This window comes from Giraffa tippelskirchi, chromosome 8 (assembly GCF_054371585.1).
Source record: "Giraffa tippelskirchi isolate mGirTip1 chromosome 8, T2T-mGirTip1v1.2.pri, whole genome shotgun sequence".
Taxonomy (NCBI): Eukaryota; Metazoa; Chordata; class Mammalia; order Artiodactyla; family Giraffidae; genus Giraffa; species Giraffa tippelskirchi.
This window is the reverse complement of record NC_137282.1, coordinates 152,072,874-152,935,260: the sequence shown is the minus strand read 5'-3', so window position 1 is coordinate 152,935,260 and position 862,387 is coordinate 152,072,874. Positions and strand designations below refer to the sequence as shown.

General features: G+C 41.2%; 10 protein-coding genes, 10 long non-coding RNA genes and 1 other non-coding gene across 84 annotated transcripts in view; 10 read left to right on the top strand and 11 right to left on the bottom strand.

Annotated features, from left to right (window-relative positions):
• The window catches only part of LOC145516702 (uncharacterized), a 19,252-nt gene extending 7,363 nt beyond the window's left edge, over positions 1-11,889 (bottom strand). The window contains exons 1-5 of the long non-coding RNA XR_014061682.1: positions 11,572-11,889; positions 10,401-10,465; positions 7,722-7,966; positions 5,223-5,383; positions 3,812-3,905 (exon numbers count right to left, since the gene is read on the bottom strand). This is a non-coding gene — a long non-coding RNA (uncharacterized LOC145516702). The remainder of the gene's footprint in view (positions 1-3,811; positions 3,906-5,222; positions 5,384-7,721; positions 7,967-10,400; positions 10,466-11,571) is intronic.
• A 25,109-nt stretch (positions 11,890-36,998) lies between these two features.
• RBM24 (RNA binding motif protein 24) lies at positions 36,999-49,543 on the top strand. Of its 3 annotated transcripts, none has more exons than XM_081518150.1 (4): positions 36,999-37,814; positions 38,985-39,108; positions 40,531-40,585; positions 47,392-49,543. In XM_081518150.1, the coding sequence occupies exons 1-4, from the start codon at positions 37,647-37,649 to the stop codon at positions 47,753-47,755; spliced, it is 711 nt and encodes a 236-aa protein (XP_081374276.1). In that variant the 5' UTR covers positions 36,999-37,646; the 3' UTR covers positions 47,756-49,543. The 3 variants fall into 3 exon arrangements, with proteins under 3 accessions (XP_081374276.1, XP_081374274.1, XP_081374275.1); XM_081518148.1 differs by having other exon boundaries at positions 36,999-37,885; positions 38,963-39,108; XM_081518149.1 differs by lacking the exon at positions 40,531-40,585.
• A 48,707-nt stretch (positions 49,544-98,250) lies between these two features.
• CAP2 (cyclase associated actin cytoskeleton regulatory protein 2) lies at positions 98,251-226,433 on the top strand. 2 transcript variants are annotated; one of them, XM_081518146.1, is made up of 13 exons: positions 98,251-98,299; positions 119,818-119,939; positions 123,857-123,957; positions 146,887-146,964; positions 183,909-184,052; positions 184,386-184,471; positions 189,067-189,172; positions 211,198-211,387; positions 213,391-213,566; positions 215,078-215,201; positions 215,308-215,390; positions 220,262-220,402; positions 224,626-226,433. In XM_081518146.1, the coding sequence occupies exons 2-13, from the start codon at positions 119,819-119,821 to the stop codon at positions 224,734-224,736; spliced, it is 1,461 nt and encodes a 486-aa protein (XP_081374272.1). In that variant the 5' UTR covers positions 98,251-98,299; position 119,818; the 3' UTR covers positions 224,737-226,433. The 2 variants fall into 2 exon arrangements, with proteins under 2 accessions (XP_081374272.1, XP_081374273.1); XM_081518147.1 differs by lacking the exon at positions 146,887-146,964.
• A 14,076-nt stretch (positions 226,434-240,509) lies between these two features.
• On the bottom strand, positions 240,510-249,183 carry LOC145516698 (uncharacterized). Its single transcript, XR_014061680.1, has 3 exons — positions 248,773-249,183; positions 241,918-243,475; positions 240,510-241,458 (listed from the first exon to the last, which is right to left on the bottom strand). It is a non-coding gene; the product is annotated as an uncharacterized LOC145516698 (long non-coding RNA).
• On the top strand, positions 242,120-249,084 carry LOC145516699 (uncharacterized). Its single transcript, XR_014061681.1, has 3 exons — positions 242,120-244,024; positions 245,082-245,340; positions 248,992-249,084. It is a non-coding gene; the product is annotated as an uncharacterized LOC145516699 (long non-coding RNA).
• Positions 249,184-249,345: 162 nt separating the features above from the next.
• On the top strand, positions 249,346-259,274 carry FAM8A1 (family with sequence similarity 8 member A1). The gene is made up of 5 exons (XM_081518144.1): positions 249,346-250,122; positions 251,121-251,241; positions 253,136-253,259; positions 253,670-253,809; positions 255,876-259,274. The coding sequence occupies exons 1-5, from the start codon at positions 249,399-249,401 to the stop codon at positions 256,018-256,020; spliced, it is 1,254 nt and encodes a 417-aa protein (XP_081374270.1). The 5' UTR covers positions 249,346-249,398; the 3' UTR covers positions 256,021-259,274.
• A 3,480-nt stretch (positions 259,275-262,754) lies between these two features.
• NUP153 (nucleoporin 153) lies at positions 262,755-321,478 on the bottom strand. 8 transcript variants are annotated; one of them, XM_081518141.1, is made up of 24 exons: positions 320,791-321,478; positions 317,784-317,908; positions 317,027-317,204; positions 308,829-309,051; positions 302,662-302,910; positions 302,365-302,504; positions 302,157-302,285; positions 300,006-300,122; positions 299,871-299,915; positions 299,714-299,770; positions 297,184-297,330; positions 294,344-294,396; positions 293,924-294,050; positions 288,578-288,715; positions 287,860-287,958; positions 286,580-286,667; positions 282,070-282,195; positions 279,301-279,921; positions 276,309-276,506; positions 273,775-274,662; positions 271,094-271,450; positions 270,175-270,447; positions 263,163-263,334; positions 262,755-262,856 (listed from the first exon to the last, which is right to left on the bottom strand). In XM_081518141.1, the coding sequence occupies exons 5-24, from the start codon at positions 302,825-302,827 to the stop codon at positions 262,775-262,777; spliced, it is 4,023 nt and encodes a 1,340-aa protein (XP_081374267.1). In that variant the 5' UTR covers positions 302,828-302,910; positions 308,829-309,051; positions 317,027-317,204; positions 317,784-317,908; positions 320,791-321,478; the 3' UTR covers positions 262,755-262,774. The 8 variants fall into 8 exon arrangements, 7 of the variants coding, with proteins under 7 accessions (XP_081374267.1, XP_081374266.1, XP_081374263.1 ...); XM_081518140.1 differs by lacking the exon at positions 317,027-317,204; XR_014061679.1 differs by lacking the exons at positions 317,027-317,204; positions 317,784-317,908 and having other exon boundaries at positions 272,623-274,662.
• A 26,964-nt stretch (positions 321,479-348,442) lies between these two features.
• On the bottom strand, positions 348,443-546,885 carry KIF13A (kinesin family member 13A). Of its 25 annotated transcripts, XM_081518112.1 has the most exons (42): positions 546,678-546,885; positions 546,284-546,374; positions 465,477-465,489; positions 449,382-449,442; positions 432,751-432,843; positions 431,544-431,724; positions 428,862-428,949; positions 426,808-426,942; positions 425,781-425,893; positions 414,379-414,490; positions 413,782-413,994; positions 411,223-411,333; positions 409,169-409,303; positions 407,112-407,242; positions 402,898-402,984; positions 402,635-402,801; positions 401,030-401,149; positions 396,656-396,869; positions 394,303-394,465; positions 392,959-393,099; positions 391,884-392,033; positions 388,513-388,674; positions 387,589-387,762; positions 383,530-383,681; positions 381,891-382,023; positions 381,557-381,703; positions 377,456-377,494; positions 375,765-375,864; positions 373,819-373,945; positions 372,333-372,388; positions 370,906-371,030; positions 370,468-370,644; positions 368,399-368,491; positions 368,096-368,248; positions 366,742-366,819; positions 364,396-364,443; positions 363,261-363,372; positions 361,720-361,871; positions 361,102-361,206; positions 360,721-360,762; positions 352,744-353,535; positions 348,443-350,001 (listed from the first exon to the last, which is right to left on the bottom strand). In XM_081518112.1, the coding sequence occupies exons 1-42, from the start codon at positions 546,730-546,732 to the stop codon at positions 349,981-349,983; spliced, it is 5,562 nt and encodes a 1,853-aa protein (XP_081374238.1). In that variant the 5' UTR covers positions 546,733-546,885; the 3' UTR covers positions 348,443-349,980. The 25 variants fall into 25 exon arrangements, with proteins under 25 accessions (XP_081374238.1, XP_081374250.1, XP_081374248.1 ...); XM_081518124.1 differs by lacking the exon at positions 361,102-361,206; XM_081518122.1 differs by lacking the exon at positions 361,102-361,206 and having other exon boundaries at positions 360,721-360,780; positions 363,267-363,372.
• Positions 482,077-487,294, bottom strand: LOC145516695 (uncharacterized). Its single transcript, XR_014061678.1, has 2 exons — positions 484,865-487,294; positions 482,077-484,720 (listed from the first exon to the last, which is right to left on the bottom strand). It is a non-coding gene; the product is annotated as an uncharacterized LOC145516695 (long non-coding RNA).
• Positions 539,444-545,445, bottom strand: LOC145516694 (uncharacterized). The gene is made up of 2 exons (XR_014061677.1): positions 544,166-545,445; positions 539,444-542,536 (listed from the first exon to the last, which is right to left on the bottom strand). It is a non-coding gene; the product is annotated as an uncharacterized LOC145516694 (long non-coding RNA).
• Positions 546,886-550,048: 3,163 nt separating the features above from the next.
• On the top strand, positions 550,049-553,182 carry LOC145516691 (uncharacterized). The gene is made up of 2 exons (XR_014061676.1): positions 550,049-550,208; positions 552,095-553,182. It is a non-coding gene; the product is annotated as an uncharacterized LOC145516691 (long non-coding RNA).
• A 1,375-nt stretch (positions 553,183-554,557) lies between these two features.
• Positions 554,558-604,370, bottom strand: LOC145516690 (uncharacterized). Its single transcript, XR_014061675.1, has 3 exons — positions 602,913-604,370; positions 601,616-601,716; positions 554,558-555,965 (listed from the first exon to the last, which is right to left on the bottom strand). It is a non-coding gene; the product is annotated as an uncharacterized LOC145516690 (long non-coding RNA).
• Positions 592,572-597,758, top strand: LOC145516689 (uncharacterized). Its single transcript, XR_014061674.1, has 3 exons — positions 592,572-592,642; positions 593,301-593,534; positions 596,053-597,758. It is a non-coding gene; the product is annotated as an uncharacterized LOC145516689 (long non-coding RNA).
• LOC145519249 (U6 spliceosomal RNA) lies at positions 598,314-598,420 on the top strand. Its single transcript, XR_014063666.1, has one exon. It is a non-coding gene; the product is annotated as a U6 spliceosomal RNA (small nuclear RNA).
• Positions 604,371-605,268: 898 nt separating the features above from the next.
• Positions 605,269-607,819, bottom strand: NHLRC1 (NHL repeat containing E3 ubiquitin protein ligase 1). Its single transcript, XM_081518107.1, has one exon. The coding sequence runs from the start codon at positions 607,751-607,753 to the stop codon at positions 606,569-606,571; it is 1,185 nt and encodes a 394-aa protein (XP_081374233.1). The 5' UTR covers positions 607,754-607,819; the 3' UTR covers positions 605,269-606,568.
• Positions 607,820-613,459: 5,640 nt separating this feature from the next.
• On the bottom strand, positions 613,460-639,218 carry TPMT (thiopurine S-methyltransferase). Of its 8 annotated transcripts, none has more exons than XM_081518101.1 (10): positions 638,085-638,191; positions 634,457-635,413; positions 632,885-633,068; positions 631,636-631,728; positions 625,736-625,868; positions 622,044-622,096; positions 621,314-621,388; positions 616,208-616,293; positions 614,584-614,628; positions 613,460-614,169 (listed from the first exon to the last, which is right to left on the bottom strand). In XM_081518101.1, exons 3-10 carry the CDS (start codon positions 633,022-633,024, stop codon positions 614,057-614,059), a joined length of 738 nt encoding a protein of 245 aa, XP_081374227.1. In that variant the 5' UTR covers positions 633,025-633,068; positions 634,457-635,413; positions 638,085-638,191; the 3' UTR covers positions 613,460-614,056. The 8 variants fall into 8 exon arrangements, with proteins under 8 accessions (XP_081374227.1, XP_081374226.1, XP_081374228.1 ...); XM_081518100.1 differs by having other exon boundaries at positions 634,457-635,266; XM_081518102.1 differs by lacking the exons at positions 634,457-635,413; positions 638,085-638,191 and adding an exon at positions 639,041-639,218.
• Positions 638,325-680,875, top strand: KDM1B (lysine demethylase 1B). Of its 14 annotated transcripts, none has more exons than XR_014061668.1 (23): positions 638,325-638,478; positions 638,831-638,874; positions 642,207-642,306; positions 643,197-643,324; positions 644,617-644,706; positions 645,251-645,362; positions 646,684-646,800; positions 652,237-652,275; positions 654,791-654,995; positions 657,155-657,339; positions 660,611-660,787; positions 661,144-661,218; positions 663,441-663,578; positions 664,477-664,648; positions 667,648-667,775; positions 668,904-669,035; positions 669,614-669,688; positions 671,497-671,613; positions 672,565-672,690; positions 673,688-673,810; positions 675,793-675,945; positions 678,949-680,764; positions 680,803-680,875. XR_014061668.1 is itself a non-coding variant. In XM_081518089.1 (22 exons), the coding sequence occupies exons 3-22, from the start codon at positions 642,220-642,222 to the stop codon at positions 679,030-679,032; spliced, it is 2,463 nt and encodes an 820-aa protein (XP_081374215.1). In that variant the 5' UTR covers positions 638,325-638,478; positions 638,831-638,874; positions 642,207-642,219; the 3' UTR covers positions 679,033-680,875. The 14 variants fall into 14 exon arrangements, 9 of the variants coding, with proteins under 9 accessions (XP_081374215.1, XP_081374214.1, XP_081374213.1 ...); XR_014061667.1 differs by having other exon boundaries at positions 638,325-638,568; XR_014061671.1 differs by lacking the exon at positions 638,831-638,874.
• Positions 680,876-681,239: 364 nt separating this feature from the next.
• On the bottom strand, positions 681,240-709,374 carry DEK (DEK proto-oncogene). Of its 4 annotated transcripts, none has more exons than XR_014061672.1 (12): positions 709,238-709,374; positions 708,706-708,859; positions 705,604-705,705; positions 705,262-705,371; positions 703,763-703,857; positions 702,744-702,864; positions 697,659-697,847; positions 691,785-691,881; positions 686,762-686,897; positions 686,285-686,433; positions 683,237-683,305; positions 681,240-682,771 (listed from the first exon to the last, which is right to left on the bottom strand). XR_014061672.1 is itself a non-coding variant. In XM_081518096.1 (11 exons), the coding sequence occupies exons 2-11, from the start codon at positions 708,848-708,850 to the stop codon at positions 682,760-682,762; spliced, it is 1,128 nt and encodes a 375-aa protein (XP_081374222.1). In that variant the 5' UTR covers positions 708,851-708,859; positions 709,238-709,374; the 3' UTR covers positions 681,240-682,759. The 4 variants fall into 4 exon arrangements, 2 of the variants coding, with proteins under 2 accessions (XP_081374222.1, XP_081374223.1); XR_014061673.1 differs by lacking the exon at positions 709,238-709,374 and adding an exon at positions 708,971-709,090; XM_081518096.1 differs by lacking the exon at positions 691,785-691,881.
• An 11,026-nt stretch (positions 709,375-720,400) lies between these two features.
• RNF144B (ring finger protein 144B) lies at positions 720,401-861,870 on the top strand. 6 transcript variants are annotated; one of them, XM_081518081.1, is made up of 10 exons: positions 720,401-720,510; positions 739,491-739,766; positions 761,472-761,856; positions 796,341-796,544; positions 825,210-825,314; positions 837,090-837,150; positions 850,314-850,518; positions 852,847-852,991; positions 857,092-857,181; positions 858,346-861,870. In XM_081518081.1, exons 3-10 carry the CDS (start codon positions 761,821-761,823, stop codon positions 858,484-858,486), a joined length of 987 nt encoding a protein of 328 aa, XP_081374207.1. In that variant the 5' UTR covers positions 720,401-720,510; positions 739,491-739,766; positions 761,472-761,820; the 3' UTR covers positions 858,487-861,870. The 6 variants fall into 6 exon arrangements, 5 of the variants coding, with proteins under 5 accessions (XP_081374207.1, XP_081374206.1, XP_081374211.1 ...); XM_081518080.1 differs by lacking the exon at positions 739,491-739,766; XM_081518085.1 differs by lacking the exons at positions 739,491-739,766; positions 761,472-761,856.
• LOC145516683 (uncharacterized) lies at positions 760,446-771,140 on the bottom strand. Its single transcript, XR_014061664.1, has 4 exons — positions 770,948-771,140; positions 768,450-768,538; positions 761,398-761,534; positions 760,446-760,765 (listed from the first exon to the last, which is right to left on the bottom strand). It is a non-coding gene; the product is annotated as an uncharacterized LOC145516683 (long non-coding RNA).
• LOC145516684 (uncharacterized) lies at positions 771,231-774,570 on the top strand. Of its 2 annotated transcripts, none has more exons than XR_014061666.1 (4): positions 771,231-771,449; positions 772,132-772,228; positions 773,012-773,167; positions 774,379-774,570. It is a non-coding gene; the product is annotated as an uncharacterized LOC145516684 (long non-coding RNA). The 2 variants fall into 2 exon arrangements; XR_014061665.1 differs by having other exon boundaries at positions 771,238-771,449; positions 772,912-773,167; positions 774,379-774,539.
• Positions 861,871-862,387: the final 517 nt, after the last annotated feature.

Genomic DNA, 862,387 nt, shown 5'->3' with positions numbered 1-862,387 from the left:
CAATCTTCCATGTCAATGAATGTAATATTTAGTTGTTTCTCTTTGTGTGATGTTTGCAGTCACTGATGATTAATACATAGATCCATTAATTCATTAAGGGATGTAAAATGATAATATTCTGTTGATCCTTCATTTATTCAGTTCAGTCACTCAGTCATGTCCAACTCTTTGCAACCCCATGGACTGCAGCACGCCAGGCCTCCCTGTCCATCACCAACTCCAGGAGTTTACTCAAACTCATGTCCATTGAGTCGGTGATGCCATCCAACCATCTCATCCTCTGTTGTCCTCTTCTCCTCCTGCCTTCAATCTTTCCTGGCATCAGGGTCTTTTCAAATAGTCAGTTCTTCACATCAGGTGGCCAAAATATTGCAGTTTCAGCTTCAGCATCAGTCCTTCTAATGAACACCCAGGACTGATCTCCTTTAGGATGGACTGGTTGGATCTCCTTGCAGTCCAAGGGACTCTCAAGAGTTTTCTCCAACACCACAGTTCAAAATCATCCATTCTTTGGCACTCAGCTTTATAGTCCAACTCTCACATCCATACTTGACTACTGGAAAAACCATAGCTTTGACTAGATGGACCTCTATTGGCAAAGTAATGTGTCTGCTTTTGAAAATGCTGTGTAGGTTGGTCATAACTTTTCTTCCAAGGAGCAGGCATCTCTTAATTTCATGGTTGTAGTCACCATCTGCAGTGATTCATTAGCTGAAAAAATTCTATGAAGAGAAATTTTCCCTTTTCTATTATTTAATTTATCCAGTATAGTGCATAGAATAACATCAGGATAAATGCCTGATATTTCCCTTTGTTTATTGGCTTTAAATTAATGTGTTGGATCACCAGCATTCTCCAAAGGGGACCAACTGGTAATTAGCCCAAGTTATTTTGTTTTTAACTTGTTTTTTGTACCATTATGAACTCATGGATTTTAACATATGTGTTTCAATCCACTGCAATTATTATCCTTATTAATGTTAAAATATCTCAATCTTTAGCCAAGGAAAGCTTCTTAGGTTGGCCCCTAAGTCCTTTTGACATGCCTTAGTAAGACGTCTTTGCCATTGTCCTTTCTGCCTTGATTTCTGATTCAAAAAGATATTGCAGGTTTTTCCTGTGCATTTCCTGACCCAGACCTAGAAGTCCTCTCTCCAAGGAGTTCCTTCCTAATATTGGGAAATGTAATTGTACAATCACAATCTGGCCACTCGGGTTATACATTGTTATGAAGTTGGTCATTATTTTCTTGATTATTTCTATGCATGCATGCACACTAAATCGCTTCAGTCATGTCCAACTCTTTGCTACCTCACAGATTGTAGCCCACCAGGCTCCTCTGTCCAGGGAATTCTCCAGGCAAGAATTCTGGAGTGGGTTGCCATGCCTTCCTCCAGGGGATCTTCCCATTCCAGGGGTCAAATCTGCGTCTCTTATATTTCCTGTGTTAGCAGGCAGGTTCTTTACCACTAGCACCACGTGGGAAGCCCAGTTTTTTCTCTAGATAGAACTAAAGAAATATTTTGAAATTTTTTTTTAATTTTTAAAAGTTAAAATATATCATGAAAGCATATTGATACTTTTTCCAATTCAAATTCAAGAAGTAAAGGTTTTATTTCCTTTTTTGATCTTAAATATATCCTTTCTCCTGTACCAATAAAATTTGTTGTCAATGACACTAATCATTGATAATGATCAGTCATTGAAATGATCAAATTAGAATATGCCACTTTTCATTTCTTTTACTTTGCAATATATTCACAACACTCTCAGAGAAATAAGGCTTCCCTGTCCTTCACTATCTCCCAGTTTGCTCAAACTCATGTCCATTGAGTCAGTGATGCCATCCAACCATCTCATCCTCTGTCGTCCCCTTCTCCTGCCTTCAATCTTTCCCAGCATCAGGGTCTCTTCCAATGAGTCAGCTCTTCGCATCAGGTGGCCAAAGTATTGGAGCTTCAGCTTCAGCATCAGTCCTTCCAATGAATATTCAGGGTTAATTTCCTTTAGGTTTGACTGGTTTGATCCTTGCAGTCCAAGGGATTTTCAAGAGTCTTCCCCAGTACCACAGTTCTAAAGCATCAGTTCTTTGGTGCTCAGTCTTCTTTATGATCCAACTCTCACATCTGCACATGACTACTGGAAAAGCCATAGGTTTGACTATATAGACCTTTGTTGGCAAAATGATGTCTCTATTTTTTAATGCGCTGTCTAGGTTTGTCATAGCTTTCCTTTCAAGGAGCAACTGCCTTTTAATTTTAGGGTTGCAGTCACCATCCAGAGTGATTTTGGAGCCCAAGAAAATAAAATCTGTCACTGTTTCCATTTCTTCCCCTTTTATTTGCCGTGAAGTGATGAGTCCAGATACCATGATCTTAGTTTTTTGAATGTTCAGTTTAAGCCAGTTTTTCACTCTCCTCTTTCACTTTCATCAAGAGGCTCTTTAGTTCCTCTTCACATTCTGTCCCATTAGCATCAGGAAACTGTCAAAATGTAAGCCTACATTTACCTGGCTGAGAAAATACCCTCATGGCACAGGAGTTTTAAGAGCTCAGGTCCCCATTTAGTCCTCTTCGGCCTCATTTCCATTTGGATTTTTAACCTGTTAATTTCTTATTATTGTCTCAGTTTTTTCATGTTTTAATAACCTCTTCTGGAATAGTATTAGTATCGCAAATTATATTCTACTGAACTTCAGTAAGGGCTTCCCTGATAGCTGAGTTTGTAAAGAATCCACCTGCAATGCAGGAGACCTGGGTTCAATTCCTGGGTTCGGAATATCCCCTGGAGAAAAGAAAGACTACCCACTCCAGTAGCCTGGCCTGGAGAATTCCACAGACTGTATAGTCCATGGGGTCGCAGAGAGTTCGGACACAAATTTCACTTTCACTTTTCATTTAACTTCAGTAAATAGAAGAGCAATTCATCAATTTCATGGAAATATTTTCCTACTACATTTGTATTGTGTTTTTATTTTATTTTTCAGTGTACAAAGATGGAATTACTAAGCCTAGCAAGGCCTCAAGCCCTAAGCACAAAGCTAGTCACAAAATGAGAGTTCATTAAATATTTGTTGAATAAATTAATAAATAAATGTTCTTTATAACTATGTGGTCAAATACACTACTCTTTTCCACTGTGAATTTTCCTGTTTGCAGGCTCCAAAGTTTAAAAAGCTATTTCTATTATTCATACATTAAATGAAAGATATATTCTGAAGAAAGAAAAATTAATCAGTGTTTCTGAAATATATGGGAGTTACAGGAACTTCCCTGGCAGTCCAGTGGTTAAGACTTTATGCTTCCAATGCAGGGGATGTGGGTTCAATCCCTGGTCAGGGAACTAAGATCCCACATGCCATGTGGCCAAAAAATAAAAGTAAAATAAAATATATGGCAGTTACAAATACAGGTGAAATTAATACAGACCTTAACTTTAGCCAACCTGACCACATGCCAGGCCTCTGAAGACACTCTGTGATTAAAGACTTCATCCCGGGTGATTAACACCTTGGTTTATGTTTTTCTTTTCTCCTAAAGTTAGTTAATCATATTAGGAGATGGGCCTGAAAACCACCAAGGGGGCATTACACCAGTTTACTCACTGAGAACTTTTTTCCAAGCCATTTTCAAGGACCTGAACCTTGGAAACACCAAACTAGTTTGACACAACTTGGCAAAGGAATTCACTTCTCACGGTCCTCTCCCCACTTCCCCTCAACTCTTAATCCCTTTCACCTTTCCCATCTGCAATGACTATGAAGCAAGAGGAACAGTAAATCTGCATCTTAGTGATGGTGATTAGTACTCACTGCATGAGATCCCTCACTTCCAAAAGTCCTGGGAGCATGTGGTGAGGTGTCCTATTTATACCAATGGCCTTCTCCATGTCCAGAACTTGAACAGCTGCACAATATATATAATGGAATGGAAAGTAACATGACACACATTTCGAAGAGAAAACTGGAAAGGTATATATATCCAACCTTCCTTTTGGCTCTATGAGAATATGTTTCTTTGCATCTGTGTCATAAAAATAACAAAGGGGCCAGCATGGGGCATGAAGGGGGAGACTGTTTTAGGGGAAATTATTTTGACTCCCAAAAATGAAAGCCTGAAATAAAGAAGAAAATGTTTGAGAAAAAAATGGATTACTGATAAAGACTCTTAAAGAATGATATCATCATTCTCTGAATTGGAACGGTACATTTTGAAAGGTACCAATCATTCCACTTAATAGATTTTAAAATGACTATAGATTTTTTTATTGGAATCCTTGAGCTCCAGGATCCTATGTGCATGACTCTGTATCTTCAGGGCGTATCTACAATAGTCCTACACATATAATAGTCACTCAATCCATGTGCTGTAATTAATAAATTGTGAAAATCTCAAGAGTGATGGAGGATATGTGTGTGTTGTGTACACACAACTGTAACCATAGGAAATTATTAGATTTTATGGAGTACCTATTGTATATATCATACTGCTCAAGGGGAGGAGATAACCCAGGTCTCAAGTAGCATGAAAACACTAAGCTTTATAAAAAGGAATAGAACTGGGTCATTAATAGACATGTGGATGGATCTAGAGTATGTCATATTCAGTAAAGTAATTCAGAAAGAGAAAAACAAATATCGTATACTAACATACATAAATGGAATCTAGCAAAATGGTACAGATGAACCTATTTGCTGGGAAGGAATAGAGACACAGATGTAGAGAACAGACATGTGGACATGGGGTGGGTGGAAGGGGAGGATGAGTCGAATTGGAAGAGTAACATTGACATATATACACTGCCATGGGTAAAATAGCTAGCTAGTGGGAAGCTGCTGTATAGCACAGGGAGCTCAGCTCAGTCCTCTGTGATGACCTAGATGGGTGGGATGGGGAGGTGGGAGGGAGGTCCAAGAGGGAGGGGATATATATACATATAGCTGATTCACTTCTTGTGCAGCAGAAACTAATGCAACATTGTAAAGCAATTACATTCCACTTTAAAAACAAAAAACAAAAAAGACCCTGGGCTTTGTGGCAAGATAATGACAAAGTATAAAACCATTTTAAATCATCATTTTTAAAGTCAAATAAACTCTCTTCTCCATCAACAAAAGAACTCCCCTGTCTGTCCATTTACAAAAATCAATGAACCCACCTCTGGCTTCCTGAGTTAGAAAATCAAGGTTAAAGGCAAGGACCCCTTGTCCGCCTGGCACTCACCTCCTTCCTCACCCCCATGACCCATCTTCCGGTTTACACACTTCCATCAGTCTGGAAGCAAGTGTGCTGCTTGCTCAGATTGCTGCGATTGCTAGAAGAGACTCTGGAAGACGCACTCCCACACTTGTATCATTCTTGGCTCTGAAACACGCTCCTTCTTTCTAATAGTGTCGCAGGAAAACAGTTAATGTTGTTTTGCCATCATTAAACTGTCAGTGCTGCTCAGTTGAAAGCACAAATAGCATACACACACATAAAAATACTCAAAAAGCTTGGAAATAGGATTATTTTTCTCTGAACACAGGAAGAACATAGGGACTTATTTCTGTTACACCTCACCCCGTTTTATCCCCTAACCAATTTCTGGGCTGTTGTTGTTGCTGTTAGTCTTCTCAGAGAAAGTATATGGTGGATAAAAACATGGGAATGTCACTTTACCGATGTGAAGGAAAATCTTGTTTCCAGAATTCAAATAAGCACCAAGGTGGAAATATGGCAAAAATACAGAGATGCGCTTGTCAATACAGTTTGAGGATGGGAGTGGCTCTAGACGGCCTGTGTCTCCCCTTCCTGCTCTAGACCTCTAAAGGTCTGTGATCTGAAAGAAGGAACATGGTAACGAGGGGAGACAGGTGAGCAAATCGCTTGGAGCTACACCAAGAGATGACTTTCTGGGACTTATCCTGATGGTCCAGCAGCTAAGACTCCTTGATCCCAATTCAGGGGGTCTGGGGTTCAATCCCTGATCTGGGAACTAGATCCCACATGCCGCCATGCTGCAACTAAATACTCTGCATGCTACCACGAAGGTCAAAAATCTCGGGTGCTGCAATGAAGACCTGGTGCAGCCAAATAAATAAAATATTGAAAGAGAGAGAGAAAGATGACTTTCATTCTCTGTCTTAGCTACAGCAGGACAAGGCTGATCAGGAGGAACCAAGACCTAAAAGTAGAGCTAGCTTCTGCCTATTTGTTGGAAAGGCCTTCGGAGAACATGCCTAGCTTTGGAAGCCAGGAGGAGGTCGAGACTGGAATCACACTAGTCAGACAATACAAAGTGGATCTCACAGGGGTCAACAACAGAATTAGTGAGTCTCAGATGGCACAGGAAGAACAGGGACTTTCTGCTCCCCTTGTACATGAGATGCAAGGTCCTGGGGCCAACACTCCATTTATTCAGCATTTACATCTACTTCTAATAGTAAAGCTGTTACCATGACTAGTCAATTTTTCAGCATCATGAGAGAAAGGCAAAGCAAAACATATTCTTGGGTTTTTTACTTGCTGTACTGTGTTTTTTACAAATTGAAATCTCATGGCAACCCTGCATTGAACAAGTCTATTGGTGCCATGATTTTCCAACAGCCTTTGTTCACTTCCTGTCTTTGTATTGCAATTTGGTAATACTGAAATGGTCAAATGTTTTTGTTAGTGATCTTTGTTGTCACTACTACAACTAGCTCAAGGCTCAGGTGATGCTTAACATTTTTAGCAATAACGTATTTTTAAATTAAAGTAGGTACATTGTTTTTTAGACATCATGCTATTGTACATTTTATAGCCTACAGTATAATGTAAACATTACTTTTATATGCACTGGGAGACCAAAAAATCTGTGAGACTCGTTTTATTGTGATTTTATCTTTATTGTGATGGTCTGGAATCAAACCACAATATCTCCAAGGTTATGCCTGTGCTCTATTAGAGATGTAATCTAAACTTTAAAATATTTTGTAGACAGTCATAATAGAGAAGAAAGGAAAACGTTCTCTCAGTAGTAATGCAGACCACCATCTATCTTGTATAAACCTGATTGCTCAAGTGGAAAAACTTCTTTACATTTGGTTCACAATAACTGGACAAGGGCATTGGTGGGAAATGGTGCTGAATACAGTCCTTAGGGACAGAGCTAGTTAACATCCCCCAAGTATGGGTGGGCATCCCTACATTTCCCTAACTTCTTACAGCTGGGTTAGGTATCTAATGACTAGATCAGTACAATGAACTTCAAGCGGAAGTGACGTTTATTACTTCCAAGCCTGGATATATCAACGCCAAGCGCTTCCTCCCTTCCCCTCTCCACAGTGATTTGGAAGTATGATGCAGATGGCACAGCAATAATATGGAAGCCCAGCCTCCAAAGTCTCTGCTTGGATGAGAGCTGCCAAGGAAAGCCTGCATCAACCTGTTACAAGCACAAATACCTTTTTGTTACTGAAGCATAACCTAGCATTATGCTGACTCACGTGGTCCCTGGGGAAAAGGGGGAAGCGATTTTGCTCTCCTTCTTACTGGAAAACTATGGACCAAAGAAAGACAATGACTGTTCCTTCAGAAAGGCTACCTTCCCACTTGATGAGAGCTGCAAAGACAGATGACACAGAAACACGGTGAAGCAAGATAGTTTTGTATCTGTTTGCCCAGTTCTCTGAGGTCCCCACCGATCTCCTGACCAATGCCGTTTGTGACCAACTTTTCAGTAAACCTTACTGCATTTACCTGGAATTGAGCCTGGACAGAATTCTGTGCTGACTTGGAAGATGTGGCAATACCTTTGATGAAGCCATGGGTCTTAATCTGCTTGATGATTTCAAGACTGCCTTCTCATTTATTCAATTGATGTTGATGAAGACTTTCTATAGCAGTAGACTGCCTCCAGGTTTGCAGGATCTTTTCGTCCAGGCCAGGTGCTTCAGAGAAATACTTACCTCTTGCCTCTAGGTCTCCAGGGTTTCAAAGCAGCGCTACAGAACAAAGCATTTAGTCAAAAGGACATTTCACTGTTACACAAATGAAAGCCCGTGGTAAACTAAAAGAAATGAGATCTCAAAATCAATCCTTTTTATTTAAAACTAGAACTTTAAGGACCTGATGATCAAGATGATGTTTTTGAACATCCAATTGGGTAATGTACTTGAAAGTGCTTTTAGAAAAATAAAAATTTGTTTTTGCTACAGTGCACAGAAATGCTCTGTTCCTTGGCTTTAGAGAAATGGTGAATACTCACCTTATTTTTTTGAGACTACTTAACCCCAATAACAATTTAGAATTACTGTCATGCAGCCGGCTGTCTCATAGTCGCCTTTGTCTTTATCTGCTAGAGCTGTGGTGTCTCCTCACTGCCTGCCTCTGTTTCAATAGTGTACAATCTGGTTATTATGTGAGTTTTATTTTTTTAAGCACCAAAACCCAGCTTTTAGCCCATGGGTTTCTTTATTACCATCTAAGGAGCCCTGGCAGACTGGAGCCATTTTTCCCTTCGACAGACCTTTAAATGATTCTTCATGCTTTTGTCACATAATTAAAATTAGATTACTTTAACTCCCTGCTGGCTGGCCTGAGTGGGGGCCCTTGTAAAGCCTCCAGCTGGCGGAGGGGCCATTGAAAGGTGGAATATGGTCCAAACACACTCAGCCACTGCCTTCCCCCACCCCCAGCCAGGAGGCCATTGTGTGCCTTGCCAGTTAGACAAGATTTACCCCGAGTTTATCAATGGCTGCTTATTTTCTAAGGGCTGGATTTTCTTTTCAAAAGACTTGGAGTCAGGGATTGGTATGTTTGTTTCTAAGGAGCTCGAGCCCTTCTAGTCCCTATTTTCCAGCACCCAGAGAGCTCACCTCTAGTGCTTTGCCTGTTGGCTCAGCCAAAATGGACCAGAAAGACCAAGCACCTGAGCGCATATACTGTCATACACGTTGGTGTCCAAATATTTGCTTGGTTTCTCCACCAAGGCCGAATGCAAAAATCCCTTCTCTCTTCTCTGGGCTGTTCTCCTTTAAACCTCCCCTGTCCCCTCTGTGACCAGGACACTCCTTGGCTGCATTTCTAAGCACAGCCTCAATTGGGTTTCCACTTGGAGCAGCCGGAGAGCTCCCATCACGATAGATCTACAAAACAACTCTTCACAACACACCTACTTCTGCTGAATTTTTAACACCTGCGTCTTCTCACTGCTTCTCCATTTCCTTCCCAAAACAGAGAGAGGCAGGACAAGTGAAGTCCAGTGTTACTCTCCATCAAGGAATCTCAGCTCTGTCTGCAAAAAGAACAGCTCTGGGTCACTCTTGGCATTTTTTGTAGCCAAAGACCTCCTCACAGCCTTTCCCTGGATCATTTCATCCATCCATCTCTCTGCCTGCCTTTCACTCGTCCACTTTCTATTATACAGCTCAGCCAAGAGAGAGGGTTTGAACTTGATCAGATGTGGACTAGACTCCTGTGTTAAAGACTTATTAGGGCTGTGACCTAGAGTGAGTGATTTAATGTCTCTGAATTTTATTTTCTTATGACAAAATTAGGGTTAATAATACCGCCACCTTATTACTGGAATTAATAGAATTTCTTCTTCCAAGCTAAGCTCTGATTAAAATGTGTGGTGCTCTTAAGGAAGAACCTTCAATTCAATTCCCAGAATTTCATTTCTTAGTGGAAAACTACCTATACTTCGCATAAAGTCATCTGCTAACATTCACACAAGTGTGCTTGTAGGAATGTCTTGAGATCACAAGGAACCAGTTTTGTTCTGGTCATTGCGTCCTCATTTTATATCATTCAAGAAAATAACTATGATAATTAGAGGGAGTATGACAAAAACACCCAGCAGAAACCAATATTCCTACTTTTAAGTGGTACATTTGTGGTCCAGTTCCTGTTTTCAGTTGTTATCAGGGTTGCTACAGAAATTTCTTTAAAGACAGACATGCTAAGAGAATGTCAAGAACTTATTTTTAAGTACTTTAAGGTTTTGATTAAAAAAGAAATGAATACATCAAAGGCAAGAAGGTGATAAGAACAATGACAGCAATAGAAAGAGTTCTAAATGGTCAATGAACAGCTCTGAAACATAGGAAAAATCGAAGGGGGAGAATTTAAGTCTAATTTATAACTTTCCTAATTTATAACTACTGAGGAAGCACAGTAAAGCACTGTTTCTGTGATATAAAACAATACAATCTAAAAATCCGACCTGTTCTAGAGTTTCTTATTCCTTTCAACTACTTCTTTGTTTTGAGGCATTATTTAAAACCAAACAGGGAATTTCCTGGCAGCCCAGTGGTTGGGACTCATAGCCAAGGCCCAGGGTTCAATCCTTTATCAGGGAACTAAAATCCCACAAGCCTTGCAGTCTGGACAAAAACAAAAGGAAAGAAAGGAAAAAACATGAAACAAAACATTCACCTGTAAATGCTGGGAAGCCTTTATCCTGCATTTCCTTATCAGATGGGTTGTCACCTATAGGAATTCTGATGGAATGGGATACAAGACAATAAATTTTGATCATTTTATTTATCATTTGGAAGCTAGAAGCACAGCCCTGGGTGAACATATTCAGCCATTCAGTAGAGAATCTTGGTTAGTCAAAAAGTGGCATTATACAATAAGTAATTGATGGAAAGTTCACATAGGATAATTTAGTGTATGCTAAAGGTGATATTTCAAATAAATGGGGAAATTTCAAGATATTCAATAAATGGTATTAGGACAAGAAGGTAGCCACCTGGGAAAAATTAAATAAACCCACATCACATTTCTTGAACCAAAATAAATTCCAGATAGAAAACATGTTTAAATAAAACCATAGAGTATTAAAAAAACAAAAATGTTTTAAATAATTATGCAGTGGCAAAAGCTTTTCTGACTCAGAACACAGAAACTATAAAAAAGATAAATTTAACCATGTAAAAATTTTAAATTCTGCTCATCAAAGAAAAAACAAAAAATGCAAAGACAACCACCACACGGAAAAGTAACTGCAACCCATATCACAGATGTGGAGATAACTTCTTTCTTACAGAAAGACTTTAAAAATGGCTCTTAAGTACATAAAAATAGTCTTAACCTTACTCATATTAAACAAAATGCAAAATAAAACCATAAAGAGACACAGAATGACATGTCAATGAAAAGTCAAAAGTACTTCTTAATTCTTACACTCAGAGGAACCAACTGGAGATGGGCTTAACCTGCAGAATATGATGGATCAAGTCTGGAGTGAGATCTTCGAGTTTGCATTTCTAACAGGCTCCCTCCTGCCAGGGGCTCACTGACCACACCCTGCACAGCATACATTGCTGATGGGCATGTATATTTATATTAGCAGGCTGGAAGCAACTTGGTAACAGCTTTCAAAATAAAAAGTGCACAGGCTGTCAGCAATCCCACTTTAGTCATTCACAGAGGAGCCTTGGATACAATTGAATATGCAGATGGAAGAAAACCACACAAACCAGATACAAACCATGCAATTGAATATGCAAATGAAAAAAAGAATAAGGCTGATACTGATGCAGAGAAATCTCCAAGATACTTTAACTTGATAAAGAAGTTTCAGAAAAGAAAGACCACCTACATTTGTCTGTGTGTGTGTGTTATTGAATGGGCGGAAGATATCTCTTGAGTGTTTTTTCCATCCTCACCACCTGTCCAAAAGCTCTCTGTGATCTAGTTCTTCTGTCTCAGATAGTTTCCATAACTTTTTCAAACTTGCTTGGTAATACACAAGGTGCTGTTTGCTTTCCATGGAATTCTCTGCTCCACCTCTGTGGGCAGACTTCCTGCTTTTTGATTGTCCAAATACGAATCATCAGACATGCATTATTTTCCCTCCAGCTCCAGGAGACACACTTCAAGCTCTCCAAGTAGACTCCTTGAAGTCCCTCTCAGGTTTAAGGGGTGGTAAGGCAGAATCTTGTATCTTGTTTAAACTGCTATTTCTGGAGCCTCTGTCACTTGCTTCACTGAAATAGATGTAGCTAGAGATCCTATTGCTGTTGTTGTTATTTAGTTGCTAAGTCCAGTTGTACTCTTTGGTAACTCCATGGATTGTAGCCCGCCAGGCTCCTCTGTCCATGGGGATTCTCCAGGCAAGAATACTAGAGTGGGTTGCCATTTCTTTCTCCAGGGGATCTTCCTGACCCAGGGATTGAACCCAGGTCTTCTGCATTGGCAGGTAGATTCTTTACCATCTGAGCCACCAGGGAAGCCCCTAGGGATCCTATTACATAGACTCTAATCATGTTAAAGACCACAAATCTGTAACCTAGGCCATGTCTGGCAGTGGAGATATTTGGATTCTTTTTGTTTTTATTTTGTTTTGTTAAAAAATTTCCCCAACTTTATTGAGAGAAATTGACACATAATACTGTGTAAATTTAAGGTGTACAACATGTTGAGTTGATACAGTTATAAATTGCAAATGATGGCCACAGTAGTATTGGCTACCTCCTCCAACCCATCATAGCATTACACTTCTTTTTCATGTTAAGGATATTTAATATGTACTCTCAGTGACATGCAAGTATAGGATACAGAATTATTACCTACAATCACCATGCTGTCCATTAGATCCCCAAATTGTTAATCTTCTAACTCCAAGTTCACACCATTTGAGCAATGTATCCCCATCTCTCCCACCCCCTCACTTCCTAGTGATCACCACTCGACTAGGCGGTGATAACTCTTTTTCTCTAAATTCGCCTTTTTTGAGATTTCACAAGACATGTGAAATTTTGTTTGACTCTCAGAGTCTTGGCCATTATTCTCTAACCAGAAGATTTTACATGAACTTCCAGATTTCTGAAAATTTGAAAGATCTGCCAATAAATGGCCTGGATTCCTCCTTTGCAAGATTTGGCTGGAGCTAAGCTATGGCTGGGGCTTCCCTGGTGGCTCAGATGGTAAAGAATCTGCCTGCAATGCAGAGACTCAGGTTTCACTCCTGAGTCAGGAAGATCCCTAGGAAAGGAAATGGCTATCCCCTCCTACCCACTCCATTATTCTTGCCTGGAGAATTCCATGGACAAAGGAGCCTGGCAGGCTACAGTCCGTGAGGTCACAAAGAGTCGGGCACAACTGAGCAACTTTCACTTCACTTCAAGCTGTGGCCATTCCTTTAGTGGGACCCAGAGGGTGCCATGTTCCAACCATGCCCTTGTCTTGGGTTCACCCATTATTATGCTGGCAGTGTAGTCTTTCTTCTACCCTCCTGTTTCTTTCCCGGGTAGACAATTCAGTGTGTGACACCCCCCACCCCATGCCACAGAGCACATTCCCAGTGGAGCAGGGCTGGCCCAAAGCAAACCTGCAAAGCTCTGGAGCATCCTATCACTTCTTTCTAAAACACTTCCCCACACTGAATGCCTTTTCCCTCCCTCCACATCCACCAAGTTAGTGCTTTCTTATTGCCCCAAATTCTCTTTTCTGAAAGAACTAGATCATCTCATTCATTCACACTAAATTGTTAGTGATTTAATACATCTTTGTGGGGGAGGTAGTAGTAGTTTAGTTGCTAAGTCGTGTCCGACTCTTACAACCCCATGGACTGTAGCCTTCCAGGCTCCTCTGTTCATGGGATTCTCTAGGCAAGAATACTGGAGTGGGTTGCCATTTCCTTCTCCAGGAGATCTTCCTGACCCAGGAATCGAACCCAGGTCTCCTGCATTGCAGGCAGATTCTTTACCAACTGAGCTACAAGGGAAGCCTCTTGTGGGGGAGGGGGGATGTCTAAAAATGCTTAGCATTTCCAAAGGGTGAAATTCCAGCCAACCAGACACTTTGGATGAATGAGGCATTTGGGGGCAGGAGACTAAGATCCTCCAAACCACACCTAGTGGACAGTTACTTCTCCACTTTACATCAGCCAGCTAAAATATTTGCCAACACCATCAGAAGGGCTGTTCCTTTTTGTTTCACTGCCTAGGGGTTTGCCAAGGAATCCCTACCCTAGTTGGTTCTTCCTGGGAGAAATATTTATATAATTCATTCCTGTTCTAAGATGGGGCGCCCTGTGTGTTTTAGCCTACCAGAAGCTTAATATATGCCAACAGTGCAGTATGGCTCTAGACAGACACACACACACGCATGCATGCGTACACACATAGACACACACACTTGAACATAAACTTAGCCACGTTATCCACAGATAAAACATAAGAAGTAGCTTCACTGAAATCTTAACCCACCCTGGGGATTTGTACAGCTCATTCTGAGAGTCCACATTTTGAGAAGAATGCTGATAGGTTATGAGCTTTCTGATGAAAGAAACCAGGAGGGGGCTAATGTTGGAACCACACCAGTAATAAGAGAAGGTTTAAAGAAAAACTCAGTGGCTGCCTTCAAAGGTTTGAAGGGCTGTCACCGACAGGGGACCAGATGGATTAGGTTTTTGTTGTGCCAAGGAACAAGCTAAGACCAGTGGAGAGATGGTAAGGATGAGAGTGGGAGGCGATTTTGGCTCTGGAAAGAAATTTTAACAGCTACTAGATAGAGATTACAGGAAAATGACTTTCCCTTTCACTAAAAATATCCCAAGAGAGGCTGTCTGACCATCTGTTTGGAATGCTATAGAAAGAAACCTTACAATAGTTGGTGGCCTGACTTCAGTTTGCTGGGACTTTTGATACCAAATTCCACATTTTGTATGATTCTGCTTGCATTTCGCAGAGAACATATCATCCACAAATGCAGGATAATGTCTCTACCTATTCCGTTGGAATTTCAGTATAGTCATTCAGGTCCAATTACATCAATGTTCTCTTTCAGACCCAGCATCTGGGATTTCTATAATTTCATCTTCATGGCCCTTGGATGTGTATCCTTTGTATTCTTGTTGTCAGTAAGCATGCGAAATAGATTTTCACTCAGTGGGTCTTTCCTAAGCACTCTTGCAAAGCAAATGATGTGGCCAATTGTTTATTTTATGGATAGCCTTTTTTCTGTCCCCAGAACATGGCTAACATATCTATGATTCACATTTACAGGACAGAAGGATTGTTCTGGCTTGTGCTTTTACTTCTTTTGGCCAATTGGAGAGATATTTATAAACATTTATTGATTTGGATTCATAAGCCAAAGGAGGGGGGGGGCCGCATCTTGCTGGGCTGGTTGCTATGGTAACTAGCATTTCACACGTGTACTCACCAGCCAGCAGTGAGGGCTCAGAACAAAACCCAAAGCCTACCTGTAGCTTTAAACTGTGTATTTGCTCCTTTTACATTTCTCACACTACTGATAGGATGTATAAAACAGATGACTAAGGAGAACATACTGTATAGCACAGGGGAACTCTGCTTAGCGCTATGTGGTGACCTAAATGGGAAGAAAATTCAAAATATGTGTAAGCTGATTCATTTCACTGTACAGAAGAAACTAAAACAACATTATAAAGCAACTATACATCAATAAAAATTAATAAAAATTTTATGTAGTAAGGTTACATTTTTAATTCTGTCTACTAAAATATTCACCATCTCTTCATAGATGTACAGGGACACTTCTGTCATATATCAAGTCTCCTTACATCTGTGTTGTTTCAATGCTGTATTTGTTGGTTCCCACTCAAATACCATGGGGCTTCCCAGGTGGCTCAGTGCTCAAGAACCCGCCTGCCAATGCAGGAGACTCAGGAGATAGGGATTTGACCCCTGGGTCAGGAAGATCCCTTGAAAGAGGAAATGGCAACCCATTTTAGTATTCTTGCCTGGAAAACTCCATGGACAGAGGAGCCTGGCAGATTGCAGTCCATGGGGTCGCAAAGAGTTGGACACAACTGAGCGACTGAGCTCACTTGCTTGCACACAGATACCTTTCTTTAAAAACTGTTGATAGAAATGTTCTCTTAAATCAAATACTTTTTAATCAAAAAAGAAAGAAAATCAGTTTTTTTCTTCCACAGTGCCATGTGATAGCATATTGCATTGAAATAGAAAAAAATTTGTTTTTATTTATCTCTGAGAATAATAATTGATTCTGTACCTCTCTTGGGGACATTTTCCAGATTTATGACTTCTAATCAATTTGATTGTCAAGAATTTAAAAGATTCTACCTCAGTTCTCTGCCCCGTGTTGCAGTTGATTTGGAAGGAGTTTGGGTCGTATTTTTTATCAAGGAACTTACAGCTGGAATCAAGGACCACAGATATAAAGCAACAGACAGACAATTCAAGAAAAACACAATTAAATATCAGGGAACACAGAGGGTGACAGAAGCAAAGCATGCTGGGTGGAGCACAAAAGCTGCGGAATCAGACAAAACTAATTTGACCCAAGTGTCGCCTTGAGTAAATAAGTTCATTTTTCTGGAACCCTATGAAATGAGAATCGTATCTTCTCATAGGGTTGTCTTAAGGATCAAATGCCAGATTTACATAAAGTGCCTAAAATAATGTCAGACCCATAGCAAGCACCCAAGTAATAAGAAGCATTATTTTTGTGTTGGGCTGATTTATTGAGATAATAAATTATGTTTTGTTTTTGCCAGAAAAGATCCAGGTTTTATGATGCAGTGGAGCTTATACAATTTTTAAGTCCTGTTTTAAAAACATGATGAAAACTTATGAATATAGAATCAGGTATAAGGAAGAACTATAAATGTAAATGCAAGCAGACAAAAGCCCCCAAAATGACACATTTTATTATTTAATCACCTGACACAAGTCTGTAATATTTCTTCCTACACTTTCTGACTATATACTCTTTGATTGCCTCTTCATACAACATTAGTTTTGTAACACATTCTACAAAGCAAATACCGAGATAATTCAGTCATTCTTCCAACAGGGTTAATTGAAATTCGCTTTTGTTATTGGTAGCTGGGATACATAAAACATGTGACTTCACATTGGTTATACTTGCTGTTTGTACTACTGCCACAGGCTTATGTCTTATGTCTTACAAACACAGGGATTATGATGAATTTTATTTTATGTGATTGCCATAAAATAGGAAGAAAATAAAAGAAAAATAGAAAGAAAATATAGTGCATGTATAACGGTATGTATTAGCATCGCAGGGTATATTCTAGAAAGCTCCTGTTTTGACTAGGCATTCATGAGAACGGAATAGTTGGTGTATGTTTTTCTACTTAACATTTTTCTCCTTAACATTCAGTTCCAATACTCTCTGTTGTCAGCACCATGAAGAGGTAACCTATCATAGCTTCTCAGGTCGGGGTAGGAACGCATGAGCTAAGTCACTTCAGTTGTGTCCAACTCTTTGCGACTCTGTAGACTCTAGCCCACTGGGCTCCTCTGTCCATGGGATTCTCCAGGCAAGAATACTGGAGTGGGGTGCCATGACTTCTTGGTTAAGAGCAGATGGGGAGACTAGTCTTTCCTCTGTGGGATTTTCTTCTATCCTTCTTAAAACCTGATCATTTCTTCCTACTGACAAGAAAAGAAGAAAATGGCTCTATGACAGAATTGACTTTATACCATGACAAAATGCATATATGTCCATATAAATGCTTTCCAAATGGAATGTGCCCATGTGCAACCACACTGAGTCATATTTAAGTAGATGAGACAATAACAAGACAGGTTTCGTAGGCATATGTGCAGGTATGTAAAAATCCTATTCAGGATTCATTAGAGATAGTGAAATACAACTGTTCCATGAGATCACAGCAGAGACAAGGTGATCTTCGTTTAAAAGATGCTAATCAAGGTTGCATGAGAACTGCTGAAGGCTTTTTAGGGGATAATAGGAGAAACCAGAGATAGATGAGACCATTTAGGTGATTCAGCATTTCAAGCTCTTGACAGAGACTTGCCCGGTGCGCTATGTTCACTTATGTAACTGATAAGTGTAACTTATGTAACTGATAAGTGTAATCTGATGTAACTACTAGGTAAGTTACATCAGATTCAAGAAACCAGGCTGCCATCAGCTCCTCAGGAGTTTCTCCTTTGTGGAGTTAAGACCTCTGGCCTTGTTCCACTCTGGTTTGATTCTGTTCTTGCCTCCTGAATATACAGTGAAATTCCTGAGCCTTATGTTCTGCTCATCCCAAGTCCCTTCAGAATGTCTTCAAGGAAAGAGGGAGGGGGACTTCCCTGGAGATCCAGTGGCTAAGACTCCACGCTCCCAATGCAGAAGACCTGAGTTCAATCCCTGGTCAGGGAACTAGATCCCACAGGCTGCAACTAAGACTGGTGCAGCCAAATAAATACATATATAATATGTATATATATATATAGTTTTTTTTTTTTAAAGGAAAGAACAGAGGGAGAGAGTGTGAGTTTCTTTATAAGGAAGCTTTGGACCAAATGACACTCCCCCACACACAACCAGCTCACTGTTGACCTAAACCACAGACTATCACAGAGCCCTTCCCACTTGCCATAAGGACCAATAAAGAGAGCATGCCGGGTCTTATAAGAGGATAGTCAGCTTGACAGGAGAGGCCATAAATAAGTAATTCACTCCCAGGTCCGATTTCTTTTGTTTAGTTTAAGTGTCCCAATGCTACCTTGTTGTTTTATTAATGCAAGTGTCTTATTTCCATTCTCAGTTTCAAAGCCGATGGAATTGAAAATAAAAAACAAACCCAAAACCAGACCCCTATATCTGTTAGCAGGCCAGTCCATCAATCTCCCCATGAAAAGTATGTTAATTTGGTATACTAAAGACAAAAATTCTATCAGCATTGTCTCTAGTTTGATTGTTTAGGACTCATACTTCCTATCCTATCTTGGTTTGCTACATCAGTGTTGCCATACAATGAGAAACCATACCTGGCTGGCTGTAAAGTGGACTCTACCAATCTGTGTGATCAGCTGGTAAAGGAAAATTGGCTCTCATTCTCTAGGATGGATCGTGAAAATGAACTCCAGACATGCCTGAGTGATGGTAGAGGAACTCGGGAGAATATTGCCCACAGGCAAATGCCAAGATTGAACTGAGTAAGCTAAGGACCTGGAAGAGATCCACAGAGGCTCAGAACTGGAAGGAGCTATAGAGATGGTCTAGTCCAACCTCCTACAGGCAAGAAAACAGAGGTCTAGGCAATTCAAATAAGTTCTCTGACACTAGCATGAACTGGGAGCAAAGACAAGAATAAAATCTGGTCCTTCTGACCCCCAAGCCAACACTATAACCTGAGGTTCTTAAACAGAATGACTTAGCCTGGGAATATAAATTCACCTTCTGGGGACTTCTCTGCTGGTCCAGTGGTTAGGACTTTGCCTTCCCATACAGGGGGTACAGGTTTGATCCCTGGTTGCGAAGCTAGCACCCCACATGCCCCATGGCCAAGAAAAAACCCAAAGCATAAACATTGTAGTAAATTCAATAAAGAATTTGAAAATGATCCACATCAAAAAATAAATTCACATGCTAAGAAATACCCAAAGCTGTATAGCATAACTATGCCACTTCTTTTAAATCTTAAATATTACCTTAAGATGGGCTTTCCTGGTAGCTCATATGGTACAGAATCTGTCTGCAATGCAGGAAACCTGAGTTCAGTTCCTAGGTAGGGAAGATCCCCTGGAGAAGGGAATGAATACCCACTCCGGTATTCTTGCCTGGAGAATTTCATGCACAGGGGAGCTTAGTTGGCTGCAGTCCCTGGGATTGCAAAGAGTTAGACACGACTGAGTGACTAACACACTTAAGATAGGTAACTTAATATTTATTTTTAAATGAGCATGTATTTATTTTGCAGAAAAAGAGGGAGGAGAACGCAAAATTTCCATGAATTTTTAAAAAGAACCCAAATATCACAGGATGTTTACGCTTGGGGTAGCTAAGCATAGATTCTCAGAAGGTATGTGTTTCTACTGCTTAGGGAACATAGCAGGCTGGTCTAATAAGCATTGCTTTGCCTCTCACTGGCTCAAACACCCAGGAAGTCCCTTCAAGAACCACTTTGGCTAATTTTTCATTCTGTCCATGTTCCCCTTCTCTGCCTCTACATAAGCAAGTACAAGTGACTCAAGCCCATATATAATAATAGATTCTGGTTGGTTTCTTTCTTCTTGGATGGGGAGAGGGGATGGCATCAATGTCTTATGTTGAAACTTCAATCATTTTAAAGCTTCTCTGCCATATTCTTTTTGGACTATAGGTTCAATTTAGCATGGCTAAGTTTGGGAAGGAAGAATTTTATATATTTTTAATCTTCTCAATTTTGCATAGTCCTTTTTCTTAGTTTGGATAACAAAGCTATTACTCAAATTCATATCTACTTGTTTTCCTTTATTCCAATTTACTATCACTCCTATGTTTCAAAGAGTAAACACAAATTTTCCCCTTCATTGAGTTTACCTCCTGTCCTGCTGAAGTTGCTGTTACATGAATAGTTAAAGCACCTGTGGTATGAAGCATCTACTTTCTGAAAGTATAAACTGAAAGAGAGAACATTCTTTACACCTCTCACCAAACCTCTTGAGATTTGTTCAGAACAATGGCTAGGTTTAGTTAGGTAGGTATTCCTGATTTGTGTCTGTCCAGAGAAAGAGGCGACAAGCCTTATCACCTATATAGCTCTTCACACTGATGTCTCCAGTTCGTCACCACTTATTTTATCCATGTGTTATACTTTCCCACGTGCCTTTAGACCACTTCCTATGAAGCGGCAGAACATACTTCCGTGTTATTTGATAAGAAGTTTAGTCAGGTGAATGGCTTCGGCCAGTGGTATCTAACAGATGTGATATTGGCAGAAGCTTAAAATGTGATTTCATATATCTGCTTGCTCTCTTATGCCTCAGCGATAACATAAGATCATTCTCAAAGCCTGCTATACCCAGGAGGAGGATGAAAGACAGATGGAGCAGAGTCACCTCTGGTCAGCTCCAGATGTCTCGGTGGGTCCAGCCAAAGCCAGTATTTGGTTATTGCATTTGAGAACTTCAAAGATATCATCCTTCTGGCTTCCATTTTTTTTGCTGAAATATCAACTGTTACTCTTATTGTTCGTCACCTGGTTATTGCAAGATTTTTTTCTCTCTTATTTTTCATACGTAACTGTGATGTGCTTAGACATGATTTTCTTTATATTTATTTTTCCTGAGGGTTTCTTAAATCTGTGGCTTGATGTCTTTCAGGGTTCTTGGTTTCTTGTTGTTCGTTTTTATTCTCAGCCACTGTCTTTTCATGTATTGCTTCTGCCCCATTAACTCTTTCCTCTTCTTGTAGAACTGCAACAATATACGTACTAATGTTTTCACTATATGTCCTGTCTTTTATATTCTTATGGGTATTTTCCACTTTTTGTTATTATGCTGTTGCTCTGGGATTTGGCATGGATATTTCTTGTGATTTATCTTCCACTTATTAAGTCTCTTTTCATCTGACTCTAGTGATGCTGGGCTGGAAGAAACACAGGCTGGAATCAAGATTGCCGGGAGAAATATCAATAACCTCAGATATGCAGATGACACCACCCTTATGGCAGAAAGCGAAGAAGAACTAAAGAGCCTCTTGATGAAAGTGAAAGGAGAGTGAAAAAGTTGGCTTAAAGCTCAACATTCAGAAAACTAAGATCATGGCATCTGGTCCCATCACTTCATGGGAAATAGATGGGGAAACAGTGGAAACAGTGTCAGACTTGATTTTTTTGGGCTCCAAAATCACTGCTGATGGTGATTGCAGCCATGAAATTAAAAGATGCTTACTCCTTGGAAGGAAAGTTATGATCAACCTAGATAGCACATTTAAAAGCAGAGACATTACTTTGTCAACAAAGGTCTATCTAGTCAAGGCTATGGTTTTTTGAGTAGTCATGTATGGATGTGAGAGTTGGACGGTGAAGAAAGCTGAGCGCCGCAGAATTGATGCTTTTGAACTGTGGTGTTGGAGAAGACTCTTGAAGGTCCCTTGGACTGCAAGGAGATCCAACCAGTCCATTCTAAAGGAGATCAGTCCTGGGTGTTCATTGGAAGGATTGATGTTGAAGCTGAAACTCCAATACTTTGGCCACCTCATGCGAAGAGTTGACTCATTGGAAAAGACCCTAATGCTAGGAAGGATTGGGGGCAGGAGGAGAAGGGGACGACAGAGGATGAGATGGTTGGATGGCATCACTAACTCGATGGACGTGAGTTTGGGTAAACTCCGGGAGTTGGTGATGGACAGGGAGGCCTGGCATGCTGCGATTCATGGGGTCGCAAAGAGTCGACTGAACTGAACTGAACTAGTGAGTGACGTCACTCAGTTGTGTCTGACTCTTTGCGACCCCATGGACGGTAGCCTACCAGGCTCCTCCTTCCATGGGATTTTCCAGGCAAGAATACTGGAGTGGGTTGCCATTTCCCACTTTAATCTGCTAATAAACTCATCCACTGAGTTCTTAATTTCAGCTATTGTATTTTTTTACTTCTAAAGTTATCATTTGATTCTTTTTATGTTTTCTATTCATCTGTCAAAATTCTCATCTGATTTTTTAAAATGTTCTGAACTTGCTAAACCTCATTTGATACTCCATTTTCTATAGATTTGTTTCTATTTAAAATTATTTCTTTTGTGGTTTTTCCATATTATGTTGTATCTTCGTGTGACTGGTTAGTCTTTATTGAGTGTGGACATCAGTTGATCTCACATGATATTATTTTCCTCTAGAGACATATTTGCTTCTAACAGGCTAAGGCACTTGCGATCCCAGATCACCTGAATCCAACCAAAGATTGAGATTACTCAAAACTGGTCCATTTCTGGTTTACCTTACTCTAAAGATATAGTTCTTCTGGGTCCCAAAGCTTAGGTGAGGGTTCCTGAGGTATTCCTCATCCATTGCAGACCAGGATCTTCATTTTTTGTCCTCCTAGATTTGTGAGTCAATGGAGAGCTTTTCTTTTTTAATTTTATTTATTTATTTTGTTTTGGGGTCTTGTTGCTGTACATGGGCTTTCTCTGTTTGTGGCGCGCAGGGTCTACTTTCTAGTTGTGGTGCACGGGCTCCTCATTGCAGCGGTTTGTCTTTGTTGACGAGCATGGACTCTAGGCATGCAGGCTTCAGTGGTTGCCGTGTGGGAGCTCCAGAGCATGGGCTCAGTAGTTGCGGTGCATGGACTTAGTTGCTCCCTGGCATGTGAGATCTTCCTAGACCAGGATTGAACCCGGTGTCCCCTGCATTGCAAGGCAGATTCTTAACCACTGGACCACTAGGGAAGCCCTTGAGAGATTTTCTTAAACTCTCAGCTGCCTTTTCTGAAATTAACAGCTGCCTCCAAGAGAAGGTAATTACAAATACTGAGCTTAGTTCTTTGAGTTTCCTTTTTTTTTTCTTGTCATGACTCTAACTTTGAGTTTCTTGTTCATGACACCTAGGCATTTCCCTTTCTATCAAGCAATATGATGTATTATATTTTATTGTTGGTATTTTCTTATGATTTAACTTCATTCAGTGATTAAAAGTGTGAAACCAAACCATCTGGATTCTAATCCCAGCTCTGCCATTTATTGGCTATGTGACCAGGAGCAAGCTACCTATGTTCTTTGAACATCAGTTCCCTCATTTGTAAAATATGAGTAATAATAATACAGACCTCATATGAGGATTAAGAGGATTAATAGAAGTGGAGTGTCTACAGCAGTATGTGGCACATATTAAAAGTTCAATAAGTTATTAGCTGTTATTGTTCTCGCTATTATTCTCATGATCATCACCACCATTATCATCCCATGCATTCCCATGTGTTTATACCAAAAACAAAGCCCCTTTTTAATGGAAATGCAATATATTTTCTTTTTAATCCCCAAACAGTATCACCCTGCCATCTGCCATACAAAATAAGATTCTCTCCTCTCTAAGCTCAAGTAGTCTCAGAAGATGCAAATCAACTTTAAATTTAGTCTGTGTAAACTATAATCAGCAAGTGCAAAGTGTTTCAAGGGCGATTTATATATTTTCAAACTAATTATAAATAATTTTTATTATCTTCTTTCTCTTTCTTTCTTTGAATCGTCTGAATCATGGCTTCTCTTCATCAGGGCAAATAATTGAAAGGAGGGACTTGCAGATTAGTGATTCCACCAACGGCTCAACTATCAAAACATGCTTTGAATTGAATACCCGGTTGTGAATCCCCTCGAGTCAGAGGTCCCCAGACCTGTGAAGGCGTAGCAAGAATGAATGAAGTGGAGGATAATGAGGGAGGCTTTGTAGCAAAGTCTAATGAGTGACTCCTTGACATTCTCTGAACTCTGACATGACAGACATATGGTGTTTATCAATAAATAAAAAGGATATAATTACGTTGAGGCTGAAGCATTCAGGGCTTGGTAACATTTGGTAAGCTGGAAGGCTGTCTGACCCGCTCTTTATCCTGACAGGTAGAATAAAATAAAGTGTCTCCATAAAAATCTATTCATAGTACACAACAATCTTTGGTTGTCTTTCGCTTCTTCAAAGAAGCAGTGGGTCATGCTCTAATTTGTATCCATGAATGTATGTTAATATATTATTTAAATGACACTCCAAGGTAATCACAATGAGTCTTTACAGCTTTCAATGCACAGCTCCTTAAAAATATCCCCAGTCTGAAGGTCAGGGCTTTTCATGGAGTGTGTTTAAGGTAAGATCTTTGCTATCATCCATAATTTCTTTTTATAGTCGCAACGCCTATTCGGTCTTTCAGTTCAGTTCAGTCGCTCAGTTGTGTCCGACTCTTTGCGACCCCATGAACTGCAGCATGCCAGGCCTCCCTGTCCATCACCAACTCCCGGAGTCTACCCAAACCCATGTCCATTGAGTCGGTGATGCCATCCAACCATCTCATCCTCTGTCGTCCCCTTCTCCTCCCACCCCCAATCCTACCCAGCATTAGGGTCTTTTCCAATGAGTCAACCCTGCGCATGAGATGGCCAAAGTATTGGAGTTTCAGCTTCAACATCAGACCTTCCAATGAACACCCAGGATTGATCTCTTTTAGGATGGATTGATTGGATCTCCTTGCAGTCCAAGGGACCCTCAAGAGTCTTCTCCAACACCACAGTTCAAAAGCATCAATTCTGCGGCGCTTAGCTTTCTTCACCGTCCAACTCTCACATCCATACATGACCACTGGAAAAACCATAGCCTTGACTAGACGGACTTTTGTTGGCAAAGTAATGTCTCTGCGTTTAAATATGCTATCTAGGTTGGCCATAACCTTCCTTCCAAGGAGTAAGCGTCTTTTAATTTCATGGCTGCAGTCACCATCAGCAGTGATTCTGGAGCCCAAAAAAATCAAGTCTGACACTGTTTCCACTGTTTCCCCATCTATTTCCCATGAAGTGATGGGACCAGATGCCATGATCTTAGTTTTCTGAACGTTGAGCTTCAAGCCAACTTTTTCACTCTCCTCTTTCACCTTCATCAAGAGGCTCTTTAGTTCTTCTTCACTTTCTGCCATAAGGGTGGTGTCATCCGCATATCTGAGGTTATTGATATTTCTCCCGGCAATCTTGATTCCAGCTTGTGTTTCTTCTAGCCCAGCGTTTCTCATGATGTACTCTGCATATAAGTTAAATAAGCAGGGTGACAATATACAGCCTTGACGTACTCCTTTTCCTATTTGGAACCAGTCTGTTGTTCCATGTCCAGTTCAAACTGTTGCTTCCTGACCTGCATACAGGTTTCTCAAGAGACAGGTCAGATGCTCTAGTATTCCCATCTCTTTCAGAATTTTCCACAGTTTATTGTGATCCACACAGTCAAAGGCTTTGGCATAGTCAATAAAGCAGAAATAGATGTTTTTCTGGAACTCTCTTGCTTATTCGATGATCCAGCGGATATTAGCAATTTGATCTCTGGTTCCTCTGCCTTTTCTAAAACCAGCTTGAACATTTGGAAGTTCACGGTTCACGTATTGTTGAAGCCTGGCTTGGAGAATTTTGAGCATTACTTTACTAGCATGTGAGATGAGTGCAATTGTGCGGTAGTTTGAGCATTCTTTGGCATTGCCTTTCTTTGGTATTGGAACGAAAACTGATCTTTTCCAGTCCTGTGGCCACTGCTGAGTTTTCCAAATTTGCTGGCATATCGAGTGCAGCACTTTCACAGCATCACCTTTGAGGATTTGAAATAGCTCAACTGGAATTCCATCACCTCCACTAGCTTTGTTCGTATTGATGCTTTCTAACGCCCACTTGACTTCACATTCCAGGATGTCTGGCTCTAGGTGAGTGATCACACCATCGTGATTATCTGGGTCGTGAAGATCTTTTTTGTACAGTTCTTCTGTGTATTCTTGCCACCTCTTCAGTCTTTAGGATATCTCATTGGTTCAACCTTCCATCTGTCTCTGGAATCTCGCCCTTTTCCCTACTTCTTTATTTTTTTATTTGGCTGCACCCGGTCTTAGTTGCAGCACACAGGATCTAGTTCCCTGACCAGGGCTCAAACCCTGGTCCCCTGCATTGGGAGCGTGGAGTCTTAACCACTGGACCACCAGGGAAGTCCCCCATTTCCCCCAGTTCTGCCACCACCATAGTCTGTGCCCCTCCACCTCTCACCTTGATGATTATGGAGAAAAAAAAAATGTGAAAGTGAAGTCGCTCAGTTCTGTCCTACTCTTTGTGACCCCCATGGACTGTGGCCTGCCAGGCTCCTCCATCCATGGGATTTTCCAGGTAAAAATACTGGAGTGGGTTGCCATTTCCTTCCCCAGGGGATCTTCCTGACCCAGGGATTGAATCTGGGTCTCCCTCAATGCAGGCAGACTATTTACCATCTGAGCCACCGGGGAATCACTTGAATGATTATGATCACCTCTCAATAGTCTCCAGCTAACATCTAGAGTGATATCACATCATACCCCCACACAAAATCCTGCAATGACTCCAAAGTCCTTACAAATGGCTTCCCAGGCCCTGTGATCTGGACCCCTATTTTTATTCTACCACTTCCTTTACTCCAGCTGATTGGTCCCTTGGTGTTCCCCAATATTTTAGACACTGTCCCTCAGCCTGGAATACTCTTACCCTAAATTCTAGAAAAATGCTTCAAGTCCTTGTTCAAATCTTGCCTCTCAATGAGGCTTAACTCAACAACCCCACTGAAAATGAGAACATGCCCTCATATAAGTATAGCCTTAGTAATATTAGTAAAAGGGTAGCAGAGAAATCAGGATACTGACGACATCATACACACCAAACACTTTTCAGAAAAGTGCTTCTCTGCCTTATACCGGTAAGAAATAACACACAGGGGACATATGTATATCTGTGACTGATTCATGTTGGTTGATGTATGGCAGAAATCAACACAATACTGTAAAACTATTATCCTTCAATTAAAAATAAATGCATTTTAAAAAAGGAATAACATAGAGCAATTCATCTTCTTAACTCATCTTGTCTGTGGATCTGTATGATCTGGGGAGAATGCTGGAAATCCCTAACCAGTGTATTTTGGCATTTAGACTTTCGTGATAGAAGTATCCAAAATGGTTCCAGGAAAACAGAGGGAGATTTGTGTTTTCAGCTTCAATGGTGGCTCAGATGGTAAAGAGTCCACCTGCAACACAGGAGATCTGGGTTGGATCCCTGGATCAGGAAGATCACTTGGAGAAGGGAATGGCTACCCACTCCAGTATTCTTACCTGGACAGAGGAGCCTGGTGGGCTACAGTCTGTAGGTTGCAAAGAGTCAGACATGACTGAGCGACTGACACTTCCACTTTACTTCACTTTTCAATATTTAAAAAACCTCCAAACCTACAATATTTATCAGTCATAATTGTTTTATTCTTCCCAAGCTTACCAATATGACTGAAATAATCAATGTGAGTAGGAGGGAAATAGATATGTATTATAGTCACATATATATATATATATTCACTAAGGAACATATTTTTAAGAAAAGTTAAATATTTAAAGGCCATATATGTATACAATATTTGGACCTAAGCTAATTTATTTTAGTACACAGTACTATGATATTTCTTATAAAATACAAAGCAGCCTAAGAAAATGTTTGTTTTTTTGATGTAAAATTGCTTGTTGGTCTTCTCTTCCTAAGAAAAAAATAATGACGGTTTTTCACCCATAAGAGTGCAAGAAAAAGAAAAGGTAAGTTGAAATTGGAAGAAAAATACAATTAGGAAAAAAAATCTGTTTTTAAATCTGTGAGGGAAAATATTTTATAAACATCTTTCTAAGATTAGAAAAATTACCAACTGTGCCGCCTGTTACTTAAGTTAAATAACTTTTGTATCAGTGATTCATCTCTTGAATTATCCTTTTAAACTAAAAGACAAAGGATTTAATTGTGATAGCCTATATTGACACGGAATCTCAGTGCACATTGAAAATGACATTGTTCCATATCCAAATAGGGGCTGAGTACTTTCACGCAGTGTAACATAAATAGAAATAGGACAGATAAGCCAAAATAAATTGTTTTCATAAAATGTTTGGGTTGTTTCACTGTGTTTTTATGGGTATAATTAGACGAATTGCTTTGCTTTGTAAACAGAAAGAAATGGGTATCGTAACCATAATTATACATATATACATGGCATATTAATCTTTATATCTTTATTTTCACTGTTTATGTGATTAAAACACAGTACAGAAAGGTTTCTTTATTTGCACAAGATCGCCTCAGAATCATTGCCAGAATCTGACAGAAACTCGGATTGTGTTTGACTCTTCAGTGTGTTTTTTGGCTCATTTATCGGTACTTGTCTCTTTGGCAGAGCCTAATATAAGAATAAGCTTCCCAGGTGGCTCAGTGGTAAAGAATCCGCCTGCCAATGCAGGAGACCTGGGTTCGATGCCTGGGTTGAAAATCCCACATGCCGACGATCCCACACACCTGCGACTAAAAAAAAGAAAGATCCCTCCTACTGCAATGAAGACGCAGTGCCACCACATAAATTTTTTAAAAATTTTTTTTAAATTTAAAAAGACAGTCCTCAAAAACAGTCTATAGAAAAACAAGCAACGAGAAAAACTTTTAGCCCAGAAAATAAATATATTTTAAAAAATAAATGCTAATACTTACTGTAATCTTTTATTGCTCCCAAAACATTCACTCCAGTGTATCTTCTTCCCAAAACAACCCAGAATATTACAACCATTCTGTTGTAATATTCAGCTCAGTAGGTTTCCTCAGTTCTGGGCCATCCTGTGTGCTGTGCTCAGTAGCTCAGTTGTGTCTGATTCTTTGAGACCCCACAGACTGTAGTGTGCCATGCTCCTCTGTCCATGGAATTCTCCACGCAAGGATACTGAAGTAGGTAGTCATTCCCTTTTCCAGGGGATCTTCCCAACCCAGGGATCGAACCCAGGTTTCCCGCATTGCCAGATTCTTTACTGTCTGAATCACCAGGGAAGGCCATCCTGAGTCTGAGCAAATCAATGTCATCCATCTTGGTGCCTGAGGCATGAGTCCCATGATGGGAAAACAGAATGGAAGCCAGGCCTAAGAAAAGCAGCAAATCAGAGTCCTTGGCCTAAGTTTGGTTCAAAGGTGAAACTGCAACCTAAAATGGTACAATCAAAAGGAAGATCAGACTTTGGTTTGAAAATTGGGCAATAAGAAGCTCTGTTTCCCCCTGCCTATGACCAAGGAGGCTCCTGGCTCCGAGAGCTGCCAGCAGTCAACTTTCCATCTTGAGGGAATGGGCTCAGGAGCAAAGCCAAACAGCAGAGGATGGATGATGAAGACAGGAGGATCTCATCGTCTCGTGGACAACATGACCCTTAGGGCTGAGTCACATCTCAAGCCTGCCCTGCCTCTGGACTTTCCAGTTACAGGAGACAAAAAACTCCTTTAGATTACTTGCGTCAATGTGAGTTAGGATTTTTCTCACTTACAAACAAAATTATTCTATTTTATACAGCAACGTCAGTGAGGATTCTAGAAACTGACATTAACATGCTCCTGCTAGAAGTAAAATCTGCCTTACCTTTTGAAGGGTGATTTGGCAATATATATCAAAATATCTAAATATGGGCTTCCCTAGTAGCTCAGATGGTAAAGCATCCACCTGCAATGCAGAAGACCCGGGTTCAATCCCTGGGTAGGGAAAGTCCCCTGGAGAAGGAAATGGCAACCCACTCCGGTATTCTTGCCTGGAGAATTTCATGGACAGACGAGCCTGGCGGGCTACAGTCTACGAGGTCACAAAGAGTCAGACCGACTGAGCAACTAACAAACACTTCAATCTAATATATAAACTTAAAAGAATTTATTCATTCATTCCACAAGTATTTAAGCACTTCTTAAGTGCCAAGCACTATTCTAGGAGTTGTGGGTTCAGCCATGGAGAAAATAAATTCCCTTATGGAACCAGCCTTATGAAATAATAAATAATGTGTAAAAAGATTTATCAACAAGGATGTTCATTTCAGAGCTCTTTATAATAGGGAATAGTTGGAAACAATAAAAATGTCCAACAAAAGTGGATTGCTTAAATAAATTTGGGGGCATTGACATGATAAAATGCTATTCAGAAATTTTAAATAAACTGTAGAAACTAACAGACAAAACTATTTACCATGTACTATTGGTGAAAAAGACCCTGGTGCTGGAAAAGAGTGAAGGCAGGAGGAGAAAGGGATGACAGAAAATTAGATGGTTGGATGGCATCACAGACTCGATGGACATGAGTTTTGAGCAAACTCTGGGAGCTGGTGATGGACAGGGAAGCCTGGTGTGCTGCAGTCCATGGGGTTGCAAAGAGTCGGACAAGACTGAGCAACTGAAGTGAACTGATTAGATTACAAAAGCTGATAGTAAAACAGAATGTAGGGGTAACTTATGTTAGCACATTTATAAATGTGTATTTATGTACACTTGGAAGGAAGGTTATGGCCAACCTAGATAGCATGTTTAAAAGCAGAGACATTACTTTGCCAACAAAAGTCCGTCTAGTCAAGGCTATGGTTTTTCCAGTGGTCATGTATGGATGTGAGAGTTGGAAGGTGAAGAAAGCTGAGCACCGCAGAATTGATGCTTTTGAACTGTGGTGTTGGAGAAGACTCTTGAGAGTTTCTTGGACTGCAAGGAGATCCAATCAATCCATCCTGAAGGAGGTCAATCCTGGGTGTTCATTGGAAGGTCTGATGTTGAAGCTGAAACTCCAATACTTTGGCCACCTCATGCGAAGGGTTGACTCATTGGAAAAGACCCTAATGCTGGGTAGGATTGGGGGTGGGAGGAGAAGGGGACGACAGAGGATGAGATGGTTGGATGGCATCACCGACTCGATGGACATGGGTTTGGGTAGACTCCGGGAGTTGGTGATGGACAGAGAGGCCTGGCGTGCTGCAATTCATGGGGTCGCAGAGAGTCGGACACGACTGAGCGACTGAACTGAACTGAACTGAACTGATTTATGTACAAGAAAAACCTGATATTAGGCATTCTAAAATATTATGTTATTTTGAGTAGAATTGTGAGTGATTTGGATTTTCTGTGTACATCTTTGTGCTTTTTCATAATTTTCTGCCATAAATATGCCTTTCCTTCATTAGCAGGGAAAATAGCAATCTTACCGAATAACCTCAAGTAGTTTACATTAAAAAGTAAATAAGTAACACTTGAGTGCCAACATGGGGCTGTCTCATAAATCCGAGGTGACCCTCTAAACATCTATAAGGAAAGGGTCAGACTAGTGTTCTCCGTTCTAGGGCATATTTGCTTAGGAAGCACTGTCAACCGTTTTTCCAATGACATTTGTACTTTATATATATATGTGTGTGTATATATATATATATATATATATATATCGGAGAAGGCAATGGCACCCCACTCCAGTACTCTTGCCTGGAAAATCCCATGGACGGAGGGGCCTTGTAGGCTACAGTCCATGGGGTCGCTAAGAGTCGGACACGACTGAGCGACTTCACTTTCACTTTTCCCTTTCATGCACTGGAGAAAGAAATGGCAACCCACTCCAGTATTCTTGCCTGGAGAATCCTAGGGACGGCAGAGCCTGGTGAGCTGCCGTCTATGGGGTCGCACAGAGTCGGACACGACTGAAGCGACTTAGCATAGCATAGCATAGCATAGCATATATATATATAATTTTATTTATTTTTATTTTTTGCTGTACTGTGTCTTTGTTGCTGCATTTGCTTTTCTCTAGTTGTGGCAAGTGCGGGCTGCTCTTCGTTGCAGTGTGCGGGCTTCTCACCATGGGAGCTTCTCTTGTTGCAGAGCACAGGCTCTAGGGCGCGTGGACTTCAGTCGTTGCAGCACATGGGCTCAGTAGTTGCGGCTCCCAGGCTCCAGAGCACAGGCTCAACAGTTGCGGTCCACAGGCTTAGTTGCTCGGAAGCATGTGGGATCTTCCCAGATTAGGGATCGAACCTGTGTCTCCTGCACTGGATTCTTTACCACTGAGCCGCCAGGGAAGCCCCCACATTTGTACTTTGTAACAGAGTAAACCAAACCAGGTCTTAGAGTTGGTTAATGACTGCTTGGACTAGGCCCTAGGTCTCCTGTTCTTGGGATCCACGGCTATTTCCACCACACTGTCCTCCGCCTCCCAGCAGCATCATTACAATGAATCTGTCATCAAGAGAAAGTCATTCAAACCATTCGGAGTGTTCATCAGCTCCTTAAAATAACTTGGCAGCTCCAAGGCTCACTGTTTAAAGACTTAAAACCAAAGCAGCACCCTGAATTTAAGATGTGAAGAAACACACAGGGGATTTAACATGTTTGCACTCTCATCATTCCCTTTCAGGTTTATGTAACAGAATTCAAAGCGTGCGAACACTTGGAGCCACTTCTACACATAAGGCAGAGTGAAACTATCCCAAAGGCGAGGTTGGCAGTGCACACTCCCTCCACTTTCAATTTTGCCCTATTCTCATCCTCCAAAGTGACCTTGTTCTTTCTATTTTCCGGATGCTTGATGTAAAAGAGGCATTATGACTTTCATGACTGAAATAACAGTTACGAATTTCCATTTCACTTTCCTTACCAGCTTAGATGTGGCTTAATGCAGCATGCTAGAATTCTCCCAGAGGTGGATCTGAGCTGAACTGACTAGGTTTCTGACTGCCAACTCTTCTGCACACAAAAATAGCAGCATAACCTATTACACACATTTGTTATCTGTTACTAAGAGAAAATTACCAACCTACCCAGAGAAACAGAAATACATCTGATCATGGGACTTCTCCAAAGGGCAGAAAACCTGTTAGTTTTACATCAGAGGGCTCACACAGACTCTCAGAAAAAGGTAAATGCTTCCAAACAATCAAAACAAAAGACTTCAAGGAGGCCATATTTTTGTTTTCCAAATTAAAAAAAAAAAAGTGCCTGGCCTAAATATTTTACTAGTGGTTAGTGCTAACTAAGAATACATTTTCTTTCACGAAGCTTGCAAGTAGATGTCTTTAAGATAGCAATTCTCTTTGGTAGATATTTCTTCAGTGTTTATGTAAGTCGAACCCTGGGGATGGACGTGATTGTGGATGTACTGTCATGTCTTGATTCTCTGCGACCCCATGGACAGTAGCCCGTCAGGCTCCTCTATCCATGGGATTCTCCAGGCAAGAATTTTGGAGTGGGTTGCCATTTCCTTCTCCAGGGTATACTCCTGACCCAGGGATCACACTGGCAGGTGGATTTTTTACCATTGCACTACCTGGGAAGCCCCATGTAGAACCCTGCAGAGGACTTAATTGACCAACAGGAGATCCAGTAACATTTAAGTGACCAATCCTGCCTGGAGAAGACTTACGGTCCAGAGAAATACTACTTCTAAAGTAGGCATCTCCTTAAACCAGAATAGTATAATACTTCTCTCCCTTCATGAAATATTATTACTCTCTTTTCTCAACATGGGAGTTGATTTCTGTGATTAATTTAAGAGGCAGAGGGAGCGAGTGGGGTGGGGGCTGAAATAGATAAATGAATGTGAAACTTGTAACTTTGATTTTGGCCTTTAATAGTCAAATAAAGATTTTGAACAAAGTGGACAATAATTCATTGTAAGTAATAAAGTCATATCGATCTTGCCATGGAGTAGGAATCAAGAATACAGGGCCATACACATGTAGTCACTGGGATATGACAAGCTTGGAACCTATTTATAACTTTTAAAGTATTTTATGACTCTTTCTTTCCAAAGAAGCACACATCACATTGCATGAGGCCTGTGAATATACAAGTGTTCTTCTCTGCCAAAGGCAGCTGAGAAAGCAAAAGGATTATCCAAGTATTGTTTTTCAAACCTGAATCTATGAAGGGTAATTATACAGAAATATTTGGTACTTAATAACCTTGAAACTTTGAATTCAGAAAGATTTTATGTCCCCAGGGCTACATAGTCTGATGGCTCAGGTTCATAAATCCAACGAGAATGGATCTGGCTATTGTAACTCTACCCACCTTTGTGCAGTTGTCAAACAAACCCAGAGTCCGTAAAGCCTCACCCTAGTACAGTGCCTGCCTTTGGGGGGCGCTTGATGGTTTGACAAGCAGAACACAGTATGAGTTATGGCTTCTTTTTAAATTGGTTGGGAATACATGTATATGTATGGCTGAGTCCCTTTGCTGTTCACCTGAAACTATCACAACCTTGTTAATTGGCTATATCCCAGTACAAAAAAAATTTTTTTTTTTAATAAACTGGTTTGGAAAATAAGGAATCTCCATTCTGCTTAATCTTTGTTTTCAGTAAATCACATAACACTAGATTATTAGTAATGCTTTCATTATCTCTGGAGTTCAAAATCAGAGATATCCAGGTAATATTTACTACAAAATGAAGGAAGTTTCAAACCAAACTATCAAATACTGTTGGACTGAAAAAATAAAAGCAACACCAGGCAGGGGTTACATGGGATAGGAAGAGGGTGGCTGAATTATTTTCTTTGGGACAACTGCAAGGGAAGCATCTTATTTCCAGAAGCAGAGTTCTCTGACACAGTTATCCCATTGTAGGATCGAAATCTTGTAGACTTCACCACTTTACCTAGTGAACATCAGAGCTGCTGGCTACCCTCCCAGACGTACTTCTTCCCTTATCACAGTCCCTCTGGGATAAGTTCCCTGTCTGGGTAGGAAGAAAAGTGAGACAGACAAAGTCAGTTTGTTCTGTAAGTAACTTCCCTTCACAAAAGATGTCTTGCCTGAGCCTCTGCACTTCTCTGGTGGCTCAGACCATATAGAATCTGCCTGCAACATAGGAGACCCAGGTTCGATCCCTGGATGGGGACGATCCCCTGGAGAGGGGAATGGCTACTCACTCCAGTATTCTTGCCTGGAGAATTCCACGGACAGAGGAGCCTGGTGGGCTACAGTTCATGGGGTTGCAAAGAGTCAGACTTGACTAAGCGGCTAACACATGGAAGTACAGTAATTCTTAAGTGGCACCACAAGATAGATGTCCTATATTTAAAAACATGCCTCTTCTGTTTCACAGCCTGCTTTGTTTTTATAATTTTTAAAACTCATCTTTATTGTACCAGTACACACAGTTCCTTTTAAACCTGTATTTTACTTCAGCAATGAGGAGAGGATGTTGTTTACAATTTCACTTTCTGGTTCTCAAGCGCCTGTAAAATATTTTTCTTCAATTGGTTTTAAAAGCATTTTTTTTCCCCAAGAAACTTTGGATTTCTTTCTTTTTATCTTTTACTGGGGGTTCAAACTTAAAGAAACTGATGACCTCCAAAGGCCAACCTCATGCAGATGTCAGCAAGATGAAAAACAGAACTTAACATTTTGCACAACAATATTTGCATTCCTATTAACTTTTGCAAATGCAGTACATCTCATCCTCTTGGGCCAGCTGCAAAGGTGCCCTGGCAAGAGGAACAGGACTATGTGACTCTAATAGGTTAACATACTGAACTGAGCTGCTTTAAAGGGAATAAATGCTGTGGCCCAGGGGCAATTACTGGGTGGACTTCAGTGAACACTTTTGGAAATAACTTAACAGCAAACTGTGTGTCAAGAGGGGGCAGGGAGACATATTCTGCTCCCGTTAAATATCTTCATCGAAACCTCAAATACGATCATGATTTTACAGCCTAATTGAATGTAATCTTGATTTTAAAAAGAAGCTGCAAAGAGTCGATATAAAAAAATAAATATACATGAGCTGCACTCAAGTCTGTATTTCCACAAATGCTTTAAAGGTTTGCTGTGTAGAAACCAGTGATTATATAACAAGTCGATTTCAAAGATTACATCTCTTACAATTACATCCTGATAAAACAGTTGAGATCAAGTCACTAAACATTCTTGCAATTCAAATAGAAGAAAATAGATTAACTCTTTGCTTGGGAGGGTGGGGGAGAGGATATATGATGAGAAATCTGTACCAGTCTTGCCGAACAGTTAGGGAGGAATAAGTTAAGGAGGGAGCACACATTTGGTGACTGGGAGGTGAAGCACTAATTTATGGTCCTTTGAAAGAGAAGGCGGTGTCTGACAGACAGATGTCTACCGTTGCTTAGCTCGGCTGGGCGGTGAGCAATGAAAGCTAGTGGCTCCCCCGGCACACCCGAGGGCCAGAGCTTTTTTCCTCCTGGCTCTATCTCGCTGATTGTTCCCAGCACCGGCTCTTTGGGGTCAAGGGAAGTTGGGGGCCCTCCTTGCCGCCCTCCAGACCCCAGAGCATCCAATTCCGGGTATCGGAGGAGGAGCTCGCGGGGCCCCCGCGCCCAGGGTGGGGGAACTGGCCTTCCAGCGAAACCGCCCCAGGCCTCCGGCCCCCCAGCTCGTCTGTCCGGGTCTCCGGCCCTGTCGCCGAGGCCGAGCGCACAGGGCCCGCGTCGCCGTTTTGGAAAGAGGCGCAGCTCCCTGCTCCGGCGCTCTCCCCGCGCCCCGGGTCCCGGCTGAGGCCGCGCCGAGTCCCTGGGACTTTGACGGGTCAGGACAGGCGACGCCGAGGGCCAGGCGGCCTCCAGCCGTCCCCAGCCCTGCCCCAGCGCCGGTTCCAGCGCAGCGCCGCGCCGCGCCGGCAGAGAAGCAGCTGTTCCCAACAGCTGGGGGGCGGCGGCGCCGGGCGCCCCAGGTGCGGCCGCGGCCAATCGCAGGCGTCCGGCCCGCCCCCTCCCCAGCCGGGCGCCGACCCCCGGCCCGCAGGGGGAAGGGAGCAGAGAGGTGGAGAGCCGTCCTCGCCACTTGTCTTCCAGCTTCCGCGGCGGGAGGGACAGGACTCGGAGCCGAAGCCGCGCGGAATCTCCCTCACATCGCCCCCCTCCCCACGCACCCCGCTACCCCGGGCCCGGCTACCGCCGCCGCCGCGCCCCCCGCCCGCCCACCTCCGCGCCTGGACGCTCTCACTGCCAACCCTTCCCAGGCCCCACCCGAGACACCTACCTAATTTCTGGGAAAGAAAAAAAATCTACCTCTAAACGCACCCCGATCTTCGCTTGAGGACCACCCCTCTCATTTCACATTTTGGCCTCCCCGCTGGGTGAGTGGAAAGCGTTTGCACATCCTTCAGAACCGGAGCCTCAGCCAGACGATCCGGAGGATTTGTACCGTGACCGGCAGGGGGGGCGGGAGGAGAAAGCGAAGTCAGGTCTCCCCGGGCGGCTGCTGGCGACTTCGGCAGCCGCACGCCCCGCGCCCTCGGTCGCCCCCGCCGCCGCGCCGCCACCCTCGCCCCCGGGCTCGCCCGTTGCCTCCGGCGGCCGTGAGAGGGTGCGGGAGACGCGGAGCCGGAGGAGGACGCGCAGCCGCTGCCCGAGCCGCAGCCGCAGCCGCAGCCGGAGCCCCAGCCGCGGGGCGGGCGCGAAGATGCACACCACCCAGAAGGACACGACGTACACCAAGATCTTCGTCGGGGGGCTGCCCTACCACACCACGGACGCCAGCCTGCGCAAGTACTTCGAGGTCTTCGGCGAGATCGAGGAGGCGGTGGTCATCACCGACCGGCAGACGGGCAAGTCCCGGGGCTATGGATTTGTAAGTTGCGCGGATGGGGGGGTGGGGGAGCGGGGTGGCGTGTATGGAGGGGGCGACCGAGAGCCTGGCGGGGAAACTGAGGACCGCGGGGGCGGGGAGAGAACAGAGTGGCGCTGGGTCGGAGCGGTTGGAGTTCGGAGTGAGGGGCTCTGCGCGCCCGTGCGAGGACCCCTGAGAACTGGAGCGGCGCTGCCCCTTCGCTTCCCCGGGTGAACTGAAAGTTTGCGCGCCGTGGCGCTGGGGACGGAGGGCCGGCGCCTGCCTCGCGGGGTTCCGGGGGGACCGAGAGCGCGGCGGCGGGGTCGGGGGGCAGGCGGAGCAGGGGTGGAGGGGAGGGAGAGAACTGTGATGTCTGCGGGATTTAGGGGGTGCGGAGATCTGGGAGGGAGGGGCCGCAACCCCTGGGAATAATTGAACTCCAGGGTTGGAGGCTGGTGGTTAAGCGCGCTGTTTGCTTTGTAAAAATGCGTGTGTCTTCCTGGCTTTCCGCCTAGGGCTGGGAGGGGACACTCCAGGAGGTCTGGGGCTCTTCTTCTAGGCCACCCCTCTCACCACCGCCATCCACCCACCCCCTTTTTTTTTTCGTAATTTCAAAGATGACTTCTTTTAAAAGATGAGCCTCTGGCTTTTTGCCGAATTGAAAGAAAGCATAGTTAAGCTTCCCGGATATTTCTGCTTGCAAATTCAGCTGCCGAGGAGCAGGGAGCCCCATCGCAGGACAATAGCTATTGTGGTTGAGGAGTATTTGCGGGGTTGAGAACGCCAGGCGGACGCGAGGCTAGTCTTTCTTGAAAGCAAACCGTGGCTCTCCGGGCCGGTTAGGGACACGGGGATTGGTCGGGGAAGGGGGAATCTGGAGGAGTTCTGAGACGGAATTTTGGCTTCCGAATCTCTGCTAGGCCCTACCAGCACCCTTAGAACTTTAGAGATGGGGCGGGGGGAGGGGGGCCTTTCTTTGCGCCTTTCTGTATTCTTATTTTTGTGTGTTTTGGATGGAGGGTCAAGGATAATTGTAGTTTCCTCTCCCCCCACTGCCAGAAAAAAAAAAATAGAAAAAGTTAAAGAACCATCGCAGTTTTCCTAACACGAATAACTTCTCCAGTGCTACTCTTGGTTTCTTCAGAGGTTGATTTAGAGCTCTGTGTGTATGTCTGTGTGTATGTTGCTAAGGTCACCATGGCTGACCGGGCTGCTGCCGAAAGAGCCTGCAAGGATCCCAACCCCATCATTGATGGCAGGAAGGCCAACGTGAACCTGGCATACTTGGGAGCAAAACCAAGGATCATGCAACCAGGTGAGAAAGATCCTGGAACCACCTCCACCGCCCCCCCCCCCATAGAGATCCCCACTTCTGAACAGGATGAATCCCTGATTGAGAAGACCCTAGTTCCCTGAGCACCTGTAGATGTGTTGAGTAAAGTTGAACTGTGGCTGATTATTCTACCAAGACATGAAAGATAGATGAGAGTTGAAAAGACTCCTTTCTTGACTTGAAATGTACCTATGGGCAAAAAATAGATCTTGGGGTTGGGTTCAGTTTGTACACACCCAGACTGGGGCTTGACTCGTCTCTTTTCTGTATACATAGTTCAGTCTCCATTTTCCTCTTCTTGGCCACTTGTTGACCATTCCCGTGTGGACGATATGGGCCAGACTTGTCAACTTCAGCTGGTTATATTTCTCTATTAGTGGTGTTTCTTCTTTTGCCACCAGTTGCCCAGTGCTCAGAGTGGGCAGTTCAATCAGAACACTGACCCAAAAGAAACATAGGGGTGGTGGTAGTGCCCAGATGGTAAATGTTCAAAATGAATTCACAGCATATTTGTAATGACAGAAAATAAAAAGAGTTTCCATGTACTTCAGGACCCTTACTTTACAGATGAAGAAACTGATGCAGAGATGAGAAATGGTTTACTCCAAAGTCATACAGCTATTAGTCACCAAAAGGGAGAGAATTTCGTGTATGTGAAAACATGACCTTTTGGATTACTTACCACACTGTCTTTTGCATTCGCACAAGTAATTGTGAATCGACTATTGAACAAACGTAATCTTTTTCTTGGGCATGCAATTTTAACTCGTATACTCTTCATTCTTAGTCTGTCCATCTGAAATTTTGGAAAGAGGTAGACATTTCAATCCAAACAGATTTGCTAGGAAAGTAGGTTGTCAAGAAAGGGTGTGCATGTGCAAATATTCATGAGCATTAAAAAACATGTATTTGTCTAATAACAGTGTGTATGTGTTGCTGTCCAGAAAAGAGTTTGTTTTGTAAATGTTTAATACTATAATCTGTAAAAGCCATAATCTTCCAAAGCATTGTCCAAAACATTTAAGAGTGTTCCAAATTAAAAAGGCTTTTTTATAGATCATGATTCAGAATTGTTGGAAGATTTGCCACGTGTAACTTCATTATCAAGTCCTGTTGTTCTTGGTTTCATTCCACAAGAACTTTATGTCTGATTTTCTAAGGTCTTACTCTGTGTCTGTCAACTAAACTTTGAGGATCATTTCTAGTTTCCACTTGAAGCCTATTGAAAATTTTATTTAAATTAACAATAACAGTAAAATGACTTTTAAAAACCTATTTATAATATTTTCTCTGAAGTATTAAAAGAATACCTTTTCTAAGTGAAAAGTGTGATTGCATTTTATTTGTAGAAGTAATGAATGCCTAACATGCACAAATAGAGAATGTGGTATGTTTTATCGTTAGGTTTTGCCTTTGGTGTTCAACAGCTTCATCCAGCCCTTATACAAAGACCTTTTGGGTAAGTCAATGAATCAGGCCTTCCTAAGTTTCAGTATGATTACCATTTGTTAACCTGCCTTTTTGTTATATCCAGACCAGACCATCATGTCATAGACTGTTCCTGGTTCACATATTTATATATGTTTGTGTATTTTGAGTGCTGATAATGTAAATATTTTTAGATGAGTCAAGTTATCTGACCAAGTATGCAGCCTCCCAACCAGACCCATTTTGAGCTTATGATTAACAAAACAAAACAAAAATACCAGGTATGACTTGTGTACAGACGATTGTGTCCCAACACCATTACTGCTGTTCAACTTGACTCAATTGTATTTATCTCTTTCTAACCTGACAGGGCTCGTATACTGTTAAGCTAACTGATCAGAAGGATACCATGATAAAAGGTGGAATAGTTCTGTTTGGAATTAAACTCTGTAACCAGTAGACTCAGACACACAAGCTCAGATGGTGATTAACGATGCATGGATGTTGGTGTTGTTTTATTTTTTCACCATAGTCAATAGACCTCCGTGTGCTTTATTTTATTACAGTCATGAAGTGGTGTTGATAGCTAAACTGTGTGCTTTTTTTACTTAATTGAAAAGAGCTGTAGTGAAAGTGTTTTCTTTTCCTCGGGGAAGGGGCTCTTTGTGTTTTTGGTTTTGGTGGTGGTGTTGACGGGTGTTGACTTTTGACTTTGCCATGGGAAGCAAAGGGCCTTTTTTTATTTCCTTGCTTTTAAGCTGTAGCCTGTAACTTCCACTTAACCATATTTTTGTAGTGAGTGCTAAATGGTGTGATTTCCCTCTGTAAGAACACAGATTCATCGCTTGCATGTCCTAAGTTTCTGTTTTACTGGGGCATTTTTCTGGGAATGGGGTTCTTTCTTTGGCAGTGTATATCCACTTTTAGGCCTTCTAATTTAAAGGTTCAACAACTCTCATCAGATTTCATTAACACTGGCCAGTTTTTTTTGAGCAGAGTAGCACTAACCTTCACCTTTCAGACCTGATTTGGGTGAACAGCCGGCTTGTATTTGTGTTCTCTGGGTTCTGTGATTACGAGCCTTCCCTGTCCAAGCTCCCCAACTTCCCTTCCATTCAGACACTATATGGAAAAAAATTCTCAAGCACCTCAATTTATTCTGAACACCTAGGGTCTGTTTTGGCTGTTTTCTACCTGATCCACTTGGCTGTAACTAATGCCAGAAATTTACACTCTCCTTTTGAATATTCTAACTGTTTAGAAGTGTTTCATCCTCAACAATATTAATAGTTTCTTCTGCATCTTAGCACCTGAACATCTACATGTATAACCTGAAAGGTTAGATTCTATCTGCGAAGATAGATATCTACCAAGAGTAGATCCAAAGAAGCAATAATAATTTGACTTGGAAGATTCAAGTTATATTTTCCATGAATACCTTCTTTATAACCTTCCCTTAACCATATCAAGATTCTCACTCTTACTGCCAACCCTTACTTGTTTTTTTAAACCATAGAAGAATTTTCTGTCCAATAAGATTAGAAAGGGCCTTCGTGTATTCGTGTATCCATAATGATGCCCCATCCAAACCATTCTGGATATTGACAACAAATAGTAGTTGATGGGTCCAACTACTTCTGGGGATACCCCTCTCTCATTGGTCTAGACTATGTTCAAGGTAGAACTGGGGTGAACATACATCTTAAGAAGTGACGGTGAACTTAATCATGGTCTCACGTTACTAATCCCAAGACAGCTGTTATACAGCTAAATCAATCAACTGGTGTTAGCATGTGTGTATTTTTCCTGGTGCTAGTGGATGGTACAAAATAAGGAGACTGCGTTTTGGTTTGGGAAACAAAACTAATACAAACCCATCAGGAGCTATTCATTTTGCTAAATCACTGGTATTGCTTGAAGTACAAGAGGAATTCTGAATAGCAAGAAAATAGATGAGTTGGAGGAGTTGGACAAAGCTTTGTAGGGACTGGAACAAGACTTGGACCAGTGGTATATCTGGGCAGGTGAAAGGAAGAAAGGGACCTGTCTCAAGGGTATAGGATAGGGGAATATCAGCAAAGGCACAGAGGAGAAAAGACTCAGGGCGCGGAGAAATGAGACTTTTATGGAGGGTCTTGAGAGGTAGACGTGGAAATTTGAACTGGCTGTGATAGTCCTTATGGATCCATGAGAAAGAAAGTAGTATAAAGGAAATAAGAACAAACAGAATGTGTCATGTGAAAGTTATTAAATCAAGTGTATTTGGATAGGAACCTTTAGTTGTTCATCCCTTCTAATAGCAGCTGTCTTTATTGAGGATGGTGATTATTACTGTTTGGATACATTGAACTTGAGGTTCTTATTAGAAATAGATAGCATTCCAGATAGACCAAGCAAGGCTTCTCTTTCTTTTTAGGGGTTCTTAACACTGCTCTAATTCCCAGAGTCTGTACCTAACAAATCACACCTGGTCATCCTCAATTCTATTTGAATGCCACATGTTCTTATTTTTAGGCCTGGAAAGAAGTTTGAGAATTTTTAATCCTGACTTGTTTGAAATTCTAGAACTATTTTTTATATGGTCTTTAAATGGCCCCTACATTACTCTAGGCTTTTAAAGAAAAAATCTTGGCCTGAAGGAAATTTCCAATGTAACACAGTGGGCAGATGTATAGAAATTGGTGAATTTGCCAAACTACATCTTATAAATATTTTATATTTGAAAGAATCATTTTCATACTGAAATCTTAGAGAGGAAAGATTATGAATCTGTGAGTAGAAAATTCCAGGCTAGTTTAGAGCAGGTTGAAATACACTTAAATATTTACTCAGTACTCCTTTAAGTTCTAAGTTTTATTCTAGTTGTGTTAATGCATAATAAGTATTATACTGTCCACTAAGTGGGGCAGGAGGGACAGTTAACCAAACATCTGCTACTTGCCTGGTACTGATAAAGGATTTACATAAATTATGTAATTTAATTATCACAGTAATTATCTGATAAAGACACTGTTAATGTCCTTTCCATGGGTGAAAAACTGAGATGCAGAGAGGTTAATTAACTTCCCACAATGGCTACTAAGTGCTAAAGTCTGATTCTAGGTTCAGAATCACGGTTTGCATGACTTCCAAAGCCATATTCTTTCCTCTGTGTCAGTCGGTAGCCCCAAAGACACAACTGTGCTTGCTCTTATAAGCTAGTAAGAAAACTGAGAAGCAAGCGGAAGGGCTGTCCATATGGTTTCAGATAAGGCAGAGCAACATCAGGTCGGTGGGATCCAGGAAGTCTTCACGAAAGAGGTAGAATCTGAAATAGATTTTAAAACATGATGGAGGCTAGGGAACTCTTGCAGTGAGTATATTTCTCATTGTAGGCTCTTCACATTGATAGTTTTATTTAATGCACAGCAGTTCAGGGTTGGAACTATTAGGTTCATTTCACTTATCAGAAATACGTGAGGCTAAAAAGGTGAAGCAAGTTCTCGAAGGCTTTAGACATGGTGAGTGATAGAGCTAGGGTGAGTAGGATTGGGACTGTAACAGGCAGAGATGGAGTGAGAGCTGGCGTCCCTGGCCAAGGGATGTCATGAGCCAAGGCGAAGCTCGAGGTGTCTGTGGTGTGTCCAGGAAACCTTGAGGTGACCTGATTCAAGGAAAGGTGGGAAGAAATACTGGAAGAAGTATTTTGGAGCCAGAGTATCAAAGGCCTGTCATGCCAAAGTTTAATTAAGAAGTTTGCACTTAGCTTGGTAGGATGTTAGGGACCTAGGTGAATGAGATGCAGACTGTGTCAGCAGTGTATGTGATAGGTTGGAAGAAGAAACCCCTTAGGATGTCCAAAGTCACAGAGAGACACACCAGAGGGACTTGAAGAGATAGGAAGAAAAGGAGAACATAGTAAATTTTCTTTGAAAATTGTCCAAGGTGTCAGCTTCGCTCTTCGCTTTTATTACTACTGTGGTGTGCTGAGTCGCTCAGTTGTGTCCGACTCTTTGCGACCCCATGAACTGTAGCCCGCCAGGCTCCTCTGTCCACAAGGATTCTCCAGGCAAGCATATTGGAGTGAGTTGCCATGCCCTACTCCAACGGATCTTCCCAACCCAGGGATCAAACCCAGGTCTCCCTCATTGCAGCAGATTCTTTACCATCTGAGCCACCAGGGAAACCCCTTATTGCTAGTAGGCATGTACATTCTATGATTCATTGAGGGAAAGGATATTGGTAGATCTCTAGTGGGAAGGAGATTTCCAAACTGCCTTAATGGGTTCCGCAGACTCTTAATACAAACAGGAACTGCTTGGGAAGCGCCACCTCCCGCTTTGGTCCGATTCTGCTTCCCTTCCTGAATTGAGATATTTCAGTCTCTCCATGGTCTTCTGGATTCTCCTTTCCCTAAAGCCTTAAAAAAAAAAAAAAACCTCCATGGTTTCATTTGCATTCCAGATGGCTTCCTAACCCTTGCCAGACTTTGTGTAGGTTTCTGATATTCCTGGGAACTTTATACTCATTGGTTGGCAGCATCAAATGAAAGCTATTAATGTGAAATCAAATGCAGACAAAAGTCCTATAAGAAACCCTGTCTATCTTATCAGTTGAAACATTCTACACACACACACACACACACACTGATCCTGCCTTTTTGTAGGCTAAACTTATTTTTAGTTGCCATCTTTATTCAGAGATAGAAGCCTAGCAACCCTCCTGTTGTCTCTGGAACTTTGGGAGCACGTGGGTTAATGTTTCAGTATCAGTGAGATTCATACTGGCTGGCCTTTGCAGCTGATAGATGTTTTACTTTGGCCTTATAAAGACATTTTACCCGCTGGAAACCCTTGTCGCATGACAGGATCAAAAATAGCCCGGCTGCAGCCCCTGCTGTCCATCACCACATGTAAACTGGCATGAGTGAGGCTCTCTTATCCGTGTCTGCACATCGTGGACACGGCAGCCTCCAGGGACAGTGTTTCATAAAGCCACACCTGTCGCTGTGAGCCAGTCAGTCACCTGGCCTGAAGAGAAGTTCTGAGTGTGTGCATGACCACGCGTTTGGTTTCTGACAAGCAATTAAGAACATCTCTAAGTGTCCTCAGAAACACTTGATGACGTTGTTTCTCCTGGCACTGGGAAAGATCTACAAGTCTAGTAAAATCGAGTGTATTTTTATCATTGGGGTCAAAGTTCATTACCCTCTGTGATAAAGTCATCTTTTCCATGGATGTTCCTTAATGAGTGCTTTCAGTAAAACTCTGAAAGGGCAAAGCAAAGTTTGTTTTAAAAATCTTTAATATGCAGTTTTCTGTTTTGAGTTCTTTAAAATTCGAAAATTGTTACTTGTGCTTGTACTTCTTATATGTTGCTTTTGGCAACAAGCAGATGACATTATGGTGTCATATTTTTAGAAATACAGGGGGTTTTGATGGAGATTATTCTAAAGAAAGATGAAAATAAATCAGGTATTCATAGTAGCGTTTTAACTGAGCCATTATGAATGGCAAGAGTGAGAATTGAGATGCATGGGTTTCAAAAATACCTCTTGTGAATTTTTTTAACAACATTAACTTTTAAGTAAGGCCATTGGAGTGTGTTTTGTATGTGACCTCTGAATGTGTAATTTTAAAAGGTACAAAATTAAATTTTGTTTCATGTTACCTTTTATAGGATAATATACCATAATAGAATTGATTTGTATAAAATATCTACCAGTAGGGAAGATTTAAAACAGATATGCTAAGAAATCTGTTTCTGTTGAGTTTGAGGGTGAAACAAGAGTTATTAGATGCCAAAAAAAAAATGTTTCCTTAGTCTTACTATTGTAACCCTATTAAGTTGATATTAATGAGAAATATTTAGCTTGTGTTTCCCTGTCCCTACCTTTTCCTTCAACCTCATCATTTCCCCCAAAACCCCTTCTGTCTGTCTTGCATAGAGATAAACAAGCTGGCTGACCTTCGGTTGCCTGATAGTCAAACAGGTTTGATTGACCCTTGTGTCTTTATGAATTTAATGGAGAAAAAGAGAGAAAGAAAGACCAAAAGCGTGCTGCACATTCTCTTTGGGAATCACTGCCATGAATGTTAATAGCATTTCTGTAGCTTCCCACAACAGCCTCTTGTGATAGTGAGCTGCACTACAGTTCGTTTGAAAAGGTGTGATTCTGCTGTGTTTACCACACTTGTGAACTTTTAAACTCCTTTTTTTTTATTTTGTCGCCTGCTTTTTTTTATTATCATTATCTTTAATAAGGGTGACTGAGGTTGCAGAGAGATTAATGTGTGCTGAGTCTGCATAGCAATTTCCAGTAGGGTTGCCATGATAATAAACAGACAGATTCTGTGGAAATTGTCGTTTTGAGAAACCGGCCATCACGCTTACGGAACTGAACAATCACGGATTCCCTTCGGAGTCCTCGGTTCACGCTTAAGAAACTTTCCATTGGCTGAACCGTTTTTGTTGTACGAAGTCATCACAAAATTTTCTGAAGTCGTAATTCAGCACTTAGGAAATAACCTCCTCTGTGCGAGGCCCTCCTGAACCGTGATTTCTTTTTTTTCCAAAACTTTGGTTCCATGGTTAGTTCTTGGTTCCAAAATGAGCCTGAGTAAAAAGTTCCAGCAGGGAGGGTATCCTATTTTCCTTGTTGAATTCCTTCTGGGGCACTCCATGATCTGGGCTCCGGCCAGACTCCTTTCGCCGATGACTGGCAAGTCGATATTGTGGCAACCCTATGCTCATAATAACCACTAAATTGGAGTTTGTCTGATCTCGGAAGAAGCCAGGCTCCAGCCAGGAGGCCACGCCTGCCTGACTTTTTTTTCTTTTTTTTCCATTTCTCAACAGGATACCTGCCCACTATGTCTATCCGCAGGCTTTTGTGCAGCCTGGAGTGGTCATCCCCCACGTCCAGCCCACCGCCGCGGCCGCCTCCACCGCACCTTACATCGACTACACCGGAGCCGCGTACGCACAGTACTCGGCGGCCGCCGCTGCCGCTGCCGCCGCGGCCGCCTACGATCAGTACCCGTACGCAGCCTCCCCGGCCGCCGCGGGCTACGTCACGGCCGGGGGCTACGGCTACGCGGTGCAGCAGCCAATCACCGCCGCCGCACCTGGGACCGCGGCCGCCGCCGCTGCGGCCGCTGCGGCCGCCGCCGCCTTCGGCCAGTACCAGCCTCAGCAGCTGCAAACAGACCGGATGCAATAGGCCCGCAGCCCCTGATCAAAGTCGAGTTGCTTTCTCTTCCCAAAATGTCCCAGTTTTCAGTAGCTAATGAGAGTTAATATTGACTTAACAGCTTAAAAAAAAAAAGCTATGCTATTGTGAAGCAGAATTATGATTTTTTTTTTATACTCCAGTAGTCATTCTAGACGTGCAAGAGATAAGAAGGAAGGGGAGTGGGCGCAGTTTTTGAAAATCAATCCCAAAGAGCCTGAGTAAATACAAGGCCACGACGAAATGGTGGCAGGAGGAAACCATGGAACTTCACTTTTATAACGGGATTTTTACTTTTGCTCTTTTTATAGTATCAGGGAAGCAAACTGCCTTTTACCAGTTAGAAAATGCTATTTGAATCTAGTTGAACCAGGGAATACAGAGTGAGCAATATGTAGCTTGAATTACATTTAAAAGCAGATTTAAAAAAAAAAAAATGGTGAAAGCACTGATTGTCATTTTTAGCCGTCACTATGGCCTAGAGAACTTTTCTCAAGTAAGAAGGTGATGTTCTTACTCTCTCAAAAAAAAACAAATGGGCATCGAACAATCAATCTAGGAGCGTGGCAGTGGGTGAAGTGGTGGACAGGCACCAAAGCTATTTTCTCATCCACCTGGTGGATGAGGGGGACTGTGAAACAGGTGATGTGGGACGAACGGTGCAACAGCTGTACAGACAATCAATAACACACACAGTTCTGGAAAGAACACGTCACTTGTGCTTGTTTGATGAGCTTGTCACATTCTAATCCCTCTCCCCATCCTGTTTCAATTTTGGGAAACTTGTATCTGCTGGTGTCAGCAATTCTGATTCTGAAATAGGATCAGGCTTTTACTACATACAACCGCCTTCTCTTTCTATTTATTGTGTCGACTCGTGGCTTATGATTAAAGGCAGGCAAAGTTTGCAGACTCTAAACCCTTAAGAGCTGTCTTAAGGACATTTATTTTTTTCCCTTTTTAAGTAATTTTACACTTTTTAGTATCTATTTCAGAGTCATATTTAAAGCTATTTATTAGTGAATACCATACATGAGACACCAAGGTGACTGAGATGACAATTCTTCAACGGTTAATGATAATGTGGTTTATACTGTGCCTTAATAGTAATGCTATTTAAGATATTTATTTTTAAGTTTTACTATGCTGCACTCTAAAGAAAGGAACTTTAGATGTGACACTGTAAAATTATGTATTCATCTCATGGCATAAATTATTTAGTAGGTCTAGATGTAGCATATTAAATATTAACCTATTCAACTAAAGATGTTGACTTGGATTTATTTAAATTCATATGTGCACTGTATAAGAGAATACTCTTACATTAACACATTTTAGTTTATTTTAGTTTTTAGGTTTTTTTTTTTAACAGGATCTATTGCTAGTTTCATGCTTCCTTCTCTGATTTTTGCTCATGCAGCTCTCATTTACTGGTACTTCATTAGTTTAACACTTCTTGTGTAGTTTTTAAATGCTGCTTTACGTTTTTCTTCTGAAACTGCAATACTTGCAATTTTTATTCTTAAACTAAATTGAATACTATTTTACACTGTATTGGATTTTTATACTTGAACAATTTCATACAAGGGAAGACAGGTTAGCATTTTTATGGACTTTCTCCATTATCACTGGATTTACTTTAAGTATTCCCATACTAGACAGTGTTATGTAATGTAGACATGACTCTCCTGTGCAAATTATTTATTCATTGTGTATATTGCTTTATAACATTTCAGATCTTCTAATCTATTCACTTGTATTAAATATAATTTTTAACAACTTCTGGTGCATTGATTGTTTCTCCTTTTGTGGTAAGAGTGGAATGGTGTCTCCCTTTAATTAGAACTAATTGTGTGATATACAGGTAGCATTTTCAGTGAGCAGAAAGCTTCCCAGATGCCTTCTTTTTATACTTTTTAAGTAAATTTCATTAACTCAGTATCTGCCTTACATGTAGCACATGATATACATCCTTCCCCAATAGTGAATCCTAAAGGACGATTCATGGCACTGGAACTTGGTTACTGGAAGGCTGTTTGAAAGGAGAGGGTTCTAGGGGGAACGGTCAGCTCACAGCTGGAGTGATGCTGGGCTCAGATAAACAGGTTTGGTACTAACCTCTAACTGTGTACTAGCAATGTGACCAAAACACATTGCTTTTTGTAGTCCACTTTTGGGGTGAGGTTTTTATTGATTTCTCATCTATAATTTTAGGACAGAAATACCTATCTTACATGGTTATTTTAAGTATTAAAGTATATCAACTATTGGGTAAAAAGTTCGTTTGGGTTTTTCTATAAGATGTTATGGAAAAACCCAAACAAACTTTTTGGCAAACTCTATACTTAGCACAGAGTCAAATGTATTACTATTTATCTAGATAAATGATTACTGGCAGCAGTTTCTGTAATGTCCTATAGCAAAAGCTAACCAAAGAGGAAATCACTTCTTGGAATGTTTATATTTTTAAATTTTTGTCCACAGTGATGTGGCCATGACTGTCATATTGATTGTCTTAAAGTGTACATGTTACGTTAATTATGGAATGGATTGTCTGCTGGTCCCTAGGTCTTAATGTTTTCCAAATCTATGATATAATATCTTTTATTGAATTCCATTAGTTTTTGAAAATTATAAAGTTATAACAGATTCCAGCATGCTTTCTACTTGATGATAACTATCATCCTATTTAGAGCCACCACGATCTTCAACCTTAATTGCCTTTAATTTTCCAAAGAAAATTAGACACCACCAAATACCTTGGGAGAGATTGTATTGCACCTCAAGGTATTATCTTGGATCAGTAAAATAATTTCTAAACTACTTAATTCAGTCTGTGCATCAGTGATCATTTTACTCCAAAAGACAAGCTCTACATTTAATGTTTCAGATTTATGAAAAGTCACTTGTGCCCTCTGTAAGTCATGTGTTGATTGCTGAGCTTTAAAATGAAATGTTTGATTTATCAATTAAAAATAGGTCAGATGATTCTGGGAAAAGCTTGTCAGAAATAGCCACACTCAGGGAAGCCAGAAGTTCATGTACACCTGACTACACCTTGGAGGTATTTACTGATCTATATGAATATCAATATTAGCAGTTACAGAGAGGACAAGATTTTTACTTAATAATATTAGAGCATATATTTCTAAAAGTAAGTAAAAGTTCTTAATTTCTAATAAAGAGGGGGGCATACCCATGACACAAGGTCTCCATTGGTCAGGAAGCTAGTTATATTTGTAGAGTTGGAGAACACGATGGTCTGAGGTTCAAAGAGCTGGATGAGTCCTCGTTTCTTTACTTTCCAGCAGGGTGATCTTGTACCCCTCTATGCAGGTAACCTGTAAGCTGATAGTACCTAACATGTTGCTTTGTTTATCTCTCAGGTTGTACTGATCAAATGAGTTAACTGATACGAGAGCATTTTAGAAATTTTGAATGTTAGGCAAATGGAAGTTATACTGTGGCAATATACACAATATTAATTTGGAAATAGACCTCTGTTGTCTTCTATGAAATGACCCTTCCAAAAGAGGGCAAAATCATTATTTCATGATGTCATCTTTCCTCTTCCTGACCAAGTCACAGCTAAACTTGCTGTGCAGTGTGATTGGCACAAAAATCACACTGAAAGATGGAGGGATTGCTCAAGGGAAGGAAGGGGAGATGAAAAGATTATGGAATGTATTTCTCTCACAGAGAACTATATTTTTAGCTTCTTCCTCACTCCTGTCAAATATTGTTCTTAATTCCCTCTGAGGCTTGAAAGCGTTTATTAAGATGACAGTCTGAAGTTTACAGGGGCAGAGGTGAAGAGGAACCAAAAAAATAAGTAAATGCATTTTTATGCTTTTGTGCCCTTTTTTTCCTTCTAGAGTTCCAAGCTGTTTCCATGGAAATTCTAACTTTGCTTAAGCACTTCACACAGAACAGGTTTCATTTTGGATATCTGGTCCAAGTTGAATTTTATAAGTTCAATAATGACTTTAGCTAAATCATTGATATTCCAGATTTTGAAATACCAATCACAAATCAAAATGAGGAAGAAATTAGACAATATATGTATAAGCACTTTAGAAATTTTAAATACAAAGGATTTTTAGCTTTGATATCATGTATTAATTCTGTCTCAAAATTGCACAGTATCTGGTAATTCTTGACCAACTTCAGAAAGAAAGTCTATAAAGTACCCTTCTTAGACTTCTCTGGTGGTCCATTGGTTAATGGACCAATGCAAGAATCCAGCTGCCAAAGCAAGGGACACAGGTTTTATTCCTGGCCCAGGAAGATTCCATATGCCCCAGGATAACTAAGCCCAAGCACCACAACCACTGAAGCCTGCAGGCCTCAGAGGCTGTGCTCTGCAATAAGGGAAGCCACGGCAATGAGAAGCCCACGCATTGCAACTAGAGCGTAGCTCAGTCTCCCTGTAACTAGAGAAACCCCACAGGCAGTAATGAAGACCCAGCACAGCCAAACATTAGATACAGTACCCTTCTTTCCAGTCACTTGTCTCTTGGAGATGAATGTCATAGCTTTTTTAAATCCAAAATACTACCTCTAAGCCATCAGTATGCTATCAATATACTTCAAGTGAGTTGGAGTGTGTGCATTGTTTATCTTGTTTCCACTCTCAGAGGTCATTCTGATTACATTCTAACAGGGATTGAGAAGCAATCTTAATTTCCTTTCATTTAATAGCTCAGATAATACGTTCATAAAAGGGCAAATATTTCAAACCGACTTCCAGAGTGAGCATGAAACACAAAAACGTGTTTTTGCCGAGTCGAGTATGTGCGTTTGTGCTCAGTCCCTCAATCAGGTCCTACTCTTTGTGACCCCATGGACTGTCCTCCACCAGGCTCCTCTGTCCGTGGGATTTTCCAGGCAAGAATACTGAAATGGGTTGCCAGTTCCTCCTCCAGGGGGATCTTCCCAACCCAGGAGTCGAACCCGTGTCTCCTGAATTGCAGGCGGGTTCTTTATCCGCTGAGCCACCAGGGAAGCCCAGAAATAATGAGGCTTATCTCTTATCTCTCAACTAGGTTCACCTGACAGTCGCAACCAGGTATGAACATGTTTACTTTCTGAAACTCTCTAAGCCGCACCACGTGTGCTCAAGGTGCCTCAGGTGAGGTGAAGAAGATAGAAAAGATTCTTCGGAGCATCTTAACGAGTACGCACTTCCATTCTGCGTTGTCTTGTGTCCATTTTGAAATTTGAGAAAGGAGGGGTGTGAAAAGGAAGTAGAAGAAAATAATGAAGTAAAGAAAAAAAGCGTGCCCTAAAGCCAGGTGGAAGGGGGTGAGATGGAGGAGTGGGAGTCAGGTGGATCACGTGTGTCGAGGACCTGCCTGTGGGCGGGTCACGTGTGGTGAGGACCTGCCTGTAAGCGGGCCGTGTGATCAGGAGCCGCGAGGCAAGGGGGCTCGGCGGCAGGAGACTTCGTCTGGGGGTGAGGAGCAGCAGCTAATTTATTTACACTGATCAGCTATCTAGTTTTCTAATTCAATACAGAACAACAGCTGAATTTTTGAACTATGCTCCGAAAGGTTTAGACATTTTAAAAAAGGTATATTCTTGGTAATTGAAAGTTTAAAAGCAGACACAAGTGCCTCCGGTAGTCCCAGACAGAGCTTCGTCATGGCCCTTGGACCTCCAGGGATAGGACAGCAGCCTTGCGTCCTGCGTCACTTTCCATTTTAAGCAGACAAGCTGGGGGGTGGCGGGGGGCGGGGGTGGGGAGTGGGGGTGGCACGGGACTTCCCTGGCAGTCTTAGCTGTTAAGCCACCTCCCTTCTAATGCAAAGGGCACCAGTTTGATCCCTGGTAGTGGGAGACTAATATCCCACATGCCAAGGGGCTTTAAAAAAGAGAGAGAAGGGGGCGGGGGAAGATTAAAGAAACATTTACTTACCTTGCTAACCAGTATAGTTTCCTTCAACACAGGAACAGATCATGTGTGGCGGAGAAAGGTGAGCTCTGCACGTCTCTTCTTGCACATGCTTCTGCCTCAATGCAGGTCACTCCTACTGATGGGTCTTTGGGAGAAGTAAGAAAATTGAAGAAGGGGTGCGGCCTGCACCGCTAACCACACGCCGGGTACCAGGTACTTAAATATGAAGTAAGTAATGGTATCCCCGGTTTGATTCCTGGCTCGGGAAGATCCGCTGGAGAAGGGATAGGCTACCCACCCCAATATTCTTGGGCTTCCCTTGTGGCTCAGCTGGTAAAGAATCCGCCCGCAATGCGGGAGACCTGGGTTCGATCCCTGGGTTGGGAAGATCCCCTGGAGAAGGGAAAGGCAGCCCACTCCAGTATTCTGGCCTGGAAAATTCCATGGACTGTATAGTCCATGGGGTGGCAAAGAGTCGGACACGACTGAGCGACTTTCACTTTCAATGGTATCCCCAACTGCCCAGTGAGCAGCCTGCCCCAAGCCACAGCTTCAGCGTGGCGCAGAAAACCTGGTTTCAAGGTGGGGTGGCCTGAAACCACCTCCTCTGTGCCGGCTACCTCACCACCTGCTTCCAGACTTGTTCTTTCTAGTGAACCCTAGATGCTTCCCCTGGGTTCCTCAGACAGCCATTTGGCAGTGGGTTGCCATTTCTTTCTCCAGGGGATCTTCCTGACCCAGGGATGGAACCCGGGTCTCCCACGTTACAGGCAGACTCCTTACCATCTGAGCCACTAGGGAATCCCTCAGATAGGGCCACTGGTCCTCAATCCTCCTATGACATATGAGCAAGTGACCACTGAATTAGTGGAGGCCAAATTCCTGCCCATAGATATGAATGCCTGGAAAGAACGGAGTGGAAGATTCCAGGGGGCTGAGGAAGCTTTCAGTGTTGCTCTGAATAAGTCCAATTCATTCCCAGTTACAAGTAAATCCACTCTTTCATCCTTTCACTTGACATCTAACTGTAGTTTGTGTACCTGCTTGTCAGTGGGGACCCATATTACAAAATCTGATGCCAATTTTCTGTACTCTGCCTACTTCATCAATCAATAATACTTATACAGAGTGAAGTAAGCCAGAAAGAAAAACAACAATACAGTATACTAATGCATATATATGGAATTTGAAAGATGGTAATGATAACCCTATATGCGAGACAGAATAAGAGACACAGATGCATAGAACAATTTTATGGACTCTGAGGGAGAAGGTGAGGGTGGGACGTTCTGGGAGAATAGCATTGAAACATGTATATTATCATATGTGAAACAGAACACCATTCCATGTTCGATGCATGAGACAAGGGCTCAGGGCCGGGGCAATGGGATGACCCAGAGGGATGGGATGGGGAGGGAGGTGGGTGGGGGGTCCAGGAAGGGGAACACATGTAAACCCATGGCTGATTCATGTCAATGTATGGCAAAAACTATTACAATATTGTAAAGTAATTAGCCCCCAACTAAAATAAATAAATTTATAAAAAAACAAAACAAAACACTCCACATGGGACTTCCCTGTGGTCTAGTGGCTAAGACTCTTCCAGGCTCCCAACACATTGGATCCCTGGGTTAGATCCCTGGTCAAGGAACTAGATCCCACATGCCGCAGCTAAAGATCCTGTCTGCTTGCAGTAACTAAGACCAGGAGCATCCAAATAAGTAAATATTAAAACAGAAAACAAAAAAACAAGCACTCCGTGTAGAGAAGAGTCTAGTGGCTACCAGTGAGGAGAAAGGAAGGAGGAGGGGCAGCATAGGAGTAAGGGATTTAAGAGGTACAAACCATTATGTGTAAAATAAATAAGCTACAAGGATATATTGTACAGCACAGAAAATATAGCCAATATTTTATAACTATAAATGAACATGATCTTTAAAAATTGTAAATCACTTATATACCTGAAAATACGAAAGTGTTAGTCACTCAGTTGTGTCCTACTCTTTGCATTCCCTGGTGGCTCAGTGGCTAAGATTCTGTGCTCCAAATGCAGGGTGCCTGGGTTCTATCCTTTGGTAAAGAATCTGCCTGCAATACAGGAGACCTAGGTTCAATACCTGGGTCAGGAAGATCTTCTAGAGAAGGGAATGGCAATCCACTCCAGTATTCTTGCCTGGAGAACCCCATGGACAGAGGAGCTTGGTGGGCTATAGTCCATGGGGTTGCGAAGAGTTGGACAAGACTGAGTAGCTAACACTACTACTCTATTTATAGTTATCATATATAAAATATTGAATATATTGCCTGTGTTATACAATATATCTTTGTAGCCTATTTTATGCCTAGTAGTTTGTACCTCTCACTCTCCTTACTCTGCCCTATCTTGCCTCTCCCTTATTCAATCTCCCCATTGGTAAACACTAGTTTGTTCTCTTAAGTCTGCTTCTTTTTTGTTTTATTGACTAGTTTGTTGTATTTTTCAGAGCCCAGATGTAAGTGATATCACACAATATTTGTCTTTCTGATTTATTTCACTTAGCATGATGCCCTCCAAGTCCATCCATGTTGCTGCAAATGGCACTATTGCATTCTTTTTTATGACTGAGTAGTATTCCAGTGTGTATATATACACCACATCTTCTTTGTCCATTTCTCTATTGATGGACTTAGGTTGCTTCCATATCTTGGCTAATATAAATAACTGCATACATTATCTTAAATCCTCACAGTCTCACTATAGACTTGGCGTTATTATCTTCACTTGTTTTGGAGGTTAATATAATTTCCTTAAAGTTGTAACTGAAAGTGATAGAACTGTGAGTTGAAACCCAGGTCTGGGTGATGCCAAAGACTAACTGCCACAGGATTATTTTAGCAATCTCTTTCTGTGTCACTAGGAATTGTCTCAGAAATTCTAAGGCAAGTTTAACAAACATGCTTTCAATCTATAGACCCTTCAAAACCAAATCTAAGGACCCTGAGGCAAGTTATTTACATGATTAAAACCCTTTAAAATATATAAAGATACATATAAAGATAGCATAGCACAAATGCCTCTGTGCTCATTCTCTGAATTTAATTTCTGTGGTCAACTTTATGTAGTCACTATACTAAGGGTTATAATGACTATTTAGTCATCTTGACCTGCATCCATTTGTGCTTTTGGGGGAAATGTATTATACTGTGATTTATTATTAGAAGTGACCATGAAATTGAGTGAATATATGTCAAAGAATGTCAAATAGTTATACACTTTTAATAAATATTGCCAACTTTAATAATAACAACATGGAGTTTAAGTGGAGAATATGGATATTAAAGGTATATGGTTCAAGTCATCTGCCATGCATGAGGTAGAGTAGTGAGCTTGACTGTCTCCATGCCAGTTAAGAAAAGACAAACGAGGAAAGGAGAACTTGATGAAGAAATAGTGCCCAAACCAGGAGCCATAGCAGCTTGGGAATGGCTGAGCAGGAGGTACATACTTGCAGAGTTTGAGGACTGAGACTCACCGGTGAAAGAAGTCTCTGTGCTCGCCCCTCAAGCACGCATGGGGAATGGCTTTCCGTCCAGGGCATACCAGGAATCTTGATAATTCACACTTTCCTAACAGCTGCATTTCTTATCATCTTTGGCATATTTCTCCAGATTGCACAAAGCCTCTTATCTTGCAAACATTCTCTCTCTGGACTCCTGTCTCTTTCAGCTGCTTAGAAGCCACGTCTCTTAAATCTCCCAGCTGTCTTTCTTACCTTTCAGCCCTTGTTTCCTTTATCTGTACATTTTTTTTTTTAATCTTCCCCAGCTGCCACTTTTGGCACAGTAGTTGTCTCTCTGTTCTCTCAGAGTGAGACATTTCAGCACGCTGATGTGGGGAGGGAACATAACCATTATAACAATGCATTTGCAAAATTAGCCCTGAAATCTAGCAAGAAAAAAATTCATCTCAGCATTCCTCCAACCTGGTGCACTGCATGAATCAACTCACGAAATTCTGAAAAGATGAGACATCTACGAGACTTGCACAGAGAAATGCCAAAGAGAACCACAGGGCACTTAATTGTCCAAAACAAGAGTTTTCTCCCCTTAGAAATGCAGAATCTCTGCGGCAGCAGCCTCACCAAGTTTATGTAACACCTTCTCAGTGGCATAAAATGTTAACTGGCATCCCAACTGTGTACAGAAAGGTGAATGCCAGAAGCTGGTGACAAATTTCACTTCGTATTGGAAACTCCTTGGTTTTACTTGCCTATCACCAATATTATAGCTGATTCTAAGTTTTTGTAATCAATGTAATTGTCACACCTCATGGTAATTCTCTTGAGAGAATACTAGTGGTTCTGTGGGGTTATCAGATTTTCTTCCCATGATGGATTCTGAGGGATTGAGAGAAATAATATAATTTTAGTTTGAGGGATTTTTATTTTTTTTAATTACATAATAAGGGCTTGAGGACCTCTGAAAAAGAGGGAAAACTTTTGGGATGCTGCACTGGTAGGCAGCTAGGAGTTTCTGGTTTGGCCGCAATCATTCATTTATTCCCACTCAAGAAATGCTCCAGGACTTCCCTTGAGGTCCAGTGCTTTAGACTCCCACGTTTCCAATGCACAGGAGGCACGTTCAATTCCTGGTCAGAGAACTAAGATCCCACATGCCGCACAGCATGGCCAAACACATATTAAAAACAAAACAACACCTGAAAAAAATAACCTAAAGAAATACTCCAAAAGTAAAACATCCTGGGTAATCCCTAGGTTCTCTTTGGAGCTGGCCAATAACCTCAGAAATTTGAACAAATCTGTTAAACTATCTTTGTGTTGCTAGTATGCTAATAAGAGTGTCATTCCAAAGAATGATATCAACCAGTATTGAAGGTAAATCTCTTGATTGTCTGAAATACATACCCACTATGCTTTGAAGTAAATGGGAACTTTTTATATACTTGATTAAGTCCAGGTTCTTGAGACGAGGGGAAAATCAACAAGCAAGGTCCATTTGAACTGGATTTACTCACTCTGATTGTCATCTCAATCAGATCAATTGCCATATCCGATTATATTCTATAAAAAGCTGCATTGATTATAATATGCCAGAATGAATAGTTGAACACACGCACACATATCTCCAAGTTACGAAAGGCAAACTCTTTCTGGCTATTGCTAATTAGATAACAATATGGATCCTGGGAAAAATAGTTTGTATTAGAAGGGTAGAAGCTCATAGCTTGGTGCTCTGTGATGACCCAGAGGGGTGGGATGGAAAGCATGGGAGGGAGGTTCAAGAGGGAAGGGTTAGATGTATATATATGGCCAATTCACTTTGTTGACAGCAGAAACTAACACAACATTGTAAAGCGATGGTACTAAACTAAAAACAAATATTTAAAAAAAGGATAGAAGCTCTGAAACTCTAAATGATGAATTGATATCATATTTGAGATCCTGAAGTTCCAAACATTATCAACTCAGCGCTTCATAGCTCCGGGGAAGACAGGTCATACAGCCAGTGGATTCTATAAATTACAATTTAAATACTAAAGTCATAATTATTTTTCAGAATCATTCGTATTCTTTTTTGTCTTGACAGTGTTCCACTTTCCTTTTCTGTTACAATGATATCAACACTGAAGTCTCATCTTCCTTGGGTATTACTGGGCATTTCCTGTGTATGCACGCATGTGTGCTAAGTCACTTCAGTCATGTCCAACTCACTGTGACCCCGTGGACTGTAACCTGCCAGGCTCCTCTGTCCGTGGGATTCTCCAGGCAAGAATACTGGAGTGGGTTACTGTGCCTTCCTCCAGGGGAATCTTCTGGACCCAGGGATCGAAATGCATCTCTTACATTGCCTGCATTGGCAGACAGGTTCTTTACTACTAACACCACCTGGGAAGCTTCTTTCCAGCATGTTAAATATACTATTAATGCATCGTTCTGGGATTTGGCTTCTTTGAAATAACCAATGTATGACAGCTAACATTATTCATTTTTATGAGATCTTTGAATAAATGACTTTTAAAAATCTCTGATAGAATAAGGTAGGAGTAACTAAAGTGGTGGAAACTAGTTTATTAAAACTAAAATATTCACTGTTTTATAGATCAGTTATCTTTCTTAGAATTATTCCAGAGGAATTATTTGCAGTGGTGACCATAAAATTGTAATCATTTTTGTGATTTCGGTTATGTTGAGTTAGATAGCTAGTATGTGTTTACAGATTCTAAAGACACAGGAGATGTCAGTGCGGACATGAACGCAAGCATAAAGGCTATAAAAAGACTATGGGAACATGCAAGTGCATTGAAGAATGATGCAACCTGTTCTCTAAGGGTGGGAAAATAAAACTAATGTACACCATAGTGTGAAGAATCGTAAATGTGAACAAAGAAACAGTGAGCTGTTGAACTGTTCAGTGTCTATTGCAGTGTTACACACCACCCCAAAACTTAGGCATGCAAAATAGAAAACATCCATTTGTTCATATTTGCTGTCCTGTGGGTCAGAAATTCAGAGGGGACAGCCCTTCTCTGCTATACAGTGTCTGCCCTAGACCAGCAGTCATGGCTAGAGTGGCCAAGGTGTCTGGAATGCATAGTGACCCAAACAGCTGGGCCTTGGAGGATCACTTCCAGGATGAGCTTGAGCATGGCAGTCTCAGGGCTGTCTGACTTCCTGCACAACACTTCAGACTCCACTGAACAAAGTGAAGGTTGGGTGACCTCTCTTGGCCCAGCCTGAGAAGTTACGTAGCACTGCTTATGCTGTGTTCTGTGGATTCCAGGTGAGGCACGAAAACTATGCTGCACTTAGTAGACAGAGGACTTAGACCCTACCTCTTGATGGGAGGAATAAAAAATACCTGGTGCCATCTTTAAAACTGCCGTCTTAGGGACTTCCCTGGCAGTCAAGTAGTTAAGGCTTCGCCTTCCAGTGCCAGGGGATGTGGGTTTGATCCCTGGTTAGGAAGCTAAGATCCCCCTATGCCTCATGGCGAAAAAAAAAAAAAAAATATATATATATATATATACATATATATATAACAGAATCAATATTATAACAAATTATAACTTTAAAAATAGTCCACATTAAAAAATTTTTTAAAAACCCATATTAATAAAGTTTTTTTTTTTAGTGTAAATTCCCTTACCTTGAATGCCTTTTTCATTCTAATACCTAATTTGTAAGTAATAAGTTCTCTTCCCCTTTCTGTGGCTGTGTTTGCTCATTTTTGAAATGTAGAGTTGGTGTGCTGAGTTATGAGTAGTACAGCCCTGGGATATAGCTGTATAAAAGCTTACTTCTGATATAAACTAGTTTTAATAATAATCAAATACTTTAATAACCAATACTTTGGCCACCTGATGCAAAGAACTGACTCATTGGAAGAGACCCTGATCCTGGGAAAGAATGAAGGCGGGAGGAAAAGGGGACAATAGAGGATGATGGATGGCATCACCGACTCAATGGACATGAGTCTGAGCAAGCTCCGGGAGTTGGTGATGGACAGGGAAGCTATGAGGTCGCAAAGAGTCGGACACGACTGAGCGACTGAACTGAACTGAATCATCAAATAGAAACTCAGATGTCAGCAGGGTATAGTAGTTATCAGATATAATTTATCACAACTGTTTAGGAGACTGACAGTTTTTCTAAATCTGATAACCAACTAACCAGATGTTAGGATATGAGTCCAAATTCCTAGAGCTGGGATATGCAGTGGAGGAAAATTAGCCAGATCTATGGATCACAGAGTGACCGTGACACTAACAGCAGGAAGCAACATCCTGAGGAAGCCAGCAGCCTATACAGTTAGAAGGACACTGAAGGGGGGAGGTCAGAGGCTCCCAGTTAAGTCCCTGCCCCACTAGTAATCGCCATTCTGCGCCTGGGTACGTCTCTTCTATCTTTGTCTCTGTTTCTGCATCTGTAAAGGATTTGACTAGGGAACCTCAGGATTTCCTTTCTTCCAGTTACAGTGATTTTCATGCAGGTCCCTCCTACTGTGCTCCCAATAGGGCAGCTCTTAAAGCATGTGTGAAAAGAAGGTAGGAAAAAAACCTGAAAAGCATTTTTTGGTGACTACTTTATCTTACCGTAGAGCTTCCAGCCCTTGGCATGTTTCAGTGCATTCTTGCCTGTATTAAAACACCTACATGAGGAAAAGAAAGACATGAGAAAGAGCTTGAAGAGAAGGTATTTGGTGCCAATAGGCCATAATTAGGATAATGGGCCCCTATGACTCATGCAGTAAAGAATCTGCCTGCAATGCAGGAGACCGAGGTTCGATCTCTGGGTGGGGAAGATCTCCTGGAGAAGGAAATGGCAACCCACACCAGTATATTTGCCTGGAGAATTCCATGGACAGAGGAGTGTACGGGGTCACAAAGAGTCAGACACAACTGAGCGACTAACACTACCTCAATTTAAAAATTAAAATGACAGATTAAATATATTAAAACTGAAAAAAAAAAAATATTTGAGTCTAAAGAGAGCTTCCTGGTCAACCTGAGAGGTACCCAAGAGTGATGTTTATCCAGAGCAATGAGGGCAACGGCCAGGTCCCTCCTCAACCACTCTACACACTCAGCCAGAGAAAAGCTGCTCTTCCTCTGAGATGTACCTTAAACAACAGCCATCCTCACATTGCCTGGTGCAAGTATGCAAGTAGGCTGCTGGAGGGGACACATGGGCCTGCTGAAGTGAGGCTGAAAAGCTGTGTCATATTTGTCTAAGGCAACAGGGGCCTCGCTTAACAGTGAGATCCATCAATAATCCATGGCCCTGTGGAGAAAGAACCCTATTAATAAGATATGTCCCTGTTTGTGGAAGACAGAGCCAATGAGGCCCTTGTTCCAGGGAAACTGAATACGCTCAGAGTGACGCAGCACTCTCTGAACTTTCCAGTGACACCACCAGGTAGCTTAGATCAGAAGCAATTTTAGAAGATGCGTTCAACACACAGCAGTCCTTTCTGCCAGCCTCATTTGTTGGGGTCAAAGGCTGGTCAGAAACACACTTGACCAATGTGTCAATTATACCTCAATAGAAGGAGAAAAGGGAACTTCCCTGTAGCTCATGGGGTAAGGAATCTGCTTGCAATGCAGGAGACCTGGGTTTGATCCCTGGATCAGGAAGATCCTCTGGAGAAGGGAATGGCAACCCACTCTAGTACTGTGCCTGGAGAATCCCATGGACACAGGAGCCTGGTGGGCTACAGTCAGTGGGCTCCCAAAGAGTCAGACACGACTGAGCGACTAAGCACACAGAAAGAGAAAAAGCGGGGTGGGGTGGGGGGATGGGGGGAGAGGGAGAGAAAAAGAAAGAAAAGGAAAGGGGGAGGGGACAGGGGAGGAAGAAAAGAAATTTGACCAGAGCTTTGCATGCTTGTTTGTCTTTAAGAACGGTCAAAGGCACTGAGTATTTGGGGGCCTTAGGCTTTATATTAGATCACTGTTTAAGCATAAAAATGTTGTCTGCCTGGTTTTAGACCCAATATGGAAGACTGAAAATCAACAGAATTCCCAAATCTATTTTTCATTCCATTTAGAGCTCATCATCTTCTAGATCTGTCTAGTTCTTCTTTATGGTAACATTTAATTATTAATTCTTCCTTACTTTTAGCTTCTAATTTAAGAATGCATTAATAGATTGCTCACTAGGGAGTTTGCCAGAATCATGGCAGGACAAGGTCATTAGTGTATGATGGCTAGGAGCTCGGACTTGGAGGCAGATGGATCTGGGACTGAGACTGGGCTCCACCATGCACCAGCGAGTGACTTTAGGCAAGTTCTATACCCTCTCTAAGTCTCTGTTTCCTCCTCTGTAAGAGGGGGATGATGCCTTCCTCATAAAGTATGACACTGTAAAGCATTAGTAAAGGCAAGGAGTAAGCACTCAATAAAGGTTTTATATTTTGTTTTTCTTAATTATTCATCTGACAAATATTAAGTGTTTAATATGTGCTGGATATTGTCTTAGGCATTGGGGACGTAGGAGTAGAAAAACTTACAGCCTTGGTGCTCATGGAACTTATATTCTTAGAGGAGAGGAGACCAAAAATAAACAAACAAGTAAATAAAAGAGGTGAAAAAGTAATGATAGAGAATAAAAAAGGAAAAGGAATTGAGGGTGATAGAGGTGGGAAGGAGGGTAGTGGTATCTTATTAGTTTCTCTGATAAGATAACATTTAAACCAGGAATAAGAGTATATAAGAAGTAAGCCATGTGGGCATTTGTAGGAAGATCATTCGAGGTACAGGGCATTGCATGTTCAAAGGCCCTGAGGCAGGAGTATGCTTGATGTGTTCAAGGAAGGGCAAGGAAGACAGTGCAGCTAGAGCAGAGAAAGTAAGGGGGAGAAGTGGTAGGAGATGAGGTCAGGGAGATGGAAGGGAGAAGCCAGAACATGATACAACTTTATAGACCATGATGACTTAGGATTTTACTGTGGATGAGGTAGGGAGCCACCGACAGGTAGAATAGTGTCGATGTCATTGACACACAGAGGGGGTGAGCTAGCCTTCAAGAGGTGAGGCTGGAGTGTGGGCAGTCCTCCATGGTCAGAGGAGAGAAGACAAATTGTAAGGGCACAGATACAGAGAGGGTAGTAGGTGGGATGCTGAGGGACAAGTTCACTTGTGATTGATTCAGTTTTTTTCAGTGCAGTAAGTAAATAGTAAGGTCATTATCTAAGAGCAAGGGCGGCAAATGAATGTTCTGCAAGGTTCTGTGTGTTCTGGCTGCTCCCTGCCACCTCCCTGACCTCATCTCCTGCCACTCCCACCCATTACTTTCTCCACTCCAGCTTCACTGTCTTCCTTGAACACACCAGGCATACTCCTGCCTCAGGGCCTTTGCACGTGTAGTTCCCTGTGCCTGGAATGATCTTCTACAGGTGCCCACGTGGCTTACCTATCCTATTCTTGTTCTGTGTTTAAATGTCATCTTATCAGAAAAGCTTCCCAGACTTGCCCACTTCCTATCTCTGTCTCTCCTTTTCTACCCCCTTTCCTTCTTTATTCCTTGTTATTATCTTTATCACCTATCTGAAAAGTATATTTTCTTGCTCATTTATTTTTGGTCTTCCATGCCCCCAGAATTTAAGCAGCACAAGTACCAAAATTTTGTGTTTTGAGAAGGGAGGTGAAAAAGTCTAGGAGAGTGGGCTTGTGGTGAGACACAGAATAGGATCAACAAGCAGTTGTTCTAGTAAGGTTAATGGCCATGAATTTAAAGCACTGTATCTTTTTTAAAAAATATGCCAATATTTGGAAGTATCTTGTTTTCTATCTGAAAAAAATATATGTACAGTTTCATGAACAAACAGGAGAAGTTAAAAAAAAAAAGTCATGAGATCCTAATGAAACGTTTTGGTTGTCATTCAGATGATGCTGCCAAAAAGTATTCCAAGAGTATTCCAAAGTATTCCAAGAACCTGATATCTTAGTTTACGTCTTTGCTCCCAGGATGCTTTTCCACTCCACTTCATCTACCTCCCATTAGACACTATCTTTTTAGGAGGCTCAGAAAAGCCATCTGGACCAAGGAACAGACTTTCCGACTCTCACTACAAAAAGCTGAACGATAGAAAGGAACTGCCTTTACTTAGAGCTTTTCAGGTCTGTATGTATAAAGTTGAGTGTTTGATTTGCCCCTTTTAGGATAGAGCAAGGGACAGTCTTTGTTTATAATATGGCTAATTTATACCTAAGTGTAGATTTGCAATTGTGTCAACTTTTCCCTGGTGGCTCAGACGGCAAAGAGTCTGCCCGCAATGTGGGAGACTTGAGTTCAATCTCTGGGTCGGGAAGATCCCCTGGAGAAGGAAATGGCAACCCACTCCAGTATTCCTGCCTGCATAATCCCATGGACGGAGGAGCCTGGCGGGCAACAGTCCATAGGGTCACAAAGAGTCAGACATGACTGAGCGACTTCACTTTCACTTTCAACTAAACTAAAAGGATAATATGACAGAAATTGTTTCCTCATCACTCGCTGAGAGAGAAATGTGTTTCTCTCTGGAACGAAGGTGAACTACATCAAGATAATGTGCTCTCCTTCCTAGGACCTATCTTGGCTTGCCTTGTTCATGAATGGTATGGTTTGGGTGCTGCTGATCCCTGATATTTTAGTAAATTATGGCCTTGAATTTCTTCCAAGGGAAGATGGAAAAAAATGATAGGAAGACTCAGCCCATCATTGATCAGCCCCCAAAGGTGTGCAGTGTGAATAGATTCCCAAATCTCAGTGGCTTATGATAGCAAAGTTGAATCTCAGTCAAGCTACACGTCCATTGTGTCTGCCATGCCGTTTCATGTCATCTTCACACCACGGCCAAGGATAACCTGGCAGAGACTATTTGGAATGGTGACTATTGGCTGGTGACAGGGCGAAAAGATGCAGCAAAGCACAAACTCCTCAGGAATTCCCTGACGGTCCAGTGATTAAGCCATGGACTTTCAGTGTTGTGGGCCCAGGTTTGATCTCCAGTCAGGAACTAGGATCCTCACAAACCGTGCAGTGTGGCCAAAAATAAGTTAAAAAGTACAAACTCCTCTTTAACTTTTGAATGAATGTGATACATGTCACTTCTCATATTCCATTGGCCAGGCATGATTTCAGAGGGTCGAGAAAGTAGAATCTTCTCCCAGAAAGGACAAACAGATATTGGTAAACTGTAGTACAATCTACAATAGATGCTTTATTGAATTAAGTAGTACTGGATGGATTGATTAAGATTGGATGAACTGAATAGATTTGGATTGGATCAGACTGATGTAAAGCAGAGTATTTGAATCAATGTGTTGGTGTGTAGTGTCAATAATTAAGCCTGAATTGAATATAGCATAAGACAAAATTGACTTAGATGGGGCTTTGAATGCAGAGAACTGTTTGCTTAATGATGATGCTTTACTGATGAGAAAATTAAAGCCTACATAGAAGAGTTGACTGGTCCCACATCACACAGAGTCAGTGAAGAAACCAGATTTTCACTTTTCCTAGTTTGGTTCTCATTCTGTCATAAATGGAAGCCCCTCTGGAAAAACAACAATACCACCACGGCCTCCACCTAGGTGTTTACCTGATATTTATTTATAAAATGCACATTTGAGGTAAAATTTGCAGAGAAGGAAATGGCACCCCACTCCAGTACTCTTGCCTGGAGAATCCCATGGACGGAGGAGCCTGGTGGGCTGCAGTCCATGGGGTCTCAAAGAGTCGGACATGACTGAGTGACTTCACTTTCACTTTTCACTTTCATGCATTGGAGAAGGAAATGGCAACCCACTCCAGTGTTCTTGCCTGGAGAATCCCAGGGACAGGGGAGCTGGTGGGCTGCCATCTATGGTGCCGCACAGAGTCGGACACGACTGAAGCGACTTAGCAGCAGCAGCAGAGGTAAAATTTGAAATAATAAAAAGAGATAAGCAAAATCCACCCTCCTTACATTGTACCTCAGCTTTACCTCTAGACAGCTAACAACCATTGACATCTGTTTTATATCTTCCAGAAGCTTTCTGTCCATGCACAAGCATGCATGTGATGTTTTTACACAAATTATATGATACATGTGCTGTTTAATTTTAAAATTTAACAGTATGGAAAGCAGAAATTAACACAATATTGTAAAATCAGCTATACTTCAATAAATAGATAATTAATTTAACAATTATCCTGAACATATTTAGTCTCTGTCTCTGTGAATCTAACCTTTGTTTAATGGCTGTGTGATATTCTCGTGTGAATACCACTATGTAGTGAAGTTGCCCAGTCATGTCCGACACTTTGCAACCCCATGGACTGTAGCCTACCAGGTTCCTCCGTCCATGGGATTTTCCAGGCAAGAATACTGGAGTGGGTTGCCATTTCCTTCTCCAGGAGATCTTCCTGACCCAGGGATTGAATCTGGATCTCCCGCATTGTAGGCAGACGCTTTACCATCTGAGCCACCAGGGAAGCTCTCTGTAACCAGCTAGCTATTATACGCATTTAAACATTTCATGTATTTTCATATTACAAATGATGAAATACATCACCTATATGCTCAGACTTTGTAATTTATGTCTCAAGCCTTGACCTTTCCTCTGGATTATTACACTACTTATCTACTATGTATACTACTTATACTACTTTGTATTGTCACTTTTTTTTTTTTTTAGTTTTTATAAAAAATGTGGATCATGTTTAAAGTCTTTATTGAATTTTTAAATTCACTGGACTTTATTGAATTTTTAAAGTCTTTGATGAATCCCCAACCAGGGATTAATCCCACATGCTTTGTGGCCAAAAAGTCAAAACATAAAAAAAAGGAAGCAGTACTGTAACAAATTCAGTAAAGACTTTAAACATGATCCACATTTAAAAAGAAAAAAAAGTGAAGATACAAAGTAGATAAGTAGTATAATAATCCAGAGGAAAGGTCAAGTGGGAGTTTAGCTCCCCAACCAGGCATTGAGGGCTTCCCTGGTGGCTCAACTGGTAAAGAATGCATCTACCTGCAACGCAGCAGACCTGGGTTCAGTCCCTGGGTTGGGAAGATCCCCTGGAGAAGAGAATGGCTACCCACTCTAGTATTCTGGCCTGGAGAATTCCGTGGACTTTATAGTCCATGAGGTTGCAAAGAGTTGGACACGACTGAGCGACTTTCACTTTCAACTAGGGATTGAACTCACACCCCCTGCATTGGAAAGTGAAGTCTTAACCACTGGACTGCCAGGGAAGTCCTTGTATCTTCACTTTGAATATCTAATAGCTATCAAAACTGAGATGGTCAGAAAAGAGAATTTTTGTGCGTCCCAATCAAATTTTTCCTTTCCTAATCTTCTTCTTCACAGTTAATGACATTTCTATCCACCCAATAATATAGGCTAAAATATTAGCAGTCATTCTTATTTCCTATCTTTCTTCAGTTCTTATATCCAATTTCTTGTTGGCTCCCGCTCCAAATTAAATCATGACTTCAACCACTTTCCCTGATCTCCATTGCTGTTATTCCAGCTAAGTTCTCATCACGCTTCACTTAGTTCACTGCAATTGCCTGCTTGCTGGATTCCCTTGACACTTTTGGTCCGGTCACATTCACCACAAAGTAGCTGGAGTGATCTGTTATTTTTATTGTCAAACAGCAATGTATTGGGTTGGCCAAAATGTTCATCTGGATTTTTCCAACCCAAACGAACATTTTGGTCAACCCAATATATAAAAATGTATATATGGATATATAGATCCATAAAATTTAAGTGAAGTGAAACATACAAATTTTAATTCTTCTGTTTTATAAGTTTTAATCCTATCATAATATATTGATAGAACACTAACATAACATCAGAACATTTTCTCATGCCTCTTTTTAGTCAGTCCATGTCCCCTATCTCCATCCATAGCGATATAAAAAAATTTGTTCAGATTTTTTCCTCCTTAGATAAATTTAGCTTGTTGTAGAATTTCATATACATAGACTCAATTGTGTTCTTTTGTGTGAATCTTTTTTCACGTAGCATACTGTTTTTGAGATTTATTCACGTTGTTAGACATATCAATAGTTTGTTTCTTTTTATTGCTATCTAGTATTCTATCATATACATATACCACAATTTGCTTATCCATTCTTGGGTTAATGAACACTTGGGCTGTTTCCAGTTTAGGGTTATTAGAAATAAAGCTTCTGTGAACATTTCCATAGAAATCAATTTTCGGACATATATTTTCATTACTGTTGGGTAAAGACCTCAGGAGTAGAATTGCTGGGTTATAGGGTAGGATTATGCTAGGTTTTATAAGGAACAGTCAGATCATCTTTCAAAATAGTTATACTGTTTTATACTCCCAGCAACAAAGTATGGGAGTGCCTGCTTTCTCTTTCTGCACTGTGGTTTTATTTCTTGTTCACTCTTTAACATCCAACATTTGGGGATGTGAGCTTTATACAGGCATTCCCTACAATATTCCCAGGGCTTCCCTGGTGGCTCAGTGGTAAAGAACTGCCTGCCTGCCAAGCAGGAGATGTGGGTTCGATCCCTGGGTGGGGAAAAATCCCCTGGAGAAGGAAATGGCAACCCACTCCAGTATTCTTATCTGAGAAATCCCATGGACAGAGAAGCCTGGTGGGCTACAGTCCATGGGGTCACAAAAGAGTTGGACATGACTTAGTGGCTAAATAACAACACTCCTGCCTTGACTGGACAGTAGACTTTATCTCCTCTGTGTCCTGAACATCAATCAAATTAGAGATTAAATTCACCAAAGTTAAGCACACACCCTTAGGATAAAAGCCAGTTTCAGGGATGTACCAACTAGGATTCTGGTGTTATTTCATTTTGGCATCTGCAAATCCCTTACTTATTTGCTAGATCTTGAAAGCATTAAACATATAAAATTATCCAGAATTTGTAGTTGTTTTTAATTAGAGAGAGATTCATTTCACATTTTAATTGGACTAGATTTCATTCAGGACATCTAGTCTGCCTTGCTGTCATAATTGGAAGTCTCCAGAATGTACTTTAAAAACTCTAAACGTGGGTTATATCACATCTCTGATTAAAATTTTCCAACGGTTTCTTATGGCCCTTATAACAAAACTGCAACTTCCTATTTGACCAAGGCCCTGTGTTGTATGACCTGTGCTTACTCCTGTGATTTCATCTTAAAACATTACACTTCTGCTACGTGGGCTTTCTTTCTGGTCCTGAGACACAGCCAACTTTCTCCATCTTAGGATATTGCTGATTCTTCCACCTGGCTTCCTCTTTCTTATCTTTAATATCTTTTCCTAACTTGGGCATCCGAAGTAGCCTTCCTCCCTCCCAATCACTCTTTATCCCAATAGTCTTTTATTTTCTCTTAGCTCTTACCACGGTAAGGAATTATAATATTCATTTGCTTGTTGTCTGTCTAGCCTTGTGTGTGCATGCTAAGTCGCGTCAGTCATGTCCAATTCTGTGCAACCCCCATGGACTGTAGCCCACCAGGCTCCTCTGTCCGTGGGATTCTCCAGGCAAGACTACTGGAGTGGGGTACTCTTGCTATGCCCTCCTCCAGGCGAGCTTCTCGACCCAGGGATCAATCCCATGTCTCTTATGTCTAACCTGCATTGGCAGACGGGTTCTTTATCACTAGCACCACCTGGGAAGCCCTAGCCCAGTAAGAGAATGTAGATTCCATGAGCACAGAGACTGTGTCTCTTTTGTTTTCCTGCTGTTTCCCCAGTGCCTAAAATCGTACTGATAACCTGGAAGTGCTCAGTGAGGACTTGTTAAATGGTAGCACAAATAAACACATTCTGCAAGGACTAACCTCTGTTTATAATAAATGTAGCCATGCTGTAAATATTAAATTTCCATTTAAAAATGAAGCTGACTTTCTTTTATTTCTCCTTTACCTAGTGTTATCTGGATTCTTAAGAAATTTACTAGGGAATTCCTGGTGGTCCAGTGGTTAAGAATCTGCCTTCCAAGGCAGGGGACACAGGTTCGATCCCTGGTTCAGGGAACTAAGATCCCACATGCCGTGGGGCAACTAGGCCACTGCACTGCAACTGCTGAACACTTGAGTTCATTGGCCACAACTAGAGAGAAGCCCATGTGCTGCAACTAACCCCCAATGCAGCCAAATAAACAATTTTTTTCAAACATTTACTATATGTGGGTATTATCTATGATTTACAGGAGCATTATTCTTTGTTGTATAAAGAGGATGCTAAAAAAAAAAAAAAAAGAATTTCCTGGCAGTCTGGTGGTTAGAACTCTATGCTTCCACTGCTGGAGGCCTGGGTTCAATCCCTGGTTGGGGAACTAAGGTCCCACAAGCCTTGTGGTGTGGAAGAAAAAAAAAAAAAAAAACACTGGTTTTCAAAGGGTTGAGAACCATTGTGTTAAGTTCTCATGTGCTGTGCTTAGTTGCTCAGTCATGTCTCTTTGCAACTGCCACACTCCTCTGTCCATGGGGATTCTCCAGGCAATAATCTGGAGTCGGTTGCCATGCCCTCCTCCAGGGGATCTTTCCAACCCAGGGGTTGAACCCAGGTCTCCTGCATTTTGGGTGGATTCTTTACCATCTGAGTCACCAGAGAAGCCCTAAGTGCTCATGATCGCCTATAATCTAAGCACCAGGCCCATATTTGTCTATATTCTACTGAACAGCTTACCCTTAGACACGGCATGGCATTCTAGATGTGTCCAAAGCAAATTTCATCATCTGGCTTCACAAAACTTTCTCTTTGTGCTTGTTTCCTGAGTGTATCACTCTTGGTCACCATGTCCCTAGCCCCACCATCATTTAATCAGTCATCTAGTATTATCTTTGTACCTTTTCAAATTACTTATGACTATTCTTTTCCATCCCCATTTCTATGACTTAGTTCAAATGCTCATCATCTTACCTGTAGAACCTTGAAACATTCTTCTTTTGCGTCTTCTCACCACCCTCTATCTCTGTTATTCATAGCCTATATAAATATCAGTCATATTATGGGGATGGAATAACAAAGAGGCTACTGTGTATGACATTGACCATATTATAAAATTCACATTACACAGTGATCTTTCTAAAGTTTCAAATCTGGTCATGTTCCTGGTACCACATTGCCTGACAAAGTAAATCCGTTCCCCTCAGCATGGTTATACCACCCAGGCTCCATCTTAGTTCTTTGGCTTCTTCCCCACTCCATCCATGCCCTATACTTCAGCCATACAGACCAGATCTGCAGTTCTCAAGACAAGTTCTTATGTTGCCTGAACGGACTTGGACATATTTGCTCAGCCAGAGTCATTCCCGCCCCGTCTCCTCTATCTTGCTTCCAGAATCTATAAACATCCTCCAAAACTTAGCTTAGCCGTCACTTCCACCGTAGAGTTTTTCATCTCACCAGACTGGATTGCCTGGGTCTGAAAAAGCCTGAAATCTTCTCTCATAAGTCCTTGAAGCATTACACTTCTGTACTGTCCTGTAACTCCTCATATATATCCCCCAACTGTAATGCCAACTCCTCATAAAATCACGACCAGCCCCGTGTTTATAAGAGACTAGACAATAAGAGATATATAACAAGCATTCCTTGAGTAGATTAATGAATCTTGCACTTGTATGGTATATTTCTTCTCAGGAATATCATTTTCAATCTCTAGTTTATGAGCTTGAATTAATATTTCCCCATGGTACTTGAGACTTCTTTTATACGTCCTTAGAGTGGAATTTAATTAAACCATACTTAATATAATTACTGCATATCTGCCACAGGCAAAGCAATCTGGGCTTGAAAACAAACAAAAGACAGAATCCATAGTGTTGTGAAACTCACAGTTGTGAGGACATGGTGGCATCATAGACTTTTGAACTTTAATCAAAGTTCATTTTACAGGAGTGGAAAGTAAGTAAGGTGAAGTCTCAAAGACAGCTTGTAGTAGAATTAGACTTCACCTTACTTACTTTCCACTCCTGCACGCAGGAGTGGAAAGTCTTTTTTGGTTGCTGCACACAGGCTTTCTCTAGTAGCCATGATTGAGGGCTACTCTCCGGTTGCGGTGCACAGGCTTCTCTTGTCGTGGAGCATAGGCTCTCGAGTGCTCGAGCTTCAGAAATTGCAGCACGTGGGCTCTAGAGCACAGGCTCAATAGTTGTGGTGCATGGGCTCAGTTGCTCCCCAGGGGTCAAACCCGTGTCCCTTGCTTTGGCTGGCGGACTCCCAAAGCACTGAACCACCAGAGAAGTCCTGTTTTTATTTTTTTTAATTAATTAATTATTATTATTATTATTTTGCCACACTGTGTGGCATGTGGGATCTTAGTTCCCTGGCCAAGGATTGAACCTGCACCCCCTGCATTGGAAGTGCAGAGTCTTAACCACTGGACTGCCAAGGAAGCCCCATGATACCTTTTTAAAAATAGAAAACACTAGTAAAGTGATGAGATTGTTTGCAGCCTCAGACAAGTCAGTTAGGCTCTGCACCTCACTTTCCCTCATTTATAAAGCAGGGGTAATAATGGCTGCCATCTGCAGTGTTGAGGGAATTATAAATGTTGCAGTTGAAACACTCTATCAGCTAGGCATGCTTTGGCTGTGAGCAGCATAAAACCCAGTAATACCTGAAGAGGGAAATAGCAACCCACTCCAGTATTCTTGCCTGGGAAATTCCATGGACAGAGGAGCCTGGTGGGCTAGAGTCCATGGGGTCGCAAAGAGTCAGACCTGACTGAGTGACTGAATAATTGAGGACTAAGAAATACAAGATACATCATTAATATAACGCTAATTTGTACATATTATCACTTACGAGAACATCTGTAGGATATGTCAGCTATCACTTTGGAGAATCATGTTATTATACTGAAATCATACTCAAAGAAGCCTAGGAAAAACAGTGGAAATGTTAAAGTATATTTTCCCTATGAAAGAGTCTTCATAAATCTTACAGATTTCACAGAATATAAAACATGAACTGGAAAACCCATGAAAAATATTTAAAGTCTTTGAGTGTCATAATTATATCTCTCAATTAATTAATGTATTATAGGTTGTATCACATGCTTTTCACAAAATAAAACATGAGATTTAATTAATGTTCTTATTGTGAAAAAAAACAATCGTAGCATCTTAAGCAAATAAGCATTTTTTATAATATATATTAAAAGTCTACATGGAGGAAGTTGCTGGCCTTAATCCAGCAGCATCAGTCTTTGAAAGTTTCTTGGCCTTTTCTTTATGTTGGTGGCCTCCTGCTGGTCACATAAGGGTTAAAGGGCCTGCCATCATGCCTGCATTCCAGACTGGAATGACGGGGAAGGAGAAAGGTCCTGCTGGAACACCTGTCCCTTGTTATGGGGGACAGCAAGTTCATCTAGAAACGCCTAGCAGAATTCTGCTTATAACAGTGCTATCCTGTCACCATCCACAGCTAGACAAAAAGCTACAAAAGCTGCGGTTTGACTTTTAAGCGTCTGGAGTAGAAATGTCAGGAGAAAGGGGATGGGGAGTAGCTTTAAATTTTTTTTTTATTTATTTGGCTCTGCTGGGTCTCAGTTGTGGCATGCAGAATCTTTTAGTTGTGGCTTCTTGTAGGATCTAGTTCCCTGACCAGGGATAGAACCCAGGCCCCTGCATTGGGAGCATGCAGTGTTAGCCTCTGGACCAATAGACAGGTCCTGGGAATAGCTTTTCAGTAGCCAGCGAACAAGGTCTTTCACAGGAACCTACTGTAAGAGGCTTAATTTTTGTTCTTGTTGTTTAGTTGCTAAATCATATCTGACTCTTTGTGACCCCATGGACTGTAGCCTGCCAGGCTCCTCCATCCATGGGATTTCCCAGGCAAGGACACTGGAGTGGATTGCCATTTCCTTCTCCAGGGTATTCTTCCCCACCCAGAGATCAAACCCACATCTTCTGCATTGGCAGGTGGATTCTTTACCGTTGAGCCACGCGGGAAGCCCCAAGAGGGTTAATGATGAGCAGTAGTTGAAATTTTAAATAAATCTTTGAGGTTTGCTATGAATTTTGCAGTCATCTTGATCTCTGCACTCTTAAACAATGAACTTCTCATTACAAAGAGTAGACAAAGTATTGGCTCATTTTGGTGTGTGGTCTGTGGCTTCACCACGTATCTTACACATTTCTTGAGACGGCCTAGGATGGTGGGGATTTGGTGACTTGGGTCGTGAACACCATTAGTTTGTCATTAGCCTTCACGGTAAAGATCTAGTATGAAGCTGGTCTTTATATCTATTTTTAATACCTTGGATTTGGAGGTAGAGGAAATTAGATGAAACCCCCAAACACACTGAAGATCATGACATAATGAAAATGTAAGTGGAAACATGCAGAATCAATGCATCCTTTATCATTCTTAACAGCTTAAATAAAATGACTGACTATTTCCAGAGTCAAAAATAATTCGGAATTTAATTGGTAAGGGTATTTTAAGGTTCTGTCTTTTTCTATTTTTCTCCTGCTTTGGTGAAGCTATGAATTATGTTGCAGGCACTGAGCATCTTGAAATAGTAGTTACTAAGACAACGTCTTGAATTAAGAATTAATTGAATCTTTAAAAATTCTCCTATATGCGCATACAAACATACTGATATTGTGCTTCTCATCTTGCCTTGGCACAACATCTTCCTAAGAGGAGATTGTATTCTTTAAATTTTGAAAGTTAACATTTTCACACCTCCATAAGTAAGTAGAATCCTTTCCACATGATAGAGAATCTTCTTCCAAAAGGAAAGCTACTTGCTACACATAATGGAGTCATATTATATGACTCAACTTCCACCAAATTATGGTAAATAGCTGCTATTATCTGAAAGTTGATTCCAGAGTTCTCATGATTATTTGTAAACGATACCTGGGCTTGTTGACTGTTTGATTTTCTTAATTTCTTGTTGTGAGCATGAGGTTCCTCTAATGCGGTAAATTATGGACATTGAATTTGAGCTATGTAAGAGCTGGAAGACGCTCCTCATGATATGAGCTAAGTCTTCCAGCAGAATATTTCTGTTTTTTAGGGAAACATAAGTCTTCTATAGACACAGAAGTTTAGAGGTGAAAGATACTGTCAAGGACACACTTACTGTTATTCATAGAGAATCAAAGCACAGATTAGCTAAGTCACTTTCCCAGCACTGTAAACTAGTGGCAGAGGGAAAACAAAATCCCAGGTCTTCATAAGCTTGAACTCCTTCACACCGTTTGATGGAAATAATAATGGTCCTCTACCCATCTGCTTCATTCTCTACCTCCAGGTTATGTGTCAACCACCGTACTAGGTGCTGTGGATACAAAAGGGGTTGAGATGTGATCTTGCCCTTAAAGAGCTCATAATATTTAGAATCTTTGAGAGTAATGAGAAAAATGGGAAGGCCCTGATCTAAGTAAAGGCATCTCTGCCCATATGAGAGGGAACAGTCGCAGTGGTAGTGATTTAAATTAAATGAAGGCTTTTCTCTTACTAATTCTGTCTGCTCTACAAAATCTGTCTTAAAAGGTTGTATAATGGCTTTGTATCCAGCAGAATGAGAGAACAAATCTTGGCTCAGCCTTTTGTCTTTCTACATCTCAATGTCTTTGTCAATAAATATGGATGATGACAGTGCTTAACCCCTAGACTTGTGACAGTTATAACACAGAACCTCTAATGTGTGCATTACAGGAAGAACTTACTATAGACCAGGTGGTCTTCAGAGTACTGATTTTCTTCTTATATTTATGCAGTCCAGTTTTCATCTCTCAAACCATTTGCCCTTCAAGACTACAAGGAAAGTTTTCTCAATACCCTTCCTTTTATGCCTTCAGGATCTGGTGACTCCTGAAGCTGTTGGCAATGCAAAGCTCTTAGAAATTTACAGGAGTGACTGTGGATTAGGGGTGGGGGTGGGAAGAGTTGAGTAGGATGTGTGGAGTGGGAAAATGGGAAGAAAGTTGTAGCCAGCAGCCACAGCAGGCTCCCCTGCCAGATAGAAGTGTGGCTGCCAGTCTTCCAATCCAGGCCAACTCGAGGACAGCCAACTGAACTAAGAGCCTTCACCCCCAGTGTTCAGGATTTCCACTCCACCCTCATTTCTCACCCACTTACCATGTGAGTATCAACAGGGGCTAGTTTAGCATGATTTAGGCAAATGTCATTCTCTACGGAGAAGGCAATGGCACCCCACTCCAGTACTCTTGCCTGGAAAATCCCATGGACGGAGGAGCCTGGTGGGCTACAGTCCATGGGGTTGTTAGGAGTCGGACACGACTGAGCGACTTCACTTCCACTTTTCCCTTTCATGCACTGGAGAAGGAAATGGCAACCCACTCCAGTATTCTTGCCTGGAGAATCCCAGGGACGGCGGAGCCTGGTGGGCTGCCGTCTATGGGGTCGCACAGAGTCGGACACGACTGAAGCGACTTAGCAGCAGCAGCAGCAGCAGCAGCAGCATTCTCTATGCTGGGAATAGTTAAAACTTTCTGAGGGTTTTTTTTATTATTATTATTATTATTATAAAATAATGATGGTTTTCTTCATTGTAAAAAGAATATGTCATTTTTAAAAATTGGAAAGAAAAATGTTCAAATATAAACACTTAGTATTTTGAAATGTCACCATCTTCTAAACACAAGCGTGGCAGTGAATTGTTGAGAAAAGATTTGATATTTGAATAATCAGCATTTCACCAGGGCTTCGCTGGTGGCTCAGTGGCAAAGAACCCGCTTGCCAATGCAGAAGACATGAGTTCGATCCCTGGGTAGGGAAGATCCCCTGGAGAACGCAACCCACTCCAGTATTCTTGCCCTCAGAAATCCCACGGACAGAGGAGACTGCTGGGCTGCAGTCCATGAGGTGGCAAAAGAGTTGGACATGACTTAGCAACTAAACAACAACATTTCACCACTGTTTCAGGAAAAAAATGGTTTTCTTGGCTTAAGCTTTAAAGTGTCACAATCAGTCGGTCAGTTCAGTCGCTCAGTCGTGTCCGACTCGTTGCAACCCCATGGACTGCAGCACGCCAGGCTTCCCTGTCCATCACCAACTCCTGGAGCTTGCTCAAACAATAATAAATATATTCAGAGAATTTATTTGCAGCATTTCAGGTATCTTGATTGGTATGTATATTAGTATAGTATGTATATTTTGTTCCCATAAATTTGGGAAATGTAAGTGAACATGTGTATGTCAAGGACACCTTTGATCTGTAATCGTAATGAATTAATATCTAGTACTCTGTGCTTTCTGTTCATTATGAAATACAAAAATGAATGCCCTGAAAATGCTCAGAGTCTAGTTGGGGAAACAACCATTTCATTGCTGCCAGAAACTGACCTCATTGTCTTGCTAGCAGCTACTGACTGTGGTCCAAGATTCTAAAAAAAGACATCCCAACTCACAAGTCAACTCCAAATTGCAGAAGAAATATAGTTGCACATTTACCACCAGTTCCCTTGTCTTCCTTTTCTATCTCCCGGTGCTACCTCATCTACTGTCTATTCAAGGAGAAATGTGTTGCTGAGCCTTTGTTCTACTTACACATTAAAGTGTAGGATTGAGGACATCCATTCACATGGGTCAGGACACTGGGCTTTAAAAATTTTAGATTATTTGTAGAATTTTTTGCTCTGAGTTACCTAAATATCTGCCTTAGTATACTCGTAGGATAAGATTGAGTCATAGTCAAAAGAATGTTTGTTTATCCACTTATCTGGTACACCAGAAAAGGGAGCCATATTTATCCAAATCTGAGTTGCTTGGCAACCGCATCAGCTTTCCATTCTAGTTAACCAGCTGTGGATGGAGCTGATAGAGTCCGAGGACTGAGCTAACACTCACACATTCACAGAAGGCCTAGAGCTACAGCCAACCTGGTTTACGATCTCAATAGAATCAATGCTTCTGGCATTTATAAGATAATAAGCTCCCAGATTTGAAAGGGACCCAAAATGTTATTTAATCTAAGTGCCATCCTGCCTATAACTTCACTGCTGAGCACTGGACCAACCGCTGCATAAACATCTGCCAAATTCAGTGAACTATTAAACTCAAAACTTTTTCAACAGTGCATTAGCATGCTTGAGTTTAAACAGATGGTGAGATTTCCAAATAATAACAGTGTTTATGTTTCAACATTTTTTGTTCTCCGATTTTCTTAAAAGGACACATATTCTTTTTACCGTGAAGAAAACCATTGTTGTTTATCCCATCTTTGGACAGTTTTTACCCTTAAAAATTCTTCCTTAGACTGAGACAAAAATCTCTCTTTTAATTCTCCCCATTAAAGATAGTTTACCTCTTGTTGCCTTATAGATCAAAGCTAATTTCTTTCCCATATGACAACCTAGCAACATTTTATCTTCATCTAAGTTTTTCTTCCAGGCTAAATTCTCCTTTTCTTTAATCAAACCTCTCATACATAGTGCTGAGTCCTTCATGATCTTGATTACTTGCCTCTAAATTTAAACTAGTTTTCATATATTGTTTTGAAACTGCTACTCTGAGAGTAGATCATAGCCTTCCAAGGGTCACAGAATAAGTTGGGAAGTGAAGTGAAAGTGCAAGTCACTCAGTCGAGTCCGACTCTTTGCGACCCCCTGGACTATACAGTCTGTGGAATTCTTCAGGCCAGAATACTGGAGCGGGTAGCCTTTCCCTTCTCCAGGGGATCTTCCCAACCCAGGGATCGAACCCAGGTCTCCTGCACTGCAGGCGGATTCTTTACTAGCTGAGCCACAAGGGAAGCCCAAGAATACTGGAGTGGGTAGCCTATCCCTTCTCCAGTGGATCTTCCCAATCCAAGAATCGAACTGGGGTCTCCTGCAGAGCAGGCGGATTCTTTACCAACTGAGCTATCAGGGAAGCCCAGTAAGTTGGGACTATGCCTTAACTTGAATTGATGCTTCACTTCTAGTAAGGTAACTCAAAATTGCATGACCTGATTGATACACACAATATTTGAACTTGATACATTTTGAGTTATTGAAGACAAAAACTTCTGTGGCTTGTCCACATACATAACTATTAAAGTCTCCTCCATCATGTTCATATATTTTAGAGTTTTGGGGCCCAAATGTAAGACCTTAAATTTACCCTGCTAAATCTCATCTCATTTAATTCTGTCCCTCAGGTTAATCAGTCAACGTCTCTTGATTCTTCTCTCCAGTATATCCTTTCTTTCAGCTTAGGGTCATATAAATATGTGATGAACCACATTGTTTATACTCTTCCCCAAGTAGATGACAAAAACGTTTAATGGATGCAAAGGACAGAATCCCATTGTAAATCTTGAAACTCATCCCCAGACTGACAGTGATCCATTAATCCACCTTTGATTACAGTCATTGAAGCACTTACTAATCTTTGCCTCTAGCCCATAATCCACTCTTCATGAGGGATATATGTATCAGGAAGAACCTTGTCAAATGCCTTCCAGGAGCCAGAAGAAGAGAACTGAGATATAGTGGCCACCTCTTGCCTTCAAGTAATGTATATTACCTCATTTAATTCATTTGGTTAATTAACAAATATTTATTGATCATGTATTATATTCCAGGTGCTATTCTAGGCTTTGGGGCTACGTAACAGAACAAGATTTTTAAAAATTCCCATACATACAAGTATTATCCTCATTTTGCAGAGTAGGAAAATGAGGCCTAGAGATGTGAACCAGTTTCCAAAGTGAACATATAATCATATAATCCCTACCACTACACACACACAATGAGGTGTGGAAGAACACAGAGTTAATTACAATCAGCAGTTGTTTCTAAGTGACACAGCGACTTGGGGCTTTGGGAGCCTTCTTCTTTTTATTATTATTATACCCTTCTTTTCTGCTAAAAAAATAAATCCAGTTTCAGTTATTACTTTTTCAATATGGTTTTATTAGTGGCGGGGTGGGGGAAGGGGGAAGCGTAATGGTGAAAGATTAAGGACATGAACTTAAATTCATTATCGAGAAGAATAAAGACAAATATAAGATATTCTAAATTACTCTGCTGATATCTTCTGAATTGAATGTAGTATTAGTGTTCTCTTTGGGAACTGAGAGCACTAAACATCCTCAATCCTCATCCTCTTTTCTAAGCCACAACTTGGGACCATGGTACAGTATATATAGGGCTTCCCTGATAGCTCAGTTGGTAAAGAATCCACCTGCAATGCGGGAGACCCTGGTTCGATTCCTGGGTCGGGAAGATCCCCTGGAGAAGGGATAGGCTACCCACTCCAGTATTCTTGGGCTTCCCTTGTGGCTCAGCTGCTAAAGAATCCGCCTGCAATGCAGGAGACCTGGATTTGATCCCTGGGTTGGGAAGATCCCCTGGAGAAGGGAAAGGCTACCCACTCCAGTATTCTGGCCTGGAGAATTCCATGGTCTGTATAGTCCATGGGGTTGCAAAGAGTCAGACATGATGGAACGACTTTCATTTTCACAGTATATATAAAAGCATATGTGTATCTTTTTTCTTGAATCTCTTCCCATGTAAGATAGGGGAACTTGCCACATTCTTTTTAACACTTGCATTGTATAATCCTGCAGGAATGTACTATATCTGATTTAATACCAGCCTCCTATTGATGGACAGTTGCCTTGTTTCTAGCCTTCACAATTGAGAGCAATTAATTTAGTTACTTCAAAATATATAACATATACCAAGTGCCAAGCTGTATTCCAAGCAGTTTACAAAAGTGAGCTCATTTAATCTCTAAAATAACCCTTTATGGTAGGCACTGATAGTATCATGTCTGCTCTACAGATGAGGAAACTGAGAAGAGAGCAATGTAGTGATTTGTCCCTGGTCACACAGCTTAAAAGCAAGAGTTGGCATTCAAATCCAGGCTGTTCTGGCTAAGAATTCATCTTAACCTTTGATGGGCTTTGATTCCTCTTCATTGCTGCAACACAATGGTCTATTCCTGAAGTAGATCGGTTGCTAGGCATAAGGAATGAAGCATGCTTTTAGTAGCCAGCATTAGCATGTGGGAAAAAACTGAGAAGAGAAAAAATAGATGACACAATGCATCTAGAGCCACTTTCATTCCACTCTACTGTGCTTACTCCCAACAGCCTCTGCAAAGCATTTTGAAAGGCGGGCAGACCAAACCCTCCTGAGTGCTAAGTTTCCCTACAAGTCTCTTCAACCAGGCACACTGAAGTAGAAATGACAGCCCAACAAAGATCATCAGCTTTTAAATCTTGCAGGAAAATAATACAGACACTAAGGTAATTTTGTATAAAGTTTCATTAGGGTGCATAATTTTAAGTTGAGGGTAAACAATCTAAGTTTTCTAAGGGAAGAATTTGTTTCAAGAAATGTTTTGTTTTTTTTTTTTTCCCCCAGAACTACAATTATAGCTTCTTAGTCAGAAGAGAAGTAATTTTGTTGTGATGAAAAACTCAAAAGCCAAAATGCACTCAATTCTTTTTCCCAGATGTAGTGCCATTGGTTTTCTGGTGCCAGTTTTTATATTTCTTAAAAATGACATTGCGTGCTGCCAGTAGTAATACTGTTTGAATCTCATAAGTCTTCAGGGGAACCTTGTCAACGCTTTGGGTTTTAAACTTGACAAGCTCCACTCTCCCATGCTCAAGCGGTAAATACAAAAAATAACTTCCAGTTTCTTTTAGTACATACAACGCTAATTTAGTTCACTGCTCTAATTTTACATCTGGCCTTTGGTACAGCTGAAGCTTTGCCTGTATATTAGTAATGACATAAATGTTTGCACATCTTTGAAAGTCTGAGTATATGAATCACCTTAAGAGAAACAGATTTGATTGGAACACAAGAGCTACATCTGAACAATTTCTTTACTGTTGTTAATGGTGGTAGAAATGCAATTTGAACTTCAAGATGAAAAAAAAATTATGGAGAATAAATGAAGAGAGGGAGTTACTGCAAAGTATATGCAACTCTTGGCAGTCAAAAGAGAAAAATTCAGAAAATTAATGGCTCATCTGGGAGACGTGAATTGATTTGGTGTTCTAAGCAAAAAGATAACATTTCCCAAGTATAAAAGAATTTACAAATTCTGCTGTTTTGAATCAAGATGTGGTGTCTGCACACAGCCGACAGAGCTGTGCTGCCAGATATAGCCATGTCACACTAGGAACTCTGGCCTGAAGTGGTGGGTGCAAGGCCTCTGCACACAGCACCCTGTGAGTAAGCAAAATGACTAAGAACAAAGGAAAGAGAAGGGGAAAAAAGATTTTATTTTATTACCCAGATTCTGCTTTTATTTACCAGGAATTGTTAGTGGGCTTTGCTGATGATACTTTCCCGAGTGAAAAATGAATCTTCACCCTCCAAAACATAGATGTAATTCATTGCTCTGTGTATTTGGAAAGAAATCAAATCTGATAAGGCTTCATATTCATCAGAAATGCTAAGAACTTTAGATAGTCATGGGAATAATTCTGCCTGATCTCATATCACCTCTGTAGGAAAAAATTGTGATGGCCTTTGAAATGTACTGAAAGGTTCAGTTCAGTTCATTCCAGTTGCTCAGTCGTGTCCGACTCTTTGCGACCCCATGGACTACAGCACGCCAGGCTTCCCTGTCCCTCACCAACTCCTGGAGCTTCCTCAAACTCATGTTACTGGTGGTTTTCATGGAAAACTATGTTCAGTTTAGAGCACATTCTTTTGGACTATTTCATTCTAGGGGGCTTGTGTCCTTCATTGCCTTTGAGCTATTTTACAGCTCTGTAATTTGTAGGTAATGAATGCAATGCAAATATTTTTTGTCAGTAGTCCCACAAATAAATTTTGGAGCATCAAGAGACAATTGCTTTCTCTCTCTTACTCTGCAGACATAGCCAATTTTTGCATCTATTTGCATATTTATTTCATGATTTTCCTATAACTCCACCTTTGAAATTCTCCTAGAAACCAGCTGTAACATCTTATTGGTTCCTTTATTAATTAATGAGTTAAATGTCTTGGTATTTATTAATTTTAGATGTACTATATAAAAGTCACGATTTTCTCTTGTGTGAAAATTATTTTTAATGATTTAAAAAATTGCTATATATTCCAACTTAATTAACTTTTAAAATTACTCAAGCCATCACTTCATTTTGCAAGAGAACCTCTAGGTTCCATTTCCAAAGAACAGAATATGGAAATATGGCTATTCCCCCCAGCTCTGCTCATCATCCTTATCTTGCAAGTAAATTTTTTCTCATAATTTAATAAGATCTTTTGTTTCCCTTATAAATGTTTCATTCATCAACTTCCTTGGGGCTTTAAGCCAAGAAAACTCATCAAAGAGACACAGCCATTTTGTGAGTGAATAGGTTTTCTTTTTCTTCCCCCTTTCCTTGCTTTTGGTACTTTTTAATATATGCTTTTAATATCAGTGCTATCCTTCTTTTTTTCTTTTTATTTTATAATTTCTAAGCTGATTGATATTATATATAGTCTAATATTTATGTAGAAAGTATACTTGTGGTGGGGCCCAAATTCAAGAAATGCCCCCCAAGGAGGTCTTTAAATTATATAGGTCTTGCATAATCTGTTCAGATTCTCCTGGTGCATAAATTAATGCTGAGAGTATTGAATATTTGAGAAAATAGAATCTCTAGCTTCCAGGAAATCTTTTAATAAATGAGTATCACAGATCTTTCATCAATTATTACTAAGGTCTTATGTATTAGATAACCACACACACATATGCCTTCACCCCAAAATACTGAAAAGAAAACGTATATTTTTCATTGAACTTGATTTTAGTTTGAGACTTCCTTTAAATCTGCAATCAGTATGCCTTTGAAATAATGGGCTTCCCTGGTGGCTCAGACAGTGAAGAATCTTCCTGCAATGCAAGAGACCCAGGTTCGGTCCCTGGGTTGGGAAGATCCCTTGGAGAAGAAAATGGCAACCCGCTCCAGTATTCTTGCCTGGAGAATTCTATGGACAGAGAATAGAATATAGCCTGGTGGGCTATATTCCATGGGGTCACAAAGAGTTGGACATGACTGAGTGACTAACATACACACACACACACACACACATATATACCTTTGAAATAAGTGGAAATATTTGGAGTGTTCCAATATTATTCTGATTATCAGGAGCAAATAGGAACCAGCGGTTTGTAGTAACAGAATTTTATTAACAGCTTAAAACTGTTCTTATGGAATCTACAGCTCGAGGGTCATAGAAGACTCAAGGAGGACTAGGAAGGTTAGGTTAGTTAACCCTCATAGTGAACCATGGTACTTCTTGCATCCACAACAATCTTTTCAAGGATTGAGAGTCATGTTTAGTTTTTTTTCTTTAACTTACTCTTTTTAAAAATCTAGAAATAGGAACTGTTGTCAACTCTGTTCACTAAGCTCAACAGGAAACAGTATATTTGTAAGAATAAATAGACCTAAGAATGCTACTTACATTTATAGCTAAAGCAGTTTTGTTTTAATTTTATATTTCCTAATGCTATAAATGATAACACTTTCTATAATACAGTTTACTTAACAGCAGAGTCATCCTTCGAATTAAAATTCCTCAGTCTTGCTGAGTCCCTTTCTGATCCTCCCAGTAGTCCTACTGGTCACCTGGGGGAACTATAAGGTGGTATCCAGATCCCACCATTTACTTAATCACTTATTTCAATCCCTATTCTGGAAAATGACTAACAATGGTGTCTGTCTTAGAGGGCTGGTGTGAAGATTAAGAAAATCAATGTGGGGACTTCTCCGGGGTCCAGTGGCTAGGACTCTGAGCTCCCAATGCAGGAGGCCCAAGTTCTATCCCTGGTTGGGGAACTGGATTCCATATGTAACTGGGAGTTTGTGTGCTGCAACTAAAGAAAGAAAAAGAAAAAAGATCCTGCCTGCCACAACTAAAGATCTTGTGTCCCACTACAATGATCTAAGATCCCATGTGTCACAGTAAGACCCAGCATAGCCAAATAAATAAATAAAAATAAATATTTTAAAAGGAAAATTGCTGTGTGTAAAGCGTGGTATCTGGAATGCAGTAGGCACTCAATAAACATTAGCATGTGCAGGTCAAAGATTGACTCAAAAACTGTTATGTACCAAGGCAAATAATCCAGGAACAACCCACTCCACATAACAATCCACTCCACTTAGACTCTGCTTTCCTCCCCCTGAGACAAGTAGCAGAAATGAGCTCTCTTTGCCTTGAGACCTGGAAGTAGAAGACAGAGGAGGCAAAATTTTAATTTTTTTAATTTTAATTTTTAAAATTAATTTTTAATTTTTTAAAATTTTAATGTTTTAAAATTTCTCTCTATATAAAATCATCTCTGTGCTTTATTCATCCTGTAATGGCACTTCACATGTAAAATATAAAGATATTTTTCTTCAATATCCTACAGGACAGCCAAACGCTATACTGTCCAAAATAGTAGCCACTAGCTCATGTGGCTATTGAGCCCTTGTAATGTGTCCAGTGAGGAGCTGAATTTTTCACTTAAGTCAATAAAAATGTATAATAGCCACCTGTGACTAGAAGCTACCATATTGGGCAGAACAACTCTAGAACCCTTGTTACCAGAAATCTGTTTCATCGTCATTCTTTCCCTGTCTGGTTGCTATTTTAACTTTTCAGCCCTCACCAAAGGGCGACTGACAAAGATGATTCCTGGCAGCAGTGGTGGACATTTCAGCTCCAGGAGGTGAAGTGTGTGGGATGGGGTAGGGAAGCACACCTGAACTTTTCAAATCACACTTAGATGAACACCTCCATCATTACAGAAAGTTCTTTTGGACAGCACTGCTCTCTAGAGGGTGGCTGAAGGTGTTTGAACATGACAGGTTTGAACTAATGGACAAAATGAAATGTGCTGTCTTCACACTTCCAAAGCCAGGACCAGGAAGAATTATTGAATTATACTGGCTGCCTGTCTTAAAATACACAGAGCAAATGCTAGAGTGAATCAGCCATCCTCAAGCAGGCTCGAAACACAACCTGGTCATCATTGCTCTGGACACCAGGGAAAGATGAGCTCTGAGACCTTGGCACTCAGGCTGGATTTTATGTAGATAGTTGAAAAACTATCTACAGAATGTACTCTTACATAATGAATAAGCTTCCCTCACTGATAAATGCCAATTTTCCAGTGGACCATGGAAAATTGGCTATTTTTGGCCATTCAGTGGGAGGCAATGGAGCTCTTACTTGTGCTTTGACGAACCCTGGAAAATGCAAATCTGTGTCAGCATTTGCTCCAATTTGCAACCAGTGCCGTGTTTTTGGGTGGGTGTGTTAATCGCGCAGTCGTGTCCAACTCTTTGAGACCCCGTGGACAGGGGCTCACCAGGCTCTTCTGTCCATGGGATTCTCCAGGCAAGGATACTGCCATTTGGGTGGGTTGGGAGGGAAAGAATCTCTCAATGGACATTTGAAATCAGACTGAAATAGTTGAAAAGCTTATGTCGCTGCTGTTCTTCGTAAGTTTTATTCAAGTTCTTGTTAGACATGATCAAGGAGACAATGACTAAACATTTCAGCCACACAGCTACTTCCTGTAAACTTCCTGACCATTAGTTTACAAGAGGGTTATGATTATAGTTACTTTTTTTAATGACCACATCAGTATTTAAGCAGTATTCCCAAATTCAGGAAAAATCAGGCACTAGAATCTTTTTTGAGGTGTAGAAGTTGAAATAAAGAAAAATACAGTTAATTTGATTTTAAAATATGAGTTTTCAAGACACTAAAAGAGTTTGTATAGTTGAGTGCTCCAGTCATGTCCAACTCTGCAATACTATGGATTATAGCCCTCCAGACTCCTCTGTCCAGGGGATCCTCCAGGCAAGAATACTGGAGTGGGTTGCCATTTCCTTCTCCAAAGGGATCTTCCTGATCCAGGAATCGAACTTATGACTCCTGGATTGGCAGGTGGGTTCTTTACCATTAGCACCACCTGGGAAGCATCTAAATACAAGAAAATACATAAGACAGGAAAAGTCCAAGTGCATACGTATGATTGTAGAAGGCTTATCAAACGTGTTTGAATGGTACCACACAATCATTCAGACTTTTATATAGTTACTTTTTTAAAGAATGTGGGTCAGCTGGTCTTATTTTACAGATCTCTTTGACACTTTTTATGAGGTTGTAGTAAATCATTCAAGACTTGTCTGAAGATCAAGTTTCATTTGAGTGAAGAATGAATTTTCATTGCTGCATCTGTGAGAAGTAAGAAATTAATCACTTTTTTCTCCCCAAAGTCAATGTAGAATTAAGCCTCGCATCTTCTCCTTCTTCCTCATCATGTTAGAAACTGGAATTATAAACTATACTCCATTCTGGGCTGTAGAATCCTCCCTTCCATGGGTCTTTCCTGGTGGTCCAGTGGCTAAGGCTCAGCATTCCCAATGCAGGGGGCCCAGGTTCCATCCCCGGTCAGAGAACTAGATCCCACGTGCCACAACTAAAGATCCCAAATGCCACCCCTAAAAAAAAAGATCCTGCATGACACAACAACGATTGAAGACCCCCAAGTGCCACAACTACGACCTGGCACAGCCAAAGAAAGAATCCTTCTTCTTGTCCATCAACCTTTCCCACAGTTATTTGCAGAGGTTACATTGATTTTATTTCATCCACTATTATTTCATCAACACTGACAGAAATTCATGAAAGTATAGATACTTATTAAAGCTTCAGAAATGCAGAATTTCACCCATTCACGCTTTCATTATCCTTAAAACAGGGAATGGAAAATGTAGCTCTTCTAAATCCCTTCCAGTTAGATTTAGGACTGCATAGGGAGACTTGCCACATGGCCACAGGTGGTGAACTTGGAGGTTTTTATACCAGGCCTTGGTTCACCCCCACCCAAGACACCCACAGCCATGCCAGCCAACACTGGCACCACAGGCTGGTCCTGGCTCTGGCTCCATCCATCCTGTCTGCCCTGTACAGAGTCCCAAGCCTTTTCTGCTGCCCACTCCAGGCCTCCCTCCATGCATGCACTGCCAAATGGATCTAAAATATTTTCACCTTTTTCCTCACTGTCACATACCTCCATTTCTCCAGCCTGCAGCCCTATTGATCCTTGAAAAGTAGAAGTGTGGTCCATCCTAGAAGCATGGTCCAAGGGCCAACACTGAGCCAGATCCCAGCTCCTCAGTCAGAGCCTCCTCCCTTCCTCCCACCACTGCTCCACTAACTATTAACAGGTCCAACAGGACCCAGAGAATTTCTGAAATGGCATAAAGTGAACAGTATGTTCTCTCTGTTTCATATAAAATCTAGCTGCCAGTGGTCCATGGGGCTATTCAAAAGGACAGTTATGCAAAAGCTAAAAGAATAATAACAACAACAAAAAGCTGACTATTTACTGTAGCTTCAGACATGCTTCAGGGAACACTGGCAGATGTAGGCAGAGGTAGCCACCATGATCACCAGCAGAAGCCCATGTGGTATCAGCAGAAATGTGCATGTTGACTCTCTGTCCTTAATTCCTCTGTATGCTCAGGTTCTTGTGTTGGCAGCTGAGAAAGCCACTGACAGCTGGGGAGTTATTTTCTCCTTTGGTCACAAGATGATGGAGATGATCTAGGGTGGAAAGTGAGGGGGAGAGAAGGAGGAGACAAATGCTTACTGCTCTGACCAGAACTGGTAAGAAGGCTCATAGGTCTTCCTTTCACGTAGGTCGGACACCTAAATAACTCGAGTCTATCCCTCGCATTAGACTAGAAACAGCAGGAACACACCAACAAAACTCTTGAGGTGTCATAAAGAAGGATCAGGTTTAAATCAGCCTTTTTAAAAATTTTTTTCCCCTTGGATCATTACAAAATACTTAATCCAGATTGTGTTATTTCCAAAAAACCTGAGGAATCCACAAAACTCAATAGAATACCAGTTGCCAAGTATGAGAGCTAGCCAGGAAAATTATTAAAAGTTAATCTTTCCTGTTTTGTTGATGACTGTTGAACTAAAACAGGCAGAAACTTGGATATCTAGAGTCGTCCACTGTAAAATGTTTTCAGGCACCCTGGCTAGAAATATACCTGATGAGAAGAAGCTATTGTTTTGGAATTTTCCACTTGCTGTCTTAGTGAGTCCATGAATTTGCAGATCAACCCACTCTTTATTTTACATGTGTTAAACATACTCTGTATTTAATACATGCTGCATATATAGTACATCTGTACAATGTTAAATTCATAATGGACCACTGATTATTATATTTACTGCTTAGAATTATCTTGAACAATGAAAGTTTCTTCCAGACAATGCATATTTTTTAGATTGTTCCCTAACTGAATGTTGTTGTTGTGGATAGCTATTTTGGCATTTCCATCACTTAAAAGAGGGTTGTTAATTCTGGCCACATTCTAGGTAGACTTCTCCACATCCTTCGGTCTTTCTTCCCCATCATTAGCTATTCCTCTTATAGCAGTACTATGTAAACATTACTTCTGCTGTGATCAAATTAGAGAGGCAAGTGTGTTCTACTTAATAAACATAATCTTATTTTTTAAAGTAAAATATAATTCTCTATTTTAGCTATACATTTTGACTTCACCTTTAAACTTACAGCAACAAAGTATATCACGTAAAAAATATGAGAAGTGGAAGAACATACAAATACTAGTGTGTCGTGTTAAGATGATATGATTATTTTTGTTGTATATTTTCGTTATTTTTTGTTTGGTCGGTTGGGTTTTTTGTTTGTTTTTGGCTGCACCGTGCAGCTTGTGGGATTTTAGTTCCCCCACCAGTGATTGAACCTGGGCCCACAGCACTGAAAGCATCAAGTCTTAACAACTGGACTGCCAGGGAATTTCCTGTTTTCTTTAGTTTTAAGATGTTCCATTAAGAAGGAAGCAAATGGCACCCCACTCCAGTACTCTTGCCGGGAAACTCCCATGGACGGAGGAGCCTGGTAGGCTGCAGTCCATGGGGTCGCTAAGGGTCGGACATGACTGAGCGACTTCACTTTCACGCATTGGAGAAGGAAATGGCAACCCACTCCAGTGTTCTTGCCTGGAGAATCCCGGGGACGGGGGAGCCTGGTGGGCTACCGTCTATGGGGTCGCACAGAGTCGGACACGACTGAAGCGACTTAGCAGCAGCATTCCATTAAAATGAAAGATAAACTTACCTTCTTACTAATAAAACCTTGTATAACTATCGATCTCAGGCAATTCAATTTCTCAAGCCTTCTTTATTCTCAGAATTAAATACTGTGTTGGCACCTTTCTCTATCCTCTTTATGGATTCATATTGAGACCACTAGGTCTCTTAAATTCTCTTGGATAATCTCTCTCCCTTAGGCTGCCTCTAAACTTTTTAATCTGGCTCTTATTAATACTGTTTTATTACTGTGATTTATTTTTATAATTACCGATCGAGTGTTAGTCACTCAGTCATGTCCGACTCTTTGCGACCCCAATGGACTGTAGCCCACCAAGCTCCTCTGTCCATGGGATTCTCCAGGCAAGCATACTGGAGTGGGTTGCCATTCCTACTCCAGTAATTATAACAAATTATAATTAATTCTGTTACTTCTCAGATTCATCATATTTTCAAATGCATTATCTTATTTCTTCATTAGAATATTAAAAAATATATTAAACGTCATGGACAACAGTTTTATTTTCTGTACTATCTCAAATGCACTGGTCTATTTCTCTGAGCTCTTGACTAAATCTGGATTTGTTTCTGTAAGCAAACCAATGAAAACTGCTTACTGACCATGGATTGCATGTCATGTTCTCCTTGGTTAGGACCACTGTGTACAGCTCTGCAGGTGTGCCCTACACAAGGGCACCTGGCCAACGGATGAATGGAGGCTATTTGTTAACAACTGTCAAGAGGAGAAGGCTATGGGCAGCCCTTTCTTTAGCATTACATAATGACTACCAGTAAATTTGAACTGTGTATGGTTCTGCTTTTAGGCACTTAAATGTAGATAGATGAGACCTGGAAAAAATTTTAAGAGAGTGATTTCTATATACTGTAATGAATAAACTGTAAATGTATTCAATTTCAAAGGTATTCAATGACAGAAGAGATGAATGTGGACTGGAGTATTTAGGTATTACTCAAACAAATCAGTTCAGTTCAGTTCAGTTCAGTCGCTCAGTCGTGTCCGACTCTTTGCGACCCCATGAATTGCAGTACGCCAGGCCTCCCTGTCCATCACCTACTCCTGGAGTCTACCCAAACCCATGACCATCGAGTCGGTGATGCCATCCAACCATCTCATCCTCTGTCGTCCCCTTCTCCTCCCACCCACAATCCTACCCAGCATTAGGGTCTTTTCCAATGAGTCAACCCTTCGCATGAGGTGGCCAAAGTATTGGAGTTTCAGCTTCAACATCAGACCCTCCAATGAATACCCAGGATTGATCTCTTTTAGGATGGACTGGTTGGATCTCCTTGCAGTCCAAGGGACTCTCAAGAGTCTTCTCCAACACCACAGTTCAAAAGCATCAATTCTGTGGCGCTCAGCTTTCTTCACCATCCAACTCTCACATCCATACATGACCACTGGAAAAACCATAGCCTTGACTAGACGGACTTTTGTTGGCAAAGTAATGTCTCTGTTTTTAAATATGCCATCTAGGTTGGCCATAACCTTCCTTCCAAGGAGTAAGCATCTTTTAACTTCATGGCTGCAGTCACCATCAGCGGTGATTCTGGAGCCCAAAAAAATAAAGTCTGACACTGTTTCCACTGTTTCCCCATCTATTTCCCATGAAGCGATGGGACCAGATGCCATGATCTTAGTTTTCTGAACGTTGAGCTTTAAGCCAACTTTTTCACTCTCCTCCTTCACCTTCATCAAGAGGCTCTTTAGTTCTTCTTCACTTTCTGCCATAAGGGTGGTGTCATCCGCATATCTGAGGTTATTGATATTTCTCCCGGCAATCTTGATTCCAGCTTGTGTTTCTTCCAGCCCAGCGTTTCTCATGATGTACTCTGCATATAAGTTAAATAAGCAGGGTGACAATATACAGCCTTGACGTACTCCTTTTCCTATTTGGAACCAGTCTGTTGTTCCATGTCCAGTTCGAACTGTTGCTTCCTGACCTGCATACAGGTTTCTCAAGAGACAGGTCAGATGGTCTGGTATTCCCATCTCTTTCAGAATTTTCCACAGTTTATTGTGATCCACACAGTCAAAGGCTTTGGCATAGTCAATAAAGCAGAAATAGATGTTTTTCTGGAGCTCTCTTGCTTTTTTGATGATCCAGCGGATATTGGCAATTTGATCTCTGATTCCTCTGCCTTTTCTAAAACCAGCTTGAACATCTGGAAGTTCATGGTTCACAAATCAGTGGAATATAAAAAGAATCCTTAGGTTTAAGCCCAGCAGTCTTATCTATTTCTAACTACATAAAATTTTCATGCAGGCACAGGCTTATCAGCAAAGTGGATTAATAGAGACGTGACCGGTGGTCTGAGTGCTGTCCCCAGCCCTCTTCATCATCTCAAATGCCGCTGAACCTTTCCCCATGCTCTCCTTGATGCCTGCAATTAGTGAGTTAAGGTATACCTTTAAGTTATATGGTTAAGTTATAGCCATCACAAGATGCCCTTTAAATAAAGAAGATATTCCCCAAAGATTGAACATACCAAACATGGTCGGCCAGGATGATTCTGATCAGCAAGGCTGATCACACCTTTGTTCTGGAGAGCCAGAGCCTCTGTTCACCTAAGCCTGAGATGCTGACTTTGTGGAGGGACTTGGAAAGAAAAAGCAGGAAGGAAACTCTTCTCTGCACTTCTGTAAAATCATTGCTACCTTGATCAATTTTTAGACATAGATGACTCTGAAAAACATGATGAAAGCTGTAGATTATCTTCTCAGATAAATGCATAAAACCTAAAACATTGCACACGACCTATGGAGCTCACAGATTCCTGAAGCCTGTCTAGGGATCTCAGGTTAAGAATCTCTCTTCACTGAACGAATAAAAAGTGCTATTTTTATTGTCTATATTGCTGTGGAAACTGGCATTGCTCCCCTTCATTTTCTTCCATTTATGGTTCATCCACTCACCTTTCATGCTCGTCTTTCCCACCCCCTACCCCCATCCCCACCCTCATTGGTGGGTGGACGGAATCATCAAAGTAATGACTGAGAATCCTCACCTTGGGAAGAAGAGGTATTCTTCTGCATTGGAGGTATGCTGCTACCTCCAATTCATTTCCATGTGCTAGTGTGTGGTGGTGGAGGGGAAGGTGGGCGATGGAGGTGATGATGCAAAGGTTATATGGTGTGGCCAGCTCTGCCATACACTGTAACTGCTCCATCCAGTGAAAGCTCAGTTTAACTCCTCCACACCAGGGAATAATCAGACCACAAAACGTAGCCATTAAGGAGTCTTAAAGATGCTGGATCAGGACAGACGGAAGTAAATTAGATAGAAATCTTTACTAAGGACCTTCACATGGCAAAAGTTTGGACTATTTTAAATTTGTTTTTAGAGTCTTTGACTTCTGGAACACAGGCTTCCAATGGAGAGGAGAGGGTCAGGATGCAAGAGCTGAGCTCTCCTGGTTCCCTATTTGAGAAGAAACGATGTAAAGAACTCATTCACATGGTAAGTGCTCAGTAAGTTTTCTCTATGATTATCAGGCTCTGTTTGCTTGGAGTGTGGTATTCTCAGTACCCACAATGTGTGGATCAGCTGCTGGTAAATTACCATTGACAACTTTCCACTTAGGAGTTATTAAAATGAAATGCAATGTTTCATTGGACATTGGTAACGTTTTTTCTTCAAAACTCTTGAGAAGGAGTGTTTGTGAAGACCTGTCATCATTATTCTTTCTTCCTTATGGGCTGGGAAAAGCTCCAAAAAAGCTGTGAAGACTTCCCTGGTGGTCCAGTGGCTAAGACTCTGTGCTCCCAATGAAGGGGTTCAGGGTTTGATCCCTGCTCAGGGAACTAGATCCCATGAGCCACAACTAAGTGTTTGCGTGCTGCAACTGAAAGATCTCAACTGCTGCCACTAAGACATGGTGGGTGCAGCCAAAGAGATATTTTTTTTAAAAAAAAAGGCAATCGTGGCCATTCACTCATTAAAAATCTGCATTAAAAACTAAACATTAAAAAAAAAAGAACCCTGTGTTCATTAGCTGTTTTCCACTTACCGGTATGATCTCTTCCTGGAAAACAGGAAAGGGGATTCAGGTAAAATAGCAAAGGAACTATCATCTCGTCTCAGTATGTCAGCAGCCGTGAGGGTGGGAGATCCTAGCAAAGCCCCTTCATATAAAATTGTCAGTTTAAACGTTTTACACTATATAAAGAAACGTAGAACAGCAGAACCATTCCAGTGATGGGTCCCCCTCTTCCCCATGTGTCTGCCATGTTATCAGCTTTCTGGTACAGCCTGGCCGGTAGCAACTGGAATGTTATCCAGAGAGACAAAATCAGTGGGGAGGAGGAGTCTCAGATGCAATGTGGAGGTGGAATAAAACAAGAATATTGTTAGCTTAGGCAATGAAGGGGACCTTAATACAAATAAATGTAATGTAAGGAAAAGGTGTAGACGTTAACATGGCACCAGCCTCCTTGTAAAGCAGATAATAAGATCATCTGTTAAGGAGAAAGGCAAGGGTTTGGGTTGGAATCTCAAGATCCAAAAAGATTTAGAAGAACCCAGTGTCTGCCCTGTTCTTTCCAACTCTACCACCTTCAGAACTAATTCTGTAAAAGAAAAATGTATCAATAAATATGTACTCAATGATTTTTTAAGTGTCAGGCTTGAGAGAATAGCCTTGAACCTTTAAACAGACATGATCCTTGCTTTCTTGAAACTTTCGAATCTAGTTGGAAAATATGGACAGTAAGTGTTAGAGAGCTGTGAGGAAGAAGAGGTCACTGGGGGGTCCTCCCCGTGCAGGCATTCGTCACATAGCAGCCAGATGCTATGCCAGGTGCAATTAGTGAAGGGAAGAATTCAAACTAGTGAATTACTTCTTAGAAACTTCTCTGTCTCCTATCTCTTTCCAGTCCTGGATGGCACCACCAAATTAACTGTGTCATGATTCTGGTCCAAAACTGTCAATAATACCCCAGTGCCTGCCCCTTACGGTTCAGAGAACTTAGGCTAAGATTGAAGGTCTCCGCCTGCTGGAGCCTAACCTTTTTTTCCCAGATCTGGGTCCCACAACTCTGCTTTCAGCTAAGTTCACTGACTCTCCTTTATACATGTCCCAGCCTTCATCACCTCTCCACTTTTGTCCCTGTTGTCCTTTCGTCTTGAGTGCCCCTCCCCCCACTGCCCTTTCTTTCTGTCCTATTTCTGCTTGAAAGATCAACTCTTACTTCCACCAGAATGCATTCTCTGGTTCCCGGAACTAGAAAACACCTCCCTCCCCTGAATATCTACAAACTTTGTTTGTACTTCTCTTGGGCCCTGTTTTAGTCTTCCTTACATTGTGGTTATTTTTATACTCTCTTCATCTTCTTACTAGCTTATAAACCCAAGGGGAGGATTTGTGCCTCATTCATTCACCTTTATACTCTTTATACTCCATAATACTTTATACTCCAGTGCAAAATGCACTCAGCCAGAAGAAATGCTCCATTAATGCTTGCTGAAGTTAATGCTAGAGGAAAAAAAAGTCATGTTAAACTGGAAGCTCAGAAGTTTCCTGTGAACCTGTAAAAATTGGTTCTTAAGGATATAATATTCTTTGTATTCCTGGAACATATATATATATGTTTTAAAAGATTCATCTGTTCATTCATTCTTCAGTAAAAGTGTATTGAATACCTGTCAAATGCAAGGCATGTGCATGGCAGGGACAGCACTGATCCTGGATATGTGTAATGTATGCATTCACTTAGCGATGTGATCAATGACATAAACAGTGTCGTTCTGTTTCCCTTCTTTCCACACAATCGGGAGCAAGGAGGCACCCCTCATCACCAATGCTGGACAAAGAGCAGTATGTGATAGGAAAAAACATTAAGCTGTGACCTATGGGGTCAGAATAGCCTCATCATGCACAGAACCAAATTAAATGCAGTTTTAACACTGACAGAAAATACTGGCTTTTTAGATACTCATCCTAGTGTCTGCTTAGAAATTTTGCTTTAAGAAATATCGACACAACCCCACCTTCTTTCTTCTCTGTAATTATTTTCCTAGCGTCATTCAATGAAGAGCTTCAAGTCTACTTTTTCAGACTAAAATAAACTAGTGAAAATAGAAAATCAATGTTTTCTTTCTAACAGCATTAACAAAAAAAGTAAAAATCTCCAGTTGTGTAATTGTAGTCAACATACCAAGAGGAAGGGCCACAAATACAATAAAAGTAAATTGGTTTAGGGTACCAAGAAGTGGGCTTTCCTGGTGGCTCAGTCGGTGAAGAACCTGCCTGCAATGTGGGAGAGCTGGGTTCGATCCCTGGGTAGGAAAGATTACCCTGGCGGAGGGCATGGCAACCCACTCCAGTATTTTTGCCTGGAGAATCCCCATGGACAGAGGAGCCTGGCGGGTTACAGTCCATGAGGTCACAAAGAGTCGGGCACGACCGAGCGACTAAGCACAGTACCTTTATTCTTAAACAGTCAGGCAGTTTTTTTTTCAAAAAGATGTTGTATGTAAAGTACATTTTAAAATACATTGTTAAAATGTTGTTACAAAATATGAATGCATCTGAACTTGGTGTCTAGCTGAAGTGTTGCTTCTCCACCTCCTTCTCCAGCCAGGAACTTGATCCCTCTACTGGGGTTGGGGAGAACACTGGCCGGTCTGTAGCTCTCCAAGGACCCATCCTTTCTCTGCACAAGCCTTTGAGGATCCAGTCTTTGGCTCCTTCAGCCAGGAGCCTCCCGGATCTTTCCAGACTTCTTTGCAAGGCTGCCTGATGCAGCGAATTCATTTCTGTCTGAGCCTGTCGCCCTGTGCCTTCCTCCTCTCGCTCTCTTTTCTCCCACGGCCCATCTGCCCCTCCTCTCCTCCATCCCCCCTCTCCCCTCCGCTCCCCTTTATTTCCACTCCCCACCGGCGGAGCTTGGCTCCCCTCCCTTCCCCCCTCTCCCTCTCTCTCCCTCTCCGCGAGTCAGTATTTGGAGCTCCCGGAAGCCGCTAGCCACTCTCTCCCCGGGAGCAGCGTGACCGACACCGACTCCTGCTGGGGCGGGGGGAGGAGGAGGAGGGGAGGAGGGCGCGCGAGTGGCCGAGCGCGGATTGGCATCGCCCAGCACCGGACCGCAGAACCCGAGGGCAGGTAATCCAGAGCTGCCGGGCCGGGCCGGGCCGGGCCGGGCGGGGAGGGGCGCGGGGTGGAGTGGCGGGAGCACCCCGCGGCCGCGCTCGGAAGTTGCGCTCCATGGGTGGGGTGCAGAGGGGCCCGGGCCGAGGCGCGCGGGGAATAAAGGCGCTTGCTGGCCCGCATGCGGTGGAAGCGGGCGGCCGCGGGGCCTAGGTGCAGGGCCCGGACTTCGGGGTGCGGGCGTGAGGGGGGCGCCCCATCTGGGTCAGCGCAGCGGCGCTCCCCGCCCCCGCCGCCTGCCCGGTGCGCGCCGCGCAGGCCGGGCTGGAAGGCGGGTGCGGGTGTGGAGAGGGCTCGGGGCTGGACCAGTGGCCGAGGCCTCGCAGCCTCGTTCCAGGCGGGTCTAACTTTGGGGGTGCTCGCCCCCTCTGCTCTAAGCCTCAGGGGAAGTGGGGTATTGGGGAGGAGGTAATTGTCATTGGACTGAATTTGATCCTAGCCTGGCTTCTCTGCAGAACCTGACCTGAGGTCTTGAGTCACTTTTAAAAAAATGCACTGGCCACTGAGGCATTGAGGGACAGCTCCGAAGAGGTCACCTCGCCACCACTGGGTCTTTCCTTGGGTAGAGGGGTTTGGTGGAAGCAGCTTCGTTATCTTCGCTTTGGGGACTAATAATCACATATGCAAATAGTCTTGCCTTTATTACCATCAGAGGGGTGTCGGACATCACAAATAGGCTGCAGGGTTTAGCGATATTTGAATTATTGCATTCTCTAAAAGGAATGAATGTGGATATTGAACTAGAATTAGGTCCAAACAGCCAAAGCAGAGATGAACACAGCAGAAAAGATCAAGAACCTCTGGTTATATAGTCAGAGGAATGCAGAAGTCTATGGAACTTAAACCACAAAAGTTAACCAGAATTGTTTGCAGAGTACTATTTCTTTACTGCTTATATAAGACTTTTTTTATTTAAGGAACATGGCTTAGAATTCTTGGCAAAATATCTAAGCCTGTTTAATGTAAGGTTACAGCTGTGGAGTGATCTTTGGGGGAATTGTTCTTATAATTATTAAAGTCCAGTTAGACTGTAAGCCTCCTGAGGGCAAGGGTGGGGGGTTTTTAGCAGTTTTTACTGCACCAAGCAGTATTTGACTCACAGCCTGTAATGAGCAAGCAGTAAAAGTTTGTTGAAATGATTAACCCAACAGTTTGAGTGTGGTTGTGACTTTTTGAAGACACTACATTATTTTTCAAGGAAACACTACTCTTTGATCTCCAAATCTAAAAGTCCTTAATAAATTAGAACTGAGGTATCATAAATATTTATTAAAATTAAAGAGGAAAAATTGACTGAGAAATCATGAAGGTAAATGTCAAGGCAGCCTTGGCTAGTAGGAAATAGGTTTTTGCTGCTCATTGTAGAAGTGAAAAGTATTTTAACTTGTTGATATAAGGTAAAGTTTGGCAAACTTTTAGAGTAAAGGGCTGGATAGTAAACTTGTAGCCTTTCTTGGTTCTGTGGTCTCTTTAGTAACTACTCATCTGTGCTGTTGTTGCTTAAAACCAGTCACAGAAAATGACTAAAGAAATGATGTGGCTGTATTTCACTTTATTTATGGACACTAAAATTTGAAGTTCATATAATTTTCATCAGTATTGAAATTTGTTATCCAACTCTGTGACCCAGTGTACTGTAGCATCTGCCAGGCTCCCCTGTCCTTGAAATAATAATGAAATAGTCTTTTTTTCAGGCAGTAAAAAATGTAGAATTCATTTTTAGCTTGGGAGAGAATGGGGAGACACAAAAGCAGTGGAGAAAGGGGGCAGATTTGTCATGTTGGCAGTAGTTTACTATTCCCCCCTACCATGTGTAGAGTTTGGAGGGGAACCTGTTTTTTTTTTTTAAAGATTTTTTTCTTTTTTTGATGTGGACCATTTTTAAAGTCTTTATTGAATTTGTTACAATATTGCTTCTGTTTTATAGTTTGGTTTCTTGGCCACAAGGCATGTGGGATCTTAGCTCCCTAACGAGGGATTGAACCCTCATCCCCTGCATTGGAAGGCAAAATGTTAACCACTGACCTCCAGGGAAGTGCCTGCAGAGGCACCTTTCAAAAGGGTCAATGGGCCAGATTAACAAGGGGGGGGGCTTAAGTGATACTCAAGAGTTACATTAATGCCTTCAAGAGTAGCATTAACCTATTTGGGGCATTGCAGTGTTTTGTTTTGTGTCAAATATTTCCTAACAGACAACTTTATGTATGAGGTTTCCTTTTTAATTCATCAATTATGTGATATACATAAAAATAATTGGGTAAGTTTATGTTAACTGTAAACATAATATTCAAATAACTGCCTGTAGCCCTGTCACGGGCTTCCGAGGTGGTGCTAGTGGTAAAGAAGCCGCCTGCCAGTGCAGGAGACTTAAGAGATGCAGGTTTGATCCCTGGGTCAGGAAGATCCCCTGGAGGACAGCATGGCAACTCACTCCAGTATTCTTGTCTGGAGAATCCCATGAACAGAGGAGCCTGCCAGGCTCCAGTCCACGGAGTCTCAAAGAGTCAGACATGACTGAAGCGACTTAACATGGCAGCCCTTTCACAGCGTTAAAAACTAGGGCTTATGAACTAGATAATTGTGAAAATATAACCCACAGAATGGGAGAAAATATTTTAAAATCCTATATTTGATAAGGAACTTGTATCCAAATATATAGAGTTCTTACAACTCAATAATAAAAAGTAACCCAATATAGAAATAGTCAAGATATCTGAATGAATATTTCTCCCAAGAAAATATACAAATGGCCATAAGCACATGAAAAGATGGCTGAACATCATTATTTGTCAGAAAATGCATATCAAAACTACAGTGAGATACCACTTGACACCCATTAGGATGGCTAGAGTCAAAAAGTCAGATAAGTGTTGGTGAAGGAGTTGGAACACTTGACACCTTTATATGTTGCTGGTAGAAATATTTCTTGTACAGTTGCTTTGGAAAACAATTGGGCAGTTCCTCAAAAATTAAACAGAGTTACCATGTGAAACAACAATTTCACTCTTAAGTATATATACCCAAGAAAAATGAAAGCACATGTTGGCACAAAAACCTGTACATAAATGTTTATACCAGCACCATTCATAACAACCAAATTAAAAATAACTGAGATGTCCATCGACTGAGGAATGGATAAATAAAATATGGTATATCCATACAATGGGATTTTATTTGGCCATAAAAAAGAATGAAATACTGATTACATGTACCTTGAAACCATTATTCTAAGTGAAAGAATTTAATCACAAAAGACCACACATTGTATGGTTCTATTCATATGGAAATGTTCAGAACAGGGCAATGTATGGAGACAAAAAAGTAGGTTAGTGGTTTCTTTGGTATGGGGATTGATGCTGGGGGTGGGTGTGATAGTGAAGGGTACAGGGTTTCTTTTTGAGCTGCAAAATGTTCTAAAATTAGTGATGGTTGTGAACATCATCAGATGGTACACTTCAGATGGGTGAATTGTACAGTAAGTCCCCTACATACAAACCTTCAAGTTGCAACCTTTCAAAGATGCATATGTATTATAAACCTATTATAGTACTATAATCATATGTGAGCCATATCTCAATAAAGTTGTTAAACGGAAGGCTAGAAAAAGAGAACTAGATTACTACCTATACTGTTGTATATTTCTTTATGCCCTTCTCCTGTGACATTCATTGTACCCATCCTTACACTGGATTTTGTGTTGACCGTTCCCGATTTTATTGTAAAATAGTTTTGTGACGTGTATGTGTTACTAATCAATTTTGTCTGCATTTGCTTGTTTTTCTAAAACCGTATCTTCTATTTTACATTTCTTTAGGAGGGACCTTTTATTTTGTTTCTGTAACTGGAGGGGTTTTTTGGCTGTGCTGGGTCTTTATTGCGGTACTCAGTCTTTCTCCAGTTGCAGCCCGCAGTCTCTGGAGCGCGGGCTCAGCAGTTGTGACAAGTGAGCTTAGTTTCCCCTTGGCAGTCGTGACCTTAGTCGTCAGACCACAGACCGAACCTGTGTCCACCACATTGGAAGGAGGAGTCTTAACCACTGGACCACCAAGCAAGTCCCTTTGGGTTTTTTTTGTGTGTTTTTTCAATTTATCTAAAGGGTATATGTATATTATAACCTCACTTTAAAAAAATTTTTTTTTTAATAAATTTATTTATTTTAGTTGGGGGCTAATTACTTTACAATATTGTAATAGTTTTTGCCATACATTGACATGAATCAGCCATGGGTTTACATGTGTTCCCCTCCCTGGACACCCCACCCACCTCCCTCCCCATCCCATCCCTCTGGGTCATCCCATTGCCCCGGCCCTGAGCCCTTGTCTCATGCATCGAACATGGAATGGTGTTCTGTTTCACATATGATAATATACATGTTTCAATGCTATTCTCCCAGAACGTCCCACCGAAACCTCACTTTTAAAAAGCTCAAAACTAAAATTTCAAGGATTATCCATGTTGTTACATGTAACTGTCAGGCGAGGGTATGCTCCTCGGTTCTGTCTCGTCACAAGAAAGATTTGAAGTGATGGACATTAAAGCCCTCGGCGCGTCACAGCTCTCGGGTCTTGGAAAGACCATGTTATAGCTCTCAGGTCTCGAACAGACCGTGTTATAGCTTTTAGACAAATCAGTGTTACAGCTCCGTGTTACAGCTCTATTTTATTTAGAAAATAGCAGGAGAATCCATCCTCCAGGCGTGAGAGCATGCCGACCCAAAGACACGCATGCCGACCCAAAGACACGAATGAGCGCGTGGGAGAAAGAGAGAGAGAGTGCGAGAGCCCTTTGGCTCCTCTTTTTATGTTTTTTCCTCCCCCGGGCCTCCCCTGTGTAAATTGGGCTTAGCCAGGAGTGCTGTTTGTTCTACCTGTGGTCCTCACTCAGGTCCTCAGACCTTCCTTTGACCTTCCTTTGTTCTATTTTCGCGGGCTTTTCCCTTGCTTGTCTTTTAGCCACCACCATTTTAGACTCCTGTTTCCTATTCTAACTAACTAATGTAACTATGTGTTATATTATTGTTGGCAAATATTCCACAGTTTATCGTTTCTCTTATTGATGGGCATTAGGGTTGGTTCCCATGTTTTGTTGCTTTGGAGACTTTTATTCCATGTGTCTTGGCACACATGTGTTTTCTGTGTGAATGTAAATGTGCCATGTATTTTAATTACCAAAAAGAGAGTTGATTGACGTATACAATAGTGGTAACCCCAGCTTATTCATTCCCCTAAACCAAGTGGTTTAATCTGATACCCTATTATAAATCTCATCCCATTTAAATTCTAGTTGTAATATCTGGTTTCTCATCACCTAAGAAGTATGGAAAAACACTGTTCTAAAATGCTAAAATGAATTTGCTTAATAGATATAAGCAAGCTTCTTCCACTGTGGAAGAGGGAAGTCCAGTGAAATTCCACAGGATAAATGTTCAGTTCAGTTCAGTTCAGTCACGCAGTCGTGTCCAACTCTTTGCGACCCCATGAATCCCAGCACGCCAGGCCTCCCTGTCTATCACCAACTCCTGGAGTCTACCCAAACCCATGTCCATCGAGTCAGTGATGCCATCCAGCCATCTCATCCTCTGTCGTCCCCTTCTCCTCCCGCCCCCAATCCTTCCCAGCATCAGGGTCTTTTCCAATGAGTCAGTTCTTCGCATCACGTGGCCAAAGAATTGGAGTTTCAGCTTCAGCATCAGTCCTTCCAGTGAATATTCAGGACTGATTTCCTTTAGGATGGACTGGTTGAATCTCCTTGCAGTGCAAGGGACTCTCAAGAGTCTTCTCCAACACCACAGTTCAAAAGCATCAATTCTTCGGCGCTCAGCTTTCTTCACCGTCCAACTCTCACATCCATACATGACCACTGGAAAAACCATAGCCTTACTTGCTTGAAAAAAATGTTGGTTGCTCAGTCATATCTGACTCTTTGCAACCCATGGACTGTAGCTGTCCAAGCTCCCCTGTCCATAGAATTCTTCAGGCAGGAATACTGGAGTGGGTAGCCATTTCCTTCTCCAGGGAATCTTCTCAACATTTGCATGCCAATACACAATTATTACTTGCTTTATTATCAATTTTGTGCAAGTTAACTTTTAACTACAACAGCAGAGTCGTGGACCACAAATGACTAAAATAACCCAGAAGGATGAGTAGTTACACTACTCAACTAAATTTCAGTCTCCCTAAATTTTTCCTTACATTGATAATTTAAATAATTTTAATATTTCATCACCATGTGATGTTAAGTATATAACTCAAGGAGTTCAAAAAAATTGAGTGACATTTCTATTACAAAATTTCATCCGTTTGCATCTCATTATATGAATAGTTTGCCAGGATTTTACATTGATAAAAACAAAAATTGAGAATCAAATTGATTTTCAACCTTGACTCTTTCTAGCAATAAATATACTGATCCCATATGCATAAGACAATTGAAAAATAAGAGCTCTAAAGATAGAGGTTTTCAATTAAAAAAATACCTTTTATCCACATTTACTAATATTTGTCAACATTTGTAGTATTTGTTTTGTTTTGGTGAGTTCATTCTAGTAAGAGTTACAGTGTTAACAACCAGGAGAGCACTCTTTACCATTGAATTTAAATACATACATACATATATATATATATGCATATACATATATATATACTTTTATATATATATATATACTTTTGATACAGAAAAGTATGATAGAGTAATGAATAAAAGACATTAAAGCATAAAATATGTAAATCTAGGATAAACTCTTATAGAGTGAGAAGAATGGAAATGTAAATTAACAGAGAAATATAATCATGCAAGATTTTTGACTGTCAAGGAACAACCTCTTTATGTATTCTTTTAAAGTAAATGATGATGAGTTTCAATGGATGTATTTCAGCAAGTGATAAAATAGTTTTAGTTTTACATGTCAATATTTACAGAATACTGGCAGCTACATTCTTCACAACAGTTCACATTTTGGTGAAAGTTTTTACATGTCAACCTAAAAATGTAAGAGGGATTTACAAAATTCTTTTAGGTTATATACACGTAAGAATTAGAAAATCCCTTTGAAACTCATCCTGCTTCTGTTTTCTGACCGAAAATAAGAGTCTGTGATGTGGCAAACCATTTCTTCAGGTTTAGTGTTGATAAATTAACCAATTCATTGATTGATAGTGACTCCTTGTTCTACTAGATTCAGAGAAGATTTTTGAAAACTAAAGTTCTTGATACTTGTGACACCTCTCCAAAGTGCATGATAGCCTACCACATTTTATTTATTTCTTTTCAGACAGTTATGTTAATATCTATGTTAATATGTTCATTTTTCTTGTTCTTCCCTTGCAGGCGTTCGTTGTAATGCATTGCATTTGTGTATATGCGTGTGTATGATAACCAGACAGGTAGCACTCTGGATCTGTAAATGTATAGCTTTCGGCAAGTTTGGGAAGTTTTTGGCTGTTATTTTTTCAAGTATGTTTCCTACCTCAGTCTCTTTATCCTCTCCTGAAATTCCAATGACACTAATATCAAACCTTTTAGTATTACCCCACAGGCTTTTTAGGCTCATTTCACTTTTTTGTTTAACTTTTTTCTCCTCTTTAGATTGGATAGTATCTACATCAAGTTTATTGACATTTTCCTTTGTCATCTCTGTGCTGCTTTTGATCCCATCCCATGCATTTTGTACTTGTTATTGTATATTTCAGTTCTGAAATTTTCACTTCTTTTTTGTAGGTTCTGTGTCTCTGTTGAGAACTCTGATCTTTCCATTTATTTTGAGAGTGTTTACCTTTATTTCTTAGAGCATAGTTAAAAACAGCACCGGTAAATCTGTCTGATAATTTCAACATCTGTATCATCTTGGAGTTGGCATGTGATAATTGTCTTTTCTTTTAAGGGTTGACCATGTTCTCTTGGTCTCCTGCCTGTTACTGATTTTTTTTTTTTAACTGAATTCTAAACATTTTAAGTATTATGTTGTGAGACCTCTGGGTCCTTTTGAAATGCTCCATCTTTTCTTTTACCAAGCAGTCAACACAATTCTGTCTTGCATCCTGTGGGAATGGTTCCAGTATCAGTTCAGTTTTCAAAGCCTTTGCCCTGTTGTGTTGGATCCCATGGAAGCACTGTTTAGGGGTTAGTCTGTGGGATTTGAGCAGAAAGCGTAAATCATAGTTTTAGTTCTCAGAGCCTTTGGATCCATCCTACACATACATAGCTCAGGGGTGAGACTGAGGGGTGTCCACTGGTTCATGTACAACGTCAGGGGACCCCCTTCTTCAGCTGTCTCCATTCTGAGATTGCTCCCACACCCTCCTGCCCCTAGGAGCCTTTTACTGCTCTTCTGGCCAGAAGGACTGGGTTTCTCTTGAGGTGTTTGCTGCTTCTGCTGGTGCAGTTCTGTTTCCTCAAACAGGGGCCATCCTTAGGACAAAGCAGTAGCAGAAAATAAGAGGGAAAAATGACAGGGATTCTGCCTACACTCTTTGGATCACAAAGGGCCCTTTCCCTGCTCCTCTGGCAATACGATTAGGATTTTTTGGAGATATTTTAGCTGTCTGTGCTGCTGCTTGCTCTTCTACCGTGCAGTTCTCTGATGGGCAGCCACTCTTGGAAAAGAAAAAAGGAAAAAAAACCCAAACAATCCAGACTTTCCCTCACATTCTTCCATTTATATGGGCCTCCGTTTCAAGGAGGAGGGTTGAAAAGAGGAGGGTTCTCTCAGAGATTTTTTGTTTTTTTATTGGCCACACCATGCAGCATGGATAATTATCCCAACCAGGGATCGAACCCACACTCCCTGCATTGGCAACGCAGAGTCTTAATCACTGGACCACCAGGGAAGCCCTCTCTCAGAGTTTTTGTTGCTTGTATCCTGTGTGCAGTTCCAACCTCAAGTCACCTCTGAAGAGAAAAGAGGAACAAGCCTGGAAATGCACTCCCAAATGGATTGCTTTTCCCAGTTTTGATTGCCCTTCTCAATACTCCTCCTGTTGTTTATGCTTCAGGGTCAGGAGTTGCCTCTTGCATTTTGAACACAGTTTAGAGATAGGCTGTAGTGAGCATATTCTCTCTGACTTGCCTCTGGGAGCCCCTACTCCCTTTTTCCTCTTTTTCCCCATCCCTCACCATTCTTTCCTTTCTGCGTCTCCCTCCTTCTCTCTTTTCCCTTTACTCTAAGCTCCCAGGTCCAAAGAGCAAAAAGGAACTTCGTGTCTTCTGGTGGTCCACAGCTCTATTTAAAAACATCTTGTCATAAGTAGTAAATCAAAGTCAAGTATGGAAGTGGTCAGGTATTTTGAAAGTCAAGTATTTTGGCCCCTACAACTAGTTCCAGGAGCAAGGGGTGTGGCCATTCAGAGCAACCTCTGGTCAAGTTTAATTACTACCTATGACTTCATAGGGAGATGAGAGCGGCAGAATCACTCAGATTTAACCAGTGTTCAACCACCTCTTTAGAGGTGGTTATTTTTTGTTTTGTTTTTCGTAGCTTTGGTGGTGGTGATGGTTTAGTCGCTAAGTTGTGTACGACTCTTGCCACCCCATGACTGTAGCCTACCAGGCTCCTCCGCCCATGGGATACTCCAGGCAAGAATACTGGAGTGGGTTGCCATTTCCTTCTCCATTTCGCAGCTCTATTGAGGTATAATTTTGCAGACTGTAAAATTACCCACTTAAAGTGCACAATTCAATGATTATTAGTGCATTATGCAACAGCCACCACAATCCTGGCTTAGATCATTTCTATCTTTTCAAATAGAAATTTTGTACCCATTTGCAGTCACTCCCCATTTCTCTCCCCAGCCCAAAACTGAAAGTGAAAGTCACTCAGTCGTGTCCAACTCTTTGCAACCTCATGGACTGTAGCCTGTCAGGCTCCCCTGTCCATGGAGTTCTCCAGGCCAGAATACTGGAGTGGGTAGCCGTTCCCTTCTCCAGGGATCTTCCCAACCTAGGGTGTGAACCCAGGTCTCCCACATTGCAGGTGGATTTTTTACCTTCTGAGCAACCAGGGAAGCCCCTCCCCAACCCAAGGCACCCACTAATCTACTTTCTGTCTCTACAGATTTGCTTTTTCTGGAATGTCTTATAAATGGAATTATACAATACATGGTCTCTGTGTCTGCTTCTTTCACCAAGCATAGTGTTCTTGAGGTTTGTTTATGTTGTAGTATATGTCCATACTTCACTCCTTTTTATTGTTGAATAATACTCCATTGTATGGATAGACCACATTTTGTTCATTCATCCATCAGTTGATGGACATTTGTGTTGTTTCCATCTTGTGTGTGTGTGTGTGTGTGTGTGTGGCCATTGTGAATGATGTTGTCATAAACATTTGAGTACAAGTCTTTGTGTGTGTGGACACATTTTTCTTTTTTTTAATGTTTATTTATTTGGCTGGGTCTTAGTTATGGCATGTCAGATCTAGTTCCCTGACCGGTGATGAAACCGAGGCCCCCTGCATTAGGAGCAGGGAGTCTTTGCCTCTAGACCACCAGGGCCATCTCTGGATATATGTTTTCATCCCTTTTAAGTAGGTAAATATGAGTGGAATGGCTGAACAGTACAGTAAAAATGTGCTTAACTTTTTAGGAAACTTCCAGCCTTTTTCCACAGCAGCTGCACTGTTTTACATTCCCACAAGCAATGTAGGAAGGTTCCAATTTCTTCACAACCTTACCAGCACTTGATATTATTTGTCTCTTTGATTGTAGCCATCCTAGTGGGTATTTTCACTTGCCCTAGTGAAGGTATAACCTGGTGGTTACAGATAGAAAAGATAACCTAGTGTCATTGTGGTTTTGATTAGGAGTTTCCTGGTGACTTGATGTTGAGTGTCTTTATAGGCATTGTTGGCTATTTGCATATCTTCTCTGGAAAAATGTCTCTTCAAATATTTTGCTCACTTTTAAGTTGGTGTACTTGTCTTTTTCTCATTGAGTTTTAGGTGTTCTTTATGTATTCTGGGTACAAGGCGAACAATACATTTACTTTGCTGCTAAGTCGCTTCAGTTGTGTCCAACTCTGTGTGACCCCATAGACAGCAGCCCACCAGGCTCCGCCGTCCCTGGGATTTTCCAGGCAAGAATGCTGGAGTGGGTTGCCATTTCCTTCTCCAGTGCATGAAAGGGAAAAGTGAAAGTGAAGTCATTCTGTCGTGTCCGACTCCTAGCGACCCCATGGACTGTAGCCTACCAGGCTCCTCCATCCATGGAATTTTCCAGGCAAGAGTACTGGAATCATTTACTTTAAGGAGGAACAAAAGGTCCATGGAACCCCTGCCCGGGCCCTGGTAGCCTGGCCAGTGGGGACTCCATGGTTCTTCTTTTCCCAGTGCCAGAATGTGGCCCTGGGGGGAACTCCTAGAAGCATCTCTTTGACCTCTACCTCCTCCATGGCCTCAGCAGAGCAAAACGACAGCAAACAGAAAAGCTCAGAAATAGAAAGAATCCTTAATAGCATAGGAGTGCAGAAAGTGGGTGGGAAGGGAAAGGAGATAGAGCTCCTTCCCAGCAAAAGGTCCTTACTTCGTTTGGCTAAAAGAGTACCTGCTTCAGAAAGGGAGTGTATTAGTGGTCTGTTCTGGTCCCAGTCAGCATTCAGAGTCTGTGATTTTATGTCTCTGTCCTTACCCAGCCCCACCACCCCAAGTCAGGGCACAGCACCAGCCTTCAGGATATAGTTAGACGTCCCACATGGTTTCTGATTCCCCTGGACTCTATTCTGCTGAAATAGCCCAGTGCCCTGTGTCCTGGTGTCCTTCAGGGCCAGCTGTCCTTAACAGCCAAACCGTCTGCTCCCCAGGGAAATCATGGTGCCTTGAAAATAGAATCCGTGTGTCATCCATATATGTAGCCCCACAAACTCTGCTCAAGACACATACAAGTATCATAAGTCAGAATGAAGAGGAAGGAATGAGTTCATGTATTGGAAGTGAGAAAACTGAGGCTCCGGTTAAGCAGTCAATCTGCCCAGAGTCACACTGGTTGTCAGTGAAGGGATCGGGTCTCAAGATTCTCTGATGCCAAAAATACTTTTTCCACTGTGTCGAGTTATGAGTCCTAGCCTCTCATCTTCAGAGAGTCCCACTTAGAGGAGAAGTATTTATGCTAATAGACTGAACAGGGATGGTTCTGGGGAGTGATGCTGCAATGTGGAGAGAGGGCAGACGGGCTGGAGAGGTCATTTCTCTGTGTGGTTTGTTTACGGAGTCCTTCTGTACCCCACTCTGGATTTGGTGGACACGACAGGAAGTACTTCAAGGGAGGTTGTCTCTGATGTGTAGGATGAGGAATGCCCTCTCAGAGGGTTGGGATTCGACGATTAGGTGCAGCAGGGCCTGAAGGGGCCCTGGAGGAAGTTTAAATGGCAGGACTGTGGTATAGAAGAAGGGTTGGGGGCTATGTTTGGGAAGGGGTGAGTTGTCTCGCTGATGGACTCTTAGGAACCTGATGACGTATAGAGGTAGGGTGAGGGCCTTTTGAAACTCAAGCTGAAGATTGCTTGTTTGCTTTTTTCTCTGCAGTGGAACACTGTGAGAGGCTTTATAGGAATCAGTTGGCTAATCAGGATCGTATATATGTATTTTATCCAGTTCTGTGAAAAATTTAAAGTGTTCTTTTATTCATGTAACTCTCTGATCTCTCCTCTTCTGATTCCACTGTTTCAGAGCTTAGAGACTCTTGAAACTTCTTTGCAGTAAAAAGAAAATAGTGGCTTTGAGACCTCCTTGGTGGTCCAGTAGCTAAGACTCCCACTCCCAATGCAGGGGACCTGGGTTCAAACCCTGGTTGGGAAACTAGATCCCACATGCTTCAACTGAAAGATCCCACATGCTACAACTAAGGCCCGGCGCAGCCAAATAAAAAATATAAGTACATATTTAAAAAATAATAAAAATGGTGACCGTTTTGCTGTTTGGTGAGAAACTGGCTCCAGGAGGTCCCTTTGGAGATTAAGGGAAAGATGAAGGTAGGTACCTTGACAATGTGAGTGTGTCTCATAGTGGAACAACTCCCTGACTTGACTGAGCAGTGTCTGCTTGCAGCCTCCTACCATTACAGCTGGCAGTATATGTATTTTGATCGCTCTTGATTTTCTAGGTATGAGTATTTTCATAGCAGATAGTGGGGACTATCTTAATGAATGACACAGCGTATTCAATGAGCCAGTCAATGAACGGATGAATAATACCATGGTTTGTTTCTTCTATACATACCAATACCGTAATTAGTAATAGTGAACCACAGGATCACTTCCCCCAGTGACTGGTAGTTTACAGAGGAAAGAACAAAGATAATTGTCTCAATAGTCTCAGTAAAGAGAAACCACAATCTAGGAAAGTCTGGTGTGATGATAGTTAAACAAATATTTTTGAATTTGGGTGGACTTTTAGAGAAAGTAGTCCATTGTGACTTTATACTGTTTGCAAAGAGCTCACATAAAAGCCAACTGCCCACCCTTACCATAAGAAAAAGTTTGAAAGCCTTCAATTTCCTGTCACTTCAAGTCTATTTTCTATTTAATCTTAGGCTCATGATCTTTAAAATCCCTTGGACCTGGGTTTCTCTTACAGAGGAGAACTCCCCATGATTATTTCTGCATCTTTGGCCTAGTGAGAAGTTTAACAGCAACCTGGAAGACTTGGCTCTTTTATTAACCTGAAAATATTACCAAGGGAGTATTTATTTGTTTATGAACTTGCTGTGGGAAATTTATAAAACTGTATAGACAATGTGGAGTTTTTTTAAAAAAAAAAATTGAAAACCTAAAGAAAAAGAGCTATGGAGAGACTTCCCCAGTGGTCCAGTGGTTAAGACTCTCCCTTCCAATGCAGGGGGCATGGGTTTGGTCCCTGGTCAGGGAATTAAGATCTCACATCCCACAGGGTGCAGCCAAAAATTAAAAAGCAAACAAAACAACAACAGCAAAAAGAACTGTGGGAAACCCAAAGGTTCACACTGGAGGGAGCAGGTGTGCTCTTTGACATCACGGGAGGAAGCCACTGCAGGTCTCCGTAGGAAAAACTAATCTTGTGTCTCCTTTTAAATGGAAATTTCTCCTGTGAAAATCGGGCTTTCCGCCTGATCTAGGATTATTCCAGTGAGTGGGCAGGCGAGGGAAAGGCAGTGAGGGGTAGCCAATTAATTAATCAATCAAAAAGTATTTATAGAATTCTCCATGCACACAGCAGCATGCAGACTCAGTGGGAGATACAAAGAAAGTGAGATACAACCTCAGCCTATGGGAAGTTTGGACTGGTTTCCTTTTGAGGCAAGGTATACATGTGCTAGCAGAAAAGATGGCACGAGGCAGCATTTGCATTCGGCAGTCTGTCTCGTAGGTACCAAGTGTGTAATGCAGACAAATAGGCTGCTATTCTGGGCTTATCACTACTTCCTCTGTGCCACGGGTGTCAGTGTTCAAGGTAGCTACGGAAGCTGCTTGTCATAACTGGCTGGACTGAGCAGCCAGGAACTTAGCAGACCCCTTGCCACCGAACATAAGATAGTTTGAGAAAATAGGAGGGATGAAAGAGGGTTTTTTCCCCCCCAAAATAGTTCCACAGAGATTGTGCTTATGTCCTCAGAGGACTAATTAAAAGCAAAAGTCATATAAAAATGTTTGGGGTGGGGGGAAGCTTTGTGACTACAAAATTACTAATTACGCAGCAAAATTTTTGTTTTTATAGTAACCATTACACATAGACTTGAGGAAACCCCTTTTAGAAATGTTGAAGGAATAAGTACATGGACAGAGGAAGGTGAAATGTTGAAAAAAAAATGATAAAGGTGTACTGACCTGAAGTTTTCAGCTAGTCATTTCCATTGATTAGACCTTCTAAATGATTGCTCAGTGTTTCAAGTTCATGACAGCTTGACGTAGCAGTATGTAGGCTACCTATTCCCATGAGAGCAAGGTGAGATGGGAGATTTTCATGACAGTAGCTGACATGTCTGTCACTGACCTCGTGCTAGCCTTTTTATGTTTTGGCATGCATGTTTATAGCAATCCTATGTACAGGTGGTAACTAAAGTAAAACAAAATTAAGCTCTTTTCCCAAAGTCCTCCAGCTAATAATTCCAAAGCCAGGCCCCCTCTATACTACCCCAGTTAAAGATGAGCAAAACAATTGAGACTTTATAAAAAGGTTAAAAAGTGTAGGGAACTCTCCCTTTCTGGAAACCATTATGAAAAAAGGATAGGAATACTGTTTCTCCTAGTGTTTTAAGTGTAGTCATTGTACTATTGGCATAACATTGGACACTGGACATAAAATTGAACAGTGTGTGTGTGTGTGTTAAGTCGCTTCAGTCATGTTGGACTCTTTGCTACCCTATGGACCATAGCCCACCAGGCTCCTCTGTCCATGGGATTTTAAATACTGGAGTGGGTTGCCATGCCCTCTTCCAGGGGATCTTCCCAACCCAGGGATCAAAACTATGTCTCTTGCATCTCCCTGCACTGGCAGGCGGGTTCTTTACCACTAGCACCACCTGGGAAGCCCTAAAGTTAGACAATATTAGGAACTAAATATCTGCAGTTTAACAATGGGTTTTGTAAGATGACCAATGAGGAAAAAAAAATAGTATTTTTAAACAATAACAGCTGGATTTCCCTGGGGGCTCAGTGGTAAAGAATCCACCTGTCAGTGCAGGACACACAAATTCGATCCCTGGTCTGGGAAGATCCCACATGCCTCAGAGTGACTAAGCCTGTGCTCCAGAGCACAAGAGCCACAACTAGTGAGCCCGTGTATCCTAGAGCCCGTGCTCTGCAACAAGAGTAGCCGCCACAATGGGAAGCTCGCACACTGCAACTGTCAAGTAACCCCTGCTCACCACAACGAGACAAAAGACCACACAGCAGCGAAGACCCAACACATCCAAAAATAAACAATTAAGTAGATAAAAACAACGAAAGCTACCTTTCCTCCTAGGAAACTGTCTCCAGAACACCTTATTTTTCCAAGACAGTATATGAGAAAATACTGATGAGCTGTATTCTTACTGAAGTGCATGAAGTTTTTGTAAATGTATGCAGTTGATGCAAGAGAAGTTTGAATTGTTTAAATATTTAGAATGCTAACTTCTTTATTTGAAAACAAATAGACTTGTTTTATTAACTCACCCAGAGACAAACTATATGCATTGTTCATTCTCCAATCTTTTCTATATTCCTGAAAATCATTGATAAGAAAATATTGGGGAAAAAAAGTGTTTGATCAACAACAGAGCACATCATCATGAAAGTTCAGATCACTGGAGATAAAGAGAAGATCCCATAAACTTCCTCCAGAAAGGAAAACACAGATTACATCCAAAGGAAGAAGGATCAGAATGGCTTGGGACTTCTCAGCAGCTGCCTAGGAAGCTAGAAGAGAATGAATTGAGAACTTTAAAATTGCAAGGAAAATTTCTAGCCTAGAATTCTACACTCTACCAAACCAGCAGTCACATGTGAGGGCAGAGTATAGATATTATCAGACTGGCAAGGTCTCAAAAAAATTGCCCTTTCACGTACATGTTTTCGAGGGTAATACTCGTCCCAGTTAAGAAAGTATCTCAAGAAAGAGGAAGATGTAAAATTCAAGAAACAGGTGATACTGCACTGGAGGGGGAGTAGGGAGAGTGAAGGTAGAGGCAGACCCCAGGTGACAGGTGTGTAGCAGGCCTGCAGAACGGTCTTGCAGTTGGAGTGATTCTCCAGAAGAGATGCCTCTGAAAAGAAAAAGCTAAGACAATTCCTAGTGTGTTTGGCCCTATGAAAAGGAGACTTAATTCAACTCTGGGAAGAGCTTGGAGATGAGTGATTAAGTATAAAGAAAACTGAGAAGTTGAACATCATGGCTGTAGGAAAACAGGTTGTGCAAAAAATGAAACACGATCTTAGCATACCTCATGACTCAGCTGTGAATAGTCCTAATTGTTTTAACACTGATGACGAGTCACAGAAAAATTGTGATATCATACTGTTGGGAGGGTGGGACAAGAGGAAATGTGCATTGATGTGCTGGTGGAGATTAAGCAAGAGAAAAGTAAACCCTCATGTTTCTGGAGGGAACTCAATGGATAAAGCCTAAAACTGAAGAAAATAAACAAGACATAGAGATAGAACCATGCTACTTAGAGATAAGGAGGTAATTACTAAAAGAAACAGCTGGAATAATTGAACATGGTTGACTCTTAAGGCAAAGAATGGAAGAAGGCATTCAGGGGACTGTTGTGGTTTTTGTGATAAGCCTTGTGGAACTATTGACTCTTTACGTTCTGTGCGTTCTTTGATAAAAATAAAAACCTTTTTTTAAAAGTAAGGTGTAATTCAGGCAAGAAAAAATGACAAGGATGAGTTACCATTACCATTATAAAGAAACTCAAAATAAAATACTTAAAAATTAATACAAAATAAGAAATTAAGATTCATCTCAAGTATAATTTCCTAAACATTCAAAAGAGACAGTCATGAAATTCCATGTTCCTCTCCCTTTTTTTCCCCACCCATCCTCACTCTCTGGTCAAATGTTTGTGCTTCTTCTCTGTAAGCTGTGGGTTATAGGGGAACCTCAACTTAGAGTTGGCTTCTACTTGAATAGAATGACTAGAAAATATGGAGGCCATGTTAGAGCTGTATTGTCTAAGCCAGTCTCTTGGTTGTCCAGCTGTGTATCTGGTTTCTCTTTGCTTCTCTTCAGATTCTTAGAATATCTTAGGTTCAGCCGTTCTGCCCTGTCCCCCTCCTCTGCTGGCTTCCTGATCCAGGCTCATCTGTCTGTCCACCTGGCCCTGACACATTCCTTCCTCTGACCTTGCTGGCTACATTCGCTTTGACCATCCTCTCCACTTCCTCAGCCTAATTCTTAATTCCTGGCTCCCCACCTCCTCATCTGAACGTGGCTAAACCCACTTTGGAGAACCAAGGCGAATGGAACTGCCTGGGAGGAATGTGGAGAATCTGTAGCTCTGTCCTTTCTTCATTCTTGAGAGCCCAGCTGCCAGCTGAAGGCACATGTGGGGGAAGTGTGTGTGTGCGTGCGTGTGTGTGTGTGTGGTGTGGTGTGGTGTGAGGCGGTGCGGGGGTGGGGGGGAGTGGGGAGGAGAAGAGAGCACAGCCGTCTTGGACTCCGTCATTTGCCCTGGAATGCTCATGTGTATTTTTGATATCCTGGTGTCATCTTTCTTTTATTTGTTCTGCATGTCTCTTAGATACCGCTCTAAAATTTAAAACCCAGAGGCATCTTTCCAGCTTCCTTGCATGAGCAGTGTTTTGACCTCTTAAGAGGCCGTGGCCAGACTTTAGCTCCTGGTGATCTTACATGAAGTGACATCTGATTTGCTTTTAGACTGCATTCCACACCAATCTGCCCGGCCCTGCAGTTTATGGGCTCACTCCTGTTGTCTTTCAACATACGGAGCACTGTGAGATAGTGTGAGTTTGCATCTTGTCAGGGAGGCTGATTAAGCCACCGTCAGGGGCAGCAGTCCTACGTGTGACATGTCCCAGGCCTTCCCGAACAGCTCTGGGAGCGGCTGGGGCTGGTTGGTGCTTCTCCATTGGGGGGCAGAGAGACCTTGCTAACAAAGCAAACACATTGTATCACGGGCTAGGTCCATGGTGGTAACATTTGGCACGTTGAGTAACAGGGAGCATAGATAACTGTGAACAGATGGGCAACTATTAAAAGATCCAGGGGCTTTTATCATTTCTCAGTTGGCCTTCACCCACCTACAGGATACCCAGTTCCTTTGTTAGATTACGTAAATAGTGCAATTAAATTTCTTCTCCCTCCTCTTTTTTTTTTTTTTTTCAATTGCGATGGAAGCAAAAGCTCTGACGTTGAAGAGAATAGATGAGAAACTTCTAATTTTGAATCCCCTTGGGATTAGATGCTGATTTCAGCTGCACAGAGAACACTGCCCCATATTTTGAAAGAGTAGCTGCTGGCAGTTTCAGAGATGACTTTCCAAAATAGACAGTGAACTCCCCCATCCGTATCTGATGACCATCTGACATTTGGGACACAGAATGACAGAGCCATCCACGTGTTTTGATACGTATAACCTTGCTGTTAAAAAATGGCAATGGCATGTCATTATTTTATGCTTACGCTCAGAACTAGTGGAATACAAAATACAAAAGAGAAATGACTTACCTGGTTCCCAGAAGCAGTGGAAAGTATTTACACATCTTAGAGCAATAAAATTTCTCCACACTCTGGGGAAGTGTTGTCTCTGGTATAGGAGCATGCTAGTCCTCTTTGGCTCAGAATGTTACTTGGAGAGTTTATAAGAGTAGAAGTGGGACTTCCCTGGTGGTCCAGTGATTAAGACTTCACCTTCCAATGCGGCGGGTGTGGGTTTGATCTCTGGAAGCTAAGATCCCACATGCCTCATGGCCAAAAAGCCAAAACATGAAACAGAAGCAATATTGTAACAGACTCAATGTAGACTTAAAAAGAAAGAGTAAGAAGTCCGGACACTGATTGAGATGAGACATGTTTCCCTCTGTCTGCCACAGCAGCCTGATTTTGCCCAAAGCAGTCATAGGGTTGGTACGGTCAGAGTTATGGTACATATACCTGCATCTGATGAACCTGGCCAAATTAGATTGGGTTCATCAGAGGTGGCCTTAATAACATTACATTCCAGGGCCAGTAATTTTGAAGTATATCCTGTGTGGGCCTCCTGGTGGTGAAGTGGGAAAAGAATCTGCCCGCCTGTGTAGGAGACCCAGATTGGATTCCTGGGTCAGGAAGATCCCCTGGAGAAGGAAATGGCTACCCACTCCAGTATTCTTGCCTGGGAAGTTCCATAGACAGAGGAGCCTGGACGGGCTACAGTCCATGGGGTTGCAAAGACTCAGACACAACTGAGTGACTGGGTACGCACACGCACGTACCCTAAGTGTAGCTATTGAAGATCTGTTTGGAAGCAGGAAGGGTAGATACCTAGCCCCTTTTATTCTCAGTCCCTTAGCTTCGAAACCAATTTATCCTAGCCAGGAGTGCTGGGTAGCTAAAGATCCATGTGTCCAAAAACAACCCCAACAAAATCTAAATTTTTTTCTAAAAATAACCAGCAGAAAATGGAAATAACCATTTTTATTATTTTATTTATTTCTTCATGTATTTTTTATTGTTATTTTTGGCTCTGCTGGGTCTTCGTTGCTGTGCATGGGCTTTTTCTAGTTGCAGCGCACAGACTTAGTTGCCCTATGGTACGTGGAATCCTCCTGGAACAAATATTGAACCTGTGTCCCCTGCATTGGGCAGGCAGACTCCCAATCACTGGACCACCAGGGATGTTCTCTCATTCTTATTATTTTAAACTAAAACCTACACTATTAAAAAAAATTTAATTTAAAACAATTCATCTACAAAAACACTGAAACCAATGATAATAAGTAGAAGACAGTTAGCTCTTGGAGGGAATGGCATCTGTTGCCAAATGATATAGTTTGATAAACGCATACTTCTGTGCTGGGCTCTTTGGGTTAAGATAATTGAGTAAGCAAGGGTTATCACTGGGTTTAGTGTCCCCTGTAGAATTATACTTTAACAGAATTATTGGAAATAGGTAAAACATGCTGACACCATTTAACAGGAACGTTGGTAATGTTAATTATGAGATATATGTTCATGGGATTTTTTCTCTTCCTTATTTTTTAAATTATGAAAGTATGATAGCACATTTACAGGAGACTTGGAAAATACAGAACACAGTTACATATAGTTCCTATATATTACAATTATTTTTTAAGTAGATAAATTGAGATTTTTAGTTGGAGTTTGAATATCAAACTCTCAAAAGTTAACAGAACGAATATACAGAAAAGTAGAAGGATATAACAGACCCGAAAAGCACCATGAACCAATTCAACATAATTAAGATTTATACAATTTTCACACAATAGTAGGATATAAATTCTATTCAAGTTCCCATAGACTGTAAACTAGGAGACACTGGAACATATCCAGGGACATAAAACAAGGCACAAAATTTTCGTGGTCTGAAGGTATTGAAATCATACAGAGTCTGTTCTCTTATCACTATGGAATTATGTTAGAAATCAATATCAAAAGATATTTGAAAATAACCCACATATTTTCAAGTGCAATGGTTCACAGGCTTTTAAGTATATGTTATACATCAATTTATCACGGAATAAAGAAGCATCCATGGAGACATATGATAATGGTTTAAAGAGTGAATATTTGTGTATTGCAATATGATTCTTATAAACATTCCTGAATTGAATAGAAAATAAAATAAACTCAATATAATTGGTTTTTATTCTACTATAAGTTTTATGTTTTATTGAATTTCACCTATTTCCCTGACATGTAAAAATACTCTCTAGGTAATTAAAGCCATAGCCATTCCGAATAATTTTTATTTTCCTTCTCACTGCTGTTAAGTTTAATGGTGTCAGCTTGCTAATCCTCCCTGATGCTCACATGGCCTCTATTTGTGCTGGCATTTTCCTAGGATGGCAGAAATGCAGGGGCTCATGGAAAGACTGGAGCGGGCTGTCGGCCGACTGGAGTTGTTGTCTGCAGGGTCACACAGGCCTCCTGGGGACTGCGGGGAAATTAACGGTGTCAACGGAGGTAGGACTACAGAGTTGTCATTACTAGTCTCTTTGTGGGTCACTTAACTTTGTTCCCATCATTGACTTCTCATGAAACATTTCTATGAACTTTAACTCCTCCACTTCTTCCTTTCTGTGTGACCATGACATTAACCATATGCAAGCGATCCCCAAAAAAGAGAAAGAGAAAGTCTCAATCCACAGTCCACAAAAATTGCCTCTATCTGTGCCTGTTAACAGCACAATCCATGAGCCGAATGTCATTATTCTTTCATTTCAGTGTTTATACTGCTCTTCCACATTCAGTGACTAAATATATTATCTAAGTCATTATCAAAAAGAAGCTAATGTTCTCAATTAGACTGTAAATTGAAAGAAATTATCATTCTGTACATTTTAATTTTAAAGAGAACAAGTCATTAAGTGTAAGAACTGCAGTTTTGAAGGAAGAGAATCTGATGTGAAACCAAATATTATTTCAAGGTAGCATGATCACATCACATTGCTTTACGTTTGCTATTCCTCACCAAATGTTTTTAAAATTATATGCTAATGCCACACATTTTTAAAAAGAGTTTAAAAATTGTGTGATCAAACATATAAAAAGTCAACTACTTCTTTAAAAAGATACTGTGCGTGGCCAACTCTGTTATCTACAGTAATTTTTCCAACATTCTTTTTGTCTAAGGTTGCAGATTTAGCAAATAAGAATACAAGACACCCAGTTAAATTGGCATTTCAGACAAACTACCTTTTTTTGATGGAAGTGTGTTCTGAATACTGCATGGGGTATACTGCATGATACATACTTCCTCTAAAAATTTAGTCAGTGTTTATTTGAAATTCAAATTTAAATGGACAATCTGTATTTAATCTGGCAACTCTCTTCTTGTCTCACACCCATTTCCTCCTTATCTGACCCATTTTGAATTTTGCCAGTCTTTTGGGGCTTGAAGAAAAGCCTTGGGGAAGAAGGGGCTTCAAAAAAAAAAGCTTTCACTGGGCAAGATCCACATTGGTGCTTCTAAAATTTCAGGCGTATTTGGAACTATACCTTGTATTACATCCCCTGGGACAGAAATTACTGTGTGAACACAAATGCACAGGCTGGGTTTTTGTCCCCCTCCCTACCCTTCAAACATAATGAAAATTAAAATGCTTTGAATGAATTGAAAGGGGATGTTGTTTAAAGGAAGGCTGCCAGGGGCCTGTAAGTTTTTTCCACGTCAAATGAGACATATCTATGATTTCATTTTAAGCTTCTTTTTGTTAACTATACAGTTGGTATATGAGATTCAATAGACTTTATTTATAAGGAAATATTTTCATGTTCTCTTCAGTAACTTTGTTTCCTTATGCCTTTGGTATCAGGTCATCAAAAGACATTTCTGAGATTGCTGCCCACAAATATAAAGCCTGTGAATACATAAAAAAAACTCCAACTCCCAGGAGGCTATGTAGTGTTACTGAGTTATGGAAAAAAGAAACTCCAATAATTCAAACCTCACTTACACAAAGAGGTACTAGACTGCTCTTTGCACTTTCTTCATAGAAAAAGAATTTCCTGGGAAAATTAATAAGCTAAGCATATTTGGAAGGCATCTATTTAAATTAAATTACTTAAATATTTAAACACAGTTTCTAGTATAACAAATCATTCCAAACCAGTTATTCAAGTTCTCTTAAAACAACTTAGCCAGCAATTTACTATCCTATTGATAGTATGAAATGAAGACAGGTACTTAGTTAGTAGGATAATTAGTAAAAGGTCTGAATGATGTCCATCCTTAAAATCTTTTCTTATCCTAAACAACATCACTTCCGCTCCTTCTGAATTAGTCAGTTTGGTAATTTTCTAAATTTTATTTTTAACAAATCCTTAAGGACAATCTTCTCACCTTAAATGTAAACACCATCATTACAATGATGTTATAACTAAAGTTAATTTTTTTAATTTAAAAAGAAACTTGTAGAAGGAACCAGTTCATTACAGATCCATAGTATGCACAGATCAAAGAACTGCCCTATGAGACTGGTGTTATGTTGTGTTTTATGATGTTTTTTTTGCTTACTTTGACAATCAGGTAAGTTAGGCTCAATACTTGAAATATTTTCATGCCTGCCAATTGACAAGTAATGTGGTAGATGCAGGGGAATCTAAGATGAATTATACGTAGTCCTAAATCTTCCAAAATCTCTGGTCTCAATGCATTACTATTCTGGGCCTCAAATGCTTTGATTAAGAGATTTTGAAAGGATGCAGACTGGGGAGAAAGACAGGTCATTAAAGGCTGCCCGGAGGAGGTGTGAGCAGAGCTGAGTGATGAAAGGAAATTGAAAAATATTCCCTTTTATCAGTGTCCCTTCTGCTATGTAGAGGCTTCCATCACATTTTAAAACCTTTTCCCACTTTAAACACTAGGCAGGGACTCCTCAGACCTCTTCTACGGCAACAACAAGTTTATCTGTTTCCAAATGGATCCATAAGGAATCTTTGGGTTTGCACCTCTTATATGTTATAGAAGTTGGTACATACTACATTTTGAACTTAGAATGATAACTCAGCTTCAATAACCTGCTTAGAAGTGAGACTTAGAAGTAGGTGCAGAGAACTGTGAACAACTGTTTCCATCACTTTCTGGGCCTGTGGAAAGGGCAACTGGGAATCAGGGAAAAGGAAAAAAGTTTATCCTATGCATTTATGAGCTTGGATATTTCTGTCCAGTGTAAGAAAGGGACTCTTAAGTTTGATCTTAAATCTTAATAGGCTGTACTGCTGAATTTGTTAGTTTTTTTCTTGATCAATATTAGAGATGCAGTCAGGGACTTAGAGAAAAGTTTTTTTAATGAAAAGTCAGGGAAAGAAATGCAGAGCACCCCAGGTTGGGCCATTGCCACTTCAGCTTTTATAGTAATTTAGCAGATCAGAATTCACTGTGGATTAGCGCACCAGTCATTTTTACACCCACCCTCCTCCCCTGGGAAGTGAAGGAGGAAGTAAATGTGTGAAATCAACTTTCTTTTCCTACTTTGCCCAGAGTTCGTTATTCCCTTTTAATTGTCCTGAATAATCTTGGTAACTACTTGCAAGGTCATTATAGAACTTAGACAGGTCGGTGTAGAAGTAAGTACACTGGCTTTGGATTCAGAAGGTGTGATCAGTTTTTGGATCTGCCACTTACTTGGTGTATAGCTCTTAGCAAGTCATACGCTCTGTTTGCATCTTCATTTCTTCATCAGTCAGAGTGTGACAATGCTACCTACCTCATGGGTTTGGGGGAGAATCAAATGAAAGTATGTAGGTGAAAGTAACTACTCACCGAAGAATGTCAGAAAGAGATAAATGAATATCATATATTAATGCATATGTATGAAATCTAGAAAGATGGTACAGATGAACCTGTTTCCAGGGCAGGAATAGAGGCGCAGATGTAGAGAATGAACATGTGGCTCCAGGAGCCAGGGAGGGAGGGTGGGACAAACTGGGAGATTGGGATTGATGTATATACACTACCATGTGTAAAATAGTTAGCTGGCGGGAACCGGCTGAATAGCACAGAGAGCTCAGCTCTGTGATGACCTAGAAGGGTGAGATGGGGTGGGTGAGAGGGAGGCTCAAGAGGGGGATATATGTATACATATAGCTGATTTATACTTCATTGTACAACAGAAACCAACACAACATTGTAAAGCAATTATATTCCAATTAAAAGATTTTTTTAAAAGAAAGTACTTATTCAGGAGGACGAAAAAATAGGAAAAAACTGCTTTCTTGAGCCATTGAGAAGTGTTTAATAAGTACTGATTGGGTGAATGAATGACTTAGGGAATAGAAAGAAAATGATGTGAATGACATGAGACTTCCCTATTACCTATGGCAAAACAGTTCCAGCTTTCAAAAACTACCAGGGAATAACACAATGTTCTTTTCTAAAGGTGTGGCACCCTCTGTGGAGGCCTTTGACAAGCTGATGAACAGCATGGTGGCTGAGTTTTTAAAGAAGAGTAGGATCCTGGCTGGTGACGTGGAGACCCATGTGAGTACTTTCCTCTGTTGTACTCTGTGGAAAGGTTGACTGCTATTAAAATATTTTTAAAATAATGGTCACAACCAGGGCTGGCGAAGGATGGAGGGATTGAGACCCTTGTGTACTGCTGGTGGGAATGTAAAACATGCAGCCCATATGGAAAAGAATATGGCAGTCCTGCAGAATATTAACAACAGAATTATCATATGATCCAGCCATTTTACTTCTGGATATAGACTCCAAAGAATTGAAAGCAATATCTCAAAGACATATTTGTATACCTGTGTTCATAGCAGCATTATTCACGGTAGCCAGAATGTGGAAGCAACCCAAGTTTCTGTTGACAGATGAATGGATAAACAAAATGTGGTCTGTGCATACGATGGAGTATTATTATTTCATAAAAGAGGAAATTCGCACACAATGAAAACATGGATGAACCTTGAGGATGTCATGCTAAGTAAAATAAGCCAGGTCACAAAACGATACTGTATTGGGGAGTTCTGATGGTCCAGTGGTTAGGAGTTGGCACTTTCACTGATTGGGGAACTATGATCCCACAAGCCACCTGACATGGCTGGAAAAAGAAAAAAAGGTACTTATAATTTCATTTATATGAGGTATTTAGAGTGGTCATACTCATAGAAACAAAAAGTAGAATGGTGGCTGCCAGGGGCTGGAGAGAAGGATAAAAACAGGAACTTGTTTAATGGGTATCGTTTTACTTCTGCGAGGCAGACTAAACTCCAGAAGAAATTCTGGCAGTCTGATGCATAACAATGTGAATATACTTAATGCTACTGAACTGTATACTTTAGAAATGGTTAATGTGATACATTTTACATTATGTATATTTTACCACAATTTCTTTTAAACTGCAGCCTGAGGAAAAGCAGAGTTGTAGAATTTGATAATCTCTGGATTGGTAGAGACTTTTAATGATATCTAGGCCAGCCTCCCAGTTTAGACACTTTCTATACGTTTTAAAAATCTTTAGCATTTTTCCTGAGGCTAGACATTGTTTACGTCCTTTTAATGAAAGTAAAAGCCAAACCAATTAACAACCTAAAAGAAAAAAAATTATATTCAAGTTCTTTTTATTCATTTGCCTTTGTTTCTTGCAGAGGATTGAATTCAAAAATCCATCTGCTTATAGATTTCTCAGCAAGAGAGCATCCCGGCAAAACCATTTTCAGTATAGACTCACAGAAAATCTGATTCTTGAATAAAGTTGTGACTTGCGGTTTTAAAAAAAAAACTCTTTTTGCTCCTTCTTCAATTAGACATTATACGCAACACTCAACACCAGTTTTCCAGGGAATCTGGCAACTCAGATTATACCCTTGGTTCCAGAATTGTAATTAAATAGGCGTTTATCTCATCACATTTGCAATGTATTTGCTCATCACATCTAAGAAAAATGAAGATCAGTCTCATGGACCTTTTTATTAAATATTCCTGTTGAAATCCTCACTGGCAAAAGAAAGGAAGCTCTGATATGCAGGAGTCCTAGAAAAGTCTGCGTAGTAAGACCTACTTGAGATGTATCACAGAACTCTAGAATTGCTCTGGTTTGTTCTTGAGCTTGACATCTATGTTTACAGAAATCTGGTGTGCAGTAACCTGGTGGCTGAGCTTCTGATATCTTGACTCATGATTGTACTTGAAATCTAACATATAGAATGGAGTATCAGCCCCAAGACACTAAAAGAGATCCTTAAATAATTGAAGAACATTGTACTCTCTTGAAAACTATTATAATAATTATTATATCAGTATTGTTGCCATTAATATTGACATTATATTATATATAATGTGTACTTCTGAGGTACACAGTACATTATAATTCTTATTAGTAATGTCACAAAATTCTGTATAGTGTTCTTTTACTGGGGAAAAATGAAGCCTGTAAATATGTATATTTAACTTTGCATTTTAAGAAATGTAGGGTTTGCATACTAAATAATTCTCTTCAAGCTGCATAGTAAACAGTTCCTTTAAATTCTTTGTAGAATGAAGTGAGTTATCAATCAAGTGTAGCTTGATTTATATGAAGTTTTTTCTTCTCCCTGCTCATCAGCCTGAGAACAGCATGACTCGAAGGAATATTCTCAATAATGAATAGATAATGCTTAAAGAAATTTGTGTTTTTCACTAATTAGTTTTTTAACAAGGAAGGAAGGTGGGGAAAGAAGGAAAGAAGGGAAGAAAGAGAAGAGAAAGAGAGAAAAACACTTGTCATCTGAAAATGTAGACTCGGGTTCTATAACACAAAGAAAAGCGCAGGCAGCTTTTGTCCATCTGCCCATGACTTTAATACGTTGAACAAGCAGTTTATTTTTTCTCTCTTATAGAACCATGTGTCACTGACATTAAGCTTGCAGCTGCTGCCTCTCCCATAAGCCAGAAGTGGGGGGTTGAACTTTGTTCCAAGAACACACCTGTTGCTTAGGGGAAAAAAAACCCCACATACCTGATTGTACAGTATGGAAATTTGAGAATGACACAAATGTGCATCATGTTAACTCCTGTCCCTGTGTGTAAAAACTATTTCACAGACACTAACAATGAAAAAGGGCAGCCGAGCTATGATTTAACGTCTGTCTTGATGTGTTGGCTGCTGGTGGGGCTTAATTTACTGAACACTCAATAGTCTATTGACAGAACAGACCACAAAAAAAGGGAACTAATAGCTACAATTAGGAAGCTCTGTTGAACTGAAGAACATAGCAGGTTTAGAAAAGATTAGATCTTGTAAAGCCGCCTTGTATGCAGTATAAACTGAAGGGCTTATTTAAATTACCCTTCAACCCAGGAACGCTGACACAGCTTGCACCCTTTTTAAGAAATAAACAAACAATGCACAGTTTTATAATAGATGTTTAGGGTAAATATAGTCCTCAATGTCAAAGAAAAGGATCCCCCAGAAACTGGGCCTACAGAATTGTAAGCCTTTGGTCAACAATCATTTATCCTTAAATGGATGAATGTGTTTTGTTTTTTTTTTAACAAAGCTGTCCTGTTGTTATTCATGGTATATGGAACTAATCTTGGGTCTGTTTCTAAATGATTTGCCCATCATGAAACAACTGCAAATCATATAGCTCTTCCTAACTCAAGCCCTTTTTGGAGATTTATAGAATTTACATATTAATGTTTGTAAATGTCTGAAATATTTATTTCTTATCATGATTAAGATGGATACAAAAGAAATATTCTTTTATTAATTGTTCAGTAAAAATGAGAGACCCACAATTTGAACAAAAAGGCAATAAAATTCAGCAAAAAAGTATAATACACTACACATGGTAAGATTAAATGGTATTAAACAATTTTATAGCTTTGCGTTCCTGGACTTTATAAAGGATGGACCTATTTAGACAGTTATTATAGCCCTACTTTTAGGACCTTGGTTACTCTTGTAGATGTTCCTAGAACTTGTTACTTACTTAAATCATCTACAGAATGTCTTGTTCATTTTATGCCTTGCTGGTTAGGTAACATGTCCAAAGAGTGTGTAAGTTAAAGATGATCTCTTGTTTGTATTTGGATTTCAAAGCTGGCTCTTACTTTTTATAGCATGACCTTGAGCCAGTCCTTACCCTTCTCAGTAATGAGACTGGACCACATCACTTCCAAGGGCTCTCAGAGCCCCTTTGAGTGACTCACCCATTGTCTCAGTGTAAAAGCATGAGAGAGTTACTCAGTTGCCAAATGAAGAGCTTGAGACAAAACAGCTTCATCACCAATAAAAAGAAAAAAAAAATCTTGAGCCATGCCAGGGAAAGAACCTCAAACAAGCAAAACAAGCAGAAGGAAACATGTCAGAAAAAAGGATACACAGAACACTAAAGATAACATATCATCCTGCTTTATGATAATATAGAAAAAAAATCAGACTCCTTCATTTAAAAAGACCTTGAGGGACTTCCTTGTCAGTCCAGTGGCTAAGAAGACTCCATGCTCCGAATGTAGGAGCCTAGGTTCCATCCCTAGTCAGCGAATTAGATCCCACATGCCACAACTAAAGGTCCTGCATGCCACAGCTAAGACCTGGTGTGGCCAAATAAATAAATACAAAAAAATAAAAAATACAAATAAAAAGAGCTCGCAGCCTCCATGAGTCTGTCCTTCTTGGTCTTACTGGTTCTCACTTCTTCCTTGACATGGACCTATCCCTAGAATAAATAACATAAAAATGGCCACATATTTATTTTACTAATTGTATCCATATTCTTTCTTCAATTTTAGAAAACCTTTATGGGTAGTTTGTACTCAAGAAAAAAATGACCATTTGCATTTTTGGTGCTTTATAATCTGGGTCTATGTAGAAACACCCCTGCCCCCACCAAAAAACAAAAAATTATCAGAAGTACAAGTTTGGTGCCTCCTGAGAAACCTGTATGCAGGTCAAGAAGCAACAGTTAGAACCTGACATGAAACAATGGACTGGATCCAAATTGGGAAAGGAATATGTCAAGGCTGTATATTGTCACCTGCTTATTTAACTTAAGGGCTTCCCTGGTAGCTCAGCTGGTAAGGAATCTGCCTGCAGTGCAGGATACCCTGATTCTATTCCTGGGTTGGAAGATCCGCTGGCGAAGGGATAGGCTACCCACTGCAGTATTCTTGGGCTTCCCTGGTGGCTCAACTGGTAAAGAATCTGCCTGGATTGTGGGAGACCTGGGTTCAATCCCTGGGTTGGGAATATCCCCTGGAGAAGGGAACAGCTACCCACTCCAGTATTCTGGCCTGGAGAATTATTTATAAGCAGAATGTTTTTGGTTTAGATGCTAAGTCGTGTCCGATTCTTGTGACCCCATGGACTGTAGCCTGCCAGGCTCCTCTGTCCATGGGATTCTCCAGGCAGGAAGAATACTGGAGTGGGTTGCCATTTCCTTCTCCAGAGGATCTTCCCAACCCAGGGATCAAACCAGGTCTCCTGCATTGGAGGCAGATTCTTTACCAACTTAGCTACAAGGGAGATGCGAAGTGCCAGGCTGGATGAATCACAAGCTGGAATCAAGACTGATGGGAGAAATATCAACAACCTCAGAATGCAGATGACACCACCCTTATGGCAGAAAGTTAGGAGGAACTAAAGAGCCTGTTGATGAAGGTGAAAGAGGAGAGTGAAAAAGTTGGCTTTGAACTCAACATTCAGAAAACTAAGATCATGGCATCTAGTCCTATCACTTCATGGCAAATAGATGGGGAAACAATGGAAACAGTGACAGACTTTATTTTTTTTGGCTCCAAAATCACTGCGGATGGTGACTGCAGCCATGAAATTAAAAGACACTTGCTACTTGGAAGAAAAGCTGTGACAAACCTAGACAGTGTATTAAAAAGCAGAGATATCACTTTGCCAACAAAGTTCCATTTAGTGAAAAACCAAAGCTATGGTTCTCCAGTAGTCATGTTGGATTTGAGAGTTGGACCATAAAGAAGGCTCAGCGCCTTTGAATTGTGGTGCTGGAGAAGGCTCCTTGAGAGTCCCTAGGACTGCAAGGAGATCAAACCAGTCACTCCTAAAGGAAATCAACCTTGAATATTCATTGGAAGGACTGATGCTGAAGCTCGCAATACTTTGGCTCCTTGATGTGAAGAGCCCACTCGTTGGAAAAGACCCTGGGGAAAGATTAAGGGCAGGAGGAGAAGGGGGCGACAGAGGATGAGATGGTTGGATGGCATCACTGACTCAATAGACTACTTTGTGCTAGCTCTGAGAGAGAGTGGAGGACAGAGGAGCCTGGCCTGCTGCAGTCCGTGGGGTCGCCAAGAGTCAGACACGACTGAGCGACTGAACAACAACAGCAGTGAAACAGCCCATTCCACACAGATCCATCCTCCTCAATCTCCTGCTTGCCTTCAGTCAAGTTGGCCCTCCCATTGACTAGTTTCTTGCTAATAGTTTTAATCTGAGCATTTATTTTTATTATAATTAAACATAAATATACCTTGGCAATCTCAAGCTCAAAGGATCTGTACATCTGTCACATTCTCCAGATGGCAGAGACAAAAAAAAAAATTACTTATACAAAGAATTTTGCATCTAGGTTTCAAACAGGCTTTATATCAAAGATCTTCTGTCTTACAGTCTTAGCCAGTTATGATAGAATTATTCGAGAAGAAAATACCTTGGAAATCATCCATTCCAATACACATCCTCATTTCTTTTTCTTTGTCTTTCTGCCTCCCTCCCTCTCTCCATCCTTCCCTCTCTCCCTTCTCTTCCTTCTTTTCTTCTTTATCTCCTAACACCCAGGGACAACTCTCGGAAAGAGAATGTACCTGAAGGTGTTAGTCATTCTGTCGTGTCTGACTCTTTGGGATTCCATGGACTGCAGTCCTCTAGGCTCCTTTGTCCATGGGATTTCTTAGGCAAGAATACTGGAGTGGATTGCCATTTCCTTCTTTAGGGAATCTTCCTGACCCAGGGATCGAACCTGGGTCTCCTGCATTGCAGGTAGACTACCATCTGAGCCATCAGGGAAGCCCTCCAATATATATCCTCATTTCTCTTTGTCTTTCTGCTTCCCTCTCTCTCTCCATCCCTCCCTCTCTCCCTTCTCTTCCTTCTTTTCTTCCTCTCTTCCTCTCTTTTTCTCTTCCTTTTTTCAAAGACAGAAACTGTAACCTAGAGAGGTTGGTGATATAGGTGCCACGTTGTATACAGAACCATGACCCCATGGCAGAGGAGGAATCTGGTCTCCAACATCTCCATCCATGGTTTGGGAGATGCCTGGCTTAGACCCCCCAGGTCAGCTGTTTCTCACTGCCTTTGCAGGCAACTGAATCACTAGTAAGATGCCACGGCATGTATCTGCCACCCCTTCTTGTCCTCTGCACTCAACAGCTGGCACCGTTCCCCCTATCAGATTTCCACAATAGGTCAATAAAAGAGTGGACTTGGGCGCAACAGGTGAGGAGAGGAGTTACGGTGAACATCACCATAACTGCTGTCTTTCATGTGTCTCCTCAGAGCAGCGCTGAGTGAGGCAGCAGAACAGTGCAGATGAACTGTGTCCCTCACGGGTCTTTGCTTCTCCCCAGTCACTAAATCAGCCTGCTTTCAGCCTGGTCATCACTCACTGTGTGGTTGACACCAGATCGGCCGAATTCAGAAAGGTCAGAGATGGATCCACCTCTGTTATGGTTTCTTCCCAAGAAGATGGAGAATTTTTACTCTCAGCACTGACCACATACTTTGTTTTTAACTTAAGGATATTTGCTTTTAGAACATCTAATTCCCGTCTCTGTCCTTGAACATCCTAGCTTCATAGCACATTTTAAGCCTAGAGAAGGCTCTTTATCAGGAACTGGACTTGGAATGTCAGCATCTCTTGAAGAGACACCAGGCATCACTAACCACCAGAATCTCCCTGTTTACTCCACCAAAAAGAAATAAGTCTCCAGAATATTTTGCTGAAACAGTGAGTTGGGTTCCATGAATCTCTCAGGTCAAGATGAGACCTGTGCCTTTCTTTTGCTTCTTAAAGGAAACCTGAGGAAACCCGTGAAACACCAGCCCTGATTGTTCTCTTCCGGTCTGTGTTCACCGGTGTAAGCAAAATGGAAGAACCGGAAGATGCAGAGATGTGTTCTGAACGTGCTCAGACTTCTGTGTGCACACTGCTGTATTTAAAATGGATGGCCCGCAAGGTCCTACTGTGTAGCACAGGGAACTCGACTCAATGTTATATGGCAGCCGGGATGGGAGGGGAGCTTGGGGGAGGATGGATACATGTATGTGTGTGGCTGAGTTGCTCTGTTGTGCACCTGAAACTATCACAACGTTGTTAAGCGGCTGTACTCCAATATAGAGTAAAAAGTTAAAAAAAAAATGGAATACCCTTTCAGAAGATTGTTTCCCATGTGAGAATTTAATCATGTTACTTAGTACTGCACAACAGAGGGCCTTTTCCTTTCTCTTGCCTTTTTCTCCCCCCCCCCCCCGTCTTTCCTTCTTCCTAAAACTATGCCAATAATGTGAACATTTGTTGTTGTTTTCTATCTAGACTTCAGGATAATTTAATTGTTTGCCTGGAGGCTGCTTCAGCATCTGAAAATTAATACTTTGTCTAAAAGTAATGACTTGATCTCATTTAGATTATCTTATTATTTCTATTCAAGCAATTATACCCACAAAACACACCACACACACAGACACACACAGAGACATGCCCCTCCACACGTGGATATCTACTGTTCACCTAAGAATTCCTTATAATGCTGTATTAGCTACATATAAGAAAAAACAGCCTTGATCAAATAGATGGGCATTCTGACCTGAGTCACTCTAATCGTAGGATATGTGTTTACAGATTCCTTAGTGTGCATAAGGCAGCTACAAAATATGCTTTTTAACCTGTAGTATATTTTTCCCTTTCCAGTTGTATTTACAATATGGTTGAAAATTGTAAGTTTTGAAACATGGCAGTTTACACTTTCATAGTACATTACAAGCCAATTCTTTTTAATTTATCAAGTGTAAGATGTTTTAGTGCTGTGAAAAAAAACAAACCAGGGTATTCAGCAAATTAATAATTTATCACTCTATGTATGTGTTTGCAAGAGAAATCCTTTCCTTTTCAGAAAACACTTTGCAAAATAAATATTTTAAATGGCAAGGTACTTGGAATGCTGATAGTTGACTTTCAATGGCTTTGGTTAAAACAGCTCAACATACAGAAAAGATGGTATGATTTATCCCTTCAGGCCCACCTGTTGAGTGTTGGGAACTAGTTCAAGGTTCCAGAAGTATGCTGTTCTCCTCTTGCCTTCTTAGTGTCCAACACTTATCCATAGTAAGTGGTTAATAAATGTTTGCCAAATAAATGAATGAATGAAACTGAGTGTGTAAAAGAATCAAATTACTGAATCAGTGGATGCATGAATGTTCTATGGCTGACAATTTGGATGAAGCAGTATTGTAGATGAGTTAAAAGAAAATCAAGGCCAGGTTGTATGTCATGAATTAGCAAGAGAAACATAGATTCTATAGATTTTTATCGTGCATGCATACACATGCACACACAAGTCCCGGTTTTATCATAGCCCTGACAATGTATCTAGTACCCTCTTCATTCCCTTTATTCTCATTCCTTTTTTATAGTTGAGGAAAATGAGCCATTGAAAGACTAGAGCTCTAAGGTAGTTTAAGAAAGCTATGGAATTTAGAAAGATGGTAATGTTAACCTTATGCAAGACAGCTAAAGAGACACAGATGTAAAAAAGAGACTTTTGGACTATGTGGGAGAAGGTGGAACGATATGAGAGAATAGCATTGAAACATGTGTATTACTATATGTAAAATAGATGACCAGTGCAAATTCGATGCATGAAGCAGGGCACCCAAAGCTGGTACTCTGGGACAACTCAGAGGGATGGGGTGGAGAAGGAGGTGGTGGGGGTTCAGGATGGTGAGACACATGTACACTCATGGCTGATTCATGTCAATATATGGCAAAAACCACCGTAATATTATAAAGTAGTTAACCCCCAATTAAAATAAATTAATTAATTTTTAATAAACTAAAAAAAAGAAAGCTAGGTGGGAAGTCATAAGTAATAGGAAAATCCATCAATATATTGACTTTTGATATCCCATGAGCTCTATCTATGACAGTATATTTTTGTGAGCCTTACTGTAAGTATTTTAAACTGAAGGTCAGAGTTAGAAAAAGGATAACTCTGGATTTTGTTTGATTTTTATGTTTGGATTGGGTTTTAGCATGTTGCTTTCCCCTCTGATCATTAAAGTGATAGCGATCAGGCAAGAAATAACTTGGGGGGTCAAAAGTGCCAGTTGAGAAATTGAATTTTTGTCCAGGATTTCGTGGCATTATATTTCTAATAATTAGTTCTTCCTGGTTTCAAGAGTCTTTAGTTGTATTTATATAATTTTAAATATCTGGATGAAAAGTGAAAAATTCAGTTGTTGTTTAGTAGCTAAGTCGTGTCCAACTCTTTCTCAACCCCACGGACTGTAACCCACCAGGCTGCTCTTTCCATGGGATTTCCCAGGCAAGAATACTGGAGTATTACTCTGTGTGTGGTACACAAACCACTGCCATCCACAGACTCTGCTAATGGTCTGCCATGAAATGAGTACAGACATTGTGAGTAAGACATTGAGAACTTTTATAACAATCCAACAGAGTAATTTTAAAGGCTGCTAAATCTGATAATTTAAGAAACTTGAACTTGTGCTTTGTGTCTTTATTTCATTTTTCTAGTAAGGTTCTTTTATTAATATTTCTTTTACAAAACTATCAGTCTGTGAGAGATGAGAAATAAAAAGAAAGTCTTCACCAAAGGTTTTTTGAGTAGCTCCATGTAATGCAAAATATTGGGGAAGAAACTCTTCCACCATAATTTTAGTTTTAGTTAAATGAAGCAGGAAAACAATAATATTAAATGAAAAACACTCATTTATTATGAATGCTGATACCTGGGGGAGTGCACATATAATTAGAGAAGGACTTAGCACCAGATAAGGATTTCTGTGCAGATTCTGTGTACTTCTAGCTGATGATGGGCCTGGTTCCTTTCTACTTTTGCTACCACGCATAGGATTTTTCTTTTTCTTTGTATGAGCATATAATTACTCTCCTTTGATTATCAGAATAAATTCAGAATAGACATGTGGGACGAAAAAAAGAAGGAAAGAAGAAATTTTTCCAAGGATAACAGAGCAGGAATTGATAGGTAGAGAGGTGATGTATACACTTACCAAAAGATTTGCCTTATTGAAAAGTGAAAAGTCTGCTGGCTTCCCGGATGGGTCAGTGGCTAAGACTCCAGGTGCCCAATACCAGGAACCTGGGTATAATCCCTGGTCAGGGAACTAGATCCCATATGCCAAAATGAAGAGTTTGCATGGCTCAAATAAAGATCCCACATGCTGCAACTAAGACCCAGTGCAGCCAAATTCATAATAAATAAATAAAAATAAATATTTTAAAAAATATTATAATTATATAGTTTGCTTTAAAAATGATGAAATGTTTATATATATATATATATGTATTTTTTTTTAAAGAAAGTCTGGAAGGATACTTATTAAATTGCTGAGAGTGGTCATTTTTTGGGGTCAGAGTTACCAAAATCTTTACATCCTAAACATCCATGTCTTTTCATCTTTTGTAACAAGCATGTGTAAATTATTATCAGAAGAAAAGGAAAGGAAGATTTGGTATTTTAAGAAAAAGATCTCGGAATCGAGGTATTGCCTGGAAGGAGTTCACTGAGCAGCAAAAGACAAGTGAGAAAACATGGATACCAAGTAGCGTTGGTCCCACACAGCTTGGCTGCATGGTGGTCAGGAGTGGTCAGGAACCCAAGATGCCGCGGAATCCATGGGAACCTGGGGAACCAGTGTTCAGCAGGACTTTCATGGGTCAGTGTTCCAGCATAAGATCTCAGTTGTTGTCAGGTCTGTACGGTTGATGAATGAACAAAATCTGGTTTGAGATAAATTCTGTGATCACCGGAGATCTGTTTCATTTCCCTGCCTTATTTAAATTTTCTGGGTTAGTAAGAGAGGCGAAGGGGAAAGAGAACTAGCATTTATTGAGGACCTGCTATGTTAAGCACTTCGTACAGCTGCCAACGCATAGCTTTACTTGATCATCAGAACACTTTAGGGCAGATAAATTCGAGATAAAGAAGCCAGGCGTCAGGAAGGTTGGATAACTTGCTTATGGCCATACATCAATGGGTAGAGTTGGATTGTATCTCAGGCCTATCTGAAGATCTGAAGCTCACAGATTCTCTGCTGTGCCACACTATTTTCCAAGAATTTCAGATCATTCATTATTTATTGGTAATTATTGAGCTTCTGGTGTAATAAAGGCCCTTCTGTGTAGGCACTGGGCTTCCCAAGTGGCTCAGTGGTTAAGAATCCCCCTGCTAATGTAGGAGACATGGATTTAATCACTGGGTTGGGAAGATTCCCTCAAGAAGGAAATGGCAACTTGATCTGGTATTCTCGCCTGGGAAATCCCATGGACAGAGGAACCTGGTGGGCTACAGTCCATGGGGTTGCGTAGTTGGGCATGACTTAGCGACTAAACAACATGTAGGCACCCAGGGGCCTAGTCTTCAAGAGCTTATTACCTACTTGGAGACCCAAGGCATACACACATGCATGAAACTTAAATAAGCATACGACGTAAAGGACAGTGCTTAGCATTACAGTGCGTTCTAGAATAAGGAGTACTTGCTGCCTCTAATTTTTCTGATTCATTGTAGCAGCCAAGTATCCTTTACTTGTATAGACCCCAAAATTCATCAACCATGCAGTGCTTCTGGCTTTGAGAGTCAAAGGATTTAGTTTAAACATGTTGGTAAAATGCTTTTGATTCCTTAAGTATTAGAAAGCAAGTTTGAGAATTTTGAGAGGGGCCAATTTGCCAAGTGTTTTGTCACTATGCATTGACTAACTTTGAAAATGAAATTAATTTCAGAGCAGAGTTTTGTTCAGATTACAAACTTATTCTGCCTGTCAGAAAAGCAAACAGATTTAAATATACAATAGTGTTTTCTTTTTTTCTATTCTGATCTCTTAAGAAACACTCACTGGTTTTAATTATTTCAAACAGTTGGTTTTTTAAAAGGTCATCTGCTACAATTAATTGTTTAGAAAAGTTTTATATTGGGTTTTTTAAATTACAGTGATTAGTTTTATACTGTAGATTTTACAGACTTTTCTACACATTCTATTGTTTGTGACCTGTTTGTTTCGACCATGTGTTCTGGCCCTCTTCCCATGTCAGTAAGTTGAGGTCTATACTATCGCTTTTAATGACTGCATAGTATTTCATTGCATGGTTATACCATCATTGATGTAAACAAACAAAATCATAGGTGGGGGAAAAAATATGTACAAGGATGCAGAGCCCAGATGAAGGTGAGACGAGTACGGCCTTAAGGTGTGACTCTGGAAGGACGTACACCTGGGCTCCACGACCGCCTCACCTGGTCTCTTCCCTGAAAGGATAGGCATCTAGTGGTATTTCAGTTCAGTTCAATCGCTCAGTCATGTCCAACTCTTTGCAACCCCATGGACGCCAGGCTTCCCTGTTGATCACCAACTCCCAGAGCTGCTTAAACTCATGTCCATCCAGTCGGTGGTATTTATAATCATTTAAAAAATTACTGACATTTGACTTTTTTTGTTTTTTCCCTATTATAAATGAAGTTACAGTGCATATCCTTATACAAATACTATTCTATAATTGTACAATTATTTTCTCAAGGGAAAGTCCGAGGATTGGTAGTGCTAGGTCAGTGGTAAATACTCCCTAACACTTACTGTTGTCCCCCTCACCCCATCCTGCCCTTCCTGCCCACCACACACATTGTACTGATTCATACTCTCAGTGTCTAAAAGTGCATTAGGCTGTTGGGTGATAATTACAAACTAGCAAAATAAGAATTTTAGGGACACAATGCATGATTTGAATGCACATTATTATCCATGGAATTAATTGTTTAAAAATACTTTGCTCTCTGTTACACTAGCAAGAAGATAAAAACAAAGCTATATGTCCTCCTGTAAATCTTTTTTTTTTGTCAGAGAAGATCGTTTATCAGTTCTGCCTTTTATTTATTTGACATGAGAGGAAGTTTGTTTAAATTGGTTCTATGGGGCTGGATGTGACATGTTCTGGATGGGGGTATTACTTTAATGGAAACTGATAATGCAGTTGAGCTATGTAATAGAAGATTTCAGGCCTGAATGTAGAAAGGACATGTTGGAGCTGTTCCTTAGTGTCAGAACTGTGCACTGTGGCTGATGTAAACTACTTATGTGAGCTGGAAGTTGCCAAGGCAACAGTCCTATTAATGAAGAATGAACCTCTCTTATTATCTGTGCCTGGATGAGTTGTTTTTTTTTTTATAAAATGTGCCTAGTAGTCTCACATTGACATTTTCAATCTACCTACTCATCTTTCCTTTCTAGGCTGCAAAATTATTTAGCTCTATTCAATAAAGATGCATTCTTTCTCTGCTAATGAAAGTGGAACCATTGGGAAAAAAAAAACAGTCAACTGTAAGGGCAGTAAAAATACTAATTTATAACAATTACCTAATATAAAATTATTGTCCTTTTGATATATGCTTTGGCTAAGGCAGAGCCTGAAATTGGGACTTGGGAGGTATTTGAGCAGGCCAGAGTCTTTAAATTAACTTGTCTTTATGATTTAATGGAGCGTTGCCAACATATTTATAAATAAGTGGAGTGTGACATTGCTCCTTCCTTCTCCTGGTCAGACAGTAAATTTAGACTCCATTTTATTGTGTGCACACTAGAAATTTAAAAAAAAGCTGTGGTTGAATTGTAGGCTTTAGGGAACCCTGTTGTCTTGAAGAGCCAGAGAGCCATGTTAAGGGGAACGATGGTTAGAATGACTAGGTACCAAGCATTGTGCTTCCTGGGGTCTAGAAAGAAGGAAATCACTTCTTCAAAAAAGAATACATTCCTGGGACTTCCGTGGCCATCCAGTGGTTAAGATTCCACGCAGGGAATGTGGGTTCAATCCCTATTCAGGGAACTAAGATCCCACGTGCGTGGCCAAAATAAAAAAAAAGAATACATGCCCTTTTTTAATGAAAATACTTCTTGTATTTTGTCAGGCTAACCAGATGAGGAACTTACATTTCAGTTATGGTTATCAGCAACCCATTCCTTTCAAAATGGAATGTTTGCTGTCTGTTCCACCTAACTGGCACCTTGTCGCCTGTTACAGTCATTAGTCATTCTTGACTTGTTTCCCCTGAGAAGGTACTCAGAACTTTCTGATTATGAAATTAAATAATAAACTTCGACTGTGTTCTCATCACATCTTTTTAATAATTTTTTTCTGATAATAAAATTTAAATGTTTGAGGTAGAAAATTTGACAATAAATGTATGAAGAAGAAAGTTTTAAAAACCACTCATAATCCCACTACTTAGTTAACTACCACTGATATCGTGGCATATTTACTTCACCAGGACATTGTTCAAAGTCCTCCTCGGTAAGAAAGAATCAACACTGATCTGTGAGGGCCATATGTATACGGCAAGTGACACATGCCAAGGGAGATACAAAGATGCGGCTGAAATTAAGGGGACAGTTGTAGTCCAAGCAAAACTTGGCCCTTCTATGTCACTGAGGCAGTTCCAGGGTCAACAGCAGGTAGCAGTCAATCTGATTTCTCATTTCTTAATTTACATCTTTAGACTACATGGCTGAAAAAACAGATTTTGCCATCAGAACAAGTTTTAGCACAAGCGTGCGTCCAATTTTCTTTGTTAATAGTAATCCTGGCTTGCTTCTTGATGCCTTTCCTATTGGCATGTAGGAAAGAGAGAGCTGTTTCCCAAACATATGCAAAATAGGCAAAAGTTCACGGGAACTAAAGATGTCATAGTGAAGAGACATTGTGTACTTGCATGTTGTATTATTGGCAGTGATGGCATAAAGAGGCAGTTTGGGTGTTGCTTTAGTCCCCTCCAAGCATCCCCAGATAAATATGATAAAAATAACAATAATAAGCACAAAGAATAAAAGTCTCATGCACTGAGGATAAGGGCTTCTTTAGAGAACTTTGCTATTTTTAGCAAACTGAAACAATCCAAGTAAAAATAGAGTGTTTAGCATTGAGTCTCTTAGTGACCCCGTCAGCACAGTCCCACCATCCTTTCCACCAGATAATGCCCCTAAGCCCCTCTCACATAGCTGTTCATAACCACCCCCAACTCCGATTCCATAATCCAATATACATATATCACAAGGCAGGTGATGGGGAAATGCTCTGTCATCAGAAGGCTGAAGCTGGGATGGAAGTTCCAAAATGTCTGAAAATGGAAACAGAATACGTTTTTTCTCGTTTGAAAAAGAAGCGGAAAGTTCACACTAATGTCAGTTTCCTGGTTTGTTTTTTTTTTTTTATAAATTTATTTATTTTAGTTGGGGGCTAATTACTTTACAATATTGTAATAGTTTTTGCCATACATTGACATGAATCAGCCATGGGTTTACATGTGTTCCCCTTCCCGGACCCCCCACCCACCTCCCTCCCCATCCCATCCTTCTGGATCATCCCATTGCCCCGGCCCTGAGCCCCAGTTTCCTGGTTTTGATGTTGCACTATATTTAAGTAAGATATAACTAATGAATAAACTAATGCTTTCCTGGTGGCTCAGAAGGTAAAGAATCCGCCTGCAATGCGGAGACCCAGGTTCAATTCCTGGGTGGGGAAATCTCCCCGGAGAAAAGAACAGCAACCCACTCCAGTATTCTTCCCTGGAGAATCCCATGGACAGAGGAACCTGGAGGGCTACAGTCTATGGGGTTGCAAAGAGTCAGACACGACTGAGTGACTAACAACAATAACAAATTCTTTGTCAGAAAGATTCACTGGAGAAGGGGTAGGCTACCTACTCCAGTATTCTTGGGCTTCCCTTGTGGCTCAGCTGGTAAAGAATCCACCTGCAATGAGAGACCTAGGTTTGATCCCTGGGTTGGGAAGATCCGCTGGAGAAGGGAAAGGCTACGCACTCCAGTATTCTGGCCTGGAGAATTCCATAGACTGTATAGACTATGGGGTCACAAAGAGTCAGACATGACTGAGTGACTTTCACATTCACTTTCAACACCTAGTCATGATAAAAACTCCATAAACTAGGACTAGAGGGAAACTTTCTCAATTTATAAAGACATCTACAAGAAACTGTCGTTATAAATTGAGAAAGTTTCCCTCTAGTCCTAGTTTATGGAGTTTTCTTACAATGACAAGAAACTGACAACTAACATCATATTTAATGGTGAGAAGGTCAGAGATCAGGTGCGAGGCAAGGATGTCCCCGCTCACCAATCATTTTCAACATCAAATTAGAAATTTTTGCTAATGCAAATAGATGAGAATAGGAATTAAAATGCACCCCGATTGGGAAGGAAGATATAAAACTGTCTTTTATCACAGATGACATGACCTTCATCTATGTAGAAAGTCCAAAAGAATCAACAGAAATGCTCCTGAAACTAATTAAGTGGTTACAGCATACAATATTTGTTAGAGAATTCATTAGAAATGTGAATTCTTGGGCCCACCCAAAGCTACTGAATCTGAAACCCTGGGGGTGAAGCATGACAATCTGTTTTAACAGAGCCTCCAGGTGACTATGTGACTCAGCTGGTAAAGAATCTGCCTGCAATGCGGGAGGCCTCGGTTCAATCCCTGGGTTGGGAAGATCCCCTGGAGAAGGGAAAGGCTACCCACTCCAGTATTCTTGCCTGGAGAATCCCCATGGACAGAGGAGTCTGATGGGCTACAGTCCATGGGGTCGCAAAGAGTCGGACATGACTGAGCGACTTTCACTTTCACATTCTTTCACCAGGTGACTATAATGCAAACTTAATGCAAACCGGTTGAGAACTGCTGGTGTCAGCCTCCTTCATGGCTCTTTATGTCAACCCAGATGGCTTTGATAACCTGACTTTGTAGGGTTGGTGCTTATGTTCATGTCTATAAAATTAAGCATCTTCAATATTGTTTTAAGCAAAATCGTGAAGTGAGTGAAACTTGTCTTTGGCATCCTATCACCTCTTTTTGTCGGCTCATTTTCCTGCCTTGCTTTCATCTGTCAGGTTCTCTTTTACCTTTTTTTTTGGATGAAACTCAAAAGACATCACCTTTAGGATAGATTAAAGGGTCCTAAGGAATCAGATCTAAAAACACAGCACCTCTAATGATAAAATATGGGACTTTGGCAGACTCATTGGGGAGGAATGTGAAGGTGGTGTTGACGGTGACCTTCCCAGAGCCCCCAAGTTGCACCTGATGAGCAGATGCCCATTCCCTTGACCTTCAGTCAGAGAAAGAGGACCCCCTTCCCTTTGCTGTCTGGTTCCCAAGAAGAGGGCTGATACAGTCATAAGATCTGGAAATATCTTCAGCACAGGCATCCTGGCTGGATGCTTTTTGTATCTCCTCCAAGTCTTACCTGTGCCCTTTCTCCCAGTTGCACCTTGCTCATTTTATCATCCACGTGGTGCTTTGTGGCCTATAGATTTCCCAATGAAATAATGCAAAGCTTTGATGGGTGTACAGAGACCAACTGGGCTTCCCCAGGGAGCCAGTTCTCTCTCAGGGGGATTAGATGAAAATAAGTCATATTAACTGGTGTCTGTTTATCCCGAGGTTTGCTTTGAACGGATGACTGAAATTCATTCTCCTACTCTTTCCCCTCAGACCACAGGTCAAGATCGTACCCCAACCTGTCTGTCCAAGAACTCCAGTCACCTAAGTGAAAATTGATAGAATTCAAGCAAAATGCACAGCTTTGCCTCTTACCAACACTGTCCCTTTCCTCTCTGCACACACGTGCTCACAGGCAGATAGATGTGCATGTATACCCACAAAGGTCACTGAGGCGCTCTGGCACACGTGTGATGAACAAACTCAGCAAAAACCCTCAATTATTTGTCGTTACTGAAAATCCCTACGTTGGACTTTTTCTTTCACAATGTTTTGAACGGCCTGAGTGAGCCAAATTCTCCCTTTCAAGTTATCAGAACTCAGCAGGTTCAGAGGAATTGTTACTGATGCTGTCTGGTTGAGGGGACTCGTGGAACTTTCCAAAAGTAAGAAGCAGGTGGATCAGAATGCCTCAAAGATGGAATAAAAATTTTTTGAAATGTGGATGGATCAGGTTAAAAATGAATGTAGTTTAGAGTCTGCTAGTCACGCCCAGAGTTCCAGGAAGCCAGAAGAGGTACACAGCTGAATCCTCAGAAGGATTTGTCTACATAAGCCTATCGAAAGGGGAGAGTGGAAGCAGATAGCTAGATATTCAGCCCTTCTGTGCTCTGACCTCCACTGCTGTTGTTGAGTGAAAGGCCATGTTGGGGGAGAGACTAATTAATGAAATTGGCCATCTTCACCTAATCAGACCCGCACGAAAACTGTTCTGTTAACAAAGGGCTAAATGTTGTTGCTCAGGAAAGTTAAAAAGGGCAATGATAGTGTTCATCTTGGAATAACTACAAAAATATTGTTAATGCCACCTCTGAGTTGCAGTTTTAACTGTAGAAGTCAGGCAATCCCAAATTACTGTTCCCACAGCAACTATAATTCAGCTGACTCCACAAGGCTTGTCATAGATGAGGACCATACTTCTGTATCATCATTGTGGGAGCAGTGCAGTTCTTTTATTTATGTCTAAGCTATGGAAAGTTTTATTTCATGAGCTTCTATTTGGAAATGTGGTTATTAGAGACTGACAAAAGTCCTTCTGAACCACTGAAAATAAATGTTTTCATGTATGGATAAGCATTCATGCCACTCTTGAGCTTCATATTCAGGAGGTCATAATGGTCTCCAAGACAGTAAAATTTGAAAATCCTCTATTTCCCTAAGGAATATCCAAACTTGGAGATTTTTGAGCAACATAATCCCAGCACTCAGGCTGCCAGGACAAAGAGGAGATGGTGTATTCCAAAAAGGAAAATATACCCTCATTTAAATATTCATAAGACCTAATCTGTTATGTTTATGATGATGAATTTGTCATTCTAAGTGTAAATGATCTACAAATCTTGGTTTTATTTTAAGCATTTTCTTGTCAGTAAGGGGAAAAAAAAACCCTTGGATGAGAAATGAGAAAAGTTAAGCACTCCCTTTTCCCGTCTCCTATTCCATCAGGCCCTAGAAGATTAGGAAGAACACTCTTGCTTGAAATGGAAAATAAACCAGTCTCCAGTAAGGTGGCAAAATGCTCAAGGAATCACCCACAGGGTTACTAGAAATAGTGTGTCAGAGAGGAACAGAACATGCAAAGGAAAGTCATGGGCTTGCCCTCAGAGAAAATAAGACAGTGAGCAGAAACAGATTCCTGGCTTAATTAGAGTGTAATTTAGACTCTTAAAACTTAATAAGAGTATTAGCATATTTTTAAAATATTTTTCGGGGGCTTTCCAGATGGTGCAGTGGTAAAGAATCCACCTGCTAGTGCAGGAGATGCAAGAGACACAGGTTCAATCCGTAGGTCGGGAAGATCCCCTGGAGAAGGAAATAGCAACCTGCTGCAGTTTTCTTGCCTGGAAAATTCCATGGACCGAGGAGTCAGGTGGGTAACAGTCAAAAGGGAAATTGAAGTCTAATGAATAAAAATCAAAAACAACGTTAATACAGAAATGAAATATAAATTAGCAGTGTTAATGTATATGAGACCCTACTGAATATCCGTTTATCAGCACTAGAGAAAAGTGTTGATATAATCACAGTAATTACAGATGACAGATAAGGAAATGAGAGGCAGAGAGAATGTAAAAGGTATGAAATCATTCAAATATTATACAGTATGAGGATAATTGTTGGAACCCCTGAGTAGAGAATCTAACAAATGGAAGTAAACATATTTTGAAAGACAAAGTTATGTAAGAAAATTTACCATAAATGAAAGGACCAAATCTCTTCCAAGAAATAAAACACAGAATGCTCAATCAAAATCCAGAGATAACTTAGTTAAGCTGTTAAGCTTCAAGGATAAAGAAATAATTCTTCAGGTGTCAGAATAGAAAAGTCAGTTTCCTACAAAGGAGAAAAAGGCCAGCTGGCTTAGATTTGTGCATTGATTGCCACCTTCACTGCTATCCTTTCTGCTCATGGTGAGAGAGAGAGACCCAAGGATGTTATATCCAGGCAAGATATTGTTAAAATATATAGACAACAGGGAGACATGCTTCAGACTGGAGAACTTAAGCAACTTTGAGACCTTTTTGAGGAACATACTTGATAATGGGAGTCTAGCCAGAAAAAAAAAAAAAATCGAAACTCAGAAATGGAGAAGTCATGGTAAAACAACTGGTGAGAACCACTAGGTATGTCTACATGTGGAACTAATTCTCAATAGCTATGGGATTAGCATTACAGTAAGAATAATAACTAAAACAAAATGAAAAATGGAGACCAGAGATAGAAAGAAGTGGGAAAGGCCTGTGTTCTTTTCTTTCCCAACAGGAGTCAGTTAGTATTGTCTAAAATTACACTATGTCATTTAAAATATAAATACATAAGTATTCCAGTCTATTAATTTTTTTTTTAACTTAAGCAAAGAAGGGTATTTATTGATTCAGTCTCTTAATATTTTATATTTTTATCTTAGAATGATCATTTGTGTGCATGCTCAGTTGCTAAGTTGTGTCCAACTCTTTGCAACTCCATGGACTGTGCCTCCAGGCTCCTCTGTCCATGGAATTCTCCAGGCAAGAATACTGGAGTGGGTTGCCGTTTCCTTCTCCAGGGGATCTTTCCAACCCAGGGATCAAACCTGCATCTCCCACATTGACAGTCAGGTTCTTTATCACTGAGCCACCAGGGAAGTCCAGAATGATCATTTAGATGATTTAGAATGATGCATAATAATTACAGTGCAGAAACTTTTATTTGAAGCTTATCAGTTCTTTCTCTTTCATCTTTAGTATTCAATCATAATGAAAATTTATACTTTCATTTTAAAAAATAGTACTTAAGGTATGGTCCCATTTTACCAATGTCTGTCTGCATATGGATTTTAAAAGGTGGATGCTGTGATGTTCATCTTGTATTAATAATGATTATTTCTAGGTTACGAGGTATTTTTTAAAAATTTTTAATCTTCGTAACTTATGGCATTTAAACAAATATTCTGAATCATTGTGCTTTGTCTTATGAAAACAATTGTATGACTTTTCTTAAAAACTAATTGTGTGTGATATAAACATTTGGAATTATTTTCTTCTTGATACTCTTCTGTAACTTTTTGAATTTAAAAAAATTAAAGAATTAATCAATTAGTTAAGAGTGAGTAGATGGTAAGGATAAGAGAATATGGTACCATGTATTTGAAGACATTCCCACCTGCTCAACTCCTTTTGGGGTGTTGAGTCCAGGTAGATCTGAAGTCTCCTCCAGAGCCATCTAACTGAACAGTTGTAGCAACTACTATTTCTCTGTGAGCATATCTTAAATATTTATTTTTGTTTATTTATTTGGCTGTACCAGGTCTTAGTTGCGACGTGCAAATCTTTAGTTGCAGTGTGGGAACTAGATGTGGGATCTAGTTCCCCAGCTAGGGATCAAACCTGGATCCTCTGCATTGGGAGCACAGATTCTTAGCCACTGGGCTATCAGGAAAGTCCCAGGTGACCATATCTTTATGGGGATGGCTTAAGGGACAATTTTCTTTCCACTATCAAGTGTAGAACAAATTGGGGTGTGAAAGAGGATAGTAGAGACACCCTTTGGAAAACAGTTACACTTTGGGGCTCAAAGATTTTTTTAATAGCTTCGTTGAGATATACTTCACATATCATAACATTCACTCTTTTAAAGTATATGATTCGGTGATCCTCAGTATATTTGCCACATTGTGAAACCATCACTACTGTCTAATTCTGGAACATTTTCATCGTCCCCGAAAGAAGCTCCATACTCATTAGCAGTCACTGCCCATTCCTCCCTCTTGCCAGCCCCTGACAACCACTAATCTACTTTCTCTCTGTAGATGTGCTTATTCTGGACATTTCATATAAACGGAATCATACAAATGTGGTCTTTTGTGACTGGCTTCATTCACTCAGCATAATGTTTTCAAGGTTCCCCCCATGTTGTAGCATGGATCAGCACTTCATTTCTTTCTATTGCAGAGTAATATTCCATTGTTATGGATATATCACATTTTGTTTATCCATTCATCAGTTGATGGACATTCTGGTTCTTTCTGCTCTCTGGCTATTATGAATAATGATGCTGTGAGCATTTGTTTACAAGGTTTTTGTGTGGACAGGCATTTTCATTTTTCTTGGATATATACCTAGAGATGGGACTGCTGGATCATATGGTAAATATCTGTGCAGGCACTCACACAATTAAACTGTTCCCTTTTTGTTTTTGTTCCCAGGCAGAAATGGTGCATAGTGCTTTCCAGGCCCAGCGAGCTTTCCTTCTGATGGCCTCTCAGTACCAGCAACCCCAAGAGGTAAGAGTGTATCCTGAGAATCGAGGGTGTCCAGGGAATGGGCAGTGTAAGATAGAAAACAGGTAAGCAGCAGAACCAGTTACTCTGAGACACATCCCGAAAATGAGATGTATAGCAATGAAAGTTCGGTCTCTAATCCAGATTACAGTACAAAACATTTCTAAGGTCTTTACAGTCTTATTATGACCAAATTTATACTGTGACATTCGACATCACCTATTTAAAGGGTCAGTTTATCTATGTCACCTGTATTCTATTCGTTTTTACTAGTCTCACAACCAGTTTGTAATTAAGGGAGTATTTACTACTAACTTTTAGTCCATACTTTGTGCTTCTTTGTTATCAAAAACTGCTGGATTGCTGCTTCTCAAACTCTAATCTTCATCTGAGACACTCTGGATTCAGTGATTTGTTAAAGTGCAGAGTCTGGTTCATAGGTCTAGAACAGAGCCCAGGAGTCTGTAGTTCTAACAGGCTCTAGGTGATGTTGATGCTGCTGGTCTCTTGCTACATTTTGAGCAGCAAGACTCATGCATCCCCACCTGAAATGCCCACTAGCACAAAATCCTTTTGTAGATAAATACCAAGCTCGTGTTCTTTTTTCCTATCGTGTCTATATCAAAGCAGGCTGTTATGCTGCATTAACAAACATTTGCAAAATCTTAGTAATTTACAGTCCTGATTGACAGTGATGATCCAACTCCAAATTTCCTGTCTCATTTTGGACTAAGAACCACGGTTCTTAGATTCTCTATTACAAAGGTTTTCAAATTTTTCAACCTTGATCTATACGAAAAAGTGTATTTTATTTCACCATCCAATTGCACAGAACAACAGTTGTAATGTGCATTTCATTATGATATATTTCAAATAGTCCATTCTATTGCTCTGTTCTTTACTTCTTTTTCAAAGATTGTTACCCACTGAATTGATTTCATGATGTGCTAATGAGTCATCCCATCTTGCACCTTGCAAGCACCCCTCTCATCTTACAGACATATTACAGTGATCCTGATATAGAACAACTTGTGAAATATGTGCAGAACATCTCATGCTTTTCTTTTCTCCCCTTGTTGTAATTTATGAAAATGATCTTTGGGCAAAAGATTGTTCTAATCCTTACAGTATTGTTGTTAAGAATTCTAGTGACACAGAAGAGCAAATACTGTACAATCCCACTTATGTGAAGGATCTAAAGTAGTCATATTCGCAGAGACAGAAAGTAGAATGGTGATTACCAGGAGCTGTGGGGAGAAATAGATTGTTGTTGAATGCATAGACGATTTCCCTTTTGCAAGATGAGAAAGTTCTGGAGATCTGTTTCATAACAGTGTGCATATACTGAACACTGCTGAACTGTGCACTTAAAAAAAGGCATATGTAGGAAGCCTTTTTGGGTATTACAGACCAGGTGCTGCCAAACTATGGCCCATGGCTCAGATGCCTGCTTTTTTGAATTAAATGTTATTAGAACCTGAAAAAAAAAGAACTCTAGTGACAATTTATCAAGCCCATCTTTTCCCAGTTGATAGAAGGAGTCTCACATAAAAAATGGCCAAGAAACCCCTTTTCTATATGTGTAGAATTTTGGTGCATTCAACTCTTCACTGGGTCCAGGGAAAATAGGATATTTCTAATTTCCAAGCATGAAAAATGAAGTTCAGTGATACATTTTAATGCCCTGGCCATGGGATCTAGACCTGGGCCCATTATTTTACTCACCATCCAAAGTTCTCTTCATGGACGCTACACATAAAAAGAGCCTCAATGCATAGTCATTTATAAGAGTTATGTGGCAAAATAAAACTGTAGAAAATGTTTATAGTTAATAGGGAGAGGTGAAACAAGTGCTGTTGGCATGGAGACATCTCCCGTCACCTGGGAGAGATGTGGAAGATGATCTTTAATCATCTCTACCGTTCGTTGTTGTTCAGTTGCTCAGTTGTTTCTTACTCTTTGCGGTTCCATCCACTGCGGCATGCCAAGCTTCCCCGTCCTTCACTATCTGCCGGAGTTTGCTCCAATTCATGTCCATTGAGTTGATGATGCCATCCAACCATCTCACCCTCTGTCACCCCCTTCTCCTCCTACCATCAATCTTTCCCAGCATCAGGGCCTTTTCTAATGAGTTGGCCCTTCGCATCAGGTGGCCAAAGTATTGGAGCTGCTGTATCAGTTCTTCCAATGAATGTTCAGGGTTGATTTCCTTTAGGATTGATTGGTTTGATCTTGCAGTCCAAGGGTCTCTCAACAGGTCTCCAGCCCCACAATTCGAAAGCATCAATTCTTCAGCTCAGCCTTCTTTATGGTCTAACTCTTACATCCGTACATGACTACTGGAAAAACCATAGCTTTGATTATATGGATCTTTGTCAGCAAAGTGATGTCTCTGCTTTTGAATATGCTGTCTAGGTTTGTCATAGCTTTTCTTCCAAGAAGCAAGCGTCTTCTAATTTGTTGGCTGCAGTCACCATCTGCAGTGATTTTGGAGCCCAAGAAAATAAAATCTGTCACTGCTTCCACTTTTCCCCCTTCTATTTGCCATGAGGTGATAGGACTGGATGCCATGACCTTTTTTTCTTAATGTTGAGTTTCATGCCAGCTTTTTTTACTCTCCTCTTTCACCCCTATCAAGAGGCTATTTAGTTCCTCTTCACTTTCTAAGTTAAATAAGCAGGAAAGAAACAATATACAGTCTCATCATACTCCTTTCCCATTTGAACCAGTCCATTGTTCCATGTTCAGTTCTAACTGTTGCTTCTTGACCCACATATGTGTTTCTCAGGAGGCAGGTAAGGGGGTCTGGTATTCCCATCTTTTTAAGAATTTTCCACAGTTTGTTGTGATCCACACAGTCAAAGGCTTTAGCAGAGTCAATGAAGCAGAAGTAGATGTTCTTCTGTAATTCCCTTGTTTTCTCTATGATCCAACGAATGTTGGCAGTTTGATCTCTCATCTCTACCATGAGTGACCCCAAAACTTTGGCCACAGCTGAAAATGTAACTTCTGCTAGCCCAGTGCCTCGAAAGTCCTGCATGGGCACCACTCAGAAGGAAGGCTTGTCACAGGGGTTTTGGGGAGGTCTTCTACCTGCGCCCCCCACCTTAGTTTCGAACAGAAGGACAGCACCTTTGTGGTAAAGGACCATATCTGCTGTGCTGTAACTACAGCAGGGAGTGCCTTCCCACCTACAGACACTTCCATATTTTCTTCAACACGTCTTATGCTGCTGAGGACCTGACAATGAAACTGTGTGTGAGTGTGTGTTTGCATGAAATTAGTGTGTACCAGTACACAGTGGAGGAAATTAACCCTAAGTTTCCAGCTAAAGGGAAGATGATTTATGGCCATTGACTGGCCTGTTGATTTTATTCTATTAAAAAGACTAGGAAATCTGAGTTTTTTTAATCCTCCATAAGTAAGAAAGAGTTTCTTCCACCTGCCCTCTCTTTTTCTGTCTTTATTTGACTTGCATTTTAAAAGGAAATATTGGTCACAGCACTGCTTACAATACCTAGGACATGTAAGCAACCTAGATTTCCATTGGCAGATGAATGGATAAGAAAGTTGTGGTACAAATACACAGTGGAATATTACTCAGCTGTTAAAAAGAGCACATTTGAATCAGTTCTAATGAGGTGGATGAAACTGGAGCCTATTATACAGAGTGAAGTAAGTCAGAAAGAAAAACACCAATACAGTATATTAATGCATATATATGGAATTTAGAAAGATGGTAACGATGACCCTATATGCGAGACAGGAAAAGAGACACAGATATAAAGAAGAGACTTTTGGACTCTGTGGGAGAAGGTGAGGGTGGGATGATTTGAGAGAATAGCATTGAAACATGTATAGTACCACATGTGAAATAGATGATCAGTCCAAGTTCTGTGCATGAAACGGAACCCAAAGCTGGTGCACTGAGACAATCCAGAGGGATGGGATGGGAAGAGAGGTGGGAGAGGGGTACAGAATGGGGGACACATGTACACCTGTGGCTGATTCATGTCAGTGTATGGCAAAAACCACCACAATATTGTAATGTAATTAGCCTCCAAATTAAAATAAATAAATTAGTTTAAAAAAATAAATAAATGAAATTTGGGACTTCCCTGATGGCCTCGTGGTTAAGAGTCCACCTTGCTATGCAGGGGCCACAGGTTCAATCCCTGATTGGGGAACTCAAGTCCCACATGCTGTGCAATTACTGAGCCCATGTACTCAGGAGCCCGCACTCACCACAGCTAGAAAATCTGTGCCCCTCAATGAAATATCCCACATGATGCAACAAAGATCCTGTGTACTGCAACTAAGACTTGAGGCAGCCAAATAAATAAATAATTATTAAAAAAAAAATAAAAAAGAGGAGATAGTGCCTTCCTGTGCACTGAACAGGGATCTAAAACTAATTTTTTGTCCTTTTATTGTTTAAAGAGTCTGAGAAATTAGAAGAGAAAGAAGGATAAGAGGCCCCTTCTGTCCATTCCTCCATCTAGTGATATGCATGGCCCAGCAGAGTGCTCTGCCAGAGCACTCACTCAGTAAGGATTTTCTAAGCTGTGGGGCAGAGTAATCCAATTTGTTGATAATTTATTAATCTTAAACCAACCAAAAAAGCCTAGTAGTTAACCTTAGGACTTGAGCTAATTACTTAGGTACATTGAGAGATTCTGATTATTTATGGGTTTATGCCCATAGGTTTGAGATTTAGAAAAAAACATACTAATTTGTGAGGGTGGTCAAGGGTAGAATCTTTGGACTTGGGCCTACCTGGATTTGAATCCCAGATCTTATACTCTTTAGCTTTGTGAATCCAAATGCAAGAAAAACAAAAAGGATCATCTTTTATCTTTTTTCTGGATGGCTACTGGCAAATTAATCTGGTAAAGTCCACAAGAAACTCCCACTGAACTGAGCCACTCTAACCAAACCAACTTGTCAAGTTACCCACTTAAGAAAGCAGTTAAATTCTCTTAGCCCGTGTTTCCTTATTTTTAATAGGGATAATAGTTCTTATCTCATAGAGTTATTGTGAGGATTGAATGAGAAAAAATATGCAAGGATCAAGTGATTGAATAGGAGACTTTAGTACTAGTTAGGTTAGTCCAACTGCTTTAAGCAGAAGTCCCTAATTCTCATTTTTCTTGCTTACCTGAGGTCTGCTGTGGTGTTTTTGATTGACAGTCTTCCATATGGTCATTCAGGGAGCAAGCATCTTCCATCTTTTAGCCCCTTCCTGACTCCAAGTCCTTAGCCACTGACTTGGGAAAGACAATGCAGGATCATTCCTGGAAAGCTTTTATGGGTTAGACCTGGAAGTGGCATATGTCACATCTGCCTTCATTCAGTCTCCTGGACACTTGTAGTTGCAAGGGTGGCTGGGAAGTTTAATCAGCCTGTATGCCAGGAAGGAGGAATTCATGGATTTGGTGAGCATTTAACCAGTCTGCCAGAGTGGGTAAGTTGGCTTGACTAAAATGAGGTCTGTCTCAGTGGAAATATCTTTCTAAACTCTCAAGTGGTTTTTCTGGGCTAATCCCTCAGGAGGCATCCAGAGAAAGACAAGAAAACTTTCAAATCTAACCACTGAATTTGTTTTCACTGTGCTTGAGTATAGAGAGATCTGGAGATGTAAATACATGTATATAGAGATCTCAGTGTTTCTTTTAATTAGAGTGAGTTCATCCCCCCCCTTTTTTTTTGCCTCTGTAATGTTTGCCACAAGGTGTCAAATTATTGTCCAATATTTTAAAATGCCAAGCAAAGTAGTTATGTGACTTTGATCTCAGAACATGGCTTGAGTAAATTAGGTGGGGCTAGTGGCAGGTCTGGAAATTGTAAAGAAAAGCAAACGAATGAACAAAGACAAACTCCCAAGTGTTCCTTAAGTCCCTGCCCAGAAAATGTCACAGCATAGCTCAGGCACGATTGCTGAATCTTGAAAGATTTGGCCACAATGAGTGCTGCCAAGTTCTATTGTTAGGGGGCATATGACAGGTAACATAATGCAATAGAGCGATTCTGGCCCTAATACAAAGTGAAATGCCTACTTTAAAATATTGCCTTAAAGCTTTCTGTCTTCATGTAAAGGTATCAAGAAAATATTCTGTTGAGTAACTGCTGTTATTTATATGTGTTGAACAAGTCTTTTTAATGGTTTTTTAAATATGTAATTCTACATTTATCTGGAAAACAGGAAAATAAAACTACAAGAGAAATAAAAGGTAATAAGTTTTCATCTTTTGTGTCATGGTCATTTATGTTTTTATTTGACAGTGTATTTCCCAGTGTTCAGAGTTTCAAAAAGGAGTAGCATCTTAGAACCTAATCAGTGACTCACTTTATGGCCTTTTCCAAATTAACTCTATAGTCTCACTTCATAAATATGCAGAAGTTTGGACTCATTGATATTGCTAAATGGGTGGTTCTCTTCACTATCAACTCAAAAGCACTCAAAAGCAATGCATGCTTTGAATTTCTGAAGAGATAGGCTTAAACCTAACTGAAATGTCTGCCCAAGTACAATCTATGATGAGCAGGTAAAAACAGGTTACAAACAGAGACCTACAGGATTGAATCTTTTGTAACCAGCAGCTGTCTGAATAGCATTTTGTGTTGTATTTGGAGAAGTGAGGCAAAAAGAAGGCTTTGCTTTTCACATGAGCCTTTCCAGGGCCAGAAAATTGCCTTGGTAATTACACCCGGGCTCCATGTGTAGGCTGGATGTTGATGCTGGTTCATGAAGAATGAAGCACCCGGGAAGGAAGGAGAGGAAGAGGTTTGTGTGATATCATCAGGGTCTGCTTGAGTTGACAGCTTGAAACTACCCAGTCGGGGCTGAATCCCAACAGGAAAGCGAATCATTAGTTTATCAGGATGCAGAGAGGAGGATAATCAGAAAGGAGGGTAATGCTGTCATTCTTCTGCCCAGACTGTTTGCTTTAGCAACATAAAGCTGTGAATGAGCCTGTGAGCTGTGACCGTGGGTTAGTAGCTTTATAGGTATTTAGAAACTCAGGACTATGGAGGCAGAAGGGATTTGCTAAGATCCTGTCCTGTTGGACATCACTCATGGTGACTATTTTTTTTTTTTAATCTGATAAGGCACATTAGCTCATTTCTCTTTGTGTAAGACATGAATTAGATAATGAATGGCTGCCCAAAGGAAGTGAGGTGGTTATCACACACAGGGGATTTGGGGGATTACGCAAGGGGGTAAAGGTTAATAAAGGAGGATAATATCCTTTGTTTTATCCACTATTTCATACTAAGTTTGTTACAATTCCAGACTGCCTCAATGGCAAATTCTGCATGAAGGTTAGGGCTATGTATATGGCTAGGGAATTTTTCATCCTCCCTTTAGTCAAGTTTTGGGATCACATTGCATTTTTCATAACATGATTATCAACTATTTTTCATTCTCCACTGTGAAGCTTCCTATCTGTTTGCTAGACCCCATAAATCTGATATTTCAAAATTGGTAGGGTTACACAAGTTTTTCTCTTACAGCTTGATTCAAAAATTAATTTTAAAAGAGGTTATTGACGTTGTTCAACAAATCTTTTTAAAAGCCAAACGTGTTTTAGCCTTTGGATTTGCTACTTATTCATCATTTCAGCAGCCTTAACATGAGTCCTCTCTGCAAGACGTAGCTTCTGTCATCTGTACAAAGCTGTATATGCGAAAATAGCAGACGGGGAGAAGGTAATTCCAGCTGGCATTCCAGTCTGGATCCGCTGTCATAAATTACTTAGCAGAGGGCATAGTCCGTTACTTTTTATGGTCATGTTCTATATTTGTATGTGCTGTGGGTTGGATCACATGACAAAACCATCATTTGATATTAGTGTTTATGTGCACCAGCCAGTGAGGGCTGGATTAAGCTACACTGTGCAGCACTTTTAATTTGTATACTTAGCTCTTAATTGAAAATGCAGACACTTCCCTAAGTACTAAAATTACAAATAACTCAGAATAAATTTTACATAATTATTTTTGGGAGAAGACAAACTGCTGTATAGTCTCACTAATTGAAATGCACTCTGCCTTCCAGAGATTTTAAAACATAAATTTTGAACATGAACAGGCCAACATTGCCAGAATAATAAAGACCCATATTCACCACTTAATATCTTCTAACCCCTCTCCTAAGCTGAACAAGAGAGCGTCTTACTGATGGCAATTTTTTTTAGTGAAGATGCATTTCCCAAACTAATGGAGAGAAGAAAACACACACATGCTTTCCCCCTTCTGTTTCCCACATTGCTTCCCCCCAACTGCAGCTGAAAATTGAGGTTCCTGGCAGCAATCACCTAGAGAATGTACTTCTTCCTGGACGATTACATCTTTTCATAAACTGAACAGGAAAAAAGAATGTTCTTGTCAGGTTTTTGGTAGATTAACTGCTGCCAGGATTAGTGTTTCTATATCTGGAATCACTTATTAGGTAAATTTGCCTGTTAAGTAGTTACTTCAGATCTTTGTTAAACCCTGTTTACCTTACATATTCCAGTGCTCTTTAATTTCCTCCACTCTATTAATTTATTTCTCGGGGCTTTTTTTTTTTTTTAACCAAACATTTGCTGGATCCCCTGCTATATAGCAGTCACAACATTTGGCATTTCTGCATCTATCATTAGCTCATTTGTAGGAGAAAATACTTTGGAAAAATAAGGTCTGGGTGATGTTATTTATCATGATTCTATATTTCTGTACTTTGCACTTATCTTTGTAATTACTGCCCTCATTGCCACCATGACCACTATTTGAACTTTCCCACCCACTCTCCTCTATTAAGGAACACATTCAACATGCCTTCTGATGGTCTCTTTATAGCTTTGAACTTCCCAGCACCTTTATAGTAGTTTCTGCCAACACAGAAGTAACTTGTGTACATGTCGTTTTAGAAACATCACACCGTTACTTTTTGTGCATGTTTTCCATTCCCTCCACAAGGTTCTAAGAGCTTCAGGGAGCTCAAGAGTTGATGTGTCTTTGCTTTTATGACATGTTGTGGTCTTAACGATATTTTATTTGATGTCAAGTTTGGTTAAAAAAGACCAGCTCTAGCTTCTGACACTTTGGATTGGTTTGAGGAATAAAAGCTAGGTTAATAGATTTCAGTAGTAGAGGAAGGGAATGGAAGAACAGAGTGAAATGACATTTTTATTTAATGGTACTGTTACCTTACAAAAAAGAACTTGATATTTGGAGATTTATATGGTATGGGTTGAGATATCAATTGAGAGTATAACTGCTAAAATGTAAACTGTGCATCAGCCACATCAGATTCGCCTTGAAAAAGTATTCTTCAGGGGAATTTGGAAAAGGAAAAGTTAGAGGAAGAACAAGGGGCCCGGGGTTAGGAAGGCATTTCATTTCAAGGATGCTGTTTCACTGCTGCACGCTTTCACAAAACGAGTGCCTCTGAGGCTCCCACCGAATGTTTTGTTTCTGGATGTTCAGAGCGAATGACAAGGAATGAGCACGGCCAGATTTGGGTGACAGATGTAGCTCAAGCATTCAGTGATGATAGAATATAGGTTCTGAGAAGTGTGCTGATTCAATTCACATGGGCTGTGGAGATCCAGCTGGCCTGGTATTTAAATGCTGTTGAAAAATATTCCAATTAGATTTCCCTATATAGAGTTTTCATGTAAATTGTGAAGAGTGGTACTTTCTTGAGGCGGTGACATTGTTGTGAGCGTCCAGCATCAGTCCTCTAAAACTGGTGATTTCACAGTGAGAACCAAAGTGACTGCAGTGCAGAAGAACTTCAGGCTTGATCCCATCTTCGTCCATCTGGATTCTCTATATAGGATAATGGGCAGTGCCTCACCCAAATTGGATTTCAGTGGTTCAAACAACAGGAGTTCCATCATTTTCTTTGGCTGGATAGCTTACGGTTGAATGTGTTGAGTATTCCTTTTGGAAAGTCATAAATTGGAATAGGAACAAGGATATAATTTGAAACTTCACATGTTACCAACCTGACAGCAAAGGAGCACAGAGAGGGCAAACTACACATAATAAAAACCAAGCTACAGCTAAAACATTATCATTATTTAAAACGGGGGGATGTAGCTCCACGTCCTATAAAGAGGTTATAAATATATTGTTAACTTTGAGTCCCTAATGAATTTTAGAGCTTCCCTGATGGCTCAGTGATAAAGAATACACCTGCAATGCAGGAGACGCAGGAGATATGGGTTCGATCCTTCCCAAGTCAGGAAGATCCCCTGGAGAAGGAAACGGCAACCCACTCTTAATATTCTTGCCTGGAAATCCCATGGATAGAGGAGCCTGGCAGGCTACAGTCCATGGGTTGCAAAAGAGTTGGACATGACTGTGCAGCTGAGCAAAAACTACAAATGAATTTTAACAGCATATGCCAGTCATTAAAATATATATATATATATATAATATATACATATATTATATATATATATATCATAGCTTACCTATCTGAAATTGATAATGGCTATAGTAAATAGTCATCAATAAAAATTTTACTTGACATTTTTAGAATTTGAAGGATCTTTTTGTAGAGATATACTGGATAATTCATTATCATTAAAATATGTTTTGTGGGAAAATGAGAACTCTTGCCTTTCCTTTTTCTCTTTTGACAGGATTCCTCTGGTCTGGGATAGAGACATTCAGAATCATTCTGTAATTCTCTAATACTGTACCTGAGACTGAATCATCTTTTTTTGAAAATGTTGTTCAGTTGCTAAGTCATGTCAGACTCTTTGCAACCCCATAGACTGTAGCCCACCAGGCTCCTCTGTCCATGGGATTTCCCAGGCAAGAATACCAGAGTGAGTTGCCATTTCCTTTCCCAGGGGATCTTCCTGGATCAGGGATTGAACCTGCGTCTCCTCCATTGGCAGGCAGATTCGTTACTGCTGAGCCACCAGGGAAGCCCAAGCAACCAAATAGTCACAGCATTCAGTGATCTGTGTTTGAAACAGGACTTTTGTTTCTGATCGTTCCAGTCAACTTTCCTTTGTTGATATCTGGAGATGTATTTGATATGGATTGGAGTACCCTCTTGGTTGAGTCACAGAAGAGCAAAGGAAAAGAGAGCCGAGAAGGATCAGCATATCTCCTTTTTTATGTCAGTCAGGAGGGAGAGAAGAGGTTGTCAGCCAGGCACGTGGACTTTTTAGCACATGACTCCCCTGAACCACTCCGTGCTTATTTTCTTCTTCGTGTTTTTGTCCATCATTTGTAGCCCCAAGGCCTGGAAAGTTTAGAAGTTCAGTTCAGTCGCTCAGTCGTGTCCAACTCTTTGTGACCCCATGAACTGCAGCATGCCAGGCCTCCCTGTCCATCACCAACTCCTGGAGTCCACCCAAACCCATGTCCATTGAGTCGGTGATGCCATCTAACTGTCATCCTCTGTCATCCCCTTCTCCTCCTACCCTCAATCTTTCCCAGCATCAGGGTCTTTTCAAATGAGTCAGCTCTTTGCATCAGGTGGCCAAAATACTGGAGTTTCAGCTTCAACATCAGTCCTTCCAATGAACACCCAGGATTGATCTCCTTTAGGATGGACTGGTTGGATCTCCTTGCAGTCCAAGGGACTCTCAAGAGTCTTCTCCAACACCACAGTTCAAAAGCATCAATTCTTTGGCACTCAGCTTTCTTTATAGTCCAAGTCTCACATCCATACATGACCACTGGAAAAACCAGTGTTAGAAAGTAGGTGTTAATTATTAAGAAGGCAGCAGTAAAGGAGTGAAACTGTGAAATACAGGGCCGTCTGTAGTGTTACAACATGTTGTGAAACCACCTTCATTTCCTTTGACTTGTTATTAATATCTTTATTTCCAGTCAGGTTACCCTAAACTTCGTTGTTTTCCCTAGATTGATTGACTCATCATGTTCTTAGGTTGCCCCTGGCACCACAACAGTTTGTTGACTTAGGTTGTGAGTAATGCCTTCAATGACTGCCAGTCAGTACCAGGGAGGGATTAATATAATAGAATGTGATTATTCAGTACTGGGTGAGTGATGAACACCCAGCCCTGTGTCCAGTGGCGATAGTAGGTGCTCAGTAAGAGACTGAGTGGGTTAACCATCTAAAGCCAACAGAACCCTAGACATTCAAGATGATTAAGACCTTCTCCCCAGATCACTTATTAAATGAATATCTGGGAACCTTCTTTTATCTTTGTGTTTGTGGAAACAAACAGTACATGGAAAATCAACCCCAGTTGCTTTTTAAATGAGAGAATCTCAGTGCGATTGGAAGAGGAGAATCTTCTTTCTGTACTTATTGGATAGATATTCTCTGGCAAAAAGTAGATTCATACTCAACAAGACCATGGGAAGACCTTAGCATAATCATCTCCTGTCCTATAAAATAAGTATTATTATTTCCATATAGATAAGGAATAAAGCACAGAGAGATTACTTGTCTGGTATCCCTCAGTAAAGCAAAAAAAAAAATTGAACACCAGGTTTTTCTAATTCTATTTATGAATGTATCACCTCAGTCTGTCTTTCGTTTGGCTTTTTGGTTCCTTTTAATTTTCTTTAAAATGCTAATTAAATTGTGTTCTTCCTACCTGAACATCAAGATAATTGGCTTATAAGATCTCCCAATGTGTGAGTGTCACCACAAATTTCACGCCTGATCTTTTTTTTTTGCTCTGAAAGGTTTTATGTGGTTTTAATCTTGTTTGGTTTTTTTCCTATGTGGAACATTTATTTCACTAATAGTGGGACTTCAAGATAGATTTAGCTCATTTAAAAAGAGTACATTTGCTGGAATTTCCATGACCTTCTCATTTTCTTGACCTCAAAGAGGATGAACATCATTCCGTTTTGTCCCTGATTTTTTTTTTTGTTTTTAAAAAAGTGAATTTAAGAAATTCTAACGGTAATAAACACTATGCTCAAATGACTTACATTACTTCACACCCTCCTCAGTTCTATGTGGAAGCATTTTTTCTGCTTTTCCCATAGAACATAATTAAATATTCACATGTTCTCATATCAAGCAAATTTTAATAGATACTATAATTTTAAGGGACATATACTGTATCCAATAATTATATATGACACTATTTAATTGGGCATTCTTCTGTTTTTGAGTTACTTTTGGTTGATCATAGATTCTTATGATCCATATCTTAACTTTTTATTCTATTCTCCAATAAATGTTAGCCCATACATATAAAACATTTTTTGTATTTATAAAGCAGAATGAGTAGAGAAGATCATCAAATAATAATCAGTCTTTATGAAGAACAAACACCCTCCAATGTCCTCAGCTAAGCTTAGGGAGAAATCCTGAAGAGTTAGGATTGAAAGGATTGTTTCAAGAGGTGAAATTCTAAAAGAAATTTAACCCACAGGGGTTGGGTCATGGCTTGCCTCTTTTATTGATACTGTTTATAAGAAAAAATTTTTACCCATATAATATTGCTTAAATAGAATTAAGTTGATATTGTTTTCATAATATTTATGAGTATTGTTGGGCTTCCCTAGTGGATCAGTGGTAAAGAATCCATCTGCCAATGTAGGAGACATGGGTTCGATCCCTGGGTTGTGAAGATTCCCCGGAGAAAGAAATGGCAACCCACTCCAGTATTCTTGCCTAGGAAATCCTAAGAACCTGGTGGGCTATAGTACATGGGGTCTCAAAAGAGCTGGACATGACTTAACAACTAAACAACAACATGAATGCTATGAGTATATGTTTATTAAATATGACTTTGTCTCCCATATGTGATAGATATTGGTGCGAGACCTATTTCTATTGAAAAGAAAATATTTTGAGTTCTGCCATTCAGGTTGTCTCACATACAAGTTATTGAAATTTTCATTTTTGTTTCTCTTCTTTGTTCAGCTTTATTTCTGTTCTTTATTCAGGCATGTCTTGAGCAGAGTTTGATATGCAATTACTAGCTTTATTTCTTCTTGCAGTTTCCTCACTGTTATCGTATATATTTTTTATGTTGCTTGGGACATAAATATTTACTATTTTAGATATGTTGTGTCTTTTGCAATTCTATAATGATCCTTCATGGAGTTTTATTCAGGATACTGTTTTTAATCTGATAGCATGATAAGTTTTCTTATTTATTTGACCTCCTTCTAATTTCTTTGGAAACTTATCTAATCAGTCTTTCCCTTCTTTCTCTCCCTACTGACTCCTTCTGTTTAATCTGCAAACCAAATCAAGTTTCTCTCTCCTTTAAAAAAATAAAAGCAGCTTCCTTGACCACCTGCACCATCTCTTTCCTCCCTTTGCTAGCAAATGTCTTAGGAAGACTCTGTCCTCCCTCTCTGTCACTTCTCTGTCACTGTTCAGTCTCCTGTCATCTGTCCTCTCCTTATCATTTTACCAGAAAAGCCTTTCTCGTTGGTGTGGTATCTTCCTAATTGTCCTCATTCCATTCACCGTCTTTAAAGAATTTTTATCAATGACCGTCCCTCTCCTCAAAAGTTTTTCCTTCCCTTGGGAGTGAACTTTATTCTTTCTTAGTTGTCTGTTTCATTTAATTTCTTTGTCTGACTTCTCTTCCTTCCTCTGCCCTTTAAATGTATATATTCCTTCAAAATTTCATTCTTTGTCAGCCAAAGAGGATTTTCTTGAGTATAGTCTGCCCCTGGTCCATTTCAGCCACGTCCCTGATAGTATCTGTCACCCCTGCACTAGTGGTGCCCTGTCCATCTCCAGACTCCAGGCCTTCCTCCTTAATCCTGGGTCTGGATTAACCCTGCATGAGCTGCAAATGCACTTTTTTCAGAGCCACACACAGAAACTGTGTTCTCCCTTCTGGTTCTTTGTCTCAGGTGTTGGAACTCCAAACACTCTGCCCCATCACCTGACTTCTTTTCCTTCACCCCCTCATGTCTAACCCTGAGTCCTGACAACACTCTGACCACAAGAATCTATGGGATCTAAAACCTTTGCTCCATTCCCAGGGCCCTAGTGCAGGAAAAAAAGAGGGGAGGGGGATGAGAAAGAGGGAAGGAAGTAAAAAAGAAAGAAGAGAGAGAAGAAAGGAGAGGAGGGGGAAGAAGGAATAAAGGACGGTGAGAAAAAGAAAAAAAGTTGAAAAGAGAAAATAGAAGAGAGAAAGAAGGGGGAAGATAGAAAAAGATCACTTGCTTTTTAAGTTTTTTAATTAAAATATTACAAGCATGCCTTTTAAAAAACTAAAAAGAAGATGTAAGAAGAAAAAAAATGCCACCACTCACTGACAAACATTATTAGTTTAGCCCCTTAAAACTGATTTCTCTGCCTCAAAACTTCTCCTCCAACCTGTTCCCCATTCTCTCATCATAGGTACTGTTACAAAACAAAGTGAACAAATAGAAAACAAAATTAGTCTGAAATCCTGCCATTGTTTCCCATGACCTGTGCAATCAAGCCTCTAGGCTCCGTAGGATGGCATTCAAGGCACTTTGCAGTCCTCTCCCCAAAACTCCTCTCCCCAACAAATCCAATATCCCAGTCACACTGGAGGACCAAATTCTGGGAAAAGGAATGATGGACCTGAAATGTCCTCTTCCTCATCCATACCTTTGTCATTATAATAGATATATCATATTCCATAATTTGATTAGCTGTGCTTGAAAACACCAAGAGCTGCTTTCTTCAAGAGTTTGAGGTCTCATGAGGGCAAAAGATCAATCTAAAGGGGGTACATTGTAATCTCGGCTCAGCTGATGGGCGCTCGTAGGTGGCAATCTTGAACACTGCCTGAAGGTTGGAGAAGTTGGAGACAGAGTCACAGAGAAGGGGCCTCTCAAACCAAGTCTTGCAAGATAAGTAGGATTCAAGTCTGTGAAATTGCATCTAACACAGGAAGAAGCCCAGGTATCTCTGCTCTTGTCTCTAAGTGGGTTAAATCTTAGACAGCCCTCTCCCATCCTACCTATCATAATCGACATGGTGCTAAATGTGTTTTATTTAAACAACAGATTGTTGAGTTTTATTTTTTAATTCAGTCAATAACTTCTTCTTTTGTTTTAATAATAAGCAAGTTTAGTCTGTTCACATTTATTCTTTGATGCATTATTTGTCCTTTAGTCCAAGTAATTTTACCTTTAGTGTAGACATTTGCTGAATTTTTTTTTCATTTCAGTGTTTTCTGTGGTGGATTTTAAACTCTTTTATTTCTTTTTAAGCTAGGCCAAAAGGTAAGCTTAAGTGGTCTACTTCTTAACACTTTTAACATTAATGTATAAAAGCATTTTAATTGCTCCTATTTATTTTTATTATTAACTAGATAAACTTTCATCCCCTTTCAGGAAATAAAAGGAGTCTTTCATTTCCCTCATTCAAATGTGTTTGTATGAATAGTCCCAGGTCCACGGGGCTTTTGCTCATTCCTTTTGAAGTTGCAAAACTATTACATAGAGCTCAGTCTGTTAACTGGGGATTTTGACTTATTTATTCTTTATGAAATTCATCATACGTATTTGTTGTATCTTTTTAAAATTTATTTAAATATGTATTTATTTATTTTTAGCTGCATCGGGTCTTTGTTGCAGCACGTGGGTCTTCACTGTGGTGTGGGTCTTCTCTCTAGTTGTGGCTCATGGGTTCCAGAGCACATGGGCTCTGTTGTTGCAACATGCAGGCTCTCTAGTTGTGGCACATGTGCTTAGTTGGGGAATCCTAGTTCCCTGACCAGGGAGTGAACCTGCGTCCCTGAATTGGAAGGCAGATTCCTAACCACTGGACCACCAGAAAAGTCCCCATTTTTATATCCTGTTGTTTCTCTTTTTCAGATCATTTTATTGGCAGGGGGGTTACTATCCCCCAGGAGAAAAATCTGCGTACCCCAGGGTACACAGCATACAGCTCTTTTATTTAATTCTTCCTTTCCCTCCTTTGTTTGTTTTCCAGTTCTTATAGACAATTCTGTGAGAATCTTTGTGGCTTCCTAAGATGTCATGTGTATACATGTCAGTGTAAAGGACTTAGCTGGTATGCAAGTGGCCACACTCCAGGGAGACATAACCAACAGTTGACTCGCCCTATTGGGTGCAGATAAGGTGATGACAAAGCATCCAGTTTAACTGGAATTCATTATTACAATGGGATGAGATGGGCTTGGGCACCTGGGCCAGAGAACCAAATACTAGCCCATAAAGGGAAGGTGTGAAAGGATGGAAATTCAAAGCTGCATGGAGCCCCAGGACCCCTCAAAGTAACATTCTCAGATATCCAGCCTCCATCGCTGGACCACAGAGTCCTTAGAGAGGCTAGCCTTATAGACAGTTTAGAGATCTTTTTCTGGGATTGCCAGCAGTATTGTTTTCACATCAGGAACGACCAGCTCCTTAAGAAAAGTGGACTATCCTAATAAATTATATATGAGAGGAGCCTGAGTAAAACCAGAAGAGCACACCCTAGAAAGAGCCCCATAAGTGCTCTGCTGTGTCTCTCCTGTATGTCTCCCAGACACATGCAGGCCACTTCTGTTTGGAGTTATGGAAGTCCAGTGGGAAGACGAGTCCAGCGAGCATAGTGGGAAACTCAGAACCATTCCCACGCCTATGTCCGTGGAAGCACGTTGTCTGCTAGTCTGAATTGAGAACCATTTTCGCAGACCAAAATTGAAGGTGATTGATTCCATTTGTTTTCCTTCCAGAACGCTCCCCTGACAGTGAGTATGTTTGTGGGTCGGGAAAGGTAGAAAAGATTCTACCTTCTGTACCACTTTCCATGAGTCTGCTTCTGTGTATTCGATACTTGACGCCCCTCCCCTTAGGCAAGCCCTTGTAATGAGCTCCCCTGTCATGAATTGTTGGAACCCACAGCCTGGCTCAAATGACCAAGGGGTGCTTCTTTGTCAGACACGCTGTGCATCTGGCAGCATCGACAGGGGTAACCTGATAGGGCTCACGATTTTAATTTTAACCAAAAATACATCTGCTGGGTTCTTTTCAACTGACAGGATAAATATCGTATTTCTTTACCAGTTTGTAAACACCTTGCTTTTCATCTCCATCTAACATGTTTCCCTGGTGTTTTACAAATAGAAAAATCAAGTTGGAGCCATATGGGACTGAGCATACGTGTTGTGAGTGTCGGTCAAGTGTGGGGGTAGCTTTATGTGGAATTGGGTGCAGTGTGAGCCACTCATGTGCACCTGACCAAGAGGAGTGATGTAACAGCACCATAGAATTGTCTGAGCGAAAATGAGTCTCTCAGTCGTGTCTGACTCTTTGCGACCCCAAGGACTGTCCTCCACCAGGCTCCTCTGCCCATGGGATTCTCCAGGCAAGAATACTGGAGTGGGTTGCCGTTTCCTCCTCCAGGTGATCTTCCCAACCCAGGGAAGAATTGTCTAAGAAAACCCCATAGACAGTGTGGTGTTGGGACCACCAGCAGCTGCCTGTGGACAGCTGGCGTTGTCCCTGTTACAGATGAAGGATGGAGCGTGTTATTCTTAGGGTCCACATCTCGTTGTTTCTTTGAACCCAAACTGTTCTTAACTGAAGGTGATTTTCTTTCACTGCCTTTGAAAATCATCCTTTATGATATTCTACTGTGAAGATTCTTCTGAATGAATCTAAAATATGTGTGCTGTGCTCAGTCATATCCAGTTCTTTGCGACCCCGTGGACTGTGGCCCACCAGGCTTCTCTGTCCATGGGATTCTCTAGGCAAGAATACTGGAGTGGGTTGCCATGCCCTCCTCCAAGGGATCTTCCAATCCAGGGATCAAACCTGTGTCTTCTGCATCTCCTGTGCAGCAGATAGATTCTTTACCTCTGAGCCACCAAGGAAGCCCCTGAATGCAAAATGCAAGGCATGAATGCTGTTTTTGATTTCTCTGTTCACAATGAGACAGCCGATAAGGAAAGACAGTACTTATTTTGTGAAGTCGGGAAAATAATTTGACATGAGTAAAATGGCATATAGAAATAATAAACAGATTTCCCAGTTCTGAGCCTGCCCTCCCCCCGCAATCCTAACATAAATGGCATAAGTACTGATGGCATTTTGTGTGAATATTTATGAGGGACCTTTTAATTCAAGAATCTCAAAATTCTTTTATCGCCTATTAATTTTCATAGTGTCACGCTAGAGCACAAGGGTAGTAATGTTATACTCCATCTACAGATGGAGAGATCAAAGCTCACAGATGTTCATTTTCAGAACTTGCCAGAGACCCAGAGTGATCACCTGGGCTCTTCCCAGCCCAGAGCACAAGCCTCTGGTTCCCACCCAGCTTTGCCCCACCAGACTTGGTAGCCCGGGGTACTCTGACCCGATACAAGGCTGGTTCTGTGAATCAGGTCTAGGATTAGCCTTGGGATCCCGTGGGCATGCCGGATTCGGACCTCACCTTCTCAGCATCCTTTTCCTGCAGGACAAGCTCCTCCCTCCCCTCCATTCCTTCTTTTGTATTCAGTGCTTTCTTGCTCTTGGTTGATTTCCACTGACCCCGGAAAAGGGTCAAATGATAACTAAGGAGTTATTAATTATTAATAAGGTCACAGTTTTCCAAAAAAGTATCGGCATTTTGAAAGGAAAATCTGGATGGCATGTCTTTTCAACCTTACTTTCTTTTCCCTGTTTCATTTGCTCTTTCCCTTTATTATCAGAAACCAGAGGTTCATAGAACTTTATATGGAAGTCCCCTTGAAACTACACCTCCATGCAGGCTCTGCCAGGCCCTCACATAGTGCAGGGACTTCTGACGGAAGAACGAGGCAAGGAGGAATTGAAGGAGGACATGCATGTTCCCACCATCCACAGCGCCATCATGCTGTGAAAGCTTAAAAAACTAAACATCCCTCGTATCCATCAATGTCCTATGCGTGTATGCATGCTGATTCACTTCAGTGGTGTCCAACTCTTTGCAGCCCTATGGAACATAGCCCACCAGGCTCCTCTGTCCATGGAATTCTCTAGGCAAGAATACTGTAGTGGTTGTCCTTGCCCTTCTCCAGGGGATCTTCCTGACTCAAGAGTTGAACCCCATCTCACGTCTCCTGCATTGGCAGGTGGGTTCTTTTTTTTTTTTTAATTTATTCATTTTAATGGGAGGTTAATTACTTTACAGTATTGTAGTGGTTTTTGCCATACATTAACATGAATCAGCCATGGGTTTACATGTGTTCCCCATCCTGAACCCCCCTCCCTCCTCCCTCCCCATCCCATCCCTCTGGGTCATCCCAGTGCACCAGCCCCAAGCACCCTGTCTCATGCATCGAACCTGGACTGGCGATCTGTTTCACATATGATAATATACATGTTTCAATGCTATTCTCTCAGATCATCCCACCCTCGCCTTCTCCCACAGAGTCCAAAAGACTGTATACATCTGTGTCCCTTTTGCTGTCTCGCATATAGGGTTATCATTACCATCTTTCTAAATTCCATATATATGCATTAGTATACTATATTGGTGTTTTTCTTTCTGGCTTACTTCGCTCTGTAAATAGGCTCCAGCTTCATCCACCTCATTAGAACTGATTCAAATGTATTCTTTTTAATGGCTGAGTAATATTCCATTGTGTATATGTACCACAGCTGCTTTCTTATCCATTCATCTGCTGATGGACCTCTAGGTTGCTTCCATGTCCTGGCTATTATAAACAGCGCTTCAATGAACATTGGGGTACATGTGTCTCTTTCAGTTTTCTGGTTTCCTCGGTGTGTATGCCCACCTGGGAAGCCCATGTTTGTGGCCAGATAGGTTCTGAGGACCAATATGATAGAAAAATCCTACAAAATGGTATGAAGTAAAACTCTGGGAATTTGTGACTGTTGATCATTTACATTTCTTCAAGAGAAAAATACCTAGGTAAATAATTTTTAAGCATGGCCAGGATATCATAAAAAGACCGTAGGAGTGCTTCCTTAAAAAGAGTTCCTAATACCATCATATGGGATCATTAAAGGCTAGGGATCTCAAAACGTTCCCTCTTATTGACTCTGTGACCATAACTGTGACCATAGTCCAAAGGTCAGCTGAAGAATTAGCAGCTATGGAGGTGGAGACCATCATATCAGTCCCATTGTGGCATCTCACCGAATAGTCACTGATATGCATCACTCAAGTGTGCGCTTTGAGTGACCGCAGTTAACCTCAAATTATACCCTGCAGAAGTGCAGGGAGGAAGGGCATTAGCGACTATGGAGCACCTGTTGCTTGACACCTGTTCTGTGAGGTGGATATTATTCTCTTGGTTAATAAGGGGTGGAATCAAGACCAGAACCCAGGGCTGACCTGTGCCCAGCTGTGCAGGTCCTCTGCTGTGCTGCCCCTTATGCCAGAGCGTTGACCCCCAACAAACAGGACCTTCTACCACTAGAGGGTAACATGTGTTTTATGCTTGTGGTCCACTCCTGCAAACATAAAGTCTGGAAACTGATATTAAATAATTAATTCCAGAATTTATGACACTGATGGCTGCCATGAGCCACAAGAGAAATGGCTTTTGAACAAGTCAACAACACAGTATCTAGTATTTAGTACTGGTTCCCTCTGGAAAGGCTTGTACAAACTTGTGGGGTTCCTAACATGGCCTCCTGTTGAGGACCAAAACCCATGGCTCAGCTCCAGCCTGTCTTTATGTTTATCCTGGGAGGAACATTCTGTGTACCAGGAGGAAGGAAAGAGTTTGATCTTTTGGCCTGGCCTTTGCGAAATTGTATTTTGTACTTGGCAGTGCTGATGCTTGAGAGGTACCTCTTAGATATTCAGAGAAATCTTCTTAAACCGGCTGTGGAAAATGTTTATATATTTTGCCTCTCTGAAACTTATCAGCTTCTCTTATGATGTTGGCCAGTGTATTCATATTTTAATTTTTTATTTTGGGGTCACCATAAAAAAACAAGGAACAGATGATATTTCATAAAGTAGCTTTGTGGGCTGGAAAACAGAAGGACCCAGAGCTGACAAAAGATAACCTAAAATAAAAAACTAAGATTGGTAAGACAGCACAATGATCAAATGGGGACTTGAGAGTGCAGCTGGTGGATTTTATTCTATAATTCTAATCAGCAGCAAGCATCTTATCCGCTACCATGTGCCAAGGTCAAGAGTGTCTGGAATTGAAAGTGAACTATATAGCCTGTGAGTGGCGGAATTCAAGTTAGACAGTTAGGGGGAAAAGCAGTGTTTATCCCCTTCTAGTTTCTGTTTTGCCCTCATGGATGCTCCATATTCCACTCTGATCAGCTGCTAGCATGTGACAGATGGGCTAGATCAAATAGAATTAACCAAATAATCTGTCAAATATTTCAACCAGCCAAAAGTTCTACTTAAGTCTTTTTACATTAATTAAAAACTCCCAGCACCCGATCCCTTTTTACTGAGCTGCTCCTTTTTTATAGTGTGATGTATTTATTACGTGTATTGTGTGCTCTCTGTTCACTACTTATAAACCCTGGAGGAGAGGTCTTTCTTTTCTCACTGGTGTATTCCAAATACCTCAGATTATACCTGGTACTTAATAGGTACTCAATAAACATTTTAACAGATAATAGGAACAAAAAAGGGCTTCCCCAATGGCTCAACGGCAAAGAATTTGCCTGCAATGCAGGAATCTCAGGAAATGCAGGTTCGGTCCCTAGGTAGGGAAGATCCCCTGGAGGAGGGCATGGCAACCCACTCCAGTATTCTTGCCTGGAGAATCCCATGGACAGAGGAGCCTGGCGGGCTATAGTCCATAGGGTCACAAAGAATCATACACGACTGAAGCAACTTAGCACGCATGCCAGGAACAAAAAAGGCATGATGAGGTCAGGGAAGTGGACACCAAGCCCCCCCAAAAAAAGCTTATGAAGGAAAAAAGAAGATGATGTAAAAGAAAATGTCTGATAATTTTGTTCACTTAAGAATAAGAAATACACGTATCAAAACAAGATAAACTATTGACATCTTAGATAGGTAAATTTATTTCTGATACCCAGATTATCTCAGAAGGTTCATTTTTATTTATCACTTCAACATTAGTTTGCTTATTCATTCACTCACCTCTTACGTGACAAGCACTGTCTTTGGCATCAAAAGGCAAAGTAGATCTCCAACGTACTCTCATATGAGTGGATCTATCCCAGATCAGCCATCTTAAACAGTGTGTCCCCATCCATTAGACCAATTTGATAAAATATGGCACAGATAAAGCCAGGTCCAAAGATGGGATAGCTCTGTGGGCCAGCTTGTTTCAGGATAGAATGAGCAATTAGCTTGGGAAATTAACAAGCATAATTTTACTGCCAGCCACAGAACAAACTCATAATCCATGGTGACTGTCTTCACAAACGTTTGCTGCTGGCCAGAGTGGATGACTCAGCACAGGCCGTCACCAGGAGAGAAACAGCACAGAGCTCACCCCTCGCTGCCTGGGGTTCAAAAGCACCATCCTCATATGTGAGAACCAGCTCACTTATCCAATAGGTTGTACTGAACTGAGAGTGTGTGTAGATGCTCCCAAGCAAAGGCACACTGAAGAGTGGACAGCAGAAAAAGACTCAGCTTGTGGAGGGAGGAGGGAAAACTAAGGACATCAACAGCTGCATCACAGATCATATAGTAATGAATTGTAGCCCCTGGGAAAGGTTGGTTAAGGATAAACAATGTGTCTAAATTGGTGCTCCTGGCCTTCCTGCCAAATCCTGTCCCTTCTGCAGTGTCTCCTTGTCCCGATGACAGCATCTCCATCCTTATAATTTGCTGAAGTCCAGAACCAAGGAGTTATTCTGGACTCCTCCTCTGCTCAGTCACCCACCTCCAATCCAGAATCTACTTCTCAGAATCTCCACTACTGTCACTTTGGTCGCAGCTGTCCTCGTCTCTCATCCAAATTACTGAAGTCTCTGGGACTTGGTAGTGCAGTGGTTAAGACTCTGCCCTTACTATGCAGGGGGTGCGGGTTCAGTCCGTGGTGGGGGAGCTAGGATCCCACATAACCATGCATCATGGCCAAAATAAATTTTTTTAATAAATAAATAAAACAGCAAATTATTGCATAGTCTCAAATATGACTTTCCTGCTTCCACCTTATCCCACCCTCTGACAGTCTAGTCTCAGTATCGCACCCAGAGTGATTCTCATAAAGGAAGACCACATCATGTCATTGCTCTGCTCAAAACTCTCTGGTGATTTCCATTTCATTTAGGACAAAAGCCAGAGTCCTCTCAACAGTCTTTGTGATTCCTGCCCCTCTCGCTGCCGCTTCCCCTCCCACCTGGTCCCCCACCACTTTCCCCACACTCATCCGGCTCCTCTGTCCTGCCTGGAGGTCCTTGAGCTCTGGAGACACATTCCAGCCTTAGGACCTTTGCATTGGTTCTTTCCTCTTATGGTGGTTGTATCTACCTCCCCCAGATACCTACATGGCTAAAGCCTTGTCCAACTATGCAAATGTCAGTCGGCAACCCACTCCAGTGTTCTTGCCTGGAGAATTCCAGGGACGGGGGAGCCTGGTGGGCTGCCGTCTATGGGGTTGCACAGAGTCGGACACGACTGAAGCGACTTAGCAGCAGCAGCAGTCTGTGAGACTGACTCTGGCCCTATTGTAAACTGAAACCCATCCCTGACATATATCTGATTCCCTTCTTTTGACTCTATTTTCTTCCCTATGGCTTTTAACAGCTAACATACCATATAATTTAATTATTCATTACATTTACTGTCTTATCTTCCCCCAGTGATGCATTTTATACATCAGCTTGACCAGGCCATGGGATGCCCAGATATTTGGTCAGACATTATTCTGGACTTTTCTGTGAGGATGCCTTTTGGATGAGATTAACATTTAAATCAGTATACTAGACAAAGCACACTCGTGCGTGGGCCCCATCTGACGGGCTGAGGGCCTGAATAGAACAAAAAGGCTGAGCCTCCCCTGAGTAAGGGAGAATTCCTCCTGCCTGACTGCCTTCAAACTGGGGTTATCAGCTTTTTCTGTGTTTGGACTCAAACTGAACATCAGTTTGCTGGGTCTCAAGCCTGCTTCAGATGGGAAAACTTAAGCCATCATGCTTCCTTGGTCTCTAGTTTGCTGACTCACTCTGCAGATCTTGGGACTTGACAGCCTCCATAATCCCATGAGCCAGTTTCTTATAAAACTCTGTGTGTAGTCACATCCTACTGGTGCTACTTCTATGGAAAATTCTGACTAATCCACTCCCCACCCTACTTGGACAAAAGAAGACAGGGACATAGGAGACCTTATCTTGTTACCACTCTGTTCCTTCCACCTCTTCTCTCCAGCCCCGGCACATAGATATGGTGCTTAGTGTATATTTGTTGAATAAATGAAGAAATAAATGGACGAACAGGTAGCAGTCTTTAAATATATCTTTAGAGGTGTGAACACAATCATCTCCACTGTATTACATAGACAAGAGCTGTAGGCTTTCTATCTGAATAGCTGAGCCGAAGATCAAAAATGGTCTTCTTGCATGTGCCTCATAGAAAGGAATTCTGGATGTACATCACATTTTTTGCTTTTTGGGGGTGGGGGTTGGTACCTTCCCACATGGCGTTAGCACACTTTCCCTTCAAGCCAGTGTGAAAAATCAGGCACGGCCATCCTTCAGCACCGATAGGGTTTCGAGTGCATGTGATCTGTGGCATGAGGGAGACTTAATGTCAGGAGAAGCTATGGGAGTCCTCTGGACTTGGAAGGAGCCAGAAATCCCTCTTGGGTAACAAAAAAGCATGCCATGGCCATGGGGCAGCACATAGGAAAAGACAGCTCAAGGCTTAAAGACGAAAGGCAGACAGATGTCATTAGCCCTCAGTTTGCTCTGTAGAAGGAATACTGTGATGCAGGGGCATTGTTTCTAGATGGTCTGCCTTTCCAAACCAAGGTTCAATGTGTGCAAGAAGAAAGAAAAAAGACAAGGAAAAAGGAGAGGAAAGAGATTCTGACTGCCAGTGGTGATTGGAAGTGGGGGCGGGGCTGACCGAAAAACGACTGACTGTGAAGCAGCAAGAGAAGACAGACTCTCAGTGCGGGGTGGGGAGGGTCATGCCAACAGTCCTCTCAGAGATGAGCGTAGCTCCTGAAAACAGCCTGTGTGTGTGTGTGTGTTAGAAATGCGAGAGAAGAGACTTCTTTGCCTCCATTAAATGCCCGTGAAAGTGTTTCCATGGTGATGAACACACGGTGAGCAGCCCAGCGGATCCCGGTGACTCTCTGAAGCCACTTCACAAGCTTCCGCTGCCAACCTTTCCTGGAGTCTGTTCTACAGAAAACCAGTTCCCTACAAAACTGAGGGAGACGGGTGGGTGTAATAAAACGTTCTGTGGGCCAAAAAACTTGAGAAACATCAAGGTAAACAAGATAAATGGACTTCTTTAGTGACTCCTTTCGTGTTCTGAGGTCGGTCCTGACTCGCCAAAAGGGAGATGCTGTGTGCAGTGTCCCCTCAAACTCCATTGACCAGGACGCCCTGTTTGTGTTGAGCTGTTCACCAAACTGGAACTGGAGCTTTGTTGGATGCACTGTGGGAAGCATGGCTCTTGAGAACAGCAATCAGTAGAATCTGACAAAGATTCTACAAACCTTAACAGAAAGTCGAGGGACTTCCCTAGTGGACCCGTGGTTAAGACTTTGTGCTTCCAGTGCAAGAGGTGCAGTTTCAATCCTTGGTCGGGGAACTAAGATCCTACACACCACATGCCCAAAAAATTAAAAATAAATTAAGTGTACAACTTGAACAGTTTCAACAGACATTTTTTAAAAGGAGAGAGAAAGCTGATTTCCAATTAAGGACGATTAGAGCGCTGTATCAGTGCATGGTAAATCACTTCAGTCAGGTCCGACTTGGTGTGACCCTGTGGACTGTAGCCCACCAGGCTCCTGTGTTTATGGGATTCTCCAGGCAAGAATACTGGAGTGGGTTGCCCTTCCTTCTCCAGGGGCTCTTCCTTACCCAGGGATCGAACCCTCATCTTTAATATCTCCTACATTGGCAGATGGGTTCTTTACCACTAGTGCCACCTCGCAAGTCCTGTATCTGTATTAGTAGCTTGGTACAATTATTGGTAAATCCACCTTGTGAGATGTCTTAAGACATAGAGCAGCTATTGCAGTTTTTTGCACCTCCTGCGACTGGGCTGGAAACTAAAGATTTACATCATCTCAGCCATGTCCTGCACAAATGAATCTCAAAGAAAAGATCTAACTATCCCTTTACCATGGGCCCATTTATCCAGGGAAACAACAATGACCCAGTAAATGCAGTTGACTGCACAGGGATCCTTCAGATGATGACATTGGTGGTTTAAACTGAGATTTATCATTAGAAAGCATACAGAACTAGGGAAAAACAACCAATATGATGAATGGCATACAGTCCATACTCGACAAACATTGGTAGAAAAAAAATATATAGTACTTTGGGAAAGAGGGGAGATAAATTAAGAGTTTGGGATTAGCAGACATAAACTACTATATATAAAATAGATAAACAACAAGGTCTTACTGTATAGTACAGGGAACTATACTCAATATCTTAAAATAGCCTACAATGAAAAAATATGAAAACTAATATATATGTATAACTGAATCACTTTGCTGTATACCACGAACTAACCCAACATTGTAAATCAAATATACTTCAATTTTAAAAATGTATAGCAATTTGGATTTTTTTCCATCTCAGAGAACTAGTTTCTGATATATTATTTTAGATTTTATAAGGCTGGTAAATTTGAATGCTTTTGGCAATTCTCTCCAATTTTAGAAATTGTTAGGTAGTGAAGTTCTGTGTGTTCAAGTAAAGCACAGTGAGATTGCTGTTCAGCTTTAATGTTCAGAATCCCGTCAAGTAAAATTATAGGTGATTATAAAATTCATCATTGTCAGAAGCCAGACAGTACCTACCCAGAGAGGGAGAATGTTGATGTCTTTTCGGCTAGGTCCATAAAATAAGTTGAAACAATGACAAAGTACAAGATGAGATTCTTCTCGACCATCCAGTCTACTCTGTTATGCTTATTGTAGGTAACCAGGTTAAGCTTTTGATTTTCAACTTAATTTTCGCTTCTGGTTTCTCTCTGCAATGATTTCATATGTCTTTATTCATCATTGCCCGTTATTGACCACTGCTTCCTTCCTGGATCTCAAATAATCTAGCTAATCCCATGTACCTGCCATGAACCCAGCATTTTCTCGGAACGCATTTTGTCAAGTCCAGTTATACAGAAGAGAGGCGCTAGAGGTTTGTATGTGCCTCACACACAGTTGTTAGCAGCACGACAATCCATGAATGGAAAAGACGTGTTTTCTGTGACTAGACTATCATCTTTCTGTAGTATCAGGGAAAGCCTCTTCCTATCAAAACCTATATAATGAAAATTATAAATCTCAATATGAAGAGCAGCTAATGTTAAGTTTGTTCGTTTTTATTGTCTTCTGACCCCTGTTGTTGCAGCAAGATTCAGGAGATGAGATATTACAAGGACACAAATTATTGTGAATCACTGTGTAAACTTTTAGATTTCCATCGAACTTCACTTTTCGTATCACATACCTACCCTTCTGAGACAGGTGACACATTGAGAGCTTGGAGAAAATAGTGGCCTATGTATCATGTCAGCAAAACTGTGTTCTTGTTCTGATAATAAAATGTAAGTTTTAGAGTGAGGGCTTCCCATGATAGTGTAGGACAAAAATTTAAAATGATGAGAAATCAGGCTCACACTTGTGAACAGTGGCAAAGAAAAAAAAAAACAGAAGTGGGAACTGACAAACATCCATTTTTCATTGGGTCAGTGTCTCCAAAATCCTAAAAAAGACTTTGAATAATTCTGATAAGTTAAAGTATATTGATAAGCAACAGTGTAAGTTCTTATCTGAAGAGTAAAAAAATTACTTTAGAAAAGGCTCTTTAGCCTGTGGTTTGCTAAATGCTTTGGCAGAAAAAAATTTACACTAAAAATGCCTGATTTGCCAACTATTCTACCTTTATAAGAAAAATACAATTTGGCATCAAGCGTCAGTGCTACCCCTGAGATTCTTTCTGAAGAGGTATCTGTCCTGGGCTCCAGACCTCTGCATTTCCAGCTGTTTTTTGGAAATGTCTGTGAAGGGATATCAGAGATGATCCTTGGCCGCAATGAAATAGTAAATCATGTTTCATATGCAGAGGTGCCTATCATTATTTTCTATGTTTTCCTATATGTCTGAAATAGTTTATTTCTCAGATATTATTACTGGGGAATGTGCCGATGAGTATAATGGGTTGTTGATAGATTTGTATTAAAAATTTAAGTAGGAGTTTATGCATTTTGGAAGCCTCTCTCATAGGTATCAGGGCAATGCAATTCATTCTCAAACACAGTTCATTCGTTTTACTCTTTAAGAAGACTAATTTTTAACTGAAGTATAGTTAGGGACTTCCCCAGCGTCCAGGGGTTAAGACTCCCCCTTCCAATGCAGGGGGTGTGGGTTCAGTACCTAGTCAAGGAACTAAAATCCCACATGCCACAGAGTGCAGCAAAAAAATTTTTTTTATTTGAATTATAATTGATTTACAGTGTTATATTCAGTATTCAATATAGTGATTCAATATTTTTATAGATTAAAATCCATTTAAAGTTATTTTAAAATACTGGCTATACTCCCTGTGCTATACATTACGTGTGTGTATCCTGTTTATTTTAAACCTAATAGTTTGTACTTCTTAATTCCCTTCCCCATCTTGCTCTTTCTCCCACCTCTCTTCCCCCTGATAACCAATTTGTTCTCTGTGTCTATGAGTCTGTTTTTGTTTTGTTATATGCATTTATTTTTAAATTTTTTAGATTCCATATATATGTGAAAACATATAGTATTTGTCTTTCTCTGTCTGAATTATTTCTCTAAGCATAATACCCTCCAGGTCCATTCATTGTTGCAAATGGCAGAATTTGATTCTTTAAGAAGGATTTTTAAGGAATAAAAGCAAAAAAGCCTTTGGAATTCTTGAGTATATTTTTAAGTGTTTTGTTGTTGTGGTTGTTCAGTTGCTAAGTTGTGTCCGACTCTGCGACCCCAAGGACGGCAGCACGCCAGGCTCTCCTATCCTTCACTATCTCCTGAAGTTTGCTCAAATTCATGTCCATTGAGTCGGTGATGCTATATAACCACTTCGTCCTCTGCTGCTCCCTTCTCCTTTTGCCCTCAATCTTTCCCAGCATCATGGCCTTTTCCAATGAGTTGGCTCTTCCCATCAGGTGGCCAAAGAATTGGGGCTTCAGCTTCAGCATCAGTCCTTCCAATGAATATTCAGGACTGATTTCCTTTAGGATGAACTGGTTTGATCTCTTTGCAGTCTAAGGGACTCTGAAGAGTCTTCTTCAGCTCCACAATTCTAAAACATCAATTCTTCAGTGCTCAGCCTTCTTTTTGGTCCAACTCACACATCTGTACATGACTACTGGAAAAACCATAGCTTTGACTATACGCACCTCTGTTAGCAAAGTGATGTCTCTACTTTTTAATACACTGTCTAGGTTTGTCATAGCTTTCCTCCCAAGGAATAAACGTCTTTTAATTTCATGGCTGTAGTCACCATCTGCAGTGATTTTGGAGCCCAAGAAAATAAAATCCCTCATTGCTTCCACTTTTTCCCTTTCTAGTTGCCATGAAGTGATGGGATCGGATGCCATGATCTTAGTTTTTTTAATGTTTAATTTTAAGCCAGCTTTTTCGCTTTTCCTCTTTCACCCTCACCAGGAGGCTCTTTAGGTCCTCTTCACTTTCTGCCTTTTGAGTGGTATCATCTGCATATCTGAAGTTGATATATCTGCTGGCAATCTTGATTCCAGTGTGTGATTGATCCAGTCTGGCATTTCACATGATATACTCTGCATATAAGTTAAATAAGCAGAGTGACAATATGGCTTGTCATACTCCTTTCCCAACTTTGAACCAGTCAGTTTAAGAGTTTAACAGTCATAAAATAAGACATATATGGAATATAAAGTCTTAAGGACATATAAAAATATTTTCCAAGGGATTTGTCATAATGCAATATAATGGCAGCTACCATAGTATCATGTACATCCATGGAACTCAGTTGGTTTAATTTATTTAGATTGACTTCTGTGATGTTTTTGCAGATGTCTTAAATTTTCAGGTTGTCTTAAATGTGCAGATGTTTCTGAAAGTATGATCATGAGGATATTCTGAAACCCCCAAAATATTCCTGGACAGTGGAAATTTCTAAATTAGAGGAACAATGAAGGGAAATTAGTCTAGAGAATATCTATAAAGCAAGTTAACGCAAATTAACACTTCTGACAAAAAAAAAAACAACTTGCTTTTGACTTAAAATGGTAAAAACAATTGCTCCATTTATTAGGATGTGCCCAAATGATATATTTTAGATGCAAACACTGTTGCTGATTTGGATAACCTTTGCCTGAGAAAATTTTAACTGTTCTTCTTCATCTGAATAATTTATTCTAATAATTTCTGAACATATTTTCCTGAAGCTACTTCCCTAATGGTGAGAGTCTTAATATTTTTATATCTATAAATTTAATAGCACCTGTATAAATTATTTTCCACCATTGAAGGTACAAAACTGGTTAGTATGCTTTAAAACTTTTCCATTCATTACAAAAGAAGTGCGTGTACTTATTAGAAAATTTAGAATATACGGATTAGGCAATACAATTGAATGAAAATCCTGGGTTAACACTTTGATGAGTATCTTTCTATATGTTTTCTGCGCTATATACTCATGTGTACTCAAGTGGAATCAACTGGTAAAATTTGTTGATACAAAAACACCTAAGTCAAAGAAATAGTGATTGATATTTGGTAGTATGGTTGGCTAAGATGTACTGCTTGATATGAGCTTTCTTAGGATTTTTTAACATTTGTGGGATTCAAATATTAAAAAAGTCCAATTTTTACTTTAATGGTGTTAAGTTTGTCTGAGTTGTAACAGTAATGTCTTTGTAGCATTTATATTTAAAACATCCTTTCTAAAAATGAGAGTTTAACAGAACTTGCCAATATATGGGTGGGTTTTTATCTGTTTTTTGTGCTTGCTTGTTTTAATTAAACCTCTTAAATTCAACTCAAGACTATTCCTTATGGTCTTAATAGCCATTATTTATAAAGAAAGCATTGGTATTTTTGAAGATATCTCTAGTAATTATATCTACAAGAAAGAAAAATAAACATTTAGCAGTGTTTTTCTCCTTGTGGTGGATTTAGGGATGTTTATTGTTTACTTAGAGGAAGGAGAAGAGGACGTCAGTGATGCAATGGACATGAACTTGGGGCAAACTTTGGGAGATGGTGAGGGATAGGGAGGCCTGGTGTGCTGCAGTCCATGGGGTTGCAAAGAGTCGGACATGACTGGGTGGCTGAACAGCAACAACATTGTTTACTTATGTTTATCCATCTTTATTCCCCAATTTTCACATAAAGAGGATAATCAAGAAAAGAAATTATTTTAAAAGAAATAACAGCAGATTGATCCATTTTCTACCTGACATAGAACTCATAAGAACCATGGATTCCAGAAACAACAAGCTTACTTTGTTTTACTCAATGGCACATCTTTAAGGTCAAACTCCCAGAGTTTGTTCCCTCCCTTACAAAACAGCATGAGTGGGAATCTGGTTTTCCTTTTTGGGTAAAGTTTCTACAAAGCTCGCTGATAAAGCTCTTTAGTTTTACTTTCCTCAAAACAATTATTTCTGGAGCTAAACTGAGATGAATCTGATAATGGGTCTCAATTCTTCAACTTTAAAGCATTTAGAAACTAGGGTCATAAAGACATGGAGTCCTGAAATCCTCTCCCAAGTTCAGTCCCATCAAGCTGAGACAGCCCTTGGAAACACACCCGCTGAAACTCGCAGTCTGCACGTGCAGCTTCTCCAGTTTGGCCGTTTTGACCTTCTGTTCAAACCACAGAAACCTGGAGAAGGGAAAGGGAGATTTTTTGGCTAATTTTCACAAGTCTTGAAAAATTATTTTCTTTCAGGAAAGTGTCTCTTGGAATAAAAAAAAAACAAAAACTTGATTGGTAAGTTTTTTAGAAAGTAATCTGGGTGAGACATGTAAAACTGGCCAATTTAAAGTCATTCCAGGCACTTCCCTGCTGGTCCAAAGGTTCAATTCCTGGTGTGGGAACCAAGATCCCACACTCCACAGAGCAACTGAGCCCGCATGCCACCAACTAGAGAATCCGTGCACCACCACGAAAGATCCTGTGTGATGTGACAAAGATCTCAAGTGCTGTGGCTAAGGCCTATGGCTACTTGTCTAACTAAGTAGATAAAAATAAAGTCATTCCAAAGCACACTAGCTTCTAGCTCTGTCTGAAAAGCCAGCACCAATGCATTCCATTGGGGAAAAAAAAAGCCAGGATGCCTCTAAAATAATCTATCAGTGGAAAGCCTTGATGTAGAGGCAATTGACCTCAGTGCAATTCAAAGTCTAAGTATTGAGTATGCTTGTGTGTGTGCTCAGTCATGTCCAGCTCTTTGTGCCCCTATGGACTGTAGCCCAACTACCGTCCATGGAATTTTCCAGGCAAGAATACCAGAGTGGGTTGCCATTTCTTACTCCAGGGGATCCTTCCAACCTAGGGCTTGAACCCACATCTCTTGAGTCTCCTGCATTGGCAGGTGGATTCTTTACCACTGCGCCACCTGGGAAGCTCATGTGCTTGATGCATAAACAGGTGGGAGTTTGTCTAACAGCTCCCCTCCCTCTCCCCCGCCACCATTCGCTTTCCCCCTGATATCCCACAGGATCAGCCTTGATGGAAATCACACCATAACTCATATGTTCTCTCTGTGTTTTCGATTCCAGCTGTGAAAGTTCAGGATGAGCTGGAAAATGTAAGCCTCCTTTAAAGCGCACGAGAAATCTATTGGCACAGAATAAAAGCTGTACTGTTTATTAGGGTTTTGCAAGTAGCCGTTGTACTTAGTTCTCTCAGCATTGCTTTTTTTTTTTTTATTTTAATGAGGACAATTCTTCATGCAATTGCCAAACTAAGGCAAAAGAAAACTTTCTCAATCTTTATGGTGCTTTCATCAGATAACCAATATAAAATATCTTCCAGAATACTCTGTCTCCTCAGACTTTAGAGTTTGTTCTTGGGAAGTTAGAGATAAACAAAGATGGCCTTAATAAATCTAGCTAACATTGTAAATATACAGTTTCTGGTTCTTTTTCCTCTTGGGGCAATAGGCCAGATATCACTAACAATTCAAATATTCTGGCCTTTCTCAAAAATGTCATTGCATCAAGAGCATCATGGCTGAGCAAAATTAGGATGCTCTTTACTGGTGTTCCCATAATTAAAAATCAACTGCCTTCTGGGGAAACCTGTATAACACATCTTTGATTGGGTGTTGAATTTGGACTAAAAGAAAAAAAAAAGTCAAAGAGGGAAATGTTCGCCTTCTAAAGAGTGAAATTCCAGGGAGGGCATTTCAACCTGACTTTGGCCGTCATTAACCAAGAAACGTGGAAGAGCTGTGTTTGGGGCAGGGACTGTGTAGAGAGGTTTCATCTGTCTGTTTATTGAGGCTTTGGGGGTGTTTGTTTGCTTTTCTGCACTGTCACTGTGTGTATGTGCTCAGTCGCTCAGTCGTACCCCATGGACTGTAGACCTTCAGATTCTTCTGTCCATGGGATTCTCCAGGCAGGAATACTAGAGAGGGTTGCAATTTCCTCCTCCAGGAGATCTTCCTGGCCCGGGGATTGAACCCAAGTGTCCTGCATTGGCAGGGGGTTTCTTTCACTGACCACCTGGAAGGCCATACTGTCATTACATCCTTACATTAGTTTGCCAGTGTTGCCAGAACAAAGTACCGTGGACTGGATGGCTTAAACAAATAAAGGTGTGTTCTCACAATTCTGGAGATTCGTAGTCCAAGATCAAGGTGTCAGCAGGGTTGGTTTCTTCTGAAGCCTCTCTCCTTGACGTGTGGTCTGCTGTCTTCTCTCTGTGTCCTCACATGGTCTTCCCTTATGAGTCTCTGCATCCTCATCTCCTCTTGTTACAAGGACACCTGTCAGAGTGGTTTAGGGTCCACACTAATGACCTCAGTTTTAACTTAAGTACCTCTTTAAAGATCCTGCCTCCTCATACAGTCACATTCTGAGGTACCAGGGATGAGGACTTCAACATTTGAATTTGGGAAGGACACAATACAGCTCATAACAACCCTGGTTCAGGGTCTTCCTGTCAAATCTCTAAGACCTTTCCTTCATAATGGCCAGGAAGGGAAAGTAAGAAAGTAGGAAGGTATTCATGAGTTTTCCACAAGACCTGGCTTGCTTCTGAAGCAAGGGGTTTTTTTCCACCTTCTTCAAGATGGAAGAATTTTAAAAGTCTACTGACTTTGACGGCATCATGTTAAGTGAAATACGTCTGAGAAAGAAATTCTTTGTGATCTCACTTACGTGTGGAATCTAAACAAACAAACAAAAACCCACCAGACTCACAGAACAAAAAAAAAGAGTAGATTTGTGGTTACCAGAAGTAGGGGCTGTGGGGAGGGGGGGTCAGAGGAAGATAGTCATAAGGTATAAACCTCCAGTTACAAATAAACACTAGGATGAAGTACAACATGATGACTGTAGTAACACTGCTGTGTGGTCTGTAGGAAAGCTGTTAACAGAACAGACCCTTGGAGTTCTCATCGCAGGGATAAATGTTTTTTCTTCCTTTTCTCTTTATTGTATCTGTATCAGACGGTGGATATTAACTAAACCTATTGTAGTAATCACTTCACAGTATATGTAAATCAAACCATTACACTGGTTTTATTTGCATGTATTTACACCCTCACCCTAAAGAAAATCAGTCCTGGGTGTTCACTGGAAGGACTGATGTTGAAGCTGAAGCTCCAATATTTTGGCCACCTGATGTGAAGAGCTGACTCATTTGAAAAGACCCTGATGCTGGGAAAGACTGAAGGCAGGAGGAGAAGGGGACGACAGAGGATGAGATGATTAGATGGCGTCACCGACTCAATGGACATGAGTTTGGGTAAACTTGGGGAGTTGGTGATGGACAGGGAGGTCTGGTGTGCTGCGGTTCATGGGGTCGCAAAGAGTCGGACACGACTGAGCGACTGAACTGAACTGAACACCTTAAACTTATACAGTGATATAGGTCAATTATTTCTCAATATAACAGAAAAAATGAAAGCCCACTGAGAATTTAAGAACACTTTGCTTTCTTTCCCTGTACTTCTGTTTCTCCCAAAGGAAAACATTCCTCTGTCTACCTGCAGATCTCAATTAGAAAGTGTTTTGCTTGCGTTTGTGTATCAGTGATAGGAAAGAGCTGGTCAGTGAATCTTGTCAATCAGAGACTTTTAAACTGGCAGAAACCTGGAGATCACTTACTGGGTTGGCCAAAAAGTTCCTTTGGGCTTTTCCCATAACATCTTACAGTCTTTTGGGCCAGCCCACATAAATATTGTAAGCCATCATCTTCTTACAAAGAACCTCAGTGAAAGAGTTCCATTTTTTTGCATGGATTATTGTAATTATGATAAAAACCAAGGACTCTCCCTCATGTCCTTTCATTTCAAGGACTCTCCCTCCCTCATGTCACAGAAATAGGAAGATATCCATTTACTAACCTCTACCTATGCCGATTTTAGGTGTATGTTATTCTGATCATTCCATTAGATGATATATTTATGTGTTCCATTAGAAAATATAACTTGATCTGCACTCAATTTCACTGTGCTGCATTCAGAAGTCTTCAAAACAGGGCCCATACTGTACTGCTGGATTTTTTTCCATGCCTACGGAAGCAGCATTAATAATGTAAGAAATCCATGCAATTTTCATACTTCAGAGAGTGAAAATACAGTATGACCATAAGGAAAAAAAAAAATCCACTCTATGCTGAAAGCCCCTGACAAGTGCTGGGTCCTCCTGCTTAGGTCAGCGTGAATGGAGGTACTATGTTCCTGTCTGTCCTCAGTAACAGTGCTCCATGTTTGCTTACAGAACGACGTGGCTGCACTTCTGAAACCAATATCGGAAAAGATTCAGGAGATCCAGACTTTCAGAGAGAGGAACCGGGGGAGTACGATGTTTAATCATCTCTCAGCCGTCAGCGAAAGCATTCCCGCCCTTGGATGGATAGCCGTGGTGAGTCCGGCTGGAATGTCACCCCTGTGCCTCGTTGCGTTTTTGGAGTGTTTGGGAGAACTCGTGGCCACCTCCAGCCTCCTTCATCCTTCATCCTTCATGAAAGGAAGGTTCCTTTCAGGCTGAACACAGCAGTTCTTTCTTACCCCCACTTGAAGTTCAGGGCTTTGTGTTCTGAGATGCAGGAAGCGTTTCACCGATCCTTACAGAACAAAATTTGCCTCTAGTTTTCCAGTTGACATCTCCATTGCTTCTCTTCTTCTTTAAGGCATTTTCTTTCTTATCCTATATTTTTTTTCTTTCTATGCTTGGGTGATGGCCCTCCTCTCTCAGTCCCCCAAACCTGGTCCTTATGTCAAGGAGATGAACGACGCGGCCACCTTTTACACTAACAGGGTCTTAAAGGACTACAAACACAGGTATGTACCTTCTTTTACTGACCAAATCTTCAGTTGATTGTTGGTTAAACATTTGTCCCCAGACTTCATACAGTTCATTACTGATTCCTTTCAAAGGCTGGTTGACTATAAACATTAAGGGAAAATCCCATCTTTGTAGGTAAAGCAAAGTAGAAAGTGAAATCAATGATCCAGATAACATGTGTGTTTTAGAAAGTCTGCCTCAGTTCTCTGGTAATGAATAAATTCTCCCCAAAGTAATGCATGTCACTCTGTTACCTATCCCCCTAAGGAGGGGTCTGTGATGATTTGTGATGGACCAGCCCTAAATGGACAAAACTTGAGTGAGTGTTAGTCACCCAGTAGTGTCTGACTCTTTGCAACCTCACGGACTGTAGCCCGCCAGGCTCCTCTGTCCATGAGATTTTTGAAGCAAGAATGCTGGAGTGGGTTGCCATTTCCTCTTCCAGGGGATCTTCCCAACCTAGGGATCAAACCCTGATCTCCTGCATTGCAGGTGGATTCTTTCACCGTCTGAGCCACCAGGGAAGCCCATTGATCAAAATAGAGTTGGTGAATGAGCAGAGAGAAGACAGGGGATTTCGTGAAAGGAAGTAGAAGTGAGGAACAGAAATGAGATGAGACAATAAACCAGGTCAGTGAGAGGGAGACCAGAGCTTGCATTCAGATGAAGTGCAGTTGGGTGGACAGAGACGTGAGTTAAGAACGGCCACCATTCAGAGAGCTGTTGAAAGTTCACAGATGGGGCTGAATCAGCAGGTTTTGCCTGGAGAGTGAGCTTAAAAGGACATGCAGTCTCCAGCACAAATAACAGGTCCTAGAGAGCCTCAGACTAGGGCTAGAATCGGAAATGGGACTGAATGAGGAGAAATATAAAGAAATATCAACTGGGATTTCCCTGGTGGTCCAGTGGCTAAGATTCTCTTCTCCCAGTGCAGGAGGCCTGGGTTCAATCCCTGGTCAGGGAACTAGATCCAACACGCTGCAGTTAAGACCTGGCGTGGCCACAATAAATAAGTAAATCATTTTTTTAAAAAAAGAAATATGTACCAATACATTTTTTAGTACCAAAAAAAAAAAAAAAAAAAACAGTCGCACTCAGCAATCCCACTTCTAGATGTATTTCCAAAAGAAATGAAAACATAGGTCCACACAAAAGCATGTACATGATTTCATAGCAGCATTATTTATAGTAGGCAAAATGTGGATACAATCCAAACGTCCATCAACTGATGAATAGATAAGTAAAATGTATATCCATACAAGATTATATTATTCAGCCATTTAAAAAAATCAGTAGCAGTATGGATGAGCCTTGAAAACATTATGCTGAGTGAAAGAAGTCAGACACAAAAGACCACATATTGCGTGATTCCATTTATATAAAATTCCAGAATTGGCAAATCCATAAAGACCGAAAGTAGATTAGCAGTTGTCTAGGGCTGGGGAAATTGGGTAGAAATGTGGAGTAACTGCTAATGAGTATCAGGTTTCTTTGGGGGGGTGATGAAAATGTTTTAAAACTGACTGTGGTAATGATTGCACAATTCAAACTGAGCTATTGAATTGTATGCGTTGAATGGATGAATTGCCTAGGATATGAGTTATATCCCAGTAAAGCTATTATAATAAACAGAATAAGACAAAAAGCAACTGCAGTATTCTCCTCCTCTCATAGAGTTTTGTTATTCTGTGTTAGCTCTTCTAGGAAGAGCAGCTCTAGAGACTTCTGACTTCCACACACCTTTTTCCCTCCTGAGATCTCTCCCACCCTAAGGAAGCTTCACTTAAGCTCTGATACTCAGTAACAGACTCCCTGCACCCGTAGAACTGTGGTTGAGGCACTCTTGCCCAGTGATACAACTCCAAATGCTGCCACTTTGTGTTAGAGCCTACAGAACTGTGCAGTATGAATGAGAACAGGCATCAGAAATGCAAGACAATCTGCCCACGTAAAAATAGCAGTTCAGGAAAGAACAAGTTTAAGTTACAAAAGTATGTCAGCATTAACAGCCCACAGTGACTTCCACATCATAGAAGACCTCTTTACCTAGTCCCTTCTTGGGATGTACAGACACACACCTGTACCTGCCTATTCGGGACACCTTAGCCACCTCCTGAGCCTCTGCCTTTTTGCACATCAACCTTGGAAGCCACTTGTGTTTTTATCTCAGTTCATCAGCTCCTGTCCTCCCAGTCCCTACTTAAGTGTGCCTTGGGGGCCATGGTGTGAGTGATTCTCTCCAGGTGTTGTACAGCCAAGAGAATTAAGAGTTTGTACTTTTTTGTGCACACACAAAGAAAGTCTAGTATTTGTTCCTCTTGGTCAGCTATTAGGTAGAAAAACTACTTCTGACAGCATCAAGGACAATCCATTTAAACTTAATGGACCACCTGAAGACTGTGTAGTGTGCTGGGGAAATGCATTCGGTCCTAAGTCACCATGGAGCTTCCAGGAGCGCCAACCTGAACAAAGCAGAATACTCCACAACCGCTTACTCACACCCAAGCCAGCCATGCCTGCACTTTGTGTGGGCTCAGTGAGGGCTGCGGGGTGTTGCGGACTCATTGATGAGGTATCACCAGTGTGGCAGGCTCACTGCTGCCTGCCTGACAGACAAGCCGTGGGTGGAGGAGTAGAAAGGCAGGCCTCCTTGTGGTTTACACAGAAGGGCTGTGGGCAGTGGAGTCTGCATCTGTGCAGCCTTTTCAGCTGGCTTGACTGGCTGCTCAGCTCTTTTGTCAATAAATGAAAAGAGCAAGTTAATTATTTTGACTTTCCAGAGGTAAGACTTCTCTGAATCATAGTCATTAAAAGTCACCCATCCCTCCCATAGCTTCTTCCAGGGGAAGTGGAACTGAGGCTGAGTTGTCAGCTCCAGAAGTATAGTTAAGTCCTCCTCCTCAATTTGTTGTCTCTTAGACACGGGTTTCCCTGGTGGCAAGATGGTAGAGAATCCGCCTACAATGTGAGAGACCTGGGTTCAATCCCTGGTTTGGGAAGATCCCCTGGAGAAGGGAAAGGCTACCCACTCCAGTATTCTTGCCTGGAGAATCCCCATGGACAGAGGAGTCTGGTGGGCTGCAGTCCACAGGGTCACAAGGAGTCAGACACGACTGAGCAACTTTACTTTCACTTTCACTTTCACTTTCAAGCACAGTCGGCCTTTGGGTTAAAAGGGACCATGTTGTTATTCCTTACTACACGTTTAGCTAGAACTTTCTTCAAGTTAAAATGGTACTATAATAGTTAAAAGAAAAATAATTTGCCTGTGCAGGTTTGGACTTCATGCGTTAAGCTTTTTAATAGAAATATATTGAATGTGCAACCTACTTTTTCTAGAATGCCTACAGACTGTATGGTGCATACATATGTACATATACACATGTATGAATTAAATGACCATATAATAGATAAATATGTGGATTTGGGGTTTTGACTGTAAAATTGAGAGCAAGTGACAATGAAATGTTTCATAGATTTGATTAATGTAGTCAGTAAATCTAAAAATGTAGAACAAAATCACTCATGTTTTTCCTTTTTGAGGGGCAGATAGTTATGAGTTCAATTCCCCTTTTTCCTTTTCTTAAATGGCTTGACTTAATACGCTGGAGTTCTAAACATGCTCATGTTACTTAGAACTTTTCAAGGAAAGCAAAACATATCCAGAGACAAGTCATTATTGACAAAGGTGAAATAATAGAGATTTCCTTCCGATATTGTCTTCAGATTAATGGCCCAGGTTTGTGATTAAATTTTTGGTAACTGAGATTTCATCATTTTCTCATTTACCACTACTTTATTCAAAGTAGAAAAAAAATGTGTGGTTGGAAATTATCCAAAGGAAATGCAACTATTTTTGCCTGATTATATCATAAGTTTAATGTTTCTAACAGTTCTCCCAATCCTATATGTTAATCTGTTTTAAGTATTTTACCACTTCTTGGTTGAGTAAAATAGGAATAAAACTACTGGCTGTACCCTGCCTTGCTTTCATTGTCATTATGAGTATCAACTTAAGGTAATCTAAGTGATCGTCCCTTTAAACTATTGAGTGTTACCTATTTGTAGGAAATCACTTTTCTTAGTATAGCAACTTTCCTTATCAGTCCAGAATTCTCCAATTTGGTTACACTTTCAGTTGAATAATTCCACAAATTATTAGAAAACAAGCCAAAGGACCTTTTTTCTTTTTAGTACCATTTTCCTGCCTGAAAGCACATTGTTTTTCATTTTGCATCAGAAGCGGTACAGAAAGAAATGATCTCCCCTCCGTGTTCATCTCCCGGGGAGAGATGATGTGAGGATGAACTGACTGGGTGCGGTGGGTGCTCTCTCCGTGGGCCTCTCTGCTCCATACCAGACCTCAGGGCACTCAGCTCCTCTCAGGGCAGACCTGGACCATATCCTTTCGAGGTTCTTTTCAGACTCAGTTCACAGTTACTGGACTAGAAAGACTAGACTAGTTTCTGGACTAGAAAGTTCCAGAGTCATCTGGAGCTTTAGTTATTGGATTGCCATGTGCCTTCCAGTGTTGTTAAATTTTTATTTTAGATCCTAATTCCCCTCTCTTCCACTCTCTTTTATGACAAAGTGATCTACGTCATGTGGATTGGGTGAAGTCATATCTGAACATTTGGAGCGAGCTTCAGGCGTACATCAAGGAACACCACACCACAGGCCTTACTTGGAGCAAAACAGTAAGTACTCAGCCCTGTTCCCCATGGGGGAACAAAAGGTTATGAAGATACTCATTCTCAGTAGCCTGGTAATTTTAGAATTTACCTCAAGGGAAACATAAGATAAAATACACATGTAGAAGCTGCTTATAAAAATGCCATTGGCATAGGAAAGTCTGGAAACTGCCTGCATGGCAGACAAAAAGAAAATGGTTGAGTTGTCAGTGGTAAAAACCTAGTGGAATGCTCTGCAGCCATCAAAATAACAGATATGGTGATTACAGGTGATGAGATGTACCAGTCAATGTTAAGTAATAAAGTGGAGTGCAAAAGTTAATGAGCTCTAAGATGACATGTTTATTAAGAAACTGTGTAAGTAAAATTGAAGGAAACAAGATTTTAAAAGTTATAATTTTAAGAAGATAGAATTATGAATATAATTTTTTAATGTTTTAAATTTCCTTTTGGCATTTTAAAGTTTACTAAGTAGTATTTTTCAATACTTAGGCAATCCTAGCGATTTCAGTGGTATCCTACTCCTAGGATAAAACCCCAACCTGAGTCTGTTCCAGCTTGAATTCCCACAGAAGATTCTGATTTGATATTTGCCCTCTTCACCTTATCTCTCTTGTCTTCCCCTCTCACTGATCCAGCACTACCAAACTACCTGCAGAATTCTGAACATGTACAGTGCTTAGGTTGAAACAAATCACACTGTTGTTTTTCAAATTTTGCAAGTCTCATATTTAACCTTATTTGCAATGTCCTGAACATCTATTGTATAAGCATTAGTGGTTCAGTGGTAGAATTCTCGCCTGCCATGGGGGAGGCCTGGTGCAATTCCCAGCCAATGCAAGAGCACACAAGTTTTAGATCTTCCCAGGTAGCACCAGAGGTAAAGAACCCACCTGCCGATGCAGGAGACATAAGAGACATGGGTTCAATCCCTGGATTGGGAAGGTCCCCTGGAGGAGAGCACAGCAACCCACTCCAGTATTCTTGCCTGGAGAATCCCGTAGACAGAGGAGGCCTACTGTCTGTAGGGTCGCAAAGAGTCGAACACAACTGTAGCAACTTAGCATGAACATATATCATGCTCTATGACCTAAGTTCCCCGAGGAACTCTTTTCTCTAAGACTGAGTTCCAGCATCACCTCTTTAAGAAACTTCATTGATCTCCATTGGCACCCTGTCTGGGTTGGTGATCTTCCTCTATGCTTCCTTCACATCTTGAATATACCTCAGGCATAGTCTGTAGCGTATAGAATTGTAAAGGTTTATGTTTTTAGATCTCTCCCACTGGATTGGAAACACCTGTGTCTCCAGGTCCTGACATAGTGCCTGGCATGGAGTAGGTACTCAGTAAATAGTTTGAACTAAATTGTGACTTAGGAGACTCTTAAGATCTTCCCTGCTCTTTAAAATCTCTGCACTTGTTATGAAAAGGCTTCCTGTGGGAACTTCCTTCCATTTGAAATGAATGTTAGGGATTTCCATGGTGGTCCAGTGGGTAAGACTCTGCACTCCTAATGAAATGGGCCCGGGTTCGATCCCTGGTCAGGGAATTAGATCCCACATAATACAACTAAGAGTTCACATGCCACAACTAAGACCTGGTGCAGATAAAAAATAATAAATATATAATGTTTTTAATTTTTAGAAAAAGAGAAAATGAATGTTAGCTTTCAGTTGTCACAGTGGATGGTCTAATCAGAATAAATGTTGAGAATTCACATTTGTGAATTCAGTTTAGAGGTAGAATGCTCACTCTCCCCACAGTCATAACCAGCAACTAACCCTCGTGCTGAATGTTGATGTCAGTAGCACAGGATTAATACCAAGACAGAGAAGTAAGCCAGAAAGAAAAACAACAATACAGTATACTAATGCATATATATGGAATTTGAAAGATGGTAACGATAACCCTATATGCGAGTCAGAATAAGAGACACAGATGCATGGAACAATTTTATGGACTCTGAGGGAGAAGGTGAGGGTGGGACGTTCTGGGAGAATAGCATTGAAACATGTATATTATCATATGTGAAACAGAACACCATTCCATGTTCGATGCATGAGACAAGGGCTCAGGGCCGGGGCAATGGGATGACCCAGAGGGATGGGATGGGGAGGGAGGTGGGTGGAGGGTCCAGGAAGGGGAACACATGTAAACCCATGGCTGATTCATGTCAATGTATGGCAAAAACTATTACAATATTGTAAAGTAATTAGCCCCCAACTAAAATAAATAAATTTATTAAAAAAAAAAAAAAAGAAAAAGAAAAGAAAAAAAAAAAAAATACCAAGACAGAGTTTGTGATTTTTCAAGAGAGTATGGAACTCCTGTATTTGTTCCCCAACACTTGACCTCTAATGACTGATGCTTTTTTTTATATTCTACTTGGCTGTTTTCTCCATAAGGAATGGAAAATATTGCATATTGGTTATTTTTCTTCTGCCCACAATATCATGATTTCTGTGAAGAGAGTTCAAAAACATTTGAAGGGTTTTAATATGGATGAGTATATGTGGTAGGTAGGTCTTTGTGTAGATTAATTAGAATTATTTTTCATAATTTCCAATGAAATGCTGTTTGGCTATAGATCAGTTTGTCATAAAAGGGAATTGTCACATGTTTGCCATGGAGATAGGACATCATGAGAGAACAGAAAACTAAATATCAAGAGTCTTTGGATGTCTTATTATTTCATAGTTAGATAAATGGAAAAGGAATGAGAATCCATTTGTGGAAAATAATTGTGTCAGCAAATGCTGGCCTATTAATTCTCTAATAGTGCTCATGGAAAATGAATGGAAAATTACTTTTTAAATGGTTTGAATACCTCTAATGCAATGTAAAAAGCTGAGTAATTGTGCTTTGAATATAAAAGAGAAGGATCGACTACTACAGAAAAATAAATGTGGTTGTTTTCCTTTGTTCCAGAGTAAATACCTATCTTTTCATTATGTTCTTTAGAAATATATACTTTGTAATAATGAGCTTGAAACTTGTAAAGGCAACCCATAGTAAGAAGTACCTTTTAGACACACACACCCCTCTCTCCTTACAATACTACAAGTTTCACAAAATACTTTGTCTTACCATGTGGAATGCATTCAGATATTTTCTTTTGTGTTTTACTTTCTTTTTTAAATAAAATACTGGCTGAGACCCACAAATTGACATCATGGTCAATTTGAAAAACATGTTATAAAACAAAATGTTATGTAAGTATAAATGTTTATTTTGTTGTTGTTCAGTCACTCAGTCCTGTCCATCTCTTTGCAACCCCATGAACTGCAGAATGCCAGGCTTCCCTGTCCCTCACTGTCTCCTGGAGTTTGCTTAGACTCATGTCCATTGACTTGGTGATGCCATCCAACCATCTCCTTCTCATCCTGCTTTCAGCCTTTCCCAGCATCAGGGCTTTTCCAATGAGTTGGCTCTTTGCATCAGGTGGCCAAAGTATTGGAGCTTCAGGTTCAGCATCAGTCCTTCCAATGAATATTCAGGGTTGATTGCCTATAGGGCTGACTGGTTTGATCTCCTTGCTATCCAAGGGGATCTCAAGAGTCTTCTCTAGCACCACAGTTCAAAAGCATCAATTCTTTGGTACTCAGCCTTCTTTATGGTCCAGCTCTCACATCCAGATGTTTATTTATATAAAACATAATCCTTCGAGCATACATTAGGAGACATGGATTGCCATAATAAGAGTGACAGCTGTTATTTATTGAGCATAAATTATGATTTGGGCAAATCCTATTTAAAATGTGAACTGTTACAAACCAGAGCAGCTGCTTCACTTCTTTCATGGAAACATTATATGATAAAGTTTTGATGAGATACTAAAGGAAAGAATATATAAGAGAATGTTGGCTCAGCAATCACATATGTGCAAAATCTTTAGACAAGCTTTAAGATATTGCATAGAAATATATTTCCTATTATTTTTGCCCTCTTCTAAAAGTTGAGGTTAAAAGAACTATGACAAAGTATATTATAAAAATTATAGTTTTTAATTTTAAATCTAAATTATTAAAAACCACATAAAAGATTCCAAAACATAATCCCTAGCATAGATCAAACTAATTTCTTCTCATTTGCTATGGCCTGGTGACTTACCAGAAAAGTAAATCATAAACAATTACAGCCAGTATCACAACATTCTTTTTCTTTTTCTTTTTTTGTCTTTTTCGGTTATCTGTTTTAAATGTAGCAGTGTGTATGTGTCAATACCAAACTCCCAGTCTACCTCTTTCCCTCTGCTGTTCCTCCCTGGTCACCAACAGTGAGTTCATTCTCTGAGTATCACAGCATTCTTGCAAAGAAGAAGGAAAAAGGCTATTAGAATTATCTGATAAAACAGCCTGTGGGAGGAAAAAATGAATAAAAATAATTTCATTTATTTGTCCACTGATCACAACTCTGCAAAAAGTATGTATTTCTAAAATGATAAGGATCAGAGAGAATGCAGAATGGTGGGGTGTTGGCCTTCATTGACACTACAATATTCAGAAGTTTTAAGGAATCCATTCCATCTCAATGGGCAAAGTCGAAAGGCTTATGGTTATGAACATCTCAGGTATTTTGAGGAACCGCCCGTTTCTTCTGTTTTCAGATTAGCCCTTGAGATTTGAGCTCTGTGGGGTTTGAGTGACCAGCAACATGCTGCTCTGGGCTGAGTTTCCAAGCTTCCATTACTCTGAGAAGTCTTCTTTCCCTTGAGTTAACAGTTGGAACTGAACTTACTGCCCCCACCACCCCGCCTTTGCATTCAGACTGCAGCTGTGCCAGGCAACTGTTCCTCCCTTCAGTTGTCCCACGAAATATAAATCTTTGAGGCCAGCGATCTTTCTGGACGGTGATTGGAGAGAAGGTCCATGTGTGTGTGCATGAGTGTGTTGGCGTCGGGATGGGTGTGTTTGGGGGGAAGAAGCAGCTGTTTAGTAATGTGTCTGGAATTTCTTGTTATATTTACTGTGGTAAATGGAATCTTCTCGTTCTGTAAGCGTTTCTTCACATGACCATGGATTAGAAAGACTCTACATCAGAAACGACTTGCAGTTTTCAGTTAGTTTAATTATTGGGAACTCTTTCTCCATATTCATTTAGTCTCCTCAGCACTGGGTTTCAAATGCACTTTGTTGAATAAATTGATCTTTTGGCAGGAACCCCGTAGAGACACTGTTATATATTGTTCTTGCAGTTGGTCAGATTTGTAATATTTGTTGGCAGTTCCTGCAAACCAGATAACTTAAGCTAAAGGAAGGGAGACCTAATCTTTACCCTTATAATGACCGAAATAACTGATTCTTTCCATGAATTGTCCAGATCAGCATTCCAACTTTTATTCTGTTCTCTGTAGATCTAGCCAGGAAAAGGTCATGAAAGGAATTCTATGAATAGGATACAGCATGGTTGTTTTCTTAACTTTCTGGTGTGAAATTTGTTGACATATTTTTGTCCTTTTATGTGTCTATCCAAATTAGTTTTGAGAACAGCCAGGGTGTAATTATTTATAGAATAGAATAAAACTACACATAGATGAATGTGTCTGAAGCCTTGTGTTGTGGTGATTTAATTCTTTCTATTAATAATGTGGATTTTTAAAATCTATCCTCAGGGACTTCCACTGGCAGTCCAGTGGTTAAGACTTCAGCTTCCAATGCAGGGGGTGTGGGTTCGATCCCTAGACAGAGAGCTATGATCTCAAGTGCCTCATGGCCACAAAACCAAAACGTAAAACAGTAGCAATATTGTAGAAAATTCAATGAAGACTTTAGAAATGGTCCACATTGGAAAAAATCTAAATAAAGAAAGAAATAGTAAAGTCTATCCAGTACACCAGGTGTCAACCATCCTAACCTCCCCTGAACCTCCAGTGAATGAAATCACTGGCAGTAGTCACAGTTAGACAAGGTGGGGTTTGATTTTTCATGATAGTCTGATCACTTCTTTTCCTCCAGGTAGATATTTCTTTTCAGCCTATTTCTCAATGTAAAGGCCAGATGTCCATTAACAGAGCAAAAGTTTAACAGTTAGCTGGTGATCAAATTAAAACACAGCCAGAGGGTAGCCTGACTCATAAATAATGTAGACTCTGTAGCACATCATTAAATATGTATGTCTCGTAAATTTTCAAGTCTTCTGGCCTCTCTGGTTTCTTCTTGATTTTTACAAGCAAAAATTGTCCTCAATCTTTTATATCAAAATTTTCATTTAGAACTTGTACCAAACCTGTGCCTTAGATTTAATAATCAAAGTAAATATGTGATACCTCAGCCAGTGTGTTGTTTGTCTGGACCACAAGCTCATTGATTTCCTCTATGGGTCTATGGAGAGTGGCTCTCTCCAGTCCCCCTGACCACAGTGGTGGTCAGTCTAGTTATTACTCCTGGGTTTTTAGCTCCTTTGGGTGGCTTTGGGTAGCCAGTTCCTTTCATTCTCCTGTGGAAGAGATCTAGACTGCTCAGAAGGAGTTATGTGTGTTCTTGATTGAAAATTAGAGATGCCAAGGGAACATTTCATGCAAAGATAGGCACAATAAAGGACAGAAGCAGTATGGACCTAACAAGATATTAAGAAGAGGTGGCAAGAATACATAGAAGAATTATACAAAAAAATATCTTAATGACCCAGATAACCACAATGGTGTGATCACTCACCTAGAGCCAAAAATCCTGGAGTGTGAAGTGAAATGGGCCTTAGGAAGCATCACTACGAACAAAGCTAGTGGAGGTGATAGAATTCCAGCTGAGCTATTTCAAATCCTAAAAGATGATGCTGTGAAAGTGCTACACTCAATATGCCAGCAAATTTGGAAAACTCAGCAGTGGCCACAGGACTGGAAAAGGTCAGTTTTCATTTCAATCCCAAAGAAAAGCAATGCCGAAGAATGTTCAAACTACCACACAATTGCACTCATCTCACATGCTAGCAAAGTAATGCTCAAAATTCTCCAAGCCAGGCTTCAACAGTATGTAAACCAAGAACTTCCATATGTTCAAGCTGGATTTAGAAAAGGCAGAGGAATTAGAGATCAAATTGCTAGCATCCAGTGGATCATAGAAAAAGCAAGAGAATTCCAGAAAAACATTTACTTCTGCTTCATTGACTATGCCAAAACCTTTGATTGTGTGGATCACAATGGACTGTGGAAAATTCTTCAAGAGATTGGAATACCAGACCACCTGACCTGCCTCCTGAGAAATATGTATGCAGGTCAAGAAGCAACACTTAGAACTGGACATGGAACAACAGACTGGTTCCAAATTGCGAAAGGAGTACGTCAAGGCTATATACTGTCATCCTGCTTATTTAACTTATATGCAGAGTACATCTTGCAAAATGCTGGGCTGGATAAAGCACAAGCTGGAATCAAGATTGCTAGGAGAAATATCAATAACCTCAGATATGCAAATGACACTACCCTTATGGCAGAAAGCAAAGAGGAACTGAAGAGCCTCTTGATGAAAGTGAAAAGGAGAGTGAAAAAGTTGGCTTAAAACTCAGCATTCAGAAAACTAAGATCATGGCATCCAGTCCCATCACTTCATGGCAAATAGAATGGAAACAGAGAGAGACTTTATTTTCTTGGGCTCCAAAGGAGAAGACTCTTGAGAGTCCCTTGGACTGCAAGGAGATCCAACCGGTCCATCCTAAGGGAGATCAGTCCTGGGTGTTCATTGGAAGGACTGATGTTGAAGCTGAAACTCCAATACTTTGGCCACCTGATTCGAGGAGCTGACTCATTTGAAAAGACCCTGATGCTGGGAAAGATTGAGGGCAGGAGGAGAAGGGGACGACATAGGATGAGGTGGTTGGATGGGATCATCGACTCGACGGACATGGGTTTGGGTGGACTGTGGGAGTTGGTGATGGACAGGGAGGCCTGGCGTGCTGCGGTTCATGGGGTCACAAAGAGTTGGACGCGACTCAGTGACTGAACTGAACTGAAAATCACTGCAGATGGTGACTGCAGCCATGAAATTAAAAGACACTTGCTCCTTGAAAGAAAAGCTGTGACCAACCTAGACAGCATATTAAAAAGCAGAGACATTACTTTGCTGACAAAGGTCCGTCTAGTCAAAGCTATGGTTTTTCCAGTAGTCATGTATGGATGTGAGAGTTGGATTCTAAAGAAAGCGGAGCACTGAAGAATTGATGCTTTTGAACTGTGGTGTTGGAGAAGATTCTTGAGAGTCCCTTGGACTGCAAGTAGATCAAGCCAGTCCATCCTAAGGAAATCAGTCCTGAATATTCATTGGAGGACCGATGCTGAAGCTGAAGCTCCAGTACTTTGACCACCTGATTCGAAGAACTGATTCACTAGAAAAGACCCCAATTCTGGGAAAGATTGAAGGCAGGAGGAGAAGGGGATGACAGAGGATGAGATAGTTGGATGGCATCACTGACTCGATGGACATGAGTTTGAGGAAGCTCCGGGAGTTGGTGATGGATCAGGAAACCTGGTGTGCTGCAGTCCATGGGGATGCAAAGAGTCGGACACAACTGAGCAATTGAACTGAACTGACTAACAAAGGAACTGTAAATGCACTGATAATGAAGTTAAGTTGGAAAGGGCTCTGAGTTCAGCTTGAAAGAGCCTGCAGAAAGTAGGGGACTTCCCTGAGTCATGGCAACCCACTCCAGTATTCTTGCCTGGAGAACCTGTACTCCCTGCATTGAAAGGTGAAGTCTTAACCTCTAGATCACCATTTGTGTGTGTGTGCTAAGTCGCTTCAGTCATATCCAACTCTTTGCGACCCTATGGATTGTAGCCCACCAGGCTTCTCTGTCTATGGAGATTCTCCAGGCAAGAATACTGGAGTGGGTTGCAATGCTCTCCTCCAGGGGATCTCCCCAACCCAGGGATCAAACCCAAGTCTCTCACATCTCCTGCATTAGCAGGCAGTTTCTTTACCACTAGCGCCACCCGGAAACCCCATGTTGGACAGTAAACCTTGTTCATTAGACTTCTTGGTGGGAGGCAGGGCGACAGAGGGCTACATTTGATTTGAGTCTTGTGTTTTGTTTGTTTAGGAGGGGTTGTTGTGGTTGTTGTTCTATTCTGTTTTCATTGAAGTGTAGTTGACTTATAATATTATATTAGTTTCAGGTATACTGATTTGGGTCCTGAAGGATGAGTAGGAGTTCCCTAATTGACAGTAAAGGAAAGGGCTGTTCTTAGCAGAGAATGCAGCACGTGCCCATAGGACACGAACTAAGTACTTTGAGAGCAAGAAAAATGTTCACCTGAGTTTTCACCATGTTGCATTTGAGGCACAGGTGAGATGTCCATCTCGATGGGGAGGTGAAGCAGGCAGGTAAAATGCAGGTCTGAAAATCAGTGAAAGGGGAGACTTAGAGATGATAGTTAAATATTTCAAAGAGAAGACAGAAAAAAAAGAGAATATGATGAAGAATAAATGTGGTACACTGTTACTTAGAGAATGGAATAAAGCAATCAAAGAAGCAGAGAAGAGGAGGAGAGCTAAGAGTCCAGGGTCTAAAGCTCTAAGAACAATAGGCTGGCCTATCAACTGTGACAGCTGGGGGAGGGTAAGGATGAAAAAAAGACTTTGTGTAATGATCTCATTATTTATAGACCAGGTGTCTGATTTGAAGGATTATTGCTTATAGCTTCAATCTCTACCTTTTGAAATTTGGGGATTATTTGTGGATTTTATTTTTACCTTCACTGTATCTTTAGCAGAATAAGTGTAAGTCAGAAATAAAATATCTACAATTTCATAAACAGTAGTTTAGAGTTAGCTGTACTATGAAGCTGTACGCAAGCTTTTTATATTTAGGACTTTTTTATTATCTCATAAATACCTTTGAGTTTTGTTAGTCAATCAGAATGCATAAATATTTTTAGAATATTTAAATGTTTATCTCCCTAAATCAACCCAGTAGTGACTTTTGAAACTGCCTAGTTTAATGATGAAGATTATTTTATTAACTAGGACTTTTTCATAACCAAGAATTCAAACTCTCTAAACTCTGGGGCCAGCAAGTTAATAAATGTTCTCAATTTATTGAAATCATTACCTCGGAAATATTTTAATTAAGATGTGTGCATTTCAGATTCTTTAAGATGTTAATGTTGAAGGCAGTGGTGTAATTGAGGGTGTCCTATTGACTACTGTGTCCTCCAGCCCTTCACAGTCAGGAGGTTGTGGCTTACAGGTGCAGGCAGAAGTGCTTCCTGGAGCAGAGCTAGGGTGTGCCTGGATAGGAGGAGACTTTGAGTGAACTTGGCTTTCAGTCCCAGCCTAGAGCAAGCTATTATACAATACCCTCCACTCGCTGCGCCCCAAGTTTTCATTCACCCCTGAGGTGCCACACCTCTGGGTCCAACCTCTTAGCCTTCACTTCCAGGGGAACGCCGCTACTTCCTAATAATTGCTGCCAGAGCTGAACGGCTTTATCCACCTCCTTGTCCCTCCCCACCTCCAATGAGAAAGGCAATGGCAGATGAAGTTTTTGGCCCATCCTTCTTGGGATACTAAGTGGTAGCAATTTTTCCTTCTTTACAAGTGAATTTTATCTTTTCAAATGACCAAAAGCAATTGAGACCCTCTTTGGAAAGGGGTTAATTCAGGTAATACTCTTCAGTCAAAAGGAGCAGAATACAAAGGCCTAAGTGATTATTTGGTGTGTGTGTGTGTGTTTCTGCAAACGATCTGAAGGCAGTCCTAAAATAAAGTTTTGAGTACTGGTAGTTTCATCAAACAGGTGTGTCGCCTCAGAAGCTAGTGCTTTGAAAGACAGTGCTTAAATGGATCTGTAAGTTCTTGGGTGATTAGTAACAGTTCAGTTGCATTTGTTCATTGTAATGACAGTGCTCATGTACCCTCCTCCTGGAATCCCCTTCCTCTTGCTTCCCTCTGTCAAATCTGATCCAACTATCTTTCAGGGTCTATTTCGAACAATCTTCCCTCCAAGAAGCCTCTCTGACCTTCCCCCGCCTATCATTTTGCCCTTCCTAGCTGGAACAGAACTTCTGTAGTACTTCTTAAAATCTGTACTTCTTTTGAGATGTTCAGCGCTTTCTACCTTATAAAGCAGTTACTTGTTCACTTTAGTAAATATTTATGAAGCACCTACCGTGTTTCAGGCACTGGGCGCATTACTGGTGACATTAAGATGAATAATGAGTGGTTTTTCAGAGCTCTGGCTCAAGAGATGACCAAACCTGAACTCACAGACAAATAATTTCACTCTTAATGTGAAGTCTTATAATAAGGGTGTTCCTAACGGGTCCTTGCAATAGAGAAAGAGAAAACTTCCTTTTAGAAGAGTTCCAGAAAACCTACAAAAAGAAGAGAACTTTGAGTTGAGCCTTGAAGGGTTTGTAAGAATTTTCCAGATAGTAAATTGGGCGAGAGCCTTCCAAACAAAGGCACAGGCTGAGCAGAGACGCAAAGACTAAGAGCCAGGTTCCTGTTGTCAGGGAGCACAGACGTGTCTTCTCTCTCCTCCGAGGTTGTGAGCTGTTTGAAAGCACTGTCCTTCTCCACTCTGCCTGAGATCTGCAGCAGTGACTAGTACAGGGCCTTAAACACAGACAATGTCCAAAAGCTTTTGCTAAATTGAACACAGTAATTGGTAATCATATTTCTTCACAGTGAAATTTCCAGAGGGTTATTCACCTTATGGCAGAAAGTGAAGAAGAACTAAAGAGCCTCTTGATGAAAGTGAAAGAGGAGAGTGAAAGAGTTGGCTTGAAGCTCAATGTTCAGAAAACTAAGATCATGGCATCTGGTCCCATCACTTCATGGGAAATAGATGGGGAAACAGGGGAAATAGTGTCAGACTTTATTTTTTTGGGCTCCAAAATCACTGCTGATGGTGATTGCAGCCATGAAATTAAAAGATGCTTACTCCTTGGAAGGAGGGTTATGGCCAACCTAGATAGCATATTTAAAAGCAGAGACATTACTTTGCCAACAAAAGTCCGTCTAGTTAAGGCTATGGTTTTTCCAGTGGTCATGTATGGATGTGAGAGTTGGACGGTGAAGAAAGCTGAGCGCCACAGAATTGATGCTTTTGAACTGTGGTGTTGGAGAAGACTCTTGAGAGTCCCTTGGACAGCAAGGAGATCCAACCAGTCCATCCTAAAGGAGATCAGTCCTGGGTGTTCATTGGAAGGACTGATGTTGAAGCTGAAACTCCAATACTTTGGCCACCTCATGCGAAGAGTTGACTCATTGGAAAAGACCCTGATGCTGGGTAGGATTGGGAGCAAGAGGAGAAGGGGACGACAGAGGATGAGATGGTTGGATGGCATCACCGACTCGATGGACATGGGTTTGGGTAGACTCCGGGAGTTGGTGATGGACAGAGAGGCCTGGCATGCTGCAATTCATGGGGTCGCAAAGAGTCGGACACGACTGAGCGACTGAACTGAACTGATTCCACTAACTACAGATTGTGTTCATTGTTTAAGAGCCATGTAAATACTATTCCTTTATTTCTTTTATCAAGCGATGGCAATGGAAATCGGCAGTGCCTTTTCTCATCAATCAGTTCAGTCACTAAGGCGTATCCAACTCTTTGAAACCTCAAAAGAACTGCAGTATGCCAGGCTTCCCTGTCCATCACCAACTCCCAGAGCTTGCTCAAACTCATGTCCATCGAATTGGCAATGCCATCCAACCATCTCATCCTCTGTCATTCCCTTCTCCTCCTGCCTTCAATCTTTCCCAGCATCAGGGTCTTTTCCAAGGAGTCAGTTCTTGCCTTTTCTTATAGGCAGCAGCAAACGCCTTCCCTGCACCTGTCTCTGTCCCTTGCCATCTGCATGCTCCTAATTCTCGGTTGGTATAAATTCAGGAAATGCAAGCTAATATTAGATTAGGCAAAAAGCTTTTCTTATGAAGAGATGGAGGAAAGGTACAGATTGTCTTCTAAAGGTAGAACAAACCCTTCATAGAATATAACCTAGAGCTAAGCCCAGACTTATTGGTCCAGGTTGCATCCTTGATTTAAGCAGAGCTAATCACAGACACTTTCCCAGACCTTTCCTGTGAAATTTAGAACTGAAATTGAGACAAAAGTTACTTTATCTTAGTGTGCCTCAACTATAAACCTCAGAAGATGTTGATGCTTCTATTTACTTTTCCTAAGTAAATAATGTAAATAATACAGTGTGTGCATTCTCAATCATGTCCGACTCTTTGCAACCCTATGGACTGTAGCCGGCCAGGCTCCTCCCATCCGTGGAATCGTCCAGGCAAGAATACTAGAGTGAGTTGCCATTCCCTTCTCCAGGGGATCTTCTCGAACCAGGGATTGAACCTGAGTGTCTTGAGTCTTCTGCATTGGGAGGCAGATTATTTATCACTGCACTACCTGGGAAGGAAATAATACAGAGTCAAATGGAAATCATATCTCATGACCAAAAAACTAACGCATGAAACAAACAGAAGCAATATTGTAACAAATTCAGTAAAGACTTTGAAAATGGTCCATATTGAAAAAAATCTTTAGAAAAAGATGATTTATAAATAATACAGAGCCAAATATAAATCATCTTCTTTTAAAGATTTTTTTTTTTGATGTGGACCATTTTCAAAGTCTGTGTTGAATTTGTTACAATATTGCTTCTGTTTCATGTTTTGGTTTTTTGGCCACAAGATATATGGGATTTTAGAGATCGGAGAAGGCAATGGCAGCCCACTCCAGTACTCTTGCCTGGAAAATCCTATGGATGGAGGAGCCTGGTAGACTGCAGTCCATGGGATCGCTCAGAGTCGGACACGACTGAGTGACTTCACTTTCACTTTTCACTTTCATGCATTGAAGAAGGAAATGGCAACCCACTCCAGTGTTCATGCCTGGAGAATCCCAGGGACGGGGGAGCCTAGTGGGCTACCATCTATGGGGTCGCACAGAGTCGGACATGACTGATGCGACTTAGCAGCAGCAGACCAGGGATAGAACCTGCGCCCTCTGCACTGGAAGGTGAAGTCTTAACCCCTAGACCTCCAGGGCAGTCCCATAAGTCATCTGCATAACAGCTTTCATTTTTCCTCAGCTCCCATCCCAACCTCTGCCATTTACCAAGTACAGATAACCTAAGAAATACAATTATTTCTCTATGACCCTAAAATCCAAAAGCAAAACAAAAATTTTAAAGCAGTGATAATTCAGACCTAGGCTTTTCTGACCGAATGAAGTCATTGTCCAGATAATTCAAGCTCCATGTCACTCTTGGTCTTACAACTGCTGGCTATCTGTAGTGTGTGTCTTTGATGGGCATACTCTGCTATCTTTAACTCTGGAAATTTTTCCCATAGAAAATTTAATTTTATCTTTCCTTTTTTATGATAAATTGTATTTTCAAGCTGCCACGGCTGGCAGACAAGAAGAAAAGACAATCTGGGAACCTCAGATTTGGTCCACAGAGCAATAGGAAAAAAAAAAAAAGGCCAAACTAATCGTTAAAGCTACTTATGAAGACAATGTATGCAAAAGAGCTGAGTCACTTGAGCAATTAGATTGTGTTCCATATATTCTTCTGGAATCCGCTTTGAGGGTTTGGTCAGCTTTTGTCAGACTTCCCTGCTTTGGGCATTGTAAAACAGAAATCACCAGCTATGTTTTTGAAGGTTCACATCCAGATCTATCAATTAGGAAACAATAAGCGTAAAGATAAGCTTCCCTGGTGGCTCAGTTGGTAAAGAACCCACCTGCAATGCAGGAGACCTGGGTTCGATCCCTGGGTTGGAAAGAACCCCTGGAGGAGGGCATGGCAACCCACTCCAGTATTCTTGCCTGGAGAATCCCATGGACAGAGCAGCCTGGTGAGCTACAGTCCATATGATCACAAAGAGTCAGACATGACAGCGATTAAGCACACACAAGCCTAAAGACACTAAATGACTGGTTTGTGGACTGTGTAAGGTATTCACAGGCTGTTTTCCAGTTTACAGCTGTTTTTCCTTCTATGAAGGGACGTTGTTTCTTGTTCGTTTTTCATCTGCTGTCATATTTCACATCTTTCCAGGTCACCAAAGTAACATACAGAGAGTCCAGGGAGGGTGGGAAGAATGGAGATGAAGAAACCATCAGAGATCATTGGCGAAACCATGAGATCTAGGTTCTCGTTATCTTTCCTCTTGTACGTCTGTCTTAGTTAGGGAGGTTAGCCTCTCAAGAAATGTGATCAAAATGTGCCCTACATTTCCTTCATAATTGTGAAAACATCTTTTTATTTTGATGGTATATAAGTACCCTTGGTATTTTTACGGAAACTTGAAATTCAAGTAGTGTTCTGTTAGCATAGGTGAAATAGAAAATATTTCCTAAATTGACTTTAAAAATTATTAACAAATATATGCTTAAAATATTATGTAGCTCCTCATTGTAATATTTTTTTTTAACAATTCTGTTTTCTTGGAAAAGCCCCCAGAAATTTTGTTTTCCTTGGCAGAAGTCTCAAAATTATAGGAAGTGATAAGAATAGGAGATTAGAGACTAAAATCACAAATTCGCTTTGGTTTATAGTCATGTTGCAGAGGATGATCATCCGTTAGTTTATGTGCAATCTTTTTTCTTGAATATGGTTGTCTGCCAATAAAAGTGTGATATAAATATGAATGTAAAATTTGTAAGTACTTATGGAAATTGAAAAATTTGGAAATGTATCAATTTCACCAAGTTCTTAATCAAAGTACATCTTGCAGAAAATAGAAAGAAACTAATTTTAACATCTAAAATATAAACAACCCTAAATCATGAATTCATGAAGTATTTTTTTACTGCTATGAAAGCTAGTTATGTATATGGAAAGTCAGTCTTTAGTTATGAAACTGTAGTTCTTTCTTTTAATCCCTCCCTTTTATTGTGGTGTGTGAGAGGCTTATCCTATTTATGTGCCATGTTGCACAAGATCATTTGAGACTCTTTTTCTTTGGAAAAACTAATAGACAGCATTGGCCAAAAAGTTCCATTATAAAATACTGTGAATTCCTGTAGTTTTAGCAGGTTAATGCAAGCGCATTTGTGACTGAAATGGCTTTATGATTTTTAAATGCTTTTTTTAGTGTGTAATTGGGCACATGTACCTGGAGAGCATTACCTGTAAGCCAGGTGATTAATGGGCCAGGCTGGCTCTGAGATGGACAGCCAAAGGGAGACCCTGACCAAGAAACTGAAGTCATCTGTGTGGGCGTGAAGGGGAATTGGAGGTGGTGGCCGTAAGGAAAGGGTGTGGGGTGGGCAGGAAAACCCATCAACAGTGCCACTGTGTGTCAGCTGTTCCATTTTCTAGCTTTATCTGTGAGCTCCACAAATATCTGAAGGCAGGTGGCTCAAAATATTACTATCACTAAGCTGGTTTTATAGAAGAAACATGGTAACTAAAGCTCTGTTGTGAGGGCCAGAATCCACCTGTTCCAAGAGACTGTCACAGGATATTTTGATTTTCTTGGTCTCTAGCTTTTAAGAAGTCAGTGAAAACACAGACCAAGATGTGGGTTGCCAGGACTGTTCATGAAGTTGGAGATTACTGTTACCTGTATATACATCTGTCCCTCAGTATCTCTCCTTACAGGACCTCTGTGCTCTGTAGAGCATTCGATGCTGTGGCCCCAGCTTAAGCCACCCCAGCAATTCTCTGGCTCTCTTGACCCCACTGTCCTGAGACCAGCCGGCCACAGCCCCCTTTGGGCTGCCAGGGACTCCTGTTCATGTGAGTCACAACACATCAGACTTCATCTGCAACTACTATTTTGTGCACTCAGCATTCCCACTAGATTATGACTTTCTTAACAAATAAGAAGTATGCCTACTTCTTCACATCCACCCATTTCCTTTCAAGGTTGCTCTTGGCAAATGTTGAATGGACAAATGAGTCTATTCTAATTCACTTTCAATCTATTGAAGAGTTAGGTTCTATTTAGATCAGATCATTTGCTATTGCTATCATTGAATTTGAAAAATCTTAGACTTTAAAAAGTGAAAGTTGAAAATTTCCCCAAAAGGGTAATTATTAAGTAGAATATCTTCAATGGAAAATTTTTCTTTGAAGCTGAATTTTTTTTTTTGCTTAAACAGCTATATTTCACTTTTTGCTCAATTTTTGTCACAAAGACATAAAACCTCCATAAAAAGCACCCTATTAGTCCTACTTTCAACAAACTCAACAAAATGGATAATTGGAGTCCTGTTTGTAGATTATTTAAATCCAAAGCTAGACTATTCCCGAATTAACTAAATAACTAAGACAATGGTGTGTGTTGTGGGAGGTAGAAGTGGTTGTTTAATTACACCAGCAAAACAATGTGGAGATTTCTTCTAAGAACTAGAAGTAGTTTCCCTCTCAGAATAAAACCTAAATTCCAAAGTAATAAAATAAGTAATTATTTCAAGTAACATTTAATGAAAAAAATTCTGATTCACTTTAGTATATAAATATATTACATGTAATATAATTATACAGAAAGTATGCATAACCAAAACTTTACAAGCTTTCCACATGCCCACATACAATGGTTTCATTATTTCATAGTTATCATTCATATATTTAAAGTCAGAGGAAGCAGCTGTTCCCAAGACAGTTGAAATTAATTTAGAGAAAGGGATTTGCAGACGTTTTTAAAAGTCTTTGTGCCTCCCTTCCCTGACTCAAAAGTAAATAATCAAGCATCTGCTCTCAAAATTAATCTTAATAGAGCTTTCAAAAGCAGCATTTTTAGGTTATGTGCTGTGTTCTTACAACATAAGTTAACTTTTGTTCCCTGAATATAGCCATTTAAAATCATAAATTTGAGAGCAAGTACCCCATTACTGGCACCAGTGGGTACTCAGGAAAAGTGGATGAGCAAGAGTCTAACTGCTAGAACGAGGGCACAGAGTCTGAACAAACCAGCGTCGAGGGTGACTTGCTGCTGAGATGCCAGTACTAAAGACTTCTTTATCCCATGGGATAAAGCCTGGCTCCAGAGTTGGCTGTAGGAGCCTGGTCAACTGCTGAGGCATTGGAGGGATGGAGCAAGTAGTGGAGATAAAAATTAAATTATTACACCACCGCCCAGTACTTCATGTATATTTAAGCCAGAGGCCCATGAGCAACACTACGTACATGTTAGTAGCAGTAGTGTTAGTTGCTCAATCGTGTCCGACTTTTTTGCGACCCCACGGACTGTAGCCTGCTAGGCTTCTTTGTCCATGGACTTCTCCAGGCAAGAATACTGGAGTGGGTAGCCATTCGCTTCTCTAGGGGATCCTCCCAACCTAGAGATCGAACCTAGGTCTCTCACATTGCAGGCAGATTCTTTACCGTTTGAGCCACCCAGGAAGCCCACGTATATGTTCGTTAACCCATACCTCTGATTTTTTAATTGATTGACTACTTTTTTTTTACACCTGAATTTACTGGCCATTGAATATTTGGTCAGCCTTTCTGACTTCCTGCTTTATTTTCTGTTAGAGGGGGAATTTCTTTTATTTATTTATATATATATATATATATAAATTTATTTATTTTAATTGGAGGCTAATTACTTTACAATATTGTAGTGGTTTTGCCATACATTGACATGAATCTGCACAGGTGTACATGTGTTCCCCATCCTGAAAATTCCAGAAAAATAAACGACCCAATCAAAAAATGGACCAAAGAACTAAACAGACATTTCTCCAAAGAAGACATACAGATGGCTAACAGACACATGAAAAGATGCTCAACATCACTCATTATCAGAAAAATGCAAATCAAAACCACAATGAGGTACCATCTCACACTGGTCAGAATGGCTGCTATCCAAAAGTCTATAAACAATAAATGCTGGAGAGGGTGTGGAGAAAAGGGAACCCTCTTACACTGTTGGTGGGAATGCAAACTAGTACAGCCACTATGGAGAACAGAGTGGAGATTCCTTAAAAAACTGGAAATAGAACTGCCATATGACCCAGCAATCCCACTGCTGGACATACACACCAAGGAAGCCAGAATTGAAAGAGACACGTGTATCTCAATGTTCATCGCAGCACTGTTTATAATAGCCAGGACATGGAAGCAACCTAAATGTCCATCAGCAGACAAATGGATAAGAAAGCTGTGGTACATATACACAATGGAATATTACTCAGCTATTAAAAAGAATACATTTGAATCAGTTCTAATGAGGTGGATGAAACTGGAGCCTATTATACAGAGTGAAGTAAGCCAGATAGGAAAACACCAATACAGTATACTAATGCATATATATAGAATTTAGAAAGATGGTAATGATAACCCTATATGTGAGACAGCAAAAGAGACACAGATGTATAGAATAGTCTTTTGGACTCTGTGGGAGAGGGCGAGGGTGGGATAATTTGGGAGAGTGGCATAGAGGGGGAATTTCAATCTTACTAACATTGTGATGACTAAGATTAATCTCAGCACAAAGCATAGAGTGTTTCTTTCCAAACTTGTCTGCATGCTGGAATCACCTAGGGAGCTTCAGAAAGTACAGAGACAGAGGCCCATGTTCCACCTCCCCAGAGTGTTCCTGCTTGGGAATTTCTAACAGATCGCCAGATGATTCCAAAGTTCAGATAAATTTGGGGACCTTTGGCATTGAGCCTGTCCTACACTGAGCATTAAGTATCTGTTAAATGAGTGGAAACACCAGTGCCTGGCGAGTGTGAGATTTTCCAGAATTCTTGGCTCCCTTCCCTTCCCTGACCATCTCCCCTGTGTTAAGGGAACACCTGAAGACAGTGTCAGGCTGTGATTCCAGTCAACGTAGCTGCCACTCATGCCAGGCACAGGAGAGCGCAGAGAGCTCTGGTCCCACATGCTTGCAGGAGAAGAGCAGGAGGCAAAGATAAATTCATTGTATGGCACAGCCCAAGGCGAGCCTGCTAAGGGAATGCCTGATTTGCCTTCGAGATGACTGTACATGGAAAGCTCCTGAGCGCTGCTTGTCATATCACCCTGGAAACTATAGAGCCTGGGCTGCACTCTCATTGGAGCCAGAAATGAGCCAGAACGCACAAAGGATAAACCGAAGGCAGAGTTTCAACTAGTCCTGAGTTCTCTTATTTTTTTGGCTTTTATAGTCAACATTTGTTGCAGTAAATCCTTTGTTTGGTGTTCCCGGGTCAGCCATCCGAATGTATCATAGTTCCAAGAAGTTGAATATGTGGCTTAATTGGTTTCAGTGTCCTTTAATGGCTCTTGGAGAGAGGCTGTGAATTCTGAGAGCGAGGGAACCATCTAAGTCATTCTAAGATTTAGAAGCCGGTCTCCCCTTTCCACAAAATAAGAGATCTTTAAAGCTGCAGTGTTTCAGATGTGGGGGAAGGGCCTGGCCCTTCACTGACTGACTGAGTTACGATGTGCTTGTGAGTAAAAGTAATACATTGTGGCTCTGAGTGTCTGAAACTGAGGACTGAAATAGTGTTAGGTGTGCAAAGCTTGTATTTTATGCCGTGTATGATTCAGAGCAAATTCTCAAATTTCACCCAGTAACAAAATAGGGAATATTTCAGATACTGAAAAAAAAATTGGTCTGTCTCAAGAACTGTGCGGTTATTTTCTGCTTGACCCAAGAATCCCAATGGAGTCAAGACTGTTCTTCCTGATAAACAAACAAACAAGAAAACCACAAATTACAGTTTCAAGAGATGAGAACTCCCAGCCTCTTCAGTTTTAGCGATATTCATTCTCAATAAGAGAAGAATCTCATATTTTCAGGATAATTCTACACTTAATAGTGATTATATAAGTACTTTGAAAATAGTGTGGATTTTTCAACTGAAAACTACCACAGATAAGAAGTTCCTGATATTGACACTTCGTGATACTGCCATGTTTATGAAAATAAGGATCTGCTGTCTTATGTTACTATTTAGCAGTTATGTTAATGTTTTACATATTGTATTTGGTATTGAAAACATATTAATATAAGCCTCAACCACATTTTCATCACTCTCAATTTTTAAAGTTTCTGATCTTTTAATTGAACTAACTTACCGTTCTTTATCATAGGCATACAGCTTTACTCCAGGTTTAAAAATAAAATGGTATATAACACAAGGTTATAGTATATGTGTGTTTCTATCCTACTAGTTTTAAACTCTGTGACAACTTTGTCTATGGGGTCCTCTCAAAACATTGAGACAAATCCCTCTATTTTCTATCAATCACCTGTTAGTGACATCTGAATTTGTTAGAACTTCATATTGAAAACAAAGATTGAACTTTGCATAGCAGAGAAAAGAAGAAGCTTGAGCCTTGATCAGGCAAAAATACAGTTTTCTCTGGTTTACTAACAGTTAGCATTAGACGAACCAAATCATCAGAGGGATCCTGGACCGTGATCACTTGCGTGTTTGACAGTCATGCCGGTCACATGTGGTCCTCACTTGGGGTTCAGTTTGATGCTTGCATACTTGAAAAACGAGACCTGGAGAATGTTTCAGTATTTTTTAAGCTGCTCAAAAAGCTAACCACTGAAAAATTTTCACCTCTCTCTCTCTCATTGGGTGGTTGCAATTCCCAGTGTCCCCAAAAGAATCCTCTTACCAGTTGCACCACTTTTTTCTTATGATTATCAGTTGGCCAAAGCCCAGTTTCATTCATATCCCGAGCTTTGGACATGAACCTGTGGCTTTGTTTTCCTGATGCTGGGAAAGATTGAAGGCAGGAGGAGAGGATGAGATGGTTGGATGGCATCACCGACTAAATGGACGTGAGTTTGAGCAAGCTCGGGAAGTTGATGATGGACAGGGAAGCCTGGCGTGCTGTAGTCCTAGGGGTCGCAGAGTAGGATACTACTGAGCAACTAAACTGAACTGAGCTGGCACGATCCTGCACATGCAGTTTCTACGTCATGCTCTGTGTTCCCAAGACAAACCCCCACTCGGTCCCAGGTCTTCCGAAACAGACCCATGATGCACAGGTGTATTCCTAGGTGCCCTCTGAATCTCGAACCCCGATCTCTCACTGATAACAGGTTCTCAGTGATGCTGGCAGAATCTCAGCTCTCAGCAAGGACATCATTTCAGTAACATGCTTTCCATCTTCTCTCTCCTGCAGGGTCCAGTTGCATCAACTACATCAGCATTGTCTGTCCTCTCCCTTGGGCCTGGCCTCCCTCCACCCCCGCCTCCCCTGCCTCCTCCAGGGCCATCTCTGCTTTTTGAGAGTGAGAGCATAAAAGAAGCATCCTCTCCTTCACGCTCAGCTTTATTTGCACAACTTAACCAGGGGGAGGCAATTACGAAAGGTGAGAAAACCAGGCCTTGAGGCTGTCTCCCTCTGGCTCCAGGCACACAGATGCCCTGGAGCCCACAGTGATGGATACATCATTCCATCTCAGCCTCCAGTACACAGGGAACTGTGAGATGAGGGGCTCAGTGGACTTCTGGGTAGATCAAAAAGAACTCAAGAGATTCTAGTTTCAAATTGACCAATGCACTGTATCACCACTTCAGCCCCTGATGCTCCAACCAAGGCATCAAGATCAAGTATTTAGAACCTCTGTCCTCAAGCAGTGTATGGCCTTGTCAAAGAATTATATCATTGAACTACCTTTGTCTTCACAGTGAATGGTTACTTTTTTTTAATCATACACTTAATAAAGTCACTATTGACTATGCCAAAGCCTTTGACTGTGTGGATCACAATAAACTGTGGAAAATTCTGAAAGAGATGGGAATACCAGACCACCTGACCTGTCTCTTGAGAAACCTGTATGCAGGTCAGGAAGCAACAGTTAGAACTGGACATGGAACAACAGACTGGTTCCGAATAGGAAAAGGAGTATGTCAAGGCTGTATATTGTCACTCTGCTTATTTAACTTGTATGCAGAGTACATCATGGGAAATACTGGGCTGGAAGAAGCACAAGCTGGAATCAAGATTGCCGGGAGAAATATCAATAACCTCAGATATGCAGATGACACCACCCTTATGGCAGAAAGTGAAGAAGAACTAAAGAGCCTCTTGATAAAAGTGAAAGAGGAGATTGAAAAAGTTGGCTGAAAGCTCAACATTCAGAAAACTAAGATCATGGCATCTGGTCCCATCACTTCATGGCAAATAGATAGGGAAACAGTGGAAACAGTAGCAGACTTTACTTTTTGGGGCTCCAAAATCACTGCAGATGGTGATTGCAGCCATGAAATTAAAAGACACTTACTCCTTGGAAGGAAAGTTCTGACCAACCTAGACAGCATATTAAAAAGCAGAGATATTACTTTGTCAACAAAGGCCCGTCTAGTCAAAGCTATGGTTTTTCCAGTAGTCATGTATGGATGTGAGAATTGGACTATAAAGAAAGCTGAGCGCCAAAGAATTGATGCTTTTGAACTGTGGTGTTGGAGAAGACTCTTGAGAGTCCCTTGGACTGCAAGGAGATCCAACCAGTCCATCCTAAAGGAGATCAGTCCTGGGTGTTCATTGGAAGGACTGATGTTGAAGCCGAAACTCTACTACTTTGGCCACCTCGTGCGAAGAGTTGACTCATTGGAAAAGACCCTGATGCTGGGAAAGATTGAGGGCAGGAGGAGAAGGGGACGACAGAGGATAAAATGATTGGATGGCATCACCGACTCAATGGACATGGGTTTAGCTGGACTCTGGGAGTTGGTGATGGACAGGCAGGCCTGGCGTGCTGCAGTTCATGGGGTCGCAAAGAATCGGACACAACTGAGCGACTGAACTGAACTGAATAAAGTCATGTTGCCAAAACCTTATGCAAATATATTTTTGTTTTGTATGGGCAATAAGAATTATGGTATAAGTGTTCCTATGCGCTGGGCTAGGAGCTAAGGACCAAAAAATGGAACTGTTTTTCTGGCTCCAACTGGCTGCATTGTCCCCTCATCTGTAAAGGAAGAGAATGAACTTATAACCGTTAAATCGATTCTGACCTATGTTTGCTGAAATGCCCTAACTTTTTAGACTATATCTAGGGAATGATTTGGCCACAACAGAAGTAAATCATCTAATTCTTTCTGGTGAGGTAGCTTTTTGCATAATTTTATCTATCATCTTATCTCCTTCAAAAAGAAGTTCCTCCAATTAAAAACTACTTAACAGTGCTTGTATCAACTCTAAACATACGCAGGTCTCAGACTCTGCATACTAACCTTGAGAAAACACTCAACTGTTAAAATAGCATTACCAAAAATTCTTAGGCCGTTTACATCATGTTGATCCAAAAAGTCAGGGACATTTCCCTTTGCATACAATGTAAAGAAATGTGTCTCTGTGTTACCTTCCCAGGACTCCGGCATGTTGCAGATGACCAGAAGACATACAAGAATCCCAACCTACGGGCTCATGGAGGACAATCTCCCTCTCCTACCAAAAGCCACTCTCCAGGCCCCAAGTCTCCCCAGTCTTATCCTCCTAAGAAACATGCTCCTGTGTTAGAGCTGGAAGGGAAGAAATGGAGAGTGGTGAGTGAACTCTTTAACTTTATTCCTGATACACTCCAATGAAAGGAGCAATGGCTAAACTGTTTGCCAAGGTCTAAGGATTTCTAAGGCTTCCCAGGTGGTGCTAGTATTAAAGAATCTGCTTGCCAATGCAGGCAGTGTAAGAGACACAGGTTTGATCCCTGAGTCGAAAAGATCCCTTGGAGGAAGACATGGCAACTCACTCCAGTATTCTTGCCTGGAGAATCCCATGGACAGAGGAGGTTGGCAGGCTACAGTCCATGGGGTCAGAGTCGGACATGACTGAAGCGATTTAGCAGCAGCACTAAGGATTTCTAAGTGAAAAGACAGAGACACAAGTCACTGTCTAGAATAGAAACCAGAGCCTTTCTGAATGCTCCCATAAGTGTTTTTTTGGTTTTCATTATTCTCATGCATTTTTTTTCTTCAACTTCTTCAAAATTATTCTTTAAACTGTGGTAAAGTACACATGACACAAAATGTACCGTCTTAACATTGAAGTGTACAGTTCAGTGGCATTAAGTCCATCAGACTGTTGTGCGGCCACCACCACCATCCATCCACAGAACTCTTTTCATCTGTTAGAACTGAAGCTCTGTACACCTTCAACAGTAATTCTCCCCTCCTCCTCTCTTCAGCCCCTGGCAACCACCTTTCTACTTTCTGTCTCTTTGAATCTGACTCCTCCGTCAGTGAACTTTTAATCTGTGCCCCATCTACTGTAGGATCTACTGTAGGATGTTTCATTCTGTTCCACTGACCAAGGCGCTGATATAACCTACTGAGTCACCCACCACTTTCACTGTTGTCTGAGCAAGACAGGACACTTTGTATGTGGATGGAAGCTGGTACCCCCTGTCAATCCAGTGTGAAAATGTTAGTTACTCAGTCATGTCGGACTCTTTGCAGCCCATGGACTATAGCCCATGGAAGGAATTCTCCAGGCAAGAATGCTAGAGTGGGCAGCCATTCCCTTCTCTAGGAGATCTTCCCAACCCAGGGATCGAACCCGGGTCTTCTATATTGCAAGTGAATTCTTTACCATCTGAGCCATCAGGGAAACCCTGCCAATCCAGGGGGCTTCCCTAAAGGTGGAGGAACAAAGTCCCCAGAAAGGTTGTTGTGGCCTGAGAATACACTGGGACTTGGACCGTTGCTAGTCGATTTACCCAACTCCTATTTGCAGATTTTGTTACAGCATCAAGTCCAGACTCAGCATCTGGACTTAACCAAAAGCTCTCACATTCCTGGTCCAGCCCCCACCCACTAGCCAGGGTGCCTGACGCCTGACTGTTCGCAAATGGACCCTGACACCCTCTTCCAAGTAACCATTCCCAACATCACAGAGACAAAGGCAGACCTGTGGTTTGGTCTGTAAGAAAATGGTTCCTAAAGAAAAAACATATTGAGAAGCTCTAATTGGTGAATACTCCACAGTAATTTCAGTATGCAGTAGACTTCATTTATCTATCTGTCCTTATATTTAATATTTGCCTGTGTTTTAATTTTAGGAATACCAAGAGGACAGGAATGACCTTGTGATTTCAGAGACTGAACTGAGACAGGTGGCTTACATTTTCAAGTGCAGCAAGTCTACTCTACAGATAAAAGGGAAAATAAATTCCATTATAATTGGTAGGGCAGAACTATGGATCTGTACTCATTATGATAAATTGCTTTGTATAAATATGCTGTCTGTGTTTAGGAGATTGTTTTGTTTTGTTTTGTTTTGTTTTCCTAGACAACTGTAAGAAGTTTGGCCTGGTGTTTGACAATGTGGTGGGCATTGTGGAAGTGATCAACTCCAAGGACATTCAAATGCAGGTAAGTGGTCCTTTCAACCTTGCCCAGCCACCACCAGACCACCCTTCTGTTTACAAGGGGCCCTCCATGTCCAACTAGAAAACTCTTACTGTCCTTTCTCTAGACACAGCTGTCTTCACCTCCTCTCTGAAGCCCTCTCTTACTTCTTGGACAGTGTTAATTTCCCCTTTTCACCCTCTTATAACCCACCCTGTTTTGCACAGCAAGTACAAGTTTACCACTTCTATTTCAGGAACAGCTAATTAATCTTTACAGCTCCAAAAATTTGCACAATACCTGTACACAGTAGGTGTTCAGTAAATGTTTGATGAGTGAGTGATTGGAATGAATCAACTAATGAATGAACCAAAATAGTAAGAGATTCTCTTTGCATAATAGTACCCTGCCAAAGAGAATGTTTTTCCCTCAGGAAAAAAGTGATTCTGGATAAAGTTTTTCTGAAGAGGCAACGAGATTATCAGCAAAACAACCTGGAAAGTAGGATTGGAATTGAATTTGCAAAACAGAAAAAAATCTGCACTGTTTAAGCAATTTTAATTTAGCCAAATGGGATTTTATAATATGCCCAAAGCTAAATGACTTCTTACTTTGGCCAACTATAACTACTATCTTTGATTATGCCCTTTTCATATTGTTAATCACCCCTTATTATCTGATGTTTCCTGATAATGTTTGTTAAACTTGGCTTTCAGTTTTATAGGTTGTTCTCTTTGACTTTACTAGGCTTTTCACCACTGCTTCTTTTAACTGGAGTAGTACATTCAATAGTTGGCACATACATGGAGATATATTTTAGGATCCTCCATGCAGAGAAAAAATATCTAATCTCTACCTCATACCATACATGAAAAGTGAAGTCCTAATTGTGAAAAGAAATACTTTTAAACTTTGAGAATAAAATACAGAAGAAAAGGACAAATAAATTTAACCTCATTAAAATATATGTGTTCAACAGAAGACATCAGATGCAAAGCTAAAAGACAAGGCATGGATTGAAGAAAGATACTTGCAATGCAGATTATCTAAAAGGATTTATAACCAGAATTTATAAAGTTAACACAAATCACATAGAAGAAGACTAACAACCCAATAGAAAAATCGGCAAAGAATATTAAGGCAATTCAGAGGAGGAAAAACTGAAGTGTTTGATAAATACAGGAAAATATGCATAACCTGCCTAATAGAAGAAGAAATACAGATTAATTGGGTATGTCCTCTTATACTCATCAGTTTTGAATTCAGGCTGTGCTTACTTTGCAAAGGGCTTGTGAGCTGAAACTCATGAATATCGGAACTGCAATTTGAGGACTGCCTATATGTTAAAAAGTCTCCTGGTATAAAAGTTGTTATGAGAATCCTGATACATCAGTGATGAGAGAGCAAAGCTATTACGCTTACCATGCAGAGAAATTGGCACCATCTAATAAAGTCAAAGACAGTCATAGCCTGTAACTGAGCAATTCCACTCTTGGGCGTGTGCACCTAAGAAGCTCCAATACTTATGTTGATGAGACGTGTAAAACTGTTTATTGCAGTATTATTCATAATGGCAATAAAACCCAGAACAATTTAAATGTCCAACAGCTGGTAAATGAACAAATAAATCCACCTAGTAGAATACTGTACAATAGTTAAAATAATTGAATACACTTACATGTTTAAAAACAGGGAAATCTCAAAAGCAACCTTGAGTGATAAAGGCAAATTACAGAACAACAGGCACTGTATAATGTGTCCCTTTATATAAAGATCAAAAACATGCAAAACAGTATGCACATGTTAAATATACTAATGCAGGCTTGAGTTCACCTCAAGAGACAAACCTGCTGTGAACTGTAAACACAAAATTCAGAAGAGTAGTTAAGTCTGTGGAGGGTAGATGGGAGGACAGGGAGATGGTGGATGGTATAGAGGGGGTTTCAACTATAGTATAAGATTATAGCCCTAAAAATAAGGCAAATAAGCCAAAAAGTTAAATTCTGATAAAGCTGTTTAACAGGTAGATATATATATACACACATATTTGTTTTATTACTCTTTGTGTGCTCCCATGTTTGAAATATATCCTAGTTTTTTTGAGGCTATGAGCCTTAAAATAATCTGGAAGGATGAATCATGGTTATCTGTCCAAGAGGGATAGAAACTTGGCAGCCTGGCTCAGGAACAAGAGAGAGACATTTTACTGAACACTTCTCAAACTTCTGGATGTTCAAACCAAGTGAATTTCATTACCTATTTAAAACATTTAATAAAGTATTTTAAAAGGGCCTGGACACAATGAAGATGGAAAGCAGATTAGTGCAGGCTGCCTGGCAATGAGGACAGATTGACTATAAATGGGCATTGGAGATATTTGGGGGATGATGGAAATATTCTAAAACTGAACTGAAGTGACGGTTGCACAAATTTACTGAGTACCATTAAACTGTACACTGAAAGCAGGTGAATTTTATGTTTGCACATTTTACTTCGATAATACTGTTTAAAAGGTTCCAAGGGGATTTCCCTGGTGGTCCAGTGGCTAAGACTCCGTGCTCCCAATGCAGGGGGCTCAGGTTCAATCCCTGGTCAGGGAACTAGATCCCACATGCTGCAACCAAGAATTCACATGATGCAATTAAAGATCCTGAGTGCCAGGCTTCCATGGTGGCTTAGTGGTGAAGAATCTGCCTGCTAATGCAGGAGACATGGGTTTGATCCCTGATCTGGAAAGATACCACATGCCGGGGAGCAACTGAGTCCAGGTGCCAGAACTTTTGAACCTGTGCTCTAGAGACCAGGACCCACCACTACTGAGCCCTCGTGCTGCAACTGCTGACGCTTACGCATCCTAGAGCCCGTGCTCTGCAACAAGTGAAGCCACCGCCACGAGAAGCCTGAGCATTACAGCTGGAGAGCAGCCCCTCCTCGCTGCAACCAGAGAGAGCTTGCGGACAGCAACGGAGACCCCGCACAGTCAACAAGTACATAAATAACCCCTTTAAAAAAGATCCTGAGTGCCACAACTAAGCCCCGGCGCGGCCACATTAATTAATTTAAAAAGATCGAAAGGAAGAAAAGGACATGGATTCATGTGATTTAGTTCAGTAATTCTGGCTTTTTTTTGGCAAACTATCTCATAAAAAAAATAGTATAAATTGTGGGAGAGAGAAGAGACTAAGATATGTGGAAATTTTTTTAAAAATTTTATAGAGAAATAAATTTAAGAAAAAGAAAGTTGATGCAGATACATGCATTAAATGCTGCAGCATTGGCCTGGGCAAGGTCACATATCACCTGTCACTCAACAGAGAAGCTACTTGTTAGCCCAGTTCTCCTGATAAGAAACAATCTCTGTTCTCAAAATGTTTACAGACTACAAGGGATAAAAGGCATATATGGTATGTAATTTACTCTAAGGAAATATTGACTCAAGTGCTGTGGAAATGACAGTTCTTATCCTATCAGGACTATTTTTTAAAAATTGTACTGTTTTTCAGATTTTTCATAGATATTCTAGCACTTTTAAGGTAATACAGTGATACATAAACAAAAATAAAATGTCTTAGCGTACTGTGCTATCCTCATGTGACCCCACTGTCTCATAAACGAATTGCCTAAGACACACTGACAAATGACTTGCATTCCCTTTGCTTGCGAGGTATTCATACAGTTCTGGGCAGTATGGAAATGTGCTCCATCATTACAAAAGACATCTGGAAATTGTCAAAACATTAGTGCTGACACATTCTTGATATATAGATATAGGTATTATTTTATTTAATTTATGGCAAAGCCTTGTTGCTTAGCTGACCTTAAACTACCTCTGCCTTTTTTTTTTCCCTCACTGTGGCTCAGTTCCAGCTCAGTGTCCAGTTTCTACAGGGAGAGGAGAAAGCAGAGCTGTGTGGTGAGCTGGCTAGGCTCCCCCAAGGAATTCTTTACATCACCTGCACCATCACAAGCCTTGCTCTTTAATTTGCAACCCAGTCTTTTCTTCGGGGTGAAAGAGGAGATGTTTTTATCGCTTCAATTACCATTACAAGAAGGAAAATTATAGAGTTGTAATATGGTCGTTGGGGGAACAGTCTGTCCCTTTAGAGATTTGGGTGCAGGGGGGAGGTGGCGATGTCTGAAAACGGGACTATAAAAAAGAAATTTTAAACTGATCAAAACTTTTATGGCACTTGATATTTGTAATAATACAAAGAACCACCTTCTCTTATGTATGATACTATTTACCCATACAGTGAGTGGCCTGAACCAAGTCTCCAGTTTGGGCTCCGGAAATGAAAACATTTCAAAATACCTAGACACTCATTATCTCATTTAAGCTTCGCATTCAGCCAGTGAGATTTTTATCTAGGAAAGGGCTTATGTGAGAAAAATTGTAGTGATTTTTATTTATCCTTACTTAGATTCAGGAAAAAAAATCTACTCATTTACAGAATAATTTGCCATAAAGGACAGTATTCGTGCGTGTTTTCATCCAAGTTTCCTAGAGATTTGTCAAAACTAAAGTTTTAAGCACATAAAAGCAAAAGCATCTTGTTTCTTTTATCACGAAATCAAATATATGCTTCATTTCCACTAATAGGGTTGTGAAACTTCTTCTGAACATTTAACTGCTGTTTTCAAATTAGTCCCTTTGTTTTGTGTCAGGAAAGAGACCTTGAGGTTTGAGAATCCCCTTGTGTGGTCCTTTCATTCTGTCCCCAAATGACACCTACTAATTCACCTTGGAGACACTGTCATCAACCAGCCTCCCCAGCCCTGACCTAGCTATTCCTAACGCTTGCTTAGGCCCGTGGACTGCACTTATTTGGGGATATTGGAATTTCTATTTATTTGCTTTGGCCCTAGATTTTTTTTTTTTTTTTTTTCTATTTCAGGTAATGGGGAAAGTGCCAACAATTTCCATTAATAAGACAGAAGGCTGCCACATATACCTCAGTGAAGATGCGTTAGACTGTGAGATTGTGAGTGCCAAGTCATCTGAAATGAATATACTTATCCCTCAGGATGGTGATTATGTAAGTACCTTTTAGAAGACTGTAAAGAATTTTTCATGATTAACATTCTTAGAGACTGATTAGTCACCTACCAACCTTTGAGCTTCCTTTGTAGAAAAGTTTGCAGGCAAGAGAGGAACTCAGAAAATGGCCTTTGACATGTCAGCTCCCCTGTTAGTTTCTTGACTGCCCAATCCTGGATTTGTGGTTCTCAAAGTGGTTTCCTAATAATTACCTTAATGAGCTAGCTTTCATCAAATAGTAAGGGCCCTCGTGGCTCAGACGGTAAGAATCTGCCTGCAATGCAGGAGACCCAGACTCAATCCCTGAGTTGGGAAGATCCCCTGGAAAAGGAAATGGCAACTCACTCCCATATTCCTGCCTGGAGAATCCCATGGACAGAGGAGCCTGGCAAGCCACAGTCCATGAAGTTGCAAAGAGTCAGACACAACTGATCAACTAACACATCATCATCATCATCAAATAGTATACCAGGTGTCTGAGCTCATTTTACTAGGACTATTTTCCTTTGGTATGGTGGGGGCATGGGCTTCCTGGTGGCTCAGATGGTAAAGAATCTGCCTGCAATGCAGGAAACTTGGGTTCAGTCCCTGGGTCGGGAAGATCTCCTGGAGAAGGGAATGGCAGTGCACTCCAGTATTCTTGCCTGGAGAGTTCCATGGACAGAGGAGCCTGGTGGGCTACAGTTCATGGGGTCACAAAGAGTCGGACACGACTGAGGGACCGACACAGGTGGGGGCAAAAGGAAAGAAGGAGAAATGCTTTGGGGGCAAGCAGAGGGAAAGGAGGTAATAATAAGTGAACCTATTTGTACAGTGGTTCTCAAACCCAGCATGAGAACCAGCTAGTGGACTTCTCTGGCCATCGAGTGGTTAAGACACAGTGCTTCCAAAGCAGATTGATCTTTGGTTGGGGAACTAAGATTCCACTTGCCACGTGGCACAGTCAAAAAATTAAAAAAAAAAAAAAAATCAGCTGGGAAACGTGATGAAAATACCAGGTCCCAAACTTTGCACCCAGAGGTTAGAATCAGGAGGCTTGGAATGGGGTCCAGGAATCCGTGGTTTTAATATATCCCAGATAATTCTGATGCCATCAGCCTATCCAATGGCCTCTGAGAGACACTCGCCTAAGCCACCAGGTATTTTATTTGTCTCGTCTCCCCAGCAAAGCAGTTTCTAAAAGATGCGAGCATATAGTCTCACGTTGAAAAGGAAGTATAAACAAATGCGCTTTTTGCGTCACACAGTGTGGTGGACTTGCTGGTTGTTGCCATTTGGTAGCAAGTTATTAATATTTCTTCCTACTAGTCTTTGCTTCTTGAAAGAGAAATAAATCCAGAGATCATTCCCTCTGGTTCTGACTGTACAAGGAAGCAGTGAACCACGGAAGGATGGGATAAAACGTAACTTAGCCCGGCACATCTTTGAAAGGGGAGCCCCCACAACCCCGTCAGCCTGTGGGTCAGTCACTGGTGATCCACACAGCAGTCAGGGCTTGGGTTAATGTCTAAGCGGACAATGGCATTGCTGCCACGTTTTCAGTAAGCCCTTCTCAGGCACACACCACATACTGCCTCCCAGAATTCATTATTTAACTCTGAAAAGCAAAACTGCAAGCATTGGGCCATGCTGCATGAGGTATTCAGACCGCCTAACCCTGAGCTAGAAGGCATCTCGTCTCGGGCTCTCCACCTGAAAAAGCTACCGTAGAGCTGAAGCCAATACAGAGCAGCTTCAGAAGAAGGAAGCCGAAATTAGGGAGACTCCTGGCCTTTGCAGCTGCAGGAGAACTGGATCTGCTAAGAAAAGCAGTGAGGGTTTGCACGAGCACTCTGGGCTAATTAGACTAGAACCCCTGGATGTGGTACCCTGACACCTGTCTTGGTTAAAGCTTCCTCGGTGATTCCAGTGTGGAGCCAAGATTGCGATCCAGTCACATAAAGGATGAGTAGAGGTCAAAACCTGAACTTTCATGCTGAAAATGTAGTCTCCCCTCAATAGGTGACTTATCTGTGCCCTCAGTGCATGGGCCCTCAGTGCATTTTCCCGTTGGAGGTATCAGGGAGCAATAGAGAGATCCTGCCGTGGGCATGGTAATCTGGGAGTGGATGGTGGGGATGACTTATCCGAAAGAAATCAGTCTCCCAGAGAAGATCTGTCCTCCCGTTGCCATCATGGCACTGCCAAGAAAGATCGGGAACAGCTGTAGTACAGTTAGGATCAGAGGTTCCTTCACTCTGGAGCATTCTCCACCTGTCTTGGTGCTTAAGAGCAAACACCAAGCCTGGTTTACTCATGAAGAAGAGCCCCAGAAGGGATGTTGGAGACACACACACACACACACATTCAGACCGTGGCTTCTTCGCTTCACGGTAAGACTCCACTGCAGGGAATTCCCTGGTGGTCCTGTGCTTAAGACTTCGTGCGTTCACTGCCATGGGTTCACTTTCCATCCCTGGCCAGGGAACTAAGATCCCACAAGCTAAGGAGTTGTTGTTGTGGAGTCACTAAGTCCTGTCTGACTCTTTGCAACCCCATGAACTGCAAGCACACCAGGCTTCCCTGTCCTTCACTATCTCCTGGAGTTTGCTCAAATTCATGTCCAAGGAGAGCAGCCAAAAAAGAAAAGACACCATTCCAAATTTCACTTGAGAATTCACCGATCATGACAGAAAGGGCTTTCCCTTTAAAGTAAATAAAAATAGCTTCTTACAAAAGAAACAGCTGGATCCTACGTCAAGGAAGCTATGTGTCCATGTGTGTTTTCCACTGAAACATCACATCCCACCAACAGAGGAGCGCAGGCACCAGCCCTTCAGACTGTGGTTTGTACAGGAAGTCCAGGGAGGCCACAAAACCAGAAGCAAGGAGACTGCTCCTCACCTTCCTTTTCTGCTCTCTTCTGTAACAACTGGGGACTCACTCTCTGTGGAAAGGAGAGACCCCAAGCTAATTTTATTTTGTCTATTCTGCAAGTTTTAATGCTTTTTTAAAAAAATCGTGGTTTTTTTGGCTCACGAAGCTTGAGGGATCTTAGTTCCCCGACCAGGGGTCAAACCAACACCCCCTGCAATGGAAGCTCAGAATCCTAACCACTGGCATGCTGATTCGCTTCAGTCATGTCCAACACTGTGACCCTATGGACTGTAGCCCACCAGGCTCCTCTGTCCATGGGATTCTCCAGGCAAGAATACTGGAGTGGGTTGCCATGCCCTTCTCCAGGGGATCTTCCCTACCTAGAGATCAAAACTGTGTCTCTTATGTCTCCTGCATTGGCAGGCAGGTTGTTTACCACTAGCGCCACCTGAGAAGCCCCCTAACCACTGGACCACCAGGGCACTCCCTATTCTGCGTTTTTCTTTGTGTGGGGCGGGGGGTATGGTGTGTAGTGTGTCCGGGTGGCATGTGTACGTGTATTTCCCAATGGAAAGAGTAGGAAACCAGGATGTATAACAAACGTATATGCAACTTGCAGCACATTTTTATATTTCATCAAAGAGTACATAGACATAATGCCAGGACAAAGCCCTTGTCAGTGTGACTGGGGACCAGCAGCCTCAGCATCCCCTGGGGACTTGTTGGAAATGTAGATTGTCATCCTATGTCCCAGATCTACCGAATCAGAATTTGCCTTTCAACAAGGTCCCCAGCTGATGGCTGTGCATGTTTGAGTCTGGTGCAGAGTCGTGGGTAAGAGAGGATGTCTAAGGTTTGAACTCTGGCTGCTCAGAGGCTTGACCTCTCAGGCCTCTGTTTCCTGTAGGTGGCATTTCAATAATACCTAGTTCTTAGTGTTCTTGTGGAGATTAACTTGAGTTCACTCATACCTCGTGTTCCACAGAACACCTGGTTCTTGGTAAGTTCTGGCATTAATGAGGATGCTGGTGGGCAGTCACAGAGCTGTCATATGACCAGGCAGGTTTGGGTTCTCTAAAATGTCTTTGTCCATCATGTAACAGGGCTTCCCTGGGGACTCCTGCCAATGCAGGAGACGCAGGTTTGATCTTTGGGTCGGAAAGATTGCCTGGAGAAGGAAATGGCAACCTAGTCCGGTATTCTGGCCTGGGAGATCCCATGAACAGAAGAACGACTGGCGGGCTCCAGTCCATGGGGTTGCAGAGAGTCAGACACACCTGAGTGAGTGAGCATGCCACTAATCAGCCATCCATCATTTTGCAAAGCCTTGGTTTAAATAATCTTGCTTTTATTGCTTTTTTCCAGAGAGAATTTCCTGTTCCTGAACAGTTCAAGACAGCCTGGGATGGAGCCAAGCTAATCACTGAACCTACAGAAATTATGGTTTCCGAGAGACCACCAAAGCCCCTGACCTGAATCCCCACCCCAACATGAAAAAAAACAAAACAAAACAGCAGCATTAAGGACCTAGAAGTTGCAGTAGCACCTACTGCTTTAGTTTTGGCCTCCAACAATTCTGTGCTGTAGAAACAGCATCATTTCTAGCACACCTCTGAGGGCTTTTTAAAATATTTAACATTTTTCATGATTTGCCTTTGTGTGTGATTTGAGTTCCACATGACTTGTGAGCATTGCATATTTAAAGAGAAAAAAAAGAGAATTCCGTTCCCCTCTTATCATTTTCACAGTAGCTGAGAGGTAAAGATACTGCATGATTCCCTTTTACACTTATGTTTAATTGCTAGTTGAAAAATAAAACCTTCGAGAATCTAAAATGTACATTTTTATCTTTTAGACAGTTTCCATATATATAGTAATAGTATGCTCTAAAAAGGTACGATTTCTGTTTTCTTATTTTTACCACCTTTATCAGCATGAATACACTTTCAGCCTGAATACATATTTGTTTTAAAAACATAAAGTTCCATACTAAGAACCATATCCAGTTTCTTGGTCCTTGAAAAGACCTGTATTATTTACAGTTACCAAAAACCTAAAGTAAACTCTAATGATTCATCTTAAATATTTTTCTGCCATGTCACTTGGGAAACTTTTACTTCTCTGCATAAAGATTTTTATGCCAAAACATTGATAGGAAGAAGCAGGGTTTTTTGTTTTTTTTTTTTTTTTGCTCTCTAATACCTCAGAATTTTGCTCTAGGAACAAGCTCAGTGGTTGTTTTCCAATTTTGAACCTGTGAAATATCAGATGCCTTGTAAGTGATGTCTTTAACGTTTTATTATAGACTTTCTTCTTTTCACTTGCCAGACTTGCTAACCAGTCTCAAAAATGAAAATAAAAAGCCATAGTTATATTACAACTTCTAAAACCTAAAGAATTGTTTGTTGGCTTGGCTTGCTGCTCCTGTTTTGTGTTATTGATAGTACTTGCTTTTTCCATAGAAGAGTAACTCTGATAATGCTTTTTATCTTTTTAGTACCTAACGCTGAAAGCCTGCAAATTCTTGGATCACTTGTAGTGAATTCTAGTATAATGCTTGCAGACCCAATACAAGCATATATATTGTGCCTATTACAGCCTTTGGAATACATCATTTCTGTTTTTTAAATATCTTCTATAACCATATAGTATTCAAATTACTAATGCTCATGTACCACAGTTTTGCTATAAAAGTTTTTGTCCATATGAATAATGTTGTGGCTTTAGTAAATATCTTTTTTTCAACAGTAAACTTATTCTGAAATAAAGTAAAATTCTAATTGTTTAAATACTGTGATGAATTCAGGGTGTTAAAATTTTTTTCCTCTTTGGTTTACCCTTTGCTCATATGTCAGCTTTAGGAAAGAGAACTGAGTCTTTCTAGTTGAATTAGAGAATTTATCCAGCATGCCATCAGCTTCCCTGAAGAACAGCTTCTTCTAGATAAACATCAGATAAAGCCAAATGTGGTGGGAAGGACTGTCAGAAAATTTTAGAATCAAGTTTTTTTTTTTTTAAATTGAAGTATAGTTGATTTACACTACTGCCTTAGTTTCAGGTATACAGCGTAGTGATTGTTATATTTTTTGAAGATTATATTCCATTACAGATTATTATAAAATATTGACTATAATTCCCTATCCTATACAATAAATCCTCATTGCTTACCTGTTTTTCATATTGTAGTTTGTTGTTGTTGAGTCGCTAAGTCGTGTTCAACTCTTTTGCCACCCCATGGACTGTTGCCCCCCAGGCTCGTCTGTCCATGAGAAGAAACTCTCAAAGGTCATTAACTTCAGTGGCTTTATCTCATTTCTCATCCACTGAGAAGTTTTTCCCAATAATTTTATGTATTTATTTGTAGCTGTGCTGGGTCTCCACTGTTGCATGGGCTTTTCTGTAGTTCTGTGAGCAGCGGCTACTCTCTAGTTGCCACGCGCAGGCTTCTCATTGTGGCGCCTTCTCCTGTTTCTGAGCACAGGCTCCAGAGCGCACAGGCTTCAGAAGCTGTGCATGTGGGCTCGGTAGTTGTGGCTCCCGGGCTCTGCAGCACGGGCTGTAGTTGTGGCATATGGGCTTAGCTGCCCCCCAGCATGTGGGATCTTCCTGGATCAGGGATCCAACCTCTGTCTCCTGCATTGGCAGGCAGACTCTTTACCACTGAGCCATCAGGGAAGCCCTGAGATTCTTGATGCTGCCCTTTTCTCATTCAACTTCCCTTGATTTGGTGATACAAAATATACTTCTCAGACTCTTGCCCCTTTTATCTTCCGCTTCCTCTCAAGCGCTCATCCATCTCCCTTAACTTCATCTATTACCTCTATGTAGATGGCTCCTCCAGATTCTCAACTCTAAGTATACAGAGAGTATTTCAGTCTGCCTGTTCCAACTCCATTCAATATGATAAGATGAATGCACATTGCCCACACATACCATCTTTTCCTCATCTGCATTTCTAGTTTCAGTCATAGTCTCCTCATACCTTTCATCATAGATGTAAAATCAGCCATTTCCTGTGATAGGAAACACTGAAAGAGAACCATGAGCTGGAGAAAACCACGGTTCAATCTTGAACACGTTTAACTCAGGGCATCTTTGTGATGCTTAATTGGAAGTGGAGAATAGATGGTTGAATATGGGTTTGGAATCTTTTCATTGTGTCTGATACCAAATCTTTAAGGATCATTTCAGAAGTAAAATATATTTTAAAATGACTTTTATGAAACATGTTCTTTTCCAAAGAATTATTTTAAACCATTGGCACTCTCTGTACCGCTTGATATACAGATATAATTTTAAACGCTTTAATTGCCTCAGCCGAGACAAGTTGATTTTATAGTCTTTCACAGATTTCTTTTGCAAGTTTAACTATTTTAATGTTTCTATATGTGATGAAGCTTATATCTATGTTACGAGTGGAAAGGAAACCAACTCAGATTAGCCCTCAATAATTCAGCCATATTTCACCAAATGATTTTTTATTCCTGTGCTGTTTAGTAACTTGGCACAGAATATGTAACTAATGAAGGGTACTGTTTGCTTATTGGTAGAGAATTTTTTCCAGGTTTCCCTCCAGAACAAGGTATTTATATTTAAAGATAATTTTTGCCTAAAACTACAACTTTGAATGTTTGGGTTCTAAGTCTACTTTTAATTTAATATCTTGTTTTTTAGGATCATCATAGTTTAAAAAAAAAAAAGATACCTCTTGCTGACATGAAGATCCAGATGAAACACATCATCAACCATGCTTACTTAGCCATGATACTGATTATTAAGTCTCACTCACCAATATGACAAGGGTTTTTTCATTAAAATTCAATTAGTAATTTCCCATGGTGTCAGTATTTCATCTTGGAAGCTAATCAGAAGATATACATTTAAACTTTTATGTTATTTTAAATAATAACTCTACAGCCTCATTTCAGCTCCTAAGTCAATAAACTTACAATAGGAAGTCTTCCCATGAACATAACAGTTCTATAGATTTATTTGGTAAGAGTGAGATTCATTTGGGAAGACTGTACTTTCCTGCTCATGCTCGCTATGGGGCATAGTCATGCCCACACCTAATGAATGTCACACATCCCTAGCAGGGGTGAGCTAATGGCACACGTTCCCCAGCAGCCTGCCCTGCATACTGCCAATATTCCTCTTTAGCTTTAAAGCTATAGAGAAAAGATCAGAGTTAGTTAGGTGCAGACAGTCAGTTCCAGGGCAGTGGATGCCTTCTGCAATAAAGCATGATAAAATCTATAATCCTTTATGGATATTTGAAGACATTGTCCTGTAGCATTATAAAAGATGTATAGAGGTCCAGAGAAATATTTTACAAGAGCCATGTAATATATATCTTCAGGAAAATGATACAAGTTTATGGAAACATGATATTTAAAGGGGTTGTAAGTTTTATATATATATATATATATTCTCCATATCCTGAGATAGAGAAAAGTTGGATAAAATAACCAGGAGTTTCCTCCACCATTATGCATCTCACTTTTTTAGCTCTAACTGTAATGGCAAATCAAAACAGATTTTTATATTTGTCTGACTAACATAAGCAAAAAGAAAGTAATTGTATATGCCTATTGGAAAAGAAATAGTATTTGAAAACCTCAGGTATCCAAATTACCCAGGCAAATTACCTGAGTAAGTAAGGGGTCACTACTTTACCCATGAATATGCTCATTCATGGGTCACTTGTAATTATCTGAAGCCTTTAAGAAGAATGTTAATATAAGCCCATCCACTGGATGTGGAATTCCGGGGGTGATGTCCCAAGATTAACAATTAAAATCCGTTTCTCTAGAGAGTTATCAAAATGTTCCTTTGTTAGCATCTAAAATAATTACACCAGCAATATGGTCTACATTCTGCAGGCTGTTTCTACCAACTGGCTAGACAACTATTTTCTCAAATTAATTCCATACTCTATAGTTTACAGAAATAAGTCTCTCTTCGACATCTAGTAGACAGACATATTTCCAATAAAACTTATCTTCAGGGGAAAAAAAAGCTCAAGCTTCATTAACTCTTCATAAAAGGTAAGTGTTGCATTAATCACAAAGAGCTTTGGCATGGATCAGAAAATACAACTTTCATTCTCAATCTGCCACTAACCAGAGATGTGCCCACTTGACAAATACCTGTGACACCTTTAAAGACGTGATTCTTTTAATATGAGATCAGTGTGTCAAAATGTTTTTAAAATATAATTAAACAAATATACAACAAACTATGTCAGAATCACTAAGTTGTCCACCAAAATCTATCCCTCTTTCCTTACTAGGCTACATTTCCCAGTCTCCACTGCAGTCTGATGGCCATGAGAATAGATGCTCCTTGAGGGAATGTGAGTATTAAGTAACGCAAATCCCACTTCAGGATTTAATTTTTTAAGAGCACATATTTTCTCGTGCTCCGTTTCCCTTCTGCCAGTCATATCCTGGATGTGGCAACCAGCCTTAATCATGCAGATAACAATATGCTCCTGTTATGCAAGAATAACAAGTTAGAAGGAGCCTGGGTCCTTGAGTCACAATGTGGAAGACAGCCAATCACTGACCTGAACCTGCTTTAAGCAATTACATGGGAGACAAACTTAGCTTGTGCTTAAGCTATTACATGGTTGGATTTATTTGTCAGAGAACATTAACCTACCAAAACTAATATGCCAGCCAAGAAAGCCCATGTTTTTACTGATTCAGTTATTAGAAATATCTTTAAGAATTTGAAAGGTGTACAGAATACGTTAAGTAAAATGAGCATGTAAAACATTATAAGAATATTTTTATTAAAATGTATGTCAATTAAAAGAACTGTATTTGCATAAGTGTACTCAGTCGCTCAGTCATATCTGACTCTTTGTGATGCCATGAACTGAAGCCCACCAGGCTCCTCTGTCCTTGGGATTTCCCAGGCAAGAATACTGGAGTGGGTTGTCATTTCCTTCTCCCGGGGATCTCCCCACCCCAGGGTTTGAACTTGAGTCTCTTGTGTCTCCTGCATTGGCAGGTGGATTCTTTACCACTGTGCCACCTGGGAAACCCTATATTTGTACATAAAAGTATGTAAATATATATTGAATACTAAATTTAGTATTGTTGTTACTGTTCAGTTGCTAAGTTGCGTCCAACTCTTTGCAACCCCGTAGACTGCAGCCCACCAGGCTTCCCTGTCCTTCACTATCTCCCAGAGTTTGCTCAAACTCATGTCCATTGAGTCAGTGATGCCATCCAACCATCTCATCCTCTGTTGCCCCCTTCTTCTCCTGCCCTCAATCTTTCCCAGCATCAGAGTCTTTTCCAATGAGTCAATTTAGTGTGGTTTAGTGGTTGAGAGTATGGATCCTAGTTTTATCATTTACTGGCTGTATGATTTTGAGGAAAAAAATTGCTTAACTTCTCTACATTGTGATTTGTTTATCTTTAATGTAGCAATGATGATAATAGTATTTACCTTCCCTTTGGGTTGTTTTTGGGAGTAAATGAATTAATATATGTATACCACATAGTAAAAATTCTAGACGTTTTAGTCAATATTATTTTCATCATCATTATAACAGAAAAATATAGAAAGGCTATCTTTGGAGTATGGGGTTAGAGGAAAAAATCTTCACTCTTTCTATTCTTACTATTGTTTGAATTTATCAGACTAAACATGAGCACTTGATTATTAAATTTCTCATAGTTCTTAGTGATTACTAAACATCCAATAATTTTAAAAACATATTCAAAACATACACCTTTTAATAATTTGTTTTAGTTGTCATTTCTTCTTTTTTCTTAATTAGCATTGCCAGAATTTTATGTATTGTTTTTTCCCTTCAGAAAACTAGTTATTGGATTTGTTGACAAGTTATACTATCATTCTGCTTTCTGATCTTTTAATTTTGATGACTAGCTCATTTTTTATTGTTTTAATATTATAATAATACTACAGGAAATATGCTTGACTTGCATCTTTATACCCTAGTGCTTATATTTCTATAAGGTAGATTTCTAAAAGGGGGATTAGTGAGTCACAAGTCTAGTTTTTTTTTTAATGTTAATGGATACTGCCAAATTGTCCTTTTAAAAAATTGTGCAATCTTACGGTTCCACAAACTATGAGTAAACCTGTTTCTCCATACCTCATCAACACTGGGTACCATCAATCTTAGTGATGTTCCCAGTCTGATAGGTAAAAATATGATATGGCCTATTTATGCACAAAGCTGACAGAGTGGAGGTGGGGCAGCCTACTGTATAAAAAGCACATTCGTTATCATGGTTAGCAAATGAGAGTCAAATGAGCCAGGATATTAAATTTAGAAGAGTATACAAGTCAACAAAACTCTCTGACAAGGGAGAAAATGGAGAAGAAACCAGCAGAATTATGAAATTTTTCATTCTTTAACAAGAGTGAGGGGGGCCAAGAACAGAGCTGACATTGGACCAAGTTGATTTGATGTTCCAGTTAATGTCCTACATGTTATGACTCCAAACTGGCCTTCAGGGGGATCCTGCTTTATCATAATGATAAGAAAAACCATGTAAAAGAAGTAATAATGGGGCTGTGGAGGGAACTCAGGAAAAAGTTGGGCAGCAGGTGCCCAAGGTCAAGGGGGAAATTTCAAGGGAAGAATCTGAGTTAGCGAGATGAGGGCTAAATTGACCTGGATGGTCAAAAGCTTCTGTGGTTTTTCCCCTTGGGTTGGTTGCTTCCAGTGTTAATAAACAAAAAAGCAGCTGCTGCTGCTAAGTCACATCAGTCGTGTCCGACTCAGTGCGACCCCACAGACGGCAGCCCACCAGGCTCGTCTGTCCCTGGGATTCTCCAGGCAAGAACACCGGAGTGGGTTGCCATTTCCTCCCCCAGTGCATGAAAGTGAAAAGTGAAAGTGCCGACTCTTCACGACCCCATGGGCTCCGGCCTACCAGGCTCCTCCATCCGTGGGGTTTCCCAGGCAAGAGTACTGGAGTGGGGTGCCATTGCCTTCTCCAAAAGAGCAGCAGACAGAGGCAAATCAATGATTTTCATGTATATCATGATGTATCAACATTTGATAGTTTATAAATATTTTTTCTTTGTGTTTCATAACAGTGTTCCATTGCTGACTGGACCAAAGCCAAACTCAGCCCCCTTTCTTGACCCTTCTGTACATCCTAACACTTTCCAACATCTCACCAGGGCTCTCTCTTTCTGGCTTCTTTCCTCCCTTACATCATAGTCACCCTACTTATTTTCAGCTTTTTATCTCATGCTTGAAAGTGAAAGTCATTCAGTCATGTCTGACTCTTTGCAACCCCATAGACTGTAACCTGTATCCATGGAATTCTCCAGGCATGAACACTGGAGTGGGTAGCCATTCCCTTCTCAAGGGGAATCCTCCCAACCCAGGGATCAAACCATTCATACCTAAAAAGCTTTCATCTCACCCCCAATTCTCATATTTCACAAGTAAAATCTAATCCTAACCTAAAATAGTCTTTCCTTTTACTGGAATTTCCTGGGCACTATGTATATGTATGGGCTTCCCATGTGGCACAATGGTAAACAATATGCCTGTCAAGCAGGAGACATGGGTTCAATCCTTGGGTCAGGAAGATAACCTGGAGAAGGAACTGGCAACCCACTCCAGTTTTCTTGCCTGGAGAATCCCATGGACAGAAAAGCCTGGCAGGCTACGGTCCATGGGGCTGCAAAAGAGTCGCAGTCCATGGGGCTGCAAAAAGAATCGCACATGACTTAGCAACTCAACAACAACAATGTATATGTATACAAGACTCAGAGCTACTCAACAGTTCTTGGTTTCTGTCAGTATAAAATGGACAACACTGGATGGATGATTTTTAAGATCTCAGGTTCTGAAATCGGGTTTGGAGAGTGTGGTGGTTCTTAGCTTTGGAAATTCCTCCACCTACTGGTTGTCTGAAGTCAGTTTGCACTGAGATCGATGTTGCTTTATGAGTCTGCCCATTTTCAAGAATATTGTGTGCCTCTATGAATGCTGACACATTTATAAATCACTTTGAATTCCTAAAATTCTGTTATGAAGAAAATGTATTCTTAAACAATATGATAAAGCAGATGATAAATTTCTTAATGCTGTTTGACAACCACTGGAGGGCAGAAAAGCATCATATAGTGACTTGCTCCAAGTTTGGCTAGAGAAGGAAAAGATACCTTGTTTTATGTGTATTTCTAAAAGTTAGAAGTCAAACTATCTTAATAGTTGATCTTTTATTTGGTGCATGGAACATCTTTTCAGATGAAACTTCTGGTAGTGGTTATATATTTTTTTTCAAATTGTTTTCCATCAGTGTATCAGATCAGACAAAAGCAATTTGCCATCAGGCAGTGGATTTGTCAATATTACTAACAATAGTTGAAATATGTTGATAAACTAAATATCACTAAAGATTAGAGAAATCAATTCTAAAACAACAGCTCCATGGGTGCCCAATTTTTAGGAACTCTTCAGTTATCCTAGCACAGAAAAAGTGAAAATGTTAGTTGCTCAGTCATGTCGTTATAACCCCATGGACTAGCCCACCAGGCTCCTCTGTCCATGGAATTCTCCAGGCAAGAATACTGGAGTGGGTTGCCATTTCCTTCATGGATTCAAACACAGCTTACAATCATTAGCTACTTTCCTAATGCCTTCTCTTCCAAAATAAACTCCTGGAAGATTAGAATGCAAGTACTATATCTGCTTCCTTGCCTTCCATTATGTCTTCAATCAGCCTTTCACCCTTCACCCCAAGGAACTACTCAGGTAAAGCCGTCGATGACTTTAATGGCTGAATCCAATTAAGTTTCTTTAGTTAAAAGGATCATAAACCAGCCTTTGCTAACTTACATGTGAGAGGAATTTACTGGAAGAACATCAGTCTCTGAACTTAAAGGAAGACGTACAGGTAGCAAGAGCTAATCAAAAGCCTTATCAGGGATCCCTGCTGGCATTACATTTGTGCCATCCCTGGATCACTTGCTTCAAGTTTCCAGTTGCCAGGTGAGCCTGTCCAGTTTGCTGAGCTCAGGTCGTTCGCTCATCCCATGACTCAGAGTGACAGAACAGAAGTCCCAGTTTGAGATGTCAACGACTGACTACTTAATGAGATCAGCTCTGAGCTGACATCTCTTCCCCCACGTCCTCTATTTCCCATTCTCTCGTAGTAAATACATCACAAATTTTGGTTAAAATAATCATATTGATATTATTATGACTCTGTACATATTATTCAGTGATGAGCTGAGTAGTCATTGTGATTAATGTTTCCTGTCCTGGGTCTTTTTTTTTTCTTGATATTTTTTTCACTGCTTCTTTTCCGTCATCCTTATTTCCTTTCTCTGTTGAAGAGTCTGTAGGAGAACAGCTTAAGCCCTACTCAGAGGTGGCTCTTCCTCATTCAGGGTCCTGAGTGGTGGAAGCTGCAGATGAGACTCCAGTGGCCAGATGAGCATCCAGTCCTCAGTAGGGAACTCCTGGACCGTGTCTACAGGAGGCACCTGTGCCCTTAGGCTCAGTAGCTGTCAGCCCAGGAGCTGGAGCAGTCCATTCACCCCGAAATTCTCCCTAGGTCACAGCCTTTTTCAGCAGCAGCCTGCTCTTTCTTTTCAGCCTCCTCAGGATCTTTTTTAGAAGTAGAGCTCAGTCTTCCCTGGTGGTACAGACAGTACTAAATCCACCTGCGATGCACGAGACCCAGGTTCCTATGTCTCCTTCATTGGCAGCTGCGTTCTTTACCCCTAGTGCCACCTGGGGAGCCCCTAGGTTTTCTGTATATCTATCCAATTATCTTTTTAATTGTCAAATACTCATCAATTATTATTCTCCACAACTCATAGATTGAGATCTATAGATTTCACTTTTGTGTAGGGGACTTCTTTCCATAAGCTTTTCTACTCTTATTTTTATATACTAATAGGTTTCGAGGTGGAGTGATAAGCTGGTAAACCAAACTTTTGCTCTTGGAACTCCAAATGGCAACATATAGAAGGCTTTCTCTGCAACCATTTGGTTTCTCCAAAGAACACTCCAATATTCAGTTTGGGAGGCATGGGTTTGGCTGATGGGATTTCAAAAAAAGAAATAGGACAAAATTGGTATGTGAGGAGTCACATAATCAGCTTCCCAGGTGGTGCAGTGGTAAAGAATCCGCCTGCCAATGCAGGAGATGCAAGAGACGGGGCTTTGATCCCTGAGTCGGGAAGATTGCCTGGAGTAGGAAATGGCAACCTACTCCAGTATTCTTGCCTGGAAAATTCCGTGGACAGAGGAGCCTGTCGGGCTAAAGCCCATATAGTCCCAGTCCATGGGGTCACAAAGTGTCAGATACAATTGGGCGAATGAACACACAAATTCACACATTCAGCATACAGACTCACTTATCATCTCCCTGTGAGCACTGGACTCCACTTCCAGTTCCCAAAGAACCCATATGTACCTTCAAGTTCTGAGCCTGTCCTCAAGTCAATGACCTTCTGTCTTGCAAAACTGCAGCCACCTTGTTAATTCTATAACTTTATTCCTCTGTTTCATTTCAGTGGGTATTTTGGAAAGAAAACGAGTGAATGTGGTCAATTCACCATGCTTTTCCAGACTCCCAAATTCATTTAACTCAGAAATTAGATACTTAGGATATGATTTTTCTCAAAGTCATTTCTTTTTTGTCTCTCATCCCTTGCTTTTGAGTTCCATTTCCCTCTTACTAAAGTATGTCCTTTAGATTTTAGGTATGTGAGTGAAAAATCTCCATCTTTTATCACTTTCATTAACAGTTTGATGGGTTTTTACCAGGTGAACATACTTGTATTCACTTCCCAGATCAGAGTTTTGTCAGCCACACCGTAAGCCTTTGTTCTCCATTCCAATCACAAACCCCTCAGTGCCCCAAAAGTAGTCACTATCCTAACTATGATAGTCACAATTTTTAAAAGTCTTTAAGTAGATATTTAGACTCTATCCTCTTACTCTTATTTTTTAATTTGATGTCTTTAAAAAATATTTTATTGAAGTATAGTTGATTTACAGTGTTGTCTTAATTTCTACTGTACCGCAAAGTGATTCAGTTAGACATATATATTCTTTTTCATATTCTTTTCCATTATAGTTTATCACAGTGTATCTGCTAATCCCAAGCTCCCAATCCTTACCTCTCCCACCCCTTCACCCCTTGGGAGTGCACAAAGGAAAACAGTATTTCATTGTATGTATATATGTATGTTTGATAATGAAGATGTATATATATCACATCTTCTTTGTCCATTCATCTCTCGATGGACATTTAGGTTGTTTCCATGTCTTGGCTGTTGTGAATACTGCTGCTATGAACACTGGGGATGCATGTTTCTTTTTGAATTATAATTTTGTCCAGATACATACCCAGGGGTGGAATTGCCAGGTCATAAGGTAGCTCTATTTTTAGCTTTTCAAGAAAGCTTCGTACTGTTTTCCATAATGACTGTGCCAATTTACATTCCTCCCAACAGTGTAAGAGGGTTTCCTTTTCTCTGCACCCTCTCTAGAATTTCTTATATGTACACTTTTTAAAGGTGGCTATTCTGACTGGTGTGAGGTGGTACCTCCTTGTAGTTTTGACTTGCGTTTCTCAAATAGTTATGTTGAGCATCTTTTCCTGTGTCTTTTGGGCATCTGTGTGTCTTCTTTGGAAAAATGTCTATGTCTTCTGCCCACTTTTTGATTGGGTTGTTTGTTTTTTAATATTGAGTTGTATGAGCTGTTTTAATATTTTGGAAATTAAGCCCTTGTCAGTCATGTCATTTGCAAATGTGATCTCCCAGTCTGTAGGTTTTCTTTTCATTTTGTTTATGGTTTCTTTTGCTCATAAGTTTGATGAGGTCCCATTTTAAAATTTTGTCTCTATTTCTGTTGCCTTGGGAGTTAGATCATATCAATGTTTTCTTAGGTCTGTGTCAGAGAATGATTTGCCTATGTTCTCTTCTAGGAGTTCTATGGTGTCGTGTCTTATATTTAAGTCTTTAAGCTATTTTGAGTTTATTTTTGTGTATGGTAGTGTTACGGAAAGAGTGTGGTGCGTCCAGCTGCTTGTTGCTCAAAAATCAGTAAACAGGCCAAGTTGGTGGAAAGGAAAATTTGCTTTATTTCAGATGCCAGCAACTGGGGGTGGGGGAGGGTGGTGGACATCGGTCCAAAAGCCAACTCCTCCCTCCCCGACAAGCAGTGGGCCAAGAAATTTTATAAACAGAAGTGGGAGGTGGCCACATGCAGAATAGCACGGTCATCTCTAACATCTTCAAATTGGTCATCAGTGGTCTGACCAGCATCATCTTGGTGGTTTTAGGTACAGTTAATCTTCAGTTCTCGGGTTCATTTGTTCCCGTTTCTTTGTGGCCAGTTCTCGGAATTGTAGCAGCTCATGTCCTGGGTACAGGCTGGTCATCATGTAGTTAGCTTTTCCACCTGATGTTTTAGTATCTATAAGACAGCTCACAGGCTATGGCTCAGAATATTATCTATAGCCCTTGAGAAAGAACTAAAAGTCCTTGACTGTGCTTAATGACTACATTATTGTTATTTAGTCTCCTTGGACTGTTTCCCTTTGTTTCCACATTTCTCTCTTCTCTGATTAAACTTCTTTGACTAAAGTTTCCCACAGACAAAAGGCAGGCAGAGGACATGGATGGGGCAGGGGGATGGCAGGCAAGGACCATATGGTCCTGCTCCATTTCAGTCCCCACTTTTCTTTGACCCTCCCCAATCTTGAGGAGGGACAGATACAGAACAAGACAGGGAATAAACTTTCATAGTACCTGGACAAACTCTTGAAAATCACTAGACACATTACAATGAGGATAATAATAAAAATGCATCTTTGTATTTTTCTCTGAATATATTTTTCTCAATGGTTAAAGCAGATGTACATATATATTTCATAGGCCACAAACAGGCTGCTTTGGCTAGCCTGTAGTTCAAAGTAAAGGTCAGAATGACTTCCCCACACCTCAATCTGTGAAAATTTCTTCCATCATTTTCCCCTTTTAACTGTAACTCCTTTCATAGGAAGCATTGATAATCAATATATTTTTCCAATGTTGCCAGAGTGGTTCTTTTGCTTGTTCTGGTCCATCCATGTCCCTCATTGCTAGGCCTTCTTTTTATTTATATGTTTGCCTAGTTGTCCATGTTGGGGGGAAACTAATCAGATACCATGAACAGGCTCAGAGGTTAATAGGGAAATGCTTTATAGGCCACGCATTTTATCATCTATACCCAATTGTCACACAAACATTGCACATATGCTTTAAGCAGTAAATTAAAGACAGCAGTGCTACAGATCATGCGTAGTTATACTCTGTAACATCTTTACCGGACAATTTTTCCATCTTGAACATTAGGGTCAAAAGTATGGTTAGACACAAGCAATTATTTTCCATTAGAAGTCTCTGTTAACCAAAATCAGATCAATATTCCAGGAGAACTTTGCTTTCTTAACAGAGACAAAACAATATTCAGTCTTGCATTAGTTTACTGTTAATAACAAAATTCATTTACCTAATTAAATTCAGTCTAATCTTAATCCTGACAACATACTAAATTCTTTTCTCAGAGTTCCTTTTTAATAAACCTTTTATCATCTTCTGGATCCAAACAAATTTGTCCTGTATTTCCTCATCCAGAAACAAACAACCATAGGACAAAATTATTATCATTTTTTTCTAACCAAAAATATCTCCATTTTTTATACCTTTTCTTCACACACAACATATATCCGACTTGCTTTACATACTAAAATGGTTCCCTTATCATTTTGATATATCACAATTTTTAATCCTTGAATACATTTACAAAACCAAGAAACAAGTGATTAAAATGTTACAGCAACATTTTCTATTTGGCAAACTTAAGAATATATTCTATAACCTTAAAAAAAAAAAAACTTTTTTTCATAGCATAATTTTTCTTCAGTGTTACAACATGCATGTTTAATAAACCAAAACATCTTTAGTTTCCCTCTTGGTCTTACAAGAAGACAAAAGCAAGTAAATTTAGATTTGTTTGATTTATAAGTGTTTATTTCTGTTTAAGGCCAATTAAATAGAGCTCTTTTACAAATAAACCTCAGCAATATTATCCAAAGACAAAAACACATATTGAGACATACAAACATCCAGATAAACAGAGATCTCATTGTTTCATTTTTTTACAATTCATGAATTAGACATGGCAATTAAACTTATCAGTCAGAATAGCCAAATTTACACATTCAATTTTAAAAGGCTTCCCTCCTTTCCTTTTTTCTTTTTGATTTGAATTTTTGCTATTAACCCAAGGCTGAAGATCCAGGCAAAGTGGACTGTGTTTGTATTTCAAGCACATGATAAGTGTTAACTTCAGATTTTCTGCTATGCATATTTTTGTTTCCTCAGGGTCTGAAAAAAGTGTTTTATCAAGCTGGCTTTCCCTAACAGCATATGCAAAATGTACCGTTTTTTTTAAATTTCAAGAGTTTCATCTTAACCTATCTTCTCCAGACTCTAAAGAATACTGTTGCCAAACATACATTGTCCAAAAAAAAATCATTTCTTTTTAGTCATAATTTCACGGCTAAAAGTTTTCTTAATGAATTGAACCTGAATGGACCATTTTATATAAGTCAATAAGAGTACCAATCATATAAATGGAATACACACTCACACAGCTGTTACAAACGCTGTTTGAGGGTGACTGGTATGAAATCCCAAACAAACACTTCCCCAACACACGGTCCTCAACAGAAGTCAGATGTCAGAATCAATTGGCAAGAATGTCCAAATAGCAGTCAGTGCTCACAGTCAACGGCAGTCAGAACCAATTGGCAAGAATGCCCAAAGGGCACTAGTACTGACAAACGGGAAGGTTGCCCGTGTGCACACCGGTGGTTTTACCTGGTTTTGGAGCTCGTCCGTCCCAAATGCAAGTTTCCATTCCACCAAAGAAAAGCATAAGTTGGCAACCAGTGCCGAGCAAGGGAGAAACAGGGAGGATCCTCAAAACAAATGGTTTTGGCAGCAGCTAGGAACGTCCCCCAAATTCCCTATTTGGGGCTGGCTAGCCACAAACAACAGGCTAATACACTGTCACGGCCACAGTTCTCCCCTGAAAAACCCAGGACAGTCAGGTGCCCTTAAAGCAGGAGCCAGCCATGGCCAGCCCCACAATGGGCCACCAAAATCTGTTAGCGACAGACTGTGTGTGGGGTCCGACTGATCACTGCTCAAAAGCCAATAAAGAGGCTAGGTTGGTGGCAGGGAAAGTATGCTTTATTTCAGATGCCAGTCACGGGGGGGACGAGAGGAGAATGGCAGACATCTGTCCAAAAGCCAACTCCCTCCGCCCCCCGACAAGCAGCGGGGCAAGAGATTTTATGGATAGAAGAGGGGGCGGCTACATGCAGAAATAGCACACTCATCTCTAACAGTCATCTTCAAATTGGTCATCAGTGGTCTGACCAGCATCATCTTGGTGGTTTTAGGTACAGTTAATCTTCAGTTCCAGGGTTCACTTGTTCCCGTTTCTTTGTAGTCAGTTCTCGGAATTGTGGCAGCTTACGTCTGGATGCAGTCTGGTCATCATGCAGTTAACTTCTGCACCTGATGTTTTAGCATCTATAAGACAGGTCACAAGATATGGTTCAGAATTTTATCTATAGCCCTTGAGAAAAAACTAAAGGTCCTTGACTGTGCTTAATGACTGCATTATTATTATTTAGTCTCCTTGGACTGTTTTCCTTTGTTTCCACATTTCTCTCTTATGTGATGAAACGTATTCTTTGACTAAAGTTTTCCACGGACAAAAGGCAGGCAGAGGACATGGTGGGGGAGGGGGCAAGGCCCCAGTGTCTCTGTTTCAGTGGGAGGGTGTGCTCTTCACTGATTTACATGCAGCTGTCCAACTTTTCCAACACCATTTGCTGAAGAGACTGTCTTTTCTCCATTGTGTATTTTGCCTCGTTTGTTGAAGATTAATTGACTATAGGTGTGTGGGTTAATTTCTGGGCTCTCTCTTCTGTTCCATTTATCCCTATGTCTGTTTTTGTGCCGATACAAAATCTGTTTTGATTACCGTAGCTTTGTAGCATTGGCTGAATTCTGGGAGGGTTATGCTTCCTGCTTTGTTCTTTTTCCTCAGGATTGCTTTGGCAAACTTGAGTCTTTTACAGTTCCATGTAAGTTTTAGGATTATTTGTTCTAGTTAAGTGAAAAATGTTGTGAGTAATTTGATAGGGAGCACGTTAAATCTATAGATTGCTTTGGATAGTATGGCCACATCAACAATATTAATTCTTCCAGTCCCAGAGCATAGGATATCTTTCTAATTCTTTTGTTAATGAATTTTGTAATGAATTTTATAAATGAGTTTCCTTTATTAATGTTTTATAATTCTCAGCATATAGGTCTTTCACCTCCTTGGTCAGGTTTACTCCTAAATATTTTATTGTTTTGACATGATTTTAAAAGGTTTTGTTTTTCAACATTCCCTTTCTGATATTTCATTGTTAGTGTAAGGAAATGCAACCGATTTCCATATGTTAATCTTGTATTCAGCTACCTTGCTGAATTTGCTTATCAGTTCTGGTAGTTTTGTGTGGAGTCTTTAGGGTTTTCTATATATAGTATTGTGTTATCTGCATATAATGACAATTTTACCTCTTCCCTTCCAATTTGGATACCTTTCATTTCTTGTCTGATTGCTATGACTATGATTTCCAATACTATGTTGAATAAAGTGATGCGAGTGGGCATTCATATCTTGTTCAGGATTCTAGCAGAAAGGCTTTCAGCTCTTCACCATTGGGTATTATATTGACTGTGTGTTTGTCATAAATAGCTTTTATGATGAGACGTGGTCCCTCTATACCCACTTTGGCAAAAGTTTTTATCATGAATGGATGTTGAATTTTAGCAAATTCTTTTCCTGCATCTATTGAGATGATCATTGGTTTTTATCTTTTCTTTTGTTGACGTGGTGTATCACACTGATTGATTTGTGTGTGTTGAACCATCCTGTGACACTGGGATGAATCCAATTTGGTCATGGGGTATGATCTTTTTTATGTGTTGTTGGATTTGGTTTGCTAATATTTTGTTGAGAATTTTTGCATCTTTATTCATCAAGGATATTGGTTTGTAACTTTCTTTTTTGGTAGTGTCTTTGTCTAGTTTTGGTATCAGGATGATGGAGGCTTCATAGAATGTCTTTGGGAGTATTTGCTCCTCTTCAGTCTTTTAGAAGAGTTTGAGAAGGTATTTTTGGTAGAATTAGCCTGTGAAGTCATCTGGTCTTGGACTTTTGTTTGTGGAGAGGTTTGTTTTTTGTAATTACAGATTCCATTTCACTTTCAGTCTGTTAAAATTATCTCTTTCTTCTTGGTTCAGTTTTGGTGGGCTGTATGTTTCTAGAAACTGGTGCATTTCTTCTGGGTTGTCAGATTTGTTGACATACAATTGTTCATAGTATTCGATTAGGGTTTTTTGTATTTCTGCAGTATTGGTTGTTACCTCTCCTTTCTCATTTATTTTGTTTAGTTGGGTCCTCTCTTCACTGTGAGCCTGGCCTCTGTTTGTCAATCTTGTTTACCCTTTTAAAGAACCAGCTCTTGGTTTTATTGATTTTTTTCTATTGCTTTTTAATCTCTATTTTATTTATTTCATCTCTGATCTTTATTATTTCCTCTCTTCTGTTGACTTTAGTCTGTGTTTGTTCTACTTTCTGTAATTCTTTTAGGTAGTAGGTAAGGTTGTTTATTTGAGATCTTTCTTATTTTATGAGGAAGGCCTATATTGCTATGAATTTCCCTCCAAGAACTGCTTTTGCTACATCCCATAGGTTTTGTATGGTTGTGTTTTCATTGTCATTTGTCTCAAGGTATTTTTAAATTTCCTCTTTGATTTCATCGTTGACCCATTGGGTTTTTAGTAGTATGTTGTTTAGTCTCAATATAATCATTTTCTTCTCATTTCTTTTTCTGTGGTTGATTTCTAGTTTCATGCTGTTTAATGCTGTTGTGGTCAGAAAAGATGACTGAAATAATTCCTATACTCTTAAATTTGCTGAAGCTTGCTTTGTGTCTTAGCATGTGATATGAGGATATTCCACAGATGCAATGCACATGAACTTGGGCAAACTCTGGGAGATGGTGAGGGACAGGGCGGCCTGGTGTGCTGCAATCCATGGAGTCACGAAGAGTTGGACACGACTTGGCAACTGAGCAACAACAACATGAGGATATTCCATGTGCACTTGAAAAACATGTGTATTCTAGGTTTTGTTAATATAATGTCCTGAAACTATCAATTAGTCTAACTGTTTTAATGTATCATTTAGGATAATTTGATGCCTTTTAATCTAATGTCTTTTATTTCCTTTAATCTAATGGTTCTCCTCACTCTTTCATATAATTTATCTACTGAACTCAGCTGTCTGACTTGGGTTCCCCACAGTCTGGATTTTGCAGATTGTACACTAATGGTACTTCCCTTGTGGCTCAGCTGGTAAAGAATCAGCCTGCAATGCAGGAGACCTGGGTTCAATCCCTGGGTTGGAAAGATCCCCTGGAGATGGGAAAGGCTACACACTCCAGTATTATGGTCTGGAGAATTCCATGGACTGTATAGTCCACAGAGTTGCAAACAGCTGGACATGACCAAGCAACTTTCACACTAATGGTGTATTTCAGTATGTCTTTGTCCTCTATCTCCTGTAAATTGGCAGTTGAATCCAGAGGCTTGATCAGATTCAGGTTTAATCTCTTTGGTAAGACTACACATTATTATGAATTTATGTATGTAAACTTATTTATAAGATGTCAATCTATTCTAATTATTACCCTTATTGAAACTCAAATTGTTCTGTCTTTGACCAATGGAGAACTTCTTCAAGTTAGCCTTCCTGGGTCCTCTGGACATGACCCTAGAAGTCTTTAATAGTTCCTCTGCTCTCTAGTATGACAAGATATATTATGTTCATTTTATACATTTCCTGCCCCAGATCTAGAATCATCCAATTCTCCAAGTAGTCTTTGCTTCTTTAAGTGGGAGTTCTATTTCAAAACTTCAGTCCCACTGGTAAGAATGAGCACTGCTAGTGAAAACAATGCAGGAAACTAGATATTTGACACTAATGATAATTATTCATTTCACCTCATATCACATACATATGTATATATATATATATGTGTGTGTATGTGCTCAGTCGTGTCCGACTCTTTGCAACCCCATGGACTGTAGTCTGCCAGGCTCCTCTGTCCATGGGATTTCCCAGGCAAGAATACTGGAGTGGGTTGCCTTCTCCTCTAATATTGCCATCATCAATACACTGAAAAGTTAAATTTTTGCTAATGCTCTTCCCAAACTCCTCCCCAGTTTTACAGTAATTTTGTACCAATATTTCAGATTATAAATCCATCTCAGATTATATTCTTTGTGGCTCTCAGTTCCAAATCTTTGTTTGCTATGCAATAATGGAGCTGAACTCTGCAAATACTTTTCCAATATCAGCTGGTTTAACATTGGGCTTTGTTAGTGGAGGGTACTCTTGGGAGTGGAGGTGTGGAGGTATTGGAGAAGGAAGAAGCTTCTGTTTCTGATTCTTGTGTGCTTATCCCTTTGGGCTCCCCTGCAGAGCCTGTGGTTCCTTCCAGCAGTGCCCACTAGCTAACAACAAGCAGCAGCTTCCCAGGGCAATTTCCCCCAAAACACGGTTTTTTAGATGGCTTCATGGAGTGGTATGGTGCTGGTATATTGTCTTCCTGTAAGTGGCTGCTCTGGGCACTTTGCAGTGAACTCTGATAAAGTCACTTCTCTGTGGATAGCTTCTCCAAGAACTCCAGGGAGGATTTAATGGGTTCCATGGGGGCCACCGAAGAATTGATGCTTTTGAACTGTGATATTGGAGAAGACTCTTGAGAGTTCCTTGGACTGCAAGGAGATCCAACCAGTCCATCCTAAAGGAGATCAGTCCTGAGTGTTCATTGGAAGGACTGATGTTGAAGCTGCAACTCCAATACTTTGGCCACCTGATGAGAAGAACTGACTCATTTGAAAAGACCCTGATGCTGGGAAAGATTGAAGGTGGGAGGAGAAGGGGATGACAGAGGACGAGATGGTTGGATGGCATCACTGACTCAATGGACATGAGTTTGGGTAAACTCTGGGAGTTGCTGATGGACAGGGAGGCCTAGCGTGCTGCAGTCCATGGGGTCACAAAGAGTCGGACACAACAGAGCAACTGAACTGACCGACTGACTGACTGACTGATGGGGGCCACAGCAGTGAGCCACAATCATGCCCTCTTCAAGTAGGAGGTAGCTGGGGTGTGGGGTCGGAGGGGAGAGCCAGGGTGTTTCTTGGCCACTTTATTTCAGTTTAGGAGTGATGACTTCTCTCTCTATCCACTGTTCCTCCTATATGGTAAGCGTTCTCTTTGCCTGTTAGTAGTCAGCCTCCTTTTATTCCAGTTCTATTAATAAGTCTTCACAGTATTGAACATAGCCCTCTGTTCAAATTACTGTGTAGTTTCTATCTCTTGACTAGACCCTGACTGAGACAAACCTTCTTTTAGTCTTGGTTCTAAATGTAGTATTTCAAGTCACTGTGAGTAATTTTGGTTACTGAGCTTCACTCCTCAGGAAAAACTCAAATAAATGATATTCTGCGTTCTTTCATTTTGATAACAAATACACTTTTATATTTGAAAGTCAGTTTTGCTGGACACAGAGCTCTTAGTTCTCGTTTTCTTTCTTTAAGTATTTTAAATATTTCACCATTTTCTCCTCACATGAAGTAGTAATTTTGAAGTCTTATGATAATCCAATTTTCTTTCACAAATATTTTTTTACCTAAATGACCATTTTAAGAAATGTATAGTAATTTTATTACTTAGAATATATCTTGTTTATTCTCAGTGTTTTCAGGTACACAGTATACTCTTTCAGCATGAGATTTCAAATACACATATGAATATACATATGAATATATATGTGAATACATATATAAATAGAATATATGTACATATGTTCTACTTCAGGGGAGGTTCTCTTGAATTATAATGTGTTGTGTTCTGTTAGCTAGCTATGGTTTTATCAAGAACTTTTAATCCATATGTTGGATTTTCTTTACTTGTCCTCAATGTTTATTTTTTCTCTAAAATCATTTCTACCTGTTTCATTTATTTAAAAATTCAAATTCTAGTTCTCTTGAGCACCATCTGTATTTACTTCTGTGTTCCTTCTAGTTCAGTATTTATCTGAAATGACTTTTTCCTCTTATGGGTAATTCTTTCCCCAATTGTTACTTTCTGAAGGTTTTTAAATTCCAATTTCTCTTTCACGTTTTATATAATTTTCTTAGTATCTTCACAGTTTTCATCTGATTATTTCTGGCATTGACACTATGCAATTTTGCATTTGTGGCTTGCTCCCATGCTCCTGTATTTGGGGGTCTGTGGCGTTATCTATTATCTAGTTTCGTTGTAAACATTGCCCCATGCATTTTTGGTTTCACTATACAGTCTGTTTTGATGTGGTGATTCGTGGAAATTTGAGATTCCTGTACTGCCTTCTTCCCAGAATCTGTTTATATTTTATCAACTCATGAATACTTCCTTTTTTATGTCCCTGAGACATCAGTCCTTAGCTGAGTATGATGGGAAGGTACTAAGGTTGTTCAGGGTGTTGTCTGGATTGGCAATGGTGCGTTACATTACATCCTCATTCTTGAGTGATGACTTACTTGGTTATAACATTCTAGGTTGTCCACAGTTTCCCTCTGTACTATAAACATTCCACTATCTTAAGGATATTTTTACTTTTGACAATATGGCTTCCATTGTAAATGCCATTTCTTTCTAGTTATATATTTTCACTGCTCTTATTTAAGATCATTATTTTTCTCTTTGTTTAAATTCATCATCTATGTGTTATATGTATATGTTATTTTCCCAAGACTTGATGTGCTGCTTCAAGGTAAAGAGTCATCTTTGTTCGATTCTAGAAAATTACTGGCCATTATTGCTTTTTCCCTCTTTTGGAATGCCTATTAGATGTTCTGTTGAACCTTCTTATAATATATAGAACCTCTGAATTTGTTGGTTACAAAAGGCAATAATTTTACTCTTGGCTTAAGCCAATTAGAGTTAGGTTTATTCCTGAAACAGGAATACTCTTACTTTCTCAAAAGCAAAGAAAGAGAGAAAAAGGTGATCCCTGAAGCTATCTGATTAACTGTAACTAGATATCCTTGAAACCTAAACTATTTCTGTACTTTCTATGCAAGTTAATAAATTCATTTACTTTTTCTACCTTAAATCAATTACAGTTGGGATTCCTGACAACTGCAGCAGAGTCCTGATTAATATAAATGTCTATGTGAGCAGCACTATGCCAGGTGCTACTTAATCAGTGGTATTCAAAACAAAGTCAGTGTCTCCAGTAATCACAATATTTACACTCATTCCATATTCTCTTCATTTATTTGTTCTTGCTTCCCTTTCCTCCCCTACCCAAACTTGGAATGCATGTTTAAACGTTACAATTTCTTCACAGTTGACTTTTTAAAAATTGTTTACTTATTATTTAATTTTTGGCTGCACTGTTTCTTCATTGCTACACTTGGGTTTTCTCTAGCTGCGGCCAACACCGGGGGAGCAGGGGCTCCTCTTCCTTGCAGTGCATGGCCTCCTCATCGCGGTGGCTTCTCTTGTTGTGGAGCACCAGCTCTAGGCGTAGGCCTCGGCATTTGGGGTTTACAGGCATAGTTGCCCCAAGGCATGGCGGATCTTCCCAGAGCAGGGATCAAATCTGTGTCCTCTCCATTGGCAGGTGGATTCTTAACCACTGGACCACCAGAAAAGTTGATTTTTAAAACCACATTTGTAAGAGTAAACCTAGCTATAGGCCACCACGATCTTTCCCTTGTTTTGGATACATACTATATTGGTATTGTCTTAAATAGGTCTTCTGGTGCTTCATGAAAGTCTTTCCCTTTAACTTATCCATTAGCTTCTCAAGGTCAAAAGTTAAGCCTTTTACTTTCATTTCCCAGAGCAGAGTCAAGAATGATTCTGGGATTCATCATGTTTATAACCATACCCACAGTACCTGGCCCCTGTGGGTCTCCTTCCTGTGTGGGACAGGGGATACAAAGATAACCAACTTAAGGACTTCGGAAGGCATACTAAAATATAAATACGTTAAGGTGCCATATATAGTTCAGAGGAAGGGGAAATCATGCCTGGGCTACGGCACTCAGGGGAGCTTCCAAAGCCCTGAGATATGAATGAACAAGGCCTTTCCTGAACAGAAAATAAAAGGCAGGCGCCAAAGGTTGAGACGAGTCTGAGGAAAGGCACAATTTTGCTGAAGCAGGCTTGTCTCTGCAGCAGTGGAAAGTAAGATATTGCAGACACAGGTTAGCTCCAGGACAAGGACAGAATCTAGCTCTTAAACCAACATAACCCCTTTTTTCTTACAATCAAGATCGCTGCAGCTGACTGAGCCATACTACCTTGATAGGTCCCAGTTTGGTTATTAACTTCTTAACCTCTGAGGATATGCCTTGTATCACCTTGAGTACAACTGGGTGAGGGGACCAGTTAACCGGAATGAATGCAGGCGGAAATAAGTAACAGGGTCTGTGCTTAGAGACCAAAACTGTCGCGGCTCCAAACATTAAAAGCAGCGCTGACTCCCGGGACCTCTCTCTGAAATCCTCTTCCTCCATCAGCTGTTCCTCCAGGAGCAGCCGGAGTCTATCTACAACCCGTCAGACTATCTGGAGAAGCTTGCGCCTTCAACTTCGTTAAAAACCGCAAGAGGTGTGTGAGGGGTGGGTGGGGGGAGTGGGGGGCCCGGAGGGGTGATAGATGGGCGGAACTAGCGATAAGCCAAGCACGCCCAGCCATGTAGCTCTCTGACAGCCATAACCGGCTGGGGAGTCCCAAGGCCTATTGGACGCCCCGCCTCCTTGCTCCGCTCCGCCCCGGCGACGTCCACGGGGGGCGGGGGTTTCCGCTTCCGGTGGCGGATTGTTGACGCCTGCGGCTGCTGCGGTGGCCACCGGGCCGTTGTGGGGTGGGCCAGTGAGGGAGACGGCGCAGTGACAGGACCGCCGAGGGTGCCGCTGAGGCGACGATGGCGGAGGGGCCAGAGGAAGCCAGAGGCCGCCCTCCCCGGCAGGACGACGGCGGAGGGAACCACGAGTCCGTTCCTTGCCTAAGAGGCCTTCCTGCCGCCGCCGCCTCACTGTCCCGGGACGGTCCGCAGGCCGAACCCCAGGCCCCGGGCCGGCCCTCAGCCTCGGGCCTCGCGGCCGCGGCTGAGGAATCGGAGCCGCCGCGCGAGCTCGAGAATCGCGGGGAGGCGGCCTCCGGCTCCGACTCTGGCTCCGGCGCGGGGCTGCAGGAGCCGACAAGCTGTGAGGCGTCCGAGGCCGCGGCCCCGCCGGAGAAGCCGGCGCGGCTGAGCGCCCGCGAGTACTCCCGGCAGGTGCACGAGTGGCTGTGGCAGTCCTACTGCGGCTACCTCACCTGGCACAGCGGCCTGGCCGCCTTCCCCGCCTACTGCAGCCCCCAGGCGCCCGCGCCCAGCTACCTCCCGGCCGCCGGAGCCGCCGCCGCTCCCCCGGCAGCCGCCCCGCCGCCCCTCCAGCTGGGCTATTACAACCCCTTCTACTTTCTAAGCGCCGCGGCGGCCGGGCCCGAGCCGGGGGCGCCCGCCGGCATCACCACCCCTGCTCCGGTCGCTGGCTCGGCTGCCCGCGCCCCTCACGTGCAGCCGCCTGTCCGCGCAGCCGCGGCCACGAGGGTGGGACCCGCCGCCGCTTCGCGAGCCCCGAGCGAGACCGGGCGGCAGGCAGGTGAGAGGCTCTTCGCGGCACGTTGCTGGGGTGGCGGGTGGCGTGGGGCGCGGGAGCCCGCAGGCTCTGCCCTGCGCTCGTCGCTGCTGCTGCCATTCGCCGTTGTTTCTCCGCGTCTCTCAGTTCCCAGGGTGTCCAGCGAGGCCCCAGTTTCCTCTTCCTTTAGACCTGGCGCTCCGGATCCATTCCCTTACTCCCCGGACTAGTCGCTTCCACATGTAAAGAAATCTTTGCACCTTAAACCACTTGTTGTTACTTTGCTCTCCACGTTCTGGAGTGAGACCCAGAGCAGCAAAGCCGGTTTGGGGGGAGGGGAAGTGTTGGCCGGTAATGCTGGTAATAATCCAGACGTGAGTTTATAATTTATATGATAACTTTTATGAATTAGCGACAATGGAACTGACGGATATTAGAGATTTTCATGAATTCAAATGGAATTATGAACCTTGGCTTAATCCTGTATATTGTCTGTATTGTCTCTTTTGTATGGATATTAGAATGTTTTGAATAATTGACACCTTTTAGTTTATTACTTATTTTATTCAGATAATATGGGACAAGACCTAGTTGCCTGAATTTGACCCAGAATTTAGGATGGCAGCTTAATAATCACTGAATTTGTTAAATACATAGAAAGCCAGACAAAGGAATAGGGGTAAAATGAGCCGCACAGGGTTTAATTTTCTGTCATAGGTTTGTAATTACCCGGGTTCTCATTTGAATCCCTGGTGAAATGTACCGAGTACTTTAAATAATGAAATTTACCTGTGAAATAATTTTTAAACTTTAAGGGGGTAAACACAGTTTAAAATTGCTATGAAGTAGCATTGCTCTGTTATAATAACATGCCCTGTTGAAGTCAATACCAGTAATTGTTTCAAGGTTATAAAAATTTTTTATCAGTAAATTGTACCTTGACTTGACATTCCCCATTCATTGCCTAGCTTGGGTTCCAAGGGAACGATTAGTTTTCCTAACTTTTTTTTTTTAATTTACAGGCAGAGAGTATGTTATTCCATCCTTGGCCCACAGATTTATGGCAGAGATGGTGGATTTCTTTATTCTCTTCTTTATAAAAGCGACCATTGTCTTAAGCATTATGCACCTCAGTGGAATAAAGTAAGTTAAGGCCATTTGCAGAAAGGTTTTAATGTCTACTATCTAGAGGTCTTGCTTTAAGTTTTTTTCCATGCTTGCCAGTGATTGTATGGATAATTTGTTTGCCAGGGTCAACAATTTCTTTATAGGAACTTTGTCAGATTTACTTTCTTGTTGGTTTTAAGAAATAACTACAAAAGAGAGAAAAACAACAAATTCTGCAAGATGTGGAAGAATTTCACCTATAAAAGTAGGTAAAAGCTATCTCCAACCCTGGTTTGATTTTATTCACTATTTTCTTACGCTAGGTACAAATTTTTCTCTTACAATTGTTTTCAGAGTGGAGTACCTAAAGACAAAGGCATAAACTGTTAATAATCAGCTAGATGCCATTTCCAAATGGGGCTGCCTATATACATCAGGCAAGTTCTAAATGAATTGCAAAGAGAGCCATTTATTTGGATAGTCTTCCTTTCAGAATAATAGTCATAATAGCAGTTATCACTTGGTAAGCACTTTCTAAGTGCTGGGCTTTGTATGGATTTTTTTTTTTTTTTTGCCACACCACGCAGCATGTAGGGGAACCCACACCACCTGGAGTGAAAGCGTGGACTCCACTGGACACAAGGGGAGTCCCTGTATGGATTCATAATCTTGCTACCACTATTCAATAGAGATTAATACCTCCATTTTATAGAGATTGAAATTTGGACTTACAAAAACTTAAGCCCAGAATTTACAAAGGTAAATTTATAAAACTAAAGAGAGTCAAGTTTAGACCCTGGTGGTTCAATTTCAGGCCCTTTGTCAGGAACCTGAATGGTTACTCTATCTCTCCCACCGTTAGCCCCTAAACATCCAGTCAGGTACCACCTCCTTTGTGTCAGAATTTCCGTTTTCATCATTACTGCTTCTCCCTAGTCCCAGTCACATCATCACTTGCTTGGATTGTAACACAAGTCTTCTAACCAATATCTCAGTTTACCATCTCGTGTCTTATATCCAATCTCATAAATTCTGATTCTGCCACTCTGCTGCCTTCAAATCTTTCAGTAGTTTCTCACTGCCATTATAAGTGTTAATGTCTTCATATGTTTTAACAGATACCCTTGTTGCTTAAACTCCCTTCCCCGATGGCTCAGCAGTAAAGAATCTGCCTGTAATGCAGGACACGCGGGTTCAGTCCCTGGGTCGGGAAGATCCCCTGGAGGAGGACATGGCAGCCCACTCCAGTATTCTTGCCTAAAAAATCCCATGGACAGAGGAGCCTGATGGGCTACAGTCTGAAGGGTCAGAGTCTCACATGACTGAGCATGTGAGACTCTCAGGGCTTTGGAAGCTCCCCTGAGTGCCGTAGCCCAGGCATGAGACTGAAGCTTCCTTTGGTAACACTTGTCAGTACCCCATGCCTTATTTCCTAATCACTCACTTCTCACACAGTATTTGAGCCACACTGAACTGCCTACAGCTTCCATCATACTCTTACTTCAAGTCTCTCTCTCGTTAGTCCCGCTCTCTCAAATGTTTCCCTTAGGCAGGCCAACTTCTCTTCATCTTTCAGATCTCAACTTAAATGTCACTTTTTTGAAGCCTCCACTAAGATGTGTTCCTGGTATGTGTTTCCAAGTACCCAGTGGTTCTCTATTATACCCTTTTCCCACTTCATTCACTTGCCATTTTATCCCCAGAGCTAGCACTATTCATGGTAGTGCTACTTATTTGTTGAATAAGATAATGTTTTGTGAAACTAGATAATTAGAAACCTAAAGACTAGTTTATGATTTCAATTAGAGTTTATGGCTTACATTGATTAGTTCGTGATTTCAATTAGAGTTTATGGCTTACACTGATGAAAAAATACCAATGCAACTGCTCTGGTAACTAATTCTCTATAACCCAAAACTGTTTTTTGTAGGGATATCTCTAAGTTTGCTATGCATTATATAATAGAAGAAATAGATGAAGACACATCAATGGAAGACTTGCAGAAAATGATGGTTGTGGCACTTATATACAGATTATTAGTTTGTTTCTATGAGGTAAGCTACTGACTTCAGCAAATATTTAACAATATAATTTTAGATTATCAGCCCAAGACAGAAATATTGTAATGGAGATTTTTAATCATGTATTTGTCAGATGTCTTTTTTCTAAAGTTTAACATAGTACCTTTCAAGTTAAAATTTTCTGAGCGGAGAAATTTTACAATTTCTTGGTAATACATTTCAGTCGTTTGTCCAAAAATATTGTTAAGTTGGTTGTGGAACGTGTGATGTGTTTTTCCATAGAACCAACTTGCTAAAAACTATAATGGCTCACAGAGAAAGGGCTCACAGTATTTCTGTGAAATTCTTCCAACTTGAAAATGTTAAAACATGAATCATATGGCAGGAAAATATTGGTATAGTTGAGCCAGTAAATTATTTTACAATTATCCTTCTTTCCTTAGATAATTTGCATTTGGGGAGCAGGTGGAGCTACCCCAGGGAAGTTCCTGCTAGGACTTCGAGTTGTGACATGTGATACATCAGTGCTTATTGCACCAAGTCGGGTTTTAGTGATTCCTTCCTCAAATGTTAGCATTACAACGTAAGTTCTTTTCTTAATCTACTATGTACTTATGAATTTTGTTGATTACTGTACTTAAACGTTATCAAATGATGTTACTTACGAAAAAGTGTTTTTAGGATGTTGGTTCTTCGTGGCATATGACTAGGCTTACATTTAATAAGTTTAAAACAAAGTTTGATTGTTTTCCAATAACATTGACTCATTTACACATCTTCAAGGGTAAGCATTTTATGAACTGGAGGCTACAATAATGAGAGGATTGAGGTGTGGTGCTCTCTGTATCCGGAGAAGGCAATGGCAACCCACTCCAGTACTCTGCCTGGTAAATCCCATGGATGGAGGAGCCTGGTAGGCTGCAGTCCATGGGGTCGCTAAGAGTCGGACACGTCTGAGCGACTTCACTTTCACTTGTCACCTTCATGCATTGGAGAAGGAAATGGCGACCCACTCCAGTGTTCTTGCCTGAAGAATCCCAGGGACGGAGGAGCCTGGTGGGCTGCAGTCCATGGGGTCGCTAAGAGTCAGACACGACTGAGCAACTTCATTTTCACTTTTCACTTTCATGCACTGGAGAAGGAAATGGCAATCTACTCCAGTGTTCTTGCCTGGAGAATCCCAGGGACGGGGGAGCCTGGTGGGCTGCCGTCGATGGGGTCGCACAGAGTCGGACACGACTGAAGCGACTTAGCAGCAGCAGTAGCTCTCTGTATCAGTGCTCCAGGCCTAGCTTCATTTATATTCTCTAGATCTGTAGTTATGGAGTTTAGTTACTGCTTTGCCTTGAAGCTTCCTTTGGTAACACTTGTCAGTACCCCATCTTAAATAGGCAATAGGAGTTTTGACATACTCCTGCTCTTAAGTGAAAGAGGTTGTTGTACTCACGGTATTCATGGCTAGCTGTTGGCATCTGGCTCTGGGGTAAGGTATAGATAGTAATAATAGAAGTTGTAGAGGTGAGTAGATGGTAATCAGCTGAGTAAAATAAGGTTCTGACTGGAATTGCTGCCAGAATGGTTCAGAGTTGGATGGTTATATAAAGAAGTATAAACAAGAGACTTTAGAAGAAGCCTGGATTTGCTGACATCTTCAAATTTTCCTTATTTTTGTGATTCTAATAATCTTGGCTACTACTTGTACTGAAATTCAATATTGGCTAGTATTTGTTGAACACCTTGTAAACCAGGCACTGTTTTTAAAAACTGCGTATGTATTCACTAACTTAATCCTAACAGCCTTATAAGATATATATTACAGGTACTATTATATTATCCTCTTATTACAGCTGTGGACACAACTAATAGTTGGTAGAAAATGAACCTAAGACCAAGTCAGTCTGGATTCAGAGCCCACCTTCAGCTGCTGTGCTCTTCTGTACCGGTTCAGTGCGCTAAAAGGCAAAAACCTAATGACAGCAGAATAATTCCCCATGCTGAGCTCCTGTTGAAAGCTTTTTAAAGCTTTCCTTAATCACAGACGACAGGGACTTCTGTGGTGGTCCAGTGGTTGTGGTTGAGACTTCTCACTTCCACTGCAGGGGGTGGGTGCAGGTAGAATTCCTGGTCAGGGAACTAAGATCCCACAGCACAGCCAAAAATAAACCCGAGGACCCCACAAAGAAAGAAGAGAGCTGATAGCACCAGCATTTCAGATGACTGCACTGGTTTCTTCACAGAAGGTAGAAAATGGGACTGTGCTAAACCTACTCAGTTTAGAAGACAGTGAAAACACACAGAAAATAAAGATATTAAAAGTAGTGAGTGACCATAGAAAAGGTAAGTAAAGGGAAGTTACTCTGTTCTTTTGGCAAAATACTAGAAAATACTGTAAACTTTTAGTTCACATTCTAAGGCATTATTGCTTTTCATGGTGAAAGTTCTCAAGTCTATTTTTATGTTATGAAGTCTTTAGAACTGGCCCAGGTGGTTTGATCATAATATAATGCTACTTGAAAGTAATTTAGATATAAAAGGTTAAAACTCTCAATTATACTTTGAACGTTTTAAATACATTTTGAACTTGATAGTCTACTAATCTATATGTAGTTGGTATATAACTTATCTTTTTTTTTTTTGCTTTAATTTTAGGTCCACTATACGAGCTCTGATCAAGAATTTTTCTATTGCTTCTTTTTTCCCTGCTTTCATCACACTGCTGTTTTTTCAGCATAATCGAACAGCCTATGACATTGTAGCAGGAACCATCGTAGTAAAAAGGAATGGGGTCAGATGATGCCCCCAAAAGCCGTGAATTCCGTATTCTCTGGAATAATGACAGGACTAAATTATGTGTCAAGGCCATCAGTGTCCCTGTGTCACATTAACTGATCTACAAATTAAAGCAGTTGGTCCAGTGTGATGCAGGTGACTGTGCTGAAAGTGTTGATGTTACTTGAATGCCAAAGAACTTTTCCAGAAGAAAAACGTGTTAAGTCCAAGTGTTAAAATTTTTGTATCATCAGACAGAAGGCAAGTGGTGTCATCATCAACAACAGACAGTATATACTTAAGCTCTAAGGTATTAGAATTTGCTGAATGCACTTTCAGCTTTGAAATCTCCAAATGAAACTTTAAAAAGTTATTTTGGTTTATCCCAAAATGATGGAAAACGTCCAGTTGTGTTTTGTAAACACATTCATCTTTTAGTTAACACATCTTGAGGAAATTTTCATCTTTGCTTTTTAGGGGGAGGGAGTGGGGACACACACTTCATAATCTACTTAGCTCCCATCCCAGGAGGTGGTGAGTTAGCTACAAGAGAAGGGGAAGGTTGAGGCCAGCCAAGCAGTTCCCTGATCTGAAATGTTAACACCTGTACTGTAGTTTACCGCAGGAGTGATGACTTCACAGCTATTCTTAATGCCTACACATGTATTTCAGGATAAGTATTGCATGATGAAGAAGTATTAAGTCATATTGCTATCTTATTTTTTAAGAGAAAGGTAAGTTAGTGATTGCTTTTAATGGGGTGGGGTGTGTATGGGGGGCAAATTTTCACTGTAAATTTAAATTGAAATTCATGTACAATGTTTTCAGTGCCCTAAATCAAACTATAAATATGTGGAGAAAAGTTAATCCTATCAAACTGTGGCATATTTACTGTAAAACAATATTCCCAGTATGTGCGCAGCATGAAGTTATTAGTGCTTTTCAGTGTTCTGAGTTGTAACTTTCTCTATACAGGATATTCACATACTAGTTTTATTATACTCCATAACTTTTGAAACATCACGGAGTTAAATAATCCTAGCATTTCATGATTAAATAGTAGTAGCCTATGAAATACTTAGCAATTTTCCCATTAGGGACTATTCTCTTAACAAGGAAGAGTAGCATGTCCAGACATTGTTCTAAGTTCTTTGGTTCTGTGGGCCACCAGCTCATTTGGAGCCTGTCAAGGATGATGTTTTGAAGGAAATGTGTAACACTGTGTGTGTTGCTGTTTTATTCTTCTGTCGCTGAATTGTAGTGTGTGTGGTGTGCTTTTGTTAGATGGCCCAGTTAGCTGTGCTGAGATACATCTGAACTAAAAGTTTTCTTCCTTAGGCATTTTCTGCATTTTCTCTTATTTTTTTCCCCCCAAAACACTAAGCTGTACTGAACAATTCATAACTCAGGTGCTTACAGGATCAATCTAGGCTTTATTTTAGTCATAATAAATACATTGCTGTATTACTGTATCAATTTTTAAAGTGGGTCTTTTTGACATTCAAAATGTATTTTCAATTTGTTTATAGAAACCTTAACAATGTCCTTAATACTTTTGATTGTAAAATTTCATAAACCATGGATTTAATATAAAATTATTTTGAAAAAATTACAGAAAGCCTATTAGTTAAATGTTAAAATACTAAGCAGATCATTCACTTGTCATTCCTGGGAAAATAAAGTGCTATGGCCCTTCACGGTAAACAAACCAAAACCATCCACTAACTTTTTTAGAATAGATAATTAGGAAATGTTACATAGATGGTTACATACTTCACCTATTAGTAGTGTATACATTATTGACATATACACACCTCTTTGCCCTGGATTGTTGAAATGTGCCCTTACATATAGCTGTGGAATTCATCTTTAATGTATACTTTCCTCTCAGATAGTTGGATGGTTAACTACCTGGGCTATTTTTACTTATACGGTAAAACAAAAGTAAATACATAGTCCAGTTTGATTTATACATTGAAATATTGCACATCTGCTATACACAAGCGATTCAGATTAATAGCTATATAGATTCATTTAGAGCTATCTCAGGATTCAAGTTAAAACTATGTAGCCCTATAAAACAAAACATTATTATTACTTTGTCTGCCTTTACATCAAAATCCAAGTCTGATTATGAATGCAGCACTTAGGGAGATTTTGGATTCCCAGATTTGAGGGGAAATAAATGACAAAATGGGGAAGGTGTTTTAGGGTGGAGCCCTCTTTATTTTCAGTATACTTTATTATATTTCATTTACAGAAGTGCTGACTTTTCTGTGTAGAGCCTCATACGGAAGCTCTACAGCCTAAAAAGGCAAAAAGAAAGCTGTCTTCATAGTATAAATATTATTCATCACTTTTACAAGATAATAAAGGGACAAAAATTAGAAGTCATGCTGAGAAAACTATTTCAATGAACATACCATACATAAAGCCACAAAACAGGCAGATAATTTAGGCATCTAGAAAATCTACCCATTACTATAAGCAGCCTGAGTGGCCCCAGCACCTTGAGAAAAGTCTGACACTCTAAGTGCATGCTGGGCTGAGGCAGGCGAGAGTGAGTGGCGGCAAGCAAGTTGTGCTTTTAAATCGGTGACTAGAGAGAAAGCCAATACTTTGTGATACTCGTGTGGCACTGGTTCAGAAGCTACTGCTTTCTACCTAAATACTCACCTCATTTCTCCCAAATATTTAGGATTGAAAAAAAAAAATGCATTAGAGAGTTTTGTTTAAATTTATAAAAGTCTTCCGTGTTTGTTTCAAATGACAATAAAAATTGTTTCAACTCTTAAAAAAGGATTTTTTCCCTTAAGTAACTTGTTTGGATGTTTCATGGAGGTGTAAATAGTTCCAGCAAAACAAAGACAGGAGTTAAAAATTAAGCTGCTTGTTGCTACTTGGGGATAAAGGGCTTTTTGATGGGAGCATGGGTATTAAATATTTTCCTTCCATACTTAACCTCTATGAAAATAGGCTGTTCTTCCTTTTAAAGAATATTCCTCAATAATGGCAGTATTCCTAAAATCTGGCAAGTATTTCAATTACTTGCCACTTCTCACCCCTCTATGCCAAAGGCCAAAATTTTTCAGTATGTACTTGCCTGGGTAAAATTCATCTCCAACTGTATGCATATTTCCTTGCAGTTTCATCTATAGTATGGTGTGACCCACAAACAGTAATCTGATGGCCTGCCAACTAAATAAAAATTCAGCATTCTATTTTTAATAATTTATATGCCACCACTTTGTATTGTCTCAATAAATACTTGGTCACCAATGCTTTTGTGTTTTGCCTGTTTCTTTGAGGTTTGCTCTAGAATCACTTGCTTCCAAATACAGCTGCTCTAGCATTCTCTGCCTTGAGGAGATGAGTGCTTTCAGAAATAGAAGTCTATCCCCCCCCAAAATTAATCATCCACTTTGAGGTATATTCTTTTAGCAAGTCACTCAAGTTAGCTGTAGGTGACTAAGCTTTTGATGTTAAACTAATCCTGTCCATTTTGTAAAAGCTGTCAGCCATTCCAGCCACAGTGCAATGCAAGATATTAAAGACCCATGTGACACATGAGGAACAAGAATTCAGTCACAGCTAGTCAAAGAGCTGGGCAATTTAATCTTATTCCAGTCTTAGGAGCATTCCCTATTCATACATTTACAACAAAACTAGATTGACAGGATACAAAACAGGTTCCTCAAGAAATAAAAAGATGATAAAGGATAAACTTAAATGGAGTTAAAACTACAGTGTGGTCTGGGTCCTGTAGACAATGTGCTGTTAGGCACCCAGCCACTCCACTCTGAACTATAGTGGATGTCAGGTAAGTTTCTAAAAGTCTCCCCACTTGAAATGAAAGCTCTGACATAAAGCTGTTGTGTGTAGCTAGATCCAACACACTCCATTTTTCTCCATTTTACTATACCAAGTTTGTCAGTTTCCATTAGACAGGGCCAGCACCTGACATACTAATGAAAGAAACCATAAATTCTTCCCCAGGTTAAACCAGGAAGTTCATGGACTGGTTATAAATTGCTAACACTAGTCCCAACACTTTTTATCTCAATAAAATCCTAATTACATGAATAATTCTAAGAGAAATTCATATTAGCTGAAGACTTACACTTGAGCTGTCTGAACTATACTTAACGCCTCAAACTGTAAATTATTAAACAAAAAACAAAAAAACCTACCACTTAGAAGTGGCATGCCTGGACGTCAGGCATCGCAAGTCTTCCAGGCACTTAGTTAATGATTTTTGGACACTATCTGAACCTAGTGAGTAATGAATCTCTGTTGCATAGGTCCAAAAATACACATTTGCTACACCCCACCAAACATACTGATACACATTCAGTTGAGAACTGACTCTTGCAAATCAACTGAATTATATAAACATACCTGATTATTCAATCTTTCTGCATATGGCTTTCTTACCATCAGATTATTTTCAGTTAAAAACAGTTCCTCATTGATCCAGCATGAAAAGCGGGCTATTTATTTTCTTTCCAAAACGTTTCCCCATCTTCCACAAATAGCACTTGACTTTCATCTGTGTATGGAGCATGGAACCCAAGACTGCTATTACAGCCACAGGGAGTGGGTCTGCAGCCTGCACCAGTCTGATGAAGAGACACGTCTGCTGGGCTTCAGCAGGGAAAGATTTGTGGTTGGAACTGCTACCAGGAGTGTATTCTATAGCTGCCACGTGCAGCCTGAAAGTTAAAGCAGTCGAGATGAAAAAACTCCCAAGTCCCAAACAACTCTAGCCCTAGAGATCTTAGTTCTGGGGGGATAGGAGACTTCATTTTTATAAGATAACTCACCCTATTTGGTTTTTGGTTACTAGCTTTAAAAAAAAAAATAATGAAATATTTCTAGTACATTTTTAATGAAAAATCTTTCCCAGAATAGACAGCTGAATATTCCCATCCGCATGGGTCTAAAACCATGACTAGGACTGAGTGAGCATGCAGGTCAGTTAAGCACCAACACCCCACACATTTCCAACTTACTCCATAGTGTCCACCATCATCTTCCCCCCCAAACAGGTTCACATCAAATATTATTTAATAAGTTGAGAATTATAAATACAAAATTTCTACTCCCAAGCTAGCACTTGATGATGGCCTAAGACATTTCAATAACAGAAATCATTTCACTGGAAACACAGAAAAGGTCAAACTAATTTAAAGTACTGAATTTAGACTCTAACCACAAGTTCAGTAAAATAAAAGTTACCAGAAAATTGTATGTTCAAATTGAAGAATAAAGTTATCAAACACTCTCCCAAGAGCTCTTTTATGGGCCATTTAACAAAGAAATCTACTTCTTAAAAAAAAAAACAAAACATAAAACAATCCAAAAGAAATTGCACAAAAGGACCACTGAAGTTTTTGTGGGCTACTTTGAGGTAAGTATCTCCAAACAATCAATAAACATTGTCTAGTCATCTATGAAGGAAGATAGAAGTACAAACAGAAATGGTTGTTTGCATTTATTTTCTACTTTAAAAAGGTATGTCAATTTATACGCAAAGTAGGCGTGATTCCTAGCACCAGACAAAAATGCAGCGAGCGTACCTTCAGACATTTCCCTTTCACTTAGGAGCTGTCCAAATCACTTAAATGTATTCTTTGGAATTTCTCTTCTAACTGACCACTGTTAACCTCTATAAAAAGATTCCCTTCCACTAACACTTTTACCTTCACTATAATTTAACACTAGAACAAAAAGTATTTCATAATTTTTTATTGATGGCATTTATCCCATGGTTTAACATGTTAATTATACTGTAATAAACATGGCTTTAATATTAAACTTTTCCTTATTATCCAAAGTCACCACAGTCCATTTCAGTAAATATAAAAATATATGCTTAATACTTTGTACAATACTGGTTTTTGGTCCAAACAAAAACTGGATCAGAAAAGCCAATAAACTCACTTTAAGAATCCCCAATTTTTTTTTTTTTTTTAAAGATTTCTAAATGGATTTAGGCAACTTTGAATAATGGGATTTACATAATAAAATCTGAGACGAGACTAAACAACAAAAAAAATTTCTAACACAAAATTAAAATTTCAAGTTCACAGATTTATGTTATGCCAAAAAAGTACAGAAACAAGATTGTATTTACACAAGTTTCATAATAAAATAATGAAAAAGGCAAGACAGGTGATAGTCAGAAGAATGACAATATAGAAATAGCATATAATTATTAAATGGAGAACGAACTAGATCTAACAAGTCCTTAGCATGGACCATTCTTTAATCAGGCTTCCTCTATCAGAAAATTTTAGTGCACGATACACCCAACTCACTCACTTCACACATACACCAGCACAAACTCAGCATAGAAATCATTCATTTCAACATCCTCTAATCTATACAGAATTCCTCAGATATAATTACAATTTCAATGCGTTCCATAAACGCATATCAACGCACATGGTGATGCAGACGAAGAGGTTCTACACAGAGCCATTCTCCAAGCAGGCTCGATTCCTGGGTTCTGCCAGCCTATGCCAAATCAGTGAATAATTTGCTGGATCATAAAATAATTTTGCTGAAGAATCAGTCACCAGTCTAGCTATTATTTTTTTAAAAAGGGGGTGGGGGAGGTGAAGTTGGGCTTCTATAAAGAAAAAAGGAGGAAAATTCCCAAATTAAAGAAGTCCTTAGGCAGATCTGACTTCAGATAACCCAGTATTATAGTACAATCCAGTATCTGAAAGCAGTGCACCAGCTGTTAAAACAGTGTGTGTAACACATCATGACCTTTATTTCCTGCGTCTAACAGCAGTCTTTATCTTTCGACCAGGAACTGAAGTTCCAGAAGAGAGCATGTTTTTCCCATTTGACCTGTGAAAAATAAAAACTCTGTAACGTGACATGATGCTCACATAAAATTTCACAATCATAACACTGTGTGAATGGTGACGGGGGGTGGGGAGACAGCGTTAAAGAAAGCACACTCTGTTACACCCCATACCTACACACATATGCGCGCTCACACACACACACACCCCATGCTACTTTTCCCAGCTTATGATCCTCCAAAACTGTAATACGGTAAATTGATGGAGAACATACTTGATTTTACTTCAACTATACTGCACCTTGTTGATTCTCAACACACACACACATCCCAACAAAAAATTCTCTTACCCCACAGTAAACGCTGCTGCAGACTGGCTAAACTGAAAGCCCCCTGAGCCAGAGGGCTGGGCTGAGACTGCGGGTGCGCTGGAACTTGCACTGAACGTGAACACTCCTGGTGGGTTGTTGTTGGTGAAATTGAAATTGGTGGTAGTGCTGCTGCCAAACTGGAAAACGGGACCTGAAACAGTCGAAGCAGAAAAGCTTCATTAAGGTAAAAATGACAGTTTTTCTAGTAAAGACTCTGACTTTTACACAGAAAAACACGTGAAGGGTTAAGTTCTCGTATGGTCACTTAAAGAAAATTAAGTAGTTTCTCTATTGACAAAATATATACCTGACACCCTCCAACAAGTGACCCAACTCACCCATGACCAAGGGGAAAAAGGGCAGAGTGGACTTCTGACTGAGGTTGTGGAATCAACATATTGAGCTCTATCTTCTTCAAAAATTATGTTAAAATCACAGCAGGGGAATTTTACAAAGATAGGGAGAGAAAGAGACGACAGAACAAAATTTAGAAGCTGGAAGTACGGCTGGAGCCAAATACTAAACTGGTAGAAAGAGAAAGCACAGAAGTCATTCTATTAACACTAACCACACCCATAAGGTTTAGGTTCTGGAAGTGAGAATGAAGACTGACTGGATGGTAGAGAGTACCTGTTTAAGAAGCAGATACCCAGATCAATCCCTCCGCAACAAACAGGATGAGAACTCTCCTCCTCTACCTAGCAGAAGTACAGACTTTCAGTCTCTGGAGAGGCCTCTGGACCGGGGCACATCACACATAAAGGCAAAGATGCCTACTGAAAATAGAAGGACTAGGAGTAGGTTGAGTACAATGAATACTGAGAACTGCAGCCTTCTGCCCTGACTCAGCTCCCAAAACACTGGCAATCAGGAGTATTTATGCCCTTCAGACAGGAGACTTGAAGAATCTTCTCTGGGGAATGTGACAGCCTAAAAGGAGAAACCTAAAGATACTAACATTCAGCTTTTGGCAAGAGGACAAGCCAATTAGATAAACCTACATGATATTAAAATTAAACCTTTTGCCCAATGAGCAGAGAACTGAACAGACATTTCTCCAAAGACGACATATGGGTATATATAAAAAAGATGCTCAACCTCACTAATCATCAGGGAGAATGCAAATCAAAACCACTAGGAGATATCATCTCTCAGAATGGCTATTGATAAGAAATAGGAAGTGTTGGCAAGGATGTGGAGAAAAGTGAACCCCTGTGAACAGTTGGTGGAAATGTAAATTGCTGCAGGCGCTAAGGCAAACAGTATGGAAGCTCCTCAAAAAGTTAGAGAGAGAACTACAATCCCATTCTGGGTATTTACCCAAAAGACTTGAAACCAGGATCTTAAAAAGATATCTGGACTCTCTTATTCACTGCAGCATTATTCACAATAGCCTAAATAGAAACAACCCAAATATACCCAGACAGACACACAAATAAAGGAAATGGTGTGTCCACATAAAATGGAATATTAATCTTGCAATTTGAAAAAAACATGGACACATCTGGAGGACGTAAGTGAAATAATGCATGAGTTCACATCTATGAGGAATCTGAAATAACCAAATTCACACAAGCTAAAAGAACAGAGGCTGCAGGGAGAGGTAGGGGTGGGAAGAGATGAGGAGCTGCTATTCAGAGCAGGTATAAAGTGTCAGTTACGCAAGACACTCAGCTTCTAGAGCTCTGTCGCACAACACTGCCTACAGTTAACAATACTGCACTGTGCCTTTGTTGAGTAGATATCACTCATGTGAAACATTCTTATTACAATTAAAAAAAAAACAAAACCCAAACACTATGAGTAAGAGGCAAGAAGCACCAGACATTTCAGGAAAGTATTTCGTAAGAAACACTAAGACTGGAGCAATAAGAAAGAAAAGCAATTTGGAGAAAACTAAGCAAAAGCTATCAGACGAAAAACCAAACAAAAACCTCATTGTTAATATCCTCGAGAGATCAATAGATAACACTTATAAAACAAAAGCAGAAGGATATAAAAAAGAACATCCATGGAACAATTTCCACTAAGAAAATTAGCAATACATGCAGAAGTAAAATCTCAACAGGTGTGTATCAAGATAAAATTGAGGAAATCTTCCCAGGAAATACAACAAAAAGTGGGAGAAAAAGGGAAAAAACAGAAGATAAAAACGAATGAGACACAAAATCTCCAAAGAAATAATTCAAGAAAATTCCCATGAAAGAAGCTCATAATAAATAGGACACACTGCCTTCTGAACATCATCCAAGGATAAAAATGGATCCAGACCAAGGAACATCCTCATAAGCAGAACACTGGAGGCAAAAAAATACTCTAATGATACTCCAGAAAGAAAAACAGATCAAAAGCAAAAATAAAGAGACTTCAAGAGCAACTCTGGGAGCTAGAACATCCACAATGGGAAAATGCCCTCAAAATCATTAAAAAAAAAAAAAAAAAGTAATTTCCATTCTAAATATATATTCAACCAAAATCTTACCCAACATAGGGGAAGAATAAAGATCCTTCCAGAAATATAAGCTCTCAAACTTTTCTTCCCTGTGTCCTTAAGAAACCATGGGAAGATGTATTCTCCCAAAACAAGGGCGTAAGAAGGAAAAAGATATGACACTCAGGAAACAAGATTCCTTTAAGAGGAAGCTAAAGGGAATCTCCGTTAGAATGGTTAAAAAGAGACCCCCAGTGGGACTTCCCTGGTGGTCCAGTAGTTAAGAATCCACTTGCCAATGCAGGGGAGGCAGGTTCAATCCCTGGTTTGGGAACGAAGACCCCACTATGCCATGGGGCCACTAAGCCCACACACCACAACTAGAAAGAAGTCCATACACAGAAGAGATCCCTTGTGCCACAGTGAAGATCCTGATGCAGCCAAATAAATAGATAAAATTTAAAAAGAGAGAGAGGCCCTCAAGACCACAGTTAGGGAGAGCTAGAATGTCTGCTGGAAGGAGTAGGTTAAAAGATATATGAAGACTGGCATCATCTTGACATCAAAATCAGACAAAGGTATCACAGGAAAAGAAAATTACAAGTCAGTTATCAATGATGAACATCAATGCAAAAATCCTCAACAAAGTATTAGCAAACTGAATCCAACAATACATTAAAAGAAGTATATACCATGAGACCCAGAGATGCAGTAATTTTTCAATATCCACAAATCAATGTGATACACATCAAGAGACTGAAGAATAAAATAGTATGATCATCTCAATAGAAAATATTTTTGACAAAATTCAACATCCATTTATGTTAAAAACTCTCCAGAAAGTGGGCATAGATGGAACATACCTTGACATAATAAAGGCCTTTGTGACAAGCCCATTGCGAACATGTTCCACAGAAAGTATTTTCCTCTAAGAGCAGGAAGTGGACAATGATGCCCACTCTCAACACGTTTATTCAACATAGTTTTGGAAGTCAATCAGAGAAGAAAAGGAAATAAAAGGAATCCAAATTATAAAGGAAGAAGTGAAACTGGCATTGTTTGCAGATGCCATATATACAGAGAAAACCCTCAAGACACCACCAGAAAACTACTAGAGCTCATCAATAAATTAAGTAAAGTTGCAGAATAAAAATTAACAGACAGAAATCTGCTGCATTTGTATACGCTAATAATAAACTATCAGAAAGAAAAATTAAGGAAACAATCCCATTCATCATCACATCAAAAAGAATAAAATACCTAAGAATAAACCTACCTAAGGAGGTAAAACATCTGTACTCAGGAAAACCATAAGATACTGATGAAAGAAATTGAAGACAACACAGAGGGAAAGATATGCCAAGTCTGTGGACTGGAAGAACCAATATTGTTAAAAGGGCCATACTACACACAGCAATCTACAGATTCAATGCAATCCCTATCAAAATACCCACAGCCATGACATTTTTCACAGAACTAATATTTTTTTTAAGATTTTTTTTTAATATGGACCATTTTTAAAGTTTCTATCAAATTTGTTACAATATTGCTGTTGCTTCTTTTTTTTTTAATGCTTTGTTTTTTAGCTGCAAGGAATATGGGATTTAAGCTCCCCAACCAGGGATGGAACCCACACCCCTTGCATTGGAAAGTGAAGTCTTAACCATTGGACTGCCAGGGAAGTCCCTAATAATAATTTTTAAATGTGTATGGAAACACACACACAAAAAAACATAGCCAAAACCACCTTGCAAAAAGAACCGAGCTAGAGGAGTCACACTTCCTGGCTTCAGACTATACTACAAAGGTACAGTGATCAACAGTACAGTAAAGGCACAAAAAACAGACACGCAGATCAAGGGAACACAATAGAGAGCCCAGAAATAAACCCATACACTAACGGTCATTAGCATATGACAAATGAGGCAAGAATATATAATGGAGAAAAGACAGTCACTGCAATAACTGGTGCTGGGAAAACTAGACAGCTACATGTAAGACTGAAACCAGAATGTTTTCTCACATACAAAAACATAAAGACCTAGATGTAAGACCAAAAACAATAAAACTCCTTGAAGAAAAACAAAGGCAGAAAACTCTGACATAAATTGCAGCAATATTTTTTTGGATCAGTCTCCTAAAGCAAAAATAAATAAATGGAACCTAATTAGACTTCAAAGCTTTTGCACAGCAAAGGAGACTATCAAAATGGGAAAAAAAATCTGCTAATGATATGATAAATAAGGGGTTAATATCCAAAACATAACAACAGCTCATATAACTCAACATCAATAAAACAATCCAGTAAAAACTGAGAGGACTTGAATAAACATTTTTTCTGAAGAAGATATCCAGATGGTCAACAGGAACATGAAAAGATGCTGAACATCAGAGGAATGCAAATTAAAACCACAATGAGATATCACCTTACAACTGGAAGAATAGCTATCAACAAAAAGAACACAGGTAACAAATGTTGGCAAGATGTAGAGAAAAGAAAACCCTCATACACTGTCAGTGGGAATGTAATTTGGTGCAGCCACTAATTATTGCAAAACAGTAAGGCAGTTTCTCAAAAAACTAAACACAGAGCTAGCTTATGACCCAGCAATTTCACTCCTGGGCACATAAATGAAAAAAACCCAAAACATTAATTCCAAATACATTCATCCCAATCAATGTTTATAGCAAGATAAGGAAACAACTCAAGTGTCCATCAACAAATGAATAAAGAAGATGTAGTGTGTATGTGTGTGTGCTTTCTCGTGGCCAAGTAGTATCCCACCGTACACACAAAAAGAATGAAATTTTGCTATTATTTTGCTATTATGTTATTTACAACAACATATACAGGCTTGAAGGTGAGTATGCAAAATGAAATAAGTCAGAGAAAGACAAATACTGTATGATATCATTTATCTGAGGAATCCAAACAATGTAACAAACTAGTGAATATAACAAAAAGGCAACAGACTCACAGACGCACAGAAAAAATTTCTGGTTGTTAGTGGTGAGAAGAAAGGGGTAAGAGGCAAGACAGGGGAGAGGTTAAGGGGTACAAACTATTCTGTACAAAGTAAGCTATAAGGATATATTATACAACATGGGGAACGTGGCCAATATTTTACAGTAACTATAAATGGAGTATAACTTTTAAAAACTGTGGATCACTATGTTGTACACTTACATAATACTGCTCATCAACAAGATCAATAAAAAAGCAAAAATAAAAGCCAAAACAAAAATTTAAAAAAATTATGTGGTAAAATTTCAGATACTGAGAAATAGCCAAAGTATTTGAAAAAAACTGAAAATAGTTATACACAAACGGGAGAAGAAAATATTAACCATGAGAAGAAATCACTAATGCTAGGAAAAACAAAACTTTGTATACGAAAGTAAATCACAGTACATTATACAATGTTTGCATATTCAGCATAGTGATCTAACCACACACTATCACTCTATTAGGACTGAAGGCATTGTTAGCTGTGTGAAAGCTAAAGTCTTCAATTTTGTATTGAGGGGTTGGGAATCATTAAATCCTGATTAAAATGATTATCATGTATCACAGAATAGGAGAAATTTTGCTACATGTACTAGCTAACAAAATACTAACATTCAAAATACATAAAGAATTTCTACAAATCAATAAGCAAAGCAAAACAACCAATTAGTATCAGGGCCCAAAAAAATTACAAAAAGAATTCACAAAAAATGAAATCAAGTAGGATCCAAATATGAGAATCCTCATTTAATGCTGTAAGGATGTGAACTGGCACAATCCATCAGAAAGAGTGTGTATGATCTTTTGATGTACTAAGATGCATGCCTTTCAATTTGCAACCCCTTTTCCAGGTATAAACCTTAGGAAAACATGCATGTGTGTCCCAGGGCACATAAACATGACTGTGCAGAGCTGCATATCCTGATAGCTAAGAACAACTCAAACTTTCATCAACAGGATACGGATCAACTGGTACATTCATACAGTGATTTCCTCTACAGGGATGAAAATGAACAAACTACTGCCTTAAAAATGCTTAACTGGGGACTTCCCTGGTGGTCCAGTGGTTAAGAATCCACCTGCCAAGGCAGGGGACACGATTCCTGGTCCGGGAAGATACGATGTGCTGTGGAGCAACTAAGCCCGCACCCTAGAGCCTGAGCTCCACAGCACGAGAAGCTACTGCAGTGAGAAAGCCACGCACTGCAGAGGAGCCTCTGTCCACTGCAACTAGAGAAAGCCGAACGCAGCAACGAAGACGCAGCACAGCCAAACTTAAGTGAATGAATACATAATTACATGATAAATAATTTTTTAAAAAACTGCACCTACTTTGTCTTTTTTTAAAAAAAAAAGGGTGCTTAACTGTGTTGGGAAAAGAGTTGGAAATGCTATTTATAGGTAAATCCAAACATGCACGTCTCTATTCTGCCAAGTACAAGATACCAAAGAAGAGACAGGCGCGGTTTCAAAATTCGAAGGAAAAAAAAATTATACTGAAGACATACAAAACTCAAGTAGGGATACAAACTACACCATTACTACACACTTACTGGAATTAGGAGTTGTTCCAGAGCCAAATGCAGACTGACTAGGCTGCTGTCCAAACACAGGAGGCTGTCCGCTGCTTGACACTGTCCCAAAAGTAGGTGGTGCAGGCTGAGAACCAGCAGAAAATAATGCCCCTGAAGATGATATAGATCCAAAGCCTGGGGGGTTAGGCTGGCTGGCACCTTGACTTTGTCCAAATGTTGGGGTCTGGTTAGCACCAAACGCTGGACTGGCAGATGGTGCTGAAGGTCCAGTGCCAAACACAAAGGAGGATCCTAGAGACCCAGAGAAACACTTAAATCACCACGGATGGCTAAACAGGAGATAATCCTCAAGAAATGTCTATAAACTGAAAAGCACATATCAAGATTATTTGCAGACGCTTACCTTGCTGAACAGATCTTATCAGGACAAGTTTTGAATTACTGATGAAAAAAATACAATGCTTGCTACCATTATTTAGTAAAATCACACAGAATCCATAAACAAAAACTTCAATTAACAAGACTCCTATCTTGCAGTCAAAAATGTTTAGGTCTTTAAATACCTAAGAAGACAACTGATCTCCTATCAGAAAAGCAACATATTACAGATACTATTATGTGATCATGTATTCACTGCATAAAGAAGACTAACGTCTAATAAAATAATCTTCAGTGTCTGGTTATTTACAACATTAAAAAAAAACCACTTGAATAAACTAAAGATTACACTCCTAATGAGATTAGGAAAACTGCTTCCAAGAGTTAATTACATTAAAACTCAAAAGGTACATCATTCCACGTTGAATAATTACAACATCCCAGCTAGAGATGACCTAAATGCAGCCATGCTTTCTTGTGATATTATATGCTAAGAATTCATCTACTTATGATGAAAGCCAATCCAACTACAACATGGTTTTGTCTTTTTAAAACGTACCTGCAGAGCTAGATGTGGTTGTAGCTCCAAAGTTGAAGCCAGAGGTTGCAGTATTATTACTGCTGGCTCCTGGACCAAAGACAAACGGGGCGACAGCTGTACCCGTGCTTGACGTGGTTGCTGGTTTGCTCTCTTGAGAAAACAGCAAAGACTGAGATGTGCTAGATTCGGCAGCGTTTCCAAACGCAGAGCTGCTCACGGGATTGCTGGCCTGTCCAAACACAAAGGCAGTCACAGGCGCACTGGAGGATGAGGTGGAACTACCAAATATGCCACCACCAGCTGAAGTGGCTGGTACACTTGAATTAGAGGAACTGCTGTTCAAGAAACTAAAAACAGGCTTGGCCGCACCTTGATCTGTAAGATAGAAATTAAGGAATAAAATTCTTTAAGAACAAGTAATACCAGAAGGCATTTTTTCCTACCCCAAAATCTTAAGAGTCCACTAGAAAATAAAATCATTAAGATTTTAATATAGATTAGTCCATCAAATGGAAGTTTGCTGAATTTTGATGTAGTCAAATACATAAAAATATTCATATATGTATATGTGTATTTGCAAAATATACATATATTTTAAAATACTCCTTAAATCCAAATCTCACTGGACACCAGGTCTGGACAGCAAATTCAGATAGTGGGAGATAGTTACACTTTCCTAAATTTGATTTTGCAGATTTATGTTAGCAGGACTGTAACTTCAATCTGAATAAATGCCAATTCTCTTTGTAATCTTTGCTGACCAGAGCACCCTCTGCTCACTAATTTGTAACTCTACAACATACTAAACTTCCAAACCTCCACAGCTACTGTAGCTAGACTGTTTCAAATATTGTAGCTTTATAGTATCACTCGGTATTAGTAGGGCAAACCTGACGGCATGTCAGCCTTTCTCTCCACAATTTCTTGTAAGATTTCCCTTCCATATGAATTTTTAGAATTATTTTCACTTGTTAAGCTCACAAAAATGCCTCTAAGAACTGAAATTCTATTGGGGGTGAGGTGGAGAGGAAAGGATATTCACTTAGGAACAAGTAAAAATATCTCTTTTATGTTCTCTTATTTATCATGTTGTAGGTTCTGCTGATATTATAAAACACAAATTGGAACTGTTAGAAAATATAAATGGGATATGCTACCAAAGGAGGAAAGCTACTGATTTGGAGGAAAGCTACTGATTTCTTAAATGGTGACCCTGAATCCAGCTATCTTTAGTAGAAGACTTTTTTAAAAAACTTGTTCCAATATCTCAATTCCAACACTATCTACCAGACAGGGCTGGTCACACTGCAGTAGGGGCACCAGTATAATTGACAGTAAATGTAATAATAGGTCACTTTCAAATTGCTTAATAGGATGTTTAAAATGTATATTTCAGTGGAAATAGTATAGTGATACTAGGATTAAATTTGATTAGACCCTATGTCCTTTTTATTCCTTCTAAATAATAATGGACAATTTAGTTTTTGCTTTCTTTGAAGGGTGTTTTTCAATTTAAGTAAAATTTTATAGATAAAAACTGCTCATACCTAAGTGCTGAATTCCATACAAATTTTTTCAGGTTAATTTTTCATTTTCTTGTGTTTCCAATTTATTATTCAAAAGTGCTCATAGGTATTCAACTTTTGATTCTTTGCTCGTCTGAAAAACATCTGTATGTTGCTCTTACAGTCTGATATTTGACTGGTTAACAGAATTCTCAACTCAAGACCATTTTTTCACTTTGAGGTCAGTGCCTTACTGTTTTTAGCATTCCATGTTACAAGTGAGAAGTCTGATGCTAATCTGATCATCTATTTGTGGCAAACTCTTTTCTCTGAAAGCATTCAGGATTTTGGCCCCGGTGTCCTAAAATTTCACTGGTCCTTCGCAGCGAACACGTCATTTTTGTTTTTAAGACCAGTGTCTTTCTTTACATGTGGGAAATTTTCTCCTGTTGCTTCTCTGGTATTTCCTTCATACTATCCTCATCTTCTAAGCACTCCTATTCCAATGGAACTTGTGGATATGGCTTAGATCAATCTCTCTGTTCTTTTACATTGTGTTCTGGGAAATTCCAGTTCACTAATCCGATTATCAGCTGGTTTTTTCTTTTTCCTTCCTGCTACTCAGTCCATGCAGTGATTTTATTTCACCAATTGTGTTTTTGCTTTTTTAACTTTTAAAAATGCTATTTCATTCTTTTCTTCGGGATTTTAGTTTTCATATCCACCTCTATTTCTCAGGGATTTACTGTATATTTGTTGTCTATGTTCCTTGAATGCCAGCTGAGGACTGGCTATTGCTATTTGTATATGAAGGCCTGTACGTAAAGATTTTATTAGAAAGTATTTCCTGAGCTTAAGGAAAAAAATGCTTATCTTCCTAAATAGTGTGTGTCAATTCTGATTTTAAAAGCTCAAACAGAGGGGAAAAAGTCACAGACAAATGTGCAAATATTGTGGGCTTTCCACTAGAGCTACATTTCTCAAAATCGGACCTGCAGATAACTTCGTCAGAATCACGGAGGGTGGAGGAGGGATGGCGGGGGTGGTATGGAGCAGTTAAAACTGAAAGTCCTCTACTCCTCCCCAGAGTTCTGTGACTGGTACTCTCTCAACTATGTCCAGTATAAACCATCCCTTGACTTGCTGCATTTGTCGACACCTTGTAAAAAAAAAAAAAAAAAGTTTAATGCTTACCAGCTGCAGTACTGGTTTGAGCGCCAAAAGCAAAAGCGGGCTTTGCTGGCTGCTCGGATTCCTTTTCAGATGGTTTCACCATGCTGAAACTAAAGGTCGACTTGGAAGAGCCCTCGTCTTTGGTTTGCTCTGAATTCCCAAAGGAAAACATCGGTGGGCACTTCGGCTCTTCACTGTCAGCTTTCTTCCCAAACACGAGAGATGTAGAAGTGACAGGCTCTTGCTGTTTCTCTTCTGTCCTTCCCAAAACAAATAATGAGGCTGATGGCAGAGGGGCAGGGTCCACGCTGCCAAAAGCGAACCCTCCTTTGGTGGCAGGTGTTTCTTCCTTTTTCGCTTCTGAAGACTGACACGTGAAAGGAGCCACAGAAGCACTCTTGGTGTCTGTGGTTCCAAAACTGAAGCCGCTCTTACTCTCAGAGGTCACCACGGTGTCAGCAGCAGCAGGAGGGGGAGGGTTAATGACACCTGAACCAAAGCTAAAGCCTGTTGATGAAGATTTAGGCAGTTCTTCTTTCTTTTCTTGCTGCCCGAGACTAGACACCCCGAACTGAAATGGAGCTAAAGGAGCTGGATTGCTTAAACCAGAAGAAAGTCCAAACTTAAAATTATTGTCATTTTTACTGTCTTTTTTGACTTCTTCAGGTTTAGAATCAGATGAAACTCCAAATTTAAAATCTCCTATGGGTTTAGGAAATTTGAAGCCTTCACTCAAGGGGTTTGCAGACCCCGAATCTGATGACACACCGATTTTGAAGCCTCCTTGATCTCCAAATTTAAAGTTCCCAGTGTTGGCTAACGTCTGAGAGGGCCCAGAAGAGGGTGATGGGATGCCAAACTTGAAGGATGAGGTTGCTGTGTTCGAAGATGAGGAAGATGTGCCGAAGCCTTCAAAAACATAAAGATACCACACACTGGATGAACATTACTAAATACCACTCAGTCAAACAAAATGTCCACCTTGAAAAGTAGGAGGAGACAGGAACAGATCAGACCAGGCCTACTTTGAAGAGCATTAGTTTAACAATGACAGTGAACACAAACCAAGCTGCCCCCTCCTTCAGCGTAAGAAGTGCATCTCGATCCTCACAGCCACATTTCATCTATCAGACTGACAGAGATCAAACAAGTTTGACAAATCAGTGCTGGTGATGAGACTAGGAGTAACAGACAGTCTTGATATGGCAGGTGGATGTGTAAATCAGCACAAAGTTGGTGGGAGGCAACCTGTCAACATTTACCCTAAGTTACAAACACAGGTACCTTTGACCCAGCAAATCGACAGCTGAGTCTATCTGAATGATAAACTCACAGTATATAAAATGCAATACGCCACCCAGGCAGCTGTATTAAAGGAAGAACTAAGACACATCTGAGCTAATCTGTGGTAATGGCAAGGGTGTAGAAAGGTGATGGTACCTACAACCTTTCCTAACAAGGTAGAGAGAAGTAAGAATACAGAGAAGAGAAGTACATTTGCTTGTGATGGGCATAAAGAAACACTGAAAGAGATACAAGAAACCAACCACAGATGGCTACTGCCGTTGGTGGGGCAGGAAGGATGGAAAACAAGCCAATGAGGACAAAAGATAGACCTTTCACTGTGAGTCCTGTCATAACTTGCTTCTTAAGTCTTGTGAGTAAACGTGTTATTTACTTAAGAATTCAAGTATTTAGCATGAAAGAACCAGAATCATATGAGTGGAAGCAGTATTTTAAAAGACAAAAATACTGTAATGACAAGATCAAAGTCTTGGTTTCAGAATGTTTTTCTGTAGCAGAATAAACTAGAAATTAAGCACCAAACTGATTGGCTCCACACACAGATCAATGAATGGTACCAAAGTATTTATCCACTGTTCCCACTTACCCACATGTAAATTAACAAGTGACAGCCAAGCACTTGTAAAAAGCACTTGTCTTCAGATTTCCTTCCCTTTAATGGTTACCCATCCAACTTTCTTTCCCTAAGAAACTCACTTGGAAAATTACATCAGCATCTCAAGAGCAAATGGCTACTATCCATATGGGCTTTAAGATGCCTTACGTGACACTGGACAGAAAGCGAAAAAATAAAGGGGTCAAAGACAATAATTAACTAATTATCACCTCTGTCTCAAAGAAGCTCACAGGCGCTTCTGCCTCAGAAAGAAGGTTTAAGGTATGGTGATTACTACTGGTGGGGAAAATGGGAAGGAGACCAAGAGGCAACAGCTACACAGTGAGTTTTAGTGACCTCCTAACATCCAAGCGCAAGGTTCTTCAAACCGGCTGTAACTCTTAGGCACGTCATTACTTTAGTGGGCTGCAACAAGCATTTTCCTTCTCAAAGGAAAACTAGTAAAATAGCAAACGTATATCCTCACTCCTGACCACCAAATAATTCAACTACACGGTAATTCAGAGATAGATTATCAGCTAAAAGTCCAGGGAAACACTTCATTTTACAAGAATTTTCAAGAAAGAATGGTTTTAAAAACAAAACTGTGTGCAAACATTTCACTTTATAAGGAGGCACTTTACCAACACCTCACCTGTAAACTCGGGCTTTGTGTGTGGCTTTACAGTTTCACACGCTATACATTTGGTAGAATCTGCTTTATTTTCCACTAGGCACACTTCACAGTTCCAGCTTCCCTCAGGTTTCTTGAACTTGTCCAATCCTAGGCAGCCTCCAGATGACAGGGAGACCGGGGGGACTGTGCTGCTGCTTGAAACAGGTACTGAACTTCCTAAAAAACAAAGCAAAAATACAAAATTCTAATTTACATTATGTCACGATCTCCATGACACCACTAAGTCCAAACGAACAATTTTTATCAGTGTTTCCTATTAAGATAAAGAAAATGCCAGAAGTATAATCATCACATTGTTAAAAACGGTCCAGACATCTCAGATTTCTTTTAGTCTTATAAATAAGCAACTCACACTCACCTTGCTCACTGATGAGTGTCCTCTTAACCCCAAGGTTGAATAGCCATGTTTTTTTTTTTTCAAATGATGCTCACAGATCAGAGCATAAAAGACTAAATTTTCCTTAATGTTTGTCAAATATTGTTAAGCATCACAGATTATAAAACATAAGTTATAAATCATAGGCAACAGCCTAACACATAAAATACACAGCCATGGCCATATTAATTTCAAGATTTCAAAGCACAGATCTCTACTGTGAAATGACTATTTTTGCACAGAAGTGTTCTATTATCCACTTTGCAATTCAAGTCGACATGACCTACTATGTTCAAGGCATTTCTGTTAAAAGGTAGCCATTTAACAGACATTGATTAAGCACTGTAATGTTTTTAGGTTCTGGGAATATCAAGATGAATCAAGTGTCGATTCTAAAGGTGCTTCTGGTCTAAAAAGGGGAAAGTAAAACAAACATAAATGCATAGTACCACCATCGCCAAGACGGAGTGACAGATGATCTAAACAAGCGCACAGAGAAGACATTACTACGAGACAGGAGGAGGATTCACAGAGGTCATATTTACACTTTTAAGCAGATTAGCAATTTCGTGGGGAGAGGCAGCAGCATAGGAGGGATGGCTCAGTAAGGCAGTTGCGTAAACAAATGCAGGGTTGCAAGTAAAGCTGTTCACTCTGGTACCCCCACTTCTCTCAATGTCCTCCAAGTGCTGTCACTTCTCCCAGTTACCTGCTCTGTGGTTTACCAGTATGTTCTCTTCCACTTTGCCAATAAAATCCTGCCGTCTTTGGTCCACTGCCCTCTCACAAGCTCTCCTCTACCCTCATGATTTTAATCACCAACAAAATCTTTCCCATTCGCACCCAAGACCCATACTTCCGGGCGTCAGTTCTGTACTGTCTCTTTGTTGGTAGTTCCACTATGCACCTCGCTGGCCTGGTGAGATGGCAACTCTTCCCTGATGTATCTCGGCAATCTGTTTCATTCTCTTCCTCTGACCCTTCTACTGCTCTTCTAGTGGACAGCCTTATTGAGACTTCTGGTTTGGTTCCCTTGAAACTCATCCTCCTAAGAAGCAACCAGTATCACATGGTTCTTGTTTGGTTCGTGTCTTTCCTCTCTCGTTACTCCTTTAAAAGATTAACTGTTTTCAAAGTTCTATTCCTGTTATTCTCTTAAGCTAAGCAGAGTTCAGTTTTAGGCGAGCCTCTCTGTTTGCTCCATTCACTCACCTTACATCACCCCTACTCTCATCATTTATTTGAAAATTATGAGCAAATGATTCCCAAATCTGTGTCTCCAGTCCAGAGGGTCTATAATCAGTTTTATATCTTAAAAAGTCTCACAAGTATCTGTCAACTTCAGCAGTTTGAACTTAATGTATCTTCAACTAAATACCTTATTCTATACCCCTCCATTTGATTTCATTAGTACATATCACCACTATCTTTACCTATATGATTGATCAACTTCCTAATCTGTGCTCTGGTCTTCAAATTTTGTTGCCTTCAAATCCATCCTTCAAAAAGCCACTGGGTGATTGAACAAAAGTACAAGTTTGACCCATCAACTCAATTAATTTTGCTCTCAGACATGCATCAACAGCTTTCTTTTTTTGTTAAGGGGACAACGAGGAATGCCAGATGGGAAGAGAAAGATATTTCAGAATAAAGACTCTGAAATCTTATTCCTGTAGAGATGTCAAGCAGGAATCAGAAATATAGCTCACCCTTTGTGTTAGGACAGGGTTTTAGGCTATTAAGAGCTTTTCATTGTAGACACAAAACCACGCATCCATCAATAATGCAATAAAAATAGGAAGTATAATTCCCAGGACACTCATGTTTTATTCAGTATCTATGTTACCATGTATCTGTACCAAATAATTATATAATAGCATTACAATCAAAGAGTCAAATGAATTAATTCCAAATGAATTAAAGATCAGTGTAAGTCTTCAGTAACTCTTTCAAAATTGAACAGAGAAACAGGAAAAATTCAACTCTAACTCCATTTTTCTGTCTGCCCAATAGTATTTTTTCATTAACAATTTAATAATTTATGATCATTGCAAGATCTCTGGCAGATAGCACATACAGGTACAGGTATCATCATTAGTACTCAGCCACACTCTTCTGATAACACAATACTGTCTACTCCTTAATGAAACTAGCTGTGGAAATGACCACTAGCCATCCTCACTTCCTCTTTGAGAAAAAGAGACACAGTAGTATTTTATTCTGTGTAAAGGTCTGAGAAAGAGTGCTCCGTTACAAGACCTTTGCATCTGTATCAGCCAACTTTGAAAACGATCATGAAGAGCCAGAAGTCTCTAATAAAAGTGCACACAAAGAAGAGGTCAAAGCAAATGCTGGACTGATTAACACACAGCCTAGCCTAAGAGAACATGCAGTGCCAGTTCCAAGCAAGTCATTTTCATCTCAAGACAGTTTGGAAAATTACGACATATGAGGAAATGCTCATCCTAAAACATCTAAAATACTGAGGTTGTTCTTAGCTGTTTTACAGAAAATAGAATTAAAATGTTCTATTAAAGTAATGAACAAAGTTATTCCAAACAGCCATAAACGTACCTGGTTTGTCAGACATACAGGACACACACTTATTGTCTTCTGCATTATTAGAAACACAGCACACTGGACACTCCCAAGATCCCACGGGCCTTTTGAATTTATCTGCAAATCCTAAGGCACCAGTGGTCACAGTGCAGCTGGAGGAGGAAGCAGCCACAGTTACAGCACTTTCTGAAGCCACTGGCAACGTAAGGACTCGCTTAACACCAGTTCCCGGTTTCGGTGTCTCACAAGCTACACATTTTATCGCTTCAGGTTTATTCTGCACTAAACAGGTATCACAATCCCAAGTTCCTACTGCTGGTTTAAATTTGTCTCCGAAGCCTGTCGTCCCTGGTGCGGAAAGAGTCAGTTTGCCGCTTTTACTTGGTGTCCCAGTTCCAGTCTGTTTAGCGGTATCTTTTGGTAGCAATTTTGTTGCTTGGCAGGCTACGCATTTGTTGTCTGTGACTTTGTTCTGGAGTAGACAAGTATCGCACTGCCACAACGACCCAGCTTTTAAACCTTCCCCAAACCCAGTTCCACTAGAAGAAAAGCTACTTATTGCTGGTCTTGGGTAAACTATCGGGCTTGTGGTGGTAGGTTGAGCAGCAAGAGAATCTGCCTTTGGTGATGTGAAACCTACAACCGGGGGGAAGAGGGGAGTGGGAGGGAAAAAATTAGTTAATGTTTTGATAGAATGTCTCCCTGTTTATTGGTAATAAATATTAATAACATTAATTAATATTGGGCTGGCCAAAAAGTTCATTTGGGTTTTTTCCGTAAGATCTTACAGAAAAACCCGGAACAAACTTTTCAGCCGACCCAATGTGATACATTTATAGTTGTTAGTAATATTATTCCTGGGAGAAAACATTTTTCACCTTAATTACAGAGTTATTACAATCCAAGAAGGACTACTTATGAGTTTTCACCTAAGCTGTATTTCTAGCACTAATTACATAGTTAATAACTGACAACCCAGTTAAAATTCTACAGAAGGTGTTTTGTTTATAGTGTATCATCATCCTCTAGGAATTCTAATTTACTGTAGTTCAGTCATTATCTAATTTATGATTTGGGGCTTCCCAGGTGGCTCTGACGGTAAAGAATCTGCCTGCCAATGCAGGAGACCCAGGTTCGATCCCTGGGTCAGGAAGATCCAGGAAGGGAATGGCTACCCACTCCAGCATTCTCGCCTGGAGAATCCCATGGACAGAGGAGCTTGGCAGGCTACAGTCCATGGGGTTGCAAAGAGTCAGACATGACTGAGCGACTGAACTGAACTGAAGGTATACACGCAGAATCATGAAATAATGAGGAAAGGTTTTGTGTGACAAAACTGGTATCGTTTAATTGATTCATTCAAGCTATACTTCATTTGGAGAAACAACCTTTCAATCCTTTTACTTTGGACCAACTAACTCTTATTCTACATACACCAAAAAAACACTCATCTCTCTAGACTGTAGCATCAAAGGAAAGAAAATCAGAGGGAAAGATGATACAGAGGTTGTTAGAGGTTTCTAGTGACACCAAGAAATAATCCAGCCTAGAGCTATTTTTCCCGGAAAGACAAAGCAGTTCCACATACTTCAGTTACTCCCAACAGACAACAGTGTACTGTTTTGTTAATGATTAACCTGAGTCTCGAAAGTTGGCAAAATTTTAACAGCAACTACTTCAAGGTGTTACAGTTTTTTTCTTTTTTGGATTTTTAAAATTTCCCTCATGAGAACATATAACTACTCCAAATTTTTGCTTTCTGAAACACTTTAAAAGAGGAAGTGGGCATTATGGATCCAGGCAAAGTGAAACTTCTATGATAACAGACTATAATACATGCATTTGATGCTGACTACCACTTGGTTCATCTCAGCACAGGATTCTGGAGCTCTGCCCATAACTGCATAAAATCGTCTATACCAAGACTCCAGTAAGCAGTATACTAATCTATAAAATGGGAGCTACACACAAAACAAACAAACAAAACCCCTGATCTCTCTCTATATCTTGTAGCAGGCCAACCTTATTACTAAAACTCCTATTCACCTATACATGAACACAAGTGCTGGATAAATATAAACTCTTTTGGAGCCACTATATTATCTTATAAATCCTTTTATATTCTTACTGTATACATCCCAGTTGGAATTATGCTATCCTCTGATTTTCAAACTGAAAACTCATTCCTATTTGAGGACTTACTTCTATTCACCACCTTCAAATATTACACACCGGCATTCATATCTTACTTTCTTTCCAGTGCTACCCCCTCCCTGCCCCCACACACCCTGTGTGTGTTACAATTAGCAAATGTTTTCTTTCCACTTGGCTTTGTTATATATATATATATATACTACAACTGGGGAATAATCTGAGAAGAACAAGGCAGTTCAATGCTCTCAGAGAGAGACAAGTTCAGGTATATCATCCAGTTTATTTACTTTTTCTGATTATTGGCCCATCTCTATTAACATGCAATTCACATTTTTTTCTTCTATACTTGCCTCTTAGAGATTGCATTTTAGTGCAGTCTTTGAATTCTAAAAGAATAGTGTCTAAGCTCTCTCACCTAAAAAATTTACACCTGAACTATCGCTACATTCAAAAGACAATCTCACCCCCAACTAAAATAAATAAATTTATTAAAAAAAAAAAAAGACAATCTCCAATTAAACTAGACACCATTTTTGAAAAGCCCGAAGTACAACAAAGTGTAACAAACGATACTGAGATGAGATCATGATTTTGTAGTTAAGATTTCTGACTATCTCAAGGGCATCTCACCAGGGCTCTTCAGAACATCTAAGACACTTCCTTCTTTCAGGGTTTTCGCCACTCTGAAAGGGCTCTCGCAATCTTCATCTTGCTTCTTCTTACAGCTTGTACTGTTCACTGCAGTGGTCTCTTGAGCTGTAATTTTTTAATTGTAAAAGATATTATGACAAGAAAAAGCAAGTTACATGCATTAGAAAGATCTTTCAATAAACTTCTAAAAAAAAAAAAGTACCATAATCCAAAGATAATGAACAAAAAAGGACTGTACATCTCTCCTCCAAATGAGTAAAAATATATATAAACTATATATAACCTATCAATGAGTCAGTTACAGATCCACTATAATGATAAGTCAGTGAGTTAAAAAAAAAAAAGAGTCAATGAGTTCACCAGTAATCAAGAAAATCAAACAAATCTTACAGAGGATATGGCAACTGGGACAAGCTCAAACACTGTATGAAATATGTCTTGATTATACAGAAACTTATAACAACTGATTTAAAAAAAACGTTCAGACTTTCCTGGTGGTCCAGTGGTTAGCAATCAGCCTGCCAGTGCAGGGAACATGGGTTCCATTCCTTGGTCCAGGAAGATTCCACATGCCCTGGGGTAAGTAAGCCCATGAACCACAACTACTGAGCCTTGTGCTGCAACTACTGAAGCCTGCACCCCCAGAGCCTGTGCTCCCCCGACAAAGAGGGGCCACCAAGACGAGAAGCAGAGAGTAGCCCCTGCTTGCCGGAACTACAGACAGTCCATGTGCAGCAAAGACGACCCAGTGCAGCCAAAAATGAAGTTTTTAAAATGTTTTAAAGTTTTTAACAATGATTGTTTAAGTCAGATATTTCTTCTAAAAATTCACCCTATGATTGAAAATACCTGTCAGTTATTATGTTGAAAACCTGGATGCTAAATACTCAACAAAAGGGGCTAGCTACATAAATTACACAACACTGACATGATGGAATGCTATGCAGCCACAAAAATCATTCTCAGAAGAACAGTTACGGGAAAGAGTAGGTTAGAAAGTCCAGAAGATTGTGCCTGTTTACATCTAGAGTAATGCTGTAACTTTTTCTATTTCCCAAACTTGCTAAAATGAACATATTCTTCTACTTAAAATAAGTATAATATTCTTATACTTAAAATACTCTACATTGTGAGTATGATAATCATTTTGTCATCACATTTTTAAGGGGGAGTGTTTCTGTTTACAGATGAAGTATTGTTTGAAAATTACCTGACAGTTGCATCTGTGTGTGTGAGAGAAGGACTGAACGTGGGAGAAACAAGACTGGTCACAAAATGACAAAGGCTGAAGCTCAGTAAAGTGTATCTGGGGATTCAGGCTACTATTTCTGAGAATGCCTGAAATTTTCAAAAATACAAATAACCAGGTTTTTTTTAAGTGTTCACCAATTTAGAAGTAGTGGGTAAAGCAGTTTGAGAGAACCTATCTACCCTCACTTCACATCATGAGCAAAAATTAATTCAAAATGGATTTATGATCTAAACAAGAGAACTAAAACCATGAAACTCTTGAAAAGAAAACCTAGGAGGTGCATCTTCATGAGCATGACAATGACTTCTTAGGACACCAAAGCACAAGAAAAAAAACTGACCTTCACTAAAATTAGAAATCTCTATGCATCCAAGGATATAATCAAGAAAGTGACAAAACCATCAACTGAACAGGAAAAAATACTTGCAAATCACGTATCTGATAAAGATCTAGTATCCAGACTATACAAAAAGGCAGATAACTCAGCAACACAAAGAGAAACCAATTTAAAAAATGGGCAAAGGACTTAAACAGACATCTCCCTCAAGAAGATATGTAAAAGGCCAGAAGCACATGAGAAGATGCTAAACACGAGTTCAAGCTTTTTAAAGCACAAGCCATCCATCGTCCTTGCTTGGTCCTGCAATAAATCTTTCTCTGTTAAAAAGAAAAAAGAAAGCTAAACATAGTCCTCAGGGAAATAAATGCAAATCAAAACCACAATGAAGCATCGCTCCATACCCACTAGGATGGCTATCTATCAAAAAATGGAAAAGAGTAAGCATGGTGAGAACGTGGAGAATCCTGCTGGTGGGAATGTGAAATAGGCTGGCTGCTGAGAAGAAGTTTTATCAATTCCTCAAAAAGTTAAATGTAGGACTACCATTTAACCTATCAACTCCATTCCTAGGTACATCCTCTGAAGTACTGAAGCCAGTATTGAAACAAATAAAAGTACATGTACATTTATTAGCAACACTATTCACAATAGTCAAAAGGTAGAATGACCCAGATGTCCACCAACAAATAAACAGATAAGTTATGCTATATCCAAAGAGCGGAGAGTCATTCAGCCACAAAAGGAATCATGTAACAGTACACATTACGACACAGATGAACCTTGAAAACGTGAGAGAAACCAGATGCAAAAAGTCACACTGTATGACTCCAGAATAGGTGAATACACAGAAATAGAACATGGATTACTAGTTGCCAGTAGTTAGGGGGAACGGGAAATGGAGAAAAACTGCTTAATGGGTACAGACTTCCTTTTAGGAGTGATAAACATGTTTTGTACTAGTTAAAGGTGGTGACTGCACAACGCTGTGCATGTAGTTAACACCACTGAATTTTTCCTTTTAAATGATGAACTTCGTTCCTGTCATTGTTTAGTCACTAAGTCACGTCCAACTCTTTGCAACCCCATGCATGGACTGTAGCCTGCCAGGCTCCTCTGTCCATGGGGTTTACCAGGCAAGCGTACTGGAGTGGGTTGCCATTTCCTTCTCCAGGGAATCTTCTCAATTCAAGGATCGAACCTGTGTCTGCTGCATTGGCAGGCAGGTTCTTTACCACTGAGCCACTAGAGAAGCTCAATTTCACCTCAACAATAAAAATGTGCAAAAACAAAACACCATACCTACCTCTTACAACTGTGTCAAAACAAAGAAAAATTGGCTTTTATTCAGTATCACATTCTATATTCCTTTACAGTCAAAACTGAATTGCTTTTAGAATTTAAGGTAAATTTTAAGGATTTCTTCAATTGTACTCAGAGATGGAAAACGATGATAATGTGAAAATTAGTGCCTATCATACAGTAATTAACCATGACTTCCACATTTTCAATCAGCTTTTCAATTACCAAAGTGGTAAGAAACAGAGGTGTCAATGTAAGAACAATTCTATATATACTACTTATAATACAGGTCTTAAAAACTCGAGTAATTTTCCCACATGTAATGAAACACAAAAGTTGTTTTAACAAATTGTTACTCATTCAAGGACCATTAGTAAAGCATTAGTAAAAATGGAAGCATTTTAATGCCTTTCCCTCATAACCGGGCATGAAAATGAAATTTGAATAGGTTTATTCCTTCTTGAATTCACAGTAACATTAAGGGAAAAAAAGTCATATGTTAAGTACACCTGAAATATACTGGTTACTTTCTCTTACACAGGGATGTTTTATTCAACATAAGTTAGGACTGCAAACATACCAGTCAAATTCTTATTCTGCGCTACTTGCAGAACCTATACTCTTGTCTTCCAGATCATACAAAACCAAACACCTTCTTAGCTTATGGGTCCTGGTTCTTTGATATTCTGATTTTTTTTTTTTTTTTTTAAATCTGTGAGGAAAGATCTAGTTTTTTAAGATTCCCAAACTCAGCAGATAGTCAAAGAAACACTTCTCAATAAGGCAACAAACCCCATAACTGATATCTCAGTCCATAATACCCCTCTCCCAACCACATCCCCTCAACACACTGCTGTTACTCCAAGGAACGATCTCACACCCTGCCCCCAAAGTATAAAAATCATGCAATGTTTTCCTATCATTCAAATTAAAACTCAATTATTGAGCATAGCACTCAAGAATCTTTAGAACTTAAAGCTACCTCTCAATCTCATGACAAATTATTTGCTATTTTCGAAGTGCAACAGGCTTTTCCTCTTGTTCTCTTGTATTTGCTATTTGTTGCGGGGAAAGCCCTTCTTCTCAATTCTTTTTTTTTTTTCCCCTCTCAATTCTTGACCTGAGTAGTTTAGCCCAGATGATTCTTCATTTCCCAAGCACCCAATACTTGAAAGCACACATCATGACCACCACAGCAAATTTCTACGGTCTAATTATCTATTCAGATAATTACTCCCATTTTTTGAGAAATTATGTACTACTTGCAGAGGCTGGTATAATTCTTATGCATAAAAATGCTTGTGAACTCAAGAGAGACCCAGCGATGGAATCCACTGTAATTACAATGTGGAATACCCTTGAATTTCTTATATTGAGATTTCATTTATAATAAACTGTCGCTTTTTTTTGATTAAACAAAGACTGGATAAATTTGCTATTGTGACCATCCCCTTCACAAGCTGTAACTTATTCACATTTAGGGAGCTAATTATATTCACATAAAAGCATTTACAAGAATGGCCAAAGGTAAAAGAAGTAATCTGAAATATTAACCTAACATTATTTTTATGTAAAATATTATGAGAAAAGTTTCTTACCTGAACTACTTGTAATTGGTTCTGAAACACTACTAAAGCCAGAAAGTTCTGTTGTTTTTGCCACAGGCACACTAAATGTAAATCCAATCTGTAGAGAGAGAAGGTGCCCTTTAACTGTCCATTTAGCTGTAAACAATCCATCAAATATAAAGCTCTATTTTATTTCAAGTCAAAAAAGTATACTGGATTTCACATATTCTAAGATTCACGGTTTTTCCTATTTTAAATTTCTAAAATTGGTGTGCTTCTTATAATGAATGGTGTGTCACAGTTTAACAACAGCATTTTAAATTTCTGAAGCATTTTTTCATTCAAAGCATTACATAAAATAATAATGTGCTCCTGATGCCCACTTTTGGGTTTCTAAATGCCATTTCCTAATAAAAAGTATGAGACTTCATGGACATCGAATAGATTTCAGGCATTTGGCAGGGAAATTACAAAATGATCTGGAACAACTAGTTGTAACAGAAAACAAGGACATAGTAAAAAACAGAAGGTAACATGTTAAAATGATACACATGCCAAATACAGATGGGGCAACTAGAACATCAAACTTATGTACTTCTTTTTTTAAAAAATATTTATGTATTTAGCTGTACCAGGTCTCAGTTGTGATATGTGGGATCCAGTTCTCCAACCAGGGACCGAACCTGGGCCCTCTGCACTGGGTGGAGGGGCCGCAGGCTGGCAGGCGGAGTCCCAGCCACTGACCACCAGGGAGTCTCCAACTTATGTACCATTCTTACTCAAAATATTTATTATGAAGAAACAAATATATAGTGGCACATAAAAACTTCCAACTTTTCTAGATTAAAGCCAATCCAAGAGACATGCTAACTAAATGCAATATGACTTAGTTGATCAGTCTTAATTGTAACTGGATCTGGTACCAAGAGAAACAAAACAGCAATTAAATGAGAGTCTGAGACTGATGGGTAAATCTGAATGTGCACACTATGTTACTATTAACATCATGTTACATTTTTTGGGTATGACAACTGTATTATGGGTATGCAAATAAATATCTTTTTTCTTAGGAGATACAAAGAAAATTAAGGGTACCAAAATATCTCCATCCTAACTTTCAAATGGTACATAAGAAGGTGCATACATACATACACATATATTTTGTGTATAGTTGTTCAAAGTTTTCTGTACATTGGAATTTTTTTGGTAAGAAAAATGGCATTTCTTACTACCAATGGCATCTAAGAGCTTAAAAACACAGTATGCCTTTGGAATCAATCAGTATGAAATACTCTTTGCTTGCTACTTACAGATGACGGAGGTAGTACATCTGACTCAGTAGATTTTACAATCGGAGATGAAAATCTAAACAAGGGGCTGCCAGTGCTGTTTGGAGAGGTCACTTGTACCTGGTTTTTCAAATTATTAAAGAAATGACACAAAAAGCTTTTTAGAAAAAGAAATTGGCAGTGAAACAGACCTTAAGAAAATTAATCACAAAGAAGCGAAAAGCATTTTTTTCCTGTTAAATTTAAAAAATCACTTTTAACTTCTGAAAACTACTCAACATGTAACTGTTATAAGATTTGGCTTCCTCTTCAAAGAGGAATATACATGATCTTGGAAGGAGATAATTACTTAAGGGAGAAAAATAACATCTATAAGAAAATGTTCAGAAAAAGTAAAAGTCAGGAAAAAAGCATACAAATTTTAGAAGCAGATTAAAGATGTTAATCCTACTTGAGAAATTTTTAAAAAAAAGCATAAATTCATTATTAACCAAAAATAAATAAAATATTTTAAATGGAAATATTGTTTGAAAACAGACTTACAATACACTCTATAAGAACTGAAGAATGCTCCCATTATGATGTACATTTTTTCAAAAAGCAAACGCTATTTCCGTTTTTCTCAAATTTCTGAGTTGTTAATTCCCATAGTGAAAAATCAATCACTGATTTAATGCGATTATCATTTTAAAAATAAAGGAAAACAAAAAGCACCTCTATGGTACAATGTTTTTTTTACCTTATTTGTTAATGATTGTGAAGGACTAATGGGTGATGGAGAGGAAGTTGTGATCACAGAAGAACTAAAATTGAAGGTAGGCAGTGAAGAACTGGTGATGGGTAGAGAGATTTTCGGTAATACTGGTACTTCCATTTCCTAAAACACAACATTATTTTATGATGACAAATTTCATCTTTCGTGTCATCCTGTTGTATCAACGTATTTTCAGGTTGAACTGATACAGTTACATGTAGACTGAGGACAAACAGGGATGAGGCAGCACTAGCAGTGTTAACAACGCAGGCTCTCGAATAAGAAAAAACTAGACAAGATTTGAATCCCAGCTGTGCCACCAGCCAGAAACGTGACTTTGTGAACCTGACTGTCCTCAGTACCAATTTCCTAACTGGTGAAAATGGAAAAAAAAAAAAAAATTAACATATCAGAGTTGTGGTTTAAATATGAAACAAAGTCACTTTTGGTCTTGGCATGTAAAACAAGCATTCGATAAACATCAGTACTAATCAGTTTGGTGAACTGCTTCAGTTTTTAATTCAGTGTAAGCAAAGATCTGCACTAGCCTCAAATGACCCAGATTAGAACAGACAAAAACTGAGTTCCACTTCAGCTAATGGTGGAAGACCTTGTATTTAACCAACGCTCTGACAAGCAACAATTACAGAAGCTGGACAAGATGTTAAAAACCACCACCTGAAAACAACCAAAAGCAAGTAGATATTGGAGGGAAGAAGGGAGGAGCTTCTTGTCCTGTTTGAGTTGGTGCCAGTTGGATAGTTGAAATTCAGAGAAAATTGCAAATCTGTTGATCGAGGCATTCAAAGGACAGACTAGGGTGACCACAGTAGCTAGAAAATAAGGGGAGATGTAGCAATGAAGCACCACAGAAGGGGAGTCCAAAGTCTGCAAATAAACTCTCCAAATCTCTGGCAGAGCAAATCTGTGTAAACTGCTGCTGCTAAGTCGCTTCAGTCGTGTCCAACTCTGTGCAACCCCATAGACGGCAGCCCACCAGGCTCCGCCGCCCCCAGGATTCTCCAGGCAAGAACACTGGAGTGGGTTGCCATTTCTTTCTCCGATGCATGAAAGGGAAAAGTGAAAGTGAAGTCGCTCAGTCGTGTCCGACTCTTAGCGACCCCATGGGCTGTAGCCTACCAGGCTCCTCCATCCATGGGATTTTCCAGGCAAGAGTACTGGAGTGGGGTGCCACTGCCTTCTCCACTGTGTAAACTACAGGTGTGTAATAAAGGCACTTGGATGAAACAAAACTAAAACCTGCTTTACAGGTTCTTCAGGGTGAAGGGAAATGACACCAAATGGAAATTCAGATTTCTGGAAGAAGTAGAGAATATGTGAGTAAACATCTCTTCCTCTTAGTTTCTTTAAAATACACATTAAGTACGGAAAGCAAAAATGTATTGTGGATTTACAGCATATCCAAATGTAACATAAATGATATATAGCATAAAATACCAAGGAAAAGGGGGTGGTGAATCAAACTATAAAGTTACAAGATTCTTAAATCTTATAGGAAATGATACAATATTAACACAAAGTAGAACTTAAAAAGTTAAAAGACACCATAATCCCAAGAGGACTATGTAAATTATGAGAAGGGTCAGAGTTATAAAACCAACAAATAATTAAAATGGAATGCTAAGAAATATCCAATTAACCCAAAAGAAGGAAGCTTTCAAAAAGAACAAGAGAGAAATAAAAAACAAATGGGGAAAATAGAAAATAAAAAAAGGTAAACCTTAATCCAACCATAGCAGTAATTATGTCATTTATAAGTAAACATGTCAAATTAGAAAATAAAAAAAGGGCAAGACTCAGACTCAATTACATGCTGCTTGTAAGAGATTTACTTACATTAATCATAAAGACAGATAAATAGATTGGAAGTTAATGGATGGACAAAAATTTAACTTGCAAGTAGTAACCCTAAGAAGGCATATTTTAGTATTCGAGTTGTTGGCTATATTAAATACCAGATAAAGTAGATTTCAAGACAAAGAATATTTCCAAAGACTTTTTTGAAGGACATTTAGTAATATTAAAAGGGGCAAATTATTGAGAGGCCACCATAGATAAGGTGTACGCACCAATGAGGGCCCCCAAGATACACAAGCAAAAACTGATATAATTAACAGGAAAAAGACAAATTCACCAAGTAAAAGCTGACAACTTTTAACTCATATCTCACTAATTCACTAGACACATACCTCCCTTCCCCACTCCCCGCAAAATTCAGTAAGAACAAAGATGATGTTAGAATTATTATCAGTCATCTTATCTGACGCTCAACAACCACAGAACACACAATGGTCAAGACTCAACAAGCAGACCACGTGCTAGGCTACAAAACAAGTCTCAAAACATGAAAATCATGACTAAATCCACTTCTAAATAATCTATGGATCATATACAAAATCAAAAAGAAAGCTAGGAAAAACTTCTCAACATAAATCTTCTAGAAGAAAACACAGGAAGACTTTTTTTGTAGACAGGGATAGGTTTCTTAGGATACAAACAGTAAATATAATGGAAAAATGTTTAAGTTCAGACTTCATTAAAGTTAGAACATCTGTTAATCAGAAAATACTGAGGAAAAGGAATAGGCAAGTCAGACTGGGAGAAAATATTTGTAAGACACGTATCTTGACAAAGTACTTGGCTCTAGAATTTAAAGAGTTCCTACAACTCAATAATAGTAAGACAATCCAATTTTTAAAACAGCAAAAGATCTAAACTAGCAATTCTCAAAAGAAGATATTATGGCCAATAAACACAGAAATAAGAACAAAATATTAAGCAAGAGAGAAAGGCAAATTAAAATTACAATGAGACATCGTCATACACAAAGCAGAATGGCTAAAATTTAAAAGATGACAATCAACTATTGATAAAGATGTAGAGTAACAAAAGCTGCTGTTACAATTACTTTGGGGAAAACAGTTATCAGTTACTTAAAAAATTAAACACGTACCATATACCCTCAGAACTTCATGTCTACTTTTGCTGAGACTATCCCAACATTATGTAAATCAGCAGTATTCCAATATAAAATGAAAAACTTGTGGGGAAAAAAAACCCCACCGGCTAGGCAGACAATTTTGGGCAGCCACTCATTATTAGTATCTCTTTCCTTAGAGATGTGGAGACTGTAACTTGAGAGTGGAACAAAGCAGGGACAGACAGGTTAGGGGAGGCATTCTGGGGTGCAAAACTAGCAGTTGGCAGGAATGGAGAGGGGGGTCCAGAGAAGGGAGAAGGTGATAAAGGGGGTTCGATTTTCATAAAGCTCCTCACAGTTAGTAGACCAGATAGTAAAAGTCAACAAATTTTCACCCTCCCTGCAAATGTCTCAAAACAGCCAAGTTACATTAAACACATTATCTATCTGCAAGACAGCTAAAACTGAGCTATATAGATCAGTCTAAGCTACAGCTGAAGATCTTAGAAACTGTATCTTTAAAAACAGAAACTAAAGGGAAATACAACTTACAATCTGTCACCTGGTAAACACTGAACCATGCTAATGCTTTCCTCTTACCAGGACAAACTTTTAAGAAGGTGGGGCCACACATTTTACTAAGAAATATAAAAGCTTTTCTAAAGAACTAGCTAATCCTTTATTAATCAGATACCTGCTTTGTTATGTATACACGGCAAGGCAAATAACTCACCTTTTAAATGTAATGAATCAAATCTATATCAAGAGTTTTAAGCAGAAAAGAAAAATTTGCTAAGTACAAAATTTTATATGCTACATGATCAACTTTATTTTTAAGATGTTGTAATGCAGTAATACATTCCCTCCCTTCCCCAAACTCGAGCGGAGCAACAAGTAGAACCTAAGGGCAAAGAGTCTCAAGACTCGTAACTGAGCCAAGGTCCCCAGCATGATCTCAGATATCAGAACCAAACAGGCATATGGCAGAAAGCCCAAACTGCCAAAGTCAAGCTTCTGATAAGTCAGAGAGGCACAAGCGCAGGACTCCTATACTGGAAAAGGGGAGATTAAAAACAAAAAAAAATCATGAAAAACACAGACCTCTCACTCTAAGCAAGGCTGCAAAACAAAATACCAATAGATATGAAGGAAACACACACACAAAGAGCAATTTCAATCAAAACATTAATTTCACAGTCAACAGAAACTGTTACAAAAGACCTCCTATTTAAAAACCTAAAAACATACTCCTAATTCCTCATGGGTCAGTGAGAAAGTCACAAATACAATTTCAATTAGAAAAAAAGCACAAATGAAAGTACGATGTAAATAACTTCAATGATTCACAGCTAGGCTGAAACTGATTTACAGAAGACTGAAATGGACCCAGATGCAACTCAATGTAGTTAGAAAATATACAGTGCAACCTAGACAGAAAAGTTAATTTAACCGATCTTCAGTTAGTCCTCATCGTTTTCAAACTTTCATGTTCAGAATACGTAAAGAATTCTTCCCAGTAAAAGAAATAACCCAAAAGAAAAACAAAAATGGATCAAGAGAAAATGCAAAATGGCCAAGAAACTCACAAAAAGATGTCTCCTCACCCTGGTAAAGAAGGAAATGCAAACTAAAAATCCAATGGCACACCACTTCACATTCATAACATTAATAAAAATTAAAAAGAAAAAAAAAATCAAGTACTGGTAAAAATAAAGGAAAACCAGATCTACCTACTGTTATGTAGAAGTATTAAACTGTAAAACTACCCTGAAGAGCAATAAGGCAAGATGTGTATCATCCCCTGCAATCCAACAATTCCATTCCTAGATAAGTAGCCTGGAGAAAAGTACTGCATGTGTGCTGGGGGAGATGTGCACAGATACTCACACTGGTGTGTATAGGAATCAACCCAAATGCACCCTGCAGAATGGGCTGTGGTGAGTCTTCATACTGGATAAATATGTAACAGTGAAAACCTGCTATTTTTCGCAAGACTGATAAATTTCACAAATAATAAGGAAAAGGCCCATGAGACAAGCACATCATGGTTCAGAAATGGGCAAAACCTAACTACATAATAGTATTTCAGGGGTCAAATAATTTCAATTGCAATAGTTTTATTTGAAAAATTATGGCTTTAGACTAGTAATACCCATGAAATTTAAGGTATTAGATTAGGTCACAGTGAAGATGGGTTTAAAAAGCCTGATAGTTTAAAACACCCTTTTAAGGAACTGTTTCAATGGTAGATGATTCCTGTGCTGGGTCTTCCCTAACCCCACCCCCCAAGGGACCTCCAGGTATCCCCTCATCGCCACATTGAAACTTTTCATAATAAACTTCAAGGTATTAAGTTACTTCAAAATACATGTTAAAGAGTATAACCTTACCTCCTTCTCTTGAGGTTTAGATGCCACAACACGTGTTCTCTCTCGCCTCATCTTGCCACCTCCACTACCTACTCCAGGAGATAAACCATTGGCTGCAGACATACTGAAATTTGGATAAGAAAAGCCACTAGGCAAAGAAAAAGAAAATTAAAACAAATGATATATTACTCCGGTCCATAACTTGTTAATTAGTTAATACTAAAAAAAAAAAAAATAGATCTGCCAAAAATTAAAAAAATAAATGTTCAGCTGAATGTGATTTTAAAAGCTCACAGATTTCTATGTGTAGTTGTCTACGTGTGTATAATTCTATGTGTAGTTTCTATTTCTTTAAACTTCTTAATCTTCAAAAAGGCAGATACAAATCAAATGTAGGCCTTACAAAAATATAAAGAAGCTTCACTATAAAGATGACATTACCTTTCTTGTTGCTCTCTATTTTGTCCTGGTGTTGTATTTTTTTCATAATCAGTCTAAAAAAAAAGAACATAACATATTTACATAGCTGCTTATTTAATTTTAACACCACCCTACTATCTGTGAACTTTAATATTTGGAGTCAGGAATTTGACAGTTGTTTAGTTAATGAATTTTAAAATCTACAACTCATACCCTGTCACCTGAATGATGACCAAGAGTTACAGTGTGATTATATACAAACTGATAATAAGCACAACCATCTTTTAAACAAAATAGTAGTATACAAATTTAATACACGTATCAACCACACAAATACTGTTACTTATGGCCTATTAAATGTGTAATCAAATTTACATTGATGGTCCTTTTGAAATGATTCTCTGCAACTGAAGAGTTCTTCTATCTAAAGGAATCAGGGTTCCTTGGAGAAATGGCTGATTTCAGGGCTGGGGCTGAAAACTCATAAGAAGAACCTGGGTTGATTTATAATATCAAAAAGCAACTAAGTACTTGAAAAATGATCTGAAAATATTAAAAGGACATGAGCCGGTTCAAAGGCCAAATATGGAACAGTGAGCATCAAAATAAATAATGCTAGTAAAAGATTACAATCTTATCAAATTTAAGAATTTACACTGACTGAAACAAATAAATACATAGAGAAATACATACATAGAGAAAACTTCCTACAGTAGAAAACCAACTTCATAAAGGTAGAAGAAATAGTAGAATTAGAAAACCACCATTTGGCATCTACAAATAAAAGATTCAGGCAAATATCATCAAAACTGCTAACAGTGTTGGGCAAAAAGGATATTTATACTCTCAAAGTTATCTTATTAGTTATAAAAGGTACAATACTAGCAACTTCACAGTGAAGAAATCCCATTGACACCACCTAAACTGCTGATCACAGCATCAGTGTGTGACAAACTGGCAGAAAGTGCCCTGTAATATGATACTGAGGAGAGTTCAGAATCTGTTCTGTGGTATTACTACCAAAAGTGCCTAACCAGAATCTAATTGTGAGCTAACAAACATCCTTGTACCCCTTCAGAAATATCAATGTTATGAAATATCAAAAAACAAACCCCCCACAAAAACCAAAAAACTTGTTCTAGACTAAAGGAGATAAAGAGATTTGACAAACCTAAGACATGATCTTTCATTTTCGTTCTTTTGGGACAAATGGCATCTTAACAAAATTTGCAATTAACGGTATTGTACTGATGATAAGTTTCTATATGGTTTGGGTAACTGTTCTCCAGGTATGTGAGTGAATTTCTTGTTTGTAGAAACACAGAAAAAGGTAAGGGAAATGTAGTAAAATGTAGAATTCTTAAGATTTTTCCTGCAAGTCCAAAATTATGTTCAAATTATTTTTTTAAAGTCTGATAAAGCAAATAGGACAAAATGTTAAACACTGCTGAGTCAAGTTAAAGGAAATGGGTAAATATGGTACTATTCTCTCAATTTCAGTTTGAAATTTTTCAAGAAATTGAGTTATCATGAAGATTCAATGAGTGTAAATCAACAAAGGCACAAAGAGGAAGATGTTTTATAAATGGAAAAAGAACACACTTTAGTTAAAGGACACAGGAAAACAGACAGACCCAGGATATGAGACAAAGCAGAAGACAAACGATCTGCCCTTTTCAAATACCAATGTGCCTAGCAATTCTACTCCAAGGTATAAGACCCAAGAGAAATGAATATAGATGTCCACAAAAAAACTGGCACTTGTGTAAAAGTTCATTGCAGTATTATTCATTACAGTGAAAAAGTGAAAAGAACCCAAATATCCCTCAACTGATGAATGGATAAACAAAACCAGTACATCTAAACAATGAAATATTATTCACCAATAAAAAGGACTGATGTTCTGATATGAGGTAAACCTAAAAACATTATGCTAAGTGAAATAAGCCAAACACTGAGAACTACTTATTTTAAGATTTCATGTATATCAAATGTCCAGATAAGTAAATCTAAAGAGAAAGATAAGTGGCTGCCTTGGGCTAGAGGTGGAAAGAAAGGTGGGAAGTGACTACTAATGGATATGAGATGTGGGGGAGGGGACGATGAGAATGTTCTAAAACTGACTACTGACACAGATGAACAACTGTAAGTACACTGTATCCACTGTATAAACTTTAAGGTGAATGGCAAGGTATGAGAATTATATCTCAATAAAGTTATATAAAAATAAAAACAGTGTGGTGAGGGAAAAGATTTGAGGTCTAGAAAAACAAAACCAAAAGTAATACACTTGTTTGGATACCAGCTCAAAAAAGCAGCTATAGGGAAAATTCCCTGGCTGTCCGGTGGTTAGGACTCGGTACTTTAATTGCCAGAGCCTCAGGGTTCAATCCCTGGTTGGGGAATTAAGATCACACAAGCTGAGCAGTGGCAAAAAAGCAGCAGCTATAAACAACATATGAACTAGATTATTAGGCAGTATTAGGAAGGAACTGACATTAACTTCTTAAACATGGTAACATAGGAGATATTAGTGTATCATATAGTATACCAAAGTACTCTAGGTGAACAGTCGTGACATCTGAAATTTTCAAATAGTTCAACAACACAGACAAAACACACAAATAAAGCTAGTGTGGTAAAATTATTTAATATAAACAATGCTTGCTAGTAAACACTAATTCAGGATATGACCAAGGTGCCAACCATTAAAAGCCATACCAATTCATAATCACTAATTCACAAACTTTACGCATTATCTAGTTGTTAGACTACAATACTAAATTATTGTACTTTACATTATGTGTTCTTATTCATTTTAATCAATACTCAAAGACTAGTGAAAATAAACACATACTCACACTGTACTTTTTATCTAGTCTTTGATTAGTCTTCCTTAATTCACCAGATGGGGTCAAAGATGGTTTAAAATAAACAGTTCGATTTGCTGCTATGGAAACTGGCTTTGGGATCATGAGTCTCTGAACAGGGGGGTACTGAGAGTCCACCTTACAGAGAGGCAGAAATCAAAGACAAACTTTTATTTTCATATGCCAGCCATGCATATCTAAAAATTATTTGACAAGAGCTAATATAACCTAGAGACTGTAAGTACCTTCTAGAGAAATATCCAGTGGGTGCAAACAAACACTAAGAGGAAAAACTAAAAGTAAACGAATGTGTATTAACATTTATATTATTAATTTATGTAAGTACTAATTTATTTAGACATATACCTATATATACATATACTTTCAAAATGGTTTCACTATTTTATTCTAGACTTAATGACTTTTCACACACATGTGACATACACAAGGAAACTTCTGCAGAGCATTTTGAATAATCTAAGCTTTTACAGGATGAATTTCAAATATATGAACCAAAATTGATTTTGCCACATTTTCCCCAAATTACTATCTATATTTTCTTCAGTTATACATTTAACTAGCTATGAAAACTTTAATTGCTTAAAATGTGAGCAAATTTCTCCAAGTAAAATTTCCTCCATTGTTATTTAAAAACCAAATCTTTACAATTTAAGTCTAATTAGTAAAGCACAGTGAAGAATTCCAAATCTTAAGATGAACTGGCTTTGTTATCGAAGAACACAAGTGTTATGTTAACATCTTTTGCTACATTGAAACACAGCAAAACTCCAGTTGGTGAGGTGACTATAAAGCCAAGAGCTTCTACTTTGTCCAAAGATTATAATACTATGAATACAGTCCTTTCACCCAGCAGCAGCTGTGAACAACGTTGGTTTCCAGGGCAAAGCCTACATCTAGTCACTAGCTCTTCCCTAAATCCTCATCACAAATGTGATCCTGTAATTCAATGAGAAAGTCTATTTTGTAGACTGTTCTGATTGCAACTGTGAAACCTGAACAACAATACTGTATCCTGGCCTTTATATTTCCTAGCATTTGCTACCAAAATTTTACTGAAACTATTGTTGTTGTTGTTCACCTGTTAAGTTGTGTCAGACTCTTGCAACCCCATCAAATGATACTATACTCAATCACTAATAAAATTTTTGTTGATGAGAACTTCTCTTATGACACAATTTTTAAATTTTACTTCTTTTTAAACAATCTGAAATAAATGAGTCACAGAAAAGCAGATAATAGCTTAACTTAACCCCATCACAGCAGCCAATAATGAATTCCCTCTTGCCTTATTACAAATGTCTGAAAGGGAAAGTCTCAGTCGTGTCCACCTCTTTGCAACCCCATGGACTATACAGTCTATAGAATTCTCCAGGCCAGAATACTGGAGTGGGTAGCCTTTCCCTTTTCCAGGGATCTTCCCAACACAGGGATCGAACCCAGATCTCCCACACTGCAGGAGGATTCTTGACCAGCTGAGCCATAAGGTAATACTAAAAATTGAGAAACAATGCTATCCCAAGAAAAAATGCAACTATGCTTTCTTTTCTGCATCAGAATTGCAGTAAAATAATTGTCATTTACCAATATCTTGAACACAGTTCCTACAATTAATTCAGAGATTTATGATAATTTTAATCAATTACTCCTGAGGGAACTTGGTGGTGTAATAAATGCTTTACAAGGAATGATGTGGGAATCTGCTTTCCCTTAAGGGCACTTAGCCATAAATATAACTGACAAAAATTAAACCTCTTTAACCTTAACTATCAAGCATTTTTATTTCCCACAGTAAAACCCCAACCTAATTTTAACCAAATAGAATGTGATAAAAAGAGTTATCAAGATATAACTGTATTATATTTTTCATTAGCTCTGCTGTCTTGGCTGACTGATGGAAGACAGGCAAACTGGAAATCCTATCACACATAAGTGATTTGACATAATGTTTATGAGGAAAATTTACAAAGTAACTATGTTCAATGAGAACTTTAGTTCACTGAACTGCTAATTAAACATGTCAAACTTTGTTCACATCTGTCTTCATTTATCAAAAGGTAAGAGTTACTCATAAAGACTGCCAGAAATATACAAAATAGTTAACTAATAAGAACCTACTGTACAGCACAGGGAACTCAAGACTCTGTAACAACCTATATGGGAAAAGAACCTAAAAAAAGAGTGGATACATGTATATGCATAACTGATTCACTTTGCTGTATACCTGAAACTAACACAATATTGTAAATCAACTATAAAAAAAAAGACTGCCAGGATACTGAAAATGGAAATGCCAACACATAACCAATATATACTATATACTACATATACAGCATGGGCTAAGGCCCTCACAAGAAATCGCAAAATCCAAGTTAAAAAAAAAAGTCCATTTTCTCAAACATGTTCCCTAATGACCATCAACTAAAGCCAATTTGTGTATTTGCAAACTTAAAAATAAATACAAAACTGCCAGTACCTTAGATAAATGTTAAAGAAGGCTTACCTTTTCCCTTTTGGCCTGAAAGTCTGCGGTGGTACCCATCCCACTCCTATCAAGAGGCTAAAGAAATAAAATACCATTAGAATGGAGGGAAACTGAAAAATATGACATCACCAACACGTGAAAATATATCTCTTTAAAGATTTAAAAGTCAACTCACAGAATTCAGAGGAGAAGAAAAAACAGATGGAATTCTTTTTGCATCCTGTTAATGTTGAAAGAGTGAAATTAAGATTTCTCACTAAGCTTAAATTTTGCTATACTCCTGAATTTAATTGTGATTTAAAAAACTTACCGCTAGGGGACTTGACATCTTCTCTAAGGACTGCAATATCCTCCGAGCTGTTGAACTAGTCACACCATAGGACTGTGCGTTGGGTTGCTTAGCTTTCATCTGTCTTCTGACTGGTGCCTATAATGTAAACCTTGAGTTATTTGCTGGAACTTTATACTCTAAAGAACAAATTTCAGACAGTGAAAATACCTACGAAACAGAATTTTATGTGCAAAGTGAAAAAGAATTTACTGTTAACAGCAACTTGTCTTTGGGTGGTGTCATTAAGCTCACATTCAACTTTTTTTTCTTTATGCCTTAATTGAAAAATTCAATTCTCTGAATCCTGTGAGGGGCAAGGGAGATTTGGAGGATTCAGAGTACCTGATTTCAGGACTTACTATTAAGATATAGTAATCAAGACAAAAGCACAGTGTTGACAAAAGGATACACACACACACACACACACACGTCAAAAGAATAGAAAGTCCAGAAATAGAGCCACATATATGGTCAATGCATTTTCAAAAAAGCTGCAAAGACAATTCAATGGATAAAGTACAATCTTATCAACAAACAGTATGTACCAGAAAAAATGGACATTCATTTGTTTAAAAGAATGAATCTTGATCCACACTTCATACTATACATAAAAATTTTAACTCAAAATGAATCAAAGGTCTAAATTAAAACCTAAAACTATAAAGCTTTTAAAAGAAAACAGAATAAAATCTCTGTGACCTTGGGTTGGGTAAAAATTTCTAGACATGACACCAAAGGCATGAACCATAAAAGGAAAAAAAAAAAAAAAAAAGAACCTGATATGCTGAATGCCATCAAAAGTAAAAACTTCTCTTGGCAAGGTATTGTTAAGACAAGCCAGAGAATGGGAGAAAATATCTGCAAAACATATATCTAATAAAGGACATACACCCTGAATAATGAATTCTCAAAACTCATTAATAAGAAAAAAAAAATCTTATTTAAAAATGAGCAAAAGGGACAGACTAAATTGCCAGAGGGGATTAACAGGTGTATACTTCCAGATATAAAATAAGTCACAAGGATGTAATGTACACATAGGGAATATAGTCAACAATATTTTAACGACTTTGTATGGCAATGGATAGTAACTGGTCTTGTGGTTATTTCATAATGTATAAAAATATCAAATCACTATGTTGCATACCTAAAACTAATATTTCATATTGTAACTCAATAAAAACTTTAGATTTTTCTTAATGGGCAATAACATTTGTACACATACTTCACCCCAGATATACTGACGGTAAAAAGTACCAACATCATGGTCATTAGGGAAATGCAAAACCACAGTAACTTGGAATTATCACTACATGCCAATAAACTGATGACAAGTGCTGACTGTATGGTGAGAACGCAAAGGGGTAGCACCCACTTTGGAGATTCATTATAAAATCAATGTATATACCATGTGACTCAGCAGTCCAACTTCTAGGAATAGACCCAAGGGAAATGAAAATTAATGTTCATAGCAGTTTTATTCACAATGGACAAAAATTAGAAATAATCCAAGCATCCTTTTACTCGTGAGCAGATAAGCACATTGTATTATAATCTGCAATAAAAAGGAATTAACTATTGATACATGCAAATACAGACTGATCTGCATAATGCGTAAGTGCATTATGCTAAGTAGAATAAGCCACATTCAAAAAAACACACAGTATATGATTAAATTTATGACATCCTGGGGAAAAAAAACAAAACTACAGGAAAAGAAAACAGATACTGGTTGCCAAGAGGTGGAAGTACAAAGAAGGGTTGACTACAGAGTTGCACAAGGTAATGTTTTGGTATGATGGAAATGTTTATTCAGTATTTTGATTGCAGAAGTGGTTATTCAACTGTATATCACAAATACTGTGATAAGGGTAAATTTTACTATATGTTACTTACACCTCAATTTTTTAAAAAAGGAATTAACTACCATACTTTCTAAAACACACAAATAATGGATAAAATGTTCACTTTGGTCCAAAATAATATTAACATAGTTCCTAAATGAAAAGAATGTAATCCACAGTTTTATCATTTCACCAAAGAATAAATGGACCAAAACTTTTTCTGAGTGACAACAGTTACTTATTATTTAAAACAAAAAAAGGTACAAGCCCTTCTATTCAAACCGACCTGATACGGTGTGTTTCGTAGTTTAGACTGTCTTACAGCGGCTGCTGCCCCACCATATGTTGTTTTTCCAGGGTAAAAAGGAGAATCTCCAAGTTGACTTGTTTTAAAAATTGAAGAGTTCCCAAGTGACTGCACAGAAACATAATGATAAATTATAAGACAAGCACTCAAAACTAATGTGGTTAAATCTAATCAAATTAGGACTCACAGGAGAAAGTGCTCCAAAGGCAGACAAGTTGAATGCTGGTTTTTTTGAGCTGGTGGCAGTGTGCTGTGAGAGTGAATGAGAACGTTCAGCCTCTGGGGACCACAGAGGTGGCACCGAAGTGTTCTTTGAAACAGCTATATCTGAAATAAAAATATGCAATGCACAGTAATAACACTGATAACAAGGCCTATGTTTTTATAAATAGAAAATGAAAGTGACAGCCAAGTTAGAAAAAAATTATCCCATGAAATTTACTTTCAACTAACAAAATTATATACTTCCAAATGCTAAGAATACCTTTATCAGAAGCTCTTGAAGAAAAACCACTGGTGGTTGAGATGTTATCATCATCATGCTGAGAGGTAGAATCTTTAATTTCCTTTACGAGGGAAAATCCAGAACTGCCGATAGGGAATGCCGAAGATGTGGAGGGCTGACAGTGTAACGCAGGAGAGTCCAACATGGAGAAATTCAGATGGCTCCGATGAAGAGAAGGCCTTGTTAATACATCTGGATAATTTGAAGCAGTACTAGTTGTTGAGGGTTCTAAAGAGAATAGCAATAACATTATTAACACTCAGTTTAGAAAATGCAATATACTATCAAAGTAAAAGTGTTTGTTTCAAGAAAATATAGTATATAATACATATAACTTCAGTTCAGAACACTGAAGCCTCCTGTGATAAGCCCAATTTAAGATATTCTTTAGCCAAACAAGGTTTCAACTAACTAAAATTAACTTGCCTAACCTACTGTCAAAATACACTTTAGTGATCAAATATACTTGTAAACAAATTTGGCAAAGTAGCAAAATACAAAATCAACATGCAAAAATCAGTTTTGTTTCTATACACTAACAATGAAAAATAAAAAAATTATTCCATTAACAGTAGCATCAAAAAGAAAACACTCAGGAATTGACTAAGGAAGTGAAAGAACTTGCATGATGGAAACTACAAAACAAGGATGAAAGAAATTTAAGATGTAAATAAATGGAAAAACATCCCATGTTCTTAGATTGAAAGACCTAAAATTGTTAAAATGTCAATACTACCCAAAGTGATCTGCAGAGTCAATGTAATTCCTTTAAAGTACCCAATGACCCTTTTTTGATGAAATAGAAAAATCTGTCCTAAAATTCCTATCACATCTCAGTGGACCCCTAATAACCAAAATAATCCTGAAAAAGAACAAGAATGGAGATGTCACACTTCCTGATTTCAAAAAATTATTACAAAACAGCAATCAATGGCATGGTGCTGGCATAAAGACAGACATGTAGACCAATAGGATAGAACAGAAAGCCCAGAAATACACGGTCAAATGATCCCTGACAGAGCGCCAACACCAGTCAATGGAAAGAATCATTTCTTCAATAAATATTTTTGGGAAAACTGGATATCCACAGGCAAAAGAAGGAAACTGAACCCTTTCCTACACCATACACAAAAATAAACACTAAATGGATTAAAGATCTAAACATAAGACTCCAAAATATAAAGTTTATAGAAAAAAACAGAAAAGCTTTAAGATGCTGATCTTGGCAATGATTTCTCACATATGACAGGCAACAACAGAAAAAAGACATGTGGGACTGTATCAAACTAAAAAACTTCTGTGCACTAAGACAAGATAATCAAGAGTGAAAAGGCAACTTAAGAAATAATAGAAAAAAGAAATAAAATAAAAATAGAAAATGTTTGCAAATCATATACATGATAAGGTGTTAATACCCAGAACATATAAAGGATTCCTAAAACAATAAATCAAATTATCTGATTAAAAATTGGGCAAAGGACTTAAACAGACTCTTGTCCAAAGATGATACACCGTCAACCAGCATATGGAAAGATTCTCAACATTTCTAAACAGAGAAATGCATATCAAAACCAGTGAGGTACCACTTCACACTCCTAAGGACAGCTACTATCAAAAAATTAAAAACAGAATAACCACATGACCCAACAACTCCACTTCTGGGTATATATCCAAAAGAACTGAAAGCAGAGTCTCAAAGGCATGCGTACAACCATGTTCCTAACAGCATTACTCACAAGAGCCAAAGTTGGAAGAAAACTACGTGTCCATCAACAGATGAACGAATAATGTGGTAAATACATACAATGAATATTACTGTCATAAAAAGGAAATAAATTCAGATACATACAACGATGTGAATGAACTCTGAAGACATTCTGCTAAGTGAAATAAGTCAGTCACTGAAGGAGAAATATTTATGATTCTACTCATTTGAAGTATGTAGTCAAAGTCATAGCAAAAGTACAATGGTGTTTGCCAGGGGCTGAGGGGAAGGGAATGGGAAATTAGTGTTTAATGTAATAATTTCTTACCAAGTTGGCACAAGTTAAGGAAGAAACTGGCAGGAGCTTCGAAATCTACTGGTATTGGCACTTACACCTGCTGGTATCTAAAGATTATCATATTTCAATTTCTCCACAGTCAGGATTCATATATACATAGGCTGAAATGTTTCTTATAGCATGAAGTATTCTAACTTTGTAGTAGATCCTAAAAGTGCTTTCTCCTGACCCATTCTCTCACCCCCGCAGCAGTTTATCCCAAAGGATATTTTCTAGATATTGGCACACATCTACTCAACCTAGTATATACAGAAGCCAGAGAGCAAAAGCAATCTAGTATAATACACTTCTCCTGGAAGGTATGCTGCTAACAGCAATGCCAGTTTTTTAGGTTTATATAGCTTCCTTATCCTCTAAACCAGGCCCAGTAAAGGACACATTTGGGGATAGTAAGACTAAATTAGGTCATGTCATCTACAGATTCACATCAGCCATAAATGCTCAGGTTCTAAGAGTACACCTATGATATCACAGTATTAATCAGCCAGTATAGTCTACAACTTCAATCCACGGCCAACCAGCACGTTAAATGCACCATTGTGGGCATCCCTCTCAGAGGTCTGAACTCTTACTGAATCAATAATAATCTATCCCGTACATTATTTGAGGTTCCTCACTGATTAATGCCATTAACCGAGTAAAAGAAATCTAGACACCTAATGCCTCACCATCATTAAAACAGGCAATACAAGGAGGTACATAAAAGCAGAAAGCTGCAGACAACAGATATGAAACAGGCTGCAGATTCTGTAACTGTTCGTACTGCACTGTGCTATTTGAAGGATGTACGATACTCTCCTGCTCCAGTTACTATTTATATGAGTTACACTGGTAATTAGTAAGCAACATGCAGGACTATTACATCTAAATTATTTTAAACTTTCAACACTTTTACACTACTTTAAGAGCAAGTATGTCTAAGTTGTTTTGAGAATGCACTGTCAAATTTAAGAATAATGTTTCACAGAGTAAACAAAGTGATTTAAATCGTTATCTAATAAGATCTACATTCATCACACAGGAGCGTTATCAACTGATACTGTAGTCACACATTATGTGACTGCAAGTACTGAATACATTGAGAAAGACGAAGGCAGACTGTCAGAAGAGAACTGCCTAGAACTTACAGATTTTAAGATAGGAGCAGGAGTCAGCTCTAAGACAAGACAGAGGGAAAATGCCACCAAGTTTTTGAAGTTAGTATCAAAAAGCTGCTCTGAGTTTGCTTCTACATCAGAAGAGTTTGAGTGAGAAGGTGGGTGAACAGATGTGGGAACAAGGAAAACAAAGTCAGCCATAAGCTGGTTGTCTTTGAAGCTGGCTAACAGGTCCGAGGGGTTTACTGTACTATCCTCTTCCTTCCTTTTGTAGTTTGAAAATTTCCACAATAATTTAAATTTAGAAATTATTCACAAAGGTGTGTGTATTACATATATATATATATACACATATATACATATATATATATAAAATAGAAAGCTACCGTGTGAGAAGGCAATGGCACCCCACTCCAGTACTCTTGCCTGGAAAATCCCATGGACGGAGGAGCCTGGTAGGCTGCAGTCCATGGGGTGGCTAAGAGTGGGACACAACTGAGCGACTCCACTTTCCCTTTTCCCTTTCATGCACTGGAGAAGGAAACGGCAACCCACTCCAGTGTTCTTGCCTGGAGAATCCCAGGGATAGCGGAGCCTGGTGGGCTGCCGTCTATGGGGTCGCAGAGAGTCAGACATGACTGAAGTGACTTAGCAGTAGCAGTGTAAACTTAATAATATAATGAATAAAATCCAAGCGGGAATGAACCTTGGCAGACCACTGCCATCATTTCAAAAGCACAAACACACAAACAAAAAGGAACCTCACAGCTGTACAACGAGATACTCCATTTATCCCACACCTAAACTGAATTCTTCAAGTTAGTTAATCCCCACAAGCATTAGATGGAAAAAGCTTGTCACTGTAGATATATGCTGGTGCACACTACAAGTCTCTCGTCAAAAGAGAGAAGTTGGGGTCCCATTCGATGACAGAAAGGAGAATGACACAGAAGCAGTCACCCTAGAGACCTACCAAGTAAAACCTCCAGATGGTTGCTGGTAATATATTAGAAAGAGAGCCTGAAAAGTACAGATACTAAAACTCCCTAGGTTACTCTAATAAAAAAGACTAAGCCAAACTGAGTATCACTAGGAAAACTTAGATTTGCCATTTCTCCAAAATAAAATCCCTCTTTCAGCCCATTTCACTCTCACTAGTTCTCATTAAAAGCAAATCAGGCAGGAAAATAAGTTACTAAGTATATCAAAATTAATAGGCACATATTCACATAAATTATTGAGGCAAGACAGGATTTAAGTTATCAAAAAAATTGCTGTAACTGGAAATCAAAACATGCAGTGAAAGAAAAAATATATAAACTGAAAAGAAATATATACTTGAGAGATAAAGTGGACCTCAAAATTTAAAACTATTGTGCTTCAAAGATACCATCAAGAAGCTAAAATGGGAGAAAAATGTTTGCAAATCATATAGAGATAATAGACATATCCAGAATGCGCCAAGACCTCTTTCAATTAAATTATAAAAGGAAAAATAACCTGGTGAAAAATGGAAAAGGGGGATATGAATAGCCCATTTCTCTAAAGATATATAAATGGTCAGTAAGCGCGTGAAAAGATGCTCATTATTAGTGATCAGAGAGATGCAAATCAAAATCACGATGAGATACCACTTCACATATACCAGAAGAGCTATATTTAAAAAAATGAAAAAGTATTTGTAAAGATATTGCATTCTTCACACAGTCTGGGTAAAGAAATTGCATTCCTCACACACCACTGGTGGGAAGGTAAGATGGTGTAGTCATTTTAGAAAAACAGTTTTTTCCTCAAAATGTTAAATTACCTGATGACCCCGCAATTCTACTTCTAGGTACCCACCCAGGAGAAAACACATCCACATAACAACTTGCACAGTAATACTCAAAAAAGCAGTGTTCTCAATACTCCAAAAGTAGAAACCACCCAAATGTTCAGCAACTGGTAAATGGATAAATAAAATGTAGTTTATCCAAGTTTACCCAATATTCATATCCATGAAATATTATCTGGCAATAAAAAGTTCTGATACATGCTATGACATGGATGAACCTTGAAACCATCATGTTAAGTGCAAGAAGCCAGTTACAATAGATCACATATTTTACGATTCCATCTATATCAACTGTCAGTCTAGACAAATCTATAGATACAGATTGGTGGTTGCCTGGGGCTGGAGGGGTAGGGATGGGTAGTGACTACTAATGGGTATAGGATTTTAGGGGAATGGGGTGGGGAAGGATGGTAATTAAAGTGTTCTAAAATTGGTGACTGAACAACTCTGTATATACTAAAAATCAATGAACTAAAAAAAAAAAAATCACTGAACTATACACTTTAAATGGGTGAACCCTTTGTTACGTGAAGTACATCTCACTAAAGCTATAAAAAAATACATCAAGTGCAATGACAGAGTAACATTCTCAAATATGTCACATTCATGGGTTACCAGAAGCTATTAAATATTTACAAACCCCACAAAAACGCCTTAAGTAAATCCAAAACGCACTTAAAACAGGGCCGCCCAGTGTAAGATTAATGAAACAGCCCAGCTGAGCGGGCTGCAGAGGATGGGAGCCAGCTGCAATCACACCACGCCCAAATCCACGTGCTATGGGGGGCCTCACCACACTGCTCCCTTAGCTCCAGGACCCATTCACATTCACTCTCTCCAAAACCACTTATGAGGGTACAGGGGAGAACAGATTATCTTGACCAAAATCACATGACTAACAATTGGTGGTATGAAAATTCAAACCCAATGTCTATCAGCAGAGCTGGCGCTCAACTGATACAGTATTTCAACCTCCCTTAATACACAAAAAGCTAAATTAAAAAGATACCAATTTGAAGGTGATCATCACCCTCCTCCAACATGGTTTCTGTACTACACAATTAGATTTACCACAGCTAGACGTTATAAAAATATTTTAGATTAAGGCATGAAGACCTATCATTCAAAACAAAATATTCACATTCTATTTACCTTCTGTATTACTGCCTGTTGGCTCAGGAGTGATTCTCCCATCGTGAATGTTCGCGCTCTCCTCATCAGAGTATATATGGTCATCTTCCCTATTTTCTGGCCACTGTGGCACCTCTCTTGTGTCTGTTGAGCAGCTACATACATCTTCATTCTTGCTGAAGTATCGCTGTAGCCATCCAGGCACAATATTCTTAACAGATTCTGTAACCCTGCTAAGAATGCCCTGTTGAAGAGAAAAACATGGAAGGCAGTTTAGAAACTTATCTTTTAAATTAAGTACCTATATATAGAAAGGCATACCGAGCAAAACATTACTATTTCTAACAAAGTTTCCTAAATTTAGTTACTTGAGTTAACACTGACATAATGCATTTTACAAATTCTATAGACTTTATGAAATTCCTACTTTTTTCTTTCTTCTATATGCACGTGTCCATGAGCCAATAACTACCGCAAATGGCCATATGACTCTAATCCTAAAAATCTCCAACAGGCTTTCAACTAAACAATATAAATTTTAGATTTAGTAGTAAGATATGCACTAAAATGCTATAATCCCAGACAAAAGGTAGCCATCTTGATCCCAGCATATTAAAGCAATATAAATGCCTTCAACAGCTTCCTCAAGCAAATATTTTCTGTACATTCTTTAACAACAAAAACTTAAGACAAATAAAAAGGCAGTAAGACAACAAATTCAGCATAAAAAAACCCAAGACTTTCATTGATGGTAAAAGTTTGTTATAGTAAATGTTGCCTAAAAACCAAGAATTTTATTACAGTAACTTTTAAAGGGAGAAAAAGATGTGATACAACTATCAGCGTTATTAATGTTCATTATAGCTTTGCTACATGTCAGACACTGTACTCAGCAGTTTATACATATTATTGAATTTACTCCTCGCAACAATTTTATAAAACTGCTTTTAACAGTGCCACTTGACAATGAAGAGGAATAATGAAGTAATGTGCCCAAGGTACAAACACAACTGCTGCGGAATATCTAGCATGGACTTTGGGGTCAGCAGGCTGTACTCTGATTTACTCTAGGTAAAATAATAATAACAACCTTTCCTACTATTACTTGACAGGAATTATAATGAAGATCAAATGAAATAATGTGAAAGCACTTCACAATTTACTAAATATTAACAGAAACATACACTGACAATTTTATTGCTGCTGCTGCTAGGTCGCTTCAGTCGTGTCTGACTCTGTGCGACCCCATAGACGGCAGCCCACCAGGCTCCCCCGTCCCTGGGATTCTTTAGGCAAGAACACTGGAGTGGGTTGCCATTGCCTTCTCCAGTGCATGAGAGTGAAAAGTGAAAGTGATGTCGCTCAGTCGTGTCTGACTCTTCGAGACCCCATGGACTGCAGCCTAGCAGGCTCCTCTGTCAATGGGATTTTCCAGGCAAGAGTACTGGAGTGGGGTGCCATTTCCTTCTCTTGCGGAGCACTAGTCAGACACTAATTAAAATATATCAAAATACTATGTAACCAATCAGAAAAACAAAGCTTAGAGTAGACAGTGCTGAATACAATGTAGCTTACATGACTACTTCCTGAGCATTTCCCAACTGTAGCCATGATTTTTACCTGTACTGTTTTCTATCTGTGTGTGTGTGTGTGTTAGTCGCTCAGTCACGTCCAACTCTTTGCGACCTATTGGACTGTAGCCCGCCAGGCTCCTCTGTCCATGGAATTCTCCAGCGGAGAGTACTGGAGTGAGTGCCATTTCCTTCTCCAGCGGATCTTCCCAACCTAGGGATCGAACGCGAGTCTCCAACATTGCAGGCGGATTCTTTACTCTCTGAGCCGCCAGGAAAGCCACCAGGATGTATATTTGTCTTAATAAACAGCTCTTTCTACACAATAAAACCTACCAAATCACAGATTTGATTCTGTACCAGTCCTCACTTGCCCTTCCCTGACACCATCTCCGATGACTGTCTCAACAAAGTGGCTCGTGAGAGATTCTGGAGGTCATTAGCTATCAGAGGATGGAAGGAAAGTGAAGTCTCTCTTCCTGGGTTCTCTCTGCTCAAACACTCCATCTTTAAAACTACAGCTCCAGCCAGTCAGCCCTTGCTCCACACCAGTTACATGGTTTCTTCCCCTTATCTGTCCAGTCCTAGGGGTGGCAGCAGCTTCCCACTACTGCTAGTCTCTGAGCATCCTGCTATCCTCTATGTATTCCTTTAACCACCAGCATTTATCTCTGAGCAGACTCTTAAAAGAAATTTCAGCTGGAGCTAACTGTTTCTTGCTGGATCCTTAACTGATACAGCAGTGTACTTTCGTTAAATTCGTTTAACATGAAAATTAAAGTCAGCCCGTTCACTGGATTCATCATCTTAAGCAACAATGGAACACGTGTACCACATTCAGGGAAACATATTTTTTTGGCCGTATGTTGGTATCTTAGTTCCCAGTGAAAGTGAAAGTCGCTCAGTCCTATCCAGCTCTTTGTGACCCCATGGACTATACAGTCCATGGAATTCTCCAGGCCAGAATACTGGAATGGGTAGCCTTTCCCTTCTCCAGGGGAATCTTCCCAACCCAGGGATCGAACCAAGGTCTCCCACACTGCAGGCAGATTGTTTACCAGCTGAGCCACAAGGGTAGCCCTTAGTCCCCAGATCAGGGATCAAACTTGGAGCACCGGGAGTGAAAGCGCCAAGTCCTAACCAGCAGGCCACCAGGAAATTCCCCAGGAAGCACTTATTACCCAAAAGTTACATCCAACTTTTATCTCTGTAAAACAGTACATAAATGGACCAGGAAAAGAGGCTTATCCTGATGAATATTTTAAAATCTTATCTAACCCACAGAGGTAAAAGCAAACATTGTTTTACTTCATTCAATTAATTTAATCAATACTTACTGATCATACACTACATCAGGCAAGAACACTGGGGATAAAGCAGGGAACAAGTTCCTGCCCTCTTGGAGCTTAGATGCTAAGTTAGGGAGACAAACAAGTGCAACATGTAATGCATGATGCGGTGATCCGGTGCCACGGACAACAGAGCAGGAGAGCAAAACCGGGCCGCTGCTTCATACAGGCAAGGACCTGAGAAAAAGTGAGGAAGGTGCCTTGCACATTTCTAGCAGAGAAGTATTATAGACTGAGGAAGCAAAAAGTGCAAAGACTCAAATGTAGAAGTGTCCTTGGCACATGCTGTCCAAGCTTCTAGTAACCTTGTTAATAAATGCTTTATCTAATGGACTTGAAATAACTACTTATATCCTTAAAAATTCCCCTTTGATCATATGGGTGTGTGTGTGCATGCATATGTGTGTGTGTGAGAGAGAAAATATCCGTGTGTAATCCTTCTGTTCCAAAACCTAAAACAGTGGTCCTCAAACTGGAAGTCTTCAGACCAGCAGCCTTGTGTCACCTAAGATCATGTTAGAAATGGAAATCTGTTTTAACAAGCTCTTGAGGTGATTTTTATGTAAATTAAAGTTTGAAGAACACTGTACTAAAATCATCTAAAAACTCAATTACAGGTTTCCCAGCTAAGGCCATGATAAACATAACCGTGAGAATAAGCTTAACAACAAAATTAACTATTTCTGACATTATCTCAAATGCCATGCCACTTATACCAATTTTCAAAACTATCTACTTTATAGTATGAATCCTGAAAATCAAACATAGAAGAGAAGTAAAACATAAAAAAGCATACTTCTGAATCTATTTTATTCCCAGTTAAAGACAACTTCTGCTTTGTTGACTATGCCAAAGCCTTTGACCGTGTGGATCACGACAAACTGCAGAAAATTCTTAAAGAGATGGGAACACCAGACCACCTTAGTTGCCTCCGGAGAAATCTGTATGCAGGTCAAGAAGCAACAGTTAAAACCAGAAATGGAACAACCGCCTGGTTCCAAATCAGAAAAGGACTATGCCAAAGCTGTATACTGTCACCCTACTTATTTAACTTATATGCAGAGTACATCATGAGAAATGCCAGGCTGGATGAAGCACAAGCTGTAATCAAGATTACCAGGAGAAATATCAATAACCTCAAATATGCAGATGATACCACCCTTATAGCAGAAAGCAAGAGGAACTGAAGAGCCTCTTGATGAAAGTGAAAGAAGAGAGTGAAAAAGCTGGCTTAAAACTCAACATTCAAAAAATTAAGGTCACGGCATCTGGTCCCATCACTTCATGGCAAATAGAGGCAGAAACAATGGAAACAGTGAGAGACTTTATTTTTGGGGGCTCCAAAATCACTACAGGTGGTGACTGCAGCCATGGAATCAAAATAACGCCTGCTCCTTGAAGAAAAGCTATGATCAATCTAGACATCATATTAAAAGAGACATTACTTTGCCAACAAAGGTCCATCTAGTCAAAACTATGGTTTTTCCAGTAGTCACATATGGATGTGAGAGCTGAACCATAAAGAAGGCTGAGCGCTGAAGAAGTAATGCTTTTGAACTGTGGTGTTGGAGAAGACTCTTGAGAGTCCCTTGGACTGCAAGTAAAGCAAACCAGTCAATCCTAAAGGAAATCAGTCCTGAATATTGGAAGGACTGATGCTGAAGCTTCAACACTTTGGCCAACTGATGAGAAGAACTGACTCACTGGAAAAGACCCTGATGCTGGGAAAGATTGAAAGCAGGAGAAGGGGATGACAGAAGATGAAATGGTTGGATGGCATCACCAACTCAATGGACATGAGTCTGAGCAAGCTCCAGGAGTTGGTGATGGACAGCGAGGCCTGGCATGCTGCAGTCCATGGGGTCGCAAAGAGTCGGACTCGACTGAGTGACTGAACTGAACTGAAAGACTTAACACATTTATTTATAGTAAATAATCAACTACCAGATACTAAAAGTTTAAAGAACAGCTCCTGCATTGCTGGTGGTTTCTTCACTGTCTGAGCCACCAAGGAAGCCCTAAAGAACTGCTAGGGAAAAGACATCTTCTGATCACGCAGAGAACAAGGCAGACAGAGTAAGAAACCCTATCTACCATACAGATTTGGAGAAGCACTTCCTTGGCTGGCAATTTTTATGAATTTCAGCCACTAACGGAAAGCAGCAAAAAAAAGAAGAGCTAGAAAAGGGGAAAAATCGTTTTCTTACCAAAGGTTTCTTTGACTCTATTACCAAATAAGGGCCTTTTTATTGAGATAAAGGTTATTATTTCAATAACCTTTTCAAGAGTTATTCAGATAAGACATTCCAGGTCTTCCCAGGAATGGGGCAAATCAGCTTCCTGTATGGAGCCAGGAGAAAGAACGTTTTGTGATACATTGTTTTTTTTTTTGGGGGGGGGGCCATGCAGCCTGGGTTCTTAGTTCCCTGACCAGGGATCAAATCTATGACCTCTTCAGTGAAAGCTCAGAATCCTAACCACTGGACAGCTAGCAAATTCCCTGTCTTGTGATATTAAATACGAACAACCTAACCTTGAGGGGGAAATAGAGGTACATGGAGTAAAGGTCTGCTAAGCAGTGAATACTCAAGCCCAACTTTACCAGAGTAGCTCTCTCTCCGCTTTCAGAGGCTTCACTGTAACTTGATGTAGTTTTCCTAAAGAAAAGCTTCTCTCATCCTCCAAATCTAGGACTGCCACTCACTTACATGCACCAACAGTGCCCTGTACTTCCTACGTGGAGGTGATCTGTCAAATGGGATGGCAATGACAATCTCTCACCTCCACTAGAGGATCAGCTCTGTGAAGGCAGCAACAGGTCTGTACAGTGCAGATTAGCTGCTGCATGATTTTAGTTTATCTACAGACGCACTACTCAACCAGCTTCTTATTCCCACACGTGATACGCCATGGCAAGTTTCAAAAAAAAAAGGACATCAGTAATCCTAGAATTCAAAAAATAAATAATACATTTGCTTGGTATAACAGTTTCAGTTTAAATATTTTGTTGCCACACTAATAGCCCTTCCTCCAAAAAACAATTTGTAAAACTATCCAAGAGCACAGGAAAATCAAACCATCCTTTGGAATGATAAATAACACAAAGTCATTTAGTTATTTGTAATGAAAAAGAAATTCTTTGCCTATACATCTTCTCATCAGTTTACAATCTCAGAACAAGCAGAGACACTACACAGCCTTCCTTCTTACCTCGAGCTCTGTTCCTGCTAGTTTTCTTGATTTCAGTTCTATTCAACTCTTTTCTTCACATTATCCTCTATTAAACAGTAGTATTCAGATTATAAAATCTCTTTTCTCACATCAACTTTACTGGGTCTCTCTCTATAAATATCAAACATAATCTTCAGTTTGAAGGTTCTGGGGCCCTATTCTCGCAGAAAACACTGTTGTTTTGATTTTTATCTGCTCTTTGGGCTAGATTTTGCTCAAGTTTGTCAATGACCCTTAGTTTTCTCCCAGGGTTCTGTAAATTCTCTCCTCACTCCCTCAACTCCCATGTCACTAGTTTTCCCTCTTCACTCTTTTTGGAAGTCTCATTTCAACTAAACTCCCTAATCAGTTTTCCCCCTGCTCCATCCAACCCCAAGTGAAGAACAAGGGGTAAGAACCAAAGACTTCACGTGGACTTGAATATCTAATTATAAAATATCTTTAACACTAAATAGTAAAAACCTAGATGCCACTCTAATCTTTCAGTTATTTCCAGTTTTTAATACATCCATTCGTACATTACTTACTTTAAAAATGTATCTATTACAAAGTTTTCAAATTCTAATGCAGTAAGATTGAATCTGATTTCAATAATCTGAATTTAACCCAAGCTGTTGTCACATTTTACAACCCATAGTTAAGCTTTCCCTATCCAACAAGTCTAGATCTTTCCAGCCACGTAAATGGATATCCATCCATTCTTTATATGTTTCATTTCTCTTTTCAATGTCAAGAGATTAAGCCAAAAAACATGAGCATACAAGTTATTCTAGTTAAAAACAATTTTAAACTATAACTGGCCACAATTTTCAACCTCCTTTAAGGCTCTTTAACACTAATTCAGGTAGGAGAAACATGACCTGGCTTAATCTCTTATTTTTAGAGATTTGTATTACAGAGGTAGAATTAATAGATAATTAACAGTGATCAAACAACAAGGGCAAGAAAAGGATTCCCTAAAAGACCTTCCAAACTAGCAACAGGAGACCCAATAAAAGCCTAAGGCAATTTAACCCACTGAAAGTTATTAAAAAAGATACTGTCACTTTCCTTTCACAATCTATTTGGAAACTGGATGTTAAAGTGTATTAAGTCACAAGCAAATGGGCAGGGAAACTGAAGTATCTTTAGACAGAAGAGGCATTCTATCACTCTGTTTCAGACAGTAAATACGTTAAATTGTATCTGGTGGAAAGACTTTTCAACTGGGCTTCCCAACACAGAAGAATCGTTCAAAAATATATTACAACCATGACCATAAGCTAAGTAGCTACAAGTAAAACGTTTTTGAAAATACAAGGTCATTAACATTACATCTTTCCAGTAATATTCTGTGCCTAATGAAATGGTTTTAATTAGTGACATCAGACCATTTTATTTCAAACTAATAGGTAATTGCCTCAAATGGCTTTCCAGGAAATGGAGACATCTGGGCTTTTTTTGTCATGAGAAAAATCGGTGAGTAAATTGATAAACTATTACACAAGGGCTTCTCATCACAAACAAAATTTTCTACTATACATTAAACAATATGTGGATTTATCTTCCTATACACTTATATGACTGGCTGCTGCTAAGTTGCTTCAGTTGTGTCCGACTCTGCCACCCCATAGACGGCAGCCCACCAGGCTCCGCCATCCCTGGGATTCTCCAGGCAAGAACACTGGAGTGGGTTGCCATTTCCTTCTTCAATGCATGAAGGTGAAAAGTGAAAGTGAAGTCGCTCAGTCCTGTCCGACTCTTCGAGACCCTATGGACTGCAGCCTACCAGGCTCTCGGTCCATGGGATTTTCCAGGCAAGAGTACTGAGTGGGTTGCCATTGGCATCTATGAGGAAAATGTTTTTTTAAATAGTTTAAGACTGTTTAAAGGTTTGGCCTCATCACTCAGAAAACAAGTTGTAAAATCCAATACAAGCCTATAAAAGATTGAAGTTGGGTATATAAAAGAAAGATATCTCTACTAATCAGAGACTAAACATCTAAATCAAAAGGTTCTATTTAACCACAACAGTTTCCAGTGAGTCCTTACTATATATGCCAGGCACAGTTCTAAGAGCTTTACTTACATTATCTCACTCAACCCCTCACAACAGATTTCCACTTTACAGATGAGTAAATTAAGCAGAGAGAACTTTCCAAGTCCAGGCAGAACAAGGATTCAAACCCAGATGCTCTGAGTGGATTACAGCACTTTTTTCTAACAACTATGTCCATTTGTTTTCGCTGACAGTATTAATTAAACATCTAGGATAAAGCAAATAAAGATAAAAGTCAAAACAACTCAGGGACTTCTGGGATGAATTATGTATTCAATCTTTAAATATCCCTCCTTTTCAAAACTGAGAATTCTCTTCAGCCATCCAATAACAAGCAGTACATACTTTTCTGGGACAAAGTTATCACACAGAAGCTACCCAAACAGCAAAAAAACACACAATCTTATACACCAGTATTAGGCGAACCATCGTCTGTGGCCCAAATTCAGCCCTCAGCCTGTTTTCATACAGGCCTCAAGCTAAGAACGATTTTTACATTTCTTAGAGTTATAAAAACAAAGAACGTGCAGGAACAAAACCTAAAGTATTTACTATCTGGCCCTTTACAAAAGAAGTTTATAGACTCCTGATCTAAGCTACTGAATAGATAAAGGCGCTTTCACCGCCCCCTCCCTCCAAAAAAACAGCTAAATGCAGAAACTGACTTGAAGGACAAACTGCCTCTAGTAAGATAAAATGAGTGGATTCCCTTAGCTCCAAACCAGAAGACAAAACCAATGAAGCACACCCCCCAAAAAAGGGCAAAAATAAGTAGTTCCCCTCTCACCAGGAGGTGGCAGTAGATTCTTCAAGAGGCAAGGTTCTGATTTGCCCATGGGCTCAAGGTTTTTGTGGCGGCTATTAAGAAAAGCAGCTTGACCTCTCCAGAGCTCACTTTCTGGGCCTGACAATCTGCACAAAAAGGAAATGGGAAAGGAGACTGAACAGGCAACAAGAACTAACCACATACTCTTTAGGGACCTGTTCACTCCCACAGAAAAATGATACCACTTCCTAAATGCATCTGGGCTAAGAGTTAAGGGGCAGGGAAGAAGGCAGGTGAAAATGATCAACTTAATCATTCAGTGCTGTTCTTTACCTTCGCTTCTACGATTCTTAAGTTACCAGCCTTCAGTTAGTTAAGACAATGAATTTTTCTCTCCACAACTTCAAGCAAGATGCCATTTTAAAGATCAGAAGTTAAAAGGAAAAAACGTGAACTTTAGATATACCTCAGCAGAGCTAAGCCAGAAGTCAAAACAGGAAACTGCAAGTCAGTGGAACACATGCACAAGTCACAGGCACTGTGTGACTATACAAGCCAGTTATCCTGACAAGCGATGGCAAAGGCCCACTAACTAACAGAGCCAGATCTCTCTTTCAGTCCTCAACCGCACAACCAAAAAACTTTGTTTTTGCCCAGAAACCAGTGGACGTTTAATCAAAATACATAAGTATAAAACATGCCATGTCATGAAGCTCCATGCTATTCATGATGACTCAGCAGCTGCTGCTAAACACAGAGGTGACAGCCTAGGATAGCTGACAGCAAGCAGGTAGTCTACAAGTTCACAGAAGTTTTGGTAAGGAACATCCTTATTTTAACATTTAAAAAAAATCCTCAAATTAAATATTTTTTTGTATATGCCTGGATACTTTTCTTTGATAGTAATGGCCAATACTAATTGTTGTTGTTCAGTGGCAAGTCGTGTCCGACTCTGAGACTCCATGGACTGCATCCTGCCAGGCTCCCCTGTCCTTCATTACCTCCCGAAGTTTGCTCAAACTCAAGTCCATTGAGTCAGTGAGTCATGATAGCCAACCATATTAGCCAATATTAATACCTGCAGAGTTGATTAAGAAACTCCCAAACAATTTTAATCCCAATTCAAAAGCTACAAATGTACTTTTTCAATTAAATGGCTTTGGCAAAAAGCTGAATACTTTAGACAGGGGGAAATGATAAACTACCAAACTTTAAAACAAAACTGCACAGTCTGAAATCATATCAGCTCTAAGACAATTTGGATCACAAGTGTTATGCTGTTAAGGCATCATCTCCCTCAAACTAGGTTTTTATCCAAGTATATTTAAAAATAAAGTGGGACTTTGGCTTTTGCCACCTGGAATATACCAACTCCTTTCTAAACTCTGTCCAGACCATCCAATGATCTGTATTTACGTTTCATTCTTTATGTAGTAACTTTCTCCTAAGGAAAGCACTCAGACATTTATTTTTTGGAAAAACCAGAAAGCACATGTGTCAAACTTCCTCGAAACAGAAGGATTAGGTTAAAGGGCCAGGCTTGTGACCTGAATTCTAATCTCGCTCCTCAAAGAAAATGTGAAAACCAAGCCTATCTGGGGGAACACTGGTGGGAGGTGATAGTAATGCCAAGACTTGTAACCATTAGTAGAGAGCTACCTAATATTCTAAACTACAAATTTCACTACTAAGAAACTTCTCCCAAATCTTTCCTTTTAAAATTCTGTTTTTAATGATACAATTTAACAACAGCAAACATGTTTAAGTGTTAAATATTTATCATCATCCGGAATAAAGCAATCTAGAAGTCTACCTTTAACAGTACACAAGTTATCAGACCCTTTTGCTACTCTTATAGGTTTAAGGCCCACAGTTACTTCCTATCTTAGCATCAGTGAAAAGGTTTATTAGAAGGTTTTCAACATTTTCCCACTCAATCCCCCATAACAAGCAAAACTTAAAATACTGAACTTTCTCAGAATCAAATGTCTGAAGATAAACTCATTTTTTTATAATTTCAAACACCCACGAGTGCACAAGGTGGTTAAATTTCAAGACCACCAACATTCCTGTAGTGTCGAAAGTACCTAAACTTCTAGAATACCCACTGCAATATTAAAATATTTTGTGCATGAGATCAGAACTGGAGTCCCGGTCAACTGTGCATAATGGCCAATTCTAGCCTCCAAAATAAAACGCGCGGGTATGTAGGCGGGGGGGGGGGGGAAGAAAGCTTGGACAAAAGTGGGGAGGGAAGAGTCTCGCGACGGGAAAAAAAAGACGTAAGTGCGGAGAGGGACTTTCAAAAATGCCCCAGTGCCACTAACCATAACCCGGTTAAAGAAAAAAATAAAAATAAAAAATAAGCCAGAGCTCTTAGATCGGGGAGGGACACGGGGAGATGGAGAATTTAAAGGATGGAGAATAAGTTATTCCACTTTCCCTGTAAGAGCGCCCCCGCCAAGCCCCAGGTAGGTGCCCCGGCGGTGGAGGGGGGGCGGTGTCAGAGTCCTCAGGGCAGGCCCCCTCCCCGCACGCGCTGAAACGCGGGAGACTAGAAATCTGCAGGCGTGGGGGGGGGGGGCTCCCAGCCACAGCTTTTCCCTTTTCCCTCGAGGGACATGAGTAATGACCCCCTCCCCAAGCTCCTAATCCCCGCCAAAAAAAAAAAAAGGAAGAATTCCGGGCCACCGTGGGCCTCGGATTTGTGTTCCCGCCCTGCGCCCCGGCCAGGGGAAAGCCCCGGGGCGGAGAAGGCCGGGGTGCGGGGCGGGAGTTGGGGGGGGGGGATGGAGAGAGGCGGCCGAGCCACACGTGTGCGCCGCAGGGCTGGCCGGCCTCAAGCCCACTTCCCGTCGCCGCCCCGGCGGCCTCGGCTCCCGCCGCCTAGCCCGGGGCCTCCCGGACGCTCCACGTGGGGTGGCAGGGCCGCCCCCCCCTGCCCACTCCGTCGCCGCCCGCCCAATCCCACCCCCACCCGGGGGCCCACGAAGGGCCCCCCTCACACACGGCGCCGGGGCTCCCGTACCTGGTGCTGCGGTCGCCCCTGCTGGTAAGGCTTCAGCGGGCCCTGGTGGCAACGCCGCGTCCGGATCTTGCCGCCGCCGAGGCCGCCCCCTCCTCCTCTGCCTCCGGCTTCCGAGGCCATGGCGGAGCCTCCGCGGCTTCCCTCTCCGGGGCGGGAGAGGCAGAGGCGGCCTCAGAGGACCCCCGCCCCCCGCCTCGCCTCGCCCGGCCCCAGGCCCCAAGAGTCCGCCCGCGCTGCCCTCACAGCGGGGGCCCAGGCCCACCGGGAACCGCGGGGCGGCGAGCAGGAGCGGAGAAGAGAATGCGCGCCGGCGGCAGCGAGGTTGGAGAGGGGTGGCGGGGGGCGGCCCCAGAGGCCGAGGAGCGGGCGCTCCGGTCCCGCAGGCTCCCGCGGACCCCCGCCTCTGTATGTGTCACCGTCTCTATGGAGATCCCCCCGCAGAGAACAACGCGAGCGGCCCCCGGCGCTGCTGGGGCCTAACTCGGCCGCCGGCAGATGGGGATTCTTCTTCCGCACGCCCCAGCCGGGTAGCTGCCGCAGTTGAGGCCGCCGGCGCCGCCCGCCTACCCCTCCCCTTTGCGCACAGCGCCCGCCCCGCCGCCACCGCCGCCGCCGTCGCCGTCGCCGTCGTCCCTGCAGTCGCCGCTGTTGCGTCTATTGCCGCTGCTAAGGCCGCCGCTGCGGTCGCGAGCCAGAGTACCGTCACTCGTCAGCGACCGGCGAGCTTGCGTCATCACGCTGCGACTGGCTGATAGGGGAGGAAGGAAGGAAGGGCTGGTCGAGCCCGCGCTCTCGGCCGCGCGGGCCGCTGGGAAATGTAGTTCAGGGCGGGGGGAGAAGGCGAATTCTCGGAAAGGACGCGGAAGGAGAGCCACGGTTTGCCGCAGAGGCACAAAGCCAGGGGAGTTCCGTTCCTTTTCCTGTGCTCGGCTATAAACGTAGACTTTGAAAGAGGGATTTAACACAGAAGCAGTAACCTCCTTCTTACTCTCCTCCTTCCTCGTGGTTTGTAAAGAGAACAGAAAGTGAGCAGACAGTTAAATTAGACAGGAGCGAATATTATCTTATAAAAAGAAAAAAACTGGTTGAAAAAAACAATGTTCATGATCTTTAAGCCTAAAGCAGAATTAGAAAAACATACAGTGTCATTAATGTTCCATTGTTGCATAAGAGCTGTTGTCAAAGAAGCGAATTCTGGTTCCACCACTCTAGTTTGACCTTGGATAAGTCAAAACCTTCCTCCCCCCTATAAAATGGGAACTTGAATATCCACCTTATAGAGCTGTTGTGATCATCCGAGTGGAGCACTTAGTATATTTCCTGGTATATGGGAAATGGAGTAAATGAGTACAATGACTACCTACAGCAGTCAGTTCACGTTAGAGGTAAAGGGTATATTAGCAATAATAAAACTGTACACATACTTGCCCCAAATAGAAGACATATTTAGGAAAGGGAGTAAGTGAGCTAGGCTCAAACACTGAATCCACAAAGTATAGATATTTTAAGAGCTGACAGTTAAAAAGATCTTGATGATCAGGTGGTCTAGCCCTCATTCCATGGACAAGACAGGGGTCCAGAGAATTCAGGTGGCATATTGGAGGACCCTTAGCTGGGCAGACAAAGCCAAGACTATAACTCAACTTTTCTGTACGAGTTCAAACAGAGTAACCAAATGATTAGGAAGAAAATCTGCTACTGTGAAAACAACAGGCTTAATGGTCCATTTGGCTTCCCTGGTGGCTCAGATGGTAAAGGATCTGCCTGCAATGCAGATGACCAGGGTTTGATCCCTGGTTGGGGAAGATCCCCTGGAGAAGGAAATGGCTACCCACTTCAGTGTTCTTGCCTGAAGAATTTCATGGACAGGAACTGGGAGGGCTATAGTCAAGGGGGTCTCCAAGAGCCGGACATGACTATGCACACAGATACACGCTTAATTTTAAATCTATCACTTAGTAGTTATGAAGCCTTGGGGAAGTTATCAGTCTCCTAAGTTTCAGTTTCCTCATCTGCAAATAGAATGAGTGAGGTTGGTGGTTCTGATGAAAGGATTTGTATATATAGTTCATAATACCTGCTTAGAAAGCATCTAATAGCATCCAGTTATCAGATATAAATAATTAACTGTAAGACTGTTAAACCGTCTCTACCACCAAACCGCATGATTCCAATCACTATATAAATCATAGAAGTCAAAATGTGAAGCTGAACCTACACTACCTTGAAATTTGTAGTACCTTCCAGGACCTAAGGAACCATGCCATTTCAAGAATATGTTTACAGAACAGATGGCATCTCTGACTAAAACCACCAAGACTATAAAAATTTCCCAAATATGATGGACAAAAATTAATCTACCTCCTTTTTGTGCAAATAGTGTCTTCCCCCTAAAGCACTCTCTTCCCCCTAAAGCACTTCATCTTTCTTCAATACAATCGTTTGTCTTCAAGATTCTTAGCTAGGAATGTGACAAGCAGAGTAAAGTAATTCATCATAAGCTAACTTCCAGGAAAGATTTGTTCAGTTCAGTTCAGTTGCTCAGTCGTGTCAGACTCTTTGCGACCCCATGGACTGCAGCACGCCAGGCCTCCCTGTCCATCACCAGCTCCCGGAGTTTACTCAAATTCTTCTCCATTGAGTCGGTGATGCCATTCAACCATCTCATCCTTTGTCGTCCCCTTCTCCTCCTGCCTTCAATCTTTCCCAGCATCAGGGTCTTTTCAAATGAGTCAGTTCTTCTCATCAGGTAGCCAAAGTATTGGAGTTTCAGCTTCAACATCAGTCCTTCCAATGAAAGATATGTACCCAAATCTTTAATTGCACTACACATATAAGAGATTGAACGTAGCCACATCCCATTTACCCTTTTCACCCTACCAAACTCAAGATTTCTAGCACAGGAGATTGGCTGGGACTCAACAATCATTCCTTTGTTCGGGGCTTGTTATTTGGTGTATGGGACAGCATTCCTGAGTTTTCCCAAATGGTGAAGTGGTAAAGAATCTGCCTGCTAATGCAGGAGACACAAGAGACGTGGGTTTGATCCCTGGGTTGGGAAGATCCCCTGGAGTAGGAAATGGCAACCCGCTCCAGTATTCTTGCCTGGAAAATTCCATGGGCAGAGGAACCTGGCAGGCTACAGCTCACCAGATCTCAAAGAGTCAGACATGACTGAGCAAACACACACACATGTGCACACAGCATTCCTATCCCAGCTCTGAAAGGAAAGGACATGCAAAGAATGGGGCTAAATTCAGATAAAACTTCAGGATGTAACATTAGCAGGATTTAGGAAGATAAATCCATATTCCTCTTTAGCCTTGATCTCAATTGTTGACCTCATTTTATGATAATTTTTTGAAGTTAAGCAAATGTGAGGGAACGATAATGCATTAGTCCCAGATTCAGGTAACTGACTTATTGGCAACTTTTCCAAGCTTGAGAAGGAATAAGAAACAAAAGAAATCTGCATTTTAAACTTCCCATTGCCTGATTTTACCCTGAAATAGTATCAGCCTCAACTATGAGATGAAATAATTTCTTACCCATAATTTGAGATTCTAAACTGACATTGTTTCTGTGCTGAAATTCAGTTTGGAGTTACAAATCAACAAATCTAGAATTCTTCACATATTTTTTGTACAGAACTCATTGTTCAGTTAGGAATTACTAGAAGTAGAATGAGTTATAACAAATTATTCTGATTATGAAACAAAAAAACTGCCCACCTTCAAACATTCAGATAATTATTGAACATTTCTCTAAGAGATACTATATGTAAATTGGGGAAAATATCAAATATCATGGAATAATAATAGGGATTCCTGAATTCCTTCCAGTTATATTAGGAGTTAAGGTTGGGGGAAAGGAATAATTATTATTTCATACTTTCAATTAAGCAATTTCTAGAAATGATAAAATTTAATCTCTACAAAACCTATGATATTCTATAGTTCACAGAATTGGAAGCTATCACTTGTAGATTTTCTGTTTTAAAGTAGCTGTGTTCTTTAATCATCCTTTATTCGTAACTTCCATTCTCATCAGTCTTTTGGGCTAGATAAAACTGAAATGGCTCTGGGAAGTGATCTTATGTTTTGTGTTGTTTCACTGGGTGTATTTTAATAGAAACTAATTTCTCCCCTACTAGGTTTTAGACTTCAGATTTTTTTCCCTCACTGCTATAATCTGAACACATAGAACAGTGTTGACACACACCAGCAACTCTACATATAGGCTCATTTGCCCAAAATCCGATTACGACCAATGCCAGCTGTTTCCATCTTATTGTAATAAATACAATGATGAATACAGCTAAACTACTTTCTATAACCTTCCCTAGCTTGCATACATTCTTTTTCAGTACACCATAACACATTAATATTTCTCAAATTCATTCATTTACTCATGATAAAGTATTCATGAGCATTATGAACAGATCCCTATGAAAAAGTTATGCAGGAATTATTATCCTCTTACCTTTGCCAGCACTCTGCCATTTTTGTAGCCAGTTAAGGAACCTACCTGCTACTTAAGTTTTGGGGGGTTTTTTTAAGTTTTTTTTTTTTTTTCCAGTTCAGTGGAGAATTCCACACTTTAGAAATTTCTATCTCTGATGGCCTTCACATTGACTAAAATGTTTAGCTCCTAGTACTGTCTTACTGCATAATGAGAATAGATATTTCCCAAGTGTATGATATGATAGCCGTTGGAAAGACAGGACTCAAATAGCTGGCTTAGGATCATCTGGAAATTACAGGATTCCTATCATGACATGGGGATATGAGGATATATTGAAGGAAGGGAGTGAAGAGTACATCAACAGGGGCATTTGACTGTGAAGGGCATTGTACAACAGACCTCCAAACCACAGAGAGAAGCCACATTAGGAATATCAGTAGAATTCAATGTATTTGTTTCTATGAAGGATAAAGGGGGGAACAAACTGCTATTCATATTCAGATCAAGTGGCATAAACTGAAACAAAACACAGTTCAGTTCAGTCGCTCAGTCGTGTCCAACTCTTTGCGACCCCATGAACCGCAGCACACCAGGCCTCCCTGTCCATCACCAGCTCCCGGAGTCTACCCAAACTCATGTCCATGGAGTCGGTGATGCCATCCAACCATCTCATCCTCTGTCGTCCCCTTCTCCTCCTGCCTTCAATCTTTCCAGAAGGATAGGAATTTCTTCTCAATTAGTTGAAAACAAAAATTAGAACAACTTTACTTTTCTTAAATCTGGATCCAGTTTTTTTCAGCCAAAACAGATGGTGTATTGGAAGAAATCTTAATTTATGACAAGCCTATTACTACAAGGATCCTTCTCCCCCAAGAAACGTCTTCATTTTTCCTCATAGAATATGGTATCCGTCTGCCAATTATAAATTAGCAAATAGATTGCTGACCTTTCTTTAGAGATAAGGAATATCCACCAATTATAAATGAAATACAGTTCGGTCTACACCCAACGAGGATTTAAAAAACAAACAAACAGCATTTCTCTCTCCTTCAAAAGGCAAGAAAATTCTAGCCAAAGGAGTATTTAGAAATGACAATTACAAGAAGTTAGAAAGGTATGTATTTAGCCTACTTATACAAAATGTGGTATTTGCTATGACATGTATTGAAGCAAATTATTTTATTGAGAGTAATTTTAGATATATCTCTATGACATTCCGCAGATATTTCTATATGATAACTATTACCAAACATTTTATTAGAAGAATAAGGTTAAACAAGTGGGGATTTTTTCCAAATGTATTATAATGATTATAATGAACTTCAATCTCAGAGGGAGAAACTCAAAAAAGGGGTTGAAATTCTACAAAGATATTGGAGTTTCTGTCTGTATCTTAGGGACAGAGAGGTCACAGCATCAGGAAGATATTTAAAGATGTACATTATTATACTCTCATTAACTTACCGTGTTCTCTGGCTTTTGGGAATAAAGTAATACTTAAGACTAAACGAATTAACTAATATAATCAAATGTTGATTAACTATATCACTTAATTCCAACATGCCATTTAAGATATTTCCTTCTTCCAGAAAAACATCTATTTCTGCTTTATTGACTATGCCAAAGCCTTTGACTGTGTGGATCATAATAAACTGTGGAAAATTCTGAAAGAGATGGGAATACCAGACCATCTGACCTATCTCTTGAGAAACCTGTATGCAGGTCAGGAAGCAACAGTTAGAACTGGACATGGAACAACAGACTGGTTCCAAATAGGAAAAGGAGTACGTCAAGGCTGTATACTGTCACCCTGCTTATTTAACTTATATGCAGAGTACATCATGAGAAACGCTGGGCTGGAAGAAACACAAGCTAGAATCAAGATTGCCGGGAGAAATATCAATAACCTCAGATATGCAGATGACACCACCCTTATGGCAGAGAGTGAAGAAGAACTAAAGAGCCTCTTGATGAAGGTGAAGGAGGAGAGTGAAAAAGTTGGCTTAAAGCTCAACGTTCAGAAAACTAAGATTATGGCATCTGGTCCCATCACTTCATGGGAAATAGATGGGGAAACAGTGGAAACAGTGTCAGACTTGATTTTTTTGGGCTCCAGAATCACTGCTGATGGTGACTGCAGCCATGAAATTAAAAGACGCTTACTCCTTGGAAGGAAGGTTATGGCCAACCTAGATAGCATATTTAAAAGCAGAGACATTACTTTGCCAACAAAAGTCCGTCTAGTCAAGGCTATGGTTTTTCCAGTGGTCATGTATGGATGTGAGAGTTGGACGGTGAAGAAAGCTGAGCGCAGCAGAATTGATGCTTTTGAACTGTGGTGTTGGAGAAGACTCTTGAGAGTCCCTTGGACTGCAAGGAGATCCAATCAATCCATCCTAAAAGAGATCAATCCTGGGTGTTCACTGGAATGTCTGATGTTGAAGCTGAAACTCCAATACTTTGGCCACCTCATGTGAAGGATTGACTCATTGGAAAAGACCCTAATGCTGGGTAGGCTTGGGGGCGGGAGGAGAAGGGGACGACAGAGGATGAGATGGTTGGATGGCATCACCAACTCGATGAACATGGGTTTGGGTAGACTCCGGGAGTTGGTGATGGACAGAGAGGCCTGGCGTGCTGCAATTCATGGGGTCGCAGAGAGTCGGACACGACTGAGCGACTGAACTGAACTGAACTTCTTCCTGACTGCGTATGTCAACGTATAATAGTCTTTAGCATATACGTGTTAATCTTCCATTAAAGTTGAAGCCACATTTAAAATTCATCAATACTAAATGGAAATCCAGTTTTACTGAATGAAATAACCAAACTCAGGAAGACCAGTCCCATCCTAATATTTAAGACAGTTAATGAATCAACAAAGATTAAACGTACATTGACCTATAGGCAAAAAGTAAACTAGGACAAACAACTGAAATCAAGGCTAAAGGAGGATACAGATATGTATAAACAACTTATAAACACAATCTACACATTAACACTTACTAAGAACCTATAATAACCCACTCCAGTATTCTTGCCTGGATAATCCCATGGACAGAGGAGCCCGGCCAACTGCAGTCCATGGAGTTGCAAAGAGTTGCACACAACCAAGCATGCATGCACTATGTGTTCATTTTGAATCTGAGCGTTTAGTATATATGTTCGTGTACAAAACATTAAAACCACCTCTGTCCATGTAGTACATTATACTTTAACATCTTAATGAATTCCCTTAAAATTTACTGTATTGTGCTCTTTTAACCTCCAGTACGTAACACTAATAATTTACCCTCAAATTCTACATTCTAAATTCTAAACACCTGCTACTGAATTCATCCAATACAACAAACCTAATGGCTTAATTTTTTAAATATAATTCCTTAGTTACATTAGAAAACTGGATTCATTATTAAAGTTGCAATCCATGTAAAACTATAATGCTTGCGAAATTCAGTTTGCTCACACTGAGACCAAGCTTTTTTTATTTTTTAAAAGCATTTGTAGAGGATGCTGGAATTTAACAGATTTGTTAAGACCACTTTTCAAGAACAGTGTACTAATTATTGTGTTAACAACCCTACTATACACATCATCCCCCCATCACCAGAAAGGTACAACCTACCCATTTTAAGAGTGTCTCTGGCTACTGAGGGGCTAACAACACCGTTCCTTGGGAGCTTGTTAAGAATAAAGGATCATCCCAGGCCTGCTTAATCAGAATCTGCCTTTCAACAAGGTCACCAGGTGATTCGTATGCACAGAACATCTGAGAAGCAGCACTGTTTTAAGAATTAACCATAAAAAAAAAAAAAAAAAAAGAATTAACCATGCTGCGGAAGTCATAAAGCCCATCTGAAATGTTAGCAGTCTGAAACTAAACATTATATATAAAATATACTTGAGCACTTTAAAGGGCACCTTGCTAATTCCTAACTATCCTTCTTCATTTGTACAAATTTTCTTTTAGAATTAATTCATGAAAAACAAAAGACATGGACAGAGAGTAAACTATCTTAAAATTCAAGAAGCTGTGAGCAGAGGAAACTCTGAAAAATATCAGACTACTTCCTCAGAATTGCTGTGGCTTTTCTCTTTTCCAAGCACTCACAAAACTAATTTTAAGGTAAAACTCTAAGAGGGAATATTCTTGGTACTAGGTGAGCGTCTAATATCTGAAATGCTGTGTAAAAAGTCAAGCAATCTGAAGTAAAGTCTTTATAGATGTCACTTTCCTAAACTGTTGGGACAGGAATGATGGATGGCAGCTTTCTGCTTAACAAATCGTAAAAGCAATTAAATAATTACCTACTAGCAGCCTGTTCTCTTACATAGGTGCTCTGGAGTCAAAACAAAATTCAGATACAGTGTTTTCTCCAAAAATTACTTCTGGGGAAAAAAAAAAACTAATAGTGGATTTTTAGACTAAATATTCCTTCCCTGACATTAGTCATCAAAAGTATTCTTTCCACAACATACCTATAGCTCTTAACTCTCACAACAGGCAAGGCCTAAAAAGTTGTGAAATACAAGAAATGAAAAATCAATTTTTAAAGGGCCTCCCCTCCTATAGGCCAAACGTAAATACATTTGTTCATAGGAACACTTACACCTCAAAACATCAACATAATGGAGTTAACCAAAGTTTCTGCGAAGAGCAGGCTGAGGAATCTCTGCTTGTCATTAGTCTCCAGCCAGCTATTTAAGTAAGAGTTGATGAACCAGCAGCTTGAAGCACATGTAGATTTTTTTTTCCCCTCTTATTTAACATTTGGTACATTTCATCTTTACCACAAGGTGGGCAGAAGTGAAATTAAGCACTTTTAATTTTCATTAGCAGCTTTTTTCCAAAGGAAGCTAGACTATTAGCTGAAATGAAATTCTGGTACATTCTTACTGTCTATAATACTACCATAAGTAGCAGAGCTGATTCAACTGACCAAACATAATGGTTAACAAGATGATTTTAAATCCAGTACCTATAACCTGCGGCCTGTCTTCAACTTATGTCACCCTGTTTGGGTCCATTATAAGAACAACAGGATACCATGAGTCAGCACAAATGTGGTTCTTCAAAATCAAAAATCAAAAAGAACTCATCCAACATTCTCCAGAGCAAACATGAGTGGAGTTATACTATTCTACATTCAATATTAAAACGGCAGTATTGCTAAACAAACAAAAGGCAACTTTGCAGCCATGGAGTAAAGCTGGTTAAACAGACCCACCTCTGGTTTGAGAAAGGTAAGGCCTACGAAGGTCTGGATTCAGAATTAGAACATCAAAGTACACCAAAAGTCTCCACAGAGTCCTTCACCAAGCCAACGCACAGCTTCTACCAGCCATGATGAGATCCAAGCCACAACTTGACACTTTAGCGCTTTTTCACTTGTGTGGTCTTCACATCTTACCCTTTCTGTGAGTCAGCACGTAACTCCTAAGCACTTAGTATTAGAAGCACCTGTTTTTAGGCTCATGGCTTTCCGCTGAGGTGCTGGGATCAATGCGTGGTCTTAGCTTCCTGCCTGCTGATGTGAGAGTATAACCCCTTTTTCTTTCTGATGAGGTAGTGCCATGCTGAACGGCAGTTACTTTGTAAACAGGTAGAGAGGACACACATCTACAAAAGGCCACTAGGAGCAGACAGTTGGGAAGGAAAAGCCATTTTTCTGTTTTCCCTGCCGGCCCTTGGGCGCAGGCCTCACCTTTGCCTCACTTCCTCAGATAACAGCTTCTTTTTCTCAAGGCTTGCTTTGAGTTTACAAACAAACCGACTTTTCCCCTTCCTTTGCTCTATCATTAACTTTGAGACAGCATTTTTAGAAAAGTCAAGAAGACGGAGATAGAGAAAAAGATACAAGAGTTCTTAAAAGTTTTCTAAGTTCAACCTAAGGAAAACTACAGTGGCCAGTTCTACATCAGGTCGAAACAAGACAAGTCAGATCCTTTGTTTAGATTTTTTTTCAGCAACTTTCACTGACAACTTCCTACCTGTGCAATGTAGAAAAAGAAAGGGGGGAAATGTTTAAGGCGTGATGTAAGAGAGCACAAGAGAGGGCTGAGGAGAGAAAGGGGAGAGGAAATTGTGAATCCTGAGAGTCACCACAAGCAATTTCTGAAAACTCGCCGTCAAAAGTTCTGCCAGGTCCGAGGCTGACCTGAACTCACCTTTGGTGGATTGACCCTCTTCAAATCAGTCTTCTGAATCTACATTGACTCCTCATTGACCCAAATTCAAACGCTATAAAATAAATGAAGGAGAGATGAGGGGTACCCTGCAAGAATGGTGCTTCGGACGTGCAGAGGATCACTTACTAGTGTTGTAAATAATGAAGGACTGATAAATAATACATTAGAAAGAAAAGACCCTCCGTATTGCCACATCCTAAGTTCCATATCCAGAGTACCAGGTGCAAATTTGCTGCATGTTTACTAGAAGGCTAAATGCATATTCACAGAGGTTTTGCAGTTCGTTATTTCCCTCAGCCACTTTTATATCGTGGAATTTTTTTCAGTGTATTTCAAAAATACTTTACAATCTGTTAAAATAATTTTTTATTTTTAAAACAACTCTAACCTCCCCTTTCTTTTTGTTTACTTCCCTGGTGGCTCAGACGGTAAAGAATCCACCTGCATTGCGGAAGACCTGGGTTTGAGCCCTGGGTGGGGAAGATCCCCCAGAGGAGGGCATGGCACCCCACTTCAGTATTCTTGCCTGGAGAATCCTCACGGACAGAGGAGCCTGGCAGGCTACAGTCCATGGGGTTGCAAAGAGTTGGACACAACTGAGCGACTCAGCTCACTTTTTTTTTTCTCTTTTAAAAATTTATTTATTTTATAATTTATTGTTAAATTAAATTTATTATTTAATTATTATTATTTTATTTTATAATTTATTTATTTTAATTGGAGGCTAATTACTTTACAATATTGTGGTGGTTTTTGCCACACATTGACATGAATCAGCCACGGGTGTACATGTGTCCCCATCCCGAACCCCTCTCCCTCTTCCCTCCCCATCCCATCCCTCTGCTTTGTCCCCAGTGCACCGTCTTTGAGTGCCCTGTTTCATGCGTCGAACTTGGACTGGTCATATATTTCACACATGGTGATATACATGTTTCAATGCTATTCTCTCAAATCATCCCACCCTCGCCTTCTCCCACAAAGTCCAAAAGTCTGTTCTTTATATCTGTAAGTACAAATTTTTTGGCTTGGAGAATCTTAGTTCCTCGACCAGGGATCCAAGTGGGGGCCCCCAGGGATCAAACTGGGAAGTGCAGAGTCCCAACCACTAGACCGCCAGTGAGCAACCCCCCTTTCTTTTTAAACACAGCTTACCTCAGACCATGTACTACTTGCTGTGTTGGAGGTAAACAGAAAAAAAAAATCACTTTTATGTAATCAGATGAAGATAGTACTTTCCCTCAGGGATTATACCAAAATAGGGACTGTGAATGACAAGAGAAGAGTATAGCCTTTAAAACTAGACTTTCAGAATACTGTGCGACAAATATTTACTATATTCTGAGCCATATGTTCTGCAGGTAGAAACATGATGATGATATAGGTCCTGCCATTTAGGGACAAGTAGAAATGGCTCTACTTTTACTTTATTTTTAAGTGTTTTGAATAAATACTTATGCATATAAGTTTCCCTTTGGAAATACATATTACATAAATGGCTGTAAGTTTACATTCTTTATTTTAAACAATTTTTAGTCAGAAAAAAAGCTACACTTAAACCAGCATTGGATGGCATCATCGACTCAATGGACATGAGTTTGAGCAAGCTCTGGGAGTTGGTGATGGACAGGGAGGCCTGGTATGCTGCAGTCCATGGAGTCACAAAGAGTCAGACACAACTGAGTGACTGAACAACAAAACCAGTATTGTCCTCACTCCCTGGGCTTGGTAGAATTGTGATCAGGACACTGAACTAGGGAATGTGTTAAGAGTGCTATTCATTTATTTATTTTTCAAATTAACCATTTTAGGTATTTATGGCTGCTCAGCTTCTGGGATCTTAGTTCCCATACCAGGGATGGAACCTAGCCCTGCTCCAGTGGAAGCACAAAGTTCTAACCAAAGGCCACCAAGGAATGCCTTATTCCTTTATTTAGATATAGATAAATTCTTTAGTATAAAAGACAAGGGTAAAAGAAAATACTATAGAATGTAAACTGTAGACAGATACTGAGGTTGCAATGGGACAAACTGTGTCCCTGAATAATTGCAATATCCAAGTAGGATATTCCAGAGGGGAGGCAGAGACCAAGGAATGTGATTTAAAGTTTCCTACACTCTTATTTAGACTTCCCTGGTGGCTCAGTGGTAAAGAATCCACCTGCCAATGCAGGAGATGTGAGTTCAATCCCTGGGTCAGGAAGATCCCCTGGAGAAGGAAATGGCAACCCACTCCAGTGTTCTTGCCTGGGGAATCCCATGGACAGAGGAACCTGTTGGGCTACATTCCATAGGGTTGCAGAGTCAGACACCACTTAGCAATTAAACAGCAACACACTCTTACTTAGTAACTAAGTGTGTGAAATAATAGCACTGAGGTGAATCCAGTGCCATGCACCTCACTGGATGCTTTACGTGCGTTCTTTTTCATCCTTACAGCATCTTGTAGCTGCTGCTGCTGCTGCTAAGTTGCTTCAGTCGTGTCCGACTCTTTGCGACCCCATAGACGGCAGCCCACCAGGCTCCCCCGTCCCTGGGATTCTCCAGGCAAGAACACTGGAGTGGGTTGCCATTTCCTTCTCCAATGCGTGAAAGTGAAGTCGCTCAGTCGTGTCCGACTCTTAGCGACCCCATGGACTTCAGCCTACCAGGCTCCTCCGTCCATGGGATTTTCCAGGCAAGAGTACTGGAGTGGGGTGCCATTGCCTTCTCTGGCGTCTTGTAGGGAGTTGGCTAAAAGAGGAGGGTTAAAGTAGTTCAGTCAAAGTCATATACTTGGTAGTTGACAAGATGGGCTCTGAACTCAGGTCTGACTGATTTCAAAACCTACATTCCTTTCTTTAATCCAGGCAGCATTCTAGAACTTCCCACTGCCAATGGGCAGGTGCAGGGAGTCAAGCCTGAGATGTTTACGGAAGCTGCTCAGCCCACTGACATTCCTGCCTCTTCTCACCAAGGTTTGTCCAGCTGCTGCTTCTCAGCCAGGGCCTTGGCAGGGCTCCTGGAGTGAAGTGAGACCTTGGGTAGCCAGGTCAGGGGGACAATGTCAGATGTCTTTGTGGGCCCCCTCACCTGTGAGTTCCCTTCTTTGTAGGGTTGCCTGACAACTTAGAAGATGCCCAGCTAAATATGCATTTTAGAACAGCAATGAATATCTTTTTTTAGTATAAGACTGTCCTCAGTCATGCAAATATTGCATAGGACAACTTCTTTGCTAAATCTGGCCACCCTGATTCTTGACCCTATTTGAAATGTCTTGAATTAGAATTAGAAAGAGTTGCATGCAGGCTGGAGTGACTTACAACTCTAAAGATTACAACAGGTGATCTTCAGCTTAGAATGAAGATATCCTGTCTATGGACTGGAATTGTAGGAAACTCAACTACAACACTTCATACCTGCCTAATACCTACCCAGGCTGTTCAGTGGTTCATCACAGGATGCTGCTGTTACTCATGTGATTAGCTTCTGGTGCAGCAGATATGTCTTGACATGAGCGTGTCCATGACTCAGGTATTTGAGACATGTAAATTCCTATTTCTTTAACTCAACAGGATTCTGTTCCAAAACCCCATTTTTTTAGAGGTAGCACAAACATAAACTCTCAAGTCAGGACTCCACTCACTGCCTTTTCCTAGAGTTGCTCCTAGGGTTCATGTCCTGCTGTAGGGTCAGGGCACCTGTTTCTTAATGTCCTCTGTCCCTGCAAATTGTTGCCAAGGCACCTTGCCTTCCTGGCCTTCTGCCCTCTTTGCACTCCTTCCTACTGGGCTGAGATGCACAGGGTCACCCGTCCCTCTCCAGGGGCTCCTTGCACTCCAGGGCATCTGCTTTGGGGAGTGAAGCCTGATGCTCTTTGCCATCAAATCCTTCTATCTCAGGTTTTGCCTTCTCCCCAGGGATCTTCCTCTAGGGAAGGGCACATCTTTTCTCTGGAGGACTCCAGGCATTCCTTCTTGTTTCCCTTCCACCTTCTGAATACCCTCTGCCTAGACCATCTTTTTCTGGGCATGGTCCATCCCTCCAGCTCTCAATATTTTTCCTGCGTATTTGATTCCCCTACGGATCTTAGGTTTTTGGAAGGAGTTGGAAGCTTATTCCTTTTCACCCTTACTTATTGCCACCACCACACCAACAATGAATACAAAAGCTTTTGCTTGAAAGGGAGAGACAGGATAAGGCTAGAATAGAGGGAAGTATTTTAACCGACTGACTTTAAACATCCTCAGGCCCCATTCCTCCTTTTGTTTCCCCCTGAAGTCAGACCTTAAGAATTAGGTCCTGATTTGTTTGGACACAAACTTTGCTTTTCCACAGGAGTCCCCAGATCTTGCATCAGCATCAGATGGGAGGCATTTAAAACATGGATTGTCAGGATCCCGCTCAGATGCATAGCATCTCTAGGGTTGAATCTAGGAAGGTATATTTTTAAAAACTCTGGACATTTTTCTTACATGCTCAGTCACTCTTGTCTTCTGGTCTGCTTCTGGGAACAACTCCCCTTTCTTTCCCACATCTTCTGCCTTCTCTCCCTTTCTTTCTTATCCCTGGTGTGGCAACTTCCAGTTAAAAGTTCCTTGCATAAAACCAAAATCTAGTGTGGAGTTCTGTATCCATCTTTCAAAGAGAAGATAACCTAGGGCAAGAGGATGTTCAAGAGTCTTATCTCCTCTTATTTATCTCTTATCCCAGTTTTCTCATCCTTCAGAGTCCTGTCCATGCTCCAAGAAGGAAATCTTAGTCTAACCCACCAAACAGGACCATCCAACAACATGTTCCCCCTATCTCAAAAGCAAAACTGATAGGGGCAGAATAAAGGGGAAAAGTAGATGATTAAATCGTTAATCCCACTAGGGGATTGTAGGTGGAAAAAACATGGGAGACCCCTGTAAGTTAATAATTACTCAAGAGAGCAGTTTTGCTTAACCACAAAACCAAGCAGGCTTGCCTAGCAACAAAACCATGCAACAGAAGCACAAGACGTGCCCCCAAACAATAAAACCCTGGTGACATGAGACCCACAACTTCACAGTGAGCTCAGTAACTTAATGACCCCTAGGATATAGTGTCTAGGGATGTTTGTTGTTGTTTAGTCGCTAAGTCATGTCTGACTCTTTTGCAACCCCATGGTCTTATAGCCCCCCAGACTCCTCTGTCCATGGGATTTCCCAGGCAAGAATACTGGAGTGGGTTACCATTTCCTTCTCCAGGGAATCTTCCTGACCCAGGGATCGAATCTGCATCTCCTGCATTGGCAGGCAGATTTTTTTTTTTACCACTGAGCCACCAGGGAAGCCCAGGACATGCTGTCTGCACACATGAAAAGCATTAATTTGTGGATCTAGCTTGACCATGAAGGGACAAGAAGACTCCCCTGCTCAACCTGGAGGAGGAACTGATGATGGAAGCATGATGTCTACTCAAGAAAAATAAGGACGTTCTTCTCCCGCTCCCCACATTTTTTATTGTAAAACTGTAGCCCAGTAAGTTCTTGGGATGCAACATTTCTCACCCACCCACTTGTCAGCCTCACAAACGTCCTATTCTAATCAAACACTTCTTATCCACTGCTTTGCTCTTGCTGAATTCTCTTCTGCGCTGAGACATAAAGGACTGTGGTACCAGAGCTCTTTGGAGCCCAGTTTCAAACCTATTTCCCAGAGACCTAGATGCTGCTTGGTTCTTAGGAAGAATCATCAGCATATCTAAGCATCCCAGTTTTTAATAGCTTGGGGATACTTCCAGAAGAAAGGCTTATACGATTAAGATGTATTCCCAACATATGTAAATTACAAAGGAAGGTTCTTAAAATTGCTTGTATTTATTTGTTTAAATTATTGTTAAACAACCTCAATTTATTTGGAGAGACCAGTTCACCTTTCTAAAAAGTGAAGATGGCTAGGTAGGACATGTCATGTTGGCAATATCAATGGTCTATTTTTTTCTACAATGAAGTTAGGAGTACTGGGCTAAATTGTGGCTTTTATAGGATTACATCCTAGGGAGTGATAATAGACACACTAACTGAAAATCGTTCACAAGTAATGATTGGAAGCACTCACTCCCTGGGATGGTAGCTGATATTTGTAAAAGTCAGCTATGATTATTGACTTGACTCAACAAAAAGTCATGTATTGTTATTATGACATCAGAATATCATTCCACATTAAATAACAGGGCAAAGGTTCTGAATAATGAGGAGGGTGGGCAGACTGAGCAGAAGCAGAGACGTGAATGCAGTCTAAGCAAATTCTCACGATTCCTTTTTCTTAGGAAAGTAAATTTACACTGAATATCTCATCCCAGGTTTAAATTATTGAGAAATGTATCCTTCCCTTTAACGTTGATTAAGCAGAGCCTTCCCTGGTGGTGGTCCAGTGGCTAAGACACCACGCTCCCAAGGCAGGGGGCCCAGATTCAAACACTGATCTGGGAACTAGATCCCACAGGCCGCAACTAAAGACCCCACATGTTGCACAGCCAAAAAAAAAAAAAATAATTAATTAAAATAAATAAAAAAGATTAAGAAATGATGGAAAAACACAACTATTGTATGATTTCAATTATAAGTGGAATCTAAAAAATAAATGAATGTAACAAAATAGAAACAGAGTTATGTACAACAGAGAACAGTCAGTGGTCCCTGGAGGGGAGGGAGGAAGGGGGAATAAAAAAATAGGAGAAGGAGATTAAGAGGGACAAACTTCCAGTTGCAAAATAAGTGAGTCCTTGGTATGAAATGTACAGTATGGAGAATATGGTCATTCCCCAGAGGATGAGATGGTTATATAGCATCACTAACTCAATGGAGATGAATTTGAGTGAATTCCTGGAAACAGTGGAGGAGAGAGGAGCCTGGCGTGCTACAGTCCACGGCGTTGTGAAGAGTCAGACACGACTTAGTGACTGAACAACAACATCTTGGTATGGTGACATATTGTAACCAGAGTTATGATGGTGAACGTTTTGAAATATCTAGAAAAAAATCACTATGTTGTGTAACAGGAAATAACATAGTGTTGTAGGTCAATTATACTTCAAAAACAAATACATATACAAACTCAAAGGGATCAGATTTGTGGTTACTAGAGGTGGGGATAGGAGTATGGAGAGAGGTGGAATTGGATGCAGGTGGTCAAAAGATACCCCAAACTTCCAGTTACAAGATACATAAGGCCTAGGGATATAATGTACAACATGATATATATATAGATAACACTGCAGGTGGCACTAGTGGTAAAGAACCCCCCTGCCATTTCAGATTAGACATAGAGATGCTAGTGCATCCCTGGGTCAGGAAGATCCCTGGAGGAGGGGACAGCAACCCACTCCAGTAATTCTTGCCTGGAAAATCCCATGGACTGAGGAGCCTGTTGGGCTGCAGTCCATGAGGTTGCACAGAGTTGGACACAACTGAAGTGACCTAGCACACATGTTATACAGGACAGTTGTTAAGAGGATAAATCCTAAGAGTTGTCATCAGACACACACACACACACACACACACTTTTTTCTGTTTCTTAACTTTTGTATCTATATGAGATGATGGATGTTCACCTAAACTTTCTGTGATAATCCCTTCATGATTTTAGTCAAATCATGGTGTACACTTTAAATTTACACAGTGCTATGTATCAATCACATCTTGATAAAATTGGGGGGAAAAAAGTCAATTAAGTAGCAGTATCTGTTCAAAGCTGATTGACCAGGAAACATTATAACAGATACCAACAGTCTACAGAGCATGCTGCTAGATGCGGTAAATAAAGGAAGCTAGCTTTCCTGCATAGAGTATCCAATTCTTTCCTAAAAGGTCGACACAGACATGGAATTAGGAACCAAAGAAATCAGACTTCACAGGTTGAAAACAACCATCAAGTTTTGCTTAAGCCAGTCGCACAGTCGCACGAGTGGACTTTGTAAGTGTCCATTGTATTGGGGCTTCATTGTTTACAGAAATGAAGATCAGTGCTTCCTGAGGGGTGGAGAGTGGCCCTGGCTGGTGACAGCTGTTATCTCTAGTGGGAGTTGGGAGGAAGAGGGCCACTTGCTGCCCCTTGATGAGCTCTGGACCTGCTCTGGGGACTCCACCTGGATGGACCTAATCCCCAGGGAGACTTCATCCACAAGTCTTGCCAACAAGTGCGCTCTTGACCGAAAACTGACTTTCTCTCAATACTTGTGTTATTTTATGTATTTACACTCAAATTCCAGTGAGTTTTACACTATTTGGGATGTGTTCTTACTTTGTTTTCATTGAATAATTAAAAAAATCTTACTATTCCTTTTTTATAAAATTTATTTAATTGGAGAATACTTACTTTACAGTATTGTGATGGTTTTTGCCATACACCAATATGATTTGAGAGAATAGCACTGAAACATATACATTACTGTTTCTTCTTAATGTTCATCTCTTATTTCTCATCAGTGCAACAAAGGATTGACAGAACTGGTAAGTTTAATACTTGTGCAATCCATAGGGTTGCAAAGAGTCAGACATGACTGGGCGACTGAAAGAACGAACAAATACTGTGATTATGGATTTATTTAGATTTACTCTTACCATTTTGTTTTGTTAATTATATACCCTGTTTTTTTCTATGTTGCCTTTCCCTTCCTTTCTTGCCTACTAATGGATTAATGGCTTTGTTGTCTCTGCCTTTCCTCCCATCTGTTGGGTGGAAAGCTGTAATATTTCCTTCCTTCCATTTTAACACAAATCATATGAAATCAATCAGTCTTTCCTCTTCCAGGACATATAAGCATTATAGAATGCTTTCACTCTAATCACTCCTCTCAACTGTTAACGATATTTTTATCCCACATCATTTTCACACTTCCACACAAGTTTTGTTCTGTTGATGCTTTGTTTTTTCTTTTGCTTGTCTTGTTTTTCAGCCACACCATGCAGCTTGTGGAATCTTTGTTCCCTGACTAGAGATCAAACCTGGGCCTCCTACAGGGGAAGCAGGAGTCCTAATCACTGGACCACCAGGGAATTCCTTGTTGATGCTTCTTTAGATTTAACCATATATCAGCCAGTTCCTTTGCCCGTCACTTTCTTGGCTTTTATGCCTTCCTCCCAGGTTTAATTTTCTTCTTCTTGAAGTTCTTCCTTTAATCGACTTTCAGTGGGATTCTCTATAGGTGGTAAATTCTGTGTCTCAGCCTAAAATGTTACTAATTTGCCCTTGTTCTTGAATTATTAATGAACCAGAAACTGAAGTACAGATTGACTTTCTCTCAGAATTTTGAAGCTATTCCACTGCTCTCTTCATGAAAGAGCATGAGTCTTGGAGATCCAGTTAAGTGTGGTTTGGATAGTCAGACACAGCACAGAGACCCTGGGTATGGCCAGTGAGCAGTAGACCTGAAAATGTGCCTGGGGTCCGATCAGACAGCATTAACCTAAATCCACAGAAAGATCTGGGCTTTTTTTTTGGGTGGGGTTGCCCCCCACTGAGAATATAACTCACCTCTTGAAGTGAAGTATTAGTCGTTCAGGTGTGTCTGACTCTTTGCAACCCCATGGACTGTAGCCCACCAGGCTCCTCTGCCCATGGAATTCTCCAGACAAGAATACTGGAGTGGTTAGCCATGCCCTCCTCCAGGGGATCTTCCCAACCCAGAGATCGAATTCAGGTCTCCTGCACTGCAAGTGGATTCTTTACCATCTGAGCCACCAGGGAAGTCCAGAGCTGGGCTTTAACATCAAACAGACATCAGGTCTGGAGCTGCCATTCACCTGCTATCTGACCTTGAGTGATTTTAAACTAGAATAAGCTTGATTATTTCAAGTTTTTTAAGTTGTTGTTATTTTTTGATGAATGATCCAACCTATCCCTTTACAGAATCATCAGGGATGTCCCAACCTTTAGTTAAGAGCTCTGTTTCATTTTCTTAGAGACTGGAGATCACCAATGATGGTGGTACAGACAGCAAAGTCTCTGACTAGGAGAAAGAAGGAATGCCACACCCCCTGTAGTTTTCCCATTTCCGCTGGAAAGTCAAAAAACTGGGAGTCAGATATATCACGGAGAAGGCGATGGCACCCCACTCCAGTACTCTTGCATGGAAAATCCCATGGACGGAGGAGCCTGCTAGGCTGCAGTCCATGCGGTCGCGAGGAGTCGGACACGACTGAGCAATGTCACTTTCACTTTTCACTTTCATGCATCGAAGAAGGAAATGGCAACCCACTCCAGTGTTCTTGCCTGGAGAATCCCAGGGACGGGGGAGCCTAGTGGGCTGCCATCTATGGGGTCACACAGAGTCGGACACGATTGAAGCAACTTAGCAGCAGCAGCAGCAAATATATCAGGGCAACCACTATACAGTTCTTCTGGACAGGATTTGAGGACTGACAGCCTGATTATGACCATCTTGCTGGATCTGAAGCTCAGCTCCATCATTTTCTGGCCCTTATGATCTTGACAAATCCTTAACCTAAGACTATGTTTTTTCATCTACAAAGTAGGGGGTGATGACAGTATCTACCTCACAGGGTTGTTAAAATGATTTCAGGAGACACTGCATATGAAGTCCTTTATGCTCAGTAATGATGCAATGGGGATGTTTGTTAATATTAAACAGAGGCATCATTTTGCCTACAAATCATGGTGCCCTCCAGTTCTCACTCTCCGTCAGTGCCATGCCTTCCTCCAGAGTGGTGGGTACTATCCTGAACACAGCGTGGCTTTTAGACCTCACCCAGGTAATAAGTAACCTTGAGAGCCAAGTTTCACTGAATGAGGAAAGAGTTGTTTGAATTCCAAGAGCCTTCCTTTATGTATTCAGGCAAAGCTAGGAGGTCTGAGCATTTTGTTATGAGTCCGAGTGTAGAGAGAATGGCTCTGTGGTATAAAGGCGGTGCCTGTGAGACAGGAAGGGAAGGAGAAAGGAGGAATTAAGAAAGGGGACGAGAGAGGAGACAAGAGACAATCAAATGTTGAGAGCACTGTGGCAATGACTCTTGGTCTGTGAGAAGAAACCCCGTTCTCCAAGCCTTCGGGATAAGATGTTAGGAAAACCATTAGAAGTTACCACCGCATGAGAGGGAGTTTGAGACTGGTGAGGCTGATGTCTGCTTCTCCCTGTTGGTGCCCTCCCAGCCTTGCTTGGGATGGAGGGAAGTGATGGGCTCCAGAAAGCACCCTGCTGGTCTTTCTTGCAGCACAGGTGGTTCCTGAAAGACACCACGAGTGATGCAGAAGCATTAAGTCACTGTGACTGTCCAGGGCTCACCCGCCATGTGTGGGCATGGCACGGGAGTGCCAGGGCAGGGGCTGTGCGGTACGACAGCCCAGCCCTGGAGCAGGGAGAGGTGCCTCACATGTTCCAGGGCAAGGCCAGTGGGGGAAGCAGGCCAGTAGAGGACATTTGCCAGGTTTCCTGCGAACAACCGTCCTGCAGAAAGTCTCTTAGAGGACAGAACATCGCTGACAACAGTGGTGGATGAAGACAGAAGTCTGTGCCTCAAAATTAAGATGATAAAAGCTATTCTTCAGCTGGGGTCTGGTAGCCCAGACTGTAAAGAATCTGCCTGCAACATGGGAGACCTGGGTTTGATCCCTAGGTTGGGAAGATCCCCTGGAGGAGGGCATGGCTACCCACTCCAGTATTCTTGCCTGGAGAATTCCATGGGCAGAGGAGCCTGGCAGGCTACAGTCCACGGGGTCGCAGAGTCAGACACGACTGAGCAACACACACACACACCCCTACACACACACACACACACCCCTACACACACACACACACACACCCCTACACACACCCCTACACACACACACACACCCCTACACACACCCCTACACACACACACACACACACCCCTACACACACACACCCCTACACACACACACACACACACCCCTACTCACACACACACCCCTACACACACACCCCTACACACACACCCCTACACACACACACACCCCTACACACACACACCCCTACTCACACCCCTACACACACACACACCCCTACACACACACCCCTACTCACACACACACCCCTACACACACACACACCCCTACTCACACACACACCCCTACACACACACACCCCTACTCACACACACACCCCTACTCACACACCCCTACACACACACACCCACACACCCCTACACACACACCCCACACACACACACACACACACACACACACACACACACACACACACACACACACACACACACACACACACACACACACACACACACACACACACACACACACACACACACACACACACACACACACACACACCCTGGATCCAGCAGGAGGCAGCAGAGAGCAACAGATTACAGGCACCTGTCCTGGGTGACCGGCAACTCAAGGTGCTTCTAGACCCACGTGGAAGGCAGGGAGGGTCTGGGGACAGAGAGAGGGAGAAACAGCCCTAAAGCAGTGTTTGAGCTGATTGAATATTTACACTACTCTAATTTTACATTGGAGAGGGAAATGGCAAACCACTTGTTTTCTTGCCTGAAAAAATCCCATGGACAGAGGAGCCTGGTGGGCTACATTACAGTTCATGGGGTCACAGAGTTGGACACAACTGAGCACACAATTTTAAACAGGAAGAAACCACTCACAATTCTTTTCTACATATCTGTACCACTTTTTGCTCACCTACTTTTACTTTTCTGTTTTTTCTTTAAATGATTTTTAAAAGTCCCTTTATTTAAAAGTTGTTTTTTTTCCCCCTATCCTCTTTTGGATTTAAAGTTTTATTTTACAAGCTTCAAGAGCCTTGAACCAACCCCTTTGCATATTTCCAACCATTTGGATATGTGTGACATTTTCATAGTAAAATAATCCTACCTTTCTCAGTATCTTCACCAAAAAAAAAAAAAAAAAATCCTAGATTCATAAACTCTTCTTTTGCTGGCAGTTTGATTTCTAAAGCTAATCACTAATACTGCTTGCCTTCATAAGTAATGTATTTGAATTTCCCAAGATTCATTTTCTATTTTGAGCAAAGCCATCAAATTTATCCATTGTTTCCTCTAATGAAGCAAATCTGAAAAGAATCAAAGGTGAAAATATAATTATAAATAGAAACATAACTAATAGTTCCTGATCATTTGCCAGGAACTATCTACCAGAAGCATTGGTGCAGGATGATTACTGGCTATAACAGACATATTCAGATAATTCTAGTATTTTCCCTTTTTATTCCACGTGACCTCATTGTTTATAAATGAGCTGGGTTCCCACATTCATTTATAGGTTCCAGTTAGCTTCGCTTTGGCCCCAAGGCCTCAGCCATATAACTTGGAACAAATTACGGCCGTTTTAAAATACGCCTACAAATTCTTAGACGTTCTCCTTTCAAAAGGGAGAGTCTAGGAATTCTCTGGTAGTCCAGTGGTTAGGACTCCATGCTTTCACCGCAGAGGGACACAGGTTCTATCTCTGGTCGGGGAACTAAGATCCTATAAGCTACACGGTGCAGTCAAAAAAAAAGATGAAAAGACATGAAACAGCCCAATTCCCTACTCTGGATTCCTGACTCATTTCAAATGAATAGAACATGGTACGATTGACAAGACGTGATGCCTGAGGTTCTGCGGCTCGTGTTTGCTCTCTAGAACCGCTCACTGTGGGGAAGCCAACCACCATGTGGTGAGGACACTCAAGCAACACAGAGAAGCCTGTGTGGTGAGGAAGACCAGCTCACAGGCTATGTGACTGAATCAGCAGAAAAGCGAGTCCTCCCAGCTCCAGTTGAGCCTTCAGATAACTGCGGCTCTGGCTTGACATGTTGACGGCAACCTCATGAGCAGGTAGAGGCAGAACCACCTGCAAGGCCCACGCCTGAATTCTAGACCTGCAGAAATCGGGAGGTAAGAAATTTGTATTGTTTTAAGGCTGCTGAGTTTAAGGGTAATTCATTTTGCACTAGACATTAATGCACTGGCTTTCTAAAACATATATACCACTACACATAGAAGAACTGGAAAAAAATGTTGGTAACTTGGGATTCTCATACCATTATTAAGACGGCCTTGGATACAAGTGGTACTGAGGTTAGATCTTAAATCATTCTTGGTGAAATGCTCTCTTCTTGGCTGTGGCTATGGCTAAGTACTTTAACTCCAGTGTTTCTAAGTAGCTTGGATTACTTGTGGTTAACCATACACTTGGTAAAGATTATGCTGATTCAACAAGTGTAACTAATCAATCACATGAAGGTGGGGCTTTTGGCTCAGATTCACTCTCCAAGGACCTTCAAAGAAAATTACATCTACTCTGCTGTGACAGTCCTCCAAACACATGCTAGATTAAGAAAAGACAAACAATAACAAACCTAAGAACATCCCTATATGATTTGCTTCAGGTATACAAAGTTGTTATAAACACCAATGTTCTCTGGGTTTAAAACATAAACAATTACAAGTGTTTTAGGTATCATGAAGGGTCAAGTTAGTTTGTGCTACTCTTAATTCTAAACCAAACTGGACTTCCCCCCACCTGCTTCAAGTTGATCTTCTTCCCCAGACTCCAGTTCTAACTTACCTTTTGTTGTGTGTGAAACATTTATTGTTCTATCAATCAGCATCTCAATGTCTTCTTCATAAATAGGGTCCCACAACGATTTGAGAGTTCCTTTCTCGGAAAGGCCACCTGGCGATGAGATACCCACAGTAATAAGCTCCAACATGGTGGCCCTGGCCGGCTGGGCTCAGATTCCACAGACTGAGCCATCCCAAGCATTTTCTTGAGCTCCAGTCTTAGAACCGAACACAACGAACCAGGCACCCCTCACAAAAGGGAGAATAACTTGTCTTTCCAAAAATACACAGAGGTGAGTGTGTGCCTGAGAACATCAGGAAGAGGAAGACTAAGTTTTATTTCAACTTAAATTAACTCACAGTGTCCGCAAGAAAAAAAAAAAAAGGCTATTAAGTGGCACTCAAGCCTACAATTATATTTCCCCTCAGCTCAGGGGATTAGAAACAAAGGACAAGCAGGTTGATTGGAAGATTTTGGGATTTTTCCACTCCTGTTAGCTCCAGTTCATCCTGTATTAAAGGGCAGAACTTGCCTCCTGGCATTTTCGTGGTATCTGCCACAGTCCAGGTTCCCCCGCCAGCAGGATGCTGTCCACCCTCAGATGTCTGGGCATGAGAATAGACTGTTGTCTTTCCTCCAGGTTAGGAGAAACCCTGAGACAAACTGCTATACATTACAGACTGACTTCCTGTTTTGTTTTCTTTTTAAATTCAGTAAGTAGGCTCAACATTAGAGAAAGACACTTGTGCTAATGCAGTAACTTCAAGGCTTAATACAAAAATCTCTATGTGGTTGTGTACTGGTAGCATCCTTTTCTACTTTTATCTCTTGGTCTAGAAAAAAAAGCAAGAACTCTTATTCAATTACATCTTCTTTTAAGACTTTTCAAATGCACATGACCAGAAAGCTTTACTTCTAAAAAATAAAGAGTAATCATGTAATTAGTTGCCTTTTCCCTCCAACACAGTTCTAAAGCTGAATATTTTAATTTTCAAAATAAGTATTGGCTAGAAAAGGTAATTTTTAGAAGGCTGTATCTAGCCCTTAGCTACCCTAAAGGTATTTTTTTCTTTATGAACAGTTTTTCTTCCCACAAGTTGGTACCCTAGAAACACAAAGCTAAATTTTTGCTATGATAAAACGTGTGTCCAAATAATGATAAACAAATGTGATGACAGCAGTAATACTGTACTTTGGAAATGAACTGGTAAACATATGCCTATATTTAACTATCCAATACATCTTAAAACCAGTGTGCCTTCCCATCAGTTCAGTTCAGTCGCTCAGTCGTGTCCGACTCTTTGCAACCCCATGAACCGTAGCACGCCAGGCCTCCCTGTCCATTACCAATTCTCGGAGTCCACCCAAACCCATGTCCATAGAGTGGGTGATGCCATCTAACCATCTCATCCTCTGTCGTCCCCTTCTCCTCCTGCCCTTAATCTTTCCCAGCATCAGGGACTTTTCAAATGAGTCAGCTCTTTGCATCAGGTAGCCAAAGTATTGGAGTTTCAGCTTCAACATCAGTCTTTCCAATGAACACCCAGGACTGATCTCCTTTAGGATGGACTGGTGGGATCTCCTTGCAGTCCAAGGGACTCTCAAGAGTCTTCTCCAACACCACATAGCCAATGAGAAATGACAACGCCCGTGACCAAATACCACTTATCTCCTACTAGTAAAGGCAGTGACAATTTGCTTATTTTGTCTTAAACTGTATTTGTGGTTGTTATGATTTAAACATTAAATAGCTGCTTCCCTCCCCCAACTCCCATTCTATAAAATTAAAATAATTTGAATTTTCTTCCCCGTCTACTTTCTCTTGCAAATCTACGAAAGTCACTCTCTGTCCAGAACAGGCCAGAACTAGTTTCTGATCATATCGGAAAGGCTCTTGTGAATGGAATTTTTCCTGAAAGGATTCTGGAAAACCATTTTTAGATAACACTTTCAGATTAAGTGATCCTGTGCCACTGCTTCCGGGGTGGCAGGCCCTGCTACTTTCTCTAAAGAAGTGCTGGAGTGTCGTGACCTCGTGTAACCCACCTTGGCCTGTCTGCCGCAGGGGCTCCTTGCTAATGTCGCTCAGTCCAGACCTGGGACTCTTACCACAGCCCTCCTGCTCTCTCCTCCCTTCAGAGGCCTGTCCCTCCACGCCACGTCACCAGACAGAGCACCAGGAGATGCTGATGCAAGCGTGGGTTGAATCCTAGCTTTGCTGCTTGCTCCCTGTTGCCAACCACTCCACTTCTGTTTTCCTTTGTCCGATACTTAATAACAGCAGAACCCATGGCATCCACGGCTGCGAGGATTAAGCGAGATAAACATCAAAAGGTGGGAATAGTGCCTAGTACATGGTAAACCCTCAATGAATGTTTGCTGTTGCTATTATTATTTAAGCTACAGGGACTTGCATACAAACAAATTTGGAAAATTGATCTGAAACTAGTGGCAGTGTTATTAAAGACAAACAATGGATGTTTTAAAATCGGAATTAGACAGTCTGTATTCTAAAACACACACACACACACACATACACAATCTGTACCAATTAAATACAATAAAGTTGAAAGGGGATATAAATTACAGTCTTTCTCTTTTTAAACAGTCAATAGTAAAATACTACAGTCAGCTCACTATACACAAAAATCATGAACAGCAGCTTCGCATTAAAATCTCCAATATCTTACTCATTTATGGATGCTAAGGACTTCAAGGGAAAAGGTACAGCAGGCTGTACACCTCTCTTGCTCCCACGACACATTTATTGCTGTACATCTGGACCAACTATACAAGCATCTACACAATAGGTACAGAAAGTACTTTTGTAAAAACTTCCGCACACATAATTCTTCAGAGCCTCCATTGGTAAAAGAATTTTACCAGTGAAGACACACAGCAGGGTCATCTGTTTTCAACCATCTCCTGCGAACACTGTGAAGTGGACACCTGTGGACTTCACAGCTCGTGTCATCCCTTCAGCGCTTTCCAGAAATGAAATAAAACAACGGCAGAACCACACCACAACAAAAACCTACCAACCCCCAACGAAACCACAGAGAGACAAAAATCAACACCCATCCCCCCAATCCCACTCTGGGTTTGTCCCTGTTTTCTGACAGTAATACTCTCTGCATCCCACCTGCCTGGCTGGGCTGGACAGAGGGACAGGGAAGGCTGGGATCAGAGCCCCAGTCACCGTCAACGGTTCCCGAACCGCATCAAGTCAGCAGGCGGCGGACCAGGTGGAAGACCAAAGAACGGAGCCGTGAGATTTTTCAGTGTGCTTAGGAAATGACAGAACGGCAGCACGTGGCCTGGGAGCCACAGGGCATATGGCACCGAACTCGCAGTCAAACATGTATGTACACATAAAACAAGAGTGGACAGCAAAAAACATTCAGTCTTAGGTAAGTTCTTTGGTTATAAAGAACCTCTGCTGCAAAGAGGGATTTGCAACCTCATTCTCAGGCAAGACCATCTCTTTCATCTGCTGTGTTCTGAGAGATCGCCCGAGCTGCTTTGTAAGAAAGTCCAATACCTTATGATTTTCTACAAACCACTTTTATCCATTTCAGTGTGCAGTCCTGTCTCTCCAGCCATACTATATAGATATACATTTCATATACATAATATATATTATTTATAAAAAAAAATTAGAGCATTGACTCCACTACAGTAAGAACTGATTAAAATTGTACAAGAATAAAGTCTGTTTGAATCTGTGGAGGTTTCTACACCGTGGGGGTGTGTAGTGAGTGCAAACAAAAATACTGCCACTTTGCGAAGCCAGGATTTTCGGTTCTCTGGAAGGAAGCAGAGGCTGCCGAGTCACCTGAGTGACAGAGTACTGCTTCTCCTGGCTCGGGAAGGGAGAGGCGAGGAGGTGGCCCCGGAAGCTTCTCCGCGCTGGTGTGAGGTCCGGCCGGGCCGCAGCGTGTTTGATAGACGGGCTGGCACTCTGGGAGGCGACCGGAGCAGAGATGCTGCGGCCTTCGGAAGAAGTGCTCACTGCCTCTCACCGAGCAGTGGTGCTCCCCTGGAATGCAAAGGCGGGTGAGTGCAAGCTCTGGTCCCCACCTGCCCTCCCCACTCATGGGGACCACCCCCCATGCGGGGCTCTTCCTAGAGGAAACCACAGGATCCAGTTTACTGTGGAATCCAGTTCTGGAGCTTACACTGTTCAGGGAAGAATCAAGCTCCAAGGTGAAGCTTCTAGGAAAAGTAATGATAGCAAGCCCCGAAGTGCGAGTGAAAAACACATCACTCCTGGGTCCACACTTGAAGTCAGACCAGGGTGAGAACAAAAGTCAAACCTGAGGACTTCAACAGTCCTCAGGTTTTAACGCAGTTGAAAAAACTGATTAAAACCAAGATAACAAAAATACTAAAGCAATTTTTTTAAAAAAGAAAACTCACCATAGTTCCAACATTACCCTGACACAATAAATATTTTTGTAAGTTTCACTTTTAAACCAAGACCTTTGGCAGGGACACGCTATTCTGGAGCAGAATTCAGGTACTGCTCCCGTTACTGCTTTCTAAATAACCGAGGCGACAAAACAAGGAGTGGGGGGTGAGGGGGTTGCTGTACCCTTCCCTCCTCTCTGGGCCGTGCCTCAAACAGTGCGGCCCTCAGCCTACCCACCCCATATTCCTCCAGCAGAGGGTTTGTGAAAATCTTATCCCTCCCCCAACCTGGTACTGAAGCACAACCTGAGGTGTGCAGGACAGCCACGACTGGGAATCTGTACTTTTTTTTTTTGCTGCTGTTATAATTTTATTCATGTATTTATTTTTGGCTGTGCTGGGTCTTCATTGCTGTGCGGGCTTTTCTCTAGTTGCAGCAAGTGAGGGCCACTCTCCAGTTGTGGCGTCTGGGCTTCTCGTGGTGGTGGCTTCTCTTCTTGCAGAGCACGGGCTCTAGCACACTCGGGCTGCAGCGGTCTTGGCTCCTGGGCTCTAGAGCACAGGCTCAATAGTTGTGACACATGAGCTTAGCTGCTCCGTGGCATGCGGCATCTTTCGGGGCCAGGAATCAAACCCGTGTCCCCTGCACTGGTAGGCGGACTCTACCACTAAGTCACCAGGGAATAGTTAGTCGCACAGTCGTGTCCGACTCTGCAATTCCATGGACTGTAGCCTGCCTGGCTCCTCTGTCCATGGAATTCTCCGGGCAAGAGTACTAGAGTGGGTTGCCATTCTCTTCTCCAGGGCATCTTCCCGACCCAGGGATCAAACTCGGGTCTCTCGCATTGTGGGCAGATTCTTTACCAACCGAGCCACCAGGGAAGCCCCTGGGAATCTGTATTTTTAAGAAGTATCTTCTCCTCACACCCCTCAGTGGGTCTATTGCACATTTAGGTTTGAGAAGCACTGTTCCAGACTGAAGAATTAACCCCTGGACCACATTCTTCCTGGATTTCTTAGAAAAAGGACTGGAAAGCTGATGTACCAGCAAAGCAGATTCTGCTTAAGATCAGCGTAAAAGGAAGCTGAAGACTTTGAAACAAATGAATGTTTAGCTTGTTAGAAAAGTAATGAGTGACTTTATGCTTATGTTGGGCAAAGAAGTCTTTTGAGTTGTAAAAGAGACCACTGTTTGGTATTTGTAGTTTATTTTTGAATATGCTATATACATGACCACATACTGAAATTTTAAGGGCTAATACGGAAAACTTGGGGGGGGGGGAGGGGTGGGGAATAGTGCCAAACTGGGTTGTTTTGCTTCCTCAGCAAAACAGAGAGACTGAAAGGCACCCCAATCATCTTTACCTTCACCCAGCGGCATTCTAGTTCTGTCAGTTCTTTGTTTTGCTAAGCCTGGTGCTCCAATACCCTTTACACAGCTCTGGCTGGGGTCTGGGACCAAAACACTGGTCCCAGATGAGAAGGGATGGTGGTACTCAGAAGCACATCACCTCTTATTTATATAATTCGCTAGTTTCCTTGGGAATATTAGCAAGACCCCATTTTTTGTTCCACTATTAAAATTAAATACTGCAAAAAACCAGCCTGGGTAACCTCCAAAGCCCAAACTTTAATTGCTCAGGGAACCCACCTCTGCATCCCCAAAGCGTTTTTTATCCTATGGACATCAAATGTCTGTATTTTACCAAATCTGTGAGGCATACCTTCCCTCTGCCTGCGCTTTGTAACTCTCTGAAAGTGCTGATATGGTTGATTTTAATTGGAAGTATTTTTTTTTCTTAATGATACATAAAATAATGGTGTATCTTGGGACTTCCCTGGCAGTCCAGTGGATAAGACTCTGTGCTTCCAATGCAAGGGGTATGGGTTCGATCCCTGGTTGAGAAACTAAAATACCACATGTCTCATGGTTTGGCAAAAAGAAAAAAAAAGGTGCATCTAATAAAAGAAATCACTGATTTGATGAAATCTACCATATTTCATATCAGAATCCTTTGAGATAGCCAGGAATTAAACATCTCAGGGAATGAATACAAGATCGATCCTTATCCATGTGAATGCTTAATTCAACAGGAACCTATAGGCCAGGTAAAAAAGGCCATGGGTCCTATGTAAGTCATAGTTCTCCTCTGAAACTAAGAAAGGAGACTTACAGACTTGTTCCCCCATAGCCAGCTAGCGGGCAGCATGTGGGCATGGTTCCCAAGAGGGCTCATCTACCCTGCCAGAAACACCTGGATCAACCTCTCCTACTAAGTCACCGTGAGGAAGGGCCTCTGGGGGTTGGGGCATAATTAGCAGCCATCTCTGATACCACTGGACCCAAAGGACCACCCCTCGAATTTATCACCTGGTCATTCTCTGCCGAGGAACATAGCTGGCCAGGGTCCTGTGGCCCACGTGAGACACTCCTACCGTCCGTTGTATTTGGTAGGTTCCTCCTACTCGAAAGTTCTCCAGTGGAAGAATCCGTCAAACCATCAAAATCTTTCCCATCTGATACACCCATAAACTCTGTGAAAGAGTGATCCTCAAGGACGTTTGTGGTGTGCTCCACAGTCACCTCCCTGGGGCAGAATCCCCTAGCCGGCTGGCCGTTTTTGCTGGAGCAGGCACCCTGCTCTGAACACGAGCTGGTCCTACAGAGGGTTCTGGAGTTTTTCTCCAGGATGCTGGGGGACAGTGGGCTCCCTTTGGCTAAGGCACTGTTTTCCTTGAGTGGCACCACGGTCATCTTATCCTTTCCCAAGCCTCTTTCTAGTTCTGTCAACTCTTTGTTTGAGGGTGGTCTGAAATCCTGCACGAGGGACGGCCCGGGATGCTCGCTAGAGTCGGTGTCCTTCGTCGGAAGGGCCAGCTGATCTGAGCTGTCGCTGGAAGGGACCGCCATGTCGGACAGGGTGGCGTTGGAGGCACTGTGGGAAAAGTAGCCACTGGTGATGCTGCTGGCGGTGGGGCTGCGAGACACCTCCTTCTCTAGGACCTTTGAGTTCGTCAGATCGCCTTTAGAAGAAAACCACTCCCTGTTCTCCAAGCTGGCATTGTAAACGCTGAAGTCAGCGAACTCCACAGGTACATAAGGCTGTGAACTTATCAGCTTCCGGCTGAGACCTTCTAGATCATTTTCCTCCTCATCAGAGTCCTAGAGAAACAAAGCAAAAGTCAGCCATGAGCTCCTTATAGCGATTGGATGGTTGAGACAAGTTTTAAATACTTTACTGTTAAAGACATTGGCCTTCACACGTTTAGGATTTTTTTCTTTTTCCTTTCTGAGTTTGGTTAAATCCTGTCACCTGTTGTGGACACAGGTACCTTATCCTCAGAGATCTATGAGCACGAAACTCTTACCATTCAGGATGAAGGAGATTTATTTCTTCGGTGCTCACTCAGTGCTAATAATTAGAAACCTTTCCTGCTTTAAGGGCAAGGATGGAAGGAAGTGCAGTGGACTTCTGATTAGTTCCTCATGATTAGTTTCCAGTTGGAGGTTTTCCCTTTTCTAATTAAATGAGTAGAGGGACTGCCAGAGGCAGGGAAGACCTACTGTTTTATTCTTACAATCCTCACCTTGGGGAGCAAAGTACAGAAAAATAAGATGATTTGCAAACAGTTTCTGGGCTATATTATGAGAAGGAAAAGCAGGAAATAAAGGCCCCCACAATAGCAAAAGGGCAAAGAACACAATTTCAACAGCCATTCTCAGTATTCCACCAAACACTGTAAGTCTGTAAAATACTAAATCTGACAATGACTGTTTTCCAGGGTTTTTGAGAAGCAGGGGTAGAGCCTTTGACTACAAGGTGAGAAAGATAGTATGAATTACGTGAAAATCTCCTTTGTCAAATAGCTTTAGGATTCTGTTTATAAAGGTTGGTAAATGTGCAAGAGTGGGTGTTATCAACTTCCAGTCTCTCTTCCCAAAGTGAATGATTCTTTTATATTTGGGGGAAAACAATGTAGAACACTCTTCAAATAAAAATAATATTACTATCTAGTTCAGTCGCTAAGTCGTGTCCAACTCTTTGCGACCCCATGGACTGCATGCAGCATGTCAGGCTTTCCTCTGCTCTACCATCTCCTGGAGTTTGCTCAAGTTCACATTCATTGAGTCAGTGATGTCATCTAACCATCTCCTCCTCTGTCAGCATTTTCTCCTTTTGCCTATTACTATCTAGTCATTTCTAATTAACCATATAAACATCTGATGACATGGCAAGTATTCCTTTTCTCTTCTAAAATGTGACTTTCATTCAACAAATATTCATTTAAGCATCCTATATGACAGTCATTATATGACAGTCATTAGTTCTATGACAGGCTTCAGCAATACGTGAACCGTGAACTTCCAGATGTTCAAGCTGGTTTTAGAAAAGGCAGAGGAACCAGAGATCAAATTGGCAACATCCACTGGATCATCGAAAAAGCAAGAGAGTTCCAGGAAAACATCTATTTCTGCTTTATTGACTATGCCAAAGCCTTTGACTGTGTGGATCATAATAAACTGTGGAAAATTCTGAAAGAGATGGGAATACCAGACCACCTGACCTGCCTCTTGAGAAATCTGTATGCAGGCCGGGAAGCAACAGTTAGAACTGGACATGGAACAACAGACTGGTTCAAAATAGGAAAAGGAGTACGTCAAGGCTGTATATTGTCACCCTGCTTATTTAACTTATATGCAGAGCACATCATGAGAAACGCTGGGCTGGAGGGAGCACAAGCTAGAATCAAGATTGCCGGGAGAAATATCACTAACCTCAGATATGCAGATGACACCACCCTTATGGCAGAAAGTGAAGAAGAACTAAAGAGTCTCTTGATGAAAGTAAAGAGGAGAGTGAAAAAGTTGGCTTAAAGCTCAACATTCAGAACACTAAGATCATGGCATCCAGTCCCATCACTTCATGGCAAATAGATGGGGAAACAGTGGCTGACTTTATTTTTCTGGGCTCCAAAATCACTGCAGATGGTGATTGCAGCCATGAAATTAAAAGATTCTTACTTCTTGGAAGGAAAGTTATGACCAACCTAGACGGCACCTCACTCCAGTACTCTTGCCTGGAAAATCCCACGGATGGAGGAACCTGGTAGGCTGCAGTCCATGGGGTCGCTAAGAGTCAGACACAACTGAGCAACTTCACTTTCACTTTTCACTTTCATACATTGGAGAAGGAAATGGCAACCCACTCCAGTGTTCTTGCCTGGAGAATCCCAGGGACGGCGGAGCCTGCTGGGCTGCCGTCTATGGGGTCGCACAGAGTCGGACACGACTGAGGTGACTTAGCAGTAGCAGTAGCAGTAGACAGCATATTAAGAAGCAGAGACATTACTTTGCCAACAAAGGTCCGTCTAGTCAAAGCTGTGGTTTTTCCAGCAGTCATGTATACATGTGAGAGTTGGACCATAAAAAAAGCTAAGCACCAAAGAATTGATGCTTTTGAACTGTGGTGTTGGAGAAGACTCTTGAGAATCCCTCGGACTGCAAGGAGATCAAACCAGTCCATCCTAAAGGAGATCAGTCCTGGGTGTTCATTGGAAGGACTGATGTTGAAGCTGAAACTTCAATCCTTTGGCCACCTAATGCTAAGAGCTGACTCATCTGAAAAGACCCTGATGCTGGGAAAGATTGAGGTCAGGAGGAGAAGGGGACGACAGGATGAATGGCATCACCGACTCAATGGACATGAGTTTGGGTGGACTCTGGGAGTTGGTGATGGACTGGGAGGCCTGGCGTGCTGTGGTTCATGGGGTCGCAAAGAGTCGGACATGACTGAGCGACTGAACTGAACTGAACTGAATGAGAGTCATTGTCCTAAGAACCAGGAATACCAATGCTGAACAAAGACAGGTATGGCCCCTGCCCTCGGGGAGTTACAACAGTGGGTCCTTGCTCTTAGGACATTCCTGGACATTGCTGGGTGGATGACTTTTCACTCAGTATAACAACAGGGTGACTATAAAGACCTGAAAACATTACCCTTATTCATTTCAAGAGAGTGAAGAGCTTGGGGAGAGAGAAAGATGGGGAAGGGAGGAAGAATACACTCCACAGATAACGGCAGATGGAATTCACAAATGAACATAAATTTCATCCACTGAATTTCACAGCAACATTCCCTACCTCACAAGATGCTAAATACCTAAAAAACAGCTTACTGTGTTTCCATACTTCTTAGATTTTAAAACAGCCTGAATATAAATGATTTAAAAGCATCACTAGTCTTCATTCTTTGGCTGTTAATCAGAAGTGACTATTAAATATCAGTGATAAAATTCCAGAAATTAGCAAACCAAATTTTTGGCAATACTAACCTTGTTATCTTGTCTTTAACTACATTTTAATCAAGTATTAACAGCACTGTTTCAGTGGGGGTGGGGTAGAGCGTTCTCTCCCCGGGGGCTAAGGGAAAACACTTGTGAAAAAGGGCACAAATTGGATAGAACTGACTGAATCTGTAACCTTCGCTGTATTTTCTAGATTCTCTACATGACTTGATTCCCAGATGGCTCAGTGGTAAAGAATCTGCCTGTCAATGCAGGAGACACAAGAGATGAGGGTTCCACGCCTGGGTTGGGAAGATCCTCTGGGATAGTAAATGGCAACCCACTCCGGTATTCTTGGCTGGAAAATCCCATGGACAGAGGAACCTGCAGGGCTAGAGTCCATGGGGCCACAAAGAGTGGGACGCGACTGAGCAACTGAGCACACACACTACTAGACTTGTTTAGATTCCAAGTTGGATTTCAAGTGTTTGTTTCTCTTATAATTGTAATTCCTTCTAATTGAAGCTGGCAAAGAAGCGTAATCCCCAAGCCCAAGAGTACATGATGCAGTTGATTACTAAAAAGTTAGTTGTTGCAAGGAAAACCAAATTTGAAGATGAGAATTAAATAATCTGGGTCCCTCTTTATGCTTGAAGCTATTTCTTCTGAACAGTGAGGAAAGGTCAACCTAAAATATAACTTTGCTGAGTGAAACATTCAATCACAAATTTAATGTGTAGAAATAGGTATACATATATTGAAATCAGAAAGATAAACAATTTAGAACGACCTTAGTAAGACTGAAGGGTCTACAAAAACAAATAGGGATCAGGACAAAGTTAGGCACTTGGGCTGGGGTTGGGAGTGGGGGAGTGACCTAAAGAGAAAGGCTAAAGGAATAGGAACAACTAGTCCCAGAAAAAATAAAACTGAGTAGAGATTAATCATTTTCCAACATGAAAAAGGAGACAGAAAGTTTATGAAGTTATGGCTTCTAAGGAGAAAAGAGGACTTAAGTGGCTTAAACTGCATTTTAAAGGAATTTGGTTAGACAGACTGTTTTTTTTTTTTTGGCAGTATCTCTTCACTCTGTATATTTTATTAAACTTTAAATGGAAGCATAGTTGATTTATAATGTTGTGGTAGTTTCTGTTGTACAACAGAGTGAATCAGTTATACATACATACATATATATATATACACACTTTTTTATATTCTTTTCTGTGATAGGTTATCACAAGGTACTGAATATATTCCCTGTGCTATATAGTAGAACCTTGTTGCTTATCCATTTTACATATTAGAAACATTTTATGCCAGAGATATTATTTATCATTTTATCTTAAAGGAGACTAAACTAAGCACCTCCTTACTATGTCTTAAGGACAGAGTGAAAACTTGTCCTAAAAGTAGGACACAGAATCAAGTTCTCCAGCTTCTCTATGGCTACAATGTTCATCATTTGATTTTTTGAGATTCAGTTTATGCAGCTGATATTTACCTCTAGACAAAACCCCTTGGTTTTAAGGAGGAATCAAAACTCACAGTAAAGCAGTGACCTTCTGTAAGGACCTTCCCATTAAAGTCATTTTCACTCCCTTTCTCATCAGTTATCCATCAGAGAGATGGTCTCTGTTTTCAGAAAGACTCCATCAGCCAAGGGTCCCTAGTACTTGGTACTAAGGGGAGGGCGGACCCTTTGAAGAAACAGCAGCAGCAGGGCGATGAAACTGCCCTGTGACTGGGAGCCCCGGGAACCACTGGGGTCAGCCCATCCTACTAATGGATGGGGCTTTTGTTCCCATGTTCTCGTTTACTGTGAGACCTTGGGCAAATCAGTCAACAAGTCTCGCGTTTCTTCCTCTGCAAAATGAGAGACAAAAACCATATGCTGTCTGTGCAGAATTCAAGAGAGGGAGAATTGACTTTCTTTCTGCTCTTCTGTCTGCTTCACGGCTTTAAAAGAGAGCCTGCAAAGGCGTCCTGTTACTTTTATCTTAGTCTGGAAGACACAAAGTGCATTTGTCTATCTTCCCAAGTTGATGAGACAACAAAATATTGCTTGAAGGATCAAGCACAGCTATATTTACTATATTTTATGTGAAATGACAGGTTACTTTGGTAATTGGATGGGCTGAAAAATAAAAGGAACAATGTCTCGATATTGCTTCTCAAACATGATTTCAAACTCCTTTGATCAGACTGAACCACTGATTTGCCCTCTACTTTTCCAAGAGTGGAAAAGGAAAGAAAGTGAATAGGAACTCAGGAATAAAGCAGTTTATATCCATTTATAAGAGGAGAAATAAAATGAAAGCTTCCCAAACAGAAACTAGAACCTCAGTTCAAGCAAGTAATACCCTTAAAATCTACCAAAACATCCCGGAAAAGCTGCTATCTGAAATAAATCAAACGGTTCAATAATTTCAGAGATGAAGAGTGTGTAGCGAGCCAGATTTCTAAGAAAGTGGATGCAAGTCTTTCAAGTAAGACCCCAGCAAGAAAAATGGCTCCATCAAACCCTGATTAGTAGGTTTCATGGTGTGTCTGATCACAGAGAATCTAACTGCTGATCAGAACTTCTTGGATCAATAGAATCTGGTTCTATCCTACTCTCTGCTAGCTAACAGTCCTGAGATGGGTTTTATTTTAAAATAATAAAAGGAAAGTGAAGAAAATAACTATGAAGCAGACTGTGAACTGTGAGACTATCTGCGGGGCAGCCCTGAAGGGCCATCCAGCAATCTCTTGATGGTGTGTTCTACCAAAACGTATGGTTCAAATAGGTTACAATGTAGTACCCATGCACCGTGTAGATAGGTGCCATGTCAATAAACAGATAGTCAGCCAGCCAGAGAACTGAAGGAGTAACAACATTAGACCCTGGCTCCTTTAACCTGGGCCCTCCCAGGTGGCACAGTGGTAAAGAATCCACCTGCCAATGCAGGAGATGCAGGCATGATCCCTGAGTCGGGAAGATCCCCTGGAGAAGGAAATGGCAACCCGCTCCAGTATTCTTGCCTGGAGAATCCCATGGGCAGAGAAACCCGTCGGGCTACAGTCCATGGGGTAGCAAAGAGTCAGACACAACTGAACAACTAAGCACACACACAGACACACACTCTTTGGCCCATGCTGCAGCCCTTATCAATTAAGCAGGGGGAGGTCAAGTGTGTGACTAGAGAGCTAACATTGGAGGAGCCGAGGAGCAGCTGTTGGTGTGCACGCTCTTCTCCAGCAGGGATTAGGGAGGGGACTAGAGAGAACACAAAGTGGGGAAGAGAGAGAGAGACGGAAGGGGACAATGGTGCCTTTTCTTCTTTCCTCAATGGACATGCGGAATGAGAAGCTCATTTCTTATGATCTCCTAGCGCTCCAAGCATGCAGGAGCCTGGCTTGCTGCACATCCAGGGGGGAGGTTCTAGTTAGCATCACACCGTGTGCATCAGCAGCATCTTCTAGAATCTAGAGGTTCAAACAAAAGACCCTGTGCTGATGACACTCTGGAATGAATCTGACATGGTGTAGCCGGGGAAGGCAAGGGCCCATGCTCTGCCCGCAGAGCCGATTGCGTGCAGACGAGAGCGGCAAGCAGACCTCTCTGCTCCAAGCTGCCTCCTGTTTTCAAAGCCTGGGAAACCACAGGAGAATGAAAGCTGAGACACAGAATTTGAGAATTCTCTCCAGGCCCCAGAACATACACTTCCGTTTTTAAATTGAGGTGGCACTTATGATCCCCAGTGCCTAGTATGTAGTGTCTTAAAAAACATTTCTCAAATTTGAAATGTGAAAATCGAGTGCTAGGGAATGAGGTTTTTCAGGTAGAGTTTCAACCTACCCGTGGTAAAAACAGAGAAGCCATCCTGAAAGCAAGACTGACACCTAGGGAGCTGGAATCTATTTTGCCAGCAAATGTAAAGAGGCTACCTGGGAGGTCCAGATGACGAGGATGGCCAGCGATGGATGGCGGAGCAGCTACAAACTACAGCATAATCTTGGCAACAGCATCAGGCAACACAAGAAAAGCTATCACACACCCACACCTAAATGCATGATTACTTACTCCAAGTAAGTGCAATTCCTCAAGGTAGATTAACTTCAGAATCTGGGCAACGTGTACAGGCTCATTAGAAAGATTCAATATTAGTTCAAGTGATTGTTATACATTTGAAACACTAGAATCATTAAAGGTGCCTTTTTCTTTCTAAGCAAATTTATACTAAGCAAAATAATAATAAATCAGTAAATGGAACACAGAAAAATCACAGATCATGGCCACATTCATGCAAAATTTCATTACTGATGGTCACATGTGTAAGAAGAAAAAAAAAAGGCCAAGACTCAATACATCTCTTAATTTCTTCTAAAGTATTTGGATGATTGTCTGTGAAAGGGCCTTAAACCCACCACCAGGCAATAGGACAGAAATGGTTCCAGGACTTACAATCTTCTTCTCACGTTTGCTATTGAGTTCTACTGGCATGCTGCTGCCATTGCTTCCCGAGGGCACAATGCAGCCAGGGTTATGTGCCTGAGATGGAGACATGCTCTGCAAAGGTTAAGACACACAGATGCATCACACAGGAGACGGCGATGGCCGAGATACACCTTAAGTATGTACGTGCATGTTAGAAAAGCAACGCAAGCACTTGTATTACGTGTGAATAGTGCAGCCAACAGTTCTGCAGGCCTGAGTTCAGCTACTGATGAAATCTCACAAGACTACACAGATTCTATGTAAACAGTGTAACTGGATTTATCACATAAAAAAAAAAAAGCCTTTTCTATCTGCAAAACACTGGGGGAACATCTCTTTCTCATTTGAAATACTCTGAAAAAAGCCATAAGCACAAGGAAAATAATAGCAATAACAAAAAACAAGAAATTCTACCATGACCCTGTGTGTTTGAGAAAGTTTATTTATTCCTGAACAGGATCCATGGGGTGATAACCCATACATGCCAACCTGCGGCATCTGATTGTGTTAATGCAAAGCGTTACTTCTGCAGGGGCACAGCGTGTCCATTTTATTGTACATGGTACAGACAAGTCAAGCATTTACCTCCTGGCTTAGAAGAGGCCTTGCTTCAAGCGCTATCCTTTTCTTATGCTCCTCTTTTACAGGCATTAGGGGCTTGAAAAACTTTGGTGGCTGAGGAGAGAATGCTTTGAAAGGGCTGACTGTTAAGGCATGAGGATTCTCTGATGTACAACCTGGGAAAGACAAAAGGCACGGGTTTACAGGCACAGAGCACTTTCAACAACCCACAGGGAGCGAGGCAGGGACAGAGCCAGAAGGAATATCTGGCGGAACAAAAGAATTAATGTGTGAATACAGGTGACCTTGAACATCACGGGTCTGAACTGCATGGGTCCACTCACACATGGATTTTTTTTCATTAAACGTACAGTCAGCCCTCAATAGCCTCAGGGTTTTGCCTCCGAGGATTATGGAGGACTGACTATGGGACTTGTTGTATGCAAGGGCTCCAGGAACCAGTGGCCCTCGGATACTGAGCGATGGCTATATTTGGTTGAGCATTAAAACAGGTCAGCAAGAATGGAGATGTATCTACAAAGTTAAAAAGAATCGTCTAAGGCCTGGACTGCAGCAGAGAAATCAGAAACCAAATTTTCTACCTTCTTGTCAAGATCCAGCTTGAGCATCACTTCTCAGACCAATTTCAACTCACGCTGATTTTCTATTTCTCTGAATTCTCAGAGCCCGTATTATCTGTAGATGCATTTTGACACTTTCTGATTTACTGGCTTATTTTCTACATATCTCATTTTCACAGCTGGATTTTAAGATCTTGGCATCTTTTGGTTTCTGTCCCTGCATAAGGCAAGGAGAGGCTCAATCTTAACTCAGTGACTGAGTACTGTGTAAGTTCTTTCGCAAGCCACTGTTCCCTCAAGCCACCTTGCTCCATATGACCAAGGAAGGACAATTCCTTTTTTCTTGCTTTTACTCATTTTTTACTTTTTCGGGCCTCTATTTCTCCTTCTACATTTTTTCTCTTCAATTCACTGGTACAAAGGAACATAGTAGGTAAAATATAAGGTGTAGGTAAGGTAACAGAGCTGACTGACAAATTCTAAGAATGCTATTCCTTTCAGGGCACTAGGAAATTACATATTTAGGCAATAATGTTGTCACTGACCAAATTCATTTCTGGTATTTTCAAAATTTCCTTAGGAGTCAGAGACATATTCTCTTAAAAAACACACTTTGATTTGAGCACAAAACCATGATGGAGGTGGATATGCTTTTGGTAAAGAATGAAATCTAACCATAATGTAATAATAAGATTTGTATGTGTCTCAAAACTGATTTCAAAATCAGGAAATGATACATGAAATGTGATTTGAAAATTACAAGTGCTGCACAAAAAGCCTATTATTAATTGGATGATATAATGGATACAAAGAAAAGAAAATCAAATAAGTGAACAGGATGTTCTATTCAAGAAGACACTTTTGGATCATCTAGCAAACTAGAATTTCAGCTTTCTATCTTGGTAAATGCCAACTAGAAAAGAATTCCCCCTCACGCCTTTCCTAAGAAATTATAAAGAGATAACGCAGAAAAAAATATCTCACCACTACCTTCTTTACTCCTCCGAGGTGAATCCCTAGGCAAAGTTCCATAACATGATACATCCTGGTAACTCGGGCTGTAGTCAGACATGTCTAACTGGTTCTCTGGCCAACCCTACAAGGTAGAAACACAGGTTAACTGTAATTACGTTCCTCTAAAATGAGAAAAGAAGCCTGATTGGAGTTTTTTCCTATTTCTTTTTACGGCAGTATGTGCTCTTCTTTTTTTAAATTATAAAATAGATCTAACATGCAGAAAAGTACTGAACAATGTGACAAGTGCTATCATAACCAAGGTTATACCTGGAGTGAAGAAATGTTGATAGTTTATTCTATTCCTTCAAGATTTAATAAAACCATTACAGATATAGTGAAATCCTCTTTTGGACCCCTACAGGACTCATTAAAGCTCCACTTTTATAAATTTGTTATGTACCTAAGATGACCAGATAATTTAAAGATCAACCTACAACACTTGAGAGTGAAACAGTTCCACTGATAATTTTTCCTAAGTAGTCCAGCATAAGCTTGGACTGCCCCCGACAAATTAGGTGGTATGATTACTCTATATATACTTGATATGTAAAACTTCCAGGCTGGCAAAGATATTGGTATACTAAAGGGGGAAACTTCCCTTTTATCATATACTCTTAGCTAACCTTATTTCAGCTTCTCTGGAAATATCATCTCTAATGACTAGATTTTAAAATACTTGAAGGCATTTTTGCCTGTTTTGATATTTTCTGAATCATCTATAGTCCCCAGAATAATAATTTACATATGAATAAGATAATGCTGTACAATATCCTTAATTTCAAGTTCCTAATCTTCCCCATTTGAAATAATTTTGATTTTGCTATGGTGGATGTAGTCATTTAGAGTTAGACCCATAAATGCATATTTATTTGATTATGTATGCAATGATCCTGATATGGAACATGTCAAGCTAAGTAACAATGTAATACTCAGAGTGCATAGCAATTTCACATCAAGTACTTGAACCTGGAAATGGACACGTGGAGACAATGATCTGCACCAGGTTAAGGTGGGAAGTTCAGAGATTTTAAAAACACCAAGATAACCTAAATTTCCAGACTTAGATCCCACTAATAATCTGGCCATACCCACAGGCACACACCTTATCATCATCATCAAAGCCAGAAAGGTCTGGTCGACTGGAAGAGACCTGTAAGAGATGAATGGCTTCATCAGTGTGGTTCATACATTTAACGTAACTAACTAGATAAAATATCACACATACAGCTGAAGGTTGTATGACCTTCTCCTTCCCCTCATTCTTTCTCCTAATATTTATTATTTCCTTATTTATTTGAAAGAAAGTGAAAGTGAAGTTGCTCAGTCATGGCCAACTTTTTGCGACCCCATGGACTGTAGCCCACCAGGCCCCTCTGTCCATGGAATTTTTCAGGCAAGAATAGTGGAGTGGGTTGCCATTTCCTTCTCCAGGGGATCTTAACCCAGGGATTGAACCTGGGTCTCCTGCATTGCGGGCAGACGCTTTACCATCTTAGCCACCATGGAAACCCCATTTATTTGAATTTATCATAATTTTGCTGTAATATTTATCATTATCTTTTAAAAAGTATTCAGGTTTTCTTTTTCTAACTTAAAATTTTTTATCCATAAATATTTCTCTATGACTCTCTAAGAGATAAGGAATTCCTATTCTCTTTGTAAAACCATAATACCAATATTGCATCTTAAAGGATTAAGCAATTCCTAAGTAGTATCAGATATCCCAGTAGTGGTTAAATGTCTATAAACACTATCACAGCTAATTCTGAGTCAGGATCAAAGCAGATCATCCATTGCAACTGGATGATATATATCATACTTCTTTTTTAATTTATGAGTTTTCCTTTCTTTTTTCCTAACAATAGCTCTAGTGCTTTCATTTTCTCTACCATCTGGCATTCTGCAGTACAAATGAAATAACAGGAAAATTAGGGTTAAGGATGGAGAAGGAAATGGCAACCCACTTCGGTATTCTTGCCTAGAGAATCCCGTGAATAGAGGAGCCAGGTGGGCTGCTGTCTATGGGATTGCACAGAGTCGGACACGACTGAAGCGACTTAGCAGCAGCAGCAGGGCTAAGGAACTCCCTCTTTAACTGCATCCCTCAAGTATTGGTATATGTATCATTTTTTTTTTTATCATTCAGTTCTAAATACATCCTAATTTCCATTATGATCTCTTCTTTGATGTCTAAATTAATTAGAAACTGTTTTTTTCCCGCCAATTTACAACTTCATGAGTCTCATCAATTAAAAGAACTGAAATGTGGTCAGAAAAAGTGATCTGCATGAAAGTGATTATAGGGATTTGCTTTTCGGACTACTGTTAAGACAAGTTTCATGAATGTTCACCAAGGGGACTTCCCTGGAGGTCCAGTGGTGAAGACTCCAAGCTGCCAAAGCAAGGGCACATGTCCAATCACTGGTCAGGGAACTAAGATCCTACATGTCATGCAGGATCAAAAAATATTAAATAAATGTTCATCGTGTTTGTAACCATTATCTGGCAATTCTTGAGAAGGGGAAAGCAAATCACAGTTTTCCCTGAGAGGATCTGCCTTTCACTCTGCTGCTTTGAGAAAGAGGCTACTTTGAAGTGGTCCATGCACTCCTCTGTCCTTTCTTCTATGACAGTGTTGCCTCCCACTAGATGCTGTGTCTGTCAACTGGGTTTCCTCACTGAAATGGTTTGTTGAGGAAGGTCATCAACATAAACAGCAGGCACCACAGGAGGGTCTACATGAAGGTGCCTGGCACCCTATCACACCGACAGTGAGATCCCTGGGGCAGCTAGAAGGGGGCACAGAAACAGACTGGAGAGCAGTACTCAGAAGCGCTGGCACAGGACCTCTGACCCCACCATCTCTAAACCAACATGCAATTCACATCCCAAGAAACTTCTTCCAAGGATATGCAACTCTATGTGGAGAAATTTGCAAGATTCCACTAAAAGCTTGGGGCTTCCCTGGTGGCTCAGATGGTAAAGAATCTGCTTGCAATGCAGGAAACCTGGGCTGGATCCCTGGGTTGGGAAGATCCCCTGGAGAGGGAATGGCAACTCATTCCAGCATTCTTGTCTGGAGAATTCCCATGGGCAGTGGAGCCTGGCAGGCTACAGTCCATGGGGTCCCAAAATGGTCAGACATGACTGAGCAACATACATACACACACACACACACACACACACACACACACACACACACACACACACACACACACACACACACACACACACACACACACACACACAGCTCAGTCCTGTTACTTGTAAAGGCTCTCTGGTGGGCATCTCTAGAACAGAGGAGCAGGCTTGGCACCCTGGAATGCCCACACCTGGGCCAAATGTAATTCTCCCCGCCAATAAACCCTGATCTGATTCCCCTGACTTGCTGCACCCCAAACCCTGAGATGAGTCACTTGGACGACAGCCCCACCGAGCGTGAGCTCACATTGTGAACGTTGGGTGTGCTGAGGCTTCGCCGCAGGTGCCGGGCTTTGGTGGAAAGCGCTTCTTTGACCGTGACCGCCTGCAAATTTGAAAATGACATTGATTTTTCTTCTTCCAATGACAAAAGGAATATATGTTTATTGTGAAAGATTTCAAAAGTATAGAAATAAACATCATTTCAAGCTTATACTACCAGCCTTCCCCACCTTGTATTTACAAAACTATAATCTTATTGTTTTCAATTTTTTTTTGCTTAATTTATGAAAAATATTTTTCACAAATAAAACCAGGAAGACTGATGAACTTGAGGTATTTAATGTTGTAGATTTACATACGGATGAAATACCACTAACTATATATGTCACTTGTGAAACTACAATCAACTTTTATGCTGCTTGTGTTTCACTCTGCCACAGTTTAGGTGGGACTTTCACTAAAGGAAGATTTTTCTGACAGATGCCAATCTTGGTCCTCTTTTTGCTCAAAGCACACTTTTCATAACTTCTACTACCTCTATCGAGTGACACTTCCTCTGGAGTTTCACGACCTAGTGGATTATTTTCACCTGGCAATATCTTGCCACAGAGGTTAACCTTGGTCCAAAAACTAGGGAGACAGAGAGAATGTGGTTAAGTGTGTGGACTTCAGAGTCAAGCGTTCTGGGTTTATATCTGACTTTGTACCAATTCTTAGCTGGGTGCCCTTGGGCGGGGTGGCTAACTGCTGTCAGCCTCAATTTGCTCATTTACAAATGGAAATGATGACAGTATTTACCTCGCAGGGTTATTTATTTTTTAAAATGTTTTATGGTGGTTAAAGTCACATCATATAAAACATACTATTTTCCCCATATTTAACTGTACAGTTCCATGGCACAAAGTACATTCACTTTGTTGTGCAACTCCCACCATCATCCATCTTGGAGATGAAATAATGGGGCTTCCCTAGAAGGGGTTTAGTAAAATGCACTCATCTTAATTTGCGTCACTCTTTTGTCAAAGTACCTATTTTGTCTAATGAGATGGCTACTCAAGTCTTCCTTCTCTGACAGGTCGAGAAAGAAGGTGTTTTGATAAATAAATTCATCTTTATCCATTTGGGGTGAAGGCTGGTGATCTCTCAGATGGTACAGAATCTGCCTGCAAGCAGGAGACCGGGGTTTGATCCCTGGGTTGGGAAGGTCCCCTGGAGGAGGGCATGGCAACCCACTGCAGTATTCTTGCCTGGAGAATCCCACGGACAGAGAAGCCTGGTCCATGGGGCCGCAAAGAGTCAGACGCGACCGAGCAACTACCACTTTCAGTTTTCACTTGCTGGTGACCTCACCCTCCGGTCCAGACCCTGCAGTTACTTGCCTGCCGGAGTCGTTCCAGGCTCAGAATGTTCTCCACCTGCAGCACGCCCCGCGTGTACTTCTCGATGTACGTCTCCCCATCCGACGTGCCTTCGTTCTCACTCCTCGCGGCCATGAGAGCCAGCGTCTCCCGGTCCTCAATCTCCTCTGTTGCCTAAGGAGACAAGCAGGCACTTAGATTACCATTACGTGAACAGTATTTCTCTCAAAATTGTGGTGAGAAAATGGTTTAAAAGTTTTGAGACCTAACTTGTTCTCCAATACTCAGATTCTGACATTTCAAAAAAGTAATACGTGCTTTTACCTTTGGTATGTTGGATACTATTTCATAGGTTACACCACAGGAATAAAATATATTCTTCAGCGATATTCTCCTCTTCAAACTCTGGGTGAAACTCTGGTAGAAAAGGAAAGCTGAATTAAGCAATGTGGAAAATATAAGCTATTGAGTATTTTATAAATTATATAAAAAAATCAATGACTATGTTTTTGATACACACACAATACACAGTAAAACAGAAGAACATTGAATGGAAAAATCTTTGTCTTCAATCCTGAAGGACAGTAACATCCGGCTATTAAATTTCGGGATTAGATGACAGAATTTGCAGTCCAGCCAGGGCTTTCTGAGGAGAAGGCAATGGCAACCCACCCCAGTACTCTTGCCTGGAAAATCCCATGGACGGAGGAGCCTGGTAGGCTGCAGTCCATGGGGTTGCGAAGAGTCAGACACGACTGAGCGACTTCACTTTCACTTTTCACTTTCATGCATTGGGGAAGGCAATGGCAACCCACTCCAGTGTTCTTGCCTGGAGAATCCCAGGGACGGGGGAGCCTGGTGGGCTGCCGTCGATGGGGTTGCACAGAGTCGGACAGGACTGAAGCGACTTAGCAGCAGCAGCAGCAGGGCTTTCTGTGGTTGCTTCTCTTTACTGTGTGCATGTTTACTTGCTCAGTCGTGTCCAACTCTTTGCGACCCAAAGGACTTTAGCCCGCCAGGCTCCTCTGTCCATGCGATTCTCTAGGCAAGAATACTGGAGTGGGTTGCCATTTCCTACTCCAGGGGATCTTCCCCACCCAGGGATGGAATCCAGGTCTTCTGTGTCTCCTGCACTGGCAGGCCAAGTCTTTACCACTGAGCCACCTGGGAAGCCCATATTATACATTAACATACTATATATCATTATGATATATAATTATTATTGCCTATCAAAAAGTTTTATCACTGTTTAAAAAAAAAAAAACCTGAAAGTGATTTTTAAGCTGTACATTTTCTTCAAGAAAAGAGATTCCTAGCTTTTACTCCAGAGGAAAAAGTACATTTGGAAAAGTTTCTCTCTTAGGAGAAATCTGGGATTCACTGATTCTCTTTCCCATCCCATCTGCTATCTTTCTTCTTGACGCTGTCCAGGTTTAATCAGTCTATCCTGGCAGCATCAGAAGTCAGCTCAGAGCATCAGTTCTGCTGACAGTGCCTCTGAGATGAGATCTGGGGAGACGTTAGGAGACGGACTTATATGCAGCCTATCTTTGTCCGTTGTCCTGGTTTTGTCATTAACCTGCTTGAGCCAGGCACTTAACCTTTTTCAAACAGAGAAATGTCATAACTTCACTGCCTCCTAGGATTATGGGTCTCAAATTGGTCAAGGTGGAAAAGTTCTTTGCTGGATGACATTTAGTTCTGCTATCCTCAGACCCTGTCATCTTAGATAAATGAGAATCAGATTATAACCTGGTAGCGATTTGCACAGCCACTGTATTAACACCCCCGAACACCACCTTGTGATAGCGAGGAGCAAGAAACAGTGCTCATACAAAGGTGGCACTAGTGGTAAAGTGAAGTCAAAGTCGCTCAGTCGTGTCCGACTCTTTGTGACCCCATGGACTATACAGTCCCTGGAATTCTCCAGGTCAGAATACTGGAGTGGGTAGCCTTTCCCTTCTCCAGGGGATCTTCCCATCCTAGGGATCGAACCTAGGTCTCCCACATTGCAGGCGGATTCTTTACCAGCTGAGCCACCAGGGAATCCCAAGAATACTGGAGTGTAGCCTTTCCCTTCTCCAGCAGATCTTCCCGATCCAGGAATCGAACCGGGCCTCCTGCACTGCAGGCAGATTCTTTACCAGCTAAGCTACCAGGGAGCTGTCAGTAAAGAATCTGCCTGCAATGCAGGAGACGTAAGAGATGCCGCTCCATCCCTGGGTCGGGAGGATCCCCTGAAAGAGGAAATGGCAACCCCCTCCAGTAATTCTTGCCTGGAAAATCCCATGGACAGAGGAGCCTGGCAGGCTACAGTCCATGGGCTCGCAAAGAGTCGGACATGGCTGAGCAACTAAACAACATGCAACAGCAGAATCAGGCCCCGTTACTACCTGTTTGTTGTAAATGTTGGCTGCAATCCGTTTTCGTAAGACCAGCTCCATAGCCGCCGGGTGGCTGAGCTGGACCGTGGTCTTCACTATCAGGTAGATCCTCTCATTCTGTGGGGTGACCCTGTTCAAGTGAATGGAATCATGCACCGAGGAGTCCCAGGAGGCTGTGGCTGAGACCTAGGGACCCAGGAAGGAGGGGGACATGGAAGTAAGACAGCTGAGCTGTAGCAGTTTTACATCATGAGCTAGAAAACCACGTGCAACTCTACTGAATCACAGATGCTTTCCCTCACCTTTTGGACAACACATCTATTCTGTTGTTTAACGTTCCCAGTCCACTTCCCCAAAGCCCAGACCACAGGAGTTTAATGGGCAGATGGGCCCACAGGCATGTGCATTAATCTGAAGCCCTTTAAGAGACTCTTAAAGGTCCATTACCTCCTCGTCACTGTGCTTTATGATGGGCAGGTAGAAAAACTGGCTGCCGTGCTCCTTGGGGAGGATGGAGTTCACACCTGATGCGTGGGGGCCCACAAGCTGCTCATTGGCACTGAGGTCATCCGCTGACGAAGTCCAGGGCACAGATACAAAAGTGCGGGAAACATCAGATTTTTTTTTAAGCAAGCACCCCAAAATTTTAAATATGCTTTTTACAGATGAAGTTTACATGTAATGCAATTTATTTATCTTTTTCATTCCTTATTCTGCAGTTAAAACAGTGATTCCAGTGCCCACAACAGCTTCTATCCTTTACAGAAACAACTCCAGGAGCCAAAAAGGTGTCTTTGCGACTCTCCTATAAAATGGACTGAATATATTCCATATGTAGTCCCGGGAGCAAACATTTTCATTATGTAAACATACCTTACCATTGTGCTGCTTTCTGATGTCAATTCCTCTTATAACCTAGTGTTAAGTTTACGGTCCTACTTATATAACTTACACTAAATTAGAGATTTGTTTGGTTAAATTACCAACTTAGAAACAAAGTTCTGTGCATTTGGGAGAAATTTGAAGGCCATCCTCTCCAATGCTCTACCCAATGTAGGATTCACTCTTTACAGATCTCTGGATATAGTTATTCATCCTTTTCTTGTATAATGGGGAACCTCCAATAATGGGGAACTCATTGCTTCATGAAGTAACGGTCTACTGCTAGGCTTTTAAAAAAATCGCCCATATGAAGAGTCAAAGCCAACCTCCCACGTCTTAATCGGTTACTGGTCTTCCTTCCAGAAGAGAGGTTTTTAGGCTGTGCTTTGAGAATCCCAAGGGCCCCGCAGAAGGGCCTGCCCATCCCTAAACTCAGCAGGTCTACTCTCATATTCCACACGTGGGGTTCCATTTACAAGTTTATATTGAAACTAGATTTTGCTGCTAAAACACATTGAAGACACTTGTCCTTGGTTCACCCAGGTTCAATCTAGTTGCTATAATAACAGACAACCCTTCATGTAAGGTTACAAGTCATCATGGTCTAAAAACACCACCACTGGCGGTGGGGAGCAAAGGGCACCAGTCAGAAATGCAGATTCCTGAGCACCCTCAACACAGAAGGATTCAGAACTCTAAGGGTGATGACTTTCTCATGTAATTTCCATGTCTGTTGTTGTTTCCAAGCAATAACTGAACTACAGTTTTTGTATGCAGCTCTCAATCTCTCGAGTGCTTTGTTTTTGAAGAATAAATTTCTACATCTGTCTTTTAGTGACTCTATATATCATGGTTTTATACATTTGGTTGTTACCTCGATAAGGCATGTGAGTGATCAGACAAGTTATTTAAGGGCTAAAATGCTGCGGGTTTGACTATATAGCAAACCTCATTCAGGGTGACAAGCCTTGGAACAACAGGTGTCTACTTACCATTCAAATCAAGGAAGAGAACTGGTATGTGGGTTTCCATTCCAGGTGGTGGGATCCTAAATTTAATAACAATGTTTCGTCATAACAAAATACGTGTTTTGCCCCTTGTTAAATAACTAAACATCACAGAGGCAAGGAAGCAGAAGAGAACCATTGTGGAGATAGATACAGCTCTTACAAATGAAACATTCTCACAATTCTTATCATCCTTATTTAACACAAATCATGGGATTTGTGTGATTTCTATAAAGAACTACCAGTTATATGAATTACATGTAATTAATTGAAACAAAGATTATCTGAAGTCTTTCTGAGAATAATTCTAGTGATGGGAAGAAGAGAAGTGACTATTTTAGAGGCGGTACAGAAAGCTGGATTGATTTGCCTAGCCTCTTTTGAGCATCAGGACTGATCGCAAATCAACTGACTGATGGATCATTGTTGATGTAGTACTTAAGTGTTGACTCTATGCTGGTGACCAAACTAAACAGGCATGAAGACAAATAAGAAGACATTTCTGCCCTTTTCAAGTATGCTCTAGAAGCACCCTTCTTTTAAGTCAAGATATGAGAATTTCTTGACTGCAGCCGTGAAATTACAAGACACTTGCTCCTTGGAAGAAAAGCTAAGACAAACCTAGACAGTGTATTAAAAACCAGAGACATTACTTTGTTGACAAAGGTCCATCTAGTCAAAGCTATGGTTGTTCCAGCAATCATGTACAGATATGAGAGCTGGACCATTACTTTGTTGACAAAGGTCCATCTAGTCCAAGTTATGGTTGTTCCAGCAATCACGTACAGATATGAGAGCTGGACCATAAAGAAGGCTGAGTGCTGAAGAATTGATGCTTTTGAACTGTGGTGTTGGAGAAGGCTCTTGAAGAGTCCCTTGCACTGCAAGGAGATCCAACCTGTCTATCCTAAAGGAAATCAGTCCTGAATATTCAATGGAAGGACTGATGCTGAAGCTGAAGCTCCAATACTTTGGCCACCTAATGTGAAGAACTGACTCATTGGAAAAGACCTTGCTTCTGGGAAAGATCGAAGGCAGGAGGAGAAGGGGATGACAGAGGTTGGACGGCATCACTGACTCAATGGACACGAGTTTGAGCAAGCTCCGGGAGATGGTGAAGGACAGGGAAGCCTGGTGTGCTGCCACAGTCCATGGGGTCGCAAAGAGTTGGACATGACTGAGCGACGGAACAACAACAGTGAGAATTTCTGGAGATCGGAATGTCATGTCTGAGGTGCTCATTCCGGGGAACCAAGGAGCACAGTATCTGATTCCTGGCCAGTGATAAATGATCTCTGGCTTCCTGAGAGAGGACGGTGGTTGCAGAGGGCAAGGACAAGAGGGACGGGAGTGCTGGGGCGGGGTGGCCCTTCCCTGGGCAGCTTGTGGTACTTAACATTTTCTGTGACCATCCGGGTAGGTCACTCGCCTGACCCGCTCCAGGACACCATAGAAGGAAAGGGGGACTCACCAGTCGGCAGGCGCCCCGGGGATCCCGCTGCCTGGCGCAGGCACCAGCACGGCATTCCTCTCCTCTGTCAGCCCCACCCACTGCTCCACCAGCCGAGCCTCCCGCTCCACGTCATCCTCCGTCTTCTCTGGGGGCAAAATGGGGGCATGAGGACCAAGGGGGAGGAGGAGGGATGATTTCTAAATTTAAATCAGTTTGCACCAGGTGGTATCCACAAGTGGCTTAACCATTCATGATCCCCCCCTCCAATAAAAAAAAAGGATTTGAAGCTCTGAAGTTTAAGCCTCAGCAGCTCATGGAGGCTAGAACACCGGCCTAGCAGAGCCTAAGCCAGGAAGAGTGGAAAAAGCAGTGGAACAGGAATGATAAGACTCGGGTCATTTCAAGAGTTCTGTCATTTGGGAAAGTTATTCCACAGATGGGTCTTCATGTCCTACTTTGTCAAACAGGGATCCTACAAGTCATGTCGACTTCATGCACCTGTCAGAAGGATCCAGTGCAATAATGGACAGGGCACTGCTTTATGAAACCACACATCATTTTACAGAGGATTAAACACGGTCTCCTGCACTCTGCAAAACGGACTTATTCTCCTTCACACTTGTAATGCAAGAGATTTTATTTGATCTATTTTGCAATCCTCTTAGCCTAATTTAACTCTGGAGTTACCTGGGCAGAGGCAAAGTGAGTTTGTTTGTTTTTTTAAAGATATGTTGAAGTTCGAACTGCCAGCACTTTATTATTTTTTGAAAAAATTATTTATATTTGGTTGTGATGCGTCTTCATTGCTGTGCCCGGGCTCTCTCTAGTTGCGGAGAGCAGGGGGTACTCTAGTTGCAGTACGCGGGCTTCTCATGCAGTGGCTTCTCTTGGTGTGGAGCACGGGCTCTAGGGTGCACGGGTTTCAGTACTTGTGGCTCCCGGGCTCTAGGGTGCAGGCTCTGTAGTTGTGGTGCACGGGCTTAATTGCTCCATGGTATGTGGGATCTTCCCAGACCAGGGACTGAACTGGCGTCCCCTGCATTGGTAGGCACACTCTTAACCACTGGACCACCAGCGAAATCCAAAGTGGGCTTTCATTAGCAGGCTGAGCACATACAAAAACTGACACCAAGATATTTTACTGAGAGAGGATTTTCGCTGACTTCTATGTGAAGTGGACTCACATTCAGAACATGTCCTTTGGTGGAGAAACTTACTACTTTCAAACTCAAGCACAGAATCTGGATGAGAAACTGGGGTTTTAAGAGCATATTTCTGCTCTAGAATCCAAATGGCTGTTGCCACTGGAAGCAAATGGAATCCTTGAAGTTGGGTTGTTGGTGAGCAGAGCCGCAGGCTGGCTTCTGGCCGTCCTCAACAAGCCGAGCACATGGTTACCGGCCAGTGGTAACCGGGGCCCACCTGCCATGTGTTGTGGGTTCAAAAGTGACCCTTTTGCTGTTGTCTGAGCCTGGAATATCTCATATGGACATGTTGATATTGATGGCATTTGCATTCATCAAAATGAAAATTGAATTTAACATTTAATGTCATAGTTCCTGGTGGCTCAGAGGTTAAAGCGTCTGCCTCCAATGCGGGAGACCTGGGTTCGATCCCTGGGTCGGGAAGATCCCCTGGAGAAGGAAATGGCAAACCACTCCAGTATTCTTGCCTGGAGAATCCCATGGACGGAGGAGCCTGGTAGGCTACAGTCCACGGGGTCGCAAAGAGTCGGACACGACTGAGCGACTTCCCTTTCCTTTCCCTTTCACTCAAGTAATGAAACTAACTACTTTCAAATTCAAGGCCTGTTTAAACCAACCTTGAACAACGATTCACTAATATCTATAATTGTGACAGGGTCAAAAATCTGAGAAACTGTTGTATAGCTAAGGGCGGAAAACAGCCTACCCCCACTGTCGAGTGAAAAGGCAACTCCCGGCCAAGAGTTACATCTCATGTACCTTTTTTGTTGCTGACTTTTTTAATCTGTTCATCTAGGTATTCTCGCCGTTTAATGAGGGCATCCGACCACCTCTCTCTCACACAGTTTAAGTCTTCTTCCTGGCATCAGGAAGGGAAAACATTTTCCTGTAAAGTGCACAGATAACTCTTTTTTTTAAAAAAAAGATGTTTCAATTGATTAGGAAACTTTTCATTAGGAAAGCCCATTAAATGTTGCTGTGTGATTAATATGCAAGAAAGCACAGAAGCCTTAGGAACCCTGCATGCTGATTGAGGATCCTGATTTTCAGAAAATCAGAGCCCCTGGACTTCCGAAAGGGTAATTATACTTAAAAGCAAGAGAAGCTCCAACTACACCAGCTGTTACACAATATGTGCATCTATGTATTTAAGTTGTAGCTGTTCATTTGAAGAGGTTTGTGATTCTAAGAGGAAGGGCACCAGAAACAGACCCCCAATTCCAAAATAGCAAATGGAATGGAGAATCACATTTTCTCCATTCATAGCTCAGTGGCCGGGTAACATGTATTTTCTGAAAGGCAGAGAATAGATCAGCGGAGAACCTCTCGGGCTTGCTGCAAAGATCTTACCTCTAACCGCTACCATGAGGCTAACCAAAAATGCCCCATGCAAAAAGCCAACATGCAGTCAGCCATGCTGAGAAATCCCGGAAGCGGATGCTGGACCTGACTGTGAACCACGGGGCAGAAAGTGCACAGCCAGCCACAGGACGTTAGTTAATGGCGTCGCTGAGATTCAAGGGGATCCTGGTATTTACCCTAAGATTTGTTTTTACTTGTTTGTTTTCTTTCTCAGCAAAATTATGAGGCAAGAAAGACACCTACCAACCCTATTCAGAAGGCTTTGACTGCTTAATTCCAGTCTAACCCGTCAGATGTTCCATTAAGAGCAGACACCTGAGGACTTCTGAGGTGTCCCCTATGACGGACCCGCACTTTACTTAGAGGAAGGCACACCAGAAAACATGCTTTTGACATTTATGTAGAGAATCAGTACAGAGACTGGGAACCAACCCAGAAAACTTCATTTTGGTTTGTCACCTTGACCATTACTGTAATCCCACATTCCATTGACTGCAGGCTGGTCAGCACTAAGTAAAATTTCATCTGTGTATTTTTTCCTCTAGATTTCCAGAAATATTTAAGGCTGAGAGTTAAATTCTCCAGGTTATGAATAACTAAGGTTGGCCTTACAGAAAGCAGAAAACTGGCTAAACAAAACTATATGCTTAAAATGTCTCCAGTTTTCCTATCAGGCAAAAATCTTTAAAAATCAAATGGCATGTTAGAACAATGTGACTCACTCGGATGTAAGGTGCCAACTGCAGGTTCACATAGGAAACACAGGTCTATTTAAAGATTATGGATGGATAACAACAATTCTTAAGATCAATTTAATACAGCAATAGTGGTCTTGTTTAAAGGCTTTACAAGCTAGCAGTTCGAGATGGCATGGCAAAATGAAGTATCTGCATATACATTTTGAACTGATGGGGAAATCTGTAGAAAAAGGATTGTGTCCCTGATTATGCTGAAAGCAAATCAAAAGCGAGTGAAAATGGCATATTCTTGCTCTTCGGTCCTTCCTCCTCCCTGCCCTTGGCTTTGCGGATGCTGGCAATTAGCAGCAGCTGTGCCCCATGCCACAGGATTGACAGCAGCAGTAATACCTGATAACTATCCATATCATCACCATCCTCATCATCTCTCTGGTAGGAAAAAAATAAACACAAAGGACATGCATTTTGGTTCTCAAACAGCACACAAGGAAAACAGGTCTTTAAGCTTAACACACACATTACAAAGGACAGCACACACAAACAGCACTGGCATAATAAAACATTGAACTGAATCTCAAAAACTGGATTGAATTCACTTGCCTATAGTTAACTTAGAGAATTTGAGACTTTATTTTTTTTCTTTCATCAAGAAAGCAGTCTTTTAAAAATAGGAACTGTCTTAGATTCTCTTAGCTGGGGAGAGGAACCAACCCCACTGAGTCAAGACTTACCCCCACTGTTATGCAAAGTTGCTATTAGTTTCTGGGTGAGCTGTCAATTGAGATTTAGAGTGGGCAAAGTTAGAAAGGACTTTGGGGAGTTGCTTGCTCAGTCTCTTGGTTTTAGCCATGAGACAGCTGAGGCCTGAAGGATAAAATGATTGGACCCAAGGTTCACACGGATAGTAGCAGGGTCAGGACTGAGGCCAGGTCTGTGCCCTTGTCCTGGCACCACACCTCAGTTCCTGTGACATGATCCCAGGGGAAAACCAGTGGGAAGCTAAGACTCCACGTACAGTCAGTGCTCTGTATCCACAAGTCCCCCATCTGCAGATTCAACCAACCGCAGAAGCTTCCTGATATAGAGGGCGGAGTGTACTGGGCCATTTTATGTAAGAGACTTGAGCATTCTAGGATTTTGGTATGCAAAGTGGGGTTCTGGAACCAATGCCTCCCAGATACCAAGGGAAGAATGTAGAGGTTCTGTATACTAAACCACTACAGTAAGAGTTTATGACTATGTGGGACTTCCCTGGTGGCTCAGATGGTAAAGAATCTGCCTGCAATGCAGGAGACCCAGGTTAGATCCCGGGTGGGGAAGATCCCCTGGAGAAGGAAATGGCAACCCACTCCAGTATTATTGTCTGGAGAATTCGATGGACAGGGGAGCCTGGCAGGCTAAACTCCATGGGGTCGAAAAGAGTCGGACGCGACTGAGCGACTATCACTCACTCATGGTAAGAACACAGCCCATGATTTTGGATACACGGCTCTATCATCCACCACCGTAGGAGAGACCAGTATTCATTTATCAGTCAGGTGAGAAAAACCAAAACTGTCCTAAACCCATGACAACACTTTACAGTAACTACATAAAATAAGCATTTTGGCAAAAACATTTGCCAAACAAAATGATTGTGTTGAAAATAAAAGGGTTTTAGTTGAGACGATTTTCCTTAGAAACAAGAATAAGGAGGGAAAAGGAATTCGCTGGTGGTTCAGTGGTTAGGACTCTTGGGCTTTCACTTCCGAGGGTCTGGGTTTGATCCCGGGTCAGGGAACTAACATCCCAGAAGCTACGAGGCCAAAAAAAAGAGAGAAACAAAAATAAAGAAATCCCCATTTGTAGAGAATATCCATCTCTATGGAGGCAAGTTCTACTTAAAATGAAACATCCTTCTTTCATTTTTCTGTGATTATTAGAAGGTTAATATTAAAAAGGAAGTGGAGTGGCCTGGTCATATAAAAGACTAATTTTTCCAAGCACTTTAAAAAAATATGATTACATTGTTTTCATATTGAAGTATACTTCAAAATATACTGCTTTTCAAAAATGCTTTAAAAAGTACTGTTAAAATTATTATCTGTGTAGACTTTAAAATAAACTTCAGCTTTAGTTTGGTAACCATCATTTTCATTTGGATAACTAACTTATTAAATGCAAGCCCAATACTGAAATAACTTTGCTCGAATTAATTCCCCATACTAATGAATAAAGTACAAACAGCCCTAATTTATCATTATTTCTTAGACCAAGAATATACTTCTATTCACTGAAAACCAGCATGAGCTTTCATGGTGTAGAACTATTGTGAAATCAGCTTTTTCTGGACTGGCTCAAGCTATCACATCAAAATAATTCTAACGTCCTATTCCACCAACAAAAATGGTACTGGAAATGACCTGCAGCATGGTGCAAAGAAAAACAAAAGCTTTAAAACAGTCACTGCTTAAATTTGCATGGCAGGTACTATATTCTTTGAGGTTTTAACTCAAGAGGTATAGCTGCTTTAAAAAGTGCAAATAATCAACCCTTATAGTGTTCCTTTGGGCTTCCCTTGTGGCTCAGCTGGTAAAGAATCTGCCTGAAATTCTGGAGACATGGGTTCAATCCCTGGATTGGGAAGATCCCCTGGAGAAGGGAAAGGCTACCCACTCCAGTATTCTGGCCTGGAGAATTCCATGGATTGTATAGTCCATAGGGTCGCAAACAGTCGGGACACAACTGAGCCGACTTCCACTTTCACAGTGTTCCTCAAATGGGAATAATCAATCAGTTAACGATATCAATCAGTTAATGATCCACTGTAGTCATGGTTCAGGACACAGAGATTCAAGGTTTTATCTAAGATCAGAGATTCATTAAGCCACAAAATTTTATGGCAGAAAGGGACCTCAGAGAATTATTATATCTACCTCATAGTTTGGAGGAAAGGAAAAGGGAACTCAAAATCTTTTTTTCTTTTTTTTTTTAATATTTATCTATTTGGCTGCATTGGGTCTTAGTTGCAGCATGTGGGATCTTGGTTGCATCATATGGGATCTTCCGTTGCAGCACCAAGGGATATGGGATCTTGGTTCCCCGACCAGGGACCAAAACCCATGTCCACTGAATTGTAAGGCAGATTCTTAACCAGTCCACCACCAGGGAAGTCCCAGAACTCAAAGTTTAAATGACTCGGTTAAATCAAACAAAACTAGGTATCCTCTCACTCCAAGTCTGAGCTCTTTCTACCAGGCCCTGTAGCTGCCCTCAAAGTTGATGGCTCAGCGAGGGACAGCCTATTAATAATATCTCCTCCACACACAAGGCAAAGTCTAGTGGAGAAGCCTCCCCGGAGACAATAGGCTCCAGCCTCACAGCTCCATTTACACTCTTCCCAGGCTTTGAGTCTGAGGCAGTTTTGGCCTGGCGTGAGTCTCACAAAGTTGTGCCTTCCTTTTGGCCCAACGGTCCAAGCTAATGTCCTTTTTAGCTTTCAGGAAAGTCTTTGCTGCCATGAAGCCAAAAGGAAACTGCGTTGGAAGATGACTCATTCTCAGGATATTCTGGGCTTCTGCCCAGACTCTACAGAGAAATGTTTTCTCCCCATCATGACATGGAGCTTGTTGCCTTCATGTGTGGCAGTGAGGGAGCCAGGATTCAATGATCTGATTCCTCCAAGTCTCTAATTAAGTTGCTGTTGTTTAGTTGCTAAGTCGTGTCTGACTTTGTGACCCCATGGACTATAGCCTGCCAGGCTCCTCTGTCCGTGGAAATCTCTAGGCAAGAATACTGGAGTGGGTTGCCATTTCCTTCTCCAGGGGATCTTCCCCAACCAGGGATGGAACCCAGGTCTTCAGCATGGGCAGGTGGATTCTATACCACTGAGCCATCAGGGAAGCTCGTTTCTCATGACATCTGAGAGTAAACCATGGATTCAGTGAAGCAGGTGAGTTCTTTCAGGCCCCTGGGGACAAGTCCCTGATCTCAAAGTTTATTGTGGTTGGTAAATGTGACGAATTCTTAGATGGTTCCACCTTTTAATTAAAAAAAAAAAAATGAAAACAGAAGATTTAGCAAAAGGAGATTTACTGAACATAAACGATCATGAGGACAACTTTCAATTTAAAAAAAGTAAAGCCTTCAGAGACCTGGTTAATTATGGCAGCATCTGGGGGCAATTTTATATTAATAAAAGTGGATCAGGCCAAAGCCAGCAATGTCACATACCCAACATAATTTGGGCCTGATGTAAAATAAAACCTGCCTACAGTAAATGAGCACAATTAGCGTCAATATGTGTTTATATATAACTTATTACTATGCAGCACTAAGCCAATATGGTATTTTAAACCTAGTAAAAAGGCAACGGATGGAAATCTGAACAAGGTCGGGGTGGGGCAGATACATGGTTAAGGCCAAGAGTTTAGTTACATTCCTAAAGAGGACTGCCTTAGTTCTGTATTAACCAATCTTTGTTAAACACTATTTCAAACCTGTTGGTCTCACCTGGTAACTGTCCAACCCTCTCTGGAGCTTGGTGGACCTGGCAGTGATGCAGCCAATGGAGATGGACAAGATGGCTTCGACCATGAGTGGCAGTGTCCCAGAATGCTGGACAGGCTTCACTGTGACTTGGACTCTTCGGGAATGACCCTGCAGAGGTGGGGGTGCAATGTGGAAATGGGTGCCAGGAACGGGAGCCGGGAGGGACAGGCGAAGAGGGTAAAGGAAAGGGGGAAGAATGAGGGAACAGAGAGGCAAACAACTAGAGGGTTCCAGAAACTGTCTGTGACGGTGGGCCAGGAAGAAAGCATGAAGCAAGCCGAGGCAAACCGAGTACCTGTCTGAGCTGAAAGACGCCTCCTGTGTTGACGTCCTTGGCCTGGTGAAGCTCCACGGCGGCGTACTCTCCCAGCTCGTTCAGCTCTAGGATGGAGATCCACATCTCTATTCTGCGAGTAACTTCGTTCCACCTGCAAAAACATGTCCCAGCAAACAACCAAGTCATTATTCTTTTAACGTTTATTCTTACTTATTTGACTTTATTGGGTCTTAGTTGCAGCATGCATGCGTGCTCAATCTCGTCCAACTCTTTGTGACCCCATGGATTGTATAGCCTGCCAGGCTCCTCTGTCCATGGGATGATCCTGGCAAGAATACTGGAGTAGGTTGCCATTTCCTCTTCCAGGGGATCTTCCTGACCCAGGGATCGAACCTGCATCTCCTGCATTGGCAGGTGAATTCTTTACCATGGCACCACCTGGGAAGCTCCTTAGTTGCAGCACCTGGGCTCAACAGTTGCACAGAGTTTCTACTTGTGGCTCATGGGTTTAGTTGCCTCTCAACAAGTAAGAGTCTTACTTCCCCAACTACGGATTGAATCCATGTCCTCTGCACTGCAAGATGGGATTCTTAACCACCGGAGCCTCAGCAAAGTCCCATCCATGTCATTATTAACCAAACACATGATTAGTAATAGGAAGAAGCCCCTAGTCACTGAGCATTTATTATGTGTAAGGCACTGTCCATGTGTATCACATAGATTATTTTCTTATTTAATTCTCAAAACAACCTCTTATGGTATAGTTTCTTTTTATGTATTTTATTGAGTGAATAAAATTTATTGAGTGAATAAAATAGACAGTTCACATATTCAGTGAACTGTCTAGCTCTCAAGCACAGAGCTGCATGAGTCGTGACAGATGCGCACATCTGTGCCCCTTGTCTGGCCGTGACCACAGCAGGGCTGTGGCCCCTTCCCCCTTAACTCCCACACCATTCGCAGTAGCTGTATAACCTCAGATTAGTTTTATCCGCTCAAGAACTTCATACAAAGGGAATCATGTAGTAGTGTGCTCTTCTGGCTATGGCTTCTGATTCAGAACAATGCTTGTAAGATTCGTCCAAATGGGTGAGAGTGGGACAGAGTCCTTTTCCTTTTTTTTTGTTGAGTAATATTCTATTGTGTGACTAATAACACAGTTTATCATTCTCACACTGAAGGACATCTGGGTTATTTATAGTTTTGGGGACATTATGAATAGAACTGCTATAAACATTTATGTACCAGGCTGCTTATGGACTTGCATTTTCATTTTTCTTGGGTAAATACCTAGAAGGATGATTGCTGGGTCATGGGAGAGGCAAATGACCAACTTTAAAAGAAGATACCCTCTTGTTTTCTTCTATAAGCTATATAGTTTTATCTTTTACATTTAAAGTCATGCTCCATCTCAAATTAAGTTTTGTGGAATCATGTGAATTAAGATCAAGGTTATTTCTTTTCAAATAGATACCCAGATGTTTCAGTCTCGTTGAAAAGATGTTGCTTTCCCCATTGAATTTTTCCAAAACCTGGTAGTTCCTTTCATCATTCCCATTTCACAAAGGAAGGAACAGGCTCAGAGAGTCCTAATTCCCAACTGCTGTCCGAGCGTGACCCTTGACCCCGTGTCTGAAGCCCTCCGTCAAGCACACACCTGTCATGCAGCGTTCTCGTCTTAGCATGAAGGGAATCGACTTCCCAGATGGAGCTGCCGTTCCCGGTACACCGGTGGCCCCACACTTCGATGGCCAGTGCTCCATCTGAAATGAACTCCAGGAATTCTTCCGTCACGTTGACCACGTAGTCCTGGAAAGGAAACAGGACAGGAATTATGCAGAAAGGAATCTGTGAAATTTCCTCGTTACCTTTCAACTGTACACAGATTCACTTCAGAGTACGTTAGCCTGATCCCAACCTTAAACCCATCGCTGCTGCTGGACAGAAAATGACAAAGAAACTAGCATATTAGATGAGAAGGGATACTCCGAGATAACTGAATTGAGTTCCTTTCTTTAATATAAGAGGACTCTGAGAAAAGCAGCCGCCCCACGTCACACCACCAGCTGTTGTCCTCCCTTCCTTGTGGTTCGGTCTCTTTCCCCCACACCACTCCGATTTTCAGCTGGAACAGACCAATCAGCACAGCAAACAAACAAACAAACAAAAAGGAATTTATGATTGTTCCTTGCTATGGCTTAGGAGACTAAAACCAGAATTAAATTTTATATGATTATTTCCACCAATTTGCACGCTTGCTCTTAAACTCTCCCAACCCAACTTTTCAAAAAATGTTTATTCCTTTATTTATGTCAGTGCTCGGGCTTCTCACGGGTGGCTTCTCTTGTTGCAGAGCACAGGCTCTAGGGTGCACGAGCTTCCGTAGTTGCGGCTCCCACAGTCTGGAGCACAGGCCTGGCAGTTGTGGTACACTGGCTTAGTTGCTCCTCGGCATGTGGGATCTTCCTGGATCACGGATTGAACCCACGTCTCCTGCACTGGTAGGCGGATTCTTTAACATTGAGACACCAGGGAGGGCCCTCCCGCTCCAACTTTTCACAGAGATGAGTGAAGAAATAGACACTGAATGGACGGAGCAATAAAGAAAATCACCCAGAATTTGCTCAAACTCATGTCCATCAAGTCGGTGATGCCATCCAACCATCTCATCCTCTGTCATCTCCTTCTCCTGCCTTCAATCTTTCCCACATCAAGGTCTTTTCCAATGAGTCAGTTCTTCACATCAGGTGGCCAAAGTATTGGAGCTTCGGCTTTAGCATCAGTCCTTCCAATGAATATTCAGGGTTTATTTCCTTTAGGATTGACTGGTTGGATCTCCTTGCAGTCCAAGGGACTCTCAAGAGTCTTCTCCAACACCACAGTTCAAAAGCATCAATTCTTTGGTGCTTAGCTTTTTCTATGGTCCAACTCTCACATGTATACATGACTGGTGGAAAAACCACAGCTTTGACTAGACGGACCTTTGCTGGCAAAGTAATGTCTCTGCTTTTTAGTATGCTGTCTAGGTTAGTCATAGATTTTCTTCCAAGGAGCAAGTGTCTTTTAATTTCATGGCTGCAGTCATCATCTGCAGCAATTTTGGAGCCCACGAAAATAAAGTCTGTCACTGCTTCCATTGTTTCCCCATCTATTTGCATGAAGTGATGGGACCGGATGCCATGATCTTAGTTTTCTGAATGTTCAGTTTTAAGCCAGCCTTTTCACTCTCCTCTTTCACTTTCATCAAGAGGCTCTTCAGTTCCTCTTCACTTTCTGGTATCATCTGCCTCTCTGAGGTTATTGATATTTCTCCCGGCAATCTTGATTCCAGCTTGTGCTTCATCCAGCCCGGCATTTCATATGATGTACTCTGCATATAAGTCAAATAAGCAGGGTGACAATATACAGCCTTGACGTACTCCCTTCCCAATTTGGAACCGGTCTGTTGTTTCATGTCTGGTTCTAACTGTTGCTTCTTGATCTGCATACAGATTTCTTGGGAGGCAGGTAAGGTGGTCTGGTATTCCCATCTCTTGAAGAATTTTCCACAGTTTGTTGTGATCTACACAGTCAAAGCCTTTAGCATAGTCAATGAAGCAGAAGTAGATGTTTTTTGAAATTCTCTTGCTTTTTCAATGATCCAGTGGCTTTGGCCATTTGATCTCTGGTTCCTCTGCCTTTTCTAAATCCAGCTTGAATACCTGGAGGTTCTTGGTTCACATACTGTTGAAGCCTAGCTTGGAGAATTTTGAGCATTACTTTGCTAGTATGTGCGATGAGTGCAATTGTGTGGTAGTTTGAACATTCTTTGGCAATGCGTTTCCTTGGGATTGGAATATTTGAAAATAGAGCCAGAATTTTAAAAGGAAAATAAACCTAATGACCAATTAGCACAAACTGCACATTTTAGGGGTGAACAAACCTCCAAGGTCACATAGTTAGTCTAAGGCCTCTGAGACTAGTATTTATTAAGCCAGCTGTTAACTAGGATGCACTTTAAATCCAGGTTTCACCCTTCTAAAAGAGCAGCTTTTTGGCTCTAAAGAAATATGAGGAATATTTAAGAGAATATTCAGAGAACAACAACAGCAACAAAAGATTAATAAAGAATTGAGAAGTAGACTTGGTGAACACAGCTTAAAAAAGTGGGCTACTTGTTTTCATAAAAATAATGACTTGACAACTGATGAATTCATTTGCAAGGCAGCAATGGAGAAACAGACATAGAGAACAGACTTATGTACACGGGGAGAGGGGAAGAGAGGGTGAGATGTATGGAGAGTAATGGAAACTTACATTACCATGTGTAAAATAGACAGCCAGCAGGAATTTGCTGTATGTCTCAGGGTACTCAAACAGGGGCTCTGTATCAACTTAGAGGCGTAGGATTGGGAGGGAGGTGGGAGGGAGGTTCGAAAGAGAGAGGACATATATACACCTATGGCTGATTCATGTGGAGGTTTGACAGAAAACAACAAAATTCTGTAAAGCAATTATCCTTCAATTAAATATTCAATTAAAAAATAAATTTTTTTAAAAGAAAAAAATGAGTTGACAGACTTTACATATGTGAAATTTTATAAGTATTGATATGGGTGTGTTTTCTAAGTGTAGAACCAGAAAAAAAATGGGCACAATTTCAAAAAAAGTAGTCTTGAGTATCTATTATGAATTGTCCATGGAAAAACAAAATTAAACAGAGGCTAGAGTCTGGCTGTCAGAAACGACTAGTTGGCAGTCTGATGTGATAAACCAGGAAGGGTAGCTGATGCCACAAAACGGGCCCAACCAATATTCACTAAAATTTTGCCTTTCTCATCTTATATGTTCTTTAAAAGCTCATATAAGACATTAGAATACTACGATTAGAATTCAAAAGAAGGAAAAATATCTACAAAAATGTATATGGTTTAGGTGGTCACATATATTAAAATAATAAAATGCAACTCTGCAACCTGTATAATGTGATCACATTTTGGTAAAAAACTTTTTAAAGGAGTTACACATGCATGATGGTAAGAGCCTGTGTCTCTGCCCATTTATGCGTGTGAATATATGTCTGCATGTATGTGTATGAACACACACAACTTGCTGCAAACTGTCCCTGGTCATCACACTTCTGAGGACTAAGCTTTCAAGGAGAGGTCTTTCAGATTTCCTTTAAAGCTTTCAAAAGATTTGAACTTACATTAAAATACATTTGAATTGTTTGATATTGATTTCTAACATATTTCCACAGTGATAAGAGAACAGACTCTGTATGATTTCAATACCTTTAGACCAAGACATTTTTGCACCTTGCTTTATGCTCCTGGATATGTTTCAGTGTCTCCCAGTTTATAGTCTGTGGGAACCTGAATAGAATTTGTTATCCTATTGTTATGTGAAAATTGTATAAATCTTAACTTCATGTTGAACTGGTTCACAGTGCTTTACACGTCTACTGTATCCTTCTGCTTCTCTGTATATTCATTCTATTAATTTTTGAGAGTTTGATACTGAAATTACAACTAAAAATCTTAATTTATCTACTTAAAAAATAATTATAATGTATAGTGGAAATATATGTAAAAAATAAAGTACATTTGGAGGTTAAAAAGCCTAATAAGCATATTATGTTTCATAATGGGGAAAACCTCTAAGTTACAAGTAGACTTCTGAACTGAGCCGCAGCCGGCAGCCTCCCAAGTAGTTCATTTCGCAACGGCGTTTGTACCTTACAGTGAGAGAAGGTCACAGTGTACTGGGCATCCTTGGACTGTGGGGGAGGCACCTCAGGGTCCACGACAGGGGCGGCCACCGTGGATTCACACTGGTCCCAGAACGTGTATTGACAGAAGACGAAATTTGAGAGGTTTAAGGGCAGCCCAGTTGCTTCTTTAATTTTTACCTGAAGAGAGGGAAAAGAAATGCAAATATAACTCTCATAAAGAAAACAAACCATGCATGCTTTTCATATCCATCTACCTCAAACTTAAGAGTAAGTGATGAAATAAATCAGTCATCCATTTGACATCTGAAAATATTTCATTAAGGATTACCCATCTGTAATGATGGGCTTCCCTGGTAGCTCAGCTGGTAAAGAATCTGCCTGCGATTGAGGAGACCTCAGTTTGATCCCGGGGTTGGGAAGACTCCCCTGGAGGAGGGCATGGCAACCCACTCCAGTATTCTTGCCTGGGAGATTCCATGGACAGAGGAGCCTGGCAGGCTACAGTCCATGGGGTCGAAAAGAGTTGTACACAGCTGGGTATACACGCATACATGAGCATCTGCAATGAAATCTGTACCACAGTTTTGTAACTACAGTATATGAGCATGGTGACAGACACACACACATCCCTCGCAAACTTTCCTAATGACTGAGTTTTGGATACAGCTGCAACCTTTACTAGACAAGCATGATTCCTTAAACAATATACACTCCTTGCAGCTCACATACAAAGAAACTTTTGAAACTTCACCCAACTGTCATCATAAAGTATGCTGTACTTCTGCAAAAAGTACTGTCCATTACAGTGTTTGCTGCCAGAAAGTTTAACTTGTACCGTGTTCTATGCAAAATGCCCAAGATTTTCCATCAAATTGTTTTGAATGGAGAAGATCACTTATCCGAGCCTCCGCAGTCCCGCCCTCTCACCCGGCATGTCAGTTTCTTGACTCGGTGAATGATTTCCCCGGTGCTGTCTACGACTTCAAGACTCCCGCTTTCGCTGGAGTTCTCCGAGGAGTCGTCCTCCACCATGCGCTCCGGGACGGCGCCTGTAACTCGCATCACTTCCACGTGGAGACGCCCTGCAACCTGGGTCAAAGAACCAGAGCACTGTGGGGTTAAAAGGCAGCCTGTGGACACAACCAACCTGAGATGGAAAGCATGCAACCATAACCCACAATGAGCAGCCCCACCGTGACTACTAGGCCACCTCCAGCAACAGGAAACTTCCAGAGCTAGTCCACTCCATCACCTGCTCTGTAATCACCAGGCTTTACTTGGAGCGAAATCTGCCTCCTGAAATCATCTTCACTCTTACCCTTCTTTTCCAGGACAGTTCGTGAACAGCACAATGGCAGCTATCACATGCTACCTGGAGTCATCTATTTCCCACATTCATATATTCAATCACGTACTCATCTGAACAGATACCTGGAATCGTGGGGAACACCAAAATAAAGACACAGGCTCTGCTGTCTGGATGCTCACAGTCAATCGAGGAGACAGAGAATTAAAAACCCAAGAATAATAGTAGAGACTAACTGCTCTAACAGAGATATGTGCGGGTTGTCACGGGATAAATTTATCCCATCGACAAATATTTACGGAGAAGTGACTGGGTGACAGGGAAGGTACTAAGCGCTGCGTTTACAACAGAAAATCAAACAGTCACAGCCACTGGGCTCATACAGCCTCTTTTCTCTTGGGAGCAGAGAATGAGACCAGATCTCACATGGTAGCTGGAAGCAGGGTGATGGGTGAGACCTACTCCAGGAGGGAAGACAAATACAAAACCACTAAGTTAAAAGGAAACAGTTCCTTTAAGGTGGTTTTTCTTAAAAAAAGGGGGGGAGGGATGGGGCTTGAAGTCTCCAGCCCTTTAGTGGTTCTCTGGATTGGTAGGAGTTTAGCAGCGTCTCTCTTGTAACTGCTGGCACAGAACTGAATTTAATGGGAGGAATCCCCACTCAGTCTTGGAGTGTGGTAATCGGCCAGGTTTATCTTTGATACCACACTTTAAGGTTGTAATGACAAGTTGTGAAGGGGACACACGCGCTGGCAGTGCTGCTGTCATCTTAACCAGTGAGCCTCATTTTCAGAGATAGTTCAGATCACCTTCTGCAGAGCAACTGGCCCTGGCACTTAGGAACCTGAGAGAAATTAGTTGATGGTATCTGACAAGTGAGACAAATGTGGAGGAAGGAATATGAGAAAGGGAAGAAAGGAAATATGAGAAATCAGTTAGAAGATGGTACTTCTTAAGCTTTTTTCCCCTAATGTTTTTTTTGAGAACCTAATACATTTTTAGTAAAATTTTAGGGGTATCAATGGGACACTCAAGGCCACCATGGACCCTAGCTCAAGGAACCCTGACTAGGGACTCAGCTACTAGGTCTCTTTGCCATAGGAGTTGTGCCTATTTTTAACATGGGAAAAAGTCACTTAGCTCACTAGTCTCCCACACTATAGTGTTCACAGGGGGGTTACACATGTGGGAATACGAGACATGTACTTACATATCACAGCTGGGAACCTAGGGTTTTTTTTCTGGGTTCACTTCAGGCAGAGTGGAGCCCTATTCTCAGCCTGCTCTAAGAACCACGAACCATATGTAAATTACATAGTCAGTGGGAATTTGCTGTATGATGCAGGGAGCTCAAACTGGTGCTCTGTGACAACTTAGAGGGGTGGGATGGGCTGGGAGGGAGGTTCAAGAGGGAGGGGACATATATATACCTATGGCTGACTCATGCTGATGTATGGCAGAAACAGCACAACATTGTACAATTATCCTCCAATTAAAAATAAATTTTAAAAATAAAAATGTAACTTAAAAAAAAGAATCATGAAAAACAACTTAGTATTTCCAAGTTTGCATGTTATTAAAGGACAAATTACTTTAAAATTTGGTAGCATCATGAAATATTGATGCTGCTGCTGCTGCGTCACTTCAGTCGTGTCCGACTCTGTGCGACCCCATAGACGGCAGCCCACCAGGCTCCGCCGTCCCTGGGATTCTCCAGGCAAGAACACTGGAGTGGGTTGCCAATGCCTTCTCCAATGTATGAAAGTGAAAAATGAAAGTGAAGTCGCTTAGTCGTGTCCGACTCTTCGAGACCCCATGGACTGCAGCCTACCAGGCTCCTCCATCCATGGGATTTTCCAGGCAAGAGTACTGGAGTGGGTTGCCATTGCCTTCTCCGAATATTGATGCTACTAAATTTAAAATGAAGACATTCACTGATGAACTGGGTAATAAAAAAAAAAGTCTGAACTTGAACATTTTCTGAAATGTTTCAGGCTGACATAAGGCCAATATAATGAAATAATTGAAATATAAGAGGCATTTTTTTTTTTAAAGAAGTGGTAACAATAGGATGGTTAAGCTTGTTTGCTTTGAATATTTCAAATTTCAAAATAATCCTCTCAAGTTATATCTTATAAGGGTTTCCCTTGTGGCTCAGATGGTAAAGAATCTGCCTGTAATGCCGGAGACCTGGGTTCAATCCCTCGGTTGGGAAGATCCCCTGAAGAAGGGAACGGCTACCCACTCCAGTATTCTAGTCTGGAGAATTCCATGGCCAGAGGAGCCTGCCAGGCTATACAGTCCATGGGGTCGCAAAGAGCTGGACATAACTCAGTGACTTTCACTTTCACTTTTATATCTTATAAAGATCACTTAGGGGCCAGGAAGGAGCTAAAGGGTATTATGGAGGTAAGAGCTTAAAAGAGAAGTCAATATCGGGCACAGAGCCAAATCTGGTTTCCAAAAGATTTCTAATTTAATTAAAACAAAGAAAATCCTTGTGAACCACAAACAAATAACTTGTTCTAATAATCTTGTAAAGCCATGAGTTAATGTTGATAGCTTCTACTGATATTAGTAGAGAAAATGTGATCCTGAGGCTTCACCCTATTTTCTGGATCTAAATCAAGAACATAACTTGCTGCTACTGCTAAGTCGCTTCAGTCGTGTCCGACTCTGTGCGACCCCATAGACGGCAGCCCACCAGGCTCCGCCGTCCCTGGGATTCTCCAGGCAAGAATACTGGAGTGGGTTGCCATTGCCTTCAGTGCACGAACAGGAAAAGTGAAAGTGAAGTCTCTCAGTCATGTCTGACTCTTGGCGACCCCATGGACTACAGCCCACCAGGCTCCTCCGTCCATGGGATTTTCCAGGCAAGAGTACTGGAGTGGGGTGCCATTGCCTTCTCCGAGAACATAACTTAAATCGAGTTAAAACAACAAAAACCACACTTGAGCCATGGTCATTTTCTCCCAGCCTGGCTTGTTCTTACCTCCCCCTGCTGGCTGATGATAGGAACTGCATACTGAAGCTTCACATCACAGAAGAGACACTCCAGGAACACGTTAGCGACGCCAATCAGGTTGTGATTCTCTTGGGCTTCATAGAAAGGGTCACCTCGTTTCCCGCAGAGTCGCTTAGCCTGAGTGGCAGGACAGGATGGGGGGTTGGGGGTAGGGGGTGAGTAGGAAAGAAAACATCAACCTAATACTATTTAAAACCAGCTATTTTAAAATGTTTCAAAAAGAAAGCATTTATTCACATCAATTAAAAGTAAAATCAGAATCATGTCATACAAATAAAACAAAACTAGCACACGGGAGGGGCTTGTTAGGGTGATAACTGATGACAAGGTGTGGAAGGCCTTTCTTCAGTTACAGCCCCACTTACCACACAGCCCACCCCAACCCTCACTGTCTTCCCTGGCACGCCCTACCCGCATGGTTCTACTCCCCGAGCTTTGCTTCATGTCCTTTGTCGAATCCTTTTTCCCATCACTAATGTCCGAACAACAGACCCTGCTCTCTAAAATGATTTCTTAGCATGTACCCAGCCATGAACACTGCTAGGGCAGCACGAGCATGTGCTAATTAACACAAAATCCATGCTGGCCCATCTAAGCTGATTTTTAACACCACCGACAAAACAGCACAAATTCACTTTGCTCCACTTCATTTCACTTGAAATGTACGAAAGATGCAGAAGGTGCCAGGTGTTCTCTTCACTTAGTTCCTATCTGTGTGAGGATCACATATTTTATGACCCATCCAACTGACCTGTCAAGATCACTTTCACTTTACATTTCTAATATAAATGTCCCAAGCATCACTACAGATATTCAGTGATGCACATGTGTGTGTTCTGACGACTGTGTGTTAGTCACTCAATTGTGTCCGACTCCTTGTGACTCCACGGACTGTAGCCCGCCAGGCTCCCCCGTCTGTGAGATTCTCCAGACAAGGACAGTGGAGTGGGCTGTCATTTCCTTCTCCAGTTCTGCTGGTTAAATCACTTATATCCTGTCCTTTTAATGCAACCAAAGCTCCTTGACGTTTTGTCCCTTTTACCTCAGGAATCTTTTCCTTCCATTCTTGATAAAGGTCTCTCATATCAATTAATTTATTCTCCAGCTTCTCAATGGTCCACACTTGGGTGCTCTTTCCTTTCCTCCTCACTTGAATAGCTGGCTCACTCACTATTGCTCCTCTCTGAGGAATGTAGGAAAACAAAGGCAAAAAAACAAATACAGCAAATCTTGTTATAATGTTTTTAGATTTCTGAAGCAATATGCATTATCACAAAGCAGAAAGTTTTAAAAAGATACATAATGTATACAAAGAAAGATGAAATCTACCATCTACGGAATATTCTAGTTCATTTCCAATCTTCTTTGTGGGGCTGTGCACACACGTTTTATTTTTAATCACAATCACAACCAAGTAAAAATATGAATTTCCCATCCCAATTCTTTCTCTACAGTTAACCTTTTTGTGTTGTTAAATATGTGTCAGAAACATAATGTTTAATAGCAACAAAGTGATCTGTTATGGGGGTGTATCACTCATTTGACTAATTAGTCCACTGTCCAACGTCATGGCTGTTTCAAATGTTTGCTATTACAAAGGTAACTATGATAATCATCCTTATATAAAAGTACATAAATCTTTACAAACACTTCTATGAGTATGGATTTAGAGTAAATTTCTCAAAGGAGAACTACTTGGTCAAAAGACTAAAATGCAAGAAGACTGAGGAGATACCCTCCTATTCATTTCTTGCTCACTTATCAGAGTGAAAAATGGAGGAAAAATTATTTTTCAAAGTTTCTCCCTAAAGAAAAAAATCTTGAAGTTTTAATGATGGAAACTTCCCAGTGGCTGCAAAGAATCCTTCTGTGCACATAAAACAGGGATCGTAATAGGATTTTTCCTTTCCTGTCACTCTCTCAGGATGGTACTATTATAAGACATTTACACATCCCCCATTTCAGGAGGCATTTATATGAAAGACAAAAGCAAGAGGAGTTAGTTATATCCATTTCTAGTTTCAATGTTTTATTATTTCTGGCTGCACTGTGTAGCTTTTGGGATCTTAGTTCCCCAACTAGGGAGTGAGCCCTGGACCACAGCAGTGAAAGCACCAAGTCCTAGCCACTGGACCACCAGGGAAGTCCCAAGTCTCCATGTTTTAAAGAAAGTATTTAAACTAACAAGTCTTTTAGCCCTCCAGATTCTCATACTCTGATCATATGTACCCAAAGAGGTTTCTGGAGGGGGGTCTTTAAAAGAACAAACTTTCCAGCTCGCATCAGGGTCTCTTCACAGATGTTCTGCGGATGTCAAGGTCATGTTCTACTTCTCAGAAGCTACTGCTGCACCTCCTGCCCTTCTCTTCTCTGAGAGCATTCTTACCTTCCTGTTGGCACTGAGGTTCGCAGCAGGGATCTGCAGAGTCACCTGGTAGTCGGTGAGCTTGCTCATCTCCTCGGCTAAGAAGTTTGCCTCTCTCACCAGGGTGTTGGCTTTCACCAGTTGCTCCCGCAGTTTTGCCAGGCTTTGGCGAAAGAGTTCGTCCCTGCGAGCAGCAGAAAAGGAAATGAGAACATCTGGAAGAAAACTGCAAACCCATTTTCCAAGTGAGTCAGATTATTAGAAAGTAGGAGGAATCTCCTCTCAGACAATTATCTTTCAACCTATTTTTGCCAATTCACCTCTTATCCTTCCCTCTTCACACCCGGGTTCCATGGGCTATCCACTGGTAACCAGGCATGAGGAGCAAACGTGTGGGGTAACTTAACCTTCAACCATGTTTTAAATTATATAATATTTGAAAAAGAATAGATTTTGATATGATAATGGCAAAAAAAAAAAAGCCCAATAAAGCATTGCTTTAGGAAAAAGAAATGATTATTATGACTTTTGTGAGCTTTGGGGTGGAGATCTAGAATAAGAAGAAAGGGTTTTACATGATTTCTTCAGTTGGTAAAATGCAAGAAGTAGGTACTTTTGTGGCAGCAGAAATCTGCTTTTCAACTCTAAACGATATTGCCTCTTGATAAATGTGTCTCTAACATCCTGACTAGATCCAAACCCTATTACATGTTTTCCCAGCACCACATCTTTTGCCTCAGTAGTCTTCGTCATGTAGCTCAGATAGTAAAGAATCTGCCTGCAGTGCAGGAGACCCCAGTTCGATTCCTGGGATGGGAAGATCCGCTGGAGAAGGGATAGGCTACCCACTCCAGTATTCTTGGGCTTCCCTTGTGGCTCAGCTGGTAAAGAATCCGCCTGCAATGAGGGAGACCTGGCTTCGATCCCTGGGTTAGGAAGATCCCCCGGAGAAGGGAACAGCTACCCATGCCAGTATTCTGGCCTGGAGAATTCCATGGTCTATTCCATGGGGTCGCAAAGAGTCAGACACGACTGAGTGACTTTCACTTTCAGTCTTCGTCATAGTTACAATTTTTCACTTATTTGTATAACTATTTGACTAATAACATCCATCTCCCCTGTGAAGCTGTAAGTGCTCCTAGGGCAGGGACCATGTCTTTTTTGCTTGTCATTACACCTAATTCCTGGCCAAGTACATGGCCCATCGTAGAATGTGCAAAAATTACCCACTGAATGAAAGAAAGAGTATAGCTGACCCTTGAACAACATGGGTTTGGACTGCACAGGTCCGCTTAGATATGGAATTTTTTCTCTGTGATGCATGATTGTTTGAATCTATGGATGTGGAATGCAGACATTAAGGACCAATTGCAAAGTTACACTCGGATTTTCTGTGGCATGGAGTGTCCACATGTGATAGATGGTTAAGAAATGTCCAGTGCTATTATTATTACAACATAGGAGTTATTAATGGACTATCGACAAAGCCTGGCCTTTTCATTTACTGAATGCATGACTGAGGAAGGATATTTCAATTGATTGAAATAATATTTTCCATGGCTTGGTGCTGTTGGGATCGTAAATAAGCACCATTCCTAGACTGTGGCAAGAACACAAAAGAGCTTTGCAATAATTTGTTGTCTTTACTGTTGTTACCATTTCCTCCACCACTGCCTCAGTTCTGATACAAATATTTTAAAGTCATAAATTCAAAAAATTCACAGATTTCTTCACATTAAAACTGTATTTAAATTGATTCCAAAGTAAGAGAAATAACAGAACAAGAAATGTTTTTTATGCTTTGAATGAGTGAGTAAAAGTCGCTCAGTTGTGTCCAATTCTTCGGCACCCCATGGACTGTAGCCCGCCAGGCTCCTCTGTCCATGGATTTCTCAGGCAAGAATACTGGAGTGGGTCGCCATTTCCTTCTCCAGAGGATCTTCTGGACCCAGGGATCAAACCCAGGTCTCTTGCATTGCAGGCAGATTCTTTACCATCAAAGACACGACGGAAGCCCGCTTTTATGCTTTAGAACTATTCAATTGTTCTTTACTTCAAAACCAAACAGTGGTATTCTAACTTGGAACCATTTTTACTGAAGGGTAAGGGGGCAGGTGTAATCTTTAACAACTGACATCACAGTAAACATACTTGAAAGTGAAAAACTGAAGTCTCTCAGTCATGTGTGACTGGAGTGGGTTGCCATTGCCTCCTCCAGGGGGATCTTCCTTGAAAGAAAAGGCGACTGCTAACAATTCAGATGTGGAAGTAAGATTTCCCTCTTTGCTAGGTTTGTCCTGCTTTGACGTGCCTTACAACGGCCTCCCCCGAGGCCCGGAGGCCTTGCCCCCGGGCCCCTGGATCCCCTTCCTACCTCTCCTCGGCCCACTGGGTCACCTTCTGCTGCGCTGTCTGGCTGCTGTAGGCCAGGCGGTCGGGGCCGCTGCTCGGGGGCTGCCTCTCCGGGGATAGCTGCTGGCGGAGTTGCTCCAGCTCCCGCTCGTACATGAGCCGCTGCTCCTCGAGGGCGCTTCGCTTTTCTTCCAGGTACTGTTTCTCCAGGACCTGCACCACGTTCTGAACTGGGTCTGGTGAGCCAAGAGACAAGGCAAGGGGGTTTTTCAGCGGTGGCTCGGACAGGCAGCGCCCCCCCTCTGGCCCCCAGCGAGGCTTCTAACAAGAACCGTCTCCTCCCCCAGATTGAGCGGCCGGCCAGGCCCGGTCAGGTGGAATTCTCTCCATTTCCTTTTTCTTAACATTTCAGATTCAACACCTTGTATGGAAACATTCCTCACATCTATTATTACCTTCTTCAATTTGATGAGCTTGCCCTGATGTATACATAGGTGGCTCAACTACAAAAAGAAGAGTGTAGAGGAAAAAGGGATGGTATTCTATCCACTGAGAAGAAAGACTCAATGAAATGTAAGGTGATTTCAAAGACAGAGCCACACAAGATTTGATTTTATGTCATCGTCACTTTTTAGGTGCATTTAGCATTGGCTTTAGTATAGGGCAAAGGGTGTATGGTTCCAATTTGGCTAAAAATTTGTTTCTCCTGAATTTCTCTAATGTGGGAGGACTTACAGATCACAGCATGTTTGAAAATATGAATTGAGTATATGGTCTGGCAATTTCTTAGGTGTTAATAGCCAAGTAAACAATTCACTTGCCAAAACAAAAGTCTGCTTCTGCTTTTTGCTTTTGCAGCTTGAGAGATGACCAACATACATGTAGGTGAACAGGTATTAGAAATACTAACAGATCTTGTTTAAAGGGGCCCTGACTATGACTAGGGGTGGTTATGGTGTAGGTAGGACTCAATCCTAAAGAGCTAATTGGCTGTGCCAGGACATTAGCTTGGTAACAGCCAATGACCTGGATGCAGTGCACAAAGATTAAGGAAAGCACGGACCACATGTACAAAAGAGAAAGCTATAACACATCTAAGTGAGGAGGCCATAATAGGGAAAGAGTATGTTAGACAATCTGGGGGGTAAACAAAGAAATTTACCATAAGGGTAAGTATTTCCTTGAAGTACATAGGACCTAGGAGATTTACTTGTATTCTCAGACTAGCCTGCGATTCACACACTTGCCTATTATTCAGTGCAGTGTCCTATTTCTACAAATTGACTCTCATTTTAATTTCTGTGATAAGAGAAGGAAATTAAGAGGAATCTTCACATCACCTGATGATGGATACTGACTGACTTGACCAGAAGACCCTATCAAGTTGTGAAATAAGCATTTATATTTTACTAGTTTTCTATATGAGAAGAGGGAAAAAAAAACAGCACTTTAGCTTAAAAAAGGTTAAATAATACAAAACAGAGTGAAAAGTAATTTTAAAAATCACTAGATATGCACAGTATAGGTGAGTTGTTTTAATAAAAACGATGACCACAACAGCAATAATAATTCTACTATCTGTTGGCTTACGTCTCAGGGTAGAGGCACCATATGCTTTGCATGCATCATCTCATGAAAGCCTTGCAACAAACCTAGGGGTGAAGAGCATTCCTACTTTAAAGAGGAGACAACTGGAGCTCAGAAAAGTTAAGTGGCCAACATAAGACGGCACAGCTAATAAGCAAAGCAACAGAGCCGAGTTTTGAACTCAGACCAGAGTTAATTATCTGGGGTAGGAAACAAACTTAATCATAAATTATACTCTTACCTCCAATGTTTTCCTCAGAATTAGTACTCTGTTAAAGGATAGATGTTTAAAAAATACTGTTCTTTGCTGATGTAAAATCTGAAAATTCATTTTTTTTTTTTCCAAAGCAAAATACTTTCCTTCATAGCGTCCTGACGTAAGAGTCCCTGAAATGCATTACCTGAAAGGCCGATGGAAAATGGACTCCTAAAAAAAAACCCCTCTTACACAGAGACAGACCATGGCTGGGTAAGACCTTTCCCATAGTGAAAACTGACATACTCCAAAGGATTAGAACTTCTGATACAGCCTTATAACCTCTGGAAGAAAAATTGTGAATAATATGGTGATGTTTTTTGAAAGAGTTTTATAAAATTTTACGTTTAAGAGCTAGAGAAGAAAAGTTCTCTCAGAATTTTATATATATATACATGTATTTCTCAAACAGTATATATATATTTTTCTCTATTTAGGCTCTAGGTGTCAAAAAGAAAGGACAGGGTCCTCACCATCCATTTATAGGGCCCTAACTTAGTGTGTATAAACCTTTTTTCAGAGAAAGAAAACTGGAAAACACACCAATTTTTAATAAAATCATACTCCAGGGCTTTGGCTAAAAGGCACTGAATAAGATGTTTAATTCTTATTTCTCCTTGCTGGTCAATGATGTGTAGAAACACACATATCCCAAGTGGCTGAGAAGGGGGCTCCACACCAACGTGCAGGTGATGTGACTGGTGATGACACAGGCCTTCTCAGGAGCCACAGATCGACACACAGATGCACAAGAGAGCGACTCCCAGCATCCTTCCCCTCGCCTGCCATGGACCAGCCCAGGAAGCCCTGCTCGGGGACTCCAGGTGTGGCCGGGATATAGAGTCCAGGAGAGGTACAAAGGCTGAAGTTTCTTTCTTTTTTCCTCTGATCCCAACAAAAGTCTGGAAACATTTTTCTCTTAGACATATTTGATAACATTTTCTTTCTGAATTAATTAACCTGTTTATCACTATACAGCATATTCTTTTTTTTATTTTGGCCACACGTCGCGGCTTGTGGGATCTTAGTTGCCTGACCAGGGATCGAACCCAGGCCCTTGGAGGTAAAAGCATAGAATCCTAACCGCTGGGAATTCCCTATGCAGCATATTCTTTTTTGTTTGTTTGTTTTTAAATTTAAACTTTTTATTTTGTATGGGGGTATAGTCAATTAACAATGTTGTGACAGTTTCAGGTGAATAGCGAAGGGACTCAGCCATACCTGTACATGCATCTGTTCTCCTTATATAGCATACTCTTAAAAAGATCATCCCAATCAGCATGTCAGTCTGACTCTGTGATATGGGCAAGGACAGAAACCAAAGATGATCTGGCCTGTCCTCAAATCACTAGTCCACTATCAAGAAAGTGTTAACAGTTTCCTTCATTTCCCTATCACTTTCTTCCTCTTGAATGAACTGTTTTAAAACTCAGTGAGCCTGATGCCTCAGGCCAAGAAGCCAAAGGGGTAAGTGTTTTAGAAGAGAAAGGACCTCTTTTCCTTTGGGCATAACATACTCTCTTCTTCCTTACTTTATTCTCTGCCTGGTACATAACTACGCAATGAGCGCAAACTTCCTTGTTTATCCCGAGTATGAGAAAGAGAGAGGGTGATGGTGTAAAGGCTGAAGGGCATTTACGTGACCCAGAGGAAAGTGAAAGTGAAAGTCGCTCAGTGTGTCCGACCCTACCCTTTGCGACCCCATGGTCTCTACAGCCCATGGAATTCTCCAGGCCAGAATACTGGGGTGGGTAGCCTTTCCCTTCTCCAGGGGATCTTCCCAACCCAGGGATCGAACCCAGGTCTCTTGCATTGCGGGCAGCTTCTTTACCAGCTGAGCCACAAGGGAAGCCCCATGACCCAGAAAATTAAAAAAAAAAAAAAAAAAAAAAAGTGCCCCAGAGAATTAGAATTAATTCATATCAAGATGCCTAAGGCACTGAATCAAAGAGCAGAATAGATCCTTCTAGGGAAAAAAAAAAACCTTTTAATCCCAGATGGAATAAGCTCTGGGACCCTTTAGCAGCCCTTCAGTTCTTTACTTTAGAGCTGCCACTGACTCTGTGAAAACAGTTGTTGTCGAGAAAAACATATTATGGTCTAAAAATACTAGGTTTGCTTTTACTCTTAATTCAAATGAATTTGGTTTTAGACCATTAATTATTCTAGAGATTTGAAGATACGCTATTTTAGTTTATCACTGGGATAATGCAGGCGCCTATTTACCCAGAAGTACCATATCCTGAACTGCTATGCTGTCAACAGAAATAAAAATACCAGAGACACTTCTTGCTGTGGAATACATGAGGAAGAGAACAGCCACCAGGTTCTAACCATTAGGAAGGCCGTGGGGAAAGGAAATGGGGAGGAAGGGGTCATAACTGAAAAGGGAACATTCCTCCAGCAAGAATTCAGAGCGCCTCCGCCAGGCAGAAGACGGCAGTGTCTTCCCCGTCAAGTTAGATCTGGCCAGAGCATGAAGCACAAGCACCAACAAGCAGCCCTGCTAAAAACCAGTCAGCCTCCCTCAAGCTAAAGCCAATCAGTTAAAACCTTTATCCCAGTGTTTGTGGAGGAGCTTCGTCTGAAACCACATGAGAGGGAAGAGAATCTTCAAATAGGACCACCAAGGGGACGACCACCAGGCAGACAGGCTTATGATCGGGAAGCCACCTAAGCAGTAGAGGTGAAGAGTATGAACTCTGTCCGGCCACCAGCATTTCAGCATCGTATCGGAGCACATCGGTGTGCCCTACAGGGGAGCTCCACTTAGCAAGGGGAGCGGGTAATGCATAGTGACGGGGAAATATTACTTTTAAAAGAATGAAATCAACACTAGAGATCAAAGTCTGATCTAGAACACAAACGGATACTCACGTTAACACCACGAGCCAGGCCACGGATGACTAATTGCTCTGGCTAAGAAGACTGGAGGGATTAACAAGTACTACACATTCACTGGTTATTCAAGGGGATTTTATATGTGTGTGTGTGTGTGTGTGTGTGTGTGTGTGTATGAGATAAGCAGGCAGTGATTGGAGAAATTAGAAATGTGTGACATGGGATGACAGATGATTACATGGATACCACTTCGATACTTCGCAGAGCTGGAGAACGGAGACATCCAGAAGTCTGTAACTGCATCTAAAGAAATAAGCTCTCTTCTAATGGGCGTTCCCTCACCTGGAGTTTGGAACTGCACTCTCCTGTCACACCCTGCACCCACTGGGGCTTCCAAACAACCACTCACAGGAGACTTGCTGTCCAGCATGTTGTTAAATGACCCACTGATGCGATTTTGTCTGAGCGTGAAATGCCGGTGGGGACTCCCCCCAACTTGGTGAACAAGTGGCAGAGTGGAGCTTGAGTCCCGGCTGTGGTCCTCTCTGTGCTGCACTGTCAGAAGCCCCCGTAGTTAATCTTAATCTCTAATCCTTTTTTCTTTTTAAATTTGTGGCCGCACCGTGGCACATGGGACCTTAGTTCCCCAGCCAGGGACTGAACCTGGCCCTCTGCACTGGAAGGCAGAGTCTTAACCACCGCCACGGAAGTCCCTTCATCCCTAGTCTTAATGAGGCTTAATCCCTAATCTTAACGATGCTCTTTTCTGTTATTCTATACTCTACAGAGTAATATATCACACTTGCTTTTTCATCTGGCCTTTTCTTGACACCTCATTTTTATATTGAAACATGTACATTGTCATATGTGAAACAGATCGCCAGTCCAGATTCAATGCATGAGACAAATGCTCAGGGCTGGTGCACTGGGATGACCCAGAGGGATGGGATGGGGAGGGAGGTGGGAGGGGGGTTTAGGATGGGGAACACGTGTACACCCATGGCCGATTCATGTCAATGAATGGCAAAAACCACTACAATGTTGTAAAGTAATTAGCCTCCAACTAAAATCAATAAATAAATTTAAACAAACAAACAAACAAAGTATTAACACAGAAAACAGAAAAAAAAAAAAATTAAAAAGAGGGGTCCTTGAAGCTAAAAATCCAGAAATAAACAAAAAAGGTCAAAATCTTTATTCCTGCAACAAAATACCCAATTGGATATGCCAGAAATCTGACAATTCTCTAACCACACTCAAGTTCCTCTCAGAGTCATTTAAAGAGGAGAGAGAGACAGTAACTGTTTAGGGTCTCACCATTACTATTCAGCGTTTTCATGATAACCTCCATCTGCGCAAATTCGTAGTTATAGTCTGGTTCTGAGGAAGCTTCACTGGCTGCGTCCAGGTCGTGCTCCGGTGGGCCTGTCTCTTTTTCAAAGTCTTTCAACCAATCTCGCCGTTTCCTCTTAGGCAAATTAATTCTGTGGGGTTTTTTGACCATTAGAGAAAATCAACGTGTTTCACACTCGGGTAACAGAAAAGATGTGTCAGTGAACATAACAGCACAGAGTGGTTACCTGAAGAAGTGGTTGTTTCCCCACAGGATTCGGTCCCCGTGCCACAGCTGGGTGGTGCTGCACACGAGGGCGCCGTTGACACAGGACCTGGGGGGACACGGAAGCGGGGGGTACATCAGCTAAAGAGTAAAGGGCAGAAAACTCTGACCCAGGGGCTCAAGAGGTAAGCAGGGGAACTCTCTCTTAAGAGACGTAATGTGTCACGCAGTGTCCTTTATTACTTTAAACGCCGAATGATCCTTCTACAAATTCAGTTTCTCATTCTCACCAGCCACATGCTAATTCTCAAGAGCCGCACCTCCGTGTGTGTGCGCGCCTGCTCACTTGCTAAGTCATGTTTAACTCTTTGCCACCCCGTGGACTATAGCCCCACCAGGCTCCTCTGTCCGTGGGATTTCCCAGGCAAGAATAACGGAGTGGGTTGCCATGCCCTCCTCCAGGGGATCTTCCCGACTCAGAGACTGAACCCGTGTCTCCTGCATTGGCGGGTGAATTCTTTACCGCTGGGCCACCAGGAAAGCCCACACCACCTCGATAGTGGCTACCAAAATGGTCTCAGCGGAGAGAACTTTTCCACGGTCTCAGAAAGTTCTACTGAGCAGCGTTCTTCTAGAATAAAACTAAAAACAGTTCCAGAGTAAATCAGAGAGAAATATAATAAGCTTTACTTCTTTTACTTATTACTTCTGTGATCATCTGTGTCTTTAGAGGATCCCTATTCCAGGTGCTTGCTTATACACACACATACACACACACACATGAGCATACACATGAACATATCATGCTCTTACTACAATAATATAAAAAAGAAAAAGCTACGGAAACTGCCTGGTTTGGCAATGTACCCAAGCCAAGAAATTAGCACAGAAGTAATTTCCACTTGGACACAGGCCAGGGGTACATGGAGGAAGCAAATATAAAATCTCTTCACAGGAAATTATGTAGCCTCATCCAGGCCACAAGACTCCTACAAACCACTGAAGAGGAACAAATCTAAAAAATCATGAACTGCTTTAGGAAGCAAAGTTATCAGCAGATACAACAAACAGTTGGATTTGACGCTCCAACAAAACCAAAGAAGAGCATTTCCAATAAAGGCAATGAAATAAGTAAAAATAAAATTACTAAAGCACACAATGGAGTAAAAACAAAATTCTACTAATAGAGATCAGGTATATCTTAAAAAAGACTTCTGAGACTTCTACAAATGAAAAACAGAGACACTGAAATTAACACTCAATAGAATGTAGTTAAGCAGCAGGTAAGACATGTGAAGAGAGAACCAGTGGACTTGGGGAAGATCCAAGGCAATAACGACTATTGCTTCACCTCATGTCCTTCTCTTGCTGTGTCTCCATCCCATTCCCATCTTCACAACCAAGATTCTCCGCCCACTTCCCCACCTCCTATTCTTCCTTCTTTGTATTTTTTCATTCCATACCTACAACTGCCTGGTACTCAAACATCCCCTGGTTGTTAATGTCTTCCTAACTGCTATGTCCCACAAAAGCTCTTTAACCTCTATACTGACCTCTTCTTTAAATGTTCTCTTTCCTTGGATTCCATCATTGTACCTTGCCTCTCTGACTCCCTGTCTCAGCCCCCTTCATGGATTATCTTCAGATTATCCCACAGACATTGGTTTAACACTTGCACTATTCATTCTAGGTCCACTTTCAAAACAGGTAACACATAACACCCAGCTCTGTCTCTTTAGTGTAGTGTCTACAGCCCTAAATCCAATGTGCACCTGGAAATCTTCACACTGATATCCCAAGGACAGCTCAAACTCAAAATATCCCAAACTGAACTCAGTACTACTTATTACCTATCATCCTGCAAGCATGTTCCTCCTCTAATATACCTTATCTTAATTTAGTAGCACCCCTGTTTATCTCATTTCTAAGACAGAAATTTAATATTGCTGACTTCTTTTCCTTTACTGAGTTCCTATGCTGTCCCTGAGCACATCACTAAATCTCGCCAACTCTTACATAATTCTAAAATATATCTTGTTCTTCACTTCTTTTGCTATTGTGCATTCCCACGACAATAGCATATCCTAAGTCCTGCAAACTCCACACACTTTTATAGTGATCAGACTTGCAGGTTATAAAGATCACTTTAGAAGGAGCACTTAGCTTCCTGTAAAATAACTGTTGTTTCTGTACATCCTCCTCCACAAGGCTTTGAGTCACTATACTTGGGCATTCCCAGCACAGAGCCTGGAGCAAGTATACTGAATGAATGAACCACTGCCCTCAGGTTATAGGAAAGGAGGAGACTGGGCATGGTGGGGACGGAAGAAGAGTAGGGTAAACAGACTCGGAGGTAAAATAAAATCAGGTACAAGGAAATCTCCTGAATAAGATCATGTTCAGATATAGAGTTGAAAGAGAAAATGATTAAATTGTTACATTGAGTGTGTGTGTGTGTGTGTGTGTGTGTATGAAAGTGAAAGTGAAGCCACTCAGTTGTGTCTGACTCTTTGCGACCCCATGGACTGTAGTCTACCAGGCTCCTCCGTCCATGGGATTTTCCAGGCAAGAGTACTGGAGTGGGGTGCCATTTCCTTCTCCAGGGGATCTTCCCGATCCAGGGGTCGAACCCGGGTCTCCCGCTTTGTAGGCAGACGCTTTTACTGTCTAAGCCACCAGGGAAGTCATGTGTATGTATATACACACATAATTTTGTCAGTTAAAAATGTAGGAAAAAAACTCCAGAGCTTCTAATGGGGGAGTACAGCACAAAGCTAAATTTTATTTGAACTTGGAATAAATAAAATTTAAGGGATAGTATCATTTTATCATTAAATATGTTAACAATATATCACTTTAACACAAGACCTACAAATTTCATGAATTTTGCATGCTAGTAGTTTTAGTCTCAGGTTTTCATCACTTGGAAATGTATATGGCTGATATTAACAGAATAATTTGACGTGAATGTAGTGTTCTTCATAAAAATATGTTCTGAATTGCAATGTTCTGCATTAATGAATATTGTTTTAAGACTTCATTTTATACGTGCTTATAAAATAATTGAAGACATCATTTAGTAGAAATTAAAAAGTAAATATATTACCCTGTTAATTCTCAAATTTTTACATATTATAGCTTAGCTTAGGAAGTCTTCATATAATGGGGTTATCTGATTAATAACTGCTTTTCATATAATGCATTATATGGGTAACAACTAACTTTATTCAATATTTATGTGTGTCAGGGGCTTCCCTGGTGGCTCAGATGGTAAAGCGACTGCCTGCAACGCAGGAGATCCAGGTTCGATCCCTGGGTCGGGAAGATCCCCTGGAGAAGGAAATGGCAACCCACTCCAGTACTCTTGCCTGGAAAATTCCATGAACGGAGGAGCCTGGTAGGCTACAGTCCATGGGGTCGCAAAGAGTCGGACACGACTGAGCAACTTCACTTTTCATGTGTGTCAGGCACTGAGGGAAGTGCTTTATATGTTTTGTCTACCGTTAGCCTTATTTATCACATGAGGGAATTGAAGATTAGATAAAAGAGGTATCTTATCTAAGATCACCCAGCTAGTGAAGGCAGAATCCGCCACGCCGAAGCTGGTGCTCTAAATTTTGCTTACACAGCTCTCTATAAGCAGAAGGCAAAAGCTAGTGTGGCCTTAACTTTGATAACTGAAGAAACAGAAAGCGGCAGTCTACTCCTGAAAATGAGGCACTTAAGCTATGTTAAGGTACTTTTTTCTTTTCTTTTTGTTCTTCCCTACCATCTCTTTATTTTTATTATTTTAAAATTATTTTTTATTGGAGTCTAGGGCTTCCCAGGTGGCTCAGCAGTAAAGAACCCGCCCGCCAATGCAGGAGACATGAGTTTCATCCCTGAGTCTGGAAGATCCCCTGGAGAAGGAAGTGGCAACCAAACACCCCAGGATTCTTGCCTGGAAAACGCCATGGACAGAGGCGCCTGGTGGGCTGCAGAGGCGCCTGGTGGGCTACAGTCCATGGGGTTTAAAGAGCTGGACAGGACTTGGCTACTCAACAACGATGACGACAATAGCTGCTTTACAATGTTCTGTTAGTTTCTGCTGTGCAGCAAGGTAAATCAGCCACGTGGACACACATATCCCCTCTTCCTTGGATTTCCTTCCCATTTAGGTCCTCAGAGAGCAGTAAGTAGAGCTCCCTGCACTACGCAGTAGGTTCTCATTAGTTACCTATATGGTACTTTTCTTACCGTGCATTTTCTTTTGGTGTGAGGCTGACCTCTCCATCAGAGCCAATGTCGATCTCACAGTGCTCAGGCTGAATTCCTATCCCAAAGAGCTGGATGTCCTGAGAGGTATCGGCACCTACCCTGGTGTGGTCCTGGTAACAGATCGTTCAAGAAAGAAATACCTACATTTGCAGGTAACTCAGTAAAAGTTTATCACAGTCAATTTGAATAAGCTAACAGACCACGCATGACAATATTAGGTGAACCAGACGGGAGATGCGAGATCTGGTGCATCGTAGGTCAAAAGCTTACCTTAACACACAAATTTAAAATATGTTTAAACACTACAGAAAAAAAAAAAACAAAAAAAACCTAATCAACCATAATTAGCTATTATTTTAGAACATAAAGAAGTCAGATTTGACAGTAGAATACCTTGAGCTCCAATTTTAACTTGATGACTATTTATGTGACCATGGCCAAGCCATTTCATTCTAAGCCTGTTGTTTTTTTTTTCTCCCGCAAACCCAAAACAGTATTATTATGATCTAATGAATAGGAATTCTTTCTCAAGAATCACCTGAATTAACAGTGAAATTCTTTGAGAAAAGCTATATAAATTCAAGAATCACTTAAAATAGTTTCATGGAAAATCATATTTTCAAGTATACAACTTATAAAATGATAACAGTTGAGTTGCTAATACTAAATTACAGAGTATTCATGCCTGTGGGTTATACAGTGTACACATTAGCATGATTCTTAAGTACTTCAAAACTCAGCCATGTGAGGACTGTGATTCCTGGTGATTGGGCCCAGTGTGCAGCCCCTTTGCTTGTTTTGTTGCTCTAAAAATCATGCAGTCTCTGTGATAATGCTGCTGCTGCTAAGTCGCTTCAGTCGTGTCCGACTCTGTGCGACCCCATAGACGGCAGCCCACCAGGCTCCGCCATCCCTGGGATTCTCCAGGCAAGAATACTGGAGTGGGTTGCCATTTCCTTCTCCAGTGCATGAAAGGGAAAAGTGAAAGTGAAGTCGCTCAGTCGTGTCCGACTCTCAGCGACCCCATGGACTGTAGCCTACCAGGCTCCTCCATCCATGGGATTTTCCAGGCAAGAGTACTGGAGTGGGGTGCCATCGCCTTCTCCGTCTGTGATAATAATACTTCCCTATTCAACAGAGAAAGTGCAATGCATGGTCTTTCAAAATTAAGATTTCAGAAACAATCCCTTACCCTTTCATCCTTTCCTAAATGAATAGATTTTAAGTCTACAAGTGGACTCTCAATAAGTCAGGGGCTATTTGTGTCATATTTGTTTCTGGAAAAAGTAGAAGAACAAGGATTCTAGAAGACTGAGGCTCCTTTCTTCATTCCAAGCTTATTCTCCACTGCATTCTGCATATTCATGAGGCAGCTCAGAATCCCTAACGAAGGAGTTTGACAACCACTGCAGCGACCCCTGCAGTGTGGTCAGTGACATGACCCTGACGTCCCAGGGCCAAACCCAAGAGCCCACACCCATCTCCACACTTCAGGGTGATCATGGGACCAAGAGTTACTTCCTGAGGATGCAGGTTCAGAAGGGATGGATATGGAAGAACCCTAGGGAAAAACCCTAGCTGTGTAATCTCCCGTCAGAGTCTGCTTTAGCTTGTGCTGACCTCAAGATCCCCTTAGGATTCCTCAGAAGCATAATGGTGACTTTCCAGAGCTTCTCAGGATCCCGTCGCCATAGCCAGAGATCACCCTGACACCCTCGGTGGCTCCCTCTGCCCCTCTGAAATCAGCCCAGCTAGGTAGCGCCAGTATAATATTGATTGGTCCAGAAGTTTGTTGGGGGTCTTTCCATAACATCTTATGGAAAAGATGCTTGGCCAACACAAACTTTTTGGCCAACCCAATACAAAACAGCTAGTTCTCGCTCAGTGGTAACTTGACTGAACTACCATTTCTCTTACTATTAATGAGAGCTAAGCTGGATACAAAAAGCAAAATCATGGGGACAGTTACCCAGACCCAAGTGGGATTGTACGTGACGGAATCAGGGTGGCCACTATCTATTAATTTACTCTCTTACCTTTAAATAATAAACCAGAAGCTCGTTGAGAGCAGGGTCTGCGTTCAGGTTGACCAAGTAGCATTTGTCATCTCCCACCTTGATACCAGAAGTCTCCAGGGAAATCCCCATGCTTTCAAGTTGCCGCTGCCTCTCCTGTGCAGAGACAGACAAAAGCAGACAAGCTCTGTTAGTTGCTCAAGTCAGGAGATGTACCTATGGAAAGCCTAAGTCACTATTTCTGGGGACAATGCCAGTGAAATGACACATTCTACTCAGCTCAACCAAGTTTCTGAGCATCTAAGACATGTGACATCTTGTGTCGGTGTCATAGGAGCATGAGGGCGAACCAGGTGCCATCCTGCCCTTAAGGGGCTTCCAGTCCAGTGGAGGGGATAAGACCACACGGCTAGAAATGAAAGACGAGAGCCCCGAGCCTCTGAAGAGGAACAATGTGCTGCAGGGCTTCAGAGGAGGGAGACTGGGATGGGTTAAGAGTCCAGGAAAGGCTTTAGGAAGAGAATACATTTGAGACGGTTCTGGAGGCACAAGAAGAATTTCAAGAGGAAGAAACAGGGGAGTAGCAGGGTTAAGGGCAGAGCAAAGTATGGAAAGGACTCAGGATGCACCAGGTGAATGCAGGTGTCAAGAACCCCTAGTCCAAGGACCCAAGCATAACACAGGGAGCTCTGCTCAATGTTATGGGCAGCCTGGATAGGAGGGGAGTTTAGGGGGAAATGGATACATGCGTAAGTATGGCTGAGTCGCTGTGCTGTGCACCTGAAACTGTCGCAACATTGTTAATCAGCTATACTTCAAAGTAAAATAAAAAGTTAAAAAAAGAAAAAGAATCCCTAGTCAATGTGGGAAAGTAGTGGGAGATGGGGCTGGAAGAGCAGGCCTCTCCTTTTTGCAGAGGGCCTTGAATTCATTCAAGTTATTCATGAAATGTTTTTTGTGTTAGGTACTAACCCTAGGGCTGGGAATACAAACAAATACCCTAGAGCAAACAAAACAAAGTTACTTCTTTCACAAAAAAATTATATTCTAGTGGAAGGACACAGTCCATAACAGAATAGACAAGTAAAATACAGAATTTCCTAAGGTGATATGCGTTATGAAGAAAAATAAAGCAAAGTAGGAGTTACAGAAAGTTAGGTGTGTGCTTGTGATATCTACAAAAAACATATAAGCAGAAGGCTGGCCTAGGTTCCGGGTTACTGACTTCCAGCTACCTGACTGGGGTGGTCCAATGCTTAGGAGTAGTCAATGAGATGAAAATGATATGAAATGCACAGTGTAGAATTCATATCTCACACACACAGACACTCAAACACATGTGCATGCTCAGTCCTTGCTTTTTATCTCAAATAAAGTTCATAACAGCATTTTCTAATGAGCCAAAGAATCAAACACATTGAAAAGCCTATGATGTGCTGTATATTATAAATTCTCTGCCAATGCTTTGCCAGGTGATCTGAAATCACAGATTTTTGTTTAAAATGTGAAAAGCAGGACACATTAAAGATGATTCCTGTAGCATGCCTGCACAAATTCTGAACTCTCCAACACTTCTAGCAAACACAGGGACCAAGCAGCAGTTGATACAAGACAATGAAGTCAGTGTCTAAAAATGGATTTTTATAGGCTCTAGTTCAGCAGAAAAAGCTCCTTAAGGCTTTTTTTCGGCTGTCTCGGGTCTTAGTTACAGCATGCAGGATTTTCAAATGCAGTACATAGGGTCTAGTTCCCTGACCAGGAATTGAATCCATGTCCCTGCACTGGGAGCAGGGAGTCTTACTCAATGGACCACTAGGGAAATCTCCTTAAGACTCTTTGAGGATGTCAAGTAGTTTTACAGAAAAGATGGCAAATGAAGAAGAATCACTATAGCACAGGGAACGATACTTAATATCCTATGTGATAAGCCATAATGGAAGAGAATATTTTTAAAAAGAATGTCTATATGTGTACAACTGAGTCACTTTGCTGTATGGCACAACACTCTATGTCAACTGTACTTCAATTAAAAAAAAAAAGAATCATAATATTTTAGGCCTGGGTTATTAAGCTACCTGTGCAATTTCTTCTGTTTTCCTGAGCTTCTCTTCCCAAGTCACTGTTAGTTCTTTTATCAGCTTTTCAGACTCTTCGAGCTTCTCTTTCAGTTCAGGGGCCTTCATAGCCTTTAAAATGAAAGCAGAGATATCTGATTTTCTCATTTTTTCCACCATTATGTATAAGACAATCCCTTATTGTCCTTTTTAAGAGGTTATCAACTGTCTGTTGGAAGCAATTAAGCCACACACTGTCAGGGGGGCTTTTAGACCTTTATTAATCAAATGAAATGAAAGAATAAATGGCTGCTCCTCTTAAAACGAGAAAAAAGAAATTCCAGTGCCCTGAATTAAATTGATATAAATCATCCCAGAGTAATTTTATTCATCATACTTAAATTTCACATTTAAAGACCTCAAAGATGCTAAAGTTCATCTTCAAAATAGAAAAGTATGAGAACAAATTATTTGAGTAGATTTCTTTTTCAATAAAACAAAGACCAACACACATCACTAATAAACACATCCCAGTTATATTAACCTACCAGGAAAGGTAGAGTCTCTTCTCAACTATTTTAAAATTTGAGTCTGGGCCATTTGAACTACTTTTCTTACTGATGGTAATAAATTTACCATGTTTATTACTCAATTGGAAATAGGACATCTGGTTAAAAGAGCAGTAATTTCCCTCTGAGTTTGCTCAGTGAGAATAATTAAGAAGTCTAAGTATAGACATGCAGCTTAAGAAATCTCAGGGGGCCTTTCCTTGGGCCCCATCTGCTTTTATGACACTCTATAGTAACATGAGGCTCTGCAAAGGATAACCCTACAAACAAGAAAGATGGCAGAGCTCAGACTAGAAGCTGAAGTGGCAATGATGTGGGTCTGGCTGAGGATGTGTTAACTGTGTCTCACTGTGTTAACAGAACCTGCGAGTGACATTTAGTGCTGGGTCCAAGGGGACATACATGAAAATTCCATGTGAAGGCTGAGCATTGAAGAATTGATGCTTTTGAACCGTGGTGGAGAAGACTCTTGAGAGTCCCTTGGACAGCAGGGAGATCAAACCAGTCAATCCTAAAGGAAATCAACCCTAATATTCATTGGAAGGACTCAAGCTGAAGCTGAAGCTCCAATACTTTGGCCACTTAATGCAAAGAGCCAACTCGTTAGAAAAGATCCTGATGCTGGGAAAGATTGAAGACAGGAGGAAACGGGGACAACAGAGGATGAGATGGTTGGAGGGCATCACTGACTCAATGGATATGAGTTTGAGCAAACTCCAGGAGATAGTGAAGGACAGGGAAGCCTGGCTTGCTGCAGTCCATGGAGTTGTAAAGAGTCAGACACGACTGAACTACAACGTGAACCTGTTGTGGTTCCTCTGGTCTACCCTTTGGCCAGGCATTGTTCTGGCTACCAGGTCTGGATTACAGGGTCACAGTAGAAATACAGATTCAGAGACAAGAGGGAGGACAGAGATGATAACCTCCAGACAAACTCCAGAGTCATCACGCTCCTCCTAGGAACGACTCTCATCACAGTTTATCAGCATTTTAATTTTCCAGGTGTTCTGGTACCCTTCTTGGCTTCAATGAAAAACAAATTAAGCTTGATGCACTCAGTGATGATTAGAATGATAATAAAAAAGAGCACCATTTATTGAGCACTTCCCATGGGCAACTCATTGTGCTAAGTGCTTTCCAGTATTGCTGTTGTACTAGGGATAAACACAATTAATAAAACATGCTTCCTGAACTTGAGGAACCCGTAGCCCAGAAGAGGAGAAAGACATGTAAACAGTTATAATGCAACCCCATGATCACCAGTAGATAGAATCTTCAGGTCCCTATCTCTAACCTCCCTTTGTTTGTGGGGTCAGAAAACAGCAGTATGAAGGAAGGTAAACTCAGAAGCCTTAGGTACACAGCTGAGTCCTGGCAGGTAGAAGCATTTAACTGAAGTTGAGGCACTTGGCATCCATCTCAGTGCTGTTACTAGTGCAGTGAGACAGTGCCTCCCCTGGCAACAGCTATTAGGAAGTGAGTATGGTTATGAAGTCTGGGTAAAGCCAAGGAAAGATGGTAACGATGCAAAGTGATTTGGTTCCCTGTCAGGAGTTGATACAAATGAACAAAATACAAAATGAATTACTCCTAATGCTAATTATTCTTGACCATCTTGTCTGCCACGACTTAATAAGGAGATGATACAGAGCTAACGTCTCTGAAAATAGCAAGGCCACGTGGAAGTTGTCATATACACTGTTAATCAAAGCAGCACCTTTGGGTCTTAGGATTTCACACTGGAAGGGTGAAGGGCCAACTGACTGCCTGAAACAGTTAGGCAGTGGCAGCAACTCTCTTAACTGTCCGCTTCCTCAACCGTCAGTGCCTGGGATGCAGCCTTGCATTTCATGCTTGTTGTCTTCACAGTGCTTAGCACAGGGAAGATGCTCATCAGCTCAGCACTGCTGAACAACACGAGGTGAGCTGAGCTGTGAGCGAGTTCATCTCGGACACTCAGACGCCAGGAGCCAGGGAGCCTGGATCACAGGGAGCGCCGGGCTCACCGTACCTCAGCCTGCGAGAGCTGCTCCCTCAGTTTCTCCACCTCCTCCCGCAGTTCTCGGATGACCTTCGCGTTCGGATCCTCATTCACGACGGCGTGGTTAACGATCCTTTTGGCCCGATCTGCGTATCTCAGTGTGGAGAGGGTCTCTTCGTAGTTGTCTGCTGCTGGGCTAATGGTGGCGATCATGGAGGTCTGGCTGTTGCCCCCCAGATTGTCCTGCAACATATTTCAAATAGCATCTTAGGAAACAGGGCCCGTTCTAGGCACAATGCAAGAGGGAAGCAGCTAACGTGCGCGGATGACCTTCTCTGTGACGAGAATTTGATGTGGAAATGGGCTTGTATTTCACACAAAATTTTGTGACAAGAGGAACAGTGATCTCTCTCTATTCACATCAATGCACAATGCCTGTGGAACAGCATTATAATGGAAAAATGGCAACGGGAATGAGTCTCCGTCCTTGCGTGTTTAGGAATCATAGTAACACTACTGTCAGAAGTTCGCTGTGCTGTCTTTGGTTAGCTTTGCACACATCTCTCAGCTGTCACCACTGAAACAGCCAGTTTCTAGTTGGAAAAGAACACGAGGGCAATGAATTACCTTAAGCAGCCAAGTGAGGACTGAGTCGCGATAAGGCACAAATTTGTTTTTACCCTTGCCAGCTGCCTGGTCAGCCAGCGATGAGATAACCAACCCCAAGGTTGTAAGTGATCTGCCAAGAGAAAAAGAAAAAAATTAGTTTTATGGAGCATTTATTTTGTTTACATAATATAATAATCCTTCCGGGTACTAAGTATAAAATTATGCAAAACAGTAAGTCCCTAAAGTTGATCTCATTAAGTCTACATTCGTGGAGAAGCTGAGGAAATGGAAAACAAAAAGTAACTCCCTTAGTTTAAAAGAATGAATTTAGAATCCCTGTAGAATCTATTTTGTTCAAGAGACAGGGGCTGTGAAACATTTCAGAACCTGGAAACATACATTTAAAAGGTTCCTTGAGAGAATTATAATTTACTCTGAATATTATGTTTAAAGTCTCAGCCAGCTGCTCTTTGAGTCTAACCAGTACTACTCTGGCCTCTGATTTTCTAGGAGTAACCATGTAACATGTAAAGCATACTTCCACCACACATTACAAGGTATATCCTGTTCATCTGCTTAAAGCTGGCAAGCTTTTTTCAATGTTGAGTTACCACAGTTGAACAAAAACAAAGAACCACCCAAACAGAATCCTGGAAGCCTTTCCAGGCCTACTGAGTCAGACCCAGTTAAAGGTATCTCCAGGTGATTCACACCCACATTAAATTTTGAGAAGTGCTGGCTGAACAATACCCAAAGTGATATGTCCATTCAGGTGCCAGGCCTGGGAGTCTCAAAATGGTGCTGGGACCAGCAGCATCAACATGACCTGAGACCTTGTTTCTAACATTTCAAATGCACTATCTCCGGACCCATGCTGACCTACTGAGTCAGGAAGCTGAGTTTCAACAAGGCTTCCAGAAGATTCTAACGCAAGAAGAGTCCGAGAACCACTGGTCTAGGCTAATGAGCTTCCCCTGGTGGAAGTGAAAGTGTTACTCAGTCGTGTCTAACTCTCTGTGACCGCATGGACGGTAGCCCGCCAAGATCCTCTATCCATGGGATTCTCCAGGCAAGAATACTGGAGTGGGTTGCCATGCCCTCCTCCAGGGGATCTTCCTGACCCAGGGCTCGAACCCACATCTCTTATGTCTCCTGCATTGGCAGCGGGTTCTCTACCACCTGCACCACCTGGGAACCTCCACTGGTGGTTAATACATATTCTTTATACTTGGAAAAAAGATCACCATAGAAACAACAGATTTGTGGTGTTGAAGAATGAAGGACATCCTCATATCATAGTTAAGTACCAACTGTTCTTTTAAAAGAAATCAACTGGATTCCAAGTTTAGCAGCCAGAAAAGATCAGTCTCAGGACATCTCTTGGGAATGCTAGGAAGGTAACATGATACCACAAAGACAAAAGGCTTTGTAAATGATGAAAAAATTAAATGCTATTACTTATTTATAAAAACCAGGAAGATCACAAATCAGCAGGGGACTAGAGGTTAGCAAGTGAAAGACAACATGGCTTTCTTCCTAACGTTAACAGTAGATTTCCATTAAATAAGCCGAAAGGAGTAAAACCATATTTCCCACAAAATACAATTCTCCAAAGGTGAGTCACTGAGAAGTCACTGAAATACAAAGCAATGCCAAGAGGCAGAAAATGAGCCAGAATTTTAATAACTAAGAGCCATTACTGCCAAGTGACATAAAGATGTACATCATAATTGACAAATTTAAAAGTTAAACAAATCCACCCCAAGAGAAACGAAAACATATGTCCATACGAAAATTTGCATGAGAATTTCATAGCAGCGATAGTCATAACAGCCAAAAGTGTGGAAGCAGCTCAAATGTCCACTGAATAATGAAGGTAAGAATAAAATGCAATATGTCCTTGCAGTGGAGTAGTATTTAGCCATATCAGAGGAATGAAGTTCTGACACGTGCGACAACATAAAGAACCTTGAAAATGATAAGAGAAAGAAGCCAAACACAAAAAGCCACTGTCCTGGGTTATATAGTGCCCCCCACCATCCAATTCATGTCCACCAGAGCCTCAGGTATGTCCTCTTTTGAAAATAAGGTCTTTGCATAGGTATTGGGTTAGCCAGAAAGTTCATCCAATTAGTGACTATGTTGTTAAATAAAGTTCTTGGTGAAAACGTCTTTTATTTTTCTTAAAGCTGAATGAGGTACCGTAGTACAGTGGATGAGAATCTGCCTGCCAGTGCAGGGGACATGGGTTCAATCCCTGGTCCAGGAAGGGAGGACCCCAACCAATGGTTAACGATTTTAAGAAAGAAAAATGTGCATGACCTATATGAAATAGAGGAAAAAGAGTTCAATATAAGGAAAAAACACAGTTCTGCCTAGATAAAGAATATAGGGCATTTTTCACATTTTGCAACTATTGAAATGGAATTCTCATTTGGAAGCAATCCTTTGGGCTATTCCTGATTTTTAATACCCAAATGCAGCAGAAATTAATTTAATTCATACCATCCATAAAGAGCTCAGTGACTCAAGGGTCAATATCAGCAACTCTGAGGTTAACAGTGGTCCTACAGCTCTATATAACTGAACAAGTTTATATACAAGCTCTATATAACTGCACAAGCCAACAAAGGTCCATCTAGTCAAAGTTATGGTTTTTCCAGTAGTCATGTATGGATGTGAGAGTTGGATTATAAAGAAAGCTGAGTGCCGAAGAATTGATGCTTTTGAACTGTGGTGTTGGAGAAGACTCTTGAGAGTCCCTTGGACTGCAAGGAGATCCCACCAGTCCATCCTAAAGGAAATCAGTCCTGAATATTCATTGGCATATGAACACACACTAAGGTTAGTACAGCTGTGTGCCTCATGGCATTTCTGAGGTGCTGGACCGACCTCTGGACTTCTTTTTAAGTGACAAGGATGAACTCATCACTTGGTTGTCACTGGAGTGGTTTCAGTTGCCTGCTGCTGCTAAGTCGCTTCAGTCATGTCCGATTCTGTGCGACCCCATAGATGGCAGCCCACCAGGCTCCACTGTCCCTGGGATTCTCCAGGCAAGAACACTGGAGTGGGTTGCCATTTCCTTCTCCAGTGATTGAAAGGGAAAAGTAAAAGTGAAGTCGCTCGGTCGTCTCCGACTCCTAGTGACCCCATGGACTGTAGCCTACCAGGCTCCTCCATCAATGGGATTTTCCAGGCAAGAGTACTAGAGTGGGTTGACATTGTCTTCTCCTTCTGTTGCTTGCAGCAGAATGTAATCCTTGGCTTTTACAGAATTAGTTGAAAGGTGATCAAGTTAGTGGCACTGAGTTTAGCACTCCTCCCCAGAAAGTCCCCACTCCTTACGGGAAAGGAGAAATGAAAAATGTGGCAAATTATGGGGAAAGGACAGCACCATCATATGACAGGAGAGGAAAGAAAACAGTGATATCTAGAGTATGGGCCTCATTTCCACTCACCACTGTTATCTAGTGACTGATGAAATCATTAAATTCAACGTTCATCCAATGAGTGTCATTCCCAATCTCATTTCCATGCCAATGATTGCGGTATAATTAAAAAGCCTGTCCTAACGTTTCCAAAAACAGGGTCTTTTGCACATTTGTTCTGGACACATTAAAATGTTATACCTAGAATTCCGACATCAAGTAAAATCAAGAATGATAGAGTTATATGAGATTCACTGCAGGTTCTCAGAGGTTTTAGCACTGGGAATCTCCAAAGGAAGATTTGTTGTTGTTTTTTAAATATTTTTAAAAATAAATTTATGTATTTATTTTTGGCTGTGCTGGGTCTTCGTTGCTGGGCAGGCTTTTCTCTAGTTTTGGAGAGTGGCAGCTCCTCTCTAATTGTGGTGCGTGGGCTTCTCATTACCGTGGCTTCTCCTGCTGTGGACCACGGGCTCCAGGGCGTGTGGGCTCAGTAGTTCTGGCTCACTCAGGAGCTTAGTTGCCCCACGGCATGTGGGATCCTCCAAGACCAAGGATCAAACTCGTGTCTCCTGCATTGGCAGGCAGGTTCTTTACCACTGAGCCATCAGGGAAGCCCTGAAATATTTTTTAATTTATTTGGCCATGCTGAGTCTTAACTGTGGTGTGTGGGACCTTTAGTTGCAGCATATGGGATCCAGTTCCCTGACCAGGGGTCAAACCCATGCCCCCAGCATTGGGAGCAGAGTCTTAGCCACTGGACCACCAGGGAAGTTCCTCTGAAGGAAGGTTTTACAAGTAATCTTTCTCAAAATTATTTACCTAGGAGTCATTTTCTCCCCAGAGCCACCTGAGGAACTAGTATTTCTCAAGAATGCTTTGAGGAAGCCTAAAGTGACAATGGCCCATGCCTCAAAGATACGGCTACTACCTTCCCAGGAGCAGATTTTTGCTATGTCCTTCGTGGGTCTCTTGTGTTAAGATATGTGGATATCTTTCTTCACATATGTGTACCATGTGATGTACAAGTAGTAAATTAACAAGTACCACCACCCGCCCTCGAACAATGGACAGAAGGCAGGCCACTTTTACTCTTCGGAGATACAAGCTCATGTCGTGTTATGCAGGCAAAACCCACTGATGTGAGGTTTCCAAGAAGAAATGAACAAGCGTCATGGAGGGTACTCAGGAAGAGAAAAAGGAAGACTGAGTCACATGAAAGATTAGAAACACTGTGCTTAAAAGTTATGACAATATAAATTATAAGACAGAATCCTAGGGATAACATATATTAATATCCCTCGAACAAGTGTTCAGAAGAACCCATTTTTTAGAAATGTTTGGTACATACTCTATTAACCGCAGTAACTGAAATAGAAAAAAGACTGGGAAAGATATTCATTCGATGAATACTGTTGGCATCTAAAGGTTGGCTGTTGCTGAGGATAAAACAGAACCATCTTTGGTGACATCCCTCGGGGTATGAGAGTGTCCCATGATATAAGTGAATTCTCTGAGAAGCTGAACCAGCCGGGCTCCAGCAGCAGGGAAAGACTTCATCCTTCCACCCTCAGTAGAAGGGCGAACAGCAGACGGAGTCCCAGGTGCATCCTCTGTGAAGACGGTCTACAGACGACCCATCCCTCCCCAGCCCTGAACCGGCCACGGTGGAGCAGCCACACAGTGCCTTGGCGCTCCACGTGAAGGAATAACGTGTGCTGTAAAGCTCTTAAGAGCTTAAGGAGAGATGAAGCTCTTAAATCCACAGCCCATTAAGCAGACACTAATGTCTGTGTGAAGTCCCCGCCAGGTCTGCTTAAGAGGATTATTTGTGTTTCATCCAAAGAAACCCCAATAGGCGGCTGAGAGAAAGCTTAGGAAACATGTCAGAGAGTTCCTTCATTTCAGCCCTCCACTGGGCACTGATGTTAAGGCTTAAAAAGCCATTTGTGGAACGAATGGGCAGCAGTTTTGATACATTATTTATTTTCGTTACTAGGACATACAGAGAGCTCCCTACGGGTAGGCCTGTTCTAAGTGGGTGACAAGTCGTCACTAATTTAATCCCCACAACAGCCCTACTCAGAGTGTTTCCTCATCCACATTGTACAGGTGAGGAAACTGAGGCACAAAAGGGTCACACCCTTAGTTTCTGTAACTCAGAAACTCCCATGTCTCCTCTGGGAAGCCTCCCAAATCTTCCGGCTGTGTTGTCATTCATGGCCCCACCTCACGTTGTGTGTTAAGTTTTATGGTACTTAATGTATTAATATCACTCCCTCCTTCTCCTCCTCCACTCCCCCACCAAAGACCTCCTTCCCCACTGGACCCTGAACTTCCCAAGGCCAGGGTCCCATCTTAGTCACCCCTTTCTTCTTATGCCCAGTCAGTGTTTGACACTTATTTGCTCAATGGAGCAAAACAGTACAGGTCCATTTATCTCTTATCTGATAGCCTTAGGGCCACGTTTGTTTTGAAATTCAGAATGTTTTTGGATTTTAGGAAGTTCAGTGCATACACTTTTACATATGACCACTGGGGGGATCTGGGACAGCAGCCCATAGTAAAATTCATTAACATTTCTACAGCTAAACCTATGAATGGCCACACTAAATGAGTAAATAAAGACCGTAAGTGAAGATAAAGACATCATCTGAGTTCAGGTGAGGGTTCACCAACAAGTGAACTATGAAGGAAACAGGAAAAGCATTTGGTTTTCAGAGCACTTTGGCTTCCCTGGTGGCTCAGATGGTAGTCTGCCTGCAGTGTGGGAGACTGGAGTTCGATCCCTGGGATGGGAAGATCCCTTGGAGAAGGAAATGGCAACCTACTCCAGTATTCTTCCCTGGAGAATTCCATGGACAGAGGAGCCTGGTGGGCTACAGTCCATGGGGTCACAAAGAGTCAGACACAACTGAGTGACTTCACTAAGGATTTTGGAACTGCAGGTAAAGACTTGTGGGCCTGTCTTTATAGAAAGGTCTCTAAGACAGCTGTGCAGACCTCATGGCATGGTCATACTGTGAGATGTCCCATTAAACCAGTGACCACGTGGAGAGTTGGAGGACACCTGGTGGAGACCTGGATCCATGGTGGGCGCCTGGCATACTGTACCCACTCAGGGAGCTGAGAGAGACAGGTGGGGGGATGAAAACAGCCCTGGTCTGAGGTTCAAGGGAAAGGGTTCAGAAGCAGCTCCACTCCCTTCAAGCCAGCTATTTTGGGAAAAGCATAAGACCAACTTGGCAGACACCCATGGACTGGTAAATGTGTCCTAAAAAAAAAAACAGTTCCATGCTTCACTGCTGGGTGATGTTGCACTTCTAATGTGCCTTTTGCTTTTTCAGATAAAGTATTAGTAACTTACTGTATCTCAACCTATGTGTTCCTCTTCAAGGGCAGCGATGATGCTGTAACAAATAATCACAGGAGTAGTGGCTCAAAACCACACAAATCATCTTATAGTTCTGGAGGCTGGAAGTCCAGAATGGGTTTCTCTGGGCTAAAGGTTTCCTTGCTTTTTCCAGCTTCCACGGGTGCCCCCATCTTTTGGCTCATGGCCCCTCCCTCTTTCTGCATGTGAGCCATGAGCAAGGTCTTTCTCACCCCATGTCACTCTGGCTCTCCAACTCCTTTCACTTGTAAAGAGCTCTGTGATTACAACAGACCCACTCATCTCACATGCTAGCAAAGTAATGCTGAAAATTCTCCAAGCAAGGCTTCAACAGTATGTGAACTGAGAACTTCCAGATGTTCAAGCTGGTTTTAGAAAAGGCAGAGGAACTAGAGATCAAATTGCCAACATCCAATGGATCACAGAAAAAGCAAGAGAATTCCAGAAAAACATCTACTTCTGCTTCATTGACTACACTAAAGCTTTTGACTGTGTGGATCACAACAAATTGTGGAAAATTCTTCAAGAGATGGGAATACCAGACCACCACACCTACCTCCTGAGAAATCTGTATGCAGGTCAAGAAGCAACAGTTAAAACCAGACATGGAAAGATAGACTGGTTCCAAATTGGGAAAGAAGTATGTCAAGGCTGTATATTGTCACCCTGCTTATTTAACTTACATGCAGAGTACATCACGCGAAATGCCGGGCTGGATGAAGCACAAGCTAGAATCAAGATTTCCTGGGAGAAATATCAATAACCTCAGATATGCAGAGGACACCACCCTTATAGCAGAAAGTGAAGAATAACTAAGAGTCTCTTGATGAAGATGAAAGAGGAGAGTGAAAAGACTGGCTTAAAACTCAACATTCAGAAAACTAAGATCATGGCATCCAGTCCCATTACTTCATGGCAAATAAATGGGCAAACAATGGAAACAGTGAGAGATTTTATTTTCTTAGGCTCCAAAATCACTGCAGATGATGACTGCAGCCATGAAATTAAAAGACACTTGCTCCTTGGAAGAAAAGTTATGACCAACCTAGACAGCATATTAAAAAGCAGAGACATTACTTTGCCAAGAAAGGTCCATCTAGTCAAAGCTATGGTTTTTCCAGTAGTCATGTATGGATGTGAGAGCTGGACCATAAAGAAACCTGAGCACTGAAAAATTGGTGCTTTTGAACTGTGGTGTTGGGAAAGACTCTTGAGAGTCCCTTGGACTGCAAGGAGATCCAACCAGTCCATCCTAAAGGAAATCAGTCCTGAATATTTATTGGAAGGACTGATGCTGAAGCTGAAGCTCCAGTACTCTGGCCACCTGATGTGAAGAACTGACTCACTGGAAAAGACCCTGATGCTGGGAAAGATTGAAGGCTGGAGAAGAAGGGGATGACAGAGGATGAGATGGTTAGATGGCATCACTGACTCGATGGACATGAGTTTGAACAAGCTCCTGGAGTTGGTGATGGACAGGGAGGCCTGATGTGCTGCAGTCCATGGGGTCACAAAGAGCTGGTCATGACTGAGCGACTGAACTGCATTGAACTGACCCAAATAATCTTCTCGTGGTAACATCTTTAACTTAATGACACCTGCGAAATCCCTTTGTGAGGTAACATATGCACCTGTTTTGGGAATTAGAGGACTTGGATGTATTTGGGGGGCAGGGAGGCAATATTCTCTCAACAACAAAGTTCCTCTCGCATTCCCACATCTAATGTGCCAGACACATGGTAGAGGCCTGCTCAGCTTTTATTCATTTATATAAACGTATATGTCCAACCATCCGTTTCCTCATCTTTAAAGAGACATAAATACATATAGTGAACCTCACATGAAATAACGCATACGAAAGTGGCCCCAAACTAAAAGGAACCCTAAAAATGTAGGTATCTTAGAGACTAATAGTAGGGAATACATACATCTATTTGTGAAAGAGCCAGGATATAAGGAAGAACAGCAAGATGCTAAGAGATAGCCATTCAATTCATTAAATCATAATGGAAAAGAGCCAGTAGCTGGAATATCTAAATCATGTCGTCTGTGGCCTTGAGGTAGTCCAGTTTGTGACACTATATAATTTAGTGTCCAAATTGTGGGGGGGGGGGCACCATTAATATTTCCTCTGGGACAAATGTATCCATCAAGACTCTTCCAGGCCAACACAACACTTGGGCAGCTCAGTGCGTGAGCCTTGGCTCTGGAGCCAAACTACCTACAACCAAGTCTAAGATCCACACTCAGAGCCCTGTGACCTTGGATGTATTATTTAACAGCTCTCTGCCTTGATTTCCTCGTCTGTAAAATGGTGACGAGAGGCTCAGATGAATTATTACATAAAGAGTACTCAGTGCCTAGGATACAGTAAGAGGTCAACAGAAGTTGGTGATCCTTACACGTCAAGGCCAGCCATACTCTAAATTTCCATGAATTTAGAGAACTCCTGGTGTGTTCCCATAAGTGCAGCCATAGGCCAACAGCTGGCATGGCTGAGCACCAGGAAACAAACCTCGAGGAGGGGTGACAATCTTTTCTTCGGTGCCTGCTTCCTCACACCCCCATTTCTGTTTCTCCATACTGGTTCCTGCACTCATTTTTTTTTTCCTGCATTTTTTAAACTTTTTATTTTATATTGGAGTATAGCCGATGAACAATGTTGCGATAGTTTCAGGTGGAGAGCAAAGGGACTCAGCCATAACCCTATACATGTATCCATTCTTCCCTACGCTCCCCTCCCATCCAGGCTGGCACATAACACTGAACAGAATTCCCCGTCTTGCAGCCGTTTTAGAATGCAGAGCTGTATGCCAGTCTGGGCTCCTACAATGCTTTGTCATGAAACAGAGCAAAATCCTTTGTTATCAGAGCAAGAGACAGAATGCCTGGGAGCTGACCCCCTCAAGCAGCAGCCTGAGCAGTGAGCGCGGCTATGTCCATTTGATAGAGGGGGTGATATTTCACCGCTAAGTCTAAACTTCTGCAGACTTTTCTGAGATTTCATTGTGCTAGTGCCATTTTGCAATGCAAGCTGCACAAAGATGTTCCCGAATCTATTACTTCTTGTCCCCTTCTGTCCTAAACAAAACCTCAACTTATTTCTTTTTCATTAATTTTTTCTTGGAGGATAGCCGCTTTACAACATTGCGCCAGTTTCTGCTGTACAGAAAAGTGAATCAGCTGTATGGTATACATATAAACCCCAAGTTATTATGTCTCAAAAGAAACATACTGCAAGTACAAACCACGTTTCTTTCTGCTGAACCTGAAATAATGATTACGCTGTTTACACAAGCTATAAAAATAATAGCCAGAGCCATTAATATTTCTTCAGTGCATACTATGTGTCAGGCATTGTTCTAAGCACATTCCGGGCACTTAATCCCCAACAACTCAGTGAAGCAGATGCTATTATTGTTCTCATTATACAGATGAGAAAAATCAAGCACACAGAAGTACATTCACTCCCCCCAGGATTCACATGCGTCTAGTAAGTGGAGGAGAGGCAGAAATGAACTCAGGCAGTCCTGCTCAAGCATACACCCCTAAAAGGGCAAACTCTGCTCCCTCTCATGCTGGGGAAGACAGACTTCTCTGGCTTGTCAGGGGCATCCTTGGATAGCACATCCCAAAGAACCAGCCCTTTGGGACTTCCCTAGTGGTCCAGAGGCTAAGAGTCAGTCCACTTTCCAAAGCAGGGGACACGGGTTCGATCCCTGGTTGGGGGAACTGCGATCCTACATGCTACAGCTAAGACCAATGTAGACAAATAAATAATTAGAAAATGAAAGAACTAATCCTTCATCTGTGTCTTTGCTATACCCTCCACATGGAAAGCCTTCACCTCCTTGTCCAGCGGGCCAGCTCCTACACACCCTGCACCCCTCAGCTCTCCTTCAGCCTTTGCCGCATCCCTGGGCACGCTACAGGTACTCAAGGCAGAGAATGAGATTTCAGGATGGCAGTTATCCCATAACTGTTACTTTTGGGGGGAGGTTGTTGTTTTTGTTGTTTAGTTGCTAAGTCGTGTCTGACTCTTTTGGGATCCCACAGACTGTAGCCCACCAGGCTCCTCTATCCATGGGATTTCCCAGGCAAGAATACTGGAGTGGGTTGCCTTTCCTTCTTCAGGGGATTTTCCCAATCAGGGATTGAACCTGCATCTCCTGCATTGGAAGGTGGATTTTTTACCACCGAACCACCAGGGAAGACAAGTATTAGCCTTACAAAGGGATTTTAAGTCGATTTTCTCTTTAGAATAAGCTCCTAGAGTTAGATCTAAGATATGATTTGATTTATAAAACTGCTACTTGCATTTACCTAAGATTAATTACATTATACAATGATATTCTGGGTGTTTGTGTGGACAATGTTGGAGCCCGGCTGCCTCATGCTGTTTCACTTAAATAAACCTCATGCATCTCAACAGAGGCAGGCTGATGTTTTCTTCAATCCAGTTCACTAAAGCTACACAGACTCTGAACCACCTGTGATCAGAGCCATCTGACCCTTTGATAAGGGGACCAGTTGCCCCAGACACACAGGAAGCTGGTGGGACATTGGGGTTTACCGTGGGAATTGCACAGGCCCCTTACTTGTTAATGTTGCTGCCTTCTTTCAGGCGCTCTCCCGCAGCTCCGGTTTTAGACACTCTCTCGCTGCCCGCCAGGTCCACCAAGCTCACCTTGCTCACCTTCTCCCCTGAGTTCTAGTTGTGGGAGACGAGAGAGAAACGATAGACACAGTGAGTGTAGAAACCACACAGATACCTACGTAGATGTCAGCACCACCACTGAAGCCATCTTGCTTCCAGGAGGCAAACTTGAGAAGATTTTAAATGGTAAGAAGAGTTCTTTGGACTAGCAGTTTTACGGTAAAAATTAAAGTTGGTGTGGTAGTATGGGACTGTGTTTTGTGGCTGGGTACCATGTGTACTGGGCTTTCCAGAATATATTCAGAAAGCTGGAGCTTTTATGCATCCATGAGAACATTCCAGGACATGAGGATTCCTGCACATTCAGGTCAAATCCTTCACTTTTTTTTTTTTAAAGTTATCTTTAGGTTGAATGTCGTGGTTTCCTCTTTCATATTCTTTAATGACTATGAGGTAAACCAGTTGTTTCTAGGGGAATTTCACTATGGAAGGATACATATTAAAAGTGGTATGGTGACAGCATCATGGTCTTTAGAGAGTTTATACAAGGATTCCAGTTTTTTAATGTTATGTATAAAGTTGTTGCTTTGTTTAGTCGCTAAGTCGAGTCCGACCCTGTTGCAACCCCATGGACTACAGCCAACCAGGCTCCTCTGTCCATGGGATTTCCCAGGCAAGAATACTTGAATGGGTCACCATTTCTTTCTCCAGGACATCTTCCTGACCCAGGGATCGAAGCCATGTCTCCTGCATTGGCAGGTGGGATCCTTAACATACAGCCACTAGGGAAGCCCTACATATATGAAGTAAGACCTAACAAATTACATGATATAAGTAGAGTAGCTGATCCAGTAAGCAGAAGAGCTGGCCTAACGTTCTCGGGAACCAAATCCAGCCACGGAACGGTTCACCCAGGCAGGTACTCTGAGTCCCTTCACTGTCACCCAAAGTTCTTCCCGATCGCTCACCCCAGACTGCAGGTCGTACAGCGTCTGTGTGATGACGATGTTGAACACGGCGTGGGAGCGGCTGCTTTCTTCATTCATGTTGGTTGCAGCTACTGTCCGAGACTTGTTTCCCTCAGACATCAATGACTCAATGTCCTAGAGGCAGGCACAAGAAAAACATTATGAGCAAAAAACCCCAAAGAACAGCGCCCTGCCCATTCGTTGGATGTATTAATTATGATGTATTCCATCACCACCCTTGCACGTAAACCTCTCTTCCACAGAGCCTGGTTCAAACTTCCACTCCCTCAGTGCTTTCTAGTGGATGAAATGTTTCGCCCATTCCTTTCAAATTGCAATTGTCTTCTTTCTCTGTTGAGTACCTATTTCTCCCTCTGCAAGTTCCTAAGGAGAAAAGAGCTAATATTTACTGTGTTCAGATACTCAATAGCGATGATGACCTTATTTTATTATGACTCTCTTGCACAGCTCTCTTCTGTATGATTATTAGCCTCCCTTTTCCAACAAGGGGCTTCCGTCGTGGCTCAGATGGTAAAGAATCTGCCTGCAATGCAGGAGACTTGGGTTCAATCCCTGGGTTGGGAAGATCCCCTAGAGGAGGGAATAGCTACCCACTCCAGTATTCTTGCCTAGAGAATCTCATGAACAGAGGAACCTGGTGGGCTACAGTCCATGGGGCTGCAAATAGTTGGACATGATTGAATGACTAACACTTTCATTCAGTGAATTTCCAACACTGTGGCTCTCCCAGGACAGGGAATTTTCCTTATTCAACTCTATACAACTTGCTTTAGAACAGCCGGAACCTAGGACTCTTAAACAATGTTTGATGAATATTACAAAAGAAGTATTTACCTGATCATACACACAGGACACTGAAGTTCATGGAGGTCAAATAACTCTTCCCACATCTAATAGGAGGCAGTTGTTTGCTTTTTAGTTGCTAAGGCATGTCCAACTCTTTTGCGACCCTATGGACTGTAGCCCACCAGGCTCCTCAGTCTATAGGATTTCCCAAGTAAGAACACTGGAGTAGGTTGCCGTCTCCTTCTCCAGGGGATCTTCCTGACCCAGGCATCGAACCCACATCTTCTGCTTAGCAGGCGGATCCTTTACCACTCAGCCACTTGGAGAGCCCAATAAGAGGCAGAATTGGATACAAATCACGGACGCCCCAGCTCTTACTAATAAGTGACAGGAGGAGACGGCCACTGGCCCCAGTGACGCTGAGCCAGGTGCCTAAGCAAAAGTGCTGACTTCGCACTTTCCCGCCAGAGGGGTCTCCGTTCATTTCCGGATCTCACTGATGACTGAGTGATGACTGCCCTTTATTTCTGATTTAAGCAGTACTAAAACTACCTACGTTTAAATGGCTGAAGAGAGTTACCTCGCAGATTAATTTTAGTTCTACTGAGTCTGAAGCGATGCAGGGACAAAGAACACTGAGATGGCGCTTCTGAGTAGGCGGATGTGTTTACTCATTTATTTATTGGCATTCTTTGGTAACAGCAGTTCCTTTCATGAGATTCCCACAGCAATGACAATAAAAGTACAGGCAAAATATCAAGCCAGGATGTGAGCAAGCATAGAAGTCAAGGAGTAGGAAAAAGAAACAGATCGGTCAACGGAGGGAGATCAATTCAGAAAAACAGAAGCATCAGAAGAGTGAAAGGTAACGCAAACTAAGATCGGAGACCCTGTCAAAGAGAAAGGGTTGAAATAACTACCAAATAGTGTTTACATCTGTCCAGAAGGACATCACTGGCAACCTCAGGCAGAAGAGTTTCAATAGAGTGTTATTCATGAAAATATTCAGCAACCTCAGGATGCTGGGCCTCCCAGCAACACTGCAAACCCTTCAAAACCAAGCAGCTTGAAGAGTGTGATTAAAAGCCTTTATTTTCTGTTTGGGGTGGTTGATACTGGGTTTCTGAGACCATGGATTGTAACAATATGCTATTAAGCATTCACATAAATATATATTCAACATGATCTATACACTTCAATTTACTGTCAGCTTTTAATGTCTTTTTATTTTTTTTAATGACACTTACCTCAAAACTAGTGACAGCCAGTTGGGATAAACCATCTACATATGGTCCCAAAACTTTATGCTCTCGAACTTTCAGAGACTGTCTACTCCTTCAAGAGAAAGGAAAAAGGAATGAATGAATCATACCCAACTTGGAGCTTTTCTCTCTAAAAAAAAGTACTTGCAAAAGTACTCAGAAATTAAGATTGCAATTTCAAAAGAATTTTTAATGATCAAAAACTATCTAAAAGCTACTTTACTTGGATTAGAAAAACAGCATGCCTTATGAGGAATGTCTTTTATACTCTGATTTCTATTTAAAGTAACACACTATTTTAAAAATTCCATCTCTACTCCCAAACTAAACAACCAGCACACAGAATACTAGGTTAGGCTAACTTGTTTCAGTAGATGAACTTTAATTTCACATGGGGTGGGGAGAGGGGAGCGAAGCAAAGAACAAACAGTACTGAATTTAACCTTTAGGCTATTTTATAAGTAAGCATATTCTCAATTAAGTAATGTCTTACAGTTTTAAGCAAGAATTGAACAATATTAAAATGTTTTACTTTTAATTTACCTTTTCAGATTAGGAGCACTGATTTATGCTGATCTGTGCTGACCATTTTATACAAAGAATGATGTTACAGGATAGCAGTTGTCTGTAGTTGCTGATATTTATCTTATATTGAGAACTGGCTCTGCTGGTCAAGATTTCAGGACTCTTGAATTTTTAAATGGCAAACCTGGTTTGGGACCCACTTGAAGAGCTTATCAACAGATAACTGAGACGAAAAGTAAAACTATATAATATATATTATGGCCATATTGCATTATGTCACATATTTCATGGCATCAGATACTGATCACTTTTCAGATCAAGAGTCCACGCCCAGCATCACTCCAGTGTGGCAAGAAGAAACTAAGGGTGAGCACATCCTAAATCTAGACCTCGGTCCCTAAAAACCTCTCAGTATCTTGATCTTAATCTCACAACTCCATAAAGCTGGTTTTACTAACTTTATTTTAAGCTTGAAGAAGGCAACATGACAATGAGCAATTCTGTTGTATTTGAAACAAGGGCAGACCGAGTACACAATTTCAAGAGAGCTGCCTAGCTGCCCATGCCTCCAGAACCTGACTCACTCCGTTTGCATAATCAGAGATTACTGCTACTCGTGGGCAAGAAAAAGTAAATCAAGCACAGTATCAAGTCCTTCTGATGGTGTCTAACATTTGGGATTCTTGTACACCACTGGGGGGAGTGTAAACTAGTACAACTATTTTGGGGAACAGTTTTGCAATACCAAGGCTGAAGGTTCCACAGCTTGTGACCCATAATTCCACTCCTGGATGCATTCCCTAGAAACTCCTGCATTTGTACACCAGGAGGAATGTATAGGAACGCTCAGGGAAGGACAGTCGTGGTAAAAAGTGGAAACCACAGGAACGAGAGGGGATAGAATAAATAAATTATGGTATCTCGTACAATGGAATACCAAAGAGCAGTAAAAATTAATGAATTATTACTTCATACATCAGAACAAACAAATCATTGAGGGGAAAAGTAGCAAGTTATCAAAGGACACATGTATTATGAAGCCAAGTAAAAACTGTGCAAAATTACGCATAGACTCTTAAAGAGAAGGAAGATAATGAGCAACATAAAAACGTTCCATTTATTAAGCCAAATGGTGAGCAGAATAGTCATTGATTTTTATTATTCTTTATATCTTACATGTATTATAAATGTTCTTTCATATGCATTACATAGTTATTAGCTAAAAGTAAAAACATTTCCAATGACTGGGTCACTTCCTTGCTATCCATAATTTTTATCTTATACTTCTGATTATACTCTTGATTATACAGGTGCTGAAAGCATTTTAAAAATATTTTTAATAACATGAGAAAGTATTCATCATATTATATAAAAAATTCAGGATACTGAATTGTATTCAGAGAAGAACCTCAACACACACACTACATATCCACTCCATAGATCTGAGACACCAAAATGCATAAAGTGTTAATAGCAGTTATTTTTGAGTGATGGCATTATAGGGCATTTTTATTTCTTCTTACACTTTACCTACTTTCTAAATTTTTATATATATTATTCTTAAATCAATAAAAATTTTAATTAAAAGGTAAATGGCCCTTTCCTTCCTCTGTGAATCAAACTCATCTGGTTTTTATCAACTAGTTTTTAAAAAATACAGATGCCTGGCTTCCTCCTGGGTCTGCTGAATCATCAGCCCTAAGCGAGGGGCTCAGGCCAGTGCCGCATTAAAAAGCCTCTGAGTGATTCCAATGTACACCCCCGGAAGAGAACGGCTTGTCTAGGCCGGGTTGCTTGAAACCTTCGACCGCTTTACCTCCAATTTAGAGCAGATGGAAAGACCCCTGTGTCATTCTTAACTCAAGGAATAAATATGAATAAACCATAGTGGCAAAAATACCAAAACAGTAAAAACAGTCGTCTAAATGGCATAGGTAAGCAACTTTATACATGAGCGTAGGATAAACTATGAATCCTGGGTACACCCACAGGCTTTGAGAAGCTGATGATCTCTCAGTAAACGAACTGAAACGGCAGTGGTGACCAAGGGCTTCAAACACATACACTCACTTGCAACTTTAACTTCAGAATCATTTAAAATTACTACCCCCGTTACAAGGTTCGTGTCAACCACTAACTTACCCTTTGGGGTCTAAAAGATCCCGGACTTTCTCATTATAAATTTCCATATAGGATACTTCCACTTTAAAGGTCTGTGACTCATTCTGCTCCAGAGAGATCCTTTGAAATAAAGCACAGCAGAGCCTTGGGATGAGGCCTCGCTGCTCAGCATTGCCCATCATGGAGAAGGATTTTCCTGAGCCTGGAAAAAGGTGAGCAGAAAGAGAGGAGGATGGAAGAGGAGGCAACGTATAATGCTTCAACCGTACAAGTGTGTCCTACACATCGGCCAAGGTCACACAGCAGAAGGAGACAGACAATCTGGCCCCCAGAGCCAGGCCCTCGGACACCAGAGTTACTATTCTTTCTATTACACTCCTGACCGCCAGTCTGACTTTCACTGTGAGACTCGGAGGGTATCTCCTTTACAGATGGATGTGTACTAATATAGGTGCTACAAATAACGTAATCTTTAAAAGTATATATAGTAAAAAGGAACTACTGTATAGTACAGGGAACTCTGTTCGAGATTATGTAACAGCCTAAATATGTATAACAATCATTTGGCTGGACACGTGAAACTAACACAACACTGTTAATCAACTATACTCCAATATACGACAGAAAGTTTTAAAAAGTGCGTAAATATCAATTATACATCAAGTAACATTAACATATTTTACCCACAAATTATGTCACACTTTTGAAAGTGCTTTGCTATATATTCTCCTTGATGTCCTGTGATGTGACAATAGGCAGTATTGTTATCATTTAATTAATTTATTCCAACTTTATAGTTGAAATAATGGGTTGCTCACAGTGTTAACTGCTGACCCACTAGTTTAGTTTTGTTTAATAACCTATCATCACTTCTATATCCTAGTGAAGTCCTCTGTATAGGATGATAGATACTAAGAGTTTTTCTACAGTTTTTCACTATAACATTTGTACTAAGAAACTGGTAATTATTTTCCTAGCTGAAATACAGGTTAAAACTATAATTTAGGAAAATGACACTTAATAGTTTGAAACTAGCATGCTCATTAACACTTAAATTACTTCATTCCACAACTGTTGAACCTCCAAAAAGATTACTTTTGATAATTTAATTCAGCTAAACCTGTGAAGTCAAAGCATTTTTCTATGGCTTCCAAAAGTGTTTTCTATTTCTATATTTTAAGAAATGCACATTTAATATCACTGACTGTAAAGAAGAGCAGCTACTCACCTGTCTGTCCATATGCAAAAATGCAAGCATTATACCCCTGAAAGGCTTTCTCAAGAATTCCTTCCCCAAGGCACTTGAAAACCACTTCTTGACCTAAAAAAACAAAAATAAAAAGACTGATTTTTCTTGACATATTTGTATTAGTAACTGAACCCCAGTCACTAATAACATTCTCTCAATCCAAAAAAGATGCTGAATGTATTGCATACCTACTATGTGTAGGGCTGTGGATTAAGAGCACAATGAATGCAATTTTATTATTTATTCTTCTTCACTATAACTCAGCACCTGGGACAACTTATCAATCTACCCACTGCTTCCCTCTAAGACATTTCTCTAGGTGTTCAAGGTTCCTGTCCATTGTCTGTGGGTCATATGGAAGCATCATTTGAATTCGGTTTAGTTCCTTTTCCTGAGTTAGTATGAAAGTGTCATTCAATATAAACTGCCTTGTCTCCCCACCTGGATTCTGAGCTTCTGATGAACAGGAACCATGTCGCCCACATCTTGATATGTGTGTGCACCTCTGCACCTAGCGTGGTGCTAAGTACATGCCACATGCTGAGAAAATGCTCATTGCTGGTAGAGGGGGTGTGCTGAGCACAGGTACCTCTTAACTGTGTTCCCATGGGGGTTAGGGAACAAGTTCTCATCTGTGAGTCTTTCTACAGCTCATTGCGACTCCTAGGGGTGTTCTGTCATGGACTATTTATGTCATGTAGTGCCCAGCTGAAGAGTAAAGGTGTGAAAATCTTTTTAAACATTTAATGAGGCATTTACTGCCTTTTATTTATTTATTTTTTTATTTACCGCCTTTTAAAATTGATGTCTTTCTAACACACAATCCCCACCATCAAGATAATTAAAATGATTTTCTCCTTCCTTTGTGCAGAAATTACTGGTTGAAGTACCTCTTTCCTCTCCTAGAGCCCCTGATTGATGTCAGTCTATGTAATCCTAGTGCCTAGTATGAAATGCTTAATAAATGTTTGTCCAGAGAATGTCATTTAATCTTTTTATCCAAATGACAATTCCTTTTACATTTGGAAATAATGCAATATAACATAAGCTCTTGGGTATATGTTTTTCTTTCATGCATCTGATTTTAGCAGTCTCATTATATTATGACATATCACAGCTGCAGAATGGGACTCAAACTAAGTGTAAACATAAAACAATATCTTCAATCATTAGGTTGGAAAAAAAAATCAACAGATGACAATATCCAATATAGCTGGACTGAAGAAATAGGTATTTTCATAAACTGTTGGTGGCAGAATGAATGAATGCAGTCATTCTAAGGAAAACCTCACAGGACCAAGAAAAAGGAATATCTCCTAGCTCTCTGGCCCACTATGGGGCATCTGCCCTAGAGACCCACTCCCCAAGAGACCCCAGTAAAAGGATGTTCACGCAGCGTTATTTATAATACTGAAAGTTGGAAACAAGTTAAATGCCAATTAGTAAGGGAGTAGTAGATACATAAAATGTATTTTATATGATGTAATATTTAAACACACCTCTTAAAAAAAACAAGCAAAACAAATCTATGTGTTTAAGCAATACTAGAATTCAAAAACATTGTTGAGTTTTTTAAAAAGTCGTGTTCAGACTGTACATATAATGTAAAAATTTATGTCCAATAGTATGTATGTGTGTTCTCTATGTGTGCTAAAGTAAAAGAAAAAATTGGATCAGAAGAAAATACACCAAATTTATATAAACTTATTCCTCAACTTCTGACTTCTACCAAAGAGGCATTTAAAACATGTTGGTGGAATACGTGGATTATTTTTTTTTTTTAGAAGACTATAACTGTAAGAGACTTCCTAAAAATAAGGGTTAGGAAGACTACCTAAAGACTATGTGTATGCACATATACACAAGTACATGGAGAAGAATAAAGTACTGTCAAAATCTTATCCACTAAAGACACATTTCCAAAATTGTCTTTATGCTATAGTTAAGTATAAGAGTCTTGTGCTCATTAAGAAAATATCTGGAAACTGGAGCCTATTATACAGAGTGAAGTAAGTCAGAAAGAAAAACACCAATACAGTATATTAATGCATATATATGGAATTTAGAAAGATGGTAATGATGACCCTACATGCGAGACAGCAAAAGAGACACAGATATAAAGAACAGACTTTTGGACTCTGTGGGAGAAGGTGAGGGTGGGATCATTTGGGAGAATAGCATTGAAACATGTATATTAGCATGTATGAAATAGATCACCAGTCCAAGTTTGACGCATGAAACAGGGCACTCAAAGCTGGTGCTCTGGGACAACCCTGAGGGATGGGATGGGAGGGAGGTGGGAGGGGGCTCAGGATGGGAGACACATGTAAACCCATGGCTGATTCATGTCAATGTATGGCAAAAACCACTACAATATTGTAACATAATTAGCCTCCAATTAAAATAATTAATTTTTTGAAAAAGAAAATATCTTACCCACCCTGTTGCCAATCTTTCATATCCATTGATATTTTTTACTCATACATTTGCTCAAAGGACTTTCCTTATTCCACATGTATTCCCAAGGCCCATGCCAAAACACAGGCTTAAATCTGGACCTGAGCCCTGTAGTGCCGAACATAGGGGAACGAAACACAGCTTCTGCTCAGGCTTGTGCAAACTGATGGTGGTTCCTCGCCAGGACCCAAGTGCCATCGAAAGCCTTCAAAAAGCACTGCTTTCCTGGCACAAACAGATGAATGAAGCAATCTTGTTTGATCTTCCACACTGGCTAGCCAGCCCCCAGAAAGGGAGTGGGGTGAGGGTGGGGACAAGATGCTTTAAGACTTGGCTGGATCAAACATCCTGACCGTAATTCATGATTTTGACTCATATTTAGTAACTTGAAAAAATAAAATTAAAAAAGCAAGAACGTGACTTGATGAAAAGGACTTAACTGTGGAGAAGCCCTGTGGTCAAAGAGCTTTTACTCTGGTTTCACAGAGTTTAAAGTCATTAACTCATCAAGGATTTATATCTGTTCTTTTATCAGGGAGTGAGATGGAATACTTTCTGGTTTCTGCTCTGATGCTGCTGCTGCTAAGTCGTTTCAGTCGTGCCCGACTCTGTGCGACCCCATAGACGGCAGCCCGTCAGGCTCTGTCAGGATTCTCCAGGCAAGAACACTGGAGTGGGTTGCCATTTCCTTCTCCAATGCATGAAAGTGATAAGTGAAAGTGAAGTTGCTCAGTCGTGTCCGACTCTTAGCGACCCCATGGACTACAGCCTACCAGGCTCCTCCATCCATGGGAGTTCCCAGGCAAGAGTACTGGAGTGGGGTGCCATTGCCTGCTCTGATGCTGAGTAGGCTGGAATTATGAGGGATTATTTTTTCAATGTTTTTTTCAAGGCCAGGTCACGAGGTTTCATTTACCTTTTTAAACCTTTTTAAAAGGCCTTTTTAAACCAAAGATCATTAACAGAAAAAAAAAAACAAACCCAAACCCAAGAATGAATGCTATAGAGCTATATGAAACAGGTTTATGATGAGTCAATTGATAAAACAACAACTCAGGGTATGTAAACTAAAATTGCACTAAAAATAACAAATGATACAAGAATGTTCCAGTAAAAATACAAGAATAAATTTCAGCTTGACCTATTTTCAAATTATCAAAAATATTAAACAGGATATGAATTAACCTATTTAACCTGTATTATTGCTGTTGTTTAGTCGCTAAGTTGTCTGACTCTGTCGGCCAGTCTCCTCTGTCCATGGGATTTCCCAGGCAAGAATACTGGAGTGGGTTGCCATTCCTTCTCCAGGGGGAAGAGGTCTTCCCCACCAACGGATTGAATTCATCTCCTGCTTAGCAGGTGGATTCTTTACCACTGAGCTGCCAGGGAAGCCCATTTAACCTATATACCTTTATTATTTATGTTAAGAAGAAAAACTAATTGTTTTGTCAACTGCTCTGTTTGCAATACGATTTACATATTCTATCTATATCATTGAATCTGTGCAATACCCAGATATGGTAGGTATAGACTGTGATCAATAAGGAGATAAGGGGGCCACTAAGAAAGAGTAAGTCATTTGCCCAAGACATGGCCACCAGAGAGAGACAGGACTTGGGTCTATGGGTGATGACTCCCAGATGGACTCCCATCCATCAGTGACTCAGGCTGCAATGACACTGGAAATCAGTTACTCCCATCTCTGGTTTCCATGGTAATTTTTTTTTTTTTAAAAAAAACAAACTCTCAGAACTCATTACACTCCAGTACTTTTTTCTCCCATATCTTCCTACACCATTGAATTATGAGCTCCTTTGAAAACAAGAGCTGTTTTATCTTAGCAGAGTACCTGGCACACAGTGTGCACTCTTCTTTACGGAACTGTCCCCGGTGACACTGCTGTTCTCAGATTAATGTGTATTTTCTTTTTCAGAGGAAACTTTTATTTAAATACATTATAAACATAGCATGAGTAGACTGTACATGGAAGCTGAAAAGCCCTCGGTGCTACCCAGATCCTTCATCATCTGTCTAATGTGTATTTAATTGGGGGCCCCTTTTCTCGTTAGTGATGACAAAGGTTTCAAAATACTGTTTCTTGAACTTAAAAAAGTTAATTGTAGGATTTACACTTTGATCAAAGTACAGCTGTTTCTGAAATTCCAATGAGCCCCAAAGGCCACAATAGTCTTTGTTGAACAAGGCGCTAGGGTGTGAACACACATGTCAACATCATCTGTAACTACTAATTGAATAATTTTGATAACAGATTTTACTGATACCCACATTACCTCCTAGTCATTAAAACAAAATCTATGTGACTGAAAAAATAAATCAGTCTCTTTGATGTCCACTAAATGTATACGTAAGTTTTCCAAGAAGTCAACGTCTTTCAGTTAAGCACTTAGTTACATTTGACAGACAGAATGTAATTCAGACTTACTGTATTTAATAAAGTTTTGGTTATAACTAGGAAAGGAAAAAAACTGGAAACACAAAATGGAATATGAAAACGTAGAAAACAATTATACTCTGTTTCTGAAAAGAATCTTTCTTCTTTCTGCCTTTAAATAGCTACCCCAAAACACAATTTATAAAAGGGTAAGTACAAAGAACCATATTGTCAAGTTCATGGACTTTTACAAATCTAAGCAAGGCTGGATTCTAGTGAGACTAGAATCCATTTTATCACTATGGCTTCATGTCTCGAGGGAAATTTACTCTTAAGACAAGAAATAATGAACACTTTCCCTGTTCTACAAAAATACATCAACATTACATTTTTTAATAGCCCCGCTTAGTTTCCACTGTATGCTATACTGAGGCAGTTTCCTATTAGAGATACCCAGATTGTTTCCTTTTTCTTTTTTTCTGCAATATTTATCCTTACATATCTTTATTTATCCTTACATATTTATACTTACATATCCTATTTATCCTTACATATTTATCTATGTACACTTTTCTATTAATTTTACCAGGCAAAACTCCAAAAACATTAGAGCAATGCAAGAGTCTTTTTTTCTACAACTTCAACAATTCTATTATCATTCTTTCTGGTTTTGATTAACAGAAAAAGCAAGCTCCTTGCTTTGTTAAATTAAAATTTTCCTTTCCTTAGTTTATTGTCCATTTGTATTTACTCTTTAGTAAATTGACTGAGTCCTATGTTTACTTGTATAAATCAATTGGTTTTTCATTTAAAAATGCCCATCATATATTAAGGATATTAACCTTTGGTCTGTCACATGTTGTACATATTTCTCCCAGTCTGTCATTTACCTTTCAGTCTTGTGTTGTTCTTTGTCATATAAAAGCGTTTGGTCTTTCATATTCAAATCTCTTATCTTTTCCTTTATGATTTTCATTTATGGTATACGTTACACTTTCAAAATCCTTCTGGATTATCATTACCCCAAATTACACAGCTATTCATGCATCTCTTCTTCTAGTCTTATTTTGGTTTTCCCAGTTTTATTTCCAAACTTGAATGCTACTTCTTATCAGCTGTGTAACCTTGGGCAAGATCTCCTTTAGTAATAAAACAGGAATAATACTTGCTCTCTTACTGAATTACTGGTGTGATTTAATAAGGCAGTACAGTAAAGCACTTACCATAGTGTCTGGCCATTGTAAGTCCAGAATATATTTTAGCTAATATCCATAATTAATATCATCTCTTAAATTTTTAACCAACTAAAACTAATTTTGGTATAAAGATGGAGGTGCTCATCTAATTATTTTTCCTTAAATAGCTCCTCCATCTTTGCAACAAATCTGTGAGACAATCCAATCCCATTTTAAAGATAAAAGACACTTATTCTTAGAAAAAAAAAAAATTAAAGGAATCATTTGTTGCTATTTCTCTAACGCCTCTAGAGGTCCCACTTTCAAAGTTTTATGATGGTGTACTCACATGTGAGAGAAAAAAGGGGGCATGTGAACAAGCAGGTGTGTGTGTTCTGGTTCACTATGAGAAGAGGAAGAAGGAACAGTATCATTAATTATTCAGAGAGGGCTATGCCAACCCAGGTTGTCCAGTGGAGGAAAGATACTTGCTATTTTTTAATAACATTAAGATATCTCAGAAAGGTACAGGGAAAAAAGCAACTTAGTAAATCATATCAATAAAACTAAACAAATATTCTCTACAGAGCTCCTCTTATTTTTTTTTTTTTTATTCTGGTGCCTTTGTAGCTCTATGAATCCCTGGCAGGGGTTATACTTAATCAATTCTTCCGTTTGGTGACTTTCAGTCACCACTGGTACAATAAACAATTATTTCAAAAAAGCCAAGACTGTCTCCCAGAGCCTAAAAATTCCATGTAGGTGCTACACACTCCTCTGCCCTCCTCAGCATAATTAGTTTTCCATGACACATGAACAGTGGCTACACATCACTCTGTGATGGACAGAAAATATTAACCATCAAAGACCCTTACACAGTCGAGTAAGGAGAGTCTGGTTTATCCAAAAGACTGAAGGTGTTTGTTTTTACTTTGTTCCATTCTAAACACAGGAATTCCTTTTTTTCAGTACAGGGAAAGGCAACTTGCCCACTGCTTTTAGAAGCTTAGTTAACTAACAACAACAACAAAAAAAGGAGCTGCTTATGCTGGATGGTGGGAATCGGGGGATCCATAAAAGATGCTCTACTTCAATCCTTAACATTTCCTAACTCCAGTTCACAAATGGAATGAAGTGCCCTTGTCTAGGAGAATGAGTGTCAACCCAGAAGGGAAAAGCCAGAAGTCCCAAGGGAAGCAGAAGGATCTATGAGAATTTCTTTCTATCCCAGACAAGCCACACGTAGGCACAACTTGGTCCAACCCAAGAGCCTGCGGCTTTTCCGCAGGACCCCTGCCCAACAGGAGACAGTTACTCTGCCGATGCCAGCTCCATGCGCCTGGCACGGGGAGTCCACGGGGCAAACCTGACCTCACTTGTTCGGAACCATGACCAAGATGCCAATTTCCTCTGTGGGGCTTGTGATTAGACGCCTATAACCATGTGGACAAGTCTTAAAACACAGGCATGCCCGCAGCAACCCACAACACAATGTCAGAACGGTAGAGAGGGCTCCTGATTGGAATTTCTGCAAGCCAAGTCACAGAAGACCTGACCCACCCAGCTGTGAGTCACACATGATACAGAGCTCTACGATGTTAACACCCTGAGTCTCCACACTTGTGCATAACCTGTCCCTCTTGGGAATAGCAGCAATGGCCTCAGAGCTACCAGGCATGTGCACTGGGAGCTAAGGAACCAAGGGAATTCTCTCTATAGCAGGGCCCTGGTACCAAAGGATAGAGGAAGAGAAACCAGGGTGGGAGGGAAAGTGCATAGCACGCATACCCCAACTCTTCACAGTGGCTATACTCTGGGAAAAGGGAGAACAAAATAAGAAGGCATAACCTTGGGACTTTCTAGTGGTCCAGTGGGTAAGACTCTGAACTTCCAATGCAGGCTGCAGGTGTTCGATCCCTGGTCAGGGAGCTAAGATTTCACATGCCAGGCGGCGTGGCCAAAAAAACCCCCAGAAACTCAAAAAGGGCATGTGCATGCATGCCTAGTCACTTCAGTTGTGTCTAACTCTTTTGCGACCCCATGGACTGTAACCCACCAGGCTCCTCTGTCCATGGAGTTCTCCAGGCAAGAATACTGGAGTGGGTTGCCACATTCTCCTCCAGGGGATCTTCCCAACTCAGGGATCGAACCCGTATCTTCTGTGTCTCCTGCACTGCAGGTGGATTCTTTACCACTGAGCCACCAGGGAAGCCCCAAAGAGGGCACAACCTTGTCTCATTCACAATCTGCATGAATCAAGCCAGCCTCACACAAATCAGGGCTGACTAAAGCACTCAGTCTGGAGATCCAGGGCTGGACACAACATAAGCACAGAATATTTCTAAAGTAGTGAAGTGGAAGAGCAGTCAGAATTTTAACACCATTTTATCACTTTAAACAGAGCCTCCAGTCTTCCTTCTTTCTCCCGTCTCTTTTCTCACTGGAGTTAGAGTGAAAAATATATATATATATTTATGACCTGGAATTCCTGGGCCTGCGCGTTTGGGAGGGTGTTTTTCCACTCCTAACTAAGGCTGACGGCCCTAGAGGCTGTGACGAGTCTGGACTTGGCAGGTGGCACGGCTCCCAAGCCAAGCACCTGGATAGGGTGAGAGCCGTCAGGCTCCACACACAAACCTGAAGGGGCGAGGGTTACGTTTCAGTAAATCTCTCCCTCAATTAGTGCAACTGTCAGAAATGGTCACGTGTAGAGGCCTTAAACCTGGTTTACATTAAATGACCAAAAACTACAGACTTTAGACAGAGGAACTAGGGCTTTCAAGGCTTGACTCAGTGACACGAGATTTAAATTTTAAGCAACTATAGAAGGTTGCCCTCAAGGGGCTGGGTAGGAACCAGGACCCCGAGAACCTAGGCCTGGAGGGTAAAGGTCGACACAGGCTGTTTTCCACAGTGGCCGCTGGGAGCGGCCAGCCCCGCAGTCAGCAGCAGCCTTCCTCACAGCCCGGCCTGGGTGACTCACCAAGACAGACGTGCCCAGCCCAGTGACAGCGCTGGGGCCAGTCACGAGCTGGCGGTGAACTTCAGCGCCTTTTTCTGTTGCCTGATAAAGTGGCTGAGTCATGGCGGGGAGAAGGGTCAGGCGTCGGGGCCCCGGAGGAAAGACCTGTGAGGCCTGCCTCAGCAGAAAATGCATTTTGGAGTCATTTTCAGGAGGGTGCTTTCACATTCAACAGCTGCTGAAAAAGTCGCTGTGTTTCATCTCCACCTGCTCGACGGTCTGCCACTGTCTCTGACACAGAGGCAGGCCTGACTCGGTATCTCCTCTGGACTGTGGGGTGCACGGGACTGACAGCACTTGAGGGGAGGGGAGAACAAAGCCAAACCAAACACAGGCAATCAGGATTCCAGAGAACTTCCGACAGGAGGGAGAAGGCGAACAGTGTTATTCCTGGCTAGGCGCCAAGCCAGAACACTCCAACAGTATGATTTCCTAAGCACAGCCTCTTGCTGGGATGAGAGAAAAGAGAGGAGGGCCCAGGATTGCAGCAGAATCATAAAGTCCTCACGCGTACTTGTCATGGACCCAAATCTACCTTTACCACTCCTTTCAGCTCTCCTACAAGTAGCAGGGCCTCTCTGAACCTCAGTTTCCTCTTTTGTAAAATGGGGCCAATATTAGATTCTACTGATTGGGCGTTTAGACAATTAAATGATCTGCTGCAGGTAAAGGAATAAGCACAGTGCTGGGAACCTAGTGCTCAGGATTCTATTGTCTACTGTTGTTATTATTATCCACCCCTATAAACGCACTCAGCTAAGTTAAGCGATGTCTCTGGGTGCCACGAAATAACTCTAAGGCAGGGTTCCCCAACCTCCAGGATCTAATGCCTAATGATCTGAAGTGGAGCTGATGTAACAATAATAGAAATAAGGCACACAATAAATGTAATGTGCTTGAATCATCCCGAACTCCCTCGCCCAGTCCATGGAAAAACTGTCTTCCGTGAAACCAGTCCCTGGTGTCAAAAAGCTTGGGGACCGTGGCCCTAAGGAATGTGTGTGTGTGCTCCGTCGCTCAGTCGTGTCTGACTCTTTGCGACTCCAGGAACTGCAGCCCACCAGGCTCCTCCGTCCATGGAATTATCCAGGCAGGAATACTAGAGTGGGTTGCCATTTTCTCCTCCAGGGGATCTTCCCAACCCAGGGATCGAACCCACATCTCCTGCATTGCAGGCGGATTCTCTACCTCTGAGCCACCAGGGAAGCCCCAAGGAATAGATGTGGACAAAGAAAGGAAAGCGGAAGAAGGTAGGGTTGGGTGGGATTAAAAAATCTGGGAGTAGAGATGAGAAAAAAGAACACACATACACTCTTTTAAAAAATTTAACAGTATCAGCCTAGCCTACGCAGAGAAATTTTTCTAACTGACCTTCACATACCCAATTTTCTGAATTAACGAACATTCTCTCTTCACCAGTAAAATACACTGGGGCGTGCCCGCTGCATACTAAATCATCCAGCTGGTAGACAACTCTCTAGACTCCCACCAGATGAGTTATGTTCTTAGAAAGGGTCAGTTGTGTTTGCTCCTAGACTGGCTTATATCAGTTGCACTTCTCCACAATTACATAATTAACACATGCAAAAACGGAGTTGCTAGTTTTAAGAAAACTAGGTTGGATGCTTAGGGACAACTTGATAAAGGTGAATCACTAAAAGAACTGTCAAATTAGGAATGGGTGAGAATTTGGAAAAGACAAAGAAAAATCTAGAAGGATTCCGCAGTCAGATTGTTTCATAAATGTCTTTTAAGATGGCATGCTTCACTTCTAGTGAATCTCTAACTTTTCACATAGTCAAGTACTATTGCTTCTCATAACCACAGGGAAAATTTCCACAGTTTTGACAAACTTAACAGCTAACAATTATTGAGTATTAATTCTACTCAAGGTACTTGCTGAGGATTTATATACACTTGAATATTTTTTAAAAAAGAATATAATATGCTAAAATGAATTTTTTGGAACTCTGCTTAAAAAATTGGTTTTATTTTGGTTACTGTCACTTTTTAGAATGTAAATTTTGAGGCACAGTTAAATAATATGAAACAGAAATCGTTTCTACCTCTGAGCACATAAACTCTCCCATCAAGAGAACAGACTCAGACATGGCTACTCCCCGCAAAGAGATTGCCCATGGCTAGGGGGCACTCAGCTGGCCCCTCATGGTACAAAGAAACATTAGCAGAACAAGAATCAGATGAAAAACATTTGTCCTGAATTGCAGGGTATTACAATAACTGAAAACACAGGCTTCAGCAAATCTGAGCAACATACCATATGGTGGGAACTGTTATATAATTTCTAAGTCAACAGTTTAGACTCTCAGGTCAGGAAACGTTCATGTCCACATAGATTCCCCAGAAATGCCATCACAGACCAATTTCTATCTGGTATGAAGATTTATAGAAAGACAGGTTTATGAAAAATACTGTCCTAATAGGAAGAAAAGTGAAACCAAAGTTACTGGAAGTCATTGTTATTTACCAACCTGACACATTTTAGGCACATGATAAAAAATGTAAGAAGCCCTTAAATGAAATTAGTAGTGATTTAAACATTTACAAAGACCTATTATCTGTTATGGTGCTCTAAAATTTCACTATAATAACCCTTTTTTTAATTATTGAAAATAATGGAGAAGTAATGGTTTTCTTAACAATGAGCCTTCAGCAGGATCACTTGACTTATACCGACTTTTTAATTCCGAGTGTGGATCTATATTTATGTATATGTATTTATGGGCTTGGGAAGGGGAGGAGAATGGGTTTACGTAGAAACGCCATGTTTTGAATGCCTAATTCTGCAGGGTACTTGTTTTTTTTTAAGCCCTGTCACAAAGGTTTTTGCTTAAAGATTCAGAACAATGCACAGACAAGCATTATTATGACTCACTAACCAAAACATAGTAATAAGCGATAATATAATTAAAATGTGCAATGTCTCAAAGCATGATTCAATGCAATTCAAACGGCTTAACAAACAAGCCTTTGATTTGCCTCTGAAAAGTCCACTGCAACAGCTGTGCGGCCAGCATAAAATGTCTGATTCATGTTTAATCTGAGAGCCGGAGGAGCTCTGAGACCATTCTAGGCCATAGATCCTCCCTCTACAGATGAAGAAACAGACACTCCCAAAGTTTAGCAGTTTGTGGCAAAACCAGGTCTCATAGATACCAGCACGTACAATGCATCTTCTCTCCAAAGGACTGATGCTACTATCTTTACTACTGCTTTAGCGAGACAGTGATAAAGATGATGATAAATATTAAGTGAGCTTTTCCTATGGTTTAAAGTACTTTACATGAACAGGTCATTCAGTTCTCAAATCAACCTATGAGAGCAGGATTAATATAATTACGTAACCTAAGAGGAAACAGAACTTGCCTGACCTGACACAGATAAAAAGGTGCTGGAGGCGGGACTGGAACCCAGGCAGTTTGATTTAAAAGCCCACATGCTTCCACCACTCCACCTAACCCAGTGCTGTGCCCTTAAACCTACTACAGAATCACAGATTTCTACATCAGCCTGAGAGTGGAAGCTCTTGCTTTCTGTAGTAGCCTTTAAGTGCTGCTGCTGCTGCTGCTGCTAAGTCGCTTCAGTCGTGTCCGACTCTGTGCGACCCCATAGACAGCAGCCCATCAGGCTCCGCTGTCCCTGGGATTCTCCAGGCAAGAATACTGGAGTGGGTTGCCATTTCCTTCTCCAGTGCATGAAAGGGAAAAGTGAAAGTGAAGTCGCTCAGTCGTGTCCGACTCTTAGCGACCCCATGGACTGTAGCCTACCCGGCTCCTCCATCCATGGGATTTTCCAGGCAAGAGTACTGGAGTGGGGTGCCATTGCCTTCTCCAGCCTTTAAGTAGAGTAACATAAAACATAACTTAGAATTGAACATTGACACACCCCGTGAAATCGAGAGCCTCCCTTTGCTCTTTCAGTCCAGGCACTCATCTCTCTCCCTCCCACCTCCTCTCTGCCCCCCGAGTTTTGAGAGCTGCCTCAAGAGCTCTGATTCAGTATCAATGATGCCATTCTTTATTGAGCCTGACAAATAGGTCGGTTTCAGGAACTATGTGCTTCCCCTTCTCTGTTTCCTCTATGCCCGATCAAAGAATGAGTGCTCTATCTTAATGTTTCCATTCACAATTAAGAAGGAATCACTTTTTTTTTTTTTTTACTAAAGAGAAAAGAAATCAAACTATAATTCTGTATAAAATAAAAGTTGACTATATGGAAGAAACCAATACGATATTGTAAAGCAATATCTTCCAATTAAAAATAAATAAATTTTAAAAATAAAAATTGAATTAAAAAAAGTAAATCAAATTAGTACAGAAACCACTCAACTAATCTACTAGCAATATATTTACTAGGCAGATTGTTTGCAATGAGTGCCAAAAAGCCTGAGAGAGTGGTAAGCAAGAATTTTCCTGCTGAGGTGGTCACAGCATTTGTACAATAACAGAAATGTCTAAAGAATAAGAAACTTTCTCCCCACACTTTGTAAATAGATGCTATTCTATCAATCAAGAAAATCCTGTTTCAGGCTAATTGGAACATGGAATTTGCTGTGATCATGCAAACAAAGATTTAGTAAAGTTTAGGCTATCAGTATGTTAGGCTATCAGTATGTTTAGAGAGCATTTTTATCTATTTATATATTCATCAACATACTATATGTAGTGAAAAGCTACAGAAATCCTGACTTTCACATTTGAATTTTATCATCTGTACTTAATAAAGTTATTTCCAGTAGGAAAAAAGTTTACATTCAGAGGTATGAGTGATACATGGCAGAATGCTAGGATGGTCTCTATGGGCAGTTAATGGAGGACATGATTGTAGAGATGTGGAAAAGAAAGAGAAAAACAATCTTCCTAAAACATTCTATTAACCACATCATTCCAACAGCCTCTTTTTTTTTTTTAACAGTTCTTACCCTAGATTCTAAAATTTCCTGTTATCTGGCTTCACTGAACATGTACAAGTGATTCCCCATAAGATGCATCTTCTGCTTGGACCAGTGTTACACACCATGCTCACTTCCACTTCTGCACCCTCACTTATGAAAAAGCCAAATGAAGTATTTATGGGCACCTTCCACTGTTCAGCCCGTGAAGTTACCTACTGAACCCTTATAACAACATCTAAGTACTACATTGACATGCTTCCCATTTTACAGAAAAGAAATTATAGCTCAGAGATTAAATTGTCTAAGAGAATCAAAGCATCCTGAGACTTAAACCAGAGTTGGCTTCGGAGTCCACATGCTTCCCTTGACACCATACTCTTCCTCTCGTCTGGATGCCCTCCATACTGTACATGTGCTCAGTCCTGTCCGACTCTTTGTGACCCCATGAACTGTAGCCCGCCAGCCTCCTCTGTCCATGGAATTCTCCAGGCAAGAATACTGGAGTGGGTGGCCATTTCCTCCTCCAGGGGATCTTCCCCACCCAGTGATCGAACTCACCTCTCCTGCATCTCTTGCACTGGCAGGTGGATTCTTTACTACTGAGCCACCTGGGAAGCCTGCCTTCCATACTGCCCTTTGGTTAAATCTATGCTAAACTTTTATGTCCAGTTACAGTCCCACTTCCTCTATGATTTCTTCCCAGGCAACTTCAGTCTTTGCAGATTTTGCCTCTCCTCAGGTTTTCTATAGTACTTAAAACCTGTAAAATTTTGAGCTTAAATATTATCTCCAAATGCTTACTGTTGTTTGTTTGCATTCTTTTGCTTTCCAACTTAGGTTTTAATTTCTCAAGGGCTTCCTTGGCTGCACACACAGTAGGGGTTTAATGAATATTTAAGGAACTATTCTGAATCTTTCTGGCTTCCTGGGTTAAATAAGAACAAACAATCACATTGGGCTGGAGCACAGAATGGATGGTAGGGAGACAGGGAGCAGTGGGTAGAGAAGGTAGATAGGGTTATATATTAATAATAAAGGACCTTAAATGTCATCCAAGGAGTATAGATTTTATCTATAAGTGATGAGGAGTCCTCTAAAGTATTTGAGAATTTTGTAAGAGTTTTAATCCAGGGAGCTATATCTGACTACATCCTGAATAATATCAATTGAACAGAACGAGAGACTGTGCTTTGTATAGCCATAGCATTTGTCCTCATCTGTTTCTGTCACAGTATGAAGTGTTTTATTTAAATCCAAAAGCACACATCCAGAATGAAAATACACACAGTGCTAACAGTCAAGGCAGACTCTGTAGAATACATTATCTAGCATCCCAAAGGACTAATAAAAAGACAAATTAATTACGGCCAACATTAAAAATTATTTATTCACATTAATAAAATACACTGCTGAAGTTGCAGGAGTGATGTTTGGAAAGAAAGCTTATTTACCCAATGTGAGCCCCGGAAGGAATTTTCCAACTTCAAGATTAACTTTTGAAAAAGCTATATATCAAATAACTTCTCAGCAAATTTTCTTTACATGGTGAGGAAAAGGTTATCAAGAAACAAAATTTCCTACAAGCAGATGACTTCCTTTGCCTTCTAATCTTTTAAGATCTACAGGCTCTCCATCATCCTCTTGCCCTTTCGTTCAGTAAATGGAAAAGTCATTCAACTGAGATTCTTTTTTTTTTTTTAATATTTATGTATGTATGTATTTATTTAGCTGCACCAGGTCTTAGTTAGTCGTGTGGACTCTTAGTTACGGCATGTGGGATCTAGTTTCCTGACCAGGGATGGAACCTGGGCCCCCTGCATTGGGAGCTTGGAGTCTTAGCCACTGGACCACCAGGGAAGTCCCAGCTGCGATTCTCATGAGTAGAAGTAAGGAGAAAATACTCATTCAGACAATGTATTTAAGAAAAGGGGTCACAGTCAGAAGGAAAGGAATGAAGACCTCCTGCACCAAAACAAGTGCTTCCCTCTTGAGCTTATTTTAACTCCTAGGAAAAGTGAAGATTCACCTGTGATCACAAATAATAAAATTATTAATAGCAGTCATTTGTATTTAACGAAATAGGGATAAAATGCCTCAAAAGGAAGGAACAGTAGCAAAATGTGGGGCCAGGAGGCCGTGTTTCCCTGAAGAATGAAGAGCTCTGGTTCACATCACGACTGACCACTCTAGAACACTCAGGACGTGAGAGGGTCCTGAAAACCAACAGCATCCGGGCTTTGGTTGTTTGAGCGGAGCATCCCCTACAAGCCAGAGATGAGGGAAGACAGGACACATTCAACCTCCTCTTCGTGTGATAACCGCAATACAGCTTGAGGTGGTTCCTCGTTGTTTCTAATCCTTGGAACACCTCTAAAGACACTTCATACTCCCTTTACAGGTGAAGAACCTGAAGTTTAAGAGGCTTGGGGGCAGGGAGGGGGAACCTGTCTTTAGTTTCTTAGCAAGTACGCGGCTGAGCCAGATCCTGAAACCAAATCTTACTGGCTTCAAAGCCCACATGCAAGAATTGGAAAGAATGAGTGCAAATTTTATGGAAAAAGCAGAACTCCGGAATAATTAAAGAAAACAGACGTAACGTAAGAAGAGGCCAGAGGCCCCAAATCAAGTACAGAGAGGCAATCAACTTACCAGCATATTTTGTAGCGTTAGACTCATCCATGGACCAAAAGCAATAATCAAATGCAAATACCTGGATGAAAGAACAGAATGTTAAACTTAAAACCTTGTTAACTTCCATGAGTAAATCAGAGTGAAAAAAAATTCACTGATGAGGATGCCTGCTTCTGTCTGATTTAAAAGTAAAACAAAAACCAGAAGTCTGACGCTTTATTAACCCTGAAGTTTCTTGCAGACTAAATTGGCTATTTTCTTGTATTATAAGAAATACAAGGTTATTTTCTTGCATTAGAGTAAATTGTATATGAAAAATTGCTACTTACTCCACATTCAAACAAGGAGACCTCCTAGCCAAAATATTTTAAATTATACATTTAGTGAGAAAAGACAATGACTTCTCTCCCAAGTCTGCAGTTTCAGCAGATGCTGAAATGGTGGACCAGGCAGACCTTCCATGGTGGATCTTCCATGGCTTCACAAGAAATATTAAAGTGATCAACTTTCATTGAAATCAGTCCCACCTAACTTTCCATGACCCTATCATTTCTAGCATAGCCAAAGGTTTGTCAAAACTTTCCACATTCCCAGAAATCTTAGACTCCCAATCCTGGGCCAAGTATTGTTAATATATCAATTCACTCTTGCATGCTTTAGCTTTTTGTATAGTTACTGAATGCCTACTATGTACTAGGAATGGTTGATGCTACTATATCAGTTCAGTTCAGTTCAGTCGCTCGGTCATGTCCAACTCTTTGGGACCCTATGGATTGCAGCACTCTAGGCTTCCCTGCTCCAAAAGGACACACATCTAATCACTGTTTTTCATGCATATGACCACCACTCATGTTACAGCCATCTTTACTACATGCATAGGGCGACGCTCCCCAAAGTGCGCACCAAGGAACAGCAGTTTCATGAGATAGTCCATGAAATAAAGATTACACCATATTGGAAATGGTACATATTTTACCCTGTTTAAGATTTTCCATGCAATTCTCAACATTAAAGGCACTGAAAAGTCTTCAGCTAATAAACCCATTTTTTAAAAATTCATTTTTATTGGAGTATAGTTGCTCTCCCACGTTGTGTTTCTACTGTACAGCAAAATGAATGAGCCATACATATACATATATCCCTTCCCTTCTGGACTGTCCTTCCCATTCAGGTCACCACACCTCATTAGGTAGAATTTCCTGTCCTATACAGTACATTCTCATTAGTTATCTATTTTTCAGATAGTTATCAACAGCGTATATGTATTAAATATCAATCCCGATCTCCCAGTTTTTCCCATCTCCCCTTTCCCCCTTGTATTCATACATAAACCCATCTGGTTGTGTAACTTTATTTTTCCAATTTCTTTTGATGAGGAGACCCTTTCTTGTCGTTTAGTCGCTAAGTCATGTCCGACTCTTTGCGACCCCATGGACTATAGCCTGCCAGGTTCCTCTGTCCATGGGATTTCCCAGGCAAGAATCCTGGAGTGAGTTGCCATTTCCTTCTCCAGGGGACCTTTCTGACCTATTCTTTACCACTGAGCTACCTGGGAAGCCCAGAGACCCTTTCTTGAGTAACACCTATTAACGTGCCCTGAAGCTAGTGTTTCTCAGCATCACCCTCCTACTCCTCAAGCTAACTGACTCAGGTGACTCAGCAGCTATTTTCTTGGCTCCTTGTCCCAGCCTTCACCGCTCCCCCATGCAACTCCAATAGTAAAATGCAATCCTCCTGTGGACAGAGACTCTTGAATGTTTAATCATTTCCAAGGGATTGTAAACACTGGGCAGTCAGAAACAAACACTCTGACCTGGCCCTAGAAACTGGCCCTAAGGGAACTTTCCAGCCTAAGTCTCCCAACAGCTATATGCTTCAGCTGAACTTGTCTGTACCTCGGAGTTACTAGGTACAATTCCACCCCTGTCATTTGCTTCATTTCCACCCTTCAAAATGCTTCATGCTCCTTAAGGCCCATGCCAATATATTTTTCATCCAGGAAGCAGTCTTTGGTTAAACCCAAAGGGATTAGCTTTCTCTTCTCTGAATTCTCACAACACTGTTAAATCCTATTTTTGTAACTCCTATCACAATTATTTTTTCACTTACCATGTATATGGTCTGTGCATAGGTTTTACCTCCACTGCTAGACAAAGGTCCTTGAAAGCAAGAACCATACCTAATTCTTATTTGTATCATGCAGTGTCCACAGTAGTTGCTTTATAATTGTTCATTAAATGATTACTGGCATTGAGACCTTAGAAGAAAGCAGGTACCTTCCACGTCATTAAAAGACTAACTTACACTCTGAATAGTTTCAGCACCACCTGTACTTCAGTGCTTGTAAATGGATTCAGGTCCACACACAACTTATATCATCAACCTCAAATCCAAATTCAATTTTGTGATGTATACAAACATTCACTCTGGTCTCATATAACCAAGGTTAAAATGAACGGCTATGAAACAACTGTTCCAGCCAACAGAGTGTGAAATATTTACTGCATTCTAGGGCTCTTCCAAAGACTTGAGAGACCACACAGGCATAATCCAGTTAATCTTCCTGCCTCAAGGCAGGACAGAATTTCAACACTTCTCCTGAGAGATGAAGATCTGGCTTGTTTTTAAACATTTCCAGAAAAGGAGATTCCACAACCTCCCTTTGATGGCATCTTTATAACACTTAACTTTCAAGTCCAGGGTATTTTCCTTCCCTTTTGACTTAAGTCGACTCTCCTGACTTTAAACGGCCAACAGAGGCTCCTTTCCAATTTTTAAGTACTGTTTCCCTCTCGACTCCAAAGAATTCCTCTTAGTAGTTGCTACATACAGTGAAATCATAATTTATCTCCTGTATGTTAATTTTTCACACCTACCTGAAACTTACTGATAACAGTTTGCTATTCTGCATACAAGATTAGAAAGTTATAGATCTATATTCACAGTAATGACACTTGAAATAAAATGAAATCCACTCCAAAACTGGGGGTCTACCCTTAATAATAATCATTCCAAATTCTGTGCCAATTTTCATTTCTAACAAACTAGTTAATAGTCTAAAGTTGGCTTTGATCATAAAAAGAAAGATAAAATTTTCATTTTAGGCACTTGCCCCCATTTCCAAATTCAGACAAATGTTAAAAACATTTTCTCAAAGGGCTGTGATAGTACTGGCAGACACACTTGTTCTTTGCCTGCCAAATACTGGCCTCTCCCTGGACTGAATTATATCTCAAATTTCAAAACCTGCGATCACAAGCATTTTAGAATGGGCACGCCTCAAGCCAGTCACGGAGTGCGGGTTATGATTTTACTCAACATTTATCATAAGAAAGTTAAGCCCAGAAATCTGAAGGAGTTCCCTAAAAGCTCAAAGCAACTGGGAAGATTTTTGCTGTCATTTTTTTCTTTAACAAAGGCTGCCAGTGATTCCTCGCCACTTCTGCTATGAAATTCCATAGCACTCTACATCTCCCACGGCACTAGTTCACACGTGGTCCTGTTTCACGGCTTAGTCCTTCTTGGGTGGGTCTCAGCTCCACTTAAAGGCGAACCTGTTGGGGGCAAGGGCTTTGTCTTATGCTAGTGTCTGGCTCATATCTCATACAGAGCAGTCACTGTACATAATATTTTCTCAATAAATAAACATAATACTAGGAGAAGAAGTTGAAATGCAGACGAGAGCATGGAATGGACATGAGGAACTGTTAGGAAAAAGTAGAAGTTCAAACTGCAAGACAGATTTTTAGATGATTCATTACTTTCAGATGTAGGTGGTCACTAAAAGAGTCCTCTTCGGCACCATCATTCCAGGGTTCACGTGCATAAACTAGTATGACCACATCAAGTATAATTATTTACTGTGAGAATAATTATTTGGTATGACTTATGAAAATAGTGTGTAAAAGTTTAAAATAATTTATCTTAGGTAGCATGATCATTTCCCCTCCAATCTTGTTAGTACTATAAATAAACTAGTGTTCACAAACAATTATCTTTCTTTTCCTGGCTAAAAAAAAAAATTAATTATTTAACTTAATCACAAAGGTTTGTAACAAAAGAGGACATGGCTTTCTTAAGTCTTAGAGAAATTTTTATTTTCTAATACAGAAATCATTGACATTTCCAGTTGCCAATGGGAAGGGATAGTTAGGGAGTTTGGGATGGTCATATACACACTGCTATATTTAAAATGGATAACCAACAAGGTCCTACTGTATAGCACAAGGAACTCTGCTCAACGTTATGTGGCAGCCTGGATGGGAGAGGGGTTTAGAGGAGAATGGATAGATATGCATGTATGGCTGAGTCCCTTCACTGTTCACCTGAAACTATCACAGTGTTGTTAATCGACTATACCCCAGAACAAAATAAAAAGTTCAAAAAAAATCATTGACATTTCAAAAGAGATAACTATTTTCCTGAGAGTTATTCTTTGGAAACTAACCACTTCAAATAAAAAGGAAATCATTTTTTTTGAAGCCAGCACATTATACTAGAGAAATGCACTTATTCAAGACTTCTAACTAATTTCATCAGAATTCCTAAATGTTTATTTTACCTATTCATTATGAAGTCACTGGTATCTTGAGTATAGGAGATGGGGGACTTTTTAATGCATACAACTGACCTTCCCCCCAAAAAATCAAATCTGGAAACCAAGTATAATTTTCATATTTCACCAATGCCAATCAACATTGTGAACTTTTTTGGTAAAGCAACCCACGTTTTCCAAGAACCTTCAACTAGAAAAAGAACCAAAGGTATAGATGCTCATCAGTTGTTTTAAAATCTGAAAACCATTGTCTTCAATGAAATGTGACTCTAAATCTCAGAACATTTAATTCCCTGAAGCTTGTTGGACACATTGGTCCCACCTTCAGCACACTCCTAAAAATGTTCACTTTGTATCTCTGTGAACCACTGATCATCCTGTAAAATGATCACAAGCTGTTTTCAATAAGGCAGATGTGTTGGGGGATATACACTCTGAGGCAAACATGCTTTACAACGCAGAGGCAGGATGTACCACAGAGAAACTCCACTCTTATCGAAAAGTCTCATTTCACTGGTATGTCAGCAAAATTCAAGTTGCCATTTTAAAAAAAGAAAAACAGCATCTTTTATGTTCCTTGAAGAAACAGAGGACATCAGGGTTCTAAGAAATGTGACCTGTAATCATTTTTCTGATCCATAAATACCAAATGTAAAAGGTACTTTCATCTGCATACCTTTCTGCTTGCACACTTTCACTAATTGCACACTTTCTGCAATTATAAAACAGTTGATCCAGAAAGCATTCAACCAATGGCTAATTGCCACTGCTCTCAGTTTGAGGTACTATAGGGAACTCAAATACACATTAGGCATGTGTTTCTGTCCTCTAGTCTCTTTTGGTCTAGTTATAAAGACAAAATAATTCTTGAAAATTAAAAAGCATGGGTTTTTTTTTTCCCCAAAATAATTTTTGTACTTTTCAACTCCTCTCCAGGCAGAAAGTGATTAATCCAATACTTTTCTCAAGATAATTTAATTTTAGGCAAAGAAACACCTCCAAACATACACATCAGAGTTTTTGCAAAATGCATCAAAGCATACTCCCTTTCTAATTTCTCCTTATTAAATTATTTTAGCATCATCTCAAATGTCACTCCCTTATGAAACCTTTCTTAAGGACACTACTTCTTCTTACTCTGAATTTCATACCTCTCTGACCAGATTGTATGTGTTAACGTATATAAGAGAGTCCCTTTGTTCTACATTACTAGTTCTGAGAGGTCAAGACCTTGGTTTTGCTAATGATTTTATTGCCCATAATTCCACCAAACAAAAATACTCTGAGAATTTACTTTTTAAAGCAACTTCACAGTGAATGACCATTCACTTAAAAACGATCTTGTAAATCTGTGTTCTCACACATGACTGCTGCTTAAATAAAACAGCCCACACTGGTGAGTAGGGTAGTAGATTACCCAACAGTACTTGGTCGAAGTCTGTTCCCACTCCACTGTGAAAGTGACAAGACCAATGTCACCCTACAGACATGATCTGCATGTTTACTGGATTCCCACTCCTTTCCCAAAAGACAGGAGCGAGTTCCCCTATTCACCTACAGATTATGTCAAGAGTCAGGCATCTCTCCAGCTCTGAGAGCTTCCACCAATGACCAAGAAATCCTCTGGGTGGATGAGCACAGTGGGAAGTCCAGGGGGAAAAAAGGAGAAGAGAAAATGTAGAAGTCTAAGAAAATCCCTCCTCTGACAACTCTGCCTCTCTTCACCCCCTGGCCATTCTTCAAGACCTGCCCAAAGGTCACCTCCTCCAGTGCTTCCTCGACTTCCCTCCTCTGTGCTCTTTCAGTCAATAGCTTCACTTCTCGAATACACAGTCTATCAAAGTAAGCACACATTTTATATTAAATGAGGGCTGTGGGCATTTAGCAAAGTGTCTACCAATATAATGCATGGTGCACAGTAAAACTCAGTCTAAGGCAGCTACTGCTATCCGTTTTGACAGTCTCTATGGATGGGCTCCTCTCCCAGTTAACAGTACAGCACAGTTTCCATTTAGAGAGTGTTTATTATGTAGCAGGCACCATCCTAAGCATGCTACTTTCTCATCAGGCTTGGAAGTCTCCTGGGCCAGGGCTTGTGCTAATTCATTTCTTTAATCCTTACAGCCACAGACACGGTAGATAGGTGCTCTGTATCTGCTGAGTCAAATAAAGAAAGAAAAATGAAAAGGCAAAGAAGGTTCATACGGCCATGAGAAGAGAGCTGCTACAGTTCACCGAGTTCCTCGTCAAAAGGATCAACACAAGCCTCACTGTGTACTTCCTAGCCCCCAAGTCCAGAATGAAAAGGGCTTCCCATGGGGGGAGAAAAGTCCACTCTATGCAGGCTGGCTGGGCTTTGCATGAAGGAGTGTGTCTCTCTGTGCTCACACGATCCTGCCATCCTCCTCTCCGGGTACAATTCACCCACTGTTCACATCTGCGGACTGAGCTGCTTGCTACTCATAGCTTGTTCTGGCCGCTGTCGACTCTGGAGCTGCACCTGAGATCTCTCCACAAACCCCAGTTCTCCGGTTTTATAAATATCCGCGAGCCCCTGTCCTGCTGGTGTTTTTCAACTCTGCTCATTTGAAAGAGTACAAGGGTTATGAGAGACGTGGTGTGTCAAACGTGTTCACGTCTCACCACACTGCCAGAGAACCGAACCAGACCCAAGAGTTCAAGCCCTACATTCATGTCATGTCGAAATGATGATGTTCAGCATGATCTGTTTTCCACCACTTACAACGCTGTACATGTTTAATCTTCCTCACCGTACTGTGAGTTCCAGAGAGCAGGAACCTCCAGTTAAATCGCCTCTTGAGCCCCACAAATTCTTCATACTGTACTTTCCACAAACGTTCTCAATTATAGTCATCTAATAAATGACATTTGAATGAATAAAGTAAAAATGCCTCCTAGGAAAAAACGCAGAGGGGTAGGGCTATGCTGCTATTCAATTCATGCAGCTGCAACACTCATGGGGTCAGATATAAAGGCAGAAATGTAAGGGGTGAGAGCAGAGTGGCTGCATTTAACAGGGTAAGAGAAACTGAGCGAAAACCTCAGGATGGATGCTAAAAAGAAGTTCCATATTCAGCTATATGTTTGGTCTGAAACAGAAACATGATCCAAGCTACGTATGCAATTTAAATTGCGTCTGTAGGCACATTCAAAAGTCAAGAGATTAAAACAATTTAAATAATGTTTTTATTTAACCTAATACACTTTTTAAAATATTTACTTTTTTCCTCATACCACGTCTTTGATGTCTGGGGTGTATTTTTACACTCACAAAAACCTCAGTCTTGGGACTTCCCTGGTGGTCCAGTGGCTAAGACTCTGTGCTCCCAATGCAGGGGCCCTGGGTTCAATCCCTGGTCAGGGAACTAGATCCCATATGCTTCAACGAATACCTGGTGCAGTCAAATAAATAAATAATTTAAAAAAAAAATAAATTGCTAAAAGCCAGAACTGTTTAAAAAAGTTAATTAAAAAAAAAACAAAAACCTCAGTCTTGACTAGTCACATAGCACATGTTCAAATGCTATGTGTGGCTAAGTGGCTGCTGTACTGGACAGAACAGGTTTAGAATTCATCTCATTTCAGGCTGCCACTCAGTCTTCAGAAATGCACAAAGTGAATGATGAAAATGATGGCGGTCACAGAACGTAAGATGAGTCTGAATGAAACTGCACTTCAGGTGGCCTAAGTTGTATACAGTGACTTCTTCCTCCTTATTTCTGAGCTTTTTTCTGTAAAGTCAGGTTTTTTGGTACGGCAGTATGACCCTTTAAAGGATACTGCCTCCAAAAAGTAACAATTTTATTTTGTTATGCTGTCATTTTCTCCTGTTTAAGATTTTGCCAACACACTTATGTAACTAGAAGAGGGATTAACACCCTTAAGTTCAATAGTTCTAAACAGGGCTTGTAAATAAAAAACAGGAAGGTCCCCTGGAGAAGGGCATGGCAACCCGCTCCAGTATTCTCGCCTGGAGAATCCCACGGAGAGAGGAGTCTGGCGGGATATAGTCACACAGAGTCAGACACAACTGAGCTACTAAGACTTTCACCTCAAAGTGAGTTTAATTAACAAGATCAAATTGTTCAAATGACTCTTACACTAACTTACAGAGATCTTAAAATGATAATCGTGTCTTTAAAAATGAGCAAACGGGGTACAGAAGAATGTGATTGCAAACAAAGTGATCTTGCAGATGTTTATTTTTGCTTCAGGCTCTTCCTTACTCTTTTCTGCTTCTTTTACTCCATAAAACCCAAAAAACAGAAAAACCACTTTATAAGCACATGGTATAACAGACAGTAGCAGCAATCAGAAGGCCTAGAATTGCAGCCCAAAGCTCTCTCACTGAATGGTCTGGGCCGATTTACTCCTTAAGCCTCCATCTCCTTAGTCGCAGACCCTGAATGGTCTGAGTTCAGAAATTTCTTCCAGCTCCAAAGTGCTCACTTGGCACATGGACGGTACTCAACAAATACTGAAGGGTGAAGAAGAAAACAGAAAAAGCAGGAAGAATTCACTTGTTTTTCTCTGCATGTGTTTCAGTGTAGCTCCCTGGGAAGGTAAGATACCTGTGCCAGAGATGACAGAAGCATGAAAAGTGAAGTGTCCTAGAACATGCCTGACATTCTGAGGGCCAGCAGGGAGACCTGGAACTGGGCTTCTAAAGGCAAAGCTCCTGTGACTGGGACACTTTCCTGGTTTCCATCAACAGAGCGTGCGTAACACATAATCAGACAGAGATCTTCACACACACACAATAAGGAAAAACACACCTATCTCAACTCTGAACATTCTGAGACAAAGGCTCTTTATTTTAAACTAACAAGGAGGCAAAAAGCAGGTGTCTCTATGTTTGTCTAAAAGCTTATTTTTCTTTTTAAGGGAAGTAGAACACGCTCCAATAAACATTGCATGATATGCTACTGGTGAAAGGATTAAATGGTATGCACTAGGCCCAGGCCGAAATAAATGTTTCTCTACTCTAGAGTACAAATTTACAAAATGTAAGACCAAAGAGAAAATCCAAATATATAGTACAAAACAATTTCTACAAGGATACATTTGTGGAAATTTCTCTTTCTATTGTACATGCACGTGCAATATAAAAAAAAAAGTTCAATCTTCCTCTCAAGTTCAACCAGAAGAATATTTTTTTCTTGAGCTAATACAACACTAGAAAAAATAACTTTTAAGAAAAAAAGAAACACAATTCGGCAAGAACTAGTGTAGGTGCCCTCAGTGTCATGAGCAGCAGCACCACAAGGGTATCTGGTTTCTCTCCTGAGTTTTCACAGGCTCTTCCCCACCCATTCCCGAAAACAGGATGGGTCCCTGCTCACCCCTATTCTCTCACGTCTTCTATCCTACTTAATCCTTTCTTCTTTGACAACATAATCAATACCTCTTCCTTTGCCTCCTATCTCCTTCCCATCTAGGGCAGACTACAAACTGTATATTACCTGCTAGGCGTCTCTCAGATGCTTTGCCATCATTTCTAATTCAATTCATTCTAAAACTGAACTCTTTCCCTTTGCCATGCACCAAATCAGGTCTTTCTTCTTCAGTTCCTGCTGAATTTTCAGTTACTCAGCTTCAAACTCCAGATTCATCTCTGCCTCCTCTTGTGGCGCTGCCTTCTCCCACATGCTATCAGCATCCAAGTCCTGGATACTTTAGTTCTGCAATGTTTTGATCATTCTTCCCTTCCTCTTCTCTCATGCCACCACACCAATGCAGGCCATCATTATCTCTCATTTTATTGAAATGAATTTACCTCATTCCTGGCTCATTTTATTGAATACCATCCTGTTCCCACCCACTGACCAAACCCAATTTATTTTATGCTCTGCTTTCAGATTAACCTGAAAAGGAATTTGAATCAGGCCACTGCTTTGGTCAAAACAGAGACATGGAATAAATCGAGATGCAACCCTGGTATCCAGGCCCTCCACAGCAGGATTTGGTTTCAATCCCCTCCTTTTTTTTTTTTGACCATGTCACGCAGCTCATGGGATCTTAGTTCCCTGACTGACCAGGGATTGAAACCATGCCCTCGGCAGTGAAAGCTCAGAGTCCTAACCAGTGGACCATCAGAGAAGTTCCTCAACCTCCTTCTAAATATGTCACCCAAGATTCCCTTCCATGGACCAGCAGTCCAACTCTATGCTATGTCATGCTCTGAATACAGTCTATATTTTCTCCATCTCTTGGCACATCTGCCTACAATTCAATGGTCAACTATATTTGAGATGTTAACAAAAAGGTATTGTGCATTTTCGGAGAAGGCAATGGCACCCCACTCCAGTACTCTTGCCTGGAAAATCCCATGGATGGAGGAGCCTGGTAGGCTGCAGTCCATGGGGTCACTAAGTCAGACACGACTGAGCGACTTCACTTTCACTTTTCACTTTTCACTTTCATGCACTGGAGAAGGAAATGGCAACCCACTCCAATGTTCTTGCCTGGAGAATCTCAGGGATGGCGGAGCCTGCTGGGCTGCCATCTACTGGGTTGCACAGAGTCGGACACGACTGAGGTGACTTAGCAGTAGCAGCATTGTGCATTTTCAACTAAGTATATCCCTAAATATCTAATGTTTTTGAAGCTACTGTAAATTATTGGGTTGCTGTTAATTTTTATTTTCTAATTGCTCATGCTATCTTAAAGAGGTATAATTTTTATTTTGACCTTTTTCTTGCCACCCTGCCACTTGTAAGTTCTAGAAGCTTATTTGGAGATTCTCTAATGTTTATCAAATATATGACCTTATTATCTACAAACAAAGATGCTTTTACTTCCTCCATTCCGATCTGAATTTCTTTTCTCTTTCTTGCCTAATTACACTGGTTAAGAAGTCCAGCCAATGCTGAATAGAAGTGGCTAAATCCTCACCTATTTTGCATCTTAGATGGAAAGTGTTCAGTCTTTTACTGTTAAATATGATGACAGCTGTATATGTTTAACGCATGCCCATTACCACCTTGAGGAGGTTTCTGTCTACTACAATCGCTGCAAGTTTATATCATAAACAAGTGTTGAACTTTGTCAAACGCTTTTCACATAGTTTTTGCTATTTTATTCTGTGAATATGAAGTACATCTATTTTTTCATAATTAATACTTTATTTTTTAAAGCAGTTTTAGGTTTACAGAAAAACTGATCAGCTAGTGCAAAGAGTTCCCATATACCCCCCCTTTACAAACACCCCCTCAGCAGTTTCTGTTGTTACTAATAACTTGTATTAGTTATGCTAGATCTATTATAATCGATAAACCAATATCAATACATTATTAACAACTAAATTCCATACATCAAGGTTCACTCTTTTGAGCTATACAGTCCTATATGTTTTGATAAATGCATAATGTCATATATCTACCCTTACAGTATCATACAGAATAGTTTTACTGCTCTAAAAATCCTGTCCTTCATTTATTTATTCATCTCCCCTCTCCTCTCACTCCTCCTGGCAACCAGTGATTTTGCCCCTATTTCTCTGAAGGCATCCAAGTTTGCATTAAATTTTAATTTGGATTTAAAGTGGATCTGGCATATTGTAAGTGCTGAATTAAAGATAGCTATTATTAATACAAACAATGAAAATAGCATAGCATTCTAAGAGTACAGTTTCAAGGATAGATAAAAAGACTGTGAGACTTCTCTCCTCTCTAACAGTTGGGTAGGAACAGTGATAACTCAACCAAATATTTTAAGAGACAGCCCCTCCTTTCTCCTAATCAGCACCTCTACCTTAGAATATTTTTAAGTAAAATGTGCAAAATCCTCACACATAATAGAAACAGAGAATACTATCAGGAGGTGATTATTATTTACCAACATCTTTAGGCATAATTTCAATAATTGTCCAAACACAGTCTACAAGAAAAGGCAGATATTCCTCAGGAAAACACAAATTAATGACAAGAGAATCCAAATTGCTGGTGAGATTTGTAAGGTTCAATGGGCACTTTCCCTTTGGGGACAGGCCACAGAAGAGGATCAGGATTATGACCCAGCCGGGCATTTGGGTCTCCTTGAGAATGGAATTAGGACAGAGTGTTTTCTCTGGCTCAGTTCAGTTCAGTTGTTCAGTTGTGCCCGACTCTGTGCGACCCCATGGACTGCAGCACGCCAGGCCTCCCTGTCCATCGCCAACTCCCGGAGTTTACTCAAACTCAGGTCCATTGAGTCAGTGATGCCATCCAACCATCTCATCCTCTGTCTTCCCCTTCTCCTCCTGCCCTCAATCTTTCCTAACATCAGGGTCTTTTCCAATGAGTCAGTTCTTCGCATCAGGTGGCCAAAGTACTGGAGTTTCAGCTTCCACATCAGTCCTTCCAATGAATGTTCAGGACTGATTTCCTTAGGATGGACTGGTTAGATGTCCTTGCAGTCCAAGGGACTCTCAAGAGTCTTCTCCAACACCACAGTTCTAAAGCACCAGTTCTTCGGCACTCAGCTTTCTTTATAGTCCAACTCTCACATCCATACATGACTACTGGAGAAAACCATAGCTTTGACTAGATGGACCTTTGTTGGCAAAGTAACGTCCCTGGCTTTTTAATATGATGTCTAGGTTGGTCATAACTTTTCTTCCAAGGAGCAAGCGTCTTTTAATTTCATGGCTGCAGTCACCATCTGCAGTGATTTTGGAGCCCAAGAAAATAAAGTCTGTCACTGTTTCCAGTGTTTCCCCACCTATTCTCTGGCTCAGTCTTTAGCAAAGTGGTTCTGTCCACCAGTAAAGGGAACACATAATTTAGCTACACTTGAACCTTCTTTCTACTAAACTGGTGAAGTGTCCTTCTGGTACAACAGGTCTTTTTTTCCTTCATTCATTCAACAGTCATTGTGTAGATGCCATCTAAAGGTTCAAGTATAGGTTTTTAATATTTTGTCTGGTCTTAGCTGTGAGTTCTGCAGAAGTCAGAATAGGACTTTCTTCCATCCAATGAGTTTCACAGGTATTTTCCTCCTGTGGCCTTCAGCACACTTGATTTTATATTACACTGTGCACATGTTCTGTACTCCAACCCCATTAGAATGCTAGGATCTGGTCTGATCCATGTAGCACTTGGCCCCTGCCCAGAATATTTGTTAAATGAAACCAACTTGTCTTCTTTGATGCTTTTACTAATTAAGCATGTCAAAATCTCATTGTCTGAAATAAATAAAAGTTCATGTTTATATAGTCATCATTAAAAATATGTTTCCCATTTGCTTTCAATAGTCACAGTTTCTGCAAGAAAAGACCTTATCTATCTTAGCATCTTTTTAAAAAATTTCACTTTGCTATGTCATTTATTTGAATCTAAGATGATCTTCATACTTTCCAGATGTGCCTTACAGCATGCACACACATACACACACACTCACACATATGTGCGTGTGTGTGTGCATGTGCATATTTATTTATATTTAACATCGTTCATTTTATCTTGGAAATTTCATGATACTTCATGAAACTATTAATAGGATACTTAGTGAAACCACAAAACTATTGTATACCAGGTAGAAAGTAACCAGAACATTTCTGTATATAAAGCAATTAGTGGTTTTTTAAAATTGTGATTTTGTGTCTCTCTTTCATTTCACTGCTTCTCCTTCATTAAGTAACCCTACGTGGAACTGTTTAGGATTTTAGTGCCTTTTTCTGTAGGGAGAGAATTAAATACATCACAAGGTTGGTTGTCTGTTCTGAAACCTTTAGGAACCAACAGCAAGGGAAGAAAGCTACTTAAGGGGAGCTCATATCTTTCTGAGTAGCAGAGACATTTTTGGTTACACATTTCCACATCAATGGGGCTTCCCAGGTGGCGCTAGTGGTAAAGTACCCACCTGCCAATGCAAGAGATGTGGGTTCAATCCCTGGGTTGGAAAAGATCCCCTGGAGTAGGAAATAGCAATGCACTTCAGCATTCTTGCCTGGGAAATCTCATGACAGAGGAGCCTGGAGGGCTACAGTCCATGGTGTCGCAAAAGACTCAGAAACGACTGAGCACACACACCACGTCAATGATTGCTCAGGAATAACCTTCTAATCCCTCAGATTTGGCCAGGATGCCAGTGCTTATATTTCTAAACATCATACACTGCCTCTTTCTTAAAAGAGTTCATATTATCTGTTCAGTGCACGCCTTCCTTACTGGAGCTGGAACTCTTAATGTCAAGGACAATTCCTATACTGCCTTCAATAAACATAAAGGATAACACTTAGCATTTTAGGGAGGTCTCAATACTCCAAAAGTTAAGTTAGATTTTCCTTCATAATCCCAGAGATAAGTAAGTCTAATCTATCCTGGAATTCTTCCCCTTACCCAATGTAACTTAGATTCTGACCATATAATATATGTGGGTATAGCCTGACTTGATCCCATCTCAAAAACCAAAGCTATAACCAGCATCACTGGTCAGAGGCTGTTTGCATTTCTCCTTCCTTTTGGTACTAAGTGTCCCTTGGATAACCAATAAAATACTCACCGGTAATAAAAATCAGCCTTCATTCATTCAAGAGTTGACCATTCAGATGATGTCGTGCTTCTCATTGTCTTCTTTTTCTACCTACTCTTTAATTTTTAGGCTTCTCACTGGCACACATGCCAACAAAGGCTGGCCGGGGCATGGGGGCTAGCTCTAATTAGTGGACTTTGCAATTGGCTAGAAACTCCAAAGGAGCACATAAAGTTGGCAGATGGCTGAAACTCTAAAAGTTTGGAGAATTTTTCTGATGATATCAATGATTCTTAGTAGGACACAGAAAAGATAATTTGTCCAGTCAATAACCCAGTTACCAACCTACCATGATGTTACCATTTTTGTCTTCCCATATTCTAGGTGGTGATATTATCTAGTTTTGCATTACCCTATGGGGGCTTCCTTCATAGCTCAGTTGGTAAAGAATCCGCCTGCAATGCAGGAGACCCCAGTTCGATTCCTGGGTCGGGAAGATCCGCTGGAGAAGGGCTAGGCTACCCACTCCAGTATTCTTGGGCTTCACTTGTGGCTCAGCTGGTAAAGAATCTGCCTGCAATGCAGGAGACCTGGGTTCGATCCCTGGGTTGGGAAGATTTCCCTTGGAGAAGGGAAAGGCTACCCACTCCAGTATTCTGGCCTGGAGAATTCCATGGACTATAGTCCATGGGGTGGCAAAGAGTTGGACACGACTGAGCAACTTTCACTTTCACTCTCCATTACCTTATCCATGAATTATTATTATTATCATGTTATTTCCTCTCTCTGGGCCTCATTTCATCATCAACAAAATATAAACAACAGCCAGATAGGTTTGTTCTGAAAACCCACACATTAGTTCCAAGGATGAAATAATGTATGAAAGTGCTTTATAAGATGTAGAGGTTCATTCACATTTAAAATCATTACCAACATTAACTGTTCATGGTTTAAGTTTTACATTAGAATGCTGAGCTGTCTTCTCAAAACCACAGGTGTTTCACATGGGTCATTGTGATGGATGAAATTCGAAATTTTGGCACACTCAGCCAGCATGCATACCAAATTCCGTATCTGGTGCTTACCTTGGGAGGTTTCCTGAATGATGGAAACAAAAATTTCAGCAGCAGAAGTAGAGAGGGTTGTCCACACAGCAGCGATACATCATAAGGAAGCAATGAAAGAAAAAAAAACAAGGCAAACTCAGCATCTTGATTACATGATCTAATATATGCTCTACTTCACAAAGATCAGAAGCCAAATTTACTCCACTGCCTGAAGCAATAAACTCTTGTATTTGCTCAAAAACACAGTGTGGGCATAATAAGTTTCTTCCTTGGCTTAACAGAATCTATCCAGTCATTCAGAGGTATTTTTAATGATTATAATAAAATAGCCAACAAAGAGAGCATCAGAAAAAAAAAAAAGAAACACGCTGCAATCATATTGCTTTTGGTCAAATACTTCAAAATCAGTTTTCATATTTGAATTTTTCTTAAACTGGCATATATATACATATTTCCTTTGAAAAATACTCTAATCAATATGGGATTTCTCCCCCACTTAGAAAGCATTGTTTAGATGACAATTTTCACATATTTCAACCCTGAGTATAAATTTAAAAGCAAATTGCATCCTTACCATCAACCATACATGAATTTTTTTATCATTCAATTTTGCATTAAAAAAAAAAACTTTGCATCCAGTAAAATCTCTGAAAAGGAAATAGTTTCCAAAGTAACAAACCATTAGACTAATTTCCTCAGTAAATGTTTTAATTGTGTACAAAGTTAAGGAGCTGAACTATGATTTATATGGCATGTAATCCTATCACAGGGGCTTGGCCTTCCAGATGTGGTTATTCTTAACCAGTCTCCAATACCATCGATTCAGAAACTCCAAAATGATTGTTAAAAAGAAATGAGGGGGTTTTCTTATGGCTATAATCTTTCTTCATAGGGAATAGAACCATGAGAATTAAAAAAACAAAACAAAACAGGATTTTCCAGGGCAGACAGCATGGGAACTAAAAGGTATAGGCACGAACAGCACGGTGCCCTTTCTCAGTCACTGTGTTCAATGATGAAGCACAAACTGCAATCAAGGTTGCTGGCAGAAACATCAATAACCTCAGATATGCAGATACCACTCTTATGGCAACAGCAAAGAAGAACTAAAGAGCCTCTTGATGAAAGTGAAAGAGGAGAGTGAAAAAGTTGGCTTAAAGCTCAACATTCAGAAAACTAAGATCATGGCATCTGGTCCCGTCACTTCATGGCAAATAGGTGGGGAAACAGTGGAAACAGTGACAGACTTTATTTTGGGGGGCTCCAAAATCACTGCAGATGGTGACTGCAGCAATGAAATTAAAAGACGCTTGCTCCTCGGAGGAAAAGTTATGACCAACCTAGACAGCATATTAAAAAGCAGAGGCATTACTTTGCCAACAAAGATCCAAATAGTCACAGCTATGGTTTTTCCAGTAATCATGTATGGATGTGAGAGTTGGACTATAAAGAAAGCTGAGTGCCAAAGAACTGATGCTTTAGAACTGTGGTGCTGGAGAAGACTCTTGAGAGTCCCTTGGACTGCAAGGACATCAAACCAGTCAATCGTAAAGGAAATCAGTCCTGAATATTCATTGGAAGGACTGATGCTGAAGCTGAAACTCCAGTACTTTGGCCACCTGATGCGAAGAACTGACTCATTGGAAAAGACCCTGATGCTGGGAAAGATTGAAGGCAGGAGGAGAAGGGGACGACAGAGGATGAGATGGTTGGATGGCATCACCGACTCAATGCACATGAATTTGAGTAAATTCTGGGAGTGGAAATGGACAGGGAGGCCTGGCATGCTGCAGTCCATGGGGTTGCAAAGATTTGGACAAGTGAGCGACTGAACTGAACTGTGTACAATATCCCTCCCGGAACTATGAAGCCCCCAACTCTGGCCCCAGAGTTCAATATCAAGAAAAGAAACTCCACGGATTCCACAATTAGGTAGATAACCATAAACTTTAAATCTACGGAAAGAAAATCATGACATTTCTTATAATGATGAAGATAAAGAATTATCTTTTTGAAATTCCATGAATTAGCTAAAAAGAAATGAATCCTTATGTCATGACCCCAGGCGGGGACAAGAGGAATGTGATTTTTGTCCCCAGCTTTCAGAGGGAAACTACCTAGAAAAACTGGTATTTCAAGCTGCTATTAAGAAGTCTCAACATTCTGTGCATCTATCCTTTTAAACAAGACAAACATTTATGGATGTCGTTGTAAAAATGCACGCATGTTTTTAAATCTAAGAGAGCCAGGGATCTTTGCTCTGTACATAAAGCTTGAGGTTTCTTCCAAGAAAATTTCTTTAAGTGGAACAACTGCTCTAGAAGGTATCTGTTCTGAACAGATAGAACAATAATAATAATAATAAAAACCTCACTCACAGTACTTTTGATAAAGCCTTCTCTTATATTGCCTGCCTTATTTTTTAAAAGCCATTTAAATCACAGCTTTATTTATCAGGGTAAAGAAAAGCCAATTGACTTGGCCTACAATAAAGCAACCATATGAAACAACATGGGACAAATTAGTAAAATACATGTTTCACATTAAGGCTACAATGAACCAAAGAATCTAATGGGGATGGAACATGCTAACATGAAAAGATGCTCAACATCACTCATTATCAGAGAAATGCAAATCAAAACCACAATGAGGTACCATTTCATGCCCGTCAGAATGGCTGCTATCCAAAAGTCTACAAGCAATAAATGCTGGAGAGGCTGTGGAGAAAAGGGAACCCTCTTACACTGTTGGTGGGAATGCAAACTAGTACAGCCACTATGGAGAACAGTGTGGAGATTCCTCAAAAAACTGGAAATAGAACTGCCATATAACCCAGCAATCCCACTGCTGGGCATACACACTGAGGAAACCAGAATTGAAAGAGTCATGTGCACCCCAATGTTCATCGCAGCACTGTTTATAATAGCCAGGACATGGAAGCAGCCTAGATGTCCGTCAGCACACAAATGGATAAGGAAGCTGTGGTACATATACACAATGGAATATTACTCAGCTATTAAAAAGAATACATTCGAATCAGTTCTAATGAGGTGGATGAACTGGAGCCTATTATACAGAGTGCCTGGAAAATTCCATGGATGGAGGAACCTGGTAGGCTACAGTCCATGAGGTCGCTAAGAGTCGGACATGACAGAGTGACTTCACTTTCACTTTTCCCTTTCATGCACTGGAGAAGGAAATGGCAATCCACTCCAGTATTCTTGCCTGGAGGATCCCAGGGATGGTGGAGCCTGGTGGGCTGCTGTCTATGGGGTCGCACAGAGTTGGACACAACTGACCTCCTTTGCCATCCAATAATAGACGGATCCTTTCCTTATTGACATTTCAACACAGTTTTCTTTATTCCTATTAGGAAACCAATCATTTGGTTTATCACAACTGCACTTCATTAACTGATAAACATTTCTTGAGGTTTGAATTAGCTGATAAGAAATTAAGCATCCTTATCCAGAACCATAGTTTACTGCCCCAATTCCCAGAGGCTCTGTATCATTTTCTGGTAATTGTGAAGAAAAAGTTTTCCAACATGAGTAATACTGATACTATAACCAAATGCAGCATGCTATCCTTTGGGGGGAAAAAAGGAAAAACTAATGTGATGTTGCAATGTAAAGATAAAAGTTTTCTCTCATGTATCTATGAAAAAAGATGAATATAAACATCTATTGTGAACATAATCAATATTAAAAGTATATTTTTTTAAGAACTCACTGACCTGCAGACACAGGCTTAGAGAGAGAATAAGAATGTGTGGTCCTACACTGATTGATGCTAACTCTACTTTGTAAAACACCGAAAGTTCTTTCCTCTCTCAGGACAAAAAAGCTGATGGGTCTCTTCAAGGTCACCCACACTTCACACACTCCCCACACAACTCTTATAACTTCCATGCCTTTCACCCACTTGGTCTCGCCCTTCTGCCTGATCAAATCGCCCCTCTCCAAAACCCAGCTCAAGGCTCCACTCTCAATTCCTCTCCAATTGTTTGAGACCACATTGACCTTTGCCAGCTCTGATAGCTGAGGATTCCCATGGTCAACAAAACAGCCTAACATCACTGCCATACATATAGTCCTGTGGCCTTCAGTGATCCTGTCTGAATTTGAGTCTTGGGTATCCTTAAGACTTAAACCCTTGAAAGCAGAGGCCATGCCATGTACTACTTGCATGATATCGCAGTCCCCAATCCTACACAGTTATGTAGTACTGAAATCCTGAAAGATGATTCTGTGAAAGTGCTGCACTCGATATGACAGCAAATTTGGAAAACTCAGCAGTGGCCACAGGACTGGAAAAGGTCAGTTTTCGTTCCAATCCCAAAGAATGCTCAAACTACCACACAATTGCACTCATCTCACACGCTAGTAAAGTAATGCTCAAAATTCTCCAAGCCAGGCTTCAGCAATGCATGAACCGTGAACTTCCAGATGTTCAAGCTGGTTTTAGAAAAGGCAGAGGAACCAGAGATCAAATTGCCAATATCCGCTGGATCATCGAAAAAGCAAGAGAGTTCCAGAAAAACATCTATTTCTGCTTTATTGACTATGCCAAAGCCTTTGACTGTGTGGATCACAATAAACTGTGGAAAATTCTGAAAGAGATGGGAATACCAGACCATCTGACCTGTCTCTTGAGAAACCTGTATGCAGGTCAGGAAGCAACAGTTAGAACTGGACATGGAACAACAGACTGGTTCCAAATAGGAAAAGGAGTACATCAAGGCTGCATATTGTCACCCTGCTTATTTAACTTATATGCAGAGTACATCATGAGAAACGCTGGGCTGGAAGAAACACAAGCTGGAATCAAGATTGCCGGGAGAAATATCAATAACCTCAGATATGCAGATGACACCACCCTTATGGCAGAAAGTGAAGAAGAACTAAAGAGCCTCTTGATGAAAGTGAGAGAGGAGAGTGAAAAAGTTGGCTTAAAGCTCAACATTCAGAAAACTAAGATCATGGCATCTGGTCCCATCACTTCATGGGAAATAGATGGGGAAACAGTGGAAACAGTGTCAGACTTTATTTTTTTGGGCTCCAAAATCACTGCTGAGGGTGATTGCAGCCATGAAATTAAAAGACGCTTACTCCTTGGAAGGAAGGTTATGGCCAACCTAGATAGCATATTTAAAAGCAGAGACATTACTTTGCCAACAAAGGTCCATCTAGTCAAGGCTATGGTTTTTCCAGTGGTCATGTATGGATGTGAGAGTTGGATGGTGAAGAAAGCTGAGCGCCGCAGAATTGATGCTTTTGAACTGTGGTGTTGGAGAAGACTCTTGAGAGTCCCTTGGACTGCAAGGAGATCCAATCAATCCATCCTAAAGGAGATCAATCCTGGGTGTTCATTGGAAGGACTGATGTTGAAGCTGAAACTCCAATACTTTGGCCACCTCGTGCGAAGAGCTGACTCATTGGAAAAGACCCTGATGCTGGGTAGGATTGGGGGCAGGAGGAGAAGGGGACAACAGAGGATGAGATGGTTGGATGGCATCACTGACTCGATGGACATAGGTTTGGGTGGACTCCAGGAGTTAGTGATGGACAGAGAGGCCTGGCGTGCTGCAGTTCATGGGGTCGCAAAGAGTCGGACACGACTGAGCGACTGAACTGAACTGCAATCACAGGAAGAACTCAGAGGTAAGTTTGTACACTTGTGGGTTAAATGTAATCTAGATGTGAAGACTTTCTTGCATCACCACCACAATCTCATAACTCCAGAGTATGGGAGCTAGATTTTTTGCCTTTAATATCAGTGAAGGTGTCAAGAACTGTCAGAAAATGGAGACCATTTCCTATGTCTTATTTAAATTATTTCTCTAGATCAGCATTTCATACAGAGAAGTTCGATGGGATGCTAGCTAGGGTCAAGTCCTCAAGAGCTTCAGAGGTCAACTAGACTCAGTTTGATGACACAAGACACACACACACACACACACACACACACACACACACACATAGATATAGAACTGTAAAGATAAGCTGGACCTGTATCTGGCCAGCTACAGAAAACTCCTCTTGAAATGAGGAGTAGGTACTGAATTTAGTAGGCTATATAAGAGTTTAACAAGAGAGTGAAATCAATAAGGCAGTATAAATAGCATATTACAATGACAACAATCCTATGTAGCTGTCATTCTCTCTTCACACCTTACACCAAAAGATGATGCTCTGGGCAAGGAGTCTTTTGTCCAGTATTTACAGCCCATCAACTACAGAGTGAGCTACTTACAAGTCAGATGGCCCCAAACTCCGATATCTGCAAGCCCTAACCCCAGCTGGCGCTTCAAGAGACACGAATGATGAGTGCCTTCTTCTGAAACAGAAAACTCTCTTCCGTGTGCTAAGAAATGTTTTGATTAATTGTTGGAAATTGCCAACCTACATCAGAAAGATACAGAATTAAATGATATTTGACTCTTAGAGACTATACTCTAAGGACTTATACTTTATAAAGCCCTTGACTTTCACCTTCCTCTTGGAGAACTAAATATCAGAGGCCAAGTAACCCTGTTAAACAGGCAAGCATTGACTGAGTACTGATCACTACACTGAACATCATAGGCGCTTTGAGGGACAAGAGAGGAATGAGGCATAGTCTCTGACCTCAACACCTTGTGAGAGAGACAGACACATTCATGAAGAACTAATATCAAGTAGACTGGGATGTGTGGGATGGAGCACAGACAGAAACAAAGAGCTATATTCCAGTCCACAAATACCTAACATATACTGTGCGCTTTGTTGAGAAATAAAATCAGTTAGACATGCTGCCTTTCAGACAACAAGAAATGCAACTTACACACACAATTATGATACAGTGTGATGTGCACAGCAGCTCCAGAGGGAAAGATCACCTGGGAAAGAAGGGAAGTTTCTCAGAGAAGGAAACCCCGGCGCCGTGTCTAAGAGGTGAAGAGAGTCACCCAGCTGACAGGGTAAAGAAATGGCCCTTCAATAGGGAGAACTGTGAGTGCAAAAATGTGCTGGAGCACACAGCCTGCTTGAGGACCACCGCATCGTATGAGCTCAGTAGTCTGTCCGCAGAAAGAGACAGTAGGACACAGGGCTGGGACTGTGTTTGATGGGCGGCTATAAAGGCTCATCTTCCACCAGGATTTATTAAGTGTAGTTTGAAGATAAGTTCATATACTTGCATACCAACAAATGAACATATTCATATATACAAAACTATACAGCAAGAACTTCTATGAGTTATAAAAAGCAGATCCAGTGAAGCTGCTCAGTTGTGTCCGACTCTGCGATCCCATGGACTGTAGCCTACCAGGCTCCTCCATCCATGGAATTTTCCAGGCAAGAGTACTGGAGTGGGTTGCCATTTCCTTCTCCAGGGGATCTTCCTGATCTGAGGATCGAACCCAGGTCTCCCGTATTGCAGGCAGATGCTTTACCGTCTGAGCTACCAGGGAAGCCCAAAAAGCAGATGGGGTTACATTCACATTTTGAAGAGCCCTTGACACCCACCACAAGAAGAATACAAATGGCAAAAACATTAATGAACTGGTTAATTCAAACAGACTGCTATAATAAAATGCAAAACTTGATGGGAATACACGAGCATATCCACAGAAACTATTGATTCAACCTAATGATGTTCATTCAATATATGTGTATGTGTGTGTGCGTGTTTCCAAAATTAAAATGGATACACAAAGCAAATGGAAAGGTTAGCAAGTTACAGGGCATTATTTGATGGAATTGCTATCCACTGATAACAGCCTTCCTGCCTTTTTTCTCCTGATATTTGTCAAGGAAAATGCCTGAATTATTCCCCCTGACTAACGAAACACAGCCAGCTACCGCTGTAGGTGACAGGCCTCTGAGAAGCCCCTGGCTGTCTCTGTGGAGAGTTCTCCAAGCCCAAGGAGCTCCAGCTTCTCATCACCATGGACGCAACTCCCAGAGGGGGGAGCCTGGCAAGAACTCACACTAGATTAACCAAAACAAAGTTGAGCAGAGAAAACATGGCTCTTGTGCAATTTTCTTGCTCTGTCTTCAAAAGGACCATGCAGCGAAGCTTAAAAAAAAAAAGCAGCAGTAAGCACCAATTCTTGATTTAAAATCAAGAATCAGGCCCCTCTGTGAGGCCATTCTCAGGCTAGTTCTCAGCTGCTACTGCTAGACAGGACCTCAATTAACATGCTGTTTGGAAGGAACATACATCTTATCAGTTTTACTCATCCTTCCAGGATTAATTTTCCACTTATGTGAGAATTTGTACCTAGATAGCATATACTTCCTGGAGGAGGGCATGGCAACCCACTCCAGGATTCTTGCCTGGAGAATCCCCATGGACAGAACAGCCTGGCAGGCTACAGCCATGGGGTCACAAAGAGTCGGATATAACTGGGCGACTAAGCACAGCACAGCATATACTTATGATATCAAGCTTATAACTGCATGAACAATATTTACATTTCCTACATTAGGGAGTTTGAACCAAACCTCACACTCCATGCAACAGCCTCATGAAAGCAGAGATGTTAGCTGAGTAGCAGAGACAAGTATCAGCCTGTTCTGAGAGCCAGCTGAGCATGGTGGCTAAGAGCAGGGATGCAGAAACCAGATGCCGGGGTTCTGTTCTTGCCACCACCACTTTCCAGTGATGGAATTCTCCCACTTCCAGCCATTTATTTTACCTATTTAGCCATTTATTTTATATAATCTCCTTCCTTCCACCTGCCATAGCAATAGCTGCACTACTTGCCAGATGCTTGTGGACTTTGAGAGCCTGCAGGACCCACCTCCTTGAGGGCTGTGGGACCAAGACACCTCTGACTCAGCAGCCCACACATGCTGAAAGATGTCTGTGCAGAACCATTAAGTTTCAAGGTCACACTGAGTTGAATCATGAAGATAGGAAAATTACAATTCAGCCTCCACTGTGGACAGCCCACTAGGAACAGTTTGATTCCAGAGCCCAGGTATATCTAAAAACATTCAAGGTAGGATGCATGGATCGATATTAAATGATATCCAACCTCAGCACTAAAAAGAAATAAACTATCAAGCCAAGAAGAGACATGGAGGATCCCTAAATGCATAGTACTAAGTGAACGCCAATCTGAAAAGGCTACATACTGTATAAATTCAACTGCATGACATTCTGGAAAATGCAAAACTACGGACACGGTAAAAAGATGGGTGGTTGCTTGGGTTTGGGAGGGTAGGAAGAGATGAACAGGCAGAGTACAGAGGATTTTTAGGGCAATGAAAATATTCTGTGTGATCTAATGGTGGATATATCTCATTATACATTTGTCCAAACCCATAGAACGTACAACACCAAGAGTGAACCCTTCCTGATGACTATGACATGTCAGTGTAGGTTCATCAGCTGTAACAAATGTACCATTGTAGAGCACAGTGTTGATGATGGAAAAGGCTATGTATGAGTGGAGGCAGGGGGTACACAGGAAACCTCTACCTTCCTCTGAATTTTGCTGTGAACCTCAAATGGCTCTAATAAAAGTTTTTACTCAAGAAGATTTTTTTAAGCTAAGCTGAAAATAAACAAATAAACCCTCCCCAAACATAACAAAAACAAAATAACAACAACAAAAACAACACCATCTAACCAGCACTGCATGTGTAAACCTCCTTACAATGCCTATCCATCCCAGGGCAGAACTGAATACGGGCAAGTCTAATGCTGATTCATGAAGGTTCAGGATTCCTAACACAGGCTGCCATCATACTATAGGCACCTCGAGTGCAGCTGCTACTCTCCCGGGTCATCTTTATTATCCTCACACCACTGAACAGCATTTTCTTCACATGTTTTATTTACATCATTAAAAACAAATAAACCTTGCACCCACGACACAAACTTGTAACATGAATCCAATGAACACTATTATGGAATTCGTGAGAATTAAATGCTCCCTCAAAAGTGTATAAGAAACTGATTATTTACGGAAGACATTTAGAGATTCAAAACAACAAGAAAGTCCATGTAAATCAAGCAAAGAACATGTCTTTAGTCTAAATGAGAGTCTCAGAAATGAACAAGAAGCATGAAGGTTTGTAGATCCTCCTAAGAACTTAGAATTATCAGTGAAAGAGCAACAGTGGTGCTCCATTTGCAAGTTCGTTTTTTCCTTCAAGAGGCATCAAGAAAAAAGGAGAAACTCTGTGAGACTAAACTAATCATCTCAATTGGAAAAAGCCATTAATAAAGCCACCATTACTAATCCAGTTCTTGAATGGGCCAGATCAACCCTGAACTTGTTGTTCAATCACTAAGTCATGTCTGACTCTTTGTGACCCCATGGACTGCAGCACTCCAGGCTTCCCTGTCCTTCACCGTCTCCCAGAGTTTGCTCCAACTCATGTCCATTGAGTCAGTGATGCCATCCAACCATCTCATCCTCTGTTGTTCTCTTCTCTTCCTGCTTTCAATCTTTCCCAGCATCAGGGTCTTTTTCAGTGAGTTGGCTCTTCGCATCAGGTGGCCAAAGTATTGGAGCATCAGCATCAGTCCTTCCAATGAATATTCAGGGTTGATTTCCTTTAGGATTGACTGGCTTGATCTTCTTGCAGTCCTAGGGATTCTCAAGAGTCTTCTCCAACACCACAGTTCAAAAGCACCCATTCTTCAGCACTCAGCCCCACAGCTGGACATGGTGGCCATCACCTCATGGAGCTGCCACTGGGTTCAGTGATGCTGGCCCCAAGGCCACCAGAGACTGACCCCAGAACACTTTGCTCCTAGATTTTACTCCATGGGAAGGAGGGACAACGAGGAGGGCACTGATGTTATTGAGTGCATTCTGCCCATTGCACACGGTTCTTGACACCTTATCTTATTTACTCAATCCTTACCACAACAGGAGGTGGACTTCTCAGATGAATAAACAGCCTACACAGCTAAGCAAATGGCGTGGCTAGGATAAAGACCAGGCAAAAACTAGGATTAGGATCTTTTGATGAATCCCTTTAACCCTACATCTAACCTTGTGACTAAAATGATATGTTGAAAACAAATTTCCTACCATTCTCCTTGTTTAACACCGGAAATAAGTTCCAATTGCACTTAGAATAATGTCAATGAGTTCTTTAATGTCATTGATAGGATCTGGCCTCTGTTCACCTTTCTGTCTTTCGTCTCCTCCTTTCTACCCACCGTGAACTCATAAAACTCTTCTCTGACTCAGAGCCATCACCCACGCCACTCTCTCTGCCAGGAACGTCCTCTCCCTTGATTCTTTTTTCACACTAGGTGTGACCGTCACCTCCCCAGAGAGCCCTTCCCTGACCATCCTATCTGGAATTCCCCATCAATTTTCTTCATGGCATCCATTGTACTTTGTCAACGTCATAATTTGTTGTCTGTCTCGTCCACTTGAAGCTGAGCTGCACTAGGACTGTGCCCAGGTCTGCTCTGCTCACGACCACTGACCCTGCGCCTGGCACGTGGTAAGCATCTGGCCTGGTCACAGACCCCTGCGTCTTCCCACACTGGGTGCCCCCCAGGCAGAGGCTGAGTCACGATCGTCCTGGCCCTGTCCTGTCCAGTCTCCACGGTGCTTGCTGCACAGGACGGAACATGCGTTTACCAAAGACACACACACAGGCATTAAAAAATAACCTCAGAACCACATTCAGAAAGTAGGCAGGTATCCCACAAGGCCATTTATGATGGTCATACTTGAAAGGCAGCTTATTTTTATGCAAATAACTGGGTAGGTTTATTTTACTACTGCAGAAAAGTGACTGTTTTGGTTAACCACTAATTTGAAAGCCCTCTTAATAAGGATATGTTTACTGGCTTATTTACTGGCTCAATCGATAGCTCTTAAAGCAGCAGGTATTGGGCAGGAGGCTAATTTCTGACTCTGGGTATCGGGAGGTAAGTATGTTGGATGAATTGGCTGGACTGCACGTTCTCTGGGGCCGCCTTTCTAAAAGTGAGAGGCACCACCCCAGAGAATTCGCATCCCAGGACGCCTGCACAGAAGCTCTCCCTGCCTGGGGACCCCTCCCTCCTCACGACTCTGCTCCCCTTCTTGGGGAAGACTTCTTTAACTTTCATGTTAGCTGTCTGCACCAAATCACTGCCACTGTCTCACAGTACTTGGTTCTGTTTTCCTCAGCACCTTTCACCACCTAAAACCATCTTGTTTATTTACCTACTTACCTATCTACAGACCTTCTCCCCTGGACTTAATGGTTATAAGAGTCACAGAAATAGGGGCTTCCCTCTAGCTTGTCCCCAGTGCCTAGAATACTGTCAGGCACCATAAATATAAGTGAATGAATGAATATATGGAGACACATCACCAGGTCACTATTAATATTAATAGTACCATTTGAGACAATGGCAATGTTTCCCTGAGTAACTCCATTCTTTCAGGTTTGTCTGTAGACCAATCAAATATATATGCAGCGTTGCATTTTCACAAAAGCTTTACTGGGGGAAATTTCAAACATGCATGAATGGAAAGGGATAATATAGCATCACGGAACATCACACCACATCCACCATATAACAACAGAGCATAACAAACCCATCCGTAAGACATATGCATACACAGCCAGGCTTGTGTAGATAAGGAATAGCTGATGCTCCTGAGATAAGGCTATTAGAGAATTTTCAAAGTTCTATTAATGTCTGAGTCACGGTGGCTGCACACGCAGTCTGGAGAAACAAGTAGATCGCAAATTTCCAAAGGTTTTACAGGCAACTGAGAACAGTAGGCACTCCCTTCCCAGGGACCTCAGTCCTCCTGTGTCCAAAGGAAAGCGTAAGAGCCCCAGAAATAGATGTCTGACAGCCCCAAGGGTCAGCCATGCCTCCACTCCCAACTCATCCATCCTGAAGCTGCGGTACTCACTCCCGTCTGTTATCTGGCTTTCCAGCACGCAGCAGATACGACAGCCACTTTACACAGGGTGAAAGGGAGGCGACAGTGGGATGAGTCTCCTGACAGCCCATCACTGTGACAAGAGATGGGGAGTTGAGAGCAAGCCAAGCTCACTTCACCGCATAGACAGTAACAGCTGCTCATGATCACATCCAGTGACCTCTGGCCTCTGCTTAGGACAGAGCAGAAAATAGGGCAAAATGGTTAAGGTCTGGTGTTTGAAGGAAGAGGAGCCAGTTAGCTGGAAATTTTACTCACATTAAAATACTTATGGGTAAGAAAATCTGAGCAGCAGGAAGAGCTGAAAAAAAATTATTTTAATCAGGATAAAAAAATATTTTAAATAAGGATTATACCCAATTTTCAGTTATTCAGAATTGAGCTTCTCTGCTTTGGAGTTTAGTATTTTGGTGGAAAAGGTGTAATTAGATGCAGTTTTCATTTCAGTCTCCATCTCCTGTATACATTCAAAGTCAAGAGGATATAGAAAAGTAATCGACAGAAGAAAACATAGGACAAAGCCCCCAATAAAATTTATCTAATATACCCCAATCAGCAGAGCGTGCACCTGTCATAAAACAAAGTCTTTTAACAAAGGATAAATCAGTGTCCTTGATTTCTTCACCTTCACTTCTGCCCCCTCACCAAAAAGGAAGGGAGAGAGGGAGGGAGGGTGGGAGGGAAGGAGTGGAAAGAGGGCAGAATTTTTGATTTACCACATTGGGAAGATCAATCCTTTCATAGTGTTTTTACATACAAAATCTTTCTCTGCCTGGAGACATTTACAAAAAGATAATTTTGGTTTGGGCCCTTTCTGTTACTCTCCTACTTTCATAGAATATAATTTCAAGGGCAATGAATATCCTTTAAAATGTGAGACTGTATTCTTCTTGTCAACTTACAAAATTCCTTCTTTGCCCTACTGTCATTCACACACACACACACACACAAAATCGTTTGGCCTATACATTCTAAATCAAACGTGAACTGAAAATTAGTTTGCCCTTAACGGTTCACATTCTCCCTCAAGATAAATGGACTTATCTTAAGGTACTAGAAGATTCCACTGCAATTCTGAGATCTAGGTAAAAGGAGCCAATGTAAACAAACGGAAAATATATTAACGATGCCTTTCCCAAAGAGTATTCAGGGGAGGGTTACTACTGCAAGATACACTAAGACAGGGGTGGAACAGAACATCTGCCAATTTCTGATGAGAAACAAGGTGGTGATGGACCGGAAGGAAGGAGAAGGCCCTTAGAAAGCCAAGTGCAGGAAGAAGAAAGTCTCAGTATCTTCCTGTGCTCTGAAGACTAGCCTCCTTCCAGCTACAGCATCTGGTTTCCTAGCTGTTCCCAACCCCCAAAACAGATCAGCCCTTAAAAGGAGTGTGGTGAACATGAGGAAGGACTCAGACACAGGGAAGAAAGCCTTGGGAAGATCCTGCAGAAACAGGGCTGTGATTCCAGATGGAGAAGAATCAGGTCAAGAGCTAACAGCCCCTGGAGAAGGCAAAGCAAGTCCATTCTCTAGAAAGTCTCCAGAAATGTGGGCCTTCACCATTCCCACAAATGAAAGCAAACCACTTGGGAATCTGACTAGAAAGGGGTCAATCTTTGAAGCTTTCAATGGCTAGCCGACTTGCTGAATTTGGGATCCATACTGCTTTCCAGGGGGCTTCCCAGGTGATACTAGTGGTAAAGAGCCTGCCTGCCAATGCAGGAGACTTTAGAGACGCAGGTTCAATCCCTGGGTGGGGAAGATCCCCTGGAGCAGGGCACGGCAACCCACCCCAGTATTCTTGCCAGGAGAATCCCCATAGACAGAGGACCCTGGTGAGCTACAGTCGATAGGGTTGCACAGAGTTGGACGTGACTAAAGTGACTTAGCACAGCACAGCACATTGCTTTCCAAACCCCAGTAAAGAAAGAAACCTGGAGAATGGAAAAATACACAGTGGTGATCCATGCAATGTGATCCTTTGCAGCAGTGCAAGAACATGAACTACAGTCACTACACATCAATCTGAATGAATCTCAAAACAAATGCTGAGAGAAAGAAAAAAGCCCCCCAAAATATTCAGCATGATTCCATTTCTATAAAGTTTTCCAAGAAGGACAAAACTAAACAAAGTATTATCCGGGGGATACAGAGCTAAAAGTAAAACTGTTTGAAAAAAATGAAAGAAAAGAGCTTAAGGAATAATGAACACAAAAATCAGGAATGTGGTTATTTTGAAAGCAATACTGCTTTGTGTCTACTCGCCTTTTCTTAAGCACAGGTAATCTGTTTCTTCAGATGAATAGAGCATATGGATGTTCATTTTTATTATTATTAGTCATTATGTGTGTTTTATATGTTTGGTGGATCAGGCAGTAAAGAATTTGCCTATAATGCAGGAGACCCAGGCTTGATCCGCGGGTCGAGAAGATCCCCTGGAGGAAGAAATGGCTACCTCCTCCAGTATTCTTGCCTGGAGAATTCCATGGACACAGGAGCCTGGTAGGCTACAGTCCATGGGGCTGCAAACAGTCGACACAACTGAGCAACTAAGACACACACACACAAAACTTAAAATAATTGACTTTCCTTAAGTTTTTTTCTTAAAAAAAAAATAGTTTTTTTGTTTTTTAAATAAAGTGGATGAGTCAGGAGACTCATCAACCAAGGTGAGGTCAAAAACGCCCCAGGAATTCGATTGGTCTTTGCAATTAAAACAGGAAATTCCATGACATCTTTCCTGTACCAGAGACTTGGAGGCTGCCAGATGCAAATCCCTGTGGTTTTTTCAGTAGTTGGCAGTCTAGATTTTTTTCATGCTTGTGGAAAGACAATATATGGTGATTAGGAGCAACCCTCTTTGCATAATTACTGCATTAATAGACAACTTTTCAAATGAACCACACAAATGACAAGGGACACCATAAAGGCAAGGGACCAAAACCTTCCACCAGTTGCACTTGAAGGTTCACATAAAAGCTCTTTAACTCTTTCCCAACATATCTCAATTCTCCATTCACCTTTCACCAGCATCTCAGCCGGGAATATGCCAGCAGTCTTGGTGTCTGATCTCAGATGGGCGGGGGGGGGCAAAACCCTCAAGAATGTTTCCCTGAGATTCATTCAGCGTAGCAGCCCCAGGAAGACAGTCACCGGTATGCACACACACACAGTAAGCGCGTTACACACAGTACCGTGTGTACACACACAGTAAGCACGTTAGGTCAGCCATGTCTCAGTCCTACAGCATCTTCAGCAGCTTCTTCAATAGCTGATACATGGAGGTGCTCAAAAATCTTTTACGTTAAAATAAGATTCTAGGATTTTTAAATTAACTCTATTTAAAACTTTCAAAAAAAACTCAGGATTATTGAATAAATGTTTGTTAAAACTACAAGATGCTATCGTGAGCAGAGATTATATTTCTAGTTACATAATATCTGAGATACAGTTTACTAACATTTTAGAAAAGTCACACCCATAGGTTCCAGCAGGACCTGTATTTGGTCTGGAATATTCTCCTGCCATTAATTACAAAACTTGTTAGAACTGCTTACAATAGACATTTTAGGGATTTTCTGCACGACTTTCAGTCTTGGACTTGAAGTAAGTTATGCTATGGGTCCACAGGATGCAAGCCATGCTGTTAATTTACAGTTCAGTGTATTAGTGTGCCTCGTTCTTCTTTTGTCTGATCTAAAAGCTTAATTTTCTCCTTGTGTTAATCAATAAAAGTACTTTTATAAGATTTTTTTTTTTAGTTCTTCAAGTAATAGGACTTGGCAGGTAAAATGAAAAGTCTATAAGCAATAAACACATTTCTACTGAGGAGAGCCTCCCTTAAATAAAGCTTGCATTTCAGGGGACTAAATATTCTTTCTTTGCCCAAAGGAAAAATTTGTCTCCCTTAGAGACAACAGAACAAGGACACAGAGTTATAGGAAGGGCAGCACTGTGATCTGAGACAACGTGGATTAGAAAGGGCAAGACGGAGAAAAAGACCCTTCAAAGGAGACTATTAAACAGCAAAGTCTCCCTGTGCAGATGGAAATATACGTAGCATAATTATTATTATATTTTGTGTACAATTTTTTCTCATATTATTGATTGTAGGTGGGTATGATATGAACATTTAGCAACATTTAGTTGGTTCAGAAGTGACAGCAACAGGAGACTTCCCTGGTAGTCCAGCGGTCAAGACTGTAAGCTTCCAAGGCAAAAGGTGTGGGTTCGATCCCTGGTCAGAGAACTAAGATCCCACATGCCATGTGGCATGGACCAAAAAATAAATAAAAACAGAAGTGACAGCAACAAATGCCTAAAACCTGGGTTAACTGACCTCCCCTACACCTTGTGATGTACGATATCTAAGACTATATAAGATAGTCTTATAGTCTTAAGAAAATGTATTATCTCTACACAGGATCTCCATATAAGAATCAAATTAAATTCACTCCTCCAAAAACTTGCCTTCCAAAGGAAAAAAAAAAAATCAACAAATGCTTCAAGTCCATCGACCAGATACCAGGAAGGAGGAGATTCCAGCTAGACGGACTTAACAAGAGCGAAAACAGTGGCAAGTCCACACTTGGGGACCAAGATGTTAAGTGTCACCTTCAGGACATATTCTGAAGTTAGAGCAGAGGGATGTGCTGATGAACCAACGTGCAGTGTCCGGTAAGAAAGGAACTGATGAGACTTGTGCCTCCACGTGTTAGACCTGTGCAAGAGGAAGCCTGGGATTGTCTTCTACTAAAATGGGAAGACTGTGAGAAGAGTGAGTTTGGTAGGTAAAGCAGGAGTCTGAAATGCCAATTAGACATCTAAGTGGAGAAGGCAGATGGGCAGTCTAGATATACAAGAGGTCAGAATAAAGACGATACTCCAAGCTTCGTACTTGGATGACGTCATATTCTGTCTTGTGTAGATGGTTTCTCCATCACTACAGAGAGACAGTCTAGCGGGTGTTTCACATCAGGGAGCAGAAGAACGTTCCAGACACTGAACTTAGGAGAACATCTAAACAACACATCCCTGGTGGCAGGGGCAGATCTCAGATAGTGTGCGCATATGTGCCCACGGCATTCAAGCAGAGTTCATCATCTCAGTGCCCCATTAAGAAACAGGTTCAACTGACTGCAGTCATTCATGGAGGGTGGCCATAGAATGACAAAAGCAAACAGTGTTACCTCTTAGGAGGACAGGGGACACTTAGTAAAGAGATACTTAGATGTCAGTTTGCTCTGGAAATTACTTACTTAAAGCGACTACTTGGCAAGGAGAGAGGCAAATCAGAAGGAAACCTGTTTGCTAGTACAAACAGTGACATTTACTAACGCTGTCAGTTATTTCTACTTGCCCCTAATCCAACTCTTATGAGAATCTGCTGTGCCCATCACACCAGGAGATGCAGGCCTGTTTATTTCATCCTTGGGTAACCTACTCATCTTACAATGAAGATGTCAGACAAACATGGAATGGAAGTGGTGATTATGTCCAAGTTTCTGTTAAAGAAAAGGAAGACATTATCTTTTGTTAAACTATAAGCCTGCCAAGAAATTCAGTTCTTAAATAGTTCTGTGAGCTCCTAAAACTTGTCTGTCTCCTGGTGCATTTCTGAGAACACAGTTAGACATTTTTTCTGGTATTCAAAAGAAAGTTTAGCTAGCTGCTTCTTAACTAGACCATATTCCTAATTACTCACTGAGAAAGCGGAGGACTAATAAGAATGAAGCTGATAGTTTCTGTGATGTAAAAATTACTTATAATTTAAATGCATAATAACTAGAGAATGCTTAAGTAAACTAGGGAATATTCAGATGAAGACTACCTTGTGGTCAGATCTGAAAATGGTGTCTTAAAATGTATTCAGAATCCAACAATCTCACTTCTGGGTATGAACCCCAAAGAACTGAAAGTAAGGACCCAAAGAGATATTTACATGCCCATGTGCATAACAGCGTTATTGGCAAGAGCCAAAACATGGAAGCAACCCAAATGACCATCAGCCAAAGAATGGATAAACCAAATAAGATGTCTACACATAAGGAAAGATTATTCAGCCTAAAAAGGAAATTCTGATACATGCCACAACATGGATGAACCATTGAAGGCCTTATGCTAAGTGAAATACACCAGAAACAAAAAGACAAATACTGAAAAGATTCCACTTCTATCAGGGACTTGCAATACTCAAGTTGACGCAGACAGAAAGTAGACTAGCAGCTGCCAGCGTCTGAGAGAGGAGGCTGCTGTTGCTGCTAAGTCGCTTCAGTCGTGTCCGACTCTCTGCGACCCCATAGACGGCAGCCCACCAGGCTCCGCCATCCCTGGGATTCTCCAGGCAAGAATACTGGAGTGGGTTGCCATTTCCTTCTCCAGTGCATGAAAGTGAAAAGTGAAAGTGAAGTCGCTCAGTCATGTCCGACTCTCAGTGACCCCATGGACTGTAGCCTACCAGGCTCCTCCGTCCATGGGATTTTCCAGGCAAGAGTACTGGAGTGGGGTGCCATTGCCTTCTCCGAGAGAGGAGGAATGGGAAGCTATTGATTAATGGGGACTAAGCTTCTGCATGGGATGATGAAAACGTTCTGAAAATGGTGATGGCTGCACAGCGGTGTGAACGAACTGAAAACCACCCAAATCCACACTGAAACAGTTCAAATGACAAACTGCATGTCATGAATATTTCACCACAACAAGCAATCTAACCAGAGCATAGATAATTCCTTACTTTCATAATCACTGAGTTCAGAGACGGATAAGAGAGCAAGATTTCTCCTAGAAGGAACAGGAAGGCGCCAATCCAGAGGAGTCTGGCCCAGGCAAGAAGACTCCTGGTATAAACAAGCCACGTGTACCCCTGAAGCACTGGAGCCCCAACCTCCGAACACCCCAGGGACAGACGCTGGCGAGCAGTGACAACATTTGAACTGTTCACCATCAGTAGCCAGGTGATAAGTGAAGACAGAAGAGAAAAGCCGCTCGGAATCATCCTATTAGGTACACTGGGTAAAAGTGCAAGCTATGAGAAAACATAATACGTGAAAGCTATAAACCTTCTGCAGAATTTGAGGCTTCTACTTCCCAGGCTGGTTTGAGCATGAAAATAAGTCAGAGTCAGGGAGCTGTTGACAGTAAGCTGAACCATCACATCTCACTTTCAGATTTTGCCAAATACGGTTTGATGAACCAAAATGAACAACACTTATGTACATATATGCTTCTCTACAGCCTGAGTATTTTGTGTAAATGTACTCTTGGAGCTTCATTTTTATTTGAAATGAAGTAGAGCTGATGTAAAATATCATGTAAGTTACAGGTATACAATATGTGCTATTGCGTGCTCTGTCACTAAGTCATGTCCAACTCTATGCGACCCCCTGGACTGCAGCCTGCTAGGCTCCTCTGTCCATGGAATTTTCTAGGCAAGAATACTGGAGTGGGTTGCCATTCCCTTCTCCATGGGCTCTTCCCAACCCAGGATCAAACCTGCATCTCCTGCATTGGCAGGCAGATTCTTTACCACTGAGCCACCTGGGAAGCCCATACTACATTTACAGTTATTATGAAATACTGGCTGTATTCCCTGTGTTGTACAATACATCCTTGTAGGTTATTTTATACACAATAGTTTGTACCTCTTAATCCCCTACCCCTACACTGGCCTTGCTGTCTTCAAGTCTCTTATTCTTCAAAATGTTTGAAGTGCTCCAAATCAGTCTTGGATGGAGCTCAAAGGAATCTTTTCACACCAGTTAGCACAGCTAACAAGAATCAGGATGGTCTCAGGAAGCCTAGGGTGGTGGTGGCAGTAGGGCCAGGGAGCTAAAAACCTGGGGATTCGGTGAAACAAATTAGAAGCTGGCAAAACCAGTTTGCTTGCTACACATCAGAGGCCACCACCAAAGGACACTTTGGGAAACAAGCTACAGTGAATTCTACTTCACTGACCATAGTGCTACTCAGGAAGCAAAGGAAAAGATAGTCCAGAGTTCATTTTATTCAGCTATAGACAGTCATCCCTTGGTATATGCAGGGGATTGGTTCCAGGACACCCTCCAAATACCAAAATCTGCAGGTGCTCAAGTCCATCCCTTATATAAAATGGCCAAGTACAGTCGGGCCTCCACATCTGTATGCTTCAAGTAGATGGCAAAGCAACAAGAGCCTCCCTATAAATACCTTCTCTTTGCTGCTCTGTATCATGCAGTCTAAGACATGTTACTATTGCAACAGTATGAAGCAAGAACCACTTCCCTGCTCCAAGTAAGGCCATGTGTGCTGAAGGGCAGCAGATCGTGCCACCCCAAAACTTGTTTCTTTGGCATAAGGATTATTTTGAGAAATAGCAGATGTAGGGAAAGCTCAGAAAACAGAGACATTCCTCTTTTTTAAGGGACATCTACGTTTATAAAGGAAATAACCATTGTTTACGATTACCTCTTTCACTGTACCAGGAAGAGAAGGACGACTTTAAATCACAAGAAACTCAATGGAGATGGCACGGTCTTCAGCCTAACAAACCTTACCCTCTCTTGTTTATACTGTTCTTTTCCTGGTAACTTCACGTAACCGCCCCATCACACACACACACACAAACATATACACCCTTTTCTTTTGTCTTTAGTGGAAGATGGTATTTAAGGTATGTAACTCAGGGAGTTACTCATTTTTCCATGGGTCTTCCCACATATGCGTGCGTGTGCTAAGTCACTTCAGTCACGTCTGACTCTTTGTGACCCCATTGACTGTAGCCCACCAGGCTCCTCCGTTCATGGGATTTCCCAGGCAAGAATACTGGAGTGGGTTGCCATACTCTCCTCCAGGGGATCTTTCCAACCCAGGGATCGAACCCACACCTCCTGTGCTTCTGCATTGCAGGTGGATTCCCACCAAGCCACCCGGGGAAGCCCCTTCTCAAGTATACACGTTCATAAATTTGTGTTTTTCTCTTGTTAATCTTTTATTACAGGAGGTTTCAACCATGAACATGAGAGGATAGAGGGAAAATGATCTTTCCTCCCCTACTGGGTTAAATACCATCATAAGATAACCAAAAAAGTGATGATATTTAAAAAGACATTAGCAAAAACACCTAACAGAGGTCACATCAAATCCTAAACTTCAACTTCAGAACAATTTGAGTCATGCTAATATTTTAAAGGTGAACTTATTAATAGAAAGACCAGTATGCAATGGAAATGCTGAGGAAGAATTTAAGGTAAGATCACAGACCCTATAAATAACATAAAAGCTAAACACAAGATGACAAACAGTGCGGGAGCATTCCAGAACAAGCTCATGTCATAAGCAACAACTCCAACAAGAATTTCTCCAACAAGTAGAGGAGCTCTTCAAGAAAAAGGGGTAAGACTCCCATAATTAATGTTCTAAATCATTAACTGCTGTGTAGAGGTCAGCATAATGTGTTTTAGACTAAAAACCATACTGCAGTCGCCTGGTTTTACCTTTCTGACCTCCTTTTCCAGCAGGAATGAAGCACTGGCATGTGCTTGTCTCAACAGCCTTCATGACAGCAACAACCCCATGACCACAGACCACACACAGTCAACAGAATACAACTGAAGGACAGCTGATGAGCAGGAGGACAGTCACCTGAGACTCACTAGCCCTTAAGACAAAGAAAAGGAACCACACACGGTGCCACCGTCTGCTGGCAATGCTTAAAAAGATGGCACCGCTCTTGAAGTGCATTACCCTTCTGCTCTGGAGGATAGAGTAAATTAAGAGGTACCCCCAAACTTGGCCAGGTGCTATGGGAACAGGAAGCAGAGCAAAACCACCCCTTCCTTAAGAATTCACAATTCTGACATTTTCATCAATGCACATCGAACCATTCTGGAACATTTATTAATACTTAGGAAGTGGATGGATGAAGTGTCAGCTTAGCTGGAACTGGGAAGAACAGCAAGAACTTATAAGGGAGGGTTCACAGAGGCCTAGTTCCCTAGCTTCCTAAGACAGGGAGTGAGCAATGAAGGGACAAATTCCTCAGGTGAGAGATCATTTCTTTTTTATATAACAGATTTATGGATTTCCATAGAGACTGTAACTACTTTAACTTCCTGGAGACATCATAATTGGAAAGGAACTTAATAGTGTTATCAGGAAAAACACCCTTCAGAAAAGATCTTGCTTGTTCTAAAGCTGTCTGACTTCAGAGGTCACCCAGAGGTCAATCAGTGTTTCTGCCAGAAGGGCCGGGCAGGACGGAGGGTGGACAAGGACCTGGATCTGCCAAGCTGAGCCACAACCTTCTCTCAGGCACAAAGACCCCAAGCTACATCAACTTCCACAAGAGACCCCCGGGCTGGGGAAGAGAAAGGGCAGTGCTGGTCTCTCTGTTCAGACCACGCCACTGCCTTAAGCTGTAAAGCATTTTTAACCAGCTTTCCCGACAGCTGACTCATTTGATCATGGTAACTGCCCAGGGCGTTCACAGGGCTGATATACCCACTGACCCACTAGGGTTTAATCCAAGGGGCTCAGTAATGTGCCTACAGTTTGACAGAGTTGGACACAGAAATTAGTTCTCTAGATTCTAAGTCCTATGTTTTCTCAACGAGTCAACATCTAAATATATTTTCAATTAAGGAGGTCCATTCTAAAACATCAATGGAACTCATACATATGCATAATACCCTTGCTATTCTTTTGTGGCAAAGCACTGCATTTTTGAGGCTTTGTTTTTCATGTCTACTGTTATGCACATATTATTTTTAAAACTGTAACGGGTGAACTAGGGAGAGCCTTTTACATAATGAAGTGATAGTTCAGTTCCGGGGTTTTTTGGTAGGTGGCTGGTTGATTTATTCTGAGGTCAAGGGAGTTAACACCATCATTTCGGTCTCGACTTATTTTGGTTGTCTTAGACAAATTTCTTACTCTTTTTTTCAGATTCTGAGGAGACCTTCCTCTTCCAAAGGCATGTCAAATACAATCTGGATTCATGAAATAGGATCCCATGGCGTCTCAAGAGAATTGACGTGGCATAAAAGAATCTGATATTCTAACTGATTGAGCCATTGAGAACCTACTGAACATGTCAAGTTTAGCACCATGACTGGGAAGAAGAACTCCTTGTGACAAAAACGCCCCTCTAAACAATCACATCTTGGGAAGACAAAATAAAAACAAAGGACACGAAACACTGAGTTCCTGAAACTTTTAAACAGTACTGGCGTGGTGTAATAGAGAATAGACTCTGTGTGTGCCCATCAGCTTAGAAATACTAGAACTTTTAAGAAAACTGTAAATACTGTTTCTTCTGATGATAACAGTAATAGTCACGGGGGGGGAATACAGAAAAGCATAACGATAAAAATGAAAAGCCCTTGCAATCCCATTACCCAGAAATGAGGTTAACTATTGTCAACATTATCGTGAGCATCCTTGAAGACTTTTTTCTACGCTTCTCTTTCCCACAGCAGTTCTCAAAATGTGGTCCCCAACTAAGAGCATCAGTATGTGAAAACCTGTTAGAAAAGCAAATTCTCCCAACCCAGACCTACAGAATAAGAAACCCTACGTATAGATAATTCTGACGTGCGCCAAGGTTTGAGAACCTCTAACACAGGCCACAGACAGACACACACAACACACAGACACCTTTGTCTCCCCAAAATGGGGTTATGATATACACATTATTTAAAACTTTAAGCCCATATTAAACTTCTACTTTGTAAGCTACCTAAATATTGCATACTCTATTGTATGCCTGAATGTCTTCTGCCTCAGTGAAAAATATCACAAAATGCAATTAAACATCAGAGTCAGCCAGCCTAAAACACTGATGGCTGAACAATAAGTCAGTTAGCAACATGGGGATCTAACAAACTCTACTTTTAAAAAATCCCTAAACAGTTTCATAAGGTTTTTAGATCTTATCTTTTTTTTTTTTTAAACGAAATAAGGAACATGTGTAATAGCTTCTCTATCCTGTCCGTGACTCTATTTTGGGGTTACTTGGAAACTTGCTTTTGTTTTCCAACATCCCAGGGCTAGAAGCAGCTCCCTGACCCGCCAGTCTGCACACACCGGAACTGTCACCCAAATATTGCTTGTGTCGCTTCTGCCCACCAGAGCAGACCACCACAGCACAAATTCCAGAAAAGCACCGCAAGCTCTGGAAGCTTGTGTTCAGGCTAGGGTCCGTGAGTGAGAAAACCAGGTGAGGATCAAAGCAAGAAGGAAGTCTGTGAGAACAGGAAGAAAAGAAAACCAGAGTGAGCGGCACCAACATCCAAAGAAGATTTTGCTCAATTTCGCCAAGCTGTTTCTCGAGTCCTGGAACACATAACTTTTGAAAATCTCTGCCAGCCCCTGGGAAACCACAATAGAGGAAAGCAGAGGAAAAAGGCAAGCTTTTTATTTGCTCAAGGTTATCCAAAAAGCCTAACTGGGGAAAAAAAAAGAATGCATGGTAAGATAAGAATATCTGTACTCTGTCCTTATTACTTTATAAAACACATAAGCTCAGTGACCTTGGGCGTGTTGTTAAATATCTCTGGGCCTCAGTTTCCTCTTCTGAAAGAGTCATACGATTGGAGAAGGTGACCTGAAGAGCTGACAAGTGATGGCCACAAAGGAAACTCAAGACAGGGCTATGAGTATAAAGATTTGCAGCCATCTGTAAAAGACTTACTGGCTCGCACTCTCTCCCCTCAACAACAAAGAAAAGAATCCATTCCGAGTACATTCTTCTTTGTTAGAAACTTCACAAGTAGAGCTCGACAAGGTATTGCAGGCACAGGATGAAAGGCATGGTGGAGAACAGCTAACAAGCAGACTGGAGCCAGAATGCCCAGACCGGAGAGCAGGATTTACCCCTTACCAACTGGGTGAACTGCCCAAGTCACCCATCACTGAACCTCAGTTCTCTCATTTAGAAAATGGGATTGACAGAGTTTTGTGAGGATTAAGTGACTGTGAAAAGTACATAAGACGACTTCTTATCTATATGTTTTAGCTATTAGAATGATCAATAATATTGTTAGTAATACTACTGGTTGTTCTTAAGAGGGAGAAACTATGAAGCAGCTATGGCCTGCAAGCACCACTAAAATGTAGCTTGTGCCAGAAACCATATAATACGTACTCAGATGACCTGGGACCACCAACAAGGACCAACAAGGCAGACGATGGATTGGGTCAGTTAGTCCTAAATCCTACTGGAGACTACCTACTCCGTTTACGACAGCACTATTTTTCAAAGGGCAACTTGTCCACCCACATCTAGAGATCAAAGTGGTTCAGAGATTTGGGGGAGAATGGCTACATGTGAATGGATGGCTTAGTCCTCTTGCTGTCCACCTGAAACTATCACAGCATTGTTAATCGGCCATTCTCCAACACAAAATAAAAGGTTAAAAAACAAAAACAAAGGAGCTCAAGAAAAGACTCAAGGCTACAGGTCAGAAGAGAAACTGAGTTAAAAACCCACCACCTCCAGTTCTGAGCTGTGTGGCTTCCAACAAGTTGCTTAAACTGAGAGTTATGGCCCACACCAGGAAGGTGAAAGCAGTCTGCATTAGGCAGAGATGACCCAAAGGGAGTGGAGAGGTACTAACTAGACCCAGGCCAAACCACAGAATCCACCAATTCGCTCAGAAGTCACCCTCCTTGAAAACCAAAACCACGCACCGAAATATTTTTTTGTCTTTGGGTTACAAAAATAGCTATGCTTCTTCTGTCTTAAACGTTTTATTTTGCTTTAAATGCATACTTTGTTTCTTTAAAAATTAACCACGTCACCTGTATTAATAATAATGGCAATTTGTATTGGGTTGGCCAAAAGATGTTATGGAAAACCTGAACCAACGTTTTGGCCGATCCAGTAGTATCATAATCCACAGGCCGGGGCCAAAGTGAATAGAGCCATCACTTTCCATATCAAGTAACTAGGAACAAAAGACAGGACACAACTTTCCTCGTGAATGTCTGCCCCGTGCATAATCGGGTTGGCTCTTCTTATCAGGCAGTGATATGACATGATGAAGAATTTCATTCATAGAAAGCTATCTTGTTTGATTCTGCAATAAAATCATTTTATTAATGGCTATTTTTCAGGCAGTAGGCAAATGTCATGCACCATTTATGAGACGAAGGCTCCTGAAAACAACTTCCAGCAGCAATCGCTGGTAATACAAGCACAATATAAGGGTAGAAAATGAATGAAACTGGCCACAGGGAGAATCTCTTTGAAAGAGTGACAGTTAAAAGAAGGAGCTGTAAAAAATAACTGAAACCAATACTAAATAAATTGGAACCAAAAAAATAATTAGGCCCTTGCCCTGAAAATAAAACCATGTTTATAATACATTTTGTGTGAAAAGTATGAAAAGTTCTGTGCAGCTACTTCCTGAAATTAATCACAGAAAAAAAAGCAGAGGGGGGGAATGGAAGAAATTTTATACTTTTCTTCTTAAGAGAGTAATTCAATCAGGTTTTCCAACCTCATTTTTTACCCTTAGACATTTTATGCTATTAAAATGTCCTTTTAACTTAATGCCATGGATAATAAATGGTACACTTCCCCTGCTTAGGGGAGAGGATGCTTTAAAAAAGCAGGGAATACCTTCCATTTTCTTGTAAATTAGAATAACTATTATCCTACAAAGTAGAATTTTAAGGAAATGATCATCCATGGGATTAGTAACTTTGTAAATGATAAAATCCCACTCATGGCCTGTCTAAAGTTCCTGCTTCAAGTTCCAAAAACATCTTCAGAGTTAGCTGTTTATGTTCTCATACACAAAACACATCAGGCTAAATTGTGATATGTCAAAAAGAAAGAGCATCTATGAATCTCCGAAAATAGCATAAATTAATCTATACAACTATGGACAGCTGTGCAAACAAGGACCATTACCAACCCTCAGAGCAGCATATTTGCACTGGTCCAGTATGGAGGGAGTTAAAGGTTGGGGCTTCCCTGGTGGCTCAATGGTAAAGAACCCACCTGCCAGTGCAGGAGATGTGGGTTCAAGCCTTGGTGTGGGAAGATCCCTCATGCCATGCAGCAACTAAGCCGATGCACCACATCTATCGAGCCTGTGTTCTAGAATCCGGGAATCGCAACTACTGAACCCACACGCTGCAACTACTGAAGCCCTTGCACCCTAGAGCCGGTGCTCTGCAACAAGAGAAGCCACTGCAGTGAGAAGCCTGTGAACCGCAACTAGAGAGTAACCCTCGCAGCAACAGAGACCCAGTACAGCCAAAATTAAACTATTAAAAAAAAAAAAAGACTGAGTTAAAGGTAATTTATGAGGGCTTCCCTGGTGGCTCAGATGGTAAAGAATCTGCCTGCAATGCAGGATACCCAGGTTCAATCCCTGGGTCAGGAAGATCCCCTGGAGAAGGAAATGGCAATCCACTCCCTTATTCGTGCCTGGAGAATCCCATGTACAGAGAAGCTTGGCGGGCTACAGTCCATGGGGTCACAAACAGTCAGACATGACTGAGTGATGAACACTTTTATTACAACTCGATAGTGGAGACTAGTAATCACTGTTGAAATCTTTATACCAAATCTTGAATCTATCCTTTATGAGTTCCTATTAAGCTTAGAAAATGAAACAAAAATCAAACAACTTGGACGACTTCACACTAGTTTTACTGTGAAAAACAATAATAAATGCTTCAAATAGAAACTATTACTGTTGAATTTTTTGATCATGTGCCATTTCCTCATCACTCTCCCACTCCAGGTCTCATCAAGAAATCTAATCACAAAAGCACATTAAATAACTTTTTAAAATTAATGCCATTTACTTTTCAATCTTTATGAAATAGTGTTTATTTATAATATTGTATTAGTTTCAGGTTTATGGCACAGTGATTTAGTTATATATATATGTATGTACATACATTATATTCTTTTTATAGATTCTTTTCCATTATAGGTTATTACAAGATATTGAGTATAGTTCCCTGTTCTATACACTAGGTTCTTGTTGGTAATGCTATTTGAATAAGCAGAATAAAAGAAACAAGAAATTTGGGTCCAGTAAAGTAGGAAATGGCGACCCACGCCACTATTCTTGCCTGGACTATTCCGTGGGCAGAGGAGCCTGGTGGGCAACAGTCCATGGGGTCAAAAAGCGTTGGACATGACTGAGTAACTGAGCACACACATGCATACAAAGGATATGCTTAGCCTGAAGTCTGCAGGACTCATGGAATAAAGACAATAACGAAAGGAATGGGAGCTGAAAAGGAGTAGAAATTAGAATGATCAAGCTGGCAATTTAGATTTTAATTTTATTTATTTCCCACACGGGGGAAGAATACTGTGTACATTTCCAAAATGAACAATATTAGCATATTGTGTTTCTAAGTATTGGTAAAATACAAATTTCCAACACAGAAGTAATGGCCCAAGTTTTCTTGATCCATTTTTACCTTAAACACAAAGCATCAGAAAGAAACGCCTTTCTTCCAATGCGAAGTTTCAACCAGTTCAGTCTGCCCGCCGAATGCCTGACTAAAATCCTGGCACTGCGGCTTTCTAACCACATTGATCTCGGTCAGCTCGTGGAGTGCCTTTCCAATCTTTCAGCCTGACTTTTATCTTATTACAATGCAATGTAACTATGGAAACATAGGACTTAAGAGTTGTATTTTCTCATACAAACAAAAAGAGCTGCTTTTTTGTCACTGAGTTCCATGGAAATTGTGTCATTTAGGGCCAATTTCCTTTTTTTAAAAAATGGAGGCAATAAGCATTTAGGTGGAAAAAAATTTAAAAGGGAAAAAAATTTTAAATAAAATCTAGGGCAGATTTTCATTGTAATTACAAAGGAGGCTATATCTTGGTCACTCCTGCCTCATGGCCAGAGGGTGCTGCCTTCTTCAAATCCTTAAGTGACCCCAGTGGGGTCAGAGCAGAGTCCAGACTGCAGCTCTTACTCCCTGGCAGGTGGTCACGCGAGAAACCTCAGCCAGTTGCTTACTAAAGACAACGAGGCTGAATATCACCCCATTCCTAATTTAGGAACTCTGAACTCTCCCCATGGTACATGCTTCCACAGCTAGAATGTCAAATGAGATATTCTGGCAATATTCTAATATTATAAACACAGACTCCCCTATAATGTCATAATAGAAAGACAACATCTAAAAATAATACTCTTGGGCTAACTGCTGCACGTCATAGATACGGCCAATGTCCAATAGAATTGTGACCCAATTTTTTTTTTTTTTAAGCAATACACAAATATAAATATATCCATCTCCCAGGGATTAGAAGTGCTCACCTCGCAACCAGGTAGATCCTGTGTTGGCTTATCAGCTGCAACATATGAAGCCAGTTCCTTTACACCTTGAACTTCAGGCTTCTTACCACTCTAAGGGTAACAGCACCTTCACTTGTTGGCCCCAAATGAGTACTCAATAAATGAAAGGTTAGTTTTGCCTGTTTTTGTCATTTTCCTCATTTACTTGGGCAAGATGAAGGGGCATTAAAAGGCCAAAATGCTAATGGTGGTTCTCCTTCATGGAAGGGGGACTGCAGATACTTTTTCCTTTTCTTGTCTCTGCTTTTCCACGATTCTCAAATTCTCTACAATGAGCATTTTAATGTCTTAGTATTCTTTTCTTTTAAGACTGTTACTCTCCTGAGTAAATTTCACAAGCAGATGCTAAAGAAACATGTATACTCTTCAGGAGAAAAAAACTCCTGCTTAGCCACCTCCTGTCCTTAGCAGATAATTCCTGCTAAGTATAGCCAGCTTGAGACCCAGAAGAGTCTCTTTGCCTCTCTGCAGGAGGAAGCAGAAAAACCCTGAGTCCCCAGGGGCTCAGGGAAGGGAATTCAGTGCCCCTGACCCCTGGCTCAGGGGTGTGGAATACCTGGGCATACGATCCTCCCAACCGCCAGACAAAAGCAATTCATCTCGTATCTTTCTGTCCTCATGAAGTGATCAGAAGCTCAGAAGCTCTGAGGATGGGCTATGCAGAATATGTTTTTAAAAGCACCCAAGTGATTTTAACATGTAGCCAGGTATGGAGAATTAACACCTTAGTAGGTCCATGAAGCTGCAAGCACCAAGCCCCCAAGAGAGAAGAAATTGCAGTTCTTTCAAAATCCAGGACTCCTGCCCTAATCTACAGAAGAGGGGAAGGGGGAAGGGTGGAAGAATACCCCCGACAGTTTCATAAGATTATCTTGTAAATAAAATTTTGTTATCTTCTTCAATTTATACAGGTATAACAAATACTGGCTCATTTAGAAATTCAAGAGTTAACTTCTACTACACCCGTTAGTATAAATGAGGCTTTTAAAAAGAGAAATTACTCATTTCCAACCCAATTTCTCAGTTAAGACAGAATCTGGTGGTTCACTTGGCTTTAGAGAGATCTTAAAACCACATGAGCTCTACTTTTTAAACCCCACCTCCTTTCCTCTTAGTGCATGGACTGTGCGGAGGTCATTCTTAAATGAAAACAGAAATTTCCTCCAACGAGAGTAACACAGAAGCCCCTACACAACCAACACAAATGAAGACAAATAACTAATCGTGACTTCTTATCACTTACGTAAAAGTCAATGGTAAACTGACACTATTAGAACAGTTGATCAGACATCACAGGAGAGAGTGGGCCGCCTCTTCATTGCCTGTCTAGAAAAACACCACTGTTGGCCCTTTACTCTCACACTCGCGGCAGTTCCGACACTAGGTCTATGGGTTTCCTCACCACACAGTTCTGACACTGTCTGCCTGGAGTGAGCATCAGACCCTGCGGTTCAGGGCTCAGTCAGGTCCACATGACTGCCCTCCACCCCCCACCACTGCTTCAGACGCCAGAAGCAAGTCCAGGTTATCGCCTGTGCTTCTGAACAACCAGCTCTAAACCAGGGGTCCCCAACACCCCTCCTCAGGCTCAGTCATTTGCCAGAACAGCTCACAGAACTCAGGGGAAAACACATACTGGTTCATTAGGTAATAAAGGGTATAATAAAAAAATCACTGCAGATGGCGACTGCAGCCATAAAATTAAAAGACGCTTGCTCCTTGGAAGAAAAGTTATGACCAACCTAGACAGCATATTAAAAAGCAGAGACATTACTTTGCCAACAAAGGTCCGTCTAATCAAAGCTATGGTTTTTCCAGTGGTCATGGATAGATGTGAGAATTGGACAATGAAGAAAGCTGAGTGCCGAAGAATTGATGCTTTTGAAATGTGGTGTTGGAGAAGACTCTTGAGAGTTCCTTGGACTGCAAGGAGATCCAACCAGTCCATCCCGAAGGAAATCAGTCCTGAATATTCGTTGGAAGGACTGATGCGGAAGCTGAAACTCCAGTACTTTGGCCACCTGTTGTGAAGAGATGACACATTTGAAAAGACCCTGATGCTGGGAAAGATTGAGGGCAGGAGGAGAAGGGGATGACAGAGGATGAGATGGTTGGATGGCATCACCAACTCAACGGACATGAGTTTGAGTAAACTCCAAGAGTTGGTGATGGACAGGGAGGCCTGGCATGCTACAGTCCGTGGGGTTGCAAAGAGTTGGACACGACTGAGCGACTGAACTGAACTGAAAAGATATGGATGACAAGCAGATGAAGAGGTACGTAGACAGAGATCCACAAAAGTCCCGAGTGTGGGAGCTTCTGTTCCCTGTAGAGTGGGGATGGGCCACTCTCCTGGCACATGGATGTTTGTTCACCAAGCTGGGAGCCCTTTGAATCCCAAACTTTTGGGTTTTTAATGGAGGCTTCATTGCATAGGCATGATAGATTATTAACTACATTTCCAATCACCTTTCAGAAGGGGGGAAAGGTGCTGAAGGGTCCAAGTTTCTATTCATGGTTTGGTCTTTCTTGTGAACAGTCCTCAACCAGAAGCCCACCAAGAGTCCCTTCATTAGAACAAAAGGTGTCCTCATCACCCAAAAAGCTCCAATGGATTTAAGGAGTTCTGTGTCAGGAACATAGGCAAAGGCCAATATATTTACACAGTTCTTATTTCACATTGCCCTACATTTTCAGTAAGGCAGTGAGATGTCTCTGGACCCCACCCACTCCCCAAACACGAGCCTCACGTCTTTGAGAGGCTTAACTGTAAGCACTGCCCTAGGCTTCACAGTCATGAGCAATGTTGTAAGAAGAGAAAGGAGATTAAAAAAATTGAAGATGGCACAGAAAACCCTGAACAAACTTTTTGGCCAACCCAATACAATGTGCCAGGCCTGGTGCCAAGTATCATTTCATTTGAGCACCATAATCCCATGATATTGCTACTACTACCCTAGTTCACAGAGGAGGTTCATGAAAATTAACAAACCTCCTGAAAATCAGCAAGGCAACAGTCTCATCTATATTCACAAGTAAAATTAATGAGCAACACTAACTAGCATATTAAAAAGCAGAGACATCACTTTGCTGACAAAGGTCCATATAGTCAAAGCTCTGGTTTTTCCAGTAGTCATGGATGGATGTGAGAGTTGGACCATGAAGAAGGCAGTGTCAAAAAACTGATGCTTCCCAACTGTGGTGTTGGAGAAGATGTTGAGAGTCCCTTGGACAGCAAGGAGATCAAACCAGTCAATCCTAAAGGAAATCAACCCTGAATATTCATTGGAAGGATTGATGCTGAAGCTGAAGCTCCAATACTTTGGCCACCTGATGCAAAGAGCCCACTCACTGCAAAAGACATTGATACTGGGAAAGACTGAAGGCAAAAGGAGAAGGGGACAGCAGAAGATGAGATGGTTAGATAGCATCACTGACTTAATGGACATGAGTTTGAGCAAACTCCGGGAGAGAGTGAAGGACAGAGGAGTCTGGCACACTGCAGTCCATGGGGTCACAAAGAGTTGACATGACTTAGCAACTGAACAACAACAACACTAACATACTATTTTTAAAAACATCCATTTTTAAATGCATAGGAGGGTTTCTATGAAGCAGATTTACGTATTACATTTAAATGTGTTTTCATTTCCTTAGGGGTAAAAGGAAAACTGAAGAGGGACAATTGGAAAGTTTGTTAGGGGGAAAAAAAGGGAGTCGGGATTTCACATAGGCCACCAACAATCCAAAGCCAAGAACAGCAATTTGATGTCTCTGGTAATTTCAAGAGTCGTTACTGCTGGCTGGTCCTAAATTCTAGTGAAAGCACACCCTCAGTATGGATTACATTCTGACGTATTAATAGCAGCGATCTGTGTTTGCTTTACTCTGTCACCCTTGTAGACGTTTCTTGCAACTGCTGAGCGTAGCCTGCAAGAGTTTATTCCATAGCCCTGAAGATAGTGTGTCTAACTGCATCGTTTGGAAAAATGACAGAAGGTCTCTTCGTGTAGTTATGGGAAGCAAAGATGACTTTTAAGTGCAGAACTAGGGTGATTTATTCAGGCCTTTGACAAGTGAAATTAGAGAATTCTAGAGATAGACTCAGCACCTCAAGCATCAATGTTCCTTAATTATTAGTTGTATGATGTAAGAATGGTCAAGAACCTATCTTGCTTTTAAACAGATAATAATCCAATTAGGAAGCAGGGTGCCTGACACACAGTAGGTGCTCAACAAAGATCTGTGGAAGGAAGGAAGGGGTGAGGGAGAGACGGAGATAAAACAAACATATGGAAAAAATGGTAGAATAACATAAAATGTGAATAATGCGATAAGAAAGGTATGACGTGTTCCTGAAGTTTGGGGGGTGGAGACATAGATGACAGCAGAAGAAATCATGAATGTCTTTAGGAGGATGGACTATATACCCTGGCCCTGAAAGATGAGGGAATTTGTCAGTCTACTCTTTCACCTAAGGAAGAATAGGGCTTATTCTATTCTGGCAGCCTTGAAACACACACTTATGACTTGATCTAAAACTAAGTTCATTCAAAGAATAAAGAAGCACTAATTGAAATATCTTTCCCTTGAATCCTGGCAACTAAGTCTCACCGAAATGTCAGAAATTAGTACCTTAGTTTTCTGAACTATAATGGATTCAATATGGTACTTTCAAAAAAAAAAAAATCTTTCCTCTATCTCCTTGCCATATGTACGTTTTCCTTGAACCATTCTCTGGGAACCGAAAGTCTTTAGAATCTAACTCCTGAAGCAGCTACATCTTTAACCAGTAAAAGCACTGTTTTAATATGTAGGATGTATTCAGTTAATTTTTATTCTCATTCTGTAAAATCAGTTCAATTTAGTCAACCAATCACATTCAATTTGATAGTCTTTACAGGTCAAAAACCCCATGATGCTGAAGACCAGGGTCATTTCACCCTAATACATATGCAGCTGCTATGCAGGCAAGTGCGGACAAATCTCTTCTTTAATATCTCCGTTATTTGTTCCTATAGAATAAAAATTCAAAGAGAAACAAATTTAAATCTTGAAACAATTCTAAGGTGCTTAAGGCTGCATCCCTCTCCTCGCCTGCCCCTCCCCTCGCCACCCCATGCATCTGCTACATATTAACAATACTAAAACAACAGAAGATGTCTATAAACAACATTTCCTGTGAGGAAGACATAAGGCATTCTGGTGCATATCCTAGTAACAGATGTTTTAGTACATCTGAAATCCAGTATCATCCAAATCGGGGATGATAAACCTCACTGTGACATAACAAAGAAACAGAAGTTATACTTGATGTGTTTTGATTTACAATTACTCCTCGAACAGAAGCTTATCGTTCAAGTCTTCTGCTGTCTATGTCTGAGAGTCTAACCATTTGAAATGGAAATGAGGCTCACGGGGGTTGTACTGGCTAGAATGCTACTGACACCCAGAATCAGAACCATAGCGATGATGGAGTCCAGTCTCATTTCACATGTGGGTAAATTCGCTCAGGTCAGCATGGCTGGTCAATGACACACAGGAGCAGAGGTTTCTGGACTGCCAGTTGTACCAAATACATGTGCATGGTACTGTTGCAGCCAGAACTTTTCTGGTTAAGGATACAACAGTTTCTGTTAAAGAAATCCTGACTGAACACAGAGCTTGCGTTTCTTCATGGGAGACAGGCAAGGGAAAAATGGATGGTTTCATGCACACTTTTTCTCCACTAAGCTTTTAAATATTTTGTTATAATTTGGTGTTTCTTTCAAAAAGGGGTTTAAAAGCCTGGGTGAATTATCTGATAGGTTGGTATGACATCTGTATTCATGGTAGGAATTGCTCTTCATAAAGTAATCGTGACATTTATCACTCACTTCTGTAGTAGGCATTTTACTAGACTAAGTAATTGGTGTTTGATTTGGTTATGGTAGCAGTAGTTGGTGACTGGTAGGAATAATTAATGAGGATAATAATGACGACAAAGTCAACGTGACTGAACTCACCGTGCCCTGCCCTGTTCTAAGAACGCTATGTACATTTACTCCTTTAATCTTCCCTAAGATCTTATCTTCTTTTATAAGTGAGGAAAAGATGAAAAGGAAAACAAAGTTATATAGTTGGTAAGTGAATCCTTAGCAACAAGCCACAACTTGCAAGCCACAGAGTCCTCCAGAATTCTGCTGAGACCCACTGGCTATAACATTGGGACAGAAAACAGAGACAAAGCACACGGTAGGACATTTTTTATTTTTAAAAAATTCCATAAGGTCCTGCCGCTATCATCATTCAAAGTGGTGCTTCTTACACGTGACTGTGCAATGGTCAGTTCAGTTCAGTTCAGTTGCTCAGTCATGTCTGACTCTTTCTGATCCCATGAATCGCAGCGCACCAGGCCTCCCTGTCCATCACCAACTCCCGGAGTTTACCCAAACCCATGAACATCGAGTCGGTGATGCCATCCAACCATCTCATCCTCTGTCGACCCCTGTCCCCCTGCCCCCAATCCTTCCCAGCATTAGGGTCTTTTCCAATGAGTCAACTCTTCGCATCAGGTGGCCAAAGTATTGGAGTTTCAGCTTCAACATCAGTCCTTCCAATGAACACCCAGGACTGATCACCTTTAGGATGGACTGGCTGGATCTTCTTGCAGTCCGAGGGACTCGCAAGAGTCTTCTCCAACACCACAGTTCAAAAGCATCAATTCTGCGGCGCTCAGCTTTCTTCACCGTCCAACTCTCACATCCATACATGACCACTGGAAAAACCATAGCCTTGACTAGATGGACCTTTGTTGGCAAAGTAATGTCTCTGCTTTTAAATATGTTATCTAGGTTGGTCATAACCTTCCTTCCAAGGAGTAAGTGTCTTTTAATTTCATGGCTGCAATCACCATCAGCAGTGATTTTGGAGCCCCAAAAAAATAAAGTCTGACACTGTTTCCACTGTTTCCCCATCTATTTCCCATGAAGTGATGGGACCAGATGCCATGATGTTAGTTTTCTGAACGCTGAGCTTTAAGCCAACTTTTTCACTCTCCTCTTTCACTTTCATCACAGGTTTCGGCTCATGAAACCTGGGACTGGTGGCTGAGATTCTACATTTCTCACACGTGTCACACTGAGTAATGAGAGATGAGGGCACAGGAATTATTTGCCAAGAAGAAAGCTTTACTGTTAATGGATTTTACACATGGGAAGAAAACACTGTGAGTGAACCTAAGACTCAACCTAACTAGCAGTCAAAAATCAATCGTATACAGCGTGTACTTTGTCCTGCCAATGACTGTTTCCCCTCTTCCAAGATGCACCAGCAGAGTGAAGGGAGAAATCCCATTTCTCCTCAGCAGACACAGTTGACATGTTTTCAGAAGCTGCTCTCACAGGAGGGACGTATGTAGAATACAGCTGAAGGCATGACTTGGAGTAATGACTGAATAATTAACCTGATGTAAAACAGGATTATTTACATTTCAAATCCCACAAGTTTGTTCCCTCTATAACACGAATTCCTGTAGTTGGCAGTTTTTATGATGAAATTTTAATTGGTTAGGATTAACGCATGTGATTCTAAATCATCAGAGTCTTTAATTTGTTTTTGAAGGATGGAATCCATTCTGCTACCCAGATATATGACTCTCCTAAAACCCATTAAGAAGCTGGTTTGCTCTTACCTGGATTTCGAATTAGCCTGGTTCCACGAACTCTTGTCTAATTGTGTTGAAAAAAAGAGGGAAGGACATTCAAACCTCAAATAATGGATCCTGACCTTCTGGAAAAACTCTAATTTACCAAAAGCATCTTAGTTGTTGTTATGGCTTAACTGGGTCTCTGCAAAATTCTTATGTTGAAGTTCTAATCTCCAGTACCTCAGAACATGACTAGATTTGGAGGTGGGGAGGTCTTTAAGTTAAATGAAATCGTCAGAGTGAGCCCTAAACCAGTATGGCCGGTGTCCTCATAAGAAAAGGAGATGAGGATACAGGCACATACAGAGGGGTGACCACATGAAGACAGGGACCAGACAGCGGCCATCTATAAGCCAAGGAGAGCCGTTTCAGAGGAAACCAACTTGACCCGCACCTTAATTTTAGAGTTCTAGCCTCCAGGACTACAACAAAATAAAGTTCTGTTATTTAAGCCACCCAGTCTATGGCACTTTATTACAGCAGCACCAGCAAACTAATACATTTGCTTTTTGCTTTCATTCTCAAAGTGAAAGTGAAGTCGCTCAGTCGTTACGTATCTGACTTTTTGCAACCCCACGGACTGTAGCCCACCAGGCTCCTCCATCCATGGAATTTTCTAGGCAAGGGTACTGGAGTGGGTTGCCATTTCCTTCTCCAGGGGATCTTCCTGACCCAGGGATCTAACCTGGGTCTCCTGCATTGCAGGTAGATGCTTTACCGTCTGAGCCACCAGGGAATCCATTCTCAATTCAGAGTGAAATATAGCAGAAATTCACTATACTCCTATATGTATGATTCAGAGAATACTATTCACTTTCTTATTATGAAATCCTGTAAGTTAACCATGTTAAGATTTAGGGCTTTCCAGGTGGCACTAGTGGTAAGGAATCTTCCTGCCAGTGAAGGAGACAGACACGGGTTTGATCCCTGGGTCGGGAAGATGCCCTGGAGAAGGAAATAGCAACCCACTCCAGTATTTTTACCTGGAGAATCCCAAGGAATCCGGCAATTTACAGTCCATAGGAATGCAAAGACTCAGACATGCCTGAAGCAATTTTGCACAGCACATGAACGTAACCCTAGGGCACAGGGAGCCCCTAGTGGGAATTAGAAGGCCTTGTCACAGATACCGAATTATTTGTTCTCTTTCTACCTAACGATGCTAGGTATTCTATATCGGTATATATACTTCTGTTCACCAACATTTACACAAAGCCACCAGCAGAACAACCTGCAGCTCACCTAGATTTAAATTTTGGTGCTGACATTTAATTAGCTGTACAGTCTTCAAATTTGAGCCCTATCCACCTCTAAAATGGGTACCTACTTCATAAAGGTATGATATGGATTAAACTACACAACAGATTTCAGAACAGATGTTGGCTGACCAGCTCTTCCAGTATGTACTGGATGGCTATCAGCCCTGGTTATTAGATTTATCAAACACAGTCAAAGCTTTCCTCACTTACAGACTCACTTCAGCAGCTGCACAGTCAGTGGGAAAAAAAGATTAAAGCGGAGAATCATAAAAACTGATACTAGCACTTCTAAACACGTTTATGTCAATTGATGTCATATGTTCATTCATTCCTCAACCTTAAGTTGTGAGGTGAAGGCCATTTCTTTGAAAATGGTCTGCTGAATGAAGTTCTGGTGGTTTTTTCTATGTAAACTACACCTGATTCGTAATCAATTTTTGGCTTGTGTTTCTTTAAAGACACTCAAAAACTAAAAGATCTTTGAAACACAATCCGAGTGCAGAAGCTTCCTATATTTTTATAATCCCTCTTCCTTCCTGTACTTAGTTCACCTGCAACATTTTTGGCCACACCATGCAGTCTGCAGGATCTCAGTTCCCCAATCAGGGATTGAACCTCTGCCCTGGGCAGTGAAAGCCGAGAGTCCTAACCACTGGACCCCCAGGGAATCCCCCAGCTGCCGTATTTCTCAGCACAGTGGTTCTCAAACATTAGCATGCTTCACAATCAGCTGGAGGGTCTGGTAAAACAGAGATTCCTGGGCCTTTCTCTCAGAGTTTCTGATTCATCAGGTCTGTGATGAGGCCCAAGAATTTACATTTTTAACAATTCCCAGAAGATGCTGATGCTGCCAATTTGGGATTTCCATCTTTCACAGAATAGGAATCTTTCTGCATTCATATTTCATTGACCTACGTAATATTTTCTTAAATTCCACAACTTGGGGACAAATGCTTGGTAGCTTCCACTGGGAGGGGTGGAAATGCTTGGGGGGTCCAACTGGAATGTCCATTAACATTATACCTACCATGGACATCAGTTGATTTGTGGTACAGAAAGAGCAGGGAACACGAGTCAATGCTGCAAGTTGGGCAAATGAAGATCAGTTAAGAAAACTTCAATTGTACTAAGATGATGCCTAACACTTTGCCACGTCCACTTTCAACACACAGGGGGAAAGAATCATGACTTAGAAATATGCTTTTCTAATCATCACATGCTTATTTAAGACTTTGCTCACTACTCAGCATCTCAAGCTATAATTACATTACTATACAGGATGATCGATCCAGCTTTCATTTGTAGGTATAAAAATTCCCTGTTGAGACTTCACAGGTGAGCCTTACTGTCTTTATCAGTGTCATCATCTGAGAAATCACATGGTAACTTGTGATTCAAGATTTTGTGTGACTCTAAGTTTCTTTTAAAACTTCACCTTGTTTTCTAGGAGTTTTGACTAATTCATATGCACTGGCGGAGAAGGCAGTGGCAACCCACTCCAGTACTCTTGCCTGGAAAATCCCATGGATGGAGGAGCCTGGTAGGCTGCAGTCCATGGGGTCGCTAAGAGTCGGACACGACCGAGCGACTTCACTTTCACTTTTCACTTTCATGCAATCGAGAAGGAAATGGCAACCCACTCCAGTGTTCTTGCCTGGAGAATCCCAGGATGGAGGAACCTGGTAGGCTGTCGTCTATGGGGTCGCACAGAGTCGGACACAACTGAAGCGACTTGGCAACAGCAGCAGCATATGCACTGGAGTGCTTCAGATGCAGATCCAGGAGACTGGAACTTCCTTGTGCCTTTCTGGGTTCAGTGCATCCCAAATCTATTTTCATTCAATTAAACAACAAACATATGCTAGAACACAGATGACCTCCACATCCTTTGGCTCTCCAACTGTACTGGTAAACCAAGAACAGAGTAACCAATTATGACAGCCTGGCAAGAACCCCAGGAAAAAGACTCATTTCCGGTCACACACATGTGAACCAGAGGCCACAGGCAAAGGAGCTACTGCCCTTGGTCTCACCGACTACAAGACTCCCCTGTCCAAACTGAACAGGCACTGGAAGGGAGCACAACTCAGGGCCGGAAAAAAAAAAAATTCCAGCCCACTTTCTGTTCCAAGATCTAAGGAAAACCTGTTTAATTTATTCAGAAAATATATATCCCATGATTTTCACATCTGGCTTCTCTTATGCTAGTTTCTTATCTTAATCGAAAGAAATGAAAGATATAAGGACTAAGGGGAAAAAATAAAACCCAAAATAGAAAATCATTATTAACAAACAATATGACCAACTGTAAAGAAAGCCTCAAACCATCTACCAAGAGATATTAGAATTAATGAGAATTTAGCAAGCTTACAGCCTACAAAAATCAGTATATGCTACAGTCATTAGCATAACAAAAAGACTCAGAAAATGCAACTTAAAATGACCACTTGTGGTACAGGCACACAGCTGAATACTACACATTGAGAATCTATTGTACATCTACAACTAGACGAACACAAATAAAACACTGAGCAAAAGAAGCCAGTCAGAGAAGAACATAAACCCTCTGATTCATCTACATCAAGTCTACAAACAGACTGAACTGACCCACGCTTTTGGAAGTCAGGACAGTGGGCAGCCCTTGCGGGCTGGCAGTTAAAGGAATACGAGCAGAGCTGCTGCAGAATCTTCTGGTTCTTGACCAGGGCGCTGCTGATTAGTTCTAAAATTCAGCAAACTGTGCATTTATACACACAGAAAAAAAATTGCACATCATATTACATACTGCAATAAAAGTTTTTAAAAGATACCATTTATAATAGCAAAATAATAACTTTAAGGACCTATGTGCAAATCTAAGAAAATCTGTGTAAGAACTTTAGGAAGACTTTTTTAACTTAAAATCTATTGTTAAAGAAGAAATTGAGAGAGACACCATATTCTCGGGTTAGAAAACTGCATACCATAAAGATGTCAGTTCCTTCCACCTTGAGCTATATACCCAAAGCCATCACGACATAATTTCTTGTTGTGTATTTTGGAAAGACAGACCTTGGTCATTTGCAAATATCTTCTCCTAGTCCCTAGGCTGCCTTTTTGTTTTCTTTATGGTTTCCTTTGTTGTACAAAAGCTTGTAAGTGTGGTTAGGTCTCATTTGTTAATTTTTGCTTTTATTTCTATTGCCTTGGGAGACAGACCTACAACATAATTTCTTAATGGAAATCTATAAGGACCAATCTACCCATGAAGCAGAACAAAGAGGGGAAGCTGGCCCATGGTTATCAGTATTGCAGAGGATGGAGTATTCAGGGAAAAATACAAAGGGCTCTGAAACAGAATCAAGAGCTCAGAAAATGATCCTTGGTTATCTGGAAACCTGATATGACAGAATTAGTAGAACAGATGAGTGGGAAAGGCTGGGCTATTCAATAAACAGTGCTGGGCAACAGGTTATCTACATAGAGGGATAACGAATCCTTACCTCATATCATATTTTAAAAAATCAATTTCAAGGATTTCAAAGATTCACATGTGAAATGTGAAACTTCAAAATTTATGGAAGAAAATTCAAGGATATTTTATAGCCCTCAGGCAGTAAAGGACTTTTAAAAACAAGACACACAAGATATTAATCTCAAATAAAGATAAACAGTAGATTTGAGTTTTTTTAAAACTAGAGCTTCTGATGATCAAAAGCAATTAAAACCAAGTGAAAAGAGAAACCACAAGCTGGGGAAAAGATGTTTGTATATGACAGAAGAGTAATATGAATAGTCTGTCTAGGACTCGATTAGAAAAAAGGCAAAATATAAGGAAAGTGGGCAAAATAATAAGCAAGCACTTTAAAAAGAAAGCTAATTAACAGCCAATAAATACTTGAAAAGATGTTCATCCTATCAGTCATGAAAGAAAGTGAAAGTGCTAGTTGCTCAGTCTGACTCTTTGCAACCCCATGGACTGTAGCCCTCCAGGCTCCTCTTTCCATGGGCTTTTCCAGGCAAGAATACTGGAGTGGGTTGCCATTTCCTTCTCCAGGGGATCTTCTCAAGCCAGGGAAAACACCCGGGTCTCCTGCACTGTGGGCAGATTCTTAACCGTATGTGTGAGCCACCAGGGAAGCCATTCGTCATGAAGGACATGCACATTAAAACCACAACTGAGATAGTATTTCACATGCTCCAAACTGATAAAAATTTTAAAGTTGCATAATATCAAGTACTATCATTGGCACAAGTAGTATCCTTATCTCATACTACTGATGGTGATATAACCACTTTGGAAAAAATGTTACACACACACACACATACATATCCCACAGTCCAGCAATAATGTCCATAGCAGCACTGTTAATAAAAGCCCAAACCTGGCAACTACCCAAATGTCCATCAACAACAAAAGGATAAACTGTAGTATATTCGTACAATGGAATACCACACAACAGCGGAAGTGAATAAACCGCAGCTACTTGCATCCACATGAACAAATGAATCTTCAAAACAAAGTTGACTGTGGAGATGGCTGCACAATGGTGTACACTTACCAACACTCCCCAAACAGTACATTATGTGGATAAATTTCACCACATGCAAATTATGCCTTATAAAGCTCTCCCCCACGAAAGTTAAGCAAAGAAAGTGGGGAGGAAAGTGCAAAGAGTATCAGTCCATTTAGAAAAAGATTTAATTTCATGATTATCCGGCAAACAGAAAATTAAGTCTAGTTACGTCATAAAGAAAATGAAGAGACAGAAGTACACGAAAGTCAGAGAGTAGTTTCCTTTTGGGGCCATGGAGAAGAACGGAGTGAGGAAAAGTCATTACAGGGGACTTCAAAAGTACAAACTGGGTGGTGATACCGGGTACTTCAACATTTTTCTTTACTGTTAAAACCCAACATATAAATGATGCACTCCTTTATTATACATACAATGCTTCAAAAACTTTTTAATAAAGGAAATTTACATAGTTCTGTTTTAGGGAGGTCGACTATAAAAGAACAAATTTATCTTAGCAAAATGTGATAACAAATAATAATTAAGGCTAGCTACTTTATTTTGTTTCCAGGCTTTTCTGGTAGCTCAGCTATTAAAGAATCTGCCTGCAATGCAGGAGACCTGGGCTTGATTCCTATTTTATTTCCAGATTCCCCCTTAATGTCAAAATTTGATTGTTAAATTTTCTAATTTTGGTTATCTTCTTAGAAAATACACCCTGAAATATTCAGGGCTACTGATCATCCTGCTCCTCTCTAATGATGGAGAAATGAATTAAACGAATTCATATATGCAAAAAAAAAAAAAGAAATATTCAGGGCTAAAGGGCTAAGATGTATGCAACCTATTCTCAAACAGTTTAAAAAATAAATTATATATATGTTTGACATATATATATGTATCATATACACAAAAAGATATCATAAAGCAAAAGCAACAAAGGCTTAAAAGGTGGAAGTCTGCAACCTGACATATTTTCAAAATTAAAAAAAAAAATTTTAATTGATGCCCAAGGAGAGACTGGGCTTCCCTTGTGGCTCAGCTGATAAAAAATCCATTCGCAATGCGGGAGACCTGGGTTCGATCCCTGGGTTGGGAAGATCCCTCGGAGCAGGGAAAGGCTCTAGTATTTTGGCCTGGAGAATTCCATGGACAGTCCATGGGGTCACAAAGAGCCGGACACGACTGAGCAGAAAAAAAAAAGGAGAGACTAAAAACTCAGCATAGGAAATGTCACTGGATACTGAGGATGCTTTTTTTATGCCTGGATCCTATTCTAATCGTGCTGGATTGTAAAGAATCGCAGAACTATGTTACCTGCTCCCTCCCACTGGTCTCGGATGAAGAGACTCTGGAATGACCAGACTGAAGCACCCCACAGGACGTTATTAAGGGGTCCTGGCCTAAAACTGTCATCCAATAGTGAAGGGCTTTCTTATGACACCACAAGTGCTGGTGCTTTGGATGAGGACACTGCTGCTGCTGCTGCTAAGTCACTTCAGTCGTGTCTGACTCTATGCGACCCCATAGATGGCAGCCCACCAGGCTCCCCTGTCCCTGGGATTCTCCAGGCAAGAACATTGGAGTAGGTTGCCATGTCCTTCTCCAGTGCATGAAAGTGAAAAGTGAAAGTGAAGTGCTCAGTCATGTCCGATTCTTAGCGACCCCATGGACTGCAGCCCACCAGGCTCCTCTGTCCATGGGATTTTCCAGGCAAGAGTACTGGAGTGGGGTGCCATTGCCTTCTCTGGGATGAGGACACTGTGGATTCACAAACGTCTGTTTACAAAGAGCACTGCTTTCTTTGCAGACTACAAATTACAAAGAGACAAATGTCTGCCAACTTCTGAAAACAGTGACAGGAATCAATTCACTCTCTCCAGCACTGTGGGTTTTCTAGAGAAAAAATAAGTTATGCTGCCTGAACACTGAAGGGAAATGTTTTTGTTCCCCAACTTGACACACAGTCGATCACAGGTCCACTTCACAGCACAGAAGGGCTATGCAGGAGATGACCAGCTCTTTGAAAGCAAAAGCTAACCATAAATAGCTTCTTGCTTTAGAATATTACATTCACTATGAATACCCAAGTCAAATGTACACTATACAACACAGCCTAAGGAAAAACAGGACCAGATGAGATGGGGGTGTGTACCATCTCAAAGGGAAGTGCTGAAACTCACCTACCACGATACATCATAGCTCATTAGAAATTTACATTAGCCTCCTCTGGGTCAAAAAGGCACTTTGCATAGGAAAATTTATCATGCTCTGGTTTGCCTTAAATATAAATCTTTTAGGGAAACGTCACCAGAGTGTGCCATAGCTCACTGATAAGTTAATTACTAGTGAGACAAAGCATGTGACCAATGGCTTTTGGGGAAGTTCTGATTAATATTTATTATAGTGACCACAAAGGCCTTTCTGCAATGAATGAAAGCCAGCCACAACATTTTAATTCTGGCTACTGAGTGATTAGAGAAATAACAGGCAGCTGCTGCTATATTTCAGCACTTTGGTAAAAACAACAATGTGACTAAAGTCTAGAGACCTTGGCTCTCTAAATGTATTCTGTTGTTAGTGAAGTTGGAATAAGAAACCAGCTAGGATAGGAAAAGAAAAACACATGTCTAAGCACAATCATAAAATACATCTGACACTAGTGTTCTTAATTTTCTGGAGTTGTGGAGATCTTTGATATTTTGATGAAAGATATGGACTTTCACCCTTAGAAATTACACATGCATCCACAGACACATCTGTGTATGTGTGTTTTCAGTAGTGTCTGGCTCTTTGCGACCGTGTGTGTGTGTGTGCATGCATGCCACAGACTATAGCCCACCAGGCTCCTCAGTCCATGGGCATTTCCTAGGCAAGAATACTGGAGTGAGCCATTTCCTTCTCCAGGGGATCTTCCTGACCCAGAGATCGAACCCTGCATCTCTTGTATTATTAGCAGGTGGATTCTTTACCATGGAGCCACCAGGGAAGCCCTAAGCACAGTTAAGAGATGACAAACATTAAAAGTAAACATTATAATGGTTGTTAGATTAATAAAATTCTCTGATTAACCAAGATGATACAAAATCCAGTCACAAACTTCTTTTAGTTAGCTCCCTTCTTCCTGAACAAAGAATAGCACTAAGACCATTATTAATTACAACCAATTTACTGGGCACTCACAATGCAAGAGCCTCTTGAAAACAAAAACTATTGACCCAAATAGTTTTCCTAGGATATAGTCTGTAGCATACTGCTCTAATTGTTTAACTTAATCCTTGTTCTTTTGTAAATCCTTGTTCAAATGTAAATTACATTTGGCAGAGTCTCAGAGTGTGGGGCAAATGATCTTTTCTGTTGATCTCCGTAAATACAAAATTACAAATCTCTGCTTCCTAAAGTACAAGGAAGAGAGGAGCTATGAGCGAGCTCATTCAATCCTAACAAACTAGAGGGATTTGAACAAATCTGACTGCAAACTTTATTTCTGATTAGAGAAACAGAAGATTTAAAATATAATTACTCAAATACATGTGATGTTACAAAATAATTCATTAATGGATTACCAAATAAAGCACTGTAATTATGAATTTCACTGGTCAAACTTACTTTCTTACGTTCTTTAGGACCAACAGATATTAGAACACATGCACACAAACACACATTCCTTTCTTATACCCTATTTTCCGGATGAGTGCCCCATGGAATTTTAACAAAAGCATTATTTATTCAACAGTTGAGCATCTGCAAAACCACAAAGCAATAACTATCTCTCAATCTTAGGAATTTATCCTTATTCCTCTAATAATTCTCAAGTATACTTTAATCATACCTAACCAAATCCAAATAAAACATTTTAAAAAATACTTATAAAGATCAGAAATATCCCTTAACCATCCACCTAGAAAAGCCTCTAATTACTAAAGGACTTCATTTTTTTTTCTTAATTTTAAATATCTTGAAAGAATACTATGGGCTGTGAATGACTAAATATGTGGGCTATTACTAACCCATGCCTAAGGAGCTCCATGCTACCAACATCCACTTTCCATGTCTGTTCTGATGCAATTCTCCATACACTTCATTTTTAAAATAACAGCTTTATTGAGATATAATCCATATACCATACAATTCACCAATTCAAAGTATACAATTCTTTGAAAAGTGTTAGTCATTCAGTCGTGTCCGACTCTTTGCTACCCCATGGACTGTAGCCCACCAGGTCCCCTGCCCATGGAACTCTCCAGGCAAGAAATCTGGAGTGGGTGGCCATTCCCTTTTCCAAGGCATCTTCCCGACCTAGGGATCAAACCCAGTTCTCTTGCACTGCTGGCAGATTCTTTACCGTCTGAGCCCCCAGAGAAGCCCTGGGTTTTGCTTAGAGTCACAGAGTTGCATAGTCATTACCTCAATTAATTGTAGAACATTCTCAACACCATCAAAGAAAATTCTACACCTGTTTGCAGTCTCATTTCCTCTCAACTCCCTCCCTCCACCAGGCTTAGACAATCACCAAGCATACTTTGTCTCTATGAATTTCCCTGTATGGACACTTCATATAAATGGAATCATATAATATGTGGTCCTTTATGACTGGCTTCTTTCATTAGCATAATGTTTTAAAAGCTCATGTGTGTTGTAGTACACATCAGTTCTTCATTCCTTTTCATTACCAAGTAATATTCCACTGTAGGGACAGATCATATTTTATTATCTAGTCATCAGCTGTAAGACATTCAAGGCCTCATATTCATCAAATCTTTTCCTGTTGAAAAATTTAAAAAAAATTTTTATTGAAACATAGTTGATTTCCAAGGTTGTGTTAGTTTCCGGTGTACAGCAAAAAGATTCAGTTATATATATATATATATATATATATATATATATATGCACACACATATATATAGAAATATAGTTGATTTATAATATATTAGTTTCCAGTATAAAACACAGTGATTTAAAAATTTATAGATTATACTTCATTCAGTTATTTTAAAATATTGGCTATAATTCCCTGTGCTTCAAATTTTTTAAACTTATTTACATATATATTAATTTAAAAATTAAAAATGAACTTTTGAAACAAATTTTAAACTTTCAAAAATATTTTATATACAACTTTTCTGCAAGCAGTTTGATGGCTTGTATTTAGGTTGTAAATGCTCATAACCTTTTACTCAGGTTTCTACATCAAAAAATTTGTTCTAAGGAAATAATTAAGAAGGTAAAGATAAACATACAATGATGCTCACTGGAATAAACATGACCCATTTTGTACTTTGGTGCAACACAATTCAAGTGCTTCTTGGGTCTGTGTCTCCTGGGCTGCAGTCCTAACAAACCCCAAATAAACTCATTCTTTGGCTTCAAGAGGAAAAATGATGCTCATTCAAGTACTGTTTATAGTGAAAGTCATCCATGTGTATCCATCAATAGGAGAATGAGTAAATAAATGATCATTCTTCCATAAAATGAAACAGTTAAACAGACTGAGGTAGCTGCATATGCATTCACAGCAACTTAAAGAACAGCAACTTAGAGAACAGTTCATATAGTTGATCTTATTTAGGTAAAAGGGCTTCCCAGGTGGCACAGTGGTAAAGAATCCACTTGCCAATGGAGGAGATGCAAGAGATGAGGGTTCGATCCCTGGGTCGGGAAGAGGACCTGGAGAAGGGAATGGCAAGCCACTCCAGTATTCTTGCCTGGAAAATCCCATGGACAGAGGAGTCTGGAGGGCTACAAAGAGTCGGACACGTCTGAGTGACTGAGCACACACACATATACATGTAAACACACGTGCCTGAATACACATCCATAGTCCCTCTCTTTCTCAAAGGATACACTCCAAACTTTTAAAATCGACTGCCCTTAAGGAATAAAAGGGAAAGCAGAGGTTTCTTGTTTATCATTTATTCTCTTAACAACCAGAAGGCAAGGAAAAAAAAAGTTTAAGCCCTTGTGAGAGGTATCACTTAACTGAAACTGCAAAAATTCTTTGGAAACTAGACAATTAGATCAGCAATTCTGAACAGATAATAAACTCCTATGGTTCAAAGACAACATCTTCCCCTGCTTTTTGAGGGGAGGAGGACTATAGTATTCACAAACTTCATCCTTCCTTAGGTTTGGAACAGCTGCTCAATAAACACAGCTTACTAAACATGCTACCAGTATTACATTTTAAAGTATAATATATAGCATAATTTAAAATACAGTATGGAAGAAGGGAATGGCAACCCACTCCAGCATCCTTGCCTGGAGAATCCTCATGGACAGAGCAGCCTGGCAGGCTACAGAACCTGGGTTTCCATTTGTTTTTATTTAAACATAACAAAGCAACAACAACAAATCTATTCTACCAAGTCATTGAGCAGCCACTCTGCTTTCTTTCACCTCTGAACCACTCAGGTAAAGAACCGACTAGACAAAGTTTCATGTGAATTTCTCTCCCTGCACACCAATCTGGATACCTGGCTAACAAATCACATGGTGGTTTGGTAGCTAAGTCATGTCCGACTCTTGCGACCCCATGGACTGTAGCCTGCCAGGCTCCTCTGTCCATGGGATTCTCCAGGCAAGAATACTAGAGTGGGTTGCCATTTCCTTCTCCACGGGATCTTCCCGACCCAGGAATCGAACCAGGGTAACCCGCACTGCAGGCAGATTCTTTACCAACTGAGCTAGGAGGGATAGACACTAAGTAAAATCTTCCCTATAATTTCAAAATACTCTTGAACAAGTGCCTTTCTTAAGCAAACAACAATACGCATTTGATCAGTGTTTGGAACACAGGAAGTATCCATTTCTGGGTCAAAATTTATCTTACTTCAATACACCAATGGAACTAATCTTTAATGATTTGGCCATTTGGATGTGGTAACAGCTAAAAGGAATGTCATGGTTTATTACACCAAAGAGGCTGTGGGCTGTGTGCAAGGTAGCAAGCCCCCATTTACTATGACTCCTTGCAAAGTCCCAGGAAGAGGTTGTACCAAATCAACTGGTTTATTTCCATGTATTAACCTGTGAGTTAATTTATACCAACTTGGTGTTCACACATCCATATAATTGCTTAAATACATGCAAATTTATTCATCACACCAGTCAACCACTGTCTTTTATATTTAAGATGATGCCACTGACAGTGACTGTTATCCCTTGCACAAGTTTCTCTGAAATGACTTCCATCTGTTTCAGATCATAAATACAATTTTTAAAAGTAAATATCACTTTAAATCTTATTGGCTAACAATTTGAGGGTGAACAGCAAGCTGATAGATAGATTCAGTGCCAGGTGCTGTGTTGTTTTTTTTTTTTTTTCTTCTAACTGCTCTGGGTCCTCACTGCTTTGTGCGGGCTTTCCTCAGTTGCAAAAATCAGGGGCTACTCTTGGCTGCTCATTGCGATGGCTTCTCTTGTTGTGGAGCACAGGCTCTAGATATGCGGGCTTCCGCGGTTGCAGCATGCTGGCTCAGTAGTTGTGGCGCACGGGTTTAGTTATTCTGTGGCACGTGGGATCTTCCCAGACCAGGGATCAAACCCATGGTCTGCACTGGCAGGCAGATTCTTATCCACTGCACCACCAGCGAAGTCCCAGCAGGCACTGTTCTAAGCACTCTTCAAGTGTTAACTCTTGTAATCCTTACATCTACCCCAAGTAGGTCCTGTCATCCAACCATGCAGCTATGAGTGTCCCCTGCTTATGGCCCAACCTTTCCAAATGAATTAGCACAGTCTTATTGATCATCTACCTCTTGCCTAGCACTGTAAGAACAACCAACATAGAAACATGGAATCCAAGACAGGATCTCAATATACCAGAAATTAATCATCTAATTTAGGGAGACAAGTTAGGCCTAAATGAAATAATTAGTGAAAGCAGTGCTGGGGTTCTCACAACATTTGAAGACATGATATGTATGGAGCATCTAACAGCCTGATAGAGGTTTGTTCCCTCCCGTTCACACTGTCACGAAACTGGCTACCACAATGGCTCCCACAGTTTTTCAAAAAGCTTTAAAGGAGCACTCTAAAGTCTTGCACTGGTCTTCTTCCAGGAAACAATCACAGAGAGACATTTCAACTATGAAATGTCTCTAAAAACTATCCCCAAGCCCTGCTATTGAAGCAGCCTTCTGTCCGAAACCTGACACAGAAATAGAAAACTCTTTATATAACAGACACCCGCCTCTACAAGCCGCTGCATTTTCATCTAGTTACAATTATACCTTATTGCACAATGAGGGATTTAACCAAAGCACAGTCACCATCCGTTTTAATCAACTGTAATTTATCTTCATGAAATTGATTTCATCTTCTATGTCCAGATGACCCCTCACATCAACCTAAACTCCTCAAAACCCACCAAAGTGGCTTGCAAAAACTCTTCCTTGGAAAATGTCATCTCTGGCCCCTCTCAGCAGAAAAACTTATTGCAATTGTTCTTCTAGAAAATGTTGTTTTGCATAGAGGGTTCTGCACAGCACACGTCTAACTCTAAAACTGGTGAAAACTAGATACATCAGACTTCCGAGCATCTAAAATTGTGAACTAAAATCTCTATAAATATCTTAATACATAGTTTCTTGCTTATAACATTGGTTCTCAAGCTATAAATAGTGAAGACTATTCTCTATAAATGTAGTACAGCTGTTATTTGAATTTTGAAAGGCAAAGACCACAACAATTGGATATTCTAACAACAACTTACTTTTTTCCAATCTACTATCCTTATAGCATTTCATATTTCAAACTTCTATTCAATTGCTTCATCATCACCTTGAATGTATAATGTGATACTTCAAATTAATTCTTGATGTATGACTTATTCTTGAATTTTAATTTCATTTACTCCATCTAACCCATCATCATGGTTTTAGTCACCCCAGCACTAAACTGATTTTCATCTCCTACTTATTTTTTTGAATGTATAAAAATCCAACTATGAACTTCCTTTGGCAATGCGAACATTTCATGTATTTATTTCCAAGTAAAAAATGAATAGGCTCGTAAGCCACATACAAGTCATGTTTAGGAACTATACACATCTTACCATTCATTCAAGGTTTACTATAAGTCTTTATGCTAAGTATACAATGACAAGTAAAACTGACATGATGCCAGAAGCTCATGAGTGCTTCTAGAGAGAAATTCTCATTTATGCTCATGAGAATAAATGAGCTTATTCTCATTAGCCTCATGAAACATTCAATCATACTCATACAAAATCACGTGTGTTATGTACCTTTGCAAATTGCTCTTTATTAATCGTGCTCCATTATGTTTGGGAGCTACAATACAAACAGAGTGTTATAAAAATATTCAGTTGCCACCAAAAATAAAATTCTCAGAATACCAGATGTTTCTCTGTATGGACACATACAAGTCAAGAGTTGGAAAGCAGGAGAGGAAAGAATGTATTCTTAGAAAAATAAACCAGCTGGAAACAGGCCGTCACTAAACAATCCCAAAATAAGATGATTCCAACCCCTTTGTATTAGTAGTTTCCTCCCCAACAAGTAGAGATGTGCGCTGTGTGTGCGTGCTCAGTCCCTTCAGTTGTGTCTGACTCTTTGTGACCCCATGGACCATGGGCTGCCAGGCTCCTCCATCCATGGGGTTTTCCCGGCAAGAACACTGGGGTGTGTTGCCATTTCTTCTTCCAGGGGATCTTCCCAACCCAGAGATCAAACCCACGTCTTCTGCATTGCAGGCAGATTCTTTACTGCTGAGACACCATTCTGCCTGAAGTAAAGAGGACTCCTCTTTAGGCAAGACAGGTATTTTCAATGTACACTTATTAAACCACTGCATTCACCCCCAAAATGACTATGAATGTTGGAGACATCTAATGGTAGGTCTCTTCATGCAGTTAATAGGTCTCAGTTTCCACCAATCAGCATGACCCCTTCACGAGCACTTATGGTCACCGTCTGGGAAAAGTTGCATTGCGCATTCATTTTGGATGGCATTTGTGAAATGTTAGGAGTTAAAAGTTGCCAACAGCAGAATCATAAGAAAAGAGTATGAGTCAATGGAAATCAAAAATAAAAAATTCTTCAGAGCAAAGGAAACATTCAACAAAATGAAAAGGATGAAAATAGAGTGGGAGAAAATATTTGCAAACCATATATGGGATAAGGAGTTAATATCCAAAATTCATAAAGAACTCATATAACTCAGTAATAAAAACCAAACATCCGATTTAAAAACTAGCTGAGGAACAAGAGACATTTTCCCAAAGAATATAGCCCAGTGGCCAACAGGTACACAGACAGGTACCAACATCACTAACCGTTAGGGAAACGCAAGTCAAAACTACAATGAAATATCATCTCACATCTGTTAGAATGGCTACCATCAAGCAGAAAAGAGATAACAAGCATTGCCAAGAATGTGGAGAAAGAGGAACCCTTGTACACTGTTAGTGGGAAGGTAAACTGCTGCAGTCACTAAGGAAAACAACATGCAGGTTTCTCAAAAAAATTAAAAACAGAACTATCATGTGATCAGACCAGTTCCACTTCTGAGTATATACCCAAAGGAAATAAAAACAAGATAGCAAAGAGACATAGGCATTCACTGTGATTATTGCAACATTGTTGACAATAGCAAAGATATGCAAATGGAGGCAACCTAAGTGCCAGTCAATGGATGAATGGATCAAGATGATCGTGTGTGTGTGTGTGTGTGTGTGTGTGTGTGTGTGTAATATTAGTCAGCCATGAGAAAGAACGAAATGCTCCCATTTGCAACAACGTGGGTGGCCTTGAAGACATTATGTTAAATGCAATAAGCAGACAGACAAATAGTGCGTGCTATCATACATGCAGAATCTAAGAAAAGCCAAATTCATAAAAAGAGAGAATAAAATGGTAGTTATCAGGGTTGGGGAAGGATGTTGTTTCAGGATACAAACTTACAACCAGCAGATAAATAAATCCTGGCGATCTAATGCACAGTACAGCAATTACAGACAACATTGAGTTATAAACATCAAACTTGCTAAGAGACTAGATCTTAATTTTTCTACCACAAAAGAGCAATGATAATTATATGGTATGATAGAGACAGTGGCTAACACTACAATGTCAGTCATACTGCAATACATAAAGCTATCAAATCAACATGTTGTACACTTTAAACTCACACAATGTTATATGACAAATATATTTCAGTTTGAAAACTTTTGGGGACAGAGGGTCATGAAAAATAATTTTAGATTTTACTTTGACTGGAAATACTTTCCTAGCATCAGAATCTTTTCCAATGAGTCAGCTCTTCACATTAGGTGGCCAAAGTATTGGAGCTTCAGTATCAGTCCTTCCAATGAATATTCAGGGTTGATTTCCTTTAGGATTGACTGGTTTGATCTCCTTGCTGTCCAAGGGACTCTCCAGCACCACAGTTCAAAAGCATCAATTCTTCAGCACTCAGTCCTTTTATGGTCCAACTCTCACATCCATACATGACTACTGGAAAAACCATAGCTTTGACTAGATGGAGCTTGTTGGCAAAGTGATGTTTCTGCTTTTTAAAACGCAATCTATGTTTGTCATAGCTTTTCTTCCAAAGAGTCAGCATCTATTAATTTCATGGCTGCAGTCACCATCTGCAGTGATTTTGGAGCCCAAGAAAATAAGGTCTGTCACTCTTTCCATTTTGTCCCCATTTATTTGCCATGAAGTGATGGGACCAGATGCCATGATCTTAGTTTTCTGAATGTTGAGTTTTAAACCAGCTTTTTCACTCTTCTCTTTCACCTTCATCAAGAGGCTCTTTAGTTCCTCTTCACTTTCTGCCATTACGAGTGGTATCACCTGCATATCTGAGTCTGTTGATATTTCTCCCGGCAACCTTGATTCTAGCTTGTGATTCATCCAGCCCAGCATCTCACACGATGTACACATAAGTTAAATAAGCAGGGTGACAATATACAGCCTTGTCATACTCCTTTCACAATTTGGAACCAGTCAGTTGTTCCATGTCCAGTTCTAACTGTTGCTTCTTGATGTGCATACAGGTTTCTCAGGAGACAGGTAAGGTGGCCTAGTATTCTTATCTCTTTAACAATCTCCCAGTTTGCTGTGGACTTAACAAATGAATATAACTAAAAACAACCATGATGAACTTCAAAACCAAGACCTCTTCGTTTAGCAAAACTTTCTCCACAAATACAATTTTTCCTTCCATACCCTAAATATACATTTATTAATGTAATCAGATTGGCCTAAAAAGTAGCCATTATTTTAGAGTAATAACCTTCAACATCAGTAAGAGGAGAGTCATATCAATTATAATTGGGAGAAAATTACAAGGATTCCCCCTTCCTTTTCTCAGAGGATATATGAGAATATTGTATCTTGGGGGGATGTGAGGGTTTCAGGGTGATCCAAAGGGGCCATGGTTGTAAATGTTTGAGAAATACTTTTTATGTCATTGCTCAGGAGAAAAATGCTATCTGCAGAAAAATACAGGTAAGAATTCCCTGGCAAATACAGGTAAGGAGACTCGTGATGTACTGTCCATCATAGAGCCATGCATGAGAAACAGCAAAGCAAAAGTGAAGGGAGCTGGAAAGAAGGCTCTACTGACTCCACCACTAAAAAGAGTTCTGAGCACCACAAACCACCAATTCCCCCACTATGTTGTTGAGTGCCCTCTGTCACACTAGACACCTTTGATGCATCAGAGTAAAGGCAACTGATAAGCTTTCTTTCAAGAAGCTTATAATTTGGGGGGTTTTTTAAATTATAAAAAGGTAAGTGAACAAATTCATGATAACATGGCTAAAACTATCTAAATAACATTAAGAGGATTTGAAGTTAAAACAAGGGTCATAGAAAAGAGGATGGATTTTGAAAGAAATGAATTTTGAATGAATGATCTAGATGATGATCTAGGAGCTAATGAACATGAATGGACAGGAGGCTAAAAGGACATTTCAGACTGGAGAAAATAAGAACGTAAGAACTTGAATGTGTAATTTAATAAGATGTGGGCATGGTAAGGGGAGAGAGTTGCTGGGGGAGAGAGTTCGAAACCCAACAAGGAGCTGAGATGACCAAGGTGGGAAGTAGCAATTGATGTGGAAATAATCAAGCAAGTTATTAAGATATAAGCTAAACCAAATCCTAGCAAGCAAGTCAGAGACCTGAGATCACCACAAAATTGGCCCAAAAAGCACCAAACATATTTTAAGCCCTTTATATTATCCTTTAATTAGGCCAAACCAAGAGAGGCAAACTGCACTTATTACCAACTATTACACATGAAACAGACAAAAACAGTCCAGTCAAAGAGACTATATTTAAAGTTTGGGAATCTACTGCATGGCAATGATAGTTAATAATACTCTTATCACATACTTGAAAGTTGCTAAGAGACCACAACTTAAATGCTCTCACCACAAAATAGAATTATGTGGCATGATGGAGCTGTGAGCTAAGTTAAGGTGGTGATCATTTTGCAATATGCAAATGTATCAGATCAATACCCCAAATCAAATACATTTGAAAAATAGGCAAAATGCAAATAATATTCGAGGAAGTCCATTCGCCTACTTCTTGGAAGCTATGATCATTCATTGGCCTAAAAGGACGTTTTAATAAATCTGTCTGTGGTTCTCATAAGTTAACATCAGGAAACTGTACCTTATTCCCTATTGCCCTCAAATGTAGAAAAAGCAAAGATAATAAGTATTGAACCCCATCACTAATAAAGTGGAAGTAAATAAAATTCATCAAAATAGTTACTGAATTACACGGAGAAAGAAAACAAAAGTAGAATGCTGTCAAACTGAGTGTACACTGATGCTACTTTCACGAAAAGAAACACAGAAGTTTCAAGTTTGTTTGTTCGGGTATTTTTTGGTTTGGGTTTTTGTTTTGTTTTGTTTCCGGTATTAATTAGACAAAAATGATACTAATCTGACAAATTTTTCACAGGCTAAGGTGATCACCACCTGAAGATCTTCATAGCTTACTTGATTTTGTCCCAGATAAATGTTTTTAGAATTTTGAAAGGTATATTAAAAAAAAAAAAAATCAAACGAAACTAAAGCATCCTAACTGAAAAGGCTGGATTAGTTTTCTCTGCTAGTTCTTAGTTTTGGTCAATCTCTAGATATAGTCTGTCCACATATTTAATTTGGTGATAAAGAAATGCTTCCAGCAATGCTAAACATGTTAAAACTTGACTATCTGAGAACAGTATTCAAATATTAAAAATCATAGGTGGGGAAGAATAAGGCGTTTGTTCTATTTGATTCAAGTCTCCTAAAGGCCATTTTATTGGCCAGTATTTCAACAATTATTAAGAGAAACTCTGTTCAGACAGAGAAACTCTCTCCCTAGCCCTTACAAAATTTCACATAGCTTTTACTAAGTCAAAAGTTCCATTCTTTTTTTAGAAGCAGGAAGGGAAAAAAATTATTATAAGTGACTCAAAGCAAAGTAATTTAACTTTGCTTCATTAGTGAGATGTTTTCCAAGCACAACCATCGAAGACATCTGTGATGTTAAATCTTATAACTTATTCAGTAGTTTTATTATCAGTGTTGATGTTGACCTTACTGCTTTATTTTAAATTCACCTTTGTGGTGATAAAGCACACATTAGCTTTTGTCACAGTTTTAGATTAAGGAATAATCACAAGCTCATCAAATAAAAAAGAAATACAACAGTAGGGCTAAAAACTTCCAGATAGGTGAATAGTATGATCATGGCAGTTCAGTCTCCCAGTCGTGTCTGACTCTTTGCAACCCCATGGACTGAAGCACGCCAGGCTTCCCTGTCCACCACCAACTCCTGGAGCTTACTCAAACTCATGTCCATCAAGTCAGCTATGCCATCCAATTATCTTATCCTCTGTCATCCCCTTCTCCTCCAACCTTCAATCTTCCCAGCACCAGGGTCTTTTCCACTGAGTCATTTCTTCGCATCAGGTGCCCAAAGTACTACAGTTTCAGCTTCGGCATCAGTCCTTCCAATGAATATTCAGGACTGATTTCCTTTAGGATTGATTGGTTTAATGTCCTTGCAGTCCAAGGGACTCTCAAGAGTCTTCCCCAACACCACAGTTCAAAAGCATCAATTCTTGGGCGCTCAGCTTTCTTTATAGTCCAACGCTCACATCCATACAGCAGTTCAGTTCAGTCGCTCAGTCATGTCCAACTCTTTGTGACCCCATGGACTACAGCATGCCAGGCCTCCCCGTCCATCACCAACTTCTGGAGTTTACACAAACTCATGTCCATCAAGCCGGTGATGCCATCCAACCGTCTCATCCTCTGTGGTCCCCTTCTCCTCCTGCCCTCAATCTTTCCCAGCATCAGGGTCTTTTCTAATGAGCCAGTTCTTCGCATCAGGTGGCCAAAGTATTGGAGTTTTAGCTTTAGAATCAGTTCTTCCAGTGAATATTCAGGACTGATTTCCTTTAGGATGGACTGGCTGGATCTCCTAGCTGTCCAAGGGACTCTCAAGAGTCTTCTCCAACATTACCATTCAAAAGCAACAATTCTTCAGCACTCAGCTTTCTTTATAGTCCAACTCTCACATCCATACATGACTACTGGAAAAACCATAGTTTTGACTAGATGGACCTTTGTTGGCAAAGTAATGTCTCTGCTTTTTAATATGTTGTCTAGGTTGGTCATAGCTTTTTATCCAAGGAGCAAACGAACCTCCATCCATAGTTCTTTCATGCAAAGATGATCATGGCAAAGTTAAAATTAAAATTATCAATGTCAACTCAAAAAAGTTAAACAATCTGCACGTGTATATTTTTAATTCTATCTCTGAAGTGACCTAACATAGCAACTTTAATACTTACGAGACATCACCTGGTACATCCACTGGAATTTGTTTCTAATGTTCTTTTCCACTAAACGAGTTCATAGCTTGACACAGTAAGTATTCAAGATTCTGAAACATACTTTTGCCAGTAAGCAAAGCACACTTTCAAAAGTTCTGAAGTGTAGCTGAAAGAACACAATTCAGAAGATTCTTATTGGTGACCATTTGAGCATTTACAAGAAGGAGGGTATGAATAAAACCAGATCTAATCCAAATACGGTACAATGTTTGACTGTTTCAACATAGATCAGGCACAGACAACCGCATCCTCTCATCAAATAACTGAGAAATTATCTCAAAGTACTTTTGTTCTTCTCATCATTACTCATCATACTACACCAGCATCATCCCTCTCACAGTTCTCACTATATTGCATTAGTGACAGTGCACCGATAAAAAGAGCTAACACAATATTTTCCAGGTGCTAGAAACTGTTTAAGTGCTTTACCTATTTTAAACAAAGTTGGGGATTAAAGCTGGGTGAGGTTAAGCAGATGCTGAGTTTGACACCCAGGGAGCCCACATTCCAGAACTAGTGTCACTAATGCTGCTTCATCAGTGACGGAGGGAACATTCCAAATGTTCCACAGAGCATGCTTGGCTGACTGAGTAGACATTCTATTCCCTTTGGTGCTGAGCACTTTCTCGAGGAAAAAGTAGTCTGAGGAGGGGAAGGCTTTGATGAAGGGAGATATTAAAGCAACACACACATAAAATGCCAGTGAGAACTCATTTAGACTATTACTGAGCTGAAGTTAGTATTCTGAAATTTTAGATAGCATCAGAGCCTAGAGGCAGTGTGCAACTGCTGTGTTTTCATAACCCCAAGAAGTAAGTTCTTCATTCAGCAGTGTAAAATATCACATGCAGGAAAAAGGAATTGCATCAAACATTAACAGGATGAGGAGCAAATTTTAGTTACATCTCTCTAATAGTCTATCTTTTCTAAGCTTTTTAACAGTGAATGTGCATCGTTTTTATAATTAGAAGAAAAATGATATTAAAAAGGTTACTGGAGATTCCAAAAAGAGAAGGAAGGATATATGCCTCCTACTTTCCTGCATTTGGAAGCCCTAAGCCATGCAAAAGTCAGCTGAGAGCTCCCAAGAGGTCAGCCACACAGCCCCTTGGGTTAAAAAAACTAATAATAAAAGTAGAACAGATTTATTTGTTACTCTGTCATTTCAAAAGTGCTATGAAGAAGCAAAGACAGCAGGAGCCCATCTCACACTTGATTGTTCAAGGATTGGAAAAACTTGCCTAAAGCAGAGAAAATTATCTGAATTCCAAAGCTTTCCAGAAGCCTGTGTGTTCTGAGGGCCTGGATGCCTGGATCTCTCCAGAGTCAAGAAATACCTGACCATACAGACTGCTGTTGGCAACGACGCCCAGTAACCGCCCTGCCTCTTTCACTGGTAAGACCTGGAGCCAGGGTTCTCTGTTGCTCTCAGCTAGCTTGCCTCTGAGCCTTCTGCCTTCCTGCTCTGATTTCTGAAGCAGCAAGGCTCATCCATGGGATTATTACCAGTGACTGTTTGGTAATCACGGTGAGATGTATCAAAAGTAACTTGTCAATAAAGTGCTTATGTAATCAAGTCTGTATTGGCTTCAGAGAGGCAATAAAGTCTGTAATAGCTTACTTAAACTACAAATAAAAACAGACTGGCTATCCCTACAGAGGCCCATTCTCACAAGCCTTCCACTCCCAAGTGCATTCTGGGACAATATGGTACAAATTGCCTACCACCCTCAAAGAACCCCTGGGGGAGTGATAATCTTAGGAGCATCCTTTGGTATGTGTGCTTCAGAGTAAACAACAGAAACACTGCCTTGAGGACAAGCAGAAGATGTGGTTATCAACCCAACTGCCTAGAGACCAGAGGATGAGAGGCGCCCCTAATCCACCAGGAGAAAAAAGAGGATGTGGGCCAGCAGCCCCTGCCACCCAGGGAGCTGACCCAGGTTACCCGGCACCGGACTCCAGGTAAAGCTGGAAGAAGGTGCATGGGCAACTCCCCCCACCCAGTATCATTCCTTCTTCTCATTCTGTCTCCCCACCCCTCTCTCCCCATAACACTTCCTCTCTTCCCATATTGACTCACACCAGTGCCAAGTCAGCCTGCTATGGGATCCACCCAAGTCTGGGACCACATACCGCCTCTGGGGCAGATAACAGCTCTAGCGCTACAGGAAGTGAAACGTACCTAGCCTCATGACTTTGCCCAGAACAGGATTCTCTTCTGCTAGTTACCTGTACAAAGCTCACTGCCGAGGCTGCCACGTACATTGTGCTGCTGACATTAAATACGCAAACTCTGTCAAAGTCTGGGTGACACCTTGGCCGGATTGACCTTTACTTAAGTGACACTAAGCAGCTATGGGCTTCCCTTGTGGCTCAGTCGGTAAAGAATCTGCCTGCAGTGCAGAAGACCCGGGTTCGATCCCTGGGTTGGGAAGATCCCCTGGAGAAGGAAATGGCAACCCACTCCAGTATCCTTGCCTGGAGAATCTCATGGACAGAGAGGAGCCTGGTGGGCTGCAGTTCATGGGGTCACAAAGAGTCGGGCATGATTGAGCAACTAACACTTACTTACTCAAGCAGCTATAGTCTCTGCTTGTCAGCCCCAGGCAGTGTTAGTCAAAGTTGTAAGACTTAGGAGACGTATTTGTACTGCCATTATCAGAAACAAACCAACAAATCACAAAACAGTGCAGAACCTATGATTATGTAATGATAGAAGGCAAAGATTACAGATCTCGTAGAGCCCAACTAGAAGCAGCAGAACCACTAGTGACATGACAGACACATCCTGAGGATCAAATAAAAACCCTCCACCACAGACTCACCAGGCACAGCTCTTCTTGTAAAATGCACATCCATACCTTTCACATGTCTGATCATAAACATCTAGAGAGCACCTACTATGTACAAGGCATGTGCTGGCTGCTAAGGGAAAGGTACAAAGGAAAACTCGAAGATAAATAAGACCAAGGGTTCTTCTCTAAGCTTACATCTAGCAGGGGCAGTAAACTGTTTGCACAAATTCTCCAGGGCCATGGAATTGGTTATTAGTCTCTTACACTCAAGTATTTCAAAATATTGACTCAGGACTCCGTGACAGAACTCACAGAGCTATAATGAACTGTCAGCAAGTGAACAGAAGGCACTAGACAAGTATCATTCTGCTTGTAAATAAGCTAAACAAACAAATAATCAAGCAAGTACAGAAGCACGCACGCATGAGCTAACAGAATGTTCACAGTAAGCCAGGTCTCAAATCTGTAGAACACTCTAGAAACTAGTGGGGAAGGATCGGAAGCCTGGAATAGCTCTTCATAGACCTACGGTTCCTGAGCCATGTAACCCGAACGCCCTGGGTGCCCTCTTCAGAACAAGTCTGTCCAGATGTGCCCACCCTCCCAAGGGATGGAGGTGGCAAGTGGTCAGTGTACTTGGACCAAGGTACCCACGCGACTCCTAGATGTGCTCTGTCTCTTCTCTACCACCCACAGAGCTTCCCGGCCGCCAACAAAGAAGACTGGACGGTCTATTCAAGGTAAAAATGCCACACTCCCTCCCAGAAGTCCAGCCCACTGTCAAGGGGATACAGCCTGCCAAAATGAGAAACAGGGGCTTCAAGTTCGGAAGATTGCACACCCCAAAGATCACGCGCTAAGCCGTGCAGGGCAGCAAGGTGCCCTGTTAGCATCTATGTACCGCCCACGTCAGAGCGAGTATAGAATTTTCTAGGCAGCTTCCATCTGACTGGCCTCCACGCTACAGCCCCCGGAGCAGGTGGCATCAGACACTGATTGGGGCTTCTGCCCCCACTGACAATTTTCACGCAGGGACATTCACAGTCAGGATGCCAGTGCCACGTGGCTGTGTGTGCTGATGGAACAACCTGCTATCAATGCAGACGTCTTCTTTCAAAAATTAATTTTCTATTTCTTTCTTTATTTACTGTTGGCTCTGCTGGGTCTTCGTCGCTGCGTGCGGGCTTCCTCGAGCTGTGACGAGCAGGGACTGCTCTCTAGTTGTCTTGCACGGGCTTCTCATTGCAGTGGCTTCTCTAGAGCACGGGCTCTCGGCACACGGGCTCAAGAGTTGCAGCTCTTGGGCTCTAGAGTGTGGGCTCAGTAGTTGTGGTCCAGGGACTTAGTCTGGAATATCCCCAGACCAGGGATAGAACCCATGTCCCCAGCATTCACTGGCGGATTCTTAACCACTAGACCAGCAGGGAAGTCCCAGAACTCTTCATTAAAGGGCTACATTCTACAAGTGAGAAGCCACAAGCAACTAAAGAGTTCTCATGAAAGACAGCGTTTCAGAAAACTAGAAACATGAATAAGAGCTTCCCAGGTGGCTAGTGGTAAAGAATCCGCCTGCCGATGCTGGTGACGCAAGAGACCTGGACTTGCCCCTGGGTCAGGAAGATACCCCGGAGGAGGAAATGGCACCCCACTCTAGTACTCTTGCCTGGGAAATCCCAAGGACAGAGGAGCCTGGCGTGCTGCAGTCCATGGGGTCGCAAAGAGTCAGACATGACTGACAGACTAAACTGAGTGTGCACACACAAACACATACACAGAAACATGAATGGCATCTTTTTCCCCCAATGTACTGGCCTCAAAATGTACATCAATCCCTAATCTACAGCTTCACTCAACTCCATGCTGCTCATAGAAAGGGCAGCCTTCGACATCCTAATGACACGGGGCACCTGTGCGAGGAGCAGGGCTGAGGGAGGCTTCAAGTGTTGGACCAAGGGGCTCCCGCAGTAAGCACCTTCACTGCACACATTACATGTAGGATGAGCTTACCTCATTCTACCCAGAGGCCTGGTGAAATAAAGGAAGAGATTCCAGAAAGAGGTAGCTTTGGTCTGGTTAAGTTTCTACATGTCCAAATACTAACAGGAGTTTTCAGTCCCCTCACAAATGCCACCTGACTCCTACTTAACCAAACCTTGAAACACATCAAGGATCAATCTGCTTGCATGTTCACAGCAGCCCATGTTGGCAAACACTGTGAACAAGCTGGCCTTCTGCAATGCTTATTTCTGTCTTTACTCAGGGCCACGGGTTTTGACCACATGGACGGAGGAAGGGCAGAGTGATCAGAACAGATTCAGGGCTTTTAAAGCACTGTACCCTATTTCCGCTCAGCACTCCTACAAGGGCCTATCAATGACATCCCTAGAAAGAATTCACTACATCAGAGGGTTAGGGAGGAGTTTTCTCCCTAACACTCAGAGCCAGGTTTGTCCAGGATCCAGACCTTGCAAAGGCTGCGCTGAAACTGATCAAAATCAAACCACACTGGCAAATGAAGCAGGCCAACTGCTGTAAGCATGGAACTGACCTGAAATCTATTCACTTTCATGTTGTCATTAGATCTCCTGTTTCAGAATCCTGAAAATTAAAATGTTCCTCTGCATCCAGGGACCCACCTGGAATGATACCCTCTGACTGGCTCTGACTCATGCCGATCAACAGCTGTTTAATCACAAAGGCTGACTAATCAAGTAAAGGGCTTTATCTTCCCAGCTGAAAGCTCAAGATATCTAATACATACCTCTGATATTTTAAAAATCATCCCAGCTATGGAATGGAGCACGTGAAGTCTGAGCCTGTACCCCCCAATCTTGGCCTAATGCTGACCCCAGAAACCGAGAAGGCTTTGGGAAGGGCCTGGAAGGCTTGGGGCCAGGCTGATCAAATTCTTTAATTCCTCCCCATCGCCCCCACCAAACTCTCTGCTTCCAGGGGTGGAACAAGGGCAGCAGCCGTGAACTCGGGAGAGCCTGGAAGACATCAGACAGCACAGCTGAGAGCAGGGCGAGGCACATGGGAGCAACACGCCTGTTTTCCCCACTGAACAAAGAGACGGACTGGGGATGTCGGCTGAGATGTTTTACACGCAGAGGGAGAAAGGAGAAGAGAGAAGCACGTACTTGCTGCTCATTCATGTAAAGGCACAAAGTATTTACTACATCAAAACTTTTCTTCATCTTTCTCTTTAGTTTTCGTGTATTTCTGCACACAGGAAATTAGACAACCTGATCAAAATTTCTGAGATGGCGTACATCTCTCCCTTATTAAAAAAAAAAAAAACCAACCAAACACCTGCATGTATTCAGGTTTCCATATTCGTACATCTTTTTGGAAAAATGTTGAAGACAATGACTAGCAAGTTCAAAGGAAATGCGAATGTTTCTATGAATTAGCCTAAATATATTTTCTGAATTTTAGAGTGCCAGTAAAAGGCTATTAAAAACCAAAAGATCACACCAAACAGATAAATAAGAGAGTTCACAATAAAATATACTCACTTAAGGGGTGCCAGAGAACCAGATATACAACTATTTCTCCACTTTGAATTTTTAATAGAGAGGCCCTGAGTCTATGTCTCCAGTATGGTAAACAATGGTATGAGAGTCACCAGCCTACCGACTGGGATAATAAAGTCAGTTTCCTCAGGGAAAAAAAATTAAAAAGTATAGAAACCCAAGATTATTGAACACAATGTTTTGTTAGTTTCAGATATTCATTTCCTCAGAAGTCAGTTTATGACTAGGTAGTATTAACCATCGGAGAAGGCAATGGCACCGCACTCCAGTACTCTTGCCTGGAAAATCCCATGGACGGCGGAGCCTGATAGGCTGCAGTCTATGGGGTCGCTAAGAGTCGGACACGACTGAGCGACTTCACTTTCACTTTTCACTTTCATGCACTGGAGAAGGAAATGGCAACCCACTCCAGTGTTCTTCCCTGGAGAATCCCAGGGACAGGGGAGCCTAGTGGGCTGCCGTCTATGGGGTCGCGCAGAGTCGGACACAACTGAAGCGACTTAGCAGCAGCAGCAGCAGTACTAACCATCTACAAATCTCCTATACTAACCACAGCCTGGTAACATATATCCAATTAATAGGTATGATCAAATACAACAGATATTTACTGAGAACACATTATGTCTAAGGGAACAATGAACTACCTAGAACACAGAGTTGAAGCTGCAGGATTAGAGCTACAGTCTCATCCCTAGGGCCCAGGGCAGGTCTCCAAACAGCCTCTCCTTTTACTCAGATAGTTTGGTGATGGGTCAAATTCCAGGGCAGGCTCTTTGCCATGAGGTTTCCCCCTCAGATCTTATTCCAGGGCTCCGATGCCCTCCCATCGCCAGCCCCTCATTCTTCCCGAACACACTTTTACAGAAGTGTCAAAACAGTGTCAGGCTTCCCAGGTAGTTCAGTGGTAAAGAATCCACCTTCCAATGCAGGAGACACAAGAGATACATTTGATCCCTGGGTGCGGAAGTTGCCCTGGAGAAGGAAACGGCAACCCACTCCAGTACTCTTGCCTGGAAAATTCCGTGGACAGAGGAGCCTGGTGGGCTACAGTCCATTGGGTTGCAAAGAGTCGGACACAACTGAGCACACACACACACACATACTTGGGTCAAGAACATTTTACTTTTCAATGTATTCACATACGATTTCTGGACATACACTCTTTACTCAAATGAATGACTGCCAAATGACCAGACTGGTGAACGCCTGTTATAGAAGGAATTTCCCTTTCAAGAAAATTTAACACACCTGTCCCCACAGAGCAGTGGTCTGTCAGCTGAGACATGGCAAATGGCTGATTTGATACCACAAAGGTGGTCTTTCAAACATACACTGCATGAAGTGTTCACATTTAAATCAAGTGTTTGACTCTGCGACCCCATGGACTGTAGCACGCCAGGCCCTTCTGTCCTCCACTCTCTCCCGGAGTTTGCGCCAATTCACGTCCATTGAGTCAGTGATGCTATCTATTTCATCCTCTGTCACTCCCTTCTCCTTTTGCCTTCATTCCTTCCCAGCATCAAGGTCTTTTCCAATGAGCTGGCTCCTAGCATCAAGTGGCCAAAGTATTAGAGCTTGCAGGCATATTTTTGAGTCCACCCACCCAGGTGGAGGATGGAAATGATGTTGACCCTTGCCCCAATTCTGTGCTGAGTTCTCCTGGCTCAAGCCCCTTCGTGAACATGCATACACTACCCAAGCCCCCTTAACCTGGGCTTAAAAATTCCCCAATTCTGCTACGGGGGAGCCACAGCTTTGGGAAAGATCCCTGATGTTCTTAACTGGCTGCAAGTAATAAATCCTCCTTCTCCTGCTCTCTCTTGATCATGTCTTTTGGTTTAATACCCACCAACAGGAGAACCCAGTCTTTTGGGTAACTAATTTTCAGAATCTCTATGGGTCTGTAATTTTATTACTCCCATTTTACTGGTGAGGAAACTCAAGCATAGAGGGTTAAAGGACTTGCCAAACATTTCCCAGCCAGTAAGTTGCACAGTCAGTTTCAAATATAAGCAGTTTGTCCTCCCGAGTCTTCTGAGTGTCTGTTGACCACTACATCACTCTGTCACAGTACTTGACAGTGTTTTACAAAATTAGTTATTTACACCCAGTGGATGGCCACAGAAACACACAAAAGGTGACCACAAGATTTCCTCTCACCGAGTAAAAGCTCTGGCTCAAATACAAAGTAATTCACATGCTTATGAATATTTCAACTTTAGGCTAATTTTTAAATAGACAGGTGAGGTTAATTCAATGTATCAAACTACAAAAGCAAAGATGTACCCTGTCATTCAAAAAGTTCAATTATACACACAAATAGGGAAGAGTCTTTGTTCAACATTTAAAAGGAAAATGGGGGGAATTATTTCCACTGCCTAATTCGTCACCAAAAAAAAAAAAAAAAAAAAGAGCGTACTAAGCTGTCATTGTAGAGAAGGAAATACTATTCTCTCCAAGTCTGTAATACTTAAAGGCTTCAAAAAAAAGAAAAAAAAAAAAAAAAACTTAGTTACCTTACCATGCTAATGTTACCTATTTGTTACAGTAACTCTAGATCAAAAAAAGCAAATGTTTAAAACTGGATAAGGCTGCTCAAATTTAACACCATTCTCTTGATAAGCTTTCCCCACCACTCTCCTCCCTCCTTACTCAAAACATTGCTCTTGAAACAAGTAATTTTAAGGATCTTTCTCGAGGCAATAAAGTAACCATCCCCACTACAATTTGGATAGTGACTACTAAACTTTAATTAACTATATAAATAGAAGTCGTTAAGGATAGAGAACAAAAGACAAAACAAAACAAGAACCCTAACAGTTTGTTATCCAATTTAAAAAAAGGGCAGTTACAAGTTTAGCTCTGTGACACATTCTCTACTGAGCTGGGATTAGAGATTGGTGGGGACACAAAGCATCGATTCTGAGGACCTGTTTTATTAAACTACAAAACGTTAAGTATACTAAAGGCTTGTTAATCTGCTCAACGAACCACATGAGGGTTTACTGCATGGCCCTTCCAAAACTGGGGACGAATCGACTCAGGACTTGCTGCAGAACGCCCGAGCAGTTCAGCATGGTTTGCCCTTTCTGATTTTCCCCACACGAATAGTTGTGGTCATTCCTGGTGGGTGGACAACCTAGGGAGTGTTTTTTTTTTTCTTTCAAGACAGCACAAAGAGCCCACAGCAAGGCTTCCCTTTCCTCAAAGCCTCCCTTCCTGTTCCCTGTCTTTTTTTAAAAAAAAAAAAAAAGAACTTCTTCCCTCAAGGGAACTGCACAGCTGCTTTCCTCGGTCTCTTCTAACAGCAGCAGAGCTCATCACACCTCCAGACCCGACTCTAAAGGGCCAGACAGAATCAGTAACTCCACTCTGCTTTCAAAAGAATGGCTAAGAGGACACAAACCAGAAGGGAAACACACGCCCACTCTCCCTTCCTCTCTCTCTCTCTCCCTCACCCCATCTTTCTATCACCTGTTGACCAGAATTCATCTCACAAAGGAAGGTAAGAAATATAAGGGATTAACCATACTTTTGGTAGGGTGACAACAGAACCCTCAGACACAAAACAAGCTGCCCAAGGAAGTGGTAGGCTAACAGGCTTTGGAAATGTCATTTCTCCACCCCCATATACATACATACTTGTCACATAAAACAGCTGTATGCCTGCAAGAATAGCTTTAAAATCACTGGTTTCCCCCAACAAAACACAACTGTACCAGATGAAAACTAACTGAAAGGTTCAAGTCAGAAGATTTATAACGCTCCATAGGCACACAGAAAAGCTGCTATCTGAGCTGAGACAAGAGGCTCGGAGAATGTCTGCAAGGAGCCCACTCTCCCCGGCTGGCTGATACTGGCTTCCACTATCTGGAGCTCGTGGCTGCCTTCCTTCACTTGACACCTTCCACTCTCCCATCAGCTACTGCAGGCTAACTCAGCCTCCCAAGAACAGTGACCTTTTCTCCCTGGTTTTCCTAACACTCTGACAAGAAATAAATTACAACCCAACCCATTTCAGCCGCTGTAAATGTTACCTATGACTCTATGTGACTCAACTCTACATATAGGTACAGTTGAGATAAATCTGAATTTCAAAGCTAAAAAGACCTTACAGGACTTCCCTGGTGGTACAGTGGATAAGAATCTGCCTGGCAATGCAGGAGACATGGGTTCAATCCCTGGTCCTGGAAGATCTCACATGCCATGGAGCAACTAAGCCCATGTGCTACAACTACTGACCCCAAACACCCTAGAGCCAGCAAGCTGAAAATACTGAGCCCATGTGTCGCAACGACTGAATCCCGTGTGCCTAGAGCCTATGCTAGGCAACAAGAGGAGCCACTGCAATGAGAAGCCCACACACCACAACTAGAGAGTAGCCCCCCGCTCTCTGCTACAAGAGAAAGCCCGCGTGCAGCAACGAAGACCCAGCGCAACCAAAAACAAAAACAAAAACCTTACAGATTACCTAGTTTAGCCTGCAGTTTGACAGATGAAGACTCAGATGGAAAGGATTAATTACTAGCTCAAAGGATACAGACCATGTTAGTGGCAGGACCAGGCAGCATCCAGACTTCCCATCCAGCTCTCACGCCATCCTGACCCTCCACATAGAAGGGGTGCCTGGGATCCTGCAGTGGTACAGGAGCTAAGGCTAGGAATGACATACAGTTCCAGGGCCTGAAGCAGGGAACCCTGGTCCACAGGACGTTCAGTTCAGTTCAGTTGCTCAGTCGTGTCTGACTCTTTGCAATCCCATGAACTGCAGCACACCAGGCCTCCCTGTCCATCACCAACTCCCAGAGCCTACCCAAACTAGTATCCATTGAGTCGGTGATGCCATCCAACCATCTCATCCTCTGTCATCCCCTTCTCCTCCTGCTCTCAATCTTTCCCAGCATCAGGGTCTTTTCCAATAAGTCAGCTCTTCGCATCAGGTGGCCAAAGTATTGGAGCTTCAGCTTCAACATCAGTCCTTCCAATGAACACTCAGGACTGATCTCCTTTAGGATGGACTGGTTGGATCTCCTTGCAGTCCAAGGGACTCTCAAGAGTCTTCTCCAACACCACAGTTCAAAAACATCAATTCTTCGGCACTCAGCTTTCTTTATAGTCCAACTCTCACATCCATACATGACTACTGGAAAAACCAAAGCCTTGACTAGACAGACCTTTGTTGGCAAAGTAATGTCTCTGCCCTTTAATATGCTGTCTAGGTTGGTCATAACTTTCCTTCCAAGGAGTCAGCATCTTTTAATTTCATGGCTTCAATCACCATCTGCAGCAATTTTGGACTCCCCAAAAATAATGTCAGCCACTGTTTCCACTGTTTCTCCATCCATTTGCCATGAAGTGATGGGACTGGATGCCATGATCTTAATCTTCTGAATGTTGAGCTTTAATCCAACTTTTTCACTCTCCTCTTTCTTGTTCATCAAGAGGTTCTTGCTGCGAAAGATGAAAAACCTGTGCCTCCCAAGCAGGCAGGTGAAGGGGTTGATTGAAGGATAAGCAAGTACCCTGCATCTAGATAACTGAGGTAATTCCTTCCCTCTCTGCCACAATTCCAAGTAAAAACAAATAAAAAGAGGCATTTTGATGAAATACACCTGGCTTGAGAATAGGAGGCTTTTTTTCTTAATAGGACAGAATTTCATTTTGTGAGGCTTCACTTTCACAATCATACATACCCTTGGCACAGGAAGACTCTAGTAAATTTCCATAAGTTGCCTTAATAGGGAAAACACTTAACTTAGTAAGGTAAATAAGGTAAAATAAGGCTTACTGTCTGAGGCTTTTCAGATTTTAGTTTTGAGAACATTAATGGTTCTGAGAATGTACATACATGATCACAATCAAAATAGGAAAATAAACCAACAGACAACAACTTGTGAAAGTGGGCTTTAAAACCTAATTTATTAAACTAGAATAGCATTTATCAACCTTGGCTACACATGAGACTCAACTGCCAACCATGTGAGTTAATCATCTTGGATATTCCACCAGCTCAAGCCCTCTGATGACTACACCTGCAGATTTCTAGTCTTCAGGATGAGACCCCTACACTCTGGAGCAGAGACAAGTCATGTCTACTTTGTCCAATTTCCTGACCCACAGAATTCAGGGGCATTAAAAAAATAATGTTTTCAGACCACTAACTTTGGGGCTGATTTGTAAACAATAATAGTAACTGGGACACCTGGCAAGTGTTTAAAAATCCCAATGCCTAAGGTGCACCTCAGCCCGATGAAGCCAGAAATGCTAGGGGTAGGAGTCAGGCATCCATTTTTAAAGCACGCCAGATGATTCTAATGTGGAACCAAGGTTTAGAACCATGTCCAGACCTGTACTGTCCAACACAGTAGCCACCTGCTGTTTAAATTTAAACTAATGGGCTTCCCTGATGGCTCAGTAGTGAAGAATCCGCCTGCCAATGCAGGAGACAAGGGTTCGATCCCTGATCCAGGAAGATCCCACATGCCCCAGAGCAACTGGGCCCCTGTGCCACAACTATTGAGCCTGCACTCTGGAGCCTGGGAGCCACAAGTACTGAGCCCATGGGCTGCAACTACAGAAGCCCGCAAGCCCTAGAGCCCGTGCTCTGCAAAAAGAGAGGCCACTGCAATGAGAAACCCACACACTGCAACTGGATACTGGCCCCTGTTTGCTGCAACAAGAGAAAGCTCTTGCAATGAAGACCCAGTGCAGCCATAAATAAATAAATAAAATTTTAAAAGTAAAATAAATTTAAACTAATGAAAATGAAATAAAATTTAAAATTCAGTTCTTTGGTTGCACTAGCCACATTTCAAGTGCTCAGTCATCATACACAGCTAGCGATTACCACAGTGGACAGCAAATGTGTAGAATATTCCCATCATCACAGAAAATTCTAATGGACCAGTCCTGGTCTAGAGCAGTGATTCTCAAAGCTTGGTCCTGAGCTAAGAGCATCAGCATCACCTAGGGACTTGTTACAAGTGCAAGATCTCAGGCCAAGCTATGGCTCAGAACTTTTTGGAGCAAGGCTCTCCAAATGAGTCTAATGCACTCTCAAGTGTGAGAACCCCTGGGCTGTTACTGTCCACACAAAATCATTTTTTCCATGGCCTAGCTCATACCTACATATGAAAGCTATCAACTTTTAACTCCATAGTAATGTAAGGGAATGGTTCATGTTGTCATACAATTTCAGAGATGCATTTTTGTGTTGAGTAAGTTCACTTGGGAAGAAACGCCTTGCAATTGGCAAAGGATTCTTAAAAAGTTCCAGTTATTTTTATGCTCTCAGTTACTTATAATTGTTAAGAGAAGCAACTTTCAGGTCCAGAAATACAGAAATATGGTTTTAAAGTTATGAAACTCAACAGACTATAGTCCTCAACTATTAAAATTATAATTATGAAACCCATGTTGCATGACAAAATATAAATGGGACGAAAGCAAAACGCAAAATTTTAACTACAAATATTTATATTTATGGACAAGGACAAGATGAAGGAAAGGGAAAAATAAGAATAATGGATTTGTTAGGTTTGGTTGAATAATGACACTTTCCCCCTGCCCCTGCTTTTAAATTTCTGCCATGCTTCTTATAAAACACTTTAGACTATCTAAGGAAACAATCTTAAAAAGATTTAAATTGTGCTTTGATGTGAAAAGTTCATTTCAAGAACAATTTGGTAAGATAGTTCTAGCACTTTATCCATGACTCACCGAACTGTGCACCTCATAGTAAAATGAAATCAACAGCAGAAACTAACACAACAGTGTAAAGCAATTATACTCCAGTGAAAAAAATAAAGTAGGGGGCTTCCCTGGTGGCTTAGCTGGTAAAACATAAAATCAAGAGAAGCAAATGATGAGGCTTGGACTGTTTATCCTCCTAATTCTGAGGGTCTATGAGGGCCTGTAAGAAAAAAAAAAACTTTCCTTTTTTTTTTAACCTTAGATCTTACAATCAAATAAACAAATTACTCATTTTTACAATAAAATTTTAGAGATATGAAAACTTGACATTTTTCCATGCTTATTTAGTTTCCATATCATTGTTGGATGGTAAAACGCCAAATAAACTAATTTCCAAGGAAGAATTTCTGATATTTTCTTCTTATATTTGCAAAGCTAAATTCCCAGAAATATAATATTTTGTAGAGTGATCTCGAAAAGATAGCTCTTGAATTCCATATAAATCAACTCTTGATTGTTTTCATGTGAATTTTAGCATACTTCCTTTACTGATAGCTCTGCTGTTAGTAAATTTCATTTTTGTTGTTAAGGTACAAAATTCTCTTTGAGTGTTTCTATACGTCTTGGTTTCTCTGCCATTCTGTTTCCTCTGCCAGTAATGTTCTCCAAAGTCCTTTCAATTCTAAATGCACAAACACCTTCTCTGTTCTAGCTCCAGGGAAGATTTGAGAAAGGGTAACTGTGGCTGAATAACTGAGAAACCTTGATGTCTTCAGAAAGCCTACTATTTGGGGAAGATGTTTTCTTATAAATGTTTTTAAAATATGAGTGCATAGCATATGTTTCAATTTTATTGAAAACTGGAAACAATTCAAGTTATCCACTTGTCTCTAACTAGATTTCGCCAGAAGAATCCAAGTGGTAGAATGATAAACTGGCTAGTTTGGTATCATTTTGAAAAATCTCCCCAGCCTAACAAGCATATATATTTTAAACTTAACAATAACCAAAAAAAAAAGGAAAAGAAAAGAAAAAAATTCAACTAACATTTTTGCAATAGTAATACAAAATTAGGATTTTCTAATTTTTTTCAACTTTTGTACTGATTACAACTAATTATCTTCATGAATGTTAGTAACTAAGAGTTGCATAAGGCAACTACTACCTTTAATTATAGCATTTATATGTGCTCTTAAGAAAAAAGCAATTTTATTTCTATTGTTGAAAGTTAAAAAGAAAAGGGATTTGACAGAACATTTAATAATAATTTTTTAAAAAACAACAAAGAATTTACAAAATGCTTTCAGTCCACTGGATACTCTTGAATCTAGGCCCTGAGAATAGAAAGATAAATCATACATAGTCCTTGTCCTGGAGAAAGCCCAAAATCTATATATTTGAGAAAAGCCTTTAACATAAAAGACAGATAGCAACACTAACAAAACTATGCACTTTAAAAAGAAGAAGAAAGAAAAGGCCTACTATATAGAGAAAAGTATCATCAGTGTCCTCAGAAAGACAAAAAATGCCACAATTAGAAAATAAGCACAGGATGCTATTTTTTTTTTTTAAGTCTAGAAGAGTTCTTGAAAATTAAAAACATGATATCAGGGGAAAAAAATTAAACATAAAGTTTGGAAGATAAAGTGGATGAAATCTCCCAGAAGGCAGAACAAAAACAATAGATGAAAAGCAGAAAGGAAAATGAAGTAATCAGATGACCAGTTCAGGAAACCCCATGTCTAAATAAGTGCTCCAGAAAAGAATAAATAAAAAGAGAGCATTTGCTAATGAATTAATTCAATCAGTTTTTTCAGAACTGAAGGATACAAGTTTCCAGGTCCAAAAGGCCCACTACTGTGATTTCACAAAAAAGAAGAATGAATATTCTATAGGATTCCAGAAAGGGAAAATCTAGGTCATGTCTTAAGGGCTGGAAATCCAAATAGCTTCAGACTTCTCAACAGAAATACTGGAAGCTAGAAGACATTAAAGCAACCAACATCTTTAAAATAGAATTTGTTACCCATCCAAACTATTAATGAGGGTAAGTGGGTGGAATGAAGATATTTTCATGGTTTGAAAAACTTTACCTCCCAAAATTCTTTCTGGGGAAACAACCAAAGGATATGCTCTACAAAACTGAGGCAGCAAAGAAACAAAGAAAAGAGAAACAGAAAAACAAGAGATTCCACACAGAAAAGAGTCTGTAAAAGGAATTTTCAGAATGATGTGGCAGGAACCCCCAGGATGACAGCGACATCAGGCATAGCCTTTATAAATTATAAAACTACTCCACACTTCAAAGTATTCACACCGATTTAAAATATTTATACATATGTATGTATGCAGAACCCAACTTCTTACCCACTAAACTTGTATTTTTCAAATTATAAACGTGTGACCCTTTAGCAGGTTTTGAAGTTGATTTGGTAAGTCACAACCAACATTTCTAAAATGAATGAGAACAGAAAGGGTAGAAAAACAACAGAGATATTGCACATAGTAAACTTTTTCATGAACCTTTATATAGGTGCACACAACAGTGCATAATGCAAAATACATTTTTAACTGTGAACAAAATAATTTTAAGTCACTAATCTTTAGTACATTATAATTACTTTTAGGCTTGACTTTTAAAGTGAGAGATGACAATCTATTTTAAAACAAAAATGGAAAACGTGGACATCTAATGAAAATATTCCATTATAACATTCTTCAAAATACCACCGATATCATGCATGAAAAATGCTCACTCCTATATCAGTGAAATCTAAATACTCTGCTTTCTTACAATCAACTTTATAATACTGAGCCAGAGAGAAGAGTAACAACACAGAAAATATGATAAAACTCAAAGTCACCTAGATAATGTAGAATATTACTGCTTCTTTGGTGATGGATCTTTTTCATTTGATATGATTTCAACTACTTTTTCAATTTTCACTCTACAGTTTTACTTGAGGAGAAGAAACCATCCTAGAAACCATTGTAATAGCAGGGGAAACCAGTCTAGGGGAATAAACAATCAAAAACTTGCAACATATAATCCATAAACTGGAAAACATAGATGCAGTCGAATCGACCAAGTCGCAGCTTTCTTCCACTGACCGACCTTCGTGTACCTTGTAAGCTACACTGCCCACCTTACAGTATGGAAAAACTGGGCAAGAAGTTAAAACTTTTATGCTCTTTTACTAAGAGCCTAAATTTATCCAATTTTTCTTTTAACTTAGCTAGATTATATACGCACATTGCTTCAGTTGCTTACCCTACAATTTACTTACTTTAAAATGGTTTAAAACAATCAAAGAACAAAAATTTCTGTACAAAGCAAGTTCTATTGCATTCTGATGATAAAGCTTCACTTCCTAAAAGCTACAAAGATCAGATTGATATATACATGGGTATATATATATTTTTTACGGGCTTCCACAGTGGCTCAGCAGTAAAGACTCCACCTGCAATGCAGGAAATGCATTAGATCCCTAGGTTGGGAAGATCCCCTGGAGGAGGGCATGGCAGCCCACTTCAGTATTTCTTGCCAGGAAAATGGGGGACAGAGGAGCCTGGTGGGCTACGGTTCATGGGGTTGCAGAGTCGGACACGACTGAGCACACACGAACATGTGTATTTTTAAAACCACAACTACCACCCATACTGGATTTTTTTCAAGGAGTCAACATACTGTTATTAAAGGATAGAAAAGGTATTTGTGGAAAACACATATATTTGTGTATGTATTTGAAAATATGCATGGGAAATCAGTAACTGAGGTCACCTTTTTTGTTTCTGGAGAGGTGACAGGATATTAAGTGTAAGGATGACAGCAGGAATGAGAGGAAGACTTTCCAATGCACACCTGGTTATACTTTGATTTTTAAATTCTTACGTATTTTGGCAAGTTAGAGGTTCTCATTCTGCCCTCGTTTCTGAATTGCCTGGCCTCTGCACCCTGCTTCACATTCTGCACGCACGCACACACAATCAGCCAGAAGTAATCTGTGGCAGGTATGCTTTCAGTTTCTTTGACAAAGCACTTTCTACCGATCTTGAAAAAGTGAACCTGCACTCTTTAGCACCCTCCATGACCAGCACAAATGCCACCTGTCTTTACAGGATGCCAAGATCCCGGGTCACATCCACAGCCCCTTCTCAGCGTTCCCATCACAGTGCAAACCATCACCACGCAGACATTTGCTGAGGGTCTGCTACGTACCAGGTGCTGTTTATAGATATGGAAGACAAAAGTCAGTAGGACAAGGTTCCTGACTTCCCAGAGCTCACAGCCGAAAGGAGAGGAGATGGAAGAGGAAACAGGCAATTTTCAAGGGAAATGGTATATATAATGGTAAAAGTATAATCTAAATAATCTATTGCACTATATTTTAACTATTTTTACTTCCCTCTTCTCACATCTCTCAAAGGTGTGAGCCTCTGACATAGGCTCTGGGTCCACAGTGGTCTTTGGATCCCCTGTTTAGCATGGTACCTGCATGATCTGAACTTCATAATGAATTTCATACATGTCTCCTGCATCGTAATGCAATGGTATGTTAAGAAACCCATTCATGTAACTCTTAATGTTTCAGAATGGTTTATTAACTATCAACCATTAATCTAGACTTCTGTGGTACATTATAATCTCAGAATTTTAGGACCAAAACAAACATCTTTAACCTCAGAAGCCCTGTGATCTTTTAGACCTTAACATGTAGCCTTGGCTTTGATTCCATAAAGGGGGAAATCATGAAGGCTAAGCCTGTCTATTTCTTTTCCTGGAAACCAATGTACTCTTGCTTGTTTTTACTAGTAGGACTGAAAACTTGGACCTAGTAACTTAAAATTCCAATCACCATTAATACATTAGTAATTTCCTGCAATATTTGGAAAAACAGCTATTTCAACTTGATAAGGTTTACCAAGATTCATTTAAAAACTTCTTACACTTCAAGCCTTGGACTTCTAAGTAAGAAAAATACTAGTCTCACCTTGCTCTGAGCTCTATTCCAAAACAAATGAAAAAATGAATTGCAAACATAACATGAAGCATCGTTGCAATTAATCAACCTAGAAACCCAAGGGAGAAACTGTTTCTATTTTTAAATGCACTGTTGCTTTAAGGGAAAATCCACTGGAGAAAGATGAAACCAAGCTGCATAATGAAAATCAAAATGCATTTGGTGTCTCCATCCTTGAAAAGACAGTAATCCTAATGTGCAAGCAGTACTGCTGGGTTGACTCCTCCCAGTTTGTCTATAAACTGAATGACAGGTACCTAAGCAAAACCCACAGAAAGAGCCCATCCACCACTCAAAGAATTCTGTCAGGAGGTCAGAACATGTTTCAGTGCTATTCTTATAGCTCCAGATAATGGGCTATTCCAAGAAGCAAGCAGATGGAGAAATGCCCAAATCACCCTTCAAATAATTACTTAAAAGATCCTGATTAGTAATGACGGTGGCGGCGGTAAAAATGATCAACTGATTATTTAGCCTCTCCAGCCAAGTATCTGCAGTTGTAAAGTCTATCCACATTCCACAAAATTAAATCCCTGTCTGTCCACAATGGACAAAGCTTCATAACATTAAATAGTAGCTAACAGTAACAATCTTTATGGTTAAGAGTGGCCAGAAGCAGATGCCAAACCAGCAAGGAAAACAGAAGCCACAGAAACATACCAGTTGACAATTCTACCTGTTTCCTAGATTGCTTTGAAGAATCTCATCCAGTAGAATTTTTTTCTGAAACATGTGAAAATATTCAGTTTGGGGGTGGGGGAAATGGGGGAAATGTACTGGTGATCTAGGCAGCCAATGTATTCTGTAAATATTTTAATTTACTCAATGAATTTACTTGCTATTAACATGAAATATACAACTATATTGCTATAAATGGATCTAAAATACTATAAATATTTAAAATGTATTTATGCATTTTAAAACATAAAAATATTATCCAAGGAAACAACCATTACTGTTAAAAAGCATTTAACACATTTTAAATATAACTTAGCTATTTACTATCACTATAACAATCTGCTATAGGAAGCAGAATGTTTGCACCCTGGATAAAAATTTCTAGCCTCAGCACAAAAAGCAAAAAATTCTCAAATTTACCTCCTGATAATTTCTTCCCCCAAATTTAGTAAACTATGCCTGGACACTGCATGCATGATTATAGAATGAAGGCAGTTGCTTCCTTTAGCAATAAAGTAACAAACCCTACTTCAGAGTTGCTGTTCAGTGAAAAAAAAAAAAAATCTCCAAAGAGCAATAAAATCACTAAATTGTATCACATCAATCAACAGGTAACAGGTGACTTTTAGAAACACAAAGTCACTCCGGAGGAGTTAATTTTTCAAATCTCCCTGGTTTCTCTTTCCTATTTTTCCAAGCTACTGCACTGCTATACTGAACGAATTCCAACCGTTTTCTTCTCAGGGGCTTACCAGAAAAATGCCAAATATTCAAATTATTTTAGGGCATTTTCCCATACCGTTGCGTGGAATAGAACAGAATTAATAAGGATCCAACAGTTACCACTTTTCAAATGCAAATATGCTGCCATCTAGTAAATGCAGCCCCTCTTAAATATCCCCCCAGTGTCTACACAGCGCCGGGCACTACTTTCGTTTCCCTGAAAATCAAAATTCGCGCATTACATTCAGGCATTATGTCAACCCAGCACCAACAAAATAATAGATCTTAAATGGTCTAGGCCTGAGCCTGCATCGTACAAAACTGTTTTGCTTTACTGCGGGGGGGCGGGGGGGAGTTCCCTCCCACTCCCTATTTTACACAAAGTTCCTTAACAAGTCTGCCAAATAAAGCCAACAGTGCAGGGGTGGAAAGAACCAGGGGCACCGGGTTCTACTGAGCCGGCCTTGGGTGGTCACTTCCTCGCCTCAGGCCTCAGTTTGCTCATCTGTAAAATGTGGCCACGGGACCAACCATCTCGAGGGTCCCAGCCGGCCCTCTCGGGGTGTCTCACCGCGGGCCGAGGACACAGGACTGGTCCCAGCTCTGGCCCGGGGTGTCCTGCCTGACGCCGCTCTAGATAGGAGGGGACAAGGGGGAGGGGGGCAGAGGGAGGAGAGAGAGGAACTTGGACTTGCAACAGCTTCAGACGGGAGCGTGCGACAAACTTGAAGCCGTCCTCCTAACAATAGGAAAGAGCACTCCCATTTTCCTGGCTCAAACTTGCAGGAGGCGGCGGGGCTGCACCCGCCCGCCCTCGGTACCCGCGTTTACCTTTCTCCCTGTTTGGTGTTAGAAGGAGGAGGGTGCAGGACCGTTTGATTCCCTTCCATCTCCACCACGCACTTGGTGTTGAGTTCCAGTTCTGAAAGCAAAAGGGGAGGAACAGGGTCGCAGAGCCGAGCATCCGCGCCCGCAGCCCGCCTCTGCGCGCCCGCGCGGGGCTCTCCCCGGGGAGGCGGCCCGAGCCGGGAGCCGGCGCACCGGGTCCCCGCGGCCGCGGCGGGCGCCGCCTCCTCCCCGGAGCGACCCCGGCCCCGGCTCGCCTCCCCGCTCCCGCCGCCCCCAGCCCCCGCGGCCCCGCAGTTTTCCAAAGTTGCCTCCCAGCCTCCCACCCCCCGCCCTCAGCCCCGATCGCGAAGCGCAAAGGAGCGGAAAGCTTGCTCACCTCGTCGGTTCAGGGGCCGGACCCGGACGGCAACTTTTACCTTGGTGTCCGACATGTTGGCGGCGCCCGCTCGGCCCCCAGGCGGCCCCTTCACGCGCGCCCCCCGAGCGCGGCCGCCGCCGCTCCGCCGTGAGCTCCGCGAGGCAGCGCCGAGGCGCGCGGGCCATCCCGGGGGAGCGCGACGCGGGGCACGGCCGGGCCCGGGGAGGGGCGGGGGCGCGGGCGGGCGGGCGCGCGGGGCGGGGCGCGGCGGCCGCGGCGGCCGGCGGGGAGGAGGCCGCGCCGCCCGGGCCCAGGCGCCGCTCTAGCCGCGCCGGCCCAGCCGAGCGCACAGCGCCGCCGCCCCTCGCGGCCGCCCCGGGCCGGGCCGCGCCGCCATCTTCCCCGCCTCGCGGCGCCCGGAGGCCCGGCCGGCCTGCACCAGGGGCAAGAGCGGGGGACGGCGGGCGGCGCGCGGGGCTAGGAGGTGCCGTGCGATCCGGAGCGAGACGCTCGCTCTTCCCCGGGGCCCGGCCTGTCCCCCGCGCCCCTGGCGCCGGCGGGGACCCCACCGGCACAGCCTGGAACTCAAGTCACCTTCTCGGGCCGCTGTCACCGCAGCCCCCGGGAGCCCCTGGGCGTGCCGGGTGGGCAGGCCTTACCCACGGGGTGAAATGCGCCTCCACCGGCCGGCCGCCCCCTCCGCCCGCCCCGCACCGCGCCTAGCGCGCAGCGGCGTTGTCCGATGCTGAGCCGAGGCTGAAAGTCAATCCGTGACTCCGCCACCAAATGAGCGTGTCTGCAAAGATTGCTCTTGCTTCCTTCCCGGCCCTAGCGCTTCTCCGGCGGCAGAGATGTCCAGTGTGGGCTGGGAGGGTCATTAACTCTTACATAAGAATTTAAGAGCCATGGATTTTGGTCGCGTTTGCCAAAGACCGACCTCGCTGCCAGGGCGGGACTAGGGGGGGATCTGATCTATTCTATGTGGTTCAACAAGTGCTTCTTGGGCGTGCACGAGGTGCCGGGCCTGTTGAAGTGTACACGGTCTATAATCCCGAGTTGAGATCAGGGGAAGTCTTTCCAGCTCGCTTAAATGTAGAAATTCAATCTTTCATAAGGTCATTCGAAGTTGTCTTGGGGGCCAACTGTGTGCCAAGTGCTGTGGAGGACACACAAAAACGTGAATAAAGTCATGCATCCAGTACTGCAGACACACACTCTGTGGCGGGAAAAATAGCACCGAGTCAGGTGTGACGCCAGACTGTTGGCAGATGCTCCAAGAGATTCAATTCTGTCTTCAACAGGTGCCAAGTAGGGGCTTGAGCCTCTCCCCACCCCACCCCCATCCTCTGTCATATCATGAAAGCCTGGGATACCTAAGAAGTTTCAACTTTATTCTAAAGGGGAAACTGAATGGAGATTTTAGGTTTAGAGCCGGGGACGGACCCTAAGACTATCATCAAGATAAGAGGTGATGATGGCTAGAGCAAAGGCAGCAGTGGTAAAGATGCAGGAAGCAGGACTTACTGTGGAGATAAGAGTGAAATAACTCAGCAGCCACTGGGATGTGAGAATTGAGGGTCTGGGAGGATGCTGGCACACGTGTGAGTGTGTGTGTGTGTGTGTTGCTCAGTCATGTCTCTCTGTGTACCCATGGACTGTAGCCCGCCCACCAGGCTCCACTATCCATGGGATTCTCCAGGCAAGAATACTGGAGTGAGTTGCCATGCCCTCCTCCAGGGGATCTTGCCAACCCAGGGATTGAACTTGGGTCTCTTGCATTGCAGGCGGATTCTTTATCCTCTGAGCCACCAGGGAAGCCCATGCTGGCCCATAACACACCATAAATAGACAAGAGGTCTTAAGGTGAGGGAGGTGTGGTTAATTTGCTATTGCTGGTAAAATAGTTTCCTCTTGGGTTTTTTTGGTTGGTTGATTGGCTGGGGTTTTGTTTGTTTGTTTCTGTTTTTCCACCTTTCCCAACCCTCTCCAACTTGAAAGTCCCAAATCAATCCTCACCTCCTCTGAGAAAGAGTTTACCAAATGTTTCTTCTTCAAAACAGTTTTAACCCTAACTCATGTGAGATTGGGCTTCCCTGGTGGCTCCGTCCATAAGGAGTCCACCTGCATGCAATGCAGGTTCGATCCCTGGGTTGGGAAGATCCCCTGGAGAAGGAAATGGCAACCCACTCCAGTATTCTTGCCTGGAAAATCCCATGGACAGTGGAGCCTAGTGCGCTGTAGTCCATGGGGTTGCAAAAGAGTTGGACATGACTTAGCATGTCCCTACAATGCTTCTACAACCCTCCTCCCAAAAGGTCATCCCTCTGCTTGAGTTTGTTTGCTGGCAGAGTGTTCTCTCATGGGTAACTCTAACATTCTACTGTTAGAGAAGGGCCCTGTACAAGGGCTTCCCTCCTAGCTCAGTTGGTAAAGAATCTGCCTGCAATGCAAGAGACCAGGGTTCGATTCCTGGGTCGGGAAGATCCCCTGGAAAAGAAAATGGCAACCCACTCCAGTATTCTTGCCTGGAGAATCTCATGGACAGAGGAGCCTGGCAAGCTACAGTCCACGGGGTTGCACAAGTCGGACTTGCCTTAGCAACTAAACCACCATGAAGAATCAAATTTGCCTCCTTGTAAATTGCAACTGTTGATTTCAGCGCTGCCTCCTGGAGCTTCCTCCACTGCAAATTAAACTCCTCTTCTATACCAACAGTCCTTCAGACACTTGAAAATGGCTCTCATGTTCTTCTGAAGACCTCTGTTCTTCAGAATATGCTGTACTAGGGGCTTCCCTGGTGGTCCAAAGGCTAAGACTCCACACTCCCAACGCAGAAGGCCTGGGTTCCATCCCAGGTCAGGGAACTAGAGCCCACATGCCAAAACTGAGTTTGCAGGCCACGACTAAAGATCCCGCATGTTGCAATGAAGATAGAAGATCCCGCATGCCACGACCAAGACCTGGCACAGCCAAATAGATAAATAAAAACAAATTTTTTAAAAAAAAAGAATATGCTGTTCTAGTTACTGTGGTTATATAACACATCCTCCTGGCAGATTAGCAGCTTAAAACCATTTGAGAAGGGCTCATCTGGTTCAATCATGAGATAGCAGAGATGGCAGTCAGGTGGTAGCTGGGGCTGGAACGAGGGAGGTGGGTGGAGTTGGAGCAGCTGGAGCAGGACAGACATTCTTCTTTCTCTAGGTACTTTCAAGGTTTCTCCGTATGGTCTTTCTGCATGGGTGGCTTGAGCTTCCTCACAGCATGGTGGCTAGGTTCTAAGTGTGAGCATTTTAAGAGTCCCAGTGTAAGCTCTTCCAGCTTTTATGACCTCACATTAGAAGTTCTGTAGTGCCACTCCTGTAGTCTCACAAGCCCTCCCCAATCCCAGGAGAGAACTACAGTCCCCTTATCTCAGTGGGGGAAATGTCAGAGTAAATCTTTCAAGATCATGTGATGTGGGAGACATTTGTTGCAGCCCTTTTCGGAAAATGCCGTTTGCCACATATTGCATTCTCTCAACTGTCGTGGGCATCCTCCTCTGAAACGGTATTATAACAAAGTGAGGGGACTTCCCTGGTGGTCCAGTGGTTAAGACTCCCTGGTCTCAAACCAGGGGGCATGGATTTGATCCCACATGCCACTCCGTGTGGCCAAAAAAAAAAGAAAGAAAGAAAGTTAAGGCTTAGGAATGAGATAGACTGTATTTGAATCTTGTCTCACATGTAGACTGAAACAAATTTTGAACTCCCCACAACAAATTTTCAACTGGTTCATGAGTAAAGAAGAACTAGGAACTTCTCTCCCGCAAGATGTACTGAACACCTTTTTGAGTAAATGCCTGGCATACAATGTTCACTTTTTCTGAAAACAGCTGTTCCCTCTCCCTCCAACACCCCCTTGACTTCTGGACCTCAGCTACCATGTTTGTACTATATAACCCCACATTCCTGGTAAAATTCAGTGGACCCCCAGGGGCCATTCCTGCCACAAGCTGAGTCTATCAGTTTCATCCCTCTGGAAATCTAGGCTTGAGATTCAGAGAGTTGTGAGTGAGAATATGACTCTTGGAATCAAATTGTCTGGTTTGAATCCTGAAACTTCCTTTTCTGAGCAAGAAAATCTGTATTAACTATTCTGGGCCTCAATTTCCTTATTTGGATGATGTTGTGGTTGTTTAGTCTCTCAGTTATGTCCAACTCTTTTGCGATCCCCTGGACTGTAGCCTGCCAAGCTCCTCTGTTCATGGCATTTTCTGGGCAAGATTACTGGAATGGGTTGCCATTTCCTTCTCCAGGGGATCTTCCCAATCCAGGGATTGAACCCATATCTCCACATCTCCTGCATTGCAGGTGGATTCTTTACCAGGCTGTGCCACCAGGGAAGCCCATAAAACCCAGTGTCTACTTATAAAGATTAGATGCATTCATGGAGAAAAAATTTGCATGATGGTAACTGATGATGGAAAAAGTCCCTACTACATAGGGTTGTTATGACGATAAAAGGAGTTCATATCTGTGTCAATCTCATCCCAGCATTGTAAGTAGAAGCTGGAACCTCCCTGAAGTCAGCCTGAGGGCTCTGGAAAGACTATTCTTCATGATCACAGGGAGGTCCACACTGAAAAAGAGTTAAGAAGCCACTGTGCAGGACATTTAGGGAAGTGAGAACTGTTTAGGTTTCCAGGTTTCTAAAAACCTTCCAGGTTCTTCCTCTAGGCTCTGTTAAGGCTGAGCTCCATTCCTGCTCCTTGAATCTACACTGAGCATAGGATTAACCTGGGAAAAAGTGCGATGGGCCTGAGAAGACAGAAGATGTTCATGGAACAGTAGCAATGGTTTTTTGTCCTCTTGGAGAATGTCAATAAGTGACGCAAAATATTGTTGGCATTGACTTGTGTCCAGAGAAGGGGAATATGTGGAGGAAAGACACAGATGATAAACATGATGAAGAATGAAAGGCAGCACAGGGCAGGCAGTAAAGGCATTCTCTCTGGGGTCATGCAGCCGGGGTTCTGATTCCAGCTCTGACATGTCCAAGTGGCAACACCTCAAATGTGCATACTGCCCACTCAAGGCCACAAAGGAACCTGTTGTCCTGCCACAGTTGGCTCTTCAGGCCAATTTGCTATGAGGGGATGAGGTGGGGGCCATTCCCAGGGCCCTTAGAAGTTCCCAAGGGTGTGAGGGGCGCTTATGGGAACCCCAACCTCAGGCATTTGGCAGGCGGAAATCCCAGTGTTTATCCACCTAAGAAGGTGTTGGAGGCTTGTAGACCAGGGATTTTAACTGGATGGGCTTATTCAAACGAATCTGGACTCTTCTATTGCATAAGGCTTTGTTGGATTTTGGTGTTGTTTATTCTTATCTTTGTTTAATTGAAATAAGCAGAAAAAAAAAAAAAGCTGATAAAAGAATGGATGTGCTTTTCTCTAGTGGCATCAAGGCGAGTTCTGGACCAGGCAGTGTCACACTCTGGAGTCGGTCTGAGGACAAAGCAGCTCAGCGAACAGCAAGGCAGCATCCTTCTTAGATGGATAACCACTGGGATTTCTGCAGTCACGAGACTGGCGTACAGAATTAAAGGTTCATCAGAGAGCTGGTCTAGACTGAGAAGATCCTGGTTGTGGGTCCGAGCTATGCACAGGCTTTGGGGAGCTTTGCTGATAGCATAGCCTGGCCCGGACTTTCTTTTCAAGCATCTCTACAATCCCCAAAGTCCGGCATAACCAATGAATACAGCTACTGCGTCCACTAGACACACCCCCATCCACCCAGTCTATGCACTTTACACATTTGCTCTTTGTTAGGAAGAGCTTGTTAGTAGGGCTTTACTTTAGAAACCGGAAACACCCTGGGGTCTGAAGAACCCGACAGACACCTGATCACAAACATCCCGAGGACTCTGGAATCATCTGATTTCAAGCTATTCCAGCCAGAAGGGGGCTGCCAGGCTGATGTCAAAACTGCTAATGGCTTAAGTCTACAGAGGATCAAAGAGTAATGATGGCATAGGCAAATACTTAAATAAGAGGCTTTCCATAAATCTACTTTAACAACAGTATCCGTCAGCCTAGGCTAAGTCATGCCATGGTAACCCCACAACCTTTGAATCTCAGTGGCTTATGTAAACAAGGCTTTATGCCCAACTCAGGTGACTTGTCCACCAAAGCTCGGTTGTGGCTCTGCTCCTTTCATTTTCAAGCTCCAGGCCAATGAAACAGCCTCCACCTGGGACAATGCCAGTTTTGTGGCAGAAGGGGAAGAAAAAGATGGCAGGCCACACAATGGCTCTTCAAGATTTTGCTCAGAAATGATGCATATCGTTTCTCAGTTTCCACTGGACCAAGGAACATCTCCATTCGTGCATCTTCGGCATTTTGGATTATTAAAGCCAGGAAAGATGCCCAGAATGCTGAGAACCAGATAGGAATGTATTTATACCTGGTGACAAATTGCTTCCCAAGAGAAATTGCTAGAAAAAATTACTGCCATCAAAATAAAAGTGTGGCCAGTCTAGTGCACCTCTTGTGTTATCATTTTCTATCCAAGATGCAAAATGTTTTTTCAAAGAAATATATATTTTGGGGTTCATCATGGGTCCTGGCTCACGGCTCCTGTAACTCTTGTAATTAACTAAGTGATTAGAGCATAGGAGCATCTTTCCTTATGATATTTGGGTTTAATCCTTCATTCTTGAAATGGCTCCAGAGCACTAAAGGGGAAAGGAGGTGATTTTTGGAAAGATAACCACAGGATGAAGGCTGGTTGCCATGGAAACTGACCATGGGATTAAAAGGCTGGAAATTAAAAGCTCACCTACCCTCTCTACCTCTATCTCAGAGGCAGGGAGGTTGACTCAAATACCAGTGGTCAGTGATTGAATCAACCATCTATATACAAGGAGTTCAGTTCAGTTCAGTTGCTCAGTCGTGTCCAACTCTTTGCAACCCCATGGACTGCAGCACACCAGGCCTCTCTGTCCATCACCAACTCCCGGAGTTTACTCAAACTCATGTCCATTGAGTCAGGGATGCCATTCAACCATTTCATCCTCTGTCGTCCCCTTCTCCTCCCACCTTCAATCTTTCCCAGCATCAGGGTCTTTTCAAATGAGTCATATACAAGGAAGCCTCCATTAAAAAAAAAATGATGGTGGTTGGGAATCTTCCAGGTTGGTGAGCACGTGGAGGGGCTGGGAAGGTTGCTTGCTATGGAGAACATGGAAGGTCCATGCCACTTCCCACACAACTTGCTCTTGTGTGTCTTCCATCTGGCTGTTCCAGAGTTGTATCCTTTTATAATCAACCAGTGATCTAGTAAGTAAGCTTTTTCCCTGAGTTCTGTGAGCTGCTCTAGCAAATTACTGAGCAGAGAAGATGGTCATAGGAATGTATAGGATGACCTGGACTTGGTATTAATGTCTGAAGTAGGAAGGGAGAACAGTCTTGAGGGACTGAGCGCTTAACCGTGGGATCTGATGCTACGTCCAGGTGGATGCTTTCAGAATTGAATTAAATTGGGTTTCCTTGGTGGCTCAGACAGTAAAGAATCTGCTGGTAATGTAGGAGAGCCGGGTTCAGTCCCTGGGTCGGCAAGATCCCCTGGGGAAGTGAATGGCAACCCAGTATTCTTGCCTGGAGAATTCCATGGACAGAAGAGCCTGGTGGGCTACAGACTATGGGGTCGCAAAGAGACAGACATGATTGAGTGACTGACACTTCTGCAGGGCACTAGTTGGAATCTCCTGAAAACTGGAGAACTGCTTAGTACAGGGAAAAACCCTACCCATTTGGAGTACAGACGTATTCAGTGAGTAGATGGAAAACAAAGAGGGTTTTTTCCTTTGGAGAAGGGCTCCAAACCATCTACCACAATAATATTTATATCTCACAATGGTTCACAGTAGCAAATATTTATTCAACATTGACTACCTCCCAAACACAGGTTCATTATTTAATTCTCACAGTACCCTCTGAGACACACACTATTATTATCCTTCATTATATGATAGGTTAAAAAATAAAGAGAAAATTTAGGTAAGCTGTTCAAGGAAGGGAAGTGGCAGCCTTGGGGTTTCAACGCACATACAAATTGAAACATGCATGTGAGTGATTTTTGTAAGAAGGATAATAGATTTCCCCTGACTCGCCTATATTTTTCTGGTGCAAAAAAATGAAATAGGCAATATAAATAATAGCCTGTTACTATTATGATTTACAGTTTAATGCACTATGTAGCTTCCATAAAAGGGTCATAAAACACTATGGGAGACAGACGAGAAAAATGGGTGATGACAGGGCATCATTACTAACATCATTACTAATGATGTTCAGTCTGGATGATGCTTCTGTCAGTGAACAAGCACTGATACTTTTTTTTTTTTAAAAAAGCAACAGTTTACTTTTAGTCAAATTAGTATCAAGACAGACTCAAGACAATGAGAATTCCATGGGAAATTAGTAAACTTACTTGGAGTTAAAGGCAGCTGTGATCCATTGGTTTGATTGTCTGCCTCTTGCACTGTGAACTCCTTAAAGAATTAGAATCTACGAAGTGACAGGCACTTTGAAGGACCCCAGTAAAAGGTAGTTATTTTTATTCTTACTATTGTTGAGTATGGGCGAAACACCCTGCCCGTCTGATTATGGCCCATCCATGGCACAGAACCTGACATCCAGTATCTTCTCAGGTTATCCATTGAATGAATGAATGGAGTAGTAGGGTCTCTGTCCTTTGCAAAATAGCATGGAAGTAAACACACAGGTCGGAGAAGGCAATGGCAACACACTCCAGTACTCTTGCCTGGAAAATTCCATGGATGGAGGAGCCTGGTGGGCTGCAGTCCATGGGGTCGCGAAGAGTCGGACACAACTAAGCGACTTCACTTTCACTTTTCACTTTCATGCATTGGAGAAGGAAATGGCAACCTATTCCAGTGTTCTTGCCTGGAGAATCCCAGGGACGGCGGAGCCTGGTGGGCTGCCATCTATGGGGTCGCACAGAGTCGAACACGACTGACGCGACTTAGCAGCAGCAGCAGCAGCAAACACACAGGTTATTGTGATGTTTTCAAATTCTTTTCCCTTCAGAGCCTGTGATAACTTCTTTTGAACATTCTCAGCGTTGTCAGATCTTCACTGGTTACCTGGTCCTGGGATTTTCCAGCTGGAAGGAATCTTAAGAGATCTTTTAATCCAGCCACTGTCTTAGAAAAAGTGGCCCCTGAGACATTAGGTGGTGAGACTGAAGTTAAACAGCCCATCAGTAACAAGGCCAGGAAGATGGGCGTGAATTTTTTCCAGTTCTGTTGAGAAATAATTGACATACATCACTGTAAGTTTAAGATGCACAGCATGATGGTTTGGTTTACATATATTATGAAATGATTACCAAAATAGGTTCAGCAAACATCCATCTTCTCCTGTGTATCATCTGGCAGTGTTCACTATAGTACATAATTTTGCATTCCTGGTACTGATTTAGCTTATAAGTGGAAATCTGGATGTTCTAACCACCTTCCTCCATTTCTGCCCCCCTCCACCTCACCCCCTGCCTCTGGTAACCACAAGTCTGATCTCTTTTACTATGAGTTTGTTGTTTTTTGGTTTAGGTTTTTAAGTCCCACATATAAGTGAGATCATATAGTATTTGTTTTTCTCTGAGTTATTTCACTTAGCATAATGCATGTTATCACAAATGGAAGGATTTCCTCATTTTTATGACTAAATAATATTCCCTCATATATATATATACACATACACACATACATACATACATACAATTTCTCCATTCATCCATTGATGGACACTTAGGTTGTTTCCATGGCTTGCTTGGCTATTATAAATAATGCTATGAACATAGTGGTGCAGGTATCTTTTTGAATTAGTGTTTTAGTTACTTTTGGTTATATTCCCAGCTGGATCACACAGTAGCCCAATTTTCAATTTTTTGAGGAATCTTCATACTGTTTCTCATAAGGGTTGCATCAATTTACAGTTCCAACAACAGTGCACAAGGGTTCCCTTTGCTCCAGATCCACGCTAGCATTTGTTATCTCTTGTCTGATATTGATTGATGATAGCCATTCCAACAGGGGTGAAGTGATAACCCACTGTAGTTTTAATTTGCATTTCCTTAATGACTAGTGACCCTTGAGCAGCTTTTCATGTACCTGTTGGCCTTTCTTACATCTTCTTCGGAGAAATATCTCTTTAGGTTCTTGGCCCATTTTTAAATTGTGTTATTTGGCTTTTTGCTATTGAGTTATATGAGTTCTTTATATGTTTTGAATATTAACCTCTTACCAAATAGATTTGCAGTTTTTTCCACCCATTCCATGGACTGTCTTCTCACTTTGTTCATAAACAGCCTAAAGTTATTTGTAGTTTAAGTCTGGAGGTAAAATGGGTGAATCCTCTGGTAATATTGGTTGGTTCAAAACCAGGGTATAAGTGAAAATAAACTAGTCTGCCTTGTTCACATAAGAGTGATGGCAATTCCAAAAGAGGAGTCCCCAAAGTGCTAAGATGTCATCAATGGAACGTGTGAACTGGCTTTGAAGAGGGCTGTCCACACCAGCCCCCACAATCCCTAACATCTTTCAGGATGTCAACCCGTGGCCAGGTCACAGGTTTTTCATCTCAAACCCCTTTTCTGTGAAGTTGCAGGCCTGGAGAGCCTCAGCATCTTACTTGACCTCAACTCTGAATATTGTTTCAGGGCCTCCACCTGGTGCTCTGCCCAAGCCTTCTACCTCGATGCTTTGTAGGCTTGCATTAAACCCAAGTTCCTCCTCTGAACCACAAAACTAAGAAAATGATTCCAGTGACACTTTAATCATTTCTCCCAAGGTTAACACCTAACTAGCCCCATTCTAGATGCCTGGGAGAAAAGTTAGCTCAGTACACACAATGGATACTTTGGAGCACTGGAGCTTAATTCTCTTGCATAACTCAGTGAAGAAAGCTTCCTGTTGGCTTTTCCTGTAATTCCTAATTTGTCAGATTCTGAGATCTGATACAACCAAAGATACAAATTTACCTTGCCCCCACCCCTAGCTCCCACAAACCCCTGCCTACTTGGATGTTCAGTAAAGACCACGCTCTTGGTAATGAACAAGCACTGACACATTTGCTTAAAGAGAACAGCTTTCTTTTAGTCATGTTACTATCAAGACAGATAACTAATTGTTAGCTATGTGATTGTGGATAATTTAGTTACATTCTCTGAACCATTGTTACTTCAGTTGATTGAGATAGATGTAATATGCCCTTTGTAGCAGTCTGAGTATTAAGTGTTACAATCCATTTAAAACACTTAGCATTGTGCCTAATACATAGTAAATATTAAAACATAAAGTATTGATAGTGATTTAAAATAATAAATTAAGATTTACTACAATAGTAATTACTTAAAATATGTATTATAAATTCAATAAATAATGTACTTTGAAATGAGTAGAACAGGAAAAACAGATCAGAACAGAAATGCAAGAAAGAGTGAAATACAAACTAAAATATGTATAATAAGGGGTTTTATAGATCAATAAAGTAATCGTTACTAGAATTGTGACAATTAGATACTTGAGTAAATTACTAAAAGTTTTTCATATTAAAAGAAAAAAAGACAGGGATTTCCCTGGTGGCCCAGGGGCTAAGACTTCGCCTTTCAGTGCAGGGGGTTCAGGTTTGATCCCTGGTCAGGGAGCTATGATCCCACATGCCTCGTGGCCAAAAAACCAAAACATAAAACAGAAGCAGTACTGTAACAAATTCAATAAAGACTTTTAAAAAATGGTCCACATTAAAAAAAAAATCTTAAAACAAATAAAAATAAATTTAAAAGACAGACTAGTGAAAATTTCATGGGAAAGTCACACACTAACCTTGTTTGGATTCAATGAAAGGCAGCTGTAAATGAGACGGTTGGATGGCATCACCGACTCAATGGACATGAGTTTGAGCAAATTCTGGGAGATGGTGAAGGACAGGGAAGCCTGGCATGCTGCAGTCCATGGGGTCGCAAAGAGTCGAACACGACTTAGTGTCTGAACACCAAAATGAAATAATATTTCCCTCCCCATGGGAGTGAAAGATCCCTTTTCCTTCACAAAGATTCAGGATGTGTGCCTGTCTCTTGAACTAGGATTCCTAACCTCCAAGAGCCTCCTTAAACACTTCTACACATCTTTGCTGGTAGGGACTGTGGTTGTCTTCAGAAGGTGTTTAAGATGGAAGGAAAAGAATAACCTGCAAGATCTTTGAGGAGTTCAGGTTTCCATATGAAGCATTTGCTCAGGGATGGTTAATTTCCCTTCTCACTTGCTCTGCTTTCCAGGTAGCACTGCTGGTACAGCTTTGTAATTTTAGAAAGCATTTCCTAAAGACTTTGGCAAAATTCTGATACAAGTGGAAGAAATACAGCTCTAAAAATGACTGTTCCCTTTGGAATTAAAAAACCCCACATTTTTGTGGAGGGAGTAATGCACTGTGGTGGCCGCGGACAGATGTGTTTCCAAAAATAGATTGTAAGGCAACACTTGTGAGGCTATTGAGACCCTGGCTGTTTATCTGAATGCTTTCTCCACAGAGCTCCGCGAAGTTCAAGCATCTATTGACCTTGAAAAGGCTCTAGCTGCATATGTATGTATTGACTCCATAGTCCATGAAATCATTATTATAAAAGGTCAAATATCTTCATATATTTGACAAAGGGAGAAAGGATTGACAATAAATTTTCTTATAAAAGCCTTTCATACAAAACTTAACCAAATCCAGAGTATGGAGCATTTGATCCCAGTTCAAACAAATTGACTATGAACAGGTATTCTGGGGCCAGTCAGAGAAATCTCAATATGGATTGGGTATTAGAAGATAATTAAGTAAAATGTTTTTAAAATTGTTACTTTTGTGAAGTGATAATAATGTTTTGGTTATGTAAATTATGTCATTTTTAAAAAAGATATACACTGAAATAGTTAAAGGCAAATATGTCTGGGATTTGCTTTGAATTCTTTATCAAATATGTATCACAGATGATACAAAAGTGACTTAATGTCAGTTAATATAGGTGACTGTTATGCTAGGGTTTATTATAATATTCTCTTGATTCATAATGTTTAAGAAGATTTCATAATGAAGTGTTCTTAAAATAAAAATACAAATTAAAAATTTCTAAAGAAAGACTCTAATACTAAAAACAGATCATTACTCACAAAACAAGTAGATGCATTTTGCAATTGGATATAATGATGAACCAAAAATAGGTCATTTGCAAACCTAGTGCAAACCAAATTAGGTTTTTCCATGAACTTCATCAATAATTCACGATCAGACACAATGACAATATTGAACACAGGAGCATGACCGTGATAAAGAAATCGGAAGGTTAAAGTAATAGAAAATGTCTCACAATCTCCCTGACCATCTGTCTTAAAAGCTGCCTTTCTCCAGGGACCTTCTGTCCTCTTAACCTGGGCTGTTTTCTTATTCCTGGGCACCTGAGAACCCTGACCTGGGTGCCCTGCTTTAGAGGACTGCCCTGCTCCAGCCAGACCTTCTCATGGGGCAAGAAGTCTGCAGGGCCAAGGGTATATGTTCATCAGAGCCTACACCTTTGCATTAGGGCTCAATTTAGGTTCTTACCAGTCTTTTGCTATTGTGAATGCTCTCAAACATATAAAGATCTCTAGGAAAAATTCATAGAAGTGGGGTTGCTGGTTCAAATGACCTTTTTGAGAGGTGTTGCTCATTGCCGTCTAGAGAGCTTATACCAAGTTACAGTCCCTTCAGCAGTGCAGGATGCCTGTTCTCCTCTACCTTTGCTACCAAAGCATGCATGATACGGCCTTGAAAATGCACCACTCAGACTTTGTGCTGCAGAAAATGTACTCTCTCAAGGATTGGAATCCACCACTGCCCACGCACCGAGGCCAGGCTTCCCAGAGGCTCTTCCCAGTCGGGGGCTCAGTGCAGCCAGGACCCTAAGGAAGGCCCAGTCCCGAAAGATGTGGGATTGTTCTGCAGGTGACTTCAGCTCAAGGACTCTCCATCAGCCTGGCCAAACTCTCTTAGAAGTGCTGAACCCTAAGACTCTCCCTATCCCATCCTCCTTCCTCTTTCCCTCTTGCCTTCCCAAGGGTCAGGTTAGCCTCATGGGCTAAAAGGCTCTCTTCTGCCTTCACTGGAGTTCCCCTAGTCCATCTCTTGCATGTCTAATCCCATCTTGATCCCTAGAAACCAGAGTTACAACAGCATGTTGGTCATCTCTGCTGGTATGATAGGTAAAAATCTAGCATCTCAAAAAATTATGCTTTTTCACTTTTTAGCATAACTTTAACTTGTATTTTTCTTATGAGTGAAGCTGTATGTTTATACTGAAGAACCATTTATATATATTTTTTTCATAAGATAGCTCTTTATCTCTTTGCCCATTTTTTTTATTGGGTTGATGGTCTTTCTTACAGACTTATAGGGTCTCTTTATATTTTAGGGAATTTGGGCCTTTGAAATACAAATTGCAAAAATATTTTTATAGGTTATGTCTTCTGTTTTTAAGGATTTTTTCCCCATGCAAAAACTACTTGTTATCAAATTAATGTTTCTATTTTTTTCACGGTGTCTGGGTTTTGTTTCACATTTTGAAAGTCCTTTGCCACTGAGAAAGGATTTTAAAATTCTACCATCAGTACTTTTATTTTATTTTTAATATTTAAATCTTTAATCCTTTTTGAATTTATTCTGGCATAATGTATTAGATAAGTATCCAAAAATTTTTTTCCAGATTGGCTACCAATTGTTTCAATACAATATAATCATATTAGCTTTTGCCTATTAATTAGAAATGCCAGCTTTATCATATAGTACATTTTCATTTGCACATGGGTCTTTTTCCATATGTTTCATTTGATTCGACTGATCTGTCTCAGGGTGATGCTTTGGCCTGTATGTTATTAGTCTGGTATTATTCAAAATAAACAGGCAGATAGCCAAGATTCTGGTAGAAATTTATTCCAACTCCATCCAGAGCAATATATCCAACAGGTCAGTTGTTCTTCGGGGAAAATATACTAAAATCTTCCATTTCCTTAAATCCAATCTTCTTCATCTTTTGAGACTGAAGTCCAAACCACAACAATCAGTAGTCACTGAATGTGGACTTTTCTACAGCAAAATAGCTGGCTAGTGTCAGTTTGTTTGTTTTTGTGGATTAATTTAGCAGGTTAGTGGGCTACACTCAAAGTTAAGATAAGAAATTGATCCTGCCATTTCTCTTTTCACCTTCTTGGAAACGAAAAGGAAAGTTAGTTGCACAGTTATGTCTGACTCTTTGCAATCCCTTGGACTGTAGCCTGGCAGGTCCTCTGTCCATGGAATTTTCCAGGTAAGAGTACTAGAGTGGGTTGCCATGCCCTTCTCCAGGGGATCTTCCCGACCCAGGGATCAAACCCAGGTCTCCTGCATTGCAGACAGATTCTTTACCAACTGAGCTACTAGGGAAGTCCCAGTAGCTTCTTACTTTCTCCTTCACCTTCTTACTTCTTACTTTCACCTTCTTACTTTCTCCCAAAGCTTGGTTCTTGGTTTTCCTGTTTTGTTTTCCATCAGTTGCCTATATTAACTTAATCTAGGGACTTCCCTGGTGGTCCAGTGGCTAAGACTCTGCGCTCCCAACACAGGGGACTCAGACTGCAAGGAGATTAAACCAGTCAATGCTAAAGGAAATCAACCATGAATATTCATGGAAAGGACTGATGCTGAAGCTTAAGCTCCAGTACTTTGGTCACCTGATGTGAAAAGCCAACTCATTAGAAAAGATCCTGATGCTGGGAAAGACTGAGGGCTAGATAAGGCAGCAGCAGGCAATGAGATGATTAGATAGCATCACTGAGTCAATAGACATGACTTTGAGCAAACTCCAGGAGATAGTGAAGAACAGGGAAGCCTGGCGTGCTGCAGTTCATGGGCTCTCAAAGAGTCAGATGCAACTTAGCAATTGAACGACAACAGGGAACTAGACCCCAGATGCCACAACTTAAGATCCACATGCCACAGCTAAGACCTGGCACAGCCAAATATATAGATTAATTTTTAAAAAAAGAAAAAGGAATAAAACAATCTATATCCTAACTCAAAGCACTCTTTTTGCCAATACTAGTGGGATTTTCGGTTGTAGGCAACTTAGAGACAGCCCTGAGACTATGCTTTACAGACCTTCAATTCTGGAGAATGTATCTGACCAAGGACCCCAGCCCTGCACTCTGAAACCCATTAAAGTATGTAAGGTTAAGGGGATGTCCCCCCCACGGGCTGCTGGGGACTGTGGGAAGCAAAGATGCTAAGGTGGGCCATTCAGCAAGACAGGGGATGCCTCTCCAGCTGACGACTGTGGTTTGGGGGCTACCCAATGGTTTGCTGAGCCTTCCTTTGACTGCATGGCAGTTGAGGACACTTCCACCCAATCTTCCTTCCCTCTCACCTTCACTTAGAACCAGATTGGCATGATGGTCTGATGGTCCTCCTAGCATCACATGGCTTTCTCTTCATTTTCTCTTACACAGGGGTTTTTCCTGCTAAATTTATCTCACTTTAATCCCAATTTGACATCTGACTCTTGGAGGACCTGCGCTAACACAAGCTTCTTGTTCTTGTAGCCACTAAATGTGTGTATTGATACTTTCCCTCCATATCCATCATAACTTGAGTTGTATGTTGAATCCTTGGCTCCTGACCACCTGCTCCAGTCTCTAGTAGTGCAATAGGAATCGCTCCTTTTCTCAGCTGAGCACAGCATCTTGCCTCTGAACTATAGAGATAACAGTCAGAGAACATTCAATCTGTAGGGCCGTGAGTCAGGGCCTTCAGACTCCAGTGGTCACACAGCAAGGATGAATGGAGTATTCATCTTAAAAACAACTGACTAATAATACAAAGAAGCTATTTCAACCTGGGCTTCACAGGGGCTGTACCTGGAGAACAGAGCTGTTCCTCGGGGCTGAGATCACCCTGTTGTCTGTAGGTGAAGCAGAACTAATGCATCATCCTGATCCACCCCATGATGAACAGACACACCTTTGAATTTAGTTCAACATCCACCCATCCTGCCTTTTTGAAGGAAGTTCAGTGTTTCCAGAGCTATGATGTGATTGTAAACATCCTTCCTCTTTTTCCAGCTTCAAGGATTCTGATATTCTGGGGAAACCAAGTGTGATCTGAAGGTTGAAGCTTAACTGTTCATTTTTTCTCCAAGTTCTGGGATAATGTTATTAGTTTTTAAGCATGAGGTGCTTCCCAGGAGAGCTGCTGAGTCCCAACCTGACCAAACCCTTTCACGTCGTGGCCTGTACGATGCACCATCGTTGTGGAATGTCTCTGAGATGACTTCTGCAGGTAAGTCTGCCCTCTGAGTGTCTCTGGGGCTAGATCGGTCATGTCTGTTTCATTGCTGATGAAGTACTGGTATGACAGAGGATTTTTTTAATGGTTTACTTAACTTCTCTGATTAACATTTTACTATCTGGATCCTAGTGGGTCAGTGATAGACATTTAATTTATCACCATTAAAAATTCCCGCTTTTTTTACTGTGCAAAGAAGAATGTGTTTGAGCAACATATGGGGTGCGGTTAATCTAAGAAAGAATTTAGGGAGGAGAAAATTAAACAATCTCTGATTTGGGGGAGAGCCTGAATTTTTACTAGGTTACCTTGTTCATTTTTACTGAGTTTGCCTCAGAGGTTCCTATCTGTTTACAGACCAGCCTGATTTGGTATTCTAGCTGAAATGATGTGCAAATCAATCCCATTTTCTTGTTTCCTGGCCCTTCACACTCCAATGTCAATGGGATGCGTTCCTCCCAAATTGAATTCTCTAGCAGGTTACTCTTGATATGAGACCTGTTGAGAAGCCAGAGCTGTCATGCCTGGGACTGGCACCGTTCACTGGCACGAAGAGCCATTGCCACCTATAGATGAACTTGAGTATTGATTAAGAGACCCCCCTCCTGAAACTGGTCTAGAACTTAAACAATCCACCATTCCATCAATTTTAAAACATTGCAAAGAAGAAATTCTAATTAAAAAAGAGAATAAAATCTCCACCCATTCTCACACCACTTTAACTGTACATCTATTTTCTAATTATCAAATTCATTCCAACCTGTATTGATATATGCATGTTGCTTTCACATAGTTAGATCATAGCTTCTTTCACTGGTTTCAATGTTAGGACAACTATCACATTTATTCTTTTCAGTAGCTATATAATATCTCAGCATTCATGTGTAATTTACTTCATCACTCTGAACTGTTAAACACCTATGGTTTGAGGGAGTCTTTGATTTTTAAAATATCCTATAAATGCCACTATAAGCATCATGACCTGTCACTTTTTCAAAATGTATTTTCCTTGTGATTGAGTCCTAGGAATAGTACTAGTGAGTCAAAGAATATGAATATTTTAATGACTTTTGACAGGTAGCCAAACTGTCCTCCGAAAAATACAACAGGTTTACCAATCTATGGAGAAGGCGATGGCAACCCACTCCAGTGTTCTTGCCTAGAGAATCCCAGGGACAGCGAAGCCTGGTGGGCTGCCGTCTATGGAGTCGCACAGAGTTGGACACGACTGAAGCGACTTAGCAGCAGCAGCAGCAGTTACCAGTCTACTGGTGTGAATAGCATATGACATATATTTAAAAAGATAAATCAGTATGTGTTGCTATCAGATATAAAGATGAATATTATCAAGTGCCAATAAACAGTTTAGATTAGCAAGACTGAAGAAGGAGCTACACAAAGGACAGGCAAAAGGCTTAGAGGGGCTGTTCTACCCTGCGCTGACTGAGCAAGCTCTGAGGGTAAGAATGTCACGTGTGAGGCTTCCTGTCAGTTTCTTTTTGAAAAAGTTCAGGGTTCCATTGGAATTAGGAGAAGACTATGGTAGCAGTAGCAAAGAAACTCCTACCAGGGGAATTAGAGCAGTGAAATGTAACAGGGATGGATTTTAGATCCAGACAGACATGGGTTGAAATCCCAGATCCAGTTTTTTAATTGTATGGCCTTGGGCAAGATATACATCCTTTCTCAGGCTCACAGAGAGCTTTGTAAGGATGACAGATGGTACATGTGAAGAGAAACACATGATAACTGTCATCATCATCATCAAGAACAGCCCGACCTTACTAGTGGCAGAGGATGGAACAGTCTAGAGATTGTCGCAACTTTCAGTTAGAAGGTCATAAAGCATACAAAAGGCTGTGCATGTTTGTACCCATCCTGTAGGTCTAATGCTCTGAGGAAAAGTTTGGGAAATGATAACCTAGTCCATCTTCTTTATTCTACACACCAGTCACAGAAGGCCAGATACGGAATTTTAAACCAGCCCAACCAGAGTGACGGGCTTCCCCAGTGGCTTAGCGGTAAAGAAGTGTTAGTTACTCAGTTGTGTCTGACTCTCTGGGACCTCATGGACTGTAGCCCGCCAGGCTCCTCTGTCCATGGGATTTCTCAGGCAAGAATACTAGAGTGGGTTACCATTCCCTTCTCCAGGAGATCTTCCCCCCGAGGATCGAACCTGAGTCTCCTGCATTGCAGGCGGATTCTTTATCTTCTGAGTCACTAGCGGTAAAGAATCTGCTTGCAATGCAGGAGACGCATGCTCAATCCCTGAGTCAGGAAGATCCCCTGGAGGACGGCATGGCAACCCACTCCAGTATTCTGGTCTGGAGAAACCCATGGACAGAGGAGCCCCAGCCTACAGTCCATGGGGTTGCAAAGAGTTGGACACAACTGAAGCGATTGAGCACATTCAACCACAGTGAAAGTCAGAAATATCTGAATTGCAAGGACCAAAACCCCATGGAAAGTAAGACCGAAGATGTGATAAATGTTTTGAGGAGCAAACTGTCCCCTGGTTTGGATGGAAGCAGAGATGTCTGGGCAGCCTCTTGTTTTTCCTGCCAGCAGGATCTGAGCTGTGCCTTGGCTGAGGAAGAGCAGTTTCCACTTGGATTCCCTCTGGTCCTTGATTATACTTCCCTGGATTGACAAGTAGTGGAATGCTGAACCCAAATCAGACATCGATTCACAGAGTATCAATTTTTCATATCTGTAAAACTGAGATATTGTTGTTGTTTAGTGCTCAATTGTGCCTGACTCTTGGCGATCCCATGAACTGTAGCCCACCAGGCTCCTCTGTCCATGGGATTTCCCAGGCAAAAATACTGGAGTGGGTTCATGTCCTTCTCCAGGGGATCTTCCCTAACCAGGGATCGAAACTGTGTCTCCTGAATTGCAAGTGGATTCCTTACCACTGAGCCACCAGGGAAGCCCCAAACTGAGAAAAGATACACCCAACTTCCCACCAGAGGACTCACCATGAAACATTTGAGCCTTAAGGCTTATTAGATAGGTCTTTCACTCAGATGGGCCTCTCTTACAAATTTTTGTTAATTTCTATATTCATTCTAAATAAATAGTTGGCATAGTAAATTTATATTTTCTTTCTTTCTTTTTTGGCCACACTGTCCAGCTTTTGGAATCTTAGTTTCCCGGACCAGGGATTGAACCCAGGCCATAGCCATGAAAGCATGGAGTCCTAACCCCTGGACCACCAGGGAATTCCCCAGTACTATTTTTCTTAAAGAGCCGCTCCTCCCACTTCTGACCCCAAGCAACCTGGATTCCACAATCAGGAGACATGTTAAATGATCCAACTGGAAGCTCCACAAGGGCTAGAATCCCCTGCACCTAGCATTCAGGGCTTATCAGAAAGATTTGTTGAGGTTCACTATTTAGAGATCATGTACATTATGCCCTAGGCAACTGGTCCTCATTACATGTTTTTTTGTTTGTTTAATGAGTGTCAAACAGAGGCAGAAAGGAAAATTGTATCCAAAGGTATTTATATGGAGAACTATGTAAATGTCATTGGTTTTGAACCAGCCCACAATATTTATGAAGAATATTCACCATCACTGGAAAAAATTGCAGGTTTGGAAACGTACCCTGATCCCTTTGCTCCAGAACAAATTGGCTCTTTCCATCGCTGACTGTCACATAGCCTATCCCTTCTGCTTTGGAAGGTAGCTGCTGCAGTCTGCCCTTATTTGCAGGAGCGTGACAATGGGGAGTTTGATGCCATGTTAATCATATTCTAAGCTCCATCCAATGCAGGTGAAATCATTAGAACAGCAAACACTCTAGTCTGATGTTCCTTAAGAGATGGGTGATTTTCTCACTCAGTGATGACTGACATTCTTTTTCGTAATGATGGTGAGTCTGGGGGCCTCCAGTGAAAACCATCAGGAGACAACTGGAAGAATAGGAATAGTAGCATGTGTGTATTGTGTGTGTGTGTGTGTGTGTAGCATGCATGTGTGTGTACCCTCTTTGTTAGAACTGCCTCTGTAAATGGAAACCCAGCTGAACCCTCTGGGAATAGCAATTCACAGCAGCAGTCAGTGCCCGAGCTATTAATATAGCGAGCACTAAAGCAGTGCGGGCGTGAGAGGCTGTGCTCTTTCCTCCTCCGCACCTCCCACTCTCTCCAGAATCCTTCCTAGAAGGCACTCACCCCACTCATCATTATCCTAAAGAATGGCTGGAATGCGGGGAGGGCTGGAACGAACCCCTGCCGTTTATGAGTTGTTAAGGAAATGAAGGCAGTGGACAGCCCAGCTTATAAACACTGGGGACAAGATGTCAGTGCCATCCCCTGCTGGACTGGACCACTGGGCCATTTATCACATAGAGCCCCATCTGTTCAAGGCGGAGGAATGCTATTTGCTTGGGGAGGAAAGGAAGAATTGATAGCAATATTCCCTAGCTTTTTCATTAGAGAGTTTGAAAAATAGCCTTTCAAGAGAAGGACACCTTTATGTTCCAATTGAGTTATGAATTTAAAAGCATCACTTGGCTGAGGTTCGTTACCTGCTTTAGCCAACCCTAACATGCAACAGGACTCCAGACCTTTCCTTTGAGACTTCTGCTCTGGGAATGAGTCCCCTGAATATTTGACAATTTTCTGCTGGCAAAAGAAAAGAGATTTGGCTTATTATTTTATGGTGGGCAGAATTTAAAGGGCAAAAGGAAGGAAAATAATAGTGGCTTTCAGTAAGAGAAGAGAACATTTGCAGAAAACATAGCATTTGCAGGAAACATACACACAATCATCTCAGTCCTCAGCAAGGAGTATTTTTGATGACGATTATCCAAAATTGGGCTTCCCAGGTGGTGCTAGCGGTAAAGAACCCGCTTCCCAATGCAGAAGACATAAGTAACTGGGGCTCGATCCCTCAATTGAGAAGATCCCCTGGAGAAGGACATGGCAATGCATTCCAGTATTCTTGTCTGGAGAATCCCATGGACAGAGGAGCCTGGCGGGCTACGGTCCATAGGATCACAGAGTCAGACATAACTGAAGCGACAGCACGTAAACATTCAAAATTAACTAAATCCTCCCTTTATCCCTAGTTTTCAGAAAACTTATAATTAAATGCCTTGGTGTAGGTCTTATTATTATCATCACTCTCTTCATCTTCATTGTTTTAGGAAGCAAGTTTTTTACCAGTATCTTTCCTTGAAGAAAATCATCTTACTCTATGTAGTACCCGTGGGGATGTCGATAGAAGTGTCCCCTCTTCCCTGACTCTAAGGGTATATGGACTCCAGCCAGCCAAAGTGATCGTCTCAGGGATGGTTTGTGACTTGTGACCCCAGCTTCACTACTCAGAGTCGCTCCTGGAGACAGAAGCTTGTTTTCCTTTGGAGTTGTTAAGCTAGAAAGATGTGAGCTTAGAGTGACTATATAAGATATTTTCTGTTGTGTTTCTGACAACACCACCAAAATCTCTGACAAATACAGTCCATTTGATAGATTCAGAAACAATGTTCAGAGACACTAAAGGATTTTACTAAGGTCTTATAATGAAGCAAGTATTTATTTATTTCTTATTGTTAAACCAAGATATTTCATAACTGAGCAAGCTAGCACCCACTGTCTTACTCTATAAGCAGATTTTCTTGGAAGCGTTGGGAACAGACCACAGTTCACCAGATTTTTAGTCCATGTTGACCTCAAGGGATAGTTCTTGGATCTTTGCATGAATGGTCAAGGCCAAGGATATTTTATGCTCTGGTGTGAGGGAGTGGAAATTTGATGTGACAGACAGTAGAGCTGTTGAAAATAAGAGACAGGTCCTCTTGTCGGGCTGACCCACTTGGATTGGCTTCCCCTAAATAGCTGACTGGCTCAGGGCTGTTTCCCACTTAGGGGACCCATGGATAATTGGAGGAAAACATTTTAGATTGGCTTTGCTCAAGCTAAATTCAAGTAGCCTTCTTCTTTCCTTGATGCACTTTCCTTAGGCTTATCTCTCCTTGTCTCTTCCTGCCACTAGAACACTAAGGTTTAGAGAACTGATATTTAAAACAAAAAAAAAAGAAGAAGTGATATTAAAGTGAGGGCTTGGAGCAGGGATGATAAATGGGTTTGAACTTGTTTATCACTGCAGGGTTTTTTTTTTGTAATTATATAGAAGGCTATTTTGAAGACCCTTAAGATTTAATCTTGCTCAGCGAAAGAAAGCAAGCAACATGATTAATTAGCAATATATTCCAAAATGCCTACTGTTTTACGGGGATTCCACAAAAACTGACTCTGAGATTTAGAGACTTGCTTGCAGGAAGTATCCCTAAGAACAACACTTGTAAGGAAACGAGGGAAGTAATAGGAGACATTGCAGTGGCAATGAAGGCCTTAGCCAATTTCATGGGGGAATCTGGAACTGGGCTGTCCCAAATCAGGCAAAGTGCCAGGCCTGAACACTAACCCCTTTCCCCAACTCTCCCCAACACTGACCCTGGAGGGCTGTAACCTTGGAGAAGGATGCAACTATAAGCCATCAGCGGCCAACACTCCTAGCACTTGGGGGAATGCATGTGTGGGTCCTGAAGGGAGGTCTGGGTAGCATACCCTGGTATCCACTACAGTCACAGAAGTGGGAGTGGCCATGTATGTGTGAGATATTGGTTATTCTGACCTAGGGAAGAAGCACAAAGGGCTTGTTCTGCACTTAAAGTATAAGCCTTAGCCGGAGGAGCAAGTTAAGGTGACTCAACCAATAAGATCCAGCCTAGCTCACTAGAGAACAATACTGAGGTTCGGGATCCAAAGTCATTTTCATCAAGTGCTCCTGAGCCTATGCACGTATGTCTCTTGAAAAACTCATATGGGAGGACACCTGTTTCATTAGCAACTGGAGAGGGGTTAGGAATCTGGGGCCCTGAATTCTGGGGGTCATTTGAAGCCTAGTTGTTCTCTACAATTCTATTTATTCTCAATCCCCTCAACATTCCTTATAGCCTCTCCCAAACTTTTAACTAAAAGAAACTCTGGGCATAGCCTGTCTATGGGGCCAATGTTAGAATGAGAATGTGCTATAGACTCGCAAGTCAAACAAAATAAAGAACACTGTGCTTGTAACATAATATTTTTAAAGGAATAAGGAAGCAGTTTCTAAAACAAGTGAAAATATACTCTTTCTTCAAACAGGAGTACATCTCTAGATTGTTTTTAACATTTAAGTAATTGTATTCAGTGTTTGCTACCAACAGTCTAATAAAAGCAAAGGTGCTTGACTGAGCTCAGTTGCTCAGTCATGTTCAACTCTTTATGACCCCATGGACTGTAGCCCACCAGCCTCCTCTGTCCATGGGATTTTCCAGGCAAGAAAATTACAGCTAGTCCATTCTTAACATTTATGTTTCTACGAGTTAGGGATATTAACAGGAGTAAGAGTAACTGGCATAAACCAAAATTATACACATCCCTGGGAGTTAGCTTTGACTCCTCTCTCTCCTACCCTCTTCTTTCTCATTCCAAAGGAGGTTGGGTGGGAGAAAGTCCTGATTGGCAGCATTCGCTTATATTCATGGTATAAACACTCTCACCAACATGACTGATTCCAAGTAACAGAACAGAGTTGGGAAGTGATGTGACTTGGATATTTTGGATGTAAGAAAGATCTGATAAAATTATCCTGAGAAAAATGGGATTTATGATAACAATTCATAGGCACTGACCCTCAACCTGGAAAGGAGCCAGGAATGGGGCTGCTCCAGGGATCTGAGCCTTCTTGTCGTCTCTCAGGGAACACTGGGTCCCTCTGTTTCTCTCTTTGTCACTTCTCTTCTCCCTTCTGGGAGTTTCTTCTGCTTAGTCATAGTTTCTACTCCTTCTGTCTGGCTTGGTCTCATGGCCACAAAGCTACCTTGGGCATCACTCTCTGCATCCTTTTGGCTTCTGTCCTTCCAGCCGCCAACTCCTCTTCTGGCTGCTTTTCCATTCAAATCGGGGGCAGAGAGTAGCTGCCTGGCCATGTTCAGGTTGCAAGTCATGGGCAGCTCAGGAACAGCCCATACTTGTTTGGCTCGGGCACTTCTTCCTGGTCCAACCAGCCATGTTCAGGAGAGGCCAGTGGAAAATACGGCTGCCTGGTTCCATTTGGGGTGCCCCCACCTCCCCAAAAGTATGCGTGCATGCGTGCTAAGTTGCTTCAGTTGTGTCCGACTCAGTGCGATCCCATGGACTTTAGCCTGCCAGGCTCCTCTGTCCACGGGGATTCTCCAGGCAAGAATACTGGAGTGGGTTGCCATGCCCTCCTCCAGGGGATCTTCCTGACCCAGGGATTGAACCTGTGGCTCTTATGTCTTCTGCATTGGCAGGTGGGTTCTTTACCACCAGTGCCACCTGGGAAGCCTCCCCAAAGGTATGTCTAAGCTGTAACCCTGGCTATTTTATGAATGTGATCTTATTCAGAAAAAAGATCTTAGCAGATGTAATTAAGGATCTTGAGAGGAGATCATCCTGGATTATCCAGCAGGTCTTATATCAAATGACAAGTATTCTCATAAGAGACAGAAGAGAAGACAGAGACATGGGAATGAGACCATGTAACCATGGAAACAGAGATCAGGGTGAGGCAGCCACAAGCCAAGGAATGCCTCGAGCCAGCGGAAGCTGGAAGCAGTGAGGAAAGACCTTCTCCTAGAGCTTACGAAGGGAATACGGGCCTGCTGACACCTTGGTTTCAAACTTCAGGTCTCCAGAGTTGCAATAGAATAAGTTTCTATTGTTTCAAGCCCCCAAGGTTAGAGTGACTTTTTTACGACAGCCTCAGGAAACAAGTACACCCCATATACCCATCATGCAGATTCAAAACCACAATTTTGCCATATTTGCTTTACCTAGTCTTTTCCCTTTCCTTCATACTCTCTCTCTTCTGAAATGTTTTAAAGCAAATTCCAAATATCATGTTTTTTCACCCCTATATACTTTAGAATACCTCTCAAAATTTATGGATATTTTAAAATTTCACTGCAGTGCATTGTAACAACTAACTTAAATAGCAATTAGATAACTAAAAAAAAGTACATGTTATCCAAAAGGTCTTTTTATTTTCTTTTAACTCAATCACTAAAATACTGTTAGATATTACTCCTCTTTGAATTACTGTTTGTTTTCTATCTATCTTTCTAGAAAAGAAATGCCTAGGATTAAATGCAAGAGAGTTCCAGAAAAACATCTATTTCTGCTTTATTGACTATGCCAAAGCCTTGGACTGTGTGGATCACAATAAACTGTGGAAAATTCTGAAAGAGATGGGGATACCAGACCATCTGACCTGTCTCTTGAGAAACCTGTATGCAGGTCAGGAAGCAACAGTTAGAACTGGACATGGAACAACAGACTGGTTCCAAATAGGAAAAGGAGTATGTCAAGGCTGTATATTGTCACCCCGCTTATTTAACTTATATGCAGAGTACATCATGAGAAACGCTGGGCTGGAAGAAACACAAGCTGGAATCAAGATTGCCGGGAGAAATATCAATAACCTCAGATAAGCAGATGACACCACCCTTATGGCAGAAAGTGAAGAAGAACTAAAGAGTCTCTTGATGAAAGTGAAAGAGGAGAGTGAAAAAGTTGGCTTAAAGCTCAACGTTCAGAAAACTAATATCATGGCATCTGGTCCCATCACTTCATGGGAAATAGATGGAGAAACAGTGGAAATAGTGTCAGACTTTATTTTTGGGGGCTCCAAAATCACTGCTGATGGTGACTGCAGCCATGAAATTAAAAGACGCTTACTCCTTGGAAGGAAGGTAATGACCAACCTAGACAGCATATTTAAAAGCAGAGACATTACTTTGCCAACAAAGGTCCATCTATTCAAGGCTATGGTTTTTCCAGTGGTCATGTATGGATGTGAGAGTTGGACTATAAAGAAAGCTGAGCGCCGAAGAATTGATGCTTTTGAACTGTGGTGTTGGAGAAGACTCTTGAGAGTCCCTTGGACTGCAAGGAGATCCAACCAGTCCATCCTAAAGGAGATCAATCCTGGTTGTTCATTGGAAGGACTGATTTTGAAGCTGAAACTCCAATACTTTGGCCACCTCATGCGAAGAGTTGACTCATTGGAAAAGACCCTAATGCTAGGAAGGATTGGGGGCAGGAGGAGAAGGGGATGACAGAGGATGAGATAGTTGGATGGCATCACCGACTCGATGGACATGGGTTTGGGTAGGCTCCGGGAGTTGGTGATGGACAGGGAGGCCTGGCGTGCTGCGATTCATGGGGTCGCAAAGTGTCAGACACGACTGAGCGACTGAACTGAACTGAACTGAAATGCATTTTACAGGTTTGGGCTGGTAGATGTATCGGTGTTCTTCCCCACTCAATGATGAAAAATTCTTGGAATTTTTTTCTCTAGTTAAAAATAAAGATTTCTTTCTTCTTTTACAATATGAGCTTTTGTCCAGGACTGACATTCATGAGTTCCACTTCAAAGTCATACTGGAGGTGGACAAGAATAAAGTCATGATAGAGAAAAGTAATCTGGATTCTAACATCTTTCCCCAAAATGTAGAAGATATTTGCTTTGAAAAATGAAACAGGGGCAAAAGAAAAAGGTGAAAACCAGGAAGTTACTCTACATTGGATTTTAAATAGCTCTTTCACAAGTTTCTCTTTTCTCTGAAAAACTTCTCCACCAGTTTCAAATGAAAATTATATGCTGTGAATAATGGCATTTGGCTATCTTTTCAAGGAGAAGTAGGGTACCCATGGGCTGTATTCCAGAGTCTCTTCCTTTGGCACTTTTCCTGTGGTTCTAAAATTACTTTTTTCTTCTAAAGAGATTAATATTAAACTTTTCCTCTGCCCACTAATGAAAGGGATTAAGAGTAAATCATTTCTATGAAAAGAGAGGATCTATAACCATTGAGAGGATATGGTGTCAGAGGTCAGGTAGGATCCTCTGCCTGAGAAACATAGTCTATATATCCTTGGTGACTATCTTAGGAGTTTCTTCATGCTCAGGGACCCCTTGTCAGGATTTACATACTCTTTGGGAAGGTTATGCCTTCGCATGTTCTAGGATGTGCTGGTCATGCAAGCAAGAAGGTCATTACTGTAGCTGATGACTACCTGAGAATCAGACTTTCAAAAACTAGGTACTGGATATTTTCAGGAAGACAGGAGAGAGGATTGTGCCATAAGAACTAGAGAAAGGCAGCCTAGATAACAGAAAACTGTGAGGATTCCAAAGATGAACCCCTCCAGATTCTTCTCCCATTGTTTTCCCTTCAAACCCCATGTCTTGGGCTCACAGCTGACTTGGCCATCATGGCAATTGTTGAGTTTCACTTTTCCTGTCTGGAAACAGTGGAACCTCATCATCTGAAGTGGGTTTAGTCAGATCTTGAGATCTAGCCAAGTGACTCCGCCCCCCCCTTGTCTTCACTCACATATATTCCATGAATGGCTTTCTTTCAACAAGGCAACTACAACTCCCTCCTTTAGACTTTGAAGCCCTTGATTTATGTGACCTATTTGTGCATGCTTAAATGAAACCCTTGGCAGAGTAGAAAAGCTTGTTCAAATCTCTTCTCCTGGTAGTATTTTCTTCTATCATAACCCAGTCAAGAGGAAGGAGGAGTGTACCTGATAAGCACACAGTTTATAGCATCAAGGGTTAGGAACTAAGAATGATGTGGCTTGAGTATTATCACTTTGCCTCCCTTCCTTGGTAACTTTCTGCTTTAGTGTTCTCAGCTCTCGACCAGAAGGAAGGGTAAATAGAGAGTAGGCATCTTTCTAAGTATAGAGGTCCAGTTTCAGTGACAACATGTAAAATGCTTAGAAGTCATCCCTCTTGTTCTTACAATAAGAAAAAAATGAAGCCAGCATGGGAAAAAAATAGTCTTACTCATACAGGAGCAAAGATAGGAATTTTATCTGACTTAGAAACCATGCAAGCAAGGAAAGAGTGGAGTGAAATATGTAAAGCATTTAAAGGAAAAAACCCCACCAACCTACAGTTCCATAGCCAGTGAAATTATCCTTCAAAAGTGACAGAGAAAAACAACTTATTCAGACAAACAAAAAATTCATCACAGTAGACTTGCCTATGAGAGACATTAAAAGTAGTTCTTCAGAGAGAAGGAAAATGATATAGGTCAGAAACTCAGATCTACGTAAAGAAATGAAGAATGTTGGAGAGGAATAAATGAAAATAGAATAAGATCTTTTATTTTCCTATTCTTTTTTACAGAGTTGTTTTCATTTTTATTTTATTTTATTTATTATGTATTATTTTTGGCTGTGCCACATGGCATGTAGGATCTTTGTTTCCTGACCAGGGTTGAACCCATGTCCCCTGTAGTGGGAGCTTGGAGTCTTAACCCCCTAGACTGCCAGGGAAATCCCTATTTTTCTTATTCTTAATTTATCTACTAGATAACTGAGCAAAGTAATAGTAATAACAATGTATTAGATGATTATAGCATATAGGTCAGTGAAATCAATGACAGCAATGTTATAAGGGATGGGAGGAAGAAATCAGAAACACTCTATGAAAAGCTGTCTGCACTTTCCATGAATCTGTACAGCATTATTTGAAAGTAGACTTAAGTTAGTTGCAAATATGTACTGCAAATTCTAGGGCGTCCACCAAGAAAATTTTTTTTGAAAGATGTATAGTTGATAAGCTGAGAGGAGAGAAAATAGGTTCACATAAAATGCTCAATTAAAAGGCAAAAAAACAGGATAAAATTTTCAAAAATAACAAGTGCAACAAACAAAAAAAATGGTGATAAACGTGGTAGACATTAATCCAAATATATTAATAACCAGCTTATATGTGAATAGTCTAAATAACACCAATTAAAAGATATAGACTGTCAGAGCGAATTTAAAAACAAGATCCAAGAAACACACTTTAAGTATAAAGACAGAGACAGGTAAAAACTAAAGAGCTGGAGAAAGATAAATCCATGCCAACACTCATTAAAAGAAAGCTAGGGTATCATGTGAGTTTCAGACTATAGAATAAGGAAAATTATCATGGATAAACAGAAGTATTACATAATGATAAAGGGGTCACTTCTTTAAGAAGGCATAACAGTCCTTAACGTATATGTGCCTGACAACAGAGAATCAAAATACAGGAGGCAAAAACTGCCAGGAGAAATAGATGAATCCACTATTATAGCTGGAGGCATCAACACTCTTCCATCAGTAGTTAATAGACCTGGCAGGCAGAAAAATCAGTGAGGACATCGCTGAACTGCACTGTACTGTTAATCAACTGGACCTAATTGATATTTACAAAATATACGCTACCTAACTTTAAACAAAATTGGAAACATGAAGAACACACTTAGGAAACCAATAACTTTAGGGATAATATAAAACAGAATTCTTCAATTTGTTGAAGTGTGTATGTCTATTCTTTCTTGTACCTAATAATTTTCATAGCTTCCCTTTAAACATTTAAAGATTCCCAGATGGCTCAGTGGTAAAGAATCCGCCTGCCAATGCAGGAGACACAAGGGACAAGGGTTCGATCCCTGGGTCGGGAAGATCCTCTGCGGGAGGAAATGGCAACCCACTCCGGTATTCTTGCCTGGAAAATCCCATGGACAGAGGAGCCTGGTGGGTTACGGTCCATGGGGCCGCAAAGAGTCGGACGCGACTGAGCAACGGAGCATACATAAACATTTAAATTACGAATCCATTTAGAAATTTCCTGTATCTTTTAAAATAAACCATCACCATCCCCTCTAGATATTTGGAAAAGTGGACCTCAGAAGCATCAAAGGATGTTACTGGCGATGTGACCAGCATACATACATACAACCTCTTAAGGAGGTCTTGCCAAAGGACTTGGCTGGTAATTATGGGTTTTTCCCTTCCTAAGTCTGAAGGAGAGAGTGGCAGAGGGGTGCTGTTCCTCCAATCTGGGGGTCCCACACTTTAGTGGCTATTAGGGGAGAGGGTGTTGAGGCTCGTCCTTCGCCAGAGCATCCTTGCAGGCTGCTTTTGTCTGGTTACTGCTTGACCGTCATTCATTCTTTCAGTAACATTTACTGAGCACCTGCTGTGGGTCAGGTGCTGCTCCAATTGACCCCAGACACTCAGATCAACTGGTGGATGATTAACATCACTATAGAGGTCAAAGCAATAACGACAGGTTAGAAAAAAACGGAAATTCTCAGCACAAGTTGTTCACTCAGTTTTGCATCTATTATCACCCATATGATCCTTAGGTGGATGGAATAAAAGTCACAGTAAATCAATGCCAGCTCTTCATCTATTTCCTCCCCTCTTCCTGTTCTCTGGGTGCACGGAAGCAGAATCTCCGGTTAGCTAGTTGGGCCTTATTTCCTGAAGAGCTTCATGAAATTTTCATTAAACTCTCTATTACATTTTTTTTTTTTTCATTAAACTTCCATGAAGTTCTCCCAGCCACTTTGAACCCTTGGCGAGCTTCCTCTAGGACTTGAGGTAATTGTTCTCGTTCATTCTTTCATACATTCAGTGCTCACTAGGTGCAAAATATGCTGTGCTGGGGATTATACAAAATGCAAAAATAAACAAGCCTCAGTCACTGTCCTTTAGTAGCTTGCAGTCTATCATAATCTTTTCAAACAGTTCCTGCAAAGTTCTTACTTGAATCCTGCATTTCACAAATTTGGTTGCATACAAGTATGTTCCATCATGTCTGACTCTTAGCACCCCATGGACTGTAGCCCACCAGGCTCTTCTGTCCATGGGATTTCCCAGACAACAATACTGGGGTGGGTTGCCATTTCCTCCTCTAGGGGATCTTCCTGACCCAGGGATCGAACCTATGCCCTTTGAGTCTCTCAGCATTGGCCGGCAGATTCTTTACCCCTGAGCCAGCTGCGTGGTGACAAATTTGGTTACTTTCATTTAATTATGTTTTCTTCCTCACTTTTTACATCTTTTGGAAGCACCATACATGATGTGGGGAATAATATAATTATATATGTGTACTGATAATTTCATAATCATCAAAAACAAAACCCTCCGTAGCACAGATTTAAGAATTGGAATGTCTGGGTTTGAGCCCCATCTCTGCCTGTGCGACCTCGGACCAGCCACTTAACCTCTCTGAGTCTCAGTTACTTTGCCTATCAAATAGGACAAAATATTTCTACCTTACCTATTGCATAGTAGTGTGTGTGTGTGTGTGTGTGTGTGTGTGTGTGTGTATCAGATGAGCAAATGTACATGCAATCCTCTTCTACAACATAAAATGACACAAAGATGTAAACTGTTATTAAAACTCTGCAATGGAATCAACTTCAGGGTTTGCTAGTGTGTACAATACAAATGCCACAGAAATAGTAACTAAGAGCAGGATTTGGCCCAGGGCACTTAACTACAGCATTTTTTATTTTAAGGGCAGAAGGAAAAAAAAACAAATCAAAGACTTTTTATTCAAAGCAGAAAACTTTCAAACAAGTGTCAACACTTGCCAAGGACATGGTTACTAAGTGGCTCTCCTTGAGGGAAATTCAGAGCATGAAGGCCGGCTTCACTGAGCAGGAACTGCCAGAGAAAAGTCTTTAATGTTATCATCTTCCTCCTCCACCCGTGCTCAGAACTCCTTATCTAATCAGCTGGAGACACACATCTTAAAGGTCAGGCAATAAACATGGGATGCGGTCTAAGTATGGATCATGACAGAGGCCAAAACACATGCCGGTCGGGTGGCTATCATTGTGCCCACAGGACGGCACTTTTGCTTTAAGAGAACTATTAATACAAATCAAACTCCTTCTCTCCTAGATTTCTGAAGTGTTTTGTGGTGAAATCTGGCTAACATACAGTGCTAAAAATGACCTTTTGTCCCCAGAACCTAGCAAAGTTTATGGGCAGCTCCCCTGATATGAAATGGGGAGGGCGGTGGGGGGCGGGGGAAGGAAGGACTGCAGCCCCTCCGAATTTTTCCAGCCTGGCCTCCGATTCCAGACAACCGGTTCCAGAAAAGTAGAAATAGAGGGGTTAGTGGAAATTTGCTTGGTGTAAGAGATAAAATGAGAAGTGGTAAAGAGAACTGGACAACAGTGACTGCTTCAATTAAAAACAAAGAAAAAGCGACCTCCCTGGCGGTCCAGTGGTTAAGACTTCGCCTTCCAATGCAGGGCTCTGGGTTCAAACCCTGGCCAGGGAGCCAAGATTCCACATGCCTTGTGGCCAAAAAAACCAAGACATAAAATAGAAGCAATATTGTAACAAATTCAATACACTTTTTTAAAAAAAGGTTCACATTAAAAAAATATATATATATCTTTAAAAAAATAAAGAATCTGTGTATTTGTGGTATTAAAAAAAAAAAGAAAGAACACTCAGATCCATTAGAATGGCTACTATCAAAAAACTAGAAAAATAGCAAGTGTTGGCAAGGATGTGGAGAAACTAGGACCACTGTGTGTTGTTGGTAGGAATGTAAAATGATGCCAGCCCTATGGAAAGAGTATGGTGATTCCTCAAATATTTTAAAACAGAATTACCATATGATCCAGCAATCCCACTTCTGGGCCTCTATCCAAAAAATGGAAAACAGGAACTCAAAGTAATGACTGCACATCTATGTTCATAGTGGCATTATTAACGGCCAAGAGATAGAAGCAATGTCCAGTTATCCATCGATGGATGAATAAATAAACAAAATATATGCTAGAGACATACGATGGAATATTATTCAGCCTTGAAAAGGAAGGGAATCCTGTCACATGTTACAACATGGGTGAACCTTGAGGAATAGTATGCTAAGTGAAATATGCCAGTCACAAAAAGACAAATATTGTATGATTCCACTTATATGCAGTCCCTAGAGCAGTCATAGTCATAGAGAAAGCAGAATGGTGGTTGACAAGGACTGGGAGGAGGAAGTAATGGAAAGGTGTTGTTTAATGGGCACTGAGTTTTAGTTTTGCAAAATGAAAACATTGTGGAGATATTTTGATCAACAGTCTGAACAGGCGTAACTCTACTGAGCTGCACACTTAAAAATGGTTATGATGGTAAAAGTTTATGTTGATGTGTTTTTAACACAATTAAAAATTTTATTTCCAAAGAAAGGAAAACTCTAAATGAAACCTCACTGCCCAGATTAACCTTAAACTAATGACCAAGCTCTACACTTATGGTTTTCCATGCCTGGAAGGTCCAAACTCTTTAGAACAGCACCGGTAGCCAACAAATGTTTAATGTTAGGCAAACCATGTCACTCTTTTGTCGAGAATCCTCCAGTGGCCACAGTCACTTTTATGAGGGCTTCAAAGGACTGGCATCGTCGCCCCAGCCTGCACCCCACTTCTCCGCTCTCACCTCCCTTCACAACCCCCTCAGTTACTCCACCCCATAGTGGATTCCTTCTTGTTCCCTGACCCACTGGACATGTTCTCCCTTTAGTGTCTTTACAACGGTCTTTATTCTTCTCTTCCTGTAATGTTCCTCTCCGAAGTTCCCACCTGGCTCACTTCCTTACCTCCTTTGGATCTTTGATCAAGAGCTCCCTTCTGGAAATGCCCTTTCCTAACCATCCAGGGAAATGCAACCCAGTCCATCCCCACCCCAGCACCCCCTAACTCCCTCCCATCTTTATTTTTCTCCATTGGCACTTACTACCAGGTGACATCTACTTTATTTATTTCTTTGGTCTTTTTCTCTTCACTGCAATGTCAGCGCCATAAGGGCTAGTATTATTTTACTCTTTCAGTCACTGCTTTCTAAAAAATCCTCAGCACCTTGAACGGTGCCAACACATCATGGACTTCCAATAAATAGTTGTCCAATGAATTAAATGATTGGATGGGATTTCCCTGGTGGTACCATGGATAGGAATCTGCCTGCCAATGCAGGGGACATGGGTTGGATTTGTGGTCTGGGAAGATCCCATATGCCTCTGAGCAGTTAAGTCTGTGCACTGCAACTACTGAAGCCCATGCACCCTGGAGCCTGTGCTCCACCAGAGAAGCTACTGCAATGAGAAGCCTGCAGGCCACAACTAGAGAGCAGCCCTCCTTGCCCCAACTAGAAAAAGCCTGAGCACAACAACAACAGACCCTGTACAACCAAAAATAAATAAAACCAGAATGACTGAGTGACCACAGAAAGCATTTGAAGTACAAGATTACTGAATACTTTCTAATTGTTTATAACCCACATCTTTTTCCTGCGACCACTATCCTGGGCTTGGGGAGGGGGCAGGGAATTGCAATACAAACTCTTCTTTGTCTTCATTGCACAGGACTTAACCTGTACACAGTAGCAACCGATTGCTGTTTTTCTGCTGGCACACTCTTTAATCATTTCCTATCAGAGATTAAAAGCAAAGGTCATGTTGGATAAGCACTCAATTAAGTCTTTAGATGATAGTGATGTGTAAACAGACTTATTAGTCCATATGTGTAATTAATTCTCATGCTACTTTCAGGTTGCTTCAACACCATGGTAATACGATTTCTGATAACTTGCTACCTGTATTACATTATGAGTCTCAATCTTGTAGTAAGCCCCCTCCCAACATATAATTGTGGAAAAGTTTCAAAAGTATGGGCAAATAGAAAGACTGTGCAGTTAATTTCCATATACTTGCCCCCTTGATGCTACTATTAACGTTTTAGCGTATTTGCTTTAATACTTAACGGTGCATCTAAACATCTCTAATTTGGAAGGGGGGGTGGTACAGGATACTTCATGGATGGCACATGACAAGGGAGGGCTCCTTAGCCCCTCCTCCTCTTCAAGGGTCTAGGATGGAAACCGTGTTGAGGACAGGAGATGCTCAGTGTGTTGGGGAACTGAGGTGGGGTAAGGTCTCCCCAGCAGCCAAGGGGTTCTTTCTTCTTCTCATGATCTCACTGGGGCTGGTAGCCCAGGGGGCTGTTACTCCTCAGAGCCCACGTGGGCTCTAAGTCCACCCACACTGTTGCCGTAGGCAAAGTCATCGCTATACCAAGACAAAGCGGTCAAGGCCAACCACAGCATTGACCAAAGGAGAGCAGGTGCCACTGTTAAAGTTACAGGAGCCAACCTGGTCCTCAGTGTGGCCCAGGGTGCTCTTTAGGGAGAACTCCGATGTCTGCCTCACCACCTTTTCTTAAAATATTTACTTATGTATCATATTTATTCATTTGGCTGCACCAGGTCTCAGTTGCAACAAGCGGGATCGTTAGTTGCAGCCTGTGAAATCTTAGCTGAGGCATGTGGGATCTACTTCCCTGACCGGGTTTTGAACCCAGATCCTCTGCAGTGGTAAAGAATCTGCCTGCAATGTAGGCAATGTAGAAGCAATCCCACTCCTGGGCATCCCACTCCAGACAAAACTATAATTCAAAAAGATACACGCACCCCTATATTCATGGCAGCACGAGTCACAATAGCCAAGACATGGAAACAACCTAAATGTCCATCAGCAGATTAATGGATAAAGAAGATAAGGTACATATATACAATGAAATACTCTACTCAGCCGTAGAAAAGAAACAAATCATATCATTTGCAACAACACGGAGGGACCTAGAGGTTATCATACTAAGTGAAGTAAGTCACAAAGAGAAGTACAAATACCATATGATGTCATTTATATGTGAAATCTAAACTATGACATAAATGAAGCTACCTATGAAGCGGAAACAGACTGAGAGAACCGACATGGGGTTGCCAAGGCGGAGGGAGGGACTGGGAGTTTGGGGTTAGCAGATACAAACCATCACACATAGAGTAGATAAACAACAAGGTCCTATATTTAATGTCCCGGGATAAAACGTAATTGAAAAGGACACACAAAAAAATGTATACATGTACATGCTGTGCTTAATCACTCAGTCGTGTCCAACTCTTTTCAGTTCCGTGGACTATAGTCCGCCAGGCTCCTCTGTCCATGGGGATTCTCCAGGCAGAATACTGGACTGGATTGCCATACCCTCCTCCAGGGGATCTTCCCAACCCAGGGATTGAACCCAGGTCTCTCGCATTGCAGGCAGATTCTTTACCAGCTGAGCCACAAGGGAAGCCTCATATATGTATATAACTGAGTCACTTTGCTGTAGAGCAGAACTACACTTCAATTAAAAAAAAATAAGAGGGATATGGTAACACGGAAAGCCGTATGTGACAAGAAAAAAAATTAGATTTTTCCCATTGGTGGCTCCTCTAACCAGTGTGGATGATCCCTCAGGTCAGTAGTACTTCACGTGTGGCTGATACAAGGAAGCCTCAGACCAATCCCTTTAAAGAAAAGTGGAAGTGTTACTCCCTGAGCCGTGTCCAACTCAGTGGACTATAGCCCACTAGGCCCCTCTGTCCATGGAATTCTCCAGGCAAGAATATTAGAGTGGGTTGCCATTCCCTTCTCCAGGGGATCTTCCTGACCCAGGGATCGAACCTGAGTCTCCTGCATTACAGCAGATTCTTTACCAACTGAGCTACCAAGGAAGCCCCCCTTATGTCTGAGGAAGATATCAATAGTCAGGCTAACCAGAGCAGGTTCTGAGGGGGTTAATTCTTGAGAAAACACCAAGGGATGTGTCTATTCTTCCAGGTATCTGAGGCTTGCGAGCATGCACTGAGTTTCTACTGGACAAATGTACTGCAGAGAGAGACTCAGAAGGAGAGAGGACTGTTATGGGTTCTTTCACTTTCTTCAAAACCCCAAATTACAGATGTTGTCCAGCCACCGTTTAGAATCCATTAGAAACTGCTGTGTGTGGTTAGCTTATTAGAATAAAGTCATCCTGGGAGTGAATAAAGTCATTCAAGAGCTGCAATTGTGTGAAATGTGAGGTTGCATTATTATAAAGAGAATGAAGTGAAAACAGGGGCTGTGCAGAGGAGGAGAGCCAATCACTGACTGCCAATACTGGATTCAAACACAGCTCCATGGTCCAAACCTAAATCCTATGGATGATGCCCAGGCATCGGAATAACTACAGGGTTTTCTACACTCCCCTTTCCCCTGAGTCTTTGTTGATCTTCCCTTTGAATTCCCAAGACATCACATTTATGTTTTTGTTCAACAGTTCTCCTAAGGAGGGACGAGCCATTGCAAACAATGACTCAAAGTGCTTTCATTAGCTTAGATGAAAGGCTCAGTTACTTTAACCTACTTCTTCCTGCCAACTACAAAAGCAACAGGAGGCTCAGATGTTACTAGGAATTGCTAAGAAGCACTTTGCTATTGAAAAGAATAAGACGACCAGTTTCTTAGAAGACATCAAAAATCGCTTCTCCTGAGGGGTTTATGAATTGTTTAAAGGGTGGGAGATGGGGTTGTATTTTTCCTTGGGATAAGGGCCTGAAAACCTGGGAGTTTAAAATTAACCAGGTAAATATTGAATCAGAATTCCCTGGAGCTGCTGCTATATCCTTGTCAGCTCTCAAGGATATAACAAATATTTATCAAGGACCTACTATGTGCTTGGCACTGTACTAGGGGCTGGGGATACAGCAATGAACAACATGGGCAAAAATCCCTGCTTTTCTTTCATTCTGGTGGGAGAAGACAACACAATAAAGAAAACAAATAAAGGAAATATATGTGGTACATGGTACTAAGGAGAAAGCTAGAACGGGGGGAGAGAGAGAGTTCTAGGTGAGGAGGGGTAATCAATACCTATGATTTTAAATAGAGTGGCTGTGGAAGGCTCCACTTAGAACGAGGGAACTGAGTGAAGACTTACTTGAAAGAGCTGAGGGAACCTTTCATGCAAGCATCTGGGGAACAAGCAGTCCTGGTAGAAGGCGCAAAGGCCCTGATCTGGGAGCGAGCCTGGTATAAGCAACATCCAGGAGCCAGGAGGACCGGAGGGGAGACCGAGAGGGAAACTGGGAGGAGATGAGGCAGAGAGCAACGGGGACGGGCAGGTCACTGGGGCCTTACAGGCCATTAGGATGACTTTCGCTTTTCCCAGAGTGGGATGGGAACCATCGGAAGCTTTTGAGCAGAAGTGGGACGTGGTCTGATCTAGGTCTTGAGTTTTTTGTCTCTGGTTGCTCTATTGACCGCACTGGTTAAGATACTTGGCATCCTGCTGGGCACACGGTATGCATTCCATGAATGTCCATGTTTTGGTGTCTTCCAAATACGTGCAAGTTATCCTTGACTGATAATTTGGAACACTTACTCATATAACCCTACAGCCCCAAAGTAGCACCTTCATTAACGTGTGGATGGTTTGCGATCGTTCAGCCATTCATTCGTTTACCAAATTTTTATTAACGGGCCACAAGGAGCCACACACTGTCCGTTTTAAGCACTGAGGACTCAGTGGTGAGTGAATAAGCTAGAAAAAGTCCATGCCTCGATGGGACTTTCATTCGAGTGATAGGAGGGCAGAAAATGAACAAATAATATATAAATAAACAAATACACATATAATGTCAGGTGTAACAAGTGCTAAGAAGATAAAGTACATAAAAGGTTACTGAGTATGGGTCATTTTAAATGCAACGGTCAGTGATGTATTTCTTTAGGTCAATAACACTTGTTCAGTTCTCACTGAATCAATGGACATGAGTTTGAGCAAACTCCGGGAGATAGTGAAGGACACGGAAGCCTGGTGTGTTGCAGTCCATGAGGTCGAAAAGAGTCGGACCCGGCTTAGCGATTGAACAACAACTTTATGGGCAGGCTTTGCGCTGGGTTCTGAAGCATTTTCTATACAATCTCTGCCCTCAAGGGACTTACAGTCTGTAGTAGGCAAAATTCTATGGTGGCCTCTAATATTCCTGCCCCTGGTGCACACACCCTGCATAAATCCCCAAGACTTGTGACTATGATATGAGAATCACTCCTTTGATTGGGTCTTATTGTATGGCACAGCTAAAAAAGAGAGGTTACCTGCTGAATCTGACTAAATCATATATGCTCACCCTGAAGAAGAGCTTGAAAGCAGGAGAGGGACTCAATGCCAGGAAGGTTCTCTGCTGCTCGTTTTGAAGAGAGAGAGGGACACAGGGGGATGGCTTTTAAAAATCGAGAGTGACTTGAGGTTAACATCTACCAAGAAGACAGAGACCTCAGCCCTAGAACCACAAGGAATTGAATTATGTCAACAACCTGAACAAGTCTCAGAGCAGATTCTTCATCAGCCAAGTCTCCAAATCAAGCCTAGCTAACACCATAATTTCAGCATTGTGAGAGCCTGAGCTGAGAATATGGCCATGTTATGCCTGGTTTTCACACTGGCAGAACTGTGATACAATAAATCAGTATTATTTTAAGTAGCTAAATTTGTGGTAATCTGTTATTTAACAATAAAAACAAAGATAGACTCTAATAAGACTTCTGGTTTCTGGTCCAGCATATAAGAAGCTAAAAGTCACCTCTCTATCCTCACAACAATAAAAAACTGAACAAACTTGAAAATCAACTCTTTTTAAATCTGTAAGAGAAGGGAGGTCACAGGACAAACTGCTGCCCCCAGAATTAGACAGACTGACAGGCAAATACGAAGAATCACAACTTACTGAAGCAGAAACCTTTGCGGGAACCAGGGCGGGAGTAGGGAACTTGAGCTGTAGTTGACAAATTGCTGGAGGCTCCATGTGGATAAGACTAAGAAATAAAAACTCCAGAGGGACCCAGTAATTGGGAGCCACACCACATTTTTGTGAGCTTTGCCTTCAGAATCTCTAGCAGGTCTTCACAGTGAGTTTCAGAGAAAAATCCCCTTGTGATTCCAGCAGAAGAGGAAAAGGAGTCATTTTGAAATACACCTGAAATACATTCTGCTCTTAACAAGCTCTGTTCTCAGGAGAAACTATTTAACCAGAGCTAATCTTCTGGGGTTTTATCAAAGACTAACTGATCTTAGGAGAGGAAAATACTTAACTAGCTGGCTTGAGCCTTCTACGTGACAGAAGAGAAAATACCCAATTCCAGAGCCCACTCCAGTCATCCTGCCCTACTTGAAGAGTAGGAGGGAACCTGAGAATTATGTGTGAAGTTCACAGTCCAGAGGCATAGGTGCACTAAAAGACCAAGTCCCAGGACTTTCCTGGCAGTCCAGTGGTTAAGACTCTGTGTTTCCACTGCAGGGGGTGTGGGTTCGATCCCTGGTCAGGGAACCAAGATTCCATGTGCATGGTACGGCCAAAAAATTTTTTTAAAAGAAAAAAGACTGAGTCCTAATCATAGGATGATAAAAAAAAAGATGCTCCCCTTTCTGTCACCCCTTATCATCATATCACTGAAGGCCTGTTTATGGGAGTTGTTTTTTTCAAAACTCAGTACACCACATCCAGCATTGAATGAAAGATTACAAGGCAGACTAACAGGCAAAAAACACAGAAGAGACAGAGCAAGCATGAGATTAGGCTGAGATATCGCAGAGATGTTAAAATTATCAGGCCAGGAATTTTAAATAACTATGGTTAATATGCTAAGGGGTCTAATGGAACAAATAGACATTGTGCAAGAATAGGCAGGGTAGGCATTTTCCTCACAGTTCAGTGATTAAGACTCCATGCTCCCAATGCATGGGGCCTGGGTTTGGTCCTGGGTTGTGGGGAGGGGAACTAGATCCCACCTGCTGCATGCTACAATGAAGATCTTGCATGCTACACTGAAGATCAAAGATCTTGAGTGATGCAGCTAAGACCCAGTGCAACCAAATAGATAATTAAAAAAAAAAAAAATCAATAACAAAGATATTAAAACCTTTTAATTTTTTCTTCTTTTTTGCCAGGGACATGGTACATTTTCAGTTCCATGGCACTTCCCCACTCCTACTGATGCTTCATGGAATTACCTCCCAAATAAACTAGAGTCTCAGGGTCTGCAAAGGAAGAACTCAAGTAGGGCCAGCTTCATTGTGTGTGACCTGTGAAAGACCTTGTGTCTGATTTAACACTCCACTGTTGCCATCTTGAAATTATTAATAATTCATAAACAAGGAGCCCCATGTTTTTATTTCACACTGGGTCCTGCAAATTATGTAGTCGGTCTTGAACACAACTTAAGACAGTGGTTTAGCCTTCCATTTAGGACTGGGGTCCTTAACACCTACTGTGTTATTCCTGGGCTCTGCAATTATGATTCATCATTCTATGACAAGAGTGTGATTGAGAACTTAAGAGAATAACTGAATTTCATTCTTCTGTCAGGAATCACACTTTGTGCTATAAGACTTTCATTGGTGGTCACATAGCTTGGGTTGGGATTATTCCTTTAAGGTCAAAAGAAAGCTTATTATATTTGTAATGTGTCATCACTGATGCTCCATCAGCCCTGTGCTCATTATTGCAATTCCATGAACTTTTATTTTCCTGCAGAAAAATTTCCAAAGATTTCCACATCTTTGGATCCTTCCAATCAATTTCTGAATGTGTGGTGGCATTTCCCATGGGAATAGTCAGTTGGCTCAGATTCCTCTGTTTCTCATCCTATTTGTATTAATATAGACTCTCAAGCCATAAAAATCTGTTCTCATGAGGAAGTAATTAAAAGAAACATGGGAGATTGTTTGTATGGCGCTGGGCCTGCTCTGAATGACGAAATACGTCACTTAAAATTCAGACTTCAGCCAAAAGAGGGAACTCTTCCCTTTTGTTGGTTGGCCAGACCAAAGCATTTCACACCTCAAGGGGGCTGTGTTTTGAATGGATGGGCAGTCCTCTCCCTCAGAGTCATCACACCTCTTCAAGAAAGCTTTCTACTTTCCAGATTTAACATCAACAGATACATACCTTACTCTTCCCTCTCATCTCAAATCAAATAAGATAGTTTCAGCCTTTTCAACTAAAAACAGTCTCCCAACAGAATGTCTAAACATTAAGGAATTATTGAGTGTGGGTGGAAAGTAGAATACAAATGCTCTAAACTTCAAATGGAAAAAACAGAGATTTCTGCATGGAGGGAAAGGTAGGCCAGATGAACTTCTGCTAATTTCAGAGTCAATAAGCTGGTCAGCTGAAGAATTGGTGCTTTTGAACTGTGGTGTTGGAGAAGACTCTTGAGAGTCCCTTGGACTGCAAGGAGATCCAACCAGTCAATCCTAAAGGAGATCAGTCCTGAATGTTCATTGGAAGGACTGATGTTGAAGCTGAAACTCCAATACTTTGGCCACCTGATGTGAAGAGCTGACTCATTGGAAAAGACCCTGATGCTGGGAAAGATTGAAGGCAGGAGGAGAAGGGGACGACAGAGGACGAGATGGTTGAATGGCATCACTGACTCAATGGACATGAATTTGGGTGGGCTCTGGGAGTTGGTGATGGACAGGGAGGCCTGGCATGCTGCGGTTCATGGGGTCGCAAAGAGTCGGACACGATTGAGCGACTGAACTGAACTGAACAGGGAAACTACAAAGGGCAATAGCCAAAAGGTCTTTGGGGAAGTAGAGGGTCTGGGAAAATCTGCTAGAAAACAATGTGCTGACGTAGCCACATGGAAATGGTTGATGGGAATCCCTGCAGTAGACGCAGACTTATCCTTAGTCTCAACACTATGTTTTCTTCCCTTCTTGGCTTTGCGCATGGTGGCTCGTCTACCAATCCCCTTCAACCAGTCACTCCCCCTCATCCCTCTAAGCCTTTCTCTTGATGTAATTTCCTCCAGGAAGCCTTCCCTGCCCTCTCCTGCTGCCGGGTCCTGGGTTGGGCCACAATGATTCAGCACTGCTCCACAGTGCTCCCCAAACTCACCGTGCATGGATCTTTGTTCAAACAGGCTGTCTACTGCAACTCCCCCGGCTGGACTGTAAGCTCCTTGGGAGCAGGTGTGATGCCTTATTTATCTTTAACTTTTGCACACAGTTGCAGCTTCTTACTAAACCTCGGTGGGATGACCATCTGATTGGCTTCACTGCCTGATCTCCTTCCCAAGAACTGTGACCATCGTGACCACCAGAACCTTCCCAAGGACGAGGATGTGAAGGAAGAGGCACTGACTACCCAAGAGCTCAGAAAGTGAACTCTTCCTAGTGAATGAAAACGGCAGCTGGTCAAAGCTCAAATGTGATCTGAAGGGGAACATTTGCTATCGGACCACACCCGTGGACTTGGTTAGTTCTTCCTTATTTGAGGGTGTGTCGCTTCCTTTTGTCAGATGTCACACTTGCCCCATGAGGAGGAGCTGTTTGTTTCTATTTTTAATGTTTTGTTTATACATTCTAATTTTAACGAAGTAGGTGCCTGGAAGGCCCCTGAGCCTCCTATTGGGTGAAGGGCTTGCATTACAGATATAATGGTCTCTAGGTACAATGGACGTAAATGAATACAGGCTCTGAAGGGAAACAGGACACAGCCCCTCAGCTCATCATTCTCTAGGCTTTTCTGACAAACGCAAAAGTGGACAGATTCTGGGAGCTGGCAGAGCCATGGGCTTTCAGTTAGAACTGGATTCAAGGAATTCCCTGGTCCAGGGGTCAGGACTCTGTGCTTTCACTGCCAGGGGCCCAGGTTCAATCCCTGGTTGGAGAACTAAGATCCTGCTAAGTCACGTGTTTCAGTCTAAAACAAACAAACAACAAACTAGATTCATATTCTAGTTTTCTCAGCTTTTGGGCAAGTCACTTCAGTTCAGTTCAGTCACTCAGTTGTGTCTGACTTTTTGAGACGCCATGGACTGCAGCACGCCAGGCCTCCATGTCCATCACCAATGCCCAGAGTTTACTCAAACTCATGTCCATTGAGTCGGTGATGCCATCCAACCATCTCATCCTTTGTCGTCCCCTTCTCCTCCTGCCTTTAATCTTTCCTAGCTTCAGGGTCTTTTCAAATGAGTCAGCTCTTCACATCAAGTGGCCAAAGGATTGGAGTTTCAGCTTCAGCATCAGTCCTTCCAATGAATATTCAGGACTGATTTCCTTTAGGATTGACTGGTTGGATCTCTTTGTAGTCCAAGGGACTCTCAAGAGTCTTCTCCAACAGTTCAAAAGCATCAATTCTTTGGTGCTCAGCTTTCTTTATAGTCCACCTCTCACATCCATACGTGACTACTGGAAAAACCACAGCTTTTACTAGACTGACCTTTGTTGACAATCTTCCACTGGTAACTTTAAATGGCATAATTTATATACAAAATACTTAAAGGGAGATAATCAATCAATGTTTCCTCCTTTGTCTCTGTACCTGTTTGCCTCAAGGTCACTCATTCAGCAGCCTCTCTCTGGCAACCACTCTTTGAAGACTGTCTCAATTCTCAGTGGCTTAAGAATCACCTTGTTAAAAGGCAGTTCCTGGGCCACACCTCTAAAGACCATGGAACAGTGGGCCTGGGTTACAACCTGGGAAGTGTCATTTTTAACAGCTGTCTCAGGTAATTCTGAGTCAGGTGGCTAGCTGTCTACACTTCTGGAAGCACAGTTTGAAAACTTCAAAGTCTCTCTTAGCACTAAGAGGACTTCCCTTTCATCAGGGACAGCCTGAAGAAAAACCCCTTTACAACAAAATATTTAATTAGGTGCTCCGCCCTGTCGAGGAAGTGTTGAGGTTAAAAAAAAAAAAAAAAGACAGTAAACTGAGGAGGTGTGGAAGTGGTGGAAGAGGGTGGGGAAAGCTGGTGGTGTTCACTGGCCTGCAGAATGCTGTCCACACTCCTTGGGGAGTGTGAGCAGGGAGGAACTGAGCAGATGGCTTCTGCTGGACCTGGAGAAGCAAGAGGTGAGACTGATGGGAGTGCTTCCAGCTTACATCCCCAGGACTTGGAGTGCGCGCTAAGTCGCTTCAACTGTGTCTGACTCTTTGTGACCCCCATGGACTGTAGCCCTCCAGGCTCCTCTGTCCACGGAATTCTTCAGGCAAGAATACTTAAGTGGGTTGCCATGCCCTTCTCCAGGGGATCTTCCAGACCCAGGGATTGAACCCATGCCTCTTGTGTCTCCTGCATCAGCAGGCAGATTCCTCACCACTACTGCCACCTGGGAAGCCCCAGAGCATAGAAGTATGACTTCATTTTCTTCCTTTATGGGCTGTAAATTCCCTGTCCATCACATCCATTCAGATGTAAACATCAGTACTCATACACAGCCCTGAGCTATACCGGTGGTTTAGGGTTGCCCAGTCCCTGTGGCTTCATTAGAATAGGAAAGGGAGGGGTGAGTAGACATCTGCTCAGCCTGCCCCTTGCAAAATCCCCTCTGAGACTTAGAAAATCCTCGGGGTCTTGGGCTGCCTCCTCTTGCCAGGTCCTCAGGCCATTTTGCAAAGAACACCTGGCAGGGGTCCCCCTGTAGGGTGATAACTATCTAGGTGCCGGCTCTTGCTGGAATTTCTCTGGATTCTTATTTCCCACCCTTCCTCCTCTTTCTGAACACCATAGGGATCTGAAGTTCACTGCTCTTTGAAGAAGTGCTGTATGCTGCTTTCAGGGTTCTCCCACCCTATGCAGCTTCTTCGCCTGCCGTTCTTCACCACCAAGTCTCAAGTACAGAAGCCAGGTGGTTTTCTCAGCTCTGCGTCTATTCAGTGAACATTTTATTTTTGAGTTGTGGCACAATACGCGTGATACCAAATTTACCATCTTAAGCATCTTTAAGTGTACGGTTCAGAAGTGGTAAGTATATTCATTGTTGTGCAGTCCATCTCCAGAACTCTTTTCATCTTATGAAACTGCGACTCTACACCCATTAAACAACTCCCTGTTACCCTCTTCTCCCAGCCCCTGGGTACTCGCATTCCGTATTCTGTCTCTATGGATTTGACTGAGACATACAATATCTGCTCTTCTGTGACTGGCTCATTTCAGTCAGCATATAGTATTCTACAGGTTTGTCCATGCGGTCACATGTGTCAGAATTTCCTTCCTTGTTAAGGTGGATCACATTTCATTGTATGTATAGACCACGTTTTGTTGATTCATTCATCTGTCAGTGGACATTTATGTTGCTTCCACCTTTGGGCTGCTGTGAATAATGCTGCTATGAACGGGGGTGGACAAATATCTCTTCAGATCCTGCATGCAGTGCTTTCGGGTTTCTTGCCAGAAGTGGAGTTGCTGGTGGCTCAGATGGTAAAGAATCCGCCTGCAATGCAGGAGACAGGGGTTCAGTCCCTGGGTCAGGAAGATCCCCTGGAGAAGGGAATGGCTACCCACTCCAGTATTCTTGCCTGGGGAATCCCAGGGACAGAGGAGCCTGACTGGCTATAGTCTGGGGGTTGCAAAGAGTCAGACAGGACTGAGCGACTTACACTTCAACTTTTCACTTTTCATGGTAACTTTCTGTTTAATTTTGTTAGAAACTATGATATTGTTTTCCACAGTGGCTGCACCATTACACACTCTAACCGGTGGTGCACAGGGTTCCAGTTTCTCCCCACTCCAACAGCACTTGCTATTTTCTGATTTTTTAATAGTAGCCATCCTAATGGGTATGAGGTGGTATCTCATTGTGATTTTCACTGGCATTTTCCTCATGGTTAGCGATGCGGAGCTTCCTTTCATGTGCTTTTTGGTCATTTGTGCATCTTCTTTGGAGAAATTCAACAAACGTTTCTTTGTCATCTGCGAGTTGCCTATCTAACGGCTATTTCCCCTTGTCCTCTGGCTGACCTCTGATTTCACTTCTCCCTGATGTGGTTCAGGGATAAGTCCTGATTCATCTAAGGCAGTGGTTCTCTATCCTGGCTAATCCAGTGTGTTACCTGAATGATGCCCTGGAAACCTCTGGATTTATGATTGTTAGTGGTGTGTCCAAGGCCAAAATTTCTATGTAGAAAAGAGGTAGAAATTGCTTGTACTATGCTATGCATGAAAGAGAACACTCTAGTCCAAGGAAGGAAAAGAAGACCAACAAAAAGTTACTTGAATGCTTACAAAGTGATTAACAATACCCTAAGAAAAGTGTGAGCTAATAACTGGTCATTGGAATTTGCCACTGTGGCCATGTTTATCTATGATGATAGAAGAAAGGAACAGAGCCGTGGTTTTGAACAGACTTCAACCCTGGACTCTCAGGGCAAAAGTCTGGTACTCTACTGTCCAAGGGTTTTAGGTTTCATTCAGATCTCAGGAGAGACAGAAAACTTGGAACCATTGGACATGCTGGGCTATCAACAGCTACACTAATGCTTCCCTGGTGGTCCAGTGATTAAGAGTCCACTCGGCAATGCAGGGGACACGGGTTCGATCCCTGGTCCAGGAAGACCCCACACGCCACGGAGCAACTAAGCCTGTGAGCCACAACGAGTGGGCCCATGTGCCGCAACTACTGAAGCCCCAGAGCTGTGTTCCACAAGAGAAGCCACCATCACTCACCACAACTAGAGAAAGCCCGTGAGCAGCAATGAAGATCTGATGCAACCAAAAAGTAAATAAATAAAGAGCAAGACCAGAACTGAAAGCATCCTGAACTGAATCCTATATCTGCCTCAAACCTTCCCTGTGGTTCCTAGACAAGTCCTGAAATCTGGGTCAGTTACAGAGTTTAGATGCAACACTAGAAAGGAAAGAAGTTGAGTTCATAGAACATTCTGAGTCCAAAACACATAAGTCTTTAGAGATTAAATTTAACACCTTGATGTGATACCTGAGCCCAAACGAGTAACTTAGTTAAACTAATGGCCAGCCAGGTAGTACCGATCAGATTACCTGAGGCTCAGGTATATAGCAGAAGTAACCTTCTTTAGCTTCTTCTTTCCTGGATCTGGGTGTTATCAGATCAGGCATCATTTCTGCTACAGTTTCCTTCAGTTGCACCTGGAGAGGGCCTTTCGAGTATGCACTGGATATCACCACTTAGTGAGTCCCAGAGGCATGGCTGCATGGCTGGATGGCTGGATGAGAGGTACATGGGATAGTCTGTGGCTGGTTGTAGCTCTCTACCTACCTATTTCCAGCTAGAGTCTATGCTCCTCATGGACAAATCCCAACACATACCAAAATGCTTAAGATGACACATGGTCAGCTGCTAGCTGACAGTCCTGTGTGACAAGAAACAGCCATAGAAAGGTCTGATTCAATATAAAATATTAAGAAGGGTATGTATGTCTCTAGGAAACCATTAAAATAGAAAACACAAAAAGTCTACTTACCATCAACATTTCAGAATTTGCTTTCTGATTTACTCTTACAGATAGCGTCAAATTTTGAAATGAACATGGATGAGTATAAAGTTTATCCAAACTGCTGTGTGTGTGCTCAGTCGTGTCTGATTCTTTGGGACCCCCATGGATTGTTACCCGCCAAGATCTTCTGTCCATGGGATCACCCAGGCAAGAAGACTGGAGTGGGTTGCCATTTCCTACTCCAGCGGATCTTCCCAACCCAGGGATTGAACCCGTTTCTCTTGAACTGGCAGGGGATTCTTTATCACAAGCACCACCTGGGAAGCTCATCCAAAGTGCTACCTGTCAGTAATTCACATCTGGCCTTGGAAATGGCTTGCTTTGCTTTGCGGTCTCCACAATGAAGCCACAGGCCCGAATCTCCTCAAAAAAAGTGACTTGTGTAGGATGCATCTCAGTTTCAGAATGAATGGGAAACATTCCGGGGGAAAAAGCGTGAGAAGGAGAAAAGTTCATGAGGTGTTCATTCAATTGAATCAGCATGAATGCAGGCTCTGACACCATTTATTTGACGGAAGAAGCATGGTACTTACTTGAAACACTACCATGAAGTCTCTAAAGAACCTTGAAAATTAGGGGACTTTAAATCTTAAAACTCTAAAAGAAGAGAAATCATACCTATGCGTGAAGTATGTTCAGAATTACTGCTAGAATTTTGTGGATACAATAAGGCAGATGTAGAAAACACAGAACGCCTGAGAAAGATGAAAGACAGCAACACACTCAGGGATAACCGCGGGGGCTCTTAACCAGGGAGGCTGATTCTCCCGGTCAAAGTATAAACGCTGAGACTTCCCTGGTGGTCCAGTGGTAGGGGCTCTGGGGGCACAGGTTCAATCTCTGGTCGGGGCACTGCAGGGGGCACGGGTTCAATCCCTGGTCGGGGTACTAAGATCCCGCAAGCAGTGCCCAAACAACAGCAGGAACAACAAAGCCGAGTACAAGTGAAGTGTAAACACCACCTTGGACAGAGAGCTACCTTGTCCAGAGACAAGGTTGAATGTGGGGCTGGAACTGGCTTGCTGGTGAGATCCCTGATGTCTGGAGAGAGGCTCCGATGGCTGGATAATATGCAGAGAAGTTTCACTGCTGGGCTGTTCCTGGAAAGGTGAGGAGGACTCAAAAGAGGGGACAGTGGCTCTCGTGGCACTTCTGTGCAAGCCCTGGAAGGCATCGGTACGAGCTGCTCTTTCCTACAAGCCCACCTCGGGGCGCGGACATATTGAGATACAATTAAGTCAAGGCTGATCTGAGTGAGCCCAGGTTGGTCATTCTTCCCTAAACCTGCAAGAGACACTGGTTCATTGGAGCTTTTTACCCTTCCTTCACCCTCTCCCCCCGGCCAAAAAAAAAAAAAAGCCACACACAAAGACTGAGAGAAGGGGATTATCACTGGAAAGCACCCAAATGTAGGAACTTGGAGTGACAGAAGATGGGGGGAGGATGAGAATTGAAGGTAAGAATTAAAAAATGAAGACCCAGAAACAAGAACACCAAAGAAAAGGGCAGAATGGAATCATGGGGAAAAAGGAAAAAATGTGAAAATTCAGGCTGCCAGAACAGCATTTCCAACAGCAGACCTGGGGTCGGAGAACTTTGGAAAACACTGTACCCTGTATCTAACCATTCCCTTTATTTTGCAGTTTATAATGCAAAATAGCTTATTGATGGCTTTGAGATCTATTGCAATAAAGAAACCCATTTAACTCATAAATTTAATTAAATATAGAACCTCTTTTTCCACATTGCCCCCTAGTAACATCCTGTAGGGCTAGAATTATACATTATATGTTTGTCACTTGCTTATATACATTATAGTAAGATAAGTAAATACCGTGGTTACAAGAAAAAGTGTTTACTTATAGGAAAAAGCATGATAACAATGGGAAAACCAAACTAGGTTAGGAGTCAGCAGAGCTGACATCAGCTGCTGACTCTCCAATTCTGCATATCTATGTAGAAAAAACACTGTGTGCAGTTTATGTTGCTGAAAATCCAAAATCAGAGAAAATTCCAATGGCAGCAAGGTTTAGAATTCCGGTTTTTCTCCTAAGAAGATTAATCATTTGTCCAAGTTACTTAACCTCTTTGGGTTTCAATTTACTTATTTAGAAAGTGAGGGACTTACACACCAAGATTTCTGTTATCCTGTGTGTGGGTGTGTGTGGGGGTGCCAGCTCAGTCGTGTCTGACTCTTTGCGACCCCAAGGACTGTAGCCTGCCAGGCTCCTCTGTCCATGGAATTTCCCAGGCAAGAATACTGGAGCAGGTGCTCGCTTTGGCAGCACATATAGTAAAACCGGAACAATACAGAGAAGATTTGCACGGCCCCTGAGCAAGGATGACACGCAAATTCCTGAAGCATTCCATATCTCTTTAAAATAAAAAAAAGAATACCGGAGTGGGTGGCCACTGCCTACTCCAAGTGATCTTTCCGACCCAGGGATTGAACCTGTGTTTCTTGCATCTTCTGCACTGGTAGGTGGATTTTTTTTACCCATGGTGCCCCCTGGGAAGCCCTTTCTATGATCCTACCAAACTTGAAAACCTTTTGTATCATAAGAGCTCTGATAATCAAAAAAAAAAATCCTATCAATGGATAGCAGGCGACTCTCCTCCCATTCCTCAAAAAAAAGACAATGTAAGGACTTCTCTGGTGATCCAGGGGTTAAGAGTCTGAACTCCAAAATGAAGTAGTCGGGGAACTAGGATCTCACATGCCATGTGGTGTGGCCAAACAAACAAAAAAGTCCAACAACTTATTAATAGTTTGACACCTCACTCAAAACTCAAAGGAGCCAATCATTTTCTTCTAGTGTGGATCTCTGAGTACAGACTGAAAGCCAGCTTTGTGCTGCCTTGACATAGGTGTAAAGCAAAGTCCTTGTAATATGAATATATGATGTCTTCTAGGAGCCTGACCTTGGACTCTCTTGAGGCTCCTTTAGATGAAAGTCACAGACACCCAGGTGGCTTCCCTGGTGGCTGATGGTCAAGAATCTACCTGCCAATGCAGGAAACGTGGGTGCCATCCCTGGGTCTGGAAGACCCCTCTGCAGAAGGAAATGGCAACCCACTCCAGTATCGTTGCCTGGAGAATCCCATGAACAGAGGAGCCTGGAGGGCTACAGTCTACGGGTAGCCTCTGTATGACTTGTGTATGCCTATGTAAGCCTATGTGTATGACTTGTCCTACAGTCAAGGGTCGGACATGGCTTAGCAACTAAACAATAACAACAACACAGACACACAACTCAAACTTATTTTACAACAAGAAACTTGTCAGCTCAGATAAACATGACATCCAGGGTGATACCCAGCTTTGGGAATAGAAAAACTGGGAGATCCAATGATGTTACACGGATGTCACCTTTCTCCGGCTTTCAGTTCTGCTTTCTTTTCTTCGGGCGTTGTTGTTGGGCAGGTTCTCCCTACGCGTGAGCACAGATGGCTTCCTGTGGGTCTAAGCTTCATGATCACTAATCTCTGTGCTTAAAAACAGAGGTACTGCCTTACCCCAAAATAGTTCAGGCAAAATAATGATTGCTGAGAGACTGAACACCTATCATGCGTTCTACTGCATACGTGTAAACTTATGTAGGCCTCACAAGTCTTGAAAGTGGGCACTATTAAATTTCCATCTTACAGAAAGAAACTAAGGCTCAGAGAGATTAAACAGTTTATCTACTCTCTGTCTACGTGACCTTCAGCAAATTACTTAGCCTCTCTGTGCCTCAGTTTTCCCACCTGTAAAAGTGCCAATAGCAATGACTTGTTGGACAAAAGTTCCTTTTGGGTTTTTCTGTAAGGCATTATGGGAAGCATCTTATGGACATACGTAACATCTCACAGAAAACCTCGAATTGGGCTTTTGGCCAACCCGATATTTCCTAGGCTCTGATGAGGATGAGATGAGTCTGTGTAAGAACTGAAGGCTGGTACCCGGTGTAGAGTCTCTGCATCCAATGAGAAGCCATTCATTCTTGGTACCGTTTGCACTTGCTACTCTCTTATCCTCTGCCTCTGTCCCAGTAACGGTCCAAAAAAACTCAACCTCATACATTCCCTGGTCTCTAACAGCATTAGGTAAGACAGAAAGTGTCACCGTGGGTCACAGCTAAGGATGGAGGCAAGTATGCCTACAGCAGCCGAGCGAGAGCACAGCTGGGGCCCAGATGTCGTACCTGGGTTGGTACCACGGTGCTGAGGGTAAGAGCCAAGTCCAGGCTGCCCCTGGAGCCTAGATGGGAGCCAGAAGTGAGGCCTACGCCCTGGATGGCAGACCCCAGGCACCAGACAGGAAAACCTTTAATTGGAAGCCTCTTATACTGCTCCTGGGGGGCCAACTTCAGAGTGTGTCCACAGGAGAGCTGCAGGCAGGAGCCCTTCTCCCCGTGAGGGAGATGGTAATGAGTTGACCTGGCTGGGAGAGAGAGCATGGAACCCAAGCAAAGGTCACATCCCGACAGGAAGCCTTTCACTGATGGTATGCACAGGAAGAGATGGTGCTAAGCAGTATTCATAAGTTATTTGGCATGTTTCATAACCAAGATCGGATCTTATAGACATATGCCCTGGTACCCCCCAGCCCCCGCAAAATACTTCCGAACTCTGTTGTGAAATATCCCATCAAATCAACCCTCACTAACTGGAGAATCTTTTCTCATATTCTGACCGAGTGCTGGGTGCCTGGGGCCAAAACTCTTCTAATGCTTCATGTTTCTCCATCATGCTTCTTTGAAAGCAGTCCCTGTTTCTGGCCTCTTTTGACATACAGTTTATGATTCATTAAAAATAGCTCCAGATGAAAACCTGCAGTGTCTTTCTCTTGAATGTTTTGCCTCTATTTGACCGGTTACCGCACAGGAGGGATGGCCCCTGAGTGGCTGAAGCTGGGGAAGCGGAGGACTCGAGTAATCAGTGCCAAGATGCCCAGCAAGGTCCTGATTTAGAGGTTTCAAGACCACAGGAAACAGGAGGACACTTCCAACAGCAAGCGTCTCTGTATCAGGGAAGTAGGTGTTATGTCCACGTGACTCCTCCTCCCATAAAATCTGTCACCGCCACAATGATGGGAAAGGACTAAATGTGGGACAGGATTATAAAATGTTTCACCATGGGGAGGATTTCATTCTAACAACAAATAAGCTTTGTTCAAAGAGGGCACTTTTGACCCCGGACAGATATTAGAATACACGTACTACTGTGGTGTTTACCTAAATGTAAAAATATCAAAAAATACCCCGAGATGCTCAAAAACTCAGCTGAGCATCATCACCCATCAGCTGTCATCTTGCCTTCGTTACGCAGTCCCCGAACGCTGACAGGCTACAGCGACAGAAAAATAGATCCTAACGCCGGGTCCACGAAGGATCAATACTCAAAGACAAATGTTTCCTTTTAGTTTTTAGTTTGCTTTGGATGAAGTGACCAGCATTGATGACATCAATCAGTCTGGAATTCTAGGGTGATGTCATCTCTTCCAATATCTGTTCCGTTCTGGCCACTGGGCCCCTCTCCCCGCCCCCCACCCCCCACCCCGCCCCAGCATGTTCTTTCCAGAGCACTCACCATCCCGTGCCGTATTCTTCTGATCAGCTTGTCCATCTCCACACCTGACCCCCGACCATCAGCGCCTGGGAAACTTCACATCCTCACAGCTTCACCCCTTGCTTAACACAAAAGGAGGACACAGGAAATAGTCAATGATAAAATGCTTGCCAAAAAAAAAAAAAAAAATCAAAGAAATTTAAAAGAGTTTTTTAATTGATTAACTTCTTGTTCCAGTATGATTGAGTAAGCTCCAACTGGCCCATCTTTCTACAGAAAACAACCGTAAACTCGGGACATACACACACCAAGAAATTTCTTGGGCTGCTAGGTTTCACTGGTGAATTCTAGCAAACATTTAAGAAGAAATGACAACACTGTCACACAAATTCTTTCAGGAAACAAAGCTGGAAGGAACATTTCCCAACTCATTTTATGAGGCCAGCACAACCCTAATGGTAAAACCTGACAAAGACATAACTCTTCCCTCTCCCCCAAAACCCTTATGAATCAATAGATTTTGTCCATAATCAGAATGCATTTGAACATCCTCCTGTGTTTGACTTGTACAGACAGTGCTTCTAGCAAATTTAGCAAATTCATATAACGTATTTCTTACTTACTGGTCAGAGAAGAAAAGTTACTAATTTTAAGATTTACATTTTAGTGTCCACCAGAGGGGACTGGTACAATTTTGCAGAAATTAAGTCCAAAATGTAATGGAATTGGCCTTCCTGTATCATCACTTTTAGTCCATCCAGATTTATCCATCAGTGGTTTGAAAATGGAAATAGATTACACAGCACAGGGAAGCACACTCAATATTTTATAATAACCTATAAGGGAAAAGAATCTAAAAAAGATGTATGTGTAACTGAATCACTTTGCTATATATCTGAAACTAAAACAACAGTGTAAACCAGCTATGGTGTGGTTTAGTCACTGAGTTGTGTCTGATTCTTGTGACCCCATGGACGGTGGCCTGCCAGGCTCCTCTGTCCACAAGATTCTCCAGGCAAGAATACTGGAGTGGGTTGCCATTCCTTTCTCCAGGGGATCTTCCCGACCTGGGGATCGAACCTGGGTCTCCTGCATGGCAGGCTCCTTTACTGACTGAGCTACAAGGGAAGCCCCAGAAGCCCCAGAGTGGTCGCTATTAGTGGCGCACTAGCCACCAGCCTACATCCCTTCTCTCGGTGGCGCTGGAGGATGGTAAAAATTGCCATCATCAGTGCGTCTTCCCCATTTTTCCGAGGTGTATGGAATACTTCCTCAAAAGGCACATTATTCACTTTCAGTGAGTCTTCACCCGACTCACCAGGAAAGGTCTGGATGAGGCACAAACAAGTTGTGATGCTTTGGGTCCCGGGATCCAGAGAGAGTGTGTCTAAGTAGAGGGAAGAGGTATGACTCTGAACCACAGTCCTTAGGAAATGCCAAGGGAGAAGACTGTGAAAATCAAGTCCAGAGGGCAGAACAAGGTCAAAACCTGGAGACAGTCCGAGCCTTAGGAATCGGGCAAAACAAGAACAAACGGAGGGTGACGTGAGCGCTGCCGACTGGGCCTCTGCTTGCTTTTATAGACGCACCAGGTGGCGAGGTGTGGTGGGTAGCGCTGGCCAAAAGGCACCTGATTGGGGGGGATTTTCAGGAAAAGCCCATTCCTTTTCCTTCTCCAGTTATTTGTGGTTGACTTCTTTTGTCTCTGACCTCTGGAGAGTCATTCCAACTCTCCTCCGTCACCGGGGAACCCTTTTTTTTTTTTTAATTTTATTAATTTTTATTGCAGTGTAGTTGCTTTACAAGGTTGTGTTAGTCTCTGCTGTACAGCAAAGTGGATCAGCGACTATTACACGTATCCCCCTCTTCCTTGTATTTCCTTCTCATTCAGGTCACCAGGGAGCATTGAGGAGTGTTCTCTGTGCTACACAGCAGGTTCCCATCAGCTGTCTACTTTATACATAGTGTCAATAGTATATTTAGTCAATCCAGTCCCCCAGTTCATCCCAACCCCTCCTTTCCTCCTTGGTATCTATACGTTTGTTCTCTATGTCTGTGTCTCTGTTTCTGCTTTGCAAATAAGATCATCTGTACGATTTCTCTCGATTCCACATAGATGCGTTAATAACCAGTGTTGGTTTTTCTCTTTCTGACTTCACTCTGTATGACAGACTCTAGGTCCAGTCTGCAAAAGGCACTATTTCGAGGGACCTCTTTCCTTCTGCTGCAATGATTTCCTCTGGCCCATCTCAGACTCTCCAGTTCCTCTAACAACCTGGTGGTGTTCAGCGGGGTGGGGCTCGAGCGCTTTAACCAGCTTGCTTTAAAGAGCACGGCCTAGAAGGTGAACTTATCATGTGTTACAGGTTACTGAACATATCCTCTCAGCATGTGCATACCTGTGGATCAGAAACAGCAAAATTGGTGTCTTCAGAAACCCTGCTCGCTATCTGCAGCCTGATCATCTACCAAGTAGAGGTAGCCGTTAACAAGATCACTTGTGATCACCTCTCTGATTTGCTCCCACGTCATCTTGGGAGCTCACACCCCATTCTTCCAGCTGGGTAATCCACATGCTAACAAGAGACCTCTCCATACACGCTGCATATATTCCACACCTGGCCTGAAAAGACATACACTCAGCTCTAGAGGCAAACATGACACCACTGATGATTCCAAGTAAGAGAAGGTCTCCTGATTGGCTCAATGGACCCCGAGAACTTAAAATGTCATTGTTCCCAAGGAAAACATTTGTAACATCAATCCATGGTTGCCCTATTCACAAATGACCAAGTCTGAACCTCTATCTCCACCTGAGACAACTTTTCTTGTTATACAACTCAGAATACCTGTGATGTCGCTGACGTGAGGGTGATTTCTAAGGATAGGGTGATGGTGGGGGAGGTGGAGGGTCTTCCCAGAACCCCAATTTGGGATGATGCATGTACAAATGGTGGTTGGTCCATGATGCCTGAAATTGTATCAGTGCTACATGATGGGAGCATTGAAGCAAAATGGGCTTCTGTGGACTGGCGCGGGAGCCTAGCTCTCTTAGCTTCAAAGAACAAACTACAATCTTTTTTCATAATTTGGGGGCTGTTTCTAGAATGTACATTATATCTATGACAATGCTTTGTAAATTAGAATCCTATTGTTGATAAAGCATCAGCTATTAACTAAAGCAAACCCTCACCTTTCAAAACCACTATTTCCTCCCCAAGGAAAAAGTTTTGCTACTGCTTCTAAGGTGCTGGCTATTTGGTATTTTTCCAACAGCCCTCAACACTGAAATGTTTACACCAGCTAGACACACACAGCTTACAAAGAACCGGCTACTTCACCTTAAATCTCCACCTGTTCACTTAATCAATGCAACCTTAAAGCAGGCATCATCTTGGTCAAGGCATTACTTCAATTCAAGAAGTAAAGTGTTTGAAAGTGAAAAGTGGAAGTGTTAGTTGCGAAGTCATGTCTGACTCTTTGGAACCCCATGGACTGTAGCCCGACCGGCTCCTAGGTCCTTGGGATTTCCCAGGTAAGGATAGTGGAGTGGGTTGCCATTCCTTTCTCCAGGGGATCTTCCTGACCCAGGGATCAAGCCTCTATCTCCTGCATCGCGGGCAGATTCTTTACTGTCTGAGCCACGAGGGATTTGCCACTGGTTAAATGCCAACTCAGGATCAAAGGAATTATTTATTGAGTGCCTGGTGTTTGCAACATATGGGACAGATTTAAATGAACAGAGAAAAACCCCATCACAAAAGTTCTTCAGATTACCACTGATCATAAAAAGGCAAGCAAAATCATTTCTGCCATGAACTGATTGTGGTGACTTATCTCTGTTACATTAACAGAAATATCATCCGACCCTCTAACACAGGTACATGTGTAGAGCATTCCACAGGAGTTCAGAACTTATATCAACACAAGTCTTTCTCCGGGACTTCCCTCCCAGTCCAGAGGCTAAGACTGCGCCCCCAATGCAGGGGGCACGGGTTCAATCCCTGGCCAAGGAGCTAAGATCCCTCATGCCACAAGGAGGCCAAAAAAAAAAAAAGTCTTTTCAACCAACAGCGCTGGAATAATTGGACAACCTCATGCCAAAAAAAAATAATAATAACTTCAACCCATACTTCATGTCATAGACAGGAATCAACTTGAAATGGGACACCCAAAAATATACAACTTGTAGAAGAAAACATAAGAAAAAAAAAAATCTTAGTTATCTTGATTAAGTAAAGATTTCTTAGAACACCAAACAAAAAAACACAAACCTTTCTCAACCAACCAAGTAGTATTTCCTAAGTGCCTATAGGTACTATAGGAGGAGTACAGGTACTAAGAGAAGTGTTGACCTTTTGAATAAGCAAAGCTGATTGCTTTTGTTTTTCAAGTAACTCAAGATCCACAATAACTCCATCTAAAGAGCCATCAAAGAATTGTATGTTGAACTAAACTGACATCCACCACAAAATCCTTTTTCTTTTGAATGCTACTCTTTCTCTGTGCCTCTAAGTAAATAGCTACTTGTAAATAGAGTACATGTAGCAACAATATACACTCATATATTTTTCCACATCTGTTGTCTTACTTAAGAGCAAGGGGTTTTGGAGTCAGAATTGAGTTCCATTTGTGACTGTCAGAGTAAGTAAATGTGACCTTGGGTAAATCTCTTTAGTTCTCTGGGTCTTAGTTTTCTCATCCTTAAAATGAGATCCGTAATAGAAATTACCACTGGGTCGCTGAAAGGATTAAAGGGGCTAATATTCACAAATTTCTTAGCACTAGCAGTACATAATCCATCAATGGTAGATTTCATTATTATTCTTTAATAATGGCCCCCACTTTTGTTAAGTCTACCAGGCAGTTACAGTCATCTCCGTTGAACAGATAAGATTAAGTCATTGATACAGGCCTCAACAGGGGCGGCTCCAGGGCTTCCGGCGCAGGTCCCAGGACCCCCACCACACCCCATCACCCCCAGTCAACCTTGTAGACTTTTACAGAATGGGCCGCGCTGTCCAGCACAAGAAGAGAACTCTCCTTGGTGAAGGCCAGCGCCACGGGATGCGAAAGACCGTGGGTGATGATGGGCTTCAGCACTGGAAACTCCTCGGGTTTGCCTAGACAGAGGACAGCCGGACTGGAAGTATCGGCAACCACCACGTTGCCCTGGTGATCGAAGGCCACGGCCGAGGCCGTGATCTTGGAAGGGAAAGAGAGGCTCAGCCCGAAGGAGTCCACCTGGCCGATGAGCTGCATGTTCGCGCTGAACACCTTCACCGTGGTGCTGCTGCAGGCGCCGGCCCCTAGCGGGTGCTCGAGGACCGCGATGGCCCCGGTGAGCCAGGACACCGCCACGCCCCGCGGGCGACGCAGGTGAGCCTGCAACCTTTCGGTCCTCCGGAGGACCCCTTCGGGAAAGTCGACTTCCAGGAGGTGCAGGAACCCCGCCTCCGCGTCCGTGACCAAGACCCCATTCTGCGGGGTGGTCTCCACACCCCACGGCAGGCAGAAGTGGCCTCCCAAGACGAGTTTGATCTGGCCGAAAAAGTCAAACACTTTGAGGGAGCGGTCGCCGGCGTCGGTGACGACCACGTGGCAGTCGTTGGTGACCGTGACGTCAAGCGGGTACCGAAGGTCCTGGGCAGCGTCGCCCTTCTCTCCAAACTGATGCGCGCAGCCTCCCCCGGAGTCAAAGACCTTGACTCGCCTCTTGCCGTCGTGCACCACCACGACCCGGCCCGTCTTGGGACACAGCGCCAGCCCGGTGGGGTTGACCAGGGTCCCCCAGCCGCCGAAGGCGTGCTGGCAGGTGAGGACCCCCGGGGCGGCGGGGGCGGCGCGCGGGGCGGCCGGGCCGGGGCGCAGCGCGGAGCCCAGGAGCTCCAGGAGGTGGAGCACCGGCAAGCAGTCGCTGGTATCGCAGCCCCGGCAGGCCCGCCGGCAGAAGGGGCATTCGAGGGCCAGGGTCCGCGGGTGCGCCAGGGCGGCCACGCAGGCCAGGCAGACCACGTGGCCGCAGGAGAGGTTGCGCGGGCGCCGCTGCTGGCGGTGGCCGAACCGCTCGAAGCACACCTTGCACTCGAGCAGGCTGGTCTCGGCCTCGCGCAGGAGCTCCCGCAGCGCCGGCCCGCTCCCAGAGGCCTCGGCCCCCATCGCGCGGCCCTCGCCCCGCACCCTCCGGCCGCGCCGTCTGCCCGCCGAGCCGGACGCGGCGCCGGCGCAGCCCGGGGTCACGGTCACGGGGCGGGGCCGCTGGGCCTGACGTCCACTTTGGCCGGCCGCTCGGCCGAGACCTGCTGCCCCCTGGTGGGCGCGCGCGGCACTGTATCCGGAGCGGAGGACTGGATTTTAACAAGCTCGAATTCGAAGAATAGACTTCGCGCTGCAGTCCATGGGGTCGCAGAGTCGGACGCAACTGAGCGACTGAACTGAACTGATCCACAGAATATTCATTGGAAGGACTGATGCTGAAGCGGAAACTCCAATACGTTGGCCACCTGATGCGAAGAGCCGACTCATTGGAAAAGACCCTGATGCTGGGAAAGATGGAAGGCGGAAAGAAAGGGGGACGACAGAGGATGAGATGGTTGGATGGCATCACTGACTCAATGGACATGAGTTTGAGTAAGCTCTGGGAGTTGGTGATGGACAGGGAAGCCTGGCGTGCTGCAGTCCACGGGGTCGCAGAGTCGGACACGACTGAGCGACTGAACTGAAACTGATCACAGCCTAGACAGCGTATTAAAAAGCAGAGACATTCCTTTGCCAACAAAAGTCTGGCTAGTCAAAGCTATGGTTTTTCTAGTAGTCATGTATGGTATGAGAGTTGGACCATAAAGAAGGCTGAGTGTTGAAGAACTGATGCTTTCAAACTGTGGTGCTGGAGAAGACTCTTGCGAGTCCCTTGGACTGCAAGGAGATCCAACCAGTCAATCCTAAAGGAAATCAGTCCTTAATATTCATTGGAAGGACTGATGCTGCAGCTCCAATACTTTGGCCACTGGAGTCGAAGAGCCAACTCACTGGAAAAGACCCTGATGTTGGGAAAGATTGAAGGCAGGAGGAGAAGGGGGCAACAGAGAATGAGATGGTTGGATGGCATCACCAACTTAATGGACATGAATTTGAGCAAACTCAGGGAGATAGTAGTGAAGAACAGGGAAGTCTGGCATGCGGCAGTCCATGGGGTTGCAAAGAGTCGGACATGACTGAATGACTGAACAACAACATGAATGAAGGAATGTCATAGGACAATACATGAAATACACAGGAGAATCTGTGTTAGAGGCAGGGACCATGGCTGGGAATGTGTTCCAGAGAAATGAATGTGAAATTAAAAAGTTGTTAATTAATAATCAACTTACTCCATGCCCACCCTCTTTTAAGTGGTTTCCATAGGTTATCTTATTTAAACCACATTACAGTCCTACAAGATGTGTTATTTTCATCACCCTGTTTCTGCCGTAGTGTTTGCAGAGGTTAAGTTTCTTGCCCAGGGTCACAGGGCTAGGAAGCGACCAGGCTGGGCTTTGAAGCCAGGCAGTTTTCAGAGCCCACATTCTTAACTATCCCAGTCATTTTCAATTTTGGTTGCACATGGTAAATACCTGGGTCTCATCCTCCAACGATGAATTTGTCCAGGGTGTGGTCTGGCAGCTGGGATGTCTTATTATTATTTAATATTTATTTTTATTTGGTTGCTTTGGGTCTTAGTTGTGGCCTTTGGGATCTAGTTCCCCCACAAGGGATCGAACCCAGCCCCCTACATTGGGAGTGTGGAGTCTTAGCCCCTGGACCACCAGGGAAGTCTTTGGGCAGCTGGGATTTTTTTAAAGTTCCCTTCGAGCTTATCATGTACAGCCAAGTTTGAGACCCAGTGACACAAGAGTCCCTCAAATGACATCAGGTTAAATTCTTTCAACTTCAATCAATATGGAAAATGTAGAGAATATACAATATGTTAAAAAAAAAAAAATCTTCAAACAGGAGATAACATAGTCTCTCAGGAATCTCTGTGGAACTACAAGCAATCACTTTCAGGAATTCTCCCCTCAGTGTCTGCATGAACATTGTCTTTGGCAAAATCACTTATCAGATCATTTCTCCTCATTTAGAGATAATTACCATGATCATTCACCCTCTTATTTGCTAGACTTCTGAGGAAACAGGAAATCTTTATCCCATTAAATCCCCTGGAGGAAGACTTAATGTAAGATAAGAAAGAACATTTTCCTATCGAGTGTTACAAGATTCAAAGATTATCTGTGTATTGGGACATAGTAATCAACTTAATATTATAATTTCAGACTATAATACATTTTCATTCCAAATAGGAATTGCTTTCTGCAGTAATCCTTAAGAAAAAACATTCAGGAAATCTAAATTCCACCTAAAAGTGGAACGTTTTTAGAATTAATGTTGTCTAATAGAAATATTATAATGAGAGCCACGTATATAATATTAAATTACCTAGTAACCACATTTTAAAATGGAAAAATAAGCTAGTGAACTGAGCTTAATTGCATATGCATATTTTATTTAATCCAAAATATCCAAAATGCTATCCTATGACATATAATCACTATAAAAATTATTAATGAGATATTTTACACTCTCTGTTTTATTAGCACTAGTTCAGTGTGTATTTTAAACTTACAGCACGTCCTTTTTCAGCTCAGTAACCCCATGCAGCGAGTGATTACTGCAGGGGGAACAGTTAGACCTCTAGTTAGAGATCTACACCAAGTCTCTGGTGTATTACCTTCTCAAGATGCTTTCCAGACGGGTTTCGTGGATGCTTGACGTGCCTTTAACTTGTCTCTGCTCCCACACTGTTTTAGAACTAATCCAAAGACCACCATCCCAGCTCTGCCACTCCCTGCTGACTGTGAGGAGCCTCTATCCCACCAGCTGCTCCGCTTGGGGAGGACTGCCTTCTTCTTGATCCTGTGCTGCCCTCGCGTGGCGATGGGCAGTACTGCGCCAAGAGGTTGGCGGTAAACCGGACAAACCTGCAAGAAATCCGCCTTCTTTAAAAAGGTTCACAATAATCAGTCTATCGCTTGTCCTAGTAGACAGCACAGTGGTTCCGGAAAGCGCCGTGGCACATACACACACAATCGACCCTAACCATTTGCTGTCAAGACTCTAATCGGTAAAGTATGGAAATCTAACTTTGTGGCATTTATTCCGGAGCTGAGGCCTTCTTGACACAAAGCTTCAGAACTAAAAACGTGTAGGTTTGCCGTCTTTCACAGCTGGGCTACTGCTCGAGCGTTCCTGTCCACCACCTCCCCACCCCCCACCCTTTCTCACTTGTCCTTTTTCTACTTTACCAAGTGTATGGAGTCCAATTTCCCTTTCTGTCTAATCTTAAAATTGTTATCTTCATCCCTTCTTTTTCTGAAGAGAGAAACTAAGTTTCAGAAGAGCAGTGCCTAGCGCTCGCCTGTGTACACAGAGGGAGACCAACACCTTATTTTTTATTTAACTTAATTTTTCTGGCCTCACTGTGTGGCATGTGGAGCTTCCCCAGCAGTGCAAATGTGGAATCTTAACCACTGGACGACCAGCGAAGTCCTCAGTTCAATTGCTCAGTCTTGTCCAACTCTTTGTGACCCCATGGACTGCAGCACGCCAGACTTCCCTGTCCATCACCAGCTCCTGGAGCTTGCTCAAACTCATGTCCATCGAGTCAGTGATGCCATCCAACCATCTCATCCTCTGCCGTCCCCTTCTCCTCTTGCCCTCAATCTTTCCCAACATCAGGGTCTTTTCCAATGAGTCAGTTCTTCGTATCAGGTGGTCAAAGTATTGGAGCGTCAGCTTCAGCATCAATCCTTCCAATGAATATTCAGGGTTGATTTCTTTTAGGATTGACTGGTTTGATCTCTTTGCAGTCCAAGGGACTCTCAAGAGTCTTCTCCAACACCACAGTTCAAAAGCACCAGTTCTTTGGCGCTCAGCCTTCTTTATGGTCCAAATCTCACATCATACATGACTACTGGAAAAACCATAGCTTTGACTAGATGGACCTTTGTTGGCAAAGTAATGTCTCTGCTTTTTAACGTGCTGTCTAGGCTGATCATAGCTTTTCTTCCAACATATGTTTTTTAAATGGATGAACTAATGAACACTTAAAAGAATGCTACATACAGGCAGCAAACCCCAATGTTATACCTTTCCTTTGATGGTTCTCTCATATTTATACCATTGTTAGGAAAATAGCATTTATCCAGGAATCATGTTAATCAGTTGCTTATCTCTAAAGTCCATACTGAAAGGTTTCTCAAATACCTTATAGAGTATAATCCTTGTCACATATATACACATGATGATTAATAAAAGAAATTCCTTGAGTCTAACTCTGAGTTTCCTATGAAGAATCTTTCCTCCTCTGTGGTGAAGTCTCCATGGATTTCCTCTGTACTTTCCTCCAATACTCTTCCCTTAGAGGGTCCAGGCGGAGAAGGCAATGGCACCCCACTCCAGTACTCTTGCCTGGGAAACCCCATGGACGGAGGAGCCTGGTAGGCTGCAGCCCATGGGGTCGTGAAGAGTCGGACATGACTGAGCGACTTCACTTTCACTTTTCACTTTCACGCACTGGAGGAGGAAATGGCAACCCACTCCAGTGTTCTTGCCTGGAGAATCCCAGGGACCGGGGAGCCTAGTGGGCTGCCATCTATTGGATAGGGTCACACAGAGTCGGATACGACTGAAGCGACTTAGCAGCAGCAGCAGCAGCAGAGGGTCCAGGAATAGCACGACCATCTCTTCCTGCTTCCACCTAGAAGGAGCCCCAAAGGGGGACAAAGGGTTTGAAGAACCTTAGGTGTTGTGGTTAGTGGCTGACTCCTGTGCAAAGTACCAGGCGGAAGAGGAGCGGAAATGGAGACCCAGCTCAAGCGGTGACAGCAGACAGGGGGTGCCGGGCGACAGGCCGTGGAGTCTGGGGATGGAGTCAGCACTCAAGCAGGCGGGCTGCTGGTTTTGCAAGCGTGGGAAGACATGCCACATACACGCAGTTGAGAAGGAATCCCAGAACAGGTCCAAGGACACAGTTATATCGCAGAGTGTACCTGACAACGACCAGAGAGGAAGGAAGAGAGCAAGCGGCACAGACGAGAAGCATCTCAGTCCAGGAGGAGAGACTCAACCTTTGAACCGAGAGGCAGCAAGGACAGTGGGCACCTTAGCTCGGGCTTGTGAGCTCACAGGAGCAAAAACTTGCTACCACTGCCGACCTGAACCCCTCCTGGGTTGGTGAGTTTTGAGTTTCAGGCCAGCCTCGGGGCACCTCCGTCACAGGCAGGTCTCTGTCCCCTGCGCGACTCCTTGGACCCGACCTGGGCTCTGGTGACGTCTCCAGCTCTGCTTTCCCCCAAGGGCACCTTGTCCTCCAGCACTCACCCGCCTATCTAGTTTCATGAACTTGTGCCCCACCACGTGCTTGGCTCCAGTGCTGAGGCATTGGTGGTGAGGGGTACGTGGTAGAGGCTTGAAGGTTTTGAGCACCCACAGAAAAATGAGCTGGAGCCGTATGGTTGGAAATGAGAATCTGGAAATTTCAACGCTTCTCAAATTTTCACACACACACCATTAAATAATTTTAATAATACACACCAGCCTACTAAAATGAGCTAAACAAGCTAAATCGTTTAGGTATTAGGTAGTGCAGTAAGAGAGGAATGTCAAATTTAACAAAATGTGACTGTTAGTGAAAACTGAAAAGTTTTGAATCTAAACTTTCATAATGAACAGACATGAACCCAGCCCTAAGTACACCTCACTTCTTAAGACTTTATCATTTAAACAAGATTAAATTCAGAGAAACAAAAAACTGCCAAACACAGGAAAAAACTTCTAGAAAGAGTTTATTCTTACAGTTTGGGAAAACATTTTGTTCCATATAGAGTGGTCAGTTTCATTAGTTTAAAATTTTTTTTCTTCATTCTGTCACATATAAAATTATATAAGAAGAAAAATATGAAAAGGAATGCTAGGATTTAGTACAATTTGAGGGTTTATAGTAAAAATTAATGTTTTATTATAATATCTTAGATGGTTAGCCTTTACCTTGAACCCTTGAACCCTATTAAAAGTGTTACATCTCCTCAATGGTTCTAAATTTCATAAAGATACCATGTTTTCTATTATATTTAAGTTATATACATTGCATTTCTTTTTTATTTTTTAATTATATAAGTAATACATGCTGATTGTAAAAAATTCTTGCAATCGGTAAGACACACAAGTATAATCTTTTATTCTCAGTCATACTCTCCTTTCCAAAATATGTGCTTTTTCTAAAAAGTTATAAGCATTTTTTAGCAAAGATCTATGATATGATTTGTGAACCATTTTTTCCCCCAAAATCATCCATTTTCATGCCTTAGCACAATTTTCAATTGCTCAAAAACATTTTGATATTATTTGCTTCTATTTAGGTCTCATTTACTTTTCTGTAAATAGATATAACCTTTCAATAATCTGGTCGACTCCCAACCTTTTATATGATTCTCTAAAAACATCAACCTTCTCCAGACATTGAATATTGCATACTGAACCTGAAACAAAAAGAAAGTGGCAAGTTAAAATTTTATGACAAATACAATCAATTCTTCAAAAACATTATCAAGTGATTTTAAAAACAGTGTGTACTGAAGATTTTTCCTTTCTTTTTAATGAAAATGGGAAAATACTAAGAGTACATTTTCTCAACTCTGAATGGCTATTATCATTTTTAACTCCTAAGAGTTAAAATAAACATACCATCTCTCTAGAAGAATTGAGATGTCTTTAACATAAATGTACCATTTAGCTAAAAAGGCGTATTACAGAGATGGGTCCCTTTTTTGGGGATAAAATAGTCTCTAATAAAATAGCTTTGGACTTTTAAGTATTTTAGATATTAATCGTTTGCTAACGGCTCAAAGCAGTTGACTTTACTTAAACAGTTATAGCACACATCCGCAACTTACCAAACAGGTTTTTAACTTCACCATCGGTAACGTAAAATGGTGGCCCTAAGTAACAGAGAAACATGGTGAAGAATAAGCTCTACAGATCTCATTCTAAAGAGAAACAGACCTTCAGGGCCCGCTTCTCAGCTTATTCCCAATGACCTGGGGATATTCATGCTACACACAACTCGATTATCCAAACAGGTGAGGATGGGACCCGCTTTCTGCTTCTTATTTTGCACATCTTATACCAAAGACCAGCTTACAGCTGGTAACGGCAGATGCGCACCCCCGGCTTACGTAAGATGCTGAGTCAGCCATGGGACTTGGGAACAGGGACGTGAGGGTGGAGTTCATGAGCAAACTCCCCTGGGACTTCCTACTTCCAGAGTGTAGATTTTCGACCACGCACTGACCCTCATTCTACACACTCTGCCTGTTTTGCTGTGGGCACTTTAAAGGAAACAATTTCTGCCCCGTTCTAGAAGGTATTCTGAGCCTCCACCCTAGACAGAGCCTGCTTTGTCTTCTTCTCACCTGCCCTTCCTTAGGCCTACTGCTCAGGAAGGGAATTTAACACATTACCGACTGGGGGATTTTTGCTTAAACTAACACCTGTGGCTGGCGATTTGTTATGTAAGTGAATACTGAAATGTCTCGGTCAATAATATTCTGGTGGCGGAGTGGTAAACAATCTGCCTGTCAGTGCAGGAGACAGAGACACAGGTTCCATCCCTGGGTCAGGAAGATCCCCTGGAAGAGGAACTAGAAATCTGCTCCAGTATTCTTGCCTGGTAGATCCCATGGACAGAGGAACCAGGTGGGCTACAGTCCATGGGGTCGCAAAGAGTCAGACACGACTGAGCACACACACATAACACACAAACGAAAGATGTATTAACATCTCTCTGGTCAGTACGTTGCTAAATCACATTTACAGGTCTGACATCTGTCTCCCTTAGTTTTTATTTCCATCTGACTCTTCCCAGACTTAATTATGGACACTAGGTCTCATCTTTTAATGAGTTTTCAAGATCTGACTTCTTCAAACAGAAAAAAAAAAAAAAAACTAATTAACATTAATATGTATAAAACAAGGCACTTTTTAAAAAGCTCCATTAAAAATCAAAAAGGGAATGTTCATGAATTGAAAGCCTATGTACTTGTTTTTCACTTCTTCCTGAAAAGCCATGACTTAAAAGGTCAAGTGTTAATGTTCAGACACATTTAAATGAATCCAGAAGAAAACATTCCTTTTACACATTCAGAAAATATAGTTATTTTTAACATGTGCTACAGTCCATGGGGGTCACAGAGAGTCGGACACAACTTAGTGACCAAACAAGAACATTTTTAACATGCAATAAATGATAAAATTCCAGCAATTAAAAAGCAGCAATAGTTTAGAGATTTTCCTGCCCACCTCCCACCTTCCCACGTGCACTTCTCACCCCATCTTCCTAAGAAGATGTACTTGTCGGCATCAGTCCAACGCATCCCATCCCCCCATCATGGCTGACGCAGACTTCATGTATACAAGCAGGATGCCTCCCATGAGATAAAGTAGGATAAAATAATGCTATCCCCATCATAGAAATCAGGAAGCAAGGCAACAGGAAAAAGAACAAAAAGCAAACTTTACCTGCATGTTTAGTTGGATCGTAAGAAAGAACACACAAGAGGTACTGGAACCCGGGCCTCGTTAGGGACAACATTATATCAGAGTAGCTGAAAAGAACACAAAAAGGCAGGCGTTACATTTCTTTACGAAGTCAAGGCCTGCGGAGGACCAGAGTCAGGGAGGGAAGCCCAGCTTTCATCTGTTACCGAGTTTAATTCTCTGAAAAATCACATGAAGTCAAGTCTCATTCTAAACAGCCAGAAATGGGCTCAGCAGATGATGTTACCCGCCTAAGCTGGGAGATAGAGAAGACGGGAATCAAAAGGAGCTCTTGGGACTTCCCTGGAGGTCAAGTGGTTAAAGACTCTGCACTGCGAAAGCAGGGGTCGTGGGACCAATCCCTGATAGGGGAACTAAGATCCAAATGCCTCGGGGAGCAGATCAAAAAAAAAAAGGAAGCTGGGTTCAGGAAGGAGCCCCTCAGACCAGAAGACGTCAAATAAAGTGGAAGAGAGGCTCCTTCCAGCGTGACGTGGACCCTGGAGGCCGGTCAGCTTTGAACACATATTTCCCAAAGCACTGCCAGTTCTGGAGCGGTGGTTCCCAGACCAGGCTGGTATCGAGATGACCTGGGCATCTGTGGGAAGAAAAGATGCCTGGGCTTCAGTCATCCCAAGACAGAGTCAGTAGGTTTGCTGTTGGGCCGAGGATGCTGCAGCCTAACAAATATTCTGGGTGACGGGGTGCTCGCCAGGGGCTCGGATAAGAGGCATAAAACAATCCCTTTCCTCTCTTTAGCTGGAGAGAAGACTCATAAACGGGCTTCCCAGATGACACTATTGGTAAAGAAGCCATCTCCTGGTGCAGGAGACATAAGAGACACAGGTTCGTTCTCTGGGCCAGGAAGATCCTCTGGAGGAGGGCATGGCAACTCACTCCAGTCTTCTTGCCTGGACAATCCCATGGACAGAGGGGCTCGGTGGGCTACAGTCCATAGGGTCGCAAAGAGTCATATACAACTGAAGTGACTTAGCACGCTCGCATGCAAGACTGATGAACAGGTCAAAATTCAAGAACATTAAAGTTCTGCAAGTATGGCATGAACCCTGAGTGCTACTGTAACTGTCCTTTGCAGCAGGTGTCCTGGGCGGCAGGAAATACCACTTCCCAGTGTGTCTGATGGGTTCAGAGTGGGGACCAGATGCTAACAGGGCCCATCAGCAGACCAACCAGGAGACAGAATGATGAATTTGGCCCATCAGATGACTCCACTGGGAAACTCAGTTAGATCCAAAGGGAAGTTGCTCATAGATGGACCTAGAGATTGTCATATTGGGTGAAGTAAGTCAGACAGAGAAGGATAAATATCCTGTGACATCCCTTATATACAGAATCTAAAAAGAAATGATACAAACGAATTTATTTATAAAACAGAAATATGGGATGGGGAGGGAGGTGGGGGGGCAGTTCAAGATGGGGAACACATGTAAACCCATGGCTGATTCATGTTAATGTATGGCAAAAACCACTACAATATTGTAAAGTAATTAGCCCCCAACTAAAATAAATAAATTAATAAAAATAAATAAATAAAAAAACAGAAACAGACTTACAGTCTTAAGAGAATAAATTTCTGGTTACCGGGGGCAGAGGGGAAGGATGGAGGAAGGGATAGTTAGGGAGTTTGGGATGGACATGTACGCACTGCTGTATTTAAAATGGATAACCAACAAGGTCCTACCGTATAGCACAGGGAACTCTGCTCAGTGTTATGTGGCAGCCCAGATGGGAGGGAAGTTTGGGGAAGAATGGATATATGTATATGTATGGCTGAGTCCCTTTGCTGTCCACCTGAAAATATCATAACATTGTTAGTGGGCTATACACCAATACAAAATATTGTTTGTTGTTATTAGTGGATAAGTCGTGTCAGACTCTTTGCGACACCATAGACTGTAGCCCACCAGGCTCCTCTGTCCATGGAATTCTCCAGGCAAGAATACTACAGTGGGTTGGCCATTCCCTTCTCCAGGGGATCTTCCTGACCCAGGGACTCAAGCCCTGTCTCCTGCATTGGAAGGGGGATTCTTTACCACCGAGTCACCAGGGAAGCCCCGAATATAAAATACAACATTCAAAAGAAAAAAAAAAGAGGAGTTGATGGTTCTCTGTGGTCTTTGCACTAAACCCTGGAGTTGCTGTGCTGGGGCGGTGGCTGGAGCTGAGCCTAAGGGCTGAGTCAGATATGTGTGAACAGGAGTGTGTCAGTGGAGGAAGCCGAGTGCTGAGGCTGGATGGCAGAGGAGACACACACAAGGAGGTGACTGGCCACGAGAGACAGACAGAGGTCAACAGGCTGCACAGCTCTGGGTGAGGAGCTTTGGCACTTGGCATATGGGTTTCCACCAGGTCCAGCTGTGTTGCCAGCCCTGTCTGGAGCCCTGGGAGAAATCAGGGAGGCTGTCCAGGGTGGGGATTAGGACGGACTCTGCAAGGTTCCCAAGCTCAAAGTCCAACCTCTCCACCTACTGGCTGTATAAGCTTGACGAAGTCTTTACTCCTTTGTGCCTCAAGTTTTCCCATCTGTTAAATGGGGATAAGACTAGCAATGAACGCACAGGCGGCTGTGAGGATTCAGTGAGCTCACACGTAGAAATTGCTTAGAACACTGCCCGGTATGTAGTGAGCCCTCGAGTCAGTGACGTCTTCCTTCAGCATCCACGACATAAACTCCCCTAAAATGCGAGCTGGTGGCTCTTCCTCGCATGTGAAAGAACCAGCCCTAAGCAAACTTCTGAGCAGAAACCTTCGCTTCTTAACTTTCCAATTCTCATTGTTAAGAAGAAAGAACTTGCTGTCCCCATGAAGTGATGAGTCAGATGGGTTCGGCGCGGTGTCCTGGGGCTCACCAGCATCCTTCTTCTTGGAATGCAGACTTTCTCTCTCGTTGCCAAAAATTCAGAAAAATGAGAGATATGATTGATGTCAGACAAAAGGCCTAAGAGTCACAGCAGAAAACACAGCAGTTCTTGCCCACGTGTAATCTCAGGAAGACACCCAGTACTGAGGGCAGGACTGGGAGAAGGCACTAAGTACCTTAAATGTACGATAAAGTCGTGGATCTGTCCAATGGCTCAAAATAAACAGTTATTCTGGAAACAAAGGCCAGTGTTCTCAGGAGTTCTTGGGGCTGTGACCACAGACATACTCACACACACACAGACGGCTGAAAGGGGAGAAAGGAGAAGAAGGGGACCAGGAATATAGAGTCTGTGGCCAAACTAGAACTAGATTCTCTAAGAGCTCCAGAGGAGCCTCATGATTCTTTCTTACCATGAATTAAAGGGTTCAGGGGCCACTTGGAAGGCCTTCATTTCTAGGACACAGGAGGCGATAGTGGCTGCTGGGAAACAGTGTATTTCCCTGGCTTTGAGTCTAATTTGTTCTCAATTATCGACTCAACACATATTTTTTAAGCTTTTACTATGCGTTAGGAGAAGGAAGTGGCCACTCACTCCAGTATCCTTGCCTGGAGAATCCCATGGACAGACAGAGCCTGGAAGGCTACAGTCCATGGGGTCGCAAAGAGTCGGACACGACTGAGCGACTTCACTTTCACTTACTATGCATTAACATTTTATATCTATTTGGGGTTGGTCAAAAAGTTTGTTTGGGTTTTTCCACAGCAGCTTTTGGAAAAGAACAGAACCAGAAATACAGAAACAATGAGGGCCAATACCAATGTGCGCTTGTTCAGTTATTTCCCCAACATCGTGTGTTTTTAGACACAGTAGGAACTTAATGCGTATTTGTTGAACATTGGAATGAAAGTTTCCAGTAACAGGAGAACTGAAGCGATCGTTGAAGGAGGGAGTACAGCAGGCAGGCAGGAACAGTCTCGCTAAGGATGGTCCTTCAGGGAATGATGACTTCCAAGCATGTGAGGTAGGGAAGGGTCCCAGAGAAGGAAGAAGAGGGGCGCAGTGTCAGAAAGAAAAGGGAAAAATACATATTAAGAGGATGTGGCACGGTCTAATTAAAAACAGATGAGGTGTGGCAACAAGCCTAATTCGTCAAACAATTCATTTTTAAAATTTGAGATTTTATTTCACTGATGTGTAGTCCCAACCCTTTTTGCCACGTGCTATGAGTCTGCCTCCATAAAACTAAATAATTCAATATTTATGTGCTACACCCACATGAGTCTGTGAATGACATCTGGGTTGGAAAGTACACAGGAAGGATCACATTTTACTCAGTATGCCTTCTCATAGTTTAATTTTCTAATAAGACCAGGTACAAACGAATGGCCACTCCAAATATCCAGCTCAAAAGCCCTAATACAGTAACAGCTAATATTTAAACTGTCATTTAGGGTCGACACGGTACTTTCTGCATATGTCATTTCTTTTGATTCCCACAACAACCATATGAGGGGGCTGAGGCATGGGCGTGGCTTTAACTATTTTTATTTATTTTATTTTATCTTACGGCTGCACTGCAAAGCGTGTGGGTCTTAGTTCCTACACCAGGGATCTCCTGCAGTGGAAGTGCAGAATCTTAATCCTTGGACCAGCGGGGAAGTCCCTGAATCTCAATTCTGTCATGCACTTGCTGCCACCCTATGGACATATAACTTCTAACCTCTCTGACTTTACTTTCCTCATCTGAAAAATGGGAATAATGACAGCCTAATACCTCACAGGGCTACTTTGTGGATGAACTTGTTGATCAACATAAAGTATTTCAACAAATCCTGGCACATGGCAAGAGTCCAACAAATCCTGGTAGGGTCAGCGGAAGTGATGAGGGTGGTATGAGTAGAAATATTACAGTTTTACAGAGGAGTAAACTGGGGCTTAGAGGAACTGAATGTTCTGACTAGAGTAACACAGCCTAGAAGCGACAGAGCCACGAGTCTTGCACCCGTGTCCCCGTGGCCAAATCCTATACTTTTTAGACCAAGATACAGTTGGATACAGGTCTTCTAATTCCAAATACAACAAACTATTCCAAACTAGTAAAAGTCTAGGAATCTTCCATAAACCAAAAAAGTATGAGATACTGAATTAAGGCTAAAAATGGGAGGCGGGGAAACAACATAATTAAAGAAACCAAATCACTAACCGTTTGCGATCACTTGGATTAACAGCGACTAAGGCTCCTCTATCCCAAATCCTGTCAAATTTGCCAATATTTGCTCTACCAGAAAGAAAAAAAAAAATTATGTAAGAAAAACTGAATCTTTAACAAGACAGGGTTCCCCATGGTATGTGCTGGAACCTCACCATCGGTTAAGGAATTGGGATCTCATAGACGCTTTCTCTCAGAATCTCTAGGGATGTACTGATGTGTGCCTACGTGTGTGTGTGTGTGTGTGTGTGTGTGTGTGTGTAGCTGTCCATCTCTGCCTAGTTCTAGGCACTGGTGGTAGCAGCTTGGACTTGGGAGCACAAAGGAAGCACACAGGACAGTTTGCAACAACTCTGCTCTCAGCCCCTGGAACAGGTATCAGGAACTCTCAGAAGAGATCTCCCCTCTGTCTGTCCGTGCCTGAAATGCATTTCCGTTACAGACACAGGTGTGAAATGGAAGACATTTTCTTCCCTTCCTTTTCCCTACCTTCCTAGGATCCAAATAATTTTTCCAGAGCTCAGAAGTTACCCAAGGACAAAGATACCACGTGCGCAGACATGTATGCTCCAGTGAAAACAGCTGCAGAACACAGACTCAAATTAATGTTTCGTGGATGCTACTGCAAATCGGATGGAAGTGATAAAAAGACTCTTAACCTATCTCATCACTGTCTAGCAAACACTCAAATGTTTAAAAGTGGAGAGGAAGACATCAGTCCTACCTGGGAAGATCAAAAAGGTTGCAGCAGTACAGTGAAATGTTTCCTGAAGAACTCTGCAATGAAAAAGTAAAAAAAACAATCCACTTTATTAGGAGGTACCTGAATGGTCAGAGGAAAAAAAAAAAAGAGGGGACAAAACAGAGCATAGGTCGTAGAGAAATATCAGGGGATGTTTAGCAGGAGGATTGTTATGTGTTGTTTCTCATAAGACCTCTGTCCCTTATCAGAGGAACGGAAAGCCGCTCCCAGGGCTGAGGTCGTGGAATGAGACAGGCTTGGGTTTCCTTCAGTAAACATTCTCCTTAGGCAAAACTAGTTAGTCTCCATCCTCTTTCTTGAGATATGGTTTGTCTCCTGACCTTGTGACTATTATTATTCCCTTGTTCCCTTGGCAACTGTTGCTGTACGTTTGGTTTTCTGACCTTTTATCATTGTCAAAAGAAATTTCTTGTAACACAGCATATATAGACTCATAGAAAGATCATTAAAGCACCCCTTCTCTATCAGAGGCTTGGGTCCCCGTGTCTGTCTTTCTCTCTCTCTCTTTCCTTTTCTCTCTATCTTTCTCTCTTTCATTTTCTTATCGTCGACTCCGGACCACCAGATCCCGGTCCATTAAAGGACCCCAACAGAGAAAGAATATGTAATTAAACATAAAGAACATAATTTCGTGGCAAATCATCTTTACACATCATTTTTTAAATGTTTATTTTTTAAATTGTAAAATAAATATGGACCATATTATAAAGAATTTACATAATAAAGAAAAAAACCTGCCTGCCTCCATCTGAACAGTGATCTTCAATCATTTCGGCGTGTTCCTCTCCATTTTTTCCCTCTCACTTCCTGAACGTTGCAACTTTCGCAAATATTTTTTAACTGAAAATAATTTTTAATGGCACTTTAAAAAATTAAAAACCAGTATGGGATTCTTTGGGATCAACTCCAAAAGGAAAATCAGACATTGGTTAACCCTGAAGATCAGTTAGCATTAGCACTTACTCACTCTGGAACTTGTTAAATTTTAGCAAGGATTCCTTTAGCAGATATTTTAACTCCCTAAAGACGAGCACACGGATCGCTCAGTTACCAGGCAGACATTTGAAAAGTGCAGTTCTGTTGACTCCCCAGTCTCTCTCTTTCACTGGCCGATGAGCATTTACTTCCCAAGCGTCTAGTGGACAGGACTAGCCCGGGTTCTAGATACTGCAGTAAACCTGATACAGGCCCTGACCCCGGTGAGGACAGCCCGGTGAAGCAGGGAGGCGTGGGAACAGAGAGCCACCACGGTACGGTACGGGATGGGCTGTGCTGTTCTGGTTGTGTGCCCAGAACTGTGGGAACAGAGCAGACACAGCGGGGACCTCACTTCACTGCCCTCGCTCGGGGAAAGGAGGAACAAAAGCTGGCAGCGGATGAACTGGCTAGAAGCGTCTGCTGACATCACGGTGGTGGGTGGCCAGGAGGCTGGGGTGGGGGAGGGGCAGGGTAGGAGAGGTACTAAAGGACCTGAAAATATTGGATTTTATTCTGAAATGAGATGCCAACAGAAGCTACGATGAGAGGAGCGCAGGTCTTTGAAGACCCGTTCGGAAACACAGAGAGGAGGGGTCTAGAGGCCAGGAGAACAGCCCATGAATGTCAACTCTGGCTGCAGTTGGGACTCACTCAGGAGGTTTACACAGACCTGATGCCAGGCCCCACCTCTGGAGGTTATGATTTAATTAGCCTGAGCAATGGGAATCTTAAAAGATCCACAGACAATTTCAAAGGTGCCACCAGGGCTGAGAACCTTGGCCCCCAGGAGGACTAGCCTCTCTGGACTGAGGCAACTGGGATTCTTAGATGATCTAAGAATGAACTGGGAGGAAGCTGTAAAATAAACTACTCTCAAGCTTCCTACTGACCTGAGCGATTAATTTCAATCTTTAGAAGTGAGTCCTTTGCGAGAGACTGAATGTACAAAGACACAGCGGCCAAACTGAATGTACGAACAACTCAGGTCTGACAAGGGAACCTGGACCCATAGCCTCTGCAGCAAGCAGCCTGGGAAGTCAAACCACAACCCTGTGGGATGGTGGTCAATTGATCGCCATCCTCCCTGATTTATAACACCACCCCTCTCCCCTTTCTCTTCCAACTCAAAACACGCTTCCCATAGCAGTCACCGGGGTGCTGCTCCGAGTTAGCCGACAGAACCTGAAGCCTTCGCAGCTTCCACCAGGAAGCTTTCCCACCCCACTGCCAGGCTTTGAGCCGCTGCCAAATGCAATTGGCTGACTCCCTCTGAACAAACAGTCTCTGCTTGTTCTCTTTCGGGTGGATTCTGTTTATTTCCACATTATTACTCCAAACTAGTGCAGCAGTTTCACTGGATCATTTGGGTCACAGGAAGAAGACAACCTTCAAATCTATCATTTCCAGCCCAGACGATGCCCCATGCTTTGGAGCCAGTTGCCAGTACCCCCTTATCATGCCGCACGTCTCTTCAACTGATCATCTCCAGAACAACGCTCATTTTCTCTGCTCTTCAACTTGTTGCTCCTTTATTCTCTGCCATCCAACCTGTCATCTGAGCTGGAAATGGAACCTCATCACCCTCTGGATTCCCACTCAGTCACCAAAGCCTTCCCAGTGTGACACCCTAACATGGCTTTATTCCATCTGTTCCTCTAAGCACCCCATCACTCTCCTAGGGCAGCCCTTCAAGGTCTCTTTCCTGGACCATTGCTCACAACCTCCTATCTGGTCTCTCTGCCAGGGGGCTACTGTCCTTCAAACTCACTTTCCTTGAGGCTACAAGGGTGAAAATGAAAGTGAAGTTACTCAGTTGTGTCTGACTTTTTGCGACCCCATGGACTGTAGCCTACCAGGCTCCTCTGTCCATGGGATTTTCCAGGCAAGGGTACTAGAGTGGGTTGCCATTTCCTTCTCCAGGGGATCTTCCCCACCCAGGGATCCAACCTGGGTCTCCCGCATTGCAGGCAGACGCTTTACCATCTGAGCCACCGTGGCTAGTTGCATAAGAAAACCTGGCTGTCACGTTCCCACTTAAAACCCTATGGTGCAGAATGAGGTACCAGCCTCACGGGGCATCCGAGCTGGCTGACCTGACGCTCTGTCTGTCCCAGCCGTAACTGTCGCCACACTTCAGGAAGCTCCTCTTAGGCTGGGTTAGGAAACTTACCTTTCGGTTTGCATAATACCCCAAGTCTGTATGACAAAGAGCCTCCTCCTCTTCTCTTTCCTCCTAAGCTAAGCAGTTCTTTAGGGCAGGGACAGTGTTTTCATCTCTTCAGTGTCTTATGCAGGGTGTGGCACAAGACAGGTTCTCAGAAACATTTGTTGATAAATTAAAAAGCCAACAAACCCAAACCAAAAATATTACAAATAAGCTTTGATCTTGGCTTTTTATGTCTATTTGTTCACATCTAGCTATCGTCTATCTTTTTATGCTCCTTATGCTATACAAAGTCCGGGTGAATCTGATGATTAAGAGGGGTCAGCTGACGTGTATAGTGTCTTCACTTATATATTGTCTATCTTTTTCTGCTCCTTATGCTATATGAAGTCCCAGTGAAACTGGTGATTAAGAGGGGTCAGCTGACGTGTATAGCGTCTTCACTTACTCGTGCTGAGAAAAATCTTTTTTGGGGGATATGGAAATAATATTTGCCAAAACCAAAACACACCTTGAATATTTTGGCTCCAGGAATTTCCATAACTGGTTCTTCTGAGTAAGAAAGATTTTGCTCCATAAAAAATTCCCGTATCCCAAGTTCGCTGATTTCCACACCAACTACACTGTGTCCTCGGTCTGCAAACCTGCATAAAATCATATAATTACACTTAAAGTTTTCTTTCGAAGACAGTACTAAATAAAAGGATATACAACAATGAGCATATATTTTCCTTAATTTTTGGAGATTTGTATGAATTCAGACTCACAGGGTTTCACAGAACATGTAGATCCACAGAAAGCAAATCTATATACTCTCAAACCCTACGCTATGTGGAGTTCTGAGAAAAGGGTTTATAGGACCTTGAGAAAAATTTAAAAGCTTGGAAAATTATACCTTAAAATGTTGATTTACTACAAATGGACTGGATTGGAAGAGTTTCTGATTTAAAAGCATCCTATGAATTTGATATGCTTTTCAATTTCTCAAAATCAGCTCTGTCCATTAAAACTTTCAGTGATGAGAGAAGAACCTCTACCTGTGTTGTTCAATTCAGCAGCAACTGACCAGTGGCTTGTGTAATTTAGTTTAAATAGCCACATGAGGGTGGTAGATATAGTACTGGAGTACACAGCTCTAGAACATCAGCATCCATTTCTGTAACAAGGTTAAAATTTCCACTTATTTACACTAAACCCTACCAGAAATCTGTTTCATTACCATATGCAAATAGCTAGTATTTTCCTGATAAGCTTTGTGGTTACAGAATTCAGTCTTGGGATCTTCGACTTCAGAGAAAACGACCTAGTGGCACAAATACCCAGGTACAGTATTGATTTTTATACCACATCAAACACTTAAGTCATTTATGCTATAATGCAATACATGCCTTCTTAAAAATCACTGCACCATGCAAAATCATGCAATAAAATCATGAAGTTTATGGGGATGGGAGTTGGGGTACACATTAAAAACAACTTTACTGTCCCAATGGAATATTATTCAGTCATAAATAATTGAACTCTTGCCATATATGACAACATGGATGGGCTCAGAGGGCATTATGCTAAGTGAAATGAATCAGTGAAAAACAGCATATAATCTCACTCACATGTGGAATCTAACAAAAACAAAAACAAGCTTATAGATACAGAGGCCAGACTGGTAGTTGCCAGAGCCTGGGGGTGAGTGATGGGTGAAATGGATGACGGAAGTCAAAAAGTACAAATTTTTACATGTGGAAAAATGAAGGATAGCCTACTGTAGACTTGCAAAGACTAGATTATACTGTAATACATTGCCCTAAGAAAACCCAAAATCTAAGAAAATGTCCTAAACACTTCTCTAATATAACAACTTTTATACAATAATAGTCATGTCCAACTCTCTGCAGCCCCATGGACTGTAGCCCACCAGGCTCCTCTGTCCATGGAACATTCCAGGTAACCTGGAGCGGGTTGCCATTTCTTACTCCAGGGTTTTTTCCCCACCCAGGGATCAAACCCTCCTCTTTTATGTCTCCTGCATTGGCAGGCAGATTCTTTACCACTGAGCCACCTAGAAAGCCCATACAATTACAGTAGCTTAGTTCTGGCATTCTTATTACAAATGACTTTAGACCCTAAAGTCTAAAGCAATCTTCAGCCATCACATTTAATCGGCTGTTTCCTTATACCATTTTCCAATCTTGCCTCAAAGCTTCTGCTAGAGCTAGGTTGTTATCACTTATGACAATAAGACAATCTGTTCATAGAGTTAATGTTTTTCCTGCAGGTAGTTTCCAAAGTAATTCTCTTGTCTGTTTCAGTGAATCGGTTAGGATGTAATGTTCTCAATTTAGTGGTCACCTAGGCTCTTTAAGCCACGGCAGCCACTCACAAAAGCTCTCAGCTACAAGTTGCAGGAGTGGTGGCAGGCTGCAAAAATGTCACTGTCCCCACTCAGAAATCCATTCCCAATGCATGCATATTCTGTGGTTTGGCCACCTATATTTACATAGGGAACAGAGCATTTTTAAGTTACTGTATTTTTTACTTACTAATCGTTTTCATCTCTTTTTTGGGTGTTAGTTCTAGAAGGTCTTGTAGGTCTTCATAGAACCGTTCACCTTCAGCTTCTTCAGCGTTACTGGTTGGGGCATAGACTTGGATTACTGTGATATTGAATGGTTTGCCTTGGAAATGAACAGAGATCATTCTATCGTTTTTGAGATTGCATCCAAGTACTGCATTTTGGACCCTTTTGTTGACCATGATGGCTACTCCATTTCTTCTAAGGGATTCTTGCCCACAGTAGTAGATATAATGGTCATCTGAGTTAAATTCACCCATTCCAGTCCATCTTAGTTCGCTGATTCCTAGAATGTCAATGTTCACTCTTGCCATCTCCTGTGTGACCACTTCCAATTTGCCTTGATTCATGGACCAAACATTCCAGGTTCCTATGCAATATTGCTCTTTACAGCATCGGACTTTGCGTCTATCACCAGTCACATCCACAGTTGGGTATCGTTTTTGCTTTGGCTCCATCCCATCATTCTTTCTGGAGTTATTTCTCCACTGATCTCCATTAGCATATTGGGCACCTACTGACCTGGGGAGTTCATCTTTCAGTGTCCTATCTTTTTGCCTTTTCATACTGTTCATGGGGTTCTCAAGGCAAGAATACTGAAGTGGTTTGCCATGCCCTTCTCCAGTGGACCACATTCTGAACTAACCCAAAAAAGATGTCCTTTTCATTATAGGGGACTGGAATGCAAAAGTAGGAAGTCAAGAAACACCTGGCGTAACAGGCAAGTTTGGCCTTGGAGTACAGAATGAAGCAGGGCAAAGGCTAATAGAGTTTTGCCACGAGAACGCACTGGTAATATAGCAAACACCCTATTCCAACAACACAAGAGAAGACTACACGCGGACATCACCAGATGGTCAACACCGAAATCAGATTGATTATATTCTTTGCAGCCAAAGATAGAGAAGCTCTATACAGTCAGCAAAAACAAGACCGGGAGCAGACTGTGGCTCAGATCATGAACTGCTTATTGCCAAATTCAGACTTAAATTGAAGAAAGTAGGGAAAACTACTAGTCCATTCAGTATGACCTAGATCAAATCCCTTATGAGTATACAGTGGAAGTGACAAATAGATTTAAGGGACTAGACCTGATAGACAGAGTGCCTGATGAACTATGGACAGAGGTTCGTGACATTGTACAGGAGACAGGGATCAAGAAAATCCCCATGGAAAACAAATGCAAAAAAGCAAAATGGCTGTCTGAGGAGGCCTTACAGATAGCTGGGAAGAGAAGAGAAGCGAAAAGCAAAGGAGAAAAGGAAAGATATTCCCATCTGAATGCAGAGTTCCAAAGAATAGCAAGGAGAGATAAGAAAGCCTTCCTCAGCGATCAGTGCAAAGAAATAGAGGAAAACAACAGATTGGGAAAGACTAGAGATCTCTTCAAGAAAATTAGAGATAACAAAGGAACATTTCATGCAAAGATAGGCTCGATAAAGGACAGAAATGGTATGGACCTAACAGAAGCAGAAGATATTAAGAAGAGGTGGCAAGAACACACAGAAGAACTGTACAAAAAAGATCTTCACGACCCAGATAATCACGATGGTGTGATCACTCACCTAGAGTCAGACATCCTGGAATGTGAAGTCAAGTGGGCCTGAGGAAGCATCACTACGAACAAAGCTAGTGGAGGTGATGGAATTCCAGTTGAGCTATTTCAAATCCTCAAAGGTGATGTTGTGAGAGTGCTGCACTCGATATGCCAGCAAATTTGGAAAACTCAGCAGTGGCCACAGGACTGGAAGAGGTCAGTCTTCGTTCCAATCCCAAAGAAAGGCAATGCCAAAGAATGCTCAAACTACCGCACAATTGCACTCATCTCACACGCTAGTAAAGTAATGCTCAAAATTCTCCAAGCCAGGCTTCAGCAATATGTGAACCGTGAACTTCCAGATGTTCAAGCTGGTTTTAGAAAAGGCAGAGGAACCAGAGATCAAATTGCCAATATCCGCTGGATCATTGAAAAAGCAAGAGAGTTCCAGAAAAACATCTATTTCTGCTTTATTGACTATGCCAAAGCCTTTGACTGTGTGGATCACAATAAACTGTGGAAAATTCTGAAAGAGATGGGAATACCAGACCATCTGACCTGTCTCTTGAGAAACCTGTATGCAGGTCAGGAAGCAACAGTTAGAACTGGACATGGAACAACAGACTGGTTCCAAATAGGAAAAGGAGTATGTCAAGGCTGTATATTGTCACCCTGCTTATTTAACTTATATGCAAAGTACATCATGAGAAACATTGGGCTGGAAGAAACACAAGCTGGAATAAAGATTGCCAGGAGAAATATCAATAACCTCAGATAAGCAGATGACACCACCCTTATGGAAGAAAGTGAAGAAGAACTAAAGAGCCTCTTGATGAATGTGAAAGAGGAGAGTGAAAAAGTTGGCTTAAAGCTCAACGTTCAGAAAACTAAGATCATGGCATCTGGTCCCATCACTCCATGGGAAATAGATGGGGAAACAGTGGAAACCGTGTCAGACTTTATTTTTTTGGGCTCCAGAATCACTGCTGATGGTGACTGCAGCCATGAAATTAAAAGATGCTTACTCCTTGGAAGGAAGGTTATGGCCAACCTAGATAGCATATTTAAAAGCAGAGACATTACTTTGCCAACAAAGGTCCGTCTAGTCAAGGCTATGGTTTTTCCAGTGGTCATGTATGGATGTGAGAGTTGGACGGTGAAGAAAGCTGAGAGCTGAAGAATTGATGCTTTTGAACTGTGGTGTTGGAGAAGACTCTTGAGAGTCCCTTGGACTGCAAGGAGATCCAATCAATCCATCCTAAAAGAGATCAATCCTGGGTGTTCGTTGGCAGGTCTGATGTTGAGGCTGAAACTCCAATACTTTGGCCACCTCATGCAAAGGGTTGACTCATTGGAAAAGATCCTAATGCTGGGTAGGATTGGGGGCGGGAGGAGAAGGGGATGACAGAGGATGAGATGGTTGGATGGCATCACCGGCTCGATGGACATGGGTTTGGGTAGACTCCGGGAGTTGGTGATAGACAGAGAGGCCTGGCATGCTGCAATTCATGGGGTCGCAAAGAGTCGGACACGACTGAGGGACTGAACTGAACTGAACTGAATCGTTTTCATGTATTTTATTTTTCTTTCCTGCTTGATGATCAAAGTTCTCAGCATTCATGCTTATAAATGAATAGTACATCTTGGCACATAAGATAGCATCTGTACATCAATCATTACAACAAATTCTGTATAGAAAACAATTGTCAGGTTTGTGACTTTAGGGTAACCTGTAGTGAGAGTGGCTTGTTAATTAAAGTGAATTCTTTTCACAGAGAATTACTCAGAAGAAATACTTTCTTTATCATTGGTTTTATTAGCAATGATTCATGAAAACAAAAACTCCTACGTGCTGGTTGAGGGATGGGAGGGTGGAGTTGAACTGTGGACTATACACATTCTTGCCAAAAAGCTGTAATTCATTTTTCTGTCCACCTCTATTTCAAATATATAAAATTAACTTGGCCACATTCCTAAAACACCTACAAAAACTAAACCATGCACAAAGGTGAAGGAGATTTAAGACGGAAGACTGGTTCCATCTTTCCTTCCCTCATCTCAATGGTTCTAAATTAATTCTTACTCTTAACTCAATACAGAAAGACAAGCTCACCCCTCTGTTTCGGCAGTGTCTTAACTGTTTGAGAATATTACCTCTATGAACCCATCAATAATAGTCTACTAAATATAGAATCCCTGTGCATTTCTTGAGAAAGGAACTTTTTAAACTTACGTCCTATTAAATATTCACCCCGAGTATTTATCATCAAAACAAGAAAGTATGTTCATGCTTATCTGCTCATACCATTTCATCTCAACTGCTTTTCCACAAAGGGGGAAAAATACTCTCAGTTCTTTCTCGCCTTTAAGAAAAGTATCCAAATACTTCTGTAATAGCCTGGGAAGAAAAAAAGCAATGTTTTAATCAGCCCAAGGCACAGAGGAAAGGACTACAGTCATATAATGCTAAGTACTTTTCATGCATTATCTCACATAATATTTCCCAACAACTTTACTCGGTAGAGAACCTTGGTTATTAAAATCTCCAGTTTACATATGAAGAAACAGGAAGATTCAGCAGCTTGCTCAGTCATGTAACTAGTGAGGGGTTAATGTGACTCAACTCTGGGATTTTCCTGGTTAGTAATTAAAAACAAAATTTTATTTCTCATTAGTTGATATGTTTTAAAAATGTATACCTGTGTGTGTTAGAGAAGGAATGGCAACCCACTCCAGGATTCTCACCTGGAGAATCCCATGGACAGAGGAGCCTGGCTACATGGGCTACACAGTCCATGGGGTTGTAGAGTCAGACACGACTGAGCGACTAAACCACCACCACCTGTGTGTTTGTTCTAAGGCAGGCTACACAACAGAGAGAACTCATACAATGGTTCTGGAATGATATTCCAACTATTACTCGGTGTGCAAAAGTAATAATAACGACAATGTCCTCTGGGCAGTCAGGGTGGCTGCCTGGACAAAGGAACATCTGTCATGACCACTTTACTCAGCAATGGGCCATCATTTATTGCTGCTGCTTCAAAGCTGACTTCTACTACTGTTACCTTGCTCAGCCTTTAGCTCACATTAATTTCTCTCAGCTTCTCTTCTTTCACCATGTAGACAGTACTTTAACATTTGAACATATGCTATTGGAAAGCAAAGTCACAACACCACTACTTTTCAGTATAAAGAGACGGCAGCATTAATATAGCTTGAGCATCTGGGTATGTATAAACATGCATGACCAACGAATAGATGTTACAGGGGATTAAAGAAAGACATATTTCAAAAATTGAAGATGCCATCAACTGTAGGTCGCACCATGCTTTATACTCCATGGGAAGAAATATCACTGCCAATTAAACCAGGACATGTCACAGACGCATTCTGACTTCAGAGATGCTCAAATGTGAAAAACTAAACCTGTGCATCTTAAAAATCAGTCAAATAATGTGTACCTATATTATTATTTCCATTTCCAAAGTCAGTTTCTGATGGGGGATTTCCATTAGAGAGCAACATTTAATATAAATATAAACATTACTTACTGATGTCCTTGTTCTTGATGAAATTCAGTTCTGCGATTCACCCATCTTTCTTGCCATTCTTCCAGAGTCACCACCCGGTTTTTCTGAACCTCAGTGTTTGGGTACTCTTCACTGCCAAGTACTGCTCTTGGATCACTCATGGTTTTGTAGATGGCTCTGGCTCACAAACAAATGTCCCCAGGGCCTAAAAATGAAAAATGTCTGTAACGCTGTCATGAAATAAAACCCTAATATTTTCAGCAGTGTAGCATTTAACAAATATTTCAATATTCAAGGAAAAGCCACACAAAAAATTACTTTTCAGTGAGTCTGATAGTAAAAGCATACCTCATAATCCATATTAGGAAGGATCTTTAAATAAATTGAGTTACATCTTAGAGCAAAAGAGTTTAATTTTTTTAAAAAGAGAGGATAAAAAAAATAAACAGGCAGTATAACTTGTTAGCTGAGCCTTTTTTCTAACATCTCATTCTTTTGCATTGGCAGGCGGATTCTTTACCACTGAGCCGCAAGGAAAGTCCCTTTAATATCTCATTCTTTAATGCTTAAAATTTCTTTTAATGTTTACTTACTGTTTTTAACCAATGTTACATTGTACACAATTCAGAGTTCAACAGAGTTATGAAAGCAGGTCCCCATTTCTAATGAGAGGCAACCATCTTTAATTCTTTTAGCTGAATCTTGACATATAACTCAAAATATGACTCAAATACCATGCTTATTTTGTATCTTAATTTTTCACTTCTAGGAAGCATCTAGAAAATAACAGCATTTAGCCCTCTTTCAACTGGCCAATACACACACAGACACACACACCACCTTCTCATTTTTCCTATTGTATCCATACACACATAGCATATCTGTGATGAAATATTTCAAGTACACATTACAATGACTAGATAAATACTATTCTCAGCTAAGCTATGTAGAATTCTATGATTACTTTTCCTTTTCTGTACAACTTTTTTATTCTATACTTAATAACTGACTAGCTTTTTCATTTATAAAATGTCTATGTATTTATTACTAATTCAACGCTAAGTTCTCCCAATCTCCTATCAGTACACCCTCAGTCTCATCAGATATCCTATCAATCTCATCTCAGATAAGAGCCTGCTAACATGGATGCTCTCTTCTCCTGGTACACAGCTGGCCTTCTGGGATCCTTCCTGATCATCATCCTGAAGCTTTCTTTTTTATCTTGTGCTGGATCCCTTGTTTCCTTAATTGGCTATCCCCCCTCTTTTTTTGTTATCACCCTTATATTGGTACAGTACAAACTTCAGCAGCTTTCTGAGAAAGGGTATATGGGAGAAAAGGGTTTTTTCTGCAACTTTGCATGTATAAAATATCTTCATACTATTTCCCAACTACTGGCAACCCACTCCAGTATTCTTGCCTAGAAAATCCTATGGACAGAGGGGCCTGGAGGACTATAATCCATGGGGTTGCCAAGAGTCGGACATGACTGAGCCACTGAACATCCCCCAACCTTGATGTATAGCTTTGCTGGTTAAGAATTCTCAGGTAGAAAACATTTCACTCACAATTCCGAAGAAATAATTCCCTTACCATCTAGCTTGCAGTTAATGCTTAAATTCAAAGACATTCGGATTCTGATGTGATGTTTCCACGTGGCCAATATTTTTCTCTCTCTCAAAGCTTTTCTTTGTCCCTTAGTTTGTGTAATTTCATAATTCTATGCCTTCCTCTGGGTTTGGTGTAGTTCTTTTAATCTGGAAGCTCATATCCTTCAATTCTGGAAGAAGTCTTGAATTATTCAGAAGATTTTGATCCCCTCCTTTTTTTCTATTTCTCTTTCTTAGACCCCTTTATCTTTCAACTCAAGACTTTCCCTAAATGGACCTTCTAATTCCTCTTGAAAGCTTGAGTCCTTGGGACCATGATTCTATACTCACATGAGAAAAGGATAAAAGCGGAAGAAGGTGCCAGCATTCATTTGCTTGTGTTCAGTTAAATGCCATATTTTCAGTATGGTACTCCCATCCCCAACTGTGAACTGTATCTTCCCAGTCCAGAGACTGTACCCTCTCCAGGGAATAAACCCCCAAACGTCTGCTGATGCTGTGAGGAGCAGGAAGTTGGGGGAGGATCAGGAACTTAGCTTTTCAGGAATCAGAATTTCAAACAGTTGTCTTAATTTAGAGCAGACCCTTCCATTTCCCAGAGATACATGGTGCTGCTAACTTCTGAGCACTTGGGAATTCTACACTGCAAGTAGGATTGCTCATTGGCTTCCCCATTGTGGGTTTAGAATTTAGCTTTCTTCAGTTTGCAAAATCCTTCACACTTGTCCTTCTGCTTTCTTGATTTAGAAATTTTAGTCTTCTCTTCTGTCCTTCCTCTATGCCTTTAAAAATCCTGTTGTTGTTTTGGTGGAGTTTCAGGAAGGAATAAAAGCAGATGCATGGAGTCAGTATCCCACCTCTATCCCACAAGTCTGTATTTTCAAATAATTTTCTTAAATGTTTCTTTTTTGAATGGGAAAAGGCATACAAAGGTGTTGACCTAAAGAAAAACACACAAGCTAAGAGTTATGAGTTTCAATTTTATTTGGGACCTCACTGAGGACGAGAGCCTGGGAGAGAGCCTTTCGGGGGCACAGCCTTTCAGAGCATAGCTCCGGGAAAATGCTCCAAATATGTATGTTCTGTATACATAAGATCTTTTTTTTTTTTTTACTAGGAAAAATCCGTAGTCTAGTGTATGTATGCATGCTAAGTCTCTTCAGTCGTGCCTGACTCTTTGGGACCCTATGGAGTGCAGCCCGCCAGGCTCCTCTGTCCATGGGCATCCTCCAGAACACTGGAGAGGGTTGCCATGCCCTCCTTCAGGGGATCTTCCCCACCCAGGGATTGAACCTGCATCTCCTGTGGCTCCTGCACTGCAGGCGGATTCGTTACCACTGAGCTACTGGGGAAGCCCGGGGTCTAGCAAACACCTTGGTAAAAGATTACTGCTAACCACAAAGAACAGATACTTCAAGTTAATGATTTTAGTGATTTCTGTGCACAAAAAGTTGCAGGAATCAGGGACCACTGTAATTCTCCCTGAAGCATGCTATCTAGGGGCCACTGATCCAAAACACATAATGCCTCACTCTTCTTTTCCTTCCTGAAGTCCTGAAACACTTGGGGAATATCACTCTCTGCAGGGGGATGTAATTTAACCCTTAGTATAACTGGATGATGAACAATACTTTTTGTTCCTTTTTTGTTCCTTTACAAAGAGAACTAAGGAAAAAAGACATGTGAACATAACTGCAAATCTACCTGAAGCTATGTGGAAAATGTCTGTCTTTTCAATATGAAATTTGTCACATAAGGACAACACAATAGTTCTAACATATCTTTTGAATCATTAGTGAAATTAATTTGGTTTGGATTACACTAGCAGGCTAATCTTAGTGGGATTTATTTAATGATTCATCTATGAGATCAGCAAACATCACGGAAAAGAAGTTCTTCAAGAAAAAGTTCCCTTTATGACAAAATTGGGTTTCAGTGTGCTTAGGATTTAAAGGAGAAGGCACCTCCCTTGGAATTAAGAACACAAATCACTTTCCTGCAAACGTTTGTTAACAAATGGCTTTTGAGAGGCCCTGACATGTCAGGAGGTGATTCTTAACAAATGGCTTTTGAAAGGCCCTGACATGTCAGGAGGTGATTCTCGAGTCTTCTGAGAGGTGAGAGGAGTATCTGAACATATCGTGTACAGAGAGGCAAAAGAGTTGTAGTTTTCCCATTTCCATTTTCAGCCACAGATTTTGACACCTGAACTTGAGCCTGATTAAAACAATTTTCCACTTAAAAGGGAAGCATTATTTTATCATGGAGCAAAGGCAGCCTATTGGGCCTCCCTCCTAGCTTAGTCAGTAAAGAATCTGACTGACACAAGCAATATGCTCTTTGAATCTGCCTGCAATGCAGGAGACCCGGGTTCGATCCCTGGGTTGGGAAGATCCCCCAGGAGAAGGAAATGGCAACCCACTTGAGTATTCTTGCCTGGAGAATCCCATGGACAGAGGAGCCTGGTGGGCTCCAGTCTATGGGGTTGCAGGAGTCGGACATGACTGAGCAACCAAGCACAAGCGCAGCCTGGAATAGTTCAGCTCCGACATGACTAGGTGACTAACAACATCCTCTCTTCCCAGCTGGCGCTAGTGGTAAAGAGCCTGCCTGCCACTGCAGGAGACACAAGAGACCTGGGTTCAAGCCCTGGGTCAGGAGGGTTCCCTGGAGAAGGAAATGGCGATCCACTCCAGTATTCTCGCCTGGAGAATCCCATGGACAGAGGAGCCTGGTGAGCTACAGTCCATGGGGTCGCAAAGAGTCAGATACGACTGAAGCAAGTTAACACACATACCCCTCTCACACAGACTTGGTATCATGAATATAATTTAGTCGTTTCTTAGCTGTTCTCATAGCTTCTCAACGTGTACTTAACTTGTCCACGTCCCTTTCTGGAAAAATAAAAAATTTCTTTCTATAACAAGATAAAAGTGCAAAATTATAAGAATCAGGAAAGGCTAATATCACAGTTATTCTTACCCATACACAGAAATAGCATATGTGCCCAAATCTCCTTGGGTGTTCTCCCAAGTCTGGTTTCCTCCTCACCTTTTCAATAAAACCACGTTTCTGCCTTAGATTTGTTTTAAAATTTTAGCAAACTGCAAATTTAGTAAATTGAAGTTAAACTGTCCTAAATTAAAATTAGTAAAATTCAGTAAAGTTATTTTAAAATTTTGGTAAATTGTAGAATTTAGAAAACTGAAGTAAATTTAAAATTGAAGAACTTCCCTCAAGTGCACAAATTTTAAGAGTGTGGCTCAGTGATTTCCTCTTACATATGCATACACCTATGCATTTACCATGGAGCAAGACAGGATATTTACGGCACCCCATTTCCCCCAATTCCCCGCCATCACTATTCTGGCAAGTATTTCTCTTTTCTTAAAATCAACAATACCCGACAGTGATTTGGAGGTCCCTTTAATCAGGGACTCAGAAAGGTCATTCACTACCCATTCCCACTGGGCTCCCCGAGTCCATTTCAGGGCGCGGATTGCCGGGCGAAGCGCGCACGGCGGGGTGCCCCGTTCCCGACTCCGATCACACACACACTCGCAAACGGCCCATTGGTCACGGCACCCTCCTCCGCGCCCAGCGGCCCCTACCTCGTGCGCTGTCCGCCCGCCGACCGCTGACTGGCGCTGTCCGGGGGCCGCACGGGCCGGGGACCCCCGGCTCGGCCCCGCCCCCGGGCCCGCCCCTCCCGCGGCGCACAGACCCCGCCCCCCTCCCCAGGCGCCCCGGCTTTGCGCAGCGGCGGAAATGGCCAGGGCGGGGCGAGCCGCGCGGCGTAGGCGAAGGCGGGGACCCTGCTCCTCCCCGGTCCCGCCGGCTCCTCCCACCACGGGGCACGTCGTGACAGGGGCGGAAGCGGCGGCGGCGGCCGAGTTGGGGCTGCGGCTCGCGGCGCGGATCCTGCCGTCCTGTGCGCGCGGCGCGCGGCTCCGGAGAGGCGCCCGCAGCCCGGGGCGGCGCGCTCGGTCTCGCCTGCTCTCCGAGGTGGGGCGGAGGGGAACGCGCGGCTCCGGGGGCGGGCGTGGGGGCGGCGGCGGATTTCTGGTGACAGCTCTGCACAAAGCAGCCTGCCCGGTGTGCAAACTCTCCTGCCCCTGAGCCGCGCTCCTCTCCCGGGTGGGAGGTCGACTGGTCCCTTGGGGCTCTGCCTTCGTCCCCGGGTTGGAAAGGGGCGAGGGGTGCGGGGAGGACGCAGCCCGAGGGGGAGGGTCCCAGCCCGAGGAATGGGGGGTGGGATATGGATTCCTGGCCTGGGGTGTTGGAGCGACCGGGTTTCCCGGTTCCTCGCGGTGTTGCGGGTTAATCCCCCTCCCCACAATGTTTGCTTTCTGTACAGGGGTGCCGTCTTCCCGCGAATCCTTGCACGCCTCCAGCGCAAAGGTGAGCCTGGGGAGGCTGCGGCTTCTCCGACTTCGGAGGAGTCGAGAGAGCTTTTTGGAAAGCGAGGCGGCTGCCGCTGGCACAGAGAGCCTTTGGGGGCTCCCTCCTGGGGTTGTCAGAGCCCTGTCACCCGGGGAGAGGCTGCTGCGAGGAAGGGCGCACCCACCGTCCGGGGGCTGGAACTCCGTCGCTTGCCTCCCAGCTTTGAGAGCGTGGCGGAGAGGAGCCGGCACGGCCTCGCAGGTGCTGTTAGCCGGACTGCAGCGCAGGGACCACGCGTTAAGACGCGATCGGCATTGCCAGGTTGCTGAGGTGACCCCTCCGGGACCCGGGACCCCGAGGGAGCGGCCCGACTTCGGTAGCTGTTAGTCAGCAGCCCAGCAGCTGGCAGGTGAAAGAGGAAGGAAGAGACAGGCCCAGCTGTAGCGAGTTGGGGGTTCCGTGACCTGGAACCTAGCCAGCCGGAGGCCAGGCCTTCCCTCGGGAGAGCGTGCAGGCGTCCAGACCACCCCGTTTGGGGGATCGGTCGCTCCACCTGTGCACATACAGCTCAAGGCTTTTACACTTTGGTTGGTTGTTTTGTTTTGTTTTGTTTTTAAACCGACTTTAGTGGAAGAAAGGTGAGTGGGAGGGAAGGTTTTCTTTAGGAGGTACCGGAGAAAATGACCATCAATAATTAATTATCCTCCGTGCAGAGAAAGTCGTCAACAAAGCATTCGGGCAATTGAACTGGATCCATATGTCTGAAAGTTGATTCTTGTGGGTGCAGTTTTAAGTGGCCCGAAAGGAAATTTTTGCTCCTATTGTCTCTGGAGAAGTTTCTAGTAGTTTGTCCAGTTTTGAGAAATTATGCTAATGCCGCTATACATTTTTACTCCAACCTGGAGCCCTTTAATTCATATTTTTATGGATTCTGTGTCTTTTTTTTTTTAAGTTTTTTGAATAAGTTACTTCTGAAAAAATCTTGAAATTTACTAAACTAGAAATCTAGACATTGATATATTCACACATATTTACGTACCTCCCCCAACCATTTTTTCCTTTCTTTTGTCATATTAAGAGAAAACCAAAGCTACGAATTTAAAATTAGGAAGAACTATGCTTATAAGGTCATACTGAACCTGAAACAAATTGATTATATTTAAAGTCAGGTGTGTTTATTAATTTGCAGAACCAGGCGGGAAAGCACTTCCAGTATACTAATTTGTTTTACTAACACTTGGTCAGTATTTCTAAGATTGTATTTAAAAGCACAAGTAACTGTAGTCCTCCCAACTTAAAATTTTTTCCTCCATTTAAAGCCCCAAGAACCCAGCAACAGTGAAAAATGTAGAAATTACAGTGTCAAAAAAGAATGAAGGTACATAACTGTTAATTGTAGAATTAAAGGTGAAAATGTACTACTCTGAAAATCTTCAATCATATTTTTCCCAGACCACACAGATTTCTTAACGGCTTTCATAGCTAATGTTTTCATTTCCTCTTAACCATTTCTTGGATTACATCATTCTTTTGCAATCAAAAATATGTTTTTCAGTGTACACTTGGGTTAAAATGTTTGATGAAATTTCCAGAAACTATGCTTTCTTTTGAGAGTGCTTACATTCCCAGGTAACATGGTCAAATGTTGCTTGAACTGATTTTATTTGCGTTCCTAAACCGCACATTAGACATTTGTTGCAATACTTAACATATACAATGTACATGTTTACATATGCTTTATTCATGGTTTATTTTATGAATAATGTAGGTTATATGTTTTACATAAAGAGATTGTAAATTATTTTGAAAATGTGAGCCAGAAGCCCTTCTTAGGGTATAAGAATTAAGGTAGACAGTAGTACTTTTAAAACCACTAGTGCTTTATCCAGCTACATAATGAGTGCTGTAGGACTAATGGCAATTTTTTAAATGGCTAAGAACTGTAATGCATTTCAGAATGTGTATGCAGTATATTTGTTGGTATACTAACATAATGGTTTTGAGAAAGGGAAGACTGAGTCAAAGAAAAACCATCCATAACATTGGTGTCAAGATTTCTCAAAGTTGATGTAGATGGCAGATTGAAAGTTTTTACATGTGATGTTCATAATCCATAAAAAGTGCACTTACAAATGTTAGTGTAAATAGTAGGATCACAGTTTATAGTGAAGCAATAGGATTACAAGCCCATCAAAGCTTTTCCCCAAGATTAAGATCATATATGTGGGATTTGTATCTTAAGATAACAACACTTCTCCACTTTCAGATTCCACTTTCAATTCCTTATCTCTAGGTATGTCCTATTTGTTTCTTATGAGTATGTGTGTGGAGTAAATATGGATCAGGGAAGGAGATGTCTGATAACTATAGGGTCCATATACTAGCGAGTACTTAGTTATGCTAAGCATTTTTCATTCCTTATTTAAGTTAATTGAAAAAAATGCTGGTATGATAAGCCTTAATCATTCATGGTTTTATACATTATTTTTTTGTGTAGACTTTTGATTCTTAATGTTTTAACTGTGCTGTGATTAAACTAGTTTGAGAACTCAATTTGTCCAGTGACTGTCTAACCCAGATTCCTATATTAAATAGTGACCAGATAGTGTGCCTGAGATTTATTTGTTGGGTTTTACTGAGAAGGAATGAATGCGTTTTCTTTGTAAAGTATGGTGGTGGGTGGTGGTTTAGTCAGTAAGTCGTGTCCAACTCTTGCCACCCCATGGACTGTAGCCTGCCTACAGGGTGCTCTTACCGTGGGACTTTTCAGGCAAGAATACTGGTGTGGGTTGCCATTTCCTTTTCCAGGGGATCTTCCCAACCCAGGAATCTAACCAAGGTCTCTCCTGCATTGCAGGCAGATTCTTTACTGACTGAGCTACACAGGAAGCCCACATACTTTTTAAAGTATAATAGGTCAAAATTCAGGAACTAAGACACAGTGAGAAAGAGAGGAACATAAACAAAAATAAGATATTTTTACTCATTGAATTTTATAAACTGTAGTGTCTTCTGTTTATAGGTCATTCATTTCTGTATATATGTCAAATGTATATACTACTAATGGGTAGCATTTATTGAGTACTGGAAGCCTGGTGCTTCCAATTAATTATTTTACTTAATCCTCACACCAATACTAGGGAACACTCTAGTTGTGCCCATTTTATATATGAGAATACTGAGGCTTAGTCTTAGCTTAAATAACTTGAAAGCAGTGGCTTCACGCTCAGCCCATCTAACTGTAGAACATGCACTCTTACCACCAAAACTACTTAATAACTTGACTCCAGAGTGTTGAAAGTACTAGCAGAGGCTCTTTTTTAATGTTTTCTGGTTTGTTTTTTCGACAGATATTCTGATACAATGGCAACCTCACGGGGGAGAACGAAAAAAAAAGCATCTTTTGATCATTCTCCAGATAGCCTTCCTTTGAGGAGTTCCGGTAGGCAGGTATCGCTTATTTGTTCATTCATTGACTGTATTTTGAGCCAACAGACTTACTGTGATTGGGACTGCAAGAATTAGAGATGAAAGAGTAGAATTCCAGCCCTCAAGGAACTTGCAGTCTAGTGGAAAAATTCTCCTTGGGACCTCCGGTGTTCTAAAGTGATAGAATGTAGGAAAAAAAGCTTATCTGGCGGAGATAAAAGCATTGCTGTGAATCAGCACAGGGTGTTCGGCTGTGTGGTTGCCTCCAGGATGTGAGCTGGGGCCAGATCATGCTTGGCTTGATGTCATTCATAGGAATTTGGACCTCCACTTGTAATAGTTGGTTGGGTGCTGTTGGTGGGTTACTAACTGCCATCTTTCTTGTGGGGCCATTTTTTTTTTAAAGGAAAATATTGAATGATGTCATTCTTTCTCTAGAATTTGTCTACAAGTTTTTATTGTAGTTTTTAAATCTACAGTGCTGAGAGGATAGAACTTCTCTAAGCAAAGAGAACAATCCTAATTTGAGAGTGGCTTTCATTTTTGATGATAAAGCTTAAAAAACTTTTTTTAAATTTTTTATTGGTTAGACTATCTGGGTTAGATAATCAATATTGAAGTAGAGTTGAAACAGCTTTTTCCTCAGAGAAGCTCGTATGCATTTTAGGTCTCTACTCAGAGACCTGTTGTCGAAGTGCTGGTTCTGAATTTCTAGCAGATTAGTGAATTGTTTGCACAATGCAGTCTCAAGGAAATTGCTGTTACCTTCAGCCCCTACCCCACTGCCAGGATGCTTTTGATCTTCACACTTAGAACTTCTAACCTGGAAGTGATTTCAGGAGTAAACCTCCCACCACCTCCACCCTGGGCCATGCCGGTGTTGATCTTAACCTCAGCTGGTTCTTTCTCAGGCGAAGAAAAAGGCCACTGAGACGACGGATGAGGATGAAGATGGTGGGTCAGAGAAGAAGTACAGGAAATGTGAAAAAGCAGGCTGTACAGCCACGTGTCCTGTGTGCTTTGCAAGTACTTCAGAAAGGTCTGTTTAGACGGTGTGTCTTGGCCTCACCTTCCTGCCAAGATAGTCTTCCTAAGATAGTCTTCCTAAAGATGCATAGAGATACTGCTATCCCACGGTAGAGACATTGCCGGTACATTATGTACACATCATACCCCACTACTCACTCCCCTGTTAGACTGCTGCTGCTGCTGCTGCTAAGTCACTTCAGTCGTGTCCGACTCTGTGCGACCCCATAGACGGCAGCCCACCGGGCTCCCCCGTCCCTGGGATTCTCCAGGCAAGAATACTGGAGTGGGCTGCCATTTCCTTCTCCAATGCATGAAAGTGAAAAGTGAAAGTGAAGCCGCTCAGTCGTGTCCGACCCCTAGCGACCCCATAGACTGCAGCCTACTAGGCTCCTCCGTCCATGGGATTTTCCAGGCAAGAGTACTGGAGTGAGGTGCCATTGCCTTCTCCGTAGCCTGTATCATCTCTGCACAGTGACCAACCCCCTGTGCTCACATCGCATCCCCCATAGTTGTACCTCTGGTGGTCGGGAATGGGGGGATAGTTTGAGGATGGGATGGGGTAAGAGGTAAGTGGGGAGTAGAGAGAACCTTCAGCTTCCTACAGAGACCAGTGTTTGCTTATTTCTCTGGGCTGCTTTTCTCTTACAGATACCTCCTCCTCCAAAGATACATTCAGGGCTCATTCAAACTATGTAGCTAACTGCACTCTTGCCATTTTTGTTGGGATGATCCAAGCATGACCTTTTACTTCCAGTGGAAAAAAAAAAATCTTCAGTTAAGATTCAATGAAACCTGGAAAACAAATTCTTTCTTTTTTTAAATCACAAAGAAGTGGTGGTATTAGTGTTCATAGTGGCTTTTATAGTTCATTCTTCTGCTACATTATTGGCTGCGTGGCAGGTTTTATTTGCCAGATTGCCCACGGGAGGGTCCGATCCCAGCTGGCCACATGTTGCTACTAGAGACCACACTTCCCTCCTTCACACACATGCGGCAAGCCCACTGCTATCCCTTCTTTCATGTCCTAAAGCCGTATCATCACTCCATGGAGTCCTGATAAAAACTAAGTCCCAGGCCCTTTTGATGAGCAGGCAGCTGGGTACCACTGATAAGTCCCTGTGCCCTCCCCATGCACTGTTCTGTGTCAATCATCCGTTCCTTTTCTTCTGTTGTAATCTCCTGGTCATTAGGATTCTAAGTGAAGGTAAGGCAAAATGGGCTCATAGGAGGTGTTTGATAAATGTTAAAAAAACAGTGCGACGTGTTTATTTGTTACCAAAGCTATGTTTCTGCTGTTTTCAGATGTGCCAAAAATGGCTACACATCCCGATGGTACCACCTCTCCTGTGGGGAGCATTTCTGTAATGAATGCTTTGACCATTACTACAGAAGGTTTGTTCTGATAATTGTTGGAGTTTTCTGGGGTGGAAGAGATGGTGGCTTGGGCAGTGGGCAGTGGAGGGGGTCAGATGGTTAAGCACCCCCCTCCCTGGGTTGAATTATTTCACTGTTTCATCCATACTTGGGCTGACTGCAGGTGTGCCAGAACTTTGATGCTGTAGTTTGCATGTGTGTATGCTTGTGTGTGCACACTCAAAGCTCAGAAAGTATCTGCCATGAGACAGTTATTCTCTGTAGTTCACAAATTCAGAAAAATTTAGGAGCTGCTTTGCTCTTCTATGCCAATGCAAAGAGGCAGGAATGAAAAGATTTTATGGGGGAAGCTGAAAGCTAGAGGGTGCTGGATAAACAGGTAACCATCCCTTCTTGATAGTTTTAGATACTAAAAATGCAACCTGTTTTATGGGTGCTATGATAACTTACCTCTCCCCCCTTATAATATGGCTAAGTCCTTCACATAAGATTTCTATCTGCCTCCTGTTTTGAAAACCTGAATAGCTTATTGTTTGATATCTTTATTTTTATTGTTTTTCAGCCATAAGGATGGATATGACAAATATACTACATGGAAAAAAATATGGACAAGCAATGGAAAAACTGAACCTAGTCCCAAAGCTTTCATGGCAGACCAGCAGCTCCCCTACTGGGTAAAAAAGATAAAACTGTATTATTTTGTGAAGCATTTGTAGGGTTTCCCTGGTAGCTCCAGGGTAAAGAATCCACCTGCCAAGCAGGAAACGGGGGTTTGATCTGTGGGTGGGGAAGATCCCCTGGAGAAGGAAATGGCAACCCACTGCAGTCATGCTTGCCTGGGTAATCTCATGAACAGAGGAGCCTGGCAGGCTACAGTCCATGGGGTAGCAAAGAGTTGGACACAACTGAGCAACTAAACAGCAAAAGCATTTATAGCACTAAATGCAAGAGGAATGGATGAAAATTCCGATTTTTAGGGAAGTTTTCTTTAATAACATTTATTTTTTATGTAACTATTAAAGCAAATCACATTTTTCATTTTTGTGGAAAAATCACCTAACTTGACCTGTAGGGTAAAGAAGAAGCTAAAGACTCGTTACCAGCTGGTAATAGCCATTGCTAAGTTTGGTCCATATCTCTCTTCTTTTTTTCTGTTCATGTTTTTCTGTGTTTATTTAAACACAATTTCACACTTTGTATGCAAATCCTAATTAGGTCTAGAATCATACTTTGCATGTAAGTTTTTAGTAGCTTTTAGGTTTTTTTTTTATTAATTTAACTTTATTTTTTCTACTTAGCCATTCTTTGAAAACACACTTTAGTGATTGTATATATAATATAAATATACCATCATTCAATAAATTATTTGCTAATTTATTTACTGTTATAAGTAATTTGAGCTTTTCTCTGCATACCTTAAATTTTTCTTAATTGAAGTGAGATTTACATAACTTTAAATTCACAAAAAATTCACAAGGGAGACTCAAGGGGGAAGAACACACGCACACACTTATGACTGATTTGCATTGTTGTACTGCAGAAACCAACACATTGCAAAGCAATTATCCTCCAATTAAAAAATAAATTTAAAAAAGTTTTTTCTTAACCCTTTTAAAGTGTACAACTCAGTAGCATTCAGTACATTCACACTGTGGTCCAATCACCACCCATATCCAATTCCAGAACATTTTCATCAGCCACAAAGGAGACTTGTGCCCATTCAGCCATCACCTCCCATTCCTCCCTATCCCCACCCCCTGGCAACCACTAATCTGCTTTCTGTCTTTATGAATTTATCATTTTGGATGCTTTATATAAAGGAATCAGGCAGTATGTGACCTTTTACATTTGGCTTCTTTCACTTAACCTCATGCATTTGATGCTGAACACTTGTTAACCCAAATCACGTGGAGGAGATGGCAAAGGAAGAGATGGAACAAATGCTCGCTCAAGAGGTGCTAACTCATTGACTTTGACTTCTTATTTTCCATCTAGGTTCAATGTACAAAACCTGAGTGTAGGAAATGGAGGCAGCTTACCAAGGAGATCCAGCTGACTCCCCAGATAGCAAAGACCTACCGTTGTGGTATGAAACCAAATACTGCTGTTAAGGTATGATGTCTTTGGTTTTCTGTTTGAATTAATTGATGGGTTAGTTTAGTTGTCAGTCGGTAGTAATGACATATATTTTTTCATTTATCATGTTGACCATTGTATCAGGATGGTACTGTCCCATGTATAAGAGAACCACCACTACAATAGCTTAACCGATTAAGGCTTTTATTTTTCTCTCATTATAAGTGGTTTAGAAGCAGGCGGTCCAGAGTTGGTATAGTTGCCCAAGGAATTCTTCTAGTTGCCAGTTCTCTCACAAGATCATTACTGCACTGTCAGCCATCATTCCAACTTCAAAGCAGAAAAGATGGGAAAGGCTGGAGTATCTTAAGCCAAGTCTCTCCTTCTTTTACTGGGAAACCAGGAGCTTTCCTGGAAGTTCCAACAGTAGATTTCTATTTATAGCTCATTGGCCAGGACAGGATCTCAACAGCTACTCTGAACAACAGTGGGGACAAAGGAAGAAGATATTCCATAACTGTTGCATGTTTTATATTTTATAACTGGAAGGAAATCTTTTATAACAGGATTGAAATTAGGATCCTGTTTGTAAGGAGAAAAGGATGAATATATGTTTGGGCTCAATAGGCAGGAGTTTGAGCAAACGCAGAGAGATAGTGAAGGACAGAGAAGCCTGGCATGCTGCAGTTCATGGGGTTGCAGAGTCGGACGTGACTTAGCGACTGAACGACAGCAATATGTTTGGGCTGTTAGCAGTCTTCCTTAGTTGGTATAATGTGCCTCTTTGGAGATTTGACAATTGCTTAGTGTTTAAAAATGTGCTAATGGCTTCAAAGTGTTAAAGCATTCATCTATAGAATGTGTCTAGTTTTATCAGTACATTAAAGAATATTCGAAATTATAATCTCGGAAGCAAGATGCTTTTCCTTTCTGAAAATTTTGACTTAATTCACATAGCATGACATTCACACTCTTAAAGTATATAATTCAGTGGTTTGTGGTATTAATATATTCACAGATATGCAGTTATCACCAGCAAAATATTTTCTTAGTTCAAATTCCCCTTTAAAGAATGAATGAGAAACATTTGAAAGGTTTATAAAGTTTATGATCAAGTTTTTCAAAGCCTGGAATTTAAGATACAAGTATTATTGAAGTGACTCATAATTATTATAAACATATTTGGAAGATTTTGCAAAGTAAACTGGTGAGAAAAATGGTGTGAACATTTAGGAGTTCTGTTTTCTATTTTAATTTTACATAAGCATTACATGAATATAATTTCAAGTTTAAAATAAATTGACCATGTGTGTATATGTAAATATATGCACACACATAATATGTAAATAAAAAATGAAAGTCCCCTTTAAACCATCTCTTTCTTCCCACTCTAGTAGATAACAACTCTTAATGATTCGTTTATCCTACTAGAACTTTCTTTATGCTCTGATTATGTATTTATGGTGGGCATATTTTTTTTAAAGCACTGGATACAAATATCTAAACTACTTTTTAAAGGTTTAAAGAAGTATAGCTTAGAGTGATCACAGCCTCTAAGGATGGTATCATATCTTTTAAATCTTCTCTGCCTAAGAAATCCTCCCTTGAGTCCCTTTAGCTCCATTCTGATTGATTACCATCTATAGCCTCAACTTTTGAAATCTTTATTTAAATGGTGTTTATTGACTCAGTCCCTTTGGTTTTCAGCTTGGTCTTCTGTCAAGGACAAAGTCTGGAAAGGTTTATTTGTAAAACAACATTAAAAAGAATGGTAGCAAACAACACACGCTGTTTGGGGCTCACTTTTTGTCATTTAATATATCTTGAAGATGCTTCCGTCTCAGTGCATAAGGATCTCTTTCTCTGTAAAGACTGTATAATACATAGTCTGCTGAATGGATAGATCGTGATGAATTTGACGTGGTCGAAGGACATTTAAACGTTTATCGTCAGTGAGTGCGCTGTAGTGAATAGCTTCGTGTCTCTGCTGGTTTTTAGTGTGTTTGTGGGATCCATTCTGAGAAATAACATTACTGTCAAAGAGCATATCCAGTTTTTCAAAGTTTTATTTATGTATTTTTATTTTTGGCTGGCCTGGGTCTTCCTTGCTGTGGAACAGGCTTTCCGTAGTTGTGGTGAGCGGGGGCTACTCTTTGTTGCAGTGCAAGGGCCTCACACTGCAGTGGCTTCTCTTGTTGCAGACACAGGCTTCGGCTCACAGGCTCCAGTAGTTGCAGCCTGCAGGCTTAGTGGTTGTGGCTCATGAGCTCTAGAATTCTGACTTCAGTAGCCATGGCATCCGGGCTTAGCTGCTCCGAGACATGTGGGATCATCCCAGCTCAGGGATGGAACCTGTGTCCCCTGCATTGGCAGGCAGATTCTTATATTCTGGGCCACCAGGGAAGGCCTATCAAGTTGTTTTAATTTGAAATAATTCTTAGACCCACAAGAGGATTTATAATTTGTGTGTATAGAATGAAGGTGAACACTCACCATGTACCCACACCCAGTTTTAGAAACAGAGCGTCACCAATGCCTCTGTAACTCCCTGGTTGCCCCTCAGTGGTTGTCTTCCTCTGCCTCTCCTGCAAGAGCAAGCAATATTTCAAATTTGGTATTTATTATTCCTCTGCTTTTTGTTTTTGAGTTGATACATATGTATGAAACCCTAAATAACGTGAAGTTTTGCATATTTTATGTTGGTTGGAAATTGTACCCTGTTGTTTGCATTCTTCTGCAGCTTTCTTCTTTTCCTTAACACTGAGGTTTTTTAGTTGCCTCCATGTTGATGCCTATAGCTCTGCGTCATTAATTGTCCCTGCTGTGTAATTTTGCACTGTGTGAATCTACCATAGCGTGTCTATTCTCTTGTTCATAGGTGTGTGAGGGTTGTTTCTAGTTTGGGGCTGTCACGTTCTTTCATGTCTCACCTAGTGCTGTGCTGTGCTCAATCGCTCAGTCATGTGCGACTCTTTGCGACCCCATGGACTGTAACCCACCAGGCTCCTCTGTCCGTGGAATTCTCCAGCAAGAATATTGGAATGGGTTGCCATTTCCTGTTCCAGTTTTCTGAGTGCACACGTGCAGAGTTTCTCTGGAATATATTCCAAGGGCTAGATTTCCCAGACCATATGGTATGCCAATCTTCAGTTTATTTAGGTAACTTTTTAAATTGAAATATACAAACAGAAAGCATACAAGTCAAAGTGCCATAGCTCAGTGAATTTTCCGAGTCCACATTTAGCCAGCTCCCAGCAAAGAAAGCTGAGCACCAAAGGATTGATATTTTTGAACTGTGGTATTGGAGAAGACTCTTGAGAGTCCCTTGGACAGCAAGATCAAACCAGTCAATCCTAAAAGAATCAGTCATGAATATTCATTGCAAGGACTGATGCTTCCAATACTTTGCCCACCTGATGCGAAGAACTGACTCATTGGAAAAGACCCTGGTGCTGGGAAAGATAGAAGGCAAGAGGAGAAGGGGACGACAGAGGATGAGATGGTTGGATGGCATCACCAACTCAACGGACGTGAGTTTGAGCAAGCTTCAGGAGCTGGTGGTGGACAGGGAACCCTGGCGTGCTGCAGTCCATGGGGTCGCAAAGAGCCGGACACAACTGAGCGACTGAACTGAACAGTAAAGAAATTGACCAGTCTCTCAGAAGCACCCTTGCACCGCCTTTCATTCACAGAGTCCATCACTTCCCCCTGCCCAGAGTAACTACTTACTTCCTCTTCTCCCCCATCCAAATACTAACCAGCCTGACCCTGCTTAGCTTCTAAGATCAGAGAGGACAGGCGCTTTCAGGGTAGTATGGCTATAGGTCCCTACTTACCCTTCCAGCTTACAACACTGTGGATGTTGCTTCCTTTTGAACTTTATGTAAATGGCATAATACAGTATGCATGCTTTTGGGTGTGGCTTCTTTCAACTCACCGTTATGTCTTGAAGGTGCATCCTTGCTGTAATGTGTGTTGCAATTTACTCTCATTGCTGTGCCCTTGTTTGACTGTAGTACAGTTTGTTTCTGCCTTCTACTCTTGATGGACTTCTGGCTTGTGCTTAGGTTTTCTCTCTTACAAACTATGCTTCTTCAAGCATTTTCTAATCCTTTTCTTGGTGCACGTGGACGAGCGTCTCTCTAGAAAATACAGGCATGCCTTGTTCTATTGCACTTTGCTTCTTTGCGCTTCACAGATACGCATTTTTTACAAAGTGAAGCTTTATGACAACTCTGCATTGTCAGATGATGGTTAGCATTTTTAGCAATAAAGTATTTTTAATTTATTTATTTATTTATTTATTTTCGGCTGTGCTGAGTCTTCATTTTGGCACAAGGGCTCTGGGGCACTTGGGCTCTGTCATTTTAGCACACTGGCTTAGTTGCCCCAAGGAATCTTGGATCTTCCCTGACCAGGGATCGAACCCTGTCCCCTGCATTGGCAGGCGGATTCTTAACCACTGGACCATCAGGGCCTGAGGTATTTTTTAATTAAAGTATGTACAGGTTTCTTTTTTTAAGCTATTGCACACTTAATAGACTACAGTATAGTGTAAACATAACTTTTATATGTACTGGGAAACCAGAAAATTTGTTTGAGTCACTTCTATTGTGACAGCAATGGTTGGTCTCAAACTGAGCCCACAATGTCTCTGAGATATGTCTGTATAGCAAGACTAGAATTGTTGGGCATAATGCAGTCATATCTGCAGGGCTTGATTCCAGGACCCTGCAGGTATCAAAATCTGAAGATGCTCAAGTCCGTTGTATAACATGGCAGGATATTGCATATAACCTACCCACATCCTCTTGTATACTTTAGTTCATCTGTAGATTACTTTTAATACTTAATATAATGTAAATTCTATATAAATAGTTGCTAGCGCATGGGAAATTCAGATTTTACTTTTTGGAACTTTCTGCAATTTTTTTGAATATTTTTTAATCCAAGGCTGACTGAATTTGTGGATGTGGAACCGATCGTAGTATGTACATCTTCAGTTATACAAGATAATGCCAAATTATCATGCATTTAAAGGTTTAATATTTTGTCAGATTGTTCTCCAGAGTTATTACACATTGTTGTAGGTTGCCACTGAGAACATCCTTGCAAGAGGAGCTGTCTTCCTCACACCCTCACTCATGTGGGTGTTTTATCACACTTTCTCTTTTCCAATCTAATTGATGAAAAGAGGTATCTTATTAAAGGTAAACTGACACTTAGGACTGTTTTTTAGGGACTTCCCAGGCGGTCCAGTGGTTAAGACTTCACCTTCAATGCAGGGGGTATACATTCAAGCGCTGGTCAAGGATCTAAGATCCCACATGCCTTGGGGCCGAAAATCACAGAAGCAGTAGTATAACACATTCAATAAAGACTTTAAAAGTGGTCCACATCAAAGAATCTTTTTTTAAAAAAATTGTATTTTATAATTAAGCTTAATTAATACTTTTGGTCTTGTTTTTGCAGCCTGAGACCTCAGACCATTGTTCCCTCCCAGAGGATCTAGTGAGTATTTCTGCATGTTTCAGATTAGCCTGCATCACGCCTTCAGTGATAAGTACAATAAGGAGAACACAGTAACAGTGTTATGAGTGTCTTTATTTGGTTGCTGATCAAAGGCTTTTTAATCTCACGTGATAACTATGTGATGAAAATGCTAGAAGTAATGGTGTTATGCATGATCCTCACCCAACTTAAAGCGATAAAATTTTAGTGTTTTTTTTTTTTTTATGTGTAAAGGAAAAATAAAAAGGCAGAAACTGACACCATGCCTTCCTACAAGGATCAGACTTGTTATACTTGTTTTCCAAGAGGGACTTTATGACCTTCTCGCCACTTGAATCGTTCCAGGAAACGAACAAGAGGCCCATAATTTGATGGTCTTGGCCCAGATTCAGCTGTGAGAGGGTTCTCGTGTTATTCTGACCTCAGCGTAGCTGCTTTGTCCCATCTCTGCCCAGATGTGGAAGGGGCAACAGCTGGCAAAGCCTCGCCACGTGTTGCTTGTTTTAGGAAACTTTGCTCCCTGAGCTGACTGATTTTGCCACATAACCAGATCCAACGGCTATTTCAGAAGATGATTTTTTTTTAAATTATGAGTTTCTGAGTTATTCTGCGTGACAGTGATTCAGGATTGTTTGTAGTTTTTCTAGATGTGAAACTCAGGGAATGTGATTGATGTTCAGGCAAAGGGAGAACGGACACCTGGCATGTCTGTTCTGTTACGTAAAGGGCTGTGAGACACACACATACACCCCCATTAAAAAAAATAAAATAACTGTACCCTCAAACATTTCTACAGTAAAGCAGTGGCCCAAATAATTTCTGGATTCAGGGTAAACCAGATGACATTATAGAAAGAAAGGAAAAAATAACTTTAAATACAGTTAAAAAAATTAATTTATGAATATTTCCCCTAGTGTTCAGACCATTGTGCTCTCAAGGAATCTGAACTTTAGGACAGAGGCCATATTCTTGGGATATAAGAACCTTAAAAAGTTCAGAAGAGTCCCTGGATGGTCATATGCCAGTTACTTATTTTTGTCTTCAGTTAAGAAAGAGTCTGGGGCAGGTTTATGAAATGGAACTTTCCTTCTTTTTGGTCCAGCACAGGCTGGTCAAGGGTAGCCAAACCTAAAACAAGCTTTGAGGACAAAGGTTGCAAACTGAAAAGCCATCAGGGGCCAGGCAAGTAAAATGAATGTGTGAGGGACTTCCTGGTGATCCAGTTGTTAAGACTTCGCCTTCCAGGGCAGGAGGTGGGGGTTCGATCCCTGGTTGGGGAGCTGAGATCTCACATGCCTCATGGCTGAAAAAACAAAAGGTATATAACAGAAGCAATATTGTAGCAGATTTAATAAGTTGAAAAAAAAATGGTCTGCATCAAAAAAAGAAAAAAAGGTGTGAAGCAGCTGGGAATAATTTATGAGGGATGTTGGGGCTTGTAGTAAGCTGAGAAAATGCTTGCCTGAGATTTGGACTCTGAAATCTGAAGGGCAGGTAACACATCTTTAATTCACAAACCACAGCTTGATGGCAGGTGACATTTGCTTGGAGACTGGAGAACTAGGGTTCCTGAGCCCAGGATTCTCCTCTATTAGATTCCTAGAATTCCTGGAGCATACATTCAAGATCATGTTTAGCAAAGTCTGCCTAGTATAGGATTTCTGGCAGTGTTGCTTTAGAAGCAGGTAAATTTTATTTTTATCACAACAGTCATCACCAGGCTGCTTTGATCGAATGACTCCATATGTTAATTCAAAATCTGGAATATGATCACATATTTTAAGACCAAAAATAGCTTCTTCAGTCTACATGGAGCATCTTATTTTGTTGATTGTCATGTACTTTTCCCTCTGAAAAAAATTTTTAGTAACCTCTGGCAAAAAAGCAGTAATATTTGACTGCTACTTCAGATAATTATTATTTTTTTTTTTGCTGAATTTTGCAGTTTCCACTATCTTTAGATCCTAAGTTAAAAGGAGGAAAGGGCCGGGTGATAAATGATTCCTGAACAGAAGGAAGTTCCTCATGTCAGACTTCAACAAACCGAGGCTTCCAGGAGCCTCAGTGGAGGCACTATTAAGACTTATCTGATGTTGGGACTTCCCTGGTGGTGCAGTGGCTGAGACTCTGCGCTCACAAATGCACGCTTTTGATTCCTGGTCAAGGCACTAGGATCCCTCATGCCACAGGATGCAGCCAGAAAAAAAAAAAAAAAGACTTGTGTTAATGGAGTTTTTGGCGGGGGCGGGGGGGGGGCGGGTGGAGGGAGACCTCTTGCTTTAGTTCTTAGGAACTCAGCCTAAGAAACATTTTTTCCCAGTCTCATCAGGGGTCTTTGTTTCTGAATCTGCCTGTGCAGGACTCTGGCATAGGACTGAGGAGTGGGCGAAGGCAAAGGAGAAGGGTTGGGAATGAATGAGGATGAAAGGGCGAGAACCCTCTGTCCTTGGTGGACCCTGCATGTCCATTTCTTGTCCGCCATTGTCCCTCTTTGTCTTGCTCTGCCCCCTTGCAGAGAGTGTCGGAAGTGTCCAACCATTGGTGGTACTCCATGCTCATCTTACCTCCTTTGCTGAAAGACAGCGTGGCCGCACCCCTGCTCTCGGCCTACTACCCGGACTGCGTGGGGATGAGTCCATCCTGCAGCAGCACGCACCGTGTGGCCAGCGACGCCAGCCCCGGGAAGCTGGAGCACCCCAAGGCGGTCCCCTCTGTACTGGGTGAGAGCTGGGCCTGGCCCTCCCTCCCACCCACCCTTCCCCTCCCCTCCCTTGCCCTGGAAATGTGTGGGTGAGCAGAATGGAAAAGATGGTTTTCTTGTTTGTTTGTTTTGAATGTGTTCGCTTGGTACAAAGCACCTCATTATTTCATGAATCTGGTTTTACTGTGGATCACTCATATCATTTGTATACATTAGTTAATTTTTCCCTTAATCATTGGGAAGGCCTGTAACACTTGTCTCAGAATCGTACCTACAGAGTTTAATGAGCATTTCTTTGAGAGTTGGATAGCTGCGTAATTTGATGATAGTGCCTACTCACTCTGACATGCCCGAAGAAAGTTTTGACTCGATGAGCCACCCTTCTTTTTTCTCTTTGACTCATTCTGCTTCTAATTATGCCATTGATAATTACAGTCGAACGACCCACTCTTGAAAAAACTTCAGGTCAAGGCAAGCAGACTGATGACTGTTTACTTTCAAGGGATTTAAAAAATTTTCCATCAGTGTACGAGCTGAGAAAAATTCTCAGTGTACGAGCGAGAATTCTAGATCATCTCCTGCACACTAACAAACTTCATCTTTGGTGCAAGTAGATTTTGACATTGTGGCCTTTTATCAAGGTTTTAACTAGTAGCACTGGAACCTCCAAACATATGGATGTGGTCGAAATCACAACTGAAGTGATAAATCCCAATGTTAATGAAGGTGGAATGAAATAGGCCCTCAGACACTAATTAGTTGGTGTGTACCTATATGAAGGGCAGTTTGGCAGTGCGAATCAAAAACCTTACAATAGATCCTCTTTGGATGTAGGAATTTATCCTAAATTATAAAGATTATAAAAATTAAGTCCAAAGATGTGTGGTGTTGTTTATAGTATTGAAATAATTGGATAAAATCAAAATGCCCAGAAATAGGGGAGTAGATAATAAATAAGATAGCATTGTATATCCGTGGAAGTCATATTTAATGACATGGGACAATGTTCTTGAACAGCAGGTAGGAAAAACAGCCTTTTCAGTGCATTTTTTTTGGCTTTTTTTCTTTCTTTTATAGAAACAGAACGTAGATTAGACTGGGTTTAATGCCACTCTAGGATTATCAGGGGTTAGCGATTTGTTATTTACTTCTGTGAGCCTGTCCTCTAATCAGAAAAACTGCAGTAATGTTTCTTTTAAGATATATTTCCATGGGGATTTGGCATTCAGTTGGGTTTGGAATTTCAGGTTTGCAAGATGAAGTTGCTGTTCAGTTGCTAAGTCATGTCCAATTCTTTGTGACCCCGTGGCCTGCAGCACACCAGGCTTCCCTGTCCTTCACTATCTCCTGGACTTTGCTCAAACTCGTGTCCATTGAGTCATTGATGCCATCTGATCATCTCATCCTCTGTCGCCCCCTTCTCTTCCTGCCTTGAATCTTTCCCAGCCTCAGGGTTTTTTCCAGTGAGTCGGCTCTTCACATCAGGTGGCCAACGTATTGGAGCTTCAGTTTCAGCATCAATCCTTCCAGTGAATATTCAGGGTTGATTTCCTTTAGGATTGATTGGTTGGATCTCCTTGCTGTCCAAGGGAACTCTCAAGAGTCTTCTCCAACACCACAGATTGCAAGATGAAGGCATTCTGGAAATCTGTTGAGAAACAATGTGAATATGTAGCACTCAAACATGATTAAGATGGCAAATTTTATAGCACGTTTTTCTTTAACAAAAATTTTTTTTTTATTTTCTGTGCTACAGAAATTGAATTTGTGAAGAAAAAATGGGGAAATATTTTTTAATTTCCACCTAGCAGGTCTAATTGGACAGAGGAAGTGGAAGCATTTACGTAGGACAGACCAGGAAGCTTGTCTAGGCCCTTCTTTCTGGTTTGTTTTTGTTTCTGCTCTTCAGCTTACCCAGATTTCCCTGGTGGCCCAGACAGTAAAGAATCTGCCTGCAATGCAGGAGACCCAGGTTCGATCCCTGGGTCGGGAAGTTCCCCTGGAGAATGAAATGGCAACCCCCTTCAGTATTCATGCCTGGAGAATCCGACGGACAGAGGAACCTGGCTGGCTACAGTCCATGGGTTTGCAAAGAGTCGGTCACGACTGAGTGACTAACACTTACCCAGATTTGGAATTTACAGCCTGTGAAATTTACTCCTTTGCTTATCCCCTCAGTTCCAGGCATGAACCGGTACTTCCAGCCTTTCTACCAACCCAACGAGTGCGGCAAAGCCTTGTGCGTGAGGCCGGACGTGATGGAGCTGGATGAGCTCTACGAGTTCCCGGAGTATTCGCGGGACCCCACCATGTACCTGGCTCTGAGGAACCTCGTCCTCGCCCTGTGGTTCACTAACTGCAAGGTTAGTGGAGGGCAGTTTGGCCAGCAGCACGTGGACACAGACTTCTCTTGGAGGAGTGGCTTGATCTCCTTTAGATCTGTGTGTCTCCACCACACGTTTGGGTGGATATTCTCTGTGTGCACAGCCTGTCCCGTGCATTATAGGGTGTTGAGGCAGCATCCCTGGCCTCTACCCACTAGATGCCATAGCAGCCACCACCCCCCCACCCGGTGTGATAGCCAAAAATGTCTCCAGATATTGCCAAACAGGGCAGTCTCACCACCTGAGAACCACCGCTTTAGACCATGTGTCACCAGGACTCTTGACTCTCTAGTGAGCGAGTGTACAGCGCAAAGCTGGGTCAAGGAGTTCTGATGACAATGCTGGGAGAAAAAAGAATAAAACACTAAAGATTGGATCATAAACCCCCTGGAGGGCAGGAATTCTTACTCAGTTTGTTATCCTCAAGCATCTGAAACCAGTGATTGGTTCTTTTCTGGGACTGAATGAATGTTAGGGGCTTCAAACAGCACTTACCTTGAAAGGGATGAAGGTAAATTGGGGGATGGACCGGGTGGGGAACTACAATTTTTTTTTTTAAGCAAAGTCTTTCCTGACCCTTGTATTTTTCCAATTTATTAATTTCTTCTGCAATTATTTGAGTGACTGCTGAATATAGGACATTTTGCCAGACTGCCAGTCTTGGTTAAAGAAAGATATTCTAGGTCTTCTCTGATATTTCAATGAATTAGACTCCAGCCCTAGATGATTTGATTAAGTAACAGGTGTAAATGCAGTTGATATGAATTACACCCAGGTGAGTGGGCTGGGCAGGGTAGAGTTACTCATTTCCTCTCCAGCAGCCTTAAAGTAGGTATTCAGTAAACATTTGCAGAACTAAACAAAACTGTGGTCAGAATTTTCCTGTAAATAAGCTGTGAAAATGCATTTTTCAGAAACAGCCTTGGGTTCATTTTTCATGACATTTCTTTTTAGTTGACTTTGAAATTGGACTTATACTGTGGAAGATTCACGTTAAAAAAGTCCTCCACTTATCAGTGTGGATCTATTTTAATTTGTAATAAGATAATAAGATGTATCTATTTAATACTCTCGTAGGAAAACTAAAATATGGTTGCTTTTAAGGAGTCAGAAAAACAAACAACAAGGAGTCAGACTAAATGTGACTTTTTCTTTTTAAAGTCATGAATACAAACACATTTTTTAATCTTCTGCAGCAATCTAAGCCAACGTTGTACATGTTATTTCTTTCGTATTTGGAGCCTGTAGTCATCTTCCTGTGTTTGATCAGGTTCTCTTGGAGCTGGGGGTTGGGGACAAGTAGAGGAGGTGCCAGAGGGGGCACCTCCCCGCTGCGCCCCATGGCCCAAACCTGTCCTGACTTCATAACCCTGCGAGGAGGCCACCTCACTCTTGAATCTCCGAGAAGAACCAACCCTCACCCAAGCTGCTAGAGTAAACAAACTCAGGGGCTTTTTTTTTTGTTTTTTTGACAGGTTCCTAAGTCCGTTCCTCCTACGTCTTATCAGTGATGAGAACCCAGCCTTTTCAGATCCCAGGGCCAACAGCAGCCTGGGTTTCTATAATGGCCTTTGTTGTGTGGTTTATGGAGTCAGGAATATAGTTGCGGTGTGCGCTGCACCCACACTCCCCATATCGGTCATTCTCTGCGAGGGGAAACTGAGGTGATAAAACACAGATTGCTGTGTGCCTCTTTTGTTCCTTTCTTCCTTCGCCCTATGGTCTTCCTATATCTTAGTGACAAATTGTGGATTCCAGTTACCCTGGGAGTTTTCTTTTTTTTTTTTTTTGGTAGCTCAGATGGTAAAGAATCTGCCTGCAGTTTAGGAGACCGGGGTTCAATCCCTGGGTTGGAAAGATCCCCTGGAGAAGAGAATGGCAACCCACTCCAGTATTCTTGCCTGGAGTATTCCATGGGCAGAGGAGCCTGGTGGGCTACAGTCTATGGGGTTGCGAAGAGTCGGACACAACTGAGCACTAATACACACAAAACATGTACAGCGTGAGATTTATCACTTTTACCATTTTAACCATTGTAAAATGTACAATTCAGTGGCATTGAGTACATATACAGTGTTGTATAACCATCAGTTCTGTGTAGTTCCAGAACTTTTTTTATTACTCCAGGAGGAAACCCCACACCCATTAAACAGTGACTCCCCATGCCTTTCTTCCCCCAGCTTCTGGCAACTACTGGCCTACTTTCTGGGCTTCTCTGGTAGCTTAGCTGGTAAAGAATCCACCTGTGGTGCAGGAGACCCCAGTTCAATTCCTGGGTCGGGAAGATCCCCTGGAGAAGGGATAGGCTACCCACTCCAGTGTTCTTGGGCTTCCCTGGTAGCTCAGATGTTAAAGAGTCCACCTGCAATGCAGGAGAAGGCGATGGCACCCCACTCCAGTACTCTTGCCTGGAAAATCCCATGGACGGAGGAGCCTGGTGGGCTGCAGTCCATGGGGTCGCTAGGAGTCGGACACGACTGAGCGACTTCACTTTCACTTTTCACTTTCATGCATTGGAGAAGGAAATGGCAACCCACTCCAGTATTCTTGCCTGGAGAATCCCAGGGACAGGGGAGCCTGGTGGGCTGCCGTCTATGGGGTCTCACAGAGTCAGACACGACTGAAGCTACTTAGCAGCAGCAGCAGCAGCAGCAATGCGGGAGACCTGGGTTCGATCCCTGAGTTGGGAAGATCCCCTGGAGGAGGGCATGGCAACCCACTCCAGTATTCTTGCCTAGAGAATCCCATGGACACAGAGCCTGGCCGGCTACTGTCCATGGGGTCGCACAGAGTCAGACACGACTGAGTGACTAAGCACAGCACTGCCTGCTTCCTTTCTCTAGAAAGTCTGCCTATTCTGGTTGTTTCACATAAACGGAACCGTATAACATGTGGCCTTTTGTAACTAGCTGCTTTACTTAGCATGATGTTTTCAAGGTTCTTCCCTGTGGTAGCATGTGTCCGTACTCCATTTCTTTTTATGACCAAATCACAGTCCGTGTATGGATAGACCACCTTTTGCTTTATACTGTCATCCACTGATGGATGCTTGGATAACTCCCACCTTTTGGCAATTTGAATAATGCTACCGTGCATTTTTTTTTTGAACCTAACTTTTGAGTTCTTTCCAGTACACACGTAGGAACAGAATTGTTGGGTCATATGGTCATTCTGTGTTTTCCCTTTTTGAGGAAGCAAGACTTGTTTTCGGTTGGTTAGTTTAACAATCTGGTTTTATTTCCAAACACAGGAAGCTCTTACTCCTCAGAAATGTATTCCTCACATCATCGTCCGGGGTCTCGTGCGCATTCGATGTGTACAGGAGGTGGAGAGGATACTTTATTTTATGACGAGGAAAGGTCTCATCAACACAGGAGTTCTCAGCGTCGGCCCCGACCAGCATCTTCTGCCTAAAGATTACCACAACGTAGGTGACTGTAACTCTAGCAATGCTGCTACCAACAGTCATAATACATGATTGTATGTTAATAATACAAGTAAAACTCACATTATCACTGTAAAACTTATAAAGTGAGACTTTTGTAGATTATGCGTTTTTTCAGGGAAAAGAATATCAACCACTGTTCCCCTCAATAGTAGAAAAGAGGAAGGGGTGGATGGCTTAGGACAAGTACTGATGTGTTCTTTAGGGAAATAACTTTATACAAACAGGACAGCAGAGAAATACAGATGAACTAACATTGCTTGGCAGTTGGCTCCTTCTAGTACATTTTTTTTCATTGCTCTAATTGGATTTTTGTTTCTTTTTTTCTTTTCATAAAGAAATCAGTCATCATTATTGGGGCTGGTCCAGCCGGATTAGCAGCTGCTAGGCAACTGCATAACTTTGGAATTAAGGTAAGACTTGGGGGACATGGAGGCGAAAACAGATGGTTAACTGCTCCTTTGGTCCAAATTTTCTAAGACTTGGAAACTAGTTCCTGATTTTAGCAAAGAATACTACATTATATCGTCCATGGGGTCACAAGAGTCGGACATGATTTAGCGACTAAACTACCATATTTGGGATAGCCTTATCTTTTCCCCAAGGAAAGATACTCTTTTCTATTTTCATATCAAAATGCATTTTATTTTTATTAATTTTAGAAATCCTTTATTTTGTGTGTGTATTGGTTTCTGCCATACAATGATGAGTATCAGCCATAATTATACATGTATATTCCCTCCCTCTTGACCTCCCTTCCCCTTCCATCCCTAGGTCATCATAAAGCACCTATCTGGACTCTTTGTGTTTATAGCAGCTTCCCATTAGCTAGCTATGCTATTTCTTTTTATCTAGTGTGTTGCCTTATTCTACTTGTTAAAAATTAGCCAAAACAGAGTCGATTACAAAAAAATTGTGCAATTTAGTATCTAATTTCCATTAGATTCATTCAAGTCTCCCAGATTTCTGGGACTTCCTAGGTCTGACTCATTTCTCCTTTTTTTAAAAACTTGTTTTGCAAGGACTTGGTTTTCCATTAACCCAAACGTGAAAATCAATTTGGTAGAATTGAATTAGTCCTTTGCTGTGCTCTATGTGGCTAAAAGAATCAACATTTTTCACAGCATCTTCTCTGCTGGTGGAGTTTGAGAAATGAGAAAGTTTTCAGTGGTTATGCCTCAGAGGTTTTCCTTTTGGTGGAATGCAAGATCTACGTCTTGGATTCTATATATACTACTGACAAAAACGGGAGAATCTGAGTTGAGTTTATAGGAAGTGTGTTTGCATTTCAATCTATTGTCTACGAGGTATTAAGCTGTGAGGTATTTTAATTGGCCATATGTATATTTCAGCAATAGATATTAGGACTAAGGTTTCTTTCTTGTTTTTTGCTTGGGAAACTCACATTATGTTATAGGGAAAGTTATTCCTGAAAAAAGTTATATGTATACATATGTATTTATATGTATAACTGAATCACTTTGTGGTACACCAGAAGCATTGTAAGTCAGCTATATTTTGATTAAAAAAAAAAAGTTATTTCTAGCCAAAGTCGGGGGAGGAGGAGATTTCTTTAACATTCAGCCTTCCTCTTATAAATGAAAAACTAGAAATGGATGGTTCTGGGTTCATCTGAAGTCAGAAAGAAGGTGGAGAGTCACGAGTTGTAGCCTTTCTAGTTGGAGAAAATGAGCCATTTAGGTCCGAGGAAGAATATTCAGGGGACCTCTGTTGTTTTCCTCTTTCTCTGGGGAAACTACCCCTCCTGGTGAGGAAATAGATTCCTCTGAGTAACCTCAGAGATGCTTAGCTTGGGAGCCTCCTGAAGCCATCTGAAGGAGTGCTCCTAGGGCTCCAGAAGTGAGGGACTTCTTTTGCACTGAAAAGGCTTCCCATGTTCAGCTTCTACAACCAAGGGCAGGGTCGCTCTTTGAGGCACAGGGCTATCCACCTGAGAGCAGCTCCCCCCCGCTTCCAGCATCAGAAATTTGGAGGAGATAAAGTAATCTGGCTGTGGGACCAGTCTGTGCCGGCCAAGCCCATGGGTCATGCTTAGAATCACATGTGATTTTTTTTGTCTGTTTCTGTTTTGCAAATACATTCATTTTTGTCATAGATTCCACATATAAGTGATATCATGTGGTATTTGTCTTTCTCTTTCTGACTTACTTCACTTAGTATGATCATCTCTAGGTCCATCCATGCTGCTGCGAATGGCATTATTTTCTTCTTTTTCGTGGCTGAATAGTATTCCATTGTGTGTGTGTGTGTGTGTGTGTGTGTGTGTGTGTGTGTGTGTGTGTGTGTACATATATATATATACCACATCTTCTTTCTCCATTCATCTGTCAATGGACACTTAGGTTGTTTCCACATCTTGGCTATTGTGAATAGTGCTGCTATGGACATGGGGATGCATGTATCTTTTTGAATTATAATTTTGTCCAGAGAGACGCCCAGGAATGGAATTGCTGGATCCTTGACACACTGCCCTCTTTTTAAAGTTGTTTTTCTAATAATATGATAATATATTAACTAGATGCAAAACTCATCTTATTGTGTCACTTTACATTTGTACTGCATTTGGTATGATTGTTCCATCTTCTTCAGCTTCTCTGATTGTCTGTCTTTTTAGGTGACTGTCCTGGAGGCCAAAGACAGAATCGGAGGCCGAGTGTGGGATGATAAGTCTTTCACAGGCGTCACGGTGGGTCGAGGAGCCCAGATCGTCAATGGCTGTGTTAACAACCCAGTAGCACTCATGTGTGAACAAGTGAGTTTCCTTAAGATTTGTACTGTAGATGAACAAAAGATGGTCTCAGTTTGCTTGTGTGCAGTATTAATATGCCTCTAGATAACATGTAATAAACCCAGAATGATTTGTAGCCCCTCATCCCCTCCGGAAAGTAAATAAGAACAAGTACCGTTCTTCCTTTCTCCGAAGGTGAAACTGGAAGACTTATCCCCCCTCCCCACCCAGGTCTGTAATTACATTTGTATGTTAATTTGCAGGTCACTTGATTAACTCATTGCTGTAGGGTTGCCAGATGAAGCAAACAAAAATACAGAATGCCAACTTAAATTTGACTTTCAGATAAACACCAATAATTTTTTTTACTATCAGTATGTCCCAGTATCACATGGGTTATTTTGCATGCACTACTTAGGACCTATTTATGCTTAAAAAAAAAAGTATTCATTGTTTATCTGAGAATTAATTGGGCTTCCTGTCTCTCGCTGGGCAGCCCTACTTGATTTCTTTGAAGACCTATGGTAGACCCAAGGCTTTTTGTGAACTGTTGATTGACAGTCAGTTCAGCCTCAACTTCTGTGACTGTCTGTGTGTTTGTGTGCTCTTTCCTGTGAGATTCCACGAAGGAGAGAGGGTGTCAGAGCCGGGGGGGGGGCAGTGCGCAGCGATAGCGTCTGAAGCATGGATAAATCTTGGTGGAGGGCATGGCCTAGAAGCTGTTGTTGGCACCCTCCCATTCTCCAGTTCCATGCTGGTTTTTCACTGCCTTCCTGTGCGGCCATGCCCTGATCAGCCTGTATTTTTGAGAGATCCTGACTGACCCTTTGCTCCACGAGAGCTCTGTCTGATTGCAGCTTAGAACCTGTACCTATTTTTTCCAGGGAAAACTTTTCACCTTCTTATTCTTATTATTTTGAAGCTTGGCATCAGGATGCATAAGTTTGGAGAAAAATGTGACTTAATTCAGGAAGGTGGAAGAATAACTGACCCCACTATTGACAAGCGCATGGATTTTCATTTTAATGCTCTCTTGGATGTGGTCTCTGAGTGGAGGAAGGATAAGACTCAGCTCCAAGATGTCCCTTTAGGAGGTATGGGGAGACTGGTGTTCTGATTGTTCCATCTGAGTCTCATTCTAACCTAAGCTTGATCAGCGGTAGCATCATTCATCCACGAGCCTGGGTGGACCCAATGAGAATAGTCCTTTTGGACTGGCCATTCCACAAAGGGGAGCAAAACTGCCTCAGGCACCTTTAGATGTGTGTGTGTGCGTGCGTGCACATGCACACACACAGCTTACTTCGTACAGTAGGCAATGTTTTAAAAAATCATGTAAATGTTTAATTGTCAATTTCCCAGAAGAGCTTGCTTTTAAGAAAGCATGTGATAAGCTGTATGTGAAAAACTAGCCACCATGTAACAACATTTCTAGATAAGAGTTTCTATGTGCCAGGATTTCTTTTCCTTTTTCAGACAGAAGTTTAAGATTTTATATATATATATATATATATATATATATATTGTTTGTTTGTTTGTTTAAGAATGCATGACTCTGTATTATAATTTAAGAATTTTAATTCAAAACTTTCAGGCTTTGGTACCAAATGGACCATATTCACCACAACCCTCTAGAAAACCTAACAGTAACAGCTTATTTCCCTGAGGGCACCAGCTGAGATCTTAACTATATTGCTTCTTAAATTGATATTTATTTAACCTATGATTTCATGACCTGAACGTATTCATTTGTAATTCTCGGGAGCATGTTGGAGTCTCTTACATTGTGAGCATTTTAACTCAACTGTCAGGGTATTAATTGGCTTCAACTTTGTGTTTCTGTGTGAGGGTTCTGGCATACGCTCCATCTCTGTTTGGGGTAAATTTCTCAGCAGGGACTGTCTGTCTCTTCTTTTAAACCTCTCATCCCACCCCACCCCCCATGACCTCAATTCTTCACCTCGGAGAGTGACCCACTTTCTAACCGCCCTTAGTAAAAGTGTTGACAGACAAACCACAACGGAACATTTTTAGAGATGTCCTGGGGTTGACTGGGATCATTTAGCCGAATGTGGTGGTGTCCAGACCAAGTGGCAAGTTGTTGAATTTTCTGGAAGACAGCGACTAGGTGGACTGCAGCATGTTCTCAGAATTTGGTTAGTGTTTGTGTGCTAGTTGCTGGGTGGCATTCTCTTTATGATTCTTTCAGGGTCATCATCTACAAAAATTAATAATGTTGTTTTGGCTTTACTTAAAACAAGTTATTAAGGGAGGATCAGCAATATTTACTCTATAAGTAGTTGTTTCATCACATTGATATATTTTTTGAAAAGCTTTAGTAATAATGTCCCCATCTCTACATGAGGGTACATTAGAGCCTGCCTCGTGGTATCTCAGCTGTCTGAGCTCTCACCTTATTAGATTTAGCTCAAAAGACGAAAGTAGTTAGAAGCTAGAGTGAATTTCACAGAGCAAATGGACTAGAGCTTTAAAATGTTGTTTATGTAGAAATCACATTAAGTCTTCTCTCAAGGCAATGGCACCCCACTCCAGTACTCTTGCCTGAAAAATCCTATGGACAGAGGAGCCTGGTAGGCTGCAGTCCATGGGGTCGCTAAGAGTCAGACATAACTGAGTGACTTCACTTTCACTTTTCACTTTCATACATTGGAGAAGGGAATGTCAACCCACTCCAGTGTTCTTGCCTGGAGAATCCCTGGGACAGGGGAGCCTGGTGGGCTGCCGTCTGTGGGGTCGCACAGAGTCGGACACGACTGAAGCGACTTAGCAGCAGCAGCCTGCTTATACTTTAATTTTATGTACTATTTTAGCAATCTTGGTTCTTCCCACATCTTTACGAAACCTAAAGGAAAACAGAAACTACATAGCGGGAGACAAGGATGGGATTGGTATGAGAAGGTACTGAAAGTGGAAAAAAACCAGAGGTCTAGGAACAAGAGTGTAGCACAAAGACGTGGTGGACATCTCCATACAGCAGTCTAGCATAAGAATGGAACATGTTAATGAGAACCTTCAGGTGTCAAAAAAAAAAAAAAAAAAAAGTTAACTGATACCCAGTTCTGTTTCTAGTCAAGCATGTGCAGAATACCTTATAGAAGCTTTGAGTCTGCCCCGTCTCTGTTGGATGGTTGTCATCACTGGGAACATTATAAAGAAGTCATTTTTGCTGAGATATTTGTCAGGCACAAGCCTTTTCCCCCTCTACCTCCCCCCAAAAGGAATCTAAGACAATCATCGGAATGATAACACAAGGATGTGTATGTGTAGTTGAAAGTTCCAGTTGAATGGGATAGATAAGTTCTGGGGGTTGATAACCAGGGAGCGATTCCTCAGGCTGGTAGTGACCAGGTGATGCTGGTCTATAAAGGATGGATGGGACCAGGTTACAGCGGGAGGGCATTCCAGGGAGAAGCATGGTAGTAGCAGACGTTGCAGGGTTGGCATTTACCAGGAAAAGATTGAGTGAGTGGGCAGGTGGGGTTTGCTGTCTTTGGAAAGGCTAAAAATGTGCTCACTCTGTCTGGCTGTGGGTTTTGGAATTTATTACATAGGCAATGGAGAACCAGTAAAGATGTTGAGCCAGAGAGTTGCCTTCATAAAAGTCCATGGTGGAATATTTGGAACGTTTCCGAGAGACGATAGCCAGTTGTCAGTCTATGATAGATCTTTTGGTTGAGGTGAGCTGTTATAAGAACTTGACTTTAAGGTGGTGCAGTAGGAGCAGAAAGGGAATGGGAATTCTCTGTCTGTATTTATATATACAGAGGTTACTTTTCCTTTATCTTGAGCAAAAGAAGAAATCGGTTCTCCACTAAGAAGAAATGAAACAGGGTTGAATTCATAGGACCCTCATAGGTTCGTTCCCCGTTAAGATATGCTTTTCCTTCCTGAGAGTAACCAACCTTGTCAAGACATTTACCCTTTCCCCCGGGTCTACCTGGGAAAGATCTTCCAAAGTTTGGGGCCTTGCGGGTTGAAGGAGGTGGAGTGCAAAGGATAAGGAATTGAACCATAATGTCCAAACTGTTTTTTTTTTGTTTTTTTTTTCTGCCTTGCTCCATTCCCATTGCAGAAAAGATAGAGGAGATCTACAAAGCTTTTATCAAAGAGTCTGGAATCCAGTTCAGTGAGCTGGAGGAGCAGGTGCTTCAGTTCCATCTCAGTAACCTGGAATATGCCTGTGGGAGCAACCTCCATCAGGTGGGCTTTGAACATGCTTGTTTCTATGTGTGTTTGTTTACATATCAAAATGTTGAGTCCGTGATGGTCTGGATAACGGGGAACAGTGGGTCTGCCGCTTAAAAGTCCCCAAACCACAACTTTAGAGTATACGAACCCCATGATGGTGTTGAAAAAAATTCTTTAAAGCAGGAGAAGCCTTTCTGCAAATAATGACTGTGAAGATGCTCACTCGGTCAACCTGAATACAGGAAGGCTGTCGTGCTGAGGGGCAGGGGTCATGGGCCTGTGTCTGTCCACTGGCCTCTTTTGGGGGGCCCTCAAGGCGTGCCTGTGCAACTGGGGGCTGAAAACACTGCTCTGAAGAAACCAGAATAGAGCATCTTTGCAATTAGGATCTGTTCATCTTGCTAAAATAAATTTAAAATTGCCTAGGTTGGGACGATCCCCTAGAGAAGGGAATGGCTACCCACTCCTGTGTTCTTGCCTGGAGAATTCCGTGGAGCCTGATGGGTGACAGTCTGGGGTCTCAAAGAGTTGGACACGACTGAACAACTAACTTTCACTTTTCAATTCATGTCACCAACTCTGATCATGCGACTTGGATATGCTGCACGTTGAATCATGGTTCTGTGGATGATCCCCGACTTAATTATCCTCTTTGGTAGGGGTAGGGGAGGGACAACAATTGATGTTTGCATTGGGTGATTCTTTGCAATTGGAATAACACTTTTCCAAAATCAGGCTGCATTTCAGCTTCTATGGAATTTCCATGTTGAAGACATCTAGGTGGCATATTTCTATATGGAGTTGATCAGATGCAGGTCTCCTCTCATAGAATTCTCTTTTTCCAGTGTTGTTGATGTATAATACAACTTTTTGTCAGGGAGTGGCACCCACGGCAAAATCATATGTACATTTTGTTCTAAAATAAGCTTTCCTGTGCATCACTGAGAAATTTCCCTCCCCTGGCAGTATCCACCTGACTTTATCTGTCCGTCTGTCACCCTCCGCTTCCTTCCTGTTTCACCCTCTGTCCTCCTGCCTGGGATGGCTTTTCCCACCCTGGGTTCCTTTTCTTGTCCCTCAGGTACAGGCTGTAGGTTTTCCACCACCTCTTGTTTTCCAACCTTTCCTGGTGTTTCCCAGGTGTCTGCTCGCTCCTGGGACCACAATGAATTCTTTGCCCAGTTCGCGGGTGACCACACCCTCCTCACTCCCGGATACTCCGTCATCTTAGAAAAACTGGCCGAGGGACTGGACATCCGGCTCAGGTCTCCTGTGAGTGTCCACAGCGGTGGGTGGCTCTGGTTTGGTGGCATTTGGAGCATGTGAAGTTTGGGACATGTAGATTACATAGCACATGGGCGCCTGCTTTGATGTTCAGCCAGTGTCTGCAGTACTTTTGATACTATGATCAGTTGCATTATCCTTGTCGATTAGGTAGCTGCTGTTGTTGGAAAAAATAGTGACTGAGATTAATAATCAAGCGTTCAGGATGCTCACCACCTCCGTGACCCAGCACAGTTCTTTCATGCTTAAATTTTCCCTTCAAATTTACATTCCTATGAAATTGTATTGCACATGGTGATAATCATAGAGGCAATTACATATGTATGTCTGTATTTCACCTTACACAGTGTTATAAAGATTTTTCCATATTCTGACATAGTGTTTATAAATTTTAATGACTGAGAGTTCCCTGAAGGAAGCGATAACTGTTTAGTTCTTCGAATGCCAGGAAGTGGTTCCCCATAGCCTTGGAAATGTAAACTCCCGTCATAAGAGAATTGGAGAGGACCCTGGATTGTGTGGTTCCATCCCTCATTCTGTTTCCTGTAATTGCTTTTCTTGAGCAGGTGCAGAGTATTGACTATTCTGGAGATGAAGTACAAGTAACCACTACCGATGGAACAGCATGTGCAGCGCAGAAGGTAAGTGCCGTGATTCCACTGGGTGCTGCCAGGGACCTGGGACTGAGGGAGACCAGGCTTTTCCACCAAGCGGTTTGCCTTCAGCCATCTCCCTGGAGCTTTATTTGACCTCTGAAGAATTCTGTATCTCCACTAGTTGTGTGTGGACGTACAAATCAGATTTAATTATTTGACCAGCATATAGATTCATGGCAGATGGAATTCTGAGTAGTGCTGCATTAGTTCTGAGAGTTGAACAAGAAAAGAAATTCTTTGGCCGAATAAGTTTGTAAAGTATGATATATGAGTCTACGTTCCGGGTTAAATACGAACATATTAAAGGCTCTGAGAAGTCCTGCGTTTTAGGAGTCCTTTGTTTCATTCAGTGGTTTCTAAGTGGGTGGTGTCTTTGTTTTTGTACCACAGAACCTTTTTTCAGATCAAGAACACTCTGTGTTTTTATCTTGAAACTGGAAGAAGTACTTTTATATCATTTGAATTTTTTGTAAACAGCTTTAGTAGGCGGACTGTGAAAGGTACTGTAATATATGAAATCACATTGAGATTTCTGTAGTGTTGGAAAACAAAGTGTTAGGGGTGGAGGGGGGCTTAATAAACCCCATAGATTTATTTAATTATGTCTGAAGTGTTTACCAAAAAGTGTAACTGATGAACTATCACTAGTTCCTGGACTAGCTGTGTTTTATGCTTTTCAGTTAACTAAAAATATTTCATAGTCCTTGGTATTCATATAGAAATGAAGGATTGCATGTCAAATGGGAAAGACAGGGTAGTGTATAATTCCTGGGAGGATGGGTCTTCATATTGTTCCTGCCATTAACTAGCTGAGTAGTGAGTATTGGTTGTATAGACTTTGGACTAGCAGTAATTCTCAGCCCTGGCTGCACCTCTGAATCACCTGTGGTGCTGGTTTAGTCACTAAGTCATGTCTGGCTCTTTGCAACCCCATGAACTGTAACCCACAAGGTTCCTCTGTCCTGGGATTTTCCAGGCAAGAATACTGGAGTTGGTTGCCATTTTCTTCTCTGGGTAGAATCACCTGGGAGGTGCTTAACAAGAAAGGTTACAAAGCCCCACTCCACATAGGTTCTTGCTGAACTGGTCTGGTCATGTTTTTAAAGCTTCCCAAGTGATTCCAACATGTGACCAGAGTTGAAAACCACTTGTCAGTAGCATCCATATTTGTGATTCCCCAGGTGAGAATCAGGCCAATATCTAATATTCCTGCTAATGGTAAAAAAAATTTTTTTTAAATACTACCTTATAAAATTGCAAGCTTCCCTTCTGGCTCAGATGGTAAAGAGTCCGTCTGCAATGAAGGAGACCTGGGTTCAATCCCTGGGTCAGGAAGATCCCCTGAAGGAGGGCATGGCAACCCACTCCAGAATTCTTGTCTGGAGAATCCCAAGGACAGAGAAGCCTGGTGGGCTACAGTCTATGGGGTCTCATAGAGTCAGACCCGACTGAGTGACTACACACACAGACCTTACAAAATTGCAAGTCAGCTCATGGCTCAGGACAACACGCTAGGTGTGCTAACCCTGCTGTGTCACCCTTTGCCTGACCCTGACCGGGCCCATTTGCTCTTTTTCTTTGTATTCTGGCTTTTAGAGAAATTAGAGTGGAGTTTCAGGCTGTTATTCAAAAAGCCTGCTCTGACATGATGAAAGTAGATATTTTTAGTAGTCAGCACACATCACACAGTTTCAATTGGAAGTTACCCCAGCTTTTAAGTGAAAGATTTCCAGCCCAAAAGGGTACATTGACAAACACGTGACAGACTGTTAACGGTTCATTATTTCCTACAGGTGTTAGTCACTGTGCCACTGGCTTTACTGCAGAAAGGTGCCATTCAGTTCAATCCACCGTTGTCAGACAAGAAGATGAAGGCCATCAACAGCTTAGGAGCAGGCATCATTGAAAAGGTGACTGAATTACTTAAGCCTGGCAACTAGAGAGAATGAGTATCAGATGACAGGTATTCCCAAACTTCTGGTATTGGGAAATAGGGGATTTTTGAACCCACATCACATTCGAAGACTTCCTTTTCCTTTGAGTACTTGTTCCTGAAGAATACAGAAGGATATTATCAAAACAAAAAGAGGAGAGCAGACTGAGCTCTGCAAGTTTTGATTCAGGAGAAAGACTTCGTTATTCAGGATTTGAACTGGGTAGATAAATCAGCAATTCTTTTTTTTTTTTTCCCCTGCTTTCCTTCATTAGTAGTAGTAGTAATAGTAGTTTAGTCACTAAGTCATGTCCGACACTTTCGACCCCCATGTACTGTAGCCCACCAGACTCCTCTGTCCATGGGATTCTCCAGGCAAGAATGCTGGAGTGGGCTGCCATTTCCTTCTCCAGGGGATCTTCCCGACCCAGGGATCAAACCCGGGTCTCCTGCACTGCAGGCAGATTCTTTACCAACTGAGCTACCAGGGAACCCCTAGTACCCTTCACTAATTAGCCCCAACGAGGAGCGTGTTTCACTTCCTTTGCCCTGAAAAACTGCTTTAGCAGAATCTGCCAGTGCTGCAGTAGGTACCAGCAGACCTATGAGTAGTAAGACTCTATCTCCTGAACATAGGCTTCAAGACTAAGTCTCAGCGGCACTCTGCATCCTCGGATTAGCCTAGAGGTTGTCAGTGGGTCCCACCATTATCCATGGGAGGACAGGACTGAATGGCATTAAAAACCAGATGTTCACAGAGAGAACAAAGGATAGAAGAATGGAAAGGGAGTATGTTTTGAGTTTTTTGGAACATCTTTTTTTTTTTTAACATGAGTATTTAAGAGCTATGGGTAGCTTCTTAAGAGATTGCCGCACTTTTGATTTCAGTAAACTCTAAATAACCACCTTTCTCTTGCTTGCTTTCCAGATTGCCTTGCAATTTCCTTACAGGTTTTGGGACAGTAAAGTTCAAGGGGCTGACTTTTTTGGTCACGTCCCTCCTAGTGCCAGCAAGCGAGGGCTCTTTGCCGTGTTCTATGACATGGATCCCCAGGTAAAGTCATGGGTGTTGGAAGGTGGTTTGAATTCCCTTGTTAACAGTTTAGAATTTGGTTTGGTAATGACTCCTGTGTCAAGCCCAGGAACTAATGGACATTGTGGACACTCTGGATGTCTGTTTGTATGCTGGGGGGACACTTGCAGGGCACGTTTTCCTGTAGGAAAGGAGCCCCCATATCTCTCATATTTTCTTAAAGTACTAATGTTGGTCCCTGGGAAATGAATTCGTTGCCATGGAAGTGGAAGAATTCCTCCTGGTGGAAGAATTCTTCCTCATGGAAGAATTCCTCTTAGGGAGAATTGGTGATAGCACAGTAATGAATGGTACTTGAAATATACCCCCCAAGGGTCCTCCGAGGGGAGAGGGGCAGGTATGATTGGCCCATATGAGGGCGGGTCTGGGATTCAGTAGACGTGATTGGTTGGGGGAGGAGGACTGAGGAGAGGACCACTTGGGCTTGAAAGTGATGGTTGTGTTGATGTCCTGCCAAAGCCTCACAGTTGTTTTTCCTCCTGCCTGTTTGTCCCAAGACACTTTATTTTCAAAGGTTCCACATGGGAGCCAGGAGCAGAATGTCCTTACCTTTCAAGAAGGGGTTCCCCCCCACCCCCATTATTTTATCTGCAGACTTCCCTTCTCAATCTCATTACATTCCTTCTAAAACAAATTCTTAGAAGGGAAAAGCCAAGAGAACCCGGGGGTTTGACAGGCACATGACTTCTGGAGTTTTTCCAGCAGGGAACAATAAAATGCATACATGAAGGTGGGCGGCCTGGGCCCCAAGACAGTAGGAAATAATGACCTGTGATCTGTGAGGATGAGGGCCATGTCTGTTGTGTTGGCCAAAAGGTCATTCGGGTTTTTGCATGAGATCGGACGGAAACGCCCAAACAAACTTTTTGGCCAACCCAGTAGCTTAGACCCTTGCATTCGGAGATGTGGGTCCCCAAAGCCCGGCGAGTACAAGTGCTTTTCCCCGTCACGTGTCCAGAAACAGCACAGCGTGTTGATGTCGGTGATCGCAGGGGAGGCGGTGGCGGCCGTCCGGAGCCTGGAGGACAAGCAGGTGCTGCAGCAGTGCATGGCCACCCTGCGTGAGCTCTTCAAGGAGCAGGTCAGACACATGCCCTTTGAAAAGAGAAAAACACGCTTGCCGCTAACTTCCTGTGCTCTTCAGAGTGGCACAGACCCAAAGCAAATCCATTCATACCGAGCACAAAGGGGCTCAGGGCCATGGGCCCCATTCTTCCTCTCTCTTTTAACATTCAAGTGTTAGTTGCTTGGCCATGTCCAACCCTTTGCGACCCCATGGACTGTAGCCCGCTAGGCTCCTCTGTCCATGGAATTCTCCAGGCAAGAATACTGGAATGGGTTGCCATTCCCTCCTCCAGGGGATCTTCCTGACCCAGGGATCGAACCTGGGTCTCCCACATTGCAGGCAGGTTCTTTACCATCTGAGTCACCAGAGAAGCCCCAACTTTCCACTGAAGTAACTGCATTAGTTTACTCGGGCCACCATGACAGACTGCCACAGACTGGGTAGTCCAAGCAACAAAAATTCATCGTCTCACAATTATGGGGACTAGACACCAGGTCGAGGGGTGGGGGTGGGGGGTTGGTTTCTCCTGAGGCCTCCCTCCGTGGCTCACAGATGGCTGCTTCCGTGTCCTTGTGCCGTCTCTCCTTTGTTGTCTGTGTTCTAATCCTCTCTTTTTAGAAGGGCACTTGGCATCCTGGATTAAGGTCCACCTGAATGACCTTATTTTGACTTACCTCATCCAAGTCCTGTCTCAAATACAGTCGCCTTCTGAGGTCCTGCGGGTTAGGGTTTCATCATCTGAATTTGAGTAGGGGGACACAGTGAAGCTCATAATAGTACCCCATTCCTCCTTTTACACTCTCCCTTTTTTTCTCACATCATGCACACCCCCTTTCTCTCAAGAGGGAAAAGACTCAGCATTTTCCACAGATCCTATATTTGGGTATCCTGTTCCCAAACCCTTGCAAGCTTTGACAGCAGTTTTCCATTCAAAGGGACCTTGTCCAGAATTTTCTTGTACCCCCACTGCTAGTCTCTTTCCCTTTTCTCCAGGAAGCTCACAGGACTTTCTATTTGCCAGTTTACTAAATCTCACTGTCTCTGGAGATTTATAAATGGCATGATGTATATCTTTTTCCAGTAAAGGAGCAGAAGTAGAAAGAAAAGAAATGACTCAAAAACATAATGTACATTAGAAAGAGGGGGGGCCCTCGGGGTATTGCTTATTTTACATGGTGCAATTCTCTCTCACAATAGTCCCTCGCTTGGGACTTTTGTCTCAAAATTCATTTTCAAATCAGTTATCTGGAACTTAGCACACAGTTTGCACAGAAATCTGTTTCACGGTGGCGCTTGGCAGTGGTCAGCCGGCAGGATTATCTGAAACTTAGAGTGAAACATGACCAGTGTAGCCGTTCTGTGGAGAAGCCTGTTGAGAATTCCAGTCAGAGGTCCTCAGACCCTGCCTATCCCTCTCCTCCTCTGGTCCAGCACGTTCCAGGTGATGAGAAGGGGAATGTGTGTGTGTGTGGTAGTCGCTCAATCACCTCCGACTCTTCACGACCCCATGGACTGTAGCCTGCCAGGCTCCTCTGTCCATGGGATTCTCCAGGCAAGAATACCGGAGTGGGCTGCCATGCCCTCCTTCAGGGGATCTTCCCAACCCGGGGATCGAACCTGGGTCTCCTGCATTGGCAGGCAGATTCTTTACTGTCTGAGCCCCCAGAGAAGCCCCAGGGAAGAGGACTGCCTGGACTCTTAGCCTTTGGTGATGACCCCTGGTAGGTGGGGAAATTGTCTCTGGCAGAAGGACAAGGTGTTGAAGTGAGGAGACGTGGGTGTTGGGGAAGGTCAGAAAGATGGGGCAGTGATAGAGGAAGAGACAGATACGGAGCCTTGGGCAGAGCAACAGACAGGCAGTAGGGTCATACTGGGAACTGCTGTCCCAGAATGGCACAGGGATTAACTCCCTTTCCGGATGGCGAGAGGACTGTAATTTTAGAATGGTTGGGTTGCATACAGTCCAAGTCCCTTCTGATCCCTTCTGCTTGACACAGGAGGTCCCAGATCCCACCAAGTACTTTGTCACCCGCTGGAGCACGGACCCCTGGATCCAGATGGCGTACAGCTTCGTGAAGACAGGGGGCAGCGGTGAGGCCTACGACATTCTTGCTGAGGAAATACAAGGAACCGTCTTTTTTGCTGGCGAGGTGGGTTTCATCACTTCGACCCCGATTGCTTTCATTTGGATCACCTGCTTTTAGTTGCAGTGGTCTGTGTTCAGAGTTGAAAAGCGATGTCAAATACCGGCAAAAGTCTTAATGGCAACGAACGGCAGGTACCCTGACAATATCCTCCTCAAACTCCCTGAGCAGCCATTTTTAACTTTTTGCTGTTTTCTTCTGGAGTTTACTTCATGCCTTAAGATTTTTACATTGTTGTCTTTGGATTTAAGAAGTTAAGACATTACCTCCAGACTTCTGTCAGGTTAAAGACTTAGCCTGTTTCATTTCTTCCCTGTTTACTTCACAACTTAATTTTAAATTAGTGTCAGTGCTTATATGATGTGGTTGCTTACTGCTGAGCCAGGAAGGCAACCGCAGATTCTTTTCTTACACAGCTGTTTCCTCTTCAGTCATAGTAGCCTCTTTTTTCATTAGCTTAACTCTTTTTATGCTGCTGCTGCTGGCTAAGTCGCTTCAGTCATGTCCGACTCTGCGACTCCGTGGACAGCAGCCCATCAGGCTCCTCTGTCCACGGGATTCTCCAGGCAAGAATACTGGAGTGGGTTGCCATTTCCTTCTCCATAACTCTTTTTATACCGCTCCTTAAACCTCCCATTTTTTTTGTTGTTGTTGAGCCATACCTGGGAATCTTAAATTCCCCAACCAGGGATCCAACCCATGCCCCCTGCAATGGAAACGCAGAGTTGCAGAATCCTAACCACTGGACCACCAGGGACGTCGCAAGCCTCCCCACTTTGAGTCCTCTCTAGTTCATAGTTGAATCCATATGGACGGCCTGCAGGTTCCATTCCGTGAAACCCCTTTCCTGACATCTTCTCTTTGTTCTAGTTTATCTTGGGGACTCCTGCAGATCTATCCTCCCAGGATTCCTCCTTACCACATTCCAGGGGTTCTTACTTCCTAGATCCCTCTTTTCAGTATTTATTTTTAAAATTATTGTAAACAAAAATAAAGATTTCTGGGGTTGAATTAGTTTGCTTTTGCTATTCCCCACCACCCTTTCCCCACCCCCCACATCCATCTAGTTCATCAAAATACAGTAAATTCTCAGCACTCTTTCATCTGTCTTCATACCCTAATACAGTTTAGGATTATACAGGTCTCGATTCATCTAAAATAGTGTTTTTAATATTTTTTCAGGGCTTTTGAATTATTACAAAAGAATATCATTTTAAAACCAGCTGACTTTGATTTCCTCTTTGGCCTGTAAATCATCAACTTTGTAGGAACAGAACATAATGGTTGCATTCCAGGCCACAACTGTTGACTGCTTCCAAGGGATGGCCCTAATAGGGCTAAAGGGCCATGAACAGGCTTTAGAAGTTTTGACTTCTCTTTGCTGCTTTGATACAATTGCTACCTCAGTTGAGTTGCTCAGTTGTGTCCGACTCTTTGCGACCCCATGGCCTGCAGCACGCCAGGCCTCCTTGTCCATCACCAACTCCCAGGGTTTACTTAAACTCATGTCCATTGAGTCGGTCCATCCAAGCGTCTCATCCTCTGTAGTCCCCTTTTCCTCCTGCCTTCAATCTTTCCTAGCATCAGGGTCTTTTCCAGTGAGTCAGTTCTTCACATCAGGTGGCCAAATTATTGGAGTTTCAGCTTCACCATCAGTCCTTCCAGTGAATATTCAGAACTAATTTCCTTCAGGATGGACTGGTTGCATCTGTTTGCGGTCCAAGGGACTCTCAAGAGTCTTCTCCAGTTGCTACTTCATCTTCTTATAAAAGGGCTCCCCCAGTGGCTCAGTGGAGAAGGCAGTGGCAACCCACTCCAGTACTCTTGCCTGGAAAATCCCATGGACAGAGGAGCCTGGTAGGCTGCAGTCCATGAGGTTGCTAAGAGTCGGACATGACTGAGCGACTTCACTTTCACTTTCCAGTGGCTCAGTGGTAAAGAATCTGCCTGCAATGCAGGACACCCGAGTTCAATTCCTGGGTCAGAAAGATCCCCTGGAGGAGGCATGGCACCCACTCCATGGACAGAGGAGCCTGGCAGGCTACAGTCCATAGGGTCGAAGAGTCAGACACGACTGAAGCAACCAAGTACTTCTTATAAAGCCCATTTCTTTTGAGGTTTCTATTACTCTGCTATTCTTTTCCCCTGAGTAATGGTGTTCCCCCTGACCTCCTGATCATCCTCCTACTTTAAAGTCTTTGGCACCGGGATGTTTTTCCATTTCATTCCAGCTATCAGTTTAGGTGACATGGAACCTAAATTCACGTGAACTTTGTGTTTCTTATATTCCCTTTCCTATGACCTACTTGACTACATTTTAGCTACTCTTCTGCCATAATCACATCCCAGATTTTGTCTTGGTTGCATGCGTGCTCAGTCGCTTCAGTCACGTCCGACTCTTCGTGACCTCATGGACTATATATGCCACACTTCTCGGTCCATGGAATTTTCCAGGCAAGAATACCTAACAACAATGACAGAAAATACCTAACGGTTGTAAATCCAAGCCTAACTTTCCTGTCCTGGTTTGCTTATTTTCTTCCCACTATAACCTCCTTGCAGGTCCGGTTGTCTGTTGATAGTCCCCACCTTTTGTCTTTCCCTTCTGTGTTTGTTACACCTCTTCTTGTTAATACCCATCCAGCAAAACTCCAGCCGACGACGAACTGATTCACCTCTTGTTGCTTGTTTGACTTACCACTGATTACTTGTCTGATGGGAGGGGGCCGTGTCTTACTCATTGTTCTTAACTCCAGTACCTGGCATACATAATACCTTCATGAATGTCACACAGTACTTCACAGGAGTGCTGACTGTATAGAATGAATTTGGTGAAACATGGTGATAAGCCAGCAATGTTCAGGTGCTGTGATGGGTGAGTCGAGTGTTCCTGTGAGCACACAGGAAGGGCAACATTTTAAGAGGATCGGAAAAAAGTGTAAGTTCGTATTATATTTTGATAGTCATCTAAATTCCTTATATATGATCTTGAATTATTTTTTTTAACAGGCAACAAACAGGCATTTTCCACAAACTGTTACAGGGGCATATTTGAGTGGTGTTCGAGAAGCAAGCAAGATTGCAGCATTTTAAATAGAATTTGTCTGGACGCAGCTTTGGAATCTGTATCCCAAATGGAAAGGTTTGAAAGACATGTTAGACCTCACTTTGATAAAATCAAACAATTCTCTCTAGGTGGCAAAACTAAAATGTTCTATGGTGATATGGTAATATAAACCAGTTTTTACCATTCTGAAAGCACAGGTTACAAGAATCCTTTTATAAGCACTTACATTTAATAGCATCTTCCATTGGTCTGACTAGTGCTAAACGTTCCCATTTCAGAGTAAGGCAGAATATAACTTTCAGGTAAGACCTTGGATATGATTCTTCCATGGTTAAGAGATTCCCTTGAAATCTGACCTTTTTTTGGCTGACCAATTTTCACACACTGAAAAACCAAGTCAAGCAGGAATCATTAAAAAAAAAACAAAGCCATGTACTTCTGTGACAATTTATCAGTATCTTTGCCAATGAGCCTTAAGATTTTTATGTAGTTCTAATATTGAGCTTTTACTTAAATTTAGATAGAAATCTTCCCTTTTTGGATACAGTACAAATTCTTCAAAGGTAAATAAAACTTCTATTTTATATTGTACGTATTTCCTCCCATTAGGTGTTCAAAAGAAATTTAAATTCAGCTATCTTTTATAATAAAACATATTAGATCTGTGCACTCATTGGCAAAATTTTCGCTTCAACAGCACACGTGTGGCATCACTGAGAATGAAGAAGAGATGGTGTGGTCTTTGTACTTTAGACACAGAATATGGCTATTTTTCTTAGAGCCATGTTTGTGCAGGTGGCATACTTTAAATAGCCTTAACTTTGGCAACCACTAGCATAAGGGTCTTGTCAGAATAATTTAATAAGTCTCTCCCTACTGCCTCTTTTTAAAATAACTGATTAAGTCTCTAGGAATATTTTTTATAGAATTGTGTTTTCAGTATTCCATAGGCAGGTCCACTGGAAAACTGCAGAAAAATGTGAAATATCCTGGGATAAATATTACACATTTTATAAGCCATATCTTAAAAGCCTGAGAACACAGTAAATATTTACTTTTTCCTTCTTTCACTCAAGACAAAAAAATAAACACTGATTTCAGGGTCTTCAGGATGCCCATCTTGCCAAGAAACTTCAGTTTACAGGTTAGAAATATGGGTAACCTAAGTGCTTTTGTTTTAAAAAGTCTTTGAAGAATTCTTTCAGTATGTTGGTCAGCTTAAAAAAGGACTCAATGACCTTGAAACCACTTTTCAAAATATTAGGTATTTTTTAAATTTAAAGTCAGGTTGTAAGTAGAAATTGTATTTTATGCAAAGAATATACAGTGAACTTTAGAAAGAGCTTAGACATACCTCCCTCCCCAGAAGTATGATACAACTGAAAGAAAGCAAACAGCAGTAAATTGGTTTTAAAGTTAACAGGAAAAGGTTGATATTTAGGGTTATCTAATGAAAGTCATTGGTACTGATTGGGAAGTATTCTGCTTCAAGTGTTTCCTGTATTAAAATGTTTAAATAGCATGTGTCAAGTGATAAATGCAAAACACTTTAAGTTGAAATGGTTCACAGTCCATTATTACTTTGGTTTCTGGGCACTTAAACTTGTATAGTGCTATAAGCAAACAAGGGAGGAGACCTACCTAAATAAAGTACGGTAAATGTGTATTTTAAACCCCTCCCTCATTTCCTGTCTCAAGTGACATCACCTAACATTTTGTTCTTTAAGGAGCCACGGTACTTTTTTCTTATTTGAATATGTTTTTCACTGCTGCCTGAAGATTTTATTTAACAGCAGTGAATATGTGTTTTAACTGCAGACTGTGAACAGCTGATTATGTCAAACTGCTTAATAAAACGTGTTTTTCAAATACATTGTGCACTGTAGTGATGAATACACTCCTCAGCAGATACATCTTCACCAGTTTTTCACACACACCAACTCAATCCCCTCAACCTCCAAACCTCTTTAGACTGTGGTCATAGGCATTACTGTGTATCCTTTTCAAGCGAATGATCACAGATAAGTTAACTCGGATCAACTTAGTTTTGTGAGAGCACAAGCTCCCCACCCCCACCCCTGATTTCTTTGTAATGTATTTTTTCAAAGTAAAAGCGATCAATTACCAGCAATGAGCACTTCAAATTATATGGGCTACAAGGCTAATAAATCCATTAAAAAAATCTATACTCTGAAATACATGTTAAGATACCAAATGCAAAGAGACAGAGGCGTTGATTTATTGTTTTTATTGACAAGGTTTATAGGAACAAACCAAGTATTTAAAACCAAAGGCCAGTTCTCAAGTCTCCTTTAGTTGTTTATTTCATTCACTTGTATTAGTATACCTTTAAGGTCTTAATACATTTATCAAGAAAACAAGTCAAACCTGTGAAAATACCTGTTAGCAGTCAACATATTTTTATATATTTCTGTACTATGATGCAAAGATATTTTAAACACTCAATGGTTCATCAAAGGCCCAATTCTCACATAAGCAGCAGTTTTAAAATGGAGATTATTTAATAAATTAAGACAATCAGAACAAAATTAGTCTCATTCAGGAGTGGTCCATGTGTTCATCACCTAGAATCCTGATTGGCCAAAATTTAACACCCCTGATTTTGTGAATACATTACGTTTCTTTAATGTTAGAAATAAGTCCATCACTTTTGAAAAATACTTTGTCAGATACCCACTACTGTCTACACATTATCATCTTCTGGCATTACAATTGATACTTTCAACCATAATTATAAAGGTGGCCAGGTTTCCTGTAAATACCAGTTTTTTATGTGGGCAAAAGCAGTTAATAATAAAAATCAGTATATTAATTTGAAGCCAAATGTGCTTCTACTTGATCCAGATCCCCCCAATTTTTGAAGTTTTGATGTGTTGATTTTGGTCTACCCTTGATATAAAATGTATCTACAGACACTTGCAGAGTTAACACTAAAACTATAAATTGATGACACTTCGAGGCAAAGCAGAGAACTATCTGTTGCTTCAGTGTTTTCTTCACTGAATTCTGACTTTCACTGCTCTGTCATACCATCTGGTTGAACACTGTCATTTCATAGTTTATAACTGTAAAGATTCCTACTTATATGAGTTTAAAAATTGATCTGCACAAAAGAAATAAAAAAACTTTATATACAACAAATTCGTTTTTAAAAATACAAAAATAACATCTGTCACTCTTGTCATGCTAACAATTTGACATATATATACATGCAGGAGGAAAGTTCCAATTTAGTCATCTGAGCAGCTGAAGCTCGTATCTTTTTAACATGAACACACCGCCACTGGTTTTCACTGACAGATGTGTATTCAAAATACTTCATCTACTAAATACTGCAACAGTCTCTGCATGTATAAATGCCAATTACCATAGCTTCTGTTCTACTTGATTAAAAGTATGACTTAAGCTAATATTGCGCACATACACTAAAAACTACAACAGTTCAAGAATCTATAGTCATATAAAGAAATTCAAAATGTACAAAATACAACTATAAAAGCAAGGGGGACAATTACTGTAGCCATGCAAAAATTTCAACTAAAAACTGCATAAAAATGCAATTTAAAACAGCAAATGCAATTTACCTAACAAGATAAAAAGGTCAGCAGGAAGTTCTACCAACAATGCTTGCAAAGATTTAGAAAAGGAAATACATTCTCTTTGCTGGTATAATGGTATATAAATCAGATCTTTAGCTCCATGGGCACAGGTCATCTGTCTCTGTCCTCTTTCTCAAGAAATTAGCTGTAACGAAAGAGAAAACACTTCCTCATACCCAAAATACAGTACGTGGTACACATAAATCAAAACCTCACTTTATTTTTTAACTTCTACCTTACTACTGTGACCTTGGGAATCAGCTGGAATCAGTATAAGACTACAGCTACTGTTGATTTTCTCCTGCCTTTAATGGGTGGACAGGAAGGAACGTGTGCTCAAGTGGCCACGTGAGCTCCTTGGAGTTGACTGCCTGCCCATGTACACTGGGCCTGTATCTTCATCTGAGGCCAAGTTTTGTCACTAATGTTCTATTTTTAAGCTCTAAAATGGGGATGAAAATAACTATCTTTTCCTATCTATTTTGAGGAAATTTTGAGCAACAAATATTTAGTGACATAAATATTTTGAAAAATATGCAGTATTTACATGTGATTTCCTTTGTCTCTTAAGTCCAAAATGATCAAAACTGGAAAAGTTGGATATAGTTACCTCTTTAACAGTTGTTTTTATGAACTCTTTTCTTTCAGTTAAGTCATAAGCAGGATAATTTTCATACACCTATAGTGAAAAGGGAAAACAAAAGTAGATTGAAAAATCCAATAATATTCTCTCTTTGGATAATGAAGAAATCTGTGCTATGGACAAAGAGCTACATGTAGTTTTGAACAGTACATGCTAACCACCAATGGTTCATTCACCATGTAGAATTCTACAGCAAATGAGTATTTTAATAATACTGTATATAAAGCAGAAAATAAACTAGTGTGCAAACATTCTCAGTGTTATATAGTAGGAGTACAGCTGAATTAACAATAAACATGGATGAGGAAACCATCTAGAAAGATCTTAGTTAAGTGGATTAAACTCTTTATATTGGTAGGTTACCTGTCAGTCATTTTTTTAAAGTATCCTTTTATTTATTCTCTGTTACAGCATCTAACGCACTTAGGATTCCTCCACTTCAACTCTGATGAATTTCAGCCTCCACATCACTGCTCCATCCCTTCCCCGAAGCTATTATCACTGAGATCCAGTTATATCTTTGAGTCCACTCCTAAATTTTTAGCCTCTAGATTTCTCAACCTGATACTTGCTGCTTGCTTTCATAATGACTTCTAGTCCTGACCTGCCCATATATACCCGGTTGGCTTCACTCCTATTGTACAATTCAAGGTCAGCAAACGTTTTCTGCAGAGGGCTAGAAATGATCTCAGCTCTCCAATGACAGTTTTGGTCACAACTACACAGCCGGAGAAGGCAATGGCACCCCACTCCAGTACTCTTGCCTGGAAAATCCCATGGATGGAGGAGCCGGGTAGGCTACAGTCCATGGGGTCGCTAAGAGTCGGACACGACTGAGCGACTTCACTTTCACTTTGCCCTTTCATGCACTGGAGAAGGAAATGGCAGCCCACTCCAGTGTTCTTGCCTGGAGAATCCCAGGGACGGCGGAGCCTGATGGGCTGCCGTCTATGGGGTCGCACAGAGTCGGACACGACTGAAGCGACTTAGCAGCAGCACTCAGCCATGCCACTGCAGCATAAACGCTCCCGTAGGCAATACTCAAAGGAGTGGGTATGGCTGTGGTACAATGGCCCACAGGTTATATTTTGCCAACCTCTGCGAACATGGTCAATCATTTACATTACTCTTGTTTGCCCTTTGTTCTTTCTCTGCAAAACTCCAACCCTTAATTGGTCTAACTACCAATTTTTCTACGGTTAAGTTCCATAGGAAAATGTAACAAATTTGAAAAGAATGGTCTTTTATCAACTATACTTGAATAAAGTTAAAAAAAGAATGGTCCTGTTTCAAGTTCGTGGTATTCAACGTCACAGCCTCCCTAGAAATCCCAAGGAGTTCTAATTAGGTCGCCCTTGCATTCTCACCAGTAGCGACTTCATCCCCTTATTTGTGTCCCACACACTTGCTCTCAGCTGAGAAGACATTACTCTGAATTTCCTCAACTTTCTGACTTGCCTCTTCTCCTCCAATTCATGTGTAAGGGATCCATCAACAGTTCTGTCTCTACCTTTGCAGGGACCCATCTCTCAAGGCTCAGGACCTTCAGCTTCTCCTTGCTCACAACTGTCCCTCAGCCTAACACAAGCTTCCACTCTCCCTCCCTGACCTTAAAAAAATATTTTATCAGCTTGTATCATTCTCCAATTTAATTACTAACACAGAAACTTTAATTCATTCACTTTCCTATTAATTCTCAGTCGAAGACAGAACCCTGGCATCTACCATCCTGCAGAACTGCTATTAGGCGAACAATTCTCTCTGAATTTGTGGAGTCCAAACAAACCCTCATGTTCTCACCTGACCTCTCCATGTTACTAATAATCCCCTTAAAATTGCATAAATGTGTTCACAAAGTCATTAAAATGAACAGTATTTGTCTTCCTTCAACTTTTAATCTCTCTCTCAGAGGAAACCAGTTATCTATTATTCTTCCAGATCTTTAGAAATGAGTTTATATACAAACATATAAACGTGTCAATGGCAATATAGTCTTTCTGTATTTATATAGCAGGGAAATACCTCTGTTTTAAAAACTTGACAATACCTGGAAGGTTTTTCGATGTTCTTTTGAACTGCTACACAGTATTCCAAAAGTATGGATGTACAGTTTAAACATTTCCCTATTGAAGGCCATTTAGGTTGTTTCTGATTTTTCAGTATTACAGACAGGCTGAACATTATTGAAATCATTTTGTGTAGATGTGACTATGTCTTTAAGATAGAGACCTAGAAATGGAATTGCTAGGTTAAAGGGTACTTGCCATTTAAATTTTAACACATTACCTAACTATTCCCCAAAGTTGTTACAACTTACAGAGGATGAGAGTACACTTCCCTGTACCATTTCTAACACCTATCCCAGTGCCTGATGTGTAGCAGAGGGTCAGCTAATGTTGAATGAAAAAGAAAAACAATAATTGTTATCTTTAAAAAGTTAAGAATATTCCACCTTTAGTACATTTCAAATTTTAATTTCATTTACCATAAGAAACCAGATTCTAAAATCTTCCAATCTCAACCTAGAGTATGGAATCATATTCAAGACTAGATCATTTCCTGAGAAGTGTCAGAAGAATTTCACACAAGTTTGAGCTAAGAATCTAACCTAGAGTCTAACCTTCTCATTTATCATAGCAGTACTCAAAGTAAAGTAGCCCACAAGATTCTGCTTGGTTAAACTAACATAATCTAGGGATGCATCAATAAAAATTGTTTCCAGGTTAGGAAAAAAGAACATTATTCCTATGCAGTTTGGAATGTATCACTTTTAAACTTCAGTCACTGTATACATTCTACTCTTTGTTTATAAAATGACTCCAACAGGGCAGAGGTTTTGACTACTTTACTGAAAGTGGTACCCCAGCGCCTATAAGAACACCTGGCACGTAGTACTATAAATGAACAGAAATGTTCAATGAATGAAAGCATGTAAGAATCTAGCTTTGACCTGAGGAATGGGTGAAAGATTTTTTTCAAATAAAACAAAAATGATCTCAGTATCTGTCCAATTACCTCTTTGCAAATCTGCTTCATTGTGACTTCCTCCAAGTTAGCACTGGCCAATAATTTCTTCACTGTTTCCTTTAACTCTTCATCTGTAGGAGGTTTCTTCAATTTTTTAATTAAAGGTTCATCATCTGAACTATCCTCAGATTCACTTTCTAAAAATAAGATATATGACATGAAAATAATTTTTTTCTTGCATAGAAAAGTAAATATTCAAGACAGATAAGGAAAGATTCTATAAGCATTCATCAGATTCTTGAAAAGGTACTAGATTAAAAAAATTATAGATCACTGCTCTACAGTACCTATAAAACATGCACTGAAATTTCTGTCAATTTTGAAAAATGATAAACTACACAAAACTGGCCTACTCCCCTCAATGTTCTTCATAGTTTACCTATTTTTCACATATGTTTAAACACCATACTATAGCATATAAATTGTATCTTTAGGGTTGCTGAAAATGTGTCATTTCTAACATACCTTTTTTGGAACTATTTTGATTCTTCTTGGTGGTACTACTATCTGCCTTCTTAACATTAGCACTTTTTACAGATTTTTTACTTTTAGGAGTGGCTTTCTGTTTGGGCTTTTCTCTTTTGGATGTCTTTTTTGGTGGCTGTTGGAAATAAAAACAAAGTACATACATTGGTGAGCGATTAACTGCCGTTCCTCTACTTATCCACACCCCTCAACAATACTAGAGAAACTCAATGTAGTCAATATCACCAGTGAAAAATTACTACTAACTGTCCACTTCTGAGATGAGCAATATTCAGGGAACTTAGTTTTCCCCCAACACAAAACTAGTCAGGTGAGGTACAGAATCAAATGCTAAAAATAATAGATGCTCACATTTCTTATACACTATGGAGAGAAAACTTTATATGCAGAGGACTTTACTCGGGGGAAAAAAAAAACCTGTAAAATATAAGTACTATTAATATTCTGTTATTTATTGTCAATCTCTCCCAATTAAAAGAATTTCCATGAGAACAAGGATTTTTTTGAACTTTTTGTGTTCATTGATGTATCCCTAACTCCTATAATAGTGCAAAGTAGTTTCTCAATAACTTTTTATAAATATATGAGGAAATGAAGGCTCAGAGAGGTTTTGTCCAGTCACATAAAAAAAATAAAGACGTGAGCTTCAAACAGATCTTACTCTGGATCCTGTTTTCTTAAATACTAACTCAGAGCTAATAAAATAAAAGCAAAATATACGCATACGGAGGTTAAAATGACAAAATTACAGTTTTAAAAAAATCTTTACTGTGTCAGTCGCTCAGCTGTGTCCGACTCTTTGCAACCCCACTGACTGTAGCCCTCCAGGCTCCTCTGTCCATGGGATTCTCCAGGCAGGAACACTGGAGGGGGGTGGCCATTGCTCTATGTGACAAACTCATGGTAGGAATTCAGTAAATCTTTTTCATAATGTAAGTGCTGGCATAGGGAAACAGTGAAAGCTGAGTAGTGACAGAAACTGTAGAAACTCATGTGTTTCATCTTGAGCAGAGAAGCAATCAGACAAATAATTCACATCACACGCTTTAGCCTTATAGGTGCTAACAATCACTTCAGCTGCCCTGAAGATAAGATACTGGGTACAGGAAAAAGATATTAGGTACTTTGGAAAACAGAGAATCTCAAAAAGACAGACCTTGACATTGCAACAACAGGCAAATTTTGGAAGTTAAGGCAAACAAGATCACCTAGTACTTTGGAGGTAATGAAAAGAGGCCCTGGGAAAACTGAGAAGGAAAGTAAAAAACCACGCCCAGTTAAATTCTACATGATCTTTCTAATTTTCATTACTTTCATTCCCCCTCCTCTACTTAGGGAAATCTCACTCACGAGTCTAAACCTCTCTCAGCAATCGCCTTCTCCAAATCTTTCATAGTACGGCCAATCTGATTAATCGGCAGCCCCCACAGTCCTTGACCTACAATTCATTTGCTCTGTCTTTATGGAAGGTTTTGTGAAGCAGTGAATTAGAATACAGGTTTTTAGAGCCAAACTTCCTGATTCAAGTCCTGACTCCACCAGTGAGCAATTTTGAATTCTCAGAAAAATCACTTATTCTTCCTGTGTCTGATTCCACATCTGCAAAATAGAGGTAATAATACCAGACTTGGCTAAATTTGACACCCACCCCCACCCCCACATCTTAGATACTGGGATACATTTTACAATCTACATTTAAATGATGCCTTCCAGGCACTGCAGATAAGACCAACTATGGCCGTATCTGTAGAACTTCTGTGAGGATCAGATGAGTGAATACATAAAAGGCACCAAAGAAAACATTTAACATATTTCTGTGTTTCAAAGTGTAGGTATTTACACGTTTGTTCTCCCACTACACTGCAAGTGTCTTAGGGGCCTATCTGACAATCTCCATGAGAAGAGACACCTATCTAATTCAGCTCTGTCCCTAAGTACTACAAGAGCATCTGCCATAAAGCAGCCACTTCAATATTTCTGGCTATGTTCATCTCTCTATCATTTGCAGGATCTGGTTTATCTGTACTCTGAACCCAGAACGTGGTTAAAAATTAAAAGGAAAATGAAAAAGGCGTTTGTACAGCACTGCTTTCATATACACGCGCTCATATGACCTAAAAAACAAAACAAAGCAAAAAAGAAAACAAAACACAATGACAAACAACGGACGTTACTATAAATAAGGAAAATATATATGTGCAGTTAAGTGAAACAATGCCTTACAGCTAGTAAGAAGACCCCGGTTAGGTCCAGTGTACCTCCTACTGCATTAGCTGCTTATAGAGATGACCAAAGTAGCTACGGTTTTCTGTAAGCCACAGGTGAAACTACTGAACTGAACCAGTGCAGCAAGTCAATGATACCATGATCTAATTTTCTGTTACATACAAATATTACTGATAATAACAAAGAATTAAAAGTGTCTGCAGAAAGGCAACAAAATGTAACCAAACTCAGTATTAGGGCTATCTCTGGCCCTTTCCTCCAAACTCTGTATGGGCTCCAGGGTCGTTTCTCTAGAATTTTTTTTTTTGGTGAAGCTAAGATGGTCCTTTCATGTAATTCAATGTTGTATCATTCTCTCCAAACCCCTTTCTTTAGTTATGCCAACCTCTCCTCTTTATCCTTTAAGGCTCAGATCAAACTGTTACCTCCTGTGAGGTTTCCTTGTCTGGATGTTTGCTCCCTACCTGCTCGTAGAAAGAGAGAAATACTCCAGCTTGAGCAAACTACTTTCTTAACTCTTTATTTTCCCGTACTTTTCCCCTCCTAATCTTTGACCTCTCCCCTCCTGCCAACTAGATTGAACAGTTTAACATAGAGCCTCTATCTTGTTTCTTGATCTCCACTGCCGAGTTTAGAACTACCACTTAGCCATTGCTATGTAATTATTTGGAAAGTTGAGATGGGAAAAGATCCTTGGAGACTATAGATAACTTTTCAAGATCTATTCCTACTCCAAGGTTCTACTTCATTAGAATCACTCTGCTTGCTAAGACATTTTTTCTATCAATAGCAGTTAGCCAAATTTCTTGATTTTTAGTATCAGTCATTTGGCACAACTTACCTAACTAGGTTGTATATTTGAAGAGAGAGAAAAAAATTAAGGGTGGGGGCTGGGGACCTATGTATTTCTTAAAAGCCCCACAGCTTACTCACCTAGCTATAAACCATGTAAAATGAGAGAAATGTATGGTCTAGGTCTGTCACCAAGCCTTTTCTATGAAGTGCAAATAGTAAATATTTTAGCTTTTGCTGGCCCCTTATGGTCATTGTTGTACAATCTTCCTCTTTTGTCTTTTACAAATATTAAAAAAATGGAAAAACCACTCTTGGCTTCTAGGCTGTATGAAAACTGGATCTGCATACAGGCCATAGTTTGCCAACTCCTGGTCTAGGTCATGAATTACTGGAGACACAGAGAATAGGCAGAATCAGAGAGATCAACAGGCTGAAATTTACACCAGCAGAAGTGGATATATGCTCATGTTAAACTTTCCTAAAGCTACTGCTTTATCAGATTTGGATACAGAGCTGAAGACAGAAGTATATGAACTAGCAGCTCTGGAAAGCTGGATGTTAATTATATCCTCAAAGCAAAAAATAAGAATGTACCACCTTCTCTCATGGAGTCAAGACTACACAGGTACAAGATGTGAAAGTACATGGCACACAGAAGATTCTCAATAATATCCTCCTTGCTGTCGTTAGTCGCTCAGTCGTGACTGACTCTTCCGCGACACCATGACCTGTAGCCCGCCAGGCTCCCCTATCAGTGAGATTTCTCAGGCAAGAATACTGGAGTGGGTTGCCATTTCCTTCTCCAGGGGGAAGTTCCTGACCCAGGGGTCAAACCAGGTCTCCTGCACTGCAGGAGGATTCTTTACCGCTGAGCCACTGGGGAAGCCCATCCTCCTTGTCATGTACCAATAAAGGCTTACTGAAAGACTGGTAGCTCTCCTCACCTAAACAGTTAGTTCTTGGAAGACAGAGGCTATGTCTCTTTTTCTCCACTTAGCAAAATGCTCAGGTAGAATAAGCAATTATTTTGAAGGAACGAGAATGCTGAATCTGTCCCCAGAGGTTGAATTACTCACACAACAAGGCCCAACCATGTGGGTTCTCTATAGTCTGGCTTCAGCGTATACTGCTCTAGCTTCATCTCTAACTGCTTTACTTCTGGACAAACTACCTAACCACAAACAAGGGTGTAGTACCTTTCTACTCCCCATCTTTGTTCACATGTCCAACTTTCCTTTCTATCCCCAAAGTCAATTACAACTGGTTTTCTTCCAACCTTTTCCCAAAGCTTTCCCTCATCAACACAGAGATGCTCTTTCTTTTAAAATCCTGTACCAAGTATTACTCAAATGATATTTGGGTAGAAAATATTTTCTGTAACCCCAACAGCACATAGCACACTCTCAATTTATTGAACTGAGTGATCGAAAAGTGATTACATTAAAAACTAAGACCTGGCCTCCTGAGTCTTTTAAAAAATATTCAGAATATTTCAGTAATTATAATAAACACATTATGTGACATTATACAGGAAAAATGTTGGAAGTACTCATGACAGTTAATACCTTTTGCATTTAATCAAACAGGAAGACTTTGAGTCTTTCAGCAAAACGTACAGGAAAAAATTAGGTGAAAAATGAAAAAAAAAAAAGAAAAAGCTAGTTTCCAAATTGGGATTTATTTCTAGATTCTGGCTTGCCATTTCTGAAGATGCTGTGAGCGGCTCAATCAGAACCATCAGTATTGTAGGTGTTTTTGATGCACTAAAGGGAAACAGATAAAACCAACTGCTGCCAGGAATTTCAGACAGTACAATGTACTGTAATCTAAACTTTTTACAATGTACAGTAATAATAGAAATTTTAAAAAGTTTGAAGATTTTCCATGTGTCTGATAACCATGAAGGTACAGAAGCAGGGGAATGACCCAAGCACTTTTGAAGGGAGGCAAAAAAAAAAAAAACCCTTGGGAGAAGGCTTACCTATCTTTTTATAGGCAGCAGGGCTATTGAAGGAGGGTCTCCAAAAAAGACGCCTGTCACAGAGCCAGAATCCTGTCCTCAGAGCAGAAAGGTTGTACTGGGTGAACAGATGAACAAAATAAGTATTAGCTTCAAATACACTATTCTTTTAACAACTTGGCTGAGAAAACTCAAGAACGCCAAGAGTAAAGAATGTGCGAGCCTTGCTCTAGCCCACAAGAGACCAGGAAAGCAAGTTTAACTCTAAATAGATTTTATTATGGTAACTATTCAATTTTGCCTTCCAACAAAAGGTTCCAATAGTTTATATAATTCTGTAATTCCTTTGATCATATGGGGGTGGGGGGAAAGATTCTTATTTTTTAAGACATAATTAAGGGCTAACAAAGCTTTCACGTTCACCCTCCCACCACTACCAAGTAATTCCTCAAGTGGCCCAAATGTTTACCAAAACTGTAACTGCAAAATTCTCTGACTGGGTAAACACTGTATGATGGCTCACTCAACATCCCACCTTTTATCTGTCTTCCTCCAACAGACGCAGGAGAGCTAACACCTGGGTCTTTCCAGCTTCCCCTATAGCCAGCGGTGGCCAGGTAATAACCCTCTGGCCCATGCAATGCACATGGAGATCTCTCGTAAAAAGTATCCTTGCCAGGGGAGAAAACACCAAGAGAAATCTCTTTGCCCTTCTCTATCTGGCACAGGGACACAATGCCTAAAGGTAAAATAATCTTCCTGCGATCAGGTTAAATGGCACACGTCAAGATGGGGGCTCAGGAAGAAAGAGTCCCTAAATTCTTAATACTTCTCTTGAGCCGCTGTCCTGGCCCAGAATTGCCTGTCTGTGGACTCCTTGTCCTGAAAGAAAAAGTAACTCCCATTTCGGACATTATTAGTTGGGGTTTTAAGTACAGAGCTGAAGATATTCCTGATGTATTTGGGAATATTCAGATATATTCAATACTCAAAGTAAATATTCACAATTAGTTTTAGACTTTCCTAGATATAGAGTATTTATAAAAACACTAGGAAACGAAAACTGAAGAAGCACTAAGCTAGCTTTTAAGGGTCTAAAATATTATTAGAGTTGACTTCACTAATGTGGAAAGCACTGCTTCTTTCTTTGTCCTCGTCAGTGAGTTCTCTGTGCCTAAGGTGACGAAGTGAAAGGCATGCCTGAGTGTGGCTTAATCTCAGCAATCTTCTCCTAGAAATCTATTCCAATATGGCAATCAATTGATTTTCATAATAAGTAATCAAACCTCTATTTTCTCTTTGTAGAGAAATCTCACGTACCAGTTTCTGCCTGGTTCCAAAATGCTCTCCTTCTACAGCCCTGAGTAATAAGCAAATGTCCAAGAGCCAAGATGACAGAGAGGTTTATAACAGCTCTTTTATGAAGAAATTATTACCCAGTTACTCTCAGAGTACCTTCTTGTTTGAATTAATTCTAAAGAAAAAGAGAATGAAAAATGGTTGTGAACCCCTCACTGTGTATCACAGAAACAGAGGTACAGGTACAGAGAACCTCAAACAAAGTATCTCAGCAATTGCTGGCTAACACATTAAATGTGACATACTTCATATAAAAGACTAAAAATCAAAAAACCCTGCCAATTCTTTTAAGTACAGTTTTCAGTGAGTTTAATCCTGTATTTTACAAATAATAAATTTACTTATAAATTAAGTATCCTGCTCTTTCACACAGCGAAATATGAAAAGGACCAGGTGAATAATACTCAGCCTCACTTAATTAGCTAGTGAACACTGTAACTGGATGTCTGCTTAAGACTTCTAACTTCAGCAATACAATATAAATTATATGATCCAAAGCTCTCAATTTACAGAGGAAAGAAGAAACAAGTTTATTTATTTATTCCAAGAACCTAAAATAGAACAAGAAGCTAATCTTAACAGGGAAAAGTTTTACCTATGAAGGAAAAATTCATTTCAGGAAATAAAAAAATATTAACGAAGTTAATTTTCCATGAAAAAATAATCTGCAAAAAAATTCTATCCATATGCAATCCTCAACTTTTCCCATCAATCAGCAACTCTTCTGTATGGCCTCTTAGAAATAGGAGGTCTTTTCACAGTACTGAACAAAAATATCTCCATTTATGAAGTCCCTAATGAGGCTGCCACTTAACTGAGTCTTCAAAAAATAGAAGAAAAAGGAAAAACAAAGTTACTATAGAAATACTATCCCTCAAAGGCAACTAGAGCCTTTCACAGTAACGGAATCAGCAATAAAGTTTTTGAGGAGAATGGTCCTAAATTTGAAAGTCTTTACAGAGAAATGAAAAATACCTGTCTTGTGAGAGGGTGATTTAACAGGAAAAACAAAGATTTCTCAGTCCAGATTTTACTAGTATATTCTATGAAGTCGTCAAGCAGACATCAGCTCAAGCAGAAAAACCATAAAGCATGATGATACAGCTTTTATATTGTGTGACTATATGTTAGGTTGGTTGAAAAGCAACTGCGTTTTCAGATCATGAATTTTAAATCATTATCAAACACATCTTTATTAATCAAAATAGGAACCATTACAATCAACACATCTTTGCCAACGAGAAATAAGTTTCTTTATTCTCATAGCGTGAAAAAATCTGTGCTGTGGGATTTGCAAAAAGTTGTCAAGATGCTTGAAGAAGCTGTAGTCAGTCGGCAAGAGGTCAGGTGAATATGGTGGATGTGGCAAAACTTTGTAGCCCAACTCTTTCAACTTTTGAAGTGTTAGTTAAGTGTGACATGCAGTCGTGTGTTGTCGTGGAAAAGAACTGGGCCCTTTCTGTTGACCACTGCTGGCTGCAGGCGTTGCCGTTTTTGGTGCATTTCACCAATTTGCTGAGCATACTTCTCAGATATGATTTTGCCATGATTCAGAAAGCTGTAGTGGCTCAAACGGGACCACCAAACAGTGACCATGACCTTTTTTTGGTGCAAGTGTGGCTTTGGGAAGTGCTTTGGAGCTTCCTTTTGGTCCAGCCACTGAGCGGGTCACCAGTTGTTGTATAAAATCAACTGCTTGTTGCACGCCACAATCCGCTTGAGAAACGGTTCGTTGTTGTTGTGTAGCATAAGTGAGGACAACACTTCAAAAGAAAAACTTTTTTTCTATTTTCAGTCAGATCACGAGGCACCCACTTATCAACCTTTTCCACCTTTCCAATTTGCTTCAAATGCCTAATGACCACAGCATGGTCGATGAGCTCTGCAGCAACTTCTCATGTAGTTTTAAGAGCATCAGTTTTGATGATGGCTCTCAACTGGTCACTGTCAACTTCTGATGACTGGCCACTACGCTCATCTTCAAGGCTCTCCTCTTCTTTGCAAAACTTCTTGAACCACCACTGCACTGTACCTTCATAGGCAGTTCCTGGCCCAAATGTGTTGCTGATGTTGTGAGCTGTCTCCGCTGCTTTACAACCCATTTTGAACTTTAATAAAAAAATTGCTCAAATTTGCTTTATGTCTAACAATCATTTCTATAGTCTAAAATAAATATAAATAGCAAGTAATAAGTCATTAGCAAAAAAAGTGAGAAATGCATATTAAAATGAATAATATAATCACACTGAAGAATGTATTAAAAAAAAAGTACTCCAATAATATCAAATGGCAAAGTTCAACAATGTAAAAACCGCAATTACTTTTGCACCAACCTAATTCTGAATGTCTGAAACGCATTTTTGTATTTTTTTCCTTCATGGATTTTCATCATTTGACCTGGATTTCTACCAAAAGACCCTCATTTAAGGTACTATAGAAAGAAAAGCTCTGATTTGTAGTGGGACAGTTTCACTTGTGATCCTTATACAGCAACCAACATAGTCATCAATCAGGAGTCATCTGCATTCACCAACAGCAACTAACTCTACTCAGAACAAAGGGACAATAATCTGGAAAGCAATGAAAAATGAGTGTAAAATATCCTCACTTTTAAACTTGCACCTTAGTAATGCAAGATTGGATTTAGAAATCTTACATATGATAAAATGTCATCTTAATAAATAATAACAGTAATAGCAGCAGCTAATATTTACCTAATACTGTGCTATGCACTGCTCTAAGTGCTTAATACAACCCTTGGAAGATATTACTATTATTATCCCCATTATACAGATGGGAAATTGAAATACAGAGTTTGTAAGTAACTTGCCCAAAGTCAAACAGTAATGATCAGAACACAGCTGGGATTTGAACTCAGTTTCCAAAGGCCATGCTGTTAACCACAGTACCTCTATGAAAAAATTAAATGTTTCTATTCTAAGATAACTTTTCATGCTTTAAATCTGCCTTTGAAAAGGTTCTGCAAAGTTTAATGAATACACATAGTAGATAACCAAAAATCTGTTGAATGAGGAAATCTACTGTAGAATTGCTACTATCATATACTCACATATAAACAAACATGTTTTCCTCCTACTTCCTTAAAATCTATTCCATAAAAACCTCAGTGCTCAGATTACTCATCTTCCTTCACACCAAAAATACATTAAGATACTATTTATGAAACACCTGCTGGATCTGTAGTATTCTTTTTAAAATTAGGAAGTGTTTCATACTTAGCTTTACAGAAGTCTTCATAGAATCTGACATTAAAACACACACAGATTTTAAACACCTAAAGACAAACACAAAGTGCAAACCCTTACAAACATGGTTACCACATGTTAATTCTCATCAAGTAGCTGTCAACTGACGGTGATTCTGTCCCCAGGGGACATTCGGCAGTGTCTAAAGACACTTTTGGTTTGAACTAAAGGTGGAGGCGGAGGTGTGCTTACTATCCTCTAGTAGGCAAACACTACAATGCACAAGACAGCCCTCCCTCCACACCGAAAGATCATCTCCACCCAGAAGGTCAAGCCAGGTTAACCAAGTCCCTGAGTAAAACAAGGGAGATTACCCAAGTAAGTTCTGATCATGAAAGGGAGCACCAAAACAAGAAAATAGAGTCAGCAAACCATAATTAACAATAGGAAATCATTACCTGTACCCACTCGTCCTCATCTACTTGGCTAAAGGTACATATCAAGAAGAGGGTAAGACAACTCCTTAAATGGTTCAGCAACTCTCTTTCCGAACTCTCTGGAAACTAAACATTCTCAACATTTCATTGTTGTTAAGTCGCCAAGTCGTATGACTATTTTGTAACTCCATGGATTGTTGTAGCCTGCCAGGCTCCTCTGTCCATGGTATTTCCCAGGCAAGAATACTGGAGTGGGTTGCTATTTCCTTCTCCAAGGGATGGATCTTCCCAATCCAGGGATTGAACCCGCATCTCCTGCACTGGCAGGAGGATTCTTTACCACCGAGCCACCATGGAAGTCCCAACATTTTAAAAATACTCCCAAGTAAAAGAAAATGGCAGGCATTCCTAAGTGATACAAAATTTGCCCACCAACAAAATAAACTTCAAACGCTGCCAGTTTCATTAAATAATCCCAAAATGAGATAAAATGGTGGTCCTTAAATCCCTTGCTTTTTTGCATAAAACAGAATAAAATAGCACAAGTCAATCAAAAAATACTGATATACTACGAAAAAATTCTCATAAGATCTCCTTTATGTTCCTGTCACACACACACCCTGCCCGCCTTCATTTATGTACTCTAGTCTACAAGGTCCAGCTCAAATCCAGTCCATACCAACCTCACTCTTTTCCAACTCTTACACTTCGGCACAGTAATAAAACTAAAAGCTCCTTAAGAAAAAGAAAGGGTTTATACTTCATCATTTCTGAGTCTTTGGAATTAAAAACCACCAACATGGTACATATGTGTTTTCTGACTAATCTATTATACAGACGGATATTGAACTCTCCCCATGAAAAGAAATGAGGAAAAAGCGCCAACGTTTTACCTCCTCTTCACTCTCTTTATCTTCATCCTCTGAGGACTCTTCTTTGTTTTTCTTCTCCTCTTCATCACTGCTAGATTCATCTGACAGGATTTCAGGACATTTGGTTCGCTTAGCTTTCCTGGCCATCCCAGAACTGTTCCGTTCCTTTTTGTTGCCTTTGCTAGAACTTTTTTTAGATTTTGGCAATGGCTGCATAAAATAAAGAATATCAATGAGGTCTTACAAAGAATACCAATAAGATATTACAGTTCCAAGTCAATCACCTGTTTCTGATAACTACTTCTCAATTCAACAGCTTCCTAAATCACGCTTCTTTCCTGACACAAGCTTAGCAGCTTTACAGAGAGTAATACACCACTAACTTCACATGTCAAGTTAACCTTTTTGCCTGCATTACCAATAGCTTTTCATTTTGTTTAGAACTCTAAACACCCAGGCAAGAGACTCTTCACATACTGATACAGGACTAGAAGCTTGAGTGCACACTGTGTGACATTTAAGACGTCTGTTTACACTTCATCAAGACAATATTTCCAGTTAGACTCATAATTTATTTCATTCCTATCAACATTAAAACTGTCACTATCTTTCTGCTTTAGGGGACCCTCCAATCAACAGACTGAGAGATATCATCCATGAAGGCAATAAAACCTCACTTTACACGTCCTGAATTTATGAACCATATAGTTTATATTCATATTACCTAGAGGTTCTACTTTCAGTAATGCCAGGATTGTATTCTCACTTATGATTTTAAACATGCAGTGTTGAGTATGTTAATTATGAAACTAATTAGGAACTACAAAATAAGTGCCACTGCCATTACTTTGATAGTCAATTAAACCTTGCATATTTAAAAAGCAGAGATCACATGAGGAAAATGATTTGATTAACTAACAAATTTAATTTTTAAATGCGTTCTTAGGAGAGTATTTGGTAACTTCAGAAATTGAAAACCATAAAGTAACTTTGCATAAAGATTCTGAAAAGACATACCCTAAGGAATTAAAATTATGGGTATCTTTTGTCTTTGTTTTTGCCCATGTTATTTTCTACAATAAGCAGAAACATTAAGGAAAATTCCATAACATAACCTTAAGATACACAATTGTGTACATGTCCTCAGTAACTTTAAGTAGTATCTCTCACGAATACAGCAGAACCACAGCTCCCTTCCCTTCTGGGAACTCCCAGTCTTTGGAGTCACTGTTACCCACACCAAGATTTAGAAGTGGTTGTTTTGTGTAATGTGGCACTTTCAGGCTATCTACAACCCACGGGACAGCCTCCAGCTTGCCCAACCTACCCTTCTAAAAGCAGACTAGGGAGACACAGATGCATAGAACAGTCTTATGGACTCTGAGGGAGAAGGTGAGGGTGGGACGTTCTGGGAGAATAGCACTGAAACACGTATATTATCATATGTGAAACAGAACACCATTCCAGGTTCGATGCATGAGACAAATGCTCAGGGCTGGGGCAATGGGATGACCCAGAGGGATGGGATGGGGAGGGAGGTGTGAGGGGGGTTCAGGATAGGGAACACATGTAAACCCATGGCTGATTCATGTCAATGTATGGCAAAAACCACTACAATATTATAAAGTAATTAGCCCCCAACTAAAATACATAAATTTATTAAAAAACAAAACAAAAAAAAGGCAGACTAGGAAACAGTCAATCTAGGTGCCTCCAGAAACTAAGTTAGTAGACAAAGATATTTCTCAGAGAGGTTCTCCATAAATCTCCTAGAATAAACATATACAGGTAATATTATGTGAACTACTGCCATTACCATCTATTACCAGGAACCAATCCATCTTGATGAATTCTTCGATATGTTTATTTGGAGAAAAGCTAACACTCACTGTCTAAACTCACTACTCATTAAATGAAATTCAAGATATGAATATATTAGAAAAAAGTGATATCCCTATGTCAGCTCAGGAACCAGATGCAGCTGTTGAGAAAATAATCTGTATGTGAAATCAGTTAAGATGAGGACTGGAATGGGGAGGCGCGGGTGCTGGATAAATCTACACAAGAAAATGAAAGGATGTTTCATCATTCAAGAACCCAATCAAGAAAATGCCACTTCTAAAAATAAATGAAGAGATCTTCATTTTTAAAAAGTAATAATATATAAGTGCCTTAGAACTTTCCTATATTGGTTCTAAAAATAGTTGAATATATTCTTCAGAAACCAGTGTCAAGAGCATCATCCCCTTTGAGGAACAAAATCTGATTAACGAACACAAAAGGAGAGTAAAACAATGTTAAATCAATCCTTTTAAGCACCTTTAAGATTATTCTAGAGCAGAAAAGATGAATACTAATGACTTTATAGTGTTTTTCTTAAATGATGGAAGCGTATGGTAGCACAGAAAATAGCCTGAGATTGATACCATTAGATTAAGGAGTAATCATCACAGAATCAGATATGAAAAATGGATGTAAGAATAAGACGTCATTAAACAAAAAGATAAAATAATCGTTCTCAAAGCATGGTTCATGGACCCTGGAGTTTCCTGAGACCTTCCCAGAAGCCCTAAAGGTCAGAACTATTTTCATAGTAATATCCAGAGAGTATTTATTTGCTCTTTTCACTGCCCTGCCATTTGTAGTGATTGCGCAAGAAACGAAGATAGGCAAACCTACTGATACCTTACCGAGACTGAGGCAGAAACTTGTGTTTCTAGTCATTTTACACCTCACAACCTCATAACCAACCACACACTAGTCCTTGATGTTAACTCTCAACCTCTGAGTACATCTTTACAACATCTGTACAAAATGGGAGGTACACACACAGTACTCTGGTTGCATAAAGAAGTTCACTGATTTTCTTGACGAAAAGCACTTTTGCAATTGAGCCATGTAATTGCCTGGGAAGTCCCATGGACAGAGGAGCCTGGTGGGCTGCTACAGTCCACCGGGTGGCAAAGTTAGCTAACTTTCTTCCTTGGAAGATCATTTTTAAAAGGATAAATGAAAAATGATGCCTATTCAGACTTAGTATTTGATGGACATATTCTCAAAAATGAATGTGAGTCACCTCAAAAAAAACCCCAAAAAACCCCCACTAAACTGACAGCATTTGTTTCCAATGATAAATTTCAAAGTTTCAAGTGAAAATTAAATTTTGGAAAGTTCACCTCCACCATCATGGGCCTGACAGCCTCCCAGTACCCGAAGATTTTTTTTTTCCCCTGATAATAGTTATGTTAATGAATGTGGCTTTTTGACAGTGAAAGGTGCCAACATTTGGAAGATATGCGTAATTCAGGGAATCCATATTTTCCAAATGGAGGGTACATATTACAAAATCACAGACAGGTGAAAGGTCCAAGTTTATTAACATGGTTTTAGATACCACATTACAACTAACCTTTAAGACTTCGCGACCCCCTCCAACTATGGAGGTTTAGTACTGTATCAAAGGAGACTATCCAAAATTACCTGAAAGGCTTTTTAAAATATCCCCCCTTTTTCTAACTACATAGCTGTGTGACGTTGGACTTTTTTTTCTTATACTTCAAGCAAAACAATACATTATTTCAACAGAAGGAAATGCAGAAGCAAATGAGAGTAGACCTGTCTTAAGTCAGACACAAACAGATTTGCAAAAACAGAATGTTTCATTCTTCTCATTAAAATTTTGCAAAGTATAGCTATTTTTCAGACAAAACATTACTTTTGTTAACATGCAGTGTGTCTGTTGCTATTTTAGAATTTTTCAGTTCTAATTTAGAATACAGTATATATCAAAATGGGCTTCCCTGGTGGCTCAGTCGGTAAAGAATCCATCTGCAATTCAGGAGACCTGAGTTTGATCCCTGGGGTAGAAGATCCCCTGGAGAAGGAAATGGCAACCCATTCCAGTATTCTTGCCTGGGAAATCCCATGGACAGAGGAGCCTGGTGGGCTATCGGGGTTACAAAGAGTCAGACATGACTTAGGGACTAAGTCACTACTACCAAATATCAAAATAACTCACATAAACAAAAGCTCTAGAGGTCCTCATTAACTTTAAGAGAATGATGGGGTCTTGAAGCTAAACACATTTGAAAACCACTGAGGAAAAGTTGAATTAAACACATCCCTCATAATTCAGGCAACAAAAGTAACTGCTTCTGGGGAAAGAGTGTTCAAACTCATCTTTTAGATAAACCAATGAGAATTCCATCCCCGTCACCATACCTCTTCAATTTGTAGCTACATGACAAAAATAGCCTTAAGGATCACTGTCTAGCTAATATTCAACAGAACCAAGAGCAGGCAAAAATAAAGTCCCAGAGCTATCTCCCAGTTTTCTAATCTTAATGCCCTTCTCTCACTAATGGACTCTGAGCTGCTAGGCCTTCTAGATCTCTTCTCAATTCTTTCCTATTAAGATGAGAAAATACAAAAATAACTGCTAAAAGACTTAAGCTGAAAAGGCAAGGTCAGATAATTAACACTTCAATTCAGTGATGTCCTTTGCTACTGTTAAACAATTAGGGCAAATCTAATCCAGATTTTAGAAGAATGGCAAAACCCACAAGACTATTTCACTCCCCTGTCCAGCTCTTGGGCTCTCTTGATGTTTCTGGAAATCCAACCCAAGAAACTTCAAAAAGCCAGCTTTTTTCCGCCCCCTTTTCATAATCTTACTCCAGTTATCTAGTAAATCTCCGGCTCTAACACACCACCTTGTCTTTCTGGATCTGATTACAGGCTGCACACCCTCCCTCACCAGCCCAACACTTCCTCCTCAGCCCTATTTCTGTTCAAGTGTCTTCTAGATACATAACTCTGGATTCTTTGTATTTCTGTCCCACTTGACATTTAGATAACAATTATCTATCTTTCTTAATCTTACATCCTTTATGCTTGATAAGGGAGAACACATCTGTATGCCTTCTCTGTTTTCTCTATCAAAATTGTTGCAGCTATTGTCAACCAAAGGCAAATTCTTTGAATGTAGAAGATACTACTGAATGTTGATAGCAATGCTGCTAACTATTAAAATGTTCATTAAAAAAAGAGAAAGGAGAGGCTAAAAAGAAGTGATTTGTTACTGAAATAGTAAAAATTGATCCTCACTTTGCCAGAAGGCTTTGGATGCATTAAAAAATTCAAGATCCTTTTCACCAGCTCACTATTTACACCCGATCTCTCCAAATCAAGAACCTCGCAGATGCTCTTTAACATGGCATTTCTAAATCTGAAACAGAAAACGGAAAAAGCCAGTGTGATTACGTAGGAAAATTTATAAACATTCTCTACAATATAAAGGTAAAAGCTAACCCAACTGGCTCAGCCACAAACATTAAGAAAGCAGCCAGTGTTTCTCTGAATCTTAGAAGTACTCCAAATAATCTTGACTGGTGAATGCACAAAATATAGCCAGGTAGTATTAATAAACAGAAAATATCATTTACCATTTAAGTTTTAATGGTGGTATATGAAAAAACTTACTTCATTCACTAGAAAATAATGTAAAAAGTTTTCATTATTTAAAATTCACAAACTTGTTAATTCTTCTGGCTGGTGATTAAATACTACATTTTCCTCCAAGTATTCCTACTGACAATGTCTCAAAGAAGGTAATAGGTAATCATATTTAATACTCAAGAGTTTTAAACTACAGGGGACTTAATAAAAAACTTCTAAGAATGTATCATCTCATTAAAAAAATTGTTTAAAAAGAATATATTATCTTGTCTGCATTAGGGTGGAAATTATTTCTATTAACTTGATTATCTTCAAAATAGTTTAAATGGCACTTATAAGTGAGGAAATGGAGTGGCTGACACAGAATAGGCGTGGAAGTTGTTTTACTACATTTACATTCCCTTTGGACTTTCTAAATTTGGGGCCGTGTAAATGATTTACCTCCGGGTATCATTCTTCTAAGAAATAGAAATGTCTTTGAGTTTTCAATAATCTTCATAGCCACTATTTTTCAGAAAGCAAGTTAATAGCTTATGATGACATGGTCTTGGAATTTAAAGCAAAGAATCAGCAGTCTACTGAAAATGTAAGGGCAGTTATACTTAAATGCTTAAAAATAAAGCTGAAGCACATTAATCTAAACGTGATTATTTATAAAGATAACTTACTTTTTCAACATTTCTTCCTTCTTTTTATATTGGATACTTCCTTTTTCAAATGGAAAGCCACTGAACTGACCCACATTCTTCTTTAATGAGGACACCTGAAAACGTTTCTCCTATTATTAATGCTACTTATTACCCAGTAAGGTATACAAGAAAAATTTCAAAGCCAACATTTTCTTTTCATATCTGTCTCCATGTTACACTCCATGGTTCATTCGACATTTTAAAATTCACAATGGAAAACTGCATTCGTTACTGAAATATTAACATTATAAAATGTTTACAAACTTAATTCTTTGAAAATAACAATTTGAATTTAAATGTATTTCATTTGGGAAATTTCCCAAGTAATTATAAAACCACAACTAAATGTTATCTGATAGCACCCAAGGATGTGGAAAGTTACTACTGAAAAGACACTCATTCCCTGGCAGCTCAGCCATTCAGGCTCCCCACTCTCACTGTCAAGGCCCAGGTTCATTCTCTGGTTGGGGAATAAATATTCCACAAGCCAGGCAGTGCACCCAAAATAAATAAATAACTTAAAAAAAATTCCTTGAGTAATACAAGTTACTAGTAATATTAATTTTTCAAGTAAGAAAGTCAGGGATTTATTCTTTAAAAACTAAAGAAAAGAGTACCTCCAAAGGTCAATACCATTTAGCAGTAATGGGACATGTGTAGATCACATTGTTGTCGGGGTTGAATGAGGTAACACACATGAAAACAAAGCTTACCATGTTTCAGACAGTCTAACAATGTCAAGCTTTACTTTATCCATGCACAGCCCAAAGCGAAGTGTCCTCAGTTGCATGGAATACCGAAGTTGTATGTACAGTATTATGATCAGTAACTGAAACACTGATTTATTTTAACAAATTGTCAGCAAAAAATTATCCCCTAGTTTACCAGATTTCCTCAAAATGAGATACAATATTCTGTATTGTTTATTCTGAATGGCTAGATACATTCAAAAAATAAACTTCTTCTAACACAGTTAAAGATCACTAAATCAAAACTTTGATTTCACAATTTGAAATTTTAGTTTGGCTTGAAAACAACTATGGGCTTCCCTGATAGCTCAGTTAGTAAAGAATCCACCTGCAATGCAGGAGACCTGCGTTTGATCCCTGGGCTGGGAAGATCCCCTGGAGAAGGGAAAGGCTACCCACTCCAGTATTCTGGTCTGGAGAATTCCATGGACTGTATAGTCCATGGGGTTGAAAAGAGTCGGACATGACTGAGCGACTTTCACTTTCACTTAAAAACAACTACAGTATAAAAAGCTCTGGATGTTACAATACTAATGGCTATATCTAGCTACATGTCCTGGGATATGTCATTAAAACTGTGTGTCAGTTGGCTCACTTGTATGGAATGGATATTGATCTAGTTGATTTAGTTCTGGAAAAGTCCTTTCCAAAACTAAAATTATGTTCCTGTTGTAAAGTAGTTTAACACATAAGTACACTACTAGGTAAAAAGTATAAAAAAGGTCTTACTGTGCCTGGTCTGTTGTAAAGCAGTTTATGGAGATTTCTAAGTTCATCTGTTTTCTTCTTACTCAAAAAGAAATGTATCCTTTCAATTTCACAAAGTTTCTGCCCTTTTCCTGGTGGGGGGGGGGTGGAAATACCATGTTAAAGTTAAATACCCACTAAGTATTAGAACATTTAATTTAATGAGATTTTTACAGCATAATTTACACATAACTTCTCCTCTTATAGGACAAATTAAATTACACCTGTAATATGTTAGTACTTAGTAAACACTAAAAACACTGCTAACCATCATTTTGTATACTGCGGCATTTTCACTGCAGAATGAAAGGAATATAAACTTACCTTGTGCGATTGTAAATGGCTCTCTTTGTAAGGAAGAGACTTGCATCGTCAATCTCTCTACCTTCTTCTTTTCCCTCTTGCCTTCCACAATGAGGCTCTTTTCTAGAAGTTAATTTAACACTTAAGTAAGGAAAAGCTTAAAGGATGTATTATATCAACATGTAGAAAAAAAAACTGCAGACACCTAGTATCTTATTCTCCTAAGTATGATTTTGAGAAGCAAATGACATAACAGAGGTGAAAATACTTTCTAAGTTAGTATCATCACTGAAAATTTTAAAACGTAATATTTTATCTACCTGGTCAACCTCACAGAGGAACTGGCGTTTAAAAAATAAATAAATAAAAATCAGAAAGCAAACAAACTCTTATCCAGCTACAATTATTGCTACAGAAGTCAATTTGTGAAAAATCACCAAGATGCTCATTAACCTACAATTCGATTAGACATGTTCTATCTATTGGGATTCCGTTTACCGTACATCAGAAAACAGCAAGTTAAAATTGAGATAAAAATTTCAAGAGCTATCCAAGGAAAGCAGTAATTTAGTAAGCTGACAGAAGAAAGAAAAACAGGAACAATAAGGCAGAGCTCCCAGGTTACTACAGCTAGGGTAAAATTCTACAGGGTAACATTGAAAGCAATCAACTGGGATGCCACTACTTGGTAGTTCAATAAATGATGTTCATAATAATGGTCATAAAACCTTGGGAGGAAAAGTTTTGCAATGTTTAGTCTGGACTGCATTTTTTTAAGCTAGGTAGTATATACTTTAACACTTAAAACATCAAGCTGGATTTTCTAAAACCCATTTACTTTCTGACTGAGATAAACTCAGACAAATAAGAGGACACTATATATTGTTGGAAGGCCTTCCATTCATTCACCTGAATGCCTGTTGCACTAGATACTAAGGGGGCATCAACAGATGATTAAGAAACTGAGTATTTCCTGAAAGAGACCATGTCTACTAGAGTCTAGGAGACTCAAATATACTCCAAAGATAATACACTTTAATAAAGATAAAATTGAAGTTCTGTGAGTTGATGAAAGAGTAATTCTTTTACGATTATGGAAAAAGGATCAAAACATTGGAGCTAGCTTTGAAGGACAGGTAAGATCTACAGATGCAAGGCTCTGCCCAGAAAGATAATAAAAAGAAAGGGACTCCAGCAGGTGTGTCCCGGCCATGGCGTGTATTAGTTGAACAAAGAATGAACAGACAGCACTCTAAAGCAACTCTGAAGATCACCGGCTTTCCTTCCCTGAATGATTTATGCCCTTTACTGGCTGTTGATTACCATCTATAAGCTAATGACTTCCCTGGTCTACTTCCAGTCCAGAGTATTCTCCTGAGCTTCACACTGTCAACTGGACAGCTCCACTTCGTGTCCTACAGGCACCAAACTCAACACACCCAAAACAGAAGTCATAATCATCTCCAAACTCACTCACTTTCGTGAATTCTACTTTTCAGAAAATGGTAGTATAATCTACCCAGCTGCCAACGACAGAAACCTAGAAGTCATCTTTTATGAGGCATCTCCTGCCACCTTTCCCCTCATTCCCCCCCCAAACCGTTGCCAAGTCAAGTCAATTCCACCCCTTATTTGGCACAAATTTCAGTGCCATGTTTCTATGATGTCTCACTAGTAGAGTTGTATTTTCAGGGCTAAGTAGGATAAAAACATCCTCGATTTAAACTGTCACACAAACACCTCAAGAGGAGGAAAAGAGAACAGTAACAAAATTTAAGACAACTACAGAACTGCCTGGGCATTTTTTAAAATTTTTCATGTCTTTAAAAAAAAAAAAATCACAATTTGAACTATCAATCTCCCAAGCATTACTGTACTGGTCATTTATAGCACCTTTATTGAACACGACTTCTATAATTTATATTCATCATCTCAGTGGTATCCAAAAGCAAAAACTGGAGGAAAAAGTGCTGAGAAAGTCTTGGACTAGCAGTGAGATACTGCAGCCAATTTTCAGTTATTACCTTATGAATAATTTAAAATTAATCCGTATTTTTCTCCTAAGCGTTTCTGTACTTAAATGCGGGCATGCTTCCCCGCTTTGAGCACCTACCACTTTAGACAAACAAAAAAAGCACACCGAATAATCTCAACCCAGATTGTATTCATAAAATGCTGATTATGGACTGGTTTAGGCTTGGGAAAACAAAAAAAACAGTGAAACCTGGGTTTGGGACGAAAATCTCAAACCTCTTTCCAAGTTTGGCTGAGTCGTAATCAAGTATTAAATAAGTCCAGATTGGGCTAATATCATTAGAGAATACTGAGATCTCTGATATGGAGTTTTTAAGTGGCTGGAAACATTTCATGAAGCTGGCATACCTCAAGACGTACTGCCCCGTGCATCCTGGAAAAACTGACCGCAGGACCACTCCTCAATTCTGTAAGGTTCTCCCCGTTTCAAGCGTCCAGTCACACAGATCACTACTGTTTTCCCTCCACACCAAAACCGAGACAACTCTAAGCTCTTTATTTTAACTTTCTTTTCACAGTTCACTGCTTTCGTACTCTAAGTAGCAACCGCTTTCACCGGTGTTTCCCCGTGAAAGTAACTCCCCTAAGCCTCTGAAACGAACGTCTGCTGAAGTTCAGCAAATATACTCGAAGGATTAAAATATTTCCAGGTCTAGCATTAACAACTTCTTCAATTCTTACTGTCAGAGCCTTACAACAATTTCGAAACGCAAAGGATGTGTACTGAAGAGCAAAAATAAAAGATTACCGTAGTAAACCCCCAAGGCCAGCAGTTTAAAAAAATAAACAGATCTGAAACTTACAAACTTCCTGTCAAACGGTGAAATGTTATGAACGTCTGTTGCTGGCGAGAAGTAAACTGCACTCCGAAATAACAACGGAACGAGTATTTTTTTTTTCCAAATTGGAATTCACAAAGTTATTTTCTCCGCTGCTGCTCGGAGCGCGCGCGCACACACAAACCCCAGATAATTCCGCATTCTTACTGAAAAAAAATCACTCCGACTGAGCGTCTCTAAGTGCACAAAGAGCCAGAAAAAGCGTTTTCGGTACAATCCATCACTAGGAAAGACGACGTCCTCTCCCCACCTTTCTCTTCTTCCTCCTCCTCCTCGTCGTCGTCCTCGTCCTCCTCTTCACTTTCCTCTCTCGGGCCGGGCATGTCGGGCTCTTTGTCGGACGCGGGCTGGGCGGGAGCTGCCTCTCCCTCCGCAGCTGTGCCCGAGGAGGACATGCTGTGGACCTGCGGGCGCGGAGGACACCAGACCCCTCGGCTCGGTCTCCCCTCGCCCCCGGCCGCCCCGACCGGCCGGCCCACCCTGCGCCGCCCCAGGGAGCCGCAAGGAGCCCCGACCTCAAAGTTTGCCTCCCCGCGTATCCGGGACGGCGGCGCTCACTCCCCCGGGGGGTGGCTTTTCTCTCTGGCCCCGCGGGCAGTCGCGCGTCCCGAGGCGGGAAAGCGCGGGCCCGCGCCGCCCCTCCCACCGCCCGGCCCCGCGCCGCCGGCGGCCCCGCGTCCCCTCCCCTCCCCCCGCCCCAGGCCGCCGTCCAAATGGCCGCGGAGGTGCGGGCGGGGCCCCGCGCGCCCTCTCGGCCTCCCCTTGGCCGACGCGGCCCTCACCGCGGGTCCCGGCGGCCGCGGGCCTGGCGCGCGAGGGCACGAAGAGGCTCCCGGAGGCGGCGACGGGCGCCGAGGAGGACGCGCACGGGCCGCTCGCTGGCGTGACGCTCGCGCCGCGCTCTCGGCTGCCCAGAATCAACAAGATTTTCAAAATGGCGGTTCGGGAAGGAAAGCGGGAATGCGGCGGCCAATCAGGGCCGCGAGCTGGGAGTTGGCGCGCGCGGGGTTGGGGGGGCGGGGCGGGCGGTCGCCTCTGAGGAAAGCCCTCCGGGCCGGGGTGGAGCCTCGAGAGGTCGCCCCCGCCGCGGGCGCAGGGCCTCGCGCGCTCCCGGGCCGCCCCGGTGGCGTCCCGCGGCCGAGCCGGCGCTCCGCCGGGAAAGCGGACAGGCCGCGTCTCGGGCGGCGGGCGGCGAGCGGGCGCGGGGCCGGCGTGGCGGCGCAGAGCGGAAGAACGCTAGGGGGCCTGCCTGGGTATTGTCTCCGCGGCTCGTTCCCGGAAAGGAGGAGGAGCGGCCGCGGGTCCGGGAGGCAGCGGGTGGGAGGGACGGAGGGTGAAGAAGTTTACAGCCAGTTAAGTCCTTGCTACAGTTATTTCCCAGAGGTTTAGGGGAATTACTGAGTGAGTGATCTGCTTTGGGTCCCAGAGATCACACTGCGGGTGATGACTCCTGACTCTGCTGTTAGTTAGGAGGACCTCATCGCTTGTAAAAGTGGATCGCAAGGAAAAAGATTCTACCGCAGTGAAAGTTCGCGTCACCGGAGACAAAAAGATTTCCAGACCTGTAAATGTTAGGGGGAAGTCGTGTGTGTTCGTTATAATAGAAGAAAAAACGGTATCGCCCGGTCCAGACTCTTCTCCTGGAGACGTGGGCCATCTCCGCAGAATCCCCTAAAACTTAAAAAAAAAAAAAAAAAAACAACTGAACACATTGCTCCCTTGCTCCCATAGCCTTGAGTTTCCGAGCCTGTAGGTCAAAACTCTCGCAATAAACTCACATTTGGCTTTCTTAAAACGGAACACTGCTCCTCCCCTATACTCCGCTCAGATGCTCCACCTTTGTGATTCCCGTCTTTACACGCCGCCCCCCCCCTCCGCCGCCCCAAAACCACTGCCCAAAGGATCCTTTTATTGGACGTACTTATATTAGAAACAGGGTCAGTTAAATTTGCCCGAATGGATTCCGCTTTGTATGGCAAAAATTAGACCTGGTCTGAATCTTCTATTTTCCTTTTGCGCCCCTACGGAAAACACAAGCAAGTTCTGTCTGAAAACAAGCAAATTCTGTCATTTCTTCCCTCAAATTTTAAACCATCTCCCACTCTACTGGGGCCACTCAATTCTGTCCACTCTCTTTTGCTTGGATTTTGACATAGTCCCTCACTGATCAGGTGACTTCCACGCTGCTACCTCCACCTCCTACTAGTCACACAGCAGCCAAGGTAATCTATTTGGGAGTTTTTTGTTTTCATTTGCTTAAAACTCTGCAATAGCTCTATGCTCAAGCGCTTCTCCTACCCCAATACCATCACTATTCCCTTTCCATTCTTTTTTAGTAATTCACTTATTCATTAAAAAATATTTGTGGCAAACGTCCTCTCTGCCAGTCACTAAGAGCTGCCATCTTCAAGCTTACATTCTAGTTGAGACAGTAAACAAGTGAATATACTGTGAATAGCTATAAAAGTAAAGCAGATTAAAGGAGATGTGGAAGTACCAGTAGGATGGATGGGGTTTTATTTTACATATTTGATACGTAAGGAAGATCTTGTTAATAAGATGGCATTTGAAAAGAGATCCTAAGTACTAATAAATGAGAGTGGTGGAGAAACTGGATATATTCTAAGAATTCTCTGGAGCTTTGAATGTGAGTTATGGATGATTTGGGGGTTTTCATTCAATGTAAGTGTTGGTCGCTCAGTCGTGTCCGACTCCTTGCAACCCCATGGGCTGGAGCCCGCCAGGCTCTCCTGTCTGTGGAATTCTCCCGGCAAGAATACTGGAGTGGGTTGCCATTCCCTTCTCCAGAGGGTCTTTCCGACCCAGGGATTGAACCTGGGTCTGCTGCATTGCAGGCAGATTCTTTAGATCTGAGCCACCAGGGAGGCCCCAATAAACAGCCATTTACTGAGATGAGGAAGACCTCAGGGGTTGAGGAGGAAGAGTATTTGTTGTGGGGAGGAACACGGAGTGGTGGGTAAGGAAATCAGTTATTTCGTTTAGGCCTGTTAGGTTTGTGTGTGTATGTTCAGTCACTCAGTCGTGTCCAACTTGCAGTCCGCATCGCAGGCGGATTCTCTACCACTTGAGCCATCAGGGAAGCCCAGTGAGATTCCTGTTAACTCCAAATGGAGATTCAGACTAGGCAATTGGATGTGAGAGTCGCATTCTGGAGAAGCTCTAGCTCACGATACAGATGTGGGAATTGTCAGTATATAAGAGAGCTTCTCTGGTAGCTCAGATGGTAAAGAATCCGCCTGCAATGCAGGAGATCCAGGTTCAATCCCTGGGTGGGGAAGACCCCCTGGAGAAGAGAATGGCAATCCAGTAGATGGTATTTAAAGCCCTGAGCCTGAAGGACCTCATTCAGTTCAGTTCAGTCGCTCAGTCATATCCCACTCTTTGTGACCCCATGAACTGCAGCATGCCAGGCCTCCCTGTCCATTGCCAGCTCCCGGAGTTTACTCAAACTCATGTCCATTGAGTCAATGATGCTATCCAACCGTCTCATCCTCTGTAGTCCCCTTCTCCTCTTGCCTTCAATCTTTCCCAGCATCAGGGTCTTTTCCAGTGAGTCAGTTCTTCACATCAGGTGCCCAAAGTATTGGAGTTTCAGCTTCAGCATCAGTCCTTAAATGAATTTTCAGGACTGATTTCCTTTAGGATGGACTGGTTGGATCTCCTTGCAGTCCAAGGAACTCGCAAGAGTCTTCTCCAACAGTTCAAAAGCATCAATTCTTCAGTGCTCAGCTTTCTTTATAGTCCAGCTCTCACATCCATACATGATTACTGGAAAAACCATAGCCTTGACTAGACGGACCTTTGTCAGCAAAGTAATGTCTCTGCTTTTTAATATGCTGTCTAGGTTGAAGGGCCTCACTAGCAGAGTGAATATCAACAGAGGTGAGGAGAGGGTCAAGACTGTACACTGGAGCTCACCAGCAGTTAGAGGTTCAGGAGAGGAAGCTGAAGCAGCAAAGGAGATGAGCTGGTGGGTTTGGCAGATATGTGGGAGCTTTAGAAGTTCTTACTCCTTTGAAGTTCTCAGTGAAATCAGGAGCAGAATCCTTGACAGTGAGTGTGGAAGAGGACAGTTGGCGGTTTCAGAGAGAGGAATGGGAGCTATTCATATGGGAGAATGGGGGATGAATGTGGTAGGGTTGCCAGGCAGAGGCGAGGAGGACCCATTGACGTTAGTGGCCATGAAGTCAGAGTGAGACCAGCCAGGGTTATATTTTTTCTGCATCCATATTCAGCTACTAGGAGTAGGCGTAGAGGTGGTGAAGATTTGGATTTAACCAGGTTCGCCTTTTGTCCGACAAGTTATAAAGAGAGGAGAGAAAGGTGAGTTGAAGATGTGGGTGGGACAGTGAACATAATGATGGAGCAGAGAATCAGAGCCGAAGAGGGAGAAAAGAAACAGCATGAGAGGGGTGAGACATACTGAAAATAGGCGGGATGAAGAAGAAAGGTCTTTATTTCCTTTGTTGCATTTATCACTGCCTGAAAATTGTAGTTGCTTATTGTCTGTCTTCCCCACTAAAATGTAAGCTCCTTGTGGCTGCAGGGATTTTGTCTTGTTCATCACAGTGTTCTTGGCACCTGAAGTAGGCCCTGACACATAGTAAGGCATCGATAGGGATTTGCAAAAAAAAATAGGGATTTGCCAAATGATTGGACATGAAAACAACCTCTTATTATGAAGATTCAGAGCATTGTTTTTGTTTATTGGGATGAGATGATATATCAATATAAGACAGGTTCTTTTGGTAAAAGTTTATTTAACAGCAGGTAAACAATTTACAGCTTAACAATGGAAAGTTTGTTTCTCGGTCTATAAAGCTCTTGGTCAGTTCAGGCAATTCCGTGGGGCTTTCTTTCCTGTGGTTTAATGATTGCTCTAAGCTCCTTTAGGTCTTGAGGTCTCATCATCTCAATATGAGTCCTTAGTATTCACAGGGTTAGGGGAACAGAACAGGACAAGAACTTGTACCTGTTCTTCTAGGGTTCTGCTCATTGGCTAGTGGCCAGATGGGTCATACCACCCCACCTAACTGCAAAGAATCTAGGCAACCTGGGGGCACATATGAAGTAACTGGTGACATTGCTGCATCCGCAGAGAGAGACTCTTAATTACAGCCAGATAAGGTACCATTGAGATCAATGAGGGAATGTGCTTGAAGATATTTGTTGGTTTTATTTTAGAAACATTAAAAATCCTGATTCTTAAGTTTTTTGTTTCATTTGTGCCTTGAGGAGTTTTTATATCTACTGCACACAGATATCTTATCTTTCTTCTGCACACATCTAGCTCTTACACACACGTATCTCTCTTTCTCAGGCTACAGGTTTCATGGGCAGAGCCCACGTCCATGCTACTTATTATTCTCTTCCAGTATTTGGCACAATGCCTGACACAAATACTTTTAAAATATGTGTTTAGTTGAAATGCATCCCCTTTTGGTTCTAAGACAGTGGCATGAGTCTGTTGTCTGGATGCTATTTAAAGACCTTCCAGCAATATCAACTCTGTAAATGATCGTGGCTTATTCATGACCAATGACCAGATTCTCATTTTAACTCGGTCATAAACATAAATATAGCGACACATTTGGCTCTTCTAAAAACAAGATATCATACTCTGTCTTGGTAGAGTTAGCCAAAGTCCACAGGTTAGTAATTTGAGATTAGGTTTGAAAATATGTGAATGCAATGATATCCAGTTGGTTGATAGACTGGATATTCTAGCTCTGACAATAGCCAGAGAAGACTACTCATAGTAAACGGTAGGAAACGGTGAGAGAAATGGTGAGACAAGAAAAGTTACAAAACAAAGAATAAGTGGTTACCAAGTTTTGGCCCTAGAATCTAATTTTGCTCTACATTTAGCAAATATCATTTGTTAACACATTTATTAATATATCATTATCAATTGTTTCATGGTATGAGACCAAAGAAATAGAGATGATAGAGCTTTGATAGTACTTCCTTTGTTTGCTGTAAAATAAAGAGATCATCTCTGTTGAGAGGGGTTTTTCTGCTTATGGACTAACATTCAATGATTAGATTATATTTAATGACATTGCTGTTGGCAGAATCATAATATCAGAGGCAGAAAAATGTTTTCCACTCCAAGTTGGCTAGAAATCCTCATTATTGTCACAAGATTGTCAAAATGGAATGTTCTCTTAGAAAATAAATGTGTAACTCTAAAATATTTCTATCTAGTACTCCCTGGCGGTCCAGTGGTTAGCCTCCATGCTCTCAGTGCTGAGGGCCTAGGTTCAATCCCTGGTCAGGGAACTAAAATCCTGCAAGCTACAGGCCCTTCCTTCCCCCTCCCCTCCCCGCAAATTCTATTTTGAATCTACAGACTTTTATAAATAAAACATTTCCTTTTTCAAATTACTCATTTAAAGGAATTAGAGAAGGTTTGAGTGGGTATCTTCCCCGTAGACAGCTTGGGTTTAAAAAATGAAATTTAGAATAAACAGATGTTTGCATATTAGGAAAAGAAAGGTTTTTTTTAAAGAAGATGTTACCGCCTAATAATATTTTTTTGGAAAAAATAAACTTGTTTTGTCTCTTTCCCCTTCCCATCTCAATCTAATGCAGTGAGTCTTAAGTGGGGGACAGGGTATTATGCCCTGAGGGGACATTTGGCAATATGGAGACATTTTTTGGTCACATGTAGAGGGGGGATGCTACTGGCATCTAGTGGGTAAAGGCTCCGATGCTGTTTAAACATCCTTTAATGCACAAGACAGGCCACACAACAAAGAATTATTTGGTTCAAAACATCAGTAGTGCTGAGAGGACTTCCCCGGTGGTCCAGTGGCTAACATTCCGGGGCTTCCAGTGCAGGGGGTCCAGGTTCAATCCCTGGTCAGGGAACTAGATCCTACATGCCATAACTAAAAAAAAAAAAAAAAATCCCACATTCTGCAACTAAGACCTGGTGCAGTCAAAAAACAAAAAAATGGTGCTGAGATTAAGAAATCCTAACCTAATGCAACGTACAGTATTTTGTTATCCTAGCACTCCGTTAAACTGCTCTCATAAAGACCAATAATGATCTCAGAATAGACAACTGAAAGACTTCTTTAGAAACTCCTATACTTTTTATTGGAGAAGGAAATGGCAATCCACTCCAGTATTCTTGGCCTGGAGAATCCCATGGACAGAGAAGCCTGGTGGGCTGCAGTCCATGGGGTTGCAACGAGTCAGACACGACTGAGCGACTAACACACACATATACTTTTTATTGTTGTTTAGTCACTAAGTTGTGTCCGACTCTTTTATGACCCCAGGGACTAGAGCCTACCAGGCTCCTCTGTCCATGGGATTTCCCAGTCAAGAATAATGGAGTGGGTTGCCATTTCCTTCTCCAGTGGTGTTTCCTAACCCAGGAATCAAAGCCATGTCTCCTGCATTGGCAGGCGGTTTGTTTGTTTTTTTACCAATGAGTCACCAGGGAAGCCCTACTCCTATATTTTTACTTTGTTTCTATGCAGCATTTGGTACTGTTTAGCATCCCTTCTTTCAAAGCTTTTTCTCTTGACTTGCATGACCTTGCTTTCTCTTGGGTCCCTCCCTTGCTGGCTCTCTTGCATCTGTTATTCTCTTAAAAGTTGGTGTTCTTCAGGGATCCCCATAGGCCCTTGGTTGGTTCCTTACACGTGAGTTTCCTGGGTGATCTCATCCACACTCGTGGTATCAATAATGTCTAGATTAATAAAGCACAAATCAACATATTTAACAACTTACTTGTTCTTTGAGCATCATACTGTTATAATCACCTATTAGATTTCTTCACCTAATATCCCATTAATATTTGAAATTCAACATAGTAAAGCTAAATCCATTCTCTAGCATACCTCTCCTCTTTTTATTTTTATTTATTTATTTTTGGCCATGCTGCGAGGCTTGTGGATTGTAGTTCCTGACCAGGGATTGAACCTGGGCCGTGGCAGTGAAAGCACTGAGTCCTAATCACTGGACCACCAGGGAATTTCCTCTCCTCTTTTTATTAGATTTATTTACTTACTTATTTATGAAGGAGAAAAGAACAGCTTTTTTACTTTGCCAGGCAAAGAGGACCACAGCAGGCTAACGTCCTCAAAACTGTGTCCTGACCTGGAAGGGGCAGAGAGGAGTTTTATCGTCATGGGCTCAAAGGGGAAGATGTGATCAGTTCGTGGGCATTCTTCTGATTGCTTGGTGATGAGGCAGTTGTGAGTCAGCATCATCAAGCTGGTTCCAGGCAGTCTGGGGTCTGTCTCCCTGCTTGTGGACAGCAGACAGTTCACTTCTCCCACCTGGGGGAGTTGCAGCATCTGTCAAAGTTCAGCAGGGAGACAGGAAGACCTTGCAGATGGGTTACAGGCCCAGCACCACAGAGCCTTCCAGTGACATGGTCACATGGGATTTTAGAAATTGCCCCTCTGGGAGATTCAAGGTATGTGCAGGCAGGCAAGTTCAGCTCTCAGACTTGAAAAAAAAAAAAAAAGAAGGGAAGGAGAGAGATTCCTGACTGTATTGAATTCCCATTTCCGATGGTTGAGGAAGCCTGTCTGTATCTATGTGTTGGCTTCCAGGTGACAGCCCAGTTACCTCTCAAACAATTCCCTCCCCTCCTCCCTCCGGAAGTTATGTTGACTGCATTTCTATTACCTGCAACCATAGACTCCTGAGTCACACAATCCACTGATTATGAATTCAATGATAAGGCTCTTGCCTTGGACTTCTTTGTAGATTCAGCTCTTACCCCAGTATCAAAGTAGATTGTACCATGTAGATACAAAATAGATACTGGATACAAAAATATCTGTGAGTCAATTAATGAAGCAAAAAGGAAAGGGAGAAAGGAAAAAAGGAAAAAGAGAAGTGAAGAGGTAGTTAAGAGGAGAGGAGAAATAGCAAAGAAAAAATATGAAGGAAAATTGAGGATGTGCTCAGTCATGTCCGACTCTCTGTGGGCCAGGTTTCTCTGTCCATGGAATTTTCCAGGCAAGAATACTAGAGTGGGTTGCCATTCCCTCCTTCAGGGGATCTTCCTGACCCTGACCCAGGGATCAAACCTGCATCTCTTGCATCTCCTGCATTGGAGGCAGATTCTTTACCATCTGAGCCACCAAGGAAGCCTATATGAAATAGAGTTATGTTTAAATAAAGTCCTTTGTAAAAAAAAAAACAAACCAAAAACCCCAAACATACCGTTTTCTCTCTTATTTCTATTTACCGCTATTGTTTCTCAATTGTTGACAATCACTGACTCTCCTCCCTCCGCCCCTTCCGTCAGGAAAAATTCATGTCTCTATGAACTTCTAGTGGGGTGGATTTCCAAAAAGCATGAAGATCCACAAGCTGCGATTTGCCTGGATAATCCTATGGACGGAGGAACCTGGCGGGCTGCAGACCATGGGGTCACAGAGTCCGACACGACTGGGTGACTAACGCAACAACACATTCATTGACCAGGTGCCCTTTCTAAAGCTCTTCTCCCTGTTTTCTCTCATTCCTATCTCCTGTCCTCATTTTTTTTTTTTCCTGCCTGCAGCAAGTTGTCTTGCTTAAGCAAAAATCTGATCTTGTCATTATCTTTCCAGTGCCTCGCTATTGTTTGTGGAATATAGTGCGGATTTTCAAGCATGGCCTAGAAGATTCTACATGATCTGCTTAACTCTCTAGTTGTCTCTCCATTCTTCCTCCTCAACACTCCCACTCCTGCCCCTAGGAAACAATCTTCCAGCCAAAATCAATGAGCTTCTTTAAATTCTCTGAATTACTAAGTTTTCCTTATTTTGGTTTTCTCTCCACGCTTACCACCATCCCCCTAACCCCCACAAACTCTTTCTCCTCTGCCTCCCCTGGACTTCATGTCTACCTACCACCCTCTCTGAGTGCCATCCTCCATCAGAGTATGGTCTATTTATTTATTTCTTTATTTGACTGCACCGGATCTTTGTTGCGGCAAGTGGGAATCTGGTTCCCTGACCGAAGCTCGAACCCCGCCCCGCTCCCCCCCCACCCCCGCCCCTCGCATTGGGAGCAAGGAGTCTTAGCCCCTGGGGCACCACGGAAGTCCCAGAGCATCTACTTTCAAAAGCCTGTCTGCTTGGCTATCCCTCTATGCAGCTTGCTGAGATAAAGGATGTTATCTTTTTTGTTACCTCTTCTATACCTCCTCTCCCCCTCCTCCTCTGTTACCTAAGGGGGTCCTTTCATTTGCAACAACCTGTTTAAAGAGTTTATTTTCTGACACTGGCCTCCTGTACAATAGGAAACTCGGACAATGCTGGTAAGTATCCTTTTTTTTTTTTCTTCAGCCCTTAGATTAGAAAGCTATCTGATAAATTTAGGAAAGACAGGTTCACTTAGAGTCTATTTAGTAGGTATTTGCATTTTCCAGAGCTCTGTTATGAACTGGTTGCTTCTCCAGTTATTGGGTTGGCCCAAAAGTTCATTTGGGTTTTTCTGCAACATCTTATGGAAAAACCCAAACGATCTTCTGGGGGATGGAACCCTGGTCTCCTGAACTGCAGGCAGATTCTTCACCATCTGAGCCATCAGGGTCCTTATAAATAAAGCCTACTACCCTTAAATTATGGGCTTCCCTAGTGGCTCACCGGTAAAGAACTCTGCATTGCAGGAGACACAGGTTCTATCCCTGGGTCAGGAAGATTCCCTGGAGAAGGATATGGCAACCCACTCCAGTATTCATGCCTGGAAAATCCCTTGGACAGGGGAGCTTGGCGGGTTACAGACCATGGAGTCACAAGAGTCAGACATAACTTAGCGACTAAACCTATCACCATCACCATTAAATTACAACCTATGAATAATGCTACACTCTAACCTACTCCATATACATATATTGACACGTAAATGAACAAATAAATGCCATTTAACAACTCACCACTGAGAGGATGAGATGGCTGGATGGCATCACTGATGCACTGGACATGAACTTGGGCAAACTTTGGGAGATGATGAGAGACAGAGAGGCCTGGCTGCTGCAGTCCATGGGTTCGAAGAGAGTCGGACACGACTGGGCGACTGAACAACAACTCACCTTGTACATTCCCAGTAGGGATATGTCACTCGGAGAGCTTTCCTGTTAGTGATACAGCGATGTTTCACAACCCCTTTCCATCACTCTCATCTTTCATGGTATTGCTCAGTATGCTCTGCTTTTTGCTAGTTCATTTGCCACTAGATTTCTCGCTGAATACATAGGGCTGCTCCTCCCCAGAACTTCAGAACTGCATCACTCTTGAGAACGGAGGCCCCGGGCACACTCAGTACCCAAAGCCAAGTGAAATTAATTGCCCTTGCCCTGACTTGGGGCCCTGATAGGTGGTAGGTATCGGCAATACTAGCAAAAGAGATCTGTCCCGATTCGCACAGCTGAACGTATCCTTCTCGGGGCCAATCGAAAGTCCTGGCAACCTAAGTTGTGGGGACGTCTACATTTTTAAAACAATGAAATGGAAAGAGCTATTCTGTAAAAATTAGACTGACTGGCAGGAGATTCTCAGAGCGCAATCAACATCAACTGTCGAGAGATGCCGTGATTAGAACAAATGAGGACGGAGGCAGGGGATGAATGGAAGCGATTCCTGCTTTGAACCTCAGAGGGTAGATCAAAGATTTTAAAAGGTTTTTTTTTTTTCCTGAAATCGCCCAGCCCCAGAATTTCAAGGATCGCGTTCGCTGCCTGCTTCGTAAAGAGAGCTCGTTTCTGGGGGAGGTGTGTGCGTGCACGCGCGGGGGAGGCAAGGCTCGGGAGAGGGGCCCCAGCTCTCCGGAATAAACAGTAGGGGGAGAAGGGGAGCGCGCCGAGGCGGGCGGGAGGGGTTGAGGAGGCAGCATCAGGGGCAAGGGCCGGGGGAGGGGCCTCGAGCCGCGCGCAGGGGCTGGTAGCCTGGAGATCCGAGCGCCTCGGGTACCTGGAGCTGCTGCCTGGGGAAGCTGACAGCGGACCGCTGCGGGCCTGCGCCCGCGCCCTGCCCCTCCCGGTCTCCCCGCCGGGAGCGCCGACCTCGCGCGCACGGTAAGGAGGGGCGCGGGGTGCTGCCCTCGTCCCGGGCCAGGTGCCTGCTCGGCCTCCGCAGGCTGTCACCCCCTACTCCCTCCCCCGCCCCCTGCCCCGTCCCCCAGGCGCCGGGCTGAGCCTCGGGCGGTCGGCCCGCGGGGACTCGGACCCTGGCGGACCCCCGCCTCCTTTCTGTCCTCACTCCTCTCTTTCCCCCTCTTTCCCCCCTCCCCCGGCAGCTCCGAAACCCCGCGCCCCCGGCCCCGGGAGAGAGGGGCGGCGGGGTGGGGGGTGTCGTCCACCCTGCCCAGGTGTGTGTCGCAAGCAACGGCGCAGCAATTTCCCCCGGAGTCTGGTCATTTCCAGGCTGAGATCACAGCTCTTCTCCTTCCAGCACATATCCTCCCCCACTTTTGTTACTACTCTAACTTTGGGAGGATATTAACCCCTGGTTAAGGTAGCTGTCTTATCTTTTGTATCTGCACCAAACAAGGGATTGAGGTGCCTTGGTTTTATTTTTGTTTTTCCTGAAAATGAAACACTGTGATAAGTTTACAGGGTGTTCTGGGTGATTGCGGCGCTAGAACTTTATCATAGTTTAAAATAATAGCTCCAACTCGGATGCTGAGAGCCTGATTAAGAAATGGCAAGGTGTGTGCGTGGGCGAGCAGTCTTCCGTGTATTGAAAAAAAAAAAAAAAGAACTCCAGGTGATTGCGATGCGCTCTCTCTCGTAATTACCTGAAAATATCTATCAGGTCCTTATGAGAAGGAGAGTGGGCACCCAGCTGTTGGTAAACATCAGCTGAAAATCGTAGAGTGAACAGGGAGTTTAAACGGAGTGAAAGCTGGTTCCCTTCAAACTGATGAGTTTGGCGCATGTGATTGGTTTTAAGACGGCAATTTTGGGAAGAGAGGGTAAACAGTTCTGAAATTCAGATATAAGATGGAGAGAAATACTGCACTTCTAAGAGCCCTTGTTAAAGAGTTAGCTTTTACACATCAACTTTTAAAATGTAAGAACTGCTTCACAAGTACTCTGGCAATTAGAGAGGACCGAGGCCTATTCTCCTGGGAATCAGAAAAGCTTCCTTCATTGTGCTTGCACTGGCTGACTTTCAGTCACCACTGGTATTTTTACCTGTTGGTTGTTTAAAGGCTAAAGACCCAAATGAACTATATCTCTAGGAACTAAAAGAGGAATTACCATATAAATTGATTTAGATCTTGTTTACATTCCTCATTATTTGAACCAAGCTCTTCTACCCTGACTTGGTTAAGAGTGTAAATTGTATTGTATTTGAGTTTGCACAAATACTGTTTCTCCATCTCAAACTGTGTCATTGATGTTCCCCTGCTGCTTTTCATGTATATGTATACTTGAACCATTCTAAGTACCTAACCAACTCTGAGTGTAACTGCTAGGGAAAATGAAGATTTGCGTTTGTCTTCTGGAAATTTGAGGTGAAGGACTAATTTTTTTTCAAACCCCACGAAGTAGGTATAATGGTAAATCATACAACGTTTTATGAAATAAGATGCTTGTTATGAAACAGGAATAGTATTTGATACTTGCTTTCAAGGATATTAAGGACAAGTAGGCGACTGTCTGTAAAGCATTTTGAACTTTCAGAGTCACTGTCTAGGTATTGAGCCAATGGGATTGCTTTCCTGGCAAACTTTTTCTCCTTTCTAAAATTAACTTTCCCCTAGGAAAAATAGTGCAGATACACACAATTTAGCCAACCAAGTCCAGAAAATACTGTGTATGAGTTTTAACAGTGACCTTAATTCCTTCTTATATATCTCATGTTTGCAGCGTATGACACAAAATATGCAGAAATATTCATTACCCACTGACATTCTCAAAACATTGGCTTCATGAGGGGAGTTATGGACAGAGTACAACATTGTGTTATAAAATCTGTTGGCTTGGGGAAAGCTATTATTATTTTCCTATGGTTTTTGTGTATTTGTGTGTACACTGGGTCTGGGACTTACATAATTATGTATATATATGTAACACATGTTTCTAATAGGAATGAAAACCCACAATATTTTTCTTTGTGGCAGAGCACTGTAAGCATTAGGTTTTGATTACTTTTTCATGCCAATTTTAATATGACAGAACTAAAAACTTCAAGGAAATAATTCCATAAAGAGCTGTTTGGAACTGAAGGCCTTTTTAATGAAAGATGTTTGAAACCCTTCGTCTATGCTCTTAGCATCCACTGAGCATTTCTTTGTGAGGGAGTAAGGGTGGTAGACCCAACTCTGGCAGCCTCAGACACTGGATGATTAGCCCCTGTCACTCTTCTCCAGGCCTTTAATTTAGTCTGTAACCTGATGCTTCACTGACCCCGCACTCTCCCTGCCACGCTAGCTCACAGAGGAATTGTTGGCACTCTGGGTTGAATTTTTCCCCTCCCATCAATTACAACGTTTGCATTGGTTGCAGAATGCAGTTACATTTTTAGCTCAGTATTCTAAGAAATACCTTTATCCACAGAGAGAGTAGGCTTAGGGCAGCCTCCCTCACAAATTGCCTTATTTAATCATGCTATGTTAACTTAATTTCTATGATTCACCTACATAGAAATAATCGAGTCATACAGCATTAAAATTGGAAGACACTTTAGAAGCCATCTAGATTCTAATAATGTCTTTCTACAGATGAATATTGATGCAGTTGTAGCTATAATCCAAACTTGGAAGATAGACTTTACATTTCATTTTCTTTTCATAGGCTTTCAATTTTGTATTTTTTCCAGTTCTTGTAGTAGTGAGAACTTTGCTCATTTGAAATGAATTTCTTTACAAGTTCAATGATACAGGAATAGCATTAAAGTCAGTTGCAAATCTCTGATTTTCAATGAAACTCAAAACGTGACCTTAAGGGCAATGTAGGTTGTTTACAAAGCCAATGAATTATTGTAAGCTAGCATCCTGTGTTTTTCATTACTTTGGATGTGGTCTATTTCAACTGATTGATAGAAGAAAAGGAGTATCCTAAGCAAAATGATGGTAAAGAAAGAAAAGGAAGGTGGTGAGGTATGTGAAGAACGTGACTTACTAAGTCAGCAAATCATTCAGAAATGATTGGCCTTCAGACCCTTCCCAGAGATTTTATTCTGCAATAGTAGAAACAATCACTGGAGTTTCCAGTCCTCAAAATCCTACTTAAATAAGACTTGGTTGCTGGAAGTTCCACTTCTTGATATTTCTGCCTTTCAGAATCTTCTGTCTTAAAAGATCTGTCTCCCCAAGTTCCTAAGTTGAAGATTTCCAAAAGAATTATCCTGACACATAGACACTGAAAGGATTGGATCCAATCTTAAGAAACCATATAGATTCTAGGGGAGTACTCTTGCTAGTGCTACACCTCGCTACCATTTATTTATTGAGGCATTTTACGTACATTAAAAAGTATCTTTATAGCCCTAATGGATAGTTATAATCCCTTTTATATAGATCTGTGACTCAGAAGTTAAGCCTCTTGGGCATACTCACATACCCCTTTCAACACTCCACACTGCTTCTCTATGAGCACAAGCTGTTGATTGAATCTGTAGATGATAGTATGCTAATTTGGGGATATCTGGCAAATTTCCTAATTCTGCAAAGACCTTATAAGGTCTTCTCTTGTCCTTATATTTCAGTGTAAGTGTGTTTAATGTGTGGAACTCAACATTCTTAGATAGATTTAATGACTAAAGACAATTACTACATTGAAAATATGTGTTCCAAAGTAGCATGAATCCTTAACAATCAGGATGCTTTTAAAAATATACTTTATAATTTCATGGCATTTGGTGATTTACATCTGTAGTGTGACTCTTTGCTACATTCTCCATTGCTCCCTGTGATTCTCTGTCACATTGAACCATTTCCTTCAAGGTTTTTAGAAATTCTGTCTCCCAGTGTTGTCCTGCCAGAGCAATTATAAATTAAAATGTGTATTCCTTTATAAAATTGTCTTGTAAGTCTCCTTTATATTATAGTTGTTGTTCGGTCACCAAGTCATGTCCATCTCTGTGACCCCATGAGCACACCAGGCTTTCCTGTCCTCTGTCTCCCAGAGTTTGCTCAAACTCATGTCCATTGAGTTGGTGATGCCTTATTTAGCAGTAAGTTTTAACGTTAGTTTCATAAGTTTGTTTTAATCAACTTCTTTTGACTTTGTTGTTTATTCTGTCTGATCAACAGTAAACTGTACGTAAAGAGAGGACGAGTTATCTCAAAGTTTAATCTTTAAGGGTAGAAGCTTCTAGCCCAGGAGAGACTCGTTGCACCTGTGGAATGCATCCTTTTCGTCCATGCAGTTTCTTCCATGTCCCCAAAGGCAGACATTATTCTCTGCATTTAGCTGGTTCTTAAAAACATCTTAGTAAACAGAAGCTTTGTAAACAGGCTCCGCTGCTACGCCTAGTACGTATTCAGTTCAATTCAGTTGCTCAGTCATGTCCAACTCTTTGTGACCCCATGGACTGCAGCACGCCAGGCTTCCCTGTCCTTCACCAACTCCTGGAGCTTGCTCAAACTCATGTCCATCGAGTCAGTGATGCCATCCAACCATCTCGTCCTGTCATCCCCTCCTTCTCCTGCTTTCAATCTTTCCCAGCATCAGGGTCTTTTCCAATGAGTCAGTTCTTCACATCAGGTGGCCAAAGTATTGGAGTTTAAGCTTCAGGATCAGTCTTTCCAATGAATATTCAGGACTGATTTCCTTTAAGGGGCTTTGATTGACTGGTTTGATCTCATTGCTGTCAAAGGGACTCTCAAGAGTCTTTTCCAACACCACGGTTCAAAAGCATCAATTCTTTGACACTCAGCTTTCTCTATGGGCCAGCTCTCACATCCATACATGACTACTGGAAAAACCATAGATTTGACTAGACAGATTTTTGTTAGTAAAGTAATGTCTCTGCTTTTTAATATCCTGTCTAGGTGTGTCATAGTTTTTCTTCCAGGGAGCAAGTGTCTTTTAATTTCATGGCTGCAGTCACCATCTGCAGTGATTTTGGAGCCCAAGAAAGTAAAATTTCTCTCTGTTTCCATTGTTACTCCATCTATTGGCCTTGAAGTGATGGGACCAGATGCCATGATCTTAGTTTTTTGAATGTTGAGTTTTAAGCCAGCTTTTCCTAGTACATACACCAACTGTCTCGTTCATACAGCCCAGTTTCTAGGTCTGCAAATTGGGACTGTTGCTGCCAGAAACTCATGTAGTAGCCCTTGTTCTCATTTCTGCCCCCTCTTGGAAAGTGCAGAAGTACCTCAGGAAATTTTGCTTTAAATTTTTCAGCGAGGTCTTGTAACTTCATGCTTCTTTCCCGTAGTATTTAATGAGTCCAGCCTTTTTTCCTTTTTAAAATAGTACTCTTTAAAATACTTGAGCAACTTATCACTATTGAAATGTTTCTTGGGAAACCATGTGAGCAGAAATAGGTAAGAGTATTTGGAATATTGTATGTGAATTTGTATATTTGTATATAAATATATTTCAGTTTATAAGTAGGCTTTTAAAAGAGGTAATCCTTAGTTTTCTTAGTATTGTCCAAGACCAAGATGTAAAATTAGTCAACAGTCTGATATGTTCCTGAAACCTCTCTATTTTCAGTTGTATACCTTATTTTATCCTTTGGAGTCAGAGGACCATGGCCTTTGGATTCAGAAGGTTGTGGCTTACATACATTCCTTAATACTAATCATGCAGCTTATGCAAATTAGTTTTCTTAGCCTCATCTACCTCATCTGGAAAAGGTGATAGTCACACCCAAGAGTGGTACAGATCACACAAGGTAATTATAGAGGAGTTGTCAGAACACATGTCATGGTAGAAGGTGTGGATGAGGTGAACCAAGAGAGTGGAGCAAAAAGAACCTTCAGCAGTGAAACTCAGAGAACATAGGAAGCCAGTCAACAAGAGGAGCCTGAGGAAAGTGCCCAGAACAGAGGACAAAGATCAGGAGAGTGTGAAATCAGAGAATCAAAGGGAATTGAGAAATTTAAGATGGACTCTCATTAGCATCACAAGGACAAAGAAGGTACCTTGGGTTTGGCAGTTGGGTCAGCGTGACCTCAGCCCTGGGCAGTTCCCATGGTGAGATACAGACAAAAGGAAGTAGAATGATGAATGAACATCAGGAAGATAGGAAAGTGCAAACAGCCAATAGAAAAATGTTTCTCCCTTAGGCGGAAGGAGAGAGAGAGAGGTCAGTCGCCAAGCAGACACTCAAGATTGGGGTACTGGATTTGGACTTGAGGGAGTAGCAAAAATCCTACCCCAGAATTTTAGGGACTGAATGTTTGCCAATTTTAAATATTTTTCTAGTAAGGATATTAAAGACACTACCATCTCATCTTATTTCAGAAAAGAAAATATCAACATTAGGAAGTTGAATAAATTTAGCTTTATGAGAAAGTCAGTTTCTTAAATAGTAAAGGTTTTCTTGTTCAAGATTTATCAGTACTTTTAAAGTTTCCATCTCTTCTTTAGGGATCTGGCCTCACCAATTGCCTTTTCTCTCAAATATTTTCAATCTCTTCTTCTCAACTGATTCTTTTTCATTAACATATACAGATACTCCACTTTCTTATCTTAAAAAAAAAAGTCCCTATTAACTCTTACAGAAATTAAACAGTGTCAGGAAAGAAGGGATGCTTTATATGTGGCAGTAATAAAACTTGATTACTGATTGGACTTGGCAGATGAGGGAAAGGGAAGAGTCTAAGATAGCTCCCAGATGACTATGCCACTTGGTATCACGGACAAGGAGCCGGGCTGGGAGAATAGAAGATCCTGGGTTCAGTCCGGCTACATAGATTGGGAACTCTGACTGTATCTTTGACTCTTTCTCCAGTGTGCTTCTAACTAGGTCCCCACCTCACCCTGTCACCCTGCCTCAGTCATTGTCATTTCATCCTTCGTGGTTGGTGCTTAAACCTCGGTTTCTAGAATTATTTAACTCTTGAAAGTTCATACCCTGCTTGTAGGTGTCTGTGAGCCAACAGAATACATGTTTTCTACTTGGGAAAAAAATAGAAACGGAGCACTTGAGAGAAATATGAGTGCACATGGAACACAATATTAAAATGGAACCTGTTGATAGTTTTCAGTTTTAGCTGTGGCTCAAGACAATAGAGGCCGAATTCCAAAGTTAGGTGTAAGACCACAGCGCCGATGTGGAAAAGGAAGTACAGGAGAAGCAGTTTAAATGGTTCTTAGCTTGTTGGCCACTTCCAGGAGCTAAAACATGGTTGGGGAGGCCAAGGAAATAATTATTAGAAGGTTTTTAGAGAGTTGCTGGTGTATTTGAATTCTCCATCCTGGCCACCAACAGAAGGGTGTGAGGTACCTGCCCCTCAGCTCACGTCTAGAGAAAGGGTTTCATGCAGATCATTCGGAGTGTTTAATGTGTATCCCTTCAGAAGGAGAGGTGTAGAGATTCAGGTCTGTGAAATCTGAAGGACAAGGAACTGGCTGGCTAGCTCCTCTGATGATGGCGTGAAAGAGATGTCACTACATCGCTCCTTAGGTTGATCGGGCACAGAGTGCCTGGGTTGTTACCTAAAGAACGGAGGTAGATCACCACCCTAGAGTGTGAGCTAGCTGGGGTTCTCAGGTCATGTGTAAGAGGGCCCTTGGACCCCAGCTGGGTAAACTGAGGAGGGGGCTGTAAGTAACCATCTACAAAAAGGGATCCGTAGGTGAGAGATCCCCTGTGATGAGGGGATTCAAGGATTTCCGTCTCTCTAACTTCCATTATCTTCATCAGCATCCCACTCCTGGTTCAACAGAAAAAGTAAGCTTTTTAAGTGTCCATCAGTAGATGAATGGATAAATAAATATATAATGGAATATTACCCAGGCATAAAAAAGAATGAAATAATGCCATTTGCAGCAACATAGATGGAGCTAGAGATGACCATACTGAGTGAAGTAAAAGCAGGCAGAGAGAAAGTCAAATATCATATGATATCACTTATACATGGAATATAAAAAAATAGTACAAATGAACTTATTTACAAAACAGAAACAGACTCTAGACATAGAAAAACTTATGGTTATCAAAGGGAAAGTGAGGTGGGAGATAAATGAGCAGTATAGGATTAACAGATACATACTACTAAATAAAAAAAGAGATAACAAGGATTTACTGTATAGCATAAGGAACTATATTCAATATCATGTGATAGCCTACAATGGAAAAAAATTGAAAAAAAGTATATATATGTATTTGTATATTTGAATCACTTTGCTATATACCTGGAACTAAAGCATTATTGAAAATCAGCTGTACTTCAATTAAAAAAAAAGTAAGCTTTAAACACCCACTACGCTCACAGATCACCAGCAGTAGATCTAATGATCTAATTAGTCTGTATTAGTCAAGGAAGAATTTCCTGTGTCGTTTTCCCCCTACCTCATCCCACTTTTGTATTGGAAAGTGGGGCAACCTCAATTCGCAATCTGGCCAGAGAGAGAAAGTCTTTGTATCCGTGTCCCAGTACAGGTGGGAAGTGTTCAGTGGGCCATACCTCGGTGCAGGAGGGAGCCTTGTAACTTCACGTGAAGTTGGAAGAGTTTAAGTGCTATATTCGATTGGAAACATTACAGAACTGTGATTTTTTTGGATCTAGAGTGAGTTGAAAAGACTTCACTTTTTGAGTGATTAGAAGTCATGACAACTGTCTTAGAATTTCATCCAAGGACAAAAGAAAAACCCCACATAATAGAATTAAAGAGGCAGTGGAGGAAACAGTCATTTTCTGATTCTATTCCACAAATCTTGCTGGTTCATTTTAGGAGTCACACATACAAAACCATTTATAGTTTTTCAATGATACATAGTTGGCAAAACGATAGGAGGGAAGGGCAAATACGGTTATCATAGAAATCAAATTTATCCACGGAAATGTCACAATAACTGTTTTCATTTCTTAAAATGATGCTAGGAGAATTTTAATTAATCAATTAGGATACACATTTAGCAATTTTAAGATGAGGTTTGCAATCTGTTCCACAGCTGGAGAAATGATCTGAGATAGGGCTTTTATGTAAATAAGCAACATGAGACATTTCCCCCCTTCTGTTTCTAGAGAATCAGAGAAGCAATAAACAGCTAAGATGAATTGTTCACCATTTGTATTCTGCCACTGATCAATTTTTTAAAAGTGTATGCGTTCCTGTAAAACAATAAAGATGATGTTCATAAGCCAATAAACTCTAAAATAAACAAGAATGCTAATGGATGTCTCTTTTCAGCTTTTGGGAATTTTAAACTATTAGCTTCCATATTATTTTTGCAGCATTTGCAGTGTTATTCAAAGTCTTCTATGGTCAAGGAGTGACAAGGGGACAATCTAAATAATATTTTTATTAATGCGTTGCTAGAGTTGAAAAGACAACTTGAAAAATACATTTGAGTCGCACACAGAGTATTTACATTGACAGCAAGTGTGGTTTATGCCACAGAAATGGAATTTCGGATCCAGCGGTAGTATATTAGATGGACTAATAGATTAGGAAGAAAGGTGATGACTTGGTATGGGGGCGTGAGTCAGTCTTCAGTAGAGGAAGTCCTGTACACTTAAGATCCTGAGGACAATGCCATGCTGGTCTAGCACAGTTCCCTTAGCAAAGTGGTTAAGAGCAAAAGTGCTAAAAGTGATGTGACCTGGGGCATATCGTGAAATATTGCTTTTTCCCTGTAGAAGGCAAAATGCCAAGAAGTCTCCCTAAGATTTTCCTCCCTGGTGTACACCTCTGTAAATCCTTTCTGCTTAAGTGTGGCTGTATTAAAATAGTCTACCTTTTTTTTTTTCCATCCAAGATATTTTCAGTTCTAGATCCCTGTGTGGTTCTTCTTGAAATCTTGTTTTGTACTACTTTCCTTCCGAGCATGCTAAGCCGCTTCAGTCACGTCTGACTCTTTGTGACCCCATGGACTGTAGCCTGCCCAGCTCCTCTGTCCATGGGATTTTCCAGGCAAGAATACTGAACTGGGTTGCCATGCCCTCCTCCAGGGGATCTTCCCGACCCAGGGAGATTATGAAATTTTTCTTGTCCTTCTACCCTCCTGACTTTATGTAAGGTGACTTTATATAAGCCTCACCTGGTAGGTAAATTCTATACTCGAAGGTAAAGATCCTATTCTCATATCACCACTAGGTCTTCGATTTCTAATCACTGTTGTGGGTTTTGAGTTTCTTTTTCATTTCTTCCTTTTCTTGCTTGCTGCCCAGCTATGCACTTAAAATAATTTATTATATTTATCCAGAGCTTCTGTATGTTAGCAGAGATGGGAATGGGGTGGGATGACAAGGGGTGGGATGGAGCGGACTTTCCAAGTCGACTCAGCATGCCTTATTGACTAGAAGTTCTTCACTTCATTTTGTGATCTACCCCCCTCCCCATTCCATTTTACTTTTTATTGGAATTAAGTTGAATTATATAAAAATTAATGTAGAGAGTCCTTCCTCCTGTGAATCTGGTATATATCCCACTCTTCATTTGAAATTTCTCTTTAATGTCCTACTGAAACTACAATTAAAAATTGGTACTGGGGACTCCCCTGGTGGGATCCAGAGACCAAGACTCCAAGCGCCCAATGCTGGGGGCCTGTGTTTGATCCCTGGTCAGCGAGCTAGATCCCGCATGTGGCGACTAAGACCCAGGGCAGCCAAAAGTAAAAATAAATACTAAAAAAATTAAAAAAAAATCGGTACTGTATACTTCTTGCTAAATTTAGTTCTAGGTTTTATACTTTATTCTTAGGTATTATTCCTGGCTTGTTGAATAACCATGAGCAAATTACCTAATCATAATAGTGTTAATTTGGTTGAACTAATTACTATTATTTAACTCAATTGCTTAGTGAATACAAAGCGACAAACTTACTGGAATAATTCAGGTTAACATTTTCATTTATGAGTTTACTGTTACTATAGTTCGAAAGTCTAAAATACGGGCATTTATCAAAATGACTCAAATGCATAAAGCATGCAAAAGCATAGAGCTTTTTGAAACGGGTAAAAATAGAAACTACTAACAGAGTAGTAAACTAAATTGATACGTATGGTTTTTTTCTTGTTTAATATTACCTTTTTTTTTTTCACTTGATGCATGTCAGAATCAGGATTTGAAATGATAAGTTGAAAGAGGGAAATTGTGGAATCTGTGGCTAGACTAGGGAGCTCAGATTTAGGCAACAGGCATTGAGTGAGCTCCATCTTCATTGCTAGGATATGGCAGAAGTCAACCCAGACACAACAGAAATGTTACGTTCCTGAAGATGCCTTCAGTGGAAACTCTGGGACCACACCCTCTCTTGGCAGTGAAAAAAACTGTCCACCCTGGTTTCATGTACCCACAGTGTTGAAGGATATTGCAAAATTTATCATTTCTTTTAATTAAAAAAATAGATGTCTGGCACCATATGTCAGGTGATAACAGGAATCTAACTGAACATCCCCCAAGTCAACCAAGCCTAAATGGGCAAATCTTATAAAATGTTAGAAATTTCTGGGCTGCAGTATTCTCCATGCTGTCTTTAGTTATTCTGTTATGCTTAGATAGCACCCGATATTAAAATTTGCTCATTTTAGAAAGTTGCACCTTTGCTGTTCATTTTCATTATTTTCTCATGTTATTGGAAAAATAAAAATATAAAGCCTAATCCATGCTTTTTTAACTATAATTCCACCCACAACTGTCCTGAGAACATATTAGGGAGGTTATGAGAAATAAAAAGCCTCATTATATGATTTACTAAAGTGAAATCCATATATGAAAACAAATGGGATATGCATTATTAACATTGGAACTTGTATATGGTATTATGGTTACAAAAGTATTTATCAAGTATGTATACCTTCTTCACATGCAGCTGGTTGGTTTTGTTTTTACCATCTCCCTTAAAATATGGAGATGAAAGAAAATGAGAGTGAAAGCAAGTCAAATTTGTTGTATCTGAGAAGTCTAGTGAAAGGCTGGTAAGAGTTGCTATATAATAACTTCCCTTAGCTCAGCTGGTAAAGAATCCACCTGCAATGCAGGAAACCTGGGTTCAATCCCTGGGTTGGGAAGATTCCCTGGAGAAGGGAGTGGCTACCCACTCCAGTATTCTTGCCTGGAGAATTCCATGGACAGAGGAGCCTGGCAGGCTATAGTCCCTGGGGTCGCAAAGAGTTGTACACGACTGAGTTACTTACACACACACACACACACACACACACACCTCTGTATGAGGCACTGTGCAGAGACAAAACTGAAGCTCAAAAAATGCTTAAGTGCAGTAACTAGTTGAGATTTAGTTACCCGGCTACTAATGAAGGAATGAAAATTTGAACTTGGGCCAAAGCCTGCTCCGTTTCTCTATGCAAGAGTATCTGTGACATGAAAATCTAGCAGTAAAACCTTTTCAACAACTGAACCACGAGTGGAAGCCAGGTGCCTCTCTTCTTTCACTACAGTCTCACCATGTAATCAGCAAATCATTATTGCTTGCAGAGCCTTATTGATTCAACGCTATAGAACTCTCTTCTCATTGGCTCCATTGATTGATGTAGCACCTAGAGCTGGAAAGAACTTCAGAGATTTAGAATTTACAAACTAAAGATGTAGATCAGAATCCTTTTGTGCAAGGTTTTCAAAACAGACATGTCACCTTCTGATTAAGTAGGTCTGAGGTGTGGGCGGATGTGTGCGTGTTTGGAACTGTTTCTGAGGTAATCTCATGTACTCTTCTGGTGAAGAATCATTTCTCTTGTCTAACCCCTTAATTGTGTAGATGAAAGAGTTTCCTTGGAGGGAGAAAAGTGCTTCTAATTTAAGATTGCCTTGGTTAACATTGGCAGTTAGAAAATTTGAGCCTTAATGAGTCTGTTTCTCCAGTTCTGGGCTCGCATTTCACTACAGTCAACTTGCAATTTCGTTTCTGACTTAATGACTCGGGGCTTTAGGTAGATCTTTATTTTTATTTTTTTATTTATTTATTTTTTTATATTTATTTATTTATTATTTATTTGACTGCATCACGTCTTAGTTGAGGCATGTGGGATCTAGTTCCCTGACCAGGCATTGAACTCAGGCCCCCTGCATTGGGAGTGAGGAGCCTTAGCCACTGGACCACCTGGGAAGCCCAGATCTTTATTTTTAAAACAAATCTCTGTTTTTCTGTAATGTATCTGAATGAACAATGCTCTGTACTGTGTTTGGGGTTCAGAAATTCGGAGAAGCTCTTTAATGGTAATAATTCAAGTTAGTTGCAAACAGCTGCAGCAGAGAGGAAGCAGACAGAGCTACTGGGTCCAGTGTGCCGGAAGCCACACTGAAGTTTGTACAGTGCAGATGGGACCAAGGTTGAATTCTAGGCAGGAAAATTTTTTAACCTTGCAAGCTGATTTTACTCGTGTTGCGTATATATCTGAAGTGATGAACAACAGCATGTATAGTTTGTGACTTAACTTCACCTCCCATGTGGTTGTCTTTAATGACTTTGAAGCATGAGTTCACAAATTCTGAGGTTTATGCAAATATAAAAGTTACCTTTTTTCAGATGAGTAAAGCAGGCTCCTGGAGACAACTGGAAAGCAAGAGGGTCTTTTTTTCCCCTGGAGGATTGTATTATTTGTGGAAGAGAATAGTGCACTGCTTTCGAATTGTGGTGCTGAAGAAGACTCTTGAGAGTCCCTTGGGCTGCCAGGAGTTCAAACCAGTCAATCCTAAAGGAAATCAATCCTGAATATTCGTTGGAAGGACTGATGCTGAAGCTCCAGTACTTTGGCCACCTGATGTGAAGAGCCAACTCATTGGGAAAGCCCCTGATGCTGAGCAAGATTGAGGGCAAAAGGAAAAGGGGGTGGCAGATAATGAGATGGTTAGATAGCATCACCGACTCAATGGACATGAATTTAAGCAAACCCTGGGAGATGCTGGAGGACAGGGGAGGCTGTGGTCCATGGGGCCACAGAGAGCTGGACATGAGTTAGCCACTGAACAGTAACAACAAATAGTGCACAGTTAATTTTAAGCTTAGTTGAAATCATCCACCTTAGTTGATCAAAAGCTAACTAAGCTTCTCTTTTCATTCACTAGGCCCCAAATTTAGCTTCTGTAACAACACTGATTGAGATATTTAATAACAAAGTATTTTGGGTTTAAGTGACTTGCTTTATAACCTACCTTTTATTAAAACAGATTCACTTTTTTTTCCATTTAAAAAAAATTTATTGAAGTATAGTTGATTTACACTGTGTTTAATTTCCGCTGTACAGCAAAGTGACTCAGTTATACGTGCATTCTTTTTTCATATTCTTTCCATTATGATTTATCAGAGGATATTGAATATAATTCCCTGTGTTATACAGTAGAACCTTGTTGTTTATCCACCCTATATGTAATAGTTTGCAAAAACAGATTCAGTTTTTAAAGAGAGTTCTATGTCTAAATTTACATTTTCCTTTCTCAAAGAGGAACCTCTACTGTTCTTTCCATAATACGTAAGGTAAATTTTTTTCCTGTTAAGAGTATTCTTAATAATCAGAAGTCAATATCAGTGTCCATATTTCTTCAGCTGGTCAAAGAAAATGACCTTGATTCAAGTAAAATGTCATGAACTGACCCCTGTAAGAAAAAGTATAATGCTACATAATGCCTTGTAGAACTTAGAATTCTTTCAACACTATAAGAAAAGGGACACGTAGAAGCAGAGAGAAATAGAGAACAAAAAGATTGTGCACTTAAACATAGTAGTAAAGTGTACTCATGTACGGAATGAACAGAAAACTTTTGCTTTGGTTAGAGAAAATTTTCCTAGCTGTGGCATAGGATTCTTTGGAGCAAGCCCTTTGCAAGCTACATGCCATAATTCCTTGAGCAAACTGAGATTTTCCACTTACGTGACTACTTGGAAAAAGCAAAACAAAGCAAAGCAAAAAAAAAACCAACAAAAAACCCAAACCAATAGCCAAGTATTCACCATTTGTGTATGAAGTAAAGGCTTCTATATTTGCATATTACACTTTCAAGAGAATATATCTTGATTTTAGCGTGGCCAGTGCAACTAGTGACCATTAGTTATCTAGTGATTGAATCAAGGTTTTTGCTGAAGGTGCTTGATTCTTGATGGCATTCTTTTTAGCTACCTTCTGCTTGTGATGTAAAAGCCAACAACTAGGTACTTAATAACCTTGAGTGTTCAATCGGAGAAGGTCAATATCCAGTTATTCATGTTTCAGAAATACAGCGTGTTGCGGTAATGCTGTTCTTCAAATATTTCTGGTTTTCTGCTTTCAGTATTGCGTTTTCTGACTCCTGTGTGGTTTGATGGGATCATGTGACCAGTTTGATGATTTGCTAATGGAATTGTGTGTCACTTTTGAGAGGTGATGTTTAATTCACAGTAAGAGACCCCCTGGGAACCTAGCCACTCCATTGGCCTGAAAGAGAATGATGGACAGCGCCCCCTGCTGAGCCAGAATGGCCATTTAGCATGAGTGAGAAAACCCTGTTGAGGTCACTAAGATTTAGGGCTTACTTTTATTTATTTGGACTTCCCTGGTGGCTCAGAGGTTAAAGCGTCTGCCTCCAATGTGGGAGACCTGGGTTCGATCCCTGGGTCGGGAAGATCCCCTGGAGAAGGAAGTGGCAAACCACTCCAGTGTTCTTGCCTGGAGAATCCCATGGACGGAGGAGCCTGGCAGGCTACAGTCCACGGGGTCGCAAAGAGTCGGACACTACTGAGCGACTTTCCTTTCCTTTATTTATTTATTTATTTTTTCTTCTTTTTTTTGTTTTTAGGGCTTACTTTTAAAATCAGGTTGTCAACTTGTTTTCCTTTAAGGAAGAAAATGCTTCCAATTTAGTCTACAAGTTTAAAGGGAAATGAATTTAGGCATCACATTTGACAATTTAGAGCAAAAAGAATAATAAGATTTTTTTTTTTTGCTTTTGGTGGGTATCTTTTTTTTTGGATGGGGGAAGTGGAAATGTTTCTGTATCATTATCTTTTTATTTATTTATTTTTGGCTGTATTGGGTCTGCATTGCTGCATGAGCTTTTCTCTAGTTGTGGTGTGCGGGCTTCTCACTGTGGTGATTTCTCTTGTTTCGGAGCACAGGATCTAGGGCTTGTGGGCTTTCAGGAGTTGCGGCACTGTGGTCTCAGCAGTTGCAGCTCCCCAGCTCTAGAGCGCAGGCTGAGGAGTTGTGGTGCCCAGGCTTAGTTGTTCTGCAGCATGTGGGATCTTTCCAGATCAGGTATCCAACTCGGGTCTCCGGTATTGACAGGTGGGCTCTTTACCACTGAGCCACAGGGAAGCCCCCCGGTATCATTATTCTGATCTTCCCCTTTGGTTATTTTTTATCACCTATGGTAGCAAACTATGTCTGGAGTGACTGCTGCAACCAACCTCAAAATTTTTTGAACTACTATTTTAAATCACTAGTAAGACCCAATCAAGTAAGAGTCAAGGACTCTGGGTCCTACTTTTCATGTTGCCACTGCATGACTTCCATCCTGTCTGGGTCTTACGACCGTATCTATAAATAGGTGTGGAAACAAATCATCTTGAATATCTTTCTAGCACTGTTGATCTGTAATTCCAGGAAATCAGAGTCACATGCTGGTAGCTATTTTGGGTTAGGGATCTTAGACACAACTTTAAAATATAAGAACCAAGCTTAAGTATATTTTGGTCTGACAATTCAAGGAATAAATGATCCTTAAATCATCCCAGACTTTTCCCCAGAACATGATATACTGGACTTTCAGAGTTCTTTTGTTAGTGCTATCCATGATTTTAAAAGTATATATTTGACCAGATTTTTCTGATGAGTAAGTATATTTTGCCTTTACTTAAGAGCTTTTTTCTTTGGCATTCACAAAGTTTCCCAGGGATGTAGTGGAATTGTGTCGGTTTTGTTCAACTTGTTTTGTTTTTACTCTTCCCATTTTTTAAAAAGAGATGTGGATGCCAAAATCTTTAACTTTCTCTCAAGATTGTGCGCTTAGTTGCTCAGTTGTGTCCGACTCTTTGTGACCTGCCTGGCTCCTCTGTCCATGGGGATTCTCCAGGCAAGAATCCTGGAGGGGGTTCCCATGCCCTCTTCCAGGGGATCTTCCCAACCCAGGGATCAAACCCAGATTTCCCGCATTGCAGGTGAATTCTTTACCATCTGAGCTACCAGAGAAGCCCAAGATTAGTCAACTTTAAATTTACTTTATTCCTCTCGAGTTCTAGTGTTAGTCACTCAGTCGTGTCCGGATCTTTGTGATCCCATGGACTGTAGCCCGCCAGGCTCTTCTGTCCATAGAATTCTCCAGGCAAGAATACTGGAGTGGGTAGCCATTCACTTCTCCAGGGGATCTGCCTGGGATTGCACCCTGTCTCCCACGTTGCAGGCAGATTCTTTACTGAGTGAGTCATAACTCTGGGAATTGGCAGGCTCCCTTTTGATGAAGGTATCAGTACAACAGTAGCAACATTTAAAGTTCAGCTATCAGATCTTCAAAATATTTTGTTTGCTATCAGTTTGGATGAAAGGATCAAGCGACAAAGCTTTCAGGATCAGTTGTCATGTGCCTTAATGGTGGAATCAGTGTCACAGGTTTCTTGCGCTGGCTATTGGCCGACTTTTCTCAGAGCCCAGAGTAAGCTCACTACAGAACCATGAAGCCACAGACCCTGGCCGAAGGCACATCTAAGTTATATTAGTATCATTGGCATCCTTGTCGGTAAGGGGACTAAGTGATCTATGAAATCATAATTCACTTGTTTGCTTTTATGTAGACAATCCAGTTTTCTTGCTTGGGAAATCCCACGGACAGAGGAGCCTGGTGAGCTACGGTACATAGGGTTACAAAGAGTCATATACGACAGCAACTAAACAACAAAAAACAGACAGTGCTCTGGATTGTTCAATTTGTACTCTTCTTATTTTTTCATATTTCAGTTTCATATAGTTGGTATTAGAGCATAATATTTTTTACTTTAGGGAGCTATTAATGGTGGAGAAAGTTACTCATAATGATTGTCACTCTTGTTGTTTGTAAAATACACTTCTGAGAATCAAAAACTGCCTGAAAATATAAGCCTACTGAATTGCACAGATTCAAAGGCAAATAAAATGCTCTTTATGTAATAACACTCAATTTTTGGGAAAGCAGAGTGTGACATTTGGACAACTGTTACTTACTTTGTATTCCTAAAACATTATTTTCATTCTCTGCTTTCAACCGAATCTTAAATATAACGATAGTTTTGGCGCATTTACCCAAAGAAAGAAAAATAACTAAACACGATACAGACATTACTCAGTCACAGGAATTCTTATTGAGCTTAAAGTCCCTTGTACAAAAGCACCAGTAAGTACTTTGAAGAGCTTGAAAAGAGTGATCTTAGTGGTACAGTCTTATCATCTTCAGCTCTTCATCTTATCTGGTCTTAAACATTGGCTGCTTGCAATAGACAGCAGTGTTAGAAAAAAGGATTCAATGCCTACAGATTCACTTAACCCTGAGGAATGCTTACGCCCCCAAGGCTGAGGTAATGCACTGAAAGCTTTCTGTGTATTTGTGAACCACAGTCATGGGGTCTCTCCATAGGTATGAGAGGTATGTGGAGTGAGATACTTACTGACTCCTTTCTGCCCCCAGCACTCAACTGAGCTAAGCCAGAATCCACATGTCACAACTTGGGTGGCTTAATTGGTGAGGACTGTAAACCGGATGGAATGCAATTGACACTGAGGCCGTCCTGAATGTGTTCAGATTTGATGGTGTGAGAGATGTGCATTTTGGCATTTTGTGTGATTATTTTCAGTGGAACACTTGCTATTTTAGACATTCTCTCTTAGCCTTCTACAAACAAGTGGTGTCATTTGCTCGATTATAGCCATTTCTCCAAGTTCAATGGATGTTATTGAGCAAACCCTAATAAATATATGACTCTGGACTTTAAGTTAATAGACCCATACGACTTCTGGGCTTCCTAGGTGGTGCAGTGGTCAAGAATCTGCCTGCCAATGCAGGAGATGCAAGAGACGCAGGTTCGATCCCTGGTTGGGAAGATTCCCTGGAGGAGGAAATGGCAATCCACTCCAGTCTTCTTGCCTGGAAAATTCCATCGGCAGAGGAGCCTTGCGGGCTAGTCCATGGTGCCGCAAAGAGTCGTACTCAACTGAGCGACTGAGCACACACAAGATTTCTCTTATCTTAGCAACTATTCACAGAGGGGATGAGCTGTATTCTTAGGGTACTTAGTATCTGAGGTAAGTACAGATTTTTTTGCATTCACACTTGAGAGATTTTGCAGCATACTTAAATAACTGTACCTACATGCCCTAAGGGATTATTGACAATAGTGGGTTTGATATTGGCGGTGGGGGGGGGGTGGTGGGGTGGAGTTGGAACTCATCAAAGTAAAAGCAAATTAAAGAGCAGGCAAGCCATAATTCTTGCATAAATGTTCTGTTTACCGATTTCTGTTGGACTCTGAGGGCAAGAGTGAGCCATGTCTCCTGGGTGAGCGTTGGGTCCACAGTTTGCATCAGCTGCTGTTGCTAAGTGTCAGCTATGCGGGGCCCCTGACCCCTTTCCACTTTCAGAACAAGAATAGAACTAACTGAAGCATGAGGATGCAGTACATTCCAAAATATATTTACTCCAGAGCAGTAATCTCTTCCACATCCTGCAAAGCAACCAAGGCTTTTTTTTTTTTTTTATCACTTAGAATCTTTTTGATATTGGGTTTGAAACTCTAAACCTTAAATATACCCCCCCAAATATAATACAGATAATCCAGTTTGTATATAGCTCAGATCTTTTCATAATGAACTCATGAAACCATTCCTGTGCTTTCACTCTGTTGGAATTGTGCTGTGTTCATTTTTACCCCTAACAACCAGTTTTAGAGAAGGTCTTCTGACAGTGGTTATTTGTTGTATTGATTGAATCTGTGTCCACATCCAGCTTTAAGTCAAATCATAAACTTGGTAAAGTTTGCATATTTTTCTTCATTTGCTTTAAGTTTTCTTTCCTGCTTAGAAGCCCTCACCCTCATTCCAGTAAAATCCCAGTATTGGACAAAGTCCCTCCCTAAGTACAGTTTAAAAAAAAATCTGCCCTTCAGAAGGAATGTAAAACCAAAACACAAAGGTACAATTAATCAAAAATAATGACCAGAAATAGGAAACCTCTAACTTTAATGCCCCTGAACTAGCTTCGTCTAAAACAATAGGGACGTTTTCATAGTTTGTGCTGTACATGGAGCCAGAAGACCGTGGGTCCAAGCCTGGCTTAGTCCTGTTAGGAATTTGTCATTCTCAGCTTCAGTTTATATCTTGTATCTGGGGGCTGTGGTGATTCTGCAAGTTGGACTGTGTAGAAGTGTTTTGTAAAACGTGAAGCATTTTGCAAGTGTTCTTTTTAAAAAAAATTGCTTTAAAATCCTGCAAGGAACTATCAAAGTAGGAAGTCATAAGTCCTAATCTTTGGGGCTTGGAAAAGTCTAATCATGCCGGGCCTGTTTCCTCACCATGAAACCCTGGAGGTTGAACCAGAATATCTGTAAAGTGCTTTTCGACCCCAGGGCATTTTACCATTCCATGAAATAAGATGCTGCCAACTAGTACTGGGATCACAGATGTGGCATGAGTTTGAACGAAAGGTGAGTTGGAGGAATAAAGGAGATGATACTTATGGGGGAATTGGCCTTCATCCTCCCAGAGGTGTGCAGAAGCTGCAGAGCAAGAGGTAGATGGGGGCTGTACGGCAGGAGCTGCAGGAAGTGGGGGCATTAATTTGGATGGGCTCACGGATTTGGGGTGAAGACTGCAGGGAGCAGACACTCAGGGAGCGGAGTGATTAGAATGATTAGACTTTTGGGGACAGTGTTGCCAGGTGGGTCGGATCTAAGGCTGCAGGAATTTTGGTATCGGCAAGCGCCGGGGTGGAAGTGGCAGGATGCGTCACTACAACCCCCGTCTTCCTAACCTGTCTCCCCTGTGCAATCCACTGGGGAATGAGGAAGATCAGCTCGGAGGACTTCTCTTTTCTGCTTAAGATCCTCTAATGGCTTTCATTGTATTGAGATTAAAATAGGAATTCCTTAAGTGGGCTTTCAGATGCCTGAATGAATCCACCTCCCGTCCACTCGGCCTCTTTTTGAATTCCAGCCACGCTGGCTAGTTTGCAGTCATCAAGGTTTTCCTGCATCAGGGTTTTCCTGCATCAAGGTATTATCATGTGCTGTCTCCCCACCGTTCTTCTCAGGGTTAGCTTTGATTTTGGGGGAGCTTAGCTGAAGTATTTCTTCAGACAGGCTTCCTCTGACCACTCTACGCATAGCAATCTCTGCCCCTGGCTGAGCCCTGCATTGGTTTCCTTAACCACCACAGCCTGTAGTTATTATATCCTTGCAAGATGTCCAACTAAAGAATTCTTTGTCGAATGAATAAATGAATAAGAAGCTCAGATCCTTTTCTTCCATTTTCTCTCTTTTCTTCCTGTATCTTTATTTTGTCTTTCCCTCATTTTTTCCAAGGGCTTCCTAGGTGGCGCTAGCAGTAAAGAACCCACCTGCTAATGCAGGAGACCTAAGAGAGGCGGGTTGGATCCCTGGGTTGGGAAGATCTCCTGGAGAAGGAAATGGCAACCCACTCCAGTATTCTTGCCTGGGGAAACCCATGAACAACAGAGCCTTGGCAGGCTGTAGTCCACAGAGTCGGACCCAACCGAAGTGACTTAACACACACACTTTTTTTCAAAGTCTATGTAGCTTTGATAATTTGATTATGAAAGTTTATATCCATGTCAAAAAAGTATGTGACAATACTTAAGTGTGTAAGGAAGTAATAAAGATCACTAAAATCCCATAACCCACAGGAACTCAGAACTGACTTTTTGTTCGACATACTTAAAATCTACTGGCTTCCCCACTGGCTCAGCAGTAAAGAATCTGCCTGCAATGCAGGAGACACAGGTTTGATCCCTGCTTTGGGAAGACCCCCTGGAGAAGGGAATGGCAACCCACTCCAGTATTCTTGCCTGGCTAATTCCATGGACAGAGGGGCCTGGAAGGCTACAGTCCATGGGGTTGCAAAAAGTCAGACACGACTGAAGTGACTGAGCACAGCACAAAATCTACTTTCCAGTTTTAAATAGTAGTTGAGATCAATATTTTTCTTTTCAAAATTTAAAACCAAGTTCCTTTCCTCTTGAAAGGCCTTCAATTAATTGGGTCTTTGCATCCTTCCCAGGAGCCTTTTCCTCACGTTGACCTTGGTGCTGTTCTTTTCTGTTCCAAGGAGTCAGGCTGATCCTGCCTTTTTCAGGCGTAACCCGGTGGCATTTATCTTTGGTTAAAAAACAAAACAAAACTGTTATTCTTGTCTTTAGCTGCCAGCATTGCAGACTGGGCATTTCAATGCCTTGGATGTTGTATTTGGAGAAGCTAACAGCTGCCTGTGCTATTTCCAATACGTTTTAAGATCCACCCAGGATGTGACAAAGGGAATGCTTGTCATTTTTCAGAGTGGGGGGTATAGATGTAAAATTGGTGAGTGATAAGCAGAGGTGAAAACTAGGTGAGAAATTCTTCAACAGATTGTAGGCTTGCCATCTGATATCTGGAGAAAACTGCGTTCCTCTGAGCAGCTCTCAGAACCTCATCTGCCTGAACTTGGGGGCAGCCATAGATGTGGAGGGCTTTGAGGACTCAAGGAGCATCAGTCAGTTTCCAAAACAAACAGCAAATTCCACTCTCTCCTGCCATGTATATATGGCAAAAGCAGTGCCACATGTCCTGTGCAGCACTCCTGTTCTCTTAATATCCAATGTTCATGTATACACAGGGCTTCCCTGGTGGTTCAGTGATAAAGAATCCACCTGCGATCAAGAGATGCGGGTTCGATCCACGGCTCAGGAAGATCCTCTGGAGAAGGAACTGGCAACCCACTCCGGTATTCTTGCCTAGGAAATCACTGGACAGATGAGCCTGGTGGGCTACAGTCCACGGAGTCAGAGTCGCAAAGAGTCAGTTACGACTTAGTGACTAAACAAGAACAATGTGTATACATAGTACTGTTGCAACATACATATATTGGAGAATAGCACTGTTGCATAGTCTGTAAATTACCAGCCAACCAACAAGCAAAAACATAAATGAAAACCTTGATTTTTCTCTTTAAAAAGGAGAATATTTGTATTGATTAGGGGGCCATGAGCAAGTCCTTCTCTTCTTTAAGTGTTGAAATACACAGTTGAATCGTGTTTCTGTTCACCTCCAGCTCAATCCATGAATGATTCACTGACACTGTTTTGGGGTCTGATTGGACTGAGAAATCCTTGTTATATTTTGGTAGGGCCAATTTCATGGATTTTCTTAAAATATTTTGCATCCCAAAGCTTAATCGAAGTATAAATTAAATCCTTATTTCTGTCCTTTCTGTACAACATTAAATTGTTTGACATTCTAGGTGTTTTTTGTTTGTTGTTTAAATTTAGAACTATTTTCCTTGGCTATAATTACTTAAGAAACTGTCACTGCTAGGTTTTGACTCTTTATTTTGGTGAGGGGAGGGGGCAGGCAGTTAGCATGTTAGTATTTGCATAATTACTTGATATAAGAATGTATAGTACCCCTGAAAGTGTGTAGCAGGTACTGTGGGTGGCCTGCCCATTTCCTTTATCATTTCATTGGCTTCAGAGTTCCAACCGTGAATTAACACCAACCACCAGAATGCTCTTAATCTATGGTTGATGGGAGTTAGGGTGTAATTACTCCAGCTCCTTCACCCCTTGGGCGGGACAATTCCAAGGCTTGTTTGTCTCAAAGTTCCCTGGTGGACTTAAGTCCTAGTGATGGCTTAACAACACACCCTTCATTAATTATCCTTCCTTACCTGCTATTCCCCCTACCAGTAATCCCTATACCTTCTTAATAAACTATTTGCAATCAAATCTTTGTCTTAAATCAAATCAAATCCTAGGTTTGGAGGATAAGTAAGTAAGTAAGTGTTAGTCGCTCAATCATGCCCAACTCTTTGTGACTCCATGGACTGCAGCCCACCAGGCTCCTCTGTCCATGAGATTTTCCAGGCAAGGATACTGGAGTGGGTTGCCATTTTCTTCTCCAGGAGATCTTCCCAACCCAGGGATCGAACCTGGCTCTCCTGCACTGCAGGCAGGTTCTTTACCAACTGAGCTACAATACCTAATCTAAAACAAACCTCTTACCTTCAGACAACATTTTCGTCTGTTATCCCAGGGAGATAAAAACACTCCTGGCTTAATATACTTTACCAGGTACTTGATATATTTTCATTATCTGGTAGCACATATTGTTAATCGTCTACTCCGTACTGTCTTTGTTATTTTTCTTTTTTAAAGGGAAAGCTTTTCAACATATAAAACATGATTGAAACAAGGAAAATATAATACAATAAAAGCATCAGAAAACTAAGTACCTAGGTTAAGCACCATCACATTTTAAGGAGCTCCCAGTCTCAATAGTGACTTTTTTTTTAGTTCTTCCCTCCAATCTTAAGACCTTTTGAATTTTTATTTTTAATTATTACTATTTTTTTTTTTTTGCCATGCCATGCGGCATGTGGGATTCTAGTTCCCTGATCAAGGATAGAACTTTTGCCCTCTGCACTGAGTGTGCAGAGTCTTAACCTCTGGACCACCAGGGAAGTTCTCAGTGGTGATACTTTCAGACAGAACAGAATATACATCAAGTGTTAAATTTAGTAATTAAACTTATCAGTATACTTTCACTGTTGTTTTTCATAGCATCTACTATATTGTAGGATAGCCAGAGACTTATAAAGAATTTGTAATTTTTTGTGAAGGTAAGGTTAGAGGCCAGAAGCATGTAATTCACATCAGTGTAAGAGCTCTTCATTACGGTCTGCCCCTTAAGTGGTGTGAACTCTTCCTGATGGTCTGCCCCTTAAGCTTCTAGGATGCCGTTGAATGCAAAAATAAAAGATTTTGCAGAACTGCCATTGATACATGCAAAAGGCACCTGCTCCTTGAAAGACAGGAGGTAAGTGCAACTGGGGGCAGTCAGTTGCTTAGCTTCACAGCTATAGTTTGGCTTTCTAATTGTGCCAGCTGTCTTGAAAGTGTGTATAGCCTTGGCCATGTGGGTAATGGGGTCAGGGGTCATGATGGAACCAGATTCAAGATCACTAACTGCAGGGTTCAGTCTGTGTTGGGTTGAAGTGTATCCTGAGATGCAAGGAGAGGGACAGCGGAATGTGGTGACCGGGGAATACGGGCCAAGGTAGGGGACATCCTGGGTGCAGAACCTCACTGCCACTTCCTGTCCCCAATAAAACAAAGATAATTTTGACCCTTCAGGGTGTTGATAAAGTGATTCAAGCACAATGCCTGATAAGTAGTAAGATCTTGGTAAATGTTGTTGTTCTGTTGCTAAGTCATGTGCGACTCTTTGTGACCCCATGGACTGCAGCGTCAGGCTTTCCTGTCCTTCACTGTCTCCCGGAGTTTGCTCAAACTCATGTCCATTGAATTGGTGATGCCACTGAACCATCTCATCTTCTGCTGCCCTCTTCTTCTCCTGCCCTCAATCTTTCCCATCCTCAGGGTCTTTTCCAGTGAGTGGGCTCTTCGCATCAGGTGGCCAAAATATTGGAGCTTCAGCGTCAGTCCTTCCAGTGAGTATTCAGGTTGATTGGTAGCTGCTATTAGGGTGGTTTATTGTTCAAACCAGTACACTTTCAAAAATGAAAAAGGATACTAAGATCAGGTATATTATATATATATTTTACAGAATTATATATTGACTGAAAAATTGGCTTTATTTTATGGATAGGCCCACAGAAAGTTCTATTTAAACACGTTAGAAAATGAAATTCTTTCCAAAAAAATAAATACCTGTGTACATTAATGCAAAAAAAAAACCTTTATAATGTCTTATTTGAACAGTATGTATCTTTTTGAAATATTTTTTTCATTTTCTTCAGATATATATATGCTTAGGAGTGGGATAGCTGAATCATATGGTAGTTCTATTTTTAGTTTCTTGAGTAACTTCTGTGCTGTTTTCCATAGTGGCTGCATCAATTTTACACTCCCACCAACAGTGTACAAGAGTTCCCTTTTCTCCACATCTTTGCCAGCATTTGTTATTTGTGGTCTTTTGATGATGGCCGTTTTGACAGGTGTGAAGTGATATTGCATTGCAGTTTTTATTTACATTTATCTGATGATTGATGATGTTGAGCATCTTTTCACGTACTTATTAGCCATTTATGTCGTCTTTGAAAAAACATCAGGTCTTCTGCTCATCTTCATATCAGGGTTTTTTTTTTGATATTGAGTTGTATGAGCTTTTTATATATTTTGGATGTTAACCCCTTATCAGTCATTTGCAAATATTCTCTCCCATTTGGTAGGCTGTGTTTTCATTTTGTTGATGATTTCCTTGGCTGTGCCAAAGCTTTTAAGTTTAATTAGGTGCCATTTGTTTCCCTTTTTGCAAGTTTTGTTTTCAATAATTGTAATCCTCCAAAAGCTTAAAAAACTGAAGGTTTTCGGTGTTCCTTGGATTCTTGATTAAAACTTTAACCAATATTGAGCAAAGTACACCCCGAATCTAGAGGACTCATTTACAGAAAAGTTCAATATCACACATAGGACACAGATTGACTTCTAAGTAGTTTCAGTTGATGACGAGAAGCAAAGAGAAGTCTGGTACTGCCATGCTGAAGTTTTTTTTTTTTAATTCAACATCAGCTTTATTACAAAAATTTTGTAATTTAATCACTTGACATATTCAAATTTTGTAAATTTGACATGTTAGGGTTTCCATTTCAATTGGTAAAATAACTCAACTTCTTTGCATGAAATTATTACTTTTTTTGAAATTATTACTTTTATATATACACTCTAGCCAATTCCAATTATTTTTCTGCTCCATATCTTAATTTTAAATTAGATATCTTAATTTAGTGAAATGTTGTTTTTGCCATGGACACCATAGTCCACCAAAATTATATTATCAAAGTATAATATGTTTTGATTAAAAAACAAATACTTTTAATGTTGAATTTTTTTGCATTTTAATTTTATTTATTTATTTATTTATAGACCTGAAAGCATGACCATCTATATTTAGCCAGTGAAGTTTAGTGTAAAATAAGAGTATGTTTTTGCTGACATGTATTATTTACAAATCTCTAATGTTGTTCTAGGTTTTGTTTACAAACCTGAGTTGTTGAGTTTTTAAACTAAATTTACAAGAAGATTCTCAGTAATGTCAGATGTTTCATCTTAAATAGGCTAATTTTCCAAAAGCTTTGATTCCATGAATTAGATAAAAAAAAAAAAAAATTAAACGCTTGTTGGAATTAACCCATCTTTCTAAATGAGGCCTTGATGATACCAAGATAAAATTAGCAACATCGAACTGTTTATAAAATTCTTCTGCTTTCACTACCAACACATCATGGCTTTTGCTTTCCTTTTTGTGCATGAATACAAAAATTTGAAATAAAAAATTGGCAAAGTCAATTCGAAAAGCAATCACTGGATCTAAGTTATGTAAGCACCTTCTACAGCTGCACGTGATAAATCAAACTACAAGTACAGGGTTCTCAAAACAGCTACTAATTTTTGATGTCTGTTATAATGCTTCTTCAGCAGGTTTGTGTTTTGGGGTTTTCACTCGATTATTGTTATCACTGTCCTTCATGGCTGTGGGAGGTGGCAAATGATGACATTTTGTGCAATTTCACACCATTGTTTACTTACTTGAGAGTTGAACGTTCAGCACTTTTACTATTTTACTAAATATAAACTTCTATTTTTTGAGCTCATGGCTGTTAAAGGGCTTTTTCCCAAAATAAAAAGGCAACGCCAAACAGAAACGTAAGTAATAGTTGTAGACATATATCATACAAGAAATGAGCACAGGGAACTATAGCCAATCTCCTGGGGTAAACCATAATGGAAAAGAATATGAAAATAGAATGTATATGTGTGTATAACTGAGTCACTTTGTATAGCAGAAATTAACACAACATTGCAAACCACTATACTTCAATTAAAAAACTAAAAAAAAAAGACCAATTCCATGTGTCCAGATTGGTTACATGCTCTAATGCAGCTTGTTCAGTCTCTTTTTCCCTGCAAATATTTCACATACCCTTCCCCATAATTTCCCACCTTCCCGTTGTCCCCACCAGCTGTGCCTTGGCAGTTGTGTGGGTCCCAGCATGGGCCTGGCACACCTAACTTGTACACCACAGGGCACAGCATGGCAGTTTTCAGAGTTCTCCCACCACCAGCAGAGGCTGGAGGGTCTAGCTGACCGTGACAGCTCCTGTTTGAGTACATTTTCTTTTGTGAGCAAATGCTGCCCTGAAAGGGAGGTGTTAGTTCCATAGTGTTTGGCAAGGGTTGGGGAGTTTGGGTCATCTCTGAGCATCTTGGAGATTTATCCACGTTAGTATGACAGCTCTGTTCGCTGCTTGTCTTAGCTCGAGCTGCTACTAAGTACCGTAGATTGGGTGGCTTAAACAACAGAAGTGTATTTCTCACAACTGTGGAGGCTGGGAAGTCTGTCAAGGTGCCAGCAGAGTGTGTCTGGTAAGTGCCTGCTCCTTGGTTTGCTGATGGTCATCTTGTTAGGTCCTCAGTGTTTGCAATGAGAGACGCACGGAGACAGACTGGCGCTTTTCTCGTGAAGGCACTGTTTCCATCGTGAGGGCTCCACCCCCGTGACCCCGTCTAAACCTAGTTACCTCACACTGGGAACTGGGGCTCCAGCCTATGGACTTTTGGAGGTGCGCACCATTCAGTTCACGGCATCTGTGTGCCTGTGCATTGCTGCTGGACAGGCCCGTGGAAGGAGCGTGGAACACAAAGCGGAGGGCTACTAAATCAATTATGTCTGATTTTAATGCGACTATTAATGTAATTCTATTACTAATAGTGATTCATTAAAGTGAAATTACCCAGGCAGATGTTAAGCCCTAATAAGATGTCAGGACAATAAGACCAAAGCAAGACTGTCCAGGGCAAAAAGTCCTAGCCATTTATCACTAGGAAGGATGGGGGCCTTATCTTAGAAGAAGTTTTTTACATAGGACCACTAGAGGGCGCCCTAGACTGTAATTAAGAATCATGCTTATTTACACAAGGAACTATTGTACCAGTTTGATGATACAAAGTTCAATAGTGAATGTTTATAAAAATGTGGGTAAATCCATATCAGTTGATTTTCAATGTTCTAAGTGCATGATCAAATTCAATACAAATGTTTTGGAGTGGGTGTGTGTACGTCCATGCTGGAGGTTATGATAATCCTATTTTATTTCATTATTTTTTTTATTGAAGTATAATTATTTTATAAGGCTAATCCTATCTTTTATTTTACTTCAGAATGTCTCTTTTTCTTAAATCTTCAGGAGTGCCTTAAGGTGAGATAAAGATTGGGTTGTAATCTGTCCTCACTACCCGGGGTTTTGTTTTTTCTTGGTGGAGAGATAGGGCGAGGGAGGGCTGTAGAGCCCATTAAAACAGCTATAATGTTGTCCTTCTTTAGAGATAAACCCAGTGATGTTGTCATTTATTTATTTTTGGCTGCGCCCCACGGCATGTGGGAACTTAGTTCCCCAGCTAGGGAATCAAACCAGTGCCCGTGTAGTGGAAGTCCTAACCATCAGACCTCCAGGGAAGTCCTTGATGATATTGTTTTAAATACATGTGGCACAATTGTTCTTATATGTGTTAAAACTTCCTTGGTGACTCAGATGGTAAAGCATCTGCCCGCAATGCGGGAGACTTGGGTTTGATCCCTGGGTCAGGAAGATCCCCTGGAGAAGGAAATGGCAACCCACTCCAGTACTCTCGCCTGGAAAATTCCATGAATGGAGGACCCTGGTGGGCTACAGTCCATGGGGTCGCAAAGAGTCGGACACGACTGAGCGACTTTACTTTTATGGGTGGATTATTAGGCAAGCACCCCAGTCTTCAGGGCAGCAGTATAAACAGTGGGAAAAGCATTGACTCTTCATCTAGTCTGGAGCCCCTGCTTCTGTCTCTGGCTCTGTGACTTTGGAAGATCTTATCTTTCTGAGCCTCTTTGCTAGTAAAGGGGTGGGTTGAACTAAATGACTCAGTCTTTTTCAAGTCTAAAATTCTCTTACTCTGACTTTCACGCCTAACATTGGCTAGTCTTAAATTTACGTTCACGAATCGGTGCCCTGTTTAGAAATGACTTTCAGCTCACATCATAACATTCCATGACACTGGGAAAACTTGATTCAGGAGAAAGTGGAGAGGTAGTGGTTCCCCGTTTTGGGGCCCTGATCAAGTTCTTTACAATGGCTTATTTTACCCTAGAAACAGATAGCTCTTTGTCACCTGCTAAAAAATACTCACACAAGCACTGCTCCCCAACCTCAGACTTCCCTGGAAGCAATAATGATGGTCAGATGTTTATATTCATTGACTTTGCTGCTAGGATTCAGTCTAGATAAATAGTGAGAGGCCAAAAAACTCACTGGAGATTTTCATTTAAGTCTAATTAGTTTATTTCTGAGGTTATAAAAACACCTGGGATAAATGTTTGCCAGACAGATATAAGCCTTCTCTGCCTTCAGATATTTGAGACAAGACAACTTAGGGATCTGGCGTTTGACTGAATATTGTTGCTGCACAGTTTAGATCTCCAAGAATTCTCTGACATTCTTGAGTGAGTTCTGCTTCTAAAGTAAGCATGTTGAATGGGGTACCCTTGACATGGAAAAATGAAATGTTAACAACATTCACCTCTGTTGGAAGGAGAATGATTTGGTTGGTGGAGTTATACGACTCCTGTCGCATATAGACATAAAAAGTGACTCCTAGCACATTTCTCATTGATAACATTTTCAGTAATCTTTTTTTTGTGTGTGTGTGCATGTCTGTGTGTGTGTGCATGTCTGTGTGTGTGTGTTTGCGTGCTTTGTATCAGCAGGTGTCTCTGTGAGCTCATGCTTCAAGTTGACAGTCACATACATGCAGTAACTCCTGCCTGATAACTCTTTCCAGATCTTGCAAGTTTTTTACACTTTGTAGTTCCCCATCTGTGATGGTGAAATCAAAATGAAGGTGATCCCAAGGGGATCTTTGATCTCTTGGCAATTTCTTCATGACTCATAACGTCTGAGCTGCACCTTGGAAACAGCAGGCAGAGTAGGGAAGGAAGGGACCCCGAGGCTGAACTAGGGAGGAGGGAAGGCAGGGGTTGGGATGCGCCTCACGCCAGGGAACCTGGGCACGTGGGCCAGGGGATCACCCTAGAAGACTGTGGAGGTCAGGAAGACGCTGCCCATCCATTCATCAGACTTGTACTGAGTGCCTAGTTTGTGCCAGGTGCTGTGATTGGTGAAATGAATGTACAAGCATCTTCCTTCAAGCTTTTTTCCCCCCAAACTTTAAATTTTTATTTTGTATTGGAGGATAGCCGATTAACAATGTTGTGGCAGTTTCAGGTGAACAGTGAAGAGACTCAGCCATACATATACATGTATCCCTTCTCCCCCAAACTCCCCTCCTATCCAGGCTGGCATATAACATTGAGTAGAGTTCCATGTGCTGTACAGTAGGTCCTTGTTGGCTACCCATTTTGAATATAGCAATGTGTATTCGACCTTCCCAAATTTCCTAATTTCTTCCTGGCAGCACCCGTAAGTTTATTTTGTAATCTTTCTGTTTCGTAAGTTCATTTGTATCATTTCTTTTTAGATTCCACATATAAAGGATGTCATGTGATGGTTCTCCTTTTCTGACTTACCTCACTCAGTATCACATTCTCTAGGTCCATCCATGGCGCCCCACATGGCATTATTTCATTCTTTTTAATGGCTGAATAATACTCCATTGTATATATGTACCACATCTTCTTTATCCAGTCCTCTGTTCCTTCAGGCTTTTTAAGGACCAGTTGGTGAAACAAACATAGAAATAAACCACGATAAAATCGTAAATGCTAAGAGAGCTGTGGGAGCCCAGGGGTTCAGGTTATGAGGCGATGACTTCACTAATATGCTGATGCCCAGTGTCTTTCAAGGGAAGACCCGGGTTGCAGGTGGAGAGCAGGCTTTCCGAGGTGTGAATGGAGGGAACATGAACCCTGGTCCTGTTTGCCCTGTGGTCCAGGGGCGGGTACACCTTGGGGAAGGCAGAACTGCCTTCAAGAGATGGAGCCCTCAGTTCTTTCAGCACATCCTAAAGTCTTTGATAGGCATGCTGGCTTGAGTTCAAGATAGTGTTTTCTAAACCCATTTTTGCTGTTCCTTAGAGAACCTTTGTGTGCTTAAGGAGTACAAACATTTCCTCAGTCATTTATCCAAAAATTTATTTTACTGCTTGTCCTTAAAAATAACACTGGGGGGAAGAGACGAATCCAGTGGATATCAATATTTCCACTGTCCTTTTTAACGAGATCATTTTTGAGCTTATTAGTCAAGTCTCTCTTAGTTGCAGGTGACTGAAATTCCTTTCAAATTAGCAGATGCTAAAAAAGGAAATTTGTGGGCTCACATAATTAGGAAGTCTTAGGGGGTAGACATGAGTAAGTGGATCAGAGACTTGAACATGGCCATGAACTCTCTCCTTGTCCCTCAGCTTTACCCACTTCTGCTTAGTTTTGGATCCTCAGTTCCGATGCCATCCAACCATCTCATCCTCCGCTGTCCCCTTCTTCTGCCTTTAATCTTTCCCAGCATCAGGGTCTTTTCCAGTGAGTCAGTTAAAAAAAAATTACATCTTTCTCGAGAATTGAAGTGAGGTGCAGAACTTTGGTTGGATTAGCATCCGCTGTCCCCTACTCCTGCCTTCAATCTTTCCCAGCATCAGGGTCTTTTTTAATGAGTCAGCTAAAAAAACATTATATCTTTCTCGAGAATTGAAGTGAGGTGCAGAACTTTGGTTGGATTAGCATGTGCCAGATGGCTGGCTTGTATTTTGGCCACTATAGTACAAGTGATGAAAAAACTGTCAAGAAAATGATAAAATGTAAATTCATCCTCTCGTACCCCATTCCTCTACTTTTGTGGGACAAAAGTGTTGAACACTGGGAATAAAAAATGTCCCAGGTCAGCAATGAGCGATGAATTGATGGTGATGAACTGACTCAGATAAAATGAGAACAGCAACTTACCTTTATGCTTGGCTGTTTCCTTGTCATTTCCAGCGGCCTGGGAGGGGTGTGATTCATCACTGTTCACTCCACCTGTCCCTCAATTCTTTGTCTCTAAAACACAGGGACTAGGAGAGCAACTTGATTTCACAGTGAAAGAGTTGGGGGTGAGCGTTGAGGTAGGGAGAACACCTGTTGCTTATTCACACTTGAATGTGAATTTGTGTCATGCTCTGGATCTCCAGCACCCTGAGCAGAATTAAGCAAATAGGAATTATGGAGTTGGAGTCAAGGGTGGGGTAAGTTCTGGAGTATAGGTACTCCTTAGGTACCTATAGGCACCTAATAGGTGCCTTATTCAGACACCCACAAGGCCCCAGGCCTGTGGGGAGGAGGAAGGAGAGAAGAGGGAGCTGGGGTTATGAAGAGGCGGCGGGACGAGCCAGCCCCGGTCAGGACACCCCTTGCTCACTGTCATTTAAAGCATCTCCGGTGGCTAGCCCACCTGGAGTCTGGTGTGGGGAGAACTGGATTTTTAAAAAAAAAATAATTTGTATTTATTTCTGGCTGTGTTGAGTCTTCATTGCTGTGTGAGCTTTTATCTAGTTGCAATGAGTAGGGGATACGCTTATATTGCACGGGCTTCTTGTTGCGGTGGCTTCTCTTGTTGCAGAGCACAGGTTCTAGAGCATTTGGGCTTCAGTAGTTGTGGCAAGTAGGCTCAGTAGTTGCGGCTCCCGGGCTCTAGAGCACAGGATCTATAGTTGTGGCACATGGTTGCTCTGTGGCCTGTGGGAGCCTCCTGAACCAGGGATCGAACCCACGTCTCCTGTGTTGGTAGGCAGGTTCTTAACCACGGAGCCGCCAGGGAAGCCGTGGGAGAGCTGGATGTTGCAGCGTCCTTCCTTCCTTCTTTGTAGATTCTTTGGGGATAGAGATGTGGAAGAAGTTTCCAAGGCTGCCTCTGGGTCAAGCAGTGCAAAACAGAAGCTCTTTGTGGACATGGTTTCTTTCTGTTCAGCTGTCCTCACACGTTCACTTCGAGCTCTGAGCTTCCCTGGCCATGACTCTGAAGAACCTTCCACGTAGGTTTCCATACTCGCGGTCCCTGTCGAAGCAGGGGGTCTCTTTCCACCTCACAGCTCTGCTCTCGTGGCTTTTTCACCCTGGACTGGCGGGTGAAAAGGCAGTCAGCCTTGGCTACAGTTTGCGTGGGGTGGGGACAGGAAGGAGGTTTCTGGGTCTGTGTTGCTGACCTAATTCCACATTATGTTTTCATTGAATGAGTTGATTATTTTTATATCACTTACTGGTAAGTGAATGACCTGCACTCCTTTCAGTTTTTCCATGTCCCAACTTCCAGTTCCTGACCACATTTTACACGCACTTGAAAATTCCCTTCTTAGGCTCTTTTCTTGTAAGCCCGTAGGAACAATATTGCCTGCTTATTGTTGGAACAGCAACTTTGCTGCCAGTATTATAAAACCCTCGTCTTACACGTAATTTGTATGAGGAATAAGTTAATATTTATTGTCAAGGCTTTAAAGCATCTGTGTTCATCATGCTGCATTTTAATATTTAATGGACCAATGGAATCTTTTCACTTTAATCAGCTTCCTTGACGTGATTAATATGCATCACTTAATCTGGCTTTCTTTTACCAACTCTGAAAACTGGTTCCTTGTTAAGCAAGTTAGTTATTTGTTCCCTAAAGTTATATTCACTGTGTACTTTTTGTGTTTGACATAGCTTTTTATGTTTCAAGTTCAATGAAAAACATGAAAAAAAAAGTCACTTAAGAGTATATGTTCTCTTTGTATTTTAAAACTGGGATGCTCCTGTTAATTTGATGTTAGGCTGAGCATCAGAGAGACTTTCTAAGTTCAAGTTCAAACTCACAAGCATCATGGCTTTCTTTTTTCTAAAACTTGCTCACTTGTGCCCCATTTCTGCTGGTATGACATAATAAAAAGGCTCATTTTTTGAGTGTAAATTTGATTTTTGTATCCCTTCTCTGCTTTTCAGTAAACTTTGAGATTCTTTTCAGTCCTAAAATTTAAGTGAGAATAATAATTCCATGAAGTGTGGCTTTTAAAAATGTTTAATAGACAAGACATTATTGTTTAAAAGTTAATTGTAAAAATTAAAAACATTAAAAAGTGATTATTATGGCAGCATTAATTTCTTCCTGTTACATGTATTGTTAGTGTGATTGATTTACCTGTATGAGACCTACTTTAAAAGTAAATAAGTGCATTTAGTAAAACTTTGAAAACAATTCCCCATCACCCACAAAAAGAATCCATTTGTTTTACAAGAAGTGATGAAATGTGTATTTTGTAAGAAGTAGAATTTTAAGTTTATTTAATATCAGGTATATTTTGTATACTAAATATGCAATATAGTATTTGTTTCCTGTTGCAAAAGTAAAAAAAAGACTTTAGTGGAGAAAGCAGAAAAAAAGTTTTTGGGTCTCTGCCCTTTGTTCTGAATGTATATTCTTTTATTGTAGATGTATTAACTGAGTAGATTACTCTAATTACATAGTTCATTTTTGTAGCAGCCTCGACTAATTCAGTTTAAAATCAGATTAAAACAAAACTTTCTTCTTCTTGTGTGTCCAAACCCATAATTTAGACTGTTCCGAACTTTTAAAAGAATGCTTAGCCAGTTTTTTCCTCCAACCACAATTTGAGATAATTTCCTTAAAAAGCAAGAAAATTGTGCCACATTCAAAGATCCTAGATTTAGCTGTTTAGGGATTGTTTCTGTTGATGGGGAGAAATTAAGTGGACCACCATGTACTGTAAGTAATAGCAAGCACCAGGACTGGGAAGCCGGGGGTGAGTCTTGATTAACTCAGAGGAAGAACTGGCAAAGTCAAATTCTCCATCTTTGACCTTAGCATTTCAGTGAGTCTTTGTTTTTCTATGGACTTCCTCCCCTCCCCTATTTCCTTCTCATTTTTAATTCATAGAAGCATTTAACAGTTTTGATAGTATTTGGATGCCCTCTGTGCTTAGAAAGACATTTTCTTTGGGTTCAGTCCATTGAGTCCATTTAGGTCTGTTGTGTTTTCATACTGTGTTCATCAGAAAAACCTTAAGTGGAAGGAAGCACACAGAGATGTTAAATTATCTCAAGTTCCTTCTTGAGTCATTTCAGCTGCAGAAGTTTCTCTTTCCTTTGCTACTTAGAGAATTGGGACTTTGGAAGTAGGGATCCCCCTGGCCACAAAACCTCCACTGTCACTCCAGTCCTGCAAAATATCTTCTCGCTTCCCCATGTAACTTCTCCATATGCTTTGTGATTTGGTCAATGCTGAAAGGAGGACTTTGCCTTAAGCAGTTGTTTCCCGGGTTAAAGGTACTCATGGATAAGGTAATTGGACAAGACATTCACTGGTACTGATGTTATATATCAGAGGGAATCTCCCTGCCTCCTGCCTGATAAGCACTGTCTGTCTTTTCAGTTCATCTCTATCACCATGTGTGTATTTTAGCTTACACATGACATGTTTTCTTGAATTTGAGTAACATCTTTAAAGTTAACATTTATTTTAAAAATTGTCTTAAGGAAAAAAAAAGAATATCACATCAATGATGTAGTAGTTTCCCCAAACTGTAACTTCTTTAGACATTTCATTTTTATTAAAATTTCTAAAAAAAAATTCTTACTTGATTATTGTAATATTATTCATCATGTATATAGATAATTCACATCCATTAGTCATATATATATATATATATATATATATATATAGACCAGTATGTAGGTCTGTTTTTCCCCTTTTTATTCTAAAAAATATATTAAAGTAATGAAAGGGTATTTGATTCATTACTTTTCCTCCTTTTTTGAATGAAAATTTCTTTTTTTTATTCTTTATTTTTTATTGGCATGGTTATATGTATGTATTGAGTTCAATAAAATAGAAGTCCTTGCCAAAGCCCCTTTTCAGGCCACTGTTTTATAATTATGACTAAAAAGATAACTTGGTTGTATAGAGAAGGGTGATGTTAGATTTATTTCAGGTCAGATTTGCTAGGCATGACATTATTTCTGGGATAATTGTCACATTATTTTTTTTTTTACCTTCTCTGATAACTTTCCTTGTCTCCATATTTAGTAAAACAAACAAACAAACATATGTTGCTCACTTTTAATATCATGACACATCCCTGAAAAACCTGTATGTAATCAGAATCTTTGGAAAAGAGATAATTAAAACATATTCTTTGGAACATACAAGTTGTCCACTTTCTTTTCAGGATGCTTAAATCCCATTTATCTTTTTATTCTATTAAAAGTAGAAAGTACCCCTAAAGAAATATTCTGTGTCCTGAGCAGAGAAGATAGATGCTCTTCCAACTCACTCTACTCCTTGCTCTGATTAAGGGGGGCATAGCTTCTTTCAGCCCTGTAATGATTTTGTTCCATCCTCACAGATCCTCCTTGGACCTAAAAACTCTTATTTCTTACAACTCTGAAGTCACAGGTCAACTTCTTTACCAGCTAGAACCAAAACAGCAAAAGGCTCCCTGCCAAAGACAGTGCATGAACTCCTCAGGCCAAAGATGAAGACATTTCTGGTTTCCCTGGTGTAGCCTTAGGACACGGTAGATGGAAATCATGTCTGGGAAGAGGCACGTAATATGTACTTGATTATACTGGCTGCATGAACGGACTCTGCAACCTCAATACTAATCAACCAGGAATTCCTGAATGTTCTTTAACTCATCCTATGAAACAGCATCGTCAAGTTCTTGAGTCTCTTCCTGTCCACAGGCTTCTGTGTACTCACTTGTGAGTTTTCCCAAATGTGTTTTCCAAAAGAGTTCTTGTAACAGAGTGGCTGGGGCAGAACTTCTCTGTAACTTAATCTGTTAGCTTTCTCTAGTTGCTGCGAGAGAGGCTACTCTGTAGTGGTGATACATGGGCTTCTCATCGTGGTGGTCTCTCTTGTTGCAGAGCACAGGCGCTGGGGTGTGCGGGCTTCATAGTTGTGGCCCATGGGATCAGTAGTTTCAGCTCCCGGGCCTCTAGAGTGCCTGGAACTTGGTTGCCTTGTGGCATGTGGGATCTTCTTGGACCAGGGATTGAACCTGTGTCCCCTGCATGGACAGGCAGATTGTTAACCGCTGGACCACCAGGGAAGCCCTGTACTTTCTTTTAGATGACAGTAGCTGTTAATCTGGGATACTCATCTGAGTGAATTTGTTAGCTAAAGAGTGTCATTCTCTTGGATAAGCTGGACATTAATTGAAGATGTTTAAGGAGAGCAAATGCCGGTCCGAATTTAAGGCTAGCAGGGGGAGAAGTCACGTGAAGAAGGAATTCTGGCCTCAGCATTAAACAGATCAGGGTATAAATCTTGGTTCCTTGATTTCTTAGCTTGGTGCCTGTGTGCTAACTTGCTTCAGTTCTGTTCGACTCTTTGCGACCCTATGGACCATAGCCCACCAGGCTCCTTTGTCCATGGGATTCTCAAGGCAAGAATACTGGAGCAGGTTGCCATCCCCTCCTTCAGGGGATCTTCCCAACCCAGGGATCGAACCTGCGTCATAATCTTATATCTCCTGCATTGACAGGCATGTTCTTTACCACTAGTGCCACCTGGGAAGCCCAAAAACCTGCCCTCTATGAGGCTCAAACTCAGGACCTTCAGATTATGAGACGGACGTGCTGCCCACTGTGCTAAGAAGGTTTAGTGATCTTGGGCAAATGACTGACCTCTCTGAGTCTTAGTTTTCTCAGCTCCAAAATGAGGATGATATTTCCAATTGGCAGGGTTGTTGTTTGAATTAGGTGGGATAACAGATGGTAGAATACTTAGCACATAGTAAGCTGTATTAATTAGCAGGTGTAACTGTGATATTTAGGGCCATCTTAAGGCTTCTCTGAAGCCTTCTCCTACGTCTGAGCTTCTGCCTGGGTAGCTGATGTAAAGCTCTGGTTTCCCTCGGCATTACTAGGTAAACTCTTTTTAATAGTAAATGGTACCCAAACACTTGGAAGCTATGAGTCTGGATGTTAGCTTTATTATTTGCTTCGTGTAGGTTGTTTTATTATTCTTAAATTATCTCCCTTTGAATTTATTGGCGTCTCTTCCAGCATATGTGATGCTGATGACTGAATAATTTGAAGGTTAAAAGAATGATGCATTCAGGTGGAGGCAAAAACTTCTCTCCAAAAAAAGGTCAATGTTTGCCTCTTAAAGTTGAGGGTGGTTTTACATATAGTTTCTATAAAGGTAAGAAAATATTTCTCAGGTGAATATCGTATATTTACTTTCAAGAGAGGCACACAATAGCAATTTGAATCTGTGCTAAAATGATCAGCCTCAGGATTTTCAACTTGAAAGGGAGAAAAAGGCTGTAACTCTCCCTTATATGAAAAACCCCTATTGAACTAGTAAGGAGCTTTAGAAGGCTCTGATAAAAGATCCTGAGAAGGTGATTGGGCTGTTTATTTAACCCATTCATCCAGTGTGTTTAAATCCTTTGGGCTAGGGAGGAAAATTATTATTTTTTTTTCCTAAAAAATAATTTCCGCATTACACAAAATACTTACACCCTGGTGTCTGTTTTTAACGCATGACTCCGAGAGCTGGGAAAGCCGTTTAATTTGCCAATGTGTCAGTTTCTTTTTCTATAAAATGAGCGAGTTGGACTGGCTGCTCAGACCTCTTGTGTTCTCACAGGCTCTGATTTGTAATGCAAATTTTAAGGATTGAACGACTGTTGAACATCTGTCAGACATTCCCAACCCTTTCAATGAAAGTTGGCCTCTAGAAGATTGTATACTTTTAATATTCCAAGGAAAGAAGTCATTGTAACTTTTATAAATGACAAAAAGAGGCAGCAAGAGAATTTTGACTTTGCAATGTTTTTTTTCCCCCTCTTTTATCAACCAGCTAGTCACTGCTGCTTCTTTGATGTTAAATAGATGCTTGTTTCCATTGAATTTTCTGGGTGACTTGTCAGGTTGGTTGTGCTTTGCTCTGATGGAACATGTGATGTTAAAAACTCCGCCACCCTCTGGAAATTCTTAAACTGGCAGCAATACCACACTTTTTTTCTGTAGATTTTGTTTCAGATTGGCTTCATAACGCTTAAAAATGCAAAGTTTAAGGAACATGGTATTAATTTAAGTGATATTTTAAGTTCATACTTTCTATTAAATTTGATTTTCTCTTCTATTATTTAACTTTCACTTAATTTTTACTAGCTATTTTGGTGAGAACTTTGAGAGAAACATCTGTTACGTTACTCCTTCTTAGAGTTTCCATTTTGTTAGAATATACTCTGCATTTTACTGACTACTTTGCTTGTAAACTCGTTTGATCCTCTTCAACCAATGTAAGTCTTATGAGACATTTATAAAGTTAACCAACCAATTATAATTATCAATTTTTTGTGTGTGTAAGTTAGGAAATTTAGGGAGGTTAAATATCTTGCTGGTCACACTGGCATGGAAATCTGTAGTCTGAATTCAATCTGCCTGGTTTTTCCACTTCACCAGCTCAGTTCAAATGAGCAAGCCTGATGTAACACGTTTGAAAGGTTTTCAGAAGACTTCTGAAGAAGGAATTTGCAAAGGCAGACTTGTACTTGCTGTGACACTTTGGACTAAAGAATTTTCTGTCTCTTAAAATACACTATGTTGGTCACTCCTCATCCTTTCCTGAAGCTGGCCCTGTAAAATAGATGCATTTTTCAATTTAAGAGTTTCAAAATGTTCACCTTAGGAGGACAGGATTCCATAGGCCAGAGTTCATTCGTTCATTCAATAATTCAATGAGGGTCCTCTCTTCCAGGGACTGAGGAAGCAGCAGTGACTTGCGGAGTCAGAAATTCCATGAAGCTGTCATTCTAGGAGCCTGGAGTGGGGAGACAGACAGTAAAACAAATAAGTAAAAACATCGTGTGTCATTGCGTGGGGGAATGTGCTATGGAGAAAAATAAAGGAATTGTAGTTTTTAGAAGAGAATGATTGAGAAGATGATACTCAAGTGTGGACTTGAAGGAGGCAGGCGAGGGTGGAGCCTCTGGATAAATGGGAGACGAAGGCTCCTGGTGTGGAAACAGCAACTGCAGAAGCCCTGAGGTGAACACCCTCCCGCACAGTCAACGAAATCTTACAAGTGGAGAAAAAGAACCAATACGATGATTATTTCAGGAACTTCACCGTGTAGTAAACAGGTACATGAATGGCCTTCTGTGTGATTTTATCATGCTTTCAGTGTTAAATAATGAAAATGACAGGCTTCCCAGGTGGCTCAATTGTAGAGAATCCACCTGCCAATGCAGGAGATGTGGGTTTGATCCCTCGGTCGGGAAGATTCCTTGGAGAAGGAAATGGCAGCCCACTCGAGTATTCGTTCCTGGAAAGTTTCATGGACAGAAGAGCCTGGCGGGCTACAGTCCATGGGGTCATGAAGAGTTGGACACGGCTTAGCAGCTAAACAACAGCAATGAAAATGACACCCACTCTTCACCTCTTTACATAAAGGGTGGCATCATTGCTGAGTTTCTCAATTCTTGTAGCAATTTCAGCTTTCACAAAACCTTTTGGGAGTATATTGTTTTTCTGAATAGGGAGTATATTCCTAAAGCATAAAGTCCCAGAGATACATAAGGGTGTGTAAGTTAAAATGATCCCTTCTGTATCACAGATACCCAGTTCTTATCCTGGGAGGCAGGAATGTCATGTTTTTCTGGGCCTAGAGACAATCTAGGCCCATAGTTGCAAGCATAGTAGAGGTTGAGCACACCAGCTTTGGAGCCAGGCTACATAAATTTTAGCCCTGGTATTGGTCCTCACTGACCAGTGTGACTTTGCCCCATAGCTAAGTGTCCAGCTGCCTCCATTCCCTCATCTGTAGAATGGAGAGAATAGTCATAGGGTTGTTGTGAGAATTAAATGAGATTCTGTGTTTACATAACAAATATAGAAAATATTATATACCTATAAAGAATTAAGCACAGTTTCTAGCAAAGAGTAAATAAAAAATGTTAGCTGTCATCAGATAGTCTTATAGGAAGCTTTTTAAAGCAGTCCTATTATGCAGATGAGGAAAATACGAGTCTTACAAAGGTCAAGAAGTTTCCTAGGAAGCCTGTTCAGTAGGTGAAGGCACAGTGATACTCAATCAGAATTCTAATACCAGGGTTTCCCAGATGAGAGTCATTGAGATGGCTCTCTTACGGGTCTTCTTTTCCACCACATAACGTGTTAAATGCCAGACGAACATCAGTGTAGGGAGACTTGTAGGTGTTGGCTGAGAGCCTAATCAAATCCATTTCTTTAATGTTTTAAAATAGTTTTCACCGAGGATATTTCACAAATGCATAATGTTTTGGTTTTTTATGTTGAGCGACTTCTGTTCTTCCAGTGTTTACTGAGTGTGTATTATGTTTTGTGCAGAGTATTAGGCCCAGTGAGTGAAAAAACTAGACGAAGGCCCCGCCTTGTAATGGTTACAACTAAGTGGGCAAAGACAGGGGGATCTGTGAAATACAGGGTCATTCGCTCTCAAGGGGATTTGTCCAGTTTGGGGCAAGGTTGATTTCCTTAAGCCAATAGGTGTCTCCAAAACATTTTTTTTTTTTTTTTTTGAGAATTCATCAGGTTTGCTGTTTATGGATGTACGTCAAATACTTCTTACAGACAGTAGGCTTGTTTTTTATTTGTCATGCCTAGGACGCACTAAATATTCAGTAAGCCTGCTTGCTTTGAAGGTTCAGTGAGCTGCAAGAGGTATTGTATTGTTTGCCAATGGAGAAATCATTAACAATGTAGCACATAAAGGGAATGATGACTTTATAATGTACAAAGGAAACACAATAGGTATGGGTTTGAAGCAGAAGGCATTAAAGGTGGGACATGGGAGTGCTGTCTGTCTTGAAACAATGTTCAGTTCTAAACACTGTCAGCTATTATTTCTTGGATGGAAGAAGTGAAAAAAGCTTCAAGCATGAATTCTAGTTTGCTTGATTTATATAGTCTACTCAGTCCTACATGCCCAGGAGGAATAAAACACGTAGAGGAAGGTTTGAAAATAATAAACTCTTAAATCAGCCGTTTTTTTTTTTTTTTTTCTTTTACCCTCCTCCCTTCTCCCCTTTGTGGGGGTAATGCTTGTTTTGCAAATTCACTAATAAATTGTGGTAGGAGCTCAATAAAGAATGAAATATAGAATGATTTGAAATATTTACTTAATATTTATTGCCTTCAGTGAAAAATGATTGCATCTGTTTCCTTTTGATGACTGGCCCTTCTTTTAGACTTTATTATACTTCGCTTCCTTATCTATTTGCCTCACTCCTCAGATTCTGTCCCTCTCATGCATCTAACTTACCTGCTCCTGGTCTTGGATGGGACCACAGCTCTCACAGAAATCTTAGCGTTTCCGCCCCTGCTTCAGGTAAGGATGAGGTTCACCTGCAAACTGCCTACCTTTCAGTTCCAGCTAATGCCTTTGGGCACAGAGTGGCCCACAGCCTATGTGAAAAGACCATAGTCTAGGATCAGAGCTGTTACTTTAAAAAAAATTAATTAAATTTTTGGCTGTCCTGGTCTTTGTTGCTGTGTGTGGGCTTTCTTTAGTTGTGGTGAGAAAGGGCTGGAGCGCTGTTACTCTTTTTTTTGAAATGTATTTATTTTTAAGGATAATTACAATATTGTGTTGGTTTCTGCCGAACATCAACATGGATCAGCCGTAGGTATATGTATGTCCCCTCCTTCTTGAGCTTCCCTCCCACCGCCACCCCATCCCACCCCTCGAGGTTGTCACAGAGTCCAGCTTGAGTTCCCTGATTCATGACAGCTGTTCCTCTTGAGTGAGTGTCCTGAAATCAGAAATTTTTCTTTTCTTTAGCCAGCCAGACTAGGCCTTCCCTTTCCACCCTGTCTGGAACTCATCTGTGTATCTAGTCCCGGCTTTCTTTTCAACCTTTAGTGGTCAGCAGCTGTTCAGTGGAGAGCTCCAGTTCTGCTAGGGCCTCCTTGTGTACTCCAGGACCTAGCAAATAGCACTGACCTCCAGAACCCTGGGATCCCACAGATTTCCATGTGGCTCTTCTTAGACAGGTGTGTTACTTGGGATTGGCAGGGTGGGGTGTCCCTAAACAGAGGTAGGAAAAAGGTGGCTTTTAGCAGTCACTCATCGCTGTTTCCATAAAGACACAGGCAGTCTCTCGGCCTCTTGCTGAAGGCTGAGATGCCTTGGAGTTCAGGGCATTGGGTTTGCATCTCCTTTCTCCCTCCCACTACTCAGGGAGAAACCAGAAGCAGGACAAGAGGAATTCCTCTTGTGTTGCCCTGCAGGACGTGGAGACATCAGTTTATCTTTCAAGGCAGCTTGTGTCATATCATCCCTCCAAGTGGGTGTGTGTGTGGGCGCTCAGTCGTGTCTGACTCTTTGTGGCCCCACAGACTGTAGCCCACCAGACTCCTCTGTCCGTGGGATTGCCCAGCCAAGAACACTGGAGCAGGTTACCATTTCCTTCTCCAGGGGATCTTCCCGACCCCGGGATTGAACTCGCATCTGTTGCGTCTGCTGCATTGGCAGGGAGGTTCTTGATGAAGTGGTTGGACCTCCGCCATTTATCCTGACTTGTTAAGATTCCCAGTGCGCCTACATGAAACCCTTGTCCCTTCCTGAGATCTCAGGAAGCCCTGTCCTCTCTTGGAGTCAGAGATCTCCACGGCTCCACCTCTTTGAAGAATCTGTCCAAAGCCAACCCCAGTGCCTCTCCATGCAGCCTCCTCTTGCCCCAACACGCTAAACCCACAACTGGCTAATTCTTCAGTATCCCGCCTGCCAAGTCTACTTGGAAGTTTTCTTTGACTGCTTTGTTTTATTATCTTTTTTTTGCATAATGATCTACAACTGTTAATTCTTCACATCACTGATTAAGACAGGAGAGTGCGTCCGTGACAATAGGGACTATACCTGACTCTTAGATTAGGTGAAATAATATATATAAACTTCTAGCCCAGTACTTGGAACGCTTAAACATTAGCTTCCTTGAGCCTTTCTGTGTTCTCTTTCTGGCAGCAAGCGGTTACGCAGGCAGGCTCTTCAGCTTTTGTTTGGTGAGCCCCGTTACAGGCTGATGTTGGTCCCCCCAGATTTGGGTTCAGAGCCATCCTCTACCTGTGACTGTGGGTAACAGGCAATTTGTTCAGCCTCTCTGCCTCAGTTTCCTTATTGGTAGAGGTAGCGCTAAGAAGGGTTCCTATTGGTAATGTAGTTGTGAAGATTAAATTAGTTAATATACTAGGTGCTGATAAGACCTTGTACACAGTGCTAAGTGAGTGGGAGAGATAATTTGTTCTATCAGTAACAGAAGTGACTCTACAGCAGTCACGGCCACACAAAGCAGTGATTTTCATCGCTATGTAGCATCAAGTAAGGTGAGTTCCCTCTCTCTCTTTGGGAAAACCCAGGTTAGATTGGAGTTTATTGTACAGAATAGGGGTTCCAAAACTGAAGTCAAAAGTCCCATGGGAGCAGCCTCGCTGAGAACGGGAGTTTGTGATTCACCTAAGCAAGACAGGCACATTTCTCAAATCTCCCATTGTAAGAATCCCCTGGGGCACCTGTGTGACTGGTAGACTCTAGGGCTGTGCCCCAGACAGACCTAGTGAATCAGAATCTTCAGGGAGGGCCTTGGAATCTGACGTCTAACAACCCAGACAAATAGTACCACCTGGAAACACCAAACATTCAATTACCTGGGAGCCTTGAAAGAGCACTGATGCCTGGGTCTCATGCACTGGGTGTTCCGATTTGATTGTTTCAGGGTCTTGGTGGACAGTGTACAGACAATGAGAACTTTTTTTTTAAGCTTATTACAGAAATCAAATGTGAGCCAGAGTTGTAAACCACTAAAATAGTGAAAATTCAGACATAAGTCAGTATTTCTCGGAATCAACTGGGGAAAGGGGAGTGGTGTTTAAAATATAGATTTCTAAGCTCCAGCCTGCTGTGTCTGACTTTCTGGTAGCAGGGGATGGGCTGGGCTGAGGGTGGGTTAGAGAGAGTGAGACCCTGGGAACAGACATTCTAGATGATTCTTCTGCATGCTAGACTTTGAGAACTATCCACCACATGGTATTTTCCCTTAGTAGGCATGAGTGGAAACAGCTGAATGACTGAAATGGAATCATTATTTCTTCTTCTGCTAAACCAGTCTGTTAGAAAAACATACTTCTTCATGTCTGTTTGTAAATGCATTATTTCTCTCTCTTGATTGGTACTGGGTTTCCAGAGAGTGGTCTACTTTAATATGCTTTGATTTGACCTGGCAGAACTTTGTGAAGTTATTCTTGGGTTTTTGCAGGGCCACATGAACATAAATGGGCAGAAGATAAAACTGAGGGAAAGTGCTGTAGGATGCATTCAATCCAGCTGAGCAGGCTGTAGTTCAGCATGGGTGTCTGTGTCCCCGGGGCTGTTAAACCCAAGGTCTGAGAAAGCTGGAGCTGACAACGAGGAGAAAGTAGAAGCTCACAAGATTAGAATTCTGCGGAGCTGTTCTGAAGAAGTAAGGCTGTCACTGCTCTCAGATGGCGACCTTGCCCTCAGGACTGGAGTCTTGTGCTCTTTTTGCTCAGCTCTACATTCCCTCTGCTGACCTGTGTTGCACTCAACCGGGGCTCCATAAATAGTTTAGAAATGAGAATCTTTTCTACTGTGGCAACAGTGTAAGGGTAGTGTTTCATTCTTCTCCATTAAGATGTAGGGAGGGACTTCCCTGGCGGTCAGGTGGTTAAGAGTCCGCCTTCTAATGCAGAGGGTGTGAGTTCGATCCCTGATTGGGGGACTAAGATCCCACACGCCTCAGGGCAACTAAGCCTGCACTCCGGCAAGCTGCAACTTGAGAGCCTGCACACTGCAATGAAGAGTGCAGCCAAAAAAAAGAAAAAACTAAAGGAAACAACAATTTTTTTAGAGAGCCAGTCTAGGAAATTTATATATACTAGGTCAGTGCAAAGATTTACCAGGTCCCCTTGGAGTGAATGAGTCCTCAGTCTGCAAAACCAGGTCATAAACTAATTGAAGGTGTTTTATTTGCACATAAAGGATCTGTCCCTCCCACCTCTGGTGGGAGGAGATTAAGTGTGGAAGCGTAGGTAGGAAGAATCTCTGCACATCGGCAATCCCCCATGAGCCTCATCCAGAGGAAAGGATACCGCAGCTGCTGAGAGCTAGTAGTAGTGGGTTTCTCTCTCTGCTCTGGAGATGGCTGCATCAGGACACCAAAGCCTGCTGGCATTAACAGTTAAGCGGTTAACCGCTCTCGTGATTACTTGATACTCAGCTCATCAGTAAACTTGACACTTTAGTTCCTCTTGGAGCTTGCCCAGACCCTTGCTATTCAAAGCGTGGTCCATGGACCAGCTGCACGGGCATCACCTGGAAGCTTGTTAGAAATGCAGACTCTCATGCCCCACTCCACCCAGCCCTGTGTGTTAGGTTTGCCTGACAGTGTGGCATTCTCTTTCTCTGTATCATTCTCATGGATATTTAGTTAGTATGAGTCATTATCCGTGGATTTGATTAACCTCAAGATACCAGCGAGTAGTTTGCTGAGCCCGTCAGGCTGAGGGCTGACCCCGGGCAGAGATGAATTCACCAAGGGAATGTCACTGAATGGGTGGCCAGTCGGCCTTCTTCAGGTGAAGACCTCCCTTTGTGTTATGTGCTGCCTTTGAATTTCAGCGCTGACACCTGCTACCTGTTGCCTCAGGTAACTGTATGGCGTGTACACTACAGTGAGCTTACCTCCTTTCCCGCTCGTGAGCATATTTCTCCCATCCACTTGGACTGCAGCAGTTTCTGAGAGTCTTTGCAGTAGTGAGGAAGGGCCTTACCTGTAGGGCATATTTGTTAGTAGATTATCATCATCATTTTAAAATGAACCAAAGTTCATACTTTATTCTGACTTCCTTAGTTTCTACCCCATGCCCTCTTTTTCTGCTCCAAGGTCTCATGGACGATACCACATACAATTTAGTCGTCATCGCTTCTCGGGCTCCTCTTGGCCGTGTTTCTCAGACTTTCCTTGTTTTTGAGGAGTATTGTCAGAGATAGGCTAAACATATCTGATCATACACACTTAACCCCTCAACTGGGATTTAGGATTTCTCTGATGCTCTTCTTAGCGATTAGGCTGGGGTTAGGGGTTTTCAGGAGGATGACCACAGAAATAAAGTGTCATTGTGTCAAGGGCACACACTGTCAGTATGACTTGCCACCACTGTTGATGTTGGCTTTGATCACCTGGCTGAGCCGGTGTTTGTCAGGTTTATTCACTTTCTTTTTGGTCAGCGCATCGTGAGGCCCATTGAATCTTAGTTCTCTCACCGGGCATCGGACCTGTGCCCCCTGAGCTGGAAGCTTGGAGTCTTAACCTCTGGACCACCGGGGAAGTCCCAACAGTGATTTCTTGACATCCCACATGTCTAACATCCTACTAATCCTCTAGTCCTGCCAATTCTGTGTCTTACGTAATGCAAGAAATGCTTACTTTTCTCCAGGCTCCTTGCTACCACCAGCATCATTTCTCACCTGGACTACTGAAACATATTCTTAGTGAGAAGCATCTGCATTAAATTTTGCTTCTGTTCAGTCTATTTCTATGCTGCAGCCAGGGTGATACTAAAAAAAAAAATAAATTTCTGCTAATGTCAAGTTGCTTTAAAAAGCTTCACGTGGTCTTTTAGTTTAACTCTTCAGCTTGCAGATTTCTTCTCCATTGTCTGGTCTACCTCTTCAACCTAATCTCAGAGCAATCTTTTTCACATTCGTTATAATCCAGCCCTATTGAATTCTGTAAGTCCTTCAAATACACCGTGCTTTCCCTTCACCATGAAGGAATCTGTAGTAGATGATAGATTAAAAAGAATTCTTAAATTAAACCATACTTAGATTCTCTTCATATGTGCTCAGGAGCTTCAGTCATGTCTGACTTTTTGTGACCCCATGAACCACAGCCTGCCAGGCTCATCTGTCCATGGGAGTTTTCAGGCAAGAATACTGGAGTGGGTTGCCATGCCCTCCTTCAGGGGATCTTCCTGACCCAGGGATCAAACCCATATCTCCTGCTTTGCAGGTGGATTCTTTACCTGCTGAGCGATGAGGGAAGCTCTACTTTTTGGGCTTCCTAGATGGTGCAGTGGTGAAGAATCCACCTGCCAATGAAGGAGATGCAAGAGATGTGGGTTCAATGTGGCTGCATTGTTTTTTCATGGTATGATGATTTACTTTATGGTAATATGGTTTAACCAAGGTGTTTCTGATTTCAAATAACTGAAATAAATTTGGGCTAGCTTTAACAGAAAGGGAATTATTTTTAATAAGGACAAGGCATGTCTTAAGGAGCTCAAAAGATAGGAATGCAGCCGGCTTTTGGAAGAAACTGGATCTAAGAACTGGAAAATCATCATTTTCTTTCTCTGGCTCTTTTCTTACCTCCTCTCTTGCATATCCGCTTTATTGTTTTCTCTCTAGTTTGTTCTGTTGTTCATATACATAATGGAATATGGCTACCATACAGTTTCAGCCAAGCAGAGAGATATCTGTCCCTAAATCCACAGTCCACATTCCTGATAGAGAAAATCTGATTGGCTCTGCTTCAGACATCCATCCATTCTGGGCCCAATCAGCTTTTAGCTGAAGGAGGCAGAATTACATCATCCAAACCTGGCTGCCATGGGGTTTGGAGACACCATCCTTTGCTGGTAGGAGTGTCTGACTCTGGTCTTTTCTCACTCACATTGTTTGACTACAACTGGTACTCTTAATTGTTAAACGGGGAAGTCTAAGAGTTCCCCTTCAGCTTTGACCCCATGATTATAGCTCTTTGAAGAGAAATTAGAATGAGAGTAGGCTCAGCCAGTATATTGTCATATCAGTGTGATCATCCTGTTTTGAGGTACATCATCATTGTCCCCTCAATCTTGTTCTTTACAGCTCGATTGGCTCTACACAGACAGACAGGTGCACGCGCGTGCACACACACACACTTCCATTGGAGTATGTTTACAGTTTCTGTTCAGAAGAAACTACTTGCCTCCTTGGAACTCAGCTTCTGCCTTAAGCTGCAATGGTAACAATTCCACTGACTCTTTGCCAGTGTAAAGTGAATAAAACTATCTTCCAACCTATTGTCTTTACTGTCTCTTTATAATAATGCCGAGTGTCCTTTCCCCTGTAGTCACTAATTATGAAGAAGTGAGTTCCATTTCTCTCATTGAGCACAGTGAGAATAATAAATTCACCTGGGACTCTTAGGGCACCAATGGTCACCGACTCTTTTCTCATTTGGAGCTGCTTCTAAGGAAGGAGTTCAGACCGCAGCACCCAGTTATGCATGTGTATGCATTCTATATATTCTTCTGTAGCTGTAAAGAACAACTCAGGAGGAAAAATTTATTGTTACATTTTTTTGGTAGGTGGCCCAACCTTAGGAATATTAAGTGTTCCAAAAGTTTCTTTGCAGATCAGTGGTTTAGAATTTGGAACTCACTTTACTATGGAAACAATATTACACTTGCTAGTTTAGGTCTCTAGCCAAACTATAAATGATCATTTGGTCTACAACACAGCTGAAATGGTTTGCTTGCCCTTCAAGGGAGAGTCTGGACTCTTCTGTGTCTAAAGCTCTGAAATCGCTAGCTTCCTGAATACCAATTCCCCTGCATTTCTCTAGTTTGATTCTCTGTGGACCTCCCTTTTTTTCTCACTTTAAAGAAGGAAGGGAGAAACCAAGGAGGTGTACAGGTGAACAATAGGTGTGGGCTCTAGGTATTGAAGGATGCCAGGGGTACTAGATGGCACAAAAGGAAGGGGAGAGTGGAAATTAGTGAGTTTGGTGTCCTTTGTGACTCACATAAGAAAGATAGGAGAGTGGGGAGGGGGTGGAGGAGTAGAAGGAGAAGGGTGACCGCAACATTGGATAAATAGGTGTTGTCATTAGTCAGTGCCTGTGTGTAAAATATTTATTAACTATTTTGTCATATGCAGTTGAGTTGTCCTTTGCCTTCAATTAGCCAGCAGTAAATTAATAATGAATTTTACAGTATTCCCCATTGGTCTAGCTGAATTCCCGACGCCCCCTCCCTGGGATGAAGCAATGTGATTGCATAGAAGTCCAGCCAGGTAGCGGAAGGTATGCACTGGCCTCTAATGGCACAGCCGTGTTAGGTCAGCACTGTGTCTTCACGGCGCTCCTGCATACGTGGCTTTAACAGATGATTTCATTCTCTTTTTTGGCTTGGACCCAGACAGTTTTACATTCTCAGCAAAACAGATGGACAACAAGGGTGAAACATGATCTTGTACTAAAATAGTCCTTTGAGTCATCCTCTTTGACTGTTCACTCTTCTGGGAAACTTACCCCTTCCTTCTTGCAGAAGGCTACTGCTGAGCAATAATGCACTCAGGTTGTGAACTTTCTTTTCAGTGGACATTTTCTGTTTTTCTTCTTGGTCAAGATGGAGCTTTTGCTAAGCTAGAAGTATTGTCTAATTTTTGGCATAACACCTGGATTTTTGCCTGAGGTAAAGATTTAAAAATAGAATTAAATATTTTATGTCAACCTTCCACTTTTGTCTTCTTTCCAAAAAAGATTCCAATTTGAGAACAAGGGGAGCTTGATTTCACATACAAGTTTATTTGGGGAAGCAAGGGCGCTCGAGCAAAGATCACTCGACGAGGTTATTAGGTTCTAGTCCATGTTGTGACAGTAACTGCCTCTTGGACCCCAGGAGAGTCCGCTCATTTTTCAGAGCTCAGTTTTCTCTGTAAAAGGGGAATGATACCATTTCAGCTGAATGGTGGTTGTGTGTTTTCAATGAGAGGATATCTGTGAAGGCACTCAGATGAAGTCACATTGCTATAGTAACCTAGGTTTTGATTAGTTCTTAGAGGTTGGAACTATCTTCCTCTATAATGAAATAGTTTATAATATATTGTAGCAGGGACTCATTTGTGTAAAGATTTATTTGTTTTAAACCTAGGATATTGTGCTCAATGCCTTTTATTCAGTCCTTGCAGAAGAGAGGAAGTAATATACACGCCATTGTCATTGCACCTTTTCTTGGTTTTCTGTTCATTCATCCATTCATTCATTCTGAGATATAATTGACATATCACATTATATTGGTTGCAGGTGTACAACATAATAATTAAAAAAATTTTTTTATTGGAGTATAGTTGACCATTTGATCTTTCTTGAATGCAGTGTGAAATCAAGGATAGCGTGATTCAGGGCATGGTGTGGATCACAATGACTCTGCTTCTTTGGGGCATTTATTGCTACCATGTTTTCTGATAATAATCAGGCATAAGCTGATGTCAAAGGAACATCTGGAGCCACCTGAACTATTAAACTGAAACAGTCAGCATGAACGGGTAGGCGGCCACCCAAGTCTACCATGTTCTTTTGAGGATGATGGTATCTGATTTCTGCTTCCTCATTTCCATTTTGGTAGCTAGAGGTAAGTACTGCAGGTGCTATGTTGTCTAAGATCCTGTAGGAGTATGTATAAAAACTTCAGGTTAAAAAGATTGGAAGTTTTTTTTTTTAGAACTTAAGTAACAATGTGTCATTACACTGGTCACTCTGAAAAGTTTTGCCTCTGTTGGTCAAAGAGCATACAGTGTTTTGGATTGATGATTCTCCAAACCGAGGAGTGTGTGTGTGCATTAGGTCATGGAAAGGAAACAGATTCATGTCGAGGGCCCCGTAATCCCAATAGAATGGTCTAGGAGCCTTGCACCCGCGTTTATACCATTTGTCTTGTTTCATTCTCATCCTGACAGGGAAAGGTGAGTGAGCCTCCCCTGCTTACCCTGTTTCTCAGTTTGATGTGTTAACATCTCACATAATGGAGCTGTTTCTTTATTCACTAATGCCTATCAGAGCAGTTATATATACCCTTTTATGGACATATAAACACTACTATGTATAAAACAGATCACTAATGAGAACCTGCTGTATAGCACAGGGAACTCTACCCAGTGATCTGTGATCGTGATGACCTGAATGAGAAGGAAATCTAAAAAAGAGTGGATGTATGTATATATACCAGGGGATGTAGCTCAGTGCTAGAGCACATGTTTTGCGTGTGTGAGGTCCCAGGTTCGATCCTTGGCATCTCCACATGGTTCCATTTTGGCTTCCCTGGTGGCTCAGAGAGTAAAAAATGTGCCTGCAGTGCAGAAGACCTGGGTTTGATCCCTGGGTTGGAAAGGTCCCCAGGAGAAGGGAATGGCTACCCACTCCAGTATTCTTGCCTGGAGAAGCCCATGGACAGAGGAGCCTGGTGGGCTACAGTTCATGGGGTCGCAAAGAGTCGGACACAACTGAAGTGACTTAGCACACACCCATATAACTGATTCACTTTGCTGTACAATTGAAACTCACACAACATCGTAAAGCAACTGTACTCTAATTAAATACTTTCGTTTTTAGATAAAATTTGAAAGATTTAACATATCACTAATAAGCCTTTTTGAGTTTAAGAAGGCCCTGGATATTAACAACAATAAGTAAAATTAGGGTTGACTTTCTGTGATTATCTTTTGCTTTTATAATAGCTTGAACAAGTTTTGTAAGTGAGTCATTTTCGGTTTATTAATCAAATGCCTCTACTGGAGCAATTTTCTGCCATCAACAAAGCTTATCTGTTGTCCATCTTTCTTCTAGGCACTCGGTTCCTCCTCTGCTACAGGGCGGGGCTCACACAGCTGCCTTCCTGGATCCGGCTGGCACTGCTGTCACTTGCATAGGTGTCTGTCTTTCTTACACCACCTGAAGGCTTATTTACCTTTGTAGTCCCAGCACTTAATAAAGAACCTGGTCAATAATAGGAGCGTAATAAATATATACTGAATAAAAGAATGAGTGTTATAATAGGGTAAGATCCTCATACTAAGGGAGGAAGACCAGGGGAGGCCATCTATCCCAATGGGAGAGAAGGTAGATGGGGGGGGGGGGTCCCAGAAAAGGTACACCTTGGGTGATGTTTTGGTAAATGAGGAGTTCTTCATCAGGTGAGAGAGGTGGGGAAGAATTGCCTGGGCTTGGGAAATTCCGTGTATTTGAAAATAGTGTAGCATGGCTGGAATTTAGATGCAAAGTGAAACGGACAGAAGATGAATCTAAAAGGGTAGATAGGTTGCATGTTACTTTGAACTTTGTGCCAATTTAAATTGTTTAGGTTATTAACTAGAATTACCTCTGTGATCCACTGGGTCAATCGGTTAATACCAGCTGGGATTAGATCTCATGAAGTCATTTGATTAGATGACTTATTATTTAATTAATTTTTGTGCAACAATTATTTGAAGGTAAATGGATGGGCATATTGGTCTGTGTTTAAGGCAAATTTTGTTGAAATCACAAACTGAAATCTTAGAAGTTTTAGGGGACTCTTCTCAACTTAGAGGTAAAAATATTGGAGTCTTTAACTCTAAATGGACTATGTCATGAGAGAACTTTGTAGCTGAATTTGTGTTTTAATGAGTCTTTCCTGTATATCCATTACCAACCATTTAAAAATGCAAGTACATAAGATTATTTTCTATAGTGATGACTTTTGTGAAGGTTCAAAGAGATAATGTATGCAAAATGCTTAGTACCAAATACCTTGCCTGGTACACAGTAGATGCTCAATAATATAATCTATTCCTTCCTCAAACACACCAGGCTTGAGGGAGTTTTCACTTCACCTTTATGAACTTTAAGGAGAAACTTTTAAAACAACAGCCTGCCTGCAAGTGTATCTTTGCTGAAATATCAGCTGGTTCTTTTGTAAAAGTTTGGAATTTCCTTGGTGTTTTTAAACAAGATTTCCTCTCTTAAATGTGTTCATTGTTTGTGTCTTAGATTGCCAAGATTTGATTTGAGTACAGCGTCTTCAAAGTGTTGGTGGGACTAAATATTTTAGCAGATGCTTGCATTTGAAATACTTCTAACCCCTTTCATGTCCAGGTTTCAGTGAATCACACTGAGGTACTCTTGACGTGCAAGACAAATGTGTTTCTCTTGATTTGAAGGACAGAGGGTTTGACTGATGCTTATGAATGTTTACTAATGCAGAGGAGAAATTGAGATAACAGGTCAGAAAATAAAAACTTGAATGAGGTGCTTGCTGGGCACCATTTAGGAGTATTGTATGTCTTTGGGTTTTTGTTTTTGTTTTTGATTAAATTCCAAGCTGGTACAATCCATCTGCCTGTTAAAAATAATTAATTGCCTTGTTTTCTACTTAGAGATGTAATGGTTCCAGATTTGCAAGTGAGAATTCTTGTGCAACATGAGCCATTGTTACTTCTGGGGGTTAGATTTTAGGTGAGCAGGGCAGGTTACCTAGTCACATCACCAAGTAAGTCCTCTTTCAGGGAGCATTTCTTTGGAGACGTGCTATTTTCCAAACCCCAATGAATAGAAATAGAATTATTAAATTTGCTCCAAACAAAGTAAAACTATAAGAAATATCGAAAGTAGAGGTTTTTTTAGATCACATTCCTTAATCATAAGCCAATTAAATTAGAAATTAATAATTAAAATATGACACCCCCCCAAAACCACTGGGAAACTAAGAAACTCTCTCAAATAAACCTTTGATAAAAAAATAAAGAGAAAGCAATAAAAAATTGCACATATCCAAATTTTTAGGGCATAGCATATACCCAAAACTTTACTCAAAGGAAAACTTATTAAAGAACTGATAACGTTTTAAAAGTTGAAATTTATGGAATGAAGAAAAAATAGAGAAAAAGGCTAAATAAGATTTAAAAAACTGGCAAAAATATACACAGTTAGGAGTGAGGAAACGGGCATGACTACATAAAGCAGGGAAGTTGGAGAAATAATAAGAATTATACGTGAAGACTAGGCACAAAACTCTATAGAAACAAATTGAAAATATTGAAGAAATGGACACTTTTATAAATAAAACATAAAAGATCAGTATTGACTCATGTAGAAATTTCAAACAGATAATTACTATAGAATTCCCAGTTTGTGCTGGTTGTTTTTTCCCATTTGGCATTGGTTCTGGACTTTAAGGAAATATTATTTTTAAATGCACTAAAATAAGATGAGAGGATGAGATGGTTGGATAGCATCACCTACTCGATGGACATGAATTTGAACAAACTCCAGGAGATAGAGGAGGATAGAGAAGTCTGATGTTTTTCAGTCCATGGGTTTCAAAGAGTTGGACATGACTTAGCGACTGAACAACAACAAAATAAGATGAGGTAGAAGTCTTCCATCTTATAACTTCAGGATTTACTATGGTTTCCTCACATGGCATGTGAGATGTATGTGTTGAAAAGAGCGTTTTCACTTTAACACATGTTTAAATGTGAAAGATGGTGCATATAACCCTGTCTTCCCCACCAGTTCTCTCCAAATCCAAGTTAACTTATGCCTCCCTTTGGAGAACAGCGTGTAGAGCACTCACTGAGAAAATGAAATCCGTTCCAGCATTGGTGGCTGAGAACAGCTAACTCAGTCCAGTCTTCAGGGAGTGGGAGGAGAACTTGTGCTGCTCACCCTGTCAGCTCCTTGGTAGACCACTTATGCCAAGGCCCCCACTGTGGCCTATGAAAAGCATGACGCTGCCAGGCTGACCGCTGATGAGGTGGGTGGCAAGTGTAGAAAGCCTGACTGCTCCTGATGCAGTGGTTTTGTCACTTTTGTAGGGTGTGAAACTATAGCTATTTATTTTATTGTTGAAAACGTTAACATTTATTGTGGGATAATCCCCTTTGGCAGAAAATGAGCTAAAGGAATGCAAAGTTTAATGAAAAATTAAGTACTAAATTTGTTTCTTTTATTTTTTCAATTATTATTTATATACTTTAAATTTTATATTGGAGTATAGGCAATTAATAATGTTGTGATAGTTTCAGGTGCACAGCAAAGCAACTCAGTCATACATATACATGTATCCATTCTCCCCCAAACTCCCCTCTCATCCAGGCTGCCATATAACTTTGAGCAGAGTTCCCTGTGCTATACATAGCTTCTTGTTAGTTATCCATCTTAAATATAGCAATCTGTACATGTCTGTCCCAAAGTCCCTAATATCCTTTCCCCTGCTCCTTTGCCCCAGTAACCATAAGTTAGTTCTCTAAATCTGTGAGTCTATTTCTCCTTTGTAAATAGGAGATTTATATCATACAAAATTCATTTGTATGATGTTTTTAGATTCCACCACATATAAATGATATCATGTATTTGTCTTTCTCTGTCTGTCTTACTTTAGTATGATAATCTCTAGGTCCATCTATGTTGCTGCAAATGGCATGATTTCATTCTTTTTTATGATTGAGTAATATTCCGCTGTATACATGTACCACATCCTCTTTATCCATTCATCTGTCAATGAACATTTAGGTTGCTTCTGTGTCTTCACTATTGTAAATAGTGTTGCAGTGAACACTGGGATATATGTATCTTTTTGAATTGTGATTATCTCTGGATATATGCCTAGGAGTGGGATTGCTGGATGATATGATAGTTCTGTTTTTAAGGTACTTCCATATTATTCTCCATAGTAGTTGTACCAGTTTATATTCCTGCTAACACTGTAGGAGGTTCCCTTTTCTCCACTCCCTCTCCAGCATTCATTATTTGTTTACTTTTTGATGATGGTCATTCTAGTCAGGTTTTTCTTATTACGGTCCAGCTGATTTTGAGATGCTCTTGTATGTATGAAATAGAACCAAAATGACATGTCTCCAACTTTTTGAAAACTTTTGTTATCAAGGCAGACATAACTGGGTAATCATTTCTGGGTCATATTTTGACTTTCCATGTATCAATAGTTTGACCTCCCTGTCACCCTGAACGAATCTCTGGCATAGTTTTTTTTTTTCATATTTTGTAATGTTCTTAGCCTTATTTCATATTGTGTCTTATTCTTAGTTCTGTATTCAGTACTCTCAATAAATGTTGAAAGATGAGCCCTGTTAGATCCAGCAGAAAAATGTGAATGAAATGGTAGGTCTTTGGAAATGACAAGTAACCAAACTGTCAGTGCCAGAATACTATGACCTTTGCATTAAATTTTTCTCATGGAGAGAGAATTGCACCTCTTGCAGAAGTTGGTTTCCCAATACTTGTGTTCTTTCATCTGATTTATTAAAACTGAACAAATCATTAAAAAAAATTTTTTTTAAGTTTTACTCTAGGCATATATCCTGAAGAAACCAAAATTGAAAAAGACATGTATCTCATTGTTCATTGCAGCACTATTTACAATAGCTAGAACATGGAAGCAACTTAGATGTCCATTGACAGATGAATGGATAAAGAAGTTGTGGTACATATACACAATGGAATATTACTCAGCCATAAAAAGGAGTGCCTTTGAGTCAGTTCTAATGAGGTGGATGAACCCAGAACCTATTATACAGAGTGAAGTGAGTCAGAAAGAGGAAGATAAATATTGTATTCTAAGGCATATATACAGAATCTAGAAAAATGCTACTGAAGAATTTATTTACAGGGCAGCAGTGGAGAAACAGACATAGAGAATGGACTTATGGACACGGGGAGAGGGGAGGAGAGGGTGAGATGTATGGAGAGAGTAACATGAAAACTTATATTACCATATGTAAAATAGATAGCCAATGGGAATTTGCTGTATGGTTCAGAAAACTCAAACAGGGGCTCTTTATCAATCTAGAAGGGTGGGATAGGGTAGGAGATGGGAGGGAGGTTCAAAAGGGAGGGGATATATGTATACCTATAGCTGATTCATGTTGAGGTTTGACAGAAAACAACAAAATTCTGTTAAGGCAATAATCCTTCAATAAAAAAATAAAAAGAAAAAAAAATGTTAGTGCAACATGTAATCAGGATGTCAAGACTAAGGTGGGTGTTACTAACAGTAAAGTAGGTGAGAAGAGTAATTTCAGTAGCATCAGAATGAATCTAATTTTTCTTTAATTAATTTTCTAAAAAGAAAATCCATTTGTTGATTTCCTTATTATGTAGGACTAGAGTGTGTGTTTTATGTATATATATATGTATAATGTTACATATTACATATTATATAGTATGTTTTATATTATGTAAGTATCTTATACATATCTAGTAATCTAATATGTATATTTCTATATTTGTTTTTTTTTTGGCTAAGTAGGCTTTAGATTTATTTTGGTCTTGCTTTTACATGACTTTAGGTATGTTACAAGTTAATGCAATTCCTACAGTTTGGATTACTTACCATTAATGTCAAGATTTTATTTGCCTAGGGTCACAAAGAGTCAGACATGACCTAGCAACTGAACAACAGCAACAACATAGGCAAGTCTGTAATTCAGATTAGGAAATTCTCTATTGTGATTAAGGTCAACATGACTGCAAACTCTGGTGAACAATTTACAGTATTATGTTTATCATTGCTCAGAAAGATAAAAGGTATTTTTGTAGATTGCAGTGACTGGATTTTACTTCTCAGTCTGAGATATCACATGTTACATCTACTTTTGTAGTCTAAAAGAGCAGTTCCTTCTTAGGTTTACATGAGGACTCTTCTCTTACCTACCTTATAAATACTGGTGTTTCTATGGGTTCTCTTTTTTGAACTTACCTCTCACTGAGCCTCACCACAAACTGTGAGATGAGTATCATCATTCCTCTCTTATGCATGAACAAACTGAGTTTTGAATATGTTAAATAACTTGTTTGAGGGCTTCCCTGATAGCTCAGTTTATCAAGAATCTGCCTGAAATGCAGGAGACCCTGGTTTGATTGCTGGGTTGGGAAGATCTGTTGGAGAAGGGATAGACTACCCATTCCAGTATTCTTGGGCTTCCCTTGTGTGGCTCAGCTGGTTAAGAATCTGCCTGCAATGAGAAAACCTGGGTTGGGAAGATCCCCCGGAGAAGAGAAAGGCTATCCACTCCAGTATTCTGGCCTGGAGAATTCCATGGATTGTGTAGTCCATGGGGTTGCAAAGAGTCAGACATGACAGAGTTTTGAATATGTTAAATAGCTTGTTTAAGGTTACATAATAATGAGTGGGTGATAGTTTGTGTATGTGTCGAAAGTCATTTGTCGCTCTACAGCACGCTACCTTTTGTGGGTCTCAGCTCTTGTTAATCTCATCTGTGATCACCACCTAAATGATGGTAATTCTTAAAAGACCCTCCACTCCGGATCTCTGTTGATGGCTTACTGGATAAGTCTTCCATATGTCCTAGAGACACCCCAGATTCTACAGGTTTTAAATCATTGTCCTTAATTATGGCTTAAGGAAAGCCATCCTTTATGGCTGCTCCTCCTTTATTCTTACTCTCAGTGGTACCAGCAGCATGGGCTCTTCTTTCTTCCTCATCCCCTACGTCCAATCAGGTATCAGCTCCCATTCAGTACTGTTTCTGAGATCTCCCTCCCTTTGTTCCTTTCTTCTCCATGCCATTTGCCACTATGTTAGTTCAAGCCCTCACTCTTTAATTATGCCCTCATCTTCTCTGTCTGAATTACCAAAAGCGTCATCTGAAGTCTGACAACTCTAAGCATTTACACTGGCTCTTGCCTCTGACTGGTTCATCTTTTCCTACCTTCTCCACTTGGCTACTTGAAGTGTCAATTTTAAGTCATGTTCTCAGGGAAATCTCCCTTGATTCTTTTCACCAACCCCTTTCCTTTAGTTCATTTCTTCTCTGTGCTCCCAAAGCGCATCATGTTTAAGTCTCTCATATCACCTACATATACACCATAGTACCCTGATAATTGATTTTCTTGTCTTACTCCTTCCTTGGACTGAAAGCTCTTTGAGGACAGGGCCCATGTCCAACTTATGTCTGTCTTCCTAGCATCTAGCAGCTTGTCTGGGAGGAGATCAATACATGCTTTAGAGGCTGGGGCACACTGTGGATTCATTAGGCAGTTCTGAAAGAGTTTTGATTATTGTAACTTTGTAATATAGTTTGAAATCAGGAGGTGTGATTCCCTCCAGCTTAGTTCTTTCACAAAATTGCTTTGGCTATCTGGAGTCGCTAAAGCTTTATACTGGTAAATGCTAAATTTGAAGTTAGACACCTGTGGGGCAGTTTTCATTAACAAATACCTTTTTCATCTAACACAGATTTAGGTTTCATTCCAGCTCTGCCCATATCTGGTTCAAGTCGAGCACTTAAATCTATCTGGTTCAAGTCGAGCACTTAAATCTCTCTGGTTCAAGTCGAGCACTTAAATCTCCCTGGACATTAGTTTACTCATCTTTAAAGCTAAATGCCTGGACTAAACTAGCTAGAAGGACTTTTCAAGCTGAAGTATCCTTCAATTCTATTTTTTAGGACCCCGCTGTATGTTCTCTTACCATCTTATCTACCTTGTCCTCCTTCCCTTCCTCCCCCACTAGAAGATTGGTCCTCCTCACAACTGAGTGACTGAGCACGCGTGCACACACACATACACACACACACACACACCTCTGTAATAGTACTTGAAAATCATTTCAAAAACCACTGGTCATAACCTGCCTTTTAGAACTCTGATAATGGTTTTAAGTGGAAGTCCATGAAAAGAGATGTTTATCAAGCTTGAAAACCTGTTTTTATTGTTTAAAAATCTGCTTTTGTGAAACTAGCTTTTTCAAATGAATTATCCCTTAAATCTAAAGTTTCCTATTACATACTGTACTGTACTGGGTTGAATAGTATCCCCTAAAATTCTTATCATTACCTAAGAATGTGACTTTGTTTGAAAATAGGGTCTTAATTTGTAATGAAATGAAGATGAGGTCATACTGGATCATGACAGGCCCTAAATCCTATGACTAGTGTCTAAGAAAAAAAGAGAGAGATGTGGACAAAGAGACAGGAAAGGGGAAAAGCCATGTGATGATGGAGGCATCGTGAACTGATACAGCCACAAGCCTGAGAAAACCAAAGACTGCTAGCAACTACCCGAGGCTAGGAGAGAGACACAGAGATTTTCCCTCACAGCCACCAGAAGCAACCAACCCTGCTGACACCCTGATTTTGGACTTCTGGGCTCAAGAAGTGTAGGAGAATAATTTTCCGTTGTTTTCAGTCACTCAAACAAAAACAAAACTGGTCCTCCTGTCTGTCCTGCCATCATACACGGAGATACACTGTGTTCTTCCGCACTTGGCTTTGACCTCAAGGTTTTCTTCAACATGGAGAGCCCAGAGGCAGTTTGCTTGTGTCCTTTGGCACCGTGCCTACTGCTGATCTGATCCTTCACTGGCAGGCTCAGTATTCCTTCCACAAAGGGCTGCGAGTCCCTTCCTTTTAGGAAGCACATTCCTGACTGTGGTTGCAAAAGTCGAGTGAGGGTGCCGAGTGAGCACAGAAATGTTCCCCTGTCTGGGGAGGGACATTTCCAAACTTCGAGGTTCGATAGAGTTGGGACTGTGATGGTCACCCGTAGGGGTGTGGGGAGTGAGTGAGTCGGTAGGTAGCCTGTTAAAGACGTCGCACAAACTAAGTTTCTGAGATTTTGGAGTGAAGAAGACCTCTTAAGACCGCCCCACCCCCACCCCCCCGCAGCTTCTGGATTACTTTGTTACATTGTCTTTAGCTGGAGTACTACCTGTTAGGTTACTAAGCAGTCCCTACGTAATTTGTTGGCAAAGCACTTCCAGCAAAATCAGTTTTTTTCCTAAAAGTGTGCCTGTGTTATAGGAGATCCACTAAGACTGTCCTGATTTGATTTGCCTGCATTCTAATTTTATCATTAGATGCTAAAGGGCAGATCAGGTACACGATGTTTTTTGACGAGACGTGCATGGGGACTGGCTCTACAGAAGCCAGTGTTCCGGCAGGGTGGGAAGGCAGGTCTGGGTCGTTAGAAACAAGAGGCTGGGAGGGAAGGGAAAGACAGGTGTCCTGGGAGGACGCATGCAGAGAAGCAGCAAGTTCTGAAAGCCAGTTAGGTGAAGTGTCCCGGTCTGGGCGGAAGGAAGGACGCCGGGGGCTGATGATGCTGGCCGTCCTGCCCTGTCTGTCTGCAGCGGGCGTCCCAGGAGGACAAGAGAGAGAGGTCTTGCTAAGCGGAGCGAGCGCAGGAGGGCCGGACTGCTGGGGCCCGCCGGCCGCCGGGTTCGGACAGAGTTAAGACTATCACCTGCAGCTGAAGTGCGACCCAGATGGGAAGTAGGAAGTGCGCGCCTGAGCTTCCTGTATAAATAAACGCGCGGCTCCCCGCGCTGCTGCTGCTGCTGGCGGTGCTGCGCCCAGCGCTCTGCGAGGTTCCCCGGGTATCGCAGCTGCGCCTCGAGGCGGGAGGCGGTTCGAGGGATTCCTCCTCCCTCTTCGGCCCGATCGGTCTGGAGCCCTGTTGCAATCCTGCAGAGCGCAAAGCTGTCAGCCGCAGAGCAGGGAGGAAGACGGAGGGCATGGAACAGCCGTTCCTCCCCGGGAAGCGCGCGGCCCCGGCGGGCGGTGCGCGCGAGGGAGGCTGCTGAGAAGCCCGGCGGCGGGGCGGTCGGGAGGAACGGAGCTCTCCGGCCAGGTAGGTTTAGGCAGCTTTTTAAGTGCTGCAGGCATTGCAAGACAGCGGTGGGGTTGGACTAAGAAAAGAAAAGGGGACGGGAGACTCACTCGGATACCTGGGTTGTTTGGCTTTATTTTCTGCCTCTCGTGCTGAAACCATGCAGAATCGGATTCATTCTGAATGCCTGAAACACCTGTGAACTTTACAAAAATAGCTCTGTTTACAGGCAAAAAGGAACGAGTTTAATTTATCGAAAAACTAGTCTCTGCAGAATGTATTGTAAAATTCAAGATTAGAGCAGATCTCCTAGTGTCTTCAGCTGGAGACCAGAGTTGGCAGAATCTCAGATACTTACCTTCTGCTGTTTGGAAATGCAGGGCAGTAGGTTGACATACCTACATATGGATAAGATGTTATCCGTGGGATCTTGGTCATACATTCTGCTGATTATTTTGTTGTGTAGTTGCTGATAAAACAGGGTGAAACTTTGATCTTCCACTGCTGTTCTCAAGTTGAAGTTAAAATGAAAGTGATCCCTCTATCAGTGGAGAAAAGATATCTTTAGCTGACCCCTTCCAGGGTACCTTTTGTTTCTCTTACAAGGAGTTTCAGAGATTCTGTTGTAAGTCTACTCTTGAGTGTACTTCTCACATTTAGATTTCTCAGAAATGATTTCCCTTTTCTGGCACTATGTTCTCTCTTCATGCTTGCACAACAGTCTCACTTTCTTCTTTCTTTCTGTTGCGTGTATCATATCAAAATATTAGCTGAGGCTGGCAGTAAGGCTAGCAGTGTTCTTCTGATTTGGCATTTCTGGAGGTTTATTTGAATGTTGCCAGGTATGAATTAAAGAACAATGTATCTAACATTTCTGAAGCAGCCAACTGGGGGTGTCTAGGCCCAGAAGCAAAATAAATGAATCTTGCCATGACTCAGTTTTTAGGGTGCGGATGAAGAGGCAAAAGGAGCCCAGCCAGTCTTCAGTGAGTTGCTGGCTAAAGTATCGGACTGCTGCAGCTTTCACTGAGATGAGCCTCTTGGCCCCCAGTCCTTTTTACATCTAATTCCTCTGTTGGTCCCTCCTTCTCCTTCGTCTGTCCTCCCTTTTCAGTCTGAGTCCTTTTCAGCAGTCCCTTAGGTATTTCTGAAGATATCTTGAGGGGGAGAGAGAGGGAGAAAAAGAAATATCTATAGCCATCCACAAGGCCACGTGGAGAGAATTGTATTAAGAACTCCAAGGCCACATTTTCATAAAACTTCTGCCTTCCTTTTTGCATGCCTGTGACTGGGATTTTATTCTTTGTGATGAGCATAAAGTTAGAAAAGTGGGAAAGAAAATAAATTGTTCCAAAAGGAGCCTGTGACTAACTGGAACTGTCTTGATGAGTAAACAAATTCAAGGTATAGAAAATGTAAAAAGATGTCCTGTAGCACAATCAAATTGCTTGGCTTTTTTTTTTTTAATTTAAAACAAACAGAAAAAAAAAAAGTCCCTCAACTAACCCCCTCCCCCTCCCCCCCCAAACCAATCACCCCAGATAACTTGCTTCTACAGTACTGTGCTGGACGTGAGGTTTGAGTGTGGTCAAACACTATCCATTTACCCAGAGTTTTACAAATATTTACAGTCATCTATGCCAAATATCTTTGTGCTGAGCCCCAAAGAACATTCTCAGCATTCAAAAGCCCCATTCTCATGAATGGTTTCAGTTCATTGGCAATTTAAAGGCATCCAGGCTTCCAAACTGGGTCAGCTTAAGAGATGTCTTTTTTTAAACATAATTAATTTTTGGGTCTCCCAGATTATGATCCAGGTTTTCAGGGCCAAACCCTGCAGCAGAGAGGAAAGTATGTTCTATCAGAAAGAAAAAAAGCTTATTTTAACTGTATAGTAAGATCATCAAGGTTTCTGGAAGCTGTCTTTTCTCTTCCATAATACAAATACTTTTAATCTGATAAGTTTATATTTCTATTTAAATTTTCCTGTTTGAAAAGTTGTGTCAGAGTGGCTCGGATGGTAAAGAATCTGTCTGCAATGCAGGAGACCTGTGTTTGATCCCTCGGTCAGGAAGATCCCCTGGAGAAGGGAATGGCAACCCATTCCAGTATCCTTGGCCTGGAGAATCCCATGGACAGAGAAGCCTGGTGGGCTACAGTCTGCGGGGTCGCAAAGAGTCAGACCTGACTGAGTGACTAACACACTTTCAGGACCGTTTTTAAGGACACCAGAATCGGTCCTCTCTTCTGTTTCTACTAGTCTTGGCTCCTGTGTTTCTCCTGGCCTTGACTTATGATTCTACTTTCCTGTTGAGTGAAGTTCTTAGTGTTTGAAATCCCTAGTTTGAGGTAGAGGTCAGGAGTCATGTGGAACCCAGATGTTGCTGGAGGAACAAAGTCCAGACGGTTTGGGGACTAAACCTACTTTGTGCAACTGATTGCTTTGGAGATGGGAACTAGGCCAAGCTGAGCTTGGGGAGTAGGTATCGGTAGCCACTGCTCCCGAGTACTGAGACTCTTTTTCAGGGATGCCTGTCTTGACTTACTGAAGTACCTTTGATACAACAAATTATCAGTATTTTTCAGCTTTTGAATTGCTGGAGGTGACTACAGATGAGAATCAGGCCCTGAATATATTCTCTCCTTCATGTACATTAAAGAAGTTATCTTCTGTGGTATTGAGGGATTGGAGGCTGCGGACATAAAGATGCATATGATGTAGCCTCTGTCCTTAAGGAATCTGCTTAGGCTTGGGAGTGACTTTGGACCAGAATGGTAATTTTTAATTCATGTTGTTTTACCTGAGAGTGAAAAATACTTTGAAGTTTGTCGTCTCATTTCTGTCTTTTCCTTTTGATGTTTTCCTGATGACACCTGACTGTTAAGTAATTTGAAGAGGCATAGGAGCACCTAACTTAGTTTATTTAATTATTTTAATTTTTAATTTGTTTTGTCACCTTTAGGCTTATGTGTGAGGTCTTGTACTAATGTTTTATTTCTATTATCATTGGAATTTATCACGTACTTGGTCTATGAGTACTTCTAAACCTAATGCATTGTGCTACAGTAGTTATTAAAAAATAGGAAGCTGTAAAAGAGAGTGAAAGTGGTCAATACTTTTGCAGCATGGAATGAGAAAATTCTCATCTGTGACTGAATCCCTTCCTGAAATTGAAAGCACAACGATCTAAGTAAAGTACACTTCTCTTATTCATAGCTGGGGATATTTCTGATTGTATGGCTTGTGGTATCAAAGAACATGCTTTGAGAGCTGTGTCTCATTGGTTTCTCATTCCTCTACAATCATGAGTTTGAGTCTCAGACCTTTAGTCAACTGGTTCTTTGTTTTTCTTGGGAAGGTAGAACAAGACCATCTCATTTCTTTTTTTGTTGGACTTGTGGCTGAAGCCATAAACCCTGTGTATGATTATATGAAACTCTTTGATGACAACCTTCTCAACTAGTTTACTGTTAATAAGTGGGGACTATGTTTAATCACCTTTACATCCACATTCCATGTGTGGAATTCGATTCTTTGTGGGTTGACCTTATTTCCTGCATTTTGCATATTCTTGCATTTGATTCCTTGAGAAATTGATTTGGCAGAGATGTACAAAAATACATACCCTGCACCTCACTTAGTGTGGGATGGAGCAGTTCTTTCCCCAAACAGGTTTTAAGTTTGTATCTATAAAATGTCTCTATAAAACTTTAAATTTTTACAGGAGAGGGTAATATTTATGCAATCCTTTATGCATTTGAAGAAAACATTTTGGTTTAGGTATTATTCTTTAGTAACTGTAGTTTCCTGGTAATGTCATGACCCAGGAAATCAACCCGTCTCTTGCTCCATGGGGCTTTCTGAAATAACACTTCTTGATCTGTGAATTACATCACTGTCTGACCTGCCTGTAAGTGGCATTCCTTCCTGCTTCTGAGCTTTGTTGTTACACCAGGCAGGGGGAAGAAAATTATTCATCAGGGCTGTGTGAATAATTGTGGGAGGCCAGGGAAGCAGTGATTAAAAAAGAGGTGGGCAGGGCACAGTGGTGGGGTTGAGGAGGGACCTACGATGATGAATGTGAAATTACAATGTCAAAAATATCATTGAGCTGCTATTCTCATTTTCACTCCTACCTTCTTTGAAAGTTTTGTTAAGAAATCTGGGAATGGATTTCCGCCTCTTGGGGCTTACCTTATAGTGGTGACGAGAACAGAGAAAGAAGACAAGAAAAAAATAAATGTGCTTTTCAGAAGGATAGACATTTTGCAAATGTTAAAACTTGACCTCCCAGATGTCCTATACTCTGTAAGGTATAGAGTAAGCTTATCACAATATCATGTACTTTGTTGGTCATGACCTCATATCTCTTTCTATATAGTTCTCCTATATATCATGTAGCAAAAATGTAAAAATTAGATCTGATTACTGTCACCTTAAAAAAATGGTAACCAAGGTGATGGAAGTGTTAACCAACCTTATTGTGGTAATCATTTTGCAAAAGATATCTATAGCAAACCATTCAGTTTTATACCTTAAAGTTACACATTTTTTTCTCAATGATATCTCAATACAGTTAGAAAAATAGATCTTATTAAAATAATGTACTGAACTGAAAATAATGTACTTCATTCCATAATTTCAAATAGCAAAGAGACACATAGAAAACAGTTTTTGATAATATTTAAGGTTTCCTTCCTAAGGATGTATCTGTCCTTTTCATCTACAAAAAAAATTAATAGAGATATATTTGTATATCAGTTCCATTTTTAGGAAAAAACCAGGTCTTTGAGTTAGAGTTATCCTCTTATTGCCATCCTGGAACCTGTTGAGATGAAGATGTTAAAACTGAAGAATTTTAGACCGAATATTTTTTTGTTTCTTCATTTCCCCTGAAGGATGCTGCGAAACGGTAGGGGAAGAAAACAGAAGTTCCCTTTCCTATCACAGTGATAAACTGTTTTGCAACAATGCCACCATCTCACAAAGCCTGAGTAGGTTACCTATGGTCTCTAAGCATTAAGTATTTCTTGGGTTTGTTTACACAGTCAGTCCATACTGGTGGGTCCTGCATTGTGGTTGGCAGAAACTGCAGATGTGGAGATGTGGGTGTGGAGGGCCAATGGTACTAGGCCTTTTCATATAAGGAAATTTGGTATCCCCTGGCAGATACCAAAATTCTCAGATTGCAGGGGTCCTGGAACCAATCCCCACCGATACCTAGGGGTAGCATACTACAGAATAGTTTCTAATCTATGCTGTTGTTTTCAACTAATGATTGAAGTATCTTATGTGTGATGTGTGTGGTTCTCAGTCACGAAGCTGTGTCCAGCTCTTTGTAATCCCATGCACAGCAGCCTGCCAGGCTCCTCTGTCCATGGGATTTTCCTGGCAAGAATACTAGAATGGGTTGCCATTTCCTTCTCCAGGGGATCTTCCCGACTCAGGGATTGAATCCACGTCTCCTGCAATGGCAGGCAGATTCTTTACCACTGAGCCACCTGGGAAGCCCTGTTAAAGTATCTTATATGTGATGTATCTACTTAATGGTCTTGAGCATTATCCTTTTGAAAAATAGATATAAAATATACTTGATTAATTGCATTTTTGTAATTACTAGTGAGGCTGACTGTCTTCCCATTTATTCTTGCCCTCTCAAGGCATGTATTAGAACTTTTTTTCTGATATTACTGGTTGTACACTGATTCATCCAGTCCTTGAATGTCCAGAGAGTGGGTCAAAGATGCAAGAAGGGAGGAGAATCACAAGACTGGTTAGTATGGCTGCTGCTGCTGCTAAGTTGCTTCAGTCGTGTCTGAGTCTGTGCGACCCCATAGACGGCAGCCCACCAGGCTCCCCCGCCCCTGGGATTCTCCAAGCAAGAACACTGGAGTGGGTTGCCATTTCCTTTTCCAATGCATGAAAGTGAAAAGTGAAAGTGAAGTCGCTCAGTCGTGTCCGACTCTTAGCGACCCCATGGACTGCAGCCTACCAGGCTCCTCCGTCCATGGGATTTTCCAGGCAAGAGTACTGGAGTGGGGTGTTAGTATGGAGATCCACATAAATCCTTGTCCCACTTACCACCAGTATCTATAGCCCTTGCTACTCTACCAGCCTGCTGGTCTACCTTCCATTCCAGGCTGTATTTAGGGGGTAGAACTTCAGCAAACAGCCAATGGCTGATGATAGTCAGCACTTTATTCGATTCAGTCAGTACCATTTGAGTCACTAATAGCTTTTGTTGAGAACATGAACCAGCAGTGAAATTAATCATAGCATTGGATAGAAATGCCAAGGTCAACACAATACTAATTTTCAGATCGTGTTGAGCTGGTTGCCTGACATGTCAGTCTTAGTTGATCTCGGGAGGGCTTTCCTAACAAGATAGAAATGGGACCTTTGGATTATTGTTTCTTCCTGCTCTGCTCGAGTGTTGGCTTCCTCGGAATCTCTCTCCGTTATACAAGCAGCACTTCAGCTCTACCTTCCCCACCACCTCCCCTTCCTGACAATGCTTCTCTTTGTCAGTGTCCTCTCACTGTCAAGCATTTGTATCTTTTATGAATGCTTTTCAGGGACGACTCAGTATCTTGCATTGGCACGTAAACATTCTGACAGTTCTCATGTGTCTCGTCTCCTGTTTAGTCTTAGACTTTCTTAGCGTGGCCTGGAATTAAGACCCCTCACTATAGATCAACTGGATTTTTACATAAGTTAACGTTTCTATTACATCAGTAATATCCAGCCCGTTGGTTGTGTTAGCTTTCTTTTTCTCTTTGTCCCTTTAATCTTGTGCTTTACCAGTTTATCTGAGTCTTACAGTCTTTGCAGATGGTGGAAAAATTCCTAAATAACCAGATGAGTCTCCTAGTAAAACAGTATCCTCTCCAATCATGTTATCTTTTTGCGCAGAGGAATAACAGCTATGATTTTGGGTAGTGAAACAGACATAAACTACACTAGTTAAAAATACTTTGAAAGTTGGCTCTCTCACCCACTGCATTTTTGGAGCAGATTGCTTTTTCAGGCGGCCAGCAGAGTATGAAAATTCCTTATACATCCTGAGCTTTCCAGCACAGTTTCTGAAGTATTCCTTTCTTTGGCAATTCTAATGAAAACACAGGAGGGAAAAAGTGACTTTCCTGTTCTTTTCTATCAAAAGGTAGTTACTTCTCATATAATGAACACTTTGTAGTGCAGGAGACACTCAGAGAGTAGCTAGAACTGCTGATTCCCTTTTCCTGGCTATTTAGTGCAAAATCAGATGTTTTAGAGTGGTTTTCCTTCCTGGCTTCCCTGGTGGCTCAGACGGTAAAGAATCTCCCCTCAATGCAGGACCAGGCTTCGGTCCCTGGGTCAGGAAGATCCCTTGGAGGAGGAAATGACAACCTGCTCCAGTATTCTTGCCTGGAGAGAGCCTGGGCAATTCACAGTCCATGGGTTCACCAAGAGTCGGACATGACTGAGCGACTAACATTTTCCTTCCTTGCACCCATCTGTTGTGTTGTGTGGTTACTGACAGTTAAGCAGGTGAGACATCTGTAATCTGCGCGAAGCCTGCCCTCCCCGGTCCACCCTCAACCTCGCCCTCAATTTCAGAACATTTGAACGTGAAGTCAGCTTGTCAGGTTTTCTTTTTTGCGTCCTGACTCTTAACGTTCTCTACCAAAATTCTTTTCTCATTGGGTTCTTAGCATCCAATAAGAAGCTCAGTCACACTTGTATGTGATAACTGTAAAAGTGATTATAATCGTTACCGTTTTACATCAAGCTGAAAGGTGGAATGTTCAAGTCACTTTCTTATTTTGGGTAAAATGTGAAGTATGAGGCAAAACAAGTTGAGCAAGCTGGTAGGAGTGAGTTATGGGCTCCCTGGAAGGAAGACTCCTGGAACCCTGGGTGTTATCAGTGTACCGACGAGGATGTTCCCTGAGAGGGTCAGTCATCCACTGGCCATCCCCTCTGTGCCTCATGCCATTTGTTGTTGCTGTTGTTCAGTTGCTAAGGCATGTCTGACTCTTTGCGACCCCATGGACTGCAGCACGCCAGGCTTCTGGGAGTGAGTTCTGCCAGTGGTGGTTTCATGTTATGGAGACCAGTGAATCTTTTTTTTTTTTAATTTTTTATTTTGTATTGGGGTAGAGCCGATTAACAACCAATGTTGTGATAGTTTCAGGTTGAACATCAAAGGGACTCAGCCATACATATACAGGTATCCATTCTGCCCCCAAATCCCCTCCCATCCAGGCTGCCACATAACATTGAGCAGAGTTCCCTGTGCTATACAGGAGGTCCTTGTTGGTTATCCATTTTAAATGCAGCAGTGTGTACATGTCCATCCCAAACTCCCTGACTGTCCCTTCCTCCTCCTTCCCCCTGGCAACCATAAGTTTGTTTTCTGAGTGGAGACTGGTGAATCTTATTAAGACATAAATGAAGAAACACTAGAACATCTTGGAGTTATTCACAGACATCTCAAGTGTAGGGGAGATTCATTTAGAGGACTTTGAGATTCTCCTGATTATTGCTTGAAGAGCTCAATTTCTAATGACTCAATGGTGAAAAGATTTCTTGTTAGATATTCTTTTTCTATGGAGTGCAAGCAACCATGAGTCATTCATTTCTCAAACTATTCGTTACTAGCTTTGCCCAGAGTGAAAACCAAAAGGCAGGTTTTTGAACCATGCCTGGTGAAGCCTTCAGCTTCAGTGATGCTGCCTGGAAGACTGCTGAGGAAAAGGTCAAGGGCGCCTGGCTGGGGTCTTCCTGGTATTGCTTTGATGAGCACTAGTCTACGAATTCTCTTTTATCCAGTGGTGGAGTACTTAAAATTTTGTTTTTATAAAATTCCATTGCTTTAAAACCATTTGAAAGCCATCACTTTGGGGGAACTGGGGTTATTGTACACAGAAAAATAAATCACTTCTTTTTGATGAATTGGTTTGGATTGTTCACATCTCAAAGAGATGAAATATGTGCCTTCTTTCCTCTGTCTCAGTCACAAGTTCTGCCTTGGTTGGAATGCTTGGAATTTTTTTTTTTTTAATAGCAAAATAAGTCTCTGCTATGTAAGAAGTTTTCATGTTATAAAAACTTTATATATATACATATAATACATATATTTTAAATTTATATATATTAAATTTTAAGTCACTTTATTGAGGTATGATTGACAGACCAAAAACTACATATTTAATGTATATAGTGAAGAACTAAATAACTGAGTACACACCTATGGAATTGCAGGATGCCTATGGTTAACAATTGAATTGCATATAGAAAAATTTGCCAAGGATAGATGTTATGTTAACTTCTCTTAATCACGCACACACGCACACAAACAAACACAACAATAATAAAGGGGACAGGAGGAAACTTTTGGAGGTGATAGGTATTTTTCTATTTTTACAACTTTGATTCCATAGCCGATAGGCATGTCACTCGTAAACTATGGAGTAAAACCTTATGTATATGGCAAGAGACAAGATAAATTTCAGGTGGCCTTGATTTCACACAACTTCTCACCCTGCCTTCAAAAGAAGACTATTTTGAAGACATCACCTTCTAAGAGGTATCCCATTATGTCTTTGTTTTTCGAGTACATTGGCCTGTTCAATGACTGTGAGAAATAAATGACTTTCTCGAAGAACACCTATCTCTCTTGTTAGGTTTGGAACCACAGGATTTATCTCTTCTCAACAGCTTCCTCCAAACGGGCTGCTGGTGTCACTGACGTTCGTGGTGTGGGATGTTTCTGGCCTGTGTCACTTCCCATCTTCCGTACTCAGGAAGCATTTGCTGGCTCCATTTCTTCTTGCTGTGTGACTTGGGATTTCTCTTTTTGAAGGGAAAAATAATTCAGAATACGTCGTATGAGCAGTGTTGGGAAAATAGAGATGAAAAGACAGATGAAAGTACGTTGTTGGTAAGATGTGTGTTATCAACGAGGTCTTGAGAAGAAAACAGGCAGTATCTGTGTAAGCATAAACTGGGAATAGGAGAGAAGTAAAATCATTCACCTTTGCCCCTAATTGACCCTAAAGAGTTTTGTTTTTTTTTTAACTCCAAAATCCTGAATTTGATGTGCATGTTGTTTTGAATTTAATTTGCCCTTGAATAATAGATCACCAGTAGTTAATTGAATAAGAGCATGGTGTCTTGTATCATATTGGTCTTTTCCCAAGAAATATCTATCGTATTGGAAGCCAATCATTGATTAGCTTCCTTTTTAATTTATCTTTAATCAGATCTTCTACTACTTCTCAAGGAATAGGTGATAAACCTTAAACACTTCAGGGTACTAGAGTTAGGAACTGCTGACTCTTTCTGCTATGACACTGAGAAAGTTAGTGCAATTAGATCTCATGGATTTTCTATCTAATTCAGTCTGTTTTTCACTCCCTTATTTTAGTACTTTCGTACCAACATAATGATACTTAAGCCACTGTGAGGCTGTGTAACAAGTGCTGAATATGTAAAATAATTTCTTTTGCCTTAAAATTGGGAGGAAGAGAGCCTGGATCTTCTGGAAGGAGAAGATATAATTATTTTTGTGGCTAAATTGATCAGAATTGCCCTTGCTCGTTTAAGCAGGAGAGTTTGGCCACCCACCCAGTATTCTTGCCTGGAGAATCCCCATGGACAGAGGAGCCTGGCGAGCTACAGTACATTGGGTCGCAAAGAGTCAGACGTGACTGATTGACTAAGCACATATACTCTTTTAAAATAGTAAGAACTTAAAGATTTTGCTTTTATTTAATCAGAAATGAAATTTCTTGATGTGATGTAAACTATGAATATGTAGGAAAATTATTGTCACAATGATCTTACCTCTTTTAAAGATATTATGAATAAAAATCTAATGGAAGGGCTTCCGTTATAATTTTTGTTTTTTGGTGTAGAGATATCCTTTCCTATAGTCATGCTACATGTAGAGACAGATTTTATTCTGGTACAATTTCAGTGATCTTATGATAGCTGTAGTCATGGAATTTAGGTCTCCTTCCATCTTTTTTCCCCCTCTCTCTCTCCCCTTCTTATAGCCCTCTCTCCTCACTCCATCTCTCCACATAACATCTGTCTGTGAGGCAGTTCTGGGGTAATGAGACAGCACTGGACTTGGCCTCAGAAGATAGAGGTTTGAGTTTTGCTGTGTTGTGTATAAACTCTGAGAACTTTGGCAGATTGCATAGCTTCTCAGGACCTCAGTTCATCTGTAAAGTGAAGGAAATGATCATTGCAGTTGTAAAAGATTAAGTAAAGCAATGCATGTGAAGGAACACAGCACTGATACCACGTTGAAAGAATTTTTTATTGGGATAGAATATGCAAAACAAAATTGACCATTTCAACTGTTTAATGTATAATTCAGTGACATTAAGTACATTCACAAGGTTGTGCAACCATCTTGCTATTTCCCAAACTTTTTCGTCATTCCAGAAACTCGGCACTCATTAAGTCATGACTCTCCATTTGCCCTTCCTCCAGCTCTTGGTAATCACCTTTCTACTTTCTGTCTCTGTGAAGTTGACTGTTCTAGGTACCTCATATAAATGGAATCATACAATATTTGCCCTTTTGTGTCTGACCTATTTCCCTTAGCATGTCTATAAGGTTCATCCCTGTTGTAGCATGTGTCAGATTATCATTCCTTCGTAAGGCTAACTAGTATCCCATTGTATGTTTATAACACATTTTGTCCATTCATTCATTGATGGGCATTTGGATTGTTTCTTTCTACCTTTTGACGATTGTGAATAATGCTGCTATGAATATGGGTGTGCACGTATCTGAGTCCCTGCTTTCAATTCTTTTGGGTGTTCACCCAGAAGTGAAATTGCTGGATCATATGGCAGTTATGTGTTTAGCTTTTTGAGTGACATTCTAAGTTTTTTTTGAGTCTGTTGAATTGATCATAGCAATGCTATTCCGAAATGATGTGTCTGTTCATAGTATTTTAATTTCCATATGTCACTTGATGTGAATCAGGACAGTGAGGTCACCTTACATTTCAGAACTCCAGGGATAGCTTGCCAAGGTGGCTAGCTCTCTAGCCCATGGTTCTCAGAAATGCGCTTGCTGTACGCTTAGATCACTGAGGGGGAGGATTTGCTGTGCCCTGATGTGTTGGTTAAACAATAGCTAAATCAATGAATGTTTTCTACTTTGGGCCTTTCCGTAGGGATTGAGGAAACTGAAGGAGGCTGAGGACAAGCTGATGGGCTCAGTGGGTAGGCTCCACTGTCTGACCATGACGGCCGCTGAAAACCCCATGCCTGGAGACCTGGCTCTGGCGCCCCTTGTCACTTGCAAACTCTGCCTGTGTGAGCAGTCTCTGGACAAGATGACCACGCTCCAGGAATGCCGATGCATCTTTTGCACAGCTGTAAGTTTTCCTTGATGCTTTCATCATGAAAAAATATGAAGGGAAAAATTGTAAAAGTATAGGAGATATTTCTGTGGCTCAGGAGAAGCCAAACTACCCTATGATCCTGCTTGGGAGAGCAATTCCATGTTTGGATATGATTCCAAATACTGTTTTGAATGCTAAATCCGATAGTTGCTGGGGTTTAGGCAAAGTGTAACATGTGTATGAAATTTAATTATTGGTTGCGTAAGCTGTGCCTTTCTGTTCTTAATGCTCAAGCTAAGGAACAAAATAGAGACATTTTTAACTTGCCTTAGTTAACTACCATCTGTAAGAAGCTCATTAGGTGTTTTGAATGATGGAGAAATCAGGTAGCAATTTGCTGAATTTTCTTTCATCTACGTGCTCATCTCCTACAGAGCACACGGTATACAACTGTTTCTTTGTTAAATCTGCTTTTCAATTTTTTTTCTATTTTCATAATATTCTGAATGCTGCTTATTCCTCATAATAGATATCACCCTATAGATCTTTAGGGGTGGGCTTGTCTCTTTTAGTTTGACACTTTGGTATTTGTGCCGATGACCTTGATGGCATGTATCCCTGAAGGCTGGTTGGTTAAAGAATGTACTAAGTTGCTTCAGTAGTGTCTGACTATTTGCGACCCTATGGACCCAATGGTTAAAGAATAAAGATAGGAAACAGACTGATGGGTTCCATGGGACTACTAGAAGTATGAACCAGGTGATCTTGTTCAGATTTTCATTTATTCAAGTATTTTTTGAGCTCTTACTGTGTGCTAGTGAGAGCTCCCCAGAGAAAAGATGGACACGCTGAAGGAACTGGACAGGAGTTTGGTGGAATCCGGGGTGGCTAGATGCCGCATACCACAGGAGAGCCTCACCTGCTTTAGGAGTGGGAGGGGGCTTCCTGATGGCAGTTCTGTCTGACCTGAGGCTTTAAACAAGAGACCGTAAGCTGATGCCCTTGGGCCACAGCTGGCCTCAACACATTTTTGTTTGTGTCTCCCAATGGGAAATTTCAAATAACGATAAATTTTTCATAAAAAAATGAAAACGTAGTAAGATATAGCTTCTCTGGGCCTGTAGTCATAGACCCAGAACTAAATGATCTTTCCTCTCTTTATGGCACTCACCTCTCTCCTGTGTGTTTGAATCAGCTATCCTTTTAAACTAAGGATGGATTAAGAGTCAACTAGGAAGAGTGCTGGGCATCTCAGCATGGTGGAGCAAGGGCCTGATGCCTAAATGGCAGTAATCACCATTTCTCTTTGCTTTGGGAAGGGGCCTTGTATGGTCCAATGGCTAATATTTATTGTACAGTAAATGTAATAATCACCAGACAAATGTGGGTTTAATACCACTGACTTGTGAGGGAAATTGACCAGTTTAGTTACAGTGGTCAATGCTCAAATCAGGGGGAGTGAGAAGAAAGGAATTATTTAGGAAGTTCTAGAATCATTTATAAAAAGGCATTTTACTAAGGATACTTAAAAAAATAGTTAAGGTGAAATAAATTTTACTCCATCTCGTTTTTTTCTAAGTTTATTCAACTAACATGACACATTTTCCAGCTAGTTTATATCAGTTTTCTTAAATTCTTTTGGACTGAAGATTAGAGAGAAAGCTTGGAATAATTCTTAGGTAAAAAAGGAAAGTGAGTAAAATCCCTTCCTTTTGTTTTGAACTGTAGCATCCAAAGATGGCAACGAACAGTATCATTTATCCCTTCATTCAACAGATATCTAGGTATCTAGTAAGCAGCATCTTTGTTCTAGGAATTGTCCTAGGCACTAGGATGTAGCAGAAAACAAAACCCAGCTGAGTTCTTTGCTCTTAGGATCTTATATTCTATCAAAGGAGCTACACGATAAATAGTAACTTTATAGAGTGGTGGGAAATAGGGGCTTAGAAAAAAAAAGCAGGAGGTTAGGGGTGTGGGGCCAGGGTGTTCAGTGATAATTAGGTAGACGGGAGGAGGTGGTGGGAAATAGGGGCTTAGAAAAAACGAGCAGGAGGTTAGGGGTGTGAGGCCAGGGTGTTCAGTGATAATTAGGTAGGTGGGAGGAGGCTTCAGTAAGTGTGTGCGTGTATTCTTTACTCAACATTGATGCACTGATTTGAAAAAATTCCCTCACAAGTCAAGGATATTAAACTCACATTTGTCTGGTGATTGGGCTTCCCTTGTGGCTCAGCTGGTAAAGAATCCGCCTGCAGTGTGGGAGACCTGGGTTCGATCCCTGGGTTGGGGAGATCCCCTGGAGAAGGGAAAGGCTACCCACTCCAGTATTCTGGCCTAGAGAATTCCATGGACTGTATAGTCCATGGGGTCGCAAAGAGTCGGACGTGACTGAGCGAATTTCACTTGTAAAACTTGTTGTTTGGTGATTATTACATTTATTGTATAATAAATATTAACCATTAATATTAAATATTAACTGGACCATACAAGGCCTCCCAAAGCAAAAATAAATGATGATTATTGTAATTTAGGCATTAGGCTCTCCCTCTACCATGCCGAGATGCCCAACTTAGTTTAAATAGATGCCCAACTCTTCCTAGTTGACTCTTAATCCATCCTTAGTTTAAAAGGGTGTTTGTCCTGGTTCTTCCTCATCTTGTCAGTGTGAGTTGCTTTACAGGAAGTGAGGAAATGGCCTTGTCATCACGGGGCAGCTTCAGTTTACTTTGGTCTTGCTTTGTTTCAGAGTGTTGTGCTTCAAAACTATTTTCTCTGACTTTCTCATATTGGTTTCAGACCTTTGCTAATCCTTGAAACAAATGAGTCAGAAGCAACATTTGGTTAAAGCCAGAATGGAAATTTTTGTCTGAAGGTTACTGATGTTTACAAGCAGGATATGGGATTCACTTTTTCAGAGATCTCATAGAGCAGAAGTCAAATATGTGCATCAGTGTTGGGCAAAGAGTACATACACACAAGCAAAGGCTGTATTTCATATTCATAAGGAACTGACACCACCGTATTATTGTTTCCGTAGATCTAAGTTCCCAGTTAAAGACTGCACAACTAGTTCTTACTTCTCCTTTAGCAGTTTGGGAGTAGATTAGATTATTCTGTCATCTAGATCAATACGTCCCCATTGTTGGGGAGTATGCAAAAGCAGAAGGTCAGATGGCTTGGTATTTTTGTATCTTTCTGACTTGGGAACTCTATATAGCTATAAATATGAACCTTCCGTGGCTTCCCAATGTGATCGATCAAAATAGTAAGCTCTATTGGGCTTCTCTGGTGGATCAGGGGTAAAGAATCTGCCTATAATGTAGGAGACATGGCTTTGATCCCTGGGTCAGGAAGGTCCCGTGGAGAAGAAAGTGGCAAACCCACTCCAGTATTCTTGCCTGGGAGATCCCATGGACAGAGGAGCCTGGTGGGTTACAGTTCATGGGGTTGCAAAAGAGTCAGGCATGACTGAGTGACCACAACCACTACCATGTGTTTGATTACATTAGTGTCTATAAATTTGCAGTTCATACCTGAAATACTGTTCTGGCTTTTTTGTTGGAGCTCTTATTTCTTCCTTCTTTTTAAAAACTGGTTAAAAACTGTGTCTAAGGATTACTGATGTTCAAAACCAGTTAAAAATACTAGTTTAAAATGTGTCTGATCCTGCCGGATTTTGATTTGCATTCAAATTAAAGATATTAAATGTGTTTTGTGTTTTCAAGGCTGAAAAGAAACCTGTGACATCTTAAAATAAGCCATATACTCCTAATTCCCAATTTTAGATGTGATTGGATGACATTTTCCCAGTTATTGGCTGGGAAAGCCTTCTTGTGCATACCATGTATTTAAAATGGTCTTGCTAAGACAGTTCCCTCTTCCCCCTCTCTTGAGAGGAATGTCTACATGTAATGGTTCGCTAGATATGGTGCTGTATTTTCATCATTTCAGTGAACTTTTCTCCATCCTATCCTTGTCTTGTTTTCCCTAAGAAACAGTGTGATCCATGTGCTTGGGGAGAGCAGAATGGACAGAGATGAGGTGTCTGACTTGCCCATTGGCTGTTAGCCAGCTCAGATTTGGCCTGTAACCCACATGTGTTCTGTGAACCTCCAGCTCTGTGAAAGAGATGATCCTTGCATGAAGTGTTTCAGAGTCAAATTAGCTTGGAAGCGGATATATTTTCTATTCCTCTCTTGGAGGCTTGTGATGCATGTTTGCATTTTAGAGACTCTGTGAAAGCTTGTGGTTAGAAAGAAAGCAAAGGGATGCAGTTGAACTTCTGATGAAGTATTTCTGTTCTGCCAGTGCTACCCTTTTTTTTTTTTTTAAATGAAATACTGATTAATTTCCCCACAGCCAGTGCATGGAAGAATATTGCTTTAACTTATTCCATGGAGGTAATTCTTGATTTAATGACATCCGGAGAAAAGAATGTGATAGATGTTGCTTCAAATAATCCTTTGATATATCTAGTTTCTTGTTAAAAGGAAGCTTTACCATGTTCTGTTTGGGAAGATAGTTTCTGTTAGACTTTTTGCTCAGATTTAACATAGAGAAGAAAATATTGTATAAAGGAAGGAAAGCTAAATATACTGGACAAAAATGGGTGGGGCTCTCACTGGCATAACTGAGGTCATGAATCATTAGGTGTATCATGGAGCCAAAGAGGTTGATGCTGTGGGGTTACAGAGAGAGGTGTTGCAAGATTACTTGTCCTTTTTTTTTTTTTCCTTAAAAAGTTTCTTTTTTTAATTTATTTATTTTTAATTGAAGGATGATTGCTTTATAGTATTGTGTTGGTTTCTACCAAGCATCAACAAGGATTGCTTGTTCTTGAACTTAAAGGAAAAATATCTCAGGGATGTTAGTCTACCATCTAATAATATGGAAAAAGTCTCTCTCTTTCCCCCCTCTCCTGTGGATTTAAATAATGCAAATAAAAAGATTTAAATTCCCCTTTCCTAGCTTTTGCAACACACTCTTTCTGATAATACCACACAATTATAATTCAAGTGAAAGGAAAACAAAATTCACAAAAATCGGTTATCAAAGGAGGGAAAATTTGTGGGTTGCTCCCTTGTGAGCAATATTTGCCTCTCTGATTTATTTTGGAAGCTATTTCTGTCAGCCATGAATTAAACAATAATGAAAACACAGTTGTTGCTTGTTTTTATAACCGAGATAATTTCACCTGAAAAGAGTTGGTATGTTGGCATGGCCTTTTACCATTCAGATTAAAGACAGGATGTGCTGAGCAAAAAGAAAATAAAGTCCAGCCATATTCTTGCCTTTTTTCCATTACATTTTGTTGGCCCTAAGTAGTTAGAACTCCTTTTACTATTCATTTCTCAGAGCCAAATGGATTTTCCAGTGTTTAAAAAAGTGAGAGGAAATATAAAGCTTTTTAGACCAAGCCCTTCTTTTCGTTGGGGCCTGCTGGGTGACCTTTAAGCAAAGCCCACATATGGCCTGGGAGACACTAACAGTTTGGAAGATTTGCAGTGTGTGTGCATACATGTGTGTGTATGTTTATAAGTACATACGTACACACATGTATGCACCCACACCGACTGTGTATTGTGTGTAGGGCTTCCCAGTGTTGCTAGTGGTAAAGAACCTGCCTGCCAATGCAGGAGATGCAAGAGACATGGGTTCAATCCCTGGCTTGGAAAGATCCCCTGGAGAAGGGCATGGCAACCCACTCTAGTATTCTTGCCTGGAGAATACCCATGGACAGAGGAGTCTGGTGGGTTATACTCCATAGGGTTGCAAAGAGTCAGACATGACTGAAGCTACTTAGCACCCTCAAAAGAAGCAAAAAACTAATAGTGGTTCTTTCCTGGATTCAAACTGATATCTGCATAAAGAGATTCTATTTTTATTCCCGCCTCCATTCCTCCCTTCCAGTGTCGCATGCATGGTGGTTAAAGTGCAGACACAGAGCTAGGAAGACCCAGACTCATGTTCGGGCTTTCCTCTTTACTGGTGTCGGACTTTAGGCAAATTCTTTGGCTTCTATAAAACTTAGTTTTTCACCTGTAGCATGGAAGGGGGGGTAGTGGATGGTAGTACCTATCTTAGAGTGTTATAGGCAGCATCCAAGGAGAATCCCCGGGGACTTCCCTGGTGGTCCAGTGGTTAAGACTTCACCTTTGGATGCAGGAAGTACGGGTTTGATCCCTGGTTGGGAAGCTAAGATCCAACATGCCTCATGGCCAAAGAAAACAAAACATAAAACGAAAGCAATGTTGTAACAAATTCAATAAAGACTTTTAAAATGGTCCACGTTAAAAATAAAATCTGAAAAATGAGAATCCCTGTAGAGCAACAGTCCCAAGCCCCTGGTAAATTAACATTATTATTCTTCTCTTTCCTAAGTTCTGTCAGGATGCTGAGCTGTTCTGTTTTTCAGAAATGTTTTAGAGGAAGGAATCCTGTAAAGACTTGACTCACTTTCTCATTAGCCTTTTATAAAGAGGTGGGTATATAGGTGATTCCAACTCACTGCTATTCTGCAACACCCATAGACTAGAGGTTAGGATTGCGAAAGAGAAGTTTCTCTTTTGGGTTTGTCCAAAGAGTGGCTCCTGGCTGGATGTTTCAACTGAAGACCTGCAAGTAGGACTTAGACGAGAAACAAAGACCCTGTACAACCTGGAAAGTGAAAAGAGGAATGCACTTATGGTGGATGCAAAAGGTTCTCATGGAAGAGTGTCTCAAACTATCAATACTGTTAGGAGCTGCTAACTCCCAATAAGAATATCATAATGGCATTACTTATTGTCTTGATATATTTACTATCATTTTAAGCATCTTTTATTGCGAATTCTGTGGAATTGCAGGAAATAACAAGGCATCTTACTCCAGCTGTGTTTTAGAACAATTCTCCTTCCCCTCTTCTGGCCTTCCCAGATGGTGCTAGTGGTAAAGAACCCACCTGCCAATATAGGAGAAGGTAAGAGATGTGAGTTCGATCCCTGGGTTGGGAAGATCCCCTGAAGGAGGGCATGGCAACCCACTCCGGTATTCTTGCCTGGAGAATCCCATGGACAGGCAGGAGATTTAAGAGACACCACATGGCAGGAGATATAAGAGACACGGTTTCGATCCCTGGGTCAGGAAGATCCTCTGGAGGAGGGCATAGCAACCCACTCCAGTATTCTTGCCTGGTGAATCCCCATGGACAGAGGAGCCTGGCGGGCTACAGTCCCTAGGGTTGCACAGAGTCGGACACGACTGAAGTGACTTAGTATGACTCTTCTGGTCATATGACCTGCCAGCTTTTCCTGATGCTTTAAAAATCTCCAGCTCTCTGGATTCCCTTGTCTTCTTCTAGTATTAAGTTCAGTTCAGTTCAGTCGCTCAGTCGTGTCCGACTCTTTGTGACCCCGTGAATTGCAGCACGCCAGGCCTCCCTGTCTATCACCAACTCCCAGAGTCTACCCAAACCCATGTCCATCGAGTCAGTGATGCCATCCAGCCATCTCATCCTCTGTTGTCCCCTTCTCCTCCTGCCCCCAATCATTCCCAGCATTAGGGTCTTTTCCAATGAGTCAGCTCTTCACATGAGGTGGCCAAAGTATTGGAGTTTCAGCTTCAACATCAGTCCTTCCAATGAACACCCAGGACTGATCTCCTTTAGGATGGACTGGTTGGATCTCCTTGCTGTCCAAGGGACTCTCAAGAGTCTTCTCCAACTCCACAGTTCAAAAGCATCAATTCTTTGGCGCTCAGCTTTCTTCCCCATCCAACTCTCACATCCACACATGACCACTGGAGAAACCATAGCAGGCAGAAGTAAATTCTGCCAGGTCAGCGCCCACTCTTGCTCTGGCTCTGTTGGTTTCTGGTACTGAAATATATGGACTTGGCAACATTGGTTTTATGCTCTCCCTTAATTTTATTATCTTGGATGATCAACAGTGAGTCGGTGAATTTGTCTTTGTTTGTTTGCAAATGACTTCAATATGCTTGCCGCTTATGCTTGTTTAGAGTTTTAATGATAGAGCTATGATGACTTTTGTGTCTGTCAGGTAAGCTGCTGGTTTAAAAGCACAAATTTTGGTACTCTGCTTTTCCACTGACAACTGAGCAACTGTAGGTCAGATAGCATCTGAGAATTAAGAGCAAAGTGTAGCAGCCTGAGAAATGGATGAGAGATGACGCAAGGGCGAGGTGGCTTTCTGGACCTATGATCTCATCCATTGCCTAATGGTTACCACGTCCTTATTCAAGGAGAGTAGTAAAATGTGGTCGGAGAAAGAGCAGCAGAGAACCTTATTTGTAAGTCCCTAATGATGGTGTCTTGGCATCACAGTCCTAGAATTGGAAGTCACCTTAGATCCAGTCCCCCACCTTCTAATGAAAGAAGTTCTTTTCCTGAATGCCAGAAAATGGCTTGATATTTAGGAAACTAGATGTCAAATCTGGTTGTCTGGGCTTCATTTATTCAATACAGGTTTATTGTGCCATGCATCATTCTGATGGTGAAGATTCCGTAGTGAATAATCAGATTAGGGTCTGGTTTTTCAGAGAGGTCACCTGTCAGAGAAAGACACAGACAAAAACAAGTAAGTACAGAAGTCATATGATGATATGGGCTCGGAAGACAGAGCAGGGGGAGGGGGATAGGGAAAGTGAAAGGAGAGGGCGTTTCTGTTTTACCTTAGGTGGTCAGGAAAGTCTCCCTGACGATGTGTTATAGTCAGTGTTCTGTATTCTGCAGATGCAAAACACAGGGGTACAGCAGGTCAACGGTACTATGCCATATTATATAAGGGACTCAAGAGTCTACAGATTTTGTTATCTGCCAGGGGTCCTGAAACTAACCCTCCCCATGGAGGCAGAGGGATGACTGTACGTAAGCAAAGACCTGGAGAACATGGGAAACTACTGAGTCTACCAATTCAGATGCTAATCTCATCTGCAAACACCGTCACAGACACACCTAGAAATAATGTTTAACCAAATACCCGGGTATCCTGTGGGTGAGTCAAGTTACACATAAAATTAACTGTCACAGTTACCCTGCCAGCTGCACAGAAGATGAAGTGGGTTGCCATTTCCTTCTTTAGGGGATTTTCCTGAACCAGGGATGGAACCCAAGTCTCTTGCATCTCCTGCATTGGCAGGCGGATTCCTTACCACTGCGCCACCTGGGAAGCCCACAGGGGCAGGGTGAAAGCATGGAAACTAATTAGAAGGCTTCCCTGGTGGCTCAGAAGGTAAAGAATCTGTCTACAATGCAGGAGACCTGGGCTCGATCCCTCGCTCGGGAACATCCCCTGGAGAAGGAAATGGCAACCCACTACAGTATTTTTGCCTGGAGAATCCCATGGACAGAGGAGCCTGGCGGGCTACAGTCCACAGGGTCGCTAAGTTGGACACGACTGAGCGACTAACACTTTCATGATAATCCAGGCCAGAAATGATAGTGGATTGGACCAGCAGGTGCTAGCCATTTATGTCTTTGGTTAGTCTGAGTCTTCATTTTCTTTTATATACTATAGGGAAAATAATAAATCTATAACCTTTAAGGTTAGAGAGAAGGTTGCAGTAGATAATCTAGGTAAAGCACATAGTACCTGGAATACAGATGGCATGTGAAGTTCTACTGCCTTTGGTATAATCATCTAGATTTTGCTTGAAAACATCAGGATTGAGACAAACAATAACACTGGCTATTCAGTGATTAGAAATTCTAATTCTAAACTATATTTTTCTTCTGCATTGAGTTGAAGCCTGTTTCTATATAAATTATTGGAGAAGGAAATGGCAACCTACTCCAGTATTCTTGCCTGGGAAATCCCATGGACAGAGGAGCCTGGTTTGGGCTACAGTCCATGGGGTCACAAAGAGTTGGACACGATTGAGCCATGCACGACTGGCTCTTTATAAATTCTCCGTTAGTATGAATTCTGTTCTTTAGAATAAAATTGTTTGAAATCTAATTTTTTTCCTACTCACTGGCCCTGTATTATTTGAATGAAGGTTATCTTTCTGTTAGAGGACAAGAACAAGGTTACTCATTAAAAATTCACCCATAGTGCTCTGCCCAATGTGGAAATATTAATCAATTTGTTTCCCCCTCCCCTGCTTCGGTTGACACAATTCTTTTGGAGCAAGCTTCATTTGCACAACATTCTTGACTTTGATCATTGGTTGAACAAGTACTTCAGGCTTTTCTGCTTTCTCTTAGAAAACCACGTGGTATCAAGAGTAGAGGGTGATTCTAGAATATGGAATGAGATTTAATTTCTTTTTCACAAGAAGGTTATGAAAAAATGGTATAGTGTCATTTGTCCCACCTAGACTTGAAGTTCACTGAGGGCTGAAATGCAGGAAAGCAACTAAGTATCATTAATCATCATTGTTATTGTCATAATAGCAGCAGCAAGCATTTATCCAACTTAGGGTGAGGTGTCATTCTAAGTACTTTTACTTTTCATCTTTATAATGACCCAAATCGGTCATTAAAAATATCCCCATTTTAAAGCTCATGAAGTATATATACCAAAGTTGCCTGTTTATTAGTGTCACAGTTTTTTGGGGAGGAGGGATTTGAGCGTTCATGTTTTGAGCCCTACTCAGCCATCCCAAGCAAATCATTCACCTGACAGCCCATTTCTAAAAGTCCTAGGACAATACCATCAGGTGGTATTCTAGTTAACTTCAAGTACTTCCTCAGCGTTTGCAGTAATTGCAGGATGACATGTGGAAGATTTCTGTTCCTCATTTATAGAAATAGGAAGCCAACAGGCAAATGAAAGCCCCCAGCAGAAGAGTGAGAAGAAAAAGCTGTTTGGCTGAATTCTCTCTCCTCTTCACTTGTCAATTCAGAATGGCTTTCAGTCTTAGTTTGAGACCTCAGCCCAATGCAGAGATTGTGGTGATCAGCTTCCTATATGCTGATGGGGGTAGAGAATTTAATTACTAGAAATACAGTGACATCTCTGTAACTTTTACTGTCTTCGCTCCTATTCCATTTTCGTTTTCTCCTTTTTAAATTAAAGACTGATTTCTAAGCTTAAATGTTAACATATACTGACTTTAAACAGAAAATCTTTCGAAGTATTGATGATATGAACAGTTCACCTGTACCCTCTTCTAGACTCCTTCTCTGTGTTAACATACAGAAATACATAAGTGTTAGTCACTCAGTCTCGTCCAACTCTGCCACCCCATGAACTGTAGCCCTCCAGGCTTCTCTGTCTATGGGATTCTCCAAGCAAGAATACTGGAGTGGATTGCCATTCCTTCTCCAGAGGATCTTCCCGACCTAAGGATCAAACCTGGGTCTCCTGCATTGTTGGCAAATTCTTTACCATTTGAGCTACAGGGAAGTCCTTATATAAATACAAGGATGGATATATATTCATAGACATCACTTAATAGAGAAATGGGATCTGTAACTTTTTTTAAAAAATAAATTTAGCCTAGTGTTTTGTGGACATGTTTCAATGTAAGAATATAAAAATCTCCCTTCCTTTTTAAGTATTGCATTATGTTCTATGGTATGGCTATGTCAAAATTTTATCTAACTAGGCCCTTACTAATGATGGGCCAGTTTTTGCTCTTAATAAATCAACATTTTTGTGCTTACATAAATGTGAAAATGTAGCTAAGATGAATTTCTAGAAGTGGAATTGCCAAATCAAAAGGAATGTGCATTTTAAATCATCATGTGTTGCCACATTGCCTTTCCAGAGTGTTAATGCCTGTTTGCATTCCCACCAATGGTGTAGAAAAAACCCTTTCTTTGACATTCTGGGTATGTTTTCAAAATTTTCATCTTATCTAATCTGATGTGAAAAAAACATGTTTCATTGTTTAATCTAGGCTTCCTTTTTTAAAGGAGGAAGTTAATTGCAGCAAAACAAACTCATTTCATAAATCTATCTCTAAAAAAATATATGGCTTGTCCAATGCCAGGACAGTTTCAGCTGATTTTACACGTTGGTATTCATGGTACTATGAGATTAGAAAAATGGGCCTTGTCTGGAAAAGTATACACATAGGAGACATGAATGAATGAAAATGTAACACAGTAGTGGTCCTAAGGTGATGAAAGATGTGATATCACACACAAACACACACACACAAACTCTATGTTCAGTGACAAGACCTTACTAAGTAGGAAAAGAAACAAAACAGTTTAGACAAGTGACAGCTGCAACGGTTGTGACCATTCTCTGAACATTTAAGTTAATAAAAGATTGGTTAGGATGTGGATTTCAGATACGCATCGGGCCTCTGTGCCCTGTTTCGTGGAAATAGATAGCTCTATGTTAACTGAAGGCCTCGATGGTTTTGAATCATTTCCCATCCCCAGTAAGGAGGTCCTTTTGGTTCACCTCTTCTGGAAAGCATGTGTGTTGTTAGCCACATGAATGTAGGATTTTAATTCAATCTTTTTGGCCCTCTATTTCCCTTTAAAAAAGAAATCAAGGAAGGACAAGCAGGAGCATGTGAGTACCTACTAGGCAATATGTGTGTGTGTTTGTGTGTGTGTGTGTGTGCTCAATCATATCTGACTCTTTGTGACCCCATGGACTCGCCAGGCTCCTCTGTCCTGGAATTTTCCAGGCAAGAATACTGAAGTGGGTTGCCATGCCCTCCTCCAGGGGATCTTCCCCACCCAGGGATCATCTACATCTCTTGCATCTCCTGCATTGGCAGGCAGATTCTTTACCACTGCACCACCTGGAAAGCCCAGGTAATATGTGTATTGCAAGAGAACTATTTTCCCCCATTTCCTCCTACCCTGCAGTTTACAGATCAAGAAAGCAGTGCGAAATTAAGTTGCTTGCCCAAGATCCATACTCTTCGTTCTTGAATCATAGGATAGCTTGGATGAGACAAGAAACAATCTGTGAAAATACGTAACATACTGCCTAGCACATTGTATGTACTCTCTAAATTTTATTTGTTAGTATGAATAATGGATGAGGCCTGTATTAGGTTTTTATGATTCTAAAAGTTTCTAAATCTGAACAATATCTTTATAATGCAAAACTGACAGCTGTTTTGTTTTTTTTTTTAATGTACAGAAAAGGTTATTTTAAAGAAGATGTAAGTAGCAAACGACTTAAAAAATTCCAAGATGTTCCAGAGACCAGAGTGGACATGCATAATCTGAATACACTGGTCTCCATAGCCCCAGGTTGAAAGGATTGGGGAATACTATAAACTTGCAACTCTGTAACCTCAGGCAAGTTATTTGAGGAAACCAAGGGCTTGGAGTTTAAGAGCTCTGGTTTACAAACACCTGGAAGCCTCAAGTGCACTAAGTATATATTCAGATGCTGAAACTGAGTTCAAGCCCAGACTACTTGGTTCAAAAATGGGTGTTCTTGCACCTTCCTCCTGCGTCTTGCTCGTGGAGTTACTAGTGTTCCCTAGAGGATGTTAGTCTTCTAGTTGTTTCCAAGTGATTCCTGGGTGCTGAGGGTAATTAATGAATGAGGGACTAAAGCCAAGAGATCTTTCCTGCAACTGGGAAAAATTTTTATAGCTGTAATATTTGCTTTCCTGGGTACTGTATGAAATACAGATCATTTTTAATATGGAATGATGTCTAGCCTTTAAAAAACTTTATGGGATTGATCATCTTCAGAGGGAACAATAGGAGTATTTTGAGTTTGTTAAAGGTTCTAGTATTTTCTCGCTTTCATTCTAATAACATGGAAATCATGGTGAGATTGGGGGGATGCAAGCAAGGACGGTGTCTCCATCAGGCTTTGGTTTAAATCTCAATTCCGATAATTTACCAGTCTTGGGAATGTGGGAGGGTAAGTTACCGAACTGCTTTGTGTGAAGTGGGAATAATACCATCTCAGAGTTGCTGTGAAGATTAAATAAGATAATTTTTGGACGCACACCACAGCTATCGCAGGAGCTTGACAAACACTCTCATTCCCATCATCAGCTCCTCCTTTCTCCTGCTTCTCGTGTAATGAATATTTCAGTCCTCAGACTAGCAGCAGCAGCAGCAGCTGTGAACCTGTTTGAATGATAAATTCTTGAGCCCCCACCCTGGACTTACTGAACCAGAAACTCTGAGGGTGGGGCCCAGCGAGCTGTTCCAGTTCCTTCTCCAGCAGGTTCTGATGCCCCGGTCCAGGGTATCTTGCAGAGCACTCTGGGTGAAGCACATGTGAGTCGCTCCCCATCTCGTGCTATGAAATGATATGCTCCCTCTGGCTTTTTTGTGGCCACTGACAGACATTTCTGAGATAACTGGTTATGTGGCTTTGACTTGTCCTCTTTGCTTTGATAGTCTAATTTGCTGGAATATGGTGCTAACTTAGAGCATGTGGAAAGAGGCAGTTTAAGGATAGCAACTAGGTTAGAATTTAGCAAGACAGTCAAAGCAGTCTTAGCTATGTAGGCCTGTGGATTTACTAAGAGAAAGAAAAGGAAGACTGGTTCAAATTATAGCAATTAAAAAAAAAAGCTGCTGCATGAAACCTTCTAGCACGTGAAACCCTCCTAGTTCTAGGTACTTGCTGTTTAGGAAATGTCAAAGAGATTCACATTTTTGCAGAATAAAGTCTTGGGGGAAAATTACGAGGTGAGAAGAGTTGCAATTTTGTTACCATCTAATTTATATGTAGCTAGACATTCTGATTTTGCTATGGATAATTAGCTAACATCATTTCAAGTTAATCTTGAATAAAACAAGATTGCTCATCTTCAGTCTAGACACTGTGGGTCTTTGTCCAACTTTTACAGAGTTCGGGTTTCTTAAATCTGATAAATTCTGCTTCTAGCCAAGGAGGAAGTTTGCCTAAGGCAACTAAGGAGGTCTGTTACTAAACCGAGGATTGTTGTTGTTCAGTCGGTCAGGCGTGTCCAACTCTTTGTGACCCTGTGAACTGCAGCACGCCAGGCTTCTCTGTCCTTCACCATCTCTCAGAGCTTGCTCAAACTCGTGTCCATTGAGTCGGTGATGCCATCCCACCGTCTTGTCCTCTGTCGTCCCCTTCTCCTCCTGCCTTCTATCTTTTCCAATGAGTCAGCTCTTTGTATCAGGTGGCCAAAGTATTGGAGCTTCAGCTTCAGCATCAGCCCTTCCAATGAATATTCAGGACTGATTTCCTTTAGGACTGACTGGTTTGATCACCTTGCTGCCCAAGGAACTCTCAAGAGTCTTCAGCATTGTAGTTCAAAAGCGAGGATACTTAGTTCCTAACTATCACTCCATGTAGAGAAAGAGTATCCTCTTGAGGACGTTAACAGCATCACTGTTGTTCAACTTCTGGGTCATTGATGTGAGTTATTATGCACGCTGCTTTATGGATTATATGCTGTAGAAAAAAAATGTAGTGGACAATAAATTAGCTTCATTTTCTCATTTATCCAGTGTAAATATTCTTTTTAAAACTTTCAAAATTTAGATAATTGTTCATTGATGTTATACCCATTAATCTTAATTAATAAGACTTAATTTTGCTGTAGACTATTCAAACACTGATTTTAATCCTAATACAGATATTGGAGTCTTATATAAAATATAACACACATGATTCCTGCTTTAAGGAACATTAGAATCTGAGATTTAGTGAATGGCACTTTTCTTTTCAGTTTAAAAAATTATACACGTTTGTTACGAAATTTTTCAAACATACAACAAAGATGAAAGAATTTTAACAGTGAGTATCTATATTCCCACCACCTCTCTGATTCTAACATTAGCTTTTTACTCTACTTGCTTTGTCACATATCTGTATGTCCATCGATCCTTTTACACTTTGTATGGTGTAGTTTTAATCCACTGAATTCTCTAGTAGAATGTAAGCATTGCATTCTCCAGTTGTTTACTTAGGTTGGTTGAATGGTTGTACTGTATGCAGATAATTTGCACAGCCTTGCATCATGGCTAAAGGAGCTTCTTGACCCCTTAATAATTGGGGATTTTTTTCCTTTCTGTGTTGCTGAGACCTCATGTGCATTCTGAGAGAGTCAGAGCTGCTTGAGAGTTCAAACTGGGACTCTACAGGGGCACAGGCCAAGGAGGAAGAAAGTGATAAATGAGTTCAGTGGAATCCACCTTGTTTCATCTGGAATGTGCTTATATTCTCACTGCCTGTCCTGGCCCTGTTGGCTGGGGTCTTGGGGCCAGCTGAGGGCTGGCAGTTCCGAGGTGTAATGGTTCTTTGGAGGAAGTGGAAGAATGCAAACTTGGCAAGCTTTCTTGTTTTTTTTTTTTTTTTTTCTTCCTGGAACCGCTGGTTGCTTTTCTGAGGGTACTGTGTCATAAGGTAGCACCTGGCACAGATAGATCTCCTTGGAACTAGTATCAGAATTGGGGCCTCCCTCTGTTCAGTAAAGCAGCCCAGGTGAGACGAAAGGGAAGACTTCAGAAAGGTCAACTGAAGAGTTATTGAATTACTCCTGTTGGAAGCAAGTCTTTACTCTCCTGGTGCCTGCTCCCTGCTCTGACTGAAACGTTCTTCCAGTTTAGCAGATTTAACTGGCTTCGTTGTGAGGACTAGACAGGACTATGGCATTTCCAATGGATTTCTCTTCAGAGCTATTACTGTCACTAAGTTTCTTAATTTAGATGTTTCATGATCACTTGAGATAAAGATAGAAGCGTTTGATCACTCTTGGTGGGAACTGGAGGTACTTTTGACTGGGGCCCAGATTTAATCTCCCATATTGAATGACTGTTCTCAGACATACAGGGTGGATCTTAGTACCCTTTTCCAGAAAAAGGAACAGCACTATTTTAGGGTAAAATATTTCAAGATACTTTAAATTTTCATAGGTATTTAAAATTTGCATATACAATTTGCATATACAATTTCCCCTTTAAACTTCCTTTACTGTTTCTTCTGGGACTAATTGATGCATGTTTGTGAGCTAAGTTGCTTCAGTATTGTCGGACTCTTTGTGACCCTGTGGTCTGAATAGCCTGCCAGGCTCCTCTGTCCATAGGATTCTCTAGGCAGGAGTACTGGAATGGGTTGTCTTGCTCTTCTTCAGGGGATCTTCCCAACCCAGGGATCGAGCCTGGGTGTTTTATGTCGCCTGCGTTGGCAGTCAGGTTCTTTACCACTGGCACCACCTGGGAAGCCCCTTGTATTCTTTATAAAGATGTTGATTAGAAAGAAGTGCTTCCTTTCTATAGAGATCATGCCTCTGAATCTTCCAAATGATGTAAAAGCAATAATGATAGATATGTTTTCCTTCATTAGACTTGAGGGCATAGATGGTATTGAACCTAGTGGTTCTGACTTGGTTGCACATTGGAATCATTTTGAGAGTTTAAAAATACTGATGCTAGTTCAGCAAGGTTTCAGGATATAAAATACAAAAATCTACTGTATTTCTATACACTGGCAAAGAATAATATGATAATGGCATTAAGACAACATTTCTACTTAAAATCAAAAGGAATAACATATTAATCCTTGGAAATAAATTTAACAAAACAAGTACAAAACTTATACTCTGAAACTACAAAATGTTGTTGAAAGAAATTAAAAAAGACTAAATAGATACCCCATGTTTGTGGATTAGAAGACTTACCATTGTTAAAAATGATAGTATTCCCCAAATGGATCTACAGATTCAACACAGTTCCTATCGAAATCTCAACTGTCTTCTTGGCAGAAATTGACGTGCTGATCTTACAATGCATATGGAAATTTGATAGACCTAGAATAGTCAAAACAATTTTGAAAAAGAAGCATAAAGTTGGAGAACTCACTTCCTGCTTTCAAACTTATTGTAGTACTATAGTAATCAAAACTTGTGATACTGTCAAAAGGACAGACAGATAGATCAATAGAATAGAACTGAAAGTCCAAAAGTAAATTCTCATATTGTCAGTTGCTTTTAATCAAGAGTGCCAAGGCAATTCAAAGGGGACAGAATAATTTTTTAACAAATGGTACTTAGACAACTGGGTATCCATTTGCAAAAGAGTGAAGTTGGACTGCTTTCTCACAGTTGACAAACAGTAACTCAAAATGGATTATAGCCCTAATTAAAGAGCTAAAACCGAAAAACTCTTAGAAGAAAATATAGAAAATAGAAAAATTTAATGACTTTGGTTTAGGCAAAGGATGAACAAAAGAAAAAAAATTAGACTATCAAAATTAAATACCTTTATACTTCAGTGGACACCATCCAGCAAGTGAAAAGATAACCTTCAGAATGCTAGAAAGCATTTGCAGGTCACATCTGATAAGGGGCATATGTAGAATAAAGAACTCTTAAAACTCAATAAAAACACAAAAATGGGCAAAGGATCTGAATAGACATTTGCCCAGAGAAGATGTCCAAATGATCAATAAGCACATGAAGAAGTCCTCAAAATCATTTCCCATCAGAGAAACGCAAATCAAAACCACAGTGAGATACCTCTTTACACAGATTAGAATAGCTAGAATAAAGAAGACAAAAACAAATTCTGGTGAGGATTTGAAGAAAATTGGACCCTCCTACTGCTGGTAGGAATGTAAAATGATGCAACTGCTTTGGAAAATAATCTAGCAGTTCTTCAAAAGGCAAGCATAGAGTTATTCAGTATCGTATATCACATCTACTCCTAAGTGTATACCTAAAAGAAATGAAAACATGTATCTACTATTGAAAGAAGCCAGTCACAAAGGACCACATATTGTGTAATTCCACTTATATGAAATATCCAGAACAGGCAAATCCACAGAGAGAGAGGGTAGACTGGCAGTTGCCTAAATCCAGGATGGGAGGATTTGGGGGGGAATGGAGAGTGACTACTAATTGGCTTGAGGTTTCTTTTGGGATTATGAAATGTTCTAAAATCGCTATGTTAATTGTACAACTCTGTGATTATATTAAAAGTTACTAAAAGCCATTAAATGGGCAAATTATATGGCATGTGAGTTATAGCTCAATAAAACATATGTGCATATAAAACTTATATATGCATATGTATATGTACAATACATGAACTTGGGCAAACTCCAGGAGATGGTAAAGAACAGGGAGGCCTGACCTGCTGCAGTCCATGGGGTTGCAAAGAGTTGGACACAACTGGACGACTAAAAACAACAATATATGTATAATACACATGTGAACATATTTTTGTTGTTGTTGTTGCTTTAATTGCTAAGTCGTATCTGACTCTGCAACCCCGTGGACCGTAGCCTGCCAGACTCCTCTGTCCATGAGATTTCCCAGGCAAGAATACTGGAGTGGGTTGCCATTTCCTTCTCCAAGGGATTTTCCTGACCCAGGAATTGAGCCCACGTCTCTTGCATTGGCAGGCGGGTTCTTTACCACTGAGCCACCAGGGAAGCCCATATACATATTTATATACATGTATGTGCATATAAGGAATGAGAAGAATAAACACGGCAGTATAAAGCCAACAAGAGAAGTAAGGGAAAGCTATTTTTCTTTACTGTTTCATTATTATTATTATTTTTTAATTAAGATGTCTTTAGACATGTTTAACTGCTGAAGGAGAACTCAGATAAGGAACAATTCAAGATGCAAGATAGATGATCAAGAGGGTAAATTTCCTGAAAGGCAGCAGGGAACAGAAACTAGAAAATAGTGGAGTTGGCCCTGGAAGGTGGTAGTGGCTCATATGTGTCAAAGGAGAAAACCCCAAGACTGCAGGTGGATGGGCTTACATTTCAGTGATGGGAGCTGACTTCTGCAAAGCTGCTAGGTGATAGATGCTTGCTTCCAGCTCCTGCAAAGGTCTAACTGTCTACCATGTGCCAGATGCTTTTGATGGGTATTTCCAGAGAATATGAAGAGACATAGGATATGATCCAGACCTTGACAGGACCCCTGGGTGACTGACGAGATATGCAAGTTCACAGTCTCTTGCAATGTACGGTAATATAGGTTTCCATGTACAACATGCTTCAGTTGGTAGCGTCTGGTATTACCTAAGGTGTTGATGGGATTATTGGCAAGTAGGGAAGAAAATCCAAGTGTTTGAGAGAATTGAGGGAGAGGAGGTGATCGTTTATAAAATCCTCTTTGGAGGGCCTAATGTTCTGATATGTCCTCAAGGGAAAATGCCATACCAGCAGCCCTACTGTTCTCTACCTTCTGATGAATTTATGTGGATTCCTTTGAGGGGAAATAACTTGAACCCCAATACTGAGATATTTTTAAATCATTTTTCAGTTCAGTTCAGTCGCTCAGTCGTGTCCGACTCTTTGCGACCCCATGAACTGCAGCACGCCAGGTCTCTCTGTCCATCACCAACTCCCGGAGTCCACACAAACCCATGTCCATTGAGTCGGTGATGCCATCCAACCATCTCATCCTCTGTCATCCCCTTCTCCTCCCACCTTCAATCTTTCCTAGCATCAGGGTCTTTTCAAATGAGTCAGCTCTTCGCATCAGATGGCCAAAGTATTGGAGTTTCAGCTACCACATCAGTCCTTCCAATGAATATTCAGGACTGATTTCCTTTAGGATGGACTGGTTGGATCTCCTTACAGTCCAAGGGACTCTCAAGAGTCTTCTCCAATACCACAGTTCAAAAGCATCAATTCTTCTGCACTCAGCTTTCTTTACAGTCTAACTCTCACATCCATACATGACCACTGGAAAAACTATAGCCTTGACTAGATGGACCTTTGTTGACAAAGTAATGTCTCTGCTTTTCAATACACTGTCTAGGTTGGTCATAACTTTCCTTCCAAGGAGTAAGCATCTTTTAATTTCATTGCTGTAATCACCATCTGCAGTGATTTTGGAGCCCAGAAAAATAAAGTCAGCCACTGTTTCCCCATCTCTTTGCCATGAAGTGATGGGATGGGATGCCATGATCTTAGTTTTCTGAATGTTGAGCTTTAAACCAACTTTTTCACTCTGCTCTTTCACTTTCATCAAGAGGCTCTTTAGTTCTTCTTCACTTTCTGCCATAAGGGTGGTGTCATCTGAATATCTGAGGTTATTGGTATTTCTCCCGGCAATCTTGATTCCAGCTTGTGTTTCTTCCAGCCCAGCGTTTCTCATTATGTACTCTGCATATAAGTTAAATAAGCAGGGTGACAATATACAGCCTTGACATACTCCTTTTCCTATTTGGAACCAGTCTGTTGTTCTATATCCAGTTCTAACTGTTGCTTCCTGACCTGCATACAGGTTTCTCAAGAGACAGGTCAGGTGGTCTGGTATTCCCATCTCTTTCAGAATTTTCCACAGTTTATTGTGATCCACACAGTCAAAGGCTTTGGCATAGTCAATAAAGCAGAAATAGATGTTTTTCTGGAACTCTCTTGCTTTTTCGATGATCCATCAGATGTTGGCAATTTGATCTCTGGTTCCTCTGCCTTTTCTAAGACCAGCTTGAACATCTGGAAGTTCTTGGTTCACATATTGCTGAAGCTTGGCTTGGAGAATTTTGAGCATTACTTTACTAGCGTGTGAGATGAGTGCAATTGTGCGGTAGTTTGAGCATTCTTTGGCATTGCCTTTCTTTGGGATTGGAATGAAAACTGACCTTTTCCATTCCTGTGGCCACTGCTGAGTTTTCCAAATTTGCTGGCATATCGAGTGCAGCACTTTCACAGCATCATCTTTCAGGATTTGAAATAGCTCAACTGGAATTCCATCACCTCTACTAGCTTTGTTGGTAGTGATGCTTCCTCAGGCCCACTTGACTTCACATTCCAGGATGTCTGGCTCTAGGTGAGTGATCACACCATCGTGATTATCTAGGTCGTGAAGATCTTTTTTTGTACAGTTCTTCTGTGTATTCTTGCCACCTCTTCTTAATATCTTCTGCTTCTGTTAGGCCCCTACCATTTCTGTCCTTTATTGAGCCCATCTTTGCATGAAATGTTCCCTTGGTATCTCTAATTTTTTTGAAGGGATCTCTAGTCTTTCCCATTCTATTGTTTTCTTCTATTTTTTTGCACTGATCGCTGAGGAAGGCTTTCTTATCTCTCCTTGGTATTCTTTGGAAATCTGCATTCAAATGGGTATATCTTTCCTTTTCTCCTTTGCTTTTCACTTCTCTTCTTTTTACAGCTGTTTGTAAGGCCTCCTCAGACGGCCATTTTGCTTTTTTTGCATTTCTTTTTCTTGGGGATGGTCTTAACTCCTGTCTCCTGTACAATGTCACGAACCTCCGTCCATAGTTCATCAGGCACTCTGTCTATCAGATCTAGTCCCTTAAATCTATTTCTCACTTCCACTGTATAGTCATAAGAGATTTGATTTAGGTCATACCTGAATGTTCTAGTGGTTTTCTCCACTTTCTTCAATTTCAGTCTGAATTTGGGAATAAGGAGTTCATTTTTATTTTAGTCTCCCTTAAACTGATACAAACATATCAGTTTAAGCACATTTAGACTTGTATCTCTTAAACAAGAACATCAGAGTAAATGCATAAGCTGAATATTAATTAAAATTGTTTTTGTTCAGTCACTAAGTCATATCTGACTTATTGCAACCCCCATGGACTGCAGCATGTCAGGTTTCCCTGTCTTTTACTATCTTCACTTTATAGACCAATGACATTTAAGTTAACATTAACTTAACATTAATGTGAAGGATGGTGTTTAGTTTCCACTAAATCACTTTTAGCATTTAGGCTCTGAGTTTGGTGTGTTCCAGTTAACAAGTAGCAATTCAGTGATCTTGCCACCTTTCTATGCTGGAGTCTTGATTTGTACTACTTACACTTGGCCCAGACAGCTCCTCCATAGTTTTATTTTATCTGCCTCTGACAGTGAAAGTATGCCTACTTGGAAAACCAGAGCTGCAGCACAAACAGTAGCGTGAGCATTGAGATTGAGTAGAAACGGGCGTTCTCTTTTATTCATATCATTAGATAAACATAAAACCAGGGGGGGGGGAGGAGGACTCTTGCCATGGAGAACTAAGCTCCCAGGAATGCACCTTTGCACCCGGTTTGAAACATGCTGTGTTAGCTAGGCACCAAGAGCAGACAGGCTGGGCGTTGTATCAGGTTGGGGTCCAAGACAAGGCTTTCTCATATCAGAGAAGCTTAGGATGAGAAATGTAAAAACTAAGATCTTTTTTTGACATCAGTTATGGCTTATTGTTTGATTTGGGGCTTCTTTATAGTCACCTGATACTGGATTTTCCTATCAGTCATCTGATGTCGTGGTTGGCAGAGGTATGAAGGGGATCCCTGTCACTAGGAATATAATATCTGTGAAAAACCGAGGTTTCTGAAAGGGTTTTTATAAGAAAAAAATTTTAGGATCACGCTATACCAGGAAACAACTTACTGCTTAGCTATGGATTGTTGATTTATTTGAATGTTTTTGGACCATTGTACATGTCCAAGCCAGGATGTCCTGGGTGTGTTAAAAGACTTTTGAATTGGGAGAGATACCATCTTGAGTTTACTAATAATTTAAGTCAACAGCATCTAACAAAGAAGGCTTTATTCTTGGATCCTGTGCAGACATCATAGTCTGAACCGAAGTAAACAGAATCCTGGCTTCAGTAAGAGCTGTTATTTAGAACACATTTGAGACATTGTGATGTAATTGTGTCCTGAGGCTGAGAAGTGTTAATCTCCATTTTATTCAATATCCATTTTAGTGTACAGCCTTGAACCGCAATGATAAAAAGCAAAACAGATACTTGCTCAAGGCCAGTCTAGATTTTGGCCTGAAAGACTTTCCCCTTATCACCTCCTTTCCCAGCCATCGCTGAGCAAGGGATGGGAAACCCTAGGTCATTAGGTCATCAGCTCAGCTTCAAGCCATGTGGGCTGCCAGCTCTTCTTTGCCTTCAGAACCCCAGGCCCTGCATCTAGAAGTGTCCAGGGTCCTGGCGGTCAATTTAAACTTTCAATTAATGGCATGTCTTACCTCTTTTCTCGCAACCAAACCTATTATCCTCTTACCTCCCCTCCCCATCCTCTTGGAGTCACATCTCTCTTTTTTAAAAATTCAATGTATTTTTGACTGTGCTGGGTCTTCGTTGATACATGGGGCCTTTCACTAGTTGCAGCTAGCAGGGGCTACTCTCCAGTTGCAGTGCTCGAGTTTCTCACTGCGGAGGCTTCTCCTTTTGCACCGCATGGGCTCTAGAACACAGGCTGGATAGTTGTGGCCCACAGGCTTAGTTGCCCTGCAGCACATGAGATCTTCCCAGACCAGGGATTGAACCCGTGTCCCCGGCATTGACAGGCAGATTCTTAACTGCTGGGCCACCACGGAAGTCTGGGGGTCGCATCCCTTCTGGGACTTTCATGTCTGCGTGCTTGCCTAGAGTTCAGAGACATCTGTTCCATTCTCTTCTTTACATTTGCTGCCTCTCAGCTTTCATGTCTTTTTTCTCATGGAGGACTCGCCATTTCCCTGAGAGTAGGTTAGGCAGGTGGTACTGTCCCATTTTATAATTGTGAGTGCTGCAGTGAGAGAGGTTAATGACTTGCCCCAAATGCAGAGGAGACTTTAGAGCTGGTATTTCAATCTTAAAAATTCGAATTCAGTTCCATCAACCAAATTCATGATAGTGCTTTTTTTCTTAGAAGAAAAGTCTTTAAGAAAGATATAACCTAGTGACAGAGAACAACTGTACAGTGTATGTGTGTATGTATATGTTATACACACACACACACACACACACACACACACTCACACACACTCACACACACTCACACACACTCACACACTGTAATTCCGGTGGTGGATACATAGCTTTGTCTGAATGTTGTAGCTCTTTTGCCATGTCTACCTGACAGATGAGAATACCTCATGAAGAATGCCCTTTGATAAATTGGAAAGTAGCATCCTTGAAAGGCACCTAGAAGAAACCCCTTTATGGAAAGACTCCATTTTACATAATTTGTAGACTTTCAGGGTTGAAACAGGTCATCTGGCTCAACAGATGTTTGATGGCTAAATCCTTGATTAAATCTCATCTGAGTCCTTGAGTGCTATGGAATGATTCTGAGGAACAATTCTTATTGTTACACATGATCTTAATGGCCTAAAGATGTTTCTGTGTTCTACCAACTAAGTGAAACGTTGATGCTTTAAAAGGAGAAATCGTTTCTTTCTTGTGTCATCAAGGTTTTTGAAAAGTTCAATTTTTGAAACGTTTTCCCTTAGACTATATCAGCTCTCATGAAAATTGCCTATTTAAACTTCTGTTTAATGCCATTGTTTATGGCATGTGATTTTTTTAAATGTGATTAAATGATAATAGTTTTCTTTTTTCCGTGTTTCTCTGTTTTTATTTACAAGCTCGATGCCATTTCTCCCAGAATTGTTAACCATTTTACGTAGGTTTGGTTTATGTAACTAACATGCACAGGGGTTCATATGATTGCTTTTGGTTCTTTTGTGCTCTAGCCAGAAGTAGTAAAGAAGAGAGGGAGGGTTTGAGATTAAATTTTAGTGAAAGCTAATGTAAGACATATAATGAACCTAAGGTACTTGAAAATTCACTAGAGCTGGTTGTTTCCCTCTTTGCCTTCAATAGAAATGCCCTTAGTGACGGAGGGTCAGGTGCCTGTGCTGTAACATCACTTTGCAACTTGCACTTACAAATTTCTGTCTTGAACCAGTATTTCTCATAATTTTTTTAAAGGGATCATATACTTACAGCCTGTAGAGAGTGTACACAGCTCTAACTTCTCTCCTCGAAGCATGGTCAGGAGAGACTTCGTGGGAAGCTTCAAAATTCTTTGGTTTGTATATTGTGGCTGCAGCCTTCCTAAGAGCATTACCTTGGCAAATAGAGCATTCATTATAAACTCTTGGGATAGCTTAGATTTCGGCTCTACAAATTTACAATAAAAGTTGAAATGGATTTTTTTGCCTTTAAAGATACACATAGTCTCTTTAGTTCCTATTTAAGTCTTTTCTATAGATGCAAATAGTTCTACAGAGAGAATTGAATAGAGGTGTGTGTTCTGTTGTAAATGTCTGCTCTGTTTATGGAACTTCTCTACCACAAGTGGTTTAACTGGTTTCCTGAAGGGAGCAGAGAAAGAATAATCTCACAAGACTAAAAGATTAACATTTCTCCACAAAGTTACTGGAAGTCTAAGACTAGGTGAGTGAGTGAGTGAAAGTTGCTCAGTCGTGTCTGGTTCTTTGTGACTCTATGGACTATACAGTCCATGGAATTCTCCAGCCCAGAATACTGGAGTGGGTAGCCTTTCTCTTCTCCAGGAAATCTTCCCAATCCAGGGATTGAACCCAGGTCTCCCACATTGCAAGCGGATTCTTTACCAGCTGAGCCACCAGGGAAGCCCAAGAGTACTGGAGTGGGTAACGTATCTCATCTCCAGTGTATCTTCCCAACCCAGGAATCAAACCAGGGTCTCCTTCATTGCAGGCAGATTCTTTACCAGCTGAGCCACCAGGGAAGCCAAGACTAGGTGAAATGCACTAAAAATATGACTAAGTATTCTGCATTTTGCACATTTCCAGAGGGCTTCCATGTACAAAATCAAAATTCTAGGTTTGTGTGTTTGAGTGTTTTAAACCCTGGGAAGTAGCCATAATAGGTATTATCCCCATTTTAAAAATAAACGGAGTGTCAGAAATTGAGAGAGTAGCATGGAAACATGTACATTACCATATGTAACACAGCCAGTGGGAAGTTGCTGTATGCCGCAGAGGGCTCGAAGGGGTGCTCTGTGACAACCTCGAGGGGTGACATGAGGTGGGAGGTGGGAGGGAGGTTCATGATGGAAGGGACATGTACATACCTATGGCTGATTCATGCTGATGTATGGCAGAAACCATCACACTCTTGTAAAGCAATTATCTTCCAATTAAAAATTTTTTAAAAATGAAGGGAGGCCAGCCTGGGTCACGGTTTAGGTAATGTTCCCATTGTCACCTGATAGAGTGGCACTGAGGCTAGAGCCCAGGGATTAGGATTCGATGCTTATTGTACCATTCACTTTGTTTTTCTCAGATGTCTTCCCCTTGAGCCTAGAGACCATACATTTTCACTTTCTAGTTCAATTTCAAGTGGCAGTTGGGATCTAGTGGCAGATGGAAGGCGGAGAGGTCCTCAGGAGCAGAGCTGGGTGGACAAGGCTTTGCATCATTTACTCATGTGTCCCTTGCTGCTACTGCTGCTAAGTCGCGTCAGTCGTGTCCGACTCTGTGCGACCCCATAGACGGCAGCCCACCAGGCTCCGCCGTCCCTGGGATTCTCCAGGCAAGAACACTGGAGTGGGTTGCCATTTCCTTCTCCAATGCATGAAAGTGAAAAGTGAAAGTGAAGTCTCTCAGTCGTGTCCGACTCTTAGCGACCCCATGGACTGCAGCCCACCAGGCTCCTCCTTCTGTGGGATTTTCCAGGCAAGAGTACTGGAGTGGGGTGCCATTGCCTTCTCGAGCTACTTGTGTACTTCTCTTGAGTTTTGCCTGTACATTGAAATTCTTCACGTTTCCTTCGTACTGCTTTCTTGACTTATTCTTCCTCATGCTGGAGCCCATATTTGGCACAGTAACCCCAAGACCAAGTGAATGTTCACTCTTCTCTTGAGCAAAAAAAATGAAAATTAAAATATTATATCTATATGTGGTCAGTTGTAGGGGAAGACTGACTTAAGAGGACTCTGCTCTCAGATATTGTCTGTTTTCCAATTCATACTAAATCCTCTTTTATTCCCCAGTTCACACTAAATCATACTCATTTCCCCATTGTCTTTAAACATCATTTGAAAGTACTTTTCGTGATTCCTCAGCATTCAGTTGCTTGAATTTAGCATAATTTACTGATGAGTTTTTCTATTTTGGATAATGAGGCTATTTTCTAGTTTTCTCTGTGATAAAAATGATTGACTCCTTGAAGAAGGGAATTTTTAAATATTTAGAGAGTAAAAAATTTGGTTTAAATGGTTTGCCTTAGTCATTAATTCATTAGTACATTGTAGCAGTAATTTCAATCAGATAAATATTAATGCATGATTATTTTTCCGAAATAATAAAGTTGTGATAGTTTCAGTTTCAGATGGGAAAAATGCATAAAGATGGTCAATGAAAGGAAAAGACTTCACAATTATGTCATAGGATTTATTTACTAATTAAGCTTTTACTAGTGACACCAGTTTGTCCTTCATGTTGTATTATTTCTCTCTGGGTTTCTTATTTCCTATATAATTTTTTTTCTCAGATTCTACTCAAACCCCCTCCATTTTAGCATCTGCCAAGGCCCACAGTTCTTGGAGGGTCTCATTTGAGGGTCTGAGGGTCTCAAATTGTCTTTGACGTTTCCTTTTCCAGGTATATTTGCTACTGAGAGTATTTGTAGATAAGCCAGTGCCTTAATCTTATTTTGATTCTGTTTGGTGAGCTTGACATGAATTCTGCTTCTGGGCAAATTTGAGAGAGAGGACCACTGGGTAAAAATGGAGCTAGAAAGTCACATGAGTTTTTCTTCTTTTTAAAGTACAGAGAAGGCTTTTGCCATTAGTGCAAAAGAGTGTTTCTCCTTTTCCCAATCTATGGTGGATAAAATGTGTGAGCATACAGGAATTTGACTTGTTACCTTGGATAAACTCAATATTCTTAGGATGAAGTCATGCATAATTAATTACCTGTCTCTGCATTCTTTCCAGAGTGATGGCACTTAGTATTCACACTCATGATAACTTTGGTTTCCTGAGTGCAAGAGCCCCAGGACTGCCAATTAAGGAAGAAGAGGCAGTGGCAGTTATATAACCTTGGGGCTTCTGTAATGTGGTGGGTAATTGTCTTTTTTCTTCTTAACTTCTAGTGTCTGAAACAGTACATGCAGCTGGCAATCCGAGAAGGATGTGGGTCTCCCATCACTTGCCCGGACATAGTGTGCCTAAACCGTGGGACCTTGCAGGAAGCTGAGGTATGGATGGGTGCCCTGATCTTCCCTTTTTTCCTATTGACATGATTTCCTGGGATCTTGGCTCTTTATGTACGTCTCTACCAGGGAGTCTAGAAACAAAATACAGGGGTTAACTTTTTAAAGGAGTACTTTATTGCTACATACCTTGGATTCTTTATAGAGGCTGTTAAAGCTGTTATTTACTTTGGTTCTATTTATAAATGCCCCCTGAGTGTTGAAGAAGTTCTAGAATAGGCCAAGGTGCTAGAAATCCAATTTACCAAAGGTGAGCTTTGGAGGCTGAATAGTCAGTGGCCTGGGCATTTTTAATACTTCAAAGATAAACAGATGACTGACTAGCCGTAGTTATAGATAAATAAATTATTATGATTCTGCAGAGGTAGCCTGTGTCGAACCATTTCTAAAGAGCAGAGAAAGGCCTTTCATTCAGTGTTTATCAGGTATAGAAATGTTTTTTTTTTGAGTTTTTTTGAGTGAGTTCTCACTGTGACATGTCTCTTTGTTTTTTCAATCCCCATTTAATAGCTTGCCCTTAAATCAGCTTTTAACTTTCAGGTTCTGCTCATTTCAAATCTTGTATGCCTTCATGTAGTTGCTTAGCCAGTATACTATCTAATACTTTCAATAGATTTATAAAACTGGAGCTCAGAGTGTCTAAATAACTTGCTCAAGAGCGCATACCTAAAAGGCAAAAGAGTTAGAATTCCAATCCAGTTCTTTCTGACAGATTGCATAGCTTTAAAAGTAGAACTCGGTAGATAAATAGAGTGCAGAGTAAGGGTCTTGATAATTGAAAGTCCAATAGAGTGCCTATATGTGTGTAAGTATATACAGGGAGGCCTGGCGTGCTGCAATTCGTGGGGTCACAAAGAGTCGGACACAACTGAGCGACTGAACTGAACTGATATATGTGTGGGTATATATGTACGTGTCTATGTGCCTGTGTCTGTATGAAGGTATGTGTATCCATGTACATACACACGTGCTTTATTTATATACAGATGTGCTTTTACATATATATATCTTTTGTAAGTAAAGCAGTCAGAAAGATGGTATAGACCATTTTTAACCAGTCCGCTTCTGGGTGCCCTGTGTTTAGCTTATGAAATACCAAGTAAGTGATACAAGTGAGTGCAAAGTGATTTGAGGGGAAGAATAAAAGGAATACATGTTGGTTTAGAAGTTGTTCATTTTAGGAAAGTCATGAAATAAATGGAATTTTTAAAACAAAGAGATAGTACTGAATGGATGAATCCTGTGCTGAGAAATGTTAACTTTTGTGTGAAAAATGTGTAGAAGAAAATTAAAAGGGGGAAAGATTCGGTTATCTACCATGAATACTGTTGATCTGTGGAACTTGGAAATGGTTTTTAAAAATGAGACCCAGGTTTGCAGGAGCGTCTTTCTAGACATGACCCTTCCAGGGAACATGCTTCCTTTTTGACTTGCTTCTGAGCGGTCTGATCAGTCAACAGATGTTCATTGAGTGTACAAAGTGCCAAGCTCTTTCCTGGTCAAGATATGTGAATAAGATAGTCCCAGTACTGTTCTCCTGGAGCTTCTGACTTCGAAGAGAGACATTCAACTGATAATGAGCCAGATAATTAATTCTAAGAGCAAAAAGTGTGAGATAGAGCAGGCAGCAGGAGTTTTGTCTGCCATGGAATCTTATTTAATTCTTGTGTGCAAAAGCTACTAAAACATAAATGAAGTGATCTTTCTAAACAAGCCTTTGAAATTAATTACAATCTCTTTTCTAGATAAGCCTACATGTGGCTATTTGCAACTAATTAACATTAAAATTAGGAATTCATTCCTTTGACTGCACTGATCACATTTTAAGTACTCAGTTGCCACATGTGGCTAGTGGCTACCAGGTTGGACAGCACAGAATAGAACATTTCCCTCTTTGCAGAAAGCTCATTACATTGTGGTGTTCTAGACTTTAAATGAATGGTAACCATTAGCCATTGAGCCTTTGGATATCAAATGTTAGGGCTAGGGAAATAGATGGGGAAACAGTGTCAGACTTTATTTTTGGGGGCTCCAAAATCACTGCAGATGGTGATTGCAGCCATGAAATTAAAAGACGGTTACTCCTTGGAAGGAAAGTTATGACCAACCTAGAGAGCATATTAAAAAGCAGAGACATTACTTTGCCAACAAAGGTCCGTCTAGTCAAGGCTATGGTTTTTCCAGTGGTCATGTATAGATGTGAGAGTTGGACGGTGAAGAAAGCTGAGCACCGAAGAATTGATGCTTTTGAACTGTGGTGTTGGAGAAGACTCTGAGAGTCCCTTGGACTGCAAGGAGATCCAACCAGTCCATCCTAAAGGAGATCAGTCCTGGGTGTTGAAACTGAAACTCCAATACTTTGGCCACCTGATGCGAAGAGCTGACTCATTGGAAAAGACCCTGATGCTGGGAAGGATTAGGGGCAGGAGGAGAAGGGGACAACAGAGGATGAGATGGCTGGATGACATCACCAACTCGATGGACATGGGTTTGGGTAAACTCTGGGAGTTGGTGATGGACAGGGAGGCCTGGCGTGCTGCGATTCATGGGGTCGCAAAGAGTCGGACACGACTGAGCGGCTGAACTGAATGTGTGTGGACGACTGACAGGCCAGGGTTCGTCCCAGAGGTCCCTGAAGCGGAGTCTAACTTTTCTGATTTTCTTAGTGCAGACATTCTCTGGTCATCTTCCCCCATAGTTCTTTTCTTCTCCTTAATCTTGACTTTTCCCGCTGTTCACATTCTCATTCACACTTCCCTAGTCTGATTCCATTTACCCAGCTTTGCTTTAAAAACAGTTTTACTTTTAGGCTGCATTAAAAGCCAATAAACCCATAATGGGTCTTAAAAATGACAAAAGGATATCTGAAAAACAGAACAAAAACATACTCCAAACTAAACTGTGGTATTTCTTATATTCTCCAAAGTCTGTTTCCCATTAGATGAGTAAGAGACACTCCGGGGCATTAAAGGACCATTTCAGTACTCATAGGTCTTGCTAAGAGCCTGCCTGAAGATGGGCGTGAATTGCAGTAATCAACTGTTCTTAACCAACTTGCCACTATTTTTTTTTTCCCCAGAATAAGAAACAAATGCGGTGGTGGTGATTGTCTCTCATTTTGGAATTGAGAAATGAGTAGGTTATAATGGAGCTATTGGTGGCTTCATCAGTTTATATGGGGCAACTCTTTTCAAAGCAAATACCTCACACACATGAACTTGGGCTATACCGTCTCCCTGTCTGACTTGCTTGACATCACACTTTTCTCATATACAGTTGTTATTATAATACATAGTTCTTAACCTAGATTATTGAGTCTATCACAGTGGTACATCCAGATTGTGCTTCTCTGCATTCTGTCTCTGTGACAATTTTTCCTATCATTTAAAAAAAAAACAAACATTTATTTTTATAGGTAACACATAAATATACTTTGCTTGTTAAGAATAATTCTGGTTAAGGCTGAGGTTCCCTTTGCGATGCTTCTGTTAGTATTACAATACATTATCCTTCACTGTTCATTTTCTTATAAAATGCATGGAAGTATAAAATTTTTCCTCCTCAAAGGACACCAGGAATTTAAGTTCTTTCCTCTGAACGCTTTCCTATGTAGGTCTATCTCACAGAGCTGACTCTGCTTCATATATGTGTCTCCTGCAAGCTTTAATGCTTCCAAATTGGCTCAGCCGTGGCTCTTTCCCTTCACTTCAATTTATTAGGAGTAGCTTCATCAGCAAAGGATTCAGTGCCCATTCCAAAACCTGTTTGCTTATGTAAGAAACAGTGGAAAAGGCAGCTCCCCTTCAATGTCATGGAAGCTGGTGGGAAGTAGTGACTGGAGAACTTGTGTCGTAGAGGTGCACCCACTGGGAGCCAGGGAAAAGGCAAACTTTGCTCTCTTGCGTCATCTGGTCCTTCCAGCTGTTGCTCAGCAGTGTTTGATCCAGGAATCTTGTCCAACATGGAATTATGAAAGGCAGGACACAGATGGTTGGTTCTGATAGCATTACTTCAGGCACAGCCTTTGCTTGAAGTTAGTAGCCCTGTTCAAAAGGCGGTGACTCACTGAAGCAGTTTCCTTACTGTGTTAGGGAAGTAACATAACCGTCACTTACAGGGAAAGCACGAACCATGTGTCTGGACCACGTCAGATTGGAGCAGCGAGCACATACATGCCTACCATTACAGGACCTGAGAAGTGGGACTTTCTCCTGTTGCCAGCTGGTGCTGGACAGCTGGGAACAGCTTCTCACCCACCCATCCTTCTTGCAAGCCCAAGGACACTCAAACAACCCACCTTTCCTGCTGGCGCTACAGCATGCACCAGAGGGCGAATGGATGCAGTTGTTCTTCTCAAGAACAGGGGCTCCAGAATCGCTATAGGAAGGGACTTAGGGTGGGAGGCTGCGGAAAGACTGGGATGGGTGGATGGGGGTTGCCTAGAAATTTAAAGCTGCATTTGCAAAATAAACACAGTTTTTACTCATGAAAGTGAAAGTGTTAGTCGCTCAGTCGTGTCTGACTCTTTGTGACCCCATGGACTATAGTCCACCAGGCTCCTCTGTCCATGCAATTCTCCAGGCAAGAATAGTGTAGCGGGTTGCCATTCCCTTTTCCACAGTATCTTCTTGACCCAGGGCTCGAACTTGGGTCTCCTGCTTTACAGGTGGATTCTTTACCATCTGAGCCACCAGGGAAGCCCCTTAGTTTTTACTCATATCACATGTTTATTTAGGGTGGTTTTGATAAGTGAAGTGAAAGTTGCTCAGTCGTGTCCGACTCTTTGTGACCCCATGGACTATACAGTCCATGGAATTCTCCAGGCCAGAACAGCTACCCACTCTCTCCAGGGGATCTTCCCAACCCAGGGATCGAACCCAGGTCTCCCACATTGCAGGTGGATTCTTTACCAGCTGAGCCACCAGGGAAGCCCAAGAATACTGGAGTGGGTAGCCTATCCCTTCTCCAGTGGATCTTCCCGACCCAGGAATCGAACCGGGTTCTCCTGCATTGCAGTCGGATTCTTTACCAGCTGAGCTTTGCTGCTGGAATTATAAGAGATCCAGTAGTTCCCCCCAGTCACCCTTTAGCACTGTCTCCACTTGCCCTCTTTTTAAAGTAATTAATTAATTAATTAGACTACACCGGATTTTAGTGCGGCATCTAGAATCTTTTAATTGTAGCAGGTGGGCTCTATTTCCCTGACTAAGGATTGAACCCAGCCCCCCTTCATTGGGAGCACAGAGTCTTAGTCGCTGGGCTACCAGGGAAGTCCCATCATCTTTTTATTTAACTCTTCTTTTTTCCTCCTGTTATCAAGAGTATGACTCTGGGGCAAGTGGCCATATTGCTGCTCCTGTGGTTTTAGGGTCTGAATGGGAAGGGACTGAATGTGTCTATAACAGTCTTTGACTGTAATACGTGTCGGCTGAAAAAGAGTAAAACCTTGGGGCAGCGCAGGACAAAGGAATCTGCCATGCTGGAGTCAACAGACACTTTTGAGATTCCAAGCTGACTTTTGTTTTAGAACATATTTAAAACTTTGTGTTAAAACTGCATGTGAGTGACGAGTAGTGTTTCTAAGCTGCTTCTTTAACTGAAGCCAAACACAAGAAGACTCAGCAGTGTTGGAGGGAAGGTGTCACATGGAGGGATGCGCACATGGGAACATCCCTTTTACCCATCAATGGGCTGAGGGCGGGAGGCAGGGCATGACGTGGGAAGATGTACTGAGGCCTTATTGTTGTTTAGTCTCTAAGTCGTGTCCGACTCCTTTCGACGCCATGGGCTGTGGCCCACCAGCTCCTCTGTCCATGGAATTCTCCAGGCAAGAATACTGGAGTGGTTTGCCATTCCTTTCTCCAGGGAAGCTTCCCAACCCCAGGATCGAACCCAGGTCTCCCACATTGTGGGCAGATTCTTTACCATCTGAGCATAGTTCTTCAAAAATTGCCAAAACCTTAACATGCTGTCATGATCAATTACATGGTCAATTCTTTCTCTAGATATACTGATCTTTTGTATTCTGTGTTCAGCCTGTTCCTTTAATTTTTAAAAGCAACAGTAGCAGAAGTGTGCTTTAAAGGGTCAAATCTAAGTAAGATCTGGCCTTTTTTTTTTTCTCCCTTCTGTCTTGCCTTTCCAGACCTTGATGGTAGTACATACATGAAAGCTGGTCCATGTTTTAACCATTTCACTTTTCCAACTAAAAGACAGTATATACTGTATTTATCAATATAATGAGAACACACTGCACTCTTAGCATAAACACTTCTCTGACTAGCAGGCCTGTCTGCCCTCTCTTTTTCTTTGGTCTTTGTAGGGTTTGTGTCAATGTAGGTGGTGATGCTTGCTAAAATATTAGTTAATAATGGTACACAAGGATGTGTCTTTTATTTCTTCCATTTGAGGATATTAGATCTATCCAGTTTTATGTGTAATAGTTATAACACCCCACATATACATATATTGTGAATTCCCTGCTTATGCTCTGCTGTAGGTGGAGGGGATTGGAAAAGTGAAGATTTTCAGCAGAGTAGGAACTGAGAATTTAATAAGCGTCCCCAGGTTTATTTTTAACAACCACAACAAAGACAGTGATTCAGTGACTGCAGGTAATTAGTAGGTTTTTGTTGTTAATATTATGATATTATTGTTTTTGTTCTATTAAAATAAAACTGAATTTGCCTTTTCTTTGAATTAAGAATTTTTTTCTTTTTGGAAAGAATTTCTGTAGTGATGAGGAGAAAATGTGGTCTTTCATTCTTGGATAGGAAGAGAGAGAAATTTTTGTGTAACAGGTAAATTAGTACAAATTCCAAAGGAGAAATCATTAAAAATCAGTTTCAGTCAAGTGCAGGATTTTTTAGTAGTTGGTTTGAGGGGAATGTTCTCTCAATATTTGAGAAGATACTTAGAAATTTTTGTTTCTGTTGCATGAATATGAGTCTGATTAGTAATGGATTAGAACTCACTGAATAAAATAAGTACCATTAGTTCATACTGATCTAAATAAATAATGAATAAACAAATACATGAGGGATAAGGTACAACCTTTCCTTATAATAGAATTCTAATTTACAAATGCAGAATGAATGCTAGAAATCGAAAATCATTGTTAAATGCCGCAATAATAATTATTATAGGCAAGAATTATTTTTTTAAAAGTCTTACAGAATTTGTTACAATATTGCTTCTGTTTTATGTTCTGGGTTTTTGGCTGTGAGGCATGTGGAATCTTAGCTTCCCAACCAGGGATTGAAGCTGCACCCTCGCATTGGAAGGCCAAGTCCTAACCACCAGACCACGAGGGAAGTCCCTAGGCAAGAATTATTGATAAATACAGAAATTAGTAGGAAAACCTATGATGAGAAATGGGATATTTGTAGACTCAAAATATCTCCCTACAAAATACTTGCTGGTTACAAAAGGTATAGAAGGTATAGAAGGTATAAAAGGTATAGAAGGTACAAAAGGTATATAGATTGTGCTAAGCTCAATCGTGTTCAACTCTCTGTGACCCTATGGACTGTAGCCCACCAGGCTCCTCTGTCCATGGAATTCTTCAGGCAAGAATACTGTAGTGGGTTACCATTTCCTACTCCAGGGTATCCCGACCCAGGGATCGAACCTGGGTCTCCTGCATTACACGTGGTTTCTTTGCAGTCTGATCTATCTTAACCAAGTTAAAAAGTTAATATTGACAGTAACAAGACAGATTGTCCTCATGTATCTCCTGATGACCCAACATCACTTCTGTGATATTCTTGATAAACATGCACAACCTCAGCGTAATCATGAGAGAGAATCAGACAAACCCATGCTGGAGAATATTGTACAAAATAAGTGGCCTGAACCCTTCAAACATGTCAAGGTCACGAAACCAAAAAGATACTAAGAAACCGCCATCCAATCAACGGTGTAGGAGGTTAAGGAGACATGGCAACTAAATGCTAGGTGGTATCCTGAATTGGATCTTGGACTGAAAAAAAAGACATTACTGAGATAATTTGTGAAGTTTGAATATGGCCCTTGGATTATTTTATATCAATGTAAATTTCATTATTTTAATAATTAACTATGGTTATATAACTAAGGTGTTCCTGTTAGGAGAAATTGAGGGGAATGACATTTAGGAACTCTATACAAGATTTTGCAACATTTTGTAAGTCTAAAGTTATTTCAAAATAAAAAGGTTAAAAAGGAATGTCCTGTTATGTCTTTGAATGATTTGGAATTGCTTTGTTCACAGGAAGAGGATAATTGAATACATAACACACCTCATTATAATCTGTTCCATTATTCTCTAGAATTTCCGTTTTGCAATCAATTTTAGCGTCCTTGTGATTTCTTTCTTTTTTTAAGCAATAGTTCCTTAACCTGTAGCCTGACTGAACCTTCAGTAATCATCCTAAACATTTATTTCAATTTTATAATTGTGAAAGACCTTGAGCAATAGTGACTTAGCTTCAGATTGCAGTGGAACCGGGAATTTAATACTCTGAATCATCTTTTTTTTTTTTCCCTGAAGTTTATACATACAAAGTTAAGTAAGTCAGAAAGAGAAAAGCAAATACTATATATTAATGCATATATGTGGAATTTAGAAAAATGAATAGATGGTCTTATTTGCAAGGCAGAATAGAGACAGATGTAGAGAACAAACGAATGGGTACCATGGGGGAAGAGGAGGTGAGATGAATTGGGAGATTGACATGTATACACCATTGATATTATGCATCAAATAGATAACTGATGAGAACCTACTGTAGAGCACAGTGACCTCTCCTCACTTCCCTGCGGTGATCTAAATGGGAAGGAGATCCACAAAAGAGGGGATATATGTACATGTATAGCTGATTCACTTTGCTGTACAGCAGAAACTAGCACAACATTGTAAAGCAAGTATACTCTGATAAAAAGTAATTTAAAAAGAAAAACAAAATGTCAGTATATAAAAACATTTCAGAAAATTAGCTCTAATCTGTGAAATCTAACAGATGATAAGATCAAGGAATAGATCTTTTTTTACAACCTATGTGTACATATTACCTCCTGAGTAATTTAAGTTCCTTGAAGGCAGCTTCTGTATCTCCCTCTTTTGTATCCCAAGCTTCCAGCCAACACTTTACCCATAATAGACTCTCAATGAGTATATGGAGAAGATGTAAGTCCAGGAGGGAGACGCTGGAGAAGAGTGTGGTGTGTTTTGTGTTAACTTGATTCCAAAAGGATCAAACAGAGTGAGAAGTGATGGAACTTTCTGTGATCACAAATTTCAACAGAAAATTGATTTACTGTGTTAAGGCCTAATTCCATACAAACCTTTGATCTAGAAAATAATAAAATAGGAGATACAAAGTAGAGGAAGAGACAAAAAAAAAGCTGGAGACCTCTGACTTTCCTGTTGGCAGTAATGTGTGCTCGGATGAAATTTATCTTTCTAATATAAAATTAAACTTCCACCGCTACCATTGTTAACTTTTTTACTGCATTAATTTCTGTCATTTTTCTCATTAGAATTTCTTCTGTGTCTGAAACATTATCTCATCTCCTGTTTGCTTTGTCTTCCATCAACTCTGTTGGACTTAGCTGTTGTATAAATTGCTTGTCATTGATCAGAAGTTTTAGGGGTTGATTTTCAAGGGTTTAAAGGTCTTCATCAGTTCAGAATCTGTTTTAAGTGGTAGCAGGGCTTCCCTGGTGGCTCAGTTGGTAAAGAATCCGCCTACAATGCAGGAGACCTGAGTTTGATCCCTGGGCTGGGAAAATCCCCTGGAGAAGGGAACCCTACTCACTCCAGTATTCTGGCCTGAAGAATTCCAAGGACTGTATAATCCATGGTGTCGCAAAGACTGAGCGACTTTCACTTTCACAGGCAGAGTACAAGACTCTCATATAGAATCAAAGACCTTAAGTGGTTTTAGGGGGGGGATTGTTAAAAATAGGTTTCTAAAATATCACTGAGGTATCTTAGGTCCAGATGATGTCATTCCCCGAGTACCCTTGGCCCCCAAATTAATGTACGATTAGATTATTTGTCCTCCACCTGCAGGGAATCAGTGACTTAAGTCAAGAATTTTACCAATTTCTTAATGTCTCTCTTCACAAGCCTGTACCTTCTGTCTCCAACTCTGCATTTTATTTGAGACCCCTTTGTCTTTCAGGAAAGAGGTCTAGATAGTATTATAACAGATGAAACAATACTGACTTTCAGTATGATAAAAGCCTAACTGTATTTAAAAAAATTAGGGTAAAACAATATTGCATAAAATTAACCATAATCAAGCTAATGAGCTTTTATTTAAGGTGCCAGATTGAAAATGCAATGTTTTCCCCCTCTCTGCTGGAGAAAAATGTTATAATTAAATTTATGTTTTACCCGATTTTAATTGGTACATAGAAGGCTGAACTTGCTTGCTTTGTGGTTCTTCATACATTTTAGCTAACTTAGCTTGATTCATTTACAGAATAAACAAATTGAATTTTTTTGTGAGGAGGAGAATTAGATATTCATTACCTTTTAAAATGTATTATGGTTGTTAAATACCATGTTAGATACCTTATTTTTAAACTCAGGTTTTCTCAAAGCAGACTGCCATTAGTTGCAAGAGCTTTCATCTAGATAGATTTTATAGCAAAAGTATGTCACATTTTACAGTTGCAATTTCCAAGGCTATGTCCTTTATCAACTTGATGAATGTCTGAAAACCTAAAGTCCTTTGATTTTTCTCAGTTGTAAGTCTTTTAAGCAATGTCAATATATTTATATGATGATGTCAGTGGAATTATTATTTTTAGAATGCCAGTTTAAGAGCAGTTTGCTTTTCCTGCATCTGCCTTTGAAATGCAATTTAAAATGATTAATCTGAAATGTCATTTAGTTAGATATGAATCACTGTTGTTTATTAGTGCCATCTGAAATGGAAATGGGCGCTTAGCCACAAGAAATACCTTAGGCACGTCTTCTCTGCCAGGGCCTGAATGACAATGAATGATCACCGGAGGCCCGTGAAGTGATGTTCGTCAAAAGAAATGGTGTTTTTTGTTGCTTAGAAAGTACTATTCCCTAGCTGATGAATGAAGTTATTCCTGAGGTAGTGTCTGCCTGATCTTAGTTTTTCAAAGTTTTAAAGCTGGAACTATAATCTTTTTTTCTTTTTTGATAGAAATCCCAGCTACTTCCTGCACTTGAATCATCAGGCTTTATTTAAGGAATGGTGCTCAGTAGGTTAAGACGAACATCTTTAAAAAATGTCTTAAGAGAGAAAAGGAGCGTTGTTTCTAAACGTGCACAGATAATTTGCAAAGTCCAAATGTTTGGTTGTCTAGTCTTGTTTGTTGTTGTTTAGTCTCTAAGTTATGTCCGACTCTTTCGCGACCCCAGAGAGTCTAACCCACCAGGCTCTTCAGTCCCTGGGATTTCTCAGACAAGAATACTGGAGTGGGTTGCCAATTCCCACTAGTCTTGATTCTGATAAAAGAATGGAAGATGATCACTGAGTTCTGTCACTGCTGCCTGGAGCAGGGAAGCCTAACCATGGCTGAGGATTAGGGATGATTTGGGAACTGCTGGCTTCTGTTAACTGCATGAGCAGTATAAGGAAAAAGAAATTTGCAGACAGCTGGTATAGAGAAGATACAGTAAACCAGATAAGAAAAAGGGATCATAAAAAGACTGGTAACTTGGGGCTCTGTGATGAAAGTAAGGAAAGTAAGGAAAGAAGTGAAATCTCATCTTTTGAATATCTCTGGTTTCAGATTGCCTGTTTGGTACCTGTGGATCAGTTTCAGCTTTATCAGCGGTTAAAATTTGAACGAGGTATGTACATGCTCTTCTTTTCATCCTGATGGTGGATGTGGTTTTACATGTGTCCTCTTTACACTAACCTGTGTGTAAGATTAAGGCAGCTATGAGCTGTCAGCAAAGCCACAAGGGTACTCAGAAAAAGGCAAACTGTAATTGCAACATAAAATTTTAACCAACCACCGCCAGAAAAAAATGCAGACTAGCAGGAAATGGAACTTTCCTTACATTGGTTGCTGTGTATTTTTAATTGGACTTATGTGAGAGTTCAGTTCAGTTCAGTTCAGTCGCTCAGTCGTGTCCGACTCTCTGCAACCCCATGAATCACAGCACGCCAGGCCTCCCTGTCCATCACCAACTCCCGGAGTTTACCCAAACCCATGTCCATTGATTCGGTAATGCCATCCAGCCATCTCATCCTCTGTCATCCCCTTCTCCTCCTGCCCCCAATCGTTCCCAGCATCAGGGTCTTTTCCAATGAGTCAACTCTTCACATGAGGTGGCCAAAGTATTGGAGTTTCAGCTTCAACATCAGTCCTTCCAATGAACACCCAGGACTGATCTCCTTTAGGATGGACTGGTTGGGTCTCCTTGCAGTCCAAGAGAGAAGTTCCGCAAAAGTTAAATAGTGTCACAATAACAATATGACAAATAGAAGTGAAGTGAAAGTCACTCAGTCGTGTCCAACTCTTTGCAACCCCATGGTCTATACAGTCCATGGAATTCTCCAGGCCAGAATACTGGAGTGGGTAGCCTTTCCCTTCTCCAGGGGATTTTCCCAACCCAGGGATCAAACCCAAGTCTCCTGCATTGCAGGCAGATTCTTTACCAACTGAGCCACAAGAGAAGCCCATGACAAATAGAAAGTGACCCTCAAAATGAGTTTTACCACCACTTACCCTGCTCTCGAAGATCACTTCAAAAACAATCCACCCAAACATTTTCACTGCTCATTGTGATATTCACTGTCCTTCTGATTATACTTGTAATCATAGCCAGTGACTGAGTATATCATTCTAATGCTGTTTGCAATTGCGTGCTAAGTCACTTCAGTCGTGTCCGACTCTTTGCGACCCTATAGACTATAGCCGCCAGGCTACTCTGTCTATGGGGATTCTCCAGGCAAGGATACTGGAGTAGGTTGCCATGCCCTCCTCCAGGGGATCTTCCTAGCCCAGAGATTGAACCCATATCCCTTATTGTCCCCTGCATTGGCAGGCAGGTTCTTTACCACTAGCACCACCTGAGGAGCCCTGCTATTTACAATGTATTGGACTAATTTTCTTTCTGATCTTAGACTTGGGGTAATTTATATAGCTTTTCTATTTGTATTGCCTTTTTATCTGTAGGAATCTTTTTTTTTTTGGTGTGTTTTTCCATATCTGAGAAGTAAAGAGAATATTGTTTGCCCTGGTACTCACAGGATTTGTGTAAATCTCGTCAAGAATATAGCATAAACTCTAACATGAACATCCAGTTTTCCTGATTGCTAGCTTTTGAATCTGGATTAATAAAGTCCAGAGGTAAGAGAGTAAGGAAAGAAGTGAACTTTTTTTTTTTTTAATGTGTCAGTAAATTTGGTAAACAGAATTTATCTCATTTAATTTTGCAATTACCCTGACAGATAATTGTTACATGAAAACAGAGAACCATGTGGAGCATAAAGGGGGAGTATTTGCAGGAGAATCACAGGATGGCATTCACTGCCTTTGACCTATGTTTGGTTCAGTCTCATAGGCTTATTTTTCTCAGCAAGCCAAAAGCAGATTCATCCTTCCTGGATATATCATGTAACTAAATGTATAAGACTGGTATATTAAGGTGGAATTTATTAAAAAAATTCTGGGGAGGGAGGTGGGAGGGGGGTCCAGGATGGGGAACACATGTAAACCCATGGCTGATTCATGTCAATGTATGGCAAAAACTACTACTATATTGTAAAGTAAAAAAAAAAAAAAAAATCTCTTGGCCTACATTGTTTTGAATTGCACTTTTGCCCTTTTTTGTGTGCACATCTCAGTCATGTCTGACTCTCTGTGACCCCATGGACTATAGCCCACCAGGCTCCTCTGCCCATGCAATTTCCCAGGCAGGAATACTGGAGTAGGTTGCCCCATTTTTCTCCTCCAGGGGATCTTCCTGAACCAGGGATCAAACCTGCGTCTTCTGCACTGACAGGTTGAGCCAGTAAAGAACATAATTTATGAAGCAACAGAGTGGGGAGTATTTTGAATTCAAGTAAGACTATTCCATCATAAAAACTTACATACTAAAGCAAAATGTTGTCCCCATTCCCCGGAGGCAATAACAAGGGACGGTTTTATAGGATATTTGCTAATCTAACTGATATAAAAACTTTGTAGTCTCAAAACAACTTACAGGAAGATGCAAATAGGATGTTGTGGAACATGCTGTCAGAACCAGCAGAATCAGATGAACTTTAGGTTTAATGGATGAAGACGTAGGCTGATACACTGTCTATACTGTCCTGTGTGGATTCTGAGCTTAACAGAGGAATTAATGATGGCGTAGTTTATATATTGGCTGTCCCTAATCTATCCACGTGGGCTGGTTAGGTTGAGCATTGTAGCATCACATGCTGATGAATGGTGTCAAACATCTGCCCTGACATTCTCTCACTTTATCCCAATATCTTCCACTATATAAATACATTACTGCTGGAATAAAGGCATTTACCTCGTGGATGGATGTGGCTGGTAGCCAGTGCCATGATTGGGGGGCTCTTACCTAGAGAAAGTCTAAGGAGGTAGGTTGGATTTTCAGACTTCTTAAATGGTGAGACCTGTCCATCTCACCAGTCCCATTCAGTGACCAGGGCTCAGCCTGTCTGTAGGGTTTCCTTGTTCCCAATGCACCTCTCCTCCTCCATGACCGTCACCTCTCCCCCTACCCACTGCCCCATCTGTCAGTAGCAGGCCTTATTCCTCACTGTTTACAAACATTTTATTAGATAAAATGTCTTTTTTGTGATTCATTAGACAAATTTAATAGTACCAGGCATTAAAGCTTTATGTAAGTCAGTTCTTATGGATGAATATAAATTTTTAGTGCATTCTAAAAATAGTGGGAATGCTGGCTCCACCCCTTACTAGACTGTGTAACCTTAATTTCTATACCTCAATTTTTTTCATCTGTAGAATGGGGATATTAATAGTCCCTATGCCATGGGTTTGAGATGAGGATTAAATGAATTAAGAAAATTGGAGAGATTGAGACTTGCCTAGGACCATACAGGTGTGTCTCAGCTCCCTCATCTATAAAATTTTTTGAATTCAATAATTTTTAAAAATTTATATTTCATTTTTTCACTGTGCGGCATGTGGGCTCTTAGTTCCTGGACCAGGGATCAAACCCATGTCCCCTGCATTGGAAGCATGGAGCCTAAACCACTGGACTACTGGAGAAGTCCCTATACTTTTTATTGGAGTTAAAAAGCATCATTAAATTTACCATTTCACCCATTTTAGGTGTGTCATTCAATGGCATTAAGAATATTTACAATGTTGTACAGCCATCACCACCATCCACTTGCAAAACTGTGATCATCCCAGGCAGAAACCCTGTAACAACTAAACAGTAACTTCTTCCCCACTTCTCCCAGCCTACTTTCTGTTCTGTGAATTTGCCCAGTCTAGATATTTTATGTAAGTGGAATCACACAATATTTTCCTTTTGTGTCTGGCCTGTCTCCATCCACATTGTAGCATGTATCAGAACTTCATGTCTTTTTATGGCTGAATAATATTCCTTTGTGTATACATATCCCTTTTTGTGTATCTCTTCATCTGTTGATGGACACTTGGGTTGTTTCTACATTTTGGCTATTGTGAATCATGCTGTGTGAACACTTGAGCACAGATACCCATTCAAGACCCTGCTTTCCATTCTTGTGGGTATATACCTAGCAGTGGAATTGCCAGGTCATAGGGCAAGTCAGGAGCTGCCAAACTGTAAAACTCTGTAGTTTAATTAGACATTTATACTATTTTAAGGGCTTCCCTTGTGGCTCAGCTGGTAAAGAATCCACCTGCAATGAGGGAGACCTGGGTTCGATCCCTGGGTTGGTAAGATCCCCCAGAGAAGGGAATGGCAACCCACTCCAGTATTCTTGCCTGGAGAATTCCATGGACTGTATAGTCCATGGGGTTGCAAAGAGTCGGACACGACTGAATGACTTTCACTTCACTTCACTATTTTAAAGTATGGAAGTATTTTAAACTTGGAAGTATGTTAAATCTCGTGCCATTGTTTCAACTCCCTCATTTGATAAAAAAGGAGACTGGGACCCGGGGGCATTTTGATCTTAGGTGATTTTGGAAGGCAACTTGTGATCATGTAATTCTTCCTTAGCATCCATTATGAATAATTATTGTTAGAGAAAACATTCCATGTAAGAATAAGTTTGTTAATACATGCTATTAATATATAATGTCATTTACTTGACTGGGATAATCTTTATCTGAATGGTATACCTCTTTTTTACATAATCTTCATATTCACCTCAAACTCAACACTTATCAGCTAGGTGACTTTAAGTTTTGTCAAGAAAATATTTTATGTGGAACTGTTTAAGAGGAGATCTTGAGATGTATTAAATTCTAATATTATGAATAGGTTAAATTAACCGGTGGAAAGTAAAACTCATTGGCTAGACTCTGAGACAGAATTGGAGAGATTGTTTTTACTCTGAAAAAAATGTAGAATCAGATTAGTGGATCTCTATATCTTAGTAAGAAAAATTATCATCTGTTTTGTCCAATTCTTATTGACTGCCAATGCAAAGAACTGACTCATTGGAAAAGACCCTGATGCTGGGGAAGATTGAAGGCAGGATAGGGGGATAGAGGATGAGATGGTTGGATGGCATCACTGACTCGATGGACATGAGTTTGAGCAAGTTCTGGGAGTTGGTGATGGACAGGGAAGCCTGACATGATGCATTCCATGGGGTCTCAAAAAGTTGGACATGACTGAGCAACTGAACTAACTGACTGACCAAGTTCTTTTTTTAGTTTTAACTTGTCATCCAGTGTTTTAATTTTATTTTACCTTGTGTTACATATATGATTAGCTTGTCTTTTGTGTCTTTGTTTTCATGTGCTTCTTTGTGGGGAAAATCTTTTGAATAGGAATGGTCCCTAGTCATCACTCTTTCCACAAAGCAGAGAAACGTCACTTGGCATTGATGGATTATTCTGTGGATCCACTTTCCATCCATCTGTGATTTTTCCATTGGCTACTGCTATGTTTGTGGGCTTTCTTTTCTGTGTCTGTCTTCCAATATTAACAAAGAAAAGGGAATACTAAGCATGGCATGTGTTAGTGATTATTGCTTTACTTTCTACTGGTTCTCAAAGCACATGTCTGATTAAGGCTAGAATTTTGTTTGTCTCTTGTTTCCATAACTTACTTTTTCAACTTAGTTTTTTTTGAAAGTTGGGTTAAGATTATCCATCTCTAGTCCTTAAGCATTTTTTTTCCCCTAATTTTTGCGACCCTTTTTACTTACTGTAATTGCTAGTTGCTTCAATTCCTTGGTAGGTGAATGTGTCTATTCTTGATATTTGCATTATCATAGACTGGTTACAGGGGGGTTCCCTGTTGGCTTGGTGATAAAGAATCTGCCTGCCAATACAGGAGACATGGGTTCCATCCCTGGGTCAGGAAGATCCTCTGGAGAAGTAAATGGCAATCCACTCCAGCATTCTTGCCCGGGAAATCCCATGGACAGAGGAGCCTGGCAGGATACACAGTTCATGAGGTCCCAAAGAGTCAGACATGACTTAACTTAACCACTAAACAACGACGAAGAGTGGTTACAAACTCTGACAAATGGTTTAAGCGCCATTGTTGTTCTCCGTCTTAAAAAAGTCAATACAATAGGAATTTATTTTCCTGTTATCATCTCATCTGTTAATCCTACTGCATTCACTCATGTGTTCGATGTGTACTTACTTATGTACCGAGTATCTGTTGTGTCCCAGGTACAACTCTAGATGTGGTTTCAAGCTACGGTTCCATCTTTCTTTCTTTTTTTTTTTTTTTTATAAATTTATTTATTTTAGTTGGGGGCTAATTACTTTACAATATTGTAATAGTTTTTGCCATACATTGACATGAATCAGCCATGGGTTTACATGTGTTCCCCTTCCTGGACCCCCCACCCACCTCCCTCCCCATCCCATCCCTCTGGGTCATCCCATTGTCCCGGCCCTGAGCCCTTGTCTCATGCATCGAACATGGAATGGTGTTCTGTTGCTTTCTTTTGGTCTCCGTTTGCATGAAATATGTTTTTCCATCCCTTCACTTTCAGCCTGTGTGTGTCCCTAGTTTTGAGGTGGGTCTCTTTCACATATGATAATATACATGTTTCAATGCTATTCTCCCAGAACGTCCCACCCTCACCTTCTCCCTCAGAGTCCATAAAATTGTTCCATGCATCTGTGTCTCTTATTCTGTCTCGCATATAGGGTTATCGTTACCATCTTTCAAATTCCATATATATGCATTAGTATACTGTATTGGTGTTTTTCTTTCTGGCTTACTTCACTCTGTATAATGGGCTCCAGTTTCATCCATCTCAGTAGAACCGATTCAAATGTATTTTTTTTAATGGCTGAGTAATATTCCATTGTGTATATGTACCACAGCTTCCTTATCCATTCGTCTGCTGATGGACATCTAGGTCGCTTCCATGTCCTGGCTATTGTAAACAGTGCTGCGATGAACATTGGGGTACACACGTCTCTTTCAATTCTGGTTTCCTCGGTGTATATGCCCAGCAGTGGGATTGCTGGGTCATATGGCAGTTCTATTCCCAGTTTTTTAAGGAATCTCCACACTGTTCTCCATAGTGGCTGTACTAGTTTGCATTCCCACCAACAGTGTAAGAGGGTTCCCTTTTCTCCACACCCTCTCCAGCATTTATTGCTTGTAGACTTTTGGATAGCAGCCATTCTGACTGGTGTGAAATGATACCTCATTGTGGTTTTGATTTGCATTTCTCTAATAATGAGTGATGTTGAGCATCTTTTCATGTGTTTGTTAGCCATCTGTATGTCTTCTTTGGAGAAATGTCTGTTTAGTTCTTTGGCCCATTTTTTGATTGGGTCGTTTATTTTTCTGGAATTCAGCTGCAGGAGTTGCTTGTATATTTTTGAGATTAATTGTTTGTCTGTTGCTTCATTTGCTATTATTTTCTCCCATTCTGAAGGCTGTCTTTTCACCTTGTTTATAGTTTCCTTTGTTGTGCAAAAGCTTTTAATTTTAATTAGGTCCCATTTGTTTATTTTTGCTTTTATTTCCAATATTCTGGGAGGTGGGACATGGAGGATCCTGCTGTGATTTATGTCGGAGAGTGTTTTGCCTATGTTTTCCTCTAGGAGTTTTATAGTTTCTGGTCTTACGTTTAGATCGTTAATCCATTTTGAGTTTATTTTTGTGTACGGTGTTAGGAAGTGTTCTAGTTTCATTCTTTTACAAGTGGTTGACCAGTTTTCCCAGCACCACTTGTTAAAGAGATTGTCTTTTCTCCATTGTATATTCTTGCCTCCTTTGTCGAAGATAAGGTGTCCATATGTGCGTGGGTTTATCTCTGGGCTTTCTATTTTGTTCCATTGATCTATATTTCTATCTTTGTGCCAGTACCATACTATTGCATCTTTCTTTGAAAGTTCTTTTGTTCTCAGCTTTCCCCCCAAGCCTCCTTTCATGTTGGAGCCTTAACCTTTATGAGATGGCTCTTCGAATTTCATCTCGCTCTTGTGTTTGTCCTTGGTAAAATGTTTCTACTCCATCTTTTCTAATTATTAAGGTCTCTTCTCACCAGAGCTCCCTGTATAGCTCTTTGGTTTCTTTTAGCGTTTTTGGTTGAAGACTGGGTGATACTGAATGAGTTAATCATCAGTTCAGTTTTATTTTTTGACACCTCCCATCTCTTATTAGTCACCTTCCTTCTCACAGTTTCTGATCACAAGCTCATTCCTACCATCTCTCTCTTTGTGTGTTGTCTTTCTAAGTCTGATTTTCTGATGTTTCGTGGTAAATGTATGACTAAGTCTTGGGTTTCCTTCCCAAGCTATCTTATGCTTTTACATGGTAACCCTTTCTCCTCAGCTTCACCCTCCCATTCTTTTTTGTTGATCAGTTTTAAAGCTAAAACAGTCTCTAGATGTTTTCAGCTCTCCTCTGAAAAGCTGAAGTGTCTGTAAGAAAAGATATTTATGAATAGGTTGGGTGAAATTTCTAAAGGGACCTGAATAAGAGGCACAGTGTTCATTAGTATTTGCCTCGTCCTATCTGTCCATCCCTTGCCACATGTATGAGATGAGGATGGTAATGGAATGATTGTCCCGGGGCTGCTGCAGAGAATAAATGAGTTAACACTAGGTATGTCACAGTATGCTTTCAATATGTGATTACTGCCTTTATTGTTGTTCTTCATTACTATTACTGCCACCTCTAAATCTTGTCCCCAGTTTTTTCTGTACTAAACTAAGAAAGCATCTTCCAGAATCCAGATCATACCGTGGATTGAGTACACAATTATATCACTTTGTTTTCATCTTAATTCAAATCTTTTTCAGTGTGTTCCCATCCTTATTTGTTCTAGTTTCTATAGCACTGTGTAGGAGCTTGATAATCAAGGCACATTCCTTACCTTACCGATCATAGCAGTTTCCTTCATACAGATTATTCTTACTGAAAGCATGAATTCACCTCCAAGGAGATCATGGCTTGCTGAGATGGAGCATTTGAAGTTGTTGCTTCAAAGATAGAAGTGATAGAGGGATTAAAATCTATTTAATAGCATGAGTTTGTTTTTACATAAATAATTACATTCTTGGAGTAAAAAAGGCCTAATCCTACCATATACTCACTAACCACCATGTGTTATGCAAAGTTCTAATTTCTGTTGGTCTCAATTTAACAGCTTTAGACTAGATAACCTTAAAAGTTGTTTCCAAGTTTGAAATTCTGTTGTTCTCATCAGCTGTCTTGAGAACAACTCTTCTGCTGTTGGCCACCTCTGTTTGGGTATATTTACTGTGGCAGATGTTAATTCCAATCAGTTTAGTTTAATTGCATTTTAACTATCTGCAGAAGACCTTTGTTCTTTGAGATAGCAGAAAGCAAATTAATTTTGGCATAATGAAAAATGCAGTGGGTCATAAAAGTTAAAACAGTTTGATTTACCTCAGCTGATAATTAAATTAGCTTGAGTGCATAGTGTTTCCCACAATAATAAAATTTCATACTATGTCTTTTTTGGCACAGCCTCATGGTAGTAGAAGACGGCAGAAAAACCACTCATGTCAGCTGAGAGAATATATAACCAAATAAAAAGCAAGCTTCACATACCTAGTTCTAGGTGGGAAATCCAAGGGTCTGAAATTTAGCTTTTGAAAACTAAAAACAATTACTGGGGTCAGACGTAGTCTTTAGGTTTCATGGCAGTTTTATTTTCTTGGAATGTTTTTATGTCCTAATAATTGTCAGAGTACAGAAGTACAAAATAGTTTTAAATAGCATTTCCTGCCGTGCGTAATTTACGTGAACAAGCAGAATCTGAAGATCAAATAGTCCTGAGGCTTTACTTCAGTAATCAATTCTAATTTTCTTAAGTAAATTCCAGTTCGTCTATGACTTCATCTATCTCTGCTGTGAGTATGCTACTATCAATCACTTTTAAATCATGTTCATATTAACGTGTTGGCACTATTCTCTTTTTCTAGATTTCTGAACTTTGGCTCATCTCAAGGCTACAGAAAGCTTTCATTACTGCTGATACAGAAGAAATTAGTTGAATATGCATCAGTTCCTTTTTTTTCTATCTTTGGAATAGAAATTGGAAGGAGGAAGAGACTGAACTGTGAATGTTTTGGATAATGTGCATTTTGTTTATCTGCATAATAACTGTGTTTCCTGAGCCAAAAGCCAGGAGGTAGAACTGAATTCGTAATAATAGTAATAAAAAGTGTTTTAGAAAGTCCTGCATTAGCCCTGGGGGCTCTCTTTCCCTTCAGTCTCCCCTCAGATGACTGGTACGGAGGAGAGAGGGAGGGAGGAGATGGCGTTTGCTCATGTGACAGCGCTTTGTCCACTACCTGCTCTCCATTAATCTGTTCCTTTTTGGCTTGGGTTCTGGGAAGTCCTGTTAGCTGCCAGGGCTGCCAATGTCTGATGCTTCTTCAGCGTTTTTCTCTTTTCTACCAGCCGGGCTTCTCGGCCCCACTTGAACCACAAGGTATATGAAGCAAAATGAAGCTCGTACTGGAATTATAATAATTAAAAAAAAAAAAAAAAAGCGACACAACCCTTTTAGCTTCTACTGACTTTTATCTATCATTGCTGCTCTTCTGGGAGCCCGGCTGAAGGACCATCTGCAGGGCAGGTGCCATATTGTACTCAGGTACCTTTTCAGTGTAGCCTGGCCAGACTGGTATATGCAGATCCCTGTCCCATTGTGGGATGCTCTTCTCCAAGAGACTCAAAGATGCCCTAGACAAATGTCTCTCTCTGGAGAGTTGTGTCTTTTCTCTGGAAATAGCTCAGTGCAGGGCTGAACAATGTAGAGCCTTAACACTGTCAGTTATGTGCTGTCATAGTGACTGCTGTTTTCTGTGGCTCTATCTCTTCCCTTGCTTCTTTCTTTAGAGATTTTTTTATTTTTGATGTGGACAGTTTTAAAGGCTTTTTATTGAATTTGTTACAATACTGTTTCTGTTTAATGTTTGGGTTTTTTGGCGGCAAGACATGTGGGAACTTAGCTTCCCCATGAGGGATCGAACCCACACCCCCTGCATTGGAAGGCGAAGTCTTAACCACTGGACCACCAAGGAAGTACCTTCTCTTGCTTTTTTGCGCTGGACTGTGTGTTGTAGCTGCACTGTGTACTGAGGCCCTTTTGTTAATAGGAGTTCGTTAAAATCTTTAATTGCTCCTCTATTTATTGTTTCTGCTTCTGTCATGCCACCCAGATACCTGACATAATAAGTTGGTAGAAACAAGTCAGAACATCTGCCAAATAATTTTAACTGATTAGAGTTTTGAAGACAAGCTGCCCAGTTGAACCTTATAAGGTGATCAGTAGGGATGCTCTAAACTTTATGAAAGTGAAAGTATTAGTCTCTCAGTCATGTTCAACTCTTTGTGACCCATGGACTGTAGCCCACCAGGCTCCTCTGTCCGTGGAATTTTCCAGGCAAGAATACTGAAGTGGGTTGCCATTTCCTCCTCCAGGGGATCTTCCCAACCCAGGGATCTAACCTGGGTCTCCTGCATTGCAGGCAGATTCTTTACTGTCTGAGCCACCAGGGAAGCCCAATAAAGTTTATAATATGTCTTAATTTTCCTTTCCTTTCCCTCCTTTGTCATCAAACTTTTGAAAGACATGTGATTTAGAACGGTAAGTAGATATTTAGTGTGAGAATCCTTATTGCTGAGTTACATATCAGACTTCATTTCTTTGGGCTTCGTGTTTGTGAAGCAATAAAGAGTTTGGGGGAAAAAAATATAAATGGTGTGGAAATCAAAGGTCAAGATCTTGGGGCCATATATGTATCAGTGTCCCCTTGACTTTCTAATCAGTCTGTCCCAAAATTTTAGGGATCTTAGAGGGGTTCATCCCTCTTAGAGTCTGAGGATATGTTAATCTTAGGGTTCTTCTTTTTTCTGATTTCACCTGACCCATCATTCTCTAACTCTGCCCTCCAGAATTATTGGATAAGAAGATATGTTTAAGGATGTTCTTTTTGAATGAAAACCTATAATAAGCATAGGTCCAATTGTTGCATTTTCTGGAGGAAATATTATTGGAAACAGTGTTTCCTAGAGGATTTCAGTCTTTTCCCCTCCATACTGAATTTGTAAGATTATTACCTTTAACATTAAGCTCCTACTTAATACTTTCATTTCATTTTTGCACCACTCTTTGGATTTCTTTGCGTTCCGCATGGAAATTCCAAGAATCACAAGCCTTAAGTGATTTGAAACTAGAATCTCACCAGTTCAAAATTTGCAAAGTACATTAGTTCAGAGAAAAACGGGCTCCTCTGCTTCTTACATCATTTTCCACGATATTTTCCGCCAAAAGTTTATCTTATATGACAAGAATATGGACTCTGTTATTGACTGCAAAATGGGAGGTGGAACAAGATTTGTAAACATTCACACAGGAAGACAGTTGTCCACCCACAAACCTTACTTTCTTTTCAGCATGCCACATGGGTCTAGCCAGTGTAGTGTGTGATTATCATTTTATGGCCTGTGAAGGTCCCTACCTTCTGTTTCTAGCATGTGTGGGTCTTTTACAAACTGTCCCTCAGTAGCACATTGCTAGGGCAGCAGAATATCCAAACTGCCAGCTTATCTGACTTCTTGACTGAGCCACACTAGACACTGTTTCGTCCCTTCACTGTTTGGTTCTTCTTTAATTTCTCTCTGAACAACAGAAGTCTCACTACCTATTTCTCAGTGCCTGAAAGGACAACATCTTTTATGAACTTTTTTTCTTTTGCTTTGGTTAGTTCTTCATGTCCAGTTTTTCTGCAAGATAGTACCCAAAATAATTGAAGAAGAGACTTGAGATATTTTCCTGTTTAGAGTGCTGAACTGTTAAAGATATTCCAAAAAAGTTGTGCATTTTGATTAGTGAGAAGGCTCCTTCTCTTGTTCATAAGGGCAATGATGACCTATTCCATGAGCACCTACTTTGAAAAGTAGGGCAGGGCTGGGTGACCTGGATCCACTGCACACTTCTGGGTCCACTCTAAACTTTAAATATGGTACTTAGTCACTCGGTTGTGTCTGACTCTTGGCAACCCCATGGACTGTAGCCTGCCAGGCTCCTGTGTCCATGGGATTTTTTCAGGCAAGAATACTGGAGTGGGTTGCCATTTTCTCCTCCAAACTTTAAATGTAGTATGTCTTAGTTTTCCCTTCCTTTCCCTCCTTTATCATCATACTTTTAAATGACCTGTGATATAGAATGGTACTGGATCCATTGTGAAGACCACTGGTAGAAATCATTGCCCTTGTTTGTACTGAGCATCTATGAGTGTTGACCTGTAAAAAAGAATAAATAGAAGGCAGAAAGGAAAGCTCAAGCTTGAATGGAAGACAGATAGACCATCACGTTTTCTTTCTTTCCTCTTTAGAAGTCCACCTGGACCCCTGCCGAACGTGGTGTCCCGTCGCAGACTGTCAGACAGTGTGCCCCGTCGAAACAAGTGACCCAGGACAGCCTGTGCTGGTGGAGTGCCCTTCCTGCCACCTGAAGTTCTGCTCATGCTGCAAGGATGCTTGGCATGCAGAAGTTTCCTGCAGGGACAGTCAGCCCAGCATCCTGCCAACAGAGCATGGGTAAGGAAGGAAACTTAATCTTTTGGATCATTCACCCGTGTTCTTAGAAATCTGTTGCTTGGAGAAAGAGTCATATTGTGATGAAATGTCTAGGTGAGTTCTTTACCTGCAAGGTTTTCCTGAGAAGTGTCTCAGAATGAGTACGTTATTAACTAAGAATCACCAAATAAGCAGGTCTAAAGGGATTTTAGTTAATTACCCCCGAACAACCTTCCAGGTACGGCTAGAGTTAGTCTCTGTGAGTTTTGATTTCTCTTTAGGTAGGAGGCCGTGGTCCCCTGGTTCTCTGTATGTCGGAAGTCATAGCTTTTGTCCACAGCCATTTGCTTAGGTACCATGACTGCCTACAATTGATACACCTCATTCTTGCTTGTGAAGAGGTGCGGAAATGATTTTCTTAGCTGACTCAATTGCCAGCTCATGGGGTGTGCCAGTCATATTAAAAGAAACAGCAATAGAAACAACAGCCCTTCAGTGTAGTATGCTGCTAAAATTCATGCTTACTAGAGGAAAAGATGGAGAAGGCAATGGCACCCCACTCCAGTACTCTTGCCTGGAAAATCTCATGGACGGAGAAGCCTGGCAGGCTGCAATCCATGGGGTCGCTAAGAGTCGGACACAACTGAGCGACTTCACTTTCACTTTTCACTTTCATGCATTGGAGAAGGAAATGGCAACCCACTCCAGTGTTCTTGCCTGGAGAATCCCAGGGGCAGGGGAGCCTGGTGGGCTGCCGTCTATGGGGTCGCACAGAGTTGGACGCGACTGACGCTATTTAGCAGCAGTAGCAGCAGAGGAAAAGAGCTTATCTTTCGATATTTTATGCTCTGAAAAAACACAATAATGAGGTTGAGAATTTGCTATGATGAGAAGCAATTCACTCTGTACCTTGCAGGACAGAGGGTATTTATGGCAGCGGCAGGGCCCAGAGCGAGAGAACTTTGTGTTTGATCCCTTGCTTTGCTTGAGGCTATGGCTGTTTTGCATCAGCAAGAACAGAAATAACAGTGTTGTCCAGTTAGCTTAATCACTCAGCATCCTTTAAGTATGGAGGGCCATTCTCCAGGAACAGAAATGCTATTTGGTGTGATGCTGTGCTTGAGTCTCAGACCAAACACATCAAGAGGAGAAAAAGAGCTAGCACATGTGGCAGGCATGTGCCCACTTAACCAGGACCTGCTGCATTTTCACTGCCACCCAGCAAGGTCTCCAGGAATCACAGGACAATGTAAAGACCTCAGAGGAGAGATAGAGTTCTGACATTGCCACTGGTATCTTTGTGACTTTATGCAAGTCACTCAGCCTCTATGAGTCTGAAAGTGAAAAAGTGAAAGTGAAAGTCACATGTGTCTGACTCTGAGTGGACTATACAGTCCATGGACTTCTCCAAGCCAGAATACTGGAGTAGGTAGCCGTTTCCTTCTCCAGGGGATCTTCCCAACGCAGGGATTGAAGTCTATTACTCTATTAAGAAAAAAGAAAAAGGGAGGAATGAAAATGGTGGCTGTCCCACTGCTTTATAGGGTTATTCTGAGCAAGGAATCCAACCATAGGTTTGACCACACTTTGTGAACCTGATGTCTTCACTTGCTGAGTGGTGGTTTTGATGAATAGTAGCTAAAATGCAGTCCAGGCCTGGCTCACCCAGGCTTCCCTCCACCTCAGTTCTACTTATTTTCTCTGCCCCTTGAGCTTGTAAGCCTTGCTAGCCTGTTCATCTATCCGAAGCAAGTCTTTTCAATGATATTGGGCATTGATTTGAAAGTATTGATGATTGACTCCCTCCCATCCCCATCCGTTTGTTTATTTGCCCAGATCATTGTATAGATGATCTCTGCCCCCATTGGATCCTGAGCTGTCTTTTCCACCGCGTGGCAGACTTCTTGTACTTTTTAGTCAGACAGCGTGTACTCAGAGAATGAAAGACTAATTTAGCAAAACAATGGATTCAATCAGCTATGGAAAATGCAATTATGTACTTCACTCAAAGCTAAAGATAAATAAATTAAGGTTCTTTGTTTTGAGTTATCTGAACAAGGAATAATCTGCATCATGCCTATTTTTACCCCCACCCTGTTCCTGGGACATAAAGTTAAGTACAGACAGCAACGAGTTCACTCCCTACCTATCAGGAGCCCTGGGAATTCAGTGGATGACCACAGGGTTGAGTCTAGAAGAGCATCATTCAGCTGTTTTAATTATATTCAGCCCGCTTTACCCATAGCTCTGGTTGGTGGTATACATCTTGTGATCTTTGAATTTTTTAAAAAAAAATCACTCAGCATTCTTGATCCTTACCTTATAATTTCTCATTCATTTCTTTCCTAGGACCCTCTTTGGGACAGAGGCAGAAGCCCCCATTAAGCAGTGCCCAGTGTGCCGGGTTTATATTGAGCGCAACGAAGGCTGTGCTCAGATGATGTGTAAGAACTGCAAACACACATTTTGCTGGTACTGCCTTCAGAACCTGGATGTAAGTGCAGCCCAGAAGAGTCTCCCCGTGTATCCTCCTCCATCCTGTATCTATGCGACAGCCCGTATCTGATGGGCTTTCCTTTTAAAATATTGAGCCTGTTTTTCTTTTTCTTTTTTTCTTGCCAAAGAAATTTATTTTTTCTTAATGAGACATCCTGAGCCTGCTGCTTCACATACCTCTCTTTGATTACTTTTAAGTGTGTCATCTTACGTTTAAAGGCAAGCTTTTGTTTTAGGGACATTTCCTGCTTTGGGGGCATTGTCTCATTCTGTTGTATAAAGGATTATTAGTGTAGTAGTTTGATTTTGCCCTTGTAACCAGTTACTACAGACTTGTGGCTTAAAGCAACACAAATGTGTTATTAATTCTGTCCACTGGTAGTCTGACATGGATCTCCTTGGATTAAAATCAAGTTGTCCTTGGGACTGTGTTCTTTCTGGTGACTCTTGGAGAGGATCTATTTCTTTGCCTATTTTAGCTTCTAGAGGCTGCCTACATTCCTTGGCTATGGCCCCTTTTTCCATCTTTAGAGGCGACAGCATCACATCTTTATGGGCCTTCTTCCATAGTCTTAGCTTCCAGAGCCATTCCCTCTGACAACAGCTGAGAAAATGTCTCTGCCTTTAAGGACCCATGTAATTAGATTGCGCCCTTCTGGGTAACAAGGGCTAATCCCCCCCCCCCCCCCCCACCGTCTCAAGATCTTTAATCACACTTGCAAAATCCCTTCGGCTGTGTAAGGTAACACATTCACATGTTTTGGGGAATAGGCCGTTGGCATCTTTAGGGGAGATCCCCTGAGTAGGAAATGGCAACCCACTCCAGTGTTCTTGCCTGGAAAACTCCATGGCCAGAAGAGCCTGGTGAGCTACAGTCCACGGGGTTGCAAAGAACATGAACTGAGCAACTGAGCCCAGCACAGCACATCTTTAGGGGAGCAGTTATTCTGCCTCTCCCAATTAGATTGCTTTTTTCTTCTTTAATTTAAGGAGAACAGCCATTTAGATTGGTGGTGTCTCTTAATTACTGTTTCATTCATTAGTGTGACAGCAAGATTGTTACTGCTCTCTCAGGGTTCCCTTCCCACATAAGGGATCTGGTCTAATTATTCTTTTCCCCCCGCTGTTTGTGAGGTATGTCTTCTCAAGTTCAGGTGCAGTTCCATTCAGTCCAGTGGTGAGGCTAATGGTAACCTCAGAGTTACAAGGTAATGTGAAGAATTGGTGAGAATTCTATTGTTTTCAATTCTAGTGTTTTACAGTTTGCAGTGACATATTCCCTTTAGATATTCCCTATTTTGGCAGTTTGTTTATAGTTATTCCCTATTTTGGCAGTTTGGACCTTTAAACTATGTTCGTATCAGTGTAAGCCCTCAGTCATGGTTGGATGGGTAGCTATTCTTTTCGCAATTTTTTGTTTTAATTGCGTGAAAGTCGCTCAGTTGTGTCTGACTCTTTGTGCCCCATGGACTATACAGTCCATGGAATTCTCCAGGCCAGCATACTGGAGTGGGTAGCCTTTCCCTTCTCTAGGGGATCTTCCCAACCCAGGGATCGAACCCAGGTCTCCCGCATCGCAGGCGGGTTCTTTACCAGCTGAGCCACAAGGGAAGCCCTTTAATTGCTTTGTTTGCATCAATTCTGTTTGTGTCGGTCTTTAGTATTATACATACTCAGTGAGTGCAGTTAACATGGCCTGCATGCTGGCCACCACATGCCTGGTTTTTAACTGAAAATAAGAAAAGTTATTTAGGCTGACATCTCTGAGTAAGAATCTTAATCAGCTTGATGTCAGGGTTTCAGGAAGGCGTATGCATTGGGGAGGAGAAATTTGACCTTTTAGACTCTAGAGTCTCCATGACTCAGGTTGACAGACAAGTGTTCATTCTATTAAAAAATGTGATTTATTATAACCCCTTGAATTACAATTAAGTTTGAATTACAATAATCTTTGATATTTGAGACGTCTCATAATTCCAAACGAGTGATACTCTGGATGAGGGTATGACTCATGATTGTGTACCCCTCATACTTTACAAATGAAACAAATCCCTTTTTTCCCCCTTCAGGTTTAACCAGTAAATTAATAGGATTCACATCCACAAGGAGGTTGAGCCCATGAAATTCTCTTTAGGAGGCAAGAGCCTGGGGGAATAATATGTATGCCAGATCAGTCCATGCTTTGGCTGAAATGTGTGTTGGGTATGGTGTTGAAAAGAGCACAGTGTTCTGTCCCTTATACTGTTCTGGTACACAAGGTGAAGTGGTACAGACATGAGATTGCTAGATACACAGCATCTTCTTCTGGTCATTATATTTTGAGGTCTCATTTTTTTGGATTTTAGCCTGGGACCGTTGGCTTGTGGGTCATGATGTTTTTCTGTAGACAAGTGTTCCATGTCAGATGATGGTGTTGGTCTTTGTTTATAGGGAAGTTTTAGAGCATTGATCTAGGGGAAGAGGGATTGTCCGCAAGCCAAGCCTGAGACTGACACCAAAAAGAGTGATTTTGAGTTTTGCTGTGGGGAGTTGGGTTTGTTCCTGCCTTGATTCTCATCTCCGCTGTTTCAGAGGATGAGATAGTCTTCATCCTCTGCTTTGGGATCCTCAGAGACTTGTCCCCTTTGGTTCTAACTTCTCTCTCCTGTGACTTCAGCTTCCATTCCCTGCTCACTAACCTCCCCATGGATTCAATTATGTCCCATTTAAAAACAGGTAACACTTTTCTCAAGCCTGCATCTTTCCCTTGCGGCCATTCTGTTTCTCTCCTTCCTTAAGAAGCCAAACCTCAAAAGAGCATAATCACGTCTAGCTGTTGACACTCCAGTCATTGCAGTGACTCAGATAGCCTTCTGGTCACCACCCTGACTGTGTTCTCTCAAGGCTTTGAGAGATTCCTTCTGGGTAAAATCCAATGGATACTTTAGTCCTCACCTTACCTGGATTCTCCGCTGCCTTTGACATCTTAATCACCTCCGTTCCAGTGAGACCATCTCCTCTGATTTCCTTTCTTTGTTTCTGGCCACTGCTCAATTTCCTTTCCAGGTTCTCCCTTGGTCTACTCTTTTGTTTTCTCCCAAATTCACGTACAATAGTCACTTTATTAGTCAAAGTTATCCAGAGAGACAGAACCAGTAGAATAGATAGGTGGGTAGATAGATAGATTGATTCTTCGGGATTTAGCATGAGGTATTTTTTCACATGGTAATAGAGGCTGAGGAGTTCCATCAGCAGCTGTCTGTGAGCTGGTTGACACAGGAAAACCAGTGGTGTCCTTAAAAGCTCAGAGAGCCAGAGAACAATATTGTATATTCCAGTTCAAGTCTGAATGCCTGAGAAATAGAAGCACCAAGGGCAGGAGAAGATCACTATTCCAGCTGAAGTGGTCAGGGAGAGAGGAATTCCCCTTGGCCTGCTCTTAAATGTGTGTGCTCTATACCCCCTCCCTGGATAATCTCATCATCTATTTCTGTGGATTCTTCGCCCAAGGACACTGCTTCCCCAGTCTTCTTCCCAGAATCCAGATCTGTGTAATCAGTTGCCTTTTGAACAGCACTGCTTTCATGTCTCAAGTTCAACACGTCCAAACTGTGGCCATCATCTTCCCAACAAAATCCTTCTCTATGTTGTCGCTTCCCTCAACAAAGTCACTGCCTCCTACCCCCTGCTTCTCCCCTATCTGTGATTTCTTCTCCCTGTTTCCCCGTCCAGTTAGTTACCTACATAATTCTGCATGACTGTATTTACTTCTTGTCTGTCTCAGCTGCTGGCATGTTATCTCAGCTGGTTTACCACAGAGCCTTTTAGCTGTCTCATTCAAGGTCCTTTCATTCCATACTGCGCTTCTACTAGAGTTACCTTTCAAAGATAATCAGTCAGGTTGTTAATCTTGTCTAGAGTCAATAAAGCATCTTAGGGACTATAATCTGTTTTCATGTAATGATTTATAAAACAACTGAGTATCATCTAAGAATTGTCACTCGGGAGTTCTTAGAGGCCATCGTTAATTTTATCAGCTGAGGTGATTTGATGGGGTTAGTACCCATCTCTCGATTCAAAAACTGTGTGTTTACCAGAACCTTTCTCTTTGTTTTTCAGAATGACATTTTCCTCAGACACTATGACAAAGGGCCGTGTAGGAATAAGCTTGGCCACTCAAGAGCCTCAGTGATGTGGAACCGAACACAGGTACCCTGACCTTAAAAGGAACACAAGAGAAGCCAGACTTTGCATGGGTTGAAAAGCCCACCCACTCATTTTCCCCCCTGTTCCCCTCTTACTCATCCCCGCCTGAGAGGTTCTGGGGAACTTCTGGGCGTGAAGTTAATGAGCCCAATCTCCTAGAGGAGAAGTGGAGAGTCAGGGTGACAGAGCAGACAAGAATCAGATTGGCCAAAAAACTAGTTCATTCAGGTTCTTCTGTAATACATTATGGAAAAAACCCCAGCAGAATAAAGGCAAAGGCGAATGTGCGTTCTTCCTGAAAAAACTGATAGAATGAATTCCCTAGAGCTCTTTGAGGCATGTTTGCTATGAAAGGCAGAGGTCTTAAAATCCCATGAGCTGTGTTGGGGCTTGGAACCCTGTGTACATACTGTTGTGTGTTTATGTGGCAGGTTCAAAGGGAGTCCTGATTTATTTTTAAGAGTTTTTCATGTTCCTTTTGAGGGAGTTGGTGTTCGTAGCCTGGTAACCATTATTAACATCCCTCTGAGGATGTTAACATTTCCTCTGAGACTGTTGAGGAAACAAGTAGAGAGGCGGCCAACACCAACAGTTCATGATCCCACTGAGCTTGCGCCAGATCCTTAGGTAGCATTTGGTTTGTCCTTGGTGTCTCCCTGGTTTATATCCAGTTCAGACCATTGCTGGGCACTGGGTGGAAGGTCTCATAATTGTAACTGCTTCACGTGCCTGAGATGGTGTCTTAGTTCAAGCCGCTGTAACAAATGACCATAGAATGCAAGACTCAAACCACAGATTTATTTCTCACAATTCTGAAGACTGAAAGTCTGAGATTCAGGTGCCAGAGTTGTTGGGTTCTGGTGAGGACACTCTTTGTGGCTGATAGATGGCATTCTTCTCGCTGTGTCCTCACATGGCAGAGAGTGGAGAAGAAACCAGCTGTCTTGTGTGTCTTCTTATAAGGGCGCTAATCCCATCATGAGGACTCCACCCTCATGTCCTAATTACTTACCAAGGTTCCCATTTCCACACATCGTCCTCCTCTTAGGGATTAGAGTTTCAATCTATGAAATTTTGGCAGGGGGCAAGAACAGTCCACAGTTGATGGTGGAGTATATACGTAGAAAGACTGAAGTGCTGAAATAGGCTTTTCTTCTACATTTCCAGGTGGTTGGGATTCTTGTGGGGTTGGGCATCATCGCCTTGGTGACTTCACCCTTGCTGCTTCTGGCTTCCCCATGCATCATCTGTTGTGTCTGCAAGTCCTGCCGGGGCAAGAAGAAAAAGCACGACCCATCCACAACCTAAAGATCTCAGTTTGTGTCCATGTGCCGCAGATGTCTGGGTTATACAAGACTGCAGTTGTGCAAGACTCCACTTAATGAACTCACCTCCTCCTCCCTGCCAAACTTTGGAAGTGCCTCTGTGTCCAGACTTTGAACTCGCCTGCCCACCTTTGGCATCCGTAAAGGCCAAGCGCTCATGTGTGTGTTCCTGTGTAAAGAGAACCCTGGTTCAACAGTCCGGACTGTGTCTGTGGAGTGTGTTGAGAAGCGCTGGATTGATAAGGAGAAACTAACACATCATCATGGTATCATTCAGAGGCTTCCCCAGTGGACTGTTCAACTTCCAACCAAATCCATGGAGCCTGAATGAACACTCGGTATAATAAATGTGCTGCCAACCATGACGACACACTCTCACTGAGAAGCCAGAGTCTGTCCTGGGTTGATTTGACCATCACAAGAAGCATGAGGAAAACCTCCTGTAGGAGGGGAAGAATAAGACTGTTTAAGGGGAAATTCTTGTAAGAATTGTTATTCTTATAAGAATTATAAGAGGGCTGCTTATCTTGGAAGTTGATATGGTGGTTCTGCCGGTTACTGGGTGTACTGATTTCGCCAGTGAGTTGGCAGAAACACAATAGGTTTCTCCTGTGTGATCTCAGCTTCAAGCTGGAGAGACTGCTGTGCCAAGGGTGTTGTCCCTTCCCAGGAAAAGGGCTGCAGCAGGTGAAACCATCTAGTCTAATTTAGCATCTCTCCCCTGGGTGATCAACTTTTCCTCCAGCCAGTAGGATTGTTTAATATGAAGTTTGGGTAAAGTGGCAGAGATTCAAAATCGTCATCATAGGTATCAGGGACCTCTCTTGAGCTCTCTGTCCATGTGCCCAACAGATTTAGAATTGGACCTACAAGTGACATACCAAGAGTGAATATTAAAGTCATGGATATATCCAGAATCTATGTAACTTGCCGCTTAACTAAAGTTTGAATCCATTGGGCATGAATGGATATCTCCAATAGTACACACAAAATACGTGTTTACTTGAAACCCATTCTGTCTTCTGGGACTAATATGGTTTATTATAAATCAACCTAATTTCTTTTGCATATTATATATGTAAATTTTGGTTACAAGTGCATTAAGTTACCCAAAGGTTTCGACTCATAACTCTTAAAGCAGTACTTAGTACAATGTGCCATGTCGGTTTGTAAAACACAGATTGATAATCAAATTATTTATGTATTTTCGAACACAGTTCAGAGCAGGCCTCTTCCCAGCAAAGTTTTGCTCTTTCAGCATCTGTTTGGGTGATCTGAGTAGCTTTTGTATGTATGGGGCACTGATACAATAACAAAAAATATCTGAGAAACAAAATGTCAATGGTTTCTGTATCTTTAACACTGTGTTTGTGTCACCTCATGGCGGCTTATTTTTCCCATTGTACCATCAGTCAGATTTTGAATAAACCAGTTTTGAAAAGACAGTACCTCTTACTGTAATTGCCATTAGCAAAGTAGCCTGGTACTTCATGAGAACCGTATTAAACACTAGTAGAGGGCTCTTTCTGAAGCTCGGAGTACCACATCAGTACCTAGGATATTTTCTGAGGTCACTGGATAACTGGACTGTTGTCTTGCTGCTACCCCTGACCTGTTATTAAAGAATGATGCATTGCCTGTGTAATGGATTGTATTCGAAGTGGGGATGTGTATATTAAGGAACTTTAATTCACAAGTACATATTGATATCTGATGTATGTACAATACATCTGTTGGTTGTGTACATTTTTATTTACAGTTTGTATAGAACATAAATGAGAACTCTGGGAAAACTTTTGAATGGCAACCCACCCCAAACTATTTTTAATCATTCATTAGAGATTTCTCAATAGTGTCTTTATTTTCCTTTGAAACTATAAATAACTTCAGAAAAAAAATCAGTATCTTCTTCTATCACTGTGTTTCGTACTAGTAGAAATATAAATGGATATAGATTTGAATACTTTTCTTTGTCTTACACTGCCTCATTATAGTACAGGGCATTTACAACTGCTCAGGGGATCACAGGGACTCAACTGAAATTGAATTTTTGTATCAAGAATGTCAGTCATGGCAATGTATTCCCCCACGTTAATATACTCTCCAAGCTTGGATCCACGAAGACTCTTTAAACAGGGGCTGATTTCACGTAACCTCAAGTGCTACGATATCAGAAGCAGAGCTCTGGAATTTGAAGAAAAGGAGGAAGAAAGCATTAATGCTGTTTCCTTGGCAAATTGAAGGAATATGTCTTCTCACAGAAATACTATGAAAGAATTAGCTTACTTTTATGTGGAGAGTGGGGAGTGTTTGTCCAATAGGTTTGAAATAACTGGATTTAAGTTTTTAAATGTTGAAAAGTGCCTGCAAATTGGTGACTTCTTCCTTAAATCACTCAACAGTGTGGCTTGTGTGAGATTGTCGGAATCAACAGGAATGGGTTGGTTGGTTAACCCAAATATATCTCTGGTGCATCAGAGGGCAAGCTGCAAGCCAGTCTAGGCATTGTGTTTATAATGGGGAAAGCTGACAGCTTTGATAACAGACGGATGCTTTCATTTTGTGTAACTGGCCAGAGAAAGGGTTGAACCTTGTCTCCTTCCTATTTGTCAGCTCTGTCCTTTCCTAGTGATTCTCTGTCTGTCCTAGGAAGAAATATGGGTCTATTTAATGATATTTAGATGTCGTGGCAAAAATCTCTTTGTGTTTGGAGTAGTGTAGTCCATTTGAAACAGAAATTAAAAAAATCCTTCACTTCATTGTCATCTGGAAGGAATAACTCAGCATCCAGATAAGGTAGGGAGGTGAAGAAGAAAACCATATGGAAGCAAATTTTAGAGCCTTAGGCATCCTGTTTGTTCATGCCATGAATGTTTACTCCTGACTTGAAATCTCTAGTTTGAAAGAGGCCTTTGAAAAAACAAACAATTCACAGTATAAATTTTCTTGTAGCCGGCATCACAAAAATCTTACCTATTCAGGTTTGAAAATCTATGTTGGTTTGAATGTTAATCACTGTTTCTTAGAACCCCAAATTGTCTCTTAAAAAGTGTATAGAATCTAAATCTGTATTACTTTACCCTTCCCTACACAATGCTTCTAAAAAACTGTCTGTTCATGAACGGATACCTTCATGTGTATAGAATATGTGTATATGTGTGGTTTGAACGAGTTTCAGAATGCCTTAGATGAATGACATTTTATAAAACTTTTACAGTGGATATCTATAGGCTATTACATCTCTGTTGATTCATGATCCAGAAAGTTTTGTTCTGTATTTAAGAAATTGCTGTTGTGTTATATTTTTCCAAGTATTTGAAAGGAAAATACCTGGCCTCTCTGGCCCCAATAAATGTGGAGCAGGAAATCAAGTGTGTTATGTTTTGTTATGGCGCGTAGTTCTAGACACGTTCAGTTTTATCATGAAGGAGCCAAGCGGGTCACTATTAAATCTCAAGTTTGGAATTCCAAAAAGTAACTTCTGTAATACCATATGTGGAAGTAGCTCTTGCTACCTTGTTTCTGAAAAGAAGTAAGAGCAAGTGTAATGCCTTCACTCATTGCAGACTTTTTTATTTTATTTTACTGGAGGAAAATTGCTTTACAATATTGTGTTGGCCTCTGCCATAGTGAAAGTGAAAGTGAAAGTCGCTCAGTCGTATCCGACTCTTTGTGACCCCATGGACTGTGTCCATGGAATTCTCCAGGCCAGAATACTGGAGTGGGTAGCCTTTCCCTTCTCCAGGGGATCTTCCCAACCCAGAGATCGAACCCAGGTCTCTCACATTGCCGGTGGATTCTTTACCAGCTGAGCCACAAGGGAAGCCCAAGAATACTAGAGTGGGTAGCCTATCCCTTTTCCAGTGGATCTTCCTGACCCAGGA

Bases quoted from the DNA above. Each gene is read 5' to 3' on its own strand.
- TPMT (XM_081518102.1), bottom strand. From the start codon at position 633,024: ATGAGTGATCCAAGAGCAGTACTTGGCAGTGAAGAGTACCCAAACACT. The intron at 625,869-631,635 runs GTATGAGCAGAT...GATTTTATGCAG, and splicing joins AAAGCAGTTGAGATGAAATG to GTTTGCAGACCGAGGACACA. The intron at 622,097-625,735 runs GTGTGTTTTGGT...TTTTCATTGCAG, and splicing joins CTGGAGCCAAAATATTCAAG to AGTTCTTCAGGAAACATTTC.
- FAM8A1 (XM_081518144.1), top strand. From the start codon at position 249,399: ATGGCGGAGGGGCCAGAGGAAGCCAGAGGCCGCCCTCCCCGGCAGGAC. The intron at 251,242-253,135 runs GTAAGTTAAGGC...TGTTTTTTGTAG, and splicing joins ATGCACCTCAGTGGAATAAA to GGATATCTCTAAGTTTGCTA. The intron at 253,260-253,669 runs GTAAGCTACTGA...TTCTTTCCTTAG, and splicing joins TATTAGTTTGTTTCTATGAG to ATAATTTGCATTTGGGGAGC.
- RBM24 (XM_081518148.1), top strand. From the start codon at position 37,647: ATGCACACCACCCAGAAGGACACGACGTACACCAAGATCTTCGTCGGG. The intron at 37,886-38,962 runs GGAAACTGAGGA...GCTCTGTGTGTA, and splicing joins GGCGACCGAGAGCCTGGCGG to TGTCTGTGTGTATGTTGCTA. The intron at 40,586-47,391 runs GTAAGTCAATGA...ATTTCTCAACAG, and splicing joins CTTATACAAAGACCTTTTGG to GATACCTGCCCACTATGTCT.
- RNF144B (XM_081518080.1), top strand. From the start codon at position 761,821: ATGATTATTTCAGGAACTTCACCGTGTAGTAAACAG. The intron at 825,315-837,089 runs GTATGGATGGGT...CTCTGGTTTCAG, and splicing joins GGACCTTGCAGGAAGCTGAG to ATTGCCTGTTTGGTACCTGT. The intron at 857,182-858,345 runs GTACCCTGACCT...CTACATTTCCAG, and splicing joins TGATGTGGAACCGAACACAG to GTGGTTGGGATTCTTGTGGG.
- NHLRC1 (XM_081518107.1), bottom strand. From the start codon at position 607,753: ATGGGGGCCGAGGCCTCTGGGAGCGGGCCGGCGCTGCGGGAGCTCCTG.
- KIF13A (XM_081518109.1), bottom strand. From the start codon at position 546,732: ATGTCGGACACCAAGGTAAAAGTTGCCGTCCGGGTCCGGCCCCTGAAC. The intron at 375,865-377,455 runs GTATTACTGCTG...TCCTGATGCCAG, and splicing joins ATGATATGGATAGTTATCAG to GAAGAAGACTTAAACTGTGT. The intron at 360,763-361,101 runs GTAAGTCCTGGA...CACGTTGCCCAG, and splicing joins GCAAACGTGAGAAGAAGATT to ATTCTGAAGTTAATCTACCT.
- DEK (XM_081518096.1), bottom strand. From the start codon at position 708,850: ATGTCCTCCTCGGGCACAGCTGCGGAGGGAGAGGCAGCTCCCGCCCAG. The intron at 705,706-708,705 runs GTGGGGAGAGGA...ATTAACTTCTAG, and splicing joins GGAGGAGGAAGAAGAGAAAG to AAAAGAGCCTCATTGTGGAA. The intron at 686,898-697,658 runs GTAAAACGTTGG...TATTTCCAACAG, and splicing joins ATAAAGAGAGTGAAGAGGAG to CCACCAAAAAAGACATCCAA.
- CAP2 (XM_081518146.1), top strand. From the start codon at position 119,819: ATGGCAGAAATGCAGGGGCTCATGGAAAGACTGGAGCGGGCTGTCGGC. The intron at 123,958-146,886 runs GTGAGTACTTTC...TTTTGTTCCCAG, and splicing joins CTGGTGACGTGGAGACCCAT to GCAGAAATGGTGCATAGTGC. The intron at 215,202-215,307 runs GTAGGGCAGAAC...TTGTTTTCCTAG, and splicing joins AATAAATTCCATTATAATTG to ACAACTGTAAGAAGTTTGGC.
- NUP153 (XM_081518137.1), bottom strand. From the start codon at position 320,910: ATGGCCTCGGAAGCCGGAGGCAGAGGAGGAGGGGGCGGCCTCGGCGGC. The intron at 300,123-302,156 runs GTCGGTTTGAAT...TTTACATTATAG, and splicing joins TACGAAACACACCGTATCAG to GCACCAGTCAGAAGACAGAT. The intron at 286,668-287,859 runs GTAAGTAGCAAG...CTCTCTCTACAG, and splicing joins ATGTACTACCTCCGTCATCT to ATTGGATTTACATTTAGTGT.
- KDM1B (XM_081518093.1), top strand. From the start codon at position 642,220: ATGGCAACCTCACGGGGGAGAACGAAAAAAAAAGCATCTTTTGATCAT. The intron at 646,801-652,236 runs GTATGATGTCTT...TTGTTTTTGCAG, and splicing joins AACCAAATACTGCTGTTAAG to CCTGAGACCTCAGACCATTG. The intron at 657,340-660,610 runs GTTAGTGGAGGG...TTCCAAACACAG, and splicing joins TGTGGTTCACTAACTGCAAG to GAAGCTCTTACTCCTCAGAA.